Here is a 1,153,433-nt window from a genome sequence, read left to right as displayed (position 1 = left end):
TATATATATATATATATATATATATGTAAGTCCAATCAAAAAAATGGGCAGAAGACCTAAATAGACATTTCTCCAAGGAAGACATACAGATGGCCAAGAGGCACATGAAAAGATGCTGAACATTGCTAATTATTAAACAAATGCAAATCAAAACCACAATGAGATATCAGCTCACACTGGTCAGAATGGCCAGCATCAAAAAAAGTCCACAAACAGTAAATTCTGGAGAGGGTGTGGAGAGAAGGGAACCCTCCTACACTGTTGGTGGGAATGTAAATTGGTATAGCCACTATGGAAAACAGTATGGAGGTTTCTTAAAAAAACTAAAAATAGAGCTACCATAGGATGCAGCAATCCCACTCCTGGGCATATATCTGGAGAAAATGGAGAAAACCATGATTTGAAAGGATACATGCACCCCAGTGTTCATTGCAGTGCAGTTTACAATAGCCAAGACATGGAAGCAACCTAAATGTCCATCGACAGATGAATGGATAAAGAAGATGTGGTGTGTATATCTGTATATACAATGGAATATTACTCAGCCATAGAAAAAGAATGAAATTTCACCATTTGCAGCAACATGGATGGACCTAGGGATTATCATACTAAGTGAAGTAAGTCAGACAGAAAGACAAATATCATATGATATCACTTATTTGTGGAATCTAAAAAAATGATACAAATGAACTTATATACAGAACAGAAACAGACTCACAGACACGGAAAACAATTTTACGGTTACCAAAGGGGAAAGGGTGGGGGAGGGATAAATTAGTATGAGATGAGCAGATACAAATTACTATATATAAAATAAACAAGGACCTATTGTATCTCACAAGGAACATATTCAATATCTTATAATAACCTATAATGGAAAAGAATCTGAAAAAGACTATATGTATATATACCTATATAAGAATCACTTTTCTGTATACTTGAAACTAACAGAATTGTAAATCAGCTATACTTCAAAAAATTTTTTAAGAAGAAAGTTGAAATTACGCCTTGATCCATGGGCTGCATAAAAAACAACATTAATCTTGTATATCTGCATCTGACCTCTTGGATGACCAGTTTGCATTGTCAACGAACAGTAATATTTTGAAAGGAGTCTCTTCTTCTGAGCACTAGGTCTCAGCAGTGGGTTTAAAATAGTAAACCATGTTGTAAACAGATGTGCTGTCATCCAGCACATCTCTTTTGTTCCATCGATAGAGCGCGAGCAGGGTAGATTTAGCCTAATTCTTAAGTGCCCTAGGACTTTCGGAATGGTACATGAGCACTGGCTTCGACTTAATGTCACCAGCTGCGTTAGCACCTAATAAGAAAGTCAGCCTGTCCTTTGACGTTTCAAAGCCAGGCATTGACTTCTCTCTAGCTATGAAAGTCCTAAATGGCAGCTACTTCCAATATAAGGCTGTTGCGTGTGCACTGAAAGTCTGTTGCTTAGTGTAGCCACCTTCATGAATGATCTCAGCTGGATCTTCTGGGTAACTTGCTGCGGCTTCTACATCGGCACTTGCTGCTTCAGCGTGCACTTGTATGATACGGAGACGGCTCCTTTTCTTAACCTCATGAACCAACCTCTGCTAGCTTCAGACATTTCTGCTGCAGCTTCCTCACCTCTCTCAGCCTTCATAGAGTTGAGGGGAGTTAGTTAGGGCCTTGCTCTAGATTAGGTTTTGGTTTAAGAGAATGTTGTGGCTGGTTAGATCTTCTACCCAGACCACTAGATTTTCTCCGTATCAGTAATAAGGCTGTTTCCCTTATCATTGGTGTGTTCACTGGAGTAGCATTTTAAATATCCTTCAAGAACTTTTCATTCACAACTTGGCTATTTGGCACAAAAGGCTTAGCTCTTGGCCTATCTGGCTTTCAACAGACCTTCCTCACTAAGCTTAATCAGTTCTAGCTTTTTTTTTTTTCATTTTTTTTCATTTCTAGCTTTTGATTTAAAATGAGAGATGAGCGACTCTTCCTTTCACCTGAACACTTAGAGGCCACTGTAGGTTTATTAATTGGCCTGATTTCAATATCGTTGTGTCTCAGGGAATAGGGAGGCCCAGGGAGAGGAAGAGAGACGGGGGAGCGGCCAGTTGGTGGCACAGTCAGAACACAGTATTTATCGATTAAGTTCACAGTCTTATATTGGCGTGGTTCACGGTCCCCCCAAACAATTACAATATTAACATCAAAGATTGCCGATCAGAGTTCACCATAACAAATATAATAATACAAAAAGTCTGAATAAATAATGCGAGAATTACCAAAATGTGACAGAGACCGTGAAGTGAGCAAATGCTCTTGGAGAAATGGTGCCAGTAGAACTGCTTGATGCAGGACTGCCACAAACCTTCCATTTGTAAAAAACACAGTATCTGGGAAGCACAGCAATGTGCATGTAGTGCAATAAAATGAGGTTTGCCTGTATTCTAGCTTTAGGCTTCTGTGGCCAGTGGTTCCAATGTCAGTTCGGTTTCAGTGCTTTTGCAGCTTTGTTCAGGTCCGTACCACGTGTGCACTACTTAGAGGTTGGTCTGGGAGCTGGGCAAAGGTATACACATGAGCTCAGCTCTCCAGGTTTCGGTATGCTAATTAGGATCAGGTTCACGTAAGGACAGTTTGAGGGTTGAACCTAGGGATTCACAAACAGCTTTATGGTCTCACTTCCTCCTTACTTTCCATTACATTCCTAGTATCTAAGCTCCTCTTTGTGGTTGTTCAGCCAGAAACCACCTCCTTTTATGATTGTACCACATCTGGGGCCAATGAGCGGGAAGGCAGTTGGGTTTGGCTCCAGCCTCTTGGAGCCACAGCTTCACTAAAAGGAGGTAAATGTTTCCTACCCTTAGAGTTCCGGCTCTTGCAGAATTCACCACCAGCCACTGTCACTGCCACTGACATCCGCACCATGGCACTCACTGGTGAGTGGCAAGTGCAAGAACGGAGGGAGAAGGGAGAAGGTTGAGGGATTTCCTCTACGCTCTGAGCTTTAGGAGTTTCCTTTCACACCCCTTCATCCAAGCTTCTCCTGGTTCTATCACTCCCTGCACTACAATGCTCACCTCTGGGTTTAGACTGCATTGATTTCAGACTGAGGGCATGGAAAAAATAAGAAGGGAAAATCACTGCTGATTCAGAGGCGCTTCAGATTCTGGAATCCTTCTCTGATCCACCTGTTGCTGTTTACTTTTCGGAGTTCTCAGAGAGCTGGGTCATGAATTTTGTTCAGGCTTTATAGCTGAGTTCAATGAAGTGAAACTGTTAACTTCATCTTGGGTTAATTCTATCTTACCTGGAATTGGAACTCTGTACTGCATATAATATGCAAGTATGATTTAGACAATACATATCACATATAATATAAAAGAATTATTATGGAAAAAAATTGTCTTCCCTGGAATTATTAATGTATTTTATTCAGACATTGTAGAAACCATGGCGATAATTGATGATCATCCGTTTTGCTTGACCAGAACTACTCTATCAAAGTATAAGACATCAGCTCAAATTCAAATAATAAAAACATACTGTTAACAAGATTGATTGATGTTTTGACCCAGCTTGGCATTACTGGAATATATATAAATTTGAAAGAAGATATACGCCCTCAAAAAGCTTTTTTAAAGGTATCAGAGAAAAAATAGAAACTAGTGAAAATGTATATTATAGCAAAAAAGTAAAACAGAACTTTAGCGTAACAATGGGAGGAAAAGAAGGCGGCAACCCCTGTCTAACTTGACAAACTGCATAAACAAGATGTTCTCAAAACCAAAAGGAAGGTTCAAATACACTCTTGGGGGGAAGGTGAGATTTTAGCTGAGTCTAGAAGGACTGTCAGAACGTACATTGGCAGTAGAGGAAGCAGAGAAATGAGTCTGAGTGAGTAGTTGACAGGCACAAATTATGGGATGGGAAGAAACAAAAATAGATATGCCAGTTTGGCTGAAGTTAGAGGTTTGTGCAAGGAAGTAGGCCAATATGGCTGGAAAGAGAAAGAGAAATCACCTGTGAATGTAAAGCTTAAGAATATAATTTCAAGTCTACATTTACTTGTTGTTATTTACCTTTTAGTACTATATAATTGGTTCAGTGAATAGAAATAATATATTTTCAGGTGCTCAGCATTACGTGTGTTCTGCCTTTAGTGGGGCAGGAAGGCCTATTGTTAAGGGCACCCGCATGTGCAAGGAGTGATAAACAGCAAGGCCAGCGCAGGGACTGTGCTCAACACGCTCCGCCTTTCTGGTGACAGAGCTAAGACTACAGGAGGTCAGTCTGGCAGGTTCAGAACACCCTTCCCCAGAATAAGCCTCATGTACTAGGCCAGTTCCTGAATAAAAGCGGGCTAATTCGAGTGTCTAAGAATCTCAAGCAATCCCCTGGTAAGGAAGCTGTTCTGACAAGTCATTGAAATGAATTATGCCCTTTGATGTATCATGCCAGCTACACTCAGAAGCAAAGACATTTCAGTTATTAAGGAACAGAGTTTGTTGCTAAAGCTTGTTTAGGTCCTCAGAGTGATAGACTGGACCCTGTGGTACCCAAGATCTGTGATATCTAAGATGTGCATCATGTCATGTCACTGCAGATATGTCCGCTCTGGAGAGGCATGTTCCTCATAGATCCCACAGGGGTTCCACCCTCATGGCCTTAATTCCCATTATCAGGTTCTTATTCTTCAATCCTGGTGCTTTCTTCTTTCCTGCTTCCCTGCCTCTCTCTCCTCCTTCTCTGCCCCTCTCTCTCTCTCTTCCTTTTCCAATAACCTTCAAATATTCTCTGTAATACCTTCTTACAGGGCAGGCTTCACAGTCTTATAGTGATTCTGTCTCTGACCCTCTGGAACGTGAGACCACAAGAGTGCAGAACCCCTATCCCAACTCTGTATCACCAATGCACCAAACTGTTTGATGGTCTACTTAGCAGTCATGACAAGAAAGGAAAAAAATCAGCAAACTCGGTGCCCTGTTCTGTAACTATAATTGGAGAAGAGAATAAAATAAATGGAATAAAAGAAATTAGATGATTGAAATACTAAACAACAAGCAGAAACGACATTGTGATAAATAAGAGAAGCAAGGTCTCTGAACATCTGTTGTAGGTGACACTCCTTCCTACAAAAGCAAAAAGCCAGATATATTGTTTGTATGTTTCACCTCTCCTTACTGATTATACGACAGTGGAAGGATAAGGAGCAAATTTACCCCATCTGAATTTACCAACCTCTAACTGGTGTGATTATTGTAGTGCATTTCATGGAACTATGTCAGCTTGTGACACTAAATTCCAAGGCAAATCCTATAGAGCTTTGAACAATACCTTACTGTCTGATAACTTTTAAACATGTGCTTTCCATTTTTAGCACAACCATATTTAGCCCATTGGTTAAACAACTTGATTTTCCTCTGTCATGATTAGAACCTCCAAAGTAATCACATTCCTTACTCAGCCCACTCCTTGGCTCACTCTACCACCTTCATTCAGATACCAGATTATTTCTAAGGAGCTATTAGTTCCATGTGGAGCTGTAAGTCAAATCGGCACTGTTAAACTAAAAAGGCAGTAACTGCTATTATTTTGGACATAGGTTTGTTTGTTTCCTCACTGGCCTCCCCTCCTTCAAATACTAGCATGATATCCACACTATTCATGTATCTTTGTTCCTGATAGCCTCATAGCAACTAGCATTCTACTTTCTTGATTTTTGTTTTAGTTCTGTTTTCCAGTGGAAAATCCAATCTGGTGTTATAGTGACAAAGAGTGCTAATTAGCAAATGAATGCAATTAGTAGTTACCTCAAATGTTTTCAGGTAACTTCTGTTTCTGACATATACTTAACAACAGTATAAGTCAGCATTTTTCATTTTACGCATATGAATTCAACAAAACAGTAAAACAGTGGGGGGCGGGGGGGGCGGGGAAACACCCATGCACTGAAACAAGTCAACATGAGTATCAGAGGAGTGGAGAATTAAGGTCTTTTCTCCACCTTAGAAGATGCATACTTGTCCTCCCTGACCAGGCAACGCTGGCCCCTAGTCAGTACCCCCATTTTTCAGATGAGAGAAGTGGGACCCAGACAGGAGAATTGATCTCCATCAAGAGCAGCGCTCATTAGTACTATAATTTTTATTTTGTGTTGGCTGAATCATCTGGATGTGGTGGTTCTCAAGTCATGTGTATTCTATCTTTTCGAACAAATTTTACCTCTTTGGTCTCTGTGTATTTCGTTGGCATTATCAGGAGTCTCAGCATACAGCAAGTGCTCAATATTTATAAGAACTGTGGTGAAAATACTGATTTTTATCTCTTCCTACCACTCATCTTCTGGGGGAAAAAAGACAAGTGCCCTCCTTTGAACTCCTGCTGCTCACATGGTTACAGTGAGGACCAATATTAAGCATATGCCACCATTCTGGACCAGTAACTCTGGACAGGTCTGTCAGATGCCTTTCCAGAGATTTTTCGCATTGAAACTGAGGGGAGAGATTAACTCCCTGGGGGCAGAGCTGGTGAGATGTGAGCCCATGAATAGTAGTAGACAGCGTTGGTTCTTGGGTGAGAAGGTCAGATACGGAGAGGAGAATTTTTATTCAGAGAAAGGCAAAACAAGGACCAGAAAACTGGCAAAATATTTAGTGAGTGCCAAGCTCTTTCATAACTCTACATTCCGTCTTTTTTAACCCTCATAAGAGATCACATGAGTAAGGCCACCGTGTGAGCTAGCCTATGTGGTACCTTTGTGATCATGAGGAAAAAGTGTCTTTTCCTCAGGGCAGAGAAAGTCTTGTTCCTGGCTGCGTGTCCTGGTGAGTACAGGGCCACAGTCACCCCTCAGCAGGTTCCTTGTACAGAGCACAGTCTGCACAGGTATAGGGTGCCTATGAATAGAATTAGGAATGCGATTTCCATTTTATGGATGGGAAACTTGACGTTCCAATATGTTAGGTAAAATTGTTTTTAATGCAGGGGATTAAAAAAAAAAATACCCTGGTTCCCACAGCTAGTAGGTAACAGAGCCAGGATTCACACCAGTGTTTCCGCAATGGCTTGTGCATTTCTCATCTCCCTGCTTACTTGCGTGCTCTCATTATCGTGCTCGATCTCTCCCTCCAGCTCCACTTTCTTTCTTTCTGTAGGTATACATATACATCTACTCTCACTCTCACCCCTCTTCCTCCAGTCGTCCAAGCTAGAGGCACAATCGGATCACTTGTATTGAAACAGAGAAGACCATTGTTTGCACAGGGCCACTCAATCCAGAGTAGATCGCCAGCATGTGCTTTAAAACAAGCAGCTAGAAATCCTTAAAAGTGTAAATATGTTACTGCTAACAAGCAAAAGTTGGTAATGCTTCTTCTACCCTTGGTGTTTTTTACCATTTCCGTTTGTAAACAGAGTGAAGATAGGGCCAGGAAGGGTGGCAAAGAAAAGTCCTTTGCAAAATAATGAGAAAGCATGCCACCAAAGAGCTTCAAACATCAGTTTGTGCAGGACTGGGAATTTCCAGTTCTGCCATAATGAGTCTAAATTCAATAGCAACATAAGGAGCTAAATCTGTTGGGCGAGTTACACATACCTGGCTAAATTAGACTTGCTTGGGAGAGGTAGTCATTCTTTCACGTTGGTAGGACAAACTTCATGCATCGGAACAATTCCTTAGTGAATGCCAGAGGCCTAAAATAGGTAACACCGTTTCTAAAGCAGCTGCACCTATTTGAAGGTATAGCTTGTGAAAAATCATGGATCAGGGATCTTTCGGTACTGTTATGTGCTATGTTTTCACACTGTGAAAAGAGAATGGAATGAGACCGGCTCCTGCCCTCCAGCAGTTTGTAATCAAAGCATAAAGCAGTCCCCCCTTTTCAGGAGGACCAGAACACTGGGCACATTTTCAGGAGAGAATTAGGTCCAGGAATAAAATGCAAATATCAAGTTACCAAACTGAGAAAGGAAGTGGAGACTTGATTTTAGAAATAAGACAAAAACCTGGACTTTTAAACTGAGGAATAAAGGTAGTACAGGGAGATTTGATGAATTTGGGCAAGATCCGGACCACTGCCCAGGGCAAGGAGTTGCAGGGGTAGAGAAGTGAGGGGCAGGCAAGCAGACTGGTAGCTCCAAATGAACAAAGGCCTGATTTCAAGGAGTTTTTCATTCCCTAGAGAAGCCAGACATATATACAGTTAATTGCACTGTGAAATGGAAGTGTGTAATGCCATTATTTCAAAAAGGTGACGCAGATATAAATTCCTGGGGTTTTTAAAAAATATAGAGATTCAGATCCAATAGGCTGGGGATGGTACCAAGAGTTTGCATTTCTAATCATCCCAGCTGATGTTGATGCTGATGGTCTATGGACCGCAGGTTAAGCAGCAATAAAGGAAATTGAGGAAATAAGAAAGTACTATGGGAATGTACAGTAAGCAGTGTTAAAGAGGAAGAATTCTCAGAAGCTGGGAATCCTGAGCTAGGCTCTAAAAAATACAAACCAAGAAGATTTGGGTTTTGCAGTAAATGTTCAGTAAATTGGTGAGCAACAACTAGATTGCATTTGTTCAGCCAATATTTATGGAGACACATGGCATTCCACAGCAAAATACTTGTTATTAGAAGCTTTCATATCAACTTAATCACAAGTAAAAACCAAACAATGGCAGCAGCAACGATGAGAAATGAAAGGCCATGGCTATTCTATTTCAGAATACCAAACTTTAAAATGTTAGTAATGCTTCCCCTTTGAAAATTTAAACTGCATTCTGGTTTTCGAAATATGAATTTTTATAAGGTTAGCTCCAAATTTTCATGTACATCTCTTCTTTAAATGGGCAAGCCAAGGGGGTCGTGTGTTCATTCTCTTGGGCTTGTATTTTGCTTGCCTATTATGGAAGGCACATTAAGGGCAAAGACCTTGTTTCTGTTGACTCAAGCACCAAGTGACCTGTTTCAAGAAGAGAGTAAACAGCAGTCACGAAGACAGCCATTAACTGTGCAGCAGGTGTTAACACCTGTAGCTACTCAATTCCAGCCAAGATAATCACCTCTCTCTCTCAAGCTCATGTCAAGCACTGTTCACCATGAATGAAACTGTTTGGAGATATTAAGTCATGGCTTTCTCTCAGACGCTGCAGCAAGAGATGGGGAGATTTGGATGCCAGGGAATGCCACTTTGGTCAAGAGTGCCTGTAGTTTAAGCCACACCTCCTGGTACTCTGGCAGCCAAGCATGGAACACGGACAGCAGGAGCCTGCAATGGGTACTGTCTGCCAAGGGCTACATCTAGAATTGGCTGGAGAAGTGCTGAGAGGAAAAGATAAGGCATTCTCAGATAGGAAGCCACCGCATCATCAGAATTCTCTACTAAATTTAGCTATAAGCAACTGGACCCTGCAACTGATTAATTTATTATTATTTGGGGTTTAAGGGGTATGTGTGTGTGTGTGTGTGTGTATGCACATATATGGGTGAGTACTCACGATGCAAGCATGCAAACTCCCTCCCCCTCACCCCTAACGAACAGTAAGTTCTCCCAGGGTGTAATCACTACAAATAGGTTTCCATTACACTGGAGATTAGCCGATGATGATTACAATTTATCAATTTAGGCATAAGGAGAGCAAACTTCTAGGGCAGTAGCTCTCCCTAATGACACCACTGTGCTCTCATGGTTCAGCAACACTGCTTCATATTGCAGAAGACTCTATTTCACGCTCTACTCCAAGGCCTCAAACAAAAACCTTTACATCTAAGGAATGTGTTTAAGGGACATTTAAAGCCTACCGTTAAATGAAATAACAATAGAGTAATAAGCAATCATAAACTTAGAATGTTGGAATAAATTGCTGGAGGTCAAAGAGTTCTACTCTGCTAGTCTTCAGGTAAGAGGATACCCAAATAATTCTGGAAAGATGAGTATTCATTCTACTTTTAAAAATCTCCAGGGGGAAAAAAATCTCCTTTTCACTTGGTAATCCAATTCTAATATATATATTTTAAAATGTCAGTGTCCATTTATTTAGTCCATTGCAATCATTTTTAATGGAACAGATACTCCCTAGGTCCAGGTTTATATACTCAGTTTAGGACCTCAAAAATTGGAGATGACCATACAGTAAAAAATGTGTTATATTTTAAAAAGTATTAAATCTTTTATTTTCCTTATATTATGTGTAATTGTATTAACAGAAAAAAGTTACTGGCAGTTCACATACGAGTAGCTAAAGCTTCCCGTATCCTTTCCTGAGCATTTTCTCAGTTTGTTCTACCAAAGCATTCATCCCAGAAATGTCAAAACATCATTAAAAGCCCTCTTTACTGCAACAGCCCTTCCAGGAATTTTTTTAAATGTGCTTTTCTCTGGTGGTTCATCAGCTTGAAGGGGCCTTTAGAGATGACCTAGGTGGACTGGGAAGGTAGGCAAAGGACATTCTCTGTGTTCTTTGACAAACCAGTCTGTCAGACGTAGGTGGACCAAATTCTTTCCCTTTCAAGGAATATCAGCATTGTGTAGTATCTTCGCAAAATGCAAGCTCTTTTGAAATAACAAGTCATGATTAAGAAATTGGGGGAGTGTTGCAGCTCTGAGCTTTATCACAAATTTTTAAGAATATGCAGGAAGCCTAAATTAGTCCGTTGTTTCCCCCCAAAATCATAAAAATAGGAAAATAGCAGGCATGGCAAAGCAATTTATGTCTACTTTCAGGATCATGTGAGAAGAAATGACTACCACAGCAAAAGCCACAGACTGTTCCCCAGAAATAGTCTAAGAATCAGTATTTCTAAGGTCCACACCATAGTCCTCCAGAGTTGTAAGAGTCTTGGAGCTGCTTTTCATTTTCCGGTGGACGATTGCCCATTAATCTGTCTCCACACAGATTGGGACAAACCTAGTGATGGTTGCTAATCAGTATACCACTGGATGGCTAAGATCCCAGAGATATAAATGGACAGTAAAAGTCATTTAGACCAATCATTAATTTTACAGCTAGGGAACTAAGCTGCAGAGATATTCAGGAAAATGCCCAGGGTCACATACCTTGAACTAAGATTTCTTGAACTAAGATTTCCCAAATCCCAGATCAAGCCTGAATGGCACATATCAAGAAAAACTGGTATTAAATTAGAAGTTGATTCCCAGAAGATACACATATGGTACAACAGAAAAAGAAAGATCTGATAGCAAGCCAGCATTAGTAAGTATTAAGAAAGATGTAAATATGATGGAAAGAAAATTGCGTTTACCTGTAATAAAGCACAGAATCAATCATGGTTCTTTCCTAGATTCTCCTGTGGCTCCTTTTTCTCTTCTTGGTCTCTTAAATATTGGAGCTTTCTCTAAGTTCAGCCTTGGCTTTTTTTCCCCCTCACTTTATGTTTTTATTTATAATCTCATCAACTCATATCTTTAGTCATAATTCATACACATCTGATTACTAATTACACAGTAAATTGCTAAGACTGTCAATTCTGCCTCAGAAATGCCTCTTGAATTCTTTTCTTTTCTCTGTTCCCACTTTTGCAGGCTTAATCCAAAACACTCAGTATCCTTGGAAGATTTCCAATTTTTCCCTAATTTTCTCTCTGTCTTCAGTGCCTTTCTCTTCTAAGCTGTCCTCGCTATAGTTTTCAAGGTCATCATTTAAAACTGTAACCTGATCATTTCTCACACACCCCACTGCAAAACTCAAATTTATTTATCCATTGATCTTCTATTAACAGGAGAATGACTAATTACTTTTCCAGTTTAATTTTCTACATTTCCTTCATGCTGTATCCACACCAACCACACCAAAGGATTTGCCCTTACTTGAACATACTAATATTTTCCCACATCACTACTCATAACTAAATGACTTTCCAAAGACTGTGAACTTCAGCCAGGATGGGTTATCTCTCAGTCATTCCACATGTTCAAAGCCTAGCACAGCATTTTTTTGTACTTAGTAGGAACTCAACAAATGTCTGTTGAATGAATGAATGAATGCAGTAACTAATTGGTGAGGGAAGATACACTGAACCTGGAGTGATACCTTGCAAACATTTTTTTTAAATTGTTGAACAGTAAGAATGAGAAATGCAAATTACGTTTTATAATGTTTGATATTGTTTAATGCAAACTGTGGTATCAAACAGAAATAGAATTATAAATATAGATCTCTGATTCACCTCTCTGTGTACTCTCCTGTCCTAAAATAAAGCAGAAAAATACATAAGCCTCCACAGGAAGACATCAACACAGTTGTGCTGAATTCTTAGTGCTAAACCAGCACTTACAGCCCTGTGTATTAGTTGCCCTAGATTATAAATCCTCCCCTGGCTCTTAATTATTCAGCTACCAAGGGATTCGTTTGGTACTGCTGCATTATAGTATGTTAATCCAGTGCCAATTTAACATCTCTTATATTTATTTTGCATGTGTCTTATTTCTTAAGGGGCTTTAAACATTTAAAATCTTTAGAAAGCTATATACTTTCGTACAGTTTTCTTTGACTTCAAGGTTGTTTATGCTGCTTGGGTTGTTATCTAACATTCCCGGTTAGCCCCTTACACAATTCAGTGGGCATGTGGGCTGTGCATTTAAGGTAGCAAATCTTATGCCATCTGGTTTGGGTACCTAGGATATCATCAGTAGTGAGCTATACTTGCAAGATAATTTTGCAAAACGAGAGCTTCTAAGACTATAACTAGCTTTATATCCCACCAATTTGATGCTGATTTCCAAGCTCTGATCACGTGTTTCAGGGCAACCATCTAAGAACAAAAGGTTTCAGTTGGGGAATTTTTGCATTTATGTTCTTATTCTCTCATTATTTCATTGTATATGTATTTTTTCTCCAACTAGAGAGTAATATCTGATCTTCTATTTGTTTTTTGTTTTCAAATCTCTCCCACTCTGCCAGTACCTGCATAGAGGTAGATACAGAGTTAGAAATTAGCCACAGAGTTTCTCAAGGTGTCCTTATGGACACTGAAGCATTTATTCTGGAAAATGGCTCCGTATTTGGGTTCATGGCTGATTGAACATTCATGAGAATTGACCACTAATGGAGTCATAGGCTATAGAAGATTTCTAAGGTTCCACAATTCTCTTGTGGGGTTCTGTCTCCTACCCTCACTATGAAATTCCTGGAGGAAGAACCATATTCCCTTCATTCAATCATTTATTCATCAAATATGCACGGATGGGTCCTATGTGGTACTTACTACACTAGCCTTTGATAATGGAGCATTGGACAGAACAATGACGTCTTCACTTATCTCTTTATGATAGTTTATAGCTTTGAAAAATGTTCTTAAAACTGACAGGAGGCCTTTCAATAACTAAAAGTAATAAAGGCCCATCTGGCACATTTCCCTATGGTGAAGTCTGTGCTTTCTTCTCTTTCCTTTGCTCTTCTCTCAAGCTCCTCTCACCGTAATGGAGTGAAAAATCAGTTTTCTCCCTTACTAAGTTTTAGTCACAAAGATACAGGTACAGAAAACTTGTAAACTGAGCAAATAGGCAATTACCAAATATTAATGAGCAACTAGTATATATGGTTCATTCATTTACTAGTCAAACCTTGTTGAGCAGGTACTATGTGGCAGGCACCCATCCAGGCACTGTTCTACAGTTAGGTAGGAGGAAAACAAGTATAAAGTGAAGAAGTCCTGTCCTCAAAACATTTTCAACCTAGAGTCTGTTTTTCCCCTCTAATTAATTGGAAACAAATGGCCTGAATGGTATCTAATCACTACCACACCCAAGTCCTCCAGAGGGAACTGGGCGTACTCTTCAGCCGACTGCCCAGTTTGTCAATTTCAATAACCTTTGATTCGAAGACAAGGAAAAGATACACAAAAAGCAAAATTTCCTCATCTGTACTCTCTGGCTTTCAGGCTGACATGTCAGCAGATTATAAACGCTGCCTCATTATTGAGTAGAAGCCTAATTACCTGGAAAGGAGGGACTGTGTTTGGATAGCCCAGGAGCTGGAAGAACTTTTCCATCATACAGAGCTGCCACTCCCTTTCTGGGGATTATTGATTCTGCGTCTTCCTCATAGGAGGGTCAAGCCTGCTGTGCTGACCAAGCATGTTCCATTTAGGAGATCCTCCCTCAGCACATTGGGCCTGATCCTGCTTTAGGTGTTTTTACATTCCTCATGGTCTGAAACACGGTGAGAGGAAGCGTTTGGGTTTAATAGCAAATGTAAAAGCTCAGTAAAATGAAAGGTATCTAGGTTCCTCAGCTTAGGTTCCTCAGCTTAGGTTCCTCAGCTTCCCAAGAGCAAGACAATATTGCTTTTACAGATTATATAACAAACACTCCTTTCTTTGTGCTGTTCTCTTGCTGAAGTAATGACAATGACCCTCCACCATTTATTAGATCATGTTCAAATTTATCCACTCCACAATTGTGACCTTTGCATAACCTCAACCCACTCTGCCCGTTCTGACTACCTTTTGCTGCGCTGGGCCACACACCTTCCTCTTTGGAAATCTCATCCTTTTTGTTTTTAAGAGCTGTATAGCTAAAATCTGTCTGTTTCTTCCTCTCTTAACTGAATGTAGTTTGAATTCCTGTATGTACCATTCCACGTATGTTTCACACCTTTGAGTACTAAATTGTATACTGTCTTCAAAATATGTAGATAGAATCCACCAGAGAATAATGAGTTGGATTTTCTTCTTTCACCTAAATGATCTGACTAATAGTGCTCGTATACTCTGACACAGTAATCTCACCATGATGTAGTTATAAAAAGGAAATCAGTAGAAAAAGGTATATATACATGGTTGCTCACTGCACCTGGGGATGGGTGCTGGGGCTAAATTTCCAACATTAGGGGACTGGGCAATTAAATTATTGTGTATCAACTCCAAGGAATATTATTTTGACATTAAAATTATAGAGTTTAGCAACATGGAAACTTAAAAGAATCTAATCATAAATGAAAGAAGCAGAATAAAAACTATGACTACGGTTATTGCAACCACATATCATATGTGTGTATACAGAAGAGAAATGTAAAGGAGAAAAAAAATGAAAGCTGTTCCTGAGGGCAAGAATTTTTGTCTCTTTCATTTAGTGCTCTAGTTTCAAAATCTAGAACCATGCCTGGCACATAATAGATGCTTAATAAATATTTGCTGAGTGAATGAATATGGGTATATAATGAGTGATGGGACTGTAGGTGATTTGTCTTCTTTTATTAGTTCCTTTTCCATTAAAATGATCTCTGTTTAAAAAAAAAAGGAGGGGGGTAACAAGGAAAAATTCATTTATAACTAAAACACATTCTTGATTCTTACATGGACACTTTTGGGGTAACCCCAGGTGAGGGAAAGAGAGAACAGTGTTCAATGGCTCATATTATTCTGTCTAGTTCTCATAATAATCCATTGAGGTGAGTATTGTTATCATTTTATATATGAAGAGACTTAGGCTTAGAGAAATAACTTTTAAGACACCCATGAGTTTTCTCTCAGTCACACTGCTACATATGATAGGTGGTACAACTCTATTTAAATAAGTCTTTGAACACAAAACAAAAACAGACCTAAAATATATCAAGATCATATAAGGGATTGATAAAGTAGGATTTAAAATAGTGGGCAAACTATGGAGGTTCCTTAAAAAACTACAAATAGAACTACCATACGACCCAGCAATCCCACTACTGGGCATATACCCTGAGAAAACCATAATTCAAAAAGAGTCATGTACCACAATGTTCATTGTAGCTCTATTTACAGTAGCCAGGACATGGAAGCAACCTAAGTGTCCATCGACAGATGACGGGATAAAGAAGATGTGGCACATATATACAATGAATATTACTCAGCCATAAAAAGAAACAAAATTGAGTTATTTGTAGTGAGGTGGATGTGGACCTAGAGTCTGTCATACAGAGTGAAGTAAGTCAGAAAGAGAAAAACAAATACAGTATGCTAACACATATATATGGAATCTAAAAAAAAAAAGAAAGAAAAAGGTCATGAAGAACCTAGGGGCAAGACGGGAATAAAGACACAGACCTACTAGAGAATGGACTTGAGGACACGGGGAAGGGTAAGCTAGGACAAAGTGAGAGAGTGGCATGGACATATATACACTACCAAATGTAAAACTGATAGCTAGTGAGAAGCAGCCGCATAGCACAGGGAGATCAGCTTGGTGCTTTGTGACCACCTACAGGGGTGGGATAGGGAGGATGGGAGGGAGGGAGACACAAGAGGGAGGAGATATGGGGATATATGTATATGTATAGCTGATTCACTTTGTTATGCAGCAGAAACTAACACACCATTGTAAAGCAATTATACTCCAATAAAGATGTTAAAAAAATAAAATAAAATAAAATAGTGGGCAAGAGGCAGAGGCCAGAGTGTGTACAGCACCCACATCACTGATTCTCTGTCTAGGCTAATGAAGTACAATGCACAAAATAAAAAATTCAAAAAATAACTTTGTGAAAGCAGCACAGTCCCTTCAACAGTATTTAGGTTAATATGCCAGTCCGCCTCTAATACTTGAGATTATGACTACCATAATTGATAGCAAATGTAGTGTCAAGGCACTGAATTGTGTTGTCTCAATTTATGAAACTGCCGTCTTCTGTGTATTTGAATGCTGATGGATTGCTCTAAGTGATCGGATTTAAAGTGAGCATAGAAAGGTAGTCAGCATTACAGTTTCATGCAAGGATGGCCTTTTTATCCTTATATATGTGGAAGTAAATGACAAGAATGGGATCACTTTATTATTTAGTTCATCTAAGTGTTCTCCTCTATCAACTTCAGAGCAAAGAAAGACAAAGGTTTAATCTGTGTAGAAGGTGCTCAGCAGAATGTTTTACCAGCTTGAACTCTAACTGTTTCCGTACAAGAGCAGTGGGTTGCTTCTGTATCAATATGTGTGTGTGTGCACATGTGCACGTGTGGGAGACAGATGGACAGGGCTGGAGATGGATGACATGCAAACATTTTTTTTTTTTTTAGTCTCTTACGTATTGCCTAGGTTTGCTTGTGTCCTAAGACCAACTCTAGAAAGACTGGTGGTGGCAACCTTCTCAGGTCAGTCTCTGAGAAGAATTCTAGAGAGTTCCAGATTCTCTTGCAATATTAGAGATTCAGGGTGAAAAATATTGGGCACTGCTGTATACTGAATGTTTATGTTCTCCCAAGATTCATATGTTGAAACTTAATCCCCAATGTGATGGTATTTGGAGGTGGGGTCTTTGTGAGGGCATGAGGGTGGACCCCTCATGAATGTGATTAGTGCCCTTATAAAAGAGATCACAGAGAGTTCCCTTCCCCTTGGACCACATGAGGACCCAGCCAGTTAGAAGACAGTTGTCTATGAACCAGGCTCTCAAGAGACACTGAATATGCCAGGGCCTTTATATCTTGGAATCCCCAGCCTCCAGAACTATGAGAAATAAATTTCTGTTGTTTAAGCCATTCATTCTATCATATATATTATATATTTAATGATAGTCTGGACTAAGGCACTAAATTGTAATGTCCTCGTCTTGGTCATTTCAGGCTGCTATAACAAAGTGCCATGGACTGGGTGGCTTACACACAACAGAAATTTGTTTCTCTCAGTTCTGAAGGCTTGAAGTCCAAGATCAGAGTGCCAGCATGGTTGGGTTCCAGTAAGAGCCCTCTTCTGGGTCACAGACAGCTGTTTTCGCTTTGCATCCTCACATAGTGGAAAGGGTGAGAATGCTCTCTGGGGACACTAATCCCCTATAGGAGGTCTCTACCCTTATGACCTTATCACCTCCCACAGGGCCACCTTCTAATAAGATCACATGGGGGATTAGGATTTCAAATGTGAATTTGGAGGGAGCACAAACATTCAACCCATAACAGTCCTCACACTTTTTTTTTTTTTAAATCAATACTCTTTTTATGCAAGGAGAACAATTGAAATTTAGGGTAGAGCCCAGTGGCTTTTAATTTTATTCCTAAAACCAACTTCAGGATTCTTCCTTATTACTTTAAACTTTTCTAGTAGCATGGCTCATACATTAAAATAGTCCAGGCGTAAAATGACAAATAGGACAAAATTAGCCTCTTCCACCCTTATTTATTTATTTTGACGTTCTTTCCTTTCTTTGGCAAGATTCCCTCTTCAGCCTGCAGAACTACCCACCTCTACTCAGCTCCCACCATCCAGTATCCACTGTCCAATACAGGCTTGCTTCTGCCTCTGAGAAGCTATATAAATGTATGTAATCCTGTCTTTGTCACGTCTTCCTTATTAATAGTTCTCATCTGAAAAATGCCTTTCTCCTGGGATTATTGTAAATATTCAGATAGATGCTCTATAGCTTGTTTGTTTTGATAATGTGAAGTGCTATATAAATCTTCCTTTTATTTATAATGCCCCCACTGATTCAGGGTTCCAGACTCCAGTGCATTCCCATCAAAATCCCTTTAGGACCTAATAGGTGACAGGCAATAAAAAGAAGCATTAACAGATGATGAAAACGAAATCAAATGGTACAGGTGGGTCAATCTTGTTGAAAAGTAATCACTAGATATAGCAAAGTACTAGAGATTGTTAGGGAGCTTGAGAAAGTAGTTTTGGGAGGCTAGAAAGTTGGAAAACCTGACTGGAGTTATTTCAAAAAAAGAATGGGTGGAAGAGGAATCAGATATACTAAGTATAGGCAACTCTTTTGAGAAATTTTGCTGTAATAAAGCAAACAAATGAATTGGTAGCTGGAAAGAGACACAGACTCCAGAGCAGACTTGTTTGTAAGCAAGCTAATGAGAAGGATTCAGTAGAGAGGAAAAAATGATGATGCAGCACAAGGTTGCTGGAGTGTCCTTGGACAGACAAAAAAGGATTAGATGGGGTGCCCAAAGGAGGTGTCCTTAGCAGCACAGGCACTGCATCTACCATAACAGGGCAGAAGGCAGCTCTGACGCTGCTAGCTGGGTGGGTATGGTGGTGGGAACCTGTGAAAGTTGTCTCTTAATGGGTTCTTTTTTCTTTGTGAAATAGGAAGCAAGGTCATAAAACTGAGAGCTGGAGTTAAAATGAAACAGGAAAGGGAGTGGAATATACATCTGGGATTGTGGAGGAGGAAATGGACTAGAAATCTGCAGTATGATTTCTGGGCAGCACTAAGAGCCTGGTTGAGATCTGCAGTCTTTAATTTAAACTGAGAGGTCATAGGCACAGAGTGGAAGACAAGTGGGATTTCCCCACGGCTGAGGTTTTACTAAATGAGTACAGCGAAGCAAGAGGGGCCGAGAGAATTTAGGGAAGTGCTAGGGAGTGGTAATAATGGTTGACCATGGGATTTAAAGGGAAGTAAGGGCTTGAGAAGGCTGAGAGCCAGTGAAATGGGGGTAGGATCGATGTCAGATCCAAGGACTGCTGGAGTCAGGGAGCAGAAGGAAAGATCTGAAAATTAGAGAGAGAGTGGTCAGAGCATGGAGTTTACAGTTGAGATTATGGAGGCATTACGGGTAATCAGGGTAAGTGTGTAAGGGAACCAGAGTCTTCCCGTGGACACGTACGTGGCTTGCTGCCTCACCCCCCAACCACTTCTTAGGGAAACCTCTCCTTACTTGCTTATTTAAACTTGCAACTTCTCCTCAGACTCACCGGTGCTTGGTGTCCCCATTTTCTAGTTTGTATTTCCTCAAATAGTTGTTTACATCTCATATTCTGTATACATTTATGTATTTATTTTGCTTATTGAATGCCTTCCTCCATTTGTCCTCAGTGAGGACCAGAATTTAAGTCTGTTTGGATACATGTACCATCTTTCGTGATTAGAACATTGCCTAGCACAGAGTAGACGAGGCATTCAATATACTTTTGTTAAATGACTTGAATAAAGCAACTTTACATTTTAATACAGGAATTCCAAAGAGCCAATAAAATTCATCAAGTTCTCTTAATCTTATGGCTTCTTCTAGATAGTTGAATTTTCTGTACAGCTTATGACAAATTAATGAAGTTCCTATTCATTCTAACTATTTTTGAATAGAAATCTAAAATGGTGACTGTGAAACTGGTTTTTTTTTACTCTAAAAGGGATTAAATAGAACACTATTTAACCTTTTTTTTTTTTTCTTTTTTACCATTCTAGGTCACTATTATAAAATTAACTCTTGGACTTTCCTGAGGTGAGTGTGAATTTTGGTCCCTTTGCAAAGGGTTGTTAGTGATCTTGAGATCACAATACTTTAGTTGAATCTATTCCTTTTGTCTCCTGCTTTCTGTCATGCCACCAGCTATTACTTTGTACTCCTATGTGTATACGTGCCTGTAACAGCTCGTTCCACTACCGCTCCTGCCCCTACTCCATAATTTGCTGTCTTCATGTACTTTGGACCTATTTTAAAGGATTTACGTGAAATAAGAGAATATAGGACTTCCCTGGTGGTGTAGTGGTTAAGATTCTAAGATTCCGCCTGCCAATGCAGGGGACATGGGTTCAAGCCCTGGTCCGGGAAGATCCCACATGCCGCAGAGCAGCTAAGCCCATGTGCCACAACTACTGAGCCTGCATGCCACAACTACTGAAGCCCGTGTGCCTAGAGCCCATGCTCTGCAACAAGAGAAGCCGCCGCATGAGAAGCCTGCGCACCCTAACAAAGAGTAGGCCCTGCTCACCACAACTAGAGAAAGCCCACGCACAGCAGCGAAGACCCAACGCAGCCTAATTAATTAATTAATTTTTAAAAAGAGAATATAGACACTAAGTGAGGGCACGGGGGCCACTCTTAACAGGATTAAGGTCTAGGCAACACCAGTTTCTGCTGTCTTTATTGCCTACTTCTAGGTTCTTAGTTGTGTGCTAAAGAGGTGAGATTGATCTACATTTGAGTTATTAAGAGGTGAGGTGTTACTATAGTTTACATCACATGATATTTTGGCCTGTCAAATCCCTTCTTTCCCACATGCACGGCTGCCTCCTCCATCTATTCATCTGGTCCATTTTATGCAGGTCGAGCTGAACACATAATGCTGCATGAAAATGTAGAAGTAGTAAGGACACCAATTAAGGTCCTCCGATTGGAGGAACACTGCTCTGCAAATGTGCCCATTAACAACGTTCCATAGGCCCTTAGGACAAAGTTCCATCTGAAGACACGTTCTTACTGAAGCAGCAAACGGTGAAACATTTAAAAAAGAAAAGAAAAAAAAGTGTATTCGAGTGGTTTTACAAATAATGTAAAGGTCTATGATAAATCTTGAATTTTTCACCTTAACTAGATTTAAATAGCACAGGTACTTCATGCAGCAATAGACATTTGGTTACTTAACAGATACTCCTAGAGCTGCAAGTGATACATTTATATTTTTTGTTGTGTGTGCTATTCAGAGCCTCCATCCTGCTCTGAAATTTTGGGGAAAATTAGCCATCCAAGAGTCAAGAAAGCACAGTTCTTCGACTGGTCTCTGATATAAACTGTCAAGAGTCACAGCCTTGACCATTACGCCTTCTGGATGTCAGTTTCCTCATCTGTGAAAACCATCCCTAACGTCTGTCTTAGAGTTTAGAATCTACAACACGTTGCCCCGGATCAAAGGATTGAGGAGTTCTGGTTCCACCCAGTAGAGGGTAGTGTTACCTAGACAAGGCGTCAGCGTGAGCCCAGCACAGATGGAGCAGTGGAAGCCGAATTTAGAATACAGAATGGGTAGCTACCTACCTCCCTGTCTTGAGTCACCAGACCACAAATGCTTCTCCACAAAATAGCAATCTCCAGCAAGTGTAGAAACGCACTCCTCCTCAGTCGTTTGCCACCGTTCCTAAAATGGACACATTACTCATTGCTACTGGAATATGAACAGGAATTTAAACTCCTACAATCTGTGTTGTTTTCTGAAATTTAAAGTTTGTTCTATGAATACATTCATTTATATAAAATACAGCAGCTTGTCTATACATATTGAACATTTAAAAATTACAGTTGAAAGTCACAGATTTTTCCTCCTGCAAAAATATTTAAGAAGTATTTATAAAGTTTGATGATGTTTAATATCATGCCAAGAACGGAAACCTTAATTGCACTTTTTAATTTACAAATAGCAAAAGTCATTGGCCTGTGACAGACAGAGAATTAAAGTTCTAGGTGTCAAATCCATAGTCCTAGTACTGGACGAAACCCTGACTCTCCATCAGCCTGTGAAGTTTACGGAGTGCCTCACACTGGAGTGGTCCCCATGTGAGCCACAGAAGCTGTCTAAGAACGCATTCTCAAATAGCAAGTCGTGTCTGCTGGGATAAGATTTATGCACATAAAGTAAAGTAGTGGCAGGATTACATAGTTTAAGATGCCGTCTCTTCAGTACAAATAGTAACTCAGTAGGAGATATGAAAGTATTTGTTGAAAAAGTGACAAAATGGATGAATTAAGACATCAGTATAAAATACAGTTCATGGAGAAGTCTTCATTAAGGGCTACTGTTTAACAACAGAAAAAGAAAAATTAGGCAGTACATGTAAAAATGCACTGAAAGATCAAAGGTACTATGCACGTGTAAGATATTACTACCATCATGAGTATAATTTGGGGGTTCAGGGTCACCTTGAGACCCTGTACTAAGCGACCTTAGAAAGGCATTTCGGTAAAACTTTCCGACTTCTGCTTCCTCTTTGATCTTCATCACTGATAGAGGGCCTACTTACTTTTTTGTTTTTAGTACAAATGCTGAAGCCTGAAAGGAAAGAGTGAATAGAAGAACGATGTAATCCACAGGAAAGCACTGTGCCCTGTTCTGGTCCCAGGCCGGAGAACCACAGCCTGTCTTCCCCTGCAATGCACCACCTTTGCTACTCCTGGCTGTAAGACTGCACCCTTTTGGGGGGAGTTAAAAGTTTCTCAGCTCAGGAGGAAGCCTGGCCACTTGAGAGAAAATAAAATCATGATCCGCCTGCCTCCTTCTCTTTTGCCTGTAGCAGCTGTAAGTGCAATAAAATGTAAGAGTAAAAACAAATTTGCTACGGCAACAAAGTATACTCTAATAATGAAGATGGTGTCTAACAAGCAAGAGCAGCTCGAACTTTAGGGAGAGGGAAAGGAAGTACACCTTGAAGAAGTAGGAAGAAAAAACATTAAAAGTTTAAAGTTTACCATTCTTCAGCCTACATATTGTTGGCCCATTTAGACAAGATGGATTTGTATCTTGGCTGACTTCCTCCTAGCAGTATTCTAACCAAGCAAGGTTTGATATTTTGGGGTAGAGGGTACCTAGGACTTCCTAAAAGCAGGCAGAAGGAGAGATCAGACCCTCTGATACAGACACATGGGACAGTGTACCATCGATGGGCAACACACAGAGGCCTGTGTATCTAGATCCTCTGCTTTACCACTGGGCTTCCCGGGGCTTGGTCCAAATTCTTTGACAAGATAATGCTCAAGAAACATTTCAGAAAAATGGCTACCAAGCCGGAGAGGGGCCCGGAAACAATACAAACCCATCATGAGTAGGCTGAACGTAGAAGTCAAGGACCTTCAGGAAAATAAAGAGGAACTGCTGAGAATCAGACACTGGGTTGACGTAGACTGAATTTATTCCACCTATTCTTTCAAAAAAATTTAAATTAAGGCATTCAGAATTGGCTAGGTTATGCTGCAGAATACATCAACACCAACATTTTTAGTGATATAAGCAACAAAGGTTAATTTCTCATTCACAGTATCTGTCAATCACACCTAAGGAGGGAGTTCAGCTCCATGGCCGCCTCATCCTGGGAGTTCAGATGGATTTTGCCAGTTGTGAGGATCTTATGTCAGAATTAAATGCTCTAACAGTGACATATGTCGCTCATGTTACTTCTGCCTAAGCCATTGGCCAGAACAACACTATCCAATTTCAGGAAGGGAGAACCTTCCCACGTGTCTGGAAGAAGAAAAGTAGCTGTAGACACCTAAGTCTCTACCATAGCTTGAGTGCACTGGGAATTTTTATATGTGATGTATACACCAAAGCTTATATGTAAAATACACGGGACTGCCCTGGTGAGTTAAGAATCCGTAATGCAGGGGACACGGGTTCGAGCCTTGGTCCCGGAAGATCCCACATGCCGTGGAGCAACTAAGCCTGTGCGCCACAACTACTGGGCCTGCGCTCTAGAGCCCACGAGCCACAACTACTGAAGCCCGTGCACCTAGAGCCTGTGCTCCGCAACAAGAGAAGCCACCGCAATGAGAAGCCCGCGCACCGCAACGAAGAGTAGCCTCTGCTCACCACAACTAGAGAAAGCCCACGCACAGCAATGAAGGTCCAACACAGCCAAAAATAAATAAATTTTTAAAAAATAAATAAAATACATGTTTCTGTTCTCTGGGAAAGTACTAGGCCATCGTGGTATATAAAAACAGCCTTCTTCCCTTCAAGAATGTGTGGGTATGAGGACAGGGGTGTGGTGAGCATCCTAGAAAACACTGGTAGATGGTTGTGGTCATTTGGACTCACATTTGAAACTGAAGGGTTTCAGACTCTGACTGCTGGCAAGAGTTCAGTGGCAAAGTTTTGCTAGGATGTAGGTTGAGGCCTCATCATCTTTCCAAAGGCAAAAAGATGGATCTAAGGATGAGGCTTCTCGAAAATCAGAAAGCTGCCGGAACCTCGTGATGGCTGTTAGCAGACCTTTTTCCTCTCCTAGATCTTTATTAAGGGTGTCCCCCAGCTTAACACAAATAACAAAACAAACTAAAACAAAGCCTGTATTCCCCGTTCCCCTTACTTAATTTCTCCACGCTCAGTTCAAACTCTATTGCTACTCATTCCCACTCTTTGTGCACTTATCCTCAGCATGAGTTTCCTTAAAAAATTAATGGTTCTTTAACATTCCATGGATTGGAATGAGTCTAAGTGCACAAAGAGTGGAAGGAGTGGAATAAGTTCCATGACAACAGTAACCTTACCTCTGACCCTTTCTCTTTTGTCGTCTCTTCTAGCACTTAGCACAGGGCTGTGACAGAGTTGGCCAGCAATACATATTTATTTGATTATACCAGTAATTGGAAAGGGAAAAATTTTTATTGAGAACAGTGCCCCAGGCTAATGCAAATATACTTTAGGTAACTATGTTGTTATTGAAAACTATATTTTAAAAGACAGCTCTCTGATTTGGCATCTGTTGTCACTTTAGTTCCCTCAAGCCACCTTCCAATGAGGTGGAAAAGGCAGTAAAAGAGAGAAAGTGAGCAGCTAGTGATGAGAACAATATGGCCTAGGGAAATAAGAGTTGAATCGGAACCTGGATCCTGAATTCTAATCTTGATTCCGCCACACACTAGCTCTGTAAAGATGGGCCTTGACATCTTCATCTATGAAAAGGGATGCTTGCAATTGCCTTACCTACTTCACAGAATGCTGAGAGAATTGAATAAAATCATGTAAGTTAAAGGAATCTGAAACCTTTAAAATACTTGACAAATACCATTTTCAAGTGGGATCATTAAGAAGGACTTAGTTGTGTCTAATGTCTTCTGTGCTATCAGAGCAATTTCAGGATGGGTAGGGGATACACAGTAAACCCCTGAGAGCACATGCTCTGAACTCTTTGAAAGATTTGTATCTAATCAGCACAAGGTCCTATTGCTAATCGCCGGGGGTTTCTCCCTGGGCGTCCAGTTCAGTCTGTAAAGTGTTATATTTATAACTTTCTGAAGCCTCTCAGAATCCCAGGAAATAAGAGTGTGATCTGATTGTGACTGTAGTTTGCGGGTTAACATTGCTGGGCTGGTGGTGATTTCTAACAAAAGCAAAACTGCAGGTATCCGTGAGAGAAGGGCACTAAAGCTTCCCGCATCTCTGAGAGGGGCCGCTTCCCCTCCCTTCATCTGTCTCTTCCTCCCTCCCATCTGGAGCAGAAAAGACCACAGCTGGAGCCAGAATAAGCCTGCTCAACTGCAGAGGCTGATATGGGGGGGAGTGGGGAACAAGGCCAGTGGGCGCGCTCTGGCAGTAGAGAGAGAATTACCAATGGCGGGAGAAGCTCAGATGGGGTTCGGTGGTCATGGATAGGAAATATCGAGTCCCCTTCATGAATCGTAGGAATTCTGTGTGGAAGCGATGTTAATGTGTGAGCCCAGCGGCACATCCCACAGAGAAGCTGTTATGGTGGGGACTGTGGCAGATAACGCCAGTGTGAAGGCAGGAGGCCTGGGCTTGAGCTCTAGTGCCAACTTTATGAGCTCCACCCTTAGTTTCTCTGAACGTTTGTTGTCTCATCTGAAAAATGGCAAAAGAGGAGGGAGATTAAAAGCTAGTTCAAAGCTTTGGTGTCAGAACTGAATGAGAATACTCTTATAAAAGAAGCCCTTTTGTAAGCAATCAGTGGATCATCTGTAATTATGAAGGACTTTCTGTCCGTATTCTGCACCTCCTCAAGAGAGCTAGGCAGTGAGGATTGTGAACAACTGTGATATAGAAGGAGAGAAACAGACCTGGGAGTAGAGGAATTTACATCCAGCATCGTGGACATAACACAACCTGAATGCTTCACCACGGGGAAAGCAGAGTCAGAGTTCTATGATCGTATCATGGCAACTCTGAGACTTTGGTTGCAAGGCTATTCAGCAAATGTTAATTGTGGCCTGACAGAGAATACCCACATCCTAAGCCCCAGAACCTCTGAATATGTTATTTTACATGGCAAGAGGGAATTAAGGTTGCAGATGGTATCAAAGCTGCATGTTAGCTGATGCCAAAAATAGAAAGATTATCGGATAGACCCAGTGTAATCAAAAGGGTCCTTAAGAGTGCAAAAGAGTCAGAGGAAGAAACGCAATGACAGAAGCGGAGTCAGAGTGATGCAATGTGAGAACTCAACCAGACATTGCTGGCTTTGAAGATGGAGAAGTGGCCCATGAGCTACAGGATGTAGGCAGTCTCTATGTGCTCTTAGAAAAGGCAAGGGAGCAATTGGTTTTCCCCTAGAATGTCAGGAAGAAACGCAGTAAGATCTTCAGCCTACACTTTGATTTTAGTGCAGTAAGATGCCTGCCAGATCTCTAACCTACAGAATGATGAGATAATACATCTGTATTGTTTTAAACCACTAAGTGTGAGATGCTGTATACAGCAGCAATAGAAAACAAATGGAACACTCCAAACAAGACATTTGATACTAAGGAAGGTCTTTTGAATGTTAATATCAAAAGGTTTGCACATCAGAAAGGTGAGTTTGTAAGTGAAACAAAGAATTCAGAGGGTTAATATAAACTGTAAAAAGGACACGAAGTTGTCATTTTTAACATCTGTCCCACAGCCTAAAGAAACAAGATTAAATTTGAGAGAATCACCAAAATTCATCCTCTTCACTGAGGCCCAAGTAATCTTTCTACAGCACAAATCTGATCTTGGCAAGCCCTTGTTTGAATCCTTTGTGGACTTCACATTGCCAAAATAATACATTTAAAATTCTATCTCTGCGATTTAACTTATTTCTCCAATTTCACCTCCTTCAACCGTTCCATAAGCTAAAATACAGGAGAAAATCTTGTCATAGCAAATATATTCCTGTTATTGAAAGTGCTGGGCTTTCTGTGTCTCTGCACATAGAGTATGTTTTCCACTTAAAATATACTTCATTTCCAATAATGCCATTTGCAGCAACATGGATGGACCTAGACATTATCATACTAAATGAAGAAAGTCAGAGAAAGACAAATACCATATGATATCACTTCTATGTGGAATCTAAAATATAACACAAATGAACTTATTTACAAAATAGAAACAGACTCACAGACATAGAAAACAAACTTCTGGTTACCAAAAGGGAAAGGCATGGGGAGGGATAAATTAGGAGTTTGGGATTAGCAGATATAAGCTACTATATATAAAATAAACAATAACTCTGTAGCACAGGGAACTATATTCAATATCTTGTAATAAACCATAATGGAAAAGAATATGAAATGTATATATATATGCACACACACGCGTATACATGTACATGTATGTATATACATGGTTTTCTTTTAAAAAACGGAATGACTTTGCTGTACACCAGAAACTAATACAACGTTGCAAATAACTATGCTTCAATTTTTTTTTTTTTTAATTCTTCATTTCCTTCAGTTTGCAAACTCTTGACTTGTCTTTCAGTTTAAATGATACTTCTTCAGGAACACACTTCTTTAACAAAGAAGCCTGACTTAGATTCTGTAAGCAGACACTTGTTAATTTTTTAGCTGATCACCGTCCAACCCACCACCCTTTCTGTTACCAGCTTGCTCTCCCTTTGGGGAATTCAGCATTGTGCACAGTATTTTAGTGAGAGGGACTCCCAATGTCCACTTCTCACTGTTGGCGGCTCCTTTTAAAACTTGAAGTTAGCAAGCCAAATTCTTCTTGTCTCCACCCCCTACAGCCCAAGGACAAGTATGTGATCTAAAATTGATCCAGTCCCCAGCAGTTTGAACTTTGAGTGAATGATGCAAAAAACTAAGTTCACAGATTGACCATAAGGAGTGCAATGGCCAGCAGACTGGATTTTGTTCCACAGCATGGCCTTTGCTTGCTTGATTCCTGCCCAGTTTTCAAGCCCAGTTTCCCAGCCCCTTCACCTTCTCTTACTCTCTTTCCAATACTTTTCCCCCTAAATCAAGCCAGAGTCAATTTCTGTTCTTACATCAAGAGTCATCACTGATAGATGCTTCTTTCTCTGGGCTCCCATACCACACTGTTGATGTACATATTATAATACCTGTCACTTATACTGTATACTTTATTTAGTTATTCATAATTAGGATGGGTTTCAAATAGCCCTGACCATCTCATGGCCAAACTGGATACAGCAAAGTTGTGCTTTATCTGATCAGATTTTTTTAAATAGGGAATAACTTTTGGAATTTTTAAATATGATGTTAAGGGGGAACCTTGCAAAGAAGAATCACATTGACTTAAGCATATGTAGTGTGATAAAGCCTATGAAGGAAGTATGATAGGTCTATGGGGTCAGTCAAGGATGGAGGCGATAACGGAGTAGCAAGGCAGAGACTCATGAGGCAATGGACTGAAGCAGAGGATACAGAGCTTAGAGTAGACAGTTGTGTTAGATTCGATATTTGTGTGTAATTGCAAAGAAGGACCTACAGAGTTCACGGTGATGTTTAAGAGGATCATATTAAGAAATTAAGAGCCCCTAAACCCTGAGAAATTTATGGAACAAAGTCTCTGATACTTAAAAAAAATACTAAGCGGTAAAATAAATATAAGAAAAATCAAAAACACGTTTGAAATTTCCTGTGATAATTTCTTTTGAAATCTAAAATATTAATATTTTCAAAAATATTTCTTGTTGTTTTTCTGGTATCTCTGAACTGTTTATACCTTAATCACTGGCTTAGTCTGCCTGTTGTTGATTCAGTCCTGCATATGCTGGACATTCAAGTGAATGAAAATCAATGGATTTGACCATCTTCTGGTGAAACAAAGCAAGTTGTTTACATAACAGGTGGAGTTTTTGTTGGTGGTGTTATTTTTGTTGGGGAGGGGGTTGGCTTGGGGATTAAGGGATGGAGCATTTCGAAATGCCAACCATGAACCACAAAAGCTCATTGTTTCATCCTACAGTCTAGTGGCTGTTATCTATTTCAGTCTGAGCTTGAGAAAAAAAGGTCATGGATAAGGTAAGTCTCCCATGCAGCTGTTGGATAAAGGAACTTTCGTATTTTCATGGTGTAGGTAGTAATATTCCTTTCAAATGAGATTTTCTGGAAAGGGTTTTTCTGAAGACTTAGAATGAAAACACCTGGGCCAGTTTCTGAATGCAGAAGGCAAGTCTCACCTCAGGTGTTAAGCATTTGAACTGGGCCATGTCCTGTGGAGTCGTGCGATATCAAATGCTTTCGGATCACATTCACTGACCAGTTCTTCAAAAGGGGTATCTTATTTTTAGCTCATTTTCTCACAGAGTTCATGAAGAAAATGCCACTGTTTTGTAGGAGCAGAATCTGAAAGGTGGAAACTTTGCATCTATTACACAACCATTAAGCCTCATCAGCCTCCCCCATTGCTAACCTATATACTATATCAAGACAGGAAAGCATGGATAACATTACAATCGACCATAAATAAAGTTCCCACATTCAAATATTTTCCTGTCTCTGAAATTACTGCCAAGATCTGTTAATGGAGAAACGTTAACAAGACATGCAAGGTGCACGTATGTGTATATGTGCGTGTGTGTGTGAGCACACGTGTGGAGGGTTGTGTGTGTTTGGAGGTTCAGTGGTACGACACCTCTAAGAAGCGTCCTGTGCCCAAAATCTGGTTGAGCACTCACAGAAGGACTTGATAAATCTTTCCCTAAATGCAACTCAGCTATCGCACACAAAGTACAAACAGGGGTACTTCTTGCTCAGGTCAGCTAGATGCCTCGTTCTGAGTGTTACAGTCTTTTCAGGTTTCCGTTGGATACCGTTCATCTCAAATTATGTAGCTTAAATTCACTAGACGTTCAGTGTGCTGGCCTGCACGCACCGCCTCCCGAATTTTTTAGATTTACTGGATTTTCCTGCAGCTATATGTAAATAACTGCTTCATTATACAGTGATTGAGCTTTTTAGTGCTTACCTAGTCAGGGCCTAATTCCTTAATAAGCTAATGCCTGCAGTCGTTTCTAAAGCAAGAATACCAGGAACATTTGTTATCGAATGGAGCCCTTACCAGTCATTAGTTGCTGTTAAGCCCCGATTAGATTAGTTTTCTACAAGCTATAAAATCATTTTGGCATAACAGATGCTCAGGGAAATTTTTGCACAATCTCTTGCTTTCTTATTTCTTCAAAGTGAAAACTGACCCCGTGTGTGCTGGGTGACCCTTGTTTTGCCTCTTTTTCAATGCGTCTATATTTTAAAGAAGAACTGAGTATTAAGTTTACAAGTGATTCCATCTTTACTTAATTTGTAGCCACTTAATTTGCACACTCAGATTTTTATTCCCTACCGATATATATGGTGTATAGGGTGTGTGTACAGAATATAAAAATGAAGGCTTAGAAATTGAAATGGTTTCTATAAAGGCAAGATCCATTTTTCGAACGCTTGACGTTTTAGATACTTTGGATAGGCTGCAGGTTTCCATTCACTCTTTAATTGAAACCTGTGGAAATTATTTGGCTGGTATATCTGCATCAGTTGTTACTAAATGTTAAGTTACAAAGATTTGAGGAGTTTCTAAGAAGAGCTTAACACTCTCCATTCCTGATTCTGCCAGGAGAAAGAGTAAAAGATGTTGTACTACTGAGAAAGGAACGGTAAGGTGTTGAAATAACATTTTCCACTATCTCTTCCTGTATAAAGTGTTTAGGCTCTGAAAACTCTTCAGTTAACATCACACAACCAATTAGTCGTGTAATGTTAATAGGTTAACAGTACAGCTGGGTTAACCCACACAGTCTCAGGTTGGGGTAGTGTCCCTACACGAATAGGAACAACTTTTCACTTTTAGAAATGTCATGGTTTGAATGGTACATTATATTAACCTTCTAGATGTTAAGGAAATTATTTAAACATTTTATAAAGTTGATGTCCTCCATTACGTGATAAAGATGATATTTACTCTGCACACTCAATTAGTAAGAATTTTCTGGGCATCTACCCTAGGCACACGTGAAATGTTACAGGTGTGTATGACATGACTCTGTCCCATGTGGAATTTGCAACCTGTGTGATTTTAGTCCATTATAACAAATTTGACAGTACTCTGGGAATGAAATAAGAGCACTAATTGTCCTCCACAAATATAAAATGATAACAGTGAGATGCCACAACTTTCTAGCTTTATGACCTTGAAAGATGTACTTAACATCACCAAGCCTATTTCTCCATCCATAAAATGGAGACAGATATAGGATTCTTCTTAAAGAACTGTGATGAAGAGTCAATGAAATAAAGTCTAATGGGCTGAGCACAATTCTGGTCATATGGTTGACCTCAGAAGATGCTGGCCAAAAATAAATAGATGAATAGATGGATGAATTAATAAGTAGTAACTACTAAATTAATTCACACGTGTGTGGACAGGGATGAGGGTAGGAGAGAGAGAAAGGGGCAAGCATTCATTAAACATCTGTGCGCTAAACAATTTTGTATCCTCTCTCCTCCCTCTCTCTATACTTTTTTTTAATCTCTGCCATTTACTAGGTCTGTGACCTTGAGCAGATTACTCAATCTCTTTGAGGTTGAGTAATTGAGGCAAAATCTCTTTGTTCCTCAATTTCCTCAGCTCTACAATGGTAAAATATATATATATATATTAATTTAATACATCACATCACTGGTGCCTAGTAAGTGCTCATTAAACCATAGTTATTGCTATTTCATATAGCTGTTATTATTTCAGGAAAGGCATAGGATGATAATGGGAGGAAATGCAGACTTCTCTACTGAGAAAAATGGGGAGAACACTTTGGATCTCTCCATTACTAGGGGTTTGAAAAGGAATGGTTTGCAACTGAATGAAACCTAGATCCTCTCTTAGGATTTGGTCCTGTACTCTTTCTTTCAGCGAGCATGGTCATTCACCACATGATTATTTGCCACAGCTTTAACAACGAAAGTGAACGAACAAACAAAAAAAGCCTAGGTGATGTGGTTAAGTCAGATTCAGCTACTGAACTACAGGCAACCTAAGAGGCTCCTCCAAGGCCAAATCCAAATGCTTATAATTCAGAATGTTTCTTCAAAGATATTCATGAACATATTCATGTAAGCAGTGCTTCAGAAACTAAGTGTTCTTTATAATAAGCATCCATTCATCCTAACATGCCTTGAAAGGAAAATTGATGCTATTATTCTAGCTCAAAAGATGATGAGACAGAGTGAGGTGAATTGCCTGGACTAAGGTCACACGTTAAGTCAGTAGCAGAGATAGACTCAGAATGAAAAGTAAAAGTAAACAATATTTTCCCCCAACAATAGTGGTGCTTCAGTTCTAAGACTGTTACCTTTCATTGCCTTCTTTTTAAGTTTTGGTACATTCAATGGCTTTTGAAAGCAGCAAGCCTTGCACTATTCCACCCGCCTGGATGAGTTTTTAAAACTCACAGATTTCCACTCACTTGTGGTTAAACTTCAGCTAGCTGCCAGTGTATTTAAAGGAACACTCCATGAGCCTGGACAGCGCTATGGCCTAAAGCAATAAAGAGGTTGTATCCAAATCCTATCCGCGTTATCTAAGCAGCTGGTTTAACTCTGGGAGGGGCTTCTGACCCTGAAACCTGACTTCTCCAGTTAGCCAGGTGGTATGTGGCACTGGCTTCAAGGTCTTGTCACACACTCCTGATACTTGGGAAAACAGTTTACTAAGTTGGATTATTGGTATTTTCAATATTAATAAAAATGGCAGTACATCAAGAAGTTACAGCCAAACATCTCAAGTCAATGTGGAGACTGGGGGACAGTAAACAAAGTGAACTGTCTCAGCAGTTCACTTCCAGTTATCTCAGAAGGAAGTCAAAACTAAAGAGCAGAGAGTATTCCTAGAAGAGCTCTTTGTAAGCTGTTTTTGACTTTATTTGGGCTTTGTTCTGTTTTGGTTTTGCCGCTTAGCTGTCTCACTGCAGCGATCAACACTGAAATTTCGCTCTGAGCAAAAAGAGTGAAGAGAAAGCTGGGAAGCCACCCTCCTTTCCACCTCCAAGCTTCATGGAAGAATAGGCCAAAGGCTATTGCAATGCAGACAGTAATGCAACCCCAGAGGTCTTTTAACAGGGGACATGACAATCCAGCTGGAGTTTGAAGTGTGACCTTGGAGGTTTGAAGAGATAAGCCACCTGTGGAAGTCTCATATTGAAGAAAATCAGCCCTGCTTTTAGGAAACTGTGAAGGACTCCCAAGAACCTTGCCCAGTACCAACATGGCCCCACTGCCTGCACGCAATATAGTCCCAGGCTACCTGTCCAACCGTACTTACCATTGTTTCCTTTCACACTCACCATGCTTTCTGGAAGCTGAACTATCTGCAATCTCCTGTACAAACCCAAAACATTCCTAACTTAGGCAATTCTTTCCCTCAAACCTATTTTACTCTCATGTCTGCCTGTGTTCCTTGTCCCAGTAAACAGAAACTCTGTTTACCAACACTACTAATTGTCAAACTAAAAATTTGAAACCACCCTTGAATTCTTTTTTATATCTGCCTGTCAGATCCGTCAACAAATCCTGATTCCAACCACTTCTCACCCCTTCCATTACTACAAAGCTGGTGCAAGCCTCCGCCTCTCTTGCCTGGATCGCTGCAATAACCTTCTAATTAGTCTTGTTGTTTCTTCCCTGGCCCTCCTGCTGTCTATTTTCAACAAAACAGATGGTGATTCTGTTAAAATATAAATCCTATTGTGTCACTCGTCTACTCAAATTTTTCTTTACTTCCCGTACCAGTCAGACAAAGGCCAGTGTCCCAGCAATGACCTACAAGACCTTCCATGATCAGGCTTCATCTCTACTACCCTTGCTCGCTACTCATCCTTTTCCAGTCAGAATGGCTTCTGTTTTTCCTTTTAAAAACCAATCACACTCACTCCTCACATCCTCTACACTGCTTCTGCATGAAGTTCTTTTCTCCCAGGTATAAAATGATGTTTCTTCTGAACCCTTCTTCGGGTATCTGCTTAACTGTCATACTCTCTCTGGAATCTATCCTTACTTTTTTATTCCGGCACAGTATTCATCATTATCTAACATATTGCATACTTCATTTGTATTGTTTATTTGTGTTTGTATTTATGTTTCCTATCATTAGGAAGAAAGTTCATGCAAGCAAGGAGTTTTATCTATTTTATCTATCTTATTTATTGTTGTGTCCCCCAGCCCCTAGAAGAGAGCCAGGCATACAGTAGATTCTCTTTAAATGTATCTAGAATGGATGAATAAATAAAGTCACCTTTTTACATTGCTGAAAGACTTAATGAGTATGTCAAAAAATAATAGAGTTATTTCTCCCTTGAAGGGCCATAGTTTTTAAGAGTCCAGAAGCATACAGCTCCTGAATTCCAGATAGCAAGGATGATGAAATCTTCTTTTCAAAGAAATGTCACTGTTACTGTTAAGTCCCAGTTACAATTCCACAAACTCCCTGTGGGCATAGTTAATCTGAGGCCCCTTTGAAAAAAATGTCAGTTACCTCCTGGTTTCTTCTTTCTCCAGCACTGTGACATCCTCCCCGGATTAGTTCTCATTTCATTTTCTATAGCATCAACAGCAGAGCCAGCACTCATTCTCTTCAAACAAATTACTAAAGGCAACATGATAACCTGGCAGAACTGTCTTAACTTCAGTTATCTTTTTCCCTTTGAAGTTACATCCCCTCTGCTCATTATCAGATTGAGTAGATTGTATGTGATGTATTATTGGTCTTGTTCTATTTTAGTATAACATTTATTGTATTCTAATGAGAGTTGAAATAAATTTGCTAATGACATGAATAATTATAAGTGTAAACATTAGCTGGGTATGTGACTACTGGGAGAATGCCTCAAAAAAGAAACAAATCCTGTGGAGGTCAACAGAGAGAAGAAGCGACAACTGTAATCGAAGTCTTTCTCCCCTTCTGGCGGTTTATACCGCAGATAGGCTCTCGGTGCTGCTGCGTACACAAGCAGAGAGGGAGGGGCAGGAGGATTCGGACTGAGTTTTCCGTTTACAAAGTTGGTAGGTTACTGAGGAAAGGTGGATGTGCGATGTTACACTGAATTGCCCAGGGAGGAGGAGAATTGCTCACTTCATTTTTTTTTTTTTTTGGGGGGTGGGTACGCGGGCCTACTCACTCTTGTGGCCTCTCCTGTTGAGGAGCACAGGCCCCGGACACGCAGGCTCAGCAGCCATGGCTCACGGGCCCAGCCGCTGCGCGGCATGTGGGATCTTCCCAGACCGGGGCACGAACCCGCGTCCCCTGCATCAGCAGGCGGACTCCCAACCACTGCGCCACCAGGGAAGCCCTGCTTACTTCATTCTAATTGCCTAATATGTATTATGGCCTTACTTATAACAAGGCACTCTGGTAGGCATTTCCAAGGAAACAGAGTAAGCATCATTTCTGATTCAAAAAATTTTCAACTGAATAGAGAAGACAAGAATATAAATGACTATATTGGCAAAGATATAGTCACAGTTTGCCACAAGTTATAGGCACAAATAGCCACCATGATAGAGGCACAAAATTGGTCCTAACCCATTCATTTGTGTTTGCCAGGGGAAGGAGGATGGGAAATGAATGTGGGTGTGTGTAAGTGCTGGAAAAAATCTTTCTGCCTCTATGAGGAGAGTCTAGGATACATTTTGAAATGTGAGTATGATTTTAACAGTCAAAGAGGCTCAAGAAGAACATTCCAGAAAGTCTGTGTAAAGTTGGAAAAATTCAGAATATGGTAAGTAGTCCATTGGGATGAAGCATAGGGAAGTGATGGTAAGTAGGGCTGAAATGTAAGTGGAGAACAATAAAATCCTTAAATATCAGGCTGTAAGTTTGTACTTACAGGAAATAGGGAACCACTGAAGGCTCTGAGCGTGAGCGGGACATTAAGAGATCTCAGAGTAGTAAGATTCTTTTAGGAGTTTCCAGAGGAAATGTGAACATGCAGCTCGCTCTCTTTCTGTCTTTGTCTTTTTTGGCCATTGGCTTCCAAGGTCTGTGTAGAGACAATCTGACCCATTGTAAGTAATTTGGAGATTGAAGTTGAAAGTTTGATCAATGTTAAGTCCTGAAATAGAGTAAAGTACTCACAGCAATTGTATTGTTATTTTTCCCACTGCAAAGCTAAGGAAGCTGAGGAACAAAGAGATTAAGTAACCTGCCCAAGGTCACATAGTTAATGGCAAAGAGAAAAAGAGACAGATTGAGAAGAAAACCAAACATGCATTGTTGAATTGGTATAGATGCAAATACCATTAGACATTTGCTTAATGTATTATAGCTTTGGGTAAATTAATTTAAAGCACTAGAAGTTTAATGGGTTGAATTAATAGTTAGAATTAATAGAATTTTTAAATATATGGCTGAATATTTTGGTAGTTTTAGTTAAATATTTCTCAGTTGCCTTATTATATTGACTGAACAGTTCTACTCAAAGAAGATTACACAGAAATATTTTATGGATTCTGAGCTTTTAAGGCTGTGGTTCTCTCTGAAGAACAAACAGATATTTGAAGAATGAACAAAGAGAAAAGCCTTCTTACTTTAATTGTAGACAAATAATTTTCCTTAATACATAGTGAACAGTAAGTAGAGTCGGTTTTGGAAAGTAAGTACAAGAGTAATTCTGCAACCCTTTTTTAAAATAAAACATTCTCATTAATGCAGCTAAGGTTTTCTTGTTTGCTCCATTTAACAGCTGTTCAGCTGTATTCTCAGATGGTGTGTGTGAAGAAGTCAGTTATAAAAAGTGTTGTAAGCACCTTATTAAGAAAAAAAGGTTGCATGATAGCCTAAGAATAAATGTTTCTTCTCTATTCATCTGTTGGCTAGGGTCCCCTCCAGATACTTGAAGGGACAAGAGCCACATTCCCAATAATACTGATTTTACCCCTCTCTTAGGCCTAGACCATCATAAGGTTAAACTTAATCTTTTACCTAGGTATACCCATATGTATTATACTTCATTTCCATAATTAAGATGCAAAGGTCCCCATAAACAAAAACCAGAAAACGTGTGTATGTTATTGTTAAAACATTAGTTGTTGAATGAGAAATTAGAGAAACATATACAGAAAAATTCTGTGGACTCAGGAAATCTTATTTTTATGAAAGTTTTGAAGCTGTTGGGTTTCTGTACTATTCAGTTATTAGCACATTCATTACACTTTTGTCAACCAAGTAAAATAGACATCATATAATTCCTTTTATTTCCTCTACTTGAGGCTGAGCTTTCAACAGAAATTAATGTTGGGTCAAGAACTTTTAAAATGTATACTTCGACCTTACCCAACAATTACTCTAGAAATATATTCCAAGTAGATAGCCTATCTTGGGTCAGGCTTCAGAAGCACCCTCTGAAGTAAGAATTCATGTGTAAGTGACTTTTTAAGAAAGTGCCCTAAGAACTACGGAGAGAAGAGGGGAAGAAGAATAGGGAATAGGAAGAATCCAAGCAAGATTTGCAGAATTAGACAAAGTTCACTATGGACACGTCAGCCTGATGACACGGGGACTCTGCAGTATGAATTATGCCTCAAAGTTTGTTCTGACCTGAGGCAGAGAACTGGGCTTTCATATTCCCATATCTGCATTGGCTAAGGTTACTTCCAGCTGTTTCTTCCACGTAGGCAAAGCAGTATCAGAACCCCAAAGGCAGTTCACAGAAGAGTCCTAGGTGTCAGCAGTTCAGGCAAAGCCACTGAAGCCTGGAGAAGAGCTTTATTCACAATACGGAATACTGCACAGACATTTAAAAGTTTTAATTAATTAACAAGGATTTTTTTGAACTTATTTAGGGCACTGGCAATATATTAGAAATGTAGAAATATAGAAAACAGAAATGACAACCTACCCACATGGGGCTAACATTCCAGAGGGGAAATAAGACAAAAAAAACAAAAACGAGAGATGTAGTATGTAGTAGGCAGTTAGTTATATGGAAGAAAACAGAACTAGGCATGGTTAAGGACTTACAAAGGCAAAAAGTTGTATGTAAGGGAGGGGACTATATTTTTTAACTTAAAAATATAATTGAAAAAGATCAACTGAGCAAAGACATGAAAGAAAGAAGCATTGCCGCATGCATATTTGGGGAAAGATTTTTTCTACTCAGAGGAAGTAGTGCAAAGGACATATGCAGAGGGAATATGCCTGCTGTGTCTGAAGAATAGTGTGAACGTTAGCCTGTCTAAGGCAGATTAAGAGCTAGGAATTCTAATGGTATGGTGGTAATCATCTTGCAATATATAGATCTATCAAGTCAACATGTACACCTTAAACTTACACAATGTTATATGTCAATTATATCTCAATAAAGCTGGGGGGGAAGTAAAAATAAATTTTAAAAAAGAGATAGGGGTCCTGTAAGTGATCAGGTCAGAGAGTTAACAGAGAGCCACATCATCCAGGGCTTTGTAGGTCATAGTGAAGACTTTGGCTTGAGGAAAGTAAGAGGCCATTGGAAGGTTTTTAGCTGTGTGACATGATCTGAATTACTTTTTAAAAGAATCACTTTGACTGCATATTGAGAATAGATTATAGAGGGGGCAAGGATAGAAGCAGGGAAATAAATTAGCAACTTTTGCAGTAATCCAGGCAAGTGATAACAGTGAATTGGACCAGGACTATAGCATGGGAAATGGGTGAGAAGTACTGGATTATGTTATAAATGTAGACAACAGAATTTCCTGGTGTGTTAGACAAAAGGCATGAGAAAAATTTTAAAAGCAGTTCCAAGGAGGGTTTAAATATTTGGCCTGATAATTTGGAAGGACAGAGTGGCAGTTAATTAAGATGACTTTAGTTTCCACGTAAAGAAAATAGAAGAGTAAAGTATATCCAAAGTTAGCAGAGAAAGGAAATAATTAAAATCAGAGCAGATTAAATTGGTAAACCTCAGCCATAGTAACAAGAAAAAAAGAGGAAAAACACAAATTACCAATATCAGGACTGAGAGAGGGAAATCATTACAGATTCTACAGTTATTGAAATAATAAAAAGGAAATTTTGTGAACAGTTTTGTGCCAGTTAATTCAACAATTTAGATGAAATGGAAAAATTCCTTGTACACAAACTACTAAAGCTCACTCAAGAAGAAACAGAAAAACTCAATAGCTCTGTATCTACCAAAAGAATTGAATTTGTAATTTAAAACCTTCCCTCAAGATAACTCCAAGACAAGGTGGCTTCATGAATGGTTTCTACCAAATATTTAAGGAAAAAATAATACTATTACAACACAAACTCTTCCAGAAAACTGAAGAGCAGAGACTACATCTCAGTTCATTCTATGAGACAGATGACCTTAACACCAAAACCAAAGAAAACTAAAGATCAATGTACCTCATGGGCCTAAATACAAAACTCAAAACAAAACTTTAGCAAGTTGAATCCAAATATACACACATACATGATGATACATATGGTAGGACAGGGAAACTTTTCCCTTCTTTCTAGGTTCTTTGGCTTGTCTAATAATTAAATTGAAGTAAGACATAAAAGAAAAACAAATTTAATTTCATATATATGGGAATTCCAAAGATATGAGGCTCTTTTATAGCCAAGACAACTGAGTCCTATATGCCATCCTGGGCTAAGGAGAAGGGGATTGGGGTCTGGGACTTGAAAGGGAGTAAGACAACTCATGGGTATATGGGAAAAGCAAATGTTTGGTTAAAAAAAAATGCATGCCATGCCACACAGGTAAGTCCTTCCGGTGTAAAAAGTTATCTCTGGTAATAGCTCTCTTCCTGGTATAAGCCTGATATATAAATTCTTTTAGGCAGTTAAGGAAGAGTTACAAAGCTCTTATTGAATCTGTTGGGCCTTGATTGTCTTCAGCTTGAAATAATCCACATGCCTAAGTGATACATTCTGTGGCAGCCCACCCTGAACCGCATCCACACTGTAAGAGGTGGAAAAGCAAGCAAGCTGCCCTATAGCTTACCTACCCCTTGTGTACACTAAACTATTCCCTCTCACTTGATAATTTGAGTGTAATGAGCTTATACTGCCAGCCCGGTTTTATGAAGGGCTCACTGATGAATAGACCATGATCAGTGAAGCATTCATTTACTCTGGTACCATACAGCACTGCATAAACCTTGCTATGGACTGAATTGTATCCCCCCTAAAATTCATGTGTTGAAGGCCTAACCCACAATGTGACTGTATTTGGACTTAGAGCCAGTAAGTAGGTAATCAAGGTTAAATGAGGTCATAAGAGTGGGACCCTGATCCATAGGATTAGAGTCCTTGTAAGAAGAGGCACCAGTGAGCTTCAGCTTTCTCTTCCTGAGTATACTCAGAGAAAGGCCATGTGAGGGCACAGTGAGGAAGAAGCCATCTGCAAGTCAGAAATAGAGCTTTTGCCAGAAAGCTAACCCCAACAGACCTTGATCTTAGACTTTCCAACCTCAAGAACTGTCAGAAAATAAATTTCTGTTGTTTAAGCCACACAGTCTGTGGTATTTTGTTATCAGAGCCTAAGGAGACTAATACAAGCCTAAAATTAAGGAAGAGACCCACTATACCTCTTCCTGCTAAAGGACCCTCCCCTGTGGGATTAAAGTCTGGAGAAACTTAGAAAATTAACAAGGCACACTATTTGCCTTTAGTATTTACAGAGGGAGAGGCCATACTAAAATGTCCCTATAGTGGTTATACAGACACCTTTTTTTTAATACATAAATTTATTTATTTATTTTTGGCTGTGGTGGGTCTTTGTTGCTGTGCACAGGCTTTCTCTAGTTGTGGTGAGTGGGGCTACTCTTTGTCACAGTGCTCAGACTTCTCATTGCAGTGGCTTCTATTGTTGTGGAGCACAGGCTCTAGGCACACGGGCTTCAGTAGTCGTGGCTCACAGCCTCTAGAGCACAGGCTCAGTAGTTGTGGCACACGGGCTTAGTTGCTCCATGGCATGTGGGATCTTTCCGGATCAGGGCTCGAACCCGGGTCTCCTGCATTGGCAGACGGATTCTTAACCACTGTGCCACCAGAAGTCCCCATATACCATTTTAATAATGTATTAATATTCACCCCATGGGGGAGTTGGGATCAAGATGGCAGAGAAGTGGGACATGGAGCTGACCTTATCCCATAAAAAACATTAAAGATACATCTACAAGTGGGACGATTAGCACAGAACAGCTACTGAATGTCACAGAAGACCTCAGACTCCTGAAAAGACAAGAAAACCTCCACGTAACCAGGCAGTACAAAAGGAAAAAGAAAAAGAAGGCATTGGGATGGGGCCTGCACCCTAGGGAGGGAGCTATGAAGGAGGAAAGATTCCTGAACCCAAGGAAATCTTCTCACCAGCAGGGAGATCAGACTGGATGGAGGGGGAGCTTTGGAACCCAGGAGGAGAGCACAGCAACAGGTTGGGGAAGGCAAAATGGAGAGTAACATGCACAGGTCGACTGCCCTGTGCTCCCCAGCCTGAGACACTCATCTTTTGGTGCAGGTGGGGGCTGAGTGCTGAAGCTCAGGCTTCAGAGGTCTGACACATGGAAAAGATCAGGGTTGGCTCTGTGGAGAAAGCCTGAAGAGGCTGGGCTGTGGCAACTGAGGGTGTACTCAGAAGAAGTCTGGGCCCACCTGAGAGGCAAGGCACCATTACTGGGGGTGGGGGGGCACACGAGGAGAGAGGCAGGACTGCCATAAGAGCTTCTTTCCCTGTGAGTGCTCCCAGGCAACAGGACACTGCCTACAGGAGCTCCAGGGCTGGGCGCGAGTCACCACCACCATCATGGGCTCCAAAGGCAGTACTGGCCACCGCTATGAAACCCACAAGCAGGCGGAGGCCCTGTCCCCATTGTCCCAAGAGTGCATAGAGAGGAGCTGCCCATAGGAGACCCCTGAGCAGGCACCAGGCTCTGCCCCTGCTGTCCCAGGATCACGCAAGGGCCACTGTAACTGCACACCCCATATCAATGGGATAATGGCCAGCACACACTGAGGAAAGAGGCAGCAAGCATCCAAACTAAAAGCAGCCCCTCAATGCCGGACAAGAGGGCAGAATAGAAGGACTTGAGCTCACCGCCTCTCACAAAAACACCCAAATCACAACTCCTGAACAACCATCGATAAAAGAGACTGGAACCCACCAAAAAAATACATTTCACATTCAAAGACAAAGAAGCCGCAATGATACAGCAGGAGGGGCACTTTTGCAACATAAATCCCATACCCACTGGGTGGGCGACCCAGAAACTAGAAAATAAGTATATCGCAGAGGTTCTCCCACAAGAGTGAGAGTCCAGAGTCCCACATCAGGCTCCCCAGCCTGAGGGTCTGGCATCAGGAAGAGGAATCCCCAAAGCATTTGGCTCTGAAGGCCAGCAGGGCCTGAGTGCAGGCAGCTCCACAGTACTGGGAGAAACAGAGACTCCATTCTTGGAAGGTGTACAAAGGGTTCACGTACCCTAGGACCCAGCACAAAGTTGCAACTCCATAGGAGTTACCGTACTTACCTATGAGTCTTGGAGGGTCTCCTGGGGAGGTGGGAGGCAGCTGTGGCTCACCGGAGTGGTGGGGGGCAACAACACTTTTGACAGAGGCCCCAGAGAATATTGATTGGTGTGAGCGCTCCCAGAGGTCACCATTTTGCCATCAGGACCTGGCCCTACAGGCACCAGGCTCCAGTGCTGGAATGCCTCAGGCCAAACAACCAGCAGGAGGGGAACATAGACCCAGACATTGGCAGACAGGGTAACTAAAGCCATACTGAGCTCACAGCCACCTCAAAACACACCCTTTGACATGTCCTGCCCACTAGAGGGCTAAGACCCTGCTCCATCCACCAATGGGCAGGCACCAGTCCCTCCCACCAGGAAGCATCCACAAGCCTCAGGACCAACCCCACACACCAAAGAGCAGACACCAGAAGCAAAAGGAGTTACGATCCTCCAGCCAGAGGAAAGGAGTCCACAAACACAGAAATTTAGACAAAATGAGATGGCAGAAAAATATGTTTCAGACGAAGGAAAAAGATAAAAACCCACAAGAACAACTAAATGAAGATAGACAATGATAGACAATCTACCTGGAAAAGAATTTAGAGTAATGATAGTAAAGATGATCCAAGACCTCAGAAAAAGAATGGAGGCACAGACCAGAAGTTACAAGAGGTGTTTAATAAAGAGAAGATTTAAAGAACAGAGATAAATGATGCAATAACTGGAATGAAAAACACACTAGAAGGAATCAATAGCAGAATAACTGAGGCAGAAGAACAAATAAGTGAGCTGGAAGACAGATTGGTGGAAATCACTGCCATGGAACAGAATAAAGAAAAAAAATGAAAAGAAATGAGGACAGTCTCAGAGATATCTGGGACAACATTAAATGCACCAACGTTCCCATTATAGGGGTCCCAGAAGGACAAGAAAGAGAGAAAGGGCCTGAGAAAATATTTGAAGAGATTACAGGCAAAAACTGCCCTAACAGGAGAAAGGAAACATTCAAGTCCAGGAAGCTCAGAGAGCGCCATACAGGATAAACCCAAGGAGGAACATGCCAAGACACATATTAATCAAACTGACAAAAATTAAAGACAAAAAATATTAAAAGCAACAAGGGAAGAGCAATAAACAACAAACAAGGGAACCCCCATAAGGTTAGCACCTGATTTCTCAGCAGAAGCTCTGCTGGCCAGAAGGGAGTGGCATGATATATTTAAAGTGATGAAAGGGAAAAACCTACAACTGAGAATACTCTACCCAGCAAGGCTCTCATTCAAATTTGACAGGGAAGTCAACAGTTTAAAGGCAAGCAAAAGCTAAGAGAATTTAGCACCACCAAACCAGCCTTACAACAAATCCTAAAGGAACTTCTCTTGGCAGAAAAGAGGCCACAAGCAGAATCAAGAAAATTACGAATGGGGAAGCTCACAGGTAAAGTCAAACATAAAGTAAAGGTAGGAAATCATCCACACACAAATACGATATCACAACCAGCAACCATGAGAAGAGGAGAATACAAATGCAGGATACTGGAAATTCATTTGAAATTAAGAGATCAGCAAGTTAAAACAAGCTTGTACATATATAAACTGATAGATTAAGTCGCCTACATATGAACCTTCAAGTTGTGAACTTTGAAAGATGAGAACATGCGTTTGCATATCCAATCACATGACCCTCAGCAAGAAGCTGTAGCTAGATCTGGATGAGGACAACTTCACTGAACTCCATGCTGTGCAACATGAGGAGCTTCCTAATGAAGACCTGATGGAAAGTGCTTCATGACACAGGAAACGGCAAGGGGATTTTCGTTATTTGAGGAGGCACTCTTAGTTTAGAGGCACACAACCCGAACATAGAATGGTACACAAAGGTTGCAGCAGCCATTCATAAAGCAATCCAGTGCTACCATGTCATCTATGACAAGAAAAAAAAAGCTACTATCCAGACATCACTGGTTCGTTTTTTCAAGAGGATAGAAAGAATTGAAGCCAGCAAGGAACCAGAACCTGTGCCATCAATGTCAGGCATGAGTGAAATTGCAACTTGCCCACCATCTCCTATTGCTGACAATCCTTCAGCTCTACCACCTCCCACCTCCTCTCCCTCTTCCAGTCAGTAACTCTTCTTGCCTGTTCACTCAGTGCCAGCCCCTGTATGCCAGCTGTTGTACTGTACTACTGAACTTTTCAAGGTACTGTACTGCAAGATTAAAAATGTTTTTTGTGTGTGTTGTTTTTTATGTACTATCTGTGTGAAAAGTATTACAAACCTATTACAGTACAGTACTATATAGCTAGTTGTGTTCATTGGATACCTAGGCTAACTTTCTTGGACTTACAAACAAGTTGGATTTATGAATGCACTCTCAGAATGGACCTTGTTGGTATGTAGGGGGCTTACTTTATAGCAAAACCTCACGGGAACCACAAACCAAAAATCTACAATAGATACAGACACAAAAAAGAAAAAGCAATCACATCACTAAAGATAGACATCAAATCACAAGAGAACAAAGAGGAAGGAAAGAAAAAAGACCTTTAAAAATAAATCCAAGGGTCTTCCCTGGTGGTGCAGTGGTTAAGAATCCACCTGCCAATGCAGGGCACAAGGTTTTGAGCCCTGGTCCAGGAAGATCACACATGCCGCGGAGCAACTAAGCCCATGCACCGAAACTAGTGAGCCTGAGCTCTAGAGCCCCCGAGCCACAACTACTGAGCCTGAGTGCCTAGACCCCATGCTCCGCAACAAAGAGAAGCCACTGCAATGAGAAGCCCATGCACCACAACAAAGAGTAGCCCCCGCTCACCGCAACTAGAGAAAGCCCACGCGCAGCAACAAAGACCCAATGCAGCCAAAAATTAATTAATTAAATTTATTTTTAAAAATCCAAAACAATCAACAAAACGGCAATAAGAACATTCATTTGGATAATTAACTTAAATGTAAATTGAATAAATGCTCCAACCAAAAGACATAGACTGGCTGAATGGATACAAAAACAAGACCCATATATGTGCAGTCTACAAGAGACCCACTTCAGACCTAGGGACACATACAGACTGAAAGTGAGGGGATGGAAAAAGGTATTCCATGTAAATGGAAATCAAAAGAAAGCTGGAGTAGCAATAGTCATATCAGACAAAATAGACTTTAAAATAGACTCTTACAAGAGACAAAGAAGGACACTACATAATGATCAAAAGATCAATCCAATCAGAAGATATAACAATTATAAATATATATGAACCCAACATAGGAGCACCTCAATATATAAGGCAAACACTAACAGGCATAAAAGGAGAAATAGACAGTAGCACAATAATAGTTGGGGACTTTAATACCCCACTCTCATCAATGGACATATCATCCAGACAGAAAATCAATAAGGAAACACAGGCCTAAATGACACATTAGAACAGATGAACTTAATTGATATTTATAGAACATTCCATCCAAAAGAAGCACAATGCACTTTCTTCTCAAGTGCACATGGGATATTCTCCAAGATAGATCACGTGCTGGGCAACAAATCAAGCCTCAGTAAATTTAAGAAAGTTGAGGGCTCCCCTGGTGGCGCAGCGGTTGAGAGTCCGCCTGCTGAGGCAGGGGACGCAGGTTCATGCCCCAGTCTGGGAAGATCCTGCATGCCGCGGAGCGGCTGGGCCCGTGAGCCATGGCCACTGAGCTTGCACGTCTAGAGCCTGTGCTCCGCAGCGGGAGAGGCCACGGCAGTGAGAGGCCTGCATACCACAAAAAAAAAAAAAATTTTAAGAAAGTTGAAATCACATCAAGCATCTTTTCTGGCCACAAGGTTATGGGGTTAGAAATCAATTACAAGAAAAAAACTGTAATAAAACACAAACACATGGAGGCTAAATAATATGTTACTAAACAACAAATGGATCACTGAAGAAATCAAAGAGAAAATTTAAAAACACCTAGAGACAAATGAAAATGAAAGCATGACGATCCAAAACCTTTGGGACACATCAAAAGAAGTTCTAAGAGGGGTGCTTACAGCAATACAATATTACCTCAAGAAACAGGAAAAATCACAAATAAATAACCTAACCTTACACCTAAAGCAACTAGAGAAAGAGGAACAAACAAAACCCAAAGTTAGTAGGAGGAAAGAAATCATAAAGATCATAGCAGAAATAAATGAGATAGAGACAAAACAATAGCAAAGATCAATGAAACTAAAAGCTGGTTCTTTGAAAAGATAAACAAAATTGAAAACCTTTAGCCAGACTCATCAAGAAAAAGAGGGAGAGGACTCAATAAAATTAGAAATGAAGAAGGAGAAGCTACAACAGACACCGCAGAAATACAAAGCAGCCTAAGAGACTACTACAAGCAACTCTATGCTAATAAAATGGACAACCTAGAAGAAATGGACTAATTCTTAGAAAGGTACAATCTCCCCAGATTGAACCAGGAGGAAATAGAAAATATGAACAGACCAATCACAAGTACTGAAAGTGAAACTGTGATTTAAAAAACTTCCAACAAACAAAAGTCTAGGACCAGATGGCTTCACAGGTGAATTCTATCAAACATTTAGAGAAGAGTTAACATCTATCCTTCTGAAACTATTCCAAGAACTTACATAAGAAGGAACACTTCCAAACTCATTCTATGAGGCCACCATCACCCTGATACCAAAAGCAGACAAGGGTATCACAAAAAAAAGAAAATTACAAGCCAAAATCACTGATGAAACTAGACATAAAAATCCTCAAGAAAGTACTAGCAATCCGAATCCAACAATACATTAAAAGGATGATACGCCATGATCAAGTGGGATTTATCCCAGGGGTGCAAGGATTCTTCAATAGCCACAAATCAATCAGTGTGATATACCACATTAACAAACTGAAGAAAAAAGCCATATGATCATCTCAATAGATACAGAAAAAGCTTTTGAAAAAATTCAACACCCATTTATGATAAAAGCTGTCCAGACAGGAATAGAGGGAATTTACATCAATATAATAAAGGCCATATATAACAAACCCACAGCTAACAGCATTCTCAACAGTGAAAAACTGCAAGCATTCCCTCTAAGATCAGGAACTAGGCAAGGATGTCCAATTTTGCCACTGTCATTCAACAGAGTTTTGGAAGTCCTAGCCACAGCAATCAGAGAAGAAAAAGAAATGAAAATAATTCAAATTGGAAAAGAAGAAGTAAAACTGTCACTGTTTGCAGATGACATACTATACATAGAGAATTCTAAAGATACAGCCAGAAAAATACTAGAGCTCATCAATAAATTTGGTAAAGTTGCAGAATACAAAATTAATACACAGAAATCTCTTGCATTCCTATATACTAACAACAAAAGATTAGAAAGAGAAATTAAGGAAATGATCCCTTTTACAATCACATCAAGAAGAATAAAATACCTAGGAATAAACTTACCTAATGAGACATAAGATCTCTACTCTGAAAACTATAAGACACTGATGAAAGAAATTGGAGATGACACAAACAGATGGAAGATATACCATGTTTGTGGATTGGAAGAGTCAATATTGTGAAAGTGACTGTACTACCCAAGGCAATCTACAGATTCAGTGCAACCCCTATCAAATTACCAATCACATTTTTCACAGGACTAGAACATAAAAATCTTAATATTTGTATGGAGACACAAAAGACCTCAAATAGCCAAAGCAATCTTGAGAAGGAAAAATGGAGCCAGAGGAATCAAGCTCACTGACTTCAGACCGTACTACAGAGCTACAATCATCAAAACAGTATAGTACTAGCAGAAAAACAGAAACATAGATCAATGGAACAGGATAGAAATCCCAGAAATAAACACACACCTGTGGTCAATTAATCTATGACAAAGGAGGCAAGAATGTACAATGGAGAAAAGACAGTCTCTTCAATAAGTGGCACTGGGAAAACTGAACAGCTACATGTAAAAGAATGAAATTAGAACACTCTCTAACATCATACACAAAAATAAACTTGAAATGGGTCAAAGACCTAAATTTAAGATGGAACACTATAAAACTCCTAGAGCAAAACATAGGTAGAACACTCTTTGACATAAATCACAGCAATATATTTTTTGATCCACCTCCTAAAGTAATGAAAATAAAAACAAAAAATAAAAATGGGACCTAATTAAACTTAAAAGCTTCTGCACAGCAAAGGAAACCATAAACAAAATGAAAAGACAACCCACAGAATGGGAGAAAAAATTTGCAAATGAAGCAATCAACAGGGATTAATCTTCAAAATATACAAACAATGCATGCAGCTCAATATCAAAAAAACAAACAACCCAATCAAAATCAAAACCCCAATGAGGTATCATCTCACACTGCTCAGAATGGACTTCATCAAAAAGTCTAAAAACTGTAAATGCTGGAGAGGGTGTGGAGAAAAGGGAACCCTCCTACACTGTTGGTAGGAATGTAAATGGTATAGGTACTATGGAGAACAGTATGGAGGTTCCTTCAAAAACTAAAAATATGATCCAGCAATCCCACTCCTGGACATATATCTGCAGAAAAACCATAGTTTGGAAGCATACATGCACCCCAATGTTCATTGCAGCACTGTTTACAATAGCCAAGACATGGAAGCAACCTAAATGTGCTTTGATAGAGGAATGGATAAAGAAGATGTGGTACATATATACAATAGAATATTACTCAGCCATAAAAAGGAATGAAATAATGCTATTTGCAGCAACATGGGTGGACCTAGAGATTACCATACTAAGTGAAGTAAGTCCAACAAAAACAAATATCAAATGATATCACTCATATGTGGAATCTATTTTTTTAAAAAAAAGAAAAGCAACAAATGAACTTATTTCTGAAACAGGTATTAAAAACTAATTTATGGTTACCAAACAGGAAACATGGGTGGGGAGGGATTTATCAGAAGCCTGGGATGAACACACACACACTATATAAAATAAACAACCAACAAGGACCTACTGTATAGCACTGGGAACTCTATAATCAGTATTCTGTGATAACCTATATGAGAAAAGAATCTAGAAAAGAATGAATATATGTACATGTATAACTGAATCACTTTCCTGTACACCTGAAACTAATACAACATTGTAAATCTACTATATTCCAATAAAATTAAAAAAAATTCAAACCATGGCATAATCTCTTAACTCCAGACAATTGTGTACTCTACCTGTATAGGGAATATTAACTAGGACTCCCCCATGGCCCTCCTTTGCCTTTAACTATGTGGAGGTTATGTGGTGTCTGTTTGGTATAGGGTAGTAGGAAAACAACTCTTGGTTTCAATAAACTCATCAAGCAGCACCAAAAATGAAACACTGTCCTTCCCATGCTCAGTGTCCACTTGACTCACGATTTCCTCTGTGGAGATATCAAGGTTTGTTGACACTGTTGATGGGATGAAAAAGTGATGAAACATTCTTAAGTGGTGGCATAAATACACATGAAGAGGTCGGTAATAATCACTTATTGTTTACTCTCTGTTTGTTTGTTTGTTTTTTAGCCATGCCATGCAGCTTGCGGGATCTTGGTTCCCTGACCAGGGACCAGTGGAAGTGCAGAGTCCTAACCACTGGACGGCCAGGGAATTCCCACTTATTGTCTACTCTTTAACTTACTTCCTTTTCCTTCTGTTTGGAGATCCCATGACTTGCCATACCCTGGAATAACGACATCCTTCACTTCATCTTTGAATTTTTGGCACCTCAATTTTATTATTTCTGGTCACTCCCGTGGAAAATCATCAAAAATGGATATGTATATTTTCTATTATTTTCGAACCGAGTAAGAGATACTCTGTACACATGGTGATAGAATATGCAAAATCTGTGACTAGGACCCACCTTCTTTTTAAGTGAAAGAGTTATCCTCATGTTCAAAAGCAATGACCTCTGTGAACATAATCACACTAGCCTGCATCTGGGCTTAGTCTTATTTCCACCTTCCTACAAACATTATGGTGCTGAGTTTTCATGAAATTAAATTTTCAGGCAATAAACAACTTCATATGGAAACAGTAATTAAAAGAGATAGCCTTACCAATGAATTCCTAAATCTGATTAAACCTATTATCAACCTAGTTGGTGCCTGCAGTCCACATTCAAGGTGGTAAAATTGCTAATTGGTCTAACCTTTATAATCATAACCAGTAATTTCAATTTGGCCTTCAACTCTGCCCAGAAATCCCCTAGTGCTCACTCTTTGAAATCGTTATTTCACATCTTTTCTCTTCGAACTCCTAAAGCCTCCTTAGCTTGCTTCTTAAATCATTAGGAAAAAAAGAAATAGAGGCAATTGAGTGACCATTGGGTCTATTAACTTACTTGTATGGATAAGCATTCTCTCTAACTTCCTTCCAATTAGAAGGGTTTTCTTATCTTTCATTAAACTCCTTTACATTTGTCTTGGATTCCACCCCTTTCTGCCTTCACAACAACTCTTTTACTCAATTATCACCCTCAGTTTGGTCATTTCTATTCTATATGTTTAGCTATGGGGAAGCATTTTTAAAGACCTAGAAGTGGAATGAATATGAGCAAATTTTCATTTAAGTCTTATCTAGATCTAATTATTTTATTCATATTTCATAACAGATTTTATCACACAGTATTCCATTCATTATTCTAAGATACTTATGCAGCAGGAAATATACATGTTTGCATAGGGTAATTATAAGATAATACAAGAAGTTTCAAAGACTTAGATCAATCTACAGGTACTAGGAATATACATGTAAGCAGAAGCAGATAAATAAACATTGGTAAGATAAAAGAAAGACAAATTCCTGCCCTTTGAGAATCATGGGATGGGTTCCTCCATATTGGATGTGGAATATATATCTTGACATAGCAACAATATATTAGCATTATTTAATGAACAAGGGAAAAATCTTTAACATGAAAAATTGACAAAGTGTTGATTAAAATATACACCCTGAATATTCTTTTCACTCACTTCTGATTTCAAGCATAAAACATTAAATTTCTATTAACTACTGAGGGTTTTTACTTTTTCTTCTATTTGACGTTTAGATCTGTTTCGTTGTAAGAAAAGTATGTGTGTGTGCACGTGTGTTTAGGTGCATGTGTGTGACAGAGAGACAGAGACTTGACCTCATTGCCAATTAAAGAACATGGACATTGATTATTGAAACTGAGTCAGAAACACTTTCTCTTGCTTTTTTTTCTTTCTCCCTGATGCCCGCAAAGCTCTTCTTGACTCTGATCCTCTGGCCTTTGTCAGCTTGCCTCCCCAGTGCAGGCAAAAGAGTTCACTACACCCTACCTCCACCCCAGAGTTCACTACACTCCACCTCCACCCCTCTCCTGTGCGTGCACGTGCATGCACACACACACATACACACACACTGCTACCTATGGCTGAGTAATAAGAACCACATGGAAGAGCTGGCAAGAGAGGAATAATAAAAGGCCACCAAGTGAAGCAGTCAGTGCCCATTTTGGACCACAGAGCTGTTCTCACTGAGCAAGGATCAGAAAAACTCTAGAGAGTCCCTGAATAATATCTTTCTTACCCAGAAGAACAATAAGAGTTCTTTATTTTGGGGTACCTCAGGCAAGACATCTGCTCTCTTTTTCTTTCTAGGCTTTCTAAAATTTCTGCAGCCATAAACACTCATGTTCACAGTTTCCCATTTTCTACTTTGTCCAGCTAATAAAACACACCTTTGCTGGTTTGGCTTTAATGCTTCGTATTTCCTCTTTGGCTCATTAGAACAAAAGACTTTTACAGTCAAGTGTAATATTTCAGAGCTCTGGCTTTGTCAAGCATCTTCCTCATAAACAGTTTGGTTTGATTGGAAGCTACACATCAAGTTTATTTGTTATCCCAAGAGGCCAAAATTTGGCATTAATAAAGTAAAATGGATATAAGGCCTAGGAGTGCCCTAAAATATCTATTTAGAACAAGAGTCCTGGGACCTGTGGCTCTGTACATGTTCAGCAAATTCTGAAAACTAGAGCAGAGACCATCCCACACTCAGACTTCCACAGGAGTACTGGCAGGGGCCAAAATGATAGGTGGACATGCATATGTGTTACGAGTATTGATGAACTGGGCATGCTGGAGGGCACAGGCCCAGCTCGAGAGGGCAGAGCTAGTCAGCCCCAATCAATTGTTGTCATTTGGGAAACAGGCCCTGGTTGTCTTCTGTCTTAAGAGAAAGAAGAAATATGAGTTTTTTGTAAAAGCTCCTGATAAAACAATGCCTTTTGCATTCAAATTGCTATAAGTCAGTTGAGTAGAAAGATTATCCTACTTCTTATTAACTTGATGAATACTTTTTCAATGATTAAGTAAAAATAAGTCAGTTAGAAGCACAATTGTAATGATCAAGATGGCAGAGTAGTAGGATGTGAAGCTCACTCTCTCCCACAAATACAACAAAAATACATCTACGTGTGGAGTGATTCTCACAGAATATCTAAAAAACGGTGGCAGAAGACCTCAGACTGCTGAAAGGGCAAGAAAATCACGTAACTGGGTAGGAAAAAAGCAAAAGAAAAAAGCGAGAAAGGATTCAGGTCAGGACCTGCACCCCTCGGAGGGAGCTGTGAAACAGGAAAAGTTCATGCACCCTGGGAAGCTCCCTCACCAGCAGGGAGATCAGCCGGGACAGAAGGGGAGTTTCAGAGCCTTAGAGGAGAAAGCACCATTCAGGTTGCAGCAGCCAGAGCAGAGGGAGAACTGCACAGACAGTCAGTGCCCTGGCCTTCACTCAGCCTGACACCTGCGTCCACTGGTGCTGGTCGGGGCTGGGTGCTGGAACTCGGGCTTCAGAGATCAGCTGGAGAGAGGACTGGGGGTGGCTGTGTGGAGACAGAGACTGGGCGGGGCGGGGGGGGGGCTGGAATCCAGTGTGACCATGGCTGAGGGTGTATGTGGAGGAAGCCTGGGCCTCCTTAGAGGCCAGTAGCTGTTGTTTGGGGGTGTGCACACGGGTAGGGTCAGGACCCAGACTGTAACCTTTTCCCCTGTGTGTGTGCTCACAGAGGGCAGGTCACTGCCTACACAGGCCTCAACCGCCACCAGCCTCAACTGGAAGCAGCCCAGACCCCAGGAGTGTTCACAGGCCCCTGCCGCCTCCCACTCAAACTCCAGGAGTGGTTGACATCCACCTCCACTCCCATATGTGTCATGGGGCACATCTGAGCCACAAAGGACCCCAAGACCAGGCACCAGCCACCGCATTTGCACACCCCCTAATCTATCAAAGGGATAACAACCAGCACACGCTGAGGAAAGAGGTGACAGGCATTCATACTAAAAACGGACCTCACACCAAATATATTAAACCCACACAAGCTACACAGGGTTGACACCACAGATAAATAATCCTCCAAGACCACAGTAGAAAACTGTTTCTCCTAAACTCACAGAGTAAGAGAATGTAAGTAAAATGAAGAATCAGAGGAACCACTGCAAGTTAAAAGACCAAGAGCATTCCCCTGAAAGAACAAGCAATAAAACATATCTCTTACGTCTAAGAGACACTGATTTCAAAAAGGAGATAATGAAAATACTGAAGGAATTAAGAAAGGCTATCAACAGAAATGCAGAGTACTGTAAAAAGGAGCTAGAAACTATAAAGAGGAACCAAGAAAAATTAGAAAACTCATTTGCAGAGATGAAAGCTGAGCTAAAGGCAATGAATAATGAAGAAGAATGAATAAGTAACCTGGAAGATAGAATAATGGAAATCACCCAATCAGGACAGCAGACAGAAAGCCAACAAAAATTAAAAAGCAATATATAAGAGACCTATTGGATAATATAAAGCGTGCCAACCTACATATAATAGATTCCAGAAGGGGAAGAAAGAAAAAGGAGATCAAAAGATGTATTTGAAGAAATTATGGCTGAAAACTTCCCAAACCTAAAGAAGGAAACATATCTAGGTACAGGAAGCACAGAGGGTTCCAAACAGACCTACACCAAGATATAATAAAAGTGGCAAAAGTTAAAGAGAGGATTCTAAAGGCAGCAAGAGAAAATCAAAGGGTTAATTACAAGGGAACCCCCATAAGGCTATCAGCTAATTTCTCCAAAGAAATGTTGCAGGCCAGAAGGGAGTGGCAAGATATATTCAAAGTCCTGAAAGGGAAAAATCTGCAAACTAGAATACTCTACCCAGCAAGATTATCATTTAGAAAAGAAGAAGAGATAAAGAATTTCTCAGAAAAGCAAAAACTAAAAGAATACAGCAATACTAAACCTATCCTAAAGGAAATATTGAAAGGTCTTCTCTAAATAGAAAAGAAGTAAGAATCTATAGGAAGGACAAAATCACAATTGGAAAATAAATCACTTAAATAAGCCAGTACACAGATTTTTTTTTAAAAAATCAAAAAAATTTTGGAGAAGGTGATGATAACCACAATGAACAGAAAAAGGAAGAACATGAAGATGTAAAAGAGGACATCAAAATCATAAAATAAGGGGGAGGAGAGTAAGAAAATGTAGATTTTTTTTCCTAGAATGTGTTTGAGCCTATATGACTAAAAGTCTAAGGCAAGTAGTTACAGGAAGGGGTTAACATACTTGAAAAACAGGGTAACCACAAATCAAAAACATACAATAGATTCACAAAAACCAGAAAGAAAATAAGTATAATATTGATAGAAAAGAAAAGTGCCAAGCCACTAAAGGAAAAATAAAACGTAAAAGGAACAAAGAAGAAATATAAAATCAATGGGAAGACAAGGTTTAACATGGCAACCAATATATATCTATCAATAATTACCTTAAATGTAAATGGACTAAATGCTCTAATTAAAAGACAGAGTGGCAAATTGGATTAAAAAAATAAGAGCCTATGATATGCTGCCTAAAAGAGACCCACTTCAGGGCAAAGGATACACATAGATTGAAAGTGAGGGGATGGAAAAAGATATTTCATGCAAACAGAAATGACAAGAAAGCAGGTGTCTCAATACTCACATCAGACAAAATAAACTTTAAAACAAAGGCCATAAAGAAAGATATAGAAGGACAAAATTAATGATAAAAGGATCAATATAAGAAGAGGATTTTACATTCATAAACATATATGCATCTAATAGAGAAGCACCCAAATACATAAAAGAAATACTAATGAACATAAAGGGAGAAACTGACAGGCATACAATAATAGTAGGAGACATTAACACCCCACTCACATCAGTAGATCTTCCAGACAGAGAAGCAATAAGGCAACAGAGATACTAAATGATACAATAGAACAATTAGACTTAATTGATATTTTGAGGACACTATATCCAAAAAAAAACAGAATACACATTCTTTTCAAGTGCACATGGAACATTCTCTAGGATTGCCCATATACAAGGGCACAAAACAAAGCTCAGTAATTTCAAGAGTACAGATATGATCTCAAGCATCTTTTCTGACCACAACAGCATGAAACTAGAAATTAACCACAGAAAAAGAAATGATTTTAAAAAAAAAATTACATGGAGACTAAACAACATGCTACTGAAAAACCAATGGGTTGGGCTTCCCTGGTGGCGCAGTGGTTGAGAGTCCGCCTGCCGATGCAGGGGACGCGGGTTCGTGCCCCGGTCCGGGAAGATCCCACATGCCGCGGAGCGGCTGGGCCCGTGAGCCATGGCCGCTGAGCCTGCGCGTCCATGGGAGAGGCCACAACAGTGAGAGGCCCGCGTAATGCAAAAAAAAAAAAAACCAAAAAACCAATGGGTCAATGATGAAATCACAGAGGAAATTTAAAAATACCTCGAGATAAATGACAATGAAAACACAACCATACAAAGTCTATGGGATGCAAAAGCAGTTATTAGAGGGAATTTCATAGCAATATAGGCTTTACTCAAAAAATAAGAAAAATCTCAAATAAACAACCTAAGCTACCACTTAAAAGAATTAGAAAAAGAAGAACAAAACAAAACCTAAAGTCAGAAGAAGGAAGGAAATAATATAATAAAGAGAGGAAACAAATAAAATAGAGGGAAAAAAATAGAAAAAGTCAATAAAAGCAAGAGCTGGATCTTTGAAAGGATAAACAAGACTGACAAACCTCTGGCCAGGCTCACCAAGAAGAAAAGAGAAAGAACACACACACACAAAAAATAATAACAAGAAATGAAAATGAGGCATAACAACTGATACGGCAGAAATACAAAAAACCGTAAGGGAATACTATGAATAATTATATGCCAACAAATTTGACAACCTAGAAGAAATGGACAAGTTTCTAAAAACATAACAGCCCACCAAAACTGAATCCAGAAGAAATAGATCATTTGAAAAGACTGATCACAAGAACTGAAACAGAATCTGTGATTTCAATTCTCCCTACAAACAAACGTCGAAAACCAGATGGCTTCACAGCTGAATTCTACCAAACATACAAAGAAGAACATATACCAATCCTTCTCAAATTCTTCCAGAAAGTTGAAGAGGAGGGAACACTCCCAAGGACATTCTATGAAGCCACCAACACCCTGATACCAAAACCAGACAAAGAAACCACCAAAAAAAATTACAGGCCAATATCTTTAATGAATATAGATGCCAAAATTATCAACAAAACATTAGCAAACTGAATCCAACAATACATAAAAATCATGCACCATGAGCATAGGAGGAGGAACCAAGATGGCGGACTATAAGGACGTGCTCTCACTCCCTCTTGCGAGAACACCAGAATCACAACTAGCTGCTGGACAATCATCGACAGGAAGACACTGGAATACACCGAAAAAGATACCACACATCCAAAGACAAAGGAGGAGCCACAATGAGATGGTAGGAGGGGCACAATCACAGTAAACTCAAATCCCATAACTGGTGGGTGGGTGACTCACAGACTGGAGAACACTTATACCACAGAAGTCCACCAACTGAAGTGAAGGTTCTGAGCCCCATGCCACGCTTCCCAACCTGGGGGGCCGGCAACGGGAGGAGGAATTCCGAGAGAATCAGACTTTGAAGCCTAGTGGAAACTGATTGCAGGATTTCGATAGGACTGGGGGAAACAGAGACACCACTAATGGAGGGCACACACAAAGCAGTGTGCACATCAGGACCCAGAGGAAGGAGCAGTGACCCCAGGGGAGACGGAACCAGACCTACCTGGTAGTGTTGGAGGGTCTCCTGCAGAGTCAGGGGGTGGCTGTGGCTCACCGTGGGGACAAGGACACTGGTAGCACAAGTTCTGGGAAGTACTTCTTGGTGTGAGCCCTCCCAGAGTCTGTCATGAGCCCCACCAAAGACCTCAGGGAGGCTCTAATGTTGGGTTGCCTCAGGCCAAACAACCAACAGGAAGGGAACCCAGCCCCACCCATCAACAGTCAAGTGGATTACAGTTTTACTGAGCTCTGCTCACCAGAGCAACAGCCAGCTCTACGCACCACCAGTCCCTCCCATCAAGCATATTAGATAGCCTCAACCATCAGAGGGCAGAGAGCAGAAGCTAGAAGAACTACAATCCTGCAGCCTGTGGAACAAAAACCACATTCACAGAAAGATGGACAAGATGAAAAGGCAGAGGGCTATATACCAGATGAAGGAACAAGATAAAACCCCAGAAAAACAACTAAATGAAGTGGAGATAGGCAACCTTCAAGAAAAACAATTCAGAATAATGATAGCGAAGATAACCCAGGACCTCGGAAAAAGAATGGAGGCAAAGATTGAGAAGATGCAAGAAATGTTTAACAAAGACCTAGAAGAATTAAGGAACAAACAAACAGAGATGAAGAATACAATAACTGAAATGAAAACTACACTAGAAGGAATCAACAGCAGAATAACTGTGTCAGAAGACCGGATAAGTGACCTGGAAGACTGAATGGTGGAATTCACTGCTGCTGAACAGACTAAAGAAAAAAGAATGAAAAGAAATGAAGACAGCCTAAGAGAACTCTGGGACAACATTAAACACACCAACATTTGCATTACAGGAGTTCCAGAAGGAGAAGAGAGAGAGAAAGGACCCGAGAAAATATTTGAAGAGATTATAGTTGAAAACTTCCCTAACATGTGAAAGGAAATACCCACCCAAGTCCAAGAAGCGCATCGAGTCCCATACAGGATAAACCCAAGGAGAAACACACCGAGATACACAGTAATCAAACTGCCAAAAATTAAAGACAAAGAAAAATTATTGAAAGCAGCAAGGGAAAAACGACAAATAGCATACAAGGGAACTCCCATAAGGTTAACAGCTGATTTCTCAGCAGAAATCCTATAAGCCAGAAGGGAGTGGCATGATATACTTAAAGTGATGAAAGGGAAGAACCTACAACCAAGATTACTGTACCCAGGCGATGATCTCATTCAGATTCGATGGAGAAATCAAAAGCTTTACAGACAAGCAAAAGCTAAGAGAATTCAGCACCACCAAACCAGCTCTACAACGAATGCTAAAGGAACGTCTCTAAGTGGGAAACACAAGAGAAGAAAAGGACCTACAAAAACAAACCCAAAACAGTTAAGAAAATGGTCATAGGAACATACATATCGATAATTACCTTAAAAGTGAATGGATTAAATGCTCCAACCAAAAGACACAGGCTTGCTGGATGGATACAAAAACAAGACCCATATACATGCTGTCTACAAGAGACCCACTTCAGACCGAGGGACACATACAGCTGAAAGTGAGGGGATGGAAAAAGATATTCCATGCAAACGGTAATCAAAAGAAAGCTGGAGTAGCTATACTCATATATCAGATAAAATAGACTTTAAAATAAAGACTCTTACAAGAGACAAGAAAGGACACTACATAATGGTCAACAGATCAATCCAAGAAGAAGGTATAACAATTATAAATATATATGCACGTAACATAGGAGCACCTCAATACATAAGGCAACTGCTAACAGCTATAATCAAGGATGTTGACAGTAACACAATAATAATGGGGGACTTTAACACCTCACTTACTCCAATGAACAGATCATCCAACATGAAAATAAATAAGGAAACAGAAGCTTTAAATGACACAATAGACCGGATAGATTTAACTGATATTTATAGGACATTCCATCCAAAAACAGCAGATTACACTTTCTTCTCAAGTGTGCATGGAACATTCTCCAGGAGAGATCACATGTTGGGTCACAAATCAAGCCTCAGTAAATTTAAGAAAATTGAAATCATATCAAGCATCTTTTCTGACCACAACGCTATGAGATTAGGAATCAATTACAGGAAAAAAAACGTAAAAAACACAAAAACATAAAGGCTAAACAATACGTTACTAAATAACCAAGAGATCACTGAAGAAATGAAAGAGGAAACAAAAAAATACCTAGAGACAAATGACAATGAAAACATGACGATCCAAAACCTATAGGATGCAGCAAAAGCAGTTCTAAGACGGAAGTTTATAGCTATACAAGCCTACCTCAAATAAGAAGAAAAATCTCAATTAAAAATGTAACCTTACACCTAAAGGAACCAGAGAAAGAAGAACAAAAAAAATCCACAGTTAGGGCCTCCCTGGTGGCGCAGTGGTTGAGAGTCCGCCTGCCAGTGCAGGGGACGAGGGTTCGTTCCCCGGTCCGGAAGATCCCACATGCCGCAGAGCAGCTGGGCCCGTGAGCCGTGGCCACTGAGCCTGCATGTCTGGAGCCTGTGCTCTGCAATGGAAGAGGCCACAACAGTGACAGGCCCACGTACCACAAAAACAAAAAACAAACAAAAAAAAAACCCACAGTTAGCAGAAGGAAAGAAATCATAAAGATCAGAGCAGAAATGAATGAAATAGAAACAATAGCAAAGATCAATAAAACTAAAAGCTGGTTCTTTGAGAAGATAAGCAAAACTGATAAACCATTAGCCAGACTCACCAAGAAAAAGAGGGAGAGGACTCAAATCAATAAAATTAGAAACGAAAAAGGAGAAGCTACAACAGACACCGTAGAAATTCAAAGCATCCTAAGAGACTACTACAAGCAACTCTAGGCCAATAAAATGGACAACCTGGAAGAAATGGACAAATTCTTAGAAAGGTATAACCTTCCAAGACTGAACCAGGAAGAAATAGAAAATATGAACAGACAAATCACAAGTAATGAAATTGAAACTGTGATTAAAAATATTCCAACAAACAGAAGTCCAGGATCAGAAGGCTTCACAGGTGAATTCTATCAAACATTTAGAGAAGAGCTAACACCCATCCTTCTCAAACTCTTCCAAAAATCTGCAGAGGAAGGAACACTCCCAAACTCATTCTATGAGGCCACCATCACCCTGATACCAAAACCAGACAAAGATACTACAGAAAAAGAAATTACAGACCAATATCACTGATGAATATAAGTGCAACAATCCTCAACAAAATACTAGCAAACAGAATCCAACAACACATTAAAAGAATGATACACCATGACCAAGTGGGATTTATCCCAGGGATGCAAGGATTCTTCAATATACACAAATCAATCAATGTGATACACCATATTAACAAACTGAAGAGTAAAAACCATAAGATCATCTCAATAGACGCAGAAAAAGCTTTTGACAAAATTCAACACCCATTTATGATAAAAACTCTACAGAAAGTGGGTATAGAGGGAACCTACCTCAACATAATAAAGGCCATATACACCAAACTCACAGCCAACATCGTTCTCAATGGTGAATAACTGAAAGCATTTCCTCTAAGATCAGGAATGAAACAAGGATATCCACTGTCACCACTATTATTCAACATAGTTTTGGAAGTCCTAGCCACGGCAATCAGAAAAGAAAAAGAAATAAAAGGAATACAAATTGGAAAAGAAGAAGTAAAACTGTCACTGTTTGCAGATGACATGATACTACACATAGAGAATCCTAAAGATGCCACCAGAAGACTACTAGAGCTAATCAATGAATTTGGAAAAGTTGCAGGATACAAAATTAATGCACAGAATTCTCTTGCATTCCTATACACTAATGATGAAAAATCTGAAAGAGAAATTAAGGAAACACTCCCATTTACCACTGCAACAAAAAGAATAAAATACCTGGGAATAAACCTATCTAGGGAGACAAAAGACCTGTATGCAGAAAACTATAAGACACTGATGAAAGAAATTAAAGATGATACCAACAGATGCAGAGATATACCATGTTCCTGGATTGGAAGAATCAATATTGTGAAAATGACTATACCACCCAAAACAATCTGTAGATTCAATGCAATCCATATCAAATTACCAATGGCATTTTTTACAGAACTAGAACAACCCATCTTAAAATTTGTATGGAGACACAAAAGACCCCAAATAGCCAAATCAGTCTTGAGGGAAAATAACGCAGCAGGAGGAAGTAGGCTTCCTGACTTCAGACTATACTACAAAGCTACAGTGATCAAGACAATATGGTACTGGCACAAAAACAGAAACATACCTCAATGGAACAAGATAGAAAGCACAGAGATAAGCCCACGCACCTATGGTCAGCTAATCTATGACAAAGGAGGCAAAGATATACAATAGAGAAAAGACAGTCTCTTCAATAAGTGGTGCTGGGAAAACTGGACAGCTACATGTAAAAGAATGAAATTAGAACACTCCCTAACACCATACACAAAAATAAACTCAAAATGGATTAGAGACCTAAATGTAAGACTGGACAGTATAAAACTCTTAGAGTAAAACATAGGAAGAACACTCTGACATAAATCACAGCAAGATCTTTTTTGATCCACTTCCTAGAGTAATGGAAATAAAAACAAAAATAAACAAATGGGACCTAATGAAACTTAAAAACTTTCATACAGCAAAGGAAACCATAAACAAGACGAAAAGACAACCCTCAGAATGTGAGAAGATATTTGCAAATGAATCAATGGACAAAGGGTTAATCTCCAAAATATATACACAGCTCATGCAGCTCAATACTAAAGAAACAAACAACCCAATCCAAAAATGGGCAGAAGACCTAAATAGGCATTTCTCCATAGAACACATATAGATGGCCAAGAAGCACATGAAAAGCTTCTCAACATCACTAATTATTAGAGAAATGCAAATCAAAATACAATGAGGTATCACCTCACACCAGTTAGAATGGGCATCATCAGAAAATCTACAAACAACAAATGCTGGAGAGGGTGTGGAGAAATGGGAACCCTCTTGCACTGTTGGTGGGAATGTAAATTGATACAGCCACTATGGTGAACAGTATGGAGGTTCCTTAAAAAACTAAAAATAGAATTATACCATATGATCCGGCAATCCCACTACTGGGCATATACCCAGAGAAAACCATAATTCACAAAGACACATGCACCCCAATGTTCATTGCAGCACTATTTACAATAGCCAGGTCATGGAAGCAACCTAAATGCCCATCGAAAGGTGAATGGATAAGGAAGAAGGGGTACATATATACAATGGAATATTACTCAGCCATAAAAGTGAACGAAATTGAGTCATTTGTAGAGACGTGGATGCATCTAGAGACTGTCATACAGAGTGAAGCAAATCAGAAGGAGAAAATCAAATATCGTATATTAATGCATGTATATGGAACCTAGAAAAATGGTACTGATGAACCAGTTTTCAGGGCAGAAGTTGAGACACATATGTAGAGAACAAACGTATGGACACCAAGGGGTGAAAACCGTGGTGGGGTGGGGATGGTGGTGTGCTGAATTGGGCGATTGGGACTGACATGTATACACTGATGTGTATAAAACTGATGACTAATTAGAACCTGCAGTATAATAAAACAAACAAATAAAAAAACCAACTAATACTAAACTTTCTTTGGGTTATTTGTATGGAAACATGTTAATATAAATGTTTCAGACATTATATGAAATTTCCAAAAATGTTATATGCTCTGGTTTAATGTTATAAGTCATAATGCTAGTTATTACTTTTTTATTTTTTTAACATCTTTATTGGAGTATAATTGCTTTACAATGGTGTGTTAGTTTCTGCTTTACAACAAAATGAATCCGTTTTATATATATATATATATATATATATATATATATATATATATATATATATATATATATATATATATATGTTCCCATATCTCTTCCCTCTTGCGTCTCCCTCCCTCCCACCCTCCCTATCCCACCCCTCCAGGCAATCACAAAGCACTGAGCTGATCTCCCTGTGCTATGAGGCTGCTTCCCCCTAGCTATCTACCTTACGTTTGGTAGTGTATATATGTCCATGCCTCTCTCTTGCTTTGTCACAGCTTACCCTTCCCCCTCCCCATAACCTCAAGTCCATTTTCTAGTAGGTCTGTGTCTTTATTCCTGTCTTACCCCTAGGTTCTTCATGACATTTTTTTCCCTTAAATTCCATATATATGTGTTAGCACACGTTATTTGTGTCTCTCTTTCTGACTTACTTCACTCTGTATGACAGACTCTAGGTCTATCCACCTCATTACAAATAGATCAATATCGTTTCTTTTTATGGCTGAGTAATATTCCATTGTATATATGTGCCACATCTTCTTTATCCATTCATCTGATGATGGACACTTAGGTTGTTTCCATCTCCGGGCTATTGTAAATAGAGCTGCAATGAACATTCTGATACATGACTCTTTTTGAATTATGGTTTGCTCAGGGTATATGCCCAGTAGTGGGATTGCTGGGTCATATGGTAGTTCTATTTGTAGTTTTTTAAGGAACCTCCACACTGTTCTCCACAGTGGCTGTATCAATTTACATTCCCACCAACAGTGCAAGAGGGTTTCCTTTTCTCCACACCCTCTCCAGCATTTATTGTTTCTAGATTTTTTGATGATGGCCATTCTGACTGGTGTGAGATGATATCTCATTGTAGTTTTGATTTGCATTTCTCTAATGATTAGTGATGTTGAGCATTCTTTCATGCGTTTGTTGGCAGTCTGTATATCTTCTTTGGAGAAATGTCTATTTAGGTCTTCTGCCCATTTTTGGATTGGGTTGTTTGTTTTTTTGTTATTGAGCTGCATGAGCTGCTTGTAAATTTTGGAGATTAGCCCTTTGTCAGTTGCTTCATTTGCAAATATTTTCTCCCATTCTGAGGGTTGTCTTTTGGTCTTGTTTATGGTTTCCTTTGCTGTGCAAAAGCTTTGAAGTTCATTAGGTCCCATTTGTTTATTTTTGTTTTATATCCATTTTTCTAGGAGGTGAATCAAAAAGGATCTTGCTGTGATTTATGTCATAGAGTGTCCTGACTATGTTTTCCTCTAAGAGTTTGATAGTTTCTGGCCTTACCTTTAGGTCTTTAATCAATTTTGAGCTTATTTTTGTGTATGGTGTTAGGGAGTGATCTAATCTCATACTTTTACATGTAGCTGTCCAGTTTTCCCAGCACCACTTATTGAAGAGGCTGTCCTTTCTCCACTGTACATTCCTGCCTCCTTTATCAAAGGTAAGGTGACCATATGTGCGTGGGTTTATCTCTGGGCTTTCTATCCTGTTCCATTGATCTATCTTTCTGTTTTTGTGCAAGTACCATACTGCCTTGATTACTGTAGCTTTGTAGTATAGTCTGAAGTCATTACTTTAAAATGTATATCTCAGAAATAACTAAATTTCCTTGTCAATTCATCAAATCTCTAACTGTGGTCATTTTTAAGTCTTTTGTCATTTACAGAAGTTCTGAGTGTAGTCTGATGCTTTTGCAAAAATGTTCCTATAAAAGAGTTTCATCTTCAAGGAATTCATGGAAAAGACTCTGACAAGTACAGGTTTCTGGTAACTGACTATACTGATGAACTGAGTGAATAAGCATTTTCAGAACTCTAATAGAAAACTGATGGATTTTAAAAGTGCTAACAAAAGATCAAGATGAAAAAAAATAATTACATGGGACTGAGTGAACTGATGAGGATGATTATAATTTTTGTTACTTTCTGTTTGAAAAAAAAAAATGCCACAAGGACTCAGAGGCAAAAAATATACAAATCAATTTTCACTGCAAAGTAAAGGAGCCTTTACAGTGGAGGATTACTGGACTGAATGTCAATATTATGATATAGTATGAGTGTGTTTCATGTTTGTTAATTGCAATCATTGTTGCTTTTGTTGTGTTCATCCATTTACAATGTTTGGTGTCAGCTTATTTGTCTCTTGTAAAAATAAAATACAGTGTGTGTGTGTGAAAAAAAACCCAACAACTTAATTAGAAAAAAAAAAAATCATACACCGTGACCAAGTTGGATTTATCCCAAGTTCACAAGGATGGTTCAACATATGCAAATCAATCAATGTGATACACCACATAAACAAAAGAAAAGACCAAACCACATGATCATCTCAATAGATTTAGAAAAAGCATTTGACAAAATTCAATATCCATTCATGATAAAAACTCTTACCGAAGTTGGTATAGAGGGAACATATTTCAAAATAGTAAAAGCTATATATGACAAACCCACAGCTAATATAATACTAAATGGTGAAAACCTTCCCACTAAAATCTAGAACAAGACAAGGATGCCCACTTTTACCACTTCTCTTCAACACAGTATTGGAAGTTCTAGCCACAGCAATCAGACAAGAAAAAGAAATACGAGGTATCCAAATTGTAAAGGAAGAGGTAAAACTGTCATCATATGCAGATGATACTATATATAGAAAACCCTACAGACTCCACACAGAAACTGCTAGAACTGATAAATGAATTCAGCAAGGTAGCAGGATACAAGGTTAACATACAGAAATCAGTTGCCTTTCTTTTCACCAACAATGAAATATCAGAAAGGGAATGTTAAAAAAAAAAAAATCTTTTAAAATCACAACTCCAAAAATAATATACTTAGGAATAAACCTAATGAAGGAGGTGAAAGACTTATATGCTGAGAACTATAAAACATTAATAAAGGAAACTGAAGATGATTCAAAGAAATGGAAAGATATTCCATGCTCTTGGATTGGAAGACTTAACATTGTTAAAATGGCCACACAACACAAAGCAATCTACAGATTTAATGTGATCCCTATCAAATTACCCATGACCTTTTTCACAGAAGTAGAACAAATAATCCTAAAATTCATAAGGAACCATAAGAGACCCAGAATTGCCAAAGCAATCCTGAAGAAAAAGCACAAAGCAGGAGGCATAACCATCCCAGACTTCAGACAATATTACAAAGCTAAACTAATCAAAATATTGTTGTATTGGTGCAAAAAAAAAAAAAAGACATATGAATCAATGGAACAGAATAGACAGCCCAGAAGTAAACCACACACTACAATTAATCTTAGACAAAGGAGGCGAGTATATTGATACAATGGGAAAAAGACAGTCTCTTCAGCAAGTGGTGCTGGGAAAGTTGGACAGACACATGTAAATCAATGAAGTTAGAACACACATTCTCACCATACACAAAAATAAACTCAAAGTGGCTTAAAGACCTAAACATAAGGCATGACACCATAAAACTCCTAGAAGAAAACATAGGCAAAACATTCTCTGACATAAATCATACCAATGTTTTCTTAGGTGGGGCTCCCAAGGCAATAGAAATTAAAACAAAAATAAACAAATGCGACCTAATCAAACTTACAAGCTTTTACACAGCAAAGGAAACCATAAACAAATGAAAAGACAACCTAGAGAATGGAAGAAAATATTTGCAAACAATGTGACTGATAAGGGCTTAATTTCCAAAATATACTAACAGGTCATACAACTCGACAACAAAAAACAAACAACCCAATCGAAAAATGAGCAGAAGACCTAAAGAGACATCTCTCCAAAGAAGTAATACAGATGCCAATAGGCACAGGAATAGATACTCAACATCACTAATTATTAGAGAAATGAAAATCAAAACTATAATGGCATACCACCTCACACTGGTCACAGTGGCCATCATTAAAACGTCTACTAATAACAAATGCTGGAGAGGATGTGGAGAAAAGGGAGCCCTTCTACACTGTTGGTGGGAATGTAGTTTGGTGCAGCCACTGTGGAAAACAGTATGGAGATTCCCCAGAAAACTGAAAATAGAACTACCATATGATCCAGCAATCCCACTCCTGGGCGTATATCCAGACAAAACTATAATGCAAAAAGAAACATGCTCCTATGTTCATAGCAGCACTATTCACGATAGCCAAGACATGGAAACAACCTAAATGTCCATCGACAGATGAATACGTAAAGAAGATGTGGTACACATATACAATAGAATACTACCCAACCATAAAAACAATGAAATAATGCCATTTGCAGCAACATGGATACAACTAGAGATTATCATACTAAGTGAAGTAAGTCAGAAAGAGCAAGACAAATTACATATGATATCACTTATATGTGGAGTCTGAAATATAACACAAATGAACCTATCTGTGAAACAGAATCAGGGACAAGGAAAATAGACTGGTGTTTGCCAAGGGGGAGGGGGCTGGGAAAGGGTTGGATTGGGAGTTTGGGATTAGCAGATGCAAACTGGTATATATATAATGGATAAACAAGGTCCTACTGTAGAGCACAGGGAACTATATTCAGTATCCTGTGATAAACCATAATGGAAAAGAATATGAAAAAAGAATGTATATATGGGGCTTCCCCGGTGGCGCAGTGGTTGAGAGTCCGCCTGCCGATGCAGGGGACACAGGTTCGTGCCCCGGTCCGGGAAGATCCCACATGCCATGGAGTGGCTGGGCCCGCGAGCCATGGCTGCTGAGCCTGCGTGTCCGGAGCCTGTGCTCTGCAACAGGAGAGGCCACAGCAGTGAGAGGCCCGCGTACCACCAAAAAAAAAAAAAAAAAAAAAAAAAAGAATGTATATATGTATACCTGAATCACTTTGCTGTACAGCAGTAATTACATAAACTTGTAATTCACCTATACTTCAGTAAAAATAAATTTTAAAAAGATCAAAACAAAACAGAACAAGAAAACAAAGACTCAGGTCCTACTCCAGATCCTTCAGATCCTTTGGTGGGAGATGGGGCGGGGGTAGTGTGAGAGTGGGGCTTGGGGGTGGCGGTGGGGAGACACCAGAAACAAGAGTTTCAAAAAGTACCCCAGGTGACCTAGGAACCACTGCCCTGGGGAATTCTTATACTTGATGCTAAAAATAATAACTAATATTTCTCTTGGAAAAAAAAGAAGCACAATATATGTAAGTACCAGACAAGGGGAATACAATTATGACCTAGAGAACTGTATGCATTATCTAATAATTATTTTAAGAAAAATTAGAGTTCATTTCTGGCCTGGGAATGGCCTCCAATATACAAGAGGAAACATGACACAACTACCTGGACTGAGGGGGAAAAAATTCAGTTCTTTGCCTTCCTGTCCAAACTCTATAGAACGGGGGTTGGCACGCTTTTTTTGTAAAGAAGTTTTATGGACCATTTGGTCTCTGTTGCCACTACTCAGTTCTGCCATTATAGTATAATATTAGGCAGAGACAACATGTAAACGGATGGGCATGGCTATGTTCCAATAAAATCTTTACTTACAGTAACAGGCTGTGGCCCACTTTTGGACCAAAGACTATAGTTTGCCGACCCCTACATTAAAAGAAGGCTGGATTGTCTCAGTTGGAGTTCTAGCTAAGCAGTTTTAAAGAGGGGTTAGCTCTTGGGGCAGGAATGTTGAATTGCTTGAAGCAAAAGGCGAGTATAAAATTCATTCAGCAGAGAGTTCAAGTGTAAACCCAGGGACACCAAATCTGTCTTTGGGGCCAAGGAACAGGCATACCACAAAGGAAAAGAGCAAAAATACCGGACACTAAACAAATGTAGGGAGGAAGTAATGAGTAATAAAGGAATGGAAGAGTCAGGAAGAAATACCTAAGCTGGTTTTGAATAGTAAAAGGAACGGCACACACAGTGTTTTTCACAAAGGCCCAAGGTAGAAGCAGATGCTATGTCTCCATTCCCTACTATTATTAAGTTACAGAAAGGAGTACTTTTCATCCTTCCTCCACCAAAAACAGAACAAAGAAAGGGTATTCTACTAAGTAATAAGCTTGCAGAAATTCAAAGCAATAGACAAAGAAATTCACTAGGTGTCAACTTCTCCTCTGCATTAGTACCTCTTAGAGACGCCTGTGATGCAACTCATGACTATACAACACTTAGAGTGAAGGTCTGATCCAGCTGCCAGACCATGCAAGGTCATACCCACCTCTAAGCTCACGCACCAGTTCTCTTCGTTGAATACACCACTTGTCAGATGAAGCATGATGGCTATACCTCTACGTACTACACTGAGTGTGCTCAACTGACCCAACGGATCAAACAGCTAGAGGAGAATTCATTTCATTGCTAGTTTTATATTACTAGGTTTCTGAGAAGATTTGCATACTTATTTCACCCTAGATACTTTCAGGCATTTAAGCAAAATGCTTTTAGCTAAATGCAAATGATACATGAAATGGGTTTTTTTCTCACAAAACATTCAAAGGACTACATCTTCTGGTCTCAAGGAGCATTTATATCTATTCTACTTCTCTATCTTCAGGAGATATTCTATTTAAAAATGAAATCTTGATTCACAGCACTGAATATGGGCTTCGGTGGGTCAAATAAATTAAAATTTTAAGTTCAGGCAAGAGCTCTTAGAACAAAAAGTTGAAGGTCAGACAAGATTGGGTAGCCTGGACCCCAAAGTAAATAAGGAGGAGAGGGACTTAAAAACAAGCTTGGACACATGACCACGTGGTATTGTTTGAATAGAGCAGTTGAAGAGGGTATGTGTGCTGTCTGTTAAAGGAGCAAATACACATGCTGCTCTCGTCATTTAATGACTAGATGGTCTGGCCCAGGTGAGTCATAATTGAATATGTATTATTAAAATGCATTAATGGACTTTTACTTCGTAGTTAATCCATCTGCACAAACACTGTTAATCAACCTTTGCATTTCTCAGCGATCATCTCCTGTCATTTAAGCCACTTCTAAAGGCATTCTCTACTCTGATCACAGTTTAAAGTGGAAAAAAAAGATTGATAAGAGGGATAACTTGAAACAGAAATGTAACAATATTTCAAAACCTTCAGGTCTCTGATTAGACTATTACTCTGCACATAATCTCTTACTAAACTAAATTGATTCTTTTTCAATATAAAAATAGTACAAAGCCTTTGAATTTTGTACTAGCAAAGTTTTGTGAGCTCTTTGAATGGCGAGGCAGAAAATAACAAATCTTATTTAATTAACAAAAGAATGAGACAGGGATGAAAAACATGATGTTAAGGCACAGTAAGATTGATTGGAGCTGCATTTTTAGCTGTAAATTTGGCAAGTAGACTTTGCTTGTGAGACAGGCAACATTAATTACTCTGTTCCCATAGCAGATTCTGTGTTCAAAAAATTAAACTGCAAAAAAGTAGGGAAGCATCTGTGAGTGCATTCTTTTGCACCAATAAAATAATTTTATTGAACTCCATTCATGTGCATACTTAAAATGTAAATCCAAAAGATCTTATAGTCCTGTATTCATTAAATATTATGTACCATTTTATATGGGTATACTCATAAAAGGGAAATATGGAATACAATTAAAAGAAATAAATTCAGCATGGCTTTGGCATGCTATCAAATCTCCTTGTCACTGTGTGTCTTTAACTGACTCAACACCAAGGCAGAACCAATATCCCAGTGATGGGAGAATTCAAAAGCAGTTTGTTTTCATGGTCAAAATTCACGATATTTTAAGTGATGTTAGTAGTCTAGTTCCTATACAACCACAAGGGCACCAAAGTGGCAAGATAAGTAATTCATTGTCTGTCATTCTTTGTTCTCAGTTATACTAGAAAACATACATGAGTTCATACCTGTATTTTGTGTTCTACATAAAATTGGTCCAAACTCACCTTGCACCATTTTTAAGTAGCTCAGCTGGTGGCTAATTAGGGGTGCAAGAATTAGAGGTGTTAGGAAATTGTAACTTTTACACCGACTCCTCTTGCCAGTAATGGGTTTTTAGCCGTTGCGTGACACAGGTGGAAACTAGAAGAGTTGAGGGAACTAACCAGGTTCGCATACGTAATTTGGGATCAAAATTCCTGGTAAAAGATCAGGATAGGAATCCTGGTATTCTAGAAGCAGGGGGTTTAGCCTGGCCTCTACAGATGGGCTCTGGGGTCACTAAGGACAAGCTAGATCTTGGAGGACTTGAACTTTCCATTACACGGTTCTTTATAAGAAAGGAGTCCAAAAAGTACAATGTGCTCCTTTATTACATTACCTTACATAAGACTCAGGGAGGGACTCCAAAAGGCAGCATACTTCCCCCTTGTTCTGTAATTAACTCAAGGCAAGAAGACAAAACACTACAGCACAGCTCTTGTTCTAGTGATTGGGAGGGCAACGCTCTTCCTGGAAGGAAACGAACTTTCGCTAAACAACGAAGTCCAGAGAAACTGTTTAAGTTTCGTCAGTTTATCTTCTGGCCCCTTGATTAATACACTATGCACGGACACTAGCAATGCAACAACAGTGACACCTCACAGAAAAATACCATAGATTGGCCACTCAGAGCCAAAGAGTCCCTGGAAGGGGAGGATATGTTCAAGTTAGTGTTTTTTCTGGAAATGATTCTATCGGTGCTATTTTAAACTTTAAATAAACAGTACTGGCATTACCCAAAACCCCTTTTTATGTGGGTTGCAAGAACATTCTAGAAATGCTTATTCACTATCCATTAATGTATTAGCATGTTTAGTCCCCATGGGGGGGACCCTTACACCCTCATTTCTCTGAACTTCTGTGAAGTTTCCTGTCTGGGTTCCCATGAATCTACTCTCCCGAGATCATCAACAAGGAGTTACCATCATTAATGAATGGTCTTCCTTATTTTCCTTGACCTCACTATGCTCATGAAAACCCTGCAAAAAGAATTTCAAAATGCAATTTCTAATTCTGGTTTTGATACTAACTATACACCTTCAGGCTGTAATGAGGATTAAATAATGAATTTCCAGAGTGGCCCTCCGGTTTATGCAGCATGCCCCACGCACCGCCCCTCGCTCCACGTAAAGTCATGTGATATGTGATTCTTAGCTGTCTTCTAAATCCCATTCTAGGTTCTGGGAAATTTCTTTAGTGGAAAAAAAAAACCCGTCCTATTTCAGGATCCCAGGTGGCCAGTCTTAAGTCAAACTTGCTGATAGTCTTTTCCTCATTTTTCAGTTTTAAGAGCTGGAACTCAGCCTGTTCCTTTGACCAAGCCTCAGTCTTGTTCACTAACATTGGTAACTGAATCTCTATCTACTCCCCACAAGATAGTGGCCGACCTTGATTACAGTCCCATTATCCTGTGTCCTCCCCGACTGAAGCCAAGCTCTTCCCTGTCCCACTCAGCATTATTCTCTACCTGAACCACAGTCCCTTCATCAGGCTACTTGCTCTCAGATATCCTTATCACCAACTGCCTGTTACCAACTCTTCTAGATTCTGTGTTTGATCAAGTCTGAACATTCTGACAAGATCTCTTTCTTTCCCTTCCTGATGCCCAATTTGTTCAAAAGCATTCTGAACATTTTCACAAAATAATATTATTTTTAGCCATGACTAAATATAACTAAATAGTATCCATTTATAGATACTATTCTTCCTCAGTGTGCATAGAAACACACTACACTGATTCTTCCCTTACATGATGGATCATTACTTCACTGTCGCCATTGCTGCCTCTTGTTCTTTCTTCCACACAATAAATATAAGCCTCCCTTCAAGGCTCCCTCTTCAATCATCTGCTATTTTCTTTCTCCATACTCCCCCTCAGAGACCTCAGCCATTCCCATGGTTACAACCAGCATCACCAGGCAACTGACACCCAGGTAAACATCAGTCAGGAACCCTAGTCCTTAACTTCCAACATTCTGTCTACCAGATCCGTAGTTTAATAACTCCAAAACTAAACTAATCATCTTTTCTCACAAACCAGTGCTTTCTTCAGATAATCGCATTTTTATTGATTGTACCATCATTTTTCAAGGCATTAAGACTCAAGATTTGGCATTATTTTAACCCTTTAAACTTGCCAGCCACTTCAACTTACCAGTAAGACCTACTGATTCCCTATCACACCTCTTTTTATTCTCTCTGTATTAGAGTGAAAACTCTAATACAGGTCTTTATTAACTCATAACTATATGTTTACCTTAATCTTCTATTTTCCCAGCTCCAATCATCCTGTATAACACCATAAGGTTAATTTTGCTAAAATTATCTGGCTAAAGCTTTAATAGCTGCCCATTAATTATAACTGTATTTACCAAAGAATAAAACACATAACATTGGTTAAAAGTGGAAAAATAATTTAAATAGTCATGTATTTATCATAATGGGAATAAAAATTTTATTACTTTAAACAATGATTACGTGACTAATGTTGCTTAGGATGAACACAAAAATGTTTAAATGAGTCAATTTAAAGGAAAAATGAGTAAAGATATAGTATAGGTTGTAGGAAAGCATGACATAAAATTGGGGTAAGTATGACCTATCGAATGAAATCCATATGATTTGGTCTCCTCTACTGTTTTACCTTAATTTTTCAATCTTGTTTCCTCACTACCCAACTACACCAATTTTTCTCTTCTCAACAAAGTAATCAATTTAGCATTACTTAAATAAAATATACGCCATTCCATCATGTTTATGAGTTTGACAAAAGGCAATAGGACCGTGAGAAGGAGAAGTAATTCAATGATAAGTATTATAAGGTGAAAAGTCATTAGAAACAGGATCCAGGGTCAAAGGAGGGGACTAAATAGGGCATCAAGCTGGTGCGGCAAGCCAAGGATGCACGCGAGAATCAGGAAGTGAGGCTGGTAATCAAGGTCAAAGTTGAATTTTGGAGCGTGGCACCAGCTGTAGTTGAGGCCCAAAGAAATTATTTAAAAGTTAAATCTGTGACTGCTTGGAATGCAGCACAGTAGGTCCAGCTCCTTCAAAACTCAAGGTTTGATCAGATTATTTCATATTTGTGAATTAGCCTTGAAATATTGGGAACCTGTAGTTCCCAATCTCCTAATATTTAACTTTCTAAATACTACCAGGCTTTTCTGCTCAGCTCCTACTTTTCCTAAGGACTCTTGTTTGATAAGCCCAACTGGAATTGATGCCTTCCTTCTTTGAAATGTTATAGCATTTATTATCCCTTCTAATCACATGAAGTGATATCGGCAGGTTCTGCTTTATATCACAGTGGTTTACATACATTCTTTCTCTCTGCTACTTTGGAAGCTCTTTAAAAAGAGCAACAGTGACTTGTATACATAAATCCAACAGCATCTCATACAATTTTTTTTTTATATGGTAAATCTGTGGAATACAAACTCCTTTTGTTCCAGGTTTGTAAGGGAATAGTTTTTCTTATGCTGTGCTTAATATTTATTTAGTTTGTTTAATATGTAAACAGAAGCCAAGAACATTTCCTGCAATGTCTTGGAGGTCAGAGCAATGACAGTTAACTGCAAACTAACTTGGGGGGCAGATGCTTGTGTTGGTGCTATTCAATGAATGTTTTTTTATGGGGAGAGGGGACAGTGACATTGAATTGCCTTCTCCTAAGGAATGGATATATATGCATTTTTATAGAAAAATGATTTTGAGACCATTGCTTGTACCCAAGGAGGTTTATCTTGTAGCTATTTCAAACCAAGTGGTTTAATAAAGTCCTCCCATCTAAAACATAAGATCTGTGTTTTTTTTTTTTTTTTGTATCTCCAGAGCCACAAGGAGGTAGGACAGTAGAAAATTTTATATATATATGTAAATTTCTACTGTCCTATATACATATATATATATATACACACACACACACACACACACACACATATTTTAAGGAATGTAGATACATACGGCAATAGAGTTTAGTAGGAATGCGCTTGCATATGCTTTTTATATGCCTATGCACCTTCCTAACGTTAAGAAGTTTGATCCTGATAGCTAACATTCCTCCTGCAGAACTCTTAGAAAACTCCCTTTTATTGTAAGGAGTTTTAAAATGTTAGCCTTCCATTTGACTTGTCGTGAGTCATCACTCCTGACCCACATAATTATACTCAAAAATGAAAATACACACCTCAAGTTTCTCTCATGAATTCTGTTTCAAAAAAGAGAATAAAGATTTCTTTGGAAATAAAACTGCATTTTTTGCAAACATCAACACTCGAAGTTTGGCACAATTTCAAAGAAAAATATCTGATATAATTGCTGCTGTTACACCTACTACACTGAAAAAAGAAGTTCCTTGCTCTTCAGTATTAACCCAATCTTTGGCTCAGTCTATCACAATAAGCACATGTTAACTTACCTACTATAGTTAACCAACTCTTTCAGGTGCCATGGGGAAATTAGAAGTATAAAGATTGTTTCTTTCCTCTCTTGAAAATATTATCTTACAATATAATTGTAGATATATGATAAACAAATACAAAAGTTAAATTAAGTCAGTGATATAATTAACATTTGAGTAAACCTTTACATCTAAATACATGCTAAAATAGCAAATGAGTAAGATAAAGAATAAGTATCACATATGAGAGATTCAGAATAAAAAATATCAATATGGGTTGGATATTCAAGTGAATTTTAGTGTCCTTTTAATGAGCAATTGATTTTTATCCATTTGTAAAATATGGTTGTTAAATATATTTTAAATTATCTGTAAAAACTGCATGAAAGGCTTTTAGATTCTTTGACAGCTTGTTTGATAGGTTCAATTTTTCCTGTCAGTGTGGAAAAAAAATAACTTTACTAGTTTCTTTAAATTAAAAAATAAAAAAAACAACCACAACTTACTAACTCACAAATAATTTGTCCCTGCAGATTTTGACTTAGCGGTACTGTTCTCATACATCTTGCCCATTCCTCTAACTAATATTTAAAATATTTATTACGTCTTACATAGACTAACTTCCTAACTGTTCTCCCTCCTTACAATGTCTTCTCTCTCCAATCTATCTTAGTGTCAAATTCACATTTTTATGGTATACTTCTGATCATGTCATTCCACTATTCAAAAAAAAAAATCTCAATGACTTTTTTCTGCTTGTAGAATAAAATGCAAATTTCTTAGTTTGGTGTTCTAATTAGATACTACTTTTCTGACCTTAATTCTCATTATACTGCCCTCTACTCCTTATATATGTCTCATGTTTTCCCACTTTAAGTTGTTTTTCCTGCCTGAAAATCTTACCTGCTCTTCACTTCCACACAATCATTTCAAAGTGTCCAAGTCTTTATCTTATTCCTTAAGATGCATTTAAATGATTTTCTTACATAAATCCCTCACGGACCTAATCCAACTTAATTAACACTCTTCTGAAATCTGGCTGTAGACTTTGGAAAGTGATATATTTCTATGGAGATTATATATTATATTATATTTCTATGCAGCATTCTAGGGAGCCAAAGAAGACAGGGATTATTTCCCCTCATTTCAGAACCTATAACAGAATTCCCACACATATAGGCATCACACATATACACCTTATGATGTGGTACACTGCATCTCAGACATCTCTCCTGTGAATTTTATGTAAGAATCATTGCACATCATTTTTCTTCTTCATTTCTGTAATATTTTTCTCTGAACTTTGATAGTCCCCTAAGGAAACTTTACCATTTTCAACCTTCCCAAGTTGATAGCCTATGGAAAAGTGCCAACACCATCCACTCTTTACAAGTAATATGCATAGGACGAGTTTTGAAAGGGAATGAAATACAAGCAATGGTCTCAAAATCATTTCTGCATAAAACACATCTGAATATTTTACTCTACAAAATGTAAACATACATTATGTATATATATATATATTTTTAGATGTGTGTATATATATATATATATATATATATATTTTTTTAGGCTTGCCTCAAAAACCATTATGATAAATAAGCATAAATCATTGTATGTTTACAACATATTCAAATAAATCATGATTAAAGTAATTAAGGATAGAACAATTGTAATTATGTCCTTTGAAAGAAATGGATTACTAGGTGATCTGTCATTTCGTAAAATTTGGAGTGAGCGATCTCAAAAATCAAGGGCTTTATTTTCATCATTGTTGCAAGGAAGCATTAGATATCCCCAACCCCAAAAGTCCTGAGCTCTCTCTCTCCCTGACAAAACATCAAAACTGATCTTAATCAAAATCTGTCACATTTTCAGTCCTGCTTAGAATTGAAAGGACGTGGAATTCTCCCTCTAAAGACAGTTTTAAGGATTGGTCTTCTTGACTTTTTGGAATCTATTTATTCACTCTGTGCTTTTATGCTTAAAAGTGTATCTCACAAAACCTGTTACTAGAAAAATAATTTTTTTGATGTTAAATTTTCAGATATTGGGGCAATCTCTTTAAAATCATTCCCTATTTTTATGAAGTTGTCCATCTGTAATTCTCCTTCCCTAGTTTCTGTTTCCAGTATAGTCATTCTTTACAACCCACATGAGCTAAAGTAGTCTCAGCCCAACTCTATGAGACATATCATCATGTAGAGTACTTACTAGCAGTGCTAGTTTGGACAAGTCACTTAAATTCAGTTTCTTCATTTCTAAAATAGGCAATAAGGCAAGTGATGAGAGGTGAAGAAAATAAAGTGTGTTAAGAACTTATTAGTAGTTCTGGTATGTGCATGTGGGCTGGATAACAATTAGTTACTCTTTCCCCTTTGTCTGGCAGAAAAGAGAATGCCTGGCCAGCCTAGTCTCCTCTATTCTTCGCACCTTCCAAGGCTACCATCAGCGACTATCCTTGGGCTTTTGTGATGAAGAGTCAAGTACAGTACAAAGCAGGACTGCAGGAAGCATAGAGGAAGACACAAGGGGCTAGAAGGACTGAAACAGTGCTCAGTTCTGAGAGTAACCATTCTGTGTAAGATCATTCAATAGGTGGGAACACAGAGTTTAAGAAATTTGATTGTGGAGTCAGTGTCTTCAAAGTGCTTGAAAAACACAAGAGAGAAATTATTTCAAAATTGCTTTTGACAGAGGAGCCAAACTGGAAGAGCTCCCAATGGCCAAAGCTGCAGTAATCTGAGCAACAAAATAAATAATAATGCTAGATTATAACCCATAGAGTAAAATAAATATCCATGAGTCCATAGTGTAATAAGTAATTGAACAAATAAATAAGTGGTGGATCTTGCCTCCAGTAATTATTGGTGTCTTATAGAAGAATTCTAATTAATAAATGCAGAAGAAATGAGGAAAATAGCAAACCACCATTCGAACTCCAGAGCACTTCTAATAAAATAATCCAGATAGATGCTAAAATTAGTGGGCAAAAGTTTGAAAAAAAGTGGAATATTTGCAGGTTTTATTAATATTAAAGGGGAAAAAATAGTAAATTTACCATGGAGAAACTCAGAAGACAGTATCCTAACCAAGATGTCAGTGTTAACATCACCAAGTAGTAAGACAAATCAACATCATGTACTTCTTGATATGATGCATTAAGAAGGGCATATCACTTACGTGATATTCTTGCTAAAAATGCAAATCCTCCAACCAATAATTAGAAAATATTAGAAAAACCTAAATCAAGAAACATTCTATAAAACAATTGCCTAGTACTCTTCAAAGGTCATGAAAGACAAGGAAAGACTGAAAATGTCGTAGGTTGGGAGAGACTAAGAAGACATCACAATGAAATGTACTGTGCTATCCTGGACTGGCTCCTGGAACAGATAAAGGACTTTAGTGAGAAGAACTGGTGAAAACTGAATAATAAAGTCGATATTTTAGTTAATAATAGTGTACCAGTGTTAACATAGTTTGGATAATGTATCATGCTATGTAAAATACTAACAGAGGAAGCTGGGTGAAGCACATACAGAAACTAACTATATGTACTATTTTTGCAATTTTTTTGTAAGCCTATAATTATTTCCAAGTAAAAACTTAAAAAATTATTTTAGCTGAATAACCTATATTTTTGTTCATTACACTTCTCTAGGATAGAAATATGTGGTGTCGTTAATTGCCCCCTTAATTCCCTGGGGCACAAACATACTTACCATGAAGCTAATGAAGCTTAAGCTTCAGGTTGAGGCCCTCACTTTCATGGGGCTCTCCTAAGGCCCTAAACTAGATTTTGCAATTATAATTGTGTGTTCTTGTTCTAAAAAAAGGTCCCTCCTGTTGCCAGAGCTGCTTCAGGTCTTTGCTCAAAACCTGCCAATGCCCCCACCTTTAGCAGGAGTTGACGTAACTCTTTAAGTTAAAGGGTCCAGAGATAAGAAAGGAAGCTACAAACAGACAAAAAACAGATGGAACCAGCTGGAACCAAGATGGCGAAGAAGCTGACCTCCAATAGACCCTGAGTCCCATTATACGCTGATTTTACTACATTAGCTTATTAAATGACCTACCAGCAGCCATAACCAGACACTAAGGACCAAAAAAGGATGAAAAGTGTTGGCACCCCACTTCCTTGAAAAAGCCCTGCCCCTTCTCCAGTAGACTAATACATACGCCTCCCCGTCGTTAGCCTCATTCCTCCTTTCTTTGTCTTTACTCTTTAAAATTAAATCATTCTCACCATGTGGGTGAGAAGTTGATCTGTGAACTTAGTTCCCACTTCTCCATTCTTTGGCCACTGAATAGTGCTTGTGCTGCGTCAATCTCAGCTTCAGTTCTGTTATCCCCTACTCGAACCCGAACAGAAAAAGGAACCCTCCCCACCGAGGCAGAGAGCCTCGGCTGGTCGGGCTAGGGCCTGAGTAGGGTCCATACAACTTAATTTGGTAGCACTCCCACATTTTACAAGCTTCAAATTCCACAAAGCAGGGATCTGTCTCTGCCCAATAATAAAGGAAATTCTAAGACTGGTTCCTGGCTGTTAGGGAAGGGGACAAAGCTTGAACCAGGGCTAAAATTTCCCACCCATTTACAGGACCAATTGCCATGCAGAGTGGAAAACAACTTGCTTTTCAATGTCTAAACAGGCATGGCCAACTATAGCTTACTCAGACCTGAGATGATACTCAGGAGGTCCCTTTTTACAGAGGAATCAAGACAGTTATCAGCTTAAAGATAATATGGAATGTGAAGTAGGTGGCAATATATTTGGAGATGTCTCTAGTATTTGGAGGAAAAAACCCAGGGAGAGTAGGAAAATGGGAGAGAGAAAGGGTGCTGGCAAGAACTAGGCAAGATTCCAATGAGGGGTCAGTGGTAGACCTTCATTCCTAATGAGGATACCAAGTGCTCAGCAGTAAAGAGAAGGGATATGCCAGTGTAGGAGACAGGAAAGTTGTGCTTGGGTGATTATGTGAGTGGTCCATACCCTCTTAAATGTCCAGAATGGGGACTGAAGTAATGGATTCTAGACAAATTCTTTGAGACAATTCTTTGAGACAATCCTTTGAGAATGAAGCTTCTACTGTTATTCTTGTCCTGGCCAGCACTGGTGTAGGAAATAGAGACTGAGCCTTTGGGTAGACATACCATAATTAAGACTACATAAACCCTGAATGACTAAGGGCACTTCTGCCCAGAGCAGATGCCCGATTCTTTTGGTTTCATCATTGATTAACAAAACATTCACGCACTCTAGTCCTGAACAATGCTAACTCAAGGATTTCCTTTTGGTTTTGTTTCGGGGTTTTTTGGTAATAAAAATGATAGAATAATAATACAAACATACATATGTGCCATTTAAGGAGAATGTATTATATGCTAGACACTCCTATGGGGGCTTGTTATTAATAATTTTATTTGCTTAAAATGGCGCTGTTTTTCTTTTCTAAGACTTGTCAACATTTGAGTCCCTGGAATCTCAGGTGAGCGAGGTAGTTTGTGAAGAAACTGGAGGAAGAAATGGAGTAGAATTTTGAGATCTCAAGAGGAAACAGTAAAGTCAGAACTGGGGAAAAAAGTGATTTATAGCATATTATCAATTTTGGGGTATTTTTTTCTATATTTCGTAATTTATCACTCTAGATAGAATATAAACTTTTTAAGGGAAAGAGTAAAACCTAGGTACTTAAGCATGCATCAAACTATTTAACACAAAAATACTGTCGACTGATCTATAAATTTGCCAGCTGTTGACCCTGAGAAGGGAGAATCTGGGATAAAATAATGAAATTGATAAAATAATTCAAATTTCACTTCTTAAACTCTCCTTATTCCCAATAGTTATTTCTTGTATATCAGGATATATCTGATATACAAGAATACTGAGTTCCTCTCTTATGAATTCCCTAAGTTAAAATAAAAGGTTATGACCATAAAGTTGTCTTGAGTGGCTTTGGAGAAGTATGTGGCTGGAATCATCTTGCACATACAGAGTTCCTGTAAAATTCCTGAATACATTTTTATCCCTCTACTCTTCCTCTCTCCCTTAAGACTGAGATTTTGCATATAAAATTTCAACCCAGAGAGATTTTTTCTATGGTGAAGTTACAGATCCTGACAGGCGTCGGTTACCATAAAACTACTACTGACTGATAATTATCTTTAATGTGGCTAGTGGGCACCACTAAGGGTGCCGAATCAGTTAAAACAAAACAAAACCATGTTATATGTTATCTCTCCACCAAGTTCCAGCAGAAGTCAAATGCATAGGGCTGTTTTCTTTAAACAGAGGCCATAATCAAGGAAGCCCAAAGGCAGACAAAGGGAGATACAATGCACTATAGGCTCACCAGGGAAGCAAGAGCTGCCTGAGTTTCTACTGAATAATTCAGTGTTTGGGGCTCCTAGCTGATGAGTATCCTCCAAGAGAAACACCTGGCAGAAAGTATGGGAACTCAGATCTGGTAGATTTTCTTTAATGCTTTAGCCAAGTGGACATCACAATGTTTCAATAACCTGCCCAGCCTCCCAGGACCCTGCCTTTAGAACAAACATTGTCTTAGTCTTGTTATTTTTTTCTCTCCAAACCAACTTACACCTAAAGACAAGAAGCATGCATCCTTCTCAGTCACCTTCCCCATGTAGAATTAAAATAGCACCAACACATGTTGCTAAAATTTTACAAATGATCATTTGAAAAATAACTGTTCTATGTGTTAATGTGAAGATAATAAAGGCAATGATTTTGCTGCGCTTTGCTGTTATTTACTGTAACTTGATTCGACAACACACAGGTCAAATATTGTTGTAGCAGAGTGGAATTTATTCATATAACACTAAACCAACTTTATCATCTTTGGTTAATAGCCCACTTACCTTAAACAATATTTAATTCTGTGAAATTCTTGAGAAACCAAAAATCTGAATAATGTCCTAGGTGTGTGTAGGAATCAATGACAGTAGAGAAATAAAATAAACAAAGCATAATCATGTTTACTTTCTCTCTCAATTTTAGAAGCTGCATACTTGAAGCAAATATGGTAATTATACTATTTGTTTTCCTTTGAAAAATGTTTTGAAGTTGGATATCCAAAGCTAATTTGACAAGACCTTTTTTTAAAATTAATTTATTTCATTTTATTTATTTTTGGCTGCATTGGGTCTTCATTGCTGTGTGTGGGTTTTCTCTAGTTGCAGTGAGCAGGGGCTACTCTTCATTGCGGTGCGTGAGCCTCTCATTGTGGTGGCTTCTCTTGTTGCAGAGCACAGGCTCCAGGTGCATGGGCTTTAGAAGTTGCGGCTCTCAGGCTCAGTAGTTGTGGCACACAGGCTTAGTTGCTCCATGACATGTGGGATCTTCTGGGACCAGGGCTCAAACCCATCTCCCCTGCATTGGCAGGCAGATTCCTAACCACTGCACCACCAGGGAAGCCCTGACAAGGCCTTTTTGAACATGAGCATCTTCCTTGAAGAAGGAAGGAAGATATCAATCTTCCTTGGATATCATTTTGATAGTCAGTAAATTCTCTTAGAGGGATTGTGAGTTTCCTCTCATAACCAACAATAGAGGACCATGTTGGCAGTTGAGATAAAAGGATCAGCTAATCTGGATTAGTCCAGTTGTCCTTCTAATCTGGGACCTGCACTTGATGAAAATGAAAATTCACTGTCATTGTTAATTGTGCAAAACCAGTTATGAGGACAGGCAAGGTAATTAGCTGCCTATGTATTGTCAGGAATGCTTTATCGACTAAAAATGTCAGCCTTTTCTTCCTCACAGTTTATGCAAATCTATACTGGTATATTATTTTAATTAGGTAACTAGTAAGGCCCAAAATTCTTCTGTATCTAAACGAAAGTATTAGTATTTCTAAGAGGGATAACTAAATGAACCCTTATCTAATAGCATTCAGTGGATAAGCCAAGTGAAATCATTTCCGGAGCAAGGCAAAGGATAAATAATACATGTGAACATTAATAAGGATTTGTCAGGTGGGTGTCTACCTGTGATGACTAGTTAAAGGAAGGGACACCTGGATATTAGGTGGTGAAGAGGTAGATCTTGACTGATTTATTACCCAAAAGTCTGTCATCAGGTTCTGGACAACCTATGCTATAAGCAGGAATTCTTACTGGTTTCTCTGGACTGGGGCAGATTGAAATGTCTTCAGCATTTCAGGTAAGACCTGAGACACTGCCATGTGTGAGCAGCCTGAGAGAAACAGACTAACAACTTGGAAGAACACTATAGAGAAATACAAAGAGCATGGACTTCAGAAACAAGAAGAAAACAACAATAATCTGGGTTTGATTCATGGCTCTGTCTCAACCTAGCTGTTTGTCCTTGAGTAAGTCATTTAACTTCTGAGAACCTCAGTTTCATAGACTTGCTCCAGTCAGGGTTGCCACGAACCTTCCATTTCTAAACCCACAGTGTCTGCCAAGCACAACAAAATAAGACCTTCAAGATGGTGGAGGAGTAAGACATGGAGATTACCTTCCTCCCCACAAATACATCAGAAATACATCTACATGTGGAACAACTCTTACAGAACACCTACTGAACACTGGCAGACCTCAGACTTCTGAAAAGCTGTGTGGCTGACAGGGTAAGAGTGCTCCGGTCGGGTAATAGGCCTGTGCCTCTGAGGTGGGAGAGCCCAGTTCAGGACATTGGTCCACCAGAGACCTCCCGGCTCCATGTAATATCAAATGGCAAAAGCTCTCCCAGAGATCTCCATCTCAATGCTAAGACCTACTCAATGACCAGCAAGCTACAGTGCTGGACACACTATGTCAAACAACTAGCAAGACAAGAACACAACCCCACCCATTAGCAAAGAGCCTGCCTAAAATCGTAAGGTCACAGACATCCCAAAACACACCATTGGACTCGGTCCTGCCCGCCAGAGAAACAAGATCCAGCTTCATCCACCAGAACACAGGCACCAGTCCCCGCCACCAGGAAGCCTACGCAACCCACTGAACCAACCATAGCCACTGGGGACAGACACCAAAAACAACGGAAACTACGAACTTGCAGCCTGTGAAAAGGAGACCCCAACACAGTAAGTCAAGCAAAATGAGAAGACAGAGAAACACACAGCATATGAAGGAGCAAGGTAAAAACCCACCAGACCAAACAAATGAAGAGGAAATAGGCAGTCTACCTGAAAAAGAATTCAGAGTAATGATAGTAAAGATGATCAAAATCTTGTAAATAGAAAATACAAGAAACGTTAAACAAGGACTTAGAAGAACTAAAGAGCAAAGAAACAATGATGAACAACACAATATATGAAACTAAAAATTCTCTAGAAGAAATCAATAGCAGAATAACTGAGGGAGAAGAACGGATAAGTGACCTGGAAGATAAAATAGTTAAAATAACTACCGCAGAGCAGAACAAAGAAAAAGAATGAAAAGAATTGAGGACAGTCTCAGAGACCTCTGGGACAACATTAAATGCACCAACATACAGATTATACGGGTCCCAGAAGAAGAAGAGAAAATGAAAGGGACTGAGAAAATATCTGAGGAGATTATAGTGGAATACTTCCCTAATATGGGAAAGGAAAGAGTCAATCAAGTCCAGGAAGCACAGAGAGTCCCATACAAGATAAATCCACAGAGAAACACACCAAGACACATATTAATCAAACTATCAAAAATTAAATACAAACAAAAAATATTAAAAGCAGCAAGGGAAAAGCAACAAATAACAAACAAGAGAATCCCCATAAGGTTAACAGCTGATCTTTTAGCAGAAACTCTGCAAGTCAGAAGGGAGTGGCAGGACATATATAAAGTGAGGAAAGGGAAAAGCATGCAACCAAGATTACTCTACCCAGCAAGCATCTCATTCAGATTTGACAGAGAAATTAAAACCTTTACAGACAAGAAAAAGCTAAGAGAATTCAGCACAAAACCAGCTTTACGGCAAATGCTAAAGGAACTTCGGTAGGCAGGAAACACACAAGAAAGAAAAGACCTACAATAACAAACTCCAAACAATTAAGAAAATGGTAATAGGAACATACATATTGATAACTACCTTATATGTAAATGGATTAAATGCTCCAACCAAAAGACATAGACTGGCTGAATGGATGCAAAAACAAGACCCGTATATATGCTGTCTACAAGAGACCCACTTCAGACGTAGGGACACATGCAGACTGAAAGTGAAGGGATGGAAAAAGATATACCATGAAAATGGAAATCAAAAGAAAGCTGGAGTAGCAATTCTCATATCAGACAAAATAGACGTTAAAATAAAGACTATTACAAGAGACAAAGAAGGACACTACCTAATGATCAACGGATCAATCCAACAAGAAGATATAAAAATTGTAAATGTTTATGCACCCAACATAGGAGCACCTCAATACATAAGGCAAATGCTAACAGCCATAAAAGGGGAAATCGACAGTAACACAATCATAGTAGGGGACTTCAACACCCCACTTTCACCAATGGACAGATCATCCAAAATGAAAATAAATAAGCAAACACAAGCTTTAAATGACACATTAAAAAAGGTGGACTTCATTGATATTTATAGGACATTCCATCCAAAAACAACAGAATAAACTTTCTTCTCAAGTGCTCATGGAACATTCTCCAGGATAGATCATATCTTGGGTCACAAAACAAGCCTTGGTAAATTTAAGAAAACTGAAATCATAGCAAGTATCTTTTCCAACCACAACACTATAAAATTAGATATCAATTACAGGAAAACTCAGGAAAAAATACAAACACATGGAGGCTAAACAATACACTACTAAGTATCCAAGAGCTCACTGAAGAAATCAAAGAGGAAATCAAAAAATACCTAGAAACAAATGACAATGAAAACACGACAGCCCAAAAACCTATGGGATGCAAAAGCAGTTCTAAGAGGGAAGTTTATAGCAATACAAGCCTACCTCAAGAAACAAGAAACATCTGAAATAAACCTTACATCTAAAGCAATTCGAGAAAGAAGAAGAAAAAAAATAAATAAACCTTACACCTAAAGCAATTCGAGAAAGAAGAAGAAAAAAAAAACCAAAGTTAGCAGAAGGAAGTAAATCATAAAGATCAGATCAGAAAAAAATGAAAAAGAAATGAAGGAAACAATAGCAAAGATCAATAGAACTAAAAGTTGCTTCTTTGGGAAGATAAACAAAATTGATAAACCATTAGGCAGACTCATCAAGAAAAAAGGGAGAAGACTCAAATCAATAGAATTAGAAATGAAAAAGGAGAAGTAACAATTGACACTGCAGAAATACAAAGGATCATGAGAGATTACTACAAGCAAATATATACCAGTACAGTGGACAACCTGGAAGAAATGGACAAATTCTTAGAAAAGCACAACCTTCTGAGACTGAACCAGGAAGAAACAGAAAATATAAACAGACTAATCACAAGCACTGAAATTGAGACTGTGATTAAAAATCTTCCAACAAACAAAAGCCCAGGACCAGATGGCTTCACAGGCAAATTCTATCAAACATTTAGAAAAGAGCTAACACCTATCCTTCTCAAAATCTTCCAAAATATAGCAGAGGGAATATCATTCTATGAGGCCACCATCACCCTGATATCAAAACCAGACAAAGATGTCACAAAATAAGAAAACTACAGGCCAATATCACTGATGAACATAGATGCAAAAATCCTCCACAAAATACTAGCAAACAGAATCCAACAGCACATTAAAGGGTCATACAACATGATCAAGTGTGGTGTATCCCAGGAATGTAAGGATTCTTCAATACAGGCAAATTATTCAATGTGATAAACCATACCAAATTGAAGGAGAGGGCTTCCCTGGTGGTGCAGTGGTTGAGAGTCTGCCTGCCAATGCAGGGGACATGGGTTTGTGCCCCGGTCTAGGAAAATCCCACATGCCATGGAGCGATTAGGCCTGTGAGCCATGGCTGCTGAGCCTGTGCATCCAGAGCCTGTACTCCACAAAGGGAGAGGCCACAACAGTGAGAAGCCTGCATCCAGCAAAAAAAAAAAAAAAAAAAAAAAAAAATTGAAGGGGAAAAACCATATGATCATCTCAATAGATGCAGGAAAAGATTTTGACAAAATTCAACACCCATTTATGATAAAAACCCTCCAGAAAGTAGGCACAGAGGGAACTTACCTCAACATAATAAAGGCCATATATGACAAACCCACAGCCAACATCATTCTCAATGGTGAAAACCTGAAACTGTTTCCACTAAGATCAGAACAAGACAAGGTTGTCCACTCTCACCACTATTATTGAACATAGTTTTGGAAGTTTTAGCCACAATATCAGAGAAGAAAAAGAAATAAAAGGAATCTAAATTGCAAAAGAAGAAGTAAAGCTGTCACTGTTTGCAGATGACCTGAAAGTATACATAGAGGATCCTAAACATGCTACCAGGAAACTACTAGAGCTAATCAATGAATTTGGTAAAGTAGCAGGATACAAAATTAATGCACAGAAATCATCTGCATTCCTATACACTAATGATGAAAAATATGAGAGAGAAATGAAAGAAACACTCCCACTTACCACTGCAACAAAAAGAATCAAATACCTTGGAATAAACCTACCTAAGGAGACAAAAGTCCTGTATGCAAAAAACTATAAGACACTGATGAAGGAAATTAAAGATGATCCAAACAGATGGACAGATATACCAAGTTCTTAGATTGCAAGAATCAACATTGTGAAAATGATTACACTATGCAAAGCAATCTACAGATCCTTTGCAATCCCTATCAAACTACCAGTGGCATTTTCACAGAACTAGAACAAAAAATTTCACAATTTGTATGGAAACACAAAAGACCCCAAATAGCCAAAGCAATCTTGAGAAACAAAAACGGAGCTGCAGAAATCAGGCTCCTGGACATCAGAGTATACTACAAAGCTACAGTAATCAAGACAGTACAGAAAATGGCAGAGCAGAGACTCACGATGAGAACTCAGTTTCTTGCATCTGCTGAATCTTTAAAACCAAAGCTGAAAAAAGGAAATAATACACAAACTCAAACTGAGGAACAGTCTACAAAAAATTAGCCTGCATCTTCAAAAAAGCTGTTGAGAGAGGGCAGACAGCAGAAGCAAGAACTACAGTCCTACAGCCTGTGAAACAAAAGCCACATTCACGGAAAGATAGACAAAAGATGAAAACGCAGAGGGCTATGTGCCAGATGAAGAAACAAGATAAAACCACAGAAAAACAACTAAATGAAGTGGAGGTAGGCAACCTTCAAGAAAAAGAATTCAGAATAATGATAGTGAAGATGATCCAGGACCTTGGAAAAAGAATGGAGGCAAAGATCGAGAAGATGCAAGAAATGTTTAACAAAGACCTACAAGAATTAAAGAACAAACAAACAGAGATAAACAATACAATAACTGAAATGAAAACTACACCAGAAGGAATCAATAGCAGAATAACTGAGGCAGAAGAACAGATAAGTGACCAGAAAGACAGATGGTGGAATTCTTTGCTACAGAACAGAATAAAGAAAAATGAATGAAAAGAAATGAAGACAGCCTAAGAGACCTCTGGGACAACATTAAATGCAACAATATTCGCATTATAGGGGTCCCAGAAGGAGAAGAGAGAGAGAAAGGACCTGAGAAAATATTTGAAGAGCTTATACTCAAAAAATCCCCTAACATGGGAAAGGAGATAGCCACCCAAGTCCTGAAAGTGCAGAGAGTCCCACACAGGATAAAACCAAAGAGAAACATGCCGAGACACATAGTAATCAGATTGGCAAAAATTAAAGACAAAGAAAAATTATTGAAAGCAGAAAGGGAAAAGTGACAAATAACATACAAGGGAACTCCCATAAGGTTAACAGCTGATTTCTCAGCAGAAACTCTACAAGCCAGAAGGGAGTGGCATGATATACTTAAAGTGATGAAAGGGACGAACCTACAACCAAGATTACTCTACCCAGCAAGGATCTCATTCAGATTTGATGGAGAAATCAAAAGCTTTACAGACAAGCAAAAGCTAAGAGAATTCAGCACCACCAAATCAGGTCTACAACAAATGCTAAAGGAACTTCTCTAAGTGGGAAACACAAGAGAAGAAAAGGACCTATAAAAAACAAACCCAAAACAATTAAGAAAATGGTCATAGGAACATACATATCGATAATTACCTTAAACGTAAATAGATTAAATGGTCCAAGCAAAAGACACAGGCTTGCTGACTGTATACAAAAACAAGACCCATCTATATGCTCTCTACAAGAGACCCACTTCAGATTTAGGGACACATTCAGACAAAGTGAAGGGATGGAAAAAGATATTCCATGCAAATGGAAATCAAAAGAAAGCTGGAGTAGCTATACTCATACCATATAAAAGAGAATTTAAAATGAAGAATGTTACAAGAGACAAGGAAGGACACTATATAATGATCAATCGATCAAAGAAGAAGATATAACAATTATAAACATATATGCATCCAACATATATGCATCCAAGCACCTCAATGCATAAGGCAACTGCTAACAGTTATAAAAGAGGAAATCGACAGTAACACAATAACAGTGGGGGACTAACACCTCATTTACACCAATGGACACATCATCTAAAATGAAAGTAAATAAGGAAACAGAAGCTTTAAATGGCACATAGACCAGATAGATTTAAATGATACTTATAGGACATTCCATCCAAATACAGCAGATTACACTTTCTTCTCAAGTGTGCATGGAACATTCTCCAGGATACATCACATCTTGGGTCACAAATCAAGCCTCAGTAAATTTTAGAAAATTGAAATCATGTCAAGCATGTTTTCTGACCATAACACTACGAGATTAGAAATGAATTACAGGGAAACAATGTAAAAAACACAAACACATGGAGGCTAAACAATACATTACTAAAAGACCAAGAGATCATTGAAGAAGTCAAAGAGGAAGTAAAAAAATACCTAGAGACAACTTACAATAAAAACACGATGATCCAAAACCTATGGGATGCAGCAAAAGCAGTTCTAAGAGGGAAGTTTATAGCTATACAAGACTACCTCAAGAAACAAGAAAAATCTCAAATAAACAATCTAACCTTACACCTAAAGGAACTAGAGAAAGAAGAACAAACAAAACCCAAAGTTCGCAGAAGGGAAGAAATCATAAAGATCAGCGCAAAAATAAATGAAATAGAAACAAAGAAAATAGCAAAGATTAATAAAACTAAAAGCTGATTCTTTGAGAAGATAAACAAAATTGATAAACCATTAGCCAGACTCATCAAGAAAAAGAGGGAGAGGACTCAAATCAATAAACTTAGAAATGAAAAAGGAGAAGTTACACCAGACACCGCAGAAATACAAAGCATCCTAAGAGCCTACTACAACAGTTCTGTGCCAATAAAATGGACAACCTGGAAGAAATGGACAAATTCTTAGAAAGGTATAAGCTTCCAAGACTGAACCAGGAAGAAATAGAAAATATGAACAGACCAATCACAAGTAATGAAATTAAAACTGTGATTAAAAATCTTCTAACAAACAAAAATCCAGGACCAGATGTCTTCACAGGTGCATTCTATCAAACATTTAGAGAAGAGGTAACACCCATCTTTCTCAAACTGTTCCAGAAAATTGCAGAGGGAGGAACACTCCCAAACTCATTCTTTGAGGCCACCATCACTCTGATACCAAAATCAGACAAAGATACTACAAAAAAAGAAAATTACAGACCAATATCACTGATGAATACAGATGCAAAAATCCTCCACAGAATACTAGCAAACAGAATCCAACAACACATTAAAGGGATCATACACCATGATCAAGTGGGATTTACCCCAGGGATGCAAGGATTCTTCAATATATGCAAATCAATCAATGTGATTATAGCATATTAACAAATGGAAGAAGAAAAACCACACGATCATCTCAATAGATGCAGAAAAAGCTTTTGACGAAATTCAACACCCATTTATGATAAAAAACTCTCCAGAAAGTGGGCACAGAGGGAACCTACCTCAACATAATAAAGGCCATACACAACAAACCCACAGCAAACATCATTCACCTATAGAGAAAAACTGAAAGCATTTCCTCTAAGATTAGTAACAAGAGAAGGATGTCCACTCTCACCACATTATTCAACATAGTTTTGGAAGTCCTAGCCATGGCAATCAGAGAAGAAAAAGAAATAAAAGGAATACAAATTGGAAAAGAAGAAGTAAAACTGTCACTGTTTGCAGATGACATGATACTATACATAGAGAATCCTAAAAATGCCACCAGAAAACTACTAGAGCTAATCAATGAATTTGGTAAAGTATCAGGATACAAAATTAATGCACAGAAATCTCCTGCATTCCTATACACTAATGATGAAAAATCTGAAAGAGAAATTAAGAAAACACTCCCATTTACCATTGCAACAAAAAGAATAAAATACCTGGGAATAAACCTACCTAGGGAGACAGAAGACCTGTATGCAGAAAACTATAAGACACTGATGAAAGAAATTAAAGATGATACCAACAAATGGAGAGATATACCATGTTCTTGGATGGGAAGATCAATATTGTGAAAATGACTCTACTATCAAAGCAATCTACAGATTCAATGCAATCCCCATCAAATTACCAATGGCATTTTTTACAGAACTAGAACAAAAAAATCTTAAAATTTGTATGGAGACACAAAAGACCCTGAAGAGCCAAAGCAGTCTTGAGGGAAAAAAATGGAGCTGGAGGAATCAGACTCCCTGACTTCAGACTATACTATAAAGCTACAGTAATCAAGACAATATGGTACTGGCACAAAAACAGAGACATATTTCAATGGAACAGGATAGAAAGCCCAGAGATAAACCCACATAAACAAGACATAAACAAGACAACCCCCAGAATGGGAGAAAATATTTGCATACGAATCAACAGACAAAGGATTCATCTCCAAAACATATGAACAGCTCATGCAGCTCAATATTAAAAAAACAAGACAACCCCCAGAATGGGAGAAAATATTTGCGTACGAATCAACAGACAAAGGATTAATCTCCAAAACATATGAACAGCTCATGCAGCTCAATATTAAAAAAAACAAACAACCCTGTCCAAAAATGGGCAGAAGACCTATATAGCCATTTGTCCAAAGTAGACATACAGATGGCCAAGAAGCACATGAAAAGCTGCTCAACATCACTAATTATTAGAGAAATGCAAATCAAAACTACAATGAGGTATCACCTCACATCTGTTAGAATGGGCATCATCAGAAAATCTAGAAACAACAAATGCTGGAGAGGGTGTGGAGAAAAGGGAACCCTCTTGCACTATTGGTGGGAACACAAATTGATACAGCCAATATGGAGAACAGTATGGAGGTTCCGTAAAAAACTAAAAATAGAATTACCATATAATCCAGGAATCCCACTACTGGGCATATACCCAGAGAAAACCATAATTCAAAAAGACACATGCACCCCAATGTTCATTGCAGCACTATTTACAATAGCTGGGTCATGGAAGCAACCTAAGTGCCTATCGACAGACGAATGGATAAAGAAGAAGCGGTACATATAAAGAATGGAATATTACTCAGCTATAAAAAGGAACAAAATTGGGTCCTTTGTTGAGACGTGGATGCATCTAGAGACTGTCATACAGAGTGAAGTAAGTCAGAAAGAGAAAAACAAATATTGTATATTAACACATATATGTGGAACCTAGAAAAATGGTGCAGATGAACCAGTTTGCAGGGCAGAAATTGAGACACAGATGTAGAGAACAAACATATGGACACCAAGCGGGCAAGGCGGCGGGGTGGTGGTGGTAGTGGTGTGCTGAATTGGGCGATTGAGATCGACATGTATAGAGTGATGTGTATATAATTCATGACTAATAAGAACCTGCTGTATAAAAAAATAAATAAAATTCAAAAAAAAGTATGGTACTGGCACAAAAACAGAAATATAGATCAACTGAACAGGACAGAAAGCCCAGAGATAAACCCACACACATATGGTCACCTTATTTTTGATAAAGGAGGCAAGAATATACTATGGAGAAAAGACAGCCGCTTCAATAAGTGGTGCTGGGAAAACTGGAAAGATACATATAAAAGAATGAAATTAGAACACTGCCTAACACCATACACAAAAATAAACTCGAGATTGATTAAAGACCTAAATGTAAGGCCAGACACTTATAAAACAGAGGGAAACGTAGGCAGAACACTCTATGACATAAATCACAGCAAGATCCTTTTTGACCCACCTGCTAGAGAAATTGAAATAAATACAAAAATAAACAAGTGTTACCTAATGAAACTTAAAAGCTTTTGCACAGCAAAGGAAACCATAAACAAGATGAAAATACAGCCCTCAGAATGGGAGAAAACATTTGCAAGTGAAGCAACTGACAAAGGATTAATCTCCAAAATTTACAAGCAGCTCATGCAGCTCAATATCAAAAAAACAACCAACCGAAAAAACAAACAACCGAATCCAAAAATGGGCAGAAGACCTAAAGAGACATTTCTCCAAAGAAGATATACAGATTGCCAACAGAAACATGAAAGGATTCTCAACATCACTAATCATTAGAGAAATGCAAATCAAAACTACAATGAGGTATCACCTCACACCTTCAGAACATCATCAAAAACTCTACAAACAATAAATGCTGGAGAGGATGTGGAGAAAAGGAAACCCTCTTGCACTGTTGGTGGGAATATAAACTGATACAGCTACTATGGAGAACAGTATGGAGGTTCCTTAAAAAACTACAAATAGAACTACCATATGACCCAGCAATCCCACTACTGGGCATATACCCTGAGAAAACCATAATTCAAAAAGAGTCATGTACCACAGTGTTCACTGCAGCTCTATTTACAATAGCCAGGACATGGAAGCAACCTAAGTGTCCATCAACAGATGAATGGATAAAGATGTGGCACATATATACAATGGAATATTACTCAGCCATAAAAGAAATGAAATTGAGTTATTTGTAGTGAGGTAATGGACCTAGAGTCTGTCATACAGAGTGAAGCAAGTCAGAAAGAGAAAAACAAATACTGTATGCTAACACATATATATGGAATCTAAAAAAAAAAAATGGTTCTGAAGAATCTAGGGGCAGGAAAGGAAGAAAGACGCAGACGTAGAGAATGGACTTGAGGACACGGGGAGGGGGAAGGGTAAGCTGGGACAAAGTGAGATAGTAGCATGGACATATATACACTACCAAATGTAAAACAGATAGCTAGTGGGAAGCTGCCGCATAACACATGGAGATCAGTTCGGTGCTATGTAACCACCTAGAGGGGTGGGATAGGGAGGGTGGGAGGGAGATGCAAGAGGGAGGAGATATGGGGATATATGTATATGTATAGCTGATTCACTATGCTATAAAGCAGAAACTAACACACCATTGTAAAGCAATTATACTCCAGTAAAGATGTTAATAAAAGAAAGGAAAAAAAAAAAAAGCAGCTCAGTTTCCTCTTCTGTGGATGGGAAGAGCAGGATTATCTTGGAGAATCATTGTGAGGATAAAATGAGACAAAGTTCGGGAAATATCTGAGCATACATTAGGAAATCGGGTCGATAGAGTCGCATATATGATTAAGTATCTCCAATCACATATATCCTCTTTCATGCTACACACAGCCGTTTCATTTTTCTCTCTTTGACTTGATTTTACTTCATGAATCTTTCCACCACCACCCTAACAGATGTGCTGTTTAATCAAACCAAACCTGTCTAATTCCACCTTATGTTATAAATCATACCTAACCTGTCTAAAATCCTTTAACACATAATGGCTTCCCAAAAGCTGTTCAAATGAGTAAATCCAAGACACTAAATGAAAATGAACAGCAGAGCAGATCTCTACTGCTTTTCAGATGGGGAGGTTGCAGGTCTCCTTGAAGTGAAAGCTCTTCATTTACAATGCATAGAAAAGAAAAAAGGAAGAAGAAGAAAAAAAAACTACTGAGAACGGAATGAGGTGTGCAGGGCCATTTTTCTCAAAGCTTGGACTATAGATGATGCACTGATGTCTTGGGGGCAGAGTTCAGATGCCTGTGAAATAAGCCAAGTCATCACATTAATTAGGATTGCTCCTGCATGCATTACTATATCATGACAAATTAACAAGGACCGCAAGAGAGCTCAACTTCTCTTCCACATGTTCTCAAGGCAAAAGTTACTTTTAAATGATGGCAAAGTAGTTACACAAATTGACAAAGAAGAAACTCTCTCTGTTGTGATCAAATTGGCTTATGTATCCCTCCCCTTTCCTGTAAGGTAAAGGCATAGTCCAAGAGAAGTTGAATAGCAACAATACTGATTTGCTTAATGAATAGCTCATGAAAGTTAGAAAGGCCCTAAATATTCTTTCGGCAAGCAATATAACACAAGTCGGCATACGCATAGAGCCAAAAGACAATAATATGAATAATTCTCTTCAAATATTTTATATTATCTCTATCATTAAAACCATTCAGTATGAAGCCTAAAGAATGCATTCCTTATTCCCAAAAGGCAAAACTGTACCAAAAATTCCAAATGAAAGAGAAAATGTAATTTGATCATTGTTCTTTAAGGCTGTAAAAGAAAATTCTCCATCATCACTCTTAACCATTCTTAACTAATGTAAGTACCAAACATGCCATCTTAAGTATCTGTAGAGAAATAAAAGGAATGTGACTTCAAAGTTCAGGTTCTAAGGAGATTTTGTTTAAAAATTCACACTCTTCTTAGCCTGGGTAAAAACCCTGTCAGTAAATGAATTAATTTTGGCAGTTTTCTAATCTCATTATACCTTTTGTCAAGAGAATGACTTATCACAATTACAATGCCTGATGCTGTATATCTTGTGAAATACAGTCATCTGTACCAAGACAGTATCATCATTTGACTCTTTCAATATACGATATTTTCATTAGCGGCAGGATATCCATTCCTTCCCCTCTACTCAGCAGACCTATAAATAGAGAGGTCAGCCAACCAAATCACACAATATTGAAAAGGTCAAAGAAGTACAGTATATTACTATAATTTACAGAATATTGTTCGTGAAGTATTAAAACTCTTGACACCTTATTTATGTGCAGAGAAAATAATGAAAACATAAAGCAGTGTGCAGTGGTCACATTATCATTGCTGTGACGGTAGAGATAGTGTTGAATGAAGTTTTCCTTTTCAGTTAAACAGGAACTAAACAAGCAGGAAGGTCTATTTAGGTAGTCAATAACAGAATTAAAGCCGTACTTCCTCCTATTAGATCAATATATGATTTTAAAAAAAGAAAAGGATAAGAAAAAAATAGAGCAAAGAAGCACACTGTTCAGGACAAAGGCACAGTCTATTTTCCAGGTTCCAGGAGAAACGAAAACTTGTGGTCTAGTTGGCAGAGACGGAAGACACCCTGTTAAGAACACCTGTTTCAGATCAGGCATTGATGGTTTAACTTTACCAGGTCACATCTATGATTTGAGATGAGCAAAAGGAGACAGACTATGTAATCTCATGCTGGATTTTTGGTCTTAATATTTCTTGCCTGAGCTGTCAAATTCTTTATATAACTGGGTTAAAGTAAGAACAAAAAGATAATTGCTCATCTGCACTTTAGCACATGGTATTCGTGGGAAACGACCATACAACTTCATAAATGAGATGCTGAGACCCAAATCTTGTTCAGGAAAAGAGGTTAGATTAAAGACAGCCCTATTTGAAACTCTTTACTACCTTTCCCCCGCCCCCCAGAATCTTTATCCAAATCCTAGACATTTTACTGCATTTATTCAAGGGCATTTATTGGCAGATACTGTGTAAGGTGCTGCAGAAAGCAGGAAGAATACTTAATTCCCAATTCTACCATTTTCTCTTCCTTCTTACCACTGTTGTCTTACTAGGTCATTATTTTCCCATTACCTAGTCTGAAGTAATTTTTTCTTAAATAGGCTACTATCTCTCCAATGTATTCTTCATATTCTTACCAAAGGGAACTTTTCTGAAATTGAAATTTGATATTATTTCTTCCCCATCTTAAGCTTTTCCTTGTTCCCATCTTATATAGAATTCAAACTCTTCCACATGCCATTCAGGATCCTCCATGATCTGAGATCTTCCCATCTCTTCAGGCCCTTGTCCTGTGAAGTCCTACCCAAGAGTTATACTAGCAGCAACAATCTACTGAAACCACTCTTCTGGAGATCACATGGAAAACCTGATCAAGCCTGACCTTCTCAGCTCCTGCCATATTACCATTACTGCTTTTCCTTCTTAAAAGAATACAGGGGTGTTAATACATTATGGTCCTTCTTCCAATTAACGTCGCTGGGCTTTCCTTATTTAAAGCAGAATAAAAAGTACAAAATTGTATCAAAAATCACTACATTTGTCTTAAGGTAGAATGAATAATTTGTGTAAATCTCCTTAGATGGATTGTCATATGCTAATCTTCCCAGTATATATACCAAACTAAAAAGGAGACAGAGAGAAAGAAAAATGTTTAAGAGGAAAGAAAGGAAAAGAAAGAAAGGAAAGGAGGGAGGGTAGGAGGGAATGGAAAGAAAGCAACAATCTCAGATAAACTAATGTAACAGGGTTTTGCCATTGGGTTAGGCTATTGGCTTTGTTCTGATTCACTATTAGTGTGTAAATTTTATGCATGAAGATTTTAATCAAAGGCCAAAGCATGCCTTCCATTTTCTAGTACAGTCACTTAGAATTTTTTTACAGAAAAATCATGTTTTCTGTTAAAAAAAAATTATCTGTTGTCAGCTACCAAAAATGAATGAGGAACACCAATTCTGACACCTTGATTATGGACTTCTAGCCTCCAGAACTGTGAAATGATAAATTTCTGTTGTTTAAGCTACCCAGCCTATGGTGCTTTCTTATGGCAGCCCTAGCAGACTAATACAAACTCCATTGTATTTCCTCACATATAAAATGGATCTTAGTAATACTGTCTACCTCACAGAATTTGTGTCAGGATTAAATGAGATGGTTTATGTAAAATTCTAAGCACAAAGATCAGTATATTCAATAAATTTTAACTATTTTGTTCTTATCCCCATCTGAGGTTTCCTTCAATGGGCAATGCATTCTTTGCTAATCTGTTCTTATGAGCTTTTATTTATTAACCTTTTAGCTAAGGTAAAAAGCCATCTATTTTCCTCATTGTTAGAATATTTTTTCTCTCTTACATTTAAAAATATTTTGATCATATATTTAATCTCTAAACTTTATTTTCCTGTACCTAAACTTAATTCCTCAGCCTTATTTATCTGTGGAACACACTCCAGGAGACTTCAGGTAAGAGGCATGTTTAATAATTCAAATATACCACTTACTAAATGATATGCTTTTAATTGCTTTGTACCTTAGTTATGAAAAATTTCTCAAAATTGAGTACCTTTGAAAAGTGTACCCCATTCATTACTCAAAATCGTTTTGTCTGATGAAGAAGAGCTTGTTCAGATGTACTTTAGAGATATGATATCATGAATTCCTCTACTATTACTAAGAGTTTATGATAATAGAATATAACTAAAATGTATTTTAAAGGAGTGCAATAAAGAAACTGGTAATATCTTGCTTCAGATATTATTAAGGATGACCCATTTTGCTAAAATTGAAACACAGAAATATATCTTAGAATATAAAATCATGTGAATGTTTTAAAGAGAATTATATAACCTTTCTGGAAATCTGTTTAGAATCCACAAGAAAAAAATCTGTTCCTAGGCATCAAAATTATACCTTTAGAAATAGGCCATTATGGTACCATTAAGTACATCTAGAGGGTATTATGTGACCTAAAACTTTCAATTTGACATTTATTTATATATAAGACATTTCTTTAATGTGGCAATAGTTTTTTGAAAGTTTTGCTTTTAAGCTAATGTATCCTACTGATATTACAGTGATCATAGCCTTGTTGTTACCAAGACAAGTTTTACTAAGAATTGTGGCCATTGGACTCTGGAAAGCATAGCCTAGACACCACAAGATGCAGTAATGTGTTGGAGACACTGACTTAAAGTCAAAGGTATGGGTTCTTACCCTACTATCACTTACTTGTTTCAGGAAAGTAGCATCAGCACTTTGTGTTTTAGTTTCCTTGTTTGTATATAGGGAGAATAATATCTGCTCTATTTTGATTTGGATTGTGATAAATACTAAATGAGATAATGTGTGTAAAATGCACAAAATATTTTATTTTGATGTTGGTTTATCAGAGCAATATTGGTTTATCAGATAAATATGGTTGATCAGAGCAATATCAAGTTCTTGTCTGGATATTCTCCATGCCAACCTAATTTCTATGATTGCTGTTTTGTTACAAGAATGGAAAAAAGGAAATGAGGGAATAATTTTTTTTTTTATGGTATGAAGTTGTAATTAGAAGCTGGTATTCTTATAAAGTCTAACTGGCAACTGTTGGAGCATTTTAATGGAGGGACCTTTTGTCTTCTTAGATGATGAACTGTTTTGCTACTACTGGAGCCATTATGTGTACTGAGCAGTTTGTTTATATTTTATGCTGAAATAGCAAACTAGGGTTTGTATTGATCTCTACAGATAAAACATATTAAAATCCCATTAATGGGATTATTCCCACTGATGAACTGATGTTCTAAACATTATGAACCTCTCTTCTGTGTTTAGACACTAGTGATTTGGAACAAATGACAATATTACAAGAGCAAGAATCTATGTCTACTCTTAAGATGGCTGGGGATGAGGCATAGAAAAAAAACTTTTAATTCGTACAGCAGATTAGAAATGAAACTTGACCTCTGTTATGTCTCACTTTCCTCATTTGTTAAAGAAGGGTAGCAGTATTTACTTCTCTCACTGGGGTGTCACACAAATTAACTTGATAATGATTATAATGTGCTGAGAAAACTCAAAAGAGCTCTCTGTAGGCTTCTTAGGAACACAGCTCTGGAGCCAGAACAGAGTTAGTCCATTTTAAAGACTCATCGACACTAGAGTCCATTACAGTCTATGTTAAGATATCCCATAAGTATAGTTGGGACCATGTTAACTACTTTAAGAAGTCCTTGGAAAACTTCTGTGAATGATTATCCTAAAAATGCTTTTATGAACTTCAGGGACTGAGAATTTTTTAATAAAATTAATAACCATTCATTTCTGTGACAGTAGGCAGGTCAACTGTGTGTGTGTGTGTGTATATATATATATACACACACATATACATATTTGGGCTTTATGCCTCCCCAACTCTTTAATTAAGCATGGCAATAAGAGTACCAATCAAGGTGTAATGAGGTTATGCATTTAATTAATCGTTAGGCGAGAGATTTCTCTTTTATTTTTATTATTATATCTGTTATAAATTTATTTAATGTTAGAATTTCCCTTCAAGGACCACCAAGGCAACATGTTGATTTTACAAAGCTGAGTTCAGTAAATTTACTGAACATGGGAGAACACCATCTTCACAGAGTCTGAGTGGGGTCTTAAAAGGGGAGAAGTAGTCAGGGTACATACAGTGTTAGGGGACTGGGTTATTCAAGGTTGATTTTAGGTTGAAATTAGCATAGTATTGGGTAGGGATTCGTTAATACTTGTAAACGATGCAAGTTTCTGAAAGTTATCTTCTCTTTAAAACCTGTAAATTTTGAAACATGAAACGCTAACTTGCTATGAACTGAATTGTGTTCTCCTAAATTCATACATGAATCCCTCTTTTCCAATGTGATGGTATTTGGAGATGGGGGTTTAGATAAGGTCATGAGGGTGGAGCCCTCGAGATGAGGTTAGTGCCTGTATAAGAAGAGACAGGAGAGAGCTTGTTCTATCTATTCCAGCTACATGAAGACAGAGAGAAGGCGGCCATCTATAAGCCGGGAAGAGAACTCTCAAGAGAAACTAACCATGAGGGCACCATGACCTTGGACTTCTTCCCTCTAGAACTGTGAGAAAATAAATTTCTGCTGCTTAAGCCAACCTTCCTATGGTATTTTGTTAGGGCAGCTGGAGTAGACTAAAACACTTTTTAAGGTGGAAACTTAAATTGTGAGCTTTCCTCCCTCCCTCTCTCCTTCCCTTTTCTTTCTCTCTATAGGCATTTAAATTTCTAAACGTCCTTCAAAACACTTCTTTAGCAGCATCCCCACAAATTTGGATACGTTATTTTGTTATTGAGTTTTAAATATTTTTAAGTTTCCCTTGAGACTTCTTTGGATTATTCAAAAGTGCACTGTTTAATTTTCAAATATTTGGTAATTTTATAGTGACTGATATCTATTTAATTATATCACGGTCAGAGAACACACCCTGTAGATTCATTCTTTTGAAATATATTGAGACTTGTTTATGATCAATCATATGATCTTAGAAAATATTCCATGGACAGTTAAAAAAATTTTTACTCCTATTTTTTTTAAGCTGTCTGCAAATGTCAATTATATGAAGTTAGTTTATAGTGTTACTTAGATCTTCTAAATAGATCTTCTAGATAGATCTTTTCCTATTTTGGGTCAAATTTTCTAATCATTATTAACAGAAGAGTATTAAAATATGCAAATATCACTGTTAGTTTGTCTTTTTCTCTCTTCAGTTTTGTCTGTTTTCACTTCGTGTATTTTGGAGCTCGCTTATTAGTTGCACGCACATTTAAGATGATTATGTCTTCCTAATTGCCCTTTTATCATGAAATGTCTCCCTTTATCTTTGGAAATACTCTGTGCTGAGATTTCATCTAATATTAGTATGGAGATACTAATGCTGATGTATATTGGTATGGCCATGCTATGCAAATTCTTTTGCTGGTTGCCTGACATATCATTTTTCTATCCCTTCCTTTGAAATGTTCTGCATCTTTATATTTAACATGTGTCTTATAGATGACTTATAATCAAGTCTTCCTTTTTCATCCAGACTTACATTCTTTGCTTTATAATTGGAGGGTTTCGTTTTTGCATTTTTATTTAATTTTATATAGTTGGGTTTACATCTACTATTTTGCCAATTATTTTTAGTTTGTCCTTTCTAGATGTTGTTGTTGCTTAGTGGCTGTGACTCCTTATTCATGGCTCCTTACTGTGTTCCCTACTATGTAGGGAATGCTGGGAGCTGAAGTTGAACATGGAATTACAGAGAAATTATGAAGAAAGAAGTATATATGCCATCCTAATGAGTCTAAATTTTATTGTGTAGATATTAAAGATTCATTACTTTCTTTTTTTTTGACATATAAGATTTTCTTTTAATGAGAGCGTACTTCATGGAGAGTATCTGAATGAAACCTGGCCTAGAAGGAGGAAGGTTTGTAAGGAATCTATGGAAATAGTCTGTCAAAACATGCAGAGAGCTTGAAATTAAGGAATTCAAAATAAGGATGGAAAGGATGTATTTGAGAAGAACTCAGAGGGAAAATTGTCAGAATTTGGTGACTGATAGGCATGGAGGTTTTGATAGTGAGTGTTTCTAAGATACTCTTAAATTTCTGTCCTGAGAAACACTGTTGTTGATGGTAGCATTCACTGACTAAAGTATACCAGAAGACAGGTTGACTTGAGGGTGCCATGAACTTGTTATGGGGCTTGATGTGTTTTCAGATATTTGTGGGGCACTTAGCTGCAAATATTTAATAGGATGCAAGATAGCCAAGTCTGGAGATCCAACAAAAGTTTTGGTCTAGAGAAATACATTTGGAAATCATTCAATTATATCTCAGTTGAATAGGAAGAAGGATGAAATTTCCTGAGGAGTGTATAATCAGAGATTTGTATGTGTCCAACATTATTATGTGAATGTGGACATGTGTGTATACACGATTATGCATGAGAATATTTTGAAGTGTTGGGTAAAACATGAAATCTAAGGTCACTTTTAATACCAAGTACAACTAAATTAAAGAACATACACACTAAAAACTGATACTATATAAATCAAAATTGATAAGGCATGTCATTCCCAGTTCAATCGTTAGCTTTTCTCTGTGAAGTTATTCCATTTAATGTTCTGCTTTGTTACATTGCAGCTATTTTAACAGGGTTAGGACTTTTCAGCTCCCATTCTGATTGCATCTCTGTGGAGATTTTTAGTCCGTTTACTTATGAGAAATTAATAACCAGCTTCACTGAGTAAACAGACTGAGATCTACTTTAAAAGAAGGACAACTGTGCAGAGTCTGACAACAGTGCCTTAAATTTTAATGGGGCAGATCCTAATTACATCCAATTTCAGGAGGTTGTAAAATTTTTTTTGATACTGACACTTGGTTGTATCGAATGATTCATCAACTAGTACTCTTTAAACATTTTTCATGGATTTTTATTATACCAATATTTGAAATATAATTTTAGACTTTAGGATTGCCTAAAAGAAACTGTTCATGCAACAGTTTCACTGGTAACATACTAGGTTGGAAGGGGAAGAAGGAATTAGCAACACGGAACAATTAAGGAAAGAAGATTTAGATAAAAACTGTTACCTAGGATACATGTGCTGCACAAAATGACCTTTTCTTGTCTAGTGATTTCACACGTTCTCACAGATGTCAGATGAGTCAGTTTACACCACAGGGCACAAACGTCTGGACCTTGCTCTACTGCTTTCTTGCTGCACACCCTGAGCTCAAAGACATTTAAATATCGTGTTCAGACTGATTTCAGGATGATGCACATATCCTGAAAGTGAGATGTGGATTATGTTTACGATTCTAAAAAAAAATTATCATTCAAAAATAACACTGCCTTTGTTAAAGCCTACAATGTTATTAAAATATTTCCCATTATCATCTTCCTACAGGGCAGAAATAAATAGACAAGGAAAATAAGTTCTCTTAGGAATTCTCTTTTCTCATTTCCATGGAAAATTCACACTCTTCGTATGAAATGTATTTGTTTTCTGCTCAGGCTGCAGTTTCTCACCCCAAATCACTGATACCCATTCTGCTAACTTCTTGTTTAACTTCTTGTTTATCCTTGGGCTATGGTAATTTACACACCCTCTGCCTACACCGGTGCTGCAGGTCAAATTGTGTTGTTGACAGAAAATGCACAATGACTGCTGCTACCATGCTAATTCTCAGCTCATGGTCTGTGCCTGGACTGTTGTACGTGTATAAAATATGTGTCCACCTGCGTTAAGGCCTGGTGCTCTATAAAATCACACGTGAGGACAGGCGATGTAGTCATTATGCAGAAAATAGAGGGTATGTTTTTAGAGGGCAAGATTGTGTCCTTTCAATCCTGGCTGCCCCTTACTAGCCATTCCCAAATACCTGACACGTTGTTTTACATATAATAGGTGCTTAAAATATGACAGTGAACGACTGCTTCAAAGAAAAGCAAAACACCAGTTGATACATTGAGGGATAAAATATGCACTGATTCATATTCTTTTTCAAAATTTCTCTTAAACTGATTTGCTAATTTGTCCTATAAATGCCTTAAACTATGTTCTTCGTGTGTGTGTATATTCATATCTTATTCCAAAGAGTAATGGCTTAAACTTACGTAACTTTTAAAGTTCTATTTAATGTATTATTTGATTCTACAACCACAGTATCTCCACCATAACATGAGGTTTCTAGAACTGAAGTCTGTGTCTTAGGTTGACATTCTAACCGTTGAGTGAACAAGTCGGTGAATGAGTGAATAAATGAATCAATCTGTTTCACTGGAGCGTCAGAAAGTATGCATTACAGCAGGCTTGCTATTGAATTCAACCCTGATTACTAATGAGCAGTGAGCCAAAGGAATGTTACCTATGAGGAAGCAAATACATGGAACAGATTAAGTCTATCACTTTGGAAATCACAAAAAACAAAGCAAAAACATTCCTGGAGGTGAAGAGGAATAGACTTAAGTAAAATCAAGAGTAAGGATCAGAGTGGAGAAACGCAAACAGGCCCAAAGAAGAGGTCAAACTTTGGTAGGATTTGAGGTATATTGTCTCTAAGAAATTGTACTTTGGACAAGTGGGAATTCCAGTCGCAAGGAGAGATGGTCAGCAAATGAAGAAGACAGAAAGAACATACCTTTTTTTTTTTTTTTTCCTATTGTTGTGTAACAAGCTATCACTATCTTAGCCTTTTCTTTAGGTCAGAAATCTGGTCATGACAGAGCTAAGTGTCCTGCCCAGGGTCTCACAAGGCTGAAATCAGGGTGGGAGCCAGACTGGGTTCTCATCTAGAGTTCAGATTCCTTTTTCTAGCTCAAGTGGTTGTTGGCAAAGTCAGTACCGTGCACTTGTGGGACTGAGGTCCGGTTTCCTTGCTGACTGTCAGCTGGGGGTCATTCTCATCTTCTGGGGGCTGCCCAAAGTCTTCTACCCTATCCCATCATAGTCCCAGGTCTATCACACTGAAGAGCAGAAACGTGTACAGGGCAAGCACACCAGCTACCGGGGTCTTTGAGGCCATGCTAAAATTCTACCTACCACAGAAAGTGAATTATTAACTCTGAGTAAGGGAGAAATTGAGGGGCACAGAAAAGGAAAGAAAAGAAGGAATGTTCAAAAGGCTTCCCAGAATTAGCCTGAGAGCTGTTGATTCCCAAACATTGTATGAGAGAAATGTCAGACTTGGGTGAGGAGAGCTGAACAGAAGCAGTCTCTGAGAGGAAGACAGCAGAGAAAGAACTTAACAATCATCTGAATGATGATGGTGCCTTGTCAAGAGAAGAATTCAAGGAGAGAAGTCAGAGCATTTTACCTAGTGATCACGTTGGGGGAACTATGATTATAAAATTACCGGGGATAACTCTGAAAGACATGTTGGCAGTAATTCAGCTTCCAAAGATTCAACAGAATTTTAGAGGTGGAGTAATGGGGTATGTTTTGAAAGAAATATAGTTCAGAATAAAAAAAAAAATTCTCAAAATTACTGGTTTGATTATGCAGAATTATAGTGATAAAAACTATATGAATGCTACTCAGAAATGAAATGACTGCTAGAAAAGACAAAAATCAATGACTAAAAAGGCACTAGAAATGTCATAAATTTCAACTAACTAAGAAAGAGGTGAAAATGAAAAATAGAAATAAAGGCATTTAGAAAAATTCAAAGTGTCAAATAACACAAGGTATTATGTATTGGTGATACAGACAGGTGTGTTCCCTTGGCCACATGTGAGGCATCTGTCAGGTCTCTTTTCCCTAAGTAGAGAGGTTCGGGCTGCTATATAGGGCTGCCAGAGATAAACAATGGGGTATTTTTTGTTTAAGCGCTTTAGATATGGAGAGGAGAAACAAAACACACAGGTGCAGAAACGACATTTCAAGCCAATTACATGACATGGAAGGGCATATTGAGTCCAATTACTCAGTCATATCTGTAAAGACTAAAGGAGAAAAAATAAAAATAAAAACCACAGATATGTTGGGAAAAAGAAAAAAAAAAACCCCACATTTTACAGGGGACAGAGTTTGACTTGAGAGGTTGTGCCCTGCATCACTTAAATTAGAACCAGTGGAGCTCAAGCTGACCCAGGGAACAAGAATAACAGGGCGCAGGCTGAGGAAAAGCTGAAAAATTCCAGGGATATGTGCCTTCTGGGATGGATACGCACTTCATTCCCAAATAGAGCTCTTGATCTAGGAAACTAATATGAAGGGAAAGAAAACATACAGAAGCTTGAGGAGTGGTGATGCAGAGGGGAAGGGAGGAGAGGCACTGAAAAGAAAGGGTCTAAATGAACATCACAGTGCAACACGCATTGAAATAAGATAAATAAATGTTGTAAATGGCAGGAAGATTGAATAGAAGCAAGTAACATAAATAAAGAAAAGGCCTATAGAATGGAATAGAAATAAAAGCATTGTTTCCGAGAAAGAAAACATTGCGTTCGAGCAGAGCTTCTCACTTGGGCCACGTCTTTTGTTCCTGCCAGCGTTCACTTCTGCCTCTTGAATGGCTAACCCTCTGTCCTCCTGTAGTCCTTAACTCTAAAATCTCTTTTCCAAATCTTTCTTGGTCAGTGCTAAAATAAACTTGAAGGACCCTATTTTATCAGAACTATTTTTAAATTGGTTATTATTTGTTGCTGTTGAAGAGGGACCAAGTGAACTAACATAATGATGCTGTCCGATAAAGCTTAATGAGATTCCCCCTCAGGAAACTGTACATTTTGTTATAAGGGAAGGATTACCTGAAGGTAGGATTTTCAGGCAACAAATGGTTGATTCAGGAGCAGTGCCTTCCCATGTGTATTAAAATTAAAGCACATAGACAAATGCCTAGTCATCCTGCAAATATTGAATACAACTAGCCCTAGATAAAAGTCATGAAGTTTTGCCAAAAGAAAGTTTGTATCTTATAATTCTGTATCCCTTATTTGTATCCTACATATCATCAGTTGTGATCATAGAACAAAGTCTGGACTAAACGTTGCTAATGATACAGTTTCACTTTGCATCTTTATTTTTTGGGCACATTTAGCAAGCATTTACTGAAGAATATGTTATGTGTCAAACAGTAACCTTGACATTAGGGACACAATATTAAGTCACACATGTCCTGCTCTCATGGAGCTCAGAATTCAGCAATGTAGCAAGAAAGACAGTCCTATACACAACTACCTCATTTCGTTAATTCTAAAACACACCTTTCATTTATACTCTGAAGTCGAGATGCTTCATAAAATTGATGCCCCCAGACTTTAATGTGAGCCATTTCTCTTTCTTTCTGGTTTAGAAAGTAGTGGGACAAATTATTATCAATGACATCTTAGATATGAGAAATATAAAGACTCTAATTACTATGATGTAAATGCTACATAGATCTCATTAAAGAACAAGGGAGGAAATGAAAGAAAACAATATTGAACTTCATAAAGAAGTTGATTCAAAGGGAATATTGATAAAGTTTCCAAAGGATTTCACCAGGTAGGAAGGAGGAAGGCTGGGGAGACTTTCAGGGCATAGGGAATAGGAAGAATATTTTAATCTTAACACAGTGAGTCATCCAGTGTGCTGGCTTATAGAGGTCCTTGGAAGCATGCCGTTAAGATGAAACTGGAAGGGTAAGTTGTGATCCGAGAGTAAAAACCTTTAAATGGCTTTAACTGTAGATCTCTAAGCATTAGTATGGTATAATTTATCTGGTTTATTTGCTTTGCTTTATCTAGTTTATTTCCTTTCTTCCTGTCTCAATGACAGTGAGCTTGTACTAATTTTCCTGACTACCTGTCAGCTTTAACTAGCTTCAAGGAGGCTTGTAGAAGCATTAGCAGTACTCAAAGTTGGCTTGTAAGGCAGGTATCGATTTGGTTCTTTTTTTTTTTTTTTTTTTTTTTTTTGCGGTACGCGGGCCTCTCACTGTTGCAGAGCACAGGCTCCGGACACGCAGGCTCAGCAGCCATGGCTCACGGGCCCAGCCGCTCCGCGGCATGTGGGATCTTCCCGGACCGGGGCACGAACCCGTGTCCCCTGCATCGGCAGGTGGACTCTCAACCACTGCACCACCAGAGAAGCCCTCAATTTGATTCTTAGCTAGGTGATTCTTAACCTCAAATAACAAGAAATACACAAAGGTGGAGAAGTACAGTGATTTTTTTTTTTAAGTGACACTGTGGAGATGGGGTTTAAAAGTCTTCCATTCTTTTCTATCTGTAAATTATCTATCCATTAACTGGTTTGTCAGCATAGAGTGTTAAATTTTTCTTTGGGGACTTATGTGTGTATGTTCCCCCTTTCCTATCCCTAGGAGAAGATCATGATCATTGTTAATATTAATATTTTTGCAAGAGAGGAACACATTTGATAGTGATTAACTCATTATGTTAACTTTTCTTTGTTGTTGTTATTCATTTAGTGTTCTACAAGTTTTGAATTTACAGCAAGTCAGGATTGACTTGGTTCTTAAAGTCACTTCTCTGGCACCTCTGCAAAGCCAGGATTATTTCTTTGTCTCAGAAATATAAGAAGTGCACGGTATGTGTTAGGCCAACATGCTCCAGGGAGCTAGCTATCAGTAAGGTAAAGTGAATCTGGATCCAATCCTCAGACCCAGCCTGGGCTGCAGAGGGCAGGGACATGCTGTTCACTGCGGATTAGTGAGGGCAGCCACCGGGCAGAAAGAGAGGGACCCCACTTAGCCACACTCCAAGACTGTGAGTTATGTTAACATGTATTCTTTCCGAACCCTGTCTGTCCTCCCAACAGTGACTGTCATGCCAGGTATTAGGCTATTACTCTTCAGCTCCAAACCCACATTTCTACATGCAGCTTCCTGATGCTGGACCAGGACTCTGCAAACATAGTTTTGCTTTGACATCTGGCTTCCCATCAGGCTCACCCAAAAGGGGGGACAATGGAGGGAATCTGCAAGGCTGCAGTAGAGAGAAAGGACTTAGTTATTTGTTATTTACTTCCTGTTCGCTTGTAGTTCGTGTCACTGTCACCCCAGAAAGACTTCTTTATCCCACCAACAGCAGTTTTTCCATAGCAGCAGCTGACTGCCAAGAGGTCCGGGTCTCAGTCCCACGAGGATGCTCTTCTAAATTTTTAGGCTTTGTACTATTCTAAGGTCATCCCTTTATTCTCCAGCGCTGGTACCTGTTTCCTGATAATTTAGAGGGTTTTAGTTTTGTTTCTCATCTGTTTCTTACTTAGCACTTTTATGCCAAGTTAATTCTTTTTGATATTAAATTTTCTATCTTAGAATCTTTTAAAATCATTGGTGTGGCTTCTGCCACCTGACTGGACCCTGACTAGTCCTGTCTCAATGATCTGCATCTAGTTCCTATGTCACAGCGCTCCAGTTTGTTTTGCGTCAAGTCTAGGATTTTTACTTTTATCAGAAACATAACTAAGCAGGTTGGAAGTACACATCCACACATGTCCTCTTCTCATTACTTATGAAGAGTTTAAAGGCGGCAACTCATGTGGGCATCAGCCCAGCCTTTTCCTTCTGGGCAGTTTCACAATTATTTTGGTTTTCTTCGCTCAGAAAGAATGCCTTGTTTGGCATTCTTACATTATCCACAATATTGTTTGAGACTTTGCTGTGGTATAGCTCAGAATGAGTTTGCATTAATATCCTAATATCTAAATTGTGTACTAGCTTTATGCTTCTATTTCTATTTAGCTCAGTATAATGGATATACCTGCCAACAGTTTATAGGCAACACAAAATGTCAGAAATCAAAATTATAGGTAAGCTACAAAAACATGATTAACAAATAATATTGCCCTAAATAATAGCTGTTCAACAAAAATATTACATGTAAAGAATTACCCTTCTTTCTAAATCAGAAGCAAATATTGTACAGGGGACATTTAAAATTTCCAAATGTTCTCAAATTTCTTCATTCATGTTTTACTGCAGCCACATACTTGCATAAAGTGTCTGTTATGTTCTTGGTGTTGCCCCAAGTCCTGGAAAGGTTTTAAAGAATGAATGAAGAAATGTGCCAAATGGGTGAGTGAGGCATGTGAAATGTTCCGAATTGCCCTGGATGGGACAAGTATTTGAGTAAGGGGGTTTCACCGTTCTCAGCATGTGGGAAAAGACAGAAGGAGGGTTGCAAGTTGGGTCACATAGGTCTGTAGAAAGGGACAAGAAATGGACATTCAAAGAAGGGAAACAACGTGTACGAAAGTGTGGAGACATGGAAAAGGTGACAAACTGCATATTATTAAAGCAGAAGGTATAAGATTGAAGGTGTAGACTAGTGGGGGCAGGAGTTAAGGATAGAGAAGGAACCCTTGACAAGACGTGGGAGAGCTTTATGTCATCTTGCTTAGTAACTTGTGCTTTGTCCTTTAGGTGTAGGGACCCACTGAAGAGACTGCCACGAGGAGACATGCATCTTAGAGAGGCACTACAGTTGCACTCTGGAGAATATCTTGAGGTAAGATACTGCAGAAATAAACTAATTAGGACACCATCTCCATAAGCCTTTGGGAAATCAACAGCCATCTCACTGATAACATAAGCTTCCTCCTTTCCTTCGTTTCATCTGTATCCTTTTATATTTTGTTCTAAATAAGTGAGCTGGAGATTTTTGGACTGATAAGTGCAGGGGCTGTGATTCATGCATTGTTGCATGCCCAGTACCTAATATGATGCTTGCCACAGAGTAGGTCCTCAATAAATGCTGCCTAATGAATGAGTGAAAGGACCTGAATTAAGGCAGAAGCAGGGAAGGTAAAGAGAGAAGGGTGGATTGCGGGGGCTTTTACCAATTACCAGAAGAATTGCTTGGTCGTGGAGTGTGAGGAAAAGGAAATAAACAGAAAAACTCTAGAGTTTTGGGACAAGCTTGGTAATTGGACTAATGGTAATGGTATACAGAGACTAAAAAGAATAGGCAAAGAACAGGACTGGTGAGGTTTGGAAGAAAATAGTCTCACGTTAAATACTCAAGCATTTGTTATGCCCTTTAGCCATGCATACAGGTCTTAGGCTGATGAGGAGGAGTTTACCCTGAAAATAAAGCCAGGTTCACTCCCTGCTTCACTCCACACGAGGGAAAAGGTAATGAGACCCTTCCTGAGGTTTAGACCTAAGCCAACCTTGCCTCATAAAATTTTGGTGCCTAATATTTGTCTATCAAACTGTCACTGGATTCTTGATAAATAATATTCTGAGATGTTGTTTATCATCTTTTTCTTCTCTTTGATTATTTAGGATATCAGTCATCTCTGCTAAAACCTCAACCAGCTCTGGAGTTTTACAAAATTTCCCTTTTCAAGAATATATAATGGAGAAAAGAGAGTCTCTTCAATAAGTGGTGCTGGGAAAACTGAACAGTTACATGTAAAAGAATGAAATTAGAACACTCTCTCACACCGTACACAGAAATAAACTTGAAACGAATCAAAGACCTAAATTTAAGGCCAGACATTATAAACTCTTAGAGGAAAACACAGGCCAAACACCCCTTGACACAAATCGCAGCAATATCTTTTCTGATCCACCTCCTAGAGTAACGAAAATTAAAACAAAAATAAACAAATGGAACCCAATTAAACTTCAAAGCTTCTCCACAGCAAAGGAAGCCATAAACAAAATGAAAAGACAACCCACAGAATGGGAGAACATATTTGCAAATGAAGCAACTGACAAGGGATTAATCTCTAAAATATACAAACAGCTCATGCAGCTCCATGTCAAAAAAAACAAACAACCCAATAAAAAATGGGCAGAAGGTCTAAACAGGTCTAAAGAAGACATACAAATGGCCAAAGAGCAAATGAAAAGATGCTCAACATCACTAATTATCAGAGAAATACAAATCAAAACTACAATGAAGTATCACTTCATACTGGTCAGAATGGCCATCATCAAAAAGTCTACAAACAATAAATGCTGGAGAGGGTGTGGAGAAAAGGAAACCCTCCTACACTGTTGGTGGGGATGTAAATTGGTACAACCACTACGGAGAACGGTATGCAGTTTCCTTAAAAAACTAAACATAGAACTACCATATGATCCAGCAATCCGACCCCTGGGCATATATCCAGAGAAAACCATAATTCAAAAAAATACGTGCACCCCAATATTCACTGCAGCACCATTTACAATAGCCAGGTCATGGAAGCAACCTAAATGTCCATCGACAGATGAGTGGATAAAGATGTGGTACATATATACAATGGAATATTACTCAGCCATAAAAAAGAATGAAATAATGCCATTTGCAGCAACATGGATGGACCTAGAGATGATCATACTAAGTGAAGTAAGTCAGACAAATACAAATATCATATGATATCATTCATATGTGGAATCTAATTTTTTAAAAAAATATATACAAATGAAGTTATTTACAAAACAGACTTACAGATATCGAAAACAAACATGGTTACCAAAGGGGAAATGTGGGGGGAGGGATAAATTAGGAGCATGGTTACCAAAGGGGAAATGTGGGGGGAGGGATAAATTAGGAGCTTTAAATTAGGATAAATTAGGGATAAATTAGGAATATACACACACTACTATATATAAGATAGATAACCAACAAGGACCTACTGTGTAGCACAGGGAACTCTACTCAATATTCTGTGATAACCTATATGAGAAAATAATCTAAAAAAAGAATGAATATGTGTATATGTATATCTGAATCACGTTGCCGTACACCTGAAACTAACACAACATTGTAAATCAACTATACTCCAGTAAAATTAAAATATAAAAAAAAGTTGCCTTCTCAATTTCCTCATAAACATACTTGCTGCCACTTCTTACATTTAAGAACTGAGAGTAATTCTTAACTAACTTTTCACATCTCAGCTGCAGAGTATTTTCTGTGCTCTGAGATTTTACTGCTGCTGGGGGAGAACAAATACCAGTTACTTTAAAATAAAGAGTAAAAGACAGGACAACTGTCACCAGATGCATTAGGTTTCAAGATTACACAAATTTGAAGTTCAAATATTTAGTTTATAAAAATGAATCTATTTATTAACATAAAAGCATAATTAAAATACCTAGGTTTCTGAATCTAAATTACCAGTTGGAACAAAATTTATAAAAATAATGCATCTCAATTAAATAAACTAAATTATAATGAATTCAACCCTGTTAGAGTAGAAATGCTTAAAGTGTAAACCAAAGAAACTATACTGTGTATCTTTAAATCTCTTCCAGTTCTAACTTTTTTTGTTTTTAATAATCTTGGCACTGTCAGTTACTGGTTCAAACTTCAGCTACAAAACACAGCAGAAACTAACTCCTAAGTATGGCAGTTTCTGCCATAGTAAGTATAATAACATGTTTCCTCTGGCTAATATGGATAATAAATGTTCCATTTCATCCAAAATTCAGTTCCCCACTCAATTTTGGAGGTTTTTCTCCTCTGACTGACTTGCCATATCAGGTATATTAATTTCTCTGAATATTACTTCTTCTCAATGTTAGTGTTCTCTAACCTTTTAATCATTTTTTTAATGGCTTTCTATCATTTAATATCAAAGATGTACCTTGTCATATATCTTCTCTGACTGTTTTCAGTCTCAGGGAAGACTCACTGTTATAAAATGGCCCATTCTCCAACAACAAATTTCTTTAAAATTCATTCTAACTCATACAAGCATTAATTTTAAAATTTGTATTTTAATTAATTATAAAACATAAAGAAAAATAGCTACACCATCTCAATAAAACCCCTTATCCTGTAGCATTATGTACTTTACACAGCGACCTCCCTCTTTGCCCCGATTTGTTTTTCTCACTCAACCAAAGACACGAGGAGAGAGGACCATGCCAGAATTGTTCAACTCAGGAAGTGATTTCAAAAATCTCATGCACTCGGAAGATAAGTGTCGATGCTAGAGAGCTGAGGAGAATGTGACTGACACTGATGGGAATATAAACACTTAATATACAAGATTCCCCTGTACCATGCTGGTAGTCCCACCCTTAGATCTGGTTACAGGCTCTGGTGACTTGGGCCCTATGCTTTAGGGGACCTACATATTGTAAATACACGCTCACAAAAATGTTCTAGAGATACATAGGGCCATGTATCACTTAGAACTTGGTGCTCAAATCTGGTATAGCACCATCTATAATTCCAAACATTAATTCTTATAACTAACACTGTTCAGGAAAAAAAAAAAAGGCAACTCATTCAAATGCCATAAAGGTTTACGGGTCATGCTGCTGCCGACTTGGAGCGTAGAAGTGCTTAGGTTAAGGAGAAACATCAAACGAATTAACCTCTTAAGTACCTCCTCTCCGATTGCACAAATGTAATAGATTTTTTTGCTTAACCAAGTACTATTTCCCAGCATTGCCAAGCATCCTTTTTCTTGCATCATTTTGGGGTTTTCCAACTGGTGGTTCTGAATATTCTTGTAGTAGAGTACTGTTCCTAACAGTTACAAGGGAGGCTGAGAACCATTTCTCAATATGAAATAAATCGTATACTCAAATATGTATATATGTGGGATAGAAGGAACAAGCATAAGCCTAATACTGATTTCTTCCATTGTCAATTACATGAGCACTGAACACTAGAATTGAAAATCTCGTTATTTGTGTTTAAAAGTGAATAAGGTTTAATTGCTACTTCAAAAAGTTAAAGACAAAAAAAAAAAAAAAGTTAAAGACAAAATCCCATTCTTACTGATATAATTTGATTAAAATTGCTTATAACAATTATTTTAATAAAAATTTTTAATACCATAGAAGAAGAAACCCTCAAAACCCTGAAAACAATTTTACTTTTTCAATCTTTTACTTTACACTACTGCTGTAAACATATTTAAACTTTATACATGTTGAATACATCTTATTTTTTTATCCTTTGTATTACTAGTGTTATTGGAACATAAATTATGCGAAAATCCTGATTTTAACAACAAAATCAATCATTTTGTTGAAATTAAAGATAAATAAATTTACTAAAATAAAGATGTACTAATTTATTAATATTTTTTTAACTCACCCAAGCGTTGCCATCCCAAAACACCCAGACATGTCCCAATGGTAATTAAGTTCATCACTTTTAATATTTTAATGCCAAATTATAGGCATTCGAATAAGCATAACTTTACTCCTTTTTAAATATCTTGTCATTTTGAAGCTTTTCTGTTGTTGTTATTGAGGTAGCAGTATAAGATCTGTTTTATTTAACAGATTGCTTTGTAACTTTTAAATATTTGGACTTACGTTTTGCTGGCCTCTGCTGGTACTCCTGCCTGGGCTCTAGGAAAGTTTGAGAGGAGCTCACATGCCATGCCATTGTCTGATGAAGACCTGTAGAACTTCTCCAGTCTGGGACCTGGGGGCAAAGAATGAGGTAATCTCTTAGGGCTAAGCTTGGTCATTCTGCTTGGATGTCAAAAACACAGAATTTTAGAAATGGGGGAGACTTCAGTGATCATCTAACCCTTCTCTTCATGGGTGAGATCATTGAGACCAAGGATAGTCACGTGACTTTCTTGAGCCCAAACCTGGTTCTGGAAAAGGAGGCAAACCTTTTCCTCCAATGCATCACCTTATATTCTCTGAAGGCCTATCTAGGAGACGTTTCTACACAGATGTTTTGATCCTCTTAATAATACTAATTTAACCATGGAATCATAGCCGGTTAGCTATGGAAAAGAGGGGGAAAGGAAAGAAAGGAGGAAGGGAGGGAAAGATGGAAGCAAAAGAGGAAAACAGAGCAGAGCAGAGCCACTAAATAAATACCTTCACTTTTTGGAAATGTGACATGGTCTTGCTACAGGGAAAAAAGAAAAAAAAAAGAAAGAAAGAAAGAAACAACTTCCCCAGGACCCTCAGTGACATTGAGTCAATGTTCAGAGATAGAACATTAATTTAGCAGCAGCTTAGATGCTTTGCCTTCATTTCCATCTGCATGTTGCAGATTTATTTTTTTAATACAACACAGAAAAAAAAGTGCAACTTCTGAAGCAAATTGAGATCTTGCAATCCAAAGCAAATCATGTTACTTACACGTCAACCAATCTGAAACTGTCCTTCAGAAAATTAGAAATAACATACTTTCATTTTTAAAAAGAAAATATTTACTTGTACATTAGGTATTTATGGAGTTACTGTGAGATATTATGCCTTCCATCTCCCTCAGTCCCGCTGTCAAATTGACATGAATTTCTTTCCTTAAGTCATCAAAAGATTGAATGTAAATGGAGAGGAAAGCAGCCAAGATCTGAATCTCAGCCTTAAATGCTACCGGGCCCCAGCTTCCAACCTGTTATGATTAGTAGTGGTACAGGAAACAGCCTGTCATAAAAACTCTTCCCCTCCTCCTTAATGATGCTGTGAATTCCTTCATAATAAACAAAATCAAGCCCCAAATGCAAATATACTAAGATAATCATGTTAAGTGCTTGCTTAAAAATAAGGGTGGTCTCTTATTTGCTATAAGGCAGGGTTTCAACTCCTCAGAATATCTATCTTGGGTCTGAAATTTCTGATCCAAACCTAACTTTCTGGCCTCTGTTCCAGCCATTTGACCTACAAACCCTAACTCTCTGCCACACACCTAGTCATCATTACACCAAAAGGAAGATTTCACCCATTGTACCTCTGCCCATGCTGCTTCATTATCCCAAAGGACCCTCCTGAGTGGAATGCATGTGGCAAAATCCTTTAAGCTTCAGACCTGTTTTCTGTTTTCCCTGTAGCTTTCCATGACTCTTAAGGTACAAATTCCTTCTTCATCTGTAATTTCCTGACTCTATACAATTCTGTCTTGCAGCATTTATGTTGAATTTTAACTGTGTATGGATCTCCCTTCCCTGCTAGACTTTGAGTTCCTGAGGGATAGAGTAGGACAATGCTTTATTCATTTTTGTGTTCCCAGCAACTAGTAGGGCACCTGCCACATGTAGACCCAATAAATGTTTGTGAAATTGAATCAACTCTTCCAGGGGGCCTACTCGCTTCATATTACACCAAGGTAGGCATTACTAATATAACTCTTTCCTGAGGGCAGAGCGTTTTGGGTTTGTTTCTCTTTTAGGGGAGAGTGTAGAGAATGCTTGAGGGAACCCAGGGTGAGGAAAATATACAACATATTTTATGACACTTTCTCTCAATATATAGTTCAAGTTTTAGCGTGTAATTAATTATACAATGCAGAGGAAAACATCTTTTTTTTAATTTCGATGTTGCTGTAGCACTTGGCCAGCAGAGGGAGAAAATACAATGTGAAATACAAGCAGTAATGTTTAGCTCTCTGCTTTACAAATGATGTAATTTCATATTTTTAAAAAAATTCAGAGTATATATGACTTTGATCCAAGAATAGGTTAGTTGCCCGGATAATCTCTACTAACTCCCGCAGTTTAAAGCCTTACCCTTATTTTTCTCTAGGTTTAAAGAACACAGCAGCGTATTTTAGTTGAGAGTCAGTAAGCTCTCATCTGAAATTAATGGAAAATTATGCCTTTCGGAGAGAGCTTCAATTTCCAGACATTCACTCCTTCTCGCACTGCACACTAATGAAATGAACTAGAATATTTAGGCACTAGGTGTTCTGTTGCATGAGTTTGAGGGCAGTTAGCCAAGATCTGATGGTGTAAGGTGGAATTCCTCCCCTACAGCAAGAGACAGGCTTAGAAGATGAACTGTTGGGGGGCGGGGGGGAGGTGTGGGTAGTGTATGATTGCCCCTGGTGTGCCAGGAATGAAACATACGTATACATTTTCCAAACGGTCAAATTAATATTATGTGTTCCTAATGAAAGCATAATATATAAAATGCATATTAGCAAAATAGGTAAAGTGAGGATGATTATTCACATCAAAACCTGATTCTTTCAGTAAAATACAATTCATAGCTCTCACTAGTTCAGGTCAAATAAAATTAGATCTTTGAAACAATAAGATGCATAAAGTTTTCACACCCATTGCAAACATCGACTGTTTAGGTAATACAGCTTATAATGAAAACAAACAAAGCTGAGTGGATATCAGCATCAGTTACAGATAGTTTGTGATAAGTATAATGGACCATCCTCCTTCCTGAAATAGTAGAGACTGTAGCATCATCTTCTTCATACTCTCTCTGGCCATATCCTTTTTTGCTTGGCTTCTCCTCCTGCCTTTGCCATGAACCTACTTCTGTTCTTAAATTAACCATTTCAGTGAATATCAACACTATCCAGCCAACTACCCAAACCCCAAATTTAGACTTCGTCCATAACACCTTCTTTTCCTTTACTCCCACATCCACATATTCAGGAAGTACTATTGATTTCTTACCACCTCCTATGTTTCAAACTGATACAGTCCTCACAAATACCATTGCCACTGATTTAGCTCAAACCACATCCATTCCTTCCCTCTGTTAGTTCATCACGTCATCTTACTACAGTCCCGCTTTCCTAGAACGATATTCTACACTGTATCTAGATGATTAAAAAATTTTTTGAGATAATTATGGAGTCACATGTAATTATAAGAAATAATACAAAGAGGTCCTGTGTATACTTTATTCAATTTCTCCCAGTGGTAACATCTCCCAACGTAACTCCCATAGTACAATATTTCAACCAGAATATTGGCAGTATGTTTCTATCACCACAATACTTCCTCCTGTTACCCTTTAATAACCACACCAACTTCCCTTTTCCTTCCCATATCCCTAATCTGTTTCTATAATTTTGTCATTTCAAGAATATTATGTAAATTGAATCATATAGGAATCTTTTGGGATTATTTTTAATTCTGCATAATTCTATGGATTGTTGGGTATATTAATAGTATGTTCCTTTTGTTGTCAAGTAGTATTCCATGGTATGGAGGTGCTACAATCATTTAGTCACCTACTGAAGGGCATCTGGGTAGTTTCCAGTTAGTGGTTACTGTCAGTAAAACTGCCATAAAAATGTATGTATAGGTTTTTGTGTGAGCCTAAGTTTTTATATTTCTGGAATAAATGTTCAGGAGTGCAATTGCTGTGTCATATAGTAAGTGCTTGTTTACTTTCAGAGAAAATGCCAATCTTTTCCAGAATGGCTCTGCCATTCTACATTCCCACCAGCAATGTGTAAGCGATACAGTTTCTTTGCATCCTCACCAGCATTTAATGTTGTCATTTTTCTTTTACATCTTTATTGGAGTATAATTGCTTTACAATGGTGTGTTAGTTTCTGCTTTATAACAAAGTGAATCAGTTATACATATACATATGTTCCCATATTTTTATTTTAGTCATTTTGATAGATATTAGTGATAGCGCATTGTGGTTTTCATTTGCATTTCCCTAATGGCTAATGATGTTGAACATCTATTCATGTGCTTATTTGCCATCTGTATTTTCTCTTCAGTGAAATGTCTCTTCATTTGTTTTGCCCATATTCCAATTAGACTATTCATCTACTGTTGACTCTATATATTCTAGATACTAGTCCTTTTTTGGGTATGAGGTTTACAAGTACATTTTCCCACTCTGTATCTTGCCTTTTCATTTTTCTAACAGGGTCTTTTACAGAGCAAAACTTTAAAATTTTGAAGAAATCTGATTTATCAATTTTTCCTTTTATGGAACATGTTTGTGGTAGAACTCTAAGAATTTCTGCCTACTTTTTGATCACAAAGATTTTCTGATAAATATACAACATAAAGCTATACAGTTATGTCCGTGACCCATTCTGAGTTAATTTTTGTATAAGGTGTGGGACTCAGGTCAAGGTTCATTTTTTTTGATTATAGATGTCTAATTGCTCCAATATCATTTCTTGAAAATGGTATTTTTCCTCCATTGAATTGCATGTGCATTTTTGTCAAAAACCGCTTGTGTGTATTTGTATGAATCTATTTGTGGGTTATCTAGTTCGTTGCACTGATCCCCGTGTCTAACCCTTAGCCAATGCTACACGATCTTGATTATTGTAGCCATATAAGAAGTTTGGCATTTTCTTAAAAACAGTGGCCATTAATAGGACTAGAAGGATGACATGGAGTGAGCTGAAGGAAAGTGCAAAAAGTTTGGCCCTATGAAAGCAAGTGAGACCAAACGATATGACTTGAGGACATGGAGATAGAAGGATGTGAATGACAAGTCCAGATGGAGGAGTCTATAAAAAGGGCAGCTCCGAGTAGCAGACTTCAGGAGCCAACCACAAGGATAGAGAGGGTTTAGGGTAGAGATAGCCTGTGAGAGAGTCCATAGGACTGTCACTCACTTAAATTCCAGGCTTTTTTACCTAGACCACTCACTTTAAGTAAACACAGTCCCTATACTAGGGTGCACTGGGACATACAAAAAGTTGTCTTGAGCACAGAACCTTGGTCTCAAACATGAGTCCAGACAATTACCATTCACTGGAACTCTCTTCTGACTGGCCTGATTCTCTAGCCTGTTTTTAGCTTCTAGTATATACCTCCAGCCACTGCTTGCCTACTCCTTATCCATCCTCTGTCCCACTTCCTTATTTCCCCACCTTTTGTACCAGGATCTCAATAAATATTAGCTATTGTTATCATCAATGTCTTTCTCAACACACACATACACATACACACACACACACACACACACACACACACACACACACAATCCTTTGGTCTACGTATACAAATTTATATTTTATGTAAGAGACCCTTCTGTCTCAGAAGATCTGAGATTGACAGATTGACTAATCCACCACTTCTTGCATGATTTCTCACTTGGAAGAAGGGGACGAATCCAACCACATTCAAAGATAAAAATGTCAATCTGGATTCAAGGATAAACATGATATGTCCAAACATAAAATAATTTTAGATGTCTGGTTACCAAGAAAGTTAAAAGAAATAGCTCAGTTTGGGACTGACAGTGGACATTTAAGCTGGTTGAGCAAAGATTGGCAATGACCAAGGTGAAAACGTGTATTCCCTTGTACTTGGGACAAAGACAAAGGTGAAAAGATTAATATTTCAGTTATCCACAACCCATTTTTACACCTTTTGCCATATCTATTGCCACTTGCTATATTGTTTGCTTTTTCCTTTAAATCGACTCACTCTCTAACTTAAATTTATTCATAAAGTTATTTTATATTACTCTCATCAATGAAATTCCAGTAATTTCTCATAAGTGTCTAACCATTCGAATTGTAAATGTTCGTTTCTGTATGTCTTAAAATTATCTTCCGTAATAGTAGGGGTTCCAATATCAAAAATAGCATGTGAGGCTTCCCTGGTGGCACAGTGGTGAAGAATCCACCTGCCTATGCAGGGGACACAGGTTCGAGCCCTGGTCTGGGAAGATCCCACATGCCGCGGAGCAACTAAGCCCGTGCACCACAACTACTGAGCCTGCACTCTAGAGCCCGCAAGCCACAACTACGGAGTTCATGTGCCACAACTACTGAAGCCCACGCGCCTACAGCCCATGCTCTGCAACAAGAGAAGCCACTGCAATGAGAGGTCAGCGTGCCGCAACAAAGAGTAGTCCCAGCTCGCCGCAACTAGAGAAAAACCCACGCGCAGCAACGAAGACGCAACGCAGCCAAAAATAAGATAAAATAATAAATAAGTTTTTTAAAAATAGCATGTGTATCACACAGTGATCTGCCTCCACTTTACAACTAGCTAACTGATTAATGACAGACTAAGTACTGGGAATTATCATACCTATACTGTGTATGATTTGTCCCAGTGGGTTGCCTTGCCATGCAGAAAAATACTTTATGTAACTTGAAATAACTCATTCTCTGACCTAAACTGTACAGAAAGATAATTCCACAACATGTTTTTATGAGCTGCCCTGAAGACTGAGTTTGCCACATAACAATGTTGATATCACTTAATCTAGAATATTATCATGACCTATATTTCTGTAATACAGTGTTTATCTTGCTCCTATATTTTAATATAAATAGCAGGGGGGAGGGTGACAAAAGATAAGAGGCAAAGAATCAATAAATATTATATGGGAACAGTGAAATTTAACATGACAAATTTAACTTGACTGAGGCTGAAACAATATGGAACTGGCTGTTTCAGGATAGTGAACAAAGCATTACAAGGACTAAACTAAGGTTAGGGGGTGCAGGTACAGAGAAAGAAAGTTAAAGTCTTAGAAATGGAGGAGGGAAAGAAGGCCATGTCTCAGATCTTACAAGACATTATAGGACATGTTAGAGATTTTGGTCACTGTTCTCAGGACAAGAGAAACAAACCAGCTTTTAACTCAACCAGAAAACTTAATTATAGCACTGCCTGGTGATAATCCAGTTGTTTTCAAATCAGATCCCAATGACCAATTATTCTATCTATAAATATGTTCCATCACCCATTCAAAAGGAAAACCTCTTTAAAATATTGACGTCTGTCTACATCAGTAACTGTGGCTATGTTATATATGTTTATTTCTGAGCTCTTGAATGTACATTCAAATCAGAATTTGAAAAACGTCCTAAATGAACATTTTGAGCAACAGGTGTTTTGGACTAGCTTACCCTTATGGACATCCTCTGAGACAAATAAATAGCCTATATTTAAAGAACCAGTTGGTTTGAAGATTCTTTAAGGTCCTGTTTACCCTGAGTATTCTTAAATGTTGTTCCTGACTTGTGGGGTAGAGAATGAAAATGTTTATTTAGCTGTGTGGTGGTGTGTGACAGCCCAGTTCATTTTCAACTTCTGATTGAAATGATTAGAATATGAAGCTAATATTTAGCAAGTAAGCATCTTTCCTTCCCACTCTACTTGGCCACATATTTCCCACTCTCAGTGCTCGATACACTTGGGAATCCTTCGGAGCTCTAGAGTGAATCGACATGGGATCTATCAGGCAACTTTGAAAAGTTAGCTAATCTAACACATTCTTAGGAACACTTGTCTATGGTACTTGCCAGCAACTTTTCAGAGGCCTAATACAGATTCAGTATTTCAAAATCCTTCAAGTATTGTTCTCACTTCAGCTAAAGCCAGGTAGATTTTTGATAAATGGCTAGCAGGCATTTTGGGAGGATAATAATCAGGTAACAAAAGTAAACCGAAAGTTGCTATCCAAACTCCTCAGAAAGAAAAAAGAGAAGCTAGAATTTGATTTCATATAGGTCAAAGTCTCCAAAGGAATGTCCTGAAAAATTCTGCATTGTCTATTTTTCTGCTTCCAGTGACATTGCTGCTTTTTATAACGTGCTATTTCATCCCAGCTTATATCTGAGTGGAACTGGAATCAGCATAAAGAGATAACAAAGGTGAAAATGTATCATGTCTTTCTTCTTTCCTTTTGTATAACAGGGAGCTACTCTTTAGCCCTTTCTCCAATCTGAGAAAAATATAGGTCCTAGACATTTCAAAGGTTAGGAATTTAATGGACGAGAGATAAATATATTTTGGAGCTTCTGCAGCTGGATATTACCCTGTGGGTGATCTCATAAGTCTGTGCGTTGATGACAGATACTTAGAAGTATGAAATCAAGCTTGCCTGGAATATCTGTTCACACTTGTCATTAGGAAGAGGGTTACCTCCCAGACTCTCTTAGATGGCAGTGCACCCCTCCCCACCATAGTATCTGAATAGCCTAAGTAATTCCTAAAAAATAGCAATACAATTCAAAGGGAGCAGGGTCAGGGTTATGCAGAGTAAATGCACCGCAAACCACACTATTTGTACTTAGAGTATTAAAACTTCCTTGTAGATAGAGCAATGTGTAATATATACCTTCCATCATCAGAACTTCGTTCATATTCATGCATTCATATGTCTCTTCTCAAAATATATCTAAGTTGATCATCTCACATGAGTCTTATGATTTTTTTAAGGTCCCCACATTCAGATAAGCCCAAATCATAAAAGGAGAGTCTGATGAGAAGTTAAAATTCCCTAGGAATTTTAATTAATTTAATTTCACAGGAAACCAAAAGCCTGTAATAGACTTTCAAATCTGCTTGGGGACATGGCCCTCAAAGTCTCAAGATAATGCCTTGCTGGAAATCTGTGGCTACTATTATAGGTCACGAGCTAAACCTTTAAAGCCCATAATAAGGCACCTCAACTGTGGGGTAGATAAACTAAACCTGATAGATTGCAGGGCACTGCTACATTCTAGCATTCCTTGGAGCAACCTGTCCACTGTGCACTCTCTTTGTGCTCACTGGGACCTAAACAGAATGGCTCAAATGGCTGGATATGTCCGGGACAGCTCTCCTGAGGTAATATATCTCTGGGGTTTTGCTCCTGGCTGTGGTTTGGGTTCCTTGATTCTTCTCCACATTGCAGCCCCTGAGGCTAAAACAACTTCTTCTTTCACTTGCCTGGTACCTGGGATGAGATGATTACAATAGCTGATTCTGGCCAGGTTCTCTTATCCTGTCCTTTTGGCCTCCCCAAGTCGTTAACTTTGGCTTCTTCACAGAATGGCGGTCTCAGAGTAACTTCCTACAAAGCAGCTGGTTTCCCCCAGAGTGATTGGACTGAGGCTGGGCAGAAGCTTCTGAGCCTCAGAAATATGAGAACACTACTTCGGCTGCATTAGATTGGTCAAGGAAGTCACCCAGATCGAAGGAGAGGGGAATTGGACTCCACCTTGCAATGGAGAGATTTGCAAAGAATTTGCAGCATCTTTAATATAATAGCTCATAAATAAAAAGACATTCACAATGAGGAGACATATACATTTAATTCTCTTCCTCTCTTATGTATTTTGGAAAAGGCACTCAATTTTTCTATGCTTCTGTTTTTTTCATCTGCGAAGTGCTAAGGATGATTCCTGCCCCTTTCTACCTACCAGAAATAGAGACAAACTACAAAAGGTAGAAAATACGGCAGTGCATTAAGCTATTTAAAGAAAAATATTTTATATAAAAAATAGCATAGGAGTTAATATCATTACCTTTGAAGTAGGACAGAACTAAATTTAACATAACTCTGCCACTTACTGTTATAAGGCCATAGACAAAGTACCCAATATCACTGAGCCTTAGTTTCCTCACTTCTAAAATAGGGAAGGATATACAAGTCAAATCATTCTGCTGTATACCTTAAATTTATACAGTGCTGTATGTCAATTCTGTCTCAATAAAACAAGAAGGAAAATAAAATAAAACAGGAAAGGATGACAGAGCGAACCGCATAGTATATAACACTTAGCATGCTTAACACAATTCCCATTACACAACAAACACACAATAGATGAGAGCATATAAGTAGCATATGTTCTTCCTACCAAATGTGAATTCACGAGGTGAATGTTTGATAGAGATTTTAGGATCAACCTTAGATAAACTGATAACGACCAGACTCTATTCAATATCCTGGAGATGTCACTTTTGCAGAGGCAATGTGCTAGAAGGGATTTTTTTTTTCCTTCTCTTTATTTTTCCAATCACACTTCATGTTACTGAGAGCCGCCAGTAGGGAGGCACAATGTAATTAAAAGATTGATCTTCTGGAAACAATGCTTAATAACAGGCATCAAACAGTGAGAGTAATTCTGCATTTTCAAACACTGCCCTCAAGTTAATTTAACCTGAACTGTGTGTGAACCACCTAGAAAGTCTGGGATCAATACATCCAGGCTGAAATCAATGGACCAGACAGGAGAGGTGAGAAACTCCAGTCGGCTAGTTCATTCAGATCAGTGGAGCCTCGTGAAAGAAGCACTTGGTGGAATATCCATTTTATATGCTAACAGCTCAGATACTCAGGGCAGTTTTTTGTACTTTGCCTGTTCCCTAAAGGAAAAATCAATCTTTAGGCATATATGTATGTATATGTGCTTGCGGATATACAGAAAAACATTTTGTATATTAAAAAGTCAAAACAGGAAAGCGGTTCTGAGAAACTTCTTCCTTCTTATACTTCAAAACCCACCCTCTGAACCAGCCAACAAACAGAAAAGAAATAGACCTTGAATAACCATCTACTACACTTGTTCCCAAACTTTCTTCACCTAAGGATCCCTGGGACGTCACATTTTCATTACTATCATGTTGATGTGTTTATCTTATAACTTTTACCTGTGCTTCTTGACCAGCTCTTCCATACATTTGATTTGCTTCCAACACAGTTTCTCTTTTTTGCTGTCAGTCTCTAATAGTTGACTATTTTTTGGCAGAAACTATTTCAGCTCAACATTCACTGAGAACCAAGCATGAGCAGAGCCTGCCACAAAATGCTATTCATTATATTTGCTTTTGTATCGCAATATTATATAGCCTCTTAGGTATTTACTCTCCTCTTCCTCAATGAAAATTTGCCCTAAACACACAGTTAGATTTACTTTTAGACTACTGATTGTTACCTATAACACAAACATCAGTATGTCAAAGGAATGGAAAAAAAAAAAAAAAAAGCAAAAAAACAGAGGTCAAAAGAATTTCCTGAGTGTTCATATGATTCAGTTTCAGGAAATGTGAAAATTTTCACTTCTGAAAATCATTCAAGCCCATAATAGCCTGTGTAGAAATCAAGCAAAAAACACCTAACCCAAAGGTTTCAGTGATTTTTGCTAGATCATCCAAATTTGTGTGAAAATAAATAGTACTGTATGCAATACTTTAGTTTCAAAAATAGCACAATCTGTGCTTCCTGAACACTTTAAAAAAAAATCTTGATCATGGGAGTGGGTGTGAGTTTCTTTCGTGCTCATTTTGCATCCAAATAGATCTCAGCAGAGTATAAGCATTTATTTTCCATGTGGGATATATCATATACATTAGAACATATCTAGTCTACCCAGTAATTTATTCCATGGAAATGTATATATGTCATCTTAACTTCCAACCAGCAGCTCAGAAATGTGTGAGGAATCTGAGAGCCAAGCTTAGAGGTTGGGACCAGAGAGCAACTTCATAGAACGATCTTACAGAAGCTCACCATTTGCGAGCACAGCCACAAAGAAGGCTACCGGAAAAATAGTTAAATTTCACTTTTCTGATTTACGTATTGGAAAACAAAAACAAATTCGGTTTTCGACAGTTACATTTTTGATTAAGAATAAAATATACAAGAGAAAACTATCTAGGGACAGAATGAACTCTTCTTCGAGGAATGAAATGGGATGTTGAATAATTATACAATTTCACAATAACAAGTTAACTACTGAGAATATTAAAAATAATGTTTATTAAATATCTACTTCATTGAACCTAGCAGACCATATGAGAAACACAGGGCACACACTCTAAAACTTCCCAAAATAAGCGTCAGCAAACAAAACACACAGGATGATTGTTACATGGTTAAAGGGTTCTATTAACTTGGTATTTCCCACTATCTTTCACTTTGTCCCTGTGGAATATCCTAAATGCTTGTCACCTTATTATTCACAAAAGATGATAAAATCTAAACCAAATGAATGATTTTGACTATCTTAGACAAAGTGTGAGAAGTCAAAAACTAAGTGGATAACGTTCTCATTTTCTAAGGTAAAATTCTTAAAACTACTAATTCGTATTGCTGTTATGGTACAAAATGTTTCATATTTTGTAACTTTGAGTATGCCTGACTTTAAAGGAATCTAGTATATGAAAAGCTGGGTAATTATTAGTTTCACAAAACAATTTCCTATAAGATGCCTCTAAATAGCATATCCTCCTAATGCATTTAAAATTGCATTACCTCTATAAAATATAATTCACAAACAGTATCCCAAAAAAGTATTAAAAAGGTATAACTATTTTTAAAAAGTATATCTATTTTTAAAAGTGTATCTATTTTCTCAATAATACTTTACATGTGTAGAACTCATTACAGCCTAATTATTTGAAACTAATTTCACTTTGTATATTTGATACTTATAAAAACCCTTAAATTTGTCTGGGAAATTATTATTTTTACCCATTTCAAAGTAAGGGAATCCAGGCGCAGAGAAGTAGATTTGCCCAAAGTCAGTCAGTCAGTAAAAGCCAGAGCCAGTGCCACAAACCAGGTCTTCTACGTTTAGACTTTTGCTTCCTTCTGTCACAATAATACAAACCTCAAAATTTCACAAGGCCCTCTTTCTAGTAATAACACTTTTCTACTCCACCCATGATATTCCAACCAAATCATTATTTTTAAGGTGCCATTAAAAAAAGTTAAAACTAAGTCAAGAGCCGAGGTGTTTATTTCATCACGTTAGTATGGCCCAAGTTTTAAGCGTTCATAGTGTTTTCTTGTTCCCCTCCATTGTCTCTTCTTTCAGATGTCACATTTCAACCTGGGTTACACACCTCCCTACTGGACTTCCATCCTGGAATACTAAGTCAAGTAACAGCATTTAGCTACCTGTTTGATTCTGGAGAATTAAAGAAATTTTATATTTGGCTCTCTGGATTCTCGGTCCACTTCGCCCATTTGAATGACTAACGTTCATTTCATTCCAGACAAGTTATGTGAATCACACTTCTACTCTTTACCAAAGTACAATGTGTGATTTTTCTGACAAGTGTAGGGAGAAAAGCTGCCTATGATTTTCCAATCACTTTTTGGGAAGGGAATGATCTATCTCAACAGCCTTAATATAGCACTTTGTACTTTAAAAGAAATTACAAATACATTATTCCATTTGATCCTCAGAAAAACCCTCTGAGATAGGCTGGACACTTTAAAGACAAAAGAAATAGGCTCAAAGAGATTTTCTAACAAAGGTGGTTAGTTAGTGGTGAAATTACATCTCCCGGTGCTTAGAGTGTGTTCTTTCCGCCACAGTGAAGGCTTAGCTGAAACAGTTGAAAGGAAAATTTTGTAAGACTTCCACACATCATTTTTTAAAGTTTGTTGGTTTCTTCTTACTTGAGAATATTTTTTTAACTACTCACTTCAGATAAGTTAGAAAACCTTGAAAATATAAATAAGATAAAATTTACCAATAATATCAATACCTGCAGGAAAACTTTTTTTCCTGATTATGTTCTTATATATTTATATAGTTGACATCATGCCAAGATTATAGTTCAATTTCTTATTTATCGTATCAATTTCTAGTTATATCAGTAACATGTTAGTGTGCTTTCAATATTTTTCAGAAATTTTAAAAGATGATAGATCATATTTTATAATCCAGATATATCATCATAACTGATACCATATACTATTATCAGACAATCATGCTTTTCCTAATTTTTCACATCATTGATAATAATGTAATAACCTTGGAATTACATCTATGATTAAAAATTAGAATTACTAATGGTAAGATATGAATGTTTTTAATATCATTGCTACAAACTTAAATATTTTCCTAGAGATTTGTATCAATTTAACACTCTTCTAACGATGTAGATGAATACACAGTATTAAAATGTATAGTCTAGTGTAATATTTGCCAATTCGATCAACGTGTTAACTAGTATTGGTTTGCATTCCTTTGATTATTAGTGCTTTTTTTTTCCAGCCTTAGGAGGACATTTCTGGTTCTTTTCCCTCCATCATATTTTAAGTATACTTTTCTTCCTTAAATCTCCTATTTTTGCAGATCACTCATTCTCCCCTACTGTGTCCAGAGTTCAGTGAATTTTCAGCCTTATGCAGTTAGAAAAAACTACCAAGAGAAGTTACCAGATCATAATTAGCCATGTAGTTCTCCAGTGTTCTCTTCTTCTTGGATGACAGTTATTTTTCCAATTTACCCCACGAAGAATCAATGCTTTAATTTCCCAGATTTTGAAGAGAATAATTCACTATCAAGAAGACTTACAAGTCAAAATGTTGACTTACTTCAATTCTATCTCTTCTTCCTCATAACTGGAGAAATTCTCACTCTTCCTGGCTAAGTCACTAGGGAAAAATAAAATTAACTGCCTAAACACTACTTTGCTTTTCAATTGTTCTAGAGCATTATTATCAATAAAAACAATGCCATATTTTATAGATCCTCTGGAACTTGCTCCTTCACTTAACAAAATACTTCATCTATATAGATGAATGCATCTGTAGTCCCTTCATTTTCACTGCTGTATAGTATTCTGTTGCATAAAAACACAAGTTATTTATTGATCCGTCTGAACATGAATACTTGAGCTCTTTTCAGTTCTCTGTCACTAATTCTAATTCTATGACCATTCTTGTATGTGTTTCCTGGTGCATATTTGCAAACATTTCCCCAGGGTAAATAAATAGTTGAATTATCAGGTTATAGCAGGTCACTCTTGAGAAGAAACATAAAACCAGCTTAAAATAATTATATTCTTATTCGTAGAACTAGGTATTCACAGCTTTCTTGGTTGCTCTATTTAAGGCACAATGACAAGAAATCCTTTTTCAAAAGCCTTGGTTTAAAAAAACCCAGAAAAACAATAACAAACAAGATACCTAGGTTTAAACTAGTTCTCATTTCCTTTGGATTTTGTTTCAAAATGGCATTTCATGTCATCAGAGCCTAGCTGTAATGTATGTGTTCTGGACTATGGCATTAAAACATACCTCCAGATACCTTAGCATAGGAGAATAGGAGAAACCCACTCTGCAGTAACCAGACCATGCATGGGATTTCTGAGGCAGGGAGAGTCTTGTGGATTCATCATTGATTAAAAATATTTATTGAACATTTTCATGGTGTCAGGACTTAGACTGGGGAAGCTGAATGAAGATGAATGAAACTGGGAAAGGTGAAGACCCAGAAGGTGATACAAACACCAGGTATCAGAAAATGGAATCAAGGAAAGGAGTGAACCGTTTGAGAGAGGGGTGCTCAGGGATTAATGACCAAATGAAGGCTTGAGGCCAGGTGAGTTTCCAAATAGCACAGGCAGAATGGTAACACTGTTAGTCAATAGACCACCCTGGCAAAGATCTAGAGCAACTTACTATTAAGGCAAAGCAGAGAAATAAAGGGAAGCCCACTTGAAAGGCAACTTAGAGAACACGAGGTGTGTGTGTGATTGTAAAAATATCATGTGTGTGACTGTATGTGTGTGATTACAATCATGTGTGTGATTGTAAAAAAAATTGTGAATTTTGTCACACTCAGGTCTCATGAGTGTAACAAAATGGAGAAAATTTTATTCACATAAGCGTTTCAAGGAGAATACTGTATTTACTTGAAAGACCAGCAGTGATATGTTCTTAGGAGAAAAGCTCAGAGGCTAAAGGCATCAATAATGGCCAAGATTTTAGAGAAAGGAGTGAATCCAATTCTACCTAAGACCAAAAAAAAACGAGAAGGAAAAAACTAAAATAAATTGAGAGAAGGACTTACGTAAGGAAGGAGGGGGAGCAATGTGCAGGACTCAGTTAAAAATTCTTTCCACAACTCTTATAAACCTTCAGCAGAATTATTCTCATGGAGTGTAGACGTGAGTAGAGTTTTCAATCAAATCCAGTAAAGGGTCAAGTTTTAAATTTGGGTGGAGGCAGAGTAGAACCAAGAAAGGATGAAAACACGTGGAAGCTGGAAATGGATGTAACCAGAGAAAATAAGCACTAGGGATCTTTAATCTACCATGGGAATAACTGTGGTCTATTGCCAACTGCAGAACTGTAGGTAAATTAGTTCACTTATATCTACAAGGAGTCAGGAGCCCTTAGCTAACACCTGGTTTGCACAGGGAAACTACAAGAACCACAAAACTATATGGAAGACTGAAGTGCCAAGATTAATACAGCACCTTCAGCAAGACTGATCTTAGATTGCTCTGATGAGCCAGCTACACATAGTTTCTCACACACTTCGTGCTTGGGCACAAAAACTGCTCCAGAGCCAGAAGTTGGTTTGAGCTCATTAGGGCAGAATGGAGGGGTTCAACATGTTTAGATTAAATTTCCAGCAAGGAGTCAAATTCATCGCACATGTGAGTCTCAGTGGACATGTGGAATCAGTATAGATACAAACTACTGCCTAAAAAAACACTTGGCAAAGAAATAAAACTGAGGATAATAATAATGTCTACATATGTATTATATAATATGGACATTTTGAAGGTTAGCCTCATGAGGTTTTGAAATAGTCTTCCTTTATGTTAAGTTTGTGTTAATGATTAAACCCACGATATACGAACCAGGTGAAGATATTAAAGAGAAATTGTGGAGGTGTGCATGATGCAGAAATTGAAAACAACACAAAACAAACTCTGAAGAGACAGAGATGTAGAGAATGATGGGAAGTCATGGGGAGAGACCAGGTGGGAAGAGAGAGCCAAGTAGATCGCAACATCCAGTATATCCCGCCAGAGTGCAGATTTTTCATGGATTTAGTTTTGCTGCCCTTCCATATCCTAGCATGCTTTTCCTTAAGTGTTACAAATGACCTTCAATATGGCTAGTTTGAAAGGTAGGCAGAAAATGAAAGGTAGTACCTAGCTTAAAATCATATTCTGTTTGATCAAAAGATTTTTTTAATCAGCAGAAATCTTTCCATTCCATTGTAAGAAAAAAAAAATTAAGTCCATCTTCTGTCCTTTATGTAGTGTTTTTCATTACTAACTGGCTGTTTCTTTTCCCTTCTCCTTCCTCCCTTTGTATCTCGATCGCCTTGTTGTCCTGCTTTGTTTTCAGTCTGATGCTGGGGTATGTGAGTCTCCACTGACTTTAACAGGAGTATCCCTAAAGGTTCTACCTTTGGACTTATCTCTTTCACACTATACTTTCTCTTGAGAACAGCAGAGCATCAAGGTTAAGAACACATAATTTAGAGCAAGTTTGCCTGAGTTCAAATCCCGACTCTGCCATGTAGAGAGAAGTATGACCTTTGGAAAGTACTAACTCTCAATCTGGCCCACAGTTTATAAAATGGTGACAATAAGAATGCCTTCCTCTCAAGGTTGTTGTAAACATAAATGATGTAAAGTATAACAAGTGCTTAGAACAATGCCTGGCACACAGGCCTATTAACCCATTGGCATTAATATGATGATGCTTGGAAAAATTATATCCCCTCCTGTGTCTTCACCTTCTTGCCATCAAGAGAATGACCTTTGATTCTTTTTCTCCTCCGATTCTTCATCTGTAACCTCACCCCTGCACTGCTACATTTCTGTTGGATGTTGCCACTGGATTATTCTGCCAACACCTCCACCTAACATGCCCAAAACTCAAATCTTCATATTTTTTTCTCAGATTATTTCTCTTACTCTGTTCTGAGTTTTTAAAATGATATCACAGTCTTTCCATTCATTCAACCTCAAAACTTCTTGGTCAACTTTAAATTGCTTATTCTTCAACTTTCACATCTCTTCTGTCTCTAAGTTCTAGCTATCCTTTTCAGATATGCCCTTCATGTGTCTCTATTTTTTTTTCCATTTCCTCTTCACTGCCTGAGTTCAGACACTCATAACTGCTGATCTGAATTACCACCATAGCCTGCGAACTGGTCTCCCTAACCCTATCCTCTCATCCCCTCAACAAAACTTCTACATGAACAGCAAATCATCGTGTTAAAACCCTATCTTCCCTAATCACTCCCTTGTTCAAATGGAGTTAAACTTACCACTATTTTAAGAGTACTTTAGAGATCATTAGGTGGGTTGTCAAGATGCTTTATGATTTGCCCACAAGGCAAGTTTTCACATTTGTCTTCCACGACAATCCAAGTTTTCTCTGCTCCAGTCATGTCCATAGCTCAGAGCTCTCAAACCACGCCTAGTTTTCTCACCACCATGTTTTTGCTGACTAGAAAATATTTCTCCCTTTTCTTAGTTTATCAAAGTGTTTCTCAAGGGCTTCCCTGGTGGCACAGTGATTGAGAGTCCGTCTGCCGATGCAGGGGACGCGGGTTCGTGCCCTGGTCCGGGAGGATCCCGCGTGCTACGGAGCGGCTGGGCCCGTGGGTCATGGCCGCTGGGCCTGCGCGTCCGGAGCCTGTGCTCCGCGGCGGGAGAGGCGACGGCAGTGAGAGGCTCGCATACCGCAAAAAAAAAAAAAGTGTTTCTCAACATTCAAGACCCAGTCCAATTTCCATTTCTGCATAAAGCTTCTCTGATTGCTTCTTCTGCTTCATTTGATTCAGAATTTCTTTCCTCTCTCCAACACTAGCGCTGCCTTCGAATTGATAAAAACTTCCATACCATATACCTGAGAGGAACTACTGTGTAGAATGGTCTGGATAACTTAGGAATATTATTTATATTACCTATAATATCCCTATAATGTGAGAATGATTGTCTCAATTTATATATATATGTAAGAATGGTTGTCTCAATTTACATATATGGAGTTTGAAGATGTGAGTTTAAACAAGTTGCCCAAACATGTCCTAGTAACAGGCAGAAACAAATAGGGCAAATACGTGTCTCCTAAATCAATGCTCATTTCATTATCATTTATTTCAGTGTTCTTTGAAGCATCTCCTTGAAGTGTTACTAAAATGGAAATTCCTAATCATAGGACTACCAGGGAAGGGATAAGAAATCTGCATCTTTAATAATTTCCCCAGGTGATTCTCATGCATTGGCAATTTTCAAAAACACTGCCATAGTTCCTAGAATCTCTCTTTTATTACCTTAGTTATTCTATATACTAAATTCAGTGATGAACTATTTTCTTGAGGACAAGAATCATGTCTTACTTCCCTCTGCATCTGCCACAGTTCATAGCACAGTGCCTTGCACATAATATATGCTCAATAAATTTTAGTTGAATTATTGCCAACTGCTGTGTTTCATCACAGCAAAAATTACTATGAATTTGTTAACCGTCAGTAATGTATATTCTTATGTGGCAAGCTGTGGGCAAGATTTTTGAAGCTTTGATTTAATATATACATACAAACACATTAATATATGTATGTTAATTGTAGAACATTTGGAAGAACATAAAAAATAGAAAAATAAAAAAATCACCTAGGACAATGTCTTTTGTCGTATTTATGTATTTCTTTAGGTATTCCTTCTATGTATATTTCAGATATGTTAGGAAAATTAGATACATATGTATATTTGTGTATTTGTCTACAAAAGTAAAAATAATTTTTTTCAGTTTTATTTTGATGCAAGATCTGATATCACTAATATTTAAGTGTAACTATCTGTGTAGTCATCTTTTCTTTGAAAATTATCTCCAGCTTCAAGTGGGGCTTCCAAAGTAATATAAGTACTCTGGCCCTCTTTCAAGAAGAATCACAGAAGTTCAACAGTGGAGCCAAACTCATCTGTTTGACTTCTAGTAAGCTTTCACCATTGTGTTGAGATTTTTCCTTGGTGATAATAGGAAGTTCTGCACAACACAACATCTATTACAAGGGTTTCTTTCATGTAAACAAAATGCAATACACTGCCCAATTAATAAGAAAAAATGCTTCATAAGGGTTTTCAATAGGGGAAGAAAATTGCAACTTTGCACCCTGAGGGTCTGTATATTCTTGAGGCTGTCTTTTTGTTTCCAGCTGATGTCAGCAATACTGACATGTACACACTGCTATATTTTAAATGGATAACCAACAAGGACCAACTGTATGGCACAGGAAACTCTGCTTAATATTCTGTAACAACCTAACTGGGAAAAGAATTTGAAAAAGAATAGATACATGTATATGTACAACTGAGTCACTTTGTTGTACACCTGAAACTAACACAACATTGTTAATCAGCTATACTTGAATATAAAATAAAAAGTTAAAAAAAATACTGATTCCAGAGGGATAGGTAATGTGGTTTACATTTGAAACTTTAAGTCAAGAATGAAATTTAGGGGTTGGAATGGGATGGCAGAGTAGGAAGATCCTGGGCTTGCCTCCTCCCAGGCAGACACCAAAATTACAACTACATATAGAGAAACTATCTCTGAGAATGACCTGAAGACCAGCAGAAAAGCTTTTCCACAACTAAAGAAAAAAAAGGAAAAATGTCCCTTAAAATATAGGAGGCATAGAGATGCAGTCTGGCTAGGACCCACCTTGGCATGGTGACCTACACCTGGGAAGGATATCATAGCTTCAAAGGCTCCCCCTGAGGACCAACAGCTCCAAAACCCAAATCAGTCTCCCCAGCCCAGGAGAGCTGCTCTGGGAAGATGAAACCCCATAACATCTGGCTTTGAAAACCAGGAGAGCCAGAGTTTTGTAGGAAAATGAGACTTTACTCTTAAAGGACTCATGCAAAAACTCACTCACTCTGAGTCCCAGTGCAGAGACAGCAGCCTGAAAAAAACCTGGGGCATATATGAAAGAAATTCATTGACTTATTTTAGAGTGTGTGTCTAAGGGGCAGGGATCCCTTGGAACTTTCTCTGGTACAGAAAGGGGGCTAGTGGGCACCAGATTTTTTTGGTTTGATTATTTTGTTTTGTCTGTTTATGGCTTACACTCTACCTAACTGGTACAGCACTAGCAAGAGTCATTTCTGACTCTCCCCCTCTAACCTAATAGCACCACTCACCCAGCCCCAGGTTTACCTGTGGACCCAGTACAGCTGCTCCTCCAAAGTGGTTCCCCTTTTTTCCAGATCCAGTAGGCACCCTTGGCTGGCACCAAAGCCCATACAAAGCACCACTCCACCCCGCCAGTCCCAGCAGACTCCCACAGCTGGCCCCAGAGCATCTCCAAAGTGGTCCCCTGCCTTGCCAGACCCAGCAGACAACATCCTCTGCCAGCACTGGCATCTCCTCAAAGCAACTCCTACCCTGGGGTCTGGCCTGCACAGCAGATGGCCCACAGAAGTTGAACCAGGCCAGCCCTGAACACTAGCATGCCCACAGCAATCATGGCCCAATCAATACATGAAGACATACACAGCCAACACTAGGGATACCCCTGAGCACCTGGCCAGGGAGACAACACTACTGGGTCCCACAGGACACCTTCTACACAAAGCCACTCCTTCAAGACTGGAAGACATGCCTGATCTACTACATACATAGAAACAAAAGCAGAGTTAGGCAAAATAAGGAAACAAAGGAATATGTTCCAAGTGAAGCGACAAGAGAAAAATTCAGGAAAAGAACTAAATGAAACAGAGATAAGCAATCTCCCAGAGAAGAGGTTCAAATTAGTGGTTATAAAGATACTCAGTGAATTCAGGAGAAGACTGGAAGAACACGGTGAAAACTTCAACAAAAAGATGGAAAACATAAAAAAGAATCAATCAGGGCTTAAGAATAAAATAATGAAATAAAAAACACTAGAGGGAGCAAACATAAATTAGATGATGCAGAAGAAAGGATCACCTATCTGGAAGACAAGCTAGTGGAAATCACCCCAAAATAGCAAAGAACAAAAAAGAAACAAAAACAAAAAAATGAGGATAGTTTATGGCAGCGGTCCCCAACTTTTCTGGCAGCAGGGACAAGTTTTGTGGAAGACAGTTTTTCCATGGATGGGGGTGGGGATTGTTCCAGTGGTAATGAGAGCAATAGGGGGACTGTTCAGGTGGTAATGTGCGTAATGGTTCAGGAAGTAATGCGAGTGATGGTTCAGACAGTAATGCAAGCAATGGGGAGAGGCAAATGAAACTTCGTTCGCTGGCCTGCTGCTCACCTCCTGCTCTGTGGCCTGGTTCCTAACAGGCCATGGACCAATACCAGTCCACAGCTGGGGGGTTGGGGACTGCTGGTTTATGGACCTCTGGAAAAACATCAAGCATACTAAAATTATCATTACAGGGAGTTCCAGAAGGAGAAGAGAGAGAGAAAAGATTAGAAAACCTATTTGAAGAAATAATGACTGAAAACTTATTAACCAGGCAAAGGAAACAGACATCCAAGTCCAGAAAGTACAGAGAGTATCAAACAAGATAACTCAAGGAGACCTACACCAAGACACATTATAATTAAAATGTTAAAAGTTAAAGATAAAGAGAGAATCTTTATCCTTTCCTCTGTTGATGGGAATTTAGGCTGCTTCCATGTCCTGGCTATTGTAAATAGTGCTGCAATGAACATTGGGGTGTATGTATCTTTTTGAATTATGGTTTTCTCTGGATATATGCCCAGGAGTAGGATTGCTGGATCATATGGTAGCTGTATTTTTAGTTTATTAAGGAACCTCCATACTGTTCTCCACAGTGGCTGTACCAGTTTAAACTCCCACCAACAGTGTAGGAGGGTTCCCTTTTCTGCACACCCGCTCCAGCATTTATCGTTTGTAGACTTTTTAATGACAGCCATTCTGACCAGTATGAGGTGATACCTCATTGTAGTTTTGATCTGTATTTCTCTAATAATTAGTGATGTTGAGCATCTTTTCATGTGATTTTTGGCCATCTGTATATCTTCTTTGGAGAAATGTCTATTTAGATCTTCCACCCATTTTTCATTGGGATGTGGTACATATACACAATGGAATATCACTCAGCCATTAAAAAGAATGAAATAATGCCATTTGCAGCACCATGAATGGACCTAGAGATTGTCATACTGAGTGGAGTCAGACAGAGAAAGACTAAAATCATATGATATTGCTTATATGTGGAATCTAAAAAAAAAAGTGTAGAAATGAACTTATCTACAGAACAGAAATAGAGTTACAGATGTAGAAAACAAACTTATGGTTACCAGGGGGTAAGGGGGGGAGGGATAAATTGGATGATTGGGATTGACATATACACACCACTATACATAAAATAGATAACTAATAAAGACCTACTGTAGAGCACAGGGAACACTACTCAATACTCTGTAATGGCCTATATGGGAAAGGAATCAAAAAAAGAGGGGATATATGCATAACAGATTCACTTTGTTGTACACCTGAAACTAACACAACATTGTAAATCAACTATACTCCAATAAAAACTTTTTTAAAAGAGAGAGAATTTTTTTTTTTTTTTTTTTTTTTTTTTTTTGCTGTACGTGGGCCTCTCACTGTCATGGCCTCTCCCGTTGTGGAGCACAGGGTCCAGACGCACAGGTTCAGCGGCCATGGCTCACGGGTCTAGCCGCTCTGCGGCATGTGGAATCTTCCCGGACCAGGGCACGAACCCGTGTCCCCTGCATCAGCAGGCGGACTCTCAACCACTGCGCCACCAGGGAATCCCAAAAGAGAGAGAATCTTAAAAGCAGCAAGGGAAAACAACTAGTTACATATAGAGGTGCCCCCACAATGCTATCAGCTGAATTTTCAGCAGAAATTTTAGACACCAGAAGGGAGTAGAACAATATATTCAAAGAACTGAAGGGAAAATACTTTCAACCAATACACTATCCAGCAAGTTTATCATTCAGAACTGAAGGAGAGAGAGTTTCCTAGATAAGAAAAAGGTAAAGGTGTTCATCACTACTAAACTGACATTACAAAAAATGTTATAGGGACTCCCTTAAACAAAACAGAAAAGCCCATAACTAGAAATATGAAAATTGTGCAAGAAAAGGTCTCAACAGTAGAGGGAAAAACATGGTAAAAGTAGTGAGTGGATCAAGCACCTTTATGTCTAGTATGAAGATTAAAAGACAAAACCAGTAAAATCATATATATCTACATAATCAGTTAAGGGATACACAAAATAAAAAGATGTAAAAGATGATGTCAAACACATATTTGGGGAAGATAAAAGCGTAGTGTTTTTAGAACATGCTCAAACTTAAGTGACAATCAGCTTAAAACAGACTTCTATACACATAGGTTGTTATAGAAGAATCTCACAGTAAATACAAATGAAAAAACTGATAATTGATACATGAAAAAAAGAAAAACAAACGTTGAAAAATTTATCAAACCATGAGGGAAGAGAGCAAGAAGAGAAGAAAGGAATAAAGAAGAAAAACAAAAATGAACAAAAAACAACAAAATGGCAAAGACTACATGCCTATCAAGCATTACTTTAATGCAAATATAAATGGGCTAAGGCCACAATCAAAAGACACAGGGTGGAAAAACAGATTAAAAAAAAATCCATCTGCATGCTTCCTCAAAAGACTCACTTCATATCTAAAGACACACACAGGCTGAAAAGGAAGGGATGGAAAGAATATTCCATGCAAATTGAAACAAAAAGAAAGCTGGGGTAGTAATACTTATATCAGATAAAACAGACTTTAAAACAAAGATAACAAAAAACAAAGGACATTATATAATGATAAAGGGATCAATCCAAAAAGAAGATATAACACTTATAAATATATATGCACCCAACACTGGAGCACATAAATACATAAACCAAATATTGACAAACAAAGGGAGAAGTTGACAGTAATGCAATAATAGTAGGAAACATTAACACCCCACTGAGGTAAACGGACAGATCATCCAGACAGAAAACAAATAAGAAGCACTAGCCTTAAATGACATGTTCGATCACTTGGATTTAATAGATCTGTACAGAACACTTCATCCAAAAACAGCAGAATAACATTCTTTTCAAGCGCACATGGGACATTCTCCAGGATAAATCACATGCTAGGCCACAAAACAAGCTCAAAAAACTTAATAAGAATGAAATCATACCAAGCATCTTTTCTAACCACAATGGTATGAGACTAGAAATCAACAAGAAAAAAACACAAACATGTGGAGTCTAAACAACACACTACTAAAGCCAAAGGATCAATGAGGAAATCAAAGAGAAAATTAAAAAATACCATGGACAGGGCTTCCCTGGTGGCACAGTGGTTGAGAGTCCACCTGCTGATGCAGGGGACGTGGGTTCGTGCCCTGGTCTGGGAAGATCCCACATGCCGTGGAGCGGCTAGGCCCGTGAGCCATGGCTGCTGAGCCTGTGCGTCTGGAACCTGTGCTCCACAACGGGAGAGGCCACAACAGTGAGAGGCCCGCGTACCGCAAAAAAAAAAAAAAAATACCACGGACAAATGAAAATGGAAATACAACATTCCAAGATAACGGGACATGACAAAGACATTTCTAAGATGGAAATTTATAGCAATACAGGCCTAACTCAGGAAACAAGAAAAATCTCAAATGAACAATCTAAACTTACACCTAAGGAACTAGAATGAGAGCAACAAACGAAACTCAAAGTTAGTAGAGGGAAGGAAATGTTAATGATCAGAGTGGAAATAAATGAAATAAAGATTAAAAAAATAGATCAATGAAACTAAGAGATAGTTGTTGAAAGAATAAACAAAATCAATAAACCTTTAGCCAGACTCATTAAGAAACAACAACAACAAAAAAGAAACAGAGAGAAAGAGAGCACCCAAATAAAATCAGAACTGAAAGAGAAGTTACAACCGATACAATAGATATCAATATTGTAAGAGATTACTACAAAAAATTATATGCCAACAAATTGGGTTACCTAGAAAAAATGGACAAATTCCTAGAAATATACAATCTTCCAAGACTGACTCATGAAGGAATGAAAAATCTGCATAGACCAGTTACTAGTAATGAAACTAAATAAATAATTTTAAAAAGTTCCTGACACACAAAAGTCTACAACTACATGTGTTCACAGGTGAGTTCTACCAAACATTTCAAAGAAGACTTAATAACTATCCTTCTCAAACTATTCCAGAAAATTGAAGAGGAAGGAATATTTCCAAGCTCATTCTATGTGGTCAGCATCACCCTGATAACAAAACCAGACACTGAAACTATAAAAGACTACAGACCAGTATCTCTGATGAACACAGATGTAAATATCCTCAACAAAATTTTAGCAAACCAAATTTAACAATACATTAAAAGGATCATATACCGTGATCAAGTGATATTTATTCCAGCATGAAAGAATGTTTCAATATCTGCAAATCAAGCAATGTGATACACCATATTAACAAATTGAAGAATAAAAACCATATTATCATCTCAATAGATGCAGAAAAAAGATTTTGACAAAATTCAACAATGATTCATGATAAAAATTCTCAATAAAGTAGGCATGGAGGAATATACCTCAACATAATAAAGGCTATATATGATAAACCCATAGCCAACATCATACTCAATGATATGATTGCATTTCCTCTAAGATGAGGAACAAGATAAGGATGCCCACTCTTGTTACTTTTATTTAACTTAGTATTGGAATTCCTAGCTAGAGCAATCATATAAGAAAAAGAAACAAAAGAAATCCAAATGGGAAAGGCAGAAGTAAAACTGCCACTGTTTGCAGATGACTTGATACTATACATAGAAACCCTATAGACGTCATTAAAAAAAAAAACTATTAGAATAAATGATTTTAGCAAATTTGTAGGGTAAAAAATTAATATACAGAAATACATAGCATTTCTAAACACTAATAACAATCTATGAGAAAGACAAATGAAGAAAATTGTATCAAAATGAATAAAATACCTAGGAATAAATCTAACCAAGAAGGTAAAAGACTTGTACTCTGAAAACTATAACACATTGATGAAAAAACTTGAAGATGACACAAACGGAAAAATATACTGTACTCATGAATTGGAGGAACAAATATTGTTACAATATCCATACTACTCAATGCAGTCTACACATTCAATGCAATCTCTATCAAAATAACAATGATGTTTTTCAACATATAATCTTAAAATTGTATGTAACTAGAAAGACCTCAAATAGTCGAAGTAATCTTGAGAAAGGAAAACAAAGCTGGAGGTATCACACTCCTAGGCCAAACTATATTACATAGCTACAGTAATCAAAACAGTATGGTACTGGCACAAAAAAAGACACATAGATCAAGGGAACAGAATGGAGAGTCCAGAAATAAACCCACCCTTACATGGTCAATTAATCTTCAACAAATTAGTCAAGAATATACAATTGGGAAAAGACAACAGCTTTAATAAATTGTGTTGAGAAAGCTGGACAGCTACATTCAAACAAATGAATTTGAACCTTTTTCTTATACCATGTACAGAAAAAAAAAAAACACTCAAAATGGATTAAATACTTAAATGGAAAACCTGAAACAATAAAGCTCATGGAAAAAAAAAAAAAAAACTTAGGTGGTATGCTCTTCGACATCAACCTTGGAATGATTTTTTTGATCTATCAGCCCAGGCAAGGGAGACAAAAGCAAAAATAAACATATGGGACTACATCAAACTAAAAAGCTTCTGTACAGTGAAGGAAACCATCAACAAAACAAAAAGGCAACCTACTGATAGGGAGAAAACATTTGCAAATGATATATCTAATAAGTGGTTAATATCTGAATTATATAAAGAAACCACAGAACTCATGAAAAAACAAACAATTGATTAAAAATGGGCAGATGACCTGAATAGACATTTTTCCAAACAACAGATACATGAAAATATGCTCAACATCATTCATCATCAAGGAAATGGAAATAAAAACTATAATTAGATATCATCTCAGAATGTGCTAGCATCAAAAACATAACAAATAACAAGTGTTAGCAAGGATATGGGAAAAAAGGCATCCACGTGCACTGCTGGTGGAAATGCAAATTGGTGCAACCACTACGGAGATTTTTCAAAAAATTAAAAATAGAACTATCATATGATCCACCAATTGCATTTCTGGGTATTTACCAGAAGAAAACAAAAACACTTCTTCAAAAAGAAAGAAAAGCTCATTCAAATCCTATGCTCATTGCAGCATTATTTACAACTGTCAAAATATGGAAGCAACCTAAATGTTCATTGGTAGATGAATGTATGAAGAAGGTATGGTATGGAATATTACTCAGCCATAAAAAGAATGAAGTTGTACCACTTGCCATAACATGGATGGACTTAGAGGGTATTATACTAAGTGGAATAATATATTAATGTTATTCACAATAGATGAAAGGTAGAAACAACCAATGCCTGTCAACAGATAAATGAGTAAACAAATTTTGGTATATACACACATTGGAATATTATTCAGCCATAAAAAGAGATGAAGTATTGATAATGGTACAACATGGATGAACCTTGAAAACATTATGCTAAGTGAAAAAACCCAGGCACAAAAAGTCACTTATTATCTGCAAATATTTTCTCCCATTCTGTCAGCTGTCTTTTGATTTTGTTGATCGTTTCCTTTGCTGTGCAAAGGCATTTAATTAAGCATTTGTTTACTTTTGCTTTTATTTTTATGCCTTAGGAGACAGATCCAAAAAAATACTGCTCTGATTTATGTCAGAGAGTGTTCTATGTATGTTCTCTTCTAGAGTTTTATGGTTTCAGGTCTTACATTCATGTCTTTAATCTATTTTGAGTTTCTTTTTGTATATGGTGTGAGGAAATGTTCTAATCTTATTGTTTTATAAAGAGATGTCCAGTTTTCCCAGCACCACTTATTGAAGAGACTTTTTCCATATTCTTACCTCCTTTATCATAGATTAATTGACCATAGGTGTGTGGGTTTATTTCTGGGATTTCTATTCCGTCCCACTGATTTATGTGTCTGTTTCTGTGCCAGTACCATGCTGTTTTGATACCATAGCATAGTTTGAAGTCTGAGCATGAGATACTTCGAGCTTTGCTTTTCTTTCTCAAGATTGCTTTTGCAATTCAGGATCTTTGGTACTTGCATGTGAATTTGAGGATTATTTGTTCTAGTTCTGTGAAAAATGTCATGGGTATTTTGATAGGTATTGCATTAAACATGTAGGTTTCTTTGGGTAGTATGGCTATTTTAAAAATATTAATTCCTCCAATCCAAGAGCATGGGATATCTTTCCATTTCTTTGTATCATCTTCAATTTCCTTCATCGGTGTTTTATAGTTTTCAGAGTACAGGTCTTTCACTGCCTTGGTTAAGTTTATTCCTGGTACTTTATTCTTTTGAATGCAATTTTAAATGGGATTTGTTTTTAACTTTCTCTTTCTGATAGTTCATTATTAGTGTACAGAAAATCAACAGATTTCTGTATATTAATATTGTATCCTGCCACTTTGCTGAATTCATTTATTAGTTTTAATAGTTTTGGGGTGAAGAATTTAGAATTTTCTATATAAAGTATCATGTCATCTGCAAATTGTGATAGTTTTACTTCTTTATCAATTTGGATGCCTTTTATTTCTTTTTCTTGTCTGATTGCTGTGGCTAGGACTTCCAGTACTATGTTAAATAGAAGTGGCAAGAGTTGTCATCCTTGTCTTGTTCATGAATTTAAAAGAAGAGCTTTCAGCTTTTCACCATTGAGTATAGTGTTAGCTGTGTGATTGTCATAAATGGTCTTTATTATGTTGAGATATGTTCCTTCTATACCCACTTTGATGAGAGTTTTTATTATGAATGGATGTTGAGCTTTGTCAAAATCTTTTTCTGAATCTATTGAGATGACCTTGTGATTTTTATCCATTTGTTAATGTGGTATATCACATTGATTGATTTGCAAATGTTGAACCATCCTTGCATCCCTGTAATAAATACAACTTGATTATGGTGTATCATTCTTTTTACATATTGCTGGATTCAGCTTGTGAATATTTTGTTTAGGATTTTTGGGTCTATATTTGTCAAAGCTATTGGTCTGTAATTTTCTTTTTTTTTGTGGTGTCTTTGTCTAGTTTTGGTATCAAGGCAATGGTGGTCTCATAAAACAAATTTGGGAGCTTTCCTTCTTCAAATTTTTTGGAATAGTTTGAGAAGGTTAGGTACTAGTTCTTTTTTATATTTTTTGTAGAATTCCCCTATGAAGCTGTCTGGTCCTGGACTTTTGTTTGCTGGGAGTTTTTTAAATTACAAATTCAATTTCACTATTAGTGATCTATGTGTTCAAATTGCCTGTTTCTTATTGATTCAGTCTTGGCAGGTTGTACATCTCTAGAAATTTGTCCATCCAATATATATAAACAGCTCATACAACTCAGTATCAAGAAAAGCAATTACCCAATGAAAAAATGAACAGAAAACCTGAATGGACATTTTTCTGCAGAAGGCTAACAGGCACATGAAAAGAGGCTCAACATCACTAATTATTAGAGAAAGGCAAATCAAAACAATGAGTTATCACCTCACACCTGTCAGAATGGCTATCATCAAAAAGAACAAAATAACAAATGCTGGAGAGTATGTGGAGAAAAGGAAACCAATGTACAGTGTTGGTGAGAATGTAAATTGCTGGGGTCACTATGGAAAACATTATGGAGATTCCTCAAAAAATTAATAATAGAACTATCATATAATCCAGCAATTCCACTCCTGGGTGTATACCCAGGAAATACAAAAACACTAATTTGAAAATATACAACCACCCCAATATTCCTAGCGGCACTATTTACAATAACCAAATATGGAAGCAACCCAAGTGTCCATCAACTGATGAGTGTATAAAGAAGATATGGTATATATATGCTGTAAAAAAAGGAAAAAAATTCTACCATTTGCAACAATGTGGATGGACCTAGGGAATATTATGCTTAGTAAAATAATTCAAAGACAACTACAGTGTGATATCACTTATATGTGGAATCTAAAAAATAATGCAAAGGAATGTATATAGCACAACAGAAATAGGAAAAATAGACTCACAGATATAGAAAATAAACTAGTGGCTACCAGAGGGGAGGGGGAAAGGAGGAGGGGAAAATTAGGGATATGAGATTAAGAGATACAAACTACTATTTATAAAATAGATGTGACAAAATATATTTTATAGCACAGGAAATTATAGCCATTACTTGCAAGAACATTTAATGGAGTATAATCTATAAAAACACTGAAACATTATGCTGTACACCTGAAACTAATATAATATTGTAAATCAACTATACTTAAATAAAAATTAATTTTTAAAAAGTTACTTATTGTATGATTCCATTTCTAGAAAATATTCAGAATAGCCACAGCCATAGAGACAGAAGCAGATCAGTGGTTGCTACAGGCTAGAGGGAGGGGGAAATGCTTCATTGGTACTGGCTTTTCTTTGGGGGTGATGAAAATGTTTTGTTATACAGAGATAGCAATTACACAATATTGCAAATGTGCTAAACACCACCAAATTGTTCACTTTAAAATGGTTAATTTTATGTTATGTGAATTTTCACCTCAATAATTTAAAAAAAAATTATTTTTAAAAAGATAATATAGATCTCCGAAGATAATCCCTGGACAGAAATATACCAAGCACAACTGTGGTTTGCTGTACCATTGTGAAAACAGGGAAATTAAGTTAAACTAAATTTACATACTAAATGAAATTTGTTTCTTTTCTCAAATCTTGTCCCAGAATTCTGACAATATTTTTCAAATTTCAAGCAGGAATATGAAAGATTTTGTGTGTGTGTGTGTGAGAAATCTAACTAGCTCTAGAAAAAAGACCTAAAGATATGCAGGATGCCCACACAAAACTGTACAGCCAGACCATCCTACAGCAAAATCCTCAGCTGACTCCACTCTCACGCAAGTAACTTATAATAAAATTTTTAGGGCCCTAAGATATGAGCATATTTATTTACCTAACATATGAGAAAAGACTTTGACATAAAAAAACAGGAACCAACTCACAGAAAAAAGAAAAAAAGCAACTTGAAGAGATATAGACCATGGAGGGAATGAAAGATAACACAAAATATCTCCTAAAACGTAAGATACTGTAATGATTAATAAGGTTATATTTTTTAAAATAGTGAAATATACAGAGCTTTGGAAACAAACAAAATGCCATGACAGGCTAGATGAAAATCTCAACAGAAGTGTTAGACAATAAAATTGAGCAAAATTCCAAGTAAACAGATAAAATTTAAAAGTAGAATATATAATAGGAAAGATAAATTATCCGCAAAGTAGGAATTTAAGGCAGAAGTGAGAAAATGGAGGGAAATAACCAAAGACCTGATTTTAAATATATGTACTTCAGAATTACATTCTCTTTTCTCTTGCATGCACATTCCAAGCAGGCTTTATTTCCCATTATTCTATCAAAGCATTTCATGTAGAAGTCACTCATCATCTCCAAATTGCTATATTCAATGTCCAATTCTCTGTCCCCATTTTTCTGAATTTCTTTACACCATCTGACACAGTTGCTTACTTCCCCCATCATAAAATTCTTTGATCATTTTATGTCTAGGAAACCACTCTCTAGGTTCCTCTAACACCTCACTTTACGCCTCCACCTTAAGTCTGTTTTGCTAATGCTATACTCTCTGTACTACACTTGGGCTGCTCCTTGAACCTCTTCTCTATTGACACACTTGATTGTTTTATTCAATCTCTTGGATTTAAATACCATTACTATACTGATGATTTGGAAATGTTCAGCTTTAATCCAGAACTCTTCCAGAAGTTACATCCTCCTATATCTAATTAGCTATTCAACCTCCCCACTTAGATATCAAAGAGAAATTTCAAACTTATATGTTCTAAAACTGAATTTATAATGTTCAACAGTTTATATTGTTCCATCTCCTAGCTTCCCTATCTCAGTAAATGGAAGTAGCATTCTTTTAGTTACTTCAGCCAAAATTCTTGCTGTTATTTCATCCATTTTCTCTCACATTTAAGACCCAACCCATTGACACTTCGCATTAGAGCTCCCTTAAGAATACATCCAGGCACTTCCCTGGTGGCGCAGTGGTTGAGGGTCCGCTTGCCGATGCAGGGGACACGGGTTCGTGCCCCGGTCTGGGAAGATCCCACGTGCCGTGGAGCGGCTGGGCCCGTGAGCCATGGCCGCTGAGCCTGCGCGTTCGGAGCCTGTGCTCCGCAACGGGAGAGGCCACAACAGTGAGATGCCCGCGTACCGCAAAAAAAAAAAAAAAAAAGAATACATCCAGAATCTAACCATTTATCTTCTCTTCCACCTCTACCCTTGTGATTAAAGTTGCAATCTTTCACCTGGATTATTCATTAAACTCCTGTCTTGCCTCATTCCTAGCATTCCTGTCATTCTACAGTATATCCTCTACAAAGAAATCTAGAAAACCTTTAAAACATGTAAGCCAGACCATACAATTCCTGTGTTAAAAAAATCTCCACGATTCCCATATCACTCAGAATATAAGCCCATGACCTTATGAGGATTTACTAAACACCGCATAATCTCAGTTTCTACTGCTCTGTCCTTGGTTGAATCTACTGTATCACACCAGCTTTCTAGAAATCCCTCAAATATGTCCAGTATATTCCTCCCTGGGCATCTTTGATTTTGCTTCCTGACTTCCTTCAGAAATTTTCTTAAATGTCTTTCATATCAGGGAGGCCTTCATTGACCATCCTATTTCTTTTAAAAATTAATGATTTGTTGCTTTAAGTGATTCATACGAATAATAATTTGAGCAATGTTTAACGTATTGTACCAAGAAGAAAATATTACCCCAAATCCTATCACCCATAAAAAAATTATTAAATAATCAACTTTCTAGCTAACTGTTCTTGCAAATAAATATATATATAGGTATAGATATATAGATATAGATATATATTTAGGGCAAGAGAATGCTATTTCTGACTAAAATTATTAAATTTTAAGGAAATAATGGGAAAATAAAGTGAAACTCAACACATTGCTTAACGTGGGATAAATGTTCCTTTACCATAATAGCTACTATTTTTCAAAGTACCATAAAGATTAAAGGGATAGATTATTAAAATCATTACAAAGATAAAGTCTTTTTTTTGATATATGTTTCAAATTTAGCAGTCTTAATATAGTCCTTGCTCTGATGATATAATTCATACATTTGTTTTGCTTCCCATGTTTTATGAGTTATACTATTGATTTTATATTATCTGAAGTTTAATATTTATTTATTTATTTATTTATTTTTCGGTACGTGGGCCTCTCACTGCTGTGGCCTCTCCCGCTGTGGAGCACAGGCTTCGGACGTGCAGGCCCAGCGGCCATGGCTCACGGGCCCAGCCGCTCTGTGGCATGTCGGATATTCTCGGACTGGGTCACGAACCCGTGTCCCCCGCATCGGCAGACGGACTCTCAACCACTGCGTCACCAGGGAAGCCCTGAAGTTTAATATTTAGATTCTATTTTATAACCATAGTTCTCATGGTGCTTCAGTTTTAATGTTTAAATACATTCAATGCTGACTATTAGCTACCAGCTTTCCATTTCTCATTTTAAAATTTTCATCTTTTAATGGGTTGGATTCCTTTTCTTGATTTGTTTTGAGAAAAGAGCATTGGTGCTATATTTCCTGGGTTCTTTTATGTTTAAGGATGTTTCTCTATTGACTTTGAACTATTCCTCTGCTTAAGTATACGCTTTTCTGGATCACACTTTATTTTCCATAAGCTAACTAGATACTTCTCATTATATTCTGTCACTGAATGATGTGGTGGATTCATCTGAAGCCAACTTAATCCCTATGTTTTTTTTTCTTTCAATACTCCATAGAGGACTGAAAGATTCATTCATGATAATGAGAATGTACATTAGTGCCAGTTATTTTGTATCATTTTTTTCCTGTATTAGATGACATCTCTTCAATATTACATTCTCAACTTGTTTCGTTTTAGGGGAATCTTATATTTTAAGGTACTATTTGTTCTATCCATTGGACTTTCTATTCCAGAGACACAAGCTATCCTCATGTTGCATATTTACTCCTTCTTTCATATCTGTTATATTCTCTCCAATTTGTTTATTTATTGGTTATTTGCCTCAGTATTTTTGTGATTATCTGAAATCTTTCTTATATGCTATTAATGCTTTTGCAGATCTATCTAGTCCGTTATTTCTTGCCAGTTTATCTATTAGTTTGACTTCCTTAGCTCTGCAATTTCTTCTGTAATTTCATTCTGAAGTGAGTATCTCATTTTAGTAAACTAATATTTTTACTAACTTGTTCAATATCATGGACCACTTGTGGAGCAATATCTTGCATGTCTTGGGTGTGTGTTATTCCAATTGTGTTCTTTTCCTAGATTGTAGATACTATGGGTTTTTTTTCCCCTTTCTTCCCATGTAGAAACTACCAGCTGTCTCCCAATATTCTCCCTAAGTAATAAAAGCCCAACTTTAGGCACATGGCTGCTGGACTGAAGGTTACTTTTCTAGCCTCCTTTGGAGTTAGGTATGGCTATGAGGTTATGTTCTGGCCATCCAAATGTAATTAGAAATGTCTTTAACTTATGTGAAGCATCCTTTAAGAGGTGGAATATGTCCCCTTTACTCCTTCCCTTTTCCTAACTCCTAAAATGTGGATACAAGCCTGGAACTTGAATGGCCATTTTGGAGTTGTAACTACATGTTGAAATCAGGATCTCCGATTATACTGTTGGCAGCCCTAAAAAACACTGAACATCTATCTAGAGACTCTTCTAACGTGAGAAAGAAATAATTATTAAAAACCTTGTTTAAGCTTGGAGTTTCTTTTGATTGCAGCTGAAACTAATCCTAACAAATGACCCCTCTCCACTTCTTCCTCCCTACCCCTTTCCTTATTTCCTCTCTGGTCACATCTCTGCACAATTTCATGCCAGTTTTCTTCATTTTGCTCATGCTTCACAGCTCTGTCCAGGCTTGTGCTGGCTGTCATGTTCTGTGGGAGACATTTCTGTTATTCCCTTCAGAGACCTCTTTGCTTTGCTCTCTGAGCTACAGCCTGTAAGCAGGGTTTTATGTTCTGTCTGTCCATTCCTCTGTGGCCTGAGAACTGGAGCATGCGTTTGGAAGTGGGGTCATCTGAGGCAGCATGCCATCTTGGGGACAGGGAAACAGGCAGTGGCATTCAAATGCTGACTCTACCACTTGCTAGCAGTGTGGTCATGGGTAAATTATTTAACTTTGCTATACCTCAGTTTCCTCATTTTTAAAGAAGGATACAGTTAATACCTACATCACAGAGTTATGAAAACCAAATAAGAAGTAAAACAAAAGGGCTTAGAGGTTCACATGGTGCATTTAGAGAGCTGTGTTTGAGTGTAATCACCATTATGTTACTGTCATCATATATGAACTTTGATGCTTCTTCTCAGTTTTTGTTAAATGGTAAACACTGAGTATACGCCAACTAGTGCCACATCTTACTAGGGTAGGTACCCTTGATCTTTGGAGCTTTCTATTGATCCAGTGTGGGTATCAACCTCCATCACTTTATGCCCTCCACAGAGCCTACTCTTTTATCGAATTGCATTTGTATATTGTTCATTTATCTCATAGGCACTGAAATCTTTCTGGTCTCCTTTACTTCAAGTTCCAGTTGGGGAGCAGCCTGGAAAAGGGGAAGATAATCTCTACCTAGTAGTTCTTATTCTCAATTGCAGCAGGAGTTTTGCAATTATGTCATAAACTATGGGTAAATATTAAATTAGCTTTGAGGCTCATAACTTCCTTCTACTTACATAACATCCTACCAACTCTATATCACAGAGCTATAATCCTGACTTGTTTTTATGTCTTCTATCATAGGTCTCGAAGAACTTCTGTAAAGTCTCTCTGCATCTCAAGGTTGTTAATCTCATTTGGACACTAAGCACTGTGGAATCACAGAGGTTAAGGACAGTGTGGGAGAGAAGAAACTGAGTCCACACATCCTTATTCTAGCCCAGTGTCAATTCCCTGAAGTATCTTTCACAGGTCCTCTCTGAGGCATGCTACATTTTTTTGACAGCTGCAGAACCTAAAACAGTGAAATAAATAGGTACAAAATAATAATACAAAAATCCTAATCACACATTGTAATATTTAACCATTTATACCCACTTGAAATCTCCCTAATTAATTGAATCTGCTAATACTCCTTTTCCACAAACAAGCTCTTTTCCTTCTTTTAGGAAAATAACTGCAGAACAACACTGATGATCCAAGAACAACTGGCACAGATTTGAAGGCACATTTGCAGTGAAGTATTTTTAAAATGTAGTTGAATTCTCTCTGCACTCTGTTTTCCTGACCCAGAAAACACAAACTCTGTTTTATTATATATTAAGCTGTCAGCTTTGACCCCATTTTATATTTGGTGGTGGGTTATTGTCATTACCGTTCCATTTATTTTTGAAGTAGGAAAGTATTTTTTATAAATTGGATATTTATGAAAATTCATCAAATAACATTTACCTTAAAAATCTAGTAAATAAAAGCCTGCAGGCTGTCTTTTACCTGCAGTGATAAACACTGGAAAGATTAGGATAAGGTGGCCTAAACTGTACCACTTTCTCTTCTCCATTAATTTCGTTCAAGCATACACAGAGAGGTGACAGATGACAGGTGAAATTGGTAGCAGAAACAGAGTTTGCCAAGCTTCTACAGTCTAGACTCTACTAACTGAGGGGAAACAATGGAAAGAAACAGAAGTGGAAATGTCTTGACTTATTGTGACAAACAAGATGGCCCGTCATAACATTCCTGGAAAACAAACAATGGGTATAAATTTTGCACCAATTATATGCCCAGGTTTCAGTAACTTGAAAATCCATTCCCATGATTCTCCTCTTTTGAAAAAATAAGAAATCCTATAGCCTTAAAGAAAAAACAGTAATGGGAATGGCCACTTAAAATTCTTTCCAAACTTAATCATTGCAAAAAATACTAAGAAAAAATGAGACAAAGGAAAATGCCATTACGGAAAAGAACAGAGTTGAGTATGGTTATGGATATCACACTTGAGAAATGCAGTTACAGTACACTGAAAATACATTAGCTACTGTGGATTAGATACAGTAGACATTAAGTATGTAAGATATATCCCAGATCCTTTTCTTCAAATCCTAGCAGGCCTTGGTAACTTAATGCTTTCATTTTTGAAAATTCTTAACATTTTAAAGGTTGATTAAATAGACTAACTATAATTAAATATATGTATATACACACATAAATTTATGTATATATATTACATATATGTATATATATACATGTAATATATAAAGATATATATACACATATAATACATATATATGTAAATTTCTGTTTACCTCCCAAATACTTATCACAGGAAGGTAAATGAAAGGCTTTCCTTGTGGTCAAACTTGTTAAGATCTGATTTTCGTGTTCATCAAAATTATACAACATTCAGAGCCACATGACACTCAAGAAAAAAAGATAAAAATAAGAACCAGGGAACCTTCAAGATGGCAGAGGAGTAAGACGTGGAGATCACCTTTCTCCCCACAAATACATCAGAAATACATCTACACGTGGAACACCTCCTACAGAACACCTACTGAACACTGGCAGAAGACCTCAGACCTCCCCAAAGGCAAGAAACTCCCCACGTACGTGGGTAAGGCAAAAGAAAAAAGAATAAACAGAGACAAAAGAATAGGGACGGGACCTGCACCAGCGGGAGGGAGCTGTGAAGGAGGAAAGGTTTCCACACACTAGGAAGTCCCTCCACTGGTGGAGACAGCGGATGGTCAGGAGGAAGCTTCAAAACCATGGAAGACAGTAGAGCAACAGGGGTGCAGAGGGCAAAGCGGAGAGATTCCCACACAGTGGATCAGTGCCGACCGGCACTCACCAGCCTGAGAGGCTTGTCTGCTCACCCGCTGGGGCGGGTGGGGACTGGAAGCTGAGGCTCGGGCTTCGGAGGTCAGATTCCAGGGAGAGGACTGGGGTTGGCTGTTTGAACACAGCCTGAATGGGGTTAGTGCACCACGGCTAGCAGGGAGGGAGTCCGGAAAAAAGCTTGTAAGTGCCTAAGAGGCAAGAGACCATTGTTTGGGGGGGGGGGGGGGTGTGAGGAGAGGGGATTCAGAGCACCGCCTAAACAAGCTCCAGGGACAGGCACGAGCCATGGCTATCTGCGCAGACACCAGAGATGGGCATGAGACACTAAGGATGCTGCTGCAGCCACCAAAAAGCCTGTGTGCAAGCACAGGTAACTGTCCTCACCTCCCCTCCTGGGAGCCTGTGCAGCCCGCCATGGCCAGGGTCCGATGATCCAGGGACAACTTCCCTGGGAAAACACATGGTGTGCCTCAGGCTGTTGCAACGTCACACTGGCCTCTGCCGCCGAAGGCTCCCCCCGCATTCCTTACCCCTCCCTCCTCCTGGCCTAAGTGAACCAGAGCCCCCTAATCAGCTGCTACTTTAACCTCATCCTGTCTGGGTGGGGAAGAGATGCCCTCAGGCTACCTACACGCAGAGGCAGGGCCAAATCCAAAGCTGAACCCCAGGAGCTGTGCGAACAAAGAAGAGAAAGGGAAATTTCCCCCAGCAGCCACAGGAGCAGTGGATTAAATCTCCACAATCAACTTGATGTTCCCTGCATCTGTGGAATGCCTGAATAGACAACGAATCATCCTAAAATTGAGGCAGTGGACTTTGGGAGCAACTGTACACTTGGGGTTTGCTTTCTGCATCTAATTTGTTTCTGGTTTTATGTTCACCTTAGTTTAGTATTTAGCGCTTATTAATACTGGTAGGTTTGTTTACTGATTTAGTTGCTCTCCTTTTTTTTGGTTTATATATATATATTTTTTTTTTTTTTCTCTCTTTTTATGAGTGTGTATGTGTATGCTTCTTTGGGTGATTTTGTCTGTATAGCTTTGCTTTTACCATTTGTCCTACACGTCTCTCTGTCCATTTTTATTTCTTTTTTTTGGGATGGTTTTTAGTGCTTGTTATCACTGGTGGATTTGTTTTAGGTTTGGTTGCTCTCTTCTTTCATTTTTTTCTTTTATTTTATTACTTTTTAATTTTTTTATTTTAATAATTTTATTTTACTTTTTTCTTTCTTTTTTTTTTCTCCTTTTCTTCTGAGGTGTGTGGCTGACAGGGTCTCAGTGCTCCGGCTAGGGGTCAAACATAAGCCTATGAGGTGGGAGAGCTGAGTTCAAGACATTGATGAACCAGAGACCTCCCGACTCCATGTAATATTAAATGGCAAAAGCTCTCCCAGAGATCTCCACCTCAACACTAAGAGCCAGCTCCACTCAACGACCAGCAAGCTTCAGGGCTGGACACCCTATGCCAAACAACTACAAAGACAGGAAAACAACCCCACCCATTAGCACAGAGGCTGCCTAAAATCATGAAAAGGTCACAGACTCCCAAAACAGAACACCAGACACAGTCCTGCCCACCAGAAAGGCAAGATCCAGCCACAACCACGAGAACACAGGCACCCATCCCCACCATCAGGAAGCCTACACAACCCACTGAACCAACCTTAGCCACTGGGGACAGACAACAAAAACAACGGGAACTACAAACCTGCAGCCTGCGAATAGGGGATGCCAAACACAGTAAGTTAGGCAAAATGAGAAGACAGAGAAATACACAGCAGATGAAGAAGCAAGGTAAATCCCACCAGACCAAACAAGTGAAGAGGAAATAGGAAGCCTATCGGAAAAAGAATTCAGAGTAATGACAGTAAAGATGATCCACAACTTGGAAATAGTATGGAGAAAATACAAGAAATGTTTAACAAGGACTTAGAAAAACTAAAGAGCAAACAAACAATGATGAACAACACAATCAATGAAATTAAAAATTCTCTAGAAAGAATCAATAGCAGAATAACTGAGGCAAAAGAACGCATAAGTGACCTGGAAGACAAAATAGTAGAAATAACTACCACAGTGCAGAGGAAAAAACAATGAAAAGAATTGAGGACAAACTCAGAGACCTCTGGGACAACATTAAACACACCAACATTCGAATTATAGGGGTCCAAGAGAAGAAAAAAAGAAAGGGACTGAGAAAATATTTGAAGAGATTACAGTTGAAAACTTCCCTAATATGGGAAAGGAAATAGTCAAGTACAGGAAACGCAGAGATTCCCATAAAGGATAAATCCAAGGAGAAACATGCCAAGACACATATTAATCAAACTATCAAAAATTAAATACAAAGAAAAAATATTAAAAGCAGCAAGGGAAAAACAACAAATAACATCCAAGGAACCCCCATAAGGTTAACAGCTGATCTCTCAGCAGAAACTCTGCAAGCCAGAAGGGAATGGCAGGACATATTTAAAGTGATGAAAGGGAAAAACCTACAACCAAGATAACTCTACCCAGCAAGGATCTCATTCAGATTTGACAGAGAAATTAAAACCTTTACAGAAAAAAAAAGCTAAGAAAATTCAGCACCACCAAACAAGCTTTATAACAAATGCTAAAGGAAGTTCTCTAGGCAAGAAACACAAGAGAAGGAAGAGACCTACAATAACAAACACAAAACAATTAAGAAAGTGGTAATAGGAACATACATATTGATAGCTACCTCAAATGTAAATGGATTAAATGCTCCAAACAAAACACATAGACTGGCTAAATGGATACAAAAACAAGGCCCGTACATATGCTGTCTACAGTCCCACTTCAGACCTAGGGACACATACAGACTGAAAGTGAGGGGATGGAAAAAGATATTCCATGCAAATGGAAATCAGAAGAAAGCTGGAGTAGCAATTCGCATATCAGACAAAGTAGACTTTAAAATAAATACTATTACAAGAGACAAAGAAGGACACTACATAATGATCAAGGGATCAATCCAAGAAGATTTAACAACTGTAAATATTTATGCACCCATATATAGGAACACTCAGTACATAGGGCAAATGTTAACAGCCATAAAACGGGAAATCAAGAGTAACATAATCACAGTAGGGGACATTAACAGCCCACTTTCACCAATGGACAAATCATCCAAAATGAAAATAAATAAGGAAACACAAGCTTTAAATGATACATTAAACAAGACGGAGTTAATTGATATTTATAGGACATTCCATCCAAAAACAACAGAATACACATTATTCTCAAGTGCTCATGGAACAGTCTCCAGGATAGATCATATCTTGGGTAACAGATTAAGCCTTGGTAAATTTAAGAAAACTGAAATGGCATCAACTATCTTTTCAAACCACAACGCTAGGAGACAAGATATCAATTACAGGAAAAAATCTGTAAAAATTACAAACACAGGGAGGCTAAACAATACACTACTAAATAACCAAGAGATCACTGAAGAAATCAAAGAGGAAATCAAAAACTACCTAGAAACAAATGACAATGAAAACATGATGGCCCAAAACCTATGGCATGCAGCAAAAGCAGTTCTAAGAGGGAAGTTTATAGCAATAAATTCTACCTCAATAAACAAGAAACATCTCAAATAAACAACCTAACCATACACCTAAAGCAATTAGAGAAAGAAGAACCAAAAAACCCCAAAGTGAGCAGAAAGAAAGAAATCATAAAGATCAGATCAGAAATAAATGAAAAAGAAATGAAGGAAACTATAGTAAAGATCAATAAAACTAAAAGCTGGTTCTTTGAGAAGGTAAACAAAATTGATAAACCTTTAGCTGCACTCATCAAGAAAAAAAGAGACAAGACTCAAATCAACAGAATTAGAAATGAAAAAGGACAAGAAACAACTTACACTGCAGAAATACAAAGGATCAAGAGAGATTACTACAAGCAACTATATGCCAATAAAATTGACAACTTGGAAGAAATGAACAAATTCTTAGAAAAGCACAACCCTCCGAGACTGAACCAGGAAGAAACAGAAAATATAAACAGACAAATCACAATCACTGAAATTGAAACTCTGATTAAAAGTCTTCCAGTAAACAAAGACCCAGGATCAGATGGCTTCACAGGCGAATTCTATCAAACAATTAGAAAAGAGCAAACACCTATCTTTCTCAAACTCTTTCAAAATATACCACAGGGAGGAACACCCCCCAAACACATTCTATGAGGCCACCATCACCCTGATACCAAAACAAGACAAAGATGTGACAAAAAAGAAAACTACAGGGCAATTATCACTGATAAACATAGATGCAAAAATCCTCAACAAAATACTAGCAAACAGAATCCAACAGCACATTAAAAGGATCATAAACCATGATCAAGTGGGGTTTATCCCAGGAATGCAAGGATGCTTCAATATACACAAATCACTCAATGTGATACACCATATTAACAAATTGAAAAAAAGAAACCATATGATCATCTCAATAGATGCACAAAAAGCTTTTGACAAAAGTCAACACCCATTTATGATAAAAACCCTGCAGAAAGTAGGCATAGAGGGAACTTTCCTCAACATAATATAGGCCATATATGACAAACCCACAGCCAACATCGTCCTCAATGGTGAAAAACTGAAAGTATTTCCACTAAGATCAGGAACAAGACAAGGTTGCCCACTCTCACCACTCTTAATTCAACATAGTTTGGAAGTTTTAGCCACAGCAATCAGAGAAGAAAAAGAAATAAAAGGAATCCAAATTGGAAAAGAAGAAGTAAAACTGCCACTGTTTGCAGATGACATGATACTATACATAGAGAATCCTATAGATACTACCTGAAAACTACTAGAGTTAATCAATAAATTTGGTAAAGTAGCAGGATACAAAATTAATGCGCAGAAATCTCTAGCATTCCTATACACTAATGATGAAAAATCTGAAAGAGAAATTAAGAAAACACTCCCATTTACCATTGCAAGATAAAGAATAAAATATCTAGGAATAAACCTACTTAAGGAGACAAAAGACCTGTATGCAGAAAACTATAAGACACTGATGAAAGCAATTAAAGATGATACCAACACATGGAGAGTTATATCATGTTCTTGGATTAGAAGAATCAATATTGTGAAAATGACTCTACTATCAAAACAATCTACAGATTCAATGCAATCCCTATCAAACTACCACTGGCATTTTTCACAGAATTAGAACAAAATATTTCACAATTTGTATGGAAGCAAAAAAGACCCCGAATAGCCAAAGCAATCTTGAGAAAGAAAAACGGAGCTGGAGGAATCAGGTTCCCTGACTTCAGACTATACTACAAAGCTACAGTAATCAAGACAGTATAGTACTGACACAAAAACAGAAAGATAGATCAATGGAACAGGATAGAAAGCCCAGAGATAAACCTACGCACATACGGTCACCTTATCTTTGATAAAGGAGGCAAGAATATACAATGGAGGAAAGACAGCCTCTTCAATAAGTGGTACTGGGAAAACTGGACAGCTACATGTAAAAGAATGAAATTAAAACACTCCTTAACACTGTACACAAAAATAAACTCAAAATGGATTAAAGACCTAAATGTAAGTCCAGACACTATCAAACTCTTAGAGGAAAACACAGGCAGAACACTCCATGACATAAATCACAGCAAGATCCTTTTTGACCCACCTGCTAGAGAAATGGAAATAAAGACAAAAATAAACAAACGGGACCTAATGAAACTTAAAAGCTTTTGCACAGCCAAGGAAACCATAAACAAGATGAAAAGACAACCCTCAGAATGGGAGCAAATATTTGCAAGTGAAGCAACTGACAAAGCATTAATCTCCAAAATTTACAAGCAGCTCATGCAGCTCAATATTATAAAAACAAACAACCTAATCCAAAAATGGGCAGAAGACCTAAATAGACATTTCTCCAAAGACGATATACAGATTGCCAACAAACACATGAAACAATGCTCATCATCACTAATCATTAGAGAAATGCAAATCAAAAGTACAATGAGGTATCACCTCACACCAGTCAGAACATCGTCAAAAAATCTACAAACAATAAATGCTGGAGAAGGTGTGGAGCTAAGGGAACCCTCTTGCACTGTTGGTGGGAATGTAAATTGATACAGCCACTATGGAGAACAGTATGGAGGTTCCTTAAAAAACTAAAAGTAGAACTACCATATGACCCAGCACCCACTACTGGGCATATACCCTGAGAAAACCATAATTCAAAAGAGTCATGTATCACAATGTTCATTGCAGTTCTATTTCCAATAGCCAGGACATGGAAGCAACTTAAGTGTCCATTGACAGATGAATGGATAAAGAAGATGTGGCACATATATACAATGGAATATTACTCAGCCATAAAAAGAAACAAAATTGAGTTATTTGTAGTGAGGTGGATGGACGTAGAGTCTGTCATACAGAGTGATGTAAGTCAGAAAGAGAAAAACAAATACCATATGCTAACACATATATATGTAATCTAAAAAAAAATTTAAAAATGGTCATGAAGAACCTAGGGGCAAGACGGGAATAAAGATGCAGACCTACTAGAGAATCGACTTGGGGGACATGGGGAGGGGGAAAGGACACGGGGAGGGGAAACGGTAAAGTGGGATGAAGTGAGAGAGTGACGTGGGCATATATACACTATCAAATGTAAAATAGTTAGCTAGTGGGAAGCAGCTACATAGCACAGGGAGATCAGCTCGGTGGTTTGTGTCCACCTAGAGGGATGGGATACGGAGGGTGGGAGGGAGATGCAAGATGGAGGTATATGGGGATATATGTGTACGTACAGCTGATTCACTTTGTTATAAAGCAGAAACTAAGACAGCATTATAAAGCAATTATACTCCAATAAAGATGTTTAAAGAAAAAGAACCAAGTAACAATTATTGATGACTTAAACTGTGCTCAACTATGTATGTCCTACTTAGGTAAATAGCAATTATTGATATAATACCACATCCACTTAGTAATTAATATTTTTTTCTTTTGGATTTGGCCACATAGGAAATTTTATAAGAAAAAGAATTATAAAGTTTGCACTTAAGATAATTAATCTGCAACTCATATCCATATTGAAACGAGTCTGATATTATCTACCCACTTCCTCTGAGACAGCTTTCTCCTTGATCTTTTTCAGTCTGGCTTCCTCCCTAAATATAATACCCAAACCACAGTTTGTTCGGTCTTTAAAAATCTTCCATATTTCTCTAAATTCTATCCCTATGTCATGTACATTTTCTAGTGGTTTCCACTCTATTGCTGCCTAAGTGTTGTCACTTAGAAAAGTGAAACCCCCTCAATCTAAAAAACTACACACACACACATACACACAATGTATTTTTTATATTTTCTGGATTATGAAGTCATAACATTGGGAATATTTTTATCTGCAACGAAGAATGATCTAACTTAAACAGCAATGTAATTAATTGACCCAAACAATAATGTCCAAAGATAGGGCAGTTTTTAGGATTAGTTGATTGAGAGATTCAATAATATCATCGAGAGCCCAGGCTTTAGTTATCACTCCCCTCTGCTAACCACAGCAGTCATTTCAGTGTAAAACTGTTTCACTTAATGGTCTTAAAGTAGCTGTGAGGAAAACGAAGGTTTACATGTTGTCTTCTTTATATCTATAAGGATAGCTGTACATGCTTCCTGAAAGCTATCCCTTAACAGTACAAATGATTCTACCAAACTTTTGCAAATATCTTCTAGCATCTCATTGGCTAGAATTGGGCTACATGACCATTTCTGAATTGTTCCAGGTAAGGGAATGGAATTTTGTTTTTCCAACTGGCATTTACATATACTTGAGTTCACAATTTAAAAACTTTATATTTTCATTCTGTAATTTTTATTTCTTCAAGGTCCATTTTTAATATTTATATCACATTTCACCATCTTAAGTATATTTTATTTATTTATATTTTATATTTTATTTATGTTTTATATATTTTATTATTTTAAGTATAATTTTCTATAAGTCATCCAGTGAGGAATAAAAGGGCTGATTGACAGGGATGGTTCTTTTTTTCTTTCAATCATTTACTTCTATAACAATTAATGAATGACAAAAATTAAGTTTAAGAATTGTGAATTTGCAGAAGTTATCTACCTAAGGAAGCTGATGATACTTTAAATGTTTATTGTAGAATGAGAACTGCATTGAGATAAAATCTATTTTAATGAAGAACAGAGATTTGCTAATCAGCAAATTTAATAATACCGAAACTAAGGGGACTCCCTTGACATTTGAATGAATTAACTAAAGACAAATAAAGGACATTTTTCTTTAGAGGTTTGACAGAAGATCAAATGAGTAAGGATTTGCAAAGTGCTCAAAATGCCATAAGCGTAGGAATTCTGAATAATACAAGGCATAGGACACAGACCCTTACCATGAAGAAATTTACACATGGAAGGTTCAGAAAATTATGTGAAAGATTAAATGGCAATAGAAAAATAAACAAGAGTTGAAGACAGCCACAGTAGATATCTTAATTATAATTAAATACATTATAATTTGCCAACTGAATTATCCTGATAATTTCTATTAGAGGTCACAGGGAGAAAAATCATTAAATGAACGTAAGAAACTCATTAATGAAAAGTTACTATGCAGAGCAAAATATAAATTTACCTTTATTGGTAATGCTATCAAACAGTTAAGGAAGAAATAAAAATCTTATACAAATTCAGAATGTAAGAGGAGGGAATATTACACTATGAAGCCAGCATATCCTTGATACTAAAAAAAATGTCCAAAGATAACATAAGAAAATTGCAAACCAAACATTTCTCCAGACTGTAGATGTAAATATCTTAAAAGAATATTCACAACTCCAATGCAACAACATATAAAGAAAAGGTAATACATCATGACCAAGAGGAGTTTACTTCAGGTATACCAGGCTGTTTCAATATTTGAAATTCCATCAATGTAATTTACCACAGTAACAGAATAAAAGACAAAAATCATGATATATACAGAAAAAGCATTTGAAAAAGTTTATTCATCTATTTGATTTTTTAAAAAATTCTCAGTAAATTAGAAATGGAAGGAAACATCCTTAATCTGATAAAAAAGGATATCTATGAAAACCTCACAACTAACATCTCACTTCATGGTAAAATACTGAACGCTTTCCACAAGGCAAAGATGTGTTCTTACAAGTTCTAATCAACATTGTACTGGAAGTTTCAGCAAGTACAATAAGACAAGGCGAAAAGGCAAAAAGTTTATAGACAGCTAATTAAGATGCAAACTGCCTTTTTTAAGAAACAACATATTGTTTACATAGAAATTCTAAGGAATCTATTTTAAAACTAGTAGAATTAGTAAGTTAATTTAGCAAGATGAAAGGATACAAGGTTAATACACAAAAATCAATTGTATTTTTATGACCAGCAGCAACCAATTGGAAAATGAAATAATACCATTTATATTTGTACACCTGTAAGATACTTAGAAAAACATTCACATAAGAAGTGCAAGATCCCTACACTGAAAACAAAACATTACTTGGAGAGCATTTTAAAACCCAGAATAACTAGAAAGATATTCAATATTCATTAATTTGAAGATAATATTATGTTCAATTCTCCCCTATTTGACTTGCATATTGAATGCAATACAATAAAAATTCCAGTTATCTTTTTATAGAAATTGGTAAACTGAATCTAAAACATATGTGGAAATGGAACCTAGAATAGCCTAAATATTCTGAAAAAGATTAACAAAATTGGAGGACATGCATACCTGTTTTCAAGATGTACTACAAAGCTGCATTAATCAAGACTGTGTGGTACTGACATAACAACAGATGTACAGATCAATGCAATAAAATAGGAAATCCAGAAATAGATTAGTACATATATGGTCAACGGGTTGTCAACCAAGGTATCAGTACAACTCAATGGAGAAAGAAAGTCATTTCAGCAAATAGTGCAGGGTAAGAGTCTGGAAGATGAAAAAGAGTCTTAACCCCAAACTCACATTTACCACAATAATTTATCTGAGATGATTCATAGACCTACACAGAAAAGCTAAAAATATAAAAGCGTCTAGAGTGAATCATGAAAGAATAACTTCATATTCTACAGTATGCAAAAATGTCTTGGACACAAAAAGAGCTGATCAAAAAATAATAAGGGAAGGATTGAGTTTTATCAAAGTTAAGAACTTCCATTCATCAAAAGCTGCTGTGAATAAGTCAGATCAAAGGCTTGGAAAAAATATTTTCAAAATTCGTATTTTACAACAGATTTACAGTGTATTCAGAATGTACGATGAACTCCTATGAATCAATAACATAAGGAAAACAACTGGATTAACAAATGGCCATGAAACTTGAATAAATGTTTCAGAAAAGTAAATATAAATTGACCAGTAAGCATAGGAAAAATGCTCAATATCATCTGTCTCCAGGTACTTGATTTCTTCCATGATCCATTAGTCATTTTGTTGCATATTATTTAGCTCCATGTGTTTTTTTTGTTTGTTTGTTTGTTTGGGGTTTTTTGGCATTATTTTTGTCTTGTAGTTCATTTCTAATCTTATGTTGTGGTTGGAAAAGACGCTTGATATGATTTCAGTTTTTTGTTTTTTTTTAATTTACTGAGACTTGTTTTGTGATCTAGCATATCATCTATCCTGGAGAATTTCCATGTGCACTTGAAGAGAATGTATATTCTGCAGCTTTTGGATGGAATATTAACTATATCTATATAATAGGTATATAGATGTAGATATATATATCTATGAAGTCCCTTTGGTCTAATGTATCTTTTAAAGCTAGGACTTTCTTGCTACTTTTCTGTCTGAATGATCAGTCCTTTGATGTTAAGTGGGGTGTTAACATTCCCTAGTATTATTGTGTTACTGTCAATTTCTCCCTTTATGTCCATCAATATTTGCTTTATGTGTTTAAGTGCTCCTATATTGGGTGCACATATATTTATAATTGCTGTATCTTCTTTTTGGACTGATCCCTTGATCATAATGTAATGTACTCTTTGTCTCTTGTTACAGCCTTTGTTTTAAAGCCTATTTTGTCTGATATGTACTGACATTCCCATGATTAATATGTCTGGGTTATTTTTATAATTTCATGAGATCAAATTGAAACTTTCAGTGAGATGAAAAGAAAATGGATGACCTCCAGTCAAAAGCATTAGAGGTAAGTTGGTGGGGTTTTTTTTTTTTTGGAGGTTGGTCTGAGGAGTACACATATAAACTAGATTCGTAAAAAAATGTATTGACTCTATCCTTACTTTTCAGTTGGACTTTCTTCAAAAATAATGGGCAAAGGGCATAACCATTTCACAAGAATGGAACAATCCTAAAAATCCTCTTTTAACAGTGATTTTTTACTAAGAGACAAACAATGCTATGACACAAAGTAAGCTCTATAAACAAAAACAGCTAAATGCTGTTATCTTGAAAAAAGAGCAGATATTTCAAATAAAACATGAAATGTAGACACTGTGTTATGGAAATAGGTTTACTGTCAAATAGGCAATTAAAAGCTAAAGTATAGTGAGCCAAAAACATTCATTTTCTAAAGTTGGGATGAATAACAAGTGGACTCTTTTCATTTCTTTTCTCTTTCTTACAAATAAAACCGGAATAGAATTATTTCACATACGGTGGAGAACACAGTTTCAGACAATGATGACGCATCTTTACTGCTCAATCTGTTACTAAAAAAATTAAACCTGCTTTTGCATTTGTGGACAGTTAGTTTGGCTGCACATGTTAATAGCCTCTACCTGTGTTACTTTACCATTTAGAGCTATGTGAGTGCGAAAGTAATCCTCACAGTAAACCACAGGTACTCCATGTAAACATTACATTATCCTCAAGTGGAATGAAGTCAACCCAATAAATAAAAGCCCTGGCAGTAACTCCTACCTTTTACAATTGAAAACTAATTATTGGTTGAAAATAAACAGTGTAGTAATTTCATTCATTACCTGCAGCAAAGCCCTGCAAAGCTTATGTATTTGAGAACCTGTTGTGTTTTGGTTAATGGACATTAATTTTTTTCAACCATAGCTCTTGACCATTTTACAAGGACAATTACAGCATAGGCAGAGCAAGGTTTGTGTGAATAAATCCAGTTGGCTGAAGTGTGCACCACAGGAAACTATTACTTGCCCAAGGGCTCTAGGACATTGGTGACAAAATTAGTAAAGAAAAATAAGTTTTCTATTGCTGAGGCATTTGCTGCAAATGTAACCTTTAATCTGTTTTATTACATGGAAACTAAAGGCACCAGTAATGTGGCTGGCTAGAAAATACTCTAATGGCTAATAGTTATTAATGCATCTGTAGTATTTATCAAGAGATATTAGACATACTGCACATAAATTCTCTTGTTTAATGTTCACAAGGGTCATGAGGTAGGCATTGTTCATCTTGGATGTGTTAGGTTCATTTTTATGAAATTAATTCATGAACAATTAGTAATAAAGTTAGCTGTGAGGCAAGGTGGAAATTCTTCTATCAAATCAAAGGCTACAGTCAATATAAAAAGTTACAAGAACATTTATACACACACACACACACACACACACACACACACACACACACACAGACACAGTAATTTCACTACAGGGAAGTTAAACCAATAAGTAATCATATATGTTGTTTCCAAGAGAGATGAAGAAATCAAGATGAAGTAAAAAATTAGAGTAGTATAAGAAAGTTTCTATAAATCTACTATACAAAGAAGTATTGTGTATAATGGTTAGAGCTGGGTCACAAATTCAACTCTAAGCACAGATCAAAGGGAAGAGAGAAAACAAGATTCAGTGTCCCTAATATAAAACACCAATGGATAGAATAAAGTTCATTTTTCCCTGCCAGTATTAAAGTTTGAGAAAAATTTCTCCCATGGAGCCTCCTAAAAGTGATTCTCCTTAATGAACTTGAAAAGTCCTTTAACAGTACACTTAGAACAAATACTGCAAATCCAGAGTCGTATTCTGAAGTGTAGCTCAGTGAAACAATTCTACCAGGGGACCAAACAATGACAAGAGTACTGAAGTCTCTGATGGTCTTATTTGAACCAGGAACAAATTTAGAACATATGAAAGTGAACTATAAAGGGTTTAGGTTTAATAGTGTTTCCAGAATCTGGGCCTCTGCCAAAGATGCCAGAGAAAGGATGAAAGGGTATGTGTGGGGGGAGTTTGGGATTCTATTCCTGCTTTACACAGAGCGGCTTCTTGCTTATCAATTTCATTATTGGGCTTTATTATTATTTTAAGAGGATTCATTGAAGAAGAAAATTATGAAGTGAGTTTATTGCAGCATTAATTATAGGAGTGAAAAAATTACAACATAAGATCACAAAAATACAGTAATGACTAATCAGTTACACAAATTTAGTTCTAAAATAAGTATTGTGCATATGTTTCAAAGTTGGGCCACACACTTCACCTCTGATTTTAACAGAGATCAAAGCAAAGAAAGAAATCAATTACAAGATTCAATGTCAACATGAAACAATACGTTGATGCCCCTGCAGGTGATGATTATGAAGATTAAAGAGAAATATAGAAGATTTTATGTGAAAGGAGGAAATACACAAAGATGAAATTCTGTTGGTGTGATTTTAAGGGCTTTTTCATCTTTAAACATTCCTTTAGAAAAGAGCAATAATTTTGACTACATAAAGTTTTTAAGTTAAAAAGCAAATCACTGGATGACAAAAAATTTTGCTGCAAATGCAACTATAAAGGTTTAATATCCTTATTATTAAAATTAATAATTATTCAGTGACTATAGGGAAAAATATTGCAATTCCAAATTTTCCAATTGTAATAATCTGGAGTTTGACTTGATAAAAATAATAGCAACAACTATTACAAAGTAATCACAGTGCCTCAGGGAACCTTTTAAATTACCTTATATATGTAACATTTAATCCTCACAACAACCCTTATGAAGTAAGTAGTATTTCTAGAAGTGGGGAACCTGTATCACAGGAATATGAAGTAACTTGCCCAGATCATCTGGCTAGTAAATGGTGGTTCCAGGAGTCCAACCCCAAGCAGTCTAGCTCTAGAGCTCATGTTCTTAACCAAAACATGAACTGCCTCTCTTAGCAAGTTGCTAAGTTCCTCTCAGCCCTACCATGCTCCGTAATACTGTCATGCAACAACAATGCTATCACCTTCCATCAGCATGCTACTCTAGAATTTCCAAAATATCGTCATATGCGTTATCTGTTCCCAGGACACTTCTATAAGCAAGGACACTATCCTTCTGGCTCTGATCTAATATTGCTATAGCACTTCATCTGTTCAATGTTTGCTGCCAATTCCATAGACTTGATTTCTTGGTCTGTAGTCTCACTGGCCACATTCTAGGCCATGGGGTTTGATTATCTCATTTCAAAAAGGATCCTGGGAGTTGTTACATTTCATAAGCTATAGATTGTTACAGAAAGAAGGGAACAAGCCCATCTAACTATAACATTCTAGTTTACTGGAGCAGTTAGACATAACTAAGCTTATACAGCTAATGAATGGCAGACACCAGACTAAAATTTATATTTTTCTAAGACATAGCATGTAAATGTAAAAGTGGTCAGTAACAATATCAATCAGACACTAATATTAAATCTAGTGTGAAAAATAAAGAACTAAAAATTCTCAAACTATGATTTTAAATGATCATTTTCTTACAGAAAAAAATTACACATATATAGCTCGCAGAATGAGGCCAGAAACTCAGGCTTCTAAGCAAGGCGATGATATGCTACGGACAATCACATCTGAGAGAAATACAAGAGGCATCAAAAGCCTTTGTGTCCATCAAGGTTGAGTTTTCCCACATAAAGAAAACAAATTACTTTGTGCCTATATCTTTTAGACTTCAGCGTTGTTAGTCTATTTTACAGTTGAGACCCCAGGGAACTGAATAACAAGAAAGTGATAGGTCACAGTGACAGATTCAAAATTTAAAATTCTTTCTAAAAACAAAGCTAAACCCAACTAATACCCAATAGAGTATTTGCTTTAATAATAACTAAAAATTGCTTTCTTGTAAAAGTACCTTAAAATTCACAGGACAAAGGGAATTCTTGAACAGAAGAAAGGTAAAGAGAATACAGAAAGAAACAGTTCATGTGACTTCCCTTGAAGGTGTAAAAAGGGTCAATTATAAACTTTTCTTAGTACTCAATTCAGGAATTAATTTTGCAGTTGTTGACTTTTTATTATCACAAAATTTGAACTTTGAAAAATCATTATACTATATGACACTAATTATTTAGATTAAATGTGGCTCACCTCTTGGGGGTTAAAATTAGCAAAATCATCTCAACTCCTCAGATGAAAAAGAGTATTATCAAAACATTTGGTTTTGCTTGTTTCTAACTGGGCAAATGTTTACTTAAGAAAAAAATAGAGACACTTTGAAGAAAATATAAAATTGACTATAATCTCATCAAGAAATAATAAATACAATTATACTAATAATGTTTGTAAAACATCCACCATGTACTATTATTCTAAAGTATTTTTTATATGTTGACTCATTTAATTCTCATAACAAAGCTTTGAAGCACAGACTTAAATTTTACAGCCTCCATTTCACAGAAGAGAGACTGAGTCACAGAAGAATTAAAATGACTTGCTCCAAATTACAGAGCTAAGTGGCAGTCAGGCTTCAAGCTCAGACATTTTGGTTTTAGGTTAGTGATTGTTACCCACTATTCCCTATTGCTGGAAACTGGTTTCTACACCACATAGATCATAAACATTAAGGAAGTAAATGGCTTCATGGAATGTAGACTCATGTTTTAAATATTGTACAAGCTGTGCAAGGGACAAATTTCAGGCCGACCTATAACCTGAAAATACCTTCTTTGTACTTTAACATTTTCATTTCATAACACTGTCTACCAAATTAACCAGTTAACAGAAAAAAAAAATCCAAATGAATTTCACTGTATGAGAAAAAGTATGTCCTGAAAATGAGTTTGGGAGAAAGTATAATGATACCATTATGGTTGGATTTGATATTGATTATCTTACTTCCATCAATTCAATACGTACTTCCACACTCAAAGGAGTTTGATCAATATTGATTAAAATTCAAGTTGAACAAAAGAGGAGTTTTATGTAATTTATTATACGCACTCTCATATCCTAAGACAAAATCAGTGGAGATCTAGCTACAAAATTAACGAGTTCATTTTTGAAACTGACACACGGAAACTTTATCAGAATGAGAGGTAGCTTTATTTTACTGACCTTGCTCACTACTGCCACTTTAGTACTTTAGTAGAGCTACCAGTGAAATTTTTTGGGTTTTTTTTACTTCAGATATGTCAATTCAATCCTTACCACAAAGTGATTCAAGTAGGAGACACTAGACGTGAACAAATTTCAAAGTTAAAAATGCACTTCGAACACATCTTGATTTCTAGATTTGAAGACAGTGTTTCAATATTTAACAGAAACTATTAAATAGCTCTTTTGTGGATAATACATATAGGGTAATTCTATCAAGCCATAATTAAAGACAACTATTTCTAAAATTACTACACAGCAACATGTTCAGTTCACATTCTGTATTTTCAATTACAGATGATCACTCAATCCTCCCCGCCCCCCACCCCAAGTACATTATGATCAAGTGTTTGCATTATTAGGGGACAGAAAACTGGAGATTCATAGTCCTGTTTTTATAGTATTTAACAACAAGAAGTAGTCCTGGAGATCATCTAGCTGTGGCAGAGGCAGGCTTGCTGTTTATGTGACCCAGTTCTGCATCCTCCTGGGTACGCAGACCACAGTCACGGTCATTGCATGTGACTGAATTCTAACCAGAGGATTGCAAGTGATTATAATAAGCTCACGTTCAAGGTCTGGCCCATAAAAAATCTCCCACACATAATTTTCTATGCTTTCTTTCCATACCAGCTGAGTGGAATGAAGAAGACACCTTGTCAGTTACACTCTGGAGCTGGATTCTACAGTCCACAAAAGCCCATTCTTAAATATTCGATGATGTTTTTGAGCCAGTTGTTAAATTGTTGGCAGTTTGAAATTTACCATCATGAGAATATTTACACCAAAGCAATCAGCAAATGCTACACATTAGGGCTGGCTTTTTTTCCTTCTTCTTCTTTGGAGACATCGTTTACTAGCATATGACTGCCATTAGAATGGTTTTGTAATCCACAGGTGGAAGATGACATAGCCAAAATCTACAAGGAACTTAGCCTCTTGTTCACTACTGGAAAAAAAGCCACCTGACCAGAAATACCTGTATTAGACTGTTATGAGAGTGAGAAACAGGGTGCCCAGATTTGCTGTGGACAGTCTCTGTGCCCACTTTCCCAGTCTAATTAATAGCATTCCCTTTCACTCACACAAGCATCTTAATTTGAATAGTAGTCACTCCAGCAAGATAAAAACTTTAAAAATTTCTTGAATTAAGCCACTGAAAATTTGAGGCTTATCTGTCACAGTCTTTGTAATTAATATCTTAACTAATACAATACTTTAATCCCTTTGTTGTACAACAGAGACACTGATATTTGATCTCCATAGTAATCTTATGAAGAAAAGTAGTTGTCTGATATACATGGACACTTTCACATATTTGTAAAATAAGGCAGACAGAGTAAACTTGCCAAATTTGACAGAGGCAGAAGACTATAGATTCTCTTGACTTGGAATCTAGGGCTATTGACAATAGCTATCTCTAAATTCCCAATAGTTTTTTGAACATAATGTGTGACTTAGATACATGATACATTTCTGTTTAGGAAACTATTTCTGTTTGTACTTTCTCAGCACATAGCAATTGGAGAGAGGATAAGATGGTCCAGATGCATCCTGGGTGACCATATAAAATTTATTTAATGGAGTTGTTATATCTTCTGGGGGCATTTTGTTTCTCAGTCAGCATTTTGTTTTTGCTGCTTCAAAATGTTAACAAATTAAAATCATTTGGCTTGACATGAAATCCAACATCCCAAAGTTTTTTGCCTCTGGCAAGTATAATATAGAAAGGCCTATGACTAGAATAAACAGTGCTGTATCTAAAATCAATCCGAATTATACTTAAATTGACTTTGGGCATACAAACTCATGCCTGGATATAAACATAAAGCCTACGCCAGTGCCCTTTCATAAAAGCCTCTGGATGCGAGAGGCTGGTTGAACACTGGTTAAACAACAGCGTTTCTGTCGTCCATCTTAGTTTCTGGATTATTTCCACTGATTGGTTATGTCCAAACTCCTATGCCTTAATGTCATTATCTTATAGCCATTCAGTCAAAATCCTCAACAATCTGTTACCATTCTAAATTTTTTAATTTTAATTAACATTTAAACCAAATGTGTGCTTTTCATGTTATGTAATTTGGTCCTCATAGGAAACATATAAAGCAGATGTGGTTAGTATCACCATTAAGGAAACTGAGGTTCAGCAAAGGTAAGTAAAATATCTACAATCTTTTTTATGCTCTTGGTTATTACCATTATTAAAATGTATTAATAAATTATACCTTCAATTTAGAAAACAACAGAAACCCTAACTTCAGAACTTCTCTGAAAACAGAGAAGCAAAACTCTTATTTTTTTTTTTTAATGAGACCTCCGAAATTTAGGTGTTAGACAAGAATTTTAGAAATAAACCTCACTGATGAATATAAATGCAAAAATTCTAAATAACATATTAGCAATCTAAATCTAACAATGTCTGATATGTCCTTAAACACAGTAAGGATTATTTCAGAAATATAAGAATTGTTTAATTTCAGAGCATTTAATAATATAACCTGTTTAAGCACATTAATGGAAGATTAAAAAAACGTGATCATATCAGTAGTTTCAAAAATTTTTTGATAAAAAAATTTTATTTTGATTTTATTATCATTCAAATTAAGACACTCCTGTGAGTGAAACAGAGTGCTATTAATTAGACTGGGAAAGTGGGTACAAATACTGTCCAAAGCAAACCATGGCACCCTATTTCTCACTGGCATAACAATCTAATATAGGTCAACAAAATTATGACAGAAACATTATTATGAACTATACAAACAACCAAAAACCTATCAAGTAACAACTAATTCTTAGCAAACCAGAATAGTAGAGGATTTGCCCAGCATTATGAAAGATGTTTACCCCAAAACTCTAGGATATAATATAGTATTTCACACCCCCAAAATTATAAAAGTCAGATAACAAGAATCAGAGAGTATGTGGAGAAATCAGAATTCTCAAACACTGACAATAAAATCACTTTGGAAAGCAGTTTACCAATGTTTAATGAACTTCAAAATATACTTATACTAGGATCCACCAATTTTAGTTCTAGATCTGTATTTGACAATCTGTCATATGGGCCCAAGGATATAAAGGATATATGCATGATTTCTAATAAAAAATACTGGGGAGGGGGGTGAAAATCCAAAGGTGGTGGACAGGTATATTATGATATTCTTATAATATATTACTATTCAATAAATTATTTTTATTATAGTTATCTACAAGAATAAATCTCTAATACATACATTTAAGTGAAAAGATTAAGTTCCGTTCCTCCAAAAATCAAGCTACTGAAAGACATTCACAGTATAATGAAATATTATATAAAATATAAAAATAATGTGGACACAAAACATGTAGTCAAAACATTAAAAACTGGACCAAAAATATATAAACCAACTTCAAAGTAGTAACTACTTAGTAGAGATATCCTTGGCATCTCATAAGATAAAGATAGGGACATCAGGAAAATGTTTTGGAGAAGATAATATACCTTCCTTATTCAAAGAGGAGCTAATTAGACACAAGATTGGTATGGACATGTCCGTGGAGAGAGTATCCCAGGTGAATGGAAAAGAATGAGAAAGATCTCAGAGACATAAACCATACAATATTCTCAGGAAATTCAAAGAAAGTCAATGAAAGGAAAGTAGCAAAGAACGGAAAGTACCAGCTCTGAGAGCTGGCTAAAGCAGAGTTTCTTTTTTATCCCCCAGTTCTATTGAGGTATAATTGACAAAAAACATTGTGTACATTTAAGGTGTACAATGTGATGGCCTGATATACCTATGTATTGTGAAGTGATTACCACAGTAAAATTAAGTAGCAAGTTTCTGAAAAAAAAAAGTAACTACTATTAGAGACAGAGGCATTGGAGGATCTAACTCTGCTTGTGATGTTTTATATTATCTAAAAAAAAAAAAAATCTGAAGCGAAAGTTACAAAATAACCGTATTAATTCTTGATAGAGAATTTTTACATAAAATAATAAAATAAATTTTGTGCTATGAGTGACCATAAGCATTAGCTAAGTCCCTTGTTTTTAAGATATGGTGAAGACAATCGAGATAGTCGATGGACTGTAAGATCAGAGACACAGATAATAGCAGAACTAGAGAAAGGAATCCATGTTTCCTGACTCCAGTTAAGTATTCTTCCCATGGATTACACTGACTTTAATCAGAAAGATTGTGTGTGGTATTTTCATTTGATTTAACAAAAATATTTTTATATCTACTCATATTTTATTTTTCCTTCTGATAAAGTTTCCTGACATATCTCTTTTTCATTTGTTTCATTCTTCCCTATAATAAGTTTTTTGCACATCTGGCTTTCCCACCGAGAGTTTCTGGTTGTCAGAGGCATATCTTGGTCATCTTTTTATTTCCATTCATCATAGTGTCTTGTGCACAAAAAACATTTAATGTGTGCTTTATGAATTGAATGCACTGGTTTATTCTTTCAAAAATTTGAGCAAATATGTTTTAAATATTTGTTTTATGTCATGCACTGTGGCATGCACTGGGCTAATTGTCATCATAAAGTAGATGAAGATTTTAACATTAAACTGAACATAGGCTCTAAAGAGTTAAATGTTCTTCTGTTGACATGCATCTTGAAGTTTCTGTGACTATCTCTAACCCATTTTGATAGGAATAATTTTAAACACATGAGAGTAGTAGATAATGCTGGGCTTTTTAGTTAGAGTGATGAGCTAAATCTAAAAAGAAGCCAAGTATTCGCATGATTACCCCTCAAATAATCAATTTATTTTTGCTGATTTTACAGCATGAAAGAATTCAGAGCAGCAGAGAAAAACTGATCAATACTAATAAAGATGTTAAAAAAATAAAAAGAGTGACGTGTAAACTCCACAAATAAAAATAAAATTTTTTAAAGAAATCCTTCATGCCTTTTCTTCCAACAGCTCCTTTAAAAATGGTTATAAGGTATATAAAAATAAGATAACAACAGCACTTAAACACCTACCTTAAAATTTTTTTTTTCCATGAGACTTTGTTTCTGGGTAAGAAGTAAGCACATTTCATCCTGTCTCTCCCTCAAAATACAGTTATGAAAACTGGACAGAATGCACAGAACAGCTATTTAAGATATGTGGAATTAAATAATAGTACAATGGGAAGAAGATTAGAATTTGAAGTACTACCAAACTACTGGTTAGTGTATCTTTTTTTTCTTTAATATCCATGATCTCAACTGAACACACCCCAAAAAGACAGAAAGAGCTCCAGAAGTTCTCTACTTCTGGCTCAAACAAAGTACCTCCTAATGGTCAAAACAAATGACTGAAACACCTCCATTTTTCATTTCTTTTTCTCCATTCTCACACTCCAGCCCCAAACCAATCTGGCAATGGTGGCACCAACAGTGGCAGAAACAGGAGCCTATGGAGGCTAAAATTCTGAGCAAGCGTGACCTTCCTTTATAGGAAAAGCTGTCTTCCAAAGAGAATGGGACAAAACTCCATTGCCTTTTGGAGGCAGTATCTCTGTCTCAGGCGCAGAGACAACCATGGGAAATGTGTGGCATATGAGGGTAAATAAACTTCCAGCTTTCTAGCTGGAGCACAGAAAAGAGGAAGCTCAAAGAATCAAAAAGTATGAGGAGGAAGAAAACGAGACAGGGATTCATGAAAGTGACTCCATAGCACTGTTTATAGATTTTCAGCCATACTCCCAAGCTGAACATGCATGGATCAGATCTTAAAAGCACTCTATAGTCTTTGAGAACTGAACGATGGGACAGATCACCACCCAGGTCCCAGACTAGCCACTGAGTGGTCCACTCATGGAACAGATATACTGAACATTGCAAAACCTTTGAAAGTAGAACTGACATTGAAACCACACCACACAAAAGAATAGTCAAAATCTGTGGCCTGAACCTAAATAGGTAAAGTGCCTGCTGAAAGGTAAAAATAAATGTAAAGTTAACATTCCCTGTAGGATTTAAATAAGACATAGAGTTTCATAAAACAATATTCAAAATGTTCAGGAGACAACCTAAAATTACCTGGCAAACAAATAATAGATGGCAACACTAAGAATACACAGATGTTGGAATTATCTGAAGAATTTAAAGTAGCTATTACAGATATGCTTCAATATTTTAGAGTGAATGCTCTTCAAACAAAAAAATATAGAAATCTCAGCAAAGAAAGAAACTATAAAGAAGAATCAAAGAGAATTTTAAGAACTGCAAAAAACAAATACTGAATTTTTTTAATGGTCAATTTCAATAGCAAAAATTGAGATGTAGAGGAAAGAGTTTGTGAACTAGAAGATAGGTCAATAAAAATTATTCATTCAGAAAAACTGAAAGGAAATCAATCAAAAAGAATGATCCTGTGAAACAGTAACAGCTTACTATCCATATCATTGTAGTCTAAGATAGAAAGAAAAAACGTGCAGTGCAGGAAAAAAAAATTGAGGAAATAATGACTGAAAACTTCACAATTCAGTGAAAGATGTGAACCTACTGATTTAAGTAGAGTGAGTCCCAAAATGGATAAACTCAAAGTAATCCATACACAAACACATAATAAAACTGCTGAAAACTAAAGACAAAGAAAAAAAAAATCATGAAGGCAATTTTTTCTTAAAATGACATATTATCTAGAGGGGAACAATGATTCAAATGGCTTTGGATTTCTTATAAGAAACTACACAGACAAAAGGAAAAGGAACAGTATTTTTGAAGTGCTAAAAGAAAAGAACTATCAACCAAGAATTCCATATCTAGCAAAAATATTTCCAGAGATAAAAGTAAAATAAAGACATTCTCAGATGAAAGAAATTTAGAGAATTCACTGTCAGTATACTCTCTAAAAGAATTGCTAAAGGTAATTTTTCAAACAGAACTGAATGATAGCAGAAGGAAACTGGGAACATCAAGAATGAAGGAGGAACAGAAGAAACAGCTAACGTGCTAAACAGAATTGAACATTCTTATTTTATGTTTTACAAAATGTGTTTGCTGGTTAAAAGCAACATGTATAACATTGTCTAATAAGATTTTCAGGATATAAAAGATAACTACAATATAGAAGAAGGATAGTTAAGGGACACAAAAAGTAGACGTTTTCTATGTCGCATATTAAATGACAAAATATTGGTCAAACAGACTGAAAGTCTAATATGTTGTACTTTCTAGAATAAAACACTAAAAATACAAAGAGAAATAGTAAAAAAACAAAAATTCTAGATGCAATCTAAAATTGAATATTAAAATGTATCCAAATAAATAAAAAGATGGCAGAAAGGGGGGAAACAAAAGAACTGAAAAGAGATTAAACAAAAAACAAATTAAAAATGGAAGACTTTGAAATATGCCAACAATTATATTAAATATAATTTGGAATATCATTTAAATATAGAGATTGTCATAATCAAATTTAAAATGACCAAAAGGAAAACTTTCACATAGTGACTATATGAAAGTTAGATAAGTAGACTTCAGAGCAAAGAAAATGACCAGGGATAAAAATGGACATAATATCATGATAAAAGTCAATTCACAAAAGAGACAAATTTTTAAACGTGTATGCAAACAACATCAGTTTCAAAATATATGCTATGAAAACTGACAGAACTGAAAGGAGGAGTGATAAATTCATGATTGTTGAAGATTTCAATATTTCTCTCCCAGTAATCAAGAGAAATAGTAGGAAAAAATCAGTAAAGGCACAGAAGAACTGAACAGTACTATGAATCAATTGGGTCTGACTGATATTTATATAACATTCTGTACAAAGGCAGAATATACATTCTTTTTAAGTGAAGATAGAAAAATTACCAAGACAGATAATAATCTTGGTCAAAAAACAGTCTTACTAAGTCTATAATTTAAATCATACAAAGTATTTTCTCTGGCCATAGTTGATTTAGATTGGAAATAAAAATACAAAGATAAAAGGGAAATAAACAAAAATATGAAAATTAAACCACACACTTTTAAATAACCCATGGGTCAAGGAAGTTTCAAGGGAAGTGATAATATACTTTGAACCGAATAAAAATGAATATACAACTTATCAAATTTGTGGGCTGCAGCTAAAGCAATGCTAGGGAAAAAAGTATACATAAAATTCTTATACTAGAAAGGAAGTCTTAAATCAGTATATAAGATTCTATGTTTTAAAGAACAGCAAAACATACCTAAAGCAGGCAGAAGAAAGAAAATAAAGATAAGAGCAAAACTCAATAAACAAAGAAAATCAATGGACTCAAAAGCTGGTTATTTGAAAATGTCAATAAAATTGATAAATCTATAGCAATATGATGAAGAAAAAGGAAGACAAAAATTATCAGCATAAAAAATGAAAGATGGGATACCAATACAGGTCCTGCAGACATTAGACAGTTAATAGGGAATACTACCATCAATTCTTTGCATGTAAATTCAACAACATAGAATAGACCAACTAATTCATCAAAAGCCACAAATTCCGAAACTCACACATGAAATAGATAACAAACAGTATTGTAACTGTTAAAGAGATTGAATTTGTAGTTTAAAATCTTCTGAAAAAGAAAACTTCAGGCCCAGATGGTCTTACTGGTAAATTCTGCCAAACATTTAAAGTATTAACACCAGTTCTACACAACCTCTTTCATAAAATAGAAGAGGGAACACCATATGAGACCTGGATTTCTCTGATTCTAAAACTAGACAAAAACAAACAAAAAAATCCTACAACACATTATCTCACAATATAGAGAAACTCTTCAAAAAGTTCTTCAAAACAAACCTCTTCAAAAATTATCAGCAAATAAATGAACTTCTCTAAGAGAAAAAGAAAAGCCACCACTAGAAACAAGTACAAATGGAAAAGCTTACCAGTAAAGGCAAACATGAAGTAAAGGTAGGAAATCATCTGCACACAAATATGATATCAAAACCAGCAACTGTATACTGAGCCTGCGCGTCTGGAGCCTGTGCTCCGCAACAGGAGAGGCCGCGATAGTGAGAGGCCCGCGCACCGCGATGAAGAGTGGCCCCCGCTTGCCGTAACTGGAGAAAGCCCTTGCACAGAAACGCAGACCCAACACAGCCAAAAATAAATAGATAAAAAAACAGCAACTGTGAAGAGAGCACAAATGCAGGATATTGGAAAGGCATTTGAAATTAAAAGACCAGCAACTTACAACAATCTTGTTCATATATAGACAGCTATATCAAAACCTCACGGTCAGGCTTCCCTGGTGGTGCAGTGGTTGGGAGTCCGCCTGCCGATGCAGGGGACACGGGTTCGTGCCCCGGTCTGGAAAGATCCCACATGATGAGCAGTGGCTAGGCCCGTTAGCCATGGCCGCTGAGCCTGTGCGTCCGGAGCCTGTGATCCGCAATGGTAGAGGCCACAACAGTGAGAGGCCCGCGTATAGCAAAAGAAAAAAAAAAAAACAACCTCATGGTAACCACAAACCAAAAATCTGCAATAGATATACACAAAAAGAAAAAGGAATTGAAACACAACACTAAAGTTAGTCATCATATTACAAGAGAAAAGAACAAAAGAGGAAAGGAAGAAAAAAGACCTACAAAAACAAATCCAAAACAATTAAGAAAATGGCAATAGCAACATACATAATGATAATTATCTTAAATGTAAATGGATTAAATGTTTCAAGCAAAAGATATAGACTGACTGAACAGATACACAAACAAGACCCATATATATGCTGTATACAAGAGACCCACTTCAGATCTAGGGACACATACAGACTGAAAGTGAGGGGATTCAAAAAGGTATTCCGTGCAAATGAAAATCAAAATAAAGCTGCAATAGCAATACTCATATCAGACAAAAATGAACTTTAAGATAAAGACTGTTATAAGAGACAAAGAACGACACTACATAATGATCAAAGGATCAAACCAAGAAGAAGATGTAACAATTGTAAATATATATTCACCCAACATAGGAGCACCCTAATATATAAGGTAAATACTAACAGCTATAAAAGGAAAAATTGACAGTAACACAATAATAGTGGGGGGCTTTAACACCCCATTTTCATCAATGGATAGATCATCCAGACAGAAGATCAATAAGGAAACTCAGGCCTTAAATGACACAGTAGACCAGGTGGACTTAACTGATATTTATAGAGCATTCCATCCAAAAGCAGCCAAACACACATTCTTCTCAAGTGCACATGGAACTTTCTCCAGGATTGATCACACGCTGGGCCACAAAGTGAGCCTCGGTAAATTTAAGAAAATTAAAATCATATCAAGCATCTTTTCTGACCACAATGTTATGAGATTAGAAATCAATTACAGGGGAAAAAAATTGTAAAAAACACAAACACATGGAGACTAAACAATATGCAACAAAACAACCAATGGATCACTGAAGAAGTCAGAGAAGATCAAAAATTACCTAGAGAAAAATGACAATGAAAGCACTACAATCCAAAACCTATGGGACATGACAAAAGCAGTTCTGAGAGGGAAGTTTATAGCAATAGAATCTTACCTTAGGAAACAAGAAAAATCACAAATAAACAACGTAAACTTACACCTAAAGGAATTAGAGAAAGAAGAACAAACAAAACCCAAAGTTAGCAGAAGGAAAGAAATCAAAGATCAGAGCAGAAATCAGTGAAATAGAGATGAAGAAAACAATAGCAAAGACCAACAAAACTAAAAGATGGTTTTTAGAAAAGATAAACAAAATTGAAAACCTTTAGGCAGACTCATCAAGAAAAAAAAGGGAGAAGATTCAAATCAATAAATGAAAAAGGAGACATTACAGCAGACACCACAGAAATACAGAGTATCATAAGAGACTACTATAAGCAACTATATGCCAAAAAAATAGACAAGCTGGAAGAAATGTACAAGTTCTTCTTAGAAATCTTAGAAGTATAACCTTCCAAGACTGAACCAGGAAGAAATAGAAAATATGAACAGACCAATCACAAGTACTGAATATGAAAATGTGGTATATATACACAATGGAATACTACTCAGCCATCAACGAAATGAAATAATGCCATTTGCAGCAACATGGATGGACCTAGATATTATCATACTAGATGAAGTCAGACAGAGAAAGACAAATGTTATATGATATCACTTATATGTGGAATCTAAAAAAATGATACAAATGTACTTACTTATAAAACAGAAGTAGACTCGTAGACATAGAAAACAAACATGTTTACCAAAGGGGAAGGGAGGGAGGGATAAATTAGGAGGTTGGGATTAACATATACATACTACTATATATAAAAAAGATAAGCCACAAGTATCTACTGTATAGCACAGGGAAGTATATTCAATATCTTATAATAACCTCCAATGGAAAAGGATCTGAAAAATATATATATAACAGAATCAGTTTACTGTACACCTGAAATATTGTAAATCAACTACACTTCAATTTAAAAAAAAAGAATAAGCAGCAAGATGGTCTTTTAAAGGCTAGTTTGCTTAAAAGTTTGCTCCTAAAAACAGCTCAAGAGTATAAAAATTGCAATATCTCCCATGATCCACAGTTGGTTAGTAACAGAAGAGAATCCAATTCTGGATCACTCCAAGTTCAATTACTTTTCTCTCAAATCATCAAAATGAATCTTACATAGTGGTAGAGAATGTGAACAGGTGATATGATTTCAAGTCCTTTTCATTGCCCCAATTCACCATTTCTTACTGGCTTCTGAAATGTCATTGGCAAGAACTTTCTTCTCTTAACCTAAATCTTTGCCTCTATTTGATATGAGTGCCTGCAATGTAAACAACATTTTAAGCCACCATAAGTAATTCACATCTTAGTGACAGGGAAAGTTCTCAGACCAGTGCCAATGAGAAAATGGATTTTATGTATTATTTATGTATTATCTAGTGGGGCATACATTTTTTTACAATTTCTTTTAACACTTTTTAAAAATTTTTTATTTATTTATGGCTGCAATGGGTCTTCGTTGCTGCGTGCAGGCTTTCTCTAGTTGCGGCAAGTGGGGGCTACTCTTCATTGCGGTGTGTGAGCTTCTCATTGCGGTGGCTTTTCTTTTTGTGGAGCATGGGCTCTGGGTGCTCAGGCTTCAGTAGTTGTGGCACATGGGCTCAGTAGTTGTGGCTCGCGGGCTCTAGAGCGCAGGCTTAGTAGTTGTGGTGCACGGGTTTAGTTGCTCCACAGCATGTGGGATCTTCCTGGACCAGGGCTCAAACCCATGTCCCCTGCATTGGTAGGCGGATTCTTAATCACTGCGCCACCAGGGAAGTCCCAAGTGTGACATACATTTGCATCAGCCTAATCAATGCATTTACTACTGTAACAAATTTACATGAAAATCTAAGATATAAAGAAAAGACTTCTGATAAGTGTGGAAAATGAGCAAAGGGAGTTAGTGTTATGTTTCAATAATTTAATGTCATCAAATTCTGAAAACCTGATGTACTATCTCTGCAACAGGGTTATAATTACAAGGTTATTACTCTTTTAAATGGAAAATTTTAAATAGATGAATGTTTAGATGGTACTGATCACTTTTGAGCAATCAAAAGGAAAAGGCCATATGATATGAGTGTAATGATGACAGACATTGCTAACTTCCCACTTTTGCCAGGGTTATTCCCTCTCTTTTCATCTCTATAATCAAGGCTGCAGTTACAGAGCTTGGTGTTCATTGGGTTACTCTGAGCATTAAATAACTAAAGTTCTCAATAAAATGCCAGCTATAGGAAATGGTAAAAGTGCTAATTTATAATCAGATGTTAATATGTCAAAATGCATGTTGTAATAATGAAAAATTATTAAACACAGCAAAACTAAGGAACTAATGCAGGAGAGGTAGAACGTTTAAAAATCCTTAAAATAAAAAAAAGGCAAAAAAAAAGCCCAGAACTACTGGCATAAATAGACATCAGATAGTTGATGGTAGATGTAAGTCCTTATTACAGCAATTGTATTAAATGTAAAATAACTAAATAGTTGAATTAATAGACAATGATTATCAAACTAAGTTTTTAAAAAGTCCCTCCATCATACTTTGGAGTTCTGCAGAAGCAGAACCTGCGCTGAGGAATCAACTGCAAGTAGTTTATTGGAAGATGCAGGGAACATGAATAGGAGAGGAAGATGTGATACAGGGAAGGCAAGGCAGCCTTTAAAGTGGATGATATTAAGCCAGCTACAAAAGGACATGATTGGTGCTTAATCCAGTGAGGAAATCCTAGAATGCAGTGCAAAATGCATAACCTTGCCAAAGGTCCAGGGAGCTGAAGTATTCATACTCCCACACCTGTCAGTCATTGGCTAAAGACTGCCTCTGGGGAGTGTTAACTCTCAGGTACTTCCTGACACCTATGTCTATGGACAAAACAGGTGTTGCAGCCTAAGGGCAGCCCTCAAAAAAAGATGCAAGTGCTGGCTGTTGGAAGATAGGCTGGCATGCACAGAAATGGTAGAGTGATCCAAGGGAACATGGATGGAGCATATACAGCATCTGCTATAACAACTACAATACATGCATCTTACCTCTTAGGATACAAAATGGTTGAAAGCAAAAGGTTGAAAAAACCTCTCTTTCAGAGAAACAATGAGAAGGAAGCTGTTTTGGCTATATAGCTGTATTAATATCAGATAAAATAGAATTTAAAGCAAGAAGAACTACCAGAGAAAAGACTATTTCATAACGATAAAAAAAAAAAGTCTACTGGAGGATACAACAATTCTAAATTTATATGCTTCCAGTTACAGAGCTTCACAATATATAAAGTAATTTAGGACAACAGGAGAAAAAATACAAATCACTGCCAGAGGTTTTAACAACTCTTTTAGTAGCTAATAGAATCAACAGACAGGGCTTCCCTGGTGGCGCAGTGGTTGAGAGTCCGCCTGCCAGTGCGGGGGACACGGGTTCGTGCCCCGGCCCGGGAGGATCCCACATGCCGCGGAGCGGCTGGGCCCGTGAGCCATGGCCGCTGAGCCTGGGCGTCCGGAGCCTGTGCTCTGCGGGGGGTGAGGCCACAGCAGTGAGAGGCCCGCGTACCGTAAAAAAAAAAAAAAAAAAAAAGAATCAACAAACAAAAAACACAGAATATTTGAATAATATAATTAATAAATTTGAGGTAAGTGACACACATATAACACGACACCAAATAACTACAGTCTATAATCATTTCATGTAGAAACAAAATATATTTAAAAATTCCTTACATGGCTGGCCTTAAAGGAAGTCTCATTAAATCTCAAAAGTCATATATAGTATGTTCTCTGAACACAGTGGAATTAATTTAAAAACTAATAAAAATAACTAGAAAAAAACCTTAAATGTTCTAAATATGAATCCCCTTTCAAAAAGTTGACAGAAAAAAGAAATCACAATAAAAATTAGAAAATATTTGGCTAAAATGGTCCTAAAAATATAGCATATGGAAATATGTGAGAAACAGTTAAACTCATGGGAAGTGGTTATAGCCTTAAAAGTATATATTAAAAATGAAGAAATGCTAAAAATCAAGAAGCCATCACAAGGATACAGAAAAGGTATAGCAAATAAAATCTAAAGGAAACAGAAGGAAGGAAATAAAGAGCAGAAATTAATGAAATAAGAAAATACCCAATCAAGATGACCGGCAAAGGCATTTCCAAAAGCCCATTTGAAGTTGGTGGTTATAAATATAATGTCCGTGTGAATGTATATTTTCCATTAAATCCAGCTTCTCAACTGCAGGTAATGAGCAAATGAAGAGTTGTCTTTACCTAATGTTGCTGTTTCTCCAAAAAAGAACTGAAAGACGAGAATGACAAGGAGACAAGAGATGGTATATGAAAGGAGTTCTGGTACTGAGACCATTATAGCTAAAGCAGGTAAGAATAATATAAAGAAATGGAGGGGGTGGTAAAGGATGTAATTAATATCAATGGATTGAATGAAGATGGTGGCGTGAAAGTGGCGCGGCTTCAAACTGAGTCATGAATGGAATGGAGTATTTTTACTAATGTTGTTTTTTGTGTCATGACTGGGAATACACTGAGTCACAGTGAAAGGGTTTGATGGCTCAGAGTAAAGGTGTGAGATTTGGCCAAATGTACAGAATACTTAGAATTATAAAAAGTTAAATGTTCATAAGGAAATCATCACTCCCTTAATCACTGTAACTTTAGCCATGAATTGTACAAGGTAAAAATCTCAGATAACATTGAAAAAGAATATATATGTATATATGTGTATATACTTACATAACTGAATCACTTTGCTATATACCAGAAACTAACACAACATTGTAGGCCAACTATACTTTAATAAAAAAAGGCAAAAATAAAATCTCAGATAACACAGACATCCTTTATATTTACTCCCCCAACCTCTTTACATATATCCTAAGGATTTTATGGGAGATATCTGTGGCTTCTTCCAAATGTATATTAGCAGTTCCTCTTTCAAGTAGTCTTTATGAAATCTTCTAACTTAATGACTGACTACAAGGTTCCCTTTCCCTTCTCTTTTTAGCTTCTCAATGTCTCATTTTCTATACCTGAAAGTTCATGAGCATGATTTGCTTTCATTTTTAAAAAGGCTTACTAAAAAATACTGAATAAGACTTCAAAATAATTATTTATTGACACCGTAAGATGTAATAAAAACACGTTTTAAAAAACAACCATTGGGGGTCTTATCTTGTGAACTGGAAAATGATATTCCTGGATTTATTCACTCATTCACGTAATAAATATTTATTGAGCTCCTTTTATACAACAGGTCATTTCCTAGATAATAAGGGGTAACACTGAATAAAACAGACCAGAGTCATGTTCATATGATTATATTTTAATTGGAAGAGACCCATGATAAAAATAAATAAAAGTCAGTGGAGTTGAGTGCTATAACGAAAAGTTAAAGGAAGATAAAGGGATAGACGAAAGAATGTCTTCTTTTAGATAAGGTGGTTGAAAAAGACCTCACCGAAGAGGCAACTTTAGAATAGAGACCAAAATAAAATGAGGTAGTAAGTCATGTAGATAAGGAGGAGCTTGTAGGTCAGAGAAGGGTCCCCAGGAGATGCAAAGACCTGAGACAGAAATATGGCTCACTGTGTAATGAATGGAAAGGAAGCTAGTATGGCTGGTACAGTGAGCTCAGGGGTGAGTGTTAGGAATAAAGTAAGAGAAGAGAAATTGGAGTCTGGATAAATAAATCATATATGACCTTGAGGTTAAGGAGTTTGCAATTTATTCTGGGGGAGCTGGAAAAGTTTTGGAAATTTTTGAACAGAGGAGTCACTTGATTATTATTGCATTTTTTAAAGAACTGCTCTGTTTTCTTTGGAGAGATTAGATTGTAAGGGAACAAAAATGAAAGGGCAGGGACCAGTTAGAAAGCTATTGCAGTAGTTCATTTGAAATAATATCTTGGTATCAGGAGAGGCATGAAAAGTAATGCGATCCTAGCTATATTTCAAAGAACAGACACGTTTGGCCACCAAACTGAACTGGGATTGTGAGAAGAGAAGAGGAATTGAGAAAGAAGGAGAAGAATCAAAGATAATTCTTAAGCTTTTTGGCCTTAAGCTACTGGGTAAACAGAATTTCCTTTTACTAAAATGGAGATAATTCTGAGAAAAGCAGAGTAAAAAACTCGAGGTTTTGGTAGATTGAATTTGAGATGTCTATCAATTCAGGTGTAGAGATTGAATGAGTCTGAATATCATTGGAAAGATTGGGGCTCAAGATGATATTGAAAACAACTAGACTAGATGAACACAACAGAAAAAAAAATCTGATCATTGAGACTTGGGGATCTGTGATATTGAGAGGTTATAAAGATGAGCAGATTTACCAAAGGAGACTGGGAAGGAACAGTCAGAGTGCGGGGGAGGGGGGACATATTGTCTTGGAGGTTAAAGAAAGTATTCAAGAAGGAATGATCAAGCATGGTCTTTGCTATTATGCAATCAAATAAAATGAAGATTATAAATAAGTCAGTGGAATTGGCAATGTGAAGTTTATTGGTGACAGAAGATTTAGTGAATTAGTGGGAAGGAAAACTTACTGGATTAAGTTCAAGAAAGAAAGGAGAGAAAACAGACAGTGAATATAACCAAGATTTTTGAGGACATTTTCTCTAAGATGGAGCAGAAAAACGGGGTATCCAAATAGAGATATGGGAGCAAGATAATTTTTTAAATAAAAGACTGATAAGAATAATCAAGTAGGAAGGGAACAATCAATTCTTCAGGAGGGAAAAGGAACAACTGCAGGAACAATGTTCTTGACTAGGTCAGAGGAAATGTCATTCACTGCACAAATGGAGAAATGGACATCAGATAGGATAATGAAGAGTCATTCATTCTAACTGGAGTAAGGCAGGGTATACGGGTTCAGATACAGGTAGGGAGTTTTAATGCTGGACCTAGGTAAGCATTCCTTCCTTATTCTTTGCCTTTTAGTAGTAAAATATGAGGCAAGGACATCAGCTCAGAATGGAGGGGAAATTTTATAACTTTGAAGAATGAGAAGATATGAAACATTTGTCTCAGGAAGTGAAAGAATCAATTTACCTGGGAAACAGAGGATTTCTAGACAACCCTGATGACCCACTTGAGGTTGTAGGTGTGAATTTAAAGTGAGATCAGTCAAACTGGATATTTGGTTTTCTCCAACCCTATTATAGGTAGTAGGTAGGTGGGAAGTTAAATATAACTTAGTGTTGAGGTCTTGCCAAGTTGGTATGACTAAAAAGAGAAAGGGGAAACTAAACTGAGAGTGATGCCTGTGATTGGCCTATTAAAACAAAGCCAGTCATGGAAGAATGTGAGGAAATGAATAAAACAAAGAGCTAAAGTGGGACTGTCAATGGATTGGAGCTCACAGTGTAGGATCAAAAATGGAGGAACGAGCTGTAAACATGGTAGTCTGTGCAATGCTTGAAATTGAGATTTTAAAGAATGTAGCTCCTGCAAATGATGATATCTATGGTTGGATCATAGAAATGGGTGGCTGATATATACCCATTTACATTACTGTACATCAACTATAATATTAATATTAATATTACTGTACATCAACTATACTTCAATAAAAATAAAATAAACTTCAAAAAAATGGGTAGCTGATATGGGTTAGAAGATAATTGGAGGTAAGGAGACCCAGGATATGGGAGAGATCATTTTGTGATGGAAGAGGATTAAGCGGGTAGTAAAATCTTCAACAGAAAGAGTAGGAGCACTCCCCAAAGGACAGCAGAAGATTGCAGTAAATGTTAGTGCTGGTTATTCTCTGATTATACGCATTCCAGTGGAACTGGCATATATGGGAAGTAGGAAGAAAAACTGTCTGAAAGGAGTTGTGAAGAGCAAGCAGGTTATCTACTCAACCTCTATGTCCAGTGGCACATGGGGTGAGAGAAAATACAGCCACTGTTCGAAATACTACAAGGGCAAGTAGCGCCTTCAAAGAAGAGTTAAATTTTAATTCAAGCAAGAAGTTAAATTGAACCTTAAAAGAAGAAGAGGAAGAAACAAAGGGCTTTATTAATGAGAGAGCCTGCATTATGGAGAAAGAATCTGGAGCATGAAGCTTGAATGTATGATCATGTCAGAGTAGAAGGCTGTACAAAACTTATGGAGTTGAGTGTCTAGGTAACAAAGGGTGAACATTGAATCCTGTGCTTTCAAAGTCCAGAAGGGACTGTGGTTTTGAAGGACTAAAGGGAATGATAGGATGAGTCCTGATTGCCTCTGGGAGGAAGGTGGATAATTAATTCAATTATATACTATTTAATGGGTGACTGGTTTTAGGCATTTTGATGTCGGTATTCCTTGCACAGGAGATAGTGGTTGTCTTGCCAGGAGTGATGCAGCACAGGGAGAATGATTTTAAAGAGAGTCCTCTCCTTTAATGTATCTTCGACTTAACTGTTTTCCTGTAACCAATGTGACCTCAGCTCATTAAATTTTAAAATTAATGTATATCCAAAATAGAAGTGTTCTAAATAAAATGACCAAAGAAGACATTGAATGCTTTCCAAATTCCAAACTGAAGAAAATCTTGATACTTCTGTTTCTAATTCCAGTTTGGCCAAAGGAGAAATAGATTTGTTCACCATGTTTACTCTATATTCCCTTTGTTTTCTAAGATAATTTCTTTTTTTTTTAAAGAAATTTTATTTTGACCGAATTATTTGCCTAATACAAAGACTTCAGATCCATTTTTTTTTTTTTTTTTTTTTTTGCGGTACGCGGGCCTCTCACTGTTGTGGCCTCTCCCGTTGCGGAGAACAGGCTCCGGACGCGCAGGCTCAGCGGCCATGGCTCACGGGCCATGTGGGATCTTCCCGGACCGGGGAACGAACCCATGTCCCCTGCATCGGCAGGCGGACTCTCAACCACTGCGCCACCAGGGAAGCCCTCAACTATTGTTTTCTGAGAATACTTTTTGTTTTAAAAACCATCATATCTTGAATAATAAAAGTATTTTCTATAATGGCTACAAGTCAGGTCATTTTGATTCATAATAGGATTCTTGACACTAGCACGATTTGTTATAAAAATTGAGATTTTTAAATTCCTAGATTTCTGAGTTAATTAATCTCAAAAATTTTAGGTATCTGACAGCATTTATACTGCCATTTTATCAGTGTGTGCACCTGTGCAGGGGGGTCAGCACAGAGAAAAGAAATAGGAGAATTTATAATGCCTTACACAAAAAAAGGTAATCAATAGCCATTTGTTGAATAAATAGAAGTCCTTTATACCTTATTTAAGTGTGTATATGTGATGGTTGCTGGTGGGGTGTTATAATAGGACAGCGTTAGAGTATTAACACAAGTATGGGAGGTGGGGCTTTGGTCTTGTTAATCCTTTTAAGGCAGCACTCTTAGGGTACAAGGGATCCACCCACCAGGAGAAGGATACAGCAAAGTATTTACAGCTTCCTGGAATCTAAGTTTTAATAAAAAGTCTCCCATGAGAAAAAAATGGCTCATACCTTGGAAAATTTTTAAACTTCAAGTTTATACCCATCTCTTGGTATCAAAACACAAATCCAAGAAACTACTATAAAAATATCCCTCAGACACATGACAAACATAAACACAACTGCATATAGAGGGCATTCCCACACTCCAAGCCACATGAGATTCCTTCAGGAAAAAACTTGGATGAAAGTAAATTTGACCTCAAATATTACAAAGCATAAACAGAAGCAGCTAACCAAAAAACAAGCACACAAACATAAGAGGAAAATTAAAACATACTAGTAAGTATGAATGAGAGAACAACTTTTCTAAAAGGTTATAAAATGAATATGTTTTAAATGACCTGTTCTAAAAGAAGGGCCTAAATACATATAAGGCAAATTTAGAAATAACTGATACAGTAATTGAAGTTTGAAACTCACTGAAGAATTAGAAGCTGATTAATAATGGCTGAAGAGCTAATTTGTGACCCAGAGGTAGACACAAAACAAAAAAGTAGACTAGAGCACATAAGATGAAGAGATTTTAAAATATTTCTTAAAAAGATTACTAGATATGGATGTTGAGTGACACAGAAGATAGAATGAGGAAATGAAGTCTAATAGATTTCCCAGAAGGAAAAAAAAAAATTGAAGAATTAAATGAAATAACCTCAACAACATGCTTGTTATTAGAGTCAAAAATGTTCATTCCCTGTCCCTCTTCCCCACTATTTCTTACTTTCTAATTGAAAACGAAATTAAAATTTAAGATTATTTTTATACAAGCTCCCATAGACTGGTATCACAGTTTATGCCCAGGATTCTAAGTATCTGCTCATCTTCATGAGGATGCTAGCAAATTGCTTTATTACTTCCATTTATCAGAAGTTGAGACTAAAATTCAGAGAGGATAATAACTTGCAGAAAATCACACAGCTGGGATTCAAATATAATATACTTTACTCCAATGAATGTTTTTACCTCTCTTTTGCAATTTTCTAATATTAATTACCATATTACATAGCAAGGAGGTTATTTCATCAAATTAGGCTCATGAAAATGGACTTTTATATGAAACAATGCAAAGTTCTTTACTGGAAGTAGAAATATGGAAGAAAAAGAAACATGGACATGTATAGCACATGTTGAATTTATAACATATTTTTAAATTGCTATAAAGTTGTTAAATGAGAAAATTCACTTTCCAGATATTTTACAAGAAACAATTCATCCTGAAGCAATTTTTTCTTCTTTTTTATGTCAGAATTATAATGCTCTATAAACAGGTTTTCTAATGGATTTGCTGGCAACCCCTTAAGACATTCAGTGAATGCTACAATAGTTTGTGTTCTGGCTTGCTTTAATCACTTATGAAAATTTCTCTTGTGTTTGCTCAGTGTGACAAGGTTTGCTTTCCAACTGAACACAAAACAAAAGGCCTGCTTAGCCTCCCAGCTCTACTGTGTGTGTCCATTTCATTCGTTCATTTATTTCTTTAATATTGCAAAACTACTATTTATATGCTAAGCATTGTACTTATTCCTGAGGATATTATAGCGAACATGAAAGACAGTTTTTGATCTCATGGAGCCTATCACCCAAAGGAGTGACAGGAAAAAAATCAAGAAACAAAACATAAATTTTGATTAAGTGCTATAAAAGAAACAAAGAAAGTTCTGACATTATTTGGGTTTGACCTGTTTTGGATAAGATGATTAAAGGATGTCTAAGTACTGGTCGTAAAGACAAGAAACCCATATTCTCTGAATCTTTTCCACATCAGTGGATGTTACTCTACCAGCCCTGATAATAATGGCTTACTAACCCCATTATGAGGATGGGGCAGCTTCATCACATGGCCATCAAATGCCTCTAGGCAGGCTGGACTTTTAAATGTGGGAAGATCAAAATGAAGCATTTTTCAATGGGCAACATATCTAGATTTAATTTTCTCTTGCTCTATTTATCTTCCTCACCATTGCCTTATTTTCCTCCCACCCCAAAAATCATGTTTATTATGTTCTACTTCACCACTTACTTTCTAACTCTGATTTCAGTCTTGGGACCCACCTCACCGCTCTGTGGGTATATGGTAGCTTCCCCTTCCTATCTCCATGTCTTTGCTCACATGTTCTATCCCACCTCAAAGACTCTCTATTTAACCCAGTCCTACTTTCCTTAAAAGGCAAATTTACCGAACAAAATGTGGCAAAGTGGAGTTTATTCATTCATTCATCCATCCGTTTATTCAACATACACCTAACACTAGGCAGTGTGCTAGTTCTAAGAAAATAACTATGAAGAAAAAGAATATACCATAATTTGTAAGACTTGATAAACACTCAAACAGGTTCTCAATTAATTCCAAGTAACAAATTTTGCATGTCTCAGGTGACTTGTCAAAGGAAAGGATTAGAATTATTTGTAATCATTTGTGAAATGTTCCACATATTCCAAGGAAATGATTACTTAATAAAATCACAAATATACACACAGAAGGAAACTGCCATATATATTTTCCCATTACCACAAACATTTATCTTAAATTCAAATACTTTTAACAAATTAATATCCATTAATGAGTTATGAAATATATTTAGTGTTGCAACCAGCGCTGTTTAAAAATGAAATTGGTTAGAACAGAACAGGATAGAAAATATTAGATCACACTGTGTGTGCTTTAATGTAAATTTTTATTCATGAATATTCTTTCAAAACTGTACACATGTGTACCTGGTTGAGAAGTAAAAATTAATATTTTGAGTGTGGGTCAGCATCAGTAAACTTTTAAAGCCACTGTATTAAAGGCTGCTTAGGGGGAGGAGCTTCAAGATGGTGGAAGAGTAAAACGTGGAGACCACCTTCCTCCCCACAAATACATCAGCAATACATCTACACGTGGAACAACTCCTACAGAACACCTACTGAACGCTGGCAGAAGACCTCAGACCTCCCAAAAGGTAAGAAAGTCCCCACGTACCTGGGTAGGGCAAAAGAAAAAAGAAAGAACAGAGACAAAAGAATAGGGACGGGACCTGCACCAGTGGGAGGGAGCTGTGAAGGAGGAAAGGTTTCAACACACTAGGAAGCCCCTTTGAGGGCGGAGAGTGCAGGTGGCGGACGGGAGGAGCTTCGGAGCCTCAGAGGAGAGCGCAGCAACAGGGGTGCGGAGGGCAAAGCGGAGAGATTCCCGCACGGAGGATCGGTGCCAACTGGCACTCACCAGCCCAAGAGACTTGTCTGCTCACCCGCCGGGGTGGGCGGGGGCTGCGAGCTGAGGCTCCGGTCGGGCTTCAGAGGTCAGATCCCAGGGAGAGGACTGGGGTTGTCTGCGTGAACAAAGCCTTAAGGGGCCTGGTGGGCCACAGGTAGCTGGGAGGGAGTCCAGGAAAAAGCCTGAAGCCGCTAAAGAGGCAAGAGACTTTTTCTTGCCTCTGTTTCCTGGTGCGTGAGGAGAGGGGATTAAGAGCACTGCTTAAAGGAGCTCCAGAGACGGGCACGAGCCGCGGCTATCAGCGCGCACCCCAGAGACGGGCATAAGATGCTAAGGCTGCTGCTGCCGCCACCAAGAAGCCTGTGTGCGAGCACAAGTCACTATCCACACCTCCCCTACCGGGAGCCTGTTCAGCCCGCCACTGCCAGGGTCGCGTGATCCAGGGACAACTTCCCTGGGACAACACACGGCGGGCCTCAGGCTAGTGCAACGTCACACCGGCCCCTGCGCAGGCTCACCCTGCATTCCATCCCCCTTCATCCCCCGGCCTGAGTGAGCCAGAGCCCCCTAAGCAGTTGCTCTTTTAACCCCGTCCTGTCTGAAGAACAGATGCCCTCAGGCGACCTACACGCAGAGGCGGGTCCAAATACAAAGCTGAACCCCAGGAGCTGTGCGAACAAAGAGAGAAAGGGTAATTTCTCCCAGCAGCCTCAGGAGCACCAGATTAAATCTCCACAATCAACTTGATACCCTGAAGCTGTGGAATACCTGAATAGACAACAAATCATCCCAAATTGAGGCGGTGGACTTCGGGAGCAACAATATATATATATTTTTTCCCTTTTCCATATATTGTGAGTGTGTATGTGTATACTTCTGTGTGTCATTTTGTCTCTATAGCTTTGCTTTTACCATTTATCCTAAGGTTCTGACTGTCCGTTTGCTTTTTTTGTTTTTGGGTTTTTTTGCCGTAAGCAGGCTCTTACTTTTGTGGCCTCTCCCATTGCGGAGCACAGGTTCCAGACGTGCAGGCTCAGCGACCATGGCTCATGGGTCCAGCTGCTCCACGGCATGTAGGATCTTACCAGACCGGGGCACGAACCCATGTCCCCTGCATCGGCAGGCGGACTCTCAACCACTGCGCCACCAGGGAAGCCCTTTAATTTTTTTTAGTATAGTTTTTAGTGCTTGTTATCATTAGTGGATTTGTTGTTTGGTTTGGTTGCTCTCTTCTTTCTTTCCTTTTTTTATTTTTTAATTACTCAAAAAATCTTTTTAAAATTATTTTTTATTTTTTCTTTTAATAACTTTATTTTATCTTCTTTCTTTCTTTCTTTCTCTCTTTCTCTCCCTCTCTCTCTCTCTCTCTCTCTATTTCCTCCCTTTTATTCTCAGCCGTACGGATGACAGGCTCTTGGTGCTCCAGCCAGGCATCAGGGCTGTGCCTCTGAGGTGGGAGAGCCAACTTCAGGATACCGGTCCACAAGAGACCTCCCAGCTCCATTTAAAATCAAACGGTGAAAATCTCCCAGAGATCTCCATCTCAACACCAAGACCCAGCTCCACTCAATGACCAGCAAGTTCCAGTGCTGGACATCCTATGCCAAACAACTAGCAAGACAGGAACACAAACAACCCTACCCATTAGCAGAGAGGCTGCCTAAAATCATAATAAGTCCACAGACACCCAAAAACACACCACAAGATGTGAACCTGCCCACCAGAAAGACAAGATCCAGCCTCATCCACAGAACACAGGCATTAGACCCCTCCACCAGGAAGCCTACACAAACCACTTAACCAAACTTAAGACACTGGGGGCAGACACCAAAAACAACAGGAACTACGAACATGCAGCCTGCGAAAAGGGGACCCCAAACACGGTAAGATAAGCAAAATGAGAAGACAGAGAAACACACAGCGGATGAAGGAGCAAGGTAAAAACCCACCAGACCTAAAAAATGAAGAAGAAATAGGCAGTCTATCTGAAAAAGAATTCACAATAATGATAGTAAAGATGATCCAAAATCTTGGAAATAGAATGGAGAAAATACAAGAAACATTTAACAAGGACCTAGAAGAACTAAAGACCAAACAAAGAGTGATGAACAATGCAATAAATGAAATTAAAAATTCTCTAGAAGGGATCAATAGCAGAATAACAAGTCAGAAGAACGGATAAGTGACCTGGAAGATAAAATAGTGGAAATAACTACTGCAGAGCAGAATAAAGAAAAAAAATGGAAAGAATTGAGGACAGTCTCAGAGACCTCTGGGACAACACTAAATGCACCAACATTCAAATTATAGGGGTTCCAGAAGAAGAAGAGAAAAAGAAAGGGACTGAGAAAATATTTGAAGAGAGTATAGTGGAAAACTTTCCTAATATGGGAAAGGAAATAGTTAATCAAGTCCAGGAAGCACAGAGAGTCCCATACAGGATAAATCCAAGGAGAAATACGCCAAGACACATATTAATCAAACTATCAAAAATTAAGTACAAAGAAAAAATATTAAAAGTAGCAAGGGAAAAATAACAAATAAGATACAAGGGAATCCCCATAAGGTTAACAGCTGATCTTTCAGTATAAACTCTCCAAGCCAGAAGGGAGTGGCAGGACATATTTAAAGTAATGAAGGGAAAAAACCTACAACCAAGATTACTCTACCCAGCAAGGATCTCATTCAGATTTGATGGAGAAACTAAATCCTTTACAAAAAAAGAAAAAGCTAAGAGAATTCAGCACCACCAAACCAGCTTTACAACAAATGCTAAAGGAACTTCTCTAAGCAGGAAACACAAGAGAAGAAAAGGACCTATAAAAACAAACCCAAAACAATTAACAAAATGGTAATAGGAACATACATATCATTAATTACCCTAAATGTAAATGGATTAAATGCTCCAACTAAAAGACATAGACTGGCTGAATGGATACAAAAACAAGACCCATATATATGCTCTCTACAAGAGTCCCACTTCAGACGTAGGGACACACACAGACTGAAAGTGAGGGAATGGAAAAAGATATTCCATGCAAATGGAAATCAGAAGAAAGCTGGAGTAGCAATTCTCATATCAGACAAAATAGATTTTAAAACAAAGGCTATTATAAGAGACAAAGAAGGACACTATAATGATCAAAGGATCAATCCAAGAAGAAGACATAAAAATTGTAAATATTTATGCACCCAACATAGGAGCACCTCAATACATAAGGCAAATACTAACAGCCATAAAAGGGGAAATCAACAGTAACAAAATCATAGTAGGAGACTTTAACAGCACACTTTCACCAATGGACAGATCATCCAAAATGAAAATAAATAAGGAAACACAGCTTTAAATGATACATTAAACAAGATGGACTTAATTGATATTTATAGGACATTCCATTCAAAAACACTTGCTTTGTGCTTTGAAAGAAATACACTTTCTTCTCAAGTGCTCATGGAACATTCTCCAGGATAGGTCATATCTTGGGTCACAAATCAAGCCTTGGTAAATTTAAGAAAACTGAAATCGTATCAAGTATCTTTTCCAACCACAACGCTATGAGACTAGGTATCAATTACAGGAAAAAATCTGTAAAAAATACAAATACATGGAGGCTAAACAATACACTACTTTATAACTAACAAATCACTGAAGAAATCAAAGAGGAAATCAAAAAATACCTAGAAACAAATAATAATGAAAACATGATGACCAAAAACCAACCTAATGCAGCAAAAGAAGTTCTAAGAGGGAAGTTTATAGCAATACAATCCTACCTTAAGAAACAAGAAACATCTCAAATAAACAACCTAACCTTACACCTAAAGCAATTAGAGAAAGAAGAACAAAAAACCCCAAAGTTAGCAGAAGGAAAGAAATCATAAACATCAGACCAGAAATAAATGAAAAAGAAATGAAGGAAATGATAGCAAAGATCAATAAAACTAAAAGTTGGTTCTTTGAGAAGATAAACAAAATTGATAAACCATTAGCCAGACTCATCAAAAAAAAGAGGTAGAAGACTCAAATCAATAAAATCAGAAATGAACAAGACGTTATAACAGACACTGCAGAAATAAAAAGGATCATGAGACATTAATACAAGCAAATATATGCCAATTAAATGGACAACCTGGAAGAAATGGACAAATTCTTAGAAATGCACAACCTTCCGAGACTGAACCAGAAAGAAATAGAAAATATGAATAGACCAATCACAAGCACTGAAACTGAAACTGTGATTAAAAATTTTCCAACAAAAAAACCCCCAGGACCAGATGGCTTCACAGGCAAATTCTATCAAACATTTAGAGAAGAGCTAACACCTATCCGTCTCAAACTCTTCCAAAATATAGCAGACAGAGGACCACTCCCAAACTCATTCTATGAGGCCACCATCACCCTGATACCAAAACCAAAGATGTCACAAAGAAAGAAAACTACAGGCCAATATCACTGATGAACATAGATGCAAAAATTCTCAACAAAATACTAGCAAACAGAATTCAACAGGACATTAAAAGGATCATACACCATGATCAAGTGGGGTTTATCCCAGGAATGCAAGGATGCTTCAATATACACAAATCAATCAATGTGATACACCATATTAACAAACTGAATGAGAAAAACCATATGATCTCAATAGATGCAGAGAAAGCTTTCGACAAAATTCAACACCCATTTATGATAAAAACCCTGCAGAAAGTAGGCATAGAGGGAACTTTTCTCAACATAATAAAGGGCATATATGACAAATCCACAGCCAACATCGTCCTCAATGGTGAAAAACTGAAACCAATTCCTCTAAGATCAGGAACAAGACAAGGCTGCCCACTCTCAACACTGTTATTCAACATAGTTTTGGAAGTTTTAGTCACAATAATCAGAGAAGAACAAGAAATAAAAGGAATCCAAATTGGAAAAGAAGAAGTAAAGCTGTCATTGTTTGCAGATGACATGATACTATACATGGAGAATCCTAAATATACTACCTGAAAACAACTAGAGGTAATCAATGAATTTGGTAAAGTAGCAGGATACAAAATTAATGCACCGAAATTTCTAGCATTCCTATACACTAATGATGAAAAATCTGAAATTGAAATTAAGAAAATACTCCCATTTACCACTGCAACAAAAAGAATAAAATATCTAGGAATAAACCTACCTAAGGAGACAAAAGACCTGTATGCAGGAAATTGTAAGACACTGATGAAAGCAACTAAAGATGATACCAACAGATGGAGAGTTATACCATGTTCTTAGATTGGAAGAATCACTATTGTGAAAATGACTCTACTATCAAAGCAATCTACAGATTCAATGCAATCCCTATCAAACTACCACTGGCATTTTTCACAGAATTAGAACAAAATATTTCACAATTTGTATGGAAGCAAAAAAGACCCCGAATAGCTAAAGCAATCTTGTGAAAGAAAAACGGAGCTGGAGGAATCAGGTTCCGACTTCAGACTATACTACAAAGCTACAGTAATCAATACAGTATAGTACTGGCACAAAAACAGAAATATAGATCAATGGAACAGGATAGAAAGCCCAGAGATAAACCCATGCACATATGGTCACCTCATCTTTGATCAAGGTGGCAAGAATATACAGTGGGGAAAAGAAAGCCTTTTCAAGAAGTGGTGCTGGGAAAACTGGACAGCTACATGTAAAAGAATGAAATTAGAACACTCCCTAACACCATACACAAAAATAAACTCAAAATGGATTAGAGACCTAAATGTAAGACTGGACAGTATAAAACTCTTAGAGTAAAACATAGGAAGAACACTCTGACATAAATCACAGCAAGATCTTTTTTGATCCACTTCCTAGAGTAATGGAAATAAAAACAAAAATAAACAAATGGGACCTAATGAAACTTCAAAGCTTTTGCACAGCAAAGGAAACCATAAACAAGACCAAAAGACAACCCTCAGAATGGGAGAAAATATTTGCAAATGAAGCAACTGACAAAGGATTAATCTCCAAAATTTACAAGCAGCTAATGTGGCTCAATATCAAAAAAACAAACAACCCAATCAAAAAATGGGCAGAAGACCTAAATAGACATTTTTCCAAAGAATATATACAGATTGCCAGGAAACACATGAGAGAATGCTCAACATCATTAATCATTAAAGAAATGCAAATCAAAACTACAATAGACATCATCTCACACCAGTCAGAATGGCCATCATCAAAATATCTACAAGCAATAACTGCTGGAGAGGGTGTGGAGAAAAGGGAGTCCTCTTACACTGTTGGTGGGAATATAAATTGATACAGCCACTATGGAGAAGAGTATGGAGGTTTCTTAAAAAACTAAAAATAGAACTACCATACAACCCAGCAATCCCACTACTGGGCATATACCCTGAGAAAACCATAATTCAAAAAGAGTCATGTACCAAAATTTTCATTGCAGCTCTATTTACAATCCAGGACATGGAAGTAACCTAAGTGTCCATCGATGGATTACTGGATGAAGAAGATGTGGCACATATACACAATGGAATATTACTCAGCCATAAAAAGAAATGAAATTGAGTTATTTGTAGTGAGGTGGATGGACCTAGAGTCTGTCATACAGAGTGAAGTAAGTCAGAAAGAGAGAAACAAATACCATATGCTAACACATATATATGGAATCTAAGAAAAGAAAATGGTCATGAAGGACCTAGGGGCAAGATGGGAATAAAGACACAGACCTACTAGAGAATGGACTTGAGGATATGGGAGGGGGATGGGTAAGCTGTGACAAAGTGAGAGAGTGGCATGGACATATATACACTACCAAATGTAAAATAGACAGCTAGTGGGAAGCAGCCGCATAGCACAGGGAGATCAGCTCGGTGCTCTGTGATCACCTAGAGGGGTGGGATAGGGAGGGTGGGAGGGAGGGAGACACAAGAGTGAAGAGATATGGGAACATATGTATACGTATAACTGATTCACTTTGTTATGAAGCAGAAACTAACACACCATTGTAAAGCAATTATCCTCCAGTAAAGATGTTAAAAAAAAAAAAGAAAATTAAACGTCACTTACAAATCATTTAAAAAATAAAGAACATGGAAACAACCTAAATGTCCATCGATAGATGAATGGGTAAAGAATATGTGGTACATACATACAATGGAATACTACTCAGCCATAAAAAAGAACAAAACAATGCCATTTGCAGCAACATGGATGCAACTAGGATGGATTTTCTTTTGATGAGAGTCAGATGCCTGAAAGAGAAACCATTCCCTTGACTGTGTAATGCACATTAGAGAATAAAGCTCCTGTTTCTATGGTTTAAAAAAAAAAATTGCAGCAGTATTGTTTTTGGATCCATCTCCTACAGTAACGTTAAGAAAAACAAAAATATAGAAATAGACCTAATTAAACTTAAAAGCTGCTGCACAGTGAAAGAAACCATAAACAAAATGAAAAGGCAACTCTCATAGAATGGGAGAAAATATATGCAAATGAATAACTGACAAAAGATTAATCTCCAAAATATACAACAGCTCATGCAGCTCTATGTCAAAAAAGAAACAAACAACAAAAAACCTCAATGAAAAAATGGCCAGAAGATCTAAATAAACATTTCTTCAAAGAAGACATACAGATGGCCAAAAAGCACGTAAAAAGATGCTCAACATCACTAATTATCAGAAAAATGCAAATCAAAATTACAATGAGTTATCACCTCACACCAGTCAGAATAGACATCATCAAAAAGTCTACAAGCAGGGGGCTTCCCTGGTAGCACAGTGGATGAAAGTCCGCCTGCTGATGCAGGGGACACGGGTTCTTGCCCCGGTCCAGGAAGATCCCACATGCCGCGGAGCTGCTGGGCCCGTGAGCCATGGCCGCTGAGCCTGCGCGTCTGGAGCCTGTGCTCCGCAATGGGAGAGGCCACAACAGTGAGAGGCTAGTGTACCGCAAAAAAAAAAAAAAAAAAAAAAAAAAAAAAAAAAAGCGATTATAGCAAGGTTTCATTATATATGGCTAGTATACAAAAGTCAGTTACTTTCAAATACACCAGCAATGAAGAAATGAAATTTGAAATTAAAAACACATCACCATTTATATTAGTACCTAAAAAATGAAATACTTCGGTGTAAATCTAGTGAAATACATACAATATCTATATGAAATATCAAAGGAGAACTAAGTAAGTAGAGAGATATCCTATGTTCATACATAGGAAGGCTCAATATTGTCAAGATGTCAGTTTGTTCCCAATTTGTTTATAAACTCAATGCAATTCCAATCAAAATCCCAGCAAATTATTCTATGGATATTGACAAATTGATTCTAAAGTTTATATGGAGAGGCAAAAGACGCAGCATAGCCAACTCAATATTGAATGGGAAGAATAAAGTTGGAAGACTGATGCTGCCTGACTTAAAGTCAGAGTCACTATACGGCCACAGTAACCAAAAGAGTCTGGTACTGTACAAAGAATAGACTAATAGATCAATGGAACAAAATAGAGCCCAGAAACAGACCCATGTAAATAGAGTCAACTGATCTTTGGCAAAGAAACAAAGGCAATATGATTGAACAAAGATAGTGTTTTCAACAAATGATGTTTGCTGGGAAAAAAACCAACGAAATGAACATGGACACAGACCTTACACGCTTGACTAAAATCAAATCAAAATGAATCACAGACCAAAATGTAAAACCTCAAGCTATAAAACTAGAAGACAACACAGGAGAAAACCTAGGTGACCTTAGGTATGACAAAGGCTTTTTAGGTATGACACCAAAGTCACAATCCATGAAAGAAATAATTAAGCTGGACTTCATTAAAATTTAAAACTTCTGCTCTGTGAAAGAAAATGTCACAAGTATAAGAAGAGAAGCCTTAGACTGGAAGAAAATATTTGCAAAAGACATCTGATAAAGGACTGTTAAAAAAATTTTTAAAGAACACTTTAAACTCAACAATAAATAAACAACCCAATTTAAAAATGGGTCAAAGAGCTTAACAGCTACCTCAAAGAAAATATACAAATGGCAAATAAGCATGCAGGAAAAGATGCTCCACATCATATTAAAATAACAATGCAATACCACTACACAGCTGTTAGAATGGTCAAAACCCTGACAAACCAAATGCTGGTGAGGATGTGGCGCACAGGAGCTCTCATTCACTGCTGTTGGGAATGCAAATGGTACAGCCACTTTGGAAGTGAGTTTGGTGGTTTTTTACAAAAGTAAACATAACATACTTTTACAATAAGATCCAGCAATCATGCTCCTTTGTATTTACCCAAAGGAGGTGAAAATTTCTATCGACACAAAACCTGAACATGGATGTTTATAGTAGCTTTATTCATAATTGCAAATCTTGGAAACAACCAAGATGTCCTTCCATAGAGGTAAATTGATAAATAAACCATGACATATCTAATCAATAAAATGTTATTCAGCACTAAAAAAAAAAGAAAAGAAAAAAAAAAGAGATATCAAGCCAGGAAAAAACTTGGAGGAAACTTAAGTGCAAATTACTAAGTGAAAGAAGCCTATCTCAAAAGATTACATCCTGTATGATTCTAACTATACGATATTCTAGGAAAAATAAAACTATGGATATAATAAAAGGATGAGTAGTTGCTAGGGGGTTGGGACGGATGAATAACCAGAGCTCAAGTGATTTTTAGGGCCATAAAAAATTCTTTATGATACTACAGTACTTGTCCAGATCAGAAAGATGGCCAAGTAATGTGCCCCCCATTTATATTCTTTCTCAACAAAAATAATTTGTCATCCTTCCATGAACAAGTGAGCGTTTTGGGGAGCTTTGGGATCCAGGTAGGAGACTGTGAAAACCTGGTGCAGTTCAAGACTAAGGAATGTCGTTTTGAGAAAGCAGGATACTCCCTTCCATGAAGTTTCTCTAAGGTTAACCTTTTAGAAAGCCCTGGGTAATGTATAATAGATAGCAGACTGCTTGGGTGACTCCATTTTCCTTTTCTGTGCCCTAATTCCTGCTCTTATGTTTTTAATTCACCGATAAAGAGTGAACTCATGAAACGCTAGACACCTCATCCTCAGACTCTAATAAAGACAGAGTCCCAGGTTCATACTTCCTCCCTCTCTCTCTATTTGCAACTTCATCGTGGGGCCGTTTGGTGTGTATATTCTCCAGGACATGTGAGTAATAAATACTGTTCTTCAGTTCCGTGATGGTTGTTGCTGAGGTGATTTCTGCAATAATAACCACCACAAGAGGTGATTCAGCCACAACTTTGACTCTGGCTGGGGAGATGTCTGTGGGGCTCTCCACAAGCAGTATGGGCCCAGGCTAGCAATCGATATGCTGAGACCAATACAACAAGTGGTTTTACCAGTGGGTAGGGGAAATGGGGAGATGTTGGTCAAAGGCTACAAACTTCCCGTTATAAGATGAATAAGTTCTAGGGATTTAAGCTTCAGCATGGTGACTATAGTTACCAATACTGTACTATATACTTGAAAGTTGCCAAGATAGTAAATCTTAAATGTTTGCACCACAAAAAAAAAAAAACAACAACCATAATTTAGTGGGCTGATGCATGTGTTAACTAACCTTATTGTGATAATTATTTTGTAATACATATGTTCATCAAATCATCACATTGTACATCTTAAACTCACACAATGTCATATGCCAATTATATGTGAATAAATCTAGAAAAATAATGAGAAAAATAAATTTGTCCAAACCCATAGAGTATACAACAGCAAGAGTCAACTGTAATGTAAACTATGGACCTTGGGTGATAATGACGTCAATGTAGGTTCATCAGTTGTAACAAATGTACCACTCTGGTGTGGGATGTTGAAAATGAGGAAAGCTGTACACGTGTGGAGGCAGGGGACATACGGGAAATGCCTATACCTTCCTCTTAATTTTGTTGCATGAGAACCTTTTGCACTGGAATCTCTTGGGGTACTTAATAAAACTTAGACGACTAAGAGGTATAAGCCCAGGAATTTGCATTTTAGTAAGGTTTTCAGGTAATTCCTAAAGACACTAGTGTTCCCTTGGATGCCAGCATGGCTTTCTTTCCTAGCTCCTTTAGGCCTTTACTGAAATAAAAAGTTCTCCAAGATATCTTCTCTTACCACCCTATTTGAAATTGTAGGCTCCTTATTCTGAAATCCTGCATTCCTTATGCCCCCTTCCCTACCTTATTTTTATCTCTAGAACTGATGACTATTGTAAACATATTTTATTACTCATTTATTGGTTTATCTACCAATAAATCCGTTTCTCTCCCAATCCAATTCTTAACAAATAGAATGTAAACCCTATGAGAACAGGTTTCTTTTTTTATTATGTTTTATTCACTGCTGAATGCCCAATACTTAGTAAAGCCCTTGAACATTAGTACTCAATAAATATTTGTTAAATAAAGGAATCACTCCACCAAGTGTTTTAAGTTTATATACTTAAAATACTAACATTCTTGCACCTTTTTCTCTCCATCAAAAATAAATATTGGGGCTTCCCTGGTGGTGCAGTGGTTGAGAGCCCGCCTGCCGATGCAGGGGACACGGGTTCGTGCCCCGGTCCGGGAAGATCCCACATGCCGTGGAGCGGCTGGGCCCGTGAGCCATGGCCGCTGAGCCTGCGCGTCCGGAGCCTGTGCTCCGCAACGGGAGAGGCCACAACAGTGAGAAGCCCGCATACCGCAAAAAAATTTAAAAATAAAAATAAATAAATCTCAATTCTACCTCCTGCTCTTGAAAAAGAAAAAGCAATGTATAATTTGGATCTAAAGATGAAAGGTTCCTTGAAATATGTCTTGTTTGTGTTCTTCACACCACAACCCAGCAGAAAGCTTTTGTGTTCTCTCTATATCAGCACCATCTTTGTGTATTTCTTTGATGGCAAGATCTGGGGTCAGAGACTGGGTGAGGATGAAAGTAAAGAAGAAAATTCAAGGAGTGTCAACCTTAATGGTAGCAATAAATAATGGTTTGCAAAAAGCTACCTAAGAATAGATGGCGGGGCTTCCATGGTGGCGCAGTGGTTGAGAGTCCGCCTGCCAATGCAGGGGACATGGGTTCGTGCCCTGTCTGGGAGTATCCTACATGCCGCGGAGCGGCTGGGCCCGTGAGCCATGGCCGCTGGGCCTGCGCGTCCGGAGCCTGTGCTCCGCAACAAAAAAAAAAAAAAAAGAATAGATGGCACAGTCTGTGTAGGTGTATGTAAATGTTATGCAAATCAGAATCTAATTTTAATGCAAATGTATGTGTGGTCCTCCTAACTATTTCATGCACCTGGATAGAGCCCCTAGGAAAATTCTAGTGGAGAGAAATGTGCTCTCAGCAAAGGTTTAATGACTGGGTAGATTGGAGAGCAGAGGGTACCACACCTGGCATGCATTGTAAGGTCTGCTAGTTAGCTGCTAAAAACAAGCTCTTATAGCTGGAATATTACTTTGAAGCTTTGGTGAGCTACCAGTTTGAATTGTGAACACCTTAACTTACCTGTTCTATAATTGAATATGACCTTGCTTTGCCCCAGGCTAGTGGGAAGTGTTATCAGTTAACAAATACTTTAAAGCAGGCACATGTAGGAATTTTTGAACTGGAGGTACTGCCAAATATGAATTATCCCAACTCAGTGCTATGGCCATATTTCATTACAAAACACAATCCAGCCTGTCTGGATTTGCATCCTACTAGTAGTATGAGCTCTATTTCTATGAAATGGAGAAAAACTGTTGGAAAAAAATTTATGGAAGATAAGTTGAGGTCACCGTAATAATAGCTTAAATACAAGCAAAGTTGATAAGAGAAACAAAGATCCAAAGTAAATGTCTCAGTTCAAATATGGTAAATGAGATAAAAGGATCAAGCACCATTTTGCCTTATGATAGCACTGCATACTTTGTCCATTGCAGGGAATCACAGATAATCAAGAAACATATCAATTTATATTTTCATATTTCTATAACCCTTTATTATTATCAATGCTCTTCCAGCTCTGTTATCTCCACTGACTTTCATGACAACACGTAGCTAGTGTTCTGTTACAAATTTTTTTTTTAAAGTTTTTAAAAAGTAAATAAAACTTTTGTTTCTGGCATTATAACTAACTGGGTACTCTAGGGACCTACCTGCAGCAAGACACCATGTATTGAGTAGGGGACATATTTTGTGTTATCACTGGTCTAACAGGAGTAACTCTTAATATCCCCTCTTAAAAAACATTCAGGTGGGATAGGGAGGGTGGGAGGGAGGGAGACGCAAGAGGGAAGAGATATGGGAACATATGTATGTGTATAACTGATTCACTTTGTTGTAAAGCAGAAACTAGCACACCATTGTAAAGTAATTATACCCCAATAAAGATGTTAAAAAAAAAAAAAAAAAAAACATTCAATAGCGTGAGAGGGGCATGGAGCTAGGGACAGATTTGCAGGTAGGAGATGCAGGATGTCCCAGAGAGCAAATACCAGCAACCTTAATGCTATCAGGGTATTGAGCTTTGAGCTAATTGTGTGGTAGGGCAACTTCCAGTACTCTTTCAAGTCAAGGGTGATGGAGGTTGATGTGACCCCAGTTTCTGGGTAGAAGTTTCTGACCACCAGCAGAAACTTGAACAATTCTTCTAGGCCCATGCTATTCAAAATGTGTTCTATGGACAAACAGCAATATTATCATCTGGGAGCAGAGTAGAAACCCAGGCTCTCAGACCCCAACCCAAAACTATTGAATTATGACCTGTATTTTAATAAGTTCCTTGGGTGATTTTTATGCATATTATAGTTTGAGAAGAATTGTTGTAAAGGGAAATGTTTCCTAATATGTGCCCATCAGACTGCAATGAAAATAAGACAATGAGCTTAGAGTTATAGACAAACAAGTACATGAGAAAAAAGCCACCACTGTGAATAAAAGTCAGCCGCAAAAAAAAGCAGTATATGTAGTCCTCCAAGGACTGCATATTAGAAATGTCAAATAGCCTAGACCAGATATGTATGAACCCGCTAAGACGCAATCACACAAATCAGTGAGCATGCAGTGGAACATGTCAGGTAATGAACAAGTACATGAGAACCCTAGAAATAAAGCTTCTAGAAATAAAAATATATATAATTATTGAAATGAAAATGAGAAAAAAAAAATCTCCTTCTGGGAGCCCCATGATACAAATGTTAGCCAGTTTGATGTCACTGCATAAGTCCCTTAAGCTATCTTCACTTTTTAAAATTCCTTTTTCATTATGTCACTCTGATTGGTTGAGTTCCACTGCTTTGTCTTTGAGTTGACTGATTCTTCTTCCTCTCGTCTGTTGTCAATCCCTCTAGTATATTTTTCAATTCAGTTATGGTATGTTTTGACTCTGACTTTTATTTGGTACTTCCTTATATTTCCCATCTCTCTGTTGAAGTTTTCACTGTGTTTATCCACTCCTGTCCTGTCATTTAGCATCTTTATTATTCATTACTTTGAACTTAATTAATCTTTTTATGAAAAATAGATTCCATACAAATGGAAACCAAAAGATAGCTGGAGTAGATATACTTAGATAAAACAGATTTTAAAACAAAGACTGCAACAGGAGAAAAAGCAAGGCATTACATAATAAAGGGATCAATCCAACAAGAAGATATAACATTTGTAAAAATTTATGCACCCAACATAGAAGCAGCTAAATATATAAAGCAAACTATAACAGACCTAAAGAGACAAAAAGAAAGCAATACAATAGTAATGAGGGGGGAGACTGGTTCAAAATGGTGGAGTAGAAGGACATGCATTCACTCCCTCTTGCAAGAGCACCGGAATCACAACTAACTGCTGAACAATCATCGACAGGAAGACACTGGAACTCACAAAAAAGACACCCCACACTCAAAGACAAAGGAGAAGCCACAATGAGACGATAGGAAGGGGCAATCACAATACAATCAATTCCCATAACTAGTGGGTAGATGATTCACAAACTGGAGAACACTTACACCACAGAAGTCCACCCACTGGAGTGAAGGTTCTGAGCCCCACGTCAGGCTTCCCAACCTGGGGGTCTGGCAATGGGAGGAGGAATTCCGAGAGAATCAGACTTTGAAGCCTAGTGGGAATTGATTGCAGGACTTCGATAGGACTGGGGGAAACAGAGACACCACTCCTGGAGGGCACACACAAAGTAGTGTACACATCGGGATAAGGAGAAGGAGCAGTGACCCCACAGTAGACAGAACCAGACCTACTTGCTAGTGTTGGAGGGTCTCCTGCAGAGGTGGGGGTTGGCTGTGGCTCACCATGAGGACAAGGACACAGGCAGCAGAAGTTCTGAGAAGTACTCCTTGGCTTGAGCCATCCCAGAGTCCACCATTAGCCCCACCAAACACCTGGGCAGCCTCCAGTGTTGGGGTGCCTCAGGTCAAACAACCAACAGGGAGGGAACCCAGACCCATCCATCAGCAGACAAGTGGATTAAAGTTTTACTGAGCTCTGCCCACCAGAGCAACACCCAGCTCTACGCACCATCACTCCCTCCCACAAGGAAACTTGCACAAGCCTCTTAGATAGCCTCACCCACCAGAGGGCAGACAGCAGAAGCAAGAAGAACTACAATCCTGCAGCCGAAGAACAAAAACCACATTCACAGAAAGACAAACAAGCTGAAAACACAGAGGGCTATGTACCAGATGAAGAAACAAGATAAAACCCCAGAAAAACAACTAAATGAAGTGGAGATAGGCAACCTTCAAGAAAAGGAATTCAGAATAATGATAGTGATGATGATACAGGACCTCAGAAAAAAAATGGAGGCAAAGATCGAGAAGATGCAAGAAATGTTTAACAAACACCTAGAAGAATTAAAGAATAAACAGAGATGAACAATACTATAACTGAAATGAACACTACATTAGAAGGAATCAATAGCAGAATAACTGAGGCAGAAGAACGGATAAGTGACCTGAAAGACAGAATGGTAGAATTCACTGCTATGGCACACAGCAAAGAAAAAAGAATGAAAAAAAAATGAAGACAGTCTAAGAGACCTCTGGGAAAACAATAACCACAACAACATTCGCATTACAGGGGTCCCAGAAGGAGAAGAGAGAAAGGACCCGAGAAAATATTTGAAGAGATTATAGTCGAAAATGTCCCTAACAGGAGAAAGGAAATAGCCACCCAAGTCCACCCAACTCCAGGAAGCACAGAGAGTCCCATACAGGATAAACCCAAGGAGAAACATGCCAGGACACATAGTAATCACACTGGCAAAAATTAAAGACAAAGAAAAATTATTGAACGCAGCAAGGGAAAAACATACAAGGGAACTCCCATAAGGTTAACAGCTGATTTCTCAGCAGAAACTCTACAAGCCAGAAGGGAGTGGCATGATCTATCTAAAGCGATGAAAGGGAAGAACCTACAACCAAGATTATCCTACCCATCAAGGACCTCATTCAGATTAAACAGAGGAATCAAAGGCTTTATAGACAAGCAAAAGCTAGGAGAATTCAGCACCACCAAACCAGCTCTAGAACAAATGCTAAAGGAACATCTCTAAGTGGTAAACACAAGAGAAGAAAGGGACCTACAAAAAAAAACCTCATAACAATTAAGAAAATGGTCATAGGAACATACATATCAATAATTACCTTAAACGTGAATGGAGTAAATGCTCCAACCAAAAGACACAGGCTTACTGAAGGGATACAAAAACAAGACCCATATATATGCTGTCTACAAGAAACCCACTTAAGACCTAGGGACACATACAGACTGAAAGTGAGGGAACTGAAAAAGATATTCCATGCAAATGGAAATCAAAAGAAAGCTGGAGTAGCAATACCCATATCATATAAAATAGACTTTAAAATAAAGAATGTTATAAGAGACGAGGAAGGACACTACATAATTATCAAGGGATCAACCCAAGAAGAAGATATAACAATTATAAATATATACGCACCCAACATAGGAGCACGTCAATGCATAAGGCAACTGCTAACAGCTATAAAAGAGGAAATCGACAGTAACACAGTAATAGCATGGAAGTTTAACACCTCACACCAATGGACAGATCACCCAAAATGAAAATAAATAAGGAAACAGAAGGTTTAAATGACACAATAGACCAGATAGATTTAATTGATATTTATAGGACATTCCATCCCAAAACAGCAGATTACACTTTCTTCTCAAGGGTGCATGGAACATTCTCCAGGATAAATCACATCTTGGGTCACAAATCAAGCTTCAATAACACTAAGAAAACTGAAATCATATCAAGCACCTTCTCTGACCACAACACTATGAGATTAGAAACCAATTACAGGGAACAAAACATAAAAACCAAACACATGGAGGATAAACAATACATTACTAAATAACCAAGAGATCACTCAAGAAATCAAAGAGGAAATCAAAAAATACCTAGAGACAAATGACAATGAAAACACAACAACCCAAAACCTATGGGATGTAGCAAAAGCAGTTCTAAGAGGGAAGTTTATAGCAACACAAGCCTACCTCAAGAAACAAGAAAAATCTCAAATAAGCAATCTAACATTACACCTAAAGGAACTAGAGAAAGAAGAACAAACAAAACCCGAAGTTACTAAAAGGAAAGAAATCATAAAGATCAGAGCAGAAATAAATGAAATAGAAACAAAGAAAACAGCAGCAAACATCAATAAAACTAAAAGCTTGTTCTTTGAGAAGATAAACAAAATTGATAAACTGTTAGCCAGACCCATCAAGGAAAAGAAGGAGAGGACTCAAATCAATAAAAATGAGAAAGGAGAAGTTACAACAGACATTGCAGAAATACAAAGCATCCTAAGAGACTACTACAAGCAACTCTATGCGAAAAAAATGGACAACCTGGAAGAAATGGACAAAATCTTAGAAAGGTATAACCTTCCAAGACTGAACCAGGTAGAAATAGAAAATATGAACAGGCCAATCACAAGTAATGAAATTGAAACTGTGATTAAACATCTTCCAACAAACAAAAGTCCAGAACAAGATGGTTTCATAGGGGAATTCTATCAAACATTTAAAGAGCTAACACCCATCCTTTTCAAACTCTTCCAAAAAATTGCAGAGGAAGGAACACTCCCAAACTCATTCTATGAGCCCAATATCACCCTGATACCAAAACCAGACAGAGATATTACAAAAAAAGAAAATTACAGACCAATGTCACTCACAAATATAGATGTAAAAATCCTCAACAAAATACTAGCAAACAGAATCCAACAACACATTAAAAGGATCATACACCACGATCAAGTGAGATTTATCCCAGGGATGCAAGGATTCTTAAATATACGCAAATTAATCAATGTGATACACCATATTAACAAGTTGAAGAAAAACCGTATGATCATCTCAATAGATGCAGAAAAAGCTCTTGACAAAATTCAACACCCATTTATGATAAAAACTCTCCAGAAGGTGGGCATAGAGGGAACCTGCCTCAACATAATAAAGGCTATATACAACAAACCCACAGGCAACATCATTCTCAATGGTGAAAAACTGAAAGCATTTCCTCTAAGATCAGGAACAAGACAAGGATATCCACTCTCGCCACTATTATTCAACACAGTTTTGGAAGTTCTAGCCATGGCAATTAGAGGAGAAAAAGAAATAAAAGGAATACAATTTCGAAAAGAAGAAGTAAAACTGTCACTGTTTGCAGATGACATGATACTATACATAGAGAATCCTAAAGATGCCACCAGAAAACTACTAGAGCTAATCAGTGAATTTGGTAAAGCTGCAGGATACAAAATTAATGCACAGAAATCTCTTGCATTCCTATACACTAATGATGAAAAATCTGAAGGACAAAATAAGGAAACACTCCCATTTACCACTGCAACAAAAAGAATAAAATACCTAGGAATAAACATACCTAGGGAGACAAAAGACCTCTATGCAGAAAACTGTAAGACACATGAAAGAAATTAAAGATGATAGAAACAGATGGAGAGATATACCATGTTCTTGGACTGGAAGAATCAACATTGTGAAAATGACTATACTACCCAAAGCAATCTACAGATTCAGTGCAATCCCTATCAAATTACCAATGGCATTTTTTAAAGAATTGTAACAAAAAATCTAAAAATTTGTATGGAGACACAAAAGACCCCGAATAGCCAAAGCAGTCTGGAGGGAAAAAAATGGAGTTGGAGGAATCAGACTCCCTGACTTCAGACTATACTACAAAGCTACAGAAATCAAGACAATATGGTACTGGCACAAAAACAGAAATATAGATCAATGAAAAAGGATAGAAATCCCAGAGATAAACCCACACACTTATGGTCAACTAATCTATGACAAAGGAGGCAAGGAAATACAATGGAGAAAAGACAGTCTATTCAATAAGTGGTGCTGAGAAAACTGGACAGCTACATATACAAGAATGAAATTAGAACACTCCCTAATATCATACACAAAAATAAACTCAAAATGGATTACAGATCTAAATATAAGACCGGACACTGTAAAACTCTTAGAGGATAACACAAGAACACTCTTTGACATAAATGACAGCAAGATCTTTTTTGATCCACCTCCTAGAGTAATGGAAATATAAACAAATCAGACTTAATGAAACTTCAAACCTTTTGCAAAGCAAAGGAAAGTACAAACAAGATGAAAAGACGACCCTCAGAATGGGAGAAAATATTTGCATATGAATCAATGGACAAAGGATTAATCTCCAAAATATATAAACAGCTCATGCAGCTCAATATTAAAAAAATGAACAACCCAATCCAAAAATGGCAGAAGACCGGAATAGACATTTCTCCAAAGAAGACATACAGTTGGCCAAGAAGCACATGAAAAACTGCTCAACATCACTAATTATTAGAGAAATGCAAATCAAAACTACAATGAGGTATCACCTGACACCAATTAGAATGGGCATCATCAGAAAATCTACAAACAACAAATGATGGAGAGGGTATGGAGAAAAGGGAACCCTCTTGCACTGTTGGTGGGAATGTAAATTGATACAGCCACTATGGAGAACAGTATGGAGGTTCCTTAAAAAACTACAAATAGAACTACCATATGACCCAGCAATCCCACTACTGGGCATATACCCTGAGAAAACCATAATTCAAAAAGAGTCATGTACCAAAATGTTCATTGCAGCTCTATTTACAATAGCCAGGAGATGGAAACAACCTAAGTGTCCATCATCGGATGAATGGATAAAGAAGATGTGGCACATATATACAATGGAATGTTACTCAACCAGAAAAAGAAATGAAATTGAGCTATTTGTAATGAGGCGGATGGACCTAGAGTCTGTCATATAGAGTGAAGTAAGTCAGAAAGAGAAAGACAAATACTGTATACTAACACATATATATGGAATTTAAGTAAAAAAAAAAAAAAAGTCATGAAGAACCTAGGGGTAAGACAGGAATAAAGACACAGACCTACTAGAGAATGGACTTGAGGATGTGGGGAGGGGGATGGGTAAGCTGTGACAAAGTGAGAGAGAGGCATGGACATATATACACTACCAAACGTAAAATAGATAGCAAGTGGGAAGCAGCCGCATAGCACAGGGAGGTCAGCTCAGTGCTTTGTGACCACCTAGAGGGGTGGGATAGGGAGGGTGGGAGGGAGGGAGATGCAAGAGGGAAGAGATATGGGAACATGTGTATATGTATAACTGATTCACTTTGTTATAAAGCAGAAACTAACACACCATTGTAAAGCAATTATAGCCCAATAAAGATGTAAAAAAAAAAAATGTAAAAAAAAAAAAAATAATGGAAGTGCCAGAAAAAAATGTAGGTGAATATTAAAAAAAAACACAAAAAACAAATGCTCGAGAGGGTGTGGAGAAAAGGGAACCCTCTTGCACTGTTGGTGGGAATGTAAATTGATACAGCCACTATGGAGAACAGTATGGAGGTTCCTTAAGAAACTAAAAATAGAATTACCATATGATCCAGCAATCCCACTACTGGGCATATACCCAGAGAAAACCATAATTCACAAAGACACATGCACCCTAATGTTCACTGCAGCACTATTTACAATAGCCAGGTCATGGAAGCAACCTAAGTGTCATTGACAGATGAATAGATAAAGAAGATGTGGTATATATATACAATGGAATATTACTCAGCCATATAACGGAATGAAAATGAGTCATTTGTAGAGACATGGATGGACCTAGAGTCTGTCATACAGAGTGAAGTATGTCAGAGAGAGAAAAACAAATATTGTATATTAACACATATACATGCAACCTAGAAAAATGGTACAGATGAACCAGTTTGCACGGCAGAAATAGAGACACAGATGTAGAGAACAAACGTATGGACACCAAGGGGGAAAGTGGAATGGGGGTGGGGTGGTGTGAAGAATTGGAAGATTGGGATTGACGTATAGACACTCATTTGTATAAAATGGATAACTAATAAGAATCTGCTGTATATAAAAATAAATAAAATTCAAAGAAAATAGTAATAGGGGACTTTAATACCCCACTGACACCAATGAACAGATTATGTAGACAGAAAAATCAATAAGAAAACCTTGGTCTTAAACAACACATTAGATCAGATGAACTCAACAGATATTTATAGAGAATTCAATCCAAATGCAATAGAATACACATTATTCTCAAGTGCACATGGAACATTTTCCAAGACATATCATATGTTAGGGCACAACACGTCTTAATAAATTTAAAAGGGGTGAAATCATATCAAGCATCTTTTTGGACCACAATGGCATGAAACTAGAAATTACACAAAGAAAAGTGGAAAATTCACAAATATGTGGAAATTAAACAAAATGCTACTGAACAACCAATGGATCAGAAGAAATAAAAGGGTAATAAAAATACCTTGAGAAAAATTAAAAAGGAATGTAACATATCAGATTTATGGGTTGCAACAAAAGCAGTTCTTAGAGGGACGTTCATAGCAATACATGCCAACCTCAAGAAATAAGAAAAGTTTCAAATCATCAAACTTCATATCTCAAGGAACTAGGAAAAAAAAAAACAAATAAAGCCCAAAGTTAGTAAGTTAGTAGAGGAAAGAAATAACAATGATTAGAGCAGAAATATATGAAATAGAGACTAAAGGGACAATAGAGAAGATCAATGAAACAGAGCTGGTTCTTTGAAGAGATAAACAAAACTGACAAACCTCTAGCTAGACTCACCAAGAAAAAAGGGAGTACTCAAATAAAATCAGAAATGAAAGAGGAGATATTAAAACTGATACCATGGAAATACAAAGGACCATAAGAGACTACTCTGAACAATTATACACCAAAAAACTGGACAACCTAGAAGAAGTGGATAAATTTCTACGAACATACAACCTACCAAGACTAAATCATAAAGAAATAGAAAATCTGAACAAACTGATTACTAGTTAGGATATTGAATCAGTCATGAAAACCCTCCCAGGACAAGATGGCTTCACTGGTGAGTTCTACCAAACATTCAAAGAATTAATACCAATCTTTTTTCAAACTCTTCCAAAAAACAGAAGAGGGAACTCTTCCAAATTCATATTATGAGGCCAGACTTACCCTGATACCAAAACCAGACAAAGATGCCACAAGAAAATTGCAGGCCAATATCCCTAATATAGATGTAAGATTCCTCAAGAAAATATGAGCAAAATATGAGCAAACTGAATTGAACAATACACTGAAATGATCGGACACCATGAGCAAGTTAGATTTACTCTAGGGATGCAAGGATAGTTCAACATCCACAGTTAGTCAATGTGATATACCACATTATCAAAATTAAGGATAAAAATCATATGTTCATCTCAACAGATGCAGAAAAAACATTTGACAAAATTCAGTGTTCATTTATGCTAAAAACTCTCTAGAAAGTGGGTATAGAAGAAACTTAGGTCAACAAAATGAAGGCCATATATGACAAACCCACAGCTAACATCATACTCAATGGTGAAAAGATGAAAGCTTTTCCTCCAAGATTAGGAACAAAAAAAGGATGCCCACTCTTGTCACTTTTGTTTAACATAGTATTGGAAGTCCTAGCTAGAGCAAAGAGGCAAGGAAAAGAAATAAAAGACATTCAGATTGGAAAGGAAGAGGTAAAACTGCCAGTATTTGCAGATGACATGGTATTATATATAGGAAAACATAAAGACTGCATCAAAAAACTATTAGAATAAATGAATTCGGTAAAGTTTCCGGATAGAAAAATCAATATTTTTTTTAAAGGGCTTCAAATGCTTGGCTTTTTATTTATTTATTTACTTATTTATTTATTTTTGGCTGTGTTGGGTCTTCGTTTCTGTGAGAGGGCTTTCTCTAGTTGTGGCAAGCGGGGGCCACTCTTCATCGCGGTGCACGGGCCTCTCACTATCGCGGCCTCTCTTATTGCGGAGCACAGGCTCCAGATGCGCAGGCTCAGTAGTTGTGGCTCACGGGCCTAGTTGCTCCGCGGCATGTGGGATCTTCTCAGACCAGGGCTCGAACCCGTGTCCCCTGCATTGGCAGGCAGACTCTCAACCACTGCACCACCAGGGAAGCCCAGAAAAATCAATATTAAAAAATCTATTGTGCTTCTATACACTAATAATGAACTATCATAAAGAGAAATAAAGAATACAATTCCATTTACAACTACATCAAAAACAATAATATAGCTAGGAATAAATTTAACCAAGGAGATTAAAGACCTGCATATTGCAAACTGTAGGACACTGATGAAAGAAACTGAATAAACAAATAAATGGAAAGATATTTGGTGCTTACAAATTAGAAAAGTTAATTTTTAAAAAATGTCTATACTTCCCAAAGCCATCTACAGATTCAAATCAATCCCTATCAAAATACCAATGGCGTTTTTCATAGAACTGGAACAAACAATCGCAAAATTTGTATGAAACCACAAGAAACCCTAAATACCAAAAGCAAATTTGAGAAAGAACAAAGCTGGGAGCATCACATTCCCCAATTTCAAGCTATATTACAAACTATAGTAATTTAAACAGTATGGTATTGGCATAAAAACAGGAACATAGATCAACAGAACAGAATAGAGAGATCAGAAATAAACCCATGTATGACTAAGGTGCCAAGAATATACAATGAGGACATGATAATGTCTTCATTAAACAGTTTTGGAAAAATTGGATGGCCACATGGAAAAGAATGAAACTGGACCACTATCTTATACCATACACAAAAATTAACTCAAAATGGATTAATGACTTCAATGTAAAACCTGAAACCTTAAAACTACTAGAAGAAAAAAAAGATGGTAACTCCTTGGCATAGATCTTGGTGATGATTTTTTGAATCTGACACCAGAAGCAAAGGCAACAAAAGCAAAAATAAAGTGGGACTACATCAAACTGAAAAGCTTCTGAACAGCAAAAGAAACCATCAACAAAATGAAAAGGCAACCTACTGAATGGGAGAAAATATTTGCAAATTAATTTATATGATAAGGGGCTAATATCCAAAATATATAAAGAACTCCTACAACTCAACAATGAAAAAACAGTCTGATTAAAAAATGGGCAGAATATCTGAATAGACATTTTTTTCAAAGAAGACATACAGATGACCAATAGGTACACGAAAAGATGCTCAACATCAGTCAGCATCAGGGAAATGCAAATCAAAGCCACAATGAGAAATCACCTCACACCTTTTAGAACGGCCATCACAAACAACTACAAATAACAAATGTTGGTGAGGATGTGGACAAAAGGGAACCCTGTACACTGTGGGAATGTAAATGGGTGCAGCCACTATGGAACACAGTATGGAGGTTCCTCAAAAAATTAAAACTAAACTACCATATTCCAGAAGCAATTCCACTTCTGGGTATTTATTCAAAGAAAAGAAGCAATTACACTTCTGGGTATTTACCCAAAGAAAATGAAAACATTAACTCAAAAATGTATATGCACCGTGTTCATTGCAGCACTATTTACAACAGCCAAGATGGAAACAACCTAAGTGTCCATGGATGAATGAACAGATCTAGAAATTATGGTATACTTATTATAAATATATGTGTATATATTTATTCCATTATATATAATGGAATATTATTCAGCCATTAAAAGGAATGGAATCTTGCCATTTTTGACTACATGGATGGACTTCAAGGGCATTATGCTAAGTGAAATAAGAGAGGTCAGACAGTGTTTGTCATTTCTTATCAATCACATTTCTTATCCATCTTTTTCCTCATAAACACAGGAAACTTTTTCTTATGATCCACTGCATATTTTGAGATCCATTCATTTGCCTTTTTTTTCATGAAATTTCTGTGTGACCAACCCACTAATCCTCCATATTCAAATATGCCTGATCCTCAGTATGTATCTGACTAAGGAGCTTCCACTCTGTGATCCCAGTAAACCATGCATGCGTGGTTTGTGTTCTGTAAGAATTTAGGTTTGAGCTGTATTTTGAGCATTTCATAGCCTTTCTACTTTCTTCATCAGTGAATACTGCAGTATACTGAACAGGAAACCAGGATGTCATTGGCAGAGAAGACTGTTCTAGTGTGCAATTTAAACTTCTAGTCGAGGCATCAAAATAGTTTAGTCTAAAATACTCATACGCTCTTGCTTCCCACCCAGATCCTGACTCTGTACACACCTGAATTCTGGAATATCACTCTTTTCCCCATTCTTGTTTCCATCTGTATTATTTTTGTTGTGTCACACCAATGAAGATAAATTTGTCACATTTAGAACACTGTGCAATCATCAAAGCTTTGAATCCAGGCCAATAATTCAGAAGTCTGGAATTTTCCTGGCATCTCATTCCCAAATTCTCCTTCTTGGAATCTAGGGTTGCGAGGAATGATTGTGATTCTCAAACCTGTTATATCCATAGCCCTTCCACTCTGATTTCCACTGCTCTTATCTCTCGAGATCTCATTTCTAATGGATTTTTGCTCATTTCACTGGCAGGGCTTTGACCTTCTCCACATCGTTAATTTTCAGTTCCTGTCTCCCTTTACAGAGAGCAAGCACCCTGCACTTCATATGGCCAGTGCTGTCAGGGGAGCTTAAAAAAGTGAGCCCTAGTGCAGAGATCTTCCGCTTAGACCAAAGCCCACTCATTCTTCACCAGCAAGCACTGGCACACTGCAGGTGGGAAGGAAGGAGTTGGTCTGACTGTCTCACACTCTATTTGGAACCATTTTTCTAAGCTCTGCTGTTAAAGCTAGTCCGTTTTTCCAGATTCTTTAACTCATGATGATATTCTCTTAGAGGCCTCATTTTCTTTTACTCGGATTCAATCTCCTCAGGGAAAACCGAGTTTTTCAGATGGATCTGTACACATGTGAATACCACATGAGAGATGGGTTCAAGTTCTCTCCCACTGTCATCTTTGTTGCATACAGATTGAAATATAGGTCTAGTCCCCATAATTTAAAGTCCTAGAGTGTTTCAGAGCAGTTAAGAGTCTCCTGAATGCTTGACCATTAGAAGCTAGTTTACTAAAAAGACAGAACTTTACTATGATATCAAGAGCTCCCTGATTTTGCCTTGAATTCTCTCATCCTCCTTTGAACTCTGATTTCCAACTCCTTCTCAAAGATAGAAAGAATCCCAAATAATGGAAGCATTCCACTTGCCACTGCCTAGTTAGGCTATGAAACAGTGGGCAACTTGCCAGGTGATATGGTTACAGTGCGTTCAGTTTAACTCTGTATCAGAGTTAATTACTTTGTAATATCTATTCTCACTTTATTCTTCACTAAAAGAAAACTCTCCCTCCCATTTTAACTTGACACTCAGTTTCCCAGAATAAGAGTACATTTCTCAGAACCATTTTTTGCTAGGCATGGCCATATATGACTATGGTCTGGCCAATGGGAGATAAGCAGAAATGTTTAACAAACTTTTAAACATTTTAATAAACTTTTCCTTAAGAAATATTGCATGTGCCCTTTATCTTTATGTCTTCCTCTGCTAGGAACACAGAGGACATGATCATATCACCAGAGAGAACACAAGACAGAAGAATCCTATGCCCCAACACCATACTATACCATATAAGCTTTGGAGTGCAAACCCAGACTTCTATTTAAAAGAGAAATACAGTTGTAACCTGTTTCCGCCACTCTTATTTGGGGGGTCTCCTTCACTCACACACCCATCAAATTTTATGTCCTAAAAGCTTCACAGAGGGGCTTTCCTGGTGGCGCAGTGGTTGAGGATCTGCCTGCCAATGCAGGGGACACGGGTTCGAGCCCTGGTCTGGGAAGATCCCACATGCCGCGGAGCAACTAAGCCCGTGAGCCACAACTACTGAGCCTGCGCGTCTGGAGCCTGTGCTCCGCAACAAGAGAGGCCGCGATAGTGAGAGGCCCACGCACTGCGATGAAGAGTGGCCCCCGCTTGCCACAACTAGAGAAGGCCCTCACACAGAAACGAAGACCCAACACAGCCAAAAAATAAAAAATAATTAATTAATTAATTTAAAAAAGTTTTAAAAGAACTTCATAGAAATGACCTACTGGATGCTTGGAGCACAAACTCTCTAATCTTACCTGTTCCATCCCTCACTCGTCTTTCCATTTTCTCAGTCATTTGTGCTATTGATCCTGATAATCTCTCTTCACTTATGCCTTTTCTTCTCCCTTTCAGTTTGAATTGTGGGCCTTTTTCCCTATGTCTCTGATTTCAGTTCTCTGTCCAGCTACAACATTCATTTTTTTTTCTCCTCAGCTCAGTGATTGTGTAAACATTCTTCCAGCTATCACCTGACACCGCTCAGTTCTGGGTCTTCTGGAGCCATAAGACACCTTGTCAGGCAAAACTGAACACATCATGCAAGACAAAGTGTTTCTAATTCTCCAGCGTGTCCCCTGTACTTCCTCGCAATTGAAGATTTTGCAAAACTGTTATTCACCTCACCTTTGTAGCTAGGACAGATAAATGAACACAAAAAACTAATTTCCATGGAAAGAGAGTATACTGAAAGCACACAACTGAGTAATATGGAAGTGGGAGATGTCATATCTATCAAACACATCTTCCCTCCTCTGACTCAAGGTCCAGCCAAATGCCTTTGAATGGAGGGGTGCTATTTCTGTTATGCTGAATTGACCTTCCCTAGCCACCTTCCCCAAGATGCTCCTAAATTCTCCCATATAAATGTCTATTATTTTCAATAGCATCAACGGTCAATAATAGAGTATGCCCTTACCTCAGTCCCAGAACAGAATGTCCATTATCCTTAATGATGATCATAACCAGAGAAAGGAGGCAATTGGCCTCTTAGCATATGCTCTCAGGCGACATAATCAGGCTTCCCTGGGGGTTTGGTATGCATTTGACAGGACAGCATTAATTCATCATAAAAATGTTCTCTGGTCTATCCGAACTTAAAGTAGAATACAAAGTGACCTACTTAGACAGTATATTTAACTTGCCTCATAATTACTATTTTTTTCTAGCTCTTTGTTCATTACCTTCCCAAAGTGCTTATGTGAAAAGATTCTTAAATGCTTACATCTACACATATATTAGAGTGTTAATACCTTTTTTTTTTTAACACCACCATATTGTCAAGGAACATCCCCAGTAGGAAGTACGCAGGAAATTAGTATTAGCAAGAGATGAAAAATGAATCTGAAATGGAGGCCCGGGATTCTATATGGCAAGCATTTCTGATCTGATGGTATGCCAGTACACTTAAAGAAGGAAGAGGCTATCCAGGGAGAATAGAATGTATAAAATGGAAGATCAATGCTTTGAAAGGAATCAAGTTAAACTTTCATAAAAGAAGCATAATCATTTTGTTAATATTTAAAAACTGAAAATTTCACCAATTTTATATACTCCTTACACCTCCAAATCAGATATAATCAAACTAGTAATGAAAAGGTGAATATCAAAAAAACGAACTCTACTGGCGCTGTTATGGTTCAATTTTGGTGAGTCATCATCACATGCTTAAATAGCTCTTCCACCTTGAACATGCTCTGAGCAAATGAAACCCAAAACGTGTCACTGTTTCTCATGTCTTTGTTTTGTATTCTTAACAAAAAGGTAATCTTGAAGGAAAAGCTACCTACATTTCTCTTAAACCACTCACCAGATATAGAGAAGTGCTAGACCCACATCAGGCACTCAAATTTTGAAAGGTTAACTCGTATTTAAGATTATGTGGTATAGTGGGAAGCAGCTGCATAGCACAGGGAGATCAGCTCGGTGCTTTGTGACCACCTAAAGGGGTGGATAGGGAGGGTGGGAGATGCAAGAAGAAAGAGATATGGGGACATATGTATATGTAAAATTGATTCACTTTGTTATAAAACAAAAACTAACACACCATTATAAAGCAATTATACTCCAATAAAGATGTTAAAGAAAAAGATTATGTGGTACAGTGGCATTTATTCAATATCAGAGGTTAGATCCTTGAACTATACCATAGGTGAATCTATTATAAACATAAGTCTTATCTATACAATCTTAAAATATTCAGGATTAGGGGGAAAATTACTGCAAGTAACTATTTAGCACTAGTGACAGAATTAAAAATAAATTAAAGATAGAAGTTTTAAAGAAAGTTTTTATTTTTTGCCTCTCACTGTTGTGGCCTCTCCCATTGCGGAGCACAGGCTCTGGACACACAGGCTCAGTGGCCATGGCTCATGGGCCCAGCCACTCCATGGCATGTGGGATCTTCCCAGACCTAGGCACGAACCCGCGTCCCCTGCATCAGCAGGCAGACTCTCAACCACTGCACCACCAGGGAAGCCCGAAAGTTTTTCTTTTTAAATTTTTAAATGTCAAGGTATGTTTATTCACAATCCTTGATGTCATCACTCCTTCCAAGTTTCTTCTTAAACAAAATGCCAAGAAAAATTACAATACTATCTAATGACAATCAATGATGCATAAAAACTTTAAAAAGCATAATTTAGACAATGACAAAGCAAGAAAGTAAGTTAACTTTAGATATTTCTAGTGACACAGGGTGGGAAACCTTCTTAAATAAAGAAATCTGTTATAATATAAGCAAATCAGGTTTATTCATTTCAGCAAGACAGAATGTAAGGAATTAATTGTGAATTGACATTTCATCACAGGAAGTGAATGCACAACTTTTTATTGCTTATGGATTGGACAGAAATCCTTAGGTTGGGATATAAGAAGGAGTGAGTCTTTGAGTTGGTTGATTTCTTAAAACAAGGACTTAACACAACTAGGTGAGAGGTTCTGAGTAAAACTGCAAGTCATATGTAAGTCATATGATATTCTGTGGTTCTAATTTCATAACTGATTAAGGGGGGTGGTGGTGGTTCTAGTCCTAAGTCACACTAGCTTTGGGCCATCTTCTGGCTAGTCCCAAGGGTTGACAAAAAAAAGCAGCCTCATTTCAGATCTACAGCATTGTGATAATCTGATGTCATCATCTTAGTTTAAGAGTCAAACCAGGGTATGATCTTTTGCTTCTTTTGTTAAAGGATGAGTTGTCAGATCATCTGATATGACAGTGGCTACACAACAGTATTTAAGACGGGAGATGTACACAAAGTAGAAAAGAAGAATGATGGCTGGATTTTGTAGAATGCTTCAAAGCCATGTGCAGAAATTACTGAACTCAGGATAAGAAAGATGACCAAAAAGTATCAGCATCTACCTTGGAGAGTCAAGTGGCCAACCCCTCCAGTTCAAAGGAGTGTTCTACGTGACTAATACTATTTATCCAAATGCAGCACAAACTGTTGGGAATGGTACAGGTTAATAGAAAGTCTAAAGCTACTAGATTTTCTATTATCACTGAGGCCAAATAGTTTAGACTTGTCTTTTGAGCATTGAAGTTGTGAAAGTATGATTTAAAACTTAAGATTAATGCTCATTCTTTCCAGTGGTATAATCCTCATTGTAGAAACTATCACCCAGGTGATGTGCATAAAAGTCTGTCAGTATACCCTGTGAGTAATTCTTCAGAACAATCTATAGTGGTTTCACTTGGTAAGTTCCTGGGCACACATCTCAATGAGACATTGTCCATAAAGGGCTCAAGGATCTTGGATTTCTTAAGTCTCTGACAATTACACTGCAGACTCAGGATAGGTTACAGTGAGGGAAACAAGCAAAGGTTTGATGTTCACATAACAATAATACTCTACTGGGGTGTAGGTGTCATTTACCACAAAAAGACTTCCTTGAGGAAGGCAAATTCCCTGTGAGTAGGTTAATAATTTAAAATAAACTAGAAAGAAAATAAGTGAACAAGAAAGAAGAGCCCTGATATTGGTTCCTAGTCTTGTTGTGTCTCCAACTCTATGGAGAGTGTGGTAAGAAATTTGGGCATAAAATGTAGGGCCCCAACTCTTTCTTTTTATCTGTACTGTGTCTGTTGCTCTCAGTCTAAGCCGGCAGTGGTTCTCTTGATATAATTCATTCAAAAATTTTTTGAGCCATCTGTGAATCTCATTGAGGTTCACTCCATTAGACAAAAGTTATATTCATAAACGTCTTCAAGATAAGAGTTGCTTGGGGGCTGTTTTTTTTGTTTGTTTGTTTTGCGGTACGCGAGCCTCTGACCGTTGTGGCCTCTCCTACCGCGGAGCACAGGCCCCGGACGCGCAGGCCCAGCGGCCATGGCTCACGGGCCCAGCTGCTCCGCGGCATGTGGGATCCTCCCGGACCGGGGCACGAATCCGCATCCCCTGCATCGGCAGGCGGACTCCCAACCACTGCGCCACCAGGGAAGCCCAGGGCTGTCTTGTTTTAGTTTTTTTATTGAGAGAACCTGTGAGGCACACACATAATCTCTCCGTAGGGCCTTTTGCATGATGGAACAGTACTCTAGGGCACCTCCTTTAATCAGATGGGGCTCTTAACAAAAGATTTTAGAATCACACCCTTGGTCCTATCTCTAAACTATGTTTTCTGGACAGCATCTTGGATTCAATTTATGCTCAGAACACATTTCATAATTTTAGTGTCACCTGCCTTTTGGAAGAGGTTGAGAATTTTCAAAAACATCAACGCCTGGCTCCCTTTAACATCCCTTCCCTCAATTCTCTCTCTCCCATTTTATTATAGCAGCAAAAAGAAACCAGGCGGCACCTTCAGCACGTTGCTTGGAAGTCTCTGTAGCTAGATCACCCAGTTCATAAGGCATATTTTCTACTTTCCATGTCCCTACAGGCCATAGAGTTGTCAAGCTTCCCACTGCTAAAACAAGGACTCCCCGACCCCACCTCCTATACTTTCCAATACCGTGTTTCCCATCTCCCTTTGAAACCTCACTGGTGGTATCTTCAAAATACATATTTCTACTAAAATGAGCTCAAGGTAGTTTGACCGTTCACTAACCCTCTTTTCAAAGCCCATTACCCAGTTCCCAAACCACTTCCACAATTTAGAGTTTTATATGTGGCGCTCCACTTTCAGGTACAAGGGCTGTATAATTTATCTATTAATGCATAACAAGTTACCCACCCACCCCCAAAACCAGCAGCTTAAAACAACAAACATTATCTTACAGTTTTTGTGAGTCAGAAATCCAGATATAGCTTAGCCTCTCAGGTTCTTTCACAAGGTTGCAGTGGAGTTTTCTGCTGAAGCTGCAGCCGTCTCAAAGCTCAAATGGGGAAGGACCCACTTCCAAGCTCACTCAACCTTTAAGCCCTCACAGGCTATTGGCTGGATGCACCAGATCCTTGCCACCTGTGCCTCCCCACAGGCCAGGTCAAAACACAGCACCTGGCTTCACTTTGAATTAAGTGAGAGACCTGTCTCTCCTCTCTCTCTTCCTCTCTCCCCACCCAATAAGTAACAATTTTTTTATAACCTACTTTTGGAAGTAACATCTTACTACTTTTCCATATTGTGTTGATTAGAATCAAGCCACCATGCCCAGCCCACAGTCCATGGAATGGGACTCCACAAATACCAGGAGGTATCATAGGATCACTATGGCCAATGTAGAGCTTGCCTACCACAAAGACAAGTCTCTTTAGGTAAATAAGGACTGCAATGGGTAAAATCTAATTTTCACCAAATAAAATAAACTCAGTGTTCTAGAAACTTTTTGTCTTCTACAAAATCAGAGCTCAGACAGAACATGTGACTCGCCACTGACTACCAGAAAACTTGAGCTTGCCAGGTGCAAATGGCCTTGAAAGATAAGTGCTTAAGCAGACTGAGTCGAGGGGTCTCAGCTGAATCTTGTTGAATCTGCAAACTGGAACATTCTCCCTCCTTAAGTAAAGAAACCTGTTAATACATAACCAATGGGAGTTTTATTGACTTTCTTCAGCAAGGAAAAATACCACAAAGACAATTCTGAAATGGAGTCTCAGTAGAAGTAAATAAAAGCATGGATTTTGTTGTTTAGGGGTTAGACTCAGAGGTTGTTAGAAGGGGGATATTAGGAGGGGGATATGTGAAGTCTCTGGATTGACTGATGTAAGTGAGGCAAGGTTTTGAGCAAATAAGTGCTGTGCGTGAAACATTCTGCGGTTACAACTAAGTATGTGGGTGGTTGTTCCAGTTTTCGAGAGCCACCACTTACTTGAGACACGTTAATAATACCATTGCCAGGCTTCCCTGGTGGCGCAGTGGTTGAGACTCCACCTGCCGATGCAGGGGACGCGGGTTCGTGCCCCGGTCCGGGAAGATCCCACATGCCGCGGAGCGGCTGGGCCCGTGAGCCATGGCCGCTGAGCCTGCGCATCCGGAGCCTGTGCTCCGCAACGGGAGAGGCCACAACAGTGAGAGGCCCGTGTAATGCAAAACAGACAAACAAATAATATCATCGCCTAATGGGATATATTACATATTTAGCCCAAATGTCTTATATTCATTCTGTGAGATAAAAATGGAAATGAAACTAGAGAGCTCATTGCCAAATGTATAAATTCAAACACTGAAATGGCCAGTAGCATGTATGTATATAATATATAATTTGAACTATGAAGCCAGAAACCTTTGTTTAAATCCAGCTCTGTCACTCCCTGAATACATGACATTGATGTAGTTGCTTTACCTCTCTACACCTCAGTTTTAGGTGTTCAAAATGGGATAAAAATAGCACCTCTTCAATATAATAGTTCTGAGGATTAAATGAGTTAATATGTGTAAATCACTTAGGTAGTATCTGGTACATAGTTAATAATGAAATAAATCATAGCTCTCGTGATTCTGATAATGATGATGATGTCTTACTGTTCATATCAAAAAATACTTTCCACCTATTTCAACCTACCCTCACATGTAACCTAAATCAATCAAACTAATGACACAATATATTCTAAAAGAAAATAGCATTTATATACTTATCCATAGGACGCTGTAAAGTTATTTCACGGTAACATTGGATATTTCTAGTATGGGGTAAATTCATCTTTGTGTTGCCTGGGTACCAGCCCTGAGTGCTCCTAGATACAGTTTCCCAGCCTTCAGGGTTAAATCTATAACAAAGCACAGCCAATAACAGTGTCTGTCTCTTTAAAGCTTCATTTTTCTCTTAGCTTGGGAACGCAGGGGTTTAGTGTATTTCAGATAGTCGTTACTTATTAACAGATGACTTCTATTAATTTGTGGAAAAAATTAGATATTATGACGGCTAATGCCGGAAACTTATAAGCTATACCTCGAGAAACCTGATAGAAAATCTCACTTCTTTGCCTGTCCTCTTAAATTTTTCATTCTATAATGCTGTTTCTAGTGCGATATCACAGTCACTAAATTTTTCACTTCAGGTGTTGTCAAGAAGCCAGGTGGTTTTAAAGTCACTTGTTCAGGCCAAAGAAGAATGGTACATTTGGAGTAGAAGTATCCTGGAGGGCATTGCTGCAATTAGATAGATGAATGACCATGGGTTTTAATTAGAACAATAGGTACACACTCCATATCATTATTCTAAGAAACCACACTCACAGAGTGAGGTGGCGTAATACCTACGGAGTCAATATCCTGCAGATCTATAAGCACGATTTCTGGGTAGGAGCCATTTTAATTTCGTTTATTTATACCTTTGCTATTTTTAATAGACAGAATCATTCTTGTTTAACCCTATAGAACAGTTCTGTAATCAAATTAATTTTTAAAATCACTCAGAGGAGAGAAAAGAATGAGCATTATGAAGATGGATGTTAATGTCGTTTTTTATGTCCTACACCCAGTAATAACGCTATTACCCTGTTCTTAACACAGGGCCTATGCTGTTTAAAAAAGAAAACTGTAACAGCTTTCTGCAGACTTGCTTCACATTACATGCTTATAAAATCAAGACTAACATGTTATTTCTCCCCTCCATCTAAAGATTGCAAAACAAACCTTGAAACAATCAAGTTCATAAATATAACGACTTACAGGTAAAATGCAATAACAAATGACACTAAAAATAAAATCTCTTCGTGATAAAACTACTCCTATGTCTTCATTAACACACTTACCCATTGAATCATTTATTCAACAAACTTTTATTGATAATCAACACCATACCTCTACTGAATGCCTCAAAGGCATTATGAAAGATTCTAGAAATATAAAGGAGAACAGAATATGATCATAATAATTGCTATGGTCTAAATGTTTGTGTGTCCACAAAATTCATATGTTGAAACCTAATGCCCAAGGTGATGATATTATGAAGTGAGGCCTTTGGAGGTGATTAGATCATGAGGGTGGAGCCCTCACGAATGGCATTAGTTCCCTTATAAAGAGACCGGAGAAAACTCCCTGTCTCTTCCACCAGTTTACAGTGGAAAAAAATAGTCATCTAGGGAGCTGGCTCTCACCAGACACTAAGTCCTCCAGCACCACGATCATGGATTTTTCAGCCCCTAAACTTTCATTGTTTATAAGCCATCCATCTTACAGTCTGACTGAACAGACTAAGAAAATATTCAATAGGTGATTCTTAGAAAAGAGAATAGAGAAATTTAATAATATAAGTTTAAATTATAACAATATAGCAAAGCAAATTTTATCTATCAAACTGGGCTTATGTTCTATCCCGGTACAAAATTTGCTCAACACACAGCTGCTCTGACTTCCCAAAATAGAGCTACAGAGATTCAACACAGACATATCTGTTGGACATCTGGGGAAGAATTTATAGAAATTCTGTCAGAAGGGTATTTGCTGTTCTAATCTTGCAAACCAGGGTCTTCCCAAACCCCACTAGAAAATCATCTTGGACCTTCTGCCAATTTTGGGCCCATACAACTTTACAACAATCATGGAAATCTAAAGCCCAGATACACCATCCATGCCTCTCATACCTAGAATCATCAGGTTGTACTCAGCCCCCTACCCATCACCTATTTTTTTCTCTCCCTTCAAACCTCTGTCCTCCCCACTCCCAAAACTAAACTTTGATTGACTGCAGGTCCTATTTCAATGCCTATACTACACCAACACCACCCATTTCGTCTTCCACATCTCAACCATTTCTATCTTTTTTCCCTAACAGATATTCTAAAAATTGGTTATATTTTGAAGGCATTGTTTCCCTTGCAACTGTCTGGAATGGAAATCACTGTTTATTAATAATAATAGTAATCATTTATTGAAAATTTTGTCTAGGAATCTTGCCAAGCAATTTACAAATATTACATCTTTTCACTTTAGTTAATTCTCAGAATAACCTATTATTTCTAGCTTATATCTAAAGCAAATAAGACAGAAAGAAGTTATACAATTTGCACCAAAACATAAAGCTACAAAGTGGCACGGCTACGATTCAAATCAAGATTGTCTGCCTCCAAAACCGTATTCTTCTTAAAAACAGTATTCTTATTTTGACATAATTCCAGACTTATAGAAAAGTTGCAAAAATAATAGTGAGTTCCCAGGTACCCTTTACCCAGACTACACAAATGTTAACATTTATTACATTTGTTTTATCCTTCTTTCTCTCTCTCTTTCCCTCTCTCCTGAAACATTTGAGGGTAAGTTTCAGACATGATGCTCTTCTAATCCTACATACATCACTATTTACTTTCTTAATATGAAGACCACTCTCTTTCATACACAATAACATCCTTTATGCTAAAAGAAAAGCCAGGATTATGTGCTGCATTCAGTGTTATATCCATTTACTTTCCCTAACCTGGAACAGTTTCTGGGTCTTTCTTTGTACTTCATGATACTGACATTTTAAAGATTTCAGGGCATTTTTTTGGTTTAATTTTTTAGAATGTACCCCAATTTGAGTTGGTTTCATGCAAAACTGTATTCTCAACTACCTCATCTGCCCTATTCTCACTTTCTCATCACATATAGTACAGATGTGTTTCCAATGACTGATGGTCACACATTAGCAGAATTAGTATTAACCTTTTGAATTCTTTTTCTTAAAGAGGTTTCTGAAATTGTATTAGCTTCAATTCCCACAAAACCTGGCGCTGCCTCTGCCACAAATATTCCATCTCAACATATTCAAATGGAATAAACTAACTCTCCTCAACACCAACGCGAATAGCCACTGGTGCCCAGATCCACCACAAGTCAGAAATTCAGTGCCACCCTAGGTCTCTTTGTCTGCGCTCCCCTATGATTGTCAGTAAATCTCATCCGTACCACTTATCAAAGTTTCTAGAATAAGTCTCCTTTTCTTCTTCTCCCCACTTCACTGAATTTTCCCAGTCTCTTCTCCTCTCCTTTCTGGGCCATAGCAAGTCTACCTTGTCTCCCAATCTGCAATCTTGTCCCCTCCCTCATCCACATCCCTTCCATGTTCCTTTTCCAATACTACAAATTGGACTGAATAACCCAATTGCTCAAAAGGAATCAGTGGCTTAGCATTTACCTATTAGGATAGAGTCCAAGCTCCCTGGAGTGTCATATAAAACCTCTATGATGTAGTCCCTGACTGCTTCTCCGTCCGCATCTCCTACTGCTTCAATAATGCTTACTGTTACCATGCCCCGCCCCCATGCCTTCCGCCATATCTTAATTATTCCACACCCTCATTATTTCAAAAGGTTCATCAAATGCACCAAGCAATTTTGTAACTCTAAGTCTTTGCATATGCTGTTTGTTTTCTTGCCTGAAAAAAATATACCTTACCATCCCCATCTGAAGGATTTCTACTCGCCCTCAAAATCAAGAGCCTCTTTGTGGAAGTGTTGGCTCTCAACTTTATTTATCTACAATGTCCTGTATATTTAGACATTATTATGCTCTTGGCACTTCAATATTTACCTGTGTAAATATTGCCTTTGCCTCCCACCCACTGCAACACTCATACCTCCAGGAGACTGCTGACTCTTTGAGAGCAGGGGCTGTGTCTTGATTATTTAATATCCCTGTTGCCTAGACAGTAGCAAATATTTGCTGAATTAATGTAAATCCTGCTCCATAGGTCCCAAACCTTTCCTAAATTTAATGAAACCAGCTTTGGCTGAAACGAAGAATGTGAAAGGTGTCAGTCTAAATCCACAGCAGGAAACAGAATTCCACTCTGATGGTTCAAGGGCAAAGAACTATTACAGTGACTACTTTCAGAGGTATAGACAGGGTTTAGGGGACCAATGAGGGGTGTTATGACCCAGTCACTAGCTACAGGGAGTGGGAGTAGTATTAGTAGAGCCAGTGAGGACTGGAGACACGGAGGAGGAACCATGAGCAAAGCAATAAATAAGGAGGAGCCCAGCCACTGCCAGGAGCTCAGGATGAAAGCAGAGAGGGAGGGGGGAAACCCTCCTTCCTCCGCTCTCCCATGGTCCCAGCTCCTGCTGGACTGCTAGATGAACCCATCGAAAAGCCAGTTGTCAAGGGAGTTCAGATGATGCTGGCTCTGAGAGTCAGCCTTCTGGGCTACGAATGGATCTAAGTTGGATAATGAAGAATATCGGCATGACAGCTAAGAAAAGCCATGTAGAGGCGAGGGTTCGTATCTGTTGTGCTCTGTATTTTCCAGACATTCATACAAGCACTTTATAGCTATCTCTTTTAATCCTCCCCACAATCCCGTAATATAGGTATATTATTGTCTCCTCCTCCCTAAAAAAGGAAAACTGAAACTTAGACAAATTAAAATGAATTGTCACAGTTCACCCATAGCTAATCATGTGCGATCAGGCCCGACATTGTCTCCCTGTCAGAAGTCAGGTAACATTTTATATATGAGCCAGAATTGCTGCTGGATCACAAGGCCTCCCCTCTGGACCAGACACTTCTAAGGGGGATCTCAAGTAGAGAGAGAGGTAGATGATCTAATACCACGCTGCCTTATGATTTCCTTACGATGAATTTTAACCTCATTCTTAAATCCACTGTAGTTTTTGCCTTGTAAATAGAAAAATAAAAAAGGGAGATGGTATGAGGTTAAGGTTTTCATGGCCCACTATTATCAAGGCTCCTTCTCTTTACTTCCAAATCCAGCACACCAAAATAAAGCAATTCCCTAATATCATCCATATTTTGGAAAAAAAACTTGCCCATTTTAGATTTTAAGCACTCTTTTCACCAGATAATTCTTTAACATTGGAGTTGCAAGCCATTTTGCTTTCAGATCCAGAGTCTATACACTTAATTTTTAATAGAATATTCATTTCAGTAAAATCCTCCCCCAAATAATATGAAAGCCCAGAGAATTTGTTTATAAAGGGATTTCACATGTGTGTACCCAAGACTATATCATTACTGGAGACTTTTACTTAATAATTTAAAAGGAAGCCAGCTATACTACATTTCAGAGAAGGGACACAAAGACAACTAAAAGATAGTAAATTAAGACCCAGGAGAAAAGTTTGAAGAAACTGGCATTATGCATCCTTCAAAAGAAAAAACGAAGTAAAGTCTAAATAAAGTTCTCGAAGAGTGTGCATTACAGAGAGAGGATGATAAATGCAGCTCATCCTATCAATCTGTGTGTAAAGTCCAGTGCCAGGCACTCTAGAAAATAGGAAAGTGGACAAGCGTAGTCCCTGCTCAGGATGTGGTGACATCCTTGCAGACGAATACCCAAAATGCAAAGTCCAGTGTTTTAAGTGTTCTATATAATAGGTACTTGGTGATTCCACCATATTAGACCACCATTATCTTTTGGTGGATTACTGTAATAACCTTTTAACATGTCTCACTATTTCCATTCTTGGCCACCCACAATCTCGCATACACAGCAGCCAGAATGACCCTCTTAGAATGTAAGTCCGATCACGTCAGTCCTTTGCTCAAAACCCTCCAGTGGCCTCCCGCACATTCTTCCCATGGCCTCCAAGGCTCTCAATGGTCTGGGTCCTCTTTGCCTGTCCTACATTACTTCCTGTGCTCTCTCCCTCACTCACTGTGCCCCAGCCTCGCTTGTCTCCATGTTTTCCCACCTGTCCACCATGTATACTCAGCATTTGCAGTTTCTGTTCCCTCTTCCTAGAAGATTCCTCCTCCAGATAGCTGGATCCAGAAGATGGATGTCTCAGCTCAAGCAAAGAGAGTGAATTCAACCTTCCTCTATCTTTTTTGTTCTATTCAGGCCCTCAAAGGATTGGATGATGTCTACCCACATCTTCTTTATGATGTCTACTGATTCAAATGCTCTTTTCTCCTGAAGAGACTCTCCCAGACACACCCAGAAATAATGTTTTACCGGCTATCTGGGCATCCCTTAGCCGTGCCAAGCTGACGCATAAAGCTAATCATCAGATACGGTTCACTTATTCACTTCACTCAACTCTTCTCTCCCAAACATCAACTCCTCAGGACAGTTTTTTCCTGACTTCTTTATCTACAAAGGCAGTTTCTGACACTGTCTATACCTTTACTCTGCTTTACTTTTCTCTCTAGCAGTTACACTAGTTGTTATATTTACATCCCTTTTCATATTAATTTATTGTCTGTCTCCACCCTCCACATGCTCTTAAATGTAAGGTCCTGAGAGGAGGAACTCTGTCTTAGTCACGGCTGCATCTCCAGTACCTTAAACAATGTCTGGCAATAGTTGGAGCACAAAAATATTTGTTGAGCAAACGAATTCTTGATTTTCATTGTAGGGGAATGGGGCATTATTTATTGCTTAGAATAGTTTTTACTTTTCAAAGGGGGGAAATATTTGAAACAGTCTTTGCAAAATCAGTGAGGTTCTCAATAAGACAAAATAAGGGAGAAAAATAAGAAGTATCTCAGTATTGGATAGTATTGGAGATGGGGAAGTGTAACTTTTAATAATAATGAGAAATTGAGATTGATAGGAGCAGAGGAAGTCTAAAGAAGACCGGAGGTAAAATTAGAACAGTAACGTGTAATGGGATCAAGAAGAACCTTAAATATCACATTTGTACATTGTGTATTTAGCCTGGGGAATGACAGAATAGCATCTGTCTTTCAGCAAATTTAATTTTGCCTATGGCATGCAGAAAAAAAAATTGGGGGAAAGGAAAATGAGACTGAGAGCCGTGGTCATTGTTCAGACAGGAAAGAGTGAACTTCCAAAAAAGAGAGTTGCAGTAAGAACAAAATGAGATCAGGAAATAAAGGAGGATTACAGGATTTAGGGGGTTTAGGGGTAGGAAAGATATGTTTCACTTCAAAGACTGAATTCAATGATCTGATAAAATATTCCAATGAAAATAAACAGCGAATCCTTTTCTGAAGTGGTAGCCTAAGATAATATACTCAACTCAATTTTCAAAGAAAAAAATGGATAAAATAAGAGACACAGCTCAAGGACTGAAAATTCTGAAATGCCTACATTTCCAAGGGATAATGAAAAAAGAAGGCAGTGAATGAGACTGATAACATACAGTCAGAGAGGAGGTGAACGGCGAGTATTCAGGGACTTAGAAACTAAGAAAGGAGATTTTTAGCACTAGATAATCAAAGAAGCAAATGCATAGAAGAGTCAGTGGGATGAGACAAAGGAGAGGCCCTGGGATTTGGCAAGTAGGTCTTAACTGATGAACTTTCCTGGAGTATGTTATGCAATAAGGTGAGGTAATGGTGTAAAGACCGCAGGACTGATTAGTAGAAGCTGACGGGTGAAGATCAGTATTATTAGTTGTGTGGAAAGGAATAGAAGGTACGAGATGGAATTTTCTGTCAAGGGAATTGCCCAGTAAGAGGCGGCAATGGCTATTTTTTTTTAAATAGGTACACATAGTGTCTAACACATAGTAGGTAGATGTTCAGTAAATATTTGTTGAATAAATAACTTGAATACGTTTGGCATTTAATAGGAAAAGGCTGGAAGTACGATAGGACAATTTGTAAAAAATTCTAGTAGGGTTCCGGTAATACAGCCAGCCCTCCCAGATCCTACTGATACAGAGGGCGGACTATACTACGTCATCTTATACAAAAGACTTGAGCACCTGCAGGTTTTGGTATGCGTGGCGGGGGGTGTCTTGGAATCAATTCCCCAAGGGTACTGAGGGATGACAGTACATTGTTTTCTCTGAAGAACAAGCTAAAAAGAAGAAGGATGAAAATGCAGCAGCAACATACTTAGAATCCAAATTCCTAATGCCCTCTCCGGATCTTCCATAAGTTGTCCAACGTTCGTCTCTCCATCCACTCTTTCTTCTCTCTCCACTCTCCCCTTGCTCCAACCACACTAGCTTTCTTAAGATTCTTCCCCCAGCCTAGGTCATTCCCCCCTTTGCATTTTCCCTGGCTTGTCTCTCTACCTGGAATGCTCATTCCCAGCACCTCCTAATGGCCAGCAAATTCCCACAACTCAAGTCTCAGCTCAAATGTGACACCCCTGAAGAGGCTTTCTCTGACCTTCCAGTGTCATGGAGCTTCTATTCAGGTCACTTTTTGTCACATCTTCCTGCTTTGATTAATAGGACACATACCACTCACTGAAATCATCTTCCTCGGTATTTATTTGTTTATGGTTTGCCGCCTCTGTTCTCCATGAGAACAGATGCTTCATCTTACTCATTCACTGATTATGTTCCTGACACCTGGAATAGTCTCTAGCACATTACAAACAAGACAAAACAAAGGGAAAAAAACAATAAATATTTGAAAACAAATTAATAAACCTTGAAGTGGAAAAGAGAAAAATTAAGGAAGCACATTTTAAATGACTTTAGTCATTTCTATAAATTAAGTTGTAAAGCATTTTCCCAAATAAGTCTCTTCTCTTCCTTTCTCTCCTGCTCCTCTCCTACTCAGGCCACCAGAAATTCTGACCCAAACCACTGCGGCCTTCCTGCCTTGTCCCACTCCAATATAGTTTCCCGACTGAAGCCACAGTGATCTTCCCAAAGTACATATCTGATTATTTCCCTATCCACCTAAAATATTTCAGGAGCTCCCCACTGCTCTTAGAGTACAGTTCAAACTCCTTACCTGGCTTTAATGATCAGACTCGTATGTTCCTTGTTTATCCCTATGGCTTCATTTTTTTATCACTGCCAACACGCCCTACCTCATCACCCTCATTGTATTCCTTTGGTCATACTGCATTCTATCCATATGCTATGTTCCCTCACTTCTCAACTATATCCTCTTCCCGGAAACTTGGTCCCCTCTTGCTTTATTTGAATCAACCCTGTGTATCCTTTGGGTCTCAATGAGAATGTTGATTTTTCTAGGCAATATTGTACAGTCTACTCTCACCCAAGTTATGTGTCCCTCCTATATAGTCCCAAACATTCTTATATCTGTTAAAGGTTTAGGTATTACCCAAAGAAATATTAGATGGCTTAAGCAGAAAAGAACTGTATTAAAGAATATTAAATAGCAGACAATGTATCAGAGCAGAGGACTAAGAGAATCTGGCCTGGAGGCTGTACCACCAGGAAAAGAAATGTCTGAGTTTCTTCTGAGGAAGCCCTATCTTTGTTACTGCTGGTATAACAAAAACCATCAACCCTGGACTCCTTGAACTGCCACCATTTAGTCCTCTGTCATTGCTAATTGAATGGGTGGCTGCCTCTCTCCCACCCTTGCCACATTAAGTTCCATTTAGCTTTTTTTCTCAAATCAGTCTTTTCTGAATCAACATGTTGGTAGATCTGGTTGGTAGACCCTGGTCACAGGCATAAACTCTGGACTGCTGAGAGGTAAGGAAAGCACTTTTCTAGTTTTTAATTTGATAAAGCAAAACTGAGGATATGGGATGAATTGTGATACAAGTCTACTGCATACCTGTCCTCTCTCTATTATTGCCCTAATCACGGTACATCTTAGTTGCTTGGCTTTTGTTTGTCTCACTCACTAACTCCATGAAGGCACGCCTGTCTCGTTCACTGTTGTTTCTCTAACAGCTGGCAGAGAGCCTGACATATAGTAAAGGCTAAAAATATTATTTACTGAATGAATAAATGGGTTGAAACCGGGGCTTGAAGATAGTGTGGAACAGCTGTTGGAATTATAATGCAGGAATTATAAATTGGGAATCAATGAGAGAAGAATAAGAATTACTGCGTTTCATTTTGGATCCTGCCAAGTTTAGGGAGAACGCATTTGTGGTAGAACTGATCGTCAATGGTTAGTGAGTTTCTCAAGTGAAGCTAAGAAGCCAGGAAAGGAGAGCTCAGGGATCTAAAACAGTTTGTGGTTGCAGAAGAATTTGCGAGCAGATGACTAAAAGGAGTTTGAGGTCAAACAAAGAAAATATACGTGAAATCACTGAACAGAGAATTTAGGTTGCTTAAGGCACAAACTAAACCAGAAAAGGGACGGATAGCCTGTGAGAATACGAAAAGATGAAATGACTAAAGATCATAAAGGCAAAGTTACAGTTTAGTATAAAATAGGAAGAAGATATATTTACTCCACCTTCTGCCAAATTATCACAGCTGAGTCTGCTGCTCCTCCCATTCTCAGTGCTGTCCATTTTTATGCACCAATCTTAACAAGAGGAGTCATAAATCACCATCCTCCACAGCCCCTGTCCTCCCTCATCTAGAGTTACTGAGAATTAAATTGCCCAGTCAGATCCTCTTGTGGTGCCCTTGTGCTTTTTCTCTTTGTCAGCAGGAGCCAATGTCCACAGAATTAGCTACAATTGCCTGTCTGTCCTCCATCCCTTTTCTCCTCCTCTCCACAATTGTCTGCAAATACGTATCTTCCACTGCCACACCCATCTACTCAATCTTTAGAGGTGGTTACCTGTTTTAGGTCCTGTCCCTTACTCTTAACAGATTGCCTCTGAAATGTTGAAAAGTGCTCAGAATGCTGCCCACATATTTCAGGTTACTTTGCCCTGTACGTGCCTCTCTTCATCCTGAAGACCAGAGCGTTGCCCTAGTTATTAGTCTAGCAAAGGGCTTCTGTATGATCTCACGTATGACAACTGCCCATCATCCTAACTCTTTAATCTGGGCCACCATCTGGGTGGTCTAGCATTGAGCTGTAATGTGGACTGAATGTTTGTGTTCCCCCAAAATTTATGTTTTGAAGCCCTAACACTCCAGTGTAGTATTTGGTAGTATTTGGAGGTAGGGCCTTTAGGAGGTCATTAGGTTTAGAGGACATCAGGGAGGTAAGGCCCCCATCATGGGATTAGAGTCTTTATAAAAAGAGGAAGAGAGTAGAGCTGTCTTTTTCCCCATCCCCCACCTGGTGAGGACACAATGAGAAGGCAGCCATCTGCAAGTCAGGAGGAGGGTTTTCACCAGAACGCCACCACACTGGCACCCTGGTCTCAAACTCCCTGACTTCAGAACTATGAGAGATAAATATCTGTTGTTTAAGCCACCCAGCCTACGGTACTTGTTATAGCAGCCCACGCTGCCTGAGACAGGTTGTCTTGCCACTACTCATGTCGATTTTGCCTGAGATGTGACTGAGCTGCCTCTGCCCCTTGGACTCTGCGCGTTGCTCACTTTGTTTCTCCTCTAGAATCAGGTCATACTCTACTTCAAGGTCACCTCCTCCATCATACACTCCTGTGAACAAATAATATTGTGATTTATGCCCATTTCTTAGGCTCTGACCAAATACAAAGAGAGGAGTTACCAAATGAAATGATGGCCTAGTTTAAGTTGCAGTAACAAATATCTCTGAAAGCTCAGTGACTTAAAGCTAGGTCCGAAACTCTTTCTGTAAGGGCCAGATGGTAAATATTTCAGGCTTCATGAGTCACAGTGTCTGTCACAACTACTCAAGTCTGCCATTGTAGCACAAATGGCACCACAGTCAATACATAAACAAAGGAGCATGGCTACGTTCCAGTAAAACTTTTCTCACGAAAACAAACAAATCAGACCTTAGCTTGCTGACCACAGACTTAAAGCAACAGGGATTTATATCATGTTCACGCTTTCTCTTCATTACAAGTTAGATGGATGATGGGTTCAAATTGTCACCGTTGGTACTCTAGGACCCAAGCTGACAAACGAGCCCAAATCTGCAACTCTGCTTTTAAATGTAACAAAGAGAAAAGTGAACTTAAATGTACCCGCTTGTTCTTACAGCTTCTGTTCAGAAGTGGCATACACCATTTTCACTGGGATTTCATTAGCTCATGCGTATCATATGTTCACTCCCGAGTTTAACTGGGCAGGGAAGCATTAATCTCCTACAGAGGAGGGAAACTAAGAACTGGCAAAGAGTAATACAATGGACAACAAGGATTTGTGGTCAGAGAAGGGGATTTCAAGCTTAAAATTCTTGATGCAGTTTTAGATAAGGAAGAAGTTCAAAGTCACATGATTTAAGACAGCTGAAGAGAAATGGCATGGCACTGAGGCTAACTGGGCTTGAGTAATTGTGAAATCCGTATACTTCAAAGTTCATTAGTGTGCATATTGCAATGAAGACTAGCTGTCCTCTGTGTCAATTAAAAAAAAATAAAAGGAAAATAGCAGCACAGTATATAACTTAGATAATGTGCTAGAGCCGTGTAGGTCTTCAATTCCCCTCACATGTTTGGCTAGAATTTAGAGACAGGAAAGAGGTCATATTGTTAAAAATAATGTAAACACCCTAATCTAATCTTAATATACACCAGAATATATCACAAGTCAGAAATGGTTGACCTAATTATTTATATTATAATTATCTATCCATCTATCTCTATCTACCTATATTCACAATATAAGAAGATCCTGAAATAACCACCTGTTCAGTAAATCAATTAAATACCACCAAATCCATCTGAGAAATGAAAAGCCAATGGTACAAATTTGATATGAAAGTGCGTTACCATTTTATCGGTGTATTGGTAAAGACTAATTTAAGAGTAAGTTTTTTTGTTTTTGTTTTTTGCATAGTGGAGCGGGACAGGAAAGATGAAAGAAAAAGGGTAAGCATGGATTATCACAATTGTTCTGACAATTTCTCCTCCACAATGCACTGGAAACATAAAGGTATTGTAATCAAAGTTTCTGAAACCATAGCTCTTAATAAACTTTTGTGCATTTATAAAACCACATCAAAATACACGGATGGAGAGTTAAAGTATATAGAAATAACCATGAACAGACTTGACTCTTATTGTTTTTAATAAAACATTTATAATTATTGTTTGCCTTTGTTTGCTTTGTCAACTATTATTGGTAATAAGCTACTTGCAACAAACCTCAGAAGGGATGGAGGCATGCTAATGTCACCACATCCAGAATGGCTAAATTGGAATGTTACCAGGGCATTCTAACTGAAACACAGTCATGATTATAGCAGCTATTGTACTCAGCATTCGATTCATGGTCTAACTTGTAGAGTTAAACCCAACTGGAGTTTGTTTAATCGGGTAAGGGCCAACTCTAGGAGAAATGTGCCTTGGTCTCTGCCTCAAATGTATAATTTTGTGAATACAGTTGACTGCTGAACAACGCAGAAGTTAGGGGCACCAACCCCCAGTAGTCAAAAATCTGCATATAACTTTACAGTCGGCCCTCCCTATCCCTAGTTCCATACCCACCAATTCAATCAACATTGGGTTGTGTAGTACTGTAATATATATTTATCGAAAACATTCTGTGTATAACTGGACCTGTGCAGTTCAAACCTGTGTTGTTCAAGGGTCAGCTGTAATTAGCTTGCGAATCTAGAGTGAAAAAAGGGGGCAGAATGGGACAGGTCTTTCATGCAAAGGAGCTTGGCTTTTACATTGTTTTATACATTTTGTTGCTTTTTTTTTATTTATTCATGAGAAAATATGTGTGGGGTAAGGGGATGGGATATGGCATGATTAAAGAAAAATCAAGAAAGCCAAAAGAAGTGGCACATAAAAATATGAACCTTAATTTCCTGGGCATTAAGCTTATTTTACACTGAAATAGAGAAAACAGAGTTGTTCAGGGAAAGCTTATCATCTTTGTTTACCATTAGAGTGCATTTTTCATTTTGAATTTTGAAGTAGATTACTTCTAATCTAATTGCAAGTACTAATTTGTCCCATGATTTAAAATAAATGTTGTTACTGTACTTGTAGAATGCTTCTGCCTGTACATTACTACCTTTGCATCTTATTGACTGCATTGTTGGTTTCTATGGGAACAGTAGTGGAGAAGTTAATTAGGATCAGGAGGTTAGAAGGGAAGAAAAATAGAATTTTCAACACAGTTCATTTATCATGTACATTTAAATTAGTTTCCTTAATAAAATATCTATTGGAGTAGAATGGTGATGGCTGAATCACTTTAATAAAAACAAATGATACATGTTAAAAGTTTAACATCACTTATTTGTACTCAATTCATCCCATTAAGAAGCATTTTGGCTTTGGTAATCAAATTAATGAAAGTCATTAATAAAGGTTTCCGTGTCTCAATACTGTTACTCTAAGATTTTAGTCTTGAGCAATGCATTTTATACATTATTCTAATTATTTACATAGAATAAGCCTGTGGTGTTTTTTTTTTTTTTTGCCAGACGCGGGCCTCTCACTGCTGTGGCCTCTCCCGTTGCGGAGCACAGGCTCCGGACGCGCAGGGTCAGCGGCCATGGCTCACAGGCCCAGCCGCTCCGCGGTACGTGGGATCCTCCCGAACCGGGGCACGAACCCGTGAACCCTGCATCGGCAGGCGGACTCTCAACCACTGCGCCACCAGGGAAGCCCCTGTGTTTGTTTTAAAGTTATTGTCTTTTTGTTCCAAATCCACCCTTTTATACCCTGCTTCACTCTGACTGGGACCATGCAAGCTGCATTTCTCAGTTGCCAGTAGCTTCCTAGGTTCTGCCAGTAGGGGGCAACAAGGAGCGATTAGTAGGTGGAGGATGGGAGAGCTAACCTTTCCTTTCTATTGACTTACAGTTCCGGTCAGGATCAATTCAGCAATGATACTTCTCGCAGGAGAGGCATTTGATTCCAGCCTCTAACACCCAAACCCTGCAACCAACTCGCCACGTAAAGTCTTGCTTTTGAAATGACTAGTATATTTCTGCTTTCCTCGTTGAGATGAAGTCCGTGACTGTTTTTACATGTAAAAAGTAGATTGGCAGCTTAAAAGAGAATACATTCTATTTTTTTCCATTATAAAAAAATTTGAGAAATATAGAAATGCAGGAAAAAGAAAGATTATTACTCGGTCCCATCATGCACATAGAATATATGCTAACATTTTGCTTCTTTTCTCTAAATATTTTTTTGCAGATAGGTACATGCTTTTTTCAAAAACATACCTATCATATTCTATCTTTTCTATTGTCTCCTGTGTTTCATTTTACTTTAAATCAAAACTATGTTTCTGTGTTATTACAAACTCTTCTTAAACATCATTTGGACAGCTATGTAACATTCCATAGCCTATTTTATTATTATTATTCAGTATTTAGACATTTGGGTTGCTTTCAAAAGCTTTATAATTATAAATAATGCTACAGCAATACCTTTGTGCTTCAAGGTTTTTCTTCCATGTTCTGGTTTATTTCCTTAGAATTTAAACCTTTGTTTTTATATTCTGTGCCAGCCCCTTAATGCAGAACCAGAGCCCTTTTCAGTCTGCACACCAGAAGTACTTCTGGAATTTCTCAGAGGTTGTCTTCCATGGACTCACAAAGCATTCTTCTGTGCTTCTTCGTGTGTGTGTGTGTGTGTGTGTGTGTGTGTGTGTGTGTGTGTGTATGTGTGTAGGTGTGTCTTACTCATTGTTCCTATAGCTGTATTATAGCTGAGGGTACGTACGAAAAAAATCTTAGACTGCATTAAGGGACTAATCATACCAATCCTGCCTTGCTAAGAGAACATTCATATTTAATATATACTGAGCATCTAATTTTTAATATATTTTCCTCAAATTGATGCTAATACTCCCACAATAAAAAATATTGCTCTCTTGTCCAGTAGGAGAAAGAAAAAAGTAATCATAATGTTAGTTTTTGAGTCATTAATTACAAGCCTATTTGTGTTAGGAACTAAAATGGTGATATTTAAATGGTAAACATGAACCAATCAGACCTTCAACATAAACCAGAATAAATCAGTGCATGCCTTCATTTTTGTTTTCTCACATGTATAATGGTATCATACTGCCAACACTACTTACTTCAGGAGGTGTTAGGAAAGTCAAATTGTATATCTAGGTCTATAACCATATTCATATCTATATGTAAGTACACTAAATATTATGAAACAATAGAAAATGTCACTAGCTTTCCTAAACAAGATAAAAATCAAAACTTATAACCCTGTGTTTAATAAAAACAGAACATTAATTCAATATGCTCAAAGAAGGTATGGATTTCTTTAATCATCTCATATGCTGTGCTATTCTCAACTCAATGGGCAAAGCTGTCTTTTGTACCCATGTCTTCTGCTGCTTCTCTCAATTTCTTGGCGTGGCACCTTCAAAGTGTACCCTTCTAACTTTAAAAGATGCTAGCCAGTTATAATGTGATGAATTAACCCATGATTTATAGAAATACTCTTGGTTACAGGGTGTTTCTGGTGACCACAACATATTTGTTCAACTATAACAATAAAAATAGGAGAGAAGACCTTCTTAAACAAAAAAAACAAAAAAACAAGAGAATTTTCCTTTTGATAGGACCTTCCAAAGTCATATCTGTAGCCTGATACTCCTCACAATTCAATTTAATTTCCTTCCATTAAAACAACAACGAAATTATTGAACACGTGCAAGATACTAGGTACTTATTGAGCTACGTGTGACCTGATTAGCACCTCAGAACAGCCATGTAAGGTATTCATTCTTAACCTTGTTTTACATAACAGAAAGCTGGGGATCAGAAATGTTAAGTAGCCTTTCCATGTTCGTGCAACGTGACAGGATCTGCATTTAAATGTCAGTTGGTCTGGCCCAATGGCTCATTTTCTATCACAGAAATAGTTATTAATATTTTTAATAACAGTCAATAAGGATAAAGACTTTTTTATGTGCTTGTCACTGCCAAGGCACTGAGTTTTAATGCAGTAGTTCTTATAGAGGAAATTTTAGAAATTTTGCTTCCTAACATATAATTATAATCAAGTTGGGCAATTTGATTACAAGCATCCACTAACGTTGGTTTGCAAACTGGCTTCCATATACAGAGGGCAAGGAGAGACCGAAAAAAGAGGCAGGACACTCCAGACTGGTAGGTGGCAGGTTTAATAAGCAAGGGAACTTTCATAGGAGGCTTGTCTTGCGCATCACAAGACAAGTAGATCTCTGTACCTGTCCACCACGATCATAGCATTTTATAGAGAGGCCTTAACTGGGTTCACTCAGTCCCGGTAACACATTACTCTCTCAAGGCTGCATCCTTGAAAATGGCTTCCACTGTGGGAATGGTGGGCAGAATGTACATTCCAAGGACGGGGAGGGGTGAAGAGTCTCTGACTGCCTGAGTCTAGCTTGAGGGTCAACCAGTGGTCACGTCCTCTTTAGGACCTCCTCCAACAACTAACTTTGTTTTTTTTCATGGTTGTGAATTTCTTAGTTCTTTAAACTCTGATGAAAAAATAACCTTCCTCCCAACCTGCTAAATCCAGAATCATTTCATTCTTACTCTCTTGCCCTTTATAAAGTCTTTATCAAGTCAATGAATACTGAAAAGTTATACCTGAAAAAAAAAGATTTTGCTATATTATAGGAAAGATTCACGTGTTGGAAATATATAAATCTATATATACTATATGTTTTTTATAGAATACTCTCTCTCCTGGTCTCTCTCTCTCTCTTTTATAGAATTCTCTCTCTCTCTCTCTCTCTCTCTCTATATATGTATATATATGCATACACATACATAAAACTGACTTTAAATATTTGCCCACTTGTGTATAATAAAAAATTATATATTATATACAAATATTTCATTAAACACAGGTGGACAAATATTTGGAGTCAATTCTTTCCATTTATATTATTTGGCCTCCATCATTTTTTTCTAAGGTATAAAGTCAAAAACAAGGTTAAATCTGTGAAATATTATCTTATTATTTAGTAAAAACAGGGGTGAAAGCTTAGGTGAAAACCTTTCTGTGTGTGTGTGTGTATGTGTGTGTGTGTGTGTGTGTGTGTGTATATGTGTGTATGCTTCCTATAGGTCTTTAATCACTGCAGGACACCCTCACTGAAGTGATGTTAAAAAACAATAAAAAGGAAGAAAGTTTTTCTTTCAGAAACTTTCAAATGTTGGTCTTCCTCAACTCCCCAATTACTAAATATACAACATCTGCCTTTTCATCAGCAAAGTGCCTTAAATATTTAGTAATAATGAAGGCTGTTCACCTGAATCTATAAATTAAGAAAAGATAAAATGTAAATACATGCAATACAACTTAACTAGAGTATTGGGGTCCTTCTTATTTATCTACAATGACTTACTTACTTGATAATACATGTTCCATCAAGGGTCTTGGAAAAACTTTCAGAAAGTCAGACTGTTAAGTAGTCTTGTGTACTCACCCTTTCAGAAAAGTCAGAATTGGATTGGATTTGACATTTTTTCCTAAATAATGAACATTGTGCAGTCAATTTCGGGGTCAATTTAGTCAATCATGCATGCAACATTTGTCTACAAATAACGTGACTCTATTTTCATGGAGCTAAGTATTGTGAACATAATGCTGACAGGTCCAAAGATGTTTCAGTTGACTAATATGAAACTGGGGTGAATTATTACAAATATTCTCACATAGGGCTGACAGTGTCTAACCAGCTATTAAATCTGTATAGACAGTACATTTATTTGTGTATGAAACAATCAGACTGAATTAAATGGTTACTGCTCTTGAACAACAGACTGTCATCCCAGATTAAAACTATAAACGACTTGGAGAATGAAAAGCAGCTTATCCCACTGATTTCAAAATAGGAATTTAAAAAACTAAAATACCAGGAGAAAGCCTGAGGCTATATTTTCTTACATTCTGTAACTTTACACCTACAAGGAAATCTGTACAGCTCACTGGCATGAAAATGAATCATGTCTTGGGTCAAACTCTGGGTTTATTTGAATAATTCTACGGGTTGAATTAAGTTCTCATGTGACTCTCAATGTCCATTCTTTTAACATGAGAATGACATGTTCAATGATATATTTCATTATATTATGGGCATACGTATGATTACCAAACTGCCTTTTAGTACCCTTACAAAGAATGCAATTGAAAATAACTTGCTATGAGCCTATCTTAGCTTTCAGTTATCATGGATCTTGAGATGTCTGCCACTTAATTGAAAAATTATTGTAACATTCTGTCTCCCTGAAACTTCTATTCTATTTATTTCTTCTGTCAAGGGCAAGGCATTGCAGCAGGTGTGTAAAGATCGTGGAGTAAGTAGGCTTGAGAGGCAAACAATGGTAATTTGGTATAGATGGTAGGGGAGGATAGGGAATACGGGAAAACTGTACTTCTTGTTAGCTGGCGTCCTCTTCAAATATGACTATATGTGTTCATTTAAGGAACATGCATTGAGAAAGCACACTAAAGTTTTGCTTATTCCCATAGTTAAAGACTTTTCTTTAGCTATTGTAACTTTGCTGGTAGAGACTTTTGTACCTTCCCTTAATTGGGGTTTTCTTTTTTCCTGCAGCGAATATAAACTTTCAGAACTGAAGAAAAGGGATTCTCCCAGATGTGACCCCAATATTGACCTTCTTATGTGCTATAGGGATTTTCTTTTTTGAGTGACTACACCTGATACTGGTGTAACGATGTCTCTGCCAGACCTCTGCAAGCACATAAGCCTTTTACATTTATTATGGTCTAGGAGATGATTCCCTGTGTTGGGTAGAGGGCATTAGTATTTCTTTCAATAGAAATTCCTATCTGTCTTCTTTCTTTCCCCATCCTCTCTTCACTGTTATAAGTAACTACCAAAATTGTCCCTGCTCTATTTTAAGTCAATACCGTTTGACCCTTTGCTTTACTGGAAGCATTTGCTCAGTCAGGAGCTGTAAGGATTGTACTATTTAGAACATCCTAGTGGTGCAGTCTGTCAATTTACATAAACTTTGAAATCCTGATCGTTTCCCTGACAATGCTCAGTCTCAGTGCATTATCACCCCAAATGTTCTATCAAACACCAACATATTTATAAATAATTGAATGGAATTCTAGTTTGAATTCCCTAGAAATTCTTAATAGCAAAATAAATCTTAACATGTTTGCAGGGATGGAGATACTTTTCATCTAAACTTTTTGGGGAAGAATGAAATTTTGTGTGGAAATCTAGTTGAATACAGTCCTAAAGGACAAATATTTTGAGTGCTTCAATTTGTTATAAAGAGTGAGTCTCCAGTGTTAGCAGCTCACTGCAATCCATTTAAAACTCAGTTAACCCAAACCACACTGGGTCTCAGCAGTATGTATTTCAACAGACCAGGACAGATGTCTGCCTGTGACAATGAACCCCCGAGTAGCATCAGAGCATCTACCACACCCATAGACCCTTTTGTGTGCATTTCTCATGTGCATTTCAAACCTAGCGACACCACCACTTTTGACACAACTAGTTGGACTAGGAATGGGTGACTGGTTACATATGCAGATATTTATAGCCTGGCCAGCATGCTAGGGTGTGGCACGAAGGGACAGTTTTGCACAACAGGGATTCTCTGATGAACAGAAACACGCTCATCAATTAGCTCTCTTTTCAAGAAGACTCATGAATGAAGAGATATCCATGATCCTTAAACAACAGTTATGGGAAGTTAGGAGCAGAAGGAAGAAGCAGAAAGAAAAGCAAAGTAAGGATGGGTGGAATCACAAAGCTATCAAAGATGTAAAGTGACACTATGATGATTGAGCTACTCCATTGCTGTTGCTCTGTATCCTGAGCTATGGCTTTTCTGCATTTAAGATTGTTTCCCTTGTGAGTTTTCTTTTGTGTGTGTGTGTGTGTGTGTGTGTGTGTGTGTGTGTGTGTAGGGACCTGGGGATGTAGGGACGGGGTCTAGGAAAGCTTTCCAGCTCTTGAAGAAAAGAGCTTCACTTCCACAAATTAACACATCCAATAAGGTAGGTCTCTAAAGAAAGATTATTTTAGACCTAAGAGGTATTCTCAGTTACCTTTGAAAGTAGTATTTTTTCTTCCCACAATATGATTTCACAGTGAATTCCACAGCAGTAGGACTCATATCTATGAAATGCTTTAGCAGCAAGTCTATCTTATCACATGCACAGGGACAAACTGGAAATGGTTAAATTGTTTAGTACCAAGGGCTAAATTGAGACAACTTAAATGTTCCCTTAGGATAGGACCACTTCCCTATGAAACAGCCAACAGATATGCCATATCAAGAATTAAAAGAATGACTCTGTCCATAGGTACTAGACAAAGGATTTTAGCAGACCCCAAAGTGGTTAAGAGCAGCTACATTACGGATATGGGGGAAAATAATCTAAATAAGAAATGGCAGCTAGACCTCACAATTTTTCAAGGATGCCTGAGATGCGCGTTTGAGAAACTTATCAGTCACGCAGGTATAGGCTCTGCCTTAAATGAGAAATCAGACAACAAAATCTCTAATACATTTTTTTCAATTTGTTTTAAAAGGGCCATAAAATTTACTATCTTAAGCATTGTTAAGTGTACAGTTCAGTGATGTTAAGAACATTCACATTACTGTGCCACCATCACCACCATCCATCCCTAGAATTCTTTTCATCTTGTAAAACCGAACCTCTATAGCCATGAAACAATAAACCCCCATTCCTCCCTGTCCCTAGGCCCTGGCAGCCACCATTCTACTTTCTGTCTCTATGATTTTAACAAGTCTAAATACCCCCTAGGAGTGGAATCATAGAATATTTGTCTTTTTGTGACAGGCTTATTTCATTCAGCGCAATGTCCTCAAGGTCCATCCGTACTGTAGCATGTGTCAGAATTTCCTTCCTTTTTGAGGCTGAATAATATTCCCCTGTGTGTATATACCACATTTTTCTTATTTATTCATCCATCAGTAGATATGTGGGTTGCTTTCTTGTTTTAGTTATCATGAATAACGTTAGTACTATAAATAAGGTAGACAAACACCTCTTTGACACCCAATTCTTTGGAGTATATACATTCCCAATTTAACAATTCCTTAACAGAAAGTTTTTAAACTTGAAAAATTAATTTAGACTTGAGTTTTTTTTTTCATGTAGCAATCACTCATATATACCTAGAAGAGAAAAAAATGTTGTATTTATTATAAATTTATCATATTTATATAATAAATGGCTAAGGTGTTACCAAAATGTGGAGGAATAAATGACAGATAATTCTTTTACATGTATCTTTAAAAAGTGTAACACAGCTTTCTCTACTTACATCTATCCTCTTTGAGTAACGTGATGCCCTCATACTGTGGTTCATGGCCCAGCGGCACGGAGAGCATTTGGTAGCTTGTGAGGAATTTGTAATCTCAGGCCCCAACCCAAACTTACTGAAGCAGAAACTGTATTTTCATGAGCTTCCCCGGTGATTCTTATGTATAATAAATGTGGAAAAGTGCTGCTATAAAGCACTTGATTGTTGCTTTGCAAGAAAATATGGAATTGTTGTCATTCCTCTAAAGACAAGGACTTTATCTTGCTGACTATTAAGTTTATACAACATCATTTTGTTTACGTGCATTTCTGTGAATATAGTAAATTTTGTTTCAATGCCAAATCACATAACAAAAATTTGGGAAGACATTTTAAATAGCAACAAAACTCAACATATCTATACTAAAAATTAAACAAATGCAATTGAAATAATGACAAACTAAAGAGTTATGTCCAAGTTGACAAATGCACAGACCATGGCAGTTAAGGCCATTTGGCCCCAGTAATTATTACAAAGCTTCATCTATGATAAGATTCACACTGATTTTAGCAATGTCCAGATTTTTTTTTTTTTAATGTGTGCCTTAGAATAAAAATGAGACTGTTTCAAGAGTTCCAAGTGTGAAGAATAGCCCTGTTATCAAAGATAACCTTGGCTTCAATCTTGTAGGACTTTTATTTGTTAGAAAATAGCAATGAAGTAAGGGAACAATCGTAGTCCCTCTGTCTAAATTATACCAGTTTTTCTAGGAAAACTGGAAGTAGCTGTTAGGATAAAATGAAAAAAAAAAAAAATAAATAATCTTACAACAGAGATTAGAGCAGGAATGAAGCATAATCTATACTTACGTATGTCATCAGTATTAGTCAAAGTGTGGCCTGAATATCACATGCTTCAATACCATCTTAAAGCCTCTTTTCAAAATGAAAATTCCTGGGGTACACCCCAGACCTACACCAAAATCTCTGGCATAGTGCCTACTCGATTACGCTTGTACCAAGTGCCTCAAATGACTCACATGCACACTGAAGTTTCTTATGAAAAAAGCGACTTGATTTTATATTTCCTTCCTTCCTTTGCACACAGGATGGGAGGTCATTAACAAATGATATTGATCAAGCAAGTGAGCTGTGAGCCAGCAGGTCAAAATTTTCCCTATAAATATGAATTTTTTTCACATATAGAAAAGTTTTCTTCTTGGAGAACCACCAGGGACTTATGTTAATAGAACTCATTTGTTAAAAACAATCACAGCAACTTTTCATTACATGTAAGATTACTAAAGCATTAGCTTTCCTTAAGTTCACTTAGGAACTCATTTCCATGGACAGTCTGCTTGTTTGCCATTATAAACTTCCCTAATCCTATCTGACCCCTCAGAATTTTGCTCAGTCTGAAAAATTGTAAGGTTATTTCTTTGAATCTGAAAATTCTGATGCAGTCTACAGCATGTCCAAACACAACTTAGGCTTGGTTTGTTTATGATTATTCTTTTATCACAAATAATTGCAGGTAAGTGCATTAAAAAATGGAGCTTTCAAATTTATTTGATAAATTTCAATGAATCTGTTGCTTAATATGATAATTTTATATGTCAACTTGATGGTATCCAAGGTACCCACTTTTTATCAAGCACCAGTCTAAATGTTGCTGTGAAGGTATTTTTAAGATGTGATTAATATTTAAATCAGTATGTTTTGAATAAAGTAGAATATGTTTCATAATGTGGGTGGGCCCCATCTAATCAGTTGACGGCTTTAGAAACAACAGACTGAGAGGTCCCTCAAGGAAGAGAGGATTCTGCCTCCAGAGTCACTTTGGACTTGACCTGCAACATCGAGTCTTCCCTGGGTCTCGAGCCTGCTGGCGTGCCCTGGAGAATTCTGACATGCCAGGCCCCACAATCACATAGCCAATTCCTTAAAATAAATCTTTTTCTTTTTCCCTATATATACATACATTCTATTGGTTCAATCTTTCGGAGCCCTGATTAATACATACAACTATAGTAAACAGAATGATGTGGCTTCACTCTGAAAGATTTACACCTCAAAAAAAGAACATTTTCTACATCTGACATTATTTTGTGCTGGAACTATGCTAAATTTAAAATTAAAATTCTCTTTTTATCAACTATTATGACTTACTGGAGTTCACAGTTAAGCTATATATATAGATATCATACAATAACTTACTATTCACTTATCATCATAGGAGATCTATCCTTCAGCTTTATCAACTCACATAGTACATGATTTCAGATACTCTGATTTTATAATGATTCGCCTTTTGCTTCAGGTTGCCAAATTATTTTCTCTACCAGTTCTAAGAAATTACTATTATAAATTTACAGCAAAATTCCCCCCAAAACTTCAGTTACAGTTTAGGAAAATAATTTTAAATATGAGTACAAGGCAGTCCACCTTTTGAAGCCTATACGTTTGTAATTACTTTTTTACCCATAGCATTACAGAAATGGATCTAGCAAATGACTAAGCCTTTTTCGATTTTCCATAGAAGAAAGGTATATTTATCTTTCTCTAAAACATGAGGATAACTGTGTTATCTCAGTACAGGAATATGCAAATGAGGCTTAAATAATTTGATAAACAAATATGCTTACTTTATATAAGAATTTGGTAGGCAGAACAGGCACATGAAAAGATGCTCAGCATTGCTAATTATTAGAGAAATGCAAATCAAAACTACAGTGAGGTACCACCTCTCACCAGTCAGAATGGCTATCATTAAAAAGTCTACAAATAACAAACGTTGGAGAGGATGTGGAGACAAGGGAACCCTCTCACACTGTTGGTGGGAATGTAAATTGGTGCAGCCATTATGGAAAACACTATGGAGGTTCCTCAAAAAACTAAAAATAGAGCTGCCATATGATCCAGCAATTCCACTCCTGGGCATATACCCAGACAAAACTATAATTTGAAAAGATACATGCACCCCTATGTTAATAGCAGCACTGTTCACAATAGCCAAGACATGGAAACAACCTAAATGTCCATCGACAGATGAATGGATAAAGAAGATGTAGTATACATACACACACACACACACACACACACACACACACACACACACACACAGGAATATTACTTAGCCATCAAAAAGAATGAAATAATGCCATTTTCAGCAACAGAGTTGGACCTAGAGATTGTCATACTAAGTAAGTCAGAAAGAGAAAGACAAATACCACATGATATCATTTATATGTGGAATCTAAGATACGATACAAATCAACGTATCTATGAAACAAAAACAGACTCATATAGAGAACATACTTGTGGTTGTCAAGGGGGAGGGGAGGTAAGGGAGGGAAGGAATGGGAGTTTGGGATTAGCAGAGGCAAACTATTATATACAGGATGGATAAACAACAAGGTCATGCTGTATAGCACAGGGGACTATATTAAATATTCTGTGACAAACCATAATGGAAAAGAATATGAAAAAGAATATATATACATATGCATAACCGAGTCACTTTGCTATACAGAAGAAATTAACACAACATTGTGAATCGACTATACTTCAATAAAATTTTTAAAAATTTTAGAAAAGACTTTGGTAGGCAGAATTGCATGGTGGTTAAATACTCAGACTCCAGAAACAGTAGGTCAAAATTTAATTTCTGAATTTGGACAAGTCATTGAACCCCAGTATTTAGTTTATCTGGAAATAATGAAAATAAATGTATCTACATCATAGAGTTGTATTAAGTGAGATAATCCATTGAAACTGCTAAACAAAATATCTGGCTTATAAGGAGTGCTTATCAGTGTCATTTTGTTGCTGTTATTACATATACAAATACAAAAATGTACAAAGGAAAAGACCTTGCCTTCCATGGCTACCTTTGAATGTTAGACTATGGTTGACTTTTATTTTCTTCTTTATACTTTATGTATCTTCAAATGTGGTACAATGAAATAGGTAACTTATAATCAGAGCAAAAGCTAGTTTTAAGAATAATAGAAAGAAAAAGCATTAATGATGGAATAAGCCCAACTGAACTTGGCAAGTGGGGAGTTTTGGGAAGGTGGAAGGGCATGGGAGAGAAAAACACATTGAGAAGACAGCCACCTGGAGGGTAAATATGTATTGGAAAACAGCAGGGAATAAAGAGTAACCAGGGTAGATTCTAAAGCTGGTGAGTGGGATGAAAGCACTGGTACAGGAAGATTCTTTTGAAAGTGACATATGGGATGAATAGAGCAGAGCATTAGAGACTGTGAAACCAGCCAGGCAACTGTTGCAGTAATATAGCCAGGAGGTGAGGAACGCATAGGTAAAATCATAGATTTCAGAACATAAAAAGTGGTTAATCTAAGAGGTATTTCCAAAAAAGAAGCAGTCAAACTTTGTAGTAAGTTAAATGATAATAACAGAGGAGTCAAAAATGACAGCAAGTTTTTACCTCCGGCAAGCTGTAAGGCTACAAAAAAATGGAGTTGCTTGGAAGTTAGAAGCAGGTTTTTTTTTTTTTTTTTTTTTTTTGCGGTACGCGGGCCTCTCACTGTTGTGGCCTCTCCAGCTGGGGAGCACAGGCTCCGGACGCGCAGGCTCAGCGGCCATGGCTGACAGGCCCAGCCGCTCCGTGGCATGTGGGATCTTCCCCGACCGGGGCACGAACCCGTGTCCCCTGCATCGGCAGGCGGACTCTCAACCACTGCGCCACCAGGGAAGCCCCTAGAAGCAGTTTTAAGGGGAGGATCATATGCGCTTGGGGAAAGAACAGTTTGAAATGGCAGTGGGGTTAAACTTAAAACTGTTAGAAATTTCATATCATCCATAAAGCCTACCAGAGCTGGGAGAAACCTTGCAGATGACCTAACCCACATCCCTCATTTAAGGTTTAGGCAACAAAAGGATATGCCATCATCCCACAGCTGGATGACGCAGAGCCAGGGTGAGGAGCCAGTCTTCTACCCCCAAACCGGGGTTTGTCCTTCCTTGTTCTGCCAAAGCAGTTTGCACAGAATCCTAAATTCAAAGATGCCTACAATCTCAATTTTTTGGACTGATAAGGGGAACATTTTAAAATGGCATAATTTTTTTTAAAATATAAGAGTATACAACATCACACATCCTATATAATCAGTCTTGAATCTTAAATGACAGCATAGCTACGTATCACAACAAAAATGATTTTTAAATATAGGGGAAACACTTCACAGACATTTGGTAATTTTTACTGTTCTTATCTAAATGTCAAGGTAGTCTACTTTTATTGGCGTTCCATTACTTTTTCTTTTCTTTCGTTTTTGGTCACATCTTCCTTTTAGGTCACTAAATTTGTCTGTAGAACTTGGAGATGGAGGTGTTCTTTCACAATTTCTCTTAATGAGGCTAATAATAGCTGCTTCTTAAGATTTTTATTATCACGTTAGCCACAAAGTGTCATCAGTTTCTGGCATTAAACAGAGAGACAATTTGGTCACCAAGAAAATTTTGCTAGTTGGGGGTGTTGGAAATGTTTAGCCAATGGGTCAATCTGATCATGCTTAACAGCAGATTAAAACACAGATTTTAGTTTTGAAAGAAAAATTGTCTTTTTCATCTTATTCTCTACCAAGTTCATGTCACAGTCAACTAGTTAAAATTTCTGAAATTAGAACATTCTTACATCTTCCAGTGGTAGAAACATTACTCCAAATATCCATGAATTCATATTTCAACTTTCAAATAACTTTCCTTGTTTATCTCTAGAGATTAGAAAGCAGGCTTAACATATATCAATTCATTCACAAAATATTTATTAAGTTCATAACGTCAACCAGGAATCGTCACATGTATAGAAGATATATCAGTGCATAAACCAAAACAAAAATATTTTGAATTTTACTCTAAGGGAGACATAAAACCATTGGAAAGTGCTGAACCATATTGAAATTGATTTCAGTTGATTGGATTTTAAATAGAAAATGAAGATGAAGTGTATAGGATTTATTGATAGCTTGAATATAGGCTCTGAGACTAGGAAAAGTGTCAAGGATAATACTGAGGTCTCAGTTTGAGCACCAGGAAGGACAGAGTTAACATTTGCTGAGGTGGATAAGACTCAAATAATAGCTGGTTTAGGGAGAAAGTTCAGGAAAATCTTGAGAAATACACAGAGTTTCAGCCCTTTTGGTTTAAATAGAATACTGGTTTAAATTTCTATAGTCTAGACTAGAAAGTATAAAACCTCAAGTTCCCCTTTACATCTTTCTCTTAAAGAGGACAGTATAGAATGCATATTTTGAAAGTCTCTGCTTCCTGTTTGCTGTTCATACTCTGCTGTCTACCCAAGAATTGAACAAATCTTACCAGCTCTCAAATGCAACTTTCCAAGCCTTACCACAATGTGATGTCTCAGAGAAACGCAGAAAGAGAAAATGCAGGCTTCCCTGGTGGCGCAGTGGTTAAGAATCCACCTGCCAATGCAGGGGACACGGGTTCGAGCCCTGGTCCGGGAAGATCCCACATGCCACGGAGCAACTAAGCCCGTGCGCCACAACTACTGAGCCTGCTCTCTAGAGCCTGCGAGCCACAACTACTGAAGCCCACGTGCCTAGAGCCCATGCTCCGCAACAAGAGAAGCCACCGCACCACAACGAAGAGTAGCACCCGCTCACCGCAACCAAAGAAAAGCCCACGCGTAGCAACAAAGACTCAACGCAGCCAAAAATAAAATAAATTTTAAAAAATAAGAAAGAAAAGAATGCTAAACTTTATTCCTCTTCCAAAATATTACCCAAACTCTTCTCCATTAAGCTCTTTACACATATCAAGTCACTTGGGTTGGAGGGCTTATTTGTTTTTTCTGTTTCAAATATTTTTATTGTAATGACTTCAATGTCTTTCCTATAGAAGTTGCCTTATCCCTGATTTTCTAGAAAACAGCACGTGGAACAGGGCTCATATACTAATGCTTTATTGAGAGGTGGGCTCCCAGGACAAAAGTAAGTGGAAAAAAGGACATGACACAAGGAAAAATGACAAGAAAACACATGTTGCGTTAAAGAGCTGGCCACAGTTTTATAAGAAAACTCACGGTAGTAACAAGGAGTGGCCATGTGAAGCTACCCCTTCTTAGGAGAATCTGTCCGAAGGAGAGAAAGGGGAAGCATTTTAAACTGACAGTTCCTTCACGAGTTCTGTTCCTCATTGATCAAGGGTCAGACCACAATGCTTTAATTTCTCTGCAGTTCTGGGCATTCTACTTGGCCCTTCCAGGTAGCCCCTGGGAAATGAGAGTTCCAGCAGGCCCAGTCAGGTTGAAACTGGGCACTGGAGAGGCTAAATGGCTCCCATGACAGCTAACACTTGAAAGTTGCACTAAGGCTCAGCTCTCGTCTCAGGGAGAAACTGAGTCAACTGGTAATATCTGAAGGTGAGGCAACAACAGCGATGGCCAGGGCATGAACGCTGTAAGAGCATTTTGAATTGGGCTACTTCATCTGAAAAACAGGACAAATGACTAAGGTCTAGGGGCTAAATAGCACTGATTACGTCAGCAGAGGTGCAAAGATTGGATCCGGCAGAATTCCTTTCTGGCACTGCCCAGATCTGCTTACATCCTCTTTTGTTTAAGCATATGATGCCTTCACTTCCACTCTAAGAGGGGTGGTACAAATCCAGTTCTTGGAAGAGTGAACGGTTGCAATAGCCTAAAGAGACTGAAGGAGGATGAGCAAAACAAACTACCTCCCCTGATGTTGCAGCTGGTTCTGGAATAATAATTGATACTTATCATCTCCCTCTTCTACTGTCACCTTGGGATTTTTCTTAACCAAGACTTTGACTAGCCTTGGTTACTTTCCTGGTGGAATGACCCAGCCCTTTATCCCCAAGGGGTATAAGCCCTTACTTACCTTACTATTCGGGGACCTGTGGTTGCTGTTACTGTCCGTTTGCAGTTATCAGTGGACACTAAAAACCAAAAGACATCCCAGTAAATCCATGTTTCCAGATATACTCCTCTGCCTTAATTGTGCAATATCAACCCCAGCTTAGTACGGCAATTTTTTTTTATTTATTTATATTTTTTTTGCGGTACGCGGGCCTCTCGCTGCTGTGGCCTCTCCCGTCGTGGAGCACAGGCTCCCGACGCGCAGGCTCAGCGGCCATGGCTCACGGGCCCAGCCGCTCCGCGGCATGTGTGATCTTCCCGGACCGGGGCACAAACCCGTGTCCCCTAGCATCAGCAGGCGGACTCTCAACCACTGCGTCACCAGGGAAGCCCGGATTATTTTTTAACTCAGAACAGTAGTTCTTTTATTTTCCTGCTGGTCCACTGGTGGTGGCCAGATGGCAATAATGGCTTCCAATTAAGTGGAAAACTTTTCTGTTATCTGCTGGTGGAAACATTGGAAACCAGGATCCCAACTTGGCAGAGACTAATTTTGCAGAGACAGAAAACAAATTCTACAAGAGGCTCACTGACACTGATGGTGTAAAGGCGCAATCGTACTTCCTTTCTTTTGTTCCTGGGCTTCTACTGCTGAGGACATAACACCATGTACCAGCCATCGGTTCAGTGAATGTACCGCAACCCACAGGACAGCTACAAGGTGTTTTCCTTGAACTGATAAATTAACTGAACCTTCAAAATGCCATTCCACTTATGGCTGCTTCTTGGCGATGTAAGGCCATTGAATCCCGTATTTGTAACTCAAACCTCTTTGCATTAAAATAGGTTCTTTCTGTCTGAGACAATGTTATGTGGGTCGCCATGTTGATAGCTCAGGCATTCTATAAGTCCTTGAGTGACTGTATTGATCTTGGTTAGGAAGAATGTCTACCACCTCCAAGGTCCAATGGAATGAACCCATCACAAGGAGGTTGCCTGGTATCACTGAGGATGGTGACATTTTTCGGGCTTAGAGTTGGACCTGGAAAATGACAAGTTGAACATTTAGTAGTGGTGACAGTTGCATCAGCCAGTCTTGGTGGAATGAAATCCCTGTGGTTGAGCCTATGTGTAACTTGTAATCGTATCTCTCTGTTCATGTACCTACAACACAAGCAACATTGTGGCTGAGAATAGGTTGGTTGATGATCACAGATAGTTCATGCTGGCACCTGATTGTTGAGAACCTCATCTGCAGTAGATGCTTTCTTGTGGATAAAAGCACAAAGATCCACACACTTTTAACCTCTACCCGTAGGTACATCCACTTAACGCTACTTCAAACCTTCTTGTAGCAACTGCAAGTGGATCTGTCATGTGGATAAACTGTGACAGTCCATTGACATACACCTCAACCAAGCAGGTTTTGGTAGAAATCAAACAGGTGAATTAAAGGGGGCTGTGATTGGAGCCACCACCCCTATCGCTTTCTAGTGTTTGATTTTGAGGTTAATCCCTGCAATTCCTCTCTAGATATAGTATTTCTTCTAATTTACTATGTCACCTGGGGGAGGGGGCAGTTTCAGAAACTTCTCTTTTCCCTTCCAACCATAGTGGCACTTACCCACAGGTCAGAGAATCAACATGGAGTGTTTTCCAGCTGCTATCATCACAATTAAATATTTGAGGCTCAGGAAAATGATCACACAATGAACTTACATGCCCATTGGACCAACGATTAAGAAATTTGGACAAAATTTCATTTATTTGGCCTCTGTAAACTTCCACTTTACTCAAAGAATCTTAATGGCATTTTTTGGTTCACTGGTGTCAGTACCATGTCAGACCCACATCTTAGAAATCCTGGAAAGCTGTCAGCAAAGCACAGTTACCCTAGAAATTGTAAGTCTGCTTGGAGAAAGATCGTAGGACTATTTACTGCATACACTTACAGTGTCTTTGCGGGTCCTCCTCAAGAGCACTTGGCCTCCCCATCAATCAATGAGCTACCCCAATAAACTGAGAAACCTGGAACCCTAGTGAGGACCTATGATTTCTCCATCTTGACGGTTGACGCCAGCTGGTATTCTAGCCAGATTTCATTTGTTTTATTATTATACAACTTAAGCATACCACAGCTAGCTAAGAGCCATTGCTCTAAATCTCTGTGAACTGAGGCATCCTTATTGCTAATCTGGCTTTGTTGTCCGTTTCAGCAATTGCATTTACTCTGTCTCGGATAGTTACATGCTGCCACCTGGCCCCCAATGCTATTTACCCATTAATATCTGGAATCCAAGTTCCATGGCAGTATCTTCCTACAGAGATAGCCGCCAAAGTGCTTCTCGAAACACATCTTTACTGCCATAGTGAAAGCAGTGTCTCTGGGGTCCTTCCTGGGAACATAGGCAGGTGGCAGCTTCTCAGTTACACTTACTATTTAAATCCATTCTAACATCCTGGCATCACCAACTCTCTGTCTAACCCTTCTCTCAATACTATGCTGAGTATTCTGAAATCTCCACCTAATTGATCACTGTTATATACAATCGTCAAGGAACCATCAGAGTGAACTACTATGACTAGCTTTGGGTATACTTGCCAGAATGTTGAACCGTTAGTGTCAGTGAGTGCCCCAGTTTCAATGAGTTCTCCCCTATTCAGCCTTGTATTCCATCTCCCTCGGTTAAAACCTTCAAAATACATTCCCATACATATTTCCTCAGTTCCTAGCAGTACGTTTACGTACAATTCCTTTTGTGGGTGTGCTCTTTATTCCAAGAACAGTGTTTTTTACTGGCCTGGAGGCAAGGAGGGATAATGGGGGTAAGTCTTAAAGAAAACAAGTATCACCTTTCTTTCGGGTGGGGCATTGCATAGTATTCAGATATAGGGAAACTGTTCTTTTCTAGCAAGGGGAAACTGGGTGTTTCTATGAGCCAGAAGGTTTCAGTGGAATTTGAAGGTTGAAGACTCTCAGGTTTATAAACTGAGGATCTGATCACATATTTCAGGGTTCCATTCTTTCCAAAGGAGAAGTTGTGCATTCAACTTCATGTTGCAGCTCTGCCACCATTGTGTTCAAACTCTAAACCTCATTTCTAGTTGAGAATGCCCTGTACATCAAGGAACAAGAACCTTTCTCAGAGCTGCATTCAGGACCTTTGGCTTTCAAAGAATGCTTTCATATGTCCTCCAATAATGTTAAAACCAGACATCCCAACCACAGTCACATAATCATCCATCGATCAAGTGCATTAAACACTTGCTCTCTCAATGCTCCATCTTTCACCAACACCTCAATCCAGCTAACCATAAGTGAAAACTTTAATAATTGTGTATGTAGTAGGTTATTACCACTTCACTTTCCATCAGAGGTGGGGACTCTATTACCTTCCACTGGTGGGCAATCCAACTGCAAATTCCTATCCTGAGGGTCTGTTTTCCAGATACAGGTGCCAAATGCATTGCCCAGGTTTCTAGAAAGCAGAGCCTAAAATAAAGTTTGCATGTAAATATTTTATTGGAGGACCACAATCCCAGGGAATTGAGTGTACGCCCCCAAGAGTAAGGGATAAAGGCAATGATGCAGGGAAGAAAGGAAAGCAAACACAAGGGAATGTGTTACCAAGTTGACACAGCTTTACAAGGAAACAAACGTGGTTACTCGGTCCCTCAATTTATCTGACCGCTGCCTCCTAAATACTACCTTTCTTTGGTCAAATTTCACTTGTAGGGCATTACCTCTCCTGAACTTCCAGGTTGTTTTATTTGGCTTCTCCAGGCAGCTGCTGAGAAAGCCAAAGCATTCTTGGACTTGACTGATTGGACCAGAGCATTGCTTTGGTTCCCACTGCAGAGACTGCATTGGAGACTTTGCTGAAACCTGGCCCTTGTCACTAGAAGACAACTAGAGGTATTAGAAGCTGTGATAAGGTCAGAGATGGTGGCCAGGCTTTGCAAGCATGGGAATGGCCTGTGTAGTTACAGGTTGGGAAGCCAGGGAAGTGACCAAGGCCAGAGAGGTTGATGGGGCCAAGTGAATCTGGGGAAGTGCATAAGCCGAGTTTAGTGAAAGAGCCATCGTTTTGTCATCTCTACTCAAGGATGCTAGCCACCACCTTAGTGACTAGAATTCTGGGCTCTTTGCAGAAGCATGATGACTTGGAAGAAGGTAGAGAAGAACTGGAAGATCTAAGACCTAACATATAATAAAGAAAGCTTAATTCACCAAAGACCAGAAGAGGCAACATACAGGGAGCAATATTAAATAAATGAAAAGATGTTATAGAAATCTGTCCCCAGTGAAAAGGTGGGGTATTAATAAAAATTCTTTGACACGTCCACTATGTACCAAAAAAAGCAAAAGGCAAAAGTAAAATGATAGTTTTATGCAGGCAAGCCAGGAACATGAGAACGTTATTGACAAATTTCAAGGTTATTCTTTATTTTCTGAAAATAGTCCTTCTTTGTCTTTTGAGGCTTCATAGGAAAGTAATTGCTTTTGCTGAATCACTCATTTTCTGGTTACAAGTATCTATTCTTTCCCCTCAAAAACATATTTTCTTTTACTATGATCTTACCATTGATACAATAACTTACTGTTCAGACTCTCCCTTGAAATAAATTTGACAAGGAATATCAGTTTTCTTATCCAAAAATCACAGCTTTTAGCTAATCTATTAGCTAAATCTAAATTAGCTAATCTATTAGCTATTAATAGCTAAATTAGCTTTTAGCTAATCTATCACCCTGTGCAGTGTAAAGTACATAAAAATAGTATATTAAATGCAAGATTGATTCAACAGGCATTTTAGTGATTATTATATGCTTAGTGTGAAGTAGCACAAAGAATTGTTGAGTATGTTGTGAGTAGAACAAGGGAGGTGAACAGGAGTAGACTTGGGAATAAGATAGGAAAAGAAGAAAATGAGGCAGATAGTATATTAGCTTCAGGAAATAAATACTTAAACAAATACTACTGTTTAGTCATTTTAATCAAACAACTAGTCCAATTAGTTTTGTCCTTTTCTAAATATATGCCTAGTTTTTATTAAAGTGATGCTTTCCTCATGATGAAAAATAAGATAACACAAATGTGCTTAAAATGAAAAGCAACAGACCCCTGTCCACCACTCCCATCTCTAATCCTACTCCTCAAGTCAACTGGTACTTGTACTTCTTCTGGTGAATGTCCTCCCATCTCTAGTGTGCTTATAAGACATATAATTAATTTGTTAATGTTGACATTAGCTATTGAGTTGCCACTGGTATAGATGTTTTAGTGCACATGCACTGAAACCACCTCCACCTATATACCCAGTTCCTAAGTTTGATAGTTAAATCAGTATTTTTAGTTTGTGTATTAATTATGTATGTAACTCAAAATAATACACAAACCTCTTTTGTGTTCAACTGATGTTTGATAAGTTTTTCTTGAATGCCATTTTTATAAGACTGCTACATTCTCTCCGTCTCAACTGTCTGCCCCACCTACACATTCTAACTTCCATTATCTATACCTTTATTTTTATGTTATAAAGATACGTTGGTAGGGCTCCTTGGGATAATTCTCTTTTACAAAATTTAGGGCCCAGCAAGGGAGGAAAAGGTACTTTACAAGTCTTTCCTTCTGTGGTCATTAAGCATTCTCCTAAGGTCCGGAAGCCTTAGAAAGAAGCACAATCTGGATGCAAATGCCAGTGCTCTAACTGTAAGCATGGGAATAGCTTTTAGTGACATGCTTTGGAAATGTTAAGTAGTTTTTGGCTGCATGAGACCCAAATGTAACTCCACCCCTCTTTTTTTGACCACCACTTATGGCTGACTAGCATATAAGCAACTGACCATCCTCATTACTTTAGGCTGCCTATTCCATCCAAGGAAGGACACTTCCTTCAAGATAGCTTGAGGCAACAGTTCAAAGCCTTGGCCAACTGTTGCTGCAATGACTGCATTGCTGATGGAATTCCTCCGGAATGAAAAGGAACCAGATTTTTAATTACTTATGGCCATCTGAAAAAAGCCCACTCTTTCCCTGCTTTCAGCTTGAGAATTACTCTGCTTGGAGTGGTGAGAAACTATAAATCTTAACGTTTGTCTTTGGTAATCCTCCTTTTCTCTTCTTCACTGTGGCTTGTAAGGAAAGAGGGATGGCGTTAAAGCTTGCTTTTGTTCTTATCATACTCAGTGGGTCTGAGTCTGTGTAAAAATTCATGCTCTAACCTCCACCACTGATACTAGAAAATTAATCTTTATTTAGACATCTGGTAGAAACATTTACATTATATTCTGCAACAACAATGAAATCATCTGAGAGCTGTCTAAACTTTGATTGTAAAAGTTGAAAGAACAAAAACAGTGTTTACGTTATTATGACTATGTAAATATTGCTTATTGGAAAGCCCAGAAGTCTATGATTATCACTCTTTTTCTATGGGCTCAATGTTGTAACTTGTTAGTCAAAGTAAAATATTAAATAGAATCTCCTTTATTATACTCTATCAAGTGCTGAAAATCATGTCATGCCTGAATTTGCTTTACGTTGGGAAAATTATTTTCTTGTACATTTTGTTTGGTATTTCTTGAAATAACTCATAGCCTTTATTTCTTTGGGTAAGAAGAAATATAAGCCATCTATAATATCTTTCAGCCTTTTGTCTAGTCATCATTTTGAAGATATACTTCTTAGCAACCACTGATTTCCTTTTGTATTGTGCACAGTTGGTATTTCCTGTTATAAAGATCCTGGATTAGTCTTACCATTTCTTATATCCCATATCTTCCTATTTTTTTCACTTTCCTTTTGTTGGAGTCTATCCTCAAGAAATACCCTCAGGAAAGGTTCACTGGATGTAAAAATAAAAGGTACTTATACAGCTAGAAATTGTTTTATTTTCTCCCAAATGCCGTTGATGAGATGACTGACTAAATACAGACTGCTTGATCAAAATTAATTTTCCTCAGAACATGTAAAGGCCATGCATGCTCATCTTTAAGCATTTATTTTGGTGATGAAAAGTCTGATGTCAGTCTGATTTTTTCCCCTCAGTTGGCAACCTAGTATTTTGTTTATTTGTTTGCCTTTTTCTTCTTGGAAGCTTTTAGGGTCATTTCTTTCCCCAGGTATTTATAAAATATCCTCATTGCTTCTTAGACACTGGTCTTTCTTATCTCAATCTTAGTATTCAATGAGTTCTTTCACCTAAATATTTTTATCTCTGTTTAATTCTGGGAGATATTCTTATTTTGTGTCTTTAATAATTTCCTCTTTGCAGTTTCTATGATTTCTCTTTGTGAAGTTCCGATTTGAAAGATGTTTGACAATCAGAATGATTCTCTATGTCTCTTACCTTTATTCTTATATTTCCCATCTCTATGCTCTCTGGAATATTTCTAAAACGTTAGCCTTTGTGTCATTACATTTGATCCCTTTTTGTGAATTGAATTTCAGTAATCATAGTTTTAGGCTCTTTTTTATTTTTAGATTATAATTTTTATACTAACTATTCTTTTCTTATAGATGTCATATGTTCTCAAATATCTCTGACAGTAACAAAAGGAATTTTGTTTCTTTAATTTCTTTTTGTTATCTGATATATCTGCTCCTTTGAGTTTAGTGTTTTGTTTATTCTAATCTTTTCTTTCATTCTGCAGGCTGTCCTCAAACACTTTATGTTGTTGGGTTATCTGTTTGTATTTTAGAGTGATTAAATAGAAAGACTGACTTGGACTTCAAGGTACTTTGGTGTGAGCAGACAAAGAAAGACTTTATATGGTCCTTCCCCTACTTCACACTCCATGCTGAAATAGAAAGCCTTTATGATCGAGTGCAGACATTCACATAGATAGAATAAAAGTCCCCAGACATTCTTTTCAGTTTATTTTCAGAAGAACTCTTCATTCCCTGCATCCCCCACCCTGCACTGGGAATAAATACATTCTTGACTGCTTTCCTGAAATGTGTTAAGGTTGAAAGGAAAGTTGGGATAAAACTTCATACTAAGTTTTCAGTCCCACTTTTCACTCTGGGTCTGTTATATATTCTATCTCTGAGTTCTGGGCTCTCTGAGGTTTGGGCACTAGAGGGGAGATTAGCTCTCTTATCTGCTTACTTTCTCCATGCATAATCTAAACTATAGATTCTGTTGCCTTATGTCACTATTCCACAGGTTTTCATTCAATTTCCACATTTGAGATATTTGTTAAAAGCTCTCATCTACTGAAATTCGTTGTTCTGTCATCATTGTTACTGACCCATTGTTTTTGGATGATATTTACTTTACAGATTTACTATTGTTTTGGTTCTCAAGTGGAAGAAAGACCGACAAGTATTCTGCCAGCCATCTTAAACCTACACTCCAACTATTCTAATAAAGCAACACAATCAAATTAGTTTTGAAAATTTTATTAGCAAGCTAAATTGATTTATTAGTCAATAATTGTTCTATAAAGAATAAAGATACATAAACTATAAAAAAGCATAGGTAAAAATACAGTCTTTTTTCCTAGTAATGAAAAAAATTCTAGGTACTATCTAGTTAACATCACCTCCTTGAATTTCCTGGACTATTAAAAAAAATTCCTTCTGGGGAGGAATATTTTTCAGGTGCTTCTTCCAACCTGCTGTGAGCCTAACACCTAGCACTTTTGACCTAATCATAAATTATATCCGTTTTTTAATGCCCATTATAGCTAAGAATTAATTTTATTACCTTGCTTTGCCATTAAAACTCTGTGATTCCTTATTAATGTCAAAATATGGCCCCTTACCCTTTAGTGAATGTCACTAATTTTAGGGGAAATTGATATATAGTTTTACAGGACAGTAAAAAGATACTATGTTATCCTGTGGGTTAGCTTGCATGTACAATTTCAATCACACTGGTTTCTAAGACATCAATCATCTGTAATTTAGTACAGATTATAGTGTTGGAGCCTTTTGCAGACTCCACTTCTCTTCTTTTTGAGAGTACTTGTCTACTTGATAAAAAGAAGAAAAAGAAAAAGACTTTACCTGCCTTATTTCTTAAATTCAAATGAGCAGATAATGCTGTTCGATTTTTCCCCCCTCTGGTGATGGGAGTCAGTCAAGGGTCTAAAAACTGAATGTGTATAAGAGTAAGTAGATTTTACTGTTTTAGATGCCTGCACATGAGCTGTCTTTTCCAAGCAGCCAGCCAATGCAATCATAAGCAAATCTCCCCTGGACTGGCAATTCAGTACTAGCTTATGTTTGGTGGCAACATAATGTGTTTAAAGACAAATGTATCCCTGAAATTGGTCTGTAGTTTCGGTGGCAGAAGGCTGGTGGATACACTTTCCATTAGTCTTCCTTTTTCTTTTCTTTCCTCTTTCTGTTTTTTAATGACAAAATGGTCATCTTGGAACAAAATCAAACGTGACCTGTGCTTAAGGCAGTGCTCAAAAGACACAGTGGAGGGTTTGGTCATGATCTCTTTAACCCCTTACCATCATCAAACTCACAAAGCCAGATAAATGCCTTGGAAAAGATCACTTGTTCTTACCCTTCTCCTTCCTACCTCTTTTTTATTGTGTATATATCCAGAGGGGGAAAGAGGAAGAAACAATAAAGCACATATTCAGGACCCCATGGCCTTTACTTTTGTCCTCAGATCATCTCTAAATAACCTTAGGGGTAATTTCCAGGTGTGGAAAAGTATCCAGGAAACCTCAATTAGGGCTTGAAGTTTCAAATCCAGACTGGATAACAGAATCATGCTTGTAGAATTTTCAAATCAAGATTTTTTCTTTTTTAATTTCAAAATCTACTGACACTATGCATTTCCCATTAAAGGTCTGAAGCGAGGACCAGTACATTTTTCATAGAAGCTTATGATTGCTTACTATTACAAGTAAAGTACATTCCAATTTGTGAAGTAATTTCACAGATCCCTATCAAAACATAAAAATATTTTCCACTTTAGACTTACAATGTATATTTTTGCATGTATTGATATGCTTTCATATTTAATGAATTTTTTCTATTCTTTTTATTATTCATCCTTAGGGCAGGGCTCTACAGAAAATAATACTTCTTCCCCAGCATTTCACTTCATTTCTATAGCTCTATACTCATCACTCTTCTTTAGCCTTCCAAGTAATCCTTGTCTTTAGGGCAGTGACTCTCACCTTTTAGTTTTGGCTAAAAATACCAGAGTAGTTCTGTGTTTTTGTTACCTGTGAACTTAATCATTTTTCATGTTTCACCAAAGATTCTGCCCACATTTTAGCTCTATAAAACCTTGTACCCACGGGAAAGCTACTTTTACACAAAATCTTTTTGAAAGATCTCTTATTAGAAAATTCTAATCTATTAGCCCCACCAAACAGCCCAGGTAGGTTCCAGTGTTGGCTTGCCTCAGGCCAAACAACCAACAGGGAGGGAACCCAGCCTCACCCATCAGCAGTCAAGCAGATTAAACTTTTACTGAGCTTTTCCCACCAGAGAAACAGCAAGCTCTACCCACCACCAGTCCCTCCCATCAGGAAACTTGCACATGCCTCTTAGATAGCCTCATCCACCAGAGGGCAGAAGCAAGAAGAACTATAATCCTGCAGCCTGTGGAACAAAAACCACATTCACAGAAAGATGGACAAGATGAAAAGGCAGAGAGCTATGTACCAGATGAAGGAACAAGATAAAACCCCAGAAAAACAACTAAATGAAGTGGAGATAGGCAACCTTTCAGAAAAAGAATTCAGAAAAATGATAGTGAAGATGATCCAGGACCTTGGAAAAATAATGGAGGCAAAGACTGAGAAGATGCAAGAAATGTTTAACAAAGATCTAGAAGAATTAAAGGACAAACAAACAGAGATGAACAATACAATAACTGAAATGAAAACTACACCAGAAGGAATCAATAGCAAAATAACTGAGGTAGAAGAATGGATAAGTGACCTGGAAGACAGAATGGTGGAATTCACTGCTGTTGAATAGAATAAAGAAAAAAGAATGAAAAGAAATGAAGACAGCCTAAGAGACCTCTGGGACAACATTAAATGCAACAACTTTCACATTATAGGGGCCCCAGAAAGAGAAGAGAGAAAGGACCCGAGAAAATATCTGAAGAGATTATAGTCAAAAATGTCCCTAACATGGGAAAGGAAATAGCCACCCAAGTCCAGGAAGGGCAGAGAGTCCCATACAGGATAAACCCAAAGAGAAACACACTGAGACACATAGTAATCAAACTGGCAAAAATTAAAGACAAAGAAAAATTATTGAAAGCAGCAAGGGAAAAACGAGAAATAACATACAAGGGAAATTCCATAAGGTTAACAGCTGATTTCTCAGCAGAAATTATACAAGCCAGAAGGGAGTGGCATGATCTATTTAAAGTGATGAAAGGGAAGAATCTACAACCAAGATTACTCTACTGGGCAAGGATCTCATTCAGATTCGATGGAGATATCAGAAGCTTTGTAGACAAGCAAAAGCTAAGAGAATTCAGCACCACCAAACCAGCTCTACAACAAATGCTAAAGGAACTTCTCTAAGTGGGAAACACAAGAGAAGTAAAGGACCTACAAAAGCAAATCCAAAACAATTAAGAAAATGGTCATAGGAACATAGATATCGATAATTACCCTAAACGTGAATGGATTAAATGCTCCAACGCAAAGACATAGGCTTGCTGAATAGATACAAAAACAAGACCCATCTATATGCTGTCTACAAGAGACCCACTACAGACCTAGGGACACATACAGACTGAAAGTGAGGGGATGGAAAAAGATATTCCATGCAAATGGAAATCAAAAGAAAGCTGGAGTAGCAATACTCATATCAGATAAAATAGACTTTAAAATAAAGAATGTTACAAGAGACAAGGAAGGACACTGCATAATAATCAAGGGATCAATCCAAGAAGAAGATATAACAATTCTAAATATATATGCACCCAATATAGGACCACCTCAATACATAAGGCAACTGCTAACAGCTATAAAACAGAAAATCGACAGTAACACAATAATAGTGGGGGACTTTAACACCTCACTTACATCAATGGACAGATCACACAAAATGAAAATAAATAAGGAAACAGAAGGTTTAAATGACACAAGAGATCAGATAGATTTAATTTATATTTACAGGACATTCCATCCAAAAACAGCAGATTACACTTTCGTCCTAAGTGTGCATGGAACATTCTCCAGGATAGATCACATCTTGGGTCACAAATCAAGCCTCATTAAATTTAAGAAAATTGAAATCATATCAAGCATCTTTTCTGATCACAACGCTATGAGATTAGAAAACAATTACAGTGAAAAACACATAAAAAACACAAACACATGGAGGCTAAACAATACATTACTAAATAACCAAGAGATCACTCAAGAAATCAAAGAGGAAATAAATACCTAGAGACAAATGACAATGAAAACACGATGATCCAAAACCTATAGGATGCAGCAAAAGCATCTCTAAGAGGGAAGTTTATAGCTATACAAGCCTACCTCAAACAACAAAAATCTCAAATAAAAATATAACCTTACACCTAAAGGATCTAGAGAAAGAAGAACAAACAAAACCCAAAGTTAGCAGAAGGAAAGAAATCATAAAGATCAGAGCAGAAATAAATGAAATACAAACAATAGTAAAGAATAATAAAACTAAAAGCTGGTTCTTTGAGAAGATAAACAAAATTGATAAACCATTAGCCAGACTCATCAAGAAAAACAGGGAGAGGACTCAAATCAATAAAATTAGAAATGAAAAAGGAGAAGTTACAACAGACACCGCAGAAATACAAGGCATTCTAAGAGACTACTACAAGCAATTCTATGCCAATAAAATGGACAACCTGGAAGAAATGGACAAATTCTTAGAAATGCACAACCTTCCAAGACTGAACCAAGAAGAAACAGAAAATATGAACAGACCAATCACAAGTAATGAAATTGAAACTGTGATTAAAAGTCTTCCAACAAACAAAAGTCCAGGACCAGATGGCTTCACAGGTGAAGTCTATCAAACATTTAGAGAAGAGCTAACACCCATCCTTCTCAAACTCTTCCAAAAAACTGTGGAGGAAGGAACACTCCCAAACTCATTCTATGAGGCCACCATCACCCTGATACCAAAACCAAACAAAGATACTACAAAAAAAGAAAATTACAGACCAATATCACTCACAAATATAGATGTAAAAATCCTCAACAAAATACTAGAAAACAGAATCCAACAACACATTAAAAGGATTATACACCATGATCAAGTGGGATTTATCCCAGGGATGCAAGGATTCTTCAATATACATAAATCAAGCAATGTGATACTCCATATTAACAAATAGAAAAATAAAAATCATATGATCGTCTCCATAGATGCAGGAAAAGCTTTTGACAAAATTCAACGCCAATTTATGACAAAAACTCTACAGAAAGTGGGCAGAGAGGGAAACTACCTCAACATAGTAAAGGCCATATACTACAAACCCACAGCAAACATAATTCTCAATGGTGAAAAACTGAAAGTATTTCCTCTAAGATCAGGAACAAGACAAGGATGTCCACTCTCACCACTATTATTCAAAATAGTTTTGGAAGTCCTAGCCACGGCAATCAGATAAGAAAAAGAAATAAAAGGAATACAAATTCGAAAAGAAGTAAACATGTCACTGTTTGTGGATGACATGATACTATACATAGAGAATCCTATAGATGCCACCAGAAAACTACTAGAGCTAATCAGTGAATGTGGTAAAGTTGCAGGATACAAAATTAATGCACAGAAATCTCTTGCATTCCTATACACTAATGATGAAATATCTGAAAGAGGAATTAAGGAAACACTCCCTTTTACCACTGCAACAAAAAGAATAAAATACCTAGGAATAAACCTACCTAGGGAGACAAAAGACCTGTATGCAGAAAACTATAAGACACTGATGAAAGAAATTAAAGATGATACCAACAGATGGAGAGATATACCATGTTCTTGGATTGGAAGAATCAGTATTGTGAAAATGGCTATACTACCTAATGCAATCTACAGATTCAATGCAATCCCTATCAAATTACCAATGGCACTTTTTAAGGAACTAGAACAAAAAATCTTAAAATTTGTATGGAGACACAAAAGACCCCGAATAGCCAAAGCATTCTTGAGGGGAAAAAACGGAGCTGGAGGAATCAAAGACTCCCTGACTTCAGACTATACTACAAAGCTGCAGTAATCAAGACAATATGGTACTGGCACAAAAACAGAAACATAGATTAATGGAACAAGGTAGAAAGCCCAGAGATAAACCCACGCACCTATGGTCAACTAATCTATGACAAAGGAGGCAAGGATATACAATGGAGAAAAGACAGTGTCTTCAACAAGTGGTGCTGGGAAAACTGGACAGCTACATGTGAAAGAATGAAAGTAGAACACTCCCTAACACCATACACAAAAATAAACTCAAAATGGATTTGAGACCTAAATGTAAGACCAGACACTATAAAACTCTTAGAGGAAAACATAAGAAGAGCACTCTTTGACAAAAATCATAGTAAGATCTTTTTTGATCCACCTCCTAGAGTAATGGAAATAAAAGCAAAAATAAACAAATGGGACCTAATGAAACTTCAAAGCTTTTGCACAGCAAAGGAAACCATAACCAAGACGAAAAGGCAACCCTCAGAATGGGAGAAAATATTTGCAAACGAATCAACGGACAAAGGATTAATCTCCAAAATATATAAACAGCTCATGCAGCTCAATATTAAAAAAACAAACAATCCGGTCCAAAAATGGCCAGAAGACCTAAATAGCCATTTCTCCAAAGAAGACATACAGATGGCCAAGAAGCACATGAAAAGTTGCTCAACATCACTAATTATTAGAGAAATGCAAATTAAAACTACAATGAGGTATCACCTCACACCAGTTAGAATGGGCATCTTCAGAAAATCTACAAACAGCAAATGCTGGAGAGGGTGTGGAGAAAAGGGAACCCTCTTGCAGTGTTGGTAGGAATGTAAATTGATACAGCCACTATGGAGAACAGTATGGAGGTTCTTTAAAAAAAAAAAAGAAAGAAAGAAAAATTCTAATCTGCCTTTCTTTATAAGTTTCAGTCATTATTCTTGTGTTTCTTTTTATTAAGCATGTTGGGAATAAGTATCTCTCATCTTTTTGTTTGTTTGTTTGAAATCAGAATAATGACCGGACTCTGAAGATAAGCAGGAGAAATGAGTAACAATTCAGCCAAACTGAAAGTAATAAACTGGGATGATGCAGTAACAATGAACATGTTCTAGATACCAAATATCCCTTCTCTTTCCTTCCTTACCAACAGGACTCTCATTTTGTAATGTGGCCATCCAACCCTAAAGAAAGTAGAAATCTAAATTTAAAAACAAAATCCCACTTTCCTGACGTCTTGTAACTAGAAATTCCCATGTGATCCCGTTCTGTCTAATTAGATGCAAGTGGAAGTCTTCTGGACTTCCAGGCAAGATTTTCACAACAGAGAGACTTAACCCTCCCTTTGCCAATTTACTCCTCTCCTTCCTCCTGCCAGGAGCAAAGATGCAATGCCTAGAGATTCAGCAGCCATCTTGTGATCATGAAGATGAAATCCACAAACTAAGGATGCCAGAGCAGAAAGTTATACAGAGCAGCTATACCAGCCCTGGAACACTTATTCCTGGATTTGTTATAGGAAAAGAACTAGAGTTTTTATTTATTTAAGCCACCATAAGTAGGGTTTTCTGTTACTTATAGCACATTCTTTACTGGTATAGCAAGTAGAATAAGTATCAGCACTTCAACTGACATAACAAGAATCTTGCCTGAGTTCACAGGGTTTACTGTTGTATAAGGCACCCGGCTTTCTTTGAGGCATATAACTCCCTCAGTTGAAGCAACATTTCTGAACCTGTCAAAGCAATCTCCCTTTCCCTCCAAGGCACTCAGTCTAACTAGTGTAGCTGAAAATTAAAACACATTTTAATCCTGGCTCATGGGGTTGACAAGCTCACTTTTTAGCTTTTTATGCCTCTCTGCAGAACCCTACAATGTGATAATCACACAACTAAGTAGCCTTCTGGATAAGGCAAAGGGGCTTCTGAAAGAATGTCAGGACTCACAAGAAGAGGTTTTTTAGTTTTAAAGACAAATAAGGACTTCCCTGATGGCGCAGTGGTTAAGAATCCGTCTGCCAATGCAGGGGACACGGGTTCAAGCCCTGGTCTGGGAAGATCCCACATGCCGAGGAGCAACTAAGCCCCTGTACCACAACTACTGAGCCTGCGCGCAAGAGCCCGTGAGCCACAACTACTGAAACCTGCACGCCTAGAGCCCGTGCTCCGCAACAAGAGAAGCCACTGCGATAAGAAGCCTGCGCACCGCAATGAAGAGTAGCCCCCACTCGCCACAACTAGAGAAGGCCAACACACAGCAACGAAGACCCAAAATAAATAAATAAATAAATAAATAAATTTTAAAAAAAGACAAATAATAGATGCTTTAAATGTAATTTCTTCTTTTCGATTAGTAGCAAATTACCCTTGCCATTTCTAGGAAATGACATTATTCCTTCGCTGGCAGCTTTCTTCTTTAAATGATAATAGCTGTCTGTCTATTTTTCTTCATTGGGAAGCCTCCTTATACCAACACCCCTTCCAACAAAAGAAGTTCAAGATCATTCACACATTATCTCTATGAGCACAATAAGCTACCAAATCTCTTTCAGGCTATTCTTCTGCTATTTGTGGTTACTGACACAATGTAACCAAGCATTTCTATTAGCCAGTTGGTCTGATGCAAAAGTAAGTCTTCTACTCTTTCAAATTCCTGTGCAAATGCCAACAATACAGTTGCCCGTGATGCCTACACTAGTGCTTTCCCCTTTTGAAAAGGTGGATCCAGTTTCCATCTCATTAAGATTAACCTGTTTCAGTCATGTGAGATACATACTGTCTTTAACAGAAACTAAGTCTCAGTCATAGCGATCTCCAGGTAAGCCTCTCCACAATTTAAACAAGGAGCGTCTTTGAGAACTTGAATGAGTTCCTGAATTCTCTTAAAATAGTTTCATCAGACATTGCAGTTGGGAATAATTCAGACCTTGTTTCCATCACACATGGAAAAAATATAAAGCTTGCTGATTATTAAATGGCATAATATGATGTGAAGTAGAGCTTGGCTAAAGTTCACTTGAATTCATTAGCATCTCTTCACAGTGAAGGTGAGTTAAGTAAAACTTAGGGGCCATAGGAAAGTAAGACATTTTCACGTACTACTGCATTAGAGAAGTAGTACAATTTACAATTAACATGCCATGTACAAAACTTGCCTTATCTAGTCACTAAAACAAGGGCCCCAAGGACCTGGTTAGGCATGGATTTGTTTAATTTCATCTATATTATTGAAATTAATGCATGTTTCTGGGCGACACTTTCTGATTTACACCATTTTTAAGAATAGCCTCCTATCTACCCCTCTCCTTCATTCAACCCAGTTAATAAAATTCTATTAGTTTTATTAAATTACTCACAGACAGATCATTAAATGAGACATAGGTAGAAGCATTTCAGTGGAGTTTTGCTGTATTTACTTCTACATGATCTCTTTGGATGTGACAGATTTTCACATCTGTCCCTCTCTGTTCCTGACCTTTTCTTGTCCCTCATGTCCTCCTGCCTCTAGCATCTCTACTCTCATTCTGTGTTCTGTTGTCTTCTTAGAACTGTGTTTCTAGCACCCCTTCAACAAGCTAAGAATGTTGCCCACATAGCAGGGTCTACAGATTATGCTTCAAATTGCTTGGGTTAGAAAGCTTGGCCCTTCCCCGTCTGATCCCAATCTACATTTGCATTTGGATTTTCTGTGCGGGATTTGTGGCATTCTGTTTCCAGGTCTTTATTCAAAATTTCCTCTTCCTTCCCAGCTGTCAAAATTTTTCTTGTCCTTTCTAGGTGAGGACATCTAAGGCACCCTCCAAGTCTTTGCCCTGGACCATCTGTAATATCTTCTTTGCTGTCTTTGGTTCAGAATGATAGCACTCACTTTTGAACAGCTGTATCACTGGGAGAGAATTACAAGTAGGAGTTTTATGGTGACACATTCAAATCCTATCTTTGCCACTCTACGGGATCTTGGAAAGTTTATTTCCTCTTCTCTAAAATGCAAATCATCATCATCATCATAGACAGAGTGAACATTAAACTCACAGGACAGTATGTGACATATGGTAAATATTCAACAGGAGCTATGTTTGTTTACAGTCTTGACTTTTTGCTTCTCTGTTGTTCTTAGTCAGATTCATCCATAGATATCTTATCTCTCCAACAAGATGGTTCACTAACTGAGGTCAAAGCCTCTCCTGATTCTTTTTTTTTTTTTTTTAAATTCAGGAGCACCTAGGGAGTCACTTGGCTCACAGGTACTCAACGTTTGTTCATGGACCGAGATGGTATGTACAGTGCCAAGAGTCATCAGCAAAAGACACCACATCAAAGCTGGCAGAAAATGTTTTCGTAAGTTTCCGATGAAGTGAAATCTTTTGGTTCTCACCTCAAAAATCTCTGCAAAATGAAAGGCATCTATCCCAGGCAAGAAAGTGTTATGTTTCACCCAAATGCTCCAAGCTGAAGTTGAGTAGTTTAAAATAGCTGAAGAAATGGGGGAGTATATTTAGAACTCATTTTATTTATTATCTCATCTTGTCTATCAAAAGTATATTTACCGAAACTATTTAATATGCAGGTTTTGTACAATAAGATCTATACCATACTGCTGGATATATAACAGAGGCAAATAGCAATACTCTAAAATAGGCTGTAAGAAATACTACTAAGAGATCAGAGCCTTTCAAATTATAATTTCGTTGGCCATGTAATAAGTATCACTTTGGGTCTATAGGTCAAAATAAATAGTAATATCCTATGGTAGATAAATTCGGAAGAAATAAACTCTTTGGACAAGATAATGTTGCTATGGAAACCTTAATGTTCACAAGCCTGCTTTTGAAGGCTCTGCTGCTTTGCCAGATTTCTTACATTTAACTTTCTTTCAAGCTCTTTATTTAAGAAAAATAAAAAAGGTCTTTTACCGCTGCGACCTAAAATGCGACAGTGACACTCTACCCTCTATCCTTCTAAGATCCATGTAAATAACTTGTCCTGCACACTGCCCCATAGTGTGAAAATACAATTTAATTGGGGTTGAAAAGGAAAATAAAGAAAAGAGCAGTGTGTTCATGCTTGATTTGAATTTCCTTCCACAGTGGGGCTGTGGAAGGAGCTGGAGCGGGAACTTGCTTCACTTGAAGCCATTCTGGTGCCAGGTCACAGAGCTGACAAAGATGACTTTTTAAGTACAAGTTTAAAGCCATCTCGAAGTGTTTCATTGGCACAGAGCTGTCTGAACTTCAAAGTCAGTGTTGTTTGAGAAAATAAATCAGAAGCGTCAGAAGTGAGCCTAGAAACTTTTGGCTCTGAACTTTATAAATTTCATTTATTTTATTCCCCAGGCAGCACAAATTTAACACAGCCATCGACGTGTCTGGTAGGCTGAGACTTAATGAGGCTTAATAGACTTCTGGGCTGCAAGTCTTATCTACATCCTTCAGTTTGTGCCTTTGCTCCCCTTACTGTCTGCCCACACGCTCTGTGGCACTTTTCCGTTTGGAATGACCTTCCGTCACCTGGGGCCACCATGGTTGAGCTTCAAGACAGTCAGTCACTCCAGACTCAGGGGAGGTAGTCACTCTTTGAACAAGAGTCCTTAATGAACAACCTACCCAACTATACGTGAGACCCCACACCTGTTTGGATCTGGTGCTGAAGTAGTTTCCTGGAATTATTCTAAAAGTCAACAGATTTCCTGCTTACCTTTCGCCAAGAGCTAAGAACCAGAACCCTGAGAGAGAGAAACGGATGCAAAGAAGTTACAGGGGTTTTCAATTGCAACAATTTTTCTTTCGATTGAATGGCTCCCCACTCATAACAATTTGCATGTACTGTGTGCTTTCTACTTGATATGACCTTGGTGTTATCTATAGGAACATTATATAAGGGAATATACGGCTCCCGTGCCATTTTTAAGAAATGGACCCTAAATTTAAATGGAACAAAGAGCAACAGACTGATGTCTCTCTGAACTACCAAGAGGAAACAAAATGAAAATGAGAACATAAATGCCTACAGCTTTTTATTGGATTCGTAGCCATAACTGACTTTAAAGTCTTACTCCAAATCCCCTAAAACGTGCTTCTTAAAAGCTCTCCTGAGAAAATTCTCTGACTTCTTTACACTAATTAAGAGCTCATCTATTTCCATAAAACAAGATAGGAGTTACACAATAAATTATATTGAATACAACTGTAATGATTGATTACCATATCCCCTAGTCTTGTGAATTAGCATCCATTTTAAAGAACTGCACTTGAATATTTTGCTGCGTGTATTGGTTAAATTCATCCTTAAAAAGTTTGGCGTCATTTATTTGGCCTAGAATGGTACTTCAATTTGTGTTTCTATTAAAAAATAGATGAATTATTTAGATCTGAATTTTTTTTTCTAAAAATAAAATGGGCTCTAAATGTAAACTCACATTTCTGGTTTAGAAGGAAGTCCACAAGAATATTCTAGAAGGATCGTCTCAAGAAAATGCTAAGTCTGCAGAATCAGTCGTCTTAGGAATTTAGTTCTTACCAGTTCATATACCTTTAACTTGGTTAGCATCTGCCGAAGGTAAGGAGTGGTTGAGTAATTTTGAATAAGCAGTGTAAGTTGGGAATAAATGATGGAAATCACTTAAATAGATGCCAGTAGTCCATATTTTATACTGAATACAAATGATCCCTTATTACTAAATTTGTACTATTAACAGATTCTTTTTCTCATTTATCTTGCTTTCCTCTTTCTTTTTTGTTTTTGTTTTTGCGGTACACGGGCCTCTCACCATTGTGGCCTCTCCCGTTGCGGAGCACAGGCTCCGGACGTGCAGGCTCAGCGGCTGTGGCTCACGGGCCCAGCCGCTCCGCGGCACGTGGGATCTTCCCGGACCGGGGCACGAACCCACGTCCCCTGCATTGGCGGGCAGACTCTCAACCACTGCGCCACCAGGGAAGCCCTTGCTTTCCTCTTTCTTGATCACCTCAAGATATGTTCATGGTCTCTGATTCTGTTTTCTCAGTTTGTACTCAGTTGTTATCTAAATGCTAGGGGTTAATTAACACCTTACACCTGTTTACTGTTTAATTCTAGTGAGAAATATTTCATCTGGATCTGTTTCTTCCACATGAATTTACACACTGTCATCCCTATCTCATATAAGATCATTTAATCACGTGGTTTCTTAAAGGAGCACTGTGAAAATATAGACAAAATGGGGGCAAAATCAAATTTAAACAGAATTTTACTTACAAGATGATAGTAGATATTTATTTTAAAATACATAGATAAAAGTAACATTCTTAGTATCTGGGTCTATTTTTGATCCTGTGTCAATCCTGTCAACTAATCCTCCATAGTAAATGAGGACACTGAATCAGATCAGACATAGCACAAGTATATATGATGTACCTCCTATTGCAAACCTGCCCAGAAAAAAAAAAAAGTGCAACAATCAGCACCGTTACGGGCCTTGAATGAGGCTGTAAACGTATGAATACGTATCTCCCATCTCTGGATTTCATATTCTTTAAAGATCTTTTTTTTAGTTTCATCACTCTTTAGTTACCATGTTGTTTAATAAGAGTGCCATTTCTAAAGCCTGGTATTCTAAAGAAAAAAATATTTTAGACTATACTGTCTACTATAAATAGAATATATTGACTGTTATAGGAAAGATAGGCAGTATGTGGGACAAAGCTTCATAGCGAGCAATGATGGTGGAAAAAAAGGTTATCTGATTAACAATGAGCTGTTAATTTATAATTTATCATGTTTTAGTTTATCAACTTCTTTGGAAATATATTAATTACAGACTGTTTCATGGAGCGATTCAGGGACTGGCGATACAAAAATAAATAACATACTACTGTCTTGCCCTTGTTTAAGTTACTCATTAGTTTTCATAACAATCCTACAGAGCTCTGGGAATTATTGGAGTGATTTTACAAATGAAGAATCTGAAAATCAGAAGAAGCTAAGTGAGATACTCAACTGATAGAGTCAAGACTTGATCATGGGTCTATTGACCATTGAACTGAAGAGTGAAGGACCCAATTTTTCTAAGTAACAAACTAAATTTGCAAAACCCTCTACTTCTCTTACTTTAAGAAGAACCAGTCTTATTTATCACATATAATTAATGACATAATCAATGTGAGATATTTTGAAAATTGCACTGTGCTGAAAAATATTGATTTTTCTAAGACTGTGCTTCTTAAAATGTGTCCCTATCTTTTATTTAGTTTTCTGCTAAAAATCTAAAATCATCATATGGGTTTAATGTTTCCAAGTACCTATTTTCTCTAAAAATAAAATTTAAAAAGGGTGGTGGAGTTTTCCAAATATGTGAGTTCTTAAATGGTGGCCACTAGAGCAATATTTAACAGCAACTTGTTTAACCAGAGGCATCCATATGAATTACATTTCAACAGGGAACTCATATCTTGGACTTGGCTTTTTTAATCCTTCATAAGGGAATTCTTGAAATTTCACTTGACAAGCAACCTAGGGAACTCCCATAAGGTGGTAAGTGCTCTAACACTTTACAAATAGACAATGGTGGTTTGACCCTAGCGCTATTGTGTCCTATGACTCCTTTATGTCAACAAACTTGGGAAATAAGAAAAGGGATAGATTTGACACATACTCTCTCTTCTACACAGTTTCATTTAATGTACGTGATATCAACTTCTTTCCTCCTGGAAAATCCCGGGGTGTACTAAATTTATTAAATCAGAAGTACTGAAATCTAATGAAAGCATCCTTAAATATACAGCCACATATTAGCCCCTGGGGAAATAAGCAGGGCTATGAAAAATTACTTTCTTTCCCTTTCTGAGGCCTCTGGCCTTGCTAAGAGATCTAATCTAATTTCCTGTTGTTTTTATGCCATATTTGAGTCCATTTGTTTTCAACATTCCACGTTTCCCATGTTCCCAATTGACTTGTCACTACTTAAACTTTCTCTCAATGGTCTGTTGAATGTTTTTGCTGAATTTAGATACACTCGATATACTTGATACACTCCAAGTGTTTCCTGGTTCATCATCGTCTCCTTCCATGTTTCTGCCTACCACACCCCTCTCCCTCCCCCCTGCGCTCCCCCCCCCCCCCCCCCGCCGCAATGTGCAGGAGGATATTGGTCTCTGTCCTTCCCTGTGTGAAATTCAACTGATTTCCACACCCCTTGGGCCTCAGTTTTTGCACCTGTATCATGAAAAGTTTAGCTAGATAATTTTGAAAACACCTCCCTGAATGAAAAATTTAAGGCTTCTCAGAAAAAATATTGACTATAAACTGGAGAAATCCGCAGTTAGCTTTCTTAATATCCAGAATCTAGAACTACTTTAGTCTACCCTTTAGGCATTTTAAAATTCCTTTCATTGATATACATTGAAACTTCATCCACTTTGCAAAGAACTACATATAATTTCTCAGGGAACTTGAAAAAGTTTCCTAATTCAGTCCAGGCTTGCCAATGTGAAACTCCATTGTTACTATGTTTCTTTGCCTTCTAACATGTTTCTGACTCTTGTAAGTGACTCCAATTGCCTCTAGAACCTTAGAATAAAATTCAGATCCATATCTATGGATGGCTATAGTGTCTTAAATAATCAGATCCCTGATTTCATCTCCAAACTTTGGATGCCACCTGCCCTCTGTCCACCATGCTCCAGTCACACCACCCTCTTTCTCACATCTGTTCTCTCTTCATGGATATGCTTCTGCGGTTCACTTGTGCTGGGGAGAGGGAAATTTCCCTCTCTACCCCTCTCGCATTCTTGTGGCTGGATTAATAATAAAATTGACACAATACATATTAACAGGAGAAAAAGCAACAACTTTTCATTTGTGTCCATGGAGGTCTCATAGCAATGGTACCTAAGAAGTGGCCAAAGCAGGCAGCTTTTATACATTTTAGACAAAGAAACAATAAATTTGAGAGCAATTGACAGGACAAAGAAATTTAGGTTTGAGCCCTTAATTAGTAAGGAATTTCGGGAAAGTTTGGGCTTGGGGAGTAAACTAGTAAAGAAGTAACAAGGTTTATTTATATAAACTTCTTGGTCCTGAATTCCCTGCCTCTGGTGATAAGGATGTCTTTCTACTTCTGGGTACAGCGAGGGCAGCTTTCAAATGGGAGGTTTATTTCCTGCTTTCAGAGAGAGAGAGGAGGGGCAAAAAGACCCTCTTGCATCAGCCTTTTTTTTTGAGGTTTTATTTTATTTATTTTTTTAACATCTTTATTGGAGTATAATTGCTTTACAATGGTGTGCTAGTTTCTGCTGTATAACAAAGTGAATCAGCTATACATATACATATATCCCCATATCTCCTCCCTCATGTGTCTCCCTCCCACCCTCCCTATCCCACCCCTCTAGGTGGTCACAAAGCACCGAGCTGATCTCCCTGTGCTATGCGGCTGCTTCCCACTAGCTAGCTATTTTACATCGCATCAGCCATTTCTTAAGTAACTTTAATTCAAAATAATCAATATGCCATTAAGGCATATTTTGGGGTGGCCTGCCCTGGGCCCTAACTCCTGGCTACTCCCTTTTCATTCTCCTATCTTAGCTTAAAAGTGAACTCCTTAGAAGGTTCCTTAAAAAACTAAAAACAGAATTACCATATGACCCAGCAATCCCACGAGTGGCCATATACCCAGAGAAAACCATAATTCAAAAAGACACACGCACCCCAATGTTCATTGCAGCACTGTTTACAGTAGCCAGGTCATGGAAGCAACCTAAATGCCCATCGACAGACGAATAGATAAAGATGTGGTACATATATACAATGGAATATTACTTAGCCATAAAAAGGAATGAAATTGGGTCATTTGTAGAGACGTGGATGGATCTAGGGATTGTCATACAGAGTGAAGTAAGTCAGAAAGAGAAAAACAAATATTGCATATTAACACATATATGTGGAACCTAGAAAAATGGTACAGATGAACCGGTTTGCAGAGCAGAAATTGAGACACAGATGTAGAGAATAAACGTATGGACACCAAGGGGGGAAAACCGCGGTGCGGGGGGGGGGTGGTGTGCTGAATTGGGCGATTGGGATTGACATGTATACACTGATGTGTATAAAATTGATGACTAATAAGAACCTGCTGTATAAAAAAAATAAATTAAATTAAATTAAAAATTTTTTAAAGAAAGTGAACTCCTTAGAGAGACCACCCCTGACCACATTATCTAATCTATAATATTCCTGTTATTCCCTATAAATGCACTGATTTTATTTGCCTCATAGAACTTAAAACATTGGAGGCAATATATACCTCATTTGGGAGTTGCCACTCTAAATAATTTACCAGATAACTTAAGTTTCCATCTTAAAATGGGATCCAGAGAAAGAAATGGCTCACAAAACTGTCTAGGCCCTAGAGTCAGAAGCTCTGCCCCTTGGCCCACAAGACTAGAAGGGTCTGTGGAATATCAAGATGCTATATGAAATGTATAGAAATCTCAGATAGGACAGTCATGATGCAGGCTTTTAGAGTTTGGGGGCCAAGCAAATAACATTTCTACTTTTGATTAACAGTCCCTGTCATACCACTAGATCCTGATAAAGACTGATTGTCTGACCCTTACATACCAGTGGGTCTTCTGAGTTGCCAGTCCTGGTCTAGATATTATCTAATTTACCATCATATAGAGTCAGGTATGCCCCACAGCAGTTTATTCTGTGATGGTACACAGGAGATCCGGAGTAAGCAGGTCCAGGATTATAAGACCCACATATGCACTGATGGCTAACATTCCCAGTGCATCTGCTTCTCACCCTCAACTCACACCCAAGAGATGTGATATTCAAGAACTAAAATATGAAGGAAAAATAGGAACATTCCAGGTAATTGGGACAGCCTAGAGGTTAAAAAATAGGAGTGCTGCTTTGGAAGTCAAGTCTGTCAGGAGTGGAGAGAATAAGAGACAAATGGTGAAGATGAAAAATTAGCAGATGTTGGAACATAACACAGCTTGTAACACAGGGTTAAAAGTTTTCTCTTTATCAGGAGTAGTAGCAAGGCAGTGAAAAGTTTTAAGCTGGGAGTGAACAGCGTGTTATGAACACATCTGCATTTTTGAAGACCACCCGTTGCACTTTGGGGACTGGATTAGAGGCGACAAATGACACCTGTGATGAGAGGTCTCGTTTAATCCAGTGGGGAGAAGAGAATGTTCTGGGTGAACATAGTTGCACTGGGATAGAGAAAAGCAGATTGCTCCTAGAATTTATTCAGCAGAAAGAATCAACAGGACTTGATGATTGATTGGATAAGAGAAATGAGGGAAAGAGAAAGTAGGTAGTGCTGACTTCTGGCTTGAGAAAGTCAGTGGATGGTGTTAGCGTTCACTGATAGAGGTCATGAAGAGTAGAGCAGAATTTTGCTTGTGAATGTGGAGGAAGGGGACAGGTTAAGAGAGGTGACACGTCCAATTTTACACATATTGTGATGAGGTGTGAAAAGGATGTTCAAACCAAGATACTTAACAGGCAGTTGCATTCACAGAGGTACGACAGGTTTAGGTTGGATATACTCATTTAAGTCTTCGGCGTACATATGCTCATTAAAGCTGTGACAATGAATGAGATTATTTAGTAAGAATAAAAGTAAACTAAGAAGAGAAAAGGATCTAGAAGAGAACCTTAAGAGGTTAAAGGGCAGGCTTCACTCTACTTAGTTTAAGTTTATAAACTGCTCATTGAGTTATAGAGACACTCTAGTAGGAAAAGTAGAGATGACGTTGTCTTTTATTAACAATTTCTGAAGTAAAAAATATATGCTTGATATAATATGCCATTATCATTGAATCCTCTCTTTTGCTGTTTACCCAGCGCAGTAAGAAAATAACTTTTGGTTTGTTGACAAAATTTTTAAATTATTCTTAGTGGTGCACAAGAGGATTTCCAACTAGACTGAGCAGGTTACAAGCAATCAGGAGGGCACCAACGAATCAGGGAAAGATCTATATTTCACATGTATGGCTCCAGAGTCAGGATGGCAGTATTTCCTCATCAACAACGGCTTTACCTCACTACTTGGGGCATTTTTATCTCATTCACTAAAGGATTATCCTGCATGAAAATCAATCTAAACATTTCACAGCAGCTGCAGACACGTCTTTCTAAGTGTAATAATGCCAATACACGGCATTCTTATGGAGTCTCCCGCAGCACCTGCTTGAATATGCCTTGTCAAAACTGCAAAGGAAAATTTGTTAGCTGTGCTGTTGCACTGTTACCTCAAAATCAAAACTAGTAGTTCATGACATAAAACAATAAGAAAAAATAAAGCACTGTGGATGTAAATCTGTGACTAAGATACATTCTACTTGAATTTGGCATTAGTCTGTTAAAGAGACTTTCTGTTCGTCTAGTGCTCGTCTTCCAGATTTTTACTGTTCGGACGTCTGTATTTAAAGAAATAGATTTCAGAAATGTCATTTCATAGTTCAGATTTTACTACCATTCTTTTTTAACTGCCAGCTCCTTCTTTAATTCAACAACCACCTCAATAAAAATAAAAGTACATCATGTATCTCCTAAAACAGAGCCTTATACATGGTAAGTATTAAAGAAATAGTTGTTCAGAAAGCAGCTAATGAGTTCACTACAAGTGTATAGTTTCCCCATTTCTCACCTATTCTATTGGCAAAAGTCCAACATACTCTGCTGATGAGATTACATGGAAATAGAGACTCTGGTACATGGCTGGTGGGAATGATGAGTGATGCAGTGCCTCTGTATGGGAAATGGCAGGTTAGCATTCTAACAAGGAAAATGAGGCAGCCCTCGCAGGTATAATTGTAGTGGAAGGACATTCACAGCAGGAAGACCAGAGGAAGGGCTGTTGTGAGAATCTAGGTAGGCACAAGAGAGAGGAAGTTTTATTTTTCAGCAATGATATTTCAAAAAAAAAGATAAGTATGAGTTCACTTTCGAAATAAGATCAGGTAGATCGAGGCATGACAGATGAGTAATTTGAAGTCTCACATACCTGGGTTTGAATGCATTCTGCCATGTACTATTTGTTTTATTGTGTGCAAGTTAATCAGCTGCTCTAAACCTTGGTTTACTGCCCTATAAAATGGGGATATGATGAGCTATCTCACAATCTTTTTTTTTTTTTTTGCGGTATGCGGGCCTCTCACTGTTGTGGCCTCTCCCATTGCAGAGCACAGGCTCCGGACACGCAGCCTCAGCGGCCATGGCTCACGGGCCTAGCCGCTCCGCGGCATGTGGGATCTTCCCGGACCGGGGCACGAACCCGTGTCCCCTGCATCGGCAGGCGGACGCTCAACCACTGCACCACCAGGGAAGTCCCCTTTTTTTTTTTTAAGATAGTGTCTGACATAGAATCTAAATATGATAACTCTTCCTTCCCCTTTGAAGATCATTTTCCAAACAAGGCAAAGGAGGAGAGAGGCGAGGAGGGTGGCGGGGAGAAGTTGACCCAAGAGAGTCCCGCTGGAGAATTGGGATTTCATTTCCTGAAACATTATGTATATTTCTAGGAGTTTAATAGGTGATACTTTTAGTATATTTGTCAGACACTGGCCTTTTCAAACCAAATAAAAGCAACCTTTTAGTATTTTTGGCAATATAATTATTTTCCCATTTAGGAAGCCAATGTGGACCATTTCAGCATAAGATGAACAGAGTCACACCAAGCCTTTCTCTGAAAGAAGAGCAAGATGGAACGGCTCTTCATTCTTGTTCTTAAGGATGTGAAGTACTCCTTGTAAGACTCACTGCTATTACTGGCCACACCACTGGAAGGCAAGCTGCTTTCACTTGATTTTACTTGGACAGATTCTCAGGGATGTTCCCCCAAACGTACCACCAAGAAATCCACACATAATAAGGTCTCGCCGTGGTGAAAAAAAAACATAGACAGCTGAAAATCACTTTGTTCTGAGCCGCTTACCTCAACTCAGAGCACTGAGCTTTCGAAACAAGGCACATGCTTCCGACCACAGGATGGCCAGGGATTTCGATTCAGGTCAGGGCTTGCTTTCCCCTCCACCTTATTAAGAAGGAAAGAGAAACAGAATGTGAAGGTTATAATTTGTTAACCACTAGGTGATCAGGGTGTCTTGCCGAGGGAAAAGGGTTTGTGTCTCAACAAGAATTATTCATTTGCTAAGCCTGCGGCCATTCTATGGACTATTCCAGTTTCCTGAACACTTTCTCTCTGAATGCCGCCTTCTTCTAGACTGCATGTTATTATGCCCCATCCCCCAACTATTAAATATGCACAGGGCATCTCTGTAGACATATGTTCTTTGGAAAAACTGTTTGAAATAGTGTCTTAAAGCCTTATTGCCTCATTAACACTCATCACCCTGCTGTGTGTCTGTGGTCCACGTTCTGGTCCTCACATGAGTCCTATGGTCCAATTCTACTTTTCTCAAACATGGTGGAGAAACAACTGTATCAGGCTCATCAGAGTGCTTATTCAAATGTAAATTTACAGACCGCATCCTAGCTCTTTGCATTAGAACCCCATTTCCAAAAGATAAAACCACGCATCTAATGCTTGGAGAGACTCCCTCTCTAAATTCGGTTAAAGTCCTTCTGAGCAAACTTAACAACCTGTCTAAGTGGCCCTGCGGAGGGCTGGAAGGAATTACCAGAGGTAGTTAGGAATGCTCTCTCAGTAGCAGCTGACATGAAATGTTTCTGTACGTGTAGGCTCATGTATTATTTAGGACAGTCTGATCACAAGAAACATACTTAACACTAATCCAGAATGCTACTTTGACTTCTGTTGAAAATCTCATGGGTACAGAAAGAGTGATGTGCATGCCAGAGTCAATTTCCCATTGCATTTTAGCACTGATTGTGTTAATACGGTCAAAGGGACCCAGCGTTCCCCAAGAAGCAAATAAATAAGTTTCTAATTATAATTTTTCTTGATAGGCTGATTATACAGAGATTTTTTTGGCCATTCATGAGCCAAAATGGCCACTCAGGAATGAGGATATCTTCCTGGCCTAGCTTGCTCTTAATCCCTATTAAAGACTGCCATTGGAGATTCTCTAGAAAATTAGGAGTTAAGCAGTACAGCTTCTGCATCTATTTGCCTAACCAGCTGTCCTGGAGAAAGTATCAGAAAGGGAGGTGGACTGTTTAAGGAGGTAGGGGTAATGGTTGCAACTTTAGGCTTCTCACAAATATTCCAGAACTGTACTGCCCAAGATAGTAAACAGTAGCTACAAATAGCTATTGAAATATAAATTAAACTTAAATAGGATAAAAATTCAATTGCTCAGTAGCACCAGACACATTTCAAATGCTCAGTAGCCCTGCGTGGATAGTGACTGCTATATTGGGTGGCACCGATAAAATGTCTCCATCATCACAGAAAGTTTGTTTAGACAGCTCTGTTTCACAAGATTTTCTAAGTCAATATGAGTCTCTTCAGGAAAATAACCCCAAAAGTACAATAGGGCAGGGATGTATTGCTTGTTTGTTTAATCAATCAACTATAGCAATATAAGACAGAGTTCATCTTAAGCTAGTGCATTAAGAGTTGACTTTGAATATGAGGAACCCAGAAAAATGGTACAGATGAACCAGCTTGCAGGGCAGAAATAGAGACACAGATGTAGAGAACAAATGTATAGACACCAAGGGGGGAAAGTGGTGGGTGGTGGGTGGTGGTGGGATGAATTGGGAGATTGGAATTGACATATATACACTAATATGTATAAAATAGATAGCTAATAAGAACCTGTTATATAAAAACATAAATAAAATTCAAAAAAAAAAGAAAAAAAAAAGAGTTGACTTTGAGTGGGAGAAGAGCCAGAGAGTTAATTCTAAAAAACTCTTTGATAACTGATTTGTATACAGAGCATCAAGAAGAATCTCATGCATCTCTCCAAACGTTTTTTTGTGTAAAGACATCAGAGCATACAACTAACATTAGGAGTTGGGTATTAAAGATTTATGCAACTCTGGGTCAAATAATCTAAGGAGAAATGTGGGATTTTTCAATTCTCAATCATTTTTGCTTCACAATTTTTTCTTCCCGTATTCCCCTTGTAAAATTTCTACTTCCTGTTCTCCAATCTCATATCATTTTTGTCCTGTTTTTGAGGTTTTACTTATGCTACTTTCTTCTCTCTCTCTCTCTCTCTTTTTTTTTTTTTTAATTTGGCCACTCCTGCAGCTTGTAGGATCTTAGTTCCCCAACTAGGGATTGAACCTGGGCTACAGCAGTGAAAGTGCTGAGTCCTAACCACTGGACCACCAGGGAATTCCCTGCTACTTTCTTCTCTTAATGTTTATATCTTTGAGGTCCATTTTCTCCTTGAATCTTTTCCTTAAAACCTGAACCCATAATGATCTGTATTTTTTACCTTTATGGATTAATTTATTTGCTTATTAGTAAACATTTATTTAAAACCTACTATCATCACCTCATGAAAGACAATCCTCTCAGTCAAGAAGCCTATAGACTAGTGTAGGAAATAGAGAAACAGCTAATTTGAATATTCTATTGTGTTCTATGATATATGACTCAAAGAATACTATGGGAGCATAAAAGCTGGGAAAGCCAGAGAGCAGCTTCCATGCAAAAATAATGTTTGAGCTGAGTTATGAATGAGGAAAGTATTCCAGGCAGAGAGATTGTCATGCACAAATGCACGGAGGCATAAAAGGGCATGGCAAGATCATTGGTGTTGAGGCAGAAAGAGACAGGCATGAACATCCAGCAGAATATAAAGGCTTGTGAGTCCAGCTAAAGAGTGTGAATTCAAAGTCGTGAGAAAACAGAAACAACTATAAAATATGTACTACAAAATATGTCATACATACTGCAGTATATCTCAGTTTCAGGTCAGAAATTCATTTCTGCAAGTTAGACATTTTGGGCAGAAAGTTTATCAGGAGCCTGTTTTCCATTATTGTACGTGTGAAATTTTATGTCATTACACATTACACTTTAACCTCAAATCCTTACTCAATTTCCTAAAACACATATGTATTATTACATACCTATATACAAGAAACCTACAGTCGGCCCTTCATATCTGTGAGTTCCATTTTCCCAGGTTATGTATCTAGGGATTCAACCAACTGTGGATCAAGAATATTTGAAAAAAAAAATTCCAGAAAGTTCCAGAAAGCAAAACTTGAATTTTCCACACACCAGCAACTAGTAACATAGCATGTACACTGTATTATGTTCTATAAGTAATCTAAAGATCATTTAAATTATTCAGGAGGATAGGTGAATTTACAGATTCAGTAAAGTTGCTCGATACAACATCAATATACAAAAATCAGTTGTGTTTCTATACACTAATGACAAACTATCAGAAAGATAAATTAGGATGACAATCCCATCGACAATTAACTACATTTTAATAAGAACAAAATATCTAGGAATACGTTTAACCAAGGATATTAAAGACCTAAACACTGAAAACTGTAAGACACTGATGAAAGAAACTGAAGATACAACTAAATGGAAAGATACTTTGTGCTCATGGATGGAAGAATACTGGTAAAATGTCTGTACTACCCAAAGAAATCTACAGATTTAATGCAATCTCTATCCAAATTCCAATGGCACTTTTTTTTACAGAACTAGAACAATCCTAAAATTTGTATGGAACCATAAAAGATTCCAAATAGCCAAAGCAATATTGAGAGAAAAGAAAGCTGGAAGCATCACAATTCCTAATTTAAAAATATAAAACAAAGCTATAGTAATCAAAACGTTACAGTACTGGCACAAAAACAGATACATAGATCAATGGAAAAGAATAGAGAGCCCAGAAATAAACCCATGCATACATGGTCAATTAATTTACAGCAAAGGAGCCAAGAATATACCATGAAGAAAGGACAATTTCTTCAATAAACAGTGTTGGGAAAACTGGACAGCCACACGCAAAAGGATGAAACTGGACCACTCTCTTTTGCCAAACACGAAAATTAACTCAAAATGGATTAAAGACCTGAATGTTTTATATTTTTATCTCTAAAAACTTAAAAAAACATTTTTAGTTTATTGAATAGTAAATTCAGTATGTGGTCCTTTAATACCATTGACATCAGTGGCATTTTCTCAAAATCATACTTATATTGCACAAAAAGGGTATTTCTTTTTTTTAAATTTTTATTGAAATATAGTTGATTTAAAATATTGTGTTAGTTTCAGGTACAAAGTGATCCAGTTATACATAAATGTACATACAGATACATATATAAATATATATATGTGTATATATACTTTTCTTACATTCTCTTCCATTATAGGTTATTACAAGATATTGAGTATAGTTCCCTGTGCTATACAGTAGGTCCTTGTTGGTTACCCTTTTATATATAGTACTGTGTATATTGGTAATTTGAGAATCTGAAGTCTTTATATGTTTGAGTTTGTTTTCTTTTCCTCTGATTTTCATTTATTGTTTCCTCCTGCTTTTTTTTTTCTGAATAATTGTTTCTTTCTAAAACTTTACCTATGGAAGTTCTTTCAGAAGTGAATTTTTAATGTGTTCTTATAAAGAGGATTGGCATTGATTCTTCCAAGGACCATGGCACTACTGATCTAACTATAAATTAAATTGGGGGATGTTTTGACTATACAAGTTATGTGAATAACATTCCATAACATCCCATATCCTTGTTAGAGCTGGTTTGTGTTAAAGACATTTTATTTTCTTTCAACCATAGGCAAAGTCATCATAACTGTTTCTTTCCATATCCCTATGGGGTACAAGTTTTGTTTGGTTTTGATTTTGTCTGGTGCTGGTTGTTTAGTTTTAATGTTCTTTTTTTCTCACTACCACTGTTCCCATAGTAAGTGAGGGGACATCATGTCTGTATGTGGGATTGTCTGATCTGACATCTCACTTTGCTCAGGACCTACATTGGGTTTCCTGTTGCCTGTGCAGCCCCTTAATCTGACACTCTGAAGATCTGGGTCACCAGGGATTAGAAGATGGACCCCAGGGTGTGCTTCTGTGCTTTCTTAAATATCTAGAGTCATGCTTTCTCATTGATTTGGTTTTGGAAGACTTTCTGAGTTATTTTCTTTCTTCTCATCTATGCATTTATAAGATTTTTAAGCACTTCAAGATTTTATTTTGTTTTTCTTATTAACCAGATGGGTTTTTAGAGATTTCTAATAGGACCTGTTACTGGAAATAAATGATTTGTAAGCAGGGGTAAGACATAATGTTCATTTTAGAAAAATCACCAAAGTAGAATTGGAAAAGATGGTATAAAACATGGGAGTGTTATGGTAAATGAGACCATTTCTTAAGAGACTTTTACAGAAAACAATCAAGAAATAATGAGACATTAAACTAAAGCAATAATGCAGACAGCACAATGGAAGAGTTAGATACTAGAAATATAGTGGGGGTGGAATAGACAGACCTTTTCAACCTTCGGATTGTAAGATAGTATCAGCTATCTTGAATGACTATAATTTTTCAGCTGTTTTTTACACTGCAGTTATTGACAATGGTTTTCATTAGGTTAAACAGACCGTTCTGGGGAAGTCCAGGAAAATAATTTCCCCTTGAGTACCACATATATATTAAACATCTATAGACTGGTTAGAATTAGAACAGACACTCATGCGTTCTACTACTCTTGTATTACTACTTTTGTTGAGGTGGGGTCGGGGGCGGGGGGTAGAGAGAGATGTTAGAGAAGAGATGTTCATTCACATTTCCACGTGCTAGCCCAAGAAAGATGCATTACTATCCCCAAAGACTGGAGGAAGAATGAAAGACAGAGCTAAGTGTGGGGTAGAAGACTGCAAACTATGAAATATTTACTTACAGGAATGCTTACCAAAAGACTATTTGTAGTTTGGTGTCTCTGTTTACTTTTTTGTCTATTTCTTCATGCTAAACACCCAATCAGCCCAAGAATTAACGAATGATAAAGGGATCTTCCAAATCAGTAAGTGCTAACAATAGTATATTCAGTATTTTCCTATGATGATGAAGTAATCATTAGAGGAAGGAACAACTATCTGTTAGCTGAATAAATGCAAGAGGTAAATTAGAGAAGAAAAATTCTAGCTTGATTCCTAGTTTAATGCCACTGTAATTTAGCTCAGTTTTTTTTTTCCTCTCCGTGAAATATTTATAATCAAGAAACAATTTCCAGTCCACTTTCTTCTCTGCTAAGATCTACTGGATAATTTAAAAATCAGTTTGCTATTGCTTCAGGAAGTAAAAATTTCAGACGCTCTGTGTGCTGATTAACATCTAAGAAATCTATAAAGTTTAACTAGGAAAAAAATGAACAATAAAGTTTTATTCACCCTGCTAAATTTTAGTGGCTAATGCACTGCTTTATTTTCTGTAGGTTTATTTCTTTGCAATCCTAAAAGGCCTTGAAAATTCTCATCAGAGAAACACGTTCTTTGCATATGTTGAGTGGTGGAAAGTAAAACAAAACCTTTAGATTTGTTGCTTTTCCTTTTTTTTAATGCTTAGGATTAATTTAAGCAGTTGTTTTCAATATTCAGTTTTAATATTTTATTATATCCACTCTAACATTTTTATTTACTTTTTTCTGTGTTTAGGTGTCATCTCCAGGACTAGAGTAGATCTTGGTGGACAGAATCTGTAAGATTGTGTGTGTGTGTGTGTGTGTGTGTGTGTGTGTGCCCTCAATTCCTGGCACAGAGTTCTTGAAACTCTTGAAATCTCCTAAGTAATAAGAGAACGAGGAGCATCTTTTGCTCTAATATTTGGTCCTTGACCCAGGTTCCTGACACAGGGCTCCTGAAACCCTTGTAATTTTCTGGGTGAAAGGAGTATCTTTTGTCCTTATGAGGTGACTCTTGGTGGGGTGGGGGGGGCGCCGGTTGGCTCCTGGTTGAAGGCTGGTCACCAGAAAGACCAAGCCATGATTAGAAGTTTTTCAGCTCTACCCCTCGTTCTCTTGAGAAGGGAATAGGGCTGAAAATGGATTTCATGTTTGATCAGGCTTATGTGATGAAGCCACCATAAAAATCCCAACAGTTGGGCTTCCTTGGTGGCGCAGTGGTTGAGAGTCCACCTGCCGATGCAGGCGACACGGGTTCGTGCCCCGGTCCGGGAAGATCCCACATGCCGCAGAGCGGCTGGGCCCGTGAGCCATGGCCGCTGAGCCTGTGCGTCCGGAGCCTGTGCTCCGCAACGGGAGAGGCCATAACAGTGAGAGGCCCGCGTACCGCAAAAAAAAAAAAAAAAAAAAAAAAAAAAAAATCCCAACAGTTTGGTGTTTGGAGAGCTTCCAGGTTGGTGAACACATCCACATTCCAGGAGTGTAACACACCCCAACCCCATGGGGACAGAGGCCCCTGTGCTTTGGATACTCCCAGGAAAAAAGATAGGGTCTAAAACTATCTTGTATCTTGTATCATCATGATACATCTAATAAAACAGAATGAGACCTTCCATGTTTCTCTACATATATTATGCATAGTACATCCATTAGCCTTAGAAAGATTTCTCTTCATAACAATATATTTTCATTATCTATATTAAAATTCATACTTTTTAACTAATTGACAGAATTGACTAAGGTCTCAGAATCCCTAGTAATTCACTTAGCACTGTTTATTTTAATAAATAATCTTTGTTGCAGTTCAATTTAAGTCAAATAATGTTTCCTGGATGTCTATTACAACCAACATATTAATAAACCATAGTTTTAACATGCATTATGCCCCAAAACTCTCACAGTCACTGAGAAATTAGTTTCTTATAAAACCTGGCTCATAATTCCTAGGTGTCTTTCTGGACCTCTTCTATTATTTCTCTGTTTTAGGTCAGTCTCAAAACACTTGAATAAATGTATTCTGTGGAATTTTCTTTTTAAATGACAGAACCACACAGGCACATAGTTGTCAATCAACTAGCTGTAAATGTTTACAGTAGTCATATTTCAAATTAACTCAGCTTTAAATATAGTGTACTACCTTCTTAAGTGATCCTGGCTAAGTACCTCACACTTTCAAAAGATGGACCATATTAGGCTTTTTTAAGAAAATGATGGCAACAGTTAAAACGAGGTGACCTCGGGACTTCCGTGGTGGTGTAGTGGTTAAGAATCCGCCTGCTAATGCAGGGGACGTGGGTTCGAGCCCTGGTCTGGGAAAATCCCATATGCCACGGAGCAACTAAGCCCGTGCACCACAACTACTGAGCCTGCGCTCTAGAGCCCGAGAGCCACAACTACTTAAGCCCACACACCTAGAGCCCGTGCTCCGCAACAAGAGAAGCCACCGCAACAAAGAGGAGCTCCCGCTCGCCGCAACTAGAGAAAGCCCACGCACAGCAATGAAGACTCAACGCAGACAAAAAAAACAAAAACAAAAAAACCGAGGTGACCTCATCAAGGAGAAATTGCACAGTAGAAAATTTTATTCACCCTAGCAACTTAGAAACACATTACAAAGGAAGTTATGAGATACAGCATTCTAAGTTTCATATATTTAGTACTCAGTGATGGCAAGATCATTGTGTGTCCACTCATTCACTGTTTTGATAACTGATAATTGACATTATCAATTTACATAAATTAAAAAATAGAATGATAAAACATCAAGAACTGTGATAATTTCTATACTTTTAGATTGAGCATTTCTGTTCTTATGCATGAATTTTAATGAGATAATTCAATATAAAGAAAAAATGTCTGAAATGATTGACTGTAGTGAAAGTAGGAAAAAACTAAGTTTATAATAAAGATTACTAAGAAATTCATTATGTACAATAAAATGATTCCAGCCAAAAATAATGATAATAAAGTATATGAGAACATGAACATCTTCATGATTTGTAATGCAACCATGAAAGAGACCCAGAGCTAGGAACAAGTGTGTGTCCACTGTTTTAGTAAAGGACTGAACCCTGTGGTCTATGTTACCAAGAAGTTTCATTTACTGAGACTTCCAGCCACATTTAGGGTGGGGTGTTTGCCATTCTTCCATGTTGATTCCCTCCTTCCTGCCATGTACCACACTATGGCATATTTTAGTGAACACTCTATTTTCTTCTTTCTTTGTTGTCATGTATGCAGCCTTTTAAAAAAATAAACACACCAAACATGCATTTGTACAGGTATGTGATGCTTAGCTTGAAGTTTGGTCACTTCTTCCCCGTCTGTCTGCCCATGAGAAATATGTCCCCTAGCACAGAGACAGGCAAGCCCTGGATGCTGGTATTACTCTGATAGCCCGTCGAGCAGTGTATGAACCCTGACTGCTGACACTAGCCTTCCAAAGAGACTCTCTGTATCTGCTGCTGCTTGGTTAGTTCAGAACTTTGCTATGCGCACAGTGCGTGATTATCTCAGCAGTGGAGTGGATGGCTTGCCTCCTTGCCTGAATCCACACAGCCAGCAGAAAGGGCAGGGCAAGCCTGATCAGCTGGGTATGAGGACAGAACCGTGATTACTTAAGAATCACTAAGCACAAGAAGAAGCAAGTTGTTTTGAAGCTTCTGTTTTCCCCTCCTCTTCAAAATCACTGGAGCTGATCTCAACTAGCAGAAGATGGCAGGGTTCTGTGTTGATTTAAGGTGTTACCCCCAGGAGTGTAGTATTGTCATCAGAGATTTCCCTCAATCACTAAAAGGAGAGATATCGAACCAAGGATGAATTCTCAGCACTCAACAAGTCAATCAGGAAACCCCATGGGGAAAAGGACTTTTTCTTTTCAAAGTAGATAATGACCTGCATTTCTCACTGTGAAAGAAAAGGAATGAACAGATTAAAAGGCAAAGGTTTCCGAAGAGTAACATAATCTTCACTATGGAAAAGAGAAGGGCGGGATGGGGAGGAATTATAACGCGTAGCTACCTACATCCTGCAGTGTTTCAGTAGGAAACACAGCTCAAAGCTTGCCAGCATTCTTCCTAGCAGAGCTGGGCTTATTTTCTCGACCTCATTTCAGTCTTTGACCCATTCCTTGTATGAGTCAAAAGATCTAGCAGGATGAAAGGATTATTTAAGAAGTCTCTTGCTTTCTAGAATGAAAGTTGCCCAAGGAGAGGAATGATTCTGCCCTGTTCACCTCTCTGCACCCAGTGCCTGAAAAGGGTCTGGTGCATAATGACCTCTTAATAAATATTTGTTGAATTAATGAATGAATGTGTTATTAGCTGCATCTACTTGCAATTCTGTTTCAACCATTTCTGCCTTAATAATGCATCAGTCAAGTCTTGAAGCAGGTCGTGAAAAACAAATGGAAGCCCTAGTCCATTCTTCAGCCACTTAGGGTAGAGATTTGAGGGAGCCACCTCAAATGAGGCGAGGGACTGAGATAAAAAGGGCCAAAGGGAAATGGGTAACGGGAGAAAGGAGAGAAATATAAGGAGATGAAAAGGCAAAGAGAACGCATTTTCGTATTAGTCAGACTGCGGAAGTAAACCCTTAATAGATGAGCCAGCGTATGACCCACTGTATGCTCTCCCCACCCTTAAACATGTTCACTGGGCACTCTAACGGCGAGAGAGAGGGATCGGCGAACACACTGTCTGAGGTTACCCTTTACTTTAGCCCTGTACTCGCCATCACAGGTGACGTTCTGACACTCTCACCTGGATGCAGACAACCTAAGCCCTGTTACTCTTTGTGGTTTTGGTTTATTAGATTCCAGTGAAACAATTTCTGCTTTAGCAGGGCTTGAGCCAAAGCAGGTTCCAGCAACGTCTGTGAAATGATGTGCACGCGGCTTTCTATTACTGAAGACATCACAAGATACACAATTTTCTCTCTTTGCAGGCCTTTTCTAAGAGAGGATTATTCCCTTTTATCTGATTCTTTGCCCCATCCTTGTGCCAGATTCAATTTAATTATGGCATCCACGTTTTGTATCCCTGCCGAGAATCCCTAAGACCAGTGGCAACATTTTTAATAAATCAAAGGGATCAAATCCAATAAATAAATGATTTGGGTGGCAAAGGGCAGAAAATTTCCAGATGAAACTCAGACAGGGTTTTGGCTTAGCTCCAATGGGAAACTGCATAATCAGCAGATTTCTGGAGCTTTCCAGGTTATGAGACAAGGTTTTTTACATTTTACTAATTATGGCTGGAGTTAGAGAAACATAAAACGGAATAAAGAAAAAGCAAAAAAAAAAAAAAATAGGGATTGGAAAGTTGGCCACAGCTATCGCTCTCTCAAGCCTCATTTCTCAAGACAAAAGGCCAGAAAAAGTGCTCTTTGCGGTGAGTTTGTAAGACTAGGCAATTGACGAAGATCTGTCTCTGGTTATTTTTTTCTTTTTACCATAGTCATTCCTTCTGCCTCAGGGGGGGCAAAAAGTGTTTTTTTCCCAGGGCGAAGGTCGTTTGATGTCTTTTTATTTCTTCTAAATGCACTGCTGTGTTCTTCAACCATTTCTTAAGGCGTCCTCAATTTTTTCTCCAACACACACACACATACTGTTTAGGGACTACAAATGCCCATTCCAACATTTCCACTCTGTGAATTTAACTACCCAGTGTGCATTAGCTCTTACAAGTATGAAGCAATTGCAGCCACACAGTTCCATTTATTGCTTCTCAAGTATGGCCTGGTTTATAAAAGTTTCACCATCTGTTCTGTTTTAAGCCAAAGCTGAATTAAGAGGATACACTTTCGCTACTGCTTCTGTTACTATTGTGGTATTATTGTATTTTAGGAATAGGGAGGAGGTGAGGAGACAAAATAAATCTACATAAAGTCTCTATGAGAATAGAAGATGAGATTTTTTTTGGGCAATTAGTGGTAATTATTATTATTTATTATTATTATTATTTTTGCAGTACGCGGGCCTCTCACCGCCGCGGCCTCTCCCGCTGCGGCGCACAGGCTCCGGATGCGCATGCCCAGCGGCCACGGCTCATGGGCCCAGCCGCTCCGCGGCACGCGGGACCCTCCCGGACGGGGGCGTGAACCCGTGTCCCCTGCATCGGCAGGCAGACTCTCAACCACTGCGCCACCAGAAAAGCCCAGTGGTATTATTTTTGAACTTGATCATGAAGGCTACTTCTTTCCTTTTGTGAAGTCCCATCAAAAAGAAGTTGTAAAGGATTCATGAAAATACCAGTCAGTCGCATATTTGTTAAGTATCTTCTGAGTTTCCACATTTAACTACGTTCTGTGGTGCTTAAAAGAGAGGTGTAAAACTTAATTGTTGCCCTCAAGAAACTCACGTTGTAGTGGGGGTGATGAGAAATATGTATATGGAATAAATTTTTTAAAAAGACTGTCCAAATTAGAAGCAAAGACATCCAGACACATTAACCACAACTCTGGCGATGGAGCAGGAAAAGTAAGGATTCTATACTGTCAACAAATTATTGCATATGACTGACATTATCAGGTGTATGCATTATACTTTTACTAATATTATTTTAAGCTATGGTTGGTCGTATACATAATATGCAACTGGAGTTCTCTGATTTTTATCAGGATAAGCCAAAGAGAACTCTGTTTATAGCTTAAGGACACATGGACAGATTATTCCAAGAGGTATCTTCTGTGATCCATCTTAACTGTTGGTGTCCATTAGAACCACCTAGCAAGTTTTATAAATTAATAAATGTATATAATAACTAATCAGTAAATTAACTGATTAGAAAATCTCTGGGCTCTATTTAAGCTGCCAGGGCAAGGTCTGGTCATTATTGAGCTTTAAAGTTGACCAGGTGAACTTTATTTTTATTGAACTATAGCTGAAGTACAATGCTATGTTAGTTTCAGGTGTATAACATAATGATTTGACATTTGGTCATTATTGGTCGTTAAAGTTGACCAGGTGAACTTTATTTTTATTGAACTATAGCTGAAGTACAATGCTATGTTAGTTTCAGGTGTATAACATAATGATTTGACATTTGGTCATTATTGGTCGTTAAAGTTGACCAGGTGAACTTTATTTTTATTGAACTATAGCTGAAGTACAATGCTATGTTAGTTTCAGGTGTATAACATAATGATTTGACATTTGGTCATTATTGGTCGTTAAAGTTGACCAGGTGAACTTTATTTTTATTGAACGATAGCTGAAGTACAATGCTATGTTAGTTTCAGGTGTATAACATAATGATTTGACATTTGCATACATTATGAAAATGATCACCACAGTAAGTCTCGTAACCATCTGTCCCCAAAGTTATCAGACGATTATTAACCATATTCTTTTTGCCATATATTAATTAATCCCTGACTTATTTATCATATCACCAGAGGTTTGTCTCTCTTAATCCCCTTCACTTATTTCTCCCATTTCCCCCATCACACTCCCTTCTGGCAATTTCAGGTTTGTTTTTGGTATCTGTGAGTCTGTTTTATTTTGTTTTTTAGATGCTACATATAATTGAGACAATGTGGTATTTAACTTAGCATAGAACCCTCTAGATCTATGTATGTTGTCACAAATAGCAAGATTTTTTTTATGGCTGAGTAATATTCGTGTGTGTGTGTGTGTGTGTGTCACTTAGGTTACTTGAATTAGTGTTTTTGTTTTCTTCAGGTAAATACCAGAGATGAAATTGCTGGATCATCCAGCAACTCTGTTTAAATTTTTTTTTTAGCTCCCCTCTTTTTTTACTACCATAAGCTTTATGGGGCGCTTTTTTTTTTTGGCCACACCGTGACCCCTGCAGTGGAAGCTCGCAGTCCTAACCAGTGAATTCCCATCTATTTTTAATTTTTTTAAGGAAACTCCAAACTATTTTCCATAGTGGCTGCATCAATTCACATTCCCACCAACAGTGCACAACGGTTTCCTTTTCTCCACATCCTCCCAGATATCTTTCAAACTACTGCCACTGTGCTGGGATTTGGAGAATGTGAAATGTTATGAATGCCCTTTGAAAGTGACGTCTTGGCCGCACCTACTGAAGCCCACGCACCTAGAGCCCGTGCTCTGCGACAAGAGAAGCCCGCGCACCACAACGACGAGTAGCCCCTACTCGCGGCAACTAGAGAAAGCCCGGGCGCAGCAACAAAGACCCAACACAGCCAAAAATAAATAAATAAATAAAATAAGGGCTTCCCTTGTGGCGCAGTGCTTAAGAATCCGCCTGCCACTGTAGGGGACAAGGGTTCAAGCCCTGGTCTGGGAAGAACCCACATGCCGCGGAGCAACTAAGCCCGTGCGCCACAACTGCTGAAGCCCACGCGCCCAGAGCCCGTGCTCCACGAGAGAAGCCACCGCAATGAGAAGCCCGCGCACCACAACGAAGAATAGCCCCCGCTCGCCGCAGCTAGAGAAAGCCCGTGTGCAGCAACGAAGACCCAACGCAGCCAAAATAAATAAGAAAGAAAGAAAGTGAAGTCTCTATTTTCTATAGCTTTCGGGCTCCCCTAAACATAAGCCTCGCTGGTTTTCAAAGCTTGACTTTCTAGGGCCTTGTCTTCCGGTGCAGGAGCTGACTGGGGATCCCGGCGTGAGGCTCGTCCGTCCGCAGGCTCCTCCGGGAGGGCCTCTGCGGTTGTGATGTCCCTCCCCGACTCCCTCCCGCTTGTGGGGCCCGACCTGGGGATGTGCGTCTGAGGAGACTGAGTCTCTGCCCCCTCTTACCTTCCTCCTGGTGATTTCTTTATATCTTTAGTGGTGGAAAATCTTTTCTGCTGGTCCTGAGGTTGTTCTCAGAGACAGTAGCTCTGCAAGTAGTTGTAATTTTGGCGTGCTCCTGGGAGGCGGTGAGCGCAGCGTCTTCCTCGTCCACCATCTTGATTCCTTCCCCCAACAGGTGATTTTAAAGAGCTATCAGGGTTGAGAATCCCGGTGTTAAGCAGCTAGATCCAGGCCTCATTATCTGAACTATTCCTTTCTCTCTTGAACCTGTAAATTAATTTTTTCTCTTACAGGTTTGCTAAAACAAAATCAGTAATTCCGGGCACGTGTCAATCACCAGAGATTGTTTTACTTTAACACCTAACAAAATAAAATATTCCTCATCTTCCACTCCCTTTTGTTTTAATGACACTGTGTTCTCCTGGCATTCCTCATACCTGCATGGCAAGTTTCTCACCCATAACCTATAAATACTTGAGGTCTGTAGATCTTATTCCTATGAAGTCCCTTTGCTTTTCTTTGCATCTTGGGTAATGGCACCCACTTATATGGCTTTAGACACCCCAGGTGTAGCAATAGCTTAGATTTCAATTTCTAGCTCAGATAATCTTGAGTTCAAACATATTCAGCCAATTGTCTGTTTATTACCTTTACGTAGATGGCTACAATTGTCCTCAGTTTAAATTATCACAAGTCTGCTTATTAGTAAATTTTAAAACTTAGGTGAAATGGACAAAGCTACTAATATCCTCATAACGTCTTTTTATCTCTGTAGTATTTATAATTCTGCCTCATTTAATAAAAATTCCTAATATTTTTAAAATTTTTCTTTTACCTTGACCATTCCGTAAGTTCTACTTGATGAATCCTTTCCAAAACCAACATTTGGCTTTATTGATACTATTATTTCTGTTTATTTTCAATGCAGCAGGCAATCCCATCCACATCCTCTAGAACCTTATTATTGTAATGCCGTTGCCAGTCTGAACTGTGTGATTCCAACCATATTTGGGGGAATCGTCTTTACAATTTGTGCCAAATTAGAACCAACTAAAATGGTCCTGGGCTATTTATTCATTGGTTAGTTTGAGCAAGAGTTTCTCCAACAGCTAATAATCACCAAGAGACCGAAAAGTCATATTAGTTATTGGTATTGCCCTCTTCACATTCGCTGGAATCACATGCACCCTTGAGGGGGTCTAGGGCAAGAATGTATTTTACTCTCTGTTCCTTACTGAATTTTTCCACTAATGCTTTTGCATAGACTACCATTTCTCTTGTTATAAAAGTATTTTAAAAGTCAGGGTAGGGGAATCATTCCACATTTTCATAATGACAAAATATCAAATTTGTGTGTGTTTGTGTGTGTTTATTCTTGGGCTTGTAATGCAGTCCTTGTCGACTGCTACAAAGGCCATTGCTAGTCATTTGCACCATGTTAGTAATATGTGTAGGATGAGGACATTTCCTATAAACAGAATTTCAGCTATAGGTGCTATTTGTTTAAACATAACAAAAAATAAAAATGTAAATAATGGGAATGACTTAGTTTTGTTTGCTCAATAAGCAGAAGCCTGGAATGAACATGAGATGGACATTAGAAATCTGATTTGCACTTAGTCTTAATTCTTACATACTTATTACATGTTCAGAGAAAAATAAAGATATGGGTTTTCATGACAACATGGTCCTTAAACACAGGCAACTTCTACGTTTGGCGCTCAAAGAAAAGGTGATTTCGCCCAGTACTGGATAAAAATCAGCTGTGTAGGACTTAATAATGAGTAACAATACTGTACTTCAGTATACTAAAATCAGAGTCCAACGAATAGGGTACCAGTGAGAACTGATGCCTGAGGTAGGTGGAGTGAATGATTTATAGCTCCCATCTTCAAAAGTTTGTCCACATCAAGGCCAAATACAGTCCAGAGAACTTTAATGTGATCACAGAAATTATACCAGTTATTTTGACATTTTTAGACAACAAGAAGTGATGCTAGAAGAATGGAGGAGTCAAGTTTTGCCCTAATTTTAAAAGTAATACTCAAAGGATGTTTTAAATTCTACAGTGATGAGCTTGAAATTAAAATCGGAACGATTGTAAAAAACAGATGTTTGTGGCTAATTTTTAAAAGAAGATGTAATCATTAATAAACAGCATTAGGCATTACACTAATTCCCTTTCTCAATAGATTGACCAACACATTAGGAGGAAATTATTCTGTATCCTGCTTGCAAGAAGACTTAGTTTCTCATGATCTTCCAATAGACAAGATACACTGAGTTAATCTCCACTTAAAGATGATTGGCACGTTGATAGGTATTATCCTAACTAGTTGATATTCAACTTTGGCAATGTTAACATTTTGGACAAGATAATTGTTTGTTTGGGGGAGGCTTTCCTGCCCACTATAAGTTGTTTAGCAGCACCCCAATCTCAACCCTGTACACACTTGTAGCATTTCCCACCATCATGTCAATCAACACTGTCCAGACGGTACCTCATCTTCCCCACACCCACGCCCCACCCAGTTAAGAAGCATTGTTTAGAAGGCGGTCTCTTGAGGCATGCCTAATATCTTTCCTAGTGAACATATTTTCCCTAAATGTGTCTAAAATTTGCCAATGATTTCGTGTCAGAAGACCATATGAGAGATGCAAGGTAACAATTTATCTCAGCTGGCTAGTATTTACTACAACTGAACTGAATACAATCAATACAATACAATGAATTTCTCATGGATAGATACAGAGTCCTGCATTTAAATCAAATAACCAATTTCATAAGTACAAGTTAAAGGCAACTTGTCATGGAAAGAAATCTGATGATGGTAGTTGATCGCAAATTCATTATAATTGATATAAGTATTACAAGATTTTTCTTTAAAAAATGAAACCTTAAGTGTTAGAATTATAGAGAATAAACTTCAAATCAAGGAAGGTGATAAAGCCATTATAATTTGGTCTTAAAAACACTATGATCATTTTTGTATCACATTTTGAGAAGAACAGAGGTTCAAAAGAAGGGTATTAAGATTATGAGAACTTTAGCGTCCATATAACTTAAGTAATGACCAAGGGAAACCAGAAAGTTAAGACTGAAGAAGAGAAAACCCAGGCAAATATGGAAGGGGGATAACAATATTGGAATGGTTGTCATGTGGAATATGGGGTACATTCTGTTTTGCACAAAGAGAATTAGAAACAATGAGTAGAAGCTATAGGAGCCTAGAAATGAGAAATCACAACTAGGTAAATTTAATCACAAATTTACTTAACCTGAATTACATTGCTTTTTATAGAGAAAACCATATTTATGAAATCAGCATGTTCATGTATGAGTTCGTGGTTTCACACATAGTAAGATGAACAGATGTAAACAAAAGTACATTTAGTGGCTGTATCTTTAAGTGTATCAATGTAGAGGTGCTTAATGAATACTAAAATCCAGAAAACAGAGTTGGTATTCTTCCTCTGCTTGTCTAAGGATGGGTTTTCCTTTCAAATGCAGTCTTCCTTATGGTGCCACTTTGTCCCCAAAGGGTGTTGCAATTACTTTTAAAAAATCAATAAATCCACAGTTGTATTAAGAAATATTTTATTAACAAAACAGTAAATTCCACTTGCTTAGCATTTCCAATAATGGATAAGTTGGCCTTGCAACAGAAAAACAAAACAAAACCAAACCCTTAGGTACCCAATCACACAAAGCACTAGAAGGGTAGGGTCATGTGGCCTTTCTTTGATATCTTAGGGATTGACCACCTCACACATTATTGTAGTATTTTTTTTTAAAGGCAACACATTACATGGATAAAAAAGAAGCATATTCAATCAGAAAAGTTACAGTCTAGAGATGTAATCAAATTTATGCCAGGTAGTGTTAAATCCTCTATTAACTGCCAACTATGCATGGAACCCTGATACATTTGGTATGAAGATACTTGGGATTTTATTCATATCTTTTTTCTCCCTAGCTCCTGCTCCTCTCTTTTCTTTCCACATTTACAAAGAAAGAAAGAAGAAAAAAAGAAAAAAAAAATGCTAGATTTTGTGTAGGCCAATAACATTAGAAATATTTTTACCGACAATATTGCACGAAAGTTTAAAATTTATGCTGGAAAGAAACACTGAAATCAGTTCCAAACAACATGCTTCAGAGATATACTGCTTAAAAATACCATTATTTAAGTTATTTTCTATCACAATTTAGAATCTTCCCAGATGGAAACTAGTTCAAGTTCAGTAGATCAAATGGAAAAGCAACCATTTTTTTTTTAAACCTCAAGATGTAAATGAGTGGTTTTATATTTACCTTCTATTTCACTGGCTCTCCCTGAGTAAGACTGGATGAGAGGAAAACAACAACTACTTATGAATCCTTTAACCTGGCAAATTAAAAAAGAAGAAAATCTGAAACACAAGTAATGGATAATAAATTTTAGTTTTATACCTCTACTTTCTGGGTCATGAAAACCCTTTAAGACATTTCATATACAGCAATTACTTGGCAACTTGGCAACCATAGATGGTGGTGATTTGCTATGAATTAGACATATATCTAAGGTGCTGTATGTCTGAAATCCAGGCCACGTCTTGGCTTTTTTCATCAACTGAAGTATCACAGAAGATGTTTTGCATTTTTTGCCTTTTCTGATTAAAGCTAATTGTAAAAGTATTCTTCTCTTCCATGAAATCTAATATCATTCTTTTAGGAGATGTTAAAGTAATGCGACCAATTTTTACTGAGGCATCACCTTCCAATCTAATATTGCATTTCCTTCTCATACTAATAATTTATTGCTATGAACATCATTGAAACAATATGCAAAAACAAGTGAATAATCTATACATTTCTACTACTTAATGTGTGTTAAACTAAAACTATATTTAATGATATATGTGTAAAACCAGAAAAGTTAAATTATAGTCTATAATCAACAAATAATGATTTTCTTAAATGGGTAGTAGTACAGAATCAAAAATTACTGAAAATACTTTCTTAGTTGAGAAAGTGTTTACTTTCCAAAAATGTTTATCATGCACGTCAGGTTCAGAGACTATATATATATATATATATATATATATATAATTTTATTGGACAAAAGGTTTACATTTGCAGCAGCCAGGGTTAAGGTGTAGATCAACCAATTTTGCTTCCATACCTGCCCACCTAATGGTTCATATTCATGCAGCAATATACCATCGATGGTCTATTTGATAAGGAAAGGTTCCATTTCATTAGGGACTAAAATCTGGAGGTTTCCTGGGAGCATGATCTCAATGAAGCAAATCACCCCATTTGTCATCAATATGTTGGCACAATGATCTTCCTTTCTGCTTTTCAACTTGTCAGTAAATATTTGCTATTACATGTACGTCTGGGTCTTCCATCCTATCTGATGGATTCCTCTGGATTTGTGTGTGCGTGTGTGTGCGTGTGTGTGGGTGTGTGTGCGTGCGCAGATTTGTGATCGTGAATGAGGAATGTATGTGGGAAATGTGAGTATCTGGGGGAGCAGAGAAGATTATATGTATATAGTTTACCTTCTAAATCACACCTTTCATACAAATACTAAAACTTAACTGCAACAGAATGAAGGCTGTACATGTAAGGAAAAAAAAGTAGCTGAGTCTTTTTATATACATTCATACATATCTTCCTTAGAATAAACACTACATTGTAAATTTTTTTTAAAAAAGTAAGTAATTGTGGCAATTTATAATGGTGGCAAAAAAAGGAAACCCTGAAATAATTGTTGATCTGATGTCATAAAACTCCCTATAGTTAGCAACACTTATAACATTGAATTTACCAAAAATGGCTGAAGAGCAGAGATATATTTTGCATTTTCTATACAACAGGCTATAAAACGTCACTTATCACAGTCCAGAAAGCACACAGAGATGGATTTTATATAAACACATGTAATAACATATTAAGCGTGCATGAAAATTTCCCAATGATTGCATCTATACCCTCTTGTTTTTTTCTTTCTGTTTTCAAATTTTAGTGTGAAAATGTGCCTTATCTTTCACATTGTTGAAAATAAGGCCTCCATACTTTGTTTTTTTTGCCCTCACAACCAGAAGGGGGCTTTTTGAATGTGTTCCTACACAAGTCTTCAAAAAAGCCAGCACTTTGTTTCAAGTGCAAGTTCCAGCCACTGCTCCAGTTGTGCCAGGTGACGAACTCTGAAAAGGTTTGCAGGTCGAGTCACTCAAAATGACAGTCTTCTCTGGCAATCAGACTAATTGACTTCTCGGGAAAGTGCTAGCACTTTGGCTAAATCCGGGATCACAGGTAGCTTCTTTTTCTGTGTTGTGTTTTGTGTTGTTTTTGTGTTGTGCCTCCCGATGTTGTAATACTCCTTTGCTTTATGAATGCGTGCGATCACCACTGTCTTTTAGAAATGTTCCAGCAACATAAAGACAGGCAGAGTAAATTAAAACACTGTGGATGTTAGGGAATTTATTGACCTCTGCTTTTTTTTTTTTCTTTTTTGGAGAAACAAGAGCATGAGATACTTTGTTTTTATTTTTTAAAAACAGTCTTTCCTTCCTGATTGCATTCCCTGTCTTCTTTTTTATGTGCTTCATAAAAAGGAAAGTAAATAAGTTTATATTATGTCTCAGATAAAATGAAGACTATTTCTATACAAGGGTCCTTTTCAGATCTTGGGATCAGACGTAATACTCTTTATCCTTGTTTTTCTTGTTTTTGTTGGCGCTTTTCGCACTGCTGGGTTGTTTCTCCTTTACTACAGCCCCATTGGACTGTGCTGAGTTACTGATGTAGTTTCGACTCTCATCCACGTGGTATGAGCCTTCATCCCGGTTTCTGTATTTGTACATGGCGTAGAGGAGGATGAGGATGCACAGGGCGGCAGCGGCTACGATCCCCACAACCATGCCCGTGGTGCTGCTGGACTCCCGAATCACTTCTGCTGAGCCTGGGTATGGCTCTCTCCCGCCTGCCCGGGTTGGGTTGGCTGTAGGAAAGAGGGTGGGAAAAAAAACACCAAGTGATTATGGAGTTTCCTGAATGCCAGAGAGCTACATTTACCGTCTATTTCCAGGCCTAATGGAATAGCATCGACTGCTCTAGAAAAAGGATACTGTTGCTAAATGGAGCAATTCCTATTCCTCTTGGTCACTAAAAACGAGGGACTGTGAATCAAAGCACTGCGACAGAGATCTGTTGCCATCTTTTCTTTTTCACAGATCGATTTTGTTAACAGGTTCTTGGAAGTGTAGCTCCAAATAAGCTCCATGTAGTTCTAAAGGGCCATGTTGATGTGTCAGGTGAAAAACAATAAACCCAACATGGAGAACAAAATCATAACATCATAATGACTCTACCCGATAATATTAGAGTTTATCATTTTAAGAATCGAATTGATATTGATACAAAACGCTTACGGTTCACTCTAGACTGAAACAAGATAGCTACATTTAGGATTACTTCAGAAATTGTAGTGCCTCCTACTGCAATGAATACAGTGTTGAACAAAAAGATAACCCGGGCACTTTTAATAGTCTAATTGCCTACTTTTAAAAGTGTTATTTTAGTCACAATTTTACAAACGAAAACAACTACTTTTCTTTTCGGTTGGAGGTTTATTTGTTCATATCAGTATGTGTGTATGTTATTCATTCACTGGCAGTGGTTGAGTGATCACCGAAACTAAATTTGAGAGGAGAAAGTAAGAAAATATTTTAAAATACTTTAAAGACCATCTAGACTGGTTTTGAGTCAAAATTCAGTACCTAGTAGATGATCATAAATAAAGGACTGGCTGCCCCACTTTTATTTAACTGACAAACCCTCATTCAATCTTTCCAAAGTATAAAGTTCTTCCTTGGGTACAAGAAATGGATCACAGGGGGCATTGCTATTTTCTCCAAGGCCTAGTCGGGCACTGAAACTGACCACAGATGGGGAGAAAAGTCCTGGGATTTAGTTTATAGATAGCAGGAGGGGGGAGCGGCTCTCTTCCTCTACGTAATAAATTTATTATTATTTAAAAGAATTAAAAAGAAAAGGAGCTGTAGAGAGATAAGATTCTATCCCATCTCTGATCACAGGTCATTTTTCTCTAAGGATTGATTGTGTTTTCTCTCTTTGTCTGAATCTCCATCCTCTCCCTTGTCTTACAGAAAAAAGATAACTTTTCAGATGTAATGAATTAAAAATGCTATAACTTTCAAAATGTTGTTCTTTGTAAATTATGCATAATGAACTTAAATAATCTCAAGATTGCATAAATAGTGTGTATATGTGGAAGGTGTGTGTGTGTATATATACACACACCAGAAACTGAACAGTTCAAGAAAGCTAAAATGGTACTTTTATTTCACTATCACTAGTAATTTTATATATATATATATATATATATATATATATATATATATATATATATATATATATCCCTCCCCGATAGGGAGGGGGATTTCTTTTTTATACCCACTAACCCTTAAACTCTTCAACGGTGCTCCGGGTGGCTAAGCAAGAGGGCTTTTTCCTTTTTGGTCGTGCTATGCGGCATGTGGGATCTTAGTTCCCTGAGCAGGGGTTGAACACGTGCCCCCTGCATTGGGAGTGCACAGTCTTAACCACTGGACCACCAGGGAAGTCCCCTTTTTTTTTTATATTTCTACAGAAGTTCCTATTAGTTACTGGGAATCATTTTCCTACCATATAGCACTATGTTGCTTTGTAATTCGATTTTCAAACATCACCAAGATTTCATCTGCCTAAATGTGGGTTTCTTGCCGTCACTTTCATTCCCCAAATAAAGCCTTACAAATATAGTCACTTACAAAGGAATAGCTCTCAGTCTCAAAGCAGCCATTTGTTCTGGAGCTACAAAATGTGGCAGGTAAAACCCTCGTATGCTGAATGTATTCCTGCTTGTTTTACAAAAGCTCATGTAACGTTGTTGAATAAAAAAGCCTTGGAGTTGCTTCTGTGGCTGAGGCAGAAGGAGACAAAGACTATAATCCGCAGCATTTGATTACAGGAAATTAATTTCCTCTCAAGAAGAACAGAACCTGCTGCAGGAACTCTGTCACTATGTGACAAGCCAAAAGCAGCACTTTCTCTCTCAAATGCAGTCACCTTTGCCGAAGTCTGCCAATTAGCTCAGCTGCTAACTTTCACTAAATGACAACTTTGTACTTGCTCATTTTGTGGAACGTTCTTTTACCATGGTCTCTCAAGAGCTGGAAAAGGGGTTTTATTTAAATATTACCTAAATCATTTCCCCACACCTGATGGAATGCTTTCATTTTAAACACATTTTCATAATCACCTCACTCTGTCTGTCAGAAAAGAACGGGGAGAATGGAGAAAAAATCCTAATCGTATAGCTCATGATAGTCAGACTTGCGAGTTTTAATGCAATGCAGGGCTTACATTTTCTAAACTAAGAATATATATGGCCTCTTTTTTCCATTTAGGAATTGGTATTGTAAATGGACCATCTTGCCAAAGAATTTTAATTTTATTTTTATCAGCTCAGATAGTTGTGATATGTTTTCACAACTGTAGAAGGAGTGCACCAAAGCCAAACTGGTGGTAAAACCAGAATGAGATTACAAAGACCAAAGCAAAGCCTCAAACGCTTCCATTTTGCCATAGAGCCATTTGAGAAATGCCTCCTGTTTAAGGAAAATACTTGTCTTTTTTGCGACTCCAGCCAAAAGGTTGCTTCGCATGCAGGCCTGAAACAGCTCTGTAACCCATGTATAAACAAAGATTCTAAATATCATAAAACTAGCCTACCAAAAAAACCCTCCACAAACCCAATGGTGAAACATTTTATCCCTTTTTTCCCCTAATTCACATTAAAAATTAATAACCACCACAGATATTATTTTAGGTCTGTTTGGAATATGCGGTTGCTTCCATATCTAACTGATTATTTAACAATTTTTTTTTTCTGTTTATGCTTCCAATCTGAAAGCTAAGTGATAATTTTCTTAACTTCTGTGCTAAGATCAGAAGTATTTATACACTTAAGGGTTAATGGGACATCTCTCCCAGATGTGCAATAAAAGGCTAGAGAAATGTAATTATTTTCATGAATTATAAATGTGGTTCCCATATTGATTGTCATTAATGGTTTATTTTGATGATCACTGAAAAATCTCTGAGGAATTTCATATTAATTTAAATGTAGATAATAGCATACATGGCTAAAAAGGCTAAATGCCCTCTTATATAATTTGGTTAATATTTTTTATTAAAAAATACAGTCATCTCTTCACCATTCATGACAATATGAAGAAAGGAATTTAAGCAGAAACCTCCATAAGCAATTCTTATATCTCATGGATTTGAGTATTTTGCATTCTCTTTACACTTCCTAGTAAACTAAATCAAGACCTTCTAAATAATTTTTAAAAATCTACAAGTGTTTTTTTCTCAGCAGTGCTAAAAAACAAATTAACTAAATGTTACTTTCACTCTGTCTCCATTTCTTTGTTGTAGCAGTGATGAGAACACTTAAAAAAACAGGTAAAAGAGAATATAAGAGAGGTGCTGAAAGAATGGAACAGGTATAAATTAGCAGTAAGTCTCTGAATAGTCAAAAGTTAAGTGATTTGTAAATAAAACTAAGCTAATGTAGCCTATTCATCACATGGGGCTCAGAGGTACAAGGAGCCCAGATCAATGGAAAGCTTCAATAGGACCCACTGATGATGGGCAAAGAATAAGACAAGGCATTTACATGTTATCGGTGTAACTGGAAATGGGCAAGTATTCAGCTCCACCCATACTTTCACTTCAGGCTAGCTGGCTAGCAAAAAGAAAAGAAAAAAAGTAGAGTAGATGAAATATCCTAAGGGTTTAGGCCTATATACCCTATTTTAATGATTCATAAAATAAAAAATATCATCATGGATTACACATAGTTTATGTGAACACTGTAATAATAGATTATTTTACTTAATCAAAAATTTCCCATGTAATTCTATCTTCATTTTACTGAAGGATGCCAGTCATCACTTACCCCTCAGAGAGAAAGAATGGTAGTGGTAGGTCTACTACGTGTGGGGAAAGTGCACGTGCACACCTTAATGGCAATATGAAGGCCTTCGATTTTTGCCTAAATGACTCGAAAGCTACTGATAATAGTGGTGAGGACAAAAGGCTGTCACGAGGGTTATAACCTCTTTCATATAAGGCACTTCTCAGCCAAATGGCTATGGAAATATTTCTGGGACTTGTGTACAGATAGTGTTATCTTAAGGACAGATAAAAATTTATTTTAATTCCCTCTCTCTCTCTCTCTCTCTCTCTCTCTCAAATATCTGGCAAGATCTGATGGTCTCTAATTTTCCATATGGCCTGCTTTGGCCCAGATTTATCAAGAATATTATAAGCTAGCTCTACGAATTTTCTTGTTTGTCACTGTCAAATTATTTCTCTGATTACTTAGAAAGGAATAGTCTCTCAGGTACTAGGACAGTTATTAACATATTTCCACATGATACCCTAAACCAGTTTACTCATATCAGGTAATAATTCATTGTAAAGAATGCACAGTAAGGGTAAAAGACAGATTCCAGGGCCTTGTCACATAAAAAGAATAATAAACCCATTTGTTGCTCTGCACAAAAAAGTTAAAAAGTGAAATATTTAAAATTTTAACTTATCCTTAAACTTGCTGAATAGTTATTTTAAAACTACCACCACAGAAAAAGAAATCGTCCTGATGTATGTTCCTTCTTTACTTTTGATAGTCCTTGGCACTGTATCTGTGAAAGAACATGATTTCCCCAAATAGGAACTAATATAGATCCAGTTAAGAAATACCATAGAACAAACATGTTTAAGAGACACAACTGGCTATACAACAGAGTGGAGAGGACCACGTGCCAAGTCTTACTTCTTACCAGCTCCTTTGGCCCTTGGTCACCCACTCCATGCTCCTGCCTATTCTTTCTCCTACTTCTTCCCCCTCCCTACCTCTCCTCTGCATCCCTCCCCCAGCTCTTGGTATCCCTCTAGGTGGCCCTCGGAGAGCACAGTTGGTGTGTCCCTCCCCACTCAGTAAAGGAAGGCCAGGCCAGCGGGGGTCAGGACTCTGCCTCTTCGAGTTGGTACATTACTCAGCCGGGTGTTCAATGAGGGACAAAACTTATTGCCAAGTTCCTGATTTCACATCACACTTTAAAACTGTCCCTATGGCGGGCTTCCCTGGTGGCGCAGTGGTTGAGAGTCTGCCTGCCGATGCAGGGGACACGGGTTCGTGCCCCGGTCCGGGAAGATCCCACATGCCACGGAGCGGCTGGGCCTGTGAGCCATGGCCGCTGAGCCTTCACGTCCGGAGCCTGTGCTCCGTAACGGGAGAGGCCACGACAGTGAGAGGCCCGCGTACCGCAAAAAAAAAAAAAAAAAAACAGGTCTCAATGTGATTATTTCATTAGAACACAGCCTTGGTGCTTTACATTGGTTTGCTTTATTTTAAAATTTAACTTTCTAAATTTGTTTAAGAATAAAATTCTATGCTTTATCAAATGTTTTATTACCAATTTCAGAAAACTTTGATTATGAAGCAGGGAAGGTGAGCACATTAGGCCGTTCAGCTTTGCACTGGAGCCTATAGTTACCAGTTTGCCACTGTTTGATTGTGTCTGGTCATAACCACAGTCTGTGCACACGGGAGAATAAAGCCCTCGTTGACTCAGCAAGATGATTCACAACTGAAGTTCTAAAATAACTCTGCATTTTTGAAAGGTAAATTTTTGAATATTAATGAATTTTTCCAAAGAGGTTTCACTGTGCAATGGAAAGCATCTGACATCCTTTAGTTATTCTTTCTTTCCATTCTGAGATTAGAAACATAGTAACCAAATATTGTTATTAAAAAGCAAACCTGCTCTTGATTTATGTTTTTACATAATGTTTTACACGTGAAACGATGCTTAAAATCCTAATTCCTGTTACATAAAATGAGGGTTCGGTGAGCGGTGGGACCTTGTATTTCCGATGACGAGTTTACCAAGGCAATAACCATGTCATCAGATGTTCTTTTTATCGCTCAAATTGTCACTTTTATGAAACTATTTTGTATACTTGGATGAGCTATTCTTTCACTGTAATCTTATTATATTTATGTTGTTTCCAAACTTAGCTTTGCAGGGTGAGAATGTTGTTTCCAGGACATTTGTATTGCTGGTTTTATTTCTTCAATATAGACTGTTAGTGTATAGGTACATCCTCAGCCATGACCCTGTCACATCAGAATGATGCAAGAGTTTCACTATATACTGATAACAAGGAAAATTCAGCCTTTAAGCTTTAAGAAAAAAAAGAAGTGTAAGAGATTACCAATATTAAGAAATAATAAAGAATAAAATATACCAATGATAAAAAAAAAATGCAACTTGAGCTATATATTTCAGACCAAGAGGGGTAGATAAAGGGTCATAAAACATTATGCTCAACATATATCATTCTGCTATCCTAAAATTATTAGACCAACTGCCTTACAATAATCCTTTTAAGAAACTATTGGAAAGATGCATTTACTGAATTTTTTTTCTCACTTAAAAGTCTTTGGGCTTCCCTGGTGGCGCAGTGGTTGAGAGTCCGCCTGCCGATGCAAGGGCCACGGGTTCGTGCCCCGGTCCGGGAAGATCCCACATGCCGCGGAGCGGCTGGGCCCGTGAGCCATGGCCGCTGAGCCTGCGCATCCGGAGCCTGTGCTCCGCAACGGGAGAGGCCACAACAGTGAGAGGCCCGCGTACCACCAAAAAAAAAAAAAAAAAAAAAAAGTCTTTGACCAGTCTTTCTGGTTTTATCATAGATTAAAAGTAATCAATTTAACATTTGTCTCCACCCCAATGAAGAAAAAGAATTGCCTAAAATGATCCCATCAGACCATAGTTCTGCACTGTGTCTTAATAGATGTGGAAGTTATTATAATTCTAAGCTAGCCTTAAAAATGGTTTCAGATTTATAAGGGAAGATTTGACTTTTCCAGTACCCAATTTTACTAATACTGTGAAAAGAAAATTGGAATTGTAGGCTCCTGTGGTATTTGTGAATTGAGATTAGCACAATTATTTTCCCCATCACCAAAAAAGAAAATGATTATTATTTTCATTTTTGTGTTTCAATACAACATAGGCCAAAAGAAACAATTATGATGTAATCACTCATAAGAATGCACATTTAAGTACCACAGTTGCAGGAAAGCAGGTAGGCAGTGATTTATATGATATGCATTCATTTCGACTCACACTGTGGTTTTCTGAGAGGTGATGAATGACTGAATGCCGAATGTTTCAAATCCTTCCCTGCTCGCCAGCTCCACCCATGTCCTGCACATTTTGATGTTTGCTACTGCAGGTCAAACAAATGGCTTGAAGGAGGTCATGCCTGATACATCTCAACCCCTACCGAATCCATTGGAGATTCAGAAAGGAGATTCAGATAGAACTTGGAAATCAATAAGCCTTTACTACCTGCCTGGCTGCCAGGACTAACATTTTCCTCTGCTACTTTCAAAGCCACCAAGTCACGCGTGTGAAGGGAAATGCAGGGGCCACCGCTGTGGGATTGAGAGGATCATTTTCTTCACCAGATATCTAGGCGTTGCATGAGGAGGGGTGCAAAACACAGAAAAATTCATAGTGTGCCTGGAGGACAGGGAGTACCAACTAGGACAGCTGCTACCTCAGATGGTACCACACGGAACAGAAAAGGCAATGGACAATCACATCACGCGTGACACTGATGACACTGAAAATAAAGAGACAGAAGAACACATTCTCCCTCATCTCTGAGGGAAGCCATAAGATCATGGCTCTGTGTCCACAGCTTAGTCATCTACAAGCTTCATAGACTTTTTACATGGTCATTGTGCCCATAAGGTCTTACTAGAATCAGTGAAATTGTCATGGTGCTTACTAAAGTACCAATGTGACTACTGTTCTCACAGCTCTTCACGGTCTGGCTGCAGCTACCTACTCAAGTTTGTCTTCCATTTCTCTCAAAGAAAGTGACAGTCATTATTTTATTGCCATCTCCCAGTTCCCATACACCAATAAAAGTTCTACCTTCATGCCTGACTCATATGCCCTTTTTTTTCTAGCCTGGCTGAATATTACTTATTTCTCAAGACTTAGCTTAAATGCTCCATCTTTTGTGATGTGTTCGCTCAGAATATTCACTCCTGCTGTCAATCAATTATATGGTGAGCTATAGTTATGTTCCAGGGACTATACTAGGTCCTGGGAGTAGAGGAGTTAACCAAACACACTTGACGTCTGCCCTCATGGACCCTGAAATATAATGAAGGAAAGAGACATACAACAAAAATCACACAGTTAGGCTTAAAGCAATAACCGGAACATGTGTAATGAAGGAAAATGTTAAGTACCATGCAGGAGTAGAACAGAGGTTTCTGATTTAGACTGGGAGTCAGATAGACCTTTCTGAGATTGTAACATTTATGCTGAGATGTGGAAAATCAGTGGAGAGTAGGCCAGTGAAAAGTGGGCAGAAGAATCTTCTAATCAGTAGGAACCGCATGTGGAACGACCTTGAGGAAGAAAGGAGTTTGCTTTTCAGGAACTAAACGAACGCCAGAGTGGTGGCAGCATATTGAGTTTTGGGGGAAAGTGAGAAGAAATTTGAAGGTGGACCTGAAACTTACATAGATCATAGACCATGGAATGAAGCCATATATCAAAAGATAATCACATTTGACTCCATAAATAATAACAATTTTACGTGGAAAAAGGTGTCACTAACAGAGCGAAAATGCAGAAGAGAAAGGAGAGGAGAAATATCTGTAGTACATACAACAAACCAAGAGTTAACACCTATAAAATCTACAAAGCATGTATAAATTGCTATAGAAAAAGGCAAAAACCCACTAGAAAAATGGACAAAAATAGAGACAAGCAAGTGGAGGATAGAAGATCTACACGGGTGATGAATGTAGGACAAGATGCTCAATTTCACTAGAATGGAAGTCAAAGTAAAATAAGGAGGGTTTTTTTTTTTTTTTTTTTTGGCCAACAATATTGGAGGAATAAAGTAGAATTAAAGAAATAGTGACAATTTGGTTAGAACATCTGCTTGGGAAACAGACAGTTGTGCTGGTGAGAATATGAATTCCTCAATAATTTTTAGAAAGTAATCTAGTAACATCTATCAAAATTTAAAAGGATTAAATTGCAGCTGGCTGATGGGTGGATGTGAGTTCATTATACAATGCCTTCTAATTTATTATATGTTTGAAATTTACAATAGTAAAGTTAAAAAGTATACACATATTTTAATCAAGCAATCTCAGTTTGAGAATATAGTCTAAAGAATTAAATACACCAGCATGCAGATATATAAATACAGGATGCCTGTTATCACATTTCGAGGAGAAAAGAAAAAAGGACAACTTAAATGCTCGTTAACAGGGTTATGGTTGAATAACTTATTCAGCCATAATTGCAAAATTTATTGGACACCCTTAATTAGGGCACACTTATAGCCTAGAATTTTAACAGAGTTAAAAATAGAAATTACAGAAAATTCTGTTGACCTAAAAGATGTCCATAATACATTAGAAAGTAGAAAACCAAATTTAATTCATAGAGTGTGCTTCTATTTTTCTATGGCAAGAGAGAAAAACGACCCTATATTTATATATGTTCCTAGGAACATGGTGAAAGATGCATGCCAAGCTGTTATCATTGGTTAATGAATGGAGGTGGGAAAAAAGGAAAAAATAAAATCAAGTAGAAAAAATTAATTAAAAAATTTCAACAAATATGTATTAAGTCACAACAATTTACCAGGTACCATATAAGGTGTTCATAACAACATACATAAGACAGCCATGGGTTCCACCTTCTTAGAACTTTCAGTATATTTGAAATAAAACAGAAAATATAAGAAAACAAACAGGACAATTTTAAACTTAAAAAGTTCAATAGCACAAGAAGGCACAAAAATTGAATGCTAAGAAAATAATGAGGGGGAGGCTTTACACAGGTCATCAGCAAAGGGCAGTCTCAGTAGAAGTTATTTGGAATGAGCCTTAAAGGAGGAGAAGGATCCACGCCTTCCAGTGTGAACCCTGGAAAGCCATCAAGGATTTCTCAAGAAGGAAGATGTGAGATAGGATGGCCTCAAGCTGGCAAGAACAGAATCAAGAAGACATATGGGAGAACCTGGAGAAAATCCATCTTTATCCCAATCTTCTCTCAACCACATATTACATCAACCATTTTAGTATGGATCCTACACTATTGTGAAATCTTACTTCCATGTTTCATTTCTATTGGGCTGTTTCTTCTCTTCCAGACTAGACTGCTAGTCCTTTGATAGTGTCCTGTGACTCTATTTCTCTTTTCCACCAATTCCCTCACCTCCAAACATCTAATGAAGGCTGAACACATGAGCTGCAAAATGTATGTTTTCTGACTGATTAGAGGAAGAGATTTTTGTAAGTTCATAAATTTTCAGGAGTGGACTGGGGTGGATATAGCCATTAAGAAAATGTCAGAGATCTTTGATTTCAAAGTTTTGAGTAAAGGTAATAAACAAGTGGGTAAAACATTGATGGTAATTACATACATCTTTATAAAATACTTTTACCTCAATACTTTCCTAACTCCCACCTCCTATAACATCTTCAATAAAAGAAGTAAAGATGGTATTTATTTAATTAAGCCAGAAAGCACCTCTCTGCCTAAGTGAATTGGGATCAGTGTGCATCAATGCAAGTATTGTATCTGCATTTACTTTCCCTATGCCTCCAGTTATAGGCTGCTTAATTCCAGTGACTAAGCACTAAGTTATCTAAAGTCCACCAAGTTAGCAGTCTTCAGTTTGATTTGTTTGGGTGCCTTACTTATATTGACCTTATCTGATACCCACAGCACTACAAATAGTTGAGAGCTAATTTGGAGCTCTTTTCTCAAATTCAGCAGAGCAGTTGCAGAAGTTTCTAGGGTATTTTTTATTCCTGTTGCTATTAGAGTGAGAAAGTTGAAAAGGGTCTCATCAGTCAGGTCAAACTTTCCATAACTGTCAAGTAGAAGAAAGGCCATATAGGCAATAATTGAGAAAGTCAGTTTCAAAGCTGGGGAGTGTGGGGATTCTACATGTGCTTTTCATCAAAATGTACCACATTTCAGAAAACGCTAGAGGGGCTATATTTTGAAATGGAGATGATACTCTCCGTTATTGATTTCTACTCAACTAAACTCTTTGATAGCAAAATAGCTTCTTTTTCTGGGAGGGCATTGACTAAAACACCCAGAAATACATACACCCAGAAGTCACTTTTCTTAAGATGTATTTTACTTTTTTACATATAGAAAGTTGAACAGTCGCTCTTTACACAAACCAGGGGATTCATTCCAAGGAATCCTCAAGACTGGAACCAGGAATTTGAGGGGAACCTGGTTTATAGGAAGACAAAGGTGTCACTATGATTATAGCTGGAATAATGAGGAGTGTGTGTATGTGAGTGTGTGTACATGCGTGTGCGCGTGTGAATATTGCTGCGTTCCTTCCAACTCTCTGACAGAAGTTGCTACAGTCACCTTTATTTTCTCATAATTTATAGGTAAAATCAGGCTTCTGCAGAGCTCCAGGGAAGATTTCATAATACCTTGGGATTAACGTACTTAAATGTATTGCATTATTAAAACCCCCTTTGTTCACTTCCTCCCAAATGGTACACGGATTTACCCTTAGTAGATATAATTTCATGTGACTTAACTGTCCTCTGATGCCCAACACGGCTACTATGCCTTCTGACTCACTGCAAGGCTGAACATTTTTTCTTATTTTATTTAGTTAGCAACTGTTACCTTTATTGAATTATTATTATATGGTAGGCTCTGGGCTGTGCACTTTACACACATTATTTAATTTTTTCCTCATAACAACTCTGTCGTTGTTATCATGACTTTATGGGAAAGGAAACTGAGTCTCAAAGAGGTTATGCTAGGTATGCTTCCCAAGTGGCATAGCCAGAATTCAAGCTCAGGTGTGTCTGTGGCTACTACAGTTTCATACATTCAACGTGTTGGCACTTACGACTGTAAAAGAATTTGTTAGTATTCCCAAATGTTCCCTTCCCTGTAGAACTGAACCCTTTAGGCCTCTCTTCTAAGCAGCTGTCCATTTCCACCTCTTCCAGCCACATTCCACCACACCTCCGGCCATCTAGCTGTCCTTTCCAGTAAAAGGAGTTTGCATTCCCACAGAATCTTAGGAAAGCATAGCAAAGTGGTAAAAAAGAATTTTTTTAGATTCTAGTCCAGGCACTGCCCCTAACTTACTGAGTGACCCTTAGCAATTCATTATCCTCTGCTCACATTCTTTCTTCAGAGACATAATGATGATCCATTATTTATCTCCCAGAGTAACTGTGAGGATCCCACCAGGTGGATAAATGTGCCAGTGCTCTGAGGAGGATAAAGTGCTATGTAAAAAACAACGAGGGGGGCTTCCCTGGTGGCGCAGTGGTTGAGAGTCCGCCTGCCGATGCAGGGGACACGGGTTCGTGCCCCGGTCCGGGAAGATCCCACATGCCGCGGAGCGGCTGGGCCCGTGAGCCATGGCCACTGAGCCTGCGCGTCTGGAGCCACAGCAGTGAGAGGCCCGTGTACCGCAAAAAAAAAAAAAAAAAAAAAAAAAAAAAAAAACAAAAAAAAAAAAAGAGGGTCCACTTACATTTCCTGTGTCTTCCACACAAAAGGTATTGAATCAGCAGCCTTCCCAATAATGAGACAACTCTGCGATACGCACAGCACACCGTGTGACCACCACAGACGTTATCTCCAAGGGGAGCTCCGTACTCAGGGACTCCCCTTTCATGAATGGAGGCCCTGTCAATTCAGGTGGCAAAACAACCATTTATACTATGAGGCTGTGGTTTCAGGCCATTAATTGTTAAGCTACATGTGGAGCTTGTTCTGTTTATCTGCGAAACATTCTATCTTTATGGATCTGTGCTCTCTGGCTCCCGTGGTTGGAGGGAATTAAATTTCTCCTTCTTTCAGAATTTTATTATGAGACTTTATGTTTTTAGGTATTAAGAAATCAATCATCTAAGACCACTCTTTGGTAATACCTGACAGAAGGGCTTATTATCATGGAAATAACAACTCTTTTGATTAGGTTTTCTTTCTAAAATTGTTAGGTCATTTCTTCTTGGCCTCCTTCCTTCCCTGATCTGGAATTCCATGTTCTACTCTGGATGAAATCCACAGTAGAGTCTCTGTAGCAGAGCTGTATGCTGAGTCCTAGGGGCACTGCCTCTCGCCCAGAGTTTCTGTATAGTGTTTATGTAAGTGCAGGTCATTCTGGGTAACAGGGCAGCATGCGGTTTTCCTGATTTGAAACTGGGTCTCCTCACTTTGGGTGATCATCTTTGTACTCCTGTTGTGAAGCTATTGCTGTCTCGGTTTTCTTTTGTTGGGGAAAGTCACATTCTTTTTGGTGAAAGTGCAATAGCTCAGGTGAAAGATGAGACAGCTTCCCCACTGAGCCCATTAGAAGGAGGCATGTCCAGCCTAGAACTGGGAAATACGGAAGAAATGCCATCCATCATTGGGGGAAGGGGTGTGGCGGCTCTGCCTGGTTAAGTCCTGCAGCCCAGAGCGTTCCGAATATTTTAGGAGGCAGAGCAAGCCGATTATAATAGCACGCAGGAAAGCGAATCATTCCTTCTCTCAAAAGCTCTGTGGGGCAGCGACCTGCATTGTTTTCCTCCAAAACTAAGAATAGCAGATGACGTGTGCCCTCTTCCCATCCTAGCAACCTACATTCATCCAACTGAAGCACTGCTCTTGTCTTACTAGTTTCATAGTGGCTACTGAGAAAAGTTTGATGCTGCTAGAATTCAGAAAGAGTTTAAAAAGCTTTCTATTGTAGATGCCACAGTGCCAATTACTAACATTTCCCCTTCTTGCCTGTGGCCATAGGTTTATTTCCATTTATAATATGGTTGACTCCTCAGTTAATCTGCTGGTACTACTAATAAAAGCTAAGTCATACCATCAAAGTTTCTAGGTGGCAGACTCAACACTAAGGGCTTTACATGAATTGTCTCTTTCAGCATAACAACATCATGAGTATTTAACATCATTCATGTCATTTTGCAGATGTAAAAGGTCAAGTACACAGAGGTTCAATGTTTTGCTTCTGATGACACAGCAAGCGGCTGAACTGGGATGTGAACTCGGTCTGCTTTCCAAAGTCTCGTCAATGAAATGTAAGATTTTAGTATGCTCAGAGAGGTGGTGACATTGCTCCTTCTCTTTCTACTAAATTTTTAAATTTAATTGATGGCTTCTGGCTCTACTGGCATCTTTAATACATCCTTTTCTTTAACCTGGTAATTTCATAAAGTACTCTTGTCTTTCTTATTACCAATGCCAGGCTTCTTATAATACTGAGGGTGGGTAAGGAGCTACTAATGATGAAAGTGATCTGACCAACAAGTCAGATGACATGAGATGAGACCTGCAGACTAAAGCCTATTGTAGCATTTGCTGGTCTCTGAAGCACGTGAACCAACAAAGAAAGTGTACTGGCTCTTCACAGGGGCAGCATGCCCTGTAGTGCAGTATTCAGAATATGCTGCTTTACCTCTGATACCATCTGAGGAAATGTAATTAATAAATGCCAAGAAAACTCCACAGGAAACCGATTTCATTATCAGCGCAGATATTGGACACAAATTACAAGAAAACATGGTTTCACTCTTCCTGCATTTCATGTTTCCATAAGAAGTAGACTTACCCTTTATTTTTCTAAAGCTATGCCGCATTTCTTCCTTCAAGGTTGGTGAATACTTCAAAGCACGGCAGTGTATCTCATTGTCTCCTTCCAAAGCTCAACAGGACACGTCACGTTTTAGAAAGGCTCTTATGGTATTTTAGCATTTTCTAATAAGGACTTGTGAAAGGTTATTAATGTTTTAAGGCTGGATATATGTAGGCTGCCTAGAAATTTATGGTATACACATGACTGAGTAGATTTTTTCTGTTACTTACTGTAGGACGGTTCTGCATTAGCAGTCATGCACTTTTTGCAAACTTTCTTTTCTTTTTTAATTTTTTTTGACCGCACCGTGTGGCATGTGGGATCTTAGTTCCCCGACCAGGGATCTAACCCATGCCTCCTGAAGTGGAAGAGCGGAGTCTTAACCACTGGACTACCAAGGAAGCCCCTGTGGACTTTCAGGTAAATGCTTAATCTAACTCAGCAAACTCACTTATTTGCTAAGTAATTACTGTAAGTGGCCAAGCACAGTTAGTTTACATGTGTGAATAGAGCCCGGGGTCTCTTAACAGCAAAAGGGACTATACCTATTTTCCACCCAGATCTGGAAATCTGTCTGCCTTGTGAGGGGCCTCACTACAAGTTAGGATAATGGGTTCACTGGCACAGGATGCTAAGGAACTTCCCCAAGACCAGGAAGAGCTGCAACTCGAACTAGTTCTATCTGACTCCAAAGTTACAATCATAACTAATACACACTCCCTGTTGCATATCACAATTCTCACAAAATGCTCTTGAAGTTTTTCCAATGTGGGACAATGATTCACTCCATTATAATGTTAAACAAAAATTATCAAATCATAGAAAGGTGAAAATAGTTCACGTTAAGTAAAAATGGCTGTGTTCTGAAAACAAACGGAAACCATCTTTTGTTTGTTATTTTGTTTTCTACTGATCTCCTGGTAGGAACTAATTTTGGTAAAGGAAACCAGTTGCCTGAAAAGGTGGAACTGCCTTCACTGACCAAGACCTTAGGCTTGGGCAAACTTTAGACAGGCTTCTTCCTGCCTCTAGGGCCCTGGTCTCCCTTTCCTTAGAGCATTTACTTTAGAAAACTGGTAAATCCAAATTCCTTCTCTACCTCTGACGTGTAAATATTTTTAAAGCTTCGTTTCAGTGTTATAACCCAGGACTACTTTTCTCAAGGACTTAGGAGCCCTCGCTTTGAAATATAACCTCCAAGGAAGACAGCTCCCCGTCTTCCAATTTCTGTGGGGAAAATAGGAGCCTACCTTGAGCGGGTACGTGTTACTCCAACTCATAAAGCTACCTTCGGTCCTGAAGATATTTGAAGGAAAGGGTTTATTCTTCCTTTGGGTGAAGCCAGTCAGCCAACGCAGAAGGTCTAGGGTCTATGATCCCTCTACCCCAGCTCTTAAAAACCTTCCAGTTTTGGTCTGTTTTGTTTTTCACAGTGAATTGAGCTCGGACTGAATTTTGGGCTCCTTCTACTGCAATCCTCTTGAATAGATCTCCCTTGTCTGTTTAATGTTGTCCAATGTAATTTTTGTTTTGACATTACTGTTCTCAGAAAAACGGGAAAAAGTACAAATGATGTCTAATGTCTTTCTCCCATTTTAACCATACAACATTTCATTTTTATTCCAGTTGTCTGGAGAATTAATATGGAAAAAAGCAGTTCTTCCACCAGCATGTCACACACTGAAAGCCACCTAGCCCATCAGAGCCCAAACTGCAGATGCCCTGTCCTGCACCTACATGATTAGCTAGGCCCTCGCCGCTGACTCTGGTCTGACCCTGCTCAGGAGATGCTCTAGGTGTTTCCAGAAATGGAGCACTCATTACTGCTGTTTTGTTGGCTGCACCTCAAAACTCCCCATGTTAACAGCGATGTGTTGGCTATTACAGGCTAATTAAACTCGCTTTTGAATAATTACATAATAAGTACCCCCAATTTAAATGTAGCACAAAATTATCTTCTAATCAGGCTCTACAAACATGATCTAATAAGTAATATATTCCTTTAAGTGACTGTGATTAGTTATTTAATTAAAAAATGCACCGAGTTCAATATACATATCTTTATTCCTAATGTGGTTAATGGGATCAGTTCAATAGAAATCCTTTGATCTTTTCTCAAAATAGCACACTGGAAAACCACATGAAATTGCAGAGCAATGGCAGCAAATTTAGCCTAATGAATAGTAATACATGTAATGGACCTTTTGCCATCAAATTTAAATTTATGCCAGCCATGGAAATTATTTAAATGAACATTTAAAAAATTAATCCTATATTTGTGAGGTGCCTGAATTCTAAGAGAACAACCTTCTGCATTCCAAGAAATTAAAACCCCACTTTTCCTAAACTAGAGAGCATATTCTCTCTCTCATATTACAAAAAGTAACTTAATCTCTCTGAATCTCCTCAGCTATGAAAATATTTCAGTTTGGCCAAATAATGAAATAGAATAATGTTTACAGAGTACTGAGAACAATGATGAACACAGAACAGATCTTCACTAAATATTAGTTGTTATTGTGATCTATCTTTACTCATGTAACCTGAACCCTGATCAACTGACAGGCAACTAACAGTATTTTCTGAGGGGCTGTACTGATGACCTCATCCCCATTGGTTCAACTAATGTTTAAGAGCTTGCCCCCCCAAATGACATTCCTTTCCTTCTCCTATAATTACACCAGTTTTTTAATTATTTAATAGAGCTTTTCTTTTTCTCCTTTGCCAAAGGTTTAACTGATTTGAGAGTGGCCCAATATCCTATTAGCTACCACCTGCCCACACACATACACAAAGAGAACAGACATATTATTCCAAGCATTATACATCTAAGAGGAAACTGTCCTTCCTAAATAGGGCTCCCGGGAAACAAGAAGCTGATCCTGTTCTCTTTGTAACAAATGACAAACTAGTTTTTCATCAGAAGTTCCCACACCAAAGAGGGTCATCATCTCCATTTAGGTCTCAGATATCAACATACAAAACACCTTTTCAAATTTCTTCAGGAGTTTTGAGAAAAGGATCTATTTAGAAGAAGACCTCAAAATCAAGATGTACTGACATGATTAAGGGTCACTGTGGAACTTCAGCGGTTTGTAGTGTTGCCATTTTGTCAATTTATTAATAAATCAAAGCAGTCTGTCTTACAAAAACTTATGTTCCTGTGAAAAAAGGAGTCTTGGAAAATATGTATATTTATATAATACACATAGTAATAACAGCGAACACTCATGTACCACTTATCATGAGCAAGGCCTTGTTCTGTAACATGCTTTCCATACATTAATTCATTTAATCTAACAACCATGTCTCTAGGCTGAGGGAAAAGCACAGAAGGAGCAAGTGTTTCTGAGAACAAGTGTGAAGGAAAAGTCATCCACTTTGTCACACGTCCAGGCAGCTGAAACCAGGCGTTTTAGGGCAAGGTTGGCCTGTGACCTAGTTACCAATGGCTGCTTCTGATTTCCACCTGTCGACTAAGAGTTGGGGTTCAATTAGACCTCCTGAATTGAACAGCCACCCTCTCATATTCTAAAACACTGTTTATACCAATGTGAAATTGTCATCTGATGCTAACCACACAGGACAGTGTGGCTGGAATCAAGTATAATTGAGTTCCATGTGTTCCCACCCGGGGGGTTGTTCCTGATCTAGTTTCAACATGTACAGCCCCCATCAGGAGGCCTGAGTGGTTTCATCGATTGCCCACCAATGTTCAGCCGGGAAAAGTAACAGCATTATGTAAAAGGGAAAAATATTCCTTTTTATATAACCGAATTAGGAAAAAGAAAAGCCACCATTTATGGTCTACTTTATGCCAGGCATTGCAGTAGACGTCTTACATATATTAGTTTTAATTCTTGCAACCACCTGAAAAACAGGTGATATTTTAATGTCAAAGATAAAGAAGCTGCTCCTCAGAAAGAATAGCTGAAAAAGCGTCTGGGGTAGAATGAAAGATGTCCTTTTGTGAAATGGGACTGAAGGTGCAGTTTCTAATTTTTTCTCCTAGAGTTTAACAGAGCAGTGGGTGCACAATAGTTCTCAACACTATCCAGTCAGTGGTGAAACTGACAACCCACCACATATGTAATGTCCCTCTTCGTTAAGAGATCTGGGTGGAATTAAATGGCAATTCAAATTTATCAAGCACTTCATAAAAGGTATTAATTTACTTGTGTTCAAGAAGATGCCAGATTTTTCCTGTTTGATTCATTAATAGCCTTAGGAAAGCACCTAAGTGATAAGCATAGCACATTTTCAGAGAAGAAGAAATCATTTTTGGACGAGTTTTGGGTCACGGTGATTAGAGAAACTTCATATGTAAATATTCAGGGAGACTGAGAGACATTAGTGTGAAATACACAGAAGGTTTGGGCAATCTACCTGTAAAAGTAATTATGCATCTCTTTACAAAAATCTCTGCTTTCACTTGCTTAAGGAGTAGCAAAAGTGTATAGTAGGCATAGCCAGTTCTAAATATTTAACCCAATATATTACTTTCCTAAAAAGTCAGTTTTCCAAAATACAACCTGCTGATATCCACCATAATTTTTATCGAGATATATCTAACAGTATCCAAAGTCTAATAACATCAGCGACTGCAATTTTTGATCATGTTATTTTATATTTGTGTTCAAGACACAAAGCAAGTATGAAAAAAGCTATTTAAGAGAACAAGTACATAGTACATTAAGAAACAAAGACCTAGAGGAGGGCTATCCTAGCAGAAAACAATATTCAGATTATAAGAGGATGACAAAAATCGACTCCTCAACTGCAAAAAAAACAGTTGGAAAATAGGAAAAAAAAATCATATGAACTAAGAATTTCACAGGAAGTTGTCACACAGAGCCAATTATGCCGAAAGAGCAACACTGCATGAATTATTAAAGTTGGGCATGAAAAAAAATTATAGGGAATTGGATAGAAAAATCCAATGTAGAAAAGAGATCACGCTTACAGAATGTAATATAGAAAGGGAAACCATTCATGGACTACACTATCAAGATACCATCTAGGGGAGGTAAGATCACAAGAAAAGCCTACAGTGGAAGATGCCATTAAAGAAACAGAATCTGAAGTTTAAGCCTTAAGAGGAACTGACAAATTGAAAACTAGAGAGTAAGGAAAGAAACACTGAGGATGAGGAGTTAAACTAGCCTTGGTACAAGAGTGTTGTAGCTGTCATCAGATGGGGTCAGTAGCTGCTGTGTCTTGTATATCAGACAGCAGACTTTGGGGCTGTGGAACAAAATTAAAATTCATGCAACAAGTCTTGTGTGGAACAACGCAAACAGAGTTCCTGCTTCACGGAGCTGTTCTTCTTGCGTGGCGGGGATGCAAGCTATATGTTAATAAACAAGTAACAAATAGAAAAGTAAACACGATTCTTTCAGATAAGCGATAAATTAGTAAAGAGAAGAGGCAGAAAGGATATCTGGAGTGTGGTTATTAACAAGCTGCTCCTCACTTTCCATGGTGTTATAATATTTAACAAAGTCAGGTGACTAAAGAGAGGAGATGTCAAAATGGTAAAAAAAAAAAAAAAAAAGTAGTCTTTCTCTTTCTTTCTCTCCTCTCTCCCCACCCACACCATCCTGTGCTTAGGGCCGGCGTCCCCAGAGAAAGGGAGAGACAGTAAACTAGTCTATAAGGAATGGTTAGTAAGACCTAGAAGCAATGGCTAGAAGAACTGGATCATTTAACTGTGCTCAAGAAGGAAAAAAAAGTGACAATTTTAAGTGCAATTAGACTTCTTACACTGGAGTTCCTAGGTACTCAAAGTGAGGACTCTATGTAAAGAGGACGATAGCCTCCACTCAAACAGCAAAAGAAGGATTCAGCCCAGAGGAAAACCAGCCAGTACTATAATTAGTAAGAACCTATATTGTTTTCAGCATTGTGTTAATAGAGTGGAAAAAACTGAAAAAGTATCAACTGTTCTCAATGTTAACTGGGAAAACAAAAGCAAATGTAAATACAAATATAGACACACACACATATCAATGTATAACAAACACCAGACTCCATTTATGAATGATCCATGCTGGAAGATCTTAGAGAAGCTACGAAAGAGACAGTTATGGTTGGGCATGTGAGAATAGGAGAAATGGGGAAAGGAGAAATTTGAGGGAGGGAGAAGGCAAATAGATGGACTGATGTCATGGACAAAAAAGCAGTAACTTTTTTTTTTTTTTCTTCCTTTTTGACTAACACAGAGAGAATGAGAATACCAATGAAAACAAAAGCAGGATTTTGACAAGATGGTATCATGAAGGGACCACATCTGTCTAGACAACCAAAAGGGAATGGTGTAGAGATCAAGAAACTGGAGGAATTGAATGCATGATCATCAGATTGTATCAGATCACCTTCTAATAACTGTGTATGAAAGATGGCTCTGGAGGCTGAGAATTTTGATATGTGGGATGGAGGTGAGGGAAAGAAACACGAGAAGACAACCAGAATGGACCTCTCAAACCTTCTCCTGCTGAGAGATGACAGCTGAGCTTCTGCTCCTCACTGGCACTCAGTAGCTGCTCTAAGTGCTGAGAGTAAGTAGCTATAATCAGTGGGGGGACAGGGGTGGAAGTGATATTCAAAAGGAGATGTAAGATATGCATCCTGAACCATTTTTTATCCAAATATCAGAACAAGTAGATTAGAATGATATTCTTCACAAGAATCCCAGATTAGTTATTTTACCGTGACATGAAGTTCTCCTGTGGTTATAGGTGACATCTACAGAGGTCATGAGTTATCCAATAGTGGTTAGTCCACATCTACCTCAATGGTTTTGTTAACCTAAACAAGACAATTATTGAATTTTAAGAAACACTGCTTACAAAGGAAACTAATGGAAATGACCCTAATCCTTGGTATTACGAATATTTGGAATCAAACCCAGGCTCTGATCCATTCATTTTCAGGGTCCACAGCCACTGCTTGATGGTACAGGGCTGCAGGAAAGCAGTACTGATGTGTTAGTCACACCGTATCACAAAGAAGGAGAAGAAACTATGCATCACCTACAGTTAAAACATCAACTTGCATTTTAGGGAGACACTGGAAGACTCAGACATTTCTCTATTAAATGAATCAAGGACTGACTGTACCTGCTGTTTGCTTTGCTATTGCCACAATACTCTCACTTCTGAAATTCAGAAATTTACCACTTAAGATAATTTGCTGGCAGAGCGAGTGGTGGGGACTTTTTGTGAGTAGAAAGGTCAAAGAACTTTCCAAAATGCAATGCAATTTTTAAACTTTATAATTTTATTATGGGTGACCCAAGGAAGATCCCCGTATATGGTTATACTGAAAATTATATAATGAGCTAATGGAATGTGAACAGTAAGGTACCAGCCTTGTGTGCTGTCCCCCGCTGCTTTTTCTGGACTACATCATCTTGGTGGGTTTTGTTTTAAAAATTATTTTTTTAATAAATGTGGGGAAATGTACCCACGTAAAAAGTGAGAGCTCTTGGGCTTCCCTGGTAGTGCAGTGGTTGACAGTCCGCCTGTCGATGCAGGGGACGCGGGTTCGTGCCCCGGTCCGGGAAGATCCCACATGCCGCGGAGCGGCTGGGCCCGTAAGCCATGGCTGCTGAGCCTGCGCGTCTGGAGCCTGTGCTCCGCAATGGGAGAGGCCACAGCAGTGAGAGGCCCTCGTACCACACACACACACACACAAAAACTAAGAGCTCTTATCTCACAATGAGGCATTTTTTCATAGGGTGGACTTCTAGACAAAAATGCAAAGATCTTCTAGGGACTATAGCATGCAACAAAGATTCACAGTAAAGTAAAGAAAGTAAGAAAAAAAGTCGACTAACCTAACCCACCTGAGCTCGGCTCACAGGGGTCAATGTCCTCGTCATCGCTGGGACACTCCGCTGAGGCCACAAGGATGTCATCTGTGGTCTGTAAAGGAAACAAATTCGGTAGATTAATTTAAAGGGACCTAATAGATCTTTTCATCTTGTCTCGTGGACTAGTAAAACACCACCTGACAGATCGAGAAACCAAATTCAATTATTTCCCTTCCCGAGGACACAGAGCTTACATTCTTCAACTTAGTTTAGATCCCTCATGGAAGAATTGGCATATTTGTGAAAACTTGATTCTAGCTTATTTTCCACGAGGATATGGAAATGGTGGTAGCCAACTTGTACAAACCCATCCATTTAACTGCCCAGGGAAGCCGCACACAGGAGCAGACAGAGGTTTAAAGCAGCCTGGCAGAAACGATGATGTGAAATTTATTACCGCCCTGGAGTGCTACAAGGCTTGCATCAGTACTTGTGCTTGGCTTCCTAAAAGCAGAACAACTATATAAGCTTTTATATTCATGACCAGGTAGAATTTGATGTATCTTTGAGATATAGCTTGTCTTTATTAGGAAACACAGATTAAACAGAGAATATCTTCCACTGATGCAAAAAGGGAAGCAAATATAGTCCATTGAAGGTACTTTTTGAAATTTGTGTTGAGCTTCCACACTCATTACAAAGTTCTCATCTTTGTCATATTCAGAGAGCAGGTATTGTTTCCCCATTGTCCTTTCCATCATTAAGGTTTTAGAATAAATGAAGAGTGTATTGGGGGGATGATATTCTACAGCAAATAGGATAGAGGTGACAGTTTTCTTTCTGACATTCTAGTTGCTTCACTGCACTTACAGCAAAGAAGATAACCATCGCTGTAATAAAAAGCAGAGTGTGTAAAACCTAGCAGTTAGCCACATCATCAACACGTTTACGAGCATCAAAGGTTGTTCTTTACTGCCGCTTATAAGCAGCAATAAACTCAGCTGCACAGATATTGCATGGAAACTGTGAAGGTTTGCATCAGATTTGGCTAATGCTAAGGAAATACAGAGAGAATTCAAGGTACAAGAAGGAAAATATCTCATTACATCGGCTAAGGATTAAGGAGATTATAATTGTCTAGATGATACTCAGAACTGCAACACGGATGAAGTCCTTATTTAAAAGTAGAATTACAATAATAAAGGTCTTAAATTAAAGAAAAATCAGATATATGATATACTTTTATTAAGGGAGTGTCTAATAGTCAGGGGGTAAAGTATAAATATATAAATGTTAAGAGAATTGCGCTATTTTGAAAAGTGGAGACAAGGGATGATGCATATTTGTGGCAAAATTAGGCTCAAAAATGTTTCAAGTACAAGGTCTTTAATTAATCAAGAATAAAGAATTTGTCCAGATGCTAGTGCTTCAAAACATAACTTTAAATAAATGCAAGCATTTAATAGTATTTTGAGATGGTTTCATGTTATTCTGCTTTTAATTCCTCTAACACAGTTGGGAGACTGAATTAATTTATTTTGCTGCTGTCATTTTAAAAGAAGTTCAAATACCAGTTTTCCTGGAATTGTAACTGTTAATGCCAGTGATAGCCACTAGCAATTGGTGTGATAGTCACGTAGGTATCGTTCAGTACAGTGAGCTTTAAAAGGCAAGAATCCAGCCTCCTTCTGGCACGAGCACAACTTGCAGGATAACATCCAAACTGACTTGATAATAACAAGTTATTGGATTATGAGGTCTGGCATGTCAATTGTTCCAATTCGCCCCAGAGCTGATAATCTGTTTTTTAAAAGCCAACATCAAGTGGAAAGCTACCTTTTTTTGAAAACCACAGTGCATATTTTTAAAAATTAATTTCATGGTTCCAAGAGAATTTTTCATTTTCCTTGAGGAATTTTTGTTCTTGGTGGAGGGGGGGAGGAGGATGTGGATAAATTCTTTAATCTGGTTCTTCTCACCCTGGCAGTGATGTTGCCCCCTCTCCCCTCCTCCACCTGGGAAGACATCTGGCAATGTCTGGAGATATTTTAGTTGTCTCGGCTGGGTTGAGGTGGGAGTGGGTGAGCTCCTATTGGCGTCTAAAGAGTGGACACCACGGATGCTGGTAAAAAATCCTAAAACGTATGTGGCAGCCTTCCCACAACAAAGAATGATCTGACCCAAACAACAATAGTGCAGAAGTTGAGAAACTCTGCTCTAAAAGCTTAAAAACTGTTCTGTACCTTGTTTTTCTCATCTGAAAAAAATGGAGAGCATAGTCACTGTTGTTGTAAAGATTAACTTAGTACATGAAAAGTACCTAGAATAGGACCACCTTTTAAATATTTATAAAAGTTGTGATATTACCAACAGTATTGTTGTTTCACGAATGGAACACCAATTTAATATTTTTGCACTATATTTATAAGTAATATAATTTTAGACATTAAACTGGAAGTTGTACATGTGAATTATTCTTAACTTTAGATCTCATGTTAGCTTTTATATCAAAATACAGTAGCTCTATTGGTACTTTGTTGAACTAAGTTTCCATCTTTTGCTGCCTAGGTTCAAATTCTGAACGAGAAGTCAAACATCGAATATAAATAATAAAGGTTGCTTCCTAAAAGAAATTCACGGACTAGAAACGTGTAGCTCAGTGTAGTGTTTCATGCAGACTAAGTTATTTAGGCTGCAAAGTTAAATTTTGTTTTAAAAGTTGACCTAATATTTAAATTCAACAGCCTTTCCAAACAATTCCACAGCAAACAGAAAGTGTTAGAGAATGTTCTCAGTGTCATCTTTCACACAACACAGTTCCTAAAATAACAAAAGATGTCATACAATAGACAGTACCTCCTATAGCCTTTTACAGTAGGAAAAATATCACTGTGCAAATTCGACCCTATTGTACAACTATATTTTAGTTTTTAATGCACTTTTCCTGATAAAATGAATACACATTGTTTTCATATTTTTCTCTCAGAAATTAAAATCCAGTTTATTGTTGGATTCATTTCAGAGGCTAAATTAACCAAACAATTTTCTAGCCAAAGCTGTGTAATTTAAATTTAATTCACCGTGTTTGGAACTGCCTCCCTATGACATGCTGTTGAAGAAACTCAAATATGTCACATTAATCAATTCTGTTCTTCAGTACACTTTTCTCTGATGTTTATAACCTTTTTCAGAAAAGAGACGACCTTCTAAAGGAGACAGAATAGTGATGCAGCAAAAGCATTAGCTTTACATAACCGTCCATTTAGATGAGGGTCCCTAACTGTGCATTCAACCACTCACAGGTCAAAGTGCATGCTGATCGTCCCTAATTCAGAGTGGTGTGGACATTTTCATGGCAAACGTCTGTTCTTGTTCAGAATGTTTACTGAAACTACTTAGGTCTCCTTACCTTTAGGGGAAAAAAATGATTTGCACACAATTCAGGAAATAAAGGCACTGAAACTTAATTCACATGTCATATGGATAAACACCAACTTGTATAGGGTAGGAAAATTTAATCAGAATGGGGGAGAAAGGACGTCCTTAATGTACAGTAAGAAGTTAGACCAGTTTTTTTTTAATGTCCAGGGTTATTAGGCAGAGACCACTTGGTGGGTTAGAAAGTAGAGAAACACTGATGTATTTTTGTTCTTTGTATTTCTGCTCTACAGAGAGCCTTTTTCCCCACCACCACCTTTAATGGTAGAATTTGCTGCATATTCACTTTTTTGAATATAGCACAATTGCATATCTATGTGCTAAAAAGACAGGATGAGAGGATGGATAAACTTAGTCTGTAATATTATATCCTTGCTAAGACTAGCATTCCTAGACCTTATTCCTCATGGTAAACAGCTTTGCTGAAGACGGGTAAATTCTGATGAAAAGATCCACAAGAAAACTCTACCAGCAAAAATCTGATTTGTGAGAAAAAGAACATATTCTAACTGTGCAAACGGATGTCCATTATGAATTTGATGCCCACAAAGAAATTCTTGATTTACTCTAAAATTTCGATTGAAACTTTGTTTCTAAACTGCGACAGTCTATCCAGCTATACATCCAAATACAATGTAAAAAACAAAATAATTGTCTCTGGCTTCCCTGGTGGTGCAGTGGTTGAGAGTCCGCCTGCCGATGCACGGGACGCGGGTTCGTGCCCCGGTCCGGGAAGATCCCACATGCCGCGGAGCGGCTGGGTCCGTGAGCCATGGCCGCTGAGCCTGCGCGTCCGGAGCCTGTGCTCCGCAACGGGAGAGGCCACAACAGTGAGAGGCCCGCGTACGGCAAAAAAAAAAAAAAAAAAAAAAATTGTCTCAAGCAATGGTGCTCACTCGTGTAACAGTATTTAGCCTAATCTCTCACTGCTGTGATGGACATTTATACTGAGCTGATTGAGACAACTGATGGACGGCGTATGGTGCTAGCTGACATGTTTGGCTAATTGACGGACACTTGTTCTGATACTTTTGTCTACATGAAGCTGCTCTGGAAGAGAAAGAACATTGACGTCTGCCTTTCACAGCACTGAATCTGATAGTCTTCCTTATCAGATTTATTGCTAGATGTGTTTTCTTGAAAAAAGAAAAATACCAGGATTCACAATTAGTGACACAAATTCCTCAAGCTAGGTCTGAACCATTGCACTGATAACTTATGGGGCAAGAAGTTTCTAGGAGGTGGGGAAGTCACAATTTTCACCAAAAGGAAAAACTGCAAAAAAATAACCCAGTTGTAATACATATATAGAATTCCCCAACAGTGGGTCAATTTGATCAAATCAAATCACTAAACAAATACGTCAAAATGGTAATTTTAGTTAATCCTATTAAAAATGTAGAAGGAACTTAGAGACTTTGCATAGATTCCATGCTAGTTTCCATTGTCTCAGTGAAGCTTTTGGTTCTTATTTGTCATTTGTTTCTCTGAGTAGCAGATGCCACATAAAGATATCAGTCCCATGCTCACTAATCTAATAAAAATAAAAATAATAAACTGAGATCCAATACATGAAGGATGCATTTTAGCTCCAGCACGAGTAACAAAGAATACGAAGATCAATTAGTCACCAACAAATCAGTCACTCATCTATTCATAGCATTTTCTGGTGGGCACAAAATATGGTCACTACCTAACAAGGCACAAATCGTGATTCCTACTTGGAAATAACTTATTGTGCCCATTCTATTCTAAAGCAGAAGAACAAATCACTCATTAATACAAATAACAAAATCAATTCTAATAGCTTATTTTGATTGAAATTTAACAGTGCTCCCATATCTACTACTTCATTAAATATTCACCAACGACACACTTATGCAGAATGCAGGTGGAGGTGCTATTATTCTGAGTGTTACAGTTAAGTGCCTGCTCAAAAAAAATACCCATTTGTACACTCATTTACCCAATCTGAATGTTTGAACGTTGGCATTCATGAATATTTAGGGCAAAACTGAAATATCCCTGAAAACGGCCAGCTTTCACATTTCTTTAATGTTTTTTTCCCCTCAATTGATGCCTTAGGTTATTACAAAAAGTGACCAGAAATCAGCTGTCTGCTTGGAAAAAGACAGACTTGAAAGCCATTCAATTTTCTTCAGAATTTTACTAACTGTTTAAAATGTATGCAATGGTTTCAGAACAGTGCAAGTGAGTTGGATAGAAAAACTCACCATGTAAAGAGGTCATAAATATCTTACTCATTCTAACATGCATTTTCATATGCATTTGATAGTGGTCATCCTAACAGGAAAAAACTCTAAGGGGGAAGATAGGAATATGGAAATAATGCCACAGAAAAAGGAAATTATGAGAGGAAGAAATGAACTGAATTCCTGCTTAATGAAACAAAAACACATTTTTGCAAAGTTATGCAAAAGAGTAAACCTGCAAAATAAAAACCTGGTGTCAGGAAGCTTGAAATTAAATTTATCTTTTTAAAAAAAGATAAATTCTTATCTTTCTTTGAGCTACTAATGACCTCTATGCTCATACCGCATTTCCATTTTTAGCCAAAGCAAATAGGAGAGCTGGCCAAAGAAAAAGCTAAAGTGAAGTTTAAATTTTCAGGGAGGATTTGGAATGTCTATTCTCTTGGATTCTCATGAATTAGAACTTGGGAGTGTAAGACCGCCAAAGAATGCTGGTAGTGATGTGGAGATGCTGAAAGGGAAACTAGAATATGCATGTGATTGAATGTGTTCCCTCTCTGTGTGTTTTGTTTTTGAACAAAGCCCTTTCTGAAATGGGTTCGGCCATTTCCAAATTAAATAAATACTGACAGATGTTTACAATGCAAATCTAGGCTTCTAGCTGTGTCAATATGAATCTTTAGTCTAACTATTGTGACTGAATGGACTAATTAGTCACACAGGTTGAACTGAAAATCCTTATTGGTAATGAGGCCAAAACATTTTATAATTGTAAAATGCCAACGATGGATAGTTTCAACAACATGTCTCCAAAATCCAAGCTTTCATTGTTGGCATCTAACATATTAGGAAATGGAATCATGTTTTAGTCAAGCAGTAATATATCTTCTTGTACTGAGCCAGACACTAGTGATCATTAGTCTAAGGTCTTTATTTTACATATCAGGAAACCGAAGCTAGAAATTTAAGTGTTTTTGCTTGACCACAATTATACTGCTAATTAATGGCAAAGCTATGAGATTATCCCGACCTCCAATAGACTGTGATTGTCTCTCATCCCGGGTGACTTCTATCCATCCATCCAGCACTCACCCAGCCATCCTCCCATTCATCCATCCATCCATCCCAAACCATTTTGTTCTTTAAAGGATTTCATGTGATTATAAAGATACACAATTAAATAGATTTAAAATAAGTTAAAAGGTGGCGAAGGAGAGTACTGGCTTTTATATAAGTAACCACTAAAATTATCATGAAGAAAACAGACACAGATATCAGGAGACATAGCCACAGACAGCTGTTGTACCACTTGATATGGCAGCACATTAAGTTGTACTAAAAATGGAACAAAATGAATGCTAGAGCTTAATTTTTTACACCAGTTACAAAAAGTCAAACATTGACAGAACTGCAGTTACTTTGAAATGAAGTATACCCAGAAAGTTCTTTATTTACGTGTGGTAATCTTTTCCTAACTTATTTTTTTTAAAGACCTTAAACATCTTGTCTCTCATCTCTGCACATAAATGCAGAACTAAATTCTTGGGGACAGAAAGAAAATGTAGATTATTGAACCTTTTCCTATTTTTCCCCTTGACTTAGAACAGTGCAGGTCACGCTGGCTACAAAATTAACCCAAGGAACTCTTTTGTCTCTCTTCTCATTAATCCACTGATGAAAACTTCCAAGGTCTCTCTTATTAACTTCTGTTTTCACAACGTAAGTGCTAATGAGATATTTAGCTTTGTCTCTCTCACACAACCATCATTAGGGTTTTGTCAAATTATCTTAATACATCTTGGGGATAAGTAAGTGGAGGTGACCATTAATTAATAATACTGTTGTTTCTCCAGGTACAGTCTAGACATCCATTCATTGATCAGAAGGAGCCACAGGCAGCTAGTTATCCAGAACACTTCTTTTCTACTGCGCAGGACCATGACCAATGTCCCCGTGATAGAGCTTCAACTTGGAGATATGTGAGAACTTCCATCCCACACAATGCTTGCAGGCGGGGACAACAAGAATTAGGGATGTGGTTGGAAATGATGTTGATGAAGTTGACAGTTGGTTTCCTGATTTTTTTTTGGACCCATATGTTGAATATATGCAAGGTTCTATACCAGCATCTTGCCAATATCTGAGCAGTACCGCTATGAGTGTTTCTATCAAGGAGTGATTGAGAGTAAATGTGATCTCGCTTAAATGTTATAATGTTATTTTGTTCATGCACTAAGAGCTCCAGTCCTTGCTGGTTATAGTTAAACTGGAACTCCAAGCTTTCACATCTGACTATTTCATTCCTTATGTTGAGTACTTTGGTTCCTTAATACATATTTGGAATGTTGTACTGTTGAACCACTTCAGTTTAATTTGCTACATGCTTATCAATAATGAAAAATATATATCAAGTCTCAATCTGGATCTCATAAGTAATATGTATCATCTTGAAATGATTTCTGTGTTCTCAACAGTACATAAGAATAGATATACTATATAGGCAAATATATATACTATGCATGTATATATATACTATATATATGACTAAATGTATATATATAATCATTTGTATATGACAAAATAACTTCTCTATCTCACAGGGATATTATGGGGATCGATTTTTTTTAATTAATGTTTTTTTAAAAGTCTTTTTAATTAATTAATTAATTAATTTTTATTTTTGGCTGCGTTGGGTCTTCATTCCTGCATGTGGGCTTTCTTTAGTTGCGGAGAGCCGGGGCTACTCTTCATTGCAGTGCGCACGCTTCTCATTGCAGTGGCCTCTCTTGTTGCGGAGCATGGGCTCTAGGCCCGCGGGTTTCAGCAGCCGTGGCACATGGGCTCAGCAGCTGTGGCTCGCGGGTTCCAGAGCGCAGGCTCAGCAGTTGTGGCGCACGGGTCTAGTTGCTCCATGTCATGTGGGATCTTCCCGGACCAGGAATCGAACCCGTGTCCCCTGCATTGGCAGGCGGATTCCCAACCACTGTGCCACCAGGGAAGTCCCCGGGGATCCATTTTGATATGTGCGAAAGCACTCTGTAAATATGAAAGTCCTCACGCAGCAATGTTTATATGTTATTATTACAACTAATACAGAATTAGTTTTGCTCCTCACATGACAATATGAAGAACACTTCTGGGGAGTGCTTAAAGAGGGCAGCCAAAAATCCACTCAGCTGAATATATTTCATTTTTATGTCTTGAAATCCTCTTGTCCCCTCAGTTGAATAGGATCTGTATCTCTCACTTCAATTGGCCCCTCACATAAATGTTGCTATTCTTGGGAAGATCTCTTTTACATCAGAATATGATTCACTTCAGCATTGCTTATTGAGTGTCCATGTTTCAGTCTCACTGGTAACCTACAAGATGGGCAGTGCCAATCCACATCTGGCACTGTGATTCCCTCTTCTCCATGTCAGCGCTCCGGGAGACTTACTGCACAGATGCAGGGTTACTGGAGTTCTCTCAAAATTCTCCTCCTTATTCACTTTCCTGGGACTTGGAAGATTGTGACAACTTGATTTATTTTATGCCCGCGTCCAGAGTTTACTCTAAATCATGCCCTATTATATCTAGAGCATTTAAATGAACAGAAAATAAGAAAAAAGAGACCACGTAGCAAACACTGCTAATTAAAGGAGAGAGACACAGACAGACAGCAAAACAGACAGAGAGAAGGAGAAGGAGCAGTAGGGAGGGGAGCTGAGGGGAGAAGAAGAGGAGGCTGACTCTAAGTGTGATGATCCATGCCGCACAATGCTTCTTATTATAACGGTCGTATCTGTAGTTATAACAAAACATAGCCCATGGTCATGTTCCCTATATGGATTAATAATACGCGAATTAACTCTCGTAAGACACTGAGCAATATTTTCTTAGTGCATTAGAACAGTAGAGGTGTGCGCCTTTCCAAATTATATTTAAATCTAAAAGTTTGGGAACTGCGTAGGTGTATGTTTTATTTCATGTATTTCTGTGGGACAGAATTTATGTCTGCGTTTTATAGCCCTCGAGCATCTATCACATCTATCACAGTTCAACAGAGTTGATTTAAAATGTCATCACCATTGATTGTGGTGATTATTTCCCAATGTATATGTGTATCAAAACATCAACCTTAAACAATTTACATTTGTCAATTATATGTCAATAAAGATAGAAAAAAAATGCTATCATGCTCTAAAACCTGGCTTATCTTCTTTAAGTATCTGTAATTTCAATAAAAGCACTTGATGAAGATAAGTATGATTGTGAAAATTGAATTAATAAAGTTGAATGAAGGATTCCTCTTGACTTAAAAAATAGAAGACATATTACACATGACACTTGCATTGGTAGAAGCATTTCAAATAATCTTATTCCTGATGTTCATCCTCTCTAAGTTCACTACACCTAGGTGTACGTTTGCCACAATTGCTCATTTATAACAGCCCTTTAAATCTCCAAATAAGAGTGAGCAAGTATAGATTATTTTCCAGGAGTATAACTCCTAAGAGTGGGAGATGAGACTTGTGGCAAAAATCACACTTTTTCAAAGATTTTATCTGCCTTCTAACATCTCTAGAAGTGACAATGAAACTTTGTAACTGGTTTTCACATTATACCTCATGGCTGGAAATTTATGGTAGAGAAATAGCAAAAAGTGACATTATCTTTAACTGCAAAGAGAGAACGACTAAAAGTTAGAAGGAAGGAGAAGGTAAAAATGTCTTGCAATAAGTTGGTCTGCCTGCTTTTATGAAGCATCCCTGTCCGTTGAGAAAGCAATAAGATATAGCCTGCCTTAGAGAAAGGACCGAGAAAAAAAAAATAGTTGACTGCCATGCTGGTTTTTTTTTCCTGTATAATATACCCCCGACTCTTCCAGTTTCCCCTGAACTCTATTGCCATAGTCTTACCTTGTAAATACTTTCATTGGATTATAAGGAAACTATGCCTTTATAATGTTTTCCTTCAAAATCTAACTGCAGGATGAAACTTTTATCTTCTTCCTGAAATAAACTGCATGAAGGTAAGGGCTGGCTGAGACCAGCCATCAAATTCAGACTAAGACTTAAGTGCAGGACAGAATGCACTCACGAAATTTGTATCTTTTCATGGATTCTTCCATGCCTTCACTCATTCATTAATTCATTCATCTATTCACAATCATTTATTGAATACTTTTGATTAACAAGGGATTATACAGAAGAGGAATATAATATGGCACCAGACTTCCCTCCCTTGAATTGCTTGGAGAACTTCAGGTGTATGACAAACGGAGGCCATCTATAAGCAGAAAATCCTCTCTATACCCCTGAGCATAGAAGGAGCATGGGTATTAGAGCTAGATAGACTGGGCTGAAATCCCAGCTCTGCCACTTATTGGCTGTTGATGTTGGGCAAATTATCTAGCTTCTTTAGGTTTCTTCCTACGTAAAAATGAAGTTATTTACACCTATTTTGAATTTTGATGAGGATGAGATTCTCTAGGGCTAGATAGGCACAATGTCTAGCACAATGGCTGGCACTTAGAAGACGCTGTCGGGAGTATTTACTATGTAGACACAGCTGGCTCTGTACACATTGTCACTTTGCTCTCCTTGCAACATGGGAAGAGAAGTTTATCCTAGCCCTGGATTTCTGTGATCTTCAGACACAGACATTCCTTTCACAAAGGAAGTATAATTTCCTGGCTTAAATTCACACTTCTACGTTTAAACATCCTATAAACAGAGTAAATTACATATTTGAAGTGAGAGTTCTTGTTAAAACACCTCAAAAAACATCATAACTACCAGTGTATTGAAAAGCCAAGGGGCTTCTCTTCTCTTCTCCCTAGCTGCATGATGTAACCAAGCATTTATCAAATCCTACTGTTTTCAGAGTTTGGAGACTTCAGTTATTTGTTCCAGTTCCCTTCTAGTAAAGACAGGGAAACCCTAAGTCGGCACAGTCAGGAGTGCAGTGTCATATCACTGCACCGACAGTGTCCAGCTCAGGAATAGATTGTGGTCTCCTGGCCCTCCATCCAGTTGGCATCCAACTCCTTCAGTTTCATATTTGGGTGTAGTGAAGACGAAAATAGAGGCAGGATTAATTTGTCACTTTTCCCAAGTTTCTCAAACATGATTTGTCTTTCTCAATTCTTCCCTAGGTTTAATTGAAAACTTTAAGCAAGGCCTTTGAAAAATACCGGGGAATGTGGCCTTCTGACATCATCTGGAGCTGCCAGACTGGTGAGCACTGAGTAGCTCCTGCAAAGCCCACTAAGGACCACCTGAAGAATGCACACTCAGATGCTGAAGGAGAATTCTGTTAAGTGCCTTCTACTGAGGCTGGGAGCCTCATGAGAGAGTCTCCCTTTTTGTGCACACTTCATCAGATGGCATCTGTGTCTAAACTCTTCCCTGAGATCTTCGAGTAATTAGCCACGTCCTCTTTTGGATAGCTTTTCTCTCTTCCGCCTTGCATTTACAATCAGTTCCTCTCAATTCTGACGTGTTTCCTCGAAGTTGCTATCATGCCTCTCCACCTGGATGAGCCCTTTTCCTCCCTTACACACCTCTGCAATCCCTTAACCTTCTCCTCATCCTCATTACTGGAATGCCTGCTGATTAAGAATAAGAATTAAGCCTTCTATTCACCAAAAAATGTCCCTTGTCATTATGAGAACTTCTGGAATCATTTAAGTGTCATCACGTAAACAGAAAGATAAGCTTCTCTTGATGGTTTGGTAACGCTGTTATGAGCATCAGTGCTACCTGCAACATAGCAGTGACCTCAGATGCCAAAGAGAATAGTATCCCTGTCCTGCTCCATAGGTCCTCAAACTACTCTTCCACTTTTCAGTTGATGTGTACTCTTATTAGTTTTTCTCTTTTGTCTGTCACTGTCAGGCTTTATAGAGGCCTGTTTCTGTTTTCAAACTTGCTCCTTCATATCTGCTTTGAGCTGGAAATCTAGATAATCAGATAACCAATGTTCTCTATCTTAGAAACAGGGTCACAGAGGCTCTCAAACAAGAAAGCCCAGGTGCTTCAGAGTCCAGGCTCATGGCTTAAAATACACAAGACTTGTTAGTTTCCTCAAAATGCCAAGTTCCTTATGAAGGGAGTGCATTTATTGGTAAGTTAGCACCCAGTAATATTTTTACTATGATAATTCTCAAATAGGCTTTTCTTCATTAATTCCAAGAAACTCTACTGGAACTAGACTCCAAATACCTGAATCTCTATTCTCTAACATTTAGTCAAATAGAAGCCAAGCTTCCTTGGTGCTCTTCTGAGTTTGCAGGGGGGGAGATGAGCAATGTAGTAAGGAAAGTGGCTGCCTTATTGTCTTTGACCCCCTTGCTTCCTGAAAAGATGGGAGTGGGGTTGTTGGCTTGTACTTCAAGGTAGAACCTGATGTGGACATGCAAGGGTTCAACTACATTTATCCAGAGTGAGTGGTTCACTCAGTGTATCCTGAGCAGAGAGAGAGATCTGGTTGCCCCTCTTCTGGTTTCCCACGACCAGCTTTTCACTTGAGAAACTGAGGAATGCTAGTCCTCATGCTAGCATGCTAGCATGCTGGCAATGCTCCCCAGTGACTCTGTGCATGGATATTAGACTTAGACCCAAGTTTAAATCTGGAGTTACTAGAACTTGGGTGACCTACTTAACCTCTCATTTATAAAATGGGAAGGATGCAGTACCAATCTTGGCGTGTAGTTGTAAGAATTAAGATAATCATGATCAATGAACTACTTAGCACTATTCACGGTTGTGAAATAAAAGTTATATTTTTATGGCAAGACAAGAGAAATTTAAACAAAAAATCTCTGCCCTTTGGCCTCCTCTGTCTCCACACTGTGCTTTGTGTATCTTCATTATGCATCGACCAAACCTCCCACGCGAGCAAAAATACCTGCTCAACCATAACCAGCAACATTCTCCTATAGCGTCAACACGACAACTCCTTAAAAGATGGCACTCCTTCTTGATCTTCTAAGGGGTCACATGACCCACCGCGATGACGCGTAGATCTGAATTATGTAAGCTGTCATTAATACAGCATTTGATGTACAGCCCTGTCTCAAAAAACTTATATCGGGCTTCCCTGGTGGTGCAGTGGTTGAGAGCCCGCCTGCCGATGCAGGGGACATGGGTTCGTGCCCCGGTCCGGGAGGATCCCACGTGCCGCAGGGCGGCTGGGCCCGTGAGCCATGGTCGCTGAGCCTGCGCGTCTGGAGCCTGTGCTCCGCAACGGGAGAGGCCACAACAGTGAGAGGCCCACGTACCGCAAAAAAAAAGAAAAAAAACGTATATAACGGTGCCTTGACTTCTAACCAATGGGACAGTTCTCAGAGCTTTCTGAGTTGCTCTTGCCAGGTTATAATCCTCAAATTTGGCTCAAATACAAATTTCCATTTCTTTTAAAATCATTTTTGACCGATTAATTTTTCGTCAACCTGGTGCATAATAAACACTAAATAAATCTTAGCTCTTCTCACCTTCGTTATTACATAAGACACACACGCGTGTTACCTCTAGCCTACTGGGAGGCAGCACATTTGTTGTTAAAGTGGGCAAAACCCAACATCCTAATAACCACAATAGGTTGACTATCCACATTTGCCCTTGCCTAGAATAATACTGTGAAGTAGGAGGGGAAAAAAACTAAATATCGCATGAAGAACGCAAATGTACTTTCTCCCTGAATGTTCTATTTTGGTTTTCAACTTTTAAACTTCACTTTATTTCAAAACATACTCCCAACCATTCCAAAGCATTTTCAAGTTGGAAAGCCTTCTTTTTGTTTCACAATAAGGTAACTGCAGGTGCAAACTCGAGGGAGACAGACCTTGGAAATTTTAAGTATGTTGCCATGGCAATGGCTTGCAAGAATGTGGATGAGTTTCATCTTAGCTCTCAAGCATTCAACCGAGTTCATACGTGGAGGTTCAAATTACTAGGCACACAATGTTTGCCATTCATCGTGTCTTGAAAGGCTTAAAAATAACTGTCTCTGTTGCTTATAGCAATCAAAAACTACAAAATTCTACCTATCTATCTATCTCTCTATCTATCTATGCAAATGTGGAGACCCAGTCATTCATTGTCTACTCTTAGCTAGCCAATCTCACCAGTTTGGCTGCTCTAAGGGAAGCTGTATACATAAATTCAACAATAATCATTTTTGCCATTGTTACAAACAAAGAGTTGTACTCCCAATATGAAATAGCTATAAAATTTTTCTACTGAATTTCAAATTAAGTTCCTCATTCAAAATGGATGTATCCTTAAAGAAGCATGATAATTATTTAGGGATGGTCCGTTAAAGCAAACTTTCAGTCTAATGAAATGTGGAGGATCTTTTTAAAAAGGTCCCATTCTATAATGCAGGAAAGAAGATTAAAATGTGTAATTCTAGTCATTAAATCAAATGCCCCTACTCCCAGAAAGCGACACCACCAACACCAACAACACAAAGACATACAAAGGAAGCAATTTTATCTCATTTGAACCATCACTATCTTAATTGCTCTTAAATGGTTCAGTTGATGCTTCTAAATTCCAAAGCCCTCACAAGGAACTCATGATTCATTGCCAATAAAAGCAGTGATTCTTGACAAAAACACTTTCCTCCCATACATGGAACCTACAGAACACTAAAATTGGGAAGTTTTAAAGTTATCTATTTGATATAAGAAATAATTCTTAACAAATTCTCTTCAAATTTCAAGGCTTTTTCCATCTAAATTTGCACTATGAAAATTAAGCCAATAATAAAAAAATTCATTCACCAGCAAAAAAAAAAAAGGATTTCTAAGAGTATATGTTCTTTAGTTTTCTAAGAGTATATGTTTAGATCATTTGCTGCAAATGATCCATGATGATACAAAGTGCCCTACGTGAAATGAGACAAGGGACCCTGCTATGTCCTGCATTCAGTTACTGACAAAACCTTCACAAAACTGTTATTAGCTACCAAAGCCTGGCAGTTTTAAAATTCACTTTGCTGCTTTAACTTTGACTCATCTTCCAAAACACACACACACACACACACACACACACAATCATTCTCTCTGTCCCTTAACTCCTTGATTTAACAGCTAGTTGATATACTTTAAAACTACAGTAGTGCTCCCCCATTCTAAAAAGCCTACAGCAGTGCTAGAATTAAACAAATGAGAACACAGTAATTAGCTATGCAAACTGTCAAGTAGATCTAAAAAGAAAAACAACCCAGAAAACACAACAATCAGCAGTTTCAAGCTCTAACAAGAATCTACATTGAGTTCCCATTTATTTTAAACAAAAATACATTAGGTCTCTGAAAAACATTCGCAGCAATTTCCATGGAAATAGGGCAAATCAGCTAATGGGTCTTTTACATCTCTAATTTCTATGATGCTGATATAGCAGAAAAGTCTTTGGTCCTACACTCTTCCCAAATAATTTCTATCCTACTCCTCTATAACCAGATTCATTCCCAAAGTGAGTAGCACCTAAAATGGTTCCAAAGTGGATCTGGAACAGGTGTGTGGGTCAAATCACATCCTGTGACCCCCAATTCCCAAATCCCTCCCTAAACCTCACCACAATAGTTTCATAAGAGGGTAAATTAAAGGGTAAACTGGAAAGGGAAAAGAATTGTTAAATTATCTGGGGCATTTGTGTGTGAATGGAAGGGAGAAGACATTCAATTCTTTGCGTGGAGAGTATGAATTACACAACTTGTAGCTAAATCTCTGGGATCCTTTACTACCTACCTTCTCCCTCTCACAACCACGCTGAGTCCCTATGAAGCAACACAGACTACTTCCAACATATACATGCTTTGTCTAAAATATCAATCTAATGCTTACATTGACGGTTAATGTTCCTTTAACCCATTATGCAACCAGTAATAGAATTAGAATATCAGATTTTTTAAAAAAATCTAGAATTGTGATGAACACATTTACTTTGAAACTTGTGTTTGCTTCAGTTCTCTTATCTTCAAACTTGTAGAACAACTGTCTGCTTTATAAAATTGAGAATGTAAGATGGGATGCCTGAAACTGGTCTAGGATAGGACATAACATTCTGAAATTCGACTAGAGCTCAATCACTATCTAACCCATTGACCTGTGGCAAATCACTCCCCATTCCAATATAAGTAGGTTAGAGTAGATGACCCCTCAGGTCCCTTTAAAATATAATAATCAAGGGTAACACAAGAGAATCTTGTGGTACAGATAAGCCTCTTGATTTTGGTGGTGATTATAAGAAGCTATACGTGTGATAAAATTGCATAGAACTACACAGACACACACAGACACACACAATAAATGCATGTATAACTGGCAAAATCTGAATAAGCTCTATGATTTACATGCTGGTTTTGATATTGAACTATAGTTATATAAGATGTTAACATGGAGGGAAGTTGGATAAAGGGTACAGGGGACCTCCCATATCTTTCTTTGCAACTATCTGTGAATCTATAATTATTTCCAAAATTAAAAAAAATATATATAAGTACCTAATACATGCATACATACATAAATATAATAATCTTTGATTTCATGAAATGGCTTGTTGACTGTCAAAGATAAATGCCAATATACAGGCAGGGCCTGATGCTTTATCAATGAAGTGAAATTTATTGGTTCCAAACAATCCACTTTTCAGCTAAATGTGATAATTTTTACCTAAAACAATTAGTGGTTTAAAGGTAGTTAGGATATTGACTATTTCTCCATGATTCGAAGTGAGGAAATTGTTATGTGACAGGTTGTTACTAGTGACACCATTTTTGCCAGCCCTTCTGTTATTTATCTTTGAATACTGAACCCTACGGATTAAGATACCAAATAACTAAAAATTTCAACAACAAGCCTTTGATTTAAAAGAGAAAATTAAAACAAAATACAAATAAAACAAAACAAAACCAACACAATTCTAAAGGAAGTGTCAGGGAGTTACTAAAAAATGAATTCCTAACATTTATATTCTGAGGACTCTACAGTTTCTGTTCAATTAACTTCTCCTATGATGAGTAATCTTACTTTCTATTCCTAAAACCCTGTAGAATCCTATTCATCTAAGAATTAGGTTGTGCTCAATATATTTCCTTTCAATGTCATAGAATCCAGTGGACTCTCCTGACCTCCCTGAGGTCTAAAAATCATGGCTAGTGTCTTAGCAATTTTGTACCTATATGTTGGTCAAAGTTTGATTCTTAAGTTTCACCAGTGGGGCAAAACAAAGCAAAATAGATGCCTGTAGCAGACTTCTGTTAGAGGTAAAGTAGAAAAGAGGCAAAGAAAGCAGGAAACTATAAAGAAAAGAGTGAGCAGAAGGAAAGAGAAAAGGTAAGAAAACGCTTCCCTCACCTATGTTTGGAGAGTGGTGGGGGACCTCAGTCCATTTTACAGATGAGACCAATGATAGAGGTACTTCAGACTTAGAAAAGTAGGACTAATGTCTCACCCAGTGAGATATAAAACAGGTCTTGGCTTTCAAAATTCTAGAAAGGGATTTGAAAGAAAAGAAGCATCATAAAATGTACAAGTCCAAGTCAGTCAATCCATCAAATCACCTCTGCGCCAGGACTAGCCAACTAAACTGTATCTTTAGGATTTAGCTCTCTGGTGGCAGCAAAGACTACACTCCTCTTAAACAGCAAAGCGTAAGACACAGAACAGAAAAGAGCCTAGCAGAGGATTTTCCTGTCCTTGCACAGCTTTCACCAAACAATACAAGGTAAAACACAAAGAGGCAGTTTCTCAGTCACTTTAATTAAAAAAGGCAAAGAACGGTGAGTTACCTGATGCAATCCTTTTACAACCCATGCGTACTTCTCCCAGAGTTAATTCTACCAGTTACCATAAATTTAAAATGGTAGAACTACTCTCGCCAACTAAGGAATGTCACTCACTACCTGGTTCTACAAGAATTGAGTCATTAGCCACTGAAGTCGCTGACCTGTGGTACACCTGGAAAATAATTTAGGCCAGAGATCAGGAATAAGGCACTCTGTGCTCTGGGAAAACTGGCAGAACAGGCCTTCAGATGTTTATATTTTTTCAGGAGAAAATTTCATGAATCCAGATTCTTGCATCTTCCCATAATTAGAAAATCATGAACTGAGGTATCAATTCCTCATGACCAGCAGCAACCTTCTACTGAGATGTATGCTTGACTGCATAAACCCCTTCGCCAAACGCACACATATACTGGCTTCCTTGCCTACCTCTTTGGAGTAACTTCTCATAGCTATCTGAGAGGCCGTCTCCAGGCTATAGGCCCTCAGTAAGCCCCCAAATAAAACCGAATCATTTAAGTGTCATCACGTAAACAGAAAGACAAGCTTCTCTTTACATAATAGGTAATGAGCCAAGAAAGACACTAAGGGTGGTAAACATGTGTCAAAGCTGCTGTAACAGAATCCAGGCCTTTACTTCATGTGGCCATAATGAAAAGAGCTGGTGAGAAGTGTGAGGCTATCACCTAACACTCTGCCCCTCTTTGCTCTCCCTAGTGCCACAGTGCATCTTAAGCTTTGCGGGCTCCAGGTAATGCTTTAAAGTGTTTCTAGCTAACTATGTTCTGGAAGTCAAATCTATCGTTATAAGATTACATTAAAAGCTAAGCCTCTACTGTACGTATCAATTTGTACTCCGAAATGCTGGTTTCCCAGAGCATTCACCAAAATCTATCTAGGTTTAGATGCTGATGAGAAATAGAAGAAAAAAAATAAAAATGCAATCACTGCACCTTCCATGTATTAAGTCTTAAAACTGTAAATGCCAAAGTTCTAATTTCATTTCTTTGTGTCTATATTTCCCTGCTAAATATTTCAAATTACTATAGACACTCACAAGCTATATTAGTTTTTACAGCTAAATTATGAACGTTCATAAAAATAATTTGTCCTACACATCTAACCTTTTGTTCTCAATATAGACCCAGTTTCTTTTTCACATTTATAGAAAAATGCTTACAAAGTCTTGTTCTCTGAGGATCTCATTTGGCAGTGATTAAATTTATTTTTCATAAATCTTTCTTGGTGATGAGAATTCTTCTCAGACTGTGCTGTTGATTGCTTATGTTACCTCTTTCCTTACCACTTTCATTAGAAGTCTCATTGTACCTTGTTTCTTAGAGAAGAATTTGAAACTGATTTGGGGGTGAAGGACTTTTAGTCCAGAGTATGCAGCACTTTATGAAATATTTATCCATACAAAGCCTAAAAATACACATGGTAGGTACAGCATTCACGTGGGTAATTATTTAGTAGATTCAGCACATAATTTTACACCACAGGGTTCTTATTAGGAACACCAGAAAGGGAATCAGAGTTTCTTGACACATGGTAATAAATATTTTCACTTCCAATGAATAATTTAGCTCTTTTGGTATTCACTGTATGAAAAATAGATTGGAAATAATTTCAGGGTCTGTTAGCAAAGGTGAAGGTTTTGGAACACAAGGAGAAAACAGGGAGTATGGGGCCACTTTTCCCTTGTTTTCACAGAATTTTGCTTGTTTTTGTGATGCACCCACTGCAGATTTTCCCTCATTTGTCAAGATGATGTCAAAATGAAAAGATGTTATTCCTTCTGTAGCATTTCCTAGTGTTAGGTTTTAGGATTCCAAACCGTTAATTATGTGAAATTTACCAGCCTTGCCCATAGAATGCTAATAAGTCTGTATTCTTCACTATGGAAGGAAAAGGAGATTTCCCTCCAATTAATCCTAGCCATGAATGGAATTATTCTCCCACTAGTTTCAAAATGAAAATTTCATACGAAAATCTCAGATGCAGGTTCATCTAAAAAGTCAGGGGAGACGACTCAACAAAATGAAAAGCAGTCTATGTTTTAAGACCACTTTTCGTTAACAACTTTTTCTTTTAAAGGAAATTCACATTTATTCACACTCTAAAATCATCAAGTATCAGAGCTACAAACCCCTCACCTTACAAATGGGGAAGTCAAGTAGCAGAAATTTAAGTAGTTGGTTTTCACCATACCAGTAGCAGTAAAACTTTCTCTATTGTAATGTCTTTATATAAATCTATTAAAATAAAATGTTTTGAAATTATATAAACTCCAAAAAATAACCTATACACAATGGGACATTTTGAATTTGAGGTGAATTGGGGCAGTTGTAAGGACAAGTCTAAAATTTAGGAGAGTTTTCTATGCTGAGAATGGTAAAATTTCCCAAGGAAACAGAGAAAGGAAAAGAGAGTCTGTGACCAACTTCAAAATAAAACCAACACTGATAAGGGTGGGAAGAAAAAAACAATTGTTTGTCCTCCTAAAATACCTGACTGAATGTTTCTTAGTAGAAATTTGGGGTAGCCCAGTGGGGAGAATTCTCTTAGGTATTTGTGGGAATCAAACCAAGTGATGCTGAAATTTTCCAGAACTAGTTTGATGTCACTCAGTGGCATCTATGACACAAAAATTCTCAAAGCAAATCATTTCTCAAAGGGCATACTGAATGTTAATTTCTTAAATTTGACAGAAGTACAATGCTTATATAAGATGTTAACATTAGGGGAAGCTGGATGAGAGTGAACTCTCTTTAATATGCTTGGAACATTTCTATATATTTAAATTATTTCAAATTAAAACATTTATTTAAAAAATAAAAGAATCATACTGATCTGATCAAATCCTATGTATTACATGTAAGTTGGGAAAACTGGTATTTATAAAATAATTTTCTTTTAAAACAGATACAGATATGTTCATAAAGGAAAAAGATACAACTACAACCATAAAAAGTAACCTATGAATTCCCCACTTTTGTAATATTTACAGACATAAAACATGTATTATCCTCATTTGAATGGCATCTTTAGAAATGATCTTACATGGTAGACTTTCAAATAAACCAAGAATATACGTTTCTACTTCATCTCATCATTTTAAACCCTCATACCTCTTCCTAAAGAATTAAAAGAGCTGATGCATCATTTAGGGAATTGCTAGGTACAAAGAGAGGGAGAGGTTAAAGTCAGTATTTATTTTGTTATTGCATCAGTAGTCTTCTGTTTAAAATGACAACATCTGTTGCAACTGAAATCTCACCGGCTATTTGGAAAACTAGAAAGTCAGGAATCTCAGAAAACCTTGTTGCATGGATGCCACTATACAGTGACCTGAGCCTACTGTCTCTAGCTTGAGATTTTGAAAAATAATCAAAAACTATTCAGTTTGATATTTTATACCTAGGTATTATTTCAATCAATTCTAATGAATGGTTCATGAAGTTTCCCATAATTATTCACTATATTTTAAACTACTTACTGAGGAAACAAGAGTATTTCAGTAACATGAGTACACTATTTACATAATTATCACTTATTCAGAATTGTTCCACTTCAGGCCAGACCTTTGCTTCCTGCCTATATCCTGCCATGTTCTATTTTCTTTTTGATGGGTGCCCTTCAAAAAGAAAATAGAATCAAAGATACAGAAAGAAGTAGAATCGAAGATACAGAAAGAAGTAGAATCAGGCATACTGAAAATTATTGCTGGAGTAATTTACAAATACACTTATTTATACCCTAGTGGCCTGAGATAGTTATACTTACTCCAAAGTGTCTTATTTACTATTGGAAAAGTGACTCAATATTTCAAGTCATCCCATCAATAAAAAGAAAATAATTTCTTATTTTTTAAGGGAAAACGTTTAGCAACAATAGCTAATTTTAATAAATAAAGAAAACAAATACAAACTAAATATGCAGGTGATTTTTAACTAAAAACAGTTGTACACATTTTGTATTACTTTTATCATTCATAAAGCATGAAAACTGGTTTAAGAAATCAATATGTTGTCCTGAGAACATGTAAAACAGGAAGCAACCACATTGACTGATTTTGAGACAAGCTACTTGGGATCTTGCTTCATATTCCAATACCCTCAGTGCCCTAAACACCACTTCAGAGGCTGGTATTGGTGTTACAGGATGTGTAGCCCACCTGACTTGACCTGATTTTGTGTTACCTTTTATTTTATGACTGGATAACTAGGGCTGCTCAAACAAATTCAGAGAACATACAGCAGAAAAACATCAGAGCATCTACTTAGCCCTTATTGAACTCTCCTTTCTCTAAGCTACCATGAAGTGTGTAATAGATGCTCAGCAAAAACGTGTTCATTAATTGAGACTATAGGGTGAAATTATTCAGCCTTCAATACCCCTCTAGTTTTATATGTGTTTGTCCTTTCTCCTCAGCTGGATTTTTTTTTTTTTTTTTTTTTTTTTTCCTCAGCTGGACTTTTAAGGCAGCAAGTGTCTTATTTTCCTTTGAGTCACCCATGACATCAAGCATCTACTGATCTATCAATCAGTAGATATTTTAACAGACCTTAACTATTAAATGCACCAAAAAAACACTGAGATACGTGCTTATATATTATAATTTTCAACATTCTGGAAAGAGATGGTATACTTCTTGAAGGCTTAAGAAAACTCTTGGCAAACCCAAGAGTAGCTATTACCGTGAAATTTCTAGTTTTTCTATGTAACCTGTATAGGTTCTATGTAACCTATTATGTAGCAGCTAAATATTCAGCAGTGTTTTATGTAGACACACATATTCATACACACACCACGTTCAACTCTGAAAATATTGTAGTCCTACTACAAACCCAATGGATAGGTGATTCACTCAAATCTAACCGTGCTAATTGAGAGAAGTCATGGTACATGATGGAACACAATGATTTTTCAGCTCATGGGAAGTTGTGGACTAGAGGACACATCTGGTCATGCAAGATAATCCATTATATAGATAGTTCACACATGGGTCATTGAGAATTAATGCCTGGGGCTATATCTATGCAACTCCAAACCAAGGGGCTTCAAAAAAAAAAATCAAAATTCTATTCAAACTTTTTTTTTTTTTTTGGCAGTACGCGGGCCTCTCACTGTTATGGCCTCTCCTGTTGCGGAGCACAGGCTCCGGACGCGCAGGCTCAGTGGCCATGGCTCACGGGCCCAGCCGCTCCGTGGCATGTGCGATCTTCCTGGACCAGGGCACGAACCCGTGTCCCCTGCATCGGCAGGCGGACTCTCAACCACTGTGCCACCAGGGAAGCCCTATGCAAACTTTTTGATTTGACAATAAAGTAGAGTGTTCTGAAGTCATAAAGGTAGTCTTAGTCATATACATACATTATTATACATACATAATATTTATATATGTAATCTATATTTTGTATATAAAATACATAGTTTTTAATTATAAGAAAATTCATTTCAATGGAAGATTGATTGGGATGGCACTGTCTTTGAAGCTGTAGTAGAGTTTTTAATTTGAAAAATGTGAAGAGGTCGGACAGATGAAGGCATTTGCCCACGCCACTAAACCCCCATATCATCTATGAATTTACTAGTAAATCTAGGCTGTGAAGTTATGTAATTATATTTTTGGTCTGAAATATGCTTACAGTCAAGATTGTGGCCCTACCAAACCTGTCATGTTTAAATATAAAAAAGACAAGGAAACAAACATGAGAGCATACAGACTCCAGGACTGATGTCTTTCAGAGACTGATTTCTTTTGGTCCCCTAAATAATATTCAAGTCGTTCCCATCATTATATGAAGTTTTTGTCTTTTAAACTAAGCAATACCTAAGGTAATGAAACCTGAAGGCTTTATAGTAAAAGACATTCCATTTAGTCGTGGGAAAATAGTAAAACTTTTTTGAGCCTTTTTTGCTATCAGGAAGACAATTAAATTGTGGCTTAATCTGCAGTCTCTCTCTCTCTCTCTCTCCCCCCCATATATATATATATAAATATTTTTTTTCACAACAATGAAAACAAAAATGTATAATTGATTTTTTGGGGGGAAATAGTTCTCAGATAGTTTCCAATGCATAATCAAGTGAATTCAAATGAGGGTGAAAATTTGAGGGGAAAATGAAAGTGTGTAGTGATAATCACACATAATTTATGACAAAAAACCAGAAAGTCTCTCTCATATATTTTTACTTTTTCATGGTTATTATTTAGTTTAGACTTATACGCTGTCTTAATTTTCTGTGAGACACTAGAGATACCCATGGGTTTATATCTGTCTGTGATTCTCCTCAGTTATTCTGTATACTGGAAATTGCCTATCTACTCGATACACTGTGCTTGGCTCCATTCTCCGTGCTAGAGTAATGAGGGAAGGGAGCCTTCAGGAGATTCAAGTATCAGCTATCAAGTAAATGTAAATAAGATAGCAGAAAATAAAATCAATCTTGCTGGGTCAATATAGTAACCTTAATAGAAATCAACGATATTCAAAGCCTAAATATACACAAAAATGTATAAGCAGAACTTGGTGTCATTATATTCTGCTGAATTTATATATAGTTTATTGTTTCTGTTTAGTAATAGAGGTCTGGAACAAATGGCATTTGAGTCCATAGACAGGTAAAGCAGCAGAGGAATAAAGTACTGGGAGTAGAGGAAATGGGAAGTGAAAAAGAAGACTGAATTAATAAAAGGCACCAGTTGGTCTAAGTATAATTAAATATCCACTAACTCTGTTCACCTATATCTTGCTAGTGCTTATAACACCGGAATTAAGAGCACTAATTTTGACATGGCAAAATCTTGTTTCAAATGGGTTATTTTCCAAATGGGCAGAGTGTAAGCTTAGTTCTTGAAACATCTTAATTTAACATAGACAAAGACTGAAAGTTCTTGGCTACATGCTTTATTTTCCCATTTGAAAACTACAAAGTATAAGCTAAAAGGGCTTTTCCCATCAATTAGCAATCTGCCTACTGCATCCATCATATTGTTAATTGATTGCACTTGTAGTTTATAAATGCACCCAGATGCTGTGGAATGAGTACATTTTGTAAATTAAAGGAGCATATGGAACGCACACAGACAGTAACATTTCATCATAACTACCCAAAACATCCTTAATATGCAATGCTACATCACTAATTACTTCGTAAACATGTAAGCATTTCCTGGGTAATGTCTTGGTGAGAAATTTGCTTGGCAGTTGACCCCCAAATGCTACTGTGACCAGACATTTAATACCACTTCAGGGCTCTTCTAGTTTCATTCTACAGAAGGAGAAAGTGGCACTCAACATATCAGGCAACTTGATTGTGCAAAGTGAGTGAAAATATTTATTCTTTAACACTGGGTTATCTTGCGTAATAAACACCAGTCAACCCTCCAAAATATAAATATCTGTCCGAAGATCTGTCTGTAGGCACTATTTCTTTCTAAAAACGTTAGAGGGAATTTGCCAAGTGAGGAGAATTTTGTTGCTTAGTGGACTCTTTAATTTCTAAGAACAGGGCATTGGAAGAAAAGGACTGGAGAAAGTATACGAAATTGGTCTCATTCGTTAACTCTGGGAAAATCAATATAAATGATTTGAATAAATTATCCTAAATGTATCTTAGGATATTAAAGGTAAAGGTTTTATTTTATTTTATTTTTTTTTGCAGTACGCGGGCCTCTCACTGTTTTGCCCTCTCCCGTTGCGGAGCACAGGCTCCGGACGCGCAGGCTCAGCGCGCACATGGCTCACAGGCCTAGCCAGTCCGCGGCATGTGGAATCTTCCCGGACCAGGGCACGAACCCGTGTCCCCTACAAGCGCAGGCGGACTCTCAACCACCGCGCCACCAGGGAAGCCCAAAGGTAAAGGTTTTCATTCCCTTTACCTATGTCATAATTCCTTGTCAAGCCAAGGTTCAACAGGCAGTCAAAAGAGACATGCAACACGGCTAAATTTCCTTTGGAAAATGGAAATTCTCTCCATACACAAGGTCCACCAACCAAACGATTAAGAGAGCTGTGGGTGACCCACAGAGTAAGAGATGTGTACTTAAACTTTTAAAATTTGTGTTTCATTGGTACATTTTGGCAGCATGATTTTGGTAAAATTCAGTTGTACTCAGGACTGGAAATTGTGTCTGGGTTCACCACAGGATTTTGAAATAATCATTGAAATCACAGAATTCAGAAGTAAATTGATTTTTCATTCTTTTTCAGTCCTATGACCCTTCTGGGCAAAGACTGTGCCCTTGGGTGACAGAAGGCTTGATTAATTTCATTGCAGAATTTGAACTGGGCATTGGTCAAGCCCCCAGCCTTCAGGATAAAGTCAACAAATACTTAAATAAAACATTTAAAGTTATTCTAGAAATGAACATCTATTTATAAGCCAGAAGTGAAAAATCAGTAGATTAGTCAGCATGAGCTCCTAATGTTTTCATAATTCAAAGCTTACTTAGGGAAAGAGTCAGCAAGCCCTATTGATGCTTGAATCGTTAAAGTCTGATAAATAAGTTTAGTAGTTATTGCCATATTTATATGTAGATACCAATGACGCAAATAATATGACAGCTTAATTTGAATTCTGCTCCTATTGAATACTCTTCCTGAATATGGCAAAGAGAAAAAGGTTACAAACAACAGCAAAGAGCACACCATTTATAATCTGGTAAAGTACCTTCTATTCACGGGATTTCTTTCCTAATCTATGAAGCAGGGGTTACCTAATTCAATGAAAAATAGTTGTCACAACAGACATGACATTCTATCTCATACTTAAAGGAAGATGCAATCAGAAGTTCCCTTGAAAAGAGGGGCCAGGCTTCCTTCACTATTAAGCCTACTCCTCCCCTCCCCCCTCCCCTTTTCTGAGACTCAATCCCTTCTGTTCTCCATCTGCTCCGCCCCCGCCTATTGTTTCCTCTCCCAGCCAAGCATGCCAATCCCATCTGGCCATACTCTTGCTTTTGCTGGCTCTAATTCCCATGGGCCTAGGAAATACTTGAATGCCAAGGCTTTTCTCCTCTTCAGGAGAATAAGGATAGCTAGAAGACTATCAAACAATTATCCGAAGAATTCACACTCATTAACATGCACATGATGTCTCGAATACGCAAACAGCACTTTTAGAATCCTCTCTTAGGCTAAAATCAAAAAAAAAGTCTCTAATTCTCTCACCTCGGATGCATCTTAAAAAACTGAAATCTTACTGTCTCTGAAATAATCAAAATTTATATTTCAAAAATATAAAAACGTTCAGTAATCCCAGACATGCATTTTTTTTAGTAAGCAGAATTAGTGTAAATAAGTGTTACTCAAATTTTACCATCATGAAATATTTCCATTAATTAATCAGGTTTAATAATCACTAATACATTTTCTGTGGCACAAAACATACATTTAATTCACACATTACACCTTTACGAATTCTCAACGAAAACCCACTCTGCCACAAAAGCATGCATGGTCAGAATCTAAGCATATTTAGGCAAAATCATCACCAAGTCACTAACAATAATAAAGCAGTCTGGCAAGTCTTGAAAGCAGCTTTTATTCATGCTTTTACTCGAATCAACTTAATACATATATATAAACACACCCCCCCACAATTTTTGGTTGTCTCTGCCACAAGCATGCTCATAAGACATCTGAAGCTCACGCCACAAACAAAAGTAGAAGCAACCATGCTCAGGGTTTAAGGACATTTAAAAATTTAAAACAACCTTTCTACGTTGCATACAGAGCGTGCATAAATTTGACATGCAATCTCCAAGAAGAAATATTTTAATATAAATCTTAAAATTAGTTTATCCAAAAGAGTTTATTCTTATTTTCATTATTACTGTTCTTAGGCTCCTGGTATCTTAAACCCTGCATGCTGCAGTTCTAAGCTGTGCTGAGCACCGGCTGTGATAGAAGAAGCTACCTGCGAGTTTTCACAGTGCCATCTCATATCCATGTCTGTCTGGCTACCCTGCGTGCTTAGAGCTTTTTTCTTAATTCTTAATGGAAATCCTAGGAAATTTAGTCCATCCTCTGAAATCAATACTGGTGACAGGAGAGCTCCCTGACTCAGTGGGAGATCAAGATGATAAATTGCCTGCGCATCAGCCTGGCCTATCAGTGCCCTGCACACAGATGGGCGAGGAAACACACAGAAAAGGCTCTATCAGTCACGTGTCACCAATGAGCCAATGGCTGATGCACTACTGCAGGAAGGGATGCTGCAGTTCCGTCTGCAGTTGACGAGGCTGTTGGTAGACAGACCAGCCCGTGCCCAGCTCAAAAAGTCTTGGCAGTCTCTGCTGTCAAATTTGCTCCCCTACTGTGACTGCGTAGGGAAACGGACATTCCCCTAAACCCGGACCCAAATAAAGACCTATTTTCATGCACAGGAATTTTTCTCTGTATTCCTTTGTAATCCAATGTGACAGCTCAACAGAAAGGAAACTACTTTTTAACATCCCAACCCTTCAACTCTTCTTATGTGCTTCCCTTCAGATGATTATCACCTTTTCACCTAATATTAAATTAGAAGCCTTAAACTGTGCAATTAGCATGCAACCCTCCTAACAGAATCGGCTCAAAGCTTTGTAATTGTAATTTTATTTTCAAGTTAATGAACGGCATTTTTTGAATGCCCCGTTTATAATGAGTATTGTTATGGGATAATTTTGTATAGGCAATTATGCAACATTAAGAAATACATTACTATGCTTTTTTTTTTGCCAATTAGAGCTGTTTCTCTTTAAAGACAATTTAAGTCCCAATAAATATGCCATGTTATCGATCGTTAAAAAGACAAACAAGGTCACCTTATTTTTGATGAAGGAGGCACGAATATACAATGGAGAAAAGACAGCCTCTTCAATAAGTGGTGCTGGGAAAACTGGACAGCTACATGTGAAAGAGTGAAATTAGAACACTCCCTGAAACCATACACAAAAATAAACTCAAAATGGATTAAAGATCTAAACGTTAACGCCAGACACTAGAAAACTCTTAGAGGAAAACATAGGCAGAACACTATGACATAAATCACAGCAAGATCCTTTTTGACCCACCTCCTAGAGAAATGGAAATAAAAACAAAAATAAACAAATGGGACCTAATGAAACTTCAAAGTTTTTGCACAGCAGAGGAAATCATAAACAAGAGGAAAAGACAACCCTCAGAATGGGAGAAAATATTTGCAAACGAAGCAACTGACAAAGGATTAATCTCCAAAATTTACAAGCAGCTCATGCAGCTCAATATCAAAAAAACAAACAATCCTATCCAAAAATGGGCAGAAGACCTAAATAGACATTTCTCCAAAGAAGATACACAGATTGCCAACAAACACATGAAATGATGCTCAACACCACTAATCACAGAGAAATGCAAATCAAAACTACAATGAGGTATCACCTCACACCAGTCAGAATGGCCATCATCAAAAAATCTACAAACAATAAATGCTGGAGAGGGTGTGGAGAAAAGGGAACCCTGTTGCACTGTTGGTGGGAATGTAAATTGATACAGCTACTGTGGAGAACAGTAGGGAGGTTCCTTAAAAAACTAAAAACAGGGCTTCCCTGGTGGCGCAGTGGTTGAGAGTCTGTCTGCCGATGCAGGGGACACGGGTTCGTGCCCCAGTCCGGGAAGATCCCATATGCCACGGAGCGGCTGGGCCTGTAAGCCATGGCCGCTGAGCCTGTGCGTCCAGAGCCTGTGCTCCGCAACGGGAGAGGCCACAACAGTGAGAGGCCCGTGTACCACAAAAAAAAAAAAAAAAAAACTAAAAACAGAACTACCATATGACCCAGCAATCCCACTACTGGGCATATACCCTGAGAAAACCATAATTCAACAAGAGTCATGTACCACAATGTTCATTGTAGCTCTATTTACAATAGCCAGGAGATGGAAGCAACCTAAGTGTCCATCATCGGATGAATGGATAAAGAAGATGTGGCACATATATATACAATGGAATATTACTCAGCCATAAAAAGAAATGAAATTGAGTTATTTGTGGTGAGGTGGATGGACCTAGAGTCTGTCATCCAGAGTGAAAGAAGTCAGAAAGAGAAAAACAAATACTGTATGCTAACACATATATATGGAATCTAAAAAAAAAAAAAAAGGTTCTGAAGAACCTAGGGGCAGGACATGAATAAAGACGCAGACGTAGAGAATGGACTTGAGGACACGGGGAGGGGGAAGGGTAAACTGGGATGAAGTGAGAGAGTGGCATGGACTTATATATACTACCAAATGTAAAATAGATAGCTAGTGGGAAGCAGCCACATAGCACAGGGAGATCAGCTCGGTGCTTTGTGACCACCTAGAGGGGTGGGATAGGGAGGGTGGGAGGGAGATGCAAGAGGGAGGAGATATGGGGATATATGTATATGTATAGCTGATTCACTTTGTTATAAAGCAGAAAGTAACACACCATTGTAAAGCAATTATACTCCAATAAAGATGTTAAAAAATACAAACAAAATAAAACAACAAAAAATAAAAATACCAACAAACAAGCACCAAGGGATATACACATCCTGCTTCCCAAAGCCAGAAGAATAAATGAGTTATCCAGTGTTGGAAATATGTACTTATTTTTTGCCTTTCCTCTAAAATGTAAAGTAATCCTTTCGTAAGCAAAGGCTCCACATCTGGAATACCATATGGAAATATATCCCCAGTACATCTGCATTTATTGATCATTCTGTAATAGCAGACATGTTGCACAGTTCAAGGTAACTGAGATGATGGTATCCTGTCTGACAAGGAAGGTTGTAAGTTGTGAGACTATGGTGTGTTTCAAATGGCAGTATCATGGAGATACTTTTTAAAAAGCTTAAAAGAAACATTGAATGATCTTCGGGAATAACCTTTATACCACAAAGAGGACCTGGGGAACCTCTATTGTTCTTTATGGCCCAGTTTTCATTATCTCCATGCATTTTCAAGGACTAATTCTAACCCCGTTTAGAGTCACTCAATACTACTAAGAAAAAAATCTGAGAATAAATCATGATAGGTATGCCATAAGAAAGTAAAGTGCCACTGAGGTTTAGAATGCTGAAATCCCAAAGCTCATTTTGTCTTTCCATCCTGGAAAGAATGGACTCTGTCAAGTTTTTGTTTTGCAAATTCCTTTCCTCTCTCCTTTATTCAATGTTGACTCTAAGGAAATAAAAAAGCATTTCTTAAGTTCTTTAAAATATATATTGTTTTGTGCCCACTCTCTCCATTTGGCCTATTTATTCAATAATATGACCCTCAACAACCAAACTTCATTCTTTTAAAAGAAAAGATTAAGGCTCAGAGCATTTATCAAAAAGAAAACAACTATCATGAAACATTGACATTAAACCTATTTATTGAACTATTGTAATAGCCAAAAACTGGAAACCACCTACTCATCAATAATGAACTGATGAGATAAATTACAGTTTTACAGTCCGGATACTGTGTAGCTGTAATATAGAATGTGGTAAATTCAAATATGCGTATATGAAGAGATCTCTAAGATATATTGTTATGTAAACAAAAATTAAAGGTACAAATTTAAAATTGTTTAAAGGCTATATACACACGTATTTACACACACAAATACATAGCTGCATATGCAAAGGAAATTTCTGTAAGGACATAAAGTATCAGTTAATAGTGGTTAAATCTGAGGAGGGGAGCTGAGTTCAAAGGTGGGACCATAGCCTAGTTTTAATAGGTACCATTTTGGACATTTTTCAAATCAAGTCTATGTATTCCTCTTCTAATTTAAAATTATTAAATAATGTAAATGATGGCACCTATGTTCATTTATGGTTAAAAGGACGTGATTGGTAGATGTTTTAAGCAAAACTGTTGAGGGGAAAGGAGGACAGACAGAGGGAAGGGTGGCCTGTTTTTTTTCATGCAAAGAACACTGAGTACATGTGGGCAAGAAGAGAGCTGCTAGGTATAGGCTCTGGCAGTCTTAGCTGAAGACCTCCACATCCCATATTAACTTTCGGTTCTGTCATCTCTGAATGCAGATAACAGTGCAAACTTACGTGTGTTAAAGAGCTTTACAACTTCTAGCGACAATTCACCTGAATCATCTCTGATTCTTAGAGGTAGGAATGTGGAGGACTGAGGAATAAAGGATTTGACTAGTTACCTGAACTTGGGTGAATTAACTCTTTCAAAACTTAGTTTTCTCAGAAGGATGCAACTGGCAAGAAATGGCAGAGCTAAACTCGAATCTTAATTTAGGATATTGTTTACTGCTGCTTTAAAAGCAAGATGATGTGCATTTTTTTTTTTTTTTTTTTTTTACCAATAATGGTATAGGGTTAAGGACAAGATGAAATCCATTTTCTTCTGGTTCCTACCTGGCACAAGCTTGTTTTATCCCCAAACCAGAACGTGGCTTAGAGATTCTATTTTTAACTCTTTTGCTGTTGTTATTCAGATTCTTATAACTTTAAGAGATATAAACTTTAAAAAAAGAATTGGCCAAATTTAGTGAAAGGCTTCTAATATGCATTATTCAAGAATTTTTTTGTTTTACCCCCCATTATTCTAAATCATGGTTTATGGGGGGGGGGGGGTGATTTTGTCCCCAAGGGAACATTTGACAATGTACGGAAACATTTATCGTTGTCACAACTGGGGGAAGTGTTCCTAGCATCTAGTGGGTAGTAGCCAAGGACGCTGCTAATCATCTTAAAATGTACAGGACAGCTCCTACATCAAAGAGTTATCTGGCCCTAGATGTCCATAGTACTGAGACTGAGAAACCACGCTCTAAACACTGGGCTTTTCTACCTTACTTACAAACAGGTTAAAAAAGAAAAAGTATTCTGTATATATTGTGATGTGGCAAGGAAGGAAGCTTAGATGGAGAGAAGAGGATAACCAAGGCCCAAGGCTGTGGGTCACTCCAAAGTTAAGAAGTCATGGAGAAGAGGAAGAAACAGCAAATGAGGATGAGGCTAGGAGGAAAAGCAAAGTGTGGTCATCTGGAAGCCTGTGGTAAAAAGTGTGTCAGAAAACACACTGGCATCAACTTGCTCGAATGCTGTTAATAGGTCAAGTAATCCATTCTCCATGGAGGTTTATATTTAAACAAAGGGTCTGAGAAATTAATCCCATTGAAATTAACAATATAAAAGGCTTGAGGTCCTTATTCCTTTTCATATTTGAATTTGTGAAGATGTGGCCAGGAAAAGTAATATTTACAGGGATCACAGGAGGGCTCTCTGAGGGACTACGTGAGGGGAGGGGGCTTTTGTGACCCTCAAATTATACTTCTTAGGCTACTTAGAGTCCACAAAGTTAGACTTGTAAACAAGCAAGCGAATAAATCCCCTTTTGGACCCCTCCCCACGCCCCACCACAGCTTGCAGAGTGTCACCATATCCCACTAGCAAGGAGGTTAGTGATTCTTGTCTCCAGGACCCCACCCCGTCTTTCTATCCATAGATTAAGTTTTTAGGAACAGAGTTCTCAGAACCAGCTTCAGGCACTTTCCCTCTGTGACTCCTGTCATGCCAATTTCCACACTTGGCCAAGCCTGTGCGTCAGTGCAACAGGGCTGAGATACAGAGCCACCTGGAACACTGTGACATTGGAGCAGCTTCAAGCCACATTAATGCTCTTTGTAACAGGGAAATATTGCAGGAAAGCAGGAGAGAGAGAGAGAGAGAGAGAGAGAGAGAGAGAGAGAGAGAGAGAGAGGGAGGGAGGGAGGGCGGGCGGGAGGGCGGGCGGGGGGGGGGGGAGAGAGAGAGAGAGAGATCAGAGAAAAGAGCCACAGATCTAGATATTACCACGTACTCTGTGGTGTGGGAGCATATTCCATGTCACAGTTCTCTTAAAACCAGAAGGGTTTTTACAACTCCAAGAGCTCGTATGGCTTGCATAGACCAACTCCTTCATTTTACGGATGAAGGATTTTGAGGCAGAGAGGTTAAATAACTTGGCTTAAATTAAGTTACAGTGGGATTCTGTCCCATTCCAGTCAATGGATCAACATGATACTGGCAAGTTTCAAGATTTTAAAAATCACCATAATTATTAACCAGAGTAAAACTTAGAGGAAGGGGAAACGTTGATGTCAAATAAGAGACAGTAGATGGCTCCAAAGCCTCCTCCCTCCCACACTGATGCTGGATTAAGGCATGGAAAGCTTTTGCTACCCAGGAAAGAGAGTATGATCCTCCACTGGGCATTGATAGGCTATGAAATACAAAAGAAGCAGCTTTGAGTCTCCTCCTTTCACAAGAATATGAGTGGTGGCTGAAAATTGTTTTAAATGCAAATTCTCGTCTGTACTTTCACCACAGTGATGATGAATGGGAAGTAGGATGCATGAGTGACTTTTAAAAGACATATGTCAGGAAGTAAGCTCTAGTTCTGAGAGAATATAGAATAGGAAATATTCTGGACCATTTTCCTTTTTTAAGAGAACAAATAGAAATGGTAGAAAATCATAGTGGATTACCTTAGTTTTAAATTTTATTTTATTTTTTTTCCCCTACAATGGCAGCCCTAGTTTGACACCATGGAGTGCCACTACACTCCTGTTAACTACTAATTTAATATTTGCAAGTATAGGTTAGAGGCAGGAAGTGAATTAATGTCTAAATAAGTAAAATTTCTCATATTCTAAATCTTATGGTGTCGGTTTTCTGCAACCTTATTCTTGTGGGTTATTTTTTTTTTTTTTTTCCCGGTACATGGGCCTCTCAGTGTTGTGTCCTCTCCCGTTGCGGATCACAGGCTCCGGACACGCAGGCTCAGCGGCCATGGCTCACGGGCCCAGCTGCTCCACGACATGTGGGATCTTCCCGGACCGGGGCACGAACCCGTGTCCCCTGCATCGGCAGGCGGACCACCGCACCACCAGGGAAGCCCGGGGTTTTGTTTTTTTACACCGATTATTTCTCTAGTTATGCACGCTTTTTGCAAAGTGAAAACACAAGCAAAAACCCCACTGCCTTATATAATCTTTTCCATAACACTGTATTCTAAAATGTATTAAACTAATGTTGAAAATAAAAGAAATTGATACTCAGAGGGATTAAATATCACCTATATCCATGAAGTTAGCAATTAAATGTCTATTGACTACATATCAAATGTTCTTTCCAAATCAATACCACTCCTAGTGCTTGCTCTAGACTCTCTGTCCTCAAAGTTTAGTACGCATAAGAACCAAGAAGGAACAAGTTAAATATTCAGATTCCTGGGCCCTTCCCTGGAGACTGATTCTCTTACTTGGATAGATCCCCAAAATCTACATTGTTGATAGGCATCCCCTCTCCATAATATAAGAACCTCAAGATCACCTTTGAGTTTCAAGTTCAGAATTCCTTTTCATGAAGAGTCATGTCAACAGGATTTCTCATGAATGGAAATGGGAAGCTTGTTTTTTAGGGAATAAAATTTAAAGAGTGGTAGGAATAGTGTTCACCAAGAGAGAATTGGAACAGAGACCAGTGGCACAGTAAAAAAGAAAAATGCAGGTGCTTTAGAGTCATCCATGAAGGGATAGCTTCCGAAACTGGATTTTACAACATAAAGGATATTTTAGTTGAAAATATTTTTGAGCAAGGAAAATTAATGTGCATAGAAGAAATGTGCAAATAGTAGCGTTTACAAGAATAGGGGTGACCCTTTTATAGCCACAGATAGAAATGACACTTGGCTGAATTGGTCCCTATCTCACTGCTGCCATTAGAAACCATGACTATGCAGATATCCAGGCAGGGTCTTTTTGCATGTCCTAAGAATTCATTTGTACTAAGGGTTTTCTTAGGATAGCTCTCTAGAAGTCTAGAGAAGGCAAGCTTTCCTTTAGGTTAGTGAGATCAGAACCCACTAGCATCACATCAAAGCTTCTTTAATGGTTTAAGAGAATAAAACCACCCAGAAAGACATACCAAATCTATTTCATGCACAACAATGACACATGAAGATGAAGGGACAGTGCAGTGTACAGAAATCCTCCGGTCACTGTTTTCTCCCAGCTGGCTTCTAGGTTGGGCAGTTTAAGACCAAAGGGTAAAAATGGTGCTGAAAGGATGTCTACTGCCAGTCCTTAACTCATTTTTTAAAAATTTCTGAGCTTTTTGGCATACTATACATTTATTTTATTTCAACATAAGGATGACTAACTGTTCACACTGATCCAAACTCAAGACTCAAGGGACAGGTTTAATAAGGAACCGATTCTTTCAGGATGTTGTGAGTAGGACAATGCCTTTTACCAGACACCAGTGATCAAAAATAGTTTTCGTGGCTGATTAATGAAAAGCATTAATCAACAAAAGCCATAGTCCATGGTCCAGTCTGTTAGAAGGAAAGAGGGAAAGGAGAGAGAGGCAAGAAAGAAAAGAACAAAAGGAAAGAAACAGTGCAAAACATTACATGTAGCTGAGGTGCATTAATAGACCTTGTGAGAAACTTGTTTTTCAGTGAGTACAGCTTTTCAGACATTATAAAATGTGAGTCCCCTTCCCCTCCACTTCCCCCTCCCGCACTGATAATGGACCACACGATATTTTAAGCAACAAGAATGACTTTGAAAAGATACCTACACTGACAGTTACACATGACTTCACAATCCTATGCACGCACACAAGCATGCGCACATGAAGAATCCACATTTTTACTTATCAGGAGTAAATGTTTTCCATTAACAAAATCGTGAAACCTAAGTTGGAAACAAAGCTCATCGTGGACTAAATATAACATTATAAGAAAATCCGTGAAAAGGAGTTGCAAGTTTTCATTCATACAAATATACTGTAAAGTTCCATGAGCAAACTGCAGCTGGCAGAAGCACTTATTTCATGTAGACTTAATATTTATAGCAATTTTTTCCCAAACTTAAGATGCCAAAGAATTTGAGTGTTTGTTAAAAATGCCATTTTATGACCCCACCCTGGTGGACTTAATTATAATTTCTAGGGATGACGGTGAAAAACTGCATACTTAACCTCTACTCCTGGGGATTCGGATGCAGGTGGTTATGGGCCTCAGTGTGAGACACACATCTATGTATGCCCCCTTCCTGCATCCAGCCACTTTCCACCGTGACACCAGCCTTGGACTGGATAATCCAATTCAATTGGATTACCCAACTGAACTCCTACAGCATGATACCTTTCATTGTGGGGGATAGAAGGCTGGAAAATCTAGAGAGAGCTTAGAAATGATGGGATGAATAGATTATGAATAGATTTCCTGCAACAGATTGCATTCAATTTGGATCTAGAAAGATGGTAGAGTTATTTTAGGAAAGGCCTGAAAGTGTAAAAGTGCTTTTCTTTAAAAATTTAGAATTTATTATATAAATGATAAGCTCCTTTATCTTTTCAACTGGAGGACCAAGCAATGCTTATAACACATAAGAAATGGTCAATACACATTGTTGAATTAGTAAATATGATCACAACAAAGTAAATCTATGAAAAAAATTCAGTCACAATCCCACTACCTTCACAAACCTTTCTGTTGCTGTTGATGCTGTTGTTAGTGTTTTGATTTTCATTTCACATTCTTTTCTATTTCTTATCTGTACACACACATAATTTTAAATAGTTGCAATAATACAGCAAAGAAAACCGTAAACAAAACAAAAAGACAACCCACAGAATGGGAGAAAATATTTGCAAATGAAGAGACCGACAAGGGATTAATCTCCAAAATATACAAACAGTTCATGAAGCTCAATATCCAAAAAACAACCCAATCAAAAAAATGGGCAGAAGATCTAAATAGACATTTCTCCAAAGAAGACAGACAGATGGCCAAGAGGCACATGAAAAGATGCTCAACATCACTAATCATTAGAGAAGTGCAAATCAAAACGAAAACGAGGTATCACCTCACACCAGTCAGAATTGCCATCATCAAAAAAATCTACACACAATAAATGCTGGAGAGGGTGTGGAGAAAAGGGAACCCTCTTGCACTGTTGGTGGGAATGTAAACGGATGCAGCCACTATGGAGAACAGTATGGAATTTCCTTAAAAAACTAAACATAGAGCTAACATATGGCCCAGCACTCCCACTCCTGGGCATACATCCAGAGAAAACCATAATTTGAAAAGATACATGCACCCCAATGTTTACTGCAGCACCGTTTATGATAGCCAGGACATGGAAGCAACCTAAATGTCCACTGACAGATGAATGGAAAAGAAGATGTAGTACATATATACAATGGAATATTAGCCATAAAAAAAGATCGAAATAATGCCATTTGCAGTGACAGGGATGGACCTAGAGATTGTCATACTGAGTGAAGTAAGTCAGACACAGAAAGACAAATGTCATATGATATTGCTTATATGTGGAATCTAAAAAACTGGTACAAATGAACTTATCTATAAAACAGAAACAGAGTCACAAATGTAGAAAACAAACTTATGGTTACCAAGGGGGAAATGCCAGATAAATTGGGAGATTGGGGCTGACATATACACATTACTATATGTAAAAGAGATAACTAGTAAGAACCTACTGCATAGCACAGGGAACTCTACTCAATACTCTGTAATGACCTATACGGGAAAAGAATGTAAGAAAGAGTAGATATATGCATAACTGATTCATTTTGCTGTACAGCAGAAACTAACACAACACTGTAAATCAACTATACTCCAATAACAATTAATTAAAAAATAGCTACAATAATAAAGATATAGTTTTATAATTTAATAAAATAGCATATACATTTTCCATCTTGACCTAGAACATCATTATTATCATTCTAATGGAAATACAACAGACAAACTGGTGTGCTATAATTCACATAATTATTTTGAATGTTTTTGGCTAATGCATTCATTTCTATTTTGTATTTATGCTATTGTAAATAACACTTTTCTTCCTTTGAATTTTTTTTTTTTCATAAGATAAATTCCCCAAAGTGGGATTACTGGTCTAACAACATAAGTGTTTTTATAGATCTTGAAACAATCTGCCAAAGCAGTTTTCAAAGACTTGTTCTAATTTTCACATTGTCTCCAGCATGCTATGTTCTATTACATCTTCACTGGTGTGAACATGTTGTCTTTTCTATCTGGAGATGCCCTTTTTCCATTTAAAAAAAAAACTCTGGTAAACTCCTACACATTGTTTTATATCAAGCTCAAGTGCTACCCTTCCTTGCAGGCTTCTCAAAGTCCCTAGGCAGAGTTAGTCATGATTTCCATCATGTTCCCATAGTAATTTGTAATAATACCATTTTTAGCACTTAAAAAATTCTGTTTGTTGTAGTTGTTTGTATCTTTCTTTTTCTTCTTCCTGGATTATTAGGACCTGTAAAGTTGGACCCCTGTCCACTTCATCCTTAGAGCCTCTGGCACAGGGCCTGGCATATAGCAGACATTCAAGAAATGTTTGTTAAGTGAATGAGGAATGAACGAATGAATAAATGAATGTGTCAACGTGCTGCACACCCAAGCTTCTTGCTGTATCTCTGGGTAAAATGCCTTCTTTCATCAACTCTATTATAGGCCACCTAGTCCTAGGAACATTTGTATTTTTGTAGGTCTGTTTTGTAATATTTATGTATTTTTTTTACATTTGTATATTTTGTAGCGCTCTCTCTCTCTTTCTCTCTCTCTCTCTCTCTCTCTCTCTCTCTCTCTCTCTATATATATATATATATATATAATATATATTTTTTTTTTTAGCGGTAAGCGGGCCTCTCACTGTTGTGGACTCTCCCGTTGCGGAGCACAGGCTCCGGACGCGCAGGCTCAGCGGCCATGGCTCACGGGCCCAGCCGCTCCGCGGCATGTGGGATCTCCCCGGACCGGGGCATGAACCCATGTCCCCTGCATCGGCAGGCGGACTCTCAACCACTGCGCCACCAGGGAAGCCCTGTAGCTCTATATTTTTATATTTTTACTGATCTACTTTCAGGTCTTGGTGGCACAGTTCTGTGACTTGTTGGGAATTAATTCTCTGAATCCTTTAGATAACAACTTCTGGGTACACCAGAGTCAGAAAATGTGTCTTTCCAGTTCAAAAAGAAGCACCTTTTATGAGTAAAATGTTAGGACTAGTGAACAGGATTTATAAGTCTACCTGTGGAGACTATAGCATGTACATGGCCCCACTGTAGAGAGAATGAAAATTTAAAAATAATCACTGACACTGAATTATTTAATAATATATAATCAATAATTATTCTTATATTATATATCACTTTATGCATTTTGACACACTTTGACATACACACTCTCATTTTATCCTTACCAAAACCTGGTAAGAAATGCAGACAAAACAAGTATATCACATTTAAAATTTGGAAGATAAGGAATCTAAAGCACAGAATCACGGTTAGGAAGTGGAAAAAGCAGGGCCAGTACTCACATAGTTTGAATCACATTTTACCCTCATTCTAATAAACTCATGAGAGCCCGCTGAATTTTGTTAATTAACCAAACTGAGAAAATGAGCTTTTAAACAGTATAAACTAGACTGGTGATTAAAAAACAAACAGGCAAACAAACAAGCAAAAACTGCTGGCAACAGAAACATTTGTTCCAAAAGAATACTTAAAAATAATTCCATATGCAAAACAAATAATATCAGAGGATTCTTACTGAAATTGGTGGCAGAGGGAGGGGGTTGCTTTCCCTCCTACCTGGTGGTGTACTTTCTATAATTTACACTCAGGAAAGCATCACAGTGGACCATTCACTCGCTCAGTCACTCAACTAATACATATTATGGCCTAACTAGGTATGAAGAACTATGGGTAATACAAAAAAAAAAAATATATATATATATATATATGTATATATGGCAGAGTCCTTCTCCAAGACCACACATATACACACCTACATTCTCTCTCTCTCTCTTTCTTCCTCTCCCTTTCTCTCTCTCTATCACAGTATATTATAAATGCCACAGGGCTTCCCTGGTGGCACAGTGGTTGAGAATCTGCCTGCCAATGCAGGGGACATGGGTTCGAGCCCTGGTCTGGGAAGATCCCACGTGCTGCGGAGCAACTAGGCCCGTGAGCCACAACTACTGAGCCTGCGCATCTGGAGCCTGTGCTCCGCAACAAGAGAGGCCACGACAGTGAGAGGCCCGCGTACCGTGATGAAGAGTGGTCCCTGCTCGCCGCAACTAGAGAAGGCCCACACACAGAAACGAAGACCCAACATGGCCAAAAATAAATAAATAAATAAATAAATTTAAAAAAATTTAAATGCCACAGAAATTACATTACATAGTAAACATTCTGAAACTTTAGGGACAAAAGATAACTTCTACGTCCATACCCTGTACTGAGTTCCAGATGTCCATGAAAGGAACAAAATGAAGGGATACAGATTTTGTTTCTTATTTTGTGACTTTGTATAAACCATTTAATCTGCCTATGCTGATGTGTCCTTGTCTGTGAAATAAAGGAACTGAATCACTTTTGCTAATCAAATGCATGTACTATGTGACCACAGGGGAGAGGGTAATTCAGTGGTAAGAGCACAGGCAGTGAGATCAGACAGATCTGGTTTCATGACCTAAGCTTGGGGCTTAGATCAGCTGGTTAGCATAAACTTTCTAAATCCCAGCTTCTTCATCCATAAAATGAGAATAATGGCAACACATACCTTTTGAAATTTCCCATAAGGTATAAATGAGATAATATATAACACTTAGCAGAAAAACTGGCACATATTCAATGGTCAATAAATAGTAATAATCACGAACTATTAACATGAAGAAGTTGCTGCTAAGTGCACACAATGTTTCAGTTCTACGGTTCTACATAATTTATTTTTGACACAGGCTCACTCACTGTGGAAGCAATTAGTGTTCTATATTAAATAAAGGTCAAAAACTTTGGCCAGGTAAATGCATACTTAGAAATTTTCAAATTAGGTATAGATTCATGCAAAGCCTTGGCAAGATGCTACATTTCATTTTGCAATGGGCTAGATTTTGCGGTACTCTTTGGAAAAGGCTAGGCTTTTTTTCAGTTGTCATTTGTATGTGACCTCCAGTTCGATCAATCAAAAACAATTAAGTCATTAGTGTGCTCTGAGTTTAGTCATTTCCATAAATGCTACATTAGTTGCCTTAGAGATTCTCAACTTCATTTCAACTGTGACAAGCATGATGAATGGAGTTCACAAGCATGACACACTCCCAGGCACATTCCCAGCAAGCTGGCTACAAACTCATCCTTTCCCTTTCACCTAAGAAGGCATATGGGGATGCGAGTGCGTTAGAGAGATGTTATCATAGACAATCTTGAATCTACTCTGCTGATTATTTAAGACAAACAAAAAACTTAATTATTCACTCATTTTGGAAGTTAAACCATAATTATTAACGTTACTTAAAACATACTTCACATCTGATTGGGACATATCAGTATGTAAGAAATTATGGTACAGAATCACCCCATGGCATGACCCAAGGATATGTGCTTGATGTGTGGGAAAATCAAAAGCCCAGTCACTGAAGAAAATGCATTATGAAAGAAGAAAAAGATCTAGTATCACAAACTATGTGAAGTTTGAAAAGATGTTTACTTAATAACCTGCTACTTGGATTTTAGTGTGGTGATAAATTGTCTAGAACCTCAGAAGAGGCAGGACATATATGTGTATCATTAGTAATCTTGCATTTCTCTAAAACAGCAACTCTTAATTTTTTTAGTTTCAAGGAACATTTCACTCTTAAAAATGACTAAAGACTCCAAACATCTTTTGTTTATAGAGATTGTATCTATGGATATATACTCTATTAGAAATTAAAAGTGAAAAACTGTTAAATATTTATTAATTCATTTAAAAATAACAAGAGTAAATATATGTTAACATAAAACATACATTTAAAAAATAGCTTTTTTTTTTTTTTTTGCGGTACGCGGGCCTCTCACTGTCGTGGCCTCTCCCGTTGTGGAGCACAGGCTCCGGACACGCAGGCTCAGCGGCCATGGCTCACGGGCCCAGCCGCTCCGCAGCATGTGGGATCTTCCCGGACCGGGGCACGAACCCGCGTCCCGTGCATCAGCAGGCGGACTCTCAACCACTGAGCCACCAGGGAAGCCCAAAATAGCTATTTTTAAAAACAAAAATATTTGAAGAAAGAGCACAGCATTGCTTTACATTTTTGCAAATATTTTAAATATTCAGTTTAATACAAGACATTTTGGTGCTAATATCTGTTTCTGCATTCAATCTGTTGCAAAATTACATGTCATTTAGTCTCTGAAAAACTCCCCTGTACTCTTGTGGAAAAAATGAGAATAAAAAGGCAAATAAAATCTTAATATTATTATGAAAATAGTTTTGACTTCACTGAAAAGGTCTCAGAGATCTCCCCTCCTCCACTCATGCCCCAAGGTTTTGAGAATCACTGCTGTAAAGTTTCTATAATATTTAGAAACTACATTCATTATTAGTTTTTGGTATGTTATTATTATCTTCAGTACACCTATGTGCTATCCTTGTTTCTCTAATTGAAAGCTTCCTGATGGAGAAGACCATGTCTCACAAATCTTAGGCGTCATTTACAGCATGGTAGGCCTGCCTAGAACCATAGTATAGCATCGATATATAATATGTGATTAATTGACCTACTGATTGATTAAAATTCATGATATCTTATGGCTCCTTTGATGACCTTTAAACTATTTACTGTAGTAGCATTTGTACAGTTCATCAAATTTTGAGCCCATTATGTCAACATTCTACTTAAGTAGGAGAAGCTAATTGTATCTGAAATTATTACAGAAGAGACAAAGGGTTCTTTTTCCCCCCTTAGGAAGCACCTGTGAATTTTGGAAGAGAAATATGAGATGAGAAGCTAGAATTCTCCAATTCTTGGGATGTCATTATTACACTTTTTCCCCATAAAAATTGCCCTGATGCATCAGATAGACAATATTTCAAGGTCCAATTAATTTGTGTATTTACTTGTAGTTTCATAATTATAAAATATTTGAAAGCTAATAACATGGAAGGAAATGGCAGTTTGAATTAATTAAAAGCTAGAGTTTCATACCTCTATGAATGGGAAAAAAAGCAACAAATATCATTAGTATTTTTATTTATTCTACTTCAAAATCAGATCCTTTGAGAGACACCCACATAGTACTCAGAAATGAAACATTTCTACAATTATCCCTGCTGAATCCTTGCGGAGTGGGATGGTTGGCAAAATATATATTAAAGAATGAAACAGTCCTCCTAAATTAGAGGCTTTATTACATAATAAATAATTTCTTTGACTCTTACAAAATGGTTCTTTTATCTTCTAATCTGTGAAAACCCACAGAAAGAGACTTAGTGCCTGCCGTTGCATTGGTAAGCAGATAACTGTTTTGACTATTCTGTCATAAAGAGAGTATATACTAAAAAAAAAGGCTCTTCCCTGCTAAAATCTGGGTAGATAAACAAAATAGCTGCTAGATTGGGAAGTGAAAAGTGGGGTCACTTATCTGAATTGGGTTTTCGATTGTCATGATTCACAGGACAGCAGGTATGCTAGTCTAGTTGTCTTCTGCTTTCAGAGGAAGTCTACATTTTGTAAACTCATGGCTGAATCACAAAGCATAAGGCCTCAAGGCTCAGTGGCTCAGTAAACACAGTTCTCTTAGGTATTTCGTCTTAAACCGATTTTGCTTGTGACCCACATAGGTAGAAAAGGAGCCCCTAATCCTGCCTATCCTACCTGTGAACACTTACAATGGACTGAAGTGTCACTGTCCAAGTAAATTTGGGAAGCCAGGGATGGGGGGAGGTTTGTGGATGATTAATATTTGAACTGTAAAACAAATGTCTGAAATTCTTACTGACACATGTTAGTTGATGCAATTATGTGCCATTCAACAGAGTTAACCAAGAAACTCAAATAAACTAAATTGTAAATGTTGAAACTAAACTCATAACAGATTAATTTAAAAAGCAAAACTGTTACCAGATGAAAACAACACACAACACAAGTCAGGTAGGAACTCCTACTACCCATTCACATGCATGTGCAGCGGGAGCTTGGAAACGTTGCCCAGCAAAATGTGGCAGCCTGACTCTAGATTATTCAGTTTGAATTTTGAGTAAGTGTAATTGTATGCTATTTTTAGCTTATAAATGCTAAGGTTGTTTAATTCTTAATAATCTCATAGGTAGCCCTTAATTGTATTGTGAAAATCTAAGTTCAATGGCTTGTGTGCCATCAGCCTATGAAAAGCAAATAAAGGATGTACATTTCTGGTTCAGGCTGCAGTCCACCAAGTGGAACCTTGGGGTCTTTGGGCCAAGGATTTGTATGCGAAAATCAATGCTCTAAGGCTTATTAAATCTCCATATAAAAAAGATCAATTCATTCATCAAATATGTGTTGGGTCTACTAAATTGCAAACCTATTTAAGACTCTGGATACAGCAGTGAATAAGACAAGGCCCTGCTCTAGTCCATCTTCTAGTTAGAAAGTCAGAAAACCAAGAGCCAACCAATGCACCACTGTCAATGCCCTCCGGCCAGAGATCACTAGGAACATGCCTTCAGTTGAACAAGTTGGGTTTATTAATTTTTATAGCAAGACAGAACACACATCATAGGGAATCATGAAGCATCTCAGTAAGAGGGTGTTAGAAAATACTTATTAAGAGTTTGGGCTTGTATTAGTCAACTTGGGGCAAGGTTAAGAAAGCATGGCTTTGTTCTGGATTGGATGCTATCAGGAAGTAGAGGTAATTCTACAATTGACTAGGTATCTCAATAAATCTTATCTATAGCAAGAGCAGACTAGAGTCAGGACAGACCTGTGATTGGTAGATAAGCGGTAGTCACTCATTTTAACCAAAAGATGGTTTGACATTTTGTAGGTTGTACAGGGACCTTGATTTTAACTGTTTTTAAACAAAATAATAATGTGGCTTTGTTTTGTTCCGCTTGCTTATGGTCTCAGAGTAACCTGCCTCATGTTGGTATTCCGTGAGATAGTTTCTGTCCAACAGGCAAAAAGCATGATCTTTCTGTGAGCTCCAGGACAGCTTCTAATGATATTCAGGCCTCACTGTGTGGATTAAGCCAGTTCCCAGATTTCAGGGACTGCTCTTCTCTTCCAAGCATGCAACCAAAGAAGCAATAAATAAACAACAACACAGATGTGAAAGGGTGATACAACAGGGTAAAAGGGAGGGTCCTTTATACTGGGTATTTGTGGAAAGGCTGTTGGACTTGAACAACCAAAAGAAGCCAATTTGTGACTATCTTTGGGGAGAGTGTAAACGTTCTAGGGAACAACTATGCCAAGGCCCTAAGGTTGAAAAGTGTTTGAGGGATGAAAGACAGATAGTTTGACCCAAGAATGGTCAGTGAGGAAGAAAGAAGGCAGGAGAGAGTCATGGGAGCTTTGCAGTCTAGGTGGGGGACTGAGACTTTATTCTAAGCGTGATAGGAAATCACCGGAAGTCTGAATAATGACATAGGTTTACATACATATTTAAAAGATCCTCCTGTATGATCAATGAAGAATGTGTTATGGGGGTTGAGGAGCAGATGAGAAGCAGAGAAATGAGTTAAGAGGTTTTGCCGTGTAGGCAGGAGATGACAGAGATTTGCCCCAGGGTGGTGGTGGTAGAGATGAGTAGAAGGGACTATTTTGAAGTCAGTGTTGTGGGGCTTACTGGTGGGTTAATTTGGGGGGTAAGGAGGAGGGAGGAATAAATGGAGGATGATTTTACTAGCTATTGGGTTCTTGCTGTCAGTGATAATCTTATTCACCATATCATTCCTAATTCCTGATTCAGAGAAGGCACTGGATATTGAATGAAAGAATCCATGTTGTCAGGAATGTTAGCACAAGTAGCAAGCTTCAAAACTGTACACACTTATTAACTTAACAGTTGAGATTTGGTTCCTAATTCTCTCTATTGGCTTGTAGATAACTCAGTGGTAACAAAGTACAAAATAAACCCCAGTCTGGACAGAACAACTCAATCAAGGTGGTGTTGTCATAAATAAGTACTAAGTAAAGGTCTCCTATCTACTTAGTAAAAACATGCAGAAAAAAAGTCTAAAATAAACAGATTTGGAGAACTTTTAAAAAAATAAACAGGAGGGCTTCCCTGGTGGCGCAGTGGTTGAGAGTCCGCCTGCCGATGCAGGGGACACGGGTTCGTGCCACGGTCCGGGAAGATCCCACATGCCGCGGAGCGGCTGGGCCCGTGAGCCATGGCCGCTGAGCCTGCGCGTCCGGAGCCTGTGCTCCGCAATAGGAGAGGCCACAGCAGTGAGAGGCCCGCGTACCACAAAAAAAAATAAAGAGGAAAAAAATGGGTGATGACTTGTAGCAGATAAAAATCCCAAAGATTCTGAATTTTGTCCCTAAACGTCTTTGATATCTACCTTTACCTCCTTAACTCAAGTGAATGATACATTGGCTTATCTTGAAGGAGTCTTAGAAGAATTGGCGGTGATATTTGCTGCCTCGTGTCAACCTCTGAAAGTCACAGGCCCATCAGATGGCCTTATCTAATTTTCCTGCCCTGAACCCAGAGAAAACTATCGTCAGGGACACACAGAAGCTGGGTAATGAAGTATGCACAGTAAACCACTGCTTCTCCAGAATCACACTGGGGCGCCTTCCGTCCCTCTCACAAGAGGAGTCCCTCAGGAAGCAGTAAGGAAGGAGAGTATGGGAGTTCTCCTCATTATTGCCTATGGAGGCACATGGCTGGAGCCCAGACTTTCTTTCCAGTGTGATGATGACTCCAGCAGAGGAGCCGGTGCCTCTACGGCACGTTTTCTTATTTTGGAATCCAACAGTTCAAAATTTTATTATGTGTAAGCAGAATAGGGTGTGGAGTATAAGCAGGAAGTTTCTTTCTGTCTTTGTCTACTGATATGTTTAAAGCAATATGACCAATAAAAAGACAAAAACAGTCTGCTTAAGTTTGGGAATGTTCTTGTAAAGCACTAGAGGAATAGCTTCAACCCACAGATAACATGGCACCTAGCATACTACCAGATTATGCAAAATGCACTGCACAAAATCTATTTTAGAATCCATTTTTGGCATGTTTTTACTAAGTAGGTAGGAGACATTTACTTAGTGCTCATTTATGACAATACTACCTTGACTGAGTTGTTCTGTCCAGATGGGGTTATTTTGTACTTTGTTACCACTGAGTTACCTACAATTTGACACTTTACTTTTGAAGGTTACTGAAACTACAATGGTGAGAGTTGGGGGAAAACACAAACATCTCAGAGGTCATGTGGTCACAACCTACTACAGGGACACCATGTAAAATCATCATAGCTAAGGGAACTGCTTCAAGAAACCAAAGATAGAATGTACACATCCTACGGCCCAGAGGCAACCTCACAACCATTAAAATGACTCCCTGGGTCAGCAATGCTCACTCACTCTCATTCGAAACAATTATTTGATGATATGGCAAACTACCAAGTACTCTGCTTCGTGTATGGCAAAAGATGAGAGCGAATTCCTAGACGTTAATAAACCGGTTAGCAGTTTTCTTTCACTCTGCTCATAGCACCATGGAAAAATCACTGAAGTTTGAAAAACAGGATTCTGTCACACCAATGCCTCACATCCAATGCTGCAAGAGAATGAAGTATTGACGCATTTAGGTGTAGTTCTCATAATTTCACCCAACTCAAAGCAATGACTGAACACTCCTGGGTAACGTGAAAACACCTGGAGAAAGGAGAGAAAATGATCTTTCTTTCCAATCTCCTTCGTACCTTTGGATTTCTTATAGCTAAGGATACACATTTCTTACAGTGATTGAAGAGGGTGGTAACATCTGTCAAATCAGTAAAGTCAAGACATGAAACTCATTTTTAAGATCTCAGTAGAGGATAAAAATGAGAGAAAGATAACTTGTAATTTCTGCCAATTAGATATGCAGGAATAACTAAGGGAAATGAGAGCTTAAATAAAAGAAAACCACTTTCCTTGACTTTTTAAAAATTGAATTACTGCATTTCAATAACACTGTCATTTGTAATTATAAGAGTGTTGAAACTTTATTTCCCCTTTTCTGAGTCCTAAGTTTGTCTTCTGAGAGAAAATAAAATCTTTTAAATGTAATCATATATCTTAAAAAGCAGTAAAGCCTAGTACTTTTCGTAATATTTTCAACAATCAATATACCTGAAAAAAAAAGAAAGAAAACAACCTATATTTCAAGTATGGACAGCACCATGCTGGAGAGTAAAAAAAATATTTAGGGAGCCTGAGTGCATGCCCCTCGGGTCTCATGACTCTGCCAAAATTATGGGGTGATTTCTAGAAACTCATTAAACCTTTCAAAAAATATTTACTGGGCATCCACAGTGGGCAATGACCTGTGCAGGGAGCTGGAGGTGGGACGGAGGTGAGCATGATGTACAAGGATAAACGAGATGCAGAATATGCCCTTAAGGACCTCACAGTCTAGAAGGAAAGAAGACATATTGCTTTCCACCTTGTACTAAAATCATTTGTGTATGACTCATAAAAAGTAGAGGTAAGTGTTATGGAATTTCAGAGGACGAAGAAATTACTTCTTACAAGGGGGGATCAGGGAGGAATTTTAGAAGTAGATATAACTTCTTTTGCTTTGAAAAAATGGGAAGTGTTTGGACATGTACAGAAAGTGAAAGGATATTTTCCTGTAAGCAAGAACAGCATGAGTAAAGACATGGAGAAAGAAAGCATGGTGGACCAATAAATCGTTCTCTTCACCTGAACTGAGGGGAAGATTAAGTGGAAAGACAGACTGGGGATTTATAGTAAATGGTAAACTAAACAATGGCCACCTAAAGATGCCCACTTCTTAATCCCTGGAATTTGTAAATATGTTACATTACTTGGCAAAAAAGACTTTGCAGATGTGATTAAATTAAGAATCTTGAGTTGAAGAGATTATCCTGGACTATTTGGGTGGGCACAAGGTAATCATAAATGTCTTAATAAGTGAAAGAAGGACAGTCGAGGTCAGAGGTGATGTGATGAGGAAAGCAGAGGTCAGAGTGATGCAAAGAAGGGGCTGTGAAACAAGGAATGCAGGTAGCTTCCAGAAACTGCAGAAAGCAAGGCAACAGCTTCTCTGCTAGAGCCTCCAGAAGGAAATGCAGCCTCACCAACCCATTTTAGACATCTCACTTCTAGAATGGTAAGATAATAAATCTGTGTTTTCTTAAGCTACCATGTGGTAATTTGTTACAGCAGCAACAGGAAACTAATACAGAATGGAATACTTTGAATATACTATGTCATAGTATCAATGATGATTCATGGTGGTCCTGCCACTTTTACTCACTCTTTGATTATGACACTTACGTTGTATTTTTATTTTTTTAAATATATATTTACCTGTCTATCTTGCTTGCCTTACCAAGAGGATAAAAGTGTTTTAACAAAATAGAGAAAACCCATAAAGAGAAAAAGATTTGAGAGCAAGATGCTGAATTCTTTTATGAACACAGTACATTTGAAATGTCAGTGGGTCAACATGGTGGGTGGACAGTTAGAAATGGAAATTCATGCCTGCTACTTAGAGATGAAGGTGCATAACTCTCAGAAGCAATTACTAAAATTTATTATTATAGCTCATAAAACAGACTCACTGACGTGTGGCTGTTGACCATTGAGAAAATTTAAGTGGTATGTATTCATAAGAAGGGAATTATTTAATCAGGATATTTTGAAATAGGTTGTTGGAAGAAGTGATTTTATAGTATTATTAGCTAAAATGCCATCATTTAACTAGCTTGTGATTGTGTATAAGCAAAGCATAAGGCAACCGACTATAGATGAATTCACAGATGGAGAAAAAGACCTTCTAAAGAGAAGTACCTCACCCATAAGTTGCCTGATTTCTAAAATATCTTTAACAGGACATTAATTCTTCGGCTACACAAATATTTCTGAGTACCTACTAGTGCAAGGTAGGCTCCTTATTCATCTTTTACCTAACACAGTCTTTGCTTTTGAGAAGCTTATTATTTCCTTTTAACATAAAGCTCTATGCTTCCCCAAAGTACCACATAATTAGACAGAATTGCCCCAAATTACTTTTATTCCCAAGCGTATATAATTTTCAAGTCTCTCAAAAGTGTACATGGCCCATCCTTATTTTGCAGTCTGTTCCTAGGGTTCATCTCTGTAGACTGGGGAGAGCCTGAGGACACTGTGTGCCTGGGAATCTTAGGAAGCTGGGTCATGGGCTTGCAGAGGAAATGTCACTTAGGGAGGGAAAACAGGTAAAGGAAGCTTAAAGTAAGGACAGTGAAAACAACCTTTGCCTATTTCAAATCTTGTGTTGGCCCAAATTACCACCACTTCAGGGATTTTATAAAATGCTGCTGCATTGCTTTTGCAAAAAAGACCGCCTGGTCAGCAGAGTGGGATGACCTCTATAAACAGAAATGCTGTGATGTTTAGCCATCAAGCAGAAATTTCAGGGGCAACAGGACACTGCAGTCTGCATGCTTCTGCCCAAAGTGCAAACCACACAGGTCAAGCAAATAAGTAAAAGCAGGGAAGGACTAAAACCTTTAGCTGCCCTAAACTCTGAAAAGATGATGGTATGTCCCTCCCCAAGCCAGGGTCCAATACAACTCCAGAAAACTATATTCACATGCTATTTTATAAATGGTGGCTCTGAGTTTAACCAAATATTTTATGATCAGTGACCCCGACACTGTGAAAAAGGAGGAAGAACTTTACCACATGCAATTTTTATATATACACACCCACATTTTTTAAATTGTAAAATATGTGTAATGGATTCTCTGCAAATCATTTCCCACAATGTGTACTGACTGGGTTGTTTTTTTTTGCAATATCAAACTTTTTTTCCCAAAAACATTTTTTGATACCCAAAGCATGGGTGAATTGAAGCATACCTCTTTAAGTAACAATTAAAAAGTAAAATGAACAAACTTGTGCTGAAAAGGCACTCCCCTGCCTTCTTAATCAAAGGACGCTGAATGTAATTTAACCTTTTTTATAATGACATGCGTTTCCCTATTATGAATAGTAATTATTCTATGGTGCTGTGACACAGTGAGACTCTTAGGGATTCTTACCTCCACATGAAGTGGCCTAGCTGCCTTTTTTTTTTTTTTTCCATTTTGGGTCAGCTGTTTATAAATTTTCTTGGGCCTTTCTCATTGGCATGAGATATACATTAGTTGGCTTTTATTTACTACTCTCATTGTAGTCAGCCTACCTGTTGCCATCAACTCCTAACCAATAAAGCAAGACATTCCCAATGTGCCAAAGCTCTGGGAAACTACTCTGTGCTGGGGTATTAGACCAGTGCTTATTGAACTTTAATGTGCTACAGTTAACTCCGGGGTCTTCTTAAAATGCAGATTCTGATTCAGTAGTTCTGAAAAAGAAACTAAAATTCTGCATTTCTAACCAGCTCCTAGGTAATGCCCACACTGCCAATCCTTGAAACACATTTTGAGTGGCAAGATGTTAGATAATCATGTTATTTTAGAATTATGTCAAAACTAAAGGTAAACTAGTTCGGAGGGAGGGATTAAAGACTACTCTCCTACAAATAAGTCCTAACAATTTAGAATATGGACATTAAATTTAATATCTCCAAAATGACTTCCCTTATCAATATGCCCATCCCCTGACCTGACCATACAAACCACATCTCTCTTCTTTACACTGGCATAGAACTTAATTTCTGCCTCTCTGTGGAACATATGGCTTTACAAATTGTTGTTATTTAGACATGTCAGGTACTAAACTGGAAGAAGAACCAAGTCTTACGTATCTGTGTATTCCTTAACACTATGCTTTGCTCAAAAAATGATTTTGGAATAAATGTAAAGATTGGAGAATTAAAAACTATAAAGTAGTTTCTATATAATATCAGATTCTTTATTGTGTGATAAATAATGAGGAAATGAATCAGGAAGTAATACTTCCTATACTAGATAAGGACTCAGATAATTGATCAGGAAGTGAAGCAATACCATAATCAAATATATCCATGTCAAGTTCTAATAAACTGCTAAGAAAGTAAAGTTTGGTCTCAGAGTTCCTGCCTCCGTGTGCTATACACAGCCCTTCCTAGTTTCCCTACCCACACACACATACCTAATAGAACACACATGCACACACACACACAGGCACAAATTTGAACATATACCATCTACACATTCTTTAACTTCCAAAACCTCCTCTGGAGAAAGAGTCTGAGATTAATTTACACTAAAATGTAAATGACTGACTATGGCTTAAAGAGCTATTTCTTACCTCCACCCTAAGGCGAGTTTGAATTTTTAACAGAAATCCAACTCTGTATGTAATGGAATGAAGCCATGAAAGAAGACTTTTTGGCTTTTAATGACAAAGCAAGTGACAGATTTAAATAGAGACCCTCTGAGTACCTCTACACCATGTTATGCTAGCAGTGAACTTCTCCTGAATGATTGCTAACAGCTTTCCTGTAACTGGGCTGTAAGCTTTCTCCATAGTGATAAGCTGCTTCTAGCCTGATATGAGGAACCAATGTGCACAGAAAATCCCCACTAAAAGTACAAGCTACAGAACCGGTCAGGGCTAAAGCAGGACAAACACAAAAATCAATTTGGCAGCTCCTTTGAATCTATACTGTGCTTCTTTCCAAGGGAAGACAGGATTTATAATCTAGTTGGGAAAGAATAAAACAAAGTCTCAGTCTCCATTAAACATCTGTGTAATGAAAATTGTCTAACTAGAGATGACTCAAATATCTAAGTAATAGTATCAATGAAAGCAAACATCATGCTAGCTTTTGACGCAATACCATTTTACTAATTTAATCTAGCAAACTGCTACTTACTCCACAGCTTTAATTAAATCAGTGTCTACCTCTGTGGAATTCTGAATGGAATCAATGACAGGTGTTCAGGAGGAAAGGTAAGGGATAAAATAAGGCAGTCAACATCATTTAGAGAGATTTCTATGAAGCCACTCTGTACCACCATATTCCTAAATAACAGAGAATAAGAAAATAGCTCTAGATGATATTCTACAGTCTAGAAGCATTTCTCCCAATCACAGGATATCAATGTGATGAAAGGCACACTTAGCGGGGAAGGATCTGCCTTTCCTGACCCTACAGACTGTTCACTGTAAAAATGACTGGAAATCAGCTCAGAAGTCTGAGCACAACATGGGCGAGGAAGACAGTCTGGAGTTCCAGACGAGCTCTGGCAGAATGTGTGAGAGACAGCCACAGAATGAAGTTCCCACATTTGCTTTCTTGGTCAACCAGGAGTTGTTCAATAGTGAAAGTCAGACAACAGAAGCTCGATTTCAGATAAGATAAAAAAAGGTATAAAATTTTTATTTTCTTCCCACAACAAAACAAATCCAACAAGTCAGCACATTTTGCTGAAAGAGAAGATGTACAAGCTTGGCAGTGCCTTATAAATCGCAGACCACAGTTACGGTAAGCTGGGCTTCCGACTCGAAGAGAACTGGTTTTGAGCCCCAGCCCAAGAAATCATGGCTATTTAATGTCTCTAATTTCAGGGTCCTCATCACAAAACATGGATCATAATATCTACCTCCCAGAGAGGTTATAGGATAAATGAAATAATATTTATGGGCTGTTTAGCAAAATGACCGCTCAATAAATAGTATGTATTACTACTTCCATGGAAAGCAATCATATTCAAGTTTAAATTTTATGGTCTCTTTCAGCTTGTCAAAATTAAAGGGGATAAACAGGATGCATATTAAAACTGTGCAATCACTGGAGGCTGAAATGAATTAAAACCCGTAAAGCACTTAGAGGGTGCTATCAAAGAGTTAGCTATCATCACAGAGCGATGTATAATGTGTGAAGAAGATGGAGGGGGGACCTTCAAGATGGCGGAGGACTAAGACGTGGATATCACCTTCCTCCCCACAAATACATCAGAAGTACATCTAAATGTGGAACAACTCCTACAGAATACCTACTGAACTCTGGCAGAAGACCTCAGACTTCCCAAAAGGCAAGAAACTCCCCATGTACCTGGGTAGGGCAAAAGACAAAAGAGTAAACAGAGACAAAACAACAGGGATGGGACCTGTACCTCTGGGAGGGAGCTGTGAAGGAGGAAAAGTTTCCACACACCAGGAAGCCCCTTCACTGGTGGAGATGGGGGGGTGGGCGGGAGGAGGGGGAAGCTTCAGAGCCACGGAGGAGAGCGCAGCAACAAGGGTGCAGAGAGCAAAGTGGAGAGATTCCCGCACAGAGGACTGGTGCCAACCAGCACTCACCAGCTTGAGAGGCTTGTCTGCTCACCTGCCAGGGCGGGCGGGGGCTGGGAGCTGAGGCTCGGGCCACTGGATGAGGTCAGATCCCAGGGAGAGGACTGGGGTTGGCTGCGTGAACACAGCCTGAAGGGGGTTAGTGTGCCACAGTTAGCCAGGAGGGAGTCTGGGAAAAAGTATGGACCTCCCTCAGAGGCAAGAGACCACTGTTTTGGGGTGCACGTGGAGAGGGGATTCCTTCCCTGTCTGCCCAGAGAAGGCAGAGCACCGCCTAAAAGAGCTCCAGAGATGGGCGTGAGCCGTGGCTATCAGCTTGGACACCAGAGACGGGCATGAAACACTAACGCTGCTGCTGCAGCCACCAAGAAGCCTGTGTGCAAACACAGGTCACCATCCACACCTCCCCTCCCGGGAGCCTTTGCAGCCCTCCACTGCCAGGGTCGCGTGATCCAGGGACAACTTCCCCGGGAGAAAACGCGGCATGCCTCAGGCTGTTGCAAAGTCATTCTGGCCTCTGCCATCACAAGCTCACCCGGCATTCCAATTATAACGACTGTACCCCTCCCTCCCTCTGGCATGAGTGAGCCAGAGCCCCCTAATCAGTGCTGCTTTAAACCCATCTGGTCTGGGTGGAACAGAAGCCTGAGGGTAACCTACACACAGAGGTGGGGGCAACACCAAAGCTGAACCCCAGGAGCTGTGCGAACAAAAAAGAGAAAGGAAAATATCTCCCAGCAGCTTTAGGAGCAGAGGATTAAATCCCCACAATCAACTTGACATACCCAGCATCTGTGGAATACCTGAAAAGACAATGAATCAACCAAAATTGAGGGGGTGGAATTTGGGAGCAACTGTAGACTTGGGGTTTACTGTCTGCGATTGACTTGTTTCTGATTTTTATGTTTATCTTAGAATAGCTTTTAGCACTTGTAATCATTGGTAGATTATTGGTTTGGTTGCTCTCTTTTTTTTAATTACTATTTAGTTTTAATAATTTAAAAAAATTTTTAATTTTAATTATTTAATTTTGATTATTTTCCTTCTTTATTTATCCCTTTTCTTCTGAAGCGTGAGGCTGACAGGGTCTTGGTGCTCTGGCCGGGTGTCAGGTCTGAGCCGCTGAGAGGGGAGAGCCAAGTTCAGGACACTGGACCACCAGAGACCTCCCGGCCCCACATAATATAATCGGCAAGAGCTCTCCCAAAGATCTCCATCTCAACGCTAAGACCCAGCTCCACCCAACGGCCAGCAAGCTCCAGGGATAGATGCCCCATGCCAAACAACTAGCAAGACAGGAACAAAACCCCACACATTAGCAGAGAGGCTGCCTAAAATCATACTAAATTCAAAGACACTCCAAAACAAACCACTGGATGCAGCCCTGCCCACCAGAAAGATAAGATCCAGCCCCACCCACCAGAACACAGGCACCAGTCCCCTCCACCAGGAAGCCTACACAACCCACTGAACCAACCATACCCACTGTGGGCAGACACCAAAAACAACGGGAACTACGAACATGCAGCCTGCAAAAAGGAGGCCCCAAACACAGTAAGTTAAGCAAGATGAGAAGACAGAGAAATATGCAGCAGATTAAGGAGCAAGGAGCAAAAACCCACCAGAACAAACAAATGAAGAGGAAATAGGCAGTCTACCTGAAAAAGAATTCAGAGTTATGATAGTAAAGATATCCAAAACCTTGGAAATAGAATGGAGAAAATACAAGAAACGTTTAACAAGGACCTAGAAGAACTAAAGACCAAACAATGATGAACAATGCAATAAATGAAATTAAAAATTCTCTAGAAGGAATCAATAGCAGAATAACTGAGGCAGAAGAATGGAAAAGTGACCTGGAAGATCAAATAGTGGCAATAATTCCTGCAGAGCAGAATAAAGAAAAAAAGAATGAAAAGAATTGAGGACAGTCTCAGAGACTTCTGGGGAAACATTAAATGCACCAACGTTCGAATTATACGGGTCCCAGAAGAAGAGAAAAAGAAAGGTTCTGAGAAAATATTTGAAGAGATTATAGTGGAAAACTTCCCTAACAAGGGAAAGGAAATAGTTAATCAAGTCCAGGAAGTGCAGACAGTCCCATACAAGATAAATCCAAGGAGAAACATGCCAAGACACATAGTAATCAAACTATCAAAAATTAAATACAAAGAAAAAATATTAAAAGCAGCAAGGGAAAAACAACAAATAACATACAAGGGAATCCCCATAAGGTTAACAGCAGATCTTTCAGCAGAAACTCTGCAAGCCAGAAGAGAGTGGCAGGACATATTTAAAGTGATGAAAGGGAAAAACCTACAACCAAGATTACTCTACCCAGCAAGGATCTCATTCAGATTCGACGGAGAAATTAAAACCTTAACAGACAAGCAAAAGCTAAGAGAATTCAGCACCACCAAACCAGCTTTACAACAAATGCTACAGGAACTTCTCTTTACTTACAAGAGAAGTAAAAGACCTACGATAACAAACCCAAAACAATTAAGAGAATGATAACAGGACCATACATATCAATAATTACCTTAAATGTAAATGGATTAAATGCTACAACCAAAAGACACAGACTGGCTGAATGGATACAAAAACAAGACCCGTATATATGCTGTCTACAAGAGACCCACTTCAGTCCTAGGGATACATACAGACTGAAAGTGAGGGGATAGAAAAAGATATTCCATGCAAATGGAAATCAAAACAATGTGGGAGTAGCAATTCTTATATCAGACAAAATAGACTTTAAAATAAAGACTATTATAATAGGCAAAAAAGGTCACTACATAATGATCAAAGGATCAATCCAAGAAGAAGATATATAACAATTGTAAATATTTATGCACCCAACATAGGAGCACCTCAATACATAAGGCAAATGCTAACAGCCATAAAAGGGGAAATCGAGAGTAGCACAATCATAGTAGAGGACTTTAACACCCCACTTTCACCAATAGACAGATCATCCAAAATGAAAATAAATAAGGAAACACAGCTTCAAATGACACATTAAACAAGATGGACTTAATTGATATTTATAGGACATTCCATCCAAAAACAACAGAATACACTTTCTTCTCAAGTGCTCATGAAATATTCTCCAGGATAAATCATATCTTGGGTCAAAAATCAAACCTTGGTAAATTTAAGAAAATTGAACTCATATCAAGTATCTTTTCTGACCACAATGCTATGAGACTAGATATGAATTACAGGAAAAAGGCTGTAAAAACACAAACACATGGAGGCTAAACAATACACTATGAAATAACCAAGAGATCACTGAAGAAATCAAAGAGGAAACAGAAATTACCTAGAAACAAATGACAATGAAAACACGATGACCCAAAACCTATGGGATGCAGCAAAAGCAGTTCTAAGAGGGAAGTTTATAGCAATACAATCCTAACTCAAGAAACAAGAAACATATCAAATAAACAATCTAACCTTACACCTAAAGCAATTAGAGAAAGAAGAACAAAAAAACCCCAAAGGTAGCAGAAAGAAAGAAATCATAAACATCAGATCAGAAATAAATGAAAAAGAAATGAAGGAAACAATAGCAAAGATTAATAAATCTAAAAGCTGGTTCTTTGAGAAGATAAACAAAATTGATAAATCATTAGCCAGGCTCATCAAGAAAAAAAGGGAGAAGACTCAAGTCAACAGAATTAAAAATGAAAAAAGGCAAAGTATCAACTGATACTGAAGAAATACAAAGGATCATGAGAGATTACTACAAGCAACTATATGCCAATAAAATGGACAACCTGGAAGAAATGGACAACTTCTTAGAAAAGCACAAACTTCTGAGACTGAACCAGGAAGAAACAGAAAATATAAACAGACCTATCGCAAGCACTGAAATTGAAACTGATCAAAAATCTTCCAAGAAACAAAAGCCCAGGACAAGATGGCTTCACAGGCGAATTCTATCAGACATTTAAAGAAGAGCTAACACCTATCCTTCTCAAACTCTTCCAAAATACAGAAGAGGGAGGAACACTCCGAAACTCATTCTACGAGGCCACCATCACCCTGATACCAAAACCAGACAAAGATGTCACAAAAAAAGAAAACTATAGGCCAATATCACGGATGAATATAAATGCAAAAATCCTCAACAAAATACTAGCAAACAGAATCCAACAACACATTAAAAGGATCATACACCATGAACAAATGGGGTTTATCCCAGGGATGCAGAATTCTTCAATATACACAAATCAATCAATCTGATACACCATATTAACAAACTGAAGGAGAAAAACCAAATGATCATCTCAATAGATGCAGGAAAAGCTTTCGACAAAGTTCACCACCAATTTACGATAAAAACCCTCCAGAAAGTAGGTAGAGGGAACTTATCTCAACATAATAAAGGCCATATATGACAAACCCACAGCCAACATCGTTCTCAGTGGTGAAAAACTGAAACCATTTCCTCTAAGATCAGGAACAAGACAAGGTTGTCCACTCTCACCACTATTATTCAACATAGTTTTTGAAGTTTTAGCCCCAGCAACCAGAGAAGAAAAAGAAATAAAAGGAATCCAAATCAGAAAAGAAGAAGTAAAGCTGTCACTGTTTGTAGATGACATGATACTATACATAGAGAATCCTAAAGATGCTTCCAGAAAACTACTAGAGCTAATCAATGAAGTTGGTAAAGTAGCAGGATACAAAATTAATGCACAGAAATCTCTTGCATTCCTATACACTAATGATGAAAAATCTGAAAGAGAAATTAAGGAAACACTCCCATTTACCACTGCAACAAAGAGAATAAAATACCTAGGAATAAAACTACCTAAGGAGACAAAAGACCTGTATGCAGAAAATTATAAGACACTGATGAAAGAAATTAAAGATGATACAAATAGATGGAGAGATATACCATGTTCTTGGATTGGAAGAATCAACATTGTGAAAATGACTCTACTACCCAAAGCAATCTATAGATTCAATGCAATCCCTATCAAACTATCAATGGCATTTTCCATAGAACTAGAACAAAAAATTTCACAATTTGTATGGAAACACAAAAGACCCCGAATAGCCAAAGCAATCTTGAGAAAGAAAAACAGAGCTGGAGGAATCAGGCTCCCTGACTTCAGACTATACTACAAAGCTACAGTAATCAAGACAGTATGGTACTGGCACAAAAACAGAAATATAGATCAACAGAACAGGAGAGAAAGCCCAGAGACAAACCCATGCACATATGGTCACCTTATCTTTGACAAAGGAGGCAAGAGTATACAATGGAGAAAGAAAGCCTCTTCAATAAGTGGTGCTGGGAGAAATGCACAGCTACACATAAAAGAATGAAATTAGAACACTCCCTAAGACTATACACAAAAATGAACTCAAAATGGATTAAAGACCTAAATATAAGGCCAGACACTATAAAACTCCTAGAGGAGCAACTAGGCAGTACACTCTATGCCATAAATCACAGCAAGATCCTTTTTGACCCACCTCCTAGAGAAATGGAAATAAAAACAAAAATAAACAAATGGGACCTAATGAAACTTCAAAGCTTTTGCACAGCAAAGGAAACCATAAGCAAGATGAAAAGACAACCCTCAGAGTGGGAGAAAATATTTTCAAATGAAGCAACTGACAAAGGATTAAGCTGCAAAATTTACAAGCAGCTCACGTACGTCAATATTAAAAAAAAAAAAAAAAAAAACCCAATCCAAAAATGGGCAGAAGACCTAAATAGACATTTCTCCAAAGAAGATAAACAGATTGCCAACAAACACATGAAAGGATGCTCAACACCACTAATTGTTAGAGAAATGCAAATGAAAACTACAATGAGTTATCACCTCACACTCGTCAGAACGGCCGTCATAAAAATATCTACAAACAATAAATGCTGGAGATGGTGCGGAGAAAAGGGAACACTCTTGCACTGTTGGTGGGAATGTAAATTGATACAGCCACTGTGGAGAACAGTATGGAGGTTCCTTAAAAAACTACAAATAGAACTACCATATGACCCAGCATTCCCACTACTGGGCATACACCCTGAGAAAACCGTAATTCAAAAATAGACATGTACCACAATGTTCATTGCAGCTCTATTTACAATAGCCAGGACATGGAAGCACCCTAAGTGTCCACCGACAGATGAATGGATAAAGAAGATGTGACGCGCATATACAATGGAATATTACTCAACCATAAAAAGAAATGAAATTGAGTTATTTGCAGTGAGGTGGATGGACCTGGATCCTGTCATACAGAGTGAAGTAAGTCAGAAAGAGAAAAACAAATATCATATGCTAACACATATATATGGAATCTAAAAAAAAAAAAGGTTCTGAAGAACCTAGGGGCAGGACACGAATAAAGATGCAGACGTAGAGAATGGACTTGAGGTCACAGGGAGGGGGAAAGGTAAGCTGGGACGAAGTAAGAGAGTGGCATGGACATATATACACTACCAAATGTAAAATAGATAGCTAGTGGGAAGCAGCCACATAGCATGGGGAGATCAGCTCAGTGCTTCGTGACCAGCTAGAGGAGTGGGATAGGGAGGGTGGGAGGGAGACGCAAGTGGGAGGGGATATGGGGATATATGTATACATATAGCTGATTCACTTTGTTATACAGCAGAAACTAACACACCATTGTAAAGCAATTATACTCCAGTAAAAATGTTAGAAAAATTTATAAAATGGAGAAAAAAATAAAAATGCTATTTGAGAGAAAAAAAAAAAAAAAAAGATGGGCTCTGCAGCCAGATTATCTGCATTCACGTTCCTATTTTACCTCTGACAAATTGTGTGCTTTGGACAAGTCACTTGAACTGTGCCTCAGTTTCTTCTTCTATAAAATGAAGACAATAATAGTCATATTCACTCATTAGATAGTGGTGAAAATTAAATAAGCTACTAGATGAAAATAAGAAATTGGCACAAACTAAGTTCTATTTAAGTACTAACATATAATTTTTTTTTTTTTTCCTTTTTAGTACACACATACTGTTGCAGAGAGACCTGAGAGAGATCTCTGACAATTTCTGCCTCCTGGTATCCAAGGCTTTTGGTAATCCCCTCCCCTTGAATGTAGGCAGGTCCCATGACCGGTTTCTAGCTAATATAAAACAGCAAATGTGTCACACCCCAGATTAGGTTATAAAGACTGAGTCTTAGAGGACTGGAGTCTTAGGGGACTGGCCTTGAAGAAGCAAGCTCCTATGATGTGAACTGCTTATGGAAGGATCACATGGCAGGGAACTGCAGGTGGCCTCTAGGAGCTGAGAGCCTCAGTCTTACAACCACACAGAATTGAGTTCTCGCAACTGTTTAAGCTGGGAAGATGCTGCTAAGATTCTAGAAAGGAATACAGGCAAGCCAAACACTGTGACTGCAATCTTCTGATAGCCTGAGCAGAGAGCCCAGTTAGCCATGCCTTGACTCCTGACCCACAGAAACCATGAGATAATAAATGCGTATTGTTTTAAGCCTGTAAGTTTTTCGCATTTGTTATGCATTAATAGAAAACCAATACATATACCTCCATGAAAAATTCAGAGAAAAGAATAGTAAGATGTGGAAAAGTTTAAATTTTTTCAGTGCCCTGGTATATTTTTCTGATACTTGACTGTACTAAGCATTGTGAGTCCAGTGTTAGCTCCAGGCTGGACGGATTTGGCCTGGTCAAAGACATTGCTAAGTTTGTCTTTGTTAATTACACTGAGAACGATCTAACTCTGGTCTACACTTGTCCTCCTGGCCTGACTTTAGCTTTTGGCCTTCGTGAATGGCAAGAGTATTAGGATGTCAGTGATGTTCGTTTTTCTAGCTTCGGTTCCCATTTCAGAATTTTTAGCAAAAAAAGTATGAACTCAACAGCCTTTTTGAGAGTGGGAATGGGAGACCGAAACATTTGTTGTGTAATGTAAAAGTTTAGTAGGCTTTGCTGACAAAGCTTACCCTGAATAGTACTGGTTTTCTGAGGAGTTTCCATCCTCCTTCCCTCATCTGTTTGCTCCGCTTTGCCATTCCAGAGAAACAGACTGGGAGTCAAGGTATTTGTCTACTGGTTTGGGCTTGGCTTATTGCTGGTTGTAGGACTAAAGATGACACAGATGAGTTAGCTTAACTCTGTGCTCTACTGACCTCAAAGGGTTGGGGTCAGGGAAGAGATGAATAATAAATGAAAATGAAGTTCCGGGGAAAAGTTACAAAGGCAGAACAAATACAAGGCAGTGATATTACAGAAAGTCTGGAAAGCTCAAAGCAATCTAGGCAAACATTAAAAAAGCCTCAAGTTCTTTATCATATCAGAAGCTATCTCATATTGCCCATTCCAAAGGAGGAGCTTGCTTATGATTTAGAGTTTAGACTGAGGGATTCACGGAATTTGAGAACTGGAAAACAAGTTAGGTTTTCTCTTAGTCAATTCCTGTATAAGAGTAGTGGTTTTCTAAATTGTTGAGTAGGGTTCTGAGGCTCAGTGGAAGAGAGTATTCCAATTAATTATCCATCACTGTCTGCTATGGGCACAAGAGGGGATAGTGGCAGAGGTGGCATGCAGGCTACACATCTTCTGACCCTAATTCTAGTGCAACTGTTTTAAGTTATGCCTGAGAGCACAGATGCATGGGGGAAAGATATAGCTTGTTAAGATCATGCAGCTCGTTTGCTTTCAACTTTGGAACAACATCACAAAAGGCAATTTGTACATTTCCTTACTCCTGTTAAGCATCTATATTCATAATGCCAACCATGAATTTTTGCTACTTCAGAAAGCCATCTTATTTCTTAAATTTGTGATGTCTCTATTACATTTTGCCAGTGTGAGGAAATGAGTGTCTAATCTTGTCGATGTAATATTTATTCTCAATCCCTGTAATATCCATTCATCCTTATTTGACAGTTGATAAAATCTGTTGGCAACCTCCTTGAAGCTGCAAAGCAGTTATCCAAAACAATAATTTGCAAAATGTTCAATACAAATGGGCACATAGGCCATCCTTGAGCACTGATGTGTCTTTTTGATTCACATGTTTAACTCAATTTTCCTGAAGTCTATTGTAAACTTTAAAATTGTTTATTTTTTACAACCTTGTTTTAAAACTTACAAACCATAACATAGTGATCTTTCAGGATTACATCTGAAACAGATAATATTTCCAATAATCCCTGGGGGGCTATGGGTCAGAAATGATGAGCAATTCCACAAGGTATTTCTAGACATAACAAAGAGTATACACTTTTATGTTATTTCAGATAGAATAGCAAGGATGGAACATTTTGGTTCCCCTTGGTTTAACGGATGCCCCCTCTCATTTAGGAATATTTCTTTTTTTTTTTTTTTTTTTTTTGCAGTACGCGGGCCTCTCACTGCTGCGGCCTCTCCCGTTGCGGAGCACAGGCTCCGGACGCGCAGGCTCAGCGGTCATGGCTCACGGGCCCAGCCGTTCCGCGGCCTGTGGGATCTTCCCGGACCGGGGCACGAACCCGTCCCCTGCACCGGCAGGCGGACTCTCAACCACTGCGCCACCAGGGAAGCCCAGAAATATTTCTTGACGAAATCTAGTTGGACAGCTAGAAATGTACAATTTAAACACAATGCAATAAGGATTGATTTGCACTATGAGAAGAAATCTAGAGGGCCAGGAAAAGGCAAGGTGAATTGGATGAAGGAAGGGCAAGTAGATTATTGCTGGTGTACAAAGTTTACACTGGTGAGACGGTAGAGATAAAAGAAGATGAAGAGATAGGCAAGGGTTAGATCAGAAAAAACCTTGTAGTTCATTTTAAGGAACTCAGGCACCTTAAACCTTTGAAGCAGGGCAGTGATAGGGTCAGATAGGCATTTTACATAAACCCTTGAACCTGAGGAAAGACTTGTGTTTCATGACTCTTTCAGTTATAATAAAATATTTATTGTACTCCATAATAAGCGTCTGTCATTCTGCAATCCATTTCTTAGTCTTTCAAAACTCACAAGGACATATATTTTAAAAATTGTGGCACTCTCTGGTGTCAATTTGTATGAGACATTTTTGGGGGAGGCAAATTATTTTTGTGTTTAGTGGTTGCTGTAGTTTTCTTGAGTCTTTTCAGTATTCCCAATTTAGGCTACTTGGCATATCAAAATTTTATGGCTCACAAAAGTGGGGTTTCCGTATTCAATCTTGAATTGCTTATTCATATTCTTCCTCTGAAAATTCACAGTTTTTCAAAGCCATCTCTTTACTCTCTCTTCCCCGCTTCCTTTGCCTCTCAAATCAACAACTTGAAGATAGATGAATTAACACACACTAGTTTGTAATAATAATGTAGGTAATTTGACAGTCTGAATTATAGTCCGGGCAGAAAATATTAGGTACATTCTGTCTCCCAAACATCATCACAGATTATTCATATTCATTTCTTACTATATGCATCTAAAGTGCAAATTAAAATAATTTGGAATTCTGCAGGAAAGACAGAGGGAGGTAAAAGCTTATTGCCCATCTCATTGCTAAAGCGCTGGAAACATTTTCAGCATTCCACAGATCCACAGCTTGAAAAGCTCATTGTTTAAACATGGCATCATGACGGCAACATAGTGTAGAAAACAGTGGGGCAGGCTGTTGCCCTGCAGCCAGTAATAATCCACAGTAACCAAAGGAATGATAAATGCTTCATAAAACTATCTTTTTTCTTAGTTCATTATTGAATATTTTAAATTTATTTAGTATTCCTGCTGCAAAGAATACAATAAAGGAATTATCAATCAATAGATCATGTTCTTATCAAGTGCCAGACAAAATAATCCTCATAATGGAACTACCCACTGTGAAAAGATAGTAGGAAACTGGCCGGAAGGAACCACAATGTTAATATAACCGAATGCTATGCAGAACAAAAATATGATATACTGTGGGGAGCAGAAAAGGCGATTATCTTTAAAGAAGAGATAGACTTTTATACAAGTGTTAGATTTTGATTCCTAATACTTGAGAGGATGCAAACATGCTTCACCTCTGAAATGGCTCTAAATTTTTTCCCCCTTTTTACCAGCCCACTGCTTTTCTTCAGGCCATGAACAGCATTGTCTACCTGGATAATTGTGAGAATCTACTCACTGGTATCCAATGGCTTCAGATTTCATACTGTTGAATCGACCATCCACTCTTCACCAGTATTATCTTTCAAAAACGCAAACAATTTCACGTTACTGCTAAAAACAAAACAAGCAACAACAACAACAAAACCACACTCTTCCAGAGCATCCCATTACCCAGAGAATTATAGTCTAACCTCTTTTGTGGCATAGCCAGTATTCTCTAAACATCTACTCTAAATGACTCCCATCCTCGTCTTCTGCTATTCCCTGCATTCTAATCACCCTGTGTCTGCACCAAATTCTCTAAAACACTGTGCATGTTCACAACTATAGACCTTTGCTCGTGCTGAAGCCCCTGCTTCGAATGCTTTTCCTCTAATTCGTCACCTGAGAAAACCTTACTGCCAAGGCTATTATTTTCATCACAGTTTGACTTGTTGGTTTTATTGGAATCTGTTTTGCACTGCAGAGAACTTCTTGAAAGTATTAGTTAACCACTAACCTTGTGCTACTGAAATAACACAATAAATACACGTTGAGCAAAGCGGAAATCATACCTTAGTTGTCTTTTTCGTCATCGATGACTAACATTGTTCTCATACGTAACGGATCTTCAATAAGTACTTAAGCCTGTGGAACTTCCTCTGTCTGCACCCTTTCACTTGGATAGCCACCCTCTTCATTCTCAACCCTCACTTTTTTTTCCCCGCCCACTGGGGAATTTTGTGTATTTTTCAGCACCTATATATTGAAAACCTGTACAGCACGTGATTGCCTCATCCTATGCCTGTCAAAAGCCACACTGAATACAGAAGCAGAAACACAGACTCTAGTGTGATGTCTTGTCCTTGGTGTCTCCTTTGGGTTCCTGTCCCACTCTTGCTTTCCGACTGTCCAGGGACCAAGGCCGAGGCCACCAAGTGGAAGAAAGGTGGCAGCTCGGGGGGAGGAGGCCTGTCTGATTGGTCAGGAGGCTTCCCAATCTGTACACTGAGCCTCAGGCTCCTAGATGGAGCCCAGCACTGTGGCACGATGTCTGGTTCAGCGCTGGACGAGCAAGGGCTCACAGACTGATTGACTGCCTCGTGATGGAAGCTATTTTTAAAATAGGCGTCCTCCTTAGGGAGGCCAAACAGTAGGAATTCCAGTGTATTTAGCAGCCGTACTTGTTTTTCTTTAAAAATTATTAAGTTGACTCTTTGGTTCCAGTAAGTTGACCACCACAACCTCATCTCCCTGGAACCAGGTAACTGAACACAACAGACTGTGGGGATCCCAGACCCTCTGAGCGAGGAGAGAGCACAGTGCAGGGAGGATCTCTAACGGGAGCTCATTCTGATTCCTCACTTCCCAAGGTGAATCTGCGCAGCCCAGAGAGGCGCAAAGCTGGGAGCAGAAGCCGTGACAGTCTGAGGGCAGCGTTCAGGCCAAGAGTGAAACCCAGCTTCCTTCAGCCACTCTGGGCAGAAAGTCCTGGAAGTTTGTCCCTTAGCTGAAAAATCTCTCTGACGGATTTGAGCGCATCCTGGTCCTCCCCGAGGCCTCTGCTGCAGGCCGCGTCAGAAGCCGCAGGCCCCGGAGGAGGGCCGTCTTCCCCACAGTCCTCGTCCTCGCTGTCCTCGCTGTCCCCACTTCTGCTCCGGGCGGGCCTCGGGGACGGTGGCGCTGAGCTGCCTGGGGAGTGCTCTGGCTTATCAGGGCCTGCCAGAGGCAGCTGTTCCAACGGCTTTTCCTGTTTTCCGCCCTCTATCAGGATTCCCAGAGCAACGCCCAGGATTTCAGCTTCATTCAGCGGTACACAGTCCTCACGGCAGGAGGTCTTGCTGCAGCCACTGGCGCCGTGGCTCTTCTCCTCCTTTTGGGGTCTTCACCTGCACCGTCCTCTTTTCAGCCACCTGGGCTGTCATCCATGCGGGAGGCACCCTTCTTTTATTCTCAGATTCTAAGTCTTCCACCTCCCTAGTCTCTCATGAAGAGGAACCAGGGCCCAAGCTTAATGACTTCAGGACAGCAAATCCCACTCTCTCATCACACCAGGAATTACAGGCCTGTTTGTCCTGAATGGGAGTCCAGCTTTAATTCCGGCGACAGCGCCGCCCGCGTGCCCGGCGCTCACCCAGCACGGTTTCCTGCTTCCAGGCCCGCGCCCCCTTCTTGGCTTCCGGGTCAGGTCCAGGAGTCTGATTCTGGGCGATTGTAGGGAGCTCGGAGGCCGGCTGGCCGGGCCCCGCCCCGCGCTCACTGTGGCCACACCCGCCCCCTCCTCAACCCTCTTTCAATCAGTGGACAAGTCCTGCTGATTCAGCAACGTCCCCCTTGCCTACACCCCATTCCCACTGCCACTTCCCTAGTTCTGATTCTCATTACTTCTTTCTTGAATTACTGCAATTGTCTCTTCAGTGGTTGCTTGGCTTCCAGTCCCTCCCTTAGATCATTTTACAACCAGCTGGTTGAGTTGTTTTCCTGAAGCGCAGCTTGTAATAATTCCATTCCCTGTCTTGAGAAAAAATCAATGGCTCTCTAATGCCTGCAGAACAAGTCTAAACCCCTTAGCAGGTTCTCTATCATCTGCCCACCATGTGCTTTCCCAGATTTTGTTATATATCCCCCTGTACACACTCCACACACCACCCTAACCCTATTCTTTGTCATTCCCTGAACCTTTGTATGAATTCTCTCCCTTAATCTCCTAGTTGCTTTTTCCCTCATCTCAACTTGTTGATATGCCCACCTTTCAAGCAATGGATAAAATGCCCTTTTCCATAATTAGGTACTTTAAGTACCTAATCTCAGACTTTTTTGCTCATAGAGCATATTCGTTGCATTACTAAAAATGTACAAATGTAATCTAGTAATCTCATTTCAATGTTATTTGTACATAAAACTCTACTCTATTTTTTAATTTTTATTTTATTTTCTTATACAGTAGGTTCTTATTAGTCATCAATTTTATACACATCAGTGTATACATGTCAATCCCAATCGCCCAATTCATCACACCTCCACCGTCACCCCCCCCCCCGCCACTTTCCCCCCTTGGGGTCCATACGTTTGTTCTCTACATCTGCGTCTCAATTTCTGCCCTGCAAACTGGTTCATCTGTACCATTTTTCTAGGTTCCACATACATGTGTTAACATACGATATTTGTTTTTCTCTTTCTGACTTACTTCACTCTGTATGACAGTCTCTAGATCCATCCACGTCTCAACAAATGACCCAATTTCATTCCTTTTTATGGCTGAGTAATACTGCATTGTATAGCTGTAACACATCTTCTTTATCCATTCATCTGTCGATGGGCATTTTGGTAGCTTCCATGACGTGGCCATTGTAAAATAGTGCTGCAATGAACATTGAGGTGCATGTGTCTTTTTGAATTATGGTTTTCTCTGGGTATATGCCCAGTAGTGGGATTGCTGGACCATATGGTAATTTTATTTTTAGTTTTTTAAGGAACCTCCATACTATTCTCCATAGTGGCTCTATCAATTTACATTCCCACCAACAGTGCAACACCCTCTCCAGCATTTGTTTTTTGTAGATTTTCTGATGACGCCCATTCTAACTGGTGTGAGGTGGTACCTCATTGTAGTTTTGATTTGTATTTCTCTGATAATTAGTGATGTTGAGCAGCATTTCATGTGCCTCTTGGCCATCTGTATGTCTTCTTTGGAGTAATATCTATTTAGGTCTTCTGCCCATTTTTGGATTGGGTTTTTTTTTTTTTTTTTTTAATACTGAGCTGCATGAGCTGTTTAAATATTTGGGAGGTTAATCCCTTGTCAGTGGCTTCGTATGGAAATATTTTCTCCCATTCTGAGGGTTGTCTTTTCGTCTTGTTTATGGTTTCCTTTGCTGTGCAAAAGCTTATAAGTTTAATTACGCCCCATTTGTTTATTTTTGTTTTTATTTCCATTACTCAAGGAGGTGGGTCAAAAAAGATCTTGCTGTGATTTATGTCAAAGAGTGGCCTTCCTAAGTTTTCCTCTAAGAGTTTGAGAGTGTCTGGCCTTACATTTAGGTCTTCAATCCATTTTAAGTTTATTTTTGTGTATAGTGTTAGGGAATGTTCTAATTTCATTCTTTTACATGTAGCTGTCCAGTTTTCCCAGCACCATTTATTGCAGAGGCTGTCTTTTCTCCATCGTATATCCTTGCCTCCTTTGTCATAGATTAGTTGACCATAGGTGCGTGGGTTTATCTCTGGGCTTTCTATCTTGTTGCATTGATCTATGTTTCTGTTTCTGTGCCAGTACCATATTGTCTTGATTACTGTAGCTTTGTAGTATAGTCTGAAGTCAGGGAGTCTGATTCCTCCAGCTCCATTTTTTCCCCTCAAGACTGCTTTGGCTATTGGGGGTCTTTTCTGTCTCCATACAAATTTTAAGATTTTTTGTTCTAGTTCTGTACAAAATGCTATTGGTAATTTGACAGGGATTGCATTGAATCTGTAGATTGCTTTGGGTAGTAGAGTCATTTTCACAATACTGATTCTTCCAATCCAAGAACATGGTATATCTCTCCATCTATTTGTATCATCTTTAATTTCTTTCATCAGTGTCTTATAGTTTTCTGCATACAGGTCTTTTGTCTCCCTAGGTAGGTTTATTCGTAGGTATTTTATTCTTTTTGTTGCAATGGTAAATGGGAGTGCTTCCTTAACTTCTCTTTCAGATATTTCATCATTAGTGTATAGGAATGCAAGAGATTTCTGTGCATTAATTTTGTATCCTGCAACTTTACCAAATTCATTGATTAGCTCTAGTACTTTTCTGGTGGCACCTTTAGGATTCTCTATGTATAGTATCATGTCATATGCAAACAGTGACAGTTTTACGTCTTCTTTTCCAATTTGTTTTCCTTTTATTTCTTTTTCTTCTCTGATTGCTGTGGCTAGGATTTCCAAAACTATGTTGAATAATAGTGGCAAGAGTAGACATCCTTGTCTTGCTTGTGATTTAGAGGAAACGCTTTCAGTCTTCACCATTGAGAATGATGTTTGCTGTGGATCTGTCATATATGGCCTTTATTATGTTGAGGCAGGTTCCCTCTATGCCCACTTTCTGGAGAGTTTTTATCATAAATGGGTATATGGAGCTGGAGGAATCAGGCACCCTGACTTCAGACTACACTACAAAGCCACAGTAATCAAGACAATATGGTACTGGCACAAAAACAGAAATATAGATCAATGGAACAGGATAGAAAGTCCAGAGATAAACCCATGCATCTATGGTCACCTAATCTATGACAGAGGAGGAAAGAATATACAGTGGAAAAAAGACAGTCTTTTCAATAAGTGGTGCTGGGAAAACTGGACAGCTACATGTAAAAGAATGAAATTAGAACATTCCCTAACACCATACACAAAAATAAACTTAAAATGGATTGAAGACCTAAATGTAAGGCCAGACACTATCAAACTCTTAGAGGAAAACATAGGAAGGACACTCTTTGACATAAATCACAGCAAGATCTTTTTTGATCCACCTCCTTGAGTAATGGAAATAAAAACAAAAATAAACAAATGGCACGTAATTAAACTTATAAGCTTTTGCACAGCAAAGGAAACCATAAACAAGATGGAAAGACAACCCTCAGAATGGGAGAAAATATTTGCAAACGAAGCCACTGACAAGGGATTAACCTCCCAAATATATAAACAGCTCATGCAACTGAATATCAAAAAAACAAACAATCCAATCAAAGAAATGGGCAGAAGATCTAAAAAGACCTTTCTCCAGAGAAGACATACAGATAGCCAAGAAGCACATGAAAAGATGCTCAACATCACTAATTATCAGAGAAATGCAAATCAAAACTACAATGAAGTGTCACCTCAATGGCCATCATCAAAAAGTCTACAAACAATAAATGCCGGAGAGGATGTGGAGAAAAGGGAACCCTCTTGTACTGTTAGTGGGAATGTAACTTAATACAGCCACCATGGAGAACAGTATGAAGTTTCCTTAAAAAACTAAAAATAGAACTACCGTATGACCCAGCAATCCCACCTCTGAGCATGTACCCTGAGAAAACCATAATTCAAAAAGACACATGCACCCCAATGTTCATTGCAGCAGTATTTACAATAGCCAGGACATGGAAGCAACCTAAACGTCCACTGACAGATAAATGGATAAAGAAGATGCGGCACATATATACAATGGAATATTACTCAGCCACAAAAAGGAACAAAACTGGGTCATTTATAGAGATGTGGATGGACCTAGAGACTGTCATACAGAGTGAAGTAAGTCAGAAAGAGAAAAATAAATATTGTATATTAATGCATATATGTGGAATTTAGAAAAATGGTTCAGATGAACCTATTTGCAAAGCAGAAATAGAAACAGAGACGCAGAGAACAAACGTATGGACACCAAGGGGGTAAAGGGCGAGTGGGATGAATTGGCAGGGTGGGATTGACATATATACATTGCTATGTATAAAACAGATAACTAATGAGAACCTGCTGTATAGCACCGGGAACTCTACTCAATGCTCTGTGGTTACCTAAACAGGAAGGAAATCCAAAAAAGAGGGGATATATGTATACATGTAGCTGATTCACTTTGCTGTACAGCCGGAAGTAACACAACATTATAAAGCAACTATACCCCAATTAAAAAAAAACAGCATTGACCAATCACGAGGTTTTCTAAGTGATTTGGAATAGGATGACATATCTGTTAGGCAACAGTCATTGGAGGGGAAAGGTAACTTCAGGATTAGAGTTTACCTTTCTGGTCTGCTACACTTTTCCTATCCGAAACAACCAGATTACTCTACATTATCAGAGCATAATGTCACTGAGGGTGTGTGTGTTTGGTTGGGGGAGGGTGTTATCAATTTTAATTATAAAGTTTTCAAGTGAGTAGAAGAGTTTCTGGTTTTTTTTTTCCTGTAGATCTGTGTTTATTTTTGTCATTAGAGAAGTTTTTTAATATCCTGTTATTTTTTTAACACCCATATCTTTCATTTTTTGAAAATATTAAAAGAAAACAAATTGTACTGCTGATGTCTCACCATTTTAGCACATCAGAAAGAGAAGACTCTTTTACAGCTGTCTCTCCTCTGTTCAACTATGTGCTGCTGTGTAAGCCTTGACCTTAAGTCAGGTAGGGACCATCTCACTCACTCAAACCTAAACTTTAAGTCCTTGCAGAGTGTCTTTGGGTTCAGTTTTATGGCTCTTTCCCCAATCTTCACATATCTATAGCTAGTTGGTTGATGAAGCAAACTGTCATTGGTCTAATAATACGCAAACTGTGTCCATTGGTTTATTGCCAGATGATTTTTTTCATAATAAATTAATGATATAAAACCCCTCTGCAAGCTAGCAAATCACTGTGAGTCAGAAAGCTCAACAAGGCCTTAATCAATAATCCTATGCTACTACTTTTTCCAAAAAGTTCAATTATTCACTAAGAGTTTAGCTGAAAGTCTCCTTAGATTATTGCAATATTTAAATAATATTTACGGAGATAGCCAAATATGTTCAGCTTTGGCTCTACCTCATGTGCAGATTTTTCATGAGCTCAGGAAAGTCACCATGGCCAGGAGAACTACCATAGTTCTTGATGACCTCTTGTCATTAGTGGAACTTTGGTGGCTTTGACAGAATCTCTATAGTCAGTGAGCACAGAAGGTTCACACTAAAGACACCAAATCAAGAAGAATCTCTAGGACTGGATTCAAAGAACATTAGAGATGGAGGGCATTATAGAAATCATTGAACAATCCCTCTCTCTCTTCTTTTTAAACAAGAAGACTCGTATCAAATATAGAGTTAGTTTGTAGCAAAGCTCTCTGACCCCTGGCCCTCCAGATCCCCTGCCACATCTATCTCCATATTGAACAACCTTTTTTCATACACAGATCTCAGAATCATCCAAACAGTTACAAAAGGAAGTCAGTTTTTATTACTAACATGATGGAGAAGTCTTCAGATTGTTAATTTAAAGTCATTATCAGACTAGGCTCAAGTTCAAATTCTCCAACTCTCTCATTCAGTAAATCATACAAGAGCTAGAGTCAAGTTAACTAGAGCCTCAAAGCATAAAAAATAACTTGTTTGAAATTTATTTGCTGTGAGGAGGACATCCCACGTTTTAATGAACCTCAGAGCAGATATAAGCTGTCCTCAGTGGCTTTGGTATGAGTTGAGTTCCCTGCACATTCTTCCTTTAGAAATGCAAAAACTCTTTCAAGAATTTTATGCCTGCATGGAGAAAACTGCTATTGTGTACAATTAGCATATTTACTAAGGTTTGTCATTACTTTTGGTAATTAAAATCGTACAAAGAGAGAGACATATCCAATTCAAGAAAATTACACAGTACAGTAATACAATCATAATGGTTGCCTGACAATTATTAAAATATACCAAACTCTTCTTTACAGTAAAAGTATTCACTAGAGTAGCTTCTGAATAAGATCATTGCTGTGCTTTCTATTTAAATATGTTTTTCTGCGCAGAAAATTATAATTACATTTGCATAACTACTGTAATCAATCTAGAATTATGGCTCAATTTTTTTTTTTTTTTTTTTTTTTTTTTTTGCGGTACACGGGCCTCTCACTGTTGTGGCCTCTCCCATTGCGGAGCACAGGCTCCGGACGTGCAGGCTCAGCGGCCATGGCTCACGGGCCCAGCCGCTCCGCGGCATGTGGGATCTTCCAGGACCGGGGCACGAACCCGTGTCCCCTGCATCAGCAGGCAGACTCTCAACCACTGCGCCACCAGGGAAGCCCAATGGCTCAAATTTTTCTTCTCCAAATCACTATTCTTTCTAAGACATCAGGAGCTCTGAGGCATAATCTGGGTTTGTGGATCATTATTCTAATTTGTAATGGGATTAAATGTATTTTTGCACCTTCTTTACATGAATCAGTCATTCTAGGGATACAGTAGGCAATACAACTACTTTGTGCAATTTGTTTATTTCTAATTGAAAAACAGGGTTTAATTTCCCAAATCGATTTTGTCCAAAACAAAAGAAAATAAACCATTAGCAAAAACAATTATTTACATTTACAAAAGGAGAACACCAAACGATATTTGGATGAAGTGGACTTCCATAGGCAAGACAAACATTCATCTGTACATTCAGGTGTCCTGTACTTACTGAGATTAGCTGGGATGGCCGAGCTAAATTCTGTCCCATCTTGGAAATACTGGCTACCATAAACCAAAGATTTCTTTTGAATGTTTCTCTTCATTCCTGCTGAATTCAACAGGCTTCCATGGGACCTGATATTACAGCTATATCTATTTTTAAAATCCAAGTCAGATCTGATGAAAATGATAAGCAGACAAAAATACCAATCTGCAACCAGCCTTCTAGAGCCATGGACCGGGAGGCTAGCTCTATGAGGACTTCCTGCTAGCTCCTTTTTCTGACCAGTCTGCTGACAGTGTCAGAATCCCACAGACCCTATCTGCATGGTTCTTGTCTCCGGAGGGCAGAGACCGAGGCGCAGTAGCAGACCAGAGCATGAGGTACTCTAAAATCCAGTTTGTCTCTGGTCCTGCTACACAGTGTTTTTGGTTACCAGGCCCAGCTACTCAAGGGAATGATGTCTCCATGGACCAGGCCAGCACACAATAAATTCTCAAAAGCACAGACAATATATATTTCCTGAGAGTCACTGTATGAAGCCACTACCGAAAGAAACCCTAAAGCCTTTCTCTAGCAAAGGATTTCAAAATCATTTCCACGTGAAAAGATGTTAAACCTAACTCAATCTTTTAAACTTTTTTTATTTTGGAAGGTTAGGAGCTTTGCTGAAAATTGCACAAGGAACTGTTTTAATGACCAATTAATTCAGATTGGCAGACACACAGGAGTAAATACGTTCAGTGAGTAACAGCAAGGGTCACAAGGATACCCAAAGGATTATGTATTGACTTTGGAAGAGAAATTGAGATAAACTGAGAACAAACGTTAAGTCAGCCGTGGAATTACAGTATTACTTAAGTGTGTACTCAACTGTATGTTTATAATCACAGGTAATGCCTACCTAGGAAAAAATGGAGCCAGCAGGTAACTTGACTTGTATTTACATAATGTTATAAAAATAAATTCTTGCCTCATTACTGAGAGCCAGCCTCTATTATTGATACATTACCAGCCTCTAGAAAGCATGGGGAGCTCTAGATGTAGGCTCAGCCTTATTTGGAAGGTGTGTGAATTCAAAACAACAACAGTTTCAAGATTTCTTTCCTTTAAATAGGGTAGCAACATTTATTCAAAAGATAGAGAAATATAGTCAAAGAAGCAGGCAAAGAATCATAAGAAATTGGAGGTAGGTGGATATTTAGTATGTCCTAATTTTGTTTTTTAACTTGTTTCTATTCTAATTTTATATACATGAAAATTTATATACATGCAGGCACAGAATAAATGAAAGATATTCCTTCCTTCCTTAATTCTGAGATAAAGCAAACCCACATGAAGCAGAAATTACATCACTTGTGTGTTAGTTTCAATGAATGCCTGACAGTGGAGGAGATGGAGAGTGGTAGAATGGTGGAATGCTAAAGATAAATTGAATGTGGAGCTAAGTCTTGAGCAGGAATTTAAAGAGGAGAAGCTATGTGGATAAGCTATAGGAGACTGATCCAGGTATGGCAGAAGTAAAGTACTGAAATTCTAGTAATTAGGGCAGCATAAACATGGGTCTAGTTTAAAGAGTGTGTGTTCAGAAAAAAACCCAAAACAACAAGACATGAAAATGGTGAGATGGGGGTTACAGCAGAACATAGATGGAGTTGAAGTGTTGGTGGGGGCAATCAGATTTAATACGAAGATGCCGTTTATTTATCAAAGTAAAAACCCAAAAATTCTTTTTGAGGAATGATAGTCTCCAAGGCAACTGAGCTTTATAATGAATAATGACAATGGCTAACACTTACTAGGTGTTTTCTATGAGTTCTGAGGACTTTATGTATGTCACATCATTTAATCCAGGATTTCTCAACCTTGGCACAATTGACATTTTGGGTTGAGTGATTATTTGTTGTGAAAGGCTGTCCTGTGTACTGTAGGATGTTTAGCTGAATCCTTGACCTCTACCTATTAGATGTCAGTAACAACATCCACATCCCACACCTCCCAACATACACACAAGTCGTGACAATCAAAAATACCTCCAGTCATTGCCAAATGTCCTCTGAGGCAACACCTCTCTAGTTGAGAGCTTCGGACTTTTTCTTAACAAGAAGCTATGAGTTAAATCTCATCAACTTTATTTTCACTAACTATCTGTTCACAGATGAAGGGCAGGGATGTTAAATTACTTGCTCAATGTCACACGGTTAATAAGCAGTAAAGCCTGCTGGTCTTTGCTCCTGGTTCCTGGCACAGACCTCCTATATCCCTTGGAATCTCCTGGGTGACAGCAGTGTCTTTTGCTTTGATGAATCTTAGTGCACTCCTGGATGGGATTTGGTCACCAGGAAGACTAAGTCGATATGAGAAGGTTGGAATTTTCAGCCCATGCTTCAGAGAAGGAGAGGGGCTAGAAATGGAGTTAATGATCGATCATGCTTACATGACGAAGCCTTCATAGAAATCTCAAAAGTACGGCGTTCGAAGCACAGTTGTTAAGTAACTTGCCCAATGCCACATGCTTAATAAGCACCAGTGAAGCTTGTCTGTGAACTTCAGCCACTTGATTCTCGGGACTGGATTCTTAACCACTATTGTCTATTGCTTCCTCACAATCTTTCTAGGCAAGAATCTAGCATAAAGTCCTATTAAAAAATAAGAAATAACCCAACGTAATAGCCCTCATCTTAACTGAAATATTAAAAATTGGCCAGACTTCTTTATTTTAGTAACGACATCACAGCCAGTGCAGTCAAGACTCCTGTCTCTTGTTTTGCAGTTTATCCAGTGACTGCCTTTCTCATCTAATGCTTTTTCAGTGATATGTTCTACATCATGTTAAAGAGATTTTGTTGTATCTGACCTTAAATTGACATCAGAGAAACAATTATCAGCGCTTCTCTGTTTATTTCTTCTGGGCTTTGGCTGTGTAGGGAGAATAAAAGGTTCTTGCTTGTCCACAACTATTTAAAAAATGCAATTATTTGAGTATACCTTGTAGCTTCCAAGTGTACCTAGATTGTACAATGTGCGTAACTGTCCTAGCAAAAGGGGACGATCCACCTGCACATTTTCTGATCAGAGTTGCTCCCTTTTCCTTTAATGATATATGGAAAGTGAGGACAGAATGCTAGAAGGGAAAAAGGTCTGCCTTATCTTCCATGTGGGAGTTTTGCAATCACGTAGTGAGAACTCCTCTGACCTCATCTCACTTTAGGTAGGCAGGCAGGAGACTGTGGACAGAGTAAGGAGGAAAAAATGGGCAATAACTTAGAAATAATAAATGGTCAAAGCCTCCCCTCTTCTGGAAAGGTAAACAGGGATTGCTGCTAAAGGAAAAAGACCTCAGCTAGATAGGAGCATGCCTGACTCTGTGTGTGTGGCCTCTATTCTCCCATCTATATAATATTTATGAAAGGTTCTTCTTAATGATAAGGTTCCATGCATCAGTAACAATGAACAAAAGATAAGGAAGGATTTGTAGGCGTCATTTATTATTTTAATCTATTAAAAATCATAGAGAAGGCAGCAAGTGAGAGACACAAAAAGAGAATCACAGATTCATATGGCCAAAAGCACACCGCTTGTCCAAAGCATGTCTTTTGATCCCAGAAAGTTCTATCTAGGAAACCGCAGACTTAATCTGAGACTCTGCTTCCTCTTCTGTGAGATGGAATAACACTACCTCTCCGGCAGGATTTTCTAAGACTTAGACTGAAATCTCCAAGCAGACAATATTTCAAACAGTATTTGGCACAATACAGGCAAACAGTAAATACACATTGGCTAAATGGAAGTTGAAAGTTTTCAAGTGAAAATGTAATTGTGCAATGAAGTTTAGTTCCCTTTCCCTTCTTGGAGTTTCACTGAGCATGGAGAAAACGTGAGGCTTATATTTATTTTAAGGAGACTTATGGCTTAACAGGAACGTGGAGACTAATGCAACTCAAGAGACCAAGGCAACCAGGGAGGCAAAGCTCAGAAAGATGGGACACAAATCACAGGGATCAGGTGGAAAAGTATGCGCCTTAAGTAAAGACCAAGGGGTCCAATATTACTCAAAGAAGGTCACGGCTTCCCTGGCGGTGCAGTGGTTGAGAGCCTGCCCGCTGATGCAAGGGACACGGGTTCATGTCCTGGTCCGGGAAGATCCCACATGCCGTGGAGTGGCTGGGCCCGTGAGCCACGGCCGCTGAGCCTGCGCGTCCGGAGCCTGTGCTCCGCAACGGGAGGGGCCACAACAGTGAGAGGTCCGCGTATCGCAAAAAAAAAAAAAAAAAAAAAAAAGAAAAGAAAAAAGAAGGCCAGATGCCTTTTCCTACCACCTGAGGGGCCTTGGAGTTCCAGTCAACTAATCTTGAAGTGACAGAAGAAGGTCAAGTAGAGTCGTTGGCTTACATTTCATTGCCAGCGCTAGGGGTGAAGTAGGGTAATGAGGTGAGGCTATATATATAGACTAAATCAAGGAAGTTTATCTCCAGGCACAGAAGCAAAGTTTGATCATTCCAAACCACTTTGCAGTGAAGAGAGGGTTGCCTGGAATGAATGAATGAGATTAACAAGGCCTGTCTAACCTTCCACCTCACCAAGTGTCGACATTTTTTTTTTTTTCTTCCAGCTTTAGAGATAGAGGATATGTCTCAGCTCCCAGAATTTTAGGCATAATACTGGAAACTGACATTTGATTGGCATTTCATGCAGTACAATTGTGTGAACTTTCAGGCCGGCTGTATAACAATCCTTCCCTGCCGTGTGTGGAGCACTTTGGGCCCCTCTGGATGATAGATGTGATGTGAATGGGAAGCGTTATTATTACTTATGTTTTATAATATGTCCTCTGCCACAACAGAGACTTCTTTTGAATGTGCAGTAAAAGCCCCCAAGTGATGCATTGTCAAAATATTTTTGAAATGAAAAAGCAAAATTAACCACAAACTGCCCCGTTGTGTCCATGAAAATAGCACTGCAACATAACCAGGGAAAATCAATGTTAAATAAGGAAAGCTACAACCAAATAAAAGCCTAAAAGATGGGAATGAGCCCTGTGTTTGGGAGAAGTATGCTTTTGCAAATCTCAACAATGGTAATTTTGCTTTCCAATTAAAGTGTAATAGCAAAAGAGCAAATCATCGCCCAGAGCATCCTCAAGGATAGCTCAATGAATTTTGCTTTACTCAATAAGAAGGAAAGTTTTCAGTAGAGCCCTTTCCTTGGTAAAGATTTGAGCAGCAAAGACACAGGATTTTTTTTCCTCTTTACATTACCCAAACCCAGATATCTTCTGATGACTCATCAATTCATAAAGACCTGTATGGTCAGGAAGCACATATTTAAATATACAGCGAACAAGTGACAAACGATAGACGCTAGTTTTTTGGTGGGTAAAATTCTTCTAAAACATCAAAGATTTTCTAAGAGCAGCGGGTTTACTCCTTATATCGTCGAGTTTCCCTTTAGGGACAGGTCACATTAATTCTCAGGAACTCTTTCCAGAATGTTGTTTAATGAGTGTGACTCTTTCAGATTCCAAATCAGGATGCTATGATATTTTAATACAGGAAGATGTCAATTTAAATGTGATAGATAATTGACTCTCTACAGTTTAATACCATTTTAAAAGATTGTAACTTGGATGCTTTCTCTGCAGTAGGAATGCATCAAAGGGCCCACTGTGGGCTGGAAAAGTTAATGCACTTCTCTAAAGGTTTTGAGTCCTGGAGAACCTAAAACAATAAAATAACATTTCCTCATTAACATACTAGTCACAATGTCATTCCCATAAAGTGACTCTGGCATAAAAGGCTGGCCTTTTTCCAGACGATCTTTTATGGGGATGGTTTATTTTTCTTTGTCTTGACATTAATGAGCTATGTATTCAGGGAAATAGATTTCAATGCCTGTCAGATTACTAATCAGATGCTTTTCTGCTGCTCCAAGAGCAAGCAGGGACCTCTGGTAAAATGGGGGAAAACTAGACGATTCATTGAAAGGGGTCATGAAAATAAATGTGAAGGCAGTAATGGACCTGTTCCAACTATGACTTCATGACAAAATGCTATGACTTCCAACATTTTATTACTTGCCATATCTTCCTGTTTTGCGTTATTGTCATACCTTTTTTTTTTTCTTTTCCTTTCGAGTCTTACATTTTTGGGGAAAAAGAAGATAAAGATATAGGTAAACTTTTTTTAAGGTTGTAAGGTCTCTGATCCTAAAATTCAGACTGCTGATTTGATATAAAAAGTATGTTTTTATAGCTCAAGGCTGCTGGTTATTTACAAGCATCTTGGAGGAACAATTTCTTTCTTGAACAATTCTGGTATATCCTATTCTACCATGTCCTATTCTACCAGAGTAGACTGAAGGTGACTGTCTCACCAACATTTTACTTCCTATTGATGTGGAATAGGCTGAAGATGTTAAGGCAATCTAACAAGAGGGATGGGCACAGGAAACAGTCATTTATATTGATCACAGCAACCTGAGCCTCGGTGGAGATGAAGAGAATTTTTTTAAAAATCAGGAAAAGAATGAGTTGGCAGGATTGAGAATATAGGGAAAAGATTACTGGAAAATACTCAGTAGGTAAATAGAGATGAGGGAATAGGCACAAGGTCAGGCAGCGAGCACACTTAGCTTCATATTTCCTAATCACTCCCTCTGCTTTGCAAACCCTTCCAAAACATTACCTCATCTGTGCTTTCATCATCCCCAGTGTGTAAGATTCAATTACTCACCCTATCCCTCTGTGCAGCTGAGAGATTTACCTTTATTCATCCCTAGCTGTCTTTATAGTCATTTCCTCAGTTTAGCACTTATTTTGATTTTCTGATTTTGATTTTAGACTGATCTCGCTAACACGTTTGGAAGCTGTTTGAGGACAGGTATACATCTTTTCTGTGCTTCTCTTGAATCCTCTTTTGAATCCTTAGTCCTTGAGACAGGTCTTGATTGATTATAACAAGGTAGTTTCAGAGCATGTGGTAGATTATTGAAGGCCAAGTTTATCATTTTCAGCATATGTGTGTATATTTGTTAACTGTACGCTGCAAAATGGGCATTTCATACTCAAAACTCAAGTAGCTGGGGCACCGAATTATAATTTTGATTTATAAACAAAAGATAAACAATGTGTCATATACATTTTATAACCAGAGAATGACTGTGTATCATTCCTTACAAGAAGCATTTATAAATACGTGTTTGTCTTTTTCTTAAATGGTTTTATTGTTTACTGTTATATTCGTTCTAATTAAACTGTTTTAACACCATAATGCTCAAGTGTCTTCTGCAGTTTCATGTTTTTAATCCTAGAATTCATAACTGCATACTGGAAGTGTGCTTACGGCACATTCTTGATGTGAAAATGCAAATGTTTCCAAACATAATTATCCATTTGAAAACACTGCACCCACCTGGACATTTTTCCCAGCAAGGGTTATTCTCAGAGTATGCTTTTGTAGGTTAATACTCTAAGGAATTAATTCATACATGAGCCAGTAATGGAAATTTATATGCAATCATATTATTTACTTGATAATTCCATATAAATTTGAAACAGTCAGAATGCCCCCTGTTTTACTCCTCAGTGGTAGTTCTAACAGATTTTAACAAATTCAGGATGAACCAGTCATGGATGGGAGGAGAGCATTTAATTCCTGCTTTAGCCTTCCAAATTTAAAATAAATAAATAAAGTTCTCTTTTTTCCTCTATTTATGTTATATTACATATATATGTATAAAATATATTTAAATATATGTATACATATACACAACTACAATAGAAAGATCATTAAATATCTACCCAAATCTCTCCTGCCTGCCCCAATCCTTCCTGTTTCCACTTGAATAACTATAAATAACATTTCTCAGTTCTTCCAGAAGGCAAAAAAAAAAATACATTCAACTTGATCTCAAGAAAGCATTTTCCTTACGCTGCCACGTTAAGTCAGCAATTTTAAAATATACTAAATTAAAATGTTCATTTAATCATTAGGTAGGAGGTTAAAGTATGTAGCACTTTACCAATGAAAGCCTTTTCCTAACTATTAGTAGATACTGACTTCAACTGATGATGCCTGGTAGCTCTACCAAACTTCTGCAAAGGGCTGAACACGCATAAGCACTCTAAGAAGGAATAGGAAATACACTGTCATCTACTTAAGTCTTTTTTTTTTAAAAATAAATTTACTTATTTTTGGCTGCTTTGGGTCTCCATTGCTGTGCGCAGGCTTTCTCTAGTTGCAGCGAGCGAGGCTACTCTTTGTTGCTGTGCATGGACTTCTCATTGCGGTGGCTTCTCTTGTTGCGGAGCATGGGCTCTAGGTGTGCGGGCTTCAGTAGTTGTGGTACGTGGGCTCAGTAGTTGTGGCTTGCAGGCTCTAGAGTGAAGGCTCAGTAGTTGTGGCGCACGGGCTTAGCTGCTTCGTGGCATGTGGGATCTTCCCAGACCGGGGCTCAACCCGTGTCCCCTGCGTTGGCAGGCGGATTCTTAACCACTGTGTCACCAGGGAAGCCCTACTTAGGTCTTAACACTGAACAACTAGTGCTAACCTGAGATGTCTTCTGGAGTTTTGAAGCATAGGTTGTTTTTTCTCATTTAAGGACCAAGTTGCTTTGGAGCGTTCATTCTCTAAGAAGTCTATGGAGTATATCTATGAAAGTTGATTATGTTTTCTGTGTAAGATCTGGGCAAGCTGGATATGGCCAGTATAGCAGGATGGAAAGGTATTTTGCTGTGAAATACGCACAGACTCAAGTCACAAAATCTAGGGTAAGCAAAAGCAGGCAGTAGGCATATTGCGATTCTCTTAGACAAGGAAAGAATCTTTTTGTTAGTTTGTTTTTTTTATATCTCTAATATATCACATAGTTCCTAAATGCTTCCAGTTTAGAAATATTGTAAGAAGTAATTTTTTAAGAAACAAATTATTAAAGACTCAAATGTTAGCCTTTATTTCACTAAAAGAAATATAATTAAAGGAGCCAAGGATGTTAGTTAAAACCAAGAGAATTCTTTACTGCTGTCTTCCTAGACTTTAGAGTTCCTAAAATGTGTTAATCAAAACATTTTGAAAGACTTTTAAAAATATAATATGCAGTCATCTTGAACATGTATTTTGCTAAATCATCTATTTAAGAGTCTTCTACTTTATGACCCTGCATGAAAGATAATTCAGACACCATGGCTACAAAACAAATGTTGGCAGGTAATAAAAAATGATAAATAACTTTTCTCATTATTCCAATCCTGGGTACTGACTCTTAGAAAATGAAAACAAGTGGCCTCTTATTGCTTTCTAATTCAGAAAGCATATTAATTCTTGCAGTTAATGATTTTTTTTTTTTTTTTTTTTTTTTCGTTACGCGGGCCTCTCACTGTTGTGGCCTCTCCTGTTGCGGAGCACAGGCTCCGGACGCGCAGGCTCAGCGGCCATGGCTCACGGGCCCAGCCGCTCCGTGGCATGTGGGCAGTTAATGATTTGATACATAGCATGCTACTAGATTTTCTAACACAATTAACACAAGAGTCTTGCCCTCCCCAACATAATATAAATAAAAGATATAAATCACTTAGAAAAACAGAGGTTTACACTTAGCACCAATTCAAAGTTTTTGTGAAAAAATGTTAAAGGATGTGTACAAGATTTTAGAACTGGGATACAAATCTGAAATGTAATAGGATCACTGCCGAACAATTACAGATAACAGAATAAAATGTATGGCTCCTTGCCCAGAACTTTGGAACATAATCAAGATAGTACAAAATAATTCTGAATTCTTTATTTTTAAAAACAAGAGATGTGTTATATTTGGCTGTACCCTACACATTTCATTTTACTGGTTTTCTGAAATCTATGATGAATAGTTGCTGAAATGTCAAGGAACGAAAACATTAGATTTTTATTCAGTGACCTGTAAATGTATTGGTTGTCAGAATCTCTTATATAGTAGGTAGAAATAAAGCTTCTATGGCAACCAAATTCTATCCTTAGCTAATGCTGGGGTTCAGTTTCTATGAATAGTCCCAAATCTTGTTGAAATCAAGTAGCACTACATAACTATATTGTCTTCCAAGGGACTGTGTCCTTCTACAATGATAGCCAGGGAAGAAACAAGGATACACTGAAGATAGTGATTTGTAGCAGGTGCTAGGGCTTCCTTGATATAGGTACATATGCATGTCAGTCTACGTAATATACTAGAATCCATAAGAGCACAAAACACTGCCAAGAGTTTCTCTTGTCCTTTTTGAAAAGAAGTCACAGACTTAACCTGGCTTAGTAAGTTTGGGTGTTGCTTCTCTAAATGAGATTTTGATTAAGAATTATTATATCTGAAAGTCTTAATGCCTTCATCACTTATATTTTTTGATACCATTTCAAAACATGTGATATGTTATAAAGGGACATTGATGAGCTTATAGTTGCCTTGGCACTAAATCCAACTAAAAATGAACCCAAGAACATTAAAGGGGCTAGTGTCAATTTTTTCCTGTGAAAACTCAACATGTTTTCTCCTATAAATGTGTTCAGCCTGGTGATCAATGACAAGTTTGCAATAAAAATCTGGGACTGGTTTTTACTTACTTTGAATAAAAGGTTAACAATACAGGCTTCATGGATGTTTAACCAGCATCACATTAAAAAAAAATGAGGAAGGCAAAGGCAAAGCTAATGGACTAACCTTTTAAAAAGTAGTTCAGTGGGATAACTGCTGTAGCACCACTCACTTCAGGGCCAAACTTGTTTAAATGGGCAGTCTCCCTTGGATCTTATCCAAGGAAATTTAAGTAATCAAGTACCAAATCATGGTGGGGCAGATGGGATGAACGACTATCTTGCATATTGTTTAGTGAGTGTCACATATAATTTTTAGAAAAGTAAAGTCGTCCTCTCATACATAATTTTTTAAAATAACAAACTATATATGGCATATATAAGTTTATATATGCTATCTAGAAATATTAAGGACAATATGAACATATCTGACATTTATGCCGAATAGTTTACATTGGTTATTTCATATAATCCTCACAGTACTCCAGGAATTAAGTGTCATTACTCTCATTTTACAGATGGAGCTATGTCTCTCTATATATGGCCAGTTCTTGCTAAAATCAAGTAGTAATTCATCATTCTGTTGTCTTTCAAGGGACTGTGTGTCCTCCCTTCCTCACTGATAGGGAAGAAACGAGGAAGATGATTTGTAGTAGGTGCTGAGGCTTGCCTGATATATGTACATATGCATGTCAGATGGGTTTAAATAATGTGCCTTATATACCACATCAGGTCAGACAAGGAACCAAGACTGTGAACTCAAGTCTAATCCAGATCTTAGGCCTTGAGTACTTAGCTATAATATCTGTCAACACAAAACACTGGGTTTTGTCTTGTGTGTTTTGCTAAAATATCTTACATTCAGAAGTAACCTAAGGTTAAACTAAAGAGAAGTAAGAATTTCCCTTAGTCTCATGCCCTACTTTGCCTAAATATATTTCTTAACACCTTACTTTTGCAAGAAAATTACAATACATAGTCTATCCTATAGAATAATACTAACAGTTTCCTTTAAAGTGGGTAAGATAAGGCTTCTTATCAATTACAGTTCTAGCTAAAGAATTAAACACTGAATGCAGAGAACCAGTTCTAGTCCCATTTCTGCAACCAGTTTTGTCACCTTGGTAAGTTGTTTAATTCTTTAGGTTTCTCAACTATAAAATGAGGATTTTAGACTCGCTGACATAGATTCACAGTAGTTTTAAGATGGTATGATAATAACATTCACTCAGACTATAAATTTGCAAACATTGCACTGGACACCAAGAAGAGGTTCACAGTGGCTGAGAACAGACAGGTCAGGTCTTGAAGAGGTTTATAATTTGGGGAGTTGGGGGCAATGAGTGAGGTAGGGAGGAGTGGACAAGGCACAAAAGAAATATGTTCCTTCTCCAAGATGACCTTACTGACACACTATAACTAGGATGTTCGTTTTAACTAGTTTTACAACAGACACATACAGGCAGTATCTTACCACAGTCTCATAAGCAGATGCTTTGTGAACAAGGTGTGGGAGCAGTGCAAACATGAGTGGGTAGAGATACAAGGTCTTAAGGTAAGAAGACTGGCTGATACAGAGACCTGGAAGCGGGGATAAGGAGTCAGAGGAGTTGAAATGGAGAGGAGCTTACATTTAGGTGGGTGGGGAAATTAGACGTGCAACGTCATATGGAACAAAGCTGACATAGACAATGGAAGCCATGGGCTTCCGGAAAGTGGCTAAAGATAATGAAGTTGGGACGGGGAGAGTAAGCAAGGAGCAGAGTGTGTAAAAATGGGAAACAAGACAATGTCAAGTGGGAGGGAGATTTGTCTATGTTTCAAAACATTATGTATTTAAAACATTTTTCTGAAAATAATGTTAGCTTCTTAAGCATCTGTAAATGCCAGGAATGTCACATGCATCATCCATTGTACTTTTTATAATCATCTTACAAACTAGGTAATAATTTTCCTATTTTATGGGTGCTTCATCAGGTTAAGCAGCTTGGTAAAGGTTACCTACCAGCTAGTTAATGGATAAGCTAGGAGGAGAATATACGTCTGTTCTGCAGGTAACACCATGTGAACTCTCAGTCCCAAACTAATTTTGCAAATATGCAAGTGAGCGACTTTAGGCTAAACCCAACTGTGAACATTTTATAAGGAATTCTTAGAAATTACTACTGGCGTTTTCTCCCTGGTTCTGTGGCAGGTGTCAATTTCTTTGTTTTCAGCATCCAGGCCTATGACTTGTAGACATGGCATACTGAGTGCATAAAATACTTAAAAATACATGGGGCAAACAGCAGGAATTAATGACTGCCATTTATTAATGCAGTAAACTCGCCTCTCCACCACCTCAAGTCCACTGTCTGCCTACAATAGAAGAAATCCACTCAATTTGAACTTCAGCGTCTCTTCAAATTTTGAGGCACATGCCATCTGAAACACCAGACTTTCTGTGTGTAAAACAGAGGCTTTTTCTTTCTCAGATTTGACCCTGAAATGTCCTCCAATTTTAATGTCAGGAGGCTTACTGCAGTGGTCTGGAGAGCCTAGTTCATCATGAAAATGTGCTCTACTTTTCAACACCAAATAAATATCTCTTCCCTGCATCCTGCTTAAAATGGTCACTTCCTTCCCATGGTTATTTTTATTATTCATGTCATCAGATTCAGCAATGTGAGATCTATTTAGGGGGAACATTTCATCAATTACAAAACACAGAGCATGCTTCTGTCTCTCAAAGGGTTTAATGACACCCTAAATAAGTTCTGAACTGTTAGGAGAATTACAAAGAACACTCTTCTGTTGAAAACATTAAAACTGAATACTTGGAATAAAAAATTGAAAAGCTGAAGTTTAACAAGGGACACACTCCTTCTCCTTGTGACTCATTAAATGTGTTATTATTTTTACCCCGGGAAGTGAATTCTTTCACTTCCTTTTAAGATTATGGCCCTGGCAACATATCACCCAAATGATGGAGCATGAAAAACAAGACAGTTTGAGAACAACTCACAGTAAGTAGCTGATTTCATGATTTTCATGTGCTACGCAATAGACTTTGACATTCTCTCTCCCATTCTTGCCTCACTTAAATCTATTTTCCACATAGCATCCAAAGTCATCTTAAATTATAAATCAGATCGTGGCATTCCTCTACTTACTCCCTTCATTGATTCTCCCTGTTCTAGGAATAAAGGCTGAGTCCCTACCCTATCCTACTGTCTCTGTGTATTCTAATCTCTGTCCCCTAAATAAGGGACATTTCTACCTTAATTTAACATCCTTACTCAAACTATACTTACCTCCCAAGGTATCTTGCCATGTGCATACCTATCAGAATCCTCCTCTACATTAAGAACTATCACGAAACCCACCTCCTCCACGGAGCTTTCCCTGATTGCTGCAGTGGTAAATAACTTCTCCTTCCTATTATGGTGTATTGGTTTTCTGTGGGCTGAGACTCTGTTTTCAAGATCTTTGTGTTTATAACCATAGTGATTTGTACATTGCCCTGAGAACAGTAAGTACTGAGACCATAAGGTGAATGCAAAAGTTAAGGGAGGCTGTGGAGAAAAGAAAACTGTTGGCAAGTATACAAGTTCCTTTGCCTTTCTATCTCTAATTTCTCTTACTCTGTCCTTGATCATAATCATATAAAATGTTTACCAAGCAATTATACTCCAATAAAGATGTTAAAAAGTTTACCAGTTGTTCACAGGGAGTTAAAAGCTCTTTGGATCACAAGGACAGATCCTTGTGATCTCTCCTGGACCTCAATCTAGGTATCTCTTCATCTGCTTATTCTTTGGTATCCTTTATTATTTCCTTTACTATACAGTAAACTGGCAAATGTAAGTGTTTCCGTGAGTTCTATGAGCCATTCTAGCAAATTATTGAATTCAAGGAAGAGGTTGTAGGAACCGCAATTTATAGCTGGTTGGTCAGAAGTACAGATGACAATCCGGAATTTGTGATTGATGTCTGAAGTAGGAACAGTCTTGTTCTGAGTCCTTAATTTGTGGGATCTGACCTTAAATCTAGGTAGATAATGTAAGAACTGAACTGAATTGTAGGACATCCAGCTGGTGTCAGATAATTGTTTGGTGTGGGGGGAAAAATCCACACGTTTGGTGGCCACGAGTACTGCAAGCAAAAAGAAAACAGAGTTTTTCCTTTCAAAGTCCTAACCCCGACATGACTGTATGTGAAGACAGGCTCTTCAGGGGTTAATTAAGGTTAAAGGAGGGTGGGCCCTAATGCATTAGGATTGGCGATTTTATAATAAGAGGACGATGAAGAGATCTCTTTGTCTCCATACATACACACAAAGGAAAGAGATTGAGAGCACACAGTGAAAAGATGGCTGCGTACAAGTCAAGCAAAGAGGCATCAGAGTGAAACCCATTTTCCAGCACCTTGATCTTGGACTTCTTAACCTCCAGAACTATGAGAAATAAACTCCCATTGTTTCAGCCATCTAGACTACGGTATTTTGTTACAGCAGTCTGAGCTGACTAAGATAGCAGTAGAGCACTCTGAGTTCTGCATGTAGTTTGCAGAGATTCAATACAGGATCCGCCACTCATTACCTATGTGACTTGAGGGAATTTCTTAGCCTTACCCTTAATAAGTCAGACGGTCTTCTTCTGAATGGAGCCTATACAAATATATCCTTCAAAATATTACTGAGGATTTAAATGAGAAAATGCATATAAAGTACTTGGCGCCATGCCACAAATACTCCAAAGACACACATGCAACCTAGCATTTAACAAGTCTGGGTAACTGTGTCAAGTGAGTGGGAAAGACAAAAAGGGCTGTAGGAGAAAGAGGGTCCCTTTGCTTGGAATACTTAAAGAATGACCAAGACACTCTTAAAGTTTCCCTCAGCTTGAGTACTATAGGCCCCAACTTCCCTTTTCTTAGAGCATTTACTTTTGAAAAACATAATTACAAATTCTTTCTCTGCCCTTTTTTCCGGTACGCGGGTCTCTCACTGTTGTGGCCTCTCCTGTTGCGGAGCACAGGCTCCGGACACGCAGGCTCAGCGGCTGTGGCTCACGGGCCCAGCCGCTCCGCGGCATGTGGGATCTTCCCACACTGGGGCACGAACCCGTGTCCCGTGCATCGGCAGGCGGACTCTCAACCACTGCGCCACCAGGGAAGCCCTGCCCTTTTTTAAAGGTATATAAATCTCCTTAAAAACCTCTTGCCAGTTTTACGACCTAGGGAATATCTTTCTCAAGGACCTGGGATCCATCCCTTTGAAAGGTAATTATCAAGAAAGATAGCATCCCCGCCTCCCAGTCTCTGTGGGAGGATAGGAGCCTAGCTTAGGTGGGCATCCTCCTCCAAGTTATAAAATTGTCTCCTGTCATGAAGAACAAGAAAGTTTACTTTCCCTTTGAGTAAGGCCAAGTAGCAAACACAGGTGACCTATAATCCTCCACCTCAGCTCTTAAAAATCCTCCAGCTCTTTGACCCAGTGGAGCTGAATGCAGTCTTTCTCCCACATTGCAATAGTCATGAATAAAGTCTTCATGCCTGGTTTTTAAACTTTGGTACATTTTTTTTTTTTTTTTACTTTGATGGGAAACATTCACAGATAACAAAAAACTTGAGATATGCTGTAAAGTGTAGCTTAGATATTGGTTTGGCCGTGTATATAGATAGCTTAGAATAAGAAGTTGCATATATTTTATTAGTTAGCAGTAACTAGTTATGCCATGTCTCAATGCTTTATTAAGGATTATCATTGAGAATTTTTATCAAGTATTGATATTTCAACAGTTACTTAGAGAGCACCTACTAAGTGCCTTTTGAGATTTTAAATCTCAAAACTCTGTACTAACATTAGAAACTCTATGGACCTGAAGTCTTGTATATGTTTCTAGGAAACTGATCACACATTTAATACTTTGCACATGAGTGGTGGGGAAGGAGAGAAAGGAGTTCCTGGCTCATAATTTTAAAACATTACCTACAGTGAGACTGTTTTCTAAAGAATTCTTTAGGATGTAGCATACAGACCAATGTGTAAAGCATATCTTTTTTACTAAACAAATGTAAAGTTACATAAATCTAATATCTGAGTGACTCTTAGGCAGGTATTAACACTCACCTGTATGACTAATGTGGAAAGTTTCATTAATCTGTGTAAGAAAACCAATATGCTAGGATGAAATCTTTTGCTCAAAATCAGGTTATGTTATTACACTGTTAATCTTGATGTATTTTAAAAGAATTTAGTATATTTTTAAATCAAGCACAATAAGTTACAAAAGGAATCCAAAAGGATCTCTCAAATGACTATCTAAATTACTCTGATTATTCCTAGTAGAATGTTTTCCTTTCTCTTTTCTTACCCATATCCATCTTAATTATAATTCAGAATTTATCAGAATAAATTAGTAAAACTTAATTTCCTTAGCCAGATTTTTAGTTATTTTTTCAGTTTAAAGTACAGTCACCTAGGCACCCAGAAAATACAGAATTTAGAAATCTTTTAACTCAATGAGGATGGAAAGAGTGAACAAGTATCATTTTGCCAATTCTCCTGTTGTCTGAGGCTAATTGCTTGCTCTCCATATACCAAATTGTGTACTTAGAAAATATTAATGCACAAGGAAGAGCAATGCAATTTGTCTCATCCAAATGCATCATCTAAAATGACCAAGTGCTGTTAAGTGCTAGAAATGTGTCTCAAAATGCTCTCCATGTCTACACCACTTTGGGGTTGTTTAGAAGTTCAACCCTTTTAGTGAGAAGTATTGAAAGATAAATCTAATTCCCAGCCCTTAACTCACCACTTATAGAAGAGGCATTTTTATTGCAGAACATGTCTTCTGATCTTGCTAGTTCCGAATGAATGTCTCTGGCCTGCCTTAGGAATGTACTAATTCTAATAAAATGAAAGACACAATTGCCCCCTCCGCAATCATAAAAAGAGTGAATATATCATCCATTGTAACAGATGAAATGTGTTAAAAAGAATTCAATATGGGGCTTAAAAAAGAGACAGTTGAGACAATATCTACCATTCAATTTGAACATTCCTCTTGGAGAATAATACAATATGATACATGTACCGTTTCATTGCAGCTATCCAGTCATTACTGTTAGGAAGAGTATGAATTTCTACATATGCTGAAAGTCTTGATGATATGTGCCAGAGAGAAAAAACACCTTTGCTCATTAGTAATAAATATGCTCTTGTCCATTCCCTACATAAATTAGAACAGTTAAGATTTTCTTTGGCTGTCCTGGAGGATGGGAAATTTGACCTGAAACTTTACTGTGATACTGCTAGAATTAATTAGGTGGCAGTGCTTAGGACTGGAGACAAGACTGGCTGGGCTACTGTCTTGTCAACATTCAAAGTAGAGTAATAGTCTGATGGTGGGAGGAAAGGAAAGGAAATTCAATTTTAGAGAATTTTACAAAGGAAGTATGGTTAGGTCATTGAGATTGGATTTGTAGTTTTTTGGTGATGTACACTAAAATTCCAACTTGAGAGCTCAAGTCTGTTTCAAGTTCAGGGTATGCTATGGTCTGAATTGTGTCCACTCAAAATCCGTATGTTAAAACCCTAACCCCCAATGTGGCTGCATTTGGAGGTAGAGCCTTTAGAAGGTAATTAAGATTAAATGAAGTCATAAGGGTGGAACCCTAATCCAACAAGATTAGTGACTTTATAAGAAGGGGAAGACAAAGAGATCTCTCTCTTTCTCCAGATGCATGCCCCTAGGAAAGACCATGCGAAGACAGTGAAAAGGCAGCCATCTATAAGCCAGGAACAGACCTCTCACCAGAAACCAAATCAGCTTGCACCTTGATTTTGGACTTCCCAACATCCAAAAACATGGGAAAACAAATGTCTGTTGTTTAAGCAACTCACTCTGTGTTGTTTTGTTATAGCAGCTACAGCAGACTAATATAAAATGGAAACCACAAATCTTTACTGAAATCTTCTTATAATCATCTTTACAGAAAGGCTGAGTTCTTTCCAATCTGACATATTTTTGCTTTCATGTAAAGGCATTTGTTACTACAGTAGTGCACAACTTTAGCAAGTTTAACTTTAAAGTGACTTCAGATTTTTTAACTGGATTCTGTGGATAAAGTTTGGGAGAGCTCTAAAATAATCAAATTGCATGCAGACTGTGCTGTGCACATACTGTTTCCTGGGGAAATAGTCTGTTTTTATTCCTAGTAACAAAGGAGTGTGGGCCAAAAAATGAATTCAAGGTGGCATAGACACTGTGTGGAGCTACAAGGAAGGTTTTATGAGGTCATGGTTGAGGCATTCACAATTGGAAATGAGTGATTCAGTGGTAATATCATCTAATATCGGCATTTTAAATGAATATTTGATGGTAATTAAGCCTGTCAAAGAAGGCCTTTCACATGGTTGTTTTTTATGAAGTTACTACCTAGTTTCCTTTCCTAATATTGTTTTCTGCAGCATTTACCATTATCTAATAGATGATATACTTTGCTTATACAATTTCCTCATATTTTTCTCCACTCACTAAAATTCAAGGATCATGTGGGCAGAGTTTTTAACCCATTGTTTTTATTACTGTTTCCACACTACCTAGAATAGTGCCTTTCCTATACTACATGTTTCACACATATTTATTTAGTAAATGGATGAAATAATGCTAATGTTTGAATGTGGTTATGTGTATTGCTCATACTAATATAGAACTATGCCTTAATTATTTCTATCACATTCCCTTTCCTTTCTGAAAATGTATTTTCTGTGTTGATTTGAGTACTGTTCCTAAAGTCTACATGGATAATTTATACATAGTCTAACTAATACGTAGATTTTAGTAGAAACAACTGGCCTGCATTAGAGTGTAATTCAAAACTTCAATTTACTATTTTAAGTTGAAAATAAAAGCTTGGTTCTATTTGTCTTAAATAGAGTTGAAGTCATATCCCATTTTTATATTTCATTCTCCATTTCATCACACAACAATGAGGGTATGTGATACTAAAATGAGAACATTTTATTGACTGCACATCTCAGGAAGAAAGAAAAGCCAACATAACTTGATTATTTGCCATAAGAGAGGCTAAATATGGGGAAGTTAAATCAGAAGTTTGGATAATTTCCAAAGCACATCTTTTTTTAGCTTTGTGAGATTTTCCCCTGGTATCTGCATTTGAGTATCGGTGTTTCTGCTCTTCTAAGAGTTATACCACTTGAATCAAGGTACCATATTGTTTTATTCAGTTCAGGCTGCTATAACAAAGTATTGATACCATACCTTGGGTGGCTTATAAACAACAGACATTTGTTTCTTACAGTTCTGGAGGCTGGAAGTCTGAGATCAGAGTGCCAGCAAGGTTGAGTTCTGGTGAGAACCTCCTTCTGTGTTTCAGACTGCTGACTTCTTAGAGTGTCCTCACATAGAGGAGAGCAGAGAGGAAGCAAACTCTCTCCTATATGGGCACTAATCTCACTCATGGGAGCTCCACCCTCATGATTTCATCTAATCCTAATTACCTCTCAAAGGCCCCACTTTCTAATGCCATCACTTTGGGGATAGGGTTTCAACATACGAAGTTTGAGGGAACATAAACATTCAGTCCATAATGCATATTTTCTAATTCCAACTATCTGGCTTTTCCTTCCCACATAGAGTTTCACTCTCTCTACCTATTTACTAGAAAGGGAGTGTTCCATTTCTTTAAAAACGTGTTTAGACTGAGAAACAAAACATGCTATTAATTTCTGTCAGACGTTTAAGATTTTATAGGAACGTCAAGGTGAATTAAAAGCAAAATTCTGGAGACATATTGCAATTCAGATAATATGCTTATCCTCAGAGGGGAAAAACAATGACCTTAGTTTAAGTTTTGACATCTTTTTAGCCTAATGGCTTGAAAGAAAAAAATTAGTAAAAAAAGGAAAATTATGACAACCACAAAGCATATACTTAGAGAAAAATAATGTAATATATAAAATTGAGGAAAATATGGAGGTATGTGGGTTTATGTGTAAAGGAGATATAGAAACAGTGACAATGGCATGCTTATTTAATCAAGAACATGAAAAGCATATCTATATCTTTATATTTATACCTATATCCATATCTATACTCTGTATCTCAAAATAGATTCATGTACTTTGTACTAGAGTGATCTTTGAATAATGTGATTTTTGACCATCAAAGTTTGCTGATGAATACCTCTAAGGAGGAAAGGGGAGAAAGCTAACTACAGGACTTAAACAGCACCTGCTGTCAGCTGAACAAATGAACTGTTCCAATACTGCATGTGCCCAGGAAGGAATGGATAACAGCACCTAACACACTAGGAGACCGTCTTCACAGGAGAGTGGGTAGGACTGAAATATACAGTACTAGAAATGTTAATCCAAATTTTTCAGATTTTGACAACTCTGTATACACATTTGTCTTCATTTGACTTTTTAACTATTAAAAAATGTATGTGACAACATGATTTTATCATTTGGTGGGCTGGAACATAAACATTAATACAGGTCACATTTCTTAAGTTGTGATCAATTACAAACATGGCCACATTTCTTATAATTCCTCTCCTTGAATCTGGGCTGACCTCATGATTTACTTTATCAATGAAGCAGAAGCAGTGTTATGCAAGTTCTGAGCCTGGGCTCAAGAGATTTTGCACAGTTCCACTCTCACTCCTGGAACTATATGATTGAGCTGGCTTTCTGGAGCGTAAGACACATGTGGAATATAGATAAACTGTCCCAAGTGATCCATCTTAGATCAACCAGTCCCTAGCCAACCCGGTAGTGTGGATCATCGACATATGAATAGACCCGCTGAGATCAGCCAAACCTGGCTAAGGTTAGAAAAACCACCTAGCTGAGCTCAGTCCAAAGCGCAGAATCACAGAATCTTGAGCTAAATAAATGTTTCTAGTGACAAAGTTTTGGGGCAGTTTGCAACATAGCAAAAACTAATTGATACACAAAGTAAGTGGGGGACTTTAAAAAAAGGGTAAAACAAAATTTATTTTAATCAATTTAATTAAATAAATAGAATACTTTTCTTTAAGTAGGAACAGTTAACTTTGAAATGATAAAAAAAATAGGTGATAACTACACAAGGCTATTAAATGTCATGTATGGTTAGGTTTGAATGTAAAATATTTCTCTCCTTTGTATTTGTGTTAGTTTCTGAGTTTCTTTTTAGCAAAGCAAGCAGTAATTTTGCTCTAATTGCCATTGGAATTAACTGGAAAATGTCTTTTGAAGTCAAAGTAAAAAAAAACCTGGAATGTAGGAATAACAAAAATCCTCCTCTCTTTCTTCCTAACACCCCTCTAATCTCTCTCTAATATTTCTGTTCCTGACTCTCTGGAACAAACTGAAATTGGACACCAAGACAAAACTACACCTGGCTTTCCATTCTGGCTTTTCTTCATTGATGAACAGTGCATTATGAGGTCAGAAATATAAGACCATTTCTAAGATTCCATTGAAGATAAGATAGTAGAGAGAATGAAGGCTATTTTGCTGGCTTACCACATCATCTCCTTCCAACCATCAAAAATGAATGACAATAAAATAATGCCGAAGAACTCAGGCCTTGTTAACCACAGAGCCATTTAGAAGTTTTGCGATTGCTCTTTGAGTCCAAATGATTATTGCTAAATTTTGTCAAACTGGGAAGATTAAAAGGTTGTAGAAATGCAATACCATAAATACTCAAGCAAGCAGGAACTGCTTCAGAAGGTTAAGTTAGTGAGGGGAAAGAGTAGGAAGCTCAGAACTCAGAAATTATAAAGAACGTTGTTTTCTTCATATTTCGGGTTTTGTTAAAATTTGAAAACTCAGTCAATTGTGGATATAGAGAAGACTTCTCATCTGTGTTTTGAATGTGAAAAGCAAAGGGCATTCTTTTCTGCATAGGGACTAAACGCAGTACCAACACATTTAATTTCCTCTCATCACGGTAGCAATTTCAACGTCCAGTTCAAGTTGGGGGAGAATACTGATGCTTTTGTGTCTCTCCCTCCTGAGGCTCCACTAAAACAAAAGCTAGAAGAACAGATACGGTATGTAAAGCCTACCAGTGAAGAGAAAAAGTATGCAGTCAACAAAATAAAGAGATTTCCAAACATGAGTAGAAGACTAGAAGTGGCTGAAAAAGAGCTGATGAGTGAGATAAGCAGAAAAATGCACAGCTTGGAATACAATGCATTGAGGTACAGGGGATAAAGTCAGTGACAGCCAATCTGGAGAAGATCTGGAAGGAGACCAGCAGAAAATATACACAAAAGTCATATCGGTTGGCACCCTCTACTCTCTGACACTGTGAGAGGTTCTAGGTCTCCAGAGACGCTCAGCTCCTAGCATTGACGCCCTTGTGTTATTTCCGCCCCTTGGGTATGGAGGGGCTAGACTACCCGCAGTCATGATGGAATGTCACTTCTAAGATTAGGTTATGAAAAGTCTGTGGCTCCCATCCTAAGTAAGCCCCAGACTCTACCCCCAACCCTCCTTCCTCGCTAAGATCACTTGCCCTGGGGGAAGTGAGCTGCCAGCATTCATGAAGCAGCCCTCTGCCCACATGTGAGAGAATAAGGCCTGCCCACAGCCATGTAAGTGAACTGGAAAGTGAATTCCCACCCTCCAGTCAAACCTTTAAATGAGACTGCAGGCTTAGGTCAACAGCCTTCACTCCAGCTTCATGAGAGACTGTGAGCCCAAGGCCCCCAGGTAAGCTTCACCCAGATTCACCTAACCAAAAAACCTGTGAGAGAATAAATGTCTGTTAGTTTAAGCTACTAAATTTTGAGATAACTTGTTACACAGAGATAGATAATTAATATAACCACCTAAAATATAACAGTAGCTTTTTAACCCCAAAGCAAAAACAAACCAACAAATGAAAATCCAGGTCATTTTTCTCTTAAAACCAAGAAATTGTCCAAGGAAAGGCAAGGCTCTTACTATGAATGTTCTCTTCATTCTGGCATTAGGATGTCTGCTCCATGTCTGCCATCTCCAAGGAAAAGTCGACCACCCTACAAGCTCTGACCACTCTCAACCTGAATAGGGTCTCCTGTCACACTCAAGAGCAAGCAGTGACACTGGTGCTGCTGAAGAACGGAAAGCACAGATAGGAGATCTCTGGGGGGTGAAAGGAGAGATTTGATAGAACTCAAAGAGTGATTGGGAATTTAAAGTGATGATCCAATAAAAGTAAAGGAAGAAATGTAAGGAAAAAAGATGTTGAGGAACTTCTGGAAAAAAAAATATGGAAGACAGGTATAATTGAAATATGAAGCAAAATAGAATGTCCTGATTATAAGCAATTGATAGGATGGAAAGGAATCCATTTGAACCTGACCCTGAGGAAATTCTCCTTTGAGCAGTCCAGGTAATATAATATTGGACCCATAAGAAAATGAACGTAATCTTAACACATAAGTGAAATGGGCAGTGGACAATATTTACATAGTAATGATAATCTCAATCTGCTTTATTGCTTTTCCACTTTATACTCCTCATAGATAAAATATGGAAGATGTAGTTGTGGTTGCCAAACAGTATGTTAAAATCTCTGGAAATATAATGAGATGGTGAGATCTAGGGAAGCTAGAGGAACAGGTAGGTGTACAATATATTTACCTTACTAATGCGGATACTCAAGAGATACTGTTGTATATTAATGGAATGAGAAATAGAGATATAAATATACTATTTAAGGTGACAAAAATAACTAATATATGAACAAAATTCAGAGGAAAAGAAGAAAAGGAAAATGAAGGGATTAAGGCCAGGAACTAATCTTCAGTTTTCTTTCTGGAGATTGCATAAATATTATATAAAAGGGATTAAAAAATTGGAAGTGTAAGCATATTATTTAGAGATATGGAAATAATTACCAAAAGAATTGTGAAAAGATACCATCTCGGGGAAGTAAGACTAGGGGTAGTAGGGTTGCTACTCTTTACACATATATCATCTTCTAAATCATATTGATTTGTTTTCATGTGCATGTGATAGCTTAATGAAAATAATTTAACAATGATTCCCACTTGTTTTGCATACATTCAGCAAAGCATAAAAGTAAATTTTGCCAGCATCCTGTTATTAGCCTCAGAACTAGGGTAAAAGAGCAGGTTATAATTAATGTTATTACTTGCAATTTGAGGTACCACCCATTTAAATATATTGTAGTTTTCAAATAACCCACACAGCAAGAATAAATTCCTTTGAAATTTCCTAGGCTTTGTCTAGATTTGTCTATCATCAGGAATTCACTCCACTCCCCAAACTTCATTTAAGTCTTTGTGTCCGATTAGTGTTATGCCAGCATGTCCCTCTAATCTCTTCGTTTAATTCTCTAGTTCTTTGTACTCAGTTCTGGTTTGAAATTGCCAGTGAAAATATCAGTTTTTACATGCTTAAATTCAGCAGTGACTATCTTTCCAGAACATTATACACTTTCCCCAGTTCTGTTTTCCAGCAATAGTCAATGTCTAAATATCAAGCCTATGCCCAGCTTTTCTTGAAGCCTTGTCGAGTCTCTGGTGCAAAAGTGGGTCTGTAATGGGTCTCACAGTACGAGGCTTCCTCGTTGGTTTCCTATTTTTACCTGTTTATTCAGCTTGTCAAAATTAGCTGGAGATATAAAAAAATCGGAAAAATGGTTTGAAAATGTGAGTTCCTGCCTCTTCAAAATGGTCCAAATACTACACGCAATTCTGAAGTGACTGTTAACAATCTGACTGTGGGGAGGTCAGCTTCTGGGGCAGACAACAGGGGGTGCTTTGCTGTAGATAGTTTAAAAGCAATACTAAATCTTACTACAAGTCAGCCTGCTTTTGTTTTTTTTTACAGTGCATCAGCAATTCTAAACTATGCCAGGGATAAAATATTCCTCTAAAGGGGGGACCATCAACACTGCCCCTTCCCCACCTAGGTAAACCACCATAACCCCAAACTGATGAGATGGTATTCAACCTCTGGAAAAGCATGTTACACCCACTAATCTGTAACCTGTCAGTCAAAATTATACTGCTTTGTACCCTTGTCTTTTCCACCTTAGGGACAACTACTGGACTATCCTTCCTGAACTTAAGTGAATGTTGGTAACACAAACTGAAATGAGAATTTGTCTCCTATATATCCTATTCCTGCCTTTCTATTAAGTGAGACTGCATATACTTAAAAACGACATCACCCTTTGTTTTAAAACTCTGTATTTACCCTGCATATGAAGGAATAATTCTGTTGTTCCCTTCTTACATGTACCATCTTTATTCTCTGCAACTATTGATCAGTCCGGGAAAGTTTACCACTAGGCAGCACTCCGTATTTATCTCAGCGTTGGGATATGCACTTTGGGTGTTCATAATTTATTTATGCAAAAACTATTTACTAAGTGTCCATTTTGCACCTTAGGTGCTGAGCCCGCACAGGTGAATAGGGCATAGGTTTGGACTTTCAGGTGCTTGTCAAAAAGGAAAATGAAATAAAAGTTAAAGGCTCTGATAGATAAATAACTATCTGTATGTCTACTTATCTGAATACATATTTACCTATTTTTCCAAAGTGCTATGAAAACAAGAAATGCATCCTGCTTAGGCTTGTTCCGGAAAGCTTCAAGTGAAATGCAAGGTCTAAAATCATCTCATACCATGAACATTAGCAAAGCTTTAGAACTTTACAAAGGTAGAGTCAGTTACTGTGAGTAAGATCACAGGTACAGTTGCAGCACAGGAAAAAAGAAGGAAACAGGAACATTGCTGGCAGAGGGAGTAACACTGCAAAGACTGAAAACGGGAGGTTGTATTTTGTTTACTACTGCTAGCGTACCAGTGATAAATTTCAGATTGGGTACTTTAAGTAACATGCTCTTTTTTTTTTTCCCTTTTCTGAATCAAGTTTCCAAATAATGTGGAATGCAAAGTCACAATGACAAGAGTATATAAGACAATGAGGCAATGAAATAAACCACAGACAACTTCAGTCATAAATACAATTAAACCTCTATCTAAAACTATAATGAAAATGCTTACTTTGGATAGTAGAAAGCCATCAGTTCATAACAGAATAAGTGGGTCATTTGGCTGCCTTGTGATGTCTTATTTTCCATCTGTTGTTATGGACTACCATGTTGACTCTGTCTAGAATTATTACTAATGGCCAGTTGATGCTGTGCAGGGAAAGGTCAGATACAGGAAATTCACCACAAAATGTGAGAGAATCTTGACGAATCCTTTTTACTTCTGAAATATGGGCATTAGAACAAGAGAAACTCCCTTTAGTGGAATGTGAATATTTTCTATTTTCTTTTGAAAGAAACTGATACTCTCTTTGGACCTGTGGACACAAGTACTTACACTGTAATCTAGCTGTACACACAATCTTTTGATACACATTCAGGGATAGTTACCGTAGAGGTAAGCTAAGAGGTGTAGAAAATATGAAAATAAGCTTCCCTCAAGAGTTCCAGGTCCAAAGTTTTCCTGCTGAATTTTTCATGCTGGGTTACATTTAGTGAAGATCTCGTAAGAGCTGGCTTAACATGGTACAGCAGATAGAGACTCCTCATGTGGTTATCTGCCAGTATCTCAGGGAATCTATAGTTGAATATATTTGTTACATAGTCCTTGGATGGTGTTGATCAAAGTCAGGCCCATTTCTCGTATTGGAGATTTGCGTCATCTTCTTTGAATCTGTAATGCCTAGAACGGGGTCTGGCACACACGGAAGGAAGAAAGGAAAAAAAGGAGCAAACAGAGAGAAGGAAGAAGAGTGGTGGCAGAATGGAAACGAGGATGCTGAGGAAGGAAACAATGACCACCTACTTTGTGCCAGATGCTATACTAAGATGTTTGCTTATGTAAATTTAGCTGATGTAAAGAATCTGTCACCACGATAAACATGATTTTAAAGCTCCTTCTATTACTGGCTCATGTTTTACTCCATACAATAGTCCAACACTGAGTTCACACACATAACCAGCAGCATCCAGGCTTCCTCAACAGCACAGTATTTATTCCATGGAGGGATGGAGGTGATTCGGCTCCCCCACATGCCTTTCAGGGGAGCCTCCACATCCCTCTTGACTAGGAAAATCTTAAAAGAGGACAAAAGGGGCCTGCACCACCAGCTACCCTATCAAACCTATAGACAGATGATAACATTCATTTTAGAAAAAGTTTTCCACAGAATGTGGGTAATTTCAGACTCAGAGTAGTGTCTAGCACGTTGCCAAGACTCAGGACATGTTAAGTAATAAAAGGGTGTTGCTTCAAATCACTTGCTATTAAAAAAAGACTAAAATATCTTCCGTCCTGTCAATTTGTTTCAGGGTTTCAATTGTGCCAGTGATGCTGTTAATAACAGACTGTACATCTGTGATGTACAAAAGCTTTACTATTGTTGATTTAGGGCACTTTACGTTTCATGTATGGAGTCTCTACATATCTGAGAAATGGCTGGTTCTTGCTGTACAACTCTGTATCTCTAGGTACCTCACACTCATCCTCAGGAATTCAATACCTTGCAAAGTGCATTTTATATGTTAGGTACACAAAAGATATTTGCTAATTCATAATTTTAAATAAAAGTATTGCAGATTTATAGGTAACATACATCATGGCTGAAAATAAGTAAGTTAATAAAAACAAATATACACTGCTATGTTTTCATTTGTTTTAATTACCATTTACTATGCTAACGGAGAAACTATTGGTTAACACTGGTGTTATTTGTCTGCGTGAGAGCCTACATAAAGAGAACAGTGATGATGAGAAGACAGTGAAAACTGTTTGGTTAGTGCTGTATAGGGGCAGATGAATTAACTAGATCTCCTCTTGAGGTTCCAGCCTAACGATGTTAATATATTTTTCTTGTTGGGGAACTTTTCAGTGATGCTAACTGATAAGAAAACCTAATATAGGCACTAAATAATAAAAATTTAAGAAATCATCTACTACCGAAGGCAATCTACAGATTCAGTGCTGTCCCTACCAAATTACCCATGGCATTTTTTCACAGAACTAGAACAAAAAAATTTAAATTTGTATGGAAACACAAAAGACCCCAAATAGCCAAAACAATCTTGAGAAAGAAGAATGGAGCTGGAGGAATCACACACCCTGACTTCAGACTGTATTACAATGCTAGAGTCTTCAAAACAGTATGGTACTGGCAGAAAAAGAGACACATAGATCAATGGAACAGGATAGAAAGCCCAGAAATTAACCCATGCACTTATGGTCAAGTAATCTATGACAAAGGAGGCAAGAATATTCAATGGAGGAAGGAGAATCTCTTCAATAAGTGGTGCTGGGAAAACTGGACAGCTACAGGTAAAAGAATGAAATTAGAACACTTCCTAACACCATACACAAAAATAAACTCAAAATGGATTAGAGATCTAAATGTAAGGCCAGACTTAAAACTTAAAACTCTTAGAGGAAAACACAGGCAGAACACTCTATGACATAAATCACATCAATACGTTTTTGGATCCATCTCCTAGAGTAATGGAAATAAAAGCAAAAGTAAACAAATGGGACCTAATTAAACTTAAGAGCTTTTGCACAGCAAAGGAAACCATACACAAAAGGAAAAGACAACCTACAGAATGGGAGAAGACATTTGCAAATGATGTGACCAACAAGGGATTAATTTCCGAAATATACAAACAGCTCATACAGCTCCATATTAAAAAAACAATCAAAAACCAGGCAGAAGGCCTAAATAAACATTTCTCCAAAGAAGACATACAGATGGCCAACAGGCACATGAAAAGATGCTCAACATGGTTAATTATTAGAGAAATGCAAATCAAAACTACAATGAAGTATCACCTCACACTGGTCAGAAAGTACATCATTAAAAAATCTACAAATAACAAATCCTGGAGAGGGTGTGGAGAAAAGGGAACCCTCTTATACTGTTGGTGGGAATGTAAATTGGTGCAGATACTATGGAAAACAGTATGGAGGTTCCTTTAAAAACTAAAAATAGAGTTACCATATGATCCAGCAATCCCACTTCTGGTCATATATCAGGAAAACATGAAAACTCTAATTCGAAAAGACACATGCACCCCAATGTTCATAGTGGCACTATTTATAATAGCCAAGACATGGAAGCAACCTAAATGTCCACTGACAGATGAATGGACAAAGAAAATGCGGTATACATATATACAATGGAATATTACTCAGTCATGAAAAAGAACGAAATAATGCCATCTGCAACAACATGGGTGGACCTAGGGATTATCATACTAAATGATGTAAGTCAGACAGAGAAAGACAAATATCATATGATATCACTTATGTGTGGAATCTATTTAAAGAAGGATACAAATGGACTTATACAAAACAGAAATAGGCTCACAGACATAGAAAACAAAATTATGGTTTCCAAAGGGGAAAGGGTTGGGGGAAGCATAAATTAGAAGTTGAGGATTAACAGATACACACACTATATATAAAAGAGATAAACAAATAAACAACAAGGACCTACTGTATAGCACAGGGAACTATATTCAATATCTTGTAATAACCTATAATGGAAAAAAATCTGAAAAAGCATATATATATACCTACCTACATACATATATATACATATATGTAGTCACTTTTCTGTACACCTGAAACTAACACAACATTGTAAATCAACTCTACTTCAATAAAAAAAAATCATAGAGATTTAAGTTTAATCTTGATACTAGTTTATTGAACAATACTTACTGTTTAACATATATCATGAAAGAAGAAAAAGCATTGTTAATAATAAAAAGATATTCCTTTGTCCTACAACTGAGACTTGAAATATCAGAAAGGGAGCCAACCTCACCAGTTCTTTCTGAGAAAATGCTCACTGAAATTACTGCCACATATTAATTAGATACAGAGTTTTAAGTCATTCTATTTCCCCCATGGTAATCAAAATGATATCAAAAGAAATTGTATCAAGAATCATAAACCCAACTTGGTCTAACTCACAGCTGGAAGTACTTGAAGTTTTTCATTTCCAAGTTGAAAAAGGAGTATATCGTGACTTTTAAGCTCCTTAATCAAGACACGTTATTGAGGATAGTGATAGAAGTCATATTTGCACTATTCAGTGTCATACTATGAATGAGCTTCTGTCTGAGAACAGCTGGGAAACAGGTATATGAAATTTCTGGGCTGCTCCGTCAACAGTGATTTGAGATTGTGTTGGTGGTGGTGGTGATGGTGGTGATGGTGGGTGGAGGTGAGTAAAATAGCGGATAGTTCTTCACTACCCACTAACAGTGGATAGCGGAGAGTTCTTCATTATGCAGTATATTTAGGGTCCACGGTCCTCTCCCACTAAATGCCAGTGACACCTCTCCCCCTGAATCATTTCCTGCCTCCCACCCCTTCCCACATCCTTGTTCTAGGGGAATGGTGCTGCCTCCTTGTGGAAAACACGTTCAACAGAGAATTCAGCACAGTACATACCACACCATTTGAGTTCTGATTTAGAAACATCCATTCAGAGCTGTTTTCAAGGGCAGAGAAAATATCTTTAAAGGTAAGAAAGATGCTTTAATTTATACAGTGTACTTGAGGAACGCTTTTCAAACGTAACTATCATTTGTATAATGGTTACATGGGTCAGACATTTTTTTACTTCTCTGTATTTTAGGGTGAACCATAAGAAATTTTCTTTTTTTGGTAATACAAATTGTCAAATAGCAGTAAGTGTATATAGTTCACATACTATACTGACTCATTTAATCCTCACAATAAGCTTATGAAACCAGCATCCCCATTTTATAGATGGGAAACAGAGGTATTGAGAGGCTAACTTGCCTAGGGCACAGAGCCAGTATGTAGGGAAAGTAAGGTTGAGATTTTTTTTTTTTTTTTACGGTACGCAGGTCTCTCACTGTTGTGGCCTCTCCCGTTGCAGAGCACAGGCTCTGGACGCGCAGGCTCAGTGGCCATGGCTAACGGGCCCAGCCGCTCCGCAGCATGTGGGATCTTCCCGGACCGGGGCACGAACCCGCATCCCTTGCATCAGCAGGCAGACTCTCAACCAGTGCGCCACCAGGGAAGCCCAAGGCTGACATTTAAGTAGGCATTCAGGCCCCTGGAGTCTTGCCCTTGACCCCTGTGCAATACTGCCCCCTAACAGCCCTTGCCAGTGGTGCTTCTTCAGACTGTCAGCTCTCAGAAGGCAGAATCAGACTGAGAGAGATTGGCAGGAGTATGAAGGAGGGAAATAGGTAGGTGAAAAAAGGAAAGGGCTTTCCAGGCAGAGGACAGAGAGGTGTGAAACAGCGTGACCTCTAGAGGTTTCTGTTAGTAGTTCAACAGGATCAGGGGAAAAGAGTGTGGAGGAGTGGAGATAAAACTTCTAGTGAGGCAGATAGGAGGCCAGCTGTGAACAATGGACCCTGACAACCATCCAATGAATCTGCTCTTTGTCCTGAATACCTGGATGTATTAAGGCCCATATCTGCATTTTTGAAAGAGCAGCCTGACACCTGGGTGGAGATCATTTGAGCTAGTTTAGAATATGAGAAGGCAGGAAGTGATGAGATTCTGGACAGAGGCCCTATTTAAGGGCAGAGGACCAGATCACCCTAACGTACACTGAAAAGAAGCTGGCTGCATAGCCTTGGGGAAGTTACTTAGTTTCTCTCTGCCTCAATTTTTCTCACGTGTAAAATAACAAGAATAATACCAAGCTGTACTTTCTGAGTCTTCATTTCTTCCTCATTCACGTGCATCCCTAGAATTTGATTACTCTTCTGATTTAATTAACAAGACACTTATTAGTTAGTGTCTTGTGTCCTTAGGACCACACAGGGCAGGGCATGCAGAGTTCCCGCCCCCCCCACCCCCAATGTTCTTTCATAATTGATGCCATATCACTAATAACCTTTCCATATCTATTCAGAAAAGATTCCCGTCTTATGCTTCCCCCGCAGCCCCAACGCACAAGCATCCCCTCTCCTCTCTGCTTTATTCCTATAGCACTTGACATCCCATGTATGCTGTTTTAAGGTTTATTGTTCATCTCCCCTAACTAGAATATGAGCGTTGTACAGAAAAATCTAATTTTATTCAATGCTGTATTTCCGGTGACTAGAACATTGCCTGGTATATAGTAAGTGCTCAGCAAACATACGTTAAGTGAATAAATGGATGGATGGGTGGATGGATGGATACTTTTGTCTAGAACTAGCCTTGTCCAAAGATGTCTCAAAACCAAGGTTGCATCCACCGAGAGCACCTTTTCATCCAGTGAAACCTCCAGGCCCTAAAGAATATGCACTGAACACAATAATTCTTAAAATAAACTCTAAAATGTATATATCCCAGAACTTTTGCTTACCCACAATGAGGGGAAAAACACCTTCTAAACTGAAGTGCTTACCTACATTTAAAATTACAATGAGCTGCACTTTTCTTAGCCAGCACCATTCTTCTTAGTTTCAGAAGAATATGCCTTTGTATATATTTTCAAATCTACACCCAAGTGTTTTTCTTTTCAGTATGCACTAAAATTTGCAGTAGAAATGTACATTAGTTTAAGTGAATTGAGCAGAATGATTGGACTAGGGAAAATAAAACTAATTATTCATGTCACTAGTACTTTAAAATGCAGAGTAGTTATCAGGAACACACATAATTGTAAGTAATGCAGTTATTTTTTTAATAATGAAGCCACAGCTAAGGTTAATTAATACTTTTAATAAAAAAATAAAATTTTGTTCTTTGAAGTTACAATATGTTATTTGTTAGTTTTAGATATTTTTCATGGAAATATGTGTGCACTCTGCTTACATTTTTCAAACAAATAGTATTAATTTTTTATGAGTATCTCCAAAGCCACCAGGAAGCAATAGCAGTGTGTGACACATTCAAACACTCTTTCTTTGCTTGAATCCTAATTGGGATTCTTTTTGGAACATTCCATAGGAATCAAATGCCAATGACTTCAGTAGGAAATGAAGATACACGTCCTGACCACCTACCAATGTTTTAAATCCTCAATAGTTCCTTTTCTTGAGTAGGTTTGCTACCTCCACTCTGAAATAAGCCTAACTAGATTGTTCCAATACATTTCATTTATATTTACTGATTCTGCCCCAGTCTACAATTTAATTTCTTACTAAGAGTTGCAAACTATAGTCCCTCCAGTCGAAAACCAGAATCTCTCAAAGCCTTATTCTGTCTCCCTTCTCAAGATTTTTTTTTTTTTTGGTACGCGGGCCTCTCACTGTTGTGGCCTCTCCCGTTGCGGAGCACAGGCTCTGGACGTGCAGGCTCAGCGGCCATGGCTCACAGGCCCAGCCACCCCGCGGCATGTGGGATCTTCCCGGACCGGGGCACGAACCCGTGTCCCCTGCATCGGCAGGCGGACTCTCAACCACTGCGCCACCAGGGAAGCCCCCTTCTCAAGACTTTTGAAATGAGATGAAAAGATTTTTGAAATGAGATGAAAAGAAGATGAAAAAGGCTATGGATTCTTGAAGCCAAGTAAGGATACCAGAATCAGCTTCTGCTCTGAATGAAAGGACAGGGCTTCTCTATTTATTATTCTTATGAAGTATGATTTTCTTGCAAAGATAGATTTTATATATGCTGTAAAAGTAGAATGGAATATAATTTACAGACGAAAATGGGATGCTTTTGAGAGTCAGAAAAGGATACTATTAATAATTGCATCGGTACACCAGGTACACAAGAGGACTATACAGGCCAACTGAGATGCATGCCACACTGTGTAAAAGTCAAGGGTGAAATCTATGCTTTATTAAATAAGCATCAGAAGACCTAATTAAGGGTATCATCACTAGAGTCAGAGAAGTTTTAGAGCTGAGTACAATTCAAGAGATTCCTAAACCCACTTATTTTAGAGAGAGCGCAAGGCCAAAGTGCAGCGAGGTTAACCCACCTGTCCAAGTTACACAGAAAAGGTAGGTGGTTGTGTTGAAATTGGAAACGGGTCTCCTGATCCGCTGTGATCTTTCTGTTTTACCATACCTCCTCTAGGCAAAAGGCATTACTATGGAACCATGTTGTCTACGGTATGTAAATAACTTGTAAAATATTCTTGAAGGAAAGAACCACAATATCACAAAATGTGATACACAGCGTAGACCAAAACAAATTCCACAATCTTGATCTGAAAAGAAATAATTTCCTTTCTTTACAAACCGGCAACCAAAGGGAATGAACATTGCCCTTTGCATGTTGGCGTACTTTTACTCATTTAAGTAAATCTACAAGTACATTGTAAGACATTGGCAAATTATTCAGAAGAAGGGGGAACACTCAGCCATCAAAAATCCCAAGAAGCTCTCAGCATCCTGAAGAACTTAATACTGTGAATTATTTGCAAATATTCACTTTCTGAGATTAGCCTTATAGAAAGTTTCTCTTTTCTAGGATGAGTGGGTCTTATGGAAACATGTTGATATTAGATATCATAAGTAAAACAAATTTTTATCAACTTTATATAATCCATATAAAAAGTACTATTAATATTTTTACATTCACATTTTTTCAAGTCATTTCATAAGAAAGGTTGGTAAATGTCCTCATTATTTCATGACATAGATCATATCTTCCTAAAGTACACATCAGTCTTAAAATTGATCATCATTCAGAGAAGAAAACCTTTTTTTTTCTTTTTAAAGCATATTTACTTCTAAGTAGGAATGTAACAGGATCTTATGGGATGACATTTTGTGAATACTCTTTTATATTCTCTGACTCTGTGAAAACTGAAAATTCTCCCCTACTACTTGCCCTGCAGGCTGGCTGAACAAACCTCATCTCATCTATCTGAAATGAATCCAATTTAATTCTGCTTGACCAAAAATCTGTTTCCATAGTTCGAAAACATGCAATCACCCTAAAGTACACTGCCATTGTAGCTATTGCTGAGGAAAATACACCTTGATTGAGAAAACAGTCCAGTGTGGCTTTTGAAAAATAAAATGACCTCCCTGGTACACAATTTGGTAAGGCGGTTGAGGTTGATGAAAGTAGGCAGGTCAAAGGTTACAGTCTTAGAATTAGCATTACAAATCACTTGCATATTTAAATGTCAAGACTGACAATTCTAACAAACATTTAAATTCTACATATATCAGTAATCTCTTTGTAGCTGGAGGGCAAGATAAAAATCAACTGTGAAGTAAAGTAAATTTACAACAAATTATTCTGTTAGTCAAAAATAAATAATTTGCTTTCTTCCCTAGTAGTTTTTCCCCCATACATTCACATCTTATTACCTGTAATCACAAACATATCCTTTTAAAAGAGAATTTTTTTTTTTTGCTGTACACAGGCCTCTCACTGTTGTGGCCTCTCCCGTTGCTGAGCACAGGCTCTGGACGCGCAGGCTCAGCGGCCATGGCTCACAGGCCTAGCCACTCTGCCGCATGTGGGATCTTCCTGGACGGGGGCACGAACCCGTGTCCCCTGCATCAGCAGGCGGACTCTCAGCCACTGCGCCACCAGGGAAGCCCCAAGAGAGAAGTTTAAAAACTTTTAGTACAATTTTAAACACTGTTGTTGAATATTTGTAGTATATTAATCCAAATTATTTAATTGCTGTTATTGGTCTGTTAAAAATCTAAAGATTTTAAATATGTATTTTTTAATGAACCTAGTAATCTTTTATTTAAGTCAATACCTCCTCAAATGAACCAAGTAATTATTAATTGATCAGATCATTTACTTCCATAAACCACTGCTATCTTTAAACATGTTATAGCTTACAACAAAAGAGACTCTTTTCATTGGCAATTAATGGGCAGTGAACTGTTTTCCTTTCACATTAGTTAATATTATAAAATGCATAAATTTTTAATTTCTTCATTTCTAGGTGTTTAACTTGCAAATGAAATAGCTATTTTACAAATGTTTACTTAAAAAACAATTTCTTAATACATAGCGAGTACTAATTGATAAAAAACATAAAAGTAAGGCTGATAATTCTTTCCTTATTTTGGGATACATCTGGTTTACCTAGTAAATTAAGCGGCTGTGATTTCATTAACGATGAAACAAGACTACTAAGAAAAAAATCTGATCATTTCAAATTTTATTCACAAGAACATTTCTATTTCCGAATGTCCTCTTATGAATTATTTTACATAAAGGAAATAGTCTATCATAGCTCTGTGTTTCATTTTCCTATATCAGATTTGCCTTAATAACCTGCTTATCGTTAAATAAACCGTAAACCAATAAACACAATAACAAATCATTAGTGAAGTATTAGAAAAGAATATCAAACGGAGCTGTTGGGCATGCATAAATCTGTCTAAAGACACAAGTCTTTATCCAAGAGGCTAAGTGCAATTATTAACAATCTTATAAACCCAAACAAGACACAGAAAATCGACAAAATGATTTTACTCTAAGCACACATTCTTACTAAAATGTCTATTTCATAAGGGAGGGGCTTTTTGTTTGGTGTTCCTTAATGTATCCCCAGCGCCTAGAACAGTGTATGGCACATGTAGTGTGATCGGTAAACACATATTGATGAACACCCTGTGAGACAGCCCCTTTTACTTTGTGGCCAAATGCAAATTTTAAAAAAGGAGAGAGAAGAAAGAAAAAAGTGATGCATATAGGTGTATAATATGAAATACTACCTTTATAAATTTACAGACTTTACAACTTTTTGGTCATCTCTCTTCTTCTAGGACATTTTCTCTTTCTCTATTCTGTTCCTCCCACTCCTTCCTACTCAAAGTAAAACTCAGAATCTATTTTCTTCTTTCTCTGGTAAACATATGTTAATTAGTAGATAGGGTGCTGATCTGAACAGAATTCATCTTCTTTTACTCTCTTTCTAAATGTGACACATGATCTATTTCAAACATTTGAAATAAAAGCAATTTAAAAAATAATTGGTGTCATTCTTGCTTCTTTAGTACGTGGTTTTCTAGAAAAGTAAGAATCATATCTTTGGAAAGCTTTACATGGCACCTACTAGAGACATTCACTAACTACCAAAAACAAAACAAAAGCAAACAGTCAAGTTTGGGCCAAGAAGAACACACAATTCTGAAAGCATTAGCAACAGAATATGTACAAAGGCTATAAATGTCAACAGAGATCTAATAGAATTTCAACAGTATTCTAAAAGCCTTTATGAAATGTAAGCTCTGAGGCAGGTGTTTTTTTCTCTCTTCTTCATTGATGTAATGCCAATACTTAAGCCAGTGCCTGACACACAGTAGGCAATCAGTAAGTATACCTTGATGGAATAAATATACTTCCTACTTGTACAAGTGTGACATTTAAAAATTGTTTTTCAAAAGTTTTAGACATAAGATTGAAAAATAAGCTCATTGAAGTGAAATATGGGTGAGGGCAGTTAGCTATATAATGTATGAAATATGTTGGCCCAAGACATTTTTTTTTTTTTTTTTTTTTTTTTTGGTAGGCGGGCCTCTCACTGTTGTGGCCTCTCCCGTTGCGGAACACAGGCTCCGGATGCACAGGCTCCGGATGCACAGGCTCCAGAAGCGCAGGCTCAGCGGCCATGGCTCACGGGCCCAGCCGCTCCGCGGTATGTGGGATCTTCCCGGACCGGGGCACGAACTCGTGTCCCCTGCATCGGCAGGCGGACTCTCAACCACTGCGCCACCAGGGAAGCCCCCAAGACAGTTTTTAAGTACCATATTTTGGGTCTTTGTCCTCAGATAAACTAACAGTGTGTTTTTCCCATAAACAGTAAAATAGTAGACTTATCGTTCACGATGAGAGCCACATGCCTACCAATTCAAAATTTTCAGACTTCAAAATACAATAGAAGTGCTATAGGCAATTTCTTTTTTAAGATGTTCCAATTTGCTTTTATTTTATTTTGATGAAGTGCTGAGCTTGAACAAGGCCTTTCAGATACTTCACTATTTGACTCGTTCATTTAACTTAAACAGTGAAAGACCTGTGTAATTAGTAGACAATCCCCTCAGCTTGGGCTAGACCAAGGTTATTGAATCAAGACCATCAACTCACCACACACAAACCATCACAAAGCAGTATATATCAATAAAAGTTCACAAACCACAAACCAACAGCATATACACATTTCATCCTCAAACTGAATTCATTATATTAAGCAAGTCTTAAAAAAGCCACAATGCTTGAGATCAGAAATCATCCCATTCTAGAAAAGCCACGTATGCAGAAAAGTCCACTTTCATAATCACAGATCCAGAAAGAAGAAATGAAATCTGTGTACTCACCTGGCTAATGGGTTCTTTTGTAGGGGGCTTTCCTCTTCTGGCTGTGCTCGTAGCCAGGGTCGTGGTGGTCTCCATAATTGACGTGGACATCTCGGACTGCATGGCAGTGGCTGTCGACTCAGTGGTCATAGAGGAAGGCACTTCACCAACCAGTCTCACATTTCCCACTATGGCGATGTTGGCATCATTTTCGGCTGCCATATTCAGAACTTTCAAGCCATTGTAGTAAAGCCCAGAGAGCTGACCCTGGAAGGGCTGGCCCTGCTCTTTCCCGCCAATTATTATGGTTGCTTGGCTATTGAAGATTGTGAGCTGACGCCCTGTAAAAATAATATTACATACATGCAAAAATGTTGACTGTGAACTCTACATTCTACAAAGGATGATAAAACAGATCTTTCATGGGGTGGATAATGAGAGCAATAAACTATAAGAGAGGCATTTGACTCATAATTCATTGCTTATAAATGAGGTGTCCATGAAATGCATAATCATTGGCAAATACTTGTAAATTCTCAACTTATTATAAATGTAGTGCTTTTGCTAAAAGACCAATCAAAGATATGTATTATAAATTAATTTTTAGTGGATTCCTTTCCCCTTTTACCTCAAGACCTTATACTGTTGGTCTCTTAAGTCTGAATTGTTTAATTAAAAATGAGATATTTAATATTTCAAGTATTTGTCATTCTAAAATTACCACTGGTAGAAACTCATCTATAGCAGCTGAAATCTGATTTTAAATTTATGGTAAAAATTTCATAATTCACATAATGGCCACAGGTATCTATATGCTCTTCTTTAGAAATGTGTATTTTTTGAAGGCAATAGTCCATTGTTATTTGAATTATTCTGTTTTCCGGCAAATACACTGAAAAGAAACACATAGTTTACACTGAGCGTGTCAGAGACAAAAAAAAAATCCAAAAAGATTTTTCTGATTGGCTTTCAGCAAGTCTATTAAAACAAAACAAAATGAAAAAAAATATAGCTTCAGATGTAAAAAGCAGCTTCAGCAATGATACACAAACCGATGGAGAAATTATGGCACATTTCCATCAAACAGCAATCCTCAGCACAACAGTACCAATATCATCAAATTGAGTATCCAGTTTTAGCAGATTGCTCTCTGTTCATAAAAAGCATGCACACAACTTTAAGTTCAGTTTTAATTAGGGCTTGTTCCCAAATGCTCTTAGAAGGTTGCAAACGTTAAAGGGACTTCATTTTGACTGGCAATCCATATTGCCCACTATTTAAGATGCCTAGAGTTTAAACCAAGAGTTGCTTTTTTTGTTGTTTTTTTCAGGACCATAATGAAGATATCAGAACTACATATATTTTAGTTAATAATTTAGAGGCTGGAACATGTAATATAATCTATAAATGATTTATCATTTTGGGTTAATGCTTGCTGTGAGTACCTTCATAGATTTAGTGGATTATATTTAACAGTCCCTTTAACCTTAAGTTAACAGGGTAAGATTATTAAACAGCTGGTACGTCTAAAAATGTATAGAAATTATTATACAAGGAATGCAAATATTACTATCTACATTTTACTGTTTTAAATTTGTTTTTAATTTAGTTTTACGGAAAATTTATTTTTTATGTTTATTAGTGTTACAATGAAGTACTACTTGGTTATGTTCAAATTATTTTTTTATTTGAAGTTTTAATCAATGTTTTTTACCTTTGTCGAGTAGCCATTCATCAACTACTCGACCAAGTCGATATGGAATTCGCTGTCTAGCAATCGCCAGGCGCTCGTTATCATTGTTTCCTTTAAAGTTTAAAGAGACATTTCATTGGTTAAAATCTGTAAGGTCAAAGGTTAAAAGTTAATACTTAAAGCTTGAGCTATACAGTTGCCACATGATTTTTTTGAAATTTGGAATTTTAAAAAGTTCTACCTAGAACATTTCATGTTTCAGACTTGTCATTCATTCATTTATTTTATTTTAGCAAACAAAATTATTCCTATGTTAATTGAAAATTAGAAATCTGCATTTGAGCTAGGTTATTAAAACTTATGTTATAGACAGACCCGAACAACCAATTTAAACAGCAAATAATAGCTTTACAAAAAAATGAACATTGATCTCAGGGTTTTGTCTTTTTGATGTTTCTTATTAACTAGTTAAACATGTTCAGGTGAAACAGGTTTAAGTTTTCAAAATACATTCAATCTCTTCTTATTCCAGATTAGTAATTTATGAACACCAAACTTAATACCATCTTCGGCACACTGAAGCATCTAAAATAGGCCTAGCATACTTTATGTCCTATTCAGAAAAGAGAAATTCTTATTCATCTCATTTAAGGAAACCACAAAGTCTGAATAGTTCTTGTATATTCCACACAAATTGGTTTATCAACCACTTGGACATCACAAGGGAATACATCTTGCATCATCAAATATGTTATGATAGGAAAAGGCTTTGACAAAAGTGACTTTGAGTGTCCTTCAGTTTCATTTAAAACTCGACAGATTGAGGCGTATGACATTTGAAAAAAATTATGTGCTCAAATATTTGCTTTTTATTAAACTATTCTAAAGAAGGCATGATAACTTCAGGAACAAATACAAGCCACAACAGTGGTCCCTATTCATAGCTCTAAACTAAGTGGGAGCCTTGATTCTTTGAATAAAAAAATTATCTGATAAAAACATAGTTTAAATTGACCTTGAATAATGCTTGCAAATAGATGACTGTTTTCTTGATCTATGAAGCACTTAGGAAGAATCTAGACTGCCATCTCAGCACTCAATCGTGTATATTGCCAGAAGCTTTTCTATTCTATGAAAATTAACTAATGTGGAGTTTTGAACTAAGACATTTTGGTAATAGCTCACGTGAGGACTCAGAGGTGAAAGAAATGGTGAATGGTAGGTAGTACTGCCCACAAGAAAAGACTGGAGCATTTTACTAGGGAAGATAAAAGATACATTTTTCTCAGATTTAGAATAATTAACAAATGTTTTCTTAGGCTAGTTTTATTCATATACTATACTTACCACAATAAACCCACCATATTAGTCACACACTTTTAGAGAAAGAGAAAAGAACTATCATTTAGACCTTATCAATTTGTCCTTTGAAGTTTTATATGACTGAAAATATTTCATACATTAGTATTTAATTGAAAATGTAAATACCAAAGTGGAACCAAATATATAGTTTAATAAAAACATTGATATCTAGCTCTCTGTAGTATGAAATTATTAAAATGTTATAGTATTTTATCCTATGGGAACACATTTTTGGTATATTGATAATTTTTTTAAAAGGATAAAATAGCATGAATTCCAAGCCTATCTTTGTTTTCAAGAAGTGTGTACATTTTACGTTCTCTTTTGTGTGCCTGTATACGTATATCAATATATTTGGAAAAAGATACTAAAATTTAGTATTACTTGTCTTATGGCAGCATGATTCTTGATGAATATGTATTTTGGCTTCTATGTGATTTATGTAATGAACATGTTTATGCACATAATTTGATAAGCAAATTAAATACTTTCAAAAACACATATCCTTTGCTCTATGGACTTGTTTGTAGAGCAACACTCATACCAATTTACACTATTATACCTCTCCTGACAACTTTATAATTATGTGGCCCCTTGTGCTGTTTTTCATGCTAGAGTGTTCCCATCATCAGAAATGATCTATTTCCTCAGACACAGCCCAAATCTAGGCTGCAAATCACCTCTTGCCCAATTACTACTACAATATAATAACAGACATCTCTGCATCCTCTCCACAGCAATCCCACCCATTCTCCACAGGTCAGCCAACACCCTATCAGGCCGCTTGTCTATTATAACCCTCCCATTGCCTTCAGGATAAAATCTCGACCACCTGATGAGGCTTATGATGACTTCCGTGATCTGGTCTCTTCCCACCTCCCCTGCCCCATCTCATGGCTGTCACTGTCTTGCTCTCCTCTTTCCATCCTCATGAGAATTCTTTCAATTCTTCTAAAGCCCTCCTTTTACCTCTGGACTTTTGCACTTGTACTCTCCTCTACTTGCAAGATTTTCCTCACTCCCATCCCATCCCATCCTCACCTTTCCTTAGCCAAACATGACTCATTAATGGAGTCTTCTTGGCAGGAACACTATTTCCTCAGGAGGTCTTCCCTGATGTCCCCAAGTTAAATTAGGACACCTGAATATATGCTTTCCTGACACCTGATACATGCTCTTTTGTAACAAGCACTGACCCTGTAATTGCATATTCAATTAATATTTTCTCTCTGAACTCTGAAATTCCATGAGGTCAGGTATTATGTGTAGTGTTTATTGTTGTATTCTCAGTGTTTGCACAATATCTGTCAGAGAACCTCCTATGAAATATCTGTAGAATGAAGTAGCAAAGGAAATCTTGTTTTAAATTCTGATAGCTTCTGTGGCACCATTATCTCATCTCCACAGGCTAAAAACATTCACAGGAAAGCAAATACTTGTGCCAGAGGATAGATCACATGTAGCTAAGCCTCCCTTTGTACTTTCCAAAGGAAACATCAAATATTTCAATTATAATTTTATGTCTTTAATGATTATCACTGATTTGAACATCCGTACAATCAGTTCATTATTTTTTTTATAATAACTGCCCTGTGCCACAAAACGGATAAACATAGTTATTATTAGTAGGGAAAGTAGAGAGAAAAGTCTTAAATAATATAGCTGGAGGAAATGGAAGCCTTTTGAATGATTTTGAAAAGTACATAAAAACGCAAGAATACATGTACACCCACATGCATACAGACATACAATTTGCCCTCATACCTTTAACTGGCACTCACAGAACAATTAACATGATCGATATGGTATGATTTAAATCAACAATAGTTTCTGAAGATTCTTGAGACTCAGCTAAAAAGAGAACCTACACTGCATTCCCAATGAATAACAAAGAGGTGATCTAACAACAACAAGAAAAAAATAAGAGTGGGCAGCAGAGATAGGTATAAAAAGACACACTAATTTTTAAGACAGATACCCACACAAATGGGCTCATACAATCCCATAACCCACAGATTTCAGATGTCTTCTAGTCGAGAGTATTTTTTTAATTGAAATATTTGATTTTGAAATCCAAGGACAGACTTTATTCTTAGTTGGCATAATGGATAGGAAATCAGATGGCGCTTACTTCAGTATATGTTGACTTTATTCTCCAAATCCTTTGTTTTTCTACTAGAATATAAAACTAATGACTTTTCTTGTGACAAAATTGTATATAGGGGCTTCCCTGGTGGCGCAGTGGTTAAGAATCTGCCTGCCAATGCAGGCGACATGGGCTCGAGCCCTGGTCCGGGAAGATCCCACGTGCCACGGAGCAACTAAGCCCGGGTGCCACAACTACTGAACCTGAGCTCTAGAGTCCACAAGCCACAACTACTGAGCCTGCGTGCCACAACTACTGAAGCCCAAGTGCCTAGAGCCTGTGCTCTGCAACAAGAGGAGCCACCACAATGAGAAGCCCACACACTGCAACGAAGAGTAGCCTCTGCTCGCCACAACTAGAGAAAGTCTGCACACAGCAACGAAGACCCAACACAACCAAAAATAAATAATTAATTTTTAAAAAAATTGTATATAAGTACATTATCAACAAACAAAGGCACATCTAAATAGAGTGACAATGTCTTCCTAACAGATGATTCCCAAACCCCTCTTAGTATTGGGTACAAAATAGCTCCGATTGTTTAAGTTCACCAGGAATAAGCCCACAATTTGCCTCTACTTCATGATTTTCATTAACAAGCTGCACATGGAAAGGCATAAATGAAGTACATTATTTTAAGAAAATGCCCTAAAAGCATTTCATTCCTTTACAAATTCATGGTGATATGTTATTTATAACGTATCCAATAACTCTGCATGATTGTATTCATTTTATTTAATCCTGTCCTTACTTTGATATGCTTCTAAAATTTTACATGCAATATAGAGGACATAAAACAACCCATTTGATCGGGAAAGGTCAAAGATAAATATAATTTCTGATGACCTTTACTTTTCTTTGGAAAGTGTTGGGATCTGATACCAAGCATGCTGGGATGTAGAAACACTACATGGATTTTCTTTGGACAGTCAAATGTTGCAGGCTTATACAGATAGAAGAGGTTAAAAACAAGGCAAGTGTACCTGAAAACTGAAATCAAATGAAAGGCGAGAAACTATTTTCAACTTCAAGTATCCTAAATCAGAGGTAAGGATAAAGCAGTAATGACCCACTTGTCAAAGACCAATTCATTTTGGAATTATAAAGTGTCCAAGTAGAGTTTCAACTTTTTAAAAAGCATGCAAATCAACTACGATAATCTACTGAATACACGAATTAGGTTTATAAAGCCAGAGCTTCTCACTGAATAAAGGATAATAATTTAGTTGCATACTTCCTTTACCCCGATAAAAGTGGAATGAGGTTTTTCTTTTGATTTACTTTCTTTTTCCTCCAGTTAATTTTATGTGGGTTAAAATTGTTGTTACCTCCACTGAAAATGTCACCAGCAACATACATGTCTCTGCTGAAGTAATTTTCAAACAATAAAATGGTATGTAAAATTTGGTTTACTTTTCATTTTGAAGGATTCAGTAATTTTTTTAATTAATAAATTTTTTAAAAATTAAATATAATTGATATATAACATTATATCAGTTTCAAGATTCAGTATTTTTGACAAGAAGCAGGACCCATCTAGTAACACTACTACCAATTGATAGGTTCTAGCTCTAATTGGTGTGGCCATTTGGGTATAAGGTACTGTACATAATGGATATTTCGAACAAGGTTCCACAGGTGGAGAATAAGACGGAAAATCTGATAATTCATACTTAAAAGTGTAGCACCCTCAATTTTGATTGAATTCAGGATAGTTTTACTTGCCCACCTAACCGATAATATTTGGTCACACTACAGTATATTAATTTTTTATAAATCAGTAGACTTCAAGGAAACAAGAGTAATTTCAAAGAATCAAGGTAAGCAGCAAGGAGTAATAAAACTCAAATCCTTGAATTGGAGTTAAATTTCATGGTGGTACTCAGAAAACAAAGGGAAATAAAATTGTAATCATATTTTTATGACTATTGGTCAGTAGAGACAAGCTATATGAACTTCGCTAACACATATTTTTCTCCTCTCATTTTCACAGATCTCCCCTGATGTGTAATTTCTCTTCAGAAATAAAAGTGGCAGTTTTGATAAGACATAGTAATATACTTGGAAAACAATAAGGAAAAGCAACTTTATGAACCCAACATTTGTTCAGAATAATCTGAAAGTGAAAACAAAGATACTCGCGTCTTCTGAAGGTTTCCTGTTTCCTCTTTTTTAAGGCTAGGAAAGGAAACACAAAAGGGTTCTTAAATGCTGTACATACTTCCAGAGAAGATTAGGAGTCTGTTTTTAGACTTTTTGTTTTTAAATGAGAACATGGCATTTGGCTGTGCCTAGGCCCATACAGCAAAGTAAAAGTTTAACAAAGTTTTGCAAAATTACTCTAGTTTTAAAAGCAGCATTATCACATTATTTCCAACTACATGCTGTACGAATAGTTGTTGTACAAACCATACAATACAGTAATATCTAATTTAGCTGGCAAGGCTCCAAATAAGTAGATTTTGAACACTATTGACACTCCTCAAGGGGCAAAGTTGTGAAAAAAATATAGCTGTTTTAATGAAAATATCTGTTCTATGTATTACATGATTTGCTGTATCGTTAAGATATGTACATAACAAACATTTGGCTCCTGCCTACTTCGCCAGTTTCATCTTGAACCATTTATTTCTAACTCTTTAAATTCTAGTCACTGTGGACTTCTTTCAAATTCTACAACCAAGCTAATCCTCTTCGAAGGTGCCATTCACCGTGCTTTGCAAATTTCCTGCATTTCTGTGTACACCTCAACACTCCCACCCATCCCAACATGCACACAGACACAGACATCTGAGTCTGGCCAACTTATTTCTTCTTTTGATATTAGCTTATATGATTCTCAGGAAAGCATTTTCTGGATCCCTCCACCAAATTAACCTAGAGCCTTCCATTGTGCATCCTTGTAACACTTAGTAGCAGTAACTGTAATTGTGATGAAATGGTTTCATGTAACTGATTCTAGATTATGGGTTCCTTGCAAGTAAGGACTATGTGTGGTCCATCTGTTCACTGTTTTATATACATACCTATATATATATTTGAAAATACACAAAGTGAATTTTGCTTGGACTTCATATTGCCTTTTTTTCTTCCTTGCCCACCTCTTATCTCTGCTCTCATGCCAATCATTGATAGCCCAAGGCATGCATCCATGTCTACTCTTCCTAGACATATCTCATGTACCCAAAAGATTTCACCTTCCTTCTCTAGTTCCAACAGTCAAATCCTTTGTTTCTTTACTACAGCTTAGCTATACATTAGGAAAGCAATCTGACTCAATGAAGTTAACACATAAGCACTGTGTACTCAAAGTACTGTTTCAGGCATACATCAATACATCACATAGAGACTATTATTAAAGGGCTTAGATTTTGGCTGGGGAGTCAAAGGCCAAAATGAGGAAAGTTAAATGGAAGCTCAAGATAATAGATAACTATGCATACGTATACAATTAACCACTGCTTAAATTGTAGTTGCCACAGAAGTTCAGACAGGGCACTGAATTAGAACAGACAAAGGTGTGGCAGAACCCAAAGAATTTTACCTAGATCACAAGCAGTCTAAGTTTTATTGAAATAAAAACCAGATAAAAATGTGTTGTAATGTGGATATTAACACCCCAAAAGTTGATTATTCTCTTTAATTTCATAAAGCTCTACACGCCTACCTCTATTTTTTAAGTAAATATATTCTCTAAAAGAATATATTTTGACTCAAACTAATTGCAAATACAAATAAAAATGGTTAAAATACATATGCCATGCAAAGTGAAACTTGTAATACACACAATGTTAAAACTATTGAATAAAATACTATGCTCTTTGGTGGGGCTAATGGCAGACTCTGGGAGGGCTCACACCAAGGAGTACTTCCCAGAACTTCTGCTGCCAGTGTCCTTGTCCCCACGGTGAGCCAAGGCCACCCCCCACCTCTGTAGGAGACCCTCCAACGAAAAGCATGTGGGATCTTAGTTCCCACACCAGGTATCGAACTTGCACCCCCTTTAGTGGAAGCATGGAGTCTTAACCACTGGACTGTCAAGTTTGATGGTTCTGCTGACGATCCAGTGGGGATTCCCAAGCTGAAGAAACTGCTGGCCACTGTGGGCTGGAACTCTGGCACTCAGAAGTGAGTTGCCAACCAGAGGGCAGACAGTAGAGGCAAGAAGAACTACAATCCTGCAGCCTCTGGAATAAAAACCATATTCACAGAAAGACAGACAAGATGAAAAGGCAGAGGGCTATGTACCAGATGAAGGAACAAGATAAAACCCCAGAAAAACAACTAATGAAGTGGAGATAGGCAACCTTCCAGAAAAAGGATTCAGAATAATGATAGTGAAGATGATCCAGGACCTTGGAAAAAGAATGGAGGCAAAGATGGAGAAGATGCAAGAAATGCTTAAGAAAAACCTAGAAGAATTAAAGAACAAACAGAGATGAACAACACAATAACTGCAATGAAAACTACACGAGAAGGAATCAATAGCAGAATAGCTGAGGCAGAAGAACGGATAAGTGACCTGGAAGACAGAATGGTGGAATTCACTACTGTGGAACAGAGAGAAGAAAAAACAATGAAAAGAAATGAAGACAGCCTAAGAGACCTCTGGGACAACATTAAACACAACAACATTCGCATTATAGGGGTCTCAGAAGGAGAAGAGAGAGAGAAAGGACCAGAGAAAATATTTGAAGAGATTATAGTTAAGAACTTCCCTAACATGGGAAAGAAAATAGCCACCCACGTCAAGAAAGTGCAGAGAGTCCCGTACAATATAAACCCTAGAAGAAACACGCCGAGACACATAGTAATCAAATTGGCAAAAATTAAAGACAAAGAGAAATTATTGAAAGCAGCAAGGGAAAAATGACAAATAACATACAAGGGAACCCCCATAAGGTTAACAGCTGATTTCTCAGCAGAAGCTCTACAAGCCAGAAGGGAGTGGCATGATATACTTCAAGTGATGAAAGAGAAGAACCTACAACCAAGATTACTCTACCCAGCAAGGATCTCATTCAGAGTCGATGGAGAAATCAAAAGCTTTACAGACAAGCAGAAGCTAAGAGAATTCAGCACCACCAAACCAGCTCTACAACAAATGCTAAAGGAACTTCTCTAAGTGGGAAACACAAGAGAAGAAAAGGACCTACAAAAACAAACCCAGGGGCTTCCCTGGTGGCACAGATGGTTGAGAGTCCGCCTGCCGATGCAGGGGACACGGGTTTGGCCCCGGTCCGGGAAGATCCCGCATGCCGCGGAGTGGCTGGGCCTGTGAGCCATGGCCGCTGAGCCTGCACGTCTGGAGCCTGTGCTCCGCAACGGGAGAGGCCACAGCAGTGAGAGGCCCGCGTACCGCAAAAAAAAAAAACAAAAAAAAACACCCCAAAACAATTAAGAAAATGGTCATAGGAAAATACATATTAATAAGTACCTTAAACGTGAATGGACGAAATGCTCCAACCAAAAGACACAGGCTTGCTGAATGGATACAAAAACAAAACTCATATATATTGCTGTCTACAAGAGACCCACTTCAGACCTAGGGACACATACAGATTGAAAGTGAGGGGATGGAAAAAGATATCCCATGCAAATGGAAATCAAAAGAAAGCTGGAGTAGCAATACTCATATCAGATAAAATAGACTTTAAAATAAAGAATGTTACAACAGACAAGGAAGGCAAGTACATAATGATCAAGGGATCAATCCAAGAAGGTATAACAATTCTAAATATATATGCACCCAATATAGGAGCAACTCAATACATAAGGCAACTGCTAACAGCTATAAAAGAGGAAATCGACAGTAACAAAATAATATTGGGGGGCTTTAACACCTCAGTTACACTAATGGACAGATCATCCAAAATGAAAATAAATACGGAGACAGAGGCTTTAAATGACATAATAGACCAGATAGATTTCATTGATATTTACAGGAAATTCCACCCCAAACAGCAGATTACACTTACTTCTCAAAGGTGCATGGAACATTCCCCAGGATAGATCACATCTTGGGTCACAAATCAAGCCTCAGTAAATTTAAGAAAATTGAAATCATACCAAGCATCTTTTATGACCAGAATGCCATGAGATTAGAAATCAATTACAGGGAAAAAAACGTAAAAAACACAAACACATTGAGGCTAAACAATACGTTACTAAATAACCAGGAGATCACTGAAGAAATCAAAGAGGAAATCAAAAAATACCTAGAGAAAAATGACAATAAAAACACGACGATCCAAAACCTATGGGATGCAGCAAAAGCAGTTCTACGAGGGAAGTTTATAGCTATGCAAGCCTACCTCAAGAAACAAGAAAAATCTCAAATAAACAATCTAACTTTACACCTAGAGGAACTAGAGAAAGAAGAACAAACAAAACCCAAAATTAGCAGAAGGAAAGAAATCATAAAGATCAGAGAAGAAATAAATGAAATAGAAACAAAGAAAACAATAGCAAAGATCAATAAAATTACAAGCTGATTCTTTGAGAAGATAAACAAAATTGATAAACCATTAGACAGACTCATCAAGAAAAGGAGGAAGAGGACTCAAATCCCTAAATTTAGAAATAAAAAAGGAGTAATTACAACAGACACCGCAGAAATACAAAACATCCTTTGAGACTACTACAATCAACTGTGTGCCAATAAATGGACAACCTGGAAGAAATGGACAAATTCTTAGAAAGGTATAACCTTCCAAGACTGAACCAGGAAGAAATAGAAAATATGAACAGACCATTCAAAAGTAATGAAATTGAAACTGTGATTAAAAATCTTCCAACAAACAAAAGTCCAGGACCAGATGGCTTCACAGGTGAATTCTATCAAACATTTAGAGAAGAGCTAACACCCATCCTCCTCAAACTCTTCCAAAAAATTGCAGAGGAAGGAACACTCCCAAACTCATTCTATGAGGCTATCATCACCTTGATACCAAAACCAGACAAAGATACTACAAAAAAAATAAATAAAATTACCGACCAATATCACTGATGAATATAGATGCAAAAATCCTCAACAAACTACTAGCAAACAGAATCCAACAACACATTAAAACGATCATACACAATGATCAAGTGGGATTTATCCCAGGGAGGCAAGGATTCTTCAATATAAGCAAATCAAACAATGTGATACACCATATTAACAAACTGAAGAATAAAATCCATATGACCATCTTAGTAGATGCAGAAAAAAGTTCTGACAAAATTCAACACCCATTTATGATAAAAACTCTCCAGAAAGTGGGCTTAGAGGGAACCTACCTCAACATAATAAAGGCCATATACGACAACCCCACAGCAAACATCATTCTCAATGGTGAAAAACTGAAAGCATTTCCTCTAAGATAAGGAACAAGACAAGGATGTCTACTCTCACCACTGCTATTCAACATAGTTTTGTAAGTCCTAGCCATGGCAATCAGAGAAGAAAAAGAAATAAAAGGAATACAAATTGGAAAAGAAGAAGTAAAACTGTCACTGTTTGCAGATGACATGAGACTATACATAGAGAATCCAAAAAATGCCACCAGAAAACTACTAGAGCTAATCAATGAATTTGGTAAAGTTGCAGGATACAAAATTAATGCACAGAAATCTCTTGCATTCCTATACACTAATGATGAAACATCTGAAAGAGAAATTAAGGAAACACTCATATTTACCATTGCAACAAAAAGAATAAAATACCTAGGAATAAACCTACCTAGGGAGACAAAAGACCCGTATGCAGAAAACAATAAGACACTGATGAAAGAGATTAAAGATGATGCCAACAGATGGAGAGATATACCGTGTTCTTGGATTGGAAGAATCAATATTGTGAAAATGACTATGCTACCCAAAGCAAGCTACAGATTCAATGCAATCCCTATCAAATTACCAATGGCATTTTTTACAGAAGTAGAATAAAAAAAACTTAAAATTTGTATGGAAACACAAAAAATCCTGAAGCCAAAGCAGTCTTGAGGGAAAAAAACGGAGCTGGAGGAATCAGACTCCCTGACTTCAGACTATACTACAAAGCTACAGTAATCAAGACAATATGGTACTGGCACAAAAACAGAAATATAGATCAATGGAACAAGATAGAAAGCCCAGAGATAAACCCACGCACCTATGGTCAACTAATCTATGACAAAGGAGGCAAGGATATACAATGGAGAAAAGACAGTGTCTTCAACAAGTGGTGCTGGGAAAACTGGACAGCTACATGTAAAAGAATGAAATTAGAACACTCCCTAACACCAAGCACAAAAATAAACTCAAAATGGATTTGAGACCTTAATGTAAGACCGGACACTATAAAACTGTTAGAGGAAAACATAGGAAGAACACTCTTTGACATAAATCACAGCAAGATCTTTTTTGATCCACCTCCTAGAGTAATGGAAATAAAAACAAAAATAAACAAATGGGACCTAATGAAACTTCAAAGCTTTTGCACAGCAAAGGAAACCATAAACAAGACGAAAAGACAACCCTCAGAATGGGAGAAAATATTTGCAAACGAATCAACGGACAAAGGATTAATCTCCAAAATATATAAACCGCTCATGCAGCTCAATACTAAAGAAACAAACAACCCAATCCAAAAATAGGCAGAAGACCTAAATAGCCATTTCTCCAAAGAAGACATACAGGTGGCCAAGAAGCACATGAAAAGCTGCTCAACATCACTAATCATTAGAGAAATGCAAATCAAAACTACAATGAGGTATCACCTCACACCAATTAGAATGGGCATCATTCTACAAATCTACAAACAACAAATGCTGGAGAGGGTGTGGAAAAAAGGGAACCCTCTTGCACTGTTGGTGGGAATGTAAATTGATACAGCTACTATGGAGAACAGTATGGAGGTTCCTTAAAAAACTAAAAATAGAATTACAATATGACCCAGCAATCCCACTACTGGGCATATACCCAGAGAAAACCATAATTCCAAAAGACACATGCACCCCAACGTTCACTGCAGCACTATTTACAATAGCCAGGTCATGGAAGCAACCTAAATGCCCAACGACAGACGAATAGATAAAGAAGTTGTGGTACATATATACAATGGAATATTACTCAGCCATAAAAAGGAACAACATTGATTCTTTTGTTGAGATGTGGATGGATCTAGAGACTGTCATACAGAGTGAAGTAATTCAGAAAGATAAAAACAAATATCGTGTATTAACACATGTATGTGGAACCTAGAAAAATGGTACACATGAACCGGTTTACAGGGCAGAAGTTGAGACACAGATATAGAGAACAAATGTATGGACACCAAGGGGGTAATGCCGCGGGGTGTGGGGTTTGTGGTGGGATGAATTGGGTGATTGGGATTGACACGTATACGCTGATGTGTATAAAATTGATGACTAATAAGAACCTGCTGTATAAAAAAATAAATAAAATACAAAAATTATTTAAAAAATACTATGCTCGTTGGCAAGAATTTGAGGGCAATATGCTATAATGAAAATATTTGTGTTAGGATGGAGGGATCATGAGTGATCTTTTTCAAATTTTAATTTAATATTATTGATACTGTATTTATAGGTATTCCAATTTTGCTCCCACCATTTCTTAAACAAAAAAGAAGCATTTTCTACAAATTAAATGTAGTGCCTTAATTCAATGTTATAGCAAGAGAGGGTGGCACACCCAAGTGCCCTGTCAGTCAGCCCACTTATACAGCTAGAAAGAGGACTCAAGTAGGGTAATGCTATATTCGTGACTTATGCTTCAGAAGCCACTCCAGCTCCTTCTGTGAAACAGCAGGCCTTTGTATCGAGTTAAACAATATCTTCATATGAGACTGCTGTGATGCTGGGCATGGAAAGCCACGTCTACTGCAGAGTTCAACAGTGCTTTGGGGAAGAAATTAGAAGCTAAGTGCATTTCTAACTGGCTTAAGAAATTTCTCCCTTCATGTCCCTCTGTTATGTGGAACTACATTAAGAGATCTAGTGTGCCTTTATACAAAGATTTCTAAGAGCATGTGCTCCTAGTAGCTACTTACATTCAAAAATTTTATTTTGGATATTGTTCCATCAGAAGAATTAGAAATAAAGGTAATCTTGTGAACTTTGGATGTCATTGCCTGTAGGTAATATTAACAGGTTCTTCCCTAAGCCTTCTAGGCTGTTGGGTTCCTAATGCAAAAAACACTGAAGTATCATATCAAAAACCAGCAGCGAGAAATGAAAAGCAACAGGGACAAGCAGATAAGAAAATACAGAACGTACTCTGATAAATTAGAGGTCATATTCTGTTATCACGCATATTAAAGAGTTCTTTTGTGGTAGCCGTGTAGCATTTAACACAGAAGAATGGTTTAACAGCTACAAAAACAGACAGGGCCACTGATGGATACCACTCAGTTGTGAGACTAAGAAAAATGAAATGCAAGAACAGACCCACAGTACCTTACAAATGGCATTTTGCCATTTTCCCAGATATGAGAATCTTAAGCCCTTTCTAAATCAACATTTAGGCTTATTCTCCACAATAGGAACTCATATATATTCTAAGACTTCTTTTCCCAGTTCTTGATTTCTGAAAGTCAGAGAAATATGTGGTACAGCTGGATTTTCTACCTCCTCATACCAACTTTGACTTTTAGTGTATTCCTCTTAATATTTAGACTGGTCTATGAAAGAGGAAATAAGTAAATGTCTCCTACATCGTCTGATATAGCCCGTAAATGGTACTGAGAAAGTTCCTTATCCTCCAGTGAAGAAAAGTAAGTCTGATTACTACTGCATTCTAACCTCATTTTCAATGGACTTCAATCTCTCTCCTCTACTTGTAATTGGAAGGCAGGAAGATTTTTTTCAATTAGAAAGATGGGGTTTGTCAACTGCACACAAATTATTTACGATTAACTGCCCTGGAAGTGCAAAGGATAGGCTGAGATACAGCTGTTGAATCAAGGCCAGCCTCTTCAGTTTCATAAAATGTAAAACCTCTTACATAAAACAACCAGCTTTTTCTTTTGTAGACAAATGAAGCACTATGCATTTGAACTAAAAACCCTAAAATAACTTTCCTCCAGTAAAATTTTGTTTTGGCTGTCAGCAATTATTTCTTAGAAGAAAGTACTCATGTGGTCAGATTCATTGTGGAACGAGAACCCTTGGTGGTTAAGATACTGGGCTTTAATTCCTGGGTTCAAATCCTGGCTTTACTATTAACTAGCTGGGTAACATTGGGCCAGGAGCCTAACACCTCTGAGCGTCAGTTTTCTCATCTGTGAGATGAGTATTTGTAAGAATAAGTGACATAATATATGTAAGTCTCTTAGCACAGTGCCTGGCACAGAGTAAGCATCCAGTAAATATAAGCCATTATATTATGATTGTGTCATTATCTGTTATCTGGTAGAATTTGCCTAATATGATATATTTAGAAATACAGAGATCACAGAAATTGTTTCTCAACCATATGAGCATAGGAAAGTAGTTGAGGTAGGTGTGAAAAAGAGTAGAAAATAAATCTATTTTTCTTTCCTAGGACAAAATATAGCCAGGGAGCTGATTTATTATAAGTGATGTCCTGAACCCTATAGGTGCTTTGTCAAAATCACTGCATTTTTTCCTAAGCAATGTCAGCTTCATTCTCAGAGGTTTATGCAAGGCTACGGGTAAACCAGTGGGAACAGCTGAAAGGAGGTCATTAGCTTGAGGTGGGCACACAAAAAGAAAAAGCCAAAGGCACCTGCCCAGGGGGAAAATAGAATTTAGGGGACCACTATCTGTTCAGTGCAGCAGCATGGTGACAAAGCCGCTCCTGGAGTAAGAAAACTTTATTTTCAAAATGACATTTTAATCTGTATTTTAATGATTCTAAGAGATGCACTTCAACTAGAATGTCTCAAACTCTTCTTTTCCCCCCATAATGCTTGTGACAAAGAAGGGCCACAGAAACTGTAAACAGAAGCCGACGCCTTGTGGCCTAAAGCAAGTCAGTCCTATTATCTGTAAAACGAGGTCAGTGGACTGTAAGGCCTGCAAGGCGACCTCCAGTGCTAAGGACTGACGGCCCCAAGTTTAAGGTAGGATCAAGAAGACATGCATTAGGCCATCTTGTTAAAACATTCTGTCTGTGGGTTTTTACGATGGATTTAATTTTAGAGCCATTAAAAACAAAATATCATCAATGTTTCTAACACTGCAAATACCTTTAAAGAGTATGAAATCTTTGACTTGGTAGGGTTTTTTTTTTTTCCTGTTCTTTTTTTAAACTATCTCATAGTTTGGGAAATTTATGAAGATTTTTGGTCGTCATCTACAGAGACCTTTATAATTAAGCCATTACATTTTTCTGGTATGTTTAATGTTCTAAGCTTGTCTTCTTTCTTCTTTCAGCTGTACAGACACACACCCCTCTCACCATGTAGACATTCCTCTGGCTTCTTTCTACCCACCCACTGAAGCATGTCACTGCTCTGACAGCCATTTCAAGAGGAGAAAGGCAGGCATAGGTTAGATTTTAGGAGATTTCAATTTTATAAAAAGTAGGTAAGAGGATGGGAGGGAGGGAGGGAGTACATTATGACGTTTGAAAAGAGTAGAGGTTTGTCTCCTCTTCATTTTAAATGCTTAGCTCTAAAGAGATGAGAGGACAATTTTAAGAGGGAATCTAAAGGACTTCTTCAAATCAATGGCTGCTCTTTGCAAACCCCTTTGTCCAATATTTATCTAAGTAAAATCTCTTCTCGGGTATCTCAAGCACCTGTGATCTGGGGAACTGTACTTTGGGAGATATTCCTGGTTCAGGAAACATCCTCATGAGACTTCCCATCCAGTGAAATCTGACAAGAACAAACTTGAAAACCTGCCAGGTAGTGGCCCAAGTGTAACTCCGAGCCTGAGTGGAGATCACCAATTGAAATCCAGACATCCTACAGGATGCAGTAGGTACAGTAGTTTCATTGTATCACTTAGAATAAGACCATGAATTTCTCCACTGCCAGCAGTACTTCCCTTTAAACTTCAGCTATCTGTGATTTCTAGTGGATCCCTAAATACTGAACAGAATGGAGAGAAGAGCAAAGTATAAAAATGTCCAACAAAGTTTAAGCTGATGCGCCATTAGTTAGGACATTTGGAATTGATCCCCTCACATGTTCTTCTCTGTCATTTTATAATCCAGCACATCTATAGTTAGATAGTGTCATTTTCAAGGATAGGGCTAAACAAATTGGGCCACACAACTCTGGCCTAATTAACACTTCATTTAAATTTTTTCCCGAAGTCTTTGAAATCCAACTGGCGACTTGCAGTGACTTCAGTGAAAATCAATGGTTTGTTGGCATCCTCCACACAAGAACCCTTCAAACACTTCCAGACTGTTATGAGCTGACTTGTGTCCCCCCCCCCCGCCAAATTCATATGTTGAAGCCCTAACCCCCAGTGCCTCAGAATATGCCTGTATTCAGAGATAGGGCTTTCAAAGTTATGATTAAGTTAAAATGACTCCTTTATAATAGGCCATAATTCAATCTAGCTGGTGTCCTTATAAGAAGAAGACACACAAAAAGGCACCAGGGGCATGCACACAGAGAGAAAAGACCATGGGAAAACTCAGAGAGAAGGCAGCTATCTGCAGCCCGAGGAGACAGGCTTCAGAAGAAATTAACCCTGCTGACACGGTGACTTCGGACTTCTCTTCTCCAGAACTGTGAGAAAATAAATTTCTGCTGTGTAAGCCCCCTAGTCTGTGGTATTTTGTTATGGTGGCCCTAGCAAATTAACATAGAGATAATTTAAAACTATTTAAAATCATATATTGCTGGCTTATTCACAGACCTTTGATGTTAAGCAGATGTGATTGTATTTCGCCACTAATTGCCAAAAAGTCTAGAAATGAGTACTTTGGATTTGCATTTTAATGAAGTACTACATTAGTGTCAAACTCATATCCATTTTAATTTTGGTTAAATAATACATTTTGTCCTTTTCTGGACTTGCTGCAAATCATAATCTGCACCACAATTCTGATAGTTAAGCCCAGTTACAAAATGAACTCTACCAATTTATATTTTGTATTATTTCAGTTAAAAGATAATGATAAAATTGATTTTAGTATGAAATATATATATTTAGGCATTGTTCCATTATGTCTATAGAACGATTTTTACAAAAGGAGCTATTTAACCTTTCATATCATTAAATGAAATTTCTCAAATTAATAAAAATTATGTGATATTATCATTTTCTTTAGTTTGTGGCCCCCTATAGCTTCATTAACACAGATCACTGCAGTACTATTAAAAATTGTGCAAGAGGGAGGAGATATGGGGATATATGTATATGTATAGCTGATTCACTTTATTATAAAGCAGAAACTAACACACATTGTAAAGCAATTATACTCCAATAAAGATGTTAAGAAAGAAAAACAACAACTTGACAGAGTGTGGGGATCTTTCGATGTCAGTAAATACATAAAATCAATTTAAATTATTTTAATCCGTTTAAAAAAATTTTCGTGTTCGTGTTAGAGTTCTAATTTATTTTAAAAGTTCCCATGCCAAAAAAAAAAACTACATAAGGTAAATCTCTACTAACGTTAATGGTTAAATTAGGTGAGATTCTTTTATTGAAATATACTGGTTTTCTTCAATTTACCAAGTATTGTGAGATCACAAAATGTTTATTGTGCCCACTTCCAAAACTCTAAAAACAAATTTTAAGTCCCAGAGGACAGAGCCTATATTATTCATACAAATTTCTATTCTTAGAAACTGCCTGAGGAATCTTTTAAAATAAACATAAAAATTATTCTGCAAGACGTTAATTAGTTTTTTGGGACTTGCTAAATAGTCATGCCAACAACAACAAAGAATAGCAACTTTCACTGTTAACTTGAAATATTTATCATCTGCTCAAAGCTGGATGGGTCTCTTGTTCTGTTCTCATTCTCTTTTGGGGCTTATCGCTGAAGAATGATGCCAATTCCAAGCCTCTGTGAAACAGTCCTGCCATAGCGTGACATCCTCCACTGAAAGTGCCCAGGGACAGTGAAAGGCCTGGCAAGTGGATAACTGTACCAGTTGGTGCTGAAACAGAAAGGCTTGAGTTCTATATGCATGCAATTATCTCAAGGTCCCTTCTATTTCCTGAGAAATTGGACACAGCTTTACCACTCCTACCTGTAGAGCCAGACTTCAATATACCTTTCGGCCTGCTTTTTACTTGGGAAGATGCTTGGTAGAAGGGAGTGGAGAAGCTTTGTCAGTGTCCTCGACTTCTGCTCTCTTCTAATGTTCCTGGGACCTGCATCCTTAAGAGGAGCCAAGCCTTCATTCTCAATGCCAGTGTCTTTCCATCTCCACTCTCCATGCTATAATATAGTCCAAGCACCGTCTGGACTGCTGTATCATCTCCTACTTTAGCTCCAGACACTCATTCTGGCTCCCTCTAGTTTATTTTCCACACTTTTAAGTGGAGGGGTTATTTGAAATAATGTGTTTCTGCCGATAGACTGTAAGCTCATGAGAACAAGGATTGTGTCTGTTTCTGATCACCACTGTATTCCCTGCAGAGGGCCAGGCACATGGGAGATCTTAAAGGAATGTTTTTGAATGAATTACTAAATCAATTAATGAACTGTACCCTCTTAGACACTTGTTTCTTCCACTATCCCCTGTCCTTCACATTACCATACCGAATCTCTCCACCCTGGACTCTTTATCAGTCCTATCTCATGCTCCCAGCCTCTTCTCCATGATCCACACTCACTGATTCCATCCTACATTTCCTTCTAATGCTGCTTCTTGCAGGTGAAAATAGGTACCCACAACAGTGATTGTTTTTCTAATCAATACATTAGGAAAACAGAAGAAATTCCATAATAAGTTTATATACGAAGTCAATTCTCTTCATGAAATTTGACACAATGATTCTCTGCTAACTATGTGTAGGGACATACAATGATTTTAGTTTGGATAGGAAAATGGGGAGTCAAAAAAGTCATAGGACTACTAATCTTTTTTAGGAAGTCCTTGGGCATTCTGAGGAGAAACATCACATATAAGCTCTTAGACATACGTAAATACATTATATGCTTAATATTTCAATCAAAAAATAGACAAACATGAAGGAAAAGAAGGCCTATGCTATAATAACTTGGTATTTAATAAAGTTTATGCCAAAAGAGGTATATGCAAGCCATGTTTTTCTTTTCTTTTAGCTGGCAGTGTAGTACACTAAACAAACCTCTGAGCTGAAAAAGCGTGGGTAGAGGGTCCCAGGCCTGTCACTAATGACACGTATAAACAGAGATACTTTATTTGACTAGTCTTAAAACAAAAAAGATTTTAGGTTGCCATGTTTTTGCATTTGATGACTAAGACATTTTATCTTATGACAAAGTAAGGGTCACAACATAGAATACTATCAAGAATACACAGCTTTTTAAACACTTTACATTGTCACGATAACTTGGGTGAAAATTATAGCACATGTAGCTGACATATTTCTCACCAAAAAAGAAAAGTGTCCTTTTAATAGCCCCAAGAGAAGAAGTTTCCAGTTTGATATTTGTGAAATCTTGATTTTCTAAATATTTAATCTATAAGGCTATTAACATTTATGGAAAGATATGATCAAGTCTGTCTGAGTTTATGGGAGTTAGAAAAACCCCAGGTTCAACTCTCAGTAACACACTCAACTCAAAGACATATTACTTAAACTTTCCAAGTGTCATCACATCTGTCAAATGGGGATCAATTATGAGATTATTTTTAAGAATGAGATGTAGGGCTTCCCTGGTGGCGCAGTGGCTGAGAGTCCGTCTGCCGATGCAGGGGACACGGGTTCGTGCCCCAGTCTGGGAAGATCCCACGTGCCGCGGAGCGGCTGGGCCCGTGAGCCATGGCCGCTGAGCCTGTGCGTCTGGAGCCTGTGCTCCGCAATGGGAGCGGCCACAACAGTGAGAGGCCCTTGTACCGCAAAAAAAAAAAAAAAAAAGAATGAGATGTAATTTGTGTTAAGCCCCCAGGTTCTGGTACATAGTTGGTGTTAACTCTATGATGGCTACTTTTGTTTTTATAGATTACACAGAATCACAGACCTGTAGAAATGAAAAAGACTTTATAGCTAGAGTCTGGTCTAATTCCCAACCTATTAAGGATGGTTTTGATAACCTTGACATGTTGGCCTCTTGAGCGCCACAGAATTAGAAGAGAGTAGGAAAGGTACCATGGCTTATTAAGAGTTTAAGTAAATTATCTCATAAAACTACTATTGTTCACGTTATTTCCGTTTAAAAGGACATGAAAAAGTAAAGAGAGAACATCATCACACATTATGGGAAAATACAATAGACCTTCTTGTTTTGGTTTGGCTATACATTGAAATACTCCAATTGCATTCAATCATTAAACTTAGTTTTTCTAGTAAATGGCTTTTAGGTGTATTCAACACAAATAGCAGGAAAGTTCAAAGTATGAAACTGAAATTACAAATACAGCAAAAGAAAATAAACAAATACCTAAAATCCTTGGATTCCTATTGCAAGGGCAAGAAATTGGTAACATTATGAAAGCTACTTAGAAAAATGTAAATCAGGAAAATCAGATTTCCAAAAAATGTCTATATGTGTAGAAACAAAAATATAAAAAATAAGATTCCAAAATGAAAAATATCAGACCTGAGAGAAAAGCATTTGATTCTACTATACAGCTCTCTCCATCCTCACAAATTCTACTCCTCCTATAGTCCATTTTGGGGAGCCACTGAAGAATTGAGAAGCAGGAAGATATATAATAAAAGCAATTTTAGGAAGGTAAGCATCTAGGCTGTACACCTAATGGGTTAACATAATGAAGAACATAGATAGTCTATAGCTGATGATAGGAAAATTGTGATAAAGGTCTTACATAACTAAAACAATGCAAGTGCAGATAGAAAATGATGGAAACTGGGGAGTCATTGAAGGAGGAATTACTGGAAACTAGTGGCTACCATTGGATTTAGTGCTTTGACGGGATAACTAGAAAGATTTTGATATATGGGGTAATAAGGTGAATTACATTATTAATAACATGCTAGGAATGTCAGAGGGTAAGATGGTTTGGGGAAGATATAATTCAGTTATAGAGTAAGAATTCAATTGCAATCAGGAATATAAATCTTTGTAAAAATGAAACAGTTGTGCTCATCACTACCTATTTGCTCAGAATATATTAAAATTTAACAGGAACATACCATTAGCACCAGTTACCAGCCTTGTCCAGGTGGACACTACTAATTTCACTTTATCATCATAGATTCAGAAACGTGCTCAAATTCTCCTGAGAACCCAGGGGAACTCAAGCTGGAAACCTATGGGATGTCTCTAACCCTAGGTCCATGTTGAAACTGCCCCCAAAAGCATTCTTTTGTCATAGTATAGATATTCCTTAGAAACCCACAAATTCTGGAAGGAAGTGGTTCTGATTGCCCTTCCTTAATTACTCCCTCAGCTTTAGTTAGCAGGATTGTTATGAAGTTATCATAAATACCCCATCACAAAGAGCAAGACCAATTTTTGTGCTACTTTGGAATCTTTAACCACCTGTGTTCTTGGGTTCATTCTCTCTCCTGTATGGAATGGCCCTATCACCAACATATGTCCATTCTAGACCAGACTCAGATGTTACTTCTTTTAAGCACTAAACGTGTGTATTCTCCTATCTACTTCATATCTCTTCCAGCTCTCATATTTACCTTTTGTGCTATGTAATCTTGTATTTCCCATACAATTCATGCTTCTCTAATGATTTATCTTTCCTCCCAAATTATACTTCAAATTCTTGTAGAGTAAAGACAATATTTTTTGCTTCTCTGTTCCCCACCGGTTTAGCCCACCATGGGACAACCATAAAGTGTGTCTTAATACATGCTCATTGGTGGATCACAGGAGTAACGGAGACTTTTGGCCTCCATTAGCTCCTTAATGTAGAATGTGTTAAAGAAATGGATAGGTCTAAGACTTCGTCTACTGTTAGCACTTTAAAGAATTTTATCCATTTTCTGATGCTTTTAAAAAAATTTCTAGTCGCTTACCTTTTTTCAATGCTTTCTAATTCAGCATGAAATAAATATTTGAGAAAAATATCTTTAGGCAGAAAGTGAAAAAAAACTATTTTGAACCCAAAATAAACATAATTTATGATACGTGAAACTTGATTAAGCAAAAGAAGATATTAAGCATAGATTTATGAATGACTGAGAATGTGTTGATATTTTAAGGTACTTTCAGTAGGAAAAAGGTAATAATTTCATATCTGGCTAAAGTTATTTTTAACCAGAATTATTTATTTCAGAATTATTATTTATATAATAATATTTAATTTTATTAATTAACTTAATATCTTCAGCTTCGCCACCTGAACAGGAATAAACCCAGCCAGCTAGCATAATGACTAACAGATTGATTCTAGTTTCTCCTCGTAAGAGACAAGCAATAGTCTCAATTCTATCTGGCAGTCTCATAGGTAAAGTGACGAATGTTCTGGATTGCCTAGGGCAGTGTTGGTATGTGTCTGTTATGCAGAAGTAACTATTAATAGTGTTTCTTTTCTCTCTCAGAACTGTGCCCATATGAATAGTGTTTACGGTCTCCTAATTATAGGGCACCATTGTGGGGAATTGAAGATGGAGACTTCCCTGATGGTTAGAGCCCAGACCAAAGGTAAGGTGCTTGGTATGAAGGAAAAGACAGCTCATTCTTTAGGGGACATCCTCTGTGTCAGGACACATGGCTTGCCGACCCATGCGCAGATTGGATTCCAGCTTCCACTCATCCCCTCTGACGGGGCATTGGTGAGTGCCTATAGTTAACTCACCAGTAGTAACTGTGTAACTATATGCAGTGGCCTGCCCATCAGCTAGCGTGGATTCCCTAATTCTCACGTATTAAAATTCAAAGGATCTCCAATACCTGATCCACATTCCCAACCTCTGTGAAATCTTCCCTGACTACCACACAGCACTCATTTCTCTAAATTTAACCAGAAAAGATTTTCTGTGCCACTCATTTACGTTGAACCCAGCCCTTCCTCAGTGATGTCTCTGTAGTGTTTTGGCTCAGGGTGGGCTTGGAGGGCACGAGGGGATGGGGCAATTACACGTCTGAGGTTTCCGGAAAGACTTATCTCCGTGTGTGTGAAGCCAAGTCTGGTAGCCAAGACAGGATAAATCTGTTCTCAGAAGGAAATGCACATTAATATGGGGATATTAGTACCTATTGTAATTACAGAATTTCAAAACTAAACTACTTTGATCATTAGGGTGAGGCTAACACTTACTGAGTACTCACTACTTACCACGTCTTTATTAACTACTAAGTATTTTGAAACTAATAACTCATTGAAAATTCAAACTACCCTAAGAAGTAAGTACTAACATTAACCCATTTTACAGATCAGGAAACTGAAGTACAAAAAGAGGTTAGAGAACTGAGCCAGAAGTCACATTATCTATGAAGTATTGTAACTAAGATTTGAACCCAGAGAGTCTGACTCCTGAATTTTCTCTCTTAACCTCCACACTATCCCACCTTTAATCTTGTGGTAAGTCTATAGCCTAAGTCGAAAGTTTGGTCATTTGATGTGTAGTCTATATTTCCTATCACGATTTTAGTGTTTAAGAGGGGTAGACAAGTTGGATTTGGCACTCACTTCTGTACTTAGGTAAGCAATACCCAGGAAAAAAAAGAATAACCAGAAGAGGAGGAGGACATAATCCCAAGGGAAAATTCCCAAGGGACACTTGAATGTTCTTTCAAGTTCTGAGCAGAAGAAAGAATAACCACTGGTATCAGGACCTCAGCACAACAAAGGAGCTATCTGGTGGGAACCAGGAAGAAATTTTTCTGATTTTTTTTTCTTACCGAGACTAAGAATAAATAGTGTAGACAGCATTGCATAATACTTCAGAGCACTGGAGTGAGCTTTGGGGTGTGTGACCTTGGCAAGTAACCTAATTTCTCTGTGTTTAGTCATCTATCCCAAGGAGATACTACAAGCTGCCTTATAAGATTTTGTGAGCATTAACGAGAAAATGTATGTAAAAAAACCACCACAGTGCCAGTAGGGAGTGCCCAGCATAGAATGCCTAACTCACTGTTGCTGATGCTAGATCCTACCAAAGCCAGGAATTGAAATAAGCTCTGTGAACATCTGGGATTTGGGGTGAGTTCTCTTTACCTCTTCACCCCAGTCCTTGAGCGACACCATTTTCTTTATTGAGTCAATGTGATGGATTTAATCTTCTATTTGAACTCCACTTCCATAAAGCACAAGCCTCATTTAATGATCCCCAGGTGTGTTTCCTACTGTGCTCGCCACCATCCTGCCCCTCTTTTCTGCAAAGCAAACCTCTGCATTTTAAAAAGTTTCTATTTGTTTGTTTCTCCTCTAACGAGAAAATACACCCTCATCCAACTCCTCTGCCGAACTGAGCAATAAAAATAATAAATGAGAGAACTGAAGACTCCACGTGGACTTCTAAAATGCTCCAGCAAATGTGACCCTGAAAAATGATTATGGCGTGCTACCAATTAGTTGACACTGCGTAGAAAAATGAAGCTAAATGTCCTTCTATTCTGTCCAGCTTTATATCTCACATATCTAGCTAAAATACTTCATGGCTTCATTGGAAATACATATGGTAATATCTAGACAGACTTATGTTAGGTATCTTCTTTTTTGGGTTCTCAACGGTCATTTTAAATGTTCAGGCCACCAGTATAGATAGTATGCTCAAGATGACAAATTACTTCAATAATACTTAACATGAGGAAAGTTAGTCTCAAATTTCCAGGATGGGGGTTGGAACCGTAGATGCTTTCTAATGCAGTAAAACTCATAAGGCTAAAACCAAAACAGACTTTTAAATGATTAAGATGAAAGTCTTTCTTTGAGAAATAGTCAACCCATGGGGCTAAATCTGACACAAAATATTCATCATAATTTAAATTTTAATATATGGCCTATTTAAAAGCTTCATACTTCAAAAGGTTTTCACATTTATTATGTCATTCTGTCTTAATTAAAAACTAAAATATTAGATTAGGTTACAACTTTGGATTATTACAGAAATTAGGTTAATATTCTTTAGGAATAAATGTACTTTCCTAATAACCATATGAACATGTTAATATACAATTTAGTCACAACAATTATATCTAACTTAGTTTTACAGAGACATGACGTTTTGCGGTTTAAAATCTTTTTTTCTGGAGTAATGTTATAATATACAGAATTGAATAAAAGGTATTTTTAAATGAAAATCATTAAAAAAATTTTTATTAAAAAATATTAAGTTAAAGAAAAGTTGTAAAAGATAGTAATGAGAGTTCTACATAACTTACATCTAGCCTAACCTACTGTTAACATCTTAAATAACCATTGGACAATTACCAAAACTAAGAAATTGATGTTGGTAGTACACTATTAACTAATGTAAAGACTTTATTAGGTTTTACCAGTTTTTAACTAATGTCCTTTTTGTGTTCCAGGATCCAGTCCAGATTCCCACATTGTATTTGTCATGATTAGACTGAGGTCACGAATTTTAATTGAGAATACAAAGAATACCAGAGAAATAAAGTGCCTCTCTCAGCACATCACATCAGGAGGTGCATGAGGTCCATGTTTCTTATTACTCGTGATGTTTATTTAACTCAACCACTTAGTTAAGGTGGTCTGCTGAGTTTCTCTGTGGAAAGTTTCTATTTTCCCCTTGCAGGAGACACTTTTCAATTACATAAATTACTAGCCTCTACTCAAACTTCTACCCATTAATTTTAGCATCTATTGCTGAATCTTGCCTTCAACAATTATTACTTTGAAGTTCTAATGTTGAATTTCTACTTCCATCACCCTTCTACATTTGGTACTGGAATTCTTCTGTAAGACAGAGCGGTGCCCACTCCCGCACATATCTATCTATCTGTCTATCTATCTGTCTGTCTACTCAATCACTTAATATCAGTATGTGCTCACAGATATTTATTTCACTATTTGGGTTATAATCCAATACTATATTTTGTTGCTCAAATAGCTCCTTCTGGCTAGTAGGAGCTCTTTCAGATTGGTTTCTGTGTCCTTCTGTCATGCCTTTATATCAGGGGTCAATAAACTGTGGCCAACAGGTCAAATGTGTCCCTCTATCTACTTTTATAAAGATTTATTGGAACATAACCACACCCATTCATTTACTTATTATCTATTGTTGCTTTTGACCTATAGTGGTGAAGCTGAGGAATTGTGACAAAGATCATGTGGCCCGCAAAAGCCAGATATTTACTACCTGGCTTTTTACAGTAAAAGTTTGCCAATCCTTGCCCTAGATGGATTTGTTTTTTTTAAATTGAGAACTTTGGATAGTGCCAAAAATGCCTTTGTTTGTCACATCTGAGGTAGTTCATTCATAATACAGAACCGTGAATATATATTTTCGTAACTTAATTAGTTATAACATTTTTTATGTTAAGGATCTATTTTTCATGGAAAGGAAGGAGTGGCTTGTCAGTGTTCTCTTGGAATGAATTAAGTACATATATAAGAGAATAAACTATTATTAAGATTAAGAACGTGATGGGGAGAAAAAGGTGAAAAATTAACTAGTACAGAGAGAAAAAGAGATAAACTATCCTTCTCCATGAGTTCTAAACTTTCCTCTATACATGCAAAGGGCTTTATTACCTTGCCCTCACAATAATAAAAAGTAATCCTTTCCAAAGGTGTCAGATTAATAGTCATTTTTGTCTTGACTGCATTGGACACTGTTATTTCACCATCACACTTCATAATCCTCAGATGACTTATCAATAGATCTATCCAAATGAGACCCTCAAATCACACACTTTGAATTTAAGGATATTTATTATGCAATGCACCAATGTTAGAATTATAGCAAGCACAGTATCAGTGGTCAAAATCCATTTATTGGAAGGATTATGACATTCTTGTAATCATATTTGAGAGAACAATTTTTCTAAATTGGAAGTACAAAAGTTGGGCTTGTTCTATTAAAGAAAAAGAATTTTATCTGAACTAGCAGAGGCTACATCCAGGGCAACATCAGTGGTTAGAAGGTTATTATTATTAGAAGGTTAATAAAGGGCAGTTACATTTCATTGGAAGCTTGCTTCATTTGGGTAGGAGGAAGTTCCTCCTCATATGTTCATTAAATAGATTTTAGTTTTTCCTCTGAATTCTAGACCTCCTTAAGATCACCCAGAGCAGAGGTTCTGCATTCTAATTCAGAGGTTAATGGTCCATAAGGATGAGGCACAACCCCTAAAAATCATATGCATCACTGAGTATACATGCAGATCTCTGTGTATTTTTCTAAAGATAAGATGCCCTATTTATCAGATTCTTATAGAGGCAGAGATTCAAAGGAAGTTAAGAAAAATTGATCTAGATTAATCTAAAACTGCAGATAGTTACCTAATTTTTGTACTTCATATAGAACTTCAACATTAGTGTATGAAATTTTTACCTTTTTGCTATTTTGCTACCTCTTGAACAAACTGTCATTGTTTACTAGGAAAAAAATGACATTTAATACCAACTAATTCCTGAGCTAACAAGATAAGAAAAGTGGGTAGACAGCAGACAAAGGGAAATAGTATGAAAAGTACGAGCCTTACTAGGTGGTACTCAAATGCTCACATTAAGAGTTGAGAGGAAAAAAAGCAAATAGTAGAATTTTTAAAAAACTGTTTAATCACACATAAAAATACTAGTTATTATCAGTATTTATCATAAAAATATGTAAATATTCCTGGGCAATTTAATAAAACCTCTTGATAAAATAGGAATCAGAGTGTTTGAGAAAAAATTAAAAGAAGGGCCCATCATTAAGTTGGGAACATGGCTGATCTCCCATTGAACTCAGGTAATTATAAACTATGTTACAATAAAGATACTTTTGGATAATAATCAAATTATAAAAGCATTGTCACAAAACTATAAATCTCTACAAAATCAACCGAACACCTGCAAGTTTCCTGAAAGACTAATATCCTTAAAAATGTAATTTCTCTGACTTTTAGCCTTTATCTATTTCTGAAAACCTATTTCTATCTCAACTCCTAAAAACTAAATTTTCATTTATAGTGGCAACTATTTTTTTTTTGTATCTGACATAAGTGATTCATTGTTTTTAACTAGTAGGTAGATTCATTATCCTGATCAGTACTTTTGAAGAAGAGCCCTTGAACCCAATTCCTCAGTCAACATTTTCGGTTACCTTCACTTAAAATTTATGATAATGCCATTCTCTGTTTAACCCAAGTATTTTTCAGGAGTGAAATCAACACCTCCCTTTATTATGATAAGAATTTAAATCTCTAAACAAATTGTAATTTGGAAACAATGACGGGGAACAAGAAGATAAAGGGGGAATCTTCTGGAAACCATGAAGAAGGGCTGCCATTTATATATATTTATATTACCTATGTTTGCCAGACTGTGTAGTCTAAATGATGCCCATCAAACCATGAGAGAACCTTTCTCTTTCTTTTATCAGAAAATTAAAAATCCTAATATGGTTGTGTTACAGTAACTGTAAGCACGCTTTGATATTAAAAAAGAAAAAAATGCAGGTCACTGAGAATATATTAGAACAAGTGAGAAGTCTGAGAATATATCATTTCTTTCCATCTCCTTGGATACAATTTCTCTGAAGCTAAGCATTTTAGGTAGACGTATTTAATATACTGCTCAATAAAAAGTTCACTATGCTTCATCATTAAGAAAAGCCCCCAAAGTCTCAGAAAAACTGAACACCGTGAAAGAAGATAATTAAAACGGAAAAAGTCAGAGTTTTAGTCACTAATTCTAATAAAGCTATAGTATTTGAAGTTTCAGATTTCTCACACTATGAAGCTTTACTTTGGATAATTTGGATTAGTAAACAGTTAACTATATCAAACAGAAAGCCAAACATTTATATATTCACATAAATATTTATCCATGCACCTATGTATGTTTTGGCTAAAAAACATGAGCAAGGGCTTCCCTGGTGGCGCAGTAGTTGAGAGTCCGCCTGCCGATGCAGGGGACACGGGTTCATGCCCCGGTCCAGGAAGATACCACATGCTAGGCCTGTGAGCCGTGGCCGCTGAGCCTGTGCGTCTGGAGGCTGTGCTCCGCAACAGGAGAGGCCACAACAGTGGGAGGCCCGCGTACAGCAAAAAAAAAAAAAAAAAAATGAGCAAAAGACAATGCTTTGACATTGAAGTTAAATGAGGAAATGGGATTTATTCAACAATTATTTATTAATTATTTATTATGTGCCAAGTCCTGATAATCATGTCTTCTGTTGGAGCCTACCCCAAACTTATAGTGTATTTAAAGAATGACTCACATCTTCTATATGGTTTATCAGTTTCCATAAGTGAGTTAGATTTTCACTGCCTTACTTTGTAGGAGGGAAACAAAATTCAGTCACACTCTTCCCATATCTCTACATTTAACCAAGACAGGGGCAAGTCTTCTATTAAGATACAGTTTTTCTCCCAAATAATACTTAAGAATTCTTATACTTGAATCCTCTAAAGAACCATTCCTCTTCTAGCTACTGAAATCAACTAAGTTTCAAGTGATGTCACTGAGAAATAAATATAAATTAGTAAATATATAAAGTTTGAAATCATGTCAACCTAAAGTTTGACTGCTGCAGGAACAGTAAAACAGTATGATTCATAATGGTTTCCTTAATTTGCTAATAAAGTTTTTAAAGTGAGGTTAAAAAATAATCAGTGCCTACTAATAAGTAATACTATTCAAAAATTTAGTGATAACAAAAACTATGGTTTTTGTAAGAAACTTATTTTTATTTCATGTGTTACTATTTTTTAACACTCATACGATAGTTTTGTGTGTATGTGTGTCTGTGTGGGTCAGTAGAAGCAGTAGGCTGTGACATGGACTAATATAGACAGTTATGCCTGACCATGTAAATCATAATGTTTAGTTATGAAGAATATACCTTGCCATGTTGAAGGATACATCTAATGATCTCTCTTCTGTTTGTTTTTTGTCTCCCAGACAGTATAAAGAAAAGCACACAGAGCCAGTAGATAGGAGTTTCCAAGTGTAGTTTTGGCACTGCCACTAACTAGCATAGTGATCCTGATCAAATCCATTAGCCTCTCCAAGATTCCTTTTTTTTTTTTTTTTTTTTTTTGTAGTACACGGGCCTCTCACCATCGTGGCCTCTCCCATTGCGGAGCACAGCCTCCGGACGCGCAGGCTCAGCGGCCATGGCTCACGGGCCCAGCCGCTCCGCGGCATGTGGGATCTTCCCAGACCGGGACATGAGCCCGTGTCCCCTGCATCGGCAGGCAGACTCTCAACCACTGCGCCACCACGGAAGCCCCAAGATTCCATTTTATTGTCTGAAAAATGAAGAAGCTGGTAGAGACGATCTTTGAAGTTCCTTCCCTCCTTCAAATTCTATGATTATAAATGAGGTAGATTTTCTCAATTATACCATCCACATAGCAAAAATTCAGTTAAAAAGAAATAAAAATATAAAAATCCTCAAACCAATGGATACTTTAGTACCATATAGGAAACTTTCAATGATGGAGTGGCTTAAATACATAATAATTAATGACTTGAACATAATTAATGACTTGAACTAAAAATCAATCAATTAATCTAAACTAAGTGTGTAGAATTTAAAGGGAAATCATCAATATGACTTTCCCTGAGCCCTGAAATATTTGAAGCCTTTGAAGATGAAAACAAAGTCAAGATTTAGAGATAATACCCATAAGGTCTTTGAGCCAAATTGAATGGTCATGCAAAAAGCATTTACACCCTCTCCATGAAGTTTTTCCTTGAGTTATTCCTCTTTCTTTCAAATCTTCCATCCCTAAACTATCTGCTTTGTTACAACACTCCAGATCGCCATTTTCTCTTTTCTTTAAACTCTAATAGCAACTAAACCCTGTACTACTAACTTTGAAGCTAATCCGTGATTAGCTAATCCGTGATTAGCTTTATGTGATATTGGTAGGTTTTCAAAATCCTTCTTTGCCTCCCAGATAGACTAAACTCTTAGTAAACAGCAACTATATCTCTGACTTCCCTACTTATTCCTATCACAGGTTTCCATTTCCTTGTTACCTAATGCAGTCTAGTGGCCCCACTGCAGCATCAAAACATTGAATAATCAATGGTTACATTGAGAGAGAGAGAGGGGGGACTAAAAAGTAGAAATGACTCTCCTTTTACTCAGTTGTTCACTAGGTCTTCTAATGTATTCTGTATTCAACCTCTTTATTTTCTCACACCCTCACACCTTATCTTAGGCCTTTATCTTTTGATACCTGGGCTTTTTAAAGCTTCCTAATTATTTTCTGTCTCTACCTCTTCCTGCTAATCACATTAAAATGTAATCTAGCCTTTCAAGACCCAAATCAAATTTCCTATATTTTTTGTAGTCTTGCTAGACCACTCACTCCAAAATGGCTTGTCTTCCTTGGAACCAATTTTCCCTTTTTATCTTTCTTATTCAGAAATTAGCTGAATATGATATGATAACACTAGTATTTTCCCACATAGTATATTTTTAATCTTGAACATTTTTTACGTATCTCTGTAACAAGATGGTAAGCCTAGGAAGTTCCCTTAATATAGTATATATTTGTTGATTTGATGTATTAACTTGACAGGAATAAAATGAATATTTGACCTTGTACAGAATAAATAACATCTTTTTGGCATTCTGTGGTAGACAAATGAAGTCAATGGTTTATCTTCGAAGGTAACTGTGGTTTATCTGGAGAAATCTTTAGTCTGGGCTAGTAAAATAATGTTAGGTTTTGTGGATTAACATCATGAGAAGACAAAGTCTATGTTTGTTGAGAAAGAAAATTTTGTAATTTTTTGTAACTGTAATTAAGAGCAAATCAGGGATTCATGGTGCATTATATTCTAGAGCTTTAACTGATAAGCACCAAGAAATGGCTTTCTCGACTTTAAATGGTTTGCAAAATATTATTTCTATACTTTGCTCCATGCACAGAAAATAATGAAAACTGGGTCTGCTATTCAGAAAATTCAATATTTATTCTAACACGTGAACTGTTGAGTTATGAGAATATTTCATACACTCCAGAAGAGCATAAAATCTACCTCTACTAATTAGTTTCTCTATGAAAGCCTTCCAGACAATTACAGGCTAATACCACTGGTCAATGCTTTAGGTAATTTTCATTAAAGGTATAGTGTTGCTACCAGATGAATTGCTTCATATAAAAGCACTTACCATAAAATCCTACAATGGAAGGTTAAGTGCTATACTTAATTACTAATTTCAATCCCTATTACCTATATTTTGCAGTGCAGGCACTTAAAAAGGAACCAAATATAGTCTCTTGGTTTCCACTTTCCTGATGACAGGATTTAGTGGTAAAAGCATTAGTCCATCTGTTTTTGAATAATAACAACAACAAAAAAAAAACTTTTAAAATAAAAATAGTCATACCACAAACCAATATAAAAGAGATATGCTAGACATTTCTATTGAGCTCATACATAAGATCATTTTGTTCTAAAAACTTTAATCTAGATGACGCATACTTGTAAATTTGTATTCAGTCTTCACGGCATTGTAGCAGATGAAGCTGAGAGAAAAAGGTATTTGAAATTTTCATGGCTTATTTCCTACCTCAACAACATGCTGAAATGCACACAGAGCAGATGATTAATAAAATGCTTGATGACAACCATGGTGACTCCCCTGAGTTCTTTACACATTGATCGTTAACTTTTTATATGTATAGATCGAAATTCCTCACAGCTGTTCTAATTTTCTCAAGGGCAGATTCTGTGTTTTACCCTTGCTTGTATCCTTCAGAATAACTGCAACTTTGCTCACTTTTGATTTAGTAATAACATTGAAAATACGTTTTGCTGAAAGGACACTTAGAATCTTTGACTAAATATAAAAGGTGGCATCTAAATTGAGTATTGCTGAAGAGTCGTTCCTTAATTATCACGATTTTGCCAGCTTCTGACTTTTAAATATATTTTATATTGTTTCGTATACTGAGCATCCATTTAATTGGTACATAAGACATCATATGTGTTAAACAACTATTAGTCTAGAAAAACATATAGAAATATTTGTTGACTTAGTTAATTAACACTGCTCCAATCTCAGCTACTGACATTCAAATTGGACATTAGCATACCACAAAAAGACAGGGATCATGTCTTTTTTGGAGTATGCCTAGAATATAGTATCTGGTATGTGCACAGTTCAAGGGTTGTTAGTCAGATAAAATATATTAAAATAGTGAGGTATAGATATTTTTAAAAACATAAAATATTTATCCAAGCACATTAGTGCATTAGAAAACGAGGTTCTGATTATCTATGCTTGGGAAATGCATACTATATTTCTGTTCTAGAGATTCATTATGGTATTAATATAACAAAATACAAGCATAGATATTTTTAACTTAGTTAACCCAGAATTTCCCAAACTAACTTGAGAGTGGGACTTCCTCTCTCCTCTCATAAGTCACCATTAACATTCTCTAGAATAGGGCACTTAAAGATACTAGTTTGGAAGTGTAAGAGTGAAAAGTTACTAACCTAAGATAATTTTAAAGAATTAACTGGTGAAACAAAGCTAGGCTTCAAGAGGCAACTGCCACACTGTAATAGTAACAGGATTTATCATTTTACATGGTCAGGTTCACTGTTCACGGATGACAACACCCCAGGAGCAGAGTCTAGATCTCATCCTACTTTATATCTTCAGTGGTGTCCAGTGCAATGACTTCCTCTCAGTAAACAGGTATTGATTAATTTGGATTTTAGGAAATTCACCAGTTTACGTTTCTGTTGTTTCACTAAGGCTGCATTTATCATAAAAATTACATTTCTATTAGGATTCAGTACATGCAATAAGGGATTGGCAGGGGCTATGTAGCACTGCATACATATTTAAGTTACTTTCTTTCCAGATCTTCCATTCCTTAGTCTTTTTAAAGTTGGTAACAGAAGGTGTGCATTCTTGTAATTGTAGTTTAAAACCGGGATAATTCCAAGGACATCAATTCAGCAAATATTTATTGAGTGTCTGCTATTTGCCAGTATTATAAAAGGCACTGGGCATATTATTAACGTGCTTGCTTCTGAATTTTGTCATAGAGCAGGGTATTTTTTTTATTACATTAAATTCAGCAAATACTTGTAAAGCACCAGATTTATAGAAGAGGTTTGAAATGTGGCTTGAAGATGTAGATGCTGTGAATTATAAAAGGTCCAAAAGGGTATCACAGACATTTCATTCCATAATTGTGCATAAGTAGTACTAAAAAAATTGATCTTTATTTAGTAAGTTAGTTACTTCCTCGAAATATTTCTTTCAAGAAACAAATACTGTAATAGAGAAATTTATATATAAATTTTGGTAATCATTTTTATTGTGCAAGATAAAAATTTCTTTTTATAATCTTTCTTTATACTAATCTTTCTTTATCTTTCTATACACAGATAAATGAGACTGATGTTTTTAGTAACCTCTTTTGTACTAAAATATGGAAAGGATAATAATTTCAGTAAAATACCTTTGGACTTTTAATTTGGATTTTACTTTAAAAAAGGATTTTAAAAATTGAGAATATATGCAATCACAAGTAACACTGGTTTAAGTTTCTAATCTCCTGCCTCTGTTTCAGTAACAGTACTGACAAAACTTATTAATGATGAACAGGATAATTTTTATTTTATCAATAATAGCTTGGCATACATTTTATAGACGTGAAATGACTAATACTACTAGTGTCACAGAATCTTTGCGAAACCCCATGGTTATATGATAGTGAAAACAAATTTCATTTACTTACATGTTCTTATAACTGCTGTTTTATGGTACTATATATAGTTCCTTTACTATTTCTCTGTTTGTCCCATGGTCCTCCTGCAGCTTTCATGAGTTTCAGCTATGTACCACCATCAAAGGAACTCTCCTCCTATTTTCTTTCAGAGAAAAATGGTATGATATTCCCTCTCTTAGGTTTAAATTTTAACTTTGTTACTTTTGACAAAGCCTTTCCTTTGTTCAAATGCAAGAATCCAGTTAACAAAGAGCTTTGACATGTTGTGCCTTTTATGTGTGCATTTTTCTGGTTTCACTGATGTCCCGAATTTTGCAAACGATAACGTGTGCCTTCGAGTTCTCCTATAAAATGCCATTTGTACACTGTATCAAGAACAGTTTAGGACAGCATTACATTCACTACTCTAAAATCTGATAAATACTTGACGGTTTCTCCGAAAACCCCAAATTGGGTGAAACGGACGAAAACAATGCTTCGTTTTCCAGTTTGTTTTTCATAAAATCTTCCCCCGATACACATTCACTGGCTTACCTGCAGGGTAGCGCTCAATCACTGGCCAGCTGTCCACCTGTAACGTGGCATTGCCACCACTCCTCGTGAAACGGACTACATGGTATTTCCCATCGTTAATGATTGCATTGGACTCTTCGATGGCGATGTCATCTGTCCCAACATTAAATTTAACTCCGATTTTTCCTTGATGCTGGAAGGGAGGAGGGGAGTAAAAAGAGTTATATGAAGTTGTGCTGATTCATCATCATTTAATAAGAATTACATACAGGGTATTGCTCAAAAACACGCTTCAGAACAACAGCTGCTTTCCTCCGATTTTACTTCTGAAAAGCTCCGGCAAGGTTCTTGACATCTGGATAAATAGGAAGCTTCTCTTTCATGGATAATTGATAGTCCAAAAGACACGCTTTCAAGAGAATTGAGCTGCCTTCTTCCCAGAGGCTGCCACAGACAAGGCACACAGCTGCCTGTGTTAAAGGATGTTCATGTTCTTTAACATAGCTCCTTTAATCCACTCCTTCCATTTCACAAGAAAAATGAGGCTTGAAATTCTCCCTTTTAATAACTGGTGAAATCAGAGCAATGAAGTTTATTTCTAAATACAAAGTGGACAAAAGCTCACAATATAGAAAATCACTCTACAGGGTATGGGCACACAGACAGGCATTTAATGAGTACAATCATTATTCACACAAAAAAATCATCATATGCTAAGAATCTGAAATTCACTGAATTTCTTTATTTTGCAGATGATGAAACTATGACACAGGAAGGTGCAATGAGTTGTTCAAGGTCATATAACTAAATAGAGGGGTGCCAGAGTTAGAATTCAGTTCCCTCATTCTTCATTTATACCTAAGCTAAGATGAAGTTAAGATATGGGTATCTAAAAGTAACTACCTCTCTGAATTATGCAAAGCAACATTCTAAGTGCAAAGCTTGTGGCTGTTAACTTTATAATTTCATAATACAAGGCAGCAAAGAGAAACATGTGCTTATGTCCTCTGGCTTTGAGAAGCCTTCTCTAACAGCAGGGCTGTCAACTCTACCATAAGTTCAGTTGGTTTTTAAAGCATGTGGATTTGCCCTTAATCAGTAGCACAGAATACTTGCACTGTGGGCCCTTGTCAGAGTACATAACCTCAAACTGTCTGCAGCTCACCTTTTATCAAACCTCAGTTGAGAGGAACGACATGGGGGAAAAGGGATATAAAGGACATACAGTCCATCCATTCGTGCAGAAATTTAAAATCAGAAACCAGAAGATTTGGACCACATCCTCTCGACCTCTTGCTGGATTCTCATCATTGAACTAAGCAGCAAGAGCATGGCATGAGTTTACACTGAGGGTTATTGTAAAAGAAAAAAATCTTGTATAACACTGCATTAATTGAAGGGAAGTATTTGAAGATGTTGTTTGGGACACTGATCTTGTCACTGTCCCCTTCTATATTTCTTCTTCCTGGTTCTTAGTGTCCATAAAAGATCTCTTTCTTATAACAGGTTAGTATGGTTTTTATTTTTTTGTGTTTTGATTTGTTTTGGGCTTGATGAACAATATGACTTGAAATCACATTTCCTTTCTGACTGGTTATTAGGAAACTCAGAGTCAAAATGAGTAGGGAAATTTTACAAGTTGCATAGACCCCTGCTATACTGTTTTTCCCTGGGCTTATTTTTATTTTCTACCGTATTTCTCAAGATCCTTATTTTTAAATATATGCCATTGTAAGGCATTTCGGTTTTTGGTAGATTGATCCAGATGACAACTAAACAACAGGATTCCAATAAACACTAACCTCTTATCCAAGGGCCTATGAAGACATTTTTAGACATCTTTTTAGCATAGGTCTTTGGTGCAAGCACTCATTATTTTTTCACTTTGGTAGAATTCCTATTTGCTCATTTTCAGTAAAATATTTAACATGGCATATTTATATTTTAACACATATGTGATATAACTCCACAGGAAATTTTTTAAGAATCTTATTTAAGAGGTTTATTATCTTTATTTGAACAACACTTCTATAGTGTTCTAAGCACTTTACAAATACTAACTCTGGTATTTCTCCTAACAGCCCCAGGAAAGAGGTACTATTTTATCTGCATTTGACATTTGAGGAAACTGAAGCACAGAGTGACTAAGTAACTTGGCTAAGGTCATGCAGCTAGAAAGAGAAAAGCTGTGATTCAAACCCAGCCAGTTGGGCTCCAGAGGTTGAGTTCCCACTCATGACACTAGGCTGAATGTTAGTAATATCGGGTCATCCTCTAGCCGCAGTTAGCAGATTTGGTAATTCTGGTTGTTCTTTGTTACCTGTTTTATCTTTCTGGTTAGCACCACGGAGGCTCTTATTATGCTTTGCAGACTGTATGTATCAATCAATGCGTGCTTAAAATAATTTTATAGAGGATAGTAAGCAACTGATATGTGGACATAATAGGATGCTAAAATGGACTCTTTTTGTCTCAGTTTCAGCTGCAATCCTGAGATACCAATAAGTAAAAAGCAAACAAACAAACAAACACAGATTTCTACTTCCATTTTACAAAATGAGGTACAAGACTGCCTAAGCCAGACTTGCAAAGAAGAGCACTGAAAACTGCTTTTGAGACCCTGAATTAATAACCTATTTGCAGCCCATTAAAGAGGCAAGAAAGACCAAGAAGCAAATGATAATTAGAAGAGGATTTTTGAATGTGATGTGATTTGCATGTACCGCCAAGGTAGAAGGTTACTTTTCCCTTATCTTAGGGGTGCACAGGAAAGGGACTTTCATGGAACATCTCAGAAAGTTTGATACTTGTCTCCTGGAACTTGGGGCAGTTGGGGTAACCAGCAACCCCAGCTGCCCTTGCCTGGGATTTGACACTTCCCTGACAAATCTTCAAGGGGAGAGACTGAGACTGGCTGATGCTCTGATGGCAGAGCAAGAAGTTATTACTGCACCAGGGCTCACCTGTACATTAGTTTGTTAGAAGGAATATGTGAGCATTATACATGGACCATGGGTTAGAGAGCCAGCACTGAATTATGTTGTATTCTATCCAAGAGGTCCCCTGGGGAGAGAGGTGGTGAGTAGTTAAGACAACTCAAGAGAAAGAACCTGGAGTTGCAGTGATGGGTGCCCAGGGACTGAGGCGGAAATCCTAAATGATCATCTGAAGGATGTGGTTAAGAGAACTAAAGAAAGCCCACCAAAATGCCCCCCAAGAGTGCCCCTCAGTGTCAATCTTAAGCATGGGCTAAGCACAGCTAGACAGTTACTATTGTATTAGCCAAGTAAGATCATTTCTGCCCCTTATCTCCTCTTCTCCTGCTTCATCCCTGGAGGAGTCAAGGAGAAGAAGAGTAAACATCGTGTAAACAAGAGGAGAAACAACCCTGCTCCCTCACCCAGGGCAAGTGGCAGCTCTAAGGCAGCCCAAGCAGGGGTAAAGGGGTAAGGGACTGGCTTTAACTGAAGTTGTATTTATTATTACAAAGGAGTAAGCTGAAATTACTTATGTCTAAACATGAACAGATGATTTTTTTTATTATCTAAAAATGACCAAGGTAGTGTTGAGACATTTCCTAGACTTTACTGGGGTCAGGAAGAAATATTTGACAGAACAGGTTTAAATTCCTGTTGCAACCTAGGAATCAGCTCTTTCGCCATAACAAGTACATGGAGATATTTGTTACTCTAGAGCTGATTGTTTCACTGTCTCTTCTATTACAGTCATGCATCTTATCCCAGGATAGATGGAAAGAAATTCTTCAAGTTTCCTACTTGTTCTGATAGGAAGGCTATAGTAGGCTATTTTCATCAGAGTTCTAATCAGTAAGGAGATTCAAGTTCTGTGAATAGATGCATTACAATGCTAAAGATACAAAATGCACCAAACTCTGAAAAAGAGTCTTTTACCTTATCTGGAAATGTTTCTGCAATATGAAATGTAAAATGCTTATTTTCTAGGGTAAAGAAATGCCCAGATTTCTCAGGGATTCATTTCTTGCAACACAGTAAAACAAACTATTAAGAAACAGTGAGAATTGCTGATACTTGGAAAGCTTCTGACTTTTAAATGATGCCCATCTTTCCCTGCATATGTTGATTCTTCAACTTCCAACATCTTTAACATCTCATGGATTCAAACTCCAGAGTCAGCTAGACCAGAAATGAATACCACCAAAGTAGGCTCAGACAACAGACTGTACCCTAACTCAGACATTATTTACCCCACCCCAGGTTGCATCAAGTCCTTGAAAAATAACTTAAGCATAAATAATAGCCAATGGGCCAATTTTTTTCCCTAAAAACAAATAAATTAAAAAAGGCATATAAACTATAAAATATTAATATCAAGCATGTTTAAAGGACCAATATTTATAAATCCATTCAGAAACTGTAAATATTCTCAAAACACATCCCTCCCATATTGACAGGATAGCAAGTCATTTCAATTATATAAACAAAACTTGCTAAACTTTCTTGCCAATAGATAATTACAATTTAAAAGAATTCATTTCAAATTCTTATTCTCTGGGATTAAATGTGACTGTCCCTGGCAAATTCTCATGACATTGCATTAGCAAAACCAGCAGTAATTTCACTGGACATGTACTGATTTTTTCAACTTTGTGTCTTCCTTGAAATAGATAACTGGCTCACACCATAATTTCAAAAATCTATTATGAGAATATCAGTAACGAGGCATTTATAATTTAATGAAGTCTTTCCATGGATTCATTAAATAAATAGTGACAAAGGTAATTACTGATTTTTTCACAAAAGCTCATTTCAGAATAAGGATTATATTATTAGACCAAGTTAAAAGGAAAAATGAAAGATGACACCGGAAAGGAACTTGAAAGTTTTAGCAAGTAACACCATAGTTAATGCATCTCTTAATTCCATCTGTAATCACATATTCATTGGAAAAATATTTGTTTTAACAAAGATCAAGATTTAATGGTATACTCAATATCTTGGGCATACTTCAAGTAGGATGTTTGTGTGTTATAGATGCGGATATATTTCAATCTATATGCATTCGAAACAGATAAAACAGAATACACATATATAAAGCTTTAGCTTGTGTATGGCATGCCCATATGTCCACTGCTTCTTTTCCCCTACTCTGGGGTTGTTATGAAGAAGCATTTGGCTCAACTATGTCCAGGAAAATAGTAAAAAGTGAAAAATTGTCTTCTTTTTTTGTTGTTCATTTATTTATCATACTCTTAGAGTATCACTAAGCAAGTGAACAAGTGCGCCACCCAGGATGGCATGTAGATTAGCAAGGAGGCTTGTTTATGGGCTATAAGCTTCTTCTGTGCAACACGATACAGTTCTATACTCCAGGGCCCCCCTTTAGAGAAAACTTGACGATGTCTTCAAATGCACTCAATGCTCGCGCTCATTGCCGAGTACAGAACAACTCTCATGGTCCAAGTCTACATTGTCAACTGAAGTCGGAGTCAGGCTGTGTTATGTTTTGCCCTTCCAGAGACTAACCCTCACCAAGGAACAGAGGTTTTAAGGCTGAAGGGGACTCTGGGGCCTATAGTCACTATTGCTGGGAGTAAGTGACACTGCAGAGCACCAGAGTCAGAGAGCCGCCTGTTCTCTCACCTCAGAACAAACACACTGATTCAGATCATTGCTAATTTAACCCCAAAACATTTCCAAATGAATGACTTAGGGGTCCTACTGGCTGGAAGAGATTGTGTTTACCAATCTAGATGGGCCATAATGTCAAGAAGTAGTTTGGGTCCAGTTATTTTAACCTGGCACTGAGCTGAAAACGCAACCTTTCCCCCCAAAAGAAACCCCACACCATTTCAAAAATGAGGTTGCCGCTCCCGTCTTCCACTTTCCCTACTGATTTATACTTTTTTATTCATTCAGCTAATAAATAAAAATTGAATAATATGAATTCTGCATTTGCTAAGTGTGTAGACAATACAAACATGTAAAGTGTGTTCTCTGCCCTTCAGGAAGTTTTCAGTCAAATTGAGAAGATAAATCATGCATGCAAATATTCACACCTACAAAAGAGTTAAGGGATTCGCAGCAGCACTGGTGGGGAGGGTTCCAAAGGTTCTCAGGGAGCCTCCGACTGTGTGGCCAGCGTTTGGATGGCTGTAATACAGCCAGCGGATCCCAAAGATACCCAGGGACATAGAATATATGTTCTCTCTGACCCCCGTCTCTCTTTCTAGGCCCTACATACCAGAGGGCTCACCAGGTACCAGGCACTGAAAAACATACCAAGTATCTACCTGAAACTCCCAGCTGACCTAAAAGTTAAGTGCTACTTTTCCCATCTGCTCAGAGACTTTAGATAATGTGCCCCGACTCATAGAGCTAAAAACTATCAGTACTGGAACCTCACCAAGTTGGAGGGACTTTGTAAAAAAGAATGTCTTCAACTGTGTCCATGTTCCAGAAGATCTTGAAACCAAGGCATGCTCAGAGAATGGAGTTAAGAGTAGGGCTACTGAAAAGTACACCTTTCTTTATAACTGATTACATTTCATAGCGCCACACAACAAGGAACTAGAAGTGGCTGAGATCTAGGGTGATACCACCTTAGAAACATCTTGTTTAGGGTCATACATTCTAAGAAAATAGTATTTTCATTTTCTCATTGAATCTTCATTAAGGATAGTATACCTTTTTTATTATATCTCCATTCTTTGGAATGCCATGGCTCCTTTGATTCCATGAAACTATATCCTGACAATGACATCACTCTCCTGGAGGCTGGGTACATCACTCATCTCTTGGTCCTCAGACTGTCTAATAAAACTTTGTAAGCTCACAACGGTCCTCCCTCACACCTGGTTTTAGGTGTTAGTTCTTACGTACCTGTTTTAACTCCTCAACCATATTATAAAGAGCTTGAGAGTAAGAAACAAGACTGACTTATTCCATATTATATCCTTCACAGCACTTTGTGGACTACCTCTGCATTTGTAATTTTCCAAAACTGTTTCACATACATTCTTTTTTTAGTTGAAATCTAATTCACCTATCATAAAATCTGCCCTTTTAAAGTATACGCTTCAGTGGTTTTAGAACATTCATGAGGTTCTGCAACCATCACCACTATTTATTTACTTATATAAATTTATTTATTTGTTTGTTTGCTTATTTATTTTTGGCTGGGTTGGGTCTTTGTTTCTGTGCGACAGCTTTCTCTACTTGCGGTGAGCGGGGGCTCCAGACGCACAGGCTCAGTAGTTATGGCTCACGGGGCCAGTTGCTCCGCGGCATGTGGGATCTTCCCGGACCAGGGCTCGAACCCGTGTCCCCTGCATTGGCAGGCAGATTCTCAACCACTGGGCCACCAGGGAAGCCCCCATCACCACTATTTAAATCCAGAATGTTTTCATCATGCTGCAATTTTCTTTTGATGAGATAATGCATATAAAGTTCCTAGCACACTTAATGGCCACTCAGCACCTGTGAGCTCTACTATTGTATTTTTTTGAATTTTTGAATTTTATTTATTTTTAATACAGCAGGTTCTTATTAGTTATCCATTTAATACATATTAGTATATATATGCCAATCCCAATCTCCCAATTCATCACAACACTACCACCACCCCTGCTGCTTTTCCCCCTTGGTGTCCACACATTTGTTCTCTACATCTGTGTCTCGATTTCTGCCCTGCAAACCGATTCATCTGTACCATTTTTCTAGGTTCCACATATAGGTGTAAATATACGATATTTGTTTTTCTCTTTCTGACTTACTTCACTCTGTATGACAGTCTCTAGATTCATCTACGTCTCTACAAATGACCCCATTTCATTCCTTTTTATGGCTGAGTAATATTCCATTGTATATATGTACCACATCTTCTTTATCCATTCATCTCTCGATAGGCATTTACGTTGCTTCCATGACCTGGCTATTGTAAATAGTGCTGCAATGAACATTGGGGTACATGTGTCCTTTTGAATTATGGTTTTCTCTGGGTATATGCCCAGTAGTGGGATTGCTGGGTCATAAGGTAATTCTAGTTTTAGTTTTTTAAGGAACTTCCAAACTGTTCTCCATAGTGGCTGTATCAATTTACATTCCCACCAACAATGCAAGAGTGTTCCCGTTTCTCCACACCCTCTCCAGCATTTGTTGTTTGTAGATTTTCTGATGATGCCCATTCTAACTGGTGTGAGGTGATACCTCACTGAAGTTTTGATTTGCATTTCTCTAATAATTAGTGATGTTGAGCACCTTTTCATGTGCTTCTTGGCCATCTGTATGTCTTCTTTACAGAAATGGCTATTTAGGTCTTCTGCCCATTTTTGGACAGGGTTGTTTGTTTTTTTAATATTGAGCTGCATGAGCTGTTTATATGTTTTGGAGATTAATCCTTTGTCTGTTGATTCGTATGGAAATATTTTCTCCCATTCTGAGGGTTGTCTTGTTTATGGTTTCCTTTGCGGTGCAAAAGCTTTGAAGTTTCATTAGGTCCCATTTGTTTATTTTTGTTTTTATTTCCATTACTCTAGGAAGTGGATCAAAAAAAGATCTTGCTGTGATTTATGTCAAAGAGTGTTCGCCTATGTTTTCCTCTAAGAGTTTTACAGTGTCCGGTCTTACATTTAGGTCTCTAATCCATTTTGAGTTTATTTTTGTGTATAGTGTTAGGGGGTGTTCTAATTTCATTCTTTTACACGTAGCTGTCCAGTTCTCCCAGGACCATTTATTGAAAAGACTGTCTTTTCTCCATTGTATATCCTTGCCTCCTTTGTCATAGATTAGTTGACCATAGGTGCGTGGGTTTATCTCTGGGCTTTCTATACTGTTCCATTGATCTATATTTCTGTTTTTGTGTCAGTACCATTACTGTAGGTTTGTAGTATAGTCTGAAGACAGGGAGTCTGATTCCTCCAGCTCCATTTTTTCCCTCAAGACTGCTTTGGCTATTCGGGGTCTTTTGTGTCTCCATACAAATTTTAAGATTTTTTGTTCTACTTCGGTAAAAAATACCATTGGTAATTTGATAGGGATTGCATTGAATCTGTAGCTTGCTTTGGGTAGTATAGTCATTTTCACAATATTGATTCTTCCAACCCAAGAACATGGTATATCTCTCCATCTGATGGCATCATCTTTAATTTCTTTCATCAGTGTCTTATTGTTTTCTGCATACAGGTCTTTTGTCTCCCTAGGTAGGTTTATTCCTAGGTATTTTATTCTTTTTGTTGCAATGGTAAATATGAGTGTTTCCTTAATTTCTCTTTCAGATTTTCCATCATTAGTGTATAGGAATGCAAGAGATTTCTGTGCATTAATTTTATATCCTGCTACTTTAACAAATTCATTGATTAGTTCTAGTAGTTTTCTGGTGGCATCTTTAGGATTCTCTATGTATAGTATCAGTCATCTGCAAACAGTGACAGTTTTACTTCTTCTTTTCCAATTTGTATTCCTTTTATTTCTTTTTCTTCTCTGATTGCCGTAGCTAGGACTTCCAAAACGATTTTGAATGATCGTGGTGAGAGTGGACATCCTTGTCTTGTTCCTGATCTTAGAGGAAATGTTTTCAGTTTTTCACCATTGAGAATGATGTCTGCTGTGGGTTTGTACTATATGTCCTTTATTAAGTTGAGGTAGTTTCTCTCTATACCCACTTTCTGGAGAGTTTTTGTCATAAATTGGTGTTGAATTTTGTCAAAAGCTTTTTCTGCATCTATTGAGATTATCATATGGTTTTTATTCTTCAATTTGTTAATATGGTGTATCACATTGATTGATTTGCGTATACTGAAGAATCCTTGCATCCCTGGGATAAATCCCACTTGACCATAGTGTATGATCGTTTTAATGTGTTGTTCGATTCTGTTTGCTAGTATTTTGTTGAGGATTTTTTTTTTTTTTTTTTTTTTTTTTTGCGGTACACGGGCCTCTCACTGTTGTGGCCTCTCCCGTTGTGGAGCGCAGGCTCTGGATGTGCAGGCTCAGCGGCCTTGGATCACGGGCCCGGCTGCTCCGCAGTATGTGGGATCCTCCCAGACCAGGGCACGAACCCGCATCCCCTGCATCGGCAGGCGGACCCTCAACCACTGCGCCACCAGGGAAGCCCTGTTGAGGATTTTTGCATCTATATTCATCAGTGATATTGGTCTGTAATTTTCTTTTTTTGTAGTATCTTTGTCTGGTTTTGGTATCAGGGTGATGGTGGCCTCGTAGAATAAGTTTGGGAGTGTTCATTCCTCTGCAATTTTTTGGATGAGTTGGAGGAGGATAGGTGTTAGCTCTTCTCTAAATATTTGACAGAATTCATCTGTGAAGCCATCTGGTCATGGACTTTTGTTTGTTGAAAGATTTTTAATCACAGTTTCAATGTTATTACTTGTGATTTGTCTCTTTATATTTTGTATTCCTTCCTGGTTCAGTCTTGGAAGGTTATACCTTTCTAAGAATTTGTCCATTTCTTCCAGCTTGTCCATTTTATTGGCATAGAGTTGCTTGTGGAAGTCTCTTAGGATGCTCTGTATTTCTGTGGTGTCTGTTGTAACTTCTCCTTTGTCATTTCTAATTTTATTGATTTGAGTCCTCTCCTACTTTCTCTTGATGATTCTGGCTAATGGTTTATCAATTTTGTTTATCTTCTCAAAGAACCAGCTTTTAGTTTTATTGATCTTTGCTATTGTTTTCTTTGTTTCTATTTCATTTATTTCTGCTCTGATGTTTATGATTTCTTTCCTTCTACTAACTTTGGGTTTTGTTTGTTTTTCTTTCTCTAGTTCCTTTAGGTGTAAGACTAGATTGTTTATTTGAGATTTTTCTTGTTTCTTGAGGTAGGGTTGTATTGCTATTAACTTCCCTCTTAGAACTGTTTTTGCTGCATCCCATAGGTTTTGGATCCTCCTGCTTTCATTGTCATTTGTCTCTAGGCATTTTCTGATTTCCTCTTTGATTTCTTCAGTGATCTGTTGGTATATAGCAATGAATTGTTTAGCTTCCATGTGTTTGTGTTTTTTACGTTTCTTTCCCTGTAATTGGTTTCTAATCTCATAGCGTTGTAATCAGAAAAGATGCTTGATATGATTTCAATTTTCTGAAATTTACTGAGGCTTGATTTCTGACTCAAGATATGATCTATCCTGGAGAATGTTCCGTGTGCCCTTGAGAAGAAAGTGCAATCTGCTATTTTTGGAATGGAATGTCGTATAAATATCAATTAAAACTACCTGGTCTATTACGTCATTTAAAGCTTGTGTTTCCCTATTAATTTTCTGCTTGGATGATCTGTCCATTGGTGTAAGTGAGGTGTTAAAGTCCCCACTATTACTGTGTTACTGTCGATTTCCTCTTTTATAGCTGTAGCAGTTGCCTTATGTATTGAGGTGCTCCTATGTTGGGAGCATATATATTTAGAATTGTTATATCTTCTTCTTGGATTGATCCCTTGATTATTATGCAGTGTTCTTCCTTGTCTCTTGTAACATTCTTTATTTTAAAGTCTATTTTATCTGATATGAGTATTGCTACTCCAGCTTTCTTTTGATTTCCACTTGCATGGAATATCTTTTTCCACCCCCTCACTTTCAGTCTGTATATGTCCCTAGGTCTGAAGTGGGTCTCTTGTAGACAGCAATATATATGAGTTTTGTTTTTGTATCCATTCAGCAAGCCTGTGTCTTTTGGTTGGAGCATTTAATCTATTCATGTTTAAGGTAATTATCGATATGTATGCTCCTATGACCATTTTCTTAATTGTTTTGGGTTTGTTTTCGTAGGTCCTTTTCCTCTCTTGTGTTTCCCACTTAGAGACGTTCCTTTAGCATTTGTTGTAGAGCTGGTTTGGTGGTGCTGAATTCTCTTAGCTTTTGCTTGTCTGTAAAGCTTTTGATTTCTCCATAGAATCTGAATGAGATCCTTGACAGGTAGGATAATCTTGGTTGTAGGTTCCTCCCTTTCATCACTTTAAGTATATCATGCCACTCCCTTCTGGCTTGTAGAGTTTCTGCTGAGAAATCAGCTGTTAACCTTATGGGAGTTCCCTTGTATATTATTTGTCATTTTTCCCTTGCTGCTTTCAATAATTTTCTTTGTCTTTAATTTTTGCCAGTTTGATTACTATGTGTCTCAGCATGTTTCTCCTAGGGTTTATCCTGTAAGGGACTCACTGAGCTTCCTGGACTTGGGTGGCTATTTCCTTTCCCATGTTAAGGCAGTTTTTAACTATAATCTCTTTAAATATTTTCTCAGGTCCTTTCTCTCTCTACTCCTTCTGGGACCCCTACAATGGGAATGTTGTTGCATTTAATGTTGTCCCAGAGGTCTCTTAGGCTGTCTTCATTTCTTTTCATTCTTTTTTCTTTATTCTGTTCCACAGCAGTGAATTCTACCATTCTGTCTTCCAGGTCACTTATCCGTTCTTCTGCCTCAGTTTTTCTGCCATTGATTCCTTCTAGTGTAATTTAGATTTCAGTTATTGTATTGTTCATCTCTGTTTGTTTGTTCTTTAGTTCTTCTAGGTCTTTGTTAAACATTTCTTGCATCTTCTAGATCTTTGCCTCCATTCTTTTTCTGAGACCCTGGATCATCTTCACTATCCTTATTCTGAATTCTTTTTGTAGAAAGTTACCTATCTCCACTTTATTTAGTTGTTTTTCTGGGGTTTTATCTTGTTCCTTCATCTGGTACATAGCCCTCTGCCTTTTCATCTTGTCTACCTTTCTGTGAATGTGGTTTTTGTTCCAGCGGCTGCAGGATTGTAGTTCTTCTTGCTTCTGCTGTCTGCCCTCTGGTGGATGAGGCTGTCTAAGAGGCTTGTGCAAGTTTCTCTATGGGAGGGACTCATGGTGGGTAGAGCTGGCTGTTGCTCTTGTGGGCAAAGCTCAGTAAAACTTTAATCCGCTTGTCTGCTGATGGGTGGGGATAGGTTCCTTCCCTGTTGGTTGTTTGCCCTGAGGCAACCCAACACTGGAGCCTACCCAGGCTCTTTGCTGGGGCTAATGGTGGACTCTGGGAGGGCTCATGCCAAGGAGTACTTCCCAGAACTTCTGCTGTCAGTGTCCTTTTTCCCACGGTGAGACACAGCCACCCCACCCACCCCCGCGGGAGACCCTCCAACACTAGCAGGTAGGTCTGGTTCAGTCTCCTATGGGGTCACTGCTCCTTCCCCTTGGTCCCAATGTGCACACTACTTTGTGTGTGCCCTCCAAGAATGGAGTCTCTGCCTCCCCCAGTCCTGTTGAAGTCCTGCAATCAAATCCTGCTAGCCTTCAAAGTCTGATAATATAGGAATTCCTCCTCCCATTGCCGGACCCCCAGATTGGGAAGTCTGACACAGAGCTCAGAACCTTCACTCTAGTGGGTGGACTTCCGTGGTATAAGTGTTCTCCAGTTTGTGAGTCACCCACCCAGCAGTTATGGGATTTGATTTTATTGTGATTGCGCCCCTCCTACCGTCTCATTGTGGCTTCTCCTTTGTCTTTGGATGTGGCGTATCTTTTTTGGTGAGTTTCAGTGTCTTCCTGTCAATGCTTGTTCATCAGTTAGTTGTGATTCTGGTGCTCTTGCAAGAGGGAGCAAGAGCACGTTCTTCTACTGGGTCATTGTCCAAGTCCTCTTCATCCTCTGACTCGCAGTCCACAATTGCGTCGGCGACTAGGCCAGGGCCGGGCTCTTACTCCTATTATTATTATTCTTACATTTGGAAAACAATGTTTTACTTCATAGTAGTTTGACGGAAGTTAATTAAAATAATGCTTGAATTATATAGCCATTACACTTTAGTTAGGACACATAATACCTCATTGATCTTCACAACAATTTATGAAGTAGCATATCTATCTTGCAAATAAAGAAGCTAAAGGTTAGAAAAGCTGAAAATTGACCAAAGTCAGAGCATTGGTCTACTGTTTGACTTAAGAGGGAACATTCTAAAATCTACTCATGCTCACCTATGGGATAAACTGTCCAGCCACTGTTTGTACTGAAGCAGAGTCTGCTTGATTAGACAACCCTCTACGGTCCCTGCCATGTCAATGATACTATGGTTCTACAAAAAGCTAAATGGATGGCTAAGCAATTAGTACAGAAGAACAAAGAAAGAGAGAGAGGGAGGGATGGAGGGAGGGAGGAGGGAAGGACTAGTTTTTTTTAAATAAATCTAAAGCACCTAAGTTTGAATTTGAGTCTTAGATTTTTGTTTCAAAATTTATACAATAGCTGAGATCTAGGATTGTATTATATATTCAAATCAGAAATTCTTCAGTTTATGAGGGGAAAGGGGATATCCCACTAGGTCGATGATTCAGAGTAACCTAGGAGGCCTTTTGTAAACCATACGTGTTTTTTCCCAGAGAAATTATAACCCTCCTCTCCAGGGGGGATGGAGAGACTTGGCTTTATGGGAAAGAACCGTTGTCTTGCTACATTTGTAGGACTTGATGGTGGTGGTGAGAATAAGGGTCAATGAGTTCTTCTCTTGAGGACGGATAGACCCTGAGTTCTGGTGATAACACCGACTCTTCAATGCCTCCATTTCCTCACATTCTCTCTCCTTAGATGAAATTAAATCGAGAATCAGAATAATGTTGGAATGAAACTAGCCGACTAAATGACTGGCGGGTGTGTCTTTGAAAGAGGCAATCACCCTAATGTTGCTATTTTGAGACTATCTCTATTTTGTTTGTTTTACCAGTTGAGCCAATACTGGATTATCTGTTGTATTTTAAAAGACAGTCTTGAACCATTATGAAGTTTTCCAATGTGGTCGTGGGTTCAGAAATGTAATCAAGCCTTTTTCACAGTACTTCCCCATGGTTCAAATAGCATATCTCCGCCTGAAGCCATACAACTGTAGAACAAAATGAAACTAATTTATCCTCTTGGGAATCAGAGTCAGCTCATTAAGATCATTAATTCTGCATTTCCATTCACTGAAATAGCAACCATCATAAAACAGAAATACTCATCTTTAAATGTATCCTTATATATGAAGAATGTGTCCTATCATTAAGCTTTTTTTCCTCTGAATAATCAAAAAGCAAAAATCAAACAGATTTTGATTTGGCTGGTGACCTATCTCAGGTTCTTAATTTTTCACAGGTAAGACCTCTGGTTGAATATTTAGCCCAGTGGTCTGGCATCATGACAAACCCCTGGGGTTGCTGTATGGAGATTTAAGGCGACACTGGCTTAAGTTAAGCCTTGTCAAAAGTTCACTGGGCTGGTCGCATATGGCTTTTTTTTTTAATGTTTTTTGATTTGTTTTATTATTATTGCCTTTAAAATCCTTGTGGGTATTAAACTAGCTTTGATCAGATTTCTTGGTCATTCAGAAAACTATGTGCAATAAACACTGGGTTTCCGGTGCTGATTAAAATCATAACATTTGCTTCCCTGCTTTTCTCTGATTCCTTATCTTTGGGCCATTACACTGCTTATTATTACCTCCACCAGGAACCCGACAGGGATAGGATATTCAGCTCTATCAATTCCAGTAGCTGTTGGCATTTCTATGTAAAATGGTTTCCCTATAAAAGAGGTTTGGGATTATTTGTATATTTCATTTACCTGTTGTATCACAGAACCATCATTTTCAAGGGGAGCTGACTATGTAATTGCAGTCTGACTCTATTCTATAGCACGGAGCACACCATTTTTCAGACAAGAGACAAAACATCTTTGGATGGTGAATTTAGTCCTCTACATGGTAAATGTTACCTTAGTAACTAGGTTGTAAGTAAAACAAAATTAGCCTTTGTATTAAACACACCTTTAAGAAACAAAAATATATTAAGAGATAAATGCCGTTATTTTTAATGACTCGGTGAATGCTTATAAGCTATACGTGAAATGAAAAGGTTAGTTTGGAAGGGATTTTTTTTTTTTTTTTTTTTTTTTTTTTTTTTGCTGTACGCGGGCCTCTCACTGTTGTGGCCTCTCCCGTTGCGGAGCACAGGCTCCGGACGCGCAGGCTCAGCGGCCGTGGCTCACAGGCCCAGCCGCTCCGCGGCATGTGGGATCTTCCCGGACCGGGGCACGAACCCGTGTCCCCTGCGTCGGCAGGCGGACTCTCAACCACTGCGCCACCAGGGAAGCCCGGGATATCATTTTTTAAAGTTGTGTTTGTAAATTGTGAAAAATAATATTTTCAGGTGTGTTTGATGAACTGACTTTTAAAAAATGCTGTCTTGGGTTTCACAAGTCTCAAGCGGAGCCCTAACTTGAAACGCATTCCAAGAGAAAAGCTGACGGTGCTACCTTTCTCCTTTTTGTTTTTATTGACTCCTAGTCCAGGACGACCTGTTTACATCCTTAGAAAAAGCAAATGGGTGCATATGGGCAGAGAAATGCATTCATTTTTTCTATTTTCTATAGAATCAGCAAGGCTCTATTATCCCCAGTGTGGTAAGTAATGATTTCTGAAGCCATCAAAAATAAAACTACGTTTATGTGTGTAATTTTGACACAAAAGAGTTTTCAGAAGAGAATATAGACTCTAAGGTTGAAGCTCCTGATGATTATGATCTTTCTTCATCTTAATAAAATAATACTGCCACGAAAATAAAGTAATGGTCAAGAAACATCTAGCAAGTATTTATTAGGTACAGTCCATTTCATGAAAACACTACCACTCTTGCCAGGACTTAGAACTTTTAAAATGTATGTAGGTTGTGTTTACATACATTCATTTCCCTAAATTATATGATTTTCTTGCATAAATGATACTCAAATTTTGGAAATATCATAACACGAGTTTAATCTTCACATTTATTTATTTATTTATCCGTTCATTCACTCATCAAATACAGATGGATTTCATACTATATTCCTGACATTCTGTCAAATTCTGGATAAACAGTGGTTAACAAAACAGCGCCACTGCCATTATGAAGCTCTAAGTCTCATTATTTCTTTATACATTGAAATTTATATTAGCATATAAAGTACGCTAAGTGCCAAGAAGTAAAAGGGCAGGGTGTTATGAGAGGCATTGAATGATTCAGGAAAGCCTCTTTGAGGAGCTGAAGATGTGAAGAAATCAACAATGAGAGTAAGAGTTTTCCAGGCAAAGGACACAGTATGTACACAGGCCCTGAGGAGGGAAAACATGTATGTATAAAGACAGATACTTTTATGTACAAATGCAGATTCAGATATAAATATATGGACTCTTTGTAGTGACAGAGATATGTAAATTATGTACAAAAATATGTAGGGATTATCCAGAAAATTTATCTAGGAGATAAAACTAGATTATTGAATTATACATAAAAAAGTAAAATATATCATTTGCAGACATAAAGCAATTGGAAAATAGCTAACCACATTTAAAAAATCTTGCAATCTAAGAATGGAAAATTGTTGATGTATATGTAGAACCTAACAGTATGTATCTTGACATTCATCTAATTGTTTGTTCCTAAGTTTCACTCAACAATGTGCTTTATGAAATGTAATATATAAAGACTTTCTGAAGCAACAGGGACACACTACATTTTCTAAGAGTCATTTGCTTCTACAATGTCAAAAAATGATTCATCATTCTGTGCTTATATTTCAAAGCTAATGTAACATGTTTAGTTTCTTTGTGGGGCAGAATGTCTTGTTAACTCATTTCTCTAGAGAGCTCTTTTATCTCAAGATGTAGCAAGAGTTTTCTGTACACTTTTCCCCTTAAAAATACTGTTCGAAATCATTTGACTTGTTTTTCAAGTAGCCTCTACAAATTAGTTGAAGAAAGAAAAGTTTTCACCTTTGACCCTTTTACCTTCCCTGCTCTGGAGAAAAATCAACAAAGTTCAATGTTTGAGTCCCTGAAATGCAGGTTTCCAGGTAATAAACAAGACACTTTAAATAAGAAGAGAAATTTTCATCTAATTATTTTTCTGGAAAATTTTTGAATAAATGAAGTCAGAAGATAAATTTTTCCTGCAATTTGGCCTAGAAATTTGAAGCCAAAAACACACTAAGTGTTTAAATCCAAATAATTCATGAGCATTTTGAACTTGAGGTAAATATTCATTGCTAACTTCTCCAGAGCAGTTATCACTGGGGGTTCCTTGAGATCATCTCTTTTCATGGTTCCCCTGGAAGAGCCAGAGGGTATTTTGAAAAGACTTGTGGATTCTGATGACACAGTAAAGCCAGAGTGAGAGATAAGTATTGGGAGCAAAGTCAAGTTATTAGCCACCTATCAAAAGAACACATGTTCTCTCTCTCTCTCTCTCTCTCTCTTTCTCACTCCTCTGTCACACTGGACTTCCATTTCCATGAATGTAGCACATTCTGTCCCATCTCAGGACCTTTGTTGTTCCTTCTGTCTAGTTATCTCTTTCCTTGTTTCCCCCATCCTCAAATAACTGATCCCCTATATTGGGGGGTGAAAAAGAACCTTGAGAACTTTAGGGTGGAGCTGGTCATGGACTCTGATGAGCAAAAGGACAATGCTTGTCTGTGAAAAATGCCCTTTTATGAAGCAAGAACTGAAGAGTAGATACCCACTGAAGTACAAAACACACTCACTTAAAGGTCTGCCCTGACAATAGTTGAAAAGCCAGTGCCATATAGGAAGGCATGTCTCATTTGATTAACAGTATTCTCCAGTGGACTTGGGGTTATCTGTGATACATCTTTCATTATTAAAAATCACTGCAAGATTCATATGCTATGATCTCACACCCAACTTACATACTTCCCTTGCCAAACAGGTCCACTCTTTCAAAATGAACATAAATCAAAACTCATTGAGAAGATAAAAATCCCTTGAGAAATTAATCACAAATATCTTCTAAGGCCAAACGGATACCATATCCAACTTATTCACTGTTTTGTAATATTAGTGCCCAAGTTTTCCAAATGAGTGGAAACTTAAGAAAGGCTGTATTTAGCAGTGGATGCATGATGATGAATTGATGATGATGGTGATACTGATGATGTTAAAAGCTACCCTTCCTGGATACTCTCTATGTTGCAGGAACTCTTAAGCAGTTTATAAGAAATACTATATTAGAATATATGTTGTTATTTCCATTAATTTGATGAGGGAGCTGAGCCTCAAAAGGTTTAATAACTTGCCCTGAAACAGATGCCTAATAAGCATCAGAGATGTGATTTGGTCTCAAGCAATCTGGTTTCAGATTTTGTGTGCTTAACATATTTAACTACTATGCTTCTCAGAAGGGGTCCAAGGTGCTCAAAGGAGATTGCAGCTTAGATGTGATATTAGTAAGCCTCTTGGAATCAGAGAGATGCTAGCATCCTCACTATTGTATATACCAAGCAATACAGCAATTACTTTTGAAACCTTCACTCCTTTAATCCTCACAGTAACTCTATTTGTCAACCTTATAATCATCATGTAGAGGATATTTGAAACTCAAAGCAAGTGTGTGACTTCTCTGAAATCACAGAGCTAAAACATCATCTAGTCACATTCAAACCAGCCTATTTCATTCCAGACTAATGCTTTTTAGTCACAGCATGCTGCTTCCCTCTGCACACCTGTCAAGATCCCCTGGAAGTAGAAAAGGCCACGTGAGAGTGCCCTGGGGCCTCAAAATCCTTATCATCTTATGAGGCTTTGAGCACTGACAAACCTGCCAAGATGGAGGTAGGCAGAACCCAGCAACTTTTCTTTCATGGGCATTAAAAAATCCAGGTGTTCAGAATTACTAGTAGGCTAAATCTTCACCTGCATTAGGGTCAGAGCAGCTTTTCTCATACTTCAGGAGCTCTGGGAACAGAAATGGATGCACAATACCCTTTAGGTTTTATTATAATTCTGGGTATCACCAGATGCTCAGAGACTCTGTAATGGAGGAGCAACTAGAGAAATGGCCAGTGTCTTTCCTCTCTCCCTCCTTGTCTGTATCCCTGATTTTACCTAGTATCCTTTTTTCTTCCCAACTAGCAGATTTATTTAAATCATTTTTAGTATTAGCTGTCATTTTGGAAAGATGTGCTCAAACTTCCAATCAAACCCAATAGAATGTATCATCATCCTAACAAAGACAGTCATGGAGTTTTTTGCTAAATAAAATTTGTGACTCCATTGGAAAGGAAATGAGAGATTTCACTGTAGTTTCCCAGTAGTGATAAGCCTAATATTTAAAAAGAAATATTAATAACTTTCCAGCAGATCAAGTCTGTGTGTCACAATCAATAATCAAGCAAATATGGATCTAAATTCTGTAACCAGGTTTATTGTATCAAAAAAACAATGTATAGTACTATTATAAGAAGCCTTTAAATGGTTTCATAAGAAATGAAATAAACCATCATTAGCTATTTCTTATATCACAATAATAAACATAATTTAACAGGTAGAGTTGCTGAAATTTGAAATATGAATTGACCCATTAGAAATATTTTTAATTATAATTTTTCAACTTTCTTAGATAACTTTTGAGGTCATGATTAGAAATGTTAATATTCATCTTGTTTCTTTTTCTAATTCATTTAATGTCTCTCTTAAAAACATAATGACCATGTCACAGACCCTTTTAATCCTCTCCTTCCATTAATATTTCAAAGTTTCACTTATAAATCAAAATTCTTCAAATTGTTAAATTTTTATCTCAGTTGTTTGAAAATGCCCTCTCAATCATTGCCATCTTCTCTTTCTCCCTAAGCCTGTGTGGATCTAGTTTTTAATGATAGCATTTTTAATCTGAGCTAATTTTATGCAAGATGCTGCCCAAGAGTGCCAGATCTAAGATAATGCTTCGTTCAAGAAGTCATAAAGATAGGACCCGTGCTGCGCTGAAAAATGAACAGAAAAATAACAAAAACACTTTTTCTTTAAGCAAAGAGCATATTTTGATGTCAAAAAAAAAAGAAAGAAAGAAAGAAAGAAAGAAGAATATCTGATATTGGCTCTGGGTTGCACTCCAATTAACTAACCAGTAACGATCTATAATTAACTCACAGATTCAACAATGACACGTAACGATAGGTAAGTAAGAGATGTGGGAAGCATTTAAGTTTGGACCAAGATGCAACAAATGTGAACCCAGCACAATTGGTTTGGTGACACGAAGCTTCTGATTAGCTTTCCTAGTCAAAATTAAATGATTCCATAGTCCTTTGAAATAATGATAATATGATTTCCTGTTTCAATTAGCACTCTCAGTTATCTCAAACTTTGCTCTTACAATTTATTTTATACCCAAAGAATGCTGTAAAAAGAAATTACGAAAATATTTTCAAGACAGATTTATAAATTTATTTTCTAAATTAAAATTCTATCTTAGCATTTCATTTTATTTTTACTGCATTGTTGACTCATCATTTAGCTTAAAACATCATAATGTCCAATCTATGCTATAAGAGCTGAACTATGTCAACACATTTTCCTAACAAATAACTGTATAGACATTAGCACAGACCACCAAAATGCACTGATTATGGATGATGTATGGTTAACATGCACCATATATATTGATTAAAAAGTAGGCAACACTCAAGTTCTCCAAATAAATGAACACAAAAAGAGAAAATTGATAACACCTATGTATTGACTCATTCACTTTACTAGTCATAAAAATGGTCTATTGTTCTCCTATTGGTAGTTTAAGAGAATGCCTGTAAACTGAGTTTCCTTTTAAAATATCAGGACTCTAAAAGATAAAATTGTCAACATTGTCTGCCTCTCATTTCCTTTCCAAAACTTAGACCTCTGAATTGACTCCCGTTAGGTATAATGCTTTATTTCCATTCATTTTCTCAGGTTATTTAAAATTTTAAGTTACAAACAGCTATTTATTTTGGAGACCATAAACACAGGAAATTCATAGGATTTCTCCTGGTCCATTATTTTAGATTACACCATGATGCACCAGGATACAACTGGTGAAAGAAATGAGGACTTTTGCCAAAGATTCTTAAAATACTGAAAAAGAAAATAACAAAAATCTTAGAATAGGAAAGAGGTCTCAGGGCCAAACTCTCTACCGATGCAGGAAACTGTTCTAAAATATGTCTGACAAAAGGCATTTGAAACCTGCCAGTAATGTTACTACTTCTCAAGGCAGCCTATTCGTTTTTGAAAATCCTTTTGAACCCAAAGTTACCTCTCTTTAATGTGTCTGCAGTATGGATCAATATAGTGTAACCTGTACACTTTTCCCATATGACAATCCTTCGCCTTTTTGCAAACAGTTATCCAGTCCTTTTCCTTCCACCCTCAGCTCAAGTCTTCTCCTGGAGAGTCATTTTCCATTCTTTAACTATCAATCATTTAGAGAAATTTTTCGAACCATTCATCCTTCAGATACCCAGCTTGTTAATAAACTTAGGTTCTAAAGGACCTTAATAGAACACATTAGCTTAAATGCAACACATAAGATGGGTGCTACACAGTGTGCTATCTTCCTTAATTAAGGCATTATTCTCCCATCAACATTGTCTGGGTTTTTTAATAGTCACACTCACTAGTTGCTTTTAGTAAACTAAAATTCTCAGGCCTCCACACACTGTTCATTAGCAAGATCTCTGTATTTAATTCTTGTGGATTTGAAAATGCAATTATAGGGTTTTAACCACCCCTCCAGATCTTCCATCTGTGTTGGTTTTACTCAAACCTTTTTCTTCATCCAGAATACTCCCTTCCAGCTCTGCTGTCTGAAAACACAAAGTCTCTTATTTATCTTGGGCTTAAACTTCCTCAGATCCATATTACCCTTTCTAGTGTATCATTCTGCTTGATAGGGAAGATAAACTCTAAATAGGAGTAAAAAACTCCCAGTTTTCTCTCTTCACCTGTCATTATATCCTCTCACCTAAGCAGATGCCTTCCTGGTCCACCATTCTCCAGAAAATAAAAACCCCACATTTCACAAGACTGCTTATTTAGACTTTAATCTTAATGAGTCTATATTTACCGGCTCAGAGCAATCTCTCTCTCTCATCATATTTGGTTTTACAGACATATCTTGAAATACCTTTTTAAAATATTTTGAGTTTTGAACTCTTTTGTGGAGACAGGATCCTGAGAGCTTTGTCGTGGCTTTGACACGCAGTGTAGAACTCAAGTGTCAAATGTGCCTGCAGGTGTGTCCCAATCCCACGTGAGACAAGCCATTGCTTCCTTTAGTAAAACTGGGAATAAAAATCGTATCTGCCTCAGAGATTTAATAAGGATTACATGAGATCTTTTTTTAAAAGTAAAATGTTTAAAATAATGTCTAGGTCAAAGTAAATTCTCAATAAATATAATCAATTAGTATGTTAACAATACATTCCTGGATATAAAATAATCATCAAAAGAAATCAGAAATTAGATTCTTTGTCTTTTGAAATGTGAGACAGTCAGGTGCCTTTGCTATTTCTGTTGCCAATATCTGGAATGTGCTTCCCCTCACATCTCTTATGTCTCCAAAAGTCTAAATCCTACCACCCTTTGATGTCAAGTCCAAATATTACCTCTTCCAGAAGGTTTTTCCTTATATACTTTCCTTCACTACCCTTGGACCTGATTCTTGCACTGTAAGGATCTTGAAGGTACTGAATCTTTACAACTCATCCTTGCAGCTCATTATGCTGCATGAAACTTGAACCCCAGTAGGTGCTTAACAAATATCTGTTAGATGAGTCAATGGCCCACTCTCTGCTCCAGCCATAATTAATTTCTTCCTCTCCTGACTTTACACATGCTCACTGCACATAACTATTTACCATGCACCATAATTATTTGTACATGTAACTCTGCTCTACAGGACTTTAAAGTTTTTGAGTACATATATGTCAAATTGATCTTTGGCCGCCACACAATGCCTCAGCACATGGGATACACTAAAAATATTTTTCAATGAATTGCTGTCTGCTTTTCACTATTGCTACAGTATTTTCTGTTCATGAAAGTTTTGAAATCTGTACCAAAAAAGGATTAGCTATAACCTGCCTCGTTCTAAGGCATCTGTTCTATAATCCAATGACCACACCTCTGCCTATACAAGTGATCTAACTGTAAGTCCCTTAACTCTGAAAAGCCTTTGGAAAGTTGAAGTCCAATTGTAGGAGAATCTTTTTGTGACTCTCTTGGTCCTTAATGCTCATTTACAATCCATCTTAATATGTTGGAAAATGAAGCAGGAAGATCATATAATTTGTATCAGGCCCTGCCTGATACCACTAGTCTTGGGTCCCTCTACGGAACTCCTTAATTTGGGGTGTTATTACACTGAAATGACTTCCATTGGACATTAATTGTTCCCTTGGTCAATTAATCATTGGGTATCTCGATCCATGCAGGGGACTATACAAGTCTATCAAGGATACAAAGCAAATTCAGAATCTGTTTCCCATTTTTGAAGATAAGGTCCACATCCATACCTATTGATATATCAATGTAAGGCATATGCAAACTGAACTCTAGTGATGTAAAAAAAAACAAAACACATAACAGACTTAAGAGAAAATGTTTGCAAAAGACCTATCTGATTTTTATCTAAAATAAACTCTTAAAACCCATCAATATGAAAACAAACTACCAAATTGAAAAGTAGGCCAAAGAGCCGAATAGACACCTCACCAAACTAGATTTATAGCTGGTGAATACGCACATAAAAAGAAGCTTCCAACCATGTGTCATTAAGGTACTGCAAATTGAAACAATGAGATACCACCATACCTCTATTAGAATGGCCAAAACTCAAAACACGGACAACATCAAAACCTGGCAAGGATGTGGAGCAACAGGAACTCTCATTCATTACTGGTGGGAATGCAAAATGGTACAGCTATTTTGGTAGACAGTTTGGCAGCTTAGTACAAAACTAAACCTATTCTTACCACACTGCACTCCTTGGTATTTAAACAAAAAGGCTGAAAATTTATGTCCACACAAAAACCTGTACATGGATATTTACAGCCGCTTTACTCACAGTTGCCAAAACTTGGAAGAAACCAAGATGTTCTTCATTAGGTGAACGGATAAACCATGGTACATCCAGACAATGGAATATTATTCAACGCTAAAAGGAATGGAGCTATCAAGCTCTGAAAGGACACCAAGGAAATTTAAATACATATTACTGAGTGATGGAAGCCAATCTGAAAAGACTGCATACTGGATGATTCCAACTCTGTGACATTCTGGAGAAGACAAATCTATGGAGACAGTAAAAGGATCAGTCATTGACAGAAGCCGGGGATAGGGGAGGATAAACAGGAAGAGCACAGAGGATTTTTAAGGCAGTGAAAGTACTCTGTGTGATACAATAACAGTGGATATATGGCATTACACATTTGGCGAAAGCCATAGAATGTACAACACCAAGAGTCAATCCTAATGTAAAGTATGGAGTTTGAGTGATAACAATTGTCAATATAGGTTCAATTGATCGTAAAAAACGTACCACGATAGTGGGGGATGTTGATAATGAGGGAGGTTACACATGTGAGGGGCACAGGGTATACGGGAAGTCTCTGTACCTTCCATTTAATTCTGCTGTGAACCTAAAACTGATCTAAAAAATAAAGTCTACTAAAAACAACAACAACAACACAGTAGGACCATGGGCGGGGGGTGGGGGGGCACATTTCTGACGATGCCCAGTAGTTTACCTAAGCTGAGATAACACCAACAGGAATCAATATTCCTTGAGCACTAACTCTCATCCTGTCATAGTTGAAGCAGTTTATGTGCACTTTCTCCTTTAATCCCCACAACCACCCAGAAAAGGAAGTACCGTTATTATCTCCATTGTGTTTATGACTTGAGACTCACAATGGCCAGTAACTTTCTCAAACTCTCACAACTAATGTGGGGTATAAGTAAGATACGAATCCAAGCCTGTCTGACTGCACAGCCTAGGTTAACCTACACGACCTGCCTTGAAGAAAAAGGAGAAATCAGGTAGGCAAACGCAACAGGAAGAGCAAACCAGGTGGGAGAAATCAGACATGCTCCTGAAAATTTTGCATCCATGACAGTTTTATGCCTCATTTGTTTTTATTGAATATTTCTTCAGAACTACTAGCATATGTCCAGTATGAATGGAGGCAACAGTCTTTGTTACATCAGAATTATATACATATGTATATTTATATTCAATTTATAAGCAGTCTTATTAAGAAGGCTTATTAAGAAGAAATAATTTTCACAGGGTCAATCTTGGGTCTAAGCAATTATATTTGCTATCTTTTTAATACTAGTAGTTAGATTTCTTGCCTAATTGATTTTTGAACCTTTTCAAATGTGCCTGAAGGCATAACTTGAAATTCCTCTAAGGTTCAATCTCTCTTTTCGACTGTGACTAACAATGTTTAATACAAGGCAAACACATTACAGGCTGAAGGAATAATTGCTTGCACCTCTTGCTGCGGTACTGCAAAAAGCTACACAATTTTTGTTGATCTTCCACTGGCTTGACTATAGCAATTGGAGTTTATCAGAAAGATTTATGACATGTTATTTCAGGCTCTAACAGATGACTTTGGGAAGCTGGGAAAACTCACTGAAGTTGAAGTTATTATCTGAACCTCACAGGGGTAATTAGAGATACAACCTAAAGTGTTGAGTCAGCAGTGAAAAACACAAGAAATTATCAATTAAAACCTTTGTCTGTATTTGGGGAAGAAGGTGGAAAATGAAAAGATGTGTAATGAAAAGAAATCACACATTCAAATAGGAAAGTCAAAGATTAGACCTGGAAAGCATTTCCCAAGCTATCTGGAGATGGGGATGGGGTCAGATCACTACTGAAAAAGGACATTCAAAGGGATTCTCACAGTAAGTTACCAAAATTGCTTTGCATATCTCAAAGTGGGGCACTTGAATATCTACAGATGTGGGGTGCAATAAAGCAAGGAAAACCTCTGCTTATTCCCTATACCTCCTCTTCTGAGGAACAGGCAAAATCCTCCTCCTCCAACCAACCTTGACACTGACATTTCTAAATATTTTCAGGCAAATTGAGTTAACAACAATTTAAATCATTTCGTGGGATGAGCGTGACAGCCTGTTCTCAAATACAGGGCTGTACCTAGTGCCATTGATTAAAGCTAGTTTTTATTCAATATGTCTAACTTGGTGCTGTTCTCTCCAGACTAAAAAGAACTTAAAAATTCCTGCATCTTTCTGGTATCTAATGGGAAGGAGAGAAGGGGGTGGGATGCCAACAGAAGTTAACCATTTTCATATTTTCTGAAAAAACATGAAAGTCACAAAAACAAAAGTCACAAAAACAAAAGAAAATTGCTTGTGTATGTGTGTGTATGAGTATTTAATGTATATGTGCATGAAAAGACTTGGAAATAAAGGCAGAAGTAGACATTTTCAAAACATTCGGTTCTGATTGTTTTTATCAGAATCTGTTTGGACAAGAAAATAAGAACTGAAAGCAGATATACCTTGAAACATTTTCCACCCATATCCTGCTGCCTTCACACTGAAAATTGAAGACGATAAAATAATAAACACCTGTTAGATTTATGTAGTTCCTTTCCGTCAGCAAAATCCCTAAAGTGTTGTGCAAGATGACAGCAACTTTTGAATTACAAAATTATTAGGGGTCACCATGAAAATCCTTTAACCCCGAGATAAGGGCAGCGGACAATAAAGAGCCAAGAGGAATATTTTCCATCCTGTTCTGCAATCCATAATTTTTTTTAATTTATTTTTTGCGGTACGCGGGCCTCTCACTGTTATGGCCTCTCCCGTTGCGGAGCACAGGCTCCGGACGCGCAGGCTCAGCGGCCATGGCTCACGGTCCCAGCCGCTCCGCGGCATGTGGGATCTTCCCGGACCGGGGCACGAACCCATGTCCCCTGCATCGACAGGTGGACTCTCAACCACTGCGCCACCAGGGAAGCCCTGCAATCCATAATTTTAATACAGGCATAAACTGTGAATAAGTAAAACAGGCATTTGTGTGCAGCATACATTTGGGTCTGAATGATAGGAGGCAGTGTTTGAAAATACACTTTTAATAAAGCATATACTACAGAATAAACAAATACCCAAGTGAAGATGGATTAGAGGAGCAAGTATTAAATGATTATACCTTCCTCCAAAAATTATTTCTTGCTATGTGACTCAAAAAAGGACAATATGCTTTAGATAGTATTATAAGCAATAGGCTAGTGTGATTGTCTTCACACAGGCACCAGAAGAGTTTCAATGCTTCTCACTGATTCACTGAGCCAAATCATAAAGCCTCAGGCTGTCAGGAAAAAAAAAATATTTTTCTCACCTGTAAATTTTGACAAGAACTTGACAAAAATGTAAGATACCCTTGCCAGTAGTCCCATTGTGAAAAATATTAGAACTGGTCTATGGCCTCTGTTGCTACAAAATTTAATGTAATTACTTTTTTATGGTATTGTCTAGACTCTACAGTATTGGCAAGATCTTTGTTATACGTCTATGCTGGAAAGAAATTAAATAAAGACCTAGGTGTTCTTTCTTCTATTGTAGAAACTGCATTGGACCAGCCACCTTCCAAAAGAGTGACTGTCGTTTAGCAAATGAACCTGAAGGTAAAGGTATTTACAAGAAAATGCAAAAGCAAGGTCTTTATGTTATTTGAACAGAACGTGTCCTTAAATGAGAACACTGAAAAAGAAGATTGGAGGGCAGGAATTCTCAGACTTTAATGTGCTTGTGAGTCATATGGGATCTTGTTAAATAGGAGATTGTGATTCAGTAGATGTGGGGTGGGTCCTGGGATTGTAAATTTCTCAAAATCTCCCAGGTTATGCTGATACTGCCAGTCTGCAGACCACATCTTGAGTAGAAAAATATAATGTATAGAGAAGCTTGATGCCTAGGATTAATCTGTTAAAGAAATCTTTTAATAATATGAATGTAAATTAGATGGAGGATTTCTTTTCTCCCTTGTAGGAGAGAAATAGACTGGGCATATTAAGTATTTTTTAAACAAAAATTGGAATAGCAATTTGACTATCCCACTCTAATTGGTGAATTTTTCAGCTGGAGAAAAATTGTAATAACAGGGTATCTCTCCTAAATTAAACTTTTCTTTTCTCTAGCTTTTAAAAGTAGCTCAACAAAAATAGAATGCGGTTCTGTGTTTGATTTTGTTTTCTTTAAATTCAAAAGCAGACTCCATAACTCTTTTTAGAAACCATAGTAGTGAACTGCTGAGCTGCTGGTCTCAAGAAATCTGGGATCCCTATGGTCTGAGTGGTTACTGAATCAGTCAGACAGTCACATTTTGCTTCCATTGGCTGTAAAATGGACCATGACGTAATCTAACACAGACATCAGTCAAGTCTTTATTTGAACATCAGTCTGGAATACATCTTAATTCACCAGTAGGAAGGATTTCTTTGCACATAAGTCTGCATTACCCTACTTAAAGCCAGGTTCATTCTTGTCTGGGAAAAGACTGTGCATTTTAATAAGCATAATACCTGTATGCCAACCTGTCATTTTTTAGCTGGTCTTGCAGACCTTCTGATAAGCTTTAGATTTATATTTGCCAGTAGGCTTAGAAGACATACCTTATGTCTCTGTGACACTAAGAGCTTCACGCTGCTCACCTGATCCAAGTTAGAATTTTCCCACATATTAATTTGAAAATTAGCATATGAGAACTTTAGCCAGAAGTAACCACTGCATGATTTTATCTCTAGGTTATGCTTTGTCAGAATTCTAAACACCATCTGCTTCTTTTTGTTTTTAATTTTTGGAAGACTGGGCCTGTTAAAAATCTTTTTTTCTAAATAAAAGAATAAAAAATCAAAATCCATTGATTTTTGATGGGGTACTTTCCCTGCTAAATGTATTCCCTAAGGTAATAGGGCCTTCTTTTATTTGAGAACTTTAGCAGAAGTGACAATTAAGTGTGGATGTAAATCCTCCTGAAAAATTCCCAAAGAAATTGCAAGTTTCCCCTTGTCTTTTATCTGAGCTTTCTTTGTCATGTGGCAGGGATTAGGGAGATGCAAAACCTTATCATAAACAGAGAAAGGTTGAAAGAGTAGCTTCATTTTAAAAAAAATCTATCATTTGAATGTAAAATGGAGAAAGTGTCTCTTCCAGGTTGAGTGCAAAATATAGTAAAAGCGTGTAATCCTAGCTCAAGAGATTTTGTCTCAAAATCCTAATTCAGCTAATAAGAAAAAAGAAACTAATATATAAGGATGTATATAGAAAGTCTTCTTTCTACATATCAGTCCTTGCAACTGCCACCAAACCAATCTGTTTCAGTGTCATTTTCCTATATTTACTGGAGTCATTTTTATATTTGTTTTGCTCTTTTGAACATTCCCACTGGCATTCAAGAATGATTAAAAATATACAATTCTTATAAATATTACAAAACGGCACTTTCATGAGTTTTTTAGAAAAATATTTTGGGTTCAGTGAAAGAAGGAACCTGTTATACTTTTAACACAAGCACCCAATTAGTTCTTCTGGTCTGCATCATATGTTCTCCTTGGAGCATCCGTTAACAGAGTCCTGCTCTACTATTGATCAAGAAACCAATAATAGGGGGGTTCCCTGGTGGCGCAGTGGTTGAGAGTCCGCCTGCCGATGCAGGGGACACGGGTTCGTACCCCGGTCCGGGAAGATCCCACATGCCGCGGAGCGTCTGGGCCCGTGAGCCATGGCCGCTGAGCCTGCGCGTCCGGAGCCTGTGCTCCGCAGCGGGAGAGGCCACAACAGTGAGAGGCCCGCATACCGCAAAAAAAAAAAAAAAAAGAAGTCAATAATAAAGAATACACAAAAAGACAATTTAATATTATATTTGAAATGTTTCTCATCTTCTCTGTTTCTCACTTAAATGTAACCTCAGTGTGTTCTGATTTGTAGAGTGCTTTCAAACAAAATACATATGAGGTAGAGAAAAATATCAATAAAATCTCAAGGTTAAAATATATGCATTTCTATATACATCTTTATAAAATATGAATAAGACACTCTGGAAAATGGTCAAGGACTCAAATACACACACACACACACACACACACACACAACACACATCCAGTAGATACGCACACACCCAAGCACACACCTATGGCTAAAGGTAAAAAATAGGCCTAGGAACCAGATATTAGCAAACTTTAATCACAGTGGTGTTTATAGTTTAGTTTTAGGGGATAAACATATTAATTTAAATTCATCCTCATAACCTTAAAAAAATAATTACTTTTTTAAACAGGCTATGTAACGGAGGTACATGCTATCCACAACACGACATGGAAGTACAGATATCCAATTCCATGGTCTTTGGTTGTTGTTTAAAACATGAAAGTCTATTTCCTTAAAGGTAGGTAAATTAATAAAATCATTGAATTTATTGATTGGATAATAATACATATTCTCTATTTTCCTTAAATATCGTCCTCTGGAATTTGTTATAACACAGGTGTAAGTTATGAAAAACCAGTCCTTCTACATATTGCTAAACAAAACCTTTTACTTATTCTATCCTCACTGTAGTAATTACTGATGCTACAAAACCTTTATTTCCATTAAAACACTTTATGAGAGTTGTTTTATTTATTTATTTTTTTGCGGTACGCGGGCCTCTCACTGTTGTGGCCTCTCCCGTTGCGGAGCACAGGCTCCGGATGCGCAGGCTCAGCGGCCATGGCTCACGGGCCCAGCCGCTTCGCGGCATATGGGATCTTCCCGGACCGGGGCACAAACCCGTGTCCCCTGCATCGGCAAGCGGACTCTCAACCACTGCACCACCAGGGAAGCCCTTTATGAGAGTTTCGGGTAAGCTACTGATCATTTCATAAGATCCACTGACTAAGTGTGACTTTGATTAATTGCTGATACTTGAACTTAGAGTGTGTTAATAATAATAGGAGTTAACATTTATTAAGCACTTACAGTATGACAGACACTGTTTGAAACCCTATACGTATTTAATTCTCCCAATAACTCTAAATAGATAGTATAATAATCCCCATTTTACAGATGAGGAAACTAAGTCACAGAGAATTTAGCAAAGATCATATGGCTAGCCAGTGGAAGAACTTGGAATTAAATCTTCTCTGTTTTGTTTCAAATTATCTTAAACACTACATTGAGCTTCTCACAATAAAGCTTCTTCTCCAGGAGAGTATAAAGTAAGGTGCAAAATGGAGGCACATAGACTACGGTTCTTTCGATTGGGAAGGAAGGAAACGTCCTAGTGTTTTATTATTGAGGCTAGGTGAGACTGAGCCACTGATGTACTTAAAGTAAATCTAAAGTAAACCACAAATACTAGGGCTTTCCTAAAGATTGCCAAAGGTCAATAAGGCTACGTGTTACTTATAGTGCAATATGAAACAACATGCAACAGGAATGCAGAAATGCCTATTCGATAAAGTCCACAAAGGCAATTTTCTTTGGAGAATCTCCTCAAAAATCTTTGGAGAGGAAGTAGTATAGTCATTGAATTTTCATAAATACTCTGCTTGGTGATAATATATGCTGAACACAACTGAAGGCAGCCCTTCAAGTCTGGACAGCCAAGCTTCAGTAGATAGAGCAGATACACTTGCTGTGTCAATCTCCCTTCAAAAAAAAAAAAAAAAAAATCCCATTTGTTTACCAAAATCTATTCGCACTTGTTGAGAAGCTTCTTTCTTCACTTATCTGAATGTGATGATGAATCAGAGGACTTTCTCTTCTGTTACCTGATGTGATAATGGAGAAGCTCAGATCCTCACCAGAGGCTGGAGGAGGTCTTTTCAGTGCTCTCAGAGAGGGAAAGTTAACTTTTCCAAGTAAAAATCCCTCCCTGAGGAGTTATATTAATGAGGTCCGAAGCAATGCTTGATACTTGACTATGCTAATTATCTGAAGCCGACTGGCAAGAAGTTCTCTTTCCAGCGTCCTACGCTAAAGCTATCACCCTTGTGAACTGTAATTCCTTCCTCACTTGCTATTTTCACATAACATTGGGTTTTGTTCTCTGTGTTTAGCTGTTGTGAAGACATTTTAATCTCATCTGACAAGATCTGCTCAAATGGAGGGAGTATACATAAAAACCACTAGCAGCAGACTGCTTGTTCTGAGGGTGTTCCACTGTACTTGTTAGAGCAAAGATTCATTTCTAGTTCCCAGAGATAGCCTCCATTAACACATGTTCTTGAGAAATCAGACTTTTCTTTCTAAGAAAAAACAGACAAAAAAAACCCCAGAAAAAACAGACAAAAACCTCTGCTTGTGTTCTAGAATGGGAAAACAAAAAGTAACTTAGGTAAATGCATGACATATATAGTATGTGATATGGTGAGAAGAGGACGTGTGAGTGGGTGGCACTGAAAAACACAGTGGCAAAAGAAGACTGCAACTAAAAGGGTGACCTTATAAAGATCAAAGGGGGTTAGATAAAGAACCATGTGAATGTCTGTGAGAAAAGCGTTCTGGGCAAAGGAAACACCACGTACAAAGGCTCCCAGGGGAAAGCAAGCATGACATGTTTGAGGAGGCCAGTGTGGGTGGAATAAATAATTAAGAAATAAGCATGGGGCTTCCCTGGTGGTGCAGTGGTTGAGAGTCCGCCTGCCGATGCAGGGGACACGGGTTCGTGCCCCGGTCCGGGAAGATCCCACATGCCGCAGAGCAGCTGGGCCCGTGAGCCATGGCCGCTGAGCCTGCGCGTCCGGAGCCTGCGCTCCGCAACGGGAGAGGCCACAACGGTGAGAGGCCCGCGTACCGCAAAAAAAAAAAAAAAAAAAAGAAAGAAGTATGCATGTGTGTGTATGTGGGTGGGTGTTGGGAAGGAATCATAAGATTATATAGGAACCTATAGGTCAGTGGAATAATTTTGGATTTTATTCCGGGTGATATGGGTAGTGGTGATACGGGGGATTTTAAGCAGACAATTCACATAATCTGATTTAAAGTTTTAAAAGATCATTCTCAGTTTCTTTGGGAATAAACTGAAGTACAGAGAACTACCAGGCTACTGAAATAGCGAGCAGTGGTTAAATCCCGACTACATTTTAATTACAATCAAATCATAGTAAGGTAGGGCCAACAAGATTTGCTGATTGGATGTGATGTGTGGGACAAAGGAAGAACTCAGGATGACTTCAAGGTTTTGGGAAAAAGCAACAGGAAGTATGGATTGCCATCCTTCAAGATGAGTAATATTCCAGAAGGGGTACATTTTTGAGAGGAATATCAAATTTACTTTGGACAACTGAAGTCTGTAGAAGTTTGGATAGTAAATGGGGAATGTGAGGGTAAATCTGGAGATAAAATCTGAAAGTATCACATAGAGATGTTGTTTAAAGTCATGAGAGAGAATGGGGTTTTCAGGGAAGTGAGTATAAATAGAAAAGAGAAGAGGCCCATGACTGAGCCTCAGGGGTCTCCACTAATTAAAGATCAGGGCGATGAGGAGGCAGCAGAAAGAGAGACTGTGAAGAAGCAATCACAGAAAAGTGCGTGGTTCTAGAAACCAAGAGAACAAGTGTTTTGCAGAGGAGGAAACTGTCAAACATGTAAAATGCTGCTGATAGGCCACGAGGATGGACTAAGGATCGACACTGATGGCCACTGTTGACCTTAACAGAACTACTGGATGTGCTATTTCCCCAGCTAAATTCTTCACTCCTGGTGGTCAGAACTTGTCTTAGGCAACTGAAACATAAGGGTTGAATTTCAAAGTTATTTTGTGCTTATATTGTCTGGAACTCTGAGTATCATTTTTCATACAGTTTATGATATTTCAATATAGATTATAGGTGACTTCTCAAGAAAGCCCACTTCTTCTCATTGTTAACACGTGGAACCAGACCAAAATAATAGACCATAAATCTTTAGAACTGAAAGTGATCTCAGAATCCATCTGCTGGTCAATCTTATTACCTAACTGGATGAAAAGACAAGTGACCACAGGTTAAATGATTTACCCAACAGAGGAGCAACAGAATCCGGCCTGCCTAAATCTCAACTTATTGCTCTTTCCCTTTACTCCAATGTCCATGCACATTAATTTTAATTAACTTCACAAATTAGCTTACAGGTTCCTTTAAGGCAGGCATTCTTTCTCATGTCCATACTGCCTAGCACAACAAAGAATGAATTTCAGAACCTTATTGTCTTTAAAAATCAGGTTTATTCAGATATAATTTCCATACAGGAAGATTTGCCCTTTGTAAAGTATACCTTATGGTGAGTTGCGACAAATGCATACAGTTATGTAACCACCGTGGCAACCTAGACAGGAAACAAACCCACCAGCCCAAAAGTTCCATTGTGCCCTGCTGTGGTGAACCCCCTCCTCCAACACCCTGATAACCATTCATCAGATTTTTCTCCCTACAGTTTTGCCTTTTCTAGAATGTCTTACAAGTGGAATCATACACCTTATTATTTAAAATTGTTTCCTGGGTAAATACATACCAAATTTAACTTAAAATGTTTAAAATATATCTTTCCCTCCCACTACCACAATTTTGGTCTTTAAGAACCTCCTCAAAGACCCCTTCATAATCTCTTGCAGTGACCTAATCATCCAGAAGTTCTTTAGCCCCTTTGAGTTTATTCAATTGTTGATTCGTAACCTCATATATTTATTAATCAAGCATTTATTGTCTTTCGCAATATTTAGAACTCCTTCACTGTTGCTATGTGTATGAGTGTGTGTGTATAAATATACACATTCCTATTTTGGAACTGTCTCTATCCCTTTGTATTCTTCTGAACACTCAGCACAGTCCCAGTGACTGAAATAGTCCTATAATCAATGGTTGATTTATTGAAAACGTGGCAGCAACATTAACCATCAAATCATGGTGTTGAGTCTCAGCAGTCCTAAATTTCAGTAGTAGTATTCGAATGTAGAATTAGCACACTTGAATAAAATCTACATTATCTTCTTTTTTCATTCAAAATCTCTTAGTAGAACAGATGTATATTTTCAGAGTTTTCTCTCCTGTGTGTCTTTAAGCATATAAGATTAGACTTTTGGCCTTGTACCAGAAAGAGGGGCTGACAGGATATGAAATCCTGGAGGATAACAGGGATCTAGCTAGTGCTCTTTCAAGAAATTTTTTCTGAGCCAGAAACTGAAAAGACAGATGAAACTGGGACAACCCAGGGACAAGAGAGCAAGGAAAAATCATGTCTTTTTCCATAAAACATATTAACTACAATTCTGGCTTCAATATTAATATTTTTGGTTATAGTTAAGCTTTAAGGTTAATGAAATTCTCATTTGTACGCTGATCTAGGGACATGAATACCAAGTTGCAGATGGGATGGAAATTAGCAATAAAGAAAATTAAAGAAGATGAAAAATGCCCACAGAGTTTAACACACATACACATATGCCCACACTCATACCAGGGTAATATGAGAGAACCTGGATATTTTTTAGAAGTGACCATTTGAAGAAGTTCAAGCGATTTATCATTTTGCTGTACTTTTCTGTGGTATAGCCTAAGATTTTTGAACAAAAGGTAGCTTTATGAGGGGCTTATGAGTGGCCTGTTTACTGCATTAGGAAATAGGCTGTTTTATTCTAGAGACCATAGGAACAGAACAAAGAAAAAGAACAATAGATAAGAAAGGAAAATTACAGTCTTAGGAATAAGAATGTACCCCATCCATTTCAGCCCCTAGACTGACTATTAAAAGGGTGCCACCAGGCAGGATTCTAAACATATGCCCTTTTCAGCACACAGTTTTCATACAAAAATTGACGTATTGAGCATACAGCACATATTACAACATTGCTCTTTCTCTGCAGACGTTTGATTGACCTTGACTAAATGTCAAGAAAAACACCTTTCCTGTCTTTTCTTCCCCTGACTTCAATTCACCTTCCTTCATAGTTAAATATTGCTCCATCACTTTAAAATATGTTCTGTTTAAGTAGTAACTACAGGTGCAATTCTGCAGATAAAAGAAACATGGTTTTGTAATATACTAAATGTGGGAGATCTTTGGTTGAACAAACAACTGGAACTGCTAATCCACCCGATAGTTGTATTTTCTGTAGATTTCCAGAAAATATGACTTTTAAAAAGCTAAGACATAATGAAAACAAAAATAGGAGGTGAAAAACTCCCTGTCTTTGTCGTCAGTATATCTTGTTACTAAACATTCATTCTCAGCCTACATCAGAAAATACTTGAAGCAAATGGAGATCAGTTTTCTTTTTTCCTTCTCTTTTCTTCAAGAGGGCATCTCATTATCATTGATAGAAACTATGCCCAGAAAAAGCCATTAACATTAATGGGAACTATGCATAGAAAAAGCCCTAGATTAGTTTTTGGTCTTTTCAGGAACTTATGCATTGCTGCCCATCCCAAAAAGACAGGATGCGAAGCTGCTAATCACAGTTTGCCTCATCTCTTTAACTTATATATTTCATTAAATTATATTTAATAAATCCTGAGTTGGAAACAGCACAGGGAAACTCAAGCTGCAATAATATTTACTCTCTCAATAAGCCAAGAGCTTTCGAAAACCATGTGTCTTACTGAAAGTCACTGGGCAAGTTATATGACCATGATTCTCATGAGCATTCTCTTTGTGTTTGCAATTAGGCTGTCTTCCAGGAGTTGAAATGATTAGCAGTAAATATAAATTTAATAGCTCTGCTTTGCAGTTCCCCAGTCACTCTCGGTTCCTCCATCCACTGGGAAGATAATGTGAATTACAGCCTATTAACTGAACATATGACAATAACTAAATCTGAACTAAGGCATGGGGGAATCTTAAAAGGGCAAGGTAAAGTAAAAAAAAAAAAAAAAAATTGTTTAATAGTCATTTCACCTTTGTACCAAACACTGCTCTAATTTTTTAAAAAAAGAATAAAGCTCAAAGAATTATGAAGTCATAAATGACCTAAAATTTTTTAAAATCCTGCTTGAAAAGGTATGGGATATTTTTGTCACTTGGAACAGGATTGTGAAAAATATTTTGATTTCAAATAGAATTCTGCTCAGCTACTGGAATTAATCAGAGTTGGATTTTCTAAGATTTACCAGTATCTTCTCAGCTTCTTTCATATCATTATCAGGGTTCTGCAGACAACTGGCAATAGGTTATTGGTTTAATATGTCTTTGTTTCTAGATACCATACTGTACTTCTTATCACTTATCTCTCAACATAGGAAATACAAGAACTGGAAGATAGCAAAGACCAGGAACTCTTATAACTATGCTGTAGTCTGATGATGAAGGAAATAAAATATGAAAGTCTTTGTGCTACTCTTATTTTTGAACCTATCAGAAATAGCCCCTAAGTCTTAAATAATAGCAAAATACTCTCTCACATTTTCTTCTAGGTGTGATAAAGGTCAGAAACCATAAGAAGCAAAAGAAAAAGGGTCATCGGAGAAAAGAGCCATTTTAAGTTTGGCCTGATGGTGAGGGGCTTTTAAACACTTGCCAAGGAGCACCGAGCAGAAACGAGCTCAGCAAAAAGAACTTCTCTTAACTGTATTCCCCCGTTACTTTCATTCTTTTCTGTGACTTCTCCGATACTTTCATCACAGATGTCTTCCTTCATCACTATTCCATATGTACAATTGCTGAAAGACTGGGATGATTGTGTTGCTCAACATCGCCTGGCACATACATGGTAGGAACTATAATTGAGTATCTGAGAAAATGTGAGCTTGGTGATACTAGGGCAGGTCATGAAAATACAGAAAAAAGAGAAGGAGAAAGACAATGATTCCTGATGACATCATTCGTCTCCAGATTCACCTTTTCTTGAGTCCATTAGCCAATACAACAATATGCTCTGGTGCTTTAGCCAGATAGAATTCAACTTTCTCCTGCTGAATTCAAAAGTATCCTAACTTGGGACTTCCCTGGTGGCACAGTGGTTAAGAATCTGCCTGCCAATGCAGGGGACACAGGTTCGAGCCCTGCTCCGGGAAGATCCCACATGCCGCAGAGCAACTAAGCCCGCCAGCCACAACTACTGAGCCTGTGCTCTACAGCCCACGAGCCACAACTACTGAGCCCCCGTGCCTCAACTACTGAAGCCCACGTGCCTAGAGCCTGTGCTCTGCAACAAGTCACCGCAATGAGAAGCCCGCGCACTGCAATGAAGAGTAGCCCCCACTCACCGCAACTAGAGAAAGCCCGCGCACAGCAACGAAGACCCAACGCAGCCAAAAATAAAATAAATTTATATTAAAAAAAAAGTATCCTAACTAATACAATAACATCAGGAAATGTGAGAAGAAGCTTGACCATCTCACTACCTTTCGCAATGGTAGGCAGGGTTTAAAAAATAAATATTTACGTTGATGGAGTTCCCAGAAGACATGGATGATTTGCCTGTTAGGAAAATAAAATGGATGCCACAGAGTAAAATTAATCTCATTCTGCTCTCTGAATACATATCTGATGCTCAAAAAGAGTCCCCCAGGTTAACACGGATTGCGTAAATCCAAACGCTCTTAATAAACACAGTATATAAATTAACTTATCACGAGCAGCAAACTAAACTGAAGCAAACTAATCCTCAAGGTGGTAAAACTCAAAGGAAATCCCATGATTTTGCTGATCTCTTAGTTGATGCTACAGAAAGTCAAACAAAAAAGGGAAATCAATCTATTTGAATACCTCAGTTTTACAACATTTATTTGAACAATAAAGCATTTTTTCCTTGAATTAAACTGAGGCAAAACTAGAGGGAAGCGAATTCAGCTCTCTTTGTTCAAAGCTGCTATTACCTCTGCTTAAATTGAATAATTGGATACAGTTCTATTTCACATACGTTCTCTCACTAAAATTGGGCATGATTTAGTGAAGCAGGGTGCTGAGAAGTCTACTGCCTTGGCAAATGGCCACTGGAATATAATTGAAATGGTAGTTTTTCTCCCACATAGAAAATAGAACTGTAGAAAATCAAATTCAAATTTATATAGGAATTACTTGTATTAAAATAAAATAATTGTCAGACACCCAGAAAGGGTGGAGGACTAACAAGTTAAAGAAAAATTTCACTTTGCTTGAGCAGTGTGCTAAACCACACCCCATGTAATGTAGAAACAAAATTAGCAATTCTGAAGTACAGAGACATGGAATGGAACATGAAAACCAAGCTGATGGGCCAATCTAGTTGTTTAAAAAATAAAAGACGGTATTTATAAGCTTGCCATGCAAAAAAAGAATACAGGGTCTATTCTGGGCCATGTCTGGATTATATGCTATAGTTACCCGGGTGTTTAGGCACTCTGGCCACTCCATAAATGGTTCAAATAAGAAATAATAAAAATATTCATTTTAATGCTAGAGACAAAGCCTACATGCTAGATTTTAGATTTTTTACCTGAAATGACCTCAAGACACAAAGGGACTTATACTTGAAAGTTAAGTGAAACTAGATATGATTTGTATTTTCCATATAAAGTTAATATTCCAAGCAACAAATGCCAGACACTATGATAAGCATGAAGGTTGTCTCATTTATTTTTTCATACCAACTCTCTAAGCAGGTTACTATTCCCATTCTAAAGATTAGGAAACTGAGATTTAGCAATATTAATTAAGTTTTCCCGAGGTCACACACAGTCCTGTCCATTCTTCCCACTGATGTCCTCCCAGGCTTGCTCTGACATGCCCAGAATAAAGATTCTTTCTTTCCCATCTGGAAGATATTCTTAATGACTCAGTCATTGTTACCTATGAAGAGAGCTCAAAACTTTCCGAAATTCTTTTGCTCCATCCACAAAAGGAGATGCTCTGGAGATGGTCAAAGACAAACAGCAGGAAACACAACAAACTAGGGAATATAACAAAAAAGCAGACTTACAGACACAGAGAACTAGTGTCACCAGTGGGGAAAGGGAAGGGGGGAGGGGCAATTTAGGGGTAGGGGAGTAAGAGGTACAAACTACTAGGTATAAAATAAGCTATAAGGATCTATTGTACAACACGGGGAATATAACCAATATTTTATAATAACCATAAATGGAGTATAACCTTTAAAAATTATGAATCACTATATTGTACACCTGTAACTTATATAATATTGTACCGCAACAATACTTCAATAAACAAAAGTAATGCAAAAAAATAATTAAAAAAAAAAAAGACAAACAGCAAGGTGTGGAGCTTCTAGGAGAAGCAAAAATGTTCTTCCTGAGGCTTCTGCTCCTCACATGGCCAAGCAAGAACCAAGAAGCAGCCCTTAAAAACAGAACCTGCAGTCCCCATGACTGTTTTTCAGAGCTCGGAGAACTGATCCAGCTCCTCAAGTCAGGGAAGAGCAAAATATTTGGGTTAAAACCTTGACTAGGAATTAAGGGGAATAGCCTTTACTTAAGTAGTTCCCAAACTGTGCTGCAAGGAATGCTGTGAGATAATCATATGTTCTGTAGGCTGCCTCAATGCAAAAGAAAAATATACCAAAGCAAACAAAAACAAAAACAATAGAGTACTTTGGAGTTGAACAAGTCTGGGAAGTACTAGGTGGAATAAATTTCAGCTTTCTTTACTATTTTCATGGTGAACCATTTATATGCTAATCAGCATTATGAACCTCAAAAAGTATTAAGTCCACTGATAATCTGCTGAAGTCTTTGGATGCCCTGCCTTAAGCATCCTGCACATGGTGACGGAGAAGGAGTGGCGGCAGCTGAAGGTAGTCAGTTGAAAATTCAGGGACTTGGGATCCTGGCTAATTCTTTTCCAGATAGAATCACTAACAGTTTTACCACCACAGTGATCAGAAATATTTCTGCAAAAACATTACCCAATTTATTTAACTTAAATATGTCTCTAATTGATACCATAGTAAGAGAAGCTTATTCCTTCTTGAAATCACCTTCAGGCATCAGTTGGGCATCTCTGAAACCCATTTTAATCTGGCAGAATTCTCAGATTATTTGGAAGCAAATGTTCAGTGGGGTAGACTTAGATAAGATTTTCAAAAATGTGTTTCTCAGCTTGGGTTGTAAAGCTGTAAGCAGGTTCACTATTCACCTTCAAGAGAATGGTACAATTTAGGCAGCCCTTTCCCAACTTAATTAATCATTAACACCTTTGTCGTGGAGCATCCTGAGAGGCTAATGTTTCAAGGATTCAAGGTGTCCATTTGAATACCAGTGACAGACAAACTTTATTGTTTGAGTTTATTATCGCGGATAATGAGGGTTTTCTTTGCTAAGTTTGTATCTTCAATATATTAACAAAGCTCAGTCATGTAATCACTAAGCAAACCCAATGTTGAACTAGTTACAACCTCCTGATTTAGGTCTGGGGGTCACCAAGATGGGAGCATCTCCCTTTGAGGACAAGGACCTTGCCCTGTACATCTCTAAAGTGCTCTGACACTAAGCTCAATAAATGCTTCTTCAATAAAGGAAGAAAGGCTGTGTTGCCACTTATAGTGCAAAGCAGTTTTCATCTTCAAAGGCCTTTATTCACATTAATTCAGCTATTTACATTTTGCTGATGGGTAAAGGCTAGAGAGGCTAAATGGGCTATTAAAGGCCAGAAAGAGTAAAGCCTTTCCTGTCAGGAATCAGAAACCTGCACTTACTGATTTCCAGTCATATGTCCTTGGCTCTTTCCAGGAGAAAAGGGAAAAAAAAGGACAGACATCTAACAAAGGGCAGGTAGATATTGGTTGTTCTATTGTCAGGACAAGTCAATAGTGGTTAAAGACATAAATACACTAGATGGTCCCAACAGCTCTACTGAACAGGTATGAACAAAAAGTTCTTTGTGGGTTTCCCTGGTGGCACAGTGGTTGAGAGTCCGCCTGCCGATGCAGGGGACACGGGTTCATGCCCCGGTCCGGGAAGATCCCACATGCCGCGGAGCGGCTGGGCCCGTGAGCCATGGCCGCTGAGCCTGTGTGTCCGGAGCCTGTCCTCCGCAAAGGGAGAGGCCACAACAGTGAGAGGCCCGCGTACCGCAAAAAAAAAAAAAAAAAAGTGCTTTGTGTTGTGGCTTTGGGCGTGTGTGTGTGTGTGTGTGTGTGTGTGTGTGTCTGTGTGTAGAACTGTGATATACACGGTGATACAGAAGTACCCGTTCCGATTTGTAATTCCAAAACGGCTTCCAGGTGCCACATGCTGTTTACACGGGAATTGAAATACGTTTGACCAAAACCTTATTTTGCTCTCGAAGAAGTGTGCTAATTGTATAGATCCAAAGGCATTAGGAACATCATAATTTCAAAATACACATTACAGCAATTAAAAAAAAACTATGGAACCCTACTGTAAATTAAAGCACCCATGAAGAGTGTCAGGTGTGTACAGTTATGCCCCTTCATATAATTCTTTATGAGCTAGCTCACGTCCCAAACTCTTATCTCTTATTTTGCTGTGAACTGCAGAAACAAAAAAAGACTCCTTGGTCATATATTGCTTCAGCTCTCAGCTGTGTTTGTATTCCTTGGAGACCTTGACTTTCTCAGAATAGCTTCCTAGAAGTAAAAAGTGATGAAAAGGCCTAGTGTTTACAGATCCAGCGAGACAGAGATACAGTCAGAAAAGTGCTCCATGTAAGTTCTAAACATCTAGCTTTGTGGGCTCTTTTACCTTGTCTCCTCCTTCTCTCTACCCTGCTGAAATCTATGCAATTAAGCCATAAAAGATGTCTGCCTTTTATTCCCAAAGCAACACTTGATGGGATAAAAAGGAGCCTGTTTCTATCTAGCTGATGACATCTGTTGTGTGTGTAACACTGTACTTCATTTGGAAGTTGATATCTTAAGGAGCCGGGAGGAGGAATTACAAGGGAGGTAGTGAGGATATTGCCAATTAGGACCAAGAATGTAAGGACTGATCTAAGACCAGCACCCAGTGGTCAGGTGTCAGATGCAGGCAGTAGAGAATGTGGTTTTGAGAAGCTGGAGATAAATCCCCACGTAGCTGGCTTGGGCTTGGATTGGCAGGTGCATGGAATGCAGTCCTTGAAGATGTGGGGGAAGTGTCTGAGGCAGGATGCTGGATCAGGGCAGGGCTGGGTCCACAGGAAGCCTTTCTTCCTGGGCTACACAGGGGCTGGGAAATGGCCTCAGTACCATCTACTGTATGGAAGCCACTGACAAGTGTGCAATCTGGATTGCAGAGGAAGTCTAAAGAGACATTAAAGTGAGAAAGTTAGTTAGATCAGAACAACTGAAATTCTCCAGGGGCAATAACTGTGTTAATAACTTTGATGGAATAGATAGATACGCCACAGCAACACCACACCCATAATCACCACCCAGCATGGTGCCAATTGGACTCTTCTCTAGCTACACAAGGATATGTTAAATTCCTAACAATTTTTAAATTCTGATCCAGAGTGACAATTCCAGAAAAAAGTTAATAAACTAGTTGGTGCCCTGGAAAAGAAAGCTACATTAAAGCCACGGACAAGGGAGAAGGAAAACCTCTGTTCGTGGCCAGGCGGGAGAAAGGCTCTTATAAACATATAAATGCTTAAGAAGTCACAGACTCCTAGAGCAGGAAGGGTCTTAGTTATTGACTGAACTAACATTTGCTTTTATTCTTATTACAGATAAGGAAACTGAAGTCTTGAGGAATTATTTTCCCAAATCACACATCTACCTGGCAAAGCGAAGACTAGACGACATTTCTTTGCTTATGTCTTGAACTTCTCTTTAATTTGGAAACCTCCAATGAAGCAGAACACTTAATAAAAGTTAATTAGGAACAGGTACAGCTGAGGCCCCCTCGTGCCTGGTTAGTTAAAGGTAACTAAACATACAGTCTGATTCAAAGGGACAAACCTATTCTTGTATGTCCTGAGACGATGAACCTCTAGATATGGAAACCTCACACCCTCAAGGCAAAGAACTTCAAGGTAGTCCAAGACTATTAAGTCAACCAATCAAGGAATACAACTATAGAAAATCACTTGCTCATTCTGATGTTAATTTCGAACTATGAATTTTTTGAAAAGCAATAAAGAATTTTGAGATATAGTTACCAACACTAATCAAAAGTAATCAGAAGAACCAGACTATCAAGGGAAGATAAGAGATCTTCCCTCACCACATTTCTAACAGAAATACATGGCCATCATTAAAGATACTCTGCAGAACCGATTCAAGAAAGACCCCAGGTGGTTAAAAACTGAAATTTCCTTATAAAGTCAGTTCCTTGTCATGGAATGGGTTCCATGGCTTGGAGTGAAAACCACCAGCAAAGCTCTATTAAGAAAACCCTCCCTATGCCTCAAGAAGCAATTTGATAAAATACAAGATAAGTTCATTATCAATCTGGGCATCTAAAGAGCAGATGACAGAAGCCAAACAGCAGATTTAGGTAGATTCCCAGCCTCATCCCCAAAGCAAGGCACTGACAGCAAAGGCTCGGAAGTCACTGCTTTTTTGTGTCCTCCTCCTCCCATCACACACACATTTTCCTCTTAAATCTCCTAGCTGCAAATGTTAGTCAGTGAAGTCAATTTTACCCCTTTCATACCCACAAACTCAGTCTTGGGTTGCCCATTTTGTGATTATCATCATTGATGAAAGACCCCAATGGCATTAGAAAACTCTGAAATAACACAGCTGAAATATACCTGGCAGGTAATTGCCCTAATTACTGGAAGAGGTGGATATCTAATCTATTTTTAAAAATCTGAGCAGACGGCACCTCACCCATATGCTACTTCTTTCTCCTCCCCGCCGCTCCCCCAACCTGCCCAACAATTCCTGTTAGTTCACTGGAGCGTTTCAGACAAGAAAGCAAAAAGGATTACATGCAGTAATATAATGTGGCCTTTCTTACACAGCTTCTCTCTGCAATCCCAGAGCTGTCATTAGCAGCTTCAAGGCAACATGCTTACTATTATTTAAGATTAGGCTGAAATCTTGGTGAGAAGTGGATGTACTGATTCATTTGTTGAATAAATATTTATTGAAGTACTCTACTAAATACCAGGTAAAGTGATAAAATAAAAAAAGAAACAGCTAGTAAGAAACAATTTTTTACAGGTCATTATAAGAGCTTTCAGTCGCAGTAATAAGGTAGAGGAGGAAAGAAGAAACATTTTAGGAGGAACCCCATATCCAAACACTGCAGCAGAAAAACAAGTATTGATTCTTTTCTTACAAACTATAGAGTATAAACAAGCTGCCTACTGATGTCTGATCAAAGTGAAGGCTATGATTATCTTGGTTGTAGTGTTTTAAACTTTCATGTAGGAGAGAAGGATATTTATGGACTCACTAATTGGTTTGCAGTCAAATAATTATACTGAGGGAAAAAAAAAGTATTCTTGTAAGAACATCGGGACATAATATGGACAATGCAAAACCTACATTTAATCTTGGCCAATTCCATTGTCTTGTATTTTATGTAGATGTCAAAAATATCAATGAGAAGAAAAAGATTCCCAAATGCCACCCAGGGAATTGCCCTACTTTTCCTACTTGCCAGTTTTCAAAATAATAGATTCTTCTTCTCTTCTCATCTCCAAAACACTGACCAATTTTCTCTAACAATATCTCCCTGTTAGGAAGAGTCAAAGGAAAAAAATAGAAAGTTCATCTCTTAATTAAGTTCTTCCCTCATAAAATCACTTATTTAATTATGGAAGGTGTTATGCAGCTATAATAAAGACACCACATTTTTTTCCAGAAATTAAGTTGAGTAGGGCTGGATTGCATGAAGAGAAGAAATAAAATTTCCTGAGAAGAACAAATTGTTCAGAATGAGGTAGGTGAAGTTCCCAAGTCAAGGAACAAGTTGATTCAAAGTGGTTTTTCAAGAAATCCTGAAGGTGGGTCTAAATTCACATTTCATTTTGTCTTGACAGGAGGCCTGGCTCAGCAATAGAACATGATGGGTTCTTATGATACATCTTAACTTCTTACTTCATTTACTACTGTTAAAATACTTTTGTTTTTAATATCATAGCTTACAATAACTCAAAAGACCCCAATTCTTTATTTATTGCTTGGTAAGGCACCACACTCTAACAGACATTTGATGTCCAGCCTCTTCCTCAGAAAAGGGTGCAAAGGAACCCTTGATGTACCACAGGTTGCTTACAGCATTTTGCTGGAGACTTGAGGCAAACGGAAAGAAATGCTTTTGTCCTAATCAGGCATGACAGCCATGAAATTCTGTGTGCAAAGTGAACATCAAACTGATATTATTTTTACTGCCCAAAATACATTATCTGGAAGATTGAATAAATACAAAATAATATTTTATTTGTTATGGTTCCAGCTACCGAAAGGAGAAATCTAATAGAATAAGTATGGAGCTACCCATTTATACACATTTGGGAATGGATAAATGACCCCATCTTAAGTCTGAAGAAAAATGAAGAATAACCTTTCAAAACTAAAATAAATAATCTCTTTTAACTTTGCTTATCGGAATTTCAAATATCAAGACATTTCTAATTTGTGCTAACAATGATATACACCAAAGAACCAAATAGAAAGTACTTACTACACTGTCACTGGAAGGTTTTGCTCTGATAACTTTGAAAGGTAGGAGACAAACCAAGTGAATTTTCTTCACTTGGGCCAGAATGTGTTTATCAAACCCAACCAAACCTAAACTCATGCAAACCAATGAATTTTATGGTGCTCACCAAGCACATATTTTCAGGGGGTGATCGGTGAATATTTGTGAACAAGTTAGTTCTCAAACTTGAGCTACTATTATTTGGAAATTAAGGCCAGTATTGATGACCAACCTCCAGAAAGTTTACTAATAGACAGACCAAGTCATTGGGCTGTCATGGACTTGCACTGAAATTACAAACAAACCCTTCTCGATTTAGTCAGGAATTGTTCCACTTGACTGTGACTAGATTTCCCAACTGCGTCTGTCAATCAAGATTAAGAAGATATATAATAACTTTAATTTCTTTCTAAATCTAGAGCCAGGATAAAACTCCAAGTCATTATTAACTAGTACTCTACCAAGAATACAGACAGACCTCAATTAGTCAATTTATCTCTTCTTAATCATTCCCTGTGTCAAAACAGCCTGCCTGCCACTCGTAAAGTCATTAGCTGAGGAGAAAAGTAGATTTGATTTTGATTGAGAGTAGAAGAGATGGTAGGCTGTTTATAAAAGAACGCTTGCCAAGCGACTTTAAAAAAAGGAAAAACTCTGTTTTATTGTCCTCTGTTTAGTTATTTTCTAAAACAAAATAATTTCTCCTCTGAAAAGAATGAGACATTTTCCTTTTTCATGCTACTTTGAATTACTTGGTTGAACTTGTAAAATTCTAAACCAAACTAAACCAACTCTTTCAACAAACAGTTGTCATAAAAAATATCGATGCAGCTTTGAAAACAAAGAAAAACCCACTCATTTTCATGCAAATTAATTTAGTTAAATTTTTAAACAATTTAAGTAAGTATATAGGCTTTGGAAACAGTACTACATTAAGGAATCTCTCAATTTTTGATGCGTTGGGGGGGGTGGATGAGGATACAACTCAATCACTCTGGTTGCCAAGATTTTAAATTTCTCTCTACAGTGAAACAACGCAAACCAAAAAGAGAGCTTCTCCACCTCTTTAAAGGAACCTTTGGTGGTGAGGGCAGGAAAGGAAAAGTAATCCAATGAACCATTTGTAACACATTAATACTAATTCCTTCATGGTGTTTGTGGTTAGAAAGACATGAAATTACACAAAGAAAATCTATGTCAGGAAAATCTATGACAACAGAGTTAGAAGGTTAATTTCACCTCTCACTGCCCTCTGTTTGCTATCTAAAGCTGAAACCCCCTTGTTTCATTCCCCTCCTCACACCTTTTACTTATTCCTCTTTCTAAATTAGTTTTAACTTTGAATAGAATTTAATTGTGGGTCAGAATTACAATAAGGTTGGCAGTTCCTCAAACTGTTTCTTCAAGAGTAATGAAATATTTATCAATGATCATCTCGTGAACTGTGCTGCCTTCTCATTATTAGGCTTGAAGCCGTCTTATTTTCTTGTTCCATTCTTCTCCATACTCAAAGGGTCCCCAAAGAACCACCTTCCGAAGAATAAGAACAATGGTCCCATTAGTTTGTCATAAACCAAAATGATACATGTGTTTAATAACACAGAATGTGATCCATAAAAGTCTGACTTCTCATTTGGGATGATTCTTGGAAATGCGGGCCAAAGAAATCAGATAAGAGTTGAGAAGTGAAGATAAAAGGTAGAGAGTCCATTTTGCAAATGTATAAAATCCTCAAAGTCAGGGGAGGAGAAATAGAGTTACTCATAGGTCATCACGTGAACCTGAAATAATGTTATTCATTGTAGGACAATGACAGTCATATCATTAACCCAAAATATTCAGGACTTTCCCACAAGGAGATTAAGTAGACAGAATCAACAGTTATTTTCGCTAGGTAAAGTTAAGGCAAAGGTATGGCAGACAGTTGAACAGTTCTAGTTTTTTCAATTCCCAAGCAGATAAATTAGTAGCTTACTAATAATAGAAAGAGAAGAAATCACTAGTAATGACCTACTGAATATTATTAAACCTCACATTTGTTTTGGCACAGATAGCAAGTGGTGATAGTTGTGGAATTGCAGATGCAATTGGAAATTTTAAATTTCACCTTATTTGACCAGTGATAGATTACTTTATCTATACTAAGGAAACATTTTGAAAGACCCTTTTCCAAATCAACAGAAAAGAATCATCATGCAGAAAATATAATATTTTCCCAGTTTAACATTTTTGTTAATGATAGAGAATGGGAGCAGTAGCTGAAAGTGTTAAATATGTAAGTATATTTAGTTTAAGTCAAAATTACATTTGAAAAAAATGAAAACTGATACATTACTGATACTCGCCTAAATAAAACTGGTTAGTGCAGAGTTTTTAGTTTTCTTTCTAAATGAATTCCAAGGATATCCATGCAAGCATTATTTATCATGGCAAAATATCAGACACAAAGTAAATGTCTAATAATAAGGATGTAGATAAAAAATATAGCACAAGAGATTATCTGTCCACCCCTAGGACTGTGTACTTTAGAATCATTATTATTAAAATTGAAATGACTTCTATCAGTGAAGGAACAGGTATGTCTGACTTCAGAGACCAAGAGGTACAAGAAGTTTTCACTAAATGTGATCCAAATAACGTACGCATCACCATCACTTGTTGTGTTTTTGAAAAATGCAGATTCCCCAGAACTGCTGAATCAGAAACCTCAGCATGTGATCAAGAAATCTGCATTTTCCACAAGCTGACCATGCCATTCTTTAAAATCTGATCATCAGGGCAGCACCAAGTTCAGGATGTTAGTAGAGGTTCTTGGACATATTAAAGGATTCTGAGGTGGTCCAAGGAACTCCATATTCATCCAAGCATTTAGGACAGCATTCATAAAGTCAAGCACCAGAGGGGTCAGGCAGCATTTTAAAATAGAAACGGGGAGAAACGGGGCTATTGCAGACAGAAGACAGTCTTCCCTGTCTAAAAGCAGTAGCAGCTACTCACTTTCACTTGATTATTCTCCCACAAGAATGTAGACCACTTTGTCAAGATATTCTGAATTTTTTTCTTGTCTTTTACATGGTAGAGATCCTGATGTTTATGTGAAACATTCTGATTTTTAAATGTTGACAACTAATTTAAAACGCTTTAAATGTGCAATCAGCCACTATATAAGCAGGCAAAACATTTGCAACATCTGATTCTGGTTAACTATCTGAAAAATATTATAGAATGGTCTTCTCTGCCACATATATAATTTCACCTCCGTCTACGGTTTACATATATAAAGCACAGATAGAACAGTCCTTTCTCTACACTATCAGTGCAGTATGTAGGTACTTTGGAAGAGTTAAACATACAGCACTGGACCTATCTAAAATGAATTATGGTCTAAACAACAAGTACGATTACACTCTATGACAGTGACCAAATTAACTATAAGTTTCAGAGAAGAGCATGGTCAGCATGGGATAGGAAGATTATAGCGGGTTTCCTAGAGAAGGGAGTATTTAAACTAGACCATGAAAGGTGATTGTACTTAAGAAAAAAAGAATTTTAAGTAACTTTATTAAGACTGTAAAACTCCTTTCTGTTAGAAATCTTATCAGGCCAGTTAATACATACCTTTTAGTGACACAAGCATTTTAAAAAACTTAGAAATACTGAAAACTTCAAAAAAGAAAAAAACTCAGGATGGATTGGATTTAAAAGGCATTAAGGCATTAAGGTATGACCAGGGATGACTGAACAAAATCAAGAAGGTGAGCGTGAACATAAAATTAAGCCCAAGCACAGAGCCTACAAAGAATGAAGTTGCAGGTCACTGGAAATGTTAACTAAGACTGTTTGCTTCTCTCAACTATCATCCTATCCTTGTGATAGAGTCCATGAAGAAAATAAGAAAAAAAAAATGACAAGTGTATTTTGTTTTCTTCTTCATAGGCCTGATAATGATTAATATCATCCAATGTTAGGTTGAGGACTAAACCAAAGAATATGAGCAGGGAAGAGAAGAAACTAAGAAAAAGAGATAAATATAGATAGGTAGCCAGATAGCTAGCTAGCTAGGCAGATAGATAGCAAGGCAGGGGGTGGGAGGGACGGAGGGAGGAAGGGAAGAGAGAAAATATTAATCCATCATGGGAAGAAGTAAGAGGAGAATTATCTACAAACATGTAAAGGGTCATGGGTAAAAGCAGCATTGACCAATTCATCTCATTAGCGGGTACAGTTCAGAATGCAATGTACTTAAGCACAGTGAGGAGAATTTAGTTTAAATAATATGAAAGAACTTTATAGCTATATGAGGACATTCCATGAGCATGGATCATGCTCTCAAGGGAATTTAGAGACACTCTTGGCTGAAAGACACTAATTTATTATGGGTTGATTTAAGTATAATTAAAATCAACCCAGATACCAAACAAGGGAGAGGCTATGTAACTTTTAGAAATCCATTTATTACCTAAGGACAGAGAGAGCAGCAAATGTGCAAATGCTCTGCAGCTAGATTTAAAAAGCTCCCACTCATCATCTCACTCTATTGCAAAAATAACTTTAAATGACTCTACACAATCCATCCAAAGTTGTAAGTCAGATATGTAACAGTTTGGCTCTATCCTGCTGTTTCAACCATTTTCCCACTCCTCCTAGACACAGGCCACCAGCTCTCATTAGATTGATCTTCTTCCTGTTTTCTAAAGCTTTCAGGACGGTTGCCAGGCTCCAACCCCATGTCCACCCAAGCTCAAATACCTTAAACCCTTCTCTTTGTCAATCTCAATGCTTTTCATCCTTCAGGGCCAAGTTCCTCCTAGAACCCTAGATTCCAGACTAGTAATTTCTTCTTCTCAGGACTTGAACAGCAACTGCTGTCCATCTTCTTCATATAGCACTCACATGTGATTTCTCTTACATCATTCTATTTTATTATCAAATAATGATTGAGTTATCATGTCTCAGCTTCTTATCTAGACTACAGTGTCTTTATTGATGACCATCAATGCTTACACTTTAGGGTCCATGGTGTTTTGCTCAGAGTACATGCTTAGTGATTTTTTAATGGATTTACTGATAACCTTCAAATCATTTCAAAGCTCTATAGAATCCATACTAATTCTAACAAGACTGCAATAGAATCCTACAAAAATATTTTAACGTTCTTTTAAACTATGGCTATACTTTTTTTCTCATCTTCCATTTTCATCCTTAGGAGAGATTTCCAACGCAAAACTTTGGCCTCTGAAAGCTACTGATATAATCTTCATTCCTTCAGTGAGAAATCAATTATTCCCTATCATTTCCCCTTCAGGGCAATTACAGCAGAATTATCTTTCTAATTATAGCCATATGGATTTTGGAGGTTGATGAAGAGAGAGTTTTGGGATCTGCAAAATACTCTTCCTTTCTGCTCTTTTTAACTTAGTAGCAATGAGGGGACACTTAATCAACCAGTAAACTCTCTTCACATTTGTTGTTCTTTTCCCTTTAGTTTCAAGCCCTACCTAAGTCTTGCCCCTCTCTGCTGTCTCTCTACCTTTGCTCCTTCATTTCATCATGAATGTCAATATTCATGGCCCATGTGAGTTTTCCTGACTGCCCCAGACAACAGTCTGAAAGAGAAGCCAGAAAGCCAGGGGGAAGAGTGCCACACAAAAGCTCTGGTAGACACTGCCACCTACAGGGAGTATATGAGCACCGTCTTTAAGATCATCCCCATTTCATTCCATCTCATGTTTCACAAAGAGGAGGAAATCAGGCACATTTGAACTATACGGATAAGGAAGAAGCCAACTCCATCAAATTATAACCTTTGATGTAGAGTATGGAATAATTATATATGTATGTATGTGTGTGTGAGTGTGTATACATACACAATATATACATACTTATGTAAAATATGTAAATTACTCATTAAACTGGGCCAGTAAAAATTAATAGGGCTGTAAGATAGAAAATAAAAAGACAGATCTGATTGTACCATTGATGACTTTTGTCCTTAGAAAAATAGTTTTTAAAAATGTTAGAAGAGTTGTATACAGTTGTCCCTCAGTGTCTGCAGGGGATTGGTTCCAGAACCACCCCCATCCCAAGGTACGAAAATCTGAGGATGCTCAATTTCCTTATATAAAACGGCATAGTGCTTGCATAAAATCTATGCACATCCTCCATACACTTTACATCATCTCTAGATTACTTATAATACTAAATACAATGTAAATGCTATGTAAGTAGCCCTAAGCACATGGCAAACTCAAGTTGGGTTTTTTTTGGAAATTTCTGGGACTTTTTTTGAAACATTTTCTACTCATAGTTGGTTGAATCCACACATGCAGAAGCTATGGATAATGGAGGGCTGACTGTACTTACTTTTGGTTCAACTCTGCAATTGAAAAGTTCATGTAACACTGTATACAGTGTGATAGGACATATATCTATAGCCAAGATGTCTGGGGGTTGAAGGTTTTCTCCTTGAATGATATTTTAACTATTCGTTAAAGAAATATCGTTGAAATTAATTACATAGACATTGCTTTCTTAAGTATGGGATGCGGAATATTTACTTGATAATTTAATACTATCATTACGAATATACGATATTCGGTAAGGCAATAAAAAAGTATAAAAGAACATACTTTGAGTATGTGTTGTGCAATAAATCATGATTAAAACGAAAATTTATCTGGAAATAATTTCAAACTTATTGAAAAGATGCAAAAACAAACAAAAAAAACATCGCAAGGAATCCCCGTTATCTACTTCACCCAGATTCATATATAATTAACATTTCCCCTTATTTGTTTACTTGTTCTCTCTTTTTCTCTGTTCTGCTCTGTCTCTCTATCTCTTTCTCTCTCTCCCTCTCTCTCTCTCCACACACACACAATTAGTTTCTCTTAACCACTGATAATAAATTACATATATCATGGCACGTTCCCTCTAAATAATTCAGTGTATTTCCTAATAAGGATATTCTCTTTCACAATCACAGTACAGTTATCAAGACGATGCAATACATTATTTGATCTAATCTACCATCTATATCTCCATTTTGTCAATTGATCCAGAAATGTCTTTCATACCATTTTTCCCCCTCCAGGACAAGATCTACTCTAGGAGAGCCATAATTTTTTAAAGTCCTTGAATCTGCTTTCTTGGGAGAAAAGAAAGAACAGTTTCTTTCCCTTTAGCTACTTAGGCTCTTAGCTATTACTTACTATTGCAGCCAAAAAGCCTGAATGTGGGCTGCTCCCATTCACCTCTTTTATTTGCTACTTCCTCTAACATATATTGGATAAGAAACAGGATAATAAAATACTTTGGAGTTATGGATGGGCTAAAATTAAATACCCAATATATGAGGGGCTGAAGCCTTTTTCTATGACTAGAGAGCAGGTGAATTTTTTGTATGTATCTGACAGCTCAGGGGAATTTCTGTTTAACCCCTGGTATGTTATCTATGGTGCTAAGGATAGGTGAGGTCTTACTTAACATGCTCATAGTGGAATTCTGTCAATAGTCTAGGGGACTACAGAATAGCTTAACGGAACTAAATGTAACACCTTCCCAGAATTGGTAAACACTTTTTGGAAAGTTGGAGGAATGATAAAATAGTGTCATGGAAAAACAATTGGTGAAATTCATAGTCAATAAGCATTAGGTAACTGAAAAGCTATTTCTTTATGTGTGTGTAAGAGGAGAGGGAAGAATATTAAAATGGCAACTATAAACATCATAATTAACCCCAAAAGTACTAATCACAATAGTAACTATACATTCCTATGCTGATATTTCAAACTGCTAAAACAACTTAGGAAAAAAAATATTGTAAGACAGTTTGAGACAAGGCTTCAGACATATTATCTCTTGTACTGTGAAGTACATCATTACATTATGTCAATTTCCTTAAGTAAAGAAAATTTTCCATTCAGGTTTTTTTTTTTTTTCTATACTCATCCAATGCTTGGTCAGTCTATTGCAAAAATGAGATTTTCAATGGTAACTTAGTGCATTCAACAGTGCCTTAGGATTAAATCAGAGAGCCTATGCAAGGACAATAAAGAAAACTTCAATTGGCCAAAACACAAATGACCAAAACTTCATTAATTGATTTTTTCCTAACTTTTAGTTGTATTAAAAAATAAAATTCAAAGTTCATTAGGAATATATTCCAACATATTTATATATTAAACATATATTCTATTTTCTTACAGCTTAACATCTATGCAATAGTTATCAGTGCAGAACGGAATTCCAAAGTTTTACAGTGCCCTAAATCCTCAAAAACAATGTGACAATATTTGCTAGAACAATAAGAACCAAACAGAAAGATTGAATTGTATATAATTTCCAACAATGCAAATATTTTTAAGTGGTTCCTTTCAATCTTTAATTAAATAAAATAGCATCTTTCTCCAAGCATTTTAGTTAAATTAGATTCCATTGTACCATAATCTTTTGGATGAGATTTCTTAATGCAAATACCAAATGGAATATGCCCTTGAGGTGAAACAGATCCTAGATTATTATAACAGGAAAACGTGTTCTAGGTCAGGTTAACAGAGAAATAAAGTATTTCTCTGGGCAAGTAAATTAGATGGCTTATCTGCTAATCAAAGTTTAGCCAGTATGGTTTTTAATGGTATTTCTCAGAGTTCTATATGGCCAAGTACATTACTGCCCTCCACAAGTGGGACTTTTTTTCCCAGAGCTCATTTTGTCATAGAACACTTGTTCTTAGAAAGTAGATTACATTTACCCAAGCTAGTGTTTTCTGGATGACAGAGACAGCTGATCTAACATAAAGGTTGGTTATTCCCCTTCCCCAAATAACTATATACACTAATAACACCTGGATTCTAATCCTTTACAATGTCATTACTGACGTCATTAATAGAATTCTAGGTAGGAACCATGAAGGAGGTGCCTAGGGAGATGCTAGAAAGGATAGGCACCAAGATGAGATTCACTGAATTTATAAAAGCCTTACTATGTTAGCATTCTTCCACATTATCCCAGCTTTTGAATTCTTACATTAAAACTCAATTTAATGGGGCTTCCCTGGTGGCGCAGTGGTTGAGAGTCTGCCTGCCGGTGCAGGGGACACAGGTTTGAGCCCTGGTCCGGGAAGATCCCACGTGCCACAGAGCAACTAAGACCGTGCGCCACAACTACTGAGCCTGCACTCTACGGCCCCTGAACCACAACTACTGAAGCCCACGCACCTAGACCCCGTGCTCAGCAACAAAGAGAAACCACCATAATGAGAAGCCCGCGCACTGCAACAGAGTAGCTCCCGCTCACTGCAACTAGAGAAAGCCCGCGCACAGCAATGAAGAGCCAACGCAGCCAAAAACAAATAAATAAATTAATCTAAAAAAAAAAACTCAATTTAACTAAAATTTGAAGATAAAAAGGGGTGCCTACAACTTAAAAAAAAAATTCCCTTACTCAACTTGCAGTTAAAATTCATGTCAGAAAGATAACTAGCCTGCAAAAGACAGAGAGCTTGCTAAATGGAATAGTTTTTGATATGGAAAATTCATCACTATGCATGTACAGCTCCTATTATTTTATATCTAATAGGTATATAGTATATAGATGATATACATAATGATATCATTATTATACAATTGAAGTTGTATATTATTTTACGGTTATACATAGAGTTTGATAGCTTCTACCAGTAGAGTTAGCCATACAGCACCTTCCTCTTTTGGTAAGACTTCACTGACCTCCCACACTGCAAAATGCTTCCCACACACTCTTCTGAAACTTAGTATTTTGTTTATTTCACCTTTTGGAAATCAGTCTTAAAATGCAAATACCAAAGGGAAAGAGGCACAATGTCTTAAACTCACACTAGAGTTAAAAAAAAACAAAACACTGAATGATATTCTTTTTGAATCAGGTTGTATTCATCCATCAAGAAGGGAACTGTAGTTGATCAAAACATATTTGTGATCGCATAATTTTGATGAGACCCTGCCGCCACCTCTATTGAATTCTCTCTATTATCAAGGTGTCTGAAATCTGCCTTTTTTTTTTTTTTTTTTTTTGCGGTATGCGGGCCTCTCACTGTTGTGGCCTCTCCCGTTGCGGAGCACAGGCTCCGGAGGCACAGGCTCAGCGGCCATGGGTCACGGGCCCGGCCGCTCCGTGGCATGTGGGATATTCCCAGACCGGGGCATGAACCCGTGTCCCCTGCATCGGCAGGCAGACTCTCAACCACTGTGCCACCAGGGAAGCCCCTGACCTTATTTTTAAGTGAACATTTGGGGGACTGGAGAGAACCTTGATTTTAATTACTCTGAATAAGCTTTCAGTAACAAAAGGAACAATTTTCCAGTTACAAAATGCAGCAATATTCCATTGGAAAGCGGGGGAAGGAGTAAATACTGTGTTCCTGACCAATAAACATATAAAAGGCTTTTCAGTCATTTGGGGGAAAGAATTCGATTCAGGAAATAAAATCAAAGAGAGAAAAGTGTCCTACTGTTTACTAAAAGAACTTTGAAATACAGAGCTGGCTCTGGTCCCATTACCATTTTAAAAAAATCTTCCTTTCTGACAGTTTTTAATTTAATATTACAAGTCAGAAATCTGGTTTAAATCAGAGGTCCTTTCAACTAGCCAGAGGTTCAGCTTTCAAATTCTGTAACAGCGTTATGTCCTGATGTCGCTTGAAAAAAAAAAAAGAAGTGTTGCAGACAGCAGAGATGTGTGGCAGGACAAGAAATACAGGGGAAAAAAAAAGGTAGGGAACAGTTTACACAATCAAGTTAACACAGGGAGTATCTTCTTGTAAAATAAAAATTAATTGGGAACACTTACATTTATTGAGTTATATACAGTATGCTAAATACTTAAGACAGTAAGTCACTTGTTCCATTATAGTTTTCTAAATGATTATTTTTCTGCTACCCAAGATTGCTGTGAAAATAAATGAGAAGAGATGTGGTCAATGAACAATGAGACTCTCAATTAAAGCTTAAAATATTGAGCAGGCCAATGCCTACTTGTGGGAGAGAAGTATTATTCCTTTTCTGATTGGTATTGTAATAAAGCTTTCTGATTCCTCATTGTGTATTCAACGTCTTTTTCATCATTAATTATTTTTCTCATGTGTACTTTGCCTTATCTCATTTCTCTGCATCATGAATCCCTGATAAGAGATTCTTTGTCATCCCTTATACTCCTCACCCTTCCTTTCCTTGCCTTTCTTTTCTCCACTGAGATCTCATCTAATACTCCATAGGAGTCACATTTTTCTGCCAATATCTTATCACGAGAACCTTTCTCCAAAAATGTCATAATCGGCAAAAATACAATTTTATTTTCTCTGAGTTGTCAAGATGTGCAGACATTTGAAGATTAAACATAGAATGGTTTCCTTCTAAAGTTACACTTTAGAATTACTTAGCATATCAGATTTAGACAAAGTAATTTCATTTGATTTTTCCTAGGAATATTTAGAGTAATATATCTTTAGGATCTCTTTAGTAATATATCTTTATCCAGAGAGTAATATATATTTAACTTAAACAAATAGAATGAGTTAGTGGTAAAAGGCAAATTTATCTCTAATGTCTCTTGGAAAAAGTGTGTGGAAATGTAAACTAGAATATACTGAAAAAAAAATAGAGATACACTGAACTCAAATCACCATTGTAGAAAGACTCATGCAAATTTTAAATTGGTTTGAATGCATGGCATGGAGGGGGTAGTAGCTCCAAGAGCTAAAACAACATTTGTACAAATCGGTCAATAAATCCCTCAGCTTAACCATGTGGCTTTCCCATCACCCTACAGACAAGTCCCACCTGGCATGCCAATGTTTTCCTTTGGTGAGGTATTTTACTATTCAGGGCTATCCTAATGTCAAACACACAGCACAGGGCTGGACGCATTTTAGAATGAGTGAATGAATATATTAGTGAATGAAAGGATGTGAGGAAAAAATATCTAATTTTGCTATTTATATGGGCCTAAATCCCAAGAGTAACAGGGTATCAAACAAAAGTAGCTGATTATATCTTGATTTTTACTTCTATTGCTTTTATATTTAGGTTAAAAACAGTTTAAATAAACAAAACTTTTAGATAAAAGATATATATTATACACATACATATAAGTATATATATGTATATATGTGTGTGTGTGTGTGTATATATATATAAATGCCAATATATACAAACCAAGTTCTCTTTGAATAACCCTCTTTTGCTGATGCGTGTTCCAAAACCTTACCTCACCTGAAATTCTTCTCCTTGTGCTTTTCATCCATTGAAACTCTATCTCTGTACTTAAGGCAGTCTTCTGGACAGCCTTTTCCTAACTTTTGAATTTATTTCTCATTTGAATGTATTTAGCACTTATACCCTCTACCATTCATTTCACTTATACTACTTTATAATGTGAACTTTTAAAATATGTTTAGTTCCTACATAAAGAATGTGCTAGGCAAAATTTTGTTAGTTCTATCTCATTTTGTTTCCCCTATGACATTCAGCACAGATGCTCTGGGTACTGTGAGTGGGTACTCTATAAATACTTACTAGATATTTCACATGAATGATAAAAAAAAACCCTCTCACATCTGGGATCTTGAGGAGGTCAGAGTTTCAGCAAGCACTGCAGTTATCCAAATTTCGATTTATCAAGATTGCAATAATTGCACACAGCTAAGAGGAAACTAGAGTGATGATGCATTCTTTCAAGGAAGTACCTTAACAGACTCCCAGGAAAAGTTGACTGCAAACACATAGTGGACAAGCCACATGCCTTATTTGTATCTATAGCACCTACCCACATGGCTTTGCAAACAATATTATAAATGAATGTTTGTTGAACAAATAAATGAATAATTAAACACTGAATACAAAAGGATTAATCAAATCCTTTTATGAATAGTTGATCCCCTCTTCCACCAGGTACAGAACTGGCAAAGTAGAAGCATCAGATAACATTTCTTAAGATTTCTGGATAACTGAAAATCCAAATAACAATACTTGAAAATAAAACATTTTAGTTAACTCTATATATAGGGCCTATTTCTGGATACCTGCAAACCTGGTGTAAAAGAGAGCTAAACAGGGCAACTGAACAACAGATGATATATGTGGCAAAGAGGTGATTTTTTGAGCTGTTAATATGATCGATGATGTGGTTGTATTATGAAATTACATATGGCAAAATAAAATTCTAACCTATGTTATCAACACCATCCTAGTCATACAAAATTCAGGATTCATCCACTCTACTTGTTATTCTTACTCTCGAAAACTTCCTATATGACTGCATTCATTCTCTAACCCACTTACAAAATAAGGGAAAAGTCATTCAATTAGTCTTGGCTTTACCATTGTTAAAACAAGTTTCTACCATCAAAGAATCTTTAACCACAGGATTTCTTCTTTCAGAAAAAGCAAGTATAAAAGCTTTAGCTGGAGATCCCATGGTGTGTTTGAAAGCACTGAAAGATTTCAGGCTTTATCGTTAGGTGGATGTACATGTGCTGCTTACATGCTATAAAAGAAATCCTCACTTACAAACTGAGTCTGGATGAAATGGATACTGGGTTGAAGTGGGACATTTGAAAGTTAAAACTGTTTCCAACTGTAGTGTTCTTTCTACAGATTCTCCCGTCTCAGAATTTGGGAGAATGGTACTTGCTGAATTTCAGATGCCTCCATTCTCACATTCATTTTACTAATATATTTACAGAAGCAGATGCATGTTTAAAGAACAAAAGTAATATGGATGAGAATCTGATACCTGTACATACCAAACTAATATTTTTTTAAAAAGCTGTAAAAGTAATTTGGAAACTAGACACTTAAGACTGTTAACGTAATAGCAACTTGTGCCCCAGAGACAGCGCCACCATTTATTGACTATGTGACCTAGTAAGTCACAACCTCATGTGCGTCAGTTTCCTCATTAAAAAAGCCAAGGTTAATACTGGCATCTACTTCACGGAGTTGATTTAAGCAGGCAGTTTTTTATTCAAGCAGAGCCCTTGCTACATTGCTCAATGAATGTTAGCTCTTCTTAGTACTATTACACAAATACATGAAGGATGAGAAAGTAAAGTCCAACTTCTCCTATAGATAAATTGCTCTCATCACCATTTGGTTGAGTTTAGTTGTTTCTCTTTCCTGCACACATGTCCAGTACTAGGTATGCATCTGCTTATCCAGAGGGCCAGTCGGCTTTCCAGAAAGGTTCCAAACTTGGTACGTTCCTCTCTTTCTCTTTGTCACCTGATTTGGAATTGCAATCAGAAAATGTCCCTGATGCTACTGTACACACTGTCAAAGGACAGAAAGACACGAAGTTCAATAAGATTCTCAGTAGCAAAGTTTGTCATTTGGTATGATCGAATATCTGCCATTTTAAAGCCTGCTCTCTAATTGTTATCTGATGATTCACCCCAGTCCTGAGGAATATGACAGAACCTAGGTCCACAGAGATCACTGACCCACAGAAAGTTCATACTGACAACATCTATCTTTCTTTCTGTATGAACATGCCAAAGGAGGGTTAATATACAGTGTGTACAATCATCTCTGGGTTGAAAGCCTGTTTTCCAAGCTCATGTTAACAGTATGTTTTCCTTAAGGGCACCACGTTAAGTAGTGAAAATAGAAGTCTTTAAGCAATGCACAGCTTTTGCCTGAAACAGCAGAGCAGAAAGGAGGGAAGTCATTGCCACTGAAGAAGTGGTTTATTGTTTGTAAAATGTAACTTTAACAAGTGATTGCTAGAGAAATTGATGTCATGAACATCAATAGGTGTCACTCATTTTATGAAACCCATTTTACATCCACTGGAGCCACCTGCTTGGAAAAGGAATGAAGTGAGAGTTCAGGGGCTAATTGATCCACAAAGATGAAGGGTGGACATTTTGTTTAATGGTTACCACCAAGAAACTGCTGGTGAAGAAGTAGAGATGTAATCCACAGAACTAGTCATCTCTACTTGGGGAAATAACTCAGAGAATCAACTTATAGGTGGAAAATTAAAATGGATGTTTGTATATACAGAGGAGCAAATGATACAGAAGACCCTTATCTACAATGGTTGTACAGATTTAAGAAAATAGTCAAATTTTCTCACTTTGTCAAAGCTTCCAGAAAAAAAAAAACAAAACCAAAAATACGGCAGTACTAGATGGTTCTTGTACTCCCCAGGCCTCTCTTCATCTCACTAATCTATGCATAAACTTGTTTCATTCATTAAAGATTCCTTGGGTATAAAATAATATCTTAATCAGAATGAAAAGAGAAAGCAATTTAACAAAGGCTTTAGGATGGTTATGTATGTCTTGGTCCAAAGACATTTTCATCTTATTTTAAATGATTCAACTTCTTTGAATTTTCATCTTTTTTTTTCTAAAATTTAACAGACTCCAAGGATCTAATATCTATCACTCCTAACTAAATATTTGAAACACTGAATTCACTCTTTCTTCCACAAAAGCAACTCTTCCTCTTTCATTTCTTTTTCTATTAAGTATTGGCATTAATTAAGTTTCTCAAGTTAAAGACACACGAGTCCTTTACAACAAATTCTCTTCATTTACCATAGATGCTGGTAACCTAATTTTAACTGATTATACTAAAGAAATGTGTCCCCATCGCCTTTCAGACTCACTGCCAGTGCCCTTGTCAGGCCCATCTTATCTCTCAGCTTGCCACCATCCTTTCTCCCTATAATCCATTTTCTTCACACTGGTGCCAGAGCTGTCATCCAAATAAATGAATCAGGCACCACATTATTCAATCACAGACTTCTCAGGACTTCCCTGGTGGTTAAGAATCCACCTGCTAATGCAGGAGACATGGGTTGGATCCCTGGTCCGGGAAGATCCCACATGCCGTGGAGCAACTAAGGCCATGCGCCACAATTACTGAGCCTGCACTCTAGAGCCCACGAGCCACAACTACTGAGCCCGTGTGCCACAACTACTGAAGTCCTTGCACCCATGCTCCGCAACAGGAGAAGCCACCGCAATGAGGAGCATGTGCACTGCAACGAACTGTGGCCCCCGCTCTCCACAACTAAAGAAAAGCCCATGCGCAGCAATGAAGACCCAATGCATCTGAAAATAAATTAAATAAATAAATTAAAAAAAAAGAATGATTAAAAAAACAAAACAAAACACAGACTTCTCACCATGACCCCAAGCCTTCTTCCCTATCTTCCATAATTACCTCGGCCTGAAGACTTGGTCTATATCTGCTCTGTCCAATGTGTTAGCCACTAGTCCCATATATTTAAATTAAGTCAGATTAAATTAAAAATTCGGTTCCCCAGTCATGCTAGTCTGCATTTCCAGCGTTCAACAGCCATTTTGATTAGTGGCTGCCATGTTGAAAAGTAGAGACAGAATATTTCGCAAAGTTCTCCTGGATAGCACTGGACTATTTAGACATTACTCTGGTCACACTAAAATTTATACCTCCTGAATAGTTTTGCATAGAAAACCATTCAAGGACTCCCACCCTTGCATATGTTACAACCTTTATTTTGCCTGCCCTTCCTCACACAGAATTATCTTCTGATCGTCGTGATGCAGTGTCAATGTGACCACATGAGGAAAGCCATACCTGGTACCCTCTGCAGAATTCATCCTAGTACTCCTTGGCTCCCACAGCACACTGTTTATACCTCTTTGATAAAGCTTACTGTATTGCACAATAACTTTCTCCTTACCCAGCTAGCTCTTGCACTAAACCACTACGTATTTGCACATAGAGACTTCTTCATTTTTATCTATCTATCTATCTTAGCTTAGTGAAAAGCACACAGTAAACATTCCAAAATATTGAACATTAATTTGATTCTGAGCATATATCTTTGGTGACAAGTTTGCTTGAAAAAAATCAGTAGTCTTGCCTCAAGAAAAGACTTAGGTCCCTGGACCCAGTTCTTTTTACTGTTTCTTGCAAGGTCTCCCAGTCTATGAGCCACACCATTCAAATTTCCACTTCACCAAGCCATATGCTTATCTGTAGAAATACTGATGCCAAATGGAAGTAGAATTTCCAACTCAAACCATCCATTAGGTCTAAATTGGTTCTAAAACTAATGCTCTTTTTATTAATATTTTCTTCTGTTGATGAGTTATTCCACTATTCCTGGAGAACATTGATAATTCTCCTCTAAGTCGATTAAATTACCTTTAAAGGAATCATGCTTGATCACGTTGAGAAGATCTGAGCTTTGCTCAAACTACAATTCAGTGAGTTGACCCAGAGTTAATCCGACAGGCATAGCAATGCGTGTAGTGACTCACAGTCTTCAAGCATAAGCTGTATTAATTAATTCCTATTAAGAAGGTTTAAACAGCACTTGCAATGGACACTGAATTTTATAAAGACAAACATAGCCCACATTCTAGGAAAAAATAGTGCACATTCTTGCTGTTCGGTCTACGTTTAGACATCATTAGAACTAGTGAAGGACGTAGCTATAAAGTGCTAAAATTTCTATCTTAGATATTTAATTCTATCCATTTTCTATATGAAAGAAAGCTCGCTAGTTTGTGCAAAGCTCTTACTTATTGATAATCCCGTATTATGTTAGTTTCAATGTTTTCCCGAAGAAGCAAAACTATGCTACTGCAAAATGCTCCTACCTGGATTTATATGTCCTTTTGTACATCTGTAAAATTTCTGAAGCACAGAGAGATACCAGGTATTGTAGGGAAAAAAGTCATTCAGGCATCGTGTGTTAGAGATCTATTTTTGTTCGTTTATTTCTACTCAGCACCACCTCTAGGTTCTGGGGTTACTAAAACTACCTCTCATTTCCAGTGGGGCCTATTCCTCCCCATATTTCACCGACATGGATCCTTTAGGGACTGCCACATTCTTCTGTGATCATACCTCCCTGGCCAGAGTTGACAGATCCAAAATGGACCCAAATTGGGCCAATCATAGTACTGTAGCTGCCTAAACACATCTGATTGGTCCAGGGGTAGGTACTCCATTAGCTTTTTGAATCTGGAGCCAAATATCTATGCCCACAACCCATCCAGAGATATCTGACCTTCAGGTATCTCTGCAAAATCCTCAGGTAAATGCCCCACAAGGGCTAAAGATTAAGGCAACAAAGCTAGAGAGCTATCAAAATCCACATTTTCTACCACAAGGAAAAATGCAGTCAGCAGTGAGATAGAATGAAACTGACAGCCTAAGAGAGGCAGAGAGGAAAACCAGATTGATTCCTGACAGTGCCTTAATCCCTGGAGCTGGACCTTAACACTCTTCTTATCCCAGCTTGGTTATTCAAGGCTTCCTTCCATTCTGGGAGCCAGTAAACCTTCCTCTTCGTTTGAATGGTACGGGCTGCCTTTCTGACAATTACAGCCAAAAAGTTCTCATATTCATTAACAGTTAGTGCACACTAAAATGTACAGTCAAAAAGACAGTAACGTTTCAGACCCTTCCCCGCAAAAAATTCAATAGAAGTGACAGAAGTTTTTTATGGGAACAAGAAATTAAGTACTATCCAATTGAAAATGTAATTTAAAAAATATATTCCATGGTTATTTTGGTAGTAAATGAAATTTTCAAGGAAAATCCCTTCAGCATTCCCAGGTCTGCAGAATAGTGTGGGCAATGTCCAACAAGCAATTACCGGGGAATGTACTCATCTACTGTTTGTTTGAGGCCCTCATACACACATATAGCGCTCCCTCACCTCCAATAAAAGAACCTACTATCTATGGACTAGTAAGAAAAGAAAAAAAGAAAGAGGGAAGGAAGGATGGGCTTTAGTCTTTTAATTAAAATGTTGATAAATTTATACATGTTGACATTCAAAGGGTTTCTCTCATATACTGCTTCTAGTACAGACTGGTAGGTATAAAATGAAATAACTCTTTTGCAGAACAATGAACACTTCACATCTAAAACCTTAAGATTTGACAGTCTCTCTGTTCATGTTTGTTTGTTTTTTACCTCCTGGAATTTATCTTAATAAAAAAATAATGCGTACGTAGAATATTTTACCTAAAAAGACATTAGCTATCTTCTTTCCTTACAATGGAAAACCTGAAACCCCTCTGTCTACAGATATGGGATGGATTAAATAAGTATGGCATGTTCATATACTGGAAGTATATGCAACTAATAAAAATGAGGACAAAAGTTTTCACAAAAGACTGAAAAACATGTGCCATGAGATAGTATGTGTAACATACCTCTATTGTTTTAAAGAAAACATTTTCAAATTAATACATATGCAAGTGAATATATCTGGAATTATATATGAAAATGTTTTATCATTTATCTCTTTCTGGATAGTGAGATTAGGGCTGATTTTCATTTTGTTCTTTGTATTTATTTGTGTTCCATAAAATTCCTGCAATAAACACATACTGCTTTTGGAAACAGAAAAAAATATTAGATGCGATTTTTAAAGTTAAAATTAAAAAAATGAAAAGTCTTACATGAAGTCAAATTGGGTGTGAAGATACCTTGGAAACACCAAATAAAGGGATCTCTTTCTGGGTAGTCACTCCCAGGGGCATTTCTTCCTAGAGGTCCTTGTTAAATAAACAGGGTGGCAGGTAATGCAGTATATGAGAAATGGCAAAGGGGTCAGCACCAAAGTGCCTGGGTTTTAGCTCAGGTTTTGCCATTTAATGGTTGAATGACTTTGGGCAATCATTGATCTTGACGTCTCTTATTTTATTTTTTTCACCTGTAAAAAAAAATTACCAATGCCTCCTACCCCTCTATCCCTATGTGTCACTGCAATATGTGCATGAATGTGGATATGTTTTGTAATTATAGAGCATTAATATAAGTTTATGACAAAACAGCTGTTACAAAAACAAGGAGGAAATCAGAAAACCAAATAAAATCTAGCAAAGTAAAAATAAATCAATAAAATGTAAAGCTTTAAGTCACATTTTCTAATTCTTCTCTAGTTCCTTCTTTGACAAGAAAGTATAAGAATATATAAGATAAATATCAAATCTCACCTATTTCCTAAAAGGTGTCTGCCAAGCCAGTCAGAAGTGAGCCCTGAGGGCACACAGTACTGCTACTGGTTTAAACTCCTTGTCACATGTTAAGCACGTGCAATTCACAAGCCACAAAACTGCTGCAGGAAAATATCTTTTTGGTTGTCTCTTAAGTGTCACGCATGTACTAAGAGAACAGTAACAACTAACACTTACATTGAGTGCTATTATGTTCCAGGGGCTGTACTAAGTACTTCGTGTGTATTATCTCCGCTAAGCCTCATAACAATCTTAACCAGTAGGTATTAAGTAGCCCAGTCAAGGACACATAGCTGTTCAGAGCAGGGTAGGGATTAAAGCCTGGGTGCTTGACCAGTGCATTAAAATGCCTTCTGTCAGGCGGTGTGGATGGCCATGGGGGTGGATATGATATAGGTTCTGACTCAGAGAATACTGACATTTAGCAGTGGTGATGAAACATGCATGCATTCCTAAATAAAATCAAGTTGAGAAAATCTCCACATGGATTTTCCTCCAAGAGGAGTTGGCATTGTATCTGTGTCTTGAAGTTAAGCTTTGAACCAGTCATTCAGGCAGAGAAAATAGCATGGTAAAGACATAACAGAAAAACAGATAAGCAAAGGTTTTCATAATATTTACATATAGAATTACATATGTATTATACATATTATATATGACACATACTATACTATAAATGATATGCTATATATATATTACATATATATATGATATATAATAGTAAAGACAATATGATCCTTGAGAGTAGAATGTAATCAATTCAACATTATTGAACTTTTACATAATAAGCACTCAAATAGTTACTGAATTAATGCTTAGAGCTGTGTTTTAAAAAACATTTGTTTCAAGGTGTGTACAGGATGGATTTGGACATGGGGAGGGAGAAGCAGGGAACATGTCAGTAGCATGGCAGAAGAGTGAACTCAGCAGCTGAAATGAAGGCAGTAAGAATGGAAAGGAAAGAACAGATACTGGAGGAGACAATGCAAAGAGAGTCAGCCAACCTTGGTAAGGCTGCGGTCAGAAAAACTCAAAGGTATGTTTTACAGTGTCACCTTGAGTTCCTGGGGAAAACGCTCTCTTGTCAACAACTGTAGAGAAGGAATTGTACGGTGGGAAGATCTTCCTGACATGCTAAGTGTGAGATGTTGTGGGGATCTTTTCCTGGTTGAGTTACAGCTGGAAATATAAGCTTTGGAGTAATCTGCAGAGAGTGGATAGATAAACCCTTGCTAGTACTGGGTGAGATAACCGGGGAGGGGAATTACAGGAAAAGAAATGAAGCTGCTGGAGAGAGAGCCTTCAGAAACAGAAAACCTAACGAGCATCTGCATCACTGGTACATTTGTCTTTGTACATTTCTGGGCACCATTCTTCAGCCCAGCAGGATGTGAATGCAGTACAAAGTGCACAGCTAAATATTTCCCAGCTTTAATCCATTTAAGCGTAACACATTTCCTAGTTAAGCCATTCATCACTATTTGCTGACATTCACAGACAGTGCATTTTCTTACATGCATTTACTTCAGAAAACACCAGAAGAAATTAAATTATGTTGGAACAGGGTGATACCTAGTGCAATTGGAAGAGGAAAGAAAGGGTTCTCGACATTATTATTCCAATGTTAAATGTCCTGAGCCTGATTTTTCTGAAAAAGCAAATGGTTTACTTTGAAGTGTCTAAACTGATGAATGTAATTAAAAATTGAAGTTCTTGTGAAGGGAACAAAGACCTTGTCTTGAGAAACCAAGAAGCTGAGAGTTAAGCCATCGATGTGTTTCTGACACAGCTATGTTTTGTTACATGAAGGTATTTATGGCATCACCGGTGGAATACAGTTTGTAATAAGGGCAATGTAATTGCTGGAGATCGACGTTTCCTTACAGTGGAAAAGGTTAATAATTCCTTCTCCATCACATATTGGTTACACTGTTTATTAAAGGATAGGCTTTTTTGGCATTTTGTAAGGAAACAAATGATTCTATAAAGTATTATTAGGAGTCCATAGAGATAGAGAAGATTTCTTGTCAGCATAAGACAAAAACTGTCCAAGATGGGGATAGCCAAAGATCACCTACCATTCATCACATGCAAGGTAATCGCCTTCCTTTAAGTTCACTCAAGCAGAAAATGAACAGCAGACAGTGTTGATCAGAGAGAGAGAAAATGCTGGTTCCAGAAATGAAAGTCTCTTTTTCAATTTTCAGAAGTTAAAACAATATGCTATATACTTCTGCTGAAACAGCAAGAGGGCCAGCCTTGATAAGATCACAGTCAAGGAACTGATCAGTGGCTTCTTGATGTGTTTACACAATTTCACAATGATATAACCGACAGATGCTCAAAAGTAGCCTCAAAACCAACAAAGACAAACATTCTGTTTTCAATCTTTGGTAAATAATTTTGAAGTTCCAGAGCATATTGTTCAGAATGGAATTTCACTCAGATAACAATCTTCAGATCTTGACTATTTGGAGGATTATATACTGTGCCAAATTGCCATTCTATCATTGGAAAATTTCAAAGTATTTGTTGCCCCCCTCCAAAAAAACCCAAAACTCTTCTCAAAATAGGGACCTGTTTCGAAAGTTCAACTTTTGTTTATTGTCTCTCAGTACAATAAACAATGGGTACAGTAAAAAATACAGCCAATGGTTCAAAATTGATTTATGTTATTAAGGCATAAACTGCTAGTACGGAAATTTTAAGTCAAATGCGTAAAATGTATGCTGAGTAGTACGCAGCTTTAAGCAATTAATGCTGGAAGAAACTATTCAAAGATGCAGCCCTGTCCTTCACTGGGGTCCTCTCTGCCTGTGTGAGAAAGCCTACAAAGGGGAGATGCAAAAGAGACAAAAAACTAGGGAAATCATCTTGGGAGGAAAAAGGGTGATCCGTAGTTATAAAATAATGAGGACTTTTACTTTGTGGCTCGTCACTGATACTGGAGATAGCTCCAAAATTACTTTGCATGACATGATTATGCTGTGTAAGAGAAATATCCTCAATGTCTAAGACCTGGTGTGCTTGTGAAAAGTGTGTCCTCATTATTTTATAGCCAAATATTCTAAATGTTTACAAAGCATTGTTTCCACAATCATGAAAATCTGATAGGTAAGATAACATGCAGGATTTGTGACCTGTGAAATTCTGCATCAAGCTCAACAATAAATAACCTGTGGATCTGTCTACAATTCAAGCCAAACCTTTATGGCTTTTTGGTATCATGAGGGATCAAAGAATACAAAATTGAGTGTGACCAAGGGTTTGTGCTTTTTCTTGTATCAGGTTAGATACAGCTGCTAGTACTGTTAAGATGACAACTAAAGAAAAAACCAAAAAACTTCATTAAAGAAAGAAAGATCAGCAATTTGTTACACAAAATTTTACATTAAGAGTAGGTGAGGAGGACTTCCCTGGTTGCGCAGTGGTTGAGAGTCCATCTGCCACTGCAGGGGACACGGGTTCGAGCCCTGTTCCGGGAAGATCCCACGTGCTGCGGAGCAACTAAGCCCGTGCAACACAACTACTGAGCCTGCGCTCTAGAGCCCGTGAGCCACAACTACTGAAGCCCACGCACCTACAGTCTGTGCTCTGCAACAAGAGAAGCCACCGCAATGAGAGGCCTGCGCACCACAACGAAGAGTAGCACCCGCTAGCCACAGCTAGAGAAAGTCCATGTGCAGCAACGAAGACCCAACGCAGCCAAAAATAAATAAATAAAATTACAAAAAAAAAAAAAAAAAGAGAGAGAGAATAGGTGAGCAGGTAAATACACCCTAAATATATCCTTAAGAATTGCTTAAAAACACTCAAGTGGGCAAAAGGACTTCCCGAAGTGCTCTCAGTGATGCCTGCCAAACAGGATCCAAAGAACTCTAGTTCAGATGTGCGATCTTTTTGGTGTTGTTCATTTGTTGCAACAAATTAAATCAGGCATTTTTGAGAAGATAAGCATTTTACAGAGTCCACTTAACAGTGTGAGATTATTTCCTGGACTTTTAAAAACTAAAATTATATACACTATTTTTGGGAGAAAGCTTTTCATTGAATAGTGGCCTAGTGTAACATGAAAAATTGACGTAATATTTGATTACAGATGGCATGTGTTATGATGTCTATAATTTTGAGCATTAGGCTACTGGTTGGAAATGTAATCCCTATTAATAGCATTTCTGGGGAACAACTAGATTTGACATGTCTCATTTCAATACATATACCTATTCTAGAAACATAATCTGTCATAATCTGTCATAACTGCCAGGACTTTCTGTAGTACTTCAGTGGTACTTTACAGAGAATGTCACCACCGCCCACCACCCATCTGTATAATGCATGTAACTTTACAAAAAAATATTTGCACCTATTATCTTATTTCATCTTTAAAATGGTCCCATAAATTGTGTAGAGCAAGAATTATGAACTAAATTCCAGTTATGAGCTTATAAGGAAACTGAGGTAACAATAAATTAGTGGCAAAATCTGGACTAGAATTAAAATCATTTGGCTCCAAACTAATGGATGCGTCTCCTAGGAGGAGCCTGGTATTTTCAGGGACTGGATTCGATGGACAGATTCAAGCCATGGGTTAAAAACACTGAGAATGTCCGGCTGACTATTGCTGCATAGACCCCTGAGGTGAGGTGCATCCTTGCTCTTGTTTAAGATGATTCCTTAACAACAAAGGCAGAATAGAGGGTTTTGACAGAAAAACTACTTTTCCTTTCAGACCCAGACCAGTTCCTTCTTTTTTTTTTTTTTGCGGTATGTGGGCCTCTCACTGCTATGGTCTCTCCCGTTGTGGAGCACAGACTCCGGACGCGCAGGCCCAGGGGCCATGGCTCACGGGCCAAGCCGCTCCGCGGCATGCGGGATCCTCCCGGACCGGGACACGAACCCGTGTCCCCTGCATCGGCAGGCGGACTCTCAACCACTGCACCACCAGGGAAGCCCCAGTTCCTTCTTGGTGAAGCCTGCTTCTATGGTAATTAAGTGTTATAGCATCTGGAATATCCAGTAAATTTTTGATTTATCTGCCTTGACCGTCAGCATTGTGTTCGAGAATAATCACTATAATGTCTGTTTATCTTCCTACTAGACAGTGAGCTCCTCAAAAGAGGAACCTTGCTTATTTTTTGCCTTTGTTTAGTGTCAGGCACATAGAAGTTGCTCAGTAAAATTTGTTGAATGAATGAAGGAAGGAAAGGTTTTGGGAACTTCTTTATGCAAATCACTCTGCTGATTGAGTCTATGATGCACAAGAGTTTAGAAGGAAGAAAAAAAGTTTGAAGTCAGTGCAATAAAGGATTGTCTTGAAAACAAGTGAAACATTGACTTTGGCCACTTGATTTGAAAATTACCAGCTGTTAGCCAGTATTAAAGAGGTCAACTTTTTTTTTTTTTTTTTTTTTTTTTTTTTTGCGGTACGCGGGCCTCTCACCATTGTGGCCTCTCCCACTGCGGAGCACAGGCTCTGGACGCGCAGGCCCAGCGGCCATGGCTCATGGGCCCAGCCGCTCCGCGGCATGTGGGATCCTCCCGGACCGGGGCACGAACCTGCGTCCCCTGCATCGGCAGGCGGACTCTCAACCACTGCGCCACCAGGGAAGCCTGAGATCAACTTTTTAATACAACTTAGTAACAACTGGGTAACTTGACCAGAATTGTATGTAAACTGCTCCTCATCCATTCAAACTGTCTTTTACGTTTTGGTTTCATGGAACGGACCTATCACTCATGGCAATAAACTACTTAAGAACTAGGCAGTGTTTCATATGGTGTTAAGGAGAAACATTACCGGCACTTGTATCAAATAAAACTGCTTTCTTTGGCAAGCTATCTCAAACCAGGAAAATAAATTTGTTGAAGATCTTCAAAAATCTTTTATAAAGTTTGCAATCTTCTGAATGTAAAACTCTGCTTATAAACACTGTCAGGGTAAAATTTCATCTTAAAACAGAGTGATTGCTTCTAGTTCCTGTGATGTTTACACAGCAACTTCGGCAGAAATACTCCAAGAAAGAAATAGAAAAGAAAATCAATAGCAACATTGCTCTATGAAATAAACTTTGTGGCTGAAATAGAACCAGAAGATTAAGATAAGACCATAAAAGTATGAAATAATGAAAAGGGCACCAATATCAACCCCATAAGAACCACTAAAGATGATTTCAAATGTATATTTCATATACACACAATGGAACAGAGACATTTTGCTATTTCACAAAGTCATTTTCAAGTAGTAATTAATACTATTCTGCTTAACCCTGTGGTATCTGTGAGCCTTAATCGGGCATTATTTGGAAAAATACACTTTACAGCATTATTACAAATTTCTCACTTTCAACATAAATTCTTTTGTAAAACAGCATTCTTATTTTAAATAAAAACTTTTAAAAATACATAATCTCTCTCCTTTCTTTGAAAATGCCAACCTGCCAATTACGTAAGTAATTATAGCTGCATTTACTATTTGTAGGCAACATCCTTCTTCATATTTGTATTTCTTTTTTATTTCCTCAACAGCTCTGGGGATATAATTCTAAGACTGAAATCTAAAACCTTTGTCAATTAGCTTAAATATGAATTTGAGTTAAAAATTAGACATTTTTATTTCAAATACTGAGCAACAAAAATGACTTCAACCATATATATATATTCAATCATACAGAATTTAGTATCCCAAGTACTTTGGGAGTTTGCATAATTTCCGTATATTTCTTTTTAGCATAGCAGGTCTTCAAAACTACACAGTTGAAAACAACTTCCCCTTAGTCACCTAGTATTAACAATCAGGTCTGATCAAGATTTTAACCACATAACCTTCCTTCTATTAAATTACCCATGAGTAACAACTGAGTCCCCCCACTCAAACCAAGTGGCTTCTACAACTGGCAGCAAGTCAAGGGGAGAAACAGATAGATCGACCTGATAATCTGAAGTTATCTGGGCTCTCTGCTTGCTTTTGATAACATGTTTTAATTTTTGAGCCTGGTCAGCCCACTTGCATCTGCCTTACTGTCACAATCTGCTTTAAGTCTTAGCTAAAGAAATATCGTATACATTCTTTTGCAGTTGATAATTGACACTTGCCTTTTGCTTTTTTTGGTAAACATTCCTCCAAAGTTCTCCCATATATAACAGACCTGATCAAAACCATATATAGGGCTTCCCTGGTGGTGCAGTGGTTGAGAGTCTGCCTGCTGATGCAAGGGACACGGGTTCGTGCCCCGGTCCGGGAGGATCCCACGTGCCGCGAAGCGGCTGGGCCCGTGAGCCATGGCCGCTGAGCCTGCGTGTCAGGAGCCTGTGCTCCGCAATGGGAGAGGCCACAACAGTGAGAGGCCCGCGTACCAAAAAAAAAAAAAAAAAAAAAATATATATATATATATATATGTATATATAGCAATTGGTCATTTTCTAAACGTAAAGAAGTCCAGTAAGTATTTGCTACCCCTTAACGTGAGCCAACCATATACACTTTTCAGTCTACTATTGATGTTATTAATTTAGGAATTACTAACACTATACAAATACAGGACAACATCTAGATTTTCAGGGCTGAACAAAGTTCATAAGCAAGATGACAACGTGGAGACAACACACACACTTGGTCCGATTGTCACTACCATGTGGAACCAAGTTCATAGAGTCTGAAAGTTTGCTTTCGGAAAGCAAATCTGTCCTCTCCAGTCTCATGGTTTTCCTCGCCCTCTATTAATGCATACTGATTTACATTGTATTTCAGTTTTGAAATCCACAACAGACCAACTTCACATGTTTATTAATTTTTTATTTATACTGTGTTAAGATTAATTCCATTATGACCAATATTGTCCTATCACTTAATTACATCGACATGTATTGAATTACTTATAATAAATTAGACATATTTAAATAGATTCTAGTTAAGAAGTTAAATAAATGAGAGCCAGCTGGCACAATGACAGAAAGAAACTGTACAGGAGCGGCAAAGGCACGTTCTGTTCTCCGGGTTAAAATGATTTAGCTTGACTGACAGAACTTGGAGGAATTCCCTCTGTGGTCAGGGTATTTTTTCTTTTGCATAAGATGAAAGAAATTTGGAATGAAAGTTGGTGGTGATAAGAAGGCAAACAAGACCAGCAGAAAAGTGAGAAGCTGTACTTTTTTCAATAGTTACTTAAAATGACACTGCAGTCCTTGACAACCATCTTCAATGTTCATTTATTGAGAAAATACTATGAAACCAGCACTGAACGGAAGTATCATCTTATCAAATGGTTCTTCTCTTGCTGCCTTTGCCTTGGCAGCTTGAGAATAACTATGAGGACCAAGAACAAATAAACACTACATTCTAAATAAGATGGGGTCAGAGTCCCTGTCAGGGAGCCTCTCCACCCCCTCCAACCTCCCCTCCCCAATATACTTTCTAATCCATATAAGATGATTTGAGAGTCGTGAAGGAGACAGTATTCCTGACGGGGAACACAGAGGTCTTGTTCTGTGTTCCCCACCAAAGAGCCAAGTTAAATAAAAGAGACTCCAAAGGAAACTCTCATAGCAGCTGCCTGTGGGGACACTGCCATGTCATGGCCAGTTGCTGTCCTTACTGTCATAGGAGTGGAGCAGAACTTGTCACTGAGCTGTATACACACCTCCGTGGCTTAGGGATACACAGAGAGAGAGAGAGATGCCTGCTCCTCAGATGAAGGTCTCTGGAGACAGGAGGCCTGCTGGGGCAGTCTACGCTAGGGGTGAGAGAACCTAAGAAGTGAAGAAGAAAGGACCCCGCTGGTTCTCCTTGTCTCCCTGGGGATGCTGAAGACCTCAGTGGCTAACTGGGCTTCATGTGGAGAAACATGGAGTTGAAGATGGAAAAAGTATGGGGTGGTCCACATAGTGGTCCTCACGAGGGGCACAAACTGTGTACAGAAGGTACCAGAAGTAACAGCATGCAGTGTTTAAGCATTTTGAAATCAAACATATCTGGATTCAAGCCTCAGTTCTGACAGTATTTTGGAGACCTTCATCAATTCACTTAAGGTCTCTCAGCCTGTTTCCTCCTCTGTAAAATGAGAATAATGAACTCTACCTCACGGGGCTTCTGTGAAGGACAAATTGGGCAATGCTTTTAGAAGTGATTTTAAAGGATTTCACTAAGTAGACACTGTTATCATTACTTAACTCATACGTTACAGCCACCTTCACACTTTGCCCATATTATCTTACCATATTACACACATTCTTAGGTCAGCTAGAGTCACACACAACTTTATGCCTTGCATATTTCCTAGAGGTGCTGTAGTTCTGCAGATTCTAAGCATGACTTGCAATGACCCTAGTCTTTGTACAATCCTATTCCCTTTGGGTGTGGGTGGAACCTTTGAACATGTTGATATATCACATCTATGATATATATACACATGCAAAAAGGTTTTAGCTGGGTGGGCCCAATCTAACACTCTGAAAGTAAGGATTTTTTTCGGATATAAAAACAGAAGTAAAAGTCAGAAAGATGCAAGCATGAAAAGGTCTCAGCACATCTTTACTGCTTTGGAAATGGAGGGGGCCCCGTGAGAAGGAATGTGGATGACCTCTAGAAGGAAAGAGCAGCCCCCTGCTGACAACCAATAAGGAAACAGGGACTTCAGAACTACAGATTCAAGGAACTCTGTTCTACCAACAACCTGAATGAATTTGGAAAAGGGTTTTTCCCCCAGAGCCTCTAGGCAACAGCGCAGCCTAGCGGATGGTTTGAGTTCAGCCTTGTGAGTCCCTGAGCAGAGAACCCAGGTAAGCCTGCCTTGACTTCTAACTCACACAACTGTGAAATAATTAAGAGGTATCATTTTAAGCCACTAAATTTGCAGTAATCAATTATGTAGCAATAGAAAAAGCACACAGATTTTGGTACCAGAATTGGGGTGCTACTCTAACAAATACCTAAAATATAGGGGTGGCTTTGGAATCAGGCAGGAGGAGAAGTCAGAGAGATGCAAAGCATGAGGAAAATGCAGCATGCACTGAAGACAGGGTGCCAACTCAAGGATGGCAAAGCTGCCTCTAAGAGCTAAGAATAACGCCCTAGCTGATGACCAGTAAGGAAATTTGGACCTTAGTCCTGCAGCCACAAGGAATTGAATTCTGCTAACAATCAGAAGGAACTTTGAAGCAGTTTCATCCCCAGAATCTCCAGGTAAGAGCCTAGTCCAGTTGACACCTTAATTTTAGCCTTATGAGATGCTAAGCAGAGAAGTAAGACTTCTGACCTACAGAAAAGTGAACTAATAAATGGATGTTATTTTAGGCTGCAACTTTGTGGTAACCTATTATGTAGCAGCAATAGAAAACTAATACAGAGCTACAACCTGTTTACTGAATAAATGCTATTTATTAAATGATAGCCATTTATTGAATGCCCATGAAGCAACTGATACATAATATCAGGAAACATTTCGGGTGCGGTCTGGGCTGAAAATTCTCCTCAAGAATTTTGAATCCTAGATTGTTAGAATCTAAAAAAAATATATTTTCGGAGGCTAACTACAACTAGGATGACATGTCTAAGCATTCCTGGTGATGTAGAAAATATTTGTTGGTGGCAGTGCAGTGAAGTTTTGTAAAAGCTACAGTCAAATTGAAACAGGAGGGAAGAGGGCAGGGCACAACCTTTAAAAGAATGACATAGCCCAAGGACACGACATAAAGTGATTAGAACCAAATAGGTCCAAGATGGTGGACAAGTTGACTTCCACTAGACCTTGTGCCTCAGTATACACTCATTGTAACACATCAGCAAGCTAAATGACATACCCCCCAGCACCATGACAGTTCTGAGGCTGACCATCAAAGATCAAAAAGTGGGTGGTGGCCCAATTCCTGGAAATTTCAACATTGAGTACTAATGACTAAAAAGTATAAGAACACTGATGATGAACTAAAACAAAACTGCATCATCCCCTGCCTCTCCCCACCATGTATTATAATATTATCGTCTGACAAAAGAGAGCATCCCTCTTATTTTAGTATATCTCTAGGGAAAAAGATCAAAGAACACTTTCTCAGGGACTTAATTATCCTTCCTTGGAGGAAATCGTCTCTTTCAGCATGAAGGCGAAAAGTAAACGCCATTTCATCTTGTTCTGCTTCCATCCATGCCTGTTAATTTTACAACACGTTTTGATATTAGAATTTTTTTTTTTTTGGTGGTACGTGGGCCTCTCACTGTTGTGGCCTCTCCAATTGCGGAGCACAGGCTCCAGACGCGCAGGCTCAGTGGCCATGGCTCACGGGCCCAGCCGCTCCGCGGCATGTGGGATCTTCCCGGACTGGGGCACAAACCCGTGTCCCCTGCATCGGCAGGCGGACCCTCAACCACTGTGCCACCAGGGAAGCCTTAGAATATTTTTAAAATACAGCTACTGCACTGACATCTGGTACTACTGGCAACCAGCACTAGATTAATAACCAATGGGAACTGAAAAATGCCTTTTCCTAGGAAGGAATGGGGATAAAAATGATCTTCTGATTGTCACTTTTCCCTAATTCATAAAGAAAAATGAAAGTATTATCAAAGAACTAATTTATAAATCATTGGATTTATAACGCTTATCTATTAAAGTTTTCTTAGAACAATGGTTCTCAAACTTGACTACATACTGGAATTAACTAGGGATTTTTAACAAATTCTGATGCCTGGGTTTCACTCCTTCAAAGATTGAGTTAGTTGGTCTGGAGCACAGTTTGGGCACTATGAGTTTATAAAAACTCCCCAGGTGATACTAATATATGGCCAAGTGGGTTACATTTATTTATTGACTAGTCTTGGCACATCTGCCTCTGGGCCATGGCCAGGATTATACACCGGATCCACTCTCAGGGAAAGACAAGAATGAATCCAGTTTATCTTCTCCACTGGAGGACTGTATTCTAGAAATCTCTCAAATACCAAAATCCATGAGTAATTCCTCTGAAATGAACATGCCAGAGAACACTGCTTTTATCTTAGTGTTTTTGTTTTTCCGAAGTTTTTTTCAATTCATCTGATTGTATTGGGGCAATTGTCTGATTGTATTGGGGCAATGTCTTGAGTGCAAATTGAATCTTCCTTTTAATAAGAAGGATGTGTCTCTGCCTCCAGACCATGTACAGTCTAGTGATGGCAGGCAGTGGCCCAGGGATGTTCATGACGGGTTGAGAGGGACAAGGACAACATTAAAACCATGCATCACAAATCCTGAAAACTGGAAAATTAATAATTATAGCTTTAAAACCAACCTCAATTGGCACAGTAGCAAATCTCAGCAATCAATTATCTACCTTCTACACCACTTATGGGGAATTAAAACCCCCAGGCTGGGAATATACCCAACTAAAGGCAGCTTTACACTTTATCTTGCCTGAAAATTAGATAGCAACACAATTTGGCCTTTAAAAAAACAATTAGGTTACATTTAAGGTTGCAGCGATGTAGAGGAGAGTAGAAACTTGAGTGAGAGAAGCTATTAGAAAGTGCATTTATTGGGGAGGGGATAGAATTAATGGAACTTTGATTTTTTTTTTTCCAACTTACGTTGTCTTTTGTTTTCACCCTCATGTACATATTGATGGTGAATCAATTGGAACATTTTTATGATTGCCAGAGTTTTCTGACCCTGGGCCCTAAATAAGATTGTTTGCTGGAAGGTTTACCAATGTATAGTAGAAATTGGAAGGCTAGAGGCCAAACTGACACTTTACAAAGTGCCTCTGGATTGGGTGGTTGACAAGACCTGAAATTATGTAAATGCAGCCCCAGAAGGTGCTTCTTCAGCAGCTGGATTCATCCAAGACTCTTGCCCTGTAATTTAAGGCACTTGGGGGTGATTTTCTTCTCTTTCCACAACTTCATCTCATTGGTGACTGATGATTAAAAAGAATTTTGTGCCCTTTCCTTTCCACCTCAACATAAAAAGTTCACGACCTTAAGGCATCCAGATAAGAGGAGACAGAAATACTGTTTGCCAGAGGTACCTTTAAACAGAAAAAGAATTTTCACATGGAGAATGTTCATTAGAGGTAGAAGCAAACATACCACTATAATATAATACTAGTTTATATTTGTTGATCAAGTTCTCTAGGCTGTGTACCTATCATACATTAACTCATTTAATTAACCATTCTGTGGGGTTGATACTATTATTATTTTAATTTTACAAATTAGGAAACTGAGACACACATAAAATGTAAGTACCTTGCTGAAAGTCACACAGATAGCAGTAAAAGAGTCAGAATTCAAGAAACAAGGCAATTTGGCTCCAAGGAGCCCACGCTCTTAATCACTATACTATATTTTAGTTGTGACAAGGGGCTCATGAAATCAAGAAAGGGGCACATTGCTCCACACTGGGAAATGGGAATTTCAGGGAAGCTTCTTGAGGGGGTTTGTATCTGAGCTAAGCAAAAAAATGTTAAATAGAAATTACATGGATGAACTATACGAAGAAAGAGAATGAAATTCATAGCAGAGGGGACAGCGTAAGTAAAATCAAAGAGGTAAAAAAAAAAACAACCCTTCGTATTGTGTGTTGAACAGTTGGATACGGCTGGGAGATAGGATCTAAACTAGGTAAATGGTGTTGGAGAGGTAAAGGAGTGCACCATGATAGTCTTAGGATCAGACCGAGTACTTGGACTTTATCCTACAATAAAGAAGCCCAAGTGTTTTTAACATGACCCATAGAAAGAAATACATTTTACTTGATAACCTAGTACATTTATATGTATATGTTTATATGCATGCACATTCTTCACATGTATATATATTATACATATATATACACACTAAACATTTATACGTATATGAATGATATTAAAATTGGATGAAAAGTTTCAAGAAAAAATAACTAACCTCACTATGTACTCATATTTTTCTATTCTATTTTATATTTATTGTCGTCTACTTCATTTGAGTGTTTGTTTAGGAAACTAGTAGGACCTTCTAAATACAAGTTTAATGGGATACAACCCACAGCTTGAAAAAAAACTGTTATTATATTATAATGTAAATATATTATATATTTACAGGTATTATATATTATAGGTATTATAAATATATGGAAACATATATTTATAAGGTTTCTGATCATGGTTAGAGAGAGGTTAAATTATCACTCAGCTGGGTCACTTTGATACCATTCATTAGGTGTTTGAGGGTGATTCTGAAAAACAGACTGGAAGCAAGGAGATAATTTTCCAAGATCAGGCAAAAAAGAACAGGAATGCAAAAATCAAGTCTAGCTAGACAGCAGGAAGAATAAATTCAATAACTTAGAGTCTCCAATAAGGGGTGATTCCATATTGGAAGCATGATCAAATGAATAGTCACAGCACCCTCATTCTTGGGTTTACTGGTTATCTTGGTAGGTTATCTTGGTAGGCTTTCTGACACACCCACCTGAGAGACAGGAAATAAATAAGTGACATACCCTTCCGACTCTAGATTTATCTTTCTGGGCTCTGACCGCCTGAAAACCCATTTTGCTTGTCTGAGAGTAAAACCTTAAATGTACACAGGGTTGTTCTGAAGAGGAGCCCGCAGAAAGTTATTAAAAGCAGATGAATAGGCATGGCTTTCTCTGCTCAATCCACTCTCATACAAATGTCTATGCAACTACCAGAAAAGAGCTTAGTATTTCTTTCTCAATACTAGAGGATGAGATTGCTCCCACAGGACTGAAAGAATTTTTCTTGAGCTTATTATAGACGAGGCAATAATGCCTTATGAAATATTTTAAACTTATTAAAAACAGGGCTTCCTTGGTGGCACAGTGGTTAAGAATCCGCCTGCCATTGCAGGGGACACGGGTTTGAGCCCTGCTCCGGGAAGATCCCACATGCCGTGGAGCAACTAAGCCCGTGTGCCAAAACTACTGAGCCTGTGCTCTAGAGCCCGCGAGCCACAACTAATGAGCCCACGTGCCACAACTACTGAAGCCCACACGCCTAGAACCCATGCTCCACAACAAGAGAAACCACCGCAATGAGAAGCCTGCGCACCGCAACGAAGAGTAGCCCCCGCTCGCCACAACTAGAGAAAGCCTATGAGCCGCAACGGAGACCCAATGCAGCCAAGAATAAATAAATAAAATAAATAAAGTAAAAAAAAAAACTTATTAAGAATAATTATTAGTAATAGTTTGGTAATATTGGGTTATTGTAATTCCCTAATTTTAAAATATCCAAGTATATTTGGACTCTCATTATTCTCCTAGTCTAATTTTTAGTACTGATTTTAACGAGATAATAAAAGCAAAAACAAAGGAAGTTACATGCAAACAAATGAGTGAGCCCAACGAAGATACAGAGAGGTTCTTGAAGGACTCCCCAGCCTGATTTTCTTCTCGGAATCTGGGACTGGGCAAAAGTCCTGAAGTCAGTGTGTGAAAGATGGAGATGAACCAGTTTCTAGAACAGAGATATTTACTCCTTTGCCCTATCTGGCCTGATCCACATCCAAAACCAAAAACACAGACATACAAACAAACAAGAAAACAAAACTAAAGTAGAAACATAGCCACTAAAACTGTCGATTCTGGACTGGGCTGTCTGTGGACATCTGGCTCTCAGAAAACCCCATTTCCCCATAACTCGTTCATTTTAGCCTTCAATTCTAAAGGAATTACTTACCTTCTTCACAGGCAGGGTTTGCATAAACACACACATAACAATCTACAATTCCCCATTACCCTACAGTCATGTCCTTGTCAGTAGAATTTTATTTCCTAGTCTATGAGAGAATTAATCAAGACAGACACTTGGGAATGTACCTGTGCTACCTTGATCATCACTACCTCAGAATATTGATTCTGAATTCAGAATTCAGCAGCAACAACTCATAAGGGAACATATCAAACCCATCTCAGACAAGATGGAGTATAAACAAATAAATACAAATAAACACAATGGGCAAGTCACTAAGAAACTTTCACCAAGCCTGATAATGGAAAGATTTCATTCCAATTAACTGTCATTGCTTTTAGTTCAAAATATACCAGGCCTTTTCCATGGTAATGCATAGCTAGAATGAGGAAAGTGTAGCTTTTCAGTCAATCAGCCAAATAATGGGGACATAATTGTATCTAAGACTCCTACCAGGCCGTTGCAGATTGAATACAGTAGCCAAAACTGGCTTTAGAATAAGGCAATGACCTTGAGCCCACAAAGACCCAGTTTAAAATCCTGAACCAATGACATAATGAGTATTTTTGTGATAATCATTTAGCATGCAAATTATTGGAAAGTCATTAGGACGTAGTGTGTACCTACACGCATAACGAGTCCATTTTTATGTTAGCATACCCCAAAGGACTTCCCTGCTGTGTGTTTTACACTGCTGCTGCCTTATGTTTTATGTGTCTGCATTAATACTTTAATTTTCATATACACATCCTTAGGCCATTTTATGAAGGGCATGACTTTTAAAATTTGGTCGATATATTAATGTAAAATAAGGTCATTTAGCAGGTTGTCCTAAATCAATTCCCTGTGTTCCCTCTGCACACTCAAACCTTCCAATATGGTTTATTTATTATGGGCAATGCAGAAGTTAGATCTGAGCTCTAAACTCTCAGATTAACGTGCATATGCACTGACTGTCTTTCTTCAGATGATGGATACTACCACAAGTCCTCCCTAAAAGAATAGATCAATCCTCTTACGTGAAAATAAACAAAAACAATTGATTTATATCAACAATTCATACATAAGATAGAGTTTTGCCCTAAATTGGCCATTGTGATTAGAATACAACTTTGTTGCCTCAGAAAACCTATTTAGTATTATACAAGCAGAAGGAATGTGACAAGGTGTTAAAAAACTTTTTTAAAGAGGCAACATAATGTAGCGATTAGGAATAAAGGTTCTAGAACCAGACAGTCTCTATCAGACCCAGTTCAACCATTAACTACTATGTGAGTCTGGTGTAGTTATTTCCCTCTTTGAGCCCCAGTTTCCTCAATTTAAAATAAGAACAATAACAATGAGTACTTACACAAGATCTATTGCAAAGGATAAAAGATCCATGTAAAGCACTGGCATCTTATTCAACATGTTTATTATTATTATTATTATTATTACTACAGAGATGACTTCAGAATTGCTATTAAAAACCAAGTAAGGACATGGGTGGCATGCTGTATTTCAAATTCTGATTCACCTGCCACTATACATATGACATTCATATCTTATTGTCATCACAGAGCACAGTGCTTAAGAAAAAGAATTCAGCTTTAAATCCTAACTCTATGACTTATTATCTGTGTTTCATTCATTATCGTCTTAACATCTCTATAAAATGGGTAAAAACAGTTTTACCTCCTTTATGGTGTTGTTGGGAGGGTTAAATAAGTTAATATATGTCAAACTCTTAGGGAAAAAAAACCAAACCTCTGGTACTTTTAAGCACATGACAAATATTTGCTGTTGTGATTATCCAGTTTAACTCTGAAGAGAAAATGCCCAAATATTTAAAAATCCAGAAGAAAAACAGAACTACTAATTTAGTAGTCATTAAAATAATAATCATTTAAAAATCATAATAATAACCATTAAAATAATAATGCTATAGTTAGCTCAGATGTAACATGCTATCGTTTGCCTGTTTCTTCACATATACTATCCAACATGGACTTCTCAACAAGCCTGTGATGTAGGCAGGCTACGGATTACTATCCTCAGATTATATTTCATGACATTGAAGCTCAAAGATCAGTGACTCACTGAGCTACATAACAATGAATGACAGAGCCCAGGGCTAACATCTCGGGGTGCGCTTCCTGCTCCAGTGTCTGTTCTACTACACTGCTTCTCAGCAGCCCAAACCCAAAATCCATAGCGAGACTGTCCATCACCCATCCTGATACAGAACCCTCCTGAAACAAGACACCATGATCCTCCAAATCAAAAGCACAATGCTTCCTGACTCAATCATTCTACAGGAATTATAGGTAACAACCAGTAAATCTCTACAAACCATAAGGTCATTACTACAGACACGCACTCTAGAACTACCAGTGCGGGTAGATTATATTCGCGTGAAGAAGAGATCTGGTTTTCCTTTGCTTGTGACACTTCATATTCCCTTTGTCTCTCAAGTACGCTAGTGATTAATTATTTGCAGCTAGATAGGACACTGCAGGAACAGGTTACTTTTTTTTTTTTTTTTTTTGGCCGTACTGCACGGCTTGCGGGATCTTAGTTCCCCTCGACCAGGGATTGAACCTGGGCGCTTGACAGTGAAAGCCCAGAGGCCTAACCACTAGACTGTCAGGGAATCCCCATCAACAGGTTACTTTTGAAAATATCCTTTTGATTTCCAATTTTTCAGCCTCTTCCATGGAAAAGTGCATATTTTCATTTTGTTTTTAATTGCTGTTTCCCCCCGTAGCTTCGATAATTGAGGATATTCCTAATTACACACCACATAAGGTACAGTTAGTATACCTCTAGTGCTCCTAGCTTTGCAAATAACAGGTGGAATCTGTTTAACAGAAGAAAACCATCACCCCATGGAAATTCTCCCCTATGCTTTCGATAAAATTCACGGCCATAAGAAGGATGCATTATGCAAATATCCAAGCATTAGGACTTTGCCACTTTTAGTTTGTTTTAGTCATTATAGATGAAAGAATATATGTGGATACACACCCATTCCAAAAATACATATATAAACATATATATGTCTTCATTTATCACAAGAAAATGGCTTAATTTCATATATTTGAGAACAAGACCATTTAGCACTCAACTCAGAATTTACACAGTACTAAGGAGAGAGGAAAAAAAAAAAAACTGAAGTCAGTAAACACACAAATCTTTCCATTGACAAGGTGTCCTTTCTCAGCTTCCCTTTACTTTACCTCTGATTTTCTTCTCAAATTATGGGCTTCAGACAATTCTGCACATTTTTCCTCCTAGAGAGAAGTCATCCTCATGTCTGTTGGGGAAGAAGCTGCTCATGAATACTCTTAGGCAGGGAGTCAGTCAATAAGCATTTACTGAACCCCTGGTCCACTGAGCACTGTACTAGGTACTTAGAACTGAGTCTTTTCTCAGGGGAAACAAGGAGGTGAAAGCTGTAACTTTTAGTATCATTACTGGTATGAATGCTATGGGCTGACTTGTCCCTCCCCCAAATTCACATGTTGAATCCCTAACCTCCAACGTAATGGTATTTGGAGGTGGGGCCATTTGGGGGATAATTAGGTTTAGATGAGGTCAGTAGGGTGGGGCTGAGGCAGGAGATAGATGGGCTCCAGGTTAGACATTACGGCCAGCCTCCTGTTTACACTTCCAGATAGAAATAACAACAGGAACAGAGTAAACAGCTGGACTTTGCCTCTGGTGGACACTTTAAGATAACAGTAATGGCAGGGGCAGAGAGGAGCTGAGTCCTGTCCAGATAAAAGATAAAGAGACCACATATTTCTCATTCTCAAGGTCAAAGAGACCTTCCCGACTACACATGCGGAGAAAGGTTCCTTGGGGGCCAAAAAGGGAGGGGGTGCCGCCCCATAGTAGGTGATGTCAACCTACCCATAGGCCTCTTTGCTAGAATCCATCTTGGCTGAGAGATGCGCGCGCACACACATGGGAGGACCTTGAGATAAACCAAATATGGACTCAGAACCAGGCAAAGCAAGATGATTGATCAAAGGAAAAACGGAAGAAAAACCCCATATAAGTGATTCGAACTACCACAAAGGTGCGACTCTCTCTCTAAGTCCGCCCATGTGTGTCTATTCACACGTACTCTTTTTCCTACTAAACACTTTACTTGTTTCACTATTTTCCGTCTCTTTGTGGAAATTCATTTCTACAATACAAAGCCGGCAGGCCAGGGCCTTGTCACTGGCCACTGGTCATCTAGTGGCGAGGATTCAGCGCTCTCACTGCCGCGGCCTGACTTCAATCTCTGACCAGGGAACTGAAATCTACTTCAAGCTGCCACAGGCCGAGGCCACCTGAGATCAGGGCTTTCATGATGGGATTAGTGTCCTTACAAGAAAAGACCAGAGAGCTTGACACTCACATGCTCCCACTCTGTCTCTCAGTCTCTCTCTCTGTCTCTTTCCCTGCCATGAGAGGAATGAGTAAGAAGGTGGTCACCTATAAGTCAGGAAAAGAGCTCTCACCAGAAACTGACCATACAAACACCTTGATCTTAGACTTGCAGCTTCAAGAACTGTGAGAAAATAACACTTGTTTAAGCCACCTAGTCTATGGTATTTTGTTATGGCAGCCAGAACTAAGATAATCACTGACCTCCTCAGGCCATGAATAAAAGATAAAAAGGTTTTCTTCTTCCACCTCATAAGTTGTTAAAACAAACAAACAAAATCTCTGATATATCTTCTTGGGCCAAATGCATTGTGGTGACATATATGTTTTGGCTCTGGACCAAATTTACAGACCAAATGCTTCTGTGGTCAAGAAAATTCAAAAATTTACAAGTGGACCACCTATTAGGCAAATTCTAAACATTTCCAACAGTTCTGTATTTTGGATCAGAGCTTCTCAACCTCTTCACTACTGACAATTTTTTTTTTTTTTTTTTTTTTTTTTTTTTTTAGCGGTACACGGGCCTCTCACTTCTGTGGCCTTTCCCGTTGCAGAGCACAGGCTCCGGACGCACAAGCTCAGCAACCATGGCTCACGGGGCCCAGCCGCTCCGCTGCATGTGGGATCTTCCCGGACCGGGGCACGAACCCGTGTCCCCTGCATCAGCAGGCGGACTCTCAGCCACTGCGCCACCAGGGAAGCCCACTACTGACATTTTGATACAGATAATTCTCTGGTGTGGGGGCTGTCGTATGAATTTTAGGTTGTTAAGCAGCAGGCCTGGCCTCTACGCTTGATGTGCCAGCAGCATCCCCCAGCCCAACTGTGACAACTAAAAATATTTCCAGACATTGCCGAACATCCCTGGGGGCAAAATCATCTCCATCAAAAACCCCCATCTAGCCCAAAACTTAACTGAACACATGTAATTATGTTATAGAGATATCCTGTAATGATAGCATATAATGGCCTGGAAATATAATGACCTTAAACATAAGATAATAAGATATAAGATAATAAGAATCTCTCTCTCTCTCCACCTCTCTCTCTCTCTCTCTCTCTCTCACATACCCACACCTCCCCACACACCCACACCAGCATTAAATAAATGCCTGTTGGAAAAAAGAAAGGAAGGAAATGAGACAGCATGGAGCAGAGAAACAGAGTACAAGCCTCAAGAGACAGTCTTCACTGATTTGTTCCTAGCCTACCTTGAATTTTAGAAAAGTCTCATAATCTCTCCACGGCTCACCTTTTACATACGTAAGATTGGAGGCTTGGCTAGAAGATACATATATAGTCCATTCAATTTAAACAATCTCTGATCCCTAATGTATTTCAGATGAGGGTAAGAGAAGGAATATTTTGAGTTTAAAGTTCTGAGAAAAATTAAGTGAGCTAAGTTACATTCTAATATCAACTATATAAGCTTCAATTCTAAGAACAACTTGGCCAGCTATCTTGAGTATCTTTGATGATGCCAGGAACAGATTGGCTGGATGGCACTGAATGAAAAAACCTCTTCAACACAGCCTGTTCAATCTGGCCTATCCGATGTTCTGCCTAGGATAACTTTAAATTTGGGTAGGCTTAGAATTCTTCCTTGGTGTCTCACAGGCTGTAGGGAGGACAGTCCATGATAAATGCCATCTTCATTAAAAGTAACTTCTTGCCAATGATTTCATGCTACTTTTGTTCTACAATACTGCATATAATTTGAGACATGTTGCCCACAAAACAGAAGTTACACGAGGTTGGAAAAAACATTCTACTCTCTTTTGGGAACTTATATAACACCAAATAGGGATCGAAGGGAATACATCCGAAGTCTGCTATGGAATTTGGATTATAAATGGCCCACTGCAACAGTAAACCCTTTTGCTGGTTCACTGGCTAGAAGTGGGACAAAAGGAAAAAAAGCTATCTGTAGATTTCTATAAGTTAAAACATCTCATTGTATCCTTGCTATAAAAAGTATGCCATAAAGTATTACTGCAAGATTCAGCAATGATTTACTTTGGAGGTCTTCCATGAAAATGGCTTTAAGAACCATGTTAGCTTGTAGCTGCAGAAGACAGAGGTAACATCAGTAGCTGGGATCAGGCAGTAGTTCTTGGAATTATGGAAGATCCAAGGAGGAAGCCATGTATAAATTTCTCCCTGATTTCATTTCAGAGAATGTGCTCTTTGAAGAGAAATAAGGAAGAATATTTGAGAAGATTTTATGTTCATAATGAAAACAAAGAAAATACTGAAGACTGTATTCCCAGGCCTCTCAGTTCAAAGGAACCAACCTTATTGTTAGCCTAGCCAGAAAAGTCATTCACTGGAGAACAGTGGCTTTAGGAATTATTAGGAAATAACTCAGAAAATATTTCAGTAATATCAAACTGCATTCTTCACAAAAAGGTGGAACCATTCTCTAATTCAACACATCTCCCAGGGAGAAGGCAGTAGATGTGAGTAGGTAAAGATTCCTAACCTGTCTAGTCACATCAGCGCACTAGCCACAGAGAAAGAAGATAAATTCGGGAACCACCTGAAGTGATTTGTTGATCAACTGTGTACATAATTACTGCTTTTGTTTCATTAATTTTAATTACCTGTTATCCTTTTGTCCTTATGCCCTGAGGTGAGTTTTTCATCAAAAATGGGGGATGATTTTATGAATATTACATGCAAACAAGCAAATTAGACTCACTGAACTTGGGAGATCATTTCTTCCCCTTCCTTCCTCTAGGGTTAGCTGCTATTTTCTGAATGTGATATTGATTCTATGGTAACACGCACAAAGGTATTAATCAGGAGAACAGGAGCTTCTGTGAATTCAGTAAAGCTTATTACAGAGTACCTCATGATAACACATTACCAATCTACGACCCCAATAACAGCAGTCCCTTAACTATAGATTACATTTTTAAATGGCTGTCCCTTTTACATGCTGTATATTGGAACACTCTTTACAGTTTCCACAAGAGCTCTTAAGGAAGAAAAGAATGGATAATGAAAAATAAAATAGCAGCTCCTGCTTAAGGGCACTTAACCTAGAGGTAGACATCTAGGCAGACCCAAGCAACCTATTGCTCCCCCTTCCCCTTTCTTACACTACCTACGGAAGATCATTTTGCTTTTCAACACCATGATTCTAAAATTAAGTACTGTATCCCATTATTTGTGTGTAATCAACAGTTTTTATTATTTTCATTTTCAAGCAATTATTATCAAAGTTCAATTTTTATATGATAATAGCCAAATTCTGGTGAGAGCCTTCGAAGCAGATACCCACATCTTGCTGGGATTCCTGCAAATGCATATACTCCTTTTAAAGTCTTGTAACTACCAGTAATCATTGATCCAGTCATTGTAATCATATGGAAGAATATGTCCTAGAGTAATTATCTTAAACAGAAAAATGTTTTCTACTCACAGATGTTCAAAGTAGTATTATTTGTAATATTTGTGTTTGTGTGTAAACTCATTAGGGGCTTCCTTTCATTCTTGTATATATTCCAAATTTTCTTTAAGGAGTATTTAGTATTTATAATTAAAATAATTTACTTTAAAAAAGCATTCTCCTTTAACAGTGAAAAGAGCTCTAAAGTACTCAAAGAGCTGAGGAGAAGAAATAAATTTCTTTTCCTTTTACATGTAGATAACATAAATGCATGATACTAACTACTAAAGAAAAGAAAGAGAAAACATGGACCTAAGTTTGTTTTTGTTTATTTTGTTTGTTGTTAAGTGCTCTGTATTGCAGTTGACTAACAAATCAAATTTTGAAACACTAGGCTTTCAGTTCCTCTAAGGCAAAGAAAAAATATTGTTTTGTCCCTTACTCCTTGCCTGGAATACCACAGGTACTCAATAAACTCTTGCGAATATATGAACACGGGCTTTCCACTGGGTCAGAACCATGGATAGCGAATCAGCTCTTTTTTTTTTAAAATAGAACATGCATTCTCTTAAGAGGGAACAGACGTATAGTTGCCGAAGCTCATTCAGCTTCATATTGGTCTCATTACATAGGCAAATAGTTACCTTCTCTAGGCCTCATTTGCCCCACTGGTAAAATAATACAATGGCTTGCCTTTTCAGTAGCAGAAGGCTGGATCAGAGAAATACTGACCATCCATAAGTGAGGCCTAAACTTTTTTACCTTCTCACATGGATACATAAATATTTATTTCCTGGCATTACTCTGATGATGAGTTTTACACCTTTGCTTATCTGAAGAACAAAAAGTAGGAAAAATTGCTCAGTAAGGTAATTTCATCAATATATCTATTTCCCTATTGTCCTCAGCCCACAGTACTAGGAACGGCCACCCCAAGAACTTGATGACTTCATTAGGTTATGATGGAAAATGAAAAAATAAATTGTTGTGAGAACTTCATTTTCAACTACAGGAAAGGTCAAGGACAGGTCTGATTTGGTAACCTCAGAGAAAGACAGTATCAAAAATTCTCCAAATTCTCATAATCCCAGGAGTGAGTGTATTGTTAATTTTCTAAATTTAAAAAGGCAAGTTTAAAAAAAATAAAAATGGCAAGATTTTCATCTTTTGAGAGCTGCAAAGGAAAGGAAAAACAAAAAGAAAACATGCTTTCTCATTCCCAATTACTTTGAAATATTCTCCATGGATTACTATTGCCTAAAAATTAACACCCCCCTCCCCCCTTTTTTTAAAGAGTTTTAAAAACCACATAGCTATTCTTTGACTAAAAAAAGTCACTCTTAGAGTTTAGCACAGGACCTAGAACATGGCAGACTCTCAACAAATGTTAGGTCTTCCTTTTCCTCTCCCCCAGTCTTTCCTATTTCTATGAGCTAAGTTTTATTTTCTAAGACTTTTTCCTTGATCTTCTAGATTCAAAAAATATATCATTGATTGGAAAAGAATGAAGTTTAAAATCCTAGATTAGGGCTTCCCCGGTGGCGCAGTGGTTGAGAGTCCGCCTGCCGATGCAGGGGACGTGGGTTCGCGCCCCGGTCCGGGAAGATCCCACATGCCGTGGAGCGCCTGGGCCCGTGAGCCATGGCCGCTGAGCCTGCGCGTCTGGAGCCTGTGCTCCGCAACGGGAGAGGCCGCAACAGTGAGAGGCCTGCGTAGCGCCAAAAAAAAAAAAAAAAAAAAAAAATCCTAGATTAGTGTCTGAGTGTCAGTAAAGATGACTGGCTTCCACATTTTGTTACTTTTCATGTTCTGGTTCCATTTCCTTTCTCGTAGTTCTCCTGGAATTTGTCTTTTTCTCTCTGTCTTTCATAACCCATTGCCCTTTGTGTATTGGGATTCTCTCTTAAGTTTTACTCCCTATTCTCTGGAGCCATAAATCCCAATTCATCCAGGTACATTTGCCCTTATATTGGTATCCACTGCTCTTGGATTTGTGTTGTTCCCGTTTTGAGCGGCTCCCATCCTCTCGAAGTCTGCTCAGCCCATTTTCTAGCTGACTGTTACCATCCTCCGTTCATTGTGGAAATTCACAACCATGAATGTTATCACAGAGATACCTCATAAAAATCTGTATCTTTATTATATAGAATCAGTAGGCATAAAAAGAAAGTTCTTCCAAGTAAGAAGTATAACACTCTACATTTCATAGTTATTGGTAGTAGATTGGTTTTGGGAGTAGATCCCAGGAGTAGTGCCATCACATAATTCACTTTGGATTAAAATTCATTAAAGAAATCTATTAATTAGAACCCATGCAAGAGCCATTAGATGTACAACATCTAGATAATCTTATTATAAGGCTGTCATGGCAAGGGGCATTAAAACGCGGTTCTAACAATGTATACACACCACAGAGAGAATGACACTCAGTCTAAATCCACAGATAAGTATAGGCTTTAAAGACTCAGATCACCAGCAATGTGCTGTGAGTTATTTTTCAACCAACCCTAGAAGATATTTAGAACTAAGGATTTCCTGAAATGTGACTTCAGATGTGAGCAGGGAAAAAAACAAAAGGGATAAAACTATCCACCATTTTTTTTCTGTTAGAGCAACAATGAAAATGTGTCAGGGGCATCTGCTCCTAAAATAACACAATAGAATAAAAATTGGCAACTGAGGCTTAGAAGTTAATTTCAAAGGTTTATTCTACTAGAGGGTTCATATTTAGCAGCTGTCAATTCGCTACCAATAACCATAATAAAAATCAGCAAAACCTGAACTCTTCTCCTGCCAAAGAGACAGTCATTTGTGAGTGTTGGAGGTTTTTTTGTGATGTTGTTTCTTGAAAAAGTAGATGTCTATTTCATTGAAACAATGTCTTTATTTACTGAAAAATTTCATTTGAGAAAAAGAGGACTGAAACTATTTTTCTACATTTCGAAAAAATTAGTATATGAAAAGGTGTGGGGTTTTCTTGTTGTTCCAATATTTTTAGGCAGTGTTTTACAACCTGAGGTAATTTTGACCCCCAAGGGGATATGTGGTGATATCTAGAACCATTTTTGTCACACTAGGGGCTGCTACTGGCACCTAGTGCATAAATACCAGAGATGCTGCTAAGCATCTTATAATATATAAGGCTACCCCTAGGACAGTATTTGGCCCAATGCGGCAACAGTACCCAGGTTGAGAAACTTTTGTTTAAAGGAATTGGCTTGATGGATTTAGGCTAAAGGTGGGTTTGCATTTACAAACTTTCCAAACCATGGTTTCCATCAGAAGTGCCATGGTGGAGAGCTGCTGTAGGCAGACACTGGCTGTGCTTTAAGCAAGTGCTATTGGAACAACAGAGTCTAACTCTTTAGATAAAAATTATAGCAAGTACATTCACATTGATGTAATTACGTTTGCGTCGCACTTATACTTGATATGTTTCTATGTACAACATTTTATAACTGGGTCGTAAGAATGAATTCTTAACTAAAATGGTATAGGAAGCTTCTTTGGATAATAATTACCTTTTAAATGTACCTTAGCTAATATTCCACACAGGCTCTTTAATTCATCATCAAAAAAATGTTAAAAACTTGAATATAGTTTTATCCCAATCTTTATCTCATCACTTTCTCAAATTAAAGTTATTTCCAAAAAGCATATATAAAATATAATTAGATTACTCATTTTTAAAATAATAATTTTAAGGACTCTACGTAATAGAAACAGCTACTTGCAGGCCAAAAAAAAAAAAAAAGGACTAAGGATCCATAGTTCATTGGGTCTACTCTTTATTAATCACTGACAAAAATATTTTATATCTAATACTGATTTACTTTTAAAAATGTCATCTAACACGTAAAAATATTTTCAGAAAAACGATTATTTACTCCGTGAAAAATAAAAGAACAGAGAATAAAGCAGGGGCAAATGAAACATATATATGTATGTTTCTCTCTCTCTCTCTCTCCCCCGTCCCCACATATATATCCAATAAAATTGATCTTCGGCAAATAATATCACTAAGAAATTTAAGGGGGACCCACTCTACTATCAGCATGGTGACTTCCATTTAAATCAGAAAACATTTCAAAATTCAGCATCTTAAAAACTTTCTCCTTCCATTTGGATCCCCAGAACATTCAGTGTCTCTCCCTCCCTCCTTCCCTCTCTTCCTTCCTTCCTCCCTCCCTTCCTTCCTTCAATTTAACACTTATACAGCACTTAAAATATGCCTGATATTTGTCTTAATTTTTTACAAGTATTATATTAACTCATTTAATTCTCCTAACAATCATATATGTGTGTGTGTGTGAGTGTGTTGTGTGTGTATTTATATATATATCCTACATTTTATAAACAACGGAACTAAGGCATACAGAGATCAAGTAATTAGCCAAGGTCTTGTACCTAGTAAGTGGCTGAGCCAGGACTTGTATCAAGGCAGGCTGGTCCTAAAAGCCATGCACTTTATCCCTTTGCAGGTTGCCTCTCCTCTTTATCACATGCCACTATTCCTCATGTTTATCTCAGGCCTGCCTAGATATTGTGGCCTTGGAGGAGAATGAATGTTGTGAAAGGTTGCAGGTCAAGTCAAAAGGAAATCTATTGGAGAAGAGTGGCCTTATCAGCTGGTCCATCCATGGAGTTGGCTTTGTCCAGAAATCTCTTAGAAATACATGTTGAAAAATAGTAAGATATAAATTAAAAGCATCTGTTCTCTTACTGTCAGCTGTTTATGGCATATATTTTATGTCACTAACAACTCATTTCTTCTCCACAAGGAGAGCCAGAATAGAATGGTACTTAAGGGCATGGACTCTGGAGCTCTACCTCCTCGGTTTAGTTCCTAGAACTGCTATAATTATGTTTCTATTGCATTTCTTGAATGCTGGGCAGAGACAATGCTATGTTTTCTTCTTCATGGGAACACTGTCAGATCACATTTCCCCGTCTCTTTGTATGTAAGTGGGGCCATATCGCTATTTCTCTCCAATAATATGAGTGGAAATAATGTGTGACAATTCCAGCCCAAGATGCCTAAGAGCAAGTGTACCTTGTCTGAGTTCCCTTTCTTGCCTTATCTAACATCTGGATGCAGAAGATCTGGATGCAGTGGAGGATTCAGAGGCCTTAAAGGATAGTGGAGCCACAACATGGAAGAAGCCTGGGTCCTTTCATTACTACATAGAGTAAAGCTTCCGCCCCTGACATTGAACTACGGTTGATTATGATGTGAGTCAAAAATAAATCTTTATTACGTAAAGCCATTGAAATTTTGAGTTGTTTCTTACAACAGCTAGCTTTTATTATGCTAACACGAATTTATATCACCATGTGACCAAAATGATCACTCAAACTCCAAAGTACTTTGACTTGGAATTGCTTTACTCAATCTGTGTTCCCTTCCAGAAGAGCTTTGACAAAGTCCCATTACCTATGTATCACTTTTCTGCCGTTAACTGCCCTGTCCTACCATCCAATCACTTCAGCACTTCTGTATAGATTCAAATTTCAAATGTTAAAATAACTTAGTTCAGACACAAATATTTACAGCAGTTAAATGTTCATTTGTAAACCTAAGGGATACCAGTACAATTGATGGAAATACCTATTATCCAAGTAAAATATATTGAAACTCTCTGCTATAAAATCTGACTTTTTCACTGTTTGATTGTGCTACCTGAATGAAGAAAACAAAAAATATGGCTCATACGGTCATAGCTCTCATAAAGAAAATTATGTTTAATACTAATATTACCTCTTCCTACAGATATTATTCTATTCAAAACAAACAAGGAAATCTTTCATTTTGCTACCCCCTTAGCAAATTAGTGACTAAATCTAAGTCTTAAGTCTTCATGCCAACATTTCAAGAAGGGCTCCCTAATGCTTGTAAATTGCCAAAGAGATGTAATTCTAAAGGATATGACCTCTTAACAAGTACTTGGAAGAAATATTATGTTCAGGATTTCAAATAGGAATTCATTGTGCTCTTTTAGAAGTTACGCCTTCAGGGTCTTCTGTTTGTGATGGTTCAGTTCCAAGGAGGACAGGGACCATTTGTGTATTACTCAGCCTTTGGCAGATGCGTAGATTCTCCTATAACGTTTTCATCTCCAAATGTCTCAAACAGTTTAAAAACTAAGGGATTATTGATTGATTTGGCAATACTCCTCATAATCTCAGTAAGAAGCTCAGAAAAATTTCCTTTGCATCCATCATGCATACGTTGCTCAAAGGCTGAAAGGACAGAGAGTATTTCTTCTGAACTTTGACTGAGCCACTAGAGTTAATGGAGATACAATATCCATATATTTTATTAAGAAGATATAAGCAATATCTCAATCTGTATTTTCTGCCTGTGAATAAACAAAATCTCTGGAAAATTACAGAATGATTCAAATCAAATTTTTAAAACTATTATTTATATCAAGAACATATTTAAAATGTATGTCTTCTGCAACTGTTTGTCTACTAAATTACCAGTTATTTTGATTAGTGCTGCGTGTATAAAGACAAATCAGATGTGGTCCTTGACCTTAAAAAAAATTTGCAAAATACTAAGACAGAGAAAGACAAATACCATATGATATCACTTATATTTGAAATCTGAAAAAATGATAGAAATAAACTTACTTACAAAACAGAAATAGACTCAGACAGAGACAAAAACTTATGGTTAGAAAAGGGGAAAGGTGAGGACAAATTAGGAGTTTGGGACTAACAGATACACATTACTATATATAAAATAAATAAACAACAAGAACCTACTGTATAGCAGAGGGGATTATATTCAATATCTTGTAATAACATAAAATGGAAAAGAATCTAAATCACTGCTGTCTACCTGAAACTAACACAACATTGTAAATCAACTGTACTTCAATGTTAAAATGTTGCAAAATAATGAACAAAATGGAAAGAGATATTTCTAAAGGTAAGTAACGTCTTACTTACCCTACAACATAAAGTCATAGGCAATAAAATCATAAAATCATCTGCTGAGTCTGTTCTAAAATGAGACGACAAAAGCAATAAACACTGCACCTAAAGCCCAGGGACCATAAACATCACACATTCTGAAAAACAGCTGTCAGCATGGAAGTCTTGACCATATGTTCACAAACTCAATTTGGATAAAAGGAAAAAGGCTGAAGTCTTGGCACACCAAGGTCAATATGTAGATATATTCTAATTAGCACTTAAAATAAAATTGCCAGCATCTCCACAGAGAGCTCATTTCTTTTCTTAAGGATCAGTAGAGAAAAAATTAAAAGACTACTATTAAATTAATAGCACTTTTTATTTTGTTTTTGACATCCAAATGCAAATACCTTTTTTCTTAAGAAGCAGTGGTGAAATAAAATTAAAATGGAAGTTTTTTACCCAGCATAGAATTAAGTACAGCTTGGTGGAAAACGATCCATTGGAGAAGCCATCTAGAATGAGCCATCTCAAAACTTTTAAGAGGATTATAACTCAGCATAGTAGGAAGGGAACATATATTTGACAAAGTATTAGACCAGCACAGAAGGTTAAGCATATTCCTGTGTTCATTTCATATATGAGGGAACTGAACTCATAGAGTACTGAAATCATTCAAAGTTAAAGAATTAATGTGTCAGGAGATTTTGGACAAGAATTTGGTTGAGTCTCAACATTCTCTTCACACTATACATGAAAGATGCCTAGATGATGTGTACTGACTGACCTCTCTAAACTTCACAAACTGAAGGGATACAAAGTATAATAATCTTAAATGAAGTAGGAATAGATTAGTAGAAAAAGGGTGTTGTAAAAATTAGAAGTGAGTTCTAATCCAATGCCATAGTAACTTCAGGTTACTAATTTTCTTAAATGGAAACAATAAATCCTCATTTTGTCCAACCCATAGGACTATGGAGACCAAAGTAAGATAATAAAAATGGTGAATATTGCAAGTTATTGTTATTTCCAATTATTATAGAAAGTTTTGCAATTAAATATCATTTATCCTTAAAAGAGATTAATAGACTACTAACAGCTTTTTTCTTGACCTTTTTTTAAGCAGAGATGCAATTATAATACGTAAATGAATTAAGAATGCTACACTGAATAGTTTATATACTTTTCTCAGGGATGCATAAAAATTTCTTTATGGATACATTCTAATTTAAAAGATAATTTTGTCTAAAATATGTATGGCTATTTCAAGGCTCAAGTGTGTAGGCAATTATCCGAAAAAAAAGCTCGAAGTTGGACTAACAGGCAGTTCCCATATTAACTAAGGCACTACTGGTAGCAGAATATGACTTAAAAAAGAACAATGTCATTTTCTATTGATTTAGTCTCTCTTCTTTCAAACCACGCTAGGCCCTAACATTAAACTCTCTTAACAATTCAAAAAAAAATTTTTAAACATTTCCATCACTCACTTTAATTTTTCTATTCATGCATAAATTCACAGAAAGTTGAAAAAATGTACCAGGAGGACCCCAGTTTCTTCCAATGACAATATCCTGCATAACAACAGTACAATATCAAAATGAGAAAACTGGCATTAGTACAATCCACAGGGTTTATTCCAATGTCACCAGGTTTAAAAGACTTGTGCTTGTATGTATGTGTGTGTGTGTATAGCTCTATGCAATTCTGACATGTGTAGATACGTGTAACTATGATGCAATCAAGATCAGAACTACTCTATCACCATAAGGCTCCTTCTCGCTACCTCCTTATAGCCACATGACCCTCTTGCCCCATTCCAGCCCTAAGCCCTGCCAAACCACTAATCTCTTCTTTATATTGGTGTCATTTCAAGAATGTCATATAAATGGAATCATCCAGTCTGTAAACATTTGAGATGGACTTTTTTCACTCAGCATAGTTCCTTTGAAATCAGTCTAAGTTGTTGCATGTATCAATAGTCCTTTCCTTTTTTTTTGCATAGAAGTCAATGATATGGCTGTACCACAGTGTATTAACTTTTTAAACAAATTGATGTTTACTTTTTTCAAATATATAATATCGTTAAAATTAAAACATAGGCTAAAAATATCTACCTAAAATATAAAGAACAGTTTCTTCATATGCTGTACAAAGATGTATAGAAAGAAAGAATGTACTTCCATAAAGTTTGAAAAAATAACATTCTGAAATAGAATTTTATCCAAAATAGATCTAAAACTGTCATACGTTCTATTTAGTGGTTCAATTTGTAGCTGCAAAATTTGTATCTATAACCTAGAAAGAGATATAAATATTTTACTCAGTTTCAGCACTTAATTTAATTCATTTACACATTAGACTAGGTTAGATTATTCAGTGTAATAAGAGATATGGTATAGATAATAGTTAGCATTTTATGGTTCATTGTCTTTGAAACAGGAAATGTATTTTTTTTAAAGATTGACTATAGATTTTAATGTAACGTTGCTGTGATTACAACATTTGTCTTTCAGATACATTCTGAAAATATTTTGATTAAATAAATTAGTGAATATCCATTCAATAAAATACTATATAGCAATTTAGAATGATGATAATAGCACACAATTTAATGGTGTGGGAATATATTCATGAGCCATTAGTAATCGTCATAGAAGGTTAAAAAAAGTTTATATAATATTATTTTATAAAACAGTGCATATAAATGCACACATACATAAAGAACATTTGGAATAGTATATACATATTGTGTAGTAAAAATAAGTATTTAAAAAGGGACATTCTGAGCTACTGTTTGGAACATTACTTTTGAAATGCTTTTAAAAGGAACTTGAACACAGTCTGACTTACAAGATCACTATTCTTATATAAAGGACAGAATTTTCCTTTTGCTACAGAGTCAATGTTCTTGTACAGTAATGTTATTTTCTTCTTTTTATTCAGTTGTACTTAATTAGTTAACATGTTTGTTTTATTCATTTTCATAAACATAATTCAATTTTTGAAGTTCCTTCCTATCTTCACCAGCAACAGAATAGTGGCTGCATAACACTGATTAAACAAATTACTTCAAAACAAAAACCACAAAAATAAAAGACTTCTTAGTTTCTCTAAATATATCAAATTCAGCTTTTAATAAAGTATTTAGAGTTTGTGCATGCTCCAGTATTGCTCAACTCATATCTTATGATTTCTTTTTCCTTTACTTATTAAACAAAGCTGCTGTACAACTGCTCAGCTATTTACCATTTCCTCCTACATCTTGATTCTTAGCAATTTTTAGTGATATTCATAAACTGTAGCATATTACTGATCAATATTACATATAGCCTCGGGTAGACTGTTCCCTCTTCTGCCACCACTGGCAACATATAAAAACTGTTCAGGGCTTCCCTGGTGGCGTAGTGGTTGGGAATCTGCCTGCCAAGATGGGGGGCATGGGTTCGAGCCCCGGTCTGGGAGGATCCCACACGCCACAGAGCAGCTGGGCCCATGTGCCATGGCTGCTGGGCCTGCGCTCTAGAGCCGGAGGGCCACAACTACTGAAGCCCACACGCCTAGAGCCCATGCTCCGCGACAAGAGAGGCCACTGCAATGAGAGGTCCACACACTGCAGTGAAGAGTAGCCCCCGCTCGCTGCAACTGGAGAAAGCCTGCGTGCAGAAACAAGGACCCAACGCAGCCAAAAATAAATAAATTAAAAATAAATAAATAAGAAAAAAATTTTAAAAAAACATTGTTCAATCGGTGCATCTGCTTCTATTGCCCTGAATAAAGCTTGCAATTTATGGTGTCACTAATATCTAATTTTCTTTTAAACTGGAAACTTACCTTTCATATATTAAGCACTAGGATTAGTACTTCAAAGGTATCTATTATAAAATTTTTCAATTAATAATAAGGTACTCATAGAATAATGGGATCAATTAATGACATAATTGTCTTTTAATATTTTACATCCATTATCATTTTGTGACCACAAATGTAGCTCAAGGACATATTATCTTCTAATTTGGAAAAAAAAGTTGGGCAATTTGAAAGTGATTGTATCAACTACTTCGAGAAAACAAATGTGGATCCTGCACTATTCATAGTGATAATACCACCATTACTACTATTAGTACAGCTAATACTTACCCAGTGATTACTATCTATCTGTTACGTACTTTAATTCCTCTTGTCCTAACAACAACCCTATGAGTTAAGTGACTTCACCTATTTAACTGGCTATCCTGGTCACACCATCGGAATATGGGGGAACTGCACTTGGACCCAGGCAGTCTGGCTCCAATTATGCAGTGCTAGAGTGGATGTTACAGAAATTCATCCAAATGTGAACTAATTTAAGTTAATCTACACCTGAATTTTTTGGTCCCAAGGTTCCCATTTTCAAACTTGTCCATGTCTGCGTTAATCAGCCACAGCTTAGCTCGAAAGCTGCAGTAGTTCACTAGTTTTCCTGCAGCTGATGAAAGAGTCCAGGTATCATGTATGGACATTTTCTTGAGGCTTTAAGCATCACTTTACCATATTATGAGCTTACCCTAAAGGCTAAATGTCATATACAAACAAGGGAATACAGATACATAATTTCTAGCTACCCTTATGCCAAAGGTGGTCTACACATTTTCCCTAAATTTTATTAAAAATTCAAGAACTTATTTCAACATCTTTACTCTTCCATCCTTCAACTTTACAAATAACATTAAGTGCCACAGTTTATACATGGACTAGCATTCTAAAGATGCGACGTTTTCCTTTGAAAGAGAATATTTGGAAGTTAGAAGACTTGAATCTGAGTATCATCGCTGCCCTACGACATCAGATAAGTTCCTTAACCTCTCTGGGTTGTACTTTACTCAACTGGGACAATTTAATTATGTGATTTCCATGGCAATGGGCTTTTCTAAGAAATGTCTACAAGAATTCAAGATGAATTAGAGGTTCATTTAGTGATGGTGATCCAAAGGGACACCCATGACCTAGTGCAATTTACAGAGGTTTGATTATGATCTATTTTCCCCTCTCTGTTCATTAAGGAACAACAATTAACTTTACCTGTTTTTACACTTCCTGAAAACAACTTTAAATGACAGAATGAAAGCTATAAAACTTGACTTTATGATCAATTTGAGGCCATCTTTAGAAAGAATAAAAGTGTCAAGTTGGGCTTCCCTGGTGGTGCAGTGGTTGAGAGTCCGCCTGCCGATGCAGGGGACACAGGTTCGTGACCCAGTCCAGGAGGATCCCACATGCCGCGGAGTGGCTGGGCCCGCAAGCCATGGCCGCTGGGCCTGCGTGTCTGGAGCCTGTGCTCTGCAACGGGAGAGGCCACAACAGTAAGAGGCCCACGTACCGCAAAAAAAAAAGAAAAAAAAAAAAGTGTCAAGTTAATATTGGCTCTGCAGATGAAGAGTTTACACAGAACCATGTTTTCTGTCCATTGACAGAGCAACTGGATAATCTGTGGAAGTCTATTTTCACCTGAACAGTTAAGACCTCAAACATATCCTGAACTGAAGTTCAACCCATGCATAATTAAAATCATTCTTATTCCGTATTCTATAAATATGCAGAAGATGCAAAATGAGAACCAAACATATTCCCCTGCAGAAGCTACTTGCATCCGGCCAAACCTCACCAGAGATCACTTCAAAGATCAATTCTTCATGGCACAGAATCAGGTTAAAATGATGGTGTGTGATCAGGCTGCTCCCTTTTTTCCCATTGCATTATGCATGATCTCTGACTGCTCATAATATAACAAACTGCAGTGTTTCAATAGTGATTTGCATTCTGTGCTAAACTGCAACAGCCATTTCCATTTTATAGACTAATGGTCTATTACACTGCATATTTGTAATATCACTTTTTAAATTTCCTCTTAATACTACAGCTCTGTTTAGACAGTGAGGAGAAATAGGCTCTTTAAAATATTTACCATTTTATACATAACAAGTAAAAGGTAATCTTACAAAGACAGATTTTTGCCCTGGCATTATTTATTTATTATTATTATTATTTTTTGCGATACGCGGGCCTCTCACTGCTGTGGCCTCTCCCGCTGCGGAGCACAGGCTCTGGACGCGCAGGCCCAGTGGCCATGGCTCACGGGCCCAGCCGCTTCGCGGCATGTGGGATCCTCCCAGACCAGGGCACGAACCCGCGTCCCCTGCATCGGCAGGTGGACTCCCAACCACTGCACCACCAGGGAAGTCCCATTATTTTTGATTCTTACTCCCCTCTCCCTTCCCTGCCAGGCATTTCCATGATTGCTTGTTATTTTGTTGTGTAGACTGAGAAACCGGCAATAACTGTGCCTGAGTGACTGTTTTAAAGGAAAGACAGAAATATTACCTGATAATGGAATTGTACAATAATCCAACTTTCTATTACTGTTAAAGCAACTTATAATATTAATGATTTAAAATATAATATTAATATAGTTTCTATTCTTATTCTAGAGCCAGTAGAAAGGAATGTAAAGGCAGGATATAGCATCAGTGCTACTGTCTGGAGTCAACTCCTTGGATGCCATCTCTTACCGTATCTGTGTTTCTGGTAGAATCACCCCCTGAAGTCGAAAAGCGTCCTAATTTCTACAGCTGAGAAATGCCTTAAGATGCCATTGTTCTATAAGGGTAAGACATTGTTACTTCTTAGAATTTCAGAGAAATTTCCTAACACCACCAAAAGTGGTACGGCAAAGAACGTACGTTTACATCTTTTAAATTTTAGTAAAGTTTGCATGATCATCTAATGTGTTAGTCACACTTTGAGATGCTCCATATCAAATAATTTTCTATGGTTTATTTCTACCACGCACCACCCTCCTAATCAGTCAACAAGTACAGTTAATATTGGCGCAATCGACACAGAGGTAAGACAAGAAAATACACAGGGTACAGGCAGATATACAGTTAAATGTACATAAACATATTCCATATATACAAAAAGTGTATGTACATTCCCTCAACTAATAAATTTAATACTGTTCTTTAACGTCCAACTTTTATACTTTAAAATGCTTTATCAAGTGGTAGAGTAACATGCACAGAATTTTCCTGGTAGACTTTCTCTCAGAAAATTTTTACTGCACTTGATGAACATGATTTCAAAGAGAAAAAGTCCTTGAGTTCAAATAACCAATGCTTGCTGTCTGAGTGTAAACCCTTTCCATCCTATTTTGTCACCTAGGAAAGGGGCTAGACACTTGACTGGGAACCTGGAGTTCTGTCTGGCGTCTGGGGACACATTCTTATCTGTACATTAATTTAGCAATTGATCATGGACTCTTAATCAAGCAGTTTCTTAGGGACTTGGTTACCACATCCAAAAATGAAGAAGTTGGCATAGATATTCTGTAGGGCAGCTTCCAGCACAAAAAAATGGATGAATCAGAGTGATCTTTTAATTCACTTAGAACGTAATGATATTTTTTATGTCTATGTTAAAGACACTGAATTAATGCAACCTTTCCCCTCTCACTGGATTATTTTTTTTCTTATATATTTTTTAAAAAGTTTTACTTTTTCATTAATCTCCAAATCTCACATTTTCATCCTTGATGACTTCTTTCTAAAGATGATACCAGTGATCAGCAGTCGCCTATTCTCTCTTGTAAGCTTTTCTTCCCCTTTGTATATTTTCTCCCATTCAGCACAGACGTGGTTTGAACTATTTTTCTATTCCAGACAATTCTCCAGTGGGATTTTCATCAATAAATAAAGAGACATGCTGCTATCACAGCTGCTCAACACCTACCAAACCCCTCATTAGCTTGTGGGCTACAACATAAGAAAATGAAGATATTTTAAATGCCTTCTTGAAAGTCTAGTCACAAAACTACACTTTGCTTTTTAGCATTTCAAGTTAAAGTATCTAAAACTCAACTTCATTTTAAAAAAATGTATCAAGGAAACAACACAGATTCATAGATCCTTTGTTATTTATATCCATTTTATAGAAACAATAAAAAATGCAAAAAGTTGGCCTTTCCACATATATTTGTAATCTTTCCAATAGAAAAAGAAATCTTGATTGGTTATTAAGCTAAACTGCTTGTCTTTTCATAGTTTTTATCCAGCTGCACTACAAGTTTTACAACAATTTCTTCTTCATTTTATGGCAAATTGTCTACTCTCCCTATGCCACTATTCACCTGCATCATCATGGAACACGGTTTACATAAACACCAAGCCCTCAGATCATCCATGGGGTACTGCATCACCAAATAGCAATACTGTAGCTTTAGGTTTCCTGAGGTTATTATGAAGGCTCAAAGGAGTAAAGAATCTAGCAGCTGGCATGCTCATTCACAGGAAGCCTTAGATTGTTAGGAAAAGAATGGATCACTGAGACCATTTAATCCAGTCCACACATTCTATAGGATGAGGCCCCAGGGGTAAAGTGACTTGTCCAAGGTCATAAAGCTTGCCAGGATCACACACAGGAGAGAAACACTGCTGTCATGTTTCATTCCAGTGCTCTCCCTACTGCATCACACATCTTCCCAAAGACTCCTTTGTATTTTCCAACAAACAAACCAACAAACAAACAAACCACTCTGGATTATCCCTTAGTATAAATCATGCTAAAATATTTGCTTCATGTGAGATCTCAAGGTTCAAATTTTACATGGTCTCACGTGTTTTGAAAATTTTACCTAGTTACACTGCATGATTCCTTTCTTCTGAAGAACCCTCTTGGGTAGGTGATTGTTTACAATATATACATTCAGTGAATTTTAGAGTATAGGTATATCTCCAAAGACAAAAGACTTGCCTTTGTCCCCAGAGCCACAGTGGTACACAGACTGGCCAGTACTCCCCAGTGGTTGCCCACGGATGGAATGACTGCTGTGTTATCACAGTGAAGCATCATGAAGGCCCAGAGCTGAGGACCTGACTGGGTGGAACGATCACTCTTTTCTGTGAAACTTTTCACAGAGCCTCCAATTAGCACCTGTCATTGAGGTATACCATTTCTCACCAAAATATATATTTACAGGACAATTTGATTTCACATTAGTTGGAGGAAACAAAACAAAATTGCTTCTAGTCAGAAATATGTTTGGAGAGATTAAATTCAAAGGTTCATATATCTATCACTGGCTCCAGATTTCATTAGAATGACTTCAGTCCCAAGATTTCTGTAAAGACTTGAAAAAAAACTAGCATTTTAGAAATCATATTTTGAAATCAGGCTTGCTTCAATTTAGTCACCGCCTCTCAGAGAAATATATTCTTTTTGAAAACCAAAAAGAAAAAGAAATTTGCATTTAAGAATGTTAAAGGCTTATGGTTTACATAAGGAAATAAAACAAATATAAGGAAGTACACGTGTGCCTAAGTGAGATCTCTCTCTCTCTCTCTCTCTCTCTTACAATCATTCTCTCTCTGACATTAACAAGTGAATGATGAGTATATTCGTGTCTTTATTTAAATATTTTAGTGCAAGCCAAAGTCTTAATGCTATTTCAATGAAGGATTTGTCCATGAATTCTTTCCAAGAGTGGCAAGAGAGCATGCAATCACATTTTTATAATTTATGACATCACTTTGAGGTACAGGAACAAGTACATTAACCAACCGAATGATACAAGATGGTCCACTTCTCTTTTCCTAAAAAAGAGACATATTTCTCCCTGAGAGACTGCACTAAATGCAATTTATTCTCTTTGTCTGGGCAATCTCATAAAACAAAAGTGGAAAATTCATCCCAGAAAATCAGTCATTAGAATACTGTAATTTTATTACTGTTTCTGGACAGATTTTTCTAACATGCCCACAGCCTTCTATTATGATTCACAATGTCTGCAATGAGAAAGTAGATGAGGGGAGAACCCATTAAGAGGCAGTTATACAATACCGCTGGACTCAGCTAATAATCCCTTTATTTTTCATTTTTTATTACTCTATAGTTTATAAATGACAATCTACTCATTACCTATTGTTATAAATATTTTGATTTAGCAATCAAAATACACATCAATAAACAATACCTACTGGAAGCTCTCTGCAATACTTAACAGCCCATAAATGTATATCATATCATTTGCTGCCTACTAGACTTATTTCTTGGGAATCTAGGTGAACTCTTAATCTTAGCTATAATAACTGCTTCTAAACCCAGCGTCATTTCTGCTGCTTTGTTTTATCTACTGTCTGGAATCACAATGAATATGCCTCATTAATATTTCTACAATGAAATAAAGTCTTCGAAGCTATTAATATTCTTTCAGAGAGACTAGTCTTGACCTAAAACATGGAAGAGAACACCATAATTGTGAATCTGAATTTTTCTAACTATAACATAAAGTGAGCAATGTTTTGGCAAGCATTGTGACAAGCCTGCAGATAGCTACACACAATTTACTGCGAGAAAGCTGAACAGGCTCTCATTGGTATAACCCTTCTAAAAATCTCAGAGCTTTTTTCTCCCACTAGCTAACATTAATGTCGAAAACATCCAATATATCCAAGGTTTTATAGCAATCTGGAACACTATCATTTGGTTTCCTCTAGACCATTTCTATAAGAAGTAAATACAACCCAGACACAATGAATGAAATAGAATCTTGGTGCACTGAACTATGGTTTTCAAAAGTAAGAACAAAATTTAAACCATTCCGAAGAACTTTCTGGAGACCATGAAACTTGTATTAGGTTAGCAGTGTCTTGCCCCCCCTCCTCTCTTCTTTCTCGTCATCCTTGCTGTTTTTTTTTTTTCTTTGTCCTTTTTTCTTTCTATCAGTCTACACTAAATAAGAATGCACCACCTAAAAAGTGAAGGTATAGTATTTACCTTTGAAAAGACCTCCCTTCTTTCCCCTGGTCCTCCTTTTTAACTAGGTCTTCTCTGTTTTTTTCCTATTGCTAACGCTCACTGACTAATTTCTGAGACTGATATTTAATGTCCTCTCAAGTATTGTTTTCAAGGTGTATTGTGCTGCATAAGATCAGTAAACAAATAGCTATTGGCTTCCTACTCCATCCAAGGCACTGTGCCAAGTGCTATGCAAAGAGGTAAACAGCATGCTCACTGCTATGCAAGAATATAATGGGAAGCATAAAATATAATCATCAGAAAGTAGTTCAGTGATTCTCAACCTGGGCTACACAATAGCATCCCCTGAGAGGCACTAAACAATGGTGACACTAGGGCTCTACGTCAATCCATTACACTGGAATCTAAGGTGGTTAATGACAATGTCTACAAACAAATAATAGGGGCAATAATATTGTTAGGATTCAGTGAAAGATGTCATACATGAGTGCTTACGTGTAACTATCACCTCAAGTGTCCCTAAAGGTCAAGGCTCCAGTGAAGCTTTAAATCCATGTAGCTCTAGGGACCGTAATGCATTAGGTACTAATAATCTAAAATTATTCACTGAGTGCTTTCTCTCACAAGTTATTTCTTCTGCATTTACAGAAGATACTCCACATCTCATTGAACTAGATTCATTAGGAAAAACGGGTATATTAGTTATCTATTGTTGTATAATAAACAGAAAACTAAGTGGCTTAAACCTATAATAAAATGTATCATCCACACTGTTTCTGTGGGCCAGTAATTCAGGAAGAGCTTAACTGAGCAGTTCTGGCTCAGAGTCTCAGCAGAGTGCAGTGGAGAGTTGGACTGTGGCCGGAGTCAGCTTGAATGCAGCTGGAGGATCTGCTCCAGGGTGGCTGACTCACAGGCATGACATAACACTGTTTTCAGTTCATTGCTTTGTCGTTTTCTTCTTTGCTACCTATATTTAATTTTTTTTAATTGTATTTTCTCCCACCCATGATTTCTAAGACCAACAAGTCTACTCTTATTCAATAAATAATCATTGAATAGTTCCTCTGTGCAAGGCACTATGCCTCTTATTTTTCAGTCTCGAAGATGGCATAAGTTAAAGGGGAAAAGAGAGACGCTCATACACAGGCACTACACTTGGTGTACTATGATAGACGGTACACACAAAATAAACAGAGGGTTATGGTAAATGAAAGGAAGGGAAGATTTGTTACAAATGAATGACTACAGGAAGAATTACAAAATAATTTAGCATTGAACACACTGATGATAAATACAAGTGACGGGTAGGAAGGGAAAGTAGGCTATTTCACTTGAGTCTCTTTTCTGGGACCACTGGTGCCTTTGTTATCCTGTCTCACATGTTTGGCTTCATTAATATGTTTCTAGGATAAAAAACAGTCTTAAGAGGAGCTTATGGATGAATGTAAAGAATATTTTTAAAATACTCCAAGTGCATGTAATAACAGGTAGATATGGGAAAAGATTAGGGAAGACAGATGAAATAGCTTCAACCTCGATAGTAAAACTAAATGCAAAGTCTTTGGTAGCAAGTGACATTAGAATGTGGAAAAGTATGAATTTTAAGTGGAACCAATTACCGTGTTTTTTTGTTTCTTTCCCTTTTTTTAATCCTATGGCAACAGTCAACAATCTGGGATGGGGTTGGTAGAGTAAACAGAATGCAGGCCTGGAGATTAAGAATTGCTGGATGTCACTGGGAGAAGGAATTGAAGGTCCCAGAGAGGGCAGCCCAGGAAATGGCAGAAAGATCTCCCGTAGCCTGAAAGGGCACGATGGACGGAAAAACGATGACCAGCCTGAAGAAACAAGGTCGCAGTGCAGGTGAGGAGCTAACAAACCTATTGTCAGGGCTTCTGATAACTGAATTAAAGTAATAATTGAGTTCTTAGGGTCAAAGATTGAACAGTCGGTATTCTTAGACTCAAGTCAAAGAGGAATAACTACTTTCCTTGAGTTTTACAAAGGTAACAACAGCAAGTTAAAGTGGCCTAACTTTTTCTTAACAATTTAGTGTAGGAAACACCAACTCTGAAAAACCAACAATCAAATCAGCTCTACAGTTTTTGACATGGATCTTCATGTTCTTGAATATGTCTTCTATTATTACTAAACACTGTTTTTGTACCAAGGTCTATGTTTGAAGGGTTGAGGTACTTGTAGACAAATAAATTTTCCTCTTTACAGTATAAGTCTAATGTTGAAATTGCGTTTTTAACTATTTCTTTTTTTGTTTGTTTTGTTTTGTGGAGCTCAGAAGAGAGGTCAGGGTTGAAAATGCAAATTTGTGGTCATTATCTAAGAGAAGATGAAAAATGCCGTGTAAGTAAAATGAACACCCTTGTGTTCATTCACTAAAGAACTATTTATTAAACTGCTACTATGTGCCAGACACAGGGCCAGGTGCTAGGTTACAATAGTGAACAAAAACTTTATGGTACAGGATATATAAGTGGACTTCACTGAAGGTGGTATCAGTCCCTAGAAGGCATTGTTGAAAATGTTAGACTGCGTTTGTAAAGTTACATTATGAGGGGGTTATATTCAAATTCAATAGGTAGAATCAGGTACCCTAGTAGACCTATGCCAATGCCTATTAAGGTCCTGCCCCACAAAAAAAGTGTCCTACATCCTATATAAATTTTGACTGTTTCTCTGGATATTCATGTAGGTAAAAAAAAAAATCGATTTATAATCATCTGAGTCTAGAACTTAAGTCTGTTTCACATATAAACAGTTTTTTGCATGGGTTTTATATAAACTGAATTTTCCAGGAATTCATCTATGGTATTAATCAAGAAAAACTTAAACTTTGGTTGTTATTATTGTTTTATGTTTTTCTGAACTTAACGAGATTTGTTCGTTATATCAGAAAATCAGAGCATTGACTGCAACGCCACACATGGTAACTGAGTTGATTATTTAACATATCTTATTAGACTGTATTTGTGGCTGTCACATTCACAGTGATTCTGTGTATAGGTGCAAGCAAATGACTAATTAAATGAGTTTTCTCTTGTGTTATCCCCAAGTATTAACGTACTAAAATATATGTATTATTTTATAACTACTATTATAAATTACTTTTCATTCTCCTTTATCAGAAAGGTATCATATAGATTTTCAAATTGGATTGTATGCAGTTCCTGTTAAGCACACGTCATTCCAGGATAGACAAGGAAGTACGAGAACATATTTGTGTTCGTTTTTGTACATTTTTTACATATAATTTATGGTATGCATAGTTTTGAGGAATGAGCTGTAGGTATAGTCTACTATAGTGATTAAGAGCATCATGTTTGAGTAAAGACAGTAGGGAGTTCAAATCTTAACTTTGCCATTTATCTTTTCCTTTTCCCCTTGAACCCTCTTACCTTTTGAATTGCTATATATGGATTTTTCCAGGGGTTATTCTAGACAGTAGGTTAAGTTTTGCCCTGCTCTTTGGATACTATCTATTGGCACAAAGTTGTAATCATGCATATAATTCTACCCTAGACATCATGGAGATCCTGTTTTTAATCCACAAAAGATATCAAAATGTTGTGGAAGTCTGTATTCTTAGGATGAAAAGATTAACTTTATATGTCTCAGCCATGTGGATGGAGGACAAGTATAGATATATGTTCTATTATTTGTGTAACATTATGTACGTTATACTTTCAAAATAGTATTTCAAAGAAATACCTACAAAAATCTATAGTTCTTTTCTTTTTCTTCTTTTTTACCCCTTAGAGCTGAAAGTTGTTCAACAGCTTCAGCACATGAAATTAGGCTTTCTTACTCCTAGCAGCAGTGATTGGATCAGTTTTCCTAGAGAAAAATAATTCTTAACTCCACGGTGCTTAGGAAAAAATACATTATGAATCTAAGAAATTTCAACATAATACTATGTGAAATGTTTCACAAAATATTCTTTTCACAAATTTTCAAATTTCTAATCATGGGTTATGAAGCTTTCAACCCAAAGTTCACTAAAGTGAACCTAAACCTACATATGAGAAATCCACCATGGGAGAACAACTCCCAACAACCAGCCTTTAATCTTATGCTAATAAGGACCAAAATAACATAAAATGCTGCTACTATCAGTTAATTTTTAAAAGCAGCATTCAAAATTGTAGAGTTGGTATAAGCCAATTATCTGCAATTAAAGTTTGAAAGAAAATAAATAGCCTGGTTTTGAGTGATGTTGTTGTCCATGGCTATCTTCTCCTTTTAATTTTTTTTTTCAAATTTCCTTTAACAAAGAAAGCATTCATTTAAATTTTAAAAATATAAGAAATATATATGTATACATGTATTTGTGTGTGTGTGTGTAAGAAATATAAGAAAAGGGCTAACAGATACAAAAGACGACCTTCTAATTCAAGTGTAGATTTTGGCTCTGTTGGTCCTTCAAGCTTTCCAAGTTGTTTATTTCCATGACATTAGACCACTGACTAATGTGCTGCTCCCTGGGTGCAGTGAGAACATCAACCTTTAAAAGGTGCCTTAAAAATGAGAAGTGTTACATGAATTGGTATTTCAGTTGTGTGTGTGTGTGTGTGTGTGTGTGTGTGTGTGTGTGTGTGTATAAACCTTTCTGGATATGACTTACCATTTGGTTGGGTACTTATTTTGGGCCACTCAATTTGTATACGGATGTGTGTGATTTCATGTATGTGAATAAATCTTGGCATTTGGACTATATTTGGGCAAAGAGAAGGTGTGAAATTATACACACAAGGTGGCCAAAAATAGCCAAATGGCAAGCCAATTACATAAATGTAGTCTTGTGTACCAAAAAATTCTGAATTAGTTATCATAAAATCAGAGTTTTAATCTCAGTTATTATTATGACTACTGTTACTTCTGGTGCTACTGTTACTACAACCACGAATCTCTATTGTACACTTATTATGCATGTAAAATTTACAAAGTTGTACATGAACTGTTCCATTTTCACCCAATAATAATTTTATATGTGAGGTAATTATTATCAAGGAAAATGATGCTTGGAAAGATTAAGTATCTCAGCCAAGTTGCACACATGTAAGAGACAAAACCCAGATATATTGAACTAAACATCAAACAATTGTATTTCATGGAAATTCTGCCCTTAATACATCATGTGACTTTGGACACTTGTGAGCAGCTTTGCATATTACTTTTATTATCTGAAAAATGGAGATGATCGTATGTGCCCTAGAATATGGGTGAACGTGCCATAAAAATGGAAAGTGATGTAATGCATAAAGGTTTGATATTAAAATATCTTCCCCTTTCCTGTAACCCCAAGAGATAATTCACTCTTACATCCACTGTAAGAATAGATATTAACGATCAGTAGAAAACGACACAAAAACACTGGCTCTGATATTAAGTATTTTTAAATTTTAAATATACATTGTAGTTCATTTCAATTCTTTCAGAGATCCCCAAATCACAATGTAGAGAATATATACTGTAAAATTACACACACACACACACACACACACACACACACAAGCTAATCACTATCCACACAAAAACTTGTATGTAAATGTTCATAGAAGCATTATTCATGATAGCCAAAAAATAAATCAATCCACATGTCCATTTAACTGATAGACAAAATGTGGTATACCCATACAATGTAATATTACTTAGTGTTGAAAAGAATGAAGTTATCCGTGCTACATTTTTACATGGATGAACCCTGTAAACATTACGCTAAATGAAAGAAGCCATTCCTAAAAGACCACATATTGTGTGATTCTATTTATAGGAAATGTCAGAATAAGCAAAGGAATGGGGTCAGAAAGTAGTGGTAGCTTAGGGCTTGGGAGAGGGAGGGAGAGGGGTTTCTTCTGAGGAGTAGAAAAATGTTTTAAATTCAATGTCGGTGATAGTTGCACAGCTCTGTGAGTGTACTAAAAAACACTGAACTACATACTTTGAAAGAGTGAACTACATGATACGTGAATTATATTTCAATAAAGCTTTTTAAAAGCAAACAAAATGTCAACCCCTATCACCCAAAGGAATTTCTAGAAAACTTCCTTACTTGCAAAATTTTCCTCTGCAAAAATTATACGTGTGAATTCATGTAAGTATATATACAAAATAATAAATTTATACACACACACATAGACACATACACATTAATTTTTTCTAGCTAGGACTTTGAAAACCAGTTTTAGGGCAGGTCCTTGCAGTTAAAAGTCTTCATTAGGTGGTCAGGCCAATTTAAAATTATCCACTTTTGGCATTTTCACTATTTCCCATGTGAGAGTATGTCAGAAGATAATAAGATCTCAGAGGACATTTTTTCTTTCTAGTCAGCTGAAATCATCCTGATTTAATTTCAATCCATTTCTCCTTATTATATTCCTTTCGACAGCCTAGTTCCTTTCCCTCCTTGGTGGCCATATCATGTACTTAAACCTGAGTACCAGTATACAACATCCTCTGCAATAATCACACCTCACACAGCAGGTATAAAATTACCTGGGTCTCAGAATAAGCCTAGACATTATGCGCTCTTAGGCTAAGCATCTGAAATAACATCTGCAAGGTTGTATTTGTTTAGCCTTGATCTAATTTTCACATCATGTTTAAAAACTTGTCACTTGTTAAAATGTTACCAACATGAATTAATGTATAATATCTGTAACATATAAAATACATAATTTATATATGTGTATTTAATATATGTTTTATATATTATGAATCCAATGAACTTGGTATCTATATCTATCTCCGTGAACCTGAGTACTGCCCACTTTAGAGCCATTGGGCAATACTGAAACCTATATCCTAAGTATACATTAGGTTTAAAATAGGTTCTCTCCTAGCACCCTTTTCCCAGAGAAGATACATACTCAGAATAAATTCAGAAAAGTATTTTAGATGATGAAATTCACCATGAACTTAATGACATAAAGTAAACAAGATTCATCAATGTAGAGCGCTAAATTTTAGGAGCAGTAAGATTGTGTTCACTAAAACTAATCGCCACATTTCATCTGCCTGACATAAAAAATAAAAAAATCTTCTCAGGTTAGAAGAGATATATGAATCTATTAAGAGTATAAGTAGAAAAGTACCATTAAATCGCTGTTGAAATACTTTTCATATTTCCCTACTTTGTCACCAAATGAACTTTTGAAAACAATCTCTCTCCAGCTCACCTTTTGAATAATCCCTTATGCACACTGGGGAAAAAAATCTTCTATTTGCAGATATGTATTATACTCCATTATGGTAGCTTAATTTATACTATTTCCCTTAATAGTCTTAAAGGAATTTGGCATTATTGTTGCAATTTTAGCAATAAGGAAACAGAGGGTTGCAGATATTAGATGGCTTAAGGTGCCATAGCTAGTATATGAGGTAACTTGAATTTGAATAAAGTATTACTTCAAAGGCTATCTATGTTCTTTCAAGCATACCAGTTGTCTCCACAAACGTATCCTGATTATTAAAGATCTAAACTCAAGAAACAGATCTTAATGGTTTCATTTCTTCCAATATGTGTTCCAATCTAATAAAATGTTCTGGCTCCTCTCAAAAGTCTGGAGGGCTTGTGGCCCACCTCACCTCCCAGAAGCCCTCTAACTTAGCATGTGGAGGTCCTGAACACCTACCGTCCTCAGCTTTGGCCTGAGATAAGTTGATGGACAACAAGAATAAGCTCATCACCCATTCAACTGCACTTGATGGCAACACAAATTTTTGTGGCTTTAACCCATATTTTAAAAATATCGAGCTAAGAGATCTCTCAAAATATGGTTAACATTCCTGTGTTAATATGTTTGACGTTAAAACATTTGGGCATTTTTGTCTATTTTAATAAGCTATAAAAAGGCATTAGGTTTCTCACACCAACCCCATTTAACATAAAGACTAAATACCTATAATGTCCATTTCAAATTTGCAGCAAACGTGACATTTTACTTTATTGCACACCACTTATTTCTTCATCCTAAATTATTCTGGCCCAAGCTTTAAGTCAAAAATATGACAATTCATGCCCACAACCCAAGGAGAAACAAGATTACAATATTGTGAAGTATTAAAAGAGCAACCAGTAAGTATCTTTATAGCCTTCACCACTGGAATTCTCAAGCTCTCTGACAAAGCTATGTATTTTCAGCAAAAAAATCTAGCAAAGTTAGTGTTTCATTTATTTCAGGTTGAGGAAGGGAGTTGACCTGGACCTTAGTGGTTTCTATGAGCACTAAGAATCTGACATACCAACAAATGCCAAAGAGTCTAATTCAATAGCCATTAATGTGAAATGATAATAGCTACCATTTATTCAGTACTCATGGTGCATCAAGCATTATGCTAGGCCCTTCACAGGCCTTATTCCATTTCATTTCATTTCAGTCTAACCCAGTGAGGCAGACCCATTATTAGAGTCCTCGTTTTACAAATGAGAAGACTGAGATTTAGAAACTAAGTAACCCAAGATTAAACAGAGAGAAACTATCAGGACCACAATTCAAATTTATTCTTTAACGTTATGTAATGATATTCATAACAGTTTTGGCCATCTAGATCTAGTATACTGGTATCTATAAGTTCCACCCAGTGCTGACTGGTGCCATGGCCAGCCACCAGGGCCAGTCTAGCAAGAGAGTATCCCATGAGATCAAAGTCCACTGAGAAAGCAGGATGAAAGGTGTATTTCCGTGCCTGCTGCTTGCCTGTTTCCAGTTCAACTCCCAAAAAAAAGGGGCGGCAGGAGAATGTGACGTATAGAAATATTGAGGTTCTCCTGTAGGTCCTGTTTATTCCCAAACCCCAACCAGACACATTCTATCCTCCAAGATCCCTGTGACCCATTTTGTGGACTAAAAAATTAAGGCAGCGTGTCACAGTGCTTTGTAGGTCAGTGACACCTAATGTAAGAAGATCCATGAGTCTTGACTTTCAGAGACTGTGCTTCCCTGTAGGTCTGGCAGGACAGGGAAACACTCGTCTCATCTCTCATCTTCAAAGCAGGGCTTCTCTGCTGAGATTTTCTGAGAAGACCTCAGTGCTCTGTCAGCCCAATTCTGAAAGCAGAGAGGAGCCACAGCCCTAGTGAAGCAGCTGCTCCAGGCAGACAGTAGCCACCAGGAGACAGGAAACATATGAGGAACCAGGGCTGGGTCTGCCTTCAGCCAGCATCTGTCTGTCAGGACCAAGACTTAGGTACTTAAATAAATGAAAGTCATTGTTTTAGGGGATTTCTATTCAGTTCTATCAGAACCCAGTGCCTACATTCTTAATCACTGAAGTATGTATGTTACCCAGTAAAAACATGGAAATTTAACAAGAATTTGATTTAGTCTTATTATTAACCAAATAACAGATGTGATTTAGTGTTTTCAAATTGTTTATGCTTGTTCCAATAAAAATAATTAAGGGTCTTCCCTGGTGGCGCAGTGGTTGGGAGTCCGCCTGCCGATGCAGGGGACACGGGTTCGTGCCCCAGTCCGGGAGGATCCCACGTGCTGCAGAGCGGCTGGGCCCGTGAGCCATGGCCGCTGAGCCTGCGCGTCTGGAGCCTGTGCTCCACAACAGGAGAGGCCACAACAGTGAGAGGCCCGCATACCGCAAAAAAAAAAAGAGTAAGATGAGAAATATCATAGACTTAAATATTAATTGTACTTAACTCTGTAATAATGAACTGTGTGACCACTGTGTGCATTTATTAATGATGTATTAATGCATAATTACAGTACTGTAGTATAGCTTTATCAATGCTCTGTTTACTAATAATTATAATGCTGTATTAATGATGCTGTTAATAGCACCCTTCAGCTCTCTAATATCCTTCTTCTAATCAAAGAGAAAATTATAATTGCTTGGGTACATATTATCACTTGAAAAATGACAGCATAGTAAATATTCAAGTCTAGAAATAACTCAAAACATCAGTACAGTATATTTATCTATTGGCAAATTTCTGAACTATCAATTATATACCTAGCATTTATCACTTTGAGTTCTAAATACCAACTATCTCTTAGTCAACCAGACTTATTTTGATGTATAATAATTTTACCTCATCAAGAAGAAGGAAAGAGAAAAGCAGCACAGGTAACTTGTTTTCTGCAGATGTAATAAACGTGATGTTTGACAATTTCAAGAAAATGCTGTAATTGCACTGCTTCTAAATCCTACATATCCTTTTTGCTCATTCATGGAAGCAAATCACCATGAAGGCCTTAGGAGCTACACTAAAAATTCTGCTTATTAGCAAACTGAATCTACTCTATATTCCTGTCCCTGAAACTGTCCCCTTGGATCTAATTTACAAGCTTGGGATTCACTGAGCACTGAGCACATTTTCCCAGAACCAAAAAATTGTGATTTAAAAAAAAAAATAAAAAAGTTTATGAGTCATCTATACTTTTTAAAGTTTTAACTCATACTACTTTCATTATAAATGTCACAGAAACTCTCAGAAGGAAAGTAGAAAATCAATAGAACAGCAGTTTCAAACTAGCGATCAAAATATGTTTTGAATTTGCAAAGAAATAAATGAGTTTGCCTAGAAAAGATCATATCAGAACTTTTATCCCAAAGATTATTTCACTCATTGCATTACTATTCCCCTTTAGCTAAATGGCTTATTTTGAAGGCCTGGGTGTGAGCCTACAACATGATTCTTGTGAAGGCATGGATTTTTTTGTCTATTGTGCTCTCTGTTTTATACCCCTAATAAGGTGCCAAACTTAAAGGTTCTCAAAAAGTAATTATTACTTGAATAGATGGCAAATATACATTTCTAGCATCAAAATTGGAAAAAAGTTGATGGTGATGCTGGGTATCTATAATTCTCTTATTTAAAAGGAAGAAGCAAAGGAAGGCGAGTATTCTTAGGAAACAAAAATAAGCTAGATAATCTGGAAATAGATAATCTGGAAAAGAAGTGGGGGCAGAATGAAATGCCTTTGTTGACACCACCCTGTCCCTTTAACCTTTCAGTCTGCTTGCATGATATAAATTTCCAGGGGCAAACAGAAGCCAAATGTGAATTGCTATCTCTGCAAGGGTCAGGTAGGGACCAGCTGCAAGTCTTTATGATAATAGTAGCTCTCAATAGTGAGAACTTCCAAACTCCAAGAATGTTCCTGCTGACTCTAGTTTGAGAAACATCGATTAAAGTTATAATAAAGATATTGTCTTTGAAATGATTTCCCAGTTGCTAATTCCCCTAAGAGATGTTTTGTCTTTATGATGGTTAATAGAAATCAACATCAATACAATGGCTGACAGGCGCTGATTGTTGTCATTTGACATTAGGACAGTGTTGCACACTCTTGAGAGACCAAGAACCTTAGTTTGAGTAACAGAGGCCAAGTATACTAGGAAAGGTGCCTGACTTTTGACCTGGTCTGTAACAGGACACTCTCCAATACTGTGGTGGGGAAAAATGCTTAACTTTAAAATTAACTGTAACTGTAAAATTAATTGTCAGATTATATATTTTTTCATTCTCTCTGTGTCTGTCTGTCTCTCCTTTGTGGAGCTTGCACATGATTAATACTTTACACATTGCATTCACTCAGCATTTTGTTAAGCAACATTTACATCTTGTTAATGAATGTCTTGAATGAATGAGTAAAAGCTATATGACTTGAAGAATATAACAAAGGACAGGGAAGAAAAATTATGGTGAACATACAATTTGTAGAACAACAGTGGCACATCTCATTCTCCATATTTTTAAATTTGTAAATGACCTTTAGCTTGTTCATTTCTGCTATAATCAATATATCTATTCAATAGAATAATGAGAAAATATAACAGGATTTAGAGGTCCTTCTGTCCAGTAGCTAGCTAATGCTTTAATTCTGTCCAGACTCCCCTCCAGGGGGACTTGTGGTACTCACTACCTCTTGAGGCACTCAATTCCACCTCTAAACCCCTGCAACGGTTAGATATTTCTCCAAATAAATTAATTATAATGTCTCCACGAGCTGTTACCTACTTGTTCAAGTTCTCTCCTTTGGGGCTTATAACCAAGAATACTGATTGCTTCTAAGTTCTTTGATGATTCTACAATTTAACCTGGCTTAATGGTTTTTTATTTTCTCCTGTTAGCCTCTGAAGATATTCCATTTGGAAAATGTGACAAACAGAACAGTACACAAAACTCCAGCAGAATGATCAGTATAGATAAGGGGAATTCATCTTTTAAAAATTTAATGCATCCTAAAATTGATTAGTTTACTTGATAGGCTCATAACACTACTGACCTATATTAACTTTATGCTGATTACTAAGGTGTAAGTTTATTTGTTTGCTGCTTACTTTGTGTTATACTCAAATGCAGGCCTTCATTTCTATAGCTGTCAATGTGATGCTTTGGATTTGACACTTCATCCCAGCTTGGGATACTCACACATTAGCCATGACTCCAATACTCATCTCACTTACAAACCACGTAACGATATGTTCTGTATTTTCATTAAGGGTACTGGATAATTTTCATCATGCCAGGGCAAGGATAAGACCCTTTAGGAAGAACTAGGGAATCTCTCACTGTGAGTATGACCATTCTTGAACATAGCATTATTGCCCCTAAATGGGACATTAGCACACATGCCTATCTTTTTCAAGTGGCTTGCATAAGAGATGCATCAGCAAATCGCTAAGACTAAATCTTTTCAGCTCTTTCTAATCCAAACTGCAACTTTATTTTCCATACTTTCAGTATTCAATGGGTAGCTTATCAAATAATTTGGATCATACTTGCCTAGGAAAAGATTGATGTCATCATTAACATGACTAATATCAGTAGGAATCATGGCAGGTATAGAAAAAAACTCCATTACCTACTTATAAAATAGTATTTTTAAGGTAATTTGAATTCAGTCATTATTCTAGGCACTTCCAGCTTTTAAATATAGAAGCTTAACTCTTCTGATTGTTCTTAAGACTTTCTTAAGTATATCTCCCTAGATTTCATACAAAGTCTGACTCTAAGATAATGAAACTGCTTTCTTGCATGATTTGGGGGAGCCATATAGCTTTAGGCTGCACTGTGATGCTTTTAATGTTCCAAAGTACATCCACATCCTCTATTTCATTTGATCTGCAGAATAATTCTGTGAGGTAGATAGGGAAGTATTATTAACCTGATTTTATAAACTGATGTAAGGTGAAATGAAATATGCTGCATAGCTAGGACTCAGCTCACTTTAATATACCCAGGTCACTGATTTGCAACCAGAGCATTGCCTGAATTCTACCTATCACAGAAATGAGATAGGTGGCTGTAACCCTCACAAGATTCATTTCAGATAATACTTCATTTATGCAATTACCTTTCTATATTCTCCCAACTGTTGGAATTATTTTTTTCTGATGAGCATTTCCTTTACCTTTTCTTACAATGGCGTTATTGTTCCTTTACATTCTCCCTCCCACCCAGTCCTACTCCCATTTCCCCATCTGATTGAATACGCGGGCTTCTTTCTAGTCTTGTATTAAAAGGAAAAGGTTATTATAAGGATTTCTGAAAGCAAAGAATAGTATGCCTTTATTATACCCTTGAGGTACATTTTAAAATAGAGACTAGTTATAAATACAGATCATATGCTATGGGTCAATGTGCTTCTTCAAGAACAACAAATAAATTCCATTCATATTAACATGACCCCTATCAAGTGCGAATATTACAGTTCCCTGTACCTAAGATTATCTCAATCAAAGAGTACTAGGGAAAAACATTTACAAATTAAAGTATGGTAGAAAATTAATTGAACTGAAATCAGAAGACCTGAATTTTCACCATTGTTCATCCTCTTACTAATCATGTCATTTATACGCTCTAGGTCCACTTTCCTATTCATGAAACAGACACAAAAACTGCTTTCTGTTATCTTTTGGCGTTGTTTTAAACATTATGCGTAAAATGCTTTGAACTATAAAACAATATATAAAATATGAGATCATCATATTAATAATAATAGTGGAAAATCAAGACCACCTGAATTAAGGGATTATTATTAATAATTTAATTTAACAGGCAATTATCTTTGCCTATTCTTCAGTGCCACCGCATGCATCCTATAGCTTGGCCAACCATAAAGCCTTATGCAAAGTGAATTCTCCAATGAAAATTTTAGCAAGCACATAATTAGCATAGTTCTTCAGGTTCCCCAGTTAATACTCAGGTGGTTTAGGTGCTAAAAGCAAGTGCAACAAACAATTCTTTATTGGGAACAGGAGTTTTAGAAGTAGGACAGTTAAAAGAAGTTACAGCATCAGGTACATTAGACAGGAAATCTGTCCAAATTTGTAATTTGAACATTTTAATCCTATTAGGTAACTCTTTAGAGAATAAAACATTTATCAATAAGTTATTGAAAATAGAAGTCAATTGCACAAATGGGTGTGGCTAAACCTCAGATTAAATTGGTTAGATGTTTAAAGAAACAATGCTTCTAAGTACAAAAAAATAGAGGGAGTAGAAACAGAGAGATGATGTCAGAAAAGTCTTTAAAAAATATTTTACAGCCAAATGAGTTCATAAATTGTGCCTAGACTTTTACTGTTTTGATGCTTATAAACATTACAATATATCTGAACTGGATGCCCTACTTTGAAATAGCAACATGGTATTGGACTGGTCCAATTTAAAAATTTTGATTTTGAATTTGTATGAGGAGGTTGTAGTCACAGGTTTCAAGCCCTATATCTTAACTATTTACAAACTAGAATTAGAAAACAGAATTATTCATCTCTTTGAGTCACTTTTTATCTTCATGATACCAAATGAACATATAGATCCACATTTTAAAAAATGTAATGCGCAGACACTAAGACATGCCAAAAGACATTTTCTTGTTTTTAGCTTTCTGTTTCCAAGCCATTAAAAATTTAAAAAATTCAGAGTGCTTTACTGAGCTCAGGAAGCCACAGGCTCTGGGAACAGTAGAACTACCACATTAATTTTCTGCATATGTTGTAGAGTGGAAAGTTCAAGTCAGGTTTTAATGATCAGTGGCATCACGTTAACTTCATTTCAAAGAGTGAATTTCAGATTTGAGGGGTGCCAAATATGCACCTGCTGTCCTCAAAGCCGAGAATTCAGGTCCAGAATAATCACGACGTCTTAATTACACAGAATGGATTGTGAAATATCATTATTGTTTTTAGAAAGTAAAGAAATATCTATGACAGAATCTATTTTATGTGTTGGCAGCCTCCAAAAGATGTAGCTAAAAACAGCTTCTTAGTAATGTCTTGAAGGGTCAAAAGCAATGACCTTGTCATGTTCTTGACAATCCTGATAAAATACCTGGGTCAGATACTAGTGAAGATTAATATGGTAATAGAAAGGGATCAGAAGGGTTATTGTAGCGAAACAGATATAGCATAATAAGCAGGGCCTCCTAATACTACTGATATTCTCCATAATTTTTCTCCCAAGCCTTGATTATGAGTACCACAGTAAATATACTTTTCAGGAAAATTTTGGGTAATGTTAAGAATAGCAAAGACTGTTTAAAAAGTAGTAAATTTATTCTCAATCACATGTTTAAAAATCATCTTTGAATAGTATGTTCAATGTGCATATCATGTTGGGAAAATATTAAGCATGATCCCATACCATTGTTATTGCTGTATCAGTGCCCACTGAATTAGTTGAGCAGCCAAGTGATTGGAAAAAACAAAGCCTGGAAAAATCCCTAACATCACAGGAACTTCATTTATCTGGCTGGATCTGTAATTACTTACTTTAAAACTCTAAGTATGTAAGTATACAAAAACCTTCTGTAAATAGGGGCTCAACTCTCAATTTGGACCATCTTTCAGAAATGCCTAAAGAGAAGGACAGAACTAATAATAACAGGGACCCAAAGAACGTGTTCTGGGATAGGATGGAACACCACATACTGTGTGGGTCTGTGCAACACGTTTGTCAGCAGAATGCCTGGTTGAAAGTAAGTTTTACAACCTTTACAACCCAGAGGGTGGTCCTGAAAGCCACTTATAGTAAAGCTTTAGGATGTTACCTTAAGTCTCTTTGTAATATACCATCAATTGCACACCTGTTCAAATCTTCCGGCTCCTTTTCTTTCAGTCTAAGTTACTGTTATTGAAAAACCAGATAAGATGCCTCCCCTTTAACCATTCACTCAGAAAACATTTTGTGAGGCGTACTCTGGGCTACTTTCTAGGGCATCCAATTAATAAGACATCCTATGCCATATTTAACCTTAGTTTACGTTATTTCTGATGGTCCCTTTGTTTACTTTTGTATGTTTGGCCAACTCCTCACTCACACATGCCTGACACTACCTCCTCTGCACAGATGTCCCTAAGGTGCCACAGCAAAATTCACGATGCTTTCTTTCACACTACTATTGTAAGTTTATGTGCTTCTATCATGGTCTTTATTACATTAGTTTAAAATTCTTTCTTTAAATGTCTGTCTTTACTATTCTTCAATTTTATTGACGCACGTGCAATATCTTAACCACATTATATCCAGGAAACTAACAAGGTACTGTGCACTTTAAGGTTCTCAATGCATGATTCATGAACGAATGAAAACTTCCTATCTCCAGTGGGGACTGGATGTCTATTAGCTCTAAACATCCATCTGGAGAGATCTACCTGTTCCTGGTATGAACCCCATCATCTCTATAAAACGTGATGATTCTCTCAGAATAGAATAATACCCATCACATTACTCTAGAGACTTGATTGCATTCTCCTTAGGTTCTCTTTTTCTCTCAGATCCCAAAGTCCTTCAGCATGCTTCATATCCAACTACAACAATTTATAGCCTCCTCCACTCCCGAAGTTTTGGGTAGAAGGGCGCTTGTTTACCTTGGAGACTGAGACAGAATCTAAACCCTCAGCAAGCCATAGCTTATAAACAGTATGATCCATTTACTTTCTAAAACTTAGGGTATCTTTAGTTTTTGACTAGGGGTTAGAAACTACCTTTCCAGGTCCTGAAACTTATCAGGGATCTGAAAACGTCAATTTTACATCTAGTAACATTTTAGCCTTGATTTAAAAGCCTAGAGATTCCTGTTTTCTATATGCAAAACAAGGAAGGCAAAGGTACCCTTTCCAAAAATATTCAATTTTATTGCAAGTTTCTGAAATAGCTTTAAGGAGGGACATACCAAGACATAGAAATAAAAAACTATGGTTACCAAAGGAGATGGGGGTGGAGATAAATTAGGAGTTTGGGGTTAACATACACACACTACTATATATAAAATAGGTAAAGAACAAGTACCCACTGTATAGCACAGGGAACTATGCCTGATATCTTGCAATAACCTATAATGCAAAAGAATCTGAAAAAGAATATATATGTGTGTGCGTATATATATATGTGTATATATATGTAACTGAATTATTTTGCTGTACACTCAAAACTAACACAACATTGTAATTAACTATACTTCAATTTAAAAAAAAAGAAGGACATACCAACAGGCTTTAACTTTTTTCTTCCCCATTGCCAATGAATTTAGGTATCAGCTTCATTGTGATGTTCTAAATACACTAAACTCCAGTAACTACAGGTTTTATTTCTCCAAGTGAATAGTTATCATATATCAAAGATTCATTTGGATTTTAAATAAGGGCGACCTGTTTTCCTTATATTCAAACAGGCTTAGATCCATCTCTCCATCAGATATAGCAGAAAACAGATAGCTACATCTAGCTCTCTTGCCATTTAAATAACTCTAGAATTTCTTAAAGATGATTTGTTTTGTGATTATGCTACAGCTGTATGCTATCCACACAGTTTTCACTATTTCAAATATCATCTTCCTATGTACCAATTGAGGGAGGAATAACATTCTGATTAGTACATAAGACTGTTCCTCTGGGTTTGGAAATAACTCTTAGATAGTCAGAATACGAGCATCTTACCAAAAATAATTTGTCATCAAGTCTAGTTGATGAAAAAGCCCTATGAGTTTAGGTGTACATTAACTCCTTATTCTCAACAACCAAATCAAGTGTAAAATAAATAATTATTGAGACACCTATATCCTTAGTATATGTGAAATAGAAAAACAAGGTTATATTAAGAGTTTGCAAATCTCTTATTCTATTATCCTACCTTAAAGATATAGCTCTTCAGTCCTATTGGCCAGAAAACAGATGTTGAAGTGACTACCTATTTAGGAATATTTTGTTACAGACAGGCTTACAGTGAATTACAAGTCACAGTAACAAAAAGCATAATCAGCTTTCCCAACTCCCCAGCCATGGCTTCTTGAGGTTCACCATTACAACAGAGCGAAATTTGAAGTGGGGGAAACACTCAGTCCTGCAGTGGAAAGAAATTAGTACTTCCAGTTGTGTAAACCTAAAGGACTTCTCCCAATTCACTGAATTAGTGTGGACTGTCAAGGCAAAGATAGATTGTGCATAATAGCCACGGAGCCAATAAAAGACTAACACTGTGAATGCTTAAACAGATCCTAGTTGACAATTATGAAAACCCTGTTAAAGGAGGTGGTCAGAAAAAAGTGCAGAACAGCTCAAACTACAATTGCTTTGTCTTGTCCAGATAATGGATGACTGTATTAGAACATTCCATATGATTTGAACCAAGCTTTTTCACAATTTAGATCCAGGTTAGTATAATTCCATCACCACACAAAACACAACAGAAATCCTTAAAGTTCAATAAGATGCATCCAATTTCAACACTTTTTCAATTTTCAATACAGTTGGACAGGATCTTTGGTAAAGACCATTTCAAATGGACCATTATGAATTTCACATCTTTCTGTGAATCTCAAAATACATTAGCTAGAGAGCCATCTTATTTTAGCTTTAGAATGTATATCAGGTGTTTTTTCCCAGACACAGCAATTAAAGGATTGTAAAATAGCTCATGGAAAGCTCCAAAGAATTGATCCTCAGAGAGCAAATCTTGCAACACCAAACAACCCCAATTTCCCTTGGGCATCTCAGCTGACAGTGTTATTGCTAGTTAAGTAAGGCAACTAGAAGACATACACACAAACCATCACACTTAAATAACCTGCTCCCCACATAACTAATACTTACTGAGAGGCTGGTTGCTAGAATTTTCTTACTAATTTGAAGCTATAACATGAAACATTACAGAGCTTCCTTGAAGATGATACCCTACCCATTTTGTACTGGGTACATGTATTTTATTATGTAGTTATGTGTGTTGAGTGTCTTATCCAATCTTGCCCAGTTACTTGATTTTAGAGTCTCACAGGCTTTGTATCTTGAAGCCAAACAACCTGTTGGAAACAAACAGCAGAGAACAGAACCCCTCCTATCTGCTTGCTGCCTAACAAATCAAAACACACTGAAATCTCAGGTTATTAGAGAAGGTTTTGGGATAAACAAAATAAAAACTGACTTGTCAAGTGGGACTCCCTGCTGCTTGGTACCATGTGTTACCACAACAAGATGCATCTGTTCCGCTATTAAATATGTTAGTGAATATGATATAGACAGCCATGGTATTATCAAATATTCTTAGTGCCTATTAAACTCCACAGTTACATATTTTAATTTTACCTTTCATTAGTAAAACTCAAGGCGGTAGCACTTTGGAAGCAACTTAAAAAGTTCAAAGACAAACTATCGTTTTGGTTATATTTCACATGTTTAAATTATATGCATGCATTACTAGGAAAAAACTGGCAAGCTAACCAAAAGGTTCTCAAATTTTACATGCGGTTCTAGCCGCTGTGATTTCGCTCACAATGGATGCAATAAGACTAAAGTAAAAAACAAAAATCCCATGTAGAATGTGAAAAACTTAAATAGCTACATCTTTTTTTCCCTTCTGAACCTCTTACTTCCTTTCAATTCAATCTTAGCCGTTATCAAATGCCACACAACATGTGAGCCAGTCCCTTGATGTAATCTGCTCTCTGGGCTGGAGAACTCTGTCGCTGAAATGGGCTATCAAGAGCTAAGACATCTATGTCTTACTAAATGCTTAATAGCAGAACACATCTGTTGTTACTCTGTTTGTTATATTAAGATTAACCACAATAATGTTGACAATATTAATACATTTAAAAGCCTGTCACGTTCCACTGCGGTTGCACAATTCCTGGGGACTGCATGATCAAAATAAGTAGTGACTGGGGGCAAAGTTAAGAATTATGGAATGTGTAGAAGGTGAACAACACAAGGCAGACTCTGAAACGAGTAGTGCCTTCCACTGGGACATTAACCTCTTGCCTGCCTGGCTCATCCCAGAAAACTGTATAGCTGTTGCTTTCCTAAAATGAGTCACATGATTCATGAACTCCTTATCCCACTTCCTCAGCCTACTGTTATTCTATGAATGCTGTAAGAATATGAGAAAACCTGTGACCGAAGCTAATGGGCGTTTGGTACCACCTTTAAACCAGTGTTATTATTAAAATGTAAACACACTCAAATCAAAGAGGCCAGAAAGGAAAATCATTCTACAGAGCTCAATGTCTTAAGAAATAATGAGGCCAGTTTGTCTTTACATTAAAATGCCCCAGTTTGTGACATCCATATATATTTGATGGTGGGAGTGTTCAACAGTACAATTTTCCTGAAGGACAACTCTGCAATAAATATAATGGTTCTGCTTGTAGGAATGTATCTTCCTAAAAATATATATTAATATATGTGAAACATTATTTTTATAAGATTAAAATTTTTTTACTGGTTTGTAATACTAAAGATTCTGAAACAATTAAACAAAATATCTGTCTTTAGGGAATGGTTTGCTAAATTTTAGTACATATATGCAGTAGGATCCTATGAGGCAAATATGAGATTATATGCTCTAAAGTGGCAGGATGCCCAAAATATATTAAATAAGAATAATCAAGTTGTAGAATAGTATGTATCATATAAAAACATAAAAACATTTTGTCTTTTTAAAGAATGTTCAAGTGTGTCAGCATATACACTATTTACACATATATATAAAGGAAAAGAAATATATATGTATATGCATAAAAGTAAAGATTATAATTTAGACACCACAGTAAAAAGGTTGGTCATATTATAGGCAGCTTTTACTTTTTATTCTCATCATTGCATTTAAATTTTTCAATAAGTACTTTTATGATCTAAGAAAATAAAATTTATTAAAAATATGGTCTTTTTCCGTAAAGTAAATAGAGACATAGAACAACAGATAAAATTCAACTCCCTCTGAACAGCCTGTCATAAAATATTATCGGCCTTGCAGACCCAATTCTATGCATCACTAATCTATTGAATCCAGTTTATGTCTAGACAGTTAGAAGAATCAAAAAAAAAAAAAAAAAAAGCCAGTAAATAAAAAGAGAACAGTTAAATAACATATACAGTTTACTGAAGAGAAAGTTCATTGAAAAGCTAGTTAATCATGAAGCTGATGGCTGCAGTATGTTCCTCACATAATAATGAACAATATCTGTTGCAATTTCAAATACCAAAAAGCACCCCCAACCACTTCATTTATCCAACACCCTTCACAATAGCCAGTTACAAATAACCAACTAACCACTGGCTGTGAATTAGGCATTGGTGGGAGAGCTAGAATTTACAATTTTTTCTTTCTGCATGTGAAATTTCTCTGCAATGCCTCTCTTTTAAAGATCAAATGAACTCGGTTCTGAAGCCTACATGGCAGGCTGTCTGACCTTACTTCACATATAACTGCTAAAATTTCAACCCCATTTCTCTGCTGATGCCCTGTGGGATACGGAGCTCCCAAAGCCTTGCCTTTACTACTAATTAACAATAATGAACAGGATGACATACTTTTCCTTTGAACACTTCTGTCGGGAAGATATCCAATCGGCAAGAGATACAAGCAATAGACGAATTCCCTCCCCACCTCCGCATTTACATGAGACTCTATCCTGCCTTCTGGTTGAAAAAAAAAGTAGGTTGAGCTGTCTAGGTTTTATGCATTGGCTTTAGAACCTGTGGAAAGGATGAAAGTTTTCTCTCCAGCCAGTCTCCAGAGCGTCACAGGTTATTTTTATATTCATCTACACATACCACTGATACTCTTGTGACAGTTATTAGTTTAGTCCCACATTTAGGCATAACTCAAAAAATAACAATGATACCTATAATTCCACCCATTAAAAGAATTTTAAAACAAATATCATGTGCTATGTCATGGCACTCTATTATTATTTAGTGCATTGTGTTGAGGGACACAGAAGTTCTAGCTTGTGCCCACGCTTAAGGAATGTCATAGTGTAATACACAGTAAAGACTCACTAATTTAGAATTGGTAATTTGAATTGTATGATCATTTGAAAAAGTAGCTGGGCTAGCCGGAAATTTTCCTTTGCACAACAGAAAAATGGGGCTTTGCAGTCAGAACAGTTACTTACTAGCTATGTGATCTGGGTCAACTATTTAAAAATGCAATTTGCTCATCTGTAAAATTGAGATAATAATTCAAACCTCAATGGGTTATTGTGAAGATTAAATGAAATATAACTTTTATGCAAAGCGTTTAGTGTTTGGTCCACAGTAAGCATTCAGTACATGCTAAGTAGAATTGTTTAGCTATTATTCTTACTAAGCCAACAAACAGAGGAAGCCTGATTTCAAAGGGAGAGTTTAACCCTGCTTAAGATAATTAACTGTTAGAACTTTGAACATTTAATATATATTAATTAAAATATTTTTTAAAACTATTTTAATAAATGGAGAATAAATTTCACCTCCATCATTTTAACAAGTGTCACAGTAGGAGGAGAAGAAGGAAAAAAAAAAAGATGGTCAAATTGCCAGGGTAGTAGAGGTTAATTACCTTCCACAACCCTAATCAATTAGGACTGATTACCACAGGAGGTTTTTGTTTGTTTTTTTCATTCACTCTCCAATTGGATTAATCATCTCTCATCAAATCAGAATGCAGGGAAATATATCACAGATGTTTTTATATAAGTACCCAGAATCATACAGACAGCAGATAAGAAGCATACTGACTCTCAAAGAACTGACTACTCGTTTGGAATATTTGAGCCTGGAAGTGGGGCTGATCAATGGTCTAACGTGAGAGAAGTCTTCCTTCCCTGAGAAATATACCATGTGGATGAGTCCATTTCAGGATAGGCCCCAGCACTCTGGCCTCTGCCTTGAGTGTGCAAGCCTCTGTAGGTTGTAAAAGGGGAGCCCAGGAGAGTGTCGCATGCTTTCACCAATACCTTTGGGAGTCTACCTCATACTGGGCTCCAAGGAGAGCACTCCTCATGTGAGTTCTTGCACCACAGTGGAAATTTACCAGCAAGAGGGGAAGGGAGGCCACAAGCCAAAAAGGAAGGCTCCATTCACTCCCGCCTGCATTCCTTCATCAATAAATAGTATTACCATGTATTCATAAGCACTGTGCTACTGTCTGAAAATACAGAGATGTAAAGATACATAGTACATGGTAACTGACCTTGATGAGTTCACAATTTAATGTGCTGAAAGGACACATAACAAATAACCATGACTATGGTAAGTAAGAGAATTAAGAACAAAGTGCTAGGACTTCCCTGGTGGCGCAGCAGTTACGAATCTGCCTGCTAATGCAGGGGACACGGGTTCGAGCCCTGGTCCATGAAGATCCCACATGCCGCAGAGCAACTAAGCCCATGAGCCACAACTACTGAGGCTGCCCTCTAGAGCCCACGAGGCACAACTACTGAGCCCACATGCTGCAACTAGTGAAGCCCACACGTCTAGAGCCTGTGCTGAGCAACAAGAGAAGCCACCGCAATGAGGAGCTCGCGCACCACAACGAAGAGTAGCCCCCGCCACACACCCTCCCCCGGCTTGCCGCACCTAGAGAAAGCCCGTGCAGAGTGACGAAGACCCAACTCAGCCATAAATAAATAAATAAATAGAACAAAGTGCTATGTTAGTACCAAGAAGCACATGATTAGTTATTCCCTAGGGGACCAAGGAAGGCTTCACAAATTTATGACATATATGATCCAGGCCTTAAAGATGAATAGAAACTCACCAGACTAGAAAAGAGAGGAAGGCAAGCAGGAGTGAGAGGAAATAGGAATATTTCAAAGAAAGAAATGAGCATGAACAGAGGCACTTTGGAGGTCTATCTTTGCTGTCATTTCATTATTGGTAAAAATATTTTTTGAAAATTGTTCTCTGCCTTTAAAATTATGTACACCCCAAATTTACGAATCAAACTAATTACAAAAGCTAACTAGCTAAATACAAAATGTTTGAGGCAACTAGTCAACCAGATAACTTTCTATGTGCTCATTTAACTAGAGAAAATAGTTTACATAGCTGATGTCTGGAAAGTTCAGTAATTCAAGTGATGTATGCTATGCTAAAAGCTGAGGTTGTTTGACTTTCCAGAGCTGCGTTAAACAGACCACAGGCAGAGTTGTGGGGTGTAACCAGAAGAGGGATTGCCCCCTATACCTTTACCTGCACTACACACATAAGGCCCAGAGGTTAAGCACAGCGACTTAGGAGTCAGACTGCCTGAGTTCAAATCCTGGTTTTGCTTACTAGCTGTGTGACCTGTGCCTCCTTTCCTCATTAACTAAATAAGGATAATATTTTTTACTGTAGGGTTTTTATGAGTATTAAATGGATGACAAATGTAAAATTAGAACAGTCATGTGATTATTGGTTGCTTTTATAAATGTCACACTTAAAACCTTTGTGTTTCTACAGCAGGAAGGTTTGGAATATCAGCCTATGCCTACATTCTGTGACTAATATGTCGTAAGAATAAAAGTCATCCATTAAATTCTAAGATACTTGAGGTCAAAAGCCACGCCTCAGTCGACTGTATTGCAAGTGCCTTGAAAAGTGCTTTAAAAAAGTCTATCATACAGAGTGAAGTAAGTCAGAAAGAGAAAACAAATACTGTATGCTAACACATATATATGGAATCTAAAAAAAAAACTGGTTCTGAAGAACCTTGGGGCAGGACAGGAATAAAGACACAGACATAGAGAATGGACTTGAGGACACGGGGAAGGGGAAGCTGGGACGAAGTGAGAGAGTGGCATGGACATACATATACTACCAAATGTAAAATAGCTAGTGGGAAGCAGCCACATAGCACAGGGAGATCAGCTTGGTGCTTTGTGACCACCTAGAGGGGTGGGATAGGGAGGGTGGGAGGGAGACGCAAGAGGGAGGAGATACGGAGATATATGTATATGTATAGCTGATTCACTTTGTTATACAGCAGAAACTAACACACCATTGTAAAGCAATTATACTCCAATAAAGATGTTAAAAAAAAAAGGTTTGTTAAATACGTATATTAAAATGAGATTATGTCTGAGTTGGAGTGGGGAACAGCGGGAGATAGAGCCGAAAATGAAGCCCGGATTTTGCATTCATTGCAGGTCCAGCTAAGGAGTTTTTGGCTTTTGAACTATTTGCACTGTGGGCTAGTGGTTCTCCAACAGAATGAAGGCATGGTGCACCAGAATCTTGCCTCGAGATACCAAACTATAAAGAGGCAACATAATGAATTTGAGACATGCTAGCAGTTAGCTCAGATTGGCATCTCTAACTCACACTTAACAAGTTAAATATAAACCAACTTCTCCTAAAGGAGACCGTGCCCTTGATCGGAGCAGCACTGAGCTATTTCTGGCCCCTGAACATTTTCAGAATGCACACAGGCAGTTTAAATTGGCAGAGCTTCTAGAACCAAAAGATTATTTCAACAAATATTTATTGCTCATTTGCTAAATTCCAGGCTCTAGCTGCACTCTGGGAATACAAAGGTGCACAAAATAGATGGAAGTCGCCGCCCTGACACTGCGGCTCAGCTTCACATTTTTCATCTGAAATAAAGGATCTGCCATCGTAACTTAAACACTTTAATCTGAACCCCAAATTTTGCCTGGTTCACAGAACTGCCACCAAAAACAGAAGAAAGTACAAGGACTACGAGAAAGTGATACAGGGTTTTGGGACCGATTCTTTTCCAGACAACTGACTTTGCTTTGTCCAGGAGAAGTAAATTACTAAGTGTCTATGCACACAATTTTGAAAAACTGAAAGTCAGTTTCTCCCCATACTGTAAATAAACTTTGGGAAAAAATAGCTAATGAATATTATGGAGGGACTTCAAATTGATAGTCTGAATGGGGAGTTCATGCCCATCCCTGAACAGCCTTGGGGGCAAGTGAGGAGTTGAGACACAGTCCTGCAGAGCAGAGAGGAAAGGGGAGGAGTGATGGGTTGAGTCTCAGGCTCTGTGCCGCACTCTCCCTGCTTTTGTTCACTTAGGAGTTTCTTTTGCCTCTAAGTGAGCACAATTACTGATAGAGCTGGCTGAATATTATCAGTCAGATATGTCCTGAACTAAAAGAGGTTGAGAGATCCACTGCCATGAAATATTTAGAACCAGAGGTTGAAATAACCAAGTTTTTACTTTACAACAATCGTTCTGGTGGCAGTGCAGGGTTGAATGAGAAAGGAGAAGAACCTTGTGAGCAGAGAGATCACAGTTTGAAGTCTGTGCAACAGTTCAAGAAAAGGACATTCACTTAAGGCAAGAATAATGGGAGTCAAAGAAAGCAGATAAATTCTATGTTGTTTTTTTTCTCTTTTTGCTGTACGCGGGCCTCTCACTGTTGTGGCCTCTCCCGTTGCGGAGCACAGGCTCTGGACGCGCAGGCTCAGTGGCCATGGCTCACGGGCCCAGCCGCTCCGCGGCATGTGGGATCCTCCTGGACCGGGGCACGAACCCGTGTCCCCTGCATTGGCAGGAGGACCCCCAACCACTGCGCCACCAGGGAAGCCGTCTAAAGCAGATAAATTCTAAAGCTCTGTTAAGCACTTGAAATGTGGCTAATGGAACTGAAGAACTGAATTTCAAAATGTATTTAATTGTAATTAAGTTAGATATAAATTTAAAACTGATAGTTGATTCAATTATGGAAAACTTTTACGATAATTCAGCTATGTGAATCTATGCTTCCAGTGGGAAATTTTATGAAATATACAGTATTTCTGATGCAAATTTAGATTCTGAATTGAGAGGCACTATAAGTGTAAAACACACATTAGATATCAAAATTTAGCATGAAATAATAATATAAAACATAGTAAAATGTATATTGATTATATGTTAACATAATACTTTGGATATAGTGAGTTACATAAAATATATTAAAAGTTAGTTTCATCTGAGGTTTTTTTTCCTTTTTAATGTGACTATTAGAGAACTTAAAGTTACATACAAGCCTCACATTATATTTCTATTGGGCAGTACTGATTGAAAGACATTTCTGGAATTTAGTGAGAAACAGATTACTTCATAAAAGCAAGCATGGGAAAGATGTCAAAGTTTTCATCTGTAATTGTACAGATGGGCAGGTAGTTGGAAGACAACGAATTCAGTTTTGCCTGTGAGACATCCAGGTGGAGATGCCCTTGGCAATGCTGGTCGGTGATGAGAGGGGAAGTCGGGGAGTGTGTCTGGGAGTAAGCAGTCTGCATTTGCTGGCTAAAATGCAGAACAGAGTTTCAGGAATATTAACTTTTTTTTCATAGACCAAAAAGCCTGAATAATCAATTAAATTTTGATCTTTCACCAAAGAGTTTCTTGGCCTGTCAGTCTTGTATTTCCACTCTTTGTTGGGCAGCAAGGCCCTAAGGGGTAGTTTCAGGAGGAAGTGTTTCTCTTGATAGGTGAACACCACCATGAAAGTGTCTCCTCAGAAACCTGAGAAGTAGGTTCTTCCAGGGCTGTGCTTTGTTGACAGAGAGGTTAAACAGTTTCCTGTCTTGTGACCTAAGCGTCCCCAGGTCTAGCATACTACCTCCTAAAGTAACCTCCTAAAAATAACACCTGTGCATTTCACAGCTCTGAAAATTCTTGTTTTCTTCAGAAGAATTTTCTCAGGCCCAGTAAAAATCATCTCTAGTTCTTTGCTCCTGATTTAAAATGTGGCTTATTTATGCCTAGGGTTAACTTGAGTGTCCCTGAGTATATTCACCTAGGTCAGTTCCTTCCTTTTGTTGAAACGAACTGCCTGTGTCTGAAGTGGTGCAACACCAGCTTTCATAGGACTGCAATGCCACAGTGTCACTTCCATCTTGTTTCCTGGTCTTTGACTGACATATTCTCTATGCTGTTTGCATTTTTTAACTACTACTCTCATGCATTTTGTTTATGGCTTTCAGTGGGGTTTTTCTGGTGCAATAAAAGGAGTGTAAAAATGACTCCTTATTCAGTATGCATTCCCCAAACTAGTTCTTAACCCGCAAGGAATGTCATTACTCTTTTTCCATCCATCTATACTGTGTTTAGACTTCTGCAAAAGCCAGCATCCTTAACCTTAAAGCCAGTGTATGCTTTCATTGCTGCTCATCATTTCTTCCTAAGACATGTAGACGTCTTGATCATAAGAAGGAACGTATCAGATATCAGATATATTCTGAGCGTGGGAGATCTTAACCATGTCTGCTCCTGGGAATCTCTTAATACCCTAGCTCAGCTGCTCCTGGATTCTGAGCCTATATAAGATAATAAATGTTGGCTGTTTTAAGTTGCTAAATTGTGGGGAAATTTGTTACACAGAAATAGGTAGCTAATACATTACAAACTGCATTATAGGTGATCAATAATGATGTGTTGAATGGGCCAAAGGAATGTTTCTTGAAGGTATGTTTTTGAAAAATAGTAGCTACAGAAGAAATGGAGGTGTGCTCAGTAGCCAGAAAGGATTCACCAATTTTCTTGTTTGGGCATCTTTTCATAAGGGCAACTCATCACTGGCTAACTTAGAATGGATTTGAAACCATTCTGTTAATATAGCTTGGGTTCCAACACAAAATGGTAGGTCAAGAAGAGCAGTGATCATAGATTGGAGGAGAATCTATGTCCCAGATGTTCTCTACCTAGATAATGCCCTGGCCATTGTTTTAGCAGCTTTTCCAAAGAGATTCCTGAGCTCTAGACTTCTTTCTGCTAGCTCAGAGCGCTACAAGATCCCAGGCCCAACCCTGAAAACACCCAACATTTGAACAGAGAAGATGATGACTGAGCAGAATCTAGAGAGTGAGAGAGAATAAGAAACCTTCTGCACAGATTCAGAAACAGAGAAATGACAATAAGAAGTTCATATTTTAAAAAAAGTGGACTAATAAATTGCACTGGCATGGAAAGATAAGAATAGAATTGTGGAAATATGGACTGAAAAGGGAAATTAAGATTAGAATGTTCAGGACATTAACTGTTAGTCACAGAATGTGCCTTTACCTGTACGTACTTGGGAAGCATCAGTGTGTTTTTTTTCTTTTTTAATTTTTTTTGGTTTTATTGTTATTACTTCTATATGGGTTTGATTATTATCTGTTAACACAATATAATTTCACAAATGAGAAGGCAATATTTTGTATCTGACCATTAACATTCAGAATTGAAATAAAATTTCTCAGTCCTCTTTAATGGATTAGCTAAACAAAATTGACAAAACATAGTCTAAAGCAAACACACGCTACTGAGGTTAGACTATTTGGTACTATCCGTGTGTTTTAAAAGAGGAATAATAGAGGAATAATCAAAGAAGCATTTTAGCAAACTAACCTGACATAAGTACATAAAATGGATTGGAAAGCTTTCAGAATAGAGACAGGAAGATAACTGAGAAGGTGTGGCAGCTGTTTAAGCATCTAAGTCATAAGTACATGAAATAAGGAGGTGCAGGTAGAAACAGCTGTTTTGGTTCTTTTTATTAAATTTCACAGCAGTAGAATTTCAGAGGAGGAAATAATACTAGAAATCTAAAACCAAACTCAGAGAGACTTACTTATGCTCAAAGGTGACAACCAGCTTAGAAAATGAGATACTAATTTTCATTAGAAAACGAGATACTGAATTAACTTCTAAGGGGAAAGGATGAAGGGAGGAATTTATTTTAATTCACTTGACCCCATCCATCCCAAAATAGGACTGTTTCAAGATATCTGGACAGCACTTAAGCATACTGAAATATGACCATCATTTCTCCCATTTTCTTCAAAGATAACATTCATCTTTCATACCTTAGAAGCTTGAGCAAAAATTTTACGACACATGGTAAAAAGACATTATTTTAGTCTTTCTTTTAAAATTCTAGTCAAATAGGCCAGATGTTCTCTAACTCACATAAGAACCAGGGGAAAAAAAACCAAATAAAATATCTACTGTGTATGATTTACAGGCTTTAATTTAAATATTACATGGCAAAGTGAAATTCTTAAAATAGGCGAATCTGTGAATAGGTGAATGTTTCAGATGAAGCAGTTGAAATTCTAGAAAAACTTGTGAGGGAATAATTGGGTTTTATCTTGTTGATATAGACATGCACCAATATATAAGTATTGACTTTTAAAAGATTTTTTAAACTTAATCTTCATAAAGCATAAGATAAGATGATGAGAAAGATTTGACATGTCAAAAATACCGATAAGCTATTTTAAGACATGTAATATTTACTATAAATACACTATGCTTCTAGTCTACACTAAAATCGCTGATCAAAAGGTGTATTTCTAAATCAAAATCAATTAAGAGTTTGGTTTCAAAAATAAGGCTTCCGGCCCAGGAAATTACAAAGAAGAAACACTTAGGGCAAATATATACAACAATTCACTAATCGAATTTGCAACGCTCTTTCATGCTCTGAAGATGAAAGAGTTTCAAAGAACACTCTCCACTCATCCTCTCCTCCATGCTCCACCCATTTCCTCTGGTCAGAACCAATGCACACGTTAATATTCATGGCAGTGAGTGAGCACACATTTGCAGTGCTTTCTTCTAAGTCAGAAGAGTTAAGTAATCTCCAATTAACGTTACCAGACTGATTTATGAGATGATGTTTCCTCTAGAGTGACGACACTGGTAAAATTTCTAGATGTATCTCATAAATTATGAAAAACTTGAATTTAATTTTTTTGCTTATTGCCTCTTAGAGATTATTTTATTCAATATTGATGAAATAATCGTTACTAATTTAAATGTGTATAATAGAACACTTTACAGTTCACAAGTCTCTTTTTTATATTCCTTTTTTTTGTTTTTTGGCAGCGTTGGGTCTTCGTTGCTGCACGTGGGCTTTCTCTAGTTGAGGCGAGTGGGTGCTACTCTTCGTTGTGGGGCACGGGCTTTTCACCGCAGTGGCCTTTCTTGTTGTGGAGCATGGGCTCTAGGTGCGCGGGCTTCAGTAGTTGTGAATCATGGGCTCTAGAGCACAGGCTCAGTAGCTATTGTGCACGGGCTTAGTTGCTCCGCGGCATGTGGGATCTTCCAGGACCATGGCTTGAACCCATGTCCCCTGCATTGGCAGGCGGATTCTTAACCACTGTGCCACCAGGGAAGCCCTTTTTAAATTCTCTATCTTAAAAACCTCTATCATAAAAACCTATCATCCACATTCTTACAAATACTATGCAGATAAGAAAGTTAAAACTGCAAAGGGAAGAAACGGAGAAATAACCAAGATGGAGAAATAACCAAGAAACACTAGTCAAGTTGGGACAAAGTATGTTTACTATAAATAATCTAAGCTACCTGGTAACCAGGGTCCCAGCTGCCTTTTTCATTCATTTATCTAACTAATATTTATTGAGATAAGTACTAAGTGGTGAGCTCATTTATTTTTGTATCCACGGAAACTTGAACATAGGCTTGGGCCATATTAGTTGCTCAGAAAATATTTCTGGACAGGCTCCTAGCATGTACTGACATAAATGATGAAAAGCCACATTTCTACATTATATTATTTTTCTCATTAGTCATCATTATTATAAATTTTGTTCATGCCATCAGAAAGTTTACCACTATTTGAAAAAATGGACAGGTCTGAAATGACTAGAGGACAATTCAAGATAAAAGTGAGTTACAATAAATGAAGCAATTACTAAGGAGAGATAATCACTCATCCAGCCAAAGTTCTCACCATAGACTTTCTTTAAACAACCAACTACCATAATCAATTCTTAGCTAAAGATTCAGAAAACAACATCAATAAAAATACGTAACTTTTCAATAATACAGCCAGTACGTATAGAGTGCTACACTTTTTCTATATCGTAAACAAGAAGTTGGATGACTTTCTTCACAGTTATGTAGAAACTAAACTGCACTTATGACTTCACTTTGACTACTGAAAATCTGAGAGTCTATACTCAACCCCAGCCACAATATTTTCAATATATAATTCATGAATTCTTTTATTATTTCAGAAAACATTTCTGAGCACTTGTATTCTAGGCACTGTGTTAATTAATTACCCCTCACTTCATGTCTTAATCTTCCCTTCAGCCCCTTCTAAAACCCTGTACATTTCAACAGCAATATCATATGGCTTTGAGGTTAATAGTGGTAGCATTAATATTAACATGGCAAAAAATCCATCTGTAAAGATGAGGCCACTTAAGTAAAAAATCATTTTATTCCAAGTTATTATATTTTTAAGAGTATAGTTAATCAAAATTTAAATACGATTATATTTTTAAGTAAAATCAAACATGATCATTTGAAAAAATAGGATAATAATGTCAAATATCCACATCCTCACTGAAATTATATGCCAATCAGATTTTAAAAGTTATCAAACTAAAGTGGCATTACACAATTCAGCAAGACTGAAGCACCTTTTAATGTGTGCAACTGACTTTCCAGCTTATTGGTTAATTCCATTAATTAAGGATATAAATATAGCTTTTAAATAAGATCAGAGCATAGTTTATACTTGGCTGACCTTGAAGGTTTATAGAAATTTTCTTGGAAGTTTGATAACCAAAATTTCTAACTTTTACAGATTAAACATATCTCTGATATCATCAGGTTAATTTTTAAGTCAGTTATATTTAAAAACTAAAATCAGACAGTAGTATTAATCTTTCTACAATTGTTGTTTTCTTCTTATATTTCCAATTCTGAAAGAAGCAGAAGAAATGATTTGGGGAAAATCAGGATCTACTCAAAGGTATGTAAACCATTTGATAAAATAGACTTTGAACAGTCCCAAATATAAGAATCATTATTAAGAATACTTCTGCCACTTCAGCCACGGTATCAGCTTGGGTCCCCACCCACTTCATTTTCCGTCCCTTTACTTCCTTATTCCCTCCCTCCATCCCTTTCTCTCTCCCTCTCTCTCTCTCTTTCTCAAGCTCTCTCTCTTTCCTTTTTTAATATCTAACTCCTCCTCTTCCTCTTCCATGTACCCAATATTATGGGCAAGAGTTAAAGGTCAACTTTAGAAGTAAAAAGAAAACCACTGGCTTACTTTTGTTTGCAATGTGGAAACATGGAAAAAAGTGGCTTACCTTCATGTAAGCAACTTGCTGAGTCAGTAATGGCTGATCACTGCTTGTGGGCAATGAGAGAAAAAGGGGGAAATGGAAAGTTTTAGTTGGCCAGATTTGGGTCCTAGTAGTTGATATAGGAGTTAGTAGGGCTGACTACAAATGGTGTTTGGTAAGCCCAGGGAACCAACAACCATCTTCAATTTCCTAGTCAAGGGAACAGGCTATGATTAAGAAAGAGTTTGAAGTCAGCCAATCCAAGAGCAAGGGTGTTAGAAACAAAAACTGAATCCAAAGTGAATGGCCAGCCAAGACCAAGAGAGGAGAATCAGAAAGAAGGAGGGCCTCACAGGACATCTATCAGAAATCTCTGGCCAGTAAAGAAGCTTTGGAAGGTACCGGGCTGGGTTTTTAGGGACAAGTTCCTTTAAACATACAAGGACTCTAAGGCACAGTTGATCAGAATTGGAAGGAAATACCCATTCCTGTAGACTAAAACACTTTGACCATAAAACAAACAGTGGTTTGAGTAATTCAATAACATGGCCCCTTATGATTTGCAAAGTGATCATTATAGAACCTTTTCTCAGAGTAAATGTGTAATTAGTTATGGATCAGTAAGTAATGTCTTTCAGGAGGAAAAGCTCTTGTTTTCTTATTTATTTATTTATTTATTTTTTGAAGTACCAAGGCTCTTAAATCAGAATGGAGCAAATACATTTGGAAAGTTGAGATTACTCTAAACAGCAACATTCCTTACTGCATTAGTTATCTCAGCTGATCACTTATTTATGATGCCATAAAAATCCAGATGCCTTCAATTGTGATGGTTCGATATTTGCCAAAAGGCAGCTAAAATTACTTTTCAATGTTTCCCATTTTTAAAACTGCATTTTGAATTGAAAATTTATGATGGTTCAGTAATGGTTGTGCTGAGGTGTTTTGTTTTTTTTTTTATTATTATTGGAGTATAATTGCTTTACAATGGTGTGTTAGTTTCTGCCCCATAACAAAATGAATCAGTTATACATATACATATGTTCCCATATCTCTTCCTTCTTGCGTCTCCCTCCCTCCCACCCTCCCTATCCCATCCCTCCATGTGGTCACAAAGCACCGAGCCGATATCCCTGTGCTATGCGGCTGCTTCCAACTAGCTATCTACCTTACGTTTGGTAGTGTATATATGTCCATGACTCTCTCTCGCTTTGTCACAGCTTACCCTTCCCCCTCCCCATATCCTCAAGTCCATTCTCTAGTAGGTCTGTGTCTTTATTGCTGTCTTACCCCTAGGTTCTTCATGACATTTTTTTTTCTTAAATTCCATATATATGTGTTAGCATACGGTATTTGTCTTTCTCTTTCTGACTTACTTCACTCTGTATGACAGACTCTAGGTCTACCCACCTCATTACAAATAGCTCAATTTTGTTTCTTTTTATGGCTGAGTAATATTCCATTGTATATATGTGCCACATCTTCTTTATCCATTCATCTGATGATGGACACTTAGGTTGTTTCCATCTCCGGGCTATTGTAAATAGAGCTGCAATGAACATTTTGGTACATGACTCTTTTTGAATTATGGTTTTCTCAGGGTATATGCCCAGTAGTGGGATTGCTGGGTCATATGCTAGTTCTATTTGTAGTTTTTTAAGGAACCTCCATACTGTTCTCCATAGTGGCTGTATCAATTTACATTCCCACCAACAGTGCAACAGGGTTCCCTTTTCTCCACACCCTCTCCAGCATTTATTGTTTCTAGATTTTTTGATGATGGCCATTCTGACCGGTGTGAGATGATATCTCATTGTAGTTTTGATTTGCATTTCTCTAATGATTAATGATGTTGAGCATCCTTTCATGTGTTTGTTGGCAGTCTGTATATCTTCTTTGGAGAAATGTCTATTTAGGTCTTCTGCCCATTTTTGGATTGGGTTGTTTGTTTTTTTTGTTATTCAGCTGCATAAGCTGCTTATAAATTTTGGAGATTAATCCTTTGTCAGTTGTTTCATTTGCAAATACTTTCTCCCATTCTGAGGGTTGTCTTTTGGTCTTCTTTACGGTTTCCTTTGCTGTGCAAAAGCTTTGAAGTTTCATTAGGTCCCATTTGTTTATTTTTTTATTTCCATTTCTCTAGGAGGTGGGTCAAAAAGGATCTTGCTGTGATTTATGTCATAGAGTGTCCTGCCTATGTTTTCCTCTAAGAGTTTGATAGTTTCTGGCCTTACATTTCGGTCTTTAATCCATTTTGAGCATATTTTTGTGTATGGTGTTAGGGAGTGATCTAATCTCATACTTTTACGTGTACCTGTCCAGTTTTCCCAGCACCACTTACTGAAGAGGCTGTCCTTTCTCCACTGTACATTCCTGCCTCCTTTATCAAAGATAAGGTGACCATATGTTTGTTTTTGTTTTCCAAGATTAGCAATGAATTCAGCTCTTGTGGTCAGTTGTAACCTTACTGAGTTTATTGGAAATTCTAGAAACCTAACAGAAAACTAAGAGTAAGAAAATAAATGAATAAAACTTTGAGAATTAAGACCCTGCAAGTTTGTGATAATATATTTTGGTGTTTGGTGGTTTTCCTAATCATTTTACAATGACAGCCTGAAGGCCAGTTTCTAACAGGGAAGAACATGTTGACCTAATCAAAGATCTTCTGAGGCATGGGTGCAGGTAAAAGGAGAACTTGCAAGGATAAACAAAAGCAAAACAAAACAAACTTATACGATCACATAAGGCAGAAGAGATAAACTATACCTCAGGAATAGAAAGGCAGATGAAGAGGTTGATATGCTTCTGGACCTTCCAGAAGATAAGAGTTTAGACCAAGAACTATGATGATAAGAACCCTTTAGAGTTTTTTGAATATATGACACTTTCCTATGGTTGTTATTTTGATATATCAATAAAATATTAATATCTCTTGACAATGAAAGACTGTATGATTCTTTGCAAATATTGTGAGTAAATGAGAAGTTAAAGAATTGCAACCACCCAAATTAGTAACTCTTTGAAAGCAGAGATATAAGGAAGAGTCCGCAAGCTATAGTCAGTTATGACAACTTTAAAAGGTAAAGAAAGCTTTTCATTCATGAATTATTATTTGACATTCACTAAAAGCTAACTAAATTCTTATGGGAGGCTCAGAACTTAGAGAAAAAGGCATGGTCCCAGGATATAAATGGCAAGAGTCCATTGTATTTTCTTGACGTGTATGTATCAAAATGAGTATAAGATGGCACAGAAGTAATCTTTTTGTCTCTTTCTTTCATATCCCCAAATACCTTTAAAGATTCCTTTTCTCCTGTCCATCGCATGTGACTTTAGACAATTCTTTTCTCAGGTGAGAAAAGAAATAAGGACACTGGATCCAGATCTGCTGTCAGATCTGCTACTACAACCTACTGCTTCCAGCCAGATGGAATAGTATCTACTGGACCACAATGTTTTTTATTAATTTGGCAAGACTGCCTAAAGTCACTAAAAACACACCAAGAATAATTGTTTGTGAACAGAGAATTGAGAGGAATTCACACTTAAAAAGAAAACAAATCTATTTTCAAGAACATTTTTAACAACAGTAATAGCTATAAGGTCTTATTACCACTAGAGTATATTTATATTTTCTGTATATTTTTTGCTGGGGGAAACATTCAAAAAGCAGAATTATACATTATTTACAAAAAGCTGACAGTAAAAGCTAAAAGCTGAATCTTATTTTAGAAGTACTTACTATATGCAGCTCTAGGTAGTCTCCCAGGCCAGAAGAACTGTCCACTCGCACCAATACAGCTTCTTTCTGAACAGTGCTAAACCCTATGGCCAGTCTGTCTGCTCGTGTACTTGGCCGGTCATTAGGAGGCCACTTATACGTGATTTGTCCACCACCTTTGCTAAAGATATACGTTGTCCCAGCTGGAAAACAAAAACCAAAACCAATTAGTCCAAATACATCAAGGGCACACTTTCCTATGTTTTTTATGCTGACATATCAGTAAAGTATTAAATTTACACCATGGGAGTCATAAATAAATAAAATAAAATAACAAGAACAAAAACAAAAACCTATGGCGAAGCAAATAAGCAAATAGAAGATTTTAATCAAACATGCTCAAGAAAGAGAACAGAGTTTTTTTTAAAAAAGAAATATCAAGGCAGCTCCATTTTTAATACACTCATTAAATCAACCAGCAGGTGTTTCAGAACAAACAGGAGATTACTGCTTTTTCCACTGAGTTGGAGAAGCATGCAATGTAATGGGGCTTTATTTCTTTCTTCCAGTTTAAAAAAATAGTTTAGGGCTTCCGTGGTGGCACAGTGGTTGAGAGTCCGCCTGCCGATGCAGGGGACACAGGTTCGTGCCCCGGTCTGGGAAGATCCCACATGCCGCGGAGCGGCTGGGCCCGTGAGCCTTGGCCGCTGAGTCTGCGCGTCTGGAGCCTGTGCTCCGCAACGGGAGAGGCCACAACAGTGAGAGGCCCGCGTACCCCCCCCCACACACACAAAAAATGTTTAGTAGGAAACATTGACTTTGGATGCTTCAAAAGGAGCAGAAACATATATCAACTTGTTTTTGAAACAAGAGTTGCATGTAGATGTGACAGGGTCATACAGCACAGGGAAGGCAAGTGCAAGAAGTATGCTATGAATCAACTTTTATGGGGACAGGGCCCATTCACATATGACAGACCATAACTAATGGATGAACAGCCATAAGACCCAACAGTCATGTCAAGAAAATACAGATAATAGATCCCATCTATAGAAGTCAGGTCTTATTTAACAGACAACATCTACTAGTTGTCAAACTATCCAGCTCCATAAAAAGACCCATTTTTTTCCCAAAGCAAATGCTAGTCTTACAGCAATAAGAATAACATCATAGCCTCATTTGGTAAATGTTCAAATTTTACTTTATGATGGTGATGTCAGTAAATTATCTATCTTGCTCTAAAAAGAGTTTTGTTTCAAACAAATTTCCTAAGCATCCAATGTGTTAAAGTCCTATTTCATTGCACCACTGGCATCTACCTCATTTAATGCAATAAGATTAATTCTTTGAGTAAGAATATTTGGAAGAGACATGCAAAGATATATATAAAGGAGAATGAATCTTCCTCCATAAAAGGGGACCAGAGAAATATTTAGTTATCTCAGGAACAGACCTTAAGGTACAATTCATAGGAGTGTAGCCTTCCAATAACAAAGGATGCCAATACATATTTATTGTGTACCTACTATGTGCCAACACAGTAAGGAAAGCAATAAAACTAAATATTAAAATTTAGGCCACAAAGCATCTTGTGTGTACAGAAATATAGCTTCTACCAAGAGTAAGGGTTATAAGTAAAAGTTGAGTGTACAGCAGTATGTTTTCAAGATATCTACACATTAAATTTCTATGAACCAAATTTACCAAGTAAATGATGTTGGCAATGTCACATTCATGTACATTTAGTTAAATAGCTGATGATATAATTTTTTCTCTCTTTCTATATTTTGGGGCCAATAATTTTTTTTATTCTGTCTGAGACATTTCCATAGGCCCTTGAGAAACTCCAAAGAACTCTGCAATATGCTTAATGTGCCTGACTGGTTAAATAGGCCTTGGTTTGTAGACCTGACCCAAGAAACATGTCAAGATAATATTGATATAAAAGTGATAAAACAGAATCTTGTGAAAAATGCAGTGGTAGAGAGGTTAGTCATTTTCTTGAATACTAATGCATGAGAGCAGTTTCTCTCTCTCATGAGAGAATAGGTAAGTTATATTTGAAAGGTACTAATCAGTGTGCAAGCAAAGAAAATTCAGAATATACATATTTGTGTATCAGAAATGCCAGAGGCTTCTACAACCATTTATGTTCTACAATATCAGAAGCTTGTTCACCACAATATTAACAAGCAAGCACTATTTGGTAAATCTTTCTCTTGGTAAGTTTTGCAAATAATTAAGTATAGAATGTTTCAGAAAAGCCTACATTGATAAAAAATAGGACAAGAACATATAAAAGTAAAGATTTCTTTAAAAGGAGGTTGTGGTGGTGACCTCTGAGTGTTAGTATTTGATTGATTTTATCTTTCTCCTTTTAATTAACTTTGTCCTCTAATGACTATATATTTCATGTGAATTAAGAAAAATATTGAAGTAGAGATGCTACTTAACAATATAGAACAAATCTAAGAACTCAGATGTTTTCCAGAATCACCAGAGTAAGGTAGTTGTTGTAAGGCAACAATATCATACATTACATGATAATTTTTAACATTTCCTTCTGTATGGAAAGTAGGGCAAGCATTACTCCCACATCACATTTCAGGAAATTTAGTCAGAAGGATTAACGTGTTAACTAAAGTTGCAAACTTGGAAGAGCTGATAGGAAATCCAGTATCCAGATTCAACTCCTGTATTTTTTTTTATTACATAAATGTCTCTGTTATCATAAAAAGACAGTCAAGAAAAACTTAATTGGGTATGTCAGTCTGAATTTATCAAGGCCGACTGTTATCATATTCGAATGTCTCATAACCATAAAGTGACATTTGCACCTCATGATCATATACCGTCCTTTCACCTCACAATGCTTTTAAAAAAGTTTAAAAAAAATAACATGTAAATGTGAAATGACAGAACATTTAATATATGTTGATTAACATTTAGTTTAGGGTACACTTCCCAAACTTGTGGAACTATGCAAGTTTCCTGTTGCTGAGGATAATAATTTAGAGGTTTATATTTTCAGTAAGATAAATGCCACAATACAAATACTGTTATTCGAGATTTGATTTCACCTCTATTTCAACCTTTCCAATAAGTGTTAAGACTTGGCAACTAGCATGCCAGTACCTACTCTGTCTGCCTAACAATGACTTTATTCTTCAGGTTTTGCCAAAACCAAGCAAAAACAAGCATAACACCATGTGCCAAATAATGCAATTATTCCTAGTGTCCTTTTTCTTCAGATATATCTGAAAATCAATCTCTCTTCTTTTTTCATTGTATGCACAATAGAGCATTGTATTGTACGCATCAGCACAATTCTGTAGTAAGCGAGAGAATTAGATGTCCAGCTCCCAACACAGCTCTCTTAACCTACCTCTGTAAGCATCTTGGCTTTAAAAAAAAAAATCATTTTGCATCAAACTCTAAAAATCTATGTTCTTAAAGCCCTCCTTCCATCGAGATAGAAAATTACAATATACTCTATTTTGGTGACCTTAACAATATGAGAATACTCCCACGATAAAATGTAGTAGATCAGATGACTAAACTGTCAAAATCTACTTCATTTAACATGCATCATTCTGAACAAAGAACATGATGTACTTACTGCAGCAGAATAGCTAAGTAATTAAGAATGTAAGCTCTGGACTCAGACAGACCAGGGTTCAAATTCCAACTGTATCCTTTTCTAGTTACATGACATTGACTATTGTGCTATTTATTCTAACCCTTGGGTTTCATATCCTTGGGGATATTAACACTGTCAGGATTAAATGAAACATACACAGTAACACCTCAGACTAATTCCTGGCATATGGTAAGTGCCCAGCATATTTTTTCTTTTTTTTTCATAGTGGTATTATTTTTAATAGTCCAAAATAGAAAACAACCCAAATATCTATCAGTGGTAGAATGGATAAACAATGGTATATTTATACAATGGAATACTCTATAGCAATGAAGATGAATGAACTACAACTACATTCAACAATGCCCTTGATTCTCACTAAAATGATGTTGGGAAAAAAAAAAAAAAGATTCTGATTTCCACAACCTTCTGAGACTGAACCAGGAAGAAACAGAAAATATAAACAGACCAATCACAAGAACTGAAATTGAAACTGTGATTAAAAATCTTACAACAAACAAAAGCCCAAGACCAGATGGCTTCAGAGGAAAATTCTATCAAACATTTAGAGAAGAGCTAACACCTATTCTCCTCAAACTCTTCCAAAATACAGCAGAGGGAGGAACACTCACAAACTCATTCTATGAGGCCACCATCACCCTGATACCAAAACCAGACAAGGATGTCACAAAGAAAGAAAACTACAGGCCAATATCACTGATGAACATAGATGCAAAAATACTCAACAAAATACTAGCCAACAGAATCCAACAGCACATTAAAAGGATCATACACCATGATCAAGTGGGGTTTATCCCAGAAATGCAGGGATTCTTCAATATATGCAAATCAATCGATATGATACACCACTTTAACAAAGTGAAAGAGAAAAAACATATGATCATCTCAATAGATGCAGAAAAAGCTTTTGACAAAATTCAACACCCATTTATGATAAAAGCTCTCCAGAAAGTAGGCATGGAGGGAACTTTCCTTAACATAATAAAGGCCATATACGACAAACCCACAGCCAACATCATTCTCAATGGTGAAAAACAGAAACCATTTCCACTAAGATCAGGGACAAGACAAGGTTGCCCACTCTCATCACTACTATTCAACATAGTTTTGGAAGTTTTAGCCACAGCAATCAGAGAAGAAAAAGAAATAAAAGGAATCCAAATTGGAAAAGAACAAGTAAAACTGTCACTGTTTGCAGATGACATGATACTATACATAGAGAATCCTAAAGATGCCACCAGAAAACTACTAGAGCTAATCAATGAATCTGGTAAAGTAGCAGGACACAAAATTAATGCACAGAAATCTCTTGCATTCCTATACATTAATGATGAAAACTCTGAAAGAGAAATTAAGGAAACATTCCCATTTACCACTGCAACAAAAAGAATAAACTATCTAGGAGTAAACCTACCTAAGGAGACAAAAGACCTGTATGCAGAAAACTATAAGACACTGAAGAAAGAAATTAAAGATGATACAGACAGATGGAGAGATATACCATGTTGCTGGATTGGAAGAATCATCATTGGGAAAATGATTATACTACCCAAAGCAATCTACAGGTTCAATGCAATCCCTATCACACTACCAATGGTACTTTTCACAGAACTAGAACAAAAAATTTCACAATCTGTATGGAAACACAAAAGACCCCAAATACCCAAAGCTATCTTGAGAAAAGAAAAACAGAACTGGAGGAATCAGGCTCCCTGACTTCAGACTATACTACAAAGCTACAGTAATCAAGACAATATGGTACTGGCACAGAAACAGAAATATAGATCAATGAACAGGATAGAAAGCCCAGAGATGAACCCCCACACACAGGGTCATCTAATCTTTGATAAAGGAGCCAAAAATATACAATGGAGAAAAGACAGCCTCTTCAGTAAGTGGTGCTGGGAAAACTGGACAGCTACATGTAAAAGAACGAAATTAGGACACTCCCTAACACCATAGAAAAAAAATAAACTCAAAATGGATAAAAGACCTAAATGTAAGGCCAGACACTGTAAAACTCTTAGAGGAAAGCACAGGCAGAACACTCTATGACATAAATCACAGCAAGATCCTTTTTGACCCACCTCCTAGGGAAATGGAAATAAAAACAAAAATAAACAAATGGGACCTAATGAATCTTAAAAGCTTTTGCACAGCAAAGGAAACCATAAACAAGATGAAAAGACAACCCTCAGAATAGGGGAAAATATTTGCAAACGAAGCAACGGACAAAGGATTAATCTCCAAAATATACAAGCAGCTCATGCAGCTCAATAACCAAAATACAAACAACCCAATCCAAAAATGGGCAGAAGACCTAAATAGACATTTCTCCAAAGAAGACATACAGATTGCCAACAAACACATGAAAGGATGCTCAACATCACTAATCATTAGAGAAATGCAAATCAAAACTACAGTGAGGTATCACCTCACACGGGTCAGAATGGCCATCATCAAAAAATCTACAAACAATAAATGCTGGGGAGGGTGTGGAGAAAAGGGAACCCTGTTGCACTGTTGGTGGGAATGTAAATTGATACAGCCACTATGGAGAACAGTTTGGAGGTTGCTTAAAAAACTAAAAATAGAACTACCATATGACCCAGCAATCCCACTACTGGGCATATACCCTGAGAAAACCATAATGCAAAAAGAGACATGTACCACTATGTTTACTGCAGCACTATTTACAATAGCCAGGTCATGGAAGCAACCTAAATGCCCATCGACAGATGAATGGATAAAGAAGATGTGGTACATATATACAATGGAATATTACTCAGCCACAGAAAGAAATGAAACTGAGTTATCTGTAGTGAGGTGGATGGACCTGGAGTCTGTCATACCGAGTGAAGTAAGTCAGAAAGAGAAAAACAAATACTGTATGCTAACACATGTATATGGAATCTAAAAAAAAATAAAAATGGTTCTAAAGAACCTAGGGGCAGTACAGGAATAAAGACACAGACGTGGAGAATGGACTTGAGGACATGGGGAGAGGGAAGGGGAAGGTGGGAAGTGAGAGAGTGGCATGGACATATATACACTACCAAATGTAAACAGATAGCTAGTGGGAAGCTGCTGCATAGCGCAGGGAGATCAGCTTGGTGCTTTGTGATGACCTAGAGGGATGGGATAGGGAGAGTGGGAGGGAGACACAATAGGGAGGGGTTATGGGGATATATGTATATGCATAGCTGATTTACTTTGTTATACAGCAGAAACTAACACAACAATGTAAAGCAATTATACTCCAATAAAGATGTTAAAAAATAAATTTTTTTTTTAAAAAGGGGAAACTATAATTTGTTATTCTTTCTTCAAATGTGTCATTACAATTAGCAACAGGGTCCTACTGTATAGCACAGTAACTATATTCAATATTGTGTGATAAACCATAATGGAAAAGAATATGGAAAATAATGCATATGTATATATAACTGAATCACTTTGCTGTACAGAAGAAATTAACACAACATTGTAAATCAACTACACTTCAATAAAATAAATTTAAAAACAAAGATTATGATTCCACTTATATAAAATTCAGCAGGCAAAGTTGATCTGTGCTGTTAGAAGTCAGAATAGTGGGGTTTTTTTTGGTCATTATTTTTTTTAATTGTGGGAAAATACCCATAACATAAAATTTATCATTTTAACCATTTTCAAGTGTACAATTCAGTGGCACGCAATACATTCACAAATTTGGGTAACCATTACCTCTCTCTAGTTCCAGAACTTCAAGCAGTACCTGTTAGGCAGTCACTCCCCATTCCTCCCTCCCACCCTGATGTTATTTTCCAAGACGAAGGAATAATGCCTGGGAGGGAACATACTGGGGGGCTTCTGGATACTGGTAACATACTCTTTTTTTTTTTTTAATCTGGGTGGGAGTTATATGGCTGTGCTCATGTTGTGAAAATTTATCTAGCTGTATACTTATAATTTATATGCTTTTTGCATGTATGTCATATCTAAGTACACATACATAAATTTGGAGCTATACTAGGGAAAAACGAACTTTTTGGCCAACCTAATACATTTTAAAGAGAATGGATGACGTGTGTGTGTGTGTGTTAACAACATAAAATAACTAACATTGCAACATTGTTGTTTTATTTTAATATAAGAGCCTTTAGAAAATTTTGATTCATTTCAAAGTTGTGTTCAAACCAAATGCCTTTTAAGAAACGTCTTTCCTACATCCCGATTTTTATTAATCTTTTCAGTATTTCATTCCTTGGATTAGCACTTTTGTCACATAAACCCATTCTATTATTATTTACATTCACTAATAGTTGACATTGGGAAGGATTTTTTTTAATTAATTAATTTATTTTTGGCTGCGTTGGCTCTTCCTTGCTGCGTGCGTGCTTTCTCCAGTTGCGGCGAGCGGCGGCTACTCTTCTTTGCGGTGCATGGGCTTCTCATTGCGGTGGCTTCTCTTGCTGCGGAGTACGGGCTCTAGGCACGCGAGTGTCTGTAGTTGTGGCTCGCGGGTTCTAGAGCGCAGGCTCAGTAGTTGTGGCACACGGGCTTCGTTGCTCCGCGGCGTGTGGGAACTTCCCGGACCAGGGCTTGAACCCTTGTGCCCTGCATTGACAGGCGGATTCTTAACAACTGCGCCACCAGGGAAGCCCGGGAAGGATATTAAATTGCATCACGTGGGAGCTTTCATGAGAAAAAGATTATTAGCGTGTTGCCATAAAACATCTAGTATGGTAAGATTTATAACATGATACAAAAAATTCACTTTGTTAAATAAAGGGGTAAGTCTACACAAGATGATCTGTCATCTAGCTTCATTCTTTAAATTTTATTTTTATGGAAACATGTTTTACTTTATTATCTAAGTGAATTCAATGTGCAGCAACAGTACATCTTAATCACAGGTCCAAGCATTTTATCAGCATGGAAAGGAATGTGGCAGCTTTATTATTTATGCATGTTTCTATATGGCAAGCACTAACACATCAGTGACGTGACTATTAATGGATTTATTGCAAATTAATCTTGACATCCAACATATCACTAAATGTATGGATGACTCAAACTTAAAGTGGTTTTCAGCAGTCTTTACATTTAAGTTGTGCATCAAGTCTATATTACACCCTCCAAACTCATTAACAAAGCTGGCTTCATCAGATGCAAATTTAGCAGTGTCAACATTCTTTACACTGCAGTAAATGTCTGTAAATATTATACATGGGCTCTTACTTCTAATGTGTGAACTGCCTGTGATGTTATAATAAACTTATTTTTAGATTTTTACTTAATATCTATTTACATAAAGGGCTCGCTCCCCTCATTCTTTTTCTTGCCTACCACCTTTTCCCTAAAGGTGTCTACTTAAGCCATACTTGTTTCTGCAAAAGCTAATCTATTCCCTCAAATGGGTTGAACCTTTTTGAAAACAAAAAACAATCAGCATGTACAGGTCTGCTTGATTATTGGTTGCTCCGAATCCTTGGTACATGAAACAATAATATAATTCACTTCCAAATAGATTAGCTTCTAACTCACAACATACATATATGAATAAAAGGTCCTTTTCTGAAAGCCTATAATTCTTCCAGTGTCATCATGTAGCCAACATGAAATATTTAGGCCATTATGATTCTATTAAATGCAACAGGGATATAACACTTTTTCCACTGAAACTGTGCCAGGCAGTCAGATGGAAATTTAAAGTAAAATATTTATAAACAAGGGGAACTTTTATTTCTCCTACAACCTTGTCAAGAGGCAGTTGCTAAATTTCAATTTCCTGAATAATTTCTACCTATATGGAGGCATTCTTTTTAGTAAAGTTCACAAAAAGCAAAAACAATAAGAAGGCCACCCTGTATGGAAAAAAAAGAGTTTTAGGTCTAAAACTAGTAATACAAATAAACTAATAAATCTAAACAGTCATACTTGTATTCTAAAGCACTAAGAGTTCATTGTCTATCTACGTTGCTGTAAATTCTTTGTAAGATCACAAAGAATTATTTCGTGAGCGCTATAGATTCTTAATTCCTAAAATTTCATATAAGAGCAATAAAAATTCAGGAAAGGTGGCATTATATTAGGAGAGATCAATGGAATCAGAGTAATAGGAATTCCTACCTATAATATGTAATCGACTCGAAATCTAAAAGTAATAACACCAATTACTTACATTGAGAATAAGAGAGCCCTCGATGCTACAGATCTAAGGGTGAAAAAATGCCAGGAAAGAAAGGAAAATAAAGACCGTATATCACAACTTGCAACTCCTGATGGAAGATGCAAACTTGGTAGAAATGACAAAAGCATTACACCTAGCTAAAGAGACTAGAAAATAAGACAAGGTTTTTACCCATACATCTTGGAGAAAGAGAGTTTTTACCCATACACCTTTGAGAAATAAAAGAAACATGGCCTGTCACTGAAATGGATTAGATACTGGCCTCACAGACTGGATCAGACCAAAGAAAAGAAAGGCAAGAAGAGTTTAGGTAATTCCCAAAGAATGAAAGCCTTAAGAATGTAAGTAGCTCATGATGACATTCAAGATAGAAGGAGCATTGGGACGTTTTTCATATATGGCATGTTACATGGTCCATCAGAACCCTAGACTCAGGAATTAAGGAAATTTATTGAATTGTTTGTTGAATATTTACTAAATTGAATGCAAACCGACAAAATTGTGAGCACCCTGTTTCCATGCATTGGAATTTCCTGAGAGTGTCACTGTACAGAGTCACTGCACACACACAGCTCCATTTAAAACTCATCTTGGGGCTTCCCTGGTGGCGCAGTGGTTGAGAATCCGCCGGCCAATGCAGGGGATACGGGTTCGTGCTCCGGGCCGGGAGGATCCCACATGCCGCCGAGTGGCTGGGCCCGTGAGCCATGGCCACTGAGCCTGCGTGTCTGGAGCCTGTGCTCCACAATGGGCGAGGCCACAACAGTGAGAGGCCCGCGTACCGCAAAAGAAAAAAAAAAAGTTCTTAAGTTAAAAACAACTGACATAAACATAGACTTAATGCTGAAATGCTCTTGGAGAAGACTAAGGGGAACTTTCCTTTTAAAAATGACAAAATGGAGGCCCAGAAGAATCAAGTGGTTCCTCAATGTCACACAGATGGTTGGGGGCTGCACCCAACTCTATTCCTAGTGCTTTTCCACTGTACAATGAAGAGCTAAGATCAAATGACTGCTTCTTGTTTAGAAAAATAAGCTAAAATTCACAAATCAAGGTCTCATTTCAATCATCTCTAGTGGTTTTTCTAATGATGTTTCCTTGGTCTGGTTTCGGGAGACTCAAAGTTTCTGAAATGGCACTTAGCAGAAATGATTCGTTCACATTCTGAAATTTTCAGAATCTAGCCTGAATCTTTCAGAGGGGTGGGGCTTTTGCAAAGCTTTTCTGCAAGCACCCTGCCTCAGAAGCCATCTCAGCCTTCAGCTTGTTCGGAGGCTTCCAAATCGCTGAACAGAGATGCAGAAGCCAAATTTTTATTATTAATACCATAATCACTTTTATTCCACATCACAAAGGCCTTATAACTTTTTGGCAGTGACACCATTTCCTGCCTTTAGTAGTGGAATTCAATCCTGAACACAAAACTGCATGTGGGGGCTTCCCTGGCGGCGCAGTGGTTAAGAATCCGCCTGCCAATGCAGGGGACACGGGTCTGATCCCTGGTCTGGGAAGATCCCACATACTGCGGAGCTACTAAGCCCGTGCGCCACAACGACTGAGCCTGTGCTCTAGACCCCGTGAGCCACAACTACTGAGCCTGCGTGCCACAACTACTGAAGCTGGCGCGCCTAGAGCCAGTGCTCTGCAACAAGAGAAGCCTCCGCGATGAGCAGCCAGCGCACCGCAATGAAGAGTAGCCCCCGCTTGCTGCAACTAGAGAAAGCCCGCGCGTAGCAACGAAGACCCAGCACAGCCAAAAATTAATTAAATAAACAAATTTGTTTAAAAAAAAAAAACTGCATGTGGTTATTCTGAACTATTCTGAGGCCACCAGATAAACAATAAAATACAAATTAATTTTAGGCTAAAACTAGAAGTTTTGCCTTTGTTTGTTTTCTAATCTTAGTTCCTCTCATTTACCATCTCCCTGTCTATCTGCTATATTTAAGTCATTTTCCAACTGACTAGCCCCCAATTAGAACTATTTACTAGAAAATTTTGGACCAAAACTGGATAGAATACAAGTTTCTGATTCAGAAGTCATTTCAAACTCAGCTCTAACTCTATCACCTAGGCCTGCACACGTGGTGGAATACACATTCTTCTCCCGAAGTGACTTTACTTTTGCCAATTTATGCTTCTCTGCTGCACCTGGTTTTCTTTTCAGTCCTGCTTCCCACTATCATTCCAGCCAAGGTGAATTACCTCCCTTTATCATCTACAGAACTTGTTTTTAACTTGCAAAATATTATATAAACTGTCAGAGTTGTCTTTTATTGAAATTTCCATCTTTAGAAGTATGTTTCCTGAAGAAAGCGGTTTTGCTTTAATTCTTATTATCCTCATCAGACTTAGGTGCTTTTATTCATTTATTAATCATTAATAAGAGCATTGGTTTATGCTTGAACTAAGTCAGGACTAGTGATACAATGATAAATAACTTAAGGTTCCTGATTCTCAGATGAGTACAACAAATTCCATGCCTATATCCATTTCTACGTAATCCGAATAATTTTACTAGTCAAATACAGAAACTCAGATGAGAGGATAGATTGCCTAAATTACCATTCTCCAAGTTCATTATATGTCTGTGTAAGGCACAACTGTGATGAACAGTCATGAGACTCTTCAACCAGGTACTGATGCCTCTTTTTGAGTCAGTAGCAAATCCCACAATTTTCTTGAATAACATAGCCCAAAGTTACCCATATTTTACAGGGAAGACATGGATATAACCTGCTAGTCCTTAGGCTTTAAGAATTTATTAATCATCAGAAAAACCCAAGAGATAGCACCGTAACCAAGTGATCAAGATTAATACCACCAGTAAGGAGACATGGAATTCGGGTCCTCCAAATATGATGTACTGAGAAGGGCACAGCATCATTTCTATATTATTTTGCCAAAAATGCATAGCCTGAATCATAAGAAAACATCCAAGAAACTCCAACTGAGGGACATTCTACAAAATAACTGGCAGCATTCTTTTAAAAAGTCAAGGTTAGAAAAAACAGAAAAAGACTGAGGAATAGTCCCAAACTGGAGGGGACTAAGGAGACATGACAGCTAGATGCAATGTGATGTTTGCATGTATAGTAATTAGTATACACTGTAGTTGTGATGAAAAAGATAAGTCAAAAGACAGGGAATAGTGGGCATTATGGAGGAAAAATTCCTATCTCTTTTAATGTATGTAACATGAAAAAAAACCTATGTGAGATTATTTTAGGAGTTGCTTAGCCAGATGGTTTAGTGAGGTGGTAGGGAAAGACTCTAGCTCAAAATAAGGAGTTGGAATTTTTGACAAAAACAAACAAAACACAATGCCGAGACAATAGCAGAAGGATGCTCTGGAGAAAGAGAATGCAAAAGCAATACAACAGTATAATTCAAGAATAAAAACATCCATACAAAAATTAATTAAGCATTTGCTATGTAGAAAGCACCATGCTAGACGCTGGAAATGACAGAAAGGTATATGTTATAGCTCTAGAATCCAGCTACAACTACCAATTCAATCAGGTGTGATTTCTTGAATTTTTCTTTTGTATTTCCATTCTTACAGTCATTGTTCAGATTGCATCACCTTCAATCTTAAATGTAATAAATACTCATCCTTACTGATTCGATACCTTCCTGCCCCTCCCTAATTTAAATTTATTTTACCAACTAAAACCAAACTAACTTTGGACATCCTCCATACAAACCAACCCTCTATATCAGCCAAACTGGAGAATTCATTTGGTCTCCTGAAATACCCCCAAATTATTTTCAGAGAAGATAAAATTTAATATGGTTCTGGAAAAATAAGAGCAAATGTATTTCTGTGGGCTGAATTTTCATAAGAAAAGTCACAGAAGCACAAAACAGGTTCCAGAAAGAGGAGTAGATCCACTTATACTAATGACATTACCTTTTTTTAAAAAGATGCATTTTTAGGCACTATGATTTCCTATCTCTTTGTCTCCTGAACTAAATCTCTAGATAAATACAGAGTACAAATAATATAGTGGAAATTAGGACTGTTCAAGGTCAGTGTTAAAAGAGATTAGATCAGTTCTAGTAGTTCGGAATACTCATAATTCTATGAAATGCAAATTTCCTTTAACAAAGAGTCACATAACTTCACAAATGTATAAAAATGTGATATTACTGTCATAAGAGATAAATTATATTTAGTAAGAAGTACCTTGGTGTTATCTGCTATTCATCATGGATCTTGTTATTTCATCTTTATCAAAAATGAAACTATTTCTCATTTCTTAAGTATTAGTCTATGCTTAGTAGAAAAACTAAGTTACAGCAACCTAAATTAAAATAATGCATATAAAATTTGGTTTGTTTATTCATTCTTCATCTCAGAATCTTTGAAACAGCTTATGAAGATGACAAGAAGAATAAATATCAGCCAGTTCTGAGAGGTATCAATCCACCTATCTTCAAAATAAAAGTGACAAGAAGCAAAAAATTGGGAAATTAGACAACTTACTTTGATAAGCAATTTTTGGTATTTGAACGATTTAAAATCCAAAGATGGAAGTTTTTTACTCATGAAGATATTTAGCCAATGGAATTCAACAAAGTAAATGAATTTTGAAAGTGATGGAGAAGCAAAAAAAAAAAAGGTTCTCTACAGAGATCTTTCTATTTCACCACTCATGATACAACTATGTGTGAGAGTAATTTTTGAAGCTGAAATGACTGAAACATTAGAGGGTGGATTAAAGTGCCAAATCAGCCCCAGGGCAGGGAAGTGCCAAATTTTTCTTCCTTTATATTAGTCTTCCTAGACTAAAATTACAAGGTGGTTCCAATCTGCACCTCAGATCCTTGAATGCTGAGGTCCCCAAGCTCAAAAGACCCTCTAGAGTCTTCAAACAGCATCCCTGAAAAACGTTGAGAAAGACCTATAAGACAAAGAGGGTAGGGCACTATTAAGGGATAAAGTAGGCTTCAAACTCAAAAACACCCATATCTAGCTTCATCCTTAAAATTTTAATTTATTTTCAATTGATTATTGTATTCAAATGAAGACTGCCATGCCATCTGTCTTTAAAGTCCTTTAAATTAAATTTAATGACTCTTGTGGGAAAGAGAGGCCATTTCTAATTCAGTATAGTCTGCTTACTACTATTAATCACTAATTAGAATTAATTATTAACAATGTGATTATTTTTTCCTCGAATATTCTAAATCATTAATCAAAGGATGACATGACTTCCTGTTCCTTCTTTGGTATATTGAAGTGACTGTCATATGACTTTTGGGTAGATGCTACTGAAGTGATGATTTTAGTCAGATGTATAACAATAATGCCATCTAAAAGCTGCATTTAACCAAGAGAGCAGTATTTTTGGAACAAGCAGTATAAAAGTGCTTTGTGAATATTAACACATTCTAGCAAATTAGTTTGCACTCATTATCATAAGCAATTACTTACTGTTTAGATGCAGCTCATATTAAATTGGCAAGCAATTTGCAAGAATTAAACATAATAGAGAGAGCTTTCTGAAAATTCAATGATCTACTGAGACAAATGATGCCACTAGGTTCACAGCCCATGTACCAAACAAGGTTACCCATTAAACATATTTAGCATGAAAATAATAGTTGGTTGACTACATGGGCTTTTAATGCAAGATAATTTTGTAACTATTGTTTAGATGCTATCAATGCAATTATGCATATCAGATCCTAGGAGACATTTTTAAAAAAAGGCCCGAAGAAAAAGGGAAGGTTTTGTTTTCTGAGAAGGAACTAGCTGTCAATTTGACTAAATTCTGTTATTCTAATAACCCATTACATTGTCTTGAGTTATTTGGGACTACTTAATTTTCTCCTTTAAGAAGTTTCTGTTGTCTTGATCACTCTCTCCATTTACCTCTGTGGCGAAGACTGCTCATGGTCACCACTATTCACTTAGACTTCTTTAGTACTAAGAGAACTCGAAGCTGGGCATACAGCTAAGCTGTGTATAAACTGGGCATTTCCCTTTCTCCTTTGCAGTTTGATAGGGCCATGTGACTAAATTCTGGCCAATGATACATGGGCAAAAATGATGTGTGATTCCTCCAGTTCCAGCCCTGAAATGCACCTGCACTTTACTGCTTATGTCTCTCTTTCTTTTTGCTGAGTGATGACCAAAAGCTGAGCCAGCTGTCTTAGACCTAGAGACGGAAGCTGCGGGTTGAGAACTGTACCAGTGAACTGTAAATACTATGTGAGGAGGGGGAGGGAAGAAAGAAAGAAAGAAAAAAAAACACACCTTACATTTTGTTCATACCTGTGTATTATGGAGGTCTCATTTTTAGAGCAAAGGGTATTTATATAGCCTTTAAGACAAAATGACAAAACATTTCCAAGTATTTTTTTATACCCATGAGTCAAGTAAATTTGATAGGGAAACTATAATTACCTCTATTTTACAAATTTAAAAGAAAATGGTGTTCACAGATGTAAAGTGATTTGTCCATGGTCACACAAAGCAATGTGAATCTTTTCTTATCAAAACCTTCCATAGAAGGCTAGTAATACCTACTACCCTTTTAACAGTCAGCCAATGTTACCCTGGCAGATTCTTTGGCGCGGGGTGGGTGGGAGGGGTCATATGTTTTCCTGGATCTACCCAATTCCCAAATTCTTTTCTCCCTTACAAAATTAAAATGGCACATATTTGCAAAACATGATAAAGAATGTTGTCTGTGACCCTGAAACAAAGTGAAATTAATTGACCCACAATGACCCCTCTGCTTGACTATAGAGCATTTACTTTAGGAAATTTGTAACTGTGAATTTTTTCTCTGCCCCTTTTAGATGTTAAACTTCTTCCAGCTTCTTGACAGTTTTATAATTCAGGAATGTCTTTCTCAAGAGCCTGGGAGCCATCTCTTTGAAACGTAATCATCAGGAAAGACAGTGTCCCTCTGTCCCAGTCTCTGTGGGAGGGTTGAATCCAAACTTGGATAAGCACCAATTACCAAACACCAGGACCTAATCACTGTGAATAACCTCCCTCTCCCGCCCCCAATGTCCTCCAGTAGTTTCCCACTAGCTCACTCCACAGCTTAAAAAATCTCCAGCCCTTTGTTTCACTGGAGTTGACTTCAATCTCTCTCCCTTATTACAAAAGTCTTCAATAAATTCTTCCTTGCCAGTTTAACTTCTCTGGTGCAGTTCTTCTTTGATATCCATGACCCATTATTCATATTTATCATATTATTCCGCCATCTAAGCTAGCCAACCTCAGAAAAAGCAATAGTAACCCAGTCAAAATAAAAATAGAAAATTGTTTCTTCATCTAAATTTCACTTCCTCGCTCTCAGAGAAAAATCTCTGCTTCTCCACAGAAAGTAAACAAAGTATTATCAGGGAAGCTTAGTAAGAAAGAAATTTGGAGAAATGTTCTTTCGAGGTATTTTTATACATTAATTCAAATGCTAAATAATATTTTACAGCAACATTCTGAGGAACATTTACCTAGAGTGAATTATAAGAGATTTCTATAGCAAAGCAATGATCATTCTATCTCCATTTCTTAAGAGTCACAGCAAAATATATATATATATGTAATTATAAATACAGAGGAAATTCTACTTCTTTTGTTTTGAATTAGTTTTATATTGTTTGTTTCTAATATTCTATCTTGGGGGTAAGAACTAGTTTTCATGATTCCTTGTATTTACCTCAGAGCCTAGAATACCACTAGATACTTCACAGATATATAGCTACATTTGATGTGGTAAACCAAACACATAACATCCAAAACTATTTTGATGATAGCTTTATTTTCATTTGATGTTTTAGAATCAAATATGTTTGCATTACGTGTATTACAAAGGACTTATTAATAGGAAGTTGGAAACACAGAGAAGCATAATGTATCAAAATCTAATGTCAGCAACTTTTCTCAGTGTCTTGAAAAGAACTATAATTTAGAAAATACCATCAAAAGGCTATATAAATTGAGAGTACTGAGAAAAGATATTATTAAAAAATCTAGTAGCTGATTTATTTTCTCTTCAAATGTTAACTTTGAAATAAAAGAAAAAGTCTTAGTTTTCTGTTGACATACATTTATCATATGCTATTTTGGAGTACACATTTGTATATTTCATGTAATCATATACATTTACACACTCTTCTTATTTCTCAACTTTAATGAGCATATACTTAAAACTTAAATAAAGACTGTATATTATACATATATATACACAAACACACACACATGTGTGTATATACGTGTGTGTCTGTGTGTGTGTATATATATATATATATATATACATATATATATATATATATATATATATAAAGAAAATAAAATGCCATGTTCACTGATCAGAGAAGGTGAACTTTTAGATTAACCAATAACATACTGGGGGCAGATTAATTAAAATAACAAAGCAGAACAAGTGAAAGACCAGAGAATAACCCTTCCCCCATCACGAATGGCCTAAAATAAGTCTCTTGGTGCTACTCAAATTTGTACTCTTTCAAACCTAAAATAAGCAGACTCTAAATAAAAGAAAATTTCTCAAGCTGGGATTTCATTTATTTTTGTGAAAATAAACATCTAAAATAAATATAAAGGGGCATTTTAAAAGATAGAAAAATAAAACTTTTTTTTTCCCACAAGATGTTACTGGTTTTTCAAGCAATGTGAAAATTCTTATATCAAGAAAGGCTCAATCATTTACTATTCTCCTGCCATTTTAATATTTGTAACCAACACATTTCCATGTTCATTTGCCATGTTCTTATCTATCTGGCAAATAGCATTTATCCTCCACGTACTATATAACACATTTTGAGGTGTAGATTCCCAAAACAGCATAGCCAATTTCCCTTTCAATCCCACTAACGACATGAAATCGTAAAACCCACACTGTCTCACCCATGAGTGAGATGTTTGAAATGGATTCAGAATCAGAAATGACAACTTCCACTCTAACTTCCTAGGGTATCCACCAGTAAGCTGATCAAATAAGCTGTGCCCATGAAGAGGTGAGAGCCTGCTGGAGTAAGTGTGTAGGGAGATGCACTAAACAGCAATGTCCCTGCCACAAGTAGCCTGGTCACTCACCCTAGGGGAATCAGTTATCATCTTTTTACTATCTTCTGATCACTCTCTCCCAAAATAATCTTCACCATGCCAAAGAGACTCATGCCGAAGAGGATGGGGCTTACAGTAGAGCAAAAGGGAACTCACCTGGAAGATTTTCACTGGGGAGATGACATGATCAGGTTTGAATCTTAGCAAGATTATTGAGGCTTCTATGTGGAAAATGGGATGGATGGGAAGGAGGTGAGGTAAGGAGGCCCAGCAGAAAGTTATCTCACAAAAAGAAGAATAAAATATAAGGACCTTGAAAAGAAGTAGACAGATGTGAGAAGCATAAAGGAGGAAATGTTGTAAGGACTTTTGATGATTAACTGGATGTGGAGGGGGAGGGGGAAGAAATCAAAGTTCTCTTCTAGGTTTCTGACCTGCGAAGGGTACAGATACTGTGCCATTTATTCACTGAGACAGGAAGCATCAAAGAAGGAATAGGAGAAGTGGAGAATATAATAAATTTTATATGTTTGAATTTAGTCATCTTCTTCCATAGGAGAATATTATAGCATCTTTACAGCCCTGTAACACTTAGCACACTGAAGTATACACGGATGACATTTTTCAGTATCCTAATGCATCAAACATATAAGTTAAAAAGGATATTCTAATGAAAACCACTGTTCTTTCTTAAAACAAGTTTTGCAAGACACAGCTAACCTGTATCTCTTCACCATCTTTAAAACAGTCTCCAGATGTAGTAATACTTAGCTCTCAACAAGACCTTTCCATGGAACCTACCAGAATTGATTATATTTATCATCTAAACATTTGCAGTGTTGTTCCCTTTCTTCCAATCATTTTAAGAAATTGTTTCTATGGAAAAGGTTTCGCTATACAATATTGTCCCAGCATGTCTTTTGCTTGATTCCTGCTTGGTTCTCTGCATGTAATTGCTTGGTTAACTTCTTGTGCCTCGCTGATTTGCTTCCTCTGCTCATCAAAGTTTCATTAACTGTTTCCTGCACGCAGAGCACTTTACTAAGGTAGGATGTGTTGGTTTACGAGTTATACCATATAGATGAGCAATAATAGGGTCAAGTGTGACAATATTGGCTACACTTAGGCTCAAATTCCTGCATCTATAGATGAAGCTGAGTTTTCTGCATCTTTTTTCACCTTTAAATAGTGGAAGAAGAGAAGCAGTGATGAAATCCACTACTATCAGAAAGTATGCTCTGTACCATTAACTCTGTTGACCCTCAGGACAAAACACGTAAAAGCCTTTCCCTAAAGAACAATTCTAGTTAGACATTCCGTACTCTTTGACCTAGTAGACCCTCTGTCTCCTAGAACACAGTGGGCATGGTTACTTTTAGTCCTTATGACGTCCTTAGGCAAATCAGAAAAAAGCAATCTTCCTCGAAACCCCTTACTTCCAACGGCTGGAAAATTGTTATAGCATACCGACTTTGTCAGAACAAGCCATTTGCTTGCTCTTTCCTAGAAAATTTTCATATTAAATATGCAACTCCATGGAGGTAACAGTGTGAATGAGAACACCTTCACAAGTCTACGTCTTGAACAAGTGTACATGGCATCCCTTTAGTGAGACAGAGGAAACATTAGTGTTTGGTTCAAGAGGAAGATTCAACTCATATTGGATCCTAATGTTCTGTGGAATACAATTATGCTCCTTGGGGGAGAGGAATGCAAGGGACACAGGGAGAAAAAAAAAAATTCCTAGTCAACCAATTTCATGCAGAGCAAACACCAGTGGCAAAAGAAGTTCAAGCTTTTTCTGGGAAAGGAGTTCTGCACAGTTGAAATAAGATCAGTCACAGACCTAACTTGTGGAAATGAAATTCCTGAAAAGAAAGGCAATATCGGAGCAGTGCTAGTCTAAGATGCACAAAGAACTACACTGCAGCAGCTAATCCCTCATATTTGAAGCACAGATTTCAGCCAGACAAAACTGTGACTTATAAAAATTAGACGTTGCGGATAGACGTTGCGGATCCTCGGGGGACCAGTCTCTTCCTATTTTCCTCTACGGCTGCTCCAAGGTACAGATTCAATTCAGGCAGGTTAAATTGGGGATCCAAGTGGGAATATGTGGTTAATGAATTTTATACAACCTTCCTTCTTTCCAATTAAAAAAAAAGAAGAAAAAGGCTCAGAAAAGATTTGATGGTGTTTTACTGAGTCTTCCCAATTCCCCCCACCCCCACCCCACCGACTCCAGACTGATTTCAAGCCATGGTGGAGACAACCAGACAGCTAATTAAACTATAAACTCTTTCTTCTAATTCGCAAAACTGTAAGCATTTATAGTCTAGAATCCACCCCCATTCTGAAGCTCTTTCCACAGACTTTCCACACATATCCAGGGGAGTTACATATATATTACTCTAGACCAAATCTGGCCCTGCAAATGAAGTCATACGCACAAGATCAAAATATTTAATGATTTCCCCAGACTTTGCTTAACAAATTTACGTAACAAGGAAAGCCTCCAAGGTAAGCCCAGAGAGGTTAATTCTTCCTGGAGTTAAACTGAAAGAGGCAAAAATGAAATCCCCTCTATGACGGTTGTGAAAGCAGCAAGCTTGCTTGGAATGGGAATGGAATGTGAAATTAACACACAATAAGTGCCGGCTGAAAATGGAGGAAACGTGCTTAAGTCCAGACACCCCCACAGACTCAAGTTGAAAGACATACATAAACTCACAGAATAGTAACGCTCCTTACATTGCTGTCTAAAAGGGATGCATGTGTTCAATTTTAAAACAAACAAAAAGCGATGCAGCAAGTTCAGTCTCAAACAGATTTCATTAATTTTGAAAAGATGTTAACGATATAAATACATGTAAAATATGGTATCTTTATATAAACTGGATCCTTCATTTCTCTCACCAGAGGAATGTCTGCACTATGAATTCATTAGTAAATTCTAGCTGTTCTATATTAAAATGAATGAAAATAAGATTGTAAATGAACACATCTAAAACGCCATCATGTAATTGGGAAGCACTCAACCTTGTATCAGGAAAATGACTAACTTGTTGCTCTGTGACTTTGTCAAAGTTATTGAAACTATTCAATAATCCTCATTTTCCTCTTCTGAAAATAAGGGGGTTGTTCCAGGTAACCTCTATGGTCATTTCCAACTCTATTCTCTGGGTTTAAAATATCACTCCACTAAAGCTGGCACTATCCTTAAACTTGAACCCAACATACACTGAATTGCCCACCTAACATAAGCATGACATAAAAAGGCACGTTACCAGTGAGGACCTGTAGCAGATAACATGCAATGATTTCTTCGGGTGGATATTTTGCTCCTTATTTATTTATTTGAAGTAGAAAAGAATAGCTTTATTGCTTTGCCAGGCAAAGGGGGACACAGAGAGCTCCTGCCCTCAAAAACTATGTGCCCCCGCTCCTTTTTTATTTTGACTTTAAACAATAATTGTAGAGAATGTTTGCTATATTTTATTATTGTGAAATGATACAGTAGAGAATATTTTATTTCATGTAGTAATCCTATGATTTTAGAAAATGAAGACATAAATACTGCCAAAAAAATAAATAAATAGAGTATTGGCTAAGCCTTATTAGCAGTTAACGTTTTTATTTCCTGAAATCATTCTCCACATGACTGGTCTAGCAATTTCATCCAAAATCAATACAATATAAAACCTACAGAAATGACAGTCTAAAATGAGCCCCAGATTTATTAAAACCTAGTTACGTAATTACTGAGGTCTTCTCAGTCTAAAATCTATAATTACCGCAGTTACTCCTAAAAAGGTTGGGTTAAATGTTATTAAGCAAAAACCACCCTGGCTGATTTGTTTTGTGAATACATGTTAAGATAATTCCTACTTACAAGAACAGAATCATTCCAAGCAGGAATGATTATGAGCCTTGGTGGGTTCGACTGTCATAAATATGACTCAGATACAGAAAGGGATTCATTATCTTATTCCAACCGTCAATTTAAGTTGTGAAAATACAAGGAAAAGTGAAAGCATATTCTCTACAAGTGTAACTGCACTGGTATCATTTTTCCCCCACGTTTCTAGTTGAGAAAGACCAGGCATCAACTCACTAGTCAAAATCTTACTAATTCTTACACTAGGTAATCCTACCCATGTTCACCAAGACCATAGCCAGTTGTTTGTCTGTCTGTCTGTGTTCATGCGTTTTGGCAAAGAATTTAAAGTCCTTTATAGATATCCAGTTAAATCATCACAGTGTTCATTCCCTGATAGATTAACAGTACCATTTGAAATGCCATTAAAGCTTTTACACCAGAGGGTAGAAAACCATGTTTTCTTCTGAGTTATATGACAGTACCCTACACATATGCTGAATTTCATCTACCATGTTGCCTTATTTATTCAAGCACCTGTTGGAGGCTAAGAGGCAAGGTGATGCTCACTTTTACCAAGGGAAAAGAAAAACACAACAAATAACCTGACCTAGGTCATAAAATCAGTAAGCAGGAAGAACACAGAGGGATACCTTTAGTAATTTATTTCTCAGATTTGAAAAATCTGACCTTCACACAACTGTCCCACATTAAAGCGATAAAAATATTACACTTACTGTAATGTGGCACCATGTGTACACTGAACAAAGGTTGAATGAGTGAATCTGGGGCAATCTCCACTATTCACCTATTCAAGGGCTCCAAATGAAACAAATCACTATATACAGATAACTGTTACTTCTTCAACACATACGGGCAATTCTGATCAGTAACATTCATAGGTTATGTGCAATAGGTTTAATTACAGTTTGTGATTAATATCTGTATACTGCAGAAACTGTGAAAAGTACAGAAATGAAGACAAAGGAGACTTAAAACAGGTGAGGGAAATTTTAAATGATTTGGCTATTGAGAAAGCAGGAAAAGAAATGAAGAGAAAAATCACAGCAGTAACATTGAATTAAGTCAGAGAATGCATCCTTCCAGAGTTCTCCAAGCTGTCCCTGCCACCAGTCTTCCTACCTAGTTCAACAGCACAGCTTGTTTACGATGAGGACTACATCCTCAGACTTAACTTTGCATCACTCTATTGGTTAGATATTTGACTCAGGACCAGCAAAGACCTGGATTGGTCTAAAGGTTGCTCTCTTGGTTTGAAGACCATTTAGCAAGTGACATCCTGTGAAATCAATGGACTGTTACTGCTTTCATCTTTCTCAGGTTCAGTATTATTAGGGTCCTTAAAATTTAATGAACCTAGTCTGCTGAGTGAAGCTTTCAATCTGCTGTATTTCTTCTAATGCACTAAAATGGCTGGTATGGGAAATGAGTACTACAACCTTATGCAGTGGGACAACTGTAGCAAATAACAGATTTGTGACATAAGGACAGTATGGCAGAGGAAGGTGTATATTTAATCCAGTTTTTCATCAACAAGATTTGAGTTTATACGTATGTGTGTGCATGCATTTTTTTAAAAAAGGGATGAGAAAATCCCTAGTGATTAAAAAAACAAGAAGGGAGAAACGAAAATCAGCCACGATAGAATGTGCACATATATACGCACAGACAAAGAGAATAGATAACATTGTAGAGCAGTCACTAGAGCAATCTCTCTAGAGATTCATTAACATTTCATATCCAAGGAAACTAGCCACTCGCTCCTAAAATATAAAGCATTTTCAAAGCCAGATCCCCAAACAGGTAAATAACAATGCAATCATTTTGGAAAAAAAAAAAAAAAAAGGTAAATTACGGTCAGACAGGTGGAGAAACAAAAAAGAAATATAAGGCATTCCCATTAGTAGTAAGAGGTAAACAAGAGAGAGAGGAAAAACCCATCAATAAGTCAATGCAAGCAGGTCAATGAGAAGGAGACTGTCACGTTCTCCAGCAAAAGGATGATTTCCGAGTGGTACAGTGAAATGGAGAAACTCACCCAGAATATTAGAGAATAGATATATTTCAATTTTCTTTACAGATTTTTGAATGGTCTGTGCACATGACTAGATGAACACTGAGGATGCATTTCAGCAGAGTTATCCTCTTAGGCATTTTTGTCTTTTGCTTTTTGTCTTTTGGAGACAAGACGCGGGAACAAATCCATGCACCACTCTCATCTAAGAGCACACATCTATTTTCTTGGCAATAATACCATCACCAGGACCAGCAAAAGTCTGTCCAACTATTTGTGAAATTAAGTCAGGGTCCCAGGCCTTCTCAAGAAAACAAGAAAAAAAGAATTATGGCAACTGATGAGATATACTAACCAAAGCATTTATTATATTTATAAATGTTTTTAGAGAAAACTAAATTTCCAGACCGATGATATACCAAAAATTGCCTGAAAAGAAAATTCAACTATCCATGGAATAAAGCTCCTACAAAACAGTGAAACTTTCAACTCAGTTTTTCTTTTTTGTAATGCATTCAATATGTATGGGTTTAATGCTGTCATATAAAGAAGTATAGAAACTTCTTCATCCCTAGGGAATTTACGCTAGGGAAAGACCAACTCACCAATTCTAGGTCCTCTTATATTGGGAGTACATTTGCTCCTTGTAGAAAAGACTTGGGGAAGGAAAACAAATACTGAAAAATAAAGTGTTCTCTGATCTGATTTAAAATTACTAGAAACAAGTAACTTGTTGCTAACTCATCCTAGTAAGTTCAGAAAATCAGAAAACAGTAGATAGCTTCCTTGTGAGATTAAACCTCTCTATGTATATTACAGGAACAACACTGGAAGAAACTAGTTAAAGGCTTACCATGAAGAGGAGACTCAGTGACTACACTTGCCAATCTCCTCAATCAAAAGCACTACTATGATTAAATCACAACACTAGAAAGTCGTGGGTAGTTCTATCATGTCACAAGTTATTAGTTCCTAGACAGAAAGCACAAAACTCCCTGTTTCTGATTCATTGTGGGAAACTCCTTCCAAGAGCAATAAGCAAAGAAGAAGAAACATAAAAACCCAAAATAAAAAAGAGCACAATTCTCCAGGCACCCATTATTCTAAAAGGAAGGGCCACTGCCACAGTCAAAATAGCTAGAAAACATTCAAAGGTGATTTCACAGCAGTGCATCCAAATATCAAGGTGCTATTGAAATTTTCTAATGAAATGTGGAATATTATTTTCCCATAAAAGGTTCAAGTTTTCATCTTATAAAAACAGAGGTGGTAGTAGGACACAAGGCCAGATAAAGTCATATTTCCATCAGATAACTTCTCACCACACTCATTCACACTTAAAAAATAAACATTTTCCCCAGGGGTCTTGGCACCTAACATTATTTCCACATTTAGAAATAATTTCTTTGTTTTAGATTGCTTACTCTTACTTTCTTCAAATGCTCAAGACAGGCAAGCTATGAAAATGGTCACATAGAATTCTGAGGACCAATTTTGAACTCAATGACTCTACATGTTTTCAAAGAACCCTCCTGGAGTGGACAGTGTTAGTTCGATATAACTAAATGAGATAGAAATAAACTCCTAAAATTACCACAAAATTAAGTGGAAAAGAAACAAAATCAAATTTGAGGCTCTGAGACTGAGATCACCGAGAATAAAAGAAAACAATTTTTGGAAGACCCAAGGTGGTGTTTGGTTTGAGAAGGGTAGTAAGAGTAGGGTGGCAGTAAAGGGGGAAAGCAAGTTAGTTGCGAATAATATTGGTCAAGGTGACCTCTGACCCTGCCTCCTTTCCCATCGTTTTGTCTTTCCTCATTACTGCTTTACCTAATAGATTCTTCCCTGTCATTAGTGAATCCATTGTGATAGAGGATGGATGGTTTCCAGTTGATAGACATGAAAAGCTATGCTTGGAACTGAAGGAAAAAACATAAAGAATGCATAGTTCCATTTGCCTGTGTCAAAATTACTTGGATAAATGAGCATAAAAAAATTACTTTTCTTCCTCATTTTATTTATTTATTTATTTATTTTTGCAGTCTGCAGGCCTCTCACTGTTGTGGCCTCTCCCGCTGTGGAGCACAGGCTCTGGACATGCAGCCCCAGCAGCCATGGCCCACAGGCCCAGCCCGCTCCGTGGCATGCGGGATCCTCCCGGACCGGGGCACGCACCCGTGTCCCCTGCATCGGCAGTCGGACTCTCAACCACTGCGTCACCAGGGAAGCCCCCCTTTCCTTCCTCATTTTAGAATACTGATGGAACACTCATGTTAATCTCTGCATACAGATAGCATAGCTACCTAGGGGATTAATTATTTGTTTTGTGCACACCTTATGATCGCTCTCTTAAAAGAACTCCCAGAGCAATCCTTTATACAGGTCCATTGCTATTCTGTTTTTCAGAGGCTAATGTACTCTATGAGGTTGTCTGAAAAAAGCAAAACAAAAAAGTTGTTTATTTGTTTAAATAGAGAAGCAAATGAATAAAACAGACAGGAAAGGTACAAGGAAAAGAAGTTGAAGTACAAGTTAGTCCTGTCTCTGACTTTGTGTCTGTCTTTGGCCCACTGCAAACCAATTTCCTTTTCTGTTTCTGAATTTTGAAGAAAAGTACATTGTATTCATATTCTTTTTCAGAGATACTCTAAGTGTTAAATACGCTAGTATGTGTCCTTGAGAAAGAAACTATAATACTCAGAAGAAGAATATTTGCAGTGTACATATTTCTTCAAAGTAAAAAGGAAGCATTCATTACAATAATGCCTCAATTTTCAATTGAACTGTAATTCAATTGAATAATACCAAAAATGAAAGTAAAAAGCAATAAGAATATCTACCCTTTAATTTCTTCGGAAGAATGAAGGTCCTTCTGTTTTCTGGGGACACTAACAGGTGTCCGTTTGTTTTCCTATCTGAATTGCTAGAGCACTGATACAATCTGCTGCTTGATTAATAACTAATCAAGAAATATTTATCTAATACCCAAAGCATATGAGGCATTACAGGGGAATACAAGAAAAGCTTACACACTGGATATATAAGGGCCATATCCAGGGTGAGCCAAATTAGGAGTTAACAGTCATACACATAATACTTAAATTTTAAAAGCATTTTATGACTCTCAAAACCTGTTTAGCAATGGTCTCTTCATTTAATAGACATTGAATAATGTGAATTCTAAAAAGACAGAGAGCCAGAGGTCAAAGTGATAAAAACCACCACCGGATCTGGCATTTTGAAAGATGAGTTGAGTTTGAATAGGAAAGAATCAGACAACTACAGCTGAAAACTGCATTGGTCTTAATTTTCACAAGCAAAAACCTCACTAATTCCTTAAGGACACAAATATAATCTTTCTTATTATCTTCCTTCGGCTTAGTCGCCTACCTTACAGTGACCTGAAGAGCATTGTTGAATTTACCCATGGGGAGGATTGGTCCTTCTGTATGTCTTCAACATTAACACGATACTTTACAAAACAGCTGGGGAGTTCAGGGTATAGCCCATGGCTGTGGAATGTAATTGAGCTCACAGACTCAAGGAGTCAATCCCTTCACTTAAGGATCATTAGCCTAAATTCCAAGGATCCCAGGAGGTGATTCCTTCCTACTCTGAATCCCCAGAGCCCACAACGCCCAGACAATGTCTGCTGCACACCTTCAGCACTTCTAATGAAATATTGTCTGTGAGCTCTTCATCTTCCAGTTGGTTCGTGTTATCTTTGCCTTACCTCCCAATTAAGCCCCAGAGCTCCTTGGGGATAGGAACTATGTCATCAGGATTCTTTATCTAGGGTACCTAGCATCTGGCAAAATACCTGACATAGCATAGATGCATAATCAATGCTTGCTTTGTGCCTTCAAGTTGTAAATGCTGTTGCATATTTATGTCAAGGAAATGATGCTTCTTCGTGCCTGGATTTTAAACTGTGACACTGGAGCAGGTGAATAACATCGAGCAGGCTATGTAAGTTCTTACAGTTTCTGATTATCAGGTAAAAGTCACTTAATTTGGTATTGTGGCATTCCAGATTTGGAGAAGCTAGTAAAGGTCATCTATTCTGGACTCCTCGGTTTATACATAAGGAACCAGGCTAAGAGAGAGGGGAAGGGCCTTGCCTAAGATCATAAGTAACGTTGTGCAATAAGGAAAGAAACTAACATTTGTTTTGGACTTAGCATATAGTAGGCAATTTTATTTCAATGAATGAAGAGGCTACCAGATGTGGGTCACATGACCTCCTGGTTGAAAAGGCAACTTGTTATTTCTGTAAGAGTCATAGAAGGTGTGGAATACTATATACTCCTTTGTTTTCCTTTTGCTGTACTATTTCTGCCAGATATCCAGCAAAATATTTGTATTTTTCTGTACAAAAAGGTAAACATGTGGGCTTCCCTGGTGGCGCAGCGGTTAAGAATCCGCCTGCCAATGTAGGGAACACGGGTTCAATCCTTGGTCCGGGAAGATCCCACATGCCGCAGAGCAACTAAGCCCGTGCACCACAACTACTGAGCCTGTGCTCTAGAGTCCCTGAGCCACAACTACTGAGCCCCCAGGCCTGGAGCCTGTGCTCTGCAACAGGAGAAGCCACCGCAATGAGAAGCCTGCAATGAAGAGTAGCCCCCGCTCACCGCAACTAGAGAAAGCCCGCATGCAGCAACGAAGACCCAACACAGCCAAAAATAAAAATAAAAATATATAGATTAAAGGAAAACATGTGCTGGGTCACAGGGCCGGCTCTGGATAACTTAGTATGCTGAGTTGTTTGAATCTGCTATTCACCATACATACTCTAAATAAACCTTCTGTTAGTTTTAATTGCTCCTAAAATGCTGTAAAGAAGGAAGTTCTACATCACCTCTCCCTCTAGCTCTTGATATAGTATTCTGAATTTTCTCCTCTCCTTTCAAGAAGTCATTGAATATTCACGCTATCCTCCACGCTTCCTCTGTTCTCCTCCCTGCCATCTTTCTTTCTCAATCTCTCTAAATTAACTTATATTTTCACTTATTTATCGTTAGCAGGATCATGTTCCTTCTTTTCTCATCTTTCACTGCGTCCATCACTTACTTTTCCAATGAAACTTTCACTCTGTTTTCCTTGTCAGCACCATCTAATGAATACGATGCTTGACCAAGAATAAAGCCATGGATGCCATCGCTCACTCCCTGTGTCCAGCAATACAGATGTGCAAACCAGTTGTTTACTTTTTGTTTTAACCAGTAATTTATTGTTTTCACTTAGTTTCCATCAAGAATATTTACTTCTATTTTTAAAAAAGAGAGATATGGAACATGGTAATTATATCCAGCTGCCAATAATGGAAGAGATTACAATTAAACTGAAATAAGGATGACAAACTACCAGAGACTTTTCCTTTGAAGTAAATCTATTTGCCTGACTACAGAGTCAAAATACAACATTTAGTGATTGTATCAGGGAGGAGGAGGTTAAGATTTAAACCTTAACAAGGACTTTAGATTTATTACAATACAAATGTTTGAAAGTCCTTGTATAAATGCCCTTTCCTGACCATCATTCATCTGATTCAGTTGTTGGTTCCAGGAAGTTGGACTGTTTTCAACCCAGAGTGTTTTAGTGAATGAAGGCAATGAAGACATCCTTGAGAGCTCTTCATGGGGCAGAGGGTGACTTCTCCAGAGGTCAGTGGTCTTAACACTAGCCTGGCAGGAGCTACCAGAGTATATTTCAGTGTAAAATTCTGTCTAGCCGTTTAATTCAAGTTGTAGTTTTTTATTTTGAAATCCCTTTTAAAAATATCTATTAAACCAAAAAAAAAAAAATGCCCACTCACATTAAGTATAAAAGCAGGTATAATGGTATGTACTCTATCTCCCAACTTTGTATTAAAGTATGTCATTATGTCTGTATGTTCACATATAATCATTTTAAAAACACTAAAAAGGCATACACCAAGCTAATAACAATAACTATATCTAGCCAATGGAATTATTGGTGATTTTAATTTTCTTTTAACTTTACTGTATTTCCTATATATATGTATGTTATAAATATACAGACTTACATTAATTTTATAACAAGGGAAAATCCTGCACATATTTTTTTTATAAAGAAAGACACTACTTCTCCACCTGCCAAATGCCTGATGTTTTGCCAAACAATTCTTAAGTTTTCCAATGAGATCTGAATTACAGCACTTTTAAAATGGTAAATTTGAATTAATGTGTTTTGAAAAATAACTCTAGCAGATGGGAACCAGAGCCAAAGTAGAGTTTAACATTAAACCTTAAGCAGTGGGAAAGGTCCAATTTGGGAAAAATTCTATTGTCCCTTAAATCTCACTCCCACTGCTTTTTTTTTCCCCTACAGACGCAGATTGCAAATTTTGTTCTTTGGACATACAAGATAATAAAACTTGAAAAAAAAAAAAGAAAAAGTCCAGCCTGCATGATGATCTCCTGTTTCTTACTCAAGTCTTGTATAGAACTTCCCTCATTTATGTTGATGGGGTTCAGGACACCCTACCCCAAATATGGCACCTTAGTATATTGAATATCTTAAGCTGAAGGAGTTTGAGAAAATGGCAGAAGTGACAGAAAGGTCACTGTGACCTCCCCTCTTTGTCCTTCTTCCCTGAAACAGGTTATAAAACTCCCATGTGAAAGGTACCCTCCCTGTACCAGGGGGAAGGAAGATATTCTCATCACCAGAGAAGGGGAATTTGGGGCTGAGAAATCTTACGAACAAACCTTCTTAAACTTACCCTTAACTTCCTAGTCAATTTTTCACCATTCACTACCTCCAAACCAAACTCCATTGTCTTGTCAATTCTTCCCAAATTTATTCTTTCTTTGTCTAAAAGTCATAAGAGCTTCCTTCTCAGGTCACTTCTTTGGGTCTTCATTCTTTTGTGCTCCCATATTCATGTAAAAATTCAGTAAAATTTTATGTTTTTCTCTTGTTAATCTTTCGTTGTCAGTTTAATTTTCAGATCCTACCAGGGACCCTAAAAGGATTGAGGAAAACTTTTTCCTCCCCTACAACATCAAAGCAAGCTTGCATTTCAAGATACAAATAAGATGCTCAGGAACCACGTGGGAGAATCCCAGGTGTCACACAGATTTCAGGTGGGTGTGGGGAAAACAGACTAGGGAATAAATGTTTGGTGGTCACCATCAGCTCCTTATTTTGTATTGATTGGACTAACCTGCCAGTAATTGCAGCACAAGTCGGGGGAAAGCAACTGTGAATTACAGACTATTAAATTTGTAAGCATATGAAACTTCAATAATTATAGGTACATACAATCACTAACTAGACTTAGAAATACTAAGTATTTCTAGAAGAGTCTATTTCTAGAAAATACTCTTTGACTGGTATGAGAATTTGCTTACACTTAGTAGTAGTATTGTTTACATTTGGATTCTTATGAACTATTCAAAAATATTTAAAATCTGAGCTCTTTACCAAGTAAATTCCTGATTAATCCTTTTCCCAGCAAAAGTAAAAGGTATACCTCAGTTCACCATAGTTCGGAATTATTAAAACTCTGAACTCTAAAACAGATTTTCTCATTATAGACAGTTTATTGACACCATAAAATTGTAACAGACAAGCAAATTATATATTTATATATAAATATATAGATTTTTAAATAATTCTTTCAAACACGTCATTTGTGTATATGCATGTGAATTTTATATATATATATATATGCACACAGACACATATATATATAATTGCATACTTACAGTGAGATAGTGCACATGAAAACAATTCTGAATAGCTAAAAGGGTTACACATAATATAAGAAAGCAGTATGAAAACTACTGGAAAACAATGAAACAAAACACAAATAATACCAATATTTTGCAATCAACTGTTTGGCTACCTGATTTAAATTGCCTTTTAAAACTCCTGTGAAATCTAGTAATTATATCTAGCTGTCAATAATGAAAAGTATCACAATTAAACTTAAGGATGACAGACTACCATATACTCTGTTTATAAGGAAATCTGCCTGACCACTGAGGACTATAAACAAGATTTAGTGGAGGCAAAAGCTGGTGATAATCATCTCACTCCTCTCTTTCACCCTTAATATTCAAATGGGCACTCAAAATGGCTACTATTTTTATTGGTGCAGTGTAACTAGAGGATATTTTAGGGGTGGCAATTTCCATAAAATTCTACTCTGCTTTCTTCAATCTTACTCTAAATGATGCTTTATGTCTAAACCATCAAGGTGTTAAAATATTTTAGGACAAGCTGAAACCCAACGAGAGCAAGTGATACATTTTAACAAGGTTTTTTAGGTCCCCGTCTTGTAAACATACAACTCAAGCTATATTTTTTGGCACAGTGAGGTCTCAACAAATTTACAGAGCAATGGAGAGACCCATTCATATGTGTTGTATTTATTTTAAATTAATTTTTTGCAACTATTTAAATGAATATTTGGCATTGCAAAAAATAATTTAAAAGTTGGATGTTCTGGTGAAAGATGGTAGAATAGTTGTACTTTTTCCCCATTTTTTTCCTCTCAATAAAATTTTTTTAAGACAAGAAGGATGAAAATTACGTCTCAATAAAACTAGGAAACAGCAAACCTATAAAGAAGTGCTTCCAACTGCACTGAAAATTGGCCCTAGGTAAAGGACAAAGCCACTGGAGTAGAGCAGTTCTGTAGGTAATGGACAGTGTGGTCTGAGTCCCTCAAAGGTAAATCGCACAACCTCAGGGGCCAAAGTGCTTGGAAGGGAATAGAGCTGGCTGTGAGGACACGATGCAGGAGAGTTACTGGGCCACTAGACATATCTGAATCAGGAAACATATAGGCATGCTCTTTTGCATAAAACAGATTACAGATTTAGTTATGTGGTAGGGGAAAAGAAAGTTAAGAAAAAACTCTAGCTGTTCACTTTGGTGGGCTGAAGTAAATGATATGGACCATGCTAAGGCATGTGACATCAGCCTGTTAAATACCTGTGACCGGGAGTGAAGACTAAGGATAAAGAGACAATACATGAAAAAGAAGCTAACTGCTCCCCTAGTTTACCACCCCTGTATTTCCCCCATGCTATCATTCAACAAAACTTGACCTTGAAAATAGAAACCCCCTTTGGAAAATCAGAGGTAAGAAAAAAGCAGTAAATTGATGTGACAAAAAAATGGTAAATGAAGAAAAAACACCAGAAAAAATTCCTCCACAATTTACATAAAAACGATGGCACTCAAGTCTCTATGAAATCAAAAGAAAATATGGATTCTCTGAAACAAGAGCTAGAAGAAGAGACAAAGAGAATAAAAATGGGCTAGAAGAAAATGGGGGAAAAAAAAAAGACCAAATGAAACTAAGATAGAAATCAAATAAATCCCCTTTAACAGTTAATTCTTCCTCTCTCCAAAAGAGGAAATCAATAGAGCCTAAAGGTGATATTTCCTCAATAAAGGGATTGATCATAGTTTTTGAAAAAGAGACTGAACAAAATAAACACTGATTCCTTAAACACCAAGAGTAACAACTCATTTGCTCTGTTCCTTTAGAGGTCCTACCCGACTGGAGTGAAGCTACCAGAGAACAATGTTATCTTTTATGATGAACAACCAAATTTAGATGTCAGAGTGAGGGTTGAAGAAAAATCTAACTCCTTAAAAGTGAACGAAGTCAGAATTTTAAAACAGGCTTCAGTCCAACAGATTGTCTCTTTGTATGCTTAACTCAGGATAGAAGTGCAACATGCGTTACAAAATTGTTTTTTTTTTTTTTGCTGTATGCGGGCCTCTCATTGCTGTGGCCTCTCCCGTTGCGGAGCACAGGCTCCGGACGCGCAGGCTCAGCGGCCATGGCTCATGGGCCCAGCCGCTCCGCGGCATGTGGGATCTTCCCGGACCGGGGCACGAACCGGTGTCCCCTGCATCGGCAGGTGGACTCTCAACCACTGCGCCACCAGGGAAGCCCTGTGTCACAAAATTGATGCCAAATAACTTAGAAGCTTTCCGTTATGTTTTGAATGACAAGGTATTGACCATGGCTTCCGCTAAACAGGCTGAATAAAAACTGATTCTTTAAACACCAAGAATATCATCACTCCATTTGTTCTATTCCTTTAGAGGTCCTAAATAATTGGAAGCGGAGTTGCCGGACAACAACGTTGTCTATTAAGGATGAACTACCAAATTTAGATGTCAGAGTGACGGTTGAAGAAAAATGCTTGAGTGGAAAATAAATGAACAGCCACAAAGTAAGCCCAGTCTACTTGCCTAAGCCTTGTGTTATTAACTAGAAGGATGATTACTGCAGCAAGAAGCTATAGCTTATAAAAATTCTATGAAAATCAAGAAAGATTTACAGACTAACTTCTACAAAGATTTGATTTGTCAAATATTAGTGTAACTTGCTTTATTCAGCACATGCATTAGATTTCTAAAAATATTAAAGACAGATATTCACATTGAAATCCAAATGCAGTATTTTTAAAAACCTTTTCTTTTTCAATATCCAAAGTTTCAGGCAGAAAAAGAAATCTATGCAATATGGCTAGTGGTCCCCTTACAACATCATGGAGAGCATAATTGTCCCCCACCTTGACCTTTATTCAAAGGATTGGGTTCCTCACCCAAACTTTGTCATTCCATAACATATTAACCCTTTATTATGCCAATTAATTATTTATTCATTGAGTCCCTTGTAATTCATTTACATGTCTGATCACTTCCCCATCATGGTAAAATTCACCCTTGCAGTTTAGGTAAATTATGGAACCCTTGTTTGCTCCAAATATACCTCCTTCAAATTTAAAAGAAAACTGGCTAATCCTAGCATCCTGGATTTTGGGTGCCCAGTTATCTAAGAAAAGTATTAAATATTAGAAATTAATTTGCTGTATAACAGTAGTGTGAAAGGCCAGATTTGTTTACCGTGTCCTGTGTACTGCAAAATGAACTGAAACCCTCAATCACTGTTTCATGATGGCAGTAATAATCATATTATAGCCATTACTACCTTGCAGGAAAGCACAATTCTGCAATTTAAATTCAGCCAGTTTAAAATCAGAAGGCTAAACTGAAAAAAGGAACTATTTAAAGGAAAATGCCCTATGTATTCAAGCAGTGCTTCCTCAACAACAGAAGGGAAGACACTCAAAAGAAGCAGGAAGTAAAAGGCTCCTTGATGTCTCCTTTGATTTTAAGGAGGTGGTATGTATTTGCAAGTTAGTTTCCATACCCTCACAGACAACCCTTCACCTTATGAAGACCACACAACTGTTAAAAACAAATAAACTAACACTGTATTCTGAAGATACATAGAGCCAAGGAGTAACGTGAGAACAGGGCCTGCTATTAAGAATTTTTACTTTTCCTTGACTGGAAAAAAAGTCTCGAGTGAAGTCTCGAGTACTAGCAGACTAGTACTCTGCTGTTTGCTGGCTTTCTTAAGAATGTAGGAAGCCCATACTGTTTAGCTAATAGTAGCCCACAAAGGGTCTGATCTATCTTGTTTTCTTTTTTTTTTTTAAGCCAGGAACTTATAAAATGTAGTGTCTAGGTCATATTTGTTTTGAGCACTAAACTCCAAGGAGAAATTAATAAATATACTTTAGTTTAGAAGGATGTCCTCAGGACAGATCAGAGCTGAACTGATTTCGTAGCACACCCAGTAAAGCACGAAGTGCGGTTAAGACCCCTGTGTCATTGTGTCTACTTACACAACTCCCAAATATGGATTCTGGGGTGGGGACTACAAGGAAGGCCTCCAACCTTATTTTTCTTTATGTTTTAATGCAACCTTCAACCTACTTCACATCCTTCTATACAATCTACCATTATCAGAAATATGTGCTTAGCACAGTGTTAGGGAAAAAAGAGAAACAATGGTTCTGGGTGGCAATTAAATTACCACTATTCTTAAGGCACTGGTTATTCTAAGGAATCTGCCATGTGCTCAAATAGTATTGAAATCTTTTTTGTTGTTGTTGGAGTAAAATCGCTTTACAATGTCGTGGTAGTTTCTGCTGTACAATGAAGTGAATCAGCTATATGTGTAACTATATCCCCTCCCTCTTGAGCCTCCCTCCCACCCACCCCCCATCCCACCCATCTAGATCATCACAGAGCACCAAGCTGAGCTCCCTGTGCTATACAGCATGTTGCCACTAGCTATCAATATTACACATGGTAGTGTATTTATGTCAAACCTAATCTACCAATTTGTCCCCATGTAGACCAAGTACTGCATCTCCCGTTAAAAAAAAGCCTCAGTGTGGCACTTATAATCTGAGAGAAACAACTTAAATTGGGCACAAAGGGTCACTCGGGACCATTACGTGTTTTGAATAAAAGCTCTTTACAGGGGTTTATATTTACATTGAAGAGTAAGCATCTTACTGAAGTATGATGGCATTTACTTTACCACGTCAGAAAAATTCTACAAAAGCATCAAAACTGAAAGATGAAAATGTGACCTTATTGAGCAAAAGACCATTCTGTGCTCAAAATAGTACAATATAGGGTGACATCCAATGAGAGTGCAGCGAAATACTGCACACCGGTTGAGACAGCAACAGTACCAAGCCTTCTGGGGATAATTCTAGTAAGAAATTATTTAAAATACAGAAGAACTTAATAATGGCTCACCTGACAAATCATTCAAAGAACACAGAAGTACTGTTTTAGCTACAAACAAGATACACTTTTGAAATAATAATTCCTAAGATTAAAAATGTCATGCATATCCAGTTATGCCACAAACCATTCACTCATCCTTCTTACCAAGTTCAAGTTTCTCTACCCTTATTTTGCACTTCAAGATTTAAAAGAATATGTGTTCAAAGGAACAGTCTGATATCTGCAGAATCATTTGTCAGAGGCTATCAGCTAACATGTTCCTATTCCCTGGGGACCACCCTTCAAATTGCTGACCTGTCCAACATAGAAATAATGGTGTTGGTGTGACTGCTTGTACCTTATCCATCAAATGACCCATCAGTTGCTTGTCAAATTACACAACGATCTATAAAACTACACTAAGATAACGGTTATCAAATTTATAATAATATGGGTGTCAACATTTTACATTTAATAGGAAAATAGATCCAATCAAAACACTAATAGTTTAAAAGTTATAAAATGTATTAATATAATATATACCTTGATAATAATGAGCCCTCAGCAGAATATGCTAGCAAGATATAGTTTTTTGTTTATAAATTTATTTTATTTATTTTTGGCTGTGTTGGGTCTTTGGTGCGATGTGTGGGCTTCTCATTGCGGTGGCTTCTCTTGTTGAGGAGCATGGGCTCTAGGTGTGCGGGCGTCAGTAGTTGTGGCACACGGGCTCAGTAGTTGTGGCTCACGGGCTCTAGAGCGCAGGCTCAGCAGCTCTGGCACACGGGCTTAGTTGCTCCACGGTCTGTGGGATCTTCCAAGACCAGGGTTCGAACCAGTGTCACCTGCATTGGCAGGCGGATTCCTAACCACTGTGCCACCAGGGAAGTCCCTAGTAAGATATTTTTTATAGGAGTAAAGGAATATACAAAACTGGAGAATAAAGTACCAAAAGTGTTACATCCACGTGACCTTCTTTTCCACTCAGTTAACTCTTCTTGTTCTCTCCCCTGATCTCCCAGGATCATGGTGACCATAAAGAATTAATTATCCTTGGTTGGGTAAGTTATTAATAAGATAATAATTCATTAATTAAAATATTGACATGAATGACAAATGAAACAACCCTGATGAAGCTTTTTAAGTAAATCAAACTGAAAATGTGTCCTGCTGTTCTATTAAAGGCTGTCACAAAGCCCTAGATAGTACTTGTTTATAGACTACTTTGAAAGATAAAATATTTGCTTTGTAGCTGTCATTGTTGACAAAGTGCCAAGAATCATTTTCAAATTAGTAAAGATAATACAATATTAAGTGATTCATAAATCAGAATATAAAACAGAGAAGTTAGAGTGAACATAGCTTGAAAACATTATCTCAAAAGAGATTAATTTTAAAATAATAGGGCAGTACACTAAGCCACTTACTTTTAACTTTAAATGTTAGTTTATCTCGGAATTTTAATTCAGGTTTCCTTCCCATTAAGAAAAAGTACTCTATGAAAAAGCTAAGCTTACAAAGCAGATATGTCAGAAGTCAATTATTCACATTACAAAATACATTATTACTTTGCAAAATTATTAATAAGATTACTTTAAATCAATAAGCTTTCAAGGTGTAAATCCCCTGAGATTTTCTGATGCTACCATTTGTCAGGAGCACACAACCACATGGCCATGTGGTATGGATCATGACAAACGTCAGCCTTTGGAGTCCAGCAGGCTCCAACTGATATCCCAGCTCTGCCATTTATGAGTCCCGTAACCTCAAGCTGCATTTAACCTGTTGGAACCTCAGTTTCCTCATCTGTAAAACAGGGATAACAAACACCTCCTCTGAAGAACACTCTAAGGATAATCTAAGACAAATACAGTAGGTAGTTAATAAGTGGTGACTACCTTGTTAATATTAAATCACAGACTATAATTCAAACTCTCTGAGGCCCATTAATTAGTAGCTTGGGATTTCTAACTCAATATTCTTCCAAGTCTGAAGTGGACATACGATGCTTTTACAGAGCTTTTCCTCAGGGAAGAATATGATTGATGCAAGACAGTGTTCTATTGTTTGTTTTGGTTGTTTTTTGGTTTTGTCTGTTTTTAAGTACTGGAGGCTTGGAACCCATTTTGAACAAGCATAAGTTAAGGGTTAAAAATGTTTATTTGGGGGGCCATGTTGAGTGGGGGCCCAAGCAAATTGCATTTTTATTATTTTGTATTAAAAATCCATAATTGTAAAACAAAAACATTAAAATCTTGTTCTGTCCCTTGTGGTAACATGAATGTGCTGAGAGCCTTGGTGACCCTCTATTCAGATTTAAGCCCTATATTTTTATAACCATAGTTAGTGAAGTCATTTAATATTTTTGTGGGGCTGTTGAGGACCAAATGAAAAAATACCTAGGAAAGTATCTAATGAATTGATAAACATCGTGTAAATATTAGTTACCATTACTATTAATGACAGAAATGGGCTCCTGGTCCCTGCCCTAAGGAAGAAAGTGAAGAAGTCCCCTTCCACAAACCAAAAGCTTGAAGACAAACTGTTTCCAATTAACCCAGGAATTCAGATAAATAAGGCTCAAAAAATGAGATCCAATCTTAAATTAATTAGGTGGTATAAACTCTTTTAGAAACTAAACTTACACCATGATCTACAAGTTTCAGGGCCCAAAAACATAAAGCAAAAGTAATTTCTATTAGCAGAAGAATACCCCGATTTTTCCCAAACATCTTTAAAATAAACATATCAAAAAAGACAGAGCTTTAAACTCTGTTTGGCCTAAAGAAAAATATTTATGACTATTGAGAAATTGATTCCTATCATAGAATTATTTACCTAAAGCAGAGCTCTATTTCATCCTGAGGTATGAGGCATTGATATATTTAATCAAAATGTTTTACAGTTATTACTTTTTTTACTTTTATGGTCTTCTGCATCTGTGTTATATACCAACAGTTTTAGAGGATTAAGTGAGAAGCGGGAAACAGAAGATGTGACTGGAAAGATAGGCAGGTCCTGTAGCAGAAAGCGCTTTATATGCCATGTTAAGGATCGTGAAATTTAGCGTTTGAGTGATGGGGATCCACTAAACATTTTTAAGCCAAGGAGAGAAACTTATATTTAATTTTAGGCAGATCACTCAGACAGCAACATAGAGTATTTTTAAGGCATGCATCACAGCATCAAACTAAGACATAATTTGAAGTGTGGCATAAATGGTATAATTTTGGTCATATTGTTGACTTTCTATTTTTACATTATCTCCTTTCATAACGTGAAATCAGATGGATTCTTTGAAAACATGAATCAGTTCCAAACAAAATCCAACTTAACATTTCTTCCACAGTTTGATGACTAATTGGAGCAATAAAATAATTTTGAGTAAAGTGAGGCAGAGAGACACGTGTTTTGAGTATCAGGGGAATTTACCAGTTAACAGCATTATCAACCCTAATCTCACTTTGAAGTCAAAGAGTAACCAAATCAACATCTTCTTTGGCTTAAGTTAAGCCAAACAGACCTCTTTTACTACAAATGCTTGTTTAAACTCTTTGAGTCATGGATAACTTATCTGTAACATGGGGGTAATAAGATAAAACTCACATACTTCCTTATATTTTTGAGACTGTAAGCTCTGTGAAGGAAAAGACAAGCAGTGTATGCCACCTTCACATATTTATCATATGTTGTCCAAAAAAGAGTCACAGGCTCCAGGGCTGCCTGGCACACAGTAAGGAAGGAATGGATGAAAAGAGAAAAGAATTGTCAGATGAGATAATAAGCGTGAAATTGCTCCACAGACCGTAATGTTAGTTATTACTGTTGTTTTTGTTTTGCCTATTCCATAAGCAGTCTCTAGCTTCTTTAAAGTTATTAGTTACGAGAGGATGCTCTGAAAATACTTTTCCTTCAACAGAATAAAAAGCTACCATCCCTCAAGATGCATTTAAGTCAATTATTTTTCCAGAAATGCTTAAGGAATGAACAAGAGCCCTTAAGAGTTACTCTGCTGGTAATCTTAAATATTGGTCTTGTTTAAAATACAAAATGCCATGCCAAAAAGGAATCAATAACTTCTTTTTTTTTTTAAATAAATTTATTTATTTTCGGTTGTGTTGGGTCTTCGTTGCTGTGCGTGGGCTTTTCACTAGTTGCGGCGAGCAGGGGCTACGCTTTCATTGCGGTGCGCGGGCTTCTCATTGCGGTGGCTTTTCTTGTTGCGGAGCATGGGCTCTAGGCGCACGGGCTTCAGTAGTTGTGGCTCACGGGCTTAGGTGCTCTGTGGCATGTGGGATCCTCCCGGACCAGGGCTTGAACCCGTGTCCCCTGAACTAGCAGGTGGATTCTTAACCACTGCACCACCAGGGAAGCCCAATAACTTCCTTTTCTGGTGCAGAATTTTAAGGCTCCAATTTGAACAAAGAAACTTAACACTGGATGCCTTTTGTAAAGACTGAAGAATACACTGACATCTCTTTACTTGATGATTTGCTAGTTACTCTTTAAATGGAAGGATATCAGGTGTCCTGTATGTCTGAGATTATTTTTCTTAGCTTATCTAAGTTTTTCCTTTTCTACTACACATAACGCCACATATTTGAATCTGGAGCCAGAGCGTTTGATTTAATATATGCTGTCCCTTGTAATATCTATATTTTCTGTCTCAATACCTTCTGCATCTCAACAGACATCACCAGTGGTCACTATTAACCAGGTCATTCTCATTAGAAACTCCAGGCTTATTATTCTCAAGGCTAGATTTGGAGAACTCTAGGCAAATGCCTTAAACTCTCTCTCTGTCTCTCTATCTCTATTTCTGTCTCTTTGTTCTACTTCTCCTAAGCAGAGCAAAGTTTTCTGAGAGAAAGAGTTTCCTTCATTCACTCCTCTCCATACAAACAAAATGCTATGGGTTGCTATGGTGCCTAGTTTTCACTGCATATGCAAAATCGAGAGAGTGTTGCCTTTGAGGCTTCTCAGTCAACAGTCATTGATGAAGGCTAACAACAACATTTCAGTTCCTTAAAAGTGTCATTTCTCCCCATGCCTCAAGGCCTGTGCCTGTGCTGTACCATCAGCTTGAAATCTTTTACCTGGCACTTCTCTCCTCTTCGGCTGACGAACTCCCACTCACCCCGCAGATCGCACTTCAAATGATGCTCCTCTAAGGAAGCCCTTGCTGGCCTCCCACACTAGATGAGTCTCCTATTATGCGATTTTACAGCAGCTGCTTATACGTTCTTCTTCTACGACACTTATAATGGTTTCAAAACTACTACATATTTTGGGTTCTTTTAATAATGGCTGTCTCCCACAATGGCTATAAACTCCATAAGGGCAAAGACTGCATTTACTTTTTCTCCATCATATCCCCAGCACCTAGGAGAATACATTGTAGTTACTAAATGCTTTCTCTTCACTCCATTTTAACTCACCAACACAATTCTAGCCTCCAGCTGCCCTTATCTACTTAAAATAGGAAAATCTGTGGGGTGAGGCTGGAGATTGTTGTTATGTACTATTTGATATTTTCAAACCAAGTGAAACATGTATATTTTAATTTTGCTTAAAAAGAAAGCAGGTAGTAATTTAAATGTTTCAGAAGGCAAAAAAAAATCTTTCAGAAATAATTTCATGAAATTCCACCTTATGAAATGTTTCTATAAATTTGGAGTTTGTTTTACTTGCATGCCACTTGCTAGAGCATTATCTCTGTTTAAGTCCTTCACTTACACTAAGACCCATATAAAAAGAGTTTCAAATTACCCACACAGCTCACTTTTCAATACATAGTCAATTTGATATTCTATAAAATTGCCTATTTGACAACAAAACTTGAAAAATAGCATGAGAGAATGAAATATTCTCAACTTGCAACTGTTATGGAAAGCAACAGAGAAAAATTTAACCAAAAGATGCCTAAGAAAAGATATATCTCAAGAAGAAGATTTAGGTAAGGCAGTTTAACCAGTGAGCTAGTTAAGAAACCTAGTAGGGCTTTCCTGGTGGCGCAGTGGTTGAGAGTCCGCCTGCCGATGCAGGGGACACGGGTTCATGCCCTGGTACGGGAAGATCCCACATGCCGCGAAGAGGCTAGGCCGGTGAGCCATGGCCGCTGAGCCTGCGCGTCCGGAGCCTGTACTCCGCAGCGGGAGAGGCCACAACAGTGAGAGGTCCGCGTACCGCAAAAAAAAAAAAAAAAGAAAAAAGAAAAAGAAACCTAGTAAATGAACATGCCATGAATGTTACTCAGTGGAGTAGGAGACAAACTGATAAAAATATCAAACAACCAAACCAAAAAAACTAGACAAATCTCTTACATCTCATTGTTTTCTGGGTAAGAACATTAAAAAATTGTGAGGAAAAGTGATTGCTGTATAATTGAAAAATACTTCAAAGGGCTCCTATAAATACATACGAAGTATTGTCATAAAATTAATTTGAAATTTATTTTCTTGATAATCGGGAAATTATTTTTAGCCTCTAAGAAACAGCATGGCATTTTGTAATAATCCCACTGCTGTTGCTACTACTGCTTCTACTTCTTCATTTATCATCCTCCTCCTCCTCCCCATCCAATACAGACATGTTGATTTTGGCATTCAAGTGCTCAGGAATGATAAATAGAACTCCCTGTTTTATTGAAAGTACTTTTTCAAGTTATAATAATCTAAACATCATGATCAGCAATAGATACAGATTTGTAAATTACTTAACTGCATCGTTTCATTGAGCTTGAGGCTCAGTACTTTTTAAAGAACAAGTAATAAGAGCTTCCCTGGTGGCAAAGTAGTTGAGAGTCCGCCTGCCGATACAGGGGACATGGGTTTGTGCCCTGGTCCAAGAGGATCCCACATGCTGTGGAGCCCGTGAGCCATGGCCACTGAGCCTGCGCGTCCGGAGCCTGTGCTCCGCAACGGGAGAGGCCACAACAGTGAGAGGCCCACGTACCGCCAAAAAAAAAAAAAAAAAAGAACAATGAAACAAAAATAATCCAGGTGACTGTGCTAAACTGTTCAAATTCAGCACCTACATATTTTGTGCACTTATGTCTCAAATATCTCTTCTTATAATTTCCTCATTTGAAAATTAATCCATGTCTTCTCTTTCTACGTTCTTCAGCCCCAAATGATAAACTTTTAATCGTTCACTATGATTTTTAATATGCCCTTAGCATTGGAAAGCATGAAAAATTCTAGGGGGGAAGGTAACTACAAATGGATAGAGATTTTTAATCTTCCAAAAGGGTGTTTATATAACTTTTTTTAAGATGTTAACCAGTATTGAAGGACTGTTTTCTTCTTAACACTGCCCAGAGCTCATACTGTCTGAATATTAGTAAGTCTTATTTCCCTAAGATGGGAACAGCAACAGAGGGAAGATGACTAATATAGCACGTCTCTCAAGATAAGTTTGTTTTCTACCATCTGACTGTAGGATGTAGTCTTTATTAGGGTACAAATGGATTATAATGGAATGGTCTGGTTTCTGTTTCCATATTTTATCATTCTCACAGTCTACCACATGTTAGATAAAACAACATCTTAAACAAATGAAAACAAGTGTTAGTTGCTGATAAGAAGATTCAAGTTTCCATATGTTATAGCTTGCTTTCTTAAGAAATGGTATTCACAAATATTTTTGAAATGTATTAAATTTTTTCCTTTGATAACCTAGGAAGATTTCTAGACTGTCATTTCCTGACACATCAATTTATAAGAATCTTATAATTTGAATTTGGGAGGTAAGGTACTCTACTGTTGCGGAAAGGACCTTAACCTGGTAGAGAGCAGGTATAGACACAACAAAGAAGGAGGTAACTGAAATGAAAGTATGTATTACTGGTGCACAACTTGAATACGTCTTTGACGCTTTACTTAATGTCTAATCCAAACAAAAACTCAAAGAAATCTTTTTCTTGGATGTTTGAATAGTATGTAATTATTTTGCATCATATGAGTAACTCTTCGTCAAACATTTACTAAATACCTCTTTACCAGGAGTTGTATTTAATAATGGGGCTAAAGCAGTGGTTGCCAAGTGGGGGGTGAATGTGCTCCCAGGGAACATTTGACAATGTTTGGAAACACTTTTGGTTGTCACAACTGGGAGAGAAGTGCTACTGGCATCTAGAGGGTAGAGGCCAGCAATGCTGCTAAACATCATACAATGCACAAATGAGTCCTCTAGAACAAAGAATTACCCAGCCCCAAAGATCAATAATGCCAAGGGAAGAAACTCTGGAGTAAGTACATAAGGATGATTTACCAGGGCACAAAACTGGAGAAAGAATACCTTTTAGGGAGGTGATTGTACGAATCCTAGTGAGAAGAGACAGACCCCTGAACTAAAACAGTTAACGTTGGAATGGAAAGGAAGAGTCAGATGAAGAAATACTAGGGAAAGACCAAGGACAAGATACAGAAATTGAGAGCTATGAGGGAAAGAAGTAAGAAAGATGAGATTTCTGACTCTGGTGATCCAGTAGTGACTGTCAATACAGTGGAACAGGTAATGCAGAAGGTGAAACAGGTCTGGACAGAAAGCACGTTTGACTTTGGAAATGCTGAGTTGGAGGAGACTAACACTTAAATGGAAGCAACTGCTAAGTGGTATTATACAGATGAACGTATAACTCAGCGGAGCCCTAAGGTTGAGATTAAAAAAACAAGCATTAATCATCAAATAAGTTGAAGTTTTACACATTATTATTTATTAAAAGAGATGATTGTTAGAAATGCCTTTTCACAAAGCAACCATGATGTTTGAAGCTGGGAAACTTAATTTCCTCCATAATGGAGACGTTCTCCTCTAGGACAAATATGCATTTTGTGCTAGTGATGTTTCCCCCTCCCCCTCCAATATTATTCTCCACACTTATTCACTGTCCTTTTATGTGAATGTGTGATATAAGTCAAGAGTGAGAGAAGAGACGTCTCATTAGAAACCAGGAACTGTTTGATGTATTTGCCAAAACTCTATATAATTTGGCTTCTTTCCTGCTACTTAAAGTGTCATTTCACTATAATTCTAAATGCAATTTAATATTAGCTATGAATTTTCAGGGTAGGCTTAATTAATCAAGACATTAAATTAAAATACATGTTGCAAATATATGCATTACAAACACATTTATATAATTTATAAATAGCTGTGTATATAAATTACTTATCTAGAAAACATACAGCATTTCACTGTTGTTAATTTCAAATAGGATCAAGACACATGAATTCAGGGCAGAGGAAGGAAATAGGTGATACCTGTACATTCCATGATCAGCTAAATTTTGGCAAACTCATTAATTTTTTACAAGAAAAAAGACAATATTCAGAATTCTAAACCTCAAATGGTAGCGATGCTTCCTGAGCCAACCCAGTTATTGTTAGCACTTACATGCTAAGAAACAATTAGAAATTAACCTTCTAAATGAAACTGGAAGATAGTTTTGGAAGACAATTAAGGAAGATAATTAAGTACAATAGTGAGAAGATGGCTTTCAGATGTGTTCTGAATAAACAGTACCAGGCATTTTCTCTACTAAACACATACTGAAAAGCACAAACTTTCAAAGTTCACATTTAGAAACAAGAAAGGAAAAATCAACAGGTGAAACTTCCTTGTGCAAGGTAATTCATGACAAATGAGTAGTACGTCTTTCACCTCAAAGGAAAAAGTTCATGTGGCATTTATTATTTCATTTACCCAGTACTTTATCCCCATTAGAAGAAGCTCTTTTTCACCAACTGCTAAATCAATGCAATTTACTCAGTTGGGTTTGCTTTGCAGGAGTTGTTTTGTGTGTAACAAGAGAGCAAGAAAATAAGGATTTTTAAGTGTCACACTTCCCTCCAAATATCCTCTATCAAAGATACGGGTGGTTCCTTGATATAAGAGACAGGCATAACGCCAGGCCTGTGTTTTGTTGTAGTCATTAAAATTGTCCTCTTTGAGCCTCCTTTCTGATTAATAAGCTGAGAAAACAATGTCGGCGGGCAGCTAAGAAGATAGCCCTAGTTTCCTGGGTCCTCTCGCCAGCCGGGCAAGGGGATCTTGCTGAAGGGACTGTGCAGGAGCAAGGAACGAAGGAGGCTGTGGCTGCCTGATAATCTACTGCTTTGGACTGTTTGGAGTTAGGAGGGCTGGTTTAGACCAACAGTGGAATGGAAGGAGGTTTGAAAGAAATAACACTGGCAAAGTCAGATCTCCTCTGTACAAAGAGTGGGGGCCAAGAAATGAATGCAGCGGTTTAGAAGGCACTCTGACGTGTGCGGTTGACAGTCTGAATAATGAGCGCTTTCTTCAGAGGAGACTGGCACAGGCACCCTTTCCAGGACAGCGTTTTATCTCAGGGCCCATTTGCCTGCAGCTGAGGTACTATTACCAGTCGAATGTGGATGTAATATAGCCAGGTGATACCAGCATATTTCTATTTCTAGAAAGATAGCAGAGAGAAACCCTCCAGTGTAATCATGCCAGTGTATGCTTACCGTAGGAGGGAAAGAGATTTTTCATTTTTTGTTCGTGGAGCTGAACCACCAAAGTTGAAAGAAAAAAATAAGGCTCCGAATTAAGGGGGGAAAATCTGATGTTAGGAAACATTGCCTCATGTGCTTTCCCACTCCTGGGAACTATTTATTAAATAGGCCCTACTTTGCCGAGGAGAAAAACCAAGGTGGACAGATGTTCAACACTGCCTCTGCAACCCATAAACCCGCTTCTAGAGAAGCATTCATCTCTGGAAGTCAGGAACCCCCAGAAAGGCCATCCTCCTATGAGTCACACGGGAATGTCCCCACTACCAGCCAGAGGTAATTTTACCATGCCAGAGGCCTGCCGGATTTCCAAGAGATGAGTATCCTGCTCTCTCAGACATATTGTTTTGATATTTCTTCCGTAAGAGCAAAGTCTCTAAATAAATCCAAACTGACTTTTATTTGAAAAAAGCAAGTGTACTTGGTGTGTCCAGGAACTTTAAGTCACAGAAGCAATAAATTCCAGCACCCTGTTTCATCTAAACAAAGGGGCCTCCGAAAACAGTTGTTATTTACAAGGACTGCAGAGCCTTGAGTAAGCATTTTCCCAGCAGCCATGGAAGGTTCTAACACACAGCATTACTGCTACATAGCCAGCTTATTAAACCTTAATGGTACTCTTTTAAATGCTTTACACCAGGGCTGCAGATAACTCACCCACAGCATGGCTCCTGGAAGCTACCCCAACTCTGCAGCTACCCTATGGCATACCACCTTTCAACCTGAAATACCTAAATACTGGTTTCCTCATTTCAATCAAGGATCAGCTAACTAAGGTCATGGGCCAAATCCCACCCCACCCCCATCTCCTTTTTTGTATTATCAGTGAATGAAGAATGTTTTTTACATTTGAAAATGATTGAAAAGAAGCCAAAGAAGAATATTTTGTGAAACATGAAAACTATATAAAAGTGAATTTCAGTGTCCATAAATAAAGTTATATTGGAACACAGCCACACCCATTCACTTATATATTGTCTAAGGCTATCTTTGCACTACAATTGCAGAGTAGTTGTGACAGAGACCCGCGGCCCACAAGCTGAAAACCTTTACTACCTGTGCCCTTTAGAGAAGAAGTTTGCCAACCCCTAACTTACAGCATTATCAGTCATTTTCATCCTTTAACAGGTTCTGAAATGTATTATTAGCAATTTAAAGGAGGGTTCCATGTCAGCCTCTTCACCTGAGGTCAGAACTGATCACTGCCTCACAGGCATGCCTGCTGCCCCCACTTGAGGAAAGCACCCAAGAATTCCGGGTGGGCTAACCAAGGATCAAGGTCTCAGAATGGTACCTTTAAAAAGTTCAGGACTGACTTAAGCAATGTGAAGCTTTAAAAGTAATATGACAGATCCTTTTTCTCCACAAACAGTACCAAAGCTTACAGATCAAAATGAGTGTTGTTCGCTTCCACGGAAAAGCTTTGAAATTTGTTGCAAAGAAGCTGCCAGGGCTCAGAACGTATTTGGAGTGCACCTTCGACGTGGCCTTCAGAACCTCTCTTTTGATTACTTTTTTGTTTTTCTTTTTTTTTTTAACATCTTTATTGGGGTATAATTGCTTTACAACGGTGTGTTAGTTTCTGCTTTATAACAAAGTGAATCAGTTATACATATACATCTGTTCCCATATCTCTTCCCTCTTGCGTCTCCCTCCCTCCCACCCTCCCTATGATTACTTCTTAAATAGTCTCAATGATGCCAAATTTTGATCCATTAAACTTGGATGTGATTCATATTTTTAACCTTAAATCATCCAGAACTAGAGCCAGCGAATAAAAAAGAGAAGCACATCGCCTGGAATAGAAGGGGGCCTTGATAAACATTTGTGGAAGGAACTGAGCTGGTTCAATATAAAGTGAGCCGAATGCAACTTAAAGGAATGAAAACCAGCTGAAGACATACATGGACATCCATTATCTGCGCCCCCACGTGTGCAGATCCTAAATCTTTCTGCTACACTCATTAGGTCCCAAATATTTCTGGCTTTCTGGGCTCCTGAAAGATTTTCTCCCTTTTCTACCCAACTCCTCCCATCCTTAAGCCTGCCTCATGGTCCAACTTTGTCTCCGCTTCTACTTGACATCTGGCTGCTCACTCTGGAGTCATATCTCTTCTCCACTACTCTGACCAGTTCTGATCAATATGCTTCCGCAGCTGTAAACAAAATCATACCGGAAATAGTCCTCAACCCAAAGTGCTTTCCACATTCACAGACTTTCCTGAGGGAAGTGGCCATAAAGATTCCTTGCTTACAAGATGGCAACCCTGTCCATGAGAGGCACACACACACCATACCACAGGCCAAGGCAGCCAGCCCTCCAGAGGGAAGAAACAAGGGAGACAGGGATCTATGAAGCAGCATGGAGCTCTCCATGGAGGAATCCCACCTGTTTGAAATCTCTGTGCTGAATCCAAGTAGAACTTCTCTTGGGGGAACAGGAGGCAATGGTATAAGTAAAGGAAAAACGGAGGAAGGAGACACAGGAAATGAGAAGTCACCAGGAATAAGTAGGATCATTCGAAAGAGAAATATACGCTCAAAAATCAGAGGGACAGGAAGATGAACCATTGGAAAAGTGCCCTCTCAGGGGTAGAGGGAGATGGTAAAGTGACCAGTTCACTAGATTCGCTATGATATTTCAAGTAGTATGACCATGTTCTAGTTCTTTATAATGTCTGGCTATGTAGCTACTAGGAAGGCTTCCTGTATTTTCTGACATTCCCACTTCTCACAGTAACCTAAGTGGATCTCTTCTTAGTAATCTGAAAAAAAATCTGTGTCCATAGAAATGTGACTTATTTCCTATGCATTTAATAATTACTAGCTCTGATGGCTAGAGCAGAAAATTCTAAAACTGCTTTGAGTACCATCAGTACCTTTGTAGTAAGTGTATATTGTCCCAGGTAACTTCCTAAAAGATAACATTTCTTTGGACCCTCTGAAAAGGTTTTCCAAAATGAGTTTCATGACTTTTTCGCTTCTTCCATTGAATGTGTCATTTTATGGAGTAACATAAGAGCAAAAGGATTCATTTACAACACCTTAGAGAGTGATAAGACAGTCTAAATTACCAGCTAGATATCTGTAGAGCAAATGTGACTTATCTCTAATCCTTATTTTCTAGGAAATGCTCAGTGTTTCCACTACATTTAGGTAAACAACAATAACAAGTGTATGTATTTACAATATCTGAAAGGAGTTACAACTGAAGCATTTTACAGATTTCTCTTGCAATGTTACATATTCTGTTATAAAAAAATAAAAGAAACTAAGAGATAGCAAATAGTCATTCATTCATATGTAAATTAAGTAAGATTCACTATGTACTAAGAACCGAAGGTAAGTTGGATAAGATATTGTCCTTGTCTTCATGAAGCTCCTGGTGAAGGAGAAAGATACCTAAACGGAAAACACAACAAAGCATCCAGGAGGGACACCTGCTGCAGGCCGGGGTGGGAAGGAGGCTGAGTTCAGGGGAACTTCCTACAGGAAAAGTGCTTGCGCTAAACCAAAAGGGTGAGGCATTTCCTGCCATGTCTGGGCAGTCTGATCTCTGTGGTTTGATGAGTAACATACATTAGGACCTCTTGACCAAAGGAGCAACAGCACTGATCAGTGAAAGGAAGACAATGGGATAGTGAACCTCTTTCATTTTCAAAGAGTCCCTGTACTAATATACAAATTCTCCCGGGAAGGTTTAGACCTCAAGTTTTTGCAGGTAAAACCTTATCCCTAGCAATTGATGGAGGAGAGGATAAAGGAACTCCAAAGAAAGAGGGAAGAAGAATGGTTTCCTACGAGTTACTGCTTGGTCCAGCCCTGACTTTGGACTTGTAAGAATTTATACTGGACAAAATATATTAACTATTAAAATTACTCTGCCTATGCATATGCCTAGAAAAGGTAAATCATGCATATTTCTCACATTCCACATTCTGTGCTCCTGTTCCTGCTTCCCCGGCCCTAAACTTCACCCTACCCTCCACTGGGTACGATAGCATATGGTGTCAATTAATGTTAAGTTTGAATCTCATGATTTCTGCTAAACTTTGGATCAACACGACAAACCACACCATTAACTCACATGGTCATCTTCTAAACTCATGCTTTGATTATAAGGAGCAACAGAGTTTGGATAGGCCAGTAAAAATCCATCCCTACTCCTACGAAAGTGACTCTAAGTGTTTTCATAACAGAGAATATTAGTCAATATTGCTTCTATATTTTCTGTACCTAATATTAAGTGGAACAAGTCACAAAATAATGAGGAATAGTAAATGGTTGTCTAATATTACCATTTTGGGAAAAAAATCTGTTTACTAATGCAAATGCATTGAACAGAAAAAAATGAGCAATAAAATAAATTTGAACTTGCACTCCAATATTGTTGAATTCAATCTTGTCCAACCTTTCACAAATGTAGGTTCTGAATTTTGTTTTATTTTGTCATTGCTTAATTTACCAAATTCCAAACAATCTTTTGGGAGATTTGCAGACTGACTTACTTCAAAAGGCAAACGGACAAAAATAACTTGAAATTTCAATATGTATGAAGAAATACTCTGTAAAGAGTGCGCAAGTCAGCAGGCATAAGGGAATTTCTCACATAACCACAATGCAGACCACTTCACAAATAACTGAGCAAATCCTAAATTTTTATTGCACTGAAAGACAACTGGGAGAGAGGACAAACCACCACTTACTTGTAAATAGCTTCAATAGTTTATCAAAATAATTTCCCTGGAAGTCTCTTGAATAGAGCAGCACCTTAAATCTGTCTTAATTACCAGCACATGCAAAACACAGAATGGTTGCTTTAGAAAAGCCGTCAGTCTAGATGCTGCGACTAGGTGAATGTCCTCAGTGGGCACAGCATTTCTAGGCAGACTATGTAGGAAAGACTCACTGTGACGCTATAAAGATGAATGGAATGCTTATTTGATATGCAATCATTTTAGATGAATTATAGATTGATTACATTTAATTATAGAACTACCATATTCATAAAGTATTCCAAGCCTTTGTCAGTCATCCATCTAGCTTTCTACACAAGGGAAGCCTGAGAGAGTAAGCAAAGGAAGAAAGTGCTTTAAAAGTTACTGACTTCATGCAATTGCCACAAAGGTTGTGCTTAAGGTCTTTGACGCTGAAGGACCATGGAAAAGATCTGAGTTGTCAGTTTGGCTATGAATACAGATTAGAACTAGTGTTCATTGGATACCTACAATTTTATCTTTTAATTCACAGAATTACTCTATAAAATATATTTCATTGTCTCTATTTTACAGGCATGAGAACTAAAGCTCACCAAAATTATAAGTAATTTGTACAATGTAAATATGTGAAGGATCCAAGTTTACACCTAGGTGTGTCTTATTTCAAACTTTGCATTTTCATTCCACTCTACCGTGACACCTCACAATAGGTGCCTCAAATGTCAAAAATCAAGAGAAACACCTGGTGGTAATTTAACTAAGATACAATTAATTCCTGGGATAGCTAGACATACTATAATAGAATAACTTAAACTCTAAAGGGATAAACTCTAAAGGGATAAACTATTGAATCAGGCAAGGGGGTGTGGGTTAATTTTTACGTTCTGTATTGAGGAAAACCTCCCCAAAAGAAAACAATTGCAAGTGGGTCTTGAAGGATGAGTAGGAGTTCAATGCAAAATTGGCGACCTGGGCAAAAGGTTAGAGGAAACCAAAACTAGGCACTTGGCACATTCAGGGATTCAATAGTTCAATGTGGCTAAAAGGTAATTTCCTCCATACTCTCCCCTCTTCTTGATTAGCATATCTCAGTTCTTTAGCCTTTCCTAATAAGCCTAATTTTATACTATTATTAGAATTAATAGAAAGAGGTGATTTTAAAATGACAACTAATTCAATGGTGAAGTTGCCATATGTGCTAAAGTGCCAAGGAACTAAAATGAAGACTGTATCAAGGTCTTCTTTGATCTTTTTCCTTCTGGAGCCCAATGTCTTTACCATTGAAAATTAATTTTTTAAGGCACAGATTTTTCAAGGAGGAAAGAATGGAATAGAATGGAATATGAATATAATTAAATATCTGGACACTTATCATACTCTCTTCTTGACTTTCTTATTCTAAGCAACATTATCTACAGGCTAACACTACCCTACTATGCCTCAGTTTGATGCCCTACCTTTTTCTTGAACATTTCTTAGAGAATCCCAGGGAAATCACCAGTATGAAAACCTAAAAATTATGTGGAAACCCAGGCTAGTAATCAATATTCCTGATAGATTTTTGCAGTACCTTTCTAAATTTATGGAGTTCTTTTCAGACCAAGCTAAACCACCAAGGTAAAATGTCCACAGAACCTGAAAAAGATATTTCATCCACCACTTCTTTTCTCCCTAAGACAGAGGTTCTACTCTCAACAAGCAAGTACCTTGAAGGGTTCCTCAGACCTTGGCTTCTAAATTTTTGCTAAGTATAGCATTTTAATAATTTTTACATAATCTATTTACAATGCCTTATGCTACAAGTAATCTTTGGAAAACAGATGTAGCTTAGTTGTCTGCTGATATATTCCTTGCCTCTTAAAAGACTCTTAAAACTGATTTTTTTGTTGGTGGGAATGTAAATTGATACAGCCACTATGGAGAACAGTATGGAGGTTCCTTAAAAAACTAAAAATAGAACTACCATATGACCCAGAAATCCCACTACTGGGCATATACCCTGAGAAAACCATAATTCAAAGAGTCATACACCACAATGTTCACTGCAGCTCTATTTTCAATAGCCAGGACATGGAAGCAACCTAAGTGTCCATCGACATATGAACGGATAAAGAAGATGTGGCACATATATACAATGGAATATTACTCAGCCATAAAAAGAAACGAAACTGAGTTATCTGTAGTGAGGTGGATGGACCTAGAGTCTGTCATACAGAGTGAAGTAAGTCAGAAAGAGAAAAACAAATACCCTATGCTAACACATATATATGGAGTCTAAAAAAAAAATGGTTCTGGGCTTCCCTGGTGGCGCAGTGGTTGAGAGTCCGCCTGCCGATGCAGCGGACACGGGTTCGTGCCCCGGTCCGGGAAGATCCCACGTGCTGCGGAGTGGCTAGGCCCGTGAGCCATGGCCGCTGAGCCTGCGCATCCGGAGCCTGTGCTCCGCAACGGGAGAGGCCACAACAGTGAGAGGCCCGCGTACTGCAAAAAAAAAATAATAATAATAATAAAATAAAATAAAATGGTTCTGAAGAACCTAGGGGCAGGATAGGAATAAAGACACAGACGTAGAGAATGGACTTGAGGACACGGGGAGGGGGAAGGGTAAGCTGGGACGAAGTGAGAGAGCGGCATGGACATACATACACTACCAAATGTAAAACAGATAGCTAGTGGGAAGCAGCCGCCATAGCACAGGGAGATCAGCTCGGTGCTTTGTGACGACCTAGAGGGGTGGGACAGGGAGGGTGAGAGGGAGATGCAAGAGGGAGGAGATGTGGGGATATATGTATATGTATAGCTGATTTACTTTGTTACACAGCAGAAACTAACAGAACAATGTAAAGCAATTATACTCCAATACAGATGTTAAAAAAATAAAAATTAAAAAAAATTTTTTTAAAAAAGACAAGTTTATATATTAAACCAAAAGTTATATATGCCTCCCACTATATTGCTATTCTTGTTGAATAAGATATATGTGAAGGTAAAAAAATAAATAAAACAAACAAAAAACTGATTTTTATGATTAAGTGGTTTCTCTGCTGCTAACCCCAGGACACTCAAACTTCCCTTTTGAAATAACATTTATTTCAGATAATACATGCTCTCTATGGGTAGCCTGTCCACTTTTCAAATGTAATGATCCTGTCTTCTGTGGATATAAAATTTTCAAAAGATATCGGCATAATTCAGGAGAAAACACCATCCTTTTATTATGATCAAAATTGATCTGACCCCGAGCTAGCACTTTGGGGAACTGGGCTAGGTAATCATGTAGACATTTTCAGGAAATGGCTTATTTATGGATTTCTTTTCATGTATGAAAGATTTCACACTTCTGGCTTTATACAATTACATCCTCTCTTCCTTTCCAATATGTTTCTAAAGTAGGAAAGCTATATATGGCAGGAGGGTTGAATTTCTACATCAGCTAGAAATCTGTCATCTGCTAAACACTGGCTCTAATGATGATGTATTAGGAGTACACTTATTCCTTTTCTGCACCCAGTCCTCTCTAGCAGATATTTACAGTTCTCATTTACCTAATAAAGTAATACTAAAGATGGTTTCAAACCCTGGTCATTGCCCAATGTTTAAAATAAATCTGGCTTCTAAATTTATTATTTGAAAAATACTTGTTTTTCCTGAAGAACTAGAATAGTTCATCCTCTTGGATAATAATAAGTAAGTCTACATGTGTTTTTTCCACCACTTAGTCGCCACTTAGTAGCCCATCATTATTCTATCACAATTTTAATAAACAAATCACTGATTAGGTAGTATGAATAAAAAGCTCCATTTTAAAGAACGAGTTATTATTTGAACTTGTTCTCTATTTTTAAAATGTTGAAGGAAGAAATGTGATTAACCTGTACATCGATATAAAGCAATAAAAAAGAGTCCAAACAACTTGCTGATCTTCGCTCCAATCCTTTTGAAATGGCTATGTTTTAAATAAAACCTATTTCCTTAGGCTAATAAACAATCTATAATCTATTAAGCCTTTATGAACAAATCTAAGGCTTCCAAAATTGTGCTTAGGGAAGACAGAGTCGAGTAACGGATTTGAAGAAATACGAAGGTGATTAAAGAAGACCCAGGATCCAACTCCCATCACCATAATGACTGTTAGAGCCTTCCAAATGGCCATTTGGGAAGTTTATATATTATCTAACCCGGAATATGAAAGAAGATACCAGGGAAGAAGGCAAGAAACAAAATTAATTTAGAAAGCATTTGGGATAGAACAACAGAAAAAAATGAAAATCAGAGTAATTATTCTTTAAAGAATGAAGAGCTTTAATCGATATTTTAAGTTAAAGAGAAATCAGGGAAGTTAACAATATTAACAAAGAAACTGTTGGTTTTAGAGTTTAAAAAATGTCATTTTAAGATTGAAGGCTGGCTTAAATAAATTGGGTAAGATCATTCTGATCTGAATGATGCCAGAAATAACTTAGCTATAAACAATGAGTTGTACTTCGTTCATATGTCTGAAAAAAAAAAGCAGAAGTACTTTTCTCCCATGTATTTGAGTGTACTATGCAAAATCAACACTACAATCCACCAGCTCTGGGTAGAAAAGCCATCTCTGTGCTGACTCTATGTGAGTTTATCTGTGGCCGAGACTGGGAATTGTCCTTCTAATAAACTTTCTCCTCTGCTTCCCTCGTACAGGTAATAGAACCTGGAGCTGGGCACATTAGCATGCAATATAAAGAAGGGATTTTCCAGTCTCCCCTGAAACTAAGTGCGGCCACTTAGCTTTAGTTAGTGTGGCTAAGTTCTGACCAATAATAAGTGAGCAGAGTGACGAGGGTAACTTCCAAGTTCTGCCTGTAAAGGTGAATCTGGCCTTCTCCTTCCCTTCCTATAAGAATATCCTCCCTGGACCAAGCAGAAGAGGACAACCCCTTAAAGTTACTGGAACCAAAAGACAAAATCCTGAAAATTCTGCAGAGAAGAGCCACCGTACTCAGATTTATTGCTCTGACTCTTAGATGAGAGGTAAATAAACTTTGATTTTGTTTAAGCCATTTTTAATGTAGGCCTCTTTCTCCTGCAGCAGAACCCAAACAAAAATAGTAAGCACACTGTGGCACTTACTATGGACCGGGCAGTACTCCAGGTGCTTTTAATATAGTAACTCACTAAATAATGCAATAATCTAAAAAGTAACCTATCGTTATTTACAGGTGTAGAATTCAAACACAGAGAGGTCAAGTAAGTGGTAGATCCAGGGTCTAATTCCAGGTAGTTTGGATTCCATATGCTTGCTCACTCCATTTAGCATAATATTATATACATTTACCAAATATAAAATTCATATCTGTTTAATAAATTAAGAAGTGATCCATTTGTTTAAAACTGTTTAATTATATTTAGAAATCTCAACATGGATGGATTTGTTAACGCAATCGCTGATTTTCCTCTTCTACAAGGGAGAAATGATCACTTTATATCAGCGGTCCCCAACCTTTTTGGCACCAGGGACCGGTTTTGTGGAAGACACTTTTTCCACAGAACAGGGAGGGTGGTGGGTGGGGTGGGGGGAGGGGTGGTGGTTCAGGCAGTAATGCAAGCAATGGGGAGCAGCAGGGCCCGGTTCCTAACAGGCTGCAGACCGGTAGCAGACGGGTAGTGGCCCGCAGGCCGGGGGTTGGGGACCCCTGCTTTATATGGTCAGGAGGTTTCTATAGAACATTCTGCACTCTGCTGCCTTTCATGTAGCCAGTCCCTAGTACCTCTGCAATGACCCTGGCATATCAGCTATTGCTGAGTAAAGACCTGATCCATCATTATAGGAGCACTAGAGACTTGAAAAAAGGCCCAGATGTACAGCGCAAAGAACCAACGTGAGGCATGTACATTACCTGTTTATTTTGTATTCTGTTAGCATTGTGCTTATCAAGTGCCAGGGACAAAGTGATTGGTGATAGTGGAAGAGTTATAAACATGAACGAGACACTCTTCCCCCTTCAAGGAATTCAAAATCCAGCCTCCTTCAAGTACAAGATTTTCCAAAGGTCTCTTTTGTGTCTTTCCCTTAATACAATAGGCCTTTTGAGTATGATTAATGCCAGAAAACTGGAAAGGAGAAAAGGGAATACTAACAAACATAATGAGATTTTTTCTTTTTAATTTTTCTTTGCCCCCCAAAATGGTATCTGACATTTACGTGACAAAGAACAGAGCCCAGCTCTTTGAGATATTTTTCTTCTGTCTCCCAAATATCAAGAAATGAACCCGTAAGGATTCTTTTTGCAGAGATTCAGGTTTTTCAATGTTTCAATAATGAATAGCTACTTTGCCATAGATGAAGTTTCAGAAATGAACCAAAAGCTATAGGACTCTCTATATTCCTGAAATAACAAAGAATTTAACCAATTAATACATAAAGGGAGCAAATGATAATTGTAGAGTCAAGACACAATTTTGTCAATCATCTTTCTTGACAGTTATAGATTATAGAATCCATCAGGCCAAAAGTCAAATGTCTTGATTGACAATTATTTACTAAGACCAATTCTATTAAGGTGACTTCTATTCTCCATTTTCCAATTTGGAAAATGCATTTCAGTTGTGATTTGTAAACCTGGAAGTTGTGCCAACATCAACTTTAAGCTCTTATAGAAATGTGGTGTGTTTTAATAAATAGTCTCCCGGATTAATGGAATACTTTGTTTCTCACATGAGCACCCAGCACATGGCTAAATGTGTCTTTCATTATGCCAGTTTCAAAGAGAACACTATCTTTTAGTGAAGATTATAGTCCTTAAGATGTTTAGAAGTATCCCTACATTGTTTTAAATTTCATTTTAAAAGGGAAGGAGGGGGAGATGTAATAGTTCAGAATATTTGTTGCAAATTAGAGAAATAAATCTGCATTTGCTTAGTTGTTACAGTCTGCCAGATCATTCATCTATCTACCTATCACCTATCTATCCATCTATACAAAAACACATACATACATCATATTCACTTTTAATAGTTGAAAAATAAATTTTACTGAACTAGAGCCCAATTTCTGGATTCAGCTTGTCTAGAATACTGCCTAATGGGTCAAAAAGTTTGGAAGTGCGTTGCTATAAACTGATCGGCTTTGGATCTCACTGGAGTAAACACATTTTAAAATGTGGAGTCCACATTTTTCCCTCTAAGCATATATCACCCAAAGCATGTCCAATTTGTTCACAGCCATCTGCATCATTAATCAGCAGTCTTTATGTTCATTCCACTTAAATTTTCACATACCCACCCATGAACTGCATATGTACATTACAGTGTATAATTTGCGGAAGGAAGATTGTTACTTAGAATAATGAGTTTCTTGCAAAACTATGCCTATTAGTTTTCTCAATACCAAGAGAGTTTGGCTGGTATTGAATTGACCCATTAATTGAAACTCATGAAAGGTTTACTAGTCACATTTCAGGGTGGCCACATTTCTCTTCTTCAGCATTCTATTTATAATTTCTATATTCTTAAGTCATTATCATGCATTAATGATGATGTGTCTATCATACCTATGTACTTCCACAATTGGTTATCCCTCTGAACAACAGCACTTTAAAATCAAGCCCTAAACACTCTTGCTTGTAACTATTCTCTGTAAACTTCTCATGTGTATTTCGGCGTAAGTAATGAAAGCTTTTGATAAGTAGACTATGCTACAAAAATTGGCATTTTCGTGACTAAGCCAAAGTTTACTGGAACACGCCTTGACTTCGTTATTTAAACTCACAAAACCAAGATCTACTCACCTCTAGATTCTTTTTTTATATATTTAGGTAAAAAATAATACCGCTTACATTGCAATACTTACTATCCTATGAAATATACTAGTTAAGTATATCCAGCATAATTATTAATTGGAAGTTTTCGACCTTCTCTCTGTATTTGCAAAATGGGATACTCCCATGCAAACCTCAGCAGTCTTGTGTTGCAAACAAATTCATTAGGAATTGTAATAATAGGAAGTCTTTGTCTATACAGAGTCAGAAAAAACAGCATTTTATGGATCCTAACAGTAATGTAAACATACATAACTTATACCAATTAGCCGAAAGTCTTGACATGCAAGATTACAGGCATAGATCTACTAGGATGCAGCAGAAATGATACGCATACTGAGAAGGCTGGTTACCTTCATCATGATCACGGAAACTGAAAAAAATGTGTTCCCCTGTTGTCTTACACAGAATCCTTTTTCTGACCTGGTGGTACACTGAAATAAATTGTCAACCAAACCCTGGAAAGACAAACCCAAAATGTACCCAGAACTCTGCATAGTAAGTACACGTTCAATAGAATAAAATAGGGATCAAGGACAATGTCATTTATTAAATAAACTACAAAGGCTGAAAGGGCTAAAGATTTTCTAGTAAAAATTTCAAAAAGATTTTCAGCTTTAAGTAAAATAGTCCAAAGATCTAGGAAAACATCAAGTAGTAGTAGCAATAAACTACAGATCTATGTAGTAGATACTCCTCTTTATGCAATGAGTCAAAAGTCCCCAGGAGTCAACTAAAGCCACTTTCAGCATTGGTGTTCAGGGACTTCTTCGCTCTTTGCAGCTGGTTAAGATAGAAACAAAAATGCCCCTTTCTACTTGAACCCCAGAGGAAAGCAATTTTACAGAGCCATAGAAGCAGATCTTATTAAAGTCTGTTTTCTGTACCTCTCTAAATTTCTCTCCCTTTATTATCAATGTGTTGTTTTCTGAAGAATGGGTTCTAAGTGAGCTTTATGAAATGTGAAGTACTTACGAATGTTCAGTGCATGCTAAATACATATTCATCCCCCATTAATATAAAGGTATTTGTTGATCCAATTGTATTTAGAGTTTAACTCAGTACAATTAAATTTTATCCACATTACCACCAGCCAAAACAAAACTGTTTTAATTATGATTTTAAAGACTCAAAGGATTGATTCTTTTTAACAAACTGAAATAAGTCACAGAGATATCAACTTTTAAATAATGTTCTTCCTGTAAGGTTTAACCCAGAAGGAAAGTTAAAACAGATATGATTGGCAAATCTTTAAAAACTCAATGTATAAATGTCTATTAAATATCCAAGGCCCTAAAAATCAAATAGCAATCAAATTTTGTAACCCTAATTTTAACCTGTTCCTGTAATTCCAGCGATAATCCAATAGCTAGATTTAAAATTCAACAATGAACACATACCAGAGATAAAAAAATGTTATTTGTTAAACTTAGGATTCAAGTCACAATTTCAGGCCAACTGATTCATAATATTTTAAATCTTAATATCAAGTAACCAATGCCAAAAACCTCCTTTGTTACCAGACAGATTCAATTCAAATAACAAGTTGATATGCCAAAGTTGGGCTGCACCCCACAGGCCTACAAGGCCTGCACTTGCCCAGCTTTAAGACGGAAGAAAAAGCCCGGAGTCAGTAACAGAAACATCAATGGTTTCATGGATGGGGGGAGCTTACACGTCTGAAGCAAGGTCCTGAAGCGACACCCCATTGTGTGCATGCAGCGGACAGCGTACCGCGCAGGACGGCAGTCTTCGCTCTGGCTCCGGGGGAAGCGAAGGTTACCAGTTATAGGCGAACTGATGTCAGGTAGGCTCATTAGTTACCAGGGAAACCAGTTGAGAGGCACGCCCCTCACTGCCCCTTTGATAAGAACAATCACCAGCTGGGGCCTGGGGCAAGTATGTAGGAAGGTCAGTCATGTGAGTAGAGTGCCGGTGAAGCAGGCACTGGTCTGGCAGGGGATGTACGGAGAGCAAGAGCACAGCCATCTTGAGTGGCCTGACCATACGGCCAATAAGCATGGGTCACACATTTATGAAAAGTTCTACCTGCGGCTTGTTTTTCTCAATACTATTACCAAAGTTCATGCTTTGCAAAATCTGAACTGCTTTGTTACAAGAAACACAAGACAAAGAGTTTTCCCCCAAACTGGAGTCCCCAGTGATCCTTTCCTTGCGAGTTGCAAAGAAGGGAGAGACTATCTACCAATTTCCTGTCCCTCTGTGCAAGAATGGGCTTTTAGAAATAACTTTTCCTTCCTTCATGGTCAAATTGACTCTACCTTGATTTTTCTTGGATGAATTGGCCCCCACCTGTTGCCTCATGGTTGTTTATTTAAAATGAGACAGGAGAAAAGCGCTGACAACCTAAGACTTGTTGACTAGTTAAGAATGATTGGTATTTTAATCCTCAAACCTAATACCAAACAAAAAGAAGCCTCTAGACTTGTCTTACAAGATAATTAAATTAATCACTGAATAACTAGATTCATCTATTGAGACTGTAAAGGACTGAAAGTGGGACACCTTTAAAAAAAATTCCTTGGTACAAATTAAGAGCCAAACATGACTGAATTCATAGTCTGAGGCTGTTCTTTAAATTGCTATGCTATTGAACTTTTGCTAATAAAATAGATGACATCTGACTGATTAAAGCAATATTCACACTGATTATTTCAGAATGGTAGCACCTGTGACCCCCTAAGAAAACAACTGTCTCTTTAAAAGCCAGCCTGAAGCTGGCGCTCAGGTGTGCACACAGAGCCTTTTGTCTTTAGACTTGGCAAACACCCAGCTCAAAAATAATTTTGTCATTCAGAGGAGAAGTTATTTTATGGATAAAAGATTATGAATTTCACAGCTGACTTGAGATCTACTCAAGCCAACAACATTGGTTTCTACTTTGCAAGAAGGATTTGTTCTGTCAATGCAGATTTCTAAGTAAGTACTTTTCTCTTTCAAAGGCCAAGTCAGATTTCAAAGAAATATTTACATTTTTTAATACAAATGAAGCCACTGATTATATTAGCTCAAGTTCAAAACTGAAGCACTCTTTGTGCCCCTCCTCCTACACTTCAGTTAAAATGGAAAGAGACTGGGTTTCTAACTTCTAATACTGAGATTTTTTTAGTACAATCAAAATGCAGAAGCGCTGGCTTACATGGAGTACCAAACTGAAGAAAGAATTAAGGGCTCAAGTGGCTTTTTTGTTGTTACATGTGTTATTGTACGTCTTTTTAATAATTAGTTCTTTAGCTTCCTGAAAAACACATCACAATACTGATGCCATATATTAGAAATATATATATGAAAAAAACTGAGGTACTGTCTACTCTAATTGGTGCATTTATTTTCTTCCTTTTATTTGGTTTCTGGTTTCTCATTCTTATATGTTTTGAAAGCTTAAAGATATGTCAGATCAGGCAAAGATCAAGAAGAAGCTTTTTGATTGGGGGTGTCCTCTAGCTGTAAACATCTCTAAAGCCTGAAAGGCAACTTAATTAGTCACTAAGTGGAGACAGCCTATTTAACAACAGGCCCTAATTGGCATTAATCCTGGTCACCTGAGTAGAACATAGAACGGTTGCAAATGAACCGGCAATAGATTTAATTACACATTCTGAATATTCGTAAAAGTCTGAGACTTTGTCTCAAACCCAGTTTAGACTCTAAACAATTTCATTTTTCATTATAATTGGTGATCAGGCTCAATACACTGAAAATGTGTTTATGTAAAGACACCACCATACAACTAATTTCATGATTCCTGTTTTACTTACAAATGCCTCCATTATGACTTTAAACCATGATCCACTGAAATGACTGATGACTTCCAATGCTTCTTCATATCCTTTCTCTGAATATATAAAGGGATCTCTCTGATGAGAAAATCATTAGCTGGATCAGATGATCCAAGGTTCTTTCCCACCTACAGATTTATTATTTGATCCTTTTTTTTTAAATGAAGACTGTTGACTACAATTTGGTTGTACTAATTACACTCAGTTATTATTCGAAACTCAATAAAAATACAGGGCTTCCCTGGTGGCGCAGTGGTTGAGAGTCCGCCTGCCGATGCAGGGGACACGGGTTCGTGCCCCGGTCCAGGAGGATCCCACATGCCGCGGAGCGGCTGGGCCCGTGAGCCATGGCCGCTGAGCCTGCGCTCCGCAACGGGAGAGGCCACAACAGTAAGAGGCCCGCGTACAAAAAAGAAAACAAAAAAACAGCATGTAAAACAAGATATTCTTATGAGTCCATATTGAAAAATACTCAAACATCAACATCTTTGAAACTGTACTATACAGCTTTTTACTGAGCCACAGACTTTTCTCTCTAAATCGGTGGACAGTCAGGAGTTCTGGCTCCCAGGGCCAACTCTGCCACTAAACTGTGAAGGCCTCAGTCTTCTTCATCTGTAACATCAGCGTTTGGACATCCTTCGTCCCTTCAGTGTGTCTGGGAGCTGTTTTAGAATGTAACCCCAATGCAATTTGTGAGGGGAAAAAAAAATCTTTCCTCCTACATGTGATAAGTCTCCATCTGTGACCAATTCATCTTCGCATATATGAAACTCTGGCCTCATTTCCTCTGGCAGACCCCACGGTGACACTTTTTTAGTTACGCACAAAATCAGGCCAAATTGTCACCCAGGAAAGGCAGAGAGGCGACACACTCCCAGCCTGCATCGTCTAGCCTAATTTTTCTTGTTCCCTTTGACGCCACTATGGGAGCCTTGCCAGCTGCCTCTCTGAAAACAATTACTAATTGCACTTGCTCAAATTAGCCCTTCCTCAAAAGTCCCCTCCAAGATCACACTACAGTGCTGACCTGATATCCTGGGGAGAGTAACTCAAAACCTTCCCTATCTTTCCCCTTCCAAACAGGTTCCTGCAAAGAGACTCATGGGTAAAACCACGTCTGATTCTTGGAATGAGCCTCTTTTCAGGGCTAAGAGCCTGAGGGCTCCATCTAAATAAAATAAAGTTTGTCATGTTGTCAGTGCTGGATGACATACGTGCACTAATAGAGGAAAAAATCCCCAAACCGTTTGCCTTTGCAAGATAGCATTTTGTGAGTTCTAGCACAACACTAGGCCTATAGCAAGAACTTAATAAATACTTGTCCTTGCTGAATAATAATTTGGCAAAAGAGTCACCTTCTTAAAAGGGTTTTTACTTAAGCTAGCATCTATCCCAACTACAGTCCCTGTTTTTTTAGGTTCAATCCATCTGTCATTAACGTATGGGTGGGTCTGCCCTGCAGGATATAACCCTGTCTACTGCTTCTCCAAGAAAAAGATAGATTAGAACCCTGAAGCCTGTGTGTACACTTAAGAGCTCTCTTTGGCCCTTTAATGCAAAGTTCCTAATTTTCGAGATATACTGGCTACAGCTGTGGATAAATTCAGGCCTGAGCTCTGCGACTAGATTTCATTCCTTGCCATAGCAGGATTAAGGATCAATAAGTGTAAATCTGATCAGCTATGTACTAGAACAAGTTATTTAACCTCTCTAGGCCCCAGTTTCCTCATCTATAAAGCGGAGAAAATGTAGGTACCTCACTCATAGAGTTATTGTGAGGCTTAAGTGAAATACATGTAAATTCACAGTTATCATGAGGCTTAAATTAAGTAACATGTAAAATATTGAGCATAGTAGCAAGAAGGTAGAAAGTATTCAATGAAACTTTGCAGTTATTACAATTCTTATTGTTATTATTATGTAGAAGAAGGCTTTATATTAAAAGGGATTCTTCTATTTTTGGAAAGTCAGTGTGAAGCAGACCTTCACCCTCACAGAAATAACATTGCTCTACAAATGTCAGCTCCCACTTACCATGACCTCTCTGGCTGCAGTTCCTGTTGATATGTTCTCAGATCATATTTTAAAGAATTCTATTTACAGAGCAGTGGGAATCATCTCTCATTTAGTGCAGTCTGAGATAATGAGAGATTTACGAAATACACTGTTTTTATATACTGCAGTTTCCATGTCCATAGCCTTGTGTTTTAGGCCCTAAGAATTAATGGAGGTAGAAACATGGAAGGTAAAAGAGAGAAAAATAATCTCTCCCTTAGTTTTATTTATAAATATTTATCAAATTTAACTGTAATGATAATGGTACATTTTTCTCAGGCCCGTAAACTCTGCATAACATGTCCTCTGATGTACTTAGGATATAAATGGCAATTCCGTATCTAGCCATCATGCTATTAAATTTGATGGAGAAATAAATTTTTTACTCTCATTGAAGCCTCCTGTTTTTCAAACCTGAGAAGAAATCCTGGTTTGTCTTTAGATTATTACTCCTGAATGTTCTGAAAATAGCTTAAGATTTACCCTTAACCTCCAGTCTTAGATATAGCTCTGGAAAGGAATTTTACCTTCTCTTCCGATACCCTGTTTTAGCAAAGCATGAAACTAAGCCTTCCTCAGTTGCCTTCAAGTATTAAAAGCTTGAAATAAGATATCAGTCAAGTCAAAAGGCAGCAGATTGATTTACTACCATACAGGATCAGGACTCAACCTCTTTTGTCACCTTTTGTCAGGAAGGCTAAGAGTTTCTGGTTGCTAGTTATTTAGTTGTTTGGGGACAGTGTTTGCTTTGTTTTGTGGTTGTTGTTGCTTTGCTTCTCATATGATCTAGTTCCTTGCTATTCACAGTGTGGTTCCAGGACTGGTAGCAGCATCAGCATCGCCTGGCAGCTTGGAGGAATGCAGACTCTCAGGCCCCACTCCAGACCGACAGAGAGAGTCTGCATTTTAACAAGATGTCCCGATGTGCTGATGTCTCCACGTGCTTTGACGTCTGAGGGCCTAAAAATCTGCCAGTCTCAATGGTGAGGGTTATTTTTCCCCCCTCCTCACCCATGGTCTGGCTAAATCCAACAAGGAATCAAGAATTTCTTCAACTGGTTGTGAAATTTTGACCGTGGTGGTGAATGATTGATAAGGTGCTGTCCACCTTCCAGGCCACCTGAGTCATGGCTCATCAAGCCTCTTTCATGGCATTTTTCTTGCCATCTACTATAGTTATTTTCAAAACTGTCGTACCTCCTAAGTACCGTGAAAACTCCTAGTGCACAGAAGACTGCCTAGTGCTCTCAGCCTTAAGCAGAGTAATGTTTTAATAAATATTTATTATTTAATCGAAATGATATATTAGATTTCAAGGTCAGCCCACAAGTATTTATTCCATGCTAACTGTAGCTAAAATATAGTTTCGATGCCTCTGGCTCCATGCTATGGTCTCAGGGGCAGGGAGGAGATGCAGTGCTGGAGAAAGGAGACAGGGCCTTTCCTGTTAGTGCTGGGCTGCGCCGAGGCAACAGTCCAGCTCACCAGCCTGCCCATGGATGATCTTGACCAAGACTGTTACTGCCCCCTGCCTTCACTTCTTGGATAACCTAACCGCCCACTTGGAACGGTTTGCCCTGCAGTGGGGAGAACGGATTTCTAGGCTCTTTAACTCCCAGCACATATTCAGAGAAAACTAAAATTGCAATGCTGGAAAAGGAGAAAAAATAACCAACTGCCACTCAATATACTGCACTCAGAATGAGGCTGTGAAAGAAGCAATGATCCTTTGTGTCCAAGGCTGCCCAATTTGAGCGCTGCATCCTGTATTCCCTGAAATGATATTTCGTTTCTATTTGGATTCCAGGCCGCTAAAATAGAGTCCTCCTCAGGCAAATGCACAAGAATACAGCATACTCTGTCCTCAAGTGACTCTCCCTACAGAATGATCCGTCAATTTGAATATTACTTCAAAAATGAAACCTGCAACAAAGATTAATCAATGTGATACTTTTCGAATTATTAGAAAACACATCCAAATTTAATCTATAAACTACATTTGGATGTCATGGTGCCTTTCATGGGAAAAATAAGCTAAGGAGAGTGATGCTGTTTACCCCTCTATTAAACAGGACATTATATAACACATGCTTACAAAAGTGTCAGGGTTATCTCATCTATTCTTTAACACAAAACTAATTTCAAAGATGGCTTAATCAAATCACAGTGTAGTTCCATCATGCTCGATTTAACAAGTTATCTAAAAAAAAACCCACATGCATTATGGAAGATCAAACGCTTCCACATAAGGACTTACCAAAAGGTAATTTTGGAGAGTCTCTATTTACAAGCTAAGAATGTTGATTTGAATATTTAGATATAGGCACTGTAGCAGACAGGAATCTATTTATGGAGTGTAAGTTTTAGTTCCCGGAGGGCTCTTCAACCCCCATGAGACCAAGAACGAAGAAGTCCTCCACTGACAATCTGAGCCTGGATGGAGCATACCAACTGACCAGGTGTGCCCTCCCCTCATCACCACACTGGAGGTAGCCAGAGTTTATGACGTCATTCACAGTGTCGCTTATGAAGAATTAAAAATTTGAGAGAAAAAGACAGCGATGGTGAAGAAAATAAAATAAGAGGAAATTTCTTCTCAGTGCACAAAATTTACTTTTGAATTTTCGAAAATGTTTTTCATTATAGAAAGAAGTGCCAAACAAATTATAATTTGGAATGCAAAAACATTTGCAGAAACATCCAAATGCTTACACGATATGGGTTACAGTGGCGTGTCTTCGAATCTATAGAAATAAAGAGTAGTTGCCCGAGGAACATTTGCCTCTATGTCTTGAAATATAAAAACATATATCTCCAATGTTATTTATTCCCAGGCCCTGAAGTAGTGAATAAGTGTGTTTATATCTGTGCCCCAAGACACAAATGGAAACTCTTTTGGAAAAGGAGAGTCATACTACAAAAGTCAAATGGAAATGCAGAAAATCTATAAACAACCGCCACACAAACTCAACATTGAAAAGACTGACAATGCCGAGTGTAGACAAAATATTGTGGGAATGTAAATCTGTATAGCCACTGTGGGAGATAGTTTGACATCATCTCCTAAAGTTGCAGAAATACATACCCTGTGGTTCAATATTCCACATTCCACTCCTGCCTCACACTAAATAGAAACGTGTGCAAATGTGCACCAAGAGAAACGAGCATGGATCTTCAGAGACCAAACCAGAGAAAACACAAATGTCCATCCAGAAGAAATTAGATAAATACATTTTCTCATATTTAGAAAAGAAAATACTATACAGTAATTTTTAAAAATGAACTCTACTTATATACAAGAATATGTATGAATCTCGCAAATGCAAAATAGCATAAAAGAGGAGAGGCAGAAAGAATATACACTGTATGATCCATTTATGTAAGTTTTAATTATCTGTAAAACTATAAACTTTAGGGAGAGCAGTGAAAAGAGTGGTTAACTTCATGATGAGGAGGTGGGAAATGACTGCTCTGGGGCCGGAGGACAACTTCTGGGGTCTGACTTGATCCACACATGTGATGTTCGCACAGGTGTTTATTTTGTGATGATTTACTTCATACATTTATGTTCAGTTCATTTTTATGTATGTTTGGTTATAATTCACATAGTAAAGAAGCCAAATAGAAAGCACAATATCTAAAATGCTATAGTAACCAAAATCATTGTCTATATAGACTGATACCTAAACACCTTCTGGTGACAAAGATGACTCACATGGGACTGTTACCCATTATTTGCACATAACAACCCACATTGTCCTGTGGAATCCATCAACTCAAGAGGACCCTAGAGTTATCTTTACTGCTATGTCGTTATGGTCTTTAAATGATGTGCAACCACTGTTCTTTGTATCTTGAATTACAACAAATAATAAACAATTACGTTATATAAAAAGTGGAGGACAGCTGCGTTCTTTTAAAAAATTTAAATTTCTTTCACTATTATTTGAATTCCAGGGCAGGGAAACTGCCTGGTGTATTTGAATTGGCCTTCCACCTATATCTATGGCTCCTTATTGCCAAGAAACTCAGGGGCATCCTAAATATATAAATAAACATAAATAAACACAAATATAAATAATAATAAATACCTAGGCACTTGGAGAAGGAAAACTATTGAGGAGTCAAGTCACATTGGTTTAACTGTGAGAGGCTGGGGGGTAGTTAGGGAATGGGAGTGAGCAGAAGGGAAGGCAAAAAGAACAGAATATAGTTAAATGTCATCATGGCCTTAATCAATAGATGCTGATGCATTAATTCTTTATTAGTATTAATCACTACATAAATTCACTTTTATCTGAGTTTGACCCAATTCATCCATTGATGCAATTTCATTTGCTTGGCAATTTTTCCCTGGACAAGGCTCTTAATAAGTTTACCCTGTGCCAGTCCAACCAAATTCTGAGATTTCTCCTTTATTCCTAGATCACAGGAGGAGCACGGATATTCACAGATGCATGATCTCAGATTTTACCTCGAGCAAGGGGGTGTGCTATTAGAAGTTGAACAAAGATATGCAGGGTTGGAGGGCAGTCACAGTATAGAGGGGGAAAAAATGGAAAAGAGGATGGTGCAGGCACAGATGACATGGGCAAAATAGTGGTATGTCTACGAGATGGCTGTTTGTTCTCTGTTTTGTTTTTGTTTTTGTTTTTTTGCGGTACGCAGGCCTCTCACTGTTGTGGCCTCTCCCGTTGCGGAGCACAGGCTCCGGACGCGCAGGCTCAGCAGCCATGGCTCACGGGCCCAGCCGCTCCGCGGCATGTGGGATCTTCCGGGACTGGGGCACGAACCCGTGTCCCCTGCATTGGCAGGCGGACTCTCAACCACTGTGCCACCAGGGAAGCCCCTGTTTTTGTTTTTTTAATCTTGGAAAATTTTGCAGTTTTTATGCATGGACACAGAAGCATGATCTAAATTCTGAATCTAGCTATTTTTGACAGTGATTTTGACAGTGTTTTACATTTCCAATGCATTTGATATTTTCCCCTCTGACAGTGCAGGTTATTCTTATGTGTATACACCCAAAATTCCCATAACTGGCTCCCACCCTGCACACAAGATGAAACTGAGGTATGGCATAGGAGATCTCTTCTGAATTTTCTCAGAAGAGAACTTAGAACACTGACCTCCTTTCACTTCCCCTCATACAGTCACTAGAAAATGACTGTATCATATTCACCCATAAGGTGAGCCAAATAAATCTATTACAGTTTCAGCTACCTTGTTCATCATGAACTAAAAACAAACAAACAAAATGATGAAAAAATAAACCACCCTCTACCACTTGGCTAAAGCAGTTTTAGATTTTGACAGTGATTCTCAAACTTTATTGTGCAGTGAAAGCATGCCAGAGAAGTCTGATGGAGTTCTCCGGGCTCCCCTGAGAGTCACTGCCTGCAATGGACTGAATGTTTGTGTTCGCCCTAAATTCATAAGTTGCAATTCTAACCCCCAAAGTGATGGTATTAGGAGGTGGGGCCTTTAGGAGATAATTAGGTCGTGAGGGTGGAGCCCTTGTGAATGAGATTAGTCCCTCATGAAAGGGACATCAGAGAGCTCCCCTTCCCTCTTTCTACCATGCGAGAGCACAATGAGAGGTCAGCACCCTGCAACCTGTAAGACGGTTCTCACCAGACATCAAACTTGCTGGTACCTTGATTGTGGACTTCCCAGCCTCCAGAACTGTGAGAAACAAATGTTTGTGATATAAGCCACCAGGTCTACAGAATTTGTATTACAGCAGCCCTAACTGACTAAGACAATGCCATAGGAAGAAAAAATTTAAACGTGGATAGCTGAGGACACTGGTCATATATATTAAGAGATAAATAAAAGTATAAGATAACATTATATAAAGTAATAAATGTTACAAAAAATAAGTTCGGAAGAAAGTGAGATTTCTACTGAATGATATTTTTTTCTGACAAAGTGAGCTTGAGCTGAGCTCTGAGAATGTAGTATAAATTCCAACATATCAAGAATTATTGCATCAGTGTCTTTAATCAAGGTCAGGATGGTGAATAACCATATTTGGCTCTTTTTGCCTTCTATTCCGCTCACTCCCACTTCCCTAGTTCCCACCCTAAGCTCTAACAACTATACCATTATAACTTGGTTCCTCGATGCCACTGATACTCCTGGGATGAGTATTTATTTATACCGTTAGGATGCTCATGACTTTTTGGGTAATCAGGAACCACAAAAATAGGAGGACGGCCAGGCCAAATACCCCTTCAAACAGTCCTCTTACCTTGGAAGCTGTGGGTCCTGAGGGCATTTGCTGGATAATCTGCTCTGTGGGTGCCAGCAAGCTTTAGTCCCTTCATGTGGTGATGGGTTAGGTTTGAGCAGAGGAAATCTAAGCAGGCATCAAAATGCACTGCAGGAATTATATACTTAAGCAGATACAAAGCTCTTACACAGATGTATGCCACTACTTAGTTGAGGTCATGAACAGCATCTCAGTATAAGAGTAGCCAGGCCAATTAAATAAAAGTGCAAATGACTGGTATCAGATCCTTCCTTTTGTGGAAGACATCATGTCTGCAGGGATATGTAATGTCTTCAGGGGAGAAAAAGGATGAAGAAAAGGTAACTGAGGATACTGAAGAGATATGTCTCACACTTCAGTGATTTTTCACCTTCCACTTGGCAGGTGAAAGCACAGCAAAGAGACTTTGCCTGGCAGCTGTCATGTGGAGCTCTATTCTGAATGTTTTATACACGAGCACATAAGCACAGAACATAGGGGCTTTGTCAATCCAATGGTATATAAGGTAGTTTAATCAATATAATTATTGACCAAAATAATTCCTACACAGTTGTTTACGTGGATAACTTGCGTACCTGGAAGCCCTGAAGAGAAAAAAAAAATGTGCATCTTCATGCTCAAGATGAAAGTTTCAGAATAGGTACATTCTGGATATAGAAGAGTTCTTATCCAGAGACTTCAGTCTTTGATGGTAGAAACTAGTCTTCACCTGAATACTAAAGAATGCTAAGAAACACTAGTTTCTGCAGACATTTTTCCTGTTTCAAAAAGATAAACTTCACCTTCATCTATTTCCTGTACGGGCTCAGCACAGTTTTGTTAGGAAGAAAATAAATAAATAAAAGGAGAGGGTCCTGTCACTTTAAAAATGAAAACAAAACAAAAAATAACTCTCTGAAAAACTTCTAGAAAAGACTTCACCCCTCCTTTCCCTTTCCTCCTCAGTTCAATCAAAAGCAACTCACCCCAACTCCAGTGAGCAGGTGCCGCCTTCTCATTTTTCATCCCTCATAAGGTCAGAAGAGTTCTAGTTCCTCAGTCAGAGAAAAATGCATTCCATATAGTTATATGTGCATTGAAATCAATGATGTTGTGAATCTATTGTTTCAGCATATGCCATTGTGTTCAGAGAAAAAGAGTGGTTTAGGAGGGTTGAAGTGCCGGTGAAAACATAGGATAGTTTCTCTATAACCATAAGAGAGTTAGAATAAAAGGTTCTGAAGACTGTATTTTCTCCACAAGGGTCATGAAGACTAATGCCAAGAATTAGAGAAAACAAAGCAATATTGACAAGAATGCTCACATGGGTCCTAGCCAGAGTCCTGGGAGGCTTGAAGCAATGCCAGAATCCCTCTGAGCCTCATTTTTCTCATATTTAAAATAAGGGTGTTGGACTAGGTGATCTCAAAGTCCTTTCCCAACCTAAAATGCCATGTTTATCCCCATTTGGAAACACTTTAAAAATTCAGACTATGCAGTAACTTCTATGCTTGGAATCTACTTGAAAAAAAGAATATAAATAACATTATATAATAATATATATTTGGTGTATAGTTTTATAGATAATGCTCTGATTCCTTTAAACACACACACACACACACAACCACAAAGCCATAACAACCACAATAAAACACAGTGGTGTCTCCTTTGTGCTTTCTCTCTCTAAAGAATACATGAGCTCCTTTCCCGTTTTAGCATTTTAGTGCTTAACAACTGAGGTTCTGGCAACTAAAACTGCACAGGCAGCAACTCCATTTTTCTCAGAATCAAGTGAAACTGAACGCGCAATTAAAAGTTACTGAACTGCAAGGTAAAATTACTTCACTGCTCTGCTGCTGGGTCACTAAAGAGAGGAGACAATGGAAATCATATTTAGAATTAAGATAGAACGATGGAACACAGCAGTCTGCTCTACTAAAATGGAATCTATAAACATGAGACATAATTAGCAGCACTTCAATCATGCTCTTTGCTCACAGTTAGATGGAAGATTACACAAAACAAGTGTGCAGTGTTCAAATCTGGGCGCTGCTGGTTAACAGAAGGCATTTCCCTCCCAGCCCACACGGTGATCAAAATTCTCTCCTGTACAGCCAGTGCCCAGCTTACCAATGGGTTATATGTCAGGATTCCATTTATAAGCCAGTTGTGCCAAGCTCTGTATTACGTCTCTCATAAAATTATGTTAAAAATGGTGTTTAGGTTCCTAGGCTAGACCACAAAGGCCAGTTTACTAAAAGAGGCATTTTTAAAAGATAATATCAAGCGTACTACGGAGACTAACCACCAAAGGAATGCTTCTTTGGAACTTGTATTCAGAGTTCAATCTTGGAAGTACAGGAAGACAAACAGTAGAGTAAAAGGACAAAGTTTAAAGGATTTCAGGCATTCGATCAGGAGGATGAGAGGCCAGAGATCCAGGAAAAACACTGACATTACAAATGTGAAAGCAGGAAATGATATGAGGTGGAGGAATTGGTAATAATTTGGAAAGCATAAGGGAAGAGATACTGCTTAGAATGGAAGAACAGGGCCTTTTTCTAGGGTTTCCTTCTGAACATCAGGGTCTTGAGCTCTTATTTTAGTTAGAGGCTTTAGGGTTATACAGTCAGGAATGAGGTTATTTTCTACACTCACTAGAAATATTTGAGGAAGAGGATTCGGTGAGGTTAAATGAAGAGAGAAAATGCAGTGGGGATCTGGTGAAGTCGTAGGACATTTCTACTCCAACAGAAATCTTGTATCTATCACCTGCTGCTCCACTAAAAGTCCTACCCATTGACTTGAGCTTTGGGAATAGGTGGGAAGCCAAGAAAATGCAGGGGGATTGAAAATGAGAATCTCAAGGGCTTAACAGGGTAGCTCAAACACCAAACAATGAGAATGAACAGGAGTGTGGAAGACAGGTGAGGAAGATCTTGCCAAATTTAATTGGTACAGCCGAAAAATAACACATTAAGTTGGATTAAGCAGTCTGTGAGGATCTCCTTAGGATAACATTTTCCATAATCTAAGGAATAAACACAGCAAATTCTACAATTGATGTCACATGATAAAATATGAAACCCACTCCTAAAAGTTATCGTTCCACAGGTACAGGTAAGAACAAATATGCTGGAGATAAATGATGTAGTAAATAAGATTAATATGTAACAGATACATATTCCGATATAGACAATAAAATAGAGCAACAAATGCTGAAATATCAATTAGAAAGGCTTAGGTGAATTGAAGGGAGTTCTGTGGAGTCCTACATCTACTATAGGAGTTATTCCAAGTAAGTTTTATTCTTGTATATCATCAAACCTCAATTAATCCATTTCCCCCAAAATGTGATTAGAAAAAAACATAAAAAAGAAAAATAACTGTTTTCAGGAGATAAACTAACATTTTAAAATAGTATATTGGAATTCCATTTCCTACCCATACAGTGAACTCAATTTTCATAGAAACCCTTCCAGGTATACATTTTAAAATTATGGATATGGGCTTCCCTGGTGGCGCAGTGGTTGAGAGTCCGCCTGCCGATGCAGGGGACACGGGTTCGTGCCCCGGTCCGGGAAGATCCCACATGCCGCAGAGCGGCTGGGCCCGTGAGCCATGGCTGCTGAGCCTGCACGTCTGGAGCCTGTGCTCCGCAACGGGAGAGGCCACAACAGTGAGAGGCCCAAGTACCACAAAGAAAAAAAAAAAAAAAAAAGATGGAGAAACTATTAAAGACAGGCTAAGAGACATGGAGGAGATAATGAGAAAGATCTAACATACATACATATAATCAGTGTTCCAGAAGGAGAGGGGAGAGAGATTGGGGAAGAGGCTGATGATTCTACATAATTGATGAATGATACAAACTCTTATATCAGGAAGCACAGTGAATTCAAAGTTAAAAACAAACAAAAACAGGGCTTCCCTGGTGGCGCAGTGGTTGAGAGTCCGCCTGCCAATGCAGGCGACACAGGTTCGTGCCCCGGTCCAGGAGGATCCCACATGCCACGGAGAGGCTGGGCCCGTGAGCCATGGCCACTGAGCCTGCGCGCCTGGAGCCTGTGCTCCGCAATGGGAGAGGCCACAACAGTGAGAGGCCCGCATACCGAAAACAAACAAACAAAAAACCCCAAACCCCCAAAATAAAGAACAAAAAAATCACCCTACCTAGAGAGACACACGGTTGTGAAAGAACAGAACACACAAGAAAAGAGAAGATCTTTAAAACAGTCAGGAGAAATGAAAGAGTAGCTAGAAATAAATGGTAGATTTACAACTGATTTCTCAAAACTTACAATGGAAGCCAGAGCCATGGAGTTATCCAATGGGATAACATCCTCAAAGTACGAGACAACAGCTGTTCTATCGCAATTGTTACGCCCAATGAAATAACCTTTCAGAATGAGGTGAAAATAAGACATTTTCAAAGAAATAAAAATGAGAGACGTAATTTCCAAAAGATCCTCACTAAAGAAACTTCTAAAGAATGTACATCAGAAAAAAGGGAAAATGATCCCAGAAGAAAGGTCTAAAATGGAAATAGAAAAGGAAAGAAAATGGTAAACATCTGGGCAAATCTAAAGAAATACTCTATAAAAATATAAACAGTATCTAATTTATAGAGCTAATAAAACAAAAAATCAAAGCCGCCATGATCAAGGAGATCATGATGGAAATTAAAGCATCTAAAAGTTTTTACTGTTTGGGAGGAGGATAGTCATTAATTGTGGATATTGTAACCTTAAATATGCATGTTTTACATTTAATGACTTCAGGGTAGAAAAGTATTTCCTAAACAAGACATCAAGCTGCAAACTATAAAGGGAAAGAGTGATTATTTTGACTACATTAAAATAAACAATCCCTTCCCCCCGCCAAAAAAAAAAAGAAAATAAGAAAATGAGTGAAAACTCAAACCACAGACTAGGAGAATATACCTAGAAAATATAATGAATTCCTAAGAATCAATGACAAACAATCTAACGGAAAGAAAATGGACCAAAAATTTGAACAGATACTTCACAGAAGAAGAATCACAAATAGCCAAGAAACATGAACAACTTCATTACTAAGGAGGGAAATTCAAATTAAATCACAATGGGAAACATTGCTCATTCACCAGATTGGAAAAAATTAATAAGTTTTGATAAGTACATGTAGCAATGGGGGTCTCTAGACCCCAATGTGGGGAGTGTGAACAGTAAGCGTTCACTGGGAAAGTTAACACATGCATTCGTATACATTAGAAAATGCTTCAAATTTGTCCTTTTTTTTTTTTTTTTCAAAAATCACATTTTAAAGAAACATGGTAAAACTGTAGGTTCAATTGGGGATGTTCTCTGAGTCATACACTTTCACAGTGTCAGGGGAATAATAACGACTCTAGTTAAGACCAACTGAGAGTTGAAAATATCTGTTTGTTTAATTATTTTAGTTTGTGGTTCAGTTTTATAGCATTTCTTCATCATTAATTATATATTGCAGTTGCAGTATGCAAAATGAAAACAAAATTAGAAATACTATGTTTCATAAAATGCAGCAGAAAGTTACAGTGGCTTAGATGACATTCATTTTTGAGTGTCCAATATTGTTCAGTGGCTGCACTGAGATACACGGATCTCAAACTCCTTTATCTCTACAATGTCTGAATTCTGTTACCGTAAAGAGAGCAATCCCTTGAAAGACTCAACCAGCAGCAAAATCATTTGTTCTGATGCAAAAGGAAGGCCCTCCTCTCTGTTACTTACCCTTGTCTCCACCTCAACTACTTTTATCAAGCTTACTGAACTATTTTATGAGAAGGTAACACGAACAATAATACTTATTTACAAAATGAAGTGTATCAATATCGTTCACCCCATTTCCAGGCATTCATTAGCGTGTATGGAAGCACCTGCATGAAGGATCCAGTATCAGGGCCGAGTGTGAGAAGAGAATAGCACCTTAGAAATGCAAGAACACCTCCATCCCCAGCCCAGGCCTAGAAACTTAGATGCAGTCAGAGAAGCTGCTTCTAGCCATTCCTATTGATGCCTCCTGGGTCAACCACTAACCTCCCCTCATACTTACTCCCTCTGTCCCCCAAGCACTAAATTCACTACCCAGTAACCTCTCTATCCTTGCCTCTTCCAGTTTTAACACAAGTTGCAATCTTTCCTGTTAGAAATACAACACAGTCACTTTGGCAAGACCCAGCCCTCTCCTATGCAGAGCGCAAAGCACTATAGAAACAGGAGGTATTCAGATAACAGACAGTATAATCAAAATCTAACACTTTCCTGGGAAGACTGAGCTTTCCAACCTCCTCCACCACATCCCCAACCTCACCCCTTGTAAGCTTCTCCTGTAACCACGACCATCCCAAATTGATGGATGATTTAAAGATTTACAAGCAAAAAACTTCCACAGCATTCTAAAGTCTTCAAGTGACTAACGGTTCTAACGGGAACGTCTTGCATGATGACATTTAAAATAATTTACTCTTATTTAGTCATATGAAAAAATCAACAATTTTAAAAAGTATTCATTGAGTCTTATACCTGAGAATAACGTCTAGTATGGGATTAGCATTAGGTTAGCCTGGAGGTAGGGATGGATTTGCTGGGTAAAGGAACAGAAAAGAAACATGGCGCATTACAATAAGGATGTTATACTTTAAAAGATCTGCATTTGGAGAGAATTAGACAAAATATGGAAAACAGTAAAATAAAATGCCAAATGACTTGGCAATGACATTAAGTAACAGAAGTTCAAATGAGAGACAAATAAGCATGATCAGGAGTATCAAGGGAAGACTTCTAAGAGGAAGTAAGGAAAGAGCTAGGATTAAGGGAATGGATGAATGGACAGGAGCTAAAAAGTCAGAGAGGAGGAAGGAAGGTATTCCTGGCTGTAGACACAGAATATGGAATCAGGCTCGAGCACGCGAAGATAAGCAAGGGCTATGGCTGTACGACATGAAGGGGAGTTTAATGGCTGATCCCAGTAACTGCTCGGATGATGATATGAAATGAAGAACTACAAACACCCAGAAGTCTGTTTTATTCACTGAACTAAAGGAATGTGCATTGCATGCCACCTGACTCAAATAGCAACGGTTTGTATTCTTCTATCCTCCGATAATTTGCTGGCAGTCCACACCTTCTGTCATGCCAAATTACTGCAGCCCTGAAGTTGTATAGGAAAACCTGCGGTGGCAAATTAAGTCCTTGCCATCCTGAAAGAATTCAGGCATTCAGGGTTGACTATTAACAACTGGAAAGCCGGGGAAGCAAGGAGAAAATCATCACCCTCTAAAGCCAAAGTCCAAAAGCCAGTAACCATGTAAACATTAACATTAGGCAGTATCACTGGAACAAGCGCATTCTTTGGCCTCCAGCCATGTACAGTTCAGAGACACAGAGCGTGTAGTAGTCAGGCAAACCAGAACACGAAAGAAAATATGTAGCTGAAATGCATGTCTCTACATCAAAGAGACACTCAAAGTATCCAGTGACACCTAAGATCACACTGTCACTAGTTCAACACTTAGTGATTTCCTGTCAGTATTCCTAAATCCAAGAAACCACAAAACTAACAGGGATTACGTTACTGAATTCAGTACTTCCCGTTAAGAAAAGAAGTGAACTGAGATTCGTTCACTGAGAGAAATAAACTGAAGTTCATAAGATATAGAAGATTCACCTTTTCCATCCTACAGACCAGTGACACAGCTTATACCTTTGAAATTTAAACAGTTTAAACAGTGCATAGATTTATAAATTGAGGGTGAGAAAAAGGGAGACATAAAGTTACAAAATCAAAACTATTTTGTTTTTCAAGTACTATTACTTTTCAAGAAATGGGAGGGATTGAACACTGGCTATCTTTTAAAGACAGGAAATGGGAGAGGCGTGGGGCTTCTTGTTTGACTTTGCTTTAAACTGGGGAAAATCAGAGATTAGCAGTAATTAACCTTACTTTTCAGGGCTTCCCTGGTGGCACAGTGGTTAAGAATCCACCTGCCAATGCAGGGGACACAGGTTTGAGCCCTGGTCTGGGCAGATCCCACATGCCACGGAGCAACTAAGCCCGTGCGCCACAACTACTGAGCCTGCACTCTAGAGCCCGTGAGCCACAACTACTGAGCCCGCGTGCTGCAACTACTGAAGCCTGTGTGCCGCAACAGGAGAAGCCACTGCAATGAGAAGCCTGAGCACTGCAAGGAAGAGTAGCCCCCTCTCGCCACAACTAGAGAAAGCCCACGCAGCAACGTAGACCAAAGGCAGCCAAAAATAAATAAATAAAAAATAAATAAATTTTTTTAAAAAAACTTTTTTACTGAAAACTTTTCAGTAACTCTAATACTGCTTTCCATTCCACAATAAGAATAATATATTATTCTACTCCACAATTGAATAGTAATAAATAATAATTAACTAAAAGTAGACAGTATCTATGAAAACACATGCCAGGTATTACATTAAATTATTTTAAAGCACTACCTCATTTAAATTTTACATCAACTATAATATGTAAGTATTATCATCTCCATTTTACATATGAAAATTAGCCAAATTACAACAGATGCTTAGCTTGGTAAAGTGACCCACTCATGGCCACAGAGCTAAAACAATGGTACAGTCAAAAAGAGCTAGGTCTAAGTTATGTATTAAATTATAAGTTATTTTATTCCTCTACATACTTGTTGATTGATTGACATGCTCTTCAAGGCAGAATTGGGTTCGTTCTAGAGGCTGAGCACTGACTTCTTGCCCAGGCATTATATCAAGAAGGTGTACCTGGAGACAAGGTCTAACAAGAAGCTTACCCAAGGAACACTCAGCGTCACTGCCCCTTTATCAGCTCAACTCAGCAGAAGGAAAAGAGTCTCAAAACAATTACTTAAAAAGAAAAAAAAAACAACAAACACTCCAAATACTCCTTAATTGGTGGTATTCTGGGACAGGGTATAAACAAGGGAGTTGGATTTAATAACTTGGTCCATCAAGAACAATTCTGTTCATTTATGCATTAAGTTTTTATGGTAATGTGGTTTTAATGTATTTGATCACTAGGAGATACCCTTTTCAGTATGCACACACTTCCTAAGTAAGGAATTGACAACAGCGATTTCTTAGACAAGGAGTTTTTCAGGTGATAATTCTTTTAGAATTATGCTACCCTGTAAGTATGCAAAGCTCTCTAATCTATCACTAGATTTGACAACTAATAAGGATGAGTAGAGGCAGGATATGAATTTAGATATAGATTCATTCCTTGCCTTTGCCAAAGATTTACTTCTAAGTCAATGCTATTTTATTTTTCTCACTTTTATTTTTATTTAAAGTCATTCATCCCAAATTATAAAAAATAATAATTCTTGAAAAATGAGATTCTAAAGCTACAATTTAAAAACTAACCTCATGGAGCCAAAGGATAATATTAACCCTGAGGACAGTCTATTCCTTGACACCAGTATTTTTTTTTTTTTTTAACATCTTTATTGGAGTATAATTGCTTTACAATGGTATGTTAGTTTCAGCTTCACAACAAAATGAATCAGTTATATATACACATATATTCCCATATCTCTTCCCGCTTGCGTCTCCCTCCCTCCCACCCTCCCTATCCCACCCCTCCAGGCGGTCACAAAGCACCGAGCTGATCTCCCTGTGCTATGCGGCTGCTTCCCAAAAAACCTAGGGGTGAAACAGGAATAAAGACACAGACTTACTAGAGAATGGACTTGAGGCTATGGGGAGGGGGAAGGGTAAACTGTGACAAAGCAATAAAGAGGCATGGACATATATACATTACCAGACACCAGTATTTTACCTGTAAGCCGTTCTGTATTAATCAGCCCACTAACATTTTAAAGCATATTCTAAAATGATGATTTCTCTCCCGACTATAAACTAACTTTGGTTTTATTTCTCATTATTAACTGTGATTTTGGAAAGTCAAAATGATTTAGTAATATGATAGGCTCTATTAGAATTTAGTAAAATGCAAGCATAAAAAAAACTATTAAACAATATTCTTCCAAGATTCAGCTCATAGGTCTTATCCTCCATAAAACTTCATCAGAAATCTTCTTCCACCCAATTAACAAATCCCTGTAGGGTCACTGTACCCTCTACAGTTGTGCAATACCTGCTATTGTTCAAGAAATACATTGTAACGGTAGTTCCCAAACTTTATCATACAGCAGGATCTCCTGGAAGGCTTATTAACTAGAGGTTGCTGGGCTCCAACCTCAGAGTTCCTGATTTATTAGGTCTGGGTGGGACACAAGAATCTGCATCTAACAAGTCCCCCGGTGATGCTGATGCTGCTGGTCTGAGGACCACACTTTGAGAACAACTGCTTTTATAGTGTTTCAATTTCAAAGTCCACCTCTCCCTATGAAACTAGAGCCACTAAAGAACAGAGATGGTGCCGGCCACCTACCAGGCACACAATACATATTTCTGAATAAAAGAATGCAAACAGGTCCCTGTAATGTTTGAGGGAGAACCAAATGGAAGATGAGGACTGAATAATGTGAGTTTCAGGAAATGAATAGATGTACCGTCTATGAAAAACTTTCTTCACAGCCTCATGTCTCATATTTTATTTACACCACTGTCAATAGTCAATATTCTGACCTTATTAGTGGTTCGATAAAAAGCATCATGATTTTAAAAAAATTCAGCTTTTAAAATCAATATTTGATCCAGCTCCCTCTAAATCCTTTTGTAAAATATGCCTGTCTGTAGTTGTTCATTAAGCAAACATTTAGTGAACATATACTACAAGCAAGTCAATTAGAAAATGACAAGTTGTAGGGAACACTCCTTCCTCATAATAAAAGGGGATCTAACAAGTAGTATCATCCAACTCCAAGTATGGTGAGCCCATACTGCCAGAAATAACGAGATGTTCTAGAAACTCAAAGTAATTTGGTGTAGCTTTTAAGGTACGTATCAGATGGATAGTTACGGAAAGAGTTGAAAAAAAATGGAAAAATAGGAGGCTGGGGCCAAGGAGGGAGAGGTTTTGAATGGAAGACTTGGGACTCTGAAGTACTTGAACTTACTTTGGTAGGGGTGGGGTGAAAGCAATACTTTAGTGAGATTAAACTTCAAGCAGGGTGTATGCTTGACAAGACTAGAAGTAGGAAGACTAGTGAGAAAGCTATTGAAATGGTCCCCACAAAAGGTTTTGGGCCCTAACCTACTGGTAGCAGTCGGAGTGGAATACTAAGAAAGCAAAATGGGCAATTAGGCAACTGATAACATGCAGAGCCAAAGAGAAGGAGAAATTAATTTAATTTAAAGGTTTTGCACCTTAGTGGCCGAAAACATTGGGGGTGCCGTTTAAGATTTAGAAAGGCCAGGAAGATGGACTCAATTTACTTCAAACTAATGAATCTTAAGCTTCTGGGTCACTTATCTGTAGGACTTCTTTCAGAACCCTAGTAGTGTGTTCACACAGACATAACTTTTTGTAAAATTTGCAAAAGTCATTTCTATCTTGAGTGCTTAAGCTTCTGTATCTTTCTGCTCCAGCTTCTCCTTGGTCATGCTCCCCCTCACACCAGGTGGCAATGGAGGGGCTGTGGTCATTTTTATTTAACAGTTGGCATGCTTCTCCTTAACGGGCACTCCTTGAATTATATTAGCTTTAGACCCTGAAAAACCTCCATTTGACTCTGCAGGAAAAGTTTCTAGTGGTGGTGTGTTCACTTTTATTTTTGGACTTCGATGTGCTGCCCCGAAATTCAGGTGGAAAAAGTCCAGAATGGGTTTAAAAATCCAACAGAACAGTTGGGCCTGGGGAAACAAAGGAGAATGGTTGATGAGATCACCAAAAAAAGAGAAGGTAGACAGAGGGGAGAGGACTTAAAAGAGAATTTCTGTACCTTGGTAGCAGAGAGAGGAAGAAACTGAGAAAGAAGGAGAGGATGGAACAATCAGAATGAAAAGAAAATAGTGTAGTTGAGTGAAACAGATGCCACGGGAAGAATGACTCATAACAAAGTAAGGATGTGGACTGTACCCTGCGCTGAAAAGACAGAGATGGTGCAGATGTGAAGCCACCAAACCTGCGGTTTTTAGAGGAGAGGTCCTACGGATTGGTGATCACTGGAAAGAAGAATGTGAATAGAGACAGGGAAGAAGTCTGCAATGTCCTTCGCCAGGTCCCACTGAAGAATAAAGAAAAGCAGTTTTCCTAACCTCTCTAAAGAGGACTGGAACTAAAATTTGCTGATGCTCTAGTGATAAGAACTTCACAGGATCATTCAAATATCTTAAGAGGATGAGTTAATATGACTCCCATTCTATGGATGAGGAAACATCCAAAGTCACACCACCAAGCAGAGCTGGGATTCCAATTCTGGGTTTGCCTAACTCCAAATCCACTGCCTTAAGCTTACAAGCACATCGTTTTTGTTTTCGGTTTTTTTTTTTGCGGTACGTGGGCCTCTGACTGCTGTGGCCTCTCCTGTTGCGGAGCACAGGCTCCGGACGCGCAGGCTCAGTGGCCATGGCTCACGGGCCCAGCCGCTCTGCGGCATGTGGGATCTTCCCGGACCGGGGCACGAACCCGTATCCCCTGCATCGGCAGGCAGACTCTCAACCACTGTGCCACCAGGGAAGCCCTTACAAGCACATCTTAATAGCAGTGTATCGATCTGCTTGCACTATTATTAACAGTATTATTCAAATAATTATCTGGAATTTAGAATCAGAAGAAGCTTGGTTTTGATTTTAAAAATATTTTTGAGATTCCACTTCAATGCAGAGATAAAAATCACATACAAATTAACGGTATAGGGGCTTCCCTGGTGGCGCAGTGGTTGAGAGTCCGCCTGCCGATGCAGGGGACACGGGTTCGAGACCTGGTCTGGGAGGATCCCACATGCCGCGGAGCAACTAGGCCCATGAGCCACAACTACTGAGCCTGCGCGTCTGGAGCCTGTGCTCCGCAACAAGAGGCCGCGACAGTGAGTGGTCCGCACACCGCGATGAAGAGTGGCTCCCGCTCGCCACAACTAGAGAAAGCCCTCGCACAGAAACGAAGACCCAACACAGCCAAAAACAAATAAATTAATAAACTCCTACCCCCAACATCTTCTTTAAAAAAAAAAAAAAATTAACATTATAAAATGCACACCATTGCTACACTAATATTTTATGTGTTTATCTTTATTTTAAAATTAATCTGATGACTTGTGAACATGTTAAAAGATTATGATTTCAATATATTACTTTTCCTTCTTTACAGTTTTCTAATCTATAGATTCCAATACATAAAATAATTTCAAAATAAAATTTAAAAAAATGTGGAAGAGATATATTTACCAGAGAAAGTTTCTAACTATGTTCTATTGTTTGAATGTATTTTCAAAAAGAAATGCACAGTGAGTATTCCACTCTTCTCATTACATTTGTATAATGTTTATCAGTTTTCATCAACACAAACTCACATGTAAATTTTTTTTCATTTGGTGGACTGATTTTTCATATTTTAGAAATATTTTTTTATGTTCACAGTCCAATTTTAATGTTTAACACATCAATTAATGTATTGTGTGTACTGTGCTAAAAGATATATTGAATAAATTACAGCAATTATTAACAAGCAATTTAAACTAAAACTATGAAACAATTTTAGCAGTAATTACCTTAAAGGGTAGAGTTTCCCTCAACTTTAAAAATAATTTTCCTCCTCAGATGTTTATTGAGATTATTATATGGTACTTGCTGTATCTAAAGACAGCAAGAGACTTAGCACATATAAAATTAGAAAGCAATTTTTTATAAGTATTTTAACTTCTTAAAATAACACTTCACTATTAAATGAAATTGCAGGCTGGCAGCTGCAGACTCAGGCACAAAATGGAAGAGAAAGAGAATAACTAAAGGAGGCCAGGAGGTTATGAGACAGGACCTGAGACATTACTAAAACTGAAGTTTTCACATGGAATTTTATCTTCAAATACTACTTATAATTATTTAACTTGTTGTTTTGTGTCCATTAACTCTTTAGTTTGTTACCTTCTCTAATTATATAAAATTGATACTATCTTTAAAAATGCTTTAAAAGCATATCGCCTACAATTCTTAGGCTTCTCTTTGTTAAGGAACTTTTCAGCGTGTAACCATTTATATTGCTTTTCATTTTGTTGGGACCAGCCACAACATCCATAATAAAATTTTGACCACACCAAACAGTATGTATAAAATTAGAAAGGTTAACAATACTAAGCATACATAAGGATGTGGAAACAACTGGAACTTTCATATACTGTTAGTGGGATGGTAAAATCATATGACTACCTTGGAAACCTGGTACAGTGTCTAACAAAAAAATGCCTACAGTATGTCCCAGCCTTCCCAGTTTCAGTATACACGCAAACAGAAATAAACGCCTGTGTCCACACTGATATAAGAACAATCATAGTCAAAGTAGTCCCAAACTGGAAACAAACCATAATGTTCATCTCTGTGAGAACCAATAAACAAACTGCAGTATATCCATACAATGGAATACTCTACAGAAATAAAAGAGAACCAACTAGTGATACATATAACAACGTGGGTAAATTTCAAAAATACTGTGCTGACACAAAGAAACCAGACACAAAAGAGAACCTTCTTTATGATTCCATTTATATAAAGTTCAGGACAAACAAAATCCTCTATGACAGGAGTCAGAATAGTGGCTTGGGGTGGGGTGGGGTGGGTAAGTTCTCCACTGAGAACCACATCCTATGCTGATAGAAATGTTCTGTCTCTTGACCTGGATGAGGAATATAAACAGGTAAAAAAAAAAATTCCTCCATCGAGTTGTGCACTGAAAATGCATACATTTTATTGTATTTAAGTTATTCCTAAAAAAAATTTTAAAGGAAAAAGTCTGTAACAAAAATTTAAAAAAAGAGCTTCAGCATGCTTCTTAATCTTACAAAGCAGAATTAGTACATGTGTGTTCTGATTTTCCTCTTAGGGTTCTTGCTTATAAAAATGAATCAGTCAACAAAATTCATACAACAGAGAACATCTTGAAGGAGAGGCCATTGTGAAGCAAATACATATAAAGAGTTCAGCACCATGGCTAGCAACAGAGGAGATGAAAGACTTAATAATATTTAGTTCTCTCTCTTGGCTGCAGTGTTTTTAAGAATTGGAAACACTCTAATCTGTTTCTACTAATTCTGGTACCCCCATCGCACTCTTAAACTCCAAGACCTCACTATGCTGTTAATAGCTTCCTACACTTCACTCTTGACCCCTAACTGCTTGCTTGGTCAACCTTCTAACACACCTTGTCTCTTGTCATTTCTTTCACAGTTATCTGAATAGATGCTGGCTCAATATCTCCTGCCTGTGGAAATATAAAAAAAAGTCCCAACATGCAGAATCATCTCCAAAGGAGTGGAGGATTAAAAGGAGACTAAAAATGGAATTAACAATAGAGAAAAATGCCAATAGATCTGACTACAGGAAAATAATAGAACCCTATACATTAACAGCACCATAAACAAAATTAAAAGGCAAGTAATTAACTTGAGGAAAAAGTTAGCCACATGTACAATAAATACAGTAGAGGATTAACAACATTTATAAAGAAATCTTACAAATCAACGTGAAGAAAAGGAACACCTCACTAGACAGACTAGAATATGTAATGAATAGGCAATCTGGTGAAGTATAATTGGCAAATTCACATGTGAAGATGTTCAGACACAGTAGAAATCGAAAAGTATAAAACAGTTAAAACAATGAAGTAAATATTTTTGCCTATAAAATGACCAAAACTGAAAGTGGTAATTATAGCTTGGGCTGGCCAGTGTGCCAGCAAGTGGGGACAGCACAGGAGGTAATGTAAAGGGATACAATGGGAGATTGGGGGTAGAATTCATTTTGGCAATGAACACCAAAACCCCCAAAATAACTATACCTTCCAACTTAGAATTTCCACACTTTGTACACAAATATTTATATTCAAGTATCATTTATAAAACCAGTGTTTATAAAAATTTTGAATGGAAATAATCTTAAATGTCCAACAACAAAAAGGATTAGTGAAATAAGTATGGTCCAGTTAGAAAACAATGCAGTGACTAAAAAGTTGTATTTAGAAGAAAATTCATTTCAAGAAAAGATGTTCTCCATATATTTTTATATTTTAAAAGGGGCTGCAAAACAGTAAGTGCAGTAGCCTTCATTTTTTTTAATGTTTAAATATATAAAGATAAGTACTAAAAAAAACCATGAAGTTTTTTTTTTTTTTTTTTTTTTTTTGCGGTATGCGGGCCTCTCACTGTTGTGGCCTCTCCCGTTGCGGAGCACAGGCTCCGGACGCGCAGGCTCAGCGGCCATGGCTCACGGGCCCAGCTGCTCCGCGGCATGTGGGATCTTCCCGGACCGGGGCACAAACCCGTGTCCCCTGCATCGGCAGGCGGACTCTCAACCACTGCGCCACCAGGGAACCCCCAACCATGACGTTTTAATAGTGCTTATCTCTAGATATTATGATTATGAATGCTGTAATTTTATTCTTTGTGTTTTCCAACTCTTGTACAGTAATACTGATAATCAGTAATAAAATGTTATTTAAAATATAAATTATCTCTAAATGTCTTAAGAGTTTAACAGAAAGAATTTAAAGTCACAGGTAGCCTCTTTGTTTCCTTCTTTCATTAACAACGATGGAATATTAAAACAAGGCCATGTCCTCTTGCTTTAACCTTGCATCCCCAAGGATATTCACAGTAGAAAGTCCTTCCTCCCAATACCTCCTTTTTCCTACCTCACCCAACCCCCAATGTATTTTCTCTCCATTAAAAATATCTCCATAGTAATATAAATTAAGCGAGAAAGAGTTTTAAACTGTCAGTTTAATGGTGCACATAGAAGTTATGGTTGCTCTCAGTTCAAGTAAATTTTAATAAATAAAGTGGCTCAAAAATAAAAGGTATTCTCAAACAATAAATGGAAAACTTGTTCAGTTTCTCAGAGCTTGTTTTCTGCCATGGGAGTCGCTCGATTTAAAATTCTTCACAAAGAATGGCTTGGATATGGTTAGATTACTCTGAGTTTGGGTAACTCGTGAATAAAGCTGAGAGAAAAGTAGTACAGAACAGGGGAAGAAACGTACAGCTGAGTATTTAATCTCAGAGTCTACATTTGTAAAATCAGGGATAGGAATTAGTTAATCCTAAAATTCCTCTTCCTACTCCAAGTGTCTGGTTCTAGAAATATACCTGTCATCCACATGAAGTCAAAAAGAATGAAGAATTATAACCCAATAATAATGTCATTTTTCAGAAAGATATAGATGATTTAGGAAGAAGACCAAGAAAGAGGAAGTTCATAAAAGATTTAACATTAAAACATCACAACCCTTAAAGGACATGAAACTTGGAAAAGACATTACAAAATCTAAAACATTATCATAGGATATGATGAAATGTGTGCTGAAATAACACCTGCATCAAAGCTTTCTTGGTCAAAGGAAAAAAACTGTTAACCATTAAAAGACTTCTTTTTACTAGAGGGGAAAAAAAAAGAAATGACACCTTAGTTTGCATTATAGACTAAATCCTTTCTAAGGATACTGGGAATAGAGGATGAAAGAATGTGTAAATGGAAGGACAAAAGGAGGTTGCAGACAGATTTTTAAATTGTGTGTGTGTGTGCATGTCTCTACTTATATAGACATGCAGATAACCCTCAAAAGTATAACTCCGCTGCAAAAACAGAGATGGCTGAATGTAGGTACACCCCATTCCACTGAAACAATAGCTGTGAGCCTTTAATGGGAGTCTGCTTGCAGTCTTCTTTCTATATGAATATTTATATGTGTAACAGTCTTTCCTAGAAGAAAGACAATAGACTTAACAACTTGGTGTCGTTGCTATTATTTTATCAGAGCAATTGATCACTAACATGATGATGCCAGGTTTGAGATACCTTTCCACATCTTTCTCCCTGCATTCTAGTGATTTCCTGCATCCTCTGGATGTAAAGCCATCATTTTCTACTTGTTCATCAGACAATATGTGTTGGGGGCTTAGAAAGAGGTAGGTAAAAGCCAGCAATTGAAGATATTGCTTGATAATGGTACAAAGTTTTATTCCCCAAAGAGTTGGCCAAGAACCATTTACATTACAGTCTCTTAAAGTTAGTATTTAGAAATGCAAATCTTGAGTCTTACCCCAAATTTACAGAACAGTATCTCTAGGAGTACAACCCAGGCATCTGTAGTTTCAATAAGCTCCCTAGGTGATTCTGATCAGTTTAAATCTTTTATTTTTAAAAATATTTTTATACTTATTCCATACAGTCTTTACTTCATCGTTACTTTTTTTTGGGGGGGGGGCTGCGTTGGGTCTTCGCTGCTGCGTGCAGGCTTTCTCTAGTTATGGCGAGCTGGGGCTACTCTTCGTTGTGGTGTGCAGGTTTCTCATCGCAGTGGCTTCTCTTGTTGCAGAGCACAGGCTCTAGGCATGCGGGCTTCAGTAGTTGTGGCCCGTGGGCTCAGTAGTTGTGGCTTGCAGGCTCTAGAGCGCAGGCTCAGTAGTCGTGGTGCATGGGCTTAGTTGCTCCACGGCATGTGGGATCTTCCCAGACCAGGGCTCGAACCCGTGTCCCCTGCATTGGCAGGCGGATTCTTAACCACTGGGCCACAAGGGAAGTCCAGTGATCAGTTTGAATTTTAAGAACCATCAGCTTACATCAGCTTTGTGTATGACTATTTCCTAAGTAACTGGGTTACATTTATTATTAAAATGTTTTTATTCTTCCTAAATATAATTTATATAGCACTTCACAAGCATTATGTCATTTATTCCTCACATAATATGGTTCAATAAGGACAGGGATTGTCATTTTTATCCCATTTTAGAGGGATCACTCAGCCAGCAACTGGTGGACCATGGCTCTAAATTTCATGCTCTTTCAACATACACCAAATGTTAATAAAAGTTATCAAGACACTGCAGAATGAATCTCTTATGGTGGAAATCACAGGCAATAGGAGAAACATTTAGATATTTAGGGCTATTTATATAGCTCAAAAATCATGCCCTGCTGACTGTAGCTAGCTATAAAGTCAGTTCCAACTAACAGTGTCAACATATCATTGCTTCTGCGTAAAGGAGGCCTTCTATGCATCATTCTAGAAACATTTCCGTATCTGTGAGTATTTACTGTTGTGCACTACAAACACATACTTCAAATATATCTCAGCATAATCTCTAAATTAATTGATAACACCTGGAAGCATTCTCTTTCACCTTGTTGGAGGGGTCTCTGCTTCAGGGGGAATACTGACCATCTTGCCAGCTGGGCATCATTTTTCATACTATTATAAGCAAAATATATTTCCAAAGTGAGACTCTTTGTAAGTTTCTTTGTCAACCTTGTGAAGAATCAAATGCTGTAATTATTAAGTTCTTGACAGAATATCTCAACTTTCCAAGTGCCCTTAAATAATTTCCTACAAGTAATTGGGTTTTTTAATTATATACAGCCTCTTGTCACTGTTCATCTAAAAAACATTACAGCGTTAGTTTAAAAAAGATGTATTAAGCCTGAATGTTTTTGCAGGATATGTTTTGAGTTATTTCAGCAATGATCAAAGCCAATGAGTTTGTCCTCCAACCTGGAATCCTCATTTCTTTTCTAAAGACAAACCCTAATAAGCAACAAGAAAATTAAACCATCACACTAACAAAATGTATTTAATAGTCGATATCTAATCACGACCATCTCACCAAACAACCTCTGCTTTTATTTTATTCTATTTTATAGGGCCTTGGTCTCCTTTATCTTTTTGTATGATTCCAATAGGTCTGCAGAGACTGGGTCCTTTTAGTGGTTCTTTCCCAGAATTCCTGCAGAATCCTTAGGCTACTCATCTCCTTACTTGTGCTCACCTATTTGCGTGGCAGAAACAGTACCGGACTCTGAGAACCGGTGTGCTGTATTTAAGTCCCAGTTCTGCCATTTATAAACATGTGACTAAGTCAGGTAACTTGAAGTGATCAAGCCACTCTGTTTCTCCACCTGCAAAATGGGGCAAAACTTGCCATGCCTAATTTACAGGCATATTGTGGATATCATGTGAGATTAAAACATGAGAAACAATTTTTTAACATTAAGAGCTCTACAAATGTGGAAGTGGAAATGCAATCAAACATCTCCCCAAATACCAATAGGTCCATTTCCTATAGAAATTTGCAATAAAGGAAGATCTGTACTGGTCTAGTCCATCTGATGGGTCGATGGAGCCTCTGGTATGTTTGTAAAGCAGTGGTGGAATGAAGAAGAGATGGCTCTCACCTCTCCTGCTGGCTACTCTAAGACACTTGGAAGACCTCCTTGAAGTGTTGTAAGAACACAGGCAGGCAGGTTGAGTTTTCAACCCTGAGACAGCAGAATAGCTTTGACGCTTCTTGCAGACCCTGTACCCTTATCGAGTAGCAGGCACTCGATAAGCACTTGTTGAGTGATTGGTCTCTGCAATCCTGGCACTCACTGGAAGAGTGACTTGCCAGCAGAGAGTGTGTAAACACCCACATTTTGGTAATAACCTAAATATCTGCATATGGTGAATGAAGAGGCTGAATGAAAGAAATTATGTAAAAACAGAAAGCTCCCTACCTCTCTCTCCTTTATCATTTTCTCTTGGCAGAAGCAAGACTTTTAACAGCGAGGATATCAGGGCATCTTAAAGGCAAACAAAGGATGGAGCACTGCCCTGCTCTTGGGGGACTTTTGGTCTCTATGTGTGTCTGTCCATTACTCAAGAACGTGCTCCTCTCTGGCAGCTCCAAACCGGTGTCTAGTGAGCACAGCGTTGTGTTTTACAGCTAAACTAAGAATCAGGTCTCTTCTATACTGTTTTTCCCCAAGGCTGGAAAAAAATATAATATTGATATTGTTTGATAGGTCACGCGCGCGTGCACACACACACACACACACACACACACACACACAGAGCCATTCATTTGGTGGTCAGACCCAATTGTCTGGAATGACTAAGAAAAACTAAATTTGCAGTCATTTCATTGTTTAAAAAAATAGCACAAGTGGAGTGAAGGCGGTGTTTTTTGCTCTTGTTAAGAATGCTTTCCTACTTTTTAGAAAGAGGGGGGAAAATCAAGCATGGATAGTAAGTTCCTGTTAAACATTTATTTTAAGAAATAGGCTAGCTATATTTTAAAAGCAGGTGATTAAATCACAGTTGCTGACCAATTTTATTTGAGTTAGTATTCTGAGATGCTTGTGTTCTGTTTAAATGCTAGACTCTTAGCATTTGGCTACAGCATAAGCATCCGAGTGGCCACAGTAGAAGAACTGACATACTGATCCTGGGCCAGGAAATACTGCTTCTCTTACCTCAACCTCTTTGTGCTGTACAGCCAGGTAAAGGTGGCTTTGTGTTTGCTGACATTTTCAGAGGCTGATTGGGCCAAAAAAAAGCTGGAATCATTTTTTCCTAAGTCTCTCCTCCTCATCAAAGCCCTCTCCTCCCTACCCTATCTTAATGAGCCCTAATCTAAATTTTAAAAGAATTTTCTAAATGATAACAGTACGGAACGAAGTCCAACACTAAGCTGCATCAACAGCCTTGGCAGTAAAGCCCTGATGCAGGTTTCCTGGTTTAACTCCCACATGGACAAAGGGCATAAAAATGATTGGTTTTCCGCATTATATCCTCTTGTTAATATCTGTGTCATCCTGTTTTGGATTACCCAAACACCAGGAAAGGATCTCAACTTCAACCCCTTGCATTCACTTAAAGAATCCACCAAATCAATCTAGCAAGATAAGAGGACAATCTGTTTTAAAGATTCTGAGGATAGTTGCTTTCATAACCAACCTCAGTCCTTCCTGGATTTTTTCCTTAACTGAGTCCAGAGCAGAGAGAACCCACTGTTGGAGGAAGGTGAATCCATTACTTGAAGAGTAGCAGCCATTTATCAGGTCCTGTGCCAGATGATTACATAAAGTATCTGGACCTTTCAATAACCCTACAGAGTAGATGTCACAGGTCCTATTTTACTCTTGAAGAAACTGAGGATCAGAGAAGTTTAGAAACTTGCCCAAAGTCCGTTAGTTGGTGTATACAAAGGCATCTAAAAGAGTAATCCTTTACCTCACTCGGGAATTCCTAGAATCCCTGTGTGTTAATATAAGTGGAATGAATGTAATGCCAGTAAATAAACTGGAATGAAAATTCTGATACTGAATTGGAGAAACAAAAGAATGTTTAAGAAAAATGTAGCTAAGAGATTCAAACTCCAAAGCATTTACCATCCTTCTTGAATGATGCTTTACCTTACAGTCTGAATAGAAATGAGTGGAAAAGATGCTTAAATTCTTTATGTACTCATATAATACCACGCAACCAACACAGTTTGACTTTTTAAATTTTAAAGGTTTCATATTAAGAAACCATAATTAAAATGAGGATAAATACTTAAAGTAGTTTACTGTAAGTCTTTTCTCTATACCCTGCCTCCGGAACTATACAATTTTATTTAACTATTTACAGAGGGACTCCTTTCATCTCATGAGAATATAATCACATAATCAGATACACTACAATTGTTTCCTTTTAATTGTAAATCATGGCTGCACTTGCAAATTAGTCTATTATCACAGCAGATTTATCAGTTTGGTGGGGAATGTATTTGCCAACTAGAGTGAAAAAAGTTAATAAACATTAATAAGGATCTTAAATCAATCATTCCTTTACTCTCGATGTGGTGGTGGCTATCGAGATTAATAAATCCGTCAAACCAAATAAAGTAACAAGGAAGGGAGGCACAGAGAGGCCGCTTGATGCCCTGTGTAGTTAAGAAGCAGGATGCTTAGGGACTTCCCTGGTGGCACAGTGGTTAAGAATCCGCCTGCCAATGCAGGGGACACGGGTTCGAGCCCTGGTCCAGGAAGATTCCACATGCCGCGGAGCAACTAAGCCCATGGCCCACAACTACTGAGCCTGCACTCTGGGACCCGTGAGCCACAACTACTGAAGCCCGTTTTGTGCTCTGCAGCAATGAGAAGCCCACGCACCGCAACGAAGAGTAGCCCCCGCTCACCGCAATTAGAGAAAGCCTGCGCACAGCAACGAAGACCTAATGCAGCCAAAAATAAATAAATAAAATAGAATACATCCCCCTGCCGGGACTTCCCTGGTGGTTCAGTGGTTAAGACTGCGCTCCCAATGCAGGGGGCCCGGGTTTGATCCCTGGTCAGGGAACTAGATCCTGCATGCCGCAACGAAGGTCCCTCACCCTGCAACAAAGATCAGGCATGTGCCAACTAAGACCCTGCTCAGACAAATAAATAAATATTAAAAAAAAAAAGAAGCAAGATGCTTAAAAACAAATTGGAAGATGAGGATGAGGCACTAAACCTTCAGCGAAATGGCTTGTAAACTAAACAAAGTAAATTCAGACAGTCAACCACGGTTGGTCCCTTATGTACCACTGGTGATAAAAGCTAGAGGAGAAAACACAATGCTCAGTCAGGATAAATTATGTCTGTTGGCAGCACGCTGTAGGCGTTAAGAGCATGGACTGCAGAGCGAGCCTGCTCCAGGTGAAATCCAGGCCCCACAACTTTAGTTTTGTAATTTTGTCATCTCTTAACCTTGCTGTGCCCTACTCTCCTTAAGTGTAGAAGGGAAAGTAATATTACCTATCTCACAGAGTTGTGAGAATTAAATGAGCTGATATTTTGTTAAGGGCTTAAAATAGCACCTGATGTATAATAAGCGCTGAGTGATTTTTGAATAAATAAGTGATGTAATTGGCCATTTGCTACCACTTTACACAGCCCTAGTTCTTTCTCTGCACAGCCTTTTTACTGGGGAGAATTGAGATAGTGAAATACCCCTGCAATATTTAAGTCACTTCCTTGCTATAAGCCAAGAGTTAAACTAATTTCTTGGGTAATGATAATTAAAACTTTTATTTATTGTATTAAAAAGAAAAAGACAAAGTGTTACGTTTAAAAATAAGATTACTGAGGCAAACGTTTTATTACTGGCAAGTACAAATAGACTGTTGTTATATATTTTAGTCATTAAAAAGGCACCCAGAGCGTTTCCCTGGTGGCGCAATGGTTGAGAGTCCACCTGCCGATGCAGGGGATGCGGGTTCATGCCCTGGTCCGGGAAGATCCCACATGCCGCGGAGCGGCTGGGCCCATGAGCCATGGCCGCTGAGCCTGCGCATCCAGAGCCTGTGCTCTGCAACGGGAGAGGCCACAACAGTGAGAGGCCCGCGTACTGCAAAAAAAAAAAAAAAAAAAAAGGCACCCAGATAATCAATACATTGTTTATCTACTAAAGCACAAGGCTTTTGTATAAAGATATTTATCAGAAACTCATCAGCAGTGTTCTACTTTTGATAACTGTATGAAAAATTGTCAACAGAAGCATCAACAACTCTATTATCTCATTTAGGACAAGTCCCAAGGAAACGAATGAGTGGAGAAACCAAATACATTATTTGCATATACAACAACATGTCCAATTAACCACTTTGCTGACAGAGATTCATTTATTATTAATCTTATTCCAGCATATGTTAATACTTTGACAGTAGACATGAAAAGTGACTGAAACAGCACACTGCAATTTTGGAAATGTTAAGTGAGGTCTTCAATGAAGTGTAGCTTAGAGTGCTGAGAACTGTTTTGTTATTTCAACTTTGGAAAGATGTAGAGAATAATCAATTTACAATGAGAATATAGGCTCAAATAGTCTAAAACGGCAAGATTTTCAGAAATCAATATGAAATATAAAATAAGTAGACTACTAAATAATATTCTGCAAAATAAAGTTTAATTTCTATAATATACCTTCCAGGCAAAAATTCCCAGAGGTATTTAAACTAATCATGCTTCAGTATTATTTCTCTGTACTAGCATGTTATATAACTGATAATTGAAAAGTATAACTACATATAAAATGACATAGATATGAACTAGAGCATTTATCTTGAAAAATTTGAAAGAGAAGCTCATCAGGAAAACCACCTCTTTAAAACGTCCTGCTGCTTTGCCCGAAGTGTTAATTGCATAGTATATGAGTACCACAACAGTGAGCTTCCATATTTGCCCTAAATGTATTTTTTTAGAACAGCATCACAGTCACTCATAGCAATGTGCTTTATGCTGTGGAACTATCCACACTTTAGATAATTCAATCTTTTTTTTTTTTTTTTTGGCGGTACGCGGGCCTCTCACTGCTGTGGCCTCTCCCGTTGCAGAGCACAAGCTCCGGACGCGCAGGCTCAGCGGCCATGGCTCATGGGCCCAGCCGCTCCGCGGCATGTGGGATCTTCCCAGACCGGGGCACGAACCCATGTATCCTGCATTGGCAGGCGGGCTCTCAACCACTGCGCCACCAGGGAAGCCCTATATAATTCAACCTTAATGTAAAATTAAGAGATTTCAGAATCCGAAATCATCTCAGCTTTAAGAAGCATCAAAAATACCACTTCTCTTTCTTTAACAGCTTTGAGTCCTGTAGTCATGATGACCAGATGGTAACTAATAGCCAAGACAGGCTGAACCATATAAATAATTACATGTACCAATGTTAGTCCAATGGCAACTCAGATAATCAAAACAACTGTGCAGAAGTGATGTCCAAGTCAATAAATGTCTCTGCCTTGTATTCCACTGCACATTAAAAATCACTCCCTTACCATTTACTTAAAAGTTCTGTTTCTTTCTCACTGATCATTTTCATAGATATATCATGTTTTTTCATCAATTTAGTTACATGGGAAAAAAAATCACCAAATATGTACATGAATATAGAATAAAGAGCATAACCTTGCTTTTAAAAACTGTGGGTCACATTACATAATACATTTAAACTGGAGATCCTATAGCCAAAAGAGTCTAATATTTTGAATTTCACAATGAAAATGTCTACGAGATTCATAGAAGCTTCATGTAAAACCTAATATGTACATAACCAAGTATTCTGACTGCAAACTGGAGAAACACCTTTCTACCTCAGTTCCAGTTCACAGACCCCACAGATATTAAGTTCATACAATAGACACAGCAGGTTCTTCTTAGCGGCTTGTACACTTGGTGATTAAGAGGAAGTCTGTCCAGGAATCATCATTGTTTAGTCATAAAGTATTTTATTATAATTATTTTTGACTAATTACATTATTTACCACTGCCTGAGTTTGATGCTTTAAGTTGAATTTGATAATGACTCTCATTTTTTAATCCATCCCCACCTTACTGCTACTTTTCAGTTAAATATCATAATGTAATATTAACTAAAATTTCTTCCACTAGAATGGAGACATAAATTTCATATCCATGTTCACCTGAAATTCTTAATAAATATGTGGGTTAGCTACCTTTTTTTGGCTAATCTTATTCTTAATGAACAAACAATTTTTTTGTTGTTTTTTTTGGAGTAGTGAATTGGAAAGTGATGACAGTGGGAGAGAACTTAGATTTTCTAAATTTGAATGGAGTATTCCTTTCAAAACCCTGCCTCTTAACATATTGGAGTGAGAAAGCAAAAGTACTGCAGCTACTTATTAATTAAGTGACCCTGGCAGAATCATCGCCTCTCTAAATCTGTTTCCTTGTCAGCAAAATGGTGATCATAAGCCCGGCCAGAGTTATGATGATGATTAAGTGAGACACTTCACACGAGGGCTCTGTGGAAATATATTCTCAAAATATAGCTGTTTTTGCTAAGTTCTGTCAAAAGCTTGAGGGAATTCATTGTTATATGATCAACACTGAAAACACGCTTGCATTTTGTGAGAGAATGGAATATTTTAAAAGGTATTACCAATTTCTGTGTGGAGAAATACTCTTCACCCTACACAGCCCAAAAAGGACTAGGCAAAAAGAACAAGTTACAGGAAGCAGGTGCTTTTCAAAGAGACATTCCTTAGGACCTCAGCTGAAAAGCAAATACCAGGCAAGTACCCTGAGCCTGACCCCCATACCATGGTTCCTGTGCACCTAAGAAAGCCACCTCTACCTAACGATGAGGACAAATGGATGGCTTAAGGGACCTATATAAAATCTTTGCAAAAATATCTCCAATTACAGTATGTTTAGAATCAATAAAGCTCTGGGAAAAGACAAGAGTATAAGGATTTTAAGAGATCCTTATTGCCAAAGGAATCTTAGAACTCAAAGTTGGAAAGGATCTTGTCCAATTAAAAAAAAAAAAAAGCATACGAATGACAAAAAATATAAAAAGTCATGCTCAACATTACTATTAAGATCCTTAACACCTCAAAAAACAATTGTGTTTTTTATTAAAAAGAGGCACACAATGGAGTGTAAGTGAGGCACTGCCTGACTGTGCAAAGACGGTTTTCTCTACAGGAACTTAGTTTTGCTATATTCTCTTCTCAAAGACCAAGGTTCTAATCCTAGTTAATCACCTAAAAAGAACCGCCTTAGGTTATACAGAGTTCAGACAAAACTGTGGATAAACTAGTGTAGCCCCTCCTCACTGCTGGAGCACAGGCTTCCAGGAAGAGTATTCTAAACAAGGAGGAAGATGGCTTAGAAGATATGAGCTCTACTTCCAACTCTGCTACTAATTTGCTGTGACTCTATGAGTCCAGTTCACTCACATTACTTAGCGTTCTGCTTTCAAATATCTAAAATGAGAGGACTGTGCTCCTCACACCTTAGAGCTAGGAGAGAACTGATGTTCAAAGCTGTAACTGAATTCCAGACGTCACACAGTTAATTGCTGGTTGAATCAGAACTAGAACTCGGGTCTCCTGATTTCAAGGTCTGTTTTTTTCCCACTATATGTGTCTTCTCTCTGAAATCTCTTCTAATTTTTTAAAATTGTATTTTATCATGGTCAGAACACCTAACATGAGATCTACCCTCTTAGCAAAATTTTAAGCGTACAATACAGTATTGTTGATTTTAGTCACAATGTTGTACAGCAGGTCTGTAGAACTTACTCATCTGGTATCATTGACACTTTATGCCTGTTGATTAGCAACTCCCCATTTCTTCTTTTCTCCAGCCCCTGGCAACCACCATTCCACCCTCTAATTCTATGAATTTGATGACTCTAGGTACCTCATATAAGTGGAATCATGCAGTATCTGTCTTTCTGTGACTGGCTCATTTCACTCAGCATGATGTCCTCAGAGTTCATCCATGTATATCACATACTACAGAATATCCTTCTTTTTTAAGGTTGAATAATATTCCCTTGTATGTATATTCCACACTTTATTTACATATTCAATCAAAATCATGATGAGATATCACGTCACACCTATTAGTATGGCTATTATCAAAAGACAAGTTTTGACAAAGAAGTGAAACTGGAACCCTTATACACTATGAGTAGGAATGCAAAATGGTGCAGCCACTGTGGAAAACAGTATGGAAGTTCCTCAAAAAATTAAAAATAGAACTGCCATTTGATCCAGCAACCCCATTTCTATGTATTTATCCAGAAGAATTGAAATCAGGATTTTGAAGATATGTTAGCATTCCCATGTTTATTGTGCACCAGGTACCATGGGTGCTACTGCATCACCAGGGAAGTCCTCTATGTTTTGTTAGAGGAAATATATGCAGCAACGTGGTGGAAAGCAATTGTGCAGGGAGCTCTTTCTAGAACATTAATATTAAAGGATAATACAAAGTGATGTAGCTGAAACTCACTATGTTGATGTTTTTATCAGATCATTTCCTGTTGAGTCCCAGATGACTCCTACACATATATAAACTTTATGGTTTTTGTATTTATGCTCAGAGGCTACTCTTTTTCAAAGGGCAGGTTTTGTCTGTTTGTTTGTTTAAAGATTAACTCTTTCTGAGACTTCCCTGGTGGCGCAGTGGTTAAGAATCCGCCTGCCAATGAAGGGGGCACGGGTTCAAGCCCTGGGCCACGGAGCAACTAAGCCTGTGCGCCACAACTACTGAAGCCCGCGCACCTAGTGCCTGTGCCCTGCAACAGAAGAAGCCTACGCACCAAAACAAAGAGTAGCCCCCGCTCACCGCAACAAGAGAAAGCCCGCAAGCAGCAACGAAGACCCAATGCAGCCAAAAATAAATACATAAATAAATAAATTTATTAAAAAAAAAGATTAACTCTTTCTAACAATAGCTTGTATTTTGGGAACTAAATTGCAAACACTTTTGATGGTCGTGCTTGGGTATATTAGCTCCTCCTCTCTCACCTCTGCTCCCATTATCCCCCTTATTACCTGACCTTTCATGGTACCTGGTGCACAAACACAAAAACATGCACATATTATAATATCATATATTTTACCAAATGAATGAATGCACAGTCTAAGAAATCAATATATTAAAGTTGAGGGCAACCAAGACCTTAGAGTCTTGGATTACTTGGACCATAATTAATTCAAAGATTCTTCCAGGAATATTAGCTGACCATCTTGTCTAAAATATCATTGCAGGGCTTCCCTGGTGGCACAGTGGTTAAGAATCCGCCTGCCAATGCAGGGGACACGGGTTCGATCCCTGGCCCTGGAAGATGTCACATGCCACGGAGCAACTAAGCCCGTGCGCCACAACTGCTGAGCCTACGCTCTACAGCCTGCGAGCCACAGCTACTGAGCCCGCATGCCTAGAGCCCATGCTCCACAACAAGAGAAGCCACAACACTGAGAAGCCCGCACACCGCAAGGAAGAGTAGCCCCCGCTCACCGCAACTAGAGAAAGCCCGTGCGCAGCAACGAAGACCCAACACAGCCAAAAATAAAAACAAATTAATTAATTTAAAAAAAAAATCATTGCAGTGATGCACATTTTTGTCCAATAAGCCGAAGTAAGGAAGAAGTGTGTGGTAGGAATATCTACTTCAGCAGTATATTCATAGCCAAAAATGTTCTGGGTAACACATATGAATTAATTACCAGAAAAGCTAAATTTTTCTTCAACACAGTAAAGTCAAGTATATTTTGAAAGGTGTTGCTAACTCTCTTGGATACTAGACAAAAGAGCAAAGGGATCACTCTATCAAACAGCAACCTCCTGCTTGTGAGAAAAACAAAAGAAAAACAAAAACCTCCTCAGAATCAATGAAGTGATCCATGGGACACCAGGCAGATGCCATCAGCCTCTCTCACAGGATTCACTATTGTTAATACACACTGCAAGCAAAATGTGAGGCCCTGGTCCTTGTAATGATTTCTACTCCAAGAGATCAACCATTAAAGCACATGGAGGACCCTCTCAGTTCAAGTTTCAAAACCTCTGAGCTCATGGAACTGCTCTGGGCTAAGGGCCATGCAGAGCTGATTCCATCAGTAATTCCTCTTTGACTCCGACCAGAGATTTGGTTCCATTGTTTGGTGCCTCTGCGGTGTGCCTCACCCTACAAGAAAAAGGATATTCGAATTCCCTCCAAAAGCCCCCACTCCTTTTAGAAGTTTAGTATGTGTGTGAAAGTGCCTCAGAAAGAGAAACATTATAAATTTAAGATACAATTATTCTCCTCATAGAACGGCATTGGGCTACCTCAATTATAAACCACACTTTTAAAATCTGTTAACATTTCCTTCTGGGAAAGCCCCTTTGCCCTTTAATAGTAAAAGCTAATCAAGGCAGTATAATTTCTGGAGCTCAAATTTGTGGGAGGAGAACGGCTGGCACTGGTGTGCTCATTCCTATGATGGTTTTCTCCTTCCTCTATGTCCTGAAATTATTGAGAGGCTCTAAGCTAATTCTTGAAAGTATGCAGAGGTACTTAGGAAAGCCAGGAGCAGAGATGGAAACCTGAGCATTGCACTGACATCATTCTGTGTTTGGCACATACGGTACATCTCTAAAGCAATACCAACTGAACACACTGCTTCATTCTGAACTCTTGCTGGCTTTAAGTAGCAGTCTTAATTACAAGCAGGCTTGCTTTTTATCATTTACAGTCACACAGTTCTCCATGTACTTGACTAGGAAAATTCAATTTTTCTATAGAGGTATTTTCAACCTTTATATTTTTAAGTACATGCAAAATAAAATGGGATCTTGCAGTGATCTCAGAACCTGCTTCTCATATGCATTAAAAAAAAATCCTCATCATAATCTCTGCAACTGGGTCAGCTTGCACAAAGATGCTCAGGGTAGCCATGAGTGCTTTCAGCACCCTGCAATCCTTGTAAGTGACACCTCATAATAGTGCAAATGAAGCATGGCATGATGAGAAAATGAAGAAGAATGGACCTGGATAGTCAACCCAGCAGTTTTCAAAACATAGAGGATAAGCTAAATTTTGTTCCATAAAATACACCACACATGATTTTTCTTTTACACATTCAAGCACATATATTCTTTCCCTATTATGAGAAAAATGTCTTATGACTCCAAGAAATCCTACTATAAGCAAACAGGGTAGCTCGTGTGTTCATCTACATATGTATATTTGCCATAGTCTCACATTTTTAACCAAACCTCATTTACACCTGCCTTGATTTTCAGCCAGGAATTTATCATGTTGTCATTATTCACCTTTGTGTTTTCCCTTCACCCTCATCTACTAGGCTCAAAGATTATTTCCTTGTGGACCCTTTGTCTAATTAGCTGAATATTCAAGGAGTTTATTGACCCAACAAATTCACCATCACCTTTCTTATTAGGTTTCTTTTAAGCCATCACCCTGCCTGCCCCGCTTTCAGCCCCTCTGCATCCCCACCTCACTCCCATCTCTCCATCCCCCACCCTCAGAGGCTTATTTCATCTTTAATGTTCTTGGGTTGTTCTCTAGCCAGAGTTTTTTCCCTATTTTCAAGGGAGGCAAGAGATGAAGTGTGAAAATTTCACACCGGCTTTTATTCGGCGGAGGTTGGCTACTGACAGGTAAGTTTGCTACTCTGATTAAAAAAAAAAAAAAAGCGGGGAGAAAGAATCAGAAAGCTTCCTCCAAACATGTGTGTGAGCAGGGTGGGGAGAGTTTCAAAAAGTAACAAACACGACCATACTATGGAACCTTCAAAGGAAAGAGAAAGTTTTCTGACCCAAAAGAATAATCACAACCGCTGCTCACATACCCTTTCCTCCACTAACCATCTATCCTTTCTCTTTCCCAGCGACAGATATGCCTGCTTCTTCATTCATATACGGAGGCAATCACTATATCCTGGAGGGAAGGAAATGTTTGTAGAGACCAGCAGACGGGGGCCTGACTGGGGTAGAAGCTACAGAGGTGAGAGGACAGGTGTCCTCTCTGCGGCAGGGTTCCCTTGGTCTTCTCCTCTCCCCACGTCCCCCAGGCACTCTCCCTTTTCAGCCATATCCCTCCGGAGATAGGCAGAGCCACAGAAAAGGAGAAGTTAATATGCATATGAGATTAGCCAAGTGCTTCCCACTGGTATAATTAAGCGCCCAACCCCCTTGCCTACCCCCATCTGGCTCACCGCACCCACGCTCTGTCTGCCCCTCATGTGTCCAGGCTCGCCTCCCTCCCCCAGAACTCACATAATTTTGCAAAAAGGCCAGGCAGTGGGGTGAGAACTGCACCCGGGAAAGGGAGCAATAAGCTCCCAGAATACTGTGAGCGAGTGGGGAGAGCAACAGCAACTCCTTGCTGTTTCCGAGGGATCTATCCTTTCTGTCACTTTTTCCATAAAAGCCCCCTTTGGAGGCTTCACTCATGTCTCCAGCCTAGGCACGCTTAACTGGAGACAGTCCTTGAGAGGGAACTGGGAGAAGGAAAGGAAGGGATTCCTGGGCCCACTGTGAGGTGTGCCTGGGCCACTCCCAAAGGAGGTGCCCAGGGGATCTGTTCTCTTCAGTTGGGTCAGGTTCTAACCTCTCACATTTAACCAGAACTGTGCCCAGGTAGGAAGCCAGTCCCTGGGGAAGGGGGCCATCCCAGTATAACTAGCAGCTGCTGGGGGAGAGGAATTACCTAGGGAGACGGGCAAAGGATCCAGAGAGGAACCAAGTCTGAAAGGGAAAGGGGCCCTACAAGCAAAAGAGGGGGAAAGAGATGTAAAAAACAGAGTGTCCATAACTTTCACCCTGCTTTTTAAAGCAGCAGATTTTACACTGGGAAAGAAGAAGAATTGGGAGTGGGGGAAGACTCACAAAAAACAGTTGATGTTTTATTTATTGGCAATTCAGGGAATCTGAAATAGGCATTTATCTGAAGATGCCAGGAACCTGGCCTTACACTGCTGGTCATTCTGGAGAAGAAACCTGCCAACCAAGGCTTGTCTCCACACTCTGCTCTTTACAAAGGAATTCCCGGTGAGGAGAACAGCTTCTCTCTGCTTTAACTTCTCCTCCTTCAGGCAGACCTCCTGGCTTAGACCAGCCAGCATTGCCCCACCTGCCCTCCTTGGGAAGCACTATACTCTGAGGAAGGAGGAAGCAGGACTTCCCTTATCCCAGCAGCCTTCAGATATGATCCAAAAAGAAGTAAGTGTGTGGGATGAGGGAAAGGGGATGGTGTTCAGAGGTCCCCTCTAAACTGGGTAGGAGTTGGCAGGCACTAGAGAGGGTGCTTCCATCACCCTCCTACTTTCTCCAGTTAAGGGAAGAGGTGGGGGAAAATGGAATTAGCCTCCAGTTTCGTGAGTCCCGGGACCTGCCACTTCACCGTCACTGCAGTCTGAGCACTCCTTGGAGGAACGTGCGGGCTGGAACCTCTCCCTCTCCCAGACCAGGGAAAATGGGCAGGAGGTGGGGCAGCACACAGAGCACAGACAAAAGGTTCGGCAGAGCCCTCCTCTCTCAGGAGCTCAGGTCCCTGGGCTGAGCCCGGCTCCCCATTCGGCCACGCCGAGTGACCTTCTCGCTAGAAACGCCCCCTTCCCGCGGGGCCCAGGATGGTCTTTTAATAGGTGCCCACGTCTCACTCCCGGCACCCTGACAAGGAACGCCCCTCCCACCCCTCACCGCAAACACCCACGACGCCTTCCTCCAGCCCCTTTCTATTGTCTTCAAAGAGATAAGTGGCTCCCACCCAACACACCCAAATGCACATCCCTTTCTCGCGCTCCCATTTCTCCGAGCCCTAAGGGCCGAGAAGCGAGCGCAGGGTCGAAAGAGGGGCGCGAGGGAGTAAAACCCGCGAGAACTTGGCATCGCAGACCCACCGTGTCCACCTCGCAAGGATGCCGGTGACCTGTAGATTGCAATAGGCACTGAATGATGCTTGCTGCTGCCATGGAAATGGTGGATGTGGTGCGCTCCCAAATTGGACGCCCCCCATGCCATTCCTAGGAGGCCGCTGAGGGTGAGCGGGACTATCCAGAGCAGGGCGAGGCGCCCCCCTGCGCCGCCGCCGCCACTGCCGCCGCCGCCGCCGCCCCCGGGCGAGCCCAGCTCGGCGCCGCACCGGAGCATCCTCTGGTACATGGCTGGGCGCCCGCCGAGGGGCAACCGCCGCGGGAGGCAAAGTTTGGGGCGCGGTGAGGGGAGAGGGCGCCGGGGAGCAGCGGGCGGCTCAGGGTGGGCTGCGGGCTGGCCGCCTCACCGCGTCAGGGCACCCATCCTCTCCCTCGTTCGGACAGTCTTCTCGGGGTCCTGGAGTCCGCCGTGCCTCGCACCCCAAAGAATCCGAAACATAGCCGAGGTGAATGCAGCTGATGGGGGCTTGTCCGAAAAGGCAGCCCCGGGGAAGAGCAAGCACGGAGCGGGCGGCTGCTCCCAGATTTCCGGGGCTCCAGGTTCTCGAGAGATACTCCCAAAGAGTTTCGGGCGAGAGTGCGTGCCGGGGGGTGGGGAGCGGGGAAATGGTTTAAAGCTCCTCCCGGAGGGTCCTCACTTCTACATGACAGCCATCCACCGCGAATCCACTAGGTAAATCCATTTAGCATTGTGTGGGGGGACTGGGGAGGCCACTTCGCCGGCCCAACCTCCTTTCAACGGAGAAGCAGACCCCATGGACTCGAGGCGCCCCGTCCCTCCATTCAGCCCGGGCCGGCTCGCCCGCTCGCGCCAGCCTCCCCCGGGCAGCGCGCGGAGCAGCGGCGCGCATCGCCTGCTCCCGAGGCAATCTCCGCGTCTGCCGCCTCCTGACACTTACGCCCGGCGAGGGGTTCAGAGGGAAGAGTGCCACCCTTATGAAGGAAGCGGGGATCGAACGGGGGAAAAAGAGCTGGGGAAAAGCAGAAGCACACAAAGGAGGGGGGGGGGGGGGGAAGAAAAGGAAAAAGAAAAAAAGAAAAGAAAAGAAAAGAAGAACCACACACGCTGGCGAAGCGAGGGGCTCTATGCAAATCTGCAGTCTCCAAACAGCAAATCACTGAAGCTCGGATGCAATGCAGAGGACGAGCCTATGTAACGAGGGAGGCTGGTCTAGCTTCCCACAGAAATCGCCCTGCTTTGCCTCTCTCAAGCATTCTCCACACATCAAAGGGACACGTGTACAGCGATGCGGGGAACACCTAAAAAAGCAACGCTCCCTCCTCTGCCAGGTGATCCCTCCGTCTGAATTACAACGGCAAACGGCACCCTTCCCCTACCCCTATGGTTTAGATGTAACCAGTGTCTTGAGAGCTCTTAAAAGGGAAAGAGTTCCGCTCTTTTTATTGGACCAAACTTGTTCTGCCAGGTGTTCAAACCCAATCTGCTAAATATGGCTTGACACCATCTACTCAAGCATCAGTTTTGATGATCTGTTAATTACACAGATTACTCATAACAAAGAGCCCTCGTTCCCACTACAGTATCATATCTCACATAAGGCAGTAGAAGTGCAGGGAATCAAAATACACAAGAAAAAGAATGAGTGAATTTGGCAGCTGAGGAAAAGACAGAAAGAGAAAAAAAAGGAAAAAATGAGACAGGTGAGAAAAAGGACAGCAGAAGACAGAAACAGGATGAATGAGACTGCTTGTGTTTTGGTCAAACATTTTAGGAATCTTTAAGAACCCCCAAGATCTCTATAGAAGCCCAGCTATGATGATGTCTTATAAGGGTGGAGTTCTGCCTTTCTCTTACCATGTTTCATAAGGAAAATAACATCAGGAAATTTAAATCTAGTGCCCCCAAAGAAGAGGGGACATTATATTCTACCAGTGAAATGAAGGAAAAAAAAAAAAATATATATATATATATATATATATTTTTTTTTTTTTTTTGCGGTACGCGGGGCTCTCACTGTTATGGCCTCTCCCGTTGCGGAGCACAGGCTCCGGATGCGCAGGCTCAGCGGCCATGGCTCAGGGGCCCAGCCGCTCCGCGGCATGTGGGATCTTCCCAGACCGGGGCGCGAACCTGCATCCCCTGCATCGGCAGGCGGACCCTCAACCACTGCGCCACCAGGGAAGCCCCGAAATGAAGAATATTTAACTGAAAGCCACGTGTCCTGGAAAAAGACCAGCAAAGCCAACACGCAACTAAGAGTAAAAGTCTAGCACGGCAAGTAGACTTAGCAAGGAGGACCACAGTCACTGGAGGCTAGCACACGGGATTTGGAACTGTGATTAAAACAGTTCCCTGATTTCTAAAAGATGATACTATGACCTGACTAGTGGCTGGACATTTTTTGTTTTTACTCCTACTTAAAGACAAAGGAGAACAACTCTGACTAGGTACTACTTCTCACAGGCTCCTGTCTATATAATCCTTTATATCAACAAATACAAAGTCATGTCCTGAAAAAGTAGTTCTAGAAGGATTTGATACAAACCAGCCACTCACCAAAGTGGTCATTTAGACTTACATATTGCTTCCTAGTTCATTCAGAGAGTCAACCTGGGACTCTGATGGTCACTATGTTACCAGTGTCCAAGGGCCACCAAACCAAATTTGTAGCAATCCAACACCTCACATCCTTGGCAAAAGTTTATGTTATTCTACTAAAAATTTAATTCTTCAGTAGTTCCCTAATTGAGACAGCTTAGGCATGCTAGAGAAGGTGCTTTTATCTACTTAAAGACGCCTTGTCTCCCTCCCACAACTGCTCAAAGACCAACAGAACGCAAATCCTGCACTTGCCACTGTGGTCTGTTCCCGTCCTTATCCCCAGGCCACTTCCTCCTCATTTTGTTATTTTCTAGCATGTGGATTTTAATTCATTAGTAGATTTTAATTCATTAGACAGCTAGGGAAGCCCTAGCTGTCGTGTTTTCAGGCAGATGTCTAAGGCACCTTTGCAGTACCTAGGAGTTTCTTGGGTGGATTCTGTGATACTGATGCTGCAATATTTGTTATAAATGGCTGTTATGGTGGAACAAGGAGCAAATTCTCTGTCTAGAGAGTGGAGAAAAGTCCTGTGAGCAGACTCATGCCTAATCTGTATGAAGCAAATAAAGCTTGCACTTACTCTTCATGTCTCTTCAGCTGGTCAGCTCTTTGGCTGGAAGTGTATTATCTAAGGAAACTGAGGGGACTTCCCTGGTGGCACAGTGGTTAAGAATCCGCCTGCCAATTCAGGGGACACGGGTTCGATCCCTAGTCCCGCTAGATCCCACATGCCGCGGAGCAACAAAGCCCGTGCGCCACAACTACTGAGCCTGCGCTCTAGAGCCCGTGAGCCACAACTCCTGAAGCCCGTGCACCGAGAGCCTGTGCTCCGCAACAAGAGAAGCCATCGCAATGAGACCCCGCACCGCAACAAAGAGTAGCACCCACTAGCTGCAACTTGAGAAAGGCCCAGGCGTAGCAACGAAGACCCAATGCAGCCAAAAATAAATAAATTTATTAACAATAAGATAAAATAAAGGAAACTGAGGCAGCACTGACAAATTGTTCTCAGGTGAGTAAAAAACTGGCTGGAGCAGACATGGTGCTCGGCTGCTTGTAATTTACTCTTAAAGACTGCAGCATGGACAATGAGATATGAATGTGTATCAGTGCAGTTCTGTGTCTCAGGAGGTTGGTTGCTTTCATCAGGAATGTATGCTCCAACAGCTCAGCCAGAATTACAGAAGTCAGAGGTAACTTTTGGAAGTCTTGAGTTACCATCATCTCCAATCATGATGTGGCTTTGTTCATTAATTATAATGTATGTTGGAAACCGATTATCACTGGTGACATAAATGGCCTGTCAGTTGGTTAATGGAGGTTAGGGGTGGGTTCTTTTTGGTGAAATCATTAACATTCAAGATATGTGGACTGGCCAAACTTTTTGTAAACATGCTTTGCTTCTATTTGAATAGAGTATATGAATCTATAAGGCCTTTCACCCTTTACTATAAGGAATGGTGTCATAATATTAGTAATAATAAGAACTAATACATTCATAACTGGCACAACTCTGAGAGCTCATTTAATCATCACAAAACCATATGAAGTGGGTGCTATCATTGATCCCTAACAAACCTTAGTCACCTAATTCTGACAGATGATGATCTGGATGCTGCCACTGAAATATTGCCATATTTGCTTTGAGAAAACCTATTTGCAAGACATTTTGGGGTACCTAAAAGAACCAAGAGCTGGAACTTCATCAAGCTTCCAGAACATGCTGTAAGATGTTGTTCCTACTTATTAATAAGTGTCTGTTCCTGTAGCAGAAGTTGGTCTGCATCTTAAACCCACTAGGAGCTGTGGAAACGCTTGGAAGAGTGGTTTACCCTCCCCTGCCTCTGACCACTGTGGGTACCGAGCTCCACCAAGAGAATCTAATAGCTGTGCATAGGGAGTTATTCTAGATGCATTCATAGCTGATGATTAATAATGAATGAGAAGGCAGGTAGCCTACGTCAGACAACCATGCAAGAAATGGGAGATGGGCTTGAAAGCTGAGGGGACAAAAGAAAGGGAATGGAAGGAGAAAGAGAAAAAGAGTGTGTAGAAGGGGGAGTGTACACAGAAATGGAAAAGCACAGGTTATTTCAAACTATGTTTTCATATTCCTAAAATCACCCTTCTGTCTCAAGAAACAAAATGGTTGTCAGGTAGACACTTTCAACCTTTTCGTGTTTTTCTTAAAACTTAATTGGAAATTGTTACAGCTCAGTATTAAGCTTTTAAAATAGAAAAGTAGACAATAAAACGGCAGAGATGAAGTATATTAAAACCTACAGGCAGTACCAATCTTTTAAAAATTAAAAACGAGCAGAGTGTCAGTCATGCATTTTGCATTTCTACTGATGTCAGCACAAGAAAAGGCAAAGAGACCCCATATATCCATCTACCTGCATTTCTGAGTTGGGATTGAGAGAGAGTAAAGACAGAGAGGCTCAGGAGAGGATGCTGTCTGTGAAGTTGCAAAGACAAACCCCTGATCCCATTACCTTTCTGGGTTATTGCAGGTCCCTAAAGGTGTTCTGAGAAAAGATCAGAATAGATCAGAAGAGTAAGGACACTGAGAGAAAGGAAGGAAGTGAGGGAGGAAGGGAGGGGAGGAAGGAAGGAAGGAAGGAGAAAGAAAGAAAGAAAGAAAGAAGGAAAGAAAGAAAGAAAGAAAGAAAAAGAAAGAATGAAAGAAAGAAAGAAAGAAAGAAAAAGAAAGAAAGAAAGAAAGAAAGAAAGAAAGAAAGAAAAAGAAAGAAGGAAGGAAAGAAAGAAAGGGAGGAAGGAAAGGAGTGGGGAGGAAGAAATGGAGGAGGGGGGGAGGGAGAGAGGGAGGAAAAGAAAGAAAAGAAAAGAAAGAACAGATGCCAAGGCTAAAAGCATTCCTGGAGATTTTGTAGTACAATCTCTTCGGGTGATAAACCTGAGGCCCACAGAAGTAATAATGTTACCAAAAAGTCAGATTTATTTATGAAGCATTTACTTAACTGGAAGTGAACTTTTATCCTCTACCACCCATAGTCCAGTCATAGATGTAGACTGGGAAATTCAGTCAATGTACCTATTACCTAGAACCTCCACACTGAGGGAGAGTAGCGGGAACCCAACATGAGCCAACATGATGCCCAATTCACTCAAAAGAAATTAAAGCTTGCAGTTTGATTTCTGAAATACGAATGGATTTATTCAGTCACAGTTAGTTGTGTTTAGGACTGAAGTATTTTATGCCAGTGGGCCCCAACCTTTTTGGCACCAGGGACCTGTTTTGTGGAAGACAATTTCTCCACGGACGGTGGGGTGGGGGGATGGTTTTGGGATGATTCAAGCACATTACATTTATTGTGCACTTTATTTCTATTATTATTACATTGTAACATATAATGAAATAATTATACAACTCACCACAGTGCAGAACCAGTGGGAGCCCTGAGGTTGTTTTCCTGCAACTCGATAATCCCATCTGGGGGTGATGTGACACAGTGACACCCAAAGTGTGTTGCATATGTCCAGTCTATTCTGTAAGATGCAGCTCAATTGTCAGTTGCCACTCACTGATAGGGTTTTGATATGAGTCTGCAAGCAATTGACTTATTACGGTCTCTGTGCAGTCAAACCTCTCTGCTAATGATTATCTGTATTTGCAGCCGCTCCCCAGCGCTGGCATCATTGCCTCAGCTCCACCTCAGATCATCAGGCATTAGATTCTCATAAGGAGCACGCAACCTATAGATCCCTCACATGCGCAGTTCACAGTAGGGTTCGCGCTCCTATGAGAATCTAATGCTGCTGCTCATCTGACAGGAGGCGGAGCTCAGGCGGTAATGTGAGCGATGGGAGCGGCTGTAAATACAGGTGAAGCTTTACTCGCTCGCCTGCCACTCACCTCCTGCTGTGCGGCCCGGTTCCTAACAGCGAACCCCTGTTTTATGCTATCTCTTCTCTTGCCCCTTTTAATAAAAAGTTCATTTATGACATCCTACATAAAATTTGTTGCCTAAGCACCAAGGCTGGGTCATAGAAATTTCATTATTAACTGCATCTTGAAGTGTTGTGGGCATTGCTTTGGTACCACCCAATCATATGCTATCTTTTGGTCACTAGCATCTTATATTGTTTGTATAGTTATTTAGACGTACTTGTGTTGCTGACAAACTCTTCCCTAGGTTCATGCCATTTGATGTGAATGAGTTCATAGTGTAGAGGGAAAACATGCAGTTCGAGTGCCGGACTGTGAGTTTGAATCTGAGCCCATAGTTATTATTCATGTGACACTGTGTTTCATGGACCCTTGCCCCCATTTTCTCATCTGTAAAATGATTATAACACTGTGTAAAATATATTAAGCACTAAATATAAGTTATTGTCATTTACTCACAGGTACATATTTTAGATAGCTGCTAAAGACATACTGATAATGAGCTGTAATGTGATTTTTAATTTAGCCCTATTTCAGACTCTTCCCACTCAGTCAAGTTCGGCCACCTCTCCAATTCTCTGTTACTCTAAATCCTCAAACTTCAGCGTGCCCGAGAATCACTAGAACAGCTTCTTAAATCATAGACTGCTTTGCTTTTGATTCCCATGATTTGTAGAGGGGCCTGATAATTTGCTTTTTTTAACAAGTTCCCAGGTAATGCTCATACTGCTGGCCCAGAGGAACTAGATTTTCAGAACCACTGCTCTGTCTGAATGTCAAGGTCTTTAACACGGGTTTTATTAACCAACACAGGGAGGGCTTTCTAATTAAACTCCTTACCAATGACCTCGCCTCTTTGGCTGTGTATTCTAAACATAGACAGCAGTGCTGTTCTCAGATCTCTTCTTTAAAGCATTCTTTAAAGACTTCAAGATGTCCAGCATATAAACCTATATGTTCTCATTTCACAACATGAAACTATAAATTCCTTTTATTCTACTTAGAAAAAGCTATTTTCTTCTCCTTCTCATCTTTTGAATGTGTGCTCTTCTTCAGTTAGCCTGGCCAGTGGCTAGAGGCAGGACTGAGCTCCTACAGGACTGAAGGCACCGTATTAGGGTTCAAATCTGACCTTACTAACTTATCAGCCACGTGGCCGTATGCAGGTGAGGATGCTTGTTTCCATATAAAACCTAATACTGGCCATCCAAATAGCCAGGCACCATTTAAAAAAAGAAAAAAAAAAGTCCCTTTCAGGTCCTGGCATATCAGGTCTTCAGTCTGACCAGCATCAGCTACAGGAAAGATCAGTGACAAAAACTGACAACCTGGGATCTGTCACCTGCATTCACCAGCACAGTCTATCATATATACACGCCACTGAAGAAGAAAGCAAAATGGGATCATTGAAAGTGGAACTAGAGTTGGAAGGGCAACTATAAGGCAAGTTAGGGTGATATAAAAACTGAGATATAATTTGCAAATTCCCTAGTAAATACAGATATTCAAATCCAGAACCAGACGTCACGCCCATACCATGAGTTCAATTTCCTGAATGCCGGAGCACTTACAGCATATAAACCAATTCAATCTATCTTTATGGATCTATGTTCTGTAGCATATGTTGCCATTTGAATTCACTGAAAGGAATTTAATCATGCAATTTGAACTGAATCTCTAAATAGGTTTATCTGGGATCTATAATTTAATCCCCATCCAATTCAGGACAAATATATTAGGTTACACATTTTGTCAGAGTGATATTTTGAAGTTAGTGTGACTATCCCACTACAAAGATCCCTTTTCCAGGTAAGTAAAAGGCATATTAACCATTTCTTTACCATGGCATACTAAGCCGTTCAAAATTTGTCTCGATCCTGCCTCTCCTGTCTTATCTTTACCTCAACTTCTGCCACTTACCCCACAAACATCCTAGGCTCCAGCAACATGAACTTCTCTTCCCTAAATACACACTGCATTTTTTCACTTCTTTTGCCACTGCCCATGCAATTCCCTCTGTAAAAATCGTCTTTTCTCCTACCTAGGTCTCTTACTATCCCATTCATTCCTCTACTAAATTGTTGGAAAATTTTCTGAACTCCTCCAGTTTCTCAAGTATAGACTATCACAAATACCTTAAAAAAAAAATGCCCGGGGTATGTAATAGTATATTTATATTATTTTTGTGCTGTATGAAGTGTCAGGAGAAGTGGTTAAATCTATATCCATGTTTAGGAATTTAAAATAACCCAAACCAACAAACAAAAGAAATCCACCCTCCCCTCTTCAATTTATCCTTGCAGGCTTTTGGTTAGCTCTTTCATTGCCTAAAATATATAACAAATTTAAGCTGAACTTTGATTCGAATGCTAAACAACTGGTGATGAAGAATAAGGGAATTCATTGTTGTATTTTCCTACTCAGGTTATAAACAGATGTCTTTCTTTCCCATACTATGTAAAAGGAAAATAAAACACCGCCAAGCAAAGATGCTTGCTGCCAAGTTGAATTGCAGAGCAAACATTTATAGCCAACTTATAAATCCTTGAAAACAGGGTTTTATAATGGAAATACTGGCACCATTTTAACTATAACCATTCAAATAATATCACTGTAGCAGAACTTATAATCTAATATACCTGTTCTGGGATGGATGAGAGACTTAGCTATAGGTTTTGGAAAAACTTCCAGTGGCTCAATTCAAATTGAATGATCATTCCATATAGTTCAAATCTCTTAGAGTATTTATCTTTATTTCAAAATGTGTAGTATATGCTCCAAAACATTTATTTAAAAGATAGAATATATTTTTTGATACTCGTATAAGATATGACCTCTGAGAGGCATTTCCAAAAATTATCAATCAGTTTTTTTTCAACTTTTTCTCTCATGGAAGAATTACTTTCCTCAGGTTTTCTCTGTCCTGTTGCTGTGATGATTCCCCCAGAGACCTGTATGTTTATCTTGACAGGTGTTAGTAGATCTGTAGACCTCTGTGGAGTTGTTCCTAGTTGCGTTGAGGTACAGGAGAAAACATTATGTCTGCAAACTAATGAACTTACCTTATTGCATTCTAAATAAAATAAACCACCCAGCAAGTGGAATTAATCTACTAATGTCTTCCTAATGAAGTTTTCATTAGGCATAATGAAAATGGTGTGGTCTTCAATATTTAACATGTGATAGGTATTAAAACAAAGCCTATCTGATGATTTTTAAAATGCATACCTGATAATTGCCTTTATATTATTTTCAAATGAAACAGTTTACCCTCAGATTGCTTTAAGCATCTAATCAAAGAGATACAAGAAACATTTCTAGACTTAAGGGAATGTTTTATATCCAAATGGACAGAACAAATGTCTCATCTACCATTATCCTTAAATAATTAAAACCAGGTTTGCTGTTCTAATTTTTAAGAATGGAGATATATAATAGTGTGCAATTTTCTGTGCTATGTAAAATGTCACTCATTAATGAAATTTAGCCAGATATTGACAATGGAAGTGTGTTAGTCCAATTCACAGTGGTTTGCTTTAAAATAATGCTACCTCCTAGCATAGCAAACAGCAACTTAAATTCTGATGAGAACTGGATACTTTACTGGCCAATGGAAGAGCAGCTACAAACACAATCAGTATCCTTTCTTATTGGCAACATTTTGATTTGTCATTTGGCAAAGAAAAAATTCAAAGCATCATGCAGAAACACCTACCTACTTCAGAAAATCATCAGTTTGGGATCATGTGGTATCTCGTTCCATCTAACATTTACGGTAGCATGTAGACGAGCCACAAAGAAGTCACATCCTCATTGCTACACTATGCCACATTCTTAATTTCTCATTTCAGGTTCCCATATAAATTATCTCCTGCTCTGGTATAATCACGGTTGTCCAACTGAGACTTGAAGATCTTATCAGTCATGCATTTTACTATTATTATTGAAATTTACTCATTTCAATGATTACTTACTGCCACATAAGCATATTATTTACTTCAGAGGCCAGAAAACAGACACAGTCAAAGGAGAGTAAAGGTGGGTCTTTTCTCCTTCAGCAGTAGGAGCCAGAAACAGTATGAAAGCAATGGATCATGAAGAAAAGCAATTTCCTACTTGAGGGATTAGACAGTACCCTCTTTTGTACTGTTAAATCACAGTTTTGGTTATTTTTTCAAGTAATACTGATTTTTTTCAATTTACATAAATATAGTCTCTAGAGGAACTGCAAGAGAACCCCCAAACACAAACCCTCTCAACCAATCAATAGAAGAGGTATAAAAAAGCCCTCATTTATGTTTACAGCCTTGAGCAACCCTTCACACAGCATAAAAAAAATAAAAAATAAACTAAACGGCTACACAGCTAAAGATAATTAGCTTAACAAGGATGACTTCGAACTGAAATGTGAGGCTTTTTTCTTTTCTTTCTTTAGGCAAAATATAGGTGATTTTTATTTTGAAGCAGCTTACATTTGCTAGTATTAGAAAATTGACAACTATGTAAATTTCAGCTTTGCTGAAATGTTTGCTTTCCTTTTTCGGTTCACAACAATATTAACCACTGCCATCAGTCAGTATTACATTCAGATTTGAGAAAATCTGTAACATAAAACTGTGCTCTGGAATATCATGTGAAAATCTTAATCAATCTAAAATGTATTTACATTCAAGAAGGAGTAAAGCATACTCTTAAATAATAAAGGCAAATAATACTTATATGTATAAAATGGGGGGAAGGAAAATCATGAGCCTGTTTTCACAGCCCTTTTTTTTTAAAGGTTTATTGCTGATATGAGTCACGTTTAAGGAAGTTGCACATTTTCTATGCAGAAGATTGTTATGTCAGATAACTAAGAACAAAAAGCCCCCATAGCTAAATAGAAGCGTTGTGACAAAACCTTATAATTTATTTCAACTTATTCCTCAGTTATCCGGTTTGCCTAGAATCCCATACTTCATACTGTTAACAGACACCTGAGGTATGGTGGTTGGTTAGTGGTTAGCTCTAGCTTTTATTTTAATTGTCCTTTTTTCTCCCACTTTGTCAAAATAGTGATGCTAAGGCATTTTTGAACTCAATAGCCTACAGAGACATTAAGAGCAAATATACATATTTCTTGTTTTATATATAACTGGAGTAGTATTTTCTAATTTTGGTGGAATAATCTACTGTATTGTGAAAATTAAAGGGAAAAAGGAACTATACACAGAAACCAAATTAGAAGAGTACAGATCTATAACCCAGCAGAATAAAATTTGACTGTTACAATCAAACAGTTTTGGAAGAAGTGTGGAGTTGTTCAGTATGGCTGAGATAAGTAGAATTTGGAGCAATGAATGATATTATTTTCATCCAGTTTAAATTCCTCAATCCAGTAATAGAATGATTAAAAACAGGTTAGCTGGGCAAGTGAAGTTTGAATCCACTGGGTTTCCAGGACTGGGAATTAAAGAAAAAAAATCAAGACTTGGATTGCTAACAGGTCAAGAATGGAAAATAGGTTACAATTCCCCAGATTTAAAAAAAAAATAGCATAAAAATTATATGATTTGTAATGAGACACAGATCTGGCTCTAAAGAATCCAATAGTTTCCCATGACTTACTGGGTGGTAACTATATAGGAATACCAATATTCATGTTAAAAATCGGTGACTTGAGTCACTGTAGTTTTTTAGGGGCAGCCCAGTCCTTAGATAATGGATCAAGCTATCAACCTAGAAAGGCAGTTGTAGCGGATACTTCTAACTTGTACTCAATATCTACTTTGCCTTCTTCCCGGCAAATTGAACAAATTGTTTTTTGGGGTAGGGAGGGATGAAGTACATAGAAGGGCAATATGCCCCACTAAAAATACTTGCCTTCCCAAACTCCCCTACAGTCAGAGTACCCCTGTGACCCAGTTAATTTTGAGGAAATGTAAATGGAAGTCCTTGGAAAAGGTTTTCTACAAAGCCCTTCAGGCTTTCTGCCACAAAACCTTATTCCTCTTGTCCAAAATGCAGAATCACTGTGTATGGAAGATGCCCACTCTGAGACCACGAGGTCAAAATCATACTCTAAGAATGGAGAAGCAAGAGGATAGAAGGAGTTTAAATATTTGACATTTTCTACTGGAGTTACACTAGCCTTGCATCACCTACCTCTGAGCTTCTTATTAAATTTGAAACGTAAACGATCTTCTGTTTAATGCAATGTAAGTCAGGTTATCAGTTTGGGGAAGCTAAATACATACCTAATATAGAACTAATTTCTGGGAAGGATGATTACTTAGGTGAGCAAGTTAGCAATCTTGGGCTCTGGGGGAGACATTTATCCTTAAGGACAGTCAGTAACGTATTGTCCAGAACTGTGATTTTAATGAGTCAGGATACGCTTTGGGTTCCTCCAGAATCACATGCATTTTAGAAAGTTAAGGCAGTTGCTTTAATACAGGCGCCTATTAAAGATAATAATTGGGAAATAAAGCTATCCAAGGCCCTTGAACAGGAAGAAAATGCCTTTGAGTAAAGAATGTTATGGCACTGAAGGGAAGCGTTCTCTCTTTGTCCTCCCTAAGCATGCCAGGGACAAGGAAGAGAACATTCTATTTTCTAGAGATAAGGAATTAGAACCTGCCAAAGACACACTCTCAATCAGGTGGGTCTCTGAAGTGGGCTTATTATAATAAACTCATCTTCCTGGGGTATATACCTAAGTGTGAGTAGGTACAGCTGATATACATTTATTTGTCCAGTTATTCATTAAAGTATCAAATAATTTATTTATCTAACAAATATTCATTGCGTACCTACTCTACAGCAGGATGTGTACCAGGCCCTGAGCTCATCCGGAAATAAACATCTGGGGACTTGGTTCTAGTTGAGGAAAGGAGTCTTTGAGGTTATCGCCTCCTTATCTTGAACTGGGCTGATCCCAATCCTCTCCTGAAGTCCATGAAAGGATGATATGTCCCTTGTGACTTTTAGAAACTGCCCTGTCAATGGGGTTGAATTGGACCTGAGTAAGTATTCTTACGTCAGTTAATATAGTTTCATACTCAAAGGGTTTCAAAGCAGCACTGTGTACAATTCAGACAGGCTTATCGACCAGGTGCTTACCACCTATTGGGCATATGCTGTTTATGAAGTTTTTAAGAAACAAATATTGATCTAAACATCCCTTGCATTTAATATTCTACCATTCTGGAAGGCCACTATTAACTTTGATGTACACATGCAATTACCTGTCTGACTGAAGAGTTTCAATTGCCCTAACTCTTGGTCACCACACCATGATTAAATGCATAGAAGCAACAAGTTGTTGACTTGGGCAGCCAGAAAACCACTGTGGCGTAAGATTGACAGTTATATCGCCTACCAAACAATGTCTTGGTCGTTCTTCCTACAGTCCTCAAAGTCCCAGATAAGAATTTAAAGCTGGATTTTGTTCTTACTTCTGTGTACATGTTATTTATGCAAATGCAAATAAAACTTATCTAGGAAGAATCCAGAAGGTCCACAGAGGAGTGAAGATTGTTCAAGTTATTGTAGAGCTCATAAAACACATTTTCAACTGGCAGGGCATCCTCTTCATCAGACTACCATATGCTTCAAAGGAGGAAAAATTGACATGCATAAATGTAAGGTCTTGCATGTAGGTTTGAGAAAATCAATAGCATAAGCACAGGATGAGGGAGAACGGATTCTGCAGTTTTTAGTGTAAGAAAGTACCACGAGATTTTCACTGGACAAAAATGTAATCATAGACAACAGTTTGATACAACTGTTAGAAAAATTGCCTGAATTGAATTGTAGTATGCAGTTCATTTTTCTGCACTTTACATAAGACACATACAGAGTATTGTTTGACATGCTGGCTTCCCTGTTTTAAAAGATACATTGACAAAAAGAAGAATGACCAGATGCTCAGAAAAGCCATAGGTATGCTTTATTGGCTTTGCAGCTAGAGGAAGAGCCGATAGGTGGAAATATATTAATAAAGAAGCAGATTTGAGCACTAACGTATGTGAACTGAAGGTTCCAGAAAGAACCTTCTAGAAACTAGAAGGGGATTTGGAACTAATGTGCATTTCCACAAAGTAATTTCTGATTTATTCTCCTGTCCTGGGATCTTGCCTGTGGACATGTCCTCAGATAAAAAAATGATGGAGCTTGTGAGAAATAATAAAGAGAGCTTTAGGTCTAATTGTCAGCCAAGGAAACTGAAAGTAGGTTCTTACGCAAGAGCTGTCGAGGAGAAGCACAAAGGCTACCCTCTGATGTATATGGCTGTTACCCTGGCTGGGAAAGTAACTCATCCCCAAGTACCTTCTTGAGGAGCTAAGCAACTATCCACAGGAAAGTAGACATATTTATTATTTTATATATCTTCAATCATATGTCCTTAGCTCCAGGGAAATGTATTCCATGCTCTTCAGGAAGGGGTGCAGGAGAGAAGTACCATAACACATGTAAGACAAATAAAATAATTCTAACACTAAGAAACTGAGAAGTTATGGCCACCAGTTTGGAAGCCTAAAAATAAATAGTCTAAAACAAGGGAAGAGAGGAGACCTCTTTGGAGAGTACAGAAGGGCAGGTCAAAATGATCTGAGAAAAAGGTGGGTGGTGAACTAATCATAGCAACAGCAGACACAGAGTAAAAGGGCAGATGTGAAATAAACCAAACAAATGCATACAATAACTTACTGTATATTATGTATATTCTATGTATTTTCCATTGGACTCTGTTGCAATTAGACTGTACTAACCAAATTATCCACTTCTGGCTAAGTTTATTATGTGCACTCTATTTGATAATAAGCATAAAGAGTTTTATCTGTGCTCAATTAGAAATCACCTGGGCAGATGTTACAGGAGGTTAAACAAATTCTACAATTCCAAATACATAGGCTTAAATAAATTTAAATAGCATGATGTTACCTGTCTTCTGTATTCTGGTAGAATTGATGCACAACTACCTTAGGTACTCTTCATCTGAAACAGTAGCCAGGTTTTGAAGTTCTGTATGATTTCTGACTATAATTCCCCTCCACAACATTCCCTATAGTCTCAAACATTCACATATCTGAAGCAAACTGGCATTTCTATAGGAGGTGATACTGAAACAACCACTGAACCACAACTCCCACGGGTTGCTATTAGAAGTGGTGACCAGCATTCCTTCCTACTCATCTCTGTGAGCTCTGATGTTTCCTAAAAGTACACAGACTAATCATGGTCTTAGTCTCCCAGTGTCAGAGAGGAGGAGAGGTAGGGGAGGATCCTAAAATCACAACACAGAGGAGGTCATACGAACTGAGCAAATTAGAGAATGCAGATAAAAGACCAAAAGAAAGGTATAAAATGAATAATAGCCATGGTTAACAGGCAAAGATAAACATATCTCTTGATAAAAGGTATTTATTTATTCTAGTTATTGAAGACTGTCCTCAATTTCTACCTCTTCCACAATTTCAGCCATGATTTTATCATGAGCTTAGCCACCATATAGTTTTTCCTCTCTGTGTGTACAGACTATCTCTACAGCTAGACTGCAGCCGCATGAGGGTAGGGCCAATGTCTCATGATTTTCTGGTTCTGCATCTCATTAGCAGGTGTTCCTTTCAAAAGGCAGTCTGCCAATTACGCACAGCACTTTCATGTGAAACCACGGTTTAAAGTTGTACTTCACCCTGGACTTACTGAATTTCTGAGGATGTGCTCAGGAATCTGCATTCGTAACAAAAGACTGGACAACGCTAGTGTCTCAAATATTTGCTAGCCTAAGGCCTTGCACAGAGCAGGTGCTTGTAAATGTCTGGTACTGCTGTTAAGATAATGCTTTCTGGCATGTCCATATGTGTTTATGAGAAACAAAGAAATGCTGATTTGCTCAGTGTGTCCTCTGTCAGCCACTAGATAGTAAATGCCCTGAGGGTTGATGTCTTGCCCAGATGGTTCTTTGTATCTCCTTTTAAATTTTTTTCTATAGCACTAGGCACTTCCTAAAATACACCATAAATAAGATATTATAAGAAGGAAAAAGAGAAAGGTGAAGGAGGAGGGACGGGGTGGGGGGAGGGGGGGAGACGAGATTATGGTTGGGAGGGACAGAACAGGAGGTTATTCCAAAAACTTCTTTACTTTGATGGACTGGAATTCAAAAGAGCTAATGAAGTTTCTACTTAATTTTTTCTACTTAATTCCTTTGCTCTACACTTACTAACACAGAATTATCCCCTATGGTATTTTTGAAATTACTAAAGACAGTCTTCCTGTGATAAACTATAATGGAAAAGAATATGAAAAAGAATGTATATATATGTATAACTGAATCACTTTGCTGTACAGCAGGAATGAACACAACACTGTAATTCAACTATACTTCAATAAAAAATAAATTAAAAAAAAAGACAGTCTTGTGTGAATTGAAGATAGACCACATTTTGAAGGGCTAGCATAAAGCAAACCTGTATTATAATAGTAAGGAAATGTCGGTCTCTCTCTCTCCTCCTAAAACCGATTTAAAGGAAATCATTTCCATTTCTATATGCACATGTATGTGTGTATAATTACTTCATATGGATAAACTCAGCAATGATCTCTGCCAATTAAGGGCAGTGCTAATGAGCTGTAAGATGGACTCACCCAGTCACTCATGCCTTCCAACTGTCTTGTACTGCAAGAGGCATTCCTCATCTTTCACTCAGGTCTAACTCCCACACAGACCTTCTGTGCTCTTGTTTTATTATTACAAATAGACAAAAATTAAAATTGGAAATCAAGACTTGAGAACATGTTTATGTCTAAACCAATAGGGAAATGAGGCTTTATTGCCTCTATTCGCTAGGATTCAATTTTTCAAATTGTGAGAAGACCCCTGCTTTCCATTTCCATTTTGTCCTACTGAGGATGGGTCTTATACTCAAGAACTGCTTTCTAACAGAACATCAAATATACACGTGTGTGTGTGTGCGTGTGTGTATAAGAATGGAAAGATCTATCTACGTTAAAGATCTCTCATCACTACACATTAATTATGAGGATTCTGTGGCCTAGATGGGTTAAGTGATTACTCAGAATTGCAAAGTTAATTAAATTAAAGATCAGATTCTTTTCCTGGGATGTATAAATAAGCTTCAAGGAGACCAAGAATCTTAAAAATTATGTGCAAAGTTTTTGTGTGCATCTGTGCATTTTTGTGGAGACAGGATCCATAATTTTATCAGACTCTCAAAATGTTCCTCAACGTAGTTGGAATAGTTACTGCTAGAACTGTAATTTATAAAATATTTGTAGAAACTAGAGTTTCTACAAAGAAAGAACAGAGTTGAAGGTCATGAAACCCAAACTTCCAGTCAATACTATTTTAGGTAATATTTCTGGTGAAGAGCATGCAACTTCTACCTGGGATCTTCAGAGAGCTAACAACTTACCACCTCTCATGCTAGCAGTGTTCAAAGCTCTAATTATTAGAAAGGGATTCATATCTCTGTACGCTTTCCTTTCTATATTTTCTCACAAAGGTCCAAGTACTGCCTTTCACAGCCACAAAAAAAAAGCCATTTTTTGCTTACTCAGAATGCCTTTCAAATATTTGAAAATAACAGTTATATTCCCTAGAAGCTATGCTTCTCTGATCTGAACAGCCTCAAAGTTGCTATTCTAGACTCACAGCCATTTAGAGCTGGAAGAAACACATTTCAGTGTGTCAATATTCTTTAATAAATATGTAACCAAAAACTGAAAACAATGCCCCACTTGTGACCTGATTAATCTATGACTAGACTATCTCTGGCGCATATTCTGCCTTTCTTTTTCTTTTCTTTTTTTTTTTTTTTTTGCTGGGAGGATCATAGTATTTTACTGTCTAACTGGGAAGATCAGGGGTTAATGACTTTTCCAGAAGTTTCCCATCTGAAATGCAACAGAGCAAAGGGCATGAACTTGCCCATTTACACCCAACTCTAGATAGTTATATTTCCAAATTTAATAGTAATGGGGTTCACATAAATAAAGCACCTGAAATTTCCAAAAGAGAAACATTATACATTCTTATTTTATATGAAAAATCTGGCATTTTGTCCACAGGTTAAGTCAGAAACAAAGAATGGACTACCTCAGATTTATAAAATGAGTAGAGGAAGGATGACTTAGAATATAAAGTTTTTCCATTTCAAGTGTCAGAAAAATTATTGTCAGATTTATTTCATTTAAAAGTTCCAAAACCACTTCCTTGCAATGTATACTCACAGCCCAAACTTCAACAATGTAGCAACAATCACACAAATAATTTAAACCTAGTAAATGGACAAAATGAAAAATTCAGTCTCTTTCCCCATCCCGATATTGATTTTCTACATCAACATTCCCCAAAGACTGTTAAGAGGAACACTAATCCTAACAGATGCTCACTGAAGATAAAAGACCAACAGCTAAATACATTTCAAAAACATCCCCTATCACGTCTGCTTCTTCGTGATCCCCACTTCAAATTACACATTTCAGACTCCAAGACCCACCCCTTTTAAAGACACCTTTTAGCGTCCCACAACACCAATGTTGCCTAAAACACATTTGGGGAATGACTGTACCACACTGATCCCATTAACCAAATTTCTATCAGTTCTCTACTTTATGTTTTAATACCTTAACAAGCATGAGTGTGTACTCTTGGGTAGTGAGACGTGTGAGTATACATTCTCCTTTATGATTGACACTCCTGTGCCTGGGTCCTGGTGAGTCACAGCATACCCTACGGAGGAGTTAGGTTAGGCCACAGGTTTTTTTTTTTGGTTTTTGTTTTTTGGCCTCAGATTTAGGTAGATGAAGGCTCTAAGATCAGGCTGGAAATTGTTGATATTCCTCTTCTACTCCTAGCAGTAGATGGCTAAGTAAACTCATTCCTTCCCCAGCCCCCATATTCTCACTTTCAGAAAGATCTAACAATGATAGTGATAAAGATTCAGATTTGTGAGGGAGATTTCGCTTTGGCTTCAAGTTCATGTTGGGTGCTTTAATTACATTTTCTAGAGAGTTCTGCATGGAAGGAATTTAGGCACACATTTTGCGTTGTTCTCTGAGAATCCTGGGAGAGTAGGGAGTCCCAGAAGAACAGTACTCAAGACATTTCTAGGTCATGGCTATAATGTCCTTATCAAAATAGCACCAAAGTTACTGTGGTCATAGTTTTTCTGCTTGGTTTTTTTCCATATGTTTTAAAAATTCATATTAAAGTATCTGCAGGTGAATGAGGCAATGTCCTGGATTTGCTTCAAAACAATCCAGTCAGAGGATAGAAGTGGAAGGGGTTGAAGTTACAGATAAAACAGTATTCATCTCTTAGATAAATGTTAGAACTGGGGGATAGATTCATTTGGATTATCTTTACCTACCTGTTCTCTTTATTGTGATTGATATGTTCTGTGATTAGAGTTAAATAGTAATAATAACGCACCAAAATCTCACACAGAACTTCCAACTCGTATAAATAAACTCATAGACATGAGTGTGAGAGTTGGAGAATTTTTGCGAAATGGTCAAGGCACTCACTATTGTAACTAAGAGTTTTTGCTGAGGCTGCTATTATCCACTGCAACACCCACATACACACAGTATTCCTGGGCATATTCTCTTTATTTGAGTAATTGACCCCATTTGACCAAAGAGAAAATATTAAAATCATCCTAAAACTATGTAATTACTGATTGCATGGTAATCTTTATGATATGAAAATTGTAACAGTCAATATCTAATGTAGAGTCAAGTATCATATTCAATATATTGAGGCAATGTTTTTAAAATCCATGTTTTGTGAATTGCAAATAATTCCAGCTTGAATGCTAGCGAATGCAACAAGTTTCTGTAAAAGCTTTTGAGTTTCAGAGGCTTCCTCTTGACAGATTTCTTAAGTTATGGAATGCAGCCATCAGCAGTCTGTAGAAAAATGAAATACTGCAAGTCTATTTTTATGCAGCTGGGATCAAGCTACTAAATGGATCAAAAGCAATAATTTCTTTGAAGAGGTGGCTGTTGACACCAGTGCCCTAAAAATAAGTGCAATTTTGTGGGTACGAAATCTTGTTTATACTTCAGTGGAAGTAACTATAGATAAGTTTCCATATATACACTTGCACCCAATATATATCGGATGCCACTCTGAACATATTTTAATATACATCAGTTTAACATCACTGCTATTAAGTGGAAATTGCATGCTAGTTCGTGAATAATTGGCATAGTTCATGACAATTATTCCTACTAGGCTTAGCTTACTGGTTAATAATAAAAACAACCAAAATCATTACCCAACTCTTACTCTGTACCAAATATCAGCTAAATACTTTCCGATATTATTTTATCTTTGAATTAAATTTGATTTTAATAACTAGCTATTATTACCACGATTTTATAGATGCAAAACTGACTCTTTGAGAGAGTTTAAAGTAACTTGCCAAAGGTTATACAGCTAGTATGTCTCTGAGTTGGAATTTGAATGCTAGTCTAATTCCAAAGCTCTTAATCACTAAATTATATGCTATCCTTTTAGGTTAGATAGCACATCAGCTGATTCTAAAGTATAGGAAAAAATGTTAAGAAACAAGAGTATCTTTTTAAATCTCACTGTGAAAGTAAGCTTGTTTACTGAAAATTCTGTAAATTGAACAACTATAGTAATAAACAAGGGATGCTGAAAACTACAGAGCTTAAATGTAAGGAAGAGCCAACATAGATAAATTATAATGTCACATAATAAAATTTTTCATCACAATAAAAAGTCAGAAAAAAATAAAACAGGGTATAAGAGGGATGGTTGATCTAGGAGTGCAAATGAAAAAAATTTAAATAGTTTTTTTTTCTTTTGCGGTACGCGGGCCTCTCACCGCTGTGGCCTCTCCCGCCGCGGAGCACAGGCTCCGGACGGACGCGCAGGCCCAACAGCCATGGCTCACGGGCCCAGCCGCTCCGCGGCACGCGGGATCCTCCCGGACCGGGGCACGAGCCCGCGTCCCCTGCATCGGCAGGCGGACTCGCAACCACTGCGCCACCAGGGAAGCCCTTAAAGAGTTTTTTAAAAGGAAATGATTTCAGATATTGAGCTGCATGAACTGCCTGTAAATTTTGGAGATTAATCCTTTGTCAGTTGCTTCATTTGCAAATACTTTCTCCCATTCTGAGGGCTGTCTTTTCGTCTTGTTTATCGTTCCTTTGCTGTGCAAAAGCTTTTAAGTTTCATTAGGTCTCATTTGTTTATTTTTGTTTTTATTTCCATTTCTCTAGGAGGTGGGTCAAAAAGGATCTTGCTGTGATTTATGTCATGGAGTGTTCTGCCTATGTTTTCCTCTAAGAGTTTAACAGTGTCTGGCCTTACATATAGGTCTTTAATCCATTTTGAGTTTATTTTTGTGTATGGTGTTAGGGAGTGTTCTAACTTCATTCTTTTACATGTAGCTGGGGTGGGAGGGAGACACAAGAGGGCGGAGATAAGGGGATATATGTATATGTATAGCTGATTCACTTTGTTATAAAACAGAAACTAACACACCATTGTAAAGCAATTATACTCCAATAAAGATGTTTAAAAAAAAAAAAGGAACCATTTCAGGCTCTGAAGTAAAAAATAAATACAAACACTTTACAGATAATAATAAAGAAACTAACCAACAAGCTCTCAAAGTAGAATTACATAGACTTAGTTCTAGAGGACAAAAATTCCTCCAGGTAGCCTCTGACTCATTCAGAACTTCCTTCTATTATGTAAAGACCAGAGGTTCTGGCTGTAGCAAGCCTTTACCTTCAAAGTCCTGTGGGAAAAACCAAATGACTAAAGAAAAATTTAGTTTAAAAGACAATCTAAGTACAATAATATTAGACATTATCTAAGGTTAACAAAATAAGATGCAAAAAGCAAAAAAAAAAAGATTAAATTTTTAGAGATGGTGTTATATTAGGAAAAAACTACACTCTGCCAATTCAATATTAATTAAATATTTGGATATATGTAACTCCTCTATATTGCTGAGGGGAAGAATATAAAGTAAATGGTGAATAAGATGATCATTTTTATTATTTTTTAATAGGTGGAGAAAATACATTTTACAAACTCTATTTGAGGCTTCTAAAAGGCATATAGAGAGTATAAGAATATTTCCTACTATGTAGGTCTGAAAGAGAGGGAATCAGTTTTGATGAAAACTTGTTACTTTAATGGTTTAGATTGTGAGCAGAATTGTCTCCTTCGTGCTCTACTGGCAGCAGTTCTAAGAGTTGCTCCACCAAAATTTGAAGTAGGATTGGAAAAAAAATGTAGGGAAATGACAACAAACCTCCCAACAAAGATCCCTTCAACTTTACAATATACTTAAGCTAGTCAGGTTCTGCTGGTGGATTTATACAAACATTGGTGAAGTGCAGGTTTACTGAGTTTTGATGCTGTGGTTTTTAGAACAGCTTGATTTTGGAGACAAGGAAGTTTTTCTATTCTTTGTTGTTCAGGAAGGGATGAGCTAAGAGGTTTAGCTCATAAAACTTCAATTAATTCAATTAATAAAAGTAATGCAGTCCTTTGCAAGGGAAACATTCACTAAAAGACGAATAGTAGACATAGAAATAATTCTACGTGGCTGATGACTGAGCATGCCATTCGGCAGTACTTTGTTCCCTTGGGATCTGGAGAGTTTGCTGTAGAGTTCAGAATCATAGATTTTTAGAGTTGAAGGATGACCCAATAACAATTTCAATCTTCTCAACTTACCGATAAGGTGCATAAGTCTGAGAAAGATGAACTGGTTCTCTATGTGACTCTCAACAAGTCACACAACCTCTCTGGGCTTCAGTTTTCACATCCTTAAAATGAAAAGTTGGGACTTGTTCATCTCCAAAGTACCATCATGTGAAACACAAAATGGTTTCCTAATCCATCAAGAGATAGAATGAGGTAACGTCAGACATTAAATTGAGATCTCAATCCCCACCCCCAAACTGCCTGGTCTGACCAGTCCAGTTTGCGTTCTGACACTTGCTCACGTATTTGACCGTCATTACACACTTATGAGATGTATAAGTGAAGAAATGATGTGAAAAGTATCCCAGAGAAGTCACACACATTTTAGAAGGGTCAATTCATGAGGAACGAATAAAGTGGTTGAAACTGAACATTTGTGTTAATTCCAGACAAAGGTGATGGAAAGTGGGAAAGAAGGAGATTGCAGCTCTGTAGGGTATAGGGAGAAGAAAGAGTCAGCAGTAATCAGGACTTTTCTTTTTAATTGTTCAAGTTCAATGACTATCATTTAGCTGTACGACTCTAGGCAGCTACCAGGAGTCATGGAATCTTGTTCTCAAGAGTCAACTAAAACAGGCTAGACCATGTAGGCACAAAGGAAAAGAGAAGCATGAAATATAGGTCTTCAGTATTGGTACGCTAGACTGGCCATGTAATTATTCACTTGTCAATACAGCTGCTACCTAAAGAATCTAAAGAACGGAGGCCTGGCCTAGGAACTGGCTTTTCTTCTTTTGGGGTGATTTTCACATGTGGTCACCTAGTAATTCCAAGAGAATTTGCTGTAGGTAGATGCTGGTAACCATTGAATATAATAATTTAGGGCTATTAATAATATAGGAACAGAAAGAGGGAGTAAGATATAGCGATAAAAGTAGATGGCTGATTCCTAGTTTTGTGAACAAAATAAAGCTGTTTATTCTGAAAAGTGATGGTGAACTTGAAATTTGTGAAGGGAATTCAAGATCAGATCAGGTAACTTTAGGAGGAAAACCTTTCCTGACCCAGTTAGACTATTATGTTCTGATAAGGCTCCCTTACTTCACACACATATTGCATCCAGGACTTTCCTCTCATGTGACTTTACAAAAATTTGTGGGATCATTTGCTTAATGGACATTTTCCCATATTTTCCAGACGTGACTCTGCCTTATTTATTGGTGTAGTTCCAGCAGAGTATCCGGCACACAGCAGACATTCAGTAAGTGTTTGTTAAAAGAAGAAATGTCCACACTGTAATGTGTTTGAAGAGAGGAGAGAAATGAAAAGAAGAAAAATGACTATTGAGAAGAAAGAGAGAGAAAGGCATAGTTTAGAGGAAGGGGAGAAGAGAGATGGACAGACATCAGATTGTCAGGATGACTTTCAAAAGTGACCCTTTGTTTCACACATTGGGGGACCCAGGGCAAACCCCTAAGGAGTCAATGTACTCACTTTCTCTCCCTGACCCACCTATATTTTTCTATCTCTGACACACATATACTTCCTTAGGAATGTTTACAGAGAAGGGCTAGACAAAAGAGGATGGAAAATGAATGTCAGAGAGACTGACAGGGGAAAATAACAAAGAAACAGACTCTATTGTGTACAACTCCACAGTCAAAGATTTTCTACCTCCCCGAGAATCAGACTAGCTTGCAGGTAGAATATTGACTGCAAGGCAGAGAGCACCATGGCTATAAAACAGACCACTGAGCTAGGCAATAAAAAACAGAGAGAGAATGAGAGGTTTAATGTCTTGTTTATGTCCCCTTTATAGCGTCTTTGAGATGCTCTGCAGTCCCACAGCTGGCTTTAGTTCATAAGCTTTTCTGATTAAGGCAGTACCTACCAAAGCAATCTAATATTAATGTGCAATTTGGAAAAAAATTAGGCGAGTGTAGAAAAGGAAGGAATCCTCACAGTGTAACTAAATAATAACAGGATACCGGATTTGCTTAATTCTTTATTAAATACATGCTTTATTGTAAGTCTCTAAAACATCTGTAACTCATTTTAAACACTCAATTCTACCATATTGTGTTTAGTGACACTAATCCTTGTTTATAGCCTAATTCTTTGAGAGTAAGCTTATGTTCCCAGTGAACAGTTATAAGTAGTTACAGGTTTTATTATAACAGCCCTGATCACAGATTTACAAAAATAATAAGTGAAAAAAATGGAAATGTAAATGACTAGGATAATATCCAATAGGAAGAAGATCTTTATTTAAAATGAAGTGTAAATCTTGACTGATGAAATGCCCCTGAAAGTACTTCCAACAAATGTTTTTTAAACTCTTCATGAAGAACTAAAGTACTGTTTTGAATTTAAACACTGGTTTTACAGTTTGTCACTTTACCATTATACAACTGGTAAGGCCTAGAGAAGTTTGGATACTGGATGCAAATTTACTCAACTATTCAATATTACACATTGCTGGGAAATGATTCTAAATATATCTCTATCTATCTATCTATCTATATAGACATATATCTATCTACATAGATAGATATACAGATATATGTTTTCCCCCCTAAGAGATTCTATTTTAAGTTTGCTAATACTGAATAACACATCATGACTATCCCAACTGTCAAAACAGTCCTAAGGCATTGGTAAAATTGCTTCAAATAAGTAGTTGTTTTGGAAACGTTTCCACATATTTGGCTGCAATCTTTATATTGATAAAAATACAGAGTGGTTAAATGGAGAAATTTGGAAGACAGAGAGTGTTTTATTTCTGGCTCAGCCATTTACTGTCTGACTAATAAGCCTCTGTTTTCTCATCCATAAGGAGGGAAAAATACCCAAGCACTAGGGATTGTGTCAAGATTAAATAATGTGCCCTGTGCAAAATACATAGCATGGTACCCAGTATATAATGTGCACTCGGCAAACGGCAGCAAGTGATTGCCAGTATTAATAATAAAAGCCGCCCATTACCGAGTAGCATTCTTATCATAAGGTGTTACATGAGGCCCGCTAAAGAACACAGCCAGAATCAACCATTCTCTCATGGGGGCCACAAGCAGATCTTGTACTTCCTCTCTTATGGCAGTAATATTCTACGTGTTGATCATTTATTTGTATCTTATTTAAGCTATCGGATAGAGAACTCTTCACGGATAGGTTTTTACTCTGTATTACCAGCATCTAGTATAATGTCTGGAACATTAGACATGTCCATCCAAAGTTGAAAGAATTAATGGAACATTTCTAGCTTCAAAAAGTTCAAGTTGAGGAGAGACAATACGAATATTAAAAAAAAAAAAAAACCTACAGAATAAGACAAGGTCTCATTTATTTACATGAGAAGAAATTTGTCCTCTTTGCACTGGTGGACTGCTATGGTTAATTTACTAGGGTAGTAGTGTTCTATCATTGTGACAATATTCTCGGTGGTCACCTTCTATGCTGTGTTTGAAGGAATGGGTTGCAAGATGAGAGGGAGGAGGGAACTCTTGAAGAATAAATTACCAAAGAGTACCTGGGGGAAGATGGGCTGAGAGCATGCCAGTCTTGTTAGTTTTGCAAGGAAACTGAAAGTAGAAATTGGAATTTAGTGAGAGGTCTAAAGGGGACTCAAGCTTTTAAACAGGAGGAAAATCTGCTTTTGGCTGTGGAAACGAGGTAGAATGATATAGAATGGCATCCAAGAGAGTAATGCCCATCAAGAGAAACTAGCTCGAGATACTAATTTTAAATGCAAGGTGAAGGAGACAAGCTTAACCTAATGGTAGAACCAACCTCCTTGGCCTTACAGGTCAACTAGTAAATCTGTTCCAGTGTCAGCCAACTGATCAAAGGGACCTTTGCCAGGAGGAGGTGCAGAGATTCCAAGGTCTGGAGCCATAGATGTGTTCTGTAGGAATGACTTTAGATGGGCCTTTGAGCTAGTGCAGGGTCCTATGTGTCACAGCAAGGACTATTAAAGGCAAGACAGAGAAGTTATTTAGTCTTCTGACCACTGGATCTGAGGTAGATTCTGAAAAGCAGATTCTGCAGAGCCCAGAATTGCATATATTTCTATATGGTAAACTTTGGCGTCTGGGAAGGTGACATAGGGAGCTGATTCTCACACTTACAAAAGAGGACAGCTGGGATTTATTTGAGGTTAATGTCTGGGAAGATTGTCTTGACTTTCAGTACAGGCAGAGTAGAGAGTGGTTCAATCTCTGACCAGAACTAAGAGAATTAGTTAAGAAGGGGGTTATAAAAGAAAGTCCTATAACTCATATTTCAATGAAGATCAGGAACCTTTATCACTAGTACACAAAGCCTGGTACAGAGTAGGCACTCAATATCTTCTTGCTAAATTAATTTCTCATTACTCTGTTACTTCCATTGTGTTGATTTGCCTTTAAAAATTAATCATGATTTTAATTTTGAAAGGAGATTCATTTTCTTACGATATTGGGTTATCAAGTGAAAAATAGCAAATAGCAGTTAAGTATCGACAGTCTTTGAAAATCTATCAAGAATTTTATAGATTCCATTTAGCTGTGAATTACCCTGGGACATGTGAGGGGAAAGGTACACCAGTACATACTGGAAAAATGATAAGACCAAAACTAGACTGCCCTTCTCCAAAAGGACAGGGAAACAAGAAGAAAACTTTTCTCTTGGGCTTTATCACTTATTTGTCTTTGATGTTTATTAAGTGCATGCAGCATGCCAGATCTGAAATAGCCGATAGCCAGGAAGCTTTTCCTCCTGGATGGTCATCATTTCTCCCAAGGTAATGATTTATCATCAAAGTCTAACACGGAAGCAAAAGATCAGCTACACAGGCATCCATCCGCAACTCCCCACAGGCAGACACTCTGATCCAAGTCTGGATTGGGAAGGGACTAGGCAGTGGGAGGGTGGACTTACTGTGGAAGTCAGATGACTCTGGATCTTTATTCTAATGGAAAGTCATGGCTTTCCTTGGTAATGCCCCAAAGGCTAACTTAGCGTTAACCTTCCCTTAGGAAGAGGTCTGAAGTTGCCTTAGTCTCAGTATACTTTTCCTCTTACTCAGGATCTTTCCAGATTTAACCCCACAGTATTTAACTTACTCATTTGCTTACTTTTCCTTAGAATTATTTCCATTGTCTTGTATGTTCTTGGTCATAAGCAACCTGAGGGTAGGTACTATTCATTTTCCTTTTCATGTGATTCGTTCAGGGTCAGTCAAGTTGTGGAATGAATAGATATTTTTAAATTAATTAAACAAGGAGGTCATTATACTCAGGTGGCTCTAACGCTATAGCAGCCTCCTTAAGCAAACCCAAACCTACATCTGTAAATGCCTCAAGGTTAAGAAGTTGAACCCTAAGGACAGCCAATCACAGTCGACTAGGCTTTAAGCTATAGCCAATCAAATTATTTCCTTTTTGTGCTTCTGCACTTTCTGTACACAAACCTTTTCCATGGCTCCTACCCACTTCTGGTTTGGCACTGCAAAATTTGAATATATTTTTGCTCAAAGAAACTCTTAAAAATTTTAATATGCCTCAGTTTATCATTTAACCGTATGAATTTGGATTTGCCTAAAACTTTGAATCACAAAGATTCAAAGAGACTTACAATAAGTCAAAGAGACTTATTGTTAAGTCTCTTTAGTACAATATTGCAAAAATTTCAGTAGGGAAGAAATAACCAGGACGGAATGTGGTATGCGCTGATCATTCAGTCTTGAACTGTACTAGAAGATACTCAGGAAGGCACTTGGAACCCAGGGAACCCTGCCTGTTTCCCATCCGAATTCACCACCACCAGCTAGCACAAGGTGAGTAATAATAATAATAATTATAACAGCAGAAGAAAAAAGAAAGAGAACAGCTGTTAACACTGAAAAAAGAATCCATTATCATCCAAATGGACTGAGATCCCTTAGATCCCAAACAAATGAGATTTTAAGCATCACTTTCCATTGTACATTGGCCACACCTTCCATAATAATGTTATGTTCCTCTATCAGAGGAAATAATCCTGACAAAAGAAAACTGGGTTAAGAGAGGGAAGAAAATGGGTTCTGGTACTACTTGAAAATAACCTATTTTACACACTGGATAAATCTCTTACAGTGCTTCTTTCCTAAACCGTAGAATTAAAAGTCTTGGTCAGAATGATCTCTTACGGATCCTTTCACCTCCAATAGTTCATGTCACTATGATTCTAGCTGATTATATCTTCTGACACAGTTTTCCACTACTGGGAAAGTACCATAAAAAGACTGACTGAGAAATGGCAGTTAGCCTATCCTTCTGAGAGTTTTGTTGTAAAAGCCAATTCAACTTGAGCCTACTTCTGCATGTTGCACTTGCCTAGACAACTGACCTTTGTCAGATTTTGAAGATAAGAAGGAAAGTGCACATCACCGCATGCACGAGTAAAGCAACATTTGCATTGTTTTGGGCCGTTTAGAGCATGCACACTATACTTGTACACATAGTTAACAATTTACTTCTCTTCGGCAGTATTCAATCTCCTCATGTCAGAGCCTAATAAATCAAACATTCTGTAGACTACATAGTTAACTATGTACACTATATGTACTATATGTAGACTATATGTATATTAACTATGCAGACTACAGCACAGTTAACGTACTCAAACGACTTCCTTAATTTAGCACTGCCAGAAAGCATTTGAAAGCAACAGATTTCAGAAGTCTTAGTGATTTCTACATTAAGCTAATGAAACTCAGGCATTCACGCTACCCAGGAATGTTGGTGGCGTGTGGCTTACACCTCAAACCAGCGCTGTCAGTGGGTAAACCAGCAGTGGCAAGATGCCATTTTCGTATTTCTTTTTCTGAGCTGTACATTACGACTTTGATTTCTACCACAGCTTATTCCCTTTCCAGGAAACTTTCCAAGCTCTTTCTCACACTGCATAAGATTTGCCGTTTTTCCCCTGCCTCACTCAGAATACCTATAACCAGTATTATCATATATCTCCCATACTATACTGTTCAACAGTTTTATCGATGGCTTTGATAAAATTAACAGAAGGCATGCCTCATAAATTTACAAAATGACGCCCAAAGTGAAAAGTAATCTTAAGATAATTAAATTTCAGACAGTTGTCAAGCAAAAAGTGAAATTATTTATTATTAAAATTATGTAAATAAAACTTTCTCAAAACATGCATTAAGAAAAGGTGGTGTAAAATATATCAAATACAAATAGTGGTTATATTTCATCACTAAAATGTATATCTAAATATACATGCATATCTTTATAGATATATAAATGTATATATCTATAATTATACTAATGCCTAGAGATAGATACATCTCTACATAAAATCTTCCCGCTCTTTCCAATTTCTATTTAATCATGACTCCTTTAATGAAAATGTTATTTTAAAAAATCCCTCATAATCAAAATTCACTTAAAAAAATTAAAAATACCGACCAGACTGATCATTGTAAACAAAATATCATTTGTCAGAGATAAATTTAGAAATGTCTGCACTGAAGATTTAAAACATAAACTATATAAATGAAAAATATTGAAGCTTTGGTTTAATGGTAATACAGTTGCAAAAGACCTTAGAAATGTTAACTAATGGTGATCTCAATGCAAGCCAGTCATGAAATCCGGCTGCCAAGAAAGCTGACGGATCATAGTACGTTAGACACATACATATATTTCTTTTTTCAAGTAATGAGTTTTATAGAAGAGAGAGTGAGCTATTCTCTCTTTTCAGCACACCCAGGATGAAAGGGCAAAAGTCACGGTAAGATTACAGCTGAATAAGATTAAGATAGCTAGTTTCTCAAACAGTTTTTTAAAAGCCCCCAAACTGAGGCATTCAAGCAGAAGGTAGTGACAAACTGTCAGGGAGCTACCCCTGCACTGGATGGCTACTAGAGGGGGTTTTAGTTACGCTCTTGTAACTTCAAGTATTTATGATTCCAAGTTGCAATGGAAATGGGATGACAATTACTGTTTGAGTCAGGCATGTATCCCAAGCAGGGGTGGGCTCATGTAGAGGGAGGAATCCTGGGCAAGGCAGGAGAACTATGGGATCTAGTGGTGGCCTTGAGCACGGTGTCTACCTCTTAACTCTAGTTTCTCCATCTGCTTCCACTTAGTGTTATGCCTCCCAGGGGCTGGGCACGAACTGAATGCTTTACATGCACAATTAGTCTATTCCTCTAGTGAGAGATATCAAGACCTTTAATTTATAGTTGACAAAACTGAGCCTCAATGATCTGGTAGAGAAAATGCCTCAAGTCCCTTCTAGAGTTAAGATGCCTTGACTCCTTGTAAAGGGGACAGTTACAGGTGCCTCAAGTTGCCAACCCAATCAGACAGGGTCTGATTCATCCAAAGATTCTTCACATTTACCAGGTAATACTCCCTTTATCCATGAACAGCTTTTCCAGTAGTGTTAATAAAGCAACAGACTTTATGTAAGGAAGGAAAATGAGACAGTGCAGGAATGGGGGAAAGATTCCTTTATTCGGAGCTAAGGCAATCTGCTTGATATTCCTCATATATTTTAAAATATATCCTATTTGTAACATTTAGAGTGGATTTCAGGGAGGAAAAAAAAGTAACCTTAAAAGAGATAGTAAAACAATTTTACGTGAAAAAAGAAAATTCACTTCTAATTAATTGGTATCAACTGAACTTTTTCTCTCACAGGGGCAGTATTCCCAGTGTCCTCAGGCCCCAGCCATTTAGAAAGAAGGTGAAGAGACCTAATGGCAGTCAGTTTCATTGTGTCTCCTTAACAATGTAGGAACATGCTGCCCTTTAAAAATATGTACTTTTTTTAACCTTTGCATTTTCTATTTACTCATACCTAAATAGAAAACTTCTGCTAAGGTAGGAGAAATGAATGCCAAGTTCAGCTCAATTCAGTTACTTGTGCTAAAGGCTAAAATTACAGGAACAGCATGAAGAAATAGTTGACAGCTGAAGTGCATGGTCCTATGAAGCCTCTCTTCAGGGAATCTGTGATTGCTCTTAATGGCATTAAAAAAAAAAAAAAAGGTCCTGTTAATTTTCAAGATATTTTTAAACACTCGATTACTTTTAAAACAATCAGTGCCATTATGAACTCCCAGGAGGCTCTGAATTAAGAAATGAATACCTTTATTGTATAACATTTTGCAAAACACTCACTGTGGACAATAAATATCAAATCCACTAGGGGCCTGGGTAATGCAGCACAAGTCCTGAAAAAGTGAAACCTAATGTGATTAGATAATTAACCACAATGAAAATTTTCAATTGATCTTAAAGGAGCTAAATATAAGAACAGTCTGTAGTTTTGTCTTCTTGCAGCCTTTTGCTTTCACCCCCTACAGATTTAAAGGTCCATGCTGAGTAAACCATTTTGGAGAAGAACCAGCCGTGACAGATGGGAAGACTACTTCTTTTTGGACATGATTTTCAATTAGACCATTCATAACACAGTGAAGTAAAATAGACTGATTATGAAGAAAAAATGTACTAGAATTGCCTTTAAGCTGCACAGGACTGGTATCAACCTACCCATATGTTAAATATAATGTATCTGTATTTGTGATTTGCTTACAATCACCATCAAACATGGCCTTATCTTCAATCTCTTTGATGACCTTCTAGAGGTCATCATTCTGTGGAGGACCTGCCTCAGCTCTGTCAACGCTCAGAACTTGGTGTATGTGTATATTGGTTCTGTCATAGCCACTTGGAGCATATCCAAATGCTGTACTTTATTGCCCTATATACAAACCAGGGTTTGGTTTTTCTGTATCCTGACAGGGAAAACATCTCCCAGAAATGCTCCCCATTAGGGAGTTGGCAGCAACTCTGATATCTGGCTTCTGACAGAAGGGCATTCTCTGAGGAGTGCCATTGCTTTGGAATTATAATTTTATGCTCCTTCAATTCCATTCAATTACATCGAAATTCAGGATATTCATTGAAACTAATCCTGATAGTCTGGAAACGGCAGGACATTGTTCTCTTACCATTTTTCAGACGCCTTTCAATCCCTCTTTTATTCACATATTTATCTGACACCCTTTTATGGAATGTCTCCCACTCACTGAAGAGTCTATGACAGACTTTCCAGTTACAACAGCAAGAAAAGAATGGTTGCTACTCTTGAGAAGTTTATAGATAGTCTAGTTACTTATGTGGTCACCACATTAAACAAAGAAAACACATCATGGTGACTTTAAGAATATGTCTAAAAGCAGCACAGTATCTCACCAACTTAGTGAGGGGGACATGCTTCAAATCAGTGATTCCGTGTCATAAGGCAAAAAATAAGGACTATCAAAGCTTTGAATGAAGTGACCAGACATCCTGGTGATACACAGACAGATTTAGGCATACACATGAATAGATTTACATCTAGTGACAGCGCTCTTCATTAATTGTATTCCTAAAATATGGAATAAAATATGAACACCATTTAGTCCAATGATAATTCTTAGATGGTTACAGTTAGAGAGAGTGAGTTGGGAAACAAGTTCTGAGACAAGGTCCACCAGAGTACAAACTATTTATTCACATAACCAATAAAGCTGGATTTCCTGGTATCAGTAATATCTGAACACATCACTGATCTATTAAGTAAACCTCCTGATTGCACCCAAGGGTACAAATTTGTAATACTAACCCTATCTCTTCCCCCTCTTCTCTTAGCTATTTCCAATTGTTATTCAAATTTCAGATTCAATATAACCTTCTCAGAGATTCATGGCTTAACTTGACTAAGTCGGGCTCCCCTATAATTCCCTTCACTTTCTTCTAAAGCACCTTTCAAATTTCAAACTAATAAACTGCTAATTTGTTGTCGACATCCATCTCCCTCCTTAAATTTCACTAAGTAGATGACTTCTCTACCTTCTTTGCCAACATATTCCTGTGCTTAGGAGAATAACTGGCACTTAGCAGATGCTCCATGAATATTGTTGAAAAAATTGTTGAAATAACCCAAACCCCAAGGCAGGACCTCATATTCAAATGGAATTTTAAATACTGAATTTCTTATTATAGTTGGTGATATTATGGTATCTCATTTCTTTTCCTGAAAAGGTTAAATTGACAAGTTAAAATTCTAGATTGCTAAGTTAAACTCATCTTTAGAATCATTTATACCATGTTTGTCAATCAAATGTCTACCACTTACAACTAACTAGGTGACATCTTTAACCTTTTTGTTCCTAAATGGCAGTTTGATGTATAGACTACCAAATTATTTTTTTTTAATTTTATTTATTTTTTTATACAGCAGGTTCTTATTAGTTATCCATTTTATACATGTTAGTGTATATATGTCAATCCCAATGTCCCAATTTATCCCACCACCACCACCATGCCCCGCCACTTTCCCCCCTTGGTGTCCATACATTTGTTCTCTACTTCTGTGTCTCAATTTCTACCCTGCAAACTGGTTTAACTGTACCGTATTTCTAGGTTCCACATATATGCGTTGATATACAATATTTGTTTTTCTCTTTCTGACTTACTTCACTCTGTATGACAGTCTCTAGATTCATCTATGTCTCTACAAATGACCCCATTTTGTTCCTTTTTATGGCTGAGTAATATTCCATTGTATATATGTACCATTTCTTCTTTATCCATTTGTCTGTCGATGGGCATTTAGGTTGCTTCCATGATCTGGCTATTGTAAATAGTGCTGCAATGAACATTGGGGTGCATGTGTCTTTTTGAATTACGGTTTTCTCTGGGTATATGCCCAGTAGTGGGATTGCTGGGTCATATGGTAATTCTATTTTTAGTTTTTTAAGCAACCTCCATACTGTTCTCCATAGTGGCTGTATCAATTTACATTCCCACCAACAGTGCAAGAGGGTTCCCTTTTCTCCACACCCTCTCCAGCATTTGTTGTTTGTAGATTTTCTGATGATGCCCATTCTAACTGGTGTGAGGTGATACCTCATTGTAGTTTTGATTTGTATTTCTCTGACAATTAGTGATGTTGAGCAGCTTTTCATGTGATTCTTGGCTATCTGTATGTCTTCTTTGGAAAAATGTCTATTTAGGTTTTCTGCCCAGTTTTGGATTGGGTTGTTTGTTTTTTTAATATTGAGCTGCATGAGCTGTTTATATATTTTGGAGATTAATCCTTCGTCCATTGGATTTGTTTGTAAATACTTTCTCCCATTCTGGGGGTTGTCTTTTCGACTTGTTTATAGTTTCCTTTGCTGTGCAAAAGCTTTGAAGTTTCATTAGTTCCCATTTGTTTATTTTTGTTTTTATTTTAATTACTCTAGGAGGTGCATCAAAAAAGATCTTGCTGTGATTTATGTCAAAGAGTGTTCTTCCTATGTTTTCCTCTAAGAGTTTTATAGTGTCTGGTCTTATATTTAGGTCTCTAATCCATTTTGAGTTTATTTTTGTGTATGGTGTTAGGGAGTGTTCTAAATTCATTCTTTTACATTTAGCTGTCCAGTTTTCCCATCACTACTTATTGAAGAGACTGTCTTTTCTCCATTGTATATCCTTGCTTCCTTTGTCATATATTAGTTGACCATAGGTGTGTTGGCTTATCTCTGGGCTTTCTATCCTGTTCCATTGATCTATATTTCTGTTTTTGTGCCACTACCATATTTTCTTGATTACTGTAGCTTTGTAGTATAGTCCGAAGACAGGGAGTCTGATTCCTCCAGCTCCTTTTTTTCCCCTCAAGACTGCTTTGGCTATTTGGGGTCTTTTGTGTCTCCATGGAATATAAACCCAAGGAGACCCAAGGAGAAACATGCCGAGACACATAGGAATCAAACTGGCAAAAATTAAAGCAGAGTATGGGACTCTCTGCACGTCCTGGACTTGGGTGGCTATTTCCTTTCCCATGTTAGGGAAGTTTTTGACTATAATCTCTTCAAATATTTTCTCGGGTCCTTTCTCTCTCTCTTCTCCTTCTGGGACCCCTGTAATGCGAATGTTGTTGCATTTAATGTTATCCCAGAGGTCTCTTAGGCTGTCTTCATTTCTTTTCATTCTTTTTTCCTTATTCTGTTCCATGGCAGTGAATTCCACCATTCTGTCTTCCAGGTCACTTGTCTGTTCTTCTGCCTCAGTTATTCTGCTATTGATTCCTTCTAGTGTAGTTTTCATTTCATTTATTGTATTGTTCACCTCTGTTTGTTTGGTTCTTTAATTCTTCTAGGTCTTTGTTAAACATTTCTTGCATCTTCTCAATCTTTGCCTGCATTTTTTTCCCAAGGTCCTGGATCATCTTCCCTATCATTATTCTGAATTCTTTTTCTGGAAGGTTTTCTATCTCCACTTCATTTAGTTGTTTTTCTGGGGTTTTATCTTGTTCATTCATCTGGTACATAGCCTTTTCATCTTGTCTATCTTTCTGTGAATGTGGTTTTTGTTCCAGAGGCTGCAGGACTGTAGTTCTTCTTGCTTCTGCTGTCTGCCCTCTGGTGGATGAGGCTATCTAAGAGACTTGTGCAAGTTTTCTGATGGGAGGGAATGGTGGTGAGTAGAGCTGGCTGTTGCTCTGGTATGCAGAGTTCAGTAAAACTTTAATCCGCTTGTCTGCTGATGGGTGGGGATGGGTTCCTTCCCTGTTGGTTGTTTGGCCTGCGGTTACCCAACACTGGAGCCTCCCCGTTCTTTGGTGGGGCTAATGGTGGACTCTGGGAGGGCTCATGCCAAGGAGTACTTCCTAGAACTTATGCTGCCAGTGTCCCTGTCCTCACGGTGAGACACAGCCACCCTCCACCTCTATAGGAGACCCTCCAACACTAGCAGATAGGTCTGGTTCAGTCTCCTATGGGGTCACTGCTCCTCCCCACTGGGTCTTCATGTGCACCCTACTTTGTGTGTGCCCTCCAGGAGTGGAGTCTCTGTTTCCCCCAGACCTGTCAAAGTCCTGCAATCAAATCCCACTAGCCTTCAAAGTCTGATTCTCTAGGAATCCTCCTTCCGTTGCTGGACCCCCAGGTTGGGAAGCCTGACGTGGGGCTCAGAACCTTCACTACAATGGGTGGACTTCTGTGGTATAACTGTTCTCCAGTTTGTGAGTCACCCACCCAGCAGTTATGGGAATTGATTTTATTGTGATTGTGTCCCTCCTACCATCTCATTGTGGCTTCTCCTTTGTCTTTGGATGTGGGGTATCTTTTTTGGTGAGTTCCAGTGACTTCCTGTCAGTGATTGTTCAGCAATTAGTTGTGATTCCAGTGCTCTCACAAGAGGGAGTGAGAGCATGTCCTTCTACTCCGCCATCTTGAAGCAATCTCTTAGACTATCAAATTATGTTGTGAGTATGCATCTTTCCTTAAAAATGGCCAAACCAAGGCAGAGATAAGGAGCATGGGTTTTCCTTTTCCTGTATTTATTATAAAAATCCCTTGTAAATTAGTAAGTTGTGGTTTGGTTATTTAAACGGATTTCACCTAGAGGAAAATGGGGTACACAGGAAATATGGGGAATCCTCATAAGGATAATTAAGTCCTCCCAGACTTTCTTCCTACTCTTTAATTTCATTAATAAAAAAGTCAGGTTTCTTTGTTCATTCTTCTTTTAACTTTTTAAATCTACTCAGCAGATTTGAGAGAAGACCTCTTTGTGAATTTAGGAACATTTTTTCTTACTCTTGAGAGTGACTGGTTTACACAGGCTGGTTCAGCTCATATGCTGATTTAATAAAAAATGAAATGCTGTGCTTACTGTATTAGAACTCAAAGGTTGGTGACAAGTGTCCTTGATAAGCCACATTAGTATTTAACTACCCAGAGGACCAGCAGTTTTAAGAATAAGCTGATGAAGCACAGAGTTGATGTCATTTACCCTAACACACTCTGGGCTGATTTTCAGTCTTTGAAAACATGTCACCTTTAACTTCCAGAATAACTTGGTGAATTTTGGCCTTCCTGTAGAGCTCAGAGAGCTAGAGGAGCAGAATTAGGTCATTGGTGGAGATGCTAATGGACCTAGAGACTGTCATACAAAGTGAAGTAAATCAAACAGAGAAAGACAAATACCGTATTACTAACACATGTTTGGAATCTAGAAAAATGGTATTGATGAACCTATATGCAGGGCAGGAAAAGAGACGCAGACGTTGAGAATGGACTTGTGGACACAAGGGCGGAAGGGGAGGGTGGAATGAATTGAGAGAGTAGCACTGACATATACACACAACCACGTGTAAAATAGACAGCTAGTGGGAAGCTGCCGTATAGCAGAGGGAGCTCAGCTTGGTGCTCTGTGATAACCCAGAGGGGTGGGATGGGGGGGGCAGTGAGACAGAGGCTCAGGAGGGAGGGGATAGATGTATACATATAGCTGATTCACTTTGTTGTACAGCAGAAACTAACACAACATTGTAAAGCAATTATACTCCAATTAAAAAAAAAAAGGCTTTGGGTATGTGGCAGGATGAGTCAATACTGGGAAAACTGACTTAAATGTATTTAGAGAGGATCACAAGTGTGCAGAAAGAAAAGAGTAGGAAGAGTTAACAGAAAGATAAAAGTAATTTATGAGACAGGTAAAAGCTGGAACGCAGGAGAAGGTCCTTGGGTTGACTAGGCATTAATACGGAGTGGGAAGGAAGACAGAAATAAACCTTACAGAACGAAGTCTTATTGGGATAGGACCATCATCTTAGTGAGTTTAGTTATGACTAAATCTAATTAAGTTGCTTTAAAAACAATTCACTTTACTTGAGAAGAGAATATTATTGTTTCAAATTTATATTTCATTTAAAATATAATAACAACAACCTCCTTTAAATACGCTTATTAGCAATTCCATCATTTATTAAAAAAAAATCCAATACATGGCATTAAAGGTTTAGAAATACAGGGGCAACATTGGTCTTCGTTAGAATGGAACATTCTGGCAAGGGTTCCTATTCTAGTTTAAGTTCCAGTGAACTAATAACACAGGCTGGCTTTTACCAAATGGATCAATGAATCTTAATCCCAGATCTGAAACTCTCTGCTGGTTACTAAGCTTCTAATTTACACAGGAGAATGAGAAGTAAGATGCCCAGGCAGCAACAAACGGCTTAGGGAGGAATGAGAAACAATTGAAAGCAATTTCCTCGATTGCGTCTTTTCTTTTCTTTGTTTCATGCTTCTGTACAATTCAGAGAGGGATATACAAGGGGACTGTCTCATTTAATAACATATGTTTCTGATAATTTTAAAAAGTCTTATGAGCAATTAACTTCTTTTCACTTGTAAACATCTCTGCAGATTAATTTTTGCTGCTACTTAATGAGGCAGGTTATGAAACTTGGCTATCAATTTATCAAATAGTTGCCATCTATGCTAATCACTGAGGTGTCTCTTTTTTGAATGATTATCTGCTCATCACTGACAGAGCCAATCATGCATTTCTAAGATGACTTGATCACACATATTATTTATACAATAACTAGTGATAAATTATCAAACCAAACCTATTTAATAATACTAGAACCAACAAAAGTACCCTAAAGGAGAAATTTAAGTGCAAATACATTTTTAAGTAAGCTTTTTTTTTTTTTTTTGCGGTACGCGGGCCTCTCACTGTTGTGGCCTCTCCTGTTGTGGAGCACAGGCTCCGGACGCGCAGGCTCAGCGGCCATGGCTCACGGGCCCAGCCGCTCCGCGGCATGTGGGATCTTCCCGGACCGGGGCACAAACCCGTGTCCCCTGCATCGGAAGGCAGACTCCCAACCACTGCGCCACCAGGGAAGCCCTTAAGTAAGCTTTTTATATGACTGCTCTGCTCTCTTTCCAATCCCCACAGCCACCCCCATCATCATTACCTGATAAAGAAAGGGAGGACTGAGATTAGATTACAGAATTCCATCACAGGATGCTTTTCACTCTACTAGTGTTTTGCCAACACTGCCTCTAAACAATTGCTAGGTAATAGGATCACGGAAGAGAAATGGAAATGTCAATTCATCTAAATCATAAGAAGGTCAACTAGATTGCAACAAGGTAAAAAGTTTTTTTTTTTTGAAAAGACACCTAAATAGTAAATATTATAAGACAGTACTAATTTTTTGAGATATATGCTTAGACCAGAATAATGTGATCATTAGAGAAAAAGAGAGAACTGAGATAAAGTAATGGAAGATAAAGTAAAAGTTAATAATAAGAGTCATATTCTTTACATCGGTCTAGTTGGTGCTTGATAAATATGTGTTCTGTAAATGAATAAGCATGTGAAAACAAACAAAGAGAAGAGATTTCAAATAGGTAGCCCCTATAGTTAGATCAGGACTACAAAGTTAGTGGTTTGGCCCAAGCAATGTATTAAAAGCAAAGTGATCAATATTTAAAAATCAGCAAATGTTACTTAAAATCTTATTTCTTTAAAAGCTGAAAGACATGGCAACATTCCTGGGAAAGAAGAAATAAGGAGAGAACTATGATAGACAAACCACAGGGCACAAATAAACTCAAGATATTTTCCATTCAACAGGTGTCATCTCAAGAGAGAAGCCATTTTGTTGTCTGGATGTTATCATTTTCCAGGGTTTATAATTTGTAGGCTGTTTCTCTAACGAGATAAAGTATCTGCATACTGGATAGTTTCCTCCTTTAAAACCCTTAAAATCCTTAGTTTCCAAGACTACATATTACTTCCATCTTTCCTCCTTACTGTCATTTAGTCTTGGAACTGAGCAACCTCTTTAGACAAAGTTGCATTCCTAACGATACCTAGCCTTTCGGTCATTTAATTTATCTTCTTGTTAGAATTGGAGCTTTGTGGCATTTCAAGTAGCAGTTCCATGAAATATTCCAGGAAGATGGATTAGAGGATAGTGTGTCATTTTCAAAACAGGCAAAACAGAAATTTGCCTGTTCATTTAAGGGAGTAAAGATACCTTGGCTTTGAAAAATGTGTAGAAGGGATTTACCAAAAAGATGATGAGTAACATTAAGCTATTCCAAAGTAAATCATTTCTCCTTTTGGATTTTGTGAAAATCTGGGATAAAAAAACATATTATTCCTCAAATTTTTCATAGAAACTTCATTCTTCCTAGTAGTTTATTCTCTGTGGTTTGTTATATGAAGACATTTTTTTTTAAGTAGGAATAAGAGGATTTGAAAAATAGGCTTAATCTATTTCTTCCTGACTTTATACATGGGAATCTGACAAAATTACTGCTCACTTGCCACTGACACATGCAATTCCCAGGGAAAGAAGAAAAGAAGGAAGAAAATTATGCTATACAAAGCACAGGTAGCAAACAGCCCTAAGAAATTTTCAAATCAACAGGTGTCACCTCAAGAGAGAAGCCATTTTGTTGTCTGTGTTGCCATTTCCTAGGATTTGTATTTTGAGAACTGTTTCTCTACCTCCACAAATAAAGTATTTGACATAGTAGATTATTTTCTCCCTCGAAACACTTTATTTTCTTGGCTTCCCAGATGTCACACGCTAGTTCTGCTTTTCCCACCTTGCTGGCCACTTATTCTGTCTCCTTTGCTAGATTCTGTTCTTTATGACCTCCAAATATCAGAAGACTCAGCTTTCAAACCTCTTCTCCATCTAAACTCCTTTTCGGAGTAATTTCATCCGGTCCTGGGACTTTAATCAATCTAGATGTGAGGATCACACATTTGAGTCTCCAGCCCCAACTCTTTCTGGAAATCCTGATTGATTTCTCTACTTGGAGGTCTACTATGCATGTCAAAACCACATTTGTGATTTTATGTCTCAAAACCAAAGCCTAAAAAACCCACCAAACAACAGCAACAATAATAACAAAAACCTCTTCTCTACCCCACTCCTCCCCACAAAAGAAAAAGCTCTTTTTCATTTTTCCATTCTCAACCTGGGTTTCCTCTAGTGACACCACCATTTTCACAGTTTAGCAGGTCAAAATTAAAGAATATATTTATTCCTGCTTTCTCTCCCCACATCTTATCTGTCAGCAAGTGCTGTCTGCTCAGCCTTCAAAATGAATCTGGAATTTGACCACTTCTTGTGTTCAGACGAACATTACACCACTATCTCCTGTGTGGACATCCAGTAGGGCATCCTAACAGGTTTCCTTTTTCCCATGCTTCTCTAAAATCTATTGTCTACACTGAAGCCAGAGTTCTGTACTGAAAAATAATAGCCATTCCCATGATCGAAAAATGATCAATGGCTTCCCCTCACACTTAAGACGAAATTCAAATTCTTTTCAATAACCTGAAATGTATGACAAGGCATCTAGCCACTTCTTACATGGCAGTGGCTCCCAACATATGTATCAGCTCTAGACAAAAACAAAACAGGGTCTTTATATGCTAGTCTCAAAATACAGTCTGATTTCATTCACTTCAATTGAATATGCAACTATCACTTCCAAGGTACTCCTATCCTACTCCATTGAAACCTCTGGAAGACAAAAAAGTGAATCACAATAGCTAATGTTTATAGAACAACTTATACCAGGCAATGTGATAAAAGCTGTAGATGTATAATATTATTTAAATTCCTTGTGACAGCTCCATGAGATCTAAGAATTCCTATTTTAGAGATAAGAAACTGAGAGTAATTAGGTAACTTGTCCTACATCAGACAGCTGTTAAAGAGGACCTTGAACCCTTGTCTTTCTGTGATCGCTAGGTCTAGTCTACATTGGTAATTTTCAGTGTAGAGCTCACTTGCCACTAGCAAGCCTCAAGGACACCCCTGCTGACCCTAAAGGCTAAATTAATCCAAATATGTGAGGTCCTTAGGAATTAAGAATGCAGGTGGCCATTTACCTGTGTCTATGGTGTCCTTACTAGTAACCTATTAGTTACTGAATTACTAAAACTTAGTCTTCATAAACTAAAATTAGTACTTAATAGAGTTTACTGAGAATTCTAATTCAATATCCTAATGAGAAATCTGGCTGCTGCACAACACCTGGGAGTAATGCAAAGAGCACCTGGGACGTGAACACATGCAGATAGCCAGAACTGCCAAAATTTAGGAGGGAGATACGCTTTTATCAAAGCATCTTGGGCACTGAGAACAGAGGAGGAGGTTTTCAAGTACCATTATTCTTGCTTTAAATTACAAATTTCTGTTTATTTAAACTTCGTTTTTGTCAATTTAACTCATTAACAATTCTTATCCTACTCTGTGTAATGATGCGTATTTGAATCAAAGCTATCGGTGACCCATAATGCTTTAAGGCTAGACTTTAGAACATCTACCCATAGCAGACAAATATGAATCATCTACACCCCTGTTTACAAAGCAAATGATACGCACACCCCATCCTGTTTGAATTTCCTGTATAGTGATGTTTCATTGTCAAGAGTTTTGTGTGTTTGTTTTGTGTGATGAGGACACTAAAGCTTACGGAGAGGTTCACTGGCCATTTCCTGACCAAGACACAAGCTCCTAATGTTCCTAATCTGAGCTTTTCAATGATTTTTGATTTAAGAATGGATCTAGGGACTTCCCTGGTGGTGCAGTGGTTGGGAATCCGCCTGCAGTGCAGGGGACACAGGTTTGAGCCCTGGTCCAGGAAGATCCCACATGCCATGGAGCAACTAAGGCCGTGTGCCACAACTACAGAGCCTGCGCTCTAGAGCCCGTGAGCCACAACTACTGAAGCCCACACGCCTAGAGCCCTGCTCCGCAACAAGAGAAGCCACCACAGTGAGAAGCCTGCGCACAGCAATGAAGAGTAGCCCCCACTCGCCGCAACTAGAGAAAGCCTGCGCACAGCAATGAAGACCCAATGCAGCCAAAATTAAAAAAAAAAAAATTGATCTAGAGAACCCTTCATTCACAGTTGCTTTCTGGCTATTGTCAGTAAAAAGGGTAGGGTAGACTCAAAAGGAAACCAACTGTATTTAGAGTGGAGAAGGCAGAAGAAATTTATTTTTTAGCTTTTAAAACTCCTTTAGGAGTTTTACTGGTGTCATTGACTCAGTTCCATATTCCTCTATAGTAACAGAAATGTTTATGTATAAAATGGTGCCAAAAAAAAAATCTCATTCTAATTGCAATCAATTAATCGATCAACAAATAGAATAAAATTGCAAAACAAAACAAAACCCTGCAATGTTCAAAACAAGAGATCATAACTCTGCAAATAAGGGGAGGATATTCTGAATTGTTTAACACAGAAAGAGAAGAATGCTGAAAAAATCATGATCATCATCTTAATTTAAACACTGCTTTACACACAAGCAAAACTTGGTGACTACGAATTAAGAGGCTCTGGAATTTCTCAGTTCCATAGACTCTTTGGGTGTTTTTCTCCTATTAAATAGGATTGACTTCTTGGCTAGTTTTCCCAATAACTCTCAGCACACATAGAACTGTTTAGCAAACCTGCATTATTTTGTCTCCACTAAGATCACTGTTTTCATAGATTCATGCACCACAGGATTTTAAAATTTCAGCCTGTGCTAAAGCTTACTGGCTACTGTACTCATTATCTTAGCGTTCTTATTATTTTCTCTTGAGAAAGTACAACTGGTAAAGTCAGGTAACTAAAGAGTATGTACAATTTGAATGCAATGTTATGCGAGCATTGGAGTTCTATTTAAATTTAAAAAAAAAAAAAGAAGAAAAATGAAAATACAGCCAAGGGACTTATTATGTTAGGCAATGAGAAAAAAAATAAACCGTGGAAAACGTATGTGCATGCATCTCATATAGGATGCATACAAGACCTCACACGTACACATGTCTGTGAAAATGTAAACAATTTATTACAGTGGATTACACTGGGAAGGACAATTAACATGCCTACAGTTGTCTCCCTGTAGAGAGAAATCCAAGAGCCATTTCCATTTGCAAGAGTGTGGTCACTGGGAATAATGGGAACTGCCTTTGGGCAGGATTTACTTATGTTCAACTGGTTTGGAAATGTACTTGTTTCCTAAATAGGTGGCTTCCCCATGTGTTTTCTATTCTCATTTCTAGACTTCCACTATATCAGGCTTAGAAGTGTAAAGGGGATACGCTATTCAATTATCAGCCTAATGGTGGGGCAGAGAGACGCCCTGCCCTTCAGCCAGCCATTTCTCTTACTGATGGTAGGGGTGGGAGAGTAGGTGTACAAGCACATACACGAAATAAACTTTCTTTTCTACCCAGTTGGAATAAATTATAACGTGCCTGGGCGAATATGTGCATGAGTATTTGCAGGACTGATTGGAGGCCATAATGGATTTTAAAAAGCACAACTCAAACAGAGAATAAGGTTGATTATTCTGCTCTCTCTCTCTTTCTGTTTTTATGTTTTTCACCAGATTTTAAAGGGTCGCATTCTTAGAGGACCTGAGTCATTTTTTTAAATGACTAGTATATGTGAATTCAAGGAGAGACAGACAGAAAGGCTACTGCTACATGTTCCATAAAACCAGGCTGACACAGGAAAAGGTCTGGAAAGAAATATTTTCAATTATTGAGCATAACTGCCTCTCAAGGAAGAATGGGTTATTTGCCTTTTATTTTATTTTTCCATGACTTGCTCGACATTTTCACAATGTTCTAGTAATGTTTTCCACTATGTTACAGGGGAATACATCTTCTCTAGTCCATGGTGAAGGATTTTAATTTTTTCTTCTTAGTTTCTCTCTCTGCCTTTGACTGGGAAATGTGGCAAAAATAATTAGGCAAGCTCCACTCAGTGCCATGCTTCTTCCTCTTGAGGGGACTCCTAGTGGGACCTCAGGTCCCTCTATTCCTTTGAGGGCTCTGCTCCACGGGTGCATCTTGCCCATGGTCCCTCACGTGCATGCTGGGGAGCTAGGTTTGCCTAACCAGGGTTCAGATAGCAGGTTCAGGTGGCTCTCACAACTTAGTCACGTTCTTCAGATTGGTCTTCATCAGTGTATGTGTTCTTGCAAAACCCTGTATGCGGCAAAAACTTATACTACCCCAAATCTACACAACTGTGTAACCAGAACCCTTGTAAAAGTAGTAATAATCCTAATAAAAATACTATCATTGGAAAACATTTAATTTTTAATAAATACATATAGTAAAGAATAGGTCAGTTGAAATTAAAAGGTGAGTGTTGCCTGATGGACAGAGAAAGAATTGCAGATGCTAGGTCATGGAGACATGAGCAAAGTGCCAAATGTGAGGAGAACGGTATGATCCACGCTTGTAGAACACAGCTTGTGGCCCAACTGCACCTCAAGAAAGAGCATGAGTTGAATGGGCAACTGTACTTGGCTCCCCCAGTGCTTGATGTCTTGGCCTGTCTGAATACTTTGCATGCAACTACTGTTACTTGCTGGTATAGAACATCAACATGACAGGAGACTCACAAATGAAGGCTGCAGTGTGACTTTCCTCTACATCAACATATTTCCTATATTCCCAGCATGTATGAGCGTTTCCATGTTACAGAAACGAGATACATAGCAGAGCACACTAAACCAAAGAGGCTGTTTTTCACCCACCCTTCCCCACCCCTTTTAAACTGTCAACTCGTTAAGAACCTTGGAAGGTAAAAGGGTGCTGTATGTTGGCGGGTGCTCAGAAACCCAATTACTTATATAAACATAATAAAGTGGGGACATAATAAATAATACACAATTAATATATAATTAATAATTGGTAATACATAATAAATAAACATAATAAAGTAGTTTTGAAATACTTAGATTTCTTATTATAAGGGACATGTGAGAAGCAAAACTGATAAAACTTAAATAAATAACTAAGACCAAAAGGCATCAATGCCTGGAGAACAAGATAAGATTCTCATTAGCAAAACCACAAGAACACCCTAGCTAGACCAGAGAGTTTCCAGGTAAAGTCGCATTAAGAAGCTTCCATTGGACTTCGTTGGTATAAATTAACAACCTTGTCAATGATGGAGTTCAAAACACAATAACCCCAAAATATGACACTGAATATACACCTGGCATACTGAATAGCTTAAGCTGAAGGAATTTGAGAAGTGACATGTGTAGGAAGGACTTTCTGACTTCTTCTGAAGTAGGTCACAAAACCCTTATGTGAGAGGCACCCTCCCTAAACCCAGAGGAAAGGAGCATCCTATTTTCCAAAGACCAGGGACACAGAGGAATCTGAAGGAACAGACCTTGCTAAATTTCCCTGGTTTACTACACTTAGCTCACGCTCTTTATCCTATCACACCTTCCCATGACTTTCCACTCTTCACCAGACTTAACTTAAAAACACTAAGGTTTAACCATTTCTTCAGGTCTTCATTTCCTTATGAAGGCTCCCACATCATATAAAACCTCTATTAAATAAATTTGCATGCTTTTCACTTGTTAATCACTTTAGTTACAGGGGTCCCAGTTGAGACCTTAAAAGGGTAAAGGGGGCTTCCCTGGTGGCACAGTGGTTGAGAATCTGCCTGCCAATGAAGGGGACACGGCTTTGAGCCCTGGTCTGGGGAGATCCCACATGCTGCGGAGCAACTGGGCCTCTGAGCCACTACTACTGAGCGCGTCTGGAGGCTGCAATAGTGAGAGGCCTGCGCACCGCAACGAAGAGTGGCCCCTGCCCGCCGCAACTAGAGAAAGCCCTCGCACAGAAACGAAGACCCAACACAGCAAAATTTAAAAAATAAATAAATTAAAAAAAAAAAAAGGGTAAAGGAAAAATATATTTCCCCCCCCATATTAGTGTGGACAAATAAGGTTCTGTCCTTATTTTAAATTAAATTAAGTTTTTTAAAAACTTAATAAATTAAAATCAATTAAGTTTTTTAAAATGCTAGAATTCTGAATGCTGAAACTTATAAAAAGTGTGCTTTGGGCAAACAAAGAAGAGTGTTTTACGAAGGGAAGGAGAGTATATTTTATAAGATTGGGTAGAAACTGAAGATATGAATATACTTCAGTAGTATGTAGATGATAGGTCCAGAATTGATTATTCAGTTGTAGTACTGCATAATCACTTCAAAACAAAATTTCAGGACAGTAAGTCTTGTGAATTGCGCTGAGAGATGCTTCCTCCAAGACTGAAATACTGAAATACCGCAGTCCTTTCCCAATCCCGAGAAAAGTGAACTAACCAATGTAATATCTCAAATTTGAGTTTTTTCCCAAATTTGAGTATCTCTGGCCTTGTTACTAGACTGTCCTCACATGTGATACCAAGCATTTTGCTTAGCCTTTGAAGTTCGTCTTTCAACTTAACTTTGGTAAGATGCTTACATTGATGAGTTTTATGCTGTTAAAATGGGACTTTTTTTTTTTTTTTTTTTTTTGCGGTATGCGGGCCTCTCACTGTTGTGGCCTCTCGCGTTGCGCAGCACAGGCTCCGGACGCGCAGGCTCAGCGGCCATGGCTCACAGGCCCAGCCGCCCCGCTGGGCCTGCTAGTAAATGTATTCTTAATGTATATGTTTGAATGAAATATTTATATTGACAGTGGTTTGAAAAATCACTGCTGAAGAGTAAAATCAATTGCAGGAGAGTCAGAAAAGGAGGTTCTGGCCTCTGCCTGGAAACTAGATATGTGTCCTTTGGCAAATGATGTGACAGCTGGGGACGTGGCTTCCTCATGGGGGCGGCGGGGGTGGGAGGAGCTGACTGGCTTAGAAAACAAAAATCTTTATGATTCCTTCCAGTTCACAAAGTTTGATTATTCCACTCCTTCCATAGCGTGACTTGTGGTATCCCAATGAGACACCAGATACTAGACTAGACCGAAGGCAGCTGGGCCCCTACCCGACAAATCTTTAATTGGTTGTATCTATTGGCAGACAAAAGGCCAAGGCACAGAGGATGATGGGGCAATTCCATACTGATACCATTGTGAGGTGGGCAAGTTCTCAGGAGAGCCTATAAGGGGCATTTTATTTCCTTACAAATAAACAAAAGAAAAAATCTCATTTAAAAGTGACTCAGAACACAACCAGAGTGATTTTTTCCAAACTCCCTCCCTGATAGTTCAACATCTTGTTGCTATATTCAAAGCTGCGGAAAGCTATGCAAAGCTTCCACAGCCTTTTTCCTTCTGGGAGACCTCAGCTCAGCTTCTGCGCTTCCAAAGGGGACTTCTCTTTCCCTTCTGGCCTGGGGATGAGGGAGTTGGAAGCATCCCCATGGAGCGAACTGAAGGTCTGACACGAGAAGCTAGCTGCTCATCTTTGGACCTGCCTAGGACAGCAGCCTTTTATTCTGATTGGATCTGAGGAAAATAATAACCCTGAGGAACTCAGACAAGCATTGCTTATCTTCTTTTATCTATTGGCCTGTTTGGAAAATAAAATTAATCTGTAGCAGAAGAAAAGTAAGCACAACCCGCATCTGCTATAGGCACCAAGGGATCAAAGTTACAGAGCCTTCATGTCCTTCATTTATTTCACAAATTCACTACCCCCATTAAATTTAAAAAAGGAAAGATACAAGAGAAACTATTTTTGTGAGAGAGTTGATATTTGCTGTATCAGTCATAAATTATTTCATAGTTTTCTCACACACACACACACCCCATACCCCCTGTGCTTAAATGATAAAGTATGATAAACTCTTTCCAGGGATGGATATCAGCTGCCAGTCTAATAAGTGTGAATAAGGATCTAGTGAAAACACAAGGTAGGGAGGGGGGGAAAATGAATAGAATGGGGAAGAAACCCACAAAAAAACAAAAAACCACCTTGGAACCATTGACAGCAAGCAAAGCTGAATTCCGATGCCACAGTGCCCCCTGCTGGGATATCTTGGAAGTGGTATCTTCCAGAGAGCACATCTGTCTCGGACCAGCCACAGAAAGGAGGGCTTTGCATTTTTTAACAAGCAAGTCACTTTAGTGAAAGGAATGTGTGTGTTATTGCTATCTATTTCTTTTTACATACATAATTGTTATCTATTTTCTTTTTGCATATCTTTTACATAAGATCGGGAGTGAGAGTGGGGGGTAGGATTGGGTTACGTATAAAGAATCCGGGAGCCCATTAGGAGAACTAGGCCTGTAGCCCTGGCTCCTCTATATCATTATGTGATGTTGCTCAGATCCTCATCTGTAAAATGCAAATAATAATGCAAATTATTATTACTATTATTCATCCATTTACTGCAGAGGGCTGTTGCAAAAATGAGATTATACAGGAGAAAAAGCACTTTAAATGCTACAGCACTAAGCAATATATGAGTATGAATGTAAGGATGAGGGTGGGAGGGACACTCCCATTAACAATTAAACTAACTTCCCTTAGAGTCATCAGAAGGTGCTCCAGGCTGTACCTCCCAGGCACTGTTGCTAAGGCAAGCAGACATTCAAATTCCTATAACATCACCTGGTTTCCAAGGACTCACTGCAGTTATCTTTGATATCCATGTCTATTGCTCAAATTCTTCTTATTTCAAAGAATATCGTATATGCTTAAAGAGGTCACTCCAGGTTGATGAACAGAGAGATGGATACAGGGGTAAAGGAGATTAAGATGATTTCTTGTTAACTTTGTAATCACTGCTGCCTGGCTTTCTAGGCTTGTGCCTGCAGACCAGCAGCATCTGGTCACCTGGGAGCTTGTCAGAGATACAAAACCTGGGATTTCACCCCAGACTACTGAATTAGAATCTGCATTTTAACAATCTCCCCAGGTAATTGTTATACACACTCAAGTTTGAGAAACTTCCACTCTGGTCTGTTTAGGCTATAAATTCTCTCTGGTTATATACACCAGTTGATATCTAGTAAGCATTTATAGAAGAGTATTTTTGGCTTGGCCTTATTTTAACTGTCTATTGACAACTACTTGTAAAAATGAAATTGGAAAGAAAACTGTGGCAACGGATAATTCATTTTCATGAGCCTTAAAAGAGACTTGAATAAAATGACTTTTCTAAACATAATATTGTATAACATTACTTCAAAATTTTTTATAGCTTTTTAGTACAAATTTTAAGATAATTCTTGTATTGGCAATGATACATGCATACTTTATATTTGCTCTTATTACCTGTGTTGATAGAACTTTAAAATGCCAATTATATAATTGGAAGAGAGTTTAGAAAGTCAACTCAAGTCTAATCAGATTTTTTAAAAATCTAATAAGCTTTAGCTTTCACTAAAGATATAAGATGCTCTTAGCTGTTGGAACTAGACCATTGTACTAGCAACAAACAGGGCCAGAATTATCTAGGCACAATGTTAAAGTGAACCGAACTTGGAAGATGAGTGGGCAGGTGGGAGAAAGGAATCCATTCCCTTTTTACATCCTCCCATGTCCCACATGTCCCCCCAGCCCTTAACATGTGCACATTCGCTCTGCCTTCTTCCTTTAGGTGTTTTATACCATAGCTGTGCTCTGTATAATAGGTTAAATGACTTTAATACCAGTAGTTCAGCCAGGATAGTCCCTGTATAACCAGCTTTTGCTATAAAACTACTCATTCCTCTCCTATTATTGAGTACCCTAATGGCAGGTGAGTGAAGCCATCTAATTAAACCAGTGCACAGTAAGCAGTGTGGACTCTAACAGTCTTTTGTAACCTCCTTGTGGGGACACTCTGAATTTTCAGGAGAATTCATATACCTAAGTGAAAGGCTCATGAGTGGAACTTCGTGTATTTTAAGGAGTGAAGAGTTTTAGGTTTGATGTGGGAGAGATTTCAGGATTCAGGTATCTTCTTGAGGCTGTCCAATCTTCTTTAGCTTATTTTCTACCTAAAATGTAGGCTCTAGCTACACAAGTAGTGTCCACGGGTTACTTCCTTGTAGAACAGTAAAAATCCCTAAAAGTGTGGATTTCAGAATTTGTATAATTTCTTTTTTGAGCTCTCCATCGGAAACATGAAAAAAATATGTTCCCAGGCACTAAAGTTGGATATTGAAGATCTGAGAGGGTCTGAGGAGGGGGTCTTAGAAGTGTAGGAATTTTGACTGCCTGTTCAACTGGAGGGAAGCTTTTGAGTAGAGGACGAGGACCTTGATCTAAGAGAGTACCGGGGGTTCCAATCTGTTCACTTCACTGAACAGAACCCAACACAAGCACACAGGCACAGGGGAGCTTCTCTGCTAGGCTCTTCATATTGGCACTCTTTTCTCTTGCCAAAAGCTTTGTTTCCAGATACTCGGGACAAATGTTCTGGTCCAGAAAAACTACCTCTTCCTCAGCTTACTACACTAAGAAGGGAAACTTTAAAAAGAGGACAGGATGTATGTGATATTTTCTTTCCTTCCACCCTTCACAAATCTTTTACATAGACACTATGTCAGGCCTGAACTACAAGATATACACAGTTTCTTCTAGCTTCCATTTAAAGTAAGATCTTAGGGATCTTTCCGCTTGTACATTTACAGATAGATATCCCTCGACACAGAAAAGTTTCTTTGTCGATGTTGAATGGAGATGTAGGCTCCATGTGTGTGCTTGCTGAACACAGGAAGCAAAGACCGTTTAAAGGAGGGAATTAGGGACAATATAGAAAAGACAATGCTATTGCAAACAATGTTCTCCCTTCAGCTCAAATGCTATATTTGGCTTACACACTGACAAACTCCAAGAATTGGAAAGAAAACGAAAATGCCTTAAAGACGGGCTTCCCTGGTGGCGCAGTGGTTGAGAGTCCGCCTGCCGATGCAGGGGACGCGGGTTCGTGCCCCGATCCGGGAGGATCCCACATGCCGCCGCGGAGCGGCTGGGCCCATGAGCCATGGCCGCTGGGCCTGCGCGTCCAGAGCCTGTGCTCCCCAACGGGAGAGGCCACAACAGTGAGAGGCCCGCGTACCGCAAAAAAAAAAAAAAAAAAAAAATGCCTTAAAGGCAACACAAACTTCTAGGGACACTGGGATTTCCTGAGCATAGAGAAAAGGTTGCAAAGAAAATAAACAAAAGTTCCTTTCCATTGTGTAAAAGTAATCCACGTGTTGGTCAGAACTCAGTTTGGGAACTGAAACAAATCTGGTTTTCACCAGAGCAAATTTTCTATTCCCTGTCTCCAAATAGAATTGGAAACCAGAAGACCTAGGTTAGGTTGGGCTCAGGTTTACTCCTGACTCACATGACTCAAACTCAGTGCTTAAATTTCCTGAGGAATTATCAGATTTGCATGATAAAAATACTGTACTCTAAATAAATACTAATTATAGGAAAAACAGTAATAGCTAACTCTTAATACATACTTCCCATTTGTCAGTCATTTTTCAAGGTGCCCTAGCTGTATTAGTTGTATTGTTAATTTCATCCTCACAAAACCCTTCATGGCAGGTAATGTAATTATCACTATTTCACAGATGAGGAAACTGAGGCACAGATTGGTAAATCACTTGCCCAGGATTATGCAGCTGGTATTTAGTGGAATCAGAATGTGAGTTCTGGGGTCTTGCTCCAGAGCGTACAATTTTTCATGTTAGTTCTCCTCCTCTGATACCTTTTCGATCCCTAATTTTGATTTCACATCATGTTTTCCCAATCTTTTCTGCTTTCTATAAACTCTTGACACCTTTGGCAATAAGTCTTTAAATAATGGTTTCACATCTATTGGGAGGAGAGAGGATGGGAAAACCACCATAAAACATGATGGAACTTTCAGGAGAAGACACAGTCGTACATTCGATCTATTAAAAAGGAAGAAACAAAGACGAAAAGGTTAACCCTTAGGAAAAAAGACATACTTTTAAAGCCTGTATGGATCTTTTGTGAAAATTCAAAGGCAATGTTAAACAAAAATGGTTTTGATTGTCTTTTCCAAAATATTGTTCCTTATCTCTTGGGCATTTTGTTGACAGCACCCAAATCCCACCCTGCTTTAATGATATCCACTTTTCAGTGAGAAACTCTATCTTTGCATAAATTTTACTGTTTGACTCTGCAGTCAAGAGGGAACTTCATGGCCATGTCTAGCCAGATGTCAGTAGGATCTGAGTGAAGAGCCAGGAAAGGAGACTTACATTCATTATAAACTAATGACATACAGGTATCAGGTAGGTCCACATGCATAATTAATGACTTTGAGTTCAGCATTTCTGTTTAATGCAGAGAGAGTGATTGCACAATATTTTCCCTCTGGTTCTTCTTATCTGATGACTAATTCTGTTCCATGTACCTCTGAAACCATTGGCTAAAAGGAGTGATCTATTTGGGGGCTAGTCTACCAACCAGGCTATAAGTCCAACCTTCAAATACAACTTTAACCCATGCAGTATTCCTTTTTCACGGTGAATTTATGAAGCTCAATTTGTACGTTGATCGATCGTTCTGGAAAACAGGAAGACCTCAACTCACAGGCTTGAGAACTTAGAACACTGACTCCGGTGCCTACAGCTTTACCCACCACCTCTGGGTCACAGGGAATGAAAAGGGAGGCTATTTCCTGCAGACACTATGATAAGCCTATGGCTGTTATTCATTACACATCTTTTAAGAATTAGTAAATTCCCTATTTTTTTATTTTTAAATTCCTATGGTCTCAGTCTTCTAATCTGACAAATGATGGGAAAACCTAGATTGTTTCTATAATCTTCCTCGCCTCTATAAAGTTAAAAGATTTACTTTTAAAAACATGGGTAACATTTTTTCTTGGTCCCAAGATATCTTTAAAGGTTTTATAGACTAGTCCCCTCTGAACATTTCTGTCATCAACCCGCCACTTTTCTGCTCAGAAATGTACGATGACTTCTCACAGGAAATGATAGCATTACCCCCTCTGCATATGTAAACGACACAACCTTCAAGACACAAATAAACTTCTGGCTCAACTCACTGTTTTCAGCCTCACTGCTATCATTCCTCTCTTCAACACCATAGTCTTTGTTCTCTGTACAAAGCTTGTGCTTCACTGTATTCTTATTTGCATGATATTATTCTTTTTATGTTTGTCTTTCCAAGCCAATTAGATTATATGCTAAATAAAGACAGTGGACTCAGTAAAGACTTGCTGTCCTTCACATATTCATTCAGTAAGTGTTTTCAGTGTGTACCATCTATATGTCAATCTGGGAAATATAAGAATAAATAAGCTGTAATCCCAGCCCTCCAAGATCTCACTATCTAGAGTGAGACAGTCTGGTGAGAATAAGGTGATAAAGTGGGTGAAATAGTTTTAAGGGCCGCTGTGAGGAATACAAATTAGAGTCCACAACAGATTAATACAAGAATTTCCAAGCAGCAATGAGAGTCTGGTTGAGGTTATGCCTGGCACATAATCACAGTAATAAAGAATATTTATTGAGCATTTACCACGCGCACAAGATGTGTTATCTCATTTAGTGCTCACCACAACTCTAGGCACTGTTTCCATCTTCATTTTACCAGGGATGGAAATGCAGCTGAGGAAGCAGGTGTCTGCCCAAAGGTCGCACAGCCTCCACAAGACAGCTGGGGCTCTGCGGAACAGTCTGGCTCTCAGCTGGCTTTAATTACCCTGGGCTACTTCCCCTTGCTTAGCTGGCGCTCTTTAAGTGTTTGTTGAGATTAGAGAGTATGCAACAGCCGTGAAAAATATATTCTTCAACAGACTCCAAAGCCCAAGGCCCCCAAACATTTTGGACTAACATAAATTTTGTGCGTGCGTGTGTATGTGCATGCACGTGCATATGTGTGTTGGAAAATAATTTACAGTTCATGTTGCGCTTTCTTTTGCCCCCTTCCTTCCCAATAGCTAGAGCTAATGGGTGGGAATGCTTTATGCCAATTCAAGTGTCTCACCCCCCATCTCTCTCTCTTTATGTATATAATTTACATATTCTCAATCTGATTGTACCTTTTCAGAACGATATAAATAGAATGAGGAGACTAAATTGAAACTGCTGACACAAAAACTGAGAACACTAAAGACAATTTTGACATATGGAGTTTTTGGAGTGGCATTCTGGTTTATCTTTGGCGAGGCGTTCTTTAGGGACCTGCTCGAGTCTGGCGCATGCCAAAGCCCAAAACGCAGCTTTCCCCCTTGATTTTTCTCCTATATCATCTCCATGTGGTCTCCAAATGCTTAACCCTCCCCACCAAATGTTGTAAAAATCTGTCTTTTGATCTCACAGATGGAGCTCGCGCCCCTCGGGAGAGAAGCAACTCACCAAACACCATTCTCCTTAGTTTCAAGGCCTTATAGATTTTCTGACCAAACCTGTCCATCCTCCTTTACTCATATGACTTCATAAGCCAATGATAACAAAAATAAAATAATAAAATAAAATAAAATAGATTCTCTGTTTCTGTTTGGCTCCTGATGGTCTTGGGCTAAGCCTTTCCTGCAAACAAAGCCTGCTTCTCTAGCTGTGTTCTTGGGTGGTGCCGTAGGGTAAGAGAAAGTGGCTATTTGCATCTCTTGGTTATAAGTAGGCTTTCCATTCCCAAAACTACAAGACTAAAGAGAAAAACTTAAGCATCCTCTTCTTTCATTGTGACAGCATCATCTGGACCAGTTTAAACCTTCTAAATAGTAGATAACTGTACAGTTGTTAAAGACTTAGAAAAAGAAACCTCCTTTTTGATTTTAGCTCTGCTACCACCAACTTACTTGATTTTCCAGATTTTAGCTTCCCAGATGACACAATGTTAAGTTCACTCCAATAGTTTCAAGCAAGAGAATGTAGAGTGCTTTGTCAACATATGCAAATGATTAAATTTGCTACAAGATGAAATTATGTTATCTGACAGATATAATTAGGCAATTACGTATAAGTGGACAGATCTTTTTTCAAAGTTTTATCATGTTACTCTTCAGTTAAGAGTGTTTTTAATATTCATTGCTCCTTCATTAGGAACAGGACAGAGTCCAGAGTCTCCAAGTCTCCCTCCATTCTGCCTTCAAACACCTGTCCAACCTCATCTTGACATTCCCTACAGGAACCCTCTACTCTTGCCACACTGCTCTCTTTGTTCTATGCCCTTCCCCTCAGTCCCTGACCTGCTACCTCCCTTCTCTCTATCCCTCCTCCTCCCCTGCATTCAGGCAAGGATACAGAAGTTCCACAATCCTATTCTCTGATTTACTAAGCAATTTTTAAGGCCTCTGCTAGACACTGAGGATGGAACAAAGGAAAAGCTAGGGTATCTCTCCAAATTACTTTCTTTCCTGACAACAGCTAATAGAACTTGAAGGTCTGGCTGAAATTCACTTCCTCCTCAAGGTTTTCTCTGCTCTCTGGCCTGTGTACTCTCCTCCTTTTCTGAATCCCTATTGTTCTTATTTTATAAAACACACATGTGACACCTGCCGTACCTACCATCTATTATGAGTTAATTTTGTACCTATTTGCCCCTCAGAAGTATGCAGGATGTCAACTGCACAGGTACGATGCGTGTATATATATATCAACAAACTCTTGTCATATGTTGTATATTCCCAAGTAAACATCTGGAGGCAGGGACTATTCACACACTCATTTTTCACTCACAAAGGCCAGCACAGTATGTATTCAGCAAAACAAATGAATAATTGTGCTTTGAATTTCCATAAATATTATTTTTAAAGTGCATATGTAATATACATAAAATTCACATATAATGTGAGGGTAATAACACCAGGTATATCAATACAATGTAAAAATTGTGAAGAAAGCTGATGCTGGACTGCAGCAAAGTTCATGTGAAGCCTATTAACTTTGGAAACCATTCTCATACATACCAGAAATGATTTACAATAAAAAATGTTATTAAATCTCACAGATACCATTAACCTTTCCCACCACCCCCTTGACACTTTATAACTAAAAGTGGAGCAGATGCATGAAATATGGTTCTCCATGAAGAAGTAAAAGACAATGACACAAAACACGGAATGACAGAAAGTGACAGCTTCCTAGAAGCAGGGTATGTGACGGATTTTCTTATTTCTTAAGAATGAAAGAGAAAACAATTATTATTAACTGGAGGTCTTTGTATAAAATCAGAATACAAAGTTCACATTAAATCAATCAGAGTTATTTTTAATTCCACAGATTAATCCATTTTCCCATTCACAGAACTCATTTCTTTGTTCTTTGAACTTTAGCAACAAGAACCCAGAGGTTACAGTAGAAGGTATGTTTTTTATGGCTTACATGGAATTTAGTCACTGCATCCTCACCTCACTTGTTTGACAAAGTACATTATGGATTGGTTGAAACAAGCTGCTGCATAATGTGACTATCAGAAGCTGTGATGAAGATATCGTTTGTTCCAACATGCCTAGCGTGCACTGCAGAGATTCTGTGGATGTTCTGATGAAGCGTGGATAATGATGTGAATTGAATCTTCAGATCTATAGCATGTTAGGCTACAGTCTCACTAGAGGCATGTGGCGTGTTAAACAGAGGGATGTCTCATCTGCCATTTGTATCTGTTTTAATCACAAGACTGAAAATAATGCAAACATGAAATAAGCTACTGGGTAAAAACATAAAGGTCTCTCTACCTGTAATTAGCTAAGTAACATCATAAATAATCATAAATACTGATGCAGGACCAATGTTTTATCACTTATAGTTAGACTATACATTTGGCATTAATTCAAGAAGATCTCATGACAGGGTCCCTCACAATGTGATATGTCTAATTACCCCAGAAGGTAAAGGAAAATGGACAAAATCAGTAGGAGTTTGTTAGTTCTGTCACTGTGAATGACTTTCAAATTCCCTATTCCTACTTTCATGAGCAATTGTTAGTAGTTATCCAACAGTATGAAAAAAACTAAACTTAGAATGAATGCTAATTAGGAATAACCAAATCTATTCAGTGTCAATGCTATTGATTAGAAACAACCAAATCTATTCAGTGTGAAGAATATGGACATGTTTTAAACAACCTTCCTTAGGGAGTTTATCAGGTTGCTTAATACCAAAAGCTGCTTCTGATTTCTCTGAGCTCAGATTTTTGGGGAAAGTGGAGCCTACTGTGTAAGCATGTGTATGTCTATCTGTCTGTCTGTGTGTCTGTGGTGTGTGTACAATCATGTACATGCGTGTGCATTAAACTACTATAGGGATACTTCAAAATCCAAAATGACGTGCAAACAACACATTCAGAGCTGTGATTAATGTAAAACTTTTAAGTTGAAGATTGAAGGTATCTTACTTTCTTTATCTCTATCTCTATATTTATCTGTGTATGTCTTTTCCTCCTTTTATTTCTTTCACAGATCAGGGATATTTGAAAAACTGAGAAATTGAAAAGCAGTGGGAGAAGTAATATAGAAATATTGGCTGAAATATTTATTTCTGAGATGAGAATAAAAGAAAAATAGAATAGATAGAGAACTGAAAGGCTTCAGATGGGACAAATACAAACCAGAAAACTGTAGACCAACTACAAGTAAGGTTTATTTATTCATTCAACAAGAATCTGTTTAGTGTCTACTCTATGGCAGCCGTGTCCTAGGCACTAGGGATGCCATAGTAAACAATATGGGCAACACTGCCTGTCCTTACATTCTAAGGAAGGGAGATAAGCAATAAACAGAATAAATAAGCTATGTGGAAAAACAGATGGCCTTCTGTCCTATGGAAAAAAAAAATAAACCAGTAAAGATAGTGGGAGACTTGGAAGTTGTGGAAGTGACTTTAAGTTTTAATAGAGTCATCAGAGCAGGCCTCACTGAGAAAATGAAATTTAACAGGGAAGGAGACAGAGGGAAGACAGGGGAGAGAAAAGTTGGGAAGAACAGGTTGCAAGAAGAAGGCTGGAGAGCACTAATGTGAAGCTGGCCTCCACATCTGTTTAGATTAATTGAGTTCCCACTACTTCTCCCAGGTGACCTCCCCAAAGATCCCTTTTCAGATTCATGCCCTCTTTCATTCACTATAGAGTTAATGATTTTTATTTTCCTTCTCTTTTATGAAAAAAATGGAAATAAACATTATAACCTTCCATTATTAAGATATGTGTGCATCTTTCTCAGAAAGCTACAATTGGCATTTTTGTAATGAATTGAATCTGTAATGCTTAAGCAGTTTCATTTCACAATCTTAATAAAAAAAAAAAAAAGCAACAGCTTGCTTTTTACTATTATGTCTAAAATTCAGAGAGGGACCTGCCCACTGAACCCACCTTAAATGAGGAAAGAGGGACTTCCCTGGTGGCACAGTGGTTAAGAATCCGCCTGCCAATGTAGGGGACACGGGTTTGGGAAGATCCCACATGCCACGGAGCAACCAAGCCCTTGCACCACAACTACTAAGCCTGTGCTCTAGAGCCCGTGAGCCACAACTACTGAGCCCAAGTGCCACAACTACTGAGCCCGCATGCCTAGAGCCTGTGCTCTGCAACAAGAGAAGCCACCGCAATGAGAAGTCCATGCACAGCAACAAAGAGTAGCCCCCGCTCGCCGCAACTAGAGAAAGCCCGCGTGCAGCAACGAAGACCCAATGCAGCCAAAAATAAATAAATAAATAAATAAATAAATAAAATGAGGAAAGAGATGGTGATTGAATTTCACTTCTGCCTCTAGTAATGTTACAACAAGGGCCAGAACCATTCTTCCCTACAAGCAGATGCCCAGCTGTGGGTTGTTCCCTCTGTATCTGTCTTCCTCCCCACCTCCAAAAAGAAGAACTTGAAAAAAACAAAAAATAAGGGTCATATGCTTTCGATCTGCTTGGACATTTGAAACAAAAGAGATTTCACAAACAGAATACTGAACTAGATGTGGAAATATCTGAATACTGCATAATATTCTATTGAGTAGAGGATAAAAGGGGCAGTAGAAAACCTTTCGACTCATCACTGTGTTTATCGTTAAACTAAAACTTCTGCTTCTCTCTTAATATTGATAGACGGCAAAATTGTCCTGGTCTAGAGAAAGTAGCCACCCATGATTTTTGACAATGTCTAGAACCCTCGTATTAGGCTTGGTCCTAAGGACTGCCATTCTGCTTTCTGTCAAGAGCTGGCATTCTGCTTGGTAATAGGGATCATACTTAGTGCAGAAGACAAACTCCATGCTTGCACAGAGGCTGATGGATCAGAACGCAACCTAGCAATCATAATCTAAATAAGTGTAAAAATACTTTGGAAGCATATGGGAGGGGCACATAACTTGCATGGCAGCGAGCAGGCAGGCAAGGCTTTCTTAGAGCAGCAGCTTCTGAATTTAGCCCTGCAAAGTGAGTAAAGATTGAAGAAATGAAGAAACATGTTGAAGAAATAACATGTGCAAAGTCCAAAGAGTGCTTATCCAAGGAACTACAAGAAGTTCAGAGGTGTAAAGAGAAGTGTGAAGTATGAAGAGGGGATGAGGCACAGATAGGGCTGGTGAGGGAAAAATGCTAGATGATGGCCTTGAGGGTCAAGTAGAGAAGGACCATCCTGAAGGCTACATGGGGACTGGGGACTGGGCAGTTGTAAGCAGGAAAATGAAGTGACATTTTAGAAAGATTACTGGTTCCAGGAGTACTTGAGAGGTCATCTTGATGATGACCTGAAGCACCATAAAATCCGGAGAAGGGAAAAAAGTGGAGTTTTCCTCTTGCGTTCTAGAGTTATTTAGGAGATGAAACCAGTAGTTGATGGAATGTGAAGAAGGGAGAGGGTCTCTGTTTGGACCACTGAAGGCAAGCCTCTTCTTATACCTTTAAAGCAAACAGGGGTCGCCATTGAGCCTTGAATGGGCAACTCTGAAGTATACCTGCCCATGAAGGATCATCCAGAATGAATTTGGTTCAGACTCATTCCTCAACGCGTATTCTCCCCCCTCTGTTGCCTTTCTCAATACGCAGATGTTCTATTTTATATGTAATGGTATTGCACATTTATCGGTTGTCAGACCTCCGAAGAAAGATGTTCACTGATCGACTGACATGAATAAGACACCTGAGAAAGGGAGCTGTTCTTTGCATTTGACAGGTAGTTGGTAAAAAGCCGATAGTTTGATTAGGGCCTTCCCAGGAAGCCCAGTGCATTCTGATTAGCTTGATCATCATTTAGTTCTTTTCTCCTTGACTTATAACTGTCACTAAAAAGTGAATTTTAAGGAAGTTATATCTTTGTACAGGTAAACTCCCTTTGTAATTCACCCCATAGAACAAACTTATCCAAATGGTCAAGGGCAATCAATAATATTTTTACTCCATTATCAACTTTTACACTGTGATAGAGAAATTATTCTCAAATACAGGCCAAGATTCATATATATATTTTTAATATCTAGGATGCTATAATCACAAAGGAGTTACAATATATGCAGCACATCCATTAATCTGCTGTGAATACACCTATGAACATGTATAAAGACATGAATAGTTTATCATATTTTTATCATAATCAACTGACAAATATTTTGTTATATTTTAATATTTTTATTTTTATAACTTTAATCATACTTTCATCATTTTTGTTGCAAAAGTCTTTTGATTCTCCTTTGAAAATTTCCAAGTCAAGTCTATCAGTAAAGATAAAATATACAATTAATGAGGGGGCCATGATTTGCAAGGCTGTCATCAAATGAATGAACCCAATGATCTGAGTCTGACCTAGAAATCAGATGCCACCACTTGATCGAGAAATTCCTTCCAGTTTTGAAATAGAGGTATAAACCATCCCAGTATCAAGGTAGTGAATCCCAGGCTTGAACAAATAGTATGTATGAAAGAGATGCAGGAACACAGATACATCTTTCAGAAGGCATACTCAGTAATGGGTTTGGGGCCCGGAATATCTATTCACCGACATAATATGTGATAGTTTGGCTGCTAGGGTAAACTTTCACACCCAGTAACTCATCTCTGCATCAGTTGGACTCTAACCTGAAATCTCATCGGATTCATCTTGGCTCAGTATTAAAAGTGTTTTATGATAATAGTACAAGTGCCATTATTATCCAAGTAACTGCTATTGACTTGTAGTATCCTACTATTATTCTGGGTATTCCATCACATTTTTATCCAATTTTCTTTATTTCTCAACGTGTTTTCAGGGAAAATAAGGAAGGAAGGAGGGAGGGAGGGAGGGAGGAGACACTGAAAATGAAACAACTTTGCATGGATACAATAGTTGGAATAAATTGGAAAATACTTAAATTTTATTCCTTACAAAATACAAAAGTTAAGGAAATAACACTCAGCCACAAAAACTACAGGAAGCATCTATTTGTATCTCCTCCTAATACATGCTCTTATGAGAACACTCTATAAATTTCATAGTTAAGGTAATGCACTTTTTGAAGCCACAAATTTATCTGGTGCAAATAACACTGAAATAGCTCTCCTCTATATCTCAGTTAACACTCCTACATTGCACCAAATAAATCTGAACACACTGGTGAGACAGAACAAGTGATCAGGCCCGCCTTACATGTGTAACGGGAACCATATTAAAGAAAGCAAGAGAGCAGAGACAGGATCTGGGGAAGGAATGAAAGAGACCAAACATAACACAGAGAATTCTCATCCTTCTACAAAAATAACAGAGCTAGAGGAGGGAACAGAAACAGATAAAGAAAATTAACATTGAAAAGAGTATAGAAGGTATCCATGAAAAGTACAACAAAGACAAAAACAAAAATCATGAGTGGTTTCTTTTGCAAGCAAAAGTTATTTTGGATTTTGTGGACTGTTGCTGGAGTGTTTGCATTTCTCTGACTTTGGTGAATGGAGAAATCAATGTAGATGAGCCAGCTGTACCCATGATACCTTACTTCATTTATTTTCAGCATTCAGCTGACCATCTGAAATATCTCACTTAAGAGCACCCCAAGGATCATATGATTTAACACTGTGTGATAAAGAAAACCCTATGCAACCCACATACCCTTCTGGTCACCCATAACTTCCTTGTGCCTGCAGTAATGAATCAAGGTGAAGGAGTAGTAAGAACGCTCAACCATGTAAGTGTGTTCCCTGTTTGCTATGGTGAATCATTATTAGTGTAATCATAATTTATCACACAAAAGGGAATTCTTATGATGGTTAAAGGTAGAAGAATTCATAATTAGCACTAGTACAGCAGGAATAAATTTGGACTTCTCCAAGCAAACAGATGTGTCTGGTCACCCTAGCCAAAACAGATGAGATGGGTTTATTTTATTTTTTATTTTTTTGCATAGTTCTATCCTTCTAGTCTAACACATTCTTATTTAGATATCTTGCAACTGATCTCTTATTGCTAGATGGGGAAAGGGTCTGATTTATGTCAAATGCAGAAAAGTCTGTCCCCCTCCCCAGTCCCCTGGGTGTTCATAATGTCAAAGGGCTTTTACAGTGAGGTTGTAATATGTCACATTTCTACCAAGTTCATTATGGTGTCTGTAGTAAGAAAAGCAATTAATTGTGGTTTTCCATTTTGCATGCTAACATAGCAATTTTCAAACCTGTTGTACATTTCACTAAGATATAATTTTCATCTATTTTCCCCTCTCCCTTCACATTCTAAGTGGAGCTACATTGTAATATAAATTCATGCAATATTAGATCAGTGAGAAAGTAAAGCCTTTCTTTTGCCTATTAAGCAAAGAACAAATCTTAGGAACACCATACATCATGCTTGTCACAAGATTCAAAAGAATCATTCTGAATAGTTACCTTGTCTATTATTTAGAAAGCAGACATGAAACAATATAATTCAGTTGGGCTGCATGTATCTAATTTGCATATGGCTGTCTCTTTTTAATCTGAGTTTTCACAAAATGAATATAATTAGCAACTTTCAATTTATCTTCAAAACCACTGAACTATGTTGATTATTTCCAGGATGACATCACCTGTGTGCACTAGCATATTTGGACTCCTAAACAGAGTGATTCAGTGGATTTTGTAGCTAAACAAGTGAATGTTGTAAGTTAAAAAGTGACAAACTCGTCAGCCATGCAAGATGCATAATTCATCATGAAGAGATCAGCACTGTAGCTTTATCCTATTTTCCCAATTTTTTCCTTTAATGAAACAGGCAATTCAAGCAAACCACAAATGATTTGGTGCGGCCAGCTTATTAGTCTGTGACCATTGATTAAAAAAAAATAAGTAATCAAACGCTTTAGAGTCACTATATGGCTATATTCTCTGTACTTCTCCAATTTGAGCTCCTCATTTAACTCTCCTTCATGTATGCTCTCAAAGTTACAAATTCCTCACATAATGAACTATCTCTGACCCACATTCTCAAGGAGCTTATCTGGGCTAGGATGTTTGACTTTAAATGAATGATAGTGAAAGACATCACATTTAACTTGTCAGCTATAAAAGAAAACGTGTAATTTATAAGACAATACATTATTTAGTGATATCCAACTTTTAAAAAATTGTACAGTTCAAATGTGTGGTTCCGGAATGTTAGAGATGCTAAGTGCACAAAGTGTAACATGATAATTGACATAATTTCCTCCCAAAATACCAATTTGTGTCCCCATGCATTCTAACTATAGCCTAGAGTTAAAACAAAGGTAAACCATTTAATAAGGGAACATGTATTGCCGATGAGCTGAATGTTTTTCCAGAGAAAGACAAACCATGAAGTTAAACAAAAATAAAACTGGTCTTCTTTAGAACTGGCATTATTAGAAATATTTTAGTACATATGGAAGCAAGTATCGTATCTGGACTTTGAACTGGCAAGTTCAAGCAAGAAATCTCACCATGACTCGTTTCTCAATTGAAGTTACCATTTTAGTCTGGCTAATCCAATTTTGTTTGCAGCGTTGGCTGTATGTTGGTCTAGACTAGATTTTGTATTCAAAACACACAAGCACTGCAGGATATTCCACAACTGCTAATCAGTCTAACACAATTACTTATCTAAGTGCAGATGAAGGTTTGATTAGTGATGTGCTGTTTCTCAGAGCATTGTCGGTTTGACCACAGCAAACCAGAACCATAAATATAGTTAAGTAACACAGCAAAAGCTGAGAGGCAGATCAGCTAATAGAAGACATACACCAGGTGGTTACACAGAACTATCTTTAGACATAAAATATGTGCAAAAATTTCCCCAGACTTCCTGACCACTCTCAGTTCCATATGCAAGTTTGCTTTAGCCTGAACACTGATGTTATACTGATCGTCCTTAAATGTCACTTTAAACCTAGCATATTCCTATTGAAAACATGTGCCTCACTAGTCAAACTACAAAATCTAAAGCCTCGCCTTCAAATTTCACCACAATCTGGCATAAACTAATATTTACAGTCCATCATCCCACAGTTTTCTGCTTTGAATCCTCGACAACTCAGAATTACTTATCCACTCCTCAGTGAAACATATTCCTCTCCTGCCTTCCCATATTTGCTCAAGCTCTCTCTCCTTCCTGGAATTCTGTCTTCACTTTTGTCATTGAATCTGTGTTCTTTCACATGACTTATCTTACTCCTATATCCAGAAGTAAGCCCTTGAAAGCAACGATGTGGATATATTCCCCAGCATGAAAACTGTATTTCCGAATATATTGGGAGCTCTCAAATAATTGGGGTTGATCAAATCTTCTCCTATCAACTCTCATTTCTTTTGGTTGAACATGCTCCACCTCACTGACTTTCCCTCAGCAATAAGCACTAGTGCTACTCTGTCAGATTACCCATCAGTGCCGTCTGGCTTTGTGTCCTCAATGGACTACCTTCCTCTACCTTTAGCAACTGGAAGGCAAGTCACCTTAACAAGCTCAACTACTAGAAATGAAGAGAGAGAGAACATGGTACCTGCTCCATTGTTCTGGAAATGAAATCAGAAATAGAATATGGAAAATTTTCTCATCATGAATTCATTAATCAAAAATCTTTATTGAGCACCTACTATGTCTATTAGGAGCTGAAGCTATAGTAATGAACAAGGCAGAGTCCCTGCCCTTGAGAGCTTACATTCTTGTGTTGGAGGTGGTTAGTGGTGATAGGGAGACACATAGTAAGACATCAGATAGTGACAACAGTCAATGTTATTAAGGAAAAGAAAGCATCATTTAAAGAAAGATAGCCAAGAGTCAGAAAAGAACTCTCTGAAGAGGTGATATCTAAGCAGAGATCTGAAAATGAGAGCAAGCCAGTCATTCTGGTAGCTGGGTGATCACTCTGGTGTCTGGCATAGGGAAAAGCAGGTGCAAAGGCCCTGGGGTGAGATCCAGTTTGCCCCATTCCAGTGGAAGAGTTAGGCTGCCTGAGCACAGGGGTTTAGAGAAAGAGTGTAACAAGTGAGGGCAAGGGTCTTTCCAACAGTAGCCCCCCAACAATCGATGACAAAGCCCCAGCTAGGCCAGCTGGCATCATCTGTGATACTAAAGAAAGTTTTCTTCATACACAACAGCATAAGCATTACTTGATTTAATTAATCAGATGGCTTCTATTAGCACTTTTTATAATGCCCAATTCCAGGCTAAGCTTTGTGGAGAATACAAGAATACTGTACCCATTTCTAATGGATTTAAGACCTGGATTCATATTTGTACTAAAAACCTGCCTCATTGGCTTGTATCAGAGGCTGCTTTTTTGCTCTGATTCTAATTTTCTGCCCTTGTATGAACTGGTTGCTGACAGATTAATACCAGTAAAGGCAAGTTTTTTCCTATTGTATAATGTATTTATATTTAAAAAAAAAGAAGAATCTCCTCTATTAATTCACTAATGCTCTTCAGTCTTTTGAGTAACAAGTGGAAAATCTTCCCACTTTGATTTAAAGTTTCCTAACTATTTAGAAACAAGATACCAGGTCTCAGTAATAAGAAAAGTCTTGCTGAGAAACAGGCTGTAATTTATACCACCACTTCAGGCCATATCATGCATTTTGCTAGAAAAATAAAAAATGCCAAACTTCAATGAGCATGCCACTGTCTCCTGAGCTCTTTTGTGATAGAAATAATTAGTTTTAAAATATACTGTCAAGATCTTAAGATGCAACAGTAAAACACAATTGCTTCTATTATATGCCAGTAGTTGCTCATAATAACTGGGAAGCTAAGACTTTATACTGGAACAAACTCCTTTCTGTTACATTCCAATCAATGTCTTGCCTTCGTTTAACCTACATGTCTGGATATCTGAGAAGTTTCATCTTATGGCTTGTTTAAATTATTAACATCCATTCTACCCACCAAACTTCCTGTCTTAACAGCTACTGTGTAGCTGCAGGCTTTATAATCTGTAAGTTATTACTTAATGTCCACCCCCTTTCTTTGGAAGGCTTTGGAGGCAGGTAAAGTAGGTATGGGAGAGGTAGAAAACACTTTTGGTATTAAAGGCCAGAATGAGGCCATGGATGTGTACGGCTTCATCTTTGTAAATTAAGATTAAGAGTGTGATGTTGAATCCTAAACACTTTCTGTTCTAGCCTTGTTTTTCTTTGTTAAAATGCCTTGCCTGGCTCCCTGTGATACATTTAACACCTCTTTCTTCTTGTGAGTTTGATCTAAGGATTTCCAAAGAAGCATGATGCCTCTGAGATGAAGAGATGTGCTTGTCACAGGTCACCCCTGACAGGGGCACCACTGACAAACGCACTCACTTTTCCAAGAAGCGCCATTCTTTCCTAGAGCCCCTTGAGCACGACTTTAGTCCTATTTTTCAAAAACAGAAAATGTAGGCTACAATAAAGGAGGCTCACTGGGCATGCAAAATTGTGGACATCCTTATCACATCCCACCTTCCGCATCTCTCAATGATACTGGTTGCAGAGACATTTTAAAATCCTTTCAGTAGGTAACTATTTGTACTTACAGCTTTTGTGGTGCCTGAAATAAAATGATATTACTGGAAGGATATGAGTCATGCGCTTCCTGGTAAACCCATCCTGTCTTTTATGATTTTCTAAACCGTTTTGTGGAAATTCCAAGTTTTACTTTTCTCATTAGAGAAGCTTATGAGGCTAACTTTCTGGGATAGAACTCCAACTGCTAAAGCTTAAAGGGCTGCGGATGCCACCAATAGTGTTTTTTTTTGTTTTTTTGTTTTTTTTTTTTGCGGTACGCAGGCCTCTCACTGTTGTGGCCTCTCCCGTTGCGGAGCACAGGTTCTGGACGCACAGGCTCAGCGGCCATGGCTCACGGGCCCAGCCGCTCCGCAGCATGTGGGATCTTCCCGGACCGGGGCACGAACTTGTGTCCCCTGCATCGGCAGGCGGACTCTCAACCACTGCGCCACCAGGGAAGCCCCACCAATAGTGTTTTTTAGTTACTGCAACTGCAAGAGACTGTCTAGGTGAATGATCTAGTTCTGCTAATAAAGCCAAATGGCATAGATGGCTTTTATCAATTAACAACATTAGTGTCCTACTATTCATTTTCACAGGAAGACAAACTTTTTAAAAATTCACTTAATGTATCAAAAATCCTCCTTACAGTTGATCTAATTTTTGATTTATTTCATAAATGAATTTTAAGAAGCACACCACATACTTTGCACAATTCTACAGCAACATGGTGCGTCATCTTGTTTTCCATATTCACACCTCCCAGTGCACAATGATATTTATTTGAGAATAGAGAGAAATCTCAGAAGCATAAGTGAGTTCCACCAGGACAATTTCCACATCTAATGTACCAATTCTTTAGAGGTCAGTCTTGTAAAATTTTCCCTCTCATTTTCCCTGAGGGAAGCAGTTATTTTTGTTGCATTCAGCCCTGAAAAATTCTACTGCAAATTCAGTCCCTGACCCGTGCCAAAGAACAGCATTCACCCAAACCTCAAGGTGTTTTTATGGTATGATACATTTCAAATGGAGTCTATTTCCCATACCACCACCATAACTGACAAAATATACATTCTCTTTGCCTCATGCAGTCTTTCTCTAAATTCACAGCCTTTCCTTCAAGTTTTGAAAGTTGAAAATTGTGTTGTACAGTGACAGCATTTAATGTACAGGTAAGGGGGAAAGGGACATTTGGATGTTTTGGTCTTAACATATGAAGACAGTATGTTTACTGCCAAATTTGCTATGTCTTGGTTCCCCCATCCTTTACTATAAGAGGGATATTAATTTTACAGGGAAGTCTCACAAACTAAGAGGGGGAATCCAAATTACAAGCCGTCTTGCCTAATAAACTAAATTAATGACATCATCCAAATTCATTATTTATAATAACAGTAAAATAACTTTAATAATAAACTAGTGCTCTCAGGAATTTATAGGCCAATGTCCAAATTAGAGGCCATCATTTTATAAATATATAAAACTGCACAATAATAACTAAAATGAAGTTAGTGAATGTTTCTTTAGGACAAATTATTGGTATGCAATTATGTAATAGTCTAATTTGGGGAGGGAAGCCATGCAATAGATATTTTGGAAAAAAAAAAAAAACCAAAAAACATTTGACAACCGATTAATACCTCTCACCTTTCTTGTCATATCTGGAAATTGCAGAGATGCCGAGATTTTTTTTGTTCTGATCGTACAGTTAGAGCACATATGAACCATTAGGCTAGTTTTCATTGTAGATTTCTATAACTGCAGGTTATCTTTTAGGGAGATGTCAACAGAGGTATGACATTGGTGGGTTAATCACTACCTTTAGAAATTTTTCCTTAACAAGTTGTGCTGATGTTATAAAAACCAAATGGGAGGTCATAATGTTCTACAGCAAATTCAGAATGATAACTCTTCAATACAGATCAATCTGGCAGAACTCAAACTGCTCCCTGCCCTTGCTTCCGTCAGTAACTGTATTTCCTTTGGTTCTGTTGACATAATCCCAAGGGCTAAGAGTAGGATCTTCAAATATATAAGAAAAACTTCATGTCCTATTAATTCCCATTTTCTTGATATTTTTTGTCATGAGAAAAATACCTGTCTACAGAGACAGCTCTTAGGTTTAGAATCTGAAATTCAGAATATTAAGTTTGAAAAATGGATAGAAGGACAAGTAGTCTCTTTGCAGGACAAAAGAATCTGAAATGGATACTCTAAGGCCAGACTCACTGTTTCACTTCCGTCTTCTTTACAGGCAAAGTTCTGCTGCTTCCTTTCCCTAAAAACTCAGTCCCAAACTCTTTAGATTATTGTCATTCAAGAGAAGCTCTAGTAAGAGGAACAACGAAGGCAGAGGCAAATTAGAACTAAGAGTAAAGTAAGGGATACATTTTCATTGAGAAGAACTTTTAAAACTGAGGTTTTTTTTGTTTGTTTGTTTGTTTTTTGCGGTCCGCGGGCCTCTCACTGCTGTGGCCTCTCCCGTTGTGGAGCACAGGCTCCGGACGCGCAGGCTCAGCGGCCATGGCTCACGGGCCCAGCCGCTCCGCGGCATGTGGGGTCTTCCCAGACCGGGGTACGAACCCGTGTCCCCTGCATCGGCAGGCGAACTCTCAACCACTGCGCCACCACCATGGAAGCCCAAAACTGAGGTTTTAAGAATTTTTGTGAACACATTTAAATGGCTCTATTTTGTGAACTACTTTCATATACAACTAGACATTCATTTAATTTTATTTTCCCTAGAAGATGTTCCTGTAAGACTGCTGCATGTACACTGCCCTGATCCCTGGGCCGAGTGGTGTCTTGGCACGTGATTAGAAGGGCAGTTTTCTAACCATGGAGGGGGGAAGAAGATTGGCTTTGCTGACAGTTTGATACAGATTTGAATCGCTGAACATTTATTAGCTCTGGGGCTTTAAAAAACAAGAAAATAATGGTAAACCTTGCTTTAGCACATTTATCCCTATGCTGAGAGGCTGACAGTCATGGTCTCATTTAATGTGAAGAAAAATCCAGTGAGAAAGATACTGTTATTAAATCCATTTGAAAAGAAGAGAAAAAAGAGGTTCTGGGAAATTTAGCAATTTGTCCAACATCACAGAACTTGTAAGTACCTAATTTATATATTTATGTTTATAATCAGAGTATATTGCTCGTCTAAACAATATGTAACTCTGTGTAAGTAAATAAATCTGTATGTATTAAATAAAATCTATGTCTGCATTCTAAGACCTTTGTCTTTACTTATTTTATGTAATTTTTCCATGGAAGAACAATATTTCTGCCATGCATCTTTTTTCAGAAATAAGTTTAAAGTTCCTTATTTAATGTTATATTTAGAATGTAAAATAATAATAGGATCATTTTTCACAACTCTCTGACAGTTAGTCACCTGAGAGCTTGTCAGTGTATACAGGCACACCTTGGAGATATTGGGGGTTTCATTCCAGATCACTAAAATAAAGCAAATATCACAATAAAGCAAGTTACACAATTTTTTTGTTTGTTTCCCAGTGTACATAAATTTACTATACTGTAGTCTATCAAGTGTGCAAGTGCAACAGCATTATGTCTAAAATAATGTACGTACCTTAATTTAAAAATACTTCATTGCTAAAAAATGCTAACCATAAGTTGAGCCTTCACTGAGTCCTAATCTTTTTGCTGGTGTAGGGTCTTGCCTCGATGTTTGTGGCTACTGACCGATCAGCGTGGTGGCTGCTGAAGGCTGGGGTGGCTGTGACAATTTCTTAAAATAAGACAATAATGAAGTTTGCAGCATTGACTGACTCTCTTTCACCGATGATTTCTCTGTAGCAGGCAAGGCTGTTTGATAACATTTCACCCACAGTAGAACTTTTTTCAAAATCGGAGTCAATCCTCTCAAACTTTGCCACTGCTTTATCATCTAAGTCTATCTTATATTCTAAATCCTTTGTCACCATTTCAACAATCTTCACAGCATCTTCCAGGGTAGATTCCATCTCAAGATCACTTCCTTTGATCATCCATAGAAGAAACTTCTCATCTATTAGAGTTTTATCATGGGATTGAAGCAATTCAGTCACATCTTCAGGCTCCACTTCTAGTTCTTCTGCTATTTCTGCCACATCTGCTTCTTCCACTGAAGTCCTGAACCCCTCAAAGTCATCCATGAGGATTGGAATCGGAATCAACTTCTCCCAAATTCTTGTTCATGTCGGTATTTTGACCTCTTCCCATGAATCACAAATATTCTTAATGGCATCTAGAATGGTGAATCCTTTCCAGAAGGTTTTCAATTGACTTTGCCCAGATGCATCAGAGGAATCACTATCTGTGGCAACTATAGCCTTATGATATGTATTTCTTATGTAATAAGACTTGAAAGTCAAAATCATTCCTTAATCCATGGGCTGCAGAATGCATGTTGTGTTAGGAGGCATGAAAACAACATGAATCTCATTGTACATCTCCATCAGAGCGCTTGGGTGACCAGGTGGATGATTTGATCTTCTATCCAGACCACTAAAACTTTCTCCATATCAGCAATAAGGCTGTTTTGCTTTCTTGTCATTTGTGTTTTCACTGGAGTAGGATTTTTAATTTCTTTCAAGAATGTTTCTTTTCATTCGCAACTTAGCTAATTGTTTGGTGCAAGAGGCCTAGATTTTGGCCTATATGAGCTTTTGACATGCCTTTCTCACTAAGCTTAATCATTTCTAACTTTTGATTTAAAGTGAGAGATGTGTGGCTCTTCCCTTCCCTGAAACATTTAGAGGTCACTGTAGGATTATTAACTTGTCTAATTTTGATACTGTTTTGTCTCAGAGAATAGGGTGGCCCAAGGAGAGGGAGAGAGATGGGAAAAAGACCGGTTGGTGGAGCAGTCCGAACACCACATTCATGGATTAAGTTGGCCCTTTTATATGGGTGTGGTTTTTGGTTTCCCCAACCAATTACAATAGTGACACCAAAGGTCACTGACCACAGGTCACCGTAACAAATGTAATAATAACAAAAAAGTTTGAAATATTGAGAAAATTACCAAAATGTGACATAGAGACACGAAGTAAGCAAATGCTGTTGGAAAAATGGTGCCAATAGACTTGCTTAATGCAGGATTGCCACAAACATTCAGTTTGCAAAAAATGCAGTATCTGTAAAGTGCAATAAAGCAAAGTGCAGTAAAACGAGGTGTGCTTGTACACAGTTTCTCCAAATTACAGAAATCATTTTTATTCAGGAGAAAAATGTTAATACTCTTGAAAAAAAATTTTGAAGAAAATAAAAATAGATCCAGGAGAAATAGATCAAGAATAACTCACAGTACCTTTCTAAAAATAGTAATAATTAAAAAAAATTTTTCTACTGAAGAGCAGTTAGTGCAATATCCAAAATTTTGTGTGTAAGCACTGCCTAACGAATGACTGAGGCAATCGACTACTGGTTCTCCCAAAGGAGCCAACCCAGTTTCTGAGATCATGGCCTCATACATGCCCCCTCCATGTGGTGGTCATAATGGAATAAGACAAGAGGGAACAGTGATCAGGTGAAGGGCTATAAAACTAAAAACTGATCTGAATACCTCCTGCATTTGTTATCTCTTAAGCACTTCCATTATATACCTATTATGGAAAATTGCATTGATTTACATATTAATGTTCTGCATTTCAGCATGTGCCCTTTATGTTCACACACAACAGAATACCCTCTTGTCACACACATTTAACCTACGTGACTCAGCCGTTAAGTGAAAATTTGAGAGTGGGAGAAAAAAGAAACAGAATGAATACAGTCACCCCCTTTGTTCTCTTCAGTGCCTTGGATTTTAAATCCTTTACTGTCACTCAGTTGAATTCTATTTTTGTCAGTTTGCCTATCAGTCAAGATGGAGAGCTTAACCTAGGGTGAGCCATGGGATTGTCTTGCAACCATTTTTTTCCCAATGTTCTCAGGTTCCTGGGCTGGGGACCTACATGCAAATTCTGATTATCTGTTTGTAATCTCAGTGATCTCTGGACAGGTGAAAAAAAAAAAAAGACAGAAAACCATTCCCTATGCCAGCACTGTCCAATGGAATTTTCTGCTGAAAATGACAGAAATGTTCTTTATCTGAACAGTCTTAACACAATAGTCAGGAGCCAGAGATGACTCCTAAGCACTTGAAATGCAGCTAGGACAACAGTTTTTTAAAAATTAAAATTTAATTTAAATAAATTTAAACAAACAAATAAATAGCTACATGTGGTCAGAAGTTACCATATTAAACAACACAGCTCTATACCATGCCCAAACAATTTCCAGGTGACTGTGAAAGGGAAAATGCTGCAGAAGAAGGAACCTGTCTGTTTCTCCATATCAGGTATGTGAATTCCTAATCTTACTTTCTCTGCTTCCCAGTTTGTTTTCTTAACATAGCTAAGAACATCTCAAAATCTCTGAGACTGTATCAACTACCACAAGTCAGGGTGTCTGATTCCTAATAGGACCTTGTCGTCATTCGGACACCCTTTGATTCTTCTTATTTAAAACTCATGCATTAACGACAGCCCCTATTCTAAGTTATCTCCATATTCAAGGCTCTTACTCCTACTCCTTCTCCTAGATGCTCAGAAAATACTCTATGCCTCATTCACAAAGGAACCCAAGTACACGTGATGATAACGCTGCCAATGCACACATCACTACCACCACACATCAATTTCTCTCTGTTTTTCCATCCTCCACGCTTCCTGTCAACAACGATGCCTGCATTCTTCCAAGGATCATACCCTGTAGCTGTGACATAAATAATATCCCCTCTTACCTCCTCTGGTCTATTTTTCTTTAATTATCTCCTGTATCTTTTTGTAACTTCAATCTTTGTCTATCTACTGATTATTCCACTTAATAAACAGGTGATTCTTTCTGTTCTCCTCCACTAATCATACTTAAGCTGTCATAATTATTGTGCTTTGTTTCCTCATTTCCCCTGACATTCTAGGTTCTACCTCAATCCCTTCTCTGACCAGTGACTTGACAATCACTCAATCCAACCTTTTTCTGTATACTCCCTTGGTTCTTCTTCTAGCTCTTTAATTGATCATTCTTATTTGATATTCTCCATCATTCCATTCCCTGAAATTGAGCATTACTTAAGATGAGGGATCATCAGTCTACAACCCACCGGCCATGTCTAGCCTGCTGACTGTTTTTATGTGGCATAAGAGCTGAGAATGCTTATTACATTTCAGGATATTTTATATTGAAATCAAAATAAGATTAATAACTCACGGCATGTGAAAATATTATGAAATTCAAATTTCATTGTCCATAATAAAGTGTTATTGAAACACACCTAAACTCATTCATTTATATATTAGGTATGACTGCTTTCATGCTACAATAACAAAGTTGAATAGTTGCAACAGAGGCCATAATACCTGCAAAGTCTGAAGCAGGTTTTGATAGTTGTCTCTCCAACAGCTATACGGTCCCTTTGTTTCTGACCAGCAGAACCTCCATTTTATCCATGTACTCAGGCAAGATACACCCACCTCTACCAATAGCTTAGTCATGATTGGTCTAAATTAGTCAAGAGAAGTGGCTTAGTCTGCTCAGGCTGCTATAACAAAATATCATACACTGGGTGGCTTAAATAATGGACACTAATTTCTCACAGTTCTGAAGGTTTGGAAGTCTAACATCAGGGTAATAGCGTGGTTCAGTTCTTGGTGAGGACCTTCCTGGCTTGCAGTTGGCTGTCTTCTTGCAGTATCCTCACATGATAGAGAAAGGGCTCTAGTCTCTTCCTCTTCTTATAAGGAACTAATCCTATCCTGAGGGCCCCACCCACATACCTCATCTAACCCTAATTACCTCCAAAAGGCCCCATCTCCAAATACCATCACATTGGGGGTTAGGGCTTCAACATATGAGTTGGGCGGAGGGGTGGGGGAGGCAACACAAATATTCGGTCCAAAACACCAGTGAGCTGAAAGATAAAGAGGACCTTCAGAGAAAGGTTTTCCTTTTTAATAAAAATTGATATGTGGGAGGGAACACCCTTCTTTGCCTAGAACAGGTTTAACCAACTTGCAACAATGAAAGCACATACAGTTATCACACTCAAGCCATCAGATGGAAGGATTGAAAGCCTCCTGGTCTCTGATGACTTATTTTAACTGTTGAATTAACCAGTCCTACTGTAGTCTTATTTCTAGACTTTTTATTAAGGGATAAAAAAATCCATTACTGCTTAGGCTACCTTTATTTGCATCTTCTATTACCTGCCGAATCTGAGTCAATCTTCAACAAATAGTTACTGAAATTTAAATGCCTGAGTGTACCTTTAATATATACATATACATTTATACATTTATACTGCACCTTTATTCTGTATTCAGCTATGCCATGTGTTTTTATTACTTTGATTACCTAACATTTCATTAGAATTATTACTTAACAAAGACATAACATGTCCTTGAAGGTTTGGTGGAAGAAATATTATTCTATATATTTTCTCAGCATTCAACCCATTACAGATACCTAATAACTGCTTGTTGACTGAATACACTAATACATGTTGGATGAGGGGTAAAGATAGGTAGCTAGCAGGAGGGGAGGATGAATTCTGTTCTGATTTCTTCCAAGGGTGTCATATGCAGCAAAAATGTATTGAAAGTTATCACTCCAATAACCCAGAAATCAGCATAAGAAAGAAAGAAAAGAAGAAAGAAAGAAAGAAAGAAAGAAAGAAAGAAAGAAAGAAAGAAAGAAAGAAAGCAAGCAAGCAAGGAAGGAAGGAAGGAAGGAAGGAAGGAAGGGAGGAAGGGAGGAAGGGAGGAAGGGAGAGAGAGAGAAGGGAGGGAGGGAGGGAGGGAGAGATAAGAGGGAGGGAGGGTGGCAAATGTAAAGAACATTTTGTATGCAAATGATGAACAGGTTGCAGAGGTCAATCACCCAATACTGAGGCAGCTTCAGAAATAAAAGCAGATGGTACAGCTTTTCCTGTTTCTTCTTGGCCACGAAACCCCTGCTAATTGAAGTAGCAACTGAACAAGCTGCTCTTTCATTTCGCCAGCAATATTTATGTTTCACTTAGGTTCTGCATTTCATATGAAACATAACTACACCTCCTGCTTACTCCTTGTTTCTGGCATCTAAGCCAGTTCCTGCTTTCCCACAGTCCTGCTTCTTTCTTCACAAGACTTCATGAAGATGAACAAATGTATAATTCCAGGCTTGAGAGAAACAAAGTGAAATGGGCAGGTAGGTCATCTTTAAGAGTCTATTCTTAACTATAAAATGGGATATATTTAGAGTCAATCAGAGAAGTTTTTAGTTTCTTTGTTCAATTCATGAATCTCGGAACTGTGAAACAGAATCAATGTTACTAACAGCAATTCTACTGTCTATCTTAGACTGCACTGAATAGTTCTAAATAGAACTTTCTCATAGCCATTTCCATAAGACCATATTTTTTCCCCCCTGCAGTTCAGACTTGTTTTTCCAGAAACGGAAACAGCATATAAAGTGCTGAGAAATTTGCTAACCCAGCTTGCCCACATATTTATATCACTGTCAGGATACAGTATTGTATTTACCAAGATTAAATTATCTGCTGTCAAAACTCAATGAAAATCATGGTGTACCAAACCATACTTTAGAGATGTAAGCATCTATTTCAAAATGCAAATCACATAGTAAGATACTTGTGTTTACAGGGATATATTGTACAAAATGGAAACAGTCTGAAATACTAGGCATTTCATGGACAGCAAAGACCATAGTTGCTAAGTTTGAGAAAGAGTTTTGGATATTAGATATAGAAATGGGTTCAAGTTCCACATCTGCCACTCACCAGCTGTGCATTAATACAAGCCACTTAACAAGTCACCTGTAAAATGGGGATAATTCCTGCTCTGTCTGCCTCATTTATGATGAACAAATGAAAGCGTGTATGTAGGTGAAAACATTATCTAAACTCTGAAGGTATATAAATAAATGGAAGGAACGTTGAAAGCTGGCATTTTTCAATTCACCAAGGACTTTAATTTCTGCTCTAAGAATCAGTTTTTATTGCTAGAATTACAGAATTTTAGAAGTATAAGTAAACCTAAAACTCATGTAGTCAAGCTTCCTCATTTTACAGATAAAGAACATAAACCCAGAAAACACTACTGACTTATCCAAGATTAAAAATAAAAGAAATAAATATTTGAGAAAGAAGTTTAGATTAGAACCTGTTTTTTTCCTAACTCTTAGTTCGTTGTTTTTCCCTACTGAAAAACTCCACTGTCTGTTAAATGTAGAAGTGTTTACCAGAATTTACTGATTTAAAAATAATTTTACAGTGATGTGAAATCTTTCAGTTCTAAGACATTTTCAAACTAAAATCTCATTTTATTTTTATTATCTCCTAGATGGGTTTCAAGGCAGATAGTAGTTTCATGTGAAAGTGAAAATTTTCTGAACAGAGAGATGGGTAGCAGAGCCAAGCATGGAATCAGTGTTTTCTACATAGCCTGGTGTTCTTTCCACCTTTCAGCTATCTCCATCATATTTTGATTACAAGGGATTCTGTTTCTTTTAATAGTGCTGCACATTATATATTTTTAAAAGTAGGACAGAGTAAAATTAATTTTGCTTGGGGAGTCTTGTGATCTCCTTTGCGATGTCTGGAGACACCCAAGGGTATCTCAAAACTAGGATGAAGAATACCTATACCAGATTATTCTATCTCCCAAAGTAATCTGTCTCTTAATAACGATCATAATTACCTTCTACAGTATCCAGTCCCTACCCTCTCTACCAGACAAACTATTCACTGAAGTTAGGATCTCCATGGTAAAAAACGTCTCAACATTGTATGGCTAGAAGCAGACTTTCATTCTCCAAAGCCATTCTGGGAAAACCACACACGGGTGCCAACTTCCAAGCTCTTCTATGAATATTTAAGCCCTGTTTCACTTCCACAAAACTAATTATTACAGAAAAGCCTAGTTAAGTGAACTATTCTTTGTTAAAGACATGGAAAAAACATATAAATACATACTAGATGGGCTTAAATCAGGATTTTAATGTACTGGATGCATCTAAAAGGTCCCAAGCAACCTTTTGTGCCCAATGGTCCTCTTTGCACCAATCCTGTCTCCCCTCTACCTGCCCCTACCACCAGCAACCTAGAACTACCTTTCTTCCATGAGGATGCTTCTACTGCAAGTCCCAGGGTTATTCTTATTTGAAGTCTTATCTCTTACGTTTAATAAAATGGCCTTGCCCTCTGTGAGAATAGTTTTTTCTGCCAGTAAACACATGGTAGCTGTAGCATTTGATTCTGCATACAGTGTGTCTGTGGATCTAGACTATGTGTTTGGCGGGGTGGAACTGTGGGGAAGGGGGTAAAAAAAGAAAAACTGAAGGCAAAATCTTCTTTGATCTTGAAAATATGCTAGTAGATTCCTAATTACTTTACTTAATGATAAAGGCAGCTTAGATGCCTATTTTCCTTCTGAAAAAATGAAAAGAGAAAATTTCTAATTCACTGATATCTTGTCTACTAATAAAATTTTGGTCACCAAAAAGCAATGGATAAAGCTTGAGTGAAATGCTTTGCAACCCCTGGAATGGAAGCTGCCAAAACCCATTAAAATTCATTTGGGGATGTTCATACCATAGCAATCATCAAATAAAAAGTTACTACAATTAAAGAGAAGAAGAGTCTTTCTAGGTATCAACAATGCAATCAAGCAGGAGGATCCCAGAATGTCAGTCATTAGAGCAAACCAGACGGACAGTGGCATCTTCTAAGATCTACAGACGGAAACACCAAAAATAACCTCCTTGTCCTTCCACCTGGCTCTCTAATATCCTACTATACAAGAACATGGATTCTCTTTCCGTCTTCCCAGGGCGTGGCTAGAAGTTAACTGAGTATAGAAGAGCCCTGGCATTTTGTATCTCACTTTGCTTGATTTGCTTGTGGATATACAGTCCTGAATGAAGAAAGCTAGAAGTTAGATTTATTTTACATAATTCACTAGGGACAGCCACAGCAAAATGTCAAAAAATGAATCTTTGCTTCCAGCTTGTCCAGGAATAGGCCCAGGGAAGACCTTCTGAGTCTGCTGGAATTGGGGAGAGTGGACTTTTTCTGAGTTGACTCAAAAATGCTGACAGTAAACGGCAGGTTACTGCTTAAGCACAGATGTCACTTCACTGTGTCAACTTGGAAATGATCAGCACAGTCTGGCAAGTACATTTTTTCTCACATGATGAGTGTATCTGGGCAGGTGCTATACTTCACTGAGGCTGTACATTGTTTTAACAGATGCATTTTTGTTTTAACATCTTTATTGAAGTATAATTGCTTTACAATATTGTGTTAGCTGCTGTTATACAACAAAGTGAATCAGCTCTATGTATACATACTTTGTTACTCACACCACAGGAGGAAAAAAAGATTCACTAATGCATATTCAAAAACAACTGGTGCTAAGATTCAGTAGAGAATAAAAAAGGTTACTAAATATTTTATCAATAATTAGAACATGGGTAATTCCTATCCCTGGGGGTGTTGATGCTACATATGCTCTAAACTTCCACTAAATTCAGAAGAAGGAAAGACAGCTTTAAGGACAAATATAGAAAATATTTTCTGAAATAGATATCCCAACGGCCTCTGCTATGGCCACGATGCATTTTGTTGTCATTTGCATATTGACCATTTGGCTACAGACCTTGACTTCCCTTGTCATTATGGAAAACTACCAGAGGTACTCAAAGTAGGCTGTTATTGAAAGGCTACACCTAAACATTAAATAGTACCTCACAGTCTGCAGGGGTCACTCTGGGTTCTGATGGCTAGCTTTAAAAAACATAATTATGTTGGTAAGATTGGTGGCTCTGTTGCCCTGCTAAAAGACTAAGATCAGGCATGTTGAAGAAAATAACTCCAGCAGCAGGAGTAGCAGCTTGGAAATAAGCAACAGACTGTAGTTCTAGGTAGACTGCTGGGCAGTATGATGGGTAGATGTACGTCTCTGAATCTTTCGGGCTGTCTCTGTATTAAATGATACAACCTAAATATGCAAGGAATACAGAGCCATATCCTTTAGAGGATGTCACAGATAGTAAGCATTGGGTAGCCAGTAATGTGCTAAGTTCTGGAACATAAAGAAATATAAGACATGGTCATTGCTTTAAGGAGCTCCAAGATACACTTGGGGAAAACTACACTCAACAAAATGGAAGAATATATGAACACAAGAGTGCGTGTTAAATATGGAGTTATAAGTGATACAACAGCTCTTACAGAGGCAGAGAGCCTGATATATAAAGCAGTTGGGAAAGCCTGACTCTTAGTAAATTCTATATAACTACGGCTATAAGCATAATCATAATTATAATCATCTTTATATTATTGTATAGTGCCTATTTACAGATTACATAATATTATAAATATAATAATATTATTACTGAAAGCTCATCATGTGCTAGATCTCTTCCATAATAGAGTCACCATAATATTATAGATGAAAATAATTACCATAAATTTGAAGATTAAAATTCTAAGATTAGGCACCTTATGAAAGGTCTCATAGCTAGTAAATTAGCAGAGCTTAGATTTGAATCTGTGTCCAGAGATTTCAAAGCTCTCTCTGGATTATTAACTACAGAAGTTGAGGAAAGGTTTATGGAGGAAGCAAAATTTCAATTCATCTTCAAGCATGATCAAAATTTTATTGGTTGGAAGGGAAATAGCAGAGCATTTCAGGCAAGGATGTTCATATAAGCAATGGCAACAAGGCAGAGATGAGGATGACATATGATGAGCATGAGGATACAGGTGACTAGAAAGGGGAAGGCGAGAGTGGTGGAAGCAGAGTCAAGGCTCCAGATGACATAGGCCAGAATATCCAAAGAGATTCTCAGAGCTGCACTTAAGATTGGAGACGGGATGCTGAGGGCATGTGTAACCACTGAACGTTTCAAACCTGATGACTCACCTGACTATAGTTTGCTTTTTTGTTTGTTTGTTTAGAAATACAAATGCAAACAAAGCATTATGTTACTGCCCTCGTGGAGTGAAGAGAGTCAATAAATAAGATAAATACTAAAATAGGTAGCTTGATAGATGCTGATTACGTTTAAAGGGGAAAATAAGGCTGGAAACAGGGTTAAGGAGTGTCTGGTGAGTTGTGTGCAATTTGATACAGGATAGCCAGGAAAAAGGCTTAACTGAGAAGGTGACATTTGAACAAAAAGACTCATTGCCCTTCAGTTCTCCTTTTTCAGTAATGCCCCCTCCCTCCAATGTGGTTTGGGATTATCACACACACAAATCTCATATTTCCTTTAAAAATAGTTATTTTTTGCTTTGGACTGATATTTTTGATTTAAGAAAGCACATGTACATAACTTTCAACCTACCATGGTCTTTACATGTAAGCTTGTATAATGCTTTTATAACTGTTCAAACACAATTTTTCATTTGTTTTTGACTGATGTAAGAAATTTAAAGTCCATCCATTATGGTATAGAGGGAAAAATTAATCTACAGCAGACATAACATAATTCCATTTCACCCCGACTCTTCATCAAGGGTACGCTCTCTTGTTTACTAAATTATTTTTAAAGGCATATTCACTTAGTTTCTACACAATCCAAACAGAGATCGTTCAATTTCTAGATCTTCTGATTTTTCTAGATGTGTACCTTTACTTCTACATAATTCTTGAATTTGGTTTTTCAGCAGAACATCATGGAAGATTATATATCACTTAAGAAACCCAAGAAATTTAAAGCATGACAACCCTCATAATTCAGAAAATATAGTTTCATAAAAATGTTGCCATCTGTCTCAATGGTCCTTAATTTATAGATTAGCTACTTAATTATCTACTTTGTGGTAAATGGAATATTAGCCCTCTTTTCACTTCTGTTTCCATTTATTCTTCCTTCTTTCCCCTAATTAGCTTATTTTAAAAGGATTTAGAATAAATGGATAGAGTTGTATTTCTTATATCCCTTAAAAATGAACAATTTGGGCTTCCCTGGTGGCGCAGTGGTTGAGAGCCCACCTGCCGATGCAGGAGACACGGGTTCGTACCCCGGTTTGGGAAGATCCCACATGCCGCGGAGCGGCTAGGCCCGTGAGCCATGGCCACTGAGTCTGTGCGTCCGGAGCCTGTGCTCCGCAACGGGAGAGGCCACAATAGTGAGAGGCCCGCGTACCGCAAAAAAAAAAAAAGAACAATTTATAAGCTCTCCAATCATATGAAACATTCAATGTAGTTTTTTTAGTGTAACATGAAATTCACCAGTCTCAGTTTAATTGGGATAACTGGCATTTGTTCTTTCCAGCAGTCAGTGGGAAAAACAGAAAAACATCAGGTGTTTCCCAAGAGTCTAATGGGAAAGGAATGGGGTCGTGTATTTTGTCCAAGACTCCCACTCCACGGAAACAACATACTGTCTGCACAACCTGTTCTGGGCTTTTGTATTTCAAAAATCAATTATTGTAAATGTAGTTGTAATGTGGAAGAAACGGGAAAGACCTCATATAAAGACAAAACAGTTCCATATTATTTTGGTCTTAGAATGTCAAAATAATGCAAATTTTACTGTGAATTTCTGAAAACTTACGTAGAAAATAATCATCCATCAGCATCTGATTTGGTGTTTTCCTGCCCATAAGACAATTATACCTACTACTCAAGTCTGTGTTGTCAAAAAACTTGGGAAGAATCATAAGAGGATATAATAAAACATCAGCTCTTTCTAAGCATTGTTCAATGTTTACAAAGCTGGATCAGAATCCACTGCTAATTTCTTGTAGTTGAGTCTCTCTTCTCAGTCTTCAACACGCTGGCTTAACGTTACATATATCCGTCACTGCCACCATTTTAAGGCAGTACAGCATAGTTTTTATGAGCAAGGATGTTAGAACCAGACTGCATGAGTTCAAATCTCATCTCTGCTACTTAATAACTCTATGATCCTGGGAAAGTTACTTGATCTCTCTGTGCCTCAGTTTTATCATCTGTAAAACGAAAATAACACTGCTACCTGTCAAATATTAGTACAGTGCCTAGCACATAGTAGGACCTATGTGTTGCCTTTCATTTCTATTATTTCTAAGGTCTATAAACCAGAAATATTATGAGACCCATGGGTAAAACACTTGTAATAAAAGACAAATGTGATGCCACAAATATACTTAAATTTTTCATTGTTTGAAACTTTTTCTCAAATATATACCTATGGTTGAAGTTTCAAGTTACGTGGATTATCTCACCAGACAAATTGAGGCATTATTTACTAAAATGGGGAGACATAAGGGAAAGAGAGATATGGGGGAGAGGGAAGAGGTGGGAGGGAAGTACCAAGAGTTAAATTTAAGATGTGAAGTTAGAGACACCTGTGAGATATCCAAATAGTAATGCTAAATACAATTTTTTATGCCAACATCTCGATATAAGGGGTCTGGGCTGAAGGTAGAAATCTGAGAGTCATGGGCATAAAGATAGCATTTAAGGACATGGGAATGGATAAGATTACTTAGATAGTGATAGTGGGATATTAAATGAGAAGAACCCTGAAATCAAGAATTGAGTATCTTCAACAATTAGGAGGTAGGTAGAGCAGCAGAACTAGAAGATACCTGGAGAGGAGGAGCCATAGAGGGAGAAGGACAACCAGGTATGTGTAGTGTCATGGGTACACAATGCTTCTAGGATGAAGGAGTCATAAAATGTCAAAGAGAGATTGAGTAAGATGATAACTGAAAAAAACATTTAATGTATTTAACAATGGGAAGGCTATTGGTACTCTTAGAATGAACAGTTTTGGCTGAGTTCTGCCGGGGAAGCCAGAATGGAGTGGGCTGAATAGTGAATGTCATGTTGCATTTATCATTAAAAACTTTCACAGAGCTTGGCCATGAAGGAGAGCCAAGAAAAGGGGCACAGAATAGATGTCAGGTCGAGAGGAAGGGTTAGGGGCTTATTTGTTTTTAGGATTAGTATAATTTAATATATAATGTTGAAGGTTCAAGGCAAGAGAGGGAAATAAACCGAAAGACTGAGTCCTTGAGTAGATAGACAAGGTAAGACAGTAAAAAATAATCACGAAGAATAAGACGAAGAAGAAAGTGGAGATGGTGGAAATATGAGAGTCTTCTTCTACTGGCTTCTAGCTTTGTTTTCAAGTATGGCCTTCAGTGGTATAGAAAGTGTGGGGCAAGGACTATGTCATTTGTGGATTTGTGTGAGGAAAATTCACAGCCAGTGTTTATTTATAGTTTGTTTGTTAGCACAAGCGGTGGAACATTGTTTCGCGACTAAATGATGTCACGTTACAGAGTGGAAAGGGAACTGACCTGAGAAAGAGAATTCCAGGGGCCCTAGTTTGAGATGTGTCTCTAAATCACTATGTGATCTTGGGCTAAGCATTTGAAAAATCTCAACCTCAACTTTTTCTTCTGTAGAAGGAGACTGATACAGATCATTGAGAATGACCAATGAATGATTGATGTCACTCTTTGTTTTATTATAGAATTTAAAGAAAGTCTTCAAAATTGCGACTACTTCACTGTCAAAATAGTTACATATAGACTTATTTTATGTTCATAGACTAAACTTGTACAAATCCTCTAGATTTTCCATATGCCCTTTATAAAATCTGTCCTCAGTTATCTGTGGGATGTTTTCAATTTCTTAAGTTTGTCATGTAGAAATTTTAAAACAATTTTATTATTTAAGTGTTTAATTACAAAAATGTGCCTGGGGCATAAAATACAGAATTAAATACAAAAGTCAACTTGAAGTTTTGGTACTATGGATGGACTGCATTTGAGGAGAAAACTACACCACTATCCACGACATGCTCAGCAAGGGTTTTTCACCGCCTCCTTCTCCACTGCTTTTGTGATTTTAATTGTGTTTATAAATTTCTATCCAATGACAACACAATCAAAGATGGGCAATTAATCTTTTCTTTTTCTCTGACAAAAATCTTTGGCCTTAGCCAACTTAGAGTGTAGTAAATGGCATTTAATTTTAGCCATGGGGTATCCATTTTCTGTCACATGAAAAATAAGTATACATAAAAGGAACAAGCTCTCATAGAAAACAGTGTGGAACACAGTTGCCTGACTTTAATTTCCTGAAATGCAAGGGGATGCAATTAACTCCTCGGTTGTGATTAGCCTGTTAGAAGCTGGGTCTCCTCAGCAAATTACGGCACCCACAGCACCCATAATGTTGTCATATACTCAGTATTATTTATTTGTTTTTTGATTTACAGCCCTGCGGAAGAAGTCCTGGGACTTGTGGATTAATAACGAACAGAGCCAGGTTGAAGCTGCAACTCTGTCTCTGCTCTGATTATGTGCTGCCAATTGCCCTTTATTTTAAAGTGGATATTTGCCAGGATTGGAGTGCAAGCACTTGCCTCAGGATCAATATTTAAGGGGCGGGACCAAAACCTCGGTGACCAAGCAATATTTAAAAATCATAATTAATATTTTAAACATCAAAATTTGTCCATGATGGACAAAATGTCAACATTTTAAAAGAAGACAGGATCAGTAACACTGGTGTGCTGAGCTATAGTAGAGTCTGAGACAAAAGGAAATCTCACTGTTGTGGCCTCTCCCGTTGCGGAGCACAGGCTCCGGACGCGCAGGCTCAGCGGCCATGGCTCACGGGCCCAGCCGCTCCGCGGCACGTGGGATCTTCCCGGACCGGGGCACAAACCCGTGTCCCCTGCATCGGCAGGCGGACTCTCAACCACTGCACCACCAGGGAAACCCCGGATGCTTTCTTGATTTAAAATTTTGATATTTTGTTCATCACGGATTTTTTGCATTAATTTTGATTGTTTCAAATATTGCACTAATTACTGAGTGTTTAGTGCCCCCTTAAATGTTACACCCTAGTGAATGCCTCACTTGCCTCACCCTAGTCTCACACTTTTAAATTTACCACCAAAACAGCTGGCATGTAGTACACATTATACCCATAACTTGTTTCTGCTACCACGACAGAAACACAGTTCTTTGGGGACATCAACTACTATTTACCCCACGAAGTTCTCTTCCTTTCAGTTTCCATAAAGGGATTCATTCATATACTGCTCTAGAAAAATCCTGGGCGGCCTTTAGTACTTCAAATAACCAAAACAATCTACTATACCAGGGGAGATAAAGAGTATTTCCAGGGAAAATAAATTCCGTATTTTTTGCTCAAAATCAGACAAGAGTTGAAAGGAAGGCAGTTGCAAAGATACAGTTTTCAACTGGAGGAAGTCAGTGAATCTCTGTGGATATACCTAACAAATGTACTGATAGCTTCTGTCCATTTCACTCTTGGAGCACAGAAAGAATGAATGATTGCAGTCAAAGGAAAACAGCTTATAATGAGGCTGTGTCCAATCTCAAAAGGCAAGTAAACAAAATTCTAAACTCTGATATCTGAGGCCTACCTCTGTTATCCTCTCAATGTGTGAACCATTCTCCTTTACAGCACTTATTTGAGTTAAAATTTTATAATTTTGGGGAAGGTGGTATTTGATCAGTGTCTGATATTCCAACTAGATTTTAAGCTCCATGAGGGGAAGAACCATGACTTCTGTTCACTTATCTTTGTAAAAATGGGAGAGAATCACTTCAGTGTAGGTGGATGGGGACAACTGTCAACCCCAAGCAATGACATATGAAAGGACTTTCATACCAAATAAGCCAATGGTGTGGCAGGGAAAATGGGCTTATACCAGGGTGAGGACACCTGTGGTAATCCTTCTACCTTGAGATTGGCAAGAGGAGATTTCCTCAAGAGAAGGCCACCCAGAAGTAGGGAAAGCCTTTACTCTTTGCCCACCACTCCTCCCCATTGGTTCCCCAGAAGACAGATCTGGGAAGCCGGCACTGACATCCTCGACTTCCTAATTCTTTTAAATTGATGTAAGAAAATCTTAGATGAATTTCAAGGCCTAGTTTAAGTTATTTCTCATTTGTAAGGCCACTGGGATTTATATTGTATCAGATCATTTTGCTCTTGATTAGACACCAACTTGCATTTCTCACTGCAGCACATATGGTAACTTTGTGTGAACTGAAAAAAAAAAAAGGCACAGCTTCAACAAGACATAGAGCTGCCAAACTATGTGTTGAAATAATGGTTCAAATATTCAGCGATCAATGACTATGAGGTGGACGGTGCCTCCTAGATTCTGCAATATAGAAACTATACAACACTGCATAGTGGCTACTGTCCCAATGCTATGTCATTGTTATGTCACAATTCTGTCTGATCTCTACAGAGTAAATTTAACTTCTTTCTTTCCTTTTGTTTTTTCTTTCAATAGTTAACACAATGCTAAACCCATAGAAAATACTAAGTAAATACTTCCTGGATGTTGAATTGAAAGCTTCCTTTAAAAGGGAAGAAGCCTAATTGTAGAAATACAGGTGGTTTTGTTTTGCCTTTTATTTGTTCTATATTTTCAATGGTTCTACAAGTATGTGTTGCTTTTATAACCAGTCAGCAATGTTTTAAACTTGCCCAAAAGCTGGAACCTAATTACTCACTTTATGGCCAAGCCCACATGACTGTGCCCTGTCTGATTTGAGGAAAAATGCCCTGCACGTTTATAAAAGTTAATGCAAAACCACATGATTCAGGGCATGCGATTCCTTTATCCTCTCCTTAAAGAAAAAGATCTCATTACTGTTAGACTACGTTTTAGATGTCTATGATAAGATCTGTAATGGTCCTGCAACAAGCAGGATGGACAATCTTTCAAATATCCATGCTAATAGGGCTGAGTTCGTATATTTTGACTCCAAATGGATATTTTGATATTTTTTATGATCCTATCATAAATGTAGAAAGCAACCTTGCCCTGCAAAAGGTCAACCTGAACTCATATATAAATATATATGTCAAAAGAGAGTTCTGTTGACATTCAGGATTTTCTTTGATTTTGTTTTGTAAAATAATAAGGAACATCAGTTGGTCTCCATTAAAAATGCATTTAACTAATATTCACTTTTGTGGGTTCTGGGAGATTAGTAGTGCAATTTAGAAAAGTCACACAGTGAGCAGGGAATATTGCAGAGTTACAGATATTTCACAAATTCTCTAAATCTACCATCTATCCTGTGTATGGCTTTTGTACAACTGAAATAAAAATCTTGCCACAAATGAAAGAGAGAACTTGGCTAATTTCCATTCACCAATGTTGGTAGAAGCCCCCCATGGGTTATTAAGTCTGAGAGATGTGTGAACAAACATGATAATAAGCAAGTAAAGTGTATCATAAAATATATCATGTTCATTTATTGTGACAACTAGGGTGTAATTATACTAGCAAATGTACTGCACTTTAGTCAGTGAAAGTAATAAAATCTGAATACCAGGAGACCTTTCTCTAGTCTGTGCTATTAAACTACTTTTGAGAAGAAGGTGAACAATCGAAAAATATGGGAGGAATGTTCACTTTTATAGATGAGCAAAGTGGTGGTTGGTCAGACTCTCTTGCAGTCTAATAAATAAAACCCCTCTGCTTTTTCTTCATTACTTGTGGGGATAGCACCAAGGAACATCCTCCGTTCTGTGTAATTATAATGCCTAAATTTGTGGGCATTACTTATGCTGTTCATTCTCCCATTCTCCCTCCAATTAAGGCAATAGGAAAATAAATAAATAAAACTGTATTGGAAGTGCCTCTACAAGGCTGTAAGTAGAAAAGCAGGAGAAAATGTATAGAAAGATAAGGAGACAAAGGGATGCCAGAGATGATAACGTTAGAGTAGGTGTAATGATTAAAGCATTAATGGAGGTCACTAGAAAAAGTGAACGGAACATGCAATTTCAGATGAGGAAACCCAGGGCTTCCCAGAATGAACTGCAATTTGGGAAAGTGTAGTTAATTGAATTTTATGACACTTTATGAAAATGAAAATGCATATCTTTTACTACCCTACTAGTTTTATTGCTACTGTGAGATTAATGTGCAGTGATACACTAAAAAGCGTATGCCACAATTCACTAAAGACCACCTCAGTGCATTACTACGGTTTTTTGTGCTTTGGCAGCCGACAATCAAGATCATAATTATAGGATTGGAGCCACCTGCCAACTCAACGAACAGAACCACGTGGCTCCACATAAAATGGAAGCAATTCTAACATTAAAAAGAAAATGAGTTAAACCAGGGGGGCCTTCAGGGACAGCCTAGGGAAAGCTGGCTATTTATTTTTTCCTGAGCATCACATGACTAACTCTTACATTATCCCATTTACTGGCCCAGAAAGAAGTAATGTCTGCTAAGACCTGTGTGATTAAACTACACTATCCAATGAAATGTCTGCATTCTGAGTTTCTTGGGAGACGGCTTGTGGACTCAGACCTCTTATGGACAGGTTCACAGTAAATCCTAGATTTTAGAGCTTATTCCTTCTAATGCATTGAAGCAAGAAGCAAGGATTAGCCTCACTTGGATAAAACTGTTGCCGTGGCACACATTTCACTTGCGAAAACCACTGGAGATTACCAGAAGTCAAGGTGATGTAAAAACAGTGGTGTCGAGAAGGTGAATCTATACCAAAGTTTTCAAATCAGGAATTGATTTACTAAACAAGTTACCCCACACATTTATAATATTTCTGTCTGAATTCCTCTAGATTGCATTTTCTAAGAGGAGTCTCTCCTCATTTTCTTAAGTCTACTTAGTCACTCCTTGCTCTGCCCTAGTTACATACCTCTATTAGAGCAGTGCTTTTCACACTTTAATGTGCACATGAATCACCTGGGATCTTGTTAAATGCAGATTCTGATTCAGTAGGTGGAGTACGCATCTTGCAGGGGCTTTTGGTCCTCAGACCACACTTTGAAAAGCAAAGTATTGAAGGGAGACAAGATGGCAGAGTAGAACTTGAGCTCCCCTCCTCTCACAAAAACACCAAAATCACAACTAACTGCTGAACAACCATTGACAAAAAAGACTGGAATGTATCAAAAAAGATATTCTATATCCAAAGACAAAGAAGAAGCCACAGTGAGATAACAGGAGGAACACATCTGTGAAATAATCAAATCTCATACCCGCAAGGTGGGTGACCCACAAACTGGAAAATGATTATATCACAGAGGTTCTCCCACAGGAGTGAGAGCTCTGAGCCCCACATTGGGCTCCCCAGCCTAGGGGTCTGGCATTGGGAGGAGGCACACCCAGAGCATTTGGTTTGAAGGCCAGTGGGGCTTGAGTGCAGGAGCTCCACAGGACTAGGTGAAAAAGAGACTCCACTCTTGGAGGGCACACAAGGTTTCACGTGCTGGGACCCAGGGCAAAGCAATGACTCTATAAGAGCCTGGGCCAGACCTACCTGCGGGTCTTAGAAGGGTCTCCTGGGGAAGTGGGGGTTGGCTGTGGCCCACTATGAGGGCGAGGAGTATTCCCAGGGAATATTCCTCGGTGTGAGCTCTCCTGGAGGTTGACATTTTGGCAGCAAGATCTGGCCCCACCCAACAGCCTGCAGGCTCCAGTGCTGGGACACCTCAGGCCAAACAACTAACAGGGTGGGACCACAGCCCCACCCATCAACTGATAGGCTGCCTAAAGTGGTCCTGGGCCCAAAGTCACCTCTAGACATGCACCTTGACATGGTCCTGCCCACCAGAGGGAAAAGACCCAACTCCACCCACCAGTGGGCAGGCACCAGTCCCTCCTGCCAGGAAGCCAGCACATGCCCCTGGACCAACCTCACCCACCAGGGAGCAGACACCAGAAGCAAGAAGAACTACAGTCTTGCAGCATGGAGCCTACAAACACAGAAAGTTAGACAAAATGAGACAGCAGAGAAATATGTTCCAGAAGGAGGAACAAAATAAAACCCCAGAAGAACAACTAAGTGAAGTGGAGATAGGCAATCTGCCTGAAAAAGAATTCAGAATAATGACAGTAAAGATGATCCAAGATCTCAGAAAACGAATGGAGGTACAGACTGGAAGATACAAGAAATGTTTAATGAAGAGCTAGAAGATTTAAAGAACAAACAGAGATGAAAAATACAATAACTGAAATGAAAAATACACTAGAAGAAATCAATAGCAGAATAAATGATGTAGAAGCACAAATAAGTGAGCTGGAAGACAGCTTGATGGAAATCATTGCTGTGGAACAGAGTAAGTAAAAAAGAAGGAAAAGAAACGAGGACAGTCTAAGAGAAGCTCTGGGACAACATTAAACACACCAACATTCACATTACAGGGGTCCCTAGAAGGAGCAAAGTAGTAATGATCTGTATACATGCCAGTCATTTCCTCTTGTCTATGAGCTCCTTGAAAGCAAAGGTAAGGGCAGCATTGCAATAGATACCAATTCTGACCAGTTTGGGGTATAGTAAGTATCTTACTATGCATTACCTGTAATTCTCAACACAACCCTGCAATATCTGTTATCATGGCCTCATTTTACAGATGAAGAAGCCAAGTCTCAGATACATTAATCAATGATGATGGCCACACAGGTACCATGTGCAGTCAGAATGCAATTCTGGGTCTATTTGTCTCCAAAGTCTGTAATCATTCCACTGTACCCACAGCCTCCTTTTGTTCATTTCTGTACACACAGAGCCTAGCAGTGTACTTAATGTTATAGTGATACTCCAAAGATGTGTTTGGATCTGTGAATATTTTATCTATAGATTCTCCTTTGCTCATATTATGTCCCTTGTATGGAATGCCTTCCCTGTTTCTCTCTTCCCAATTGAGGTCCACCTCACTTCTACTCAGCCAGCCCGCTACCATGCTTGCCCTCTCCTCTGAGTTCACAAATGGCAATTGTTTGCACCATACAGTGAGTACTGAAATTACTAGTTATCTTATTAACAATGTATTTTATTTATTGCATAAATATTTACTGAGTAGGTACTAAGCACCAAGAATTGTTGCAAGTACTTATGATAGGTCATGAAACAAAACGGACAATATTCCCTATTGCCCTGGGTCTTGGGAGTCATTCTTCCAAGATAAAAACTCCTTTGGGGGTATGGTTCCAATCAGTTCACTCTCCATATATCTCACAGTGTTTTGTACATAGTAAGTACATAATTAATAATAGTCTCAGATTCAGATAATTTACCATGCAAATATGTTCCTAACCTACAGACTCTCTAAGCCCAAGGCCCTCTGTTTCTGTACAAGTGACCCTTGGAAGGTGGAACGATGCTTTCACACTGTTTCTCATGTCCCATGGGCAGTGTTTCAGGCCAGAAGCAGAGGTATTAAAGTCTCCTACACAGTTCAAGTATCAGCTGGAGAGATGGAATTCACTAAAACTAAATCATAGTAGTTTCCAGCAAAAGGAAATGATCTGTTCAGAAGTATAGAAATTGCAAGTGGAAGAGGCAACTTCATGAAAGGTTAGCTCCACTGTTGAATATGATCCTTTTCCTCCTCACACACTAAAACTATAGACCAGAAACCTGCTAACTAGGAAAAACCACATGCTTATCATTTTCATGAATGCTTTTAACAACACCCCAAATGTTTTCTCTATCTTAAATAGAGAAAACATAATTTCCTGGGTTATTCAGGATGTTCTATATCCTACTTCATAAGCATCATTTTTTTTTTTTTTGCGGTACGCGGGCCTCTCACTGCTGTGGCCTCTCCCGTTGCAGAGCACAGGCTCCGGACGCGCAGGCCCAGCGGCCATGGCTCACGGGCCCAGCCGCTCCGCGGCATGTGGGATCCTCCCAGACCAGGGCACGAACCTGTGTCCCCCACATCAGCAGGCGGACTCCCAACCACTGCGCTACCAGGGAAGCCCCCATAAGCATCATTTTTAAAGTCTGCTCATTCACTGAAGGTATACAAAGGTTTTCTCTTTGAAGCTGCAAGTCTTTGTAAAGTCTCATTAGGTGTGCTGGTCACATGCATTAATATGTATCAGTATAGGATACAGGCCTGAAGATGAGTGGTTTAGCTGAGAAAATAGGATTAAACTTGCTCTGTATCAGTTCTTCCTCATTTTTACAATTTCTTACATTGAGGAGATTTGCATACATTTATTCATTTTGTGTGTGTTCTAAAACATTTGAAATGGAAGTAAAGAAAGCATGTGAATCTTCTCAATTTGACTACTTTATTCAATACTAAGAGATTACATGATACCATCTCTCGATGGCAGACCATAGAATTTTAAGCGAGATAAGCCTGAATTCTTATTCTTATCAACATGTGAACAGGGGAATACTTCTTTACCTTAGATACAACTTTTGTAACATAGATGTCATAATTCTTATTATGAGAGAATGGTAGGAGAGTAAAAAAATTTAATATGAAAAACCCAGCACATAGTAAATGTTCAATTAGTAGCTGTATCCTGATCATATTAACAATTATACACCCTTATAGTTTTTTTAATCACTAAAAAGTATTTAAGTACTATTAATAATTATACAGCATTTAGCTAAGCAAGTACACAGGCATGATTCCTGCATCAGTAAAACTTTCAACTTAAAACAAATTTGATGTAAATAGGTATCTAAAAGGAGCTATAAATAAATAGCTACACAAATATGAACGAAACAAAGAGCGGATGTCTTTGCCTTGTGTTTCAGGATTAATTCAAAGTTTCCTTTCTCAAAGAGGAAGACATACCATTAATTGGATTTCTTTTCCCAAGTTCTTCCTTTTTTTATAGGACTTGGCAGGAAAGGTCTTTGGCTAAAATATAGCTTAAGATTAGTGTTGTGTGACTGAGCTATAGGCTGCATCCTAGAAGATCGTTAAACATGAGTAAAAATAGGTCTGAGGGTTGGGGAAAAGAAAAGAAAGAATATAGTAAGAATGAATCACAAACCCTTGGAGCTCTAGGGACCTTAAAGACCAGGCAAACCAAATCTCTAATTTTCTAATGGGGAAACTGAGGCTCACAAACTCAAGTGACTTGTTCAGGGTCATATACTGGGATCCTGACTAAATGATCCACACATGAATCATTCTTTGTGAATAAAGATAAATAAGGAAAAATGAAGATCTTACTAGATATGCGGTATTTCTTTATGAGAAGGGAAATCCTATCTAGGGAATTGAAATGGGATCACATTTATTTAGAAAGTGGAAAGGGTAGGTATAGATGTGGAACATTTTAGGCAATGGAAAAAGATGCCATGTGAAGAGCACACTATCTCATTTGAATGGCATTTTTGACGGTGGTTTATTGACTCAACTTTCTTTTAGGTTAAAATGTGTTTGCATATAAGAATAATATTTTATGGTCCAGCCAAACCAATTATCAGAGTATTCTTCTGAAGAATCCCAAAAAATATGAACAGAAGGATGTGTACTTGGATTTAGTCAATTTCCTTATACTGCAGGGAAAATTTTGCCTTGAACTAGATTTTTCACAGCATGGGTAGTGTGAGTGGGAACTTTTCAAACATTTTTAAGACTGCCAGCCTACTGCAGAGGCTAATTATCAAAATGAAAATTTGTTAGTTGTTTTCAATTACCATGAAGGAAATAGCCAAGATTGTACTTAAACCACTTCTAGTCATGGTGTTTTACTTGTAAGAATTCTTCAGGCAAACTTCCTTTGTTCCATTAAATAAAGTTTTTGTTATATGGAAAGCGTAGAACTAACAAGATGAGGCTAGAGGTCATCTGGTCTGACAGTTCTCAAATTTGGGGGTCTATCAGAATTATCTGGAGGCTCTTAAAATACAGATTTCATATGGTCCCACCTAACAGTGTCTAATTCAGGAGGTCTGGAATGTAGGAATATTCATTTCTAACAAATTCACAGGTCATGTTGACAATGTTGGTCCAAGAACCACATTTTGGGAACCACTGATTTTAGTCCAGCCTGTTCATTTTACAACCTTCTCTTTGATTTAGGTAGACAAATTCTAGTATACTTGGAATTTCTTTTTTATACCCTTTCTCAACCTCTCCAACAACCAAGCAAGTTCTACTTCTGAGGCTGTCATTATGGACCTGGCACATTGATCGTGGTTCTACGTCCCGACTGAGAGGTAGAAAATGTTCATCATCCTATTAAGCTGACATTAGGCAAGTTCTCCTAAAATACTGAACCAGAGCAATAAGGCCAAGTGTGCCTCTTGCACTTGGTACACTTGTATACACAAATGATATCTTCATCATATTTAATATGGAAAGGAAAAAAACAAGAATATTTTGAATTCCACCTATATAACATCGTATGGTACTTGGCTCTTCCAGAGCTGTTGCAAAGGCAACATTTACAGAATTCTTCAAGGACATTGGTGAGCTAACTAAATCAGTGCTATGCTATTATAGGAGAAATAGTATCATTTTCCCCCCAGAGACTTATGTTATTGGTAGAAAAACATCCCAACGTTGCAAAATTGTAAAACTTAGCTAGAAAAGATCAAATAAGCAGTGTAGCATTTCATAATAATGTCATTATTCCTACAGGTATCAGCCAATTAATGAGAAAAAAGAAAACTGAACAAAAAATAGTTACTTTGAAACAACTAGAGGTCTCAGAATTTGTTAGATTTAATGTGATAATATACAAAGCAGGACATCAGCGGAATTTGAAGAAAATAGAAAGTGATGTTTTTAAATCCATCTCCCATGGTATGTGCACTTGCACAGACACACAAACTTAACAACACACCCCCAGAGAAACACACACATGTTTACTCAAAGCACTTTCTTTCTAGCTATGTAAGACTCTAATTCCACATGGGTCTTTACTATTAGGAATAAAGATCATGAAAAATGTATTTACAGTAATATGATAAAACATAATACACTATCCCTGTCAGATATCATATAATATGCATATACATATATTTTAGAGAACTTTAGGGATGGGCACACACACCAGTTACCTTGTAAATTATGGACTTTAGGTGATTATGATGTGTCAGTGTAGGTCCGTTAATTGTAACCAATGTACCACTCTGGTGAGGGCTGTTGGTAATGAGGAAAGCAACACATGTGTGGGGATGGGGGGCATACGGGATATCTGTGTACTTTCCTCTTAATTTGCTGTGAACCTAAAACTTCTCTAAAAAATAAAGTGTTTAAAAAAATTAGGTAACTAATGGAGGCTTCAAGACACCACTCTTCAAGTATTGCGGAACATTTACTGTGAGAAATAATACCGAAAATAGAAGAATGGGATGTAAAATACAGCTGGGAATTAAAGGCATACACACATAAAAAGACACAGGTTAGACAGTAACTGGAGACTCAGAAGCTGATAAATCACTAACTGAAGACTGTCCTACTCTGGATGAACTTGATCTGAGCTGGGTCACCTCTACGGAATGAATTTTCTTAGGAAGAGTGGAAGTCGGGGAGGAGGAAGACAATCGAATGAGGGGCTCGTTCAGCAGAGGTGAACATGTAGAGAGCATTCAGTGATCACACCCGTGTCTCTCTATACATGTCAGTATCAAAGAGTTGATGCCTGAGCATACGAGGCACAGTGTACAGTTGTGTTTGTCGAGCAAGGTTGTGGACAACCTTAAATGTTGAGTGAAAGAATACAGGAATGCTAGGGAAATGAATGTCAGCAAAACCTACTGGCAACATTAGAAAAGGAGATATTGGGGTTACAGGGAGAGGATTTTCCAAGTGACCTTAAAACCATAAACGATAGCTTGTACTGAACACCTACTCCATTTGATTTTGCACCAATATAGCTTTCAGGGACTCAGTGTTTAAAGAAAAAAAAAAAGTATCATCATCATCATCATTATATACCTTGTAGGTACTGAATTCCAGAAGGGAGACTTCCTTCTCAACCCAGGAAGCAGCCTTACACTGTACTCCATAGATCCATTTTAGTTTCATGAGATTTAATTTTAAGAACCTTAGGTTTTTATCTTTCACACTTCAACAGCACTAAAAATGCTTCCAAGCTCTGATTTACAAAATTATTGTCACTGTCAATGAAAGGAATGTACTTGACATAACCAAAATCCAGTTTAATTACTTCTGTGATGTCTCCTGCAGCTGAGAAGAAATGATATTTCTCTGACACTTTTCTGTTTGTAGTTTAGTAAAATGGAGCACTTGCCTTGCATAGGACCTAGGAGAGCAGATTTGTGATTGATGTCATGGAAGATGAACCCCACAGTTTCAGAACACAGCCTTACTCTGAGGGTGTGATGATTGCATGAATCCGGATCCTTGGTTCTGGGTTCCCTCATATTGGGCGTTCAAGTGACCATCAAGGATTCGACATGAAACGTGGCTGAAATATTTATGCATCAAGTCACGACCCGGAGAAGTTTTGCAATCGTATTCAAAGGCCTGCTTTTACCCAGCACTATTCCCAATGTCAGCATTGTCCTGAGCTGCTGGAATCCAGATGAGGCCCTGAAAGCTTCCCAACAGGAGGTGCCAAATATTAAAATACATCCTGTTCCATCTGAGTGAAGAAACCAAGCAAAATGTATTCTTTATTTCCCGCTACGTATTCCATCTGTTTCTCTCCCTAAAGGGTCATATGTTATATATTTATAAGAAGCATTCACACCTACACAAACACAGTTTCCAGTCTCCGTCAAACACAGCCACCTCCTTGTTCACGACCCATTTTTTTTTTAACACCCTTCTATATCAGCTCATCCTTTTATGACTTGTTTCATTCTGAAATCATTTCAAGTTAAGAAAGGCCTTTGTACATTCCTATCTCACCAAATCCTGGGGAGATTAAGCCTCAGGCTCCACAGGCCATTTCTGAGAGATGTGAATTTAGATCATTAGGGTCATTAAAATCATGCACTCCACAATACCCGGAGCTAACAAGCATCCTTGTACTTTATGCTGCCGTAGAGTGCTACCAGAGAAGTAACAATGTATAATAGCACTGAGCTGCAGAGGATACCGTAATTCCTCCCCATAAAAGATTCCTAAACGTTTTAATTGCTACAGTAAATCTCATTAAAGACACAGAATGCTTTGTTCAGGGAAGGAAAAAGGATTGCTGGGCAAGGTGCATTCTCTTCGCAGTAATACTTTTCTCCTCACTACTAGAATTATTCGTTAATGCAAGCACAGCATTATTTTCATCATGACCTTTTTTTCTGGGCTCTGCACATTTCCCCTGAGCTTTCTTTCCCTTCCCTACAGATACAAGGGACAGTTGGTCCTTACTACTAATCCTTTAGGCACTTTTCATGACTTGGGCTTCATGCATTCTCTTGTGTTATCCCTGTGAATCTTCCCAAAACCTTTAAAGGCCACACTGCTAACCTCTGACTTCATTTTTTTTCCCCTTTCTGTCTCAACACTGCATAAAGAGAAAACTGGGATGTAATCAACATAATCAAACACTTGGCACTGATTCGGTGGTCAGCACAATTCTGAATCTTTGTTCCTCCTTTCCCGTAATATACATTGTGAATCTGATTCAAGTAAAAGAATCTTGGGAAGTATTTTGCCTGACTTCATTATCAAATATTAAATTATTATTTTTGAGAAACCCAGGCTGTCGTAGAAACATCACAGAAAATTCCCATCTCTATTTTCATAATCAGTAACTTTTTCTAAAAGAACTGAAAGTTAATGACAGTATGCTTTAAACAGCTATGAACTGTTAACTCATCTTGGGAAGCAGAACTGAGCAGTTAAGGGGAAGAGCATGTTTCATGCAACACAATGCATAAAATTAAATTTAAGAGTCAAGAGTCAGGTGAGGATGGAAAAAAAAGTCCACAATGTTAAACATCAATCATTACTAACTTCTCTGTTCTATCCCTTTCTGGGAAGAACTGTGGGTGCAAGTAAGAATACGGGCTTGAAGTTCGTCTAACTTACATTCAAATTCTTTCTGTGCCAATTACCAGCCATTTCAGCCCAAAGAAGTTATTTAAACTACTCATGCCTCAATATCGTCACTTGAAAATTGAAAATAATATTTGTGAAGACTGAAAAGATAAGGTTTATAATATATAAACAACATGCATATAACACCTATTAAGTATGTGATTCACATTAAAATATGTTGCTGTGATCTATGTAAAATTATTTTGTAGTCCTTCTTATGCACTAGTTAGGTATATTCACAGCAACAAACTATATAAACAACTTATGTCTGATCCAACCACTTCCTTCCAAATTCAACTGCAATTTTATTCTTTTTTAAAAATCAAATATCTATCTCACAAAAACTAAACTTATTCTTTTTAACCTTATATTCCTTCTTTTAAAAATTACCCAGGATAATCAGATTCCATAAAGTTGGACAATTACCTAACATTTTACTCTTCATATATCTTCTTGATTAAACTATTTATTGTTTATACTTATTTAGTATATGCAGGATTCTGAGAATTCACCATGATAAACCTTCAGTTTGTTTACAAGGGCTTTCAGTGCATCATTTCTGGGGAAGTAAAATCCATTTAAAAAGTAAGAGTAAACCCAAAGGCCTCAAGTTTCAAAAATAAGCACCTCAGATTCAGGCAGTCTCCCACCGCAGCCTGGATTCTGCACCCGTCGTGCCGCGCCGCTGATCAGCAAAGTCAGAAGCCTAAGCAAAATGTACTCACATGAAAAAAAATTATTCAGACAGAGACTAGGGTCCTAAAGCTCTCTGAAATAGCCCCTGGTGAGAACCGGAACCACTGTAACCCCTTAAGGACAGTTAACAAAGGTGAAAACGTCTCTCCACGGAGCCCTGGTCTAGCTGTGGTCTTGTGGGATGTGACTGTATTACCACATCAAAGGCTACTTTCGTATTTACGTTTATAAGGCCTACAGGGAAGAGCACCGATGTAAGAGCAAAATCAAGGTCCACAGAGTCAGATTTTTCAGCAAGCCAGAAAAACTAGAGAGTACTAGCAGGGGTAAAAAAAAAAAATCGATTGGGCCTTCTTTCTTGACTTCTGGGGCCAAATTGATACCAGTTACACAGAGCAAAAGGCTACTTAGAATCATGGATCATTCAGCTGCTGAAAAACATACGGGAATAATCTGAGTAATTCAAATACAGCAATACTCTACACTCCACTGTTTGGGGACTTTCCTTTCCACTTAAATTTTCTTATATAGATACAGCTTAAAACTGTCATTTGCCCAACTGCAATATGAAAAGAGACTAATGCTTCTTTTTATGCATTAGTTTTTCTAAAGCATTATTAGTAAATATTACTTATGAACTGCTTTCAACAACTTCAGGGCCGCCATTTAGAAATGCTTGAATGATTTAAGGTTGATGAGATTCATCATACTCACAAGGAGGATCTGGTTGTGGACACAGCTAATTGCTAAATTTTATCCAGCCATAAATGGCACCAGTAGCAAATCAGCTCACAGCTTAATACTACTGGCAGATCTACCTCGGAGAGAAACAACGTTACTTTGATTCAAGTTATTTTTATGTATGTTATGATTCGTTTCCAGTAGTTCTGATATTGATGCTCAAATACTGGGTATTGGATTCTCTTTTCAAACAACAAAAGAAGGTGACAAAAAAAGCTGAAGATACTTTAAAATGCCATGGTAACAAGTCACAGTCAAATGTATTTCATCCTTGTTTCAATGAACAATACTAATTCTCATACAAAAGATATGATGAATTCTTATCCCAAAGATTTTCTTTCGGCAAAGTTTAGAATTCTGAAAATAGTCTTTTAATGGCAATGCCCTCACCCTCCTAGCACCAAAATAACAGCACTATGATGTATTAATCCCTTATGGAAACAGACACCATTGAAGCTGAACTGTAATTTGGCACCCAACGTTTCCACACTAATGTAATGTGACAGTGTTATTATGTTCACTGTTTTCCATATGATCATAGCCATATTCATCTTCCCCAACCTGACATGAAATTAGCTAGTATGGTTACATTCTATCTGGACCACAGGGTAGATGCAAAAACGATTATTGTAGCACAATGGTCTGATGATGGTGTGTGCACAAGCATGAACAGGTGATATGTAGATTTAATGCAATGAATAGCAACTCTTAACACAGACCTGGCACACAGCATGCACTCAGTAAGTAGTTACATCCAAGAGAAATTTCACAAATCTAAGTGCTAAGTGCAAAAACAGTTGCTCTAAGATTCCAGAAGAGGGAAAGAAAGTAGGCCCAGCTCAGAGGGCCAGGGAAATTCCCATGGGATGAAGCAGTTTAGGTAATGATTGAAAAATGAAATTGCATTTCTTCAAGCAGATATAGTGAAAGGAATGCATTCTAGGTGGAAGGAGTACATTCCCCAGGAGGAGAAATTAGCATAAGCAATGGTGAGGAAATTGGGAAAGTGTAATGTTGCTCAGACACCATAAGTTAACTGGCGGTAACATGCCATATTGACAAAGTTCTACAATAGATAAGAATGAAAACAAAAGCTAGGGTCAGACCATGGAGGTTCATGAACTCCAAACTGATGAATTTGGAGAGTATTGTTGACCACTGAGGATGTCCTAGAAATCCTGATGCAAGATTCATGCATCTAGTCAACACTGATTTAATGGGTTACTATTATCAACAGTTATATGCAACATAAAGGTACAAAACATTGGGCTTATGAACCCCTCCCCCCGCAAAAAGGATTATTGTCCCTGGGAGATAAGACCAAACATAAGTAACTATAAGGTAGAAAGTGATGGCTGATAAAATAGCATAAACAAAGTTCTACAGAGGTCAGAGGAGAGAAAGCATTGTCTCCCGTTAGGAGAATCAGGAAGAGCTTGTGATATTTAAACTAGGGAGAACAGGAAGAAAGAACAAAAGTGGTAAGGAGGCATAGGATGGATTGGATGAGGGAGGGATAAGAAGGGGGAAACTCAACCAAGATATTGCTACAATGAGCCAGAAAAATTATATTGGGGACCTAAAATATGGTACAGATATGGAAGAATTAAGGAGTTACACACACATGCACGCGTGCGCGCGCACACACACACACACACACACTCAGAGCAATTATTTTTGTCAATGAGTAGGTCATTTAGATGGCAACTTGCCAGGGAAGAAAGGGTTTCACAAACACTTTTCTTTAAAAGTAGCCTTTGGCATCACTTTGCCTAAGTACCTCTTCTTTTTGAAAGATTCCTTTAACTTCATTAATTAGTATGATTTATCCAGGATTACACTTACAGGAGAAAACTTATTCCTATCTTCCTGTTAATTATGTCTCCAGGCTAATATAAATAAAATTTTCTAGTTACTCTAACTCTGTGAAAATTATCAGAGAGATGACTTTTAGAAGGTCTGTAGGGGGCAGGGGTGGGGGTGGGAAGATCTCATTTACAATGTGGTGTGTTCTTTCCCTTTCTTTAAAAAAAAGCTTTGTTTCTATCTTCCTTTTTTTGTTTTCTATGCAGTTGACAGCTGCAGCCACAGAATTTATGGATAAATATCTAAGCGTGGAGAAGAAAATTTCATTAAGAAACAAAATGTCCTAAATGGCTTCATTAAAAAAAAAGTCAACCTCTATACCGAAAAGGATCTTGTTAAAATCCCAGGAATCACACTATTTGCGCAACTTACAGAAAAACAGTGAGATGTAGAGATAAGGTTTGTTTTGATCAATTTAAAAAGTGAAGAAAATGTGGCATGCTACTTTTATTGCCATATCAACTGCATGTCTTCAAGGTAACTGTCACTATTGTACCTTCTACAAATTAGAGTTGATATGAAAATAAGATTTGCTTTTAAATACTGATTTGTACGTACATATCCTCACCACCAAAACACCAGTGTACAAGCCAAGAAAACGATTTCACATTTCCAGAAAACCCACAAAGAGATAATGACTTAATCAAAATGCATGTATTCTGAGAGCCCTCCAAAGTAATTTTAATGCTCATCTGTGCTAGAGGCATATCAGGAGACATATTTATTGAATGACAGTTACCTTATTTACAAGAAAATAACAAATAGCCTTATCATTGTCATCACCACTACTATCACCCAAGAGCAGCATTCAAATAATTTTCTGTAAAAATGGTTTGAAGACAGCATGATACTTAAGGCAGGACCTTGATGTTCCTTTAGGAACTGTCTAGAGAAAATTATATTCTTTATACTTAACTGCTATAAGAGGATACACAATCTGACACAACCAAATGACAACTGTTTTGTAAAACATGGAAACTAGACTAAGCACAAAGTTTGGCAGAGAAAGTTCTTCAGCAAAATGAAAACCAGTTTCATGCAAAACAAAAGCTCTCTCAGCTATATCTGTCAGGATCATACTCAGGATTTTAAAATTGTCATAATAAAATCATAACAAATTATCAGTCTTCTGTCTGTCCTTGAAAATAAGTTGATGTTATTTTCTCTGGGGCAGGAGCAACTGCAGGACGTTACTCTTCTATTTACATATCTTTATTAAAAGGATATATAGTTTCTTTGATTTGCTTTTCTTTATATACATATAAGTATTTATTGACTCTTTACATAAGGTTACTTACATAACTCTAAATGTGGTTTAATGTTTGTAAGAATGATTTGATTTGCAGAAATACAGTGTTTGCAAATGTGTGATGGTTTGAATATGTGTTTGTGGCTTCAAGTTTCTTATAATTCTTGTAATGGAAGAGCTCACTGGTAGGATGAAGACTAAATATTTCTCCTTCTGTGGTGGTATGATCTTTACATGTCTCTTCCAAGTACTATTTACTTTGTATTAGTTGCTTGTTCTTCCTATATTCAATATTTTGGAGAGGAAACCTGAAGATAGCTAGGAAATTGTACTATATTGCTAGGCTGCAACAACTCAGTTCAATAACACGTTCTGGTTTGACCCCATCTTCAACCTTATGATACACATATCTACTGACATGAACAGAGTCTCAAATAGATAAAGGTCAAAATGAACAAGCTCTAGTCTTTCTTTAGATCCATACTCAAGCTCAGCCTTTGCCTGGAAGCCCAAACCTTCAATCATCTCATCTGCTATCCCACCATCCGAGAGCTTTTTCTTCAATGTTGTAGCATTTACAACATAAGTATGGACTATATTTTACAACCAGAAGGCTCTGTCAGATATATTTTCTCAAGAGAGTGGAATGCAAAGTTTTGTAGGAAACCCTTGTATTATCATTTTGATGAAGTGTTGTAAAGCAGTATCTATTTAAAAGTTAAGAAACAGAACTTCATCCCACATACCAGTTAATATGGTCTCAAAATCCACACTGCTATCACATAAATTAGGCACTCACAAATATTCCACAATATAATGTGAATGTTGTGTTTCTTTGTCATGCTTATTTTTTTAATGTAATTTTTTCGATGTGGACCATTTTAAAAGTCTTTATTGAATTTGTTCAATATTGCTTCTGTTTTATGTTTTTTTGTTTTTTGGCCACAAGGCATGTGGGATCTTAGCTCCCTGACTCACACCCCCTGCACTGGAAGGTGAAGTCTTAACCACTGCATTGCCAGGGATGTCCCCTGTCATGCTTATATTGTGAGACTAAAGGGGAAAAGACACAAACATAAGGGAGAGCAGTTGAAGGACAAAGTTTAAACATACTGTTTTTTAATGTAAAAGGCAGTATGGGCTTGAAAAGATGTAGAGAGAGAAACATAATGAACCTGTCAATTCACTAAAATTCCAGCCCTCGAGATATAATCTTATGAAATGAAATATTACTTAATAAAAAGCAACATGAAGCCTCTTTCAAAAACTAGGGGAGGGGTGCCACATACAGGAAATGAAAAAATTATTTTCGACAAGGTGACCATTAGCAACTTAAAAAATTCCAACAAAGAGTTGAAGACCAAAGAATCACCATCATCACAGATTTTGGCTAATGGCATCCTTGATTGATACTTTAGTATTTCAAACATGACCCTTCTGTGGAACCAAATGCTCCTCCTGGTTATGACAGTTTAACTTATTCATGGATAATATAAAGACTCCCAGCTTTAGACCCGGGATATCAAACAGTAACTGGAAGCAACGATGAGCATCGGTCTACACTCAGAGGGGAACTTACGGTCATTGCAGAGTGGCCCGCTGAAGGAGGTCATGCTACAGTCACAGCTGAAGCCGTCCCACTGCTGCAAGCACACGCCTTGGTTGGAACATGAGTCCTCCTGGCAGGTTGTGCTGGGCCCTGAAAACAATCCAAAAGCAACTTGGGTTCTTTAAAAAAATCTAAAAGTGTTTCACACATGAGCTAGGTCACATTTAGTAGTTGCCAACACCTCAAAGTACATGACCAAACTAGTTTGGAAAGTTCTAGTTCACACACCTGAATTAGGAACAGAGAAGCTGTAATATAAAGGTTTCTCAAGTTTCAAATACAGGACAAAATACATTATAATAGTAAACTAGACCAGCAAATAGTAAAAGCAAGCACATAGCTTCTCGTATGATCATGGTAGCAGGTGATCTCATTCCTTCATCAATAATTCTCTCTCACTGTTTGGATTTTAGAAAAACGCATGGATCTCCTTAACTTCTGACCAATGGGTAGAGACACCATGAGAGATGGAGATTATAACTTCATGAAACTGAGATACAGATTAGCAAAAAAAAAAAAAAAAAAAAAAAAAAAGGAACCACTGAAGAGAGTTATACAAAAATGTCCTATAAGTTTCTAGAAGTTTTCCTGCACAAACTATGAATAAAGTTATGATTGCTGGGTGTTTTGGATAGGTATGTTGGCAAGTATCAATCCACATGCTTTAACAATTTCATGCAATTAAACATAAAACTAAAAACTCTGTATAAATGACATGCCCCCAGGTAACATACAAGTAAAAAGGATGCTAGTCTATTTCTAAAGAATCATAACTAGAACACTGAAAAACAAAGAACTAAAAAAAGGATGATCAAAGCACTAAAGGTAATCACTATACAAACATTCAAGACTGAAAGCCTTTATGCAAACTATGCTACAAAATGAGGTTTCTTGCACAACATTCAAGAAGGGGAAAAATGAAAACTTCAAATAACAGTTACTGCAAAAATGTAAAAATGTTATTTTGAGGTTTCCACTGTGTATTACGGGGTTTCAGTCTTGTTTTATACACACAGGGCTATCTACCTTGCAAGTCAGCTTTCATCAATGCAACTTTGTCAGCAAAATTAAAAAAAAAAAGCAAAATATATTAAATGTTAGTAAGCAATACTGAAATGGGGCAAACATAGAAGAACATTCAGATTCAAAAAAGCATGCTGCTGTAAAGGGGGAGAGAAATGCTATGTAGAGCAAACAAATTAATAACTAACAGCCATAAATCTTAAGAGAAGCCAAAACCAAGACAGCGATAATTGATTAGAATTTCACTATATATGTATTTATATTATGGTTAACTGAGCCAATGACACAAAGTGACTGCACTGCTTAGCGGAAGATTTGTCACGTGCAGATACAGTGTAGACGATGGTCATTAGAAGACCAATTATCCCTTTCTATTTTTTTCCCTCTAGGTCTTTTATCTTGCTATTGTAGTTAAGGCTTAAAACTGTAATGCCAGCCATTCTCTGTCAACAGTTGGACCTTACAGTGACACCAAATTATCAAAATGTATACACCATTTGGTAGATGAAAGAAAAAGTAAAGGATGGAAGAAACAAATTGCAGTATAATTCCCCATAAAGAAAATTCCTTTACAAGATTGCAATGTGGAGTATTTATCTTTGCTTTTACCAGACTGGGTATAGATTTCTTACAGACCTCAGAGTTACATCTATATTTTCTCTTCCTCTATAACTGTCTTCAACTCTTAAGTACTGCCCTGTGAATATTTATTACAGTAGAACCTCATTAATAAGGGTTATCTTAGGTGGGAAGGGAACACCATCTACCTCAACACCTTTAGAGTATAAACTGAAGATATTTTCTAGTAAACACAATCTTAGGTTTTATGAAAATACAAAAATAGACACCAGACTAATTAGATGCTATTAACACTGAGAGCCTTTGAGGTAAATGCTCTAGTGAATACATGAGAATATCTGTGATTAGATTTTATACAAATTGATGTTCCTATAAACATCAATTTTAAACATGCTCCTTACAACCATAATTTTATTATAAATTTCTTAGTCACGGTATTCTTCATAAGAAGTTATTGAATGTAGCCTAAACATTCAATATGAATTTTTACAAATTCAGAAATCATAATACTGTAACTACTAATTATATAATAATAATAATAGTAATAATAATAATCAGGGTAGTAATAATAACAAAAATAATAGTCGTTTTAATAATAATAAAAATCTCCCAGGCCTGGGAGACCTGAATGGATGTAATAGTTTTTCTCACCTACTGCATCAAAGAACTAAGAGACACTAAATTGCTCAGTTTTTTTCTTCCAATCTGTGAGAGGTAAGTGGTCCAATGATCTTTATTCCATGGCATTAAAGACTGAAAATAATTAATATTTGTTTAAAAAAAAAAAAACCTCAAAGCAATATTCCTTAGCACAGTCCTTCCTCTGGTACAAGCCCAGCCTGGGTCAGGGGCTGTGTTATCAAAGGATACTATTCCCCTGATTTGCCCAGCAGAAGGAAAGAGCAGGAGCAAGAACTGATGAAGAGCCATGTTTTTGTTTTTCTTTTTGCAAAAATTATCAGAAATACAATTGCAAAATAATGCTTAACTCTAAAAATGGTAAAATTGCAATTCTAAAAACTACCCTGCCTGCCCATATTGTAGAGCAGCCAATCAGAGTAGCTCCCAAGCCTTTATGTGACCATAAAGACATGCTTTGTTACGTTTTCCATTATCACAACACTCTTTATATATTCAGGTATTACAAGTGAATGCATGCCTATGCCTGACAAGTCACATTTTTTAAAGTACTCACCTTCTTGAAAAATATTTAAACATTGACAGTCATTTGCACAAGACAAAACCCTGAATTTATTTTTCCTTTTTAGTTATATAATGCCCTTTTTATTTTATCACTGAATAAAATTGGGAGCAAGCCACAAGGATATTTGTATTAAGTGGTTAAAAATAAGGATATGGGGGCCTCCCTGGTGGCGCGGTGGTTGAGAGTCCGCCTGCCGATGCAGGGGACACGGGTTCGTGCCCCGGTCCGGGAAGATCCCACATGCCGCAGAGTGGTTGGGCCCGTGAGCCATGGCCACTGAGCCTGAGCGTCCAGAGCCTGTGCTCCACAACGGGAGAGGCCACCGCAGTGAGAGACCCACGTACCACAAAAAATAATAATAACAACAATAATAATAATAATAAGGATGTTTGAAAAGGAAAGGAAAGTAAAGGTAAAACTACAATGTCTGGAAACCAAAGAAACAATAGAGGAAAGTGCTTAGATGCCTGGGATTTCAAGTAAGGCAAAATTGGGTTCAAAGCTTCCATCATCCACTTATGTGCTGTGTGACCTTAGGAAGGTCACCTCACACCTCTAAGGCTCAATTTACTCTTCTTAAAAAAAAAAAAACCAACAGTAATACCTAATTGATAGAGTTTTGGGAAATGAAATTGCATATGTAAACTTACTGCTACCAGTGTTTAATCGATGGTAGCTTTAATAGTGAAGTATTTCTGTAGCCTATAGTGCAATTCCAGTGTTGAATGTTATGAGTCTATGCAAGTGCCTAAATTAAAAATTGTTTCACTGACTTCATGTATGGAAGTTATCTTGACTCAGTATTGAGCTTAACTGAGCCTGATTATTGGTGGATTGCCAGTCTCTCTTTTCTCTTAAGTAAGCAGGTCAATGCCTTTCCAGGTAGTAATTTTCAAAGTCTGGTGTCAGACCAAAAGCAGCAGCATCATTTAGGAACTTGCTAGAAATGTAAATTCTAGAGCCCCATCCTAAACCTACTGAATCAGAAACCTTGGGTTGGTGTCAAGTAACATGGGTTTTAACAATTCTCCAGGTGATTCCAATACTTGCTCAAGTTGAGAAACATTAATGTAAAGGGAAAAGGACAAGGTAAGTTCCCTCTGCTAGCTAACGTGGTGTGTAAGTAAAATCAGCTATTACTCACTGAAATAAGTTAGAAATGAAAGGCAGCAAGTGATTATTGAGAGAAGGCCAATGACTTTTTACATGAAAGAACTTTAGAGATTCGTGGGTCTTGGGTAGAAATGGTGGAAAATCTTGACAAGATATCATTTAGTGATGTCAAATTTAAACTATTTCTATTAATATGAAAGTTAAGTGATTCCAATGTGGTTTGAGCTCAAAATCCCATGAGAACAATCTTTAGAGAAATAATGTATTGAGTATCTAGAAGTTTACCACCAATCCTAAAAATACGTGTATCTCATCAATTACACCTCTGACAGGTACATCTGAGATTATTCCTAGGAACCACAGAGGACAGAAATAATCATACATTAAAAATTGTTAACCTTGACGTTGGAATGAAAAAAATCAGGGAAGTGTCAAGGCAGAAAGGCAGGAGCATGGCAACATTCTAAAAATAAAGGAAAAGGGAGTAAAAGAGGGTGAGAATTATTAAAGCTCAGATATTAAAGCAAACTAGATAAGGTAAGGAAGGAGCCAATGTCATAATCTACTGAATGATTTCAGATGTTCAAACCAGAGTTTAAAATTACCCAAGAAGATGTACAATCACCTCAACCAAATTGCTTATTAGGTTATGATGGAAAATAACACCAAATTTTATTTCTGTAAATACACTTTCTCAGTACATTTCTTATTAGTTTTCCCTTCCACTCACCCACTCACATTATGTGCCAGTGGTGGGAGGTCATGTGTGTGGGTTTGGTTTTCTATCTTGTGAGTGTTTAGCTGTGAATGTGTCTGTCTGCTCCCACCATTTCTTGTAGGTGAGAATTTACCGAGCAACTTGTAGAAAGGCCTATTTTTTTTTTTTTTTTTTTGCGATACGCGGGCCTCTCACTGTTGTGGCCTCTCCCGTTGCGGAGCACAGGCTAGGGAGGCGCAGGCTCAGCGTCCATGGCTCACGGGCCCAGCCGCTCCGCGGCATGTGGGATCCTCCCAGTCCGGGGCACGAACCCGCGTCCCCTGCATTGGCAGGCGGACTCTCAACCACTGTGCCACCAGGGAAGCCCGAAAGGCCTATGTTTGAAAAATGTTTTCAGAAGATTTTGTAGTACCTTTAAAAAAAACCAAAAAAACCCCATATATTCTCACTTATTAGATCACCTCCAAGAATCAAAGTTATGTCCCACATTTTTGTCTCCATCCACTAGAGAGAATTTATTCACTTAACAATTTTGTTTCCTTTGTCAAATTGGTAAAAGGAGAAAACACACAGTTTCCCTTTGTTTCACAAAAGGACATTTATACCAAAATTTGAAACAAAGTAAATAAATACAGCAAAACATTAAAAATGAACTCAACAAAGATTTCCATTAAATAATCTTATCCTCTGGCGTGATTAAAACACAATTTGAATTTCACCTGACTTTTCAGGGAAACATATGTTACAGAGAGAAAAAAATGTATTTCCAAATAAAAAATTTATATGTACTTAGGTAATTGCTAAATCTAATAGCATTATTTTGACTGAGAAGACATGATTCATAATCTCCTGGGAGACAGGAATTCACATCTTTCTTCGCTTCCTCCATATGAAATTTCCTTATGAATCTAAAATTTTCAAAATGGCCCAAACTGTATTCAACATTAAAAGAGAAGCAGCAACACATTCACAGCTACAAAATTCAGGATAATGTGATTAAATTGCATTTATGGAGGGAGAATTGGCTCAAATAACCTGAGGTGTTGAAGTGAAAATTATCTAAAATGAAAGTAGCAATCAAAAAGTACTCCTACAGATCTCAGTCTGATAGAGAACACAAAAGTACAGAAAGATACTTGAGCACAGTTCTGAAATATGGAATATTAGCTTTGGGTAATAGAAGAAACCAATTTTTGCTAAAACAAACTGATAATATATGAGAGACACTCTTGCTGCCAGGTAGAAACAAACCAAACCGTGATTTGAGAATGGGTATCTGAATGTTATTCTCTTGTTGTATCCTATTGAATGTAGATGTCAAAAAGCAGGCTCAAATTGATTAACATTTGCTGGAGTAAATACGTTTTTCTAGTCCAAGTGGAGTATCTATTTAATGCTATAACGAAAGCACTGCAGAAGTGATTAGCACACTAATTAGGTGAACTAAAGAATGCAAAGAAGCAGAATATAACAAGATGCATAGCTCCCATTTTATATCAGGCATTAGTCTAGGTTTGCAAACAGTCCAGAAAATTTAAGATTTATGGGATGAAAAGTTTAAAACATGAATAAGGACTTTTAAGCCGTAACTGGGGGTTTGGTCAATTGTCAGAAATGAAAATTTTGCCTGCCAGAGAATTTTGCTGTTCTCATTTATAGGTGGAATTAGAATTATTTTGAGTGTGATAACAAAGATCTAGTACCTTCACAGCCTCTCTCAATCTGTCCATTGCAGAAAAGAGCATCTGAGATGAGGTCTGGAAGCCGTCCATTTAGATCAACTGATGCCAGGCAGCCTTGAAAGCCCTCCTTGGCATGGACGAGTTTCGGCAAGGATTTATATGTTTCCTTGGCCACTCCTCCTATATACAAGTCACCTGTGGGAAGACAAAAATTTTGGTCACAAAAGTAACTTAACATTGACTTTAAACAACAGTAGAACACACAAAAAAATAGGTTTATTTTTCATTAAATTAATTTTAAAAATTAAATTTATGACTATATATTTTCTTAAAAGTACAAAACAGGGGAAGATGACGGAAGAGTAAGACGCGGAGATCACCTTCCTCCCCACATATACACCAGAAGTACATCTACACGTGGAACAACTCCTACAGAAAACCTACTAAACGCTGGCAGAAGACCTCAGGCCTCCCAAAAGGCAAGAAACCCCCCACGCACCTGGGTAAGGCAAAAGAAAAAACAGAGACAAAAGAATAGGGACAGGACCTGCACCAGTGGGAGGGAGCTGTGAAGAAGGAAAGCTTTCCACACACTAGAAGCCCCTTCGCGGATGGAGACGGCGGGTGGCGGAGGGGGAAGCTTCGAAGCCACGGAGGAGAGCGCAGCAACAGGGGTGCGGAAGGTAAAGCGCAGACATTCCCGCACAGAAGTTCGGTGCCGACCGGCACTCACCAGCCCGAGAGGCTTGTCTGCTCACCCGCCGGGGCGGGCGGGGCTGGGAGCTGAGGCTCGGGCTTCGGTCGCAGCGCCGGAAGAGGACTGGGGTTGGCGGCGTGAACACAGCCTGCAGGGGGTTAGTGCGCCACGCCTAGCCGGGAGGGAGTCCGGAGAAAAGTCTGGAGCTGCCGAAGAGGCGAGAGACTTTTTCTTCCCTCTTTGTTCCTGGTGCGCGAGGAGAGGGGATTAAGAGTGCTGCTTAAAGGAGCTCCGGAGACGGGCGCGAGCCGCGGCTAAAAGCGCGAACCCCAGAGACGGGCATGAGACGCTAAGGCTGCTGCTGCCGCCACCAAGAAGCCTGTGTGCGAGCACAGGTCACTATCCACACACCCCTTCCGGGGAGCCTGTGCCGCCTGCCACTGCCAGGGTCCCGGGATCCAGGGACAACTCCCCCGGGAGAACGCACGGCGCGCCTCACGCTGGTGCAACGTCTCGCCGGCCTCTGCCGCCGCAGGCCCGCCCCGCACTCTGTGCCCCTCCCTCCCTCCCGGCCTGAGTGAGCCAGAGCACCCGAGTCAGCAGCTCCTTTAACCCCGTCCTGTCTGAGCAAAGAACAGACGCCCTCCGGCGACCTACACGCACAGGCGGGGCCAAATCCAAAGCTGAGCCCCTGGGAGCTGTGAGAATAAAGAAGAGAAAGGGAAATCCCTCCCAGCATCCTCAGAAGCAGCGGATTAAAGCTCCACAGTCAACTTGATGTACCCTGCATCTGTGGAATACATGAATAGACAACGAATCATCCCAAATTGAGGAGGTGGACTTTGGGAGCAAGATTTATGATTTTTTCCCCTTTTCCTGTTTTTGTGAGTGTGTATGTGTATGCTTCTGTGTGAGATTTTGTCTGTATAGCTTTGCTTCCACCATTTGTCCTAGGGTTCTATCTGTCCATTTTTTTGTTGTTATTTTAATTTTTTTCTTTTTTTCTCTTAATAATTATTTTTTATTCTAATAACTTTATTATATTTTATCTTTATTTTATTTTACTTTATCTCCTTTCTTTTTTCCTTCCTTCCCTCCTTCCTTCCTTCCTCCCTCCCTCCTTTCTTTCTTTCTACTTCTACTAATTCTTTCTTTCTACTTTTCCTCTCTTTTATTCTGAGCTGTGTGGATGAATGGCTCTTGGTGCTGCAGCCAGGAGTCAGTGCTGTGCCTCTGAGGAGGGAGAGCCAACTTCAGGACACTTGTCCACAAGAGACCTCCCAGCTCCACATAATATCAAATGGTGAAAATCTCCCAGAGATCTCCATCTCAACACCAGCACCCAGCTTCACTCTACGACCAGCAAGCTACAGTGCTGGACATCCTATGCCAAACAACTAGCAAGAAGGAACACAACCCCACCCATTAGCAGAGAGGCTGCCTAAAATCATAATAAGTCCACAGATACCCCAAAACACACCACCAGACATGGACCTGCCCACCAGAAAGACAAGATCCAGCCTCATCCACCAGAACACAGGCACTAGTCCCCTCTACCAGGAAGCCTACACAACCCACTGAACCAACCTTAGCCACTGGGGAGAGACATCAAAAACAACGGGAACTACAAACCTGCAGCCTGCAAAAAGGAGACCCCAAACACAGTAAGATAAGCAAAATGAGAAGACAGAAAAACACACAGCAGATGAAGGAGCAAGATAAAAACCCACCAGACCTAACAAATGAAGAGGAAATAGGCAGTCTACCTGAAAAAAAATTCAGACTAATGATAGTAAAAATGATCCAAAATCTTGGAAATATAATACACAAAATGCAAGAAACATTTAACAAGGACACAGAAGAACTAAAGATGAAACAAACAACGATGAACAACACAATAAATGAAATTAAAAATACTCTAGATGGGATCAATAGCAGAATAACTGTGGCAGAAGAACAGATAAGTGACCTGGAAGATAAAATAGTGGAAATAACTACTGCAGAGCAGAATAAAGAAAAAGAATGAAAAGAACTGAGAACAGTCTCAGAGACCTCTGGGACAACATCAAATGCACCAACATTTGAATCATAGGGGTTCCAGAAGAAGAAGAGAAAATGAAAGGGACTGAGAAAATATTTGAAGAGATTATAGTCGAAAACTTCCCTAATATGGGAAAGGAAATAGTTAATCAAGTCCAGGAAGCACAGAGAGTCCCATACAGGATAAATCCAAGGAGAAATACGCCAAGACACATATTAATCAAATGTCAAAAATTAAATACAAAGAAAACATATTAAAAGTAGCAAGGGGAAAACAACAAATAACACACAAGGGAATCCCCATAAGGTTAACAGCGGATCTTTCAGCAGAAACTCTGCAACCCAGAAAGGACTGGCAGGACATATTTAAAGTGATGAAGGAGAAAAACCTGCAACCAAAATTACTCTACCCAGCAAGGATCTCATTCATATTTGATGGAGAAATTAAAACCTTTAGACAAGCAAAAGCTGAGAGAGTTCAGCACCACCAAACCAGCTTTACAACAACTGCTAAAGGAACTTCTCTAGGCAAGAAACACAAGGGAAGGAAAAGACCTACAATAACGAACCCAAAACAATTTAGAAAATGGGAATAGGAACATACATATCAATAATTACCTTTAATGTAAATGGACTAAAAGCTCCCACCAAAAGACACAGATTGGCTGAATGGATACAAAAACAAGACCCATATATTTGCCGTCTACAAGAGACCCACTTCAGACCTAGAGACACATACAGACTGAAAGTGAGGAGATGGAAAAAGTTATTTCATGCAAATGGAAACCAAAAGAAAGCTGGAGTAGCAATTCTCATATCAGACAAAATAGACCTTAAAATAAAGACTATTAGAAGAGACAAAGAAGGACACTACATAATGATCAAGGGATCGATCCAAGAAGAAGATATAACAATTGTAAATATGTATGCACCCAACATAGGAGCACCTCAATACATAAGGCAAATACTAACAGCCATAAAAGGGGAAATCAACAGTAACATATTCATAGTAGGGGACTTTAACACCCCACTTTCACCAATGGACAGATCATCCAAAATGAAAATAAATAAGGAGACACAAGCTTTAAATGATACATTAAACAAGATGGACTTAACTGATATTTATAGGACATTCCATCCAAAAACAATAGAATACATATTTTTCTCAAGTGCTCATGGAACATTCTCCAGGATAGATCATACATTGGGTCACATATCAAGCCTTCGTAAATTTAAGAAAATTGAAATTGTATCAAGTATCTTTTCCGACCAAAACGCTATGAGACTAGAAATCAATTACAGGAAAAGATCTGTAAAAAATACATACACATGGAGGCTAAACAATACACTACTTATAACGAACTGATCACTGAAGAAATCAAAGAGGAAATAAAAAAATACCTAGAAACAAATGACAATGGAGACACGACGACCCAAAATCTATGGGATGCAGCAAAAGCAGTTCTAAGACGGAAGTTTATAGCAATACAATCCTACCTTAAGAAACAGGAAACATCTCAAATAAACAACCTAACCTTGCACCTAAAGCAATTAGAGAAAGAAGAACAAAAAAAACCCAAAGTTAGCAGAAGGAAAGAAATCATAAAAATCAGATCAGAAATAAATGAAAAAGAAAAGAAGGAAACAATAGCAAAGATCAACAAAACTAAAAGCTGGTTTTTTGAGAAGATAAACAAAATTGATAAACCATTAGTCAGACTCATCAAGAAAAAAAGGGAGAAGACTCAAATCAATAGAATTAGAAATGAAAAAGGAGAAGTAACAACTGACACTGCAGAAATACAAAAGATCATGAGAGATTACTACAAGCAACTCTATGCCAACAAAATGAACAACCTGGAAGAAATGGACAAATTATTAGAAATGCACAACCTGCCAAGACTGAATCAGGAAGAAATAGAAAATATGAACAGACAAATCACAAGCACTGAAATTGAAACTGTGATTAAAAATCTTACAACAAACAAAAGCCCAGGACCAGATGGCTTCAGAGGAAAATTCTATCAAACATTTAGAGAAGAGCTAACACCTATCCTTCTCAAACTCTTCCAAAATATAGCAGAGGGAGGAACACTCCCAAACTCATTCTACGAGGCCACCATCACCCTGATACCAAAACCAGACAAGGATGTCACAAAGAAAGAAAACTACAGGCCAATATCACTGATAAACATAGATGCAAAAATCCTCAACAAAATACTAGCAAACAGAATGCAACAGCACATTAAAAGGATCATACACCATGATCAAGTGGGGTTTATTCCAGGAATGCAAGGATTCTTCAATATACGCAAATCTATCAATGTGACAAACCATATTAACCAATTGAAGGAGAAAAACCATATGATCATCTCAATAGATGCAGAGAAAGCTTTTGACAAAATTCAACACCCATTTATGAAAAAAACCCTGCAGAAAGTAGGAATAGAGGGAACTTTCCTCAACATAATAAAGGCCATATATGAGAAACCCACAGCCAACTTCATCCTCAATGGTGAAAAACTGAAAGCATTTCCACTAAGATCAGGAACAAGACAAGGTTGCCCACTCTCACTACTCTTATTCAACATAGTTTTGGAAGTTTTAGCCACAGCAATCAGAGAAGAAAAGGAAATAAAAGGAATCCAAATCGGAAAAGAAGAAGTAAAGCTGTCGTTGTTTGCAGATGACATGATACTATACATAGAGAATCCTAAAGATGCTACCAGAAAACTACTAGAGCTAATCAATGAATGTGGTAAAGTAGCAGGATACAAAATTAATGCACAGAAATCTCTGGCATTCCTCTACACTAATGATGAAAAATCTGAAAGTGAAATCAAGAAAACACTCCCATTTACCACTGCAACAAAAAGAATAAAATATCTAGGAATAAACCTACCTAAGGAGACAAAAGACCTGTGTGCAGAAAATTATAAGACACTGATGAAAGAAATTAAAGATGATACAAATAGATGGAGAGATATACCATGTTCTTGGATTGGAAGAATCAACATTGTGAAAATGACTCTACTACCTAAAGCAATCTACAGATTCAATGCAATCCCTATCAAACTACCACTGGCATTTTTCACAGAACTAGGACAAAAACTTTCACAATTTGTATGGAAACACAAAAGACCCCGAATAGCCAAAGCAATCTTGAGAACGAAAAACGGAGCTGGAGGAATCAGGCTCCCTGACTTCAGACTATACTACAAAGCTACAGTAATCAAGACAGTATGGTACTGGCACAAAAACAGAAATATAGATCAATGGAACAGGATAGAAAGCCCAGAGATAAACCCACGCACATATGGTCACCTTATCTTTGATAAAGGAGGCAGGAATGTACAGTGGAGAAAGGACAGCCTCTTCAATAAGTGGTGCTGGGAAAACTGGAAAGGTACATGTAAAAGTATGAGATTAGCTCACTCCCTAACACCATACACAAAAATAAGCTCAAAATGGATTAAAGACCTAAATGTAAGGCCAGAAACTATCAAACTCTTAGAGGAAAACATAGTTAGAACACTCTATGACATAAATCACAGCAAGATCCTTTTGGACCCACCTCCTAGAGAAATGGAAATAAAAACAAAAATAAACAAATGGGACCTAATGAAACTTCACAGCTTTTGCACAGCAAAGGAAACCATAAACAAGACCAAAAGACAACCCTCAGAATGGGAGAAAATATTTGCAAATGAAGCAACTGACAAAGGATTAATCTCCAAAATTTACAAGCAGCTCATGCAGCTTAATAACAAAAAAACAAACAACCCAATCCAAAAATGGGCAGAAGACCTAAATAGACATTTCTCTAAAAAAGATATACAGACTGCCAACAAACACATGAAAGAATGCTCAACATCATTAATCATTAGAGAAATGCAAATCAAAACTACAATGAGATATCATCTCACACCAGTCAGACTGGCCATCATCAAAAAATCTAGAAACAATAAATGCTGGAGAGGGTGTGGAGAAAAGGGAACACTCTTGCACTGCTGGTGGGAATGTGAATTGGTTCAGCCACTATGGAGAACAGTATGGAGGTTCCTTAAAAAACTACAAATAGAACTACCATATGACCCAGCAATCCCACTACTGGGCATATACCCTGAGAAAACCATAATGCAAAAATAGTCATGTACCAAAATGTTCATTGCAGCTCTATTTACAATAGCCCGGAGATGGAAACAACCTAAGTGCCCATCATCAGATGAATGGATAAAGAAGATGTGCAATGGAATATTACTCAGCCATAAAAAGAAACGAAATTGAGCTATTTGTAATGAGGTGGATAGACCTAGAGTCTGTCATACAGAGTGAAGTAAGTCAGAAAGAGAAAGACAAATACCGTATGCTAACACATATATATGGAATTTAAGAAAAAAAAATGTCATGAAGAACCTAGGGGTAAGACAGGAATAAAGACACAGACCTACTGGAGAACAGACTTGAGGATATGGGGAGGGGGAAAGGTGAGCTGTGACAAAGCGAGAGAGAGGCATGGACATATATACACTAACAAACGTAAGGTAGATAGCTAGTTGGAAGCAGCCGCATAGCACAGGGATATCAGCTCGGTGCTTTGTGACCGTCTGGAGGGGTGGGATAGGGAGGGTGGGAGGGAGGGAGACGCAAGAGGGAAGAGATATGGGAACATATGTATAACTGATTAAGTTTGTTATAAAGCAGAAACTAACACACCATTGTAAAGCAATTATACTCCAATAAAGATGTAAAAAAAAAAAAGTACAAAACAATAGAGGTGTTTCAATAATACATCATCACTGGAAGAAATTTCTAGACGCTATTCCCACAGAGAACTTAAGTGAGTTCGATACAGTGTGGCCAAATGGAAAGAACATGTACCATGAAGTGGTCCCTGAATTATTGGGTTGGCCAAAAAGTTCGTTCACATTTTTCCATAAAATGTTATGGAATAACCCAAAAGAATTTTTTGGCCACCCAATAAAATCCAAGTCAAGTTATTTACCGACTCTATGGCTTTGAGCTTTTTTTTTTTTTTTTTTTTTACTTTCTCTGATCATTAGTAATCTCATTTCTAAAATGGGAGCAATAAAACCTATTCCATAGTGGTGTGTGAGGATTAAATGAGATAAAATAATGGAAAGAATCTATCAGAATGAAAATATGTAGTAGATGTTAGCAGGTGTTATTATTATCAAATCTACATTCTGCTTAGAGAGTTCTAGGCCTTTCTGTTAACTAGAAGCTCCATGAATTCTAAATGTCTAATGTCTAAAATTGCCTTTTCTAGTATGCTTGAACCTAACTTATTCACTCACTCACTCCCATAGTAGACTATATATACATGAATATTCCATCCCTTTTCAAGTATTTCATCTTTGAGGTAAAGGCATACCACTCTGAATTCTTTATGCTGTTCTGGGATCTACTGACAAGTTATCAATTAATTTTTCCCAATTTTATTACAGTTTCTAGTGGGACACTTTGCTCTGCTTGTCATCTTCATGTCTCTACGTTTAAGATTTCCCAACTTTATGGACAACTACTTAAAAAAAGACTGCAATCCAAGTTTGATTCTGTTTCTTTTCTATTAAAGATTATTCATCATATCTGTATAGCACTGAGTAGATGTAATTAACTGACTCTAGTAAACAATCAATGCAGAACATAAGGAGGGTGACCCCAAATTTCCATAATATCCTACTCCTGTTTACAAGTCCTGGTAACATTCTATTTAGCTACTTACTCCTCTGACTTTGCATTGTCATTTGGATTTTCGCTCTCACGTTAACCATTTTATTTAACTTTCATGTTACCTGATACCTTCTCCCACTGTAACACAAAACTCCTATATTCCTAATGTTCTCTGGGCCCCTTTGTATTGTTTTCATGGGACTTGGGAGGAAGGAGAACTGATACACATGCTGATGCTCACACTGTTTGTTAAATCATGAGTAATAAAGTGCTTGGTGTCTGACCCAGAAAGCTTGTGTCTTCTGCCACCACCCATAAAACAGTAATAGGCTAACCTGGTAAGTAGGGTAAAAATCAAGCAACACACAGAACACTGCTGATTGTACTGATGAGAAAACTGAGCTTGCTTAAAGTCATTTAGCCATAAAAACTGAGAACTGGGCTTCCTGGTGGTGCAGTGGTTGAGTGTCCGCCTGCCGATGCAGGGGACACAGGTTCGTGACCCGGTCTGGGAAGATCCCACATGCCGCAGAGCGGCTGGGCCCGTGAGCCATGGCCACTGAGCCTGCGCGTCCGGAGCCTGTGCTCCGCAACGGGAGAGGCCACAACAGTGAGAGGCCCGCGTACCGCAAAAAAAGAAACAAAACAAAACAACAAAAAACAAAACTGAGAACTTAGGTCCCTGACCTACTAACTAGAGCTCTAAGTATTACACTAGGATGCCACTGATCCTGCACAGTTTGTACTGAAGGTACTGGATATGCCTACTTCCCTCACCTTTTAAATAAAAGGAAACATCTATTGACTATTAACCATCATTCTTAATATTAAAGGAAAGCATGTTTTTGATCTGAAATAGGATACTATTTTTGAAACATTTGATTTTTCCCTTCCATATTTCCTTTCTCTCCTTAGTCTTTTCTCTCACTTAAATTTCAAGTGATTGTGTTTTATTTGCCTCAGAGACCAAAGATATAAAGTTATCTTTATGTATTTGATCCTTAAAATTCAAGACTCTTAGAGGAGTGAAATAGACAGAATATACAGGCAATTACATGAGAAGAGTAAAGCTTTCCTGCCCCTCATGTGGGCAAGCAGGAGAGAAAGTTGGAGGAGAAGAAGTTTGAATATAGTCGTTGCCCAGTAGAGGACATAGTGATCTGACTTGAGGCCTGAGCCCTGGTGGATGCCAAAACCTCATGTAGGTTGAGGAAAGTAATATTGATCTGTGTGCATTTCCTCAAGAGAACCCAGAGGCAGCAGTGATATCCTTGAGAAGAAATAGATGCATAGTAGATTCAGACATGCTGGGAGCTTTCTTAGCCTGACAGAACTTTTCATATCCCCTTGTGGTGTGGCAGCAACAGAACAATTCCCAGAGCAGGACAGGAGCAAGCAGAAAAAACCTGGCCTGAGGAGGTCATGCACACAAGAAAGAAGATGCTGGGTAGCAATTCAGCGGGCACCTAAGCAATTAATATAGAATATTTGAGACCAACTCCTGTGCAATCTCTCTACCTCCCCAGATACTGGTACAATGGAAGCCCCCCACCCCCAAATCATCTAGACATAATCCCAAGGAAATAAGGGAACTGAAATTGCCTGAGATTACAGTTTCACTAACAAAGAATCAGACCTCAAAACAGAAACCAAGGTGAGTTATAGGAAAGTAGAGAAAGTGACCTTTCTTGCTCGTCTGAGATTGTGGGCTGAACTTTATGCTATTACATATCAAATAGCAATGCAAGGAAGTGCTCCCTGCATTCATTTGCTGAACTAAATTTGTTAGGAAATGTCAACTTTCCTCTGGGCCTAATGACTGTAGTATCAGAGAACAGTGGGAGTCGAATTAAGAATTCTCGTCCCTGCTTCGGGTTTTTCAGATGTAGAACTTGGTACTCAAAGTTACGTATGGTATGCTATATATGTGACAACCAATCTTCCTCCTTCTGATTGTAACCTCCTGGAGGATAGAGATTGTGTCTTTGTCTTAGATTCTCCCACAGTGCCTAGTACTGGACTACAAGCACAGTAGGCAATCAATAAATATTGTCAGTCAACGGATGGATTGAAGTCACAGTAGATAAGAATCAGAAAAGAAAGAAGAATGGTAAGGCAGCACATAGGGAGAGAGCTAATCCTAACATGCACTTACTTCCTTTCCCCATTTCCTGCTACTTCCTACTTTTTTTCCTATCAGCACACTTACTTGCCCAAATCAGTTTTTAAAGCTTATTGAGGAAAAGTAGTAATCTTTCCCTTGTGTTGTTAAAGAGCAGAAAATATTGATTCAAGCCGTGCAGGATATAAGCCTCAGACGTACCAAGGTGGATGAGTTTGGCTTTATAAGCAAGGGACTCATTCTTATTTTCATTACTGAAGCTGCTGCACTTAGCACCACAACTTAATACCGTCTTTATAAACTCTTCATATAGCAGAGAGTGGTCTTAAGTCTCCCACAGGATTGCCATAGGAAGAGAACAAAGGAAACATTTAAGTGGCCTGAGCCCTGTGTAACATTAGCACTTCATCAAAGATGCACCTTCTCCTTTTCATCCGTGGGATGATGGAAGGAAAATGACCCATTAGCACTAATGGGATCTTGCAGGCAAAATCCTGTGCATGGCAAGGAAGCTAGGCTTTTTAATGACCCAGTGTATGAACGAGAGCCAGGATGGACATCCAGTAACAGTCAGTTTCCTATGGACTTGAAGCCTTCCTTCAAGCTATGAGTGGTTGACTTTTATTCATATTATTTAAGTAGGCCATGTATGCAACTGACAAGGAAATGATGGAGCCGTGGCAGAAGAAGGTGCAAAGAACATGTACAGAGCCAGATAATCTCAAACATTTGGGGAGTGGGCTTTTAAAAAAAAAAATCAAGAAACCCTTATCTTTGTCACTAGTGTGGAGTGTGTGTGTGTGTGTGTGTGTGTGTGTGTGTGTGTGTAATGGCCCCCCTCTCAAGAATGTCATCTGTGGAATGATCTGAGATGATATCACAAGTATCCATTTCCCAGTAGTTGGGCAGTAATGAGTAGGGAATAGCACACAAGCTTCTTAGTTATAATTGGCTACAAAAGAATGAGAAGTACAGGTTGTCCCCGTGTTTCTAGTGTAATTAGAGCGACAAGATGTCAAACGTACAAGTCTTATTTTCTTTGACTTACTTTAGACGCATTTGTGTACTTGAAGTGTGCCCTGCACTATACAATAAGCAGCTCGAGAGCTTTCTTTGACATACTCAGTTTGAATCCCAGCAGCATTGAATCTGGTAACATAAATAGAACAATCGCTTGATAAATATCTTCTATTTTGATATAAACAGACTGAGACACAAGAATTCTGTGAAGCCCGAGGGACTGGTTGTAAGGTTCAGGCTAAATGCGCCTTATAAAATCAGAGAAATAAAAGGATTTTATGGACATCAGTTGTAAGCTGAAGTATCATGAACGAGTTTAGACCAAAAGACAGTATAGGATACATTACTTTGTAATGACATAAATGAAGATGCCAAACATGGGGAACAGCACAAATGTACCAAGAAGACAAAATTAATACAGCATTCAAAAAAGAGCACAAAAGGCTGGGATGGGCTGGAAAAGAAGAATTATCAAAGGGGCCATGGTAAATAATGTTGGATAAAAAAAGTCAAAGGAAAGCCTTGAGTAACATGATAGAATTTGTGACTGCTGTTTTTTGTTTTTTTTTTAAAGGCAATGAGAAGTCCAAAAATAAAAGCCATGCAGGCTAGGAGATGAGGGAATTTGAAACAGTAATAATTAACAGTAATAATAATAATAATTAACAGTAATAATAAACAGTAGTAATTTGGAGAGAAGAGATGAAACTGCATTTAACATTAAACGTGTAATTTGAGTAGGAGTGCCCTACAGAGATGATATGAACTGGGGGCTTAGGGATGCTGGGGCTGGAAGGCCTGGCTTGGGAGCCATCAACCAAAAGCAGAAAAATGAAGTGGTGTAGGAGGTTTTCTCTTCTCTTAAAACAGGGAGCATAAGGCAGTTAGAGCAAGGACTCTGAGCTCTACAGCAGCAGAATGCCAGCGTCAAGGTATAATTAGTTCTTTGACTCAGCTTTCCTGTTTATCCATATGTATTTTTAGTGCCTCTTAAACATCTCAGTTTCATTTTAATTAAAAAGAGCATATATAAAAAGGACAACTGCTTTGTAGATTTGGATAGCTAAAACTCTAGGGAAACTTAAGGAGGCTCCCACAATCTCTTATAAGAGGCATTTGAAAAAAAAAAAAAAAAAAAAAAGCTGGAGCAATACACACTGTCTGACTTTCCTACTGGCCAGACTGGAGAAAGTACAATTCTGGAGGCTCTGCTCAGAGGATTTGACTTTGGACAGCAAATTGGGAGACTTCGCTAACATTCCTCTCAATTCTTGTTGTGATTGGCTGGTAGAAAAAGTACAATCAGGCTGGGCTAGTTTCTCAGAGTTATTCTGCAGGAAAGATGCCCTTCCTTACATCAGAGAACAATCAAAATCTGCCTCCGCCTCGATTTGTATCTTTATCTTTAATTTTAATCTTTTGTCACACATCCACAAATGAACATCGGCAGGTTGGATCTTGACCATATAAGTTAATGCAGGCTTTCTTTGGGAGGCAAATTAAATGTAATCCTCTTTTTATAACAGGTGTGCCCTGTTAGACAGAAGAAAAATCATCTCTAGTCCCTGGAGAACAAGCACAAACGTATTTACTTCATGTTTTTTCTGGGTAGAAAGCCAATGTTACTATTTCCTGTGATTGCTTAAATAAGTGATGTTACATTACTAGAAGCAAAAGCATGGGAAATTGTTAATATTTCTCTAACACATTTGAACCTACGAGTAGATAAATGAATACGTTCATAACAATGATCAGTCTGGATTGAACAACAAACACTATCCGAAACCACATCTAAGTTCAGGGCACACCAAGTAGTCATTATTGAAGTCAAAGTTGGCAATTCAGGTGGATGTTTTGCTCTGAAACGCTAGACCTGTGCCCTCCATAGATCTCTATGAAAAATCAGGTTAATTTTAGAAATTCAGTGGTCATCAGTTTGATTTATTAGATACTGTCTAAATTCTCTACACCTTAGTCTTCCTTGGTGCATAAAGGGTTTAATCCTAGAATAACCTGTTCTTACTTCTAGGAAATACCTGCAAATCCTTATCTTTAGTCCTATCCTGGTTTTCTAAGTTCAGCCTAAAAACAAACCATCATCTTTCCCCCCTCCCCACACTGGGAAATTACTTCTAGACTTCCCTGTTTTATAGCAATCACATTTCTAGTCTCCCTATTACCCAAACTGAAATTAATTTCAATATCATTTTTTAACTCCATTCTATTTCTTATACCTTACATTCAAATTATTGCTGAGAACTTTGATGTGGATGACTCAACTTGGCCAATACTTCTGACGTCTGTGCCTCCATTTTCCTTTCCTTTTCCAGTTCTTATCTTCCTTTCCCCACGTACACCTTTTATGCAGTAACCCATTACCTGGTGTCCCTGCCTCTATCCATCCTCCTCATTAATACCATATCCATCGTGCCCATACTGTGTTCTGATTTCTTTAATACATCCCGCTGGTTTCTAAATAAAGTGTGAGGCTCAGGGTGGTCAAGATTTTGAGACATCCTCCCTCAGTAACTTCTTCTAAACTTTGAACAATGTCTCCCCAACAATTTTTGCCAGGGAGAGAATTAGGCTAACATCAATCCTCTACCTATATTTTAATCTTTAGTCAAACAGTATTTTTCACCATTTCTCCAATACTGCACTGTTACTGTTCCATCACTTTTCACAGTACATTACTTCCATCATCAGTGTCTTTCCCCTTCCAATGTTCCATTGGAAAGCCTGATGCAATTTCGGGGTCTCAACTCAAATTCCACCTTGTTAATGTGTTTTCTCAGTCATACGCAAGTATGATCTTTGAATCCCCGTAATATTTTGAACCTCTTTTCTGACAATTAGCATTTCCTTCCCAGTTCTCTGTGTGGATATCTTGCCTTCCCATTATTTTATAAATTCCTTGAAGAAAGCATCATAAGCGAAGCACCTTTTTAGTCTCATTTTTACTTAGCACTCACTCATTATTTGCTGACTCATTGAATGAATAGATGAATTAGCAGTTTTCATTCAATAAATAATCATTTGAACAATAAGGACATAGTGAAGGTTCCCTGGTTCCCTACACCTGAGAAATAATGAATGAAGTTAATTGTGGGGAATTTTTCTTCTACTGACCGCTTTCTTGAAGCCACCCAGCTCATTAAGAGGGTTCAATGCAGTGACATTTTTTTCCATTCTGACAGTGTAATTCAGGAACAATTTTAACCAACATGTGTTGAATTCATTTGCAGAGAGAGGCAGACAAAGATAGAGGTACAGAAATAGTTTAGGGTATCAATGTGTGGTGATGAGAACCTATTCATGAGTCTCTTCAGCAGTTAAAATAAATGCCAAAATCTTTGTGGGAAATTACATTTCAGCCTATCCTGTACCTCTGCCTCAGTCTATCTCTGGCCATTCTGTCATTCTCTGTGTTGCCCCATATACAAATATAACGTAACTCATGTGGCCTCCCTAGGCACACTCCCCACTATGGACACTTTACACTATTTCTCCAGATGCTTCTACTTTGTTACACTGTTATCATTACAGAGAGGTGGGGATTTATTGTTTGTGGTCATAGAACAGAGCCAAGCTAACTGCGTGGACCCCTGATGCTTTGCCCTGGTACATCCGTTAATCCCTACGTGCACTTCCTGTGGGTTTGCAGATGTCTCTCTCCATCTAGCCTGTGGACTGCCACTCCAGGATTCCTGGTATTAGATTCCCTCTGGTCTCCTGCTTCTAGCTCACAGGTCCTTGCCAGCCACAGGTATCCCTGATTCCACAGCAGGCTCCCATATCCAACAGTTTGCATGTTGTTTTCACTACAAAGGCACTGAATTTCACAAAAATCACTGACACAACTGAATTTAAATGTACAGGGCCCGGACCGAGTGAGAGAGCCTCGTCACTGCTTCGAGCCCTTCATGAGCAGTGCAAGCTTTGCCATGGCCAGAACCAGAAAAGACAGCTCTGACTTTATCATTGTAACAATAACTGACATTGGTGCAGTGCCCTTAACTTTACTGGGCACTTGCACGTAGGTATTGTCATTGGGTTTGCACCCGATGAGCTACAGAAAGAATAAAGGTTAGCATGGACACGTGTCCCAGACAAAGACACTATGGGTCAGTGCTACAACACCAGAAAAATGTTCCAAGCCCAGGTCTCCTGAATCCATGATAATTTTCACTTAATCTGCACTAGTTTACACACTGTATAATCCAGGTGGTGAGTGGCCAATTTGTACAGCTCCACTGCTACAAAATACAGGAATGTTTTGGAGTAACTCGGCCAGTGGAGAAAAGTAATGGTAATAAATGTTCACAGAGTCCAAGCCAAATAACACAGATTCCCAGGATGATGTGGGACGTATCTGCACGCTCACTGAGTAATCTCATGAAAATAAAGCCAATTTGCTTCTATAGTCATAAACGCGAGGTATCTAAATTCCAATGAGTCGGTAGAACTCTTATGACTTCCAAATTTGATTTTTAGATATGGAAGCCACTTTTCAGTTGCCTCCCACAGAGAGATAAGTAAGACATCTGCATTCATCTGTAACCCAGCCTAATACCTGTGTGTGAACAGGTGGGCGGGCACCAAGAAAACTGGAGTTCAGACCTTAACGTTTCCCTGTAGTAAGGCTTTAAGAGTTAATATTGACATTATAGTTATGGACAGGACAGAAAATGCTTTCAACATTCTGAAATTTCTGTTTCTAGCTGATATTTTTGAAATAAAATTGCCCAAAGAAGGAGAATTTTTGAAAAGTATGATTGTAAAACTTAGCATGAAGACAGATGTTGTGTGTTTGGCCAACAGACTGTAAGGCAAAGCTGGTGGGAAATAATAAGGTGAAATTGCTACGGAGGGGTGTGTGGTAATCCATCCTCTTTATAACCACACTAGGTCAGTGACACTGTGGCAGTTGGGGTGTGAGTTCGGGCATATCAGTTCATGCCAAGCTAACTTTGTCTCATGCTTGGTAAATTTACCTTTTGGTAAAAACAGGGTTCAAATATTTTCATTACTTTTCCATCTTCCCCACCCAAGTGACAGCCAGTTTAGATACTGTAGACATACTTTAGCAGCATCCGTCCTGTCACCATTTCACATTTCGTTTTCCACTCTCTGGGTGTTGTTCTCTGGGACTGCATACGGTCTGCAGAGCTTCCCTACCTCACAAATACTGTTCCACCTGACATGTGCACAGCACCTCAGTTTAAATGGTGCTTTGCCATCTCTCGTTCCATTTGATTCTCATACCAACTCTTCACAACAGGCAGGAAGTTGTTATTATCCCTACCTGACAGGTGAGCAAATTACCCTTCTGGAAAGGTAAGTGACCTGCCCAAGGTAATGCAACCAGTCCCAGGAGAATAACACTGGCACCCCAGCCTCCAGTTCCAGGTGATCTCTTTTCCCACTGTACTACACTGCCTCCTAGTTTTACTAAAAACCTTCTCAGTGACAGGCATAGAATGGGTAGAGGCGTTTAGAAATGACTGTTCTGTAAATTAATAGAGACTTATAACTAGGGGACCTGTAAGAGGACCTATTCAAACCTGTTATCGTTCCTGAAATTTTGAGGAGCTCAGTATAACAACTTGGCTTTCTTTTTCAAAATAACTTTTCTTATTTCAAAGAAATTTTCTTTTCCTATTTCAAAATAAATGTACATTTATTTTGGGTGGGGAAGATCTAGTGGTGTACAAAAAGTATAAAAGAACAGCTCTTCTCCATCATAATGGCCTGTTTAATGCAGGTCAAAAATGTCACCTGCTCTCCACTTAGATATACAGAAGAAAAGAGGGGAAAGCCACCAGGGTTTTCTGGAGAGCCTGAAAGGACAAAGTGATACAAAGCGCACAAAAAAGCTTTACAGACATTGCCAAACAGCTTCTTAAAATATGATGAGCTTGAGAGAGTCAAATAAAACTCACATTTTTCTTAAGTACCTGAACTCTTCTGTATTTTTTTCAAAGAACAAATTGCTTCTGTGCTTAAAGGATGGAAGAGTCTCAATCAGGTCATCAAATCCCACTGGAATAGTATATAAAATTCCCTAGGGCATGTCTCCAAATACTTTGTTCTTCCAATACTTAAATTATTCTTAAGGAGAAATGCAAATAGTTAACAGCAGTAATCAAAAAGTGGGTCGAGAAGGTGTGGGGAACTTTCCCTAAAGGCTAGGAAAATGGAGGGCTTAACAGTTGAACGGACTAGCAAATAACCTACTGGAACAAGCTGATGATGGATTGATAGGCCAATCTCCAATCATCCAACCAAGGACTATATTTGCCTGGGCCTGCTTTAAGCATCTATAAATGCAAATGTTCTATAGAATACATATTAAGGACACACAGCAATTAAAATTGTTGGCTGTTGTGTTTGACGAAGACTTTAGGGGCTGAGGAAACAGAACCAATATACAGGTTCTATACAAGGCAAATGGATGGGGAGAGCAAGTGGAAAGCGAAAGGAGAAATACCCAGTTATTTTGTAATTACCAGAAGTGACATTTGCAGCATTACACAGGTAGGAATGTAGAAGTTTGAAGAACTATGTTTTATACAAAGGAGGAAATAATTTCTTTTATTACATGACATTTTTCCCTAAAATTAATATAAGTACTATCTTTCACTCTAGATATCCAGAAGGAATCCCTTCTAATACGTTGGGAAATATATATATAGTAGTATTTAAATATTTCTATGGATCTGGGTTCAAATTCTATTTCTGGGCAATTCACTTAGTCTATGTCTCCATTTTCTCATCTGTAATATGGAAGCACTAATGTCTCACTCATCTAATTGTTGTAAAGATTAAGAGATCATACTTGTAAAATACAGCATCAAAATTGAAGTTCTGACTGAAGTGTCAACATAATAGATATATGACAATGTGAGTCTGAGGCAGATACTAAGATGCAAAATTTACAAAGGAGATGATAAAATACTGGTTCTCAGTCCTTGAAACCCTCAGTTATATCAAGAACATCAAAGGGGTTCAAAACTGGAAAGAAAGATGCCCAAGAACATTTTCTGAGGTAAGCCCTACGGTGGGATAAATTTGCACTACTGCCCGATAAAGGAGGACTACATTCTAGCCCCAAGCCTAGTGGGAAGGCTCTCAGGTCTCCTGCAGAACTTGTTTTATGTTTCTTGAGGTTGAGGGATACAGAATTGCTGGGTTATAGATACAGTACATTAGTACAGGACCTTAAAGAAGTCTCTTTACAGTCCCTGAACTGCAAGGTGAAACCAGTGGTGGGAGATCCAAACAGTGTTTGTGTTGAGGGGGAGCAGGGCGGGGAGTGGGGGGTGGAGGTGGGGACAGAACCTAGTACAGCGTGGCTAGGAATGCTAATAACCAACCTCTAAGAAACCCGGGAATGCCAGCTGGGCTGTCCTGTGCCAGGGCAGTTATGGGAAAGTGGCCTAAATATTGCCGGACCCTGTCACACCCAGGTGGGCCCTACAAGTCCACCCTCCTTATAAACACCTGAGCTTTAAAGAATACACTGGTTGAGCCTGTGCACAGTTGTGAGAATTAAATGAGATCTTATGAGTAAAATATTTATGAGCGCATGGGATGTGATCAGCCCTCAGAAATGGTTAAAATTATTATTATTACCATTTGATTTTATTATCATTACTGTTTAGGTGACATGTTTAACCTTCCTAAGCCTCACCTTAGCTTCATCATCTGTAACGTGGGGCTAAGTACAGCAACCTCATCAGTTAGCCACGAAGAACAAGGGGATAATATATGTAAGTCTCTTAGCAAATGCTGAGTGAAAAGCGGATGATGATGAAGACGATATGGTGGACCTTGCCTAAGGACACACAGAAATAAATGGTAGAGACGCTTCACCCAAGTCTGTCTGACCCCAAGCCTGAAACTTAAGTATAATGCTATATGGCAGTGGTTGAGAGTCCGCCTGCCGATGCAGGGGATGCGGGTTCGTGCCCCAGTCCGGGAGGATCCCACATGCCGCGGAGCGGCTGGGCCCGTGGGCCATGGCCGCTGAGCCTGCGCGTCCGGAGCCTGTGCTCCGCAACGGGAGAGGCCACGACAGTGAGAGGCCCGCAAAAAAAAAAAAAAAAAAAAAAAAAAAAAAAGCTAACGGGTGACCCATGTGCTACCATGTTCCATCTTGAGCTCATGGTGGACCATACGAACTGGCTTCTTCAGTGAGTCCACAGAAGGCCTCATTTCTTTTCAGCATGTGTTCCAGGCTGTCAGTAGCAGAAAACTGAGGTGAATCTGAGCAATGCAACTTGCTGTCCCTGGTCTACTGTGAAAAGTGTTAAACTGGGCATCAGAAGACCAGCCAGATCTAGAACACTGACTATCTGGCTGGCTGTGCACAGTCTCCTGAGCACATGTCTCTCATGTGTATAAGGAAAGGCTCAGATCAAAGTGTCTCCAAGATCCCTCCAAGCTCTAAGTTCCCAGGATCCTAAGAGTGGGAAGAGAAATTTTAAATAATAGAATTGGTGGGAGTTGAAAAAAACTGTGCATAGTAAAACTCTACCCAATGTAGAAGAGATTCCAGAACAAGTACAATGAGTGAAGGAATTTTTTAAAAAAGAAAGAAAACAGAGTTCACTGGTAGGGAATAAAGAAGAACTCTGTGGCAGTCGTGGAAGCTGGTCCAAGGGTTATACGGAAGGAGAAGGAAGAACTTCCAAGCCAAACATTAGACAGCAGGTCCGAGGCAGCTGGGCCTGGGAGGCAAAGGATGTCTCAACGGCGCGGGGGGCAGGAGGGAGTAGTATTAAAACAAAGTGACAAAGGCATTATAGTAAACAGAGGAGACTGAGGCTTATTTCTGCAAAGCCTGGGAATTCAATTGAGACGTCAGGAGAAAAACAATAGTTTCGTATCTCTAATTGTCTTTCAATTTTTATGTGGGAAACGGAGTAACAAAAATGTCAAGTCTTACTTTTATGTACTCAGAGCCCGATTGTCTCTGTTCTGTACCATGACAATTGCCTCCAGAGCAATCTCTTTCCTCAGCCCATCCTCTGCACCGAAGCCAAAGGAATGATTCTCAAGTGCACCATAAACTCCACTCACCTGCTTAAAAAACCCTTAATTCCCTCCTCTTCACCTTCTGCCGTGATCCTTAGGGCCCTTCTGAATAAGCAAATCACCTTGCTTCCTTCTGGGAAGCTACGAGAGCCTTCCAAGCCCACAGCCTCCTTCCCAGAGACCATCTTTTAAGTTCCTGTTTTAGGCCATGCAAATCTACCTCTGGGTTTACAGCTACTCGGTCTGAGGAAGTGAGCCTGACCACAAGCAGCAGGGCAAAAGCCCATGCAGTTGTGTTCTAGACAAGTCCACTCACCATGTTAGAGCATGTTTTTGGGGGAATCTGAAAGTGAGAGGAAGAGGAGAATGGACAGAAGTGGAAACGCACACAGGAGTAAAAGCAATAGGTAGAAGCCATGAGGCAGAAGCCAAGAGTAGGAGAGACCAGGAAGCGGTCTCTGAGAGGAGAGAAAGAATGATCTAAGTGGGAGCAGACACAGCAGAGAGAGGTCGGTGGTGCAGCCCTGAATTAGGGAGCAGTGGGCATTTGTATCCAAGGGAACATGTAGAAGGGCTGCTCTTGAGATCCCAGTATGACTATTAGAACAAAGTTTTTATTCTCTGTGTGGTCTCGTTGTTCAGCAGCTGAAAGGATGTCTTGTCTCTCTTACTTCCTAATGGATCCTTAAAATAATCTCCCATTAACTGAAGTAATGTGAGTAAATCTCTTTCCCTTACACACCGAAAAAAAAAAAGAAAGAAAAAAAAATCTAACAAAGATAGCCTAACCAACAGGACAGACAACATGTTCAATGCCATCTCCTGCTTTAAGGCTAAGCTCAAAGTCGGGCTCTTCTCTGAAAGTTTCGTATTTGAGTAAATTATCTGGGCAAGGCAAGCAGGCTATCAGATGTTACATGGCTGAGTACGCAAAGCTTGGGTATATTTAAACATGATCAGGGTTTTGGAATAGAATCTGGATCACTGATTTATTGCAGCAATGATTTGTCTAAAACACTGAAGGGTAGAAAAAGGTGGGATATGTGGTCTATTCAGGACTGGAGAGGGTAGGTAGCTGAGTAACAGAGGCTGATGTGAGATCAAGATGAAAAGAGCAAGAATGCTATTCATCCTCAAATCTCTGCTTAGAGATTGAGTCTATTTGAAATGACAGCCCTAGTCCAGTTGTCTCTGCTTAGGGGAGCTCTTAGTGGCTTGGAAGCAGGATAAACAACAGCAGGTGTTTGCTTTCAAGGTAAGATTTAAGGAGGGATACAAGGAAGGTTAACAAGCACACACTAGTCATGGTGGTAAGAAGGGAAGAGACAAGATGGTAGGACAGAGGGAGAGCTCGCTCAAAACCCGTAGGGCCAAGGAATTGGGGTATGAGAGAGAAAACAAAGGTCAAAGCTCTGCCTGGGCTGACCTAGATGTGGCCTATGAAGGAATTATTCACTTTTAAGTAATTTCGCTAAGTGGCCACCTGAGGGCACTGTATCCTCTGTGCCTAGGAATCTTTCACTTTTTGCTCGCAAAGTAAATTTTCCTCAATTTGCTGAAGGATACACTTAATAATGTCTTAAGGAAGGGGACCCAAGGAAGATGGGGGCCAAAGACAATCCTTCCCCCCATCTTTGCTCTTGAGCTAGATTAACGATTTAGCAAGACTGACCTCAATTCAAGTCCCTGGGTAGTTTCAAGGATTAAATAAAATAAGCTCATTTAAATCTATTTAGTGTTTAGTAGGGAATCAATGCATATGAGCTCCTTCCCATATACATACACATACAAACGTACACTTTTGTCAAATGCAGGAACAAGAGAAGGAACAGCAGGAAGAGTTACACCAACGCTTTCTCTCTCTAAAGGGCCCAGGACTCAGAAGTCCCACAATGAAAGTAAGTACAACTGTGCTAGGCAATCATTGCAGAGAGCGAATTTCTGCTGCTCTTTCCACTGCGTGCTGCAGCTTGTACATAAAAGCCAGAGGGGATGCAGCGCAAACAGCTGGGAAATAAAGATGAAAGCAAAACTGTATCAGCGGGAAGAGACACACAAGCCCCTGAGAACGCGGCAGTGTCACGAAAGGCAATTTCAACAAGGTCACCTGCGTGGAATTCCTCGTCTCAGCGAGATTAGGCTCTTAACCTATTTCTGACTACCTTCTTCCGAGTCAAGCTGGGGAATGGGATAAGCGGCCCCTAGCTTGCACACTTTCACACTAAACTCCTGTCTATATAATGAAACAGAGCCACAAACAAAGGCATGCGTTATCCTAAAGGCTAACTGTGGAATTTTAGTTGGGCGAAAACAGGGTCCACTTCCCAGCGCCAGTGGAGCCTGTTGAGGCTTTTTTCCCCCGCTCCCGCCTCCCGTACGGCAGGTTTTGCGGCCTTATGCTGCCCTCTAGCGTCTTTTTCCGGTATGGTAACATGAGAAATACAAGCAAGGATCCTGAAGCAACCAATGTCACTTTGGCCCAGGACTAGTAAAACAAAAGTAAAGCTCTAACATAAAACCAAATTTTGTACTAAAATTCGAAAGTGAGTTAAATTTGGCCTCGACACAGACATTGCATTCATTCAGGGCTCTGCAACGCAGCATCTAGATTAGTGAGTGCCCTTTAAAAATGCAGACGACCTGGCCTTCCCTGCAGTCATTCTCAAATGATCCCTGCCTCAGTCTGTCTGAGGGGGTTGCGGAAATTTGCACCTCAAGAACCCCATCATAGGACTCTGATGTAGTTAAACAGATTGACCTCACTCTGAGGAGAACTAAAGATTATGACAGTGACCTTACACAGAGTGTAGAATAAATCTGATAATTTTAATTCAATAAGGGCCAAAAAATACATAAAATAAAACCATTGTCCAAATTCGGTCACCTCTCATTGTTTCTGCATTGAGAGTGGCTGAATCCTACATGACTAGCATACAAAGGAGACTGCTGTTAAATTCAGAGTGAAGAGTTCCTGTCTGTGGTCTCCTGTCTCATTAAGCTCCCCTAATTCCAGGGGCCGGCATCCAGGTGGGAAGGAGAAACAATGTCTCATCGCGCTTACTCATCTTTCAGGTATCTCTGAAACAATCCTTCCTCTAATATTCTACCTGGTGACGCCACATTCTTTTCAATGTCCTGATGTGTCTCCAGGGAAACCTGTTCTCTGTCCTGTCAATGTTCCCTCGGTGTCAGTCTTCTCCTTGGGACAGAAAGCTTCTTGTTACAGGAAGCCTGCCGCCCTCTTCGCACCTGTGCTCTCCACTCTGAGCACAGCGTCAGTGCTCAGTAAACACTCCTTATCTGACCAAGGCCCCTGGACCCACACACCAAAAGGCGGTGCTTGTGGAAGCTGAGAGATGTCCACCCCAGGACCATGCTCTCTTCTCAGGCTCCCTCGAGTTGGGGACACACATGGCAAGGTGGCTTCTTGGGGTTATTGTTGTCATTGGATCACACATCCAACTGATGAGTTCACAGCTTTGACTTTTAATGTTTAAGTTTAAAAACAATTGTTTTTGATGTGGACCATTTTTAAAGTCCTTGCTGAATTTGTTACAATGTTGCTTCTGTTTCATGTTTTTTGGTTTTTTTGGCCATGAGGCATGTGGGATCTTAGCTCCCCAACCAGGGGTCAGATACGCACCCCCTGCATTGGAAGGTGAAGTCTTAACCACTGGACCACCAGGGAAGTCCCGAGTTTTAATTTTAGGAACTTGCTCTCACCTTATGGCGTGGTCTGGTTAAGTCTGTAAACAGGAAGCAACTTCACAAGGTAGAGGGGGATAGTCATTAGTATAGAATCTCTTTATACATCTGGAAATGTACCTCAAATTTAAATTGTGCTATTTTTTTAAACACAAATGCACTCAGTCAGAATTCAATACTTAGCATTTTAATATTATATAAAACGCTATTTTCAATTCATAGTTTTAGCTTTTTATCATGGATAAAGCCTTTCTTATATTCAAAATCCTGAAACACTCAACGTTTTAACAAAAATCAGCTCTGAGGGTTTCTACCATGTCCTCCAATCACCCTCACTTCAATTTTTTAAGGAACAATAGGCAAATATTTACTTCTTAGGAGACAGCGCCCTAATTGTCCAATGAGATGCCCACTGCCTGGTACTGCCTCTCTGTTCCCTCAGTGAGGAGGTCTGTGCATGTCACATACTTCAATCAAGCAGGAACTGCCTCTTTTCTAGACATTTTAGTGTCCCCCCTAGTGTTCAGCGTTTCTAGGGAAGCTCATTTATGCTTACTGAGGTCTCTCCCTACACAAACAGGACATTTTGCTTTAGCTTTGGTGGTTGGCATGGCCAGCACACGACTGTCACAATCTCTCCCTTTCCTTGACAATTACCACCTGAGCCCGCTGTGCAAAACAGGGGCACCCACGAAACAGGGACAGAAAATGCCCTCCATTCACTTCAGTCAGAGAGAAGAAAGAGGTGTAGACTGTAAAACAGCATTTCCTTTGAATTTCATTCTACTTTGTGAGCTAAGCTATTAGATTTGTAGGTACAAACAGGCTCTCTTTGAAGTTAACAAGAGGCCCACTCTGAGAAGGGAGACAGCCATCACCACACATTTTATGTGTTAGACAAATATAGTACTGGGATTGTAAATATATTCTGCAATTACAGAAAGTGAAACCCTTTTCTGTCTTCTTTCACCTTACTCACAGCTTTTTTTTCTCTAGAAAGAATTCTGTTGGGTTTTCTCTTTCCAGTCCCCTAACTCCCCTATGTATTTATCTTTTAAATCAAAGGGAAAGATCCCATCAGTACAAATGAACAGCTCTTGCCAAGCAAAAATGATGACCATGATGATCCCTGCCAGGCTTTGGAATGCACCCAGTCAGTGCAGAAGGGGCAATGGAGGGGCCATGTGTCAGAACTGGGGTTACATTTGCTCTGCTGAAGTAGTTGTTTTAACCCTGGGCAAGCCATTCAAAGCTCAGATTTCCTACACTCACAACGAAGTGCTAATAACATCTTGTCCAATGCTTCTTGTTGTGTTAAGTGAGATGGATATATGGACATGCTCTTAGCGAATCACAAAGACCCATTCAAATAGAAACTTCTGTTATTTTCCATTATTGACAGATTTTCTGAGTATTTTGTCTTGCTCACTTGAGAAATCAAGTATCAATACGGAAGGAAATGTAAAGCAATTATACTCCAATAAAGATGTTAAAAAAAAAATAAGGAAGGAAAACGTCTGTTAAGACTTCCTTAGCAGCTGGTGAAAGAACATTCCCATTGGTGTTTGTGGGTGTTGGGAGGGGTTCACCATTGGAGACACAGGGTATAAGCCAGCCTCAGACCCCTGTTGGTGAGAGGCTCCGTAAGTATCTAGGAAACCTCACCAAGAAGAGAAAACTAATAAGCTCTAGAAGAAACTCAGTAGGTATCTGGCTACCTTGACTCCAAATCAACTAAAAGCTGTTGGGACTAAAGAAACTTGCAAACGCCTACTTTTCTTTAGAATATCAAGACTAGGATACGTTCTTCTCACTCCTTAAATTTTAATCATGCATGCATTCTTAGGTATTGCATTTTTGAGCTGCTATTAAAAATACGTGTTTCTGCCACATTAAAGGGGGAGCAGAGGCTTGTGTGTTGTATTATTAATTACATGTTGGAGATGAAATTCTGGTCAGTGTTTGCAAAAGGTACCCACACCCCGCGCCCCCCTCCCCCCACCGCCAAAGCAAAGGATGTACCACGCGAGCACAAACCATGTGGGCTCCTGCCTGCTGCTCTGACTCCGTGCACTTACTCTTAAGGTCCAAGTTCCTGGCTCCCGCTGTGATTTGCGTTGTGATTTTCGTGTCAATCTTTACAGTGTGGAGGTTGCTGGTGTCCCTTGATATCATCACGTTGTGCCACTGATTGTCATTGAGAGGTTTATTTGAGCTCCCTTTGATGAGGTTAGCACCATTTCCCAAATCAAACACGTAATGTAAGTACCTGGGAAAAAAGGGAAGGTGGAAGAGTCTCATCACTTTTTGAATTTCTGATGGAGTCAAACTGCTTATTACAAACAGAGATCTCTTTTTCAGGTGGTTGCATCCTTGCTAGAAGTCATGAGAGTGAGTTGTGCAGAAGCTCAACTAACAAGAGGGTAAGAAACACTACTCTGTTTCAGCAAGGAGGATTATTCATTGTCTTCAATACAGGAAATAGTGAAAATATTTTTAAAATTGTGGTCCACACTCCACTTCGTCGCTGTGGAAGATAAATATCTGTCACTACTCATTCCCTATTTCCACCACTCTCTCCATCCTTTGCCAACCACACAGAACTGGCGATTCTCAGCTTCCTGCCCTTGTTTCCTGCCATCTTGAATGCCTATTTCTCTATGGGAAATGTGCACTCATCCTTCAAGACCAGCTCAGGGAGCCACTCCCGGACTCATAGGTTTTCCTAATTTTGCTAAATAATCTCCTGAACCTTTGCCCAAGATCGTATTAGGAAACTTCCTGGTGCTTTTCTGCTAAATTTATGTGTTCACCTGTATCCCCTCGGGTTGTGTGCATCTGTGTGCCTTGGGGTTGGTGGAATCTGAAGTGTGCACAGGAGTGGCAAGGAATATATATATATGTAAACTAGTGTGTGGCATATTATCTAACCAATTGTAAGTGTGCAATGATATTCACCGACTGAATAAATACCTAAATCAATTAAAAGATACCAAATGTTCATCACAGTTTCAAGGAAATGTCATAAAAATCTTTCTAAATTCTTCAAGAAACTCTGACATAGAATTAAGCCTCAATTAAATGGGATTTTGTGGAGTTGAAGTAATCTGCTTGCATGAATTAGCTATTTAACTTAGCCGACAAGTGTAGAAATTCTTTTGTGGAATTACCATGTGCGTAGTAAAGATACCCACATTTGAAGAGTAAGACTTATGGAATGCCTACAATAAATTAGAACTCGACGCTATTTGCACCTTATGTATGGAAATGTAGATATAAAAAACTGTACTGAATCCCTATTAACTTTATAAGATACCTAAAAAGTGGTTTAAACAAATGCATTATTTGCAAACCACCCTCCCTGCCCACCACCTTCTGTTTAATGTATAATTGTGGAACTTGAGGTTCATTTTCATAAAGCTCTGTTTGTCATTGAACGGACCTGTACTTACCCTTTAACTAATTCAACCACAATAAAGTCGTTTCCATCCCCACTGTTATACAGAATTAGTCCATCTAGGGATGTTGTCTTGAACTGGAAAAAAAGATGCATAGAAGTGTAGGCTTGCAACGTAGCTAAGGCAACATAGCTCGATTTGGTCTTGAAGGTGACAGGGTCTGCTATGATGTTCCTGAAGCCAAACCTGGCATTGAGCTCACAATAATCTATGTCGCCATTTTTACACAAGTCAATGTATGCCATTCCATTAAATGTCAGGCTCTGCAGGTGTCCAATGAAGTTGGAGGGAACAGAAGACAGATACCGGCGTTCCGTGATGATGCCAGTCTCTATGTTATGAAACTCCAGCCTCGTATGATCCCCCGCCATTTGACCTAAAAGAGAAGATGGTGTATTATTATTTTCTGCATCTGAAGGGCACTTTCAACTTTAGACTTCCATAGCAAAATCACATTTTAAAATGCAAGGATCTACAGACCTCCTTGATATTCAGTTATGTATAGTAAACATGAGAAATGACCTTAATGGCGAGGCTGAATTACTTAATAAAACTTTCTTAGGTCAAGTTTTAATCTCTGTCCAAATTTTAGTCTTAACAAAAATGATCCTCATTAACTAAAGTTGCAGAATTTTTTAAAACTAGAAGAAAGAATAAAGGAAGGAAAAACTGAAGAAAGGAAGAGAGAAAGGGTAAGAGGAAGAAGAGAGAGAAAGGAAAAGGAAGGGAGGAAGGGAGGGAGGGAGGGAAGGAGGAAGGGAGGAAGGAAGGGAGGGAGGGAGGGAGGGAGGGAGGAGAATTAGGGTCAATGACTATCCTAAATCATCCCAGTAGAAAGTGATACATCCCAGCTCCATGGTGATGTGATGTTTGTCTTTATAAAGAATGTTCTTCGGGGCTTCCCTGGTGGCGCAGTGGTTGAGAATCTGCCTGCTAATGTAGGGGACACGGGTTTAAACCCTGGTCTGGGAGGATCCCACATGTCCGGAGCAACTGGGCCCGCGAGCCACAACTACTGAGCCTGTGCGTCTGGAGCCTGTGCTCCGCAACAAGAGAGGCCGCGATAGCGAGAGGCCCACGCAACGCGATGAAGAGTGGCCCCCGCTTGCCACAACTAGAGAAAGCCCTCGCACAGAAAGGAAGACCCAACACAGCAAAAATAAATAAATTAATTAATTAATAAACTCCTATCCCCAACATCTTCTTTAAAAAAACACACACACACACACAAACAAACGCATATGCCCTTTAAAAAAAAAAAAAAGAATGTTCTTCAAGAAAAACAAAAAGTAACTGTATATTTTCCTATATCAATAGAAATAATGAAGAGCTGCTGACTATTCTTCCAATTACGAACCATGAAAATGTGTTTGAAGTTAAATATGTACTTTTCACGTTCTCTTTCCTACATTGAATAATTCCGTCTTTCCTAGACCTAGTCTCCCAATCACGAAGAATTCCTGTTGATCTCTTCTGGCCCTCTGCCATTTTCCTTGCACTTAGGTTTTGGATACCTAAATTGAGCACAACATACCAGTTCAAGGCATGTCCAATTTTAAGAATACCAGTAAAATTATTCCACATTACCACAAAGTATAATCTTCTATTAAACACCCTAGTGTGAAGCTTGGTTGCCAATTTATTTAGTGATTCACTCTTCAACTCAACCCCATCGCTGTTCATCCTGCCATATTTCTCTGCCAACCCCATTAAAAGCCTGCTTAGTCCCGTCCCTACCTCCAGAGTGATCATTGTACCTACCTGAAAGGTTGAAGTCAAAATTTAAAAAAGATGTGAACTTGTTTTCTAAAGCACAGCGGTAAAGTACTCTTATCATTGCTAGTGATTTGCTCCTTGCATCTTGTTCTTGTCTAATTAAACTCAATCACTTTCTTCAGAAACTCAAAAAGGTCATTTAAATTGCAGTCAAGTTCTTCCAGGTGTTAGCTTCACTACTCAGTTTGGCGTAATTGGAAATTTTATCGAGCTTACCCTATCCCATCATCCCTGATATTAATGAAAATATGAATTAGAGCCAATCCCAGTCTCAGCCCTGGGAAGATGCACTGAACCTTCTTCCCAGGTGTAATAAAGATTGAACACCCCCCTTTGTGGGCCTCCTTCAACCAGTCTGACAGATTTCCATTTCTTTAGAAAGAAACAATAAAATACTAGGTGGCATTTGAAAGGAAATGCCTGTAATTAAATCATAAAAGGCATACTTTTTGATGCACAAGAAAAATTGCCCACATACTTGATTTTGATGTTAACAAACTCATTGGTATAAAGAACTCTCCCCTGAGCTGTACTTAATGCTCCTTAATTCCCATACCTCTTTACTAGTCCTTGATCCTGACAACGGCAGTCCTGTCATCCCTTGGCATGTTCTCTTTTCAGTTATTAGTTTGTTCTGATTCCTTCTCTGTAAATGTGGTTTTTTTTAATACAAAAAATAGCACTGTAAACAGTTGTCTCTCCTCCCTCCTCCCCACTATACCTCCTTCTTGTCTATCCCAAGCAAAAATACTGTTAAATCCTTAGCAATTCTGGTTTCTCATATGACATCACTTTTCTCCCCTTCTTCAGTTCTTTTGTTCAGTGACCTCAATACTAGTCTGTGTGGAACTACCTCTTGGGTAGCAAATAAAATTAGCCTTTAATAATTTTCAAATATAAATCACTAGAGACACCAGTAACACTGAATTAACAAGCTAAATAGAATGAAGAATATGCAAAGCTGAAAACAATTACTTGGGCTTTTCTATCTCCTTGAGTTATTTTATCTTTTTCATTATATTAAAATCTGAGTCTTAACTTGGTGAACCCACCCTGCTCCTGAAACGGTCATGTTTTCTTCTTAAAAGCTACATTAATGAACCAACTGACAGTACGAGAATATCCAGAAAAAATATTTCTAATACGTGAAATTAAATATGACTCCCAATTGTCCAGTTCTTGGCAGCTCTGAAATAGGGAAGCACATTTTGTTCAGCAGAACTGAGAAAGAAGTTCAGTGATAAAAATAACACGTATTGTCTGTTTTCTTTTCTCAAAGGAACAGAATATGTATGCAGAGCATACATAATAAAAAAGTAGTGAAAAAGCACTGGAGCAGCCATGGCCCAATTACAAGAAAAATCATTATGGCCCATGTTCAAGAGCCTATTCTTCCCTTAATAAGCATATATAAATTGCATTGACACTAATGGCAGATATGTTTGCTCATGAAGGAGAATGAGCACCTAAAAGCCATTATCCACTGCCTAAGAAAACATTTACTGCTGCCTTTTAAAAATCCTTTTTTCCTCAGAATTTATTCCCATGTTTAATCCTCAGTTGGCAATGTAGCCACCTCTACTATTGTATACATATATCGACTAAGAAAAAATGAAGGACAATGAAGGAGAAATATTTTTAAGGCTCCACTCGTTAAAAAAATGCAGCATCTTTCCTAGAGATTTACTGGAAAAGGAGAATTTGAGATTAACAGAATGCCTCTGCTCAGTGTCTGGGGCGTCCAGATTGATGATAATCTCCAGTAAGAAACAACCACCTGGGTGGTATGTTCGCACAGAAATCTCAATTTCTAAATCAAATCTTTCTACCAAAACAGATAGCAAGATTATAGGCTGAGCCTTGCTCTGAGTTGGGTTAAATTTCTGCTTCAGAAGAAAATGACCACCCCTCCCCAGCCTTAGATCCACTTGTTAATTCACTGAAAAGTTATTGAAAGTTACTGAGTGTGTAGTATACGTATAAGGCAGGTGCTGTATTAGGCAATTAAGAAATAATGTTGACAGAAGCAGACTTAGCTCCCTGTTTTCACAAAATTCATGGCCTATTGGGGTAAGGCAGACAAAACCAGGTAAGAAAATAATTAACTATATGATGATAAAACTCAGAAAATGCCAAGAATTTGATGAACAGCATGCTGGGTTGGTAAATATGGAATGCGGGCAAGTACCTGAGTGGATATTTAAGTTAAATTTGAAGAACTAAAAGGAGAAAGCCATGCTAAGAACTGGAGAAAAGGAAGGGGGAGGTGGATTCCAGGAAGGAGAGACAGATGAACAGAGGCTCTCAGGTGAGAAAAACCCAGAGAGTGTGGCTGGAGAGTCATGAGTAAGTGAGGTTAGTGCTCAGATGAGATGGGAAGATGAGTCAGGGGTCAGATGTCACAGTGCCTCCTGATTCTATTAGGAGCTACTGAAGGCTTTTAGGCAAACATAGACATGAGTCTCTGTGTGTGTGTGTGTGTGTGTGTGTATTTGATCTCTCTGTTGTGGATATAATAGATTGCAGACAATACGAAGTAGAGTGTTTATAGAAGAAATGGAAAAAATGGACAAAATAAGATAGTGTCACCAATATAACTGCAGGATTTATTAATAATGTACAGAACGATGGAGAATGGGGAAATAATGCTGGTCCCAGCTTCCAGGCTTGGGTAATTGGATATGCAGTGAATAGTGTTCAACAGAGGACACACACACTAACATACACACACACACAGAACACACAACTCCAGATATTTTAGACAGACTAGGTGATATGTTGAAACCCAAGGACTCCCTACTTAGCGATCCCATACAGTGTGTAGAACATTTTCTCATCTGAGTTCTGGGGAATCTCTTCTTGGGCTTCTTTGCTGGCAACTGCTTACCCTCATGAGCCTCGGTGAGGTTCAGACATTCCCAGGAATGACCTGAGTATGTACTGTCCTGTATTCAACAAATACTTGACTTAACGGTATATATAACTCTGGTTTAAAGATGTGGTCAAATGTAGGACTTTGCATGAAGAGTTTCCAGCGATTTCCTTAAAAATTTTTTCTTGTTCAGTGATTTCTGAACTTGCTGTAAAATTTAATAAGAAATGTCTATTGCTTTCCTGATTCATGGCTGGCTTCATGTGGCCACTAGAGTGTTTGAAAAAGTCTCATTCCAACCTGAAGCCTCAATGGCAAGGTTCCACTGCATCTTTGGAAACCTTTTTTATGCTATATAACTCAAGGCTGACTTTTTATTCTTATGAATTATTGACTTTCATGAGATCTTTGGCAAAACATAATTTCCCAAATATGAGTCACCCTGATGACAATTACTGTGAGAAACAAAACATTGTCTTTAGTTCTGAGAAGCAAGACGCTGGGAGCTGGGGGAACAGAAGAGGTGTGGTGGAGGAGTGGGGGGAGAATATGCATAATTGGTGTGAACCGTCAACGTTTACTCAGGTTATATGCCCATTCATCTTTGAACTCTGAGAAACAGCAAGTTGGTTTCCACAACTGAAAAAACTTTCAACTCCTACACAACGGAGAGGGGACAGAATATAATTTCTGCTCTAAGGCCTTGGCAGTTTTGAGAAAGAGTAAATGGCAGGCTAATTTACTGAAATGCTGGTTTATATTGTGTTCTCCCTTCAGTTCTAAGAAGCTAGCCAAGTCCCTTGTAGCACTTTGCCTCAAAGGCTTTTACTTGGCAGAAAGTGGAAGGCAACTCTCTGGAAAACAACACCTTTTCTAATCTTTTCTGAAGGCCTAGTTTGCAAGGTGTTCAAGAAAGGAAAAAGTAATGAGCAGAACGCATTCGAGGGCTGAACTAGATGAGGCAATTACCACTGACTAGGAGACAGAGATGAACATCGGTGGGATTTAGCAGTACTGAGTGCCAGCACCCTGCTCTCTGGTCAGGTTCAGGGTTTCAGAGAGAACTGATGAGGTAAACCTTGGCGGACTGAACCACAGCTCTTCAGCGACAGGAGTCAGCAAAGACCCTTCGCCTCCCCTAGGACAGGAACAACAGGCTTCTTATCGCTTAAAGGACAAACTTGGAGAACTGTCTTTTTTGGTGAGAACCAGTGAAGACAGAAGCCAACAGGAGCTTCTGCATGATCCAGGGTGTGGGTGGGAGTGGGGGTGACGGCACATGACTGATTAAATATCCTGTAACCCCAGAAGAAAGGCCTCCTAATTTTAATAATTAGGAGGCCTTTATTTAATAATTAGGAAAGGCCTAATTAGGCCTCCTAAAAATTAGGAGGCCTAATTTAATAATTAGGAAAGACTCCTAATTTTAATAATACCTCCTGGAAAAAAAAATCTGTTAAACAAATGTGTTTGTCATCCAAATTGGGCAAGTTTGAAAGGGAATTCCTTCTCTTTCGGATCATAAGCGAAACCTTACCAATGGCCTATGGATTCCTAATGAAGTCTTAGGTGCCAGAGTTTCCCAGTATTAACCAGCCAAGGAGACACGGGTGACTTCACCGTGAAGAAACAGTATATGCTCAGGAGCAGAAGAGTGGAAACATGTGACATTAGCTTAGGAATGATCCCCCAACAGAGTCAATTCTCTCTGAGTTCTCCTTTGAATCCACCTCTTATTTGTTCCTATATCGATAAGCCAACTACATCCATATAAGTATCTGTTAACTCTGCTTCCTAACATTATGATTGCTGGTGAGAGATAAATGCACAACCATTTAAGTAACAAAGGAATGATGTATTCACTGGAAGTTGAAGAAAGCAACTGACTAATATAGAATATAACTATTCATTTAGAAGTTTGGTAGGAATCTATGCGATTGAAAAGATACATCTTAAATTTTAATGAAAATTAGATGGTAATTCATCTAGGGAACATTTCTGTTACAATGATCATTTTCGTACTCTATTCATCACTTCCTAATTCACAACGTGTTGCACTGATTTTAAAAGCATGCTAACGTTCTACACACGACTGTAATTAAAGACATAAGAATGGGAGGGAAAAAACGGAGCTGAAATAAATAAAACTAATTGTATTTCAAATGACTACTATAACTACAGTAAAGGGAAAGGAAGAAAGGAAAAGGAAAGGAAAAAACAAAGAAAGGAACTAATCAAAGTTATTTATCAACTTAGCTTTTGACCATACACATTAAATCTTAGGCAGTAAGGACTGAGAAGAATCACAAACTAATAGTGAATTGTTTTCAGTCCATAGTAGTCGTGGTAGTGTGGGCAATTTAAAGCAATTCTGAAACTATTGTAGATGTTTGACTGGATGGGGCAAATGAGAAAATGACATCACTGGGAGCCAAGATTCCACCTTGGAAGAAGGGATATGAAAACATGGAATGGGGGAGTCAAGAAACAATGCTGTAGATATGGAGGTGCTAGTGTGAACTCATGCTTTCTAAAATACATGTATATGCATTTTATGTGAACGTGTAATTGATATGTATGTATGTACATCAAGAAAGTGAAGAAGTGCTAGAAAAAATGTTGGAGTGGAGGCATGTCACAAGATCCTAGAGGCCAACTTCATGGGATTCATAGTGGCCCAAACAGGGACATTTTAAGCACCAAAATAATTAAGTGAAGTAATTATAAACTACTTGAAAATATAGAAACTTGTGGGTCTATACCAATAAGAAAGGAAGGAAGGAAGGAAGGAAGGAAGGAAAGAGGAAGATGGTGAGAGAAGGAGGAAAAGAAAAAGGAAAGAAGAAAGGGAAAGAAAGAAAAAGAAAGAATGAAGGGATAGCTCTTATATATAGTAGACTACTAAGTGCTGACTCTAAATGTGGGAAGAGAGATGGAGTTTGAAAATAATCACTTGTAACTACTGTGTTAAAGACTGGATCAGGTAAAATCTTCAGTGGATGATACATCTAGGGCAAATTTTTGATGAAGTACAGATATTTTCATTGTCTTAACATGTCTCTCCACAGTTTATTAGTTGTAAGGGAGAAAAACGTACTGTTCAGTGGAGAAACTGGGCAACATGCTGACCAAGCATTAAAATCATGAGTCAAGGACATGGACATCATTTCCCTCCAGATGGGATACTGTAAGAAGACCACACAATCAACAATGTATTTCATCCAAGAATGCAAAACGTGAATATAATCATGGTGAAACATCAGATAAGCCCAAAAAGTGACTTTACATTGATAAAAGGTCGGAGGACTATATATCTTTTTAATTTATCAATGTCATCAAAGACAAAGAAAGTCTAAGGTAATGTTTTCCATTAAAGGGGGCTAAAGAGACATGAAAACAAAATGCAATGTCTGACCCTAGACTGAATGCTCTGATGGAAGCAAAAATGCTACAAAAGACAACATTGGGTCAACTGACAAACAGGGAATATGGATGAGAGAACAGATAAAACTATAAAGCAGAAACTAACACACCATTGTAAAGCAATTATATTCCAATAAAGATGTTAAAAAAATATTGTATCAATGCCAAATTTACTGAAGTTGGTGACTCTCTGTTCTGTAAAGGGATATCCCTATTTTTAGAAAATGCACACTGAAGTATTTAGAATGAAGGGCTATTAAGTATATAACTTATCCTCAGTTGGTTAAGAAAAAAATGAGAGAGTGAAAATGTCAAAGCAAATGGGACAACACGCTCACCACAGTAAAAGTATATCAGTGTTCTTTGTACTTTTTTAATTTTGAATTTTTTTGTAAATTTGAAATTATTTCTAAATGAAACTTTAAAAAAATGTGTTGCACCAGTCTTTTGTTTCTATACCTTCTTCATTCACTGTAGTACAGGACTTTACTACTTTACATCCTGAAGTAGTTAGTACATTGCACAGGATTCATTTGCTCAAAAAATATTCTCTTAGCTTACTTTCCAGCTTAAATGCAGCAACTTCCAACTGCCTGAAAACCCATGAAATATGAATTCCTTCATTCAGAGCAGTGATCAATTGGCCCCCAAAGGCCATTCTAGCCATGTCAACCATGCTATGGTTACATGAAACAAAACAAACCTTCTCTGTTCCCTGAACATAAGTCTGTCTAGCCCCATCTAAGCCATACTTCCCTGTGTGGAATGCTCTCCCAGATACTTTTATCTTCTGTATTATCCTTTCTTTACAGCCTAGTTCAGATATTATCTATTGCTTTAAGCTATTCCTGAAACCTTTAAGCTCTTCTGAACCCCAAGAACATGAATTGTTTACTCAACCGTTTAGTACATTACATGCTACCCTACATGATCGGTCGTCATGTGATTTTGATATGTGTATATATTATCCTCATAAAATCATGTTATGTCCGGGAATGTATTCATCATAGAGTCATACATATATTAGGATATTAATAAATATAAATAAATGAACCATGAGTCAAAAAGCAAACAAATTTTTAAAAGTTAACAAATAAACAAAATTAAAAAATAAACCTAGGTGCTCTCTCAGTTCTGGTAACAATGGCATTTCAAAGAAACATACGTCACTTAACCTCTTTGAACCTCAGCTTCCTCATCTATAAAGTGAGAATGTATATACCCTATCTACTTCATAGGGCTGTGTGAGATTTGAGACAAACTTAAGGGACTGAAGAATGTTCTACTGCGATTCTCACATGTCCTTGTCCCTGGCAGTTACTTCTTCCCAACCTCTTGCAAATGACCTTAGACCCTGTTAATTTCTACCCCTTTTGATAAAACTGAGATTGTCCAAAGATGCTAATCTACAGAAACAATTCATTCTTCTTCCAAGAACTGCCTTTAACCAAAACTAGCTGAACTTCAGCTAACACTCCTGCCAAAGCCCTATAAATATTCTGCCTTCCTTCCCTAAGTTCACAGTTTCTTTAGAGACTTCTCCTGTTGGCAATGTTGAATAAAGGCTTATGCTAATGGCTCCCTGGTTGATTTCCTTCCTGGGAGAATACAATGACATAACATAGCAGTGGTTTTTAAATGCCAATCCACGGACAAGCTGCATTAGAGTTCTTCTGAGAGATCTTAAGAAAAACAAGTAATAATGATGAGCTCCTCCCACACTTTCTGTGGTATCTGGTCAGGAATTGGTCCTTCTAAAGCTCTTCAGATAATTCGGAAACAAAGCAAGGTTGCCCCCATGTGTAGAAAAAGGTTTTGGAAAGCCATAAAGGGCTAAAGAAATACAACCTGGTAAGAGATCTGTGAGTTGGTAGTTTGCTTCATTTGAACTCAGGAATGATTCTCTTAAAAGTTAAAATCCCATACATGATATTTCTACATTGATACAATCACCTGATCTCTGAGTACGGAAACCCCCTTGAGACTGAATGTAGAACAGACACTTCTCTGCTGCACAAGGACTGTCTTGTGCCTTGTACTAAAATAATTAACAGGGAGATAGTCTCTAAAAAAGAAAAAGGAGCTAATATCCCAGCGGGTCATGTGCTGGAAGTTATTTTCAGCAGAGAGAATAAAGGTGCGCCGATTCCTCTTTCATTCGGTTTGCCTATGTCTCCGGGACGCACCTGTATGTGACTCACCTCAGTCAGGAAATCTACAAATCAGGGATTGAACTTGACATTCTTAATATTAGAATTTAACCAACGGAGCTAAATGGCCCCAAATGATCTATTATAGCTTAAAATAAAAAGCAGTTCACCTGACAGAATGCCAGCATATCTATCAATATACCCAGAAGCTAAAAAGTATAACTTGCTGCTGTTCATTGCCTAAATATATAAGAAACAAAGAAATTGAACAGAAATTGGCCTCCAAACAATAATTTCAATATTTTATAAAGCCCTAAGATATTTATCAAGCCATACAATTAAAATATAACTTCTTTTTGCATTATTAAATGGAAAAGAACATGACAAAAATTGTTGCTCATTTGAGATAAAAAACACTTAACATGCTGCTTATTAAATGTACTTGTTGCTGGAAGAACTGGAATAAGAAATGAACTGTGTGTATCAGCTTCAAGCTGTTCACTTGGTTTTCAAAGTCAACTGCAAGAAACAGGAAAGTCTAAAGCTTCAACAAGGCAAAGGTGATGGGGCTTTACCTGTCATGGCCTGTTGATCATCCACCGTTAACTTTAAACTTTTTCCTCGACGAACCACACGCACTGTGTGCCATTCGTTATCATTGAGGTTATAGCCGGCAAAAAGGGTCTCGGGACCTTTGCCTGTAGAATATGCCAAACAGTCATTATGGACACTCAGAATCAGTCAAGCAAACGAACCTCACAGAGAGTGAGAGAAAGAGACAGAGGAAGGGGGGAAGTGAGGGAGAGGGAGGAGAGAGAAGAGAGAAAGAGGAGAGAAAAAGGAGACAGAGAGAGGAGAGACTGGCTGGATCAATTCTCAAGCCCATTAGAGTCATAGCAAGCAAGGAAAATTACGTTAACAGACATTCAGCTGTAACACTTTAAGAAGGATCTTTTAACGTTACACATTGATCAAAGACAAACAAATTCACCTGTTGTTATAAATAGGCACAGTCAATACAGCACTGGGAAGCCTCCTAAACCTGCACACTTTTCCCTCCCTCAGGAATTCTCTGACTTTGCCTTATCACTTTCTTGCTAATGAAGTAGCTAGCAGTCATGAAACCTCTGACCTTGGGGAGGTCATCAGCTCACCATTTTCAGTCAATGGCACCTGGCTGATTAGACTGGCAAGGAGGCAGCTCTGGGTACGAGACTATGTGACGGCTGCTCTTCGCTCTTACATCATGTACCTCCAATGTTCACCAGCTTCTTAAATGTATGGAATGTTGTGTCTGAGAACTAAGTCTGGTGGAGGCACAGACAGTGGGTACAGGTAAAAGAATGGACTCTTAGGAGGTGAAGAAAGTGAAAAAAACACTGCCAATAAAGGGCCGAGTGTTGAGTGGGAGGGAAGAAAAAACAAATGAGATTAAGTAGCAGTACAGGGAAGTGATGCCCAGCTAAGGACCAAAGGAAAGAGGACAAGAAGTGTAAACTACTGGGAAAGCAACCGCAAGTGAACCCATGTAAACCTGTGCAAGTTGAATTTAAATTGGCTTAGGACAGAGAGGTTATTTCAGGAGGTATTTTGAAATTATTGAAATGACAAAGTTAGACAAATGTCTCTCTTCTACATAAAAACGAAGGGAAAAAAGAGCTTTCAATAGAACTGGAATTTTTTTTTTTTTTTGCAGTACGCGGGCCTCTCCCGTTGCAGAGCACAGGCTCCGGATGCGCAGGCCCAGCGGCCATGGCTCACAGGCCCAGCTGCTCCACAGCATGTGGGATCTTCCCGGACAAGGGCATGAACCCGTGTCCCCTGCATCAGCAGGCGGACTCTCAACCACTGCGCCACCAGGGAGGCCCAAGAACTGGAAATTTTTTATTAAAAAATAAGCATTGTCAATAATCTGATATTATGATTCATTTAAAAAATCATGAAAATTTTTAATGATACATTTTTTGGTGATAGACTTTGTCCTGTTTTTTAGGTACTGACATTTCTATATTTATACTAAAATAACTAAAGACATGACACTGAGTTGAGTTATATGACTTTCAACTAACTCAGGATCAGGATGGAGTTCATAATTTCTTCCACCAAATTCTATCAGCCAAACCAGCCAATGTCCAAGGACCATAGGAGGATGTATGAAAAGGCCAAAGAGAAGAAGAGAGAAAAATAAATAAATTAGGGAACCAAGTACTAGAAGAAACCTCAGTAGTCCGTCCCACAGGAGATCACTGTTTGCTTTTAATACCACAGGCTATCCAGCAAGCCCACTGATTTCTCTCTTAGGATATTACTGATGATACAAGTTCTGTCTTCCTTGGTTGGGGTTTCTCTGAGGCTTAAAATGAGCCAGTGACATAAGTTAATTTTGCAGGATGAACTGCCTCCTATCTTTAAACAGAACCATCATTAAAATTAGTAATTATCTCTTTTTGTTGCTTTAGAGAAGTTAAATTGCATCTGGATACATGAATAAAAACTAGTCTAGACAGAACCGTTTTGAGAGATTGATCACTAAATATCTAGAGGAAGCCTGTTAGTTCAACAACTGCAAAAATGCTTTGAGACCAATTGCTGAAAGCAAGTTCCAGGATCAAAGGAACTCTTTCTAGTTTCAACAGTGAAGAAAGAAGTGTTTAGTAACTCTGCAGAATCTTATCATCCTACCAGCAGCAAGGGCCATTCTGAGTTTTGATCTTTGAAAAGAGAACATATCATTTTAAAGCTATTTTTATAGGGAAGATATTTTTTTTCTTAGAAATGTGCGCTTTTGAAGCAGCTTCACTCCCATTCTCTTAATTTAAAAGTGTTTTGTCAAGAAGAAGACGCATAAGGATGATATCATCATTATACCCCATTCTGGGCTTGATCTTGCAGTAAAATCATAATGCTTCATCTATGAAACAATAACTCCCATAACAACAGGCACAAAACCCAATTAAAAATAACCCTTTGGTTCATGAAAATCTCTGCGGGCCAACTTCAAGCTCCTTCCTTGCATTATTAAAAATGTGAAGAGATTAATTTAGGAAGACAGGGTTTTGTTTTTTTTTAATGCACTTAATATTCTCAGTTCAAAACAATGTTACCTATGCAACATGAAGTGTCGTGGAGAGTGCACTGGACAGGGAGTTAAGAATTGTGGTTGCTAGTCCTTAATTTGCTACTAAGAAAGAAGTTAGAGGCTAGTAAATGCTTACTATGTACCAGGCACTTTATTTATTAACTTATTTCATCTTTACATTATCATTTTGCATATGTGAAACCAAAGGCCTAGAAATCTAAAACGACTTGTCCCGAGGTCACACAGCTAAAATGTGATAGAAAAGTGTTCCATCCTAGGTCTGACCTACTCAAAGCCTGCATACCTTCCCCTGCATGATACTGCCTCCCAGCTAATGTGACCTTTAGATAGCAACGTGACTTCTTAGTCTCCTCACATCTAAATGAAGAGGATAGGAAAGTTGCTCTTTGTCATGACTTCCAGCTTGCTCTACAGCACCATCACAGTGTTACGAAATCTTACACACCTTCTGCATAAGTCATGGTGGAAAGAAATCTCTAAAAAATACACTGTACCTCCACTCAGGGATACTGAAATGGCTGGTACTAAAGACATGATATAGATCAGTTTGGTACTAGATCCACCCACAATCAGCAATTTGCTAAAACGTGCAGCTTCTTGTAGTCTCAAGAAATCAGACTTACAAAGTGAGGAGATGGTCTAGAGGATGTCTGCAACGCCTTTGAGATCTCACATTCTCACAAACATTTTAAACATATGTATTTGGTAAAGGAAGATGGCTTAACTGTTGAAATTTTGGAGTTCAGAGTCATTTGTCCCCATGGCAAAATTATAGTCTTTCAAAGCATTAATGATCTGAATTCCTTTTAAGACTTCTTCCTTCTGGGATATCAAAACATGTCTCATTGGTACTAACACCTTACTCCCAGCATTAATGTGAGTGTTATAGAGTGAATATCTACAAAACTGGGGCAGTGGTTTTATTATTATTTTAAAACGTTGGAATTATTTTTTTCTACCTGTAATCACGCATAAAGAATATAAAAATCACATAAAGGGGAAGTTGCTCTGCTGTTAAAGAAGCAGGCTAGCTTGTCCCCCAAGGCATCACCCAGAACCTCTGGATTCTGCAGAACCCTCTAGGGGGCTCATTTCTCCCTTTAGGAAAGTGATGAGTTTCTTTATCAGAAAACTCCAGCAAGGGCTTTTAAAAAACATTTCCTTTGCTCTTTAAAGTCAGATTTAAAAATACAGATTTTCTTCACTTACAAATTAAAAAAACCTGTTTTTCTAGGACATCATTTATTATACATATCAAGGTCCAGAGTTACTCAAAGCTACCCTTTTTAGTCTATCTGCATTATCAGCCCTTTAGCATGCATTTTCAACACTCCTTTAATTTCAAAGTCCCAGTTTATAAGCTCTCTCTTGAAGATTTTATAGGCCATATCCTCTTACGTCAAGTGAGTTACAGAACAGATTGCCTTTCCTTATTTCTATCCATCAGGAAACCAAGATTTAGGATTTGTGCTTAATTTCAGCAACTTGATTCTTTTCTTTCCTTTAAAAATACCCCCTGCATATTGACTCTTCTCCCTAATTATTTTAAATTATTTTTGCTAATCACTTTAAATTCTATTTGAAAGTATTTGGGCATAAGTCAATAAATGAATTTATTTAATGAAGAAAAGAATAGCTTCCCAGGGATGAAGTGATAATTAACCCAACTCCCCCATTTTACAGACAGCTTCATGGGAGGTTAGTTGATATATATGTATGTAATATCGTTGATGGATTTCAGGTTTGTTTGCAAGCGTATTTTTAATCTATTTTAATAGTTGTTTGTTTCTTATTATTTCACGAATATTTCAAATTTATTTCATATTCAAGATGTATAGAATAGTAACTTTGGATCCTTTTGGGAAGAAAGCCTTGTGTGCAAATGTCCTGTGAAGTACTTATATTGTTTTTTTTGAATGTGAGGAAAGAAACATTAAAGAGCAATAGAGCAGAATAAAACAAAGATAAGAAATCTACGAAGCAATGTGATCAAAGCTGTCTAACAGACTAAAATGACAGTTGTCCCTAGAGTTGAAAGATGGATGTAGCTTGGGAAAATCAAACCAATTATATTTTTAGTTTTAAAACTTTTAGACTTGAGTGCCACAAAGCTGAGACTCATTACGTACCCTTTAGGTAGCTATCTCCCTCTACTGGTATATTTTAAAGATGCTAACTACATAAATGAACCATCTGTATCAGGTACCCTATCTCTCACTATAGTTCAGACTAGTTGGTTCTAGCTTCCTTTTCGTTGCCTTAAACATCAGATGTAAGTAATTTCTATTTTATAACTATCTAGTGATTTGAGTAGCTAATCTGTTTACTCAATTAAGCCATTTAAGCATAGGGATTCGAATGGGTACTTCTGCAAAGGCACAACCCAGCAAACTGCATAGATAATAGGCAGGTAGGAATCCATTTAGTTTGCCTTCTAGAAAGGATCTATCTATCTCCATTTTATTAAGAACAGGTTGTGTCTTTTCAACCACAGCTATGTGGGCTAAAGATGGGCATCACATGAAAGTGGATCCTAAAGTTTCCCAAGTTCTTCTATAAATTAAAAAAGAGAAGATTGGCATTGCCTTAGGCATATAAATTGGTTCTATCTTTATACATAACTGTTCAATGTTTTTTGATCATTAAACTGCCTATAGCACCCAGCAATTGAATTAGAAATTACAGCACCATACATCTTAGAATTATGAAATTTTGAAATCGAATTGTCCATACTATATCTGTTGTTTGTCCCATTTAACTAGTCTTATTCATTCTGGGTTATGTGGCACCCATATCCTACTAATTTAGTTTAAAAATTACTTTGGGGCTTCCCTGGTGGCGCAGTTGGTGAGAGTCCGCCTGCCAATGCAGGGGACATGGGTTCATGCCCCGGTCCGGGAGGATCCCGCGTGCCGCGGAGCGGCTGGGCCCGTGAGCCATGGCCGCTGAGCCTGCGTGTCCGGAGCCTATGCTCCGCAATGGGAGAGACCATAACAGTGGGAGGCCCACGTACCGCAAAAAAAAAAAAAAAAAATTATTTTGTACCAAACACTGATCGCACAAGCATTGGGAATGCCCCAACTTAGATTTTCGGGGAGCTTTCTCGAAAAAAAGATGTAATAGATCTAATTCTAATAGATCTAATAGGGGTCAAAACACTTCTGCAATGGACCCAATAGTAAATATATTTGGCTTTGCAGAACGTGGTTGTCATGGCAATTACTCAACATTGCTATTGTAGTGCAAGAGCAGCCATAGACTATATGTAAACAAACGTGTGTGGCTTTGTTTCAATAAAACTTTTTAAAAACAGGCAGCCAGCTTGTACTTTTCAGGTCTCTGTAAGATACACTTAAATAAATAGACAATTTAAATTCCCTTTTCTCCTGAATCTTTACGTTGAATATTAAAGAAATAAGTAATGGAAAAATAATCAAGAGCTTAAGAGTCAGGAGACCTGAGTTTTAGATTCACTGTTACCATTAAATCCAACAAAAGCTTAATTATGCTAACTTAGTCTAATTCTTCTCCTGCTCTTGGTCTGAGTTTTCTTAACCGTAAAACAACAACAACAAAAACTAAAAACAATTTTAAAAGGCTGTAAATGGCATAAACCAATTGCAAAGTTCCTCTACTTCTAAAATGTAATCACCTTTCCTGTTCTACAAATTTAGAATGGCAGCCTTCATTAAAATGCATGACATTTGTGTGTATATATAAAATTAGGTGTCTTATCTATATCAACTTTTCCGAGTACTACGAAGCTTTATTTGGCAATTGACTTTGAGGACTACAGCCTCCAGTGGGAGGCAGGACCTGGTGGGAAGCTGGAAACAAGCCTTGTCATTGTGACAATAATAGGAAGAGAGAAAAGCCAGGAAAAACAGAAGCAAGAGTCACCACTGCTGCTTGCCTGAGCTATGGCTCTTGGCAAGAGCACTTATGCCCGTAAATGACAGGAGGATGTGTTCCTCAGGTTGTAATTATGATACCTTCAGCCTGCTATTTGACTTTGCCATTAGTTTCTGATTTTAAAATAATTACTTTAAAAAACAGCCAGACCTCTGCTTGAAAACCAAGCAAACAAACAAACAAACTAAAACCTAAGGAGCGTAATTCCTCATTAAATGTTTCTGTTTTATCTTTCTCAATTTTTAGATACTGGGCTGGGAGCAGAATTCTTTTGTTTTTATTTCTCACATGAATCAGCTAGGAGAGTTAATTACCAATTAAAATTGGAAACATGTAAAGGGCACTTCCAGATTCTTCTTTGATATTCACTAACCTTACTAGGGGAAGGACCAATTAAAGAGTTTGTGAGCCCAGTGCAAAATGAAGACATGGGACCCTTGTTCAAAATGAAGCATTTCAGGACAGTGGTAGCAGAACATTAATGCAAGCACAGGCCCTTCAAAGCACAGAGCCCTGGGTGACTGCACAAATTGCACGCTGTTTGAGCCACCCCTAATTAAGAGTCTAAGTTTTGTGCTTATTTATTTTTAAAGTTTCCTTTAGTTATCTCTATATTCAGGAATGTGCAGACAAGACTTCATTTATCAATGTAAGATAAATGGTTGGGTCACCTTCCCCATACTGTCTGCCCTTAATGACAAGGCCCCTGGGGTATCAGAGAAGCTGTCTGTCTCAGAGCTGTCTTGCTGGCCAGGCCTGGTGCCAGTCATGACCTTGGACTGACTAATCACCCTAACAGCCATGAAATTGAGGTACTAGCCCAGCCACCTAACTCCTCCCTCTTTAACCCTCCTTAAGCTCTCCTCAATTTAGCTACGGAGACACCCTTGGGAACTATTCAGTGTTTTTATAAATAGCTATTTGCCTTTACTGTATAGGCAAAGAGACATGTATAGAGTTCTAAGAACAAACAAATTTTTTTATACTAAAAATATTAGAAATATCCCTCCCTGGAACTTCCCTGGTGGTTCAATGGTTAAGACTCTGCGCTTCCACTACAGGGGGCACAGGTTCGATCCCTGGTCGGGGAACTAAGATCCCACATGCAGCAAGGCCTGGACAAAAAAAAAAAAAAAAAAAAAAAAAAAAAGAAATATCCCTCCCTAATTAAAAAGTACTTTAAGCAAATAATATAAAGTTAGACATTAAGCTTGGAGATGAGGGTTTTTCAAAAATGAACAGTAACAGAAGAAAGACATTTTGTAAACTTTTAAAAACCACTGGAGAAATGAAATAGTCACATGCTAGTTAATTACATTGTATTTGCTTTGATAGGATTGCTACTTAAATCTTTCCTTTTTTTTTTTTTTTAACTTTCTAGAATGTGTATATCTTGGTCTGGTGCATAGGTTCTGGATTCACAGATTATCCGAGTTTTTAGCCTAGTTCCATGAGTTACTAGCTGTGTGACCTTGGGTAAAATATATAAGGTCTCTGTGTCTCAGTATTCCTATCTGTAAAATAAGCCAATAATAGAAACATTTTACAATATAAATTTAAGGCATTTTAATTATTTAAAACAATGCCTGGTACGTGGTTCACCCTCAATTATAGTAACGGTAATATTATTATCAGTATTATACGGCCATTATAATTGTTATCTTCCCCTAAATGGGTTTAAAACCTCAGAGAGAATATCTTATGTCTTATCGTTCAGTGCCTTGAACCTGAAAGCCATTCACTAATTATTTATTGAATGGGTGTATCTGTTTAGATTTTGTGAGTTTTTTTTTTATGGTAGATGAAATACCTCTTGATATTGAATTAAGTCAAATAGTTAATGAAAAGTAACTCCATTAACTTTTAATGCCTATCTTCACTAAGAAGTGTCAATAATAAAGTTTCATCCCTCTGTTTTCATATTTGGCAGCATGAAATCTGATAAGTCAAATAACTGGAGAACTTGGGTAACTCAGTTATCTGGCTAATTATTTAGACAGCTTCATTGTTTACTTCCATTGAAAATTAATTTAATGATGTGTAGAGCCTAGGAGAGCAAAATCACCCAAGGCCTGCAGTCAGTAATTTCCAAATGCAAAGAGAATAGTTGGCTTAGGAATTGGAGGATTCAAGGCTTAATGAGTATTTAATTATAAGAAAACATGGATCTTATCTGCAAGAGGCTCTGACCTTGGAGAGCTGCTGGAAATACCCTACAAAGACTCCTCTGCCATTTTCCTAACTCATACTAACCCTTTTCCATCATCTACAAAATAAAATTCACTATATATAGCTGCCTCACCTCCTGTTTCATTTCTGGCTACATATCATAGCTCTAGGCAAGTGAATAAACAAGGTTCAAATGATCTACTAAGAAACATTTAGCCTTTACATATAGCTTTGTTATTGATTGTACCCATTTATGACAGATCAGGATAAATATCTCTGATGCAATTCATTTTGATGTAAAAAATGTACATTTTAAGAAATATAATTACCTTTTAAGAATATAATTATATTTACAACACAGTAAAAATGAACACAAATTATATAAATATATTGCTAAAAGAATGTTTCAAAAGAGGTTTCTTTAAATCTAATCTAGCTCAAATGACTGGTTTGGGAAGAAGCATAATAAAACAAACCTATTATAATGAAAGGAAAAATGTGGACTGTGACTTTATTTTAAGGAAAAACGGTCATTTCCAAGAAATGCTTATCACATAATAGGATAGCTTGCAAGTATAAAATTAAGTACTAAATACTTAATGTGATTTTAATAAAGCATTTTAAACTGAAAGTATACTCAACGTTGGCATAACATGAAAAGGATTATATTGATTTATATTGACACTTACTTAAACATGTCTTATGTAATACCTACACAATGCCAAGCTATCTGAATGAAAAAAGTGAAAAAGTACACAGATACTGAGCATTTGGAAATTTACAAATATTCAATTTGACATTCCATAAACAAAGCCATGGATTATAGTCACAAATGCAAAGATTTTTAAATTAAATATATGATTGCTCATCCAAACACATTGTAATAGCTACAGAATTCATTTTAATGAGAAGATCAAGAAGACTGCACAGTTCTGTAAAATTCAAGGAACAATGGCTTTACCCATGTGTTACTATAAGTGCATTAGAATATCATTAAATGAGAGTCCTTCAATATTTTGGGGGGTATTCTTGTAAAAACCTTCTCCCCAAATAAGAAGCATATTAGAAAAAAAAAAAAAAGTAAGTTTCTGGCTTTGTTAAGTTTATTTGTCCCCTTCTTTTCATTTCACAAGTAAGTCATATCAGTGTTTGAAAATCTAGCTTTCAGTATTTGTTGTAAACATTACGACCAACTTTTTTTTTTTTTTAAGAAAATGCATTCTAAGGCATATGATAAGGGATAGTTTGTCTTTAGAATTTTTGAACTGTAGCATCTCATTTGTTTTGATCTTTTTTCTTTTTTTTCCTCAGTGATTGCCCAAAGGAGGCTATGGACAAATAATACATGATAATTCATTCATTCATCATGTAAAAATTAGAATGATAATATAAAATTTTTTTTCATAGCATTGATATAATGATTTACTAAATTCTTTATTTTGGATTTTATTATTGCAATAACAAATAGTGCTAACTTAATTTTTTCCTTTATCATAATTAGCTTATTTATCAGGCTTACTTATAGTCACTAACTTGAGGGCTATGATTCTATTTGACTGTTTATTTTAGTAACTGGAAAAATAATTGGGATTACTCCTTTGTTTGAAGTTGTTTTTGGATCAAAGTCTTCTGAAATGAATGACTTGCCTTACTAAACAGGAGGTATTCTAAGACGGTGCTTGCCCAACTATAGCAATGTCTCTCAGCAATTAAATCTTACACAAGATTAATTTGGTTAATCTCAGGAGAGAGTGTTTGGAGGGTCCCTGAAGCTGGTCAACCAACTGCTAGAAGTAATGTTAATCTGTGTGCTTGTTCCTGGTCAGTCTTGCTATGGTGAGATTATGTTAGTTAGGCTTTCACTTTAGTGGGTTAGTGTCAATGATGATAACTTATACCGACACATCTAGAAGTATCTCTTCATTTATGGTTATTCCAATCTGGTTTGTTTCTCAAGATGTTGCTCACAGATGCTTCCAATCAGTTTTCATCTGATTGCTCTGAGGTCACTGATGAATCATCATAGAACTTATTTTTGTACATAAATGTTTTCTCCCTATTTTATCTTTCTTCAACTGGCTCAGTGACCTGGACCTGCTTTATAACACTTCAGTATAAAATCTGAAATAAGCAATAGATCAGATTTTAAAATACTGCATGTTATAGTCACATACTGGACCTAATGTTTACAGTATGTTGCTGAAGTAAAAGAACCTGTTGCAAAACATTTGCACACCATGACCCTATATTTTTAAAGATACACGTGTTACACATTTATTTCATTAGCACTATGCATAAAATATTTCAAGCCTATATTTAGTCTGATCTCCTGGGAAGGTGGGAGGGTGAAGAATTCTCACAACTGTATGAAAGATGCATTCAAAGAACAAATGACAGCAAACAGTCCAATATTAAGTACAATAAAAGTAATAGTAACTGAAATACTCTTAGAATTGCTTACTTTACCTTTGGGGAAACTGTTTTCATAATACACTTCTTATCCATCTTGCTCTTTGCTCCCATTGGTAACAAGTGAAAGAAATGGGTAAGAGCTCTGAGCACACTGAATATTTCAATCTCCAAGTTTTTTGATGGTCCCATGCACTTCCCCCCGATTTAAAGAGCCCTGCCCACTTGACTTACGTACCATATGTTTGCCAGTAACGTGTTGAAGAAATTGTAATCCTCAAGGGTATTTCACAGTTAAAGTCAAAACATTTTAAATCAGACAGCCTGGAAAAATGATGTTTGTGGAGAAAGCCTGCTGCTCCTACAACCCCTTGGAGGTGAGTATACTGTCCTGCTCTGAGGACAGCTGACTGGATCACCAGTGGGCATCTGCCCCCAAAGCTAAAATCTGGTCAGTGTCTTGTGAGGTGACATGATTTGAAATCTCTGCTCAACAGGACCGGTATAAGTAATGAATATACCGATTCTCTTTCTAGGGAAGTTTGAATACATAGCATACATTGAGTCAACAGCTGAAGGGGCAGCAAAAAGTCAAAAGACATGCACAGGAAGAGGCAGTGAACAGTAGCCATGAGGTAGGAGACACCATGAGTAAACAAAAGACACGAAAATGTAGAAGCTATAAACAAGCAGAGCCAAGTCAGTAGAGAACAGAGGAAGCTAAATGGAAGCTCAGCTAGAAGGCTTATATTAATCATGTCTGACCTGTGGTTAAGTGGGCAAAGCATCTTTTAAATTATGCATCCACTTTAGAAGGTAGCAGATGCATAATTCCTGTCTAGCAACTGCATGAGGAATTGAGATCCACAATCACAGCATTTGTTTTCATATTCTCTGACAGGTAAGCAATTGACAAAGTGTAAATTGTTAGTGGCTTTCTTTTGAGGAATATTAGGAATGCAAACATTCTTGAAAAAATTCTAATCTATATTTGTCTACACTAGTAAAACCAGTTATTTGACATGGCACCTTAGATCATCATTGAACATTAAGGCTGTCCAAAGGATTAGAGGCTATTTTAAACAGAAGTTCTTGAGTACTTTTTAGTCTTTCTGATCCTTTAGGATTAACTCTGTATGAACCTGAATCATGAAAGTCACATCAGTAAAAAGACAAAATGCTCCAAATACCAAAAAGAAATTATTGTTTTCTTTAAAATGAGTGAAATTCTAATCATACATCTTACAATGAGATTGACTAAATGTAAAAATAAAAAATCTTAATAATGGCTAGGAGTGTCTAATGTCTAATTCCTATTTTTACCTTCGATTTTCTGGATCAATGATAGCATGCTAAAATGCTACCTCCCTACCAAAGAAAAAACAAAACCAAAAAGAAACTCTAAGCTATGAAGGAAATGGCAAATGTTTAGAAACCAGCTCTCTCTAATAACACAATAAAAACCTCCAACCAACAGGTTGTGGTCTCACAATTTGTGACATTTTGTGGTATAAAAGAAAATTTCCTTTTCACAGAAGCCAAGGGGATATCAAATTCAGAATGTTTCTTCTGAAACTTTATAGGTTTTTCTGGCAATTTCTACTTTGGCCATTGTTGTAATACTAACTCTCAACAATGAAAGAGAATTTGATGAATTTGGCCAATGCCAACCTGGAATTTTGCATTACTTTGAGCACACCCTTTTGCACTAGTAATAAGAAAATGCTTTACTGAATAAATTAATAATTGAGCGTGATTTCAAGATGAATTCTTAACCTGCACAAAAGAACAATCTTTTAAAACACTTCAGCATTTTATATTTGCATATAAGCAATAAAGCAATTAATTGTTCACTAAAATAGACCCAACTCTTCTACTTATCAAGCCCACACACTACAATTTTGCACAATCTATGTAGTCATTAAATGTGTACTCTTCTTTATAATTCTCATACATTTTAGATATGGAGGATTCAAATGGGCTCTCCTTAAATTTTATTGCAATTTTGATATTTTTTTAAAGACTCACTGTCATGTGCCAATTCCCTTTGCCTGTTTTGGCTATTTGTGTTTCATCAGAAATCTACGGTCTCTACATTTTATATGTAATTTCTTTTAGATTTCTGTTAAAAATATTCATTCATAAACTGTCTCTTTTTCCTTTCTTTCATATATACTTTAAACTTTAAAAATGACAACAGCAGAAAACAAACAAAACTCCTCTTTTCTGCATGTACATATTCATCTTCCTTTATTCCTTGAGCAGTTCCTATCCTAGGTGGATGGACAGCACCAGTCACTGAGAGGCAATGATTGACAGAACTCTACAAATCAAGGGATGGTTATGTGGAGGCAGAGTCAGAGGCTCCTTTTTGCAGTTCTCTGCTCTTCAGGCACCAGGCAGCTGCTCTGACCTGAATACTTGTTTCATGTTAACAACAGCCAGCCTCCAGAAATTTCCTCATATCTTTTTAAGTAGCCTGCCAAGTGGCAGCCTGATCAAAGCAATCTAATATGGCTTAAGTGCCACTGGTTGACATTTTGCAATCTTTTATTGCTTTCCATTTTTATCTACATAAAGAAATTGGTGATAACTAATATCCAGTTGATCTTTTCATTCTGGTAATAAAATGATAATACAAAGATCTTATTATCCACTCCAGACATCCATCATAGTACATTTTCCGATAACATATTACTCAGAGCATTTCTTCACTATCTCCAAATCAAAAGTGAGGTTAAGTACTTGGCCTTAGATTCCCTTTCTCTCCAATCCTGAGACAATGAACTACAAATAAAAGGAGCTGAACTTCAACCCTTGACACTTTGTCCACATTAATGTCATCTCCAATTTTGTTGTCTCTGTGTCTTAAATAAACCATTTTCTGTAAGAAGCCAAAAATAGTTGGAAGCTCTGCCTACTAAAATATATTTTTTCAACCCAGAGAGTTTTTATTCTTGTAAGAAAACAAGAGGAATGAGAACAGGAGTAAACAACATTGGAAATGGAGAATTAAGAAGAGTAAATCTTGGTAGGAAGGAAGAGCAGGTGGGCAGGAGAAGAGACATGTGTAAGGATTAAAGAAACACAAATAATCAAATAAACAAGCAAAGTAAACATCAGAGAACATGGGTTTATTAAAAGCCACTTTTTATATGAATGCAGAGGTGGCCCCAAACTTTCCTGTGGGCAGGCAGGATATTCCATAATTATGTCATTGACTTGAAAAGACAAAAAAAAAAAAAAAAAAAGGAAAGAAAACACTAACAAAAACAAAATCACAAAAGCCTCCTTGCATCCACTACATCTTTAAAGTAGTTACTTATATGACAATTAGGACTCACCTATAGTTGATAGGAGCAAGTTTAGTTTTCAAATTTTCAATGTATTTAAACCTTCAGATTATAATACTAACAATTTGTAAGTTTACTAGAACAAGAGAGAAAGAAAAAACAAATGGGACTATTGAAGCAAGCAATACACTACCACGATGCCAGATTATCAGAAAAAAATTCTATAGAAATATATAACCTAAAAAAAAAAAAAAAAAAAAGGAAATATATAGCCTAATGACTTTGGATGTACTGTTGGGAATTACCGGGCAGCAAATTTGAAATTGAGACTGTCTTGGTCACCCTATCTCAGGCTACATACTTTGGCAGACAAAGAGAATGCAGAATAAGACCAATGGCCTTTCTAATAGTACTTACTACAGGCCCTACTAATAATGCATTTGAGAAAATTTCACAAGGAGTAGAAAATTTCTTTTGTGTTCTTTATAGTTTTTAAAAGTCTTAAGTCAATCAATACTATGGACTAGGCAAGAGACTCTCATACACTTACTTTCTGATGTGAACAATTCATGTCTCAGTCACACAGTACTATTCAGTCTGACTTGGCCTCTTTTGGTAATAACTTGGTAATGATTAGTTGGTATTTGTACACATTTCTATAATAATTATTTTTTGTAGAATCATCTGTAATTTGTCTTTTTTTCATTAATTCAAATAATTGATCTTTATGTCAAAAGGACGTGACTAAACAGTCCTTTTTCGTCTACCTTTATTGAAATACCCTTCACTGTCCAGGGAAGACATTTATCTGCATTAAAAGATGCTGGTTCTTTTAGCAACTCCCATATAAAATGATTTTATGATGGTAGACTATGGTTCTCCATATTGGAGTTGACTGGGGAGGCAAGAATAATCTGATTGCCCTGGACAGAGGAGGATGGAGGGCCATATAATAACACCTCTGTGTTCACCTTCCCATCTGTGAATCTGCAAATACTGACCTAATCTAATACCAAGTCACAGATAACAAACATATTTTAGCAATGAAATAAGCTAATGGACATCAATGAACTGAGATTGGTCTGGGATTGTGTGCAGAGACATTCCATTTGTAATCGGAGAGATCAAAGCATACATTTTGACACTGACATGACTGCTATTCACAGAGACGGTTCTTTTTAAAAAGTACCCTTTCCGCACATAAAAATAAGCTTTTGATTTTTAAATAAAAACAGCCTCTCTCCTTCCATTTAAAGATTCTTGACAGCTTTTCCTATGGGGCAGGGGAGGAAAGGTGGCAACAAAAAATCTGACAGAGATGGTCCCTGGAATTCAAATCAGCCCTTTCTCAAAAGGACCTTAACAAAAGGCTTTCCCCTGGCCTGTGCATGGAAGATTCCATTGCTGCATCTAAACTACTGACACAAGAAGGGCTGAAAAAGAAACGCATCTGCCATCTCCTAGTCCCAGAGGTCTGAATACATGCAATGCAGCTAGACCTTCCACCCTCCTCACTTACTACCTATTCTTCAGCAGCAAAGATTGGAGAGTCTGATGCTTTATATATTTTCTTTTCCGTATCAAGTAATATCTCCTGTAAACTGAGGAAGGGAGGGTGGAGGGGTGATGAGAAAGGATGGAGTGACTACAGGAAACAGCTGAGCAATTCTGAGTAAGTGTAGAGAAACTGGAGAAGATTTCCATTCAAAATTAATAATTTAGAGTTTAATATTCATTCTCAATGCAAGATAATTTTTATGTTACAGTTTGTATACTTCCTGTGGAAATTGTCTTAAAGACATCAATTGAGGTATTCTTATTAAGCTCAAAACACAGTTGATGTCTTAGGTATGGTATAATTTTTAGACGGTGGTGGCAGAAAGTTGTGATTTAGTAAATGTACATTTCAGTTTCAGACAGACTTATGGCTTACAGAGGATAAATGGAGTAAGTCAATCTTTCACTAAACTATAAGTTATACTGAGATACAAGTATTTTATTTATATTTTTTACTGGGTACAAAACGCAGTCCAGGTGGACAGCTCTGCTTATTTATCACTGTGAGTTAGATTTGCATTATTTGAAATGTAAATTCCTCCCTCTCCTCAAAGTTGAGTAATGACATGAATTCTAGATGGAACTTGGAGTTCTGGCTACATCTGCCCACTATTCCCCAAATAAAACAAAGGCAAAGGAAATGAAAACATTACCTGATCACTGAATGTGCTTTCCAGTGACTGCTGTCAAGTTAAGGCATTTGCAGTCCTGTCCGAGGTGTGCACTGAAAGCTCACAACCATTGGTTTCATCCAAGTAATTTAAGTGTAACACACATTCCTTAAAAAGGGAAAATATCCACTAACCAGCAAAAACCTTTGTCCTCAAAGGTATTATTCTGTGAAATATCCAGAGAAAATACTATGCTTAATATCAGTCTTATAATAATTAGCCAAATGGAGAGAAGGAGCTAACAAGGGTAATCAGACTATAAACAAGTATTTTAAAAAACCATTGATAGAGCTGAGAACACAGAAGCACATTTGATGGGGTTAATTTCCATTAAATACTAGAGCTTATGTAGTTATATTCTGTAAATAAAAACCTATGCTTTATTGTATGCCTAATATAAATAAAATTATAGCAGAAGTCTAGAAAAATAGTTTCCTCACATGGATTTTCTAAGGGAGAATCAAGAACATCTTGATTCCAGGGAGAATCAAGAACATCTACGGCTGCAGTGAGTCACAAATCTGGCTTTGGGAAAAGATCTTGTGAGTTGCCACCTTGTCTGCATCTATGCTCCAGAGCTGAAAGCTAACTGGACCATGGTATCAGACTTCTAAACCTGTGCTCCTTTTCAGAGAGTGTAGTAAAGATGGGGTTTGACAAGAGATGACGTATACTTGAAAAATTCTACTTGTGTTAGAGCTCTGAGAGATTAGTTCAGGAACTGTATTCTGTTTGAGATGATTTTTATGCCTGTATGATAATATAATAATTTATTTTTTCATAAATCATGATTCAGTTACCTTTTTATTGCTATGATTGGAAAGACTGGCTTTTATTCTGCTTTAATATGAATATTAAAATATTTTAAGACAAATCTGAGTTGTAAGAAGCACGGGTATTTGAAATAGCATGCATTTAATTAGATAAAGCTTCGTGTTTTTGTAAGTTGGAGACCGTCATTTTATTCCTCAGAGGATGACTTACTGACATTTGGAAACACAGCCAAAGGTTTCGGGAGTAGACTCCATCAACTCACATTCAGCATTTTCCAAGGATATAAAAAAAATGTTTTACTGACTATGACAGTGAAAGATTAGAAGCTTGTTAGAACCATTTTAGTTAAATAACTAACAACTTTGATATATTAGATGAGATTCCTCAATGTGGTCAGCACAACCTGGAAAAGAAAAACCTAAATATTTACGTAAAGAAATAAGTTTACACTTCAGATAATGCTACAACTCAAAATAAAATCACAGTCCTTACATCCTTTCAAGTTCTCTAGTCCAAATCAAAAAACTCAGTCCATGCATCTTTTCTAACTCATCATTTGGCATGCATATCACAGATTTGAAGGGTTTGGGTTATTTTTGCAGATATATGATTAGGATGTAAAAATTCATTATGTAAATAGTCATAATGTACAAGAAAAAACTCTTTAGATAAGTAATTTTCTGTATATACATAAAACTTGGAAAAACACACATTTTCCAATGTAAAATTTTGGTTGAATTTAGAAGGGTTTAATAGTAACTTTCACATGAAAAGATTTTTTTTTTTCTATATTTGAGTTAAGAGATAAAAACAGAAAGTGAAGGAAATAAGATCCCCCACAGTATTTTCTCCTAATTTGGTTGTGAAGAGAACTACTGGAGTCCAAGATCTGCCAAAATACAAATGCTATTTGCTTTATCCAAAGGTCTACAGAGACGTTTGCACCTTCTGTTACAAGATATTTGTCACCTCTTTTCCCACTTAGAGGTAGGAACTGAAGCAGGAAAGTCTTCAGCTGGACAGATTTCAAAATGAATTTTTACAACCCAGATGATGGACTGGTATACTTCAAGAGTGATTTCATGAGTTTTATAAACGGCTTTCTCTTGCTGTCTTTTTTTTCTTGACTAGCTACATCATAATGGAGGAATAACATTTTAAAAATTTTGAATAGGCACTTACTGGAATTACAGTTAATCCTGATACAATCTAGATGGGGAAGAATAGATGAAAAATGAAAATTTATCCTTCAAGGTAATAGCTGCAGACATCCAATAAAACACAGTCCACCCTTCCGGGGACAGACACATGCAAATATGGCCACTCCATATTGTTTATTCTTTACATCTAGAACCCAGATTCATTGTTATAAAACTGCACCATTGGAAACAACAATTAGAAAGTTTTTTAAAACATGGCCAATTCAAACAAAGCTACATGGTGACAAATCTAAGTGAAATAAAGAACTGTTAACTGTCAAAGATGCCTGGCTTAGACTGGCTGCAGCTTTCTCCCCATCTGTGAAAGAACAAATCATTGTTTTCAATATAATTAAAAAGTGCTCCGTCACAATGGGGTACAGTGCAAGCTCAGCTAGGCTCAGACATCTTGAACCTCCAAAATCTATTATCCCACAAAGGCCAACAGAATCCTATAGAATTGTCATGGTCAAATGGAGAGCTAGTTGAAATTGTTCTCATTTCACCCTAATGTATTTTTTATTATTATTATTTGCTTGGGCAAAAAAGGTAAGAGCCAGGTGTTAGCTGGATTCCGTGCCTTGTATTAATTGGAGGAAGAAAGAAACAACTGTTCCCTTTAGAAACTCTAGTGGCTAAGGAGTAGTGTCATTCTTCGGAGCACACACACCTATCCCTCTGTTAGGAGCTAACAATGTTATCTCTGCATAGTAAGTGTCATGGTAACTACTGCTATCGATTTTCCTTTTTCTGGACTTCCTTCTTATATAAAATCAGATTCCCTAACAGAATGTCTAATCTGGATAACACAGACTGTGATTATAAGGGTTATCTTTAAAGGATCATGTGGCATGTTTTATGTTTATTTTATATATAGATAAATATTTGTTGGTTTTGTTTGTAGTATTTAATGCCTTTGGGGAACATGAAAAATACAAACCTAGATTCTGTTTCCATATAGCTGAGTTTGTCATGTGTCGTCAACCGCATCAGAAAAGTGGTTGCAAACAGCCAAGGATCAGCACCTACACAACTCTTTCCACAGAATGCTTTGCTGTTGGAAAATTCCCATGAGCGAGCGTGTCCACCTCCCAGGGCTAACAGCCCCTTTACTGCAATTAGGCAATTTTGATTGACTTGTAGTAACCTATCATTGTCACTAGAGGGAACTCTAACAGAACTGTAAAAGAGTACTATGTGTTCTTTAGTAATCTTAAAAAAAAGTCTTATTATTGAACTTAATTTAACTAATATTAATTGATGCAATTGTATGCAATAAACTACCAATGAAGTAATTTTATATTTTATGAGCTACTATTCTGCCCAACATAATTTGAAAATGTATGTGGGGTTTTCACAAATGCCTTACCTCATCACATTTTACTACTCTTTTTGTAAATCTATGTAGTCTTGAATTTTATTTTTCTCTCTGTTTATTCATTATTGTGTGTACTCAGCACTTCCAGGAAATACAGTAAAACCTCATTAATTTATACTCCTATTATTTGGAGTTAATGATAATATTGAAATGTACTGGGCAGAATATTTGTAATCCTTCATTCGATATGAGTGGAGATCGCCGGAGAAAAATTAAACAAATTATGAAAGGCCAAGTTTGGGAAGAAAACTGATTTCAAGTAATTTACTATACAATGATGGCACAACTAACATGAAATAATGTGCTAATTATGGATAATTCTTAACCACCCATTAACATCAGCCTACTAAGACCTTTCCTTAAGATTTTTCCAGCTATTAATTTGTGTTTTTGAATGTAATTGAAAACAAAACTGCTTATAATTTTTTTTTCTTACAATTTAGACTTTTTCTTAATTCAGCCTGGTCTTCCCCCAGATTGCATCCAGTGTGGTGAGGTTTTACTGTAGTGACTCTTTCTGAATGCTACAATCAAGCAGGAAAGCATTATTTTTCTGTAGAAGAGTATGTGTCTTTAGTGTTCTCATGGCTGTTTGCTGAGGGCCGCAGACTTTGGGCATTGAAGGGTTGTGTATTGCTGTTTGATAGCAAAATATCACCACACAGTATTTCCAAACAGAAAAGATGGAATACCACAAAGGTAATTATTCAAAGGAGAAGCCCAAGGAGTAGAGAAAGAGCAACTGTTGATCTAGATCACTAAGTAGAAATTTGACATTTTATAGCATATGTTATCCAAGTAAAAGTTGGTGTATTTTTGTCTTATCTGAAAGGATTTCACCTATAACCAATCAGAGTGCCAGTCAATATAAAAGTAGGAAATTCAGTTTGAGGCATCGTTAAGCCTGAACATTTATACTTTCAATTAACCTCATTAATACATATGGCTTCCCTTTTAAGAACCCTCAGTGGTAGGAATCACAAAACAGTACATTATGTTAATGAAATAGGAACAATAAAAAGATGTCCCCCAAACCTAAATGAATTTAAATAATGGAGATGAGACCATTAAGTGTTTTAACTTTCCATGGCAAACAGGCTACTTGATAAATGTTCGCAGGCAAAACTGAACAAAAAGTGAAAAGTGTTAGTTCAATGGGGGAAGGCGAGTTGTTACCTAGATTGACCGTCAGTTTCACACGTCCTGCGTCCAGCTCCAGGCGGAGGGTGTCTGCTGAGTCTCTGGAGGTGGTTGCCATGAGAATGCCATATGCGCGTTGGGACCGAAACCGTAAGGATACATCCTCAGCCTCTGTGTGCATCACCAGCGGGAGCTGGATTTTCATAAACATACTCCCATCATAGCTCAGAACCGTTGCTTCTATAGATGGGAAATGAATATAAAAGCTCTTGGTCAGTTTAGTGCATTTATACTTTGAAAAGGAAAAGCATGACCTATTAAAGGTTTCCATATAGAACACAAGACACAAACTCAGCTCATCTTCTTCTGAAATGAGCAAATTTTTTTTTTTTTTAAACTAGAAAGAGGAGTCACAGGAAAGAGAACTTCCTCTGTGAAGTATATGCTAAAGTCCAGAAGCAGAGGTGGCTGCACTTCCCTTTCTGTACCCAGAGCACTTTCTACGTATAGCATTCATCCTGTCAGATTATCCATGTTCGTGTATGCATATCCCTTCTCAACAGCAGACATCGTCTTTTTTTGTATAGCCATAGCGTGAGCCTGGCTTGAAGCACCAGCAACTGTATGTGCACGTTTATATATGGTCAGGCCACTGATCAGCTCCGTGAAATTAAACTTGGTTCTGCATCGTTCACCTGCAAAATGAGAGGGTGCTACTAGAGCATCTCTAAGGCCTTTACTTACCCAAAAAGCCCACGATTCTAAGAAAAGTTATTATCATCATCTTTTTCATAATTTCTGCCCTAATACAATCAAAAAAGAAACATTAAAAATATGACTTAAATATAGGATTCAGGCCAACACTTTTCCGGAGGTGATGTTCAAAAACAGAAGAAAACAGAAGAAAAAATGATATTACCAAACAACAGGTAATGCTTCTTCTGAGTCATTATGGTTAACAAGGTAATGCATTTTTACAAAGACACAAACTGTAACTTCATTTGAAAGTTCATTTGCAGATAAAGGGTAACTTAAAGCATTATCTGTAAGCACCACCACGGTGTTCCGAAAAAATTAAGCTATCACCAAAAAGTCAATAACTATGTACCTGGGTAACATTGAGTAAGGATGGGGGTGGGACTGAGAAGCTTGTGTGGGTGTGTGCTACTGAAGGAAAATGGATTGCTTTAATGGGGAAGTTGCTTAATGCTGCATTAAACACATAGAGAAGCGAATAGCAAAACTGTTGATCTCAAACTGACTGTTTTAAGAAATAGCACCCCTTAATGTTAAACACCATATGGTTGTGGAACCCTGCAAAACAAGTATGAGTCATTTTGCTTTCCCATGGGTTCTGATAACGCAGAATGCCATTTAATAAAAGAAAACCTACCTGAAATGAAAATAAACTAGGAAATTCTCATTATCTTGCCTATTTACAGCAATTAACTTTACTGATGAAACCATGCTTATTATGAAGACTTTTTTTTCGAGTTGTGGTTTTGAAAGATTATCTTCCAAAAAGTCAGGAAAATCAAGTATTGCTTGTAACAGACTTTAATCATTAGTTATCTTCGTGGGACTGAATGCACATCCAGAACAGGTAAGTGCCCAGGGCTCCAGAACTCTGCTCCAGGGCGCTTCTCTTTTCTCTCTACCTCTTAAGGGATCTTGGTCAACTCACAGGCTCACTCCCCCTAATACTTATTAACAGCCCTGACTTCTCTCCTGAGCCCCATCAAACATCCATCAGCCATTGCCTATGTGACATCTCCAATCTGAATAAGATACACACACCAAAAATGAATAAATTCAACATGTTCCTGCCCCAGTGTTCTCCATCTCAGTAAATGGCTTAACACCATTATTCAGACCTTAACCTTTCTGCGTTCTCTATTACCCTCTCTGCCACATCCAATCTATTGGCAAATCTGCAAGTCTTGCAGCCTCTGATTCCAATCCATTTCCTGAATCAATCAGTTCTTGCCGCTATAGTACCTTAGACTCTGCTCTCATGTCTCACCTAGACCACTGTGATAGCTCCCTCAATGGTCTCCCTACTTCTACTCTTTCTCCCTATACACAGCAGCCAGGCTAAACTTTTAAATAAGTTGATCAGATTCAATAGCACTTCATTGATTCAACTGTGCACACCCAACCCCCCCACCTCCATCCTTCACCTCCCCACCCCTCGCCAATAGATTCCCACCACTGCAGTTAGAATAAAATCTGTATTCCTTTTATTAACCTATAAGGTTGTGTGTGATTCGGCCCCTGCCCATCTCTCTGGCCTCAGCTTTTAGCAGGTCCTCCCTTGTTTAGTAACCTCCAGCCACACTGATTTCATCTCTCATTCAAGTATCGGCACTTGTGGAACCTTCTGTCTTAAAAGGTCTCACCCCTAGATCTTTATATGGCTTGTTCCTTCAGCGTTCAGGTCTCTGGTCAAATGTTACTCCAGAGACGCCTGCTTCAAATCCTGCTTCTAATTCCCCCTCCAGTTATTCTATATCTACTTACCATTTCTTTTTTTAAATTACCATTTCTGATTTGTTTGTATAGTATAATCTGTCTTTGCCTTTTAGTATGTGACAGTCATTACAGCAGAAGCTGAGCTCTGCTATTCATTGCTCTATCATCAGCCAAGTGCACCAAAAAGCGCCAGGCAAACAGTAGAGCCTTGATAAAATTGACTGAATTGACAGTTGCACTTGATACTGAGGATATATGAAAGAGCATATTTCAATTTGAATACCATGCATACATAAATACTCACTAATGAGACTATTTATTCTGTCTATTGTAAGTGAATCTAATTTTGGTAAGGTAGATGAACATCCCTTAAAGTCTACATTGAAAGCCACAATTGTGCCACAAAAGACAGACTAGGAGAGGGGTCTGTTTACCAAAACAGGGGTCTTATGGCTAAGCACTGACCTAAGTACTGAGAAAATAAAATATGATCCCCTTAAAATATGGTGGTTCTACCTCATATCACATATCTCCATCATATTTTTCCAATAAGGTTTCCCTAAAGAAAATCTAGTAGGAGTTGCTCAAAAAATAATTAAAACATGATTGTAAAGCTGTAGTGAATACTAGAAAAAAAATGCTTCTAGTATAATCTTAAAGAAATTCAATCTCTACCATTTCTCTTCCTAATTTATAGCCAATTATTGTCCATATCTATAAAGCAACAAATATTTGAATAAAAATTTAAAAGCCATTATCAATTGTTCAGTTACTTTGGTGTTATACAGAGAAAAGGGCAAAAATATTTTTAGTTTTCTCTTATTTATTTAATCTGTAAATCTAGTCTCTATTATTCAACAATCATTTTTTTAAATGATCTCATATTCTTCTATGAAATATAGCTTAATTTGATTGAAAATTAAGTAGAGGGAACATCCTTTTAGAAATATAGATGACTGACAATGGATCATAAATATTGTATGAAATACAATCTAAAGTAAAAAAAAAATCAGTATCATTGGCCTTTAACATTCTCTGAAAAACTGCAGGAATGAAATAACAGTAAAGTAATAAAACTCGAGTGCCTCTGAGTTAATGTTTAATTAGACAAGAAATGGAAAATGCAAAGGTTGTAGTCTAGAGTTGCCAAATAAATGGTAAACAACATTCTGACATTTGAAGGTTATGCTCTTTGGCAGCATCCTTTAAACATTAGTAAACATCGCTTAGAACACAAAAGAGTTCTTTAAAAGGCTAATTCTAATACAGTACTTCCCAGCAGGAGAGAAAAAGTTTCAACTTCATCCCCTCCATCTCCTTCCCCCTTGTCGTTAAGTTTGATAAATTTGCTTTTCTGTGTTATTCCTTCTTGTGGTTTAAAGTGTACACCTGTGCTCAGTTTTGCCGAAAGGCAGTCACATATTGTGGTCAGCGATGAAAATCAGACAGGGAGCCAAATTATATTGCTCTGACATCTGTCCCTCCATCTGCTGGAGTTTTAACAAACAAGTATAAAGTAGACCTCCAATGATACCATATACATACAACCAAGAAGGATTTCTATAAGACCAAGTCTCCACAAATTCTCAGTTTAAAAAAATAAAGCAGGAGGGAAGGTGCTGAATTCAATTTATATTCAATTGGACATGACTTCTATAGTACTCTTCTTTATGGGATCAGTGCACATAAAACAAAATACTATTTTCTTATTTGCCTAAGTCAGCATACACTCTGATCTTTTTAATAAACTCTTCTGCTTACTTAATGAAGAATGAAGATTTTCTATGTGATTGCAACATCGTTCCCCATGCTGCAATGTCCAAGGACTTGAACATGCTTCTTTATAAATTAACATTTATTGCTCAATAATAGCAAAATAGAAACTTTATAAATGCCTTTTTCTTTTTTTTTTTTAAATTTCAAGAGTTGTCAGTCAACTCTTATGTGATCAACAGCTTTATGTGATCAGAGTATATGTGAAGAAGAGCCACAGTCAAAGCTCTCTCTTTTGAATTGGAAACCCTGAGGTTGGACATGATCTTGTGTTGACTGAACTAGGGCAGAGCTGGGAACTGGACAGAAGCCAGATTTTGTGGTATTGAGCATGACAAGCATCCCACATAACCCTTGTTCTTGGGAGATGCCACATGTGAGCAAGAAAATTAATTCTGAAAAGCAAAGACTTCTCACAGTACACTGGGTAGTCCAGAAACAAAAACCTCACAAAAATGACTATTTTCTCTCCTCAGTACACAACCAACCTGTATTCAAAGAAATGTGCAGAAATTTCCAGCCACCTATCAGATAAAAATGTATGTTGAATCCCAGTGATGAAGTTTGCTACTAAATTCTCATTTGCAAAGCTGCACATGCTTGCCACCCCTCCTTCTAATTACTGCAATATATAAATAGTTTCTCTCCCTCATTCTGGTTTAGGAAGCTCTACAATTTCCATTCTTGTTTCTGCCATATGTAGTAGCGGAACATTGCCACAGGGTGGCACACCATGCATACTTAACTGAAGGCCTTTGTAATGTGTGTGACAGTTCAGTTATACCCTTTTCTAGCTTCACTTAGCAGGAGGCATCAGAATAAGTGACAGCTTTCTGAGTGATTAAAATGAAAACACCCTGCTGATGCAGGGGACACGGGTTTGTGCCCCGGTCCGAGAAGATCCCACATGCCGCGGGGCGGCTGGGCCCGTGAGCCATGGCTGCTGGGCCTGCGCGTCCAGAGCCTGTGCTCCGCAATGGGAGAGGCCACAACAGTGAGAGGCCCGCATACCGCAAAAAAAAAAAAAAAAAAGTGAAAACACAATCTTAAATCACACAGGTCTGCTAATCTCACATTATGCCTAACTGTAATATATCTCGCAAACTTTGTCACTTTGTTGTTGTTGCCTCCTTTGGGAAATTTCTAAAAACTATACGACACAAACAAATAAACTGAAATTAGAACGGAAAATGTGCAGAGAATATATACCTTACAAACAAAACTATGCAGAAATAATTAACCTCTAATGACTATTCACAGGAATTTCAATTAAGTACTAGGAGAATGAATGAATCTAGGCAATTAAAATATTTATCTATCTATGGACCTATCTCATTGTACAACCCAGAACAGTGATAGTATTTTGGTAGGTAATTTAAGATCATTATTAGATTATTAGGTCATTATTATTGATTTTTATATTGATTAAGCTGATGAACCTCCTTATTGAGATAAAGAATCAAAATCACATTTAAACTTTAGATTCTGGAAAAGAAATACTTCTCTAGTAAGTGCTAGCTTAAGTAAATTAAACTATTTCAGGAATGCAGGGTCAAAAAGACTGTGTATGGCTTAAAAAATAAATGGCAGGGCTTCCCTGGTGGCGCAGTGGTTGAGAATCTGCCTGCTAATGCAGGGGACACGGGTTCAAGTCCTGGTCTGGGAGGATCCCACATGCCGCGGAGCAACTAGGCCCGTGAACCACAACTACTGAGCCTGTGCATCTGGAGCCTGTGCTCCACAACAAGAGAGGCCCCGACAGTGAGAGGCCCGAGCACCGCGATGAAGAGTGGCTCCCGCTTGCCACAACTAGAGAAAGCCCTCGCACAGAAACGAAGACCCAACACAGCAAAAATAAATAAAAATAAAATTAATAAACTCCTACCCCCAACATCTTCTTTAAAAAAAATTAAAAAAGTAAATGGCAGGTACTTTTAGGCTAAATGTCTAAGACAGCAATGTTATCTGGGGCATGGGAGGACATGCAACAACTCGTCAATATTTTTTCATATTGATTTTTTGTTCCACTGTTGCAAATGAGTGACAATGGGTATAGTGACTAAAGCATTTATTTGAAACTCTTGGGTCGATGAAAGAACATACTTAGACATATGTGTTCTGCTATTTCTTCCTTTTGTCTGGTCTGCAAATGAGCGGTGACAGATATCACACTTTACTTTTCCTTTAACCCTATTCTCCTTCTAATGGGAGAAGAAAAAAAAAAAATGTAGCTTTGCCTCCTGCAAGAGAAGGAAAAAGAGGCACCCGTTCAGAGCTTCCACAGACATGCTAAGCCTTAATATCAAATTGGTAAAGGAACCTCTACCAGTTGGGTCAGTTGGGTCTTAGGCAAAGGTAAGTGCCTTTGAAATTAGGGTGCACTTCTGAAAACGCTCGTATAACGTAGATGGTTTAAAGTCACCTTACTCTTCAAATTTCAAACTTGAGAAGGCCCACTAAAGTGAAATGACAGGCTCAGGCGATAGTGTCAGGGAAGCTGCAACTCACAGCCTAGCTTGCTTCGAACGCTATTTTTGACATAGATATTAGCACTAGATGCCAAAAGGATGTCTAATTCATTCCTTTTTTTACTTTCTAGTGTCTTGAAATTAAAAACTGGGCAAGAGAGAGAGTGATTGTCTTTGATACGTCTTAGGCCCATACCCTAGAGGATCCAAAAGACCCAACTATTTATTTATCCCTGCAATACACTTAAAAAGCTGTGTCTTCCCAGAATCAGGCCCTTTGAAAATCATTAAGGACTCATCAGTAACACACGTCAGGTGTGGCTGCACAGCTTGCGGAGAGTTTACTTCCGCAGAGCATACGTTATGTTTCAATGGTCATTTAAAGTTTGAGGTCCACGCTGAATACGCTTTTCAGCTCAGGGGAGTCAGCAGCTTGGATTTTGGAACCTTACCTCTCTCGCAGGACCTGCCAAGATAGCCTGTTCCGGAACAATCGCAGACATATCTGTTCCACCCATCCCTGCACATGCCGCTGTTTTTGCAAGGGTTGCTAAGGCACGGTTTTGCTGTTTCCCTGGAGCAGGACGGCTTCACTCCAGCAGTACTTTGAACTTCAGCCATTTGCCGGATATCTTTGCTCTGGCCGTCAATGAACAAATCTCTTATGCAGCCCACGTAGCCATAGTTGAGCAGCGCAGTCCACACCTCGGTGGGGAAGATGAGGCCGGCCTTATTTTCTGGCAAGCCCCCCAGGTACAACTCGTCATCCAGGTCCAGAATCTCACTCTCGCCAGGAGCAGTGTAGGGCGTGCGCAGAGTGTTGACAGAAATGGTACCTGTTGCAAAGACAAGAGAGCACACAGGTCTTTACAGCGTGCAACCTGTTCTGAATATCACACTTTCTCTCCTGCATCTGCCTGAGGGTGAACTCCTTGAGGGCAGACATTTCTTATTTTTCTTTCTATTCCTGGTGTACTTCCTAGGGAAATGAACAGAAATATGTGGAATTAAATAACTTTAAGAATAAGGCAAACTGTCATTTAAATGGTTCTATTTCACTTTGGGAATGAAAACCAAAGTATACAGACAAGGAAGAGTGTTTGTCAGCCTCTAAGAGTTCAGGGGAAAAATGAAGGAAGGAAGGAAGGAAGGAAGGAAGGAAGGAAGGAAGGAAGGGAGGGAGGGAGGAAGGGAGGGAGGGAGGGAGGGAGGGAGGGAGGGAGGGAGGAAGGAAGGAAGGAAGGAAGGAAGAAGGGAAAAGGAGGGAGGGAGGGAGTAAGGAAGGGAAGAGAAAATGGCATTCTTACCACTCTCTAACATTTCAGCCAAGATGGAAAGAAAGGAAGGGTGGAGGGGAGGGTGGGAGGGGAGGGAGGGGTGGGAGACAGGAGGGAGAAAGAGAGGGAGAGGGAAAGAGAAAGAAAGAAGGAGAAATTGGCATTCTGCATCACTCTCTGGAAAAAAGTCAGACTCTCTTTGGTTAGTGTTCATTTTCAAAGCAGGTATGCATCTGCAAACCAATGAAAGGTTGTGTTGTGCCCCCATCCTTAACTGGCTTCATTGTTTTTATTGTACACAACACATTGACAGATGATCTAGGTCAAAACCTGACTTCATCACACTCAGCTGTATGAATCTATTGCTTAGCCTCTATGATCTCAGTTTACTCATTCATAATATGGGCATAGTAACATGATCTACCTCATATGAGTGTTAAATAAAATAATACAGGTAAAGTGTCTGGTTTGTAGTAAGCACTACATAAATGCTGTCTATCATGATTCATCACAAGAACCAAGTCAAATTGGGTGTTTACTATTTTTTTAAAAAAAACAAACTAGTTACTTACTAGTTACTTACTTATCTAAAAAACAAACTAATTACTTATTGACAAGTTGTTTTTTCTTCCTCACTCCAGTGTGAGGGGAAAATAACTCTATTAGTTTATAAACACATGGAAATCCTAGCCTTAAGCATAGGATGAAGAGGTAGACATTCACATGGGATTATTTGAGGATCACAGAAAAAATTATATATTTATGGAATCCATTAAAAGAAGAAAAAAGAAAGACAGCAGGCATTTTCCTGATCAAAACTTTCATCCTGTACCACCAGATTACTCAAAATTCCACTAATATTCTACCTTCAGAAAGATCTTTGTAAAAATGCAAATATGATACCCGAAAAGGACACCGCATTGACCCATTTCCAGATTACCCCAGATTTCTTTCTCAGGTCTAGACCATAAAGCGGACTAGGGACGTAGAGTCTAACAAGAGAAAGTGGATTAGAAGCCTCAGGGATTTAGAGTGCAGACAACATGGGAGAGGCCTGAAGACAGAAGATGGGGTACAGAGGTAGAGACAGAAAGGGAAGGGAAAGGGTAGTGTGTGTAGAGGGTGGATAGGGAGATGCATTTTAGTTCTTTCGCCAACCAGCGAAGGCCCACTCCAAATGGAACTATGGCCCGTGGTGAACGTGAAACGTGCATCTAAGCACACAGGGCTGCCGGGCCCTGCACTGTCCCCGGGAGACTCCCAAACCCCAGCAGAGGGGTGCTCCTCGACATGGGCAGTGTAATGGGATCTGTCTTTGTGAGGGAGAAGGTCATGGAAGCCGCTGAAGGAGACCATGTGCCGGCCAAGTCATTAAGAAGACATTCGTCTCTCTAGACTTCCACAGAAAGAAATGGAAAAAGCTCCTAGGGGAGAGACACTCAAAGGCATTGCTCTTTTGGCCTTCCGAAGAGGCGGGTATAATAAGGATTTTGGAAGGAGGCAGCAAAAGGGGAAAATGACAAAGTGCTTGTTTTTACTGTTCACATTTGTGCAAGTGTCTAGAAGAAAATTCATTTAGGAACATACAGGAACCGGAAAATCCCACTTAGAAAAATATTTTAAAAATCATTTAGGGGAAATTAAATATATAATTTTGAGAGAGAATGGTGACACTTTTCTAAATAGAATTTCATTACACGCATTTTTAACTGTTCAAAATGCCCTAAGAAGTGAGTTGAGATGATCCCTAACCTCTGCAGCAGCTAATGTAAGTTAGAAAATGATGAGAAAGAGTTAAGTGTTAATGACAAAAGGTAAGGTGGACATTAAAAAAAAAAATGTGGAAAGCAAAGTGTTGTATGCAATGAACACAGTGGCTTTTAGGTTTTTAAGAAAAAAGAGAGAGAGATGCCAGCTCCTGTTTTCCGATTAGTTCAAGAAGACTTCCTAGAAATGAATACGTCATATTCTGAGACAACAGCTAGGAGACACAGAGCAAGTGAACAATGACAAAGTTTTACAAGAGTGGGGATATATCTTTAAAATATGCAATTTTTCCCATATGCCTTTTTATTCATGGAACAAGCTTGATTTAGCTCAGGGAGGGGAAAACACTTGGAAAAACTGTCTTGTCCTTTTTTGTGGTGTTATAATTCTGACACTAAGGATACTTGGAGGATTCCTGAGATGAGGGCATCCGGTGGCTTGCATAACACTCAACTCTGTGTCCTCTGCATAGCTTGCAGAGCTCGGTACACTCTGGAGTTTCCATATTCAGTGTGCCTATACTCTCGGGGCAAATCTGCTGCCCAGTGTTTCAGATACTCATCGATTAAGAGTTTGTCTGACAGAATGGGGTGACCAGGTCTTGTAGTTTTTATTTATGGTGTGTTAGTGCCTGCTCTGAACCAAGTATCTAAGTTCAGATATGTCTCTATGATGTGCTCGTTGTGGCCAGGGTAAGCTATTCACTATAACTTTGTGATTAGATTAGAGCTTTCTGATCACAACACCTGAAGTTAATCCACAGGTGTCATGTGGTTTACATGTAGCCCAGTGCACACACATACATACACACACACCATGCACACACATACACATACACACACACACTGAAATAACCGTTTAACAGGAAAGTATTTAACTCTACTACCTCTGAGGCACTCAAATAATGTTTTCTTATTAGATAAGTTTAGTAATACAAATGCTAGACATGATCCACCAACCTGATTTCAGAACCAACTAGCAGGCTGTCACCTATAGTTCAAAAAACACCGAGAGGGTACTATCATAAAGGATAAGGTTGTTTTTCTCATAGCTCCTTTTCATCCCTTTGAGAGATGGTTTTAAAGTTCTCATGGGAAGAAGAAGCCACGAAAGGTGGGAGAGGAAGCAAAAGAAATATAATCCTAACTTCAACTTCAAGAAGAATTAGCTCATTAATTTGGCCCCAGATTCAAGGTATGGAGTCTCAACGAGCAAACGCATGTATTAGATATTATTGACTGTAATATTCTGCAAACAAACATAATAGAATGGAACAACCATGACCAAAAATCAGCTACACGTACGCTCTAGATGCTTTGCCAATTCACTTATATGTTAGAAAATCTTTATAAAAGGGATGGCAAAAAAGGGAAAGGGCAGAACTTGAGTGGGAACAGAAATGATTATTTTTATATTTTGAAGATTCAAAGAGTAAAAATTTATTTGAAATAATAATTATATTTTATTACTTAGTCAAACTCAAATAGAGATTGATATTTTAGCCTACACATGTGCAAATATCCTGAAATACTAATATTTCTGGTAAGGGATTTGAATCCCTAATTCCTTAATGATTTTATTCTTGACATGAAATCAAAGGACATTTTCACCTAAGCAAAGGACTCATCATAGAATCACTGAATCCATTTAAATCAATTTAACACTTACATAGGACACTGAAATTTCAATATTAAGGTTCTCAAGTGCCTATTTCATTATAATCGAGTTATAAAGGCAGTGGTTACCAAGAAAACATGAAATGACTATTTAAACCTTATTCATTGATCATTAAAGATGAGTAGTTGCCACAACTGTATATATCAATAGAAAATAAGCATTTTCCAAAATTTGGGGTATGACTACATGTAAATAAATATTTAAGAGAAAACAAAAATCTGAGTATATTATTGGTTTATCCCTCTATCTTTTTTCCAGGAACTGCAAATATTGATGTGTTCTCTTTGGCATAGCTTGATTATTTTACACATTTTACCTTCTTCCACTATAATTATACGTGAAGTTTCTGGCAAATGAAACAAATATTTTATGTAAAACATTGCTATGTCTGAGCTATTATAACTTGTAGATGGTAGTCATATTTGGGAACTTACTTGGATCAGTGTTTCATGCTTCAGTATTGAAGAATCTGAAGCACTCTGCTGTGCTATTTTGCTTTTAAAGAAATGAAATTTCAGCTAAAAATAAATATATTTGTGTACATAGGACTTTTATCATCTTAATGTAGAAATCACATTAACTTAACATTTAAACCTAGTTGTTTTCATGGCATGTGCAAGGTAAAACAAAAGTGATAAATAGATAAGGTAATATTTATTTAAGAATATTCATAAGCATAAATAATATAAATTCACATTTTATGTAAAAGTATACATAAAAGGGGGAAAACTGTTGAAACAGTTCTTAGTTATAAAAATAGAAATCAGCTTCATGATTTGATCTGGTATTTATAAATTGTTAGCCTCTACCCTTTTTCTCCTCCAGTTTTTCTTGGCTATTCCATTTCCAGAAGATTAGTTTATGGAGTGCAAAGAAACGTGAAGCAAAAGGTGAGAATTAAAATAAGTTAATTTGGTTTCAAGTTTTAAATTACTGCAAAAGTTTAAGTGATTGGGAAATGAGGGGGTAGAAGATAGTGCGCTGTAATAGGAAATGATTTTGCCTGGTCAAAGGAAACCAATTTTCATGTTCTAGCTTTGCAACTAACTAGCTGAGGAGCTTAGCCAGATAATAGATTCATTAGGCCTCAATGTGGCTCTTATGCAAAATAAAGGACTTGACTGGATGGTCACTAAAGTTCTTCAGTGAGTAAAAATTTTTGAAATTACCGCTTAAAATAATTTTAGTTAAATATAAATTGTATCTATCTACAATTCTGCTTCACCTCTCATTGCAGAAGATAATAAGATGCCACAAACTTATAAATTTACTTGTCAAGTTTAGTATTCTATTAACAAATCCAAACTCAGTAAAAAGGCATAATATAAGTGATAAAAGCAGAATGAAGCACTGATTGCAGGGTATGATGCAAAATGCAAAATACATAAGTCCCATAAATAGATAGTAAAAAAAAAAAAGACAAAATATTAATAATGGGAGTTTTGGAGTAGTGAGATTATGAATGGATAGTTTTCTTCCTTCCTTACTTTCTTTTTCTTTACTCTTTCTTTCTTTTTAGTTTTCTAGGTCTTTTTAAAAACAATTTCATGTACTAGGTTTATAACATGGACTGAATAAACTTTGCTTGAAAACAAAACAAAAACAATCTTAATATTCTGTTTTCTGCTTATTACTATGTGTTTCTTGCTTACTTGGATTACTGTGAGCTGGGAATTTCAGAAATTAAACAGATATATGACAAAATAAATCTTGGAGCAAAATTTAAAAGTTTGATATTATTTAATAAAGGCCAAGAGAGAGGAGAAAAGGGTAACTCATATACTGCAGATAAGAGTGTAGACTGAAACAGTCTGTTAGTAAAATAACCTGTCATTATCTTTAAAATTAAAAATGCAATTAATCCAGCAATTCCAATTCCCAGAATCTATCCTACAGAAACTCTGACCAATATGCATAAAGATATAATATGAAGACTTTCATTATAAATTAGCTTAGAACAGTGAAATTTTTTCAAAAGTAAAAAGTTAAATGTCCGTCAATAGAGGAATGATTAAGTTAATATTGATATATTCAAACTAGGGATATCTGATGTCACTACAAAGAATGGCATAGAAAAAGTTCTCAGTATTTTTTTAAGTCACCCAATAATTGGTGAAGAGCGATCTTGTTTATGTAAAAAAGAAGCTCTACATTTATTTTATATGTGTAATTATATTTACAGATATGCTGGTGCATAGGAAAATATCTGGGAATTTTTCAACACCAAATTATTTTACCTACGGAGGTGGGAGTGAATTGGTTAGGGGAGTGTGTGGCAAAGGAAAACTTTTCACTTGTGTACTTTTTGAACTGCCTGAACATTTTCACCAACAGCACATATTTATACGTCACAGACACGCCATGAATTAAGCACAGGCACATGTACAAACACACATACTCGTAGCAATACATGTATACCTATGAGTTTTAAAAATGATCATAGACAATGCTGGGAAGTTGTAAATATCAATCAAGTGATGTGTTTTGCAGCAGTTAAACTACTATTTTGCAGAAATTCCCCAGATTTCCACGCCGCACTCCGCAGTACCTGCCACTGCGGCTGGTGTGGTCAGCTAAATGCCTATTTCTTGAGGATGCACCTGACACCCTAGTCCAGGGTCTGCCCCTTGGCTGGGTGGGCCTGGAAAGGAGATTTAGTGAATTTAGAGAGAGAGGTTCCACCTCTCAGAGTTTGATATTTACCAAGCCCATAAGACCAATGTATAAAATAAGAAGGCCAAGTTATTCATTCTCCATGAGAAATTAACTGTCACAGGATATGGAATGTTTCTTTAGGGAGGTCAATTTATACTCCAAATGTGTATTTATTCATTTATGATGGGAGCTTTAATAATATCAGCCTAGGATGTTCTGACACCCCCGCCCCCATCTCAATTAAGATGACCTGCCTCTATCTCTGTAGCGGGGGTGAAGTAGTCAAGTCCCTTGGGCAGTGCTTACATGGGTACCGCCAATGTTTGTCTCTGTGACTTTCTTTTCCACAGACACTGTATATGGTAATACATTTGAGTCCTACAACCCTGCAAGCCTGGTTAAGGTGCCTGTGCAAAGCTCTGCTCTGATTCTCAGATGCTCTTTTCACAACTCACAGAGAATAATTTTTGTTACTTGGGTACTTCTGAGTAAAAAAGAGTTTATGACATCATATTAACCAAATAGTCTGAAAAAGTAAGTTTGTACTTCAATTGTGACTATATAAAATATACTTACATGTTAAAAAACTAGAGGAAAATATGTAAAACTGAAAATGGTTTAAACGGGAGGGGAAGGCAACAGATGACTATCTTCTTTTAAAACACATTCAGAATAAATAAATAAATATAAGGATCAATTTAATAAAATGTAAAATAACTTTATGCAAAACTGACTCCATCTAGTCATTAGCATAGTCAAATAATTGATAAATTATTGATAAGGTATTTTAGTCTTACCGTGGATGGGTAATGGTTTATGGACATGGGTACCAAATAAAGCATTATACATTTACTTAATGTTATTTCAAATGTCTGCAACAGGCTACTAGGTAGAAGCATGGGAGGAATGTTTATAATCAGAGGGCCAATTCAAATCAAGGCCTAAATGGAAAAATCGTCTAATGGTCATTCAAGTAGAAATGTGTAAGAGTGGAGATTCATGAATGGTATACACAGAAATCAGTGCTGGTAATAGATAGCTAGAAAGTGCTGTTCACATCAAACAGTGATTACTATAAACCTCTAATTATGTACTTGGGAGAGAGCCTTTGCTTTTCCCTCTGTAATTTGTAGTTCTTAAACTGGAACTCTATGACTTCAATTCAAATCTCAATGGCTTCTTAGCTGTTAAATGTGGGCTTACCCATGAATAACTGCTGATACAATCTGCTATACCCTGCTGTACACAAGTAGAATTTGACAAGAATAATGAGTTTTCTCTTTGATTTCAATGTGTAATGATGGTTTGTAAAAAAAAAAAAAAAAAAAATGACTGGTAGTTTGCCGTAAAAATACTTGAGAGGATACCCTTGACTCAGCCAAATAGCTTAACACAAATTTAAACAATATCCATGCCCAAGAAAACAGTCATTAACCTCCTCCTAATTTTAGCACAATTCATGCTTTAGTTAAATACCTGGGAAGCTGTCTTGTGTTGAGTTTGGGAGCAAAAGAGAGGCAAAGGGGAACCCTGGAAAGGGAGGAGGGGTTGGTAAGAAAATGTTCATTTGCACGTCCTGCAAAGTTTGCAGAGTCATGAGCCCCGTCAATCATATTTATTAACTCAGTAACTTAGGGGTTTGGCTCTGTTAAGTAGCTATACCATCTACGGAGCATATCCACTTTTTGTGGCACTCAAACCATACACTCTGATCCACAAAATCAGGCTGGCACTTGGTATGGTTCCTCCTTTGCCAATTTAGCGCAGGATCTGAAAATGCCACTTGTGGCTTAGTCCACTTAGCCTCCCACGGCCCCAGTCATAGACTAAGCCGGCCATGGAAGAAACTACACTGTCCGGAAAGACTGAGACCAAACAGTAGTAGTCAAAGTTTGGGAAAGTGCTTTTTTCTTTCCCCACGTCACAGGATGGAAGAAGGGACATATAACCCAATACAATTAATTGTGCTGAAAATGAAGCTCTGGAAAAGTATTCAGATGAAGACAATATTTCTTATCAAACAAAGGGCTCAGGTACCCACCTTTTAGTGAACAAAGGACAGAAGGGCAGGTAACCAGAAAGGTGGACATCCTGAGTGACTATCCTCCTCCTCAGTAGCATGCCTATCCCAGCCCTCAGCAAGAAGTGAATGCTTTCCCTCAGGATTAATGTTCCTTCTACCTACGTGTTTGCTAAATGATACAGGGAGCTCAGGAACAAGCAGGAATAGCAGTCCTGTTCTCATACAAGGTTGTCATTTTTGTACGAGGTTTATCACAGTTCTCTAACAATCGTTTAACTTCCTCACCGCAGTTTTTTTTGGACATCTGGGTTTGGAGGATGGAACTGTATTCATAAAGGAAGGACAGCACCTATTATCCTATATTGTTTAAACTGCTTTCGGGAAGTAATATAATTCTTTAAAAAGTTGTATTTACAACTAAAAGAGTGCTATTATTCTTCAAGAGTAATGATGATGTTACTATTTTTAGAATATTGGGGTGGGTTGGCACTGAGCCATTCACGTTTTTATTCTTTATTTTTTCTTACACCAAATATGTATTGAGCAACTGTTATTGCCTAAGAAAGCACTGGGATATAAACATAAAGAATATAGTCCCTGTCATACAGGGGTTCCCCTTATAAAGTGGGGAATATCAAAAATTCAGTCTGTCTACCAAATACAGTTTTAACACTGTCTCTGATAAGACAGCCAAAATTTATTAGCATCAAATTAATGACCATGGCTTTTAGTCCTATTTACTTTAGTATGGTCAATAAGAGAAGGAATAACTCTTACGTCTGGGCTCCCTCTACTTTAATAATGGAGATAACACGGCTCATTAAATGTTTTTAAATATTCAGCTAAGGGGGATCCCAGGCAAATCAATAGATAATGACCTTCATTGTCTATGAGTCAGAAATCAGCCCACATTGCCCTCTTGTCATATAAACGTTGTTTCCCACATTATAGTAAGAGTAATGTTCATATAGCCTCTGAATATAACTGATGTGAAAAATGGATGAAACTATTTCTTGAAATTCTATGTTTCTTAGTTTTAACTGAGCAATAAATCTTAGTATTTCACCAAGCCTAACTCAGAAATATCCTTTAAGTAAAATAAAAGCTAGTATACTTATTCATTCAATCTTTAAAAACCTACTTTATACCAAACCAATGTGCAAATACAGAACTTAATTAAAATACTATATATAAAATATTAACAGCTGCAGTTATTAAAATTACATTAAGCTCCCTTGAGCTAGGCCAACATAAGGAGCTCTCTTTTTTTTTTCAATTTAGTAAAGGCAGAACTTGGTTTAATGAATGAGCATTGGTTTTTATACTGTTTGTTCCAATTCACTAATCTGAAATCATAATCGAATAAAAGTACTTTACCATCAAAACACAACCAAGCATACTAAATCTTTCCATTGGATTCTGACAAAAATCCCACATTTTGTTTATCTTCTTTCTTACTGCAAATAACACTTTTTTAAGGCATCTCTTTCTTCTTCCCATCCAGCATTGAACTTGGTAAATTAAAGTTGATATTTTCTGCTCTGGCCTTTTCCAATGAGGGAATAAACAGGGCAGTTAATAAACTTTTGGTTATTTGGATGCATTAAAGAGCTCAAACAGCAAAAGTAGATTTTCCTCAGCTTAAGGATTAAGGTATTTATCTGATCCTTATTGTAATAGGTCATCCAAGGAACTTAGGAAACTAATTAATTGCACCACCACTTAAGACTGGCAAGAAATATCTAGGTATAAATCATCATTATCAAATGAATAATGAATGGTTTTATTTTCCTTTTTATATCATTTTGCATTTACTGAAATTTTGACATTAACCATGTATTTCTTCATATAGTTAGAAAATACCTCATTGATCTTAAGTGTAGTATTTTTTGCCCCTCTGAACTTCCAAAAGATATCCACTTAATTAAACTGCTATAAAGTCTGACTAAAATTATATATATTCTTAAAAGTCATTTTCAAAATTTTATTCTAGATGTATTTCAAGTCAAGTGATAACATCCATTAGTTAATATTTCAAAACACAAGATTAGTCCATGTTCCCATCCTCCTTTTAAGTCTTCTGTCTGAAGGTTCTTAAGTAGCAAATTAACTGCTAACTCTGGCAGAAACAGGCTGGGGGAACTCGCTAAGCTCCCTAATCTACTTCCACATTTCAGAGCAAGTAAACGTTATTTATTCAGGTCTTCACTACAAACATCCTCTCCTTCCCCCACCTCACATGCAGGACTCCAGAAAAAAGAAACGTGCGGCGAAAGGAAGCCAGAGAAATGAATTCCTGTTGGTGGAATTCCAAACCTCTTTCACCAGAAAGGGAAGCTATTTGGAAGGCAGCGGAGTTTTGCCTGCATCCTTGAAATCCTACTGTACTGATTAAAGTGTTTTTGATACCATAGACCCACCTTGGATAAAAAAAAGTGTACTGTATTAAACTAAGGATTTTATATATGAATCATTGAAATTTTTTTCATATTTTATATTTGCCACTTCAAGCACCTCCAAACATCCAATGAGACAAGAGATAATTGGGAACACAAGAACACTGAATTTTGTCATTTGCAAATTCAAGATAAAATTTCTTGCAAGATTTGGCACTTGATTATCCATTTAACGTTCATTTAAGAAGTTATTCTAGAAGCCATTTGAGCATTTGGGGTTTGATGCCCAACTATGATGATTAATTAGCTCCTTCTGATTCTTTTATGATGTGAAACAGAAATAATAACAATTTCTTCTACCTTAAAGACAGAAATGCAAGAACTCTTCAATATGTCTTGGTTTTCATTCCTTAGGAGTGGTGTTCCAGCAGATAAACAGCATAAAAAATGATACATTACCTGACCGTCCGTCTCTTTGGAAGTCCACGTGATACCATTCTCCATCATTCACCTTCTTCTGCAGGGCTTTGATTTTGATTGTGCCTGACCCCATGTCTAGGAGGAGGTAGAGGTGGCCATCCAGCATCTCAATAGCGAAGAAGTCAACCTTTATCATCTGGGGGTGCTTGGCATCTTTTTGGTGCCGTGGTTTGCCATGACTAAATAAGATGAGGCCATTGGGCTCTGTCGTGCGGAAATCAAACGATATGGAGCCTGTTTTCTTTGCATTCCATTTAGGCAAAGAGACGAAAGATTCTGGGGTTTCAAAGGTGATTGGGTCCAAAGTTGCAACATTCTCACATTTAAAGGCCACCACTCCATGAATCTTCATCTTCGGGTCTCCTTGCTTGGCAAGTCGAGATAATTCCAGCCTTACATCATTATTTTTATACACAACCTGTAGGCAGAGGATAGCAGTGAGAAACTGGGCCCATATTTTAATGTTTCGAACTTGTCATCAGTTCACGTAATTTCCAAGTAGATTAGGAAAAGACATATAATGTTAGTGCCTTTGGATGTATAAGACAGCTTTTTCAGCCAAATAAAATCCAGGTATCAATTTATTGAACATAACTATTCTAATCTAATTTCATTCAAATAATGTGTACACACACACACACACACACACACACATACACAAAGTACCTGCAGTTAACTCAAATAACTTGAATAAATCTGCACAGAACTTTCATTATTCCAAGCATGTATAGAACCATTTGCTTTTGTTAGTTGGCTATTATGCTTTGTTTATTAAATATAAGGACTGAGGTTTTTCAGTTTTGCCATCACTAAAATATTTGAAATTAGATACTTTTGTATACCAGTAACCTAAAATACAGGATCTCTTCTATGGTCTATATATCCATGGTGCATATTAACTTTGTAAAATAATCACAAGTTGAGGTAAAAAACATCCTGAATTTTCTCAGAAAAATCATAAAATATGACTAAGATACAGAAGCTCTCTCTTGCCCTGCCCTGCCTTAGTAACTGTTTGAATAATGTTAGCTAACTCTGGAACTTGGTGTTTATCCTAAATCCATTCAATCTATATTACTAATGTCCCATTTCACTTTTAATGTATACAAATGTGGAACAAAGTTTGTCCTGTACCCTCATTTCCAAAGGCACTTCATCTAAGGTGGCTGGGTAGTTCTCATTGCTTGTTAATAGTCCTAGGGCTTTTGGGGGACTCCAAATAGCCCTTTGGACAAATCCACTGGCAGGGCTCACAACATCATGCATCTGCTATCACATCACCTTAATAAATCCATAGCTATTTCAACATAGAGATTCATACCCTTTCCCTACAAAATCCATACCATGGATAATTACATTTCCAAAAGGTATGTCATACAGACTTAAGGATAAATTAGTTATCTATGTCCAGATAACTATCTAAATTCTTTTACAAAGGCACTCGAAATTTCACAGCAGCCAACACTGTCAGTTTCTAAATTCATTTATCCGTGTATAAAAATATACTTGCATAACAGAAAAAAATAAGCCTGTGTCTGATTAGTGGTATCAAGTTAACCAGGTCAAGACAGCTGTTATTTCTTCCAAACCCATGACCAATCGAGCCAATAGTGTGGCTGATTAATTTCCAGATAGGATTTGTTAATGGATACTTTATTTTTTAGAGCGATTAAGAGTGCAAGCTCCAGTATCAGACTCCCTGAGCTCAAATTCCAGCTCTAGCACTACATAACTGTATGATCTCTGAGCTTTGTTTATAGAGACATAATACTTTACAGGATGGTTATAATGATTACAGAAGAAAATGCATGTGAGAAAATCTACATGGCAAACAATCCAATGCCAAGCACATTGCAAGATTTTAATAAACATCAACTACATCAAACTGCATGATAATAAATATCATCATCTCGTTATTATCATCTAGGAGACACAGATATATTAGTTCTAAATTAATCCATTATGAGAAAATGTTTAGAAATTAAGCACACTCATATAATTGGTGTTTTTTTACATGATTTATGCCAACTAAATAAATCACATCTTTTCAATGCTAGTCCTGGTGTTTCAGTTTACCTTTATCTTGAAGAAGGATTATTATAAAGAATACCATATCCCTTATTCTTTGAACAAATATGTATAAAGATTTAACAAGCATCTATTGACAACAAAAGAAGGGAAAATGAACTCAAGCAATAACAAAAAGGAATTAGATTAATTCTTAAACATACTTCCTAGAAAAGAGAAAGAGCTATTAAGCCTTGTGAAAGTTGATTTAGGATTGCCTTTCTTTGGGAATCTTCAGTAGTGGATAAAATGCTTTTCATGGATGATTTTCCAAGTTTTATAACCTCTCACCATGATTTTTGAGCTACCTAAACCTGCATATTTGTTTTCATTTTTTCCTGGTGATTTATATTTTAATATATGGATATTCCTTTGACATAGATATTGATCAGGAATGAGTATTTTCTGACCAAATTGATGCAGATGGTAATGCTGATCAATGCTAACACATCATCGTGAAATAGAACCACAGCAATGGAATTGGATGTTTCTGACATGAGCAAGTAGATATAAGGCAGGATATATTGCCTCATGAGTCCCACATCAGCTACCAAAAAGTTGAAAACATGTAGGGCTAGGGCAATTGTAGGTGAGAATTTCAGTGAGGGATTTATAATCTCATGAGTGAATTGGGTTCCCTGGTGATTCAGTGAGGTTCAGGGAGATGGAGAAGAAACGTGAGGATTCCCTAGATCACAATACTTAGGGTGAGCCATGCACCACCCCCTCACCCCAAAAAGGGAGTATGAATCTCCACTAGAATTTATGCTTTATGCAGGCAAAAACCTTACAACAAGATCAGTACCTGGCACAGAGCGGACACCCAATAAATACTTGCTGAGAGTTGAATAACATTCTTTCTTCACTTTTTTTTAACCTATTCCCAGATTATAGACTATTATTAATAACAATATTTACAAATATAGTTAAAATATAACAGAATGCAATACTGTGGACCCATCTCATAACCTAGCTATAATTTTTAGCTAATTTCTCTAGGAAAGTGTGGAAACTTATGTACGAATGGCAAGTTGACCTATCACCTTCAAACTCATTTTTTGGGGTGTAAACTACTTTTAGAGTAAAAACACCTGATTTAAAATTCTCCAGGGGTAGAATAATTTTCATAGAAGAACTATCTTGAGGAGAAGCACAGTGTGTTTTTGTTTCTTATTTTGTATTCTTTGAAAGGCAACTCTAGAAGACAGAAAGGCAATATTGGATAGGCAGGCTGATAGCTCTCAGAGCTACACAACTACTTCAGCTGACCCAGATTTCATAATCACTCTACTTTTCTAAAGTTAGACTTACTCTTAATATGACCTGAATATAGTTCAATTATAATAACAAGGAGTAGCCAGTAAGCACTCCAAATCTTTTTTTTTTTTTTGCTTCTTTCTGAGATAATATGGTTTTAAATCATATATAATTATTCATATATCTTTTTTCTTATTTATGTTAAAAATTGTAATTTATTTAATAGTTTCAACTTTCAACAAACCTCCTTACACTTTATCATCTTAACAATTGGTGATATTATTGCACACCCATTTGGATCTTTTTGTGGAATCAATATTTCTTTGTGGATACTGATTTTCAGTTTCTTTGAAGAGTAATTCAAAATGTTGAATTTCACTTCTTGCTTCATGAAATTATATCATAAATCCCAAAGGAATAGAAACATAAAAGGGGTCTTGGGTTTTTTTGTTATTTATTTGCTGGGTTTTGTTTGTTGTCTTTTAGCTGCCATACAATTTCCACACGTTGCTATGATGATCTTTTCCCTTTCTTCCAACATTTGTTAGAATTTTCAAAATGTCACTCACACTTAAATGGGCAAGAAAAGGAGTAGTATGTTTGTGTTTTTATATGCCCAGGCTGGAAATCTGAGGTAAACAGTCACTGAGTATTTTATTTGATCTTGATAATAGTCCTAAAAAGGCAGGGGGAGTAAGTAGGCTAAAGAACAGAAGTTTGGTAGTCTGGATACAGACTTAGTTTAATCACAAAGCTTTAACCTAAGTCAGGCTGCCTAACCTCTGTCTCGGTTTCTTAATTTCTAAAACAGACATCTAAAAAGGAAAGGCATGTCAAATCCATAAATCCTTGAGCTTTTTTCCCCTCAATTTCTGTGATTTGGAGAAGAGGTAAAAGATGCCCTATTGCTCCTTCTCTTTATCTGGCTTTTTCCAGTTGTGGTTTTGATGCCAGGATATCGTTCCCTATTCTGAGATGTATTGAAACTCGTATTCCAGCAAAGAGAATGTTCACCTCATCTTCGGGTACACAGACATGCCTCAAGGATTCTATCTATCTAAGGTTTGTACAGATGGTATTGAAGAACTGGTGGCTGATAGATAAATCTCTTTCCACAGGAGGTAAGTATGTGTGAAATAAGCAGATCAGTAGGAAAATATCTGCCACTCAGATCATGACCTTTGTTGTTCTTGTTATCAATATGTTTTAGCTTAGAAGCCTTAATGGGGCTCTTGAATTAATTTAATTAATTAACAGGCGTTGATCAAGACTTTTCATATGTTAACTATGAGAGTAGGAGGGGTGGTAAAATAATCCCTGAAGTCAGAGTCCGAGTTCTCTGCAGAGATCTTGACTCTGACATGACCCTCCCTGAGAGAACATGAGTGACTCCTTTTAATCTGAGTCTTGGTTTTCTCTCTCATTCTTGGAAGCAATCACAAGTGAGACCTAAGAATCTGGTTCTCAAGTCAGCTTTCAGAGAGAACTCCAGCTCACCCTCTTGCCATCCTGTGACTTTGTGGAAGTCCTTCAACCTTGCAAAAGGCTCAGTATTATCTGTAAATTGGGATAATAATATCTACCACATTAGGGTTATTGTAATAATAGTTCAGTTAAAGTGCTAAGAACAGGACCTGGCACAGAGTAAGCACTCAAGTAAATAGAAGTTGCTCTTATTAATGTGGCTGTTATCATTATGAATAACAATATTATCATTCTTACAGTGACTTAATGGAGTTGTACAATCTAAATGTTGTAACAAGGGTAACAGCTAACAAGGCACATGGTAGATGATTGGTCAGTGTATTAAAGTAATTAATAGAGCTGCAAACAGTAGGATCAAAGAGATCAAAGCAGATTAGGACTTTCTTTTCTATTCTGATAGCCCTATTGTAGTTTGAAGTACAGTGAAGGCTTTCTTTGCAGATGAGGTTTCTCAGCCAGAAAATATATACAGGAAGCTGGTGATCCCGAGAGTTTCACTTTCACTCGTGAGAGGGGTTTTATGTCATCGAACAACAACCACCCACCCCAACACTTCAAGAAGAATCAATTCCAATGTATGGAGGGTTTACTTTCTGCCAGGCTATGTTACAAGATACTTACACGTATTATATGTTTATTCCTCACGAGCAACCTAGGAAATAGGTAACATTATCCTATTTTATCAGTACATGTGTACAGAGATCACTGAATGTCTTTCATCATGACCGTGCCTAATACTCCTTTTGAATATCTAATGACATTAACTTCAAACTTTGTCTTTGTCTCAGCAGGAAATTTCACTGAGTTTTTGATAACAGTTGCTAAGTAGGAGATTCACAATCAAACAGCTATTTGCCACCATGCAAAAGAATGACCCTGTTATAAATTACATGGACTGTTCCAAAAAAAACCAACAGTATTTTCTTTCCATTTGTCCTGATTAAAATCTCTCTAAATGAATCAAATATCACAATTAAGCAGAGGAATTTTTTCATGTGATTATTGATTAAAACATCTTTTCAAGCCCAGTTTAGGCAGAGGGGCTTATTTCTCTGTTTCTAGGACTATAATGTCGTTTTAAACAGGTATGTCATTTAGGAAATTATATACACAAATATGTATACATATGTAGACGCACCGTCCTCCCTCGGTATCTGTGGCAGGTCACTCCCACTTTACCCCATATCAAAATCCGCAGGTGCTCAAGTCTCATATAAAATGGCATAGCATTTGCATATAACTTACATACATCCTCCCATATACTTTAAATCATCTCTAGATTACTTGTAATACCTGATACAACGTAAATGCTATGCAAAAAGTTGCCAGTGCATGGCAAATTCAAGTTTTGCTTTTTGGAACTTTCTGGTATTTTTTTTCCCTGAGTATTTTCCATTCTTGCTTGGTTAAATCTGTGGATGCAGAACCCACAGATAGGGAGGACAGACTATATTCTAAAAGTCCAGGAGGTTTAAGAATTAATTGAAGGAGACTGTTTTAGTTTTACTTTTTATTTGTTTTAAATGCACTTAATGCTTTTATTCTATTAAGAAAAAGTCAGAATATTTCAAATATCCAAATTTAATTCTTCTTTTTTCCTATCTGTGATCTGTCCATGTACCATCTACTTAAAGCAGTGTGCTCATTTCAAAATACAACCAAGAGTTAGCCAGTAAGTGAACAGTATAAGGACCACTCAGGCAAGTAGGAAGTAATGGCATTTGTTTTGCCATGACCTAGATAAGAAGCAGCTGGGAAAAGGACATAAACTGCATCACAACTTTCATCCCTAACATTAACTTATTTATTATTTTGAAATGATTTTTCAAACCCCACACTTTCAATTTAATCAGGTAAGTACTTGTTAGGTAAGGTACTGAAGAAAATGCAATTTTAATCACTTCCCTGTGCACATGCTCAGTCCAATAAAATATGGACCACTGAGAATACACCAGTTTAATTTCTCTTGAATATTTGCTATATATGTATGTGTAAACTATATGTGGACACAGACACATACACACACAGAGTTTACACATTTCCCAATGTAAATGTGTTTAAATGTAATACATGTCAAACCTGCTATCACTAATGTTCAGAAAAAAATATACACGTAATTAGAATAGATTGTACATCTCTAGATAGATAAGTAGACAATACATATGTATATATACCATATACACACCAAAATATAAACAGGCATATATTTATATACGTTAAACACATGTATATTAAACACAAATATATTTATATATTAAATACAAATATTTAATAATTTCAGAAATTAGGAAGTTCTTGGCTAAAATATATAAATGGTCTTACTCAATGTCTAGGGTCAAAAATGTCTTGGCTAGGGCTTCCCTGGTGGCGCAGTGGTTGAGAGTCCGCCTGTCGATGCAGGGGACACGGGTTCGTGCCCCGGTCCGGGAAGATCCCACATGCCGCGGAGCGGCTGGGCCGGTGAGCCATGGCCGCTGAGCCTGCGCGTCCGGAGCCTGTGCTCCGCAACGGGAGAGGCCACAACAGTGAGAGGCCCGCGTACCACAAAAAAAAAAAAAAAAAGTCTTGACTAAAAACAAATTTTAGCCCTTATAAGCTTCGCACATTCCAAAGGAAGGGCTAGTAGCCAAAGAAAAAACCAAAAAAAAGAGTCTTTTACAATTAAGATTAAAAAAAAATAAACAGACTTTCCTTAGTGTTCCTGCCACCATGAAGAGAGAATTATAAAAGCAGAGTAGAGGCAAGGGGCGTGATGATCACACTGTTTTAATCGTTGTACTCATAATTGTCCTATCATCTACCCAAGATCAAGTTTCTTATGCTAGTTACTTTCTTACACTGAGAGCCTAGCACAGAACTTGCTTATAATAAAAAGGTTTTAAAAAAAAAAAGTTTGTTGAACTTAACTCATCAAGGGACTAATAGGATTTTAGAATTTCTGAGAATGTCACACCACAGAAGTTTTCATATGTAATTTGAATATGTCCATCGAGGCAGATATGCATCCAGGTGCAGGGACTTATGTATTCGGAGTGGATCAGAGAACGGGTAGAAATGGGAAGGAAAGTGTAGGAGATATACAAGCCCTGTACAAAGTAGCTCAATACCTCTTTAAAAAGAAGACAGCATTGAGGAAACTCAATCTTAAGGAGATTTACATAAGGCATTTTGAAAGATAAGAAGGGTTTTTTTTTGGGGGGGGGAAGGTTTGGTGGTTTTTGTCTCATTATCTAATTCTATTTAGAGATTATGTGCAGATAAAATGTTCAACTAAATTGAAAATTTCCCCATACCAAAATACATTTTTTATAATATAATAATAAACTAATTATGGAACATGAAAACAGACACCAATAACATCATTTCTCAATAAAGGCATATGACATTTAATTTGACACCAAAAATTAGTTGAAATTTAAAGAGAAAAAATATTTCGTTTAAGCAATATAGGGAAATAAATATTTTTTTGCTTAGTTCCAATTAAGCATGATCAAATACATCTTATTCACAAAAAAGAAGAAGAAAAAGGAAAAGAAAAACCCTCTTGCTTGTCCTTCCCTCATTCCACCATCAGTGAACTGCCTCAAGTCGGCAGACAACACTGGGTACCATCTGTACAAGTTAACCGTAGGAGCTAAAAGACTGCATTGTCCCTGGGGTAACAGCTCTATTTAATGAAGCTTTCAGTGGCATATGGGTGTGTGGCAAAAGGACTCGAGTTCCATTAAACAAGAATGTCTCTTTTTCTCACATTAAATATGCAATAAATCAGTAATGCCTTTTGGGAAAAAAATATATGTATATAGCAAAAATGAACAATGATTGTCAGTAATGTGAGATTTGAGATGCTGACTCAAAAAAAAAAAGGTTGAAAACTAGATCAATTCACTTTTGCAGATGAGTAAAATGAAGCTGAGATAAGCTAAGGAACTGTTCCAGTGGGCATCAAGCTCTGATCATGAACAAGTATTGGGGACTTCACTGTTCAGGACTCTTTCAAAAACCTCTGCTAAAAAAATTAAATAAACAGAACAATGAACTATCTCTACATCAGGCACAGGATCATCAGAGGCCCTTAAGCAATTACAAATGAAGAGCAGCTGTCTTTTCTGCAACATGGCAGAAAGGGAACTGTAACTGATTTAAAGGCAATTCTAACTTTAAAACTGTGTTAGCTTCACAATAAGCTGCTGCTCAAATATAAAAATAAAAGTCCTGAGGGGAAAACATCTTGCTGTTATTTCCCCCACTAATGGAATTTAGAAAGACACTGAAAAAGTTAACTAGAAACAATAAACTTGCAATGTTTACTGTTATTTTGCAACTAAATGATGAAGATATTTTCAGCATCAGTCTTTCATGATCTTGCAGAATGTAACACACCATAAATTAGGGTTTAAAGCTTCTATTCCAAGCCAGCAGATGCTGCTAATAGGGGCAATGCATGTCTGCTTTATCCAGAAACTTTTAAATCATCTGTTAGTCTCAACGAGGGGAAAGTAGCCACTATTTTTTTCCCAAGGGAAACTATCTTCTTATCAACCAAAAATGGTATCTTCAAACTGATTGATAGTAACAAAATGATGGCACTGAATGTTATGTCTAGATTAACCAACTCATGTTCTTCTACATCTCTAGCCTCATGAGCTCAGTGAAGCTCCCTCCATCATTTAATTTTACATTTTTCTGAGGGGGTGGCCATATGTATAATGTACCATTTAGTATATTTTCACTATATGCATGAATACCATTTACTATATAGACTCTGTCCTTTCCCCACTGATTCACAATGACATGGTATACCAGTGTATGTTCTTTTGGATATGCCAAAGTTTCAACATCTGAATCTACTATCACTTTTTTAAAAAAAAATTTATTGGAGTATAGTTGATGTGCAATGTTGTGTTAGTTTCAGGTGTACAGCAAAGTGAATCAGTTATACATACACACATATTCACTGTTTTTTAGATTCTTTTCCCATATAGGCCATTACAGAGTACTGAGGAGAGTTCCCTGTGCTATACAGTAGGTCTTTATTAGTTATCTATTTTATATATAGTACTGTGTATATGTCAATCCCAATCTTCCAATTTATCCCTCCCCCCGCTTACCCCTGGTAACTACACATTTGTTTTCTACATCTGTAATTCTATTTCTGTTTTGAAGATAAGCTCATTTGTACCCCATTTTTAGATTCCACATATAAGCAATATCATATATTTGTCTTTCTTTGTCTGACTTTCTGCACTCAGCATGACAATCTCTAGGTCCATCCATGTCGCTGCAAATGGCATTATTTCCTTCTTTTTATGGCTGAGTAATATTCCATTGTATATATCTACCACATCTTCTTTACCCATTCTTCTGTTCATGGACATCTAGGTTGCTTCCATCTCCTGGCTATTGTAAGTAGTGCTGCAATGAACATTGGGGTGCATGTATCTTTTTGAATTATGGTTTTCTCCAGATATATGCCCACGAGTGGGATTGCTGAATCATATGGGAGCTCTGTTTTTAGTTTTTTAAGGAACTTCCATACTGTTCTCCATAATGGTCATACCAATTTACATTCCACCAACAGTGTAGGAGGGTAAATTCTTACCTATACAAGGTTCTGTTCCTGAGCATCTTATTCTGTTTTTTTGTTTGTTTTTTTAATTAATTTATTTATTTTTGGCTGCATTGGGTCGTCATTGCTGTGCACAGGCTTTCTCTAGTTGTGGCGAGAGGGGGCTACTCTTCGTTGCAGTGCGAGGGTTTCTCATTGTGGTGGTTTCCCTTGTGCAGAGCACAGGCTCTAGGAGCGCAGGCTCAGTAGTTGTGGCTTAGGGGCTTAGTTGCTCCGCGGCACGTGGGATCTGCCTGGACCAGGGCTCGAACCCGCGTCCCCTGCATTAGCAGGCAGATTCTTAACCACTGTGCCACCAGAGCAGTCCCCCATTCTGTTTTATTGATGTTTCTTTTTTTCTTGATCCAGTTCTACTTCATTTATCATAGCTTTATAATATGTTCTAATATATCTTATGCCCCTCCTACCAAACCATTTACATTAATTATTCTAATAATGTTTACACATTGTATCATACAGAGGTTCTTGTTTTATGCATGGATAAGATAAATATATACAACAGAACTATTGAGGTTGTTCTGATCTAGCTTTCTAAAATGTAGTAAGTCAAAGCTGGTGGCAAAATTATTTATTCAAACTCACTTAAAGAGACTTGAATAGCAAAAGGAAGTTATACCTTGCTTAGAATTACATACCTGTTATTATAATTATTTGTAAAGTTATTATTCATAAGTGATTATAATAATTTTGAGTTTAACATATCAGTGAATCTGGCCTCATGCCAGAAAATTACATTATTTGTTAGCTGGAGGGTAGATACACAACTATAGAGAGAAAATCAGAAAAAAAAAGAAACAGTGAATGCAGTTTTAAACACACCAATTCTTTCCCAATAATTACAAGGTCCTGGTAGAACTTCTTGCAGTAAAATACCAGGAGTGGGTCACCAGTCCATCAGAGATACTTGGAGGACCAGGTGAATGACTATCACTGCAGGAGAAAGCAAAGTGCCCTCTGGCTCCACTTTAATGTGCCTCCCTTCAAGAAGCAAGGCCACTTGTCCGAAGACACACAACTAGTAAGTATGGAGCCAGTAAGTAGTGGACAAGGCAGAATCTGAATGCCTGTCTCCACAGCCAGGAATATATAATTTTTTTGGTTTTCTTTCCATGGGACTGTTTTTATGGTAGTTAAATTCCCTTCAGCAATAAAAACTGTGGGACTCAATTAAGCCTCCTGAACCTGAGATTTCAAGTGCTGCTTATCTAATTGGTGAGCACTCAAGCTGTATGAGTCCCCTTTCTTGCTACGGATGCCAGCCTTTACTTCTCAGTCATGCCTCTACCTGAGAAACCTCAAAGAAAACAGAGGAAGCTGACATTTAAGGCAGCCAAAGCTGTTGTTTTTAGCACCTGAGATGAAAAGATTTTGCAAAGTAGACTTGTTCCTGACAAATTGTATGTAAATCTCTCCGTAATTTTAATATTATCTGATGAAGGCAATGCACTGTATAATATACAGATAGGGATATGGCTATAGATTCATAGGGATATAGATTCAAACAGCTCTGCTCTGCTACCTAATTAGTTACACTGCCTTGGGCAAGTTCCTTAGTCTCTCTGAAGTAGTTTCTCTCTCTATCAAATGAGGTTAATACTCATTTTGTAGTGTTATTTAAGCACATACAGTACTATGTGCTTGGTCTTGGGCACTTAGTAAATAAAGAGTAGCCATTATTGTTACTAGTACGGTCTTCAATGTGTAAGATCTTAAACTATAAGAGGGGAGCGCTTGTCGTCATCTAAGTAAATAAGTGACTACTTCTCTAAAAAGCAAAGAAGCATTCTGTGAAATAATCACCCTCAAATCTTGTTTACATGACTAATTCCCAAATTTCATAACTCTATCTCCCATGAACTATACATTTTGAGAGATTTCCTCTACTAAACAAATAGTATTTATTAAGGAATTGTTTGATTTTCTTAAATTTATCAACGCCATCTAAATGAAAAAATGAGATAGCTTCTGTAATCCCACGGAGCTGATCAAATTATAGCCTATGCAAATAGTTGTTTTATTTAGCTTGTGCTAAGCGTGGGTAAATACGTAGCCTTTTCCGGGTTTGTTGAAATAATAAGCATACGTAACTGTTCTTCATTTCTAATTTTAAAGACCCTAAAAAGTATACAGACTCCAGGTTGGGAACTGTGATTTTTCAATTATGACTGCTAAGCAGGGGGTATTTCTTCTTAAAGCATTCTTTAATTATTTCCTTTGGAAGGTCCCAAGTGCTTCAAATGTCAGATGGGTTGTGTCTTTTGCCAAGGGTTGCTTAGTTAACTGTTTATTTAATGAATGGCATTTTATGTGCTGCTGAATTTCTCATGGCACACATTAGGAAATTTTTGGCAGCATTTAAATTGGAGAACTGAGAAACACATTGGCTCTGCGGAAGCTCAATCAGCTCCCAGGAAGAGCAGGGTCTTTGCCAAGAAAAATTCACTAAAATAAAAAATACAAAGACCTAACTCACATATAACCCAAGGAAAACTGACTTTGGTGTCTAGGATTCAATGAATATTGCATCTAGGTATCTCAGTTGGCCCATGAATGGAAGGGGGGAAATGCTTCACAATTCTGGGAGAGAAATGAGAATGGGATCTCCTTGCTTTGCTTGCTAAGAAAAAGCAAATGAAGTCATGTAATTTCTCATGTTTCTTCCTTATGGAGATCAGTCTAAGCCTATGTTTATAAGTTATTGAAAGACATACTCAGTTTATTCATTTCAATGAAGGAATAATCAATAGTTGAATTTTTTTGTTTTACTGAGCATCCTAGACCAAATATCCAGACGGCTACATTTTTTAAATGATTCGGTCAGGTTCCTAGACATTGTACAAGCACTGGTTACCAGGTATGTTTTCTCTAAGGACTCGGAACAGGAAAATGCCCTGAAATGTTATCTGGCCTCTGAAAAGTCCCAAATCCACTACAAGGTAATTTTTTTACTCACCTGTACTACAGAATGAGGATGGAAGAAGAGATTTTTAAAAATAAACATTAGTTTGAGAAAATTAAGATGAGAACGTAAGTATCTTTCAGCAACTTAAGATGAACAGCACCAGCCTACAAATCATTACTATAAGAATGTGGTGAGGCCTGTGTGTAATAAAGGCCTGTTGCAGTCATCTTCTCCCAAGTAATACTGTCATCAGCTCCTTCCCTCTATTTTCTGCACTACACCAGCCCACGTCCCAACCCCTTTCCCTCTCTGCAAGAGCAATTTTCTGAGTCAGCTTGGCTCTCTCTTTCTCTACTGGTTTGCTGAAGGCTCCGGGCACTCTTGGGCAACCAGAAGCCTGGCTGGATCCATGTATTCTTATCTGTTTGGCACCATTTTCTTGCTTTATTTAGAAATTAAGAGGGCTGGGCGCATCAGCACATAGATGCTGATCTGACGCTAGGCTGTCCAGCTCTCAGGTGGCTATATGGATACGTATACTCCTCTTCACGCCCAATCATTTGGCTGTCTCCTTATCCCTTGATTAGCTAGTATGTTGCTTGATATAATATTAATGTGAATCATAATAGCACGGGTAATCACCCATTAAGACCCTGCCGTGGGCCCCATGAGTTTTTAGCTACTTACATAAACTCTTATTTCTCATAACAGCCTGGTGTCTTAGGCATATTAAGGCTCAGAGAATTTAAGTATCTTGCCCAAATTGCACAGCTAGTAGATGACCAAGCAGGAGTCCAACTCAACATTTATCTGATTCCAAACTTGTATGTGGTTTTTAGTTCATGCTCCTCATCATCACATGGGGCACTGGCTAAGTTCCTGTGTACTTCGCCAGCATGGTGAACCTCATCATCAGTAAATAAAGAGACACCTTATGCCTTTTCTTCCACCAAGTGGCTCATTTGACTAACTGTGGTTCTCTTAATACTACTGGTAAAAAATTCCCCTTGAGGGCTTCCCTGGTGGCGCAGTGGTTGAGAGTCCATCTGCCGATGCAGGTGACACGGGTTTGTGCCCCGGTCCGGAAAGATCCCACATGCCGCGGAGCGGCTGAGCCCGTGAGCCATGGCCGCTGAGCCTGCGCGTCCGGAGCCTGTGCTCCACAACGGGAGAGGTCCGCGTACCGCAAAAAAAAAAAAAAAAAAAAAAAAAAAATTCCCCTTGGGTTCCACCCCACCCTCTTTCTCCCTTGATTTTAGGATAATTACCATTCACGTGGCTGCCCTATGGTACTCTGATTTGGTGTCACACTTATTTTGTGTTCATTTCGCTCTTAAGACCAAATTGCCTGACCATGTTTTCAAGTGAGTACAAAACTTGTTTTGAAATTTAAAGATTCCATAAACTAAGATTATCTAAGTTACCTTGTAAGTAGAAAATAAAAAATGAGATTTAGCATTAGTAGCAATGACATTCTAAGGGTCAGTTTCCAGGGTCTAGATTTAGATTTGGCTACTACAGCCTGCTCCTTGAGTCAGCAAGAGAATGGTGATGTGCCAACCACATGTAAATGGGGAACACTGTTTTCATTACAGCAGATGAAGTCAGAATAGCAGGGCCAGAACTGGGGTGAAATGGGTGAAGTGAGTGAGGCATTCATCTTGGATGCAAAATATAAGGCAGTGAGGGGTGGAGGGCACGCAGAATGCTAAAAATTCAGTAATTAAGACAAATAATATTTCAATGCAATATTTTTTGTTTTTGTTTTTGTTTTCTTTTTGCGGTACGCGGGTCTCTCACTGCTGTGGCCTCTCCCGTTGCGGAGCACAGGCTCCGGACGCGCAGGCTCAGAGGCCATGGCTCACAGGCCCAGCCGCTCCGTGGCATGTGGGATCCTCCCGGACTGGTGCATGAACCCATGTCCCCTGCATCGGCAGGCGGACCCTCAACCACTGCGCCACCAGGGAAGTCCCAATGCAATATTTTTTTTTTTAATGCAAAAAAGTCTATGATAAACAAAATATTAATTTTTAAAATAAGGATGGGATCAGTATTACTCTGTTCTTTTTGTCTCAGGCTCCAATATAGCCTAGTACAGCACTGCAATACAGTATTTTTCTAGGATTGAAGAGCCTAATTTAGCCTGTTGGAAACTTATTTATTAGAACAAGTGCCAGTACCTAGAAGTAGTTTTGGGGAAAAGTTATTAGACATCATTAAAATTAGAACTAGAATGCACTATTAATTTTTAAGGTGTCCAAGTCATTAATAAAACCACCTTTACCCAAAGGATAATAATAGCAAACACTTATAGAGTGCTTAGTTAGACAATATTTTAAGCACTTTACTCATTTAATCCTCAGGACAACCTGCTGAGATAGAGCAACAGGCTCCCTGCCCCAGAATTCCAGGTGGCACATTCATTAGAATACAATGTCTGAGGAGCTGCGCAACACGGTGACTCTGGTAGAATTGGAGTCCTCCTTTTACAGACGAGGAAACTGAGCACACATAGTTCAAAACTGAAAGAAACAAGTTTGAAACCCAAGTGGTCTGTCCGAGGTCCTTGCTCTTAACAATATTATAGAAACAAACCAAGCCTCACAAAGACCGAATAATCTAGCTCCGGCCTCCACTCAACCCTACAATGCAATTAACTTTAATAATAATAATTACCCCAAAAATAAAGATTCTGGCATGAACTTTCATAGAAACTAGTCAATATTTTAAGGCATATATATTTCTTTTCAGTGACTTGTCATTGAAATCACCTTGACAGTCAATCATATTGACTTGAGAACTGAATACAATAGATCTCTGACATTCGGCAATCAATCTACAGTTCAAATGTGTAAACTAGACTGCTCACTCAAGATTTTTTTTAAATAGTGCTGAATAAATAAAAATTAATTCAACAGCTCACAGGCACTGAAAGGCCAACAGAATCCAGCCTCCCAGCTTCTGTCACTGCTGGTAAACTGTAAACTGTCTTCTACAGGTGTATTGCCAGTATTCTTGTATTAATCAGCCAGTGTGATCAAAATGGAAAATAATAGGTACATAAATTTCATCTCTTTGTGCTCAGCAGCACTATAATTATATGATGAAATTAGAGCACTGTGAAGGATTATAAACTAAAGAATAAAGGATTCAGAGTAAAGCCTTTAGACCATATCTAAAGTAATTACTGTCACAATTCATGCTGTCCATACATGTGGATTTCTGATTATCTAGTTTACTACTAAATTAAATAACAAACAACCAAAAGTTAATGGCCCTATTAGAATATTCCCTATTGATGTTTTTTTTAGGCCTGTAATGAGCCAGTATCAAAGTATGAATATCTTTGAAGAGCAAAACAGAACAAGCTTGGCTCTTGGGAAAATGTTACCCAGAGAGGAAGAAGGGTTAGGAGGTGGGCTGGCAGTAGAGTACTGAGGCAGAAAAATACTGAAGTAGAATATAAATGCCTTTATTCCACAAAAAACTCGGGCATTTCCATAGCACTGGTAAGTAGGTTGGGGCTATTAATTATATGTCATTAATTGAGATTTATAATCCCATTTAAAATTAATTTCTTATAAATGTGATAAATCAAATCATCTTCTGCTCCTTCTTCCTCATGCCAATGTATCACTGAGGAAAAACTTTACTTTTAGTGGATTCGTGAGTGTGTTCATTCATATATGATTTATTCAAGAACTCTCACAATGAGCTTTTCACATGAGTCTCTGCTCTGGTCCCTGGTTGACTTGCAGAAAGCAACCTGAGGCTTGGGCAGCTGTGTTGTACGTGTGACCCATAGGTCATAAAAAAATTAGACACAAAATATGGATAGATTAGAAAAAAAAACACATCCAGACTGGAGGAGAAACAGAACAACTAAACAGGCATGCTTGATCAGTGGTGGGAGGCTTAAAAGTATTTTCTTTATATTGTTATTATTGTACATCTATTTTATGGTAAATTTATAATATGATGCCCTTCACAATGTTCATCTGATGCTGAAGCTTATTAAAGACTCAAAGTGATGGTAAGGGCCATAGATACATATTTATTTTAAAATCAAAGTGTTTCCTGTAGCTTGGTCACCTTTGTGATTGGATCAGAGAGAGGTGTGTACTCAAGCACCATACGTCGCGTTAGGCAGTTGTAAATCTCCCTGTACTTGTTGAATAAATATCGATGGAAAGAACTATTGGTTATCTCATGAAAATAATGCAAGTGCTTTTCCTGGCAACTCTTCTAAATGAGGGCAGTAATGATAATGCTTTTTATTCTAATACACATCAGCAAGGGAATGGGGAGTAACGGAGTTGAGGATGAAAGAAGTGGTTGGGACCTTCACTCATGAATTACAATGTTCAACTGGTTTTGACCAGGTTACAAGAAATCAGTTAGCAAATGAAGACTCTCTTCAAGAAGCAGCCCTAAGTTTAAACCTGAAATCAGGATGTCTACACTGGAGCAAAATTACATGTTTACTGATTTTAACTTTAGTTATAAATCCAAGGGTCTATTTCTTAAAGAATCTAGTTGACACCAGGAAGCCTCTAAAGGAGATATTGCTTTAAATTATCACAATATAAAATGTTTCCCACAGTGATGATTAGAGGATTAGAAGCACAACTGTAAGAGCTGATTGCTTCAAAAAGGTAAAATTACAAATGCCCATTTAGAAGGCTAGGTTTACACAGGGAAGGAAACTCAGTCAGTAAGTTTGAAGAATATTGTATTAGGTCTTGAGAAGGCCAACAAAGAAGTGGCTTTTACATTCTTAGATACAATGGAGAAAAAATTTGTTAGAGGGTAAGCCTGTGTGATTTTATCCTTCATAATCTTCATTCCTAATTGTCCCAGGGTATTTTTGTTTCAAGTAATTTCTCTTTTCTTGTTGTCTCTTGATTCCCCCACCCACTAAAACTATGGCTGAATACATCTGAGAAACCTGTAGTTCTGCTCAGTTTTGAGTCTAAGTTTTGCTAAATTCCATACTGAAATCATAAAGTAAGTATTTATTTTTTGTTTGTAAAAGCTACATTTTTTTTTTTTTTCCTGCGGTACGCGGGCCTCTCACTGTTGTGGCCACTCCCGTTGCGGAGCACAGGCTCCGCACGCGCAGGCTCAGCGGCCATGGCTCACGGACCGAGCCGCTCCGCGGCATGTGGGATCTTCCCGGACCGGGGCACGAACCCATGTCCCCTGCATCGGCAGGCGGACTCTCAACCACTGCGCCACCAGGGAAGCCCAAAGCTACAATTTTTGAGAGGAAAAGTAAACATCTAAAAGCAGCGGTCCCCAACATTTTTGGCACCAGGGACCAGTTTCATGGAAGACAATTTTTCTATGGAGTGGAGGAGGGGGTAGGGACGGGGTGGGGGAGGCGGGAGGATAGTTCAGGCAGTAATGTGAGCGATGGGGAGTGACAGGGTGCAGCACATGAAGCTTCACTCACTAGCCCGCCACTCACCTCCTGCTGTGTGGCGCAGTTCCTAACAGGGCCACGGCCGGCGAGGTTGGGACCCCTGTCTAAAAGGATTTGCACACTTTAACATTTCGGTACAGCGGGGGAGGTGTCCAGGAACCACCACAGAGCAGCAAATTACAGGGGAAGTTCCCACCACACAGGAAGGAAAAAAAACATTGAGATGCTTGCAGGAAGAGCTCAGAAAGAGGAAAAAATAAAGGGAAAAGAAGGCAGATAGAGTGACCCTCCTCCCCCACCAGAACCGAACCTAAAGAAGATCGAACACCCAGATACATAAGACTGGAGAATTCAGAAACAACTAGTGCTGGTGTCACACTTCCCTGGGGGAAATGAAGACCTCTCGGAGAAACCTTGATTTTGTTAAGGTGCCCTGTCCATCAATACCTGAGAGTAGAGATGGTAACTGCAGAGGAGGGTATCTGAGGGAAACCTCAAAGACTCCGGCAGGTTGCAGAGAATCTTGGATATAAAGGCAACACAAAATCCCAAGTCCAGAAGGGTGTATGTCCACAGAGTGCCCTAACCACTAGCCAGGGCCCCTCATGTCTCAGTCCACAAAGGATGGCTAGAGACCAGGCTGAGGAGGGACACCTCAGGGAGTCCAGGGATGATTCCAAGTACAGCCTTCAGAGCAGAAATCCCTCCCCAAGATCCTGGGGATGGAAAGAGAAATTTCCCCTTACTTAACAGGGAGAAAAAACTCTGATAGAGAATTTGAAATCTGAGTTGACTGAACATTTACTTGAAAGAAATACTTTTAAACAAGAAGAAAATGAGTGATCTAAAATTGGAAAGTTTCTCTACCACCTGCCCTCAAACCACTATCACCAGGAATGGGAAATTAAGAACAAGATTAGTGCCAGAAAAATAAATAATTTTTCTCTGCATATCTTCTTTAAATTGCATAAACTTTTATATCCTTTCTACACCCAACTTACTGAAACAGCAAGGCTTTCTGTGCAGTGAGAGCTTTGTGATGCCTACAATGTGTGGTCAATACCAGACAGGTGATATATATGACGCTGTGGCAAATTCTGCTGCCAGAGCCTGTTTTCAATGCACTCTGGGCAAAAGAACATACTTACTGCGTACTCTTTTCTTTTAAGGATCTTTCTTGTTTGGTCTGGCCTCTTCTGCTTGTTCAAACACACCTTTTAGTGTGTTCTTTCATAAAAAGAGGCTTATTTAGCTCATCTCTTATGAGGGTGATACTGGTAATCTCATAGTTAACGATAATATTAATAACCACCACTGATTAATGCCCAGTGTGTGCCAACCAGTATGCATTGCAGCCATTAGGAGTACGACTGCATCAATTCTCCAAGGTAGGTATTTTGTATACCCATTTTCAGATACAGCAATTGAAAATGAGAGAGTTTAAGTAACTTTCCCAAAGTCACACAGCTAGTAAAAGCTCATTTCATTACCTAACGTTAAATCCCAACACATGAGTTCTAACGTGAATAAACCCTGACAACCTCTGAGGAACAAAGGGCTCTGTAAAAAGAAAAAATAAATTAAAAAGCTAACTTTCTTTTTCCCTATTCAACGTTAATCTTCAGGATTATTCATTTTCTCAGGAGACAGAACCTATTGGGTACTGGAATGAGTTTTAAAGTATTGAGAACTTTCGGTTCTAGTTTCGGCTCTGCCATTAATTGTGTGAATTTGGGTAAGTACCTTTTCAATTTTCTCATCTGATCAATAGGGATAACAGCTGTTTTATCTCCTTTGCAGAATCTTGAGTATTTCTACCCTTGTCTTAACTGATATAGAATTGGACAGTGTGCAGAAGTACTTTTCTGGTGAATCTAAAATATACTATTATAGTCATCTAAAATTCATATCAGATATGAGGATGACAGGGGAGACAATTTCAATATGTGGACTCTGTGTCAGGGGCTGGACAAGGTGCTGAAGACATAATGATAAAAAGATCCAGGGCTTCCCTGGTGGCACAGTGGTTGAGAGTCCGCCTGCCGATGCAGGGGACACGGGTTCGTGCCCCAGTCCGGGAGGATCCCACATGCTGCGGAGCGACTGGGCCCGTGAGCCAGGGCCGCTGAGCCTGTGCGTCTGGAGCCTGTGCTCCACAATGGGAGAGGCCACAACAGTGAGAGGCCCGCGTACTGCAAAAAAAAAAAAAAAAAAAAAAAAGATCCAGTCTCTGGGGACTTCCCTGGTGGCGCAGTGGTTAAGAATCCGCCTGCCAATGCAGGGGACACAGGTTCGATCCCTGGTCCAGGAGGATCCCACATGCCGCAGAGCAACTAAGCCTGTGCGCCACAACTACTGAGCCTGTGCTCTAGAGCCTGCGAGCCACAACTAGTGAGCCCGTGTGCCACAACTACTGAAGCCCGCGCGCCTAGAGCCCGTGCTCCGCAACAAAGAGAAGCCACCACAATGAGAAGCCCACGCACCACAACGAAGAGTAGCCCCCACTAGCCACAACTGGAGAAAGCCCACACGCAGCAATGAAGACCCAACGCAGCCAAAAGAATAAAAATGAAAAGATCCAGTCTCTGGACTTGAGGAGCTCCCAGCCTGATGGAGGGAGTTGGGAACATACACAGCTGATTAGAATGTGACAAGACAGAAACAGACAGAAACAAAAATAATGTTACGAATCTAAAGCCAAACATATGGATCTCTGCCTAGGTCTCAGAAGAATGACCTGGATGGGGAATGTTTCATCCACAGTTGTATGGTGGTGATAATTTTTTAATTTGATTGTGAGAAATATAAACATGTAGAAGGTATGTTTACATGTAGAGGCTCACAATTAAATCTGATTATAATTTTGAACATATTATCAGCAAGTAAAGATTAGGAATGAAACAGCTGCTTATTGGAGATGGAGCCACAAAAAGAAGTAAAACTGAGTAGTTTCAGAAAAGTGATGGAGAATTTAGGTTTCCTTGACAATTTGAGTTTCTCACTTGCATAATAAGAATAGCTACCATGTATTGGATCTTTTCTGTGTATCACAGGCATTGCACAAAGAACTCTATAGGGATATTTTCATTTCATTTTTTTTCTGATAGCCTCATGTGGTAAGTAGTAATATCATCCCTTTTTCACAGATAAAGAAACTGACAGGAAACTAAAATGGTTTGGCCCAACCAAACCACAGTTACAGAGTTAGTAACTGGAAGGAAGAAACGACGTAGCTACACAACCCTTACTCTTAGTTCCTAACCTCCACATACTATACTGCACCCTGGGCTAGGACAATTTGTGAGCTACAGAGAAAAACAGTAAGTGCACATGGATGTAAAAGCTACTTTTGAAATCATGAGGGAGAAATAGCAGGGTAATTTTTCTCAACTGCACTTCTCTGCAACTACACACATAAAAGATGGCTGGCCATTAAGCCACAGATCAAGCACAAGGATTACCTCTCTTAATAAACTCTTCTGGTATTTCCTGAAGGCGAGAAGATAACACCCACTGCTCTAATGAATCTAGCAACACTAGACTTGTATAAAATACAATATGACTGGCCCAGTAAGAAAGGTTATATACAGGGCACTGCATCTTCAGTGAAGGAATAACTGTCATCAAGGGTTTTATGACAAGTGATTCCACAATCAATTGAGTGACTTTTGCTATAAGCAACCCTGAAGCATTATATGTATAGATAATGGCATCATATTATCATATAACAAACATGCCCTGTCGAAATTTCCTTTATTTGTGTTGTTGCCTATGCAAAAACTACCTCCAGTGGTTTCTCCTAGTATGTGTACATAGCACTGGGCCTTATAAGGCCTTAATATACTGATAGAAGATTTGAGTCAATAAAGGAACACCAAGGAAGAAATTAGAAACCCTGTGCACGTAGAATGTCAGTAAAAGGAAGCAGTCCAAAATGTTATCTAACCAATAGAAAAAAAATAAACTGGTGGACACCTTACAAGTTCACTTAAATTGTCAAATGATTATAAGAGGATGTCTCTCAAAACTGCTTGAGATATTGGCTTTTGTCAAGAAAAATGATCTGATGTGAAATTTGGATATGCACCAAAAGCTCCAGTCTTCAAGGACTTTTCAATTTCCTCCAGTTTGCAAGTTTAGAAACTAAATGATTCAGCATATCTCTAATAAAAAATCATCTCCCAAGGCTCCTTTGCTATGCAGGCAAAATCAAATTAACTTCAAACAGATGAGGTCAGATGCATACATAAAGGAAGTATCAAACTGTAACATCATATTGCTCCAGCTCTCTCAGGTCTCCTAGTATCTACTCAGGAGAGAAATCCAAATATTAACGTCACCCAAAAGCACTCTACAAAATCAAGCAAGAAGGGTGGTTTCCAAAAGGGAATGGCACAAAGTGAATTATCCTATTGTGCTGTTGAGCACATTGAGGAGGACACTATAGCCCTCTGGACTTTTATTTAACATTTGCTGACAGCCAACAGGATTCTAGGTTCCTTTCACACCCCACAAATTGTGCAGCGCCCTTGCCTTGATCGCTGGCAGCCACTGCATCAGGGGATCCCTGTGCTTTGGCTTCTGCCCTGTACACTCTGGACCATGGACTGCTACGTGAGCACCACAGCCTCTCCCAGAGATAATGTATTGCACACATATGCTCTCAGAGAGTGCTCACTGGGATGGATTAGAGCAATACATCACCAAAACACTTAGGCTTATAAGATGTATTGCCACGTGAGATAGAACCGGTTGCCAGAGACATATTTTAAAGACTTAATTTCTAATGTTTTGTATTAAATGATGTCTACATTCCCTTTCTGGTGGTTTGAAAGATACATTTGAGAATTCTGTTACGGTCGATCTTTGAGATTCAGTGTTTTTCCCTATCATTAAAAGCATTCTGGGTACATATTGTGTTTAATAGGAATACTCAGTAACTGAGCTTCCCTGAAGCGTGACGTGGAGTGAGTAAAGAGGTCTGTGTGCACAGCTGTACAATCAGCCTGAAATCCAGTCCCCAGCATGAACCCTGGTGCTGGGCTGCATCTTCTCCAGAGGGCACTATATGGTCTAGCGGTGGGCCCTGGGCAGGACACATGGGAGCCAGGAAGAGATGCTTCCTAGAGGCAAAAAGCTCTGTGCAGGCGCCTACTTCCTGGGTCCCAATACTGCACGCTCTTTAATGATAGGTTCTGCATGGCTATAGTTGTGTGGACCCAATAATTCTTTTTTTTTTTTAACATGTTTATTGGAGTATAATTGCTTTACAATGGTGTGTTAGTTTCTGCTGTATAACAAAGTGAATCAGCTATACATATACATATATCCTCATATCTCCTCCCCCTTGCTTCTCCTTTCCACCCTCCCTATCCCACCCCTCTAGGTGGTCACAAAGCACCAAGCTGATCTTCCTGTGCTATGCAAGCTGCTTCCCACTAGCTATCTATTTTACATCTGCGGACCAGAGAATTCTGATCTCTCTTTTCACTGTCTAATTTTATTGACAAGAGAGTAGAATAACGTTTAGAAAACTAGCAATTTACAAATCCTAAAAATAGATATTAGACTTTATCAATTTTTTTTGGATTATCCAGAATATGTTGCTAGAGGCACATTCTATGAGGGCAGAGCCCACAGCTATTTTGCTTTTTACCCTTTTTTCCCTGTGCAGTGGTTGTTCTGTAAAAAGTGCTCAATAAATATTTATTCAATGCATTAATAGCCATGCTTCCCTATAACAGCAGAATTATTTCATCAGCAAATTTTTCTTTAGAGGCAAAGCATTACTTCCTTCAAATATAACTGCCCTCTGTCATAACCAAAAGTTAAATTGCATCTAAAAATGGTAAATAATGGCAGGTCTTTTTAAAGAAATGGTTCTAACCTATAGACCTTGCTTAAAGCCAGCATAGGAAAATAATCTTTATAAAACATGTGAAAAACAGAGAGGGAGAGAATGAGAGAAACAGAGAGGGGTGGGAGAGGGAGGAAGAAAAGGAGAGAGTAAGAGGAAAAGAAAGAGGGAGAGAAAACAAGTTAATTATTAATAGGACTTACCAGTGCATTCTTCATATACATATTTACAGAAGACTATTTTCTAAAGAGATATCCACCTACATAGAGTTTAAGCTGTGAGGGTGACTGAAAATTTATATATGGATTATAGAATTAGTGTTATTACTTTATAATCACATTTTGTATATTGTTGTTTTTAGTTACTTTAGTGACAAAATTCCTAGTATATTTCTTTCTTAGTCATAGACCTTACTGGCTATTTTTGACAGTGTTATATATTCTGGGGTCTAATGCAAAAAGAAAAAACAGAAAGCAAAAACACAGTCAAAAACACTTAGTAGCACTTTTTATATCTGCATTTCAAACTAAGACCAGTGCATTCCTGATTGCCTTCCTGTTGAATCAAGCTTTTAATCTTCTTTTTTCTCTCCTTATATTGTGCATCTTAGGTCTCCAGAATAGCTTTGGTTTTAAGCTACCTGAAGAAAAAAATTCTTACTTGTAACTTTAAATTCAATAGCCTCACTTTCACTAATTATCAGACACACACACACACACACACACACACAAACGCTCACAGACACATACACAAACCTTCAACATGCCTCCACATTTCCTTTATATATTCTATGTAAATAGATGCAGGTCTTGCATTGCAAACACTGAATCTGTTTGCATCCAGCTTGGTCAGGAACTGAATGACAGTAGCTCTCTTTTGAAAGCACTGCCAACTCCTCCTCCTAAAAGAAGGCTTTCCCAGTGGCCTTTTTATTTTCTCATTCTGTTCCCTCTGGCCTTCTCTCTCCTTACCCCGTTGCCTAGCTCCTCTGTGATTAAGTAGCCATTCTTTGGAGCTGTAACTTGTAAATACCATACCTCTATGATAGAATTTATTACACGCTTGCTAATCCTTTCTGCCATTTTAATAATAAGCTCCTTTTGTGGTCAGCAGCCATATTCTCACCCAGAATTTGTTTCTATATTACCATCATAGCAAGTGATAAGCTACCACCTATTGGTTGTGAATATTCTGAACCATTATTACATTTCCTAATCTCAGCATTTTTTCACTTCCAAACTATTCTCAGTGTGATACTTCACATAGAGAAATCAATGAATAAATAATGCCAGCTGATGAAGAACTCTGAGAATGGTGTGGAGAAATAAGATATGAAATTCAAACTTGTTCAGTTTTCTCTGTTACTAGCACAAGTGAAAGATTTGAGATCCCATATAAAATGTTGTTAATATCTGTGAACATAAAATAAGCCTTACCACTACAATAGATAATTATGAGCTTCATATATACTAGCTGAAGATTTATCTGAAAATAGTTAACTGTTAAAAGTATTTAAGTGGACTTTTAAGATTGATTTTGCTTTAACATTAGTGCCCAATAGCATTCCATATTTTGGTTCCTAATATCACATGATGCAGGAGTTCCAGTTTTACCTTAACTAAACGTTTAGCTGAAGAACATTAATAGTTTTATGGGGCTTCCCTGGTGGCGCAGTGGTTGAGAGTCCGCCTGCCGATGCAGGGGACACGGGTTCGTGCCCCGGTCTGGGAAGATCCCACATGCCGCGGAGCGGCTGGGCCCGTGAGCCATGGCCGCCTAGCCTGCGCGTCCGGAGCCTGTGCTCTGCAACGCGAGAGGCCACAACAGTGAGAGGCCCGCGTACCGGAAAAAAAAAAAAAAAAAAAAAATTAGTTTTATGGCTACCCATGGCTAGGCTGAATAGTATTTAAAATACCAATTAATGAGACTATGCAGGATATTATATCTATTGTTATAACTAAAGATTTGGAACAAATATAAGGAAAACTGCCATAGTATATATGGAATGGTAATAGTATCTGGCTGATATAATTTTTTATAGATGCCCAATAGTATGTCTTTCTGAAGGAAAAAAACTAAATTGAAGGCACAGAAATACAGAATAGCTATACTTTATTGGGAAACCCAAGTTTTTAGGAGATGGGAGAGATTGTTAAAACAGTTACTAACCAATAAGCTTATCTATAGTATGCAATAATGTGATCTAGTTACTTTTTTATTTGGGCATTTGTGCATTAGTAGGGATTAAGAACTCTGGCCTGAGTTTCCTAAATCATATTTAAATGTAGATTAAAAGCTAGGAAAATTGAAATCTAAATTGAGCAAAAGAGAAATTATTTTTTCTTAACTTTTAAAAATCATTAAAGGCTAAAATTTGGTGCTACCCATCCCGTGACAAGTTCATAAAGCCTCATCATGAAGCCTCAGGATGACAAGTTCATGAAGAATATTAAAAAGAACACAATGGCCCTGAACATCTCCTATTCCAACATTGAATTCAATGTTCCAGATTTTTCTTGGGTTTTTCCTTCTGAGAGCCCTCTATTTCTCACAAATCACTTTTTAGATATTTGTCTACAGCAGGAGAATAGTGTCCAGGGCTCAGGATATCAGTTCCAGAATGTCATATAGGAAGGGTTAGGGTCCACAATGTTTGAAAGCGGTTGCTTACGAGACTTGTTGTGAAGCTGCATTTGCATAACAAGCTCATAACTTTAAAAATAAAATTTGCTTTGAGATAGCGGCAGCTGCACATGTAGTGGTAAGAAAGTACAGAGAGATGCTACATACCTATTGTTCACTTTCCTATTGCTCACTACCACTAATAGTAGCATCTTGAAAAAATGTAGTACAATATCACGACCGGGATATTGACATCGATCCAACCCACCTATCTAATACAGGGATTTCCGACTCTTTCGTACTCATTTGTGTGTGTATCTGTGGGTCTGTGCGTACTTATTTCCACTCAATTTTATCAAGCGTGCAGGCTCGTGTATCCACCACAGTACTGCACTGTGCGTTACAGTGTACAGAAACAGCAAAATGTGCAACTCATTTTTATTTAAACTCTAGATACAGATGAGGAGATGCAAATTGTTCAGAGCAAGGAATTACACTCTAATTATTTTGTTTTGAGGTCACTAGAGAGGTGGCGATGACAATTTTAAGAAGGTTAAATCCACCCTCCCACCACTCACTCTCCCAGACTCGCTCTCACCACTGAGGGCATCTGGGCTTAGCCCTGGATTAGATAACATGAAACTATCACTTCTTTACCTCGAGCACTTGTGGCATTTTCAGACTTCTTTTCCCTTAAGCTGAATTTCCCATTTTGACATGCTCCTTTACAGAGATCGTTCAAGAAATTAATATTTTACTGAAGTCAAATGACCCTAATCTTAGTAACATAAACCCTACTCACTAAATTGTGGGTAGAGTGAAATGAGATGCCTAGTTTTGTATCACCTTCTAATGCAGGCCAGCTGCCATGCAATTTACAGGGCTGGGAGGAAAACTGATTCTCAGCTAATGTCTTCAGAGACTAGGAAGTCTGGGAGGGGACTGATTTCATTTTATATTTTGTGCTGCTAGGGTAGCACTGCTAAATAAGGAAAGCCTGTATTGGATTCCTAAAGAGACCACAAAGTCACAAAGAGTCGTGATCTAATCTGGAGAGTGAGGGTGGGGGAAGTGAGCTGGGAGCTCCACGTATGATGAATATAACAAGATTCACCCAGGTTGCGCTACTGTCACCCAACTTTTCCACAGATGTGCATGCAATATGAAGGAGAAACTAGAAGGAAAATATGACTGGGTTAGTATAAATAATCCCACCACTGGAGACCCGGTGCAAATGTCAGGCACATCCTTGCCTGAGATCTAAATAGGAAAGATGGCAGTGTAGAAACTTTAGATAACTAGAGTTAGCATGAGATGGTTATATTTTCTGCTGGTGGGTTTTTAAGACAATGTTTTGATGTAAAAAGACGTTTTCTGCTCCAAGTCATTTGCTTTATATTCCCTCTTGCAATGCTCTTTTCCCAAGGGGTTTGAAAACAGATCTTATTCTTCTTTATATCCCCTGCAGATTTTAGGATACCTAATTGCATATAATAAATATTCAGTAAACACTTAGAGAATTAAATCATGCCTAAACTTCATATTCCCAGAAGAAAACTCATGTCCACATCTTGAAAGAATGAAAAAGGACTTACAAAACAGACCTGAAAATTAATAATTCAGAGATGAAAATTCCCCAAAGCATGGTTCTGGATCTAATTTATAAATTTAGCTCTGTTGTTTATTGATAGCATCCAATCTTCCACTAAATGCCCATACCCACACCCATATACAAAGACAGTTAGAGGAATCCTGATTTTGATATGTTTAGAAAAAAAGAGCATTTAAAGATAATCATACATTAATTCAGCACATTGGTGTTAATTAGTTAATTATAGTCTAAAAATATAATTACTTTTAGTGGTTACTTGATTGACATAGGTAACAATATTATTTCCTCTAGAGATAAAATTGAGAGGAACGGTTTACAAGAAAATTCTAACTCACCAATGTCTCCAATAGATGCTGGAAGAGAAAGCTAAGAGGACCAAAAAATATGACAAGTGAAGGAAGGATGAAGACATACACTGGGCAAGAGGCTACTCATCTCCCTCTCATGATTATGTCCCTGAGCAGAAGGGCTTGTGTCTTGGGCTATATTCCCAGTTCCTACACTGTCTAGAGCACTGTTAAGACCAAATGCACCTGTTAGAATGGCTATTATCAAAAAGACAAGAAATAACAAGTGTTGGTGATGAGATGGAGAAAAGGGAACTCTTGCACACTGTTGGTGGGAATGTAAATTGGTACAGTCACTATGGAGAACAGTATGGAGGTTTCTTAAAAAAGGAAGGAAGGAAGAAGGGAAGGAAGGAAGGAAGGAAGAAAGGAAGGAAGGAAGGAAGGAAGGAAGGAAGGAAGAAAGGAAGGAAGGAAGGAAGGAAGGAAGGAAGGAAGGAGGGAAGGAAGGAAGGAAGGAAGGAAGGAAGAAAAGAAACTACCATATGATCCAGCAATTCCACTTCTGGGTATTTACCTGAAGAAAATGCAATCACTAACTCAAAAAGATGTATGCACCCCTTGTTCCTTGCAGCATCATTTACAATAGCCAAGATATGGAAACAACTTAAGTAACTTAAGTGTCCATCAAAGGATGAATGGATAAAGAAATTGTGCCACACACACAGACACACACACGCACGGGAATATTATTCAACCATAAAAAATGAAATTTTGCCATTTGCAAGAACATGGATGAACTTGGAGGGTATTATGCTAAGTGAAATAAGTCAGACAGAGAAAGACAAACACCATATGATCCCTCTTATATGCAGGATCTAGTCAAACAAACAAACAAAAAATCAAGAAACAAAACCAAGCTCATAGATACAGAGAACAGATTGGTGGTTGCCAGAGGCAGGAAGTGGGTATGGAAGAAATGGGTGAAAAAAAAATTTTTAATCTTTTTTTTTTTCTTTTAAGTGGAAAATGAGGGACCAGAAATTGCATTAAAAGAAGATTCTGTCTGTACTGGATACTGAGTCTCCACTCTTGCCCTTGTCTCAGAGGCTGCCACTGGAAACAAGATGCTGGTCTTTCAGAACAAGTCCTAAACCTCCTGCCCCTCTGCATTGCTCACTCCAGATTCAAAGTTCTGAGCTGAAGCAACTGCTGGGCTGAGTGGCACCTTTGGGGACAGCTGGGACACATGGCTTCTCTCCATGTAGACTCAGGGTCTCTCCTTATGTGACCTCACCACATGGTCTCTTCCAGACCAAACTTCTTATGTAGTGGGGCAGGGCTCCCAAAAGTGCAAAAATTGAAGCTGCCAGACCGCCTTAAGGCTTAGACTTGGAAAGGCCCAATAGAATGCCTCAGAATGTCACTAGACCAGGCCAGAATAAATAAGGAGCTAAAAGAAAAAAAAAGAAAGATAAAAAACCTGAGAAATAGTCTTACTTGGACTACACTTTTCAGTTTAATGTGGCAGCATCTTTTATCTATACACACCAAATGCCTGATAATGACTAATCCAAATAATAATTAATACTCATATTACCACTCCCACTTTTATAAAGAGCTTATTCATCTCTCTTCAAATAATTTAAAGCCAAAAATATTCAACTTGGCCAAATTTCACCTTCCTGTAAGATATGTAAATGATAGAAAAGATAGATTTGTAGCCCAGTGAAAGAAAACTAAGAGGTTTAATTTAAATATGTCTTCAACAGATAAGTATGTGCCGAACTCTTAAACAAGCGTTTTCTGTGACAATCTCTTTAGGTGCAAAGGGAATCAAAAAGGAAAAATAGGTTTAAAGTGAAGTAGGAGATTTTGGTGGGATCACAAGAGAGGACGTCATGGTTATGAGGAAAAGGAAGTAGCAGGAGTCTCTGGAGGTCTCTTGAGAATGCCAAGCACAGGGCAGGCAGCTGTTTGTCTTAGGCAATAAGATATCTAGCGAGGAATGGTGGAGCCAAACTAGGTTATATTTAAGAGCCCAGACAGGGTACTTATTTATCTAAGAACATACAGTTATTTAGAGGCAGACCCAAGATTATGAACTAGGTACTATAAACTAGGTACGCTTTAGAACTTGGGCTAGGCCACGTTGGGCAATGACATCTTAAAAAAAAAATGTTGTATACATAGTAAAATTTTACTCTGGTATACCATCACAGAAAGGTTATGGTTTTTTTGATTTCTAAAAGTCATAAATTGGGCTTCCCTGGTGGCGCAGTTGTTGAGAGTCCATCTGCCAATGCAGGGGACATGGGTTCGTGCCCCGGTCCAGGAAGATCCCACATGCCGCGGAGCGGCTGGGCCCGTGAGCCATGGCCGCTGAGCCTGCGCATCCAGAGCCTGTGCTCCGCAATGGGAGAGGAGAGGCCACAACAGTGAGAGGCCCGCGTACCGCAAAAAAAAAAATAATAATAATAAAAAAAATTGATTTTCTATGGGGCTAACAAAATTCTGACCCTAAAAATAGGGCATAAAAATAATTACTTAGCAGATGGAAGAAAAGACAAAATAGGATAAAACAAACATGGCAAAAAGGAAACAGAGAAGAGAGAGGGAAAACCACTAGTAAAACTAACACACAAATGTAGTCTAACTAGCTTCTCAGTTCTTTGTTAACCATACTTTGGGATCTGTCAAGAAAAAAAATCAAAACAACTTATACCTTCAGCGTTGCATTTATGTCTAAAACGTTCATATAAGTACTTACCCAGAAATGCCTCCAGTAGCTTCCAGTTACCTGGCTTGAATCATATGGGTTTAAGTCGCCTACCAGTCCTTACAATGGCCAGCATAACTGATCCCATGTATCTTAATAACTTCATTGCCTGTTACTCACTTTCAAAAACCCTAGAGTCCAATCACAGTAAACTTTTTCCTCCCCAAGGAAGGCGCCACTTTGTATATATTATCTCCCTTCCTCCATTTCTTTCTTCTCTCCTTTCTCTCTGATCCACTTATTTATTCAGTGTTTGTCACCTCTCCCTTCCCCAACCTTTTAACCTGGTTAACCTATTCATCTTTCAAAACTCACTGGTATAAGGCCGAGAAGTCTTCCCTGACACCGCCCTCTGGATCTGCCATCCCATCAGAGGACTAACAGTGGAGTACTGCAGTTACCTCTTTACCTGCCTGTTTCCACAATGAACCCATGTTGAGTGAGGTTAAAAAACTAGGTCATGTTACCTCTTGTATCTTAGTGCCTCTAGCATAGTACCTGGCATACAGTGTTACTCAGCACATGTCCGAAGGCTAAGCAGCCAAACGTTACTGAGCACTTCCTGTTCACCAAGTATGGTAGTGAGGACATTAGGCTTAAGGTTCACAAAATCTAGAAAGTCCTTCGCCACAAGGTAAAATTTTATTTGAAGTTTAAGACCCAGAACAGATAACCCAGCCCTCATGATCTTCCAGTTGTCCAGGCTTAGTCACTCTCCTGGCACATGTGAAAAAGTAAGATAATGATACTCAGAATATTATATTAAAATTACTCTAAGTATCTGTCCCACTGTATTTTGTGTGCTACAGCACACAAAAGCTTCACACAAGCTTCATCTTGACCCCGAGTAACTAGTGATGAGCTGGACATTTGACTGGAGCACAGTCAATGTTTGTTGAATGAAACCATGCAATTGACAATATTCTAATTCTCCTTTTCCCTTTCTAAGTATATGGAAAGAAAAAGTCTACCCAGTGCACTACCTTAATATGTCCTTGAAAATGTCTGATTTAGAGATAACATCATCATCAATCCCCATAGTTAATGGCTTCAAAGATCTCTTGCCCTAAGGAAGTGCTTTTACTTTTGTTCAAGGCAAGCCAACAATTATCCTTTAAACTCAATATGCTAAAAATGGAGAATACCAAGTTTTCTGGGTGACCGTATGTTCCTATATTTCTAGGTCAGCCTTGATCAAATAGTCTCTTCCACGTACCCCATAAATACACTTGTACCCGTCAGCCCGTCTGTCCTGGTTTCCTTGGTTTGGAAAATGTGGTCACCGTGAATGTTCTATTTATTTCCTACCAACCACCCAACATTTATCTTTTATGTTTAACAATATTTAAATTATCTTAGCTCTTTTCTGAAAAAAGTAAGGAACACATGGACAGCTCTTGGCAGAGAAGATGAATATGATGAACTATTCTTATTTTGACGTCAAATGACTTGGAAATGTGCTGGTGGTGGAACAAGGGAGATCAAGTTTCCCTCTGTTAACTGAAGGGTTTCCTCTGACCCAAGGATGAAAACCTAAATGAATGGGTGGTCTGGGCTTGGTAAGTAGATGGTCAGCGTCAATACTGTCACCATAGCTTGATGGGTTGGGTCAATCACAGTATATCTACATGAATGTGAAAGAGAGTTCTTAATCTCAGCCCCACATACAAATGGAAAGGTTAGTGTGTCAAACACAAGTAATAAGTGAGGAATTTAGGATGTTCTTGCGTCTGGCATCAAGCTACAGGCTCTGTCACTTCGGTGTGGCACTGCATTCCTCACACTGGAATAGTGTTGCAAACTTTTAAAGGAAATAGAAAATTCAAAGGTCCCCAAGAATAAATCTACGTACCTCACCCTCTTCCCACAGATTCTGAGCATTCTGGTTTGAGAAATAGTGGAGTAGTAAGTAGTTAAGTGCATGGGTTTTATCATTAGACTGGGATTCAAGCCCTCAGTGCCACTTAATAACTGAACGGCTTTAAGCAAGTTAATTAAACTTTCTAAACACTGGTCTCTTCATGTGTAAAATTGGGATTTAAATAAAACAAACATTTTTTTTTAAAACCTGCCCCTAAGTGAAATAAGCCAGTCAAAAAAAAAATACTATATGATTCCACTTATATGAGGTATCTAAAGTAGTCAAATACATAGAAACAGAAAGTAGAATGGTGGTTAACAGGCACTGGGGAGGGGGAAAGGCAGAGCTGTTTAATGGATATAGAGTTACAGTTCTGCAAAATGAAAAAGTTCTAGAGATCTGCTGCACAACAATAAGAATATGCTTAACACTCTTGAACTGTACACTTATGTTACGGTTAAGATGGTAAATTTTATGTTGTTGTTCTTTTTGTTTTAACCACAATTAACAACAATACCTGCCCTACAGGATTATAGTGAAAATTAAAATTTTATAGATAGATGCAAAGTACTTTACTCAGTACCCAGTAGAGTCAGTGCTCTTTATAAAAGGGGGCTAGTTTTTTTTTCAGGGAAATCAAAATTATTAAAAGTATCAAGCACACAGACATTTCTACCTACTCAGTGAATGATTTCCTTCTCAATCAGTGTGTTAGTCGGTTGTTGATGGGGCATCAGTAAAGAGAATCACTGAACTCATTCAGATGATTCATTCATGCTGCCAAATTTAGTGACGATTATGAGTCTTGTGTTTTAGTGAAACATAAAGCAGTAACCTGAGGAAGCACCAGTCTCCTAAGAGAATTCATTCAGTTATACTTGGTAGCATCCATTCAGGCACTCTGGTAGGCAGTGACAATTCCTGAACACCTCTGAGAGCGGAGCCACACAGATTTTCTTTCTGCTGGAGAAAACAGGCTGGTGACATATACGTTTCCGGACAAGAAGCCAAAGTCCTTCTCAAACTGACCCTGACCCTTACCCCTGGGATTCACCTCCTCTTACTTACTTTGCTCCAGCCCCACTGGCCTTTTGGCTATTTCTGGAACCCCCCAGATCTGCTCATCCCTCAGAGTGTTTGCACTTGCTCTCTGTCTGCCCAGAATGATCTCCCTCAATGTGGCCACAGGATCACTCCCTCACCTTCTTCGGGTTTTTGTTCCCATGTCACCTCGTCAGTGTAGAACTCTGTGACCATCTTATATGAAATTGCTACCCTCTTCTTCTCCTGGCCCAGGGACATTGATTTTTCTCAAAAACACATACTATCCACAGAAAAATTATATATTTTTAAAATTTGTTCAGTGTCTAGGTCCTTACAGTACAGTCAGTATAAGCTCCATAAAGGTAAAAAAAAAAAAAAAAAAAAAAAGCCCTTTTGTTCACTACTGTATTCCAACCTAGAATAGTGTCTGGTACATAGTATGAACATATTCAAAATTTTGGGATTGAATGAATGAATATATTGGTCAAAGCCTTATTCAATACGAGTCAATAATGGCTTAACCAAAGGAGTTCTCCTCACAAAGGACATATCTAAGAAATCTTACTTAGCAGCCCCATAGCATGCCTCTACTAAAAGTCGTTTTGCTTTAACCTCAAATTCTTTTGCATTCCAGTGAAAGTGAGAGTGTGTATATCTGTTTTGCTACCCTTTCCCTAATCAGAAGGGTTTCGGATACACAGAAGTGAATGTCCCAACAGTTACTGAAAACGATTTGGGAATTTAGAGGTATAGGTAGATATGTAATAAAATGTTTTTAATAATGTACTATTATTTTATTTTAATATATATTTATTTTAATATAAATCACCTGTTATTGTAACTAGCTTTATGAAAATACACATTGGGTTCTTAGCTTATGCTAGATAAATCAAATATTCATGACTGTCATTATTATACTTGCATGTGGTACCACCATATTGCTTCTGTTCTCTATTAGGAGAAAGAACTTCCAAAAAGAGAGAGTAGCTAGAAAGAATTTACAACAGGGAGGTGTGCAAGCTGGGTTCCAATGCCAGATTTGTCTTCATCCAGATCCCTGACCTCAGGCGAGACACCATCTCTCCATATCTGGCTGTACAGACTGTGTTTTACTATAAAAACCTTCTTAACTTCTCTGAGCCTCAAGTGTCTCACTAGAGAAATGAACATAAAAATCCTTGTTGCACCTATTTCACAAAGTTGCCCTGTAATTTTGAAAATTGGGACTCATACCCCTGGTGATGTGGTGGATGCTGTTAGGTGGTTCAAGAACTGTATTTGATTTCCAGGTTATATTTATTTGGATGTGTACTTGGAAGGAAAAAGTAATAACTAGCATATTAAAGTTGTAATTTTATGGATAATATTACTTTAAGATGAGATTAATTTCAAAAGTAAATTAAGTTTAAATGGAAAATATTAAGTGATAATATAGGTAATATATAAATATGGTACAATTATGAATGTGGTAGATAAAACTGAGGTTTGGGAAAGTCTTGTGAGAATCAGTTGTGATAATATGTGAATGTTCTTTTCCAAGTTAACAGTGTCAACCATGGTAAGATAGTATTAAATAAATGTAAATGAAATAAAGTATTATAATGATTATTCTGGTAGAGTTATCTTTTCTTTTTTTTTTTTTTTTTTTTTTTTTTGAGTGCCTACTATGTTCTTGGCACTCAGTAAAGATGAGGCATTTTACCTGTAAGCAAAATCCCTACAAACAAACCTGCTGGAAGCTGGGGCATATCACAGTAAACTGTTTCCCCACATCTCACATCCAGGCCATAAATCCAGTTCTGCTGATGCTAGACCATGCTCTAGCAAAGCTACAACTTGAGAAATGACATCCAGAATTCAATAGGCGTTTTTTGAAAACCAAAAGGCTAACCTTATAAGTGAGGAAGCCGCTCTTCACGTGTTCCTCATGTTCCACTATGCAGTATTGTGAAAAAAATAGAATTAGAGCCTTATTGATCAATGCTGAATAATAAAAAATAGCATTGCTAAACTCAAATAATAACTGTGGTATTGGGTCTTTCACAAAAAGGACTCAAAGAATCTGTACCTCATAAAACCATATATTTTAATGGCAGTGTGTAGAATGAGTATAATCCGTATAAAAATGTGAGCATGCAGGAGATGTACGACCCTGGGGTGCTTGCCGTCTACCTTGTTCCCCTTCACATATTCCTTACCATACTATGTGCCATGGTTCAGATACCATATCTCCATTCTAGCATGTTCTCAGCTATTTACTGGTTTTTCTGCATTCACTTATTTTCTCTTAATTTTCTCAGATTAATCAGAAATTCATCCTATCTGTTCTGAAAATAGACAGGTGTCTAACTACTGCTGGTTCTCTAGGCATATGTCTCTCTCACCCATTAGACTGTAAACTCCATGGGAAGTCAGAAACCATTCTGCTTTATACCCTGTCACATCCAACAGTACCTGGAATATAGCAGATTCTTCACAAATGTGAATGAACAGATACTCTAGTGAATAGATATGTTTATGCAGCACCTGTTATATGCCAATTACTATGTAAGGTTCATTGCTGCTCAAGTATTGAGTATAATAAAATAAATTTTAAAACTTTACAAACTTCAAAGGCCCTTGTAAGTGTGGAATGTTTCCAAAGCATTTTCAATTAATTCTAAAAATCAGTTATTCACATGTAGTTTTAAATCAGAACCATTAGATAAATTCTCAATTGGAGATTTTATCAAGATTGTATTTACTATTCACAAAGATAGAATTTTACAGTGCTATGGTTACAAAATGTGCTTGTACAATACATGCACTGTTTCATATAGCTCCATGAAATGCTGGTTCTTTATAACATTGCCTGTGAACTACTTTCTGTGATGCCGTTGTATCTATGAAACAATCCAGAGTATTCTGTTAGTATACATAGCTTTTCCCATGATCTGAACACTTTTACATCCCTAATCCATGAGAACATGGGACATTATATGGCATTCTCCTGGACAACTGGCATTAGCCCACTATACTCTAAATATTCTGATTTCCTGTCCTGAATCGAGGGTGTTCTGTACCAAACATGGTTTCTTCCATAGAGGTCTCTGTTTTTGGTGAACAGTTTTGACATAACGGCTGACAAAATATGTGCAAAGGCTAGTAGTGATCAATGTGCTGAAAAGAAGCAAAGAAAGGGTCCACGGCGCTTTAGGGGTTCATCCAACAATCTGGTGGGGAGATAGTATAGAGGCAGCACTTTGAGGACAGAGACTGAAGTCGTTCAACATTTTATCCCCAGCGCTAAGCTTGATTTCTTGTCTAAAGTCACCACATTAATAAATGTTTGATGAATGGATAAAGGGAAAAAATAGCTACATAAGGTAGGAAGGGCTATTCAGTATAAAGAGTCTGAAGTTCTCTCTTTTTATAAACAGGACACTCAAGGAAAGCTCTTCCATATATACATGTTTGACTCAGATCTTTAAGGAAAGACAGATTATGATCTACAGAAAGGGGAAAGTAGGACAAAAGATGACAGTGACGTAAGAAATGTAGGTCTGGGGAAGTTCTGGGTTATCTAATTTTAATTATCACGATGCCTGTGATTTCCTTGCTCCTTGATGTTTCTCTGAATCTTTTTCCAGTTCCTTTCCTTGCTATTATGATTCTGTCCTGCATTCACAGCTCTTCCCAAGGGGGCTGACGTCAGCGAGGGCTCAGTGCTGTGCTGGGGAGGAGCGAGTCTGCTAGGTGGGAGACAGCATCTTTCTCATCCCTCAGCAGATGCCCCAAAGCTGAGCCTGGAAGCATGCCCCAGTTTGCCTGTTAAACACGAGTCAAGTGCCCTTCAGCGAAGATTCAGGCTTGGCTTCCTTCCCTTGGCTATTAAGCTACATTCCCACAGAATTACAACATGTCTGAGGTTTCTAAAACCCTTTGTGTGTATCTCAGACAGTTATTTTGCTGGATCCAAATTTTGACCTTGGTTAAGCAGGCCTCAAATCCTTTCCAACCTTGCCCCTGAAGGTCCAAGAACACATAATAAAGGAGGGGATAAGAATAACATCTATAGCTTAGTGACCACTTATCATGGACCACTCCCTGTGCTAAACATTTTGAATGCAGCATCTCCTTAACATAAGCCCTGCCTGCTGGCTACAACAATTACTCCTATTACCTCTATTTTACAGATGAAATAAAGAAACTCATTCAAGTTACACAATCACTAAGTATTAAAGCCAGATTTGAGACTCCGGCAGTCAATTTCCAGAGTTTTCAAGGGCAAGGGCAAATGACACTAGAAACACATAAACAGGCCTAAAACGACAGCATGTAAACTGCCACCTGCCTACGGTGTACACACCCCAGAAGAAAGAGGGTAGTGGGTCATCTTCTTCATGCGCTTGGGTAGCAAGTACGTGAGCCCAGAGAGCCTCTGTGAGATGTAACAGACGTTCTAAAAATGACAGCACAGGAGGGTTTTCTGAGCTTGTGGTGTCAACGGAATCAGGAGAGGTGACTTTGGAAGCAGAGCTTGCTCTCGGTTCAGGGAGCAAAGAGCAAGAAGACTTCCAGGACTCGTCCAGGTTCTCTCGGTAACCAGGATAGAGAGGGCCACAGGTTTCAGAGCACAGACTGTCCGCCTCTAAGACCGTGTAATCTGTTGTGTCAAGCTTGACCTTTTGGATGCTTTTTTTTTTAAACAGGAACTTAGTTCAGTGTAAAGGATGCTCATAGCGAGAAACATGTGTGTGTGGTGTGTACATGATCACAGAGGAATTTAGAGAAAGAAGTCTGGAAAAAAAACGTCATCTAAGTGCAGAGGACAAAATTGCACCAAAACACCAGCATCAGGAAGCTTCTCATGAAGATGGGGAAACAGAGCACGTTCCTGGGGCACATCCCAGCCGTTCCTGGGGAAGGCATCCCAGCCTAATGGGCCAAAATCAGTGTAGTGATCAAGACTTGCCAGTCTTAAAAAGCCCCTGGCCTGGTCCAAATAGAGCACATTGTTTTCCTCCAGCTCTCCCTCAATGCCCTGCCCTCAGTCATTTCAAAATGAAATTATCTAAGATCAGATTGTTTGTGCTGTTTATTTGAACATTGCCATGTTTTTTTTTGTTTGTTTGTTTGTTTTGCGGTACGCGGGCCTCTCACTGCTGTGGCCTCTCCCGCCTCGGAGCACAGGCTCCTGACGCATAGACTCAGCGGCCATGGCTCACGGGCCCAGCCGCTCCGCGGCACGTGGGATCCTCCCAGACCGGGGCACGAACCCGTGTCCCCTGCATCAGCAAGTGGACTCCCAACCACTGCACCACCAGGGAAGCCTGAGCCATGGGTTTTTGATCAAGTGTTACTTCCTGAGCCTTATAAACTAAAGCATAATTAGGTGAGTATTTGCTACGTGAGATACCTAAGGGGATCCATTTTAAGCGAATGCACAAAAGATATGCAGAGAATATTTTCTTCATCCCAATCAGCCCAGCTCTAGCTCAGTTCTTCCACACTGACAAATGGATTGGACACGAACCCATGGGGCCTACGTCACCTGGTATCAATGGAAACTTGTATACATGTACTTAAAGAACATGGACTTTCCAAGTATATACCTTTCTCCCATAGCTTCTCTATTAGACAAACTGTGCTGTATAAAAAATACAGGAAGATCACTGAAGCGCCAGCGGCCAAAATGAAATTCAATCCCTTTGTGATTTCTGACTGAGGCAAGAACCGTAAAAGGCATGTCAACGCGCTTCCCACATTCGCAGGAAGATTATGTCTTCTCTTTCCAAAGAGCTGAGGCAGAAGGACAATGTTCCATTCATGCCCATCCGAAAGGATGAAGTTCAAGTTGTGTGAGGGTGCTACAAAGGGCAGCAAATTAGCAAAGTAGTCCAGGTTTCCAGAAAGAAATATGTCATCTACGCTGAGCAACAGCAGCGGGAGAAGGCTAATGGCACAACTGAGCGCGCACGCATTCACCCCAGCAAGGTGGTTGTCACTAAACTGGACAAAGACCAAAAAAAGATCCTTGAGCCTAAAGCCAAATCCTGCCAAGTAGGAGAGGAAAAGGGCAAATATGAGGGAGAAACAGTGAGAAGATGCAGAGATAATCGTATATACAACTTTCATTAAAAACTGTTAAAATGAAAAAAATTTTAAATTAAAAATATAGTAAGACATTCAACTTTTGTCTTTAATACTATCCATTTTTAAACCATGACTCATAAAATAAGATTTAGACAGTAGAAAGGAAAACGATTTATGAATCAAATAGACCCAAATATAGCATCATATTTTTGGAGTAGATCTGATCACTGTGGTTGGTGGTTCTAACAGAATAGATTTTGTGTATTAATTGTACAATGTAATTTTATTTGTTGTTTGCAAAGGGGAAAGTAACCAAATTTCCCTTGACTTCTTTAGTAACATCTACATGTTTGGCCATGTTTTAGAGATTACAGAGGTGTTTTATGTGGCAAGTGATAGTTGTTCTTATATCCAATACATCTATGATGTTGAAAACATGCTGTTGGATGGCACATATTAGAAACCTTAAAGGAAAATAGATATTATCATACACTTGAAGTTGTATGACAACAATACCCTTGGCATCCCAGCCTATGAAACCTATGAAAAGATATTTTTAAAAAGGGGAAAATTGTGAAAAGGAAACTAATAAATAGTGACACATTTCTTTAAAATTAGCAATCTGAGACAATAATATAATTGTTATGCATTACAGCTAAAAATATTTCCAAACTGATAAGGTATACTTGAACTTATAAAAGTATGTTTAAAATTCCTTAGTTTTGTATTTCATATTTGATAACAAGGTAGATCAGGACATATGGTCATATCTATGCAAACTGAAACTTTATTCATATGTCTATAAATTTCCTTGTCCTGAAAGAAATAGAACTATCTGGCAACATTCAACACCTGTAAGCATCAGTGCGGGTGGGCCATAGAGGGAACCATTTGCTCCAGATCATGAAACATGGAGAAAGACCTTCTGACAACTGTATTAGACATGGTAGTGTGTGTTATGCTAAAAGAGAATCATTAAGCCAAAAAATAAAGCCTTCTAAGACAGAGCAAGGACTGGAGAAAATGGGCTGAGGAATGTCTCTTCCTAAAGACCCACGGGAATGGTATAAATGGGCTGCGTGCTTACTTAATCATTGAAGCAATTATTTATGTTTATGTTTTCGTCCTTGATTCCATTCCGTCTGGCACTACCTGAATCCTAAAAAAGGGTGCTAAACTTGGGGGGGTTCTCGTTTTCCCTTTTCTCCGTCTTTCACCATAGGGTCCTCATCTCCCTTCTTCCTTCCATCCTGCCTCAACATTAGAGAAGACTCTCATACTGTTTAGGGCTGACCCCTCTGTGATGCTCTATACCAATTTATTTGCTCATTTATTCAGCCAACCTGTATTTTGTGCCTATGTCCAAGCCACTCTCCAGGCACTAGGAGGGATACTCTAATGAACAAGAGAAGACCTCTGCTCAGAAGGAACCAAGAGAAACAATAATGAAGCATCCGATTTGGGTCCAAGTTGCACATCCAGGTTGGAAATTCTGGTATGCTGGGGAGATCGAGCATTGGGTGTATATTTTTATGAGGTTGTAGTGGGCATCTTGAATAAAATATAAAGACGGCTTTGGAAATGATGGTGAGACCCTAGTGTGCTGAGTTTAAGACATTCAACCAAGAAAAAGGAACATTTTCTTAGACTGTGATCTGATTTGACAGAAAATATGTTCTGAGTTTTGAAAGCAGGAAAGAATATGGTCTCTAATTAATTGTTTTGAGATATAAGAGATGCTCTGAAGGTTACTCAGTTGTTCTCTGTACTACTTCCTCTCTCTTGCTCTCTCTTGCTTTTTTTTTTTTTTTGTAGGGAGTGGGGCATGTTCCAAATTCTTTGACTATGATTTATGTGCCAGAGTAAGAAAAGAGGTGCACCTCGCCCTGCTCCTGGCCAACTCCTCACCCCCACCCCTGTTCCAAGTGAGGGAAGCACCTTAGCAAGGGTGTCAGGGTCAACATCTGAGACTATGAGTATGAATAGTTTTCCCTGGCAGACAAATGTAAGATTAATGGAAGCAGATCAAAGAATAGCACCCATGGTGGTCCCAGGAAGGTTGGAAAGGCTGTCTCAGAGAATGCACATCACTTGGAATTCTGCCATAGGGAGGAAGGAGTTGAGGGGTAGGCATCCCAGCTATTTTTTCAAGTGAGGGCTTAGAGTCCAGCATCATTTTAATGTCCATCGCTGTTATTAACTGCATTTCTTAATAGTTCCCCTTCAGCCTGCTATGGCATGAACAAAATGAGGCCCAAGAGCTGAAACAATGCAAAAATAAATAAAGGCTATAAAGGAAGAATAAACAACATGCTATAGAAGCTATTATCTTTCCAGCATTTTCAATTTCTCTCTCTTAACGTACCCCTAAAACTCCATAAGTGGTTTCCTATAAGAAAACTAATTTTTCAAAAGCATCTGTATTCCCAGCTAGATTAGAACTGATTTCCACATTTGTTTTGATTTCATAGTTATGATCAGGAGTCAGAAATTTCCCTTCAGCATTAGACTTCTTCCATCCATAGTCCAAATAGTCTATCTCTCCTTCTGACCATTGCCAACTTTCCTCAAAAAAAAAAAAAAAAAAAAAAAAGACCTCTTCTATCTCTTCACTATCCACTTTTTCCTTAACCTCTTGCTATCTGAGTTCTTGGGACCATTGCTCTTTCAGAGTTGCCTCTATCACCTTTTCTCAGATCCTTGTCCTTTCTCAGATCTCCCATGTCTTTTACAATAACTTACTGTTTTTCATAATATATGCCATACTATTTAAAATGCTTCTGTTTTGGGGAGCATCCTCTCTTTGTGCTTCTAGGTTGATATACGCCATTTTAAATTGTCAAAATAACCCTTTGTTATCCTCTCTCATTATACAAAAAACTCACATACAAAGAGGTTGTACAATTCGTCAGAAATGCTGGACCCAGGATTGGAGTGCCGATTTGTCTAACTCTAGATCCTTAACTCTCTCCACTCTTCCATTGTGCCTGAACTGGAATGCTGTGTAGTTCACAAAAATTTCATCGCCAACTACTAGAAGAAATGGCTCGGCCAGGTCAAACTTACAAAGAGAAAGATTTGTATCTGGCAAAACAGATGGTGAACTTTGCCGGCTCTCCCTGGGAGGAGGGACCCATCTGCCCATCTGGTTCAGAAGCCTGCAGGGGCCCCACCCTACACGGGACATTGCAGTAGGGATTGCCCTAGTCTGTCTGGAAGAAGGGTCCTGCTAGCTTGCTCCTCAGTCTTTAAGAGGCCTATGGAAAAAAATTCCTAGGACTTGATTCTAAATAAGCAAAGTCAGATGGTGGAGCCTGTCTTGGGAGGGTCATGGTTCTGTCCTAGGCTTGATCTGGGTCTTTGTCCTAGTTGCCTCAAATGAGAATAATCCTCTAGCCACATCACAATCCCTTAAAACTTTGACTGACGTGTCAGCAGGCTTGGTGTCTCTGATATGCTGTAGCGGCCCAAGTGTCTACTTTCAAGCATCTACCTCCTCCTCTCCAGCCATAAGGCCCCCTATCAAGCTGTCCCCTCCTGTGATCTTACCTGTCATTAGGTTCCTGCCCTAGACTCTGGGGTACATCCCTTCCCTTCCCTTCTGACCTCTTCCCTGTCTTCTCTCCCTGCCCTTATTTCTTAACATAGGTACTTCTCGAGGTTCAGGGGTTCCATTCTCTCCCTGCCTCTCTTCTAGTTACCTTCTCCGATGGGCATGTACATTCCCAAATCTTCTATACCTCCTCTGTGTGACTGGCTCCTAATCTTTCTCTTGAGCATCTGTCCTGCGTTCCATAGCAGCAGAGGAATCTCTCTGCAGATTTTTTAGGGACAAAATAGATTTTCTTGTTTGTTGTCTAGCAGCCAGCACACACTGGGAATGCAGCTCAGTGTTCAGTACATACTTTTTAGAATAAAAAAAATGAATGAGTCTCCTCCTGGCTCCCCTCATTACTTTTCTCAATGAGCATGTCCATTTCCAAAGCTTCAGTACCTCCTCCATGTCAATTTCTTGAACAAATAAATGAATGAGTTTAAAACAGAACTTATTTTTTCTACCTTTATTCAACTCTCTCCCTGCTGTTGCCCTGAAACAGGTTATAGAATCAGACTGAATTATTTTGAAACTTTGTTCAATGTACTAATAGGATGAAACCTCAGACAAATTACTTAGCTTTCCTGAGCCATCTCCTTAGAGGGAAAAAGAAATCACAGAGAATAATGATCACCCTACTTGTTTATTATGAAGATTAAACAGTATGTGTAAAATATCTCAGTGCCAGCCATAGTCATGCTTATCAGCTCTAATCCTTAATTCTCCTAAAGGTATATTAAGTATCTCATTTAAACCTCACAAATACCTCATGAGATACTTTTATAGCTCTACTTTATAAATGAGGTAATGAGGAAACAGAGGGACAGAATGTGACTTACTTGCACAAGGTCAGACAAAAACCAAGTCCTAGGCGGTATTCCTCTAAGGCCCATACAATAAACCACCTTACTCTTAGATTACAAGCTCACTAAGAGGCCGGATTCAGACCTTATAAAAATTGATAAATCAAATGGCTCCAAATAAAATGAGGCTTTAGAAGGTGATCACTAAACACTGAAGAAATAAACAAATATGTTTACCTTTTGACATCTGACCTCCCAGTTTGATGGTAAGCTATTTCGGGGGAAAGCTTGTGAGTACTCCCACAATGCTAAGTACAAAATACTAAAAAAAAAAAAAACACTTGACTTAAAAATTATGGTGTAATAAAGCAAATATACTTGGTGATGCTTTTCCAAAAACATGAGGGGTTGGGTGTTGCATGAAAGAGGAATTTTAAGATAAGGAGAAATGAGAAAGAGAAGTAATTCAGAGCAAATATGCTTCAGTGAAAGTTGTGTGAGTCAACATCCCAGAAACCAAGTCATAATTTCTTCATCAGAGGAGGAATACATGATTGAGAAATCTGTCGTGCTAATTGGGGTTGAGGCAGTTGCGCTTGATGAAAAGGAAATCATCAGAAATGGTTTGATGTTTTCTATAAGAAGCCAGAAAATGCACTGTAATTCCAGTTGTGGATAGAAATTTAATGCATTTTAAACAGGGTGGAAAGGGTGAATAATTGTTTTGTCAGTCGGTAGAGTGGATTTTAGTCATCTCAATAACTATAAACCTAATTGAAGGAGAGCGGAAAGGCATATCAGAAATTGGGGGATGCAAAATCAAATGTAGGAAAGCAGACTGATTGCTTATATGAGAAATTAATATTGCAAATTGCCTAGACAGAGTTTTAGATTAAATGAGGAACAAAAATAATAATTAGAAGAGAGGTACCTGACTCCAAAAGCAAGAAGAAAGAACTGCTTAAATACAGCAGGTAGTTGAAAAGCTTAAAAAAAAAAATCCTGACGTGAACTACTTTTTTTTTCTGAAAATGATAAGAACACACATAATTGCTTAATTAGAATTCTATTACTTAATTACAGTTACATCCTTGCAGTGATGGATATAGTATAATCTGTAGAGTTTGGTTATGATAGGAGACTAAAAGTAAGGGTGTGTGTGGAATTTCTAAGTGAAAATACTAGGATTTGCTTTCTGTGGCAAGGGATAGTAATAAATGTGAAAGACATGTTTTATGGGCCCTGCAAAAGCTCACAGCTCAACTTAGAAGTAAAGTTTCTAGAGGAATAACTGAACTGTGACCTTTTTCCAACAGCTCGTGATAAACTTTTCTGTTAGATGACGACAGACAAGAAACTCAAGGTTAATTTGGGAGATGCTTGTGGAATCATATGATCATTAAAGTTCTGGTAAGAATAAAAGAGGAGAAAAATGACATGAAAGATTGTGACATTTAAAAAACTGGCAATGGGAAAATGCCTTTTCCCATTCTAAGTTTATCTTTAAATGAAAATTAGGGGAAAGAAGTACTGAGTAATGTTGCACTTGCTTCTACCAACATGGTTATTATTTTGGTAAACTGAAGATCGTATTGGGTGTATCAAGGATACCCAACTTATTAGAGACATCTTTGCAAATAATAGTAATAACAAATTGGGGAAAGTCACTTAATCTAACTATGCCTTAGTTTCCTCACTTGTGTCATTAGGTGTTTTGTTTTTTTTTCTAACCACTATGATATATGCTGCTATATCTTCTTCTGATGTTAACACTTGATGTTTATAGGATAACATGACTACCTAAGAAGGAATTTATAGGTAAATTAAATCAGGGTGTTGCAAGGATCCAATATGCTCAGGCATTTGAGAATTTAGCTCTTGGGTCTGTCCTTCAAATGGTGTGATACTAGGTTGACACACATGCTAGATACATGGGTTTTAGTATGCTACTGGAACAATAGAAATTCTGATGAATGGGGTCAGATATACTATGTCACAGGCTTGAGTTACTCAAGTGATTATGAGATTAACTCTCAGAAATCATGACCTTGGCTTCTGCAATGCAATCAAGAAGGTCCAAAATGGTCATTTGGAAAGTGCTTAAGAAACAGGAAGAGTGGAGAGAAGAGTCTGAAATTTGAAAGTAAGCTACAAGCTTAAGAAAAAAATTTTTTCATGATAATTTTACTGTGCCTTAACACCTGCTTTAAGTAGACTTTCATAAGTTTATATAGAGTTGACCTGGAGGATCTAAAAACCACTTCAATTTAGTTACAGTCTGCCAGGTCTGCCATGCACATAATAGATTAGAGTGTATTTAAATACCATGAAAATGTACTGTTGCATAAGATAAGCTTAGCTCCTTCTTTGCTCTGAGGCAATTTTATCTCATTGATTAGTCAGACACAAGCCAGGTGTTATCAAACAGAACTATGACATCTTAGATACCTGCAGTGCTCACTGGTTCCACGAAGTTAGGAAGGAATCAATAATAAGATGGAAGCCGGTAGAAGGAGCTATAATGCAGAAGAGTCTGGAGCAAGAATCGTAAGACCTATTTCTCTACCCAGCTCTGCTAATGGTTAACAGAGAGGCCAAAACATGCCTCTTCAGTTCTCCCTTCATTTTGAAGAGGATGAAATGATACCATCTTTTCTTTTTCTTTAAAATTGTATAGCCTTATGGAAAAGGCTGGGAATGTGAACAGCTACAGTTTAATGGACTCCAATGTATTTCATCCAGATTTGGGAAATTCATCAGCTAGGTGGCACAGAAAATGCAGACAACCACACATGCACTATATTGGATATGGGATCTCAGGACCAAAAAATAAAGTAAAAGAAAAAAATAACATCCCAGGAATATGGATGGGAAAGTGGGAGTAAACATCGTCCCCCACCTCTTCCTCAGATCTGGTTTTGGCATCCTGGAAAATTCCACGGAAAGCTAGATTAAATCATGTCTCTTAATTTTTCTTTTCTTTCAAGCCCCTTAGAGATCCCCTGTATTTAAAATTTAATTATGTTTTTGTTAAAAGATCTCATCACCATGCAGAATTTTCTTCTTTGAATCATGTACCTTCTTATAGTTGCTCTTATATTTGAATTTTGTATATGTTATTTTTCCCACTAAGAAAGAGGATTATCAAAAATAAGTTCTCCCTCTCCCTCTCAATCTCTTTCTCCTTCCTTTCTTCCTCCCTCCCTCCCACCCTCCCTCCCTCCCACCTACCTTCCTTCCTTCCTTCCTTCCTTCCTTCTTTCCTTCCCTCCTAATAAAATTACTGGAGGTTCAGATACACTCTGTATTCTTAACAGAATGAAAGGGAACATGGATTCCGGCAAAGAGGGAAGCAGACCATAATAACCCTGAAGCAGGAGAAAGCACTTTTTGAACCTCGTCCATCTCTTCTGCTGACATTTTCACCTCCTCCCACACTTACTCACTGCTTAGCATGTGTGATCATAGTACCAACTGCAGAGACAGTTCCTCTCTGATTTCTCTGCTTTAATGCATTGCAGCCCTAGGGCCGGGAGGGAGAGATTGGTATGAGTATTTTTCCTTCCAAAGAACCGAAGACATACTTGGCCTCTGGTATCTCCCTGCTCCATGTTAAAAATTTCCAGGCTAAAACTTTCCTCGAAGCCAATCCCTAAAAATACCATTCTTAAAATAATATCATTCTACTCTCTGGCAGAGATCACTCACCTGTTCACAAGCACCATCCCTCTCCTAGACTCAAATTGTTATTTAAAAATAAACTACAAGGCAATGACATGAAGAACCCATCCACCTACCTTTGCTAGAAATCAAGGAGGTACATAGCAGTGGAAGCATATCTCGTGTTTTGAATTTTTTAAAACACTGGATGTTTTCATCATATGCCCTATTACTGGACTGTGGGACCGGCTACGGGTTTAGAGCGATGAAGCTTGTTTGATTGAAAACCGTAAAGCTTAATGAGAATGCTGGCCTCCCAGCATCAAAGCAGGTGGTTGCCTCAGAAAGACTTCAAGGGCCTGGGCAGAGAAAGACTCTTAAATTTGTGCTGCTTCTTGATAATCTGATTCTGGAGCCTTTACCAAACTTTCCTTAAGGGCAACGTGAAAAGAAAGAAAGAAAAAATAATAAACTAAGCAGGAAGATAGGAATCTCTTTCAACCCACATTTTGTCTCAGACTTTAGGAGTATTTTGTTTGTTGTTTTGTTCTGTTTTGCTTTTGATCAGGGAGGTGGAAAAAATCTTATCTTTTCTTATCTTGTGAGGATAATGAAGGTCACTCAGAGTGATATGTTAGAACCTTTTTGGCTAGAGGACTTTTGAGAATAGGACTTGCAGATAGCTTTGTAAAAAAATGCTTATGTGTTTGCAACCACTACTATAGGAAGGGTTTACCTCAGGACTTAAAGATTGTAGGAAAGGACCTTAAAGTACATAAAACTTAATCCCCTCACTTGACCGATGAAAAACCTGGTGCTCAGAGAGGTTAAGTAAAACGCATTGGGTTACACTTCACACGTGCTGGCCAACTTTCAGGGTTGTGCAGGCCAAAGAGTCAAAAAGTGCATCCCGGGAAGCCAGTTTTCTTACTTCCTTCATGCTTCCCACTGCCCTTGTTCCCCATTCCTTTGAGCTCTGATCTGAAGAAAAATATCTGGTTTGATTGCTTTGTTTTGGTTGAAATATATAGATTTGTCTTGTCTTGGTATTTTTTATTCTTTCTTCCCCAAAACTCATCCAGTCACCTCGATTCTACCTTTGAGGTCCCTCTGGATTGTTTGTTATTCCCCATTCTTCCCTTGCTAGATCAACCCTTAACATCTCTCCCTTGGTGTGTTTCAGTTCTCTCCTTTTTAAACTGGAGGCTTAGGGTCTTTTGATCCTTCATATTAAATCCTGGCCCTATCACAGACCTTTCTAGAAGTATCCATAGAACCCTATAACAAGTAGCAGTCTTTGTTAAAGTCCTTATATCATTTGCATCTGTATTACCTTAAATTTTTGTTAAAAATTCAGGTCCACTGCTAAATCAGAAGCTATGGGGACAGGGACCTGCAGTTTAATAAACTCTGAGATGATTTTTAATACACAAAACTTTCAACCATTGGGGCAGTCATACCCTGTCATCATTTTATCCATTTTCAACATCATTTCCTTCAATTTTTATCCAGCGTCAGTGTTCACCTCCCTTCTGTACATCCTTTCCCTAGTCACACTGACTGACCCCAGACATTCCCCCAAGCATGGCTGTGTATTCTTTTACAACCGTGCCCTTTCTCCAACTTATCCTCTGTCTCAAACTTTGTAGTTCACATCCTATTCACTTGGAGATATACTATTTTCCTTTCAATGCTAAGCTCAAATAGTATCTCCTTGGGAAAGTCTGGTTTTTTACATTTCTTGACCGCCCCTCTCTACACTGTGTTGCCCTAGAATGCAGCACAAACCTTTGTTGTAGAACTTATCTCACTTAAGTATAATTATAATGAATCTACTCAAGGGTTATAGAGCACCAACTATGCCTCAGGTTCTAGCACTAAAGAAATAGTCACAATGCCTGCTAGCAAAAAAGTCTCCCCTAGCTTTTCTCAACCAAAGTCCTCATCTGAACCACAGAACATAGAAAATTAGTTGAGTAACTATTTTCTCGGTTCTCCGGATGATGATACATAACTAGCACTATTACATACAATGGATGTCTTAGGGCATTAGGGCTTAATCTTCCTGAGAAACCCTAGTTGATCAAACACTGATACAATTATAGTAGCAATACTATGATAGAGATAAGCCCAAGGTGAGGTGGAAAAGCAGAATCAGGTGACCTAATTACCTATGCGTTTCATCTGTACCATGTCTTATTCTTTTTCTATCCTCACTTGGCATCCTGCACAGGCTCATTTCATGGAGGTCATTTGATACATTTTGTTGTTGTTGAATTAAAAGCACTGAAATTCATTTTCATGGTTATGTGTCTTCAGAATCCAGCCAAGGCAATGAAAATCATCCATATTTGTAAAGCTAGCATCTAATCAGTGCTAGAGACATAGCTAGCGCTCAGTGAGGGCTTGGTGAATAAATGTACACATTTCGAAGGATTGTTACTCAAGAATCATAAGTACTACAGTACTTAAAGAAAAACTAACATGAACGTAAAAACCTTTCCTATTACTTAAACTACACTTCTGGATATTCCACTTCAAATTTAATTGCTTCCTGCGTTATGTGTATTTTCAAGACAGAAAGAAAGAGTTGCATTAAAAGTGCGAGTGAAGTTGTATGAAGTGAAAAAAAGGCTGCATTTCCCTGGTTGGGGGATTAAAGTAAGTGGTGGTACTTTCAGTGTAATTCTAATCTAATAAAGACAAAGAAATTTAGTTTGAATATATTTTCAAGAACAAATAGCCTCTAATTACAAATTGAGTTTAGAGGAAGATAGTGGGGAAAGTTATAAAGTACCATAAAAATCTGGTGTCCTAAAGAAATTCTGAGGGGGTCTGTTGTACTTTCCTCTCTTACTGCAAAGTCTGCAGCCACTTCACTTCAGACAAAGTTATCTTTTTATAAGCATCACGTAAGCACACACTTCACACTCTTCCTGGGATTAATGGTTTGCCCATTTATGTCACTTAAAGGCATCTCTGTTCATTTAATCACCAAGAAAATTTCAGGCTGAGTGGCTTCAGTTTAGAGAGGTGTCATACCGCTTAGTTGCCTCTAGGGGGCTCTTATTAAAATTCATGTTGCAGAAGGAGCATTTCCCTAAATGGTTCCTTAATGCCTCAAATCCCCAACTGTCTAATTTATATCCAAGGAAGAGTTTACTTCCTTTAGGGCATAACCCATTATGTTACAAAGTTGTTAAAATGTAAATAAATACACAGAAATCTGTTTAAGTTAGCAAATTCTGGTAAGGTAAAATAATCCTGAATAAACCATGGCCTGAAAAAATGTGATGAGTATATATGGAAAATTCAGCATAAGAATATTACCCTGCAAAAATAATAATTAACCCAAGTAAACCTGCACACAGTGATTTTCAGCACTTTTGCAAGTGAACAAATTTTGCTATGAAAGCAGTACTCAAAATCAAATAGAGGTTAGGAGACCTAGTTTAAAATTGTTATTAAAACACACAGGCATTTTACTTTAATGGTCATGGGCTTAGTTCCAACTCTTTCGTTAGCAAAAGCTTATTGCTTGGATATTAAGTACAACTCATCCCAAGACTGTATTTGCCTCTAAATTTAGACTGTTGGGGGCCTGGCTCAGGGTGGATCCCGGTGATTCATTTGCCCTCAGTGTAATTGGATGCGAAGATCCTGATATCCATCTTCCGAAGAAGGCTGAGCCCACGCAGGGGCTGGGGGAGAACTAAGCCCGGGAGGGTGTCCCCAGGGTCTTGGCACTTTGAGATGCTGAGGCTCTGGCTGTAAGCCTCAGGGTCACTACTGAGCTACTAAATTATACACTGTTTTATATTTTAATATGTCTAAAATACAGATCTTAGTTGCAGTTGAGGTGCATTCTAGCCTAGGTTAATTGGCAGTGTTTAATGCCAATCATAACGTAACTGTACATCTTACAGTCAATGATGTCAACAAAACATGATGGCTGAGGTGCTCTAGCTCAGTGATTTTCAAACTCTAATTTGCATATGAAATCCCCCGGGGATCTTATTAAAATATAAATTCTGATTTAGTAGATCTGGGGAGGAGCATGAGGTTTTTCATCTAACAAGCTCCCAGGTGATAGTGATGCTGCTGCTTCACAGGCCACGCCTTGAATAGTAAATCCCTAAATGGGCTAAGAATTGCTTCCTTTTAAACTACCTAAAACCTACTGCTTTAAGTCGCATGCCACTGTTTACAAATTGTTCTATATAAACACCATGTAATTTTATATAAATGTGTTGATTAATCCATGATGAATCAAATAATTATTAAATAATAGCAAAAGGTAATGTTAACGAAGGATTGACTTCAATCGTTGGTGATCATACCTTTCAGTCTGGAGACCTTATAGAAGAAAATGTTAACAAAAAGGTCAATTTACTCTTTCAAACAAGCATTGAAGTCTTACATATGAGACTGTGCTTTGTCTACAGGTGGTGAGTGCAGGGAAGGAATACAGTGACTGAGTTTGAAAAATAATGTTATGTGAAATCTGATGATGATAAAATCCTTAAAAAGTAAAAACAAAAAACTATTTGCATTTGAACTATAAAAATTAAGTGACTATTCCCAGTTATTAAAAAGATATCAGTGTTTTTCTAAAAACGCTGAGTTTCTCAGTCGTCTTTACTAATTTTTGATACATTGGAAGGTGTCTATTACAACTCAGGTGAACAAAAGAGGAATGCACACTGGTTAGAGTCAATAAACAGAGGTTTTCTTCTGGATTCTTCTACATATGAGTGATGTGGCCTTGATGATGTTATAAATAACTTGTGGCCTCCAAGTCAATTCAATTTCCTCACAAAGCTGTTAGGACAGTTAAATGAAATAATTTTTAAAATGAGATAATATGTGCAAAATCTCATAGACTTGTCTGCAACCTGGACATTCCTCATACTTCACAGGGTCCAGTGCAAAATAAAAATGAAGGGCTCCTTGTTCAAAAGTTATGAAGAATTTCAAGATGGCAAGAGGAAGATATTAAACCAAGAGCAGGGTCCTTCTGTGTGTGAGGGCCCTGTGTGACTACATAGGTTACATGTCTGTGAAATATATATGTATAGGTCACATTCCTACCTGAAATGTATTTGTAGTTAACACACACCATTTATTGAAATATTACAGTATAATAGGTACTATGCTGAGTGCTTCAATTACATAGTTTCACTTAATCCTTTAGAGTGAAGGAAAAATGAAGCAAAAAACATTAAATTACTTTTCTCAGGTCACACAACTACTAAGTCTATGGAGCCAGGATTGGAACCCAGGTCTGTCTGATTCTAAAGCAATCTGTCTTAACTAATTTAATGGAATACCAATCTATAACTGGTTACTGTCATCACATTTGATTCAAATTTAGAAACTTAAGTTCAGAAAAATATATATGTTTGATGGACAATTCATTTATCATGACCTGGATTAGATAACCTATGTCAACCTAATTATCATATCCTGGTACTTCACATAGTAGATAGTCATATCATACATGTGGAACTAAACTGAACACTCAGAGTCACCAATTTCTCTGTGTGCAGAACATTTACTCAACAAAGATAAAAATCTCATTTTCCTATTATTTAAAATCAAATGCTTCTGAATGATAACAGAATTATTTTCATTTCAAAGTAATTAATTTGTTTTAAATGTGTTTCAATAGTGATAATTCTCCTGAAACAGAGGCCAATTACGGTGTACAGGAATAATTTTCTTCCAAACACAGCACTTGATCCAAAGAACTAAGACGAGAGTATATCGTCTCATAATAGAAATCAACATGAAGACCAAAATATTCACTTTGTTTTGGATAGAGATCAGATTTTTAAAATACGGCTCAAACTCAGTAAAGTACAAGCTTGCATCTCTATGGAGCTTTTCTTCTTCTTTGTAATGTGTTTTCGAATCCTTCATATCATCTCATCTTTCCTATTCTTTTCAAATTCTGAGAGCAGAACTTTAATCCCACGTAATATCATGCCCATTATAGAGCTGAGCGAAGAGAGACAGAGAGGATAACTCAGATTACTTTGTCACCTTCTCTTTGAAAGTATTATAGATTTCCTCTGGCAGAATTAATGACAGCTTCTGCTGCATTTTTAGAGCAATTTTCAATACCTCATTTAAAGAACCTGTACTTTAATTTTCTGCTTGTCAGGCTCTCCTTCCAGATTCCTAGGTGTGTTATTTACCTGTGTGTCCCCAGTGTGTAGTACAGAGTCTAGCACATAGTAGGTATTGATTAATGTTGACTCATTGAATGCACACATACCTAAGTGAATGGAACAATTTAAACAAGGTACTCTAGTGGGTGCTGAAATTAAGAGGAAATGTTAAGTCTTAGACATTATTCATTACTGCTTTCTGCTGGGCTAGAAAATGTCATATTCTATAATATGCATCAATTCCTTAAAATGTCATTGAAACCCCTACCAAACCACGTTATGCTAGCTTGATATCTGAAAGCACTGCAATGCATTATGTCAACTGCTGATATAGTTCCAGGCTATGGGGCATCTGCCGAATATGATGGGAAATAGAAATCTGTGGGTCCCCTGGAAGGGAGGTTGCTATGTTCAAAAAGCTGAATTCCAGACAAGAACTCACCAGATACTCTGGAGACTAAAGACCTGAGTTCCACTTCCTTGGGGACCTGAGCAGATGGGACTTCCTGAACCCAATCTCGAAGAGGAGTGCCTATGGCAAAATGCCCGGTTTCTGCCCTAATTGCTTATTTCCCTTGTCCCCAAGGCTACAAGGCACAGAAGGAAATGTACCCTTAGCAATCTATGAAGCCAATACTTTGTAGAAATGTAGAAAGTACTTCCAAATGTGTTTTTTTTTGTGTATCCCTGTTCATACGGTTGGCTACAGAGTACAGAAATTTATGACAAGCATTATTATCTTTTTTACACCCTTAGAGGAGGAAGGGATACAGACTTACAGAGCAGAGAAGCAGTTCACAGAGGTGACATTCCAGTGCCAGTTAGAACAGTAAGAGAAAAATCCCCACTGGAAGCTCACGTGTAACTGGGCATCCACGAAATATTTCCTGCTCTTTCCCCTCCCACTTAGACACCCCCTTCTGCAACATCCTATTAATCTAGGCTGCATTTTTGTGTTCTCTTTCTCCTCAAGGTTCCTATAAAGTTCATTTCATTTAATTATACTTTACTAAAAATATTGAGAACAAGGAAATAGAAGCAAGATTATATTATGAGTAAAGGAAGCAACATAGAGTAGCTGTTAAAGGCAAGAGTCCTGTGGTCAGATTAGTTAAGATTCAGATCTTGGCTCTGCTACTTAGTGATTGTTTTCTCCTAGTCAGTAACCTAACTTCTCCTGTCTCCATGTCATTTGTCAAATAGGGATACTGCTAGTATGTAACTTGTGAGATGCTCAGAGAGTTACTTTTGAACATACAAAGCACTGGGAAAAAATGACAGTGCACCCCTCCAGGCAATTTAATAATAAAAGCAAAATCTAAGATAAAATGCCATTAAGTCCACCACACACACGCAAAAAAATGGTGTTTGTCTTCCATGATTACCTTGCTGCTATGTTTGAAATACTGAATATCTAATTATTTCACAAAGTTTCATTAATTTATTTTTTAGGAGTAACTTGTTATGTTTGCTGTGCTGCTCTGCTGATTGTGCCCTAGGTACAATGGGGTAGCTCACTGGGTGTTGTAGAAATCACATGAGAAATAGGAAATGCTTAATATGTTATTATTACTATTCTGAAATATACCAACTCTTCTTACCCTTTTATAATAGCTGTGACTTTTAGCATCCCTTTGTAGAATGCCTTGTATAATCCTAGCCACAATTAGGTACCACCGAGTTTATATCACTAGAGTATGTTTAGATGAGCTCATTCAGGCAATGCGCTCTAACTAGGAAAAGTACTCAACTTAGATTATTACTATTATCTCACAGGGGTTCTTGAAAAGACATCCTAAAAGGAAAGGGGGATTTCTGACTTAAAAGAAGCTGTGATCTTCCGTCTTGAAAATGAAAAGGAGGCAAGGGTAATTGACCTCTGTCTGCATTTTAGTGCCAACAATTTATTACAGCAGAAGAGTTGAAACACATTTCAGTATTTCCAAGATCTGAAAGACATCAGGCAGGGCTTATAATAAATCAGGTTAATGGTACATAAGAATTTGTCAAATTCTTTGACATTCCCACAAACTCCATCTTGCTTTCTTGTTAAAGTTTTAAAAGCAAACTGCCATCTTCTGTGGTTTTTTCTTTCAGGTGGAGAAACTTATTTTCTTTCTAGACTAGAATCTTTGCCCAACACTGTAAGTCAGTTTGCCTCCTTTTCATCTAGGCTAAGCTAAGCTCTCTTACAAGTCACTAAACCAAGACCCTACCTCTAGGAAGGCAGCCCAGAGCCAATGTGTGAGTCCTTGTGTTACAGGAATTCTTTTGTATTTTTGTACAGTCTACTATTTGGGGAACATTAGTAAAATCTATCTTAAAATGGTTAGTTAACTTGAGGACATTTTGCCAAACATAATTAAGGTAGAATTTATTTTCCTTAGCTATGTAATAATATGGTGAGTAAAAACATGCGGATATGTATGCAAAATGGCTAGGAGGAAGTGAGATGGGAATGCAAACAGCAATTCTCTTTCCAAAAGAATGAATGAGACATGTGGGAAGGTTAACATAAATGCATTAGAAAATGCTACTTATCAATATATAGACTGTGACAATGTAATAAGACAGGAAAGGCAGAAACTATCTACAGGTATCAGGGACCCCAACAAGGAAGAGTCTGGAGGAAATGAAAACCTGGGAGAAACGTGTTTAATCATGACTTTGGAACCCCTATGAGGACGTTCTCCCAGATAAAGAAGTCCTCCCTCTTCCCAAGTTGCATGATTATCAGTGAAGATCTCCTTACCCTCCAAAGTTTCCTTGAGGTCAAATTTTTCCAACAGGTCACAAAGCCTTTTATTTAAAAATTGGAAAAATAACTTAAAATGCAAATTCTGCCATGGATTTTTATTCTTATATGTAAAGAACTCACTTTGAGTAGTGAGGGAAATAAGACAGAACAGAAGGACACCTGGGAACCCACATTTGATGAGCTGGTTCTACTATAGAAGGGGATAGATTGAGAAGCCTTCACAATCTTCTAAAGTTCTCTGTTGTCCACAAGAAGTAAGACAGGAATTAAGAGGTATTTGCGCAAAGGAAATATTGCACCTTTTTCCTGGTGCTGATACTGGTACATTGTGTGAATTACAGCGATGCCACTGCAAATGGCAGAGAGGACCATGCTGATTACATGCAGGTATCAACTATTTCTTCACAGTGGGTGAAAATGTTTACATAAGAGGATATTTTCTGAACCTCATCCACTTCATAGCTTCTTCCAGATTTTTAGTGCTAAAAGTTTCTCAATGTAATTAAAGCCTGCGCTGATCTAATTAGGTTGATGAAATTTTCAGTAGGGATTTAATTCCCCCTAGCATTTCACTTATTTATTTTTCTAGAATCCTTCCTTAGGCTCATCCCAAGCAACTTTTAGTGGTAGCATTCTAAATTTCCTCACACAGGCAGTGTCTCTACTCGCACAACTGACTGTAAAACTCCAGCAAGTACACATAGCTACAAAAAAACTTCCAAAAAAGCATTCTAGGTTGTTTTATCCAGTACAATCCTTTCCTCCCCTTTCAGTTTCATTTCCCTACCAACAAACTATGTTGAATAATGTTCACTCTGCAGGAGGGAAATAGGTGTTTCAAAGCATTCTGGAGGCACAAAGAGGCTAAGAAATGCATAATAGCCCAAGGAGATTCTGAGGCAAGATTAATGAGGGAGCAACACGACCCTTCCTTGTAAGTCATTAACTGCAGAAGCCCTCATGGTCAAAATATTGGGATAGAAACACATATTAGTGAGTTTGCCACCTATCTTTGAATGTTAAAAAACAAACAAAAACCTTTCATGAGAACCTTAGGAATCGACTGTAATACTTTTAGAGTGAAAAAAAAAAAAAAAATGCTTTCCAAGTTGTTTAAGGTGAATGGGCAGGGCAGTAGGTGTCCTCAAATAGACTCCAAACATCTCCCTTAGACGCCATGATTTAACTTTCTACGGCATCTTCTAATTCCCTCTCCTGTTGTAGCAATCACTCAAAAAACTGCTTGCTGGAAAAATTAAATTTGATTTTAAGTGATCTTCTTAAGCAACATATATTTCAGGTTTTATTCAGTGGTATACAAAATGCAAAGAATATAAACAAATGCTTCTCTCCAAGCATGATTAGTACTGCCTTTGTAAAAATCAAATGTAAAAAGCATATTTTCAGGGCTTCCCTGGTGGCGCAGTGGTTGGGAGTCCGCCTGCCGATGCAGGGGACGCGGGTTCGTGCCCTGGTCCGGGAGGATCCCACATGCTGGCCGCAACGGTGAGAGGCCCGCGTACCGCAAAAAAAAAAAAAAGCATATTTTCAAAGATCCATTATCCTCTAGGAATTTCATACATGTGGGCTGTATATAATGGTAATTTATTATTTACAATTTCTCCTGTAACTTTTCTCAAATTTATACCCTTGAAAGTCATTTTCAGTAACCTCAAACATTTCTCCAAAGTCTTTTTTATTTATTTATGATGAAAATATAATTATTTTTAAAAAACTACTTTGATGCCCTTATTATAATTTCTTGGCCATTCAAAGCTCCCTCTCGGTTTGAACAAAGTAATATATGAAGTTCAGGTTAAGTTTTGCCAAATTCTGTTGAAATAATTTTACTTGATTTTGAAATTTGTTAATCACTAAAAAAAAAATTTCTTAATGAGGGTTGGCTGCTCTCCACGCAAGCCAAGTCTTATTTCAAATAAGCATTATCAAATGCCATGTAGGGAGAGCCTTAACTGCTAATTGCTTCTAATAAACACTAGATTATGGGTTGTTTCATCATGTGGAGTAATTTTTTTTTTTTTACTTTAATCTTTAAAAAATGAAGATGTGAATTAGTGAGAGTGGTAGGCCATCTCTAGTTTTGTATCTTGAGTGCCACTGTTTATAATGTCATTCAAGTATTATATTTCATCTGACAATATTCTGTTTTTATCCTGTTACCCCTTCATTGCTCTTCGGTGGGACAGATAACCTCTAGGTCTGTTTTCCCATTTCCAAAATAAGGAGGTTGGACTTGAAGAATGACTTCCAGTATTCTTCCTATTTTAACACTCCAAAATTTCTTCTATGACTTCAGACATAGTGTTATGAGTATCTCCCCCAGGACTGGTCATCCTAAGGGGGATCACATACTAGACTGAATATAAAAACGTTATGAGCCATAGATGAAATCATAATTAAGATTTTATATAACATGCCTGAGGGCAGAAAGCCTGAGATAAGAGTTAAGGAAGGTTCACATGGGCTTAAGAGGGATGTGGTGAGAATGAACATGGGTATGTTTCTCCCTTTTTCAGCAACTCTACAGAGCTCACCTATCTGAAATAAGGTGATTTGATTCAAAATCTATGCTACTTTGTCACAATTTCATTTCAGTAGTAGGAAGAGCAGGGCATTTTAAATAGATAGTAACTCAGACTTGGATGCAAACTATGAACCTTCCAAAACCTCTCCAAGTAAAGTGTGTTTTGATTTATAGGCTGATTGTGCCCGTATCCTCCCACTCTAGTGTGTCGGGAGGAAATAAAGTGTAAGAGATTGTACATCAGTAAAACACTGGCAAGACTTGCTCCAGACACATACCCCAGGCTGTGGAAGAGAGAGATATAGGAAGTGCCCTATTGGTAAGATGAGTGATATCTATCCAAAACCTACAGAGACAATAACTTGAGTGAATCCTCATTGTTTGGACTCAGTAGTTGCCAAATAAATGGAAAATCACCTGACTTGGTTTTTATGGTTGAAAGACCAATTAAAAAGATAAGTATAAAATACATAAGCAACAAGGATATAGCACAGGGAATTATAGCCATTATTTGTAATAACCAATAATGGAGTATAATCTGCAAAAATACTGAATCACTATGCTGTACTTAAAACTAATATAAAATTGTAAGTTAACTATAGTCTAATTTTAAAAAAGAGATGAGTTCTAAAGCGTCTCAACTTCTCATTAACACTTAAATATTAAAGATATTAATCTGAAGTACAGTTCAATCTGAAACTGTAAATTTGGATTAAGGCAATCCACTGAAGATTCACACACACGGAAAGTTGCCTCACCCAACCTGAACTCAGAAGACAGTGAGGCGCAGCTGAACTTGGGTGATCACTGCAGAAACTCTCATGTTTTTAACAGGATACCCAAAAGGGCTCTTTAGCTAGATTCCAGTTTCTGCTCGAGATCCTTGGATTCCCTTTCCTTTTTCCAGTCCACAGCAAGATTAACTTTCTGTAGATAAAGCAGGGCCTAGGGACTGACCGTAGGTTGATCTGTTCACAGTGAAAATGAGGAAATGGTGTGGATGACTGGGGGTGTGATTCTGCCCCCACCCCAATTCCTATCACCAGAAAGGGTTTCAGGCATCATATTGTGAAATCTAACTATGTTTTCACCATGCTTCTCCCCAACCTGAAACATGTCCTCCACCCCCGGCTCATAATTATCCTTCAATACGCTCTCACATCCTGACTCTTCTGTGTATTTTCCTTGTCTACTAGATCTCCACTCATTCACTCTCTTTTGTACTCAAATGCGCATAACTGTACCACACAGAAATGTCTAGTTTACATTTCTAAAAGTTGTTTCTGTTTGTAACAGAATTGAGGGTTTACACAATCTCCTAACAAACATTCTGTTAGGACACTGTTTATTATGGTGGCTAAGAGCACACAAGTCTCTGAATTCAGACTGCCATGATCATGCTCTAGGCTTGCAGACTTCTTAGCCATGAGACCTTGCTCAAGAAACTTACCTCTCCAAACCTCAGTTTCCTTGTCTGAAAAGTGCAGATAATTACTTCATATATTGTGGAGATTCCTGCAAAGCTCTTAGTATTGCATTAGGCACAAAATAAGAGCTCAGAAAATGCCTACTGTTATAACAATGATCATAATTATTAGGATTTTATAATGCTCACAGAGCTTAGCACAGTCCTGGGTCATGTTATGTATCTGTAAAAAGTAAAAGTTATTCTCTGGGAGACAATCAATCCCTTCCACCACAAAGCATAGTTAGATTCACCCTTTCAGAACTGCATCTCCTTGTATTTGTTAAAACTACAGCGTTTTCGAATCCTTTTTAGGACTCTTCCATATACATTCACATACTGGGCAATGCAACATCCAGTATATTTACATAAATGAAAAACAGGTAAGGATAATTCAAGCATGGATTGTTTTTCACTGATGCTTACTTGAATTGAGTTTATATGATTACAATATTTTCTTTAAAATAAACCAAATCCAAAAAAGAAGGGATATATGTATAACTGATTCATTTTGCTGTACGGCAGAAACTGACACAACACTGTAAAGCAGCTATGCTCCAATAAATAAATAAACCAAAGTACATCACTGCTTACCAACACCACCTATGGCTAATCATTAATAAATTCAAAGTTATTAAATTTTAGAGGTCTGTACCATTAAACTACAGTCATATAATGCAAGAGGAACTTCTGGTTCTAGCAGCCAAGAGAAACTGGGTTGTGCCTGAATGAAAACAGGCAGCTGTTATGGAAAAATATTCATACAAGTTGAAATCCAAAGATCTTCCTGATCTTTTTCTTCCCATACCCCAACAAGTCCCGATCCCATCAAAAGTTACAACCAACAATGACAGCGGGGAATGAGGGATGAAATTCTTGGTATCTTTTAGCCTGATAGCTTCACTCAGGTAAGTATCAAGTGAGTTCATTGGATCACAAATGAAACATCTTTACTTCCTTCAGAACATATTTAAAACCTAGGAACAAAATTATTTCATCACATAGATTCATCTTGTTTTTGTTGCATTTGGTCTCTCATAGCCTATTTTTTTTCTTCTTCTTTCCTGTAATGGTCGAATAAGTCACTGCTGCATATATAACACCTAAGGCATTTAAGTAGAAATGAGCAAGGTGTTTGGCTTAACTCTAGACCCAGTATTTCTTTGTGTTTGACTTTCTTTTATAGCTAATATACAACTGCCCCCTGCAAATCATAATTGTGAATTACTTACAGACTGTAAAGAAGAGGAACTTAATTCCTTGATAATGTTCTATGAGTTGCCCCCATCCCCCCAATCCTATATAAACAACAGTGGAATATTGAATTTAAGGTTGTGCCCCCTGACACCACAAACTCTGGGTCTTCAGCAAAGGCGCTTTCAGTCTGGGTCTGAAATGATGAGGTCATGAATTAGGAATGATTCCGGTGACGGTGATATTTACCTCTTTGAGACAGCCCATAAAGTTGTTACTGACTGGTGACCCGGGAAGGTCTGCTGTGCTGGGACTGCCTCCAACATAGAAAAAGTCATCAGACCCCAGCATGGTATAATCTTCTTGCGTGTAGCCCGTTGTGGTAAGAATCCCATCCACTGATATTGTCACCTAGATAACAAAGCACAGGGAAAGGACACGCTATACTCAGACCTAGATACTGTAATCCTGGGATATGCCTGTTTTGTGTTTTGTTTTGTTTTAGTTTTTCATTTTGCGTTTTGGTTTTTGTTTTTTTTTTCTGTTTGTTTGGTTTTTATTTTTAGACCTATGGCGGAACCCATTTTCATGTCTGTTAGAGGTTTATTCTCCGATTCTATGCAACTAGCCCTAAGAGATCTAAACTAGTTAGAGAGTTAACTGATTATTGAACAAGTGTCAGCATCATCCCTACGGCAACTCAAAAGTTATTTAGCAGACACAAAAATGGTGTTAGTAAAATGCTTCCTAGGTTAGTTTTGCTGGTAGTACATATTAGCAAAGTTTAGTCGTCTGTTATTAACTAATCACAACGTGCACCTTGTTAACAGAAAAGGCGCAAGCTCTTTCCAGCAACGTCACTGTTTGCACTATTGAGCAGCAGCTGTCCAGCATGCAAGTGCCTACGTCCATGCCAAAGGCGAGGGGAAACAAAACAACCAGTGGAAGCAGCACACGCTGATGTGCACATGCAGGAGGGACAGTACCGTTCAGAAAGGAAAGGAAAGAAAACGGGGAGAACCAAAGGAAAACACAACTGCTCTGTGATGACGGAAAGATGAGTGGGTGTGGCATCTCCAGCATTCCCAAATCAAGGGTGCATGCCATGCGTCATGAATGGTTCGAGACTGGCTGAGCTTGCGGTCACTCGGGCCAGCCACCATTTTGTCTTATCCCGTGTTAACCACAGCTGGATGCAAAACGTTCGAAACGTTAACGATGCCCCTACAGGTGAGTTGGAAAACAGAAGTTGACAGGAACAGGTAAAAAATAAGAAGGTCAACAACAGATGAAAAGAAGGAGGTCAAAGTAAGCAGAAGAGTACCAACCGCAGTTCCTCTTTTGTTAATGATGTCTACAGTTAAAAGAAAGAAAGAAAACACACGGCAAACCCAAAATAAGAAACAATTAGAATGATATCTACCGAACAATGTAGTTTGTTTACCATAGCGTGTCCAATGCCTGAGTGCTTTGTGGAGAAGGGGGGAGAAAGGAAATTAAAAACTGTGAACAGAATAACGATCGTTACTTAAAAAATATGATGGTCTCTACCATGTTAGTACATTTTTTGATTCAGGTAACGGTTAGTAGAATGAAACATTCCATGAATGACATGTTAGTTATTAAGCATGTTAGTAACATAGAAAAAGGGCAAAAAAATTTTACAAGAAAAAAGCAGACTAACAAATAGGCCTCCCACAGAGGTAATATTTTTCCTGCCAGTATTGTTCGTAACTTGCTATGAGACAGAAACAGACATATGGCAATGTTCCTTTGTCTCCCTGAGTACATCTGACAGACATTGAAAAAGTCTAAAAGGGATTCAAAGGCCTAAAGCTCATCAGCTGACCACTGACGCCTTTCGCCCATAAGTGATCCCTCCCCAACCCTGGCCCACCCCAGTCCCAGCAAATTCATAGGAATCGGTTGGCATTGCCCTACTACTCAATTTTACAGCATACAGGGACTTCTGCTCAACTCCAAAACTTCCTTCGGTCATATTGATGGACTTTAGGGTCACAGTTTACTGCAATGAAACAAAGCAAAGATCCTGACACAAAGAATGAGTAGAATGGATTTGTTTTTAATCTGTCCTGCCACACATGCACCCCGGCTGTATAACTGCAGTTTCCTTTGAGCTACCAATTCATAGTTTGGTTTGTAACCTGAGCAAAGGCAAATCTAGAAAGTAGGCTCCTCAAGCCCCACCCTTCCTTCTGTGCTTCTCTCAAATGAGCCTTCGGCCTCTTGGTGCGAATCTGAGAGAAAAATAAAAAGGGAAAACCAAAGAGACACACTTATAGGAAATCCGTGGTCTACAGCTACCCCGATGGTGGGCAACTATCCCCCAAGGCAGGTGTGAAGCATGCAGGGCCCCTCCCATGACACTAAGGCCTCTGAAAGGTCTTGGAGGGTCTCAAGAAATCCTTCATTTTTACTTTTCTGCCTCAGCTAGACTAAATCTGCACTCCTAAAATTCCTGTTTGCTTCTCTAGCTTGGATAGTTAAGCCTTTCAGAAGTGGGAAAGAAAAGGTTAGACAGTTAACAGCTCAGAAAGAGAGGGCTGTTTTAGTAAAGGAAAACCAGAGACAATCCGGTCATTCTGCAACTGTTCAGAGAAACAACAAGTATGTTAAGGATATTAGTTTGAGATCAGCAGGTACTGCAGAAAAATTAGTCACTGTCAACACTTAACAGAATGGTACGTTGTAATATGATAAAATTTCAAATAATAATCAAAACTTATCATGTTCAGCATAAAAGGACAATCTATTCACTTTCATCTGTATATATATATATATATATATATATATATATATATATACTGTAATAATATGTCTCAGTTAAAAGCATACAGTATATGGGGACCCATAGATTTACTGAAAAATTGATATTTTCCTAAAATGTAGACACTTGGAAGAATTTTTTTTAAATACAATCAAATAGAAATGGGCATCTAGAAGACGAACTGGCCTCTCCAGAGACATTTGGGATTTAACATAAGTGTCTGTGCTAAAAGTAAAAATACCTTCATAAACAGACTCTTCAGGAGATGTGGAAATCCCCAAAGTCATTTTTCCCCCTCAGGGACTCTTCTTGTCCTCATTTCAGAGTTTGGGGTGGGGAGGGAGCAGGGACTGATACATTCCCAAATCACAAACACACTGTTGTTGGATATTTTTTTTTTAACGACAAAAAAGGAACTGTGATTTAATGACCCCAATGTGCATGCTTCCAAATGATCACCATGAAAACTATAATTTAAAATCAAATAAACAAAAAACTAAAAACACAACAGAATCACACACATCACAGGAAGGGCAGGTCGCAGGGATAACCTTGCAGCCCTCTGGGAAACTGTCATATGTCGCTGTGTCAAAATAGCCTTTAGGCCCCTGGAACTTTCTAGATATGCCCCTGCTCAAGTATGGCAGGAAGATTCATCTCAGAAGAAGAAAGAGCTAATTTGTAAGCCACTCTGAGGAGCCCTGTATCATGTTGTTAGGGTTTTCAAGTACCACACACACAGCTGTAGCGAGAAACAAAGCCAGTTACTCTCTTATCCACTGCGCTGTTACCTGACGCAGATTCCTGGTGACTTTCACATCATGCCAGGCATTATCATTAAACTTTCCATTCACGGGCTCCACTAGTGCTTCAAAGGCCCCTGATCCCAAATTAATGACCAGAGAGACAGCTCCATTTTTCAGGGCGAGATTGACATAATCAGCTGATTTCCCAGTGTGAAGCATCAGTCCATTCCTCTGAAGGGTTTTAAAGGACAGAGTTATTTCATCGCTGCTGCTTTGAATGGGGTTTTGAGACAAGTCGTAGCAGAAGTATTCAGATCCCTTGAAAGTGGCAATGTATTCTTCTTTTCCTAGAGGAAAACAGATACATACATGCGTAAGTAAAGAAACATACTATGTAAATTAGCAAATCTTCACAGAAACAATAACTAATCAGCCCCCAAATGAACTCTTTGTCTAGTTAACATTCACGACAAGAGCCCTGTCAAAGAGAGTTAAATAGTACTGTAGGTGGCAGTATATTTATTTATTTTTTTTTTTTTTTGCTGTACGCGGGCCTCTCACTGTTGTGGCCTCTCCCGTTGCGGAGCACAGCCTCCGGACGCGCAGGCTCAGCGGCCATGGCTCACGGGCCCAGCCGCTCCGCGGCATGTGGGATCTTCCCGGACCGGGGCACGAACCCGTGGCCCCTGCATCGGCAGGCGGGCTCTCAACCACTGCGCCACCAGGGAAGCCCTGGCAGTATATTTTTAATAAACCTCAGCTCTTGGGCCATCGACTGCAATAGCTAAAGCTGACATTCGTGAAAATTCAATGCATTTTTAAGTATCACTGCAAGAGCTCTGATCAGAGAAAGTAGCTCTGTGATATCTTGAGGGCACGAGTCAGGTACCATAAATACATATTGGATGGTTCTACTCTGCTGGCAACAATGGATTCCAATGTGTTTACAACATTCTCTCCATCCAACTGAGGCGTTATTTTAATTTTCAGTGAGGCATTTATATTCAAAGATCTTCTCAGTGAAGAGCCAAATATTTCCACCACTGAGAAACCATGACAGATTATCTGATGAGGGGAAAGCAAAGAAAAAATAATAGAATTTGGTCTGGAAGTAAATAGATTTCCTATAGAGCAAGTGCATTTTTTCTCCCTGGGTGGAGGCGGCAGTGATAGAAGGCTTAATGGCATTAGTTGGATCGTTGGTTCATTCCCTGATCTCACCAGACAGATGGCAGGGCTGGCTTTTATGAGACTGGAAATCCAGGACATCCTCAGGGGAACAGCATGTAAATGAAGTCTCAACATTGTCTATATATCTCAGTCTTTACTACGTTTAGGAGTAACAACGTAGATCCCACAAAACGTTAGATCAAACAGAAATGTGGCTATTTGGAAAGAGCAGTCTTTTCCCACTAATTAAACGAGTTTAACCAAAAAAAGAGTAGAAGCCAAAAGCTCCCTCAACTTTCTAGGCAATGATGGCGTTGTACCAAGAACAATGGGACAGTATGGTTCGGACTGAGCTTCCGATAAACTATAAACATAGAATTATAAGTGATACTAGAGAACCTTAACCTGCTGCCCTGGTAATACAGCATCTCTACTACGCTCACTGGAGGGTTCACATACTAACAGGGGTCTCACTCTTAACCTGGCAATAGGATTTTACCTCAGGAATATTGTCATTCAATAATCTAATAACTCATGCCTTTGCATTAGAGCTCAAATCAAGGTCTCAGCTCATCAAGGCCCAATGACCTGACTCTCTGGATACAGAAAGTACCATAAGCAGCTACAGGTAAACAAGGCATGGCACTGAGTAAGATCGTGAGCACCTAAGAACTTTCACAAGACAGTGAATCCTTGAGGGAGAGTCACTGTCTACTAGTAAACTATTAGTGAAGACTAGTGGTCAGGCTCAACCCACCACATTCTGAGGCAGAGTCACCAAGCACAGCCCAATCCATACTAGAGGGTCCCTTCCATTCAAACACTCAAAATATTGGCTGAAATCCCCCCAACTGTTAAGCCCAGTGCTAGTCTTTAGGGATAATAGAGTGACCAAGACTGACCTAATCCTTGTCTCTGAATGTCTACAGTTTAGGTGTTTGTTTCCCTGGTCAGTTCAATATGGCAAGTGCCTTGATATTGGGAGCCAGCACAAGAAAATATTTCTGATATACTAGGAAAAAAAAAAGAAGCAGGCTAAACTATGAATTTAGATCCTAGCTGGCCACTTGTTAACTGTACTGGGGGCAATCATGCATCTTTTAAAATCTCAGTTTCTAAAAATGGTTAGTGATACCAGTCTTTCAGGATATAATGAGATAATGCTGTACAGGCATCTGGCAAAGTTGGTGGGCACTAGAAATGGTAGATGTCTTCCTCCTTGCCTGCCTAATGTAATAAATGTGATAAATGATCTAAAACAAATAGCATATGTCATACTTCACTGTGAAATCTAGAACACTCTCTTTAAGATCAGAAACAGAACACAGATGCCCACTATCAACATACTGTGCTTAAAGTCCTAGATAATGTAGGACGACAAGAGAAACACATAAGCATTATCAAGAGTATAAGTGAAAAAAACCACATCATATTAGCAAATATAATTGTATACACTGAAAGACCAAAATTATCTTTAAAAAAAACTGTTGGGTTGAAGATATTTCAGAAAGATCGTAGGGTTATACGTACTAGGGAAAAATCAATATTTTAAACATATAAACAGATCTGTAGATTCAATGAAATTCCAGTGAAAATCTCAATGATTTTTTTTAAATGAATACGAAAAGCTGATTCTACAAGTTCTATGAGAAAAACAAAGAGCCCAAAATAGCCAAGATACACCAGAGAAAGAAGATTAAGGAACTTTCCTGTAAAGATGAACAATTATTAGAAAATTATGATAATAAAGATAATGCATTAGGACAGACAAAAGGGGGAGAATAAAGATAATAATCAAACTAAAAATATTCTTAAGCATATATGAAAATGATTTATATCAAGTCAGGCATTGCAAATAAGTGAGCAAAGTATAGATTAGTCAATAAATGGTACTGGGACAACTGGTTATCTACATGAATAAAGTGAAATTGGATCTTTACATCATTCTGTTTACAAAAAATGAATTCTCCATGGACTAAGGATATAAATTAGTAAGGTAAGTCTGTAAAACTTTTGTAAGACAAGAAATTACAATACTGAAGTATGGAAGGATTTATTAAATAGCCACAAAAATCACTAATAAAATATTGATAAATTCAACTGCATTAAAATTAAGAACACCTGGTTCATCAATAATACCATAAACAGAGTAAGAATCTAAATTAGGTTGGTAGAAAATATTTTCATACCATATTAATCTACAAAGGACTACAATACAGGATTCGCAAAGCATTCTGATAACTCGGTTTGAAAAACAAGATGAACAATGGGAAAATGGGCAAAATAAATGTATAGTAATTTCATAGAAAAACAGGTATATGCTGTATGAATAAATAAAAAGATGCTCAATTCTATGAGTCTTCAGGGAAAGGCAAAAATCAAATTATATTCAGAAACTATTTCATAGCCATGAAATTGACAAAAAGTGATATGAAAAGATAGAAAAACTCCAGGCTTTGTAAAAGCTATGGAAAAATAGTAATTCTTATCCAATGCTAATGAGAGTGCCGATGAGCTGAAGATCGACCGACGGCAATAAGCACTATTTGGCCTTATGCTAGCCCGTGGGAACGTCACATATTATAAAGGTGTCAGTCTTTAGAAAATTGTTACCGTAGTCAATAAAAATACAATTCCCAATTCCCTTCAATTCATTTCTCTCTTCTCACTGTTCTGATCATTTGATGATAGGGAGTCAAGTGAATTCTGGTTCATATCTGTATACATACATCAGATATACTGAGATTCACTTATCTGAAGAGGATATTTGCCAATTTTTCATCCCCAAGGAATACTCAGAACAGGTCTCTGAGCCAAAGGGAGTTTTAGAGACCCTCTTCTAGCCCATTCTTTACATTGTTAAGAAAATGATGCCCATGGAGTTTAAATGACTGTCAAATTCAGAAAGTGCACCAACCACAGAAGCAGGATTAGAATTCAGCCTCTGACTACCCTTAAATACTAAATAACAGAGTTTGGGGGCTTAAAGAGGTTTGATAAGTTAAAAGGCTGTAGCATTTTATCTAAGTGATTTCACATCATTCCAAATATGATTTATTCAAAATAAATCTTGACAAAGGATTTATTTGCCAGATAATGTGGCAGAGCCAAAGGAAAAAAATAGTAAATAGAGTTTGCAGTTCACTAGATGGAAAGCTGTGAAGTTATATGAGAATTGATGACATTTCACACCATCATATTCCTATTACTTAAAAATGGAAATGTATCACTCCTTTTATATTGTTTAACATCAAATTTAGATGATTTAAATTTGCATTAAATGCAACCACATAGTTTTGGAAAAAATCACGCTGTATAATATATCATTACCTCAAAAGGCCATAAATGAGACATGAATCTAAGCAGGGAAAATCTTTTTGCTATGTTCTTTTTCAAGAAAGAATATGTGTACTATGTGAGAATACATAAGTCATTCTACTTTCTTCAAGAGGACTACAATTCCTCCAATTATTTGTTACCATACAGTCTTTGTCATTGTTTTCTGCTATGTCATATGCAAATACCAAGCAGCATAGTGAAGAGTTATTTATGCTTTCCTGTTGAACACCTAAAGAATGGGTCTATGTCCATTTTAAAATGTAAGTCCCAAATATCTTGTGCATTTCTAGAATATTCTAAAACAATAAACATCAAAAAGAAATTAGATTCACAGCAACATGTATATCAACAAATTCTTATAGCCAGGATACATAAAGAACTTATACAAATCAATCAGGAAAAAAAACAAAACAAAAAAAAACTAGCCAAACCAACAGGAACAGACACTTTTATCCATGATAAAAAGATATCCATATGGAAAGATGTTCTTATTAGTATTCAGAGAAATGCAAACTAAACCACAATAAAATATCAATACATTCCACTACAATGAATAAAATGAAAAAGACAAAATGCACAAAGTGTGTTTAGTGAGGATGTGGAGCAACTAGAACTCTCATGTATTGCTGGTGAGAACTGCTTTTTGAAATTAGCAATATCTTTTAAAGCTAAACACCTGCCTACCTTATGACCCAGTAATCCCCACTTGTAAGGCTACATCCAACAAAATGGACAAAAAGATCATCAGAATAACATACTAGAATGTTTACAGCAGCACTCTGCATAATAATCTCAAACTGAACAGCACTGAAATGCCAATCAATAGTAGAATGGATAAATAAATCGGGGTACAGTTACACAGTGAAATATTAGACAACAATGAGAATATATAATCTACAACTATGTGCAAAAATATGGATAAATCTCAGAACAATAACACTGAGTAAAAAGAATTCCACACATAAAAGAGAACATACTTATGATTCCAGTTATATAAAATGTTTTTAAACAAGCAAAAACTAATCTCTACTGTTGTAAGTCAAGGTAATGGCTACCTTTGGTAGATATGAAGCAGGGACTAGTTAGGAGGACTTTTTGGGTGCTAGCAATGTTCTGTTCTGGATCTGGTGTTGGTTATGGGTGTGATCAGAGTGCAAAAAATCATATAGCTGTACACTTATGATACGTGCACTTCTTAGTATTTATATTATATTTCAAAAAATAATTTAAATACTAGTTTAAATAATCTATATGATTGAGAACAAAACAAGTTCACCTGATAAAGTCTTTTCTTCCTGATTCATAGGGTGATATGAGCAAGACATTACTCCCATTAATGTTACTTTTATTAGTAAAAATGAAAATAATAGCAACAATAATAATACCAGTTATGTAGCATTTAAAAACTTTTCAATGCATATTAATATCCCTTAATACCATTTGCTCTCCAGAGCGACCTCATAGGATTTAGAAAAAGTTTATAAGCTGCAATGGATATAATTATAATTGTTTGAAGGACCATATCCAAATGTGCTGATTAATGGATCATTGGCAAGATAAAGGGAGTCTCTGTTATTAATCATAGAAATGCTATGATAGAATTAGAGAAACAATTAAAAAATAAACTGCTCAAAAGCTTGGAGCATTTTTCTAATATTCTATATTAATTTGCTTTCCTATGCAATACAATTGGAGGAAGAGATCTAACAGAGTGCCATTGGAATTAGTCCTATTCAATTTTCAGCCCTCTAATAATTTAGATGAAAATACACAGTTCTTGCTCATCTAATTTCCTGAAGGAAATTTCAATGAAAAAATCCAAATTGTACAAGTTCTTGTTATGCTGACTAGATAAGCTGATTCTGACAAAGTTAAATTTAATGGGAATAAACCTGAGTTCTATTCTCGGGTCTAAAACTACTCAACTGAACAAGTAAGAGTATATAGGAAACAAGATTTCCCTGGACACATCAGATAAAACAAACAAAGCCAAACCTTTAGAGGATTTAGAACATGAATCAACAGTGCGATAGAGACATTCAAAACAGCCCAGGTATGCACGGGTTACATTCATGAAAGTTCTTAGAGGAGGGATGGGACGGCCTTGTGCTTTAGTGCTAGGCAGCTCATGCCTGTTATCACACTCCTATTTAGACAAGCTGGAGTACGTCTGGATATATGCTAAGATGATAAAAGGCTTCTAGATTATATAAGGTAGTGTTAAAAACCCTCTAAAGAAAAAATTTAGGGGATACATGACAGTATCTTGAAACATCAGGAAGGATGTCCCCTAGAAGAGTAATTCCATTTTGTATGGAAACAGGGGTGTAAGTAGAATCAAAGCATGAAAGGTATGGGAAAACATATTCTCAATATAATGAAGACTTTCTAAGAGAGGTATCCATAGGTGGAACATTCAATTTGACAGAAAACAAATTACTCATCAAAAAAAATAACTTAAACATAACTGAAAAACATAACTGAAAAACATAATTGCATATGGCAGAAGGTTTTCAATCTTTGGATGGAAGAATGAAAAAACAGAGCCTTTTCAACAGCAAGAATTACTGACTTCTACTTTAGAGAGAGGAATATTACACAGAGAAAGGTTAAATGGCTCCCCAAGTTCACACAGAAATTGATTCTCAGGATAATGCCCCTTCCCATTGCCTATGCTTGGGGTAAAGTCTCATTAATTTCACCCTACGTTTCCACAATTTTCAGCTTCACTGAACTTCTTTACTAAGTGAAGGATCTGCAAGGGAATGGCCCTAGTTCCTAAGGACAATGATGTCTATAGGCAGAGAGGAGTCCCACTATTCTCACTTACATGAAGAATGTCAGGCCATTTTCCTAAGCTAAGAACCTGACCTACATTATTGTTCTTGATTATCTTGCATTTCACAGACACAATCCCAAATCACACAGGCTTATAAGGTTTTACTACATCTTAAAATACATTCTAAGATTGTGTTCAACACAAACCAGAAACTGAAATCAACATGTGAAAAAAAACAAGTGAACAAAAACCAACGTTTGAGTAAGAGACTTGTTTCATTTGTTTTACTGCTCTAGAAGTCAAATACACAAGAATATTGTGCCGAAAATGTCCTTGACTAAACAAAAGTACACACTAGAAGTTTACATTATTAAATTAAATAACATGCCTGGCTTTCTCTGACTATAAAGGTAAAGCAAGTTTAGAAAAACAGGAAAAGAAAGTCTGCCTATTGAAAATCACATCAGGTTAAATTCTCAGTCCCTCAGTGTAACAGAAAACAGCATAGTTTTATTGGCCAAAACCCTCTGTAATTTAGAAATTAAAACAATCAATTGATCACTATAAGGAAAAACAGCATTATTTTAAAGGGAGAGTAGTTCACTCTTTCCTTGGATTTTCTACCTGATGCAATGCTGTAAATCATTCCAAAATTCCCAAATGCGATTCAACCTACGGAAATTCTGAGGCTAACTTCTATTGTTTGCAGCAAGAAATCAAGCTTCATAAAATATTCATTCTTCAAGGTTTTATTTCACTTTAGATACACCTCAAGGCAACCAGTCCAGAAATAAGGTGCCAAAAATCCATCAGATAACCCCCAAAATAGGCACACTCTTAACGACAACATACGTGAGGTCATTAAATATGAAAGGTAAAGAAGACTCAGATATTATTTGGCACAATGCTCTAATTTATTAGATGAAGAGAGTGAGGCCTCAACAGATAAAACTGTGGTCACATAAAAAACTGGAGTAGAATCAAAATATGTATAACTCTTGCCCTCTTTATTCCAACCTCATGTTCTTCCTTATTTCCTATGTATTGCCATGAAATGAGCCTCTAATTCATTACCAAAAACTAAATGCAGCTTAAACTTGAACATATTAAAAAAGAAAAATAGGACATAGCCCAACACTCTGGCCATTTTCCAATCCTACTGTGCAGCTGATTTGCATTTGTTTCAATAACTGCAGGTGCTGGGAACCAAACAGGCCAGTCCATGCCTAACTGGGCTGATGACCATTCAGTTCTGCACAGATGATATGACACACAGGGAAAGTCATCAACAAACATTCACCAGGTGTGCAATATCGCAATTTCTGGGCCTGCCTCCAGCTCAACTCCCACAGCTGAATCTATGACAACTAGACTCTAGCATCTTTTAACCTGGAGGATACCAGTGACACAATCAAAGTAAAAACATAGCTTGGTGAATTTAGGCTTTGCAAAGAATCTCTATATGAACTTATGATTCCCTTGGGGTCAATTAATGTTTACCTAATAAATAAATTATATGTATGTATATATAGCAAATATACTATTATATATATAATTATAGGAAGACAATGATATTTATAGCAGATTTATAGATATCCTGTATTTATAAACAATCCTCATTTATACTAAGATCAGTATAAACTAAGAACACTTGGATTTTAGAGTGCCACGCTTTGCACTAGGGGAAGAGAAGGGATGCTGGAAACCCATGGCATGTCTTTGAACTTAAGGCAAAGAATACTGAATCCAAAAGTCACACATGTAAAGCACCTAGCAGTCCTCAAACTGGAATTGAGAGGGAGATTAATAATTCATTCAGGCATCATCTTGGTCAAACTTTTCTATTTTATTCCATGTACATATAAGTCCATGCCACTCTCTCACTTCGTTCCAGCTTTCCATTACCCCTCCCTGTGTCCTCAAGTCCATTCTCTACGTCTGTGTCTTTTATTCCATGTACAACGGGAAGCCATTGGAGTACTGAAGCTGGAGAGTGACAAGTTCTGATTTACATTTTTAAAAGTTAAGTCTGGTTTCTGTGTGGAGTTTGGATTCTGGATATGCATGAAAGTGCTAGCAATGAGACTAACAGTTATAAAGTTATAGACCATAGGAATGAGGGCTATAGAGTCATATACACCTGGCCCTTCCATTTTATCGGGATGGAGTCAATGACAGGAAGAGAACAGGACAGTGGCCATGCTTATAGTCTCTTTCTGTTGGTTGTACCTGCTTCTTTGGTTCACCCTCACTGACCTCTGATGCCTTCCAAATGGTAGATTCCTAAGTGCTCTGTAGGGCCTCCCCACTGCATTTTCCAAACATAATTTAAGGGGTGGGGTGGTGGAGATAGAGAGATTCATCTGGCTCAACCTGCTTCATCCTCTGGTTCCAGCACACTGCATCTGGCTACTGTGATCCCCTGGCCCAGCAGCCCAGCAAGTGGCCTTCTTGTGAGTGATACTGGCCAGATGGCTCAAGCCCCAGACTAAAGTGGAGTGTCTGCATGACCCATAGAATCTTAGGCCTCCTGGCTATACCAGACGTTAAGAGTATAGGTTATACTCCTTGGTCTCTGTCCACTGTACCGGTCCCCTTCTCTCCTCAGAAAGGCACGAGGCAGGTCAGCAAATTTGATGCAGACACTGTCATGTGTAAGGAATGAAGAATGCAGACGTTCCTCTTTTGCAGGCATACGCAGGCACTGCACACGCTTCTACAGTAGTCTGTTCTCCCGATAACCTTGGGTAAAGGAAGCACACTTCTCCTTGGACAATACATTTTCATGGGGTCTATGGCCTACTGACTCTTCTGCCCCACTCACCCATCTCCAGTGCTTAGGTAGATAAGGAAGGTGGGAGGTAGGGAGGAATCAGGAGGGGTCAAAAGATCAGTTTTGCTGTCTCCTAGTAAGTGCTGAGGAAGATAACCGGCCCGTTTCTAGAGATTTTCTTTATAGTGGAGGTTATTTAAATTCTGTGTCAGGGGCCTTTAGTTAACAATTCTACGAGAAAATGTATCCTCAGCATGCTGCTGTGAACATAAAGAAATACCTGGCATATGGTGGGCAATCAACTGTTGGTTATTATTATTGTTATTATTAAACTAACTACCATATTTTAAAGGACTGTCCAGCAGTTTTTAAAAATCAGCTTTTTACCTAATGATTTAATAACCAGAATATCATTATGCCCAGCACCTTAATTCTAGGAAATTTTTGGTTAATTCAGGTTCATGGAGTAAGAAAGAGATGGAGGTATTACAAATAGCATAAAGGAAGGAAAAATATGTCTCTTTATTGATGGTTTACCCTTTTGAAGAGGTTTATACCTTGATGACTTGCAAAATGATTTCATGAGGTTTTTGTGTTGTTTTTATTTTTCATTCTCTAAGGGAAAAAAGCATCGCACTAAGGATCAGGAGAGTTGAGTGCTGGTTTCCACTCAGCCACTTTTCAGCTCTCTGCCCTTGGCCACTCCAGCTAGCCTCACTGGGCCATATTTTCTTCCCTGGCAAAGTGACATAGCTGGACTAAGTGATCTCCAGTGTTTCTTTCAATTCTAAAATTTTATGGCCCTATAACATTCTTGATTCATTGAGCCACTGTTTCATTGATTCACTCAATAAACATTTACTGAGGCTCAACTCTGTGCCAAGCTCTACTGCTTTCCTGCTGTCAAAATCACACAACATGCTAAAGTGTCTTCAAAGGTTTCTGATGGCTGCTGCTTTTACAAGGAACTTTCCATAGCAACCTCTGTCTCCCTGAGCTTCTAGATCTACTTTACCTCTTATATTGTAAGGACTTCAAATTTAAGAAAAACAAAGCAACATGGAAGGTGTTCTGTTCACACTCTATCAGAAATAAACTTTCTATTCTGATCACTTTTCTTCCTTAGTCCGGAAAAGAACACCTTCAACAGACTTTTTGGTCCAATATATGCTGGGGTGTTAAAAGAATGTAATGATTTTTTTTTTCTTCCAAATTTAAGGTACTTTTCCATATAAATGAAATTCTTAGTATAATAAAACATTTGAAGAGAAAGCTGGTATTACTTACTATATGTTTATATGAATTAATTTGGGAGCATGTATATTTCTCTAATTAATGTATGAAAGGATAAATCAATAATGACTAGTGTTTTCCTATGGATAGAACCCTTGGTTTGGAATTAGGAACCCTGAGTTCAGTTCCCCCACTTAATGGTTGGTGCTACATGACCATGGGCAAGTAAAGGTAGCTGAGTCTGAGCTTACTTCAGTACAATGGCTATAGTCATGCTGTCATGCCACACCTTCATATTTTTTAAAAATAAGGATCAGTAATATAATGATTATGGAATTATTATAATTATTATTAATTACATACTGATTCCTCCATAACCTCCCCACATCCCATCTGTCATAGCTGTATTGAAACCATCATAAATCAACATTGTCTAGCTCAGCATTTTTCAAACCAGGTTTCTCATCTGCCTTGAATACTATTTTCTCAAGCCTCCCAAGGATGGTACAAAACTAACACCTTTCTAGATACATAGGAGAGAAGTTAGTTATTCTGTACAATAGATTCCTTAGGATTTTATTCCCTTCCCAACACCAGCAGAGCTCCAGCCTAAGGCAAACACACAGAATTTATCAGAAAGAGTTTGGAAGTAGTTTACAGAATAGAAGGAATCACTGAACCATCAAGTCTTGGAAAGGATGGAACATGGGGAAGATCTAAGTTCCTCATAGTTTTGGTCTCCTATAGGGTTGTATCGCTCTCACTTGTATAACTCAACAACAGCGAACCCCAGACTCAAAGTAATTTCATTCAAGTCCTGAATTCCCCAGAGGGGATGAAATTTGATTAGCTCAGTTTGTGTTGGTCAGAAATATTTAGTCCCAGTTCAGACTTTTATGATTGGAGTAGGGGAAACCGGCAGGATTATAAAACAGGAGCATACGGGGGAATCACATAAGAGGACAGCCTACTCATTGATTAACACTTGACACTGTCAACAAGTCGGTATTGGGATCTAATATTAAAAGAGAACCCTTCCCAGCATGTAGAAATTATTACAATTTCCTTTTTAGAACAACTAAATATAAACTTATGTCTCAAGCTCCAATTTTTTTTAAAAAATGGACATTGTCTGATTTGTGGTTAACTTTCTTTTAACTGTGAAACTTTATCAGAAATCTCAGTGAATCACATAAATGTAAATTTTAGAACTGGAAAAAGGAGACCTTTAAAGGTTATGAGATTTTCTCTGGCGTCTATAGCTAGGCACAGGTGAAGCTGAGATGAGAAGCTGAGTCTCTAGACCAGTTGATCCCAAACAGGGCCGGTCATCAGAATCGCCTGGGAAAGAAACCTTTAAAAAATATTGTACAACACAGGGAATATAGCCAATATTCTGTAATAACTACAAATGCAATATAACCTTTAAAAATTGTTTATCACTATGTTGTACGCCTGAAACATATAATATTGTACATCAACTCCACCTCAATAAAAAAAGAAGAAATAAAAGCATATTTCTAGCACCCATTCCCTTAAGTCCTACTTTCTTAAGACTGGAGTAGTGCTCCTGATACTTTCTTAGTATTTTTTACTTCCCAGTTATTTCCAGCAACCAGTTAAGCTTGAAATTCAATGTTTCTTGTAAAATACTGGGCCTTCCCCCTTCCCTTACTCTCCATGAAAAGAACCCGCTTCCCAACAAACAGCACAAAATATACAACAAAACAGATGAAATATAAACAAAGCAATCAAAAAGCAGAGCACATTCTCACTTTCTAGTTTGGAAGTAATTTGATTGGTGAGAGAACATTCTGGCCAGACTGAATAATACCACCTCTTGAACAGTGACTGTAATTCACAATACATCAGTTCACTTCTCACACTGAGAATTCTCTGATCTCAAGGATAAGACATATTTCCACATTCACAAGCTATAAATGCTTTTTTTTCCTTTTCTACCTGTTGTGAGTAAACCAAACACCCTATTGAAACAAGTCTGTTCTTTCTAAAGATCATTGGCCTTGACACTATATGGCAAGAACACGTGATATATTTTATATCCCATACTTGAAATAAGTTGCCTCACCCTCCATTCCCCACACTACATGCCTTTCTCATGAACAATTCATAAAACCGTTAAGAGATCTTCTAATTCAAGGTCTTTTGAAAATTTCTTCCCAGTTACCCAGGATTCACATACTGTATATAGACTTTGTACTTGCAATGCACTCTTCTATTTTTTTATAGAAATAGGAATTGTTCTAAATTAACTTCATAAAAATAACGGTTCACCACTCAAATCTGAAAAACACTGATTTAATTCAGTCTTTTCGTTTTACAGATAAGAAAACTAAGGCCCGGGAAATTTAAGAGACTTGGCAAAAAACACTTAGCTTGTGAATACCTCAGACTAGAATTTGGATCTCTGACTGAATGCTATGCTCTTTCTACTACAGTCTGCTGCATTTCTAATGCTATTTTAGATAGGTTTGAATGGACACCTTCACAGTTTCAGAGGGAAGAAAATATTCATTTTGAAGAATATAGGACAGGCTAGCTTTTTCACCAAGATGTTCAATCCTAATTTAATCTCTTTCCCAGATACCTAGCTTTCATAACTCCTAGATGAAATATGCAAAATTATAGCTTTCATATCACTAGTTAATATTACTATTATTTTTCTCAGCTATTATCTCAAAGTGAAGTAATCATCTTGACTACCTTACCATATGTGCACTAATTATGTTAAGCTTCTCAACATCAAAATTTTAATTTTGCAGTTTATTTTGATTTATAGTATTATAATGAAAGTCTTTGGCTTAAATATTCAAATATTCCTACTTAAAAACAGACAATGCATTTTATTTTAAATTGATAATATTACCAATAATGTAGGAAAAAATCTGTATCACTTTATAATAAAAAATAAACAAATTGAATATATATAACTATGTTGACAAGAAGCTAATTACTGGATAATTAGGTATATCAGGCTGAGGTGATCTGATATTATATTTAATATTCATAGTAGTTCTCAACTTGGCATCACAATGAAATCACCTAAAGAGCCTTGGAAAATATTAATGCCTCAGTCCCTGCCCCGGGTATTGACATTGACACTTTCAGAAGTTTCTCAGGTGGTTCAAATGTGCCACGTGCCACGGTAGAGAATCAAGGGTTTAGAAAGATATGACCTACACGTTTAACGTGTAACAATTGTGCCTCTATAAATGTACCAATTTAGTTATAATAATGTGACAAAATGTTGCAGCTCTTTAAGCTATAATTTACACTTCAGACATGACCTGCCTGCGTATAGTATTGCTTTACATTTGCATATTGTTTGATTAATTAATAAGTAGTCATCATATTTTATCTCATAAAATGGGAACAAAGTGCATTTCCTCTCTCCCCTTTGATGTACGTTATTAGACTGACCTTTGAAAGCATCTGATTTTAAGTCACAGTTTTCTTTATAAGGGCCAATCTTTACGTAAAACCACATGCATAAATCTTCAACCCATTCAGATGCCTTTATACATTTCCTTCCTGAAGGAAAATCATCTAAGAAGCAAGCTAGAGTTGTATCTTGCTGCCAATTCAGGCAATCACATTTGCCCAAGCACAAAGAAACCCCCAATGAGCTGAATTCAATTGTTTTCAGTATTTTTTAATTAAAAATTTTAGCCAATCTCCAAAACTCTCATTATACAAAATATATAAGGTTTAAGTATTTCTGGAAAAATTCAATGCAAACATTCAAAGAAGGCAAACATTCTGTCTTGAACAGTGCTCTTTATTTGCTGGTCAGAATAAAACCTGAAGCTGATGAAAAGCTTATGAAAGCTAAATATCCCATCGTGGACGTTAAAAACAAGGATGTTCTACTCTAAGGAGAAAGTCATGGAAGAAAGAACTGGGATTAAAATAAAGAAAGACGCAACACAAGAGCTAGTCCTGAAATAGAAGAGCTGACACCCCTCCATCAGCAATTTCTCCTTGACAGGCCTGTCTTTCTTTAACAGGTTGATACCTCTGTATACCACACCACAGGCTGAAATTTTAAGTGCCTAAGCTCCTCTTCCTTCTTCTAATAAACAAATGCACAAAAAACTCTATTTTACTTCCCTTGCTGCTGTGCCATAATAAACAATGTCTCGGGATTTTTTTTTTTTTTTTTTTTTGGTACACGGGCCTCCCACTGTTGTGGCCTCTCCCATTGTGGAGCACAGGCTCTGGACGCGCAGGCTCAGCAGCCATGGCTCACGGGCCCAGCCGCTCCGCGGCATGTGGGATCTTCCCGGACCGGGGCACAAACCCGTGACCCCTGCATCGGCAGGCGGACTCTCAACCACCGCGCCACCAGGGAAGCCCACAAAAGCCTTTTAATAAATTTCTGCTTGTGTTTTCTTTACATGTATTTCAATTTGAAGACAAAGAGTTTCTTCCCCACTTCCCTCATTTGCTGTTGCTTGTTTGACTAATTAAAAAGCACACTCTCTGAATGCTGAAAAGAGAAGATGGAAGAGTGGGCAGATGGGTCAAGATGGAATGTCCGTGGCCCTGGCAGGCCTTGAGATTTTTTCCACTAAAACAAATCCTTTATTCTTCTAGCTCAGATTCAAGGAAGGCAGAGAGGCAGCCCTTCGGCCTTTCCTACTTCAGGTCAAAGTCCTTTTTATACTTGGCATACAACCTAGATGCATCAGAATTCTGTACAAAATGGAAAGTTTTATGCTTCCAAATAATTCAAGTGCATTCTGTGGTCCCTGTGTCCTGTGGGCTGCCCTGGCAGATTTGCGGCATCTCTTAGGGCAAAGTGATTTGAAAGCTTTGAGGTTTTCTTGGTGACTGGGAAGAATAATTTGACTTCACTTGGAATAAGATCATATTCAGCAGAAAAGATCTGCTGTGCTCAAGGTCACGGACCTTGGCTCTGTGGATATTCAGTTATTCAGCAGAATAACCACTCCAAAGCCTTCAAAGCATTTTTGGATGCTGCTGCAGGTGTTGCCTGCAGAGACCTTCCTGACAGCCGCTGAGTTCCTGCATCTGTCTGTCCCCTTCTTAATGCTGTCTCTTCTGCTCTCTAAAAACCACATTCCCTCTTTATACATATATATGCATGTATATGTATGCAATCCCAAAGAGATGTTTCCATGAATCAAGATCCATATGTACATATATAAAGGACTAAGGAAAGTTTCCAGGGGGAAGAGATTTTTTTAATTGACGCATTTCAAAGCCTTAAGTCTTAAGCAGCATTTTAGAATGTACTTGCAAAATAAATCATGGAAGCCCCAAGGAATTAATTCATTGATTAAAGAAACATATTAAAGACCTACTATGTGTGAGGCACTATATTAATTACTTTGAGGGAAACAATATTGAATTAGACAGATATCTATCTTATAAGATGTTCAAAATGCAAAGAGCACACAAGGCATATAAGAGGTCAGGAAAATTTAAAAGAAGAGATTATTTCCAAAGTGTTGAGATACATTTCTTAAAGAAGGTAAAACTTGGATGACATCTTGAAGGATGACACATTTGAAATTTAGGGAATTTGGGGAACAGCACAACAGGTGAGGGGATGAAATGAGTGACCATTTTGAGGTGAGAAGTCAAACAATTAATGAAATTTGACTAGAACTAAGATGGCATGAAGAAGAAGAAAGGCAAATGATGTGAGAGAGTTTGGTTAAGCCTGAATTATAAAAGGCTTTGATAAAGGAAAGAAATATTCCTGACATTTTTATCAGGAATATGCAGCTGAGAATGAAATGTGAATTAGTGATTGGCACAGACTTAGGGACAAGAGTTGCACTTCACACTTTTGTCATGAATATTAAAGTTTTGAAAAATGCAGTCTATCTAAAATCAAGGTAATGATTTCAATGCAAAAATAAGGAGAGCTTTGGAAAGCTATTCAGGTTTGGTTGGGGAGGAGGGAGGAGACAGATGGATGGTCCATCACTAGATATTTTTATTCTTATTTCCTATCAAACAGACAAGCATTTGTGAGGAAAAAGACTTCATGTAAGAAGGGTTTACTTTGCACTATCTGCCAAGGAGGATATTGGTTTAATGATTCAAAGAAGTAAAGCAAAGTTATATTATATTTAATTGTAAGATATAACTAGTAAGTTGCATTAAACATGATTAAAGGATATTATGAAGAGACTTTAGATTCTTTAAAACTACTGTATTGAACATAGGAGAAATAATAGTCCAAGATATTCTTTAAATATCCTGTGTGAATGCCAACTTTTCTGGTAGAATAAATTTAAATGCAAATGAATACAATGCCTAAATACATTTTCTTTTGACTTTGTTCCCAGTGATGTGGTTAAGAGCCCAAACTACCACTCCATCACTTATTAGCTTTGTGATTGGGGGCAAGTTGTTTAACATTATAATTTTCTAATTTCTCCTATTTAAAATGTGGGTAAAAGTTATATTTACCCAGAGGTTAATGAATTGATGCTTATAAAATTATTAGCATAGTGTCTGGCTACAAATGTCATTCAGTTTTCCTGGTACACAAGTTTTCTCTGTTTGCTCTTTAATCTTATAAAATCATTTCCATCAGAGTTTTACTTCATGGCAAGCTGCTTTTATTTCTTGATTAAGAAAACATATCCTATGCCCAAAATTATATAGATACTTTCCTCTCTTTTCTTCTAGTATTTCTGTAACATGCAATCCCTTTATGGTTTTTTTATATGAATGATACATGGGTGGAACCTAATTTTACTTTATTTCCCACATGTATAATCAGTTCTTTCAACACTGTCTATTAAATACTACATTCTTTCCTCACAGTTTTTAAAAACGCATTATCATACACTAAACTCCATAAATACCTGATCTATTTCTAGACACTATTTTTCTTTATACCTGTTTGTCTGTTTCTATGCCAGAACAAAACTGCTTTACTTATAGTCATTTCACAGTACCTTTTTTTTTTTTTTTTTTTTTTGCAGTATGTGGGCCTCTCACTGTTGTGGCCTCTCACGTTGCTGAGCACAGGCTCCGGACGCGCAGGCTCAGCGGCCATGGCTCACGGGCCCAGCCGCTCCGCGGCATGTGGGATCTTCCCGGACCGGGGCACGAACCCGTGTCCCCTGCATCGGCAGGCGGACTCTCAACCACTGCGCCACCAGGGAAGCCCCACAGTACCTTTTAATATTAAGTTGGTAACCTACCTAAATTATTATCTTTCTCAAAAAAAATTTAGCTGTTTATGTTTGCACATTAACTTCAGAACCAATTTGTCAATTCCCCAACCCCTCTCCCCAAATTGAGATTATGAGTTAAATTGCCCTAAATCTACCATTTAATTTAAAGCTTAACTCACCTGATCCAGGAACACACGGTTTGTTTTTCCGCTTATTTGGGCCCTATTCTGTATCCTTCAGGAAAGACTTATTATTTTTTTATGTAAGTCTTACACAAGGCCAGTATTTTGCAACATTTGGATAAGCTTTTAATATTCCTAAAATCTTCATGCAGGTAAAAACCCTAATGATTTAAACATCTACTTTAATTTGATGTACACAATGATTTGAGAGAAAATCCCATCAATATTTTTTCCTTGCCTCTTTAGCCTTCTATCCTGATTTTGCTAAGTAACTGAACTGGTAAGAAAGATATTTATTCTTTATATTACTCTTTCAGATATAAAAAAATGATTTTTTTCACTAGGTTTATATATGTATGTTTACAGCTAGCAAGCCATACTATTTTAAAATTCTACCTTATGGAAAGGAATAACTCCTATAAATTCCATAAGAGACTATCAAAAGTGATAATGACAGCAACAACAATGGTTTAACCGGAAACAGACGAGCAGCCCCCGCATGGCTAATCCCCATGGCCCTACAGTCAGAAAGTAAGGACTAAACCATCCTGACAGATGGACATCAATTTTAGTCTCATAAACTTATGGGATGGAATAAAATTCTCTTCTACCAGCTCACTGGAGGACATTCTTTACTCTAAGTCCGATTCTTCATTTAGTCTATCCTCCAGGTTGAAGGAAAATAATTCTTTCATTATTACTCACCAATGACAACCCGGAGAGACATAAAATTACATTGAAAGTGCAAATAGTCACCTTCCTCTTACAATTTCACTACTGAGGTCCAGCACTTAACACATTAACTCAGAAAATGAAAGTGTTGCAATTTAATCCAATTCAGGATGCCGGAGAGCATCTACAGGTTTGCTAAATATAAATTTTTCTTTATAAAAGCATAGCTACATAAACTTCTTGATTTTGATATTGAAAATAACATGTCAAATACAGGTATATTCCAAATGTGACCCAAAATAAACATTCAAAGCTGCATCCCAGAAAGCCGTGTTTTTCTATAAGCTACATAGAAAAGTGTCTCTAATTTTCATTTCTAAGAAAAAATAAATACAAGAATTATGAGGGGGCACCTTCAATTTTTACCCTACCTGCTGTGTGACATTTTACAAAGAACATGTATTAATTTTATAACTTTGAAATAATATATTTTATGAATTTGATGTGTTTTTAAATTTTCCTAAAAAGTTCTCTTCTAATTTACTGAATGGAAACTAATAAAATTTCAAAATATTAAAAAAAAAAAATAACAAGGCACTTCCTCTGGAATTAATAGCACCTGCATCTTTTTCTTTACGGGACTTTATTTTTCTTTCTGTACAGCATTTATCACTACCTCAGTTATGAATTATTTATTTATTTATTTATTTCCACATGTCCCATTAAAGTGTGAGCTCCACAAGAGCAGGAGACTTTGCTGCCGTTGTCATGATGGTTGTCTACCACCGGATCTCAGGGATTGGGACAGTGCCCAGAACCTAGGAGGCACTCAATAACCTTGTGTTGACTGAATTACTTATAATTACTTTATTTGCAATTTGCACATGAGCACAAGAACTAAAAACTAACCAAATAAGCTATTTTAAAATATAAATGGGGGCTTCCCTGGTGGTGCAGTGGTTGAGAGTCCGCCTGCCGATGCAGGGGACACAGGTTCGTGCCCCGGTCCGGGAAGATCCCACATGCGGAGCAGCTGGGCCCGTGAGCCATGGCTGCTGGGCCTGTGCGCCCGGAGCCTGTGCTCCACAACGGGAGAGGCCACAACAGTGAGAGGCCCGCGTACCGCAAAAAAAAAAAAAAAACTGTAAATGGAACTTTCTGTCATTATTATCTATGATCCTTTTAAGCTTTACTGGGCTTAAAATTGAAAATCAAATTTGATTATAGAGCTAAAGAAAGCTACTGCTTGAATGTGAGATCAGGACTGATTTTTATTTACATGTCTATCTAAGGAGGGGAAACAGGTCCTTATCACACATTAAACAAGTCATTCAATTATATTTGTTCAAAGTACCACCAAGGAAGGAAAACCAAAATGTGCCTTGAAGGCAGATACTCAACTGGCACTTAGGAAAGGATTCCCTTAAAAAGAACACTTCAATTGCTGGGAGCTGATGAAAGAGTAAGAGTTAAAGCAGGTAGAAATGGAAAGGAACATTCTAGGTGTCTACAGAGATATCTAGAAAGTTCTGAGGCCAGAAGATCTTGTCAAATTCTAGAAACTGTAGGAGTGAAGATGCACTAGAAAAGAATCAGGACAAAACAGGTGGAGGGCAGCTATTTTGATGGCAGACTTTCTCCTCACACTGAAGTTAGCCAGCTGGAGTCCTTGGAACTTTCCTGAACTTTCCTGCAACTAGCAGCACCATGTTCCTGCCAGATGCTGCATCAGTAACAAGTCAAAGCAGGAAATACTCTAAAATTGGCCAGTTTGCTTAGTGATGAGGGTGACTCCTGGCTGGTGAAAAAAGGCATTTTGTATTCAGAATGTTTGAAATTCCTTAGATGGCTTTCCAAATTTCATAAGCACACTGTGATGTGAGAGATCAAACTGAGGAGAATCAGCTCTTTGGCTGCAGATCTGAGATCTTTCTAGGGGAGGACAAAAGGAAGCCAAACCTCATCCATCTATTTTCTCACTAGTGACACAATCTAGGTTCAATTATTCAACTATGAAAAATTCCGTTTTCTTATGATTCCTCAAATGCCGTAATTGTTTCTGACTTCATACTTTTCTTTTTTCTCTCTGACCTGTTCTACTAGCCACATATTTCTAGACTCACCTCAGGTCCTACCGCAAGAATCCTTCCTTATATGAGCCATCCCTCCTCTGACCTCTTCTATATTTTATACCCTTTATTATACAATTTTTTATTCAATTGCATATGATTCTTGAGGAGAAGAGGAGGAAGAGGGCAGGAGGGAGGTAGGAAGGTAGAAAGAATATAGATGTAAATATAGAATTTGTGTGTGTGTGTGTGTGGTACACGGGCCTCTCACTGTTGTGTCCTCTCCCATTGCGGAGCACAGGCTCCTGACGCACAGGCTCAGCGGCCATGGCTCACGGGCCCAGCCGCTCCACGGCATGTGGGATCTTCCTGGACCGGGGCATGAACCCGTGTCCCCTGTATTGGCAGGCGGACTCTCAACCACTGCGCCACCACGGAAGCCCCTAGAATATTTTTATCAAACGAAAATTTCTAATGAGGATGTAAAAGACCAATTCAAGTTCAAGCATTACCGTCTTTGAGAGAACATTATTCAATCTGGGCACCTTGTTTTAATATTTCTCTATAGAATATCTATGCAATGGGAAGTCTTCTCGAACAATTACTTGCTAAACAAGTCATATTTACCAAACACTTCTCAGTTTTAGACATGTTTGCTTAGGTCATTCTCTGGAGATTGTCCTGAAGAAGAAAAAAAGTTGAAACTTGTAGATAGTAATCCAGGGGAAAAATATATTTCATTTATTAGCCAGTTTTGAGAGCCTCACGTCTTGTTCTAGGTGTTCAGAATACATGTGTGAAGTATAACATTTTTAAGATTGTTAAAACCAGTTCAGAAAAAATGCTTAGCCCTCCAACAGAAACATAGGTAAAGAACATGAATAAACAATCCACAACATTGAAAATTTATGATCAATAAATCTATGAAAAATTATGCAACCTTATAAATATTCAAAGAAATGCATGGAAAAACAAAATAGAAATGGCTTTGTGTTTAGCTTATAATATGTAATAATGGTTGGGTGTAACAAAATAAGCACTTCATATCTAACTAACTAGTGGAAATGTGAAGTGTATAAACTATGGGGAATATAAATCGACGATTTATTTAAAGACTCAAAGAAAAGTTCTGCCCTTGTCCTAATAATTGTGCTGCTAGATAACACGACTAAGGAAAAACATCAGAAACATGAACGAAAGTTTGTATACTAGATGTCCATTATAGACCTAAAAATCAGGAAAATTTGTAAACAATTAAAATATTCAATTATTGGAAAACAAATAACGAAAGAACATTAGGGTGGAATATTTTGCAGCATTAAAAATCATGCTGTTCCAGGCTTCCCTAGTGGCGCAGTGGTTGGGAATCTCCCTGCTAATGCAGGGGACACGGGTTCGAGCCCTGGTCTGGGAAGATCCCACATGCTGCAGAGCAACTAGGCCCGTAAGCCACAACTACTAAGCCTGCGCATCTGGAGCCTGTGCTCCGCAACAAGAGAGGCCACGATAGTGAGAGGCCCACGCACCGCTTGCCACAACTAGAGAAAGCCCTCGCATAGAAACGAAGACCCAACACAGCCAAAAGTAAAAAAAAAAACAAAAAAAACAAAATCATGCTCTCATGTTCTAATGATGGAGGAAGATACCCTTCACATAAAACTAAACAAAATAAAGACGAACAAATTGTATTATAAATTGTATGCTTATAATTATAATGTATATGTGTATTAGAATGTGACTATTTCTGTGTTGCATAAAAGTGTGGGTTTTTCTTCTTTAAATCTTTTTTTTAATCTTCCGAATTTTCTATAATGAGCACTTTTCATAACCAGAAAAAAGTTAATATTAAATAAGTAATTTACACTCATTTTGCCATGTGCATAAATTATTCTACATAAATAGCTCCCTTTTACAAGTCAAGCCAAAGAGATGCCAAACCATATTGGGTTCTGCAGAGACTCAATTGCCAACAATGACATAATACAAAACCTCCTACAGAGACCCTCTTCTTTTTCACAACACTGTATTTTTTTTTTTTCTTTTTTAACAGTGTTTAACAGTTGGAAATGCTGAGAAGCTACGGATGAGATCATTAGTGGAAAGTATTTTCCATTGCTCTTTTGTCAGGGAAAATCCCTTAGCAGATATCTATTTCGGAGTCATGTTTTTGCCCAGGCTGACAAAATTTAAAGCAGAGTAGATAAAACATGTATTTGTGAGCATCCTCCTCTATCAAATGGAATTCACTTTGGCTATCACACTGATCAAGATAATTTGTCCTGGGCTTTTCCTCTGTAGGACCCTGATTTGTACGGTGTGAGAGACTGCAACATAGCATGTCGTCAGGGCCTCAAAAGATGGCACCTGAGCAACCACTTCTAAAAGTCACCAGAAATACCAGAAAGATAGGCTGATGGAGATTTACAATCCTTTATGGTCTGCAATTCAAGTGTACTATGTGTGCACCTAAGCAACTGACTCAATGAAGCTCATGAAAACCCCCCAGGGACTTGGGTTCAGCAAACAGTCTGCTTCACCCCTACTCATTTCCACTGTAACCCAGCATGCTGGACTGAGAAGCCAAGGGCTTGTTTAAAGGAACAATCCACTTTCCTTACAGAATCTTGGGCCCTCACCTTTGTAAGCCACCTTTGCCTTGGGTTGCTGAGACCATCTTCTCAGGGGCTGCTCGCTCTTGTACAAATGTATATCCACGTAAATCCTCGCAACTCACGGGCTCTGAGATTTCCTTGTCAGTTAATCTGAAGGTCCTCTCCCTCAGATCCCAATACCTCTGAGCTGGGTCAGGTTTTCCCTGATTTGCCTAGCAATGAATTCAGCTTAATTTAACACCCATTCTGTCTGAAAGTCTTTAGTTTTCCTTTATCAACCTAGAGGACTGATGAACTATAGTTAGAAGTGTATTCAAATTTTGGATAGTTTGAATTGTATATGAACTGGGGGGTCTTCTTTCAAGGAAAATACAAAATTAGGTACACACACAAAGAAATCACAATTAATTTCTGAATATGCGAGATCCTTTTCTTCTGAAATTTCTTCAGGTATTTACTAAAACTAACATAGAAATGCTTCCAGATTACAGTTTGGCCTCTTCTCCTTGCAGAAAATAATTCTATTACTCCTAAAACTTCATAGAGGCAGACACAAATGAGGAACCCTCAATTTTAAGGTGAGATAGTCAAATGAGACTTCTGTTTACAGAAATCTGCTCATTTACTTGATTGACTGGTTTTGCTTCTTATCGTGTCAGTCTCTCCTTGGGGAAGGGGGATATCTGCTTCTGCTTCAGTCAATGACATTGTGACTTTGGCTAAGTTATTTAAATATCTTAAATCATGTCAAATGGGACTAGAAATACATATTGCATTACTGGACTTCTAGGAAGATTAAGTGCAATCAGAGGAAAACGGATTCATACACTATTGTCTGAAAATTCTTGTACTAGAAGATAATTCTTTTTCAGGGCAAGGAATTTCTGTGGACTCCCTAGCACTCTTCCGTGCATACAATACAGATTTCTCTGATTAGGGGCTGATTTGTTTGATGGATGGGAATGAATCATAGAGGTCATAACTGCCCTTGCTCTCTCCCTAAAATGTAGAAAAATGAATCAGCTGTGGTCATCTACCTTTTCATTGTCTAATAGCCACAAGTGGTCTAAATCCAGTAAACTAAAGCGGACACTGGTGGCATTTATATTTGTTCTCCAGCTGTTTCTGTCTCCCAGTTTTACCAATTCCAGTCAGAAATGCCATTGTTCCTGAGGAATCTGAAGAAGAACTGCCTCAACTGTGCACTGTCCCCAGGGTGTGTGGATGTGATATACAGAACATGCCATTGTATATAAGGGACTTGAGCATCTACAGATTTTGGTAACCACGGGGGCCCTAGAACCAATCCTGCATGGGTACCAAGGGATGACTGTAAATATCTACTGTGATAATTAATGAGAGCATTTTTTTTTTAAATTTAACCTATTTTGTAAGGTAGTTATCAAAGTGGTTCTGATACAAGAAAAGATCCCAAATGTGAGATCCCTGCTTTGTGATGCCAGATGCCTTCTTGTCATTGCTTTACATACGTATAAAGCATATATATAAATATAAAATGATGAAATATGATTTCAGTAAGAGCAAGCAGTGTACAGCTCCTGACGTCATGTGATAACAGAGCACACTGTTTTTGTGCAGATGTCCACACAGTTATCAAAGGATGATTCACCTTCCGGTTCTATGCTCTCTTCCCCTGGATACTCATAAGAACCTGCTCTGAAATTTAAACATCAAATAAAAATGTTTCCAAACAATTATTGTGACAACAAACACACCAATAAGCCTATAAGCAGCAGCCCAGTATTTTATCCCTGTCTTTAATGTCAGGTCGCTTTTTTTTTTTTTTTTTTTTTTTTGTAGTAGGCGGGCCTCTCCCGTTGTGGAGCACAGGCTCCGGATGCACAGGCTCAGCGGCCATGGCTCACGGGCCTAGCCGCTCCGTGGCATGTAGGATCTTCCCAGACAGGGGCACGAACCCATGTCCCCTGCATCAGCAGGCGGACTCTCAACCACTGCGCCACCAGGAAAGCCCCAGGTTGCTTTTTTATTCCAGAGGTCAGGAAAACAAATGCTCCATGACCTCACTATGTGCATGCCCAAACCAGCAGAAAAATAGGTGCCTTTCCAAATGCCAGACAATGAAACCTAGGATTTTTCTTTGCACCTCACTGTAATTTGGGTGATAAAACACTTGCTAATACAAACTATTAGAACAAACCAACAAACGGAAACAAGTCTCTCACAGTCTATTTTAAAAACCCCTCACTGTGTTCTTAATTAACTGCTGACTTTTAAAACAAAAACGTCAGTCAAGAAGTACAAAGTTATCTTTAGCTCTAACTTAAAATGTTCAGATCCTGAATATTTGAAGATGAAAAAAGTATAAAAATAAGTAACTGGCAACTTATTTTAGCCAACACTTTGGAATTAATTTTAAGTGGTAGAAAAACTACAAAATAGGAACCCATTTTTCTGTGGTTTCTGGTATCTAGTGAATTGCATTATAGTAAACTTTATAACCTGGCACTCAAAATACATGTTTTAGCCACAGCTTCCTTCAATAACTGGTAAGAAAGTAATTAATATCCCTAACAATGATCCCCAAACACTGTCATTCCTGAGAATTAGATCATGGTAAAAATAAGTAATTCTGAGTTTTATTATTAGGTTTATTTTATTTTTAATTCATTTGAAATGAGTGATCTATGTATTGTGCATGTGCCTAGTAATTCTTTCCTGTAGAGAATACCTTCTGACCACACTGAAAAATATAAGTTGACTCTTTATCCTTAGGAGTTTTTCTAAAGGAAAACTATATCTATAAAAGTAAAGAATGTGAACTTGCTGGCAAAACTTGTTCTCTTCCATTTCTCCTCCATCCCCAACCCTACCCCTTCTTTTTTCCATCGCTCACAATGATAGGGTTAGTATAGCTTGTACTGGGGCTTTGGAACTGTAACAAACAAGGACAATTTTCTGGACCTAATTAACTCCTGTTAAAATAAGTCCTGCACAATAGTCTACCCAGAGTTGCACTGAAACAACAACAAACCCTAACAGTCTATGCATGATGAACCCTATTTAAATGAGCAGATTATTGTAGGATCATTATGAGCTGCTCCGTGGCCACAGGACAGGTATTACAGCCTGGAGTAATGGAGGGTTTTCTTGCAGACACCTGCAGGCTGGACTATCAGTTGAAAGGCTTCCCTGGTAAAATCGGAGAGACAAACATGAAGTTTCTCTTTAAATTTTTCACACATCTCTTCTACAACTGACATCACTTATCATTCCCACTCTCCTTTAATATGTTGCTATCTTTGACCTCCAGGTTTCTAGATTCATGGTTTTGTCTCATTTGTACCTTTAAGAAAATGTTTAATCGATTTTTTTTTTTTTTTTTTTTTTTTTTGGTACACGGGCCTCTCACTGTTGTGGCCTCTCCCGTTGCAGAAAACAGGCTCCAGACGCGCAGGCTCAGCGGTCATGGCTCACGGGCCCAGCCGCTCCGCGGCATGTGGGATCCTCCCGGACCGGGGCACGAACCCGTGTCCCCTGCATCGGCAGGCAGACTCTCAACCACTGCGCCACCAGGGAAGCCCTAATCGATTTTTTGAGGTATAGTTTACACATCATAAATTTATTCATTTTAAATGTACAATTCATGAGAATAAAAACAAAAATAAACGAATGGGACCTAATTAAACTTGTTTTGCCTCATTTATACCTTTAAGAAAATGTTTAATGGATTTTTGAGGTGTAGTTCACACATCATAAGTTTATTCATTTTAAATGTACAATTCATGAGAAAACAAAAATAAACAAATGGGACCTAATTAAACCAAAAGCTTTTGCACAGCAAAGGAAACCATAACCAAGATGAAAAGACAGCCCTCAGAATGGGATAAATATTTGCAAACAAAGTAACTGACAAAGGATTAATCTCCAAAATATACAAGCAGCTCATGCAGCTCAATAACAAAAAAACAAACAACCCAATCCAAAAATGGGCAGAAGACCTAAATAGACATTTCTCCAAAGAAGATATACAGATTGCCAACAAACACATGAAAAGAAGCTCAACACCACTAATCATCAGAGAAATGCAAATCAAAACTACAATGAGGTATCACCTCACACTGGTCAGAATGGCCATCATCAAAAAATCTAGAAACAATAAATGCTGGAGAGGGTGCGGAGAAAAGGAAACCCTTTTGCCCTGTTGGTGGGAATGTAAATTGATACAGCCACTATGCAGAACCAGTATGGAGGTTCCCTAAAAAACTAAAAATAGAACTACCATATGACCCAGCAATCCCACTACTGGGCATATACCCAGAGAAAACCATAATTCAAAAAGACACATGCACCCCAATGTTCATTGCAGCACTATTTACAATAGCCAGAACATGGAAGCAACCTAAATGTCCATCAACAGAGGGAAGGATAAAGAAGATGTGGCACATATATACACTGGAATATTACTCAGCCATAAAAAGGAACAAAATTGGGTCATTTGTAGAGACATGGATGCACCTAGAAACTGTCATACAGAGTGAAGTAAGTCAGAAAGAGAAAAACAAATATCGTATATTAACACATATATGTGGAATCTGAAAAAAATTGGTGTAGGCGGTCTTATTTACAAAGAGAAATAGAGACAGAGATATAGAGAACAAATGTATGTACACCAAGGGGGAAAGGAGGGGGGTGGGTTGAAGTGGGAGATTGGGATTGACATATATACACTATTGATATTATGTATAACATAGATAACTAATGAGAACATACTGTATAGCACAGGGAACTCTACTCAATGCTCTGTGGTGACCTAAATGAGAAGGAAATCCAAAAAAGAGGGGATATATGTATACAGGTAGCTGATTCACTTTGCTGTACAGTATAAACTAACACAATATTGTAAAGCAACTATACTCCAATAAAAAAAAATAAATAAATGTACAATTCAATGAGTTTTGGTAAATTTATGATGTTGTGCCACCATCACCACAGTCTAATTTTACATTTCCATTGCACCAGAAAGAAACCTTGTGCTCATTAGCAGTCATTCCCTGTTCCCATCCCCAGGTCAACCCAGGCAATCACTATGCTTTCTGTTGCTACAGATTTGCCTTTTCTGGACAGTTAATACGGAATCATATAATGTGTGGCCTTTTGTGTCTGACTTCTTTCACTTAGCATAAAGTTTTTGAGGTCCATCCATGTTGTAGCATGTAGCATGTGGAACACAACAGTATTCCATTGAATGGATATATTACATTTTTGCTTACCCATCTCCCAGTTGACAGACATTTGAATTGTTTCTGCTTCTTGCTACTATAAATAACGCTGCTATGCTATGAACATCTATGTACAACTTTCTGTGTGGCCATGTTTTTATTTCTCTTGGGTAGGTACCTAGGAGTGGAATTATTGAGTCATGTGTTAAACTATGTTTAACATTTTAGGAAACTGCCAGTTTTCCAAAGTTTTACATTACCATCAGCAACATGTGAGCGTTCCAACTTCTCCTTATCCTCCCCAATACTCGTTATTATCTATCCTTCTGACTACAGCCATCTCAGTGGGGGTATCTCATCGTGGCTTTAATTTGCATTTTCCTGATGGCTTATGATGACGACCATCTCTCATTTGTGTCTGACTGTTCGTTCTCTTTCCTGTTTTGAATTCCTCCTCTTTTTATTGTTCTTTAAAGTTTTTATGTCCCCCTTTTCCTTTACATCCATTTCCTCATGCTGATTCCCACTCATATTTAATTAACTCCATATCTAAACGGCTGCAGCTTATGGCTCATTCTCAATCTATTTATCTCCATGAAGTTGCTGAGGTCACACCTCTATTGGGAAAAGAGGCAGGGAAGCCGAATTTAAAATTTACACATAAATAATATAGAGTTCAAGTTAACCTTGATGTACATATAAATACTTAAAGTATTAGTATACCACAATTTGGATTTTAAGTAAATATGTTAACCACGTGATCAGACTGTCCTGCTCTCCTACTGCCTCATGGATAGTGTAAGATTCATTCGGTTGGAAAAACGTTCAGTTTTGAACCCAGCTGTCATCACTGTCTTCTCCACCTGCCTCTTTTGTTTCCTTCCTTTTCCTTTGTGACATAATGGCTGCAGCTGAGGCACACAATCTCCTACTCCCTTTCTTCCCTTCTGGCTTTTTCATCTTCCTATCTAATCAGTAGCCAATAGGGTTACTCCAAACAGAGGTTCAAATGATGCTCAGACAAAAATTATTATCCATTTCACACTGTGTGACCAAGTGGATGTGGGGAAACAGTAAGGAACAAAAGAGCAAGAAAGGTCAAATTAATTTAAGTCCTTTGCAACCTGGGAAAAACATCAGATCTTGATGTAAAATAGAAAGTCTGGAAAGCTGGGATTGTTTGATACGTGGTGGTTTGGCCAATTTAAGAAAAACAATTAACTGAGTATGACTAAATTGCAAATTGGACTGACTAGTTTTATTTATATTTTTCTTTCGGAAAGTAGCAAGCATTAGAAAAAGATATCGTTCTCTTTTCCCTCTTTATTTTTCTTCTATTTCCTTCTCCTCTTTTCCCTTTCAGAAGAAAATAATAACCTTTTTTTCCAATCATTAATAAAGAATCAAGAATAACTTCATCTGATGCATTTTTACTTGCCTTTCAAACAACTCCTTCCATATTACCAAAACAACTGCTTCTGGAACCCAGATTTGTTGTAGCCTACAACTTAGGGAAAAGAATATACGCTTTTCTATTCAGGATGTGTTTAGCGATGCTCTGATAAACAAAACCTGAACCAGTCCAGCCTGATAAGGTTGTAGTGCTTGTTTGGATGTAAAATGACATTTAAACTGAACTGAAAAACATTTGCTAATAGCTAAAAAGCTTTGCCAATATAACTTACTTTAAGAGCTACATCTTGGCATCTTGTTGGGAGCAAAATACTTATGAATGGAGAACAGTTGTTTTTGGTTTTTACTTTTTGTTTTAGGAGAGCAGGAGAAAGAAAGAGGAGAGAAGACAACTAGGACTTTGGGACTTTGAAAGCTAGGACGTCATCACTCACTCACCCACCACATAAATATAGCTGATATATATCACTTTAACTTTGTAGTAGTATATATTGACACTTCTTTTTGATATTACATGTAGATGTCTTATACAATGAAAAATACTCAAGAGTAGAAGATAACAAAGGAGAAAAAAGAGAAGGAATTCTTAAACCAGCGATTATTTAAGGGTAAACTGACATATAAATGTGAAATTAAAACTAGATTGAAACTTTTCAATCTAATTACCGATACAAAGAAATGGGAAGGTATTGACCTCTAGGCTTCAGAAAGCTTGGGTAAAATCATTACAAATCTATCAGCTCTACCATCAGAATAAACCCAGAATCTAAACACTTAATCGTTTTCACTGCTGCCACCCTCGTCTGAGTCACCAGTGTCTGGTGACTTCTGAAATAACCCCCAAACTGGTATCCCTGAGTTGACTCTTCCCTGCCTCCCTCCTCCAAAAGAAATCAAAATGATCCTTTTAAAACTTAAAGTTGAATCATGTCACTCTTTGGCTGAAATCCCACCCATGAGAAATTAAGTAGCCTTTTTGAATTAGAAGCAGAAGAGGTGTTAATTAAAAAAGTAGCACATACATTCTAAAGAGCAGCTCAATCTGTACTAGAACAGGTGCAGCCAGAAATCATGAAAATGATCTGACAAAGTCACAAGCTAAGGACAAAATAAATAAAATACATATTAAGAGAAACAGGAGTTTACAGAGTTCTAGAAGTATCAATTTTCTCCACTGCACATAGTTTTTTGCTCCATTTAAGGTACTGAGGTTAGCAAGTGGGAAGTGAAATTAATCTATCATCTAAGTAAATATTTATTTTATTTACAAATGCATGGTTAAATATACTCAGTAGCCTACCCTGCCTCTCTTGGCTATCCATAACTGACATGACAGGACTTCTCTGTGTTTATACACTAATCACCATTAATTAATTAATGGACAATCTACCCCACAGCCCCCAGGTCCCCACCATACCACTCAAGCTCAAGGGCTACTTGAACAAAGTAACAATTTACTAAGAAAAAAAATTCTCAGCAAGAATATCATCTCACACTTGAGACAAAATATCTTCGTTATCAGAGATGCCACCATTACAATTAATTCATTAGTTTAAAAAAATAATAAGGCTATCCTAGAGAATTTGTTGTTTTTTTGGAAGATAAAGAAATTAAATGGAAGAGAAATTACCAATATCCATCGAGAAATAAACACTATTAATATCGTATGTTAGTTTTGTATCTTGCTTTCCCCATGGAACATGACATGGGCATTTTCCTATTGCATTAAAAATTTCAGAGACAAAAAACAACAACAAACCCCTCGCAGCTTCCCATCTCTCTGAATAAAAGCCGAAGTCCTAGAATGGCCATAACTACACAATCTGACTCCACCCTTACGTCTGTGAGCTCACCTTCAGGACCACCCAGGCCCCCACTGTGCTCCAGCCACAACCACTAACCCACTGATTCTTTCACAAGCCAGGCAGTTCACTAGATCACTGCCTTCCACTGGCTCTTTCCTCTGTCTGCTATGTTCTTCCAGATATCCATATTGCTTGCTCTCTCACCTCTTTCTAATCTTTGTCCCAATATCACCCACACTTTACCTTCCCTCTCCCTGCTTTATTTTTCTCCATTGAACTTACATACTTCCTAATATATATAGTATATAATTACTTATGCTTAAATATTTGTTGTTCGATCTCCCACAGTGGAATGTGACACAGGACAGGGATCTTTATTTTTTGTTTAGTCAGTAACCTCCTCAGGGATGCCACACTTATGATAGTTCTTAAATGATTGGTGTTGTTCTTAGTGATAGAAGGTCAGACGTGGAGTTGTAAAAGCCCTTTCCTTCTCCTTGAGAAGTGGTGGATGTCTCTGCTTCCTATTGACTGGGGCTCAGTCCGGACTGGAGGATAGACATGAGATAAGTGTTCTGTGTTCTGCCCTCAAAAACAAACAAAACAAAAAAGAAACTGAATGTCTTTTTAACTGTTTTACACTTGAAATTCTCATCTTCCTTTAAATCACAAGGATAATCTGTTGACCCATACAACAGCTCCAAGCTATTATTATCCCCAATTGAGAGAGAAAGAAAGAGGCTGTAGAGTTTATTGAAGCCCTAAGTGGTAGAACCAGGACTAGTAAACCATGTTATTGGATTTCCTCTTCTATATAGTCACAATGAACTGCAGCCACATCTCAGATGACAGTAAATTAGCAAGTAGACGGGAGACTCGTTCTCCACACTTGAGAAAGGCTTTTACACTGCGTAATTAGCTTCTGAATAAAGATACAAGAATGATTACCTTTTCCATCAGAATGCTTTCAGCAAGTCTTAGTCTTTCTTTCATTTCTGTCGCTTGCTGCCTTTGTTTTGGTTCACTGTGCAGGTGCTTAGCCCAAATCTTCATTTTACTTAATTTTACCTTATACTATAAACCCTACACTTGCATCCCAGGGTCCAGAAAGCATTCACACCTTATCCATTTGATTCAACCTCAAAACAACCATAGTTGAGGTAAGAGCAGGTGGGTGTATCTTCACTTTAGAAGGAAGAATGACCTAACTTCTTGGTAATCCTCAAAGCAGGACACAAACACAGATCATTTAAGTACAAACCCAAAGTTCTTAACTTGCTGGAAGTGCTTTCACTGTTTTTGTTTCCCGGAGGGCACAATTATGTAACGGGAAGAAAAATTATCTAAATTATTATTACTGAAAATGTCTTCTAGAAATATAAACCTCACTTTTGCACTCCACTTCCATCTCCTGGCAATTATTCTGCCAGCGTCGCTCACAAGCACTGACTCTTTGGAAGTTCCTCCCCACTCCTTCCCTGTTGTCTCTACAGCCTCATCACCCTCCTGTTTCCGAGCCTCTGCCGCTGCTCCCTCTCTGCCATCCTCAGTATCTCAGTGGCATTTTGCCCGATTCCAGGTCCAGAGTTAACTTCACCTCCTCTTTAGTCACACTAGTAAAAGTGCTTTCTTTTATCCCCTCAATAACCATACGCTGCCCAATTCTGAAAAGCTCTCTTCCTTCTTTTTAGAATTGTGTGAGCTTCCTGAGAGCAGGATGTATCATTTCATACTATCCAACATATATCACAGCCTAACACTTGTAACAGTCCGTTTTACACTGTAGGCAAGCAATAGATAAAGAATGAACCATAAACTCAAAAGATACCTTCAGGTAGATTATTAGAGAAGGTAGTGGCAGGAAGCAGCTGCTTGCCTCTCTTCACCACTCAGCTTCAGTACTCTTGGCCTTTCCCCAGTCCTCCAGTTCTCTTACCACTTATATGTCACGCACATACAGGATGGCATGAGATACAGCTCTCTGGTTCCATCAACAAGGGCAAATGCTAAATGCATCTACAACACATTGCTTCAAGATTCCATTATACTGTAAATGGATATATAAACAATTGTTCTTTTGCCATGTACAGTTTTTGACGTAGTAAACTATTTTTCATTTAGCTGGACACTTCTTACATTTACCCATTACAAAGGGCTTCATTTTGTTTAATATGTATATTTTCTCCTGCATGTCTATTTGACAGGCCTATTATCTGACCCACTTTATTTGAATGTGGAGGATAATAAATGTCCTTTGAAAAAAAAGTAAGTTATTTTTCATCCAAGAAGCTTAAAAATCTGTTTTGGGGGGAGTATGCAGCATACTGACATATCGTTTGGGGTTGTTTGATAAATGGAATAAATCTTATTTAAAAATCATTTCGTGACATAAATTATTGAGGACATATATATATATATATATATATATATATTTTTTTTTTTTTTTTTTTTTTTTTTTTTTTTTTTTGCGGTACGTGGGTCTCACTGTTGTGGCCTCTCCCGTTGCGGAGCACAGGCTCTGGACGTGCAGGCTCAGTGGCCATGGCTCATGGGCCCAGCCGCTCCACGGCATGTGGGATCTTCCCAGCCAGGGGCACGAACCTGTGTCCCCTGCATCAGCAGGCGGACTCTCAACCACTGCGCCACCAGGGAAGCCCCAGGACTTTATAATTTTAAAAGGACTTAGAAATCTTTTAAAATTTAAGAACCAAACATGCCTCTATGAATATGAAACTTATTTGGGGATACATTTTTGTATATTGGAAATTATATATTCATATATATATATTTTTAAGAAAAATTAGTGGTTTATTCTTTAATCAAAAATTAATTATGGCTTTCATTCTTTTTCTTTTGTTTTTCTGAATCCACAACTTTAAAAAGTGTGCAGCAGATTTAACCCTCTGAAAGTTAGTCAATGCCTTGACTAACATCTTACAATCAATTACAACCATCATTTATACTTGATTTTGCTTTGATTTCATCCTAAATTTAGTTTCCATTTTTATAAGATTGGAGGTTTTGAAGATTCAGTGAACCTATAAATTTTACTTTATATTAAAGAAAATAATTATCATTAAAATTGTTCCACTAGGACTGGAGTTTTTGTCTGTATTGTTTATTAATTTATCCCAGCACCTAGAATAGTGCCTGGTATACAGGGAGTGCTCAACAAATCCTAACACCTGCACTTTACACCCTTGGAGAGGTGGAAGGTCAGGAGAGCCTAGGAGAGCCAGGTACTATGCTAAGCAATTTACATACACCATCTCCTTTAACTATCACAAACATTCTTTGTTGTAGGTACTATTGCCCCTATTTTACAGATGAGGAGACAGAGGCATAAGAAGTTAAGGTGTTCAAAAAGAAGTTGAGATGTTCATTCAAGATAACAGAGCTAGTAAATTGCAGAGGCAGGATCAAACCCTTAGTTTGTCTGACTGCAAATTCTAGCCTCTTAAAGTTGCCATGTTGCTTTCCTTCACCCAAAAGCATAACACCTAGGAGGAGCATCAAATACTTCTCCATCCCCACAGAGTGTAACAATACTGAGACTGACTTGTTACCAAGTCATATCCTAGTATCACGAACAGGTTTCAGTTTTTAAGAGGGTGGGGTTCTCCGACCTTGAACATCAAAATCCATCTGGGAAGGAGAAGAGACTTCAGGCAAGGGTAACGTGTAACCTGCAGTTAGAATAGGTGAGAGGCTTGGAAATGTGAGCAGGACCCTTGGCCACTGGTTTACGTCAATGTGAATGTGTGGTGTTTGGCTCCACAGGAAGCAGGCCAATGCCATGTATCTGGCCGGCCGCTTCTGGCTTGCATTGAGGGTCCTCCAAGATACTGGAACAGGACCTACCAGAACCTCAAAAAGTCCATTCATCAACAGATAATATCTAACAAAAATGGTGTCTCAACTAGGTGATAGGCACTGGTCTGAGGGTTGGATACAGAGAGATAAAGATATGAAATGAATAAGCTCTGGGGCTCTAATGTACAGCATGGCGACTATAGATAATAATACTGTCTTGTATACTTGAAGTTTGCTAACACAGTACATCTCATCACACACACACATACACACACAAAAGGTAACTATGTGAGGTGATGGATATGCTGACTAAATTGATAGTGGTAACCATTTCATAATGTATGCATATATCAAATCCAATCACATTGTACACCTTAAACATATATAATTTTATTTGTCAAGTATACCTCAATAAAGCTGAGGGGAAAAAGAAAACAAAGTTTCAGGCCTCAGAGAGTTCAAAATAATCCTGAATGTGTATGCATGCTCGTTTATCTTAAAATAAGGTTGTAAGGTTCTTTATGTAGTATTAAATCATTACGATGAGTATGATTATCATTTAGTGCTCATTGTTGCCAACACCTATGCTAAAACTTTTACGATCCACATTCTACAGGAAAACTGAGTTTTAGAGATATCAGGTGATGGCTTAGGTTCCCTCAGCAAATAGTGGCAAATCCATGCATCTCAGGCTTCTTTGATAACAAAAAGTCCCTAACCCATCAGGGAAGAGAAGGTTCTCTCAGTAGAGGGTTCACAGAAGAACTGACAATGAAATATATCTTTGAGCCTATTTCTGATATGCAGTGTTGCCTGGATTGCTTCCTCATCCTAGCCTCAGTTTAACATGGACTGCTTGAGTCTAAAAACAAATAAGGTGCATGAATTTCCTCCTCTTTTTTCAGAAACTAGTTTCCTTCCATTTAGCGAATGTAAATAGTGCTTTGCTCTATCACATTGCCCAACTATAGCTTATTCTTAATAGTGTCCACTTTTCCTTGCTTGTGCCTTAAAGGTTCCCAGTAATTACCTATCAGCTGTTTATACACATGGCCCTAGAGGCTGGTTTGGTCTTCTATTTGTTACATTAGGAAAATTCCATGGTACAGTAACATGAGTGACAGCACCAGTATGCCTTCATAATATGATTAGGTTATGCAGAGCAGGAGTTTCTCCTTCCTTCTGAAATTATTTTTCTTTTTTTTTGAAATTATTTTTCTTTTTCATGGCATTTAGAACCGAAACAGCATCATTCCTTCTCCAAATGCATCATCTGAAGACCACCCCAGATACTTTATATTAATTAAAAAATGAATTGCTTGACATGCAAACACTAGTAGCTGCCTCTCCCCAGGCAGGCCTGTTATTATATTTATGAAGTGCTTCCTGAAGCCTTCTTAGACTTGCAGAGACTAGAAAATGAACTGTTTGGTCTGTCCATCACTGCAATTCCTCCTAATTGTTATTTGTATTATTCCTTAAGGCTTTCACTCCCTACAGATTCTGTGACAGTACTGATATTATAATGTACGTAGCAAATATTTTTCAGGAGTCTGAGGGTGCCATGTATAAAGTCTATTTCAATTCCTCCCAACAGGCGCTGAAAAGCTACAAACTATACAGAATGTCCTTACCACAGCTTGCATAAGTTAGGAAAGTATATCATCTGCAAGGAAAAGCTGCTGGTTCTATTTTGCCTTCATTATTTTGAACACTACACCTGCCCTGCTATATTCAGGGTTAGATTTTTGCATAGGCAGTTAGTTAGTGGCCACCTACACAGTGTGTTTTGAGACACACAGAAATGATCATCTTGTTACAAACATATCCCCATTAGGTACCCAATGTTCCACTTTCCTGTCTTCAAATTCTAGCTAGGAGAAGTATGAATGGTTAAAATATCAAGAGAATGAAGGAACGTCCATAGAGAATTCCTACAAGATAAGTCTACTACTTCTCCAATTAATATAGTAGAAGGGTTTGGGGTACTGGATAGAAAATTTTGATTCTTTCATTTTTGAAGCAGTGAAAATTTTGATCAAGGAAATTTCTATGTGGGAGAGCAAATTTCAACCTAATTTTAGCTGATGGGGCAAGATGAGGACACTGGCATGGAAGGTTTAGATCCAGGACTTCCCAACTTTACAGAGGATCCAACTCTTCTAGAGACTGTAAAATCACTGATCCTTGGACATCATCCCCAGTCATCCTCACTCAGTAGATGAGGGGTGGCATCTGGAAAACCTTGTTTTTTAGCAAACACCCAGGCGATTCTGATAGATCATTCTGGTCCATGAACCACTCCATGATAAACGATGCTAAAGGATAACAAACCAAGATACAGGTGATGGAGGCCAGAAGGCAAAGACAAGTCTAGGATACCTTTACCTGCTTTGCACTGTTTTCCAGGGCTAGCCTTGCTAACACGCTCTTTGACTTAAACTGGCCACCGTGTATTCTTGGTCACTGAAACACCATCCATACACCGTATTTTTTCATATCTCTAAAATACTTTTTTCCTAGATAATCACTTGCTCCTTTCCAACTTTTCTGTTTGTTCTCTTATCTGTCTTTTAGATTCCTGCAACTTGAGAGGATTTCTGATTCTTTCAGTTAAATGAATCTTTGTGCTCTCCTTTGTGCTTCCTAGAAATTGATTTTTTTGTTCAATTTTTAGCTCAGTTACTTCTACTGTTTGTAGAGGCACTGAACTCCTCTCCATGATCTCTGGTAAGAAACTGCCTACTCCAACCCTGAGGTTATGGGGTCTTTACAGTGAAGGGTAAGAGTTTAACATAAACAGTCAAATCCAGATAAATAAAAAATGAAAGAAAACTAAAAAACCCATGTGTTCGACAATATCTTAGCTTAGAATTGCCTTTCTAATTCTCCTTTGCTTGGGCTAATTTCACAATTAGTTGCATTCCTTTAGGACATGTGACAATTGGTGCATTAAAGTGATCCTGCCTCATTCTGGGTTCTGGAAAAAGTTAATATGGAATTTTCAAATGCATATGCATAATTCACATACATATAACCCACAGTCACAATCTATATATATCACAACATGCACTCTATTGACTATTTCATTCTTATAACGGTATGTTCTGCATCCAAAAATATAACTCTGAGTTTAAAGATTTAAGAATATTTCTATTATTTTAACTCTTCTTATTTTGATGGGCTGGAAATATCTAGCACCTGTCTCCCCATAGCTGAAATCCTGCTTGCTGAATCTATACATTTAAAAGTCTCAATGACAGTGATCTCTGGGAGAAATCGCCATTTAGAAGCTGAAAATGTTTTTTTGTTCATTTATGTTATTAAGTCACCCTTGAATAAAGAAGTATTTAAGGATCTCCTATTATGGGTCTAGGCACTGTGCTCAGAGGGTAGGAATGCAATGGTGAACGAACAAACAGATTCTCTTGGAACTTACAAACTATTACGGCAGAGAGATGACAAATATACAGTTACACAAAGAAATTATTTAAATAACTGTTAAATGCTAAAGGAATCTTGAAATTCACTAAAAATACCATTTACATTTTATATTTTCCAATCAGAATACATCTCTTCTCTCTCTTAAAAAAGAAAATAATTTTAATACAAACTAAAGAATAGCATGCTTCCCTTTTCAGAGAAACTTGCATAAGCCATTGAGCCAAAAATATGTATCCCAAATCTCTAGCTTAGAGTTGAACTCTTGACAATTCAAAGCTTACGAAATTCTATAATAAAGTGTGTGTGAAGGGGATAGATGGAAAGGCACTGGGATTTAATTATCTTCCTTGGTGGTAAAAACACTCTAATTTTGGCCCCCGAATTACCATATGGAACCAGAGGCAAAGCACTTGATTCTTTTGAAAGATTTAACAGGAAAGTGTCTGTAGATAATTATGACTTGCACAATCTCCTTCACTGTCTGGGCACAGAGAAGCTAGCCATCTCATCTCAACCAGAAACTGTCTTGAGTTTAGAAACCAAATCATATATTTTGACATTCCCTTGAAGCTGAGATAAAGCTTTAAGTTCACATAATAGGAAATGAGTTGATATTCCTTAAAAAGACCTGAAACTGTAAGGTACATTTTAGTTTTGTTTTGCAATAAAAATAGCCCAATGCTATCACCCCTTGTGCAGAACGATAATTCTTAATAAAAGACAAAGAGATGTTTATCTTTCAAATAGAAACTCATGTGATTTTTGGTTCTTTAACGTATAAGCTTTTTGAAGAGAAAAAACAAATCATGTTAACCTTTACAGCATCAAAAAAGTGATAAACTGAAAGTATAATTAACTTTGTTCTTTTAACATAACATGGTTGCTTTGATAGATCCTAGCTTACTAGCATCTCCACAGGCCACTTTCTTTCTCAATATGCACAGATGAATAAAGAGATTAAACAACTTTTGTGACCTACAATAGGTCAAACTTTAATTATTATGCTAATTTCATGCATTAGATTCAATAGGTTTACTACTTTCCTGCTAGTTAATAAAACAGACTTTAAAGCATTATCTGTGATATAAGGAGGGGGCCCTCCCATACCTTAAAATACTCTGAATAGATGTGAAGGTCAGTAGAAAGGATTTCTCTCTTGTTATTGATTCCCAATCCTCTAACTGACAAATCCCAGTTAGAACTAATTTATTTAGTTGCAGTTACATCTCAACTGTCTACATTTTATTATTGAAGGAACCATTTCCAGTAATTAACTGAATGTCCTCCCTCTTTTAAAAAACAGCTTCCTGAGATACAGTTGACATTCAGCAAACTCTACATATTAAAAATGTATAATTTCACAAGTTTTGATATATGTATACACCCACGAAACTATCATTATAGTTAAGATGGTGAACGTACTCATCACCCGGTAAGTTTTCTTGTTACAAAGGTGTAACCCCTTCTACTCATCCTCCGGGCACCAGGCAACCACTGATCTGCTTTCTGTCACTATATATTAGCTACATTTTCTAGAATTTAATGTAATTGGGATAATATAGTATATAGTTTTGTGGGGTTTTTTTAATCTTGTTTTTGTCACTATGATGGTTAATTTTATGTGCCAACTTGACTGGGCTAAGGGATGCCTAGATAGCTGGTACAATTTTATTTCTGGGTGTGTCTGTGAGGGTGTTTCCAGAGAGATTAGCATTTGAACCCACAGAATGGGTAAAGAAGACCTACCCTCACCAGTGCGAGTGGACATCATTCTTTGAGGACTTCAAACAGAACAAAAAGGCAAAGGAAGGGTGAATTCTCTCTCTTCTTGAGCTAGTACATCCGTCTTCCCCTGCCCTTAGACATTGGAGCTCCTGGTCCCCAGGCCTTCAGACTCAGACTGAATTATACCACCAGCTTTCCTGGTTCTCCAACTTGCAGATGGCAGACAGTGACATATCTTAGTCTCTATAATTATGTCAGCCATTCCCATAATAAGTCGTCTCATATATCTGTATCTGTACCTATATCTATATCTACATCTATATCTATATCCTATTGGTTCTTTTTCTCTGGTGAACACTGACTAATACAGTCACTTGGTGTAATTATTTTGAGATTCATCCATGTTATTATGTGTACCAAAAGTCAATTCCTTTTTAATACTAATCAGCCATAAAAAAGAATGAAATATGCCACTTGTAGCAACACAGATACAACTAGAGATTATCATACTAAGTGAAGTAAGTCAGAAAGAGAAAGACAAATACCATATGATATCACTCATATGTGGAATCTAAAATATGACACAAATGAACCTATCTATGAAACAGATACAGAATCACAGACATAGAGAACAGACTGGTGGCTGCCAAGGGGGAGGCAGTTGGGGGAGGGATGGAGTGGCAGGTTGGGATTAGCAGATGTAAGCTATTATATATAGAATGGATAAACAACAAGGTCCTACTGTATAGCACAGGGAATTATATTCAATATCCTATGATAAACCATAATGGAAAAGAGTATTAAAAAAAGAATATATCTATAACTGAATCACTTTGTTGTACAGCAGAAATTAACACAAATTTGTAAATCAACTATACTTCAATAAAAAATAAATAAAATGAAAAAGTCAATTCCTTTTTATTGCTTAGTACTATTTCATTATGTGGATATATCCCAATTTGTTTATCCATCCACTTGTTGAAAGACATTTTGGCTGTTTCGAGTTTTTGTCTCTTACAATTAAAATGGCTATGAACATTCAAACACAAGCCGTTGCCCTAAAGTGAGCTTTCATTTCTCTTGAAAAAATACTGGGGAGTGGAGTGGCTGGATTATGTGGTATGTATACGTTTAACTTTTTAAGAATCTGCCAAACAATTTTCCAAAGTGGTTGCACCATTTTACATTCTCAGCAGCAGTGTGTGAGAGTTCCATTTCTTCCATGCTCTTGCCAACACTTGGTAGTGACATGATAATATATGCCTTATCTGCTTCACTGGAATAAATTATGATACTGGGGTTGTTTCCAAGGCTGATATTTTACTTTGAAATTATGTTTGCATCTTAGAAACTTATACAGGTTTCCTCTGTTATCTGAAAGTATAGCATTCCTATGAAAACTCTCCTAAGTAGAAATGGTGTAAAGTGAAGAAGCCATCACCTTAGGACACATCTGGCTCACGGATGCACAAAATAAAAAGAGATAAAGCACAGATGCTCACAGACACAGTTCAAAGCTATGGCTTCTTGATGCTGAGATGCTGAGTGTAGTTCCCAGGGAGGAAGCTTGGCCAGTGTCACTCTCCCTGCTAGCGACGCCCTTGCCTCTATATCAGTTCACTGCAAAACAAACGCTGGACACTATTTTCTCTTTTTGCCTTTTCTTGTAAAAGCGAAAATCCTCTTTAGATTTTTTTCAGGTAGCAAAAGCATGTACTAATGTAGGTCTTTCCTACATGTGAAATGGTATAAAGCGAACCTTCAAAAACTGGGGGGATACCTGTACTTCTTTTTTTCTCTTTGCATTACTTTTGAATAAATCTTATTTTCCAATCAGGAAAAAAGATGCCAATTAGGGAACCTTGAGTTTATTAGGGCTAAGATCATTTATTTGCAGAGACAAAAAGGTGAAGCAGATTATTAATTTTGCAAACATTTTATATATATACAAAATTAAAAATAAAGGTCATAAATGACAGAAATAAGTAGCACACCCATAGATAAAAAAATTAAAAGCTATATCATTCAGAATAGATTATTCAACTTAAAGAATAATCAAAACTGTTTCAAGTATCAGTGGTAATAGTTGCTGTAATATTTTAGATCTACTGACCCAGCATACTAGGCCAAACAAGGCAAATGGTATCCAAGTTCCAGGGAGCATAAGACAATAATTTTTATTTATTTATTTATTTTCTGTGTGTGTGTGTGTGTGTGTGTGTGTGTGTGTGTGTGTGTGTGTGTGTGGAGAGCATTTAACAAACTTAGAGATTCTAGGTTTAGAAAGTATGTGGGTGGCATGGTGAGGGTATATAAAAGAGAAGGTTATGTCGCTAGTGTAGAATGACCTCATTTTGTTTTCAAGTAGCTAATGAAAAAACAAAATTTATTTGTTTTATGTTAATGTGATTTGCTTTTTTTAACATAATATTCCTTCACTCTTCAAAAGCAATTGGACTTCATTCAATACTCTGTAACGGCCTATAGGGGAAAATAATCTAAAAAAGACTGGATATAAGTATATGTATAACAGATTCACTTTGCTGTACACCTAAAACTAACACAACATTGTAAATTAACTATACCCCAATAAAATTTTTTTTAAAAAAAGCAATTGGGATATTTTAACCATTTATAAATTTGTGCTTTTATTCTAAAGACAAAAACAAAAAACTAACAAAAAACTATAAATGTGAAATACAGAGAAGTCCAGAAAGAATTAACACAAGTTATCTCCTTTTTGGAGATTTAACTCTGTCAAGTAAACAGCACTTTTCTATTTCTGATGATGCATCTTAATTGCATGTTATCAACATGGTTTCCTATTTACCAGGGATAATTTCATAATTGCCATCTTCAGAGAAGCAAAATAACAGAGGGCTTCTTCTATCAACATTTAGTAAAATGTTACAAATAGCACTGGGTGAATGAAGGGCTTCAAATTATTGGAAGGACATAATATTGGTTATACATGTTCAAAGAATAAGAAATATATTGTTAGTTTCTTTCAATTGGCATGTATAACCAATATTATGTCCTTCAATTGGCATGAAATAAACTGCATTCTGCAAGCACTGATACATTCATAGGGCTGGTGGCTATTTTGCTAATTCGTAAGAATGAGGATAGAGTGTCATATAAATGGGATAACCAAAAGAAGTACACTGAGGTACGTCTAATCTGAGCTCTGAATTTCCCCCTCATATTCATCTTGCATTGCTCAGCTCAAATTCTAACATGCCTGAGAATATTTCCTTGTTACATCTCGTTATAAATGATATTTTCCTTCTTTAAAACACTGTATTCCTTCTAATCTTCTCCATGTATATGTCTCTAGTGTCATCCCAATCTAGCCTTATATTCCCAGCTATTACTGCATCTCTGTATAACTTATCTGTACCACTACACTAAAAGTTCCCAGAGTTCTGAAACCATATTCTAAAGTTAGTTATGTTCCATTCAAAATGTTTACTATCATCTTTGTCATTATTTATACAAAAATTTTCAGAGAAAACATAGTTTTCAGAAAATTTTTACATTTTATATAGTCTCTGGTATAACAAAATGCCTTGAACCAAGTAAGAATATGTTATTCATCTAATGACAGTTTATCCTTGAGTAGTAAGATGTCTTTTAGGAAAAAATGGGAACTGCAAAGAATTGCAGATGGGATTTTAGTCCTGGTAGTCAACACAGTGTCTAACATCTCAATTTCCCTCTTCTCTTTCAACGGAGGGCTCTGTTTACTGCTATCTGGGGCCATATTTGATTTGTCAATTCACTGTCTTGTTGGTGTTTTCATGGAGCACCCATTATAAGCTATGCAGGACAATAAAACAGGGAAGCAGAGTGATTGTCTCAAGCACTCCCTTGCTTAATCAGTGCTCTTTTGTTTTGAGCTTAAGTGAAAGGTTCAAAGGACTTGAAAAATAGACTCAATGTGTGGACAATTTTTGTTTGCTTGTTTACAGTCTACAAACTTATTAAACCACTAGGATATTCTCAAGTCAACTAGTAGTATCTCCAGAAATTAAGACAAAAGGAGTAACTACATAGCATGCATTGGGGAGGAGGAAATGTATTGCCTACAGGATTTGAGAAGAAATATTGCCCCAAAGTCACCTTGTACAATTAATTAGTGCAGTGAGCTGGGCTGTATTGAAATCATAGCTGTGCTATGATATCACTACCTCTGTCCTGGAGCAGCCGGTTAAACCAGGGGCAAGCAGCTTCCTATTTACTTCAACGTACCATTCAAACATCATCATTTTCTTGGGCATCATGATATGAAAACGGTTGGAAAGCATAGAGAGCCCTGAGAGCCTACGGATTTATCATCATCCCGGCCACAGGACATGCCTATCATTGGCTTCATGCTTTAGAATTATATCAGCATGAAACAGAGATTTCCGGCGGGAATTTCATAATGAAGAGTTTTCTCTGGAGTGAGAGAAAGGAAGGAGGAGGTAAACAGGAGAAAGGTCAGATAAAAAAATATTTGGGGGCTTCCCTGGTGGCACAGTGGTTGGGAGTCCACCTGCCGATGCAGCGGACACGGGTTCGTGCCCCGGTCCGGGAAGATCCCACATGCCGTGGAGCGGCTGGGCCCGTGAGCCTTGGCTGCTGAGCCTGCGCGTCCGGAGCCTGTGCTCCACAACGGGAGAGGCCACAACAGTGAGAGGCCCGCGTACCGCAAAAAAATAAAATAAAATAAAATTTGGGTCTTGGGGAAGGACTCATATACTGATGCTCTTGTACACAAATTAAAATAAAATTGGTTCCATGTGCTTCCCTACAGTTGTTGCTGGAAAGGCAAAGATAGAAAAAGAAGGGACAGTTCCCATGCTGGGAATGCTGACTCTCACTGAGAGGCCATGATATATTCAAACATATGGGCACTGCTGCATGCAGTAAGTGCAAGCTGAGTTTTTCAGTGTAGAAATAGAGATTGCTGAGGACTGTGCTGGTCTGGGGATGCAAGGCCTCCAGGTGATTGATGTAACAGGGTGCATGGGAACTGAGGAGAAGGGAAGTTAAGTAGGAAAATAGGAGGGAGGGAGTGGTGACCATCAGGAAATACGAGTGTGGGCCAGCTGGTCTGGATAAATAAAGGGCTCACCCAGAGAAATATCAAGAGATAGGTTTCGTGAACTAAGCTGGTGAGCACCTAAAAGACAGATATAGTCTTACTCTCTGTGCCCTAATGACAGCCATGGGATCAGGAACACGGCAGAGCTTAGATATTTATTAAATGAAGTAGTGATGAGATATTTGAAATTTTTGCAAGATTAGGGAGATTAAACCTTATCTTGTTTAAGGCTGTGGAAAATCCCTGAAAGATTTAAGATTAATTTTTTTTTCTGAAATCATTGTTATAATAGAAATAAAGAGCAATATCAAAAATAGAAACAAAAATCAAATATACCAGCACCACTTATTGAACAGGCTATCTTTTCTCCATTGTATATTCTTGCCCCCTTTATCAAAGATAAAGTGACCATATGTGTGTGGGATTATCTGTGGGCTTTCTATCCTGTTCCACTGATCTATATTTCTGTTTTTGTGCCAGTACCATACTGTCTTGATTGCTGTAGCTTTGTAGTATAGTCAGAAGTCAGGGAGCCTGATTCCTCCAGCTCTATTTTTCTTTCTCAAGATTGCTTTGGCTATTTGGGGTCATTTGTGTTTCCATACAAATTGTGAAATTTTTTGTTCTAGTTCTGTGAAAAATGTCATTGGTAGTTTGATAGGGATTGCATTGAATCTGTCGATTGCATTTGGGTAGTATAGTCATTTTCACAATGTTGATTCTTCCAATCCAAGAACATGGTATATCTTTCCATCTGTTTGTATCATCTTTTATTTCTTTCATCAGTGCCTTATAGTTTTCTGCATACAGGTCTCCTGTCTCCTTAGGTAGGTTTACTCCTAGGTATTTTATTCTTTTTGTTGCAATGGTAAATGGGAGTGTTTCCTTAATTTCCCTTTCAGATTTTTCATCATTACTGTATAGGAATGCCAGAGATTTCTGTGCATTAATTTTGTATCCTGCTACTTTACCAAATTCATTGATTAGCTCTAATAGTTTTCTGGTAGCATCTTTAGGATTCTCTGTGTATAGTATCATGTCATCTGCAAACAGTGACAATTTTACTTCTTTGCCAATTTGGATTCCTTTTATTTCTTTTTCTTCTCTGACTGCTGTGGCTAAAACTTCCAAAACAATGTTGAATAATAGTGGAAAGAGTGGGCAACCTTGTCTTGTTCCTGATCTTAGTGGAAATCGTTTCAGTTTTTTCACCATTGAGAACGATGTTGGCTGTGGGCTTGTCATATATGGCCTTTATTATGTTGAGGTAAGTTCACTCTATGCCTACTTTCTGGAGGGTTTTTATCATGAATAGGTGTTGAATTTTGTTGAAAGCTTTTTCTGCACCTATTGAGATGATCATATGCTTTATCTCCTTCAATTAGTTAAAGTGGTGCTGGGAAAACTGGACAGCTACATGTAAATGACTGAAATCAGAACACTCCCTAACACCATACACAAAAATAAAGTCAAAATGGATGAAAGACCTACATGTAAGGACAGACACTATAAAACTCCTAGAGGAAAATATAGGCAGAATACTGTATGACATAAATCACAGCAAGATCCTTTTTGACCCACCTCCTAGAGAAATGGAAAAACAAAAATAAACAAATGTGACCTAAGGAAACTTAAAAGCTTTTGCACAGCAAACGAAACCATAAATAAGATGAAAAGACAACCCTCAGAAGGGGAGAAAATATTTGTGAACGAAGCAGCAGACAAAGGATTAATCTCCAAAACATACAAGCAGCTCATGCAGCTCAATATCAAAAAAACAACCCACCAAATCCAAAAATGGGCAGAAGACCTAAATAGACATTTCTCCAAAGAAGACATACAGATTGCCAACAAACACATGAAAGGATGTTCAACATCACTAATTATTAGAGAAATGCAAATCAAAATTACAATGAGGTGCTTCCCTGGTGGCGCAGTGGTTGAGAGTCTGCCTGCCAATGCAGGGGACCCGGGTTCGTGTCCCGGTCCGGGAAGATCCCACATGCCGCGGAGCGGCTGGGCCCGTGAGCCATGGCTGCTGAGCCTGCGCGTCCGGAGCCTGTGCTCCGCAATGGGAGAGGCCACAACAGTGAGAGGCCCGCGTACCGCCAAAAAAAAAAAAAAAAAAAAAAAAAACAAAACTACAATGAGGAATCACCTCACACTGGTCAGAATGGCCATTATCAAAAAAATCTACAAACAATAAATGCTGGAGAGGGTGTTGAGAAAACGGAACCCTCTTGCATTGTTGGTGGGAATGTAAATTGATACAGCCACTAAGGAGAACAGTATGGAGGTTCCTTAAAAAACTAAAAATAGAACTACCATATGACCCAGCAATCCCACTACTGGGCATATACCCTGAGAAAACCATAATTCAAAAAGAGATATGTACCACAATGTTCATTGCAGCTCTACTTACAATAGCCAGGAAACGGAAGCAACCTAAGTGTCCATCGACAGATGAATGGATAAAGAAGATGTGGCACATATATACAATGGACTATTACTCAGCCATAAAAAGAAACGAAACTGAGTTATTTGTAGTGAGGTGGATGTACCCAGAGACTGTCATATAGAGTGAAGTAAGTCAGAAAGAGAAAAACAAATATTGTATGCTAACACATATATGAGGAATCTGAAAAAAACCAAATGTTTCTGAAGAACCTAGGGGCAGGACAGGAATAAAGACACAGACATAGAGAATGGACTTGAGGACACGGAGAGGGAGAAGGGTAAGCTGGGACGAAGTGAAAGAGTGGCATGGACATATATACACTACCAAATGTAAAACAGATAGCTAGTGGGAAGCAGCCGCATAGCACAAGATCAGCTTGGTGTTTTGTGTCCACCTAGATGGGTGAGATAGGGAGGGTGGGAGGGAGACGCAAGAGGGAGGAGAAATGAGGATATATGTATATGTATAGCTGATTCACTTTGTTATACAGCAGAAACTAACACATCACTGTAAGGCAATTATACTCCAATAAAGATGTTAAAAAAATCAATTATCTTTTCATATGATATTTTAAACTTGAAAGGATGCTTCCATCATCATTATTCATTGCCCTCACTTGGAGATATAGTGCAATTGTTAAATAATTACTTAGTTACAGCTAAGAAATGTGACAATATAGCAACAGCAAGTTTCATGACAATTATTTTGGATGACAATGCCACTTGATTAAACTACTATACAATAAAGCATTTCTTCTAATAGTAATTTGTTTTTAATGTCCATCCCCTATCCATCATCAAATTTGTGTCCACAGTTTCCCAGTGTAGAATCAATGTAAATTTAATAGAGTAACCTCAGTTTACAGGTAGAGGAACAAACACAGTGATTTCACAGAAAAACACATTGGCTTGCTCTCAATTACTTAAAAACACTACATCAACCAGACCTCAGTTTAGAACTATCTCGAAAAAGGCTGCTGCTAGTATAATTCTCAAGGCTACTTCAAAAGGGAGAGATAATGTGAACTAGAATTTTCAACACATAATTTTGTTCCACACAGATTAAAGTTTTAAGAACAACTTTATACATCTATAGTCAGCATGGTCTTACTGTATTTGAATATTTTTAATATTTATCCTTAGTGTATTTATCAAGGGAAAGCAGTAATTTTAACAAGAGCATTGCATCATAAATCTAAAGAATAAATACAGGTGTTTTCTCACTCTACTCAACTCCTAAATGTTGGTTCAAGCTGAGAAAACATCAGGCATGTTCCACAAGTTTTCTATAAAATCATGTAGGAAGCTGTTCATATTCTCTTATTAACTATTTCTTTATTGTTAAAAAAAGGCAAGTGAAAACTTTACAAGTGCTCTTCCAATTCTTTAATGCTATATATTTTTCCATTATAATATATTTTAATGATATGGGTATGGAGTTTTGTTTTTACTATAAGGTAAGGCACAATATAAAAATCACTTGCATTTTTTTTTAATTTGGAAATAATTTTAGACTTACAGAAGAATTGCAAAGATAGTACGGAGAATTACCATATGCTCTCCACTCTACTTAACATTAATCTCATACTATCATAGGACAACAATCAAAAGAAAAGAACATTGGTTCAATATGATTAACCAAATTACAGACTTTACTTGGATTCAGTTTTTCCACTAGTATCTTTATTTTGTCCCAGAACCCAATCCAGGCTCCCACCTGGTTATGTCTTCTTAGTCACCTTAGGAGAACCAAGGACACTGGTACTCAGAGAGTAGTGATCACTTACTTTGTAGAATGTTCTGCAGATTGGATTTGTCTTCTCATGATTAGATTGAGGTTATGAATTTTATCAAGAATATTCCAGAAGTGATATGCCCTTCTCAGTGCATTATGTCTGGGGGGAAATGATGTTGCTGTGTCTCTCTACTGGTGATTTTAACTTTGATGATTTGGTTCAGCTAGTGTCTGCTGTGTTTCTCCACTGTAAAAATTACTATTTTCCCTTTGCAGTTAATAAATACCCTGGGGGAGACACTTAGAGGCTATGCAAATATCCTTTTTCTCTTAAATTTTCGCCCACTAATTTTAGCATCCATCCAGATCTTGTCTGCTTTAACGGTATATTTTTCGTAATTCAAAATGTATAACTGAAACATATATAAAAAGACCTGATTATTACAAAACTTAGATTTATTTTCTTTCTTTCTTTTTTAAAATTTTTCCTGACAATGCAAACAAATCTTGGGGAATTTCTCTCGAGCGTAAGATTTTCCAAGTTGCTACAGAAACCAAGTAATGATAGAAAAAAATAATAATACTTTATATTCTGCATATTGTATAAGAAATTTAATAGATTCTTTTAGTTTTTAATCTATGTGGCTATTTGCACAGAAAACAATGCACCATTTTATAACTAAAATTCAGATTTTCTAGTTGCTGAATACAATAAAATGATATAATTACCTTATATTCTTTTTAATTTATGCTATATCGTCAATCTTATTATTTTCAAATCATTTCTTCCTTCTGATAATATTCATTATACCAACTTTATTAAATATTCACAATGCCTTAAGTCACACAAATCATATTTTGCTTACTGCATGCACATCTTGTAACTAAATATATGTTATCGGTAGTAAGAACCTGGAGTGTAATTTGTTGTGGAAGAAAGCATGCTGGCCTTGGGGAAAAGCTTTTGTATTCCAATATGATGTTGCAATTTAAATACAAAAATAAATAACTGATGGCTAAGTGGAGCTTTGCTAATTCAACAGTATATTTTAACCATCCATATTTTTTGCTATTTTGTTAAACTAACAGAATTTAAGCTGCCAGTAAGCACATGATAACTATAGCACAATAAAACTTTGAAGAAAAATGAGAATCTTTCATCTGTTTTCATGACAGGAAGAACCAAACTAAAACCAAAAACCAAAAACCAAAATAACCCCAACAGAATGTGCTCATTACGATTTAAAACTCTCTTTGTGTATCTTGTATAACCCTTAAATTTTATCTGATTCTTTTTAGTTTTCAGCTTTCTGTTTGAATTGTAAATACTCAACCTAGCACCTGACCTAAAATATAAAATGCATGTAGATATCAATGAGAACAAAATCTCTTTATGATGACCCATACTACTTAATGATGGATAAATTAATTTTGAAAACATTTGTAACCAAAATTTGCTATAACACTGATTAACCTCCATTGACTATTCATAGCATATCATTGGAATTTAAATAATTGCTCCTTCGGACTACCACCAACTATAAGCTATACCATCAACCATTAGTAAGAAATACAATTCAAAGTTAGTCCAGCGCAAATTTCTTGTGAATCATTTTTTGTTTGTTTTTTAAATTGCAGTGTAATTACTCAAGTTAATCTAAAAAAATGACTTCATTAAAATGTAGCTATACTTCTGTTGTTCCACACCTTGGTCTTTAATTGCTGTGGTCAAGAGGAGTCATATGCTTGTTTAACTTCATAGGTAATTTTCAACTGAACTTGAATTCCTTGAGGAAGACCACAGAATTTGTTATAGAGGTCTTAAGAAAACAAGTGTGGAAATTCAGTGTTTCAGACACCCACTCTGAAGTTTTTCTTTACCCCTCATTTCAGTTTTCTTTTGAGTAAAATGTGAGTATCAATAGTTCGACTAATAGAGATTCAGGAAAAATCACTAAATGAAGCCAAAATGGTATTCAGTTGAATTTCCCAGCTGTTATGGATAAAATCTTGTACAGTTTACATGATACTTATTTAAAAACTGGTTTGATTATTATCATTTAAGTTTATTAAATATATTTTAGCTGGTTATATTCAGTGAAACTTTTTCATGAGGTCCCCTGAAATGGAAGATCCCTTGTGAAAAATTACCTGTTAAACCAAACATGCGTTTGTGAGCATCACTATGTATTTATAATCCAAACATATCATTATATTTGCAAAACAACACATTTAGATCACATCTAATATAATGCAACCATCGTTTGGTTATGGTTTATTAAACTGGAAAATGAACTGTTTACTTACTTGGTATTTCTTGAACCTATACATATCTGCATATGTTACAAAGTAGGCAGTAAGGGTGGGCAATGTGACTTTTGAAAGAACTTAACAAAATAAAGAGAATGACGGTAATTAAAATTGAGGGTAGTTTAGAAAGTATGTCAGCTCTTACCTCTCAGATCTGCCTATTTACTTCTGAGGTTAGATGCTTAAAAATGCAGTCTATTATAGACCAGAAGTTTTATTCTGCATGGAAATTCATAACCAGAAAATTATTTTATAGAAAAAGTGATTTGTTGGAAAATACTAGCATATGAAGAAGAAGTGGTCCCATCCATTCAACATTGATTAAACACCTACTATTTATCAGGATCTATTTTAGGCAAAGGAAGACACAGACCACCATCTCCCAAAACTGCCAGCTAGTAGAAAAGACACCAGACAGGTAAATAACTAATTATAATAATGTAAAATAAAAGCCTTAAGAAAGATGTATACAAGATACAGTGGCACTTAGAGACGAGTAAGGAACTCCTGGAGATGTGGTCTGAAAAGGAAAAGGTAGAATGGAGGGAAGGGCATTCTCTTTAGAGAACACAGCCGAATGAAAGCATACAGGTCTAAAACAGGAAGGCACTGTCAAAGAACTGCAGGTTGTCTGGATGGCTGGAGCCTGAGGCAGAGTGGGGCATGGTAAAGGAAGGCACAGCAGATGACTTAGGTAGGCCGAGGCCAAACCAAGGAGGCTTTTTCTGCTCTGCCATAAAGTTTGATGTTTATTCTTAGGCCACAGAGATATAGGAATGATTTTTAAAATTGGAGTGACATAGTCACATCTGAATTTTACTAAATGTGGAAAATGGGAAAGAGGCCAAGTAGGAGTCAGGGAGGTCAGCTGGGAGGCTATAATTATGGTCAGCCAAGGAATGACAGGTCTAGCCATAGTAGTAGCATGGAGAAAGGGGGGGAGATCTGAGAGTATTTTGGAGGAGAAACAGCAGAATTCTGTGATCATTTATACAGGCAGATGAGACAGAGGTAAAAGTTGAGAATGGTTTGCAGGTTTTTGGTTTGGATGAATAGGAGAAAATAAAGAAAGAGGGATATATTTTGGAGCCATGATAATGAGTTTAATTTTAGACGTGCTGAATCTGAAGTAAAAACGGCTAAGACGAAAAGACAACCCTCAGAATGTGAGAAAATATTTGCAAACGAAGGAACTGACAAAGGATTAATCTCCAAAATATACAAGCAGCCCATGCAGCTCAATATGAAAAAAACAAACAACCCAATTCAAAAATGGGCAGAAGACCTAAACAGACATTTCTCCAAAGAAGATACACAGATTGCCAATAAACACATGAAAAGATGCTCAACATCACTAATCATCAGAGAAATGCAAATCAAAACTACAATGAGGTATCACCTCACACGGGTCAGAATGGCCATCATCAAAAAATCTACAAACAATAAATGCTGGAGAGGGTGTTGAGAAAACGGAACCCTCTTGCACTGTTGGTGGGAATGTAAATTTATACAGCCACCATGGAGAACAGTTTGGAGGTTCCTTAAAAAGCTAAAAATAGAACTACCATATGACCCAGCAATCTCACTACTGGGCATATACCCTGAGAAAACCATAATTCAAAAAGAGTCATGTACCACAATGTTCATTGCAGCAGTATTTACAATAGCCAGGACATGGAAGCAACCTATGTGTCCATCGACAGATGAATAGATAAAGAAGATGTGGCACATATATACAATGGACTATTACTCAGCCATAAAAAGAAACAAAATTGAGTTATTTGTAGTGAGGTGGATGGACCCAGAGACTGTCATATAGAGTGAAGTAAGTCAGAAAGAGAAAAACAAATACATACGCTAACACATATATACGGAATCTAAGAAAAAAAAATGGCTCTGAAGAACCTAGGAGCAGGACAGAAGTAAAGACACAGACGTAGAGAATGGACTTGAGGACACAGGGAGGGGGAAGGGTAAGCTGGGATGAAGTAAGAGAGTAGCACTGACATATATATACTACCAAATGTAAAATAGATAGCTAGTGGGAAGCAGCCGCATAGCACAGGGAGATCAGCTGGTACTCTGTGACCACCTAGAGGGGTGGGATAAGGAGGATGGGAGGGAGACGCAAGAGGGAGGGGATATGGAGATATACGTATGCATATAGCTGATTCACTTTGTTATACAGCAGAGACTAACACAACATTGTAAAGCAATTATACTCCAATAAAGATGTTAGAAAAAAAAAAAAAGAAGGCTAGCTATAGGAAAAAGAAATGAAATAGCCCTGCAGTCCTATAAACCAGAAATGCTATTTTGGGAATCAGTAGATTTTTAAACTGATTGGCAATACTATCTGCTTCTAACAGTCTGCTCCAATATTTTGGGCTACTGGTCAATAACAGAAACATAGACAAGAATGACTTAATTTGTTGTGTTAGTCCACCACTGTTTTTGAAAAAATAGAACTTAAATTTATGCTGTATCAGGAAATCAACTAAATTTGGCTTGTCTGTATAAGCAGCATAATTAGGAAAAAATAAGCGTTTGCATTTGGTCAGTGAAGTGATGATAAACTCAAAGATTGCTTTTGGGACAACAGTGAAACACGTTAACTCAAGCTACTCTAATGCAATGTAACAAACAATATTTATGCATCATCTCAAAAATATTTATACAGCATCTCATCATCTCATAGTTTACCAATTGAACTATGTATCACTTCTGTCATTATGGTTACTCCAGTTTAAAATTAACATGGCACAGATACACTTTAGTTGTTGAACTCAATCACACCATTCTTAAAGAAATCTGAATTTTAGGAACTATTGGCAGAGCAATAATAAAAATGAAAAGAAGTGCATTAGCTAAGAATATCCATAATTAATAAATCAAGTATGTGTTAATGACCCGTACTGTGGTTAGCTCTATCAGGGGCACCATGCAGGATAATGAATTAAGAAGCTTAAGAGCTAATCAAGAAGACAATATTCATTAGCGAAAAAAAAAAAAAAAAAATCAAAGGCAAGTACCCAAACAGAAGGAGAGACAGCTTAGTAGTAAAGAGTGTTAGGTCACAGGATGGACTGTTTGGGTTTAATTCTCAGTTCTGCTAATTACTAGCTATGTGATATTGGGCAAGTTGCCTTCTCTGAGCCTCAATTTTCTTATCTGTATAATGTCATGATATATGTGTCTACTTCACCAGTTGTTAAGAGAATTAAAAGAGATAATACCTACAACATGCTTAAGGCAGTGCCATGGTCATGCTAACCATTCAGTAAATGTTAGCTCTAATAATAATAGTAATTAGCATTTTTATACCAATTCATAACCAATTGGTGAGGATAGGTAAGTGCTAAAGAGTTTCAAATAAGGGCAAGTTCAATGTGTCCTGGAGCATTTAGGCTATGTGCTGAGACTTTAAAAGCAAGATAAGCTTTGTGAGGTGAAAAGAGAAAACAAGAAGCCATTATAAGTCCCTGATACAATTTATTCATTCACTCATTCATTCATTCATTTCAAAATTCCCTGTAAAAACACTGAAGGATTATTTGATACCTGGTGTTAAAGGCCATGACGTGGCAAATGTGACTAAATTGAGGGTTTGTTCTGGAGAGCAGTGAGATACAAATAAGCGTGGGGCCCGTCATGAATAGCGGGGCCAAGGGTAGAACCACCATTGTTCTCATCTCAGCTGTCCTTCGCCACCCAGAAAGCATGATCGATGTAATAAGCCACAGAGGGGCATGATAGCTTATGTATCTCCTTCAGTCTTTCCTTTTTGAAACACTCTTGTTAAAAAACTGTGCCTTAGAAATTGTACATTCTAGGCAGGAAAAAGCACAGGGAACAGCCTGTTTGGTACTTTCCCACAACGCTTTTTGTTCTAGCTCCCTGAAGAATCTCATGGTCAGAATTTCAAAGAGTTTTCAACAGCCAATGTATAATTGATACTCTCTTCTGGAATTTAACTTTGGCAATGTCTGTGCACAGGCTATTGAAAGACTCTGGAATGAGTTAGTTGTATTATAACTCAAGGATACAAGTCTTAGGTTGTCCTTCCTATTTCTTTACACTCCCTAAGGAACTTTACTGTATTTCAATCTCTTTTGCCAACTCAAGGTTTTTGTGTTAGCACTGAGTTGCAAAGTCTACGGTTTTGACTAAATTTACTGGCCTAATTCAGTCACACAGACAATCAATTTCGTTAATTCAATTGGTCTGGTGAACTTTCCACTGAATTAATTGATTATTTTTTAATCTCAACTGGCTGGGTAACTTGATTGGACTTCTGGAAATGTATTTTCTGAGCACATACAAAGGACAACTGTTTCTTTGTTAAATCCTGATAGCAAAGCCACAAAAATTTGCATGGAAAAAAGCCCAAAGACCAAACTGTAAATGGATATTCCCCTTCTCAGGTCAATATCTGGAAAAGCAGCTTCCCTCTCGCATACTCCTATTCTTAAGCCCACTCTCGCTTCATGCACATGGAGTAGTCCACAAGAGGTTTATTATTAATGCTGCCTCCAGTATTTGTACAAATCATCTTCTACTTTCAAATGCCATCTCAGGAATCACTTGGAATCACAGCTAATAAGGTATATTCTACAAGCCATATTCCTGAATATATATATATATATATATATATATATATATATTTAATTCTACCATTATCTTTAGTACTCCAAATACATTTTTTCTTTTTAATGTCAATTGGGTAAGGGTCTGAGACATTATGAGAGCAATTTGTTTCCTTCCTCCAAACTGCTAATGACATTTATTTAAAGCATTCCATTTTCTTTTCTGTCCAATGAATCTAATTTTATCAAGTCACATTCTAACATTGCATCTGGTGTTTTGTTTGATAGGACAGATTTGTGGGGCAAGTTCACCAACACATTATGATCAAGCATGGCTTGGATTAATATAACATGAATACACAAGCATACATTACAATTTAAATTTTATTTCACATGCAAAAAAAGTTATTTATAGAATTGAGATGAATTTCATGGTTTGTTGTTGAAAATCTTGAGAAAGTATTCTATTATTCTAAATGACATCCTTGTAAAAACGCAGTGCAGCTTTCATGGAAAGTGTAAAACTTATGTAAAGGTAATTCCTTTTTGAGCATGTATTTATTTTACACATTTTAACTAAAATCAACCGTTATGAATCTGTCTTCAACCATTCACTGACCAGCATTGGCAAATCTTGTTTTCAAGTTCTTAGCACATTTTTTTTTTTTTTTTTTTTTTTGCGGTACGCGGGCCTCTCACTGTTGCGGCCTCTCCCGTTGCGGAGCACAGGCTCCAGACACGCAGGCTCAGCGGCCATGGCTCACGGGCCCAGCCGCTCCGCGGCATGTGGGATCTTCCCGGACCGGGGCATGAACCCGTGTCCGTTGCATCGGCAGGCGGACTCTCAACCACTGCGCCACCAGGGAAGCCCCTCTTCGCACGTTTTTAATTTGGATCTTTGATGACTTGTTAAACGTAGAGTCTCTTTTCCCAGAGAATTTTTCAAATCACATATGGTAATCTTCCCTAATTGAATTTTTTTTTCCACTGCTTGTTGCTAGTTCAAAAATATTCTCTTCCCTTCCACTGTCCCAACTCAGTACCATACAATATGTATGAGATGATGTAGAAGATAATTAGGAAAAGGGAAAGTCAGGAAACAGGCAGAGGTGGGGAAATAAAGCAGGATGATTGAGAAGAGTGAATTGGAACCTATGAGGTCCATTTCACTGGTTTTATTAGCTCCTAAAGAGATAGTGCTTAGAGTGATTCAAAGGTAATGTGTTGAGACTATGGGCCACACAGAGAAGTATTAGAAATCTGAGTGACAACTAGAGGCCCAGAGTTGGAATGGGGAATTATCTACTTGTTACAAGATGCAGTATCACTCTGGAGCCCAGAGTTTGGTAGCTTTGGGGGGACATGCAGACACATGCTTGGTCTGAATTGGAACAGTGGCTACATTGGTATTTTCTTCTTCGCTATGCTTCACCAGCAGAAGAGTATGTAGAAGAGCAGATTCCCAAGGAAGAGTGAAATAATGGGTGAATACCAAGTAGGGACTAAACATAATGCAGTGGTTTTTAAGCATGAGGGGGTAAACCTCCTCAGAGTGTGGGGCAGGGATTGAGGTCCTCCCTCACTTGAGTAAGCACATCAAGCCAGTAGACAATCAGGCTACACAGAATCAAAGAAGAAGAAGTGATGTCTGTTCTTAACATAGAGGAAGAAAGAAGCAAAGGTTGAACTACATAGGCAAGGTAGAAAAGCTAAAAGTGTTTTAGCTCTTCCAGAATCAAGATTGTAGTACAGTTTCATTACTTTGAAATATTATAAACTCCTCAAATCCACTAGAGTAAAGCTTACACACCATATACCAAAGTCAACTAGAGATGATTTGGGATTCCACACTATTGACCATTGAGAATTGATGATAGTAAGACACTGTGAAGTAAATTCCTTTGTTTGACTTACTTGAGCCTCACAAAAATCAAAAAGGTAAATAAAATTATCTTCATTTTACTGATAAAACAATGTATTTGAAAAAAATACATCTTATAAAGTTTAACTAACTTGCCCTGAGTGATACAGTTGCTAAGTATTAGAATCAGGACATTTGTTTTCTATTTAACACCCGGTCCTATAAGCTGTGTTGTCTCTAAACATCACTTCAGGAAACCCCTCAATGTGTTTTGCTGAAAATTTAATTTAGGAAATATTAATATCACATCTATTGTTTTTCTTAAGGATACAAATAGCTCAATGAATACATAAATATAGTGTTCCTGATGCCTGGATGAACTAACCTCAGGGAAAAAAATGAAAAGCACTTTCTGAATTTATTTTGATTTTCCTTTTTATCAAATATATTATCCAATCCACTCTGAGCACACTGTAGAGACCTATGAAGGATTCAGTTTTCATGTGAATTAGCTTTAAAATTTTAAAAAAAAGGTTTTAATAGAGCAGGTATGAATAAAAAATAAAATTTCAGTCAACTGGATCTTCAAGTGTCTCCACTAAGATCTGGAAGACACAAAATTTTTCCATTTTTAAAGTAACAGCTTATAGAATATTACAAAGGATATTACATAGCCTTTGTGAGATGAAAATCATTTTAGCGTAGGGAAGAAATTAGCAGATATCAAGAGTATGCTACAGGAAAAGAAATTTCCTTTTTTGAGTGACTTTAGGCAAAGTTAAGTTAAAACAAAGCAAAACAAAGCAAAAAATTAAGCATGCAGTGGTCAAAAAGGATAATCTGCTGGAATTCAGAGTTATGCTATCCATTTCTCAAACTGCTGGGCAACAGTTTTAACAAATGACACTCTCAGCTATATCCCACTAGAATACTGAAACACGCAGGAGGCAGCTGGTTAGCACATCTTACAGCACTTAGTGTTCCATTATTACAATAGTAACAGATAATTTTCAAAAACCAATTCCATTGTCCATCTTTACATATATCCTTGCTTCTTTATCACTGCCTATGCAAACCCAAGGGACTTATTCATCAGCCTGCCGTCAAGACATTAAAAAGCAGAGAAGCTGGTCTCAGGGCAATTGGTCTTTACATTATCTGCCACATTTTAAGTGCATGACAACAACAACATCAAAAATATAAAGTGTTGTTCTCTACTTTTTAAAATCAGTGCCTATTTTTCCAATGTCTATGAAGCATAGAAGACTGGGTCAAATGGAAATGGAATGATCTTAACCTGTTTTAAGAAGAACAATCAGAACTAAATCTCCCAAGGAACAAAACAAGTTGTGCTCTGTGTCTTATGCTCCTATTTTGGAAGTAAGGCCAGGCATGGGGCTGAACAGGCCATGCTGCCCTGGAAGACAGGAGCAAAGGGAACTGAAATATAGTAATATATGTGGGCACAAAAGAGCACCCTGGGGTCCCAAGCCATACAGAAGCAGCCTGGAATCAAGGACCTTGACTTGGGCTCATGAGAACTAACAGGCACGTAAGCAGATTTTATGTTACAAACAGCCCAGTAAAGACTAATTAATGAGTATTCAAGAAAACAGTAAGAAAAATAATTATTAAATACAAATGACTTAACATTAATCTAGATGTAATCTTCTAGTACTAATTCATTTCAACCCTTCCCCTCTAACCCCACCAAGCCACAAAAACTTGGAGGAAAAAGCAAAGTAGGAGCTTTGCTTTGTTGAATTATTGGATGGTAATAAATATTGGTACTTAGCAGCCACGCCATTTTTATAACTAATCAAAGCAAGTGGTCTGATGTTAAGTCAATGATGTTTATGTAAATCTGATTTACTGGATGTGGTCACATTAACATTATGGCTGGAAAGCAGCACAGTAATTAAAACTGTGCTCTGACACTGATTAGCTGTGTAATCTTGGGCATGGCACTTTATCTTTCTAAACCTCAAGCTGCCTCATCTGTAAAATAGAGGCCGATAATAATATCAACTTACAGAGATTTTGTGAAGATCAAATGTGATAGTGTATGAAACATAAAGCACAGTTCCTGACACAGAGCTAATAAATGGTAGCTGTAAGCCATTAAATAAAAATACAAGCCCTATTAACTTGTAGGTTAGTACCTAGCGACAAGGTCACAGGTTTGCATTCCCACCTAAATTAATTAATTTCCCTCTTCCATGTCCTAAAGCTGCCTGTCTAATACAGTATCTCTACCTGTGAACTGTGTGAGACAATGTGTATGGTCTGTATTAGACCCCAGTACATTACCCAGATGGAAGACAGTGACTAACATCTTTCTAGCTACAAAGAACCTTATGGTTTTTCCCAAGAAAATCTCCTAAAGCTTTAGGCCATTTACTTATAATACACAAACAATCCATCTTTAAATTGCTCTCATTCACTTATACTATCCAATCTCTTCCTACTTTTTAAAAGAAGGTAAAAATTGACTTTTAACACAAAGTGCTGATAACAGTATCAAAATTATGGTGTTCAACTTCTTGGCTTATTAAGATGAAATAAGGGAGAAGAAAATCTATTAGAATCTTCATGCCTTGGTTGGCACATGTAACAGCACTAAACTTAGGGCATTTTTCAGCATTTAATAATGTTATAGCTTGGTGTCAGTCCAAAGGCAGAAAGGGTCAAACAAAAGCAAGTCATGGTGACATGCAAGATTGTTTCATTATCAGGAGATAACACCATCCCACTTCAATAGGCTGACATGGATTGCAATTTTCAGTAGCTAGTATTTCCAAGGATCTAGCAAGAATCAGTGAAACAGTACATGCCATGTCCTAAGGTCTAGGAAAGGAACAAAATTAATCTCAGTAATGCAGGAGTAATTTTAAAAGGTAAAGCTCATATACACATTTTTATCGACCTAAATAGCTGTATTAATTACAAGACTTTGAGGGGAGGGGAGTGATCTCAATACTTTATAATGAGTTTCATATATAGTAACACATTTATACACAAGTTTTACATATATATATGCATATATGTCTATGTACAGATATAGTTATATAACTAAATACATACTTATTCATCAACCATAGAGGGCCTATTATGTGTGGTGTCCTTTAATAATATAGAGGAGGCAACTTTCAGTTGCTCTGTGTACACAGACCACACTTATCTTGAAGGTGCTTAGCCTGCAGTCCTAACTTCCCAGAACATAGATAATAATCAGGAAGCAAATGAAGAAAGTATCTGAAAGCTGAAATAGCTATGGCATAATTCCTTCACAGAAGTTTATTCACTTTTGCACATGGAAGTGCTCTTTAGAACCTCCCCTGTAATCTATTAGCTCTATCTTTGATGGGATTCTAAATTTTGTGCTATTTAGCTTCCTAGTCTACAGCAAATGAGAAGCAAACAGTTACTCTGACCTGGAAGTGGCTTCAATAAGCAGGCATATCGATAACAACAAGCAACCGCTCTCCTAATAAGGGAGGAGGATGAAACAATTGAATTACAAAAGATAGACATAGGAATTTAGAATGCCTAGTAGCTTAGCATGAGGGCAACAGCTTCATACACTTCAGCAGCCCCACAGAAATTACTGTATTATAGCACAGTCCAGGGATTAATGTTCATAATGATGACCCTGAGTTATCAAAAAGAGGTTCAGTTATGTTAGCAGGTTCCATTCAACAAGGTAGGAATTGTGTATTGCTTTCAAAATGGTAAAATGAAACAGAAAAGTTCTGTTGCACAAAGTGGAAAACATCACTTACCTGGAAAGTTCATTTTTGTAAAACAATCTTCTCAAATGGTATCAGATAGTTACTATATGTATCCATCTATCCATCCTATGTATCTCATTTCTTGCAATTTTCTGTTCTTTTAGTTTATCTAAATTACCCACTACTCCTACCACTGCAAATCTCACCAAACTATAATACAGTATACTAATTAGGACACTACATTCACACTAATGGCTGAACTATATTATTTATAATTGTATTTTCAGACCAACTCTGAAATGTGAATGATCATTTTAAAGAATTCCATAAAAATACATTCCTGATAGCTTAGGAAAAAATGAACAAGAAAATACATAGTATTGGGTGGTTTCTGTTTTACTGTCTAAGTTGAGTTGTTTCCCAAATATCTCTTCCAGCCTGCAAGGCAGACATGAATTCACACATAGTGACAAGCCCTAAGGAACTTCATGAATCATCTAATATATGTCAATATGCAGATTATGATACACTCAGAGATGGTGTTTTGCCCACATCCCAGTTTATATCCATATTAAATTGCTAAGACAAAACTTTGAAATCCCACTGTTTCATTTCCTCTACCTTATGTTAGACAAGAATAAACTGGCATGTGTGCTTTACATTAAATTGTAAAATTCTTGCTGTACATATTATTTTTTTGTAAAGAATGTTGGGAATCCACCTCCTGTTGACAAACATGAACAGAACATGAATCAGAGAGTTTGAACTCTGAGTCTTAGATGAGAGTTAGACCACTAAATAATAAAGACACCAAAAATGGGAAGATAAAATTGTTTTTCAAAAGACGATTTTCTAAGAATTATTGTAAATTACAAATTGTTATAAATGGATTTAATTTTGGTTTGTTTCCTTCTTAAAGTTAAATAAAACCAGTTTTTTTATATTCTAGAAATGAACATCTCACTTAAACAAGCTTTATTATTATTATTATTTTAATTCACTTTCTTCCAACCTTAACTTTTAAGATACTAGCTTGGCTGTTCTTGATACTCTTTTTCACTCTTTTTTCCTTAAGTACTGCCACATACCATGATCTAGCCCACATCTTCTGCCCTTCTCTCTAAATGTTAGGCATATCACCTTGTGGGGCTGAAACCAACACACTGAGGACCGTCCAATATCCTTGTATGTCACTGTCTTCTTTACATGGTCTTTTTGGCATTTCTGTCTGGATATCCTATCCTTTCCAACTTGATGGGACCCAAATTACAATCATTTTCTATCTCACAAACTTGTTTCTTGACACCAGCTTGTGTCCATTGCTATCATTTCAAAACTTTGAGTCATCTGATTCTCTTATTCTTTATATTCATTTAGACATGACATCTTGTCACTTTTTCTTTTGGAATATTTCTCATTTCCATTCTTTCACCTCCATTCCCAACCTCCTCCAACTAGTATAGGACCCATAAGTTCAGGCCTTTACTACCATAGCAGTCTCTGGTCTCTTTTTGCCTCAAATTCATTTTACAATTAATAGTCTTAATTTTGTTTTATACTGTCAGTATCTTATTTAAAATACTAATTGAGCAACTTGTTCCATTTTCCTACTTCTCACCTAAAAACAGCTGCAGAAGGACCAAACTTATGGTCTTTGCAACGTCAAACCCTCACATTTCTTTTGCATTTGAAAAATCATAGCAGATTTGTTTTAACATCTCTGTATTTTCAATGTCATCATTGGGGGTTACATACCTAGAATCATGCTCTGCTGTACTCTCTTTTCTTCTACACACAAGTTTGACCAAGCCAAAGACACAGCTCCTGCTTCTAAAGACAAGTCTTGAAAGTAGACGGGCTTTCTCTAAGTACAAATTCAGGGGCTTGGAGCTACTTACTTCTCTCCCTCCCAAATTTCTTCTTCCTTTCTTTCTGATGCCTACAGTTCTACAACTAGAAATATACCCTTCTGGGTTTAAAGGTGAATCCTCATAACCTTCCACATCTCCCAGTAAAAAAATGCCAGAAGATATTTTGTATTTAAACTGGAGTTTGGAAACTGACTTGCAGAATGTTACATTTAGCCAATATAGAATAAAAAAAAAAAAAAAAGGAAGTGGTTGCCCACATTTACAAATATTAGGACTCAAATAAAAATTTAGATGTCCAGTTTTTCTTAAAAAATAAAAAAATCTAGTCTTACTGGGTCTTCATTCTTGTGTAATAGAGATGAAGGGGATTCCAATGGTGAGGCAGACCTTCTCTGATTCACAGACTGTACCCCTGCCTGTCATCTTACACTGAGTCAGCTTCACTCATCTACATCACCTGCCAGGCATTTGATTCTGAGACCCTTTCTTTATTTTATTGGTCATTTACACCTTATAAAGAACAATATTTGAGTTAGTTTCCTCAGGGCTGGGTTTCATAGGATCAAAATGGAGTATGAGGTGGCTGATAATTACGGAAAGGGAAAAAAGACTGGGGTGGGGAGGAGCTATTTAGAACAGACTGCCTTGGTACAGCAAAGGCAAATATGATCCATTTCACTCTTTTGCGAGGTCTTGGCCCTGCTTGCTTCTCTACTGTAAGAACTATGCCTGCAATAGAACATTCTAGAAAAATTCAATTTCCAAATTATATTAGGAAAGATCTAGACAGCTACAGGTCTGGAGATAACACAGAGTAATCAAAAAGGAACAGGCTACACCCAAATCCGCAGCCTAAGTGATATCAGCCAGAGTTACATGGGTTTAGGTTTTCAATACAAATTGAAACAATGCATTCTTATCTGCACAGGCTTCCTGGGGATGCTATAAGGTTTCTTAGGCCAGAGTCCACTGTTACCATCTTATTATATGTAACTAGTTGAGGCTGCAACTGGAAATCACAGCAAATTCCTCTTACATTCCTTGGGCCTTTCTAAAAGGAGCTCCCTTGGGAGAAACATGACATTATTTTATACAGATAAAAAGGAATCTTGTCACTATAAGCCCATGCCAGCCCGACTCAGAAAAAAAAATCAGCCCACTTTGTCGAGGTCCTCTGTCCATCTGCAGAAGTGCTACTGCTTGTCTTATTTAATAAATGAAAGCAATTTTTAAAAAAGCACACAATCTATAAAATGCTACATAAAACCACATTGAAACTACAAGTAAAAACTGACAACCAACAAAATCCTGCTTTCAAATCCAATTTCTTAGAAAGGCCTTGATTCTGCAATGTCTACCACATCTCGATTCCCTCCCCAGGGAGAGGATAATAGCATTAAAGGTCACTGGTAGGGACTGTTGCCAAGTCAACGAGACAAGGACTCTCTCTCTCCAGAGATGTATCAAAGTGTGCAGTGATGGGTTGATTAGGCCAGAGTATCTTCTGTATTATGCATGTAAATGGGAATTAATGTCCACAGAGTGACAGCAGCTATTTTGTTGAGTTTGGTAAAAATGAAACCTTGTACTTAACCCTCAAACCAATTCTCTGAAGTCTGTGTTGGGAGGAGGATGCAAGACAGTATTTCCATAATTAAGTAGTTTGTATCTGACTTATCAATTTCTTCGACTCAGAACTCAAAATATGTAGCACTGAACGGAGAGAGAATACACATTTCATTAGCATTTCTTTGGGTTTGTTTCCTCCTATAACAAGGTAACTGCTGAAAAACAGTGAATAGTAAGGCTATTTATGGCCAAATTGTAGGAGAAAATCAGTAGGTTATTTAAAGATGAGATTAGTAACACCTCGTTTACCTGGGTATTTCCTGGGAAAGAATAGTTCTGGAGAACTGATTTTTCCATGTGCTTAAAGCTTATTCCCACTTAAGACCTAAATTTTAGATAGTAATTTTTATAAAATAGATTACCAACTGGCTTCCTGCCTTCCTACATAGATGTATGTAAACATAATGTTATCTTTTTTTTTTTTTTTCCTTGATGACTCAGGGGTCATCTTGGTGAGGATTCATTATTGTACCATATGGCTATATAGTTCTATGCCTACTATAGCATTTTTCTCTCTCGGCCCTCAATGTCAAGCTTTCAGCTGTCACTTTGGCTGTCACTAGCCTCTTCTCAGCCTCCCCTTTGCTGTTTCTAATGTGTTGTGGGCTGAGAAACCAGATAACCAGGCTGATTAAGAATGACATGCTGAATAAAAGTCAATGGGGCTCAGAGTGAGGCACGAAGAAATAAAATGCATGTACTTAACATGGAGTTTTCATGAAAACTATTTTGGATATGCAGAAGCTTTTTCACTTAACTTTAGATTTCGGGCAATCCCATTAGGGTTGAGGTTGCTCTTTGAGTTGGCAGGATATTTCTGCATTTAGTATCAAAGTATTTCTCCATAGAGAGACAGATAGTCTAGACAAGATACAAGCAAGAGAAGCTAAGCAGACTCTCTGGAAGTAAAGGGATTGTGACAGACAATACTCAAGGACCCTAGTCTAAAACCTCAGAAAACTATAAAGATCAAAATCATCCCTTGATCACTAGACGTCTTTTTTTTTTTTTCATGTAGAGATGAAAGGCAATGTCTAGAAGGCCAACATTGAAGGATAATAGGCAAAATGTATGGTTTCCTGTTAGAATCTTTCAGAATTGCACCTTTACCCCTTATAACTGAATGGTGGGCCAGGTGAGATGGGAGAATCTTAGAAAGGAAAAGGCCAGAACTAGGTGTGTTTTCACATGTATCAGTATGAAGCTGTCTCTACTTCACTTCCACCTCTTTCCAGAAAATGCCCAAATCAGGGCCCCTACCTAAAGTCTTTTTCCTTGTGTCTAATGCTGTCCCTGGGGATAGTTTATGGGGTCCCCAAATGCCTGTGGCATCCAGAGCCTCCCCATCTCCACACACCACCACAGCCTGGTGTTAAAACATAGACTCACCCGTCCGCCTGTCTGTATTCGAATGACTTCATCTTGATGGCTTGGCAACACCCAGAACTCTCCCTTCATATCCCTCTATATTTATTTATGGCACACACAATCCGTTTTTGTCCTCTCTAAATACTTCCCTCAATGGTCACGATAAAGGGATTTCATGTCTCTAAAACACATAAAGGGTGTGGGGCTGGGTGGGAAGGAGACATGCTTTTCCTGTCCCTCTATCCCTAGGGCCCAGGTGTAGCCAGGTCTTCACTGCACTCAGCAGAGATTTCTTAGATTCAAACAAAGATGAGAGCAGAGACAGCATCCCTTATCTTGTCAGGAACTTCTTTTCTTTCCAGCATCACACGATGGGCTTTTGTTTTTATTTAATGCCAACCTGTATGCAGGACAGCAAGGCCCTCCCAGAGTCCCAAACACTCTCAAGAGTAAAATTAGTATGAAATCCAGTAGAAGAATATTGATGATACAATTAGTCCCAAAGCTCAAAGGCCACAGGGCAACATCATGGGCTTGCTGCTAATAATCACAATGTTTTCCTCTGTAGAGGCATGTTGTATTTCAGGTCTTTTGTACCACACTAAGCTACACCTGCTTCCTCCACATTGCAACTGGATTCTTTTCCAATCTGGAGACTTAAAAATAAATAGAAATACCCCTTGACTATTAATAGTTGGGTTTTCTGCAATTGTATCTAAGTCATGTGAACATGAATCAGGGTAATCAATTTATTCTATTTTAAGACACTGAAATTGAGATCCACATCATACCATTTTAAATCTACATTCAACTAAATTTAATATATACAAACTTATTGCATTAAAAGCAAAATGAAATTGAGATCCACATCAAACCATTTTAAATCTACATTCAACTAAATTTAATATATACAAACTTATTGCCTTAAAAGCAAACTGAAACAAAATATCACTGTAGATAAACCAGTAAAAAGTGTACACTCTCTGAAGCCCTCATGTTATCCCTTTTTTCAGAAATGTTAAAAGCCTGACCCCCCCCCAAAAAATAATAATAGTAATAATAAATAATAGACTTGTCAACAAAACCAGTTCTACAGTTCCATCAGGCTCACAGATTTCAGTCAGTACAAAATGCGCTCCATTTAAAAAAATTCTCTGTATAGCAAAGCCCAGCTCAAAATCACATCCTCTAAGAAGCCATCCAGGCTTTCCAGCCAGAAGTCCTTGGTTTATATCTTGCCCCTAACTTTACTATGGCTACTTGGTTTCGCTCTGTTGTTGTGGTAATTTTTACCATATGAACCCTTCTCTAATAAATAATAAGCTCTTAGGTAGCAAAAGAAGTTCTTCCCATCTCCACATTATCCAAAAGTACCTAGAAGAGAGTCCAATGTAGATACGGAATTAGACTCAAGATTGCCATCCATTGTTTTGTCTACCAAAAAAAAGTTATTTTGAAATGAAGAAACAAAACTAATCATTTTATAAACCCATTTGTGGTTTCTCACCTGATCGTATTTTAAATAACAACTGCAAACAGAACGATGTGATACTAACATTTCATTTTTACATAAAATTTTAAGTCAAACTCAACTTTCCAACTGCTACAATTTGCTGCTAGACTAATCAGTAATTGTACCTAACCTGAAATGCAAAACACAACAAAAAACATGGTGATATAAAACAGAATATTCCAGGCATTCATAAATATGCGTTCAACAGCCTCTTCTATGAATGACTCAGCACATAGACCTATGAAATTCTGATGGTACTCTTTATGTATAGAATAAAAACCATCTAGAGGCAGCAAAATGGATGAATTCTCTAATGCATCATACCGTGAAACCATCAGAGCCTTGGATGTGAGACTTGGAGGGAACAGGGAAGAATTTGCAAGTCTCTGGATTTCTCTGAATCTTTACTCATAGATGTCATTTGCAACTAAATTCATGGGTGTGAGAGTGAGTGTGATAGAAGTGAATTATAATGTGCACCACCCCCCGCAAAAAAAACTGTTTCCTTTACTCTCCACACTTCTAACAGAAAATGAGTGGGGCTTTTTCCCACACCAACTAATTCCACAGCTCTCCAGACACCAACTGGGTGTCCTACAATTCAATTCTGACACTAACAACCAGGAGTTAGAGTCGATCCCAGAGGCTAAGTCCCACAAGACTGTTCCCCACTTCGGGTACCAATTTCAAGTCCTAAGTTGTCACCTGTACTTTTGTGTCCCATGTCCCCTTCCTCAAGTTTAATAATTTGCTAGAACAGCTCACAGAAGTCAGGAAAGCTCTTTACTATTACCCATTTATCATAATAAATATAATTCATGTATCTTTTTGAATTAGTGTTTTTGTTTCTTTTGGATATATACCCAGGAGTGGAATTGCTGTGTTATATGGCACTAATTCGAAAAGATACATGCACCCCAATGCTCATGGCAGCATTATTTACAATTGCCAAGATATAGAAGCAACCTGTCCATCAACAAATGGATAAAGAAGATGCTGTATCTATATACAATGGAATATTACTCAGCCATAAAAAAGAATAAAATTTTGCCATTTGCAACAACATGGATGAACTTGGAAGGTATTATGCTAAGTGAAATAAGTCAGAGAATGACAAATACTGCATGATATCACTTATATGTGGAATCTAAAAAACACAACAAACTAGTGAATATAGCAAAAAAGAAACAGACTCACAGAACAAATTAATGGTTACCAATGGTGAAAGGGGCAATATAGGGGTGGGGGATTAAGAGGTACAAATTATTCTGTACAAAATAAGCTATAAGGATATATTGTACAACACAGGGAATATAGCCAATATTTTATAATTATAAATGGAATATAACCTTTAAAAATTACGAATCACTATACTGTACACCTGTAACTTACGTAATATTGTACATCAACTATATTCAATCAAAAAGTTTTTTAAAGATTATAATTCAGAAAGAGCCAAATGGAAGAGATGTATAGGGCAAGGTATGTGGGAGGGGCATGGAGTGTCCATCCCTTCTGCAGATTTGCACCTTGATATGTTCACTAACTCAGAAGCTCTCTGAACCTCTCTGGTTAGAGTTGTTATGGAGGTTTTATTATGTAGGTATGAGAGATTAAGTTATTGGCCATTGGTGATTGAACTCAGTCTCTAGCCCCTTTCCCCTCCCCAGAGGGTCAGGGGCTAGTGCTAAAAGTTGCGGGCCTCTAATCACTGGTTGGTTCCTCTGGTAACCAGCCCCCATTGTCCTGTATCACACCATTAGCTTAATCTCAGGTATGGTTGGAAGAGGGTTATTATGAATAACTAAAGACATACCTCTCAACCATATCTCCATAGGATTTTAGGAACTGTGGGCCAGGAACCAGGGAGGAAGACTAACTATATATTTCCTATCACAACGTAACAGTCTCTCTTAAGTGGCCTTGAAAACATATATTTGTGCAGAAATACATTACACACCTGTGCTGAAGCACTCTTATCCTAAGTGTCATCTTAGAATACAGATCTGATCAAGTTCTGGGCTTGAAAATGCTAATTTCTTTGATCTAAGTGGCTCAAACCAAAGGAGATAAAATATGCTAAGCACTTTTCCTGATTCTCTCTTCCACAAACGCACACAAATAATAAACTAACCGCTCTCCTCCTCATTCCTTCCCTCTAACCATGAGAACTGCTTAACTATTGTGTTCCCTGTATTATCTAAGTGAAACATCTGCCCCTCATCAGGTACAACAGATTAAACGATGTATTAAACTGGATGTTAAATTTGGGATGCTGTTTCAGTCACCTCACTGTCCTGGGGTGACATTTTTCTAAAGGCATTTTCTTTTAATACTTCAAAAGTCAATGATTACATTTTAGATGGAGGCATGACAGGAATGTCTAATGGTCACACAAATGTCTTTGTAGGCAAATATACAGAGGCTTTAAAGATGTGAGGAGAGTCATGTATAGTTGGTTTTATACACTAAGTGATTTTAGAAGTGAAACTTCTTAGCTTGAAAATACACACAAAAAATGAATAAAAGCTCTGACATGGGGAAAGAAAATCTCAGGAAGGTGAACTGGGCTTGAATAACTTGTATTACATGTAAATGGAAATTCCTGTTTCAGAATAGTTTTTTATCGGCTTAATTTTGCACTAGCTAACAGGCTCAGATTGCCTTGTTATCTCATATTTTTATAGCAATTCAAATAAATGACTTTTTTTTTAACATCAAAGTTGAAAAAAAATTAAATCTCTTTAAATGTTCATTTTATTTCATTAGGAGGGAGAAAAGTGTCTTATTTTCTTAAGTGGAAAGAGTATACATACCAGTTTTGTTTTTAAATGCCATTGTAAAGATTTGTGATGCTTTTTATTTTTACAATCAGGGTTGCTGTTTCTGCACTGCAGAATACTGCACTTTACAAAATTGTCAGGTTGGACAAAAGAAGACAAGAAGGAACACTGAATAACTACCCAGTTTCCTTTAGGACTCTTGCCCCCATCGCAGATTAATAGCCCTCCTTGGTCTTGGTCAGTCTTCTGGTGGCCATAAAACCCCTCAAGCAGACTCAGGGCTACTCCCATATAAAACCCTGGATAAAGAAGATGTGGCACATATATACAATGGAATATTACTCAGCCATAAAAAGAAATGAAATTGAGTTATTTGTAGTGAGGTGGATGGACCTAGAGTCTGTCATACAGAGTGAAGTAAGTCAGAAAGAGAAAAACAAATACCGTATGCTAACATATATATATGGAATCTTAAAAAAAAAAAAAAAGGTTCTGAAGAACCTAGGGGCAGGACAGGAATAAAGACGCAGACATAGAGAATGGACTTGAGCACATGGGTGGGGGAAGGGTAAGCTGGGACAAAGTGAGAGAGTGGCATGGACATATATACACTGCCAAATGTAAAACAGATAGCCAGTGGGAAGCAGCCACATAGCACAGGGACATCAGCTAGGTGTTTTGTGACCACCTAGAGGTGTGGGATAGGGAGGGTGGGAGGGAGACGTAAGAGGGAGGAGATACGGGGATACATGTATATGTATAGCTGATTCAGTTTGTTATAAAGCAGAAACTAACACACCATTGTAAAGCAATTATACTCCAATAAAGATGTTTAAAAAAAAAACCTCTCCCTTTGCTTTCTCCCTGTGAACTATAATAGTAGCCCACAGCTCCTGTTCCCCACGAAGAAGACAGAATATTCATTTGCAAAGTCTTCCAAAATAAACTTAGTTTTACTTCTACATAAATTTGAAGCTATCTAGATGTAAGTTACCTATACTCATCTGAAAAGCATTTAACTTGTATCCTGTACTGATTCAGTCTGGCTTTGGGATATATATCTGGGCATGAAAACAAAGAAAAAAATATCAAATGGATTGACTTGAGACCATAAAAAAGAAAAGGTTCTATCTAATCTTTACTAATCCCCCCTTTCCTCTTTTATTTTCCAGATGAGTTAACTAATATATATATATATGAAAATTATTTTGGAACATATAATCTAACTGATCCTCCATAAGAAAAGCAAGCTGTATTTCATAAATAGAATTAAAATGCCTCTGAATAGTATTAAAGATTGTATCATTAAAACATCCTATTTTAAACATAATTCCTTTTTCATTCTCTGGTTGCTTCTTTGTGCTTTACAATAACATGCTATGCACTGTATGTTAGCAGTAATGTTATATGCTGTTTTTAGCTTGTTCTGGATTTATCTTTTCAAGGTCAAAGCATTCCAGCATGCCTAAGAAGCTACTCTGTGGAGATCTTTTTTTCATAACTTCTTTTTCTTCTTAATTCCCAGACATATTTAAAATTCTAATCAGAGTGTGAAGGGCCACACTTGAATATAACACAGAGAATCTAAAATCACTCATCCACCACTGTTTTGTCCCTGTTTATTTTATGACCCATCAACAAAAAGTTATCTTTGCAATCAATCTCGTTAGACTTGCCAGTAATGAGATTAAAAATTGAGGAGAGGTGCTTTTTCTTTTCTTTCCTTTTCTTTTCTCCCCCCTTTTCCCCATCCTCCCTTTTCTTCCCCCCCCCCCCTTTTAGGTGGTATAAGTCACTCTATCAGTGCTGCATTTAACCAATTACTCACACCCCTTCTAATCTATCCTTGTCAGCGTTTTCATATTAGCACGACACGAAAGTTCCACTATCAATCACTGTTTCTTCGGCTGCCAGTCAATATTCACTTTGTGAATATTGGCCCTGAATCCTAATCTGTGACAATCTACGAGTTTCATATTTAATTTAAAAAGTTCAATCTGAAAAAAAGATACAAAACTATTCGTGAATTCCTGTAAAAGGGAAGTGCCAAATTATCAGCAGCAGGGCCACCATTATTCACGGGTGAAATAGAAAAACATCTACTCCATGCAAAGTCTGGGACTTACTGCTTGCCAGTTTCCATTTCCCTAAACTGGCCCTGCTGCCTCCACTGAATGCTGACACGAATAGTTTCTGATGGGGCAAGGTTTTTCATATCACAGTAGAATGCAGATTTAAAAGGTAAAATTTCAAAGGAGAGAGTGCAAAAACGTATAAAGAAAAGATATCGACCCTGGAGAAGATTTTGATAGAGGAAACATGGGAAAGAAGATTCTGACTAAATGTCCAAATGCTAAATACAAAATGCCAATAGAAAGAGTATAAGAGGTAGGCTGAGGTCCAAGATTGGAGGCTGGCATGGCAAAGAACATCTCCACTGGGCAGTGAGAGTCACGTGGTTTTCTTTGTTTTGGGGGGGGTTAAAATTTTTTTTTTTAAAGTCTTTATTGAATTTGTTCCAATATTGCTTCTGTTTTATGTTTTGGTTTTTTGCCCACGAGGCATGTGGGATCTTAGCTCCCCGACCAGGGATCGAACATGCACCCCCTGCGTTGGAAGGCAAAGTATTAACCGCTGGACCGCCAGGGAAGTCCCCGAGTCAAATGTTAATAAACAGCATCTCCCAGCTGCCTCCTGGCTTCTCCAAGCTGTGCTTCAGAATGTAGCCATACTCCTTTGGTTTACTCTGTCTAGCAACTTTTTTCTGCCTACACTTGTGTGCAAAGTCCAAATGAACTGGCACAGAACAGAAAGTGTAACCACAAATGCAAAAATATCGTAACAGTTTATTGAAATACTTTGTATAAATGAGCTTTGATATTTCCACATTAAAACAGCATTTTTACTACCACTAATGACTAAGGAAATTAGAAAAACAGAGAGATGGTAACTAGGATCCAATTTTTGTATTAATAACTCAGATTGAGAGAGTTGGTATATTTTCAAAATCATAGATATGTCTGTAACCTAAAGGTATATTTCACAGCATTTAATTTATTGTTTTTGAGGACTGACGAGTGTATGATTTAATGGGTAAAGATTAATGTACTTTGAAATACTGGATACTGACTACAAATATATGAACTATTACCTGAATAAGATAAGACTTTGTAAATTAATATGCTACTCTAAGAAAGAAAAGATCACAAAAAAGAATGAGGGGAGAAAAAGAGGAATTCCAACACTGTTCTTTCATAACCTTCTTTATATGTTTATTGCAGTAATTATTTCTAAGCCTGAGGGTTATTTATTTAAAATTACACACTCAAGATGACTGATTTGTTTGTTCTTCTTTACAAAGTCAAAATCTAAGAAGCATCATTTCATTTGTTTAAATTCAAGGTAGAGAAAAAAAAATTGTACCAAAAAACAAACTAATTATTTTGATTAGGAGTAGGTGGGGGTTACATTCTCTGTTTTATCTCATTGACTTTGAGGTGAATAATTATGTCCAATCTTTATATTTAATCCAGAAAAATATGTTCTATGGAACAAACATGGTCAATACAAAAGTAAAGACTTTATTCCTCATTTTAGCAATACAATCTTTCCTTGGCTTTTAAAATAAATAACTGCTGTTTTTTTCTCCCTATCGTGTGCTTTAAATCCTGGTAACTTCTCCTAACTGAGTAGAAAGACAATTCCCTTATCTCAGCCACGTCATCTCCACGTAAATTGATCTGAGAATGCCTTTAGAATAATAGCAGCTGGATTCTCTACAGCTATTTATGGGTCCAGTTTCCTAGGCTTAATTTTGATTTATAACTATGGAAATTAAATCAGGCATCTTCACTGCTTAAAAGAGTGGCTTTGATTTTACCAATTCAATAGGGAGACTATTTACCAACACATTGGTAAACATTTCAATTTGGGTAAGGGCAAAGAAAACAAAATGGTTTCTTATCTCTGATATTTCTACTTGAAATTCCTTCAGAATAGATGATTGTATTACCCATAGGCAAATGTCAGGACTGGATTATTAAATCAGACTCACGTGAACTAAAGACCTTACCCAGTATCAATCTTGCCGAGTAATTTCAAGGATATAAGCTATGGAGAAGTTCAGATGAAGCAATTTATACCCCATCTAGTGGTATAGTGTATGTGACATGCCCCAGGTAGTCCTACCTCAAAGATGCTGGTTTCTACTCACTGTAGGAAATCTTTAACCAAGGACATCCTGTGAAAGGTAGAGAGAGATCTCTTCCTTCTAGGAAATATTAATCTATTTACTCAAAGGTCCAGTTGACAAGATTTGACCAAGTCTGCCTTGCCTTTCTTTGGGGGACAGAGGCCAACAGATTTAACTCCTCCCTCTAAGCAACAATTTAATTCCATAATTATGTTAGAATATAATTAAAGCAAACAATTGTACAAAAAGACAAACAGAATTTGAAGTTATAAAATATATTAGCAGTTATGAAACCCAAAAATATTTTATCTTAGACATAGTATTAAAAGTCAAAAGGATATAGTGGGAAGAGCTGAAGATGATCAGTTCAAGACATGATTTTTGGCCATATAACTTTGTGCACTGATTTCCTGAGCCTCAGTTGTACTAATATACAAAAAGCTTGGGGGGAGATAAGCCTGACGACAGACTCTGGAGATTTTAAAAGACGATATGTAAGGCACAGCTTTGAAGACCATAAAATATTCTATACAGATGAGAAAATAATGAGAATTAAAATATACTCAACTCCTTACTTCGCCCATGTGGCCAACAATACCATAAATCTCCTTTCTTACAGATAAGGAAAAAGCAGTCCCATAAATAAGCTAGATTCTGACCGAGAGTTAGAAATGGAAACCTAAGTCTACAGAACTCTTTAAACATGCCTCTATACTCAGGTACATTGTAATTTGGTAGACAGAGGTATACAGAGGACAAGGGAAGCCAATGCAGAGGAGTGAGGCAGACAGAGAAAACTGTCCATGCCCCTTCTTCCCATGTCTGTTCATTTTCCTCTTGGTTCCCAGGAACTATTACTTCTTTTATCCTGTACCTGTCAAAGTAGCTCTCAATAAAGGAACCAACGCACCTATTAAAATTAAAGCATGAATTTTGGGTGAGGATCAGTGGGCCTCTCTTGGGAGTACTTTGATTTTAATAGGCTGCAAAGTTTTTATTTGATTAAAGTTGAAGAAACTGTAATTATGAAGTTTCACGTGTTAGCAAGTGTTACAGAGGAGGCATTTTGAAGACCAAGGGCATATCTTCCTGGCCTATGAAATCACACCATTAGAGCAGCTGCTTACTCAATCTCTTCAGGAAAGCCTAATGTATGAGTTCTTTAATCAGAAAACAGTACCATTCTTTATTTCAACTTTTGTTTCAGATCTTTCCTTTTGTCTTATTGAGAGCTTATTATTAAAACCAAGTACCCTAATGAACAAACCTGGCGCATAGACAAATATGTCCTACTTTATCAGCAATAGGCTGTAATCTCTCAACAAGCAGGAGACAAAGATGTGTTTTGTGTGGAGGGGATGGGAAGGTAGAAAGAGCAATGGTAAACATACCTTGAATGGAATATTTTGCACATAAAAGTCTGGGTGTCATATTTTTAGCCTGTACCAGTAATGTTCATTAATCTTCATTTTGAATATACAAGAAAAGCTGCTCTAGAAAAGACTCACTATTACAGGACAATGAGGTAAGTTACGATACGATATGATAAATATGCTTTCATGATATCTAAGAGAGAAGATGCTCATTAAAGCTGTGGGTGACCATAAGCTGGAAAGAGTGCTAAGACCCTGAGAGATTAGAACATATTTCAAAGTGAATTTTACAAGTTAGAGAAATGGCTCAGTAGAAAAATGAATTTTAATCAGACTAAAGGTCCTGTCAGTTTTACCTCCATCCTGAATCTGATACCTGTTCATCATTTCTTCCGCTGTCCCCAGGAAGAACCAGTATCATCTCTTACCAGGCTTAATGCAACAGTCCCCTGAATGGTCTCCCTTCAACGTTTCTTGCTCTTTTATAGATCATTCTACACATAGCTGCTAGAGTGATGTTCTGAAAATGTGAATTAGATTATATCGTTCTTTTCTTAAAATCCTCAGATAATATCTAGAATTCAATCTGAAATCCTGACTATGGTCTACCAGTTGACTATGGTCAATTGAAATGGGTCTTGCCCACATCACTAATTCTTTCTCTTAGTATTTTCTCTGCCTCCAGGTTAGTCTTTTTGTTCCTTTAACTCTTCAATTTACATCAGAGCCTTTGTACCAGTTGTTCCCTCAGAGTATGATGTTTTCCTCAGCTCTTCACAGAGCTGCCCTTCCTGGAGCTCTTGACTGAACTCACAGCTTTGATCAGACTTGCCTAACCACCCTGTATCTACATCTCCTATAACTCAGATTCATCACCACCACAGTTCATCACAACACCTGTTTTTATCTTCTTCACAGAATGTACCACTATCTAAAATCATCTTATTTCTTAACATTTTAAGGTCAGCCTTCTCTCATGAGAAAGTAAGCACTGTGAGGGCAGAGTCCTTTATCGTCTTGTTTACCCTGCATTTTCCACCTTACAACAGGGCTTGGCACCTCGTAAGTGCTCTGTAGATATTTGTTGACAGTCTAGAGCAGCAGATCTCAAAGTGTTATCCAAGAACACTTGGCAGTCCCTGAAACTCCTTCAGGGGGTCTAAGGGTCAAAACCATTTTCATCTTCTCACAAATGTGCAATGGAGGTGTCTAGAGTCTACATAACATGTGAGACTACAACAGACTGACTGCAGAAGGAGATGTGAGATTTTTAATAATGGAAAACAATGCTATTCTTCTCGCTAAACTATTTTAGTTTTGGGAAACAGTTATTTTTCATAAAAGCACATTATTTTAACAAGCAATGGTGGTTATTGTTTTAAATAAATAAATAAATAAATTTAAATGTTTTCTCAGTGTTTATTCCTAATATAGTAAACATTGATAGAGATAACCTACATAAACAAAAGCATTTGGGGATCCTCAATAAATTTTAAGACTGCAAAGGATTTTTTTAGTCCAAAAATGTGAAAAGCTCTGGAACAGGATATCACCAACTAGGTTCCCTTACTTCCTAGACAGTATCCAGTAGAATGTTTTCCTCCAGGTAGAACTGTCCCTAAATAGGGTTATCTCTCTTCTGATTCTTTTTTTTCAAATTTTTATTTATTCATTTTTTAAAATACATTTATTTTATTTTTGGCTGTGTTGGGTCTTCATTGCTGCGCATGGACTTTCTCTAGTTGCGGTGCACTGGCTTCTCATTGCGGTGGCTTCTCTTCTTGTGGAGCACGGGCTCTAGGCATGCGGGCTTCAGTAGTTGTGGCATGCGGGCTCAGTAGTTGTAACTTGCGGGCTCTAGAGCGCAGGCTCAGTAGTTGTGGCACACGGGCTCTGCAGCATGTGGGATCTTCCTGGACCGGGGCTTGAACCCATGTCCCCTGCAATGGCAGGCAGATTCTCAACCACTGCGCCACCAGGGAAGCCCCTCCTTGTTTTGCTATTCATTATTTATGGGAAGACTGCTTCTTTTTCTTTTTCTTTTTTTCACCAGCTTTTCAAATCCTAAACATGCTTTGAGGGCATCTAACATACTACATTTTCCATGAAATCTTCTCCTTAGTTCCGGCACCAAAAGTCTTCTCGCTATATATCTTAAAAACATTAATCCCCTGTATTATTTAACTGACAATTTATATTATCAATACTTAGATTCCCTTGGGCTTCCCTGGTGGCACAGTGGTTGAGAGTCCGCCTGCCGATGTAGGGGACACGGGTTCGTGCCCCGGTCTGGGAACATCCCACATGCCGCGGAGCGGCTGGGCCCATGAGCCATGGCCGCTGAGCCTGCGTGTCCGGAGCCTGTGCTCCGCAACGGGAGAGGCCGCAACAGTGAGAGGCCCGCGAACCGCAAAAACAAACAAACAAACAAAAAAACCCAACAAAACAAAACAAAAAAATACTTAGATTCCCAAGTTTCCTGTAGACTTCTCTGGGGGCATGATCATTCACTGACAGTACTGATGAAGTCTGTATACGTACCATGCAGACAGCACGAAATGAGAGCAGAATCTTACCCTCAATAAACTTTCTTATCTTAAAACCTGGAGTATGGGATGATAAAAATTAAATTGGAACAAGAGCACTAAGAGCACTCCATACTCACAATTTGTATCTTTTGAGATTTACTACCTGAGGGAGCCAGCAATTCTCACCACCACATCCACCAAAGATGTCCACATCCTAATCTCTGGATCCTGTGAATACGTTATTTATATGACAAAGGGGATTTTATAATTAAGGTTATGGACCTTTAAAAAAGGGATATTATCCCGTATTATCTGAGATGAACCAATCTAATTGCATGAGTCCTTAAAAGAACTCTGTCTAGAAGCAGAAGAGGTGTTGACAGAAGGGAAAATCAGAGAGAGATCTGAAGCATGAAAGGGACTTGACATTTTGAGGGGGCAGGGGGAAGGGCACGTGGAAAGCATGAGAAGGAAAGAGGGTAACCCCTAGGCAAACTCCAGGCCCCCACTGACAGCCAGCAAGGAAACTGGACCTCAATCTTACAACCACAAGGAACTGAATTCAGCCAAAAACCTGAATGGGCTTGGAAGCAGATTTTTCCTCAGAGCCTCCAAAAACGACTGCACCTCTGCCAACACCTTGATTTTGACCTAAGCACAAACTCTGCCTAAAGGCACTGAAAACAGACTTCTGATCTACAGAAGGGATAATAAATTTGTGTTGTTTTAAGCCATTTGTGGTGATTTTTACAGCAATAATAGGAAATTGATATAGCATCTCTAGCGTGATAATTTCCAATAATTCTTAACCACATACATAAAATACAACCAACATCCTTTAAACTCCATATACTGTACTCTTTCCACTCAACCTGCTGTCTTACTGAGCATACAAATTACGGCACACAGTAGACATGCTTGCATGACCAAAGACTAAGTAGCAACAGTAATAAATAATCATGGTTTTAAATTTTTGTTTCCTTTGTTTGCTCTAAATGTATGCTTGTCCTTCAATAAGGGCCTGTTTGCAAGGTTGTTGTATGAAACTTTATGCTTAAACATTTTGGTCAATGAAGTTACAAGTGAGTCCAAAGGGATGTCTAAATCTGAAATCATCCCAACTGTTAATAGTGTCAAATGAGATTATTTCACCACCAGGTCCACTTGGAAAAGTAACCAGCACCTGATCTCCAGCTGAGTTTCATGTAATTTAGTTGTCAAAGTGATGGAACACAACTCTTCCACTTAATTTATATGAAATCAGTATCGACTTCACTGTATCCTCTGCCAGGCCAACTGTAATTTTTCTCAACAAGATATCCTACAAATGGTGAGGCCGAAACAAAGAAGAAAAGAAAAGTTGCGAGGCAATAAAAAGTAAGACAAAGATGACAAGCTCTCTAGGTGTCCTAAATTTAAACCATTTTTTTATGCCATTAAACTCAGTTTCTGTGACCTAAGTCCTTGGAATCCTTCTGCAGCCAGACCATTAGCTATCCACTAATAAGAGATTTTCTTCCTATTGTATGTCATTTTGTTAGGGCATACCTTGGAGGTAAGAAATAAATACTGACCGCATTTATTGATTATTCAGTCTCTTTAGAGAAAAATGTGAGGATAAGTTTTTATTTTATTTTGATATCTAGATCAAGAGATTTCCAAAGAGGAGGGAGAAAGTACTCACAATGTAAAAAAAAAGTCTCTTAAATTGTCCAAAATTTGGTCCTCCCAGTATATTATAGAGAGAAGTAAACTCTAGTCCTCACTAGACACTCTGTTCTCAGAAGTTAGCAAAGTTATTCATCATACCTAGTCTATTTTTTTTGAATAGGTAACATCATGCTCACCAGTACCCCCCAAAAAGCATTAAAATATACAGAGAAAATTATTTCTCCTATCTGTCTTTTATTTGTCCATTTTCCTTCTCAAACATCACCTCCTTCAAAGGTAACTTTGGTGGTGCTATATTATTATTACTACTACTATTATTACTACTACTACTACTACTATTATTATTATTTTGATTCTTCCAGAATTGCTTCAGGAATATACAAACAAAAAGTAATATATTTTAGACTATTCCGCCCCATGATTTCTTTTAAATATAACATCTAAAATCATTCAGAATAGTTCAGTATGAAATTCCTAAAATCCTTGTAGTAGGTCTCCAAGATGTGAGAGTCATGAAATGCTTACAATGTATCACATACTATATTGACTCAGTTTTCATAATTTACCTCATTTGATTTCACAGAATAATAGCAAATCTCAGGACCATTTTACAGATTAGGATGTTGAGGCACAGGAAGGCTAAATCTCTTGCCTGGCTTTATACAAACAATTTTCTGCCAGTTGTATTTTATTTTTACTATACCTTGCTATCTCTTTTAGCACTTGATTTCCTACAGTCATCTATTATTCTGTGCCAGTTTCATGCATACAAATCATTGAATCGCAAGGGACTGAAAGGGTCTTAGGACTCATCTATCTATCCATTTAATGTTGTATCACACAATAGCATCTGTGTCTGTTCAATGCTTAGATGCCTCTAATAGGTCAAAAACCCCTTAAAGGAAAGAAACATATTTTCTCTACTCTTTTCTCTCTGCTGCCACATTTCTAGTTGTACCTGGCAACGTACTTATATGTTTTCCCAATTAGAATTAGTAATAGTGACGGTAAGAATCATTCATATTGAGTCTCTCATAGGATCCTAATGCTTGATCATAGTTGCTTTTTCATATATTTGATAAATATTCAATATAAAATAAGCATTTGTTAATAATGTCTTTAGCTATACACCAATGACTGAAAATGATAGTTATAATGCCAGACTTCTTTAACTTGATTTCTGAAAAGATTGTTTCATGGGAAATAAGACTTAAAGGTATTTTGAGGAAAAAGCATTATATGGTCAAGCAACTGCTGGAAATGTTACATATCTTAGAAATTCACCATGTCCACTATTATGTACAAAACTCTAAGAAGTGAGTATAACTTTGTTTAAACCAGAGTTTTCTCAACATATCTGCATATGGAACTCCCTTTCATACATGAGCTTCCTACAGACCATTTTCATGAACCATACTATGAAAAAAAAATGTTATAAAAGGATAACAATCCTGTCTTAAAGGATACTGTCTTAAAGAATACTGTAGTAGAGAAATAGTCAATTGTATTCAGCATGAGTAAAACACAGAAGACAAAGCATATCTAAAAGAATGACATAAATAGCTCAGTTTTCCTTTACCAGCTTCACAAAACTACATAGCTCATCTCCTTAATATAACTCAGAGAAGAATAGGGAAATTTTTCTCTATGCATGTAAATATACGCAGAGCTTTTCTTGAATTTATAATGCTTTGACCTCCATAGCTCAGATTGAAGAATTTAAAACAATGATATTCCATTATATTTTCTTGATTTTGTTAAACATCTCAGCCAAGAAATCATACATTGCTTTATTTACATTGTATGGTTATTTGTTTTTTAGTTAATCTTCTTAGGTGAGTTCACTAAAATAAATAACTATGGCCAATATATTTAGCTTTTTTAATCAGATAGACTTTTATGGCAACATACAGCACATAATATAAAAAAATATCTAGTCATTGTCAGTGATATAAGTATTTCCCTAATGTTAAAAACAATCCCAAACAGGGCTTCCCTGGTGGCGCAGTGGCTGAGAGTCCGCCTGCCAATGCAGGGGACACGGGCTCGTGCCCCGGTCTGGGAGGATCCCACACGCCGCGGAGCGGCTGGGCCCGTGAGCCATGGTCGCTGAGCCTGCGCATCCGGAGCCTGTGCTCTGCGACGGGAGAGGCCACAACAGTGAGAGGCCCGCGTACCGCAAAAAAAAAAAAAAAAAAATCCCAAACAAATATCTTTTCAGAATTCTTTATTAACTCTGACTGAAAAGCCCTATCAAATGTCCCTTTTGTTTTATTCCTTTTTTCCCCTAAGAACAAGGTATGAACAAGAGATAACAGCTAAATCTCCAGTGGGAGGGAAAAAAAAATAAAACCTATCCAAAAAACCCAGCTTGTGACAGTCTCAAATGTTTTGGTAAAGCACTCTATTACTGTTAAGTTTGCTCATTTCATTTAACTGTAAATAAGGCAGATTTTACATCAAAGCAAAGTCAGAAGCTAAATCTTCCCAAGGTCAAACAGTTCTAAGAATGTCTATACCTCAGTCAACTGAGAAAAAGCAAATACTATTTCTAGTAGTAAGGGGGGCAGGGTGGAGGTCAGGGGGAGGGAAGCAAGACTAAAATTCACTTGTCAAGAAGTTGGAATATGTTTAATACAACCAGGTACTTGTTTTCTGATGGCTGCGGTCATGCATAAATGTAAACTGATTTCTGCACTCTGTAGTTCTATCAGGATGATAATTAAAAAAAAGGAAGAAAACTTGTCTTAAAAGTTTTATTTCAGGTTCATCTTTCAGAGAAAGATGTCTCAATATCATCTTCTGCACGCCTTGTTTATATGTGATAATCTATTTGGGGACGTTTCATATCACATCTGTTTTGGCGATCAGTGGTTGCTCAAATAGGCCCTTGTCTAAATAGGGAAACCCACAGAGTGACATGAAGGTCGTTAGGGTATGGAGCCACTCTAAAAGAAAATTCAGAGTGAGTTAAATGGCAATTTAATTCAGCTCAGAGCTATGCAACAATCAGGATGGCTAACTACAGCTGAGGCTTACTATGTGTCGAACTTCATGTTAAGAATTTAATGTAGATTATAGAGTACCTGCTTTAATCCTGTGGACAGACCTGTGAGATAAACTACATGAAACCATTTTACAGGTAAGAAGACAGAAACAAGGCATAAGAAACTTGCCTAAGGTCGTATACCCACTAGGTGGTAAAGTTAGGATTCAAACCCAGAGCCTAGGATTTTAAGCTTTACTGTAGAATAAAATAAAATAAAAACATATTGCAAAACTATAAATAGACTATAAGATATATACGGAAGCAAACTTTGAGTTTTATATATGGAGCCTGTATAAATTCTGGTGGTTCAAATGGATTTCAACGTTCACAGAATTGGCTGTGTTACAGTGATATATAAATGGGAAATTTTCTGGTTATAGAAACGTGTAAATTGGATCCAATTCTAGAAGAGAGTTAGTGACCAATATTAGCTCTATTATCTTCTAACTAAAGAATGGCATGCACTCTCTTGTACTAACACGAGCATAAAATGGATTATAAAATATTTCTACTAATCCAAATACAGTCCCTTTGAATTGTTTTCAAACTGTCCTCTTCATGGTTCACAACTGGGTCAGGTCAGATTATTTTCAAATATATATTGTTTAACTTTAGGCAAGTTTCCTTTACAATTTTTATTTCTAAGGGAGTAGAAAGTTTGTGTTACTCTAAAAAAAAGAAGAAAAATGAACATGGATCAGATTGCTATATCAGTATGCTACAGAATACTTGCAAAAGTATTTAAAAGAAAGATTTTAAGGCATTAATTTAGAAGCTAAATAATTAAAAATTGAATCGATAAACAACTGCGTTTTGAGAAAAGTCTCAAAGTACTACGCTAGAAAATCATATCAAATAATATAACCTAGGTGGTTTTATCATTCTAAATTTTTAAGATTTTTTTTATATGTGTAGATTGTAGCTTTTGTCTTATCTTGGTATTTTAAGGCCCTTACTTTCATTTCCTTCACTTTACTTCCTTATCCTTATTATTCATGATCAATTACGATTTTGTCAAAACTTAACTGAGTACAAGGTAAGTACTAAGAAGAAGAATGACGAGACATTGGCCCTCCTCCTATCAAAATGAGTGTGGCTTATTAATGATATACACTGCTGCAATGTATAGCACTTTCTAATTATAATTTTTTAAATCTTTTCTCACCAAAACCTGTGAGTTAGATAAGGCAGAAATTATAATTCTTTTACAGCTAAAGTTATTGAGTTTCTAAGAGGTGAAATGACTTGCCTAAAGTTATGAAGCTTGATAATGTTTTACAAATTATATATATATTATATATTTACATATATATTTTAATAAATATTTATATTAAACATACAACTTCCCAGGAATTACTGATTTCAAGTATAAATCTATTGCAACTCATAATTGAAAAAATAATTATCCAGTTTGGTATTAAATTGATATTTTGACAAATATATTGATTGTAACAGGAAACTGGACAAAGCTTAATGTTTTATGACGCTTACTTGAATCATAGCCCTAATGGACTAAAGTTTGATCTCTTTATTCAATTGGTCCTTGCTTTGTCAATTTTATTTAAACAAATTAATACAATTCCATTGCTTATATAGGTTAAACTGAATCACACTGATAGTGTCAATAGTAATTTTAAACCTATAAAAGCATTTGAATGTTTTATGGTGAGGATTAAATGTGACAATGTATGAAAACATTTAGCAAAGTGCCTGGTAACACAGTAAGTGCTCAATAAAAATGAGAGTAACATGCTTCCTTTATACTTAACCACAAAGTATATCATGACATTCATAAATTCAAACTGAAATCTCCTGACCTATGGAGTTGAATTATTTTCAACTTCTCACATATAATATTTTTCTTGAATCATTCAGGGAAAAAAAAAAGTTAGATAAGCCGAGCCACAAAATACCAGTTACCTCTTCAACCTCACTTTAATATTTCCTTCTTAGTGTTTCCATCTACATGCTTAGATTGCTGGCTGCCACCCCTTGGCCACAGCTGACTGGCCCATGGATCACTTGATCCAGAAAATGCCCTTATATATAGGCTAACCTTTGGCCCACAATGTACCCACACATAAACAATCTGCCCATACCACAGGAATAACAGTAATAAACTAAACCTACTGGCATCTCTCCTATAAATTCAAACTAGAGGTAAAGGAGTCAGTTGGTAGGAGAAGGAAAAGCAGAAAAATCACATATAGAGAAGAGAGACAAATGGAGTAGTTAAGTCAATTAGTGGTGGAGTACTAGATCAATGATCCCCCAAACTCTGCCTTGGATCAATGATCCCCCAAACTCAACCTTCCAGAGGCTGAAGTCAATCTCTTCTCCATAGACCTATCATGAAGTTCTTTTTTTTCTTGAAGCCTGAACATGTAGCTATCTCAGGAACATTATGTTTACTATCTTCTTCCTTTCTTTGTGAACCTTTGAAATGCATTTCCATTACTGAAGTAAGATGGGTGACCTCTCTATCTAACTAACTAACAGAACAGTCTACTAATCCCAGGGCACTTTTTGATGTATTGAATATCTACCTGCTGAGCTATCTATTCATTGCCTTTTCTGAGTTTGAGAAGAGCTTTAAAGCAATAATTACATGATGCATGGGACACATTCTGGTATATTCTACCCAAAAGGTTAGCAAACACTTCTGTTAGTAGGGAGAATTTTACCTTGGTAAATGATCTTACTAACCTCTATGACAACTTGAGAGCAATTAGAGAATTAGAGATTCTCCAGTTGTATTAAAAGACTCCTCTGAAAACTTTGTTCAAGATGACATTGATTTTAAAAGAAATTTTCACAGGCAATAAGTATATACGAGCTGTGGTTAAAGACAAATTGAAAACATTATTAAATATTTTATTTACTTTGACACTTTTATATTTGATTATATTTAACTGTATGTATAAATTTTACATGAAATCTATAAAATGTTATTGTAAAATGGGAATGCTATCAACGACTAGGGCGCTTTTATTCTCAATGTGATAACAGAAGACAACTCCAATGTTAAAAGACTGAAAAGGCATAATTGGATTTTTTTACCTAAGAAACAATGGTCATCCGAAATATTTCCCATTTCAGCTTCTACATATGTTTTTTCATTGTTTAACATAAAGTCTCCTACTTTACCTTGTTTTATAAAATTTGAACAACCCTCAGGTGGTAGTAGCCAGTTTATCTCAAAAGAGATTTCAAATGAACTTGCACCTCATTTAGACAGGTTTAAAGTGGTAACTGTAATTTCAGTTAAGTATATGCAGCTGCCCCTCATGTTTCTGGTCATAAATCTTTCACTTTATTGTCAGGATATTTTCTGAGGAAGGAGAAAAGGAAAATGGGTGTGTATGTATTTGCTTGGCTTAACTTTGATCTGTCTTGCTGGCTTTCATCACCTTTGGAAGAAACTGCATTTCACACTTAACCTGTTCCACTGTGGAATGATAAGTGATGACCATGCTGTGGATTTTCACAGCTGTACAAAAGACACCCAAGTGCACCTGTCTTTGGAACCAGAATGCAGTTAGTCCCTCTCACATTTACGAAATTGCTTTTGGGAGATTCAAACCTGGATGACTTCCAAGCTAGTTAAAAATAATTCTGGAAGAAAAGTGCAGTGCCGGTTCTTGGCAGTAGAAACGTGAGTAATGTTCAGCTGCAGCACATTCCTTTCAGAAGGTTCTCATACCCATTTCACTTCCAAATTTCTTGCAGAAGTTATCTTGTACTTTCAGCTTTCTTCTGATAAACATATTGAAAATGCAGTCAAACAGCTTTTTATCATTTCAAAATTCAAGCTCAAATTTAATCCTGCTGCCCTGATGAAGTCAAGGAAGCTGCTAGTGCATTTTCATTATATCCAGACCTGACTGCAGAACTTGTCATTCTTTAAAACTCTGACAGCATCATTCCTTTACAACAATGTGATCGATCCAGAGGGAGGCAGTGGCAATGAACTCTGGGTACTCATATGGAACAGAATATCCTATCCAGCTGAAAAATGTTTCCCTGTTCATTTTTCACCTAGAGACAAAGTCTCCAATCATTTGGATTTTAGATTCTGTTAAATCTTAGAGATTTGTCTGTATTGTATTAATGGTGCTTGCATTTACATCTCGATTATCAGTTATATTTGTATAATCTCCAGCCAACAATGTTAGAATTGTCTGTATTAATAAAGACCTTATTCCTGAAAATGCAGATTGCTAACTGAAATTTCGTATTTTATAAGGATTGTAGGTACTATAACGAAGCAGTCTACTAATCTTTGATTTACATAGAAATAAAACACTCATTAGTATGTTAGGACTAACCTAAGAAAATTACCACAAGGGCAGGTATTCCTAGGGTGGTCAACACTCTGGAAATGAGAACTGATATAAATGAATCTGAAAGTCAAGGAACTTTAGAACTGAGATTACCTCATGTAATGATTCCTAATCTAGGTTCCTCAGTCACTCAGGAAATGGATAAGCAGGTGTTGATGGTTCATGAATATTTAAATATTTTAAATACTTCAAAAAAAAATCATAGCAATCATAACGGAAAGGATTTCACACGTTAATTAAAATGTCAATTTTATCATCATTTGGTTGGAATTATATCAGATTAGCATGGCACAGCTTGGCATTTATTCTTATTGTCCAGTTAATTTTCTTTGTGATAAGACTGGTTCTTATTCGGAACAGGGCTGTGGTATCCCTGCCAGATCCTTACTCCCAGGATAAAGGATTTGAAGCACCTGGGAAAAGGCAAACTTCCAAAAGGAGTTTCGTGACCTGAAGAGGTGGTCCTCCATAATGAGTAGGGCACCTAAATTACACAAGTAAATGACTAATTTCCCCAGAGAACATGGTACCCTGCCCAAAACAACTCCATAAAGTGGGATAAGAGGTACGAGGTCACACAGGAGGAGAAAAATCTATGGTGTAAGGTATAAGCGGGATCTATTTTGCTTCTCTCCATTCCTCATTCCAGTCCCTCTGCCTTTTCCTCATTTTTTCTTTTCTTGGGAGTGAGTACCTAAGCAGGGGGCCAGGGCAGAGTCTCTAGTGAGGCAGAAGAAACCAAGGTTACTAAAGCCAGAGTCAAGACCACTAAGTGAGCCTCCAGGCATAGCTCAAAGCCTGGCAGTCTCCTCAGAAGAAGCAACAGGACTCTGTGCTGTGGCCTCTGGACTTTGCTAAGAGAAACATGGGTTGCATATGGACATCAGATTCTCTGGTGGTTTCTAAGGGGGGATTTTCCTCTGCTTGTGGCTTCCCAAGAGCCAGTCTTTAGAGGAGTCTCTCAGAGGGGTTAAGGACGGTACAGTGCTCCTCAGAGCACCGGCAGATGGCATGTGATAAATGCATGCATTTGCTCAACAAATATTTATTGCACACCTGTTATATGCTTGTTAAGCATTGAGTTACCACCTGGAACCATACAAAGTCTTTGTCCTTATGTAAGTCTCTGTCCTTACATTTAGCAGGACAGGAGGATCCAATCCACTCCAGAGGGTTGAGAAAGGCTTCCCAAAGGAAGTAACCTATGAGACAAGGGTGGCCATATAATTTATCATCCAAACTGGACCACTTTAGAGAAGGAATCATTTTAGAGAAGGGGCACCATTTAAAAATTACACAGGATAACAGGCACAATCAGGGATTTGGTCACCCTAATTATCCCTGATGGAATAAATCAGGAAGATTAAGAGGAATCTGAAAATACCCAACATCTTATTCTCTGGCCTGGGACCTTTGTTTTTAATTGACGCTGGCAGACTTCTTGGCCATTGGGTAAGGACTGTTGTTTTATGCTTAAGGAATAAACTGTCCTTTGGTTCCAGTCCAAAATGTTAGCCCTTTGGCTTATATTAAATTATTTGTACATTCCTAGAAGGTGGTGAGCACTTGCCAGATCAGAAGATCCCTCTAAGATCACAAGACTGTCAAGAGCTCACCTAAAATGGAGCACTTTGGTGGTCCAGTTTCCTAGTAATCCCATTCCAGAGGATACATTTTGAGTTGAAATAGCAAGACTGTATTCTTATTGGTCAATGGGTGAGGAAAGATATAAGGACATTGGAATTGTTGGCTAGAAAGCATCCACCAGAACATGGGCAATGGTTAAATAACGTTCTCCTAGATAAAGGAAGGATAGTGAAAATAGGGAAAGGCCAGTAAAGTTGTCTGCTACATTTACATTACATTAAATGTTAATATATGTTTAATTAACATACATTAACATTTAATGTTTAATGTATAACATTAAATGTTAATGTATAACTTTACATTATGGGTGAACAGAGAGCTTTCATAGGAGCTACGGACTTGTGTTACCGCTGAAGGTAATTCTACTCTCAACCACATGCCAAGAAAGAACTCTTGAACAGGTTATAGGTCTTCATGATAACAGTTAAAGGGCCTTGCTATTTCAGCAAGCTGGAAAAGAGCAGAAATTTAGAAACTCACATCTTGCTCATATAATACATTAACTCCAGACCACTACAGAGAACATGGCAATTCCCACTGCTATAAATGTACACCTGTTCCTCATTCATGAGGCACCCTGCACCTCCAACATACACACAACCTCCTCTCTGCACAGAGAGGTCCTTATAAACATTATTCCTGCTTTGTCTGATCTTGAGTTTGACTTCTGTACTTTTCAGCAAGCTATTAGATATCATTAATACTCTCCTCGATTTCAACAGTTTATTCTTTGGATAAGGTTCAGGCATTTAGGTTAATGTCAAATTGACATTTTGTTAGCCTAAACATACTCTACCCATCTTTGAAGGATTTATGAATCAATATTAAAAAGTGTCAAAAATAAATGGATTAACATATATATACTACTATATACAAAACAGATAAACAACAAGGACCTACTGTATAGCACAGGGAACTATATTCAATATCTGGTAATAGCTTATCATGGAAAATAATCTGAAAAAGAATATATATAAGTATCTATATACATATTTTATATATATATCTGAATCACTTTGCTGTATACCTGAAACTAACACAACACTGTACATTAAGTATACTTCAATTTTAAAAAATGGAAAAATAAAAAAAAAAACAATGTATATTCAACTCTCTGCTGGTGAGTGAGCACACAGGACAGGGCTGATAAGCATCTAACTTGAATTTGCCCCTCTGCCTTTTTGACAAGGGAAGGGCAAATATTTATTTGACCAGTTAGTTTGGTTATCAACTCTAAAGTAGCTTTTCAATATGCCAAATTTCATGTGTCCTTATTTCTTATTAAGTTCCTCTCTGTTTATAACTGTATCTAACATTAAATTACAACCAGGTACAGTAAAACCTTGACAAACTTTATCCACTAGGATCCCCTAATTGAAGAGACTTTAATGACTCTTTTGGACTTTGGGATAAAAAACAAATGACAGCAAAAAATGAATATAAAATGGAAACCTCCATACAGTTACTGGGTCACTGTGGATTAAAATTAAGCTCCTATAGTCTCAAATTCAACAACCCTGCATGCATAGCAAGTACTAGCCTCTACTGTAAGGCTCTAAATCAGTAGTTGTCAATTTGGTAAGTTTAAGAATTAGCTGGAAAGTTGATTGAAAAGCACCTTCTCAGGACCCATCTCCAGAAGATCTGGAACAGGCCTCAGGAATCTGCATGTTTATCCCTCCAGGTGATCCTAAAATCTGCACTTTGAGCATCACTGACCTACATTATTACAGAAGGGGAAAGAAATTGGTTTTTTTCCATGCTTACTATTAGCTCATGACTAATAGTTAACTATTAGACACAGGCTAAGTATTATATATTAAATAATTCGATGTACACAAAGATGTCAGGTATTAAATATTATTAACTCTATTTTACAGGTTTGGAGAATTTAATTAACTTGGCTGAGATCACACAGTAACTTATGGGAATCAGGTTCCAAAAAAAGAGAAGTCAGATTCAAAGCCTTTTCATTCTAACACGGCTACGCTATATGCCAAAACAATAAAGTTAATCACTATCTTTCAAAAAACTTAATCAACCATAAGAACTTAAATTTTAAAAAAAAGCTTTTAGGTTTATCAAATATAATAAACAAAATCACTCCATTCACCAAGCTCTCCTTTATCAAAGTTTGATGGTAGCTCAGACCCTTAGTTACCCTGTGGTCAACTTGTCAGCTAATCAAAAGCTTGGTATAATGTAGGTCAAACCAGGCCCCCTGTGTCCTTCTACAGCTTTCCACACTTTTCAAAGGGCTTTTAGGTACATTATTTCATTCGATTCCTCTAACAACACTAATAGATCACACAAAATAGATGACATCTTTGTCTCTTAATATCAAAAATCACAACAGGGTTCTCACTCTGCTCCTTAATTCAGAGGCATCATCATCTCGGCACTTTAACTCTCATCTGCAGAATGTATTTGAGCTGTTCCCCTTCCCTGTGAGCTTGGTGCCTTTGTGTACCTATATAACCCCACAACTGCAGCCTCCATCCAAGGGGGCCAGCCTACCCAGTAAAAGACAATAGTAATAGAGGACCTGGCTGAAATGCCCTGACTTCCTTTTCTCTGGGAAAATATGTAATTGCAGAAAAATTGTTCTCCAATTATTCAAATTTAAACATTTCATTTGATGAAAATGATTTTCTTTTATCCATTTTATTTCTCAGTTTAAAATTGTGGCTTCATATCCTTTGTGCTTGTATATCTGAGAGTTATATTAAATCTAAAATATTACAGTTACAATGGCTAATTTAACGCTGTGCCCATTTGGAAATAATCTTATTCTAATGTAACGTCTTTATACATAACAACAGAATTTTACCAGAAGCTTTTTGACAGTAACATTTTATGGAATCAGCAGAGCACAGACCTGGCAAATGCTCGGCTGGCAGAGGCTCCACATACAGGGTATTCCAGCTGCACCACAAAGCAGCCAGCCATGGGTGATTGGCTTGACCCTGAGTTAAAGTCAGCTTGGAGAGAGAAGAAAAGCAAATCATCCTGCCCCTTTCAAATGCACGTTGTAATTTCTCTTCTACTTCCAATTACATGTACGTAAGGAGGATCTGGTTAGAAGCATAGCATGTGTGTGTCTAAATGTACTTAGTAAAACACTGTAGAGGGAGATTATTCTATACCACTGATTAACAGTGGTGTTTGCTAAAATATGTAACATCATATATAAATATAAAAAGCTGTTTGGTCTGTTGAGGAATAACCCAAACTAGGTGAGTTTATTTCTAAGCCCAAATCAAACGTTATAAGACCCTTGGTCCTTCTTGGAGAAGTGTACTGGAAATGCAATATGATGTGCTTTTGATATTTTTATCATCACCCCAATGTACAGTAAAGTGTTGGTGAATTTGCATTACACCATCACATCCTTGACAAAGATCATATAAATATCGAAAAAGAGAAAGATGAGCAAGCTATATGACTAATATCTAATGGTGAGCTTCTACAAATTAGAAGCAACTTAGTTGAAACATTAGGGAAGGTGGCAAGATATGCGGTAAAGAAAAACGTGAACTGGCATCTGTCTTCCATACCTCTCCCTGTTACCATCTCCAGTAGCTAAATTAACTTCAGTCAAGGTTAACTAACTCCATTCTATTGCCACAGATGGGCCCCTTGGCTATACTTTAATCCTCCTGGAAACTGTAAGAGGCCAAATGAAATCTTTCACATTCAGCCAGAGGGAGGAGAGAAGAAAGCCATAAATCAGACCTCACTATAATATATTATGAGAAATTTGTCTCTTTTTAGAGTCACTGCCCAGGAAGGTAACCCTTTCTTGTCTTTAGCACTTAGAAACTAGGTTGGTGCATGTCCAACATCAGGGTCATGGCCATTTTTCTGCTACACAGCTCATCTTGGAAGTGAAAGTTTCCTCCCTCCATCAATCACTAGCCAAGGTAAGTGTCAGAGTATATGGCTGCACGAGTTAAAAACAGATGAATGTGAATTGGTTCATTTCATAGCACCAAATACAATGAGGGGAAAGCCTGGAGCTGAGAGTTAGAAATCGCAAGTTTGCGAGAAGAATCCAAAAACACTAAATTCTCAGCAGATATTTCTGTATCTTCTGGTATGTGCTAAATCACAGTACCAAATGCAAATTTGAGTATCCTGGGGAGCAGCCCGGAATTGTGGACTGTGAGTCTGTCTGAGAGTCAAGACATCTGGCTCCACCACCAATATGAGTAGGATGATGGACAGGTTTGCCTTCATACATATGTTAAATAGGCATAATATAATATCTCATATGTTTACTTCATACAGATGTCATAACAATTCAGTATAAGAAAGGAATGTGAAAACAGTTGGAAAAAGAGGAAAGTGCTATTTAATTATATGTTATAATGATATAGAGAGTGGCTTGTAACATCTCCAGAGGAATTTAGGCTAAAATCCATACATGGTGACAGAATCATGAACTAGTCATTATTCTATTGAAAACAATGCTGAGAATTCATATTAAATAACCTCTTCTATTCAAACGATGATTTTACTTTCACCCATTCAAATAGTATCTAGGCAGAAATATGTTCATTCTTTAACACTATGCTGGAAATGGTATCTCACGTATATACAAGTTTTGGTCATGTGATGATTAATTTTCATCTTCTGATCGGTAGAATGTAATGGTGAGGTGAACATGGGATTTAGGGCATAGCTGGATTCACATATGTGTTCTGACTTTTTTTTGTTTTTAACATCTTTATTGGAGTATAATTGCTTTACAATGGTGTGTTAGTTTCTGCTTTATAACAAAGTGAATCAGTTATACATATACATATGTTCCCATATCTCTTCCCTCTTGCCTCTCCCTCCCTCCCACCCTCCCTATCCCACCCCTCTAGGTGGTCACAAAGCACCGAGCTGATCTCCCTGTGCTATGCGGTTGCTTCCCACTAGCTATCTATTTTACGTTTGGTAGTGTATATATGTCCATGCCACTCTCTCACTTTGTCCCAGCTTACCCTTCCCCCTCCCCATATCCTCAAGTCCATGCTCTAGTAGGTCTGTGCTGACACTTTCTAGTTGTATGCCACTGGGTAAACTTCCACGATCTGACTGTCAGTTTCTGTTATCTGCGATTATAATACTAATGTTTCTCACAGGGTTGCTGGAATGATCAAATGAGAAACTGGATATAAAAGTGACTTGTAAAATGGAAACTGCTTTGAAATAGTGTAATCACTACTATATGGATACAAAGTTCATAAATATGCCATCTACTTCTGGACATTTAAATAACTCACACAATTTTCCAGATATCTTTTAATACTCACCACACTTAACTTCCATCCTATTTATTAGTACAGTAAATTTGCTGTCTCCTGTCTTGTGCATCCCTGCCTTATGCTTAGTTCTCATGCCACATTCTCTCTTCCTATACCCATATGAAACACTCTTCCTGCTCCAATCTGTCCATCCTTCGAGGCACAGCTCAACTGCCTCTTCTTCTGTGAAGCCTTCCCTGATGATCAGATTCCAATACTTACTGATCTCTTTTCTAACTCTATTGTCTGAACTCTTAATGCACTTCTTTTTGGTGCCACTCACTTGGTACTTACTGTACCCATATCCCCCTGCAAATAATGTGTATGTATCTTAATGTGTATGTATCTTAACTCTACCATTCAAATAATGTGTATGTATCTTAACTCTACCATTAGGACAAAGGTCACTGAGTTTAAAGAACATGACATACTTTTCTAGCCCCAGCATATGTAGTGAGGTGTCTTATAAGCACTTATCCATGTGCGTAATGACTGATATAAATGAAAAGGTAATGAATGGTATAAAAATTGAAATCTACATATCTATTCCATGTGACAAGGAAGTACTTTTTAAAAATAGTATATTTTAAAATGATTTTTCCAGTTGCAATTTGCATATTATGCCATTTCAGGATATATATATTTAATGGTATTGCCAGAAGAGAGAGACTGATATAAAACAACTCATTTCAGTGTTCAGAAGGCCACCACAGATTAAAACCAAACCAATTTATGTTCATGAGGGAGAAGCATTTAAGAAGATGCCATCCATAGTACACTTGGAAGGAATGCATTCAATATTGACTAAATTAAAACACAAATCACTGATGAAAGGAAATAGACTCAAGCAACTGGCTAAGTAATAACGAAAAACAAAATAGTAGAACATGGGTGAAAGATAATTACAGTCTAGATCTCAAATAAGAAATCATGAAATAAAAACAAAGAAAATAAATTTACTCATAAAAGCAAGTGCTCCCCCATCTGCCAGCTCATTAGCTATGATAAAAAATGTGTTGTATGTGACCTAAACTATCTTACCTATCTTGATCCTCGAATATATATCTCTAGGTATGGAAAAGACATGCTTTACTCCATTACTATACTAGATTTCAGGAGCTAACAACTGTTAGGAATTAGTAAATGTCAGATATCATGATGGGTACCTTTATAAACATGATTTTTTTCAATACTCTCAATAGTCATCTTTTGAATTCCTTCACTACTTATTTACTTTATCATTAATTTGACAATTAATCCTGTACTATTTTGTGATTTCTATTATTTGCTGGAACTATTAATCTCTCATTCTTCCATTTATTTATTCATTCATCTATTCTGGTTAAATATTTATTAAGTATCTACTACGTATCAGGTACCATTCTTAGTTCTGGACATAGATAAGTGGATAAAAAAGTCCATTACCTATGGAGTCTTCATGTTGGTATTACTCAATTATTTGTACATACACACATTGTATACCCAAACTAAATTGTTAGCTTCTTGGAAGCTAGTTCCTTAATTTTATTTTATTTATTTATTATTTTATTTCTTTGCATCTTCTACAGTGTCTAGCATGCTAAGTACTTAATTCACAATTGGTATTCAACAGATATGTGTTACTTTGTTTTAAAATATTTTAAATATCATTACTGGATTTAATAACATTTAAACGTTTTTAAATTAAATTATTAAGTATTTATTTAATAATTTACTTTAAAAATCCTAATAATAATACAATATCAAGTTCTAACTGTCTGGTAAGGACTCAAAGGAAAGTCTAAGTCTAATAAATTGGTATTCCCCACATTCCACATAACCTCATCTACCCCCATCCCCCCTGAAACACAATTATTTAGACAGATTTCTAGGTCAGATTTCTCTTCTAGTGGGAACAATACCCATATTTATAATGATAACAGTTTAGCTTCTAGAATGAATTTTTATTATGATTTTCAACAACAAGATGACTTTTTCTTAACTGATATCTCTTCAGACAAGACTATTAAGACTATTCCTTAAATTATTTTGATAAGATTTTGCATTTGAAAATAAGAACTCTTGTTTATGTATCAGATGGAAGAGTTTCACACAGAATTATAGTCTACACATACATCATCCTGTTCATTTTTCTCAGACAGGCAGAAGCTAGGATAGCATTTCTGGTCCCTGGTCTCCACATCTTAGGCTATTCCCTGTTGTTCTCCTTTCTATGCTTTGAAAGGCAGCATAGCATAGTGGTTAAATGCATAGGTTCTTAAGGTATGACTTTTGATAAAAATAGCTTCCTCTTCTTAGGATTCTTATGGGAGTCATTTCATAGAAATGCATATAAACATTGGTACCTAGCCTGTCATATACTAAGTGCTCATCAAGCGACAGATCTTTGTATGTGAGTCAAAGGAAAATAAAAGACCCTTGTTGAAAGCTTACCTTCTTTCAGAAAAGCTTATTTTTAAACTTTTCTGAAACCGGATAAAGTATATGTTGTTATATAAGTATTTTGCATAGGCTCAAAAATTGATTTAGCCACACTTCCATTAATAGAGTTGGCTGTGGACTGACAGAGACACACAGACAATACCACAGCTGGCATATGGGAAGAGATGGGGAAAGGGCATGCTTGCAGATTAATGAAAGATGAAGTCATTCTGCTCTCGAAAAACAAGCAGATAAACTGTGTTATTGTTGTATTTAATCCAACAAAATATAGTTCTTTATCTGTAATCTGTTTATGTTACACAAAAAGGAAACTAGGGTCAAAAACTTTAAGTAATACACTCAAGTTCACATAGTGATTTCATTCAGAATTTGACAATGAGTCCAAAGCTGGACAACTAGCCAAAAGCCATCAGTAGCTGAAGTACCAGGACAATAAGGGTCTTTCAACAGAGGTTTTAAGAACAAAACTTTTCAGTTTTGTATGTATGTGTATGTATATGAATGTGTATATGTGTGTGCACACACACGTGTGTGTGTGTGCATGATATAAACAATTCAGAGGTGAGGAACTATGGAAACCAGAGAACACCATCACCTAGCAAAAGAATGGACATTCAATGTTCTTCCTTTCCTCCCTCCTTCCATGATTCCTTCTCTTTTTTCTTTATCACTAAGTTGATTAAACAAAACAGACCATTTCTAATGGCTGCTTTAGGATGTGCTGCAACGATGTTATAAATTTAAAAATCCTACAGCTTCCGCCATTGTGAATACACTGAAGGATATTCAAAGAATTGGAGATTTGGACCTTGCCAGGGTAAGGTGGGAGATTTCTTATCTTCATCCCTCAACTATCATAATTGTATTTGTTTAGATTATGTTCTATTCATTAAACTTCTTAGCATAACTCCAGTTTATGAACCCTTATAAAGGATTGAATGTGGGAGAAAAAAATACTGCTTGGTCAGTATAATCAGCATATTCAGGTAAAGAAGGATATAGAAAAAAATAAATTATTTCCATTGAAAAATAAATTTATTATTTAAAATAAATATCATTTCTGTTCCTCTTGTTTATGGCTATTCGAATGGAGGTTTCACAGAGATTGCATACAACTGAAATTTCTAGGTCTTTACATCCCTAATTTTAAAAGCCTTCCTTAAAGCAATTTGGCTTATTTAAATTATTTCTATATTTCAAGACCCTGTTCACATTCAGTGACCTTCCTGAGGTCTCCCCATCATCCCAAATAAAATACTTGGAACAACAGAAGCGGTGAGGCTGAGTGAAACCACTAACCATGCCCAAAGTAGCCCTCAGACTTCCATATAAATAAATACAGATACATATTTAAAGAACAAATTATAAAAGCATTAAATTATCCACCTCCTCAGGGTGCCAAATAGTCAGCCTGCACAGGCTATCTACATGTATGGCTCATGCCCTTGCTGTAGACTTGTGGAGCATGCAATCTGATTTTTGGATCAAAAAAATACAGTTTCCACATATCTAATACAAATATGCATACATTGTCCCTTTTAATGTTTGGCTTTTTTTTTTTTGAGACCACAACTTGAGCCTTGGAAGAAATTATAATGGGGAACTTTATTTCAAGAAACTCACACAAATTAAATAGAGCAGAGTTTATGTAAAACTGGTCCCAACATGTCTCTGTCAGCCTACCTCCTTTCCTCAATCTAAGGTACACATTAGATACATTTAAAAAGGTAGCGCTACATCTTCCAGTTAATTTGAACTCTGCCTGTTTCTATCCATCTGTAAGCAAACAAAACAGTTCTGAGCCCTAAGGGGCTCCTCGCTTGCATGAGTTCCTTCTTTTATGCAGTACTGTTGGTTTGGAGGGTGGGGGCATAAGCGGTGGCTGAAACAGGTATCTGCATTCCTACCTACATCAAAGGGCTACATTTTTCTTTCATGGAACTTAGAGCTTTCAGGAGGACAAACGATCCATGCTCAGCCATAATGTGCTATTTTGCATTTATAAATCACTAATTGCTGTTTCTCTGGGATCTCCTGCATGTCCAAAGACACTAAGACCCAAATATAGATTAGGCACTTCACCAAAGAGATTCTCTGTTCCTGCTGTCAAGTCTTTGAACACATGACAATAACTACTGTTCAGAGAGACACTAGAACACAAGGAAAGCTCCCAGGTGCCACTTAGCTCTCCTTCCTTCCTGCATCCCCTCTCTCCACTCCATCACTGAAACCTGAACCCGCCAATTAGATGAACAGCCTGATACTGCTAGATGCAGCATAAAGCCTGCATCTTACTGCAGCTGTTAGACTGACAATTCAGTTCTAGCCTGGAATTGACTAAGATTCTCTCATCCAGTTCCTTGGGGCTCAGAAGACTCTCCTTGTCCATTTTTGTACCCCAATAAACAGGCATTTATCTCTAAGAACATGGAAGGCTTAGTTCTATAGAAATAGATGTGAACCGTGAAAAATTGTGATCCCAGTTAAGCCACTAGATGACTCAGCTGGAGTGGACTGAGGGCACTCTGAGAGCAGCTCACATATCTGCTATACCAGAATACACCTTAAACTCCCAGTCACAGAGGAGCGTGCTCAAGGAACCATCAATTTCCCTTGAGCTGCAAACCACAGAGTTCTACTTTAGCAGAAGTTTGGACAACCTACCATGTTCTTTCCTGTGTCTATCCTATTATAAAATCAGCTGTAACTTATGATAGACTCTAGAAAGTATCAAGAGCGGAATCCTGAAGCATGCATTTCAGAGTTGCGTGCCTTGCCCTTCACTAACTACAAACACATAGCATTCAGGCTACCCTGACATGCAGCAACTGCTTTTGTGTTTGTAGCTATTAAAAAAAAAACAGAAAATAAGAAAGCAAGGACTATCTCATTTTTCTTACATAGAATGTGTTCTCTGTACCTCTGCCAAACAGATGAAGACTACATGAAGCATTAATCCTCAGGAAACCAAGTCACTGACTGAAGTGGAATTAGTCCTATGCATCAAGAGGACTTAAGAAAGGAAAAATAAGTTTAAGGAGTCACACTTATTAATTATCTGCTATTTATTAGGCATTGTTATTTTTAATACATTATTTTATTTTACTTTAAAAAGTTGAATTAATTTTTCCTGTTAAATGTGTGAGATGGATATTTTCACTCACATTTTACAGATAGGGAAAACTGATGCAGAAGATTAAATAACTCACCCAAAGTTAAAGAGCTGGTGAATAGCAGAGCTGGAATTAAAAACCTAATCTAGAATCTGCTGAAGAGGGAGGAACCAAGATGGTGGAGTAGAAGGACGTGCTCTCACTCCCTCTTGAGAGAACACCAGAATCACAACTAACTGCTGGACAATTATCGACAGGAAGACACTGGAACTCACCAAAAAAGATACCCCACATCCAAAGACAAAGGAGAAGCCACAATGAGACGGTAGGAGGGGCGCAATCACAGTAAAATCAAATCCCATAACTGGTGGGTGGGTAATTCAAAGACTGGCGAACACTTATACCACAGAAGTCCACCCACTGGAGTGCAGGTTCTGAGCCCCACAATAGGCTTCCCAACCTGGGGGTCCGGCAACGGGAGGAGGAATTCCTAGAGAATCAGACTTTGAAGTCTAGTGGAAATTGATTGCAGGACTTCGACAGGACTGGGGGAAACAGAGACCCCACTCTTGGAGGGCACACACAAAGTAGCGTGCACATCGGGACCCAGGGGAAGGAGCAGTGACCCCGGGGGAGACTGAACCAGACCTACCTGATAGTGTTGGAGGGTCTCCTGCAGAGGCAGGGGGTGTCTCTGTTTCAACGTGGGGACAAGGACACTGGCAACAGAAGTTCTGGGAAGTACTCCTTGGTGTGAGCCCTCCCAGAGTCTGCCATTAGCCCCACCAAAGAGCCCAGGTAGGCTCCAGTGTTGGGTTGCCTCAGCAAAAACAACGAACAAGGAGGGAACCCAGCCCCACCCATCAACACTTAAGTGGATTAAAGTTTTACTGAGCTCTGCCCACCACAGCAACAGCCAGCTCTACCCACTACCGGAGCCTCCCATCAAGCCTCTTAGATAGCCTCAACCACCAGAGGGCAGAGAGCAGAAGCAAGAAAAAACTCAATCCTGCAGCCTGTGGAACAAAAACCACATTCACAGAAAGATAGACAAGATGAAAAGGCAGAGGGCTATATACCAGATGAAGGAACAAGATAAAACCCCAGAAAAACAACTAAATGAAGCAGAGATAGGCAACCTTCCAGAAAAAGAATTCAGAATAATGATAGTGAAGATGATCCAGGACCTTGGAATAAGAATGGAGACAAAGATCAAGAAGATGCAAGAAATGTTTAACAAAGACCTAGAAGAATTAAAGAACAAACAGAGATGAACAATACAATAACTAAAATGAAAACTATACTAGAAGGAATCAATAGCAGAATAACTGAGGCAGAAGAATGGATAAGTGACCTGGAAGACAGAATGGTGGAATTCACTGCTGCGGAACAGACTAAAGAAAAAAAAATGAAAGGAAACGAAGACAGCCTAAGAGACCTCTGGGACAACATTAAACGCAACAACATTTGCATTACAGGGGTCCCAGAAGGAGAAGAGAGAGAGAAAGGATCAGAGAAATTATTTGAAGAGATTATAGTCGAAAACTTCCCTAACATGGGAAAGGAAATAGCCACCCAAGTCAAGGAAGCGCAGAGAGTCCCATACAGCAAAAACCCAAGGAGAAACATGTGGAGACATATAGTAATCAAATTGGCAAAAATTAAAGACAAATAAAAATTATTGAAAGCAGCAAGGGAAAAACAACAAATAACATACAAGGGAACTCCCATAAGGTTAACAGCTGATTTCTCAGCAGAAACTCTACAAGCCAGAAGGGAGTGGCATGATATACTTAAAGTGATGAAAGGGAAGAACCTACAAGCAAGATTACTCTACCCGGCAAGGATCTCACTTAGATTCAATGCAGAAATCAAAAGCTTCACAGACAAGCAAAAGCTAAAAGACATCAGCACCACCAAACCAGCTCTACAACAAATGCTAAAGGAACTTCTCTAAGTGGGAAATACAAGAGAAGAAAAGGACCTACAAAAACAAACCCAAAACAATTAAGAAAATGGTCATAGGAACATACATATTGATAATTACCTTAAATGTGAATGGATTAAATGCTCCAACCAAAAGACACAGGCTTGCTGAATGGATACAAAAACAAGACCCATCTATATGCTGTCTACAAGAGACCCACTTCAGACCTAGGGACACATACAGACTGAAAGTGAGGGGATGGAAAAAAGATATTCTATGCAAATGGAAATCAAAAGAAAGCTGGAGTAGCTATACTCATATCAGATAAAATAGATTTAAAAATAAAGAATGTTACAAGAGACAAGGAAGGACACTACATAATGATCAAGGGATCAATCTGAGAAGAAGATATAACAATTATAAATATATATGCACCCAACATAGGAGCACCTCAGTACATAAGGCAACTGCTAACAGCTATAAAAGAGGAAATCGACAGTAACACAATAATAGTGGGGGACTTTAACACCTCACTTACACCAATGGACAGATCATCCAAAATGAAAATTAATAAGGAAACACAAGCTTTAAATGAATGACACAACAGACCAGATAGATTGAACTGATATTTATAGGACATTCCATCCAAAAACAGCAGATTACACTTTCTTCTCAAGTGCACCTGGAACATTCTCCGGGATAGATCACATCTTGGGTCACAAATCAAGCCTCAGTAAATTTAAGAAAGCTGAAATCATATCAAGCACCTTTTCCAACCACAATGTTATAGAGATTAGAAATCAATTACAGGGAAAGAAAGTAAAAAACACAAACACATGAAGGCTAAACAATACACTACTAAATAACCAAGAGATCACTGAAAAAATCAAAGAGGAAATCAAAAAATACCTACAGACAGATTACAACAAAAACACGATGATCCAAAACCTATGGGATACAGAAAATCAGTTCTAAGAGGGAAGTTTATAGCAATACAAGCCTACCTCAAGAAACAAGAAAAATCTCAAATAAACAATCTAACCTTACACCTAAAGGAACTAGAGAAAGAAGAGCAAACAAAACTCAAAGTTAGCAGAAGGAAAGAAATCATAAAGATCAGAAGAGAAATAAATGAAATAGAAACAAAGAAAACAATAGCAAAGATCAATAAAACTAAAAGCTGGTTCTTTGAGAAGGTAAACAAAATTGATAAGCCATTAGCCAGACTCATCAAGAAAAAGAGGGAGAGGACTCAAATCAATAAAATTAGAAATGAAAAAGGAGGAGTTAAACAGACACCGGAGAAATACAAAGAATCCTAAGAGACTACTACTAGCAACTCTATGCCAATAAAATGGACAACCTGGAAGAAATGGAAAAATTCTTAGAAAGGTATAACCTTCCAAGACTGAACAAGGAAGAAGTAGAAAATATGAACAGACCAATCACAAGTAATGAAATTGAAACTGTGATTAAAATCTTCCAACAAACAAAAGTCCATGACCAGATGGCTTCACCCCTGAATTCTATCAAACATTTAGAGAAGAGCTAACACCCATCCTTCTCAAACTCTTCCAAAAAATTGCAGAGGAAGGAACACTCTCAAACTCATTCTATGAGGCCACCATCACCCTGATACCAAAACCAAAGATACTACAAAAAAAGAAAATTACAGATGAAAATTGCTGATGAATATAGATGCAAAAGTCCTCAACAAAATACTAGCAAACAGAATCCAACAACACATTAAAAGGATCACACACCACGATCAAGTGGGATTTATCCCAGGGATGCAAGGATTCTTCAGTATATGCAAATCAATCAATGTGATACTCCATATTAACAAATTGAAGAATAAAAACCATATGATCATCTCAATAGATGCAGAAAAAGCTTTTGACAAAATTCAACATCCATTTATGATAAAAAACTCTCCAGAAAGTGGGCATAGAGGGAACCTACCACAACATAATAAAGGTCATATATGACAAACCCACAGCAAACATCAGTCTCAATGGTGAAAAACTGAAAGTATTTCCTCTAACATCAGGAATGAGACAAAGATGTCCACTCTCACCACTATTATTCAACATAGTTTTGGAAGTCCTAGCCACGGCAATCAGAGAAGAAAAAGAAATAAAAGGAATAAAAATTGGAAAAGAAGAAGTAAAACTGTCACTGTTTGCAGATGACATGATACTATACATAGAGAATCCTAAAAATGCCACCAGAAAACTACTAGAGCTAATCAATGAATTTGGTAGTTGCAGGATACAAAATTAATGCACAGAAATCTCTTGTATTCCTATACAGTAATGATGAAAAATCTGAAAGAGAAATTATGGAAACACTCCCATTTACCATTGCAACAAAAAGAATAAAATACCTAGGAATAAACCTACCTAGGGAGACAAAAGACCTGTATGCAGAAAACTATAAGACACTGATGAAAGAAATTAAAGATGATACCAACAGGTGGAGAAATATACCATGTTCTTGGATTGAAAGAATCAATATTGTGAAAATGACTATACTACCCAAAGCAATCTACAGATTCAATGCGATCCCTATCAAATTACCGATGGCATTTTTTACGGAACTAGAACAAACCATCTTAAAAGTTGTATGGAGACACAAAAGACCCCGAATTACCAAAGCAGTCTTGAGGGAAAAAAACGGAGCTGGAGGAATCAGACTCCCTGACTTCAGACTATACTACAAAGCTACAGTAATCAAGACAATATGGTACTGGCACAAAAACAGAAACATAGATCAATGGAACAAGATAGAAAGCCCACAGATAAACCCACGCACCTATGGTCAACTAATCTATGACAAAGGAGGCAAAGATATACAATGGAGAAAAGACAGTCTCTTCAATAAGTGGTGCTGGGAAAACTGGACAGCTACAGGTAAAAGAATGAAATTAGAATACTCCCTAACAGCATACACAAAAATAAACTCAAAATGGATTCGCGACCTAAATGTAAGACCGGACACTATAAAACTCTTAGAGGAAAACATAGGAAGAACACTCTTTGACATAAATCACAGCAAGATCTTTTTTGATCCACCTCCTAGAGTAATGGAAATAAAAACAAAAATAAACAAATGGGACCTAATGAAACTGAAAAGCTTTTGCACAGCCAAGGAAACCATAAACAGGATGAAAAGACAACCCGCAGAATGGGAGAAAATATTTGCAAACGAATCAACGGACAAAGGATTAATCTCTAAAATATATAAACAGCTCATTCAGCTCAATATTAAAGAAACAAACAACCCAATCCAAAAATGGGCAGAAGACCTAAATAGACGTTTCTACAAAGAAGACATACAGATGGCCAAGAAGCACATGAAAAGATGCTCAACATCACTAATTATTAGAGAAATGCAAATCAAAACTACAATGAGGTATCACCTCACACCAGTCAGAATGGGCATCATCAGAAAATGTACAAACAACAAATGCTGGAGAGGGTGTGGAGAAAAGGGAACCCTCTTGCACTGTTGGTGGGAATGTAAATTGATACAGCCACTATGGAGAACAATATGGAGGTTCCTTAAAAAACTAAAAATAGAATTACCATATGACCCAGCAATCCCACTACTGGGCATATACCCAGAGAAAACCATAATTCCAAAAGACACATGCACCCCAATGTTCATTGCAACACTGTTTACAATAGCCAGGTCATGGAAGCAACCTAAATGCCCATCGACAGACGAATGGATAAAGAAGTTGTGGTACATATATACAATAGAATATTACTCAGCCATATTAAGGAACGAAATTGAGTCATTTGTTGAGATTGGATGGACCTAGAGACTGTCATACAGAGTGAAGTAAGTCACAAAGAGAAAAACAAATATCGTATATTAATGCATGTATGTGGAACGTAGAAAAATGGTACAGATGAACCGGTTTGCAGGGAAGAAGTTGAGACACAGATGTAGAGAACAAACGTATGGACACCAAGGGGGGAAAACTGCGGTGGGGTGGGGATTGTGGTGTGCTGAATTGGGTGATTGGGGCTGACATATATACACTGATGTGTATGAAATTGATGACTGATAAGAACCTGCAGTACAAGCAAACAAACAAACAACTAATACTAAACTTTCTTTGGGTTATTTGTATGGAAATATGTTAATATAAATGTTTCAGACTTTACATGAAATTTCTAAAAATCTTAAAAACAAACAAACAAAACCCCTAATCTACTATTACCAGAATTTATTTAACAGAGTTAAACTATGATTGTTGCAGTTAGAGGATTCAGGAAATGCCCCTTGGTGATAAACAAACAAACAACAAACAAAAAAACAACAAAAAACAACACTGAAAAGAAACAGATGTCTGAAACTGTATCTGCAAGGGGTCTCTAGACCCTCCACTGCTCTTTGAAGGCATGGTGATCATACTGTAAGGGATTTATCTCTGAATGAATCTAGCATTCCATAATGAGACTAGTCTTTGCTATATGTCAAAACTTATTACATCTATTGTATATCAAACCTAATTTCTAGGTTCATGTATATAATTCGAGTATATACTTGTCATTTACTGTATTGATTCTGGACTGGATGATGGTGCTATAATGATTTAAAAAGACCAAATCCCCAAGCTAAAGGTGCTCACAGCAAAAGAGGGCAACAAATCTATTCAGTTGCTGCATTACCAGCATAAGCAGAGTATTAAGAGATCATACGGAAAAAAATAATAACAGAAGCAAATTGGTGGCAACCTAAACAATCAATGGGATATTGTCAGGTAACTTATGGTCTAGCCACATGATGGAATACTAGTCAGCCATCAGAATCACATTGTAGCAGAGTACCTGATGACTTTGGAATATTTTTGATATCTATTGTTAAGCTGGACAAGCAGGCTATATAACAGATATACAATATGATTTCATTTGAAAAATATATGTAGAGAACATTTCAGCAAATGTTAATAATGGTTATGTACATAAGTTAGAACAATTATGTCTTCTGCTTTTTTATGTTTTCTAAGCTTTCTAGAGTGAATCCGTTTTTCTTTTGTAATTGGAACATTTTTTCAATGTATTTTATTTCAAAATCAAATAAATAGTGCTTGCAATGCCTTAACTACAACAAAAATAATTTGAACTTTCTACAAAGTGAGGAAAAATAAAATTCCTAATAAAATTAAGATTTATTTTTACAGAGGGCCTCCTGAGCTCCAAGATGCCTCACTCTGATTAATCTTGTTGCCTTGAATTTCTAGTCAGTATTTGGGAATTATGCCCGATGTGGCATCTCGCCTCAGTCCTACTCCTCCCTCATGGTCATAAAAGGCTTCTCACACTTGGGATACTGAAATGGAGTGGCTCTCCCACTTGGTAGCCTTTGGAAATGAAAAGATCATTTTGTTGTGTATTGTCATCTGGTTGGTAAAAGTGCTAGTTATTTCTTTAACCTGGGTAACATGCCTCTCCTACCAAGAAAGGCAGGACTTCTATTTTTCTCTCTGCCTTGAGGTAAATCCCAAAAGTAATAAAGGAGGAAAAAGAGCAAGAATTCCTCAAGACCTACAACTGAACAGGCCCCAGGAAAGAAACATAAGGTGGACAGTCACTAGAATGACATGTGAAATAAGACTGGAAATGCAGAAGTGCTTGACGTGACCATAGTCTGCAAGTGGAAAGCTTTAAGAACTGGTCACGGATGCCTGTACATTGGCAGGCTTGGAGAATTGTTACCTGAAGTCCTCCGTTTACTTATAGCCAAAATGCTCAGGTCTGTTTCCCTTCAAAGTCCAGTGTTTTGATGCCTGGCTACATTACTCGTGCATCTTGAGCTCTGCCACTGAGCAAGGAGGAAGAACAGTTTGAATCATTGTTGCTATTTGGGAAGTCAGAACTATTAACAACCAACTAATTTAGGAAAAAAGCCAGAATCTCTCAGGAAGCCTTTCAGTACCTCTGGGCCAGTTTCTATGAATTCAACAACTTGGAAAAGATTTCTACTTCTAAAGCTACCCAGGGAGTCTGGAGAAGGGGCGAACATCCTGCCGTGGCTGAGCCTGGATCACCAGCTCAGATCACTTACAACCTGCATTGGCTGCGGGCAGACCCTGATGCAGCCTAGGTTGCAAACACAATGTGGCCAGCATACCAACAAAAGACTCAGTACTAAACATGATGACTTCTGTAGAGTGCTGTGTATTAACCATTGTTTTTTGGTTTTGGGGGGTGTTTTCCCCCAGGGTACACTGAAAAACAGCATAATTTACACAGGTTCATATATCACCAGTTTGCTAATTCAACACTAAAGAGATGACAGGAATACAGGTTCTTGCATCTTTTTTCTGTTTTTTCTCTCTCTCTTTTTTTGTAATATCTAAATAGAGTTGCATGCCATTTCAGGTACTTACTCAAATACAAGATTCATTGTGATGATCTTTATTACCTTTGTTACACTAAAGCCCATAGTTGTGGTTAATCATAAGATTCTCTAGGGTGACACTCTCTAAATTAAGCTACCAAGAATTGATATTTTAAGCCAAGCTAGCTCCCAGGTCTTAATAGTATCTAATCTGAGACAAAAAAAAATCATACTGAATGTTAGCAGCAGGGCAGATGTAAGGTGCATAGGTACTACTGAAGAAGGAAAAGAAGATGATGAAATATTCCTGGGAAACTCTTTCACATGCAATGAATGTGATGGGGAGACTTTAGACATAGTTTAACTATTTGAGCAAATGTTTCTAAACCTGTATTATCTCTTTGAAATTCTCAAAACCAGCAAGTTAATTTAATATTAGAGTACTTTAACCTATGATTCATAATTACAATAATTGTTTTCAGTTGAAGCTCTTTATATCATGCAACTTAACTGCTTGACACATATTAATGAATGGATAAATGCATTTAGTTAAATTAGAAAAATATTAATCATGTGTTGTATGACTTCCTACGGTTAAAAAAAATTGGCTGGCTAGCTGAAGATTACACCTTTAATGTAGATGTGAGATTATATTTAATATACAAAAAAGAAAAATAAATTATCTGGATAACTAAAGCAATAAGTAAACACACAATTAACACTATTTAAAAATCCAAGTAATTAAGGGGAAGAAAAAAGAAAATTTTGTGTGTATATGATGAGTTTTTATTTAACTAAGCATTCATTTATTTATTCAAAAAATATTTACTGATACAGGACATGCACTATTCTAGGCACTAGGAATACAACAGTGAACAAAAGCTTCAAAGCATCTGCACTCTCAGAGCTTTCTCCCTGACTACTAGGATAAGCGATAACTATTCACATTTAGATTTAGCTCACTGTAAATACTAAGCCACTTTACGTGTGAATTACAAAGCAATGGAGAGAGAATCAAAAGGTCTAGTCTCTTATGTAATCTCTATGAAAACCCTTTTCTTTTAATCTATTAAATGTGTTGATTGCTAAGACTAGATGATCTCTAACATCTATTTAAGTTATAAAATTCCATGATTCGGTGTTTCTTGCTGAGAGAAAAATATTTTTGACTCATGTTTATAGTGTTTATAAGTGGAAAGTTCTTAACAATTAAAGAGAACGAAAGTAACTCTGACTAATTACAGTCAAAAGCAAACTGAGAAAGGTATTGCAGTACTTAAAAACATGTAAGTGAAGCAGTGATGGGCAAAGTTAACGGGAAAAATCACCACAGTGATTACAGCCATTGTGAAGCGTTGTCAGAAACAGCAAGTAAATTACAGAGAAAACGATCTATAAATCCTTTTCTGAAAATCACTACTATTATCATGATGTTAACTGGGTAATTTTTCCAGCATAAGGGGCAAATGCATTTTTAAAAACATAATCAGTTGGATGGTACACATAGAAAATGCAATTCTTACAACAGCTAATCTGAGGTTATTCTATTAGATAAGATAAGCAAAAAACAAAATCACATTGCATATTAGTATGAAAGTTATATGCATAAAATGACAGATCTTTTAGCTAGTCTTCATTTATTCAGCTTTCTTTATAGAATAGAGAACAGAGAAAGAAATCTCAGAAATCACAACTCATATAGACATGGGCAAACCTCATTAATATTAAAGATAATATCCATAAAATAAACTTTGAATTAATTATGTTTGGATTATCCAGTATTTTCATTAAAGAACAACAGAGCATGGAGTCGACTGCAAAATGGCATTTGTTTCTAATTGCTTATGATTTAAATAAACCAATGTCAGATTAAAGAGCTTTTACTCTTAATACCATGGAAGATTTGCCTTAGGGTGTCCTGGGCACAGTTTATAAATCTAGAGTTGGTAAGAATAATATTCCTCACAAATTACAGCCCATATGCAGAAGCTGTTTCTTTCACACTTCACTACTTGTATATCTAGTTACATTAACAGGTACTTGCTATTCTTTGTTTTCTTTAGCTCAAATAATACCTTAACTCCTTTTATTTGTACTGTGATTCATGTTTTCAAAAGTGTTTTCATATCCTTTTTGTTGTTTAAATCTCAAATACTTCTTTGAAGTAGATAAGGCAGGCATCAACCTCTCTAAGCCTCAGTTTCCTCCTCTGTAATATGAAAATAATAACAATAATATCTCAACATAAGTTTTTCTGAAGATTAAGTGAGATGTTGGTAATGATGATTATATTTTACATTTATTGATCATTTACTATATGCTAAATATCATTCTAATTGTGCTGCATCAGTTAACTTACTTAATCAACATAGTAACCCTATAAAATAAGTCCTATTATTATCCCTATTTTATAATCTAAGAAATCTGAGTCACAGAAAGCAAAAATAATTTGCCCAAGTTTACACAGAAAACCACAGTTCCACTAGGTAACGATGTAAGCTACCTAGAATTATATATGGCATCATGTTGCTTCCTTTTGTCAATAAACAAATTTTCACATTGACTCATGGTTTCATCAAGACTCCAATGCAGTCATTTCAAATCCTTAATTGAAAGAGGAATGACATAAATTATACAATATAAATTCTATCAATTCTGAGTAACTCACTTTGATCCTATACTTAAAAATAAACAAGTAGGACCTAATCTTAATGCATCATATCATATATAATAGTCATGAATATCATTTAACCAATTTAAAAGAAGTTAGAGTACGGCTAGAAAGAGGACTAAATGAGTAAGAAGTATTCTAAGCAGTTTTAAATGGTTTTTGGAGCTCACGGAATTGGAACAGGTTAGAAAAAGAGTTAACATTTAGAAGCTCTGTATTTCTTACAGACACACACACGCACACACCATCTACAAAGCAGGAATTATAAAAAGATATATTTTAAAAGATACATTTTATCAAAACCCGTTATGCTTAAAGAAAAATCATTCTTTATTGAATTATATTAAAAATATTTTTTCCTAAAACAAAACTGCCACTCCTAAAGTCACATGATAAAGAATTCATATTTTTATTCTAAGCAAGGTTCTGATCACAACATATATGCTCTTTTGCCTGAGACATAATGGTATTCAATAAATGTTTCATTTATAAAATTTGGAACCCAACTCTCTTTATTCTACCAATAGTAATATGTATCATCACACACACACACACACAAACACACACACACACGCACACACACACAACCTTCTTGCCTATAGCTAAAAATAAATTTTACTTGTTTTTCTTCTACCAAGTGCCCTCTATCAAAAACTGATCATGATAATCCCCAATAGTTCACTCTTTATTTAAAGAAAATAAATCTTAAAAATACTAACACCTTGACAGTGATTTTCAAATACAAGAGTAAATATATTGATTAGCATAATGAGAAAATGAAAGCATTTATAAAGTGCCATGAGGACTTATCTACTCAGAAGATTTATATTTTAATTAAATCTACTACCAAGTCAATATAGGAAAAGAAGATATTGGCTCCAGTGTCAGAGTTAATAAAGTTAGCACTCCATGAATCAGGAGAGAGAAGAAAGGGGCTTTGAACAGAAAAAGATGGGCTGGAGTGAGGGGGGAAGAATACTGAGGTGAGCTGGAATCCCTGTCCTATTGACAAACCTCTGCGTTACTGTCAAAGTTATTGCATATCCATAGAGTATGTTTTTCCAAATTAGGAAAAGGTTACCCTTTATCAAGACTTATTATTTCCATCTGTTAGAAAATTTTTATCTATTCTTATTGTGTTAGAACCAGATTCTGTACTATCATCTTCCTTAAAATTGTTGTAATAAGCATACAAATCAACAATATCCATGACACAAACGGTATCGTGTTAGACATGATGGCATAGTGCACCGTACAACCACATACAGCAGTCCTGGTTCCCGTGTTCAGAACAGAGACTTCTGTACATGCCCCACAATGTCCTTTCACTCCTAAGAAAGAGCCTGAAAATTTTGTCTACAAATGACTTTTCAGAAAACCAAGTCCTAGTGTTGGACTTGGACTACAGGGAATTCCCTGGTAGTCCAGTGGTTAGGACTCCGCGCTTTCACTGCAGAGGAACTGGGAAGAACTGGGTTTTATTCCTGTTCGAGGAACTAAGATCCCACACGCCACAAGGCCAAAATAAATAGATAAATAAATAAATAAATAAAAGGTTAAGACAATGGCTGCCTACTAAATATACAGCCCATAAAGTAAAACATCAGCTGGGCACTTGCAACATTGTTCTAGAGAGCAATACCGGTTACCTACTGCATTTCTGTGTTCAATAAAACAACTTCCACCTACCAACTAAAGGAATGGTGTTTTATTAAAATAAGGGCTAGTATGTTTTAGAAAAGTATCCTCCAAACTATAGAGCTAGCATATTTACTAAATTCTGCTTTGTTCTGACCCAAAGAGGTCTGAATGCATGGTTTATAACATTTTATTGAAAACACTGAGGACAGCATATGCTAGAGGTGATTTTCATCCATCATTTTTAGAAGAGTCTTATATACTATTGTGAAACCTATATTTTAAATTATTTTTAAATCTATAAAATAACATTCTTTTACTGCTAATCTTATAACACATTTCACAACAGGATAGAGCATTATGTTCTCTCTAATCTATAATAACTTCTTACTTATTTTCCCCTCAAATAGTTTTTAAAAATGCATTCTTATGTTGTACTAATATAAAAAAAAAAACTCCTAGTGTCAATAATTATGTCTTTATTGGTATGGTGTCTCTCCTTTGACTATAAATTATCTGAAAACTGGAAGATCTCTATAACTGAAATCTTAGTCCAGAAATTAAGCTAGATAGCTAATGTTTATTTGGGGGTTTTATTGTGCCACTCACTGCACTACACACTTTACAGAGTTTTTCTCATTTGATCCACACAACGTTGTAATTTTGGTAAAATAGTTATTCATAGAATATAAAATAAAACATAGAAATTAAGATGTACAATTTTTTAAAAGATAAGGAAAGCATCACAATCTATAAAGACAAAATTTATACCCAGGAACCCTAACTCCAGACCTGCAGCCTTAACTGCAGGGCTAGATTATACTAGTCTACTTCTGCAAGGAAGCTTTTGGTCTTCTGAGGGCAAGTGATATGGCAATTCCAAATGATATGGAAAATAATGAATGAATGCTTCCCAGTTGTCCTCTATGATTTGCTCCACTTGTCTTCAGGCCTCTTTTTTAAAATCTATCAGCACTTCTCACCCTCTCATCAGCCTAAAGAGCAGCATCCCCAAAGGAATGTGGAAAGTTGTTATCTCGCATCACCCAAATTCACTCTTGCTTCACATTCTCCCTGACAACTCTATTCATCAGCCTGTCTGTCTGCTTCAGACTCACAATTCTCTTAAGACTTGGTTTTGAAAGCAAGGCTCAACATTTCTGTTCTTTTCTGAGCCTGTCGATCCATCCCTCACATTCACACAATGCCTCCTTGTGCATGACAGAGATGCCCAAGTTCATTATCCACGGGCTGCTGCTGAGTGAGATTTCATCCTTTCTTTACTGTCTTCACTAAAGCAGTTCTTCTCTCTCCCTTTGTCATCTTCCAACCACTCTCTGAGACAGATGAAGCATCCAGCATGTTCTATTTCCATAACATTTACATAGTATTAATAGAAACACAGGCCAGTACTCAAAGATGACACTGAAGAAGTTTGTTCACATTTTATAACATAACTCTCCAAGATGATCTTGCCAGTGTTCTGCTGAAACAAGTTCCTTTTTCTCAACTGAGAGACGTGGCTTTCATGTATCACTTTGGGAAGATTCTTATGAACTATGTTTTTTTTAATTAACTATTGTCAGTCTGACTGGAATGGTGAAATGACATCAATATTGTCAGTTTCAACCAAGAGTCATTAGAGTCACAATAAAATATCATGCCTCTAGAGACTATTTATTATAGTATAAAAAGGAATCAAACATAACTTCAACAAGATTTCTCAGACCATGTCTTTGTCTGAAAGAAGCTTCTTTTCCATACCTAGTCAGTCAGGAGATCAAAGCTCTTTCCCACCTTCTCTCATTATCTGCCTGTTGACCAGTATGAACTTCAAAACAGAACAAAAGGAGACTCCTTGCATCTCTCAGATGGTATGTAATTTACTGTGGTGTATTGTGTCGGTCTATGATTATTTGTTTTGCTTCTACTTTGACTTCAAAATTTTCCCTTATCGGGGCTTCCCTGGTGGCACAGTGGTTGAGAGTCCGCCTGCCGATGCAGGGGACGCGGGTTCGTGCCCCGGTCCGGGAAGATCCCACATGCGGCGGAGCACAGTTAATAAGAAAAAAGAAACTAATATATAAGGATATATATAGAAAGCCTTCTTTCTACATATCAGTCCTTGCAACTGCCACCAAACCAATCTGTTTCAGTGTCATTTTCCTATATTTACTGGAGTCATTTTTATATTTGTTTTGCTCTTTTGAACATTTCCACTGGCATTCAAGAATGATTAAAAATATACAATTCTTATAAATATTACAAAAAGGCACTTTCATGAGTTTTTTAGAAAAATATTTTGGGTTCAGTGAAAGAAGGAACCTGTTATACTTTTAACACAAGCACCCAATTAGTTCTTCTGGTCTGCATCATATATTCTCCTTGGAGCATCTGTTAACAGAGTCCTGCTCTACTATTGATCAAGAAGCCAACAACAGGGGGGTTCCCTGGTGGCGCAGTGGTTGAGAGTCCGCCTGCCGATGCAGGGGACACAGGTTCATGCCCCGGTCCGGGAAGATACCACATGCCGCGGAGCAGCTGGGCCCATGAGCCATGGCCGCTGAGCCTGCGTGTCCGGGGCCTGTGCTCTGTAATGCGAGAGGTCACAACAGTGAGAGGCCCGCGTACCAGAAAAAAAAAAAAAAAAATTTCCCTTATCTCTCTTACTGTGTTTGCATTCTCTCTGAGACTTTTCACTTCCTTCTTGACTGTAACTCAGACAAATTATTCATTACAACCTCCTTCAGTCTCTGATTTTGATTTCTGGCCTTGTTCCTCAATCTTTGCAATAGCCCCAACAGTAGTTAACTTATACTTTTAAGAAACAGCCATGAAATTAAACTTTGGTAATTACTTTCACATAATCCATATTTTTCCTCCCATATAAAAACAAACATACATCAACTCAAATAAAGACGATAGGAAAATGAAATAAAACACTGCAATGAATTAAGAATTGGGGTGACTTTTAAAAATACTTAGAATTATTGAATTTGCTACAAAAATTGAACAGGAAGTTCCCAAGTTAAAAACAAGTTATATTCTGATTATGCTTTTATAGGTTAGGTGCTTGGATTTTTGAAAGCACTTACATAAACGACTAAATTTGGGGAAATAGTCTTGGTAAATATAGATTTTGAAATCAGAGTTCGAGCAGATGTGGTCAGGGAGATGAAGGAATAGAGTGAGGAAGGGAAAGGTTGAGCTACCTAACTGAGACCTTGGTGAGACCGAAAGTGCCAATCACCTAGAGTGGTGGTTGGCCGTTGACAAAGTGTGCCTGAGGGTTAACAGGGATAACTTGTATCAGCATCACCCTAGGTGTGTTAAAAGTGCACATTCCCAGAACCCACCTCTGATCTCTTGTATCAGAATCTTTGGGAGTGGAACCCAAGGATTCTCCATTACAGAGAAGCTCCCTAGGTGACTGCACAACTAAATTAGAGAACATTTCCACAGTTATAAATATATAGAAAATCAATATACAGCATTATAAAAACTAAAGTAAATGATGCAGCCAAGGCCTTTACCATTTTATATTAAAATTCTTCTATCCAGTTGTTTGATTTGACTCAGGGTGCCTTGTTTTATTTTGGCTGCTGGCCTGATGGGCCAAGATCTTTATTTTATGTCTGGTCTGTGTGCTGTTACTGTCAGAGAAAAGGCTAATTTGAATCTTATTGGAAATGTCTGCCTCTATCTGGGTCATAAAAGTTAAGTGTGACCTTTAAGTACTTCATATTTTCTTAAAAATATGTCAGTATCATGCACATATGTATGTGACCTTTCAGGCTGGCTATACAATCACATGTACTTTCTCTACCTATAATGAAGTAGAAAAGTGAATATTTGAAAATACAATTGATTTTTTGTATTCTTAAATGAATATACATATAGTCATGAAAAAATGGAATGTTTTTCTTCCTGGAATGAAAAGAATCATGAAAAGAAAAGAGTCAACTGCAGGAAAGGAAAGAAAATAAATTTCTGGGAATGTACTGTTCCTAACTCAATGTTTTCAGCCAGTAATTGAGCATCATAATTACTATTAGAATAGAAACACTTCAGACAAGGCCTGAAGTCAGTGATCAGCTACTAAAAAGAACAGTAGTAATGAACATCGCCGGGATCACAGTAATAAGGGAGCAAAGCAACACAATCTGTACTTTTACTGAGTGAGGCCTAGAATATTTAGATTATGTTTTCTTTTTCAAATTTTACACCTGTTTAGAATTACAGATAAATATGTACTTACAAGATTACTGTACATATGTTTTATTGAGGGAGAGCTATTTAGTCAAACCTCTTAGATTTAGGGCAATATAGAGTCAAACTAATTTGATTTTGATTTTCTTTTAAACCTGCCTCTCAAGAAAGTATAGAAAAGACTCAAGTAAAGATTACCTACGTAGGTGCAATACACAGTTTTGTTCCTTGTTACTGTCTACCACTTCCATGTGCTATAATCCTTTCATGCCTATTTTTCATCTCTACAGAGCTCATCTCTTGACCCATGATATTCCAAATTAAACTAAAAAAATAGAAGCACAAAGCTGAGCATAAAAACAGGAAGTCTGATCTCAGTAGATTTTCTTCTAGTACACAGGATCCTATTTTCTGATTCACAATCAAAGATTTATGTACGATTACATCAAGTAGCTCAGATTCCAGTGGGGCCACTACCCTCAAACAAGACACTGATTTGTTATTTATAACTAAAAATATAGCAAGCTACCTCAGGAATAGAATTATTAATATAACTGTCCTGTCATTCACTGAGTGGAATACTGAATGAGGGGAAAGCCTTTGTTAATTATTTTAAATAAACATTTAACATTCCAGTGCTTTAGATGATGCAATAGGGAAACATCTGTGTAGAATGAAACCTGTTTTTACTGTTGATTGAATCAAAACTTTGCAATGTTACCAGGCAATGGACTAGTACACTTATAGAAAAATCAAATTTAATTGGACAAATTAATTGATGAAAAACAAAACAAAGTAAGTAAAAATTGGGAAATAATTTATTTTTATTGCCCAAATCACAGACTGACCCAAAATTTTGCTTAAATTATTTAATTTATGTTTATTTTATATTATAACAAATGAAAGAAGACAAAACCCCCAAAATTTGCCTAACAATTGCTTCGAGATGAGAAATGAACATTAAGTGATTAACGGCCAATCCAATAGTGATAAATAAATATTAGTTATCTCTGCAGACTATTCTGTTTCCCTGTAAGGTTTTATTTCTTTAAATAGATAATATAATTGCCCTTAATAAGTGCAAAAGTAAATATAGTCATAATTTATTATTTTTATCAGACTACCAGAATCAACTGTTGGATAAAGATACCAATGTGAATTCAGAATTTGCTAATTTTTAGAGAAGATTAATATTGATAATACAGTTGTGATAATAATCAAACACTAAAAATAGGTTAGATTAAAGGAAATCAATTTTCAGCAGGTTTAGTCAATGGTTTACAAAATATTTCTAAGAATGGAAATTGGATTGAACTAGCAAAGGTGCTGTTTTTATTCTTATTTTAAGATAATGGTATAACATTTTTAAAATGCTTTAACTACCTAAGAACTCTGTTTTTTTCATGTTTGCATGTATGTGTGTGTGGGGGGGTATACTTCTGAGATGTTTATGTATCGTAGCTTTTCATGTGTTTTAACTACTAAAACTTATTCATAAATTACCTGAAGTCAGGGGTTGTAAGTTAGGAGCAATTTTGCCCTCCTACCAGAGGACATTTGACAATGTCTAGAGACAGTTTTGGTTGTCACAAGTAAGGGGAGGGGCGCTACTGGTATATAGTGAATAGAGGCAAGGGATGCAGCTAAACATCCTACAATACACAGAACAAGCCCCCAGGACAAAGTGTCAACTGGATCAAAATGTCAGTCATGCCAAGCTTCAAAACCCTCCCCTAAATCTTTCACTTTGACCCTAATCTCCAGCAAATTCTTAGTTCAAAAAGAAGCACTTTTCTGTGGAGCATAGAATGTTGCATCCTGGTAGTGCCTCTCTTCCTCAGTACCACTGGATGGGTAATGCATTTACACTGGTAAATGTGAATTCAGAATAAAACAAGGGCACGTCATCATTTCAAGATAAAATGACTAAGATGAAACTTCAACAGCCCTAAGTGTTTTATTGCTTTTTTTTCCTCTGACAATAAACATCATATTTATGCTTACTTTCTGTTTTGCTAGGTGTGAAGACAGAATTCTAATGAACCATCAAGTATCATAAAAAAGGAGTGAGAACAAGCACCTGGCTCAAAGGTCCACTGCCTGCTCACACAAGGCCCTCAATTCACTCTGGCAGGCTCTGTATAACAAATGAGCTGTAGAGAAATGCTTTTTGCTGGCAGTATACCTATAACTTAAAATATTTTTCACCAGGAAAAAAAAAAAAAAACTACACACACACACACATACACACACACACACACACACACACACACACCCAAAACAACAAAACTCCTGTCTATTCTGTTGGCTAAAAAGGCAGAACAGACACATTTCAAAGTATGCAAGTATATATTTCACAAGTATATATTTCACTACTAAATTATTTCAAGCAAATAAATCTAGAGAACAGAAAGTGAAATAAAGAGAACTTCAACATATCCAAATGTCAACCAATGATAACTAGTTGAAAGACCAGTCTTTTAATATGCATCTAGACCAGTTATTTGGTTACAAGATATCTATGTACACACTTTCCTTTAAAAAATGCACTTCAAAGTGCATTCCAAAGTGTTGGAAGATATTCTACTTTTTTTGTGTGTGTGTGGTACGCGGGCCTCTCACTGTTGTGGCCTCTCCTGTTGCGGAGCACAGGCTCCGGACACGCAGGCTCAGCGGCCATGGCTCACGGGCCTAGCCGCTCCGTGGCATGTGGGATCTTCCCGGACCGGGGCACGAACCCGTGTCCCCTGCATCGGCAGGTGTACTCTCAACCACTGTGCCACCAGGGAAGCCCGATATTCTACTTTTTAAACTATTTCCATTTGGCCTTTGGAGTGATGTTAGCCTATTCTTATTAAACTTAAAAGCTTAAAGAAAAAGGCAGAATTTAAATTCTTAAGAATTTATAGTCTTTGCTTTTCTTTTACTACCAATCTTAAATAAAAATTCACTAGGAGAAAGATGCCAAGACATATATACCTTTCTGGTACATTTGTAAAATATTTAGAGAAAATTTCACCAAACGAGTATTTACAGATTTTATATTTTGATTTATTTATATTCAATTATGTTTCAAAAAATTATCTTTACAATTCACCTTATGGCTAACAAATATGGACAGAAAACAGCAACAGAAAAAAATAAATTTGAAAGTTTATTAAATTAACCAAGAATATAGGAAAAAGGGAAAATAAGAATAATGAGATGGAAACATGAGTGAACATACAGACAACATACACACAACATACACACAACATACAGTCCTAGAGACTTTAGAAATGACCCACATATTTGACTCTTGTTTATTTAATAATATTTTTTAAAGTTGCTGAAGAATGTGTACATGCAAAAGAGCGACAGAGAGAGACTAAGTCACTATTTTTTGGATTCAGAAAGGGCATTAGATTCAATTACATTAACATTCTATGCATAGTCTCTCTCGTTGTACCCCTAACTCTTCTACAAGCCACTAGAAATTTTGGGAATGTTTGCTAAATTTCAATAAATGACTATAAAATACGAGCTTAGTATATTCCATAATCGGCTAAGATATCACAATCTCTAATTTTAGTAACACTCTAGTCTTTGTCTTTTCATTGCCCTACCTGAAAAAAACCCGGTCTTGTTAATAACCCAATAATTCCCTTTACCTCTTCTATGCCATGTCCCTCAGTTAGTGCCTACACCCAGATGACTAACATATACATTACCCCAGTATAGATCTCTTTTCTCAGGTCCAGATCCATGCATTCAACTGCCTATTTGTCACTTACCTTGTATGACCACAAGGTACCTCAGCTCTTATTCTTGATATCTCCCTCTACTTCATTCTATGTATCTGAATATATTGACAGCTTTTTATCTTCACCACCTCCGTCCAAGTCCAAGACATTATAATAGGAACTCCTGCAACATCTTCCTAACAGGCTGTCAAATAGCCAATCCAAACATCCTCTAATCTGTGAAAATAAATTTGATCATATTAGCTCTTCATAAAACCTTAAATAGTGTTTCTTTACTATTTTAGAATAAAAACAAAACACTTTAAATGACCTAGAGGACTTGGCTTGTTCTGGAAACAAAATTCAGTCTCATTTCAAACTTCTCTCTCCCTGCTCCCTGTACTAATCCAGCTACAATGGTCTTTCACTTGCATTCTCCCTCCTCTGTCCTAATACAGGACATTTGAACATGCTATTTTTCTCTACATGGAACATCTTTTGTTCTCTCTTAAACTGGCTCACATCCAATCACCCTTACAATTCAGTCACAATGCGATTTCTTGGAAAATTTTTCTAAGAGCCTTTGACTAGGCCAAATCTGACCAGCAGAGACTCCTAGAACTCCGTGTTTCTCTCCTTCCTAACTGCCTGAAGTGGTTGCAATTTTAGATTTGTTTGAGGAATTACCTAGTGAGTGTCTTTCTCCCTACAAGAATATCAAAGAGGTCAGGAACTATATGTCTGGCTTTGCTCATTACTAGACGCTCACGTCTTACCATGGTGCTTGGCACCTACTGCATGCCCAGGAAATATTTATTAAAAAACTAATTGGAGGGCTTCCCTGGTGGTGCAGTGGTTGAGAGTCTGCCTGTCAATGCAGGGGACACGGATTTGTGCCCCGGTCTGGGAAGTTCCCACAAGCCGCGAAGCAGCTGGGCCTGTGAGCCATGGCTGCTGAGCCTGCACGTCCGAAGCCTGTGCTCCGCAACGGGAGAGGCCACAACAATGAGAGGCCCGCCTACAGCAAAAAAAAAAAAAAGATTCCATATGTATGTGTTAGCATATGGTATTTGTTTTTCTCTTTCTGACTTACTTCACTCTGTATGACAGTCTCTAGGTCCATCCACCTCACTACAAAAAACTCAATTTTGTTTCTTTTTATGGCTGAGTAATACCCCATTGTATTTACATGCCACATCTTCTATATCCATTCATCTGTCGATGGACACTTAGGTTGCTTGCCATGTCCTGGCTATTGTAAACAGAGCTGCAATGAACATTGTGGTACTTGACTCTTTTTGAATTATGGTTTTCTCAGGGTATATGCCCAGTAGTGGGATTGCTGAGTCGTATGGTAGTTCTATTTTTAGTTTTTTAAGGAACCTCCATACTGTTCTCCATAGTGGCTCTATCAATTTACATTCCCACCAACAATGCAAGAGGGTTCCCTTTTCTCCACACCCTCTCCAGCATTTATTGTTTGTAGATTTTTTGATGATGGCCATTCTGACTGGTGTGAGATGATATCTCATTGTAGTTTTGATTTGCATTTCTCTAATGATTAGTGATGCTGAGCATTCTTTCATGTGTTTGTTGACAATCTGTGTATCTTCTTTGGAGAAATGTCTATTTAGGTCTTCTGCCCATTTTTGGATTGGATTGTTTCTTTTTTTGATATTGAGCTGCATGAGCTGCCTGTATATTTTGGAGATTAGTCTTTTCTCAGTTGCTTCATTTGCAAATATTTTCTCCCCTTCTGAGGGTTGTCTTTTCATCTTGCTTATGGTTTCCTTTGCTGTGCAAAAGCTTTTAAGTTTCATTAGGTCCCATTTTTTTAATCTTTGGTTTTATTTCCATTTCTCTACGAGGTGGGTCAAAAAGGATCTTGCTGTGATTTATGTCATAGAGTGTTCTGCCTATGTTCTCCTCTAAGAGCTTTATAGTATCTGGCCTTACATTTAGGTCTCTAATCCATTTTGAGTTTATTTTTCTGTGTGGTGTTAGGGAATGTTCTAATTTCATTTGTTTACATGTAGCTGTCCAATTTTCCCAGCACCACTTATTGAAGAGACTATCTTTTATCCATTGTATATTCTTGCTTCCTTTATCAAAGATAAGGTGACCATATGTGTGTGGATTTATCTCTGGGCTTTCTATCCTGTTCCATTGATCTATATTTCTGTTTTTGTGCCAGTACCATACTGTCTTGATTACTGTAGCTTTGTAGTATAGTCTGAAGTCAGGAAGGCTGATTCTTCCAGCTCCGTTTTTCTTTCTCAAGATTGCTTTGGCTATTCGGGGTCTTTTGTGTCTCCATACAAATTTTAAGATTTTTGTTCTAGTTCTGTAAAAAAATGCCATTGGTAATTTGATAGGGATTCCATTGAATCTGTAGATTGCTTTGGGTAGTATAGTCATTTTCACAATATTGATTCTTCCAATCCAAGAACATGGTATATCTCTCCATCTGTTTGAATCATCTTTACTTTCTTTCATCAGTGTCTTATAGTTTTCTGCATACAGATCTTTTGTCCCCTTAAGTAGGTTTATTCCTAGGTATTTTATTCTTTTTGTTGCAATAGTAAATGGGAGTGTTTTCTTAATTTCTCTTTCAGATTTTTCATCATTAGTGTATAGGAATGCAAGAGATTTCTGTGCATTAATTTTGTAACCTTCTACTTTACCAAATTCATTTATTAGCTCTAGTAGTTTTCTGGTAGCATCTTTAGGATCTGCTATGTATAGTATCATGTCATCTGCAAACAGTGACAGTTTAACTTCTTCTTTTCTGATTTGGATCCCTTTTCTTTCTTTTTCTTCTCTAATGGCTGTGGTTAAAACTTCCAAAACTATGTTGAATAACAGTGGTGAGAGTGGGCACCCTTGTCTTGTCCCTGATCTTAGTGGAAATGGTTTCAGTTTTTCACCATTGAGATCAACGTTGGCTGTGGGTTTGTCATATATGGCCTTTATTATGTTGAGGTAAGTTCCCTCTATGCCTACTTTCTGGAGGGTTTTAATCATAAATCGGTGTTGAATTTTTTCGAAAGCTTTTTCTGCATCTATTGAGATGATCATATGTTTTTTCTCCTTCAATTTGTTAACATGGTTTATCAGATTGATTGAATTGCATATACTGAAGAATCCTTGCATTCCTAGGATAAACCCCACTTGCTCATGGTGTATGATCCTTTTAATGTGCTGGTGGATTCTGTTTGCTGGTATTCTGTTGAGGATTTTTGCACCTATTGCAAAAAGAAGTACTGGCCTGCAGTTTTCTTTTTTTGTGTGACATCTTTGTATGGTTTTGGTATCAGGGTGATGGTGGCCTTGTAGAATGAGTTTGGGAGTGTTCCTCCCTCTGCTATGTTTTGGAAGAGTTTGAGAAGGATAGGTGTTAGCTCTTCTTTAAATGTTTGATAGAATTTGCCTGTGAGGCCATCTGGTCCTGGGCTTTAATTTGTTGGAAAATTTTTAATCACAGTTTCAATTTCAGTGCTTATGATTGGTCTGTTTATATTTTCTATTTCTTCCTGGTTCAGTCTCAGAAGGTTGTGCTTTTTTAAGAATTTGTCCATTTCTTTCAGGTCGTCCATTTTATTGGCACATAGTTGCCTGTAGTAATCTCCCATGATCCTTTGTATTTCTGCAGTGTCAATTGTTACTTCTCCTTTTTCATTTCTAATTCTATTGATTTGAGTCTTCTCCCTTTTTTTCTTGATGAGTCTGGCTAATGGTTTATTTGTTTTGTTTACCTTCTCAAAGAACCAGGTTTTAGTTTTATTGATCTTTGCTGTTATTTCCTTCATTTCTTTTTCATTTATTTCTGATCTGATCTTTATGACTTCTTTCCTTCTGCTAACTTTGGTTTTTTTTTTTTTCTTTCTTTCTGTAATTGCTTTAGGTGTAAGGTTAGGTTGTTTATTTGAGTTGTTTCTTGTTTCTTGAGGTAGGATTGGATTGCTATAAACTTCCCCATTAGAACTGCTTTTACTGCATCCCATAGGTTTTGGATCATCGTGTTTTCATTGCCATTTGTTTCTAGGTATATTTTGATTTCCTCTTTGATTTCTTCAGTGATCTCTTGGTTATTTAGTAGTGTACTGTTTAGCCTTCATGTGTTTGTACTTTTTACAGTTTTTTTCCTGTAATTGATATCTTTCACAGTGTTGTGGCTGGAAAAGATACTTAATATGATTTCAATTTTCTTAAATTTACCAAGGCTTGATTTGTGACCTAAGATACGCTCTATCCTGGAGAATGTTCCATGAGCCCTTGAGAAGAAAGTGTAACCTGTTGTTTTTGGATGGAATGTCCCATAAATATCAATTTAGTCCATCTTGTTTAATGTACCATTTAAAGCTTCTGTTTCCTTATTTATTTTCATTTTGGATGATCTGTTCATTGGTGAAAGTGGGGTGTCAAAGTCCCCTACTCTGTGTTACTGTCAATTTCCCCTTTTATGGCTGTTAGCGTTTGCCTTATGTATTGAGGTGCTCCTATGTTGGGTGCATAAATTTTTATAATTGTTACATCTTCTTCTTGGATTGATCATTATGTAGTGTCCTTCTTTTAGACATGTTATTTATTTATTTTTTTTTTTTTTTTTTTTTTTTGCGGTACGCGGGTCTCTCACTGTTGTGGCCTCTCCCGTTGCGGAGCACAGGCTCCAGACACGCAGGCTCAGCAGCCACAGCTCACGGGCCTATCGCTCCGCAGCATGTCGGATCTTCCCGGACCGGGGCACAAACTCATGTCCCCTGCATCGGCAGGCGGACTCTCAACCACTGCGCCACCAGGGAAGCCCTAGACACGTTATTTTATTTCATTATCTCAATTGCTCTATGAGACCGATGGTATTGTTCCCATTTTAAATATGAGAAAGTTTTAAAAGGTTAAGTAACTTGCCTAGGGTCTTATAAAATGTAAATGGTAGAGCTGGGATTTGAACCCAGGCTGCATTCATTCTAAAGTCCATGACTTTAAATTGTCTGCTTATGTAAACTTAGTAACATTTAATTCAGATTACTGTTTATTTTCATAAAGAGTCATGAACCCCTTTTTTAATGTTAATAATTCTCACCCATTTTATAATTTTGAAGGATCACCCTCTATGGAATAGCCTTGTTCTATCTTCCATGTCAATATACAAGGGTAATACTTTCTTATTTTGGGTTTTTTTTTGGTCACACTATTGACTATAAGATGTAGTTATTTAATGAAAGTCAGTTCTAAAATGGTCAAAAGATTTCGTTATAAAAAAGCCTATTGACAATAGCCCAAAGACGTTATAACAAGGATCCCATGTGGAAGGTAGTCTTTCTCTTAAAGATCTTAAAAAACAAAAAATCAAGAGTATAAGAATTTTATAAGGAAACCCTAAGGAATATCAAAATATCAGAGTCACAAGGGTTATTAAGGAAAGTTTATGGGAGGCAAATTTTCTCCAAGCATACAAATTCTAAAAAGAAGGGGCATGGGTGAACCCTACCTGAAGACAGACATTATAACTAGCTTGGAAACCGTGGGTGCTGGAAAACATTTATTACAGAATTACTTTTTACATTAAATACTCTTTCTGAGGACTACTTCTGGCTTGAAATGGCACAGATGAAAAAAACACAAAATAGAGCTGCATTTGGCTTGCAGAATATCAACCAGAGAGTAAGCGCAACCTTTCCAAGAACAGTGTTTTAGATCATGTCTACTTTAAAAAGGTGAATAAATCTTGCTTAATTCAGTGAAATTGCTGGCTTTAGGAAGAACCTATTTGGGACCAAATTTTTAAAAATTCAATATTGGTTATGCACTGGGCAAATTTTCATATTAATGGTATCACATCTCTACACTGACTCCGACCCATTTGCCACTGACCTCCATAGGTTGATGGAATTAGGAGTTTTGTGTGTACTCCAACTTTAAAAAAGCAATTCTCTGGTTCAAATGTCAGCTCTCTGCCTGCCTTTAAACAATATGTAGTCATTTAACATCTAATCTATTCAGAATTAAAGGAATATCACACAGAATGCTCTACTTTCCATGTACAATAAAGGTATAGAAACTTCAGATTTCTAAGCAATAACAGAAAAAGATGGCAATACTCTCAGCCATTAGAGTAAACAGAGAAGGCAGAAGTTCTTTTGTAGAAACTGGCAGATATTGGCAACTCTTCTGAAATCTCACAGAATTGTTTTCTATTATTGTCAATCTGATAAAAGCTTTAAATTTGGGGAGGGAAAAAGGAAATGTCTCATAATCAAGCATTAAACATAACTCACTAAAGGAAGGCCCTAAAGCTCTCAGATATATTAAAAAATAAGGAGCATGTTTATACCTGGAAAGAATAACAAAATCTAATTAAAACTTGGAACAAAAGCCTCAGCCATTATGCGGGGAGACAAGCAGGGCCCCCAAGGTTAAAGTGTGGCATTCTGACTGCTTATCAGGCAACTAGATGTACAGTGAGAAAAGGGCGTGGGGAGGGGGTGGTTAGAACTGCCTCAGATAACCAGGTCTGTCTTGGTCACCAGCCTTCAGTGTCTTTATCTTTAGAAGACTTCGTTTGAATCAGTGCTAAGACTTGATTTAGATTTAAAATACTAGATTAAATTTTAGATTTAAAATTCCTAACTGTCTCTAGAATACTGTCTGCAAAGGAAGCTAGACCTGGACTCTGAATTTCTGAGTTCTAATTCATGACAAGCATTCATATTTCCTGTAACATTGCATGTTGTAAATCTGTGGATGGCAAAAGTTCTTACAAATGCTTGCTATTAAAGATTTTCTGGTAGCACAGTAGAAAGAGACCAAGGACATTAGATTCACGGAAGATATTTTACCAAGGAGACTTTCTTGTATAATTAAAAAGTACAAGTTAGTATTGTTCTCAAGATACCCTTGTTGGGGCTGAAAACACAGCGTATTAGCCACAAAGTGCAACAAAGCTTTATTGTCTCCAAATGCTTTCTCTGTACCCCACTTGCTTAAAAATCTTCAGTTGAACCATATGAAATTTCTGATATTCATCTCTTTTGACCTAAACAAACCAGTAATTCTATATGGTGTAACCTGTACTACATATATATATGTAGTACACAAACATATATATATATGTGTGTGTGTGTGTGTGTGCGCATAACCCTAATTAAAATGGTAGATAAATTCAATAATCAATATGGTTACCTATATTATTCAGAAACCTTACTAAATGAAGTAAACTTTTATGCTACTCTAGCTCATTGGTCTTTCCCTATTCCATAAGAAAAGTTTTAATCAATGTTTATTTATATGATCATTTTCGTAAACACACACGGCAGAAGGGAATTTTAACATCTTCATTATTTAACAGTGAAATATCAAAAGTTAAGTGAGTTTCTTGTTTAATGGGCTATGATTTGAAAAGGGGGCTAAAGTATTCTCAGGCTTAAAAACTTGTTAGTACATTCACAGGGAAATATGTGGGGTGATTCAGGCTTGTGTCTTTTATTGTCTTTGAGACACAGTAGAATTTGGTTAATTTTACTGTTACTTCAAATACTGAAAAATTGTCAGTGATTCTAAAAGTCAAATGGCAATGCAAGCATAGTTGTTCAGTATAGGATGATTTCTCCAAGCCCCTCAGCATTTACCATATCACTTTTTATCTGTACATACGATTCATGAAGCTGTGTATATTTCTCAAAGTTTTGGAATTTTGCTTATTTATTTGTGTTTACCTCTAAGTAGCTCTTAAAACTGTACCCTTTTTCCACCTATTTTCCTGCTCTACTTTTGTTAGGCATTCAAGGGATCAGTGCTTCTAGGGAAACTTAACTTTGCCTAGCTCTGGGGGCAAGAGTCTTGATTAGCCTAGAGATTCTTGGTAATTCTCTTCTAATGCCTGTGACTGGTTGAGGAAAGAGTCAATGAGACCGGAGGGAAAATGCTTAGGGACTTGTGGGAAAGGCACACACACACACAAGCACACACACACACACAGAGTCCTAGTCTATTTCAGGATGTAGTTATATGAGCATATATGAAGCATATACGAGCATATGTAAAGCTACTGCACTCATCTTGCGCTCAACTGGACAAACCTAAGGACAAAAGCCAATCAATATGCTGAAGATGGTAGAGAGATAATGGCCAGGTTCAAGAGAATCTAGAGATGTCAAACTATCTGACTTCTGGATTTCTGGTTATGTGACATAATAAATTTGTGATTGTTTTCCTTGAAGAGGAAGTATGCTGACGCAGATAAAAACTAAGTCTTAGCATCTTCCTGCCAATCATGTTTTTCAAGACTCTAGTAAAGAGCAGTATATTGCAGAGTGCACAGTAAGCATTCAGGAGATTGTCCCTGAGTACATAAATGGGAACAAACTGGACATTTTTTAAGGCTATCTCAATATGATGAAGCCAAACCATTACTAAATCAAGCACACTTCCAAAGAAATTATATATGCAGAGCATCAACCTAAAGAAAATGACAGATATTCTTTGTGTTTGACTATGTGAATGTATCTGCTTATATTTATATAAAAGTCAATAAGATGGTTAATACTGAATTTTTAAAATGAGTTTTCCCCCAGTATTTCTTTTCTAGCATAAGTAAAGTAGGTTATAAATTTCCTCACTTTTTATGCCTATTTCAATATTTAGCGTAGGAGGCTCAGATGAGTGAGGGAGAAAGAAGAGGAGGAAAATGGAATAAAAGTTCATTCTGGAATCAAAAACTGATTAGTAAGAAGAGTAATTTTAAGCAATTCACTTTTGAAAAAACTGTCATAATCGATAACTTCCCACAGCTTGGTTCATGAACCCTATTTTTAGTTGAACTAGTAACATAGGAAACAATTAGACATCATCAACGTTTTCATGCATTAATGCCAGCACAAATTAACTCCTACCACTAAAAATACTCCTTCTCTCTGTCACAGTCTGTGAAGGGTATGACTTACTGCACTTATTTAGGGCATAATTGTTTCTCCTGCCTACACAAAACTGACACATAAAAATCAATATTAATTAAAAAAGATCAAAACTATCCTCATTATCTTATTTAGCTGTCTCTCCAAAACCAGGTTACCATTTATGACAGAAACACACCACAGTCTGGACTTTACCAATTCTGCTGCCAAATAATAAATGTTCATTTATTGGTTGTGTCCAAGTAACTGTTTCCCTAAGAACAGAGTTATTTATAGTGCAACCTCCAAAAAGGACCTGGTGTCTAACTATAAAGTTCATCTTGACTAAGATACTGCCATACTTAAAAAATTCTTTTCCGTTCAACACATCTGTATTCTCTATTCTCCTCCCCACTTCTCCCCACAAACACTTCTAATATGAGAAAAAAATTAAAATGTATCTCAGAATTCCAGAATCATTGTGCCCTACAGAAGTATAAAAGGCATGTATTTTTCATCTTCTATTTTATCTTAAAAATTCACATATTTTTAATTTCATTATGTTATTGCATTTATTTTAATGTAAAAGTAATGACACACTATGTTCACCTGGTGGCTTTGCAAATGTGTGCCTCAGTTTGTGAAGCCTCAGGATGCCTCTTTTTCTTGCCACTCTGTCTCCATTTTCTCCATGCTATCTGTCTTTCCTCAAGGCACTCTCAATGAAGAAAGTGGTAACAATCCCAGAAAATGTTACCAGCACTGAGATTATTTACTCTGCAACCCTCACCCTAATCATGTCAAACACACTGACCACCACGAACAGGAAACACAGGGTTGGAGTCTCCTCTGTCCTTTCCTGGCTCTGGTCCCAGTTATGCCTTGAGGCCACGTCTGAGACCTGGGACCCTAAGTGATGTGAGATATTTTATCAACATCAAAACTCATCCAAATGATTTTAGTTTTAACAAGTTGGTGTTTGCATGCAAATAAATATCATAACTAACTATATACCACCCACAAACAAAAAGCCAAAGGGAGAGAGAAAGAGAAGAAATGTAAGTGATCTATAAAGACGATCCATCATCTTTAATTTTAGGTAATTTTATCACTTATCTGGTCCCATTTTAACTATTTTTGCCCAGAGTATAGGAAAATGAAGTATAACTAACCTCCTTTTGCTAAATGTTCCAGAAGGAAAGAAATTTGAGATTTAAAATATGTGTATATATTATAATATGTAATATATTTTTGTCCTCAAGTTGTCACTCACACGTAAGAGTACATGGGCTTTGCAAGTCTGAGCAGTTTGGTTTGGGTTAGAAACCTAAGTGTATGTAATCATGGGCAAATTACTTAATCTCCAATTCTCAGTGTTCTAACCTATAAAAGGGCATAATAATAGTACTAGTCTAATACGTCCCTTGAGAAGATTAAATAAGTGCTTAATAAATGGCAATTGCTAATATTAGTAAATAATAACATTGGCAGAGTCTTAGACTCATAGTCATGCAGACAACAATTTCAGGAAATATTCTCCAAAACATTACTTATTTCCACCTTTTTACTCAAGGTGAGAAAATTTAACTTTCTGAGGTCAGTAGACAGACCCAAGGTCCCTCCAATTAGCTGCTGGCCTAAACTGGACAAGTGGAGAGGTCTGTTCAAGGTCATTAGAGTCTGCTGTGGCGCATTTCAAAATGTAGCAGGAAAAAAAAAGGGATATGGGACAATGGTGATTTCCAAAGTAATATAGATTTTTCCATTATAGAAAGACATTGCATATACAGTTCAAACACTTAAGTACCCTTGAAAAGGGTGTGTTTTGTCTTCTATGACAGAACTTTTTTTTGTTTTTATTTTTGCATTAGTGAGGTGATTTGCTATTTGAACTTGAGTTTAGGTCAGTCTCTACCTCATGCTATTGTTGCTATTTATACACTTTAAATATAAATGCCCTGGTTTCCTTCCAGGAACTAGTGAGCTGTGTGCTTGAGGTCACTGAAATTTAAAAATGTGCATACTCTAGGAACAGAATTAATAAGGAGCTGTTAATGGAGAAGGCAAACTGAATCTAGGAAACTGGTCAGCATTTTTTGTCAGAAAATATTTCGAATGAGATACTTTCTTGGTCTGGTAGTTTATGTTAGCTGAGAAATGGGAAAGGAAAGTTGAGGGAATGTTTGAAGAAAGAGGGGAGCATGTCATGAGCATTAAATACATAGCGGACTTAATGCTAAGTACTTTCCACATCAATTGCTTTTTCCAGAAACCCAATGAAAAAAGGCAATTTGCAGATGAAAAAAGAAAAAAAAAAACTGCGTATCAGTTAATTCGACAAATAACAAAGACATTTTTAAAAAATGAACCCTATCTGATTCAACTGTCACATGATCTTTAAAAAGCTCAATACAGTTCCATCTTTTGTATCTTTTGTCTTTATTGATAAGGAAACCCTAAAATTCCCTTTGGTGTTAAATACGAATCTACCTAGGACAAGAGTGAGAAATAACTATTTTATACTGAATTTGATTCAACAGCAAAGGATTTAATAGCAAATTTTCAGAGAATTACACCTCTGTGAGAGAATGTGGATAAATGGAAAGAAACAAATAATTTTCTCCCCCTCACAGAATCACCATATACTCACTAGTCTTGGACCTAATTTTAGCTCAAGATTGCCCCGAAATCAGAATCAACACAAAACTGGAGTCTTTATAGACCCATAACTGTGAGGGGTTGGAATTCTCACCCACACTGAGCCTTTTCTTCCACATGTTATTTCTGTTTTCACATCTTTTGAGAACTTTTATGTACAATACCAGTCAAGACCTGAGCCACACAATTTAAAAAGTAGTACTTACAAGCTATGTCTTTATAGTCAGAAGACTATGTAATAACAACAATATTATTTTTATGAAAAGAGAATAATATAAATGCTATCATAGTTTCCAGTGTTCTGATTAAAACAGAATAACATTTTAATAATGAATCTAGGAGGATAATATTTATAAGAACAGGAAATCTCCCATCTGGAAAGAAAACAGTATAAAGAGCATATAAGAGTAGAAGGGGCCTTGGAGACCTTTCTCACAGGTGCTCATCTCCCCAAATAGGACTAACTGGTATGTTATATTAGGAAATATTTTATTTATAGTAACAGTAATAACAACCATAATAATACTACTAGAAGACAACATTATTAATAATCACAGCTATTATTTCTTCAGAATCTATTAAAGCTAAAGCACTATGCTTCGCACTTTCTAAACATTCCTACTGACGGTTGTAAACCCGTTTTCCCCATTTTATAGGTGAACAAATTGAGGTCCAGATTAGTTAAATGACTTCCCTAGAGCAAAATCTAAGTAGAGAGGTGTTACCTCTTTAATTAATTGTCTTTCACAGAGCTTTAGATTATGAATACATATTCATAATGGTATGATTATAGTTATGAAACTGAAAAAATGCTGTTCTTTTCGTGTAAAATAAATACATGCTTAGCATAGAATGTTAAAGGCAGCATGGAGTAGTGCAGGACAAAATTAATTTGCTATCAAAATTATTGCAATAAAAGCATACAAAGGAGTTTTTCTCAAATCAAAGGGTTTTAACTAAATCATAATTTTCTGACTGAATCATTTGACATTTCTCTATTCACTGCTTTTTGCATCACATCCTGTCCTCTCAATGAAAGGCATCTATGAGCAGGCACTCCTCACTTTAATATCTGGCTGGAAGGCAGGCAGCATCATGGTTAATTAGACAGGCTTCAGAATCCAACCAGCATGATGGCATCCTAGCTCCATCATCTGCAATCTCTGCAACTTTGGGCAAGATACTTAATCCCTTTAAATCACTGTAACTCATCCATAAAATGAAGTTGATAATGGCATCTACATGAAACTGTTATTGCTAGGATTAAATGAGATAATGCAAGTGAGGGGCCAGGACAGTATGTGGTCCATGGTAAGCACTCAGTAAATCATAGACATTTTTACATTTATAGCTGCCCCTCTGGGAGTCGAAAGGAACTGCCCTAACTTTTTCCTCTATGGACGCCATTGCTATTGAATGCTTTCCATTCCTTTCATTTCCTTTCCTTCATTTTTTTCTTTCCATTAAGGAATTCAAACCTAACTTGAACATGGCCTTCCTCTCTCTCTGTCTTGGCATAGCCCATCGTGTCTTGATTCACCAAAAGGTTAACAGATGGTGGTGGGAAATATGATGATAATTAAGAAACACCCAGGCAAGAATACAGGATCCTCTCCTCTCACTGCCAATGGGACCCTCTAGCTCGGCCTCCTCCCTGCTCAGATCACAAGGGTAACCAGCAGTGACTGGAGCCTAAAGCAGTCCCATTCAATTTCCGACCACATCATATTTTCTCGGCATCCAAAGTTATAAATAGACTTTGTTATAGATATATTGATATGCTAGGTGACAATGTTCTAACAATGGCTGTTGTACAAAACTATCTGCCTCGGGGACATTAAGGGTTAAGGAGCTCATACAATGAGCTCATTGTATCAATGAACAAATGATGTCTGAGTTTCAAGCAACTAGTTCACAAAGGCACTTTTGAAACAGTCCACTCAGAGACTGGGGGCTGACTTTCCTTTGTTGTTGTTGTTGACTGGGGCCTCCCTGGCCACTAGAGGGTTGCTTATGCATCATCTGCCTCATCAGAGGCTCTTAAAGGTCAGTTCTGAAATAACTACATTTCAAGGGCAGGACCATATTCTCCTCCACTCCTACAGTATCTGCAGAGAGAGTGCCCAGAAATGAGGAAGACCATTTCAAGAACTGATCAATATCCTGTTCGGGAAGACAGATGAAGACAGTGGGTTGAAAGCAGAATTTAAATAAAGGGGGGGGGGTGGATATGGGGAACAGCTGAATCCTCCAGTTAGCTTCCTTAACCCCTTCAGGGTGACTGGAGAGTGCTCACACTTCTGTTCAAAGCAAGGAGAGCGAATTCCAGGAAGTGTATTAAAGTATACAAATGAACCCCACCCACAGACTTCTCTCACATGCTCTGTGTTCAGAGTAGATTATTAGATTAAGCAAGACAGAGGTTGGCACTAGAGGGTATGCAACAGGTCATTTAGGTTGTACAGGGATCAGAAAAAGATGACCGCAACTCAGAAGTGACTTTGTACTCAGGTCCTTGACCTCTAGCTTTGTCTTTCTGAAGAATTTCTTTCCTGGCATTTAGAGTTTACTTGGTATATTCTTGGCAGCTGGGATAGGAGTGGGGAGAATCAGGCAAATGGGAGGCCAGGAAGGGAGCCAGGAATGTTCACATTTGGGGGAATGTTCCTCCAATTCCTACGGATTTCTTTGTGGATGTATGATGGAAACAGATGTCTCCTTTTTTGTTTATTTTTTCTTGTTTTTGGCACATCATAGATAATCACTTATGTCTGCTGGATTTTTGAGGGTTCCACCCCCTTCCTTGGTCCTCTTTGAAGTCTATTTCATCTCTTCCCAAGACAATCTAGACGGTGGAATTCCAAGTATGATTCCGACTTCAAAGCCAGTGAGACCACACCTAATACATCTGGTCTTCTCCTTCTAACAGACTTTAATAACTCTTCTTGAGGCAGGTCAAGATTCTATTTTCTTTGGTAATTTTCTCTGCTTCATCATTCATGAATAAGCTTTTCCACATGGGTGATAGTAACAGTAATAATACAAATGCTTCTATGTGCTAACCTACTAATCCCTTTACACATATTCTTTCATTTAATCCTATGAACAACCCTATCAGATAGACAAATCACTAGCACCATTTTACAGAAGAGAAAACTGAAGCACAGGGCAGTTGAGGAATTTTCCCAAGGCTCACAGCCAGGAGAAGGTGCATATGGGATATGAGCCCAAAGAGTCTGTCTCCTCCGTATCATTCACAGTGTCCTGGCTTCTGCTGGGCACCATTTCCTCTGCTATGACCACAAGCAACCTCCTATTTTGAACTGCACCTATTATGTACCATACATGATAGTAAAGATTTCACAAGCATTATTTCACTTCATTTCAAAAACAACATCATCAGCTAGGCCTTGCCCTTACTGACAGATGAAGAAACAGAGGTTTGGTAGGGGTTGGTGGGTCGTCAGAGGTCACACAACTAGTAAGTTACACAACCAAGACTAGAATCCATGTTTCTCTAACTCCAAAGGCTATACTTTCACTCAGCATCCCATCTTGGCCCTGCAAAAAGACTCTACCCAACTATTCCTGGACACACCACAGGCCTCCTTTGACACAGTGTGCAGCATCGATAAGGTTAAACGACAAGTGTGATTATGCATTATTTTTTTGCTAATATCTCTATGAATAAAATGTCTATTTGATTTTCATTTAACCCCAAAAGAATCTGATTACCAAATAACCACTGAAGAATTATTGCCAATTATGTTCTGTAATTATGGCTCCTGTTAATGACATCAGTGTGCAGCCTTTCATATTTAGTCCTATTAATTAATCCCGGTAAGCCCAGAAAGTTATAATCGATACAACAAAGGCACCATGGTAAATTACAAATAATTCCCAAATCCTTTAAACAGTTTTCAAGGCTCCTTCAGTTTTCTTGGTTAGGACACATTGAGTGTGGGAGCTGGAAGAGTCTGTAGTAACTGATAGCTCCTCACCTGCAACCACCTATTTCAGTAATATGCCTAATTAGGCAAATGCTTAAAACTGGAGTCCCATCTGCCACTAACAAGTATAAATTCCTACAGGGCAATAAAAAATAATTAACTGGTTGAGTCAAGAGACCCCCAAATCAGATATACGACATTTCAATTCTCTGAGCAATATATTGCTTCAGATAACACCTGTTGTCAGTGAGTGGTTTCAGTTTTGCAGAAGTTGAATATAGCAAGTATGTCTAATACTGAAAGTCCCACAAAGAAAACTTCCTGATGGCTCAGTCTCACAGACAGACAAGATAAATAGGCATACTGACAGTGATGCTAGGAATTGATGCTTTATGAAAAACTGGTCTCTGAATTCTATGTTTTTCAAAATCTCCCAATCCATCCTCAGATTTTCCTCATATTGTATCAAACATACATTGATATACATTAGATTTCTAAAATGGTTATATTTATATGCTTTGTTTTTTTGTTTGTTTTTTTGTTTTTTTGCGGTATGCGGGCCTCTCACTGTTGTGGCCTCTCCCGTTGCGGAGCACAGGCTCCGGATGCCCAGGCTCAGCGGCCATGGCTCACGGGCCCAGCCACTCCGTGGCATGTGGGATCTTCCCGGACCGGGGCACAAACCCGTGTCCCCTGCATCGTCAGGCAGACTCTCAACCACTGCACCACCAGGGAAGCCCTATTTATATGTTTTATCTGAGACAGCTACAGCTATAGTTGTCCAGAGGTGCTACAAGCTGTCTCAGAAGTAGTCCATTGCAAGAAGACGTGGCATGACAATCCATTCTACATCATTGAAAACTAGACTAGTTGGTTTCTGAAGCCCTGATCTATGTTAGTCTAGAAGTCAAAGAATCCTGTTCTTTTTGGCAGAGAGGAAAAGGGTCAGAACTCGATCCCCGTTGGCATCCCATGCCCTTCCCTGATTCCATTCTTGTTCTGGAGGATTTCCCAGGAGATAGTACATAACCCTCAGCAGGTGTCTGGCCTCAGAAACAATTTGGGAGGAGGAAACAGAGGCTCAGAATAAATAAATATCTATCAAAGCATCATTGCGTCAAATATAACAGAGAACATGGTTATCTTTAAAGGATTCAAAAAGAGGAATAATATGACAATTTTAGACTGAATATAAATTGGTTCCTTCAGATAAATAATTGTTAGTGGAGAAATTAATCTAACTGGCAATTTAGAAGAATTAGTTTGTAAAATTATAATATTTAAGATCTGGAAATAACCTTAAAGGTCATCTGAAGCCAACTTTCCATTTTACAAATAAGGGAACTGAGATTCAGAAAGGGTAAGGAACTTGTCCAAGGTTACCCAGTAAATCAATGGTTGAAATAGGACTGGAACAGAGACATCTTAATCACACCATCTGCCACCACGCTCAAACTAAATGACTAGTTCAATTTTAAAAGTTTATAAGAAGGAATGATAATAGGTACAATCTTAGATTTATGGTTTTAAAATGCAAGACTCCGTCCTAACATCACTGACAGTCATTGTTAACATGGCTCCTCCATCTTGTCAACATGCAGCATTAAGATCTGAGTAGACATTGGGAGTGTGACCATATGTTAGGACCAGAGATCTCACCAGATACTGCAGTTCATATTCTACTGTCAGCAAGTTTTATACAAATTAAAGTAATAATAATAATAATGATGACGATGATGATGATGATAGATGATAATGACAGAAGCCTATACTGTTTTAAGGCCAAATTTCATACATAGTATTCAGAGTCCTTATCTGACCAGCCATCATTTTTTAATTTATTTTTTTTTGGTGGTTTCCCTAGAGTTTTACTTTAATTTTTTGTTTCAATTATTTACCATTAGTTAAAAATTATAAATAAATAAATAAAAATTATAAAATTCCACTTAAAACCTGGGTGCTCTTTTCTTATAGGTAGCTCACTAGATGTTGAAAAACAGAACAAAAAGGGGGAAGGGAAGGGAAGGAAAGGAAAACCAAACCATTCCTTTCCTGTTTAGCTGAGCAGTATTTGAGCTCCTGACTCTGCTTTAATGTTTCCTTACTCTAGCATCACCATCAAAATTCCTACAAGTGGTTCTTCTAACCACCACCAAAGTACCTATGCAAGTACTAATTAGCTAGCATAAGTTAATGTAGATTTCCTTGAAATTAAAAGCAGTTTTCAGAGCCATGGAGAGTGACTTCTATCTGCATTACTGCAGGGGTCACAAGGGCAAGTTCGGCTTCGAACTCCTGGAGTCTGAGTTCTGACCCAATGGGATCGAGATATGCCAATAACAACAGTTACAAAACTGATATGATCAGAAAAGAGGTTTATGTACATAAAAGTGTGATGGAGGAACTGAAGAGAATAATCGATGACACTGAAATTCCCAAAGAGGATAATGCTTTGTGGCCTCCTCCCGACTAAGGGCGCCGGCAGGAGCTTGAAATCATCATTGGAGATGAACACATTTCCTTCATGACATCAAAAATTGATCCCCTTATTGATGTCAATCAATCCAAGGATCCAGAAGGCTTACGAGTATTTTATTATCTTCTCCAGGACCTGAAGTGTTTGGTCTTTGATCTTACTGAATTACACTTCAAGATTAAGCCAATCTAGATTGAATATTGGTGTGGACACAAGCAGTGTGGGAGTAGCTGCTTTTAATCACCATTATCAGGACATTTTTGTGTATAATATTTCTTATAAACTATAAATGATTGTCTTTAATAAATAACATAACCAAAAAAAGCAGTTTTCACCCTTCTAACTTCAAAGGGAATAAGAAATCTTCAGAATGTCACACTCAATAACTATGCTTCTTAAAGCAAAATATATAGAATGCATCATCAAGGATACATATTCCCTCATCAATAATGCTTATGGGATTGACCCTTCCTTTGTTATATTTACTCTTTCTTGCTACCCAATAAGAACACACTTTGAGAAAATAAGACAAAAGAAGACATTCTGATTTAAGAAGAAAGTGAAGGGGAGAGGTGGCAGTGGCACAGGTGGCATCTAAGGTCTACCTGAAGGTTCTAAGAGATGGGTCACTTGTGCAAAGCTATGCCTGTGAAAGCCTTAACTTGAATTTAATGTTTCCCATGCACGGTTTAATCACATCTATAGAACTGTTTTTATAGCTTTGAATAAATAAGAGCTTACTACTTCAATATTTAGTCCATTGAGCACTATTGTATACATTTACAATTGTGAACAGATAAATTTGTGTTTTCTGTTGAATGTGGGTCTGAGTTAGCAAAGTGTACTCTCAAAGAAAGAATTCTCTAGGACCTGATTTCTATCTTCTCCCAAAGTAGGGCTTATATACACACTGGGGGAAATAAACTTCCGAGTGATAGCAGCAAAACCCAGCTGTTTGTGCAAGTCAAACTGCCTTGCATGGGAATTAACAAAAGCTTGCCAGCAAACATGAAAGAGCTGCAATTCTCAGAGCAGAAACAGGCTCCACCTTACATACCACCTTTTGTAAGTACAGGACTTGAAACAGCATGAGGCCAGAGCTCCTTGAGTGTACAAAGGTGTGGAAAGGCACACATGATCCCTAGTTTTAATGATAGCTCCAGTATTAGGAAGTGGAAGAATCTCCCTTCAGCTTTCTAACAGCCTACTTACTCTTAGCCAGGAAGAAGAGGAGAAAAATAATCATACAATTCAATGAGCCATTTTCCAAATGAAACATGATTCACTTAAGCAAAACTTTCTGCAGGTGTCACTTCTCAAGGATGCTTAAGAGAAGGGCCCACCAAACCTGTTCTGAGGGCTAAAGCAACGCACAATCTGTATCACCCAGCATGGTGCCTGGCAAATAGTAAGAACGAGGACATAGTTACTAATGAAATTATACACAGTCTGCCCAGTTCAGAACAGTTATCCTGAGCACAGAACCTCTTAACCACTGGTTTATAGAGGTGGTTACAAGTATTGATTCAGACTCAAACAGCCCCTTTTAGCACTGTTAGTCTTTCTTTTTTTTTTTAACATCTTTATTGGAGTATAATTGCTTTACAATGGTGTGTTAGTTTCTGCTGTATAACAAAGTGAATCAGCTATACTTATGCATATATCCCCATATCTCCTCCCTCCTGCGTCTCCCTCCCACCCTCCCTATCCCACCTCTCTAGGTGGTCACAGAGCACCGAGCTGATCTCCCTGTGCTATGTGGCTGCTTCCCACTAGCTATCTATTTTACATTTGGTAGTATTTATAAGTCCATGCCACTTTCTCACTTTGTCAGGCACTGTTAGTCTTAATCCAACTGAATTATTTTACAAAGTAAGCCAAAAACATAAACTCAGGTAAATTAAAAATAGGTAAAAGAGCACACAAATCCTCAAGAAACAACAATTCTTTGGCCTCTGCCTATTATCTCCATTTGTAAAATTATTCCTTTCCTCCAAGGTCCACAATGCTTAGCCTTCTGAGATGTAAATATACCTCACAGGGTATTAATCTCTGTCAATGGAAATAAAACTGTAATTGATTTGGTTCTGCGATTATCTAACATATCAACATGTGCTCATTGAGAAAAAATGACGTCTGGACAACTGATATTGTATTTCTGCCAAATACCAAGCTGATGTTCATAAAATCTTACTGGAGAGCACCCAGTGCTAACTATAGGATTTCAAACTGCTGATTTGCAGAGATGAATCATGAAGCAATCTACATTGTGTGGGTAATTAGAATTCCCATCCTTATCCATCCTCTGAAAAGAAGCCTAAATTTTTTATTTGGAAGCCACTTTGAAAAGCTTTCATTAATTTAAATTTCAGGACAGATTTCTCCCCATTATGTGTATTCAACTAAAAGCCTATTAAATACAACACCACGATAAGAGTGAACAAATAGCAGGTTTTTCCAAGGCATCCATTTTATTTTATTCCAGGATCCAGAGGCATTGATAATTCAGAGATTGCTGCAACACTTAGAATCTTTTGAAAACTAGAAAGAATTGGTAATAATTTAGTGATTTCTAATTCTCTACGATTTGTTTAAACGTGTGAGACAAATGAGTCCGTGTTCCTTAAAACTGCCCACAACTTAAGCAATTTAATAGTTGCTAATTAGATGCATTTAATTCCAATTTAAAAACCATCTTTACTTGGTATGCTCGTCATAGAAATACTATTCAGCTGGATCCTATTATAACTGACATGGTTTATTTATTACACTTGATCTGAGGAAAAAAGTACATACCCAGAAAGCATCGTTATTTAATCTTGGTGTTAATTTACTCATATGCTTCAAAAGTCTAGAGATTTAGTATTATTTGAACTTGGTGAAACATATATAAAGTTTCTTGCCTCTGCCTTTAATATTTGGGGGGAAAATGATTCTGTTAGGGTTTTCAAGATGGCTAAGATTGTGGAACAAAAATAAGAGAAGAGAATAAAGTAAGGCTGAGATGGTATAAGTCCCATGATTTTATATATCTATACAGGAGAGGAACAGGTTTTGAGGAAATCACGATGGGAATTAGACGCGTTAAGCATGTTGAACAGAGAAGGCTCCCGGCAAAAACAAATAAGATGCCAAGATGCTTCTCCATTATGGCCAACACAAAAGGAGGAAAGAAGACGACAGCGTCACAAGAGTCTACAAATAACTAATCCCTCTCATGTACATCTTGATTTGCAGTCCAGCCTGGCAGCAAAACCTCAGGCTCTCCGTTACCCACTTACAAGGCAGCTTCACATGATAGATTATTATTATTAGCAGCATTATTATGACCATTTCCAGTTATCTTTTCTCTTCTTATCTCTCTCCTGAGGCTGTTACAAGAAGAGATTACCTGAAAAGGGAAGGAAATAAGTACCCAAAAAGGTTAAAGGAAGAAAAACTGCATGTTTTCAGAAAACTTTGTAAGACTGATGAGGTAGGGAAATAAAATGAATAAAATGATTATATCATGTTCCATACAGTCTGACAAGGTAATCCCTAAGTGGGAGATTTTTTTCTCAGCTGCAAATTTCTAGCTGTGTATAGAGTATGACTGACAAGCCATAAACATAAATTAGTGAAACCGAATGGAAGCCATTTGGCTGCTCGTTATTTTACCATTTGCTACATTTCAATAAATTCATGATGACAAGTTGAGGGTTAGGGGGAATTCCTAAAGGCACTAATGTACTGGTTTAGTTGAAGAGTAAAATAATACTACAGGAAAATAACTGGCTTTGATAAACATATTGAATTAGTATACCATAAAAGGAAAATGGATAGGTGATTCATTCACTGTTCATTTGAGATCTCTTAAATTATAAAATAAAAAATAGCCTGTTCCCTATAAAAAGACAAAGGCAATGCCATTTAGTGTTTTGACAATCAGGCCTACTTGTGGGATCACTTGTGGGATCACTGATCTTCGGTTGAGAGTCTGCCTGCCGATGCAGGGGACACGGGTTCATGCCCTGGTCCAGGAAGATCCCACATGCCGCGGAGCGGCTGGGCCCGTGAGCCATGGCCGCTGAGCCTGCGCGTCCGGAGCCTGTGCTCCGCAACGGGAGAGGCCACAACAGTGAGAGGCCCGCGTACCGCAAAAAAAAAAAAAAGGATAAATCTTATGTTAAGTATTCTTACCATAGTAAAATAATACCGAAAAAAAAAAGTTAAATTTGAAGGAGACTAAATTCAATATACTACACTTACTAACACAAAGTGAGAAGGAGAATCAACTTCTTTTTTTCCCCAATCAATTCCTTGCCTTTGAAATGCCACAGTTTTCTATATGTCATATAAAATGGTATGGAATATGAATTATCTGGAAAATTTTCTCAATTGTCTATTTCACTTTGCAATATGAACACAGCCTGCATTTACAACCATAAATTCAAAGGGAAAAATGCTTTAAAGATATATCAGGTTACTGCAATCTAAGCATATTGTTTTGCTGTGGTTCCTTTTTGGGACTGAATATCAAGATGCAGTCCACTATGCCAAAAGCCTCTAGCTTTCCAGAAATTGAAAGCCTTCGCCAACAAATCACAACTGTTTTACCATATGCCTCTTTGTTCTGCCAAGTATTACCAGCCTGTTCTACTTTTAAGCAAATTTCATTATATTATAGCTCAGAGCAATGTTCATTAAAAAGTATTACTGAAAAATGTCAAGTTGTTTTTATATAGAAACTGGAATTTATTTTCTACTGAAAAGTCAGATATTTATTGAACACAAGACATTTTAAAAATATTGATCTCATTTCACAAGTCACTTCAAACTTGTCAGTCTCCATCTTGATTGTGAAGGCTCAGGCCACATAATGATTGTCTGAAGCATTTTCTGTCTTGCACCAGTTAACTTTCACTAGTATCTACCATTGATGCAGATCAACCCTACCTTTCTGGAATCGACGTAGTCTCAGATCAGTGGAAAATCTCTTCCCTGTTTCTTCACACTCATATTCATCCTCTCCTTGACCAATTTGCTTATTTTTCTGTCTCCCAGCCACAGCCTTCCCGATAACGTCCCAATGCAGTCATATTTTAGGTGATTATAAACTTCATTATAGCCTGTTCACTTTATATAGTATGATACCGTCCAAATAAAACTAGCCTAGAAATCTCACCTCCACAACTTCTAGTTATGTGACCCTTAATAAAGTCACTTAATCTTTGGAGCCTTCATTTCCTCATCTATAAAACGGATGATTACTTCCTGCCCTCCCTTTTGAATCCAGTTTGTGAGCACAAAATTTGGTAAGGCATGTTCAGACATTCTGTATCTCATTTACCACAAACCAAACACAAAACCAGAGAGCTTCATTTTGAAGCACCAAGCTCTTTCCTAAGGAACTGTTTCTCTTTCTCTTCAGACGGTAAAACCCACTGGCCGTTAAGAGTATGTGATCCAAAAATCATAGGATTAATCTTCATTACCTATTGTAACTAGGTTTAGCATTTGATTCTTGGTCCAATGAAGACTCATAAAATGTTGGGCTTTAAATCAGGAGAAAAGCATGATATTCTTGCTTCCTCTGAGGAAAAAGAATGTTTTTAATCCCCTGAGGAAAATCAGATATACTCAAATGGGGCCACATTATATATTTAAGCTAACAATAACAACAATGATAGAAATAATTCAATTGTTCTTAAATCCTAGGCCAAATCAGTCTGTGAAGATTTCTGGGGCTTTCCTAAGCTCTGGAGGGGAGCTGAATCATGCATTGAGGCTGCCTTTATTCTAATACTACATTTATATGCAGTAAAATCAGGATAAAATGGAAATCAAGGTCACTTTTGATGTGAAAGAAGTGACAAAAAAGTATCTAGAGGGACAGCAAGGAACTGAATGGGGGTGAGATAAGAAAGAACAGGCCTACTTAATTTGCCTTGCTAAATGTGATGAAGAGACTCTGAATTGTGAGAATTGTGAGTTGGGTATCTGTATAAAACCCACAAGCCTTTTCTTTGCACTTCCTTTTGCTATAATCTCTTTCCTTCCCATGGGGATCTTTCTCTAGTATTGTCTATCTCCTTAGCAATGAGGGAAAGGAGGCTGGCCAAATCATCCATCATGAGTCTGTCACCCCTATTCTCTAGGTATGGCTTCATCTAAAATAAAATTATAAGCATATAACTTCCCACCTCACAAATACAGGGGTGACAGGGAAGCTCAAAGTAAAGCAGAGTGCATTCTGGATGCCAGTATAGAAATTACGATCATTTAAGTACCGCATTTAAACTGCATTTATTTAGAAAGAGCTCAAACAGAATGACAAGAAAAACACTGACTCTACTAACCAAATAAATACAGTCACTTTCGACGTTCTATTAAGAGATATTTATCAAGAGCGTGAAAATGTTCATACCCTTTGTCCTATTAATTCACATCAGGAAATCAACCTAAAGAAACACTTTAGGTTGTGTTTTCTGCACAAAGGTGTTCACTGCAGGATTATTTAGAAAGGCAAAACTTTGGAGAAAACCTAAATATCCAACAGGAGTACAATAGTAAGTCTATTAATAAAGAATAGGCAGTTAATTTTTTTTTAAATGTTAGTGGAATAGAAAAATATTCTGATATGTTAAGATCAACATGATCTCAAATTTTTTGGTTTATATTATACACATAAAAAGATTAGGACATCAAATCAAGATTTAGCAGTGTTGGAATTATAGCTACTTTTTTACTTTCGTCCTTTGAGCAGTTTTTGGTTTGTTCCTAATAAAATCAATAAATATTTTGTCATTGTAAAAATAATCCATACCTGTTGGGTATTTATGTGTTAAAACTGAAAGCCTAATCTTTAGCTGGAAGTCTGAGAAATGGCTGTGTTTCTGTGGCGAAAGAATGCTTTAAAGAGAAAAAGCACAGCATATTAATGTGAGAAAGCCTGTTTGTCTTTAAATGGGATGGTTTTCTCGGGGACACACTGAAGTCAATCTTCTTCCTCCTGAATGACAGGATTTCTGTATTAAAGTGTTTGTATGTGGAGACAAATAGTGCCTCTCAAATGTGCAGAGAAGCATCTTGAGTAACCAACTACAGGATTCCACAAAAATTATGGAACCCTCCTTTCAGGTTCAAGTACGTGAGTTAAGCAGGAACAGTTATAGAATCAGTAAAAAAAAAAAAAAGGGGAAGGGTAAGCTGTGAAAAAGTAAGAGAGTGGCATGGACATATATACACTACCGAACGTAAAATAGGTAGCTAGTGGGAAGCAGCCGTACAGCACAGGGAGATCAGCTTTGTGACCACCTAGAGGGGTGGGACAGGGAGGGTGGGAGGGAGGGAGATGCAAGAGGGAAGAGATATGGGAACATATGTATATGTATAACTGATTCACTTTGTTATAAAGCAGAAACTAACACACCATTATAAAGCAATTATGCTCCAATAAAGATATTTAAAAAAAAGGGGAAAGAGAAAAAAAAAGAGTATGGGAAAGAAATAGTACAGAAAGAAAAGGAGAGCAAATTGATAATGATTTTGTAACCAGACAGACTGTGGCATGAGCAAATAAAACTAAAGAAATAGAGAATAAGTCTCATCTCTCTCATTACACACAATATATCCCTATTTAAAAAGTTCTCATTAAAGCACTTAATTAAATATTGTTTAGTAATATGAGTAATACCCGAATACGGTATAGTAATACCAGTCAAACCTACCAATTATCTTGGGCACTAAAACGGTGCCCAAGCATTGACAGTCTTTGATGGGACTAGATTCAAGTATGTTGGATTCTCTTTTCCTTATGCTTCATGTCGTTTCATGGCAAAGTTGCAACTTTGATGCTTAGAACTGCCAATGTTTACTTAATGGCTGACTCTCTAGTTACCAAGATTAATTAGCTAAAAGACCAAATCTAGATGCTAACGAAACCTAAAGGACTTATCTAACAGTTAATGCACTGGGATATTATTCATTAAAGAGCAAGAAACAAAGGTTGATTATATCTTCCTTCTTATGAGCTATTTTTGAGTAACCATTATTCTGGCTTTTTCCCCCCCAGAAATGAATTAGGTTGGTGGTATTCTTTGCTGCTTCTCTGTTTCACTTTCCAGAGTAATATGGTCTTTTTTCCCCCCCTTTTGTCCACACTGGTCATGCAGATCAACTTCATGTCAGAAAATAAAAACTAAAAGAAAAATCACTTTTGAGAGCTCTCACATATCTATCTTCACCAAACTAATCACAAAGCTATGCTTCCAAGGCCATCAGGTAATATGAGTGTGGTCTATTCCAGCATGAGGATTCTTTCCAAGGCAGTTTGGAACTAATTTACTAGGGCGACTGGTGAGTCAGGTTTTCATCCCATAAAATGATTATGGCCCAAGGGAACATATGAGAAAACAATGCTCAAGGGTTTCTAAGTTATTAACTAGCATGAGGATTATCTTCAAACCAAAAATAAAAAGCAATCATTAATTCTTGGCAACAGCATAAATATGAGAGCAATGGTGTACACAGGTTACTTCTAAACCGGAAAACACTTTTCAATAATTCTCATTAGGGGGGGCTTCCCTGGTGGCACAGTGGTTGAGAGTCCCGCCTGCCAATGCAGGGGACACGGGTTCGTGCCCTGGTCTGGGAAGATCCCACATGCCGCGGAGCGGCTGGGCCCGTGAGCCATGGCCGCTGAGCCTGTGTGTCCGGAGCCTGTGCTCCGCAACGGGAGAGGCCACAACAGTGAGAGGCCCGTGTACCACACACACAAAAAATAATAATAATAATTCTCATTAGGGGAGGAGGGACAAATTAGGAGTGTGGGATTAACAGATACAAACTACTATACATAAGATAGATAAACAACAAGGATTTACTGTATAGCACAGGGAATTATATTCAATATTTTGTATTAACCTATAATGAAATATTTGAAAAAAAAACTGAATCACTATGCTGTACCCCTGAAACTAGCCCAATATTGTAAATCAACTATACTTCAGTAAAAATAGATAAATAGATATATAAATAAATAAATCTCATTATAAACAAGTCACTATTATTAGTGAAATATCGGGGTTAAATCACACACTGCCCATGTATGTACATTTCAAGATAAGAATGATACCACTCATACAAATCCTTCTTTGTTTGCCTGTTTAATTAAGAGTAGATTTTGTAAATCTTACCATGCATTGCATGCAATGTCTTGCTGACTAGTCAGAAGCGGAGCTGATGGGAGCCTGGTGCTCAGAGACTTCCTGAGCTCTGAGTTTCCACATTTTGGGATGTGTTCTACATATGGAGTATGTCTTCTCAGCCTGGGCGTCTAGGTAACTTACACATGTCAAGAACACTGGCAAAAAAACAAGAGGCACTGGATGAGGAACCAGTCACCAATTTTGCCACCATCCTGGCATATGATTCAGGAAATATCAATCAGTCTGCATCTCAGCTACTGAATCTAACATAAGATAAGCAAACAGTTGGGAAGAATTCAGTGAGACTGCACAAGAAAGTTCATTGAAAATAATACATGTTGTGAAAGTGCAAGACACAGTTATGAAAGGGCTAATATGTTAGGAACATCATAAGCTTCAGAGTAATCCCTTATGGTCTATTTTTGCTTCAGTTAAGGAGATGAGGGTAAATATGCTTATGCAATTTCATTCTGTGGAGAGCAAAGATGGGGCCACCATGGCCAAGAGTTTAGTTAATTAATCTGGAACCTTTCCTGGCCAGTGTTGAGCACTATCAATCTAAACGACCTGTGTTTTCATTTATTTAGTGAACGGCTGATAAAGGTCATCAGAGTGAAGATCACTCCCGTAGCATATCTAGCACCACCAGTTAACTGGAGGAAAGGTATTCTCCACTTATCAAGTCTCAGGAAGCTGCCTCTAGGAGAATTACAGCTTTGGCACAAGCAGATCATAGACTCAGTTTATGCTTCAGGAAACTCTGTTTAGTGGTGACTGCACATAGGTCATTTTTAAAAATCTCCCTGCACACAGCCTGATCCCGTACTACTCAAACACGTCAATTGTTATGATTCAATATTCTTCAAAGGCCTCAAGCTGATGTTCAATATTCCACTGGGAGCTTGGAAAATGGATCTGTCCCTTCACTGAGTTATTAGGCAAGTTTCAACACATCTTTTCATCAGCCTGAGAGAGTCCAGAGAACCCAGCCTCTGTAAATTCAGAGAAGGGATCTTGTAGTTTTCGGCATACGGAAAGGGTGTTAGTCACACATGGTTTGTTTCAACTGTAGGCCTCTGCTCAGGCCCCTCTCTTCTCTGTTTCCCTTCACCCTACCAGTCAAATCTTACCTATTCCCCAGACCTGGATAGAGTCCCATCTCCTTTATGAAGACTCCTCTAACGAGGGGAAGTCTCTCCTCTGCTGGACTGTGAGGCAGCTCTCCCCACTCAATTCACCTCTTCTTCCGCAGCTCCCATCTTGTTAAGCCACCATGCACTCTTATCATACCCACCCTCACCCCTACATCCTGTCTTTAAAAAACATCTCTGAGAATCCCTAAATACGTATCTCAGATCCCACACTTCAAAAAAAAAATCCTGTAACCCATGGTAGCAGTGAGTCTCAATTGTGTGTGCATATGTGGGGGGCCTGATGGGGACATCAAATCTCTAAGGCAGGGTGGGTAAGCCGGGTGGGTGGGGCATGTGTAATATGACATGTCCTTCCACGGCTGCCTTACCTGGAGCTGAGATTCTCTGCTCAGAGCCAGTACCTCTATTTATTCACATTGTCCCAGTCTCTGAAACTTCTATCTCACTCAACATCCTCTCAACTGATATTCCCACCTCTGGTCCTATTCTACTAACCATGACCTCAACCAACCAACTAATTCTCTACCTTGCTTGCTGAGTGATCTTCGAAAATGCAAGCCCGATTCTGTCATAGGCCCTTGTTAAGTACTTCAGTGTCTCTCCATCCACTTTCCGGTAAAGTCCAAACTTCTCGGCAAGATAGAGAAGGCTACCAATTCTGTTCTGACCTTTCCTAGCTTTCTAGCCCTTTCTTTCCCCATCCTCTGACCCCTTCCTCCTTTCCTAGCCCAGCTCTTGTCCTGAAGCATTATGTGCACTTCTCTAAATAGCACCAGTCATTTCTTTAGAGCTTTTGCACAAGCTGTTCTTCCTGGCTGACCGTTGCTCTACCTTGCCTGACTAAACAGGCTACTTAGCTTCTTCTCTTTAAGACCCTCTTCCTTATCACTTCCTCCCAGTGGCCTCCTTTGACCTCTGCAGGGCTTTTAGGAGCCCCCCTTCCTTTTGCTTTAGCATTAGATTACCATAGTCTTTATCACAATGTATCACACGCTAATTACCTGTTTAGCGTCTGTCACCATCTCACATCACACTGGATTATCAGCTCTTTAAGCCAAGGCAGGTGTCTTACTGGTTTTTTTCTTTCTTTTTTTGGTATGCTCAGTGTCTGGCATTGTGTTTGGCACTAAGGAGTGACTGAATACATGACTGGATAAATGAGAAGACATTTCAAAAAGCCATGAAAAAGTAAAATGAGTCTGTACAGTATAATGGAATGGTTATGAAACTCACACTCAGCAGTTTTTGAACCTCCACAAATCAAACTACTTTAGGGCCAGCTTATCCAGTTTTATAATAAGATTATTACTATCGGGCTTCCCTGGTGGCACAGTGGTTGGGAGTCTGCCTGCCAACGAGGGGGACACGGGTTCGAGCCCTGGTCCGGGAGGATCCCACATGGTAAGGAGCAACTGGGCCTGTGTGCCACAACTACTGAGCCCATGCTCTGCAATGGAAGGGCCACCGCGGTGAGAAGCCCGCCCACGGCAGCCGGGAGGACCCCCACCCCCACCCCGCTCTCCGCAGCTGGAGAAAGCCCACGTGTGCACCAGCGAGGACCCAGCACAGCGAAAAATAAATAACTAAAATAAATAAATAAAAGATCATTAATATCATTCTCTACTTCTCAAAGTTTTGTGAGAACAGACTAGTTTCTGTAATTAAAAGCTATATGATGTTACTATTAAGTAGTCTCAACTGGTTACTTCATTTCCTGACTGCCCAAAACACTCTCTGGACCATGGATTTTCAACTGCAGGGCCAGAGAGAGCTGGGATCAGGTCTATCCGCTATTTTACAAATAATCACTTCTTATTTAATTTCTCTAGGCCTCAGTTTTTCCATCTGTGAAATAACGATGACTACCCTATTGTTTTTTATGGCTACTAAGTGGGATAATACATATAAGATATATAGCTTAATTAATGCCTAACACTAATAAGAGCTTAATTAATGATTCCTCTTCCTCTTCCAATTATTATTATTATTATTATTACAGCTGGTGCCTAAAAAAATACTTGATGCATTAAAATTAATCAGTTTAAAACTTTTAATATCTAAGAACCAAATTTCTAATTTTGCTTCCCAGCCAAGATGTGGAGGGAGAAAAGGAAGGAGTACAGCACAGAAAGATTAGTTTTCCTCCAGCACATGTCAGAGTTCTCCACTCTTGTCTTGTAACTCTGCCATTGAAGGTGATATTTCATCCTATGAAGTCAGTTATGAGATTTCCTATACAGAGTAATGAAAAAGCCTATAACAACTAGTGACCTGCCTTCCCTGCTGTTCCCGCCACAGAATAATTTTGCCATAAAAAATAAAGGGGACATCTCCTTTTACTGAATTATGACAAATTTTCAACTGACTTATTCCTCTTGGTACTTAGGAGTGTCCTACTTTCCCCTCCGATGACACTCCCACTGAGATGACATGTGACACATCCCAGGGAAGCATCAGAACTAAAGAGAAGGTTAAGACTGGGCCACATCCATCAGCACTTCCTTTTGCTTTAAGAAGAAACATCACTCCCCATCATCACATCAGTCTGCCTCTCTCTGTTCTAAGGATTCTTTTATTTCACTGCCCAAGAAGTGATTTACAGGCAAAAGCCCATGCAAAGCAGCAGAGATACCAACTATCTCCCTCCCCGCTCCCTCCTTCCCTCTCTTTCATATATATATACAACATCTACTATGTGCCAGCCACTGAGCAACAAACAAAACCTGCCCCTACGGAATTATGGAAGGACATGACATAAAGCAAATATGTTCCTAAAGAATTCCAAGTTGAACAAATGACAACCAAATCGTACTTTAAATGCACCAATAAAACATGATCTCTACAGCTGAGTTTTAAAAACAATATTGTCTTTGGAGGCTGGCAATCCTTTAGCAACTTAGCTCCAGCTACAGAAAAGGTGAAAATTAGCAACATGCATTGAACATTTATTACGTACCAGAAACTCTGCTATGCCCTTTTCAGGTATCCTCACGTGACTGTCACACATACACAAAAATGCCTATGTGGTAGTATGCTTATCATTATAAACATTTTACAGATGAGAAAACAGACTCAGAGCGGTGAACACTAAGCCCAAAGTCATACTGTTAGCAGACGGCCTTGAACTCAGGCTGCAGAGCATATGTGCACAGACAGAGAGTCTATGACACATTGTCTGCAAAGGTGCTTCAGAAAAACATTGAAGGAGTGAATAAATGAGTGCCATGAATCTGAAAATCAAACCACATCAACACCACTCAGGATTACTAAATTGCCAAAATGTTCAAGAGCTTGATTTGTTGTATTCATAACTTTTCAGTATATGATGGAAATAAGTCCCTCATCTCCCAAGAGTAGCATACCTGTAACACTTCCTGCTGAAGATATTAACCACGTATTTATAAATTTGCAGAGAAACTTCCCTCAAAGTTCAATTGTCTATAAGTTGCTATTGTTGTTGTTTAAACAAAGAAGACATCTGGTACTTCCCGTTTCATCTCATCTCAAGTTGAGATGTATGGGGAAAAAAAACAGATATCAGACCAGCTCCTATTAAAACTACTCTGACCAACCAAGAGATACGTTCTTTCCATGGAAGCAATTTAACTATCTTGCAGAACATCTGAAGCACAATACTTAATTTGAGGGGGAAAAATTGCTTTCTTTCCTTCTCCCATTCTAGTAGATGTTACCAGGTTTTCCTGTGTCCATAACACTAATTTTTCACTTTAAAAGAGAGACAACCTAAACTTCCTGGAATGTAGCATAACTGTACTAGGTTAGCCATGAGGAAATGTAGCCTTAGAAGGAGAGAGAGAAGGTAAAGGAACTCCTCTCAGACATAATGAAGACAAGAGCAAGTTGTCACCAGGAAAGGAAAAGTATCACCTCCTAGGTACATGTCTATCTTCTCTCATTTCTCCTTGTTTCCTTGTCATCACCACTCCAGGGGAGGGGGGAGTAGAGGATTTCCCGCCAAACAATGCTTTAGTACCAACTGAAGGATGGTGATTGTAACTGCATTCCGTGTCCTATATGCAAGTTCGAGGGAGGGGGGACTGAGGAGAATGCATACAGGACACCAAATGATGATGCTTCTACATGCATCGACAGGGCCAACTGGAAGACCCACATTCCCAGAATAGCAAGGCACTTGCACAGTATTTCAGTCATGCTTCTTGTAAGAATCTCATAAAAATCTGAGTATCAGAGTGGAGGGGTTAGGAGGAGGGAAGCAGGTGAAAACAATAATAAAAACAGTGAGCCAGAATGTTTTAAGCTTTCAGAAGCTCAACAGAGCAGAAGCTATTGTGAGATAGGAATGGAAAGGTACTGACAGATAAATTGATGTATACCAGCAATATCTTAAATTAATTCCTTGCCATTGATCACGTAAGAAATCAAAGTTAACAGTCTCATGGGTCTTTATACCCAGGGGGAGGACGGACATTTTGAATGACCTGCTCTTTTGTATCTGGGCAGATAATCAGACAATTAGAGCTCGTCATGTGCTACAACGAAGCTCTCGACTGTCATGAATCACAGTCATGCTCGTTTTAAAAGAAGATTCATAAGAGTGAACTGCTTTTTAAAGAATATATTGCTTTCACATTTCTTCCAAGAAACACAGAAATTAGGGAGAACCAGGGAAGAGAGGTTTCTATCCATCAGAAAGAACAGAAATGGACTTTGACATGCTTGGCTAAGCATCGTCCCCATGATTTAAGGGCTGAAGTGTTGCTTACATGGATGGGATGGGGTTGGGGTGAGGGAACTGAAATCATTATATGAGAAGCACCTATATCAGAAGCAATGGAATTGCTTACAAAATTGCATATCCAAGAAGAAAGAACTAAAATCCTGCAGCCCGTGGAACAAAAACCACATTCACAGAAAGACAGACAAGATGAAAAGGCAGAGGGCTATGTACCAGATGAAGGAACAAGATAAAACCCGAGAAAAACAACAAAATGAAACAGAGATAGGCAATCTTCCAGAAAGAGAATTCAGAATAATGATAGTGAAGATGATCCAGGACCACTGGAAAAAGAATGGAGGCAAAGAGAGAGAAGATGCAAGAAATGTTTAACAAAGATCAGGAAGAATTAAAGAACAAACAAACAGGGCTTCTCTGGTGGCGCAGTGGTTAAGAGTCCGCCTGCCGATGCAGGGGACAGGGGTTCGTGCCCCGGTCTGGGAAGATCCCACATGCCGCGGAGCGGCTGGGACCGTGAGCCATAGCCGCTGGGCCTGCACGTCCAGAGCCTGTGCTCTGCAACGGGAGAGGCCACAACAGTGAGAGGCCCACGTACCGTAAAAAAATAAAAAATAAAAAAAAATCTTCCAAACAAACAAAAGAACAGGACCAGATGGCTTCACAGCTGAATTCTATCAGATGTTTAGAAAAGAGGTAACACCCATCCTTCTCAAACTCTTCCAAAAAACTGCAGAGGAAGGAATACTCCCGAACTCATTCTATGAGGCCACCATCACCCTAATACCAAAACCAGACAAAGATACTACAAAAAAAGAAAATTACAGACCAATATTACTGATGAATATAGATGCAAAAATCCTCAACAAAATACTAGCAAACAGAATCCAACAGCACATTAAAAGGATCATACACCATGATCAAGTGGGGTTTATCCCATGGATGCAAAGATTCTTCAATATACTCAAATCAATCAATGTGATACACCATATTAACAGATTGAAGGATAAAAAACATATGATCATCTCAATAGATGCAGAAAAAGCTTCTGACAAAATTCAACACCCATTTATGATAAAAACTCTCCAGAAAGTAGGCATAGATGGAACCTACCTCAACATAATAAAGGCAATATATGACAAACCCAGAGCAAACATCATTCTCAATGGTGAAAGACTGAAAGCATTTCCTCTAGGATCAGGAAAAAGACAAGGATGTCCACTCTCAGCATTATTATTCAACACAGTTTTAGAAGTCCTAGCCACGTCAATCAGATAAGAAAAGGAAATAAAAGGAATACAAATAGGAAAAGAAGAAGTAAAACTGTCACTGTTTGCAGATGATATGGTAATATACATAGCAAATCCTAAAGATGCCACCAGAAAACTACTAGAGAGAATCAATGAATTTGGTAAAGTAGCAGGATACAAAACTAATGTACAGAAATCTCTTGCATTCCTATACACTAATGATGAAAAATCTGACCGAGAAATTAAGGAAACACTCCCATTTACCACTGCAACAAAAATAATAAAATACCCAGGAATAAACCTACCTAAGGAGACAAAAGACCTGTATGCAGAAAACTATAAGACACTGATGAAAGAAATTAAAGATAATACAAACAGATGGAGACATATACCATGGTCTTGGATTGGAAGAATCAATATTGTAAAAATGACTATACTACCCAAAGCAATCTACAGATTCAACACAATCCCTATCAAGTTACCAATGGCATTTTTTACAGAACTAGAACAGAAAATCTTAAAATTTGTACGGAGACACAAAAGACCCCAAATAGCCAAAGCAGTCTTGAGTGAAAAAAATGGAGCTGGAGGAATCAGACTCCCTGATTTCAGACTATACTACAAAGCTACAGTAATCAAGACAATATGGTACTGGCATAAAAACAGAAATATAGATCAATGGAACAGGATAGAAAGCCCAGAGATGAACCCACTCACCTATGGTCAACTAATCTATGACAAAGGAGGCAAGGATATACAATGGAGAAAAGACAGTCTCTTCAATAAGTGGTGCTGGGAAAACTGTACAGCTACATGTAAAAGAATGAAATTAGAACACTCCCAACACCATACACAAAAGTAAACTCAAAATGGATTAGAGACCTAAATGTAAGACCGGGCAGTATAAAACTCTTAGAGGAAAACATAGGAAGAAGACTCTTTGACATAAATCACAGCAAGAACTTTTTTGATCCATCTCCTAGAGTAATGGAAATAAAAATAAAAATAAACAAATGGGACATAATAAAACTTAAAAGCTTTTACACAGCAAAGGTAACCATAAACAAGATGA

At 37.8% G+C, this 1,153,433-nt stretch overlaps 1 protein-coding gene and 2 pseudogenes across 1 annotated transcript; 2 read left to right on the top strand and 1 right to left on the bottom strand.

Annotated features, from left to right (window-relative positions):
* Positions 1–306,637: 306,637 nt before the first annotated feature.
* Positions 306,638–995,903, bottom strand: NRXN1 (neurexin 1). The gene is made up of 16 exons (XM_073791370.1): positions 995,606–995,903; positions 992,276–992,437; positions 928,911–929,349; positions 917,109–917,492; positions 909,980–910,183; positions 888,917–889,039; positions 878,115–878,496; positions 876,741–876,931; positions 850,367–850,540; positions 843,997–844,116; positions 630,778–630,959; positions 485,261–485,432; positions 449,353–449,442; positions 447,660–447,979; positions 333,008–333,086; positions 306,638–310,345 (listed from the first exon to the last, which is right to left on the bottom strand). Exons 1-16 carry the CDS (start codon positions 995,777–995,779, stop codon positions 310,038–310,040), a joined length of 3,504 nt encoding a protein of 1,167 aa, XP_073647471.1. The 5' UTR covers positions 995,780–995,903; the 3' UTR covers positions 306,638–310,037.
* Positions 969,433–969,878, top strand: LOC109551093 (large ribosomal subunit protein uL24-like; annotated as a pseudogene).
* Positions 995,904–1,135,811: 139,908 nt separating the features above from the next.
* LOC101336651 (protein mago nashi homolog pseudogene) lies at positions 1,135,812–1,136,247 on the top strand (annotated as a pseudogene).
* The last annotated feature ends 17,186 nt before the right edge of the window (positions 1,136,248–1,153,433 follow it).

Source organism: Tursiops truncatus, chromosome 14 (assembly GCF_011762595.2).
Source record: "Tursiops truncatus isolate mTurTru1 chromosome 14, mTurTru1.mat.Y, whole genome shotgun sequence".
NCBI classification, from domain to species: domain Eukaryota; kingdom Metazoa; phylum Chordata; class Mammalia; order Artiodactyla; family Delphinidae; genus Tursiops; species Tursiops truncatus.
Note: the sequence above shows the minus strand (reverse complement) of the source record. Positions and strands in the feature narration are given on the sequence as shown.

Coding starts and splice junctions, on each gene's coding strand:
- NRXN1 (XM_073791370.1), bottom strand. CDS start 995,779: ATGCTTCACACTGGGAAATCAGCTGATTATGTCAATCTCGCCCTGAAA. Junction 929,350..992,275: donor TTATGGGCTGTCTCAAAGAG/GTAAATATCACC, acceptor CTCTGCCTACAG/GTTGTGTATAAAAATAATGA. Junction 910,184..917,108: donor TGGCAGGTCCTGCGAGAGAG/GTAAGGTTCCAA, acceptor TCCCATCTATAG/AAGCAACGGTTCTGAGCTAT.